The sequence below is a fragment of the Schistocerca cancellata genome, chromosome 4, assembly GCF_023864275.1.
Source record: "Schistocerca cancellata isolate TAMUIC-IGC-003103 chromosome 4, iqSchCanc2.1, whole genome shotgun sequence".
NCBI lineage: Eukaryota > Metazoa > Arthropoda > Insecta > Orthoptera > Acrididae > Schistocerca > Schistocerca cancellata.
The window spans coordinates 457,899,865-458,909,197 of NC_064629.1; the positions used below are offsets into that span (position 1 = coordinate 457,899,865).

General features: G+C 42.6%; 1 protein-coding gene and 1 pseudogene across 1 annotated transcript; one reads left to right on the forward strand and one right to left on the reverse strand.

Annotated features, from left to right (window-relative positions):
* Window positions 1-331,161: 331,161 nt before the first annotated feature.
* LOC126185444 (5S ribosomal RNA) lies at window positions 331,162-331,280 on the reverse strand (annotated as a pseudogene).
* A 105,581-nt stretch (window positions 331,281-436,861) lies between these two features.
* Window positions 436,862-973,196, forward strand: LOC126184252 (Down syndrome cell adhesion molecule-like protein Dscam2). The gene is made up of 6 exons (XM_049926621.1): window positions 436,862-437,103; window positions 564,713-564,844; window positions 802,423-802,598; window positions 838,849-839,012; window positions 908,129-908,234; window positions 973,021-973,196. Exons 1-6 carry the CDS (start codon window positions 436,862-436,864, stop codon window positions 973,194-973,196), a joined length of 996 nt encoding a protein of 331 aa, XP_049782578.1.
* Window positions 973,197-1,009,333: the final 36,137 nt, after the last annotated feature.

Sequence of the window (1,009,333 nt, forward strand, 5' to 3'; positions counted from 1 at the left end):
CAACGTGGTGGAGAGTGAGGGAAATGTGAGCGCATTGTCTGCTAGCGACAACACGAGAGAAGAGCCAAATGTAAATTAGGGGTCAGTTCTGATAGCAATGCCCCCTTATAATTTCAATAGGGAGTCGCATTGTGTAAAATGGACAGTATCTTCGCATTTCAGTCCACAGTCCGAGGAAACATTTTACATGAAAAGATGAGTTCGTAAAGTGTTTAGTGTGACGAAAGACGTTAAAAATTTTCAGCAAATTCATGTTATAAAGGCCCTACGTGTCTTACGGCATCAAAGAATACATAAACGCAAAATGTGAGGGACCTAAACCTGTACAAGACGTTTTAAAACTTACGAGTAACAGAAAAGTCTCCCTAAAGAGGAAGAAGAGTAAGTGTGCCACTTTGTAACCGCTTGTGATTTAATGGAAGAATGCTTGTTAGTTTCAGCTAAAAGTTTATCTGCACTTCAGATCGAACAATTTTACATGGTACCATTATCAAACATCAGTCATGCGTCCCACACAGTTTACGGCAGACGACGTTCAGAGTCAACTTCTAAAACCTTTGTGAAGAATGTGTTGCCTACTTCTTAGCGCTCTATGAATGTGTAGCTATCGCCGGCACAGATCTGAATTTGACAACATTAGCAACGATGAAGGAAGTGTAGAAAATGTAGCTTTGTCATGGAATGCTTTAGTTTATATGTACATAGATGGTGGTCCCGTCATTTTGAAGGAAGAAAAAAATTAGAATTCATAGTGCAACTGAATGGGATAATTACATAACTTTCAGTACCCAATTCGCGCTGACTTGCAGCGTGAAGTAACTGATCTATAATGCGACAGGGGTTATAACGACAGTGAAGTACGGTCTTCTCGGCTCGCAGGCCAACGCTCACCGTCTGCGCGCGGAGCGCGTTTGCTGCGAAAGCCTGAATTACGTAGATGGAGTGGCAGTGGGTCCCGCAAAGCCCCAGTCACTGCGGACATATTCATGGAATCTTTCGAGCAAAGGGCCCTATCTTCGGCGCTGTTACACCCGCGTTGCTGGGTACGGTATGTAGACGACACATTCGTTATCTGGGCACCGGAAAGGCGGAGTTAGGAAGCTTCCTTCAGCGTTTAAACAGCCTACATAAGAGTATAAAGTTCACCCTCGAAACGGAAAACGACAGTGTGTTATCACTTTTGGACGTCGAGGTATATAGAACTGCGGAAGGTACGCTGAAATACAAAGTGTACCGGAAGGCAACCCACACAAATCTGTACCTGAACGCGGAGAGCCACAATCACCCAGATCAGAAATACTCAGTTATGCACACCATGACCATTTTAGTGACACTGACACCATCAAAGAAGAATTGAGACCTCCACCTCACGTTACACGCCAACAATTATGCCAACAACGTTATACGACAGGTAACAAAGGCCATCCAGAATAGCCGGCCGGTGTGGCCGTGCGGTTAAAGGTGCTCCAGTCTGGAGCCGCGTGACCGCTACGGTCGCAGGTTCGAATCCTGCCTCGGGCATGAGCGATTTTCACAGCACACGAAATCGGACCACGTATCATGTTCCAGACGCATATCTGGTGGCGAAAGAGTAGTGTACGCACAACACACAATACAAGAGGTGATCCAAATTATTACGCTGCCTGATAACATTAATAGAGAGGATGGCTACAAACTTATGGCGTCCTGGATGTCGTCTAGCCTAGCGTAGTCCGACGGCAGTGAACAGTAGCGACGCAGAAGCCTCTCCGAACACCGTCGCGACATCCTAAACAAACATCTAAAAAGGAGCTGTCAGTATTTCCGCCAAAAACCAAGAAGAAAGGCGACTGATGACCTCAGAAGTTAAGTCGCATAGTGCTCAGAGCCATTTTTTGAACCATCCAGAATAAAACAAGAGAAGGAGGCAAGGAAGGGAAGCTTCCGCTAGTGCATTTACCGTACATGAAGGGCGTCAGTGAACGGCTATGCAATATCCTCCACCGACAAGTTTTCAAATTAGTTTCTACAGCAGTCACAGGATCCGCGTCAAGAACTTTGCGAAACCGGTCGCGTTCTCCAATCAAGAATTCTGACAGTCACAGCGGTCTTGTTTATTGAAATCAGGATAGGGTGTACCAAGGATGCAACGAACAAAGTTAATACTGAAGAAATATATGAATTAAGCCGTCTGTACGGAGCTGCCTACATAGGTGAAACAGGAAGACCAATCGGTATACGGATAGCAGAACGTGAACGCAATGAGCGATTTTCACAGCACACGAAATCGGACCACGTATCATGTTCCAGACGCATATCTGGTGGCGAAAGAGTAGTGTACGCACCAACACACAATACAAGAGGTGATCCAAATTATTACGCTGCCTGATAACATTAATAGAGAGGATGGCTACAAACTTATGGCGTCCTGGATGTCGTCTAGCCTAGCGTAGTCCGACGGCAGTGAACAGTAGCGACGCAGAAGCCTCTCCGAACACCGTCGCGACATCCTAAACAAACATCTAAAAAGGAGCTGTCAGTATTTCCGCCAAAAACCAAGAAGAAAAAATGCCCACCGGATGCCAAGCGTTATCTGCAGTCTATTGACAATCACTGACAAGCCGAACAGTCCACGAATAGCTCCCTTCCTACCCTCTCCATTTCATCATCACTAGCTTATTATATTCTAGGGTCAATAAAGTTCCACAAATATGACGTGCTGAAACGGATCGCCTGCAATAAATAGGGCACCTTTCCTCCTGGAAAACCTGTCTTGTCCTTAGGAAGGCCGTTGTAATACGGCCGAAACGTCGGTTTTACACTTTATATGTAAAGTATTTTATACAATGATTCGTTACAAAGACCAGAAGAATTTTAATTGTCATGCTAAAGTGGCCGCGCGGGATTAGCCGAGCGGTCTAGGGCGCTGCCGTCATGGACTGTGCGGCTGGTCCCGGCGAAGGTTCTAGTCCTCCCTCGGGCATGGGTGTGTGTATTTGTCCGTAGGATAATTTAGATTAAGTAGTGTGTGATCTTAGGGACTGATGACCTTAGCAGTTAAGTCCCATAAGATTTCACACACATTTGAACAACATTTTTTTGCTAAAGTGGTTTGTAGAGCGAGACACTCATAATAGTGAACTCAGGTTGATATCTTGGCCATCAAATATGCCTGATATGGACCCGATAGAACAGACGTCAGACGCTATTGGACGTCAGGGCGCCAGACCCGCTCTCATAAACCACCAGCCAGCTATTTACGGGTATAGCGCGATCTGTACCTAGACATCTGCGGTATCCCAATAAACCTCCTAAGGAACTGTCGAATCCTTACCACGCAGATTCTCTGCTGTATTTCGTTCTAAGCCTGTGGTCATAACTTGTCATAAGCTGTTGGTCGTAATGTTCTGACTTATCGCTGTATGTACTCACATCTGTTGTGAGTCCACAGTCTGAGGCATATGACAGCGGCGCGAACGATGTAGGGTGAAACATAAAAATATTGCGAAGGCAAAAAAGTGAGGGATATGCTAGAATTTGCGGCATATCATCTTCATCAATAAACTGAATCTCTACACCCTAGCCGGCCAGTGTGGCCGAGCGGTTCTAGGCGCTTCAGTTTGGAACCGCGTGACCGCTACGTTCGCAGGTTCGAATCCCACCTCGGGCATGGATGTGTGTGACGCCCTTAGGTTAGTTAGGTTTAAGTAGTTCGAAGTCTAGGGGATTGAAGACCTCAGATGTCGAGTCCCATAGTGCTCAGGGCCATTTCAACCAATCTACACCCTAAATCTTTCCTTTAGCAGATATGCAGAGAGAGAAAGAGAGAGAGAGAGAACAATAAAATAGGGAACACTCTCCACCTCATTTTATATCGTCAAAACCAAGTACCATTTTAAACTGTTTGTGAATCCCTTGCTACCCAAAATTAATCCTAATCTTCATGAGTCATTTCTTTACTTTTTGCATCTTCATCATTTTACTTAATCGAGATAATATTTGTTAATTATCCAAATGCTTCTGCTTATGAAGATCATTCTTTTGTCTTTCAGACTCCAACACTATGTGCTAGGATTAACATTGATGTTGATGTTTCCGCTGACTCTTGTGGCAGGAAAATGTGTTCAGAAAGAGTAACCACTGATTATAGTATGTATACTGCTTCATCTGTTTTCAGAACAATACACTTCATTATATGAATGCGTGGTGTAATGCATACACGTAATTGATTCGCCTTGATGGGCAATGAATCCGTAACCTTCATTGCAGATACACGTTTACTTTCGATATCCAGCGGGAATCTAAAATTAGCGAGCATGGAGGTCATGGACGGGGACTGCGAAGACGTGGCTCTAGGTTAGAATGTGAGTCGTCCGAGAAGCGTGTCGTGTTCCGCGCATTTACGATGAACACTGTGTGCAGGTGGCGCAATGGTGACGCCTAGTGGGCAGGAGATCTCGGATCCTGGTCCGGCATACATTTCCATTCGACGACGCTAATTGCACATAAAATCCCGATGCAGCTGACATCATTAGTTCCTTCCCTTGCCTTTCCTTTCTCCGCCCTCCGCTTCCAATTTACATCGCATACTTAATTATTTTATAACTGTAGTTTCTCATGTGTGACCTTGTGGATTCTCAGGACATGAGAAATGATTTCAACATTCGAACATTCGAACTCTTAGGCATTTTTATAGACGCAGTAAAATCGCTCTCCCCAACAGGGAAATAAATACGAAACCGTGGGAACTCTTACTGGTTCTCAATAGGGACGTCCTGAGAAGTGGTTACTAAAACAGCTTTGTTGTGTTAGTATAGGCATTCTGAGGATTCAAATCCTCAGAAGTTAGTGGAGGGAAATATTTCTCTGTTAACTTAATGTACTGTTTCCTGTGATTTCCATCACGATGAGCAGAATCCACGAGTAAAATAATGAAGCTTTGTGCCAACTTCATGTCTAGCTGCCACCATCTCAGATTCTCCAGTTATACTACAGGAACTCTTCTCGCTTACGACGATAAGAAAATGTAGAACGTCCAGCGAAAATGAATGTAGATGAATATGATAAACATATAAGTCGATGGACAAAACTGTGTGCTTATACTAATCGAGAGAACAAATTTCTTCAAAAGAGGCGAACTCTTACGAAAAACCATAAACACATGGAAATTCATTCGAGTAAAATGGATGCAAAAATGGTATGCCAAATGTGAAGCACTAATTGTTTGTTGGAAAGCATTATTTATTTTGGTATATACAATGGAAAATTACGAACTGTTCGTTATAATAGTGAAAAAGTAAAACAAAGTGACCCAAAGAGTTTCGTTCTGTCAAGCTTACAGAATAATCCTCACTTTTATTTTATACACCTGGCTGCAGCAGTATCCGCTGCGGTCGCAGGTTCGAATCCTGCCTTGGGCATGGATGTGTGTGATGTCGTTAGGTTAGTTAGATTTAAGTAGTTCTAAGTTCTAGGGGACTTATGACCTGAGAACTTAAGTCTCATAGTGCTCAGATCCATTTGAACCATTTGATTACTGTTTTCGTATAAATTATTTATCACGTCCCATAACTCTGGTCGTTATTGTATCATTTTCATGAAATTCACAGATTTCTCATCATACAGGTGACCCACATAAGAATGTAAAAACAAACCATTTTATTGTTATCTCAAATTAACTTAATGAATTCCTTTAGTTCTTTCTCCAAAGTATTGCCAAGTCTGGTACCAAGCGGAATATCGGTCAGATGTCCACTCTGAACAGTTCACTAGTGACCAAAATCCGAATAGTGATCGCCAGTCTGCTTGTTTCATATTGGTATTGGTACTACCAATTCTCGGACCAGTTGCTTCTACGACAAATTCAAAGTCGCATTTCAGCATTCTGGAATAGGGTAATATCCAGAAATAGTAGAAGAGCTAAAGTTCCAGAAGCTGCTGATTTAAAAAAGAAAGCATCCAGATAGCCCGTCTTATATTTAGACTGACGGAACAAATTTTTTTAGCACCAAGAAGGAAGTGTGTATATATACGAAAGTTGGTAGACGTGTTTCTACACCTGAAAGATGATGGCCGGCCGCGGTGGGACTTATGACCTCAGATTTTAAGTCCCATAGTGCTCAGAAACATTTGAACCATGTTTTGAAAGATGATGTATATTCAGATTTTGTGCCAGTCGCGAAAAAGTGGCGCTAGTAGCGCCATTATGAGAAAGCAAATCAGGTTTTCTTTAAACACAAGCTGCAACGGCCATGAGCGTTAGCTACCCGTTGAGGTTTGACGTGGTGAGCTGATGTTACTCAAGAGCGCCATTAAAGCGACAAAGACGTCATTATGGAATGCAGTTACAGCACGATAACTGGCAGTGGTGGACACGACAATGTGCTGTCGCTAGGATACCGGGCTCTGGACGGCCACGTTGCACTACCGCGAGACAAAAATGTTGTGATCGGATTGTGGCTCTGGCACTACATCTTCGGCAGATATTTGAGCCGCAATAGTCACTACAGTGACAACATATCGGTTACTTCAAAGATAACACCTAAGCAAACCACTGACATTTGCGACCTCACTGGAGGACATGGTGAAGGTCTGTTGTATTTTCTGATGAAAGCTGGTGTTGCCTCGATGCCAGTCATGGCCCAGTGTTGGTTAGAAGGAGGCCAGTTGAGAGCCTGCAACCAACCTGTCTGCTTGCTAGACACACTGGACCTACACCTAGAGTTATATCTGGGGAGTGATTTGGTGTTTAGTGATTTTCCCACTCACTCCGACTGCGAATTTGTACGCCAACCTAGTTCTTGGACCTGTTATGCTGCCATTCATGAGTAGCATTCAAAGGGGATGTTTTTAAGCGGGATAACGGTCGGCCACAAATTCCTGTTGTAAGCTGATATTTTCTACAGCGTGTCGATATGTTACCTCGGCCTGCTCGATAGCCAGATCAGTCACCAATAGAGCACATATCAGACATAATCGGACGACAACTCCAGCGTCATCCATAAACAGCATTAACTGTCCCTGTGTTGACCGACCAAGTGCGACAGGCATGGAACTCTAGCTCACAAACTGACGTCCAGCGTCTGTAAAACGCAATGCATGCACGTTTGCATACTTCCATTCAACATTATGGCGGTTACACCAGTTATTATTTATTTTATTTATTTAGTTATTTATTGTTCCGTGGGACCAAATTACGGAGAAGTCTCCATGGTCATGGAACGAGTCAATACATGACATTATAACACGATATTAGAAACAGATAAAATGAAGTATAAAAAAAACATATTCAGGTGACAAGTCGTAAGTTTAAATGAAGACAATCAACAATGTAACACCGGAATTTGTTTAATTTTCTAGCTCTTCCAGGAGCTCCTCGACAGAATAGAAGGAGTGAGCCATGAGGAAACTCTTCAGTTTAGACTTAAAAGAGTTTGGGCTACTGCTAAGATTTTTGAGTTCTTGTGGTAGCTTATTGAAAATGGATGCAGCAGAATACTGCACTCCTTTCTGCACAAGAGTCAAGGAAGTGCATCCCACATGCAGATTTGATTTCTGCCTAGTATTAACTGAGTGAAAGCTGCTAACTCTTGGGAATAGGCTAATATTGCTAACAACAAACGACATTAAAGAAAATATATACTGTGAGGGCAATCTCAGAATTCCCAGATTTTTTAATAGGTGTCGACAAGAGGTTCTCGAACTTACACCACATATAGCTCGAACAGCCCGTCTTTGAGCCAAAAATACCCTTTTTGAATCAGAAGAATTACCCCAAAAAATAATACCATACGACATAAGCGTATGAAAATATGCGAAGTAGACTACTTTTCGTGTTGAAGTGTCACTTATTTCAGATACTGTTCTAATGGTAAATAAAGCAGCATTTAGCTTCTGAACAAGATCCTGGACATCGGCTTTCCACAACAGCTTACTATCTATCCGAACCTCTAGGAATTTGAACTGTTCCGTCTCGCTTATAATATGCCCATTCTGTCTGATCAAAATATCGGTTCTTGTTGAATTGTGAGTTAGAAACTGTAAAAACTGAGTCTTACTCTGATTTAGCATGAAACTATTTTCCAAAAGCCACGAACTTATTTCATGAACTACATTATTTGTTACTGTTTCAATATTACACACAAGATCCTTCACTATCAAGCTGGTGTCATCAGCAAACAGAAATATTTTTGAATCCCCTGTAATACTAGAAGGCATATCATTTATATAAATAAGAAACAGCAGTGCCCCAGCACCGACCCTTGGGGAACGCCCCACTTAACAGTGCCCCATTGGGACTGAACATCACTACCACTCTCAATATTGCGGGGAATTACCCTCTGCTTTCTGTTCTTAAAGTAAGAGGCGAAGCAATTGTAAGCTACTCCCCTTACTCCATAATGGTCCAATTTCTGCAGTAATATTTTGAGGTCAACACAGTCAAAAGCCTTCGTTAAATCAAGGAAAACACCTAGCGTTCGCAACCTTTTATTTAATCCGTCCAAAACCTCACAGAGAAAAGAGAATATAGCATTTTCAGTTGTTAAACCTTTTCTAAAACCAAACTGAACATTTGACAGCAAATTACGTGAATTTAAATGCTCCAGTAACCTTGTATATACAACCTTCTCGATAACTTTAGCAAACACCGATGGCATAGAAGTAGGTCTAAAATTGTCAACATTATCAATGTCTCCCTTTTTATAAAGTGGCTTCACTACCGAGTACTTTAATCGGTCAGGAAACCGACCACTCCTAAAGGAAAAGTTACAGATATGGCTGAGAACTGGGCTAACATACATAGAACAATACTTCAGTATTCTGCTAGATACCCCGTCATATCCATGAGAGTTCTTGGTCTTTAGTGATTTAATTATTAACTCAATCTCCCTCTTGTCAGTATCATGGACGAGCATTTCAGGTAACAGTCTCGGAACACTTTTTTCTAAGAGCGCTATATGATTCCCTGTTGGGACTAGGTTTCTATTTAGTTCACCTGCTATATTCAGAAAGTGATTATTAAATACTGTACATATATGCGACTTATCAGTAACACGGACATTCCCACTACGCACTGATTCTATATCCTCGACCTGTCTCTGCAGGCCAGCCACTTCCTTTACGACTGACCATATGGTTTTAATTTTATCCTGAGACTTAGCTATTCTATCTGCATACCACATACTTTTTGCCTTCATAATAACATTTTTAAGCACCTTACAATACTGTTTGTAATGGGCTGCTGCATTTAGATTTTGACTGTTTCTAACGTTTTGATATAATTGCCACTTTGTTCTAGAAGATATTCTTATCCCTCTAGTCAGCCACCCAGGCTGCCTGTTTGTGCTAGTACCCTGTTTTAAACGTTCTAACGGAAAGCAACTTTCAAAGAGCATGAGAAAAGTCTTGAGAAAAGCATTATACTTATCGTCTACTGTATCAGCGCTATAAACATCTTGCCACTCTTGTTCCTTTGTAAGGTTTACAAAGCTCTCTAGAGCTACTGGATCAGCTTTCCTGAACAGCTGATGACTATATTTAACACGTGTTGCAGCATAAAAATCTTTTAAAGTTAAAATTTGCGCATCATGATCTGAAAGGCCACTCACCTTTTTGCTAACAGAATGCCCTTCTAGTAATGAGGAATGAACAAAAATGTTGTCTATGGTTGTTCTACTGTTCCCTTGCACTCTCGTTGGAAAGAATACGGTTGGCATAAGATTATATGAATTAAAGAGGTCTACCAGCATCCTCTTCCTTGCACAATCACTTATACAATTAATATTGAAGTCACCACATATAACTAACTTTTTGTATTTCCTATAAAGTGAACCAAGAATCTCCTCTATCTTTAGCAAAAATGTTGTGAAATCGGAGTCTGGGGATCTATAAATAACAACAGTTAGAAGTTTAGCTCCGTTAAATTTAACCACACCTGCACAACATTCAAACACCTTTTCAGTGCAGTACTTTGAAACATCAATTGACTCAAATGCGATGCCGTTTTTCACATACATGGCTACTCCCCAACACCGCAAAGAGCTCCTCGAAAAGCAGCCAGCCAACCTGTATCCTCGTAAAGGAAGCCTCTGAATTATCTCCTTATTTAAGAAGTGTTCAGATATACCAATAATTTCAGAGTCAACATCTATAAGCAGTTCACTAACTTTATCTTTAATACCTTGTATATTTTGATGAAATATACTAATTCCCTCATTCCTCGGATACGTAAGCTTTGTCAAAAGTGATTCCCTTGTTAGAGAGACTTCCCTTAAGCAGGAATACCTATCAGCTGACTTCAATCTAAAAAAGGTGCAGCTCTAACACCCACTACTGCAGGAATTTTCCCATGAGTGGTCCCACCAACCCCACCTATGCTGTCACCGATAAGCTTTGCCAACCTCCCCTTCCCATACCTGTTGAGGTGCAGGCCGTGTCTAGTGAAACCCGTCCTGCTGATAGCCTCCACCGACACCACTGAAATGTGACCCATGCTTTCTGTCATCAGCGCATCCCCAAGTCTCATGTTCTTACGCCTGACGGCTGTATTAAGATGAGGCCGATCGTGACGCTGAAACAGTTCCACGAAATGCACATTCGTGTTGCCAGTCTGAGTGGCTATCTTTTCCAGGTCACCATCTATGTTATACTCCCCATCCCTGTCAATACTATTACCAGCCCCACCCACAATCACTACCTGATCCTCTTTAGTAAAATCCCTACATAACCCCCCTATGTTAACAGTCACCTGAGCCAACCCTGCATTAGGCTTCACAATGCTGGTGACCTGGTACTCACTCCCCAGCACTTCCTGCAACTGCTGGCCTACATCTCTGCCATGAGAACTTCCTAACAGCAGAACCTCCTTCTTCCTCTTCGACTTTGCAACTGTTCTAGGCACAGTAACTACTGAGGTCTGCTGCATACTTCCTACATCTACAGCTACTAGAGATTCCTCTCCACTAGACTCTGACAGTTGGTCATATCTATTGTAAACACCAATAGTAAAACTATCTGAAAATCATCTTCTCCTAGCAGATCTCTTGCCAACAGCCAGCTCCCATTCCCCAACCCGCTTCTCCCTCCTCATCCTATCTAGCTCCTCCTCTGCGTTTTCCAACTGCACCTGAAGGGCACAGATCTTACGCTCCTGCTCCTCTATCAATTTACTCTTGCTACATAACCTGCAGTTCCAGGAGAGGATCTCACCAGAATGCCCACTGGCTTCCCCACTGCATTCTCCCCAGTGAAAATACTTCGAACAAGTCTCACACCGCAATCCACTACTCACGAACCTACGGCAAAGCCCACACTTCTCACTCATGGTAAAATTTTACTTTTTCCAAGTTCCGCTACTACAATAAGAAGATGTTAAAAACCTGACTACAATAATCACAAACTTACTCTACAAGGGAAGTAACTACTATTATTAACAGTATTAATAAACAACAAATGTGAATATAACAAAAGACTAATACAGAAAGAGAATCAAACGTCTAATGACACAGTAACGAAGCTGTAAACAGTTCCCAAAAGGTTCTTCTGAAATTATTTCACCAGAAAACACCAAGAACACCGGTTGAAGACTACTAAAGTTTCTAAATAAACCACTATACACAAACAATTAATTAGTACTTAGCTTTCGATGCGCCGCTACAGCTGCAACTGGTCAGCGCGGAATGTAAACACAGGCAAGAGGTTAAGTTGCTCGATACGAAATACTCACAAATATCGGGTCACAACACAAGAAAGGCAGAGGTGAATGAAGAAACCACTAATACGTCACTTATATAGTAAATATTATCACAAAAACCGTTAAAATATGTATCTGAAACTATGGAAACTTAGAGAGCGATCTCACACGCAGTCACTCGCTTTTGACGTCACACCAAAGACCACATTAATGTAGCAGCATTCCCTATTTGCAATAGCTTATCTCGGGCTTGTATTAACCTGTGTTCTTGCAATGTTAATTACTTGATACCTAGGTAAATGTATTCCCAAAAGTTCTTTTCTCTACATTAATTATTTTTCGGTGTTACATTTTTTACGTCAGTGTATTTTGATAACTTATTCTCTTGTAGAATGCAAGACAGGAAAGCTCAATTATTTCCCATAGCTCGCTTTCGTAGATTTCTCGTCAATACTGTGGACCGTGTAAGCCGGAAATATATTGCACGATACATTGCCGAGAAACAGTCGCCGGAAATGTTGCCATCCATTAGCTGAAACTCGTATGGGAGGCAGTGTTTCTAGGTAACATTTCCGGGCTGTATTTTCGGTTGTATGCAATTTCTGTTGTATGTGTAAAGGTATCTTCAGTGACAGACTGCTGGATTTGAAACCAAATTTGATGATTTTCTGCTTTCAAATTCCTTCTTCTCCTAAACAAATAATTTAGGTCCACATAATCAACAAAACGAAAGAAAAGTTGAAAATACTGTACATACCTGACCGATCGAAGCAGTGCATTGTTTAAGGTACTGTAAATCAGTTAGGCTAATGTAGGAATAATAATTCCTTAGAAAAGGACGTTGCCGAGTTTTCCTCATCCTCCCTCCACCCCCTTCCCCACCCCCCCAAAAAAATATTTTTTTCCTGTCCCAGGGAGTACTCCTCTGCCGAACTTTCATCGTTTTCACTGACGGGAGGGTAAACTCTAACCTGCCTTCCCTTTTTATTCATATTTAAGTTGTAAGGTGGCTATAATTTCACACCTTACAAGCACTCATCCACCTACTTTGCCGTGATCTACAAACACTATTAAGTATCGTTTGATAGGTTGTACATCATATATATGAATACATAAAGGAGACTGACATTGTAACGTACGCCTTGTAAATAATTGTTAACGCTTATTGCATGAAAGGTGACGGAGTGCCTTTATTATCAAAACGGCGTAATGAATGATTGCCTATACTAGTAGAAGTTGGAACGCCAGTGGAGATGAAACGGCAGTCGGAACTCAAGCTCTGGATGGAAGGCTCACACAGGTGTGTTGGTCGTGCTTTAACAGAGGAAGTAGCAAGGCGGACGTTGAGACACCTGAGCGCTGGGGCACAATAGAGTCGCGACCGGCAGCTATTGTAGTAGGGCCGGAAGGATAACCGGACAATACTTCCGAACTTTGCAAATGTCGGACGCAGGTGAGAGGAACGATGAAGCGGCACCTCGGAGACCACGCAGGATGGGTTATTTCCAAGGATTTTTACTCATAAGCGTTCCACTGTACGAGTATTGGTTTTTCCTCGCAAACTTTCCACGCTGGACGACAAAAGACTAAAAAATTGTTGGTCGGCGTTCGGAAGAATCTGTAGAGATGGAGAATATTCCGTAGTTTCGGAAATATGATTCGTTTTCGGAATTACGATGGTGGGAAGCCGAGCCTTGCTGGTAAGACAGCAGTGGAGAGACGTGGTCTTCCATGGTGAGCGCCCGTGTGGGACGGTCGCTCGGTATCATCTTTGTTGGTACAGACGGACTTGCTGTCTTTGCTCTCAGGAGAGTTTATAGTTAGAGCAGTTAGGCACTGTACTGTTGCGAACCTATACGATTCTGGACTTCACCTCCGGGTTGGAAGTCGTCGTTGAGTACGCAACGTTCAGTAATTGAGGGCACTCCTTCTGCCTATACTTACGTTGAGACGTTATCTGAACTCCGTCCTTTTGAGTAGAATACAGAGAGGAGAAGACATTTTCAGAGTATATTAGTCAGAGGACCACCTTCTGGCGTCCTAGTGTTTGGAAGATTTTATTTTGTGGCTGAAGTTCTTCCATCGACGCAGACGTGTACGAGAACCACGACGCTGACGTACCAGACGCAGTGCATACGGTGATAACACAAATTGCTTCAGCTTATTAGGGCTATAAAGCTAAACAGCTGTGATGACGTTAGTTTATTTCCACTGAGGTTTCACACTACTGTAGATAATTTTGCAAGTAGTGTCTTCTAGTGTTTTCTACGTAGATGATGTCAGTCATTTGGCGTTATTTATGTTAGATCGCGTGGCCTTAAAAAGGGGCAGAGTGAGCAGTTGATCTGCAATTTTAGTTAGGAAATATAGAGAACTGTACTTAAAAGGTTGATTTAATCCATACTAAATATATTGAGCAACATCGTTTATCATTTAGTAGTATTAGTTCCCTTCCTCATTCATTTATATTTAGATTGCAATTGATATCTTAAAAAGAATTAAGAGATCCTAAGATCTGCTTCAGGGGGTAGTCAGACAGGGCCAAATCATAATTTCAGCGTTTATTATTTTCCGTTGAACACATTCATTTTACACGCGCCTGGAGTAGCATCTTGGAAAGTGACATAAGTGCACATCGTTGTGTTATGGTATTTGTAACTGACTAATATGATTCGAGAAGTGACCCAAAACTTTTCATTCACGCAGGGTTTAGGCTTTTATTCCTCATTTAACCTTGATGATATAGTCGTCGGTTTTTCATGAATTTCCAGAACCATTGTAGGAAGACGTCGGATTCGTTCCAAACAACAAACAACCACGATCACCATCTTTTCCCTGCCACATATCTAATCCTTACGGCGTACTGTTATTATCATCATTTCTTTTCATGTTCGTTTTTCGCAGTCACCGCATTAAACATATCTCATCTGTTTCATTTAATTAATTCTGATCATGTACTAACGTGTTCTACAGTCATACGTCACGGATTGGAATAAATATAAGTGGGCAAGGCGAACGCTCCATTCGCCTATAAAAACGTACGGAAGTAGGACACATCGTTTGGATTCCAAGGGCCTGTATTAAAACCATTAAACAATTTACGTCTTCTACATTTGAAGAAAGATATGTTCTTCTCCAGTTACGTAGAACAGTTTATAACCTTTGAGAGATATACATCGGAATTTGTTACCAGACCACTAGTGATGCTGTGGAAACTAGAGGAAATAAATGACAACGTGTGCTCTCAGTAAGCAAAAATCATATGCTGTGGAATAAAATTTATTCATATCCTTCTCAAGAGGATGACTAATGTTTTCTTTTTCAGAGCTATCGAGCAGTACGTGAAAGGAGAAGTCACATTCATGCTTATCGATTATCGCAGATATGTCAAAGATTGGGCAAAGATGTTCTACGATTGGCCAAGTCTTTTCTTGTTACTAGACGCTGAATTCGTTTGTGAATGATGCAGATGAGCGTAGGTTCATTTCCATATGAAGATACGAATTATTCAACTGTTTTATATCAGCTCATTATGTATGCTAGTGCCAGATAACTTTAAATTTTGGAAGTTTGTGTAAAAGAATTCTTGTCGCCTTAGGCATAGAACTTAAGCAGCTGAAGTATGAGCGACTTTTCCATGTAACGTAAAACAGTTATACAGCTGATTCTCTGGGTGCCACGAAGCATATTGAATCAGTGTGATGGCCATTCACACTGTCAGACGAGATGATTTACCTGTACGTCAACAGCGTCTATTCTTCGAAGCAATTACATACACGTACGATAATCAAGGTGGAAAAGTGCTAGCTTTGTGACAGGCATGTGTGATTACAAACACAAACCCATTACTTAGGAGAAATGGGTTGATAGGTACGTCATGTCTGCCTCACACTGAGTACCTCTATCAGATCTTGGGTCGACTACCCAAGTATGCTGAGCGAAGTGGCACTGTGGTAACCCACTGTAGTCATATTGGAAAGGACGGCAACTCATATCCCCACGCTGTCATTAAGATTTATGTTTTCTGTAATTTCCCTAAATCATTAAAGGCGAATGCTGGAATCATTCCTTTCAAAGTGGACGGCCGATTTAATTCCCCATTTTTCCCCAATCTGAGGTTCTTCTCTAAGTCTAATTACCTCATCATCGACAGGACGTTTTAACCCAATTTTCCTTTTTAATTTACTTTCTTGCCTTCCATTGAGAATAGGAACCCGTGAACCCTGCTTCTCAACAGGGTATAGGACTTGCCGATAATAATTTCGTACAAGAGAGCTCACTTTTCTGTTGACATAAATAGATTCCTTTGACCTTCCATGAAGGTCAATTGAGCCTGGTCAGGTGAAGGCTGATAACACTTCTCACTCAATTTACGTGGGACATTTTCGCACGCAGGATAAAGAAAATCTACTTCTGGGTAGCGCGTTCACCAGATATGACCCCAATTAAATATTTTGAGGAAAACTTAAGAGATCTGTCCACGTGCACATGCTTCCATCTACAAATATCAAGACTTATCAGTCTGTCCACAAGAATATGAATGAATTCTGAGGTGGTGTGGGCAGCAGAGGGAGCAAACTCCACCCACTACGTCCGAAAAACCCGGCTGCCAAGTAGTGACAAGCAGTAAGAGGGGAACAAGCCGCACTTACGGCACGCAGAATTCGCACTACCCTTGCGCTCACGTGTCAGTTCATGCTGTAAATAGCGTTGACAGAGTCATCTAGTGGCCGCCATACCAGGTGCCAACTGCTAAGTATTGGACATTTACGTAAGTAAAAACTGAGACATGGGCGAACAAAAATGTACAGGATTCGTGAAACTAAAACTAATGGTTTGATGTTGATAGTTTCTTGTTACTACTAACTCCGTATCAGTTCTCATTGACAATCTAAAATTAAAAGGAGCCAGTAATGAAACCTACAGTGCGACAACAATCGGTGCATATGCAAGGTTCAGTATTATATCGCTGTGCTTGGCAGCAGCCAGAGCGGATCGAAGTCGTCCGGCTTCTCTCTGTGAACAGAACTACACCGCAATTCCCCGAATAATTATTTCATTGGGGTATGGCATCCATTTGTGAGTCAGCCTCACGTGCAGTTCCTGGATTTAGTCCAACTATACAGCATGCTGCACTAAATTAAAGCAACATCGAGAGGTTTTAAAGTCTCAATATACAATTGCATCATTTGCGGAATAGGTACCATCTCCCGTTCCTGCATTTCAACCAAAGTACCCTCGACGGCATAAATTTCCAACCCCTGCACTTAAGCTTCTCGGCGTACGCGTGGGTAATAACGGAACCGTTCTAATTGTTTCTTGTTTCTCTGAATTTGCAAGTGCTTCTCCATCTGTTGGTGTGGCGCTTGTGCACGTAAAATATATTTTCCCTATTTTAATGACCTTCACGTAATATTAAACAAAAACTGGTGACGCGAAAGACCTATCCGGCAGCATTATTAGCCTTTATTCACTAGCTCTTAATACGAAAACTCGTATTGCTTCCAGAAGTGGCGCGTTCTGTTTTTCAGCGTTCAGTGCTTGTCATAAAAGCCAGTCACTTCGTTGTCAGAAAAAAGAAATAAAGGGAAAGAATGATATATTTTAACATCTCACCGACCGCGAAATAGTCAGAGATGAAACACTAGCTTATCTGCAGAACGACAGAGAAATAAAACGCGTGATGAATGTACTGTCCCTGCATTCACTTACAGTCATTCATAGAAAACACGGGAAGCATTGATCAGGGTGGCCAGGTGGTGGGTTGAAACACGTTACTCCCAAATACTAGTTCTGATTCTTACCGATTGCGTTTTGCGGTTTTATAAGAAATATGATATTGAACACACTTCCGGAATTCAGGTCCCCCATAACTTTTACTAGACTTTCTTTAATACACTTAAATACGAGGGTACGTCAATTATTATCCGCAATTTAGTTATATTTTTGTTTATTTTGGCAGTACGCTCGTTTTTCGTTGATGACGCATGCTTTGTTTATTTGTTGTTATATCGTTGCTATTTTCAAGCTACTAAGCTAGTTTAGTTATCGCTGCCATGCTGTTAATCATGGCTGCTACGCTGTCTATTTGCACCAAAGAAGAGCAAAGTTCGGTGATCCGTTTTTGTGGTCGCAAGGCGTATCAGGGGCCAAAATACATCGAACACTTTCGGTACAGTACGGGAACAGCGTTTTGTCACAACGGAGTGTGGTCGCACAAGTTTTATGCACGATGAAGGAGCCGGACGACCGTTTACCGCCACAAATGAAGAAACCATTGAGCGTTCACTTGAAATGATTCTCTTAGACAGACGATTAACTATTGACGAAGCTGCACTCCGTCTGCAGATTAGTGACGGCTCTGCCTACGAGGTCATCCACAACAGACTTGAGTTTTATAAAGTTTCTACAAGATGCGTCCCTAAACAACTCACACAGTTGCATAAACAAACGCGCTTTGACATCTGTAAAAAACATTTGGATCGCTATGGTAACGAAAGGGACAACTTCTTAGACAGGATCATTACTGGTGACGAAACATGGACCCATCATTAGGGGCCGGAGAGTAAACGGCAGAGTATGGAATGGAAGCACCCAAATTCGCCGTGCAAAAAAAGTTCAAGACCCAACCGTCCGCAGGAAAACTGATGCTTGCCGTTTTTTGGGACGCACAAGGTGCAGTACTGGAACATTATAGGGAAAGGGGCACAACAATAAACATTGTACTTTACAGTGAGATGCTTACCGCCAGGCTAAAGCCTGCAATTCGAAGCAAACGCCGAGGATTGCTGTCAAAATATGTTGTGTTGTGGCACGACAATGCCCGTCCGCATACTGCTGCCCACACTGCTGAAACGCTCCAGAAACTCAAATCTGAAGTACTGGATCATCCTCCGTATGGTCCTGATCTTGCCGCTTCTGACTATCACTTGTTTGGTCCACTCAAACAGGCATTAAGGGGCCGTCGATTTGCCTCGGACGAAGCAGTGAAAGCAGCGGTGTATTTCTGGCTCGCAGCTCAACCGAGAACCATCTTTTATGAGGGCATCAGGAAGCTTGTACAACGATGGACCACGTGCGTTGAAAAGCAAGGAGACGATGTCGAAAAATGATGTTCTTTTAAGTTTCCTATTTGATTACAATTAAATTTTATAACTACTTTGCGGATAATAATTGACATACCCTATCATAGTATTTAACCCATATAATAGTTACATTAGCTGTATGATGGTCCTGCAGCTGCTACAGGTTTTCTGTTTTATTAATGTTCCAGCGGTGGTGAAACAGTACTACGAGGTGCAGGTGTACGACGAGTTCGTGATGGCTGGCAACACTGCTGTGTTGCGCTGTCACGTCCCCTCTTTTGTCAGGGATTACGTCGCCGTCACGTCATGGTTACGTGGTACGCGCGACCGCATTGTCACCGATATAGACACAGGTAAAAGCTTCCCTTCTTCTTCTTCTGCCATTCCTGAATCATGTTCAGTAATTTATTCAAGTTCGACTAGCAAATGATTTCAGAAACTTCTCGAATTGAAACAACACCGTCGGACTTCTTTGTAATCTCTGAATGTGTCGAGGATAGAACGTAATTATTTAACCTTCATTTGTATGTACATTATATATAATAACACTCGTTCTGTTGTTACGGCTCTACCTCTTATTTTATTCCTATCTTCTATATAGTTTCGTGGAAATGAATGATATCGTATCAGAGCTCTATTTCTCAGAGTAAAACCTTCTGAGTCAAACAATAATACGCGCACCACTTTTAATTAATAATTTTCTTATTTTATTCAAGATTAATTGATACTGTTCCACAGATGATCCATTATTTGTTGGATTTGTCTATTATATCTTTGTCGTTGTATGCTAAATGAAAGTGGAGATGCAGATCTACCGGTTTGACGAATTACCATAAGAAATTTGCGTCTTACTGGAAGGCAGTAAACGGGTGGATGTCATCGACACAGTCGTCCGTGGGGCATTTTGACACTGAGAACAAGAAGAAGCAAAAATACTATAGTTTGTAGGGGAAGGAGACTAATAATGGGGCTAAGGAGTATTTTTAATATTTTCGAAGACGGATACCGACTTGTAAGTAACGGTAGAAAATTTGTAATTTAGACTTGTTAAAAACCTGCATAATACCGACTTTTAAATCATTTCCAGGAAAAAAGCTGATTACACCATTTTTCCTCTTTCACTGAGTGAGCGGTGGTGGGAGGGGCGTGGGGGGCGGCCTATGTGCGCTCTTAAAGCACAAGAATGTCGGAGGAGGCCAAAATACTGATTTCTGTCTACCGAAAGCATTTCACTGAGGAAGATCGTAAAACGCTTCTCCTTTTTGATTGTCGCACGATCGTTAAAATTATATTATTGAGATAAGCGATCGTTTGTAAGGCTCTTGGATCTGATGGGATAGCGCTACGAGTCTGTTTACTCTGATCAGCCGGGACATTATGACCACCGACCTACTATCGATATAAACCCATCCAGGCGAGAGCAGTGTCACCTGGCGAGGAATGACTTCTATCATCCGTTCATCATAAGAATAAACCTGATGTAAACATTGCACTATGTATTCTTCCGCGTTTGCTTGAAACTCATTGGATTTCCATTTCACGCGGAACTGCAGCCAAGCTGTCGCGAGTACTGTCAAGTACGATAATAAGAGTAAGTTTTGTGCTGCGCGTAACGCGCACATTGACTTAGCGATAATACGGGACAACTATTTTGCCAGCTGGTACAGCTGGTACAGGTAGCCTGCAGTGACGTGGTCAGCTGCAGTTCACACATAAGAAGAGACGCGCGCGGTAGCAATACAGCTCCGAATGTCATTTAATTTTTAAGCAGAATGAAATAATACACTGCAAATCTCCCACAATACGCTCCTTAGACGACTAGACGAGAACCGCAACACGTTATCGTTTTTAACTAACGTACGAGGGACCCACCAAAAAGAAATTCACACTATCTTTTTAAATCCATCTTTTATTCTACATGTTTGAAAGTTTTACAGTGTGTAGATACATCCCTTAGGAACAATATTTTCATTTTCTCCACATAATTTGCATCCCTCTCAACTGCCTTACGCCATCTTGGAATCAGCCGCAAGGTAAAATTCTGAACCAACATGTTGGAGCCACCTTGTTCCATGAAGAGAGTCTTTCAGTTTCCCAAAGAGATGATAGTCACATGGAGCCAGGTCAGGACAATAAGGAAGGTGCTTCAGTGTGGTCCATCCGAGTTTTGTGATTGCTTCCATGGTTTTTTGACTGACATGTGGCCATGCATTGTCATGCAACAGCAAAACATCCTGCTTTAGCCGATGTGGTCGAAAACGACTCAGTCGAGCTTGAAGTTTCTGCCGTGTCGTCACATATGCATCCGAATTTATGGTGGTTCCACTTAGCATGATGTCCACAAGCAAGAGTCCTTCGGAATCGTAAAACAGCGTAGCCATAACTTTTCCATCAAATGGTGTGGTTTTGAATCTTTTTTTTTTTTTTCTTGGGTGAATTTGCGTGATGCCACTCCATTGACCGCCTCTTCGTCTCTGGTGAAAAGTGATGGAGCGATGTTTCATGACCTGTCACAATTCTTCCTAGAAATTCATCTCACCATTCTCGTACTGTTCCAAAAGTTCGCTGCATACCGTTTTTCTTGTTTCTTTGTGAACCACTGTCAACATACTGGCAACCCACCTGGCACAAAACTTTTTTTAACGCCAACACTTTCAGTATTCTGGAAACACTTCCTTCCCCTATCCCAACGCAGCGTGACAATTCTTTCACTGTGATGCGTCTGTCAGCAGTCACCAATTCGTTAAATCTCTGCACATTGTCTGGAGTATGTGCAGTACGAGGCCTGCCGCTGCGAGGACAATCCTCAATATTGCCGTGCCCGCTTTCTTCACGTAACCTGCTTGCCGACCGACTAACTGGACTGCCATCGACAGCAGCACCTCCATACACTTTTTTCAACCTGTTTTGCATGTTTCCTACCGTCTCGTTTTCACAGCACAGGAATTCTATGACAGCACGTTGCTTCTGACGAACGTGAAGTGTAGTAGCCATCTTGAAGACATGCTGTGGCGGCGCCACTCACAGGAACAGGTTGAATTAAGTTTGAAAACAAACGGGAAGGATGTATCTACACACTGTAAAACTTTCACACATGCAGAATGAAAACTGTAGTTTTGCAAAAGTAGTGCACATTTATTTTGGAGTGACCCTCGTACTATTGTAATTAAAAACAAGAGTGATGAAACTTCCTGACTTGACCACAGTGTAATTTTTCTGCATAAACTGTGTGTAATGTAAGGGAGAATTGAAGGATTTAACTGTATAGTTAAATATTGAACGCACTGAAGGTATTACTTACAGTCAATTGTCCGGTAAACTCTTAACACTTTCGTTATTCGATTCCGAGAAACACATTTCACTTCTGGAAGTCTTCTTTTATGACGAGCCGTTCTATATCCCGCCAGCGCTCGGCAGTAAAGTGTGAAAAATTTGCGTGCGTTAGTTCCAGTACGTCTGGCAGCTTAACGGTCCCGTTACTTCTTGGGCCAAATCCCACAGCTTGGCTCCGTATCATTTCTGTTGGGTTCATATTGTAATGGTACAGTAGCAAATGTAAAAACAAAGTATTTGTATGATGTGCTCGATGCTGTGAAAATGATTGTTTTTCATGTTTCTACGATACTTACCTACCTCTGGGGTATAAAACGATGGACATAGTCCAAATAATGAGGATTTAGTTTTCTATTTTTGCCTTAAAAATTAAATTATGTAATTAGAAACCAGAAGACGTGCAATATTCATAAAAATGGTGATGTATTTTATAATTGCGAACTATAGGTATTTGAAACTGAACGAGAAAAAATATTGCATTGGGGTGATTCGCACCTATGCGCGAATAACCGCATGTGGTTCAGAGTCCAGTACGCTAACGACTGCGTTTTTTTTTAAGATCTCATTTTGCTCTATAATGTTCGTTGGATTTGTTTGGGACGGACGTCCGATGACACCCGTTCAGGTTCTTCGTTGATCCGTTCACCCAGTTTTTTTTTTTTTTTTTTTTTATTACACAGGATAGCTAACCCTCTGACCGAACACCACCTGAGTTACAGTGCCGGCATGTTGGAATCGATACCAACTACATTTACTGTATACAACGCTGGGAAAACTTCAAAGCCGATTGTCTCCATAAATTTATGAGAAACGTTAAGAACAGCCTACTTCTTGGCACTTTTCAACCGTATTCCAAGTCTGTGTTTCACTGCGGAACATAAAGCAGCCTCCGTCATTTTCATACTGCCATATTAACAGCGCAGCAGTCAGACCACAACGCTGCAGAGGATGTGATTGTACACGATTTTTGAAATTAAGACTACGTAACTCAAGCGTTATTAAGATAAACGTAGATGGCTGTTAATACATTTTAAAATTTTAAAGTTTCACTTAACGTAACTTAATAATAAGATATCCAATACATAAGTAGGACCTACTTCGAAGAGCGGAACAACACCATTGTACGTGTGCTACGGCTTCTGACCAATCATCGCGTTTGTGTTTGCTTCCATCAGGTTTATTCTTATGTTGAACGGATTATAGTCAGACACACGTACGGTGCACGTAGCTCCAGTGAGCTTGCTGTCCGATTAGAATGGGGAAGGCGCGCGATCTATCTGCGTTTGACTGAGGGCAGACTGTGATGCCCTGGAGGCTTGCCACGAGCATTTCGTAAACTGCACGACTTATCGGGTGTTCGAGGAGTGCTGTAGTGAGCACCTTCAACACGTGGCAAAACAAAGGTAAAACCACGTCCAGACGTAATGAGGCTGGGCGTCCATCCCTCATTACGAAAGTCGAACGTCGTAGGCAGGTCCGACTAGTAAAAAAGGACAGGCAGCGAGCTGTGGCGGAACTAACATCAGACTTTAATGCTGGCCAGGGTACAATTGCGTCGAACACACATTGCAGAGAAAGCTTCTAACGAAGGACCTCCGCAGACGATGACCCATGCATATCCCATTTGCAATACAACGCTGGCAACTACGACTTAATGGGCACGTGACCATCAGTACTGGACGTTAGTAATAGAGTTAAGAGAGCATCTGTGGACTTGAGAGTCGACTCCATCAAGGGAAATTATACATTCAGGGGAACCTATCGTTCTCTTTTCATTGACAGGTCCTTAAATTATTGTTCTGCTGAGAGGATTATGAGCATGGGGATAATCTGTCCTTATCTATTGCTTGGTTAAGTGGTTTTCCATGTCGCTCCAAACCCTACCCCCTAACCCCTACGAGAAATTTCATTAAGTAATCCACAGCTGTTATTATTTGATGTCACAACTGGGAGCAGCGATGTATGAAATGATAGGTGTAGTTTCAAAAGTCGACGTGAATTTGTACCATCACGGTTATGGGTTTCCCAACCACTAAAGATCTGCTAAGTGTATTTCTTTTTTAAAAGTACTATAGAATTTCAAAGTTGTCTGGTTCTCTCAGCTTCACCAGGACATAGATGGAGATAGGAAAGGTTCTACAGTGTTATAGGATAGTAACAACAACAAATACCACTCTGATGTGGTGAGAAACACGATCCACCCAAGGTTAGGTGCCTGAGATCGCTGAAAATACTCTTACATACAAATTACCGGTACTCACTTTCCGGTCGTCCACACGCAGCACACTGTGCCGCACTGCAGCGCCAATGCTCAGGAATGGGAGAAAACTGCCCCATTAATGTCGCCCACGGCCATCGCTCCCACAGCCACTGAAGCACGTGTAAGCCAGATTTTTGAGGCAGCATAATTCACCCCTTTCTGTGTCAAAGTGAGATTTAATCCAAAACAGTGAATATCATAATTTCTTCTAGTGTTTTAGCCATACACTTCACTGTTATTTTTGAATTGCGATGGGTTATTAATGGCAAATTTCGTAAGTGAATATATGTATTGCAAAGCTACTGTGAATATCCCGAGTTCCTTAAATAAATGTGTGCAAGATGATCTTGGGTGGGCTCCAGCTATTATTCTGATTACACGCTTTTGTGCAGTGAATACTTTCTCTCTTAATGACGAATTTCCCCCAAATATGATGCCATATGAAACCAGGCACAGTAGACTAGTTTACTGATATGTTTATCACCAAAATTTGCAATAACCTAACCGTTTCGGCACATAATCGATGTGTTTCTTCCAATACAATTTCTTATAAATGCACACACCCAGAAATTTTGAGTATTCTGCCTTTGCAACAGACTTCCGTTCATAGTTTATGTTTACACAATTCTGTACAGAAATCAAATGCAGTGTATGGAATATTGTTAAACAGTTTAGACAATGTGTGGAATATTGTTTATTTAAACCATTTATGGGGTTCAGGGTGGTGTATAGAATATAGTTTATGTAAAGAATACCGAAAGTGTCACAACTGAGCTATTTGCCTCCAATTTTTAAGCAATTTAATTAAGTGGACAATTAATTTGATATCAGAAGCTATGCCGGGCTTATGAAGGGTAGGTGGAGGGGTAGGGTAGCGGTGAATTGGTGATCCTCTTAAGCCGGCCGCGGTGGTCTAGCGGTTCTAGGCACTCAGTCCGGAGCCGCGCGACTGCTACGGTCGCAGGTTCGAATCCTGCCTCGGGCATGGATGTGTGTGATGTCCTTAGGTTAGTTAGGTTTAAGTACTTCTAAGTTCTAGGGGACTGATGACCTAAGATGTTAAGTCCCATAGTGCTCAGAGCCATTTGATCCTCTTAACCGTACGACAGGTTATGGATCGATTATCCCCAGGGGGTTATAATCCTCTGAGCAGAATAATAGGTTTAGGACCTCCCATTGAAAAGAGAACAATAGGTTTGCTGCTGAATGTGTACTTGCCCCTGATGAACGCAAGTTGCAATGGGTGCTGATGCTCTCTTTACCCTAGTACTGATGTTGTCGGCGTGGTAGAGCATTGCATGGTCTGATGAATCCTGATACCTTCTTTATCATGCCGATGGGAGTGCGCCAATCTGTCATCTTCCAGTTGAGCAGTTCTATGACACCTGTACTGTGAGATGGAGACAAACTGGTGGGGGCTCCATTATACTCTGGGGAACATTCACATGAGCACCCAGGGGTCCAGTGGAGCTTGTGCAACGCACCATAACAGTCAAGGAGTATTCTACACTGGTTACAGACTGCGTACATCTCTTCATGACGATCATGTTGCTGATAGCAGTGACATTTTCCAACAAGATAATGTGCCATGTTGCAAGGCTAGGTGTGTGAAGCAGGAACGTGGTGAATTCCAGTTGATGATCTGGAACCCAAACTCGCCAGGTCTGAACCTGAGCGAACACATCTGGAATGTAACCGAAAGTGGCGTCAGGACACATCGCCACCTCCCCGGAATGTACGGGAATTAGCTGAGTAGTGTGTGCAGATATGGTGAAAACACCCTCCAGCAACCAACCAAAGCTTAATTGCTTCCTTGCCACGACGCGTCGGCGCTGTTATCCATGCCAAAGGTGGACGTGCCAGCTATTAGATAGGTGGACACGATGTTCTGGCTGATCATTGTAGATTACGCCCAAGACTGAGTGGAACAGCTTGCAGTAGTTCATTGTAGGTCGTTGACGTAACGAAGTGTTTCAAACGCTTAGAGAAATATTCTGGTAATTATCGCTTGGAGAAGGATCTATTGAGAGATGCGCATAACGGTCTGTTGTAAAACAATGCAATATGTTTAACACTTATGCGTTATTACTCTTTTAGAGAACTAATTTCTCGTGTGTAAGAACCAATATGGACTGTGCGAATACAGATCTGGTGAAATTCAGCTTGTTTATTCTCCAGTGACATCAAGAAAGCTGTAAACAGCAGCGCTCTGGTTCATACCACCGCCTTTGACTTGTGAAAAGCGTTCAGTACATTACCACAGTGTTCCATAGAGCACATAATACGAGCTAACAGAATGCTTGTCAGATTTTGAATGGAGTGAAGACTTCGCAGCAGCCGGCCGCGGTGGTCTAGTGGTTCTAGGCGCGCAGTCCGGAACCGCGGGACTGCTACGGTCGCAGGTTCGAATCCTGCCTCGGGCATGGATGTGTGTGATGTCCTTAGGTTAGTTAGGTTTTAAGTAGTTCTAAGTTCTAGGGGACTGATGACCACAGCAGTTAAGTCCCATAGCGCTCAGAGCCATTTGAGCCAACTTCGCAGCAAACAGAACACTTTCTTCATTGTGGCGAAAAAATGTCTGATGCAAAGCTACTGTGGGCATACTACAAAACGTGTATTCTATCCACATTATCAACTGACAGATATGAAAAATGTAACATCATAGGCCGGCCGAAGTGGCCGTGCGGTTAAAGGCGCTGCAGCCTGGAACCGCAAGACCGCTACGGTCGCAGGTTCGAATCCTGCCTCGGGCATGGATGTTTGTGATGTCCTTAGGTTAGTTAGGTTTAATTAGTTCTAAGTTCTAGGGGACTAATGACCTCAGCAGTTGAGTCCCATAGTGCTCAGAGCCATTTTTTTGTAACATCATACTCAACTTGACCGAAAGACTTAAGTTATATTCCAAAATTTCCGCGCCTGTGTGACATTCTGATTAAACTTTCATCGTTACCGAGCTAAATTTCAGCATTTTCAATGCCGTAAAAAGACCATCCTAAACATAGCTGATGCTGTGAGTATACACCAAGATGACAAAGCTCATGGATAGCGATATACCTATGGCAGTAGTATCAGGTACACAAGGTATAAAAGAACAGTACATTGGCGGGGCTGTCATTTGTACTCATCTGACTCACCTTCAAAGGTATCCGACGTGAATACGGCCGCACGGCGGGAATTAACAGACTTTGAACGTGCAATGGTTGTTGGAGCTAGGGGCATGGGACATTAAATTTCAGAAATCGTTAGGGAATTTAGTATCCGCGATCCTTAGTGTCAAGAGTGTGCCGTATATACCAAATTTTAGGCCTTACCTCTCACTACCGACAACGGGGTGGTCGACGGCCTTCACTTAACGACTGAGAGCAGCGACGTTTGCGTAGAGTGTTCAGTGCTAAGAGACAAGAAACAGTCAATGAAATAACCACAGAAAACAATGTGGGACGGGAGACGAACGTATCCGTTGGAACAGAGCTGCGAAATTGGCCGTTAGTGGGCTAAGGCAGGAGACAATCGAAGCGACTTACTTTGCTAACAGCACGACATCGCGTGCAGCGCCTCTCCTGGACCCGTGCACCCCAGACGAATGCAAAACAGTGGCTTTGTTGGATGCGTACGTATTTCAGTTGGTAAGAGCAGATGGTAGTGTTAGACCATGGCGCAGACACGACGAAGGCATGGAAGCAAGTTGTCAACAAGGCACTGTGTACGCTCGTGGTGTCTTCACAACGGTGAGTGCTGCGTTTCAATGGAATGGACTGGGTCCTCAGGTCCAACTAAACCCGTCATTGACTGGAACTTGTTGTGTTCGGCTACTGGGAGACCTTTTGCAGTAAAATTACGATGGAACATATGTGGATCACAAAGCACCATGTCACAGCGTCACTGTTGGTCGTGATTGGTTTGAAGAATACTCTGGACGATTCGAGCAAATAATTTGGCCACCCACATCGCCCAACATGAACACGATCGAACAGTTATGAGATATGATCGAGAAGTCAGTTTGTGCACAAAATTCTGCACCGGTAACACTTTCGAAAATATGGACTGCTATAGAGGCAGTATGGCTCAATATTTCTGCAGAAGCTTCCAGCGACTTGTTGAGTCCATGCCACGTCGAGTCTCTGCACTACGCTGGGCAAAAGGGAGTCCGACACGATATTAGGAGGTATCCCACGGCTTTTGTCACCTCAGAGCATCATTCAATCAGTACTGGCAAACAGTGGAGTTCAAATGCTAGAGTACTCAAGTATTTCAGAATTATGTGTAGGAGTAGTAATAAACATTACCCTTTTTGTTCATGCTTGAGAGAACTAAAAGTACGCCATGTCTTATCAGTCTTAGTTATTTGATTATTGCTGGTACCGGTGTACTGTTCTACACATCCTGCAAGTTTGGATTCATTACAGACGGATGTTGAAATTATTTCAAAATATTACATATAAATTCTTTCCACTTACATACGGCTGACTAGGTTTATTCATTCAAACAAACAGTGCAAGCGTAAATGCTACTTTTGCGGGGCGAGATTAGCCGAGCGGTCTACGGCGCTGCAGTCATGGACTGTGCGGCTGGTTCAAAAATGGTTCAAATGGAACTGAGCACTATGGGACTCAACTGCCGTGGTCATAAGTCCCCTAGAACTTAGAACTACTTAAACCTAACTAACCTAATGACATCACACACATCCATGCCCGAGGCAGGATTCGAACCTGCGGCCGTGGCAGTCGTGCGGTTCCAGACTATAGCGCCTTTAACCACTCGGCCACTCCTACCGGCGTGTGCGGCTGGTCCCGGCAGAGGTTCGAGTCCTCCCTCGGGCATGGGTGTGTGTGTTTGTCCTTAGGATAATTTAGGTTAAGCAGTGTGTAAGCTTAGGGACTGATGACCTTAGCTGTTAAGTCCCATAAGATTTCACACACATTTGAACATTTGAATTCTACTTCTTCTACTAAATGCCATGGCAGTTACTTGGACCGACAGCGTACCAATAAAAATTTTTAATTAAATTTAATAATAGGACTGTTGAAATAATTAAACTCTGGCTTCTTTAATTAAAATTACAGAAAGTATGAAGGCCTACTCACAATTTTGCGAGCATGTAGTTCACTTCATGTCTACAGAAGATTCTAGGAAAACGTTACCAGTGGACTTAAGTTTCGCCTCCACTTCATTGTTGTTAAAATTCGTTCTTCACAGTTTCTTTACTTTTCCGTCTTTTTCTTTCACATTGTATGCTCCATTCGTTCATGTTATAAGGTGAACAATTCGTCAACTGTGTCCCATTCTTCCTGCTGTCTTTTGCCGAACGTATTGCTCTTTAGTCACATAGCATGGTAACGTTGTTGTTTTACATCAGTTTGGTGCGTATTAGGGTTTACTTTCATAATCATACTACAGCTTTCTCACAATGTTGTTACTCATGTTCGGAACCTAATAGGCTACGCAATCGAAAAAACGCTCATTTTCAAGTTTTACATCAGTCTTTTTTGTGTCCATATTGTTTTCATTCGCTATGTCTATTGTCAGACGATGCTGTTCCGGTTTTGTGGATTTTTATACCTGTTCAATAGTCCATTTGTGAATTATCTGGCTAAAGCTCTATCAATCTTATATTTCATGTCTATCTATTCCTGTTTTTACCAAGCCTCCTTTTGCTACTGCGATCCATTCTATTTTCTCAATTGTAGCTTTACTGCGACTTTCATCGAGCTGGCATGATAATATTAACAGCAGCGTGTCAGTTTGGAGGGTTGTGTGTTATGCAGGCGTACACTGGTTCTATCTTGAAGCAACCATTGTAGCTCCTTTGCAGTCAGTGGTGACTTGACCTGGTGTGGACACCTTATCTTAGGGTTTTTTTGGAACCAAGGAAACTTCGTTTACTGCGGTCACATCTGACGCCAAACATGCATTAGGCTGTCTGTTGACACACACAGTATGAGGTAGCATTAACGTGGCGATCACGGCACAGCGGTTCCTCCTGCTGCATCAACATCTGCTTCACTTGTCGCCAGAAGTGTGAACGCACCATGTACAGAAATCTGCTGACAGACCATGACATACCTAATTTGTTGGACAACTGCTTGCTCATTCCTATAAGTGCGCCTCAGTTTGTTCACTTACGTTTTTCTCAATTCACTAAATTCCTTTCTGTATTTTTGTGTCTAGTTTCTATTGAACGCTACTGTTCCGCATGTGTTAACTTAGCCACTTTGACTTTTCCCACCCGTTCGGTCAACGAATCTAGCGTAGAGGTATGAGCATGTATCCTTCCTGCTATGCACGGTCCTGTCACATTAAAGTGAGCACTGCCTACGTACGATGTCAACGTGCAACAACTATTCATAAGCAGAATGTGGTAGCACTGCATTGGAGGATATATAAAGCATGGGGGAGGGGTTGGGTAGGAGGGGGAGGGCAGCTGCAATGGTTGTCGTAGTGCGCATCGGAGCGATTAATCTGACGTGCAAAAGGGAATGATAGTTGACTTTCGGGCTAGGCTAAGAGTGGAAGCATTTATGAAAAGGCTACTGTTGTAAACAGTTCACGTGCCATCGTGATTGAAGTGTATCGTGCATGGCAAAATGGCACTATCCGAAGCCAGTGCTGAGGCAACTGTAAAGCATCATTCGGCATAGATGATAGTGGTGAAAGATGGCTGTGGGCTTCACTCACTGACCGTTGCTTAGCGCAGGCCTCTGCAGCAGGCGCTTGGTTCACGCACCCATGCTGACTGCTCTTCATCAGGCTGAAATTGGCGTGCCAAGACAGCAATTGGACGTCCTCTGAGTTTCGACAGGTGGCCGTTTCAGGTGAATCACGTTTTTTGATCCATATGACAAATGGCTGTTGATGTACTCAGTGTGAAAAGTCTGAAAGAAACCACCCTGCTACAACAGGGACCGTCATGGTCTGGAGAACGTTTCAGCAGCATTTCCTGGGTGATCTCCTTATTCTGGAAGAAATGACCTCTACCTGTAGGACGGCCCAACGTGTTACACAGCTGACAATGCACGTACGTGGTAGGAAGAGCTTCAGGATGATTTTATCGTACTCCCCAGGCCAGAAAAATCCTCACATTTAAAGCCAATCGAGAATCTGTTCGATCGAGCTGTTCACACGATGTATCCTGTACTGAGAAATTTAGTTCAGCTAGCTACTGCACCGGAGACGTCATGCTTCCAAATCCGTTTCGATACCTTCCAGAATCTCAAAAAAAAAAATGGTTCAAATGGCTCTGAGCACTATGGGACTTAACATCTGAGGTCATCAGTCCCCTAGAACTTAGAACTACTTAAACCTAACTAACCTAAGGACATCACACACATCCATGCCCGAGGCAGGATTCGAACCTGCGACCGTAGCAATCGCGCGGTTCAAGACCGAAGCGCCTAGAACCGCTCGGCCACCACGGCCGGCCCAAAATCTCACTGACTCATCCTACACCTCTCACAGCAGTTCGCACAGCAGAAGGTGGTTATTCAGACTTTTGGCAGGTGGTCACATTAATAAGACTGTCCAGTGTAGTAACAACTTGCACAGAAACGCTGGTCAGTACGTAATCTTACGCTAGTATTAATTAGAGCTTCTAGTGCTGTGAATGCAAGAAAGACGTACGGAAATGTTTCCATATGTAATGGATTAGGAACGGGACTTAGGCAGAAAACGCCAAACAAGTGAGAAATGCATGATGTTGAGTTTATTATTGATTGCCGCTTACACGGCTTGTTCAATATGAGCACCAAAGACATGGTCGAGTTGCTGTACAACGCCAGATATGCACCTGGTGGACTAAATTGTAACAAATTTTTTCCAGCATAAATCGGTTCCGCATTAATGCATTAGCATTTCTGCCAAGTTTCGCTGCCATACGGTAATAACATCCCACATTGGATCACCATGAGTAGCAGCACTTTAATTATAACAACACGGTGATTTCTTGTTCTGCGCATCTAATCTTTTCGCTTCTGAATCTAGTTTTTCAGGTAACACCTTGCCTTGAGCGCCTAATGTGTCAGATAAGACTGTACCTAAACCAACAGCTTGAGCTTCTGTAGTTCCTAACAGCTAAGCGAACACTGCTGACACTATGTCGGCTGCAACATCTGATTGCAGAGTGGTATGTTGTTTTCTTTGCCCAGTGGTGTCGCCAGCTGTGCCTGTCCTTTCTTGGGTTCTTAGGTGATGGACACCGGCGGCGGTTGCGACGGCGGACGTTACATCCTTCGGCGGCATTGTTGTGTCTCCCGGCGGTGTAGACTTGTCTCCTGGATGTGTCGTTGCATTGCCCGGCTGTTTTGTTGCGTTACCTCCGTCAGCCAGGCATCCGGAGGAATTTGCTTTTGGCATCCTGTAGGTCACTGAACCACCTGTGGAGGAGCTCGGGACGGCGTCTGTGGCGCTGGCCTTGCAGGTGTAGGTGGCGTCAGCAGTAGTGTGGGGAGTCCAGCCGCTCTGGAGTGGACTGCAGTACATACACAGCCTGGCCTCGTAGTCACTTCCTCATGTTCAGCGTGAGATGTAGCGAAATAATGTATTTATCTTTCGTTATCGAACTAACTGAGAAGAAAAGAGTCCCCATTTTGCATAAAGCAATGTTTGCGCGAAACGGCTTCTGCTGGCACCATAGCGTGGGGCTCTTGCCATTTCGGCGAAGGCATGCAGGGGAACTGCTTTTAAATGTAACCTATTCTGAATTCTTTCGCGGTAAAGCCACGTTTGTAACACTTTGAGCTGGAATAAAAAAATTTTGCATATTAAGCACTAGAGAGATTTATATAGTTGATTCATTACCACTCGTGATGAGATTAATTAAATGAAAAGATATGGAATGATCGATCATAATGTGCCAGAAACTCTCGTATCCTTTCCTGCAATTTTGCAGATAAATTAGGGCTCATCTTCATAACTTTCTGTCTTCCGACATTAAAACTCGCAACCTACAAAATATGTTAAAATGTGACGTGTTTCCATTATTTAGAGACAGGGTGAAGGAACACAGATGAATAACAGCCCAGCTGCAGTCGAATTAAAATCAGTAGATTGATTCTAAGAAACGTTGTAGAATCAAAGTAGCCTTCAAAATGTGGGAAAAGCCACGAATCAACAGGTCTGGAATACTATTGGCACACCCAAAAAATCTCATCGGAAAAATATTACAGAAATTGCCGAAGAAATTAACGGAGACTGTTCGTTCTAGCCTTGACGAAAAATTATTCAGTGAATTCAGAAGATAAGTTCAAAGCAATAGTGTTCGCAGATGACTTAATGATTAGGGGAAGTAGGAAGGAGTGCTTTAGCAGCAGCTGGATGCTTGGGAACAAACTGTGAAACAGTATGGAATGAAATTTAATGTAAACACATGTGAGGTCCTGGTTGCAACTAGAAATGAAGATATACTGTACAAGCTAGCGTAGTAAGGATAGGAGGTGGACAATTGAAGATAGTGGAAAGTATCAGGTACTTGGGAAGTGTGATGGATGAAAATGGAAGAAATAAGAGGGAGATCAGTGAACTTGGCAGAAGAAGCATTCCTGCGAAGTGCTTGGAGCCTGGTTTGGGGAAATAACATAGCACAAAGAAAGCAAAGAAGTAAGTTACTACATCCCAGTACTGACTTATGTATCCGAAAGATAAGTAGTGAAGAAAAGAGAGGTAAGCAGACTTCAGGCATGTGAAATGAAGTCCCTCAAAGATAGGACAGGAGTAACAAGGAGAGGATAGGACGAGGAATGAAAGGGCAGTTGAAATAATGAGAGAGGAGCTCTTGCAGAGCACGATAGAAACATCAGGCTAAAGATGGTATGGGCACTTAAAGAGGATGGAAACAAGAGGCTTTCCAAAGAAAACATGAAATTGATATGAAAAGGATAGGACGAAGGGGAAGATCAAGGGACACATGCCTGAAACTTACGGTAGATGGTGCTGAAAAAAGAGCCGAGGACTGGACACAGAAATATGGTGGGAAAGAGGAACCAGCCTGGGACTGGAAAGTGTTCAAGAGATGATCATGATGATTCAGAGAGAACCACTCAGAAGGATAGCAACAGTTATTTAGTGAACCACGAGATCAATAAAGACGAGAAATTAGGTCATGGGCATATGAAATCATTTCTTAGCATATACGACTCCTAGTAGAACCGTTTGCGTGTGTCTGTTGTTACCATGATCACGACCTTAATCTGGAGAAGCTGAGAGCCAACTCCTACCTCGAGTTTACTGTACACTTCCGACCTCATACTAGTAAGGACCAGAACAAATTGCGACTACGATGGTGTCAGACTGGCGCGCCACTCTTCCTGATGTACGAAAGACAAACAGTTGTGACGAAATACTGCTTCAGAGTGGAGATCACAGTGGGCTCCGGAAAGTGAATCTCTCGGTTTTATTACCTCGGTGGTCACAGAACAAAGTTGCTACTGCGGTAATAAAAGTTCCATATTGCCAAGTTGGACAGGAAAGGGGCGCTGATCCCACTTGCAATGTTTCTGGCGGGCAGGTGGGGAAGACTTGTGGCGTTTTGACTGCACATTCTGCGGTAGTGCCAGACTAGAGCCCCCATGAGAAACATTGTCTCCGTCTGCGGCAGCGTGTCTGCAAAGCGAGTTTGATCTCAACGGCTCGTGTCTTCTTTTTCAACGGACACGCCATCTTGGGACCATTGCACTAAATTGATTTCCAAAAATCTAAAAGATATGTGGACCTGCTTATCCGATGATCCTTTTCCTTGGCAACACCATTGTCAGTTTTTAATTTCGGGGAAAATTACGTTTAAGCGGAAATTTGCAAATCAAATTTGCATGAACAATAATTATGCATGCAGTCAGACTGTGATGGCAGTCGTTTGCCACGTAATCTCTCTCCCAGTTCAATCTTTTGCTGGGATTTTAAATTCATTGGATATATCACATCCTCTTCTTTGTCACGATAAACATAATAGTCGTTGGGACTTCTGGGTCTGTTCAAAAAATTCCGGAACATATGTAACTTCACGCCAATGGTGTGTTGGGGCGAAATGCAGCTGCCATTCCTACACACCCCTGTGTTTAATGTGCAAGTGCCGGAAGTTTCATTCTTGTATGTCTGTTAGTTGTTATTCAGTTCTGTATTGAGTAGAACACAGTTTGCGAATTTCGAAATAGCAGAGTTAGAGGAGACACGCGTCTGCAATAAATTTTGTGTGAAGCTGAAGAAAATCCATAGAGAGACCCACCAAATAATGCAGGAATCCTACGGTGATGAGTGCTTAAGCCGTACTCAGTGTTGTGAATGGTTCACACTGCTTTAAAAATGATTGGTCGGAAGTTAAGGAGGACCCTCGTTCAGGACGCTCTTCGAGGTCTATCGTCGACGCTCATTTTACGAACGTCAAGGAAATTTTGCACCCCAATCGAAGACTGACTATCCGAGAGATCGCAGAAGAACGTAACATTTTAGTTGGATCATGTCATTGTGGTAAGATCTTATGGGACCAAACTGCTTAGGTCATAGGTCCCTAAACTTACACACTACTTAATTTAACTTAAACTAACTTACGCTATGGACAACACACACACACACGTCCGAGCGAGGACTCGAACCTCCGACGTGGGAGCCACGCGGACCGTGACAAGACACCCTAGACTGTGCGGACCGTGACAAGACACCATAGACCGCGCGGCTACCCCGCGCGGCGATCATGTCATGAAATACTGACACAGCATCTTCGAATGACTCGTGTTACTGCTAAGTTGGTGCCACGGCTCATGAGTCAAAACCAGAAAGACCTTCGCCTCGCAACCTGTGAAGAGCTTTTGGATCGCACAGATGAGAACGAGATGTTCCTTATGGGAATCACAACTGGTGATGAGACGTGGCCCTACGGTTGTGATGTTGAGACGTTGAAAGGACGAATATCTGCAACAACAGACCAGATAAAAGAAAATTCTCAGACAGCGCTTCGCGTGATCCCGCGAAAGGCGTACCATAACTGCTTCCGGAAGTGAAAACGGCGTTGGGAGCTGTGTATCAATATTGTAGAGGAGAGTATTACAAAGGAGACCATGCACAATAAGTAAAAGATAAGCGTAGAAAAATTTTGTGGACGAAGCAGCAGAATTTTTTGAACAGTAGGTGCATGCGTGTGCTACAAACGTCTCCTATTTCAGCGTGCACGCCACACGTAAGAACAGCATGTATGGTCCAACGTTTCCTATATTTATATTCACTGGAGCTACCTGAACTAGTGAAGCTACCTAAACCAGTCTACTTACATTTAAATGAACACAAAACGTACTATATACACGTAAGAAATTCTTGAATACATGAAACACGTATTTTTTTCCTTATTGTTGTGCTAGTCATGATGATAATAAGACTTAGTTGTATCCATACCATACACGCAATGTTCTTTGCCATTTCGAATATACTATACTCTCACTAAATTGGGAAGCACTGTTTCTCTAATCCAAAGTGGCCGAGTGTAAAACGAGGAAATTTTCGAGTTCTTTCTTCTTTTCCTTTGTCGGCTTAATATATAACGTACATGATTAAATAGCCGACCCTGTACGTAATAGGCAGCACTAATTTATTGTGGACACGTTTGTGTTAAACCGCTTTCTGTTTCATAGTCTCCAACGCTATGATCTGAAGTTCTTACTGTGTTAGATCTATTACAGACGGAAAATGAAGGTGCGGTGTAAAAATACTACGTATTTGGATTTCTGCCAAATAACGCAAGGTATGACAGCAGGCCAGTTCTAGAAAGCTTAGGTTCTTAATTACATTTTCAAAATCAGGTAAATTTTTAGCTTAGATTTTATGGTTTTATCCACAACGTGCCCTATAAAGTTGTACAAATTCACAAACTGCAAGCTGCTTGGATTCGATCAAGGACAATAAGCAGAGGTTATATTTTGCTTGATTTAACCGTTTTCCGAAGATATAATCGGAGTTATGAGACATTTTCAGACAAAATACTTGTTTAATAGTAGGTACTAATTTATCTTTCTCTGTTTTCTTGATCATTATCCACTAATTGGTGCAACTGGTAAAAGTTGACGTATTTTGAGAAAACCTCTAAGACTAATAATACCTGTGAAAAGATTCATTTAGGTTTCGGCTCAAAAGATTCCATACTGTTAATTAACCTGGTTTATCTGGTTCAAAATGGCTCTGAGCACTATGGGACTCAACTGCTGTGGTCATCAGTCCCCTAGAACTTAGAACTACTTAAACCTAACTAACCTAAGGACATCACATACACCCATGCCCGAGGCAGGATTCGAACCTGCGACCGTAGCAACAGCGCGGCTCCGGACTGGAGCGCCTAGAACCGGTTTATCTGGTATCACATGATAAATCAAGCCCTTATGTTGTGTAACTGGGAATATTATTTTCCCACTAATATCGCACGGTTTTTCACTGAATGAGGTCACGACGCTGTTAGCGTCTTGGACGTATATTCGAGAGGACAGCGGTTCAAATCCACCTCTGGCAATACAGATCAAGGTTTTCCACGATTTGATTAAGTTGCTCAAAGCTAATGCTGGAGTGATTCCTTTAAAAGGGCACCGCCGATTTTCTTCCCCATCCTTAGCAAAAAAATCCGATGGTAAGAAGCTGTTGTGTTTCCAGCGGGTGGCAGTGTTATAAAACCGCAACATTTCGACGAGCGACATACTTATCATTTCCTAGCGAAATGTTGAGGTTTTGCAGATGGCGTCCAACTTATATATGCTGTGTGCGGCCGACCACCTGGCTCCGCAAGGCTGCGTACAGAGGGGGCGGCGAGCAGGCTGGGGTTGAAGTCGCGGTGTTGGAGTTAGCGGGTGAGCTGTTTACATCTGTGCCAGAGTATTCCGGCCCTGTCTCTCGAGGACTACGGTGCTGGGCGTGCTCTCTACGAACAGCCACTATCGCTGGTTTCCATGCCACACTCAGTTGGTATCCTTCGTTCCTGTTCACAAGATTCACGTGATCCTTGGTGATCTCGAAGTCCAATATATAGCTCCCGATGGTGCTGTGTTCTACTGTCTCCGATTTCTCTGTCTTTCCCAGCCGCAAATGCCTGATATGTTCTTCACAGCGTTCAGAAGTACATCGCAGCGTTTGCCCAATGTACTGTAGAGCGCATCCACAGGAGATGCTGTAAATAGCTGGTACATTGAGCTTAAGTAGGTTTTTCTCTGAGCCAAGCAATTCTTTTGTCTTCATCAGCAGTCGGAAGACGTTTTTTATGTCCAATTTTTCTGGAAGTATCCCTATTTTGCCTGTCAGTGGTCCCAACCACGGAAGTAAAGAGGGTTTCTTGTCTTATTCTCCCTCTTCTTAATTTTTCGCGACCTGTCTTGTCTTGAAAGCCCTCCTAATCTTCTTCACTGTACCCAGTTTTGTGAAATACCTCCTTCAGCTGCTGCAGTTCATTTGAGAGGCTTTCTTCGTCACGGATGACATGCTCCCTGTGAACCAAGGTTGACAGTATTGTTTTTTGCTGCGCTGGGTGGTAACAGCTTGATGCATGCGGATACAGATTTGTGTGACTCTTATTCCTATGTACTGGATAGCATAGTGTGCCATCTTCATTTTCTTATTAGTATATCCAGAAATAGGAGACACCCATTCTCCTCCCTTTCCACAGTGAAGGCAAAGTTTCAATGGATGCTGTTAAGGAGGTTCAGAAACTCATCCAGTGCCTGCCTGCCATGATCCCAAACTACAGAAGTACCGTCAACACAATGGTAGAAGTGTTTGGGTTTTTGGCGGGCCGTTGTGAGGCCCACCTCCTCAAGGTGTTCCATATATCGTTTTGCGTTCCCTGGAGCTAGAGGGGATCCCATGACCACTCCATGCTCTGTTCATAAAATTCTCCAGTGCATCTGAAGTAGGTGGTTGTTAGCGCATTTTCAAAGAGTTTCACTATTTGAGGCTCAAAATGTTGATTCAGCAGGGCCGAGGAGTCTCGCAGAGGTACTTTCTTGAAGAACGAAGTAACGTCGAAGTTCATAATGTTTGAACAAGTATCCTCCGGGAAGTATTTCATCACTGTAATAGATGAACGGTGTCACTGCAAGAAAGGGATCACATCTAGAACAGGCCAGATGATAGTTTATTAACATGGAAAAACTTTTCATAAGATCAGATCTTGGTCTGCAGCTGAGAATGCCAGTAATTCGCTGCTAGGTGTTGTCTTTTTCTCTCTATGGATGTGAAATCTGGACACTTGATCAATATCTAAAGAAAAGAAGTAGTGTTTCTGGAATGTATCTATATCGCCGTCTCTTATGCACACCTTGGATGATGCAAATTTGAAACGCAGAAGTTCCTCTTGGGATGAAAAAGCAAACAGGAGTATTGCTCAGTATAAAACAAAAGAAAAATTAAATTCCGGGTGCTTATAATTAAAGTACAGCTACTCAAGGAGTTTCAGAGTGGGCTGTAGTTATCATATGTCAGCGAAACTTGTTACATATGCTAGTGCGTTATTGATGAAACGATAACTACTGGAAAAAATTAATTCAAATTTTGGACACCAGGTGCATATCTGGAGCTGTACAGCATCTCGTAAACGTTTCCTGTGCGTATATTGACCAAACTGTGTAAGTAGCGATTAATTATAAAATCGATATTATGCCTTTGTCACTAGTTCGACATTTTCTGCCCCCGTTCCGTTCCCAATCCATTACGTATGCGAACATTTCTATACGTCTTTCTTGCATTCACAGAGCGATATTTGCACCTCGTGGTCAAAATTGGAATTAACTTTTTCCGGTGTAACACGGTTCCACATTAACTCATTAATATATCTGCCAAGTTTCGCTACCACACGATAATTAGAGGCTACACTAGAACTCTATCGGTAGCTACACTTTAATTATAACCACCCGGTAACTCGGACGCATTGTAAGAGAGGAATCGCACCAGTTATCATAACTCACCATTGAAAGGAAAATACAAGGAAGAAGGTCTGCTGGAAGACGAAGGAACTCGTGGCTGAAGAACATTTGGGGATAATAGAACTGCACGTTAAAAGACGCCTTCCATGCTGCAGCGTCACGTACTGGCTACGTGGACTGCCAACCTCTGTCAGGAGAAGGCGCCTTAAGAAGGAAAAGATCATTGTATAAAACCCTTCGTTTTCTAGTGAGGTAAACAAAGCGAAGTAATATTGCTGAAGGTACAGTTCAATAGCGTGCCTAAAAAAGCATCGGCTAATTTTATCGTCAATCCACATGAAGTGACGTAGTGATGGAAAGCTTCAGATAACTCTTGAAAAATATCGCAAGTGGATGCGTCGAGCGTTCTACAGACATAAAATGAAATTTCATTCTGCGATCTACACAGGGTGTTTAATTAGGAATGGTCAATATTTAGATATATGACAGGAACGATCCTTCGAACCAACAAAGTCTAGTTAGCAATCATGGGCTCTGAATTGCGTACATTAAGAACTATTAACGCTTGTTGATCTTCGCTACTGTGAACACATCTTTTCTATTGGACAAATGCTCATACATCTAATGGCATGCATTATAAAGCCCATTTTTACTGGACTCTTTTGCTTCGGATGACCGTTCCCATCATATCCCTGAATATTTAACATTCCTAGTGGGATACCCGGTTCATAGATTGAGAGAGAGTCACTTACGTCACAACAGGTTTGCTTGTCATTATCGGAACCTTTTAATATTTCTTTCATTATATTTTTTTTTATTATTATTAAGATTCTTAACTTACGGCACTGCCTCAGGCAGTAGCTCAAAGAGCCGCAGGATGGTAGCGAGAGCCTCTTCCTAGGGCTGAATTTAGCTAGATCAACAACCACGTCTCAACGTATAATGCCTGAGGCAGGTAGGCTGTGTGAGGAGCAACTGGGTACGTGAGAAAATAACTAAAAAACTGACTTGTAGATTTAATACCACTCAGAGGGTGTGCACCAATCAGTAATAACTTTAAATTCGAATATAAAAAACAATAAACGATGTTAGAAGGTACAATATTTTTGGTTTACTTGTTCTAGGATTGAAGACAACTGTGTAAGTATTCGTCTCTACAAACGTCATAGCAATGTCAGTGCACTCGAGTTACGTTAACGACATCAGATTTCACATCATCTGTAGGGTTGGTTGGTTGGTTGGTGTTGGGGAAGGAGACCAGACAGCGAGGTCATCGGTCTCATCGGATTAGGGAAGGACGGGGAAGGAAGTCGGCCGTGCCCTTTGAAAGGAACCATCCCGGAATTTGCCTGGAGCGATTTAGGGAAATCACGGAAAACCTAAATCAGGATGGCCGGACGCGGGATTGAACCGTCGTCCTCCCGAATGCGAGTCCAGTGTCTAACCACTGCGCCACCTCGCTCGGTCATCTGTAGGGAAGGAACATCACGCGTGACTCGAGAAGGAATAAAGGTGTACTTAAATGAAACACACCATTGCTCTTCTACCGTAACTCTCTGTTTTAAACGTCAGACGACCAGCAGGAGAAGAAGGAGATTATCATTAGACACGGAGTACAAGCGGAACTTCGCGAGTGCTATGATCGCAGGTTCGAATCCTGCCTCGGGCATGGATGTGTGTGATGTCCTTAGGTTAGTGATGTTTAAGTAGTTCTACGTTCTATGGGACTGATGACCTCAGATGTTAAGTCCCATAGTGCTCAGAGCCATTTGAACCATTTTTGGAAGGTATGCCTGCGAGAGTGGAAGCTGTCATCAAGGCTAAGGGTGGGCCACCACCATATTAAATTCCAGCATTACTGATGGAGGGCGCCACGAACTTGTAAGTTATTTTCAGCCATATTTACGGATACTTTTAATCACATAGTGCATGATTTGTAAATTTTTTTTCTGGTGTTCAATTTTAATTTGTAGCAGCATATTTGGCCACTATGGTGTTTCACATATAGATCTGTACCTCGAATGTCATGCTCAGATATGTTGCGTAGGATACTTTCTGTACCACTGTTTTTTCGCCGTGTCCTATTCGAGTCACGAACAATTCGTGGGAAGAATGATTGTTGGTAAGCCTCCAGGTGAAGTCTAACCTCTCTTATTTCACATTCATGGTCTTTCCTCAAGATATACACTGGAGGAAGCAGTGTATTGGTTGAATCTTTCAGGAAAGCGCGCTCTGGGAATTTTAACAGTATGCCACACCATGATGCACAATGCCCCTCTTACACCGTCTTCCGCTGGAGTAGGCTCCGTGCGGCTTTCGCCCTTACTAAGTGCACCTGTAACGAAGCGATCTTCTCTTCTGTGTATACGTCTATTTCCTCGGCCAATACTATCTGACGAAAAAGGAAGGAACGATGATTAGCGTTCAATATCCCGTCGTGATATAGGTCATTAGAGACGGAGCGCCAGCTCTGAGTTTCTCAAGGATGGAGAAGAAAACGGCCGTGCCCTTTGAAAGGATCCGTCCTGGAATTTGCCTGGAGCAATTTTGGGGAATCACGGCAAACCTAAATGGGGGTGGCTGGACGCGAATTCGAATCGTCGTCCTGGCCAATGCGATTCCAGTCTGGTACAGACTGATAAAGCAGTATTAAAGTATTGGTCGAATGAGTGTTTTGTAAGCTGCCTCCTTTGTGGGTGGACTACAGTTTATGAGGATTTGTCCAATGAGTCCGTCCGGCAACTGCCTTACCTGCAGTTAGTTTTATGTGGTCGTTACGCTTTAAATCGCTCCATACGCATACTCCTAGATATTTTATGGATGTTACTGCATGCAGTGATTATCTGCAATCGTGTAATCATACACCAATGGAACTTTCAGAGTATTTATGCGAAATACGATACAGTTTTTAAGTTGAAGGTAACAAAAATAAGTAGTAAGTACTAAGTTGAGAGTCGATAGCGACAGTTTCCACATTATACAAATGTTCCGAGGTCGCCAGATACAGTCCGAATATGGACCATATCCCAGGCCTGTCAGTTGCTTGAGGTGCACAGGTGAAGCTTGTGGTATTGGACAGACACAGAAAGTACACTATGGACGCGGCGAAGTATTCTGTGTCTCTGTCTTCGAATAACTCAGCAGGTAGACCCCTAGCGTAACTCTTAACCTGTGTTCACGTCGGCAGGAAGGTATGGTGTTAAGTGCACCACCTGGTACAGACGGCTCAATTAAATATGAACAAATGGGAGTGCTAAGATATAACTCGTTATTTCGGGATTGTGTTTTAAAGAGGGCTCTTGAGATACAGGCCGACGACCTGATCAGTAGTGACATTGGCTTCACTCTCACTAAAGCGTGGGACGCAGCACTCAGCCAACTGAAGTCACAGCGCCAGACGAAACGACTTCCGCGCCTGAAGGGGACGCAGCACTGAGAGAATGAAACTTTCACCCAGCATTGGGAGACCTTCACCACAGCGCTAATAGCATTTTTATCCATTTTGCTCTATAAAAATCCTGATCTCTTTATTCTGACACTCTCGCCATAATACTAAAAGTAATTTATTCACGGTGCTTTAAACAAACCAACGTCTTTTCCCCGGTGCCGAGAACAAGAATACCTCAATACGGAATCAATGCTGGCTCCTCAGCTACACGCAGAACTTCAGCTAATCTGGACCCACCTTCTAACATTACGCCACTTCTGAATTCATAAAATTTTCTTAATACACAAAAATGTTATGTAACTCTAAAACATCCACAAATCACAAATACCCGTTTAATAGATACAAAAAATTTTAGATGAATATCGCTGACATCAGCCTATTCTGGAATTTGGTAACACATTTTATGCTCGCGTGTTATGACATATCTGCAGCCCAAAAATATGTTCTGTAGGAATCAACATGTATTCCGCAAATAGTGATCTCGTAAAACCCAGCTCGCTCTGATCGTCCATGAGGCGCAGAAGACAGCAGATACCGGCACCCAGGTTGATGCCGTGTTCCGTGACTTCCAGGGAGCATTCGATATCGGTTCGCATTGTCGTAGAATGAACAAAATACGAGCGTACGGAATATCAGATCATCTTTCTGACTGGACAGAGTAGTTCCTAGAAAACGAACACTGCACGTCAGAGTGATAACACCATCGTATTTACATCCACGGTACATGGATGTTAATAGCAGAGAACACCTGAGAAATCTTAAGAACTATTTTAAGTGGAGCACTGTCACATAAAACATATCGGAAACCCAATAAGCCACTTTCCACAATCGTAGTGCTGATGGGATCTTTTATTAGCATACTATGACAGTTACGACATTTACGGAATGTGTAGAGAGTCTGTGAAAGCCGCTGGCCGATTTAATTCTGATACATCACACATCTGTAAGAACGTCTCTTTCTGCAACTGTATTGTCACGTTCGCATACTGTAGGTTCTTCCTTCCGGCACCTTCCGAAATCATATCCTACCGAAATAAGGTTTCTCTCAGATTTTCTGAGCTATTCTTGAGGTCAATTTCTATGCTATAGAAGTTTTGAACTTTTCTCAGTGTTGGGATTCCATTGTAGTGTTCGTAGTATCGAGGAATTCCTGCCTTGTAACAGGTTTACACATAACGTGAATGGTATACTATGTGATGAAAAGTATCCAGACATGTGGCTGAAAATAACTTACAAGTTCGTGGCCCCCTCCATCGGTAACGCTGTAATTCAATATAGTGTTGGCCCACCTTTAGCCTTGATGACAGCTTCCATTCTCGCAGACATACCTTCAATCAGGTGCTGGAAGATTTCATGGGGAATGGTAGCCCATTTCTCACTGACTGCTACACTGAGAAGAGGTATCGACGTCGGTCGGCGAGGCTTGGCACGAAGTCGGCATTGCAAAACATCCCAAATGTGTTCTATAGGATTCAAGTCAGGACTCTGTGCCGGTCAATAAATTACAGGGATGTTATTGCCGTGTAAGAACTCCCACACAGGTTGTGAATTAAGAACAGGTGCTCGATCGTGTTGAAAAATGCAGTCGCCATCCCCAAATTGCTCTTCAACAGTGAGAAGCAAGGAGGTGCTTAAAACATCAATGTAAGCATGTGATTTAATGGTGCCACACTAAACAACAAGGCGTGCAAGCCTCCTCCATGAGAAACACGACCACACCATAACCTCACCTCCTCCGAATTTTACTTTTGGCACTACACACGCTGGCAGATGACGTTCACCGGATATCCGCCATACCCACAGCCTGCCATCGGATCGCCACATAGTGTACCGTGATTCGTCACTCCACACAACGTTTTTCCACTGTTCAATCGTCCAATGTTTGCGCTCCTTTCACCAAACAAGGTTCAAAATGGTGCAAATGGCTGTAATTACTATGGGACCTTAACATCTGAGGTCATCAGTCCCCTACACTTAGAACTACTTAAATCTAAATAACCTAAGGACATCCATGCCCGAGGCAGGATTCAAACCTGCGACCGTAGCAGAAGCACTATTCCGGACTGAAGCGCGTAGAATCGTTCGGCCACAGTGGCCGCCACCAAACAAGGCTTCGTTTGGCATTTACTGGCGTGATGTGTGGCTTACGAGCAGCCACTCCACCATGAAATCCAAGTTTTCTCACCTCCCGTCTAATTGTCATAGTAATTTCAGTGGATCCTGATGCAGTTTGGAATTCCTGTGTGGATAGATGTCTACCTATTACACATTACGACTCTCTACAACTGTCGGCGGTCTCTGTCAGTCAACAGACGAGGTCGGCCTGTACGCTTTTGTGCTGTACGTGTCCCTTCACGTTTCCACTTCACTATCACATCGGAAACAGTGAACTTAGGGATGTTTAGGAGTGTGGAAATCTCTCGTACAGACGTATGACCGAAGTGTCATCCAATCACCTGACCAAGTTCGAAGCCCGTGTTTCCGCGGAGCGCCCCTTTCTGCTCTCTCACGATGTTTAATGTCTACTAAGGTCGCTGATATGCAGTACCTGGCAGTAGGTGGCAGCACAATGCACCTAATATGATGAACGTGTATTTTTGTCGGTTACGGATACTTTTGATATCACATCGTGTATGTCTATTTCGTCTATTTATGCAATGAGATTGTCACTCTGCAGCAGAGTGTGCGCTGATATGAAACTTCCTGGCAGTTTTAATGTCGCAATATTAGCACAAAAATACACGCTTTTACACAGTTTTCAATACGTCAACAAAAAACAGTTGTCAGGATAACGCATCTCGTCAACATCAAAAGTGAAATAATCCAGGAGGTTAAGTTATCCTAGACACAGCAAAATTAAAGTTTAACTAGAAATTTCTTTACAAACTTTTTCCTAGACTTACGTTATGATTTTGGTCAGTACTACGAACATCGTCCGATTCCGGTTCAAAGTTTGGTACTATTTTTAGGATGACAATCAAGTCTACAGTGGATGGTTAATTATGCGACCAATTGAGCAAAAGATTACCCAAGGTCGCTCGAGTTTACAGTGGACGCAAGCTGGTGAGCCAACAAGTTCACGCCTCTGCACACGGTATTTACCAGTATAGGGCGCCCTCGTACTTGGCGGGAGACGCATGTTTACTTGCTCACTGTTCACTCAAAACTGAAAAAAGCGACGCGACACGATCGACAGGCATACGTTCCGGAGCCCCTTAAGCTGCGATGAGCTGTCGTCTGCTTGGCCGCGTTGAAATTCCTATAAAACTAATTAATTACACCTTTGCTGAATTTTCCTGAAGAAACTATCCGGTAAAGCTTTGTGCAGATGTGTTGGGCAGTGTCTCTAGTATGCCCGTCGATCGTGTCGCGTCGCTTTTTTCAGTTTTGAGTGAACAGTGAGCAAGTAAACATGCGTCTCCCGCCAAGTACGAGGGCGTGGTTACAGATTTCGCCTGTATCATGCAGCCCATGTAACATAACTGTCGAGCAGTTCCTACTTCATGCCAATTCGCGGCCGCACACTGCAGGGGCAATGAAGACGCTCCTGCAGCGTTTCCGCTGAGAAGTGTTTGATCACACACAATACAGCCCGTAATTGGCTCCCCCTGAGTCTCATCTCTGCTCACAAGAACCGCTGGCTATGAAGACAAAATTTTTCCACAGACATCGAGCTGCAGACAAGTGCAGATAACTGGCCAAAAGCACAGGCAGTTGCTTTCTGCGACGAGGATGTTGGAAAGTTGATACAACACTGCAACAGCACTCGAAGTAGGATCGTCAACTATGTAGAGAAGTAGGTGGAAGGTGTAACTAACTGTTTCAAATAAAACGTTTCTGGTTTTCGTTGTGGTTTGCTTTTCGCGACCGATTAGAACTTAATTTTCTGGACAACCCTCGTATTAGGAACCCACTAGAAAAGTTTGTGTGATCCAAGATACTGAGCGATGGGGAGGACATACTGTTGTTCAGTAACAGTATTATGTAGATACTACGAAGAAAAAAGCACTGAAATACTTAATTATACCTTTGGAAACTGTTTCACCGAACATCACAACAGTTTCTAAGTTCCGCCGTCGTACAGAAACGCGTATGACAGATGTAGAAATAGATAAGTGCGTAACTGGAATTCTGTTCAAGTAGTTTGGTAGCAGAAAGACCATTGAAAATGACTGGATACCGTAGATTCAATTTTGTATTCGAGGAAAGACTAAGCCCTTCTCAAGCAACAATTTATCATTGTCGTTCGAACAACGAAACCTGCCATCTGACTAGAAAAATTCGTATCTAGCAAGTGTAAGGCAATAGCAATGACTGTGGCGTTTGAGACAATAGTGTTTGTTTTATTGATTTATTTATTTATTTATTTATTTTACCAGTGACCGAATGAAGTGTCTAGCCGTCTTGTGGTCAAGATATGTGAGGTATGCAGTGGTGTCTATGATCAGTGCAAGGAAAAAATTTATCGAGCCTGAACTTACGTGACGTTGGCATCAACGACATTTTGTTTTTCTTATTTTAGTATTACTTACAAAGTGAACATTTGCCATAGTGGAAACCAACTTGCTCACATGATTATGCTGTGCGAGATTCGAGTTCAAAGTAGCGCTCCTTGGCATTGCGCAGTTGAAGCACAGAAACTGACCTCAGTAAATGCTATGCCTGCTGTTGTCATTCCTCAATTTCCTGATGAGGACCAAGGGAGTGGAGTGAGAGCGATAACGGAAAATCTGATGCAACGAGCAAGCAAAATACTGAAGTTGAGAATGTCGAAAGTATGCAAATTACTGCATGAGTGACCTGTTGCTGAGCAAAGTGTAATTTAAGTATCTACATCAAAGAAGAAGATGCAACAATAGACATACAAGGAGAAGAGGTACTGGCAGAAATGAGGCTGTGAAGGCGGGTCGTGAGTCGTGCTTTGGTAGCTCAGTTGGTAGAGCACTTGCCCGCGAAAGACAAAGTTCCCCAGTTCGAGTCACGGTCCGGCACACAGTTTTAATCTGCCAGGAAGTTTCATATCAGCGCACACTCTGCTGCAGAGTGACAATCTCATTGCATAAATAGACGAAATAGACATACACGATGTGATATCAAAAGTATCCGTAACCGACAAAAATACACGTTCATCATATTAGGTGCATTGTGCTGCCACCTACTGCCAGGTACTGCATATCAGCGACCTTAGTAGACATTAAACATCGTGAGAGAGCAGAAAGGGGCGCTCCGCGGAAACACGGGCTTCGAACTTGGTCAGGTGATTGGATGACACTTCGGTCATACGTCTGTACGAGAGATTTCCACACTCCTAAACATCCCTAAGTTCACTGTTTCCGATGTGATAGTGAAGTGGAAACGTGAAGGGACACGTACAGCACAAAAGCGTACAGGCCGACCTCGTCTGTTGACTGACAGAGACCGCCGACAGTTGTAGAGAGTCGTAATGTGTAATAGGTAGACATCTATCCACACAGGAATTCCAAACTGCATCAGGATCCACTGAAATTACTATGACAATTAGACGGGAGGTGAGAAAACTTGGATTTCATGGTGGAGTGGCTGCTCGTAAGCCACACATCACGCCAGTAAATGCCAAACGAAGCCTTGTTTGGTGGCGGCCACTGTGGCCGAACGATTCTACGCGCTTCAGTCCGGAATAGTGCTTCTGCTACGGTCGCAGGTTTGAATCCTGCCTCGGGCATGGATGTCCTTAGGTTATTTAGATTTAAGTAGTTCTAAGTGTAGGGGACTGATGACCTCAGATGTTTAAGTCCCATAGTAATTACAGCCATTTGCACCATTTTGAACCTTGTTTGGTGAAAGGAGCGCAAACATTGGACGATTGAACAGTGGAAAAACGTTGTGTGGAGTGACGAATCACGGTACACTATGTGGCGATCCGATGGCAGGCTGTGGGTATGGCGGATATCCGGTGAACGTCATCTGCCAGCGTGTGTAGTGCCAAAAGTAAAATTCGGAGGAGGTGAGGTTATGGTGTGGTCGTGTTTCTCATGGAGGAGGCTTGCACGCCTTGTTGTTTAGTGTGGCACCATTAAATCACATGCTTACATTGATGTTTTAAGCACCTCCTTGCTTCTCACTGTTGAAGAGCAATTTGGGGATGGCGACTGCATTTTTCAACACGATCGAGCACCTGTTCTTAATTCACAACCTGTGTGGGAGTTCTTACACGGCAATAACATCCCTGTAATTTATTGACCGGCACAGAGTCCTGACTTGAATCCTATAGAACACATTTGGGATGTTTTGCAATGCCGACTTCGTGCCAAGCCTCGCCGACCGACGTCGATACCTCTTCTCAGTGTAGCAGTCAGTGAGAAATGGGCTACCATTCCCCATGAAATCTTCCAGCACCTGATTGAAGGTATGTCTGCGAGAATGGAAGCTGTCATCAAGGCTAAAGGTGGGCCAACACTATATTGAATTACAGCGTTACCGATGGAGGGGGCCACGAACTTGTAAGTTATTTTCAGCCACATGTCTGGATACTTTTCATCACATAGTATACCATTCACGTTATGTGTAAACCTGTTACAAGGCAGGAATTCCTCGATACTACGAACACTACAATGGAATCCCAACACTGAGAAAAGTTCAAAACTTCTATAGCATAGAAATTGACCTCAAGAATAGCTCAGAAAATCTGAGAGAAACCTTATTTCGGTAGGATATGATTTCGGAAGGTGCCGGAAGGAAGAACCTACAGTATGCGAACGTGACAATACAGTTGCAGAAAGAGACGTTCTTACAGATGTGTGATGTATCAGAATTAAATCGGCCAGCGGCTTTCACAGACTCTCTACACATTCCGTAAATGTCGTAACTGTCATAGTATGCTAATAAAAGATCCCATCAGCACTACGATTATGGAAAGTGGCTTATTGGGTTTCCGATATGTTTTATGTGACAGTGCTCCACTTAAAATAGTTCTTAAGATTTCTCAGGTGTTCTCTGCTATTAACATCCATGTACCGTGGATGTAAATACGATGGTGTTATCACTCTGACGTGCAGTGTTCGTTTTCTAGGAACTACTCTGTCCAGTCAGAAAGATGATCTGATATTCCGTACGCTCGTATTTTGTTCATTCTACGACAATGCGAACCGATATCGAATGCTCCCTGGAAGTCACGGAACACGGCATCAACCTGGGTGCCGGTATCTGCTGTCTTCTGCGCCTCATGGACGATCAGAGCGAGCTGGGTTTTACGAGATCACTATTTGCGGAATACATGTTGATTCCTACAGAACATATTTTTGGGCTGCAGATATGTCATAACACGCGAGCATAAAATGTGTTACCAAATTCCAGAATAGGCTGATGTCAGCGATATTCATCTAAAATTTTTTGTATCTATTAAACGGGTATTTGTGATTTGTGGATGTTTTAGAGTTACATAACATTTTTGTGTATTAAGAAAATTTTATGAATTCAGAAGTGGCGTAATGTTAGAAGGTGGGTCCAGATTAGCTGAAGTTCTGCGTGTAGCTGAGGAGCCAGCATTGATTCCGTATTGAGGTATTCTTGTTCTCGGCACCGGGGAAAAGACGTTGGTTTGTTTAAAGCACCGTGAATAAATTACTTTTAGTATTATGGCGAGAGTGTCAGAATAAAGAGATCAGGATTTTTATAGAGCAAAATGGATAAAAATGCTATTAGCGCTGTGGTGAAGGTCTCCCAATGCTGGGTGAAAGTTTCATTCTCTCAGTGCTGCGTCCCCTTCAGGCGCGGAAGTCGTTTCGTCTGGCGCTGTGACTTCAGTTGGCTGAGTGCTGCGTCCCACGCTTTAGTGAGAGTGAAGCCAATGTCACTACTGATCAGGTCGTCGGCCTGTATCTCAAGAGCCCTCTTTAAAACACAATCCCGAAATAACGAGTTATATCTTAGCACTCCCATTTGTTCATATTTAATTGAGCCGTCTGTACCAGGTGGTGCACTTAACACCATACCTTCCTGCCGACGTGAACACAGGTTAAGAGTTACGCTAGGGGTCTACCTGCTGAGTTATTCGAAGACAGAGACACAGAATACTTCGCCGCGTCCATAGTGTACTTTCTGTGTCTGTCCAATACCACAAGCTTCACCTGTGCACCTCAAGCAACTGACAGGCCTGGGATATGGTCCATATTCGGACTGTATCTGGCGACCTCGGAACATTTGTATAATGTGGAAACTGTCGCTATCGACTCTCAACTTAGTACTTACTACTTATTTTTGTTACCTTCAACTTAAAAACTGTATCGTATTTCGCATAAATACTCTGAAAGTTCCATTGGTGTATGATTACACGATTGCAGATAATCACTGCATGCAGTAACATCCATAAAATATCTAGGAGTATGCGTATGGAGCGATTTAAAGCGTAACGACCACATAAAACTAACTGCAGGTAAGGCAGTTGCCGGACGGACTCATTGGACAAATCCTCATAAACTGTAGTCCACCCACAAAGGAGGCAGCTTACAAAACACTCATTCGACCAATACTTTAATACTGCTTTATCAGTCTGTACCAGACTGGAATCGCATTGGCCAGGACGACGATTCGAATTCGCGTCCAGCCACCCCCATTTAGGTTTGCCGTGATTCCCCAAAATTGCTCCAGGCAAATTCCAGGACGGATCCTTTCAAAGGGCACGGCCGTTTTCTTCTCCATCCTTGAGAAACTCAGAGCTGGCGCTCCGTCTCTAATGACCTATATCACGACGGGATATTGAACGCTAATCATCGTTCCTTCCTTTTTCGTCAGATAGTATTGGCCGAGGAAATAGACGTATACACAGAAGAGAAGATCGCTTCGTTACAGGTGCACTTAGTAAGGGCGAAAGCCGCACGGAGCCTACTCCAGCGGAAGACGGTGTAAGAGGGGCATTGTGCATCATGGTGTGGCATACTGTTAAAATTCCCAGAGCGCGCTTTCCTGAAAGATTCAACCAATACACTGCTTCCTCCAGTGTATATCTTGAGGAAAGACCATGAATGTGAAATAAGAGAGGTTAGACTTCACCTGGAGGCTTACCAACAATCATTCTTCCCACGAATTGTTCGTGACTCGAATAGGACACGGCGAAAAAACAGTGGTACAGAAAGTATCCTACGCAACATATCTGAGCATGACATTCGAGGTACAGATCTATATGTGAAACACCATAGTGGCCAAATATGCTGCTACAAATTAAAATTGAACACCAGAAAAAAAATTTACAAATCATGCACTATGTGATTAAAAGTATCCGTAAATATGGCTGAAAATAACTTACAAGTTCGTGGCGCCCTCCATCAGTAATGCTGGAATTTAATATGGTGGTGGCCCACCCTTAGCCTTGATGACAGCTTCCACTCTCGCAGGCATACCTTCCAAAAATGGTTCAAATGGCTCTGAGCACTATGGGACTTAACATCTGAGGTCATCAGTCCCATAGAACGTAGAACTACTTAAACATCACTAACCTAAGGACATCACACACATCCATGCCCGAGGCAGGATTCGAACCTGCGATCATAGCACTCGCGAAGTTCCGCTTGTACTCCGTGTCTAATGATAATCTCCTTCTTCTCCTGCTGGTCGTCTGACGTTTAAAACAGAGAGTTACGGTAGAAGAGCAATGGTGTGTTTCATTTAAGTACACCTTTATTCCTTCTCGAGTCACGCGTGATGTTCCTTCCCTACAGATGATGTGAAATCTGATGTCGTTAACGTAACTCGAGTGCACTGACATTGCTATGACGTTAGTAGAGACGAATACTCGTGTTATCACGGAGACTTTCAACCAATGCCACATGTTAAAGACAACCTCACAAATATAACTGTTAAAGCATCTCACGGTAGACGAGCCGTAATTTCGGTTTCAGTTCGCAGAAATGATGACACGTGAGCTGGAAGAATATTGTCGTTTTCACTATGACGCACTGTTTACAGACAAATGTAATTTCTGTGTGAACGGAAAGGTAAATAAACAGAATCACACATACGGGTCAGATGTCTAACCTGGATCAGTTGAAGGTAATTGGAACAATGTAAGTGATAATTTGGGGCAAAATATAGGGTTCTAGTTCTGTTGGCCCCTTCATCAAAAAAAAAAAAAAAAATGATTCAAATGGCTCTGAGCACTATGGGACTCAACTGCTGAGGTCATTAGTCCCCTAGAACTTAGAACTAGTTAAACCTAACTAACCTAAGGACATCACAAACATCCATGCCCGAGGCAGGATTCGAACCTGCGACCGTAGCGGTCTTGCGGTTCCAGACTGCAGCGCCTTTAACCGCACGGCCACTTCGGCCGGCGTCCCCTTCATCATCCAGGTTACATGAAGAGCGGTCTGTTATCTGCAGTCGTTCAATGAAGATGTGCTACTGTCGCAGCTGTCTGAAGATTACACATTTCCAACCTTCTTTCAACACGATGGTACTCCATCTCATTATGGGCTTGTTGTCCAGGCATACATGGACGTCCAATTTCCATGAAGATGGATAGGTCAAGGGGCGCAGTGAAGTGGCCTGCCACGTTTTATGGATTTACTTTCATGAGATTTCTATCTGTGGTGAAATGTGAAGACGGAGATCAGAAACCTTGCACTTCTAGGGGAGCGGGTTCTTGATGCATGTGCTCTCATCCTAGTTCATGTGAAAGTTATAGTCCGTGAGAAATTGGTGAAATGAATAACCGACGCTTAAAACGTGCTGGATGACAAGTTGAACACTTACTGTAGCTTGTATGATGTATCACTAGCAATCGTCTTTTTCGGTACAAAATACGACGTACAGCTGAGAATGAAAACATTTTACGTGTAAATCAATTACACCATTGTTTTTCTCGTGTAATTCTCTGTTTCTTCGATATGTCATATGTCCCCCCCCCTCTCCATTTGAAAATTACGAGTTGCATGCAAGACTGCAGCTTCCAAAATGGCTGCCATGTTGATAACATAACCTTGAGGTTTTCCACTATCACATCTCATACTACTTGCCTTTAACATTCTGTTTATCCACCTGTTTTTGTTTTACAAGTTTGGTTCTACAGATATGGACCACCTGGTACCTTTAACAAAATACAAAAACAACTGACTTTCACGGACCAACACGTCGTTATTAAAAAGATTAATCCCTCCCAGAACCAATTACAGGAGAGAAAGAAAAACAAAATTACGTATGTGTAGCGATGAGTATTTGAGATCTTAATAGCCCCTTCAGGTACCGGGAAATCTCATTATTGGTGTCAGTCTATCGTGCGGTGTTATCTCGTCACTCATCATTATATTATGGTTTTTAATGGAAAGTGTTACCAGTGATACGAGGTTCAAATATGTTTCCCTACTGATCCTAAAATATTTTTACTAATTGTGTGGGTATATCTTAAACTCGTAGAGTAACTTCAGGTGAGAATATGTTTTCATTTTATTAATAATCACATATCACTTTCCCTCTGTCGTGTTTCTCGCATTAAACAATTGCTTATACGAGCGTGATTGTAGTGTATGGAGGGGAAGGGTATCTGTCAATGTTCACATAAAATTATCATCATGCTTTCACTTAGGTATGTGGCCATCTTTAAGCAGTGGACACTCCAACTCATCTGGCGTGACATGTGGGGCATGGGGCAGCTTCTGGTTGGCTCTGCGTTCCCGGCAACGCCTCTTGGACAGCTGGTTGAAATAGCGCGAAATACTATCAACTTTTCTTATGCCCAACACTATGACCGTCTGTGCTGTAGTGCATTGTAGTTACAGAAGGCTGCAGAAGCCACTGAAGCTGCTTTCCAGGACAATCTGGACGTATGTTTTAGCTCCTTTGACCACATACTGTTTGCAGCCTATTTGATATGCGATTAAATCTTCATTCTTTATTTTCAATTTTCATACAGTTCATATTCATGTTACGCGATTTCTTGTGCTGTACTACTGACCCGACGATGACTGTATATCACTGTAGGCGCTCGCTGTATAAAAACAATCCACTGACTGTCGTCCGGTCGAAGAAACAAAAGTACTACAATTCTTTTTATCAGTCACGGGTCATTAAATTGCGCCAAAATTTTCAAAGTAAATATTCAACGATCCCAAAATAAGAATTTCACAATTCACACATCTCGATGTGTGCCAAATTAATATGAGGAGCATGAATATATCCTTTTTCTACTGAAATCATTAAATTATGTTATTATGAAGCCATTGTGGTCTATTATGGGGAGAAAAATGAATAGCTCGTTACTCATCGACAAAGTGAATAAAATCCAGGTTGTTTCGGAAGCAGAAAATAACCATACGCTATATTGGATTAGCGTTCACGTTATTTTCCTCCAACTGATGATCACAACTGTGTATTTAGGACTCACAAGTAAGCTTTTCATAGTTATCACCTATTGTCTGCAGTATTGAAATTCCACCGGAATGTCAAATGGAGATTGATGGCTGAGAGTTAGTGACGACATGTGACTTCTGCAGTGTAGGAAGTGTCCAAATTAATGACACTTTTTGTGAAATATGACATAATCAACGTGTAGACCTTCTTACCTGTAACTTTTCGTTACGCGTGACAAAATAACCTTTCAGAAAAATAATTTCGGATTATGCAAAGAACAGCTTTGCAATTGCTGAGGAAGTAAAACGATATCAAATGCGCTTTACTCTTGTTTCAAAACAAAAACAAATAATCATTTCCATTTCACAGTACGTTGTTTCTCAGCTTCTCTATGGGCTTTTACATGTGTTCTCCAGTGTCAAATGGAAGTGACATTACTGAAAGGCTGCGTGTGACGGTCGACCCACAAATTCCGAATTCTGATTTATTGTTTGAGAAAAGCCTTTTAACTTGTGTTTGGCACATGAAACAGTGTTAACATGTTGTATACTGGAAGATAACATAAATAAACAGGTCAAAAAATTGGAAAATGTAATGCAGGAAATACACTGTTAGAAGAGCAATTAACTTCAAAACCATTAAGAGCAAAGTTCATTCATGCTTCTAGTCCCCATTATCTTATCCAGCTCGTTTGTGATTTTCTGAACAATAATGCTTAATACGTGTTCAAGTTCAAAGTCCGCATCAGAAATCATGTATATCACTTCCTAAACACAGTGCACTGTCTGAGAGTAACAGCGCTAGGACAATAATTGTGTTATGCATTTATCGTAGGCCACAAGAGTAAACAGTTGAAATCGTACCTAGTACTTATTCATCCGCTAGATTTCAGCACCTCCTGGCTAACAAACTTACCTTCATTGTTGTCTCAACAGAGGACACTCATATCCCACAGCTCCATATGCCCGGCAGAGTGAGAACAAAATAAATCGGACCATATCCGTTCGCACTGCGTAGTAGAGAAGGGGACATCAGCAGTGGTGAGGCTTCCCTTGTGAGTGACCACAGCGCGGACGAGAACGTGCTGGTCGACGCAGCTGAAGCTTAACCCTTAGAGTGACGAAATGTTTTATACACATAACAATGTAATACATGTAAGCATGTACACCTTGGAAATAATAATTAAAAAATAACAAAATTTATTTTGTATTTGTCAATGGACAATGGCTTTTATATCAGTCAATCAGGTGCACAAAATTTGTGGTTAAAAAGTTTGAAACAATCTACAGGAAATTAGCAATACCAACTATTGTTGGTAAATGTATGCCCTAAGGAGGAAGCCATTTCACAGGGGACTGGGGCTCAGACCTATCTTTTGACCAAGCATATAAATCAATATTTGAACCCATTTCGATACCTTAGTCTCTTTCACAACTTTCATGAAATGATTTTCAAGCGAAGCCAAACAGTCTATACTACCTGCTGCATCTTTGGTAGATATGGTCCCACTGTTTCACTTGGCACTGTGTTACCAAGACAACCATCAGTTACTGTAGTAGTGTTTGAAAGTCTAGAAATAGTAGCCACGTCGTCTGAATTAGAGTCTCCTCCAAATTCTGGATAGTCTGCGAGCTTTCCTATAACCTCTTACCTGCAGGTTTATTACACTAACAGCCAGAATTTCATCTGCCATGGGACTATGCTACCTCCATGAAGACATCCTTATGTAGCTAAAACAAATATTCATGAATGTCAGTATGGTCCTCTAACAATGAAAACCACCAAAAAAATTGTAAATAATATGCCTATTTCATTCAAGTATTTGCATAAAATGTTTTCGTAATGTTGGATATTTTCCATAATCATTTTACATGTGTACTATCAACGGAAATAACTCATATTACCTGAACGGCTAAGATTTCCATAATAATGGCTAAATGGTTCGAATGGCTCTGAGCACTATGGGACTTAACATCTATGGTAATAAGTCCCCTAGAACGTAGAACTACTTAAACCTAACTAACCTAAGGACGTCACACAACACCAAATCATCATGAGGCAGAGAAAATTCCTGACCCCGCCGGGAATCGAACCCGGGAACCCGGGCGCGGGAAGCGAGAACGCTACCGCACGCCATGAGCTGCGGACTTTCCATAATAATTATTGACTCAATATTCTTTACAGTGCTGATTCCTTATTATAAGAAGCATTTCACGTAATGTAATGAGGAAAAGTAGATTTAACTAGGAACTGAACTGACGAATTTTAATGTTTACAGTGCTTACACACTGACGGAAAGAAATCGGAACACCAATGAGTGGTGCGATATAAACGAAAATCGGTAGACGTGCTTCTACATCTGAAAGTTGATTTACACAAAGCAAAAAAAGTTTTTCATCACCTCGGTTCCTAGAGATCCAGAACCTGTACAAAAAATTGGAATAGAGATCAACGTAAACATCATTTCCACTCTTTTTATTGTTCATTAAAACCAGACATTGCATGTTGTACCACCATACAGAGAGATCTTCAGAGGGAGTGGTTCAGATTGCTGTACACACCGGTACGTCTAATACCCAGTAGCATATCCTCTTGCATTGAAGCATGCCTGTATTCGTCGAGGCATATTATCCACAAGTTCATCAAGGCACTGTTGGTTCAGATTGTTCCACTCCTCAACGGCGATTCGGCATGTATCCCTCAGAGTGGTTGGTGGGTCACGTCGTCTATAAACAACCACTTTAAATCCATCCCAGGCGTGTTCGATAGGGTTCATGTCTGGAGAACATGCTGAGCACTCTAGTCGAGCGATGTCGTTATTCTGAAGGGAGACATTCACAAGATGTGCACGATGGGGGCGCGAATTTTCGTCCATGGAGACGAATGCCTCGCCAACACTCTGCCTATATAGTTACACTATCGGTCGGAGGATGTCATTCACGTATCGTACAGCCGTTACAGCACCTTCTATGACCACCAGCAGCGTACGTCGTCCCCACATAGTGCCACCCCAAAACAGCAGGGAACCACCACCTTGCTGCATCCGCTGGACTGTATGTCCAAGGCGTTCAGCCTGACCGGGTTGCCTCCAAACACGTCTCCGACGATTGTCTGGTTGTAGTGTGCGACACTCATCGGCGAGGAAAACGTGACGCCAATCCTGAGCGGTACATTCGGCATGTTGTTGGGCCCATCTGTACCGCGCTGCATGGTGTCGTGTTTGCAAAGATGGACCTCACCATGGATGTCGGGAGTGAAGTTGCGCATCATGCCGCCTATTCCGCACAGTTTCAGTCGTAACACAACGTCCTGTGGCTTAACGAAAAGTATTATTCAACATTGTGGCCTTGCTGTCAGGGTTCCTCCGAGCCATAATCCGTAGATAGCGGTCATTCACTGGATTAGTATCCCTTGCGCGGCCGGAGCGGGGCATGTCATCGACAGTTTCTGTCTCTCTGTATCTTCTCCATGTCCGAACGACATCGTTTTGGGTCACTCTGAGACGCCTGGACACTTCCCTTGTTGAGAGCCCTTCCTAGCAAGAAGTAGCAATGCAGAAGCGATCAAACCGCGGTGTTGATCGTCTAGGCATGGTTGAACTACAGACAACATGAGCCGTTTACCTCCTTCCTGATGGAATGACTGGAACTGATCGCCTGTCGGACTCTGTACGTCTAATAGGCGCTGCTCATACATTGTTATTTACAACTTTGGGGGAGGGGGGGTGGTTAATGACATCTCTGAACAGCCAGAGGGTCAGTGTCTGTGATACAGTGTCCACAGTCAACATCTAACTTCAGGAGTTCTGGAAACTGGGGTGATGCAAAACTTTTCTTGATGTGTGTATATTCAATTTCGTGCCAGTCGCACAAGTGTGGCGCTAGTAAAACCGCTATGATAACGCATGTCAGGTTTTCTTTAAATACACGATGTAACGGTCATGAGTATCAGTTACCTTTGAGACTGGGCGTGGTGAGTTGATGTTAGTCAAGAATGCCTTTATGGCGACAAAGGCGCCGCTGTCAACACCTCACAGAGTCTGAAAGGGGTCGCGTAATAGGGCTACAAGCAGCTGAATGTTCCTTTTGTGATACTCCAGAAAGACTTGGCAGGAACGTAGCCACTGTATATTATTGCTGGCAACGGTAGTCACCAGAATGTACCGTCGCCAGAAGGCCTGATTGCGGACGGCCAGAAGCACTCTCGAGTTTATGCCATGTACCCTGACTGGAAATATGTACCTCTGTCTAGTGATTCAACTTGTTGTGCTATCATTAGTTAACAGCATTCCAGGGAATGGTTTCTAACAGGATAACGCTCTTCCTCATACCACTGTTGAAACAAAAAATGCAGCCGGCCAGAGTGGCCGAGCGGTTCTAGGCGCTACAGTCTGGAACCGCGCGACCGCTACGGTCGCAGATTCGAATCCTGCCTCGGGCATGGATGTGTGCGGTGTCCTTAGGTTATTTAGGTTTAAGTAGTTCTAAGTTCTAGGGGACTGATAACCTCAGAAGTTCAGTTCCATAGTGCTCAGAGCCGTTTTTGATCCAAAAATGCACTAAAGAGTGTCGACAATTCTTTCTTGGCCTGCTTGATCACCAGATCTGTCTCCATTCGATTATATATAGGACGTTATCGGTCGACAACTCCTGTGTCATCCTCAAGCAGCATTAACCGTCCCTGTATTGACCGACCAAGTGCAACATGCGTGGAACTCCATGCCACAAGCTGACATCCGCAACCTGTAAAACACAATGCATTTAGGTTTGTCTGCTTGCTTTCTGCATTCTGGTGCTTATACCGGTTATTAGTGCTTCAGCATTTCACACTAATTGGGCAATGGCTTATCTCGCGCTTAAATTAATCTGTGCTCTTGCTATGTAGATCACTTAATTATATTACCAAGACAAATGTATTCCACAAATTTCATTACTCTACAGTAATTATGTTTCGGTGTTTAATGTTTCTTCTGTCAGTGTACGTTTGGTGCGGAAGAAAACTAGCTGAAATGGTTCTTACAAACGACTACCATACTATGTTTATCCATCGCAGATATTTATGAAAGTGCGACTATGTATTCAATATATACACAGAGAACTTTTATCAGTGACTTTTATGAAATACTTGATTATTCCATTAACCGATTTTCGAACATTTTAAGGCTTATTTTCAGATGGCTTACAGTAGGTTAGATGACTTTCTCATAGCGTACTGCTGGGTGCTAACTTGCGACAGAATGGGCGGCTTTGCAATTATCATCCATCTAGCCGCTTACATTGCGATTGCCGGTTGGTTACTCATCACTTACTTTTCACTCCACATGAAAATATATACCGTTCTTTACGAAACGTTGTCAGTTGTGGTGTACAACTGGCGCTTTGTTATCGGTGAGTTACGTTAGTTACTAGCGCAGTGGGGAGTGCAACATTTTCAGGTGATTCGATTCTTTTGTTTTTTAAATTTAAAAATTAGTAACAGTTGCAAGTTAGACCAGTTACTAGTAAAGTACGATAACAATAGTTTCAGATAATTCAACACTAAAAAATTATCTTGGTAACGACAACGCCATATTGAAGTGAAGCAATGTGTTTGTTGGTGCTGAATAATAATAGACATCAACCAAAGTGTTTATTGTTGTCTGGACTTTAAAATCACTTCAAAACATTTTATGAAGCTATCCACCAGAAACCTTGGAGAATTCAACTATCACAAGGTAAGCATAAGCATTGAGAAGCTGCTGACAGAGATTCACCTTTTATGCCAATGTAATAAACATAGATACATCTTAAGGTAAGGAATACTTACAAGTCACATCGGAGTGTAGAATATCTAATTGGAGGACCTGCATTGGTTTGTTCACTGATTCGTTGCAAGCCATTGTATTTGCGTTTCCCGTCGTAGATGGCAATCATTCATGCAATACTACAGGAATATACGTGTTATCGTGACCATGAGAGATATGTCCTATCGATCTGATTTCCTCCTTCCAACACATTTTATTTCATTAAGTTAAATTGTCATCGCTGCATGTCCGTGCACTCAATTTAGTATGTTCAGGGTGTTTTCGTGATGATGAAGGAAACATTCGAAGTTAATGGGCGAGGAATAATACATCATTTAGAGATGTGCAACCCAGGTCCCAATAGGAATTAGTCGTAAATTAAGAAGTCATATAGTCTGTGGGGGAATTCTACAAATGGAATAAGAGAACCTATATATCATTGTGAAATTAAATTTATGTAAAAGATTTCTGCCTGCCTTTCCTGGCGTTTTTTTGGACAAAAGATTGATTGTTCCCTGGGGAACCTTATTTTTTTGTGATCCCACTCATATCGACTTTTATCTACCATCGTCGAGTTGTTGTCAACCTTCACACTACCATGATTATGTTTAAAACACTTGCACACAAGCCTATACAGTTTCTGATCCAGTAAGTTGCTTCAAGAGCTCGCACATCTGAAGACAGTGTTTAGAGAAAATGCTTATTTCCCCTAGCAGAATAACAGGCTACTATCAGTAAACGCAAAATCGAGGAAGTGTTTTCTACTGTTTTCTTCTGTTTGTTGGCTATATTTCACTCAGGATCGCCAGAATCCTCCAGAAAGCTCACGTAAAAGCGGTTTTCTGTCGACCGTCTAGGCTCGCATACTTAATGGGATCACTGATGGATCATTTTTCACTGCGGGAGGCCAGAATTCACAAAAATTACCTTTAGGTATGATTTAAATAAGCCAGACCCAGCGTGCTGTGAAAGAACGCTGTTCCGAACATAAACATGACTTGCTGTTTGCAGTCTTTTCTGCTATTTTGGAGCATTGTGTTTCCATTGGACATTCAGAGGACTATGATAAAATAATAATTGTGGGTACAAAAACATCATTTTGGGACACTGTTAGTAAATCAGGTGGAAATACGTTAGGCGGAAAATCTGACGAACCGTAATAGCTCATACCAGTTGGACAGTACATTGAGCACAATAATTTCCACGAATTCCCCCAAACTAAGACACCAGATTAACACAGACAGCAAAGACGAGATGCAATGCTGAGGAAAACTGAGTTCCCCAACTCCGCGAGCAACAGCACTTCTCGCCATGTAGTCAGCCTGTCACGAGGATCTTAACACATGCGCAGAATATACACAGAGCGCTAATAAATTCGGGGACAGGAGAAATATTCGTCAGTATATGTCAGGGCATCTGAGGATGACTGCAGGCTCCCGGTGAAAGTATCTGTGGTAACAGACTCTGACAGCGACTTGGAGCTGTCACATCTATCGCGCATCGATCCCTATCCCCAGCACGCACCCTAAAAGCTGTCTCCGGAGAAGTGCTGTAAGAAGAGGGCATACACCCGGAGATAGAAAACGTTAAAGCCTGTGCGGTTCCCCGCTCTCTACCCCCTAACAACAGACGCTGTGGTGAGACCCACAAGAAAGATAGGCCGTGGCGAGTACGCACAGCATGGGACACTGCATGTCTTAAGATGCCAACAACCGTCTCCGTCCGAGAGCAAGTAGCTATTTTAGACGACTTTATAAATTCTTGACTTCGTATTTAAATGCAAGCAAGTTCTCGGTAGCACACAACAAAATTAAGACCTTTAGTGGGTACCTTTTCTATACAACATTGATTTCGTGTGGGCGTCCGCCGCTCGTGGTCTCGCGGTAGCGTTCTTGCTTCCCGAGCACGGGGTCCCGGGTTCGATTCCCGGCGGGGTCAGGGATTTTCACCTGCCTCGAGATGACTGGGTGTTTGTGTTGTCCTCATCATTTCATCATCATCCAGGAAAGTGGCGAAATTGGACTGAGCAAAGGTTGGGAAATTGTACGGGCGCTGATAACCACGCAGTTGAGAGCCCCACAAAACCAAACATCATCATCATCATCGTGTGGGCCCTGCACGGAGCGGAGCGTTCGTGAAATGTGGCGGACAAGCTGGTTAGTGCCACTTCACAAGTTCATTACAGGTCCCGTACATCTCGTTGGCCCCGCGTTGAGGGGAGTGATGTAAACATACACTACTGGGCATTAAAATTGCTACACCACGAAGATGACGTGCTAAAGACGCAAAATTTAACCGAAAGGAAGAAGATGCTGTGATATGCAAATGATTAGCTTTTCAGAGCATTCACACAAAGCTGGCGCCGGTGGCGACACCTACAACGTGCTGACTTGAGGAAAGTTTCCAACCGATTTCTCATACACAAACAGCAGTTGACGGCGTTGCCTGGTGTAACGTTGTTGTGATGCCTCATGTGAGGAGGAGAAATGCGAACCATCACGTTTCCGACTTTGATAAAGGTCGGATTGTAGCCTATCGCGATTGCGGTTTATCTTATCACGACACTGCTACTCGCATTGGTCGAGATCCAATGACTGTTAGCAGAATATGGAATCGGTGGGTTCAGGAGGGTAATGCGGAACGCCGTGCTGGATCACAACGGCCTCGTATCACTAGCAGTCGAGATGACAGGAATCTTATCCGCAGGCACGTCTCGATCCCTGAGTCAACAGATGGGGACGTTTGCAAGACAACAACCATCTGCACCAACAGTTTGACGACGTTTGCAGCAGCATGGCTATCAGCTCGGAGACCATGGCTGCGGTTACCCTTGACGCTGCATCACATACAGGAGCGCCGGCGATGGTGTACTCAGCGACGAACCTGGGTGCACGAATGGCAAAACGTCGTTGTGTCGGATGAATCCAAACTCTGATTACAGCATCATGATGGTCGCATCCGTGTTTGGCGACATCGCGGTGAACGCACATTGGAAGCGTGTATTCGTCATCGCCATACTGGCGATTATATGGGGTGCCATTGATTACACGTCTCGGTCACCTCTTGTTCCCATTGACGGCACTTTGAACAGTGGACGTTATATTTCAGATGTGTTACGACCCGTGGCACTACGCTTCATTCGATCCCTGCGAAACGTTACATTTTAGCAGGATAATGCACGACCGCATGTTGCAGGTCCTGTACGGGCCTTTCTGGATACAGATAAAGTTCGACTGCTGCCCTGGTCAGAACATTCTCCAGATCTCTCACCAACTGAAAACGCCTGGTCAATGGTGGTCGAGCAACTGGCTCGTCACAATACGTCAGTTACTACTCTTGATGAACTATGGTATCGTGTTGAAGCTGCATGAGCAGCTGTACCTGTACACGCCATCCAAGCTCTGTTTCACTCAATGCCGTTATTATGGCCAGAGATGGTTGTTCTGGGTACTGATTTCTCAGGATCTGTGCACCCAAATTGCGTGAAAATGTAATCACATATCAGTTATAGTATAATATATTTGTCCAATGAATACCCGTTTATCATCTGCATTTCTTTTTGGTGTAGCAACAATTGCCAGTAGTGTATATGTCAATTGATGCGACATTCGCCATATTGGTTTTGTTGCGTTTTGCTTTTTTGTATTATGACTTGCAGCATGCTTTTTCAGAGGAATGACGCATTGACCATTTACCACAAACATGCTACCACTGGCGCGAGTTCTTATAACTAAATATCAATTAATGATGCATTGATGGTAAAAGCATTCAGGTGATCCTGAGATCAATAATATTGAAATTAAATAATTTCAGAGTCTTTACTGACGTCATTCAGATATTTTTTTATGTTCATAGAGCGAAGCGGCTAGTGAAAATTCGTACCAAGTCCGGGAATCGAATCCAGGTCTCCTGATTACTAGGCAGGTGCCTTTGCCACTAAGTCACCTGCCTAAATGACTCACACAACTGCACGGATTACCATGACACGCCTTCCTTGTCCATCCAAATTCTCACTGCCACCAAAGGCTAATTTAAATTACCCCCTTACACACGAAATTTTGTATAAGAACCTACACCTGGATTCCCAGAACATGGGGAGCCTCGCCAACTATATTCGTGTGTAAGGAAGAATTTAAAGTAGACTGGAACAGCATTGAGAATTTGGAATGAGGAGGAAGGAATGCGGGGGAAGTGCGTGTAGTTGTGTGAACCACTCTGCCGATGTGGTTTAGTGACCAACGCACTTGCCTAGCGGACGGCAGACCCAGCTTCGATTCCCGGCTTTGGTACAAATTTTCACACGCGTTGTCAGTCTGTATCATATATTTAAGAAACTAGTAAAGTCCCTGAAATTGTGTAGTTGCTTTTGTATAAGTACCTGCACCTGGGTTTCAGGTTGGATCCCCCATTTATGTTCGATGCTGAGGTGCCATTCCGTACCATGGAGAGCCTTGGCGATTCTGTTCGCTGTTCGTGTGTAAGGGGGAACTTCGATAGAGGAGGAAGGCGTGCAAGGGTATTCCGTGCAATTGTCTGAGCCACTGTGCCATGTGTTCGACTCCAGGTCTTCTCGCAAATTTTCACTCGCCTCATCAGCTGTAATATATATTGGCCTACAGCAGATGAGGCGAGTGAAAATTTTAGCGGTTCCCATATATACTGTTGTGTATTATGAAAATGTGCAGTTTTAGTGATACACAGCTTTACAAAAAAGATCTCTCTAAGACACGTCATTTTTAGTACGATCTGATCCGCTAAAGTGTCGGGAAATGTACGTAAACGTGAAATGTGTGGTGATAGTGCACTTAGCATTGAAATTCAGTTTCAGCTTAGCACTGAATATACAGGGTTATTACAAATGATTGAAGCGATTTCACAGCTCTACAATATTTTCAAAATGCTTTGCACACACATACAAAAACTCAAAAAGTTTTTTTAGGCATTCACAAATGTTCGATATGTGCCCCTTTAGTGATTCGGCAGACATCAAGCCGATAATCAAGTTCCTCCCACACTCGGCGCAGCATGTCCCCATCAATGAGTTCGAAAGCATCGTTGATACGAGCTCGCAGTTCTGGCACGTTTCTTGATAGAGGAGGTTTAAACACTGAATCTTTCACATAACCCCACAGAAAGAAATCGCATGGGGTTAAGTCGGGAGAGCGTGGAGGCCATGACATGAATTGCTGATCATGATCTCCACCACGACCGATCCATCGGTTTTCCAGTCTCCTGTTTAAGAAATGCCGAACATCATGATGGAAGTGCGGTGGAGCACCATCCTGTTGAAAGATGAAGTCGGCGCTGTCGGTCTCCAGTTGTGGCATGAGCCAATTCCGCGAGCTACGCGTGAAACTTGCCCGCACGCGTTCAACCGTTTCTACGCTCACTGTAGGCCGACCCGTTGATTTCCCCTTACAGAGGCATCCAGAAACTTTAAACTGCTCATACCATCGCCGAATGGAGTTAGCAGTTGGTGGATCTTTGTTGAACTTCGTCCTGAAGTGTCGTTGCACTGTTATGACTGACTGATGTGAGTGCATTTCAAGCACGACATACGCTTTCTCGGCTCCTGTCGCCATTTTGTCTCACTGCGCTCTCGAGCGCTCTGACGGCAGAAACGTGAAGTGCGGCTTCAGCCGAACAAAACTTTATGCGTTTTTCTACGTATCTGTAGTGTGTCGTGACCATATGTCAATGAATGGAGCTACAGTGAATTTATGAAATCGCTTCAATCATTTGTAATAGCCCTGTATATGCGTTGACAGTTTTTACTGCTTCCTCATTACAACAAAAGTAGGAAATTTAAAAGCACAGCACGTATTACAGAAAACCAGAAACGTAACCTTAGGAGAAACAAACATAAAAGCTCTGGTCATTAGCAACCAGATATATACGTTAATGACGGTTTTGCATTTCTGTAGCTGCTAAGTATAAGATTGTTTCTAATTTCCGCAGTGACTTACGCGAAGCGATTTTATTAAAGTGCAAATAAGATAAACATGATTCCAAATTAACAAAGCAATTTCAGACCATACATGGCTTAAATTCAAAGAAATAGTATCGACAGTGCGTTGGGGCGGAATTTTGTTCTCTGTGAAGGCTTCATATTAAAATTCACCTATCTCAGAATGGCGTCTGCTCGATGTCCCTTCACTCGGCAACACATAGATACTTACGAGATGATGTAAAAGATACGTTGATAAGAAACACCATCTATTATATACAATTACTGAGACCACCCAACATTAGTAATGACAGAAAGATCTGTAGAAAATCTGTCATTCAGTTTTATCGGGCAGTAAGAAAATGGATTAGCTTCTGGAAATAATGTCCGATATTTCCACACAAAAAAATTTATTTTGTCCTTATAGCCAAAGAAACGGTACTATTCAGCCCACATTTAAACTATTGGCTATTTCCTTCCCGTTCACAATTGATACACACATTTCATACTGACAGCAGCTAGATCTCTGTACAGGCACAACCCGAACTAAAGAACGTTCTCACAGTCATTAATTTCGCCACTAATTTCAGTTATTACTTTTGGTCCTTCTTGTGGATTTCTGAAATAGAAATTGCTCACCAAAAATGCTCAGTGGTTGAATACTGAAACATGCCACGCGGATATTATGAAGGCCAAATTTTCACACGCGAATATCTTTCCAACAAAACAGTTCCAAAGCTTCCAAGCTTCACAGATCTGTCCATAAATGCAACTGCTATTACGGCCACGCAATCTGGACACGAGAAGCCAAATATTTCTTCATTTTACACATTATTTTTACTCGCATTTGTAACATGACCGTCCGCGTTCAAAGCTAGTGAGCGACTCCCTTCTTACAGCCTCACTCCCAGTATAACTATCAAGTAACGAGCAGGAACTGTCTCTATTCTGATTGGCTGACCATACTCGCTGCCAATCAGAATGCTTGCTCATGATCATACTCGAGCCAAAACTGGCCTGCACCAGTCCTTATACACAGATACATTTGCGTCAATCTGACATGCTAATATTAAAGTAATGTTTAGTGAACGAAAACGAATAGACAATAATTCTGAAAAAATTCTTTAGATACAGATTTTACTCTAGCTGACCTTCTGGCTGTTCTGTTACAATAGCAGTCACCCCTAGACTACGTCATAAGCAAAGTGGGTAAATTTCCCAGGATCATTTTCCCACGACAGGCTTTGTAGCTCTTGCAGGTAACTTAAGATGGTATATCATGCAACATTTAAATCTGATGAATGTCCCACGTACACATTCTCATTTACTCACATTTATTCCCACAACAATATTAGACACAGATATTAATTTTGTCTGACCTTTGTATTACGAAAACGAAAAATAATTTAAGTTATAACATGAAAATTTCAATTAATTAATTCTGCACACTCAGAGTTCTGTTTATGTTTTACAATTATACCAAAAGGCAAACTGTTTTATTTCCTAACTGAATTTACTTCCCTAAGTGTCGGTTTTTGACTTTTTTAGCAATTTTTTCATCTCCGAAACTATGATAATTACAATGTTGAAATTTTTATACAATCTTCTCGTGAATAACAAAAGGTAGTGTACCGATTTTGAAAATGATTGAATAGTATTTAATACCATTTATTTAGGTTCGTAGGTGGCACGAATATACAGTCGCTGAAAGTGACACAGGAACCGTTCTCACACTGCAGTAGCAGCAGGTGTATATGACTCATAGGTAGGACTCAACTTGTGGTCTCCTTCACACCCTCCAGCTCCAATACTGCGGGCTGTACCGCAATGTAGCTTACTGCAATAATTGTTATCGCGCATTAAATCGCAATGTCACACACCCCTAAGAACCTAGAATTTCTCCTTTGCATATTTTATGGTTCTTATTACAAACAAAAGCTGAATGTTTAACTACCACGACACTTTTAATGAAACTTTTTTCTCAGTTAACCAAATATCTAAACTTCATGACAGTGTTATATATATAAAATAATATTAATTTACATAAAATTTCCTTCTTTCTCCAAAATCACATTTTTCTCACAATTAAATTAGCACTTTTCTTGAAATTACAATCTTCTTTGAACAAAAGTTCAGGATCTTTCACTTTGACTTAAAGCAAAAATAGTAATTTTATTACATCGCTTATCAACGTTCAAAAATTTACTAAAATACATTTTAGGCACTGGTGGGGTGTCCTTACCTGAACCTTAACTTAATACGAGGGCTATCCACAAAGTACATTACGTTTTGGAATTAAAAATAAATAAAGTATTGGAAATTTTTTTATTATATACAGATGAAAGCCACACTTAAATAATACTTTTCTACATAGTTGCCATTTAAATTAAGGCACTTATCGTAGCGATGGACGAGCTTGGAAATTCCATCGTCGTAAAATTCGGCCGCCTGCGCCTTCAATCACGTGGCGACTGTGTTTTGGGACAGAAAAGGTGTGAATTTTGTGGATTTCCGGGAAAGAGGCACTACAATAAACTTTCAAAGGTATTGCCAAACTCTGCACAATCTCAGAAGAGCTATACAATACAAGCGCAGGGGAAAGTTGGGCTCAAAGATCTTGCTGATTCACGACAACGACCGGGCCCACACGGCAAATGCCACTCGTGAAGTTCTCGAATCTTTTAAGTGGGAGTTGTTTCCTCATCCGCCGTATTGTCCCGACCTGGCACCGAGCGACTTCCACTGCGCAAAGCAGCAATGAAGAAGTGGTTGGCTATGCAGCGTTTTGATGACGACGCACAGCTTCAAGAAGAGATAACCACGTGGTTGAAGGCGCAGGCGGCCGAATTTTACGACGAAGGAATTTCCAAGCTCGTCCATCGCTACGATAAGTGCCTTAATTTATATGGCAACTATGTAGAAAAGTAGTATTTAAGTGTGGCTTTCATCTGTATATAATAAAAAAATTTCCATTACCTTATTAATTTTTAATTCCAAAACGTAATGTACTTTGTGGATAGCCCTCGTATATTCACTGCGATATGGGATCGTCTTTCTACTTAACATTTCTCTGACCCGACTTTGGGGTTCTGATAACTATCTCTGATGAATAAAATGGGTTCGGATCACTCCTAAACAACACTTACATGTGGGTCACATCTTGGCTCGTCACTGGGCTACATAATTCCAGCTCTTACTTACAGATTGGATTGCTCTTTCAGTCTTGTATGGGGTCCTGTACAGTTTTTCCGTACCTGCAAAATACAGAATGTCTAAGTATCCATGCTTAATATCTACATCCTAACCTAAGACACATATATACTTTAGTCAGAAATTGCTGCACTCCAATACCAAAGTAAAGAACTCCATAAAAAATTTTCGAAAACTTTACTGTTCTTTTTAAATTTACTTCTCTCGTTTACACAAAGCTTTTTTCTCAGACAAATTCATAGTTCATCAAACCTCAACATCTTATATACAGTAGTTAACTTCAGTATTAATCAGCTTATTAGAAAATGAATTAACTGTCCCTCAAAATAATCAACAGTACCCAATATTGGCACTATTACTGAAATCTTTTTCCAAAATCTGTTTTAATCACCGAGCAAGTTACTGTTACAAATTCTGCTGACTCCCAAGCAACACTCTTTCTTAACTCTCTCTCAGAAAACCAAATTTACTGCTTGCCTTCACACAAATAAGCTATTGTACACAAAGAACAAAGTACAACATTATAAAATATCTTGCAGAGTTATCTCCGCCACCATCTGTGCCTCTAAAAAACATCATTACACATTATGTAAAGAAATACAAAATTATTGAGCACTGAAAATCATTCAGTCCACCTTCTGCAGTCCTGCAGCTCCTTCTATATACATCTTACAAAAAGAGAAAGTCACTTTTATACAATCACTTAAATATTACTCAAATCTTACATAATAATATTTACAAGAAACATTTATCCTATATACAAAATTTACCATATTGTGGTAACAGACTGAAAATCCTTTATGCCAGCCTCTGTGGCTTCCAGCATTTCACCTTAGACATACCTTTTATAAAGTATATAAATTATTGATAAATACTGCCAAGAGTACTTGTATAAGAAATTTGAACATAACTCATGCCACCTCTGTGTCTCTGTAATTTTCATATACAATATTTAAAAAAATACAAAAAGTCCTTATAGTAAAGTACTGAAACCACTAGCCAATTACTGTGGCTCTTCATCGCACATAACTGAAGCTAACTCCAGAGAACGTCTGTGGTTCTCAAAACACCTCTAACACCAGTCAGTTACTGTGGTTCTTTATTTTCTCATGATCAAATTACATTATATATATATATATATATATATATATATATATATATATATATATATATATATATATATTGTACATACAAAACAGGTCCTTATAGAAAAACCTTAAGCCCAATTCATGCCATCTTATGTGGCTCTCCAACACATCTCATTCACTATATTCAAGAAAACATACGTTACTGACAATATTAAATAAACTTTATTCCACCTCTCTGTGGCTTTCAAATCATCTCAATTATCTTTAAGTAAGGTTTGGTCAGTATCTTAGTCCACTATTAGAATTAATGTGTCAGTGTAAGTTTGTGCTGTTTGGTTGAAAAACGGCTCTGCTGAACACCGATGCCAAGCATAGGATGGCGGAGCATTTTTGCCACAATGTTCACAACACTCAGCAGGTCCGTCACCCGTTTGTAGTGCTGCGTGGCAATACAAAGGGTCACCTACGTCAAGGATAAGACGGAGGAGCATTGTTGCCTAAGAGTTCACTTCGCTTGATAGGTCCGTAACCTGTTGGTAGTGCTGAGTTGCAATACAAAGAGTCACCTACACCAAGGATAAGAGGGAGGAGCACTGTTGCATCTGTCATCTCTTTTACTTTCAACAAGTCAGTAACTAGATGGTATTGTCATGGTTCCATAACAAGGGCCTGCGAAAGAATGGGAAGACTACCTAAGGACGCTGTTAATGGTTTAGCCAAGAAACAGTGCTAGAAAGCGGTTCTGATTCTTCTCACGCCAGGGGAAAGAAGAGGGAAGCATTGTTGCTGCAATGTTCACATCACTCAACAGGTCTGTAACCTGTTGTTAGTGCTGAGTGGCAATATAAGGAATTGCAATGTATAGATAGATAAATGTGCCTTTGACACTCGCAAAGGTAGGAACCAAGGACGCATAGATTAAAGAGACACATAGGCGACCGGTTCACGAAAACGAAAACTGAAGGACTAAAGCGATCAGCTGGGCAATCTGCAGCTGCTAACCACAATGTGAAGGACACATGACCCTGGAGGAAAAAGACAGGTCGGAGAATACGGTACAAATCCAGTGTCGTTATTACAGTTTTAGAGATTACTTCCTTGAACAGGCGCTCTCTTATCTTAATCACATATCTTACACTGCAATGTCTTTACAGGTTACAAAAGCTTTTCTATTACTCTTCATGTTACTGTATAGTAACTTAAAGTAATCTTTTCTGTCATTAATAGGCAATTCTCTTTCATCTGATTACTCACTCCTTAGTTTCTACTGGGACACCAGCTCTCTGTATGCTTTGTATTACTCTATTACACTATTTACTGGTAGGGAAGAAGGAAGGACGATAGACAAAGTTCTGAATGAAGAAGAGGAAGATTGACAATACTAAAAGAAAGGGAAATAGTATTGTCAATAACTGGAGCACCCAGTGTTCATCAAACACTTAGCATTGCATAGAGTGCAAAGCCCTCTGAGGCTTCTTAGTAACTGTTATTTAATTGATACTTCAGTATATACCTTTCTAAATGAATAATGTTTCTTAAACCCAGTAATTTGTGTGACTTTACATACTCTAGCCTGTAAGCATTGGCATGAGGTTTGGCTGCAATCCTAAAAGGTCCCATATATTTATCGGTAAACTTTCTTGTCTCAGCCGTAAGCTTTTTTGATATCTCTTTGGTTTTCACAAGCACTAGGTCACCGATTTGAAAATTAGTTGGATTTGCCCTCGCATTATGTCTCCTTTTCTTCTCCACAGCCTTTTTTCTGTTATTTTCTTGCACTAATTTTTTCTTACGTTCCATTCCTATTAAATAAGATTAGGGATCTGTATCAGGCCAAATAAGAGGTTATTAGGTCTAATACCACACATTAATTCTACTGGAGGAAAACCAGTGTCTTCATGCTTTGATGGTTAATCACTTCTTTGAAATATTCTAAGTAATTGGCCCAAGCGGAACGCTTCTTCTGACAGTATGTTCTACAGAGACGGTTCAATTCTTTCATGATCCTTTCACACATATTCCGCTGTGAAAAATAGGCAGATATTTTTATATGTTCTATGTTTCTTTAGCTTAAGAATTCTGCAAATGGCGTAGAAATAAACTGTGGCCCATTATCAGATAATACTGCTTTTGGCACCCCAATGTTTACAAAATAGTCTTTCTCTAGCTTATTCGAAATTGATTTTTAATGGGATAAAATCTCACATACTTAGTAATACCATCTACTAGCACAAACACATACTCGCAACCTCCCCTTGAAACTGGCAAAGGGCCAAACAGGTCCACAGCTACTAAATTCAACCTTTTCTGAGGTTCCACTGAGTAAATTTGCCCCTGATTAATTCTATTATTTGCTCTCACCTTTTCACATTTGTCACAAGATTCGAATCTCTTCTGTACTCTTCGCCACATATTATCGAAAATTACTACCTCACTTAACATTGCAATACATTTCCGGGCTCCATAATGTCCATATTTCCCATGTACATAATCAATCAGTACGTCCACGTGTTGTTCTGGGAAACAAATACGCCAATTTTCATTTGTGTTCCTTCTTTGCCTAAAAAGTGTGTCCTTGTGTATCTGGTAATACTCTGTTAATTTAGGAAAGTCAGGATGAACCAACCTGCTTTTTACCAACTTAACATTGTCGTCTTGGTTTTGTTCCTGCCTGACATTTTTACAAATACATTTTATTGGTCGCTCTTCCTGTAACTGAATGACCGCCAGCAAAACTTCATCACGATCCCGTGTTCCTAAGCAATCTCCATCCTGCTCGTTCTCCTTTACATATCGAGATAATGCATCCGCCAAAATGTTTTTGGAGCCTTTTATATGTTCTATGCAAAGATCAAATTACTGGATACACACGGCCCACCTCGGAAGTCTGCTGTGTTTAAGTTGGCACGTCTGTAGGTAAGTCAATGCACTATGGTCAATGAAAACTGAAACTTTATGGCCCAACAAGTATTGCTCATATTTCTGCAAACCTAAAATGATTGATAATGCTTCTAAATGTGAAATGCTGTAATTCTTTTTAGCTTGTTGCAATGACCGACTAGCAAAAGCTATTGTTTTACGTACCTGATTTTCTACTACTGCTTCAATTAGAAATACTTCTTGGAAAAATCAGGATGGTTTAAAATCTGACTATTCACCAGTGCCCCTTTTAGTTCTTCAAATGCCCTTCGATGCTCATTAGTCCACTTATAGGGTACATATTTCCTTAAGAGTTCCGTCAGACAAGGTGCATTAAATAACTGACCAGGTACTAATTTTCGATAAAATCCAAAAAGGCAGAACATACCTTTTAACTCTTTTCTTGTGGTCGGTGCTGCGTAATCTCTAATGGCTTTTATCTTTTCTGCATCGGGCATGATCCCATTGCCACTAACAGTATGTCCCAGAAATTTTATTTATTTCTTCACAAATTCTGTTTAGTCCTGTTTCAGTATCATTACTCCTTTTTTAATTGCGTCTAATACTTTGTCTAACAACATACAGTGCTCTTTCCAAGTAGGAGTTGAGATTAATACATCGTCCACATAAACAGTACTTCCCCTAAGCAGTTGGTCTAGAACCTGGGACATTGCCCTAACAAATGCACAAACGCTAATGTTTAATCCAAAGGGCACAACCTTATATTGATAACATCTCCCCTCAAACAGGAAAGCTCTGTACTTTACAGATTCTTTTGCCAAAGGTAGTTTCCAGTAACCACAGGTTACATCCATGGACGTAAAAAATTTGGCACTTTTAAATTTTTGTAATAATTCTTCTATGTTATCAGGCTTATCACTTTCTGGCAATATAGTTTTATTAAACGCTTGGGCGTCGAAAACAAGCCTAATGGAACCATCCTTCTTAGGTACTACAACCAATGGATTATTGTATACACTAACTGCCCTCTCTATGATTCCCCATTCGAGCATTTTCTGAATCATATCTCGAACTGCCTCTTTACGTACTTGCGGAACAGTAAATGGCGTTCGGAAAAAATGTGCCTCCTCTTTTACAGTCAAATAGCACTCATAATTCGGAACTAGTCCTGGTTGGTCTGAAAACACTTCACAATGATTGTTCAAAATTTGTCTCAAATCATCCTTTTGTACGTCAGTCAAATACGTCATTTCTTATCATTTTCCGTCGATCCTAATCGTGACATTTTCTATCTCAAAAGGATCCACTACCTTTCTTTCACCATACTCATTATAGCCTTCGATCAATGTAACCGCTCTGCAGTACCGTATTGGAAAGCTACTTCGTTCTTCGTTTACACTTTGTCTTCTTCCAGCGACTGGAATAACTACAGGTTTTTCACGTACTCTAATAATCGCATCATTTGTCCCAAAATTAACCCACCCTTTATATTTGTGTAACAAATCAACACCTGCCAACATTTCAACACTGAGTCCATTAATAATCAAAAAATTTAATTCTATTTATACTCCATTTACTATGATTGATAGCAATAATTCCTGTTAAACCTTATTCTTACTTTTCCTAGTGGTCACCAGAATTTTCAGCCCACTCACAGGCATTATAAGCATTTGCTTACTTTTAGGGAGAGGATTCGCTAAATTCTGGGACACTGCACAAACTTCAGAACCAGTATCAATTAGACAAGGAAACTTTTCTTCAAATACGGTCACCTCAGTTATAGGTTGTCCTATATATTGTTTTCTGACTACAGACTCAGGTTCATCTAGCAAATCCTGCACTACTTCACACCTATCAAAACCTATCCCTCCTGTGGAAATTAACTGTATATTTAGTGACACTTCTTTCACCTTATTTCTACTACTACTAGCCTCTTTCACTAAATTACTCATAATGGAAAAAGAATCTCCATCTTTTCCCTACTTTCCATCTGAAACATATTCTGTTTCTGCAACCCTATCCAAGGTGTTGCCAGAATTATCTATATTACCCCCTTCTTCTTCCTCTCCCAATTCCTCGTCTTCATTTTCTGAAATAACTCCACTTACTTTATTCAAAAACTCCTCAATACTGTCATCCTCTTCCTGCTGCGTTTCTATAATATTAATTCCACATTCTCCTGGTAGCCTCTCATCTGTTCTGCGGTGCTGATCCACCCCCACCTCCTGATCTGAATCTTCGCTTTCTGTACCTGGTTCCTTACTAACATGGTCACTACGATCTCTATTTTGACTTTTCCTTTCACAAGATGCTTCTTCATTTCCTAAATAAACAAACTTTGTTACAATGCCACTCTGCCCTGCCCTACTGTTTTCTATAATACCACCCGCCCCCCTGCTGTTTATTTGGTGCCTTCATTACAAAGAGTGTCGCTAGCGGGTCTAACTTTCGTGACTTCAGTCTGTAAACGCAAGCGCCATAACGGACTGCTTTCAGTTTCCCTCTTGTATGACATCACTGCCTCTGACGTTTCTGTCACCTGCCGCGCCGCGCCTACCCGTTATGTCATCAGACTGCAGCTGACGGCAATCAAAGTTCAAAGTATTGTACTCGGTCATTGAACCTATTTCCAACAGAGCCCATCTCCCCCTGTATCTGCCTCTATAATTGTTCGTACGCTATATGCCGATTCTGTTTACATTAACTTCGGCTCTGTTTTCATTTGGTCTAGCAGGAGGCCTAAACTCTCTCCCAGTACTTCCTTCCTCTTTTAAAATATTTTCCACCCTTTCCAAATAATGGATAACCCGAACAATGGCATCCCTGGGTACCGAAATTATCTAGTTTCTCCAATACAATGGCAACGTGTTTTCAATTCCCAGAACAATTTGCCTGTTTTAACCGTGGTACTTAAAAATGGCAAAGTAGTTACCCATTTCTGTACAAATCTTTTAATGCCCTCTCTCTTTGGATCATACTTTTCCCCTGACCAAAATTTATTTAAAACCTCCATTTGTTTCCATTTTCCCCAATACTTTTGATAAAAGGCTTGCTTAAATACCGCTAATTTATCGTATTTATCTGAGACCAAGTTTCCCCACATTCTGGCCTCTCCCATAAAATTAGAAGTAATGAGTCCAATCTCCTGCTTATCGCTCCATACTTTAACAAAACCCCATCAAAATCACTCCAAAATTGTTTATGGTGAAGATTTTTAGTGGGGTCAAATCGTACAACAATGTTAGATACTATACAGCTACCATGGTTGTTAGGCTATTTCCTTCCCGTTCACAATTCATACACACATTTCATACGCACAGCAGCCAGAAATCTGTACAGGCACAACCCGCACTTAAGAACGTTCTCACAGGCATTAATTTCACCACTAAGATGCTCAGTGGTTGAATACTGAAACATGCCACGCGGGTACTATGAAGGCCAAATTTTCACACGCGAATATCTTTCCAACAAAACAGTTCCAAAGCTTCCAAGCTTCACAGATCTGTCCATAAATGCAACTGCTATTACGGCCACGCAATCGGGACACGAGAAGCCAAATATTTCTTCATTTTACACATTATTTTGACTCGTAATTGTAACATGACCGTCCGCGTTCAAAGCTAGTGAGCGACTCCCTTCTTACAGCCTCACTCCCAGTATAACTATCAAGTAACGAGCAGGAACTGTCTCTATTCTGATTGGCTGACCATACTCGCTGCCAATCAGAATGCTTACTCATGATCATACTCGAACCAAAACTGGCCTGCACTGGTCCTTTTACACAGATACATTTGCGTCAATCTGACATGCAAATATTAAAGTAATGTTTAATAAACGAAAACGAATAGACAATAATTCTGAAAAAATTCTTTAGATACAGATTTTACTCTAGCTGACCTTCTGGCTGTTCTGTTACAATAGCAGTCACCCGTAGACTACGTCATAAGCAAAGTGGGTAAGTTTCCAAGGATCATTTTCCCACATCAGGCTTGTGTAACTCTTGCAGGTAACTTAAGATGGTATATCATGCAACATTTAAATCTGATGAATGTCCCACGTACACATTCTCATTTACTCACATTTATTCCCACAACAATATTAGACACAGATATTACTTTTGTGTGATCTTTGTATTGTTGTTGTTGTGGTGGTCTTCAGTCCTGAGACTGGATTGATGCAGCTCTCCATGCTACTCTATAATGTCCACGCTTATTCATCTCCCAGTACTTACTGCAGCCTACATCCTTCTGAATCTGCTTACTGTATTCATCTCTTGGTCTCCCTCTACGATTTTTACCCCCCACTCTGCCCTCCAGTACTAAATTGGTGATCCCTTGATGCCTCAGAACAAGTCCTACCAACCGATCTCTTCTTCTGCTCAAGTTGTGCCACAAACTCCTCTTCTCCCCAATTCTATTCAATACCTTCTCATTAGTTATGTGATCTACCCATCTAATCTTCAGCATTCTTCTGTAGCACCACATTTCGAAAGCTTCTATTCTCTTCTTGTCTAAACTATTTATCGTCCATGTTTCACTTCCATACATGGCTACACTCCATACAAACACTTTCAAAAACGATTTCCTGACGCTTACATCTATACTCGAAGTTAACAAATTTCTCTTCTTCAGAAACGCTTTCCTTGTCATTGCCAGTTATATCCTCTCTACTTCGACCATCATCAGCTATTTTGCTCCCCAAATAGTAAAACTCCTTTACTACTTTAAGTGTCTCATTTTCTAATCTAATTCCCTCAGCATCACCCGACTTAATTCGACTACATTCCATTATCCTTTCATGTCCCTCGACTCTTATAACTGTCATCTGCTTTCTGTACAAATTGTAAATAGCCTTTCGCTCCCTGTATATTACTCCTGCCACCTTCAGAATTTGAAAGAGAGTATTCCAGTCAACATTGTCAAAAGCTTTCTCTAAGTCAACAAATGCTAGGAACGTAGGTTTGCTTTTCGTTAATCATTCTTCTCAGATAAGTCGTAGGGTCAGTATTGCCTCACGTGTTCCAACATTTCTACGGAATCCAAACTGATCTTCCCCGAGGTCCACTTCTACCAGTTTTTCCATTCGTCTGTAAAGAATTCGCGTTAGTATTTTGCAGCTGTGACTTATTAGACTGATAGTTCGGTATTTTTCCCATCTGTCAACACCTGCTTTCTTTTGGATTGGAATTACTATATTCTTCTTGAAGTCTGAGGGAATTTGGCCTGTCTCATACATCTTTCTCACCAGATGTCAGTAGTTCTAATGGAATGTTGTCTACACCCGGGGCCTTGTTTCAACTTAGGTCTTTCAGTGCTCTGTCAAACTTTTCACACAGTATGATATCTCCCATTTCATCTTCACCTACCTCCTCTTCCATTTCCATAAAATTGTCCTCATGAACATCGCCCCTGTATAGACCCTCTATATACTCCTTCCACCTTTCTGCTTTCCCTTCTTTGCTTAGAACTGGGTTTCCATCTGAGGTCTGGATATTCATGCAAGTGGTTCTCTTTTCTCCAAAGGTCTCTTTAATTTTCCTGTAGGCTGTATCTACCTTACTCCTCGTGAGATAAGCCTCTGCATCCTTACATTTGTCCTCTAGCCATCCCTGCTTAGCCATTTTGCACTTCCTTTCGATCTCATTTTTGAGACGTTTGTATTCCGTTTTGCCTGCTTCACTTACTGCATTTTTGTATTTTCTCCTTTTATCAATTACATTCATTATCTCTTATGTTACCTAAGGATTTCTGCTAGCCCTCGTCTTTTTACCTACTTGATCCTCTGCTGCCTTCACTATTTCATTCCTCAAAGCTACCCATTCTTCTTCTACTGTATTTATTTCCCCCATTCCTGTCAATTCATCCCTTATGCTCTCCGTGAAACTCTGTACACCCTCTGGTTCTTTCAGTTTATCCAGATCCCTTCTCCTTAAATTCCCACCTTTTTGCAGTTTCTTCAGTTTTAATCTACAGTTCATAACTAATAGATTGTGGTCAGAGCCCACATCTGCCCCTGAAAATGTCTTACAATTTAAAACCTGGTTCCTAACTCTCCGTCTTACCATTATGTAATCTATCTGAAACCTTCTAGTATCTCCAGGGTTCTTCCATGTAAACAACCTTCTTTCATTATTCTTGAACCAAGTGTTAGCTATGATTAAGTTATGCTTTGTGCAAAATTCTACCAGGCGGCTTCCTCTTTCATTTCTTAGCCCCAATTTTTCTCCTTTTATCAATTACATTCATTATCTCTTATGTTACCTAAGGATTTCTGCTAGCCCTCGTCTTTTTACCTACTTGATCCTCTGCTGCCTTCACTATTTCATTCCTCAAAGCCTCATGCCCTCGGGAAAAATTAGGGCTGTAGTTTCCCCTTGCTTTCAGCCGTTCGCAGTATCAGCACAGCAAGGCCGTTTCGGTTAATGTTGCAAGGCCAGGTCAGTCAATCATCCAGACTGTTGGCCCTGCAACTACTGAAAAGGCTGCTGCCCCTCTTCAGGAACCACACGTTTGTCTGGCCTCTCAACAGATACCCCTCCGTTGTGGTTGCACCTACGGTACGGCCATCTGTATCGCTGAGGCACGCAAGCCTCCCCACCAACGGCAAGGTCCATGGTTCATCGGAAGGGTGGGGGGGGGGGGGATCTTTGTATTTCGAAAATGAAAAATAATTAAATTTAGAATATGAAAATCTCAGTTAATTAACTCTGCACACTGAGAGTTCCGTTTATGTTTTCCAATTATATCAAAAGGGGAACTACTTCATTTCCTAACTGAATTTGGTTTCGTAAGTGTCGGTTTTTGACTTTTCTGGCAATTTTTTCATCTCCAAAACTATGGTAGTTGCAGTGTTGAAATTTTTACACAATCTTCTCGTGAATAACAAAAGGTAGTGTACCGATTTTGAAAATGATTGAATAATATTTAATATCATTTATTTATGATCATAGGTGGCATGAATATACAGTCGCTGAAAGAGACACAGGAGCCTTTCTCTCGCTGCAGTAGCAGCAGGTAGGACCCAACTAGTGGTCTCCTTTACAGCCTCCGACTCCAATACTGCGGGCTGTATTGCAGTGTAGCCTACTGCAATAATCGTTATCGCGCATTAACTCACGACGTCTCGACAGTGGTTGAGAGATTTATATCAAATAAATAAAAAAATGACGGAGTTCCTCCCCTCCTTAACAATCATATACAACCACTCGCTCGACGAAAGATGCGTACCCAAGGACTGGAAAGTTGCACAGGTCACAACAATATTCAGAAAAGGTAGTAGGAGTAATCCATTAAATTACAGGCCCATATCAGTAACGTCGATATGCAGCAGGATTTTGGAACATTACGAATTACCTCGAAGAGAACGACCTACTGACACACAGCCAACACGGATTTAGAAAACATCGTTCTTGTGAAACACAACTAGCTCTTTACACATACGAAGTGATGAATGCTATTGGCAAAAGACTGCGATTTGATTCCGTATTTCCAGATTTACAAAAGGCTTTTGGCACTATACCACACAAGCGGCTTTTACTGAAATTGCATGCTTGTGGAATATCGTCTCTGTTGTGTGACCGGATTCGTGATTACCTGTCAGAGAGGTCACATTTCGTAGTAATTGACGGAGAGTTATTGAGTGAAACAGAAATGATTTCTGGCGTTCCCCAAGGTAGTGCTGTAGGCCTTCTGCTGTTCCTTATCTATATAAACGATGTAGGAGACAATCTGAGGAGCCATCTTAGGTTTTTTCAGATGCTGCTGTCGTATATTGTCTATTAAACTCGTCAGAAGATCAAAACAAATTGCAAAATAAATTAGAAACGAAATCTGAATGATGCGAAAATTGGCTGAAAAGTGTGAGGTCATCCACATGAGTGCTAAAAGGAATCCGTTAATCGGTTACACAATATATCAGTGTAATCTAAAAGCCGTAAATTCAAATAAATACTTAGGAATTACAAATACTATCAACTAAAACTGGAAAGAACACACAGAAAATGTTGCGGGGGAGGCAAACCAAAGACTTCGTTTTATTCGCAGAACTCTAAGAAAATGAAACATGTCTATTAAAGAGACAGTGTACACTACGCATTCTGTCCTCTTTTGGAGTACTGCAGCGTGATTTGGGATCCTTACCTGGTATGATTAAAGGAGTACATCGAAAAGTTCAATGAAGAGCAGCCCGTTTGTATTATCGCTAAATCTGGGAGAGAGTGTCACGGGCGTGATACAGGATTAACACAAAAGCTTTCCTCTTTGCGGCGGAATACTCTTACGGGAGTTCCATCATTAACTTTCGCCTCCGAATGCGAAAATACACACATCAAAATAATTTTTGCATCACCTCAGTTCCGAGAGTTCCGCAACCTGTACAGAATACTGGAGTAGAGATCAACGTAAACAGCATTACCGCCCTTTTTACTGATCATGAAAACCACAGATTGCATGTAATACCACCATACAGCGAGACGTTCAGAAGTGCTGGTCCAGACTGCTGTACAGACTGGTACCTCCAATACCCAGTAGCACGTCCTCTTACATTGATGCATGTCTGTATTCGTCGTGTCATAATATCCACAAGTTCATCAAGGCATTCTTGGTCGACATTGTCCCACTCCTCAATGTCAATTCGGCGTAGATCCCTCAGAGGGGTTGGTAGGTTACGTCATCCATAAAAAGCCCTTTTCAGTCTATCCCAGGCATTTTCGAGAGGGTTTATGTATGGAGAACACGCTGGCCACTCTAGTCGAGCGATGTCGTTATCCTGAAGGAAGTCATTCTCAAGATGTGCACGATGGGGGCGCGAATTGTCGTCCATGAAGACGAATGCCTCGCCAATATTCTGCCGATATGGTCGCACTATCGGTCGGAGGATGGCATTCACGTATCATACAGTCAATATCGTGTACGTCGGCCCCACATAATCACACCCCAAAACAGCAGCGAACCTTCACCTTGTTGCACTCGCTGGACAGACTATCTACGGCGTTCAGCCTGACCGGGTTGCCTCGAAACACATTTCCGACGACTGTCTGGTCGAAGGCATATGCGACACTTACCGGTGAAGAGAACGTGATGCCAATTGAGTGGTCCATTCGGCAAGTTTTTGGGCCCATCTGTACCGCGCTGCATGGTGTCGTTTTTGCAAAGATGGGCCTCGCCATGGACGTCGGGAGTGAAGTTGCATATCATGCAGCCTATTGTGCACAGTTTTGGTCGTAACACGACGTCCTGTGACTGCATGGAAAGCATTATTGAACATGGTGGCGTTGCTGTCAGGGTTCCTCCGAGCCATAATCCGTAGGTAGCGGTCATCCATTGGAGTAGTAGCCCTTGTACCGCCTGAGCGAGGCATTCATCGACAGTTTCTGCCCCTCTGTATCTATTCAATGTTCGAACAGCATGGCTTTGCTTTACTCCAAGACGCCTGGATACTTCCGTTGTCGAGATCCCTTCCTGGCACAAAATAACAATGCGGACGCCATCGAACAGCGGTATTGACGGTCTAGGCATGGTTGAGCTACAGACAACACGAGCCGCTTGCCTCCTTCCTGACTGGAATTTATCGGCTGTCGGACCCCCTCCGTCTAATAGGAGCGACTAATGCATGTTTGTTTACATATTTGAGCGGGTTTAGTGACATCTCTGAACAGTCAAAAGGACTGTGTCTGTGATACAATATCCACAGTCAACGTCAATCTTCAGGAGTTCTTGGAACCTGGGTGATGCAAAACGTTTTTTGGTGTGTGTATTTTGTTTACGCCGACGTACATAGGGAGACGCGACCATCATAATAAAATTAAGGGAAATCATAGCTCTCACGGAAAGACATAGGTGTTCCTTTTTCATGCGCCCTCTTCGGTAGTAGAATAATAGGGAGTTATTGTGAAGGTTGTTCGATGAACCTTCTGCCAGGCACTTAAGTGTAATTTGCAGAGTATCTATGTAGATGTACATGAATCAAATGTGAAATATAAATGCAGCGTGTTACGTACGTTACTTGATAAAATCTGCTGTACGGTTTGTTAGAGGATAGAGAGTGTGGTCCTGTGTAAACCATTTTCATTTATCATCAAAGATGTCTAACATAACAGTGATACATTAGCCATGTAATTACAGGTAACATGAACGTATGCAACAAGAATGCTCAGGTCTTTCTCATGTTTTTAATATTAATCAGCGTAATTGATATACATTCGCACTTGTTTACTTTCACGAAAATATAGTGTGCTTTTCCTTTTTAATAAAATCTTACGTTTATTTACTCTGTTTCGGCCGATGCAAGCATCTATAATGACATTTATCGTATTTTCTTATGTCCTCAATTGGATCAAATTTCTGTGAGTGAAATATTTAGCTGTTGTTCCTGCGCCGGCCGGTGTGACCGTGCGGTTCTAGGCGTTACAGTCTGGTCGCCGGTTCGAATCCTGCCTCGGGCATGGATGTGTGTGATGTCCTTAGGTTAGTTTGGTTTAAGTAGTTCTAAGTTCTAGGGGACTGATGACCTCAGAAGTTAAGTCCCATAGTGCACAGAGCCATTTTTGTGTTGTTTCTGCAGTTCCGGTTCGACCGCTCACCCACGGGACAAGGAAGTGTGCATGCCGTACAGAGGACTCCATTGCCTTGTGCGCTCACTTGATGAAATGTTCTCTGTATCGGCCATTATCTGTAGACGATGTAGACGATTTTAGTTTTAATCTCGCTCTGTGTATGGACTTCAAATACCGGCCGAATGTCTTTACAGCATATTTATACTGTGTCGGTGTGATAAGACAAATAAATTGTGCTCGTGTATGCAGACATCTTTTATATCGTGTAGCGAAGTGAACGATGACCATTTGTAAGCCTAAAAACTCTTTGACCTACCAGTCGTCGTTTGTACGAACCAATGAATTGATTTGTTTATTCAGTTAGGTGGCAGGTTTCAACTCTGCAGCAGCGCATCAGAGCCCACGGTCTCGTTTGTGAGTCGTCACAGCATCTATTTTGCTGCGTGCTTTTTACTATTAATTTTTGAACTTCGTGCATGTGTGTGTATCAGGTACAGTTCCAGTTTTCACAACTGTGTAGTTCGTAATACCGCCGTTTTCATCGTGACAGGCATTTTTACTTATGGATAGGGGCTGTTGTTGCTTTGTTCAGATGTGAGCTGAGTTGTTGACCATTCACTCACAGCTCCAGGTGGTACAGGCTTTGGCCACACAGTTTGAGGCTCTTGCCAAAGGCATCAATATGGGGGGCCGGTCGTGGGGGCCAAGGGACTTCCAGCATGCCACACATATTGCCCGATTGGTCAACTACTGTAGCCACCCCGGGTACTTCCCGCGCTGAGGTTGACCCCTCACCTGTGGTCGATTGGGATGTGGTTAAACGTGCTGAGGACAGCGAAAGACTTTCTGAGGGGCAAACGAAAGGGCTCCCCGGCTTGCCTGGCGAACAGATATCACGCGCTATCTGTGTCATAACAATATTGAGCCAGATGTTGGTGTTGCTCTGTTTCAGAGGAAGCCTCCTAGTTTGCAAGATCTGAGCCGTCACAGAGGGTTGGATTACTGCTAGCTGAGAGTTCCAGTCTTAGGCGTGCGATGACGCCCGATAGGGATATGGTTGAGAGGGAGGAGAGGAAGTCCTGTGTGCAATCCAACGAGAGTTATCTAGAGATGAGGAACAGGTCCTTCTGGATGCCATGAAGAGTCCATGGCACAGTCAGCTGCAGGTAGTCTCTGATGTCGCTACAAACAATATGTGTTGCTTTGGATCAAAAGTGATACTCTCTAGCTTTTGGTGGCTATCTGAAGTGGGAAAGACTGCCAGTCTTGCTTGAGGGACGAAGACAGCATTGTCGAGAGGACCAACTTTGCAACATTGCTGCATATCCGAGTGGAGGGTCTGAATCAGAGGGTCATATGGTCTACGCTCATATATGCTTCAGGGTACTCGATTGCGCCATAGGATGATGGGTTACTAGATTCCGTTCAATTGGTCAGAGGTCCATTACACACAGGAAGCGGCTAGACGGATATCGGGGCCTGTGTGGGAGCAACTGAGCAGTTTTTTAGCTTAGAGTGTTTTGGGAAGTTACACAAAGTGTGTAAGTCTAAAAGGGTGTAAGGCAAATGCAGTTTGAGTGTAGACATCGCTACGATCGGTATTTTAGTTTAAAATTGTCGTTGCAGTTTTGGGAAAAAACCAGAGCTGCAAACGCAAATAGAAAGCACTGAAGCTCAAATCGTCATAGATACGGAGATCTAATAAGCATTATAATAAGTATTATTGCTCTGTTCGCGAGCTTGCAATGGAATCACTAAATATCTCAGTATTATAGAAATATTTTCATTTAGCGCACTATTGTAAACTCAATCTATTTACTTGTAACCTGCAGGTGTTTGATTACAGCCATTATTCAATCTGCTAAGATACGCAGTTCGGTTGCCACTACTTGCCGATCGGCTGCCACTGTTGTATTCTTTTTGTTCCACATCCCTCTCCTCTTCCTATGCATTTCAATTTATTTGAATAAAGAAAATAATTCCACTGACAAACACTTTAAAAGGAGAGCAATGAATCATTACAGTTACTGAAGCCACTCAATAAACGCCATCCCCCGTCTTTTCTACATAGGTGACCTTTTAAAAATCAAGCCTGAAAGTTACTTCTTCATGAACCCCGTAACTCCGTGTAATCGACTCTGTCTGTACTTCTATAGAGCAGACGTTGACTCTGCAACATTGCGGTCTGGAATTAGTTGTTTCACTTCCTGGCAACATCGATGCACAGGAAGCTCTCGATTATCGCTGTGCAGATTAGTCGGCTTGCAGATCCTATTGGTGTAACATGCAATCAGTCGCGTTTTGAATGTGATACGATTTGTTCTCATCATTATATGAAAGTATTACAGGATCATTATCTGGATCATGTGCAACTAGATGCCATGTTCGTTGTGCTTCCATTGCCTCCTGGTATCCATGACAAGCATTTACTCTAGGTAAACTTGGGTTAACAATGCTGTTGAGTTATGGTGATAATAGGCAAAGGGCAATACGTTATTAGTATGCGGGTAAGTTGAGAATTTGGGTCTGACGGCAGACGTGCTGGGGCAGTCCGTCCAGCTTCAATGACCACTGTGGTCAGGCTTAGTGGTCGGAGTAGTTGCCAAGTAAGTAGGAGACCTGGCTTTGAATCCCGATCTGGCACAATTTTTCAACTTTCCCAGTTGATTTAAATCAGTGCCAACTCACAGCCAATATCTGAAATTTCGTTGTGCTTTAAAATTGCGATTAAATACAGTGTCCGTGTATGCATAAGCTGGCTAATATGTACACTGAGAACGAAGTCTTTCGCGATGGCACGTTCTCGGTTTTCTTGCCACACCAGTTGGGGATGTCCGCCGCTCGTGGTCTCGCGGTAGCGTTCTCGCTTCCCGAGCACGGGGTCCCGGGTTCGATTCCCGGCGGGGTCAGGGATTTTCACCTGCCTCGAGATGACTGGGTGTTTGTGTTGTCATCATCATTTCATCATCATCCAGGAAAGTGGCGAAATTGGACTGAGCAAAGATTGGGTAATTGTACGGGCGCTGATAACCACGCAGTTGAGCGCCCCACAAACCAAACATCATCATCCCAGTTGGGGATAAAGTCTCAGCCTTCCGACGATAGCCTCTATCGTCATCGTCAGGAGCAACTGACTGTCTTCACTGTTGTTTTTTTCTGTATTGTGCTTTCAGCAGCACGATCCGCCGCTCTTCAGCCAAGTGACATGACAGATAATACAAGACGAAAATGATACATAGAAAGGCGATAAAAATGGGGGGCATAAAACACAGTAAGGGGAGATAATGGAGGAAAAATACACTGACATGGAGACGTTAATGGGGGACAATTAAAAAAGTCGACATAAAATGAAAAAACACAGTTGGTGATTCGCAGAGCACAAAAAAGACACTGAAGTCACACACACAGGTTAGAAGTTGGGTTAAAAGTTGGCCACACTATTAAAAACACTGCAGGACAAGACACTGTAAACCCGCTTGGAGCGATGAAGCACACATGACAAAGAATAAAATTGCCAGGAGGGACCTGCCGAGGGAGAGGCCTGAGAGGATGGAAAAGGAGGGGAGGGCAAGGTGCAGCAGGGTAGAGGGCGGGATGAAAAGAGTAGGGGTGTCAGGTTGTGCACCAAGAGGCAGGAGATAGGTGGGGTGGGAGACGAAGAGGGAAGACAAGGCAGGAGAGAGTGCAGAGACACTGAAGGGGAGCATAGGAGAGGGAGGGGGCGTAGGACGGGAAAGCCGCTCAGGAGAAGGGAGGGGGAGGAGAGGGGTCTTCACTGCTGCTGTGGGGGCGTTATATAGCTCGTGGACGGCTTATGATTTCTGATTGGTCGGCTTGAGATTGGTCGGCGACTATGTACTGCTGTCGCAGACGGTGTCAATGTGTGCGCTGGTGGCGCCACCGCTTCCGTTGGAACGTAAACCTTGGAAGGAATGGCTATGCTGCTTTTCTGCATCGAGCGTTCTTTTCCATGCCCCGCTCAGATAGTATCCGCTATCACGGTTAAAGTTCTTCTCCTCATTCTCATTTTAACAGCCTCCTTAATAACAGAATCCCAGTGGAGGTATGTGACAGAATTTTTGTTCCATTGAACAGTATTTTATGTTTGTTCGTGAGGGTGTGCTCCGCATTAGGCGATTTTCCCAGTTCTTTATTTTTAATATGGCGTTGGTGTTCTGCACAGCGGTCGGGAACGGTACGAATTGTCTGACCTATATAATTGCTTCCACACTCGAATTATCCAGAATTGACATGGTAAGAAAACGGAGAATGTTTTAAGTAAGATATGTACACTGTCGGCAGTGCAATACCATGACCCTAGCGTCTAGCTGTACGTGGTTCAGATAATGTTCATGTAACATCTCCATCTGATGTTGAGCTTGCAGTGGGTCGAGAATTATTTAATAGATACAGTAAACTGTAACATATTAAATAAGCGATCCGCTGCGTATTACACCTACTTAAACCGTTAACGTGAACCATTGATGCCATTCCTCTCCCACAATAGATGTTGTGAAACCTGATGCATGCTATTATAATGAAGATGATAGTTTTCACTTATGACATAAATTTCTGGTAGTGAGGACGTGGATTGGAAAAATATCCTTGATATCTTGATATCCGTGATTCAAATAGCTAAGTCGCGGACGTAGTGAACAAAATGTGTTTAACAGAGGGAGAGTGCTATGAGGAAGCTTTCACAGAATCCATTGTAACGAACACTGAGGCACTGAAATGCGTCTGTAACTAGACTACGCAGGACAAGGTCTTATTATAGCAATTTTTGGCTACCCGGAAATTGAGAACAGCGTCAGGAGAAAAGCGAATGGAAAACAGGACCGAAGAAAAAGATGGACGATTATTTTCCGTAAGTTAACTGTGATAACAAGTGATATGAAATACAGTCTTTTAAGTATAAATTCGTACATAAGTTGTCACTTTCCAGCGAGTAACACGTAACTAATGCAGAGTGTTTTCAAATGTGACAAATATCGTTTGTAAATACAATAAGCCGCAGTTTCCGGTAAAAACATGTGTATGTCCGGGTATCCGTATTTTTCGATTATCCGGGCAGTTCCGGGGCCAGCATTAAACCGGATCGTTAGGAACTTGCTGCAACTGGAAACGGAGTGATAGCTGTGCTGGAGGATGTTGCGAAAAAGAATCGGTTCTAGCGTAGGAAATCTAATCTCTTCCGGAAACAATTTACGGCAACGAAGGAAAACCTAAATTTTGTTAGCTGCACGGGTTCTGTAAACTTCTCATCACGACTATACGTCCACTTTATTAGCGAATAAACGTAGCAGTACTAATATCACTCTACAGCGTTTGATCTGCTACAGACTATAGGCGTTTAACGCTTTACGAGCAGTTCTCAAGACGTTACTGATGTTCAGCTGCAGTGGAATCTGCTGGCTTACGGAACAGTCTGACGCTTTTCCTCGTCTGCAGTCAGCGAGGCGCCCTGCCGTGTGCCCCTCGCAGCACCACTGCCGGGTCTTTGGGCGCGTCGTACCTCCGCCGTTTGTCACAGGGACAGTGGTTGCAGTGTTTGTTCCGGCAAGCATGGTTCGCTGACGTTTGCGACCATTTTTCTCCGAAAGCGAACCCAACGCCCTTTGTCCCCCGTACAAAATATTGCGCGGGAAGTGCTGCTATGAGTTCTTTTTCGCTTTTCTCTTCCACTCCATATCACGTCTTCGCCTTGGTGCCACAGCTGAATCACGTATACGCTCCTGCAATATGAGCGCCGATCTTCTTTCCATACTTTGGTGCCCATCTGTGCTTCACCTATTTTACAAATAATGATTACCAGCTGCCTATTGCTAAATTGCTAACATTTTATATCAGAGCTGCAGAATTTCAAGCCAAATCTAGGAAGTAGGTCATAAACCATTTAGAATGAAAAAGTGCTACATTTGGTTTTAATCTTTTCTCTTGCAGAATTCTTTCGTCTTATTTCTCAGTCAGTTACTGAAGGCTGAAGTGTACCTGTGGCCTGTCATTTCGCTGTCAGTCAATTCAAATTCTCCATCTATGACTAATTAGTCTTTTTAAAATCATTCTGTTCACAGTAATATTCCAAGTATAATGTGTGACATTCAGACCGATATTCAGGACACACAAGAGAGAGATCCAAATGTGACTTTTGTAGCATAACCAGACAAAAATTTATCCAACTTTCTTTAATGACGAAAGGCGATGTATAGAATGCAAGACATAAATTTTAAATTTTATTGAAGTTTGATGTTGGACTGTGAGCGCTGTATTAGGACAAGAACCATAATCTCAGTTCGTCCTCAATAACGAAAGGAATCGTACTGATTTCTCGTGTAGAACCACGCAGAAATTTGACTGAACTTACGGAATCCACGAACAGTGTTCATTAAGATGACTAAACAAAAATTTTAAAGCGGCTCCACAGCCGGAACACGAAGCGGTGTTTACACCCATGCCCAGAAATACTGAATTACATTTTCTGTGGTTGAAATAATCTAGTTGAGGCAATGTTGTGGATTTATGTTTGTGCTTCGTCGCTAATTGTCTCTGTTTTATTGACTTTTGGATTCATTACCATGTAGACATCCGTAATTTGTACATACCAACGTTCGTCAGCTTTGAGAATTATCTAGGCATGATGACAGGCTGACATTGAGAACAATATTATTACCGTTACGGGAAGAAAATTAAATTCGCATACTAAACAGCTCCATATTTAGCAATTATATACAACCACTCGCTCACAAAAAGATCCGTACCTAAGGACTGGAAAATTCCTCAAGTCACACCAATACCCAAAAAGGGAAGTAGGAGTAATCCGCTGAATTACAGGCCTACATCACTAACGTCGATTGTCAGTAGGGTTTTGGAACATTTACTGTATTCGAACATTACGAAGTACCTCGAAGAAAACGATTTATTGACACCTAGTCAGCAATGATTTAGTAAATATCGTTCTTGTGAAACACAGCTAGGTCTTTATACTTATGAAGGAATGAGTGCTGTCGACAGGGGATGTCAAATTGATTCCACATTTTTAGATTTCCAGAAGGCTTTCGACACCGTTCCTCACAAGCGTCTTCTAAACAAATTGCGTGCCTACGGAGTATCGCCTCAGTTGTGCTACTGGATTCGTGATTTCCTGTCAGGAAGGTCACAGTTCGTAGTAATAGACGGGAAGTCATCGAGTAAAACAGAAGTAATATCCGGCGTTCCCCAAGGAAGTGTTATAGGCCCTCTACTGTTCCTGATCTATATTAACGACATAGGAGACAATCTGAGTAGCCGTCTTAGATTATTTGCAGATGATCCTGTCATCTACCGTCTTGTAAGGTCATCAGATGATCAAAACGACTTGAAAAATGACTTAGATAAGATATCTTTGTGGTGCGGAAAGTGGAAATTGACCCTGAATTAAGAAAAGTGAGAAGTTATTCACATGAGTACTAAAAGAAATAAGCTAAATTTTGATTACGCGATAAGTTACACAAATTTGAAGGCTGTAAATTCAGCTAAATACTTAGTGATTACAATTACAAATAACCTAAATTAGATCAATCACATAGATAATACTGTAGGTAGACTAAACCAAAGACTGCGATTCATTGGCAGAACACTTAGAAGGGTGTTCTAAAGAGACTGCTTACATCACGCATGTCCGCCCTATTCTGGAGTATTGCTGTGCGGTGTGTGATCCGCATCAGGTGGGACTGACGGATGACATCAAAAAAATACAAAGAAGGGCAGCTCGTTTTGTATTATCACGAAATAGGGAAGATAGTGTCACAGACATAATACGTGAATTGGAGTCTCAATCATTAAAACAAAGACGTTTTTCGTTGCGACGGGATCTTCTCATTAAATTTCAATCACCAGTTTTCTCCTCTGATTGCGAAAATATTCTGTTGCCACCCACCTACATAGGGAGGAATGATCATCACGATAAAATAAGAGAAATCAGGGCTCACACAGAAAAATGTAAGTGCTCATTTTTCCCGCGTGCCGTTCAAGAGTGGAACGGTAGAGAGACAGCTCGAAGGTGGTTCATTGAACCCTCTGCCAGGCACTTTATTGTGAATAGCAGAGTAATCACGTGGATGTAGATGTAGACAATAACTTTTATGAGTTAGTAGTAAAATTACGCTATGTATGTATATATATATTTCAGGAATTTATATACGCTCCTGCTCGTAAATTAAGGATAATTGCAGTATTTGGTGCCACACAATGTGGTACTACACAAAAGTGGCGCTAATAGCCTAGGCACATAGAGAACTCACACGACACAGATCTGTAAGTCGACAGTATTGGTGATAAGTTGAGAAAACCGACCCGAAAAACATGTGCTACAAAACGAAACTGTTTCTTGCGCATGTACCCCTACATCAATATGGGATATAATCACCATGCACACGTACACAGACCACACAACGGGTTGGCATACTCTGGCATAGGTGGACGAGCAGCTGCTGGGGTATGGCCTCCCATTCTTTCACCAGTGCCTGTCGGAGCTCCTGAAGTGTTGTAGGGGTTTGAAGACGTGCAGCGATACGTCAAACGAGAGCATCCCAGACGTGCTCGATGGGGTTTAGGTCTGGAGAACAGGCAGGCCACTCCATTCGCCTGCTATCTTCTGTTTCAAGGTACTCCTTCACGATGGCAGCTCGGTGGGGCCGTGGGTTATCATCCATCAGGAGGAAGGTGGGACCCAATGCACCCCTGAAAAGACGGACATACTGGTGCAAAATGACGTCCCGATACACCTGACCTGTTAGAGTTCTTCTGTCAAAGACATGCAGGGGTGTACGTGCATCAGTCATAATCCCGCCTCATACCATCAAACCACGACCTCCATACAGGTCCCTCTCAAGGACATTAAGGGGTTGGTATCTGGTTCCTGGTTCACCCCAAATGAAAACTCGGCGAGAATCGCTATTCCGACTGGACCTTGACTCGTCCGTGAACTTAACCTGGGACCACTGTTCCAATGACAATGTACTGTATTCTTGACACCAGGCTTTACGGGCTCTCCTGTGTCCAGGGGTCAGTGGAATGCACCTTGCAGGGCTCCGGGCGAATAAACCACATCTGTTCAGTCGTCTGTAGATTGTGTATCTGGAGACAACTGTTCCAGCGGCTGCGGTAAGGTCCCGATCAAGACTACCTGCAGTACTCGGTGGCCGTCTGCGGGCACTGATGGTGAGATATCGGTCTTCTTGTAGTGTTGTACACTGAGAATGCCCCGTACTATAGCACCTCGGCACGTTTCCTGTCTGCTGGTATCGTTGCTATAATCTTGAGATCACACTTTGTGGCACACGGAGTGCCCGTGCTACGACCTACTGCGTTTCACCAGCCTCCAGTCGCCCTAGTATTCTACCCCTCATAACGTCATCAATATGTTTTCTTTGAGCCTTTTTCAACATACAGTCACCAGTAGCACGTCTGAAAACGTCTGCACACTTACTTGCACCGTACTCTGACATGCACCAACACATCTATGAGTATGTGGACTGCTGCCAGCGCCACCATGCGACGACTGCAAGTGAAATGCAACGCACGGTCATACCACGAGGTGCTTTAAACCCGCAAACCGCCCACCAGAGCGTTGTTTCACCATGTATCAGCATTATCCTTAATTTATGAGCATGAGTGTGGGTAATGGCTACAGCTGTGAGATATTTATAGAAAAATATTTTTATCGACGATGAAAAATACTTTTTATATTTCATGTTCAATCGTGCTGGGAATTTCGAGCCACTCCTTCAAGCGAGGTATTATCCGGTTCTTTATCCGGTCCAAAATGATTTCGAACCATGTTTTTTGAGGAAAACACATGTTCGCTTCCTCGCAGTATGCGTATTTCTCCGTGACCGTTATGTGAGCGCTCCTAGCTCCTCTATATAAACGTTTATAACTTGTGACTCCAGATACTTCCAACAGAGCAGTAAAAACATAGGCACTTTCCCCATGGCTCACAATCGTTTCTGTGTTCTATCTACCACTACCTTCATTTTCGTACATCGAAAGATTATGTGGCTCCTATCTCCTGCGTCTTTACAGGTACTAACATGCTCAAAAGTATTCAAACGACGTGAATTGCGTTCCTCCTGATTTCCATTCAGACAACAAAAAAGTAAATTTCTTGTAGGTCCTATAAACTCTTTCCGGTACTGTCGTTTGACTGTAAAAATGGTTATCACGAATGACCACTAAGGAAGAGTGCGCTATATGGCAATATGTCCAGATGCAAATTAATACGACTACACTGAAAATTACAGCTAACACATTATTACAGGTAAGATGGTCCTTAACGCCTGGAAAATCATATCTATTAGAATAAGTGACGTTCTTATACTATATTACCACTCTCGTTAGTACATGAAACAATTAATGCCGTAAGTCGACCACATAAATCATACTGTAGTCCTTATTCGGTTCTAAATTTTCTTGCGAATGGAATATTTTGCAAGAATATCTGGCCAACCAAAGATCTACATTTTTCTAAATATTCTTGCTCTCTAAAATATTTACCAACTTTCTACTAACCGTCGTTCGCGTGGCGAGTGGTTGTAGATAAACTGATCAGTGAAGTAAACAGTTAGAAAAACCATGATTAACACCGTCGAACGGTTTGTGGAAACCTCGCAGCCAACAGCGCATTACTCTTAATGGCAGATGGAACTAAGTGCAGTTCGAAAGTCACCTATCACCATTGTTATCTAATAAAAATTGGCATTAAAAATCAAAGCTACTCTTGAGCTGCTAGTTGTGCATATCTGAGAAATTTAAATGTCATGAAGAATTGTTTTGTTCTGGATACTGGTTCAAACCCGTCACATATAGCCAATCTTTAGAAAGGAAAGCTTCCGTGTCTGACTGGGACTCGACACAGCACTGATAGTCATTGCTGACTAGGTGTAAAGAGATGTGAAGTATCTAATTTTTAGCCAGTATCAGCTAGTAAATCTGAATTTGAAATGATATACGAAAATTTCTGTACTAGACAGATACTGCTTTCCAGCAACTGTTGTACCTGTTAACTAACAAGGAAAGATGTTAAACATTGTTTCATTCACAAGTAAGAAATCTGGAATGACGGGAAGTAGAGTTTTAGGTTGGACGGGAATTCGAACCCTGCATCTAATAGGGTTGAAAACTAAACACAGCCAAAGCTCAGAATCGATTTATTCAACACTGCTGTGATGTTTAAACATAAAATAACAAGACAAGTGAATAATTTTAGTCTTCTTGAACTCGACCCGGCACCTATTACTGCTGTTTCCTTGCAACGGACGGACGTTAGATATAGGTTTCTTTCGACAGTTTCGAGATGTGCGAATATTTGAATCAGAAATGAAGTGAAGAAGCGTTTAGTGCCGACTCGGAATCGAACCCCGCTCGTATCGTCGTCGACTACGCACGATGAAACGTTCGCCATCGACTTCTTCTTCATCAGTAGCTATTTGTATCATATTTGAACTTGAAACTATATGACGAAAACTTCTGTGTCTGATTGGGAGTCAAAAACGTAACGAATTGTTATGTGTGGCACGCATGAAGAGATGTTAAACATCAAATTTACTTTCCACCAGCAGTTAGCTGTGCAGATGCTAGAGCTTGAACACACAATGATATTTTTCAAACGAGCAGAATTGGTTGCCTGAAGTGGGAATAGAAGCCAGATCTCATACACACCGACCTACCATTAAGCCACGAGACCACCGACTTCTGCATATGGCCGTTCATAATTTGGTCATAACTGTATGTGTCACATTAGATGAGTCTTCTGAAACATTACAAGTTTTCTGTATGTCTACTGGTCGCTGAAAGTAGCGAGAAGTCTTATGATGGAAAAATGTTCTTAAGATTTCCGTACTGATTCTCATTGTGGCTGACTGCAGCTTTGTCACAGACGATGTAAACCGCTAGTCTCCTGTGAAATTCTTACCTAGACTAATTCAGCCTCAGCTTTACAGTGGGAAATCTTCTACAGAGACCTAGCGACGAATTGCGGCATTCAGTGCGTCCTCATTATCCTAGTGAAGGCTAAGACAAATAATCAACAACGTGAAAGACGCAATCTTTCTAATCTTTCTTGTCATTGTCTTGGAAGTATTGCTTTAATACGAATGGCTGTTTAGGTGGTTTACTATGAAAGATGAAATTGTTTGTGATTTCTGCGTGAAAAAACCATCCAGGACAAATAATATACATGTTATAACTGAATGATGCACCATAAGTGAAAATAATTTAGAATTTGTTACCGAAATACCACTAAATATCAACTGAATTTAACACGATAATTCCGTGTAACTCCAGGAAGTAGCTCGATAGTCACAAAGTTGCCAGACGTGTTCTATGATATTTTCAAGATCCACTAACACACGGCAGAAAATATACGTCTCCAAAGCAAATGTGTTTCTTGAGTAGGGTAACAAAGCAGGAGTAAAGCTTGCAATTCAAAAATGCGTACAAGTCAACCGAAACACCATAAATGAAGCACAGCGGAAATTAATTAAACTGCACTCTTCATCATAGCTGTCATAACTGAATTTTTTTCTCTTCTATAAGTTATCAGAAAATTCACATTAGAATAAACGAGAAGTATCTAAGTAGAGGTCTACATCAAGTGTAAATGAGAAAATATTTTGCATTCATTCTGATGAAGGGCTCCATGACAAGTTTAAAATTAGAAGAAAGTTTAAAAAAATGTAGCATTATGTGGTGTTTACACACAGCGATCCAGGCAACATCTTGGGATACTAATGTGATGCTACAGTTTGGCATACGGTACTGGAATGGGTGAAGACTTTCCAGATGCATTGTGTCAAACAAGCACAATTCATTGGCACTTATTGTTGTCAGCCATATTATAAGTCAGACTTGATTTCTGAAAAAATTGTTCACCTGTGTGTGTGACAACCATCAACATCTATGCATCCTGCACACAACACAACTCCATCACATGTTCGTTAATCATTACAGTATGCCCAATGCAGATGGCTGTCTGCTGAGCAGATATATTAAATCGTCTACGGGCAAGTGTAATCAAAGGGTCTTTTGCTGTGATTAACTAGCATGGAGGCAATAAGCGAGAGCGACATCACCATACACCTTACAGTCTAAAACCCCTCCCTCCCTCCCCTACTACTCCGCCTGCCCCTTGTTATCTTCCTTTGCACACTTCGTAGTTCTTTAGTGGAAACAGGGCCGACGAAATCATACGCTTTGTGGACAGGGAATTCAGATATTAATTTATTCCACATTTAACATCAAATACTAAAAGTAATACTTAACTTTGTTTTCTGTATTTGCAGCATCAGTTTCTAACATTAGATTTGAATGTGCAAATAAATACAAATAGAAAAGTTTACCGTTTAGTCAGTCTGCAATCCAATGACTATTCTATAGATGACAAGTCTTGGCCGATATGACAGTCTGTATATGTTAAGAAATATCGAACATACAAAAAGTTGGCTCTGTTTATCGCTGTTTGAACTTAAGTAGACCACTGCTGGAGCTACGTAGAGGAGGTGCTTGCGTATCATTGGCAGCAGCATAAGCATTTGTAACAGCGCCTTCAAGCAGCAGTGACGACTGTAGGAAATGCGCTGGCGTGACTGGCGGCGAGAGTATTTTAAAGTACGGCTGATACTGCACCCCACGTCTATTTTTGTACTTTTCATTATATAGTCCTTCTGTACTCTAAATCCGCTTGGCCATTACCAGTGGATCTTAAATGTCTGTTTTATAAAACTGGTATATTACAGAAAGCAATTGTCATTTCCTGCATCCCCTGGCTGATGGGACCTCTCTTCTATGATTGAAAAGGTACAGTCACAGACTCTTTGATTATGCTTGTTGAAAACAGCCTCTGATTTCAATTATAATCTATGCATTTCCGCCAATAGACACTGTAGGAATAGTTCTATTGATATCTTCTATCCTCCCTCAGCTTTGCCTCTAAAAGCATTACTCTAAACAAGTAGACCGAGCGAGGTGGCGCAGTGGTTAGCACACTGGACTCGCATTCGGGAGGACGACGGTTCAATCCCGTCTCCGGCCATCCTGATTTAGGTTTTCCGTGATTTCCCTAAATCGCTTCAGGCAACTGCCGGGATGGTTCCTCTGAAAGGGCACGGCCGATTTCCTTCCCCATCCTTCCCTCACTCGAGCTTGCGCTCCGTCTCTAATGACCTCGTTGTCGACGGGACGTTAAACACTAATCTCCTCCTCCCTCTAAACAAGTAGACTGATTCTCTCACCGTAAATATTAGTATACTACTCCTACCATCACATCAGAAACTCACATCAACTCGAATACAGGCAACAAAAGTAATATCAATGGTATATTTTTGAGAGTTCTGTCACAAAGAGCGTCGTTTTTAAAAAATTCGCAGATATAAACCAAGATTTCAGTTTCGCTGTTCCCCCATTTAAAAATTTATCTATATATGGACACAATATTTTCATTTAATTAAAAAGTAAAGGTCCAATAAATTGTTTCTTTATAAATAAATTCTAGAGTTGAACGAAATTTTCATTCATTTAAAAAATATAATTTTAATAATTTTTTCCTTATAATTAAGCTCTCCAAGATCGTTTTTATCAATATTCACAAACCAAATTTTCATTTATTTAAAAGATATAAATCTAATATATTTTTCTCTTTATACACAAGCTATTTCAAACCTCACCTATCTGTATCATCAACTGAAATTTTTATTAAAACACATTTGAACCATAAAAGCCTTAAATTTAAAAAATATATATTTCTTCCTATATAAGTAAAAGCAAAACAAAATGTACTCCAAAGAGGAGCTCTTTCAAAACTTAGAAAATTATTGTAAAGTTACTCGGATTTAGAAAATTATTGTAATGGGAAAGGTTATTCAAATGTATCTAGTCAAGATCAAGAGAAATTTATTGATTGCTTTAATATGAAAGAAATGAAGGAGATAGATCTAAGGCATAAATATATATACGAAACTTCGATCAACTTGTCCAACAAGAAATTTAGAAAAACTATAGTGAAATAAATAAAGAATTTTAATCAATTCTATTCTAAATCCTGTTGACAATTGCGACAATGAAGTGTATAAAATTTTTTTAAAAGGACTTTATGAAATCTACAGTATAATAAATTGTTCTAAACTTAGTAAATAATCTGTCTTATGAAACAATTTGAGAATGAGATTAGTAGTAATTTTAACAAATTGAATAAAAGATCTTTAAGAAAATGTTGTCAAATCTGTAAAACGAAAAATTTACAAAGTTATTGTAAATTTAATAAACAATGATTAATCGATCTCATCAGTATAGCTTAGAATAATTTTAATAATATCGATAATGAGAATTATTTTCAAAAGCTTTCAGTAGATATATATCAAGAAATTAAACAAGATACTACCTGCAAAGGTTTTCACATTATAATTATCTAGATGATATCGATATTTTACTTATACGTAGGAAAGCTTTTGCCTTTACATCAAGAATAATAACTTATGGAAATAAGGTTGATAATGTTGTTGAAGCAGAAGTTTTTAATCGAATTAAGTAATCACTAAATTTAAGAATATTTTATTATGAAGAAGAGCAAATAAAAGTAAAATGAAATTTTATTCTAATTTTAAAAAAGATGAAATACAAGAATTTATTTGTGAATCAAGTGATGAAATTTATTAATAACAACTAATTTAGAATCACGGTGTGGGTTCCTGTAGTCATGTCCTAGTTCATGAACCACGGGCAATGTATGAGTGGCCAAGTAAGTGGTCCCGACAGTCGGGATAACAGTTACTTTGGAATAAGGTTGGGCATCTCGGACATATTCTGAGTCGTGGTCACCTTTGTGCTCATACGGCAAAGACTACCAAATCCACCGGTTAGTCCCTCAACCGTTAGGGGTAAAACCCAATGGGACTCGGGGCAAGTAAGGCTAGCAACCTGCTTCCCTGGTACTTTAAATATGATGCTGGCAATAATCAGAGCAAAATGCCTCGGACCTTTGGAGGTGATGGACTCAGACCTCTAACTGACAAACCAGGGACTCCTAAGATGCGACTTGGCAAACAAATGGTAATGAGATGGGGAGCTATTCATATCAATGGGGGCTACTCTGGGAAGAAGGTAGAGCTGGCAGAGGCTGCAAGTAAGATGGGGCTGGACGTTTTAGCTGTTAGTGACATTCGGGTAAGGGGTAACAAAGAAGAGGATGTGGGAGAATACAAGGTCTACCTGTCAGGAGTCAAAGCAGGAATAGCACAATGGGGTGTAGGGCTTTACATCAGGAAAGAAATGGAACCCATCGTAGTTGCAATAAGGTATGTAAACGAACGACTAATGTGGATAGACTTCACAGTGTCTAGCAAGAAAATTAGGATTGTGTCAGTATATTCGCATTGTGAAGGGACAGATCAAGATAAGATGGATAGTTTTTATGAGGCACTCAGTGATGTAGTTGTTAGAGTAAAGGACAAGGATAGTGTTCTGCTCATGGGTGATTTTAATGCCAGGATTGGAAATCGAACAGAAGGGTATGAAAAGGTTATGGGTAAATTTGGAGAGGATATGGAGGCCAACAGGAATGGGAAACAACTCTTGGATTTCGGCGCCAGTGTGGGCTTACTAATCACAAACTCCTTTTTTAAACATAAGAACATTCACCGGTATACTTGGGAAGGCAGGGGAACCAGATCTGTCATTGACTATATAAAGACAGATCAGGAATTCAGGAAAGCTGTGAGGGACACATGTGTATTCAGGGGATTCTTTGATGACACTGATCATTATTTAATCTGCAGTGAAATTGGGATTGTGAGGCCGAAAGTGCAGGAGGTCAGGTCCATATGTAGGAGGATAAGAGTGGAGAAACTTCAGGATAAGGAAATCTGGCACAAGTACATAACAGCGATCTCAGAAAGGTACCAGTTAGTTGAATGTAGTCAATTACAGTCAATGGAAAAGGAATGGACAAGGTACAGGGACACAGTACTAGAAGTGGCTAAAGAATGTCTTGGAACAGTAGTGTGTAAAAGTAGGATGAAGCAAACAGCTTGGTGGAATGATACAGTCAAGGCAGCCTGTAAAAGGAAAAAGAAGGCGTATCAAAAATGGTTACATACCAGAACCCAGGTACACAGAGAAAGTTATGTTGAAGAAAGAAACAAAGCCAAACAGATAATTGCAGCATCGAAGAAGAAATCGTGGGAAGACTTTGGAAAAAGGTTGGAGACTATGGGTCAAGCTGCTGGAAAACCATTCTGGAGTGTAATTAGCAGTCTTCGAAATGGAGGTAAGAAGGAAATGACAAGTATTCTGGACAGGTCAGGAAAACTGCTGGTGAATCCTGTGGATGCCTTGGGCAGATGGAGGGAATATTTTGAAGAGTTGCTCAATGTAGGGGAAAATGCGATCAGTAATGTTTCAGATTTCGAGGTAGAATGGGATAGGAATGATGATGGAAATAGGATCACATTTGAGGAAGTGGAAAAAATGGTCAATAGATTGCAGTGCAATAAAGCGGCTGGGGTGGATGAAATGAAGTCGGAACTCATCAAATACAGTGGAATGTCAGGTCTTAAATGGCTACACAGGATAATTGAAATGGCCTGGGAGTCGGGACAGGTTCCATCAGACTGGACAAAAGCAGTAATCACACCAATCTTTAAACATGGAAACAGAAAAGTTTGTAACACCTACAGAGGTATCTCTTTAATCAGCTTTGTGGGTAAAATCTTCTCAGGTATTGTTGAAAGGAAAGTGCGAGTATTAGTTGAGGACCAATTGGATGAAAATCAGTGTGGGTTTAGGCCTCTTAGAGGTTATCAGGACCAGATCTTTAGCTTACGGCAAATAATGGAGAAGTGTTATGAGTGGAACAGGGAATTGTATCTAGGCTTTATAGACCTAGAAAAGGCATATGACCAGGTTCCTAGGAGGAAGTTATTGTCTGTTCTACGAGATTATGGAATAGGAGGCAAAGTTTTGCATGCAATTAAAGGTCTTTACTTGGATAGTCACGCAGCAGTTAGAATTGATGGTAAATTGAGTTCATGGTTCAGAGTAGTTTCAGGGGTAAGACGAGGCTGCAACCTGTCTACATTGTTGTTCATATTATTTATGGATCATATGTTGAAAACAATAGACTGGCTGGGTGAGATTAAGATATGTGAACACAAAATAAGCAGTCTTGCATATGCGGATGACTTAGTTGTGATGGCAGATTCGATTGAAAGTTTGCAAAGTAATATTTGAGAGCTAGATCAGAACTGTAAGGACTATGGTATGAAGATTAGCATCTCCAAAACGAAAGTAATGTCAGTGGGAAAGAAATATAAACGGATTGAGTGCCAAATAGGAGGAACAAAGTTAGAACAGGTGGACGGTTTCAAGTACTTAGGATGCATATTCTCACAGGATGGCAACATAGTGAAAGAACTGGAAGCGAGTTGTAGCAAAGCTAATGCAGTGAGCGCTCAGCTACGATCTACTCTCATCTGCAAGACGGAAGTCAGCACCAAGACTAAGTTATCTGTGCACCGTTCAATCTTTCGACCAACTTTGTTGTATGGGCGCGAAAGCTGGGTGGATTCAGGTTACCTTGTCAACAAGGTTGAGGTTACGGATATGAAAGTATCTAGGATGATTGCAGGTACTAGTAGATGGGAACAATGGCAGGAGGGTGTCCACAATGAGGAAATCAAAGAAAAACTGGGAATGAAGTCTATAGATGTAGCAGTCAGGGCGAACAGGCTTAGATGGTGGGGTCATGTTACACGCATGGGAGAAGCAAGGTTACCCAAGAGACTCGCAGTAGAGGGTAGGAGGAGTCGGGGCAGACCGAGGAGAAGGTACCTGGATTCGGTTAAGAATGATTTTGAAGTAATAGGTATAACATCAGAAAAGGCACCAATGTTAGCACTGAATAGGGGAACATGGAGGAATTGTATAAGGGGGGCTAAGCTCCAGACTGAACGCTGAATGCATAATCAGTCTTAAATGATGATGATGATGATCAAAAATCAACAAATAAACAACTACTTGAAATGGAAGAAGTGCAAAGGAAATCCCTAGTTGGACTTCATTTTAAATAAACAATTTATAATTGAAGTTCTATAGATACAATCCAATTTTTGGTTTTTTCCTATACCGATTTACCAAAAGGAAGTAGAGATAAAAAAGATGTATTTAATGTAAGGAAACACTGATCAAAAATGATTTCTTTATTCAATAAAATAAGCTTTATATCTAGTAGATCATGAACGAGAAAGAGATAGCCAATATGAAAATATTGAAAAATAATTAGATGACTTTTGAAAAAGAGGGTATCAATTTTTTGGTTCAGTTAAAACATATTATAAAATCTTAAAATAAGTCAAATATTTCAATTAATGTTTACAATTAAGATGAAAAAGTTATTGTATAATCTTTTTATCATACAAAAAATTAACAAGAGGAACATGTCTGTCTTCTTTTAATTTGTAATAAAATTAATTCACGTAATTGTTGGGTAAAAACTTTATCTAAAGTAATTAGTTCACAAACAAGCAAACACAATGCAAAAACTATTCATTACAATACATGTTTAAGATATTTTCATGCACAAGATAAATTAAACAAATATGAAAACGATTGCAAAGAAGATAAAGCAGTGAAAACAGATATGGCTGTATAAGTGTAACAATTAAATATAAAAGTTATAATAATTTATCATGAGCAGCTTTCGTAATTTATGCCGATTATGGGTCTAGAAGTTTAAAATTAAATTTAAGAGTTATAACAATTTATCATGAGCAGCTTTTGTAAATTATGCCGATTTTGGCTGTCCTTTTAAAAAATGTTAACATTTGTCGACCAAATACTGACTAAGCTTATATAAATAAATATCAAAAACATTTACCAATTTTATGTAGTTATTATGTTACATATTCTAAAAGTGATTATAAAAATACTATTACATATACTGGTAAAGACCCAGCAATAAAATAGATTGAAATTTTAAATTAAGAAAATAGGGAAATTGCTAAAATATGTGATCGAAATGTATCAATAATAATGAAAAATGCAGATAAAACAAATTTTAAACATTCAATAAATTCTTTTATTTGTGGGAAAGAATTTAGAGTTGGAAAAAAGTAAGACATCACTGTCATTTAACAGAAAGTATCATGGAAGACTTCACAAAGATTGTTATCTTAACTGTAATAACCCTGAATCTGTTCCGGTTTATATTCATAATTTAACAAATTGTGATGTTAATTTGTTTATTAATGAATTACCACAAAATCAATTAGATTTTAATGCTATTCCAGATAACGACCACAAATACATATCTTTAAGTAAAGACGTTAATCTGGATTTACATATAAGTTTTTGGACATTAAAATTAATGGCTTCAAGTACTGATAAATTATCTTCTAATCCTACAAAAGAAATGTTTAGAGAAACAGCAAAATATTTTAAGCTGAACTGTTAGATTCAATAATTAAAAAATAAGTTTATCCTTACAAATATTTGGGTTCTGAACGAAAATAACAAGAAACAAAATTACATAAAGAAGAATGTTTTCATTTGAGACTTCATAAATATTGCAATCGAGCAAACACAGTTCTGTAAGAATTTGATATAACTAATATAGTGAACATATATAATTATATTACAAATCTGTCATTTTAATTGCAGCAGATATGTTGGAAAATTGTAGAGATACATTTATTAAATCTTGTGAACTGGACCCATCTTGCTATTCTACAGCACCTGATTTGTCTTGGAATTCTGTGTTCTAAATGAGAAAAATTGAATTAGATTTGCTAAGCGATTATAACATGATTTTATTTCTTGGAAAAAGAATTCAAGGGAGAATTTCACAAAGTGAAGATTTGTAAAGATATGAAATCGATGACAAACGAATTTGGCAAAGCGATGTTTCAGATAATAATATGTATGCAATTACACAAGTAAACAAGAAAGTTTTAAGAAAAATAAAGGAGAAGATTATGGAAAAATTATGTTAGAGCAGTTTTGTTTAAGATCGAAAATATATGCTTATTAAGTTTTTGAAAAAGAGGAGAAAAATATAAAGTATTTACAAAACCTGTTATAAAAAATGAAATTACCTTTAATGATTACAAAAATCGTTTAGACCTTCTTCTTTTCACTCATAATTTATCCTGCATGCCTGCATGGTCCATTGTCTCCATTTTACTCTATCGCAGCTGAATCTGGGTGGATGATCACGTATTTGAGGTCTTTATGAATCGTACGATCCCAACATTGCACAGGTCGTCCTTTGGGACATCTGCATACGACTTCAAGTGTATAACAGTCTTGGCAGTAGGGTTATCACCAATGCATAAGACATGCACAAACCAAAGAAGATGACTCTCTTGCATCTTGTCTTGGATCGGTGCAACACCATATAGTTTCCTAATGCTGCCATTGGAAACGTAGTCTAACTTAAATGGTTCATATGGTTCTGAGCACTATGGGACTTAACATCTGTGGTCATCAATTCCCTAGAACTTAGAACTACTTAAACCTAACTAACCTAAGGACATCACACACATCCATGCCCGAGGCATGATTCGAACCTGCGACCGTAGCAGTCTAACTTAGCGAGACCCACTGTCCACCTAAGGATCTTCGTTCGCATCACACTTAGGCATTGTTCTGTCTCAACTGTAATCAGCAAGCACTCACAATCGTTCAAGGCGACTGGTTAGGTGACACTGCGATAGAGTTTTGAATTTAAAGTACCTTTCATCCTGCGGTTGCAAGTGACTCCTGTTTTTGCTTGTCACTTCATCTAGGCTGCCTGAGTTCTGGTGTTGACCTCTTTGGTTAGTCGACTGTCAACAGTGATTGTACAGCCAAGGTACTTAAACTTACTCACAAGAGTAAGATCTTCACCATTAATCATGATGATTCCCATTTCCTGTCTGCCTAATGTCATGTACTCGGTTTTGTTCAAATTAAGGTGCAAAACTTGTTGCGCCAACCTGTCACTCCATTTTTGAGTTTGGCTCTGCACATCAAGCTTGTTTTCTGCTGCCAGCATCACACTGTCAGCATAAAGTAGGGTCCATGTTGGTGGCTGGTGCAGGTCAGCTGTCATGGTGTCCATTACGCGAATGAACAAAAGTGGTGATAATGCAGAACCTTGATGGACGCTGACTGATGGGGAAGCCCTTGGATAGTCCTGAGGATGTGCGGACGTAACGTCTTGGCTGTGCATAAAGTAACTGCACCCAGTAAATAAACTGCTATGGCTCATCATGCTGTTGAAGTGCTAGCCAGATGAGACTGTGTGGCACCCGATCCAAGGCCTTTACGAGATCCAGGAATGCTATGCGCAGCGGCTTGTGTCTTCCATGTTTCTCGGCTAAGAGTCTTGCACCATGAATCGCATCAGTTGTGCCGCAGTTCTTCACAAATCTAGCTTGGTTTCTGGAAATTGGTGTGATCTCACACATCCTTTGGTCCAGACATGCTCAAAGATTTTCATAGATGTAGTGGCAGAGAAGTCGAATTGTACTGTAGTTGGTGCACTCAGTGGGATTGTCCTTCTTCTTAAAGATAGGCACAATGCTGCTCTGTAGCCAATCAGTTGGTGTTTGTACCTCGTTAGTGATCTTGTTGAAGAGTTCCTATAAGATTCGGCTGCATTCCAATGACAGGAACGCCATAACTGTGCTAGAAGTTCATCTGCGCCAGTGGCTTCCCAAGGCTTCATTGTCCTCAAAGCAGTCTTGAGCTCTTCGACTGCAACTTCCCTTGCATGCCCTTCAACAGCATGGCCGATAGGTGTTGGTGGTTCGGGGAACTCTTCTGTTGAGATCTTCTTGCAGTAGCTGAGCCATCGTTCTGTGGCCTTCTTCCAGTTAACCAGCAGATTACCAGTCTCATCATTGACTATGTAGAACTGATGAACATCCCTGCAATGTCTTGCTTTAGCGAGTCATTGTAAGTCCTGCTCACATTCACGTGTGTTAAGTTTTTCGTATAAGTCAGCACAACAAGAGGATCTGGTTCCTGCTATAACCTGTTTTGCATCTCTTTGGGCTGTTCTGTACACAGTCCATCACTCCGGTGTTTTATCAGCTACAAACTCATGAAACAATCATTTCTTTGAGTGTACCGCATCTTTGACAGTGTCATTCCAAAGCCATGTATCTTTATCAATCCTCCGTCATCCTGGTTTTGTTGTCCCAAGAAATGTATGCGCAGCTTCGTGAGCTGACTCTTTCAGTTTCTCTCAGCTTTCTCCAACTGTGATAACTGGTTCCAAAGTAATTTGGGCTATGGTGTTAGCATCCTTACCCTTGAATTACCACCATTTGTGTCTCTCAGGTCCTGGGCAATCTACTTGTATATTTTTTGGCAACTAGACTATTAGCTTGCAGATCAATGGATGGTGTTGTGTCACAACTGTTACATGGGGTATGATCTTTGCATCAAGCACACATCTATGAGATCACGGCATGTCACAAGGATGTAGTCGATCTGTGTGGCATTATTGCTGCTGTAATATGTGATTACATGCAAGTCACACTTTTTGAATCATGTGTTCATAATTGCCAGGTTATGACCTCCTGAGAAATCGAGGATAAACTGACCATCCTCATTCATTTCTCCAAATCCATGCCCACCATGAGCAGTGTGTTCTTCCTTTCTGAACCATACGTGCCAATTAACATCACCAGCGACGGTCATGTAATCTTCTGGGGGCACTTCAGGTTCTTTGCGTCAACCGTCCTCCAAAAGGCATGCTCAATGGAAGTTGCTTGGCCAGTTTGTCTAGCGTGGACACTGAAAAAGTGGATTTTTCTGCCATTTGTGATGTATACAATTTTCATCAGGCAGTCATGATATCTTCGCACTTCAGAGATACTACCATCAAACTTGTATGATACTACAATGCCAACGCCACTAGCTGTTCCACATGTGCCGTTAAACATCAACTTGTAACTGCATCCCATGTTTTATGATTAGCTTCTACTCCACCATGTTTCTTGAACTGCACAGATGTCTATGCATTGGGTTTCAAGGGGTTTAGATAGCTCATTGTACTGTCGAGTCATGGTGCCAGCATTGTTTATTGCAAGACAGGATGTGACAGCTAGCTTGTTTAGCGATTGCAACCCATGCGACGATAACCCAAGGATATTTGTCACGCTGATTGGGCCATGCCACTGCGCGTCACCTATAGGGGATGCCCTAGCCTTTGTACCAGATGCACAAGACAACATTTCTATACACATGTGACAGAGTTTTTACAGTCAGCTCATTACATAACCTGTCACCAAATATTTTCGATCTGCTTCCAGCAGAAGGAATGGCCACTCTTGACATGGTGAACAGAAACCTGTTGCAGCCGCTCCTAACGTGGAGTACAGACACGGCTGAAGTTGTTTCTACCACCTTCTACACCACTGGGTCACCAGACCTTGTCTGCCATTGAAGCTGTTAACTAACTTCAAGAGAAATGGAGAGAGAAAGAGCTCTGACAGTCGAAGAATGACCTATTGGAAGCAAAGGGCAAGGGCAATGAAAGGCAGAGAAAATAAAATGAATAACTCCCTAGGCCTGAGATGCAATCATACCATCAGGGTCAGATATGAGAAAGTGTTGACTGAGGGTGGTCGATATGAAAGATAACATGACAGACCTGGCACAAGAAAGTGGAAGCAGTGCCACACTCAGCTTGATGACCCATGCTCACTACGCACATCATATAAGATGCGTGCCCACAGGAAATATAAAAATTGTTTCGATAATAAAATAAAAAACTGAATTTATTGCATCATTAAAACATGAATTTATACAGTTGAATGTAAATGTTATAAGTTCTGTTGATGATGTTAAAAGGTGGAATTGATACTGTTCCAAATAAAATAATACATAAAGACGATGATTTTCTATATGAACTAAACAGTTGTATAGAAGATTGACCAAAAAACAAAAAATAATGTAAAAAATAATGAGTTTATAATATTTTTCCATGACATGGTAATATTTTGTGTGTTCAGATACACTTTACAAACAAGTTTTCCACAAAAACATTCCACTTTCTGATAAGACCCTTGTTTATGTGTATCATTATAATTACAGCTAGGAATATATTTAGAAGAATTTTTAATTTACTTTTTAAAATCTTCAAATGTAAATATTTTATTTTAGTCCAGTTATTAATAACTTCTTAAGTATTTTTACATATTTATTTTCTGTATATTCTTTTTGTGCCTTTTTTATACAATCAACACAACCCATTTTTGAAGGAGTATTCTGATTTGTATCTTAATTCTTTATGAAATTTTTTTTCTTCTTTGCACAGTGGAGAAATCATTTTATTTTCACTTTCCATTTTTAAAGGAAAAATGTATTAGAATTTAAACAATTAAAATATCATAAATTTTTTGTATCTAAATGGGGTCTTTTTAGATCTAAAAATAACAATCATATATATAATGAGAAATATGTTTTAACAATTACAGATCAATAATAGTAATCCATGGATTAAGGCCAGAGAAGTGGCTAATCTTTCAAAATATAAAAAATAGACAAATCATTAAAACATTTTGATGATGAAGATACTATTACATTAGAACACCTAGACCCCTCTGATTTGGAGGTATGGAGGTATTGGAAGTAGATGAAAACTCAACTGTTTTCATCTGTGAAGGAGATCTTTATTCTTTAATTTTACAATGTCAAAAATGAATAGAAAATGGGTTACTCAAGATGGTTTACCTTCAATAAGAAAATGAGGATAATATAAAATAAAGAATAATATAAAACAACTCAATGAAAGTCATATAAATCATTTAAAAGACCAAAATAAATCACAGTAATAAAAAGGTGAAATATATATGAAACTGTAGAAATTTTATGTGAAAGAATTGAGCAAATAACTATTTTATTCCCACATTTTGTTCCTCATTTAACTGATGATAACTTAATACCCACTTATGTAAGTTTACGATTACACTATAATATTTTTAATTAAGAATATTATGGTATTCTAAAACAAATTTAAAAATTTGAAAAATGTATAAATATTATCAAAAACAGACGTTTAAATTGCGAATAATTTTTAACAATTAATTATGTATAAAATTCCTTAAATTTGTGTAAAACAAAAGAAAAATATTTTAAGGATTGCTTGCTGATAAAATTATTTCAAAACTTTAAACAATTATTCTGAGAACACTTGTATGATGATATAACTAATCAAGTAAACTTGGAATATTTAACTAAATTTCGAATCACTTGTTTCATATTTAAATTGTAAATAACATTCATAATGATTTTTATGTACATCTAATAAACGAAATTCGTAGAAAACCAGTTGATCCATTAATCCATATTAAAATATTCAAATAATTCCAATATTAATACAGTTTTCTACCCTTTCATTGAATATCTTGTCTTGTTTAATTAAACAGTAAGCATAATGAATGTTGCATTCGGTCCCAGTCATGTTTGAATTTCAATTACTAATTCCATTTATATATAAAATTTTATTAACAGTTCCAAAATTTACATTATTTATATTTACCCAACTACTGTGTGAATCATCAAAATCTAACCACATAACTCATACTCTGTCATCATTGTTATTTAAAACTTTTCAAATAACTGAAATATCTGGAAAATTCGTTTTTAATAGTTCTTGTTAATAAAAATTTCCTTTTATTTCTTCACCACTTAAATCTTCCAATTTGAATGTAATTAGTATAGAAAGAAAAACATGCACAATTTCAAAAATTTTTGACAAATTGGCTGTATATCCTTTCTCAAAAAACCTTTTAATAACTTATTCTTTCTTTATCACCAATTTTATATTTAGCATCACTAACTAAAAAATTTGCTACATAAATGGTTTTCAATTTTTTTTATCATTTTCTTTGTTCATATTTTTTCGTTTCATCTTATTGTTGAATGTCTTGTGTTGTTGTATCCATAAACTAATGTCGAAACTAGTTCAACCCATTTATAATTACTAGCATGGCAAAGTTTTTACATTTCTTCTTTTAATGTTCTATTCAATCATTCAAATGCACATGCTTTTAATTTACTAATTGTTGAATAATAATTAATGATAAATTTTGTCATTAATTCTTGAAATTCGTTATCATATAATTCATTACCATCATATGCCTGCATATTTTTGGTTTCCTGAACTTGAATATATTTTCGAAAGTACCATCTATATTTTTATCCTGACTTATCTTTAACCAGAGTAGCCATATCAAATTTTTAAAACCATCTATAACAGTTAATACAAATGGCCAATCTTTATTCATTTTTGAAATTCAGTTAAATTTTCCAGAATCCATTTTAACTATGTTAGCTTGTTATAAATCACCCATTTAAAGTAAATTACATTCTTTCTTTTAAAAATTGTTCCCATTAGTTTATGTAATTCATTAATAATTTGTTCTTAAACACTTAATCCACTACCTACAATTTTTGCTGATTTTTTAATAGTAGAAAAATTCCTTCAGTTTTATGATTTCCAATTTTAGTTGTTAATCTATGAGAATTATGTGTGTGTGTCAGTAAACATTTGACATTTGATCTAGTAGGTTTGCTTATGAATCTCCATTTCTATACAATAAAAAATTATTAAATTATTTCACCACATAAAATTAACTTTACATTAACTGGAGCAGATTTACCAGAAACTACTGATCTTACACTTAGAAAATTTATTTGTGTACTGTTTATGTTGATTGGGTCTCAGGAGTTATTTTGTAGAGTTTGTCAAAAAGACTCATTGAAAGACAAAATCATTAATTGTAAAATCTTTGTTTATATTTTTACCGATACCCCAACCATTTTAAGAGTGTAATCATATACTTTACCTTTAAGATAACTTAACTCCCTTAAATATGGAGTAACATCAGTTTTCAAAAATAATCTGAAAAAGCATTTTCTGTTTCTTATTTTGTAAAGTGATTAGGAAGATTATTAAGCTGATTAAAATCCACTATCCTGACACAATTACAGGACTGTGTTAAAATGCTTGTATATTCAGCTTTACTAACAAGAGTTTTAATTCATTAACTACATCTTTTACATCTATTGGATCAATACTTTCCAATTTCTTCTATATTTAAAAGTAATATAACCACTAGTCACTTTAAAAATGGCATTTAATTTTCTGAATTTGCTTAAATGTATTATCTATTATTGAGTCTACTGATGAATGAATATATTTTATTTTTGTTTCTAACAACTGTAATGGTAGTGTTATTTTTTGTTCTGAGGTTAATATTTGCTGAAATTTTGGATCTACTGTTGATTCATTGTTTTTAATTTTGATTCAAAATCTTTAATTTTCGATTGAGACTGTTCAAATGATGAAATCCTTTTATTATTATCTTTTGGTTCCAATGATTGGAAATCTTTTACTCTTTCTTAATCATTACTTCCAAAATGACCATTTCTTAAATTTAAAACATCATAAAACTTATAAATCATACATAATAGTTTTAAAACAAATTAATACGAATATACACAAATATATTCATCAAATTTCTTGATCCTTTTGATCTTACAATATGTATTATTTGTTCCAAAGCAATTTAATAGTTCTACTGGTTTATTTCCTCTAAATGAATCAAAAACAAATTTTAATGTTGATTATAAGGAACTATTGGTTTTCCAGCTTTTCTACTTCGTTCAATATCTTTCAAAACATTATCACCTAAACCTTTGATTCCTGTTTAACTTGTTCAGTTGTATCAACTACTGGTTGGTGTCCTTTTCTAAATTTTTATAACCTATCCTTGGTTGTTTTTTCCATTTTTAGCACTATTCTTTTAATTGTTCTTATGATTTTCTGCTTCGTTTAGGTTTTCAACACCTTCTGAAACCATTTATAAAGGATAAAAGTACAATAACCATTGTTTTTATTTCACATTCATGATTTATATTCAACATTTATGTCCAACGTTTTTATGTTCATTGTTTTTGTATCCAACAGTTACATTCTATACAATGTAAGCTTTCACAGCCGGTATTGTCTTGACTTAAAACTTCCAGGCTGTTAGGCCCTGGTCGAAGTATAAAACTGTCTCCTGACGTTTCGTCTCCGACTGCGGGAGACTTCCTCGGAGGTAAAACGGCGAACTGCGAAGAGAACTCGAGGAAGCGCTGATTATATAAGCAGTACAGATGGCGCCACAGTCGATCACGTGGCGTCGGCTATGAGATTGTCTCTGGTGATGCCAACATTCTCGATTGAAAGTAATCGATGGTCACGCTTGCGGTGCAATGCTGACATCCAAATTGTATCCAGTTTAACACCTTCGTCTTTCCTGTTAAAATTATTACAATGTTTATCAATCTCGATAGCCTCTCTATACAAGCATGCATAATAATGCGAGGTTTTTGATATGACACTTGTCTCGCTGTATTTTATTTCATGATCACCTTCCTGGTAAACATGTTCTGCTACGGCTGATTTATCCGTGTGACCCAGGCGGCAATTCCTCTTATGTTCAACAAGACGGGTGTTCACATTTCTCTTTGTGGTACCGATGTAAACCTGTCCACAACTACAAGGAATTTTATATACCAGGGGTGTAGCCAAAGGGTGTCGTGCATCTTTTGCCGACCTTAAAAATTCTTTTAGTTTTCTAGTGGGTCTGAAAGTAGTTTCCACCCCATACTTGCCTAAAAACTTTCCCAATGCGATCTGTGACCTTACTAATGAACGGAAGAAAAACTTTGCTCTTGGGCGACTGTTGTTCGTCTTTGCTCCTGATTCTCTGCTGCTGGAATAGCCATTCTTCACGAAAGTTGACCATAGATGTTCAATCTCATCTTATAAATAGACAGGTTCACAAAGTTTGTACGCCATGTCTATCAAAGTTTTCACTACACCTCTTTTTTGTCTAGGGTGGTGGTTTGAATCTTTATGTAGGTAACGATCAGTATGTGTGGGCTTTCTATATACCTTATGGCCCAACGTTCCGTCCCGTCGTTTAATCACAGACAGATCCAGGAAATTCCATTTCCCATTCCTTTCCTTCTCCATAGTGAATTGGATTTTCGTATTAATGCTATTTAAATGTGTCAGGAAGGCATCCAACGCCTCAGCTCCGTGTGTCCATATTACAAACGTGTCATCGACATAGCGATACCATCTGGCTGGTTTCTTACTGGCAGTCTGCAACGCCCGTTGTTCAAATGTCTCCATAAATAAATTAGCCACAGCAGGACTGAGAGGACTGCTCATAGTACTCCATCAATCTGTTCATAAAAGTCATTATTGTATTGAAAGTAGGTTGTGGTGATGCAGTGTCGGAATAATGCCACAATATTGGTAGGAAAAATATCTGCTATGCATAGGAAAGTATGGGGTGGAAACTACTTTCAGACCCACTAGGAAAATAAAAGAATTTTTAAGGTCGGCAAAAGATGCACGACAACCTTTGGCTACACTGGGGGTATATAAAATTCCTTGTAGTTGTGGACAGGTTTTCATCGGTACCACAAAGAGAAGTGTGAACTCCCGTCTTGTTGAACATAAGAGGAATTGCCGCCTGGGTCACACGGATAAATCGGCTGTAGCGGAACATGTACCAGGAAGGTGATCATGAAATAAAATACAGCGAGACAAGTGTCATATCAAAAACCTCGCATTATTATGCACGCTTGTATAGAGAGGCTATCAAGATTGATAAACATTGTAATAATTTTAACAGGATAGACGAAGGTGTTAAACTGGATACAATTTGGATGTCAGCATTGCACCGCAAGCGTGACCATCGATTACTTTCAATCGAGAATGTTGGAATCACCAGAGATAATCTCATAGCCGACGCCACGTGATCTACTGTGGCGCCATCCGTACTGCTTATATAATCAGCGTTTCCTCGAGTTCTCTTTGCAGTTCGCCGTTTTACCTCCGAGGATGTGTCCCGCAGTTGGAGACGAAACGTCAGGAGACAGTTTTATACTTCGACCACGGCCTATCAGCCCGGAAGTTTTAAGTGAAGAGTTACATTCTATGTTTGCACATGCATAGTTTTATGTATAACGTTTAATAATAAAAACATTCTTAATATTTTCTCTGAATTTACCATTATTAATTTTCCCTGTCATATCTATTGTTATGAAACCGAATTTAGCTCTTGGAATATTTGTTAATCATAATGATCTTTTTCATAGAGTAACTGATATTATTTCTTCACTGAAATGTTTCATAAATGTTTTAATTTTCGAAAACAAAATTGTAATATATAAATAAAAGTAAAACAAAATCAACACAAATGATAGTACTAATAATCTAGTAAGTGACATTTACATTTATAGTAATGGTTGTGCTGGAGTGTTCACTAAATTATAGGAGATGAAAGTAAATAAAATTTACAGTACTCCGAAAACTCAAATTTTGATAACTAAATATGGGGAAAAAGTTTTATTGCTTTTAGATGATAAAAATAAAATTACTCTTTCAGAACGTTATACCAAAATCTTTTCAGAAAATGTTGATAAATTAGATTAAATTGTTGGGTTAAATTTCATTTATCTTGGTGAAAAAACAAAACAATGATCATTCTGTTAATGTTACTGAATGATTGTAAATTTTACAATTTTCGTATTTTCTAAATTTAATTTTTTGAATATTAAATTTTAATTGAAAAAATTTAATTATTTAATGAAATGAAAATTTCCTTTTTGGATATATATAAATATTTATATCTGGGATTCAGCAAAACTGAAATTGTCGTTTTAAATCTGAGAATTTTTAAAGAATATGCTCTTTGTGCCAGAACTCTCATAAATATAGTAATCCCATCTCATCATTAATGCATGTATATGTATAGTATTATCCTGTCCTTGTATCTCATTAAATTCTCTGATGTTCTTGCAGCTTGTCCTGTAGTCAACAAAACTCATTTTTCAACTATGAATAATAACCTGATGAGGAAGAATTCTTCTTTCACCAACTCATTTCTGTAGGAGAATAGACATCAATTCACAAAGTAGGTTGGTATTCCTAAACAAGTCAGCTACAACTACTCACACAAAATTTGAATTATTTTTCAAGTGGACATATGACATTCAATAGCTTACTTCAAAGATGTAGCTATCACCTAATAATTCCTGGATTTTGTCCCAAAAAGTAATCAGTATTTCAACCTTTTCACACTTTAGTACTGATGCTTCAGAATCCTACTGTCATGAAACGTTTTTGGCTGCATTCAGCTAAGCCAGGGCAACCAAAAGTTGAAACACAGAAAAACCATTCTAGGGTATTCAAGACCAAACATTCGTGGCATTCTGGTAGTGGTAGTTCATATTACTTACTTACGAATTACTTTCTCATCACAGTGATAAATCATTATAAATGAGTTTAGATTTACTCTTACATTACTGGTTCCCTGTTATAGCTTTCCTGACTGGTTGTTCTCCTTTTACTCTAAAGGTTAAATGGACAACAGACGTGAAGGAGGAGACTGCATGCGGCAAATAGTCAACGCTTCCATCTTTCCAAATCCACGATTAAAAAATAAGGAATGTAAGGAAAAGAAAAGCTTCTAAGACCAAATAAATATCAATAGCGATAATAATATTATAACAGCAATTAATAAAATTGGGCACCTTTAATGAGTCAACTGATTATTCATTGAAAGTTGCGTATTCAGGCTTTTAAAACCTGTGGTATGAACTCTGAGATTTTCTTAAGGTTTCGTAATTGATTTTCATTCTGGTCCTTGTTAGTTGCATCTGAGAAGGTGGAAAAACTAATCTTACATATATCATTTTCCCAGCGGAATGGTCCCATAGCTACAGTTGAACTCCCATCAGAAAATGAGCATGATCTCACAGAGCTAGTGAGGCGTACATGCCGGAAAAACTCTTTCACTCCTATAGTAGCAACTATGGCAGAAAGAATGGGAGATTTCTCACAAAACGGAAGATGTGAAAACTATCGTAATTTACGAATAAAGTAGCGTATTTGCAATCGAAAAATTATATTTTCTAACTCGTTGTCACTTTTTATATAAGAACTGCGTGACATGACTGCCACACATCGCTATGAAATGTCGATTCATTTCTACATTTCGCATATTTTAACATGCTTATTTAGGGGCCTGTGTTTTAGAAGAGAAAAACAACACATCCAAATGGTGATCACTTTGTGGGCTAAGGAGGTTATTGTACCGTCAGAAGAGGCCAAAGCTAAATCTTACCGCTTCAACCACACTCCACTTGTGGGTGGCGTAACTTAGATGTCAGTCAGAAGGCAATACATTACATCCATTTGTGTGTGTGCGTAGGCTGCGCCAAAGGTGCTGCAATCGGAGACTACTCCGGCACCCCTTGGAGTTAAAGCATATGATAGTCAGGGCTATCTGTGCTTGTGTATCGAGGACTGACGCACTGGTCCCATTAAAAGTGCTGGGAAGGCGACGCTAGTTTCTCGCTCCAAAATAAGGATCCATTCAATGAGATAGCCTTGACTCGCCCAGCATAAGGCACGGAGGAATCGACCAACCGTAAATAACACGATTTTAGTTGGGTACAAACTTCGTAAACGGTATTGTGCATGGTGTACGTAGGAGGTGTGACGTTTGCAGGCCTCCCCCGATTTATCGAATATTTTGTGACATTTGTTGGCCATTACGTTAACAAAGGTATAGATAGATTCAGCCGCTACGTCTATGATTTTTTGAAACCTTCGCAGGATCAAAGAATTCTTTGGAGAGCCGCGGACGGAAGTTTTAGCGGCATCAATGAAGCTCGAGAAGGATGGAAACTGCTTGCCATCTGTGGCTGTTTGCAGCATTCTGCTCTCTATGAGCAGAGGTGAGTTTTCACAATCTGAGATCGCATGATCTGTCGTCTGAGCAGTTCACCTTCCACCGTGTGCAATCTATGTTGCTGACTTAACTCAAATTTGAATATAGTTCCTTTAATCTTGCTTCATCAAGAGTCACAGATAAGGATATATTCGTGCTATTGCTTCGATAAAGTCTTTCTTTCATAGGGTTCCTCACACGGTGTTATACTCATCCATCTGGATAAACAAATCAGCAGCTCGAGTATTCCATGATACAGGATTACTTCTGCCAATCCACTTTTCTGGAGTGTCGGTTGAAGTATGGACGCACAGGACGAGTGAAATGTGCCAGCGTCCCCTCATTCTGGAACTACATGCGCTGTGTTCTAATGAGTGGCACGTCGTGCAGCAATTCTGGTGATGATCTGCCAAGGAAACTGTATTAACGACCGCCATGTAATGACCTAGGGCATAGATATAGGCCAGTAAAACAGTCACCAACAACACCTGCCCGCATATTCATGTACATCCGCTCTTGAGCAAATGTGGCAGGTGGATTAAACTCACTTAGAACACTTGAATTGTGGATTTTGGAGTCCCATCGCTACGCAGTAAGCAGCAACCAAATCAGTGGACTCACTCCATGTGTGTAGTTTCATTAGTAAACAAGTACTGTGTTCAAAATATTCAAATATGTGTGAAATCTTATGGGACTTAACTGCTAAGATCATCAGTCCCTAAGCTTACACACTACTTAACTTAAATTATCCTAAGGACAAACACACACACCCATGCCCGAGGGAGGACTCGAACCTCCACCGGGACAAGCCACACAGTCCGTGGCTTCAGCGCCCTAGACCACTCGGCTAATCCTGAGCGGCAAACAAGTACTGTGCTGGGTCACGATGCTAAATATGAATGTGAAACAGCTGCTACAACTGAAGAGTTATATACGCCCTCTACCGGTACAACACGAACCATTACAACGACAAATGAATCTTTATAACTGAAGAGTCAATACGGCCTCTACCGGATTAAATAATGCTGCCAGGAAATTATGACATTAGAGAAATATATTATTTTATTGCCCTATTCAAGCTCCCAGGGCTTGCCGGTGTATAATTTTGACCCTGTATGAACCAGTGCCTCGCAGCACAGCATACAATTTCCGCCCGAGTTTGCAAATGCTACACACAGTCCAATTCGGCACTGCGAATCCGTGCAACGCTCTCGGACTGCAGTATATTCGATTCATGTGCTGTTGACTACTGTTTTATAGTTCAGCCTCTTGTGTGTGTTATACAGTAAAGTTAAATTGTGGATTTTAAAACATGAGATGGTGTGGGCTTCAAGGTGTTTCAATAAAATCTGGAATCGAAAGGACAAAGGTGGTTCGGCGGGAAGATGTGGCATCAACCTAAAAGATTTGTGATCAAGACAATGAAATTCAAGAATGTGGTGTACCAACTTGAAGCTCCATTGTTTCAAGCAGTAAGGCATCTAACAACTCATTAAAGGTGAAAAGAAGAAAATACGACTAATCTCACATCAATCTCGGATTTGTTGATTCCAACAGCTCACTTCTCTGAATTTTATGTAGCAATCTACTTCTGACTAGTGCTGTGGTGACTGCTATGATACACCGAAGTTTAGAAACTATACACCCTAGTTGCAAAGACAGAAATGAAGAATTCTCCATATGTAAGAAAGAACAATAGTTAAGAAATCAAAGAAATGTGAAGTATGTACTCAAACTGTGAATGGGAATGCAATGGAGACATTGTGTATAGTCAGCAAGGCGAAGCATGCACTGAGAATTTAGTAAAATCATGTGAGGCAGACGTAATACGAGTACAATGTATTCTCAAGGAAAAATCTGCCAAGCATCTTTCTATAATATTGCTTCACATGACATTGTTTCGAACTATAGTGTATCACGTTGAGTTAACGATCTCGCAAACAGTATAAAGCAAGAACTACCAGGTCGCCTTCAGCTCAACTAATTCGTCTTGCAACTTGCTGGACTGGGCGTCTGGCTGAGAATTGTACGACATCCGTAATAACATTCAACATTAGACTTACCTATGTGCACATTGCAGCCACCTTACACTATAAAAAAAATTTAACACGATTGTCAATATTTTGAAATAAACTTTGTAGTAGGAAAGACTGTATAGATATTTGTACAGATAGCGCCAAAACAATGACTGGTACAACAGAAAAATCGATATCACTAATAGAAATTAAAGTATCAAATTGTGGTTCCAGACCGAGCGAGGTGGCGCAGTGGTTATCACAGTGCACTCGCATTCGGGAGGACGACGGTTCAATCCAGCGTCCGGCCATCCTGATTTAGATTTTCCGTGATTTCCCTAAATCGCTCCAGGAAAATGCTGGGATGGTTCCTTTGAAAGGGCACGGCCGACTTCCTTCCCTAATGCGATGAGACCGATGACCTCGCTGTTTGGTCTTTTCCCCCAACCAACTTGCAACTGGTAGTTCCAGCCAGTGTATCTTGCATGGACAAGGACTGGCCATAAAGAAGATGCCACTAAATCTAAAATTGGTTCTTGATGAGGCACTAAGGCAAGATAGAACTAGAATGCTTTTTAACCTCGAATATGTTCGTTGATGAGACAGAAGACAGCTGAAGTATTTGAAGACTAGGTCTCCAGCATATGCGCTCATCTTCTGAGACGTATTTTTCTGAAGAGCAAAATATAAAACTGAAAATGAGTTCATGGATCCAGAATCATTTTGATTTGCAGAAGTCAGAAAATGTCAAACGAAATCTATGAATACTTTATAGAAGTGACATCAGTTTCAAGCATGGAATCATTGTTGAAAACACTGTAACTTGATTATTTTTAGTTACAGAATTCAGCATTGGCTCTGACTTCTCTCCTCCCTCCTATCAACTTACATGTGTAAAGCCAGATTCTCAGCATATGCAGCTACAAATACAAAATACTGCCAGACACAGGATGCTGAACATGTGTCTCCATCTCTTCTCTATCAAGGCTGGCACTGAACAGGCGATGAAAAATAAAAAAAATAAAAAAATTCGTGTTTTCCATTAAATGGAAAGCATTTTAATCAATTTATAGTGGTATCCACAGTGTTATTTTGTCTATTGAACGGTTGTGTGTTGCTGTGCATATTGTTGTAGAAGTCAGTAGGGTAAAATGTACCTACTTTTTATGATTTTCGTTGATATTTAGTATTTCAAAAGGGTTCCTTTGTCAAAAGTGTTTGAAAACTGTTGGACCAGAGGTTAGGCTGGGCGTTGACAGAGATGGATGTCGCAACATGTAGAAAACCTGTCATCAGTAGCCTTTTTTACACTAGTAGTTTTCCTTTGTTTAATGAATCAATCGTCATATAAGGACAATGCGCAATAATTTCAACTTTTATTCGAACTTGAGATGTTGAAGGTATGGGTGCTGGACTGGAATTAGAAATTGGATTTCCAAATTCGCGGGATGATTCAGTTCGATTAATTCGTAGTTTGCCCAAGATTCCAAACTGTTCAAGATCACCATGTAAGGCATGTATCTGGGTTCGTATCCAGGTCACCCGAAAAATTGACAGCACGGCTTTTCAAGCTCTAGCATGTGAACTCCTAGCTGCTGATGGATAAAAATTTTTATTTCTACCGCCTCTTAGTGCATTGTCATACTAACAACTGACCAATGTTTCTATTCCCAATGAGACACAGAACACCTTTTTAAATCATTTCAAGTTCAAATATTCCACTCCCAGGTACTAGTGAAAAAGAATTCGATAGTGAACGTCTTATCATGTGTAGTCAATGACGATATGTGCGGGTTTCGATTCCCACGCTTCGTCACTTTTTTTCTACTCAAAAAATCTTCGTATTTCGGTACTGATGAAAAAAAATGTATTTAATGTCGATTCGAGTCTAGGAAGCAACAGTGGTAAGTGCTGTATTTGAATCGGAGAATCCACGAATTATGCTTCGTCTTGTCATTTCATGACGAGACAGCTCACCACTCCTGAAAAACTTATGTCTGAGATTAGATTGTCTTAGTTATCAAACGAATCAGATGCTGAGTTCGAATACCCATGAAATGTAAATCTTTACGTTCCGTCATTTGAAGTTTGTTACTTGCGAATAAAATGATATTCAACAACAGTCGTGGTTTGTTTACAGAGTCAGTAGATGCTGGACAGGACTCCCAGTCTAGAACAAAATATCTCGTACTTAATTTCAAGTTCAGTTTTGATAACTGATACTATCTAAATAATAATATATCCCACGGCTTTTTATGCCTAGTCAACAATGACAATAATTGCTGTGTCGAGTATTGGTCAGGCACAGAAGCTATGCTTACTTAGCATTGTCTTTAGGTGGTGGGTTTGAAGCCATACCCAGAACAAAACAGTTAGTCATGACATTTAAAGTTCTGACATATGCACGACTAGGTGCTCAGGACTACTTACGATATTCAGTGTTACTTATTGTTCGATAACAAGGGCGACATGTGGCTTTAATACTGCACATAGATCCAAGCGACATCATGAGTATAGAAAATACTAGTATTAAGCTGTTGATGATGAGATTTCTATAGACCACTTGAGGAAGTTAACTTTAGTTTTCTAAGTTGTTAGTTCGATCGTCAGGCTCTGCAAAAGAACTTGCCAAACGAATGAAGGTTATCAAAAAATGGAAAACCTACTAGAGAGCGAGAATACTGCGAATTAGATCTTTGGGAGTCCAAATATTCTTGAAAAATATCTTACTCACAAAAAAATTAATTTTCAGTAATAATTACTGCATTATTTACGTGGTAGAGTCCAGAACATTAACTGTCTCGAATATTGATGAAATTGGTAACACTTCAGGAAGTCACTTGTTGGAATAAATTGACTTTCGTATGTGCTGTGGTTTTATGAAGATCTCTCGACACCGTTTCGTGTATCCGTGTGATATCACGATCACAGAGTGCTTTCTTGACAGTGTTTCTCTGTATTGATTGTCCGTCTTTACCATTCTTCATTCCACATCCTTCGTGTGTCATTTTTAGTTGTAGGGAAATAGTGGGCGGTACCCGTGGGTTACATGGTGTGCCTGAATCTGTACGTTGTCTACCTGGTCGATGAACTCAATACCGTTGTGGTGTTTGACTATAATGCTATGATGAAATGGTTCATGGATGAACGGCCCGTTATCAGTGTTCGATGGGTATAATATTTCGTTGAGTGACCGCGGTGCCATTATCAGGTATACTGATGAAATGACTACCGGGGTCGTCTCAGAGCCGTTCTTTCTTCCACCAACCCCCATTCCTCCCTCTGATCTGCCTTTCTATCCGCCGTCCTCGTCGAGGATCTTCTCCCCCACGCTTCCTGCCGACACATTGCTCCATCCTATGCCCACACCGAGGTACACGTCTTGTCGACACATCTACTGTTACTGCACCCGCCCATGAAGTCAGTTCGGGGCCACTTCCTCCCTCTTCTTAATTAAACTAATCGCGGGCTCCCAAGTCAAACTGAGGATATAGCCACTATCACGATTGTTCAGCAGTTTAATTATTGCATCTCGATAGATTCTTTAGTCGTAGAAGTCCAGAAGTTGCACATCTGTGTCAGGACATTAGTATGTCGTAATCCACCGCCTGCTGGAACATTACCGGTCGGAATTACAGGGTATGGATTACGGACATACTAAAGTTGTGACACAGACGTGTAACTTCTGGGACTGTGCCATTAAAGGATTTATCAAGAGTCGAGTAAGGGAACCACTGATAAATCGTGATTGTGGATACATCCTTAGATAGGCTTGGGAACCCGTAATTAGTCTGACTAAGAAGAGGAAAGAGATGTCTCACACCGAAATGACTTCGTGGACAGTTGGAGGAACAACAGACGTGCCGTCAACACGTGTAATTGGGTGCGGACATACGACGGAGCAATGCGTCGACGGAAGGAGATGCTGGGCGAGGATGGTAGGCAGAACGACAGATCGGAGGGAGGGGGATTGGCGAAGAGATAAAAGCTCTCAACGGCCCCCAGGCGATCAAGGTTGTCTTGAACAGCCGAAGCGTGCTCATCGCTACTACTCAGCACTGCCCTGTGGACGATACATCCACAAGGCACCAAGACATGAAAGAAGGTGGAGAAGACATTGAGCTGTTCAAGGAAGTCAGCAAACGATCTTAATCCCTCTGTCCAGAAGACTAGAGATTGGAAGTAGTAGTCATCCTGCACCATTCGAATTCCCATGTCTGGTGACAGGATAAGAAGTTTCCAACTGCAGAAAGCGTGGCGGTAGAAACACGACCCGAAAGAGGAAGATGTAGTTTCTCCTTCCATGCTGAGGAGACAGTTGAAAAAGACAATGAGGGAGGCAGCCCTAAAACTGCGACAGTAGTCTCTGTCACTATAGACTTATCCTCTCAGCAGTAACCGCTTAAATAAGTGCCGAAGCAGAAGTGAGGGGCGACCAGCCCCCCACCCCCACCCCCCTCGTCTTCGTCGGTAGACGAAGATCTGCCGCCCGTGTTCATCCGTTACACTGGTGATATCCCAAGGAAAGAAATGTGTGCCAATTTAGCACAGTTAGCCAAGGCAGGCTACAGCGTCTGGGTCAGAAACAGCACAGACCGAAAGCATGTGGCTAGGGGCAGTGAAGAAGCCAACCACAAACATCAGGAGCACAAACGGCTACAGACGCTGCCTGAAGGCGCTCATCTGATGTCTGCCCTGGTATGTCACGTCTAAAGAAGTGGACAAACACTTCTTGAAACTGGGCTTCTGGTGGTAGTTGTCGGGCTGCACCAGCGCAGAAACAGACAGAGGCTCCCACTCTTCATCTTCAAGCTGTGTAAGAACCCCCATACCTCCTGGACGGCGACTAGAGGCCCACCCAGGCGTCGAGAGGAATTTTGAAGCTACGTAACACCTGTGGATCACCGTAACTGTCGAGAAACTGCTGAAGGATCTCATACAACCGCAGTGCTACCGCTGCCAAGAATTCGGCCACGTCGCAAGATAGTGACGGAACGTAGCGGTCTGCGTAAAATGCGTGGACGAACACTACAGAAGACATCGCACGAGGGATCTAGACACAGCCCCCTCGTGCGTCAACTGCAACGGCCCACACTGGCAAGCTGGCGCAGCTGCAGGAAATCCAAGCCGTTCGCAGGAACAGAGCTTGTGGCCACGGAGGTGGCCACTCAGACGATACATCCACAAGGCGCCAAGACATGAAAGAAGGTGGAGAAGACATTGAGCTGTTCAAGGAAGTCAGCTAACGATCTTAATCCCTCTGTCCAGAAGACTAGAGATTCGAAGTAGTAGTCATCCTGCACCATCTGGGGTGCTTTCTCTCCTTCCCGAGCGAAATCGAAATACGGACGAGCCCTGAGAAGATGTAGGCTCCCTACTGCAACATGTCACTGGTCGTCACCTACACAAGTCATTATTTACTCATGTGTCAATCAATTCTTGTAATTTGCTAGCACTGACTAGCACATCAGGAAATTATTGTCAGATAACCAGAGTGGAATCCATCAAATCGCACGTACAGATCCCAAAAACCGCCATATAAAACATTATTATATTCATACTAGAAGTGAGACGGGCAAAAACCTGTGTTGCTTCCAAGATATATAATGCAGACATCCAGACGCTAGGCGGCCAATTTATCAGCGCACCTGACGATGGCAAAATCGTTCCTTGGCGGAATGTTGTGCTCATTTGACATTGACACCCACCCGTTCATCCGTGAACTATTTCGTCACGAAGTGTTTCGGGAGAAAATTGTTCACCTTTTCCCGACATGTGCGAACTTTAAATGACATGACGAACTGTTTTGTTCTGGCTATAGAATCAAACCCACCACCTAAAGACAATGCTAAGTAAGCATAGCTTCCGTGCGTGATCGATACTCGACACAGCAGTTACTATCATTATTCACTAGGCACAAAAAGCTGCGGAATAAATTATTATTTAGATAGTAACAGTTATCAAATCTGAACCTGAAATTACATACGAGAAATCACATTTAACTACGACTTCTTTTTGTTAAAGGCTGCTGACATGTTGCACAATTTCTACATTAATTACGCGTTGTGTAAAATTTCCCACTATTCCAAAGAAATTTGACTTTTGTGTCTCCATTTTCTATGGTGAGTGGGATGACGGTCGGTCTGTTTATGAGGATTTATGGTAACATCAGAGGATCAAGTAGGTAAAAAGACGAGGGCTAGTAGAAATCCTTGGGTAAGAGAAGATATATTTAATTTAATTGATGAAAGGAGAAAATATAAAAATACAGTAAATGAAACAGGCAAAGAGGAATACAAACTTCTCAAAAACGAGATCGGCAGGAAGTGCAAAATAGCTCCACAACCGCAATACCAGATCGGATACGTTTGGCATCTTGGCTGTACCTTTACATAACACAAGATCTTTCTCAGCCATACGACTATGGGACGCGCTCCCCTGTGATCTGCGTCTTACCCAGAACCACTCAACATTCAAGAGGGAACTCAAAACTTACATATTAGGGACGGTATAGTCACCATTGTTGTGCCCCTCTCATCTCTTTCTTTCTCCTCTCCATCATAGCTTCGAATTTTACCATTCTATTTCTCTTCCTCTAACCTATCTACCTCTTCTATATCTCTTTCACCCCATTCTATCGTCTTATGTCTCTGCTCGATGAGAATAACTCACAAGCTGCAAGAACATAACGAGAAAATTCCCAACTAGCAATAGGAGTGACATTCATAAAAGAAAAATATGTTTACTTTAATATACATAGTCATTATTATTATTATTATTATTGATTGTTATAATTATTTCTTTGATTGTTATAATTATCATTGTACTACCGTTATAATCTCTATTTCTTTTTTCTTTAACATTAATACTGTATAACACGTTATATGTCCTTAATGTTCTGTAGAAACTGTAACTCGTTCAATCTGAGTATGCCTGGTTAGGTGTAAGAGAGGGCCTGAAGGCCCTAATCTTGTAAGGTAAAATAAATCCATAAATAAATAAATAAACAGGGATGGCTAGAGGACAAATGTAAGGCTGTAGAGGCATATATCAATAGGGGTATGATAGATACTGCGTACAGAAAACTGAAAGAGACCTTTGGAGAAAATATAATCACTTGCATGAATATCATGAGCTCAGATTGAAGCCCAGTTCTAAGCAAAGAAGAGAAAGCAGAAAAATGGAAGGAGTATATAGACGGTCTGTACAAGGGCGATGTACTTGAGGACTATATTATGGAAATGGAAGAGGATGTAGATGAAGAACCTAAGTCGCAACAAGGCCCCGGGAGTAGAACTACTGATAGCCTTGGGAGAGCCAGCCCTGACAAAACTCTACCATCTGCTGAGCAAGATGTATGAGACTGGCGAAATACCCTCAGACCTGAAAAAGAATATAATTCTTCCGATCCCAAAGAAAGCAGGTGTTGACAGATGTGAAAATTACCGAACTATCAGTTTAATCATTTACGGCTGCAAAATACTAACACGAATTCCTTACAGACGAATGCAAAAACTGGAAGAAGCTGACCTCGGGGAAGATCAGTTTGGATTCCGTAGAAATGTTGGAACACGTGAGGCAATAGTGACCCTACGACTTATCTTGGAAGATAGATTAAGGAAAGGCAAACCTACGTTTCTAGCATTTGTAGACTTAGAGAAAGCTTTTGACAGTGTTGACTGGAATACTTTCTTTAAAATTCTGAAGGTGTCAGGGGTAAAATACAGGGAGCGAAAGGCTATTTACAATTTGTACAGAAACCAGATGGCAGTTATAGCAGTCGAGGGATGTGAGTGAGACAGGGTTATGGCCTATCCCCGATGTTATTTAATCTGTATATTGAGCAAGAAGTAAAGGAAACCAAAGAGAAATTCGGAGTAGGAATTAAAATCCATGGAGAAGAAATACAAAAATTCAGGTTCGCCGATGACATTGTAATGCTGTCAGAAACAGCAAAGGACCTGGAAGAGCAGTTGAACGGAATGGACAGTGTCTTGAAAGGAGGGTATGAGATGAACATCAAGAAAAGCAAAACGGGGATAATAGAATGTAGTCGAATTAAGTCGGGTGATGCTGCGGGAATTAGATTAGGAAATGAGACACTTAAAGTAGTAAAGGAGTTTAGCTATTTGGGGAGCAAAATAACTGATGATGGTCGAAGTAGAGAGGATATAAAATGTAGAGGGGCAATGGCAAGGAAAGTGTTTCTGAAGAAGAGAAATTCGTTAACATCGAGTATAGAGTTATGTGTCAGGCAGTCGTTTCTGAAAGTATTTGTGTGGAGTGTAGCCATGTAGGGAAGTGAAACGTGCAGAATAAATAGTTTAGACGAGAAGAGGATTGAAGCTTTCGAAATGAGGTGCTACAGAAGAATGCTGAAAATTATATGGGTAGGTCACATAACTAATGTGGAGGTATTGAACGGAATTGGGGAGAACAGACATTTGCGGCACAACTTGAGTAGAAGAAGGGATCAGTTGGTAGTACATCTTCTGAGGCATTAAGGGATCACCAATTTAGTACTGGAGGGCAGCGTGGACGGTAAAAATCGTAGAGGGAGCCAAGAGATGAATATACTAAGATTCTGAACGATGGAGGTTGCAGTAGATACTGGGAAATGAAGAGGCTTACACAGGACAGAGCAGCATAGAGAGCTGCGTCAAACCCGTCTCTGGACTGAAGACCGCAACAACAACATGGTAACATCTTCAGCCGTGTGTTTAAATTCTTTTATTGAACGAGATCGGTTTCGGTGATTCACAGTGCCATCATCAGGCCTATGAACATCAATAATAATAATAATAATAATAATAATAATAATAATAATAATAATAATGGCGTGTGACGAGGGCCTCCCGTCGGGTAGACCGCTGGCCTGGTTCAAGTTTTTAGATTTGACGCCACTTCGGCGACTTGCGCGTCGATGGGGATGAAATGATGATGATTAGGACAACACAACACCCAGTCCCTGAGTGGAGAAAAGCTCCGACCCAGCCGGGAATCGAACCCGGGCCCTTAGGATTGACAGTCCGCCGCGCTGACCATTTTTTTTTAATCTCATTTTGTTTGTTTTGGTTCGTTGTATCTGCTCTGGGCGGACGTCGGAAGACACCCATTTTAATTCGTTGTTGACCCATTAACTCAGTTTTTCTATTAGTGAGGGCAGCTAGCCCTCTGACCGAACACGCTGAGCTACCGGGAGTGGAAATGAACGTCATTGTGTGAACTACATTAGTCATGCAAGGAAAAAAATTATAAGTGTTAAAATAATTGCTGCCTAATACTCTTTTCTTAGTAAACAGTACAACACCTCAATCACTTAAGCACATTATCAGTTCGGCGACGAAAATTATAGCAATTTCGAGTTAGCAATTAGTGTTATGCATACCCTCCGAGGTTAATTTACTTAATGACTGGCTAATCGTATTAAGCAAGATACCTGTTCTGTAAATGTTTGAGATTTGCAGTTAACATTATTACTGGGTAGAATAAATTACTTTGTGTATAATTTTCTTCCTCTGATTAAGTGGTTTGAGGTATCATATTAACCCTTAACTACTCTAGTGGGGTCCTGGAGAACCCCAGGCGATATGAATACAATACGCAGTATGTGACCAGAACAAGAGATGGCGCCTATGTTCTTGGTAGTCCTCAGTGAAGTGGTGCCGCTTAACGCGGAGTGTTGGTTGCGGTGTTTCCGGTAATATTTTGTGACATAAAGAGAAAGAGGTCTGAGAATACTCCACCAGAGTATTAACGTAAGTTGTTTTTCATTGTCTCAATCAGTGTTTTACGCGACTGAAGTCTGAGAGAGCAAAATTTCAACGATAGCGAAAAGTTTTAAGATTGTGTGAGTATGTATGCACTATTTTTCAGAATGGCATCTTCGAAGTCATTAACAGATGACGAGTTGGAAAGAATAGTGAATGATCCTGCGTTTTTGCAACCTGATGAGCAGAGCACTGCATATGATGATGAATTTATACAAAGTGACCGTGATTCCACCTCTGAAATTATATCAGAAAGTAGCTGAGAAGAATCAGATGAAGAGGCGTGTATTATACCTTCCGCTGACAAATATTATTTTGGAAAAAAGCAGTGCTACAGGTGGTCAGAAGAAGCTCCGCCTACAACTTGTACCCATGCTGACAATATGGTTATTCGCCTTCCAGGCGCTATATGTGAAGAAAAACGCTTGATTGAACTGACACAAGTAGGGGTACTACGTCGGTATTTGTTTGACATGTCATGTATCCTGACATTTGTATGGGTGAGTATTAGTTGTAATAAATCTTCAGTAATGAACAATTCCCAAGCAGATATATATTAGTAGGGGGACTAGGTCGGTGTCACCCCAATTACCGTTATCCAAGATGGCGTTCATAACGTCATCCAAGATAGCGAATTTTGGCCAGAAGTTTGAATTTTGGCGGGAAGATAGGTTTATTGGGCTACCTCCATTAACCTAACCCCCCTCCCCCAGAAAATGGCGGGAAGTTCAAATTCCATCAGGACAATGCAACACAGCATGGATACCTCTACTAGCCTAAGAAAATGGCCGCAAAATAGGTCAATTAGGCTACCTCCACTAACTTAGGTCATCTGACCGCCACTCTTTCTAGGGATTGGAGGGAAATTTGACTTTTGGCGGTAAAGAAAGACCACTTGGGCTATCTCTACTACACTAAGAAAATGGCAGGAAGGAAAGGGCACTTGACTACCTCCACTAACCTAATCACCCGACTGCCACTTCTTCCTTGCAAGTGATGGGAAGAGGAATCGACCTGTGTGGAACATAAGTCTTTATTCTGCATGCACTATTTATTTAAACAGTTGAAGGCACTACCACCATCAAGGGTAGTCGCCATGGGGTCCGGAGTCCTATTGACCTAGTACGCAGTACTGCCACCAGAGAACACTGTCATCAGTTCTATGACATAATCCTAAATGGTGGTCTGGGGTGGAGGAAAAGGGTGGGAAACAGTGTGGGTCCAGAGTTAACTGACCTAGTACACATTGCTACCACTAGATGGCACTGTCATCCATTCAGTGATGTAATGCCTGATGGTGGGGAAAAATTGCGGGAAACAGTGTGTTCACCACAAAGTCCAGGCCTAGTATACAGTACCGCAACCTGAGGGCACTATCGTCTGTTCTGTTACGTAACCCAAGATGGCACTGTGGAGGGGGTTTGTAGGGAAATAATTTCCAATCTATATTTATTAGACTGATACAAAACGCTCGCCCTTTCGTGCTTGGGGTCTCAATACACCGTCTGCAGGCCTGCAAACTACTCATAAATAATTCACTAGACTGACGTGCAGACACTCTAACAACTCGTAAACTACTCAAATAATGCATGTAAAACGCTCAGCAACCACGCTCACAACTCGTAAACTTTCCAAATAATGCGTAGCACAGCCTACAGATCTGCTCACCAAATAATGCAACAAACACACAACAAACTCGTGCAATCCCCCACTGCCCTCTGTCCATTGGGCTGCACCAGTCGGTACCGCACGTGCTCCCAGAAGTTGGGATGCACTGGCAGTCCCCGCAAAGTGATCCACAGGTGCCCGTTTGGGTCCCTGAAGCACGAGGTGGTGACATCCCTTTCATACTTGGTACCTGAGAAATTCCTCTCGAAATATGTGTTTACCTAGGCATTGTTGCTGATGCGACCAGACGGGTGCGAGACCCATTTGCTGACTGTGTTGATGCCGCCGTCTGCTGCCAACTGCATATGAAAGTTCTTCTACTGGTATACTTACGTCTAAATAAGCGCCAAGTCATCCTCTGGGCAGTGTGGGCTTGTGTTTGCCACTGCTGGTGCGATGACGCGTAGCTGCAGTGTGAGTCCAGTGCTGAGAGAGATGTTCCAATGCTTCCCACAATAGCACAGGTTGCATTGTTCCTAGCGATTCTAACAGGACAGCCCATTCGTCACTGAATTTACCTGTCAAACTGCTGCTGCTGCTGCCAGTGTGGGAGCAACAATTCACCATTGTTTTCTGCAGACGAGATTTTCAGTGGTAAAATAATTTTGCACAGATTGCTAAATTGTACTAACAGTTAAACCCCACAAAAGTTGTCAACAGCTCATCAAATACATACAAGACTGACAAGAATATTGGAAGCCAGGAACATATTTAACAGTGTAACTACAATTAAATATTACGATTGCTGCTACCGTGTGACAACGATTGATGTACAACTGATGTCTCCTCTTGATGGCCTTGGTTCTGGAACGAAGCTCAGTATCTGTAGTACATATAATATTCCACATAAAAAATCTCTCTCATACTGTTGCAGTTACCTATGTGCTGAGTCTATACACCCCTCACAATAGGACACACATACACCTTCTCTGGTCATACCACAACCTAAACCACAGTAACTTTACACTGCAATATGTACATATCTTACACAAACAGTGCAGTTATCTTTTATCCCATCTGTGCCTAGGTGAACACGTATTTCGAGCGGATTTCTCAGGTACCACATATGTAAGGGATGTCGCTGTCTCGTGATCGCGGGACCCAAACGGGCACCTGTGCGTCACTTTGCGGTGGCTGCCACAGCATCCCGACTTCTGGGAGCGTGTGTGGTAGCGTCCTGTGTGGTAGCGTCCTGTGTGGTCCAGTGAACAGGAGGTGGCGGGCACTGCATGTGTGCGTTTTTTGAGTGTCTGTTGCATTATTTTGCGAACAGGTCTGTAGGCTGTACTATGCATTATTTGGACAGTTTACAAGTTGTGAGCGGTCTACTGAGCGTTTTACATGCGTTATTCGGGTTAATTATGAGTTGTTTGCATGTCTGCACATCAGTCTAGTGAATTATTTACGAGTAGTTTGCAGGACTGCAGACTGTGTATTGTGATACCAAGCACAAAAGGGCGAGCGTTTTGTATCAGTCTAATAAATATGGACTGGAAATTATTTCTGTACAACCCCCCTCCTCACCACCATCTTGGGTTATGTCACAGAACAGACGACAGTGCCCTCTGGTGGCAGTACTGTGTACTAGGTCAGTTGGATTCCAGAACCCATGGCAATCACACTGTTTCCTGCCATTATGCACCCCCTCAGACCGCCATCTAGGATTATGTCACGGAACAGACAACAGTGCCCTCTGATGGCGGTACTGTGTACTACGTCAGTAGGACTCCGGACGCCATAGTGACTACCCTAGATGGTGGTAGTGCCTTTAACTGTTTAAATAAATAGTGCATGCAGAATAAAGACTTATGTCCAGCACAGGTCAAGTCCTCTTCCCACCACTTCCAAGGAAGAGGTGGTGGTCGGGTGATTAGGTTAGTGGAGGTAGCCCATGTGCCCTTCTTTCTTTCCTGCCATTTCCTTAGTTTAGTAGAGATAGCTCAAGTGGCCTTTCTTTACCACCAAAATTCAAATTTCCCTCCAATCCCTAGAAAGAGGTAGTGGCCAGATAGATTAGTGGACGTAGCCCAATTGACCCATTTTCCCGTCATTTTCTTAGGTTAGTAGAGGTAGCCATTGTGTGTTGCATTGTCCTCATGGAATTTGAACTTCCTGCCATCTTGTGCGACGTCACAGCCGACATCTAGGATGACGTCATCGCCGCCATCTTCGATAACGGTACTTGGGGTAACCCTGGCCTAGACCCACTACTGATATATATATCTGCTTGGGAATTGTTCAGTACTGAAGATTTATTACAACTAATGCTCACCAATACAAACGTCAGGATACATGACATGTCAAACAAATACAGTGCTCCTCAACCAGCGAGCATTTCATGGTCTGCTTTATTTATCTGGAGTAATGAAATCTAAGAAATGAAATCTAAGAAAATGTTGTTGGACTTTTTGTAAATGAGGGAACTGGTCGTCATGTGTTTCGAGCCACTATGAGCGTTCATAGATTTTTATTCGTTTCGTCTTGTTTGCATTTCGATTGTACTATTACGAAAGATGCTAGGAAAGCTGATGGCAGACTTGCAGCTATTACAGATTTATAGACAAATGTAAAAAGTATTATACTCCAGGAGTGAACGTGACAATCGATTAAATGTTAGTACCCTTTCACGGTAGGGGCAAATTTCGCATGTATATGCCTAAGAAGCCAGCCAAATACGGTCTCAAAGTTATGTGCCTTTGTGAATTCTGAACATTCTATTTATGCAATGCATTTGTGTATACAGGAAAAGTGACAAATAAAAGTATATTATCAACACAGGATATTTTGAAATTAAGTAACACCAATTGAGGGGAGCAATAGAAATGTGACAGTAGACAATTTGGTTCATGTCACTTGAAATCTATGATGCGCCTGAAACCTAAACTTTTACTGTCTTAGGCACTCCAAAGCTAAATAAACATCAGACCCCAGAAGGATTCAAACCAAACAGAAAGCGCCCAGTAGAATCCGCATTATTTTGGCATAACAAAGGAAACACCATTTGTTCTTATGTTCCTCGGATAGGTCGAGCTGTTGTGTTGCTTTCATCTATGCACCACGATCACAAAATTAGTATTCAAAAGAGAAAACCTGAAATGGTCATTGATTACAGCGCCATAAAAGGAGGAGTAGACGCACTGGACCTAATGTGCGCAAACTATTCGGTATCACGGCGAACACCCACATGGCCGATTGCTGCATTTTATGCCATTTTAAAGGTAGTAGAAGTCAATGGTGCTGTTTTATTTCAGTGCACCAAACAACTTCATCAAAATGATGATTTAAAAAGAATTACTGCAGACGCTGCTAATGGATTTAGTAAAACATCATATACACTCCTGGAAATGGAAAAAAGAACACATTGACACCGGTGTGTCAGACCCACCATACTTGCTCCGGACACTGCGAGAGGGCTGTACAAGCAATGATCACACGCACGGCACAGCGGACACACCAGGAACCGCGGTGTTGGCCGTCGAATGGCGCTAGCTGCGCAGCATTTGTGCACTGCCGCCGTCAGTGTCAGCCAGTTTGCCGTGGCATACGGAGCTCCATCGCAGTCTTTAACACTGGTAGCATGCCGCGACAGCGTGGACGTGAACCATATGTGCAGTTGACGGACTTCGAGCGAGGGCGTATAGTGGGCATGCGGGAGGCCAGGTGGACGTACCGCCGAATTGCTCAACACGTGGGGCGTGAGGTCTCCACAGTACATCGATGTTGTCGCCAGTGGTCGGCGGAAGGTGCACGTGCCCGTCGACCTGGGACCGGACCGCAGCGACGCACGAATGCGATCTCCTACACTGGCCGTACACCACTGGTGATCGTCGAGGGGACACTGAATAGTGCACGGTACATCCAAACCGTCATCGAACCCATCGCTCTACCATTCCTAGACCGGCAAGGGAACTTGCTGTTCCAACAGGACAATGCACGTCCGCATGTATCCCGTGCCACCCAACGTGCTCTAGAAGGTGTAAGTCAACTACCCTGGCCAGCAAGATCTCCGGATCTGTCCCCCATTGAGCATGTTTGGGACTGGATGAAGCGTCGTCTCACGCGGTCTGCACGTCCAGCACGAACGCTGGTCCAACTGAGGCGCCAGGTGGAAATGGCATGGCAAGCCGTTCCACAGGACTACATCCAGCATCTCTACGATCGTCTCCATGGGAGAATAGCAGCCTGCATTGCTGCGAAAGGTGGATATACACTGTACTAGTGCCGACATTGTGCATGCTCTGTTGCCTGTGTCTATGTGCCTGTGGTTCTGTCAGTGTGATCATGTGATGTATCTGACCCCAGGAATGTGTCAATAAAGTTTCCCCTTCCTGGGACAATGAATTCACGGTGTTCTTATTTCAATTTCCAGGAGTGTACAACGTCGAGATGTCCTACCCCTTTCTCGTGAACGGAGAGACGACGTTGCTATATTTGGTGGTACTCCTCTGGCCTCAACATCTTCAGATACAGAACCCATGACGAAAGCAAGATGCTACATGTGTGCAAGAAATGCGGATAAGAAAACCAAAATAGTGTGTGAAAAATGCTCTAAACATGTTTGTCCCGATCAGAGATTTTCAGTGTGCCAAAACTGTTTGTAATCATATCTCAAATGCGTAAAAATGTTTATAATATTTAGTGATAAAAGTGCTGTTCTAAATAAAATTTCTTTAAATTACAGTTTCGTTTACCTTATTGGGGTACTCCGAGACCCCACTAGAGTATTAGGGTATGAGCATTTTACTAGAGTAGTTGATGGTTAAGGAAAGAGCATTTGGTAGCATTTATTTTAGGGTTTTTTGTGTTTGGTGGATTACTAATGTTGTTTGCACGTTGACGTACATAGCTCCTGATGACGGTATTGTGTATCAGTGAAATCTGTCGCACTCATTAAAATTATTTCAACACACGGCTGAAGGTGAAGGTGTTACCATCACCCTCCGTACAAAGGCATTTAGGTTATCCATGATCCCCATGAACCATTTAAGGCTAATACTGGGATGTCTGCACACGAAAGCACACGACAGATTTCCTTCTGTAGCCTTGTCTAATCCGAGACCGTCTTTAAACACCTCGTCATCGACGGGATGCTATACCGTAATATTTCATCCTCCCCGTAAGCTGGAAAAGATATCTCAACAGTTTTGTGCTGACACCCTCCAGTTTCAGTTTATGAATATTTATATACAATGTGAGGTTGTTGCATCTCTATCGATACGAGAAAAAGCACGATCTCTATGTGATGCGACAACACACGGCTAAGTGTCTCTGGGTTCAACAACGAGTTTCAAGGCTGTTTATGTGGAGTTTTCAAATGTGATCGATAGCGAACTCCAGTTTGGAGAAGGTATTCTAAAGAAATCCAAGGAACGTACTGAATCTTATGGCCGAAACAATACTGAGTAGTAATTCGCAAGTAGGGATATCGTCTAAGATTGACGCATTGATGCAAATTGAAGTTTCATTCCAACCCCTTGGCCCTTTCGTTAATATAAATCAATAATGATTTTCGAAAAAAGATATAATAAACTAATAATGGCATCTCAACCCATTGTAGTAAATGAATGGTACATAACCTATCATCAAATAAAACTAATTATGAACCAATCAATCATCGACAACAGGAGGGGTAAATATCAACGGAGTGAACAACGAAAAGGAACCTCATAGCTAGCGATGTGTGTGTCGAACGGCGACTTCGTCACAGTCTTCAGAGATAGCTGACGCAGGAGATTTGCTGTAAATGGTGCTTCCATACCAGTAACAACGAACGCCAACCCACAAGATACGCTGGCACGGTAGCTCAGCGTGTTCGCTCAGAGAGCCGGTTGGCCTTTGTAATAAAAAAACAGAGTGGAACGATCAACAAACGAACTTGAACGGATGTCATAGTGACGTCCGCAACGACCAAACACGACGATCTACAACAAACAAAATGAAAAGAAAAAAAAGGTACTGTTATGAGTGTAAGAGATATCAATATGTAGAATAATTCAACCGAAAATTGGGGTTTTTGTAAATAACAGTATTTGAAATTTTGATAGTACCGAAATTGGCGAACCAGTATTCAGTTCGTCAATGGACGATATCGCGTCAACTGGTGTGGGAACACAAAGAAACCTACTAACCTGTGTGCTGACAAGCCACACTTTACAGCACAGTTATATGCACCAGTGGGTACACACTGAGTGTTGGGTCGCTACACTCACCCGAGTCACTGGATAGTGCTGCCTTCTCTCGTGTTATTTGCGCCTGAGGGGCAATGGCCAGGACGCCACCCCTCCTAGGGCAGCTAACAGGATACGCCATGGCGAGAGTGGGTGCAGTTTTGAGTGGACACCCTGTCGGGCGGCGGGCCTCGTATGCTAAGCGGTGTGTGCGATTGTTTTCAGTAACAAATGCTCCTCTATAGATACGTTGACATTCATTTCAGTCCGAATGGATCCGAACCATTATACAGTCGTTTTACTTCATGGTCCTCTGGTAAAATTGACGATTCAAATTTCCGTCTGTGGACGCTAACACTGATAATGCTAGTTAGCTCGCTAATCGAGATGCAGCACTCCCACATGAGCAGAGCTTCATACGCACTCAGCCTTATCTAGAATCTTTCTCATATCATTAAAAAAAGCTGTTCAGAAAAAAATAATTTCTTTCGCATCTTGTAGACTTTTATGTTAGCTTCCAGTTGATGTACCTCTCCTCCCATTGACTGTTATTTTGCATATCAGTAAAACAATGAACAAAATTCGAATATGTTGTAATGAAAAATAGTGGTCTACATGATTTTGCTGCATATTTGAGCATAAATTGCTGCGCATGAAATTTTGTTAACGTACTGAATTTTTCAAACACTGAGAGGTCCAGTTAGGAATATCTGTTCAGCATGTCATATTTATAGTCAGCAGCAATTTGTCTTTTCACATTACCAAATTTTTCTTTAGATTTGGGATGAGGTCTTCATGTACCTCTAGTCTCGAGATAATAGATTCTATGTAATGCGATCAGTGCTGCCAACACAAACCATAATAGAGCAAAAAAGAAATACTCATAAATATATATCATATTTGAGAAACAGCTCAAGATATAACTATAAGGTTTTTGCAGATTATGGCGTGCAAAGAGGTGAGTAATTTTCCATATAGTTAATGCACGAACCTTATAGTACAGTGATATAGCAGTAGCTACAGTTGTTATTATTGTTTTATTTTTCAAAGCTGTACTGTAATTTTTTAATAGTCATTGACAGACAGTGAAAATAGACTTTGCTAGTACGAATATAAGTATGAAGTTCCTTCATTTATGAACAGTATCAGCTTTTGAATGATCTCTGTGAAGGATCCGGAGATGTTGCATACCTCCGTGAGGCAGCATTTTCAGCATCTGACAGAGCACGAAAGGTGTTTCATTGGGAGTCTCTACTTGACTGGTTGGTTCAGTGGTGCAGTAGCCAGATTTGTGGGTCATTCGTATGTGACAGTAGCTCGATACTGGACTGCACAGGAATCTGAGGATAGTCATACTCGTCGTCAAAGTCGACCACGTCTGACCACCACATGAGAAGAAGATACTGTATATTGTATCAAGAACATCGTAATCTCTTCGTATCTGTGTCTGCCATCCAAGGAAATGTAATGGAAATGGAAATGAGCGTTTGGCGTCATTGGGCGGGAGGCCCCTAACGGGGCAGGTCCAGCCGCCTTGGTGCAGGTCTTATTACATTCGACGCCACATTGGGCGACCTGCAAACCGTATGGGGATGAATTGATGATGAAGACAACACAACACCCAGTCCCTGAGCGGAGAAAATCCCCGACTCAGCAGGGAATCGAGCCCGGGCCCCTTTGGACGGCAGTCCGTCACGCTGACCATTTAGCTATCGGGGCGGACAGGAAATGTAATGAACTCTCTGAAATACACTACTGGCCATTAAAATTGCTACACCGAGAAGAAATGCAGATGATAAACGGGTATTCATTGGACAAATTTATTATACTAGAACTGACATGTGATTACATTTTCACGCAATTTAGGTGCATAGATCCCGACAAATCATTACCCAGAACAACCACATGTGGCCGTAATAACGGCCTTGATACGCCTGGGCATTGAGTCAAACAGAGCTTGGACGGCATGTACAGGTAAAGCTGCCCATGGAGCTTCAACACGATACCACACTTCATCAAGAGTAGTGACTGGCGTATTGTGACGAGACAGTTGCTCGGTCACCATTGACCAGACGTTTTCAATTGGTGAGAGATCTGGAGAATGTGCTGGCCAGGGCAGCAGCCGAACATTTTCTGTATCCAGAAAGGCCAGTACAGGACCTGCAACATGCGGTCGTGCATTATCCTGCTGATATGTAGGGTTTTGCAGGGATCGAATGAAGGGTAGAGCCAAGGGGCGTAACACATCTGAAATGTAACGTCCACTGTTCAAATTGCCGTGAATGCGAACAAGAGGTGATCGAGACGAGTAACCAGTGGCACCCAGTACCATCACGCTGGGTGATGCCGAATACACGCTTCCAACGTGCGTTCACCGCGATGTCGCCAAACACGGATGCGACCATCATGATGGTGTAAACAGAACCTGGATTCATCCGATTAAATGACTTTTGCCATTCGCGCACCCAGGTTCGTCGGTGAGTACACCATCGCAGGCGCTCCTGTCTGTGATGCAGCGTCAAGGGTAACCGCAGCCATGGTTTCCGAGCTGATAGTCCTTGCTGCTGCAAACGTCGTCGAACTGTTCGTGCAGATGATTGTTGTGTTGCAAACGTCCCCATCTGTTAACTAAGGGATCGAGACGTGGCTACACGATCCTTTACAGCCATGCGGATAAGATGCCTGTCATGTCGACTGCTAGTGATACAAGGCCGTTGGGATCCAGCACGGCGTTCCGTATTACCCTCATGAACCCACCGAACCTTATTCTGCTAACAGTCATTGGATCTCGACCAACGCGAGCAGCAATGTCGCGATACGATAAACCGCAATCGTGATAGGCTACAATCCGACCTTTATCAACGTCGGAAATGTGATGGTACGCATTTCTCCTCCTTAAACGAGTCATCACAACAACGTTTCACCAGGAAACGCCGGTCGACTGCTGTTTGTGTATGAGAAATCGGTTGGAAACTTCCCTCATGTCAGCACGTTGTAGGTGTCGCCTCCGGCGCTAACCTTGTGTGAATGCTCTGAAAAGCTAATCATTTGCATATCACAGCATCTTCGTCCTGTTGGTTAAATTTCGCGTCTGTAGCACGTCATCTTCGTGGTGTAGTAATTTTAATGGCCGGTAGTGTAATACTGATTCATTGCGCACTATTCGTCGGAGACTAGCTGCAGCCGAACTAGTGAATTGGTGTCCCCAGCTTCTGCTGTAGTTAACGCCACAACACAAACGACTGCTTCCATAGAGGTGCTGTGACCAGGGAGCATTGACTGCTGATGAAAGGTGTCACATTGTCTTCAGCAATAAACCAGGCTTCTGCGTTACTCTGCATGACCTTCGTCCACTAGTTTGGCGCGGACCTGGAGAGAGATATTATTCTTCCAACGTTTTTGCAAACCACAGTGGTGTTACTCCTGGTGTCATGGTGTGGAGAACCATTAGGTATGACTTCACGTCACGCTGGTAGTGATTGAGGAAAATATGACGGTACAGCGGGATGTCATGGACATCTTGCATCTTCATGTGTTACCTCTCATGTGCCAGTATCTTGGTTCCGTTTCTCTACAGTGCAGTATTGGTTCACGCATTACACCTACTTGTATGAACTGCCTGCATAATGCCGAGGTACTCACATTGCTAGCAAGATTCCCAGATGTGTCCCTGATAGAACATAGATGGGACCATGTCAACTCCGTTCCAGTGCACGTATCTGGGATATCCAAGACTAGTTACAATAGTTGTGGGACAACTTGCATCTGCGGAGAATACAGTGGCTTCACGACACTATTCCCAACTGAATCAGCATATGTATCGAGGCCGGAGAAGTACAACGCTATACTGATAAGTGGGCTCATACTGCTTAGATCTTCATCAATCTGACTCGATTTTTTAATCACTCAGTAACATCAGATACCCTCCCAACCCATGAGGTTCCACTTCGATTCCTCCCCTTCTGTGTGCTCCACATTTTGTCTGTCAGTCTAAGTAAGTCAGTTACTGTTTATGTCTACGGTATTTTAATTGATTCTGCGTCGTGGAAGGAACACCTCGATATCTTATATTGTGTCATAAGTGAGTTTAAGGGAGGTGGAGTCACTGCAAACTTGGCGAAGGTGGAGTCTGGAAAGGAGCAAATAAGAGTCCTCGGACATATTATTACGTACAAAGAGATTGAGTCTGACCACAGAAGATGAAAATCGAGAACTTCCCTGTATCAAAGCTTCGAAAACACAGTGGGTTTCACAGTTGCTCCTCCATCGGACACAGCGTTTCATACTCTCACGTGTTGACATCAGTAAAGAAAATCTCATGTGGAACTGGTGAGAGGAACATCAGAAAGCCTTCTAAGATATTCTTTCCGACTATGATATCAGCATTAATTTTAAACGACCTGGACTTGACATAATAATTTTACCTAGGCTCTGATGACAGTGATTATGGGATCAGATCGCATCTATTTCAAGTATACGAAGTCTATGGCAGATGTGAGCACCACGCGATTGTCTTTGCCAGCAAAGCATTTACTGTGTGAGTAAGAAAGTATACCGTTACTAAGAGAGTAGCGTTGAGAACCATTTTAGGTTTTACTAAGTCTGCATACTATCCGCTTAGAACACACACCATTGTGTGCACAGACCACAAAGCATTATCATTTTTAATGAAGTGTAAACTGCTCCACAATTTCCTGACATGATGGGCACTCAGAACTCAACAATATGACTTTGAACTTGAATACATAACAGGAAAAGGCAATGCTATTGCCGTTATGCTGTCACGGTTATCTAGAAATCTAGTAGAAGTAAATACAGTTTAAAGAAATCTGTATGAACTATGTGAAGCGTGTAGCAAGTGAAAAGGACATTAAGATTTTACTGATGTTCATTAAGGTCGAACTAGACGCAGATGACATCTTAAATATGATCAGTGACAAGTGTGATGACCCGTTGAAAGTGATTATCTACAACTCTTTTTGTAAGCATCTGTATGTATCAAATGGCGCATGTGAATTCCGATCACAGGAGAATGTGTACATCCAACAGAATAAATTTAAATACGTGAGCTATGCTCATTTTGAACGCAAAACATGTACGCAGAAGTTGCAAGAACGCACAACTTTTAATAATATGGTTTACATAGTGCGGAAGTACTGAAAATATGCGAAAAGAGAAGGAACATTAGTGTTTAGCGTCCCATCGACAACCAGATCATTAGAAACGGAGGAAAAGCTCTGATTGTTTTATTAGTGAATATAGACCTTCCCAGCGTATATAGTTGATGAAAAGCTTTCGGGTTTCCAGCCGCGTGGCAGTATTATGAACCCGAGACGTTTCAACGAGCGACATTCTCATCACCTTCTGGCAAAGTGCCGAGATTTTGCGGATATCATCCTACTTATATCTGCTGTGTGTCCCTCTCCACATGGTTCTGGGATGGTGGCAATAGAAAGGCCGGAGGGCGGGTGGGGATTAAGTCGCGGTGGTGGATCAGAGCATTCTGGGGAGGGGGACGGTGGTGGGAGAGCTCTCAACGAAATGCCGCTATCACTGGATTCGATGCCGCACTCAGTTGGTACTCTTCGTCTCTGTTTACAAGATTCTCTTGAATCCGAATTTCGATGGACTCTTATGACGTTGTCCCAATAGCCGGCGGCTCGGCAGAGCTCTTGGTGTTCCCGAAGCCAGATGTGTGTGATCTTCCTTGATACTGTGTCCTGATATCGTCGATTTCTCCGTCTGTCCGAGCCGCACATGCATGATATGTTCCTCGCAGCGTTTAGAAATACATCGCTGCGTTTGTCCAATGTCCTGCTGACCAAATGCGCAGGCGATCCTGTAGATTTCTGGTACGTTGAGTTTAAGTGGGTGTTTCGCAGAACCAAGCACACATTCCATCTTTGGTGCTGGTCGGGAGACGGTTTTTATGTTCGATTTTTCTTGAAGCTTCCCTATTTTGGCTGATAGCGGTCCCAAATACGGAAGAAAATCGAGTATCTTATCTTCTTCTCCCTCTTCCCGATATTCTGCGACCTGTCTCGTCTTTAGTGTCCGCCTAATCTGCTCTTGGCTCTACCCCTTTTGTGCGAAATATCTCCTTCAGGTGCTGCAGATCGGCTGAGAGACTTTCTTCGTGACAGATGACTTGCGCCCTTTGTACCAAGGTGGACAGTACTGTTTGCGGCTGCACTAGATGGTGGTAGTTTATTACATGCAGTACAGGTGTGTGTGATTGTTCTACCTATGTATTGAATGGCCTAGTGTGGCATCTGCCTTCTTCCTTATTTGTATATCCAGAAATGTGAAACAGCCATTCTCCTCTATATCCATAATGAAGCAGATGTTTTCAAGGATACTGTTAAGTGTTCAGAAACGCATCCAGTGTCTGCCTGCCATGATCCCAAACCACAAAAGTATCGTCAATATAGCGTTCACAGCGCTTAGGTTTTTGTCGAGTCGTCTGGAGGGCCACCTCATCAAAGTGTTCAAAATGGTTTAAATGGCTCTGAGCACTATGGGACTTAACTTCTGAGGTCATCAGTCCCCTAGAACTTAGAACTACTTAAACCTAACTAACCTAAGGACATCACACACATCCATGCCCAAGGCAGGATTTCAACGTGCGACCGTAGCGGACGGGCGGTTCCAGACTGTAGCGCCTAGAACCGCTCGGCCACTCCGGCCGGCTCAAACTGTCCCATGGATAGATTTGCTATCCCTGGTGCAAGAAGGGATCCCATTTCCACTCCATTCGTCTTCTCATAAAACTCTCCAATGCTCTTAAAGTAGGTGGTCGTTAGTGCGTGTTCAAAGAGTTTCACTATTTGAGGATCGAAATGTTGATTCAGTAGAGCCAAGGAGTCTTGCAGAGGCACTTTCGTGAAGAGCGATGTAACGTCGAAGCTCTCTTGAAGGTCATCTCATTGTAACAGAATGTTTTAAGTGTTCTCACGTAATCTGTCGAGTTCTTCACGTGATGACAACAGTTTCAAATAGGAGGTTTTAGGAGTGTCGCCAGATATTTGGCCAGTCCGTATTTATGCGAATTGATGGTGTCGAGTATTGGCCATAGAGGCACCACTTCTTTGTGTATGTTGGGCAGTCCATATAGGCACGCAGCAGTACCCTCTCTGCCTCTGGTAGATCTGAGTTCTTCAGCAGTGCCATGGTTTTTCTGGCCATTGTCGAGGTTGGGTCCTTCTTGAGTTCCTGTAGGCCGGGTCTTGTAGCAGTCATCGGTGCGTAACAGCACTGTTGCATTCCCATGTGTGCTGGAAGAACCATCGTGTCAGCGTCATCCCTCAGTGCGCGGATAGCCTCCGCTTGTGCTGTAGTCATGTTCGGAAGTTGGGAATTGTCGATGACCCTCCAGGTTTCCATTGTTTAAATGTATTTTCTTTTATTGACAAGGTTACTTGGATTCTTCTCTCAGGGAAGACTACAACTTTGGGCTAGAAAGTGCTGACAAACAGGCCAAACACTTCATTGCGCTGGACTAAATTGTTCAAATGGCTCTGAGCACTATGCGGCTTCTGAGCTCATCAGTCGCCTAGAACTTAGAGCTAATTAAACCTAACTAACCTAAGGACATCACACACATCCATGCCCGAGGCAGGATTCAAACCTGCGACCGTAGCGGTCGCTCGGCTCCAGACTGCAGCGCCTAGAACCGCACGGCCACTCCGGCTGGCGACTAAATTGTGTATCGTGTGTTGGAGCAAAGGGAGATCATTTGCTATGACAACAGTGGCAACTACGTACCTAATATTGTTAATTATCTCTCCGTTTATAATGGTCCCGTTGCTTTCTTCCGGCCACACTTCCCTGAAAATAGCTTCAGAGTAAATGTTAAACAAGAGAAGTGATAGTGTACAGCCCTGCAGCCCTGACGAACGCCTCTACTACTTATACTAGCTACTCATGTTCCTTCAACAGTTTTTACATCTTTGGTCAAATTTCAATGTCACAAGGATCATGTCGTTGTCCCCCATATCCTCCCAGTGTGTGTTCCATTCAGAACTTAATATTTCAAAGCTATGTATTTGTGGTTGTGCAAGATACCTGCTTTTATATGACACATATTAATATGTAGTATAGTAGGTGGAAGAAGATCCGAGAGTTGTACTGGACTCAGCACGGTTGCTTCGCGCGTCTACTTCAGTATAGCAGTTTTGTATACGTCTCTATGGTACCGCTTCAGTGGTGTCGCAGCTCTATAAACGACTATTGTTTTTACAAGTACTTGCCTGAAGCTGGCAGCAGCAAACTCATCTATAATTGTGCAAACCGCTGCCCAGTGTGAAGTACCTGTTCTCACTTGTCGACGATGTGATGTAATACCGCCGAATACTGGTGCTACCTGTGTACTTCGAGCTGAGTTGACCATGAGCGTATGTTACAATCAGTGAATTAGGCAAGACTTTCTTTCTGGTTAATGCCATCACAGAACACTAGAATCGAATAACACGTATCTAAGCGAGATAACGATAGCACTATTTTATTGTATGACTTAAATTAATTGAATTGGTTGCAGTCATCAGTTCACGAGGACATACAGTATGCAAAACATCGCTTTCAGCTGCAGACTACTGTTTTCTTCCACAGAAATTGAAGTTAGGAATAACTTGGGCAGGTACAACGTTGAACGGAAAGAAGTACATTAGCTTTGGACATGCTAACACTTACAGTAAAACATGACCGTAGAAAGCCATGTTTGCATATTGAGACTAAATCAATTTTAGAACTTAAATGACTATAATTTATATTTTGAAGGTGCACTAATGCAGTCCGTTGCGATTTTAAACTTTTTTAAGTTTAACTTGGAAACTCCGTATTCACTGTGATTTTCATTTCTGCTCGCAATATTTTTGCTTTCTAAAATAGCGAGTTTATCTTCGCAACGTTTCGCAAGTGCGTTCTAATTCTTCGAATAATCGAGGCAAACTATTTGGGTTGTCTCTTTTTGTCTCCTATGAAACGAGTATCTAACTTTGGTCTGCTGCTAGCACTCCCAGGCAATGCGAAATGTTCACGCGTGTCTAACCAAAAGGCTGTCTAGTTTGACTGGGGACTCGACAGTTTCTTATGGTTATACTTGTAACGCGGCCATTTTTTTCTGAATCTGTCAACTAACATATCTTTGGAGGATAACATGAAAATTCCCTTGATCAAGCAGATGTTCAGTTACACTGCTCTGTTACTGCAGATCTGGATTAGCATCACCAGTGGCTGTATTCATTTTACTATCTCTTTCTTTAAATTTACTAAGCTGTACGGTGGAAGGCTCCGAGAGTTAAAAGCTTAAAAGTTGGCACGAGATAGATATCCTTTTAGGGGGATTCTGCCGTCATAAAAATGCTGAGTCCTAGGCCTTCGCAGCCATCCTCGTTCCCCGCCCACACTCCCCTGACGGGACACGCTTATTTCTGTTGAAATAAATATGGAATATTTCGCAGGAGGCCTTTAGCAAGATAACATATCTCTAGGTAGTTGTGGTTTGTCACACGTCATGTGGATTTTCATTAAGCGTCTCGGATTAACTTTAGGTTTAAACTTTCGGAATTCGGCTTTCTGATTGGGTCATACTGTTTTTTTCTGGGGACCCCGCGCTTTTCCGCTGTGTCTAAGTGCAGAATATAAGGTAGGCCCTCTTCAGAACTAGGCCAGGACTGAGAGAGATTTTCTGCCTTCCTCCACATGTATGAGACCTACTGGTTCGACACAGAAAAGATCTTCGAGTATACGAGACTGTCTAACATCTTCACTTGTGTTTTATTGGCCAGCGACCTCCTGCTCTGACGAGGAATTGCAAAGTTGCACGACGACCAGAAGGAGAACGCTTCGGTAATGGGCCTGTGCAGAGTAACAACTTCACTTTAGGCATTTGTAAAGTTAAGACTTCATGTTAAGGCAGGAGAGGTTACTGATGAGACGAGCCTTGTTGCCACTAGAAGGATATCTGTACTTAAACATTAGATACGAATAGACAGGTGAAACTGAAACTCAAGTAGCTACTACCGCCGTCCGATTTATTCGGACCCTGCGAGAGTGGTAAGATGTGTCTCCATTGCACACGCAGTCGTCGTTCAGACGCGAATCTAATTAGCTCTCTCTACGAGGCGAGTACGCAATTTTAAGGTGGCAGGTCATGATTATTGCTCTCATTGCGCATTTACGCAGTCTTATGGTATTCGCTCCTAGCTTTCCGTGTGCTTTCAGTATTTAAGTAACAGCTGATTCAGTCACTAGCCATGCTTGTGAATTATTAACATAACTGTATCTCATCCTCCCCACCCACCAGCGACAAGGTAATGCTTTAGTGTTATAATACTCAGTCCGTTTGTGAATGCTTCTTTTGATGTATCAATGGGCATTTTTCACGTTTAAATGTTAGCATTCATAACTAGAAGATCCCTCTTCCCCTTAATATATTGGGTTGGTGCATAAGTTCGTTGCGTTTATCCATAAGTTTAATAAACACAACAGATACACGTAACAGAGATTTTAGTTATCAATAATATATTGTCCCTCACTATTTACAACAGTCTGATAACGCTGGTGTAGCTTTTCGATTCCGCGTCTGTAGAAATCACATGGTTTTCAGGCGAAGAACTCTTTTAGCCACATTCGGATCGCATTCTCATCCGGGAAGGAAGTTCCTTGAAGTTTGATCGATAGAGAGCGGAAAAGATGAAAATCTGAGGGCGCAATATCGAGCGAATAGGGTGTGTGTGAAATGATTCCCAACACAACTCCTGTATAATGTTTTTTGTCAGTCTGCAGAATGCGGGCGGGCTTTATCGCGCAATAGTATCACTTCACGCAGTCTTTCTGGTCACTGTTCTCGGATTGCGCCTGCAAAAAAAAAAAAAAAAAAAAAAAAAAAAAAAAAAAAAAAAAAAAAAAAAAAAAAAAGTTCAAATGTGTGTGAAATCTTACGGGACTTAACTGCTAAGGTCATCAGTTTCTAGTCTGCAAAAGGTCTCAGTTGTTGACAATAAATGTCAGCAGTGATGGTTACAACTCGGGGAAGCAATTAGTAGTACAGCACACCAGATGCATAAAATTATCTTTTAAGGATGCGCGCAGATCTTCGTACGGTGAGCTGCTGCTTTGTTTGGGATCAACCGTTCCATTATTTTCCTTATGTTAGCATAAAGACACAATTCCCAGTCAACATAATTTATACAGGATAGAAGTTGTCGGTGTTGTCATTTAATGACGAGCAAGCAAAAATGCTCATATGGCCAGCCGCTGATTTTTATGATTTTGGCTTAGAGCATGCGGTACCCATACACCCTATTTCTGAACCTCCCCCATGGCATGCAAACGTCGAACCACGGTGGAATGATCACACTTCATCACACATGTCAGTTCTCGAATACACTGACGTTGATCATTGTGGATTAATGCACTTAAACGACCTTCATCAACTCTCAACGGTCTTCCTGGACATAGAGAGTCAATAACGGCAAAAAGATGATCCTCTAAACGAGAAAACCATTTTCTTGCCGTTCTCGGACCAATTGCATTACCCCCATACAAAGCGAAATGTTTCCGCCTACCTCCATTGCTTTCACTCCTATATTGAACCCAAATAGAGGCATATGTCGGTAATGATACGATTTCGCCACTTGGAACTCATTTTCTAACATCCACAGCTCCACTCACCAGCTCCAAATGGCAAAATGATAGTATGTAAACGTAAATAGCAACAGTGTACTACGAATGACAAATGAACATCTGTAAATAAACCCATAGCAACCGTCACACCAACATGAAAAACAGAAACGGTTGGTTGGTTGGTTTTGGGGAAGGAGACCAGACAGCGAGGTCATCGGTCTCATCGGATTAGGGAAGGACGGGGAAGGAAGTCGGCCGTGCCCTTTGAAAAGAACCATCTCGGCATTTGCCTGGAGCGATTTAGGGAAATCACGGAAAACCTAAAGCAGGATGGCGGGACGCGGGATTGAACCGTCGTCCTCCCGAATGCGAGTCCAGTGTCTGACCACTGCGCCAGCTCGCTCGAAAAAAAAAAAAAACAAAAAAAAAACAGAAACGCTATGAAGTTATGCACCAATGTAATATTATATATGAGTGGTGTAGCAACCATTGATTTTATGTATAACTGGGCCACCACCACTAATATTCAATTAAATAAGATGTTCCCATTGCATGACAGTGTCCTCCTTTAAAATTGATTGACATGCTCATTTGGCGTGGTTCCTCACTCTGTTTGTCGCCGCAGTCTGGTATTGTGCATCCTAGAGGAATACATTCAACCACAACCAACATCCCACACACTCTAGACCGGTTTGCATTCTCGTTCTGACTTTGGAGTGCTGCAGTTTGAGTGCTACAGTGATGAAGATTGTGGGTGAGGTCTTTATAACTACGGGTGCCTGCTGAAATGTAACGCCTCCGAATTTTCTGTGTAAACTGTTAAAACTTTTTTAATAATACAAATGTTGTTCTCATTTTACGCCATTATTCTCTCTCTCTCTCTCTCTCTCTCTCTCTCTCTCTCTCTCTCTCTCTCTCTCTCTCTTCTCTCTGTCTCTTCCCTCAACTTAGTTCCCCGGCAAGGAACATATTAATGCCAGTGAGAGACCAGTTTGTTGGTACCGTCACTCTAGAATGTTTTTTTTAATTTATTAGCTTTCAGGACGTGCTCATTAAGCCATCTCAATAGTGGAATGTCAATTATCACGAAAGAACGTGAATAAAACACAACACGCAGTTCCCGAGAGGAGAAAATAGCAGACCCGACCACGAATCGAACCCGGGCTTTTTCCCTCAGCAATCTGCGGCGCTGGCAGCGCAGCCACAGAATGTTTGACAGTGTTGACGCAACGAATACATCACTTCTGCTTGCAACGCTTCATTACTGGCAAAGTGAAGTCTTCGGTGGTGTTCCTTAAGTTTTGGAAACAGATGAAAATCGGATGCGGCCAAGTCGGGACTGTTTGGAGGATCATCGACGACAGAAAACAGAAGGCGTCGGATTGTTGCAGTCGTAGTGCTTGTGTATGATCTGGCTTGTCATCCTAAACGAGAGGGTGATCCATGTGTGGAAAATCTCTTCAAATCCGAAATTCGTACCGAGCGAGGTGGCGCAGTGGCGCAGTCGGGAAGACGACCGTTCAAACCCGCGTCCGGCCATCCTGATTTATGTTTTCCTTAATTTCCGTAAATCGCTCCAGACAAATGCCGGGATGGTTCCTTGGAAAGGGCACGGCCGACTTCCTTCCCCATCCTTCCCTAATTCGATGGGACCGATGACCTCGCTGTTTGGTCCCTTCCCCCAAATCAACCAACTAGTCAATCCGAAACTAGATTATAGCATGCTGTTTCTCACGCACTGAAGTAGTTATGTTACACATCGCCATGCTGTACGCTATAATTTGGAGCCTTCTAGCGATATAATGCTATAAATATGTAGACATGAAGGTAAATATGTAGAATCTTATTAACGTTTGTTTTATTTCAAAAGCTTTAAGAGTTCTCACACAAAAAAAAAATTCGGTGGCATTACTTTTCAGCACACCCTCGTACTTGCCGTGATGATTAACAGGCTGTGTGTGAGTTCTTTCAGTCGTGTGTTCGACATTTGCACGGTTTTCTCGCAGTCAGTCCACACACAGTTATTAAGGTGAAATGGTATCCTTGGGTGCGACGACACAAAGGCCCTTAGATAACTCGCTTTTATAAAAGGGAAGCTGATTTAGAGGATCGAGTAGTATCTTTTCAGTGCGTTGCACAGTAGGTTCAAACATAACGTCTCCTGTATTATAAATGATTTATTGTCTTGCTGGAAAACGTAACTCGAATACATGTGGAGTAGTTGCGTTTTCTAGAATTTCATTTAATGTTAAATACAGTGAGAACTCATGGTCTGTGTGATTTGTCTGCATTGTTTTGAGAACAACAGATAAGTTGTTTAAATATCTACAAATCATTTCACTCATACTAAGACACTGATTTATTGTGGTACGTAAAATAAATCTATGCTTCTGTACTGCTTTCTTGTTCAAATATGTTCCTATAGGCTTTGTCATCCTCATGATCAATTACGGTACGAATAGTTAACTGATTGAACCTTGCGAAATTATTGCACTCCAGTAATGATGAATACCTCGTTCTTTGCACTAACCAAATGACAGGTGCAGAAATATAGGTACTGGACGCTGTCTGGTGATGCTGATGTTCTTGTGTTTTTGCATAATAGTGAGATTTGGAGAACATACGATAGTGAGACGCACCCTATTTCCGATAGTATGTGGAAACTTTGTCCTTAAGTTACTGTATAATCTCGTTGGTTTAATGAAGCAACTGACTAGTTTGTTCTTTACGGGTCTAAATTCAGTAATTAAAGATATAGGGAAAGAACGTCATTTGCACCTCTTTTGGCCATAAACTGAGAGTGAACACAGTATAGCTTTTGTACAGGATTTCGATGAGTGCTTATCTACTATGTGGTGTTAGAATACAAAGCTTCGCAAATTCATTTCATTTTCCACTATATTAACCCTTACAGTACCTTTTGTAAGTATTATAATTTAGACCGGTATTTCTTAATTTAAAATTCTGATAAAAGTAATTAGTGTCTTTTATTGTTTTCTCTACCAGATTTTATAAATATATAAATTTTTTCACCTATACTTAATACATTAATTTAAGTACAACGGTGGTCGTCATAAAGTCTACCTCTTTAGTAGTTGATGTGACTTGACAACGAATGTCTTATTCCATAAATTCTAACATTTCAGCAGTGTAGACTCTCTGGGAATTGAATTTTTCTGAGTGGGTCGCAACAGTGATCTCAACAATTATTCATTTCTCTTTGAGTTTTGATTGTTTCTTGTTCCTTTCTATTCAGTGCCGTTTTGTCCAGTGTTAGAGGCAACTGTGACTGAAAATCTACCCTCTCTCTCTGACTGAGAGAGGAGTATTAGACATTTGAGAAGGAACTACAGATTCTGAAATTAAATTTGGTGATAGTGATGAAGTGGTGAGTGAAAAAGAAGAGGAATGTGTTATGCGTGAGGATGAGGACAGTGATGGTCTACAAACAGACACTGAAGACGAACTCTGGGCACCTGCAGTGGATGATGCCGCAGCCGGTGAAGTCAGTGAGAAATATTTTACAACCACTGGAAGAGTTCTTACGTCCATACTTCCTCATATCACAAGGCGAGCAGCACAAAACATAGTGAAAGCGGGAGAAGGCATAATAAAGAAGGTAAAGTAGGAACAATAAGAGAATTAATTGAAATCGTTTTTTCTCCAGAAATTGTTAACATCATAATAAATCATACCGATGAAGAAGCATTGAGACAGAATCTACCCGAACTTGAAAAACTTGAATTCATGGTATATATATTGTTACTTATTATTATGGGGAGGAGGGCGACTGAAAGTCACCTCTTCCCGATTTATGGTCCAACACTTCCGGAAGGTTTCTTTATACTCATACTAAGAGTAGAACTAGATTCCATCAGCTTACTAAAATAATAAGATCTGAGGACAGAGAGACGTGAAATCAACGTAGGGAACATGACAAGTTTCATGCAATACGAGAAGTATTTGATAAAATGAATGAATTACTGCTAAGATATTATTCTGCTGGGATGTACACTGTTACTGATGAAATATTGTCACTCTTTAGTGGCAGGCGGCCCTTCAAAGTGTTCATGAAGGAAAAATCTGGAATGTATGGTATACTTATACTAATGCTCATAGAGTCTAAAACCAGGTATGGAGCAGTATGCAAGGAAGAAGAATGATGGTCTACAACATTCAAATTCAACTGAAGCTGTCAGACAGGGCGCAATCTCAGCGTAGATAGATATTACACGTCAATTGATTTGGCCAAAGATTTGAGAAGGAATCAAAACCTAACTCTCATGGGAATATTACAGGCTAATAGGAAGCTTACACCACAAGAACTCTAAGATACCTCAAGGTTTTTTTTTTTTTAGTCGTCTGCCTTTCGACTCTGTCTTCCACTACATTTTATGCCCTCTATAGGTCTCTCTAGTACTATGGGAGTCAGTCCTTCACGTCTTAACAGTTGCCCTATCAACCTGTCCGTTCTCCTTGTCAGTGTTTCCCACAAATTCCTTTCCTCACCGATTCTCCACAGAACTTCCTCGTTTCTTACCTTATCAGTCCACCTAATTTTCAACACTCGTCTGAAGCACCATATCTCAAATGCTTCGATTCTCTTCTGTTCCGGTTTTCCCACAGTCCATGTTTCGCTATCCTACAATGCTGTGCTCCAAACATATACTCTCAGAAATGCCTTCCTCAAATTAAGGCCTATGTCTGATGCTAGTAGACTTCTCTTGGCCAGGAATGCCCTTTTTGCCAGTGCTAGTCTGCTTTTGATGTCCTTCTTGCTCCGTCCGTCATGGGTTATTTTGCTACCTAGGTAGCAGAATTCCTTAACCTCATCTACTTCGTGGTCACGAAGTAAATGAGGTTAAGTTTCTCGCTGTTCTCATTTCTGCTACTTCTCATTACTTTCGTCTTTCTTCAATTTACTCTCAACCAATATTTTGTACTCATTAGACGGTTCACTCCATTCAGCAGATCATGTTGTTCTTCTTCACTTTCACTCAGGATAGCAATGTCAGCAGCGAATCGTATCATTGATACCCTTTCACCTTGAATTTGAATTCCACTGCTGAACCTTTCTTTTATTTCCATCATTGCTTCTTCGATGTTCAGATTGAAGAGTAGGGGTGAAAGACTACATCCCGGTCTTATGCCCTTTGTAATGCGAGCATTTCGTTGTTCGTGAGCCACTCTTATTATTCCCTCTTGGTTCTTGTACATTCTGTATATTACCCGTCTCTCCCTATAGCTTACACCTATTTTTCTCAGAATTTCGAATATATTGCACCATTTGACATTGTAGAACGGTTTTTCCAAGTCGACAAATCCTATGAACGTGTCTTGATTTTTCTTTAGTCTTGCTTTCATTATCAACCGCAACGTCAGAATTGCTTCTCTGGCGCTTTTGCCTTTCCGTAAGTCAAACTGATCGTCATCTAACATATCCTCAATTTTCTTTCCCATTCTTCTGTAGATTATTCTTGTCAGCAACTTGGATTCATGAGCTGTTAAGCTGACGAAATAAATCTCGGGTGAACAGCCAGGTATGAGTGAGCATAGGACACAATATTTCGGCAATCGACCACGCTGCCATCATCAGGTGCGCTGATGTACTGACCGGCGGTGGGCCGGCGCCATGTATATATAAGACAATCCCCCCCTCGCTCCTCCCCCAGGCACTTCTTATGACTCGGTGCGGTCCGCGCCCCGCGCGCGGTCCAGGTACAGCGTCCGTTCTCCCGCCGTCTGGGCGCTGCGTCCTAGGTCTTCTCGTTCAGGGGGGATTTGCCGGCACCGCTCTCGTTATTCTTCCCTCCTCCCCCGAAGTCGGTACACTCTGGGAAATACCCTTTTTCGCGGATTCCCACGCCTTGCTAAGGATGTAACCGCTGTCACGATTTAGTTGTGGCTCCCTTACTCATATCTCTATGGCTTCTTTGATGATACAGTCCCAGTATTTGGAAGTCTGTGTCAGTACTTTGGTTTGGTTATAATCCATGCTGTCGAGTTCCGACAGGCAATGCTCAGCGATTGCCGACTTACTGGGTTGTTGCGGTCTAGTGTGCCGTTGATGTTCTCGACAATGGTCCTCAATGGTACGAATGGTCTGCCCTAAGCTGTTAAGCTGATTGGACGACAGTTCTCGCACTTGTCAGCTCTTGCACTCTTTGGAATTGTGTGGATGATATTCTTCCGAAAGTCAGACGGTATGGCCGGCCGGAATGGCCGAGCAGTTCTAGGCGCTACAGTGTGGAACCGCGTAACCGCTACGGTCGCAGGTTCGAGTCATGCCTCGGGCATGGCTGTGTGTGATGTCCTTAGGTTGGTTACGTTTAAGTAGTTCTAATTTCTAGGGAACTGATGACCTCAGAAGTTAAGTCCCATAGTGCTCAGAGCCATTTGAACCATTTTCAGACGGTATGCTGCCAGGCTCGTACATTCTACACACCAACGTGAATAGCCGTTTTGTTGCCACTTCCCCTAATGATTTTAGAATTTATGATGGAATGTTATCGATCCCTTCTGCCTTATTTGTTCTTAAGTCCTCCAAAGCTCTTTTAAATTCCGATTCTAACACTGGATCCCCTATCTCTTCTAAATCGACTCCTGTTTCTTCTTCCATCACATCAGACGAATCTTCCTCCTCACAGAGGCCTTCGTTTTACTATTTCCACCTATCCACTCTCTCCTTTGCATGTAACAATGGAATTTCGGTAGCACCCGTAATGTTACCACCATTGCTTTTACTTTCAGCGAAGATTTTTTTTTACTTTCCTATATGCTAATATTCAAATATGTGTGAATTCCTAAGGGACCAAACTGCTTAGGTCATCGGTTCCTATACTTGCATACTACTGAAACTAACTTAAACTAACTTATGCTAAGAACAATACACACACCCATGTCCGAGGGAGGACTCGAACCTCCGGCGGGAGTGGCCGCGCAGTCCGTGTCATAACGCCTCAAACCGCGCGGCCTCTCCGCGCTAAGTCTGTCCTTCCGACAAACATTTCTTTTTCGATTTCTTCATATTTTACATGCATCCATTTTATCTTAGTTTCCCTGCTTTTTCTATTTATTTCATTCCTCAGCGACTTGTATATTTGTATTCCTGAATTTTACTCAATATTTCTGTACTTCCTTCTTTGTACCTATTTTTTTCTTCCCAGCTTCTGTATCTGCCCTTTTTAGAGATGTACATTCCTCTTCAACGGTACTGCCTATTAGACTGTTCTTTATTTCTGTATCTACAGCCTAAGAGAACTTCTAGCGTATCTCGTCATTCGTTAGTATTTTCGTATCCCACTTCTTTGCACATGGATTCTTCCTGACTAATATCTTAAACTTCAACCTACTCTTCATCACTGCTACATAGTGATCGGGTTCTATGTCTGCTCCTGGATACTTCTTACAATCCAGAATCTGATTTCGGAACCTCTGTCTGACCAAGATGTAATCTAACTGAAATCTTCCCGTATCATCCGCCCTTTTCCAAGTATACCTCCTTCTCTTGTGATTCTTGAACAGAGTATTCGCTGTTACTAGTTGAAATTTATTACAGAAGTCTATTTTTCAATTACAGGCCACATCTCCTGTGGATACACGTTATGTGTCTCTAATTCAGTGGTTTCCATTAGCTTCTGCATCCTCATGCCGTTGATCATTGCTGATTCTTCCGCTTTTAGCGGCAGTTTCCCACCCCAAGGGCGAGAGAGTGCCCTGTACCTCTGTCCGCTCCTCCCTCCGTCCTCTTCCTTAAGGCCGTTGGCGGAATGATGGGTGACTCCTTTTGCCGGATGTCGTCGGCCGCCAATGCTGATTATTAATCAAAATTAAAGCGGTAACGAGGGTTTTTTTTTTTTTTTGCAGTTGTCCCAGCCGTCTTCTTTTTTTTTTTAAAGGAGGAACTGGATTTTTTTGTTTTCGTTTAATTTTTTTTTCAGACGAGTGCTCCACCGCCTTTTTTTACATTTAAACACGAAAAATAGAAAAGACAAAAACTACCTTTTTGTTGGTATTGCAAAATGAGATTAACAATTTCTTTATATATATATATATATATATATATATATATATATATATATATATATATATATATATATATACATAAGCTGAAAGGATAACTATAAGCCAGACTGACGTAAAATTAACATTGTGAGAAGTAGTAAGCTTTGGAAAGGTAATCGTACGCCAGAAATTAAAAACACAATAAAATTATGTTAAAAAGAAATAGTTCTCCAACCATGCTTCTAATTTCAATGAACATCTTTCACAAGTTGAAGCAAATCCTGGTTCAAATATGATACAAATATCGATAACAACCACTTCAATGTGTTACCGCAAATAATATTTCGTATTGCTTGAAAGCTAGTAAACTGAACATTAGTCTCGCATTACATAAAGAAAGAAACTAACATCACAATGGAGAGTCGTATTTCCAATCCCCCCCCGCTGTTCTGTCATCCGGGTATGTCTTCTCGTAAGTATAATGTATCCACCGATTCTTATCCTCCGTTCATTTTTTCTTCGCATCGATAATTTAACTTCACCTACCCTGCATGTTCCAGCTGTGCGGGGCCTCTTGAAACGCACTCCATAGGAAGTTTGAGAAGCACTGTCGGAATTTCGGATTGTTCACAATCTTTAGATGTCGTTCCTGTAAAAAGGTCCAAAAGTCCATTACATTCTTTGGGCCATTTCTGAACAAATACAGCACCGTCTGGCCTCGAAGCCACGTTACGGCATTCGTTTTGGTACGTGAGTAGTATGTCCCGTCTGGGAAGAATATAATCCTTGGTTCAATGTTTTCTTGTCTCATTTGAGGAGCCGGCCGCTGTAGCCGAGTGGTTCTAGGCGCTTCAGTCCGGAACCTCACTGCTGCTACGGTCGCAGGTTAGAATTCTGCCTCGGGCATGGATGTGTGTATGTCCTTAGGTTAGTCAGGTTTAAGTAATTCTAAGTCTAGGGGTCTGATGACCTCAGATGTTAAGCCGCATAGTGCTTAGAGCCATTTGAACCAATATTTTCATTCGAAGATAGAAAATGATCATTTGGGTCACCAAATGCCACACTTCTGCTGAGGAGCCGTATATGAAGCGGTGTTCATCGTTGTCCAGAGTTTGGCACTGAGGGCACAATAGTGAATCTGTCGTATGAACTGCTTGGAGTCTGGATCGGGTAACATTTTTACCATTAACTGTTAAGTACCACGCTGCACGTGTCTCTGTGTCTAAGGAAACATGGAGTATCGATCGTCTTAATACTTGCCAATTGATAAGTGGATACTTCCTCTCAACCGGATTGCTGTGTCGTCCAGTCATTAGTACCCGATATATGCCACGCGCTGTTGCATGTCTGGTTTCTAGCAGAGCCGTCTCAACGTAGCTGCACTCTATAAAAAAAAGTGCGTATATGCTGAAGTCACTGGGAAAAGTGCTGAACCACCACTGGAGCCATTCGAGAAGCTGGTGCTAGTTCTTCAATTCAGATCCCTGTCAGACAAGTCTGCTGTCGTCTCCGCAGTTTTAACATTGTTCTGATATATAGTGCCACCGCTCTATAGCGAACATGTGCAAGACCAAGTCTTCCCCTACTGAGAGGGAGGGTAAGGGCGTCGTATCTTACTTTAAACAATAGACCTGCATTCACAAAAGAACCGAACGCCGCCAGTATTCGTCGTGCTATCGTCACCGGCACTGGAAGTACGTGATCAAAATGTGGAATTCGTTACACCACGTAGGTGTTAACATACGTGACCCACTGGATCATGTCTAATGCCCGTTTTATGTTCCCTCTAATGCCCGTCCGGACTGACTGCAGTAGTCTCCTATAGTTGTACGTTGCTGTGCGACATATGTCGTTGGTAAAGACAACACCTAGGCGTTTCAAGGTATCCGTGAGTCTTAAGGGTGCTACACATTCTTCTGTTAGTCTAACACCAAAATTCATCGCTACAGACTTGCCCATGTTTATACGGCTGCCTGTGGACGTTCCATATTTGCGTATCCAATCTAAAGCCACACTCATATCGTGTACATTCCGCACTATCAGTACCAGGTAATCCACATATGACTTGCACGTGGATGTGTATCCTCGAAAAGTCAGTTCTGTCAAGCAGTGTCGTAGGTCGCAAAGTAACGGGTCGAGAGCCAGTGCATATGATGTCGTCGATAAGGGATATCCTTGTCTGACCTATCTCGCTACGACTAGAGATTTTGTCTTACGTCCATTGACGAGCACTTTGGATTAGGCATTGCTGAGTAGCCGCACTGCGACAGCGATAAATGGTCGTGGAAATCACATATGGGGAAGGACTTCTGCAAGATACACTCCTGGAAATGGAAAAAAGAACACATTGACACCGGTGTGTCAGACCCACCATACTTGCTCCGGACACTGCGAGAGGGCTGTACAAGCAATGATCACACGCACGGCACAGCGGACACACCAGGAACCGCGGTGTTGGCCGTCGAATGGCGCTAGCTGCGCAGCATTTGTGCACCGCCGCCGTCAGTGTCAGCCAGTTTGCCGTGGCATACGGAGCTCCATCGCAGTCTTTAACACTGGTAGCATGCCGCGACAGCGTGGACGTGAACCGTATGTGCAGTTGACGGACTTTGAGCGAGGGCGTATAGTGGGCATGCGGGAGGCCGGGTGGACGTACCGCCGAATTGCTCAACACGTGGGGCGTGAGGTCTCTACAGTACATCGATGTTGTCGCCAGTGGTCGGCGGAAGGTGCACGTGCCCGTCGACCTGGGACCGGACCGCAGCGACGCACGGATGCACGCCAAGACCGTAGGATCCTACGCAGTGCCGTAGGGGACCGCACCGCCACTTCTCAGCAAATTAGGGACACTGTTGCTCCTGGGTATCGGCGAGGACCATTCGCAACCGTCTCCATGAAGCTGGGCTACGGTCCCGCACACCGTTAGGCCGTCTTCCGCTCACGCCCCAACATCGTGCAGCCCGCCTCCAGTGGTGTCGCGACAGGCGTGAATGGAGGGACGAATGGAGACGTGTCGTTTTCAGCGATGAGAGTCGCTTCTGCCTTGGTGCCAATGATGGTCGTATGCGTGTTTGGCGCCGTGCAGGTGAGCGCCACAATCAGGACTGCATACGACCGAGGCACACAGGGCCAACACCCGGCATCATGGTGTGGGGAGTGATCACCCATCGTTCTACCATTCCTAGACCGGCAAGGGAACTTGCTGTTCCAACAGGACAATGCACGTCCGCATGTATCCCGTTCCACCCAACGTGCTCTAGAAGGTGTAAGTCAACTACCCTGGCCAGCAAGATCTCCGGATCTGTCCCCCATTGAGCATGTTTGGGACTGGATGAAGCGTCGTCTCACGCGGTCTGCACGTCCAGCACGAACGCTGGTCCAACTGAGGCGCCAGGTGGAAATGGCATGGCAAGCCGTTCCACAGGACTACATCCAGCATCTCTACGATCGTCTCCATGGGAGAATAGCAGCCTGCATTGCTGCGAAAGGTGGATATACACTGTACTAGTGCCGACATTGTGCATGCTCTGTTGCCTGTGTCTATGTGCCTGTGGTTCTGTCAGTGTGATCATGTGATGTATCTGACCCCAGGAATGTGTCAATAAAGTTTCCCCTTCCTGGGACAATGACTTCACGGTGTTCTTATTTCAATTTCCAGGAGTGTAGTTGTGGCTAACTCTATCAATGGCTTGATCAAAATCTATTGACGCTATTGCTGCACGGAGGCGGCAGGTCTTTGCTAGGGCGAACAAATCGCGAAATTCAACAAGCGCCGTCTGGATGTTGATATCTCCTCCGCGCGAAATTTGATCAAGTGAGAGTACTGTGCGCAATACTCTTCGGACGCGTGCTGCTAATAACCTGGTGAATATTTTAAAGTCATATTTAAGGAGCGTCAGCGGTCGGTAGTCCCGTATCCGTGTACCACCCGAGGTTTTGTGTACCGGGATAATCAGCCCCTCCACAGCCCACGTCAGGAAACATTAATTCGCGGCAGATAGTAGTCCATTGTGGTGCAATCATATAGCTAAAGGTCCTGTAGAATTGCAGAGGCAGGCCATCAGGCCCCCGCGATTTGTTCACCGCTCCCCTACCTATGGCCTCCATCACTTCCTCCTCTGTAACCTCCTCTATCAGTTGTGCTTCCACCTCTGGATCAATGGTGCCGAAAATCATATGCGTAATTTCGTTAACGGCCGCTATATCGGTAACTACAGCGGTGTAAAGTTGAGTGTAATGTTCTACAATGGCATTGCCTATTTCTTGTTGTGATGTTAGGTGTCTTCCATCATCCATGTCCACAGCATGTACTAGGGTTCTTCGTCGTCTTTTGTTTTCGCTGATGATGCGGTACATCGATGGGCGTTCTGCTGCCACCAGGTATAGTGTCCGCTCCCTGACCACCGTATCTTCGAGGTGGTGTCGCATGATGGATATAATTTTGGCCTTTGCTCGCTGTACCGCCTCTTGCCGCTCCGGAGAAGACATTTGTTCGCGCATTCCCGTAGCACAGTGAAATAGAAGTCCATCGTCTGACGTCGCCACACTGCCTGCTCACGACCATATGTCATCATTGCACGGCGCAACGCCGGTTTGGCACAACTTATCCACGAACTTAAGGTCGTGGGGTACGACCGAAGACGTCGTTCGCAAGATCTCCAAACATCTTCAATAACGTCTCGACAAGCTGGGTCCCGTAGGTGGGCGACGTTCATTTTCCAAGGACCGCGGTTACGCTATACTTGCTGTCGCCGGAGGGAGATTGTACGTATTAATGCTGTATGGTCGGTATAGGCTGTAGGCCACAGCTCTGCATCCAGGACGTCAGCGTTAAGATAGCGTGTAACATATATTCGGTCGAGACGGCTAGCGGAATGACTCGTTTTATGGGTTTACCCAGGACGAAGGCCACGGACAGGCTCTCAGATGTCAACTAGATACATCCTATGCAGCAACATTCGTAATTCTGGGCGCGGGGTGTATCGAGGAAACTAGCCTTTCGGTGCAAGTACACAATTAAAATCGTCGCCTAGGATTAATCAGTCGTGTCGACCTAGGACGGGCTGGGCAGTTTCGTCTGCGAGGAAGCGGGAACGCTCTCACTTCCTGTCTGTGTGGGACGCTGCGTAGATGTTGATGAGTCGTGCATCAAGTACTGTCATTGTTAATCCCCGTGCTCGACGGTAGGTACAGTACGTCCTCTGCCGTGATGCCTTCTTTAAGAAGTACTGCTATGCCGCTGCCAGTTTCGGAGGCGTGTGTTATGTATGATACGTACCCGTACATGACAGGAAATTCGTCGACGTATACTTCTTATAGGAGGGCGATGTCGATGATCGCTGCTTGGAGCATGACTTTGAGTAAGGACATCTTAATCTGCGACCGTATATTATTGATATTGATAGAAGAGAGCAGATATGATTGCCTTCGTTCTGTTGCATGTATATGGCCTACAGCAGCTTACGCTGTCTGCTGTTGTCCTGGCGCGTTACATGACCGTCCTGCCCGCCGTCGTTGTTTGTAAGTTGAACTTTAGCGGGGCGCAGCCCCCACTGTGTCGCCTGTTGCGACTGTCGGTGGGTCCCCTCCACTATCATCAGCCCAGTCTCCTTGGGACAAGTTTTCCGTCGGCCGGGGCTCACCAGCCCCGTCTCTCTGTGGCTCCTCTTCTCATACTTGGGAAAGGCAGTGGACTGCTGGTTGCCATGCGTTGTCAAGTTTTTCAGGTCGCTTTTGACGTATGCTGCTGTCGTGACGGTGGTGTTCTGGATGAGGAGTCTCGAAATCCTCTGTAAAGTGGCCGTCTCCCTCGGTCGTTTCTTGGTCGTCGCCGTGCATACGTATTAAGGAATCAGCCGACTGGGTTAGACGTCGTTTCTTGCACCGTGTCGGAGACCGTTGCTTACGCGTGTGGCCGGCCGCTGTGGCCGAGTGGTTCTGGGCGCTTCAGTCCGGGACCACACGGCTGATACGGTCGCAGGTTCGAACCATTCCTCGGACATGGATGTGTGTGCTGTCCTTAGGTTGGTTAGGCTTAAGTAGCTCTAATTCTACGGGACTGATGACCTCAGATGTTAAGTCCCATAGTGCTCAGAGCCATTTGAACCATTTTTGAACTTACGCGTATGCGTTTCCGTATCCGAATGTGGGCGAGTGTCTCTGTCACCACTGCAGTCGGACACGAAGGCAGCCGTTGTCACTATTCGACTGTCGATCACTATTTGCTCATCCGATCTCTGTACTGGTGGTATCGGTCGGTGGGGGGCGTCGCCGCCGTCACCATGCTCGTGTCGTCATGCGCCGGCGTCGGCTTTTCAACTGGCCTGTCCAGCTGCTGGGCGCTGTCACTGTTCGTTGGGGCGTCCTTCCGGAACACATTTGCATATGTGAGAGGGAGAGACATGGCCACGGGTGTTGCTACAGATTCACCTGTCGGTATTTTTTGCAATTCTTCGTTAGAGACACGCTGAGCGAACGTGGCCTTCCTGACCATAACCTGAGTAAGTTTTCGGCTGACCGTCGTAAATGACTATCGCTCTGCAGTCTCCAATTGTGAGATAATACGGCACATATTTTGACAGCTCGACCCGTATTTGTCGCACACTATTAGGTACCGGGTACGTGGTAAAGGTTGTCCATTTTCTGCTATGTGACTAAATATCCTACCATAGGATTGTAGCGCGTTAACCACGATCTCAGCCGGAATCTCAATAGGTAGCTCAAATACTCTTACAGTCCTCATTCCTAGTAACGCATAATCAGTAGCTACTGTTCCGACATGGCCGTCTGAATTTTTAAATTTTAAGTCCATCTTTATGGTCGCGTGCGATCTCGTCACACACCATGTCGTTGATCAGTTTGACATAGACCACACTTCTTGTGATAGAGCAGTGGATGCCAATCATATCTTGTGGTTCAATTTTAATTTCTTCACGTATAAATCGTTCTACTTCAAATGCCTTCTGTTGTGTAAATTAGCCGGCCGGTGTGGCCGTGCGGTTAAAGGCGCTTAAGTCTGGAACCTCGTGACCGCTACGGTCGCAGGTTCGAATCCCGCCTCGGGCATGGATGTGTATAATGTCCTTAGGTTAGTTAGGTTTAATTAGTTCTAAGTTCTAGGCGACTGATGACCTCAGAAGTTAAGTCGCATAGTGCTCAGAGCCATTTTGAACAATTTTTTTTTGTTGTGAAAATTAATTATTAAAGCTGATATTGACAGTAGATTGTCGGTGCGAATGAGCCATTCTAGTTGGAAAGTGGAAGCACTAGCGAAGGCTAACACGAAGTAAACAACCGCGTACGCGTGAGGCTCCGCGGCAGGGACGTAAACAGACGTCCGAGCCGCACGACTTCGGAAAAGAGACTGTGTTTCGGACCCGGGACCGAGGACGTTTTGATTATGAATCAAAGACGCTACCCCTAGACCACGGGTCCACTTCTAGTAGAAAATTATATTACATTAAATTTGCTTTCAGTGATTCTAGTCCTGGAAATATTCCAGTCACGATTGTTTCTCATACTGACCACTCAGAATATTATGACTACAGACTTACTATCGATATAACCTCGTCCAAGAGATGGCAGTGTCACTTGGTGGTGAATGACTGCTAGGGAGACACACTCACGGTAGCTGTAGTATCAGTGAGTGTGCTGTCATAGTGTAGAAAGGAGAAGGCGCGCGATCTATCTGAGTTTCACCGAGGGCAGATTGTGATGATGGCCCGGAGGCTCGGAACGAGCATTGCGGAAACTGCACGACTTGTCGGGTGTTCCAGGAGTGATTTGGTGAGTGTCTTCACCACGTGGCGAAACCAAAGTGAAATCACGTCCAGACCACTTGGGGTCGGGCGGCTAATACTCATTACAGACGTCGGACGTCGTAGGCTGGGCAGACTGGTAAAACAGGACAGGTGAATAATTGTGTGGGAACTAACATCAGCCCTTCACACTAGGCAGAGTACAAGTGTCTGTGAACACACAGTACACCGAATACTCCTAACAATAGGCCTCCGCAGCGGACGACCATGACATCGGCAAGTACAACTGAAATGGGCACGTGACTATAGGGACTGGACGTTGGCGCAGTGGCAGAACTTTCCATGGTCTGATGACTCCCGATACCTTCTTCATCATGCTGATGAGAGGGTGCGAATCTGTTGTCTTTCAGGGGAAAAGTTTCTTGACTCCTGTACTGCGGGACGGAGACAAGCAGACGGCGGATTAATTATGCTCTGAGGAACCCTCACGTGGACATTCATGGGTCCAGCGGAGCTCGCTCAAGGCACAGTTTCGGCCCAGGAGTATTGTACATTGGTTGCAGACCATGTAGGCTCCTTCATGACGATAATATTTCCCGAAGTCAGTGGCGTTTTTCACAAAGATTATACGTCATGTCACAAGCCAAGGAGTATGATCGAGAAGATCGAGGAACACAGAGGCAAATTCCACTTGATGTGCTGTCCCCTAACTCGCCAGATATGAACGCGATCGAACCCATCTGGGTTGTGATTGAACGTGGCGTCAGATCTCATGGCTCCCCTCCCCAAAATGTATGGGAATTACGTCAATCGTATGTGCAGGTGTGGTGCCAACACCCTCTAGCGACCCACCAAGGCCTCATTGCTTCCATGCCAAGACGCGTCATCGCTGTTACCCGCGCCAAAGGTGAATATATCGGCTATTATCTAAGTGGTCATAATATTCTGCCTGATGAGTTATAAGTAGCGTGTTCGTATGTTGGCAGCACTATAGACTGTGTTAATTTCGCTGACAAGGCTCTGCGCCCTCGGCAAGAGATTCTGTGATTGGAGGGACTAGCAGTTAGCGAGTGGATTGGGAAGTGTATGGACATGATATTCTTAGCGAAGACTCTGTGTTGGTAGGACGTGTACTGTAAAGTGAGATGAGATGATGTGTTTATCAGAAAATGCGCAAGGAAATGTATGAGGATGAATGTGTTCATGATGTTTGCGCAGTGGAATTGTTGAAAACTATATAATTTTTGGAACTGGATTTCACATCAATAAAGTAAAATTTTCTAATTACATTGCTGCTCTTCAACAAAATATTTCTTTTTCCTAACCATATGTCTCCTGGTAGTTACAGTCTACAGTAGTTAGAATCTTTTTATTTAACTGGCCGTTGTTGCTACTTGCTGTAGTTCGTCTTATAAACATTTTCTGTGAGGTAAGTGGCTTATGAAAAAGAATGGCGTTTGCATTATCGGAAACCGTGATTTAAATGAGTTTAGGCAACTAACAGTGTTGGAGATAGTATCATATTTCTTGAATTTCATATTATTTGGATTTGTATTATTGTTAGGATTTCTTGCAATTCAGGCCATTCTTTAGTGTTAATTATTGGCAGTCATGTTGTTCAAAAATATTTCGGGCTAGCAGCCGGTCGTCGTAAACTTCATTGAACGATATTTCGGCTGGACAACTGCAAACCATCTTCAGGTGAGTCGAACAAGGACTGACGAAGACGTTCTTCGCTCTGTCTTATATAGTGCGCTGATAGTACTGCCGTGCATGCGTTGCAGTCGCGGAGACAGAAGGGCCACACCGCCCAGCGACAGCGCCCTCGCTGGTGGAAATGCAGTACTCAGCTGCCGTCGGTATTGTCGCTGGCCGCAGTTACGGAAGTCTTCTGACGTCTTCGTCTAAAGCAGTTTTCGGAGATGACGGGATTCCATGCGTTATTCAATTGGTAACCACTGAAATGATTCATTAGATTTCCCGCAATGAGTATTTCAACAGGGCCATCTCAACTAGAGCCAGGAACCGGGAAGTAGATAAAGAGGCGAACACGCCAGCCAAGTCCCTAGCTTTTCTTCCCTTCGTTGGAAATATCTTCTTCTAGATAGCGAGGATTCTTAATAATTTTCATGTGAAAGTGGATTTTCGTTCGCCTTCTAAGATTTCGGATTTGCTGGGATCGGTGAAGGATGATTTGCTATTGTGTAAGGCGGGAATTTACAAATTACCGTGGCAATGTGGTATGGCCTATATGGGACAGACAACGCGTACGGTGGAAGAGCGTTGTACAGAACATCAACGTTGCGCTCGCCTACTGCAACCCAACTGCTGCAATTTCGGAACATTGTATTTCTAACGGACATTCAATGGAGTACGACAAAACTTCGATTATGGTCAAAGCAACAACTTTTTGGGACTTCATTATCAAAGAAGCCGTTGAAATACGCATTGCGGAAAGTCTAATGAACCGTGACATAGGTTACCAATTGAATAACACATGGAATCCCGTCATCTCCCAAAATTGCTCGAGACGAAGACGCCAGAAGACTTCGATAGCTGCGGCCAGCGACAATACCGACGGCAGCTGAGTATTGCATTTCCACCAGCGAGGACGCTGTCGCTGGGCGGTGTGGCCCTTCTGTCTCCGCGACTGCAACGCATGCCCAGCAGTACTATCAGCTCACTATATAAGACGGATTGGAGAACGTCTTCGTCGTCGATCGACCGTCTCCTCAAGGAGGGTGCCCTCCTATTCCATCAACGGTACAAAGTCGACCCCTCCCGTTCGCCTCCTCAATCCCTCCGCTGCCAGAGGTGCCTGCGCTACAATGCACACCCAACATCTGAGTGCCGCGAGGCCCCCGTCTGCCTGCATTGTAAATAGGCGCACTTGCTCTGGCAGTGCCCCAACCTACAGTCCCCTCCTTCCTGCAGCACCTGCAACCTCCCGCATCCCACTTACTCCCACAAATGCAAGGCCCAATCCCCCCCAACCACTCCTGAACTCACCGTCCCCGTCCGCCCTCTGGACGCCCCCACCCCTCCTGGCTATTCCCTTCGTCCCCCCTCCCCCCACTGCTGAGGGCATCATCAGGTTTGTCACCGTCGTCCTCCAGAACGTCCACCCATTCCAGCGCCCACACACCCTCCAGCAGATATCCCTCGCCGCCCGATCCGTCTTCCACCTCAACACCTATGCCACCTACTCCCATAATCAAGCCCACTTCACCTTCTCCCGTCTCGACACCCTTGTCTAAATCCCTGTCATGGCACGACAGCACCGTACCCTGTTTAATAACATCCGTTCCCTTCCTGCCAATAAGAACCTCCTCCTGCACACCCTCACAACCCACCGCGTGGATGCCTTCCTCCTCAACGAAACCTTTCTTCAGCCCCAACACACCGTACACACCTCGCCCTACCTCCTTCACCGCACTGATAATCCACTCCCGATAGCGTGCGGCGGAGTAGCCATTGGCCACCACCGCCAGATCCCTGTTCTGCTCCAACCCCTCCTTCCTGACCCCACAGAACACCTGATCCTTAGTCTCTTCTTCCCTGGCCTTACCATTACCTGCACCACCATCTATGTCCGCCCTAACGCCCCTATTCCTTTTGACTTCCTTTCCCACATTGACTGTACCTTCTCCTCCTACGTGATCGCCGCCGACCTCAACATCCACAGTCGTTCCACCGCCCAGTTACGGCGGTGGCATCAGTTCCTCTCCTCCCCCCAAGTGGACCTCGTTCCCATTCCCCAGCACGCCCGTCCTGAATCCAATACCGCGCCAGGTGTTATCCTCTCCTCCCCTAACATCCTTGGCCGCATAGCGGTGGATGTCTTGGACCCCATTGGTAGTGACCATCTCCCTGTCCTCCTCACTGTTTCAGACGGTCGTTGCCCCCATCGTGATCCTCGTAACGACCCTCCCCTAAAATATGTCCATGATTATTCCCATGTCTACTGGAATGCCTACTGGGATACCCTCTCTACCCAGGTCAATAGCCACCCCTTCACCTACCACCACCTGGATGATCTTACCCATGCCGCCTCCTTTCTCCAGCAGACCTTGTCTGTGGAGACCCACATCCCTTCCATCACAATCCACCCTCGCTGTCCCACTTTACCCCCACAGGCTGTCCTCCTTCTCCATTAATCCCGCCGACTCTACCGTGCCTTCCTTCACACGCGTGACCTGGACACACTACGGCGCCACCAGCAACTACAACGACACGTCAGAAACTTGCTCATGGCTAAGAAGCGCCAGGACTGGCGACAGACATACACCTGTCTTAATGCTACACTTACTATCATCTTGTCCAAGTACTGGTGAGCCTTCCACCACCTTACCGGATCTAACCCCCCCCCCCCACTACCCTCTCCTTCATGATGAACAACCCTTCCCCGACAACCTTAGTAAGGCCAATCACTTTGCCTCCTACCTCTCCGATATCTTTACCCTCCCTGACGACCCCCAGATCGATTACTCCCTCTTCCTGGATGTTTGCGATTGAACTGACACCGCTGTCCCTTCCCTCGCCCCTGGCTTCCAGTACTTGGACAATATTGCACACAACGAACTCAGTGCCCCCATCACGACTCAGGATATCATCACTACACTCCACACAAAAGGCAACACTGCTCCCGGTCATGATCATGTTACCTATCGCCACCTTCTTGAAGCTCCTGCCTCCTTCCTCTCCACCCTGGCGAGGCTATATAATGTGGTCCTGTCCACCGGCTACTACCTCGAACTGTGGAAAACCTCCCATATCCTAATGTTCCTTAAATCCGACAAACCGCCATCCGCCGTCTCCTCCTACCGTACCATCAGCCTTACCTCGGTCTTCAGCAAGTTCCTGGAATCCATCCTCACCCAACGCATCCACCTGCATCTCCGCCAGCACCACCTCCTTCCCACTACCCAGTGTGGCTTTCGACCATCGTTCTCTGTTAATGACCTTCTCCTTCACCTCAATCATCTCCTATCTGAACAGTTCAACTCCCATCGATCCGCCATCTTCCTCTCCCTCGACCTTGAGCGTGCTTACGACCGAGTATGGCATTCTGGTCACCTCTTGATGCTCCAGACCTTCGCCCTTCCTATCAACTACATCCATCTCATCGGGTCCTTTCTTTACCAACGTCCTACCTACGTCACCATCCATAACACGGATTCCTACACCGCCTATGCCTCTGCTGGTGTGCTCCAAGGTTCTGTCCTCTCCTCTCTACTCTACCTTCTTATATGGCGGACATGCCGCCGCCTTCACCCCCTGTCCACCTTCTCCAGTACCCTGATGACACCGCCTTCCTTGCCCGCGCCCCCACCCTGCAACGCTCCCAACACCTTCTCCAATCCCATCTTGACCGGTTCACCGCTTGTTGCAACCAGTGGTTGCTCAAGGTCAATGCTTTTAAGACCCAGACGATCATTGTAGGCAAAACCACCCCTTCCTTCCGTCTTCTAGATTTCCATATTACCATTTATGGCCGTCCTATCGCCCTCACCCCAACCCTGAAGTACCTTGGCGTCACCCTTGACCATCGCCTCTCCTGGACCCCCCATCTCCAGACAATTCAAGCCAAGGCATGCTCCCGACTCTGTCTCCTCTAGCTCCTTTCTGGCTGCACATGGGGTCTGGACCCCTCTACCATCCACCACACCTAAAAATCCATCATCCGCCCTATCCTCTGCTACATCCATCCTGCCTGGATGTCTGCCCCTCCTACCTTTTACAAATCCCTTCAAATCCTAGAACGTCATGGTCTCCGCGTCACTTATCGCATCTGTCTCCCCTCCCCCATGCGGATCCTGTATGACCTTATTCCATTCCCGCACCTCCTCCTTTTCCTCGAACGGATACAGATCCTCTACACCTCCCATAAACTTGATCCCCCTCACCCACTTGTCTCTCTCATCCTCTCCCACCCATGTCCACTGCTACGCCTGTATTCCCACGTCCCACCTGCTCTCCATCTCTCCACTCTCCATTCCCTCTCCCAAGGTGGCTTCCACCAACTCCCCCTCCCTGGTGATGCCCTCATCCACTCCATCTACTCCTCCTATCAACTTTGATCGTCCTCTTCCACATCCTGTGTTTTTTCCTTAGGGCACCCTCTCTCCTTCTTTCCCTCCTCCCTTCCTCCCCCCTTCTCCCCAAGGGCTTCCCTTACCCCCCCATAGCTTTTTTTCCTCCCCCCTATCTCCTTTGCCACTGGCATCTACACTCCCCTAGCCCTCCTCCCCCACCTTTCCCCTTTTGGCAGGTCCCCGGACTCACACATGTCACGTGAACATTCGCGCGCCGGAGATCATCGCCATCGGTTCTGTGTGTGTGTCGTCGTGTTAGTGCTTCAGTGTTTTCGCCGCCCACGCCCCATCGTTCACGTGTGTCATCTGAACCATCAGTGTTCGTGTACAGTGCTGACAGTTTTTTATTTTTCTCCGCCTGTGAACGGCTTCGTGTTTTTTGCTCTTGTGTCTACTGTTTTTGTCCACCGCTATGTTTTGTGTTTCTATGTCTTCCTTGTTTCTATTTGTACTGTCTGTGGCCGAAGAGCCGTGTACTTTTGCCACTGCCGGCCCACCTAATTATGTAAGGTGTTGAAATATCAATAAAGAAAAAAAAAGTCTTCGTCAATCCTTGTACGGCTCACGTGAAGATAGCTGGCCATTATCTAGCCGAAATAGCGTGCAATGAAGCTTACGACGACCGGCTGCAAGCCCGAAATCTTTTTGAACAGTTGATTCGCCGGGAAAATTACAAATTTTGCGGCAGTCATGTTATCAACGTATAGCAGTCAGATTGCGTTGGGCTTTTATATTGTAGGTAATAAATGAATAGGTTAAGCTTGAGTTGTCTTTGTACGGGAAAATGCTGTAGGTCAGTGTTTGATTAAAAAAAATATCAAATAGGTAGTTTCAGAGTGTATATCCCCTGTGAAAAACCCCAAAAAATCGTTCTGTTGCTGTCGACTCGACATTACGACGCTGTAATTTGTTCACCTATTGACACTAAGAAGAAAACATATTATACTGAGACGAAAGACGGCGCTGACCCAGTCGGTCAAATGATAAAATTTTCGACTAAGAGGGCTACAAGGAACTGGCCGCTATTACTTTCTACATTCTTGTGGACATGGTTATGCAGTGTTTCTGCTCCACTTCCCATGGTGGAATAAGATAAAACCTAATAAGCGACATCTTTTTTGTCAAGAATTGGGACTACAGCTTATGAATCCGTACACTGAAGAAAGGACTGCTAATGTTAGACGACTGCACAAGTGAGTGGTTTCAGCCGTGGGAGGTAATCTCGGATGCAATATCAATCAGAAGTTCTCTGAAAAGACAGCTGAAAGATGAAGAGGAAAATGTCATTTGTGTTGTCGTGAAAGCCAGTCGCAAGCAGTTAAGTGAATAAGACAACACTGATCTGTAATAACTGTATGAGATATACACGCAGTAAACACAGCAAGAAAACTGTTATACGGTCCAAGTGTGAACGCGTTTAACTGATGAATAAGTGATCCCAGAAACTATGTTACTGCATTAAACATAAAATATCTGCAACATATTTGAATCATATTGAAGTGCTCTTCAACAACTCTGTAATGACTTTTACACCAATGTAAAGAGATACTGCTCAAGAAAGTAAGACTAAATAAATTTAAATAATGAAAAAGTGAAAAATACTAAATGCGCTTTTGGAGAGAGTGCTAAAGGAAATTTATACTTTATGGACCTTTATTTCACGTCAGTAGCACTGTATACCACACTTTGTTAATAAAGATCAACAAAAATTAAGGAAATTTGAATTATAAACATTTTTTTGTGGTGGATACAAAGTAAACCCCCCCCACAACACTTGGTATTTCACGTTATGCAAAATACGTTGGTACTCTAAGGGTTAAGTAAGTGGGTGTGTTCTGTGGCTATATCGTTAGTCATTTGTGTTCAGTTTGTGTTTTCAGTTTTATGTCGGGGCATAAACATTGATGTAACACAGCATACTTTAATAGATAAGCGTTTTATTTAACTACCGATGACAATAGAACATTCCTATGACACAGTACATCGGTTACAAACTGTGTTAGGATGAAACTTGGTTCACTTACGGACCAGAGACAGGATGCCAATATAATTTTAATCCTTCAAAGTAAAGAATGTTTCTTACACATTTTACAACTATATTGACACAACTAATGATTTGACTGGTCCACGTACTGTCACAGAAGTAATAGGTGAAAGGTTAACACTGCCCTCTTCATAACTGTGGCGTGTTGCAGATGAAGTTGTGATCTTCAACGAGCAGCTTGCTTCAGAGCTACCGTTAAGGCATTCGTCCTCGGAAACGGTGGGTGTGTTTGTAAAATCCCCTCGCTGTACTAAACCGATATAATTTTTTTTCATTTTAGCCGTTATTTTGTAGAAGGTGGTATAGGTGACGTGCAGTATAACTGGTCACTCCCTCCCACCAGGGACTGGGCTAGTTAAGCTAACCCTTTCGTGGATTACCTTAATGAATCAGCGTATAGGATTTCCTACTACCCGTTTTCTGTGAATCTCTCGTGAATGTCGTCTCTCGAAGCAGCTCTTATATTGTTTCGGATGCTTCAAAAAATATAAGCAGGCTACCTGCGATTATAAGTGGACGGTCGGATAGCTAATTTACTTGAAATAAGTCCTGGGATGCCATTCGATGCGTTTATTAACAGTCATTGTAAAACAGTAACAATTTCATATTTTCAAACGATTCCTCTCAAAAAGTTAGTAAAACCGGAGAGCATGGTAACGCCGACTATCATATAAGAACAGGTTATGAGTACATCCCATCGCCGGCTCGCGAGATTGATGCGTGGTCAAGTATCGTTTGCTTCCATCGTAAAATTTCTGCGTTCATCTTCGGTAATTTAGCAACATTCATTTGTCTACATTCATTTGTCTACCAAATTAATTAGTTTACAGCAAAGCGATATTATGGGATTTAAGACATGATGACTCGTAGGCTTCTCGTAGTATTTGTAATGTCGGAAATGGACTTTAACAATTAATATTTAAGAAAGAAAATTTTGACTTGCGTACCAGAACGACTATTCCCATTACGTATTGACTGCAATGCCAGATCAGCTCCCAAGGCTCATGAGCGTCTCCCCACTCCCATGATACATTACAGTGACTACTGAACATTAGTCTCTAAAAAAATTATTTTTGAGTTTTCTTCCATTTTGGTGACAGCAAAAAACACTTTCCTTTGCTGCTGTTTGATCAACGCTTAAGGGAAGAAAAAGAAACTTTATAAGATAATTGTTGTGATTTTTAATGTTGCCGTGATGCAAAAACTTTTTACTACTCTTTTAACTTTGAATGAACTGTATTTTTAGTTGTAACAACTACAAAAATTTAATGAAAAACATCACATGTTTATGATTTTATTCGTAGAAGTAGGTATTCAAGACGCTTTCCACCTAGTTCTAAGCGCAGTCGTACCCCGAAGTATTTCTGCTTCCGGGAGCAACAAGCATTGTTTGTATATTCAGTCTTTCATATCATCTCGTGTTTTAGGACATCATTGATAAAGTCTCCTTGACAGGTCCCCAAAAGCAACAATCGAAGGGAGCTGGTAGTCGAATCACTGGCGTTACTCTGCCAGTCTATCACTAATGAAACATTTAATTTGAACTCACTTGGCCACCAAGAAAAATATAACCGTGTTATCCGGCGAACATGTCCTATCTCTGTCACTGCATGTTGGAAAAATACAGTGTACAGCTCACCATCTAATTATTCATATAGAGGAAACGTCTGATACCTTCATAGTGGATGAGCCCACCCAAGTACACTGACGGGAAAAAAAATCGCGATAGCAAAAAGGGAGAGTTACGACATAAATGAAAGCTGGTAGGCGTGTTTCTGCATTTGAAAGTTGATGTTTATTCAGTTTCCGTGCCAATCGCATAAGGGTGGTGTTAGTAGACTACTAGAACTACCATGAGGGTGCAACTCGTGTTTGCTTTAAATACATGCTGCAACGGTCGTGAGCGTTAGTTACCTTTGAGGTAGCACGTGGTGAGTTGATGTTATTCTAGAATGCCTTTAAGTCGAGAAAGACGCCATTATCAATATCTCACAGAGTTTGAACGATAATAGGGCTACGACAAGTTGGATGTTCCTTCTGCAATACTACAGAAAGACCTGGGAGAAATGTAGCCACTGAACATGATTGCTAGCAGCGGTTGTCACGAGAACGTACGGTTGCAAGAAGCGCTGGCTCCGGACGACCAGATAGCACTATCGAGGGAAACACCATCGTGTTCGGCGTATGGCTCTGGCCCATCGTACTGCACTACAGCAGCAATCTGGGCAGCAGTCGGCACCACAGTGACACAGTGAAGTGATGAAAATTGGTTACTTCAAGGACAGCTCTGAGCCAGACGCCCTGTAGCATGCATTCCTCTGACCCTAAACCACCTCCATTTGAGACTTCGGTAGTGTCAACCAGAGTTCGCTGGAGGGTGGAGTGGAGGCCTGTTGTGTTTTCTGATGAAAGATGGTTCTGCCTCGGTGCCAGTGACGGTCATTTGTTGGTTAGAGGGAGGACACTTAAAGGCCTGCAACCAGCCTGTCTGCAAACTTCACACATTCGACCTATATCAGAAGTTATGGTCTGCGGTGCCACTTCGTACGACAATAGGAGCGCTCTCGTGGTTATCTCGCGCACCCTTACTGCAATTTTTTTACGTCGGTCTGCCATTCATTAACAGAATTCCACGGGTAACGCTTTTCCACACAACGCTGTTGCACCCAACATGCTATACAGAGTGTCGACATATGCCCTTGGCCTGCTCGATCACCAGATCTGTATCAAATTGAGCACATATGAGACATAATCGGACGACAACTCCAGCGTCATCCGCAAACAGCATTAATCGTCCCTGTATTGACCGACGAAGTGCAACAGGCATGGTAAGAACTCCATCTCACAAACTGACATCCGGTACCTGTATAGCATAATACATGCACGTTTGCATACTTGCATTCAACTTTGTGGAGGTTACACCGGTAATTAATGTACCAGAATTTAATTATTTATATTGATTCTTCTTTGGTGTTGCAGTTTTTCCCGTCAGTGTATTATGCTCCAGACGTGCTGGTTGTTTTGCTGATGACACTACGTCTGCATCTATATGGATACTCTGTAAATCACATTTAAGTGCGTGGCAGAGGGTTCATCGAACCACCTTCACAATTTTCTATTATTCCAATCTCGTATACCGAGCAGAAAGAACGAACATCTGTATCTTCCCGTAAGTGCTCTGATGCCCCTTATTTTATCATGGTGGTCGTTTCTCCTTATTTAGGTCGGTGTCAGCAACATATTTTCGCATTCGGAGGAGGAAGATGGTGATTGAACTTTCGTGAGAAGATTCTACCTCAAAGAAAAACGCCTTTGTTTTAATGATATCCACCCCAAATCCTGTATCATTTCAGTGACAGTCTCTCTCCTATTTCACTATAATACAAAACGTCCTGCCCTTTTTTGAACTTTTTCGATGTACTCCGTCAATCCAATATGGTAAGGATCCCACACCGCGCAGCAGCAGTCTAAACGAGGACGGGCAAGCGTAGTGTAGGCAGTGGCCTTAGTAGATGTGTTACATTTTCTAATTGTAGTTACATTCTGTAAGTGAGGGTTTTCTTTTGAGGAATAGTAATAATAGTGGACACGCTACGTCAGTTCCCAGTTTGACAGTGGTGAAGTCTAGATTTTAATTTTGAAAGCAGGTTCATAAGACGATTCTTACCTAGAAATCATCTATCGGACAGACATGGATGAAATATGGACGTCAAAAGCTTTCGTGTAGTATTATTCAGACTGTACTTCTGGTCATCCCGGAACCCCGAACTGTTCTTAGTATATGAAGGCGTAGGAAGAGATTTAGAACATCAACAATACCAGCACTTGTACAGTCTGTAGCACGTCATGTGACTTATTTATTAAGATTATATGTCGGTAGCATCTTGCCACTCTTGGGAAACTGTGCTAAGGCTACTGAAAAGCAGGTCGTGTCCAGTGTGGACGTATTTCGTTCTTTATTTTTCTTTATTATTGGATCACCCCCCGCTCCGTCAGAGAGGGGGTGGGCTGTCCGCGATTTAATTAACCATTTTTTCAGCCAAAGGACATGTAGGAAGCACAAAAACGTAGAGAACAATAAATTAAAAGCTACGATATTTACACTTGATTTTAAAATTTGTAAAGATGAATTTAATGAAGATTTAATAAAAGAGGAACTTCATTCTCGTCATCGTTAATTTTAAATCATCAATACTAAAATATAAAACGAAAAAAATAACAAAATATTAAAAAAATTATGGTACCATTCAGAAAATGGTAAGCCTTAAGATTAATCACTACCCTGTCATTTAAAACTGAATGACCTGCCCTGGGATAAATTATCTCATGTCAGACACGAGAAGTTTAGGCGTTTAGTTGAGCACGAGTCTGTTGGTATAGGTGCATGATTGATGCGTAACTACTACATGGAGGGTTGAAATGGTTCTGAGCACTATGGGACATCTGAGGTCATCAGTCCCCTAGAACTTACAACTAATTAAACCTAACTAACCTAAGTTCATCACACACATCCATGCCCGAGGCAGGATTCGAACCTGCGACTGTAGCGGTCGCGCGGTTCCACACTGAAGCGCCTAGAACCGCTCGACTACTCCGGCCGCCTATATGGAGGGTAACACGGAGTTGAAGAGGATGGGAGCGAACTGGAAAAGGAGCACTGATGAGGTGGGATGGGTGGGGCGAAGTTATAGATAGTAGGACGTTGCCTGTATAAACGCATCAGCGTACTAGGAATGAAAGTTAAAGAGGAGACAACAGAGCTATTGGATTTGAGTTTGCGGATAGTGTAGGTTGTTCGATGGTGTTCAGTGTGAGTGAGACGAGGTGATAATTTGATAAGATGGTAAAGAATCCCTTTACAGGATGGTAAACAGATGATGAAGCTAAAGTGGCGTGCCTAACGATCAGGGATTTGGAGGGATTGACAGACGTTAGTTGGAACGGATTTCCATTAAACATTTGTATAAGGGCGGGTGGGTCAGACCAAGGTTTTATAGGCGAAGAGGATAGTCTAGGGATGCGATCACCATGTTCGGGCAGTTAGTAGTTTTAGTAGGCTTTCTGTTATATGAGCTTTCGGTGTTGCCAGTCGAGTGTTCATCATACATATTTTAGTGTATTACTTAACTGGATAGGACGGTTGTAAATGTTGGGGGAGAAGTCATGAAGGCGAAGGCTGGAGGTGGGTTGTCGTAAAATTATTGCCTAGGTTTTGGAGGGGTTGATATTGAGGAGCCATTGGTTTCACAGGGGCGTAAACTGTGTGGGGTGGATTTGGAAACAGCCTTCGAATTTCTTAAGTATAGGAAGGAGGACAGAATTTTATCTCTGTCTACCGAAGTCCACTATGATTGTAGATAATTTTGGCGACAATTTCCACATACTATAAGCGTATCAAATATCTTTTCGTTCAAATATGTCATTATTAAACGGATAACAGAAACATACGGAAAATCACCACAAAGACCTCTGACAATGTATCACCAAAACTCCTCCGGGCACATGCGAGTAATGGCACTAGTAGCTAGAAAATGCAAGTCACGCTCTCTAGCGACAACAGGTCCCATTCATTTCGGTTGAGTGGGGTGCAGTGCCGCGTTGCGAGTAAGTTTTTGTCCATGATATCGTCGAAACTGCGCAAAATACAGAAAAGCTATTAAGGCAAAAGAATGTTCGCTTGAGTGTTCGTACTAATTTTTAGAATTAGTAAATGTACACAATGCGAAGAAGCAGTTAAAATACGTAAATTTTGTAAATATGTGTCTGCTAGACGATTGTGGGTGAGCTTGACATTTGATAATTTATACAATAAATATTCTTTTATTAAATGATAAGTTACACCAGGAAATTATGCTGTAAGACACTGAGTGGAAGTATGCAAATTAGTTTTAGATGTCGATATTACTCTTTCAAACCTCTATCAGTTTTGGGAGTGTGACCAAAATAAATGGTTCAAATGGCTCTGAGCACTATGGTACTCAACATCTGAGGTCATTAGTCTCCTAGAACGTAGAACTAGTTAAACCTAACTAACCTAAGGACATCACACATATCCATGCCCGAGGCAGGATTCGAGCCTGCGACCGTAGCGGTCTCGCGGTTCCAGACTGCAGCGCCTAGAACCGCACGACCACTTCAGCCGGCTGGACTGTGACCAATCCCCCTTGTATCTGCGCCCTACAAGCACTGCCACGAAAATGTTCAGTGTTGGATGTAACTAATTGACGAATAAAATAGTCCTAAAGCTGCCTGATCTGACTGTCTAAGGTTCAAATGGCTCTGAGCACTATGGGACTCAACTGCTGTGGTCATAAGTCCCCTAGAACTTAGAACTACTTAAACCTAACTAGCCTAAGGACAGCACACAACACCCAGCCATCACGAGGCAGAGAAAATCCCTGACCCCGCCGGGAATCGAACCCGGGAACCCGGGCGTGGGAAGCGAGAACGCTACCGCACGACCACGAGATGCGGGCTGACTGTCTAAGGAAGTGAGGTACGACAACTATTGCTAAAGCATACATTTATACTATTTCTGAACACAGCCATAAAGGGTACTGTTTACCTCTGTTCACCTCATGACCTCCACACTACCATTGGGATTATTTTGTATTTCTGAGTTATTCAAGTTCCTGGCCTTGAATTTCTCCCTAAGACGCATCGTACTACTTTTCGAGTAGAGAGAATTACCGTAGCTTATGTGCAGCACCTATCCTATTGAGCATGTCTCCAACGTTGTATAGATTAAATATAACAACCTCTACATACATATTCCGCAATACAATGTACAGTGCATAAGAGACGGTACACCATATCAGTATCATCGATATTGTATCCTACTCCGTTTGCATATGGAGCGATGCAATAATGACTGACTGTATTCGTATGTATATACCGAGCGAGGTGGCGCAGTGGTTAGCACACTGGACTCGCATTCGGGAGGACGACGGTTCAATCCCGTCTCCGGCCATCCTGATTTAAGTTTTCCGTGATTTCCCTAAATCGCTTCAGGCAAATGCCGGGATGGTTCCTTTGAAAGGGCACGGCCGATTTCCTTCCCCATCCTTCCCTCACCCGAGCTTGCGCTCCGTCTCTAATGACCTCGTTGTCGACGGGGCGTTAAACACTAATCCCCTCCCTCCTCCTCGTATGTATATCCCTACTTTCTGTTCTATTCTTCTCGTCATCCCTATGCGAATGTAATATAGTGGCAGCATAATGGTCGCTAAATCTTCTTTGAATACAAGTTCTCTAAATTTACACAACACGGTTTTGCGAGAACTTAAAGATGGTCCTTGTTTCCTGTAAAATTGCTATCCCTACCCCTTATTCATATTCGTATTTTAGATGTTTTAATTGTTATACCTCCGAGACACCATTTCACCACTTACCATGAACTTCTGAAGAGCTGTATAGCTCTTGTAAAATGGGGAAACAGCGTTGCATACCTCATTTCCACTGTGTAAAAATGTCCTGCGAAGTCGCTGTATAAATCTATTTGATTGACGGTATAAAGCAACAGAATGCACTACGGAAATTAATTCGGGGACTTCGATACGATGATACAAGGAGCAGATTTCATTATATGATTGTTACACTTTTCCTAAGCATAATTCTCTTCCCGTCAGTGATTTCATAAGAGAGACAGCAATTCGGCCGAATATGTATGGAGGGACAGGGAAAGTGAATTTTATTCTATAAGACGGACGTTTATTAATAGCGAAGTTCTTCCTTCGCACAGCACGCATCTTGTTGTATAGGGGGATAAATCTTACCAGAATGATCCCATAAGATGAAACTTGGGTTTTCACTGAACAGTCTTTACAGTTTACATCAGCACGGGTCTTTGAGTGACATGGATGGTTTAGGAAGTATAATGAGCACTGAGTCCCACAACACACAATCATTCACGCGACCGTAAAGTGCAAGAGGAAATAACACGTTTACATACTAGTAGGGAAGCCACAGCATGAGTTTTTTAAGGGAAGAAAATATAAGTCCATCAGATTTACTAACGTCTTAATAACTTCTATATATCCGAAACGGCATGGGATATTCATTCCGTTTAGAAAACTGGGTATGATATTGTTGTATGGAAATATCGTAGTTGGACAACAGTTTCTTAACCACCCCTCAAAAAATGTAATACAGTAGGACAATTCTGAAGCAGGTAAATTTAGATATACGTATAGATATTCTGTCCGCTCTGTGAGAAGAGAATTTATTGATTGGTCAGTCCACCAGTGAGAAACAGAATCTATTCAAGGCCCATGTGAAAGTTGGTACTATACGTATGTGCAAGGTCAGCCTGAATTATACTCACGAAATAGAAATCTGAATGAAATCGCCAAAATGGAAAATTAAATTTACCGACAGAAATCAATAGATCTAATAACCTCAAGACTTCACATAATAACTGATAAAGGTATTGTACTAACTTCCAAAAAAGCATGAAGTCTACTCAGTTTGCTTCACATTGTACAAGATAACGTTAATCAATCAGTAAATCCAGGAAGAAGTCCTCAACTCAGTTCAGTACCAGATCTAGCTCAAAGTATGGAAACACAAAAATCAACATTAAACAGAAGAAACAAAAATACTGCCTTTTCGGAATAAATCTCTCTTGACTGTTAACTTATGTAATCGCGATGATTGCGTAACTTCAACACGAAAAGATTAACGAAGCCTGACGAAAACTGAAACATATACCGAGCGTACTCCGAGGAGCATGATATACTCACCAAGACGTCCTCAGGAAGAATGTCCTCAAGAGACTTTGTTGTTGCGCCTGTTAGCCGGAGTTTTCCGGTGAATGCAGAAGTAGTGGACGAATAGGGATAATGCTAAAATCAACTGCTCGATGCTTCCCCAATCGGAGGTATGCTAGAAACGACGGGTGACGGTTGTTCTAGACCATGCCAGTTTACTGGAAAAATTTCCGAACAGCAATTAACAGGACAATTTCCACGACTGTACACGAGGGTCCTGGTCACTCGCAACAGGTCATTACAAAGTGAATCTCCTTTGCTCTAGACAACACCATGCCACAGGGCATATCTGAACAGGACTCACGGGAAAATTCCGGAGACTCTACACAGAAATGAATTAAGATTACTCCCACGAATTAACGAGCTTATGTGTGATGCTGACTACGGGAAAGGAGAAAAGCCGATGATCTTAAATACAAAATGAAAGAATAGGACCCTATGAATTCTTTCCCTAATCAAAATAAAAACATAATAAAAATAGCACAAAATTAGGATGCTGGTCTATTCCAGAGTAAATGACAATTACATGAAACGCAGCTAAAACGACTCCCTCTTATACTGCCTCGTCTTCCTTCCAAGGATACGCATTTAATTCCCCCCAGCATTTCTACTACCGAGCGAGGTGGCGCAGTGGTTAGCACACTGGACTCGCACTCGGGAGGACGACGGTTCAATCCCGTCTCCGGCCATCCTGATTTAGGTTTTCCGTGATTTCCCTCAATCGCTTCAGGCAAATGCCGGGATGGTTCCTTTGAAAGGGCACGGCCGATTTCCTTCCCCATCCTTCCCTCACCCGAGCTTGCGCTCCGTCTCTAATGACCTCGTTGTCGACGGGACGTTAAACACTAATCTCCTCCTCCTCCTACATTTCTACTACACTTTGGTAAGTGCTATGCTGGCGTTTTACCCCTAGCAGCGCGTCTCTGAATTCATTCAGTGTTTGTTTTTATGCTTACTTGATAAAGCCTCGAAACTCTGGAATGATACTCCAGAACCGATCGCATTACCACATTGTATGCTATTTCCCTTAATGGTCCCGTCCATGTTCTTAGAACCCTTTCAAAATCTCTAAGTATTCCCGTCGCCTTCCCTGACAGTTATTTCCATGATAATACACGAACATCCCATTACAGAACGCTTCTTAGTATTTCCCTAAAATAGTTAAACAATGCGTCGTGCTGTATATTTTCACCATAACTTTGTAATCAGATACAACTGGAGTCTTTGTCTTTCTTATAGGCAATATCTTGCATTCCTCCACATTTAAAGAAACCTGCCGAACATTGTGTGAAACGGAAACTTTATCTAAGTCTCCCTGCACTTCCTTATATTGCTTTCTTGTAGACAACAGCAAACTGTTATGAGAAAGCTACTTCAACAAAAGTTATAGCATGCCTTCTAATATCGTGTCGGATTTCCTTTTTCCCGGCGCAGTGCCGCAACTCGACTGCACATGGACTCAGCAAGTCGTTGGAAGCCCCTGCAGAAATATTGCGCCAAGTTGCCTCTGTAGCCGTCCACGGTTGCGGCAAGACTGCCGGTGCAGGATTTTATGCACGAACTTACCTCTCGATGGTGTTCCATAAATGCTCGATAGGATACTTGTAGGGCAATCTGAGTGACCAAATCACCTCTCGAATTTCCAGAATGTTCCTCAAACCGACAGCGAACAATTTGGGCCGGTGACATGGAGCACTGTCATCCATAAAAATCCCATCGTTGTTTGGGAACAGATGCCGACCACCACCGATTCCCGATGATGATCGGTTTATTAGGACCATATGACCCAGCCCATTACATGTAAACAGAGCCCACACCAATATGGATCCACCACCAGGTTGCTTAGTGCCTTGTTGACAACTTCGATCTTTGGCTTCGTGGGGTATGCGCCACTAAAGCCCCGCCATCAGCTCTTACCTACTGAAATCGCGAGTCACCTGACCAGACCACAGTTTTCAGTCGTCTAAGGTCCAACAGCTATGGTCACGAGCCCGGAGAGGCGCTGCAGGCGATGTCCAGGTGTTAGCCAAGGCAATCAGGTTGGTCGTCTGCCGCCATAGCCCATTAACGCCAAATTTCGTCGCACTATCCTAACGGATACAACCGTCGTACGATCCACGGTCAGTTCAATTGTGTGTGAAATCTTATGGGACTTAACTGCTAAGGTCATCAGTTCCTAAGCTTATACACTACTGAACAGAAATTATCCTAAGGACAAACATACACACCCATGCCCGAGGGAAGACTCGAACCTCCGCCGGGATCAGCCGCATAGTCCATGACTGCAGCGCCCTAGACCACTCGGATAATCGCGGGCGGCTTCTACGGTCATTTCACGCAGTGTTGCTTATATGTTAGCACTGACAACCCTCAGTAAACGCCGCTGATCTCGGGCGTTGCGTGGAGGCCGTCGGCCACTGCCTTGAGTCTGGTAAGATATTATGCTTGAAACTTGGTATTCTCGGCACACTCTTGACACGGTGGATCTCGGAACATTGAATTCCCTAACGATACCAGAAATGGAATGTCCCACGCGTCTAGCTCCAACGCCCATTCCGCGTTCGAAGTCTTAATTCCCATCGTGCGGCCAAGTAGTAAACCTTTTACAAATGACAGCTCCACCATTGGACTGCCTTTTATACCTTGCGCGCGAGATAATACCGCCATATGTATATGTGCACATCGCTATCCCCTGACTTTTATCACCTTAGTGTATATAAGTGCTTTTACTGAAAGCAGTCACATGTGGCAGTCAGTAATTATCTACTATCACCCGTGTACGACCATTGCGTTGCTATAAATTGTCATCCGCAGAATGTTAAAAATAGATTTTTTTGATTAAATTAAACTTAATTTCGCTATAAGGATAATTGGACCCTTTACTGGAGTTTTGTAACAATTAAGTCTGCCTGCCGCTTAATTGTTGCCAGGAAAAGTAATTTTAATTTAATTTCATTTATTTTACTGTTACGACTTAACATATGTTGTAATTACGCCTCAGTATAATTGTCTTTCAATCAGACTGTTTAAGGTAAACAGCCTTAGCAAACCCTCCCTGCTTCTAATAGCGCCGACATACCCGTTACCTCGTCCTACGAGGTTGGCCTAAGTGTGTGTTTTAGTGAGCTGCTCACACTGCGTCCACGCTATCATCGTTGTGTAACGCACTGACAGGGCTTCCCCTTTCCGCGAACTTCTAATCTGAGTTAACAATATTACCTGGAGCATAGAAAATATACGCCAGTATGTAAAAGTTATTAATGGGAAAGACACGATACTCCTGCAACATCAGAGCAGATGAGCGTAATGAAACGATTAAACTACACTGTTTGTAAGTACTGGTTATTGCAGCAGCGGATTATTACTCGCTGCTGGAAAACCGGTGCACTAATTGAGTGTCTTGCCTTGGCGGAGCGCTTCGGTTATATCGGTAGAATACAGGCAGCCGAGTGAGACGACCCTGTCGTACGGCCAACGTGGGTTTTCCACGCGTTCCGCTTTATTTCAGGCAGGGGCAGTGGTCCAACAGCGGCCAGACCGATGCTCCGCATCCCCATTTATTAGGCAACGAGTTCTGTGGGCAGCCCTTTCGCTTTAAAATTCAAATATCGGACGGGCGGCGAATCGAGAGGCTCGTATTTTACTGCGGCTCCTGGCGCGGCCAGCAGCAGGATGAACGGCGGATCCCGTGTCTGCTGGCACGCCCTGCGACCCGCCCAGATAAATGCCGTGCCCGACAGTTTTGGAAGGCCGTAAACAACCAGCCACGTAACTGACGGTCTGCCGATCGCGCCCATCCTTCGATGTCATCCGAAGTACCTTTACACAGTCTCATATATGGAATGGTGGATCCAAAAAAAAAGGGATTGATAATTGTCGAAAGAGAAACAGAGATTTGAGTTTAGCGACCTACTAACTGCGGGGCATTAGAAAGGCAGCAGCCATACTCCACTATCTCAGGGTAGTGTTGTTGCCTCGTAAAGCGGATGTTTTTGACTATCATCTCGGTCAAGGATGTGAGTTTCAAATTGGTCGTTATTGCCTGTCTCCTGTAGAAATAGAGAATCAAGCAGCAGAAATATGCGTCTATATCAAACGGCCAGTACTACTGAAATACGAGCATAGAGGATGAAAACCAACTCCACCAACAAGATTTCAGAGGTCCTTCAGTAATATTTTCTCTGTAGTTCGGTATTTGGGACGTGTCGTCTCTGGTAGCTCGTTAGAGGTATTACTATTAATTTTATCTTAAATAAATTATGTGATCGGTTTGTAAACCCTAATTACCGACTTTTTGTTGAAATATTTATACAGGTGTTATCAGCAGTCACTAAAATGTTCAACACAGAAAACTGATTAATGCAACAACCCTTAGACGAAACACGAACACTTTTATCGCAGTGTGTTCAATCTTTTCCATTCCATTCTGTGAAACGAGACACGAGGTACACATCGCCAAACTCTTGTCAGGAAAGCTGTTGATAGTACCGGGTGATCAAAAAGTCAGTATAAATTTCAAAACTGAATAAATCACGGAATAATATAGATAGAGAGGTACAAATTGACGCACATGCTTGGAATGACATGGGGTTTTATTAGAACCAAATAAATACAAAAGTTCAAAAAATGTCCAACAGGTGGCGCTTCATCTGATCAGAAAAGCAATAATTAGCATAACAAAATAAGACAAAGCATAGACGACGTTCTTTACACGAAATGCTCAATATGTCCACCATCATTCCTCAACAATAGCTGTAGTCGAGGAATAATGTTGTGAGCAGCACTGTAAAGCATGTCCGGAGGCATTGGCATCACATGTTGTCTTTCAACATCCCTAGAGATGTCGGTCGATCACGACACACTTGCGACTTCAGGTAACCCCAAAGCCAATAATCGCACGGACTGAGGTCTGGGAACCTGGGAGGCCATTCGTGACGAAAGTGGCGTCTGAGCACACGATCATCACCAAACGACGCGCGCAAGAGATCTTTCACGCGTCTAGCAATATGGGGTGGAGCGCCATCCTGCATTAACATCGTACTTTCCAGCAGGTGTTTATCAGCCAGGCTGGGGATGATGCGATTCTGTAACATATCGGCGTACCTCTCACCCGTCACGCTAGCAATTACAAAACCAGAATCACGCATTTCCATCTGTCGGACATTTTGTGAACTCTGTTTTTTTTTCCTAATAAAATCCCATGTCATTCCAAGCATGTGTGTCAATTTGTACCTCTCTATCTACATTATTCTGTGATTTATTCAGTTTTCAAATTTATACTGACTTTTTGATCACCCGGTACTGTGTAACATTGTTAACATGCAACCAACACTGCCGGAGAAACCAACCCGCGACAGAACCGAGCACTACTGAATACAAGCTCGAGGTCGACGGATACAGCTGGCATTGCTGCTGTCAATGTGAATGAGTGAATGGAACAAGTTTGCTTGCTAACTAAACGTTCACCGAATACAGTCGACATTTGCTCATTTGTGCAGATATTTCCAGTGCAGTACACGCACAAAGACAAAGAGAGAGATCTCAGACGAAGTACAATGAATCTATATTGAGCCAATAGACACCACAGGTCTCCTGTACGAAAATACACATGAAGTAACCCTCAAGAAGCTTCGTTCTAGTACGCTGTGTAGAATAAGTAAATTCAATATGTGGTGACTATAGTGAAAAGAAGCACCACTAGGGGAAACTCTAACGGTTAACGTTAACTATGAATGCTCGTGTGCCCAGTGTCAGCAACATCCGCCCTCTAGATCAGCCGTTCTCAAAGTGGGATGGCGCAGAGAGTAATACAGGGGGGCACCGGCTTTCACTGAAATATTTACGTTTCATGTTATGTGGGAAGAGGACTTCCGGTGAACATATATTGCGAGCGTCAGATTGTCATTTCCATGAACCAAATTAGGAAGCTGCCCCACCGTTAACTTGCTGTGTTATTTCACAAGAACTGACCAGTAGACACTGTCAACAGGAAAGCTAAGCAACTGTAACCGATCACCCTCAGAGTTAGCTACTTATCGATTTAAGAACCACTACTGACAATGAGCCGCTTGATAATGTGATGACCACTTCCGTGCAATACTCACTACAATATCACACTGTTAATCACCGCAATTGTGATTGTGCACTAGATTTCAGCCAGGCTTCTAAAGTCAATTCAGAGGTAATAACTTAGCTAGAAGTTGAATTTTAGAGTATGTTCAGTGGAAGTAATTAACTGGATTTAAAATTAAGTGACACAAGTTCCGCTATTTTCATGGATAACTGGTAGATTCACAGTGGTAAGAAAAAAGGTTCGAATTTAATCATAGTCCTTTCTCCTTAAGCGTCTTCCTCTGTTGTAATCATCAACGTTAGTTCTAAACGCAAAAACCGAAGTGCGTAAATATCAAGTTGATTATCGCCCTTAGGCTTTACCAACATTCTTTTGAATAACGAGGAGGACCACAATGTGTTTTTGTTTTTAGCTAACGATAGCCTGGAGAGCACAAAACTAAAAAGATACTTGCAGAAGAAACATCCAGACCAAACCGCTAAACTCATCGAATCTTTTTAGCTACATGAGCAACAACTAAAAGAAAACGCCAGATTCCTCAAAAATCAGGTATCAGTTGCTAAGAGTACGCCACCAGAATTCAAGCTGTATCACATTTAATTGCAAAATTCTAATCACCACACGTTACTGGCGAGAAATTACATCTTACCACAGCCGTCAAAATGCGTGGAGAAAGGATTGGAGACAGTCTGAAGTCGACACCACTCTCTAATGATACGGTGGTCGTCGTATTGATGCAACAACCTATAACATCAAAAATGAAATACACGTGGAATTTCTATTTTGTATAGCTCTGGAAGGGAGGACCACAGGCGAAGATATTTTCTTTCTTGCGAATTCCTTTTATGTTGACAGCAATCTGTCATGGACTATTTGTATTGGTACGTGTACCGATGTGGCGACAGCATTTATTAGAATTAAACAGGGGTTTAAGGGAGTGTTTCTTGTCAAATTCACACATTGCATGATATACAGGGAAGCATTGGCTTATAAATTAATACAATGGGAATTCAATAAAGTGCTGAACAGTGCTGTCGGTGTTTTAATTTTGTGAAAGGACGAGCTTGAAACTGTAGACTATTTTCCGTTCTTTGCAAAGAGGTGGTTTACATTCATGATTCACTTGTACTGCACACGGAGATACGTTGGTTGTCCCATGGTAAAGTTCTTCGTTCCATTGCGGATCTGAATGATGAACTTAGTCTTTTCCTCTTGAACAGCAGTCCTACACTCCCAGGTCTGCTTCTGGATGAATAATAGCTTCTAATATTGTGCTGCTTGGCCAACGTTTTAGAGAAATTGAATGAACTTAATGTATCACTTCAAGGCCGAAAGAGGAATATCACCTTTCTACTCGAGGGAACTCCTGTGTTTAAGAGAACACTGGGACTATGAAAAATACATATGGAGAAGGGTAATGGCGAAGTGTTTATTGTGTGAATGATTTCGTGAAGGAAACTTAGTAGATTGTACGTAGTACATCTCGAAAACCCCTGTCAACAATCCGAGAATAAATTTCCAGAACTTTCACCTCATTGTTAATGGATCCACAGCCCGTTCGATACTACCATAATAGGCCACTAATGAGACACCTGTCAATAGTAGAGCGTGAGGAGCTAATAAAACGGCATTTAAATCGATGTCTGTTGAAAATGTTTGGGTGCAGACTCAGCATGATTATCCCTATCTGGCAAGAAGGGCAGTGGACGTATTTTTACCCTTCCCATCAACTTACTTGTGTGGTCAACATTTTCCGCAATGGGAGTTCTAAAAGCTAAACATCAGTCTCGACTGCAGGGTTTCCGCCAGTTACTGTTTCAGAGGTACAACAAAGACTAGATCTACTTTCTTCTCAAATTCAAGCACACACGTCACATTAGATGTGAAAATATAAGAAACTTTACGAATTCAGACCCATCTGCATTTTTATTCTTGCCTTTTTTTTTTTGGATGATAATTTTAAATCTAACAGTTTTTAAATTGGCATATAATTGCTCAATACTTCTCTATCGTCATTTTAGTAGTGACGTTTCAAATATTAAAACATTAGGCATGAATTAAAATTAATATAGATGGAAACAGATAATTTTAACAAAATAAGTAATTTGTAAAAAAAAAGAAGGGTAGTGAAGTACCTGGATTTAGTCAGTTACAACAACTGCACACATAGTCGTTTTTATGTATAAACTAGTTGTAATTGTTAAATTTCAGTGCCTTTCTCTAACACAAAAATATGAAAATTTAAAGAAAGTTTAACTCTGATGTACTTGAAGGGAACTGACTATATTGTTGTTGTAGTTGTAACTGACAGTTGCAAAAATTAGAGAGAAATGAATAGATATCGCGGGCTATTTTTGTTCTAAGTGGGAGAAGTGCTGAAGAACGAAAGAAAAGTAGAGGGACCTGCAAAATTATTTATGTTTCATAAGGGAGCCGCCACGGAAAAAGTTTGAGAATCCCTGTTCTAGATCAAGTCTGTACACTGATTTGCTCGTCCGAGCTGGCTCGCCCTCATGCCTCAGCAATTAACAGCCGGTCGGCTTAGGGCGAGTAATAGAAAGGGAAGAAGAGGGGAAGTGCGGAGGAATCGGATCAAGGCACGATAAACTGTTGACAGTGGTCTCTTTCGCGGTTGCTAATACACTGTCCACTCGTATTAACGTGCCCACTTACCATAAACCCGAATCACCACCATTTGCAGCGTGGACCGCTGGGAGGCGTGCAGTAATAGAGCCAATGCGTACCGACGAGGATATGGAACCATGCCGACTTCAATGCCGTGGCCAGCTGCGCTAGGTTTCTCGGTTGAGGATCCATGGCGCGAACAGCCCAATCCAGGTGCCCCAGATTCTCGATTTAGTTTAAACCCCTAGTTTGGTAGACAGGGGAGTACGGTAAACCCATCCTGTTGCCCTTCGAACCAGCCTCGTACTCTGTGAGCTGTATGACATGCTGCGATGTCTTGCTGGCACATGCGATTGTACTGAGGAAAACCAAACTGCATGTAGGGGTGGACATGATCCCCAAGGATAGAAGTATACTTGTGTTGATTTATTGCGGCTTCCAGAACGAGGAGATCACCCACGGAATGCCTTCGGGCCTGGACCCTTCCGCCAATTGTTGTAGAATATTTGCTTTCAGATGTTTCACACCATACATGCCAATGGCCATCTGTACAATGGAGCATAAAACGTGTTTCATCTGGTAAGGTCACCCGTAGCCACTCAGTGGAGGTCCAGTTGCAGTACTGGAGTCCAAATTCCAACCTTCCTCGCCGATGAACAGTAGTCAGCATGGGTGCATGAACCATGCGCCTGCTGCGGAGGCCCATACACAGCAAACGTTCGCTGAACGGTCGTTGAGGAGACTCTGTTAGTATCTACTTGACTCATCTCGGCACTCAGTTGCTGAACAGCTGCACGTCTGTTCCCTCGTATACATCTCCGCAGCTGTCGTTCACCCCTTCATCTACGGCATGTGGTGAACACCATTTGCCTTAGCACCGCTTTGTATAGCGCCATTCTGCCATGCACGGTGTACTTTAACCACAGTAGCATGTAAAAAATTTAAAAACTTTGCCGTTTCGGAAATACTTCCAACCATGGCTTGAAAGCCAATGATCATGCCTTTCTGGACGTCATATAAATCGACCCATTTTCACTTAATAACAACGACTGGTACGTTCTTCCGTGTCTCTCCGAAATGCTTTATATACCTTCCACCAGTAGTGCCACTACCTCATTCCTGTGAGTGGTTATTGCACATTGACGTCGAACACAGGCGGTGGTCACATTACTGTTTGTTGACCGAGTACTTCTACTGAGATTCATTGCTTCACGGTGGCTAATTGATGCATATCGTTAGAACTTTGTTTCCTAACACTGTTGCATTAAGGAGAAATGACAATGACATGAAACTTACATTTGTTTTAATCGATGAGGTGAAGAACATGAGGTAGCTAAGTATGAAACATGTTTCTTACGACTGACGCAGCCTTACGATGAATGTCTTCTTCTGACCAAGCTCAAACTGACATCACCTTGTATTTCGTAACTATGTTATTCTCACGTTAAACATCGAAACACTAGACGCTAATGAATACTAATTATTTTGCTTTTCACTAGAGCATCAGTATCTGATAACACTAACTACTAATAATTCGAAGGAAAGCTTTTAAGTTGAAGTCTGTCACTGAACTTCTGTGGGTAGATATCTTCCTGTTCACTGCGGAAAAAAGTTGCTCGCACAGATATGTGGACCCAAAGACTGACATAACGCTAGCTGCAGAACTGTGAAGTCGTGAAAATGTATATTGGAGAAAAATTTTATATGAGTCTAGAAGAGATATATTATTATGACACTTATCACGCAACCGTTAGTCACACAGCAAATCTGTAAGTTATAACTGTAGCTAGGCATCTTGTACTGACGTGTTATAAATGGATACTGGAGTGTCTCACCAACGTTTTGAAGTTCCTCAACCGACCACAAAGCTGCTTTCAGTGGATTTTAAAACATCTACTCTGACGCGCAGTTGGGATAACGCCTTACACATTGTCGATATGACCGCGTGACCCGTCGGTCCGCGCGACTGGTCGCGACGATTCATCCACGTTAGACCCTTTCACACGCCCGCATCTCGTGGTCGTGCGGTAGCGTTCTCGCTTCCCACGCCCGGGTTCCCGGGTTCGATTCCCGGCGGGGTCAGGGATTTTCTCTGCCTCGTGATGGCTGGGTGTTGTGTGCTGTCCTTAGGTTAGTTAGGTTTAAGTAGTTCTAAGTTCTAGGGGACTGATGACCATAGATGTTAAGTCACATAGTGCTCAGAGCCATTTGAACCATTTGAACCAGACCCTTTCACACATGCCTATATAGTAGCGCAGCTACAAAGGGGAAGGTGAACAAGTGCCGCCTCGCGTGGTAGTGATGAATTTGTCGTTTTTTAGCGATTTTTGATTGTTGAATCACACACATTATCTGTGTCGTTCTTAACAATTTTCTGCTCTTCTCTGATGCAAAAATTACTTTGAAAGTGGAACTTTTACTGAAGTAGCAAGTCATCCTGTAATTTGAGATTATGAAAATATGATCGTAAAACTTAATACTTTGGAGGAGATGTAATAAAAAATTGTTACTGAGATAGAAAATAAACTTGCTATTCTAAAATTTCATCTCTTTTGAGAACGAAGGTGTGCAGGAAGCAACACGCTTCAGTTATTACTACACGGAAGTCCGTCACATTTAAAAAAAGAACCCCGTCCGAACAGGCCTTGAAGGCCTAACGCTACCGACCGGCCGCCGTGTCATCCCCAGCCCAGCCCCCTCAATAGAGGGGCGCGCGGCCAGCACACTGCTCTCCTGGCTCTTGCCAGTTTTCGCGACCGGAGCCGCTACTTCCCAATCATGTAGCTCCACAACTGGCCTCACAAAGGCTCAGTGCATCCCGCTTGCCAACAGCGCTCGGCAGGCCGGACGGTCGTCCATCAATGTGGTGTTTGTGTCAGGTTTAACAGTTCTTACATGCTACCCGTCAGTGGCACTAAGGCAGAAAAAACAACGTGCATTACAAACATTTCTGCTACGTTAATCTACAAGTCTTCCGATGCAGATGGCATGCATTTGCTTTGTGGGATGTCCCATATTCCGTGAGAAGTGTCTGGCATGATTTTGGATACATTGCAAATACCACATTTGAAGGAATACTGCAGCTCTGTAAATCTACAGTCTGTAGTAAGACACATGAAAAAGAGACTTTAGTTTTATTGCAGCCACACAGTCACAGAAGAAGTGAAAATTCGTGACTGTTACACAAGAGAACTGAACTAGAGGAGAGCGTCAAAAAGTGATTACTCTGCAGAATCAAACAAAATTTATGTGTATTTTGATATGCTGAATTTCCTAGCACCTTGAATTGCCATAAAACAAGTAGTTGTTGATTCTGATGAGGAAAATATTTCCGACGTTCAGATTGGAGTTACATCAATTCTCGAAGATTCAGAGAATGACAGAGGAGGAGAAATTGTTTTAGCAAACATGAAGAAAAAGAATTCATCAAAACCTGAAAGAGAGGACCCTGAAAAGCATTTTATACTGTCATTGTTGGATGATTAAAATCTGTGCTGCGGCATTTGAAGATGGACGTCAAATTTGAAATAATATCAGTTTTGGGGAAGTATGGCAGCTTTTAAATTTCACTAGAAAACTATTTTCAGTTCGCTTCACACATACTAGTATCTGTACATTCAAATCCACTCATAACTATTATCGAAGTCATTCAAAGCACTGGTACATCAAATCGTGATGCCACACTTTCACCAGTATCATCTGATTCGTCAGTAGTCACTGATTTATTCTGAGGGTAGCGTAAATTTTAAAGAGTTAGTTCATTGTATTTTAATATTGTACGTCACAACAAATTACTGTTAAACCTACATTAAAAATAAGTGTATATGTAAAATGAGAATCTTATTTACCTTAAGGTAACCATTAGTCTTTCCTCATTTGCGTTTTTCCCTCGTTAGATTAGCTTTCAGCACAGCATATAACTCATCAAAGGACGTCGCAGTCATTTTTTGCAGAGCTTTCTCTCAATTATTTGTAAATTGTAAATAAAGGTACGCGTTTCTCTCGAGTAGTTAACATAGGATGAATCCAGCACTTTCGTTGACGCCGGTGGTAGTTGTATTTTCTCTTAATAACTTAGCGAAAAGCAACACATCGTCGTCAAAATCCATCCCGCAAGTGGGTCCCACAAGCACACACACAGCTCTGGCCGCAGAGCTTCCGCCACGCGGTTTAGTCGCGAGCTCGGCGGTTCGACCGCGCGGCTCAGACGCGCTACAGTCGCGCATTGAATCGATTGAACCGTGCCGTTGAATCGTCTCGACGAAATCGTCCGTGTGAAAGCACCCTAATAAACCTGTCATAAAGTTCATACGAATGGTTTCAAGGCTACGGCCAAGTTAACACATGGTCATTCCTCTGAAGACTGTGCTCAGTTTGTTCTTCCCTTGGGCTACATAATGACACCTCAGGGCCCCATTTTACCGCGAGAGCACTACCATTTAGACGATAGAGTGTGAGCACTTTTGTTGCCATAGCTGCCTGCTGACATACTTGCTCTAGAGTAAGCCAGTGCATCATACTCCCAGTGATGATTGTTCCCGACAGATACCACTGCTCGAACTTCATAGTATATCTTGGCCCACTGACGGTGGTGGAGTTCGCTACGCGAACCTTTTTACCTACCATGCAAGTGATGAACGTGACCTTCTGATCTGGATTGTCTTCTGTTTCTTGCCTCTGATTGATTTCTTTTAAAGACGCTGCTTGCGAAGCAAGGAGATGTGGCATTCATGTTCTTTGACTTCCATGTCATTGTAGAGAAGGTATGCGCAATAGTTCGGAAACAGTCTTGCAGGCTTCTGCGATATCATGGAGTGGTCCAAATGGAAAATCTCTTGGAAGTTCCAGAGCCAAGCGGAGAGCGCGATTCTGCAGAGATTGGAACCTCTTCATGCGTTTTTCGGCTGCCTGACAATGGCATTCTGCAGGTGGCAGAGTTTGCGTTAACGATTTCAGAGCTTGGGTTTTACTTTCTGGATGTGCTGGCGCCAGTTAAGTTGACAATTTAGAGTGACGCGAAGATAGCGCAGTGTCGGCCTCTAGGGGACAGTGCTGCTGCCGACATTGACAGGCGGCACACCTTCTGCAATAACACGATATGTGACTCTCAGGAACTGTGCCTTCGCGCCGTTAAACTTGACTCAGCACTTGACAGCCCACTCAGCGAAAGTGTTAGTGGTCAGCTGGAGTCTACAGTGGAGGATGGCGACGTTCATCTTCCTGCTGTAATGGTTCAAATGGCTCTGAGCACCATGGGACTTAACATCTATGGTCATCAGTCCCCTAGAACTCAGAACTACTTAAACCTATCCAACCTAAGGACATCACACAACACCCAGTCATCACGAGGCAGAGAAAATCCCTGACCCCGCCGGGAATCGAACCCGGGAACCCGGGCGCTGGAAGCGCGAACACTACCGCACGACCAGGAGCTACGGACATTCATGCTGTATAACGCAACGCTGTATCGCTATCATAAATAGCATGCTGGGCGCAAATAAATCTTAGGAGTGTCTACAGGAGTGGTCCTAAAACCGAGCCTTGTGGCTCGCCTGATGCGATGAGCTTTAGACAGTCCAGATTCTATCCTCACATAGGTGGTCCTGTCATCTACATAGGAGCGAATGAGGCGAAAGTGGGATGCCCACATCCCCTGTTAGAGTAGTCTGGACTGGAGGCGTGTGTCAGACGCTGTCAACTACTCGCGAGCCATCTATGAACACTGCACTGAGATATTTGTGGCGTTCCATCGCGTCAAAGGCCTATTCAATCAGCCGCATAAGCAGGTGTACTGTCGAGTAGCCTTGGCGGAACACGATTGACGGTACCCTAATATGACAGTAAATTTGTGCAAGACGAAGATCCTTCCCCATGTTTGTGATGGCCTTTATCTCGGTGTGTTTCCACGTCAGTAGGAGGTGATCAATGTGGAATATCTCATTGAAATTCACTTCCAGGTGGGCGAAGGCTGCCAGAGGCATCTGCTTCAAGATAGTTTTGTATATGTCGTCAGAGCCTGCCGCTTTCCCGGGTTTGAGTCCACACAGGATTAGCGAAATTTCCATCACATAATGTGGCATCAATAGAGTCGTCTTCATCCTCACTCTGCGACCAGTTCATCGTGGACAGCATCCACGGGATCTTCTGTTGGCGTAAGAATTTCTTCAAAAGCGTCAATGAGGACATCCGTTTTTGCATTAGCTTCGCATAAAATTCTGTTTCCATCCTGGAGTGGAGGAACACGCTGCATGTGGTGGAGGAAGTATTCGGTTGTCCACCAGGCCGAACCAACGTCGAGGTGGGCTGTGGAGATCGTGTTCACCCATTGCCGATTCAGTTGGCAAGTTTATGTCCTATTGGAAAAGATTCTATATTCTCTTGATGGCGGAAATTCGCGTACACTGCTATTTCTGATACACCCGGTTTTTGTCAATGATTTGCGCCAGGCTGTCCAGTGACAACATGCGTCAGTTGTCACGATTTATGTGCAGTGGAGGTGGTGCAGCGTCTCACAGCATCTTGAGCTTGGCGTTGGTGAAGTGCAAAAGCGCTTCCTTTATGCCCGTTTCCGCTTGAAGTGGAAGGTCAGCAAGTCATTCCATCGTGGCGTCTCGAAAACAGTCCCAGTGGGCTCCCAAGGGCAAAATACCGCGCCATGGCAGCTGCAGTGGAACTACATCGACGTCAAAGGCAACAGAAAGAGACTGGAGGTCAGAGAATTCCGTGAGGAAGCGGTGATCTGTTGTGGGATACCCTTAACGACTGCGATGTCAATGACGTATGGCTGTCCACGACTTGTGCGAAAGTTGAGGGTGTCGTAAGGGCGCACTATAGTGGCTTCATGACGTTCGCTGCTCACAGGAGGCGACAGCTATCGGCATACCTGATTCTGGAGTGCCAGGCGACGTGTTCTGAAATGAAGTCGCCGGCAACTAATATTTTTCGACTCAGACTAAGCAGGGAGTCGAGTTCTACCGGATTCTGGGTGCCACACGGTGGCTTGTAGGTCGCGATGAATGCCATGGAGCCCATCGATGTAAGCGCAATGATGCCCGTTGCGTCCAGTGAGGCCAACTGCAATGGCTGTAGTTGGTAATGGCGAATAATACTGCGGACATAAAAAACAGTACCACCACATGATGTCAGCCACCCGTCCGGAAACAGGAGAAGTTTCATACTCTGGCATAGATTCCTGGATTTATGTGCGTTTCTTTTATCAAGCAGACGTCAACTGCTTCGTCATGGAGTAATTGGCTTAGTTCGCCAGCTTCTGTGCGGACACCATTTGCGTTACATGCAGTGCCTGTCAATGCTTTAGAACTGTCCATAGTCAGACTTCTAAGGTTTGCAAGTCCCAGTGCAGCATTCTTTGGTGCAGCGACGAGTTGCTGTGAGAGGATTCAATCAGCTTTGTTGTGGGATGAGGACTTTGAGATAAGCCTGAAAGGCGGATGGTGCAATGCGGGCGCTGGTATCACCTCAATGAAAGAGCTCTGGACAACAGACTCTACTGCTGCGGTCTTCTTTTGCTCTACAGTCTTGGGTCAACTAGCGATGTACGTCGAGCTGAAGGGCCCGGTGACAGTTGAGGAACATCAGAGACGGACCATAGTGAATCTTCTGGTGCCTTTTTCTCCAGTGGAGCAGCGACAGCAGACTGCGACGAATGCATTGCCAATGCAACAGGAGTAGTGGCAGGAGACGGGAATGAGCTGAGTGACATATTTCCGGAGGCTGCACGAACGAACGGGACGCCAGTTCGAGCCTTCGCCGATTTCTTTATCTGTCATGGTTCAGTTGGTTATCCCCGTTGGCGGGCAGTGGTGCGTTTCCACACCTCACACCCGCAGGAGCTTGCAATATTGCTGTTGCCACAGAGAACTCATATTGGTTTATCCTTCTTCGAGAGAGGGTGATTTGTCCAGCGTGATTTCCGGCACACGGATACATTTGTTCGACATGATGCAGTGCCGAGTAAGTGGTTGATGCCTTGACAACAGAGGCATTGGACTGGTCCTCGCTTGGCCGTAAATTTCAGTAAGATGCGTGAGCTAGTACATCTTCCTGTTCTCCACTACGTCTGTCGGGATGATTAGGAAAAGCGGCACATTTTCGCGTGATCGAAGCAGCGTCGTCTTGACGACAGTGCACACATGATAGCCCAGATCAACGAAATCTTCTTGGATTTGTTCGGGCTCCATGCTGAAAAGTATGTCACACAGCATGATTTTCAGTTGCTCCCACCAAAGTTCGACTTGTGAGCTCCCATGTGCATCTCCACGTATAAAGACAAGGAATAAAAGAAAGAAGAAGCACTCTCCTCATTTCCTTCTAGTGAGTGGCTGGATTTCAAGCTGTTGCCTGTGTCACTGTTCAAGGGCCCACCAACGCATACGTCATAATAACCCTAAAGAAAATCGGTCAAAAGTTTAATATACGCAGGCAGTTATACGTGGTGAAATAATGTTCACTTCGCACACTGTTTCAAATGTTTAAAAAACTGAGATTATTGTAGAAAACTAAACTATCCATTCACACTATTCACAATACTTAACATTAAAATACTATCTGTCAGAGTGAGGGCCTAAGTAAGCGACTAGCATCATCTGTTTGTTTAAACTTTCAGAAACGAAAGAAAAATATTTAAAGTTGCTTCGGCATAATTCTAAGATGAAGTTCTATAATCGTGAACTAATGACATTCCAAATGTTGATCAGTTTCAAAGTTAACTACAGAAGGATTTCTTTCAAATTCAGGCAAAGTCGCCTAACACAAAATTATTTAGAGTTCTCATGCTGAAAATGTTTCATTGTCTTTGTGACTGTCTCACACGAAATACTAGATTTCCCAACCAACCAGTTCGCCTGCTGAGGATTTTTTTCTAAATCAAGACAAGTTGAAAATATTTCATCTTAACATGAGAGACATTCGAAACACCACCTATTAAAAATCTAAGAGAGGATTTTTGGTAGTGTAAAGAACCAGAATATCAGTATATTAGGACCAAAAGTACATAGACATCAATGTTCAGCTTTGACTTCCTGCCAGTATCTTCTATGCACACCAAGAAGTACCTGTTTATGCTCTTCGGATAATGGTCATCTCCATCTTTTGGACATAGATGCCATTCTAAAACCTTGGTAGTTGTTCACCAATCTTCTAAATTTGTTCCTGTTACGAATGTCTCTGAGATACCAATCTGCCTAAGATCTTTTTCACTTTCTTCGAACCATCTTGGCCTTAGATTGGATGAAACTCCATATTCTTTTTGTTACTGCTATATTTCCCCCTGCTTAAAGTAATGTGGTACTTGAATATAAAACTTTATCTTCTGAACTGATAGTGTTGCGCAGCGGTATGTACAAAGCCCCAGAATTTACATTATAAATGACGGTATGACATCCCCCTAGCTGTTGTATGATGAAGGTTTTTCCACCTCGTGAACAGATCCTCAGGCTAGCTCAGATTTACTTTCAAGTTTTATAATGTTATATGGTTTCGAAATAACTTAATCTTTAAAAATTAGTATCGCGCTAATTGTCTTAAGCGATTGATATAAACGTAGTGGCAATGGATATAGCTTAGTGAGTAATATAGAACTAGTATAATAAATTTTTGGTGAATATTGTGTATTTTCAATTGCAGGTCAGAAAGTACCGGGTGATCAAAAAGTCAGTATAAATTTGAAAACTCAATAAATCACGGAATAATGTAGAGAGAGAGGTACATATTGACACACATGCTTGGAATGACATGGGGTTTTATTAGAACCAAAAAAATACAAACGTTCAAATAATGTCCGACAGATGGCGCTTCATCTGATCAGAATAGCAATAATTAGCATAACAAAGTAAGACAAAGCAAAAATGATGTTCTTTATAGGAAATGCTCAATATGTCCACCATCATTCTTCAACAATAGCTGTAGTCGAGGAATAATGTTGTGAACAGCACTGTAAAGCATGTCCGGAGTTATGGTGAGGCATTGGCGTCGGATGTTGTCTTTCAGCATCCCTAGAGATGTCGGTCGATCACGATACACTTGCAACTTCAGGAAACCCCAAAGCCAATAATCGCACGGACTGAGGTCTGGGGACCTGGGAGGCCAAGCATGACGAAAGTGGCGGCTGAGCACACGATCATCACCAAACGACGCGCTCAAGAGATCTTTCACGCGTCTAGCAATTCTTTGTTTTTTTTTTGTTCTAATAAAACCCCATGCAATACCAAGCATGTGTGTCAATTTATACCTCTCTATCTACATTTTTCCGTGGTTTATTAAGTTTTCAAATTTATACTGACTTTTTGATCACCCGGTATATTCTGTACATGAAAAAGTGAATTTCCTGGTAATAACAAATGAAATAGTGAAAGTAGCGGCAGTGTTAGTAAGTAGATGTAATTAAAGAAGTACGATCGTAATTACTTTCATTGTTTTATATTTATTAATGATATAACGACTAAAACAGCGTCTATATGAATTTAAACAATATTTATACTAAAACCATTACAGCTACATGAAAACTATGATCATGAATGGAATTCTGATGAAATTTGCATCCAAACTCATGTTTAATATGTATTCATATAATATTAAATCTATAGTTTATGTATGTTTTTGAAAGCTAGACGTGTGTGAGCTTGACTCACGCCAGTGTGAGTCTATAAATAACAGTGGAATTTTCGCAAAGGGCATTATGTATTCGGCGGTACATTCCAGCTGCGAAAAACTTTAAAGGACACGGCCACTCGCGTGCATCCAGATGTAGCACTAGCAGCAGAATCAGAGTATCTTATGACACAGGAGATCGTGTTTTGACAGGTGCACTCAGGATTTCTGATGCTCTGAGGCCTGCCAATCATCATCCCTCCAAGGTGCTGCCACCTGCTGATGTTGACGCGAAGCTCGTCTGTATTAGCAAGGCCGCCACAGCTGACCGTTATAGTGGACTTCGGAAGGTAGCCACCACGACTGAATTGACTGAATAAATAAAATATGGAGAACTCTAAATAAAAACTATACCAAACCAGTAACATGGTTTTAAAACAAACATTACAGGAGTGCACGAGTGAAGACGTGCCCTCAAGAAGCCAAGGTAGTACACTAAGACTTTATTACACCACTTCTTGCCACATGCTGTGTGAAATACAGGTGTGGTTCGTGGATTCTCTGTAATTGCTCTGTGAAAAAATTACCAGCTATTTCACTACCACTGCCGTCCTTTAAATGTTAATTCTAGAGCTTTTTCTTCAAATTTTTGGAATTGTATATATCTCCAACACCTACTTCAGCACCTTTAAAAATGTTCCCTAAAATTTTGGCATGCAAACATATTTGCACTCTTATACGCCGAGAGAGAAAGATACATGGCAATGGGAAAGAGACAGAAGAGTGATAAATAATGGTAGAGATTAGACGGTTATAGTATAGAAAGAGCGAAGGAGGCAATGGCAATGTGAGAGAAAGAGAGAGACACAGTGGCAGTGGATAATTGTTGACTGTGACAGAACAGTGTTAGGAAAAGAGTGATGGAGACATTGCCAATATGTAGGAATATGGAGAAGAAGAAAGTGGAAGTGGATGGCAGCCATGATGATGAGAGGCCAAGTCTATGCCAATGACAACGGGGAAGATAGGGATAGTGACAGTGAGAAGAGGCTGCAGCAGAGGAAGGAATGAAAGAGACAGTAGCAGTAAGAGAGAGCAAGACGGAAACGGTGAACGTGAGAGGAGATTTCGATAGCAGATCAGAAAGAAAGAGACTGCATCTGTGGGACACAAGACAGCGACAGAGAGACACAAAGAAATAATGGCAATTAGTTGGACTGAATGAGTGAGTGTGAATGGGCAAGTGGGAGTGGATGGGTATGAGAGACTTATAGCAATGAACTAGTGCATGTGAGCGAGTTAAGTTATGAGTGCTCGTGGGGATGAGAGGTGAGCTGCAAGCTAAAAAGAGCGCGGATATGTTCGCTCACCAAAGCTTTTGGGAAAATTTTTAAAGATGCTGAGGAAGGTAGAATGAGGTAGCTGGTACCCCACTTATCAGTCAGAGTCATTGAAACAGTGGCATATTCGCCTTTTTGTTCATCGATATGAGCATTTTTTCGCTAGTTCAAAAAAGATAGCACGATACTGTCACACAAGCGGTTACACATGGGGACGCAGGATGTCCGTGAAATACTGTAGTCGCGTCAGAGCTCTCTCAGTCTCTACCGGCTGTGACCTGAAGTCTTATCTTATAGTTCCCTGTGCTATGATGCCAGGAGTAACACTATACTGCCTCTACAAAACATTAGAAGAACTAGAGGTCTACTCTGGTCGCTACCATACTCACCGACGATGGTCGTCGGCGCCAGTGAAGAACAGCGATTCATTGCTGAACACAATGCGACGCCAATCATCAGCAGTCCATACTTCCTGGTCAGAGCACCACTCCAAATACGGTCGTTTGTGTCGTGCAAATAAATGGTTCAAATGGCTCTGAGCACTATGGGACTCAAATTCTGAGGTCATTCGTCTCCTAGAACTACTTAAATCTAACTAACCTAAGGACATCACACACATCCATGTCCGAGGCACTATTCGAACCTGTGACCGTAGCGGTCGCGCGGCTCCAGACTGTAGCGCCTAGAACCGCTCTGCCACCCCGGCCGGCTGTGTCATGCAAACGGCAGAATGTGCATGGGACGGCAGCTCCCTAGCATGGTTGCTGTTGGTCTCCGACCAATGGAGTGGGACGACACAGAATGTTGCAGGGAGTCCGTAACTCATTATCGTATGGCAAGCGGAGACATGAGGTGTTAAGACGAACTTGGCGCACAATCTGGTGATTCTCTCTTTAACAACACTGTCAGTGAGATTAACGTTCATATTCTAGATCATGATATCAGTGTCCCCCAGTATTACATTTGGTACGTGTGGTTTATGACGTTTTTTACGTGGACAAATTGTGGGCATAATGTTCTTATAACTCCATGTGTATCCTATTGCAATCTTGCATGCGAGGCTTTGTAGAGGGGGCGAGGAGGCGACAGAGACCAGGAAGAGAGATGACCTGGGGGCCACAAATACTGAGTGCAGAGACTTGGCTGTGATTCTGCGAAGCAGCGCTCAGTGGGTCATACCTGCAGAGGGACTTCTGGCCGGAGCCCTCTCCTCCGTCTGCTTAGGATCGGACAGATGGGCGCCGGTTCGCAAAACTTTTACCTCTGCCAGGCAGCAGTCTGTCTCGAAGGCGGCCAGCAGGCAGAAAGTGGGTGGAGGAAGACTGTAATGCCCCTGACGCCAGGAAGTCACAAAGCTATTTTAGTAAGCGGCAAAAACATGTATTTCATGGGCACGACTGTCTGGGAAGCTTAACGGTCTTCTTTGAGAAACTGGAAATGGTCAGCCCGGAAAAATTAGATCTCTCCGTGAATGAGGGACAGTTGCCCCATCTAGGTAGATGTTTTTTGCCAAAACATGGCCATGATTACCGTGCGAACGATGACTCCCTGGTCTAAAATCTTCTTTTTTTAGAGAAGAGATATTTGGAGTCGCTGATTTGCTCCTCTTAGAACATGCAAAGTGGAGGCTTGCTCCCCTCAGCATGGGAACCCCTGTGCTGTGTCTGAATTGGCTAACAAGCCAACAAAACAGTCAAGAGGGGAGATTCAATGAGTAGAGGACAGTTCGATTGCCTTGTGCAATGTGAGGTCTGTTTCGTATTTGTTAATTCAGCTCCCGGTCCTGAGGCTTGGTGGAAAGTGATTGCAATTCTTTGCTTCTTTGTTTCTGGTCCTCTACTGATGGAGAACCTCAGGTCTTTCCCTAGTAGATGAGACTTGTGCCTTTATCTTGTGGTGGGCTAAGAGCCAGTGGCAGTCTACAACTGTACGGACCTTGGAGCTGCATATCATCTCGGATACATCCTGTGTCACGAGGGTGAACTCAATCGTCCCGAGTCGGCTGTCTGACGTCTGACAATTCCAGCACGCACCGTCGTGGCTGTGTGTCAAATTGGTTTGGCCAGATCTGTGAACGGGTGCACCTCACGCTCAAATCTGCCAGGATTCCAGGACCATCACAGGGAAGTTCCCCGCGTTCTGATAATCAGAACATTAGACCGCGAAGTTTGCAAATTTTCGTGGACGCTTCAGAACATTACAGCTACCGCAGCGCACCAGTCCTCGCCCACGGCGCGCCGTTTTCTACTGCAGGCTGTATCAAGGTAAAAGGGTAAAATACCGCTGCACCGACGATATCATAGTTTCTTGCTCTTAGGAAACCGATAGTTTGTGGTATACTTGGTCGAAGACGATTCCATTTGAAGAGGAATGGGACTCACAGTAGATTCATAAAAACAAAGTCAGATTTCATTGTAAAAGGGATAAATTCAGAAGAAAATTTGTGGTGACACCGCCAGACACCACACTTGCTAGGTGGTAGCTTTTAAATCGGCCGCGGTCCGCTAGTATACGACGGACCCGCGTGTCGCCACTGTCAGTAATTGCAGACCGAGCGCCACCACACGGCAAGTCTAGAGAGATGTACTAGCACTCGCCCAGTTGTACAGCCGACGTGGCTAGCCATGGTTCACTGACAACTACGCTCTCATTTGCCGAGAGGATAGTTAGCATAGCCTTCAGCTACATTTGCTACGACCTAGCAAGGCGCCGTATTCAATTGATATTGAGATTCTATTAATGTATCATCAAGAGCGATGTTCTACAAATGTGGATTAAAGTTAAGTATTCCAGAAGCTACGTACTTTTCTTTATAGCATTCATTACGTATCCTGTTTCAGACCTCACGCCAGCCTGCGTGAGTTTAAGCGCGTGCCTTTCGGTTTCCTCTCATTGTGTCTAGGCTGTCTTGTCTAGACACAACAAAATTTGTATACCAATATAAGCTTTGCCAGTCAAACACCATTCCTTCTCTTATTTGTGCTTGTGATATTCGTTTAAGATTTGGTTGGGTGGTTGGTTTGGGGAAGGAGACCAGACAGCGTGGTCATCGGTCTCATCGGATTAGGGAAGAATGGGGAAGGAAGTCGGCCGTGCCCTTTCAGAGGAACCATCCCGGCATTTGCCTGGAGTGATTTAGGGAAATCACGGAAAACCTAAATCAGGATGGCCGGACGCGGGATTGAACTGTCGTCCTTACGAATGCGAGTCCAGTGTCTAACCACCTCGCTCGGTGTTTAAGATTTGTCAGGTAGTTGTAATTACATAAGGATTAATAAAACTTTTCATTAGTTTGTAAACTTGAAATACGCCACTGTTCTCAATTATACTGTCTCAGGCATTCACTGTTTTCAGTTTATTTTGGTGGTACTTGAGTACAACAGCATTTTAAGATTCAGTCTTAATAAATTAATTAATTTGATTATCAATTTTAGAGCTGAAAGTGACCACAGGCAAAGGCAACAAAAGTGCCATGAGTAGATTCACTAATTCATATATAAAAATTAAGGTGTAACTCACAGTTTGAAGGTTATTGAGAAGATTATACTTTTCTTTATGTGAAAATAATAACATTTACCATCGCTCAGTCGTGTATTTATGATTAAAGCAAGCGATAACTTACAGTGTCACAAGTCAAAGAGGAAATTAAAATGCTTACCTCTTGTCAGATACAAGTAGGAGAACTGTAGCTGAAGTTTAAAAGAAAAAGTAGGCATTCACAGAATACATATGTATCTACTAGAACATTCCGTGATTGAGCGACCCTCCATGGTACACCGTCACTCTAAACAAACCTGTTGAGGACCAGAGGTTATTGTAAAATATCTGTAAAAACAGCATGTAGCTGTAGACAGAAAAATGCGATTAAGTGCGTTTGATGTTGAGAGGGCAGAGATCTGCCGTAAACCAATGATCTCTCACAAAACCGGAAGAAATTGTTCAAACCCTGCCAGTGGCGTCTAAGGTAATGTAGTGACACTCACTGATCACACAGAAACTGAATTTGAAGGTAACAAACCGAAAGTAGAAATGATGAAGTTCGCTTTCAAATGTTACTTCACAATGGAAGCTATAGAATTATTGCCATAGGTTGCTTCTCGCACCATTGCAAACATGAGTGATACTGAGATCATAGTTGATGACCTTGGGACACATCTAAATCGTTGAAATTAGACGATGCTCCAAGCCCCGACTAAATCACTGTCGAATTCTATACTGAATTTGTGGCTGAGTTAACTCACATTTTAACCATAAGATGCCATAGATCCCTTGAACAAATTTATTGGAAGAAAGCTCACTTCGAACGAGTCTACAAAAACGTTCTCACAAGTGACATACAAAATAGCCAGCCAGTAACGTTCACGTTATCTATAGGAGAATCTTTCCACTTATTCTGAGCTCAAACATAATTAATTGTTACGAACAGAATGATCTCCTCCATGTCAACCAGCATTGATTCCGAAAATATCGGGGTACGAAATGCAACTTGTGCTTTTCTCACATGACATCCTGAAAGCCATGCCTCAAGGCAATCAGGTGGATGCTGTATTCCTCCGCTTTCGAAAAGCGCTACATGTAGTACACATAACGAAAGTAAAATTATTTGGGGTATAAAGCAAAGTTTGTCATTAGGTCGAGGATTTCTTGGTAAGAAGGGCACAGTGTGTCACTTTGGATGGAGAGTCATCGACATAAGTGGATGTGGCCCAAGATTGCTGGTTGGAACCTATACAGTTCGCATTGCATATCATGACTTTGCAGACAATTTTAATGGTAATCTCATACTTTTTGCTGATGATGCATTTATTTGTAGTGAAGTAATATATTATAAAGTTCACAATCATATCTTGATAATATGTAAAAGCTGTGAAAACTGTCAACTTGTCCCAAATATATAGAAATGTAAAACTGTACATGTCACAAAATTCAGAAAAGTAGTATCCCATGACTACAACATCAATAAATCATCGTTGGACTGAGTCAATTCATACAAGTTGCCGGATTTCACTATTTGTATGGATATGAGATGAAGCGATCTCATAGTCTCGGCGAAGGTAAAGCAGATAACAGAATCCAATTCAGTCATACGATATCTATGGGACAGAGGCAAACAGCAAAGCTGACTGTTCACAAAACCCTTACGAGATCAGTTCTACAATTATGCTCTAGTGTTTGGCCCTCATATTAAATAGGACAAACGGGCGACATTGAGTTGTATGCAGAAGAGTGTTGCAAATGGTCACATCAGTATTGGGACAAAGTATTATCTACCCCAAAGTACCGTTATCCAAGATGGCGGCCGTGACGTCACATGATGACGTAAGCACTGTTACCCAAGATGGCGGCTTTTGGTGGGAAAGTGTCATGCCCTCCCCCCATCCCCTCTGCCAGAAAAATGGGGGGAAGTTCAAATTCCAACAGGATAATGCATCACACCTAAGAAAATGGAGGAAAAGAAAGGGCAATTTGGCACCCTCCACTAACCTAAGTCATCTGACTGTCACTTCCTCCTAGCAACTGGTGCCCAGTTTGAATTTTGGCAGGGAGATAAGTCACTTGGGGTTTCTCTACTAAGGCGCGAAAGAAAGGAGACTCGGACTAACCTCAATCACCCGACCGCCACCTCCTCCTAAGGATTCGTGGGAAATGGACTCAACTAGTGCTGGACGTAAGCCTTTAATTAAACAATATTATGCAGCACAGCTATCAAGTATCTTCACCACGAGGTCTGGACTCCAACTGACCTAGCACACAGTACCACAACTGGAGGGTGCTCTCATCTATGACATAATCCAAGATAGTGGGGGGAAATGGTGGGAAACAGTGTGTTCACCACGAGGTCCTTACTCAAACTGACCTAGTACACAGCACCACCACAACAGGGCGCTACTGTGACGTCAGCTGAAGATACAAGTACCATAACCCAAGATGGCAGTCTGGACTGGGGGAAAATGATGGGAAAAGGACTCTGCCTGTGCTGGACATGAGTATTTACTTATTTTGCAGGCAGTGTCTCCACCACAAAATCTAGAGTCAAACTGACCTAGTACACAGTACTGCCACCATAGGTTGCTGTCATCCCTCCTGTGATGTAATCCAAGATGGTAGTCTGGAGGGGGGAAATGGCACGAAAAAGACTCAGCCTGTGCTGGGCAGCTGGTGAGAGTAAGGAAGGAGTTTACTTTATTTATTTTGGAACAATTTATTTAGGGATAGATTATATTTATCACACTGATGCAAAACATATGCTTTGGGGTCACAATACACAGTCTGCAGACCTGTAAACTACTCCCAAATAATGCTCTGCAGACCCACAAACAACACCTAACTTACCAAAATAATTTCAGTACAGACCTGCAAACTCCACCTCAATAATGCAGCACAGTGATGTGTAGATACGCTCAGCACTTGTAAATTGTCCGAATAGCGCATAGCACAGCCTACAGACACACTCGCAAAATAATGCAACAGACACTCGCAGACATCATCCGCTGCCCCCTGTCCTCTGGACTGCATACGCTCCTAGAAGTCGAGATGCACCAACAGCCCCACGAAGTTGTCAGCTGTCAAACGACACACAGGCGCCCGTTTGGGTCCCACACGAATGAGGTGGCGGCATCCCTTTCATACTCAACACCTGAGAAATTCCTACTGAAATAAGCGTTCAGTTTAACACAGGTGCTGATGTGACCGGGTGTGAGTGCAGATGCTCGAGGGGCGTGCCATCACAACCTTGAGCCGCCGCCAGACACAGGTGGAAATTGCCTCTAGTTTCGAGTACACAGTCACTGTTATACTGATGTCACAGAACTCCTAGGTGCACTCATGCAGACCCCATATGCGAGACGCCTCCAGGTAGCATGTGTCTTTACCGTTGATGACAGAGTAGCACAGGTGCATTGTTCCTAGTGCGAGATTAGACACAGGTCTGAACCCTGCTTAACTACCCACCATGACTGACGTAACGCCATGAAGTGCATGCGTGTAGCTACAAACCTTTGCAAGCGCATCTGACGAGGTTCTCAATCTTATACTGATGTCACCTGAATATGTAAAAATTTAGAACTGAGTCGACCTTATGGCAATAGTATAGTGGCCCAGAAATAGTTCTTGATGTCCCAGGTTGTATGCACGAAAATTCTTGCCCTAACTGAACCTGATTACGAAAATAACGCAGAATTATGTCGAATGCAGTCTTCCTCACGGACCTATACTGTATGTCTGTTGAGGTACCAGTAATACCCTGGAGTTGCTACTGTATTTGATGCTTTTCAGGCAGACAGAGAACCAGTCACCTCTAAACTTACTACCATGTGCGTTAAAGGATAACAGAGAGTGGACGGGTTGATCGATTGAGATGGAGCTGTAACGAGGTACGATTTAATGGTTGACTGATGCGTCACCAATAGCCTCTCCCACACAAATGTCAACCTCTCCGGCACGTGGTATCCCCTGCTACGCTAACGAGGCTCTGGCGACCGAGTTTCTCCCGGGATAAGGAGAACCCTCTACTAAGTCAACGACCTTCTAGAAGGGCGGATGAGCTGGTAGAGCAAGGGCACCCTCTTGTCCTTGGAGTGAGAAATCACTCCTAAAGACGGAAGAATCACCAAGGGTGGTCAACGGCATAGGATGCTGAAGGCAACGGGAAACCACAGCATTAAAGATCCAATGGATATCCCCTGGAAAACTCATCATGGCAGGGTCCAATGTCAAATTATCCGGAGTTTCAACTCCCCCACTCGGATCTCCGGGGGGGAGAGCCTTGAACAATGCCACAAGTAAATACAAAAATAATGCAACAATAGCAACTTGGAATGTAAGATCATTATACCAACCAGGCAAAGTAAATAATGTTATACAAGAAATGAAACGCCTAAAAATTAACATTTTGGGTGTAAGTGAAACAAGATGGCCTGACTCAGGAGAAATGACCATTGACAACATGAAAGTATATTACTCGGGAAATTCTGATAGCCAGCACAGGAATGGGGTAGGAATAATTTTAGATGAGTATGCTAGTAAATCTGCCAAAAGCATTTTACCAATCTCAGATAGAGTAATCAGTCTACATTTACAAACGAAACAAACAAATATTAATTTAATCCAAATCTATGCTCCAACAGCCGACAAAGACCAAGAAGAAATAGGAAAATTTTATGAAGAATTAACACAAGCAATAGGAACCTCAAAAAGCAGAGACATTATTATCATCATGGGAGATTTTAATGCCAAAATAGGTGAAGGAAGTGAAGGTGATCTTATTGGACCCTTTGGTTTAGGAACAAGAAATGAAAGAGGAGATTTGCTGTCACAATTTTGCCAGGAAATCAATCTGTCTATTACAAACACATTTTTTAAACTCCCTAAACGAAGACTTTATACTTGGAAATCACCAAGAGACTGTAATGAAGAAGTTTGCAGAAATCAAATCGATTTCATACTTATAAACAAGAGGTACAAAAATTCTATTCATGGTGTGAAAACATATCCAGGAGCTGATATATTTTCTGATCATAACCCTTTAGTAGCAAAGTTCCATGTGAAACTGAAAGCCATACAAAAGAAACAAAAGAAGGACTATATAAATACAACTATTCTAAGAGACCCCTTGACTAAACAAAAGACTTCTGAAGAGATTAATAAGGAATTAGTTAGGAAAAAGAATAATCAAACAGAAGACATTGATGGCAAATGGGAACTTATAAAAGACACATTAAATAATGCATGTAAAAACACAATGGCGACCAAACACGACAACATGAAAAATAAGTGGATGACAGAGAAGATATTACAATTGATGGAACAAAGAAGAATACTTAAAAATAGAGATGAAAGTGAGTATAAAAGATTACATGCAGAAATACGAAAAGAAACACGGCGAGCAAAAGAAGAATGGTACAAGGAACAATGCTCTGAAATTGAGAGTTATGAAACAAGACATGATAGTTTCAACTTACACAAAAAAGTTAAAGATTTAGCTGGACTTAATAAAAAGAAAAGTACAAGTTTATTGTTAGATAAAAATGACAAAATAATTCCTGATGTTAAAGGTAAACTGGACAGGTGGACAGAATATGTCAAAGAACTATTTGAAGATACAAGAAAAGATCAAAAATTTTATGATAACATGATCGGAGAACGAGGACCAAGCATATCGAAAGAAGAAATATTACATGTTATCAACAAATCAAAGACAGGAAAAGCCCCTGGACCGGATAAGATACCAAATGACATCCTGATACTCATAGGAATAGACCATATAGATATATTTGTACAGTTGTTTAATGATATTTATAATTCGGGAATTATTCCTAGGGATTGGTTGACATCTACCTTTGTTACATTACCCAAAAAGGCTAATGCCAAAACTTGTAATGATCACCGTACAATAAGCTTAATGAGTCACACCTTAAAGATATTTCTAAAAGTTATACACCAACGAATATACAAAAAAGTAGAAGAAGGTATAAGTGAAACACAATTCGGTTTTAGAAGTTCCCTCGGTACAAGAGAAGCATTGTTTGCTTTTAACATATTAGCGCAACGATGTATGGAGGTTAATCAGCCACTATATGTGTGCTTCCTGGATTATAATAAAGCATTTGACAAAGTTCGTCATGATCATCTCATAGAATTGTTAGAAAAGAAAACACTTGATAAGAAAGACATCCGCATTATATATAACCTCTACTACAATCAAACCGCAACCGTGAAGGTAGAAAATGAGTTATCGAATGATATAGAAATAAAGAGGGGTGTGAGACAAGGTTGCGTTCTCTCACCCTTATTGTTTAATATGTATTCAGAAGACATATTCCAGGCAGCTCTATCAGATGAAATAGCTGGCATTAAAGTAAATGGGCTAAACATTAACAATGTTAGGTTTGCTGATGACACTGCACTACTAGCTGGAAACCTCAAAGATCTACAATTACTTCTTGACAAAGTCGCAGAAAAAAGTGAAGAATTTGGCTTGACTCTTAACGTAAGCAAGACTAAGTTCATGGTGATATCTAAAACACACCAACAAGAAAATCTTACAATCAATAGGGAAAGAGTCGATCAAGTACGTAAATTTAAATATCTCGGAACAATTGTAAATGAGGAGATTGAAAGCTCAGAAGAAATTAAATCGAGAATAGGACAGGCCAGAAGTATCTTTAATAAGATGAAAAATGCATTCTGTTCGAGAGACATTTGTTTAAACACAAAAATGAGGTTGCTAAGATGCTATGTATTCTCAAAATTACTATACGGAATGGAAGCGTGGACATTGAAAAAGAAGGACATGAACAGTTTAGAAGCTTTTGAAATGTGGGCATATAGAAGAATACTTAGAATTAGTTGGGTGTCGAGGATTACTAATCAAGATGTCCTAAGAAGAATGGGAAAGGAAAAAGAATTAATTAAAACTATTAAAGTAAGGAAGCTAAAATATTTAGGCCATGTTGTTAGGGGAGTAAATTACAAAATATTGCAAATAATACTAGAAGGGAAAATTTGTGGGAAGAGAACGAGGGGTAGAAGACGGACATCCTGGATTGACAATTTAAAAAATTGGTACAACTGCTCAACGTCAGAACTCCTTAGATCAGCCAAATCAAGATCAGAAATTGCCATGATGACAGCCAACCTTCTTAGAGGAGACGGCACATGAAGAAGAAGATGCATTCTAGAGAAGGAGAAGTTGCTGCAGGTCAATTTTTCCAGTGTTCTGTCTGGATGAATCAGTCGTGTGACATAGCCTGTGTTCTACTCATATACAGTCCCGTGTTCTGTATGTGGTTTAAAGCCTTGTCTACTTGCGATCGTTAACGGTAAACCTATCAGTCATCAGAGGGCTTCCATCTCATGTGTGATGATACTTGACACATTCCTCTAAACGAACTTTGGTTTATGCGAGGTAATCTACCTCCCCCCCCCCCTTTCGCATCTTGGTTGTAAAATCGAGACTTAAGCGTCATTAATAAGTTAGTGATAGGTGCTTGTGAAGCTCTGCAATCCCCGTGTACACACTAGTAAAGGAATAAGAAGCGCAATAAACGAACTGAGGAACCCATTTACAAATTCGCTTTGACAAGTATGAGAGAGTACAAACCCGTGTCTCGAGATTTTTACGCACTGTGCTGCACCCTATTTAGTGAACCTCGGAATAGAAACGCATCCCTCGTAACAGCTAGATAGATTTTAACGATCTTGCGTGTTTCTCAACGTCATTGACACTAGTATCTATATCACTCCTATTTGCAGTGGCACGAGAATTCAACTCTGGCAGTACTCGTAGTTTTTCCTTTGTGAAGAGAGACTTGAAAATGTAATAAGAATTTCTACTTAATAAGCTTAGTAAGGAAATGAATGCATCTCTTACAAATGACGTGAATTCTTCCTTTCGAACTGATTACTTTTTGGGGACCGGGAATTACTCAAGTAAAATTTGTCTTCTTATTTAGCATATGGCAGAATACATGATATTATTACTGAGTGAGTTACTCAGTTACTCATAGTGTGTAATACCTCACATATATGATACAATTGCAAAATGGAGAAACACTTATAATATGAAATTTAATTCGTCAATACAATCTATATTTGATGTTAGTGTCAGGAAGACCTGTCTTTTGCCTGGATATGATGACAAAGTACACTCGGGCATGATGTCATGGATTGCTTGCGGTATCTCGCCACAACTGCAAGATTGGTCAGGCATTTTCTTCAGATTGTTCCATTTTGTGGTGTATATCAAGTACCTCATCAAGAAGTTTAGCGGCAGTTTTTACTGCTAGTTGTCAGGATTCTACATGTCTGATGTCGTACATGAGATATTGTCATGAAGGGAACGATATGGGTTGTGTATTAATCGTCTTATACTCACGCACCAAAATTTCCTGCCTTCTTGTTTCCGCTGAGCGAGGTGCCACAGAGGCTAGCACACTATACTCACAGTTGGCAGTACGAAGGTTCAAATTCACATTCGTCTATCAAGATATAGGTTTAACATGATTTCCCTAAATCGCTTAAGGCAAATAACGTGATGGCCACATTTGGGTTTTACGTAATTTGCCTCCAAGGCAAATGCCGGAATGGTTCCTTTGAAAAGGCACAGCTAATTTCCTTCCCCTTCCTTCCCGAATATGGGCTTGTGCTCCAACTCTAATGAATTCGCTGGCGTCTGGAAGCTAAACTCTAATATTTCCTCCTTTTTTTCTTTTTATTATTTCATCAATAGAGATTAGTCTTGGAGTCAGAAACCAATAAGCTGATCTAGTTGTTTAGCAGACTGTAATCATGGGCACTGTTTTATTGACTTACGTGTAGAGCTTGTAGATATGTTTGATGTTTAGCCATACAGGAGCACAATATTCTGAGACAGTCAGAATTGCAGAGCAGCGGAATATTGCATTGATTTTGGTTTGTGAGGCGCTCAACATCGAGGTCATCAGTGCCTGTACAAGTTCCCTATCTTTCGAGTTACAATCTCGCCTCTTCCCGAATGATGATGACATGGTAAGGACAACACAAACACCCAGTCCCCAGGCGGAAAAACTCCCTGATCTGCCCAGGAATCGAATCCGGGACTCCGTGATCCAGAGATGGCAGAAATTTTGGGGGATATCATTTCTGATTCGAACATTGACCATAGCATTAGATACGTGTGATAGGTAATTCAACGATCTGTCAAGCGTGACAACAAAATACTTTGCAGTATTGTTGTATTTTACTGTAGACACATTAATATAAATTTGCAGTTCCCAGTAGACCTTCCTGTAATTATGGTGGAAGCATGAGCATTCTGTTTTACTCGAACTTCCTTTGAGTCATCACTTATTATCGTACTGCAACATGACTGAGAGATGGTCTGTCGCCATCTTTTCAGTTTCCTCTATGGACTTTCCGTGAGTACCAATGACTAGGTCATCCACGTAAGCGAATTTCCAACTGTCAGTATGGAGAAAAGCTGTATTGCAGAGACTGAGAAAAACGGGAGCAAGAACCAAGCCCTATGGGAGTCCTCTCTTCAGTGCTCTTCGGTTGCTGACTTTCTTACCTGAGATAACTTCCAAATATCTTTTGCATTACAAATCTCTACAGGATGAGCTATTGATCTGCAGGGGATTACTCTTAGGAACCTTGGGAGCTATTCTCTCCACATGATCTCGTTGTTGTTGTGGTCATCAGTCCGAAAACTGGTATCACGCAGCTTTGCATGCTACTCTATATTGTGCAAACCTCATCATATCCGAATAACTACTGCACAGTACATCCTTCTGAATCTGCTACCGTACTCATTTCTTGGTCTCCCTCTATAGCCGCGCGGTCTGGGGCATCTTGTCGCGGTCCGCGCGGCTACCCCCGTCGGAGTTTCGAGTCCTCCCTCGGGATTGGTTGTGTGTTTTGTCCATAGCGTAAGTTACTTCAAGTTAGATTAAGTAGTGTGTCAACTTAGAGGCCGATGACCTAAGCAGTTTGTTCCCATAAGATCTTACCATAAATTTACAGATTTTCTCCCTCTATGATTTTTAACCACGTGCTTCCCTGCAGTACTAAACTGGTGGTCCCTTGATGTCTCAGAATGTATCTTATCAACTGATCCCTTTTTTTAGTCAAGTTGCGCCACAAATTCCTTGTCTGCCCAATTCTATTCAGTACCTCCTTATTAGTTACACGATCGACCCATCTGATCCTCATATTCTTCTGTGGCATCACATTCCGAAAACTTCTATTCTATTCTCTTTTTATCTAAACTGTTCATCATCCAGGTATCACTTCCATACATAGCTACACTCCAGACAAATTACCACCAGAAAAGACTTCCTTACACTTAAATCTGTATTCGATGTTAACAGATTTCTCTCTTTCAGACATGTTTTCCTGCCATTGCCAGTCTGCAGTTTATATCCTCTCTACTTCGGCCATTATCAGTTATTTTACAGCCCAAATAGCAAAACTCGTGTACTACTTTAAGTGTCTCGTTTTATGATTCCCTTAGAATCACCTTATTTAATTCGACTACAATCCATTTTCCTTGTTTTGCTATTTAGATGTTCATCTTATATCCTCCTTTCAAGACAGTGACCATTGCGTTCAACTGCTGTTCCCAGTCCATTAGTGTCTGTGACAGAACTACAATGACATCGGCAGACTTCGAAGTTCTTATTTCTTCTCCCTGACCTTTAATTCCTACTCCAAATTTGTCTTTGGTTTCCTTTACTGTTTGTTCAATGTACATATTGAATAACATCGGAGATAGGCTACAACCTTGTCTCACTCCCTTTTCTACCAGTCCCTCCCTTTCATGCCCCTCGACTCTTGTAACTGCAGTCTGGTTTCTGTACAAGTTACAAATAGCACTTCGCACCCTCTATTTTACCCCTGGTACTCTCAGAATTTCAAAGAGATTGTTCTCGTCAACATAGTCGAAAACTTCCGCTGAGTCCTTAAATGCTATAAATGTAAGCAGGCCTTTCTTTAACCTGTCTTCTAGCATAAGTCGTAGAAACAGTATTGCCTCGTGTGTTCCTACATTTTTGTGGAATCCTAACTGGTATTCCTCGTGGTCTGCTCCTACCAGTTTCCCATTATTCTGTACAGAATTCTCTTTAGTATTTTACAGTCATGACTCATTAAACTGATACTTGGGTAATTTTCACAGCTGCCAGCACCTGATTTCTTTGGAATTGGAATTACTACATTCTTCTTGAAGTCTGGGCGTATTTCGTCTGTCTCATACATCTTGCACACCAGATGGGAGAGTTTTGTCATGGCTGGCTCTCCCAAGGTTATCAGTAGTTTTGACGGAATATCGTCTACTCCTGCAGCCTTGTTTCAACTTAGATCTTTCAGATCTTTGTCAAATTTTTCTTGCAGTATCATATCTTCAATCTCATCTTCATCCACGTCCTATTACCTTTCATCTCCCTTGTAAATATCCTCTATATACTCCTTCCACCTTTCAGCTTTCCCTTCTTTGCTTAGGACTGGTTTATCATCCGAGCTCATGATAGTCATACAGCTGCCTCTCTTATCCCTCAAGACCTCCTTAATTTTATTGTAGGTAGTATCTACCTTTCCCCTAGCGAAATATGGTTCTAAATCCTTACATTTGTCCACTTGTTATTCGTTCTTTGCAATTTTGCATATCGTGTCAATCTCATTTCTTAAACATTTCGATTACCTTTCGCCTGCTGCATTTCCTGCATTTAAAAATTTTCTCCTTTCATGAATTAAATTCAATATCTCTTGTGTTATCCAAGGATTTCTAGTAGGTCTTGATTTTTTACCTATTTGATCCTCTACTGCCGTCACTATTTCATCTGTTAAAGATAGCCATTCGTCTTCTACTGTACTCCTTTCCTTTTTTCTAGTCAACCGTTGTAGAACGCTCCCTCCGAATATCTCAAGAACCTCTTGTTCTTTCAACTTATCCAGGTACCATCTCCTTAATTTAGTACTGTTTCCGATTTCTTCAATTTCAATATACAGTTCATAACGAATAAATTGTGGTCAGAGTCCACATCTGCCCCTGAAATGTCTTGCAATTTAAAATCTGGTTCCTAAATCTCTGTCTAACCTTACAGTGTCTCCAGGTGTCTTCCACGTAGACGATCTTCTTAAACCAAGTGTTTGCGGTGATTAAATTATACTTATAACTCTTCTGCCCGCTACTGCTATACTATAACCTTAAAGTTGGAGGCAGGTCGTTAAATAAAACTATCTTGTTAAAGCAATTATGGTATAACGCAACAGAGCAGTGTTACCCTCTGAGAGGAATTTTGTTATGTTGACCGTGTTGTACCTAACGGAGGTGACTTACCGGAAGTGAAAGTCAGAATTACGTAAATATTCAAACAGTAACAAAGAATAATTTACTTATCCACACTCTTCAATGATTAAAAAAACGGTCGCCAGCCTAATTAGGCATGAGAATGATTAACATTCTTGTTTAAGAAAGTAGGTATGAGTGACTTTAACGGATAAACACAACCTATGTTTTACCACAAGCGAGTGCAATGAACTCTGCCACCTGCAAATGCTAACGTTAAGTTTGGAGTTGACAGCTCGAACAGAACAAACTATTTCCATATTAACAGATAACGATACACACTACAATCTTCAGGGTTTGGTCAATCTGAGTGGTTTCAATAATATTACTATTACAGTGCCCTTTAGAATCAAATATTACTTTGCAAACATATCCCTAACAGACATGAAATATAGATATGGTGTACAGCAAAATTAGTTATTGTGCATAGGCTAAGTCTCTCACTACTAAACACCTTTTTTATTTAGAATGAAAATTAAATGGAATTCACTAACAGATTACTTCTCATTGTCTTTTGAATAAAGAATTTACTGTTTTCTTATATAGTTGTCTTTCTGTTGATCGTTATGTAGCATGAGCACAATAGACAAACTATGGATCCTGTTACAACATTAATATGCACTTTTAATACACAAGAGGAACCCAGTATTGTACAGCATTTCACTTGACTAGCAAGAGTAATAGAAATTTGCTAATAATTAAGTAAGCATTTGAACTACTTTCAGTGGAGGGGGACTCTTAATCTTGACCACTGTACTAGAGCATACTAAACACACTTTCAATACACTAAAGAAACAAGCCCTTAACAAGTATGAACATGTAACCTTCAACAGTATTAGTTCTCAACTCTTACTACAGTAGAACACAACTTGACATATCTGTAAGAAACTGACGCACCTTTTATGATTGACAACATGCAGCAATGTGATCATTTACTAAGCAAAACTTTACAAGCCTCAGTTTTAAGAACTTTTAATTTTGAAGTTGGCAACAACATATTAATAAGCAGCTTTAATAGAAAAATTATTTTCAGCGTGCATCATGTACTTTAACTCACACTCTTACCACATTAACTTTAACTTTCTTTTTACTATGTTCAAGAGGCATTAATTAGTTAAAACACTAGGCTTAAATGTTCTTTCAATAAGGACACTCGGTAATCACTTTAGCATGGGAAGGACCCTAAGTGGAAATGTGACAGAGGGATTAAAACATCAAGGTAGGTATAAGAGTTCTAATATAAGTTACCTTATATTTGCGCACACTAAAACATGCAGTGAGCTGATCCTTCACTTTACATATTTACAATTCTTGGATCCTTTCTAGTGATCGCGCAACATGGTGGCGAATGCATGTTGCTAGGTGGATTCGCAAGTAGAATTGCTGGACTCTGCCATTTCTTGGTGGCGATCATAGATACCAATTTCAGAATAGTTCCAGCTCTTTTTCCATCCATCTGAGGCATTGGAAAGCGTCAGGAAAAACCTGTCTCGGAACCAGCACAAAATACAACTTTTACATGGGCAGTTCACAGTTTGGTAGCTCGTCCCCAACTGACGCTTTGTTCCACCTTTTCTACCTAAGCCAACCACAACTCGCGCGCTACACACTTCCGTTCCCGAGGGGAACCACAACACCTTTTACATACAAAATAACTAAATACCCTAAGTGAAGGTCAGCAGTTTACATAACAGCAAACAGACATTTAAAATAATACAGAAGCTTTGCACAAATTGTCATTTCTATGAAAAATTATTTAAGCGAATTCCAAATATATGCAGTAAGTTTTGTCTCCCCTCAATTGGGACAAAGAATTTAAATGACAGATACACTACATTGCATAGAATCAAATCATGACATCAAAGTTTTTACAAAAAAAGGAGTATACAATTTTGTGTTATCTATTCAGTCAAACACATTTATAGAAGCTCAACGATGTAACATTAAATAAAACAAAAGGCAAAATAAATCAGTAGAGTATTAGAGCTATGGTGTTACATGCTCTGTGCAAAATTCTACCAGGTGGCTTCCTCTTTCATTCTTTTCCCCCAGTCCATATTCACCTACGATTTTTTCTTCTCTTCCTTTTCCTAACATCGAATTCCAGTCCCCCATAATGATTAAAATTTCGCCTGCCTTAACTACCCGAATAATTTCTTTTGTCTCATCATACGTTTCTCTTGAACATCTACGGAGCTAGTAGGCATGTAAACTTGTATTACTGTGGTAGGCGTGGGCGTGGGCTACGATAAGGCCTTCACAATGCTGTTCATAGTAGGTTACCGGCATTCCTATATTCTTATTCATCATTAAACCTACTTCTGCAATACCCCTATGTGATTTTGTATTTATAGTCCTGTATTCACCTGACCAGAAGTCCTGTTCCTCCTGCCACCAAACTTCACTAATTCTCACTATAGCTAATTTCAACATACCCATTTTCCCTTTTCAAATTTTCGAAGCTAACTGCCCGATTAAGGGATCTAACATCCCACGCTACGATCCGTAGAATGCCAGTTTTGTTTCTCCTGATGACGACATCCTCCTGACTAGTCCCCACCGAGAGATTCCACTGGAAGTCAATTTTATCTCCGGAATGTTTTACCCAAGAGGACACCAGCATCATTCAGCTATACAGTAGAGCTGCATGTCCTCGGGAAAAATTATGGTTATAGTTTCCCCTTGCTTTCAGCCGTTCGCAGGACCAGCACAGCAAGGCCGTTTTGGTTGATCTTACCATACGAGATCAGTCAATCATACAGACTGTTGTCCCTCTAACTACCTCTAACTACTGAAAAGACTGCTGCTTCTCTTCAGGAACCACAGCCCTCCGTTGTTGTTGTACCTACAGTACGGCTATCTGTGTCACTGAGTCACCCAGGCCACCCCATCGAAGGCAAGGTCCATGGGTCATTAATTGTAGTTAAATCGACATATACTACAGACGTTTCCAAGCCATCTAGAAAGCCTGTTTCAAATAAAGTTGAGACAATGAGAACATGATCTGTAAAGCTCTCACCTGTTCAAAGACTCGCTGGTGAAAGTGGGATGTGTTGCATATGTTTACTAACAATTCGATTTAGGAACATTTTTGCTAGGTGGAACTATTAAGAGGTGTACGACTATTGTTTTATGACTTGTGTGTTATTACGTTTGTCGCATTTGTAGATGTACAAAAGGTTGTTCACAGTGCTAACTGCTAAATTCTGAAGATAGCAGAGATAAAACATGTGGAGTGAAACGGTATTGTTGTCTTTCCTCTATGTTATTTAATCTGTACAGTGAGGAAACCAAGAAAAATTTTGGTTAGGGAATTAAAATTCGCAAGTGAAGTTATATTATCTGCTTTCGGATGCAGACATAACCTTCCCAAGCCAGTGGTCAGAAAAATGGGCATGGCACCTGTTCTAGCTTATTCGGCAAAATGTGTGACAGTTACTTGGTGTTAATTGTCGACAGTGTCATAGATCATTGAAATGGTCAGTTCAGACGTAAACAAAGACTGTTAACGTTGGAAACAACGCAAGAAACCCATACGTAGGTCTTCGTGAAGGTGGTTTACTCCCTGTAGCGTCCATCCCTTTATTGTGAATCTGCTGTCCATAGCCCACTCTTTGTCACAGGACGAATACAACGTGACCTCCAGACAGACCAATCACAATTAAAAGCGTCATAGGCTGCCATTCCATAAGATACTATGCTTAGGTTTGGACTTCAGAAGAGAAAAATTCACAGAAAATCTCCTGTTCTTGCCGGCCAAATACTGACGACGAAGGTTTCATTTATTGCCAGGATTCGAAACCGCTACTGAGCCCACAGCACTACCATGCTTTAGGACGTCATGGAGGAAGCCGTTTCTCAGTGAAAGTGAGAAATTCTAACGTTAGAAATTCTGAAATCTAAAGCAATTCACCCATTAACGCAGAACAGCAATTTATAATTAATGATTCCTGTTTTTGTTGCTCTATGTAGACATACCATAGCTAGAGGCACCATTAGTTCAGTACAAAAAAGAAAATTATTTAATGTAACTATGAAATAAGTATTTACCTGAATTTGATGGTCACTGATGCGTTTAAACTAATGGAATTTCATTTGAAAGACTAACGACTAAAATTTACAGTCTCTCAGATAGAAAACGCCACAGAACTCTTTTCAAAGATATATAAAGATATACGTAAACCGATGGGTTAACATGCACGCAATGTTGGCTTATCGCGGCACTTTTTGTTTTTTTGTTTTTTGTTTTTTTTTTTTTCGAGCACTAATTCGGTTGTAACGATCATGAATGGCTGGGCTCACTTGTAATTCAACGAGACATTCCACGTTAAAAGAAGTGTCCACTCCCTACAGCCGTCACACACTGTCGTCCTATCCTAACTCTGCTTCAGTCTGGTAATTGCAGGCCGTTGTATTTCATCGAACGAGTTTTGCTCTAGCGTTGTTGCCTTTTATCGTTCACCAGTGCTCTAAGGTAGAGTTTAATAGCACTGAGTGTGGCGTCTACGATGTGTAAATGAGAAAGCTACGACGAATGGGCTACCTAAGGAAAATATATGAGGGTTGGCACTTTAATAGTGGCAACTATTTATTTACAGCTCGTCCAAAATAGCTACGTGTTTCAAAGTTTTACTGACCTTCAGAGTAGTCACCAGAATTGTGTGTAACCAGTTGGCAGCGATATGGAAGTCGTAGGGAATTGAACTCACGAGGGCATAAGTCAGGGGAGTGCAGTAGTGGTATAGCACTTAGCAGCCCCATCAGTAAAACAAATCAGTAACAGCTTGCACTGTACTTGCTTGAGAATTGTCCTGCAAAATGATGGTCAGGTCTTGCAGAAAGTGTCATCACTTCTGTCTCTTAGCTGGTCATAGGTTGTGTTCCAAAAATTAATAGCACAGAGACAGAAGTGATGACACTTTCTGCAGGACCTGACCATCATTTTACAGGACAATTCTCAAGCAAGTACAGTGCAAGCTGTTACTGATTTGTTTTGCTGATGGGGCTGCTAAGTGCTACACCACTACTGCACTCCCTTGACTTAAGCCCTCGTGAGTTCAATTTAATTTCTAAACTGGAGGAAACACTTCACGGCATTCGCTTCAGAACTGCTACAAATTCTTCGAGCAATAGACCGCGCTGCTCGAACTGTCAACGCAACTGGCACTGCCAAGCGTATCCTACGACTTCCACATCGCTGGCAACTGGTTATACACAATGCTGGTACTACTTTCAAGGTCAGTAAAAGTTTGAAACACGTATCTATCTTGTACGAGCTGTAAAAAAATAGTTTCCACTATTAAAGTTCCAACCCTCGTATAATAAAATGATCGGAAATTGTAATAAATATTTTATTTTTAGTGAAACTTGAACTTTATATTTTAAATTTCACTATAGTAGACGCAGAAGTCATCATTATTCGGCTTTAACGATGTATTTGTAAAATAAAAACATGTGCTCTCGGTCAAATCAAAGCACCTGGATTCCTTCATTGGGTCAGGCAGTTTCTGTGAATGGGCAATACTGTAACAGCTATCAAATACTGCTCACATATAAATTAGTGTCAATACATTTCTTCTTTTATTTTAGGAGTTTATTTTTCTTCTGCACCAAATAACATGTACGGTAATCAAAATCAAGGTGGCTAAAAGCGAAAATGTCTCCTTAAAAATCACATATGTCTAATTATCGGAACACTTACGTACTATTAGATAAAATACAGTGAAAACCATTACATAAATTTTGTTCGTAGTGGCCTACTTACAACTGATATAAGACAAAATTCGAGGTGGCTCATTGAAGGCAACTAACACTGCATCACGTAACAGTACCTAGTCTCTGTCGACAGCAGGTAACTTTATATTGTATGTAAGGCAAAATGTTGTGAACTGGTCGTAATTTGACAATGAGAGCTGCAGAAATTTAATCACTGTTATCATATCAGTACGACTTTTCGATCACCAATACTAAAGAATTACAAGAACTTTGCGCTAATTCTATCATTTTTTAGTGGGGCTTAGTATCTTCGTGGAACAACGCACAAATAAGATGGTTAATCTTTGTACATGGTACACTTAACGACAGGTAGTACGCGCCTATTGTCAATATTCAAAGAGAAATTTTGTCGACCCATCGAAAGAGCCGGCCCATCGATAGCAACCTTCCCTTGTAAAAAAATTGAACTGAGTGAAACATTATCGTAAATGTCATGGTATACGAATTTACTCATTATTCCCTGCTTAATATTGGAATCTGCGTTAGTTCAGATCTTACCGAAACCTTCAGTTACGGGAAAATTCGTATCCAAGAGCCCCTTCGAGGAAGACTTCGTAGCCATATAATTTTTTCCTTTTTTACTTACATGCCCTGAGTAATTATGATATATCTGCAGATATGTTCTCCACCGGTAAACAATTTCTACACCTATCTTTATTTTAATTAAGATGTTAAAGTCGTAGGGGCATGGGCACGCACCTGTTCTACTTTATTGCAACTGTAACTGCTTGTAACTGCTAATTCTAATCACTCATTTCTACGAGCAAATAATGATATTTATTATCAAATTTTGGCTAGAAAGTACAGCTAGGAATGAACACTTTTACCTCATCATCATCTCACGCGTTCTTCCATATACTGCCATCAGCGTGTTATGTGTGATTTATTGTAACCGTCACTATAGAATTTTTTAGAAATTTCTAAGAAAATATACCTTCATTTTCTTCACATGGGGTACGATATCCGTATACTTGCTAAAAGACTTTTTGAAGTTTTCCGTCTCTGCTGGTTATGACAAATATTCATTTTATTACACCTTGCGTTACATCGATGTGTTGCACAGTTACCATGTTGTTAAACGGCAGATATAACCAATCATAAAACGAGCACATAACGTGGAACGTCAAAATTTAAATCAGATAGCTTACAACGAAGAGTAATAGCCCTCTTCATAACTAATGCCACATTATATGACGCTATATGCGTTCGCTTTAGTTGCTCGTCACCAGCTGTCACTTCCGTGTACGCGGGAAACAATTACAGTAAATATACTGCAACTAGCTGAGAAACCTGGCGTTGCCTGGCTGTTTATTTATTCCACTCTTGTGTCAGTCTGCCTCCTGCTCTCTTCTGCTCTCTGTCCATCCCCTTCTTCTCCCTCTCTGTATCCATCTCCCCTTACCCCTCCCTCTGATCCTCTCCTCCATCACCCCTCTGCCAATACACCTTCTCCACTCCCCTCTCTCTACCCACCCCCTCTCTCCTTATCCAACTCTCGTCTATCATCTCTGTATCCACTCCATCTGCCCATGTCCCCTCCTTCTCTCTGCCCATCTCCACCACCTCCTCTCTCTGTCCACCTCCTCCATTCCCCACTCCCTGTACATCTCCTCCTCCTCCCTCTCTCTGTCCATCTCCTCCACCACATTCTCTCTGCCTATCTCCTTCTCCTCCCGCTCTCTGTTCATCTCCTCCTGCCACTCTCCCTATTCATCTCCTCCCACTTCGTTTCTCTGTCTGTCTACTCTTCTTCCCTCTCTGTGTCCATTTCGCACCCTCCTACAGCGTGTTACAAAAAGGTACGGCCAAACATTCAGGAAACATTCCTCACACGCAAATAAAGAAAAGATGTTATGTGGACATGTGTCCGGAAACGCTTAATTACCATGTTAGAGCTCATTTTAGTTTCGTCAGCATGTACTGTACTTCCTCGATTCACCACCAGTAAATTTTCACAATCAACATGTGTGGGCTGACGAGAATCCGCACGCAATTGTGCAATCACGTCATCAACACAGATTTTCTGTGAACGTTTGGGCAGGCATTGATGGTGATGTCTTGATTAGGCCCCATATTCTTCCATTTACGCTCAATGGAGCACGTTATCATGATTTCATACGGGATACTCTACCTGTACTGCTAGAATATGTGCCTTTACAAGTACGACACAACATGTGGTTCATGCACGATGGAGCTCCTGCACATTTCAGTCGAAGTGTTCGTACGCTTCTCAACAACAGATTCGGTGACCGATGGATTGATAAAGGCTGACCAATTCCATGGCCTCCACGCTCTCCTGACCTCAACCCTCTTGACTTTCATTTATGGGGGCATTTGAAAGCTCTTGTCTACACAACCCCGGTACCAAATGAAGAGACTCTTCGTGCTCGTTTTGTAGACGGCTGTGATACAATACGCCATTCTCCAGGGCTGCATCAGCGCATCAGGGACTCCATGCGACGGAGGGTGGATGCATGTACCCTCGCTAACGGAGGACATTTTGAACATTTCCTGTAACAAAGTGTTCGAAGTCACGCTGGTACGTTCTGTTGGTGTGTGTTTCCATTCCATGATTAATGTGATTTGAAGAGAAGTAAAAAAATGAGCTCTATCATGGAAAGTAAGCGTTTCCGGACACATGTCCACATAACATATTTTCTTTCTTTGTGTGTGAGGAATGTTTCCTGAAAGTTTGGCCGTACCTTTTTGTAACACCCTGTATATCTACTCATATCCTCCTCTTTCTATCTATGCCTATCTCGTCCGTCCCCCCTCACTGTCTTCCCACCTCCTCTTCCTCCCTTCTCTCTCCACGTTATCACACTCAGTCCTAAAGGAGACTAGTGATTCCTAGACTACAGTATTTATTTAGAGATTGTAACTAATATGTGTACCAGTTTTACTGAAATCGTTCCAGGGGTTTAGGATGAGCTTTTTACCTGTGAGTTCGTTCGCATACGCACATGTAAAATCTATTTCACACACAGTTAACAATTTTACGCGTATTTGCACACATATTTACCTGTATTTCTAGCAAATTTCGCCCTGCAGTTTCAATTTCACGCAGCTTAATGTTTATGATGTCAGATCTGGACTATGCACTGTACAGTGATATAATTTTGCATTTACACCTAGTGGTATATGTGTCTACTGTATGTGAAATATATTACGAATACTGTTAGTAGTAAAGATTTAATTAATCAAAACGTCATGCATGATACGGAAGTTTTTCACACATCTCAATGTTTATGACGTAATATCCCCTGAACTAAGAGTCATACAACGACGTAGTTGCTCTGTTACATTCAGTAGTATATGTGAATACTGTCTACAAAATGTCACGAATACAGTTAGGAGTAATGAAGCAATAAATTAAAATATCATGCTTCATGTGGCAGTTTTACTGCATTAACAGCCAAAGTATTGTAAGCAAGAAACTTTTTTCTTTTCATTATTTTTTGGGGACCGCCAGCGAGATGGTTTGAAATTATGCAGTTCGCTAGGCGCTTTCATTCTCGAATAGTAGATGACTGAAGTATGGATATTCTCACGTCGTGTGCAACACCGCTTTGTCACCTCCATTCCAGCCCCTTGATAGGTGTTTGGTTCTTACCTCAACAGTGATTCTTTCCAAACAGTAAATGGTACGTGTACCAAGTTTGGTTGAAATCGGTCCAGTAGGTTAGGAGAAGATGTGGAACATTCGTACACACATACCATGCGTACATACGTTCATCCATTCTTATAACTTGTTTGGATTTGAAACAGTGTGTCCATAGACCGATACATTAGTCAGAGACGTAACGTACTGTATACTATTACAAGCATATTTTAAAAGGTAGAACTACCATCATCATGTGGCGCTGATGGACTGAAGTGTCTGCTGCGTGCCGGTGGTATTTATACCTGCCGTTCAGAGTTCGGGCCTCGTCTGCAACACGCCGTACTCAGTGGTGGAAGGCGTGCGGCTGCGATTGGGTAGGGCGGGGAGGGGGAGGGGGAGAGAGGGGGAGTCTCAGTTGCTTTCCGCCTGCCTTCTCTGTCGCATCTCGCCTCCAAATTCATGTTGTGCTTTGATGGAGCTTAGTATTGGCTGCCATACCTTTTTGCTCAGCTGCGAGGCTGTGTGCCTGTTAATTAAATTATCAGAACAATTGAAGATCATTGTACAGAACATGAGCGCCACACCCGCCCAGCAGCCCAACAGCCCTGTAATAGAGGAACACTGCACTGAAAATGGACATAAAATGAATTTCAAGCAAAGGAAATTCCTGACTACTACCGATTAAATTTGGTACTATATTATCAAAGGAGCAATTGAAATCCGCGTGTCTGTAATTTAATCAACAAGGACACAGGATTCCAAGTGAGTACGGCTTGGAGCCAGTATTCAGCTCCATCAAAGCAGATCGTGAAAGCCAGCTGTGACTCTTCTCCCTGCCCCCGCTGTCCCTCTCTCCGACCGCCGTCATGAACGGCGTGGGCCAATGAGGCTAAAGAGACAGGCAGATATGAACACCACCATCTCGCAGCAGCCACTTCATTCCATCAGCACTAGCTGATGCGAATCGGTTGTCAGCCGAAGTATCGTGAACTTTCGGCTATTGGATCACGCAGTACACACGAGAACGGTAGAGTGGCAAATCATTTTTACTTTAGCTAGAAAACTACATTTATTACTGAAGAGAGCTTCCATTCAGAGCCTTAAGAGTTGTTCTAATACATGGCTCGGAATATGACACAAGCAGTTTTTTACGTTATAAAATACAATAGTAGAGTTATATTAAGAAAAACTTAAAAGAGTTGTTTGATACAGCAAAATAATTATATGTTGAAAAGAAAAAAATAATAAGTTTATAATATGGTTCTAAGATAGTCTTACTTGAAAGGGGGCTACTAACAGATAATGTGGCAAATGATGCATCAGGTAAAGAACTATAGCAACTTAAAATATGCAGTTGCCAGTATTTAAAAGGGGAACAGGGGTAGTTTGTTACAGCAAAATTTATTGACTGAGTGAAACACACGAGAGCAAAAAGTGCAATATATCGAAACCATAGTTAATTTATTTTCGTACCAGGGTCTGGGAACGTCTTATGTAAAGAGCTACTAGCCTCAAAAAGGGTAGGGGGCTAAAAGGAGCAGTGGTATATAAATTAAAAAATATAGCAAGCTAAAAGCATAAGGTTATCATTAAAATTAAAATATTTCAAAGAGTAAACAAAATTGTTTTCTGGAACAAACATACGTGACAGGGTGTAACTCTAGCTTGTGGATAGAATACATAATGAAATGTTGGACAGTTAATCTAGAGTAACGGTCTGAGGTAGTCTGAGATAAAATGTTCCGCCACAGGCAAGCCACTTAACAGTGTCAAGACAAGACGTGACATGCAAGTAGTATTATTAAATATAAAATCCTTTAAGGATATGTTATTTAGCATGCTGACATCGGACTATCATAGTTTACAGAGCTGCAAACACAAAAGGGCACACAGCGTAAAGGGCCGGTGAAAATGGACCTATGAAAACCGACATATATGTGACAAAAAATTTTTACACTCAGTTTCTGAAACCATGCCCTAGGAATTAAAGCTTAAAATGCAACACCCTAGTTATTACACCGATTAGTGTCTAGGAAAAGAACGTTCAAGAGTTCTTTAACAATAACAAGATAACAAAATGAAATCAGAAGCCAACTAACAAATATAATGCCCAAATCAAGTAAGCAGTCACGAAGTGCAGTTTCATTTTCGCTCAGAAAGATACTAGAGAGTGTATAATTATGAACCCTAGAACTTCTACACTAAGAGTGTAAAAGAAAATTCACAAGAAAGATATTCTGGTTCATCCCATAGCTAACGTTGTACATAGTATGGCGCATCAATTAATTAAAATGTTGAACCGTTTGATAAATCAGCTTTACACTAATGAAGAAAAATTCACAGTTCGTAACTCCCAACAATTAATTGATAAAATCAGAATCATCTGCATCATAGAAGAAGGTAAATTTGTAAATTTGCCTTCTTTGATACTAACAATCTTTTTGTCACGAGGAATAGCACAACAAATATATCAGCGTTCACGATTTATTGACACAATACTGAGACAAATAATTATGTTACCAAGCGAAAAGTTGTAGATGATCACTTTATGGAAAATTATATAGATTGATGGCGGTTTTACCTGTGTCCAGGAAGTGCAAGTGAAATGCAGAATTCCGGCAGAAATCACAAGTCCGTTGACATACTAAGCTTAGTGAACGTCAAAGCCCGAGTTCCAATATAGCATTCGGGTTCAAAGTCCAGAGCGCGGCCGAATCAACATCAAACAGCAGGTCCATCGCAGCTCAGCACTTGCGAGTTGTGCAGTTGAGTATAGAACTGTGAGAACTGCCTTGTAGACGTCAGTAGCATCGTTAAATAAGGCCCCTTAGTTAATGGAGCCGGAGGATGTGATCGCTGTTTATTCTGGGCGGCCAGTCGTTGAATGTTATTGGTGGCCATCGCTGTGTTTTGAACCGCGCGTCCGCGAAGGCGGCCTGCGATGCTACCAGTGGGCAGCGCACGGAGTAGTGCGGCCAACGACGCATTCCGCGCGGCCGCTCGTAATGGGGCGCGCCGTTGCTCGGTGCGGAGACTTAATAGTGGTGAACACCACACACACCTTCCCCCTTGCGGAAGTGGGGAAGCATCTGCTGCGATTTAACGCCACATCCACGGGGTCCTCTTCCGAGACCTCAGTGGCGTTGGTGACTTGGAGCGCAGGAGCATATGGACTTTCGCCCCGGCCGGAGGCGAAGGTTGTATGGTCTGGATCTCGGCAGTGGAGCCAGTGGAGCAGGAGGAGCCAGAGGCATGTCTTCTGCTTCATCCGGAATTACTCGTTGTTGGTGACCAGGCTACATCTCGTAGTCGGTGAAGGGCAGCCTGTGGGGCTGGGCGACTTCTGGGGTAAGTCACTCTTGTTAGGGTGTGGTGTTGTTCAGAGGACTATGGCCAAAGGGCATGCATAAGTCTGGTGTTACACTGGCAGTGTGGCTTGAGGTAGGATGGGAACTAGGTGACTGGTAATGCTGGTGCAGAGAGGGGGACGGAAAAAATTGTTGGGAAGCTAGTCAGGGACAAAGTTGATTGGCATGTCACAGAACATCCCGATCCGGAAGCTGCACCACATATACCTTCCGGCCCTGGTGCTAGACAATTGTTCCCAGAATCCAGGCTGGTTCCAGCCAAATCGTTTCACCAACACCAAGATCCCAAGGTGGAACATGGATGCAGGCTGTGGTGGTGCTCGCCATAGCGTCCGCATGAGTAGGCTCATGACGTTCCATAGGACTTTTGTCTCCGATGCTTGTAGACCTGTAACAGCCAAAAAATTACTTAGTGATGCATCAGCGGAGTGATACTGGAGTTAATTCTTCATCTGAGTTTTGAAAGTGCGGTCCATCCTCTGTTTCTCCATTCGATTGTGAACGGAACGGAGGCGTTGGAGTGTGGGGAATGCCATGCTGGGCACAGAAACCACGAATCTACTAGCTGTTGGATTACGGACCGTTCTCAGTTACGAGCACTTCCGGCGGACCATCAATCGCAAATGTTTTATCTAAGTCTGTGATTCGGTTGGTGGTTGACGTGGCACTGCATTGGACAATGTATGGTAATCTGGAGTAAGCATCAACCACTATCGAGAACATGGCGTTAAACACTGCTCCGGCGAAATCAATGTGTACCCGCTCTCAAGGGCGAGTATATAGTGGCCAAGAAGAAAATGAATGTTATGGGGCTGGCTGCTGGTGGCTTTGGCATGGTGGACATGTTTGGGCTAGACGTTCAATCTGTTGGTTCATATCCTGCCAGTAAGTGAACCTGCGAGCCAGGAGTTTAGTTTGCGATTCCCCCCCCCCCCCCCCCCCGCCGCCCCGGTGACCTTGGTACAATAGCTGCAGGACGTGCCGACGTAAAGAATAAGGAATGACTACTCGTTGGTGTCCCTCGTCGGTACGAGTAGAATTACTCAATCGATCAACGTGCGCTGATGGCGGACATTAAAGAACTGACGGAATGCCGCGGAAGCCTTGGAAGGTTGTCGTTCGGGCCATCCATTAAGTATGTAACTCCAGACTTATTTCCTGTTGGAGTACCTCGTTGCTACCTGTTGCGTCTGAAATCCTGTAGCTGGTAATGGGGAAAGATTCTACAGCGGCTTCTGCATCTTCATCGACGCGAAAATACAGAATTTCTTCTTTGTCGAACTCTGGAGCTGGAGGCGGGAGAGGGCATCAGCGTTTACATACTCATTCCTGTTGCGGAAGTGAATCTCAAACTGGCAATAAGCCAAAAATAAAGCTCAGCGCTGGGGGCGGTGAGCAATCCAATCAGGAATATTCGCTGATGGTTTGAATTAGAAGATCAGCGGTTTATAGTCTGTGACGAAGTGAAACTTTGTGGCACAAACTGAATCTTGGAATTTCTTTAATGCGATCAGAGCTATCCGCCTCACTGTGTGCCAGGAACGATCCGACGCCTCTATCAGATGTATCCGTTGCAATAACTATGTGCTTTACTTGATCAAAACACGCGAGGCACGGGACCATCAACAACTGGGATTGGCTAAAAATAAAATATTTTCTGCCAGCCCCCGTTAAGACGCTGAATAAAAATATCAGATTGTGAAGGTGTTTTTCCGTGGTTCTCCCTCTTTCAATGACTTCGTATAAATAGTTAATACATCCAACCACTTTGAGTGCTAATTGTTCCAAAAACCGTTGAAAGATGGCGGGGTCACTTGCTGTACCAAACATTTGCCATTTAAAGCGATAATGCTCGTGCGGCGTGTTAAGTGTAAGAAATTGTTGAGATTCTGCATCAATGGAAAGTTCGAGGTGTGTGTCCGCTAGGTCAACTTTAGAAAAGAAGTTTCCACATTTTAATTTTAACAGTAGTTCTCCCGGCTTCGGGATAGGATATGTCTCAATCAGTGATTGGGAATTGCCGGTTGCTATAAAATCTACATCTACATCTATATCTACATCCACATCCATACTCCGCAAGTCACCTGACGGTGTGTGGCGGAGGGTACCCTGAGTACCTCTATCGGTTCTCCCTTCTATTCCAGTCTCGTATTGTTCGAGGAAAGAAAGATTGACGGTATGCCTCTGTGTGGGCTCTAATCTCTCTGATTTTATCCTCATGGTCTCTCCGCGAGATATACGTAGGGGGGAACAACATACTGCTTGACTCCTCGGTGAAGGTATGTTCTAGAAACTTCAACAAAAGCCCGTACCGAGCTACTGAGCGTCTCTCTTGCAGAGTCTTCCGCTGGAGTTTTCCTACCATCTCCGTAACGCTTTCGCGATTAGTAAATGATCCTGTAACGATGCGCACTGCTCTCTGTTGGATCTTCTCTATCTCTTCTATCAACCCTATCTGGTACGGATCCCACACCGGTGAGCAGTATTCAAGCAGTGGTTGAACAATTGTACTGTAACCTACTTCCTTTGTTTACTGACTGCATTTCCTTAGGAGTCTTCCTATGAAGCTCAGTCTGGTATCTGCTTTACCGACGATTAATTTTATATGGTCATTCCATTTTAAATCACTCCTAATGCCTGTTGTTGTTGTTGTTGTTGTCGTCTTCAGTCCTGAGAGTGGTTTGATGCAGCTCTCCATGCTACTCTATCCTGTGCACGCTTCTTCATCTCCCAGTACCTACTGCAACCTACATCCTTTTGAATCTGCTTAGTGTATTCATCTCTTGGTCTCCCTCTACGATTTTTACTCTCCACGCTGCCCTCCAATACTAAATTGGTGATCCCTTGATGCCTCAGAACATGTCCTACCAACCGATCCCTTCTTCTAGTCAAGTTGTGCCACAAACTCCTCTTCTCCCTAATCCTATTCAATACTTCCTCATTAGTTATGTCATCTACCCATCTAATCTTCAGCGTTCTTCTGTAGCACCACATTTCGAAAGCTTCTATTCTCTTCTTGTCCAAACTATTTATCGTCCATGTTTCACTTCCATACATGGTTACACTCCATACAAATACTTTCAGAAATGACTTCCTGACACTTACTACTCCCAGACAATTTATGGAATTACCTTCTCCCAGTTGCTGACCTGCTATATTGTAGCTAAATGATGAAGGATCTTTCTTTCTATGTATTCGCAGCACATTACACTTGTCTACATTGAGATTAAATTGCCATTCCCTGCACCATACGTCAATTCGTTGCAGATCCTCCTGCATTTCAGTACAATTTTCCATTGTTACAACCTCTCGAAATACCACAGCATCATCCCCAAAAAGCCTCAGTGAACTTCCGATGTTATCCATAAGGTCATCTCTATATATTGTGAATAGCAACGGTCCTACGACACTCCCCTGCGTCACACCTCAAATCACTCTTACTTCGGAAGACTTCTCTCCATTGAGAATGACATGCTGCGTTCTGTTATCTAGGAACTCTTCAATCCAGTCACACAGTTGGTCTGATAGTCCAGATGCTCTTACTTTGTTCATTAAACGACTGTGGGGAACTATATCAAACGTCTTACGGAAGTCAAGAAACACGGCATCTACCTGGGAACCCGTGTCTATGGCCTCTGAGTCTCGTGGACGAATAGCGCGAGCTGGGTTTCACACGATCGTCTTTTTCGAAACCCGAATCCGCCCAGACGGATCTTCCCCGATGGCTTTATCACTACGACTAATGACCGAGCGAGGTGGCGCAGTGGTTAGATACTGGACTCGCATTCGGGAGGACGACGGTTCAATCCCGCATCCGGCCATCCTGATTTAGGTTTTCCGTGATTTCCCTAAATCGCTCCAGGCAAATGCCCTTTCAAAGGGCACGGCCGACTTCCTTCCCCGTCCTTCCCTAATCCGATGCGACCGATGACCTCGCTGTCTGGTCCCCTTCCCCGAAATAACAAACCAACTACGACTAATGGCGTACCCCACTGATAGAAGGTATATGTTCTAGAACTCCAATTGCAGATAGGCGACCCAATTCTTCCTTTACTTGGTCTCTGACAGCTAACGGAACGGCGTGGGCTCGAAAGTACCGAGGCCTTGCATTATGATTCAGTGCGATGTGCGCCTCAAAATCATTTGCGGTGCCGAGTTCCGGAGTAAACAGGTCCTCGTACTCCTGGAAAAAGTGTCTCTTGGTCCGAGTACGGAACATGTATCTTCGGACACCAAATTCACAGAATCGTCTAATGAAAACGCCAATTTCTGAAAAGAGTAAAGTTCAAACAAGTTCTCAGCGAAATCACTGTTAACGACTGAGAAGGTAATGTGGCGGGTGACATGATATGTCGTTGGCAGCTCCTCTTAACCACTTACTGGAATGATACTCAAGACCGGTTTGATGGGCTCGAGCGGGATGGAAGAGGTTCTTGGTTAACGATACGGCGTCCCGCCTGCACAGTTGCTACGTTCAAATCGCAACTAGTGTGGGCATTGGCTGCTGGCTCGGATGTGTTTACATTAACGGCTGCTATGTCTATACACGACTACTGTTTCTTTCTTGCTGCTGGGGTTACTTCGAAGCTTTTTGCCAAGTCCAAAACATTGTCGAATGACGGGCCTTCGAGTTGAAGTGCCTCGTGCGTGAAATCCCTATCTGGAGTACCACGGATGGTCATTTCCCTGATCGTTTCTTCTGCATGTAACTGCTTACTTTTAGGGGTAACAAAATGACATTTTCACCCCTAAAACTTGCAACTCTGCGGCCTATTCTCTATATATCTGGTTTGGCTGTTTCTTGCATTGGTAACATGCTACCCGGGAGGACCTAACATGGGTATGCCGCAGGTAATATTTAGCCAGCAACGAAAGAATATTTTAAAAGGTGAGCTCTAAGCTTAGAAAAGGGGGCCAATTTGAATAGTAGCCGTTAAATCTGAAGTTTAGACCATGACAGAGACAAATATTTCATGAGAATGGCTTCAGTTATCTTGAATGCGTTGAAATTCTCAAATTAATCTTGATTTTTAGACCTCCCAATCCTCCACAGCCTCGTCAAAGGAAGGAAAAGCCAGTACTTGCTGTGTTGCTTGCGTCTGCAGTAAGTTTTGAAGAAGTGGTTGGAGGGTGTTCAATAGCAGCTTCTGGTTCTCGTCCTGTTGACGAATAAGTTGTGTTAGTAGAGCTTGCAATGTAGATGGTTGCTGACTCGTCGCCGTTTTATTGTGTTATAACTGGGAATAACACAATAAATATATCACCGTTCTACTGTTTATTGACACATCACTGAGACAAACAATTCTGTTACCAAGCGCCAAGTTGTAGATGAAAAATTTATGGAACATTATATAAATTGATAGTGGTTATACCAATGTCCACGAAGTGCAAGTGAAATGCAGAATTCCGATACTAATACTCGATACTAATCTCGATACTAATATGCCAGTAACTGAAAATATTGAAATTACTAAAGAGAATGTAATAAAACATAAAAGGGCTAGCTTAGGCCAAATATGTGAATCTGTTGAGCTTCTTTAGCTAACTTTATTTCTTTAGCTGCTATTACAGTTTCGAAGACGAGATATACAAAAAGGCATTAGGGTTTAGTGACAGGCAACTGTCTTCTCGAACACTAGCAGACATATTCATAAATCATCAGGAAAGGAAGCTTTTCAATCAGTATAAACAACCTTAGCACAAGGTATATTGACGACACATTGGTTCTGAGTAATGCCTTCCTTATAGAAACCAGTCATAAGCAGTTACTGTTACATTCTCAGCATCCAAAAATAATCTCCATTAGTGAATTGAAGATGAAAAATAGTATCAATTTTGTAGGCATAAAAATAATGAACAGTAATTATAAAACAAATTTGGCTTTCACGGGAATCCGATTATTAAAGACTGATTCATTCTCAGTGGCTCTTTGCAGCCTAATGCCAACAAGAAATCGTATTTCCATTGAGCGATTTCGTGGCTTATGTAACTCCAGCTTGACAAAGACGAAATCGATAAATAGCACGCAGCTTCACAGCATGTAGCCACAGCTAATGGTTATAAGCCTGACATCGTAAGCCAAATATATAATCAGATTTGGAAAGACCAACGAGAAGCTACCAAAAATGGAATCACGTTAGAAAAATAAACGTTAGTAAAAGAAAAGTCTATATATGCTGCACTTCCAAACGCTGGGAATCTCTAACAAAATAGGGCGTGTGTTAGAAAACACCGAAGTCAGGACAGGATTTTGTACAGGCAAATGCGTTGAGTATACCATGAGACACACAAACAATAGGACAAACCCCCTTAAAGGATCTGGGTAATACAACATGATATGCTGCAGTTGTGAGGATGTATATGTAGGACAGACAAGGAGAAGCTGTCGGACCCATTTCAATGAATACACACCACCTAGTGAATGCACGCCATATGCTTTCGCATATCATCTCAGAATTGAGAAACGTACCATTGCATACATTCAAAATTATTTTTTTAAAATTCAACATCATGAAAATAAAGAGTAGGAAATGAATATATTAGGAGAAATTGAGATACAAACATAATCATTTCAAAAACAACCTCACTTAATTAATGAACAGACTGAACTACATGACAGTACAGTTTTGAACAACTTCAGCCATATCCTACTAATATTCAAGTGAAACAGAAACATAATTTAACAATGTTATTCTCATAAGGTTAGCACAACTCATTATATTTTGACCAGTCAGTGAGTCTCTTTTCAGACACAGAGCTGTCTCACGGTATGCACCTCCTCCACTTAGTTACCACCTTTGGTTATTTGATACGTTGACATCTTACATTTAACGTATTTACAGTCATATGTTGGTCCTTCTATCTCAATCTCCCCATTTTATAAAGACGTTGATACTTAGCCCCACTTTCAGAGGTCCATTATGATATGTGTGCTTTGTAGTGCTTGCAGCTTTGTATGTTATTAACAGTTCCATGTTAATTAGCTAAATAACATTCCTTCCTGTTTTAATATTTAATTACATCACTTATACTACACTTTGCCTTTTCACTGTGAGATGACTGAATGTTCCTTCTTTTTTCTGCCACCAGTAGATCATTTTATGTTAGAATATCTCAGATCATTATTCGAGATTAATTGTCCATCGTTTTATTGTGTATTCTATTGCTATGCAAGAATTACCATGTGTCACTTACGTTCGGCATAGATAACACTTTTCCTTACTTTTTAAAAATTTTTTAATGTTGTAATTTTATTGACAAACTTATGTCTTTAGCCTCCTATGATTTTTAATCGATGTATAGCTCCCTCCTTCCCCCCGCTCCCAACCTCCTCGTTTAGCAGCTAGTAGCACTTTATGTAATATGTTCCCAGACGATATTAGGAGAATAAACTAATTATATTTATGATATATTATACTTTTTCCTCTCATGTGTTATACTCAGTCAATAATTTTTACTGTAACACACTACCTCAGATCGTATTTTATATAATGACAACAATTTATTTTAGATTGCTATATATTCTTTATTTGAAGCATCATTTGCCATATTAACTGCTAGTAGCCCTCTCCCTTTTTACGTAAGATGACCTTACATCCGTTATCCTAAATTACAAACTTATTATTTTTTCTTTTCAACATTTGATTCTTTTTCCATAGCAAACAATTCTAGTCATCTTTTTTCTTAATGTCTCTTTACGTTTGTATTTTGTAACGTAAAAAACATTCTTATGTCATCTGCTGAGCCATGTATTAGAATGACTATTCAGGCTTCGAATGTAAGCTATCTTCAGTCGACAACGTCGATTTCTATCTAAAGTAATAATTATTTGTCACATATAGGTAGTTACGTAGTCACAGGAATATTTCTAATGATGTACTGTCTGGCACAATTAGACGAGTATATCCAATTATTTTAAATCCAAAACGCAATAAAGACCTCCTTCCGCATTTTCCTGGATTTCACGGCACTCTGTGGAGAATGTCCGCCCCACGTGGTCTCGCGGTAGCGTTCTCGCTTCCCGAGCACGGGGTCCCGGGTTCGATTCCCGGCGGGGTCAGGGATTTTCACCTGCCTCGAGATGACTGGGTGTTTGTGTTGTCCTCATCATTTCATCATCATCCAGGAAAAGTGGAGAAATTGGACTGAGCAAACGTTGGGAAATTGTACGGGCGCTGATAACCACGCAGTTGAGCGCCCCACAAACCAAACATCATCATCACTCTGTGGAGACATTTCATGCCTTAGCACACTGTTCGTTCTGGACTTGATTGTTCACAATCTCTACTGTTTAATTTAAGATTATAACAGCATACAGTACTTTACATCTCTGACTCATATATAAATCTACGGACACGACGACTCGAATTACCATATCTTTACTGTCACTGTTTCCCGCGTGGGCAGTAGTCAGAGCTGGTGTCCAACACACACACACACACACACACACACACACACACACACACACAAAAGAGCACATATGGTGACATATGACGTAACATCAATTATGAAGATTACTGTTATTTCACATGGTAAGGTTTGTGGTTTTAATTCTGACGCTCACACACTTTAAAATCTGCTTTCTAGTCGGCTGTATCTGCCGTTTAATAACAGGATTGTATAACACATCGACACCTATAAGTACAATTTTAGGCTGTTCGTCACATAACACTGTTTTTATATGTCAATCAATAAACCAGACTTATTCTTGCTCTATCTGTGATCCCTGTCTCTGAAGATTGCGCCGGGAAATAGCCATTCACGCGAGGTGTAATAAAATGAGTACTTGTCAAAAACAGCTTAGATGGAAAACTTGAAAATGTCTTTTATAAAATTTCTTATTTAAAGCGATTCGCATTGCAGTATCTGAGCGCCTTTTCTCTAGTAACCAAAATCGTTAGACCCCGCTACAACTGGGTTACATTCTACACACATGAAATATGTCTAACAGAGTGAATGCCTAAGACACTTTTCACCACTTCGCCAGAGATCCGTCCTGGGCCTTGTGTCGTTTAGCATTGACGGCGGCTGTCCTTTATTCTAGAGGAGTACGCTATGATTTGTTACATTCAGTACTGGATAGTTGATTCCACTAGGAAACAAAATTACTGATGTTGTGTAAGTCGACAACTCACCTTTTTTTAAACTACGGAAACTTGGCTCCACGCGCTCCGATTGGCCGTGGGATTGCCCTGTTGCCGTTTGTCGGTTGACGGGCAGCGCTATGGTTGTCGGTTCACACATACAAACGTCCCTCGCAACCTCACTGCCCCAACGTGATACGCACACGTGTCGAATGTGTCTTGCTGTTTGTCTCCATCTCACTTCAGGGGTATTCAGACGTAAGCTTGTCTTCGGAGTACACACACGACACCTGCGAATTAGTCATACAGCAAGTGTGGCGGCACAGTATTCGTTTGAAGAACAACGATATGTGGTTTTTGTTTATGGACTAGCCGATGGTAAAGCACATGAAGCTCTATGGTTGTATGAGGAACGGTACCTAGCAAGACGCCACCCACACCCGCAAACATTTACAGCATTTCCCTGGTGACTTGGCGAAACAGGCTCGTTATGGGGATATCATGGTGATGCTGGAAGACCTCGAACACGACTGGATGCTGCATTTGAAGAGACTGTTCTCGAGCACTACAAGTAATCGAGTGGTTGGATTAGACATGGGAGTCACTCATCGGTTAATCTTGGAGGTTTTGAAGGATGACGTCGAGCATCCATTTAGTTTCCACCCTGTCCATGACCTAAATCCTGTGGCGGACTATGAACACACGCTAGGGTTTTGCCGGTGGTTTCTACGATGTGTTGCACGAGATCCCGACATCCCCGCCATTGTGTTGTTTACCGACGAGTGCACCTTCCATCTGGATGGCCTTTACAACACTCGAAACGTTCATTACTGAGCAAGAGGAAATCCTCACGTCACGTACGTCCACGGAGACCAGGTACGATTTTCGCTCAACATTTCGGCAGGCATTGTCGGTGACCATCTGATTGGGCTGGTCCGTCTACCTCCTCTACTTAACGGGACAAATTACCTTCCCTTTTTGCAAGAAACTCTACCCAGCCTTCTGGAAGATGTTTCGCTGGACAAACGGGTACGCGTGTGGTTGCAGCATGATGGGGTGCCCGCACATAACAGTCGTGCTGTGCGCGGATATTTAACTGAACTCCTCGACGGCCCGTTAATTGGCGGAGGTGCTCGTAGGACATGGCCCCCGCGATCACCAGACCTCACGTCATCGGACTTTTTCCCGTGGGGATCCTCAAGGTTCTATTTCACCCACCTGGACGCGAGCCACCTAGAAACGAAGAAGAATTGATGGATAGCATTCGACATGCCACCAATCACATCAGGGCAACGTCAGGAACGTTTGAATGAGTTCGGCAAAACGCCGTTCGACGTTACTAAGCTTGTGCCGCGTCAGAGGGTCGCCAGTTGTAGCACAAATTTTAAGTAAACAATGTCCTACCTACAAAAAAGGCCCTTTGCAGGGCCAACACAATTTGTAAAAGACTTTCTGTACGTGAATTAACAGCGGTTGATTGGTTTGTTCCCGGTACGTCTTATCAAGAAACCACAATGGATATGTCGGGACCCCAGCGGATTCGCCCCCAGGCCCCCAGAGCGGAAGGCTGGCGCGCTACCACCGAGTGTGCGGGCCGCGATATCCGGCAGGCAAAGCATTCGTGGCCATGCGTTGTCCAAAGCATCCGGCAACACGGCAGTCCCGCGGCAAATCAGAGCGCGTTGCGCCAAGTCAACGTAGTTTAGAAATTGTGCGTTGTCACACTCACTCACTGGTCATACCGGAGTCGAGAATCCATTACAGCAGCAACGTATTTTCGCCATCTGTCCCTGTCTGGGGCTATTTCCTTCCATTCACCTTCAATACGTAGGCTCCTCAAATTAGCCTTCACATTGTCCTCCCATCTGGGCCTCGGTCTCCCCACAGGACGTTTTCCCTCTAAGTGCCCGACCAGTTGTCGACCTACATAATATTAGTAATTTGGGTTTTTACTGGCATTTGCTCTCCAGGGTTAAAATTTCGTGACAGAATTTTTCTCCACCCTGTAAAACAGAGATACTTCAATAGAGAAAAGAAATGCCAGTGAAATATGCTCGGTAAACAGACTCGAGAGGAGAACACGTCGGGGTGTAAAAAAGAAATGCATTAACGAAACAATACTAACACCCAGAAAGGTTTACAGTAATTAATGTTGAGCGTGGAAGTCATCAATCTTGCAACATACACTAATAGTGCCACTATGACCATACAAATCAGGTTTGCTTTAAATACGCGATGAAGCGGTCGTGAGTGTTAGTTACCTTTGAGATTCGCCATGGTGTGTTGATGTTAGTCAAGTATGCCTTTAAGGCGATTAGGATGCCATTTTCAGCGCTCCACTGAATATGAACGACATCGTGTAACAGGGTTACGAGAAGCTGAATGCTCCTCCTGTGATATTGCAGAAAGACTTTCCAGGAATGTAGCCGCTGGCAGCGGTGGTCACGAGAATGCTAGGTCGCTCCGGACGGCCACGTGGCACCCCCAAGGGGAAGACCATCGTCCTCGGCGTATCGCTCTGGCGTATCGTACTGTATCCGGAGCAGAAATGTGAGCAGCAGTTGGCACCAAAGTGACACAGCCGACTGTTAAAAATCGGTAACTTTAAGTACAGCTCCAAGTCAGAAGCCTTGTAGTGTGCATTCCACTGATCCCAAACCAAAACCACCTGTGACTTCAGTGTTCATTGAAGGGCCAGGTGGAGGTATGTTGTTTTTTCTGATGAAAGCTGGCTCAGCCACGGTGCCAGTGATTGGCGAGTGTTGGGTAGGAGAAGGCCTGTTGCGGATCTGGAGCCAACCTGTCTGCATGATAGACACACTGAACATACACCTGGAGTTATTGGCTACGGTTCGATTTGTATGACAGCAGGAGCACTCTCTTGGTTATCCCACGCACCTTGACTGTTAATTTGTACATCACTCAAGTGATCCGACCTTTTGTAGTGCCATTTATGAACAGCTTTCCAGGAGTGTTTTCCAGCAAGGTAACGCTGTTCCACATACCGTTGTTGTAGCCCAACATGCTCTACAAAGTGTCATCATGTTGCCTTGGTCTGGTCGATCTCTGTCGAGCGCAAATGTAACATCATCGTAAGATAACTCCAGCACCATCCTCAGACAGCACTACCCGTCCCTGTATTGACAGATCAAGTGCAACAGGCATGGTATACATCCCAAAAACTGAAATCCGGCACCTGTACAACACAATGAATGCACATCTGCATGCTTCCATGCAACACACTGGCGTTTCCATAAGTTATTAATGTACCAGCATTTCAGATTTGCAGTGTCTTATCTCACGAGTACATTAACTTGTGACATTGCAGTGTTCATCGCTTCAATGCATTCTCGAAATTTCATTCCACTACATTAATTATTTTTTGATGCTGCAATTTTTTCGTCATTGTATCTTTAATCCAAGAAACTTAACAGTACATGTGTTAATTTCATGCCAGCTGCTGTGGCCGAGCGGTTCTAGGCGCTTCAGTCCGGAAACGCGCTGCTGCTACGGTCGCAGATTCGAATCCTGCCTCGGGCATGGACTGTGTGATGTCCTTAGGTTAGTTAGGTTCAAGTAGTTTCAAGTCTAGGGGATTTATGATCTCAGATGTTATGTCCTATAGTGCTTAGAGGCATTTGAACCATTTGTTAGCGCGACTGCTACGGTCGCAGGTTCGAATCCTGCCTCGGGCATGGATGTGTGTGATGTCCTTAGGTTAGTTATGTTTAAGTAGTTCTAAGTTCTAGGGGACTGATGACCACAGATGTTAAGTTCCATAGTGCTCAGAGCCATTTGAACCATATTTTGAACCATTTGTTAATTTCGTGTAAGGCACTGTACAAAATTTAAGCACCTACCCTTTAGTTTCCTGCAGGATCCACCGTATCGTTCAATGCAGAGGTGCTATTCCAATCCAATGGAGAGCCTTTGAAATACTGTTTGTGGGCTGAGGTGTGAATTCGTATCGAGGAGGGAGGCGTGTTAAGATAGTCCCTGCGGTTGTGCGAAGCTACTCTGCCAGGGTGGCGTGGAGGTTAGCATATTTGCCTTGTGAGCATAATTGCGCCTTGTGCGTCGATCCAGCATGTTGTGATCACTTCCACGTGTATCGCAGCCCCGACGGAGTTTGTTGTTGGTTTGTTCTCTGGCGGCGGGATTATTTGCCCGCGCCATAATGTCTGTCGAGTCTCCCAAGAATAATCGTCGTCGTTGTACCGTTGAGTTTCGTTTAGTTTCGACTAGAGTACGCGTGGTTGATACGATTCGCGTTACATCTAAGCAGGTAGGTACTGCTTAACATGATTCGTAACCATTTTTTCGGAAGTTTCAAGATCCCCTACCAACACATCGACTTCTGTCTCGAGTTGGTTCTCAAATGATGTTTGCACATCGAGATAGTTCCGTCAGTCCTGCCCTTCTTGCAATTGCTGCAATAGAGTATATTCCCGAAGTGGACGATTCATTTCTTAAGGGAGCGTTGCTTCCCTTCCTAGTCGTGTTATGGTTTTAAAGTCGTCCTACAAAAAACATCTACCGTTGATATTAGCTTCATTAGTGAGTCCGCAATCTGCTGTCAGTACTTCCCCAGCTTTAGAGGACGTTGGGGAGACATTATGCCCACTTCGTTCAACTTTCCGCCGTTACCGGCACGTTCAGGTTCTGCCCCTGCCTTAGGGCACCGACATCGGTTGCACAATTCGAACGCCGGGGAACTCAGGATGGTGAAGATTCTGAAATCACCCCTCGCCAACCTCACCTCTCCGAGAAGGTGATAGTAGAGTGTGCTTCTTCCCGTGGTGATGCTTTGAATATTGACGTTAACTGTGATTCTTATTTCGCCAGCGATGCTGTGGCACTTTCTGCTGATGTTAAAATACGTGTTGCATTTGTGTCTTCTCCTCCACCTGAAGAAACGTCTGTTCCAGTGGGTTCCAATGATTTAACGGAGACGTCGCCTGATATTCTGCCTCCATATGTTCTCGTTCAATACTATTGCTTCCTCATTTTGATACGGTGCTGAAACAGGATACTGCCGAATCCCTTTCGAGTAGTCAGATGATGTAGACAGCTCCTGGTTTTTTCTCCGCATGTCGTTGATTGGAGTCGGGATAGCTTCTGGGTTTCCGGTGCCAGACCTCGGCTTCGCACTGTACTCATGCGTTTTATCGCTGGTAAAGCGACTGAAATGATAACTCTGGAATTTCATTATGGTGTCCTTCGTGATCTTTATGATCGTGCTCGAGACGTCCCTTTGAGAGTTACTAATGTTCACCGCGTGAATGCAATTGGATGGCCGTCGTTTGCGTTCTCAGCCGAGTTCGATCCTCCAGGATGAGTTGGCATGTCTGTATCATCCAATTCGGCTTCGAATGTGATCTCAAAGGAAGTGTCCCACTACCATTAGTTCTATAGATGGACGTGAGTGTATATCCCAACCAGGTATAATGCGTGAACTTTCCCGGTATGTTCCGGATCTTTACTCTGGAGTGGAATCGGACAGTATACCGTCTGCTGATTTACTTCCCTCCGACATTACAGTTCGCTCTCCTACCCGCAAATCACCGGATTTGGATGTTCTTTCCAAGGAATTTTATGTTTGGTTTTGGCCTCTGATAGAGGATACGATAACATCCATGGTGAATGATGTAGTGCAAGGGGTACACACCACACCGTCTTTTGAGGGAGGATAAAACGTTTTATTTCCAAAAGCGGGAGGTCTGTCCGTAGATCAGGTCCGAACGATAATGCTACTCAATTATAAAATTATAAAATAGTAACCCGGGCGATAAATAGCCGTTTTTCGATTTTGCTTGCTGACACTGTCGCGCGTTTTCAGAGTTGTCACCCGGGCCGTACTCTCATGAATCCTGTTGCTAAATTTCGTGATCTCGATTGCTCCCACTGTTCCTGTGCTTTACTTGTTATTGGTTTTAATCACTCATTTTACCGAGTTAGTCATGATTTTCTGTTGCAAATGTTGACAGCTGTTGCAAGTTCATGTGGCGAAACATTGTTTTTCGGGTGTGCTTTGAGGTTATGGAGAAACCACGGCTGAAGGGAGGTTTGGGCCTCCCTGATGTTCAGGCCAAGGCCTCCACTTTATTTCTTCGACGCACTGTTTTAACGTATCTTCGTATCCCGCAGTCACCTACAGTTCGTCTCTTTTCCTGCCTATGACCATCGAGCTTTCACCCCCCCCCCCCCCTCTCCACAAAGTAGATCTTGGTAGGATAAATAATAAATTAAGCCATATTCGGGAAATTTTTACTGACGTCTGTTATTTGGTTGATATTCCTTGCCAGTTGCATCTCTCTGTAAAAATACTGTTATGCCGCTGGACGTTTTCTCTTCCACCAGAAACAGATTGGAAGATTGTTTGGTTCAATATCTGCGTAACTATTTTTCCGATGGAAGTGGCGTGCTCATGGTACCAAATCGTTCATAACCTCGTTCCCACAAATGTTCGACTATTTCGCGTTGGCCTTAGTGTGACAGACCGATGCAGTCGTTGCCATGAAACGGACACATTATGTCATCGGTTGGTTTCCTGCGAACACAGGTATTGTAATTGACATCGCTGTCAATTGGTCTTCCTTGGCAGGAAAACGGAAGCGGTAATCTCCGGTGATATTATGCAGCGTCCCGATTCAACCATCTTTTCCAGAAGGAAGAAAAATACAATTATATGGCTTGGTAAAATCGACAAAATGTAGATAGTATAGGGCCATTGCATGCAGATGTCGTATGTTCCTCTTTTGTGAATTGATTTAAATTTTCTTTTTGTTTTTAAAACATTTGTCGCAATAGTTTGGACATTGTTTTTGTTGAGTCAAAAAAATTAAAAAGCCGAAACGTGGTCGCCTGTGAAGCGAAAGCTGCTTAAAAAAGGTGAGCACGAGACTCGGGTTCGGATCCTGGCCTTGATACAAAGTTCTATCCGTCGCTTGAGTCTGCATATACAGGGTGTTACAAAAAGGTACGGCCATACTTTCAGGAAACATTCCTCACACACAAAGAAAGAAAATGTGTTATGTGGACATGTGTCAGGAAACGCTTACTTCCCATGTTAGAGCTCATCTTATTACTTCTCTTAAAATCGCATTAATCGTGGAATGGAAACACACAGCAACAGAACGTACCAGCGCGACTTCGAACACTTTGTTACAGGAAAGGTTCAAAATGTCCTCCTTTAGCGAGGATACATGCATCCACCCTCCGTCGCATGGAATCCCTGATGGGCTGATGCAGCCCTGGAGAATGGCGTATTATACCACAGCCGTCCACAATACGAGCACGAAGAGTCTCTACATTTGGTACCGGGGTTGCGTAGACAAGAGCTTTCAAATGCCCCCATAAATGCAAGTCAAGAGGGTTGAGGTCAGGAGAGCGTGGAGGCCATGGAATTGGTCCGCCTCTACCAATCCATCGGTCACCGAATCTGTTGTTGAGAAGCGTACGAACACTTCGACTGAAATGTGCAGGAGCTCCATCGTGCATGAACCACATGTTGTGTCGTACTTGTAAAGGCACATGTTCTAGCAGCACAGGTAGAGTACCCCGAATGAAATCATGATAACGTGCTCCATTGAGCGTAAGTGGAAGAACATGGGGCCCAATCAAGACGTCACCAACAATGCCTGCCCAAACGTTCACAGAACGTTCACACAAGCACCGAAGTCAACATTACCTTCCTTCAATTGGCCCAACTGGCGGTGAATCGAGGAAGTACAGTACATACCAACGAAACTAAAATGAGCTCTAACATGGAAATTAAACGTTTCCGGACACATGTCCACATAACATCTTTCCTTTATTTGTGTGTGAGGAATGTTTCCTGAAAGTTTGGCCGTACCTTTTTGTAACACCCTGTATGTGTTACGGCGTTTTGTGACATCCAGCATTCTACAGAATGCCTAGGTAATGTATAGAAAGTCTAAAATCGAACATCAAACTATCGAAAGACTGATGTTTTATATACAGGGCTATTACAAATGATTGAAGCGATTTCATAAATTCACTGTAGCTCCATTCATTGACAGCGCTCGAGAGCGCAGTGAGACAAAATGGCGACAGGAGCCGAGAAAGCGTATGTCGTGCTTGAAATGCACTCACATCAGTCAGTCATAACAGTGCAACGACACTTCAGGACGAAGTTCAACAAAGATCCACCAACTGCTAACTCCATTTGGCGATGGTATGCGCAGTTTAAAACTTCTGGATGCCTCTGTAAGGGAAAATGTGATTGCCGTAAGCTTATTGACAACAGTGCATCCTAATTTAAGTTATACAATATAGCACTGAAGATGGTCACTCAGTGACAGAAAATCGATTTTGCGATAGTAAAAAATATACGACCAATGCTGTCTCTTTTTTCAAATAATAAAGTTATTGTAGAGCTGTGAAATCGCTTCCTTCATTTGTAATAACCCTGTATTGCCTAGGCAGTATACTTTTTCGGATTGTCTGCTGGCAAAGTATATAATACGCGTAATCCGGCCGCTTTTTCTCGCCACCACTGTTTACGGTGGCTGTTTGGGTCTTTGTTAAATGACTGAGAAGACAGCGTGTTGTTGTGTGACATTCAACTGTCACGCCACAGGCATCATCATAATAGTTCTCCACTGTACAGTATTCACCAGTTCTACAGAAGGTCTAGCGTCGCTCATCTTGTATCATCATGGCGGTTGGGAGTGTAGTGCCAAGACATTAATCACGCCACGCTGACATGAACCGGTGGTTCTGCAATGAATTATCTCAAATAATATACAATGCTACTAAATACTGTGTTTTCCTAATCGAAACCAGCTACTAAAAGTTAGTCATCGATGTGAAGAAGGCTAAGACGATCATGAAGAAGGAACCACAACACTATTGGCTGCTGAAACGCTATGACGTAATGATGGTCGAGAATAAGACTAAGTTAATCTACCCTGTTACATGAGGTACGAGTGCTATTCAGTTTTACGTCTCGGACTCCGAGCTATTTGATATACTCCGTATGGTGCATTTGGTTATTGGTCATGGAGGGAGGTTGAAATAACTTTCACCTATAGGAACAATACCCGTCATGATATTAAGCTATACATTCACCTTTGTGAGCCTTGCCACAAGAAGCAGGAAGGTGTTAAAGAAGGTGTTATGGTCAACCCAATGCTTTTTTCAGAATTCAGTAACTGTTCTTACATCGATCTCATAGATTTTCGGTCCCATCTTGATAGAGAGTAAAAGTTTATAATGGTCTACCAATATCCTCTAGTCCTCAGTGCTCTGAAATCAAAGAGAGCCGAGGAAATAGCCTACAACGTCATCGACATATACGTTGCTTGGTGCACCATAGATTCTATAGTCTGATAAAGGCAGGAAATTGGCAAACAATGTGGTAACAAGCCTAAAGGAGTATTGGTTCACCTTGAAGATCGTCTATGGTAAGCCACGCCATTATCAAAATTAGGGGAGTTTCTAAAGGGAAAATCAGGACATGTAATATGAAAGAAACTAGCTGATGGAGAGACGGACTGCGACTGGTCAAAGGTATGAAAAACAGGGCTGTTCATTCTGGGTTTAACAGGTCACTATGCAAAGCTCTGTTCACCTGCAAAGCTGGAGTAGGTCTCTCGAAGATGTCCCTGCCTGACGACGTTTTTGCAAGACGTAGAGACTGAGAATGAGATGGAAAGAAATAATAGAGAGCTTAAGAGCAACACGGCAGCAGAAAAAAAGACGAGATAAACCACTGCAAGATGCACAGCTCCCTGCAGAAGACGTAGATGAGAATGTAATCCACGATAGGGGAAACAAAAACAGTGACGAAGCCATGGTTATCGAAGAGCCTTCCTTTCTGTGGCTACCGAAAATCCTTCTTTTTCTGGTATCTGTTTCGTCTGGTTAAATAAAACCACCGGTGCTCATACGTATCTGAAGTGTCGCCGAAACGTTCATGCCATCTCTGCGAATTCGCTTGAAGACGATGACGGCGATGATGTAGGAGGTTATGGGGTTAGCAGTTTGTGCAGTATTTGCTTCAATATTGAGAAATCCATCTAAAGTAAAACAGAATCGAAATTTAACCTGAGAATCGTACCAAAAAAAATGAAAAGGGTTTCCGACAAAAAAAATTAACCTTGTTTCCTTGCGTTCCACTGTGCGTCTTTCGATTCCTGACGTCGACAAAGGGCGGGGTGACTGACGAAATTTGTTGGCAGTTGATATAAACGTGACGGCAAATTGCTTTTACCGATTTAGAACTGCAGAAGGAATCTTGAGGCAGCTCTACGCAAGATCAAAATTCACCATATTTTCAAAAAACTTAATGAGAACTGAAGAAGTTGCTAACCGTGAAATACCTCTCCGAATTGCAACTACTTGTCAGTCCACAGGAAGGGGCGATTATTCGTCAAGTGTATGTGCAACACAAGAAGCCAAAATATGAAGTACCTTTGTGTGAAGAAGAAAGTTAAGGGCAATTCAAAATGTAACTCGCGCTTTCCCGGGTGCTTTGTGTTTTACCGGCTGATATACATATATAGAGCGGGAAGTTAAGTGTTTATCTTTTTCTGTGTTTTCCTCGTAGTGTTTTTATTAGATTTCGTGTTTTTCAGTTTAAGAGGTTCAATCTCGCGTTTTTGTAAGGGTGAATTCGTTCAATCTGTAACGCAGTAGTTGCTCACTGAACAGCCAGTTACATAGCTCATTAACACATCAGCGTCCATTGGTAACACTTCAGGAGGGTAACAAGTTGCTCATCTAGGATTCTGTCTGTTTATATGGTTTACTTCTTCTCCTAGTCTTGCTAGGGTGGTTAGGACGTGTGAATGCTGTGTGCGGTTGCAGAAGAAGCTGAATGCGCTTTTGGCTAGATTAAATCACCTTCAGGCTGGTGCCTAGGGGTGTAGCGGTGGCGAAGATTCTGGCGCGTCACATGGGACACCTCAGGTGTTGCTTGTACTGCCCACGGGCTCTGCTTCCGAGTCACCTCCTGCTATACCCGACGCTGTGAATTCGGCTCACAGGTCGGTGAGTGGCGGGTGGTAACGCGTTCGAGTCGTTCGGGGTCGAGGGACTAGTTATCGAGTGTTCCAACGTTAGACGCATTATGGAGCCCTGGAGCCCCTTAGGCAGGTAGCGTTCGGCGCTGAAAGAAAGCCAATGTGCTCTCGGTATGTCTGCCGGGTGGGGGGCGGGGGGGAGGGGGGGGGAGACATCCAAGGTGGCCTTGACCATAGGTATCGAGTATACAATACGCATTCATCTGCAAGTTGTGGCTCACGTCGGCACCAACGACGCCTGTTACATGGGTTCTGAGGCCATCCTCAGTGCATACAAGGGGCGGGAAGAGGTGGTGAAGACTGCTGGCTTCGCTCGCGGCGTGCAACCAGAGCTCACAATTTGTATCATTTTTCCCAGAGTTCGGCGTCCCTTGGTTTGGAGCCGAGTAGTGGGGCTTAACCAAAGGCTTCATAGACTCTGTGACGGTCTTGGCTGCAGATTTCTAGATCTTCGTTATCGTGTGGGGATTTGGAGGACTCCTCTCAGTAGGTCAGGGGTGCACTAAACAAAGGAAGCTGTTATTCAGATAGCAGAGTGCTTACGGCGTGCACATAAGGGTTCTTTAGGCTAGGCGGTAGTTTGAGGTGCTCCGATCAACCCTTGCCAGTCGAAATGCAGCAAGGGAAGTCAGACAGCGTTCAGAGTAAAATCACTTCGAACGTCAAAATTTTATCAGTACTTTACATCTCTGACTCATATATCAATCTACGGGTGGCTGGCTCTGAGCACTATGGCACGCAACTTCTGAGGTCATTAGTCCCCTAGAACTTAGAACTAGTTAAACCTAACTAACCTAAGGACATCACAAATATCCATGCCCGAGGCAGGATTCGAACCTGCGACCGTAGCGGTCTTGCGGTTCCAGACTGCAGCGCCTTTAACCGCACGGCCACTTCGGCCGGCTATCAATCTACGGACACAACGACTCCAATTACCATATCTTTACTGTCACTGTTTCCCGCGTATTCGAAGTATTCGTAATTATGTTCCCGATTTTACTGTCTTCCTGGAAAATTCTCGCACTCGAATTGTTCTCGGGACAGAGAGTTGGCTTAAACCCGAAGTGGAAGGCCGTGAGATAGAGGACGAAGTTGAGTGAGGTAGTGAAGTTATCTGATCGCACATAACAGGTGTAGGTAAAATCAAGTTTATTGTTGGATATTTTTACCGGCCACACGACTCCGCTGTGACACTTATATAGTCATTCAAGGAAAGTCTATGGTCAGTAGCGCGGAAATACTCCGATCACGCAGTATTAGCAGGAGGCGACTTAAACCTACCGAGTATACACTGCGATGTCTATGGATTCATTGCGGGGGGCACAAACAGACAGACATGCAAAATACTTTTGAACACGTTTTCTGAAAAGTGTCTTGAGAAGCTTGCTCGGCAGCCCACACGCAGTGGAAATATAGTTAATAAATCAGTCAAGAAGGCTAGGAGTTCGTTTCTGCTAAATAGATCAGATAAGAGGTTGTTAGCATCTCAAGTAGACAGTGAATAGACATCACTTAAATCCAGTAAGATGGACGTAGAGGAATTATGTTCTAAGTTTAAGCAGATTGTAAATCGTGATCTGGAGAGTTGTGTGCCTAGTAAGTGGATAAAAGATGGAAAAGACCCACCATGATTTGATAACGAACTTCGGAAGATGCTGAGGAAGCAGAGGCTCTTGCGCTCTCAGTTCAAAAGAGAGCGCACAAATAGCGACAAGCAAAGGTTAGTAGAGATTCGAGCGTCTGCGAAAAGATCTATGACTAAAACATACAACTCCCACCGTCACCGTCAAAAAGTCTCGCAGAGAACACGAGAAAATTCTAGTCCTAAGTAAATTCGCTAAGCGGGGGTCTAATGCTTCCATTCAGTCCCTCGTTGATCAGTCTGGCGTGGCAGTTGAAGATAGCAAACTGAGAAAGCCGAAGTTTTAAATTGCACGTTCAAGAAATCGTTCACACAGGAGAATCGTACAAACATACCGACATTTGACCACCCGCAAAGACGACATAATAATCAACATTCCTGGCGTAGAGCAACAACTGAAAGATCTGAAAACAAATAAGTCACCAGGTACGGACTGAACCCCAATTCGATTTTACAAAGAGTACTCTACGGCATTGGTCCTTTACCTAGCTTGCATTTGCTGCGAATCTCACGCCAACGACAAAGTCCCAAGCGATTGGAAAAAGAACGCAGGTGACCTCAGTATATAAGAAGGGCAAAAGAACCGACCCGCAAAATTAGACCAATAATAAAATTTCTTGAGACTTAGAAGCTTATGTCCACGAATCAGCATGATTTTAGAAAGCATCGGTCTTGCGAAACTCAGCTTGCCCTTTTCTCACATGATATACTGCGAACTATGAAGAGCAACAGAGAGAGCCGCACGGGGTAGCCGTGCGGTCTGGGGGGATTTGTCACGGTTCGCGGGGCTACCCTCGTCGGAGGTTCGAACGAATCCTCCCTCGGGCATGGGTGTATGTGTAGTCCTTAGCGTAAGTTAGTTTAAGTAAGATGAAGTAGCGTGTAAGCCTAGAGACCGATGACATCAGCAGTTTGGTCCCATAGCAAAAAAAAAAAAAAAAAAAAAAAAAAGAAAATCATAAGTTGATTTCTGAATGCTTGCATAGTGTACGTGATGTCTCTGCCAGGGGAATCCTCGTCGCATCTAGAAATAAAGTTTCCTGCAGGCAACAGGAATAACAGGTAAGAAAGATAACGTATTATTTTCTCGGTGTATTCCGGAAAACGAAATATTGTCAGAAAATTTTTGGCCAGATTACTACATTAGTAAGGGTCAGTTGTACAGTCCCCGTCTAGCAGCCGCTTAAGTTCTATTCTGGAAGTAGCGTGGAAAATGGTTCGTACGAACATAACAACGCCTAACCGAAGAATAATCAGGGATAACTAAACAGTTGATTCTGGCAGTGTTAGTGAAGTTAACCAGCGAATTAATTCTGACAAAGGCAGGAATAATTCCAGAATTAGTCATGACAAGATTGTTTGTTAGAACGAGGAAGGAGAAGAAACGGCGACATCACACAAATTAGGGAAGAATATGACGATTCTAAATTTTTAGAAAAATCTCGTACTACTACTTTTCGATCTCGTGCTCCAGAAACTGGAGCGTATGAATGAAACGTGAAACTATTTTCTAACATAAAGCTTTTTGCTTGTAGTAGGCATAATTGGCATTTTATATTGGTCTTCGTGAATTATATTCTGTCGTGTTATAAAAATAACAATTTTTACCAAAACAGTCTCGTTTATTTGGTGTGTGTTACAATTTCTGCTGTGACAGAGAGGCCTATTTTATTTTATCTATCAGACAGTGACAATATTCACGTAATCAAATCGAGAAACCACACTAGTCTTGGGTATTATTTGTATTAACAGCTAACGCAGTATTATACAACGATATTTCGATTTTTCATGTAGCAAAACATTTGACGAACTTTGATGAGATAATAAATTGTTTCGCAAAAAGGAAAGCACGCCATCTAAAGCTGTAGCAAGATTAGAGAGAAAATAATGCTAGGAGCTAAGACTTGAAGAAACGTGTACTTGTGGGGTGGCGGGTGGAAATAAATTGTTATTAAATGTTCCTTTTATTTATTTATTGCTGTTGTTTGCCGTTCTCAACACTGGCTCTCTAACTACAATATTGGCAACCAGAAAGTGATTAGCAAAACGTGAAGCCTGTAATTAGAATTCCTAGTGCCCACTTCATCTGAGAAATACATTTATAGCTACAGCTTATAGCTCTGAGGAATTAGGAGATTGTCTGGGATTCATAATTAAAAACCATTGTCTCTTAAATGTTCACTATATTCTGAAAGTCACAGACCAGTTTAGAGTCTAATGCGCTGATGCAACTATAACTGTTCAAATTAAATGTTTAAGTGACTGTTCGCCATAATTTGATGATAATGTTCATCAAACGCCACGCTAAATAATGGTAGAATGTCTGTCCCGCGGCGGTACGTGAAAATACGACATACGCAAACTGAAGATAGATCATTAAAGTCATCCCAGAATTAACACTTCACTCGAAAACTATTTCATGGTTAAGCATATCCCAAGTAACTTATTACAGCATCCGAGGCTGTTCATAGCAATGATACCGACGCGACGCGACGCGACTCCCGGCACAGGTGGTGCCCTAATCAGCGTTTGGAGAGAACTGGGGCCTTCCTCTCTCGCGCAGCGTTCTTATATATAAAGCCGCGGTGCGGACGGCTAAGGGAACGCCTGATCAAATCCGCTCTCCCGACTAGCCGCTGGGCTAGTAATGCACCACTTTAAGTTATAGAATAAATCATTGCTTCCTTTGCTGATGGCAGATGAAGCTCTCAATTTAAATGTGCATTCAGCTCACAGGTAAGTAATCATAATAAAAGTCTGACGTGGCTAAGTCAAATATTTTGGGCGAGAGAATTAATTTAATTACACTACACGCAGTAGACGAGCTGTGAACTTGCCCTTTGGAGATACGCTATCGCTATAGTTTTATAGTTATTCAATTGAAACTTCTCACATCTTTATGATTACAGCGTGTCTCCCTTCTACTTAAATTTAAACATCCTAACCTTATTTATTCGCTTACTTAATCTATCTTGCTTCCTTAATTTATAAGACAAAAACCAGAAATTCATGAATTTAAACTAAAATTTTAATTTGTGAGATCCAGAATACTGTTTCTACTAAATTATTATGAAAAAGGAATATAAATATAAATTTTTAAGTTTCTAGCTCTTTTCTGTTGCGCCAATGATTTTTACAGAAAAACGTCCAAATTTCGAAAATGGTCAAAGTTATTGAACTGATATTCAACACATATTGATTTAGTATTACTCCTGACATGCTAGAAAAGTTTCAGGTTATTTACTTGATTTTTAAAGTATTGCGCAACATTTATGACGTCAGAGCTAGTTACAGCGGACCTGCTGGCACGCAATGGAAAGACTGATGTGAATTTTATACGGCGTGAGTAGGCTGCTTCCCTACATACTGTATTGCTTGTATCTTGTCTTTACTGGTTTTATGTATCCTATATTTAATTTTATGTCACCCAAAACCGGAAGTTAGTAGCTAATAGGCAATAAAGAGTGCAAATTTTTTGAAGATCCTTGTTCTCCCGATTACAAATAATCCGATCCAGTATTAATTGCGAGGTTGTTCAGGATGTCAGACCGGGTGACTGGGATCAGGAGAGGCACCGTAGGACATTTTACTTTCCATTGTCCAGTACAAAATATACACATTTCAATTCCACGGAGTGAAGTACAGTGACGTGCGATTGAAGAATGCTGTGTGAAGAGGGGTGGCACTGCACGCTGGCACACTTAAGACCAAATAACATGGCTTACATTTCCTTGAACGTATACGTTTTATGTATCAGACTCTTCAGAAAGATGTGCGCTAGAAAATGAACATATTTTTGAAAATTCGATTCTTTAAAATTTTTGACGTCGTATCTCAAACGCTCGAGGGAGGCGGTCTGGGAGGGGGGAGGGGCGGGGGATGCCACTATCTCAATATTGCCCCGTTTCGGAAATATTGTAGATCCGGAGTTGATTCACAGAGCAGTATGAGTTATAGTGGGGAAATGTGTGGTCTCCACGCGACCCGTGTTTACATTTAGTGATTTTGCTGTTTCCTCTTCGTTTACTGCTCTCACGTCAAATGAAAATAAAATGGATTTCTGTGGCCGGGAGCTATCAAGTGAATTAAAATACATTCACATAATTGCGGAAGGGAAATATACGTTATTAGTTTCAGATTTTATTTTATTTCCATTTTTCTGACAGCCATGCCTTAATCACCTTGTAGATCAATGAAGTTATTTTTATCGGCTTGCTAAATAAATTTTTTTTTATTGATCTTTTACGCTGAGTCAGTCAATGTGTTTGAAACAAAGTGTTTAGTTCCACACTATTGGCTAATTTCGACTGCTCGCTGCATTTCAAGTGCACGTTTTCATATTCTAGCACATATGGCATTGTGCCATAATAAAGAATCAAAAATGAGTTAATACAGTGCTGGTACTCCAAGAAAATTTACATTCCGTAACCCACACTGAAAAGATTAATATCAGGTCGAGTCCTACTTCATTGGGAATCTGGACATACGAATGTTCCATTTTAGTATGGTTCACGAAATTCCGATGCTCTTGGAGTATCCTCTGATGTCTTTTTTCTTTTATGACGTAATGTAAGATCTTTTAATGTTTTACACGTAGAACATACGGGCTTCCTGCGTCATAGCAGCTGCCAAAGAGCGGTGGCGCCTGTTATCTTTCGCTCTCTGACTACTACTGAAACGAACCTATTTCTAACAGGTCGCGGGAAAATATTGCGAATGGTGGTTTGAAAAGCGTTACTTTCAAAGTAAATTTCCTTTTCGCAAGTTGAACTATGTGCGAGAAAGTACGATGAATTTCTTAAATCACAGAGCGTTTGATGACGAGCTATTTAGAAGTATTTCGAGCCCAGAAGATCAGACATTCATGTCGTTATTATGAGAAAATTGATGTAGTGCTATGGGAAGCTCTCTCTCTGCTCTGTGGTAGCTAATTTATTTGTGGAAAACTTTAAGGAAAAGTCACTGGACTTGGCTTAAAATTTTACTTACACATTTGTATGATATATCTTAAAGTGTAACACGCGCAAAAAATATGAACATTATATGTGAAAGCTTAGCTTCTCTTGCATCTTATTAACCTTAGAAACCAGTATTATATGTGAAAGCTGTGTTTTTCTTGTATCAACACTATGTATATTAATTTAAAACCTTAACTTTTATTGTTTGTGTATCCACACTATTTAACAGTGATGTTGCTATTAGCTGACTACATCACGTGTCCTGTTGTCTGAGTATCCGATGGCATCAGCTGACGGGATCACGTGCCATGAGCTATGACTGGCTTACAAAAGCGCATCGCAATCTCGATTACAATGGTTTGGAAAGTAACATGCGGTGTTTGGTGGAATTAGAATTTATACTTCCGTAATACGAAAATATGCAGCGTACATGTTGCTGCATGTCACAAATCTTTCCAAAAGGAGATTTCTTTCCTGAGTTTTGTTTTCTAAAGTGCTGGGAAATTGTAAGCCCGTGTATAAAAACATAACCATTCAAAGGATTGATAAGTTTTACAGTTCCGAGGGAAAATATACTGTCACTTAATACCACGGAAAAGTGTGTTTTCATCCGGCAGAAAGAGTATTTTTAACCGGCAAATCCGGGAATTTTTTTTCCTTTTCCTCGTATGCACCCTGAAAATTCTCCCAACTAACCGAATTAAACCATTCGCCTTCTCTACTACAGTCTTTATGTGTTCATTCCATTTCATACTGCTTTGCAACGTTACGCCTTGATATTTAATCGATGTGCCTATGTCAAGCAGCACTCTATTAATACTATACTCATACATTTGGGTTTGTTTTTCCTACTCATCTGCATTAACTTACACATTTCTATATTCAGAGCTAGCTGCCATTCATCACCTGAACTAAAAATTTTGACCACTCATTTTGTGTCCTCCTACAATCACTCAACGACGACGTCCTCCCATACACCACAGCATCATCAGCAAACAGCCATGAACTGCTGATTACCCTGTCTGCCAGATCGATTATGTATAAAGAAAATAGCAGCGGTCCTATCACACTTCCATGGGCACTCCTGGCGATAAACACCATTGAGAAAGGACTCCTGGTAGCCATTTTCAGTGATCTCAGTGCGATTTATTTCGACAGTAACTCGTCTGCTACTAGGACGTAGTGGTGTGTTCCTTTTGTGCTCACAATCAGATACCAGAGTTCGATGGCCACGCAGCCAAGTAATTTCCTATTGATAAAAGGAAAATGGAAACAGCTTGGTATGAGGAAAAATGTTATGTATTTTCACACTTCGTGCAAGCTGCCAGCACCTCCCTCGCTGGCTAGTCACTGCTGTTAAAGTACATAGATTTTTAAAGTTTTCTAGCACACTTCCAAAGACCAAAATATTCATAGATCAGTTGGGTGTACCAGATCAGTTCATTTATCAGCTCCTTTGACACTGATACCACCCATGACATACGTTTCGATTCACACAGTGGAATAATTCACTATTTCTCAGTAGTACAGTACCCCTGCCTTACTTTTTTCGTATATTTTGCAAGGCATTAACAATGAAGTACTCGTATTGCAGACTTTCATGAACAGGATGTTGAATATGTCCGCATTTATTTTCTCCTCTGTATCCCAAGTTAACTCATCTGGCGAATACGAGAGTATGTCGGCAGTGACGTTGTCTTTACTATGAATGTGCTTCGTTTGAAATGCGAATACCTGAAGGTAAGTAAACCAACTACACAACCTTCCATGTGTGAGTTTTGTTGCCATCAGAAATTACTGGGCTTTGTGGCCCATGTAGAATACGATAGTTCTTCAATATAAAGAGTTCCAAAATATCTGGAATGTGTATACAATAGTTAAGGTCTTAGATTCTGATACAAAATAGTTATATTTGTTTCTTGTTTAGCACACAACTGCTAATCACAGTTTTGCTGCAGTATGAACCAACACAAAATGGAAGGCTCCGAGCAGGGTTGGTTAGAATTGGAATGTATGCTAAAGCTTGCTTCAGTTCTGTGAATTCTGTGTTTCTTTCCTCATCTCAGTTCCAGGGTATGTTCTTTTCCTGTGAGAGCACAGAGTCAGAGTGATGCAAATATCTTGATCCCCATAAATCTCTGATAGAAATGTATTAACGAAGGAAGCTCTTCACTTCCTTCTTAGTCACTGCTGTTGGGAATTCCTGCAGTGTCTTTTGTTTATCCCTGTCAGGACAGATTCTGTCTCAAGAAATTAGATGTCCCAGAACAGCAAGTTCCTTCTTTTCGAAACTGGACTTGGTGTTGGAACGTTCAACTTCCTCCTTTAGTGCCATGTCAAATACCCGAATGAACAAACATACGGATGTTAACAAACGAAAAGGTAACTTCTTTAACTGATAACATCTACCGTAGCATAAAAATGCAGTGCGCTGCTGGCAACTGGAGTCTAATTAGATCTGCCAAAAACTCAACCACAAATCGACTGCCGAGAAAATGATTTTCGTGTGGTATTTTTGTAACAACACTTCTAGAGTTTTAGGCACAGTGACAGTGTTTATATGGCTGGAATCCAGCAATTGTCTGCCTTTTCCGCCTTTCTTTGGTGCTACAAGCAGGGGACTACTGTAGTTACTGCTTGTCCTTTCAATAACACCTTGGCCAGTCGATGTGGCCGAGTGGTTCTAGGTGCTTCAGTCCGGAACTGTGCTGCTGCTATGGTCGCGGGTTCGAATCCTGCCTCAGGCATGGATGTGTGTGATGAACTTAGATTAGTTAGGTTTAAGTAGTTCTAAGTCTAGGTGACTGATAACCTCAGATGTTAAGTCCTATAATGCTTAGGGCCATTTGAACCATTTGAATAACCCCTTGTACCAACATCTCCTTAATTTGTTGTTCCACCTGCTCTTTAAAGATCAGCTGAAAACTGTATGGTCTTGTGAAAAACTCATTATGCTTCTCAAGCCTAAACTTGTATCTAAAATTCTTAAAAGTACATTTTTAACAATAAAGGCTTCTGAATGCTCTGTTAATATGATTTTGGGATCTTCTTGGTTCTCATTTGGCATGTCACATATCTTGGAAACCTTGCATCCAGTGATCTGGAGAATTTCATTAAGCTCCACTCATACACTGTGACAAATTGCGCTAAACAAATCTGGCGAAACCAAAAAAAGTTCATAACGCGTTGCTGACTGCAGGATCAATCACACATTACCAAGCACACCATCAGTCAGGGGGTTAGGTACAGCTGCAGCTGCTGGACCGTGCTAATCATCCGCAAACAAACCATCAGGTAGGGCAACTAGTGGCATCCCTTTAATATTTGATACCAGACTTACTTCCTCCTCCCTCTCCCCCTTTCTATCTGACTGTCTCTCTGTCTGAAGTGGTTGCTTCCCGCTTGTGTGAACCAATGTATCAAAACTCACACGGTCCGAGATGACCCCACACCCCTCCTCCCTTCCATCCCCTTCTCACCCACGCCACTCATGAAGACCTAGCGCTGGTAATCGATATATCCCTTTGTTCTCACACTTCCACTGCAATGGAAACTTGTAGCAGATGGAACAAAGGCATCTAAGAAGAAATAACTGGCGTCTGTTGTGTGCCACACTAACCCCTCCTTTGTCCTGAACAAAGTAGCAGATACCTGGGAAATCCCTAGCCCTTCCATAAATTTAAGGCTGTAGACGTCTTGCAAATATTCGGTCACCCTCTCCGATTGATTTACTAATTCATTAAATAGATACCTATATGTGCAGGCAGTTTTTCTTTGAATCCTATCTGTGGATAGTAGGACTGGTATATTAGCCGTGTTTCAGTCCTGTAACCACCCAGATTCCTAACCATTCTGGATCTTTCCCCTTGCTTCCTATTTGTAGATATTGGCACAGTTAGGTCATTTGGTTGGATGTCCATTATATTGGAGTTAGTGGAGGATTTCTAATTTCTGCTCAGTACCGTGCTATGTCCTTAAACAATATGCGAAGGCGATGTAGTGATGTGTGTGCCCGCAGTAACACTATTGCAAACAATAAATTGACCAATCGGAAATTTGACACCACGTTTGGAAACAGAGATGTATAAAATCATAGTTGAAAATTGAACTTTCGGCATGAATTTATACTGTCACTGTTGTGTATTTCCTGACCACTATATGTCGGCTAAGAATGGTTTATAAAGCCCTATAGAATTAGAAAGTTTGTTCACTCAGCTACATTAGATCGAAGAAGGAGGACGAAAGGGTCTACCACATTTCGGGATAGTAACAACAACAAATACTACTGCAGGTCGGAGTGCAATGCAATGTACTGAGAAGCACTAAACCTCGATCCTAGTAGTTAACAAGACTAGGTGCCTGAGACTGCTGAAAACACTCGTACATACAGCCCACTCACCTCCCAGATGTTCATACGCAGCACACCCATCCTCTTATACAACACCATCGCCAACGTTCACAGGTCAGAGAAGACTCTCACTGTGACTGCAGCCACATATGTGTCTATCAGAGTGCACCATCCCGTCCATGGAGGGCTTCCGAGGATGAATGGAGTGATAGGGATTCGAACGCTATCAATACCTCCACCGCCAGCACTTGTCAGTAATCGACAATGAATCGCTCAGTTTTGCATGGAGAATACATGCAGAACACACGATCGCAGAGACATTCCAACGCATATGGAGAATTAGTTAACCATACACCCAAAGAGACGGCAACACGTCGAGGTTAAAATGGTTCAAATGGCTCTGAGCACTATGGGACTTAACTTCTGAGGTCATCAGTCCCCTAGAACTTAGAACTACTTAAACCTAACTAACCTAAGGACAGCACACACATCCATGCCCGAGGCAGGATTCGAACCTGCGACCGTAGCGGTCGCTCGGTTCCAGACTGCAGCGCCTAGAACCGCTCGGCCACCCCGGCCGGCCGTCGAGGTTAGCAGCATCCACATTCCCAACGTGACTGGTTTAGGAGGCTCGCACCTTAAGACAGAGATACCCTTTCGTTCCAGCTACCTCCGTCACACACCCGGACTCCAGGCACAGCTACACTAGGAAACCAGCTAAATATTTATCAGCTTAATTATAATTAAATATTATGATCTTAGCGCCGATCTGGTGACATTCGACAATGAACTATGTATCGGAAATACCTCCCTCTGACGACTGTAGCTCTAGAAATATCAATATCTGTATCCCTCTTATTTCTGATCATAAATTTCCACATAAAATCTCTCATAACCTTATGGCTATCGTTGCAATGAAAATCGGGATGTCCTACGCAAATCCATAACTCCCTTCCAAATGAGATAGTCATCATCTTTGCACATGTGAGAACAGTGACCACATTAAATTTACATCTAAGGAATAGAGCCGTAATCGTCTTATAAGCGGCCAGCCATTAAAAACAGGAGCGCAACGACTATGGTACGGTCACCCTGCATAAAAAGCGGTCTTGCTTCAACAGGCACACACATGTATCGCTGGCGACATCCATGCTAAAATCTATATATGCTGCCTAAATCTCCACACAAATACTGTGGCACTGAATACAGATGGTGATCGCTGTGGTGTGTATTAACAGACCTAAGGTAAGCTCGTAATAAAATCATTCTTCTCACCGAATTTAGAAAGTGATTTGGCTAGCCGGCCGGGGTAGCAGAGCGGTTCTAGGCGCTACAGTCTGGAACCGCGCGACAGCTACGGTCGCAGGTTCTAATCCTGCCTGGGGCATGGATGTGTGTGATATGGTCGCGCGGTTCCGGACTGCAGCGCCTAGAACCGCTCGGCCACTCCGGCCTGCTAGAAACGCTGCCTTAGATTTGGAATCAAGTCTCTCCATCAACCACACACTTGAATTAGATCCTATGTGGAAGTCTTTTAATGATTATAGCCATTGGTGAAACATATTCGCGGCACTCTCATATCTCGCAACGAGTCAGCTTTTTCGAACCAATCTGCTACGGACCCCATACAACAAAACGCCAGCATAGCTTTAGATAGTGTCTCTACATCTTGTAACTGTTCATCTGCCTGTGCTCCGCCCTCCATGTAGCTTTGTCCATGTGATCGTTCCAATTTATGTCGGAAATGAGCGGAAGATGGAGAGCGCTATAACGACCACCTTCTCCATCCAGTGGAGAAACAGGGTGAGCTGATATGACGCCACAGGTCCGTGTTTTGATCACTCGGCGGAAATGGGAACATGCTGCAGCTCTGCCAACCGTGTACAATGTGTAACTCTAGCGCCTAACGAAGCTTTGTCCTGCAGCACGATTTAGTAGAAAAGACAATATGAGCAGTTACGTTAGTGTTTCTTATTGGGAAAATTAGGATGACTTCACGTCATACAGGAACTGAAAGAAGGACGAGGATTGTGCTCCTGCATTGCGATGCGTTTCCAAACTACGTACTGCAGGTACTCTGCAATCCGAAGTAGGTCTGCGTTTCTCATGCTGGATTCATGTCTGTCACCCAAGAATCTTTCTCTCTCTCTCTCTCTCTCTCTCTCTCTCTCTCTCTCTCTCTCTCTCTCTCTCTCTCTTGAAGTTATTTTCTACCACCCAACAGAGAGATACTGCGAACTATAAGCAACCAAACTTTCAATATCCATATCTTTCATTGCAATAGCATTTCCCTATCGTGTCCTGCCAGAGAGCTCGATGTGATTTTACCGTGTCTCTCTCTTCCAATATATGAAAAAAAAATATATTATGCGTTTCTCCATCCATCTGGAATATGTGGTTTTCACATTAAATATACACATATTGGTTCAGTGCAGCAGGTGGGGAGCTATCAAAGTCGCTCCCACAGACCTGTGTAAAGTTTCTTTGCTTGTACTGGAAGAAGACCATTCCCACAGACTATCATTTGCAATATCACAGAAAGCAGCGCATCACATGGTGTAATTTAAGCTTCTCCCATAGCACACAGGATGGTTGAAATAAAAGACAGAGGTGATGTTTCTCATTGACAAAAATATGGAAGACATCGCAGCATAGGGAAACTGGAAGATTCTACAGCATTGTGGAGCGCCTCCAAACATCTCTCCAGAGGTGATGATCTCTACATTTAAACTCATGTCTCACAGTGACGGGGAAGCAGATGTCTCGGTGTTCCGTTCTCAAAGAGACCAAGAGTATTGATTCCTAATATTGGCGGGGCATATCGCACCCAGGTATACGGTTACTGTTTTGGTGTCCTAGTTGGCGGTCGTCATGACCCCCAAATCTTTAGACACGGCGTCTTTCATTTTTATGGATTACAATGCATAACCGCATGTGGAACAGGGGGTTATTCTGCAAGACTTACACCCTTAGAGCACAGGTAGTACGGATCATCAGTTGTCATTTGCACTGGTGGAGAAGTGGAATGATTTTTATACACTAAGGCGAGCATCTAAGTGCCCTCATCGGTTCCCATTTTTGTCGTGTTTACCTCAGTTTTACGTCTTCCATCAATTTTCTTAAATTTACCACTTTTTTCGTAGTTTAAACCAATTTTACCCAATAGCACGAGTTCCAAAGCATCAACCTCGATGACTTGTCACGACAACAAAACGACTAATATCAGCGATCTCGTGATGCTATCAGCCAATGACATTGCAGCATGATTCTCAGCTTTTGTATCATTGCTAAACCATCACCCACCATGACCTTGCAAGGGTCATATTCAAGTGGACACATAACGAACCCTGTTACACTGCCTACACAACGCAAATAGTGTTTCTTAGTGTAGCAAATAGCCATCGGCAGAAAGGAAGTGCAAAAACTACGTTCCTTAGCCGAAACAGTTTGTAAATGCAGTAAGATTTTATTACGATTAGCCATCTCTCCCTATGTGCATGGGAGTCACAAAGTACTCTCACATTCGTGGATCCTGAGCAAAACTCTAGATGACCTCTCTATGCATGTCGCAATATTCCTCTGTCTTTAAACAACCCTCCCAGCAACACTGTTGCAGCTTTAATTTGGTACTGACCAGAAGTAGGAGTGCACTATACCAGCTACATTCGACGTCTCGTTAAGGAACAGAATGAGATTAGTTCTACGTAATCAATACACTTCAATATTTTCTTATTGGAAAGAGTATAACACGTGTTTTAAACTTGCACAACCGACTGACACATGTGATATAGTGCGGTATTCTCATTCCAGTACGAAAACCATCATCCTGCGAAGACTGTTGTGTACCAATCTCACTCACATAATCCGTCCAGTTACACACGTTCTCTCTAGACACATACATGCCTTGGAGTTAGCACTCCTTATTGGTGTATAGTAGAATGACCCTGATAAAGCTGGGAGTGTTGTGGTGATGTAACACACGATTAATATGAAGAAAAAACGTATGGTGTATGTATGATGCAGCTCCAGATGGAAGGAGTTTGAAACATTTTACGCAAATCACTTGTGCTACCAGTTGTGTAGTATTGTTGTAGTGTTTGGATGCGTCACCAAACAGGTAATGGAATGAGAGAAATGATTGTAGAACATAAACACACACTCCTAACGTTGTACGGTTCTGCACTTAAACATGCTATAACGTTAAAGCAGTGTGATTTCCAGTATATCAGTCACGTGGAATGAAACATTGTTAATACTCTAACGCACGAAAAAAGAAAAGCGTGAGAAAGAGAGACAGAGAGAGAGAGACAGACAGACAGACAGACAGACAGACAGATAGAGCCATTGAGAGAGAGAGAGAAAGAGAGAGAGTGATGTTTTGGTGACAGACATGAATGCACCCTGACACATGCAGATCTACTTCAGACTGCAGGGCCGGTATGACTTGTAGTTTGGAAACGCACCGCAAGTCAGCAGTAAATTTCTCGTCCTTCTTCCAGTCCCCATATGATGTGAAGTATCCTTAATATTTCCGGTAAGAAACGCTACCATAACTGCAGATACTGTCATTTGTATTGCCTCGTGTTGAAGGAGAAAGCTTCGTTCGACGCTGGCCTTAGACATTACAACAGTTGGCAGAGCTACGACAGCATGTTCCTATTTCCACTGGTTGCAGAAGGTGGCTGATATAGCGCTCTCCAACTTTCGCTAAGTTCCGGCTTAAACTGGAACGATCGCATTGACATAGCTGTATGGAGGACTGGGGCGGACACTGAGCAACAGTTACAAGACGCAAACAGGCTGTCTGAAACAAAGTTGGAAATTTGCTGTATGGAGTCCTGAACAGATTGGTTGAAAAAAGGTGACTCTTTTCAAGATATAAGAGTGCCACAAATATGTTTCACCAATGGCTGTAATCATTAAAAGACTTCTCCATATGACCCAGAGTAAAAATGGTTCAAATGGCTCTGAGCACTATGGGACTCAACTGCTGTGGTCATAAGTCCCCTAGAACTTAGAACTACTTAAACCTAACTAACCTAAGGACATCACGCACATCCATGCCCGAGGCAAGATTCGAACCTGCGACCGTAGCGGTCGTGCGGTTCCAGACTGTAGCGCCTTTAACCGCTCGGCCACTCCGGCCGGCTGACCCGGAGTAAGTATGTGGTTGATGGAGAGACTTGATTCCACAACGAAAACAGCGTTTCCACCAGAATGTGTGGCACTATAGATTTGAAAAGCCAGTGTACTGGTCACAGTATTTTGTACATTTCTTACGACTTCAGTCTAGCACTGCATTTCTTAAGTGATTCTTAGTGTATGTGATCATTCTCAATCAACCATCATCGTCCCTCACCTGTAACCCCGTGGACATATTACAGAATCGCTATTACAGTGTCTACATGGCATCAAAATAGAATGCATTACAAATACTGTTTTTTAGCATGAGAAATATCTAGCAGCGGCATGAAGAAGTTGCAAATTTTGGCTTAATATCACGTTCTTTAGCCGAATCATTTCCTAAATTTGGTGAGAAGTGTGATTTTATGACTAACTTACCACAGATTGCGACGTGTACCATACTTTCAGTCTGTTAATATACACAACAGCGATCACCATATGTATTCAGTGTCGCGTTATTTGCGTTAAGGACTACTTCACTCGAAAGTAGTAACATACCTCTATTTATAAAGCATATATAGTTTTTAACATGGATATCGCTAGCGTTAATTGTGTGTGCCTGCAGAAGTATGACCGCTTTTATGCAGGATGATAGTAACATAATCATCGCGATCATGTTTTTAATGGGTGGTTGCTTTTAGGACGATTACGTCTCTCTTCCTAAGACACAATGGTATCACTCACAAGAAAAACAAATTGAGCATATCCATCCATTCCGGAATTTTCGCTCTATATTGTTTGGTGCCACCAGCATTCAGTTGTTACCGAAGTCTTAAACTTAATAGGGGATGTGTGATAAAATCACTGTGATCAGCAGGCTTTTAAAGTATGTGTTGGGATGTAATCTTAACGCAATCAGTGTCCTGACATGTCTAAATAAAATGACTATACCCAGTCGTAAGGGAGGTTTGGATTTGACATTGGGCGTTGCAAGTTTCAATGCATTAATAACCGAATAGGTATGAGAGCTTTTACATTGAAAATTATGATCAGTCATAAGGAACATATTGATACTAATATTTCCAGAGTCACAATCGTCAGGAGGAGCTACTTCAGATACATTAGTCATTGATTATTGTCACCAAATTGTGCGCTAGGATCGTAATATTTGATTATAATTACATTGGTGAATATGCAGCTGTTTTCTTAGCATTCCTGTGCCTGGAATTCGGGTGTGTGGCGGAGGTATCCAGCAGGCGGAACAAATGGGGAAAAAAATGGTTCAAATGGCTCTGAGCACTATGGGACTTAACTTCTGAGGTCATCAGTCCCCCACAACTTAGAACTACTTAAACCTAACTAACCTAAGGACATCACACACATCCATGCCTGAGGCAGGACTCGAACCTGCGACCTGTAGCGCCTAGAACCGCTTGGCCACCCCGGCCGGCGAACAAATGGGCAGTTCAGGCATAAGGTGCGAGCCTCCTGAACCGGTCTGGGGGGGAATAGGGGTGCAGCTTACCTTATCATGTCGCCCTCTGTTCAGGTGAAAAGCGAACTAATACTCCATGTGCATTGGGCTGCCTCCTCAATCACGTGTGCTGCATGTATTCTCCGTGGAAAATTAAGGGAGTCAATATCGATCGTTGACAAGTGTTGGTACTGGAGGTATTGGTATCATTCGAATTCCTACCACTCCAATAATCCCCTGCACTCTCCATGGTCCAGGTGGTGCACTCTGACAGACACAGACATCTGCTACTCCGGCTGTGGTCATGGTAGCAATTTTCTCCACCTCTGGGTGTTGGCGCTGGTGGTGTACGAGGGAACAGGAGTGGCGAGTGTGGACATCTAGGAGTTGAGTGGGCTGTATGTACGAATGTTTCCAGCGATCTCAGACATCTTGCTATGGTAACTGCTTGGCTCCTGGTTTAGTGCTTTTCAAGACATTGCAATGCATTCTGTCTTGCAGTGGTATTTGTTGTTGTTACAGTCCTGTGAAACGGTAGACCCTGTCCACCTACTTCTTCGTTTAGGTATAGCTGAGGGCACAAACTTAGGATTTCTGTAGTGGTTTATAAAAGACACTTCGCAGACCTTTACTGGTCGGGAATTCCACAACTGTGACAGTACGAATTCGTGACGAAGTTGGGAAGTTCAATACGATTTTATCGCATCCAGTCAAGAGATTAAATCACTGATTGTTCAATTAAGCGTTTCCAATAATGTTACTGGGAGCACACACATCATTCGAACCCCTCCACAGATTGTTTAACGACATAGCGTGCAACTGAGCTGGACTTTGAAATTCTCAGATACCTCCAACGTAATGGACTTTCCACCAAATGACCTAACTGTACCAATATCCACAAATAGGAAGCAAGAGGAAAGAGATCCAGAATGGTTTGGAATAATGGTGGTTGCAGGACTGAATCATGCCAAATATACCAGTCCTACTACCCACCCACAGGATTAAAGGAAAACCTACACAGACACAAAGGGTGTCAATTAATTATTCCTCATTCTTCCTGATAAAGTGAGGGAATATCTGCAAGACATCCACAATCTTTCGTTTTGGAATGGCTGAGGATTTCTTGGGTGTCTGCTGCTTAGTTCAGAACAAAGGAGAGGTTAGTAGGCACACGTCAGACGCTACTTACTTCTTCTAAAATGTCTTTTTTTCATCCGCTACAGGTTTCCATAGCAGTAGAAGTGTGAGGACAAAGGTTTCCATAGCAGTAGAAGTGTGAGGACAAAGGGATATACCGACTACCAGCGCCAGGTTTCCATGAGCGCCATGGGTGGGGGGGGGGGGGGTGGAAGGACATGGGAAGGGGTTAGAATGGAAGAGGGGTGGGGAGGACATCTTGACATGTGTGTGTTTTTGCACACGTTGATTCACACAAATAGGAAGAAACCACTTCAGACAGGGAGAGGGAGAGGTAGAGAGGAAGAGAGAGACAGGCAGGACGTGAGTCTGGTAACAAATTTCAAAGGGATGCCTCTACCAGATGCTGTTTTTGCAGAGGATTGGTGTGGTCCAGTGGCTGCAGTGATCCGTGACCAGTGGCGCGATGCAGTGGGGTGCAATTAAGCTAATAATCAGAGACATGCATCCCGTCAGAGGCTCCAGGTCTCCCTCAGGCATGGGTGTGTGTGTGTTGTCCATAGCGTAAGTTAGTTTAAGTTAGATTAGGTAGTGTGTAGGCTTAGGCACCAATGAAGTCAGCAGTTTTGTCCCTTAAGACCTTACCACAAATTTTGAATTTCAGGGACATGATGTTGAGGTTTTTTTTCCCAGGTAATAGTTTAATTACGTGTGGTGAGTGTTTCTTGATGGTATTACTTGCGCAACTGGAATGAAAGTGCCATAGTGGTTTAAATATTCCATACTGCCTTGTCATCCACAAATCGCTTAAATAAACAGTATTACATACACTGCAGTCAATTTCCCAACAAATTCTTTAAATAAATAAAGAAACTACATTTCATACACTGTCTTGCATCTCAGAAATTGTTTGAAGTAACTTTATTTCTCAAAGTGCCCTGGCTACCAGCAATTTTTTAAACAATATTCGATTCACTGCATTCGATTTCCTGCCAAATATCCAATCAATCAATGTTTCCAGAAGAGTGCAGGATCCATCAAGGAAAGCTGTCCCACACAAAAGGTTATCAATGTAACTAAGTAGTCAATGATATTGATAGAGTAGAATGGACTTTTTGAGTAACTCAGGCCTGAAAGTGCTTGTGTCAGCCAGAGGGAGGGGCTAGGTTTGAAGGTTTCCTGCAGGGTTAGGAGAGGAGAAGTGTGAGGGAGGAATGATTGGGGCTTCTCAGAGGGATGGATTATTTCCAGGAGGTTATAAATCAACCCCCAGGGAGTCATAAATCAATTAACAGAACAAGAGGTTAAGGGGAGGGGGAGGAGTTAGAAGTAAAACCATGTAGCAAAACAATAGTTTATGGTCAGAAATCAAACAGCTGCCGCTATTTAATTAATTCTCATATCAATTTCATATAAAGTGGCGTAGAATAACAATAGGATAAGGGCTGACATGAAGCAGAACAATAGGTTAAGGCATGATGTCACCATTGCCCCTCAATGTATACTTGTCGCTGATGTAAGCAACCCACTATGTGGGATAAAACCGCCATCACAATACTACTCCCATAACTCATAGTTGGTCAGTCTCTTTCGTTAATTTCTTCACATCTCGTCTGAACCAGTCAAACTTCTCTGTTTCTGATCATTTGATCTATTTCATTTTTTATTTTAAACATGTAGCTCTGTAGGACCAAATTGAGCAGGAAATCTCTAAGGCCATGGCACGTGTCAGTACATGAAATTACAACATTAAAGTAACAACAGATAAAATTAAATGTTTATAAACCCAAAAAATTTAAACCCAGATATTTTCCACTCTTGGAATACTAAATGCACATTAATAAATAGGATTACACTCTACCAAAACTGTGGTTTCTTAGTTTTGGTACACTACATAAATGATGTAGTAAATGGTGGGATTACTGGTAGTGGTGGTAGAACTGTTAGGGAAAGTAATGTAAATGAGTGTGTAAAAGAGAAACTGGGGGCCGACGAAATCTCTTTGTTTTTTTGTTTGTTGGGCTGCTTGTCTTGCAAGTAAATAGAACTGCACACCATTCAGTGTTAGTCCATTTTGTATTTTTATATCCATACATAATATAAATTGCATTTTATAAGTAATAAAAATTTTGGCGATGTTTCGACTTCTGCACTTTTATATAACCAAAGCAATTACTTTAGATACAAGTACAGTTTACATGCACAAAAATAAAAAATACATACAGGGTGTTACAAAAAGGTACGGCCAAACTTTCAGGAAACATTCCTCACACACAAATAAAGAAAAGATGTTATGTGCACATGTGTCCGGAAACGTTTAATTTCCATGTTAGAGCTCATTTTAGTTTCGTCAGTATGTACTGTACTTCCTCGATTCACCGCCAGTTGGCCCAATTGAAGGAAGGTAATGTTGACTTCGGTGCTTGTGTTAACATGCGACTCATTGCTCTACAGTACTAACATCAAGCACATCAGTACGTAGCATCAACAGGTTAGTGTTCAGCACGAACGTGGTTTTGTAGTCAGTGCAATGTTTACAAATGCGGAGTTGGCAAATCCCCATTTGATGTATGGATTATCACGGGGCAATAGCCGTGGCGCGGTACGTTTGTATCGAGACAGATTTCCAGAACGAAGGTGTCCCGACAGGAAGACGTTCGAAGCAATTGATCGGCGTCTTAGGGAGCACGGAACATTCCAGCCTATGACTCACGACTGGGGAAGACCTAGAACGACGAGGACACCTGCAATGGACGAGGCAATTCTTCGTGCAGTTGACGATAACCCTAATATCAGCGTCAGAGAAGTTGCTGCTGTACAAGGTAACGTTGACCGCGACACTGTATGGAGAGTGCTACGGGAGAGCCAGTTTTTTCCGTACAATGTACAGCGTGTGCAGGCACTATCAGTAGCCGATTGGCCTCCACGGGTACACTTCGGCGAATGGTTCATCCAACAATGTGTCAATCCTCATTTCAGTGCAAATGTTCTCTTGACGGATGAGACTTCATTCCAACGTGATCAAATTGTAAATTTTCACAATGAACATGTGTGGGCTGACGAGAATCCGCACGCAATTGTGCAATCACGTCATCAACACAGATTTTCTGTGAACCTTTGGGCAGGCATTGTTGGTGATGTCTTGATTGGGCCCCATGTTCTCCCGCCTACGCTCAATGGAGAACGTTATCATAATTTCATTCGGGATACTCTACCTGTGCTGCTAGAACATGTGCCTTTACAAGTACGACACAACATGTGGTTCATGCGCGATGGAGCTCCTGCACATTTCAGTCGAAGTGTTCGTACGCTTCTCAACAACAGATTCAGTGACCGATGGATTGATAGAGGTGGACCAATTCCATGGCCTCCACGCTCACCAAATGTAGAGACACTTCGTGCTCGTATTGTGAACGGCTGTGATACAATACGCCATTCTCCAGGGCTGCATCAGCCCATCAGGGATTCCATGCGACGGAGGGTGGATGCATGTATCTTCGCTAACGGAGGACAATTTGAACATTTCCTGTAACAAAGTGTTTGAAGTCACGCTGTTACGTTCTGTTGCTGTGTGTTTCCATTCCATGATTAATGTGATTTGAAATGAGCTCTAACATGGAAAGTAAGCGTTTCCGGACACATGTCCACATAACATATTTTCTTTCTTTGTGTGTGAGGAATGTTTCCTGAAAGTTTGGCCGTACCTTTTTGTAACATCCTGTATAATTATGTTGTTATTTTGTGCTCAGTAGAACTACTCATAGTTATTCTCGTTTCACCAGCTGTAGTAGGCGGTTAAATACAGAGTGGAGCTGAGGAAACGCATGGTTTTTGAACCGTTAGTACACGGTGACGAGAGGGGGTGTTGACCTTCAATGAACGTTGGAAGACTGCCCATACAATGCAGTTTCAGTCGCTATGGAGCGCTGGAGCGTAGAGCATCGTGTGTTCTTTGTCGAGCAGTACTTTAGAAACTATGATTCCGTAGTCACAGTGCAACGTCTTTTCCGTCAAAATTTTAGAGTAGGACGTCGAGGTGCAGTGCCTGATCGAAATACTGCACTCCAATGGGCTGCAGTGTTTAGAGGTACTGGATCTGTGATGAAAAAGAAACCACCTGGTCTTCCCTGTTCACTTCGTACTCCGGAAAATGTAGACCGAGTGAGAAACGATCGGCTAGACAACAGGCTGTAGCGCTGGGTATGTTACGCCGTTCGCTTGACCGCATCTTACATGATGATCTTAAGTCTCACCCGTACGAGATAATAATCGTCTAGAAGCTTAGTGAAGGGTATTTTGTGCAGCTTAGAGAGTTTTGTCTCGTAATTGACGAAATTTTTACGGGAGATGCATATGCTACAGTCTTGATGAGTGATGAAGCACATTTTCATGTAGACGGTTACGTCAATGTCCAAAATTGTCGGTATTGGGCGCCGGAGAACCCACATGAATTACACGAAAGACCTCTCCACAGTTTAAAAATAACTGTGTGGTGCTGCATTTCAAAGATGGGGATTGCTGGACCCATTTTTTTTTTTTTTTTTTTTTTTTTTTTGAAGAGGAAGGAACTGCAGTTACTGTGACATCAGGGCGCTACCTTAAAACGTTAAACAACTTTCTTCGTCCTGAACTTGAAAGGCGTCAAATGAACATGAGATAAATGTGGTTTTAGCAGGAAGGCGCCACAGCTCACACGGCGAGAGCATCCACGGAAGTGATTCGACACGTGTTCCCAGGACATGGTATTTCGAAATATGGTGATGTTTACTGGCCCCCTAGCTCACCCAATTTGTCGATATGTGACTTCTTTTTGTGGAGGTATTTAAAACCAAAAGTCTACATAAAAAGCCTCGCACAATCGATGACCTGAAGAATTCCATTCGTCAGGAAATTTAAGTAATGCCGAATGAAATGTTGGAGAGAGCCATGCGTAACTTTCGGGAGAGGATCCAAATTTGTAACCAGCAAGAAGGACGTCATCTCCAAGACATGATTTTTCGAACCTAATTAAAGTATGTATATTTCAAAACTGCATTAAAAAATCTATCACTTAATGGTTGTTTTTATTTATTATTTTTATCAAACCGTGTCCCAGTCATTCAATAGAGAAAATATGCGTTTCCTCTGCTCCACCCTGTATTACATCATTTCATTCAAAAAGTCTGTAGTCGTTTGATCATCGCTGTAGATATGGAAGTTTAGTATCGCAATCTTACGGCGAAATACCCTCCTTTCTGCGTACTGACATTTGCCAAAATCTTGTTTCAGTATCTGAAATCGTTTACGAGATGTAATGAATTTGAGAATATTTCCTTCTGGCTTTATCACTGGCATGCGAGTTCGGGATGAAGCGCTTTACTTACGATTAATTTTCTCGATACTGATGACAGGTAGCAATATCTTTAAAAGCTTAAATAAAATATTTTGACTAAAGTTAAGTCTTGATCACACATGTATGTTTTAATCATATAGGTAACCGGTTTCGGTTCTTTCTACAGAACCATCATCAGACCCATGGCTCCCTTAGGATGGTAGGCGGAGCTCTCCTCGCTGCTACACTAAAGGATTCCATAAAAAAGAAAACAACTTTCATTCGCCTTCAAAATACTCTGCGTTGGTAACAGTACGCTTTCGGAAACACTTTTAAGCTCACGGAAATTGTCAGTGAAACTTCCTTTATCCGTCAATCGATGTATAACACACTTGTATATGTCCCTCTAAATGTGACTGCAGATCGTAAAAGTTGTCTACGCTATTCCTCGTCGACCAGCTTGCGACAAATCACATCGTCTGCGGTTGCTGAAGACATGAATCTCAGTTCTCCTAAAAGTTTCCTTCCGTGTTGCCTTCTACTCATCAGTCAGTTTTTATTCCACCAGCAAGAGACAAATTTACAATCACGAGTATCTGGGGAAAAGATAACTGCTATGGTGTAGAGATATCGCTTCTTTCGCCACGGTGAGAGTGTCATTTGAACATTTTAACGCCACTTTATTTGTCTTAGCATGGCAATTTAGTTAAGCTGGGCAAGAAACTGATATCAGTACACATGATACAGCTAGATCGTAGGTGGACAACGCATAGGACGTTGCACATGTCATGTGGTCACAAAACTATACGCCTGTCATCGTGCCAAGTGTGGAGTTGGAGGACTTGAGGTCGGGGAAAACCGCTGCCGCCAGACTCCTTTGCCATGGGCCACAGTATTCTGATGCAACGGCATCGTCGTCCATCACAGATTGTAACAGCAGCCAAGTAAGCAACAATGCATCACGGACTGTCCATCACACATGAAACGCCGAAACACTATGAATTTCTGTTGCATATACCATTTTTTTATCTAATCCCATAGATTGTAAATGAGTTATCTGAGGACATGGAAACACAGAAACCACGGAGGTTATTTGCTCTTACGTGATCATCATTCATGGTAAATACCATTTAGCGTATCTCGAAATAATGTGACTGAATTGTACTGGAGCCTTATGCATAAAACACATACTCTGTCATATCTGCAGGGGCGAAATCTTTAACAGGCCTGGAGGGGTGTTCTGAATCAAGCCCTCGTAGACACCACACATAACGTGTTGATGTCCAACAGTCCTCCATAATTCCAGCCCGTAGATTAATCTCATACGGCTAATCATGTCTAGCCTAAGACAGGATGAGCATTTTCCACTGCCAACAAATACTGAGGCCTTCAGTGCCTATTTAGGAGCAACTGGAAGACATCACGGGTTTATGGCTAGTAAACATCGTAATAAATACATCGGAAAAAGAAATAGTCGTCTTCCAGAGACACCACGATGACAGCCTGTAACACCGCATACTTAATGGTATCAGTTCGAAGAGGAAGTCTGTCCGTAAGTTTCTCCAAATATGCCATATACAGCTGAAACCATTCATTGCTAAATAGAGATAGCAGCCGCTGTATTTCACCATATGTTCCATATAGCCCTAGACATTTTATATGGGATTTAGAACGAGTGATTTATCGGGAAATTAGAGGCACGGTAGGGTGCCTAAGGATTTCTCAAACCAGGAACATATGCGTGCGGACCTGGGAACGCGGTTGTTGTCACCTTGGAAGACGAAGGTGTCGGGAGAATAAATCGTTCGTACTACTCAACGACGATATTATTCCACTCGGTCGTTATCGGAAACACGCGATGACGTTACAGTGTTGATTACGGAAAATGCACCGCACTGTCAGTGCTTTCAGGTCAGTTGTACACATACTATCAACACTAATTACGGTGGTCGACTAACAAAACAACGACTGCTACGGTCGCAGGTTCGAATCCTGCCTCGGGCATGGATGTGTGTGATGTCCTTAGGTTAGTTAGGTTTAAGTAGTTCTAAGTTCTAGGGGACTGATGACCACAGCTGTTAAGTCCCATAGTGCTCAGAGCCATTTGAGCCATTAACAAAACAACGGGATGCGTTCGGTCGCCGGGAATGTTGAAACAAACAGTCTGGTTCGCTTCACAGTAACGTGAATGAGTGATCCAAATGTATCATACGATAAATACCCTCAAAACATTACAGAACTACGACAGATCCGAACTACACTTTCTACTCATTGCGGATTAAATTCTCGTTAGGCCATCGATGCACTCGACGGAATGCATTTGAAAAGCGGCAAATCGCGACTCGCTGGACGACACTACACGCCTCCAGTCAGTTTCTGTGTTGTTTGGCCCATTGAAACCTTCTAGTTTTATATGCCTCAGAGAGAAAAGGACTTTTTTGGGGTACCCTACTCCAAATGTCCATTGCATGCAGTTCCCGTCGTGATGTTCGCTCGGAAGCTGGTTAATTCGCTGACGGTAGCAAATCCCAGCGGGTTTAGGAAGCAATTCCCACCATAAAGCGTGACACTCGCTTCTGGTCCCCAATCGCTTAGGATCTTTCACGACCACTGATCTTACGCTGTGTTATTTGCATCTGAATGATGCATCATTCGTTGTGGACACGCTGGACAGTCCTCGTTGGTACACCAATAAGGCCAGCAGCCTCATTCACGGGGTGGTCATGGGCACGTTCAAACAAGATAGCTTCCTTTTGCCATTCCGTCACGTCTCCACGTTGACCCACTCTACAATGCTGATTTTACAGAACCGACTGAGACGTAAACATTACATCAGTGCCATTACTTACGTCAGATTTGGTGTGTCAGATGACATCCTGACACCAGTCAGCAACCCAGTGCGACCCGTATTGTTTTTTAAGGGGCTGACGAATTGTTGGTCTTGTGAGCTATGTTCTTCCTTTAACAATCCGAAATTGAAACATTTCTCCACATTCTATTTCTAACCGTTTGTGGTCTTGCAATTCAAATCTATTTAAATTCCTACTGTATTTATACAATTCCTTAACAAGCCGAGTAACATTATTCTTCACGCCATTATTTTTCTTACCTTTTTCATGTGTAGCAGTCTGTGGTAATGGAGAGTAGTAAATGCGTGTTGTTTGCTTGCCAGGCGGGAGGTACTCGGTATTCTCGTCAGGGGAGCTGCACATCCGCCAGGTGCAGCCGTCCGACGGAGTGCTGGCCTACCGCTGCGAGACGCGACACCTGCTGACGGGCGAGCACCGCCTCAGCGCAGTCGCGGGCAGGTGAGTCGCCTCATTATCCTGCTACTGTGCGCCTCACTCAGTGACACTTAATTGCCATTCATGTGAAAATTAATTTTTTTCTGTCTATAGACCGTGGAAGTCACTTGCGTCATTCACAGTAAGATTTCGTTTTTATACAAAGGTTGTGGGATAATAATGCCGATATACTTATTTTGAGCCTGTTGTAATGGAAACTGTGCACAACACAGCCACCTGCTGTCACAATATTCATAATGTCATTCAACACAAAACTCAATACTTTTGCCTATTCACTAACTTAGCAAGTTCATATGTACACACCTGAAACCAAATTATGTAGTAAACTGAACCAAACAATCTTTAATGTGCTTTTAGACACCAATGCTGATAATATATAAACTAACAACTTTCTCTGGGTGCTCACATAGTGTTTCAGGTCACGTAACATCTATTGTACTTGAGATTCGTAAAGAGGCGGAAAGCCGCACGGGTAAAAAATAATTATCGCATTATTTTATTTTACTAATATAATACAAATATCGTTTTATGTTATTTAGTGCACAAGGTTGTTGTATGTTGTCTCATTACTGTAATTTATTTACTCAAAATAGCGAATATTTTAAAATATAAAAGTAACATATACTTACATTAAACATTTAACAAAATACAAATAATAACATTTTATGAAGCATCAACTATTTGAATTATTTACTTTCTTGGATAAAGCAATACATCACCTTAAACTCCAAACAGCACTCATTTGTCAAGCATTAACAACCTAATCCCATGTACCTTCATCTTCTCTTTCATTCATTTCAGTTCTTGGCATTTTATAGGGTCCATACGATGGAGTCTCTATGAACCTGACACAGTCGAAACTTCAAAGGGTGAAAGAAGGCGAAAATAAAGTGACACCTGTTTTAGATTATATGGAGAAGGTATATGTTCTTTCGGACATGTCCTAATGACCTTCTTCTGCTGTGCTGGATGCACACGCATTGCCCAGACTCTTACGGGACTCGGTAAAATTGTCTGCCGCGAGTAGTGAGTGTAATTGGCAGGGCCATTATGAATGTAGTGTGTGGATATTAAGTTGGGTATGTGGGTCTCACGGGGGCGTGCAACGGATAAATCCCTGTAGTCGCACTATCCTCTGTGCCCTCGGTGGCTCAGATGGATAATCTGCAATAAAAAAAAACTGAGTGAATGGATCAACGAAGAACTTAAAAGGAAGTCAACAAATAGAACAACCTATAACGAACAAAATGAGATCAATAAAAAAAATGCATAGAGCGTCTGCCATGTAAGCAGGAGATCCCGGGTTGGGGCGCACATTTCCAACTGTCCCCGTTTATGTATATGAACGCCTGTCGATAGCTTAAGGTCTTGATTTAATTATTTTATTTTCGCTTAGGTGCCAACACTCAATAATTTCTGAGAAATTGATTGGACGCGACTTCATTAGTCCGCTCCCTCGTCGTAAAACCAATCGAGTAGCTAACGCAGTGGCTAACAGCCAAGTTTCGTACATTGGCGCCCCGTGTTCAAATCCATTCGCACATTTTCATTTTGTTGTCACGAAAGTATATAACGTCAATACCTTTTGTGACGCCGTGAAATAAAATGGAATAAATAACCAAAGGAATATGTATTTCGTATCTCATAAAAAAGAGATTCTATCGTCACAAATCTTATATAATCTTTCATAATTAACATTAATTGTAAACCAAAACATATAAATTCTAGTACTTAAGTTTTTGCTTTGATTTTCTCTTTTATGCTTCAAGAGAACAGCCCAATTCGCCAGGGTGATAACTCATGAAAACATTAAGAACATTTAAAATTCGCAGCACCACAATCAACATTCGAAGGCACATATGACACAGCCAGATTTGTTAGTATTAAAGGAGGAAATAAACGCCAACAACATTGCTGAATACATCGTGACCTGGAGATGCGTGTATTTTAATGGAATTTCTTGTATTTGTGAGTACCCTTCGCTGTGCGATGAAAGTAGGGCACTTCGGTAGCCTAATCGGCGAATGTAACTCTTCACCCGGGGTAGAAGAATACGTCTTAGGGTTGACAGAACGGCATAAATCTGGCGGAATTACTTTTAATGAAGACGTCGGTTTTCTGATGTTATCGACAAACAGGCCATAGAATAAGAAGGTATCTTTTTGCCCAACTTACGAATCAATAACGTACATAAATCGTTAAATTTTTATGTAGAGTCACAAAACATTATCCAGAAACTGATGACAGGTTTCTTTTGTTAACTTTCCAGGACTGGTGGCTCTTGCGTACATATTCTGATATTTTACAGTCAATGGGTTTTCGTCCTGTTGGAATCAAGGACCAAATGTACCACTGACTTCTTGGAGACAAAAAAAACTTCCGGAAAGAGTCAATCCGTAAAAGTAAAAACGCTCGATATTTTGAGAAATGCTCCGATATTGTCTCCAGATCGCGGAGTACTTAACTACGTTAACGAGTGTTATTTCTCCCAATAATTTTCACAGTAAAAAGTAAGGCTTTGGCGTGTATGTTTCCATATGATGGTCGTGGTGCTCATAATTTTTATGCGTCAAATGTTTTCATCACACATCACACCGGGAAAGTCGCTGGTACTCTGTAAGTATAAAGGTAAAAAATCAGATGAAAAACTGAAATGCTAGAATTTGCATATTTTGATTTTCAGTTACTGTTAATTGTAAAAGATTATATAAGGCTTGCGACGGTAAAATCTGTTATTAATGGCCTAAAAATACTGAGGGCTCATAAGTCAGCGCAAAAAAAAAAAAAAAAAAAACCATAACGACCGAGCTGAACATGGGTTGCTATAGACTGAGGCGACAAAACTCACTGGATGGCGATATTCACAAATGCAGATGGAGGTAGTATTGCGTACACAGGGTATAAAAAGGCATTACATTGGCGTAGTTGTCATTTGTACTCAGGTAATTCGTGAGGAAAGGTGTCCAGTGTGATTATGACTGTACCACGGGAATAAACAGAGCTTGAACGCTGAATGTCAGTTGGTGTTAGACGCATGGGACATTCCATTTCGTAAATCGTCAGGAAATTCCATATATTAAGATGCACAGTGTCAAGAGTGTGTCGAGAATACCAGATTTCAGGCATTACCTCTCACCACGAACAACACAGTGGCCAACAGCCTTCACGTAACGTCCCAAATCAGCGGCGTTTACTTAGAGATGTCAGTGCTAACAAACAAGGAACAGTTTGTGAAATAAGTGCAGAAATCAATGTGGGACGTACAACAAACGTATCCGTTAGGACTTTGCGGCGAAATTTGGCGTTAATTTGCTATAGCAGCAGACAACCGACGTGATAGCCTCTGCTAACAACACGACATTGCCTGTAGTGCCTCTCCTGGGCTAGTGACCTTATCGATTGGACCCCATACGATTGGAAAACCGTGGCCTGGTCAGATGAGTCCCAGTTTCAGTTGGTAAAACCTAATGATCGTTTCGAGCGTGGCGCAGGCCCCTCAAAGCCATGGCCCCTTGTTGTCAACAATGGCATTGTGCAAGCTAGTGGTGGCTCCATAATGGTGTGGGCTGCGGTTACATGAATGGACTGGATCTTCTGATCCAACAGAACCGACCACTGATTGGAAATGGTTATGTTCGGTTATTTGGAGACTGTCTGCAGCCATTCATGGACTTCATGTACCTAAACATCGACGGAATTGCTATGGATGACAATGCGGCATATCAAAACAATCTGTACGATTCGAGCGAATTATTTAGCCACCGAGATCGTCCGACGTCAGTCCCGTCGGACACCTATGGGATATAATCGAGAGGTCGGTTCGTGTACAAGATCTTACACCGACGATACTTTCTCAACTATGGACGGCTATAAAGGCAGCGTGGTTCAGTATTTCTGTAGGGGACGTCCAACGACTTGTTGTGTCCATGACACGTCGATCTGCTGCACTGCGTCAGGCAAGAGGAAGTCCGAAACGATATTAGGTGGAATCACACGTCCTTTCCTAACGCGTGGTTTCCTCTCCTGACTGGAGTTAGCAGTGCACTGTCTGCATTTATCGAAAATTAATGCTATTTTTGAATTAGGTAGTCAACATAATTAGAAAAACGTTACAGAGGAATAGAAAATTTTGTTCCAAGTGTCTAAGGTGTTTCTCATGTTGGCTGTCAATCGCTTCAGTTCTAAAAGACTACTGGTAATACCTGGAGCTAATCAGACACAAAAATTAAAAGAAGGCCACACTGTGTATGCTGGGACAAGTTATGTGCAGTTCATAAGCAACTACAATCCCCCTTGACCATACTTTGTTCAACATAATAACAGACCCGATGCAAACAACCGTAAATGCGATGATTGGTCGGCAGCCATAGCACACGTAAACTGGTGTCGTTATGCTCCTGAAAGTTGGTCCTACATACGTATGAGGTATCTTATTTCTTTGTTACGGTAAATGAAACTATAAGATATTCTAAAGTATTAACAGCCATCAACTTTTTTCGTAAACGTATTTTTGCTATGCAGTTCTTAGCTAAAAAATTATTTACAGTCGCAGTCTCTGTTCTGTTGTGCTCTGATTATCGCGCTGTGAATACGTAGTGTGAAAATGGCTGAAGCTGCTTCCCCCTCGGTAGTGAAACACGCGAGTTGAACACCTTTAAAACGTGGCGGGAAGCAGGTTGTTCTTAATGTTTTTGGCAAGTTTACACAAATATATCAGTTCTCAATTTTCCCAAGGAATTATATTTAGCAGAGTTAAAAGCAAAGCTGAACCGGTAGAGTTGGGTAATTCACTGTAATTCATAGCTCGAGGGTTCAAAAAAAGTGGTTCAAGTGGCTCTGAGCACTATGGGACTTGACATCTGTGGTCATCAGTCCCCTAGAACTTAGAACTACTTAAACCCAACTAACCTAAGGACATCACACACATCCATGCCCGAGACAGGATTCGAACCTGCGACCGTAGCAGTCGCGCGGTTCCGTACTGAGCGCCTAGAACCGCGAGACCACGGCGGCCGGCTAGAGTGTTCAAATCCCGCCTTGGTCGCCTTTTTTCCGTTCAGTTTGGAATACCTACATCTTTAATTATATAATTCAACAAATATATTCTAATCAACAAAATCCTATTATCATTATTTTAATGTAAAGTGCACGTCTACTTATTGACATATTGGACGCAAAATTTAAATTTTCATTGCTAATATAATCTATATTTTATAAAAGATTGTTAATAAAGGTTGTTTTGTTTAAGAAAATATCACAAATTAAATTTTAGCACAAAAATGAAAGATCTAATACGTTATATTTTGACTAATTCCATTGTTTTATATCACAGATGTGATCTCACATGAGCGAGAGTGATAAGAGTCGTAGAAACATTGAAAACAATTTTCACAGCACTGAGCACACCATACAAATGCTGAATTGTTACTGTTACCACTGTATCAATGCAATATGAAACGAACTAATCTAGAGCCACGTTAAGGGATTTTTCGAGAGAAATAAGAAGACACTTAAACTGCCAGATGCATTGGAACTAATACACGAAGTTTTGTCACACGTCACTGTCCAACGCTAGCGGGATACAGAACGGCACATCATAAGAGAAGAGAAAAAAATTAGACACTTGGGTAGCTTCGGGGTTTCTATTGTGGATCGACTCGTTATCAGTGTAGAAGCAGACAGTACCAGCACTGATTTTCTTTTTATTTCGGATTCGAATATATAAGGAATTGAGAGGCTACTTGACGACAGTGTGTTCGCAATACGGTCAGTGGCTTCTGTATTTATACACACGATAAAATTCCTGCAATAGGCTTTTTCGCCAAAATATCTTGCGCAGAAAAATTACCCTGTGCTTAAGTTAGAAATTTTAATGCTCTTGCTACTAATTACAGTGCCATGCTAGGTAAGAACGAGAGCATGTTATGCTTTCCGTTTGGTCGCATGAGAAGCGTGCTCACCGCTGAAGTTTTACAGAACATTATTTCATTCTCTTTAAAAATTAAATAACATTCGAAGCTATATTGCTTCTCTGCCTATCTCTTTTTACGTCGTAACTGCAGCTGTTCACATTACTGCAGCTTACTTGAAACAGTTGGCTGGTCAATGCTGTACAAGTCAAATGCGCAATAAAGCTGTCTTCCCGTATCATCACTCAGTCGATGTCCGCGAAGGCACAGCGCGAAACGTAACCTTATTATCGAACTTCAGTGTGCCTGAGGCAGCTTGGCTTTCACTCTACGTCAAACTAAATCCAATGAGATTCCAGCAAGCGCAGTAGAATACATGGCTTAATTGCATCATGTTTATTCTTACGATAAACACAGTATAGGGTCAAGCAATTGGAAGCAGCTGTACGTGTGTGTCTTCAGAGGGATACATGGAGTCATGTACCAGAGATACCAAAAGCACTACAAAACTACTATAGTTTCCTCTGGATACTGTTTCTTCTGCAGAATATGCATGATCTATCACTACTCGTCCACTTGAGTGGGAGTGTTGTGTCAATGGTGGAGCTAGGCGTCCAGTACAGGGGAGACAGGAACTAGGGAGAACTCAGGATATTACCCCTACCCCCCTAAATAACAAGTTCGAGGTGCTGTTTCCCCCTCATTTTGGCATGATGTTGATGCAAGAAATCTACTCCTAGGATCATGTCGTAGCCCTCGCTTACCCATGGTACCATCTCCATGCATGCATTAAATCGGACTTTCCCTATGCGAAAGTCAACTGTCACTGACCCCAAAGGCGTGACCTCCTTGTCCACCACTCCACGCAACCTGTAACGTGGTGGGTCTAACTTCCTTCATCCCATTACATTCTTAGTAGCCACTGACACTTGCGCCCTGTGTCCAACAAAATCTTAAACTTTTTAGTTCCTATGGATCCTGCCACTAAACATTCCACCTCTGCATACGTATTTGTAGCATTGAAATTAAATGGGAGCTCCCTTAGGTGGGTCTTGGGCCTCCTCTGTCGTTTAACTACTGTCCACATCTCTTATCTCCACTTCTACATCCTCCACGCTTCTGATTTCCACCCCTTCCTCTATCCCTCGGTCACTGGGTACATTGCCTCTGCACATGTCCCGTACGACCACACTTATAACATTTTATACCCGCTGCAAGTACTGTTTGCCTCTCACGTACCCCTGTTGCTACTTCTATTTCCTCACATTGAATTGCTAGCTGAATGGCCGAATACAAATCTTTCGGAGTCCCTTCACGCACTTTCTGTGACATATGCGCCGGTAACCCTCTCAAAATACACCAAGTGCCCTTTGCTCGGCCTCCTGAAACAGAACACTATTCTCTTCAGCGCTCTGACCCAATTCGTTATCATTACTTTCCCTTATCCTGTCCTCAAATTTCTCCACCATCTCCCCCTGTCTCTTTGTCATTGTACTTAACCCCTCCCTAAAGTACCGAGCGCTATTCTGTTTCTTGTACCTTTGTAAATGCCCTTTCTTTAACTGCTTAAACTGTCCTGCCTTCCTTAAGACCGCAGAACACCTTACATATGTTTTCGCTTCTTCTGTTAATCTAATCTTGGCTACATGTAACAACTGTTCATCAGACCAACCATTCATCGTAGCTGAAATTTCCAAGTCCTCCACAAACTAACGCACATCCTCATCAAACTTACGGCGGCTGGCTCAATCTCCTGCTCCCTAGGCAACAACGACTGATTCGATGCGGTTTCCCACTAACTTCTAGATGCTAATTCACTTCTCAACTGCGTATTTTCTGTTGTCAATTGTGTTATCTTTTCCATCAAAATCCGTATCGCTTCTGGTTCCGACACATCTTGCGTCCGTGACTCTGCCATTGTTTCGCTTTCGTTCCCACTTAGTCCAAAAACAAACATTTAAGTACAAGAATAACCTGACTTCCTACAACTCCGTATCATCATACTCAGTAACATCATACTCAAATTAACACCAAAAGTAATTAAACGCCACAAAACAATGTTACTCCCTAAACATACTAACTCTTACTCTGGCAACAAAATATTACTATGCCCACGCTAAACATCTAAAATGTGGCTTGCCAGAAGCCATACTCAAATACACAGAAAAGAAAGTAAACGTCCAACACTCGAAAAAGAACAATTGTGTCAGCATTCACCACATCTTGTGACTGTATTGCAGGCGGTGGGCTCGAACGTCGTAATGGACAGACGACGTCCACTATTCTGACACCAAATGTAGTGGTATCAGACGCCAAATGTGACGTATTGACACCAAACCGGTGGGTGCCTGGAGGTGCCGTACTAAAACTCGGCAAGAATTTTCCAAATGATTTATTTGTTTCCACTACTGCGGTCCGTTCACCTCGATCTGCGTCACAAGGTTCCGCAATGCTGTGGAAGCACCCCAGCGGCCTGTGCAACGCAACGCAGTGTCGTGCCGGCCTTGTAAGCCAGCGGAGTGTGGCGTCGTCAGGATGCCGCAATTGACTCGGCGGTCTGCGTCCCTGCCGTCTCAGCGCAGCTCGGTGTGAGCTGCAGGCGGCCAGCTGCGTCGTCGTAGGCGTGGCTAAGAACGTGGCGACGAACAAGCGCCCGTGAGCCGGCGTCTGAATCTGCGGCCCTCGCCTCGGAAGTCTCTGGCGTGTGTCGGGAGCCGAGACGACTGCCCACGGTAGCGAGCTGAAGAGTGGCCCGCCCTGGCTGGCTGCGGACCCCACGTCGGCCTCAGAGGGTCGAACCAACGACCAGCCGTGGACTGGGACGCTGTCGCCCCATCTGTTGCTGCGTGTTGCCGTGTGACACGCCTTGCCGTCCAGGAGAGCTGTCACACTTCAATGAATCTCGTTAGAAAATGGCACCTATTTATACTTGGCTGTGCGCCTCTGTTTCGTCAAGAGTGCCGCTTCGAGTCACGTATGCATAAAACTTAGGTTGGCCGGTGGCCCTCTTCTGCCTGTTACTTGCGCCATGGAAACTGCTGTGTGCGCCCTCTCCGGCAGTTCTACGCCCCTGTGGCCTCTATTTGCCTTCGCAACTGCTGGTATGCGTAACTTCCTGCAATGCGGCCCGCATCTGGCTGTAACTCATGCTCCGAATATCGCACAAAACTAATTTTCTCTATCCTAAACGGTGGTGCCGCCACAGTACGATCGCATGGGTCAACAAGCAAAATATGTGACGGGATTCAGCAGTCTTAGTAGGGAAGACGTAGCAAGTTATCTTGGATGGAGAGTCATCAATAGATCTAGAAGTAACTTTCCCAGCGAAGTGTGTGTAACCCTTACTGTTCACGTTGTATATTAATGACCTTACGGACATTATTAACTGTGACCTCAGACTTTTCGTACCTTATGCAGTTAGCTATAATGAGGTAATGTCTCAAAGAAGTTGTACAAATATTCAGTCAGATATTGATATGATTTCAAAGCGGTTCAAAGATTGGAATCTTGGTTTAAATATTCAGAAATATAAAAATTTTGTACTTCGCCAAACGAAAAATCGTAGTTCCTATGAGTGTAATTCCAATGAAACACGATTGGAATTGGTCAACTCACACAAACACCTGCGCGTAAGAAATAATAGGTGTATGAAATGGAACGTTCATGTAGTCTGTGTGTCATGAAAGGCCTGTGGCAGGCTGAGGTTCTTTAGTAGAATATTAGGGAAATGCAATTAATCTACAGAGGAAACAGAATAGAAAACACTCGTGCAACCTATCCAGATATGTGGTACTCACACCAAATATTACTAACAAGGGACATTAAACAGGTGTAAACGAAGGCAGCATCACCGATTTCACTGACCCACGAGAGAGTGCGCCGAAGATGCTGAAGGAACTGGCAAACGCTTGAAGATAGATACAGCTTCCCTTGAAAACCTATTTAGAAACTTCCTAGAGCCAAATTTAAATGTTAAATATAGGAATATATTACAACCCCCTGCGTATCTCTCAATAGTGGTCGCGAAGACAAGATCATATTATTTTCCAGTTGTAAGTAAATAGCCTTTGACTGGGAAAACATTCTTTATTTTCCTCAATGCACGATTGATTTCGGTATTGTCAGTACCACCCTATGATAAGCCTGTTCACATAGCAAAATTCTGTAATAATTATCGTACGTCCATGCCTAACAACGTAACAGCAGTTTTCATATACTTTACGTTACAAGTTGTCAGACTTACTGGTAATGATATCACAATTAAAGTTCTTCTGCTTAAGATTTTACTTGAAATTACAACTATTCATAGTCATAGACCAAGCATCTAACGAGTAATATTTTCTGTTTTACGTGTGTTGGTGACGTTATATATTGTTGAAAACCAGTCTACATTTAAATTAACTGGTTTTTTATTTGGAATGTGTGTATCACACTCCACAATCATCAGTTATTTTTTGTGTTAAGACATAGTCCTTCGCTAGAAATGAGTGAATACTATTTTGAAAGGACGTGAGATATAATAAAATAAAATTTTTATGCCCCATGGGTACATATTCACTGTAGTATCCTGCCCACTCGTCTTATATAGGGTGCCTAGGAAGCTGTTTCCTCGATCGCTAGACAACAAGCAAATTGTATTAATGGAGCCTATTACTGAACATTAAATTGATAACACTCAACTTTGTGTATTCACAAAGGTGAGTCGCAAGCAAATGGTGACATGAAAATAATCAATGTTTACAGAAAAGTATCAGTTCTCAATATTCCCAAGGAATTCTATTTAGCAGAGTTAAGGTTTTTTTTTTAAAAAAAAATACCGGATGCAATGCTGAACCGGTAGAGTTGGGTAATTCACTATAATTCATAGCTCGAGGGTTCAAAAAGAAATGGTTCAAATGGCTCTGAGCACTATGGGACTTAACATCTGTGGTCATCAGTCCCCTAGACTTAGAACTACTTAAACCTAACTAACCTAAGGACATCACACACATCCATGCCCGAGGCAGGATTCGAACCTGTGACCGTAACGGTCGCGTGGTTCCAGACTGTAGCGCCTAAAACCGCTCGGCCACAAGCGACCGGCTTTAGTTTGTCCTTTTGAGATATCTATCATTGATGTTAGTAGCCACTAAGGCTTTCAACAACTACACCGTTTCACCAGAGTGTATTTCTGATTAGGCATTGTGGCTCTATTAAGATATTTTGTTCTTGGGAGATCCCAAGAAATTTTTTATTGTTTTAGCATATCTAGTCACGCAAAAATCTTGATGCACTGCTACAATTGTAACACCAAAAATGCAGGATGCATGGCACCTGCTACCGGTGTACAATTTTTTTCTGAATTGTATGTAAATATTTGTAATTTAAACGCTTTCTTTCTATAAGTTAGGATATTGCTTCACTGTATATGTATATTTAGGTAGAACTCTGTTGACGATTCATTGTATTTATCTGTATCTTACTGTGAAACTTTTAAGCTCTGGGAAAAAGCCAAAGGAATTGTTATTTGCATCGACTAGCAACGATAATAGCAGTGCTTTTGCGTTGTAAAATCTTTGGGTAAGGAGTCGTAGCGCGGAGCGCGCGGAGAGAGAGAGATGGGTCCCAGCGCTTATAGTGTGCAGAAATGTGGTGTTAACGCTCTCGCAGTAGAGAGTACCATTTTCGGCGGCATCGTCTACGCGCGCCGGCCAGATGTCTAGTAGCAGGAGTACGGACAGTGGACGGGCGGAAGTAGCTATATTAATTACGATTGCCATTTCCTGTAATTAGCCGTGGCTGCACAAGATGCTACCGCCTTCAACAACAGCAGCAATTCCAGCAACACAGTATCGTCGTCGGATCCGAGTTTCATCGCAGGCACAGCACTGAAGTAAAACTGTTCATTGGTAGAAAGTATTAATGGCTAACTCAGCAGCACAACTGAATGTGATTTTATTGATAAAATTGATTTAAATAATAATCAGTTAAACTCAGGGCGGTTGTGTCCTCATTGCCCCCAGACATTTTTACCAAGCAGGATCCTTGTTCCTTTTTTTTTTCTTATATGCTAACTGAGTGACATAAGAAACACATTGAATAGTTGCAGCCAGTTTATTTATGAGTGGTTCAAACGGTTCAAATGGCTCTGAGCACTATGGGACCCAACATCTATGGTCATCAGTCCCCTAGAACTTAAACCTAACTAACCTAACGACATCACACAACACCCAGCCATCACGAGGCAGAGAAAATCCCTGACCCCGCCGGGAATCGAACCCGGGAACCCAGGCGTGGGAAGCGAGAACGCTACCGCACGACCACGAGATGCGGGCAAATTATTTATGAGTAATTTCACTTTTAGGAATTTCAGCCTCAGTCTACTTTCAGTTAACTGTTGTACAACAGAGGTTTCAGTATATGACTAAAGTAAACCAATTTCATGAATTTTATCCATAGTAAATGCTGTCGAACTCCGTGACTGTTCCTTTATAGGGTGTAGAAAAATATCCGCTACCAGTCACAATAAAAGGTTATTTATTTGTCACACGACCGGTTTCGGGCTTACGCCCATCCTAACGTGTTTATACATTGATTTACATGTTTATACTGTTGAAGATCACTGCATAAATACAAAAAAATTATTTGCTGGTGACTACACAGGTACAAGTGGGACAACTGTAAGTGGTAAGGCAGCATTTGACGAATATTTACCTGTACTTACATAAAGATGAAGCACCATTATTAGTTATGCTGTGGTGACAGTTTCGCCACTTAGTTACACACTTATGGTCATTTTCACATCCATATTTCAGTTTTACTAAGTATAGCTTCATATTTCACTATTGTGATGTGCACTCGTGAAATACACTATGTTTACATACAAACATGTGGGCTGTGGTCAAAGAACTTAGATGTAGCAGATGTAAATATGTTGCTCATACAGAAACTTGTATGTTATGGTCAGAGAACTTAGCCTCAGGAAGCGCATGGGTGTTGCACATAAAGAAATTTAAAAAGCCACTATAGATTGCGACGTTTCTTGATGAACATTTTGAAATTTTTTGATTCAAATATTTCTCTGAGGACTTAGATCTAGGAAGTACAATGATGTTATATATATGAAATTACTCAAAGCTACTACAAATTTAAAAAATGACAGCTAGAACTGTTTTGAGCCTCACTGTTGTCAGAGGACTTAGATCTAGGAGGTACAATAATGTTAAACACATGAAATTTTGAAAGCTATTACACATTAAGTAATGACAGTTACAGCTTGCGTTTAGAATGTGACTATTACAAATTACGATAATGACACTTGGACTTTTGTATGACCGCTACATCGGATTTCCATAGAATATTACTTCGTTATTATATCAGAGGATAGTTAGTTTGTGTTATTGAATATTTCATGAAATATGTGAAGATAGGAGTTGTTTGCAAGCTCCACTTGTTCGTTGAGAACAAGGTCCGGTGAGTTAGAGCTGTGGATATAAATTTATAGCACTTCAAGCAGATTCATTTTCTTTCCTTTGTTCACAGTGTGTAGTATTTGTAGGTTTTCTGTAATGGCTGTGGCTGAGTGACCATGGTCTTTTAGGTGCATTGCAAAGGTGGACTTATCAAAATTATTTAGCCGGAAGGCATCCATTTGATCGCGGTATCTTATTGTGAAACTCCGTCCAGTTTGGCCTATGTAGAACTGTGGGCTATTGTCACAGAAAAGTTTGTAAATACCTGATTTGTGGTGGCACTGGTTGTTTGTCTTACTGTTGTGGATGATGTGCTGTTGTAGCTTGTTGTTGGTGCTGAAAGAAATGTGAATACGAGTTTTCCGAAAGAGGTTGGCAATTTGGTATGAAATTTTACCTATCAATGGTATGGGGAAGAATGTGTCTTTTCCATCTTGTGAGTCTGATTTAGCAGGTATGCAATCTTTCTTTTTGATTTTGTTGTTAAGTTTATCAATTATATTTGGGTTGTACCCATTTATACGTGCAATTTCTTTTAAATGTTAATTTCTTTTTGTTCATCATGGGGGCAGAGTGGAATTTCAAAGAATGCCATTTTGTGTTGTACTGGATGACATGAAGGGTGGTTAATGACAACTTCACTAGTGGTAAGTTTTTCTGTAACTCTGGAAGGCATGTTTGTACAATGGTACAACTGAGGAGATTGAGAAACTTGCTGAATGCCTCAGCAGCATGCACAACAACATCAACTTCACTGTAGAACATCAAGTAGATAATGGAATCAATTTTATTGACCTTACAATATCTAATGTAAACAACAAACATGCCTTCCAGATTTACAAAAAACCTACCACTAGTGACGTCATTAACAGCTCCTCATGCAATCCGGTACAACACAAAATTGCATTCTTCAGATCCACACTTAATCCTATACATAAAATTCCACTCAGCCCCCATGATGAACAAAAAGAAATTAACATTTAAAAGAAATTTCACGGAGAAATGGATAGAACCCATATGTAATTGATAAATTTAACAACAAAATCAAAAAGAAACATTGTACACCTACTACATCAGATTCACAAGAAGGAAAAGACACAATCTTCCTCATACCATTTATACGTAAAATTCCATACCAAATTGCCAACCTCTTTCGGAAAACTGGTATTCAAATTTCTTTCAGCACCAACAACAAGCTACAACAGCACATCATCCACAACAGTAAGACAAACAACCAGTGCCACCACAAATCAGGTATTTACAAACTTTTCTGTGACAATAGCCCACAGTTCTACATAGGCCAAACTGGACGGAGTTTCACAATAAGATACCGTGAGCATATGGATGCCTTCCGGCTAAATTATTTTGATAAGTCCACCTTTGCAATGCACCTAAAAGACCATGGTCACTCAGCCACAGCCATTACAGAAAACCTACAAATACTACACACTGTGAACAAAGGAAAGAAAATTAATCTGCTTGAAGAGCTATAAACTTATATCCACAGCTCTAACTCACCGGACCTTGTTCTCAACGAACAAGTGGAGCTTGCAAACAACTCCACCAGCCGCGGTGGTCTAGTGGTTCTGGTGCTGCAGTCCGGTACCGCGGGACAGCTACGGTCGCAGGTTCGAATCCTGCCTCGGGCATGGGTGTGTGTGATGTCCTTAGGTTAGTTAGGTTTAAGTAGTTCTAAGTTCTGGGGGACTTATGACCTAAGATGTTGAGTCCCATAGTGCTCAGAGCCATTTGCAAACAACTCCTATCTTCACATATTTCATGAAATATTCAAAAACACAAACTAACTATCCTCTGATATAATAACTAAGTAATATTCTATGGAAATCCGATGTAGCGGTCATACAAAAGTCCAAGTGTCATTATCGTAATTTGTAATAGTCACATTCTAAACGCAAGCTGTAACTGTCATTACTTAATGTGTAATAGCTTTCAAAATTTCATGTGTTTAACATTATTGTACCTCCTAGATCTAAGTCCTCTGACAACAGTGAGGCTCAAAACAGTTCTAGCTGTCATTTTTTAAATTTGTAGTAGCTTTGAGTAATTTCATATATATAACATCATTGTACTTCCTAGATCTAAGTCCTCAGAGAAATATTTGAATCAAAAAATTTCAAAATGTTCATCAAGAAACGTCGCAATCTATAGTGGCTTTTTAAATTTCTATATATGCAACACCGATGCGCTTCCTGTGGCTAAGTTCTTTGACCATAACATACAAGTTTCTGTATGAGCAACATATTTACATCTGCTACATCTAAGTTCTTTGACCACAGCCCACATGTTTGTATGTAAACATAGTGTATTTCACGAGTGCACATAATAATAGTGAAATATGAAGCTATACTTAGTAAAACTGAAATATGGATGTGAAAATGACCATAAGTGTGTAACTAAGTGGCGAAACTGTCACCACAGCATAACTGTAATAATGGTGCTTCATCTTTATGTAAGTAAAGGTAAATATTCGTCAAATGCTGCCTTACCACTTACAGTTGTCCCACTTGTACCTGTGTAGTCACCAGCAAATAATTTTTTTTTGTACTTATGCAGTGATCTTCAACAGTATAAACATGTAAATGAATGTATAAACACCTTAGGAAGGGCGTAAGCCCGAAACTGGTCGTGTGACAAATAAATAACCTTTTTTTGTGACTGGTAGCGGATATTTTTCTACACCCTATAAAATAATTTCATTTTTCAAGTTTGAAAATCAATCACTGGAAATAAATCCAAATCTAAAGAAATGCACAAATTACGAGTGTGGAAGTTTTATTTATTTTACATATAGCTTGGATCACATGGCTGTTTGGTTGCAACGTATTCTAGTGTTTAATTCTGTTCAAGTCAGTAAAAAATTGTTCAGACAACAATATGAAATGCCATTTACAAAATAAGTCATGGCAAAGTAAAAAGCGCTTGCTTTTTTTCTAAATTTCGTTGATGACGTTATGTTGAGGTCACTGAAATTCATTGTTCACGTAACGAAGTTCAATACTAGCATACAGTTTAATTACATATTTTCAATTCATTACTTGATTGCCTTTTGCAAAATTTCATGCCAAACATAACGTAAGAGTGACTTCTCAGCTTTCTTTATCATTACATACTCACTTAAAATTAGTGTCGATAAAACGTGACAACTTTCAGTTGCCACGTCAGTATCTAATAATACATGTTTTTCTTTCCCTTCATCTTGCGCAGGATCTTGGATGTAAATTGCCCTAGTGGGCTGGCGACCGTTAATTATTTCCTTTTCGTTCATTAGTGTAACTTTTGGATTCATGATCAGTGGTACCCCTTTTCTCTCCTGTGTTGTTCGTGAATGAATGCACGAAATAACTTTCATTTTCAAATTACAGCCCTGTTCGGTTTAATTACTTTTTATTTTTAGCAGACTTTCCATCAGAAGGGTCGGTTGCACACTTTCCTCCTGCTTATCGGTATCACTTCTTCGGGAAAGATAGCCTTATCCATTAGAAAAAATCCGTTAGGCATACACGCTATCCACGGTCATATTTTATATCGCAAGCAGGAAAGGCAGATTAGTAAGAGGGAGGTTACGCACTGATGAGCCAAAACATTATGACCACCTACTTAAAACCTCTTTTTTTCACCTCTGGAACGCAATTCAGTAATTATGCGGCGTACCGTGGATTCGACAAGTAATTGATAGGTTTCCAGAGGTTTGTGGCAAGAGATGACTATGCACAGGTCACACACTTCCCGTAATTTATGGGCGGTTGGCTTGTGAGTGCGGAGCTGGCGCCCGATACCGTCCCAGTGGGACTTCATCGGATTCAGACAAGCCCTATTTGATGACCAAGACGTCAGCGTGAGTTCACTATGATGCTACTCACATCATCGCAGCACGATTCCGGCCTTGTGTGACAGACAGTTATCCCGCTGGAAGATGCCATCGCTGTTGAGAAAGACATCAAGCATAAAAGTTTGCAGGTGCTCTCTCATAATGTTCAGGTAGTCCACAGCTGTCATGATATATTCGATTACTACTGGAGGTCCCATGGAAACCCCATAACATAATACTGCTCCCACTGGCCAGTGTCCCTGGCGCACTGCATGTTTCGAGCAGCCGTTCGCCTGGATGACGGCGTATATGGGTACGGACCATCGAACTGGTTTAACAATACTTGGGATTTATCCGACCAGGTGATATGACTCCATCGGTGTGCTGTCCGTTCAACGCTGTGCACTTAACAGCGTGCTGAAAAACACTTGTGTCTGCGCCAGCACTGTACTGCGTCGTCAGATCTGCCACAGATCGCCGCCTATCCTGCTTTAGAGAGCGAGCAAGCCTCCGATTCCCATGTTCTGTGATGAGGTATGGACGTCCCACTTTTTGTCGCCTACTGCTGGTTTTATCATTCTTCAACCACTTTCCATAAATGCTCGAGACAGTAGCACGCGAACAGACGACCAGTTTCGCCGTTTCCGAAATGCTCTCTCCCAAGCACTGGACCACAACAATCTGGCTTTTATCAAATTCGCTTAAGTCGGCGGATTTCCGCATTTGTGTCACTTATCGCCGCTATAATGATTCCCCACTCGTCTCTGGTCCGCTCACATACTTCTATTACCGCGTCAGGCGACCACAGCGCCACCAGAAAGACACAACCTCGCAATGGGCAGTGGTCATTATGTTTTGGCTCATCAGTGTATAAAAGTGATAGCATATTGCAGCAGGATAACTGTCTATATCCCGGGCTAGAGTGTAACTACAGAGGTCTGTGGAGCATGATAATTAGCTCACTCTGCTATCTTGACCATTAAATTCGCCTTTCTGTACCTGCTGGGACACATTTGGATCGGCATGGGGTTCTAGCATCGCAATCACAAACCTTCGGCTCGTAATTTACGTTAAACGCGTGACCTGTGCGCAGAAATTTTCTGCCACACACCTCCGGAAACCTATCATGGACATGTTGAATCTGTGACACACAGAATCGTCGCTGCACTGCATTCCAAACATGTGGTGCCACTGCCTGTTATGAAGCTCTGTTGGTAATGTTTATACTCATGCTGTGACCGTGAAATAATTGGCGGCGTTTAACTTTCTGCCGTTTCATCTCCCCCATGCTACACGGTCTTGCAAAGGCCAGTCGATCGGTGAAAACCACACCCATAAACCTTTTAGTTTCGCTTGCTGCCCCTCTTACAGCCGTGGTTTATAGTGTGTTCGGTACATCCCGCCAATAGCAGAGACAACATGACAGCCTCATCACCCTACTTCTTCCCGAACTATTCCCGCCTGTAAGCGGACTAGTGTCGCACTACACCGTCTGGATTAAAATGTGTTGATGGAATGGTTCAATTTATTATTCTGAAACATCTCGTCGCAACATGGACTATACACCACCGTGACACATGCAGAGTGACAATTATTGAACTATATGAAAAAAAGTAAATTAGTTACCCACCAGGGTAGCCGAGAGCGCTGCTTCCTGGACTCGGGTAGGCGCGCCAGCCCCGGATAGAATCCACCCGGCGGGTTACCGAAGAGAGCCAGTGTACCGGCCAGCCTGGATGTGGTTTTTAGGTGGTTTTCCATATCCCGCTAGGTGAATGCCGGGATGGTCCCCACGTTCCGCCTCAGTTACACAGCTCGCAGACATCTGAACACATTCACACTATTTCATGGATTCCACTAGACGCAGACAGTTGGGGTATAGTAATTTCGTCCAGGAGGTACAGGGTGGTGGCAGGAAGGGCATCCGGCCACCCCTCAAAATTAACATGCCAAATCCGATTAACCATGGCGACCCTGCATCACCGTGGGACAAGGCGCAAGCAGTAGAATGAAAAAAAGTAAATTAATTACAAACTACGGCGTGCACAGCTTTATTCAACATGTAAACGTCACTACAGATATTCCGATTTAGGTTATGGCATGTTCGATATAACCCGCCAACTTTGGCAATGGTATGGCGCAGACGAATAGCGAAATTCTGCATGGCCCGCTGAAGTGTCGGAACACCGATGCTGTCGATGACCTCCTGAATGGCTGTTTTCAGGTCATCAATGGTTTTGGGGTTATGGCTGTACACCTTATCTTTAATATAGCTCCACAAAGAGGAGTCGCATGAGTTCAGATCCGGTGAATATGGTGGCCAATCGAGGCCCACGCCAGCGGTCTCTGGGTACCCAAGAACCAGAATGCGGTCCCCAAATAGCTCCTCCAAGACATGAAATACTCTCCTGTTGTGATGGAGTCGAGCTCTGTCTTGCAAGAGCCACATCTTGTCTAAATCAGGGATACCTTGGATAATGGGGATGAAATCATCTTTGAAAATCTTCACGTACTGTTCGGTAGTCACCGTACCGTCAAGGAATATTGCACCGATTATTCCGTAACTGGACATTCTACACCACACAGTCACCCGTTGAAGGTGAAGAGACTTCACGATCGTCAAATACGGATTCTCAGTCCCCCAAATGCGTCAATTTTGCTTATTTGCACATTGTCACTGCAAATGGCCGACAACAAAAAGGCACGTGAGCATGCGCATACTGATTTTCATCATGCCACGTGACCAACCCTGCACTTAGAACGTCCCAACGCTAACCGTTCAGAAGTTATGACAAGTTTCTTTTATTTAGTTCAATAATTGTCATTTAGTTGTAATACCCATCACCTTGGTTTGTTTGTTATTGTCGTTCTCCTAAACTGACTTTTTCACATTTGGCAATCGGACATATACGACGCATAGTGTTAACAGAGAGAAAATCACATGTTAGCAGTAAATTTTTCTGAACATGTAGCTCATACAAGAAGTGTTCCTCCCAGTACAGTTCATAGTTCTGTTGCTTGGATTCAAAATCATAAATAGGTGAGTTGTATTAAAACAATGTATACCAATAACGAGGTTTATTGATCAGAAAAAAAGAAACAAATTAACTCTCCATAAAGCCAAAAGGCCGTTTACTCACAGTAATGCACATTTACTGCTTGGTGTACTCTGAAGTTGACATTTTCCTCGTTATCTACTCAGCAATGCTGAACAAAAGTTTTAACTGAGGTCGGAATTACAAAAAATTGATTTCTTCACCACATTAGGGTAGCATCAACCTGGTTACTAACAGAAGTAGTGTGCCACATGGCTATAAACTCTAGTGCTAATCTTGTCTCAGAGCTAAATCACGACCTATATAGTTTTATGTCATGAGGGATCTGCTGACATGGATTGATCATTAAGAGGTCAGCTATAGCATTTTAATACCAGCCTGTCCGCCCCGATAGCTGAGTGGTCAGCGTGACGGATTGCCATCCTACAGGCCCGGGTTCGAGTCCCGGCTGGGTCGGGGATTTTCTCCGCTCAGTGACTGGGTGTTGTGTTGTTTTCATCATCATTTCATCCCCATCCGGCGCGCAGGTCTCCCAATGTGGTGTCGAATGTAATAAGACCTGCACCAAGGCGGCCGCACCTGCCCCGTAAAGGGCCTCCAGGCCAATGACGCCAAACGCTCATTTCCATTTCCAATGCCAGCCTACGCAGGATGAATCTTGTTCGTTTCATAACCAGCACCAGACCCGCCACAGATTGTCTTCACAGTTCACTGGTAGTGGAATGATGCACTTTTGATATCAAATTGATATACAAATAAATTTAATTCCTCAATTAATAACCACCAGATAACATCTTGGGTACATCATGGGTCTTTACCAGCTAACACATGGGTCCCCACCCCCTCCCCTCCCTCCCATTCCCACCACTCTCTTACCCTACCCGAACCCCATCCAATTATGGCAGTATGTCAAATTTTGGCAGGAAATTCAAAAATGGTCTGAATTTCAAAAAAGGCGGGGATGTCTTTGTCCGAAGCCTTTGCTGACGGCCCGCGTCACCCCGCCCCCCACCCCACTCACTCACACAAACACACACACACACACACACACACACACAGTAATTTGCAAGAAATTCGAAATACCAAGTGCACTTTAAGGTACTCGAACCTCAGTCCTTCTGAGTGGAAAACCCAGGTGTGCCCACCTACACAGGGAAACTGTACAATTGCATAAATGGAAGATTAGGTTATTGTACTTTAGTTAATTTGGAAAAAATTTGTGGCAAGATCCTATGAGACCAAACTGCTGGGGTCATCGGTTCCTAGGCTCACACACTACGCAATCTAACTTAAACTAAGTTAAGCGAAGGACATCAAACACACACCTATGACCCAGGGAGGACTAGAACCTCCGATGAGGGGAGCCACGTGAACCATGAGAAGGTGCTTGAGACCGCGGAGCTACACCGAGCGGCCTATTTTAGTTACTTTGGGTGTGAAACTGAAGTAAAGTTCGAACCTAATTACATAATTAATCACGAAGATCTGGCCTAATTAGATATCTACTGTATATCCATAGCGTTACACGCGGAGCGCCTAAAATCACAATACGGCTCAAAAATTGAAGATGAAGATGTCGTACAACTGGTATTATCCTGCTGGGAAGAAAAAGTCCACAGTACCACTCGAAACTAATGGCAGTCATACTCAAAATAAACTCTACACAAAATGATCTCTTTACCTACAAGACGAAATAAATCTCTCTGCTCCAACTGTGAACTGGCGGAAGAAAGGCTGAAGTGGAAGGTACTAACTTTATTTTTGGTGAGACATGTGCTCGATCGACGAGATGTTGGTGTTGGACACAGAGGAGTTTAAGAACAGTATTTTCTGTAAGCATACAACTGAGGACACTGTCTCTACCATCCTATACAAGGAATGGGAAGAGGTGATAATGGACGAGCATAGAAGGAAGACTTTTCAGGAAATGCTGATGATGCAGCGGGATGGACTGAAGATGCATTTCACAACTGATAGGGTATGTTCCCTGTGCTGGGGCTGGTAATGTTTCTGGAATTGCCAGTTAGTCTACAGTGCAAGAGACGACTTCTCACACTCTCCAGCTCCCCCATATAGCAACCGCGTATGTGTCTTGCTGTTTGATGTCGGAGTTCGCAACAGACGCAACCCACTGCATTTCTTGACAATCACGCTCCATCCTTGGTGCTCGAAATTGAAATAAACGATGCTCTCTTTATTTCTCGATAACTTTGTCCTTTTCCATTGCCCCCCAGGAGTTCACCTTGGTATAGCTGCTATGTAACATGTACACCACTGGTACGTAGTAAGAAGGAATAGGACAGCAAAACATCAATGATGTGTTAGGAACGTCAATACATACCACAACTGATGGAAAATGCTTCACTGTTCTAATTACACATGGAAATGATCGTGCAAAAAACCAGCACTTGTAAACAACAGGTCATAATGTAACACATTTATCAGAAATTAGAAATTCTTTGTTACAACACAACTACCACAAAAACAGACCCCCAAAACTTTGCTCCAAGAGAGAGAAGCAGCAGCTGCACGTGTGTTAGCCTCAATGTGTGGTCACGAACTAACCTGCTTAGAGCCAGTCTTACATCCCCTCCATCCATCCTTCATTCCTCCCTCTCCTAACTAGAGCTGGAGATACCGGCTCGTTATATCCTGTCACTGATGGTCCACAAAGGCATCCTTCTGATTGCACTGATATACCGTCTCCGGTCTGCGGAAATCAGTCACAGATGGACAAAACACTCACGAAAAAGGATACTTCCTGCAGCTCGTTAAAAGTATTTCTCAGAGAGACTGGCATCCCATGGAACAAGGAAATTCTGGATTACTCGGAACGCTTTCTCTAAGTTCCACTGCTGTCCGCCACTGCCATACACATACCACCGGCAGCTGCCGTAGCTGAAAGCACAGTCTTCGGCCAGCCATAGCTAAACGGATCGTCTCCGGCAGGGCATGTGGCAGGGGCTGGTCAGTAGGTCACAGAACAAACCGAGATAAATGATGGCTACCCCGAACAAAGGCGACCACATGTTGTTTATCTATAAGTGCAACTGCAGCAACCATTCCTCTCCCATGACCGATTCCTTCCAAGGGTGCCCACCATTCGGCGAGAAACATTTCAGTGTAACAGTTGTACTGAACGCCAGCACAATTCATATAAGCGAGCATTTGTTAAAAAGACACAATTGTGACAACAATAAAAAATATTCTTGCTTCCACGAAAATAGGAGCAGTCCATCTGCTTTTAGTTTCATAAGCAAAATCGGTATAGTTTGAGAGCATTCCTCGTGTTGAAATTAATAGCTTCTCATGCAAAAGTGCGTTACATTATTTCAGACGATTGAAATATCAGCATCTGTACAATCATTCTTTTACGGTCGACTGCAGGATACAGTTCACATCACTATCTCTCCCCCACCTTATGTTATTTTGTGACATCCAAAAACATGAAAAAGAAAATTACAGCACTGCTGCCAATTACAGATGTTCAAACTGCAGAGATTGGAGCTCTATAGCGATGCATATGACAGATGTACTAACTTATCTCACATTCATTTTATTTACACGTCAAGTACCGTAGGACCAAATTGAGGAGCAAATCTCCAAGGTCGTAGGATGTGTCAGTACATAAAACTACAACGTAAAAGCAGTAACAGATAAAAATAAAATGTTTATGAGCCCAAAAAAGTTAAGCTATAAGTTTAAGTAAACACAATCAACAATACAATAAGAGTCAAGTTAATTTTTCAAGAAGCTCCTCGACAGAATATAAGGAGTGACCCATGAGAAAACTGCTAAGACTTTTGAATTCTTGTGGTTGGTTACTAAAATGGGAGCAGCAGTATATTGCACAAGAGTGAAGGATGTCTGATCCAAATGTAGGTTTGATTTCTGCCGAGTATTAACTGAGTGAAAGCTGCTTCTTCTTGGGAATGAGCTGATATTGTTAACAAAAACTGACAGTAAAGAATATATATACTGAGAGGCCAATGTCAAAATACACAGACTACCGAACACGATTCGACAAGAGGTTCGCGAACTTACACCACTTATTGTCCCAATCGCCCATTTCTGAGACAAAAATATCCTTTTAGAATGGGAAGCTTTACCCCAAGATATAATACCATACGACATAAGTGCATGAAAATAAGCAAAGTAAACTAATTTTCGTGTCGAACCATCACTCACTTCACATATCGTTTGAATAGTAAAAATGGCGTCATAAAGTCTTTGAACAAGATTCTGAACGTGGGCTTTGTACAACAGTTTACTATCTATCTGAACACCTAGAAATTTGAACTGTTGAGTTTCAGTAATCATATGCCCGTTCTGTGAAATTAAAACGTTGGGTTTCGTTGAATTGTGTGTTAGAAACTGTAAAAACTGATTATTATGTGATTTAGCCTTGGTTTATTTTCTAAGCCATCAAGCCATGAACTTCTGTCATGAAATACACTATTTGAAACCGAGCCAGTGTTGCACACAACATCCTTTACTACCAACCTAGTGTCATCAGCGAACAGAAATATTTTAGACTTACCCCAAAACTAGAGGGCATATCATTTATATAAATAAGGAACATGAGTGGTCCCAACACTGATCCCTGGGTCATCCCCCCCCCCCTTTTGACCGTAGTCCACTCAGACCCCACATCACGGCCATTCTCAACACTGTGAATAGTGACGTTTTTCTATCTGTTGTTAAAGTAAGAGGTGAACCAATTGTGAGCTACTCCCTGTATTCTGTAATGGTCCAGCTTCTGGAGCGATATTTTGTGACCAAGACAATCAAACGCCTTAGTTAAGTCATAAAATATGCCTAGCGTTCGAAATCTTTTATTTAACCCATCCAGTAACTCTCAGAGAAAAGAGAATACAGCATTTTCAGTTGTTAAACGATCTTTAAAGCCAAACTGCACATTTGATAGCAAATTGTGTGATATAAAATGATCAATATCCTTACATACACAGCCTCTTTAATAATTTTAGTATACACTGGTTGCATATAAATAGGTCTACAATAATCTACATTACTGCTTTCTTCCTTTGTATAAAGCGGCTTTACTACTGAGTACATTGAGCGTTGAGGAAACTGACCATTCCTAAAGAAAAAATTACAAATATGGCTAAATACAGGGCTAAAATGTGCAGCAAAGTACTTCAATATCCTACTAGGCACACCATCATATCAATTAGAGTCCTTAGTCTTTAATGATGTAATTATTCACTCAATCTCCCTCTTGTGTGTATCACAGATGAGTATTTCAGACATTAATCTCTGGAAGGCCTTTGTCAAGAGAGTTATATGATTCCCTGTAGAAACTAAGTTTTTATTTAATTTACCAGCAATTCTCAGAAAATGATTGTTAAATACTGTACAGACATCTGATTTATCAGCAACAGAAATATTTTTAATACGAACTTACTTTATATCGTCGACCTTGTGCTGCTGACCAAACACTTCCCTCACAACTGACCATATGGTTTTAATTTTATCCTGTGAATTACCTATTCTATTTGCATACCACATACTCTTTGCCTTCCTGTTAAAATTTTAAACACCTTACAATACTGTTTGTAAGGGACTAATATAGGTTGATTGTGACTACTTCTAACATTTTGATATAATTCCCGCTTTGTTCTACTGGTATCCTTATCCCACTAGTCAAACACCCAGGCTATCTTTTACTGCTAGTATCCCGTTTAGAAAGTTCTAATGGAAAGCAACTCTCAAAGAGCATGAGAAGTGTGTTAAAGAAAGCATTATATTCGTCATCTATGTTTTCGGCACTATATACTTCCTGAGACTCTTGTCCTTTGACGAGGTTTCAAAAACTCTCTATTGCCATTGGATTAACTTTCCTACATAGTTTGTAGTTATATGTGACATTTGTTTGAGTATAAAAGCCTTTTTGTGTTAAAATTTGTGCATCATGGCCTGAAAGGTCATTCACTCTTTTGTTAACAGAATGCCCAGCTAGTAATGAGGAATGAATAAAAATATTGTCTGTGGCTGTGCAACTGTTCCCCTGCACCCTGGTTGGAGAAAACAGTGTCTGCATCAGACCGTATGAATTTAGGACATCTACCAACATCCATTTTCTTGCACAATCATATACAAAATTAATATTGAAGTCAACACATATATTTAATTTCAGGTACGTCCTATAAAGTGAATCAAGAACCCTCTCTAGCTTCACCAGAAGTGCTCTGAAGTCAGATTTAAGGAACCTATTAACAACAGCAATTAGCTATTTAGTTTCACTAAATTCAACTGCCCCTGCACAGCATTCAAATATCTGTTCAGTGCAGTGCTGTGATACGTCTATGGACTCAAATGGAATACTGTTTTTTACGTACCTGGCCATTCCCCCACTCCACAAGAAACTACTTAAAATACAGCCAGCTAATCTGTATCCTGGTAAAGGAAGCACCTGAATTGTCAAACTATGTAAGTGGTGCTCCGATATACCAATAATCTCACAGTCAACATTTATAAGCAGTTCACTAACTTCATCTCTAATACCTCTTACATTTTGATGAAATATGCTAATTCCTTCTCGACTTAGAAAAATGACGTCCTCTGAAGGCGATTCCTTAGTTAGAGGGACTTCCTTTAAGCAGTTATACCTATCAGCTGACCTCAGTCTAAAGAAAGGTGCAGCTCGAACACCAACTACTACAGGAATTTATCACTGAGTGATCCCACCACCACCCACTACACTGTCACCTATAAGCTGTGCCAGCCTCCTCTTCCACTTGTCACCTATAAGCTGTGCCAACCTCCTCTTCCCACACATGTCCACCCTCAGTGTAATCGGGGAAACTTCCACTATTTTATTGCGGAAAACTACCGATCACTGCAGAATGTCCTCGTTCTTTCGAAACTTTCATAGGAATTTAGAAAAAGTGAGAATGTAAACTCTGAAGAAAGAACATAAAGACTAACGAAACATTTATGTTAACAGATTTCTTTCAGTTTGATGGACAAAATGACACGGTTTGAAGTGGCCCTGGTATTCAAATAACTGTCTGCAAGTGAAGTGTCATGAATGTATTAAAAACATTTCAGTCACGTGAAATAACATTACACAATACAATATCTCACGCTATCTGCTCACATGTCGGAAAATACATATTCACTTTATGTTTGGCAAAACAACAGGCTATAGTTTGCCTCTGATGACCTGTGTATAGGTTTTGTCATCTGTACTTGATGAAGAAGACTATACCCAGCAGAGAATCATTCAGAATAGCGGTAGATTCTTGTGCTGTCGTCTCATAAGCAATTTGGCCATCACAGGATAGCCTGTTTCACTCAATATTCTCACATTTCGGGAAAAACACTGTCACTCCTAGGTTCCACAATGAGCTATAATTCAAGTGGTGGATACTTCATAATTAGAGGTTAAGAAATATGAAATAACACAAGACTTGAGGTAGTACATATTTTTAAACACACAATCGTAACGATAATAAAAACAACAGTCATGATCCTACGAGAATAGACACAGTCGATTTTTGTTAGTTTCATGAGCAAAACCATTGTAGTTTCAGAGCATTCCGTGTATTCAAATTATGAATTGTCATGCATGAGGGCATTATATTCATTGCAGACATGTGAAATGTTGATACAGATAAGCACCTATATTGTTATTTATTATGTTCGAGAGCACTCTTCTTTGTTATTTTGTAACATCCAGAGTAGTTAAAAATATCTACGCGCTATCTGCATCCAAAAGTTAACCTGCCATACGTCTCCTTGTAATAGAATCTCCTAACCATTTTACGACATCTCTCTTCCGATATATCGAAAAACAAAAACCATCAGAGTTCTGCGTCAACCAAAATTGCTCCACAATTCACTTTCGCAGATCTGTGCGTGTGTGTAAGTTTAGTCGCCTGTGCAGGTAGAATAGACCGTATCCAGCAGTCTATCACTCGCAATAGACGACTCTTGTGTTACAGCGAAAGGTAACAGGTATACGCCGGCCGCGGTGGCCGTGCGGTCTAAGCGCTGCAGTCCGGAACCGCGGGACTGCTACGGTCGCAGGTTCGAATCCTGCCTCGGGCATGGATGTGTGTGATATCCTTAGGTTAGTTAAGTTTAAGTAGTTCTTAGTTCTAGGGGACTGATGACCTAAGATGTTAAGTCCCATAGTGCTCAGACCAATTTGAACCATTTGAACAGATATCCCGCTGCTCCGTCTCGAAGAGGCCAAAAGCACTACGTCCTCATACTAGGCATGTAGGTGATCATGGTTCCAATGTTAAGCATACCCGGAAGGTGCTGTTCAAAGCACACACGTGGCAGTATAAAAAAGTGGGTACTCTTAATCTATTGCTAAAAATAAAAAAAAACATGGGGCCGGCATCACAGCGTATGGAAATACGACGTGTCTGCAGCATAGAGGAACGTCTCCGAACAGCTGTCTGAAGGTGATGACGTCTACGTGAAATCCCATGCTCTACACTAACAGGTACCAGATGTCCAGTATTCCGCTAAACTCCTCTCAAACAAGTTGTGTCAGTCTACATCTACATCTACATTTATACTCCGCAAGCCACCCAACGGTGTGTGGCGGAGGGCACTTTACGTGCCACTGTCATTATCTCCCTTTCCTGTTCCAGTCGCGCATGGTTCGCGGGAAGAACGACTGTCTGAAAGCCTCTGTGCGCGCTCTAATCTCTCTAATTTTACATTCGTGATCTCCTCGGGAGGTATAAGTAGGGGGAAGCAATATATTCGATACCTCATCCAGAAACGCACCCTCTCGAAACCTGGCGAGCAAGCTACACCGCGATGCAGAGCGCCTCTCTTGCAGAGTCTGCCACTTGAGTTTGTTAAACATCTCCGTAACGCTATCACGGTTACCAAATAACCCTGTGACGAAACGCGCCGCTCTTCTTTGGATCTTCTCTATCTCCTCCGTCAACCCGATCTGGTACGGATCCCACACTGACGAGCAATACTCAAGTATAGGTCGAACGAGTGTTTTGTAAGCCACCTCCTTTGTTGATGGACTACATTTTCTAAGGACTCTCCCAATGAATCTCAACCTGGTACCCGCCTTACCAACAATTAATTTTATATGATCATTCCACTTCAAATCGTTCCGCACGCATACTCCCAGATATTTTACAGAAGTAACTGCTACCAGTGTTTGTTCCGCTATCATATAATCATACAATAAAGGATCCTTCTTTCTATGTATTCGCAATACATTACATTTGTCTACGTTAAGGGTCAGTTGCCACTCCCTGCACCAAGTGCCTATCCGCTGCAGATCTTCCTGCATTTCGCTACAATTTTCTAATGCTGCAACTTCTCTGTATACTACAGCATCATCCGCGAAAAGCCGCATGGAACTTCCGACACTATCTACTAGGTCATTTATATATATTGTGAAAATCAATGGTCCCATAACACTCCCCTGTGGCACGCCAGAGGTTACTTTAACGTCTGTAGATGTCTCTCCATTGAGAACAACATGCTGTGTTCTGTTTGCTAAAAACTCTTCAATCCAGCCACACAGCTGGTCTGATATTCCGTAGGCTCTTACTTTGTTTATCAGGCGACAGTGCGGAACTGTATCGAACGCCTTCCGGAAGTCAAGGAAAATGGCATCTACCTGGGAGCCTGTATCTAATATTTTCTGGGTCTCATGAACAAATAAAGCGAGTTGGGTTTCACACGATCGCTGTTTCCGGAATCCATGTTGATTCCTACATAGTAGATTCTGAGTTTCCAAAAACGACATGATACTCGAGCAAAAGACATGTTCTAAAATTCTACAACAGATCGACGTCAGAGAGATAGGTCTATAGTTCTGCGCATCTGCTCGACGACCCTTCTTGAAGACTGGGACTACCTGTGCTCTTTTCCAATCATTTGGAACCTTCTGTTCCTCTAGAGACTTGCGGTACACGGCTGTTAGAAGGGGGGCAAGTTCTTTCGCGTACTCTGTGTAGAATCGAATTGGTATCCCGTCAGGTCCAGTGGACTTTCCTCTGTTGAGTGATTCCAGTTGCTTTTCTATTCCTTGGACACTTATTTCAATGTCAGCCATTTTTTCGTTGGTGCGAGGATTTAGAGAAGGAACTGCAGTGCGGTCTTCCTCTGTGAAACAGCTTTGGAAAAAGGTGTTTAGTATTTCAGCTTTACGCTTGTCATCCTCTGTTTCAATGCCATCATCATCCCAGAGTGTCTGGACATGATGTTTCGAGCCACTTACTGATTTAACGTAAGACCAGAACTTCCTAGGATTTTCTGTCAAGTCGGTACCTAGTATTTTACTTTCGAATTCACTGAACGCTTCACGCATAGCCCTCCTTACGCTAACTTTGACATCGTTTAGCTTCTGTTTGTCTGAGAGGTTTTGGCTGCGTTTAAACTTGGAGTGAAGCTCTCTTTGCTTTCGCAGTAGTTTCCTAACTTTGTTGTTGTACCACGGTGGGTTTTTCCCGTCCCTCACAGTTTTGCTCGGCACGTACCTGTCTAAAACGCATTTTACGATTGCCTTGAACTTTTTCCATAAACACTCAACATTGTCAGTGTCGGAACAGAAATTTTCGTTTTGATCTGTTAGGTAGTCTGAAATCTGCCTTCTATTACTCTTGCTAAACAGATAAACCTTCCTCCCTTTTTTTATATTCCTATTAACTTCCATATTCAGGGATGCTGCAACGGCCTTATGATCACTGATTCCCTGTTCTGCACTTACAGAGTCGAAAAGTTCGGGTCTGTTTGTTATCAGTAGGTCCAAGATGTTATCTCCACGAGTCGGTTCTCTGTTTAATTGCTCGAGGTAATTTTCGGATAGTGCACTCAGTATAGTGTCACTCGATGCTCAATCATTGTGTGGTAATAAACAACGTACCAGTGATGGATGGGCTGGAAAAGACACCATCGATATGGAACGATGTGCTGTAAAAAAGTACCGCAGTTGATAGCGCAATCAATTTCAGCAACTTTACCAGTTTTTCCGTAATTTCAACGCCAGCCAATGACACAGCAGAGTGCTTCACAGAGTCTGTATCATCCACCACTTTGCAGGTACCATAGACTAGACTGCTGAAGCAGATACATGACTGTGCAGTACATCTATTCGGTCATATACACCAAAGCATACTAGGCACGCAGCCGCGTGGGATTAGCCATGCGGTCTAAGGCGCTGCAGTCATGGACTATGCGGCTGATCCCGGCGGAGGTTCGAGTCCACCCTCGGGCATGGCCGGCCTCTGGTGGCCGAGCGGTTCTGGGCGCTTCAGTCTGGAACCGCGCGACCACTACGGTCGCAGGTTCGAATCCTGCCTCGGACATGGATGTGTGTGATGTCCTTAGGTTAGTTAGGTTTAAGTAGTTCTAAGTTCTAGGGGACCGATGACCTGCGATGTTAGGTCCCATAGTGTTCAGAGCCATTTGACCCATTTTTTGAACCTCGGGCATGGGTGTGTGTGTGTGTTTGTCCTTAGGATAATTTAGGTCCAGTAGTGTGTAAGCTTAGGGACTGATGACCTTAGCAGTTAAGTCCCATAAGATTTCACACACACATACAAGGCACACAAATATTCTCATACAAAATCAAACACTACATCGGTATATCATCAATATGACCATACGCATATGGAAAACCATCAAAAAATATGGAAAATTACATAAAATAGGTAAAAATCGAGAAAAATCTCGTATAATTACGACAGATGTATGGAAAATTTGTAAAATTGAGGAAAATACGGCGAAAAATGTAAAATCGCGAGAACCTAACAAAATTATCTAAACTGGCTGAGAATACATAAAATGAGAGAAAAAATACCATGAAATGTGGTGAACTGAAGTGGGTTGGGGAGACAGTGTTGCAGGGAGGGCTAGTCACGGAAATGCGGGGAGATATTTCAGTCTCCGACTTTATCCTATGAATGCGAGAATAATCTGTGACTCCCATCCACACAGGGCAAGATGGTAAGTCGTAATCGTAAATTCCGAACTATAACTGATGTGCTAAAAATATGTAGATAACCTAACTACATCGTTATAGGATGATCGAATGGACGTACTGCACAGTCATTTATCTGCATATGCAGTCTAGTGTATGGTACTTGCAGTGTGGTGGAGGGGTGGTTTAGTGATGATACAGAAATTGGGAAGCATTCTGGTGTGTCATTGGCTGGCGTTGAAATTACGGGAAAACTGGTAAAATTGCTAAATTTAATTGCGCTATCAGGTGCGGTGCTTATTACTGTACATCGTCCCATATCGATGGTGTCTTTTCCATCCACTGTTACGCTGTTTATTACCACATAATGTTTGACTAACACTACTTGCTTGGGATGGAGGGAGGCTTGGAAGAACACTGGACGTCTGGTACTAGTCACTATGGAACATCAAATTACATTTAGAGGTCATCACCTTCAGGCAGATGTTGGGAGACGTGCCTCAGTGCTACAGACTTGTCCTATTTCCACATTCTGTGATGTACGCCACACATTTTTTTAAATTTTTACTAACAAGATAACAGTACCCATCCCGTGTGTGTTGTGAACAGCACCTTCCAGGGATGGTCAACACTGGAAACGTGATCATGTACATGTCTAATACGAGAAAATAGTGCTCCTAGATTCTTAGAGACAGAACACCTGGATATATATTACCAGTCTCTGTAACACAAGAATCATCTGTTGCGAGCGATAGCATGCTGGATATGTTACTTTTTTCTGCACACACACACACACACACACACACACACACACATACACACACACACACACACACACACACACACACACACACACACACACACACACACGGAGGTCTGTGAATGTGAGTTTCTGATCGGTGTCAGAACGCTGTCGGTATTTGTTATTCTATATGTCAAAAGAGAGATGTGGTAAAAAAATTGTAGTTTGACGGCGATTCTATTACAAGGAGAGGTATGAGAGTTTAAAGTTTGGATGCAGATAGTTCATAGATTTTTTGACCTGCTCTGGATGTTTCAAAATAAGAAAGTGAAGTGCTCTCGAACATAATAAATTACTGTATAGAAGCCGATCTGTATCGATATTTCATATATCTGAAATGAATATAATGTCCTCATGCATGACAATTCGTAATTTGAACAAGCGGTATGCTCTCAAACTGCATCGATGTTGCTCATTAAACTAATATAAATCGACCGTGTCCATTCTCATGGAATCATATCTGTTTTATTATTGTCGTAATGATAGCACGTTTACAAATACATATTACTGCAAGTCCTCTGTTATTTCATATTTCATAACCTCTAATTATAAAATATCCACCACTTGAATTGTAACTCACTGTGAAACCTGGAGGTAATAGTGTTTTTCCCGACATGTGAGAAGATTGTATGAAACAGGCTGTTCTGTGATTGCCAAATTGGTTACGAAACTAAAACACAGGATTCTGCTGCTATTGCGAATGATGTTCTGCTGGCTGTAGTCTTCTTCTTCAAGCATGTGTGACAGAAACTTTATACACAGGTCGGTAAAGGCGAGTTATGGTGCACATATGTCAAATGTCAGCACGCAGACTATTAATTTTCGATGTATCGGTAGAATCTTGTAGGGCTCTCTAGTAGGTGACGCTAGGAGGTTCTATTACAAGACATGCTCTCACACCTCGTTTATTACATTTCGTAAATGCCAGCGCAATATAGCATAGCACTGCTAAAAGGTGACCTGCCATAGTGAACAAGCCAACAATGTCCTCTTGAATTATAACTTACAGCTGTCGAACCTATAATGATTGTGTTTTTTTCCGATATGTGAACAGATAGAGTGAAAGACTCTATTCTGTGATGTTATTTCACATGTCTGAAGTGTTTGTAATATTCACGTGCATGACAGACACTGACTTTAACGCCAGGAACGTTCTCAAAAAATGATACGAAACTGAAAGAAATCGGTTCACATCGATGTTTCGTTAGACTGTATATTTTTTTCCGGATTTAGATCCACATTTTTTCTTTACTCGTATGAAAGTTTCAAAATAACGACGACATTCTGCTGTAATCGCTAGTTTTAGCAGCAAAATAGTGGAAGGAGGTGTGAGAGAAGGTACTACAGCTGTCAGATGTATCGCTATTGAGTTCAGACTTCTGCTGTTTGATCATCTGTAATTGGCATCAGTGCTGTAGTATTCTTTTTCATATTGTTGGATGTCACATAATAATGAGAGGTGGCGGAAGAGAGAAAGAGATGTGAACTGTATCATGCAGTTGAACATACACTCCTGGAAATTGAAATAAGAACACCGTGCATTCATTGTCTCAGGAAGGGGAAACTTTATTGACACATTCCTGGGGTCATATACATCACATGATCACACTGACATAACCACAGGCACATAGACACAGGCAACAGAGCTTGCACAATGTAGGCACTAGTACAGTGTATATCCACCTTTCGCAGCAATGCAGGCTGCTATTCTCCCATGGAGACGATCGTAGAGATGCTGGATGTAGTCCTGTGGAACGGCTTGCCATGCCATTTCCACCTGGCGCCTCAGTTGGACCAGCGTTCGTGCTGGACGTGCAGACCGCCTGAGACGACGCTTCATCCAGTCCCAAACATGCTCAATGGGGGACAGATCCGGAGATCTTGCTGGCAGGGTAGTTGACTTACACCTTCTAGAGCACGTTGGGTGGCACGGGATACATGGGGACGTGCATTGTCCTGTTGGAACAGCAAGTTCCCTTGCCGGTCTAGGAATGGTAGAACGATGGGTTCGATGACGGTTTGGATGTACCGTGCACTATTCAGTGTCCCCTCGACGATCACCAGTGGTGTACGGCTGAATCTCATCGCTGAAGACGAAATGTCTCCATTCGTCAATCCATTCACGCCTGTCGCGACACCACTGGAGGCGGGCTGCACGATGTTGGGGCGTGAGCGGAAGACGGCCTAACGGTGTGCGGGACCGTAGCCCAGCTTCATGGAGACGGTTGCGAATGGTCCTCGCCGATACCCCAGGAGCAACAGTGTCCCTAATTTGCTGGGAAGTGGCGGTGCGGTCCCCTACGGCACTGCGTAGGATCCTACAGTGTTGGCGTGCATCCGTGTGTCGCTGCGGTCCGGTCCCAGGTCGACGGGCACGTGCACCTTCCGCCGACCACTGGCGACAACATCGATGTACTGTGGAGACCTCACGCCCCACGTGTTGAGCAATTCGGCGGTACGTCCACCCGGCCTCCCGCATGCCCACTATACGCCCTCGCTCAAAGTCCGTCAACTGTACATACGGTTCACGTCCACGCTGTCGCAGCATGCTACCAGTGTTAAAGACTGCGATGGAGCTCCGTATGCCACGGCAAACTGGCTGACACTGACGGCGGCGGTGCACAAATGCTGCGCAGCTAGCGCCATTCGACGGCCAACACCGCGGTTCCTGGTGTGTCCGCTGTGCCGTGCGTGCGATCATTGCTTGTACAGCCCTCTCGCAGTGTCCGGAGCAAGTATGGAGGGTCTGACACACCGGTGTCAATGTGTTCTTTTTTCCATTTCCAGGAGTGTAAGACATTGATTGTACAGATGCTGTTCAATATTGGGTAATGGCCACGTGCATGACTAATTATAATTTGAACATGGGAATGTTATCAGACTGTACAGATTTTGCTCATAAATCTAAAAGAAAATGGAGAGCACCTCATTTCGTGGATACAAGACTGTTTTTTATCGTCGTCGCAACTGTGTTTTTTCAATAGATGGTCGCTTACATGAGGTACCTTAACGTTACAAACAACTGTTACATTGAAATGTTTCTCGCAGAAAGGTGGGCACCTGTCGAACCAATCAGTCATGGCAGTTGAAGAGCAGCTGCACCTGCACTTTTAGACCAACAACATGCTGCCTTGTTTGTTTGTTATAGCCGTCATTGGTCTCGCTTTCTTCCGTGGCCTGCTGGCCGTGCCCAGCCACATGCATGTGCTTCACTGGAGACGATTCCTCTGGCTACGGCTAGCTGAAGACAGTACTCTCAGCTGCAGCAGATGGTGACGGGCGGTGGATGACAGAGATGGGCGGCAGCGGATGTTAGAAAAAGCATTCTGGAGAATTAGCCAGATTTTCGGTGTTGTTCCAGGGGGTTCCAGTGTTTCCAACAAATACGTTCAACAACTTTCAGGAAGTGTCCTGTTACTGAGTATTTTATCCATCTGTGACTGTATTTCCACAGACTGCCATCAGATGGATCTCTTTGTGGACCATTAGTGACAGGATAGAACAAGCCTGTATCTCCAGCTCTAGTTAGGAGAGGGAGGAATGAAGGATGGATGGAGGGGATGTAAGACTGGCTCTCAGCAGGTTAGTTTGTGACCGCACATTGAGGATAAAAGATATGCAGCTGCTGCCTCTCCCTTCTGGAGCAATTTTTTTGGGGTCCATTTTGGCATTAATTGTCTCGTTACAAAGACTTTTCTCAATCCCCAGTATCTGTGTTACGTTGTGAATTGTTGCTTACTAGTGCTGCATTTTTTCACGACCATTTTTATGTGGAATTAGGACAGCGTTCATTTTCCATCAATTGGGATACCATGGATTGACGTTCCTAACATTTCAGATATGATTTGCTGCGCTATTCCTTCTTACTGCCGGCCGGGGTGGCCGAGCGGTTTACTAAGCGCTACAATCTGGAACCACACGACCGCTACGGTCGCAGGTTCGAATCCTACCACGGGCATGGATGTGTGTGGTGTCCTTAGGTTAGTTAGGTTTAAGTAGTTCTAATCTCTAGGGGACTGATGACCGCAGAAGTTAAGTCCCATAGTGCTCAAAGCCATTTGAACCATTTGAACCTTCTTGCTACGTACCACTCTACTAGTCACACAGCAGCTATACCAAGGTGATCTCTTTGGTGCAGTGAAATAGGACAAGGTCGTCGAGAAATAGAGAAATCACCGTTTACTTCAATTTATAGCACTTATGCTGGAGTGTGATTGTCGAACAATACAGTGGGTTGCGTGAACTCCGACATCAAAGATCAAGAGACATACGCGGTCAGTAAAACGGGGTGGCAGAGGATGTGTGAAGTCGTCTCCTGCACTGTGGACTGACTATCAATTTCAGTAACATGAACAGCTCCAGCTCAAGGAACATAACCTGTCAGTTGTGAAATGCATCGTCAGTCCATCGCGTTGTATCACCAGCATTTCCTGAAAAATCTTCCCCCTACTCTTCTCCATTATCACCTCATCCCATTCCTTGTGTAGTATGGTAGAGGCACAGTCTTCAGCTGTATGCTTACAGGTAATACACATACTAAACTGCTCTCTTTCCAACACCAAAATATCATCAATGTAGCATTTTCCCCACCAAAAACAAAGATAGTACCTTCCACTCCAGCCTTTCTCCCACCAGTTCACAAGTGGAGAAAAGGGATCTACACTCCTGGAAATTGAAATAAGAACACCGTGAATTCATTGTCCCAGGAAGGGGAAACTTTATTGACACATTCCTGGGGTCAGATACATCACATGATCACACTGACAGAACCACAGGCACATAGACACAGGCAACAGAGCATGCACAATGTCGGCACTAGTACAGTGTATATCCACCTTTCGCAGCAATGCAGGCTGCTATTCTCCCATGGAGACGATCGTAGAGATGCTGGATGTAGTCCTGTGGAACGGCTTGCCATGCCATTTCCACCTGGCGCCTCAGTTGGACCAGCGTTCGTGCTGGACGTGCAGACCGCGTGAGACGACGCTTCATCCAGTCCCAAACATGCTCAATGGGGGACAGATCCGGAGATCTTGCTGGCCAGGGTAGTTGACTTACACCTTCTAGAGCACGTTGGGTGGCACGGGATACATGCGGACGTGCATTGTTCTGTTGGAACAGCAAGTTCCCTTGCCGGTCTAGGAATGGTAGAACGATGGGTTCGATGACGGTTTGGATGTACCGTGCACTATTCAGTGTCCCCTCGACGATCACCAGTGGTGTACGGCCAGTGTAGGAGATCGCTCCCCACACCATGATGCCGGGTGTTGGCCCTGTGTGCCTCGGTCATATGCAGTCCTGATTGTGGCGCTCACCTGCACGGCGCCAAACACGCATACGACCATCATTGGCACCAAGGCAGAAGCGACTCTCATCGCTGAAGACGACAGGTCTCCATTCGTCCCTCCATTCACGCCTGTCGCGACACCACTAGAGGCGGGCTGCACGATGTTGGGGCGTGAGCGGAAGACGGCCTAACGGTGTGCGGGACCGTAGCCCAGCTTCATGGAGACGGTTGCGAATGGTCCTCGCCGATACCCCAGGAGCAACAGTGTCCCTAATTTGCTGGGAAGTGGCGGTGCGGTCCCCTACGGCACTGCGTAGGATCCTACGGTCTTGGCGTGCATCCGTGCGTCGCTGCGGTCCGGTCCCAGGTCGACGGGCACGTGCACCTTCCGCCGACCACTGGCGACAACATCGATGTACTGTGGAGACCTCACGCCCCACGTGTTGAGCAATTCGGCGGTACGTCCACTCGGCCTCCCGCATGCCCACTATACGCCCTCGCTCAAAGTCCGTTAACTGCACATACGGTTCACGTCCACGCTGTCGCGGCATGATACCAGTGTTAAAGACTGCGATGGAGCTCCGTATGCCACGGCAAACTGGCTGACACTGACGGCGGCGGTGCACAAATGCTGCGCAGCTAGCGCCATTCGACGGCCAACACCGCGGTTCCTGGTGTGTCCGCTGTGCCGTGCGTGTGATCATTGCTTGTACAGCCCTCTCGCAGTGTCCGGAGCAAGTATGGTGGGTCTGACACACCGGTGTCAATGTGTTCTTTTTTCCATTTCCAGGAGTGTATTTCGACTTTTAGGTAAAGGGATTATCCTATGCTGAGTTTATTCTGGGTACATCTGCCACTAATTTCGAGTGGTTCAAAAATGTCTCTGAGCACTATGGGACTTAACTTCTGAGGTCATCAGTCCCCTAGAACTTAGAACTACTTAAACCTAACTAACCTAAGGACATCACACACATCAATGCCCGAGGCAGGATCGAACCTGCGATCGTAGCGGTCGCGCGGTTCCAGACGGTAGCGCCTAGAACCGCTCGGCCACCCCGGCCGGCTTTCGAGTGGTATTGTGAATTTTTTCTTCCCGCCAGGGTAACAGCAATTGCACGATATCGTCAATTTTTGAGCCGTATTGTGATTTTAGGCGCTCCTAGTGTAGCGCTATGCATATAGATGGGTAATTAGGCTTCATCTTCATCATTAATTTCATAATTAGGGCTGATCTTTACCTTAGTTTCCCACCCAAAATAAATAAAGTACATTAACCTAACCTTCCCTCCTGCAGATACAGATTTTCTGGTCTAGGGGGGTGCACTTGGGTTCGAGTTCCAGAAAGTGCTGGGGCCATTTTGAATTTGCCACCAATTCCTGTGTAGGGGGTGCGGTGGGAGGTCTGCAAAACACTGGAACAAACACACCACTGTCATTTTTGAAATTCCCACCATTTTTAAATTTGCCTCTAAAATTCGAAATTTCTGCCAATAGGCCATTTTGTGAACGGGGATGCGGTGGGGAGGGGAGAGGGGGGAAGTAACGGGGACCTCTGTGCCAGCTGGGGATAGCCGATGACATTATCTGCATCGTCCCACTACTTTCACTGTGTTTCAGATTGTTACCAGTGACTCGCCCCAGCTCTGTCAAGCAGTCACTTCATACCTATTGGTGAACGATACTTTCGTGAACTGTAGTGAGGAGCGAAATAATACTTGTGCTCTCAATTGGAGTTAAGTCGCGCCTCCCTTTTGAAAGTGTAAACCAAACGAAGTCAACAAGTGATAAGTAGGTACCAAAATCACAAAAGAAACTCAGGAAATTTCTTTCTTTCCTAGCCTAGAAGCCAAATATAAATAGAACTAATCCAAAGAAGCAAAGCAACTTTCTTACGTTTTTAATACACAAAGCGAAATCAGGAAATTCTTATATCCTAGCAATGTTTTCGCAAGTCTGCGACACTTAGTTCTATCACTGGTGTAAACTTTGGACAATACTTCTGTACCAAAGGTAAAATAAGCGAATAGTGCCATTTACGGTTCTTTGGTGTATTACGAAACTAACAATGCCATCTATTGATTCTTTGCTGTGTTACGCAGTGATAATTATGTCACTAAGGTAAATACCCGAACTCCTAGGGTGAGCAGAGTCCTAAAACTTTAAATGAAGCTCTCTTTTTTCCTGTGATCCGATTTTGATGAAGTGAAGTCTGTATTCTACTTCAAGCTATGCTAAAGTTACCTGTGAAAATCTCATGAAAATTCCTCTAGTAGTTTTGGAGATTATCGTGTTCAAACACACAAATACTGAGACAAAAAGACAAAGATTTTAAAAATCGTCTTATTGTATTCTGTTACATTCCCCACATCAATTGTAATCAGTTTTTGGAAAGTATTTGTAATGTATAGGTCAGCGAGTGTACGGTTGTAGTATTGGTATAGATATAGATTTATGTTTGTCAGGTGGCGTTCAGCATAACCACATAAGCTTTTAGCCACTGTTCGGTTAGGCCTCTGAGAGCAGAGAACGGTCCGCCAACACGGGCAGAACGTATCTTTCCAATTGCGGCAGGCGACTTACTTCTGTAATCTGCACTGCTCGACACTTGGTTGTGGCAAACTGGCATTTCACTTGTGACGGTGAAGGCACTGAGTGGATGGACTAACATCCTAGACTTGAAGTGTCAAATCTCAAGCAATTGTAATCAGATAGCCTGCTCATCCTGTCAGTACTGGTATGCAGAGGCAAAAGAGTACGAGTCTACTACACCATGGCACCATCGATATCAGCACTCTCACAACATGTGTGGCTCCACGTTTCATAGAGCGTAGAAATTAGCATGGGATTCCGAACATTGCCATTGGACTGTCGCCTACAGAGAGCTTTCGTACGGATGATGGAGCTATTTTCACGTGTGGAACTTTTGAAGTGAGTGAAATGCTACGTTTCATATTTCTATAACTGTCTCTTTCCTGTTAAAAATAAGGGAACCTATTACTTGGCAAAGCGAACTGAAACTTTCCCAGGTGGCAGCACAGTCACGTTAACGCTCGAGAATTAGGGAGGGGATATAATAAGAGTGTAGACGCCAACATTGTTAGAAGTAGAACGCTGTCACACGCTACTCGTCTCCACGCCAATGCCCTGCATAACACAGGTATTAAACACAGACAGGCAGTTTTGTCTGAGAATACTCCTTGGACACAGCAACTTTTGTCAGTCAACACTTGTGCATAGAATGAAATGTATTAACACCCGATTCGTCTAATTAAACCACTGGCCACATTAACTGACACGCCGTCTTTCGGTAAAAATTAAATGTGGTTTAGCTCTTTTGAAACTGCCTTCTCTCTCAATAATTATAATTCATTTATTCAAGCACCTTTTAAAAACAAATTTCAGATAAAGGGCAATGTTTCCCACAAGAGGAGGATGGGGATGGGGAATATTGATTCGAGAACAAATGGTATGGTGACGGAGTTTACTGTACCAGAAATCTCACCCGAAAGCCGTTCACCCTAGTCGCCTCTCGTACAGGAAATATTATCTTTGGAAAGAGGACAAGAAGAATTTACGTACACTGGTTTATTGCTGCAAAATTAAGATACGGAAAACCAATATTACACAGTTTTAATGAAAAAAAGGTTCCCCTTAAAGTTATTGATATTCAAATACCGCTACAGGATTATGTTCTTGGCGGACCGTTCATTGTGCATGAACCATTTCTGTTAATAATGTTTCGATGACGACAACAACTCTAAAAATTACGAATCGTTAGATGGTATATAAATTTGTTTCCGCTTGCTGCGTATTAAATATAAAATCAGCTGTATTGTATCACTTCTTCATCTGTTTTGTAACCTATGTAACGAAAGCAATTATCAGACGTTATCAGAAGTGTAAGTAAAGCAACAATAGAGCAAAAGAGACTAGAAAAACTGAGTTCATGTTTGACCATGATCTAATTCACGCCCCCCAACGTACTAGCTAATGATCCCACACGTTGTTTTCCAACTTATTCTTTACTTACCCTCTACTCTATCGTGCTGTTCCGAAAACTGAGACAATTTTAATGGATGTTAATTGAATGTATCTCATCCGCTTTCCAAGGGGAATATCTTCTGAACGTAAGTACATCAGGATGAGACATCTTGCACCAATCATTATACTATTCAGTCCGTTCTTCGATCCACAACCCCAATCTTGTGTTCTACTCTTGTCAGGTTTCTCTTCTAGTCTTTATCTAAAGTTATATGCAATATATCCTGTGAAGCTCTCGCAAAGTTATCGTTCATAATATCGCAAAACTGCTGATTACTAATATATTTACCAATATCGTCAGTGGCGTAATGGGTGCGCTATTCTGCTTTTTCATGGGGGAAAAAGAAAGTAATTTAATTCCACTCAACTCATCATAGTGTGCTTCCTGCCGCAGTCTGCACACCATCGACGTACTCAGCTTTATTATTTTTCTTGCACGTCCTGTCGCCGTTTCCGTCAGGATTGTCGCCGCTTTTCCATCTCATTACCAAATATTTGAGTTATAGTGATGGCATGTCGCAGTGGCTACTCCATTGGGCACTTCTCTCGAACACTTTCCTCGCTTACATTGTGCAGCAAACTCGCGCTCTGTTTTAAACTGGAGCCTGGCGGTGACCTTGTTAGTTCCCGCTACAGCCGGTTCTCTACTTCGCTTTGCGGAGTAATGGTTTCCAGTCATGTACATCCGTTAGTTGGCTCAGAGTACCCTGAAGACGACATGTGTTTTCAGCAAGACGATTCGTTAGCCCATCAATCCCGATTCGTGGAAATTTGGAAATTTGTGGTAAGGTCTTATCGGACCAAACTGCTGAGGTCATCGGTTCCTAAGCTTACGGACTACTCGATCTAACTTAAACTATTTTACGCTGAGGACAATATACACACGCATGCCCGAGGGTGGACTCGAACCTCCGACGAGGGGACCCGATTCGTGTCAGAAATACTCCACAGACATAAGAGTGCTGTCAGATAGGCTGCCTTTAATTTATTTGAGAACATTTGAAACGCCATCGATGGAGATTTGCGCGTTCCGGCCGTACCTCCCACCAATCATTAACTGTGGGCGACGGTTGTGCGTCATGAGTCGCTTTACGCGTCTGATAGTAGTCCGTGCCGTCCTCAGGATGGCGCGAACTGCTACACGCTACTACGTCGGTGTTCCTAATTCAGCTGCTCATGGTTGTCATAACTAATGTGCTTACTCACCCTTTCATGAAAAAGTTTGTTGTAAATTACTTTCGTTGATAATTAAGTATTGCACTTTTCATTGGTCATTTGTATTAACAACAAAACGGCCTGATTAGTCTATCCGAATATACACAGTAGTCTCGTGTTGTGAAATCGTTCTATTTCATTAGCCTTTCTACTGTCCTGCCTGACGGAACTTTGCTCCTGCTTTTGACACAGTTAATCAATTTGACACACAAACCAGCACTACATCTGCATCTACACCCACAGCCAAAGTGCATTGTATGCCTTAAAGTACTTTTCAGAACTTCCTTTCCTTTTCCACTCTGAAATTGAGTGCGGGGTAAATGATTGACTGTATACCTCTTAACGAGCTTTACTCGCGCGTATTTTGTAGGTACGGTCATTGAGCAGAGTGAACCCCCCCCCCCCCCCCCAGGAGGCAGTAAAACCACTCCCCTGTCGTTTATACTCGTTCTCTAAATTTCCGCTTCCAGAAAAAATCGTCTCCTCCCCCCCCCCCCCCCCAAGTACTCTCAACGAAGCTCACGGATTGATTCTGTAACACTCTCGCATTGACCGAATCGACCGATAACACATCAGCAGCAAGCCTCTGAATTTCTCCGATTTCTTCCTTTACTCCGGTCTCTTTCGAGAACTCACAAACGACTTACATAACCCTTCTGTAGGCTGTCTCTTTATCGGTGCGCTTACTTTCCTACAAGTTTCCCAGTAAGCCGCAGTTGGCCTTTATTGTATTTTTCTTTCGTTTCCTTTTGTAGGGTTCCCCCTCACAACATGACAAAGTACTAATGGTTATATAAACGTAGATTCAAGTATTTCTTTTACAGTTTGCTTGGTTCCTCATTAAATTTTAAGCAATGATAAGTTTACAAGTATCCTTACACGTATTTATTGGACAACTCTATCACACTTGTGTGTGTACCTGCCAATTTTTACTATGTATGACAGTCCTATTTTCTATTATTCACTTGGTAAGAGTACCAGTTATGGACGTTCGCTTTAGTGCTGGTCTTGGATGTCATATGTGAATAACAGACTAATTATTGTGTTGGCTTAATTAGGAAAATTGCTCTAAAAGCTTTCAGTTGCGGAGTGGGTTTCTTCTGAAATAGTTTTAAGTCGTTATGGATTGTTGAATTTCTAACGAATCACGGAGCATCTAACATAGTCAGCAATGTCTTATTTTGGACAACGCAAAGCTTGTTAATACGTGTGGACGCAACACATACTGACAAAGGACAGACAAATAACATTGTTGGTTTCGTTACCTGTACGTAAAATATGCGATTGTTTTCCCCGTTTAGAGACGATCGTTTGTATTTTAGGAGATACATGGCTGTTAACACACTGCTTGTATTAATCTTTATGTCCGTTACGGAATACTTTTCTTGACGGTAATGCTATTATCCAAGTGAACCCCAAAATATTTAGAGATTCAATCCAATGTATGCTTTCATTGAATAACAGCAGCGGGGTTCGAAAGTCCTGACTTTTTCTTGTTTGAAAAGTTGCTTGAGTTTTTTTCCCACCTGTCATTCTCTAACTATCTTGCGAGCATTAAAAGAACCCGTTGGAGACAGTCGTAAATGTTCGTTACAGAGTTGTCAGTGCAATATATCGCTGTGTGATCATGGAAGGAAGCTATGTTAACTGGATGAAAATGTCGTATGTCAGACAAATATAATTTATTTTAAGCAGCGTGGGTCCCAAAACGGAACGTTGAGGAACTTACTTTATGTGATAGTTTCATTCCATGCCGTTTTGCATCGTTACGCCTTCACAGTTAATCTACGTGACTAGCATGCCATTAGTGCCGTACTCTAACAGTAATACCATATTTCCTCTACCTATATGCATCAACTTACATCTGTCCACACTGAGGGAAAGCTGGTATTCATCGTACCTAATGTAGATTTTGCTCAAGTCATTGCCAATACTACAATCACTCACCGACGACACATTCTCGTATACGCGAGTGAGTTGGAGCAGTAGTAAGACACTGGACTCTTAAAATGATTCAAATCGCCATACGAATATCCAGATTTCGGTTTCATGCGCTTTACCTAAATCGTTTAACACTAAAGCCAGAATAATTTATCTGAAATGCGATTTGCCGGCCGCTGTGGCCGAGCGGTTTTAGGCGCTTCAGTCCGGAACCGCACGACTGCTACGGTCGTAGGTTCAAATCCTGCCTCGGACATGGATGTGTGTGATGTCCTTAGGCTAGTTAGGTTTAATAGTTCTAGGTTATAGGGGACTGACGACCTCAGATGTTAAGTCCCATAGTGCTCAGAACCATTTGAACCATTTTAAAATGCGATTTCCTTCCCAATTCTTCCCCAAAGCGCGGATTATGTTCCCTTTCCACTGACCCCGTCGACGGGACTTTAATCCTAATAATTGCTTACTTCATACTTTCTCATACACAACAGTGTCATTAGCAAACAGTCTCAAATTGCTGCCCGCCATATCCGACAGATCTTTTATACACATGGAAGACAGGAACGGTATTGCGTGACTTCCCTGGGGCACTCAACACGCGTTCTTTCTTTCTTATAAGTACTCTCCAACCAGTACAATGTACTGGTTTCCATTACTCAAGGAGATCTCACGCCATTCAAATGGTCAACAATATATTCCATATTTCCATCCTTTTTCAACAATGTACAGTGTTGAGAGTTTTCCAGAAATCTATGAATATAGTATATGCCTATTGGTCTATATCCTTGGTCCGCAATATGTCGTGTGTGAGAAAAGACAGCTGTGTTTCTCAAGAGCGATGCTTGCCATATCCATGTTGATTTATGGGCAGAAGCTTTCCTTCTCTCTAGGAAACTCGTTATATTCGAGCATAGTATCTGATGAAATATCCTCCAACAAACCGACGTTAACAACAATGTTCTACAGTTTCGCGCATCCTTTCTTCTATCGTCCTTATAATTCACATAGAAATAACCAGCACTTTTTTACTACTCGCTTGGGTCTTATCCTTGTACAACATATTCACGATAAGACAAAGCTAACTAAAGGACCTATGGCCCCCGTTTACACACTGTAAAATCGAGATAGAATTCTGTCACGACATGTTGCGTTATTTGTTCTGAGCTGGTTCAGCTGATTTTCACCACCGCGGATGATTATTTCTATGCCATCAATTTGAAAGTTTGTTTTGCGTTCGGACTATAGAAGCACTGTAGGATATCCTGAAAAAATATTATTACACACATCAAAAAAAGTTTTGCATCACCTCGGTTCTGGAAGTTCCGGAGCCTGTACAGAAAATTGGAATAGAGATCAACGTAAACAACATTTCCGCCACTTTTATTGCTCATGAAACCACACATTGCATGTTGTACCACCATACAGCGAGACCATCAGTGGTGGTGGTGCAGATTGCTGTACACACCGGTAACTCCAATACCTAGTAGCACGTCCTCTTGCATTGGTGCATGCTTGTGTTCAAAAATGGTTCACATGGCTCTGAGCACTATGGGACTTAACATCTGTGCTCATCAGTCCCCTAGAACTTAGAACTACTTAAACCTAACTAACCTAAGGACATCACACACATCGATGCCCGAGGCAGGATTCGAACCTGCGACCGTAGCGGTCACGCGGTTCCAGACTGAAGCGCCTAGATCCGCACGGCTTGTATTCGTCGTGGCATACTATCCACAAGTTCATCAAGGCACTGTTGGCCCAGAGATTGCACCATTCCTTAAGTGCAATTCGGCGTAGATCCTTCAGAGTGATTGGTGGGTCACGTCATCCATAAACAATCCTTTTAAATCTATCCCAAGCATGTTCAATAGGGTTCATGTCTGGAGAACATACTAGCCACTCTATTCAAGCGATATCGTTATCCTGAAGGAAGACATTCACAAGACGTGCACGATGGGGGCGCGATCTGTCGTCCATGAAGACGAATGCCTCGCCAATATACAGCCGATATGGTTGCACTATCGGTCGGAGGATGGCATTCACGGATCGAACAGCCGTTAGGGCGCCTTCCATGACCACCAGTGGCGTACGTCGGCCCCACATAATGCCACCCCAAAACATCAGGTAACCTCCACTTCGCTGCAGTCGCTGGACAGTGTGTATAAGGCGTTCAGCTCGACCAAGTTGCATCCAAACAGGTCTCCGACGATTGTCTGATTGAAGGCATATGCGATATTCATCGGTGAAGAGAACGTGATGTCAGTCAAATGGCTCAAATGGTTCTGAGCACTATGGAACTTAACATCTGAGGTCATCAGTCCCCTAGAACTTAGAACTACCTAAACCTAACTAGCCTAAGGACATCACACCATCCATGTCCGAGGCAGGATTCGAACCTGCGACCGTAGCAGTCGCGCGGTTCCGGACTGAAGCGCCTAGAACCGATCGGCCACTAAAAGGCCGTTATGCCAATCCTGAGCGGTCCATTCGGCATGTTGTTGGGCTCATTTGTACCGCGCCGCATGGTGTCGTGGTTGCAAAGATGGACCTCGCCAGGGACGTCGGGAGTGAAGTTGCGCGTCATGCAGCCTACTGCGCACAGTCTGAGTCGTAACACGACGTCCTGTGGCTGCACGAAAAGTATTATTCAACATGGTGGCGTTGCTGTCAGGGTTCCTCCGAGACATAATCCGTAGGTAGCGGTCATCAACTGCAGTTTAGCCCTTGGGCGGCCTGAGTCAGGCATGCCATCAACAGTTCCTGTCTCTCTGTATCTCTTCCATGTCCGAACAACGTCGCTTTGGTTCACACCGAGACGCCTGAACACTTCCCTTGTTGAGAGCCCAGCCTGGCAAAATGTAACAAAGCGGACGCGATCGAACCGCGATATTGAACGTCTAAGCATGCTTGAACTATAGACAAGACTAGCAATGTACCTCCCTCCTGGTGGAATGACTGGAACTGATCGGCTGTCGGATTCCCTCCGTCTAATAGGCGCTGCTGGTGCATGATTGTTTACGTCTTTGGCCGGGTTTAGTGACACCTCTGAACAGTCAAAGGGACTATGTCGGTGATACAATATCCACAGTCAACGTCTATCTTCAGGACATCTGCGAACCTGGGTAATGGAAAATTTTTTTTTCATGTGTGTGTATTTTCCTTAAGTACGGTATTTAAGACTCCGAGATTCCTTTTCCTAGCTTCAGTGTCTGCATAGAACTAGTCGATGAGTGACTGAGTAAAAAAATTTCGACCCTCTTAGCGGTACAAAGGGATAAGAACCGCCATGTTACAATATTTCTACCAATTTTTTAGTGCAAATGTTAGTCCCTTCAGGTAATACTGAGAGCAAAACATGACACTGACGTTTACTGTGCAGCCGGCTGGAGAGGCCGTGCGGTTCTAGCCGCTACAGTCTGGAACCGAGCGACGGCTACGATCGCAGGTTCGAATCCTGCCTCGGGCATGGATGTGTGTGATGTCCTTAGGTTAGTTAGGTTGAATTAGTTCTACGTTCTATTCGACTAATGACCTCAGAAGTTAAGTCGCATAGTGCTCAGAACCATTTGAACCATTTTTGAACTTACTGTGCATTTTATTTACAATTTCATTGCCTTTTCTTCAGGTGATGTGTCTGATTAATATTTGTACGTGCCTGAGGCAATCCTATTGGGAACCTTAGCACTTGGATTTAGGCAGCTGGTCCCTTAACTGCCACGTATGTGGTCTAGGTGTTCTCCCTCCTTATAGGCTTTCTGCATTCCAGCCATTGTGTATCATCACTTTGTTAAGATCCGATTCATATTTAGATGTTTATATTGATAAGTTCCTGATCTTAAATTCATACGTTGTAGAGCTTGTTGAAAGGGTAAGCTCTGAAACTCTTACATCACGGAAACTCGAACATTTTGGAAGTAAGTACGTCAAGAAGTTTATTTGTTTTTCTATTTTCACTCACTAACGTTTTACGCCACCATATCCAGGGCAATTCGGCATTGAGCAAGAAAATGTTTGTTACATAGAGGTGTGTAATAAGGATAATATGTAGTGTACAATATAAAAGCCCTTGTAGACATATTTTCAAGTAGTTGTATGAACTACAGGTATACAGGCTAGAAAGGCAGGCCAGTACGCTCTGACTGGTTAGTAACGTTGGCCGCCAGCGCTGGCACAATCGCGTGCACGCTAATGAAAATCTCACACAGTGAAACATTTGTTCACGTCTTCTTGATTCGATTTTGAGCGTCTCATTGATGGGTTCAAGATGGTTCAAATGGATTAGTTTTTGAAATATCTGAAAGGAAATGTTAAGCGGTGAAAGCAATGATGAAAACACTTGTTAATATCCAAAGCAAGCTGTTGATCGGCACTAAAACTTACAGCATAAGAACATAACTACGCTGAATATTTTGCAGTTTTTCGTGTTACTTTAGTTAATATGTATTCAGATAATGTTATGGTAGCCAAGGCGAAACTTGCTTGCTGATGTTGAGGCGGAAAATGTAATTAGAAATTACTAAAAATGGTTCAAATGGCTCTGAACACTATGGGACTTAACTTCTGAGGTCATCAGTCCCCTAGAACTTAGAACTACTGAAATCTAACTAACCTAAGGACATCACACACATTCATGCTCAAGGCAGGATTCGAACCTGCGACCGTAGCAGTCGCGCGGTTCCGGACTGAAGGTCCTAGAACCGCTCGGCCACCGCTGCCGGCTAGAAGTTACTGAAGACGATGCAGTCCAGAGAAGTTGGACTCGTTGCATCCCATTTGGTTCCTTTATTCTAAAATCTAATACGAATGGCATTTACGTTCTTACATAAAAATTAATGATTTTCTCTTCGATTATTGGAAATCTTGACTGTTATATTGCTGCTGATGATTCCATCACCATTTGCAAGGTGAAACATTTGCTCCATGAAAAAATGCAAAAATAATTTCGAAATCTCATATTGTAGCAAGACACCCAGGTGATGAATAAGTAAGTGCACCTTTCGAAATTACACTTACCCAGTCTTGTTTAGCTGTTAATGTTGCATCGACATCGCAGTTTGCTGTTCTAATTCCTGACGACCTGTCAACGTTTTTGCACTTGAATGCGATGTGTCTTACACCTTCATTTACATGATTATTCTGCAATTCACAATCAAGTGCCTGGCAGCGGGTTCATAGAACCGCCTTGTAGCTATTTCTCTACCGTTCCACTCTCGAACGGCACACGGGAAAAACAATCACTTAAATCTTTCCGTGCGAGCTCTGATTTGTTTTATTTTATTATGACAATCATCTCTACCTATGCAGAAGGGCTCCAACTTAATATTTTCGCAATCGGAGTAGAAAGTTGGTGACTGAAATTTCATGAGAAGATGCTGCGGCAATGAGAAAGCCTTTGTTTTAATGACTGACACATTATTTCGCGTATCATACCAGTTAAACTCTCTACCCTGTTTCGCAATAATATAAACGAGCTGCCCTGCTTCGAATTTTCTCGATGTCCCCAGTCTGTCGCACCTGATGCTGATGCTACACAGCACAGCAATACTCCAGAAGAGGGTGGGCAAGCGTGGCGTAAGCAGACTCTTTAGTAAATCTGTTGTACTTTATATATTTTCTGCCAACTGATCGCAGTCTTTTGTTAACTTCCCCACAACATTATCTATGTAAGCACTCCGTCTTCAGGCCACAAGTGGCCTATCGGTACCAACCGACCGACGTGTCATCCTTAGCCGAGGATGCGGATAGGAGGGGCGTGTGGTCAGCACACCACTCTCCCGGTCGTTATGATGGTTTTCTGTGACCGGAGTCGCTACTGTTCGGTCGAGAAGCTCCTCAATTGCCATCACGAGGCTGAGTGCAACCCGAAAACTGGCAACAGCGCATGGCAAACCCGGATGGTCACCCATCCAAGTGCCGGCCAGGCCCGACAGCGCTTAACTTCGGTGATCTGACGGGAACCGGTGTATCCACTGCGGTAAGGCTGTTGCCAACATTATCTATGTAATCGTTCCAATTTAAGTTACTCGTTATTGTAATCCCTAAGTTTTTAATTGAATTCACAGCCTTTAAATTTGTGTTATCTATGATGTACGCGAAATTGAGCGGATTTCTTTTAGTACTCATGTGGATGACTACAAGCTTTTCATTATTTAGAGTCAATTGCCACATTTCACACAATACAGATATAGTGTCTAAATCATTTTACAATTGATTTTGTTCACCTGATAACTTTACAAGACGGTAGATGACAGCGTCGTCTCCAAATAATCTAAGAGGGCAGCTCATATTGTCTCCTATGTCCTTTATATAAATCAGGAACGGCAGATGGCGTGTAACACTTCCTTCGGGAACACCAGATATTACTTCTGCTTTAATCGATGACTTCCCTTCAGTTACTACGAACTGTGAGCCTTCTGACAAGAAACCACGAATACAGTACCACAGCTGAGGCGGCACTCCACAGGCACACAATTCTGGAAATCTAAAACCACGGAATAAAGTTCACGTCACCTGTCGATAGCAATTGTTACTACGTGAGAGTAAAGGGCCAGTTATATTCTGAATCTGTGTTGTCTATTTGTCAATAAATCGTTTTCTTCGAGGTAATTCGTAATGTCCAAACACAATGTATGTTCCGATATCTTTCTGAAAAACACTATTAGTGATATGGGTCTGTAATTTACAGGACATTTTTTTTTTGTTTTTCTTGAGTATTGGTGTGACTTGTGACACTTTCCAGTTTTTAGGTAAGTATGGAACTACTGCATCAGCGTTCTCTGAAAGGAAGATGACTCGTACACAGTCGTGACCGTAGGTCTTGCCTTTATTAAGTGATTTAAGCTGCTTCATTAAACCGGGGAAATATATTTCTAAGTTACCCATGTTGGCAGTTGTTCTAGATTCGAATTCTGGAAAGTTCCTTGGTGAAGGAATTTCGGAAAACCGTGTTTAGTAATGCTGCTATAGTGGCACTGCCATTAGTGACATCATCAGTGTTATCAGGCAGTGAAGGTATTCTCTGTGTTTTGTCGCTGGTGTGCTCTTCATACGACCAAAATCTCTTTGGGTATTCTGCCAGATTTAGAGACAGGGTTTTGTTGTGGAAACCATTAAAAGCGTCTCGCATTGAAGGCCGCTCTGAATTTTGATCTTTTGAAAAACTTCGCCAGTCTTGGGGGCTTTGTGTTCTCTTAAATTTGGCGTACTTCTATTTACTATTTCTGTAACATTGTTCTTAGCTGTTTTTTGTACCCTGGGGGATCAGTACCATCTCTTAATAATTTATTTCGTGTGTATCTCACAATTACCGTCGATAATATTTTTTTAAAGTTCAAATCACATCTGGTCTACGCTTACGTAGTCGCACTGGAAGAAGTGGAGACTGTCTCTTAGAAAGGCGTCAAGTCATTTTTTATCTGTTTTCTTAAATAGATATACTTTCCGTTTGTTTTTGGTACGTTTGGACGGTAAGCTATTAGTCTTGCTACAATAACCTTGCAGTCACTGATACTTGTATTTATCATGATGCTTGTGTTTGCTGAGGATTGTTTGTTGCTAAGAGGTTAAGTATGTTTTCGCAACCATTTACACTTCGAGTGGGCTCCAGAACTAATTGCTGAAAAGAAGTTTCTGAGAAAGTATTCAGTACAATTTCAGATGTTTTACGCCCACTACTGACTTTAAACACGTATTTTCGCCAATTTACCGACGGGTGATTGAAGTCACCACCAATCGTAATTGTATAAGTGGAGTACTTATTTGAAATAAGTCTCAAACTTTTTGAACTGTTCTGCAGCTGTGTCATCTGAGTCGGCGGTCGATAGATGGAACAAATTCATTATTTATTCCGGTGGTCATGTATAATCTGTACCCGTACTAACTCACTAGATGTACCTAATTCAATTTCACTACAATGTAAACTGTTTCTGACAGCAATTAACATTCTGCCACCAACTGTATTTAATCTATCCACTCTGAACACCGTTAAGTTACTTGAAAAATTTCTGTTGAATTTATTTCCCGCTTTAGCCAGCTTTCTGTACCTATAACGATTTAAGCTTCATTACTTACTATTAGCTCATGGAGCTCTGGTTCTTTCCAACACATCTATGACAATTTACAGTTACAATATGTATTGTTGCTAGGTCTATTTTCGTGTGTTTGTCCTGCAACCTTTTAGACTGATGACCTCTCGGTAGTTTCCCAAGACCTTCTAACCTAGAAAAACCGCCCAGTTCCATCTACACAATCCTCGCTACCCGAGTAGCTGCTTTCTGTGTGTAGTGGACCCCTGACCTATAAAGCGGAACCCAGAAACCTTTCACCCGATGGTGCAAGTCGAGTCTGCAGCCTACATAGTTGCAGAACCATCTTAGTCTCTGATTGAGGCCCTCCACTAGGCTCTGTACCGAAGGACCACACTTGGTTCTGTCGGCGCTGGTACAGATGGTGAGCTCTGCCTTCATATCACAAGCAAGACTAACAGTCTTTAGCACTTCATCTAGCAGCCAGAAACCAGAAAGAATTTCTTCAGACCCAAGTGGCACTAATTGTTACTACTGACATGAGCCACCAACAGTAGTTGGCTGCACCCTGTGGTCTTCCTGGCATGCGGAAGCACCTTTTCCACATCTGGAAGGACTCCTCCCAGTATGCACGCAGAGTGCATACTGCATTCCTCTTATTTCTGGCTGCCGTATTCCTCACTACACGCCTAACGTTGGAGTTTTCAGCTACCATCAATCCCACCCTCTGTGAATGCACAGACGTTACAGGCAAACAGGTTTCCTCTGGAACAGGTCGAGCGACTGCATCTGCCTCAGGGTTTTTGTCAGTCACAGATAGCGCCAAAATCTGTACGTCACACAAACTGGTAAATCTCTCTGATCATCCCCACTGTATGTCTTTCGCTGCCTGACACATCTTGGAACGTCATCCACTCAACCACGGGTGATGGGTCAACCTCAGTGTACGCAGTACCTGGAGCGGCTACAAAAGTGGACCGATCGGTGTAATTGTGAGATGTGCTGCACGTTCCTCGGATACCATGTCCGTCTACCTTCAGTGATGCACACTGGCAGCAGCCTCAAGATGTGGGACTGAAACCAACGCTACCTGCAGCTGTAAATGGAGGGTTACAACTCAGATCGCATCTGAACACAGCCATCACAGTTCCTATCCATACTAAAATTGGGCGAAATATTTTCTATACAGTCAATAAACGCGGAACTGTGCCTAATAAATAAACAAACAGGCAAGAATTTAACGAGTTTAAACGAAAGAGCACAGAGTAATTTCAAAATATGTCGCTTCTTATGAAACGTGTCGGACTCACAGACGCAAACGGTGTCCTCTGATGTGCTGCAGCAGAAACGAAAGTTAGCACTCCTGCTAAGTATTTCGAGGCATCTTGAGTAGCATCTTCACTGGAGCACTCTGAATCACTAAGATAGCAATCTCGAAGCAAATCTTCTTCGTATGAAGTATACTGACGTGACATGTTTGTTACTTTGTTGCCCACTCACTACAAATAAAATTCTCGAATCACCCACAGTTTCTTCTGTGGGGGTTTCAACTTTGTCCTCTGTAATGGAAACTCCAAGGGACAAAGGTATGCTTGTCTCATTGTCAGTTAGCATTCGTTTGTGAAATTTCATTTTAACTTCGGAGGGCGTCGTAATGTTACAAAATTCACGAAGACCACGAGTCCTAGAAAAGAAATTTTCGACACACTAGTGATTCGGTTTGGTAGGCAAGATATAGGTCGCCCGTGCATTTTTCACATCTATGAAAAGTCTAAAAATGAAATTTATTGATGTAATAACCATTTTGAAGATTAGATGGGTAGATCACATAACTAATGAGGAAGTATTGAATAGGATTGGGGAGAAGAGAAGTTTGTGGCACAACTTGACCAGAAGAAGGGATCGGTTGGTAGGACATGTTCTGAGGCATCAAGGGATCACCAATTTAGTATTGGAAGGCAGCGTGGAGGGTAAAAATCGTAGGGGGAGACCAAGAGATGAATACATTAAGCAGATTCAGAAGGATGTAGGTTGCAGTAGGTACTGGGAGATGAAGAAGCTTGCACAGGATAGAGTAGCATGGAGAGCTGCATCAAACCAGTCTCAGGACTGAAGACAACAACAACAACAACCATTTTGAAATGGTAGGAGATTGTTTCTTTTCTCTACTCACATATTCGAGCAAGTTTCCAAAAACTTCTTCATGGAATTATCTTAGCTTCTGAGGTTGAAACCATAATCACTTCTATGAGGTGCTATCTGATCTGGGGTGTACCTCGAGGTAAACATACTGAAAATGTCGTTTATCAGTCCGATGAAACTCCCTACGCGATCGTGATGGAGGGCTTACCTCACAGCTCTGGCAGCGCGACGTGCAAATACACTCCTGGAAATTGAAATAAGAACACCGTGAATTCATTGTCCCAGGAAGGGGAAACTTTATTGACACATTCCTGGGGTCAGATACATCACATGATCACACTGACAGAACCACAGGCACATAGACACAGGCAACAGAGCATGCACAATGTCGGCACTAGTACAGTGTATATCCACCTTTCGCAGCAATGCAGGCTGCTATTCTCCCATGGAGACGATCGTAGAGATGCTGGATGTAGTCCTGTGGAACGGCTTGCCATGCCATTTCCACCTGGCGCCTCAGTTGGACTAACGTTCGTGCTGGACGTGCAGACCGCGTGAGACGACGCTTCATCCAGTCCCAAACATGCTCAATGGGGGACAGATCCGGAGATCTTGCTGGCCAGGGTAGTTGACTTACACCTTCTAGAGCACGTTGGGTGGCACGGGATACATGGGGACGTGCATTGTCCTGTTGGAACAGCAAGTTCCATTGCCGGTCTAGGAATGGTAGAACGATGGGTTCGATGACGGTTTGGATGTACCGTGCACTATTCAGTGTCCCCTCGACGATCACCAGTGGTGTACGGCCAGTGTAGGAGATCGCTCCCCACACCATGATGCCGGGTGTTGGCCCTGTGTGCCTCGGTCGTATGCAGTCCTGATTGTGGCGCTCACCTGCACGGCGCCAAACACGCATACGACCATCATTGGCACCAAGGCAGAAGCGACTCTCATCGCTGAAGACGACACGTCTCCATTCGTCCCTCCATTCACGCCTGTCGCGACACCACTGGAGGCGGGCTGCACGATATTGGGGCGTGAGCGGAAGACGGCCTAACGGTGTGCGGGACCGTAGCCCAGCTTCATGGAGACGGTTGCGAATGGTCCTCGCCGATACCCCAGGAGCAACAGTGTCCCTAATTTGCTGGGAAGTGGCGGTGCGGTCCCCTACGGCACTGCGTAGGATCCTACGGTCTTGGCGTGCATCCGTGCGTCGCTGCGGTCCGGTCCCAGGTCGACGGGCACGTGCACCTTCCGCCGACCACTGGCGACAACATCGATGTACTGTGGAGACCTCACGCCCCACGTGTTGAGCAATTCGGCGGTACGTCCACCCGGCCTCCCGCATGCCCACTATACGCCCTCGCTCAAAGTCCGTCAACTGCACATACGGTTCACGTCCACGCTGTCGCGGCATGCTACCAGTGTTAAAGACTGCGATGGAGCTCCGTATGCCACGGCAAACTGGCTGACACTGACGGCGGCGCTGCACAAATGCTGCGCAGCTAGCGCCATTCGACGGCCAACACCGCGGTTCCTGGTGTGTCCGCTGTGCCGTGCGTGTGATCATTGCTTGTACAGCCCTCTCGCAGTGTCCGGAGCAAGTATGGTGGGTCTGACACACCGGTGTCAATGTGTTCTTTTTTCCATTTCCAGGAGTGTATTTGTGTAGCCATTCTAACGTTCTGACGTGCACGTCCACACACATGCGTGACAGCTTCCGATATTTGATAGGTGTGTGATGCTACAGGAGATCTTCTATTACAGTCTTCGTAAATACGGCATTGTCAGGCGTGGTGATTCCGTCATCAACAAAGTAATTTCTTAATAACTTTAGCAAATGTGGTAGGTCGTAAAACAAACCATAATTTCCATGCATTTTCCATAGTGTTCAAAAAATACGTCTCACTTGTGGGTGCACAAGTTGTTTCCACGATTCTGAATTATTTGCTCCGATATCACATGTAACAGCTACAACAAGAATCCTAGCTGCTTCAATTTCTGAAGTGAACGTGTGCAACAAATTGCTTGTCACTGTCACATCAAAATGATGTACCTCGCACGACTGTCAATGTTCATTTTATCACAGCTTAGGACTGCCATGGCTTTAGATGGTGTCAAAATTGGTGATCTAGCCTTCATGAAATCTAGTAGTTCCTTTAAAATTCCTGGTTGACAGATAAACTCCTTTTCCCGGTTTTGGAGCGTTGATAAACAGGGCAAAGTACGGTTCTTTGTTCCTATATAAGTATCTGATTTTGAAGACAAGACTCACAAAGTAAGAGCAATGACAACGTCCTCCAAACGCCACTTCACACTTTTTTTTCTTTATTCAACAGGCACCGAATTCGTCCGTTAGTGGCTCGGCTCTGAGCACTATGGGACTTAACATCGGAGGTCATCAGTCCCGTACAACTTAGAACTACTTAAACCTAACTAACCTAAGGACATCACACACATCCATGCCCGAGGCAGAATTCGAACCTGCGACCGTAGCGTTCGCGCGGTTCCAGACTGAAGCGCCTAGAACCGCTCGGCCACACCGGCCGGCCGTCCGTTAGTGAAACACTGAGACAGTATAGTTTTAACCTCCTTACTTACTCTCCCCTTATTCTTACTAGGTGGAACAATTGCTTTGAGCGGTAGTCTCTATTCCTTAGCTTCATTCATGCCAGCAATTTTGTTTTCTGCAATGAAGTATTTCTTCAGTCTTCAAGTCCTAAATATCTTGCTCTTTAGTAATAACTACCAGATCAGAAGGAACTTCTGTGTTAGCAGACTTGTCCAGTTCTGTTTTCTTGGGAGAGAGATCTTCCAATGTATCGAGAACCCTCTTCCGCATTGCTATGACAACACTACGACGTTCTCTTTCTCTTACGTTGTGTTCTCTTGCCGGGACCTGTATCAGTAAGTTTATTTCCATGCCAGTTAGGTATTTTCTGGGATAAAATTGCATCTGCCTTCAGAAACATTCTTGTAGGTGTACTGAATAACTCATTTTGTAAGGTCCGTTTGTAATGCTGTGGACGAAAATGTTCGGAACATATTCTTCCATTTTTAATACTGATCTTGTCCTCTCATTTACGAGACAACCATTCACGTTGGAGCTATAAGTTTTCGGAATCCGGTGATAAAGAAAGCCGTCGTTTCTACACCGAGAGTTACTGCACTTATCAACAGTACAGTCCGAAGTGTTTTTGACATTTCACTCGGAAAATAGTGTTGACAACGCGCAAGATTACAAAAGATGCCACTTCGTACCGGAATACACCACATGTCACGAACTACAATCATGGAGGCTCTACCAGCAACGGCCCTAACCCCGTGGACACTGTGCAGTAGCTGCCCAGTGATGTCACGCGTTGCCACGCGGAAGCCACGAGAATTACGAGCCAAGCAACGAGCTCGTGAGGTCACACTAGTCGGCTTGTCCACCGCACTTCGCAAACGGTTGGCTCCATGCAAGGTGCAAGGGAAATCAAATCACTAAAGGTCTTCACATTGCCGTGTGCTATCGGGAGCTTGCATGCATTCAAACGTGTAGTAAGGAATTGTCATACTCGTTTGAAATAACTATTTGCTCCCTGTAGACAGCTGCTGACACACATAAAAGCTTCAGTGTCCCATCCTGTGACTTACACGCAACGACCTTTGTTTCTTGTAGGCCTCATCACCAGGCAAGGCCTACAAGAGAGACTGGTCGTGGCGCGTACTTCACAGCATGTGATACTGCATGTATTCCGAATGCCACCAACCATCTGCGACAGGTAGCGTATGACCATTTCAGACGACTTTAATAATTCAAGACTGCGCATATAAGTGCATGTAACTCTCGATAGCAAATGACAAAATTACGAACTTCTGCGGGTACCTTTTGAATTACACACTTATTTTTCAAATACCCTGCGTGGAACACAGATTTCGGCAAGTGTGGCGGACAGACCGACTAGTGTGAGGTCCGTATTTCTAGTGGGCCCGATCGCCAAGCCGGGAGACCGGAAAACACGCGGGAACCCAAAATACACCCCTGTGGGACGAATTGACAACAGCCTAAAATACCATTTACCCCCTTATGATATTTTATATCAACAACCAATCGTAATTAGAAAGCAACAGTAACCATTGTGTCTGTCTGAGCACGTTAAACTTAAAAACTACTACATAAATTTAAAGGTATTTCATCAGGTAACTAGAGCGCAGCTTAGGGAAATATATAGGCTTCATTCTATCAGTGTCGAATTACGGAAAAAAGATACTGTCATATAAAGCTTTGACTAAATCTTTTTTTTATAAAATGCATTTTAACTATCAGCTGTTTGTTTGTCCAATTAGTTATCTACCGATTTCGGTTATTAACCATCATACAGGTTGCAGTAGGATACAAGAGATTAGTAGAAAGCATCCGATATTCATTTGAAGCTGAAAATGATCGAAATTATCCAGTGAAATTGCACGAAGACAATTGACTGGATAATTTTTATACCGTCCAGCTTCAAAGGAATATGAGATGCTTTTGACTAATCTGTTGTACCCTACGTCCTGGATGATGGTTAATAACCAAAGCCGGCAGGTGACTAATGGAACAAATAAACAGCTGATCGTTAAAACGCATTTCATAAAATACTTTACAGCTGTTGAATCTCACCTTATGGAAACATGATCTAAAACTGCTATGTCTTTCGATTTACCTGTTTGAACACCCTAATCTCCAAAACTACTAAACGAATTTTTATGGGGTTGTCACAGGTAACTTAAGAGTAATTAGGAGAAAATGTGAGGTTTCATTTCATCAGAATCGAATCACACAACAATATATAACATAATTCAAAATTTTATGTATAATGGTCTGCTCACCTTAGTAGTTGGATGTTTAATTTCCATGTCGTAGTACATCAAAGAACCAAAATAGTAGGTGGCGTTGTTAGTTACGTAGTACAGCAAAGAACTAATAGATGGTGATATTAGATTTTATTTTTCTTTAACTTAGTGTCAGATGTGTTTTTAGAGGTTTACGTCAGTGATAAAATTAAGCATCGCAAGCTTATCTTTACGAATACAAACTAAGAGTGATTTTACTTGGCTAGGATAAATGGATTTACGGATTTCACTTTTTATATTAAAAACTTGACATTGCTTTGGTTCTTTCAGTACGTCTTGTTTATATTTTTTATAGGAAAAACAAATATGTAACGTTTGCTTTTTGATTTGGGTGCCTATTCATTACATTTTGATTTCGTTTGATTTATGGATAGAAAGCCTAGAAAACGGTCGTGTCTTTTCGAACACACTAGAACGGCAGGAGCACTGATGGCTGTACGGTCTCAAAAGTCCAATGAAGATCATGAGGGGACACTTATTGCAGCTCGAGAACGTCAACTTTAATTTGATCCTTGGGAACTCCTTCCGAAAGAAATGCGTGATTTAATTCTGATTGAGAGTATCACTCATTTCCTAGCAAGTCAGAATATTTCATTAACAGAGCCTTATAGCTATGTCTCTCCAACATAACATCGTAGACGTAGAAATTTTGATGGGAAGTGGTTCAGGCGACCTTGTTTTTCTACCCTAAACACCACTTAGTCCTAAAATTTACAATTTCGCGTACGCAATGTCTGGTGAGATTATATTATGCCATGACCATAAACAAAGCACAAGTCCAGATGCTGTGTCTTGTGGGGCCGGCCGGTGTGGCCGAGCGGTTCTAGGCGCTTCAGTCTGGAACCGCGCGACAACTACGGTCGCAGGTTCGAATTCTGCCTCGAGCATGGGTGTGTATGAAGTCCTTAGGTTAGTTAGGTTTTAGTAGTTCTAAGTTCTAGGGGACTGATGACCTCAGATGTTAAGTCCCATAGTGCTAAGAGCCATTTTTGTGTTGTGGGCGTGGATCTTAATGTCAGTTGATTTTCGCACAGCCTGCTCTATATGACTGTCTCCCATCATACTGAAGCAAACAAGCTCTGCGCCCAAGTCACCAATAACGTTATATTCACACTTTGTGTGCAAAGAAGGTATATCAGTCAAAAATAAATTCCGCGCATATGAGGTCACGGACACAGATATAAATAAATATCCAGGCAACGCCAAGATTCTCAACTAATTTTGATAAATGTAATACTAGAAGTATAAATTCCTTACGCTAGCAATTACTCAGCTTTAGTGTGGCACATAAAAGAGCGAGGTACTGAAATGTAAAATTCCTCGAAAAGTAAAAGGTAACAAAAATCAACTTATAAAATCTGAAATGATTGCTTGACGAATTCTTCTACTCCGTAGCAGAATCTCTGAAAGTATAACAGTACAATATGGCAATATGGATATGCGTGTGCGTAAGAGACAGGAAGAAGGAGAGAGAGAGAGAGAGAGAGAGACAGAGAAATTTCAAACAAAGTACATTGGTGAGCAAAATTTAAAGACGAAAGTATCCTTCACGTGACGTGTCACTAACGAGTAATGTAGCTCGATTAAACTTGTACCATACATAGGAAGAACTGCAGCAGTACAGTACAGCAAGTAACTAAAACAACTACACGATGAAAAGAACAGAAATGAGTTTCTTTTCCAAGACAGTAATTACACTGAGGTCACCGCCATTTATGATGGTCCCATAGGCATTACAAAAGGCAGAAAACGGTACTTAACAGGCTGTGCGATCGCCACGGACGGCACTGCTTGCCCTGCACGGTGCACGGTGCTGTCCAAAATGTTCGTAAGGAGTTCCTGAGATAGGGCTTTCCATTCCTTAACCAGCACGCTTCACAACTGCTGTATGGTCGTTGGTGTATGTGGACGTGCTGCAATACGTCTTCCCGACTCATCCCACACGTGGTAGATGCGATTTACGTCAGGGGAACGGGCAAGCCAATCCATTCGCCGAATGTCCACCTACGCTGTTGGATACGATTGCGCATTGTCATCCGTACAAATAAAGTCAGTGCCGAATGAACCCAGGTAGAGACGCACATTAAGAAGGCGTACAATGTCACAATAATAATGACTGATGAGCCTGCCATATTAAAATATCTCCAGGACGATACGCCCATTCAACATTATGCCTCCCCACACCATAACACCTAGAACCCAATAACGAACATGTTCGACAATGCAGGACCTACCTTCATCTGGCAAGATGTGTTAACATGTAATACACTCAGGAGTGTTATCAAACATGATCATTTTAGCGGTCCAATGTTACGACTCAAGCATGTCCACATGCACCAATGATCATCCAGCAGTTGTCAACCGCTATGGTGGAGGAAAGGAGCGGCCTACCAGAAGAACTCCATACCGACCTAGTGGCCAGCATGGGAGTACACTCCAGAGCACACAATGCAGTGCTTCGTGATCACACATTCTATTAAGAACCATGTACTGGCGTTTGATATGCCCAGGAGACCATCGGGAATCGCAGTAACTTCAGTGTAACTATTGTCTTTGAATAAATGAGTTATTTCTGTTCGTCTTATTGCGTGCTACTTTTACTTACCTTCTGTATTATACGGTAGCAGTTCTTTCTATGTACCATACAGTTTTCAGTTAGCAGTGTTACTTGACAGTGACACATAACTGGAAAGTTATTTTCATCCTTAAATTTTGTGCACTAGTATATAAATGAAGATATGTAAGAAACAGAGGTGATTTGAAACATATCGTAAGAAATTATCAAGTAACTGGTCACCATTAACTTTCCACTGAATCGCTCCAATTAGTTGTGGGGTTCGTCATTTTTTTCCATGGAACTTATTAACAAACTCGCTGTTGTTCATTTCCTCTTCTTTTCTTTTTTATTTCTCTAATCTTCTGTTCTAACGTTTCCACAGATGTATGTATTGGCAAGTAATTCGTGCATATTTGCCACTTACAATATTAATAAGGTCCATTTATCTCTAAGATTGCACTGGGTCACCTGAGCCAATGGACAGATGTATGTAGTGGCAAGTAATTCGTGCATATTTGCCACTTACAATATTAATAAGGTCCATTTCTTTCTAAGATTGCACTGGGTCACCTGAGACAATGCAACTATGTCATTGTACAAGTCACTATTTAAATAACTTGGGAGGTGAAACCCCACTCTCTCACTTTAACAACATTGTCAGTGAGGTTAACGTTCATATTTTAGGTCATGATCTCCCCAGCACTACATTTGCTAAATGTGTTTAATGACTTTTTACGTAATGAAATTGCCAACAGAATGTTCATATAACTTATGTGTAACCTGTAGAGAACGTGTACCCGAGGGGCAATAATGGAGTCAATGGAGAACAACGAAGGAGATAAATTTGGGGCCATAAATGCTGAGTGCAGCGACCTGGCTGTGCGAGTGATTCTGGGAAGCAGCGCTCAGTGGATCGTACCTGTAGACGGCAGAAAGATTAGATCTATCCGTAAATGAAGGATTGTGGTCCCATTTAGCCAGATGTTTTTTGCCAAAACATTGTCACGCTTACCGTGAGAATGACGCCTCCCTAGTCTACAATCTTCTTTTTTCAGACAAGAGGTATCTGTAAGTGCTGACTGGCTCCTCTCTGGATACGCAAAGTGGAGGCTTGATCCCTCAGTGTGGGAACCCCTGTCCCGTGTCTGGAATGACTACGAGGAAAACAGAAAAGTGAAGAGGGGAGATTCAATGAATAGAAAATAGTTCGATTGGTTTTTGCGGTATGGGGGCTGTTTAGATTTGCTAATTTGGCTCCTGTACCTTGGCCTGGTGGAAAGTGGTTGTGATTCTATGCCGTCTTCGTCTTCTGGCTATTCCCTTGTTTCTTGTAAGCGGCTTCTGTGTCACTTCTTGTCTGATTTTACGTCATTGCTAACAGCGTTGAGCAAGCTTTCACGGACCAGATCGGTTTACGGGGATGTGTACGACATTTTAGAGTAGGTTTCTTTCACGGGCTTAGGCATGAATCTGTGCATTATTTAAAAGAAGATCAGAGTAGAGTTGAGTAGCGAGATGCATTAGAGCCGGAGGCTTGCGGAGATAGCAGTCGATTTGAATACTTACGAGAAGCAAAGCAAGTTTGTGTAGTGAGAAAGGGTACACACTAATATAGTTCAGTACGGAACACGAGCCAGCCATTGATACAGCTGGACTCGCATTCGGGAGGACGACGGTTCAAACCCGCGTCTGGCCATCCTGATTTAGGTTTGCCATGATTTCCCTAAATTACTTCAGGCAAGTGTCGGGATGGTTCCTCTGTAAGGACGCGGTAGACTTCGTTCCCCATTCTTTCCTAATCCGATGGGACCGAAGACATCACTGTTAGGTCCCTTCCCCACATCAACCAGTCAACCAACAAGATCGAACGGCGGAAGGAATTCATTTAAATCAGTCTGCAAACTGGTCACAAATGTCAAATGCAGAATACTCCGATGATGGGGGTCCAGTCACTCAGGAAATGAAAGTGAAAACGATGCCGAGACGTCAGGTCATGTAGGTTCTGTAAACACGGAAAGAGGTACAGTCAGGGAAAGTAACAGTCCGATTTCGCGGATAGGGCGTCATGGAGCAGTTGAATCGCGTGCGTCTGGTCCTCGGTACGTTACTGAAAGTGCGCAGTTATAATCAATCACTCAATTACTTCACGAGGCAGAAAACAGAAAACAGATTAGAAAAGAGGTGGTAGGAACAAGACCAAAGACAAGAAATCCTCTTTAACGAAATTAAGGAAGTTCAGAAGCGACTGTACAAGGAGGAAAAGAGATAGAACGAACTTATGTAAGATATAAAGAAATTCAAAGGAGGGCCGATGACTTTGTCGAAAACGTAAATCAGGTCAGGAATGAAGTTAAGGGTGTAATGGTGGAGGTTAAAGACGTTAGGAAAACTTCAGATGAGACGCGAGAAGTAGCGGTAGAGACCAAACGTGTGCCAAGGACAGCCAGATTAGTAGTACGAGATGCGCGTCGAAAATCCCTAGCTGCGCGAGGTCAGGCAGCGCTGGCAAAGTCCGAAGTGAGCGTAACCAAGAAGTCTATTTCCGCTGTAAAAAGAAAAGGTAAAGAGATTAGCTGAAAAGACTCGGGATAAAGTGTTAGAAATCAAAGATGAGGAAACATATCTCACTACCTAGCAGGATGAGCTGGCAGATGAGGCGAGACCAATGTGCGAACGGCTCGATCGTGTAGAAATTCAGCCAGAAGCAACAGCATGTCGGTGTGAGTTTGTTGGTCATCAAGAATGTCAAACGCAAAATTTTGCAACTCACTTCGTACCCACATCCCCGCCACAGGCCGATATTCAGAAGGAACGCTAGCTTAACGGGGAACGGCGCTCGGCCCAGCGCGCAGTCAGTGGCCGGTAGTGCACAAAGTACCGAGCCGGACAACAATTGCGGGTGACTCAGACGTACGCCAACATTACTACATGTCTCTGATGGCACGAGACGAGAGTACAAAAGCAATCAGGGATCAGTCGGCGATGAAATCTTGGGCGCATTCGCGCCAGAAGTTAGTGAACGTCCAGTGGCGCGAATTATGAATATTTCGACTTAAAACTTTTTCTCTCAACTCAAAATTTTCTGGTCTACAAAGCGAAATACAATTCATTACATCCCAAGTCATGAAATGCTCAGTTCGATAGGGCTGCTTCTCGATTCAAGACCACTAGAATACAAATTGAAATTTGTCTGTGGATGGAGGGTTCAATAGCAGAGCACATGGGTAGCGTTGCAACGAAGTGCCTCGGCTATGGTGAATTCAGAGAGGTTTTCTTAAATACCTACTAGTCACAGGACTCCGAAGTATTACACAGGAGATTATGCTAGGGAAGGATTATGAAGCATCGGAGTGCCGCTGTCAGGTAATATTTTTTGAGACGCTTGTCAACAAGAACCGTTACGTGGACCAACCGTATAGAGACAAGGAGATAATGCGACACTGCTACATGAAACTGCCATTGTGGAACCAGGAACTGCTCATTGGCAAATGCAAAGACACAGTAGTGTCATTCAAAAGCGCTCTACGAGAGCTACACTTTTTCAAGAATGCACAAATTGCGACGGACCGAATGAGACATAATGAACGAAATTCGCAAGGTTTAGTTGGTGGAAATAATGACGGGCAAAATACAAACAGAAACAGGGCAACAAGGTGTGGGGTCCTGCCCACTCGTCTTGTATTGCGTGCCTAAAAGATGCTTCATTCCGGAAATGCTATACAACAATTCAAGCAAATAACATTAGTAGTTTTATTTGAATAAAGCACATTGACAATACTTAACTTTGAAATAACAATGGTGTCGCAAGCGATGGGTGACAGCAGTATGAATCCGAGTCCTTTGCTATAAATAATGTTCATGCAAGTTTGCCACACCGTTTGTGGATCACTAATAACTGCTATCGTAGCACTCGCTGCAAGCCCATGCTGATACTCGGCGAATACTGTCCACTAATGTTCGGATGAGGCTGGCAGGAGCGGCGCTTACATTACCTCCTTGCAGAGGTCGCCCCTGTCATGGCGCGGTCCTTGTCAGCGAGCTATTGACTGGCATCGCCTCAACGCCTTCTCTTGTCTTGCATTCTTCCTCTTCGTTCCGACGCTTGTGGTTACGCCAGTACATTCCTCCCCCTGAAGCGAAGGAGCATCGTCGTGTAGGGCGTGCGACCACGGCGGGGGAGGCAGGAGCGTGAGCGCCACGTCGGGCCGGAAGCTGTGGCTGCGGGGGACGTCATGCTCTCGGCCGTACCCCGCCATCTGGCCTGCGCTCAGGAGGAAACGTCCCGCGGAAAACGACCAGAAGGGTACTTGTCCACTCTCTGCTGCCATGGACCAGATGACGGCGACTGCTGCGGTGTGGGCGGATCCAGCTCCATCGGTTGGACAAGAAGAGGTGGAGAAGGCTAAGACGCCGTCTCCATGGGGTCGTCATGCAGTGTCGTGAGGACACCCTCTTGCGGCTGCTGTGGCCGCGCTGTCCTCTGGATCCGTGAATCTGGGGGAGAGGGACTGAAAAATCATCGTGTACATGACAGAGGCGACGTTGGTTTTGATGGCAGTGTTGCAAGCCATCTGGACCAGAAAGAAGGTACAGGGAAGCGCCAAGTCGACGAACGATCTCGCCTCGCGCCCACCGCCTGTTGCTACCAAAAACCCTCTAAAGGGCAATATCATGTGGAGCGAACCGGTACTTGCTGCCTTCCTTCGGCGCCGGATGCTGAGGAGGGTGGAGCAGTGTCCGATGGTGGCGACCGTGAAGCAATTCCGCTGGCGATGGTCCATCTTATGGAGGAGAATGGTATGAGGCGAGAAACAGTTGCAATGCTTGATCTCTGGTGTGTGCGGACCGAAGTTCCGCCATCTGCTGCTTGAATGTTGTGAAAAGGAAGTCAAAAAAAAAAAATCAAATGGCTCTGAGCACTATGGGACTTAACATCTATGGTCATCAGTCCCCTAGAACTTAGAACTACTTAAACCTAACTAACCTAAGGACAGCACACAACACCCAGCCATCACGAGGCAGAGAAAATCCCTGACCCCGCCGGGAAAAAGGAAGTCCGCTTCGCCGTTTGACTGTGGATGGAACGGTGCACTAGTTAGGTGCTACATGCCATTGCGTTCACAGTATGTTTCAAATTCATTTGACGTGAACTGAGGGCCGTTGTCTGACACTATTACTTCAGGTAAACCTTCGAGGCAAAAAATCGATGACAACACCAGAATTTTGCTACGGGACGTTTTCGAGTTCATGGGCACAGCAAAAGCAAACTTGCTGCACGAGTCAACCACAATCAACCAACGAGTGTTCCAAAAAAGTCCCGCAAAAGACTATGTGCACAAGTTGCCACGGCGATTGCGACTTAGACCTAGCAGAAAATTTTTGTGGCGGAGCGGACTGATTTTCCGCACATGCGTGACACTGTGACCTCATTTGCTGTATTTGGACCTCCATACCCTGCCATGTACAGTGTCGACACGCTAACTGTTTCGTATGAACAATCCCCCAGTGTCCCTGGTGAAGTAACTGCAACACTTCATTTTGCAAAACTTTAGGGATCAACACACGTGACTGTCCACTGTCATTTTGAACAAGAATCACACTTTTCTGTACAGCGAGGCTATGCCTACCTGCAAAGTATCGGCGACTACAAAAAAATGGCTCTGAGCACTATGCGACTTAACTTCTGAGGTCATCAGTCGCCTAGAACTTACAACTAATTAAACCTAACTAACCTAAGGACATCACACACATCCATGCCCGAGGCAGGATTCGAACCTGCGACCGTAGCGGTCACGCGGTTCCAGACTGAAGCGCCTTTAACCGCACGGCCACACCGGCCGGCTGGCGACTACAGAGGTCTTTATGCTATGCAAGGAACGAGGCCAAGATGTGCGAATGTATGTTAGCAAAATGTTCAAATCTGAATCAGCTACCGTGGCCTGTGCAATTTTCCTATAGTTCAGCGGAAAAGATTGAATCAAGTCAGAATCCTGAGCATCGATGTGACAACAAATTTCTGGGCACCAGTGCCCAACTCAAATTTCACATATTTCCTACAAAGAAATAAATGAACAAAAGTTTATTCGACTGGCGTATCCCTGAAGAAACTGCACGCTTGCTAGTGTTGCGATTGGCAGTTTCAGACTTTGAATATACTGCGTTAATGACATGGGCCTCGTGATCAGATTTTTGTGAGTGGGCCGAATTCTTATGTTTGTTCCGTTGCAAACATACGGATTGCACATGTCCTTTCCTACCAATAGCGTAGCACTGAGCTGGTCGGAAGAGGCAGTCTTTGCGTTTGTGCCGTCAATAACAACTCGGTCTAGACTTAATTCTCTTCTCTTGTGCAGCCGCCTGTGTAGCGTACTGTTTACGCGGCTTCGACGGTTGTTTACCCGGCTTGACTAGCACAAATCGCCGGTGCGGAATGGGGCGATCACAAGCGAGGGACTCAACCTGAAAAATAGCTGGCTCCTCAGACGTATGACCCGACACGGCTCGGAGTCGTACTAATCTAGTATTTGCGCTATCTGTTAAATGATGGATCGCACTGTTTCAAAATTTGTTCTTTGAGTTTGATAGCAGGTACGTTGTACACGATCGCATCACACAACATGACATCTGAATATAAAGCACCACAAGCACATTTAAATTTGCATTTCCTTGTGATACCTTAAAAATCTGTTACCCACTCGAGATAACATTGTTCTGACCGTTTTTTGCAATTAAAGAATTGATACCTAAATCTGTTACCCACTCGAGATAACATTGTTCTGACGGTTTTTTGCAATTAAAGAATTGATACCTAGCTGCTACCACATTCACTTTTGGTCGTAATAGTTAGTCAGCGAAGGGATAACATTGTCATACGCAAGCTCACTGGGAGTGGCGTTAGGAAAGAGTTTTTGAATTAATCTGAACACCGCACTTCCTACCGTGTATAATAGACACGGCAGTTTCACAGCACCTGGGACGTTGTGAGCTAGCATATGGGCATCGAACTAATGCAGTCACTCGAGCCATTCCTTGTCTTGTTCACTAAACTGTCGAAAAGATCGTATATCAGCTGTAGTAGGCGGTGCTTGTTCTGTCGAGCGTGCAGTGTTGACTATTAGGTGCATCAGTGTGTTGAGTATGCTGAGATCTGCTGCGTCTGGAACTGAAACATCTGCATTAGCTGTGTGGCATCTGACGCTTGCAGCTGCGGCGCCTCAGCAGGGAGCGCGACAGGTGGGGTGGGCATATTGGAAGTGACAAATGCAACAAATGGACAAGGCAAACAAGTAAAATTTCTGCTCCGCCCACCTGAAACCAATTATGAGCAAAAACGACAAGAAACTGTTAAAGCAATAAGCGCCCCTGCAAAGGAAAGACATGAGAAAATTAAGGCACCAGCAAAAATCACAAATAAGTCTGAGGTCGTCAGGCACAGGGTTCGGAGGATACCCATCGCCAGTTGTGGGGTCCTGCCCATTCGTCTCGTATAGGGTGCCTAACGGATGCTGCCTTCCCAGAATGCTAAACAAAAATCAAGCAAATAACATTAGTAGTTTTATTTCAATAAAGCTCTCAAATGGTTCAAATGGCTCTGAGCACTATGGGACTCAACATCTGAGGTCATCAGTCCCCTAGAACTTAGAACTAATTAAACCGAACTAACCTAAGGACATCACACACAGCCATGCCCGAGGCAGGATTCGAACCTGCGACCGTAGCGGTCGCGCGGTTCCAGACTGAAGCGCCTAGAACCGCTCGGCCACACCGGCCGGCTAATCAATAAAGCAGATAGACAATACTTAACTTTGAAATAACAATGGTGTCGCAAGCGATGTTCGACATGCAACATAAATCCGAGTCCTTTGCTATATATAATGACTGATATCGTAGCACTCTCTGCAAGGCCGTGCTATTACTAATAAAATACTGTCCACTAATGTTCGGCCGAGGCTGGCAGGAGTGGCGCTTATATTAACTTATTGCAGAAATCGCTCCTGTCGTGGGGCGCTCCTACTCAGCGGGTATTGGCTGAATTCCCGTCACCAACTTCTCTGGACTTGCGTACTTTCTCTTCGATCCGGCGCTTGTGCTTACGCAAGAAAACAAGAAAGCAATATCAAGGCCAAAGGTTTAATAATGAGCCTCAGTGGGATGATAGAAGTAGGCGGCAGAAGTAGGCGGCTGACGTATGGCGCTAACTTTCACGAAAACAAAAATAGCAACAGGAGGAAAATGCAAAATTCAAACCACTTCATGCAGCCGGTCTGTAGCTCAGGGCAAACAAGGAATAATGGAGGAATAGGAAGGTGTAGTCCGTAACGTGATCTCCATAACGACGCAGTGGAAATCAGATCAGCTAACCCCTCAAACAGAAACTGCAGCAGAAGTCCACGTAGGAATTGACAGTCGGCCGCTGCGCCCTCATTATATCATTACGGTAGTGTTAAGAATCATTTGTTTCCAATTCATTCACGTAGTTATTTAGTGCATTGCTCTTTATTTGTTGGCTCTTACTTTTTCCGGATGATTTATTATTTTAGAGGATAAGATTTTTTCCAGTGACATCCGATCAGTGAGTTTGGCATTTGTCGTTTTCTGTACAGATTTTGCACTTTGATAACTTACTGAAAATTGGTATTAGTAGCATGTGACACCACTGCAAACAAATGTGTTGGAACAATGTGAAAATTCCAGTTTTGGTGCAGAAATAATTGCACAAATCTTGGAGACACAGTTCTTCTCAGAATTCATCTTGGATTGTAACAATGGTTTGGTTTCTTCTGCTGACATTGTGTTCATTACCAGTGGGGTGGGGGTATGCACCTTCTGTTCCACCATTCGGAGCCAGGAGGCAACAGAAGTGCAACAGAAGATGATTTGCGATCCGACAGTGGATCTTCATGTGATTTTCATCATGCCTCTGATACCGAGGGGTGTCTTGTGAGATGGGCTGTCCACGCTCAACGATGACACATTCACTGGCGATAACACTAATCCAACCACAGTGAAAAAAGTGAAAAGCCATACTCGCACGCCAACACACGTTCGAGCACGTTCTTTTTTTTTTTATCACGCTGTGGTTCTATTAGTGCTATCGCCAGTGGAGCGATGTGTTCTCTTTGGTAGTTTTCGAGTGTGGTTACACATAAGGAGAATCGCTTACGGTGCGGTACTTTTCGCTGGTAGTATTTTTTCATCTGTGGCTATCGCTTATGGATTATAGCCAATAATGTGATGATGTTTGCCTTGTTGTGTTTCGAGTGTAGATCGCCTGCGTTAGAGGCGGGTAATCGGAGGAGTTTGTATTACGAGGCGTGATCGTGTGGAGTGCGAGTCATGGTAGTACGTTTTTAGATGAATAAGATGGAAATAGCGAATGGGACCACATGAAAACGAAAGATACTCACAAATCCTTCTGCACTACAAATTATAAAAAACTTGTTGATGATATCTGTACGTCCTGTATATGGTGGGTACATGCCCTGTCTAGCACTAGTGGAGACACGTTAGCCCGCATCTCGTGGTCGTGCGGTAGCGTTCTCGCTTCCCACGCCCGGGTTCCCGGGTTCTATTCCCGGCGGGGTCAGGGATTTTCTCTGCCTCGTGATGGCTGGGTGTTGTGTGATGTCCTTAGGTTAGTTAGGTTTAAGTAGTTCTAAGTTCTAGGGGACTGATGACCTAAGATGTTTAGTCTCATAGTGCTCAGAGCCATTTGAACCATTTTTGGAGACACGTTATCTGAACAGTCTGCCAGGTGGAATAACACGGCAGTGGGTCGGGAGATCACCGTCTTCCAACACCAGACAACACTCGGTGCAAAACGCATGTCCATTACATGTCTGAGATTATACAATAATTTAGGTTTCCGTGGTCAACAGTGTCTGGGGTGTATCTTCATTATAATACATTGTTTCCATGCGCGTAAACCGACGAACAAGATGATCAGAAGTGTTGGACACACGGACGTCACGTTACACGTATTTATATGAGGTGATCGAAGGACTACTGTGAGACAGGTCGCCGCCGATTTGTCTTTGATTGTATCAGCAACCCATTTCGACCACGACTGTATTGAGACACTATATTTGCGTCTCAGTGCCGTCCTATGAATTTTTGCCACTCATTGTACTCCCACTTAGCAAAAGTCATCAGATATCTTCTAATATTGTGTCGAACCTCCTTTAGCCCAGCATAGTACAGCATCTCGAAATGGCTTGTACTCAACAAGTCGTTGGAAGTCCCCTGCAGAGATAAAAAGCCATTCAGCCTCTATAGCCGTACATCATTACGGAATTGTTGAGGTCCAGGATTTTGTTCACAAACTCAGCTCAATAATTCGCTTAAATTGTCCAGAATGCTCTTCAAACCAATCACGAACAATTGTGGCTCGGTGACACGTCAGCGTTGTTTGGGAACATCAAGTCCATGAATGGCTACAAATGGCCTCTGGGTAACCGAAAGTCACCATTTCCAGTCAATAATCGATTACGTGCGACAGAAGACCCAATCTATTTCATGTAAATACAGCCCACACCAATATGGAGCCACCACCAGCTTGCGCAATACCTTGTTGACAACTTGGGTCCATGATTTCGTGGGATCTGCGTCACACTCTAACCCTACCATCAGCTCTTACCAACTGAATTCGGGACTCCTCTGATCAGACCACGGTTTTCCAGTCAACTAGGGTCCAACCGATATGGTCACAAGAGCAGGAGAGGCGCCGCCAGCGATGTCGTGCTGTTAGCAAAGACATTCGCACCGGTCGTCTACCGCCATAGCCGATTGACACCACATTACGGCGGACTGTCCTAACTGAATCATTCGTCGTACGTCCCATATTGATTTCTGCGATTATTTCACGTCGTGTTGCTTGTCCGTCATCACTGACAACTACCAAACGCAGCTGCTCTCCGTCGTTAAGTCAAGTCCGTCGGCCACTGTGTTGTCCGTGGTGAGAGATAACGACTGAAATGTGGTATTCACAACACATTCTTCGCACTGTCGACTTCGGAGTATTGAATCCCGTAACGCTTTCCTGAACGGAATCTCTCATGCGTCTAGCTGCAGCTACCATTCCGCGTTCAAAGTCTGTTACTCCCCGTCGTGCGGTTATAATCACGTCGGAAACCTTTTCACATGAATCACCTGAGTACAAATGGCAGCTCCGCTAATACACTGCCTTTTTATATCTCGTGTACGCCTTGTTACAGCCATTTACCGGGTGATCAAAAAGTCAGTATAAATTTGAAAACTGAATAAATCACGGAATAATGTAGATAGAGAGGTACAAATTAACACACATGCTTGGAATGACATGGGATTTTACTAGAACAAAAAAAAGTTCAGAAAATGTCCGACAGATGGCGCTTCTTCTGATCGGAATAGCAATAATTAGCATAACAAAGTAAGACAAAGCAAACATGCTGTTCTTTACAGGAAATGCTCAATATGTCCACCATCATTCCTCAACAATAGTTGTAGTCGAGGAATAATTTTGTGAACAGCAGTGTAAAGCATGTCCGGAGTTATGGTGAGACATTGGCGTCGGATGTTGTCTTTCAGCATCCCTAGAGATGTCGGTCGATCACGATACACTTGCGACTTCAGGTAACCCCAAAGCCAATAATCGCACCGACTGAGGTCTGGGGACCTGGGAGGCCAAGCATGACGAAAGTGGCGGCTGAGCACACGATCATCACCAAACGACGCGCGCAAGAGTTCTTTCACACGTCTAGCAATATTTGTTTATTTTCTATTTTGTTATACTAAAACCTCATGTCATTCCAAGCACGTGTGTCAATTTTTACCTCTCTATCTACATTATTCCGTGGTTTATTAAGTTTTCAAATTTATACTGACTTTTTGATCATACGGTATATGTATGTATATCAGTATCCCTTGACATTTGTCACCTCAGTGTCTATCGACTAATTAAGATGACGAGAGAGTGAGATGGGGAAAAAGGTGACTGCTACATTACGCAATATTTACATTATGAAACACATGTTCAACGTACAGATGAGGATTTTCTCATTCATAATGGTGTAGATTCTGTCCGTTCACGTAAGCGGATATAGTGAAGTAGACTAACTGAAAGCGACGAAAACTTGAGGATCCAAATGTCCACACACCACTTCATTCACAAACCAGCAGCCGAACTGAACATTCGCAGATTAGTCTGGACAGCTAGGAGAGATGCCTAAGAAAACGTTGTAAAGGAAAAATGAAGGTCCATTCCGATAACGTTGTACGACGGTGAACTTTGAAATCCCACATGCACAGCTAACAGGCGTTATGATTTAGTCGCAAAACATTGCAGGCGAAGTTTGACTTACGCAACGTTACGTGATACTCGGACGCTTTTCCCGCAGTTTTCCGAAGCTCTCTTTAGTGTTTTCAATACGCTGACAAAAGGTGGAAATACTTCTTGCTAAAGTTTTATTTTGGTCAGCCTGTATCTAGCTGCAAGTAGTGTCTTTAAATAAAACAAACTTTATTAATACTCTTTATCTTTATTCTTCATGTCCATGTATTTGCACCTGTCTTCCTCTAGAGAGCTCCGAATTATAGTGTGTAGCGCGGCGGTGCGTAACGTAACTATGTCAGTGCGTGAGAAACATCATACTGTTTTCGAGTTTCGAATTCGAAGAGTTCGTCCACACATGGTGCAATACAATGCCAGACCTCATACGAGCGCTCCGAGTTCTATAACAATGCGACGCTTTGGGTTCACTCTCATCGAACTTCCTCTATACAGACTTGACTTGGCCCCATCCGATTTTCGTCTGTTTCTAAGAGTTAAAGAACACCTTTCAGGACTTCACTTTGATAGTAATGAAGTGGAGGTGAGGTTGTTGCTCGATCAACTAAGTCAAACATTCTAACGTGACAGTATCAACAAACTGGTCTCTCATTGAGAGAAATACGTTCGACGCCAGAGTATGTTGAGAAATAAATATGTAAACATGAAGAATGAAGATGTATAACGTTAACAGCAATTGTTTTATTTAAACAGCGTCAAGAGTTTTCACATAACAGATTCGGTGCCATTATTTTTCTGCGTGCCATCGCAGTAAAAGATCTAACGGAGATGACTAGAAACGAGACAGCTTGCGATGTCTTGTCTTGTATAATGGATTACCAGAGTCATGTCACATAATGCTATGTTGTGTTCATTGTTTTCGTATATGCAAAGGCAGTTACTTAATTTTACACATGTTCACTATGTATTAAAGGATTTGATATTTTCTTAATATTTTATGAAATACACTCATGTTTGGATTCGAATTTACTTTCCAGTACCACATAAAAGTGTATATTTCCAATGAAAAAAAAATCAAATTCAGTCTCATAATTCGGCTGTTACAAACATTAAAAATTATTAGCGTACGTCACAAATATTACTCCTCCTGTATATACAAACATAAAAAAAAGTTTTCTATCACCCCGGTTCACAGAACTCCTGAAGATAGGCGTTGACTGTGGATATTGTATCACAGACACAGTCCCTTTGGCCGTGCGGTTCTAGGCGCGTCAGTCTGGAACCGCGTGACCGCTACGGTCGCAGGTTCGAATCCTGCCTCGGGCATGGATGTGTGTGATGTCCTTAGGTTAGTTAGGTTTAAGTAGTTCTAAGTTCTAGGGGACTGATGACCACAGGTGTTGAGTCCCATAGTGCTCAGAGCAATTTGGACCAAACACAGTCCCTTTGACTGTTCAGAGATGTCACTAAACCCGCCCAAAGATGTAAACAACGAAGCATGAGCAGCGCCTATTGCACGGAGCGGGTCCAACAGCTGATCAGTTCCAGTCAGTCCACCAAGGAGGTGGTACACGGCTCGTGTTGTCTGTAGTTCAACCACGCCTAGATGGTCAATACCGTGGCTCGATCACGTCCGCATTGTTACTTTGAGCCAGGAACGTCTCTTAACAAGGAAAGTGTCAAAGCGTCTCGGAGTGAACCAAAGCGACGTTGTTCGGACATGGAGGAGATACGGAGATACAGGAACTGTCGATGACATGCCTCGCTCAGGCCGCTCAAGGGCTACTACAGCAGTAGATTACCGCTACGTACGGATTATGGATCGTACGAGGCCTGACAGCAACGCCACCTTGTTGAATAATGTTTTTCATGCAGCCACAGGACGTCGTGTTACGACTCAAACTGTGCGCAGTAGGCTCCATGATGCACAGCTTCACTCCCGACGTCCATGGCGAGGTCCATCTTTGCAACCACGACACCATGCAGCACGGTACAAATGGGCCCAACAACATGCCGAATGGACCGTTCAGCATTGGCATTACGTTCTCTTCACCGATGAATGTCGCATATGCCTTCAATCAGAGAATCGTCGGAGACGTGTTTGGAGGCAACCTGGTCAGGCTGAACGCCTTATACACACTGTCCAGCGACTGCAGCGAAGTGGAAGTTCCCTGATGTTTTGGAGTGGCGTACGTCACCTGTAGTCACGGAAGGCGCCCTAACGACTGTACTACACGTGAATGCAATCCTCCGACCGATAGTGCAACCATTCGGCAGCATATTGGAGATGCATTCGTCTTCATGAACGACAATTCGCGCCCCCATCGTGCACATGTTGAGTATGACTTCCTTCAGGATAGCGACATCGCTCGAGTACAGCGGTCAGCATATTCTCCAAACATGAACCCAATCAAACATTCCTGGCATAGATTTAAAAGGACTGTTTATGGATGACGTGACCCACCAACCCCTCTGAGGGATCAACGCCGCATCGGCGTTGAGGAGTGGACAATCTGGACCAACAGTGCCTTGATGAACTTTTGGATAGTATGCCACGACGAATACAGGCATTCATCGATGCAAGAGGACTTGCTACTGGGTATTAGAGGTACCAGTGTGTACAGCAATCTGGACAACAACCTCTGAAGGTCTCGCTGTATGGTGGTGCAACATTCAATGTGTGGTTTTCATGAGCAATAAAATGGGCGGAAATGATGTTTATGTTAATCTCTATTCCAATTTCCTGTACAGGTTCCGGAACTCTCGGAACCGAGGTGATGCAAAAATTTTTCTGATGTGTGTACTTACAGTGGCCTGTTTTAGCTTCCGCAAATTGTATTTGCCCTGAGGAAGAGACCACTACCGAAAATACGTTGCCGGGATTACAGATACCTCACAGTTCAATAAGAACAAGGATATGAGAGATTTTTCTGATGTATTCTTCCAAAATGATCAAGATATGCGATTACATTTCGTAAAATTGTGTGTCAAAGATACAGAGACCTGAAGAGAAATAAACACGTGGATCGGCGTACTGAAAGAGATTGTCAGAGTCAGTTGTTATGATCTTTCGTATATTCGCTTCCTTGTGCAAGAAAAACGTTTGAATAAATGTTTCTCTAAACAGCCGAATAAAAATTCAAATATTCGTGACAATAAAGGTCTTACTCTGAGGGGGCTAGAATCGGCGACCTTTGTTTCCGTAGAAATTGCATTTACCTACTACGTAATGACTGCTCTTAATACAAATGAAATTTTAAAATATTTTGAACTAAGTATTGCAAGCAAAATTAAATTGACTGTCCTGCTGAAGAATCACGATAGAAGGTATATTCTTTTTCCGTTTTCTCGTCGATCAGCACATGTACAGAGGCTATCGACTGTTCCATCGTTGATGTGAGAGCTGCCGTCCCGTGGGGAAGCAGTGACGTATCAAACAGACTCCGCCGCAATCAAAGGCGCAGACCATCCGGCAAATATTGCCTCTCAGGGGAAAAGAGCAGGTGTGCTTCGCCGAGCAGTGAGAGCCATCCAACGGCCGCAGCCTTTCATGTTATAGCCGATCAGCCTGTAGCGTCGTATATCTCCAAGTTCTGTGCTCAGACTGCCATTTACCCATTACCTCTCTGGTGCTCCTGCTCCTACTCATCAGCTGATATGACTGAACAAATCGCTCATTATTCACTCGGCTACTCACAGAGGACGCTACAGCCAAGTCCTTTGACCTGTGCCACTACCACTTACCACATTTAGCCGCTATTATGTTCCTTTTAGTCCAGTGTTAGCACTTTCGATCGCAATGCATATTCTGCGATTGTTTCAAATGGCCTCCGTGCCTATTCTGACCCTACGACAGTTCATTTTGTTACCTGATATTATTGGAGAACTTCATATTTCCTTTCTTAGGTAAAACTTTCTTTTCATTGTGAAATAATTATACACTGAGGTGACAGAAGTTATGGGATAGCGATATGCACGTAAATGGAAGGCGGTAGTATCACGCACACAAGGTATAAAAGGGCAGTTCATTGGCGGAGCTGTCATTTGTACCCGCTATAGCGGGTATTTTTAGGGCTTTCAGTACTGGCATACTGTTCCTAAACCAACGGCCGCACGACGGGAATATGAACGTCGACTGGCAGTTGGAGCTACACGCATGGGACATTCCATTTCGGAAATCGTTACGGGTTTCAGTATTCCGAGTTCCACAGTGTCGTGAGTGTGTTGAGAATACCACATGTCAGGCATTATCTCTCACCACGAACAGCGCAGTGGCAGACGGCCTTCACTTAACGACTGAGAGCAGCTGTGAATGCGAACAGTTGTCAGTGCCAAAAGACAAACAACACTACGTAAAACAACCTCAGAAGTCAATGAGAAATGTACGAAGAATATATCTGTTAGGACAATGAGGCGAAATCTGGCGTTAATGGGCTATGGCAGGAGACGACACACGCGAGTTCCTTTGCTAACAGCACGAAATCGTTTGCAGATCTTGTCCTGGGGTCGTGACCACGTCGATTGCATCATAGACGCCTGGCCAGACGATACCCGATTTCAATGGGTATGAGGTGATGGTATGGTTAGAGTGTGACACAGGCCCCACGAAAACATTGACCCAAGTTCTCAACAAGGCACTGTGCAAGCTGGTGGTGGATACATAATGGTATGGGCTCTGTTTACGTGGAATGGACTGGGTGCTCTGCTCCAAGTGAAACAATCGTTGACTGGAAATGATTATGTTCGGCTACCTGGAGGCCATTTGCCGACATTCATGGACATCATGTTCCCAAACGACGATAGTATTTCTATGGATGGAAATGCGCCATGTCACTGCGCCACAACTACTGGTGATTGGTTTGAATAACATGAGGACAACTTGAGCGAACGATTTTCTCCCCCACATCGCTCGACATGTATGCCATCCAACATTTATGGGAGATTGTCGAGAGGTCATTTCGTGTACAAAATCCTACAACAGCAACATTTTCACAATTCTATAAGGCTATAGAGGCAGTGTGGGTCAATATTTCTGCAGGGGACTTCCAACGACTTGTTGAGTCCATGCCACGTCGAGTTACTGTGTTATGCCAGGCAAAGAGAGGTCCGACACGGTATTAGGAGCTGTCCCATAACTTTTGTCACCTCATTGTAGATAATACAACCAGAGCGTTCGATAAATAATTATACGGATGTCAAGAGAGTGATCTCTGGATCAAAATACGAAGATAAACCTTTACAAAAATGTGCTCCAATATCCCTGGGCTTCGAGTGAATCTCATCAAAACATGATTCGCAACCCCATGATGACTTGCATAGTTTGATTTTTTTGTCAGAAACCCATTTCTCAATGTACACTACACCTAATTAAATCGCTATGTACAATCAAATGTGGAAGGGAGGTAAAATTAAACATTCTGAGTGCAGTTCTGTAGATCTCGCTGTGTTTAAATGTGTGAACGGGATATGCGGCTACTGAATACTCATCAGTCTGTCAAAGTGTCTAAGGTGTCACTTCAAGCTTAGACCATTAGCGCATTGCCACTTCACGGCAGGAAGGTTTGTCATTACGGAAAGTAGCCCGTCGAATTTCCATACACCACAGCGAATTCATCTGAACATTCACGCGCAACCATGAGACAGAAAATGATTGCGGATCTAACTCTTAGTGGTTGCCTACGATCGGTAACAGCAGCTAATGTCACCTTCCTATAACTTATGACTCATAGGTACCCCGAGAATGACGTAACAATGGTGCGCCCCACGTTTGTAGAGGAAACTGGTAAGATCGTGTAGATCCAGACACTAGGCTACAATGTCCTCATTATCAATTTGACTTCGAGTCATCCATTACGAAGGGCGTCATAAATCTTCCAGCACCGTGATGCAAGAAGAAGGTGGGAAAGTCATCACTTTGGAATTGGACTTAGAAAGTGGTGTCTGGTTCTCTTGATCGACGATTGAAGCATACGTCTGACGCTTGATGATCGTCGCTGAAGACTGTGGAGGAACCCAGTTACCAATGTACGACCGAGGCATGGCTCTGGTGTTCATCTGGGAGAAGAGTTAGCCTTGTTTTGGACAGGTACCTCTAAGGCGCTGCAGTCGTGGACTGTGCAGCTGGTCCCGGCGGAGGTTCGAGCCCTCCCTCGAGCATGGGTGTGTGTGTTTGTTCTTAGGATAATTTAGGTTAAGTAGTGTGTAATCTTAGGGACTGATGGCCTTAGCAGTCAAGTCCCATAAGATTTCACACACATTTGAACATTTGGACAAGTACCATGCAGGGATGTTGGACGTCTCTCATCGCTATTGCGGGTATTTTTAGGGCTTTCAGTACTGGCATACTGTTCCTAAACCTACTACCTGTTCCTGAAAACAACATGTCAACGATGGATTCTTCTACCAAGACGATAAAGCACGAGCGCACTTCACCCAGATCTACTTGACATGTTGGAATCAGGACTCAACCGAATGGGATTGATGTGTCAGTAAGATAGGTGGTCAATAAAGACAATCAGACATACACGAAAAGATAACTCGCTAAGTTCAATTACAGTAGGTACACGTAATAACTGAAATATACTAAACTTTGTAGTGCGGAAAGGTCCTTCAAAAATGGTTCAAATGGCTCTGAGCACTATGGGACTCAACTGCTGAGGTCATTAGTCCCCTAGAACTTAGAACTAGTTAAACCTAACTAACCTAAGGACATCACACACATCCACGCCCGAGGCAGGATTCTAACCTGCGACCGTAGCGGTCCCGCGGTTCCGGACTGCGCGCCTAGAACCGCTAGACCACCGCGACCGGCGAAAGGTCCTTCTGTGGTGTTAAGTATGTATAGGAGAGTAATGATCTTGATAGAAACAAATAGTCTTGAATGTAGATACAATACGATAAGTGTCCGCCCGTGGTAGCTGAGTAGTCAGCGCGACAGACTGTCAATCCTAAGGGTCCGGGTTCGATTCCCGGCTGGGTGTTGTGTTGCCCTAATCATCATCATTTCATCCCCATCGACGCGCAAGTCGCCGAAGTGGCGTCAAATCGAAAGACTTGCACCAGGCGAGCAGTCTACCCGAGGGGAGGCCCTCGTCACACGCCAGCATTATTATATTATTATACGATAAGTTACTGGTAACTAATAATGCTTCGTAGTGTTGTGCTGTGTTGATGTAATTACTCACTGCAGTCGTCCGTACTAAGGCTGGTATGAGTTTGTAGATTCACTAAGTCCGAGGTAAATTTTGAGGGTAGCTACGTCGAAAGGTGCGCCGGCCAGAGTCGCAGACAGTAAGGACATTCGGATTTAGGTGGTGTGTATGGATAGTGCTTCTCATTGTAGACATCGAACGATGGAAGACCGAACTCGCTCGGTGGCTCACTGGTGGGAGATTTAAATGTGCCGCCTCCCATGTACTATGAGCAGCGCACAGTGCGCCGGGTGCAGTTCAAATGGTTCAAATGGCTCTGTGCACTATGCGACTTAACTTCTGAGGTCATCAGTCGCCTAGAACTTAGAACTAATTATACCTAAATAATCTAAGGACGTCACACACATCCATGCCCGAGGCAGGATTCGAACCTGCGACCGTAGCGGTCACGCGGTTCCAGACTGAAGCGCCTAGAACCACACGGCCACACCGGCCGGCCCGGGTGCAGTTAATGAAGATGACATCGACACCGCAATCCCCCCCCTCCCCCACTCACACACACACCGAAAAATAAATTTCACACCATAATCGCATAGTGTAGGTGCGGGCGACGACGAAGGGGAGGTCTGTAGTGAGGCGTTGCTGATGGGTTTGGCTCAGGCATGACGGCAGATGACGCAAACCAAACTGTGCCCTGACATCTGCCGAAAAACCAGAGGTAGGACGTCCATCCAACGGCACAGGTGGTTGCAGCATTTGCACTGCAGAGAACACAGGAGGCTGTACGGTTAATACAGACTCCCTGTAAGCGACTTTTATCACTGCAAATGGTGACAGGTGCCGCGGCTGCGGAGGCGGCAGTGGATGAGTAGGTAGGAGGGGTCGATCTCCATGTCACAGTCAATGGAAGACCCATGTGCCCAGACGCCAGGCACCGGCAAGGGCTGTCTGGAGGCAGCGGGTTGGGCTGCAGGCGGCGTGTCTGAAAAATGAAAATTGTGGCAAGATCACTCTAACCACGAAAACGAAGTTTGTTTTGGTGCCGTCGATGGGTGCCCGATACGCCGTGAGTGGTATACTGAGCATGGCTAGAAGTACGAGTGAAAATACCGGATTCCTACTTGTGAGTATTTCTTAGACATATCAGAAAACTTTATCCTTCAGACGGAACTTTGTTGCGAAGTTAGCATTGTAAATGGAGCGGCGAGAGAAAGAAAGATGCAACAGACTACTGTGGCGACGACTGTGTAATAGTTCTGCTGACGAAACGTTATCAGGCATAGTGCCATACGTGCTCAGAAACAGCTGTTGCCTCGAGGGTGAAACATGAAGATGGGACATCTAAGCACCGAACGTGCAAACAAAACTTTCGGCTGCACCGTTAGATTGAGAACAGAAGCTTTGCCGTTCGACTGCGAGGAGAAAAATGCCGTTCGCATATGCTGAAATCCATGTTGTTGGAAAAACTTTTGAACTTCTGGCGAAGAAACTTGTGGACCATTGTCGAAGCCCATTGTTTTTCGGCACACCTTCTAACCAGCAGACTGAAGCGAGTGCTTTGATAGTGCTAGCCCTAGTAGTCATTAGCGCTGGAATGACAAAAGGATATTTGCTGTAGGCATCGACGATAACGAGCAATCTTCTGTTCCAGAAAGCACCAGCAAATGTGATATGAATACAATGCCACGGACCACCAGGTCAAGGCCAACTTAAAAATTATTAACTCGACGCAGGCTAGTTATCCGCTCATGTGCGGCAGCGGACCATCAGATCTTTCATTTGTTTATCAAGCCGAGCCACAACCAAAACTGGGGCACCAGCTACGTAGCTCTAACAATTCTTCAATGTCCTCAATTTAATAGTTTCAACACTTGTTGTAGTAAATATGAGGCAAACATGACTCGCGTTTGTTCAGCGTGGCGCATGGTATTTTCGAACTACTGCGTATGAGATTGATTACGGATTAGGAAGCCAACGCATTTCAATGTAGTATTTGAGCGAGTATAGTGATTTAATGTGTTCAGTAGCCTGTGCGAACCGTTGAGAAACAGTGGGAAAGCTTGCAGTGCTTGTGAATCAAAATGATCAATTTGAAGAGAAGAAACTCTTGATGCGTCGAAATGTGGATCATTCTTATAGGTAGGCGAGACAGAGTGTCCTGGTTTATATGCTGTACTGTAGGTCGGTGTATAATTTCATATTAATTAATGGAAAGAAGTATTGACCACCGTTGTAGCTTCTTTACATAACGATCAGGTACATCTTGCGCCAGATGAAAAGAGCAGTCAGGGACATATGATTGGTCACGAGAAAAAATTTTCTACCCTGCAGATATGGATGAAATTTTGTGACACCTTAAACTATAGCTAAAGCTTCCTTTCCCAGGTGACTGTAGCTGACATGGGTCTTGTTCACCGTCTTAGACGTGAATGCCATGGGGTGTTCCGTGTAGACAACCTTGTGAGAAAAAATTATCCTATTCCATGTGATGTTGCGCCCACTGCTAACACTATTGGTTCTTGCCGATCGAAATGCATAAGACATGGGGTATGAACAATGCGCGTCTCCATGAAATTTTGGGCATGCAGGTGCTCAAATAAAGTTTCTTCCACTGATATTTCGGCCGCGTGTCTTCCGGCCATCTTCAGAGTAAGTCACAAGTCAGGCAATACAAAGGAGCAGTTCTTTGCTCTGCGTTCGGAATGAATTTGATGTAGTATGTTAGTTTGCCAAGAACTGCTTGGAGTTCTCGTACATTTGTAGGAGAAGGTAATGTCTGTCTAGCGACAATAGCCATGGGCATCAATGACATGTCTCAAATATTAGACTTCAGTACCGAAAAATGAACATTTCTGAAGATTACACTTGAGCCCCCTTCGTCAGTTAGAATTCGAAAAAGAGACTCCAAACTTTTTGATACTGGTCCTTTGTTATGTGGGATATAATGATGTATTCTAAATGACTTGAACAGGAAGGTCCTTTTGAAAAAACACGGAGCACAGGCGCTTCATAGGGGGAGGCGCTGGTATTGATACAAGCCGACACATGTTAACCACCATACATTTTTTTCCTCATCTAAGAGGAGCTGAAGATAAGCATCGGCTAAATCAGTTTTTGAAAAGACACATGCGCCTCCTAGGCGACTCATAACAACATGTGGAGGCGGCAAGGAATTGACTACTGTTTGAGCGTTAACTATAGCTTTAAAGTTGGCAAAAAATCTAGTCTTTCTGTTCACTTTACGTTTGATGAGAAGTGGAGATGTTCACTAACTAGCTGTGATGGGTTTCAAATTTTAGGTTTGTTATAACTTTTTGCGTTCAGAAGCAACGTCATTGTCAGTGGCGTGGAGTAGTGGACTAGCGCTGCAAAATTTATGTTTTGCAGTTTCCTTGAGCGTAATATGCGGGTGAAAATTTTTCGTATTTCCCAGAGTGCCGTCGCATAAAATGTCCATATTTTTCACCAAAATGATGAATACTAGCATGGGAAAATTGTGTATCAGTAGCACGTCAAAAGCATCCACGTTAAAAATATTTTAACTGGAACGTGACGCCCGCATCTCGTGGTCGTGCGGTAGCGTTCTCGCTTCCCACGCCCGGGTTCCCGGGTTCGATTCCCGGCGGGGTCAGGGATTTTCTCTGCCTCGTGATGGCTGGATGTTGTGTGCTGTCCTTAGGTTAGTTAGGTTTAAGTAGTTCTAAGTTCTAGGGGACTTATGACTACAGCAGTTGAGTCCCATAGTGCTCGGAGCCATTTGGAACGTGACTGAACTACTGTGAATGGCACTGATATGGTAGTATTTCTCTATATTGTACGCAAAGCGCATGTACTGACAACAGAAATACATCGATGAGTCAAAGCATTATGACCAGTGGTCAAGGCGACGTTGGAATCCACCTGGTGAAGCTGCGGGCACGTGGCGTAATAACAAAAGGATGTAAGCGGAGCACACACGGACGGGGGATCACCCTGGCAAAGATATGGGGTCCAAATGGGAAAATCTATTACGATAAACGACTTTGACAAAAATCAGATTATTATTACGCAGAGCATGAACGAGTAACGGCGAAGCTGATCGAATATTCACGTACTACTGTCTTGGGCATCTATGAAAGAGGTAAAAGGGCAGTGGAATTACTACTAAGCACTAAATTTTTGGACGGCTACGACTCTTTACAGATCGTGGGGTCTGGAGGCTTGTATGCTCTCTCTGTGAAATAGGATAGATGGTGATCTGTGGCATCTCTGCCGAAAGAGCACAATGCTGGCGCATGCACAAGTGTTTCTTAGCACACCGTTCATCATATGAATACATTGTTAAACATGGAGCTCCGCAGCAGACCACCACTATGTGTTCACATGTTGAACCAAGGATATCGTCAGTTATGACTGCAGTGGGAACAGGATCAGTGTGATCCGACCGTCGGCTCTTTGGGTGATTCACATTTTTGCTACTCTAGGCAGATGGTCGTCTCCACAAACTCCGTGATTGAAGTGAATGGCGATTAGAGACGTGTAGCGTGTCATTGACGCAGACTGGTGGGAGCAGTATTATGCTATGGAAGACATTCTACTGCGCTTGCATGGGACCTGTGGTAGCAATCGAAGACACGCTGACAGTTGCGAACCACATACATCTCTTCGTCCTTGCTGTCGTCCCCGACGGCGATGTCATTTTTCAGTAGTGTAATTGTCCGTGTCTCGGAGTCGGAACTACACTGGGTTGAAGAACATTATAGTGAACTTACTTTGATGTCTCGGCTACCAAATTCACCTGATGGAAGTCCTATGCAATCCATCTGGGTCGCGTGGTGCCATCACAGCGGACGCAAATTAGCGGCCTGTACTTGCACTAATTACATGAGCTGTGTAGGTAGACATCTAATGCCACATTCCTCCACAAACCTACCAACGAACTATCGGGTCCGTGATACGCATAATCAGTGATGGATTCCGTTCCAAAGACGGAGAAACAAGCTATTAAGCAGGTGGTCATAACATTTTCGCTCGTCAGCATACTTTCGTCGTTATAGGTCGTGAGGTGCAAGTATGATTTTCGAAAATGATTGTGTCCCAATTGCTCATAAGTTTGTTGATTAATCATTGTGACTGAAGCTCCAGTGTCTAACTGATGTGGTACAGATTGATTGCAAATCCACAAAGAGATGAACAGTTCGCAGTTCAATGTGTGAACGTGAACTATTTGTTCTGACTTGCGGAAGACTGTCTTTTTTTGAACTGTGATTGAAGAAGCGCTTCAGCTGCTCGTCTCGTAGAGGAGAGCTGGTTAGAATGAGTAAGTTTTGCGCTGTGCGTTTTTCTATGCACTTCTGTCGGTTTTGTCCACTCTTCCTGTGTGGTTTTCCATGAGGAGTGGATTGGATGCCAAATGAGACATAACATTTATTTACATTTTCTCCAATTGAGAATTCTGTGGAACAGAATTTACTTCGCGTTTCATTTACATGCACACTTGCTATATGTGTCTTCGTTTGTGGCAGTGTCGGCATTCCATGTGGTCGAGAAATCAGTTTTTGCGGTCATACGTCATATGACATGTCACACAAGACTTCGATAGGTGAAATCATCTGAGGAAGCGGCTGAGCATCTCGAACTGTGTTTATGCAATTGCGTGAGTCGGCGGTTGTTGCGTGTCATGCGAAAATGGGGTTGCTGTGAGCTGTGCAGTCAGCGTTGCAAATACAGGCACATTACAATCAAGTTCATCTCAGTCTTGCCCTTTCTGAACTTCGATTACTTTAAACACGTCACAGACAGTGAGTCAGTGTTCACAATCCTGAATTCTGTTATGAACAGGATTGTGAACAATGGCTTCACGAATCATCTCGTTTTGAAATGAGTCTTCACAAGATCGGATAAAGTTACAGTTCATAGTCATGCCGTTCAGTTCAGCGATCCATTTCCTGCAAGATTGATTATTATGACGATGCATATGAAAAAACGTGAACCAAGCAGCAGCTACATGAATCCGAGCATGAAAGAAGTTATCCACTTTCTGAACAATGCGTTCATAGGGTAGAATGTGGCAGTCTTAACTCAGGGAGCAACTTCCTGCAGAATGAAAAAATATAACCTCCTACTTCAGAAAAAGAGAAAGAGCGCCGTGATTCACCTAATTTGTGGTATGCAGGGGAAAGTTGCTCGAGCTGCACGCGAAACTCAGTCCATTCCTCTTGTTTTGCATCGAAAGAGTGGAAGGGAGGAGGCGGCACCTTGCCGCTAGCATTCTGTGCTTCAGTAATTGTTTTTTTCTGAGTGTGTTGTGCATCCATCAGTCTGCCAATAGCAGTGAGCAAAGAGTTAATTTGTTGGCTCTGAAACTGAGTAAGTGCTTTGAGTGATTGCTCTCCAGAAGTCGCCATTGCACACACAAATTATGAAATTATGAAAAGTTTGACGAATTTCTAGCAGCTGCACTCTTAAGAATAGCCATTGTTCCGAGTACCAGTGAGCTTAAGCAGCATATTCCTTGGCAAAAGACAAAAGGTGACACATTAAGTTTATTTGTCATATGTACAACTAGTAATTGAGATACGCTTAACTTTGTAGTGCGGTAAGGTTCTTCTGTGATACTGACTTACACTAGGTGTTCAAAAATGCACCGCCCGAAATAAAAGGGATATGACGGAGGCAAAAACAAATAGCAACCACGCGTCGGAAGCGCATTTTGTTGGAGTACTGAGTATGCAGTACTTTTTTTTTGGTTGAGAATTAAATGGTGTTAGATGTTTTTCGATGCTTTATTGACCTAATCACTATTGAATTACAATAAATGTTCAAAATGAGCAACATTAACCTCAGCGCAGAACGGTATCGACGTGTCAGGGAGTCCTGTATTCACTGGAAAATGCTTGGTGTGTTCTGCATTTGTGTGTCAGCTGCAGGAATTATCACAACCAATTCCGCTTCCGAGACAACTGGGTAAGAATACACTTCGGCTTACATGTTGCTCCAGAGAAAGATATTTAATGGGGTAACATACGGGAATCCTGCAGGCCAATGTAAAGGTCTTCCCCGGCCGATCCACCGATTGCTAAAACTATTGGTTATTACTGCTGGGGGTGGTTTTGCAAAGTGCGCTGGGGCTGAAACAACACATTCCTTCCGATATGTAGTGGTTCCTTCTCCATTAACCTCGGCCGGTGAATTTCCACGAACACACTGTACACGCTACGGTCGCAGGTTCGAATCCTGCCTCGGGAATGGATGTGTGTGATGTCCTTAGGTTAGTTAGGTTTTATTAGTTCTAAGTTCTAGGCAACTGATGACCTCAGAAGTTAAGTCGCATAGTGCTCAGAGCCATTTGAACCATTTTTTGAACACTGTACACTGGCCACCTGAATCGAGCAGGCAACATGTAAGGCCCCAAGTAAGTGGTTGCCCACGATACTGGCTCAGAAGTTTCCTCCTAAACGTCTCTGATGACCTAACACAATTGTAATGCGTGGGTTTTCATCCGACCATCCATTCTAATTGCAACTACTGCAACTGAATTCCCGAGTAAACTTAGCCTTATCTGTAAACATAATAAATTCAGGAAAACAAGGGTGTTCATTAGCTTGTTGCAGGAACTAGCTTACATGCTCAAGATGAGGTGGATAGTTATCTGGTACCATGGCATGTACTCTCATAAGACGATAAGAATGAAGCAGCTATTCACGCAACACACCCCAAACTTAACCACGGTGATTACTGAGGACAGCAGTAATGTTTCGTGTACTTGTCTCGGATTGTTCTCAAAGTATAACAGCAATTCTTCTTCAACGTTAGGTGTACTCACCATCTGTGGTCTGCCCGCATTAGCCCTGCTTATCATCAACGTGTCGTTATTTCCCAGTCGTGCGTGGATTGCAGTAAATGTGCGATAAAGTGGACATCTGCGTAAAGTGAAACATTCGTGGTACATTCGCTGGGCTCTTCGGCTATTGCCTTCAACCACACCATAAATAAAGTGCATGTCTCGTAGTTCTCCTGACGTGTAGCACTCAATGTTGTCACTACCTTTGTCGCCCGCACCTCGTGGTGGTGCGGTAGCGTTCTCGCTTCCCACGCCCGGGTTCCCGGGTTCGATTCCCGGCGGGGTCAGGGATTTTCTCTGCCTCGTGATGGCTGGGTGTTGTGTGATGTCCTTAGGTTAGTTAGGTTTAAGTAGTTCTAAGTTCTAGGGGACTGATGACCTAAGATGTTAAGTCCCATAGTGCTCAGAGCCATTTGAACCACCTTTGTCACGCAGGCACTAGTGCTACCCGCTGTTTACTCACTCTGTGTCGAAGAGCACAACATCACAACATACTACGTATCTCAAACTCATATTTGGTGCAACAATGTTACACACAATTGCTTTTATCTACTCCACTCGTGTATTACCTATGCATGTTCAGTACTCATGCTAGATTGGTTTCCGACACATAGTTGCTCTACGAATTAAAAATATTTGTATTGTCTTCTATGTCATCCCTGTTGTTTGGGTACTGAATTTTTGAACAACCTGTATACAGTGGGAGTGACGTTCTTGATAGAAACAAATTGTCTTGAATTCTGATACAAACTGATAAGTCACTGGCATAATAATGCTACGTAGTGTCGTGCTAGATCTGTATAATATCTGAGAGTCGGTATAGCCACTGAGTCTGAGCCTAAGCTATTATTGCGGTTGTTTAAAAAGACGCGCCGGCCGATGAGAGCCACGCGCAGTGAGGTCATGCCAATTATTTAGAATCCCGCTGGAGGCGTGTACTCGTGGGACTTCCCCCCCCCCCCCCCAAAAAAAAAAAAATCAGAGACAGTCGGCGATGGAAGATCGAGTTTACACAACGGCGGGCTGGCGGGAGATTGAAATGTGCCGTAACCCGCGTAGCTAAGAGCAGCACGTGGCGAGTCGAGTGTGGTCAACAAAGACGTTGTTGATGCCGCAGGAGTTATCTGCGGTATTTTCTGGCATTCCGTTTGGCTATTACAGATGGAGTGTTTCGTCACAGGAACCCTCCTCATACACCGGATTACCTCAAAAACGCCATCATGGAGGAGTGGAACTGGCTTGGGCAGCAATGTCTGGTTCTCCCTGTAAACAGCAGTATGAAGGCATGTTACAGTGAATGTGGAGGAGAAATAAGGTACTGAATGTTACCACCAAGAGATTTTGATTTTTTGGTTGTGCACATTTGTAAGGTCTGCCTATATTGTGGTTATTGTTTACTTTTTCACAGTGTATGTTGGTTTCATGAAGCTTACTCTTTCATTCCCTGTTCCCCTTGAAGCTATGTCCATAGGGGTTTGCACATACGCAGGCGGCGCTAAACTTTTGTTTAAGCAATTTATGTTTGAAACATGATGTTTCCATGTATCTTCCACCTTCACTGTTTTAAAATTATCTCTTAGAAATGCATGTCGGCTGTTTCAATAAGAGCTTCACAGCAGCACTGCATCAACTACGATATTCTTATCTGCATGAACCTTATCAACCTTATGGGGAGGTTGGTAGTACAAATTATCACCCTCGTTCACTGGAACGGCATTAACCGTTCACTCAGTGTCGCACTTAATGATAACGACCATTGGGACAAAGTCTGTCGGATTAACTAGCTAGTGGGCATGCTACAAGCCAAAGACAGTCTAACCACAAGTCAGGTCACAGTAAACACCAATTAGAGTGATGATTTTCATATAAAAATAACAGATGACATATTGTCATGGTAATTATCGCGACTGTGCATTTTTATTTATTTTTAATCTTTATTTTAATAGTCTAAGTTGCAAATTGCCACAAATGATAAGTACAGGGTGAAGCAGTGAAGCATGAAGATTTGAGGAAAGCCTGTCTGTGTGACGTATAAAAATTTTCGGTGCCTACAGTGTCACACAAATTTTTATTTTTAAAGGGGATCACTTAAGACTATTTCCATGGGTTCGCCCCTCAAATTCCTCCCTCATATCACAAAATTGTCGTCTGATGTAGTACAAACTGAAAAAATAAATTCCTTTTGAAGCACAGTTTCGTATATAATTTATATTCAAAACCTGACACCTTTGTCACAGAACAAATTCTACATCGAGAATACTTTACACAAGTTTAAGGGAAGAAATGCTTCCGATAATTATTACAGTATTTAAAGAACATCAAAATATTAACAGGCTGAGATGTACTAACTGTACATGAGACTATGCTAATCAATTCAACTGTAAAAAGCTAAGGAGCATATTATTAGCAAAATGAGAAATATGCAAAAGTGAAATGCCAAAATGAGCACTTCTCAGTTGGGAGTAAGTCAGAACAATCAGAATGGCTGAAAGAGAGCACAATAACATTAGCCATACACGAATAAAAGCTAAGCATCTAAGCAAATCAGAAAATAGGCAAGAATGAGATGCCAACAAAATGAGAACTGGCCGAACTCGGTCGGCACTTATATACGGTTGCGCTCGCGGCGGCGTCTAGCGGCCCGTACGCAAGTTGTGCGATTGCTGTCGCAGGTCATCTATGATGTTACGCGTTGTGAGGGGATTATGGTAGTTGGTGACTTAAGCTTGCGCATGTAGGCGGGTGGAATGTTTAGTTGTCATGGATCATTTGTCAAATTTGTCACATGTGTTTCCTGTAACGGCGTGTTACAATACCTCAGATGGTTTTGTTGGAGCTAAACGTACTTTCCGTCGAGTTTTTAATTTACCACCACGACCTTAGATGCCATCTTCCAATCCAAATGAATAAACGCAGTTCCTGCAAAATGGTTCAACAAGCCATATTTATTCAGTGTCAACGCATTTCATTGGACTCGCATTCCTGGCTGTCACATCAGCAGAAATGGCGATATTCCGTCCTCTCCCTTTACGCAAAATTTATCGTCTACAGACATATTTCTTCGGGGTTCCTCCAGTCCATAGCTTTCGAGGACCAGAGATAATTTGAACGAGCAGATTCGCCATTAAGTAAACAATTTTCCACTGGAGATGCTACGCAGCTTCATGGGCGCTTTCATCTTTGACTCCGACAATATGTGTGAAAGAAAGGAAGCCCATTTTGTGATGTCATATTTAAAAACACGATAACATTCAATGTGAACTATCAGTTCCACTGAGTTATACTATATTCATCTAAAAAAGTTACTTAAATCCGTAGTTTGCTCGATTTTTTTAATTTTCCCCTTTGACTGTCTCGCCCTGTAGTTCCGATCAGATAATGAATATCTTTAGAGCTACAAGTAAAGCTAGTGAATTAATTAGCATTTATTCGAGTGGATGGCGCATAGCGTTAAATATTTAAAATTTAATTCATTTTTACACATATACCTCATTAATCACAGTTAATTTTTGATTACAAACACTCAGTCATAAGCTGTAAAATATCAGACTTGTAACATTCAGTAATATACAACATATTAATAAACCTACTTTTCGTCTTACAGATCCATGCGTCAGGAGTGATGAGTAGGTGGGATATTATAAACGTAACAAATCAACCAAATTACACCATATCCACCACATCGGAATTTGTGCATTGTGTCGCTTTTAATAAGCAGAGATCACGAATTGCTAATTTCAATGACACGAGTTGCGTTCCAACTCTTGGCTTTCTTATCAGCTCCTTCTGCCTCCTACTGATGCGTCATTAGTGGCCCAGCAGTACGTAAACTGAGGTGACAAAAGCTAAGGGTTACCTCATTATATCGTGTCGGACCTTCTTTTGCCCTGAGTAGTGCACCAGTTCGACGTGGCATGGGCTCAACAAGTCGTTGGAAATCCCCTGCAAAAATATTGAACCACGCTACCTCTACAGCCGTCCAGAATTGCCCAAATGTTGCTGGTGCAGGACGTTGTGCACTAACCGTCTTATCTATTACGTTCCATAAATGTTCCATGGGATTCATGTCGGGAGATAAGGCTCGCCAAATCATTCCCTCGAAATGTCCAGAATGTTCTTCAAACCAACTGCAAAAAAAAACTGTGGCCCGATGACATGGTGCACTGCATACAAATTTCATGGTTGTGTGGGACAGAGAATCCAGTCCATTCCAAGTAAACGCAGCTCACACCATTATGGAGCCGCCACCAGCTTGCACAGTACCTTCTTCATTACTTGGGTCCGTGGTTTCGTACGGTCTGCGACACACTTGAACCCTACCATCAGCTCTTACCAACTGATTTCTAGAATTGTGGTGTCACCGCCAGACACCACACTTGCTAGGTGGTAGCTTTAAATCGGCCGCGGTCCATTAGTACATGTCGGACCCGCGTGTCGCCACTGTCAGTAATTGCAGACCGAGCGCCACCACACGGCAGGTCTAGAGAGACGTACTGGCACTCGCCCCAGTTGTACGACGACGTTGCTAGCGACTACACCGACGAAGCCTTTCTCTCATTTGCCGAGAGATAGCTAGAATAGCCTTCAGCTAAGTCCATGGCTACGACCTAGCAAGGCGCCATTAACCATATCTAGAGAGAGTCTCGCTTGTATCATCAAGAATGCTGTATACAAATGATGGATTAAAGATAAGTATTACCGCAGCTACGTACTTTTCTTTATAGCATTCATTAAGTATCCTGTTTCAGACCTCACGCCAGCCGGCGTGTGTGTACGCGTGCATTTCGGCTACTACCGAGTGGAGTGGCTGTCTTGCTACGCCACAACATGAATCATCTGACCAGGCCACGGTTTTCAGTCGTCTATGCTCTAACATAAATGGTCACGAGTCCACGAGAGGCGCTGCATTCTCTTAAACGAATGCGTGGTCTCCGTTCTTAAGGACATGGCCGAAAGAACAGACTCCAAACGTAATCTGCAGCTGTGATATATGTAAACTAAACTGAAGGTGGAGGGTGGAGAAAGGAAATAAAAGGCATCATTGATGTCAGCTGCATCGGGACTTCACACAGAATCAGCGGCGACGAGTGAAAATGTGTGTCGGACCGGAATTTGAACCTGCGATCTGCTGCTTACTAGGCAGTTGTGTTAACCCCTGCGCCACTATCGCAGCACGCCTATCTGCCGACCCACACTTCCACCTAGAGCCCACCTATGCACAGTTCTTGGCCATGTCAGACGTATTCTTGCATCGGTACTGAAGAAAGTGGATCCGTTGCCCATCAAAGCGACACAGTCATATGAATGCATGGTGTCTGTTCTTTTGGACATGTTTCGCCTCGTTGGTCAAACGGATCCATCTTCTTCAGTGCGGATGCTCTATTACATGTGGCCTCCAGGGGGAATCTCACAGTAGATAGCATGGGGAATATGGACAGGGACTGCGGACAAGTGAAGCTACGTTGGAATGTGGCTCAGCCGAGAGGCGAGCCACTATTCCTATAAGCACTTGTCCGTGTGGCGCAGTGGCTGAAGCAACTAACTCGTAAGCACGAGATCCCGAATTCGAGTTTCTTCTCCACCACACATTTTCACACATCGCTGCTGATCTCACGTAAAGTCTCGATGCAGCCGACATCAGTAGTCCCTTCCCTTTCCTTTCCTTTTTCCCGCCTCTACTTTCAATGTATATACTGCAGATTATGTCGTGCAGTTAGCAAAGGAATTCGCGTAAGTCGTCTGCTTTCATAGGACATTACGACCACATTTCGCCGTACAATCTTAACGGATACGTTCGTCGTACGTCCCACACTGATTTCTGCGGTTTATTCATGCAATGTTGCTTGTGTGTTAGCACTGACAAGTCTTCGCAAACGCCACTGTCCTCCGTCGATCAGTGAAGGCCGTCGGCTACTGTGTTCCCGCGGTGAGAGGTAATGCTTCAAATTTGGTGTTCTCGGCACACTCTTGTCACTGTCGATCTCAGAATATTGAATCCAGTGACGATTTCCGAAATGGAATGTCCCATGCGTTTAGCTCGTACAACCATTCCGCGTTCACAGTCTGTTAATTCCTGTCGTGCGGCCATAACCACGCCGGAAACATTCTAACATGAATCACAGCGCCGCCAATGCACTGTCGTCTTATAACTTGTGTACGCAATACTGCCGCCACCTGTATATGTGCATTTCGCTATTCCATGACTTTTGTCACCTCAATGTGTTAATATTATGTTCTCTAACAAAATTTACGCTCTTGTCTGACATCCTTACATACGTTTCCGCAAGGGTATTTGCTATTAAGTCAACACTGTTTCATAAGTATAGAATGGCATATGGTACCAATGCAGAGAGTTTTTATTTGTTACGCTTAAGTAGAGTTTTCTTCTCTTCCTGCAGGCCTCTCCATAGGTTTTGCCATTAAATGAGACCCTATATAAAGTCTCACACTACCCAGAAACAAAAAAATGTCGCGGATACAGACACGGTGTATGAAGCAAACGTCATGCAAGTGAAGTATTTTGGGGTTGGACTACAAATTGTATTTAAGCTCTCCGGTGGTAACTCGAATGAACGTATTCTGATACGTACAGTCTTAGTGGCCTCAATACAAATCCGGTACAAGAATGTTCCAGGAATGTTGAAGTGCGTAGCATGTGTTCAGATACCAGACTAACACAAACCAATTAAAGAAAGGCCTGACAGACATAAAGTCCGTAGCGCAAATATCAATATGGACCAACATGAAGGTGAACTTCGTATGCGATAACACTGACTGCAACAGGTGGAGCCGGCACTTTTACTGTACTTGCGATTCGGCGAGAGAGATGGTGTCCACTAGACGCTCCGTCAGCGGTGCGGTCTGGACTGTGAGCCGGTGATGTTCTGTATTGAGTTGATCACGGCTAGTCGCTAGAGGGAAACGCTTGAAAAGTCATACGCAAACTGGGCTACCGTTATTAGGTAGGTGATTGGTGTTATAAGTGAAGCAATTTCCTGGGGAAGTTTTTGCTCTCTCCTTGTTCTTTTTCAAAATATCCTGGAACCGTTATGGGTTGCAAAAGCACTGTCTCAGTACATCCATAAATCCATTACGTACAGTAAGGAAATCATTAGTAATTTTGTACTAAAAGTTATGTTTATTATCAGGAAACAACAGCCAGACGTAACATACACGTACTGACAAAAAGTAAACGAAGAACTCAAAACAGTATTTTGTAGAATGTAATTAAACTGTACACATTGTACAACAAATTGTCCAAGGAAATGAAAGAGGTGAGTACAACCAACTCGTTTAAATGACAGGTAAAACTATCCTATAAATAACACACAACATACACTAAGGAATCACTCAGTTAAAACACTGTAGCGGTTGGCAAAAAATGGAAGGAGTGTTAAAATATAAAGCTTTTGTTATTGCACAATATACTTTCAGAGTATAATGCATGTTACTAGAAGATCCCCCCCCCCCCCCAATATCTATGACATAAAATGCTAACTTTCGTTTTCCTGGAATAAACAGATTCATTGTGGATGGAAGCTGACTGTTAAGAAAATAACCAGATGTGTCACTTTAGGTGCATTTATTATGCGACAACGAAGATATGTGGTGATTTGCTTAATATTAATATTATTCAGTCGTGTAAGCACAGTATAATCAAGATTATGGTGCTGCCTATGCTTCCCAGACACACAGACGTTAATGCACGATGAGGAAACAGGACTATCGTCATTGTCCTGATTCAGCTGAAAGGATGTGTGTGTGGTATAGAATGTGAGCGACGTGTGTATGTGAGTAGTGCACCTTGATGATATGTGAATAAATAGTGTAAATTCAGTTTTGAAAACAACTAGACCTGCAAATAATGAGATGTCTTCACGTTTATTAACTTTCACGTATGTGGCAGCATTGAGCTGGCTGGCATCTCTAAGTTATTGCAAAAGAGTTTATTTATGAATAAATTTCCGTCTCTGTAGAGAAGAAAAAATCTAATTAAGCCTTCAGAGACAAAATAAAGAAACTGACCACACATTGTAAGCACTACAGGCCTTCAGGCGTTGAAGAAAATCGTTGTTCATACCTTATCAGAAACTATTCCTCCCACAGTGGATGTCGAATGAATGTTTATAACACAACAGCTCTTCAAGCCACCACTCTTAGCGGTAAAAGCGAGTGGTCGTTTTGCGCGTAGCGTACAGTTACGCCAAAAGGCGGTGCAAAAGCAAAAATATTAATCGTGCACTGAGTAACCACTTGATCCTCTTTGGCATCCATTGAACGCGTGCTAAATCGAAGCATTTCTGTTGATCGAAATTTGAAGATCAGGCAGTTACAATGTACTGTCTATTCTTCCTTCCTTTTTCTACTATTGTGGTTATTCATGGAAACGTCACACCAGATGGTTAAAACATTATATCGCACGGTATCTTTCATTTTATCAACAAAAAACAAGACGAGAGGGAATATTCTTCGCATCAGTATATAATAATACTTATCCGTGCCACGAAGTTCGTAGTCGAGTTCATTTTCTACAAGTAGGATTTGTGAGGAAAATGGGGAAAGGTTTGATTACACCCCCCCGCTTACAGCAGAACAGTTTCAAAACTACTGCAGTTAAAATTGATACGTTCCGTACACGTCATGTAACGTCGAAACTATAACAAATAAATAAATAAACAAGTAAGGAGGTATACAAAACGATGTAGAAGCGCGGTAGAATATATGTATACGTATAACTACATACGTATACGTAACGTCCCAGCGGTCTGCCATAACATCCACTCTATAAAACAGAAGATAGAGAACACCATGCTGAACGGTGTGATCCACAGAAGGACCGGCCACTATTCCATATACCAACAGCAGGTCACATTTCTCACCCTTAGTGCTACCCATAACCCATAGCGGGTTTTCCTGGATAAGGCCATTTCAGATGTCACAATGGTAACAGGGCACCTTTGGCTGCGTCCATTGGCCAAACAAAAAAAAGAATAATGGAAGAGAAATTCTAGTTTGTAAATTACCTGTACTTTCTACAAGCGTCGTTCCCATACACATCGAAAAGACATCCTGAATATGGTGAGCAGCCCTATTGTACTCTCTTGTGCTACATTTGTAGTGCTTCTACATGTGATAACTGTAATCCGTTAACAACTAAACATATAGCTCTGTCTCGGAGGAAGTCCTGAATCGAGTCAGAAAACTCGTCGGATTTTGTGCACTACGAGTACGCGACTGTCCGGAACTGTACCAGAGTTCCTACAGTGATACGACGCGATGTTTCAATTTCGAGTTACCGACAGTACACTGGAGCATACAATTAGACTGTCTTGTGTCATGGCCATCAGCAGAAGGTGGTGTGACGACGTTGTAACACATGTCAAAAGTGTTCAACCAGTGACCAGCCCGGGACATATCAGCAATGCCCCTCCTAGTGGCGAGTTGGCAAGTGCTAGAAGTATGGAAGTTGCTCTGCAAGTGTTCACAAGTTATGATCCTCAACTATCGCACAGTGGGCAGTACGCTACACTTTTGCGTATATTACCTGTAAGAATGAGACTTTCTCGTGCATATCCTGACCGAACGACTACCGCCTCTGAAGATTTGCGTCATTAGTACCTGAGTCTCCGTTCTTATCTGTAGGTGCGGGTTATTCATTATGGTGATTTGGATGCAAAATTTGCTCTCAGAAATAAGGCGGTGATATATGCGATAGAAACCAAAACTACAGGAACTCCGTCGTGGGAAAGACAGAAACATGCATATGTACTGTGGAAAAACACAAGTAATGGAGTGATTTAAAAAATAGGTAAATCTATGGACTTGATTTTTTATGCTTTACGATAATGTTAACGAGTGTAAAGAAGGTGAATCCGACAGTTACTAGTCTCCTTGCTTGAAACACGTGAAGAGAAAGACTAATACTTTCTTTGCTATTTACTCTCGTAATTACTTTCTTTAAGACAATACTGCTCCTGAATTTAATTGATAACAGGTTCGATTAAACTACGACTCCTCCATTCAGTTCCTCAGTCCAGTTTTCTCTAACTAACGATTACCTGTTTAATTCTAAATGACTTTTTACTTCGGGAAACCTAGCCCTTCTGGAGATTATCAGTGCCGTAACTCGTGTTGTTGTCGAAAGATTCTCTTGCACCAGAAATGTTTCGTCCTTACCCCCATGACACTCTAAACGATCTCCATCAACTATCCATACTACTATTATAAATATGAAAGTAGCTCTCTTTATTACGCTTTCACAACTAAACCACTGAACAGATTTTAATAAGATTTGGTATGGAACGAGCTTGAACGCTGAGAGAGAACGTTGGCTACTATATAAAGTGTGTAGTACAACATATTTATTGATATGACGGATATAACTCGACTTATGTCACAATAATTACTCTTTGATAAAGCTGTTTACTATTTCACTTTTGAACTATTGATATTTGTTAGTGGTTTTAGTGTTTATATGTTCATGGTGTGGGTTCCTGTTGTCATGTCCTAGTTAATGAACCACGATCAACGTATGAGTGGCCAAGTAAGTGGTTCTGACAGTCGGGATACCAGTTACTTTGGAAAAAGGCTGGGCATCTCGCACATATTCTGAGTCGTGGTCACCTTTGTACTCAGACGGCAAAGACTACTAAATTCACCGGTTAGTCCCTCAGCCGTTAGGGGTGAAACTCAATGGGACCCGGGGCAAGTAAGGCTAGCAACTTGCTTTCCTGGTACTTTAAATATGATGCTGGCAACAATCAGAGCAAAATGACACGGACTTTTGGAGGTGACGGAGTCCCACCTCTAATTAACAAACCAGGGACTCCTAAGATACGACTCGGCAAACGAATGGTAACGAGATTGGGAGCTATTAATATCAATGGGGGCTACTCTGGGAAGAAGGTAGAGCTGGCAGAGGCTGCAAGTAAGATGAGGTTGGACTTTTTAGCTGTTAGTGACATTCGGGTAAGGGGTGAGAAACAAGAGGAAGTGGGAGAATACAAGGTCTACCTGACAGGAGTGAAAGCAGGATTAGCACAATGCGGTGTAGGGCTTTACATCAGGAAAGAAATGGAACCCAGCGTAGTTGCAATAAGGTATGTAAACGAACGACTGATGTGGATAGATTTGACAGTGTCTAGCAAGAAAATTAGGATTGTGTCAGTATATTCGCATTGTGAAGGGACAGATCAAGATAAGATGGATAGCTTTTATGACGCACTCAGTGATGTAGTTGTTAAAGTAAAGGACAAGGACAGTGTTCTGCTCATGGGTGATTTTAATGCCAGGATTGGGAATCGAACAGAAGGGTATGAAAAGGTTATGGGTAAATTTGGAGAGGATATGGAGGCCAACAGGAACGGGAAACAACTCTTGGATTTCTGTGCCAGTATGCGCCTAGTAATCACAAACTCCTTTTTTAAACATAAGAACTTTCACCGGTATACTTAGGAAGGCAGGGGAACCAGATCTGTCATTGACTATATAACAAGAGATCAGGAATTCAGGAAGGCTGTGAGGGACACAAGTGTATTCAGGGGAATCTTTGATGACACTGATCACTATTTAATCTACAGTGAAATTGGTATTGTGAGGCCGAAAGTGCAGGAGATCAGGTCCATATGTAGGAGGATAAGAGTGGAGAAACTTCAGGATAAGGAAATCAGGCACAAGTGCAGAACAGTGATCTCAGAAAGGAACCAGTTAGTTGAATGTAGTCAATTACAGTCATTGGAAAAGGAATGGACAAGTTACAGGGACACAGTACTAGAAGTGGCTTAAGAATGTCTCGGAACAGTAGTGTGTAAAGATAGGATGAAGCAAACAGCTTGGTGGAATGGCACAGTCAAGTCAGCCTATAAAAGGAAAAAGAAGGGGTATCAAAAATGGCTACATACTAGAACTCGGGTAGACAGAGAAAGTTATGTTGAAGAAAGAAACAAAGCCAAACAGATAATTGCAGCATCCAAGAAGAAATCTTGGGAAGACTTTGGAAACAGGTTGGAGACTTAGGATCAAGCTGCTGGAAAACGATTCTGGGGTGTAATTAGCAGTCTTCGAAAGGAAGGCAAGAAGTAAATGACAAGTATTTTGGACAGGTCAGGAAAACTGCAGGTGACTCCTGTTGATGCCTTGGGCAGATGGAGGGAATATTTTGAAGAGTTGCTCAATGTAGGTGAAAATACGATCAGTAATCTTTCAGATTTCGATGTACAATGGGATAGGAATGACGATGGAAATAGGATGACATTTGAGGAAGTGGAGAAAATGGTCAATAGATTGCAGTACAATAAAGCGGCTGGGGTGGATGAAATTAAGTCGGAACTCATCAAATACAGTGAAATTTCAGGTCTTAAATGGCTACACAGGATAATTGAAATGGCGTGGGGGTCGGGACAGGTTCCATTAGACTGGATGAAGGCAGTAATCACACCAATCTTTACACATGGCAACAGAAAAGATTGTAACAACTACAGATGTATCTATTTAATCAGCCTTCTCAGGTATTGTTGAAAGGAAAGTGCGAGTATTAGTTGAGGACAAATTGGATGAAAATCAGTGTGGGTTTAGGCCTCTTAGAGGTTGTCAGGACCAGATCTTTAGCTTACGGCAAATAATGGAGAAGTGTTAGGAGTGGAACAGGGAATTGTATCTATGCTTTATAGGTCTAGAAAAGGCATATGACCGGGTTCCTAGGAGGAAGTTATTGTCTGTTCTACGAGATTATGGAATAGGAGGCAAACTTTTGCAACCAATTAAAGGTCTTTACATAGAAAGTGAGGCAGCAGTTAGAGTTGACGGTAAACTGAGTTCATGGTTCAGAGTAGTTTCAGGAGTAAGACAAGGCTGCCACCTGTCTCCACTGTTGTTTATATTATTTATGGATCTTATGTTGAAAGCAATAGACTGGCTGGGTGAGATTAAGATATGTGAACACAAAATAAGCAGTCTCGCGTACACGGATGACTTAGTTGTGATGGCAGATTCGATTGAAAGTTTGCAAAGTAATACTTCAGAGCTAGATCAGAAATGTAACGACTATGGTATGAAGATTAGCATCTCCAAAACGAAAGTAATGTCAGTGGGAAAGAGATACAAACGGACTGAGTGCCAAATAGGAGGAACAAAGTTAGAACAGGTGGACGGTTTCAAGTACTTAGGATGCATATTCTCACAGGATGGCAACATAGTGAAAGAACTGGAAGCGAGGTGTAGCAAAGCTAATGCAGTGAGCGCTTAGCTACGATCTACTCTCTTCTGCAAGAAGGAAGTCAGTACCAAGTCTAAGTTATCTGAGCACCGTTCAATATTTCGACCAACTTTGTTGTATGGGAGCGAAAGCTGGGTGGATTTAGGTTACCTTATCAATAAGGTTGAGGTTACGGATATGAAAGTAGCTAGGATGATTGCAGGTACTAGTAGATGGGAACAATGGCAGGAGGGTGTCCACAATAGGGAATCAAAGAAATACTGGGAATGAACTCTATAGATGTAGCAGTCAGGGCGAACTGGCTTAGATGGTGGGGTCATGTTACACGCATGGGAGAAGCAAGGTTACCCAAGAGACTCATGGGTTCAGCAGTAGAGGGTATGAGGAGTTGGGGTAGACCAAGGAGAAGGTACCTGGATTCGGTTAAGAATGATTTAGAAGTAATAGGCTTAACATCAGAAGAGGCACTAATGTTAGCACTGAATAGGGGATCATGGAGGAATTTAAAAGGGGGACTATGCTCCAGACTGAACGCTGAACGGCATAATCAGTCTTAAATGATGATGATGATGATGATATGTTCTACAGAATAGAATTCAACCTAATGAAAAGAATGCTTACACAAACCTCTACGTGCTTAATCCATACTTCTATACTAATAGCAGTCACAAACTTGTCACATTTTAGGCGCTGTGCGTTATGTACCTATTATAACTTCTTTGTTGTGTCCAAATTTGCATGAATACCTCGTAGTCACGCAGTTAGAGATGATTTTTCGCCATCATCGGTTCCCGTGTTCAGTTCCAAATGTTCAAATGTGTCTTAATTCCTAAAGGAACCAAAGTGCTGAGGTCATCGGTCCCTAGACTTACACACTACTTAAACTAACTTATGCTAAGAACAACACACACACACCCATGCCCGAGGGAGGACTCGCACCTCCGGCGGGAGGGACCCCGCAATCCCTGACATAGTGCCTCGAACCGCAAGGCCACTTCGCGAGGCTGATCAGTTCCCGCCCTGGTCAGTAATTTCCTGCTTGCGTTTGGATATGTGCGTTGTCACCATTTTATCATGATCGACGTGCAAGTCACCTAAATGGCATCAAATATGTAGACTTGCACCAAGATCCCGAATATCCCAACCTGGGTCTCCTGACCAATAAAGCCACAAGCACATTTCACTTAATTTTACTTATACGCGAGTGCAGCCGTGGGTTAACAGTTAGAATACAGTGCTTCCATACTAATAGTATAAATGCGAAAGTCACTCTGTCTGTTACGTTTTCACGACTAAACCGCTCGACTGTTATCCATGAAATTTGGCATCGGATAGTTTGAACCTTGATGAAGAAGATACGCACTTTTGAAAAGTGTGTAGAACAGGATATTTATTGATTGGAAGATTATTACGCAAACTAAGGAAACCTTCTTACTCTTTGGAAAAGCTATTTACTCTTTCACTTTTGAATTTTATCACATTCGTCAAAATGCTTGTCTGGGTTGATATGTTGTACGTATTATGATACAACGCAGTCAGTACAATGCTTATTCAGTTTTCAACGTGTTTAATTCATACATCCATACTAATACCAGTATTATTAACTGCGAAAGAATCTCACTCTGTTACGTTTTCACGACTCTACCGTTGAAAAGATTCCGATGATATTTGTTACGGAGATAGCTTGAAACCTGACGAAGACCATAGGCTACTTTACAAAGCTTTTTTCCTTTTTAATATTGTTAACATATTTAAATATGGTATACGTGAGTGGCATACAGACGACCCTGGAGTGATGGTCGGTAACTCTTTGTGTCTATAGATTATTCTGTGACAGTGCATATCCAATATTATTGTGCGCGTGGTTTATGATATTGAGTTCCTACACCACACGGCATAGCTTGAGAGTTTTGGTGGACATACAACTGTAAAATCGGACAGCAGGCCGGAGAACCATATTTAAAACTATTACTTCAAGTCTCGAAAACGTAATTCTGATTTAGCGCACAATTCTAACAAGGGAACCTCCCCATCGCACCCCCCCTCAGATTTAGTTATAAGTTGGCACAGTGGATAGGCCTTGAAAAACTGAACACAGATCAATCGAGAAAACAGGAAGAAGTTGTGTGGAACTATGAAAAAAATAAGCAAAATGTACAAACTGAGTAGTCCACGCGGATGATATGTCACATCAAGGATAATGTGAGGTCAGGAGCGCCTTGGTCCCGTGGTTAGCGTGAGGAGCTGGGGAACGAGAGGTCCTTGGTTCAAGTCTTCCCTCGAGCGAAAAGTTTACTTTCTTTATTTTCGCAAAGATGTGATCTGTCCGTTCGTTCATTGACGTCTCTGTTCACTGTAATAAGTTTAGTGTCTGTGTTTTGCGACCGCACCACAAAACGGTGCGATTAGTAGACGAAAGGACGTGCCTCTCCAATTTGAACCGAAAACATTTGATCGCAAGGTCATAGGTCAACCGAATCCTCCACAGGAAAACACGTCTGTTATATTCTATACGACACTGGTGACGGCATGTGCGTCACATTTCAGGAATATGTTGTCGACCCGCTTAACTTGTACACTTGGCGAATGGGTAAAAGGATTCTTCTACCTTGCCTGACTTAGATTTTCTTGTGGATGTGGTAATCACTCACAAAAAAGTGATGAAAACATAGGAGTTTGTCACATAAACTACAGCAAATGAATGCAAGTTTCACAGTAGCATAGTTTTCCCTGTGCTCTGTCAAAACATATGTTTTTAACGTTTTCAAATTTTTCCGTGTGTAGACCGTCAAATCCTGCATATGTCCAAGCAAATCTGAACATGCGCTAAAAATAAAAATTTAAATTTTTCGCTCAAGGGCAGACTTGAACCACGGACCGCTTGTTCAGCAGCTGCTCACGCTAACCACGGGACCACGGCGCTCCCGGGTTCTCACTCTCATTGATGTTGCCTATCTTCAACATGGACTACTCAGTTTGTATATTTTGCTTATTTTTTCATAGTTCCACACAACTTCTTCCTGTTTTCTTGATTGATCTGTGGTCAGTTTTTCAAGGCCTATCCACTGTGCCAACTTATAACTAAATATGAGGGGGGTGCGATGGGGAGGTTCCCTTGTAAGAGAGCTCAAGTTTCGAGTGTTACTCGAATCCAACAAACCTCAGGACAATCTCATGTCCGCCGGAACTTGTCTGCAGGACGTCAAGCGGCCTTCAGAGCTACATGCACATTAGAACAGTAACAATCCTGTTGCATTTTAGACGCTGAGCGCACACGCCTGTTACAGCTACGAAGCGCTTGAAGATTAACAACGACGGCGTCATTTGAAGGCTGTACGACAAACATAGAGCCGTACCTTTACATGTGGAACATGGGAGGCTTTTGGTAAGGCTGTATTTGATTCTGATGTATTAAGTCACTATGTTAATCGCAAATTAGTCGTCATTCGACATACAGCAAAGTAATATAAGCACATTCATTACGTACTTAGATACCGACACTCCGTACATTTTTATACATACATCTCCACACCTCTAAATACACAGAGCTCTCGTAAAATCATTAGCTTACTTACCATCACTCATCATAATAAAACTAATGACATGCGAGTGAGCGCAGCGCATAACAACTAGTCTTTTATAAATGACGTTTTAGACTATCTGCGGTTCTTTTATAACATTTTTGTCACAAGTTAGAGCGTGATCTTTGCTTTATGAAAGATTTTTCAGATAACTTTGACAGTGTAATACGGTGTTAGTCACTTTAAAGAGACTGTGGTCGTCGGCTCACCTGGCGGTTGAACGGGTGCGTCGCTACGTCACCCCCTCCCTACGGCGAGAAGTGCTCAGTCGTGTCTCGTGTTCGATTTGACACCGCGTTGCTGGTACCAGGAGACGAGCAGCGACCGAGGGGAAACACTGCATGAGCCGCAGACAACGCTGCGCTATACAACACTATACAGAAGAAATATCTTTGGAGTGACTATTCTAATACACAGCATAGGTGAATAAGGCGTAGCCTAAAACGTGCCCATGAGCATTCTGGAGATTCTGAAGGTCATTACATCGCAAGTACAAACAGATATCGTTCAAAAGTACAACGGATTCTGTACATGCATTTCGTTTGTATCGTTGACATTTACACTCGTTATCTGGAATGGAATTGGCTTAAAGCATGGAAGAGATAATTGCAAGGGGATTTCTCTTGTTTGAAACACGTGTCACAGCCCAAATGTAGCTACCTTTTTTTCTTTTTGTTATGAGAAAATAATGAATAATCACCCCTATTATTATGCTTTGTACTACGGTTGATTGGATTTCTGAGAATCACTTTTGAATAAATTATTCTGCGGCAGCATTGCGATATGGTTTCCTAGCGTGTCCAGGTGTATGTGTAGCAAAAAAACTACCGAATTTGGAGCAGTGTCATGTAGCATTTTTCTGATTTATCATAGACAGAATTCTTTCCTTTACGTATAACCTTCATCCGTTTTTCGGGAACTGCACTATTAATTATAAAATGGTTCAAATGGCTCTGAGCACTATGGGACTTAACATCTGTAGTCATCAGTCCCCTAGAACTACTTAAACCTAACTAACCTAAGGACATCACACAACACCCAGTCATCACGAGGCAGAGAAAATCCCTGACCCCGCCGGGAATCGAGCCCTGGAACCCGGGCGCGGGAAGCGAGAACGCTACCGCACGACCACGAGCTGCGGACTATTAATTGTACTTACTGATTCTCCATGACGTAGGCATTCTTACTGCTATAGTTTCAAATTTTGACTATACTAAAGTAAGCACAATATGTGTACCTTAAGTCAAAACGCTGCTTTGTGTAGCAGTTGTTATTACTGTGACTTTATTTTCATGGGCTATAGGCCTATTTCGGCTCAAAGGCCGTTTTCAAGCACTCAGCAACATATAGTACAGTATTTAGATCATGTATCTGTGAGTTTTCGTAATAAATCATTATTTTGTACATTTGGCCCAAGACTGACTTCATTATTACGACGTTGACGCTCTTGCTGTCATATATCTTACTTGGTGCGTTTTTAAGCAAAGCACAGGCTTTCAATTGAAATTATTGACCACGGATAATTTCATAAAACGAAGACCAATATACAGCTGCAAAGTTTTTCTATCACACAACTCCATAGATTTATAAAAACAAATCTGTAACAATGTAACATCGCTGACATAACTCGAAGCCTTCAAACTTACAAAATGTTAACAAGATCTTAACGATACTGGCCAACAAAGAAAAATTCCACTGCTGAGACATTACTTAGCGAGTAATTTATAATTTCGTCTGTGCCTTGCTTAAAAACGCACCAAGTAGGATATCTGACAGCAACAGCGTCAACGACGGAATATGGAAGTAAGTCTTACGCCAAATGTACAAAATAATTTTTTATCACGAAAACTCACAGATATATGATCCAAATACTGTACTATGTGTTGCAGAGTGCTTGAAAATGGCCTTTGAGCCGAAATAGGCCTACAGCTAATGAAAATAAAGTCACAACAGTAGCAACTGCTACACAAAGCAGCGTTTTGGCGTAATGTACACTTAATGTCCTTGACATATATAACGCTGCAGGCCCAGAAGAATTTAAAAGTAAGCACAATAGTTTGCAGAACTGTATAATGTGGAAGCAGTGACTCAGATTGTCTAATATGTCTTATCTGTAATTGAAAATTGCTCAAAATATGTGTACATTTGTAACGCCGGAAATGCATATCTTCCCATTTCCATCTATTGTACTATAATATTTTTCCTTATTTTTGTTACCTGAATATATGACATTTCTGTGTCTTCGTATATTGTAATTGTTTTACTATTTGTATATATATATATATATATATATATATATATATATATATATATATATATATATATATATATGCATTTATGTCGATGTATAATTGGTTTGTTTTGTAAATATTATTTGTATTTTTAAGCTGGGTCTTGCCTAGGGAAAACTGCGATCGAACGATTACATCGATAGGTCGTGTGAAGAATCAAAGTGTGTAGGATCTTTGGTAGTGTTAACTCGGTCGCGTGGAGCGCGGGCAGAGGGAGGGAGTCTGGCGGGAGTAGCGAGTGGAGCAGGTGTGTTGTGTGAAGCTCCCGCGAGTTGCCGCGCTTTCGGGGTTTGGCAGCATGTAATTGCGCTCGACTTGCGATGATAGTTTCTGACATGGTGTCGCGGACGGGAAGCATTATCTGGCGCACATAAAGAGCCCGTTTCGCCTGGTGACCGTGTCGAGAAGGAGGCGCGCCGACATCCAGCTTCTGCAACAGCGACGGCCGACAATGAGTGACTGTCGCCACCTCCTCGATCGACGGCTTCAAATCTTCAATCAACCAACAAGGAAGACTGGAAGCACGTAAAGTTTTAGAACTGTATGGCAGACCTCAGCTTTTCAAACTTTTAAAATTGTTGCATCACAAAATTACAGCAACTTAACATGAACCTTTGTTGCTCATTGTCCCAATTGCATTGCCAAGCATGGTCTCTTCCTTTTCCGGAATGAACCCGAGTGTCGTTGAAATTCAAACAGCAGCATTATAGTAACATAATCCGATTTCACTGCTTTAATTTCAAAGTTCAGTTTAAGTATTCATAGCTGCCTACAATATTTAGATTACACAAGCACTAATTAAGAGTGCGAGTTTTGTTACCGTATTTTAGCTTACCTGTGACTGCAGCTCAGCTTGGTACGTACTAAAATTTACTATTGTTAATTGTCCAGAATCATTCATTTAATTCAAGTTCAAAGTTAAATCCCTTATTTCTAAATTGCGTAGACTCAAGTAGCTTTTGAAATAATTGTTGAGGTGCCCGCATCTCGTGGTCGTGCGGTAGCGTTCTCGCTTCCCACGCCCGGGTTCCCGGGTTCGATTCCCGGCGGGGTCAGGGATTTTCTCTGCCTCGTGATGGCTGGGTGTTGTGTGCTGTCCTTAGGTTAGTTAGGTTTAAGTAGTTCTAAGTTCTAGGGGACTTATGACCACAGCAGTTGAGTCCCATAGTGCTCAGAGCCATTTTTTTTGTTGTTGAGGTAGTCCAAGACTAACCGTATTTTACTGAATTTCGATGTGCTTCAGAAAGAAAGCTCACTATTAACTTCAGTCACTAAATTAACTTTCGATTTTCCGGTTTTATTAATTCTTTTGCTAAATTAAGTCAGAGTGTAGCGAAATTTATTACTTCTGACAAACTTTCAGTTTTAACACTACACTTGTCAACCTTCAGTTGCCACGCTTCTAGTGCTAATTATATGTGTAATAATCTTTCTTTTTCAGTTACTATAGTAATTGTCCTTAGGACTGGCGACCGTAATTTCCCCCAAGTCTCAAATATCTAATTACCACTAGTTGATTGTTAACGTAACGGCCGCACATTTACTTTCTTTATTAACTTTACCCCTATTTCAAAATTAATTTCCACCAGTTTCATTAGCATTTTCCCTTTCATTTAGATGTAACCCTTCCCTCCCTCTTTACCGACAGTTTAACTTCGGTGACGATTGCTTTTCCAAAATTTCCATTAGGTACATGCGGTTTAATTTTTCGCTGTCATTAAGGTCGATAAGTGAGGGGGAGGTTACACATTTCACAGATTGACTGGTAGCACACTCCCATCTAACTGAAATCCAGCATTTTGTCTCATAAATCTATGGCCATATACTAACATAAATTATTTCTACGATATTAACAACTTAGTACAACATGTCCCGATATTTTTCAACACATAAGCGCCTCTTATTAGTATGACAACTATGACGAAACATTTGTGGTATTTACCTATGAAAGGTAATTTTCATCCTTTAATGTACAGGGTGGTTATAATAAGACTTTCGCTACCTCAGCCAGTGTAGACGAAAAACTATTTATTGTCTGGGTACGCAACTTTATACATCGATGTCCAGAATGTGCGCTGCAGGTTTGCGTTGTCAGTAGTGTTAGTGTCATCATTGCCGTTAGCGTTGGTACTGATACAGCAACGCAGGTCTGAAACACAAGAATAAGTATGCATTACATTTTACCAAAACACCGCCAATAATACTGGTGCTCTTCGCGAGTATAGTTACATTAAAGAAACACGGAGAGGTCTTCTTTCCGCACCGTGGTTAAAGAACATGCTTCGGAAGTTCAAATTAACTGGCCATTTGGGAATTTCTTGTGGGAGAGACAGACGGCCAGTTGCGCCACAAATTGTTGAAGAAGCTACTCTCGCCATGACTGAGAATTATGGAAACAATGTGCGATTTTCAAGCAGTGCAGGATCTTTCTCACGATGGCTGAACATTCCATGGTGCTCCGTTCGAAAACTACAGCAAACAGTTGTGGTGTATTGGTATCACTAGTGCGGTTCCAGACTTTCCCGGATACAGATCGTCCTCACGTTGAGCAACGTTTGTAACCTGGAACGTAAACATGGCACTTAATTAACAAATCGGCTCTTTGGAATGGTAAGATGTCAAACAACAGTACATTCGTTTCATGTAAACTGATGACAAAGTTTCATTAACTCATTATTCAGCTGTCTCTGCACCTACAACAGTGATTTTTTGATGTGGTACTGGTCAATACTTGTCAAAGTGAACTGCAAAGAACATTTAAAAAATGGTTCTAATGGCTCTGAGCACTATGGGACTTAACTTCTACGGTCATCAGTCCCCTAGAACTTAGAACTACTTAAACCTAACTAACCTAAGGACATCACACACATCCATGCCCGAGGCAGGATTCGAACCTGCGACCGCAGCGGTCGCGCGGTTCCAGACTGTAGCGCCTTTAACTGCTTGGCCACCCCGGCCGGCGAACATTTAAAAAATGTTGTAATAAAACTGCAACATAACTGTGTTAACCTTCCCCCCTACATCATTCTTTGTAAAACTGCTGCTACAAACAACCTCTGGAAACTACAAAAACATGGTCTCTGATCGTGCTATTCAAGCGTCTCATGAATTTACACGTTTCACTTACCACTATGTTTATTTCTTCAATAAATTCCCTCCCAAAAATTAACAGATTACATGGCAGGTATTTTCCCCATTTAAATCCTAATATTTTTAGGATGGTAAGATTGTATAATGAAATCTAATAAACATACAAAAATTTAACTTTATTTATCATTAGTGACAAAAATTTATTCAACAATAAAAAAATTAAGTTTCACCTATCAAATAGAACTTTGTTGCACAACGAGCAAACAAATGATATCACTTGGAACTTTGGCGTTCTTGTAACTGGGCAATTTGTCCATACATTGCAGCACAAGCTGGTTATAATCAAAGTGCAGCTGCTCACAGACGTCCAGTGTGGACTGTAATTATCGTATGGCAACGAAACTTGGTAGATATGCTAATGCCTTAAAGCAGGACCGACTTATATCAGGAAAAAATTAATTCCACTTTTAGCCAACATGTGCAGATCTGGCGCTCTACACTCTTAGTATTACAGTATGGCATCCACGCTGTCATATGACAAGCCATGACGCAAGTGCACAGTTTGGCTATCGAGAAGAGAGACCGTGCACTGTTAGCGAAACTTTTATGTGAACGACAGCAATTACAGTGCTGCATAGAGAGGATATTGCCAATTGTAATGTTTGAGGGGAGGCCCGATGTCATTAAATACTTTAAAGAAGATGGTAATGAAATCCTAAAACATGGGTGACGTTGGTTTGGCGCCTGGAAGAAGCACATTTTACACTACAGAGTGCAGTGAAAACACGGAAATACCGAATATGGTGTACTTTTAAACAGCATGTTGTGCGTGAAGGGACATTGTACTCATCGTAAGCGAGTGTGTGTGTGTGTGTGTGTGTGTGTGTGTGTGTGTGTGTGTGTGTACAGGCACTATTATTGTCGTTTCATTCTTTAAGAAAAATACACCCAAAGGGCCTGTGAGGTGTTGGGGCCCGAGAGAAATACGCGCCCCACAACAATCTTGTGACGTCAAACTAGTAGCCTTGTCCGCCACTCTACGCAAACACTTGGCTCCATGTTGGGCCCACGGAAAATCAATATATCAGCGACAAGACATCCACTAAGTTCTTAAATCTGTCGTTTGCTATCGAGACCTCATATACGTTTAAGTGTGCAGTTAAGAATTATTAAACTCGTCTCAAATAGTTACTTACTCCATACTGGAGACGGCTGTCAGCAATCATAAGACCTGTAGCTTCACGTTCTGTGACGTACACTTTGCGGCTTATCTTTCTCGCTGGCCTCAGTCAGATGTACTTTGACGTCTGCATGTTATCAAGATCTCCTTGTACAGCATGTGATTCCTGCTTGGAAGAGCGCCACAGTGTGGGAACGACTGTTTTCATGCATGATGGGGCAACACCTCATGTCTCTCTAACAGTGAAAGACCTGCTTAATGCAACGTCTCACGAACGTATTATCTCTAGAGGTTTTCCAGATGCATGGCCTGCAGTATCACCTGATCTAAATCGATGCCGCCTTTGACTATGGGGATATATAAAAGAACGCATTTACTAGGGACATGTTTAGTTTCTACCTGATTTGAAGGCCAGTGTACAAGAACACATTGTTAAGATTCCACCGGAAATGCTGCAAGCAACTGTTGATCATCTCATTTTACAGATACAGATCTCGCGACGTCACCAGCGCTCATATTCAAGAAACTGTGTAAGTGGAGTTAATAATAAAATGAACTTTATGCCTGCTTCCTCGGTGTTTGACGCTTTCTGCCAACGTACCGTTCCTAGTTCATTAAATATGAAAACATTTCTATACTTTTTTTATTTTTTTTCACAGTGCTAGTTTTCATCCGCTGGTCAAAATTGGAACTAACGTTTTTCCCATCGTAATTCACTGCCCTATAAACGCAACAGCATATCTACCACGTTTAGCTCCCATACCAACATTGGTCATCTGCAAGTAGCTGTACTTCAATTATAATCACTCGGTACGTTCTACTTGTAGCAGAAATCTGACAGAGCCCCGCCACACTAACAGCTAGTTTTCTTTTGGTTTTGTCAATTGGAAAAATTTGTCATTTCAAACGGTCGACGTGTTACCCTATCATGTGAAAATTAAAATGTGTTTCGTTCAACAGTTCATTCATTATTTCTATTTCTCATGTCGTTACAAATATTTCCACCACGTTCTTTTTCCTACGTTCTCTCGTTTTTCATGAGGGCCCTCTCAAGTAGCGAAAGTTTGATTTGAACCACCCTGTATCTGTATCGGTAGCGGCAACAGTTATTCACCATTGCTGTTACTAATAAATGTGTAAAAACATGGCACGTAAGTGTAGTTGTGTTGTATCAGTCTTTGCTGAAAATGTAAACGAACAGAGCTATACGTCAGTCACGTAAAAAATGCTGGCTGCCTGTGCAATATGTTCCACTCACCCCGTAGATATTCGTGCTCTGTGATATGAAGAGCTCTTCTTTACAGACTAAGGACTATGCTGTGCCGCAGCAATAATCCATATATGCAATAAAAATTGATCTGTGTATGTGTAAGTGTGTGTGTGTGTGTGTGTGTGTGTGTGTGTGTGTGTGTGTGTGTTACACGTCTCCTCCTAAACCACTGGACTGATTTCAGCCGAACTTGGTGCGCATATTCCTTAGTGTCAGGCAGCAGTCGCTGTGAGAGTAAGAACTATCCACCTATTGTAGTTCAGGAGATGTGACGTCATAAACCACATGCTTGAAATTTAAATGTGTTGCTTCTATCTACTATCTGCGTTCACAACAATTTGCGCAGGCAGTATCCATACATGCCACTAGATGCACATACAAAGGTGCATCATGGTACCACACATACTTCAGGAGATGACATCATAAACACTGAAGTATGTGAAAAACCGTGGAATTGTGAGTGACTTTTAAATTTATTACTTCTTTTCTACTAACTGTATTCGTAACATGTTTTGCTGACAGTATACATACGCTGCTGACTATATCTACTCAAATATATCGTCGTGCGGCACGTAGTTCAAGAGATATGATGTCACAAACACTGAGATTCGTGAAAACATGCCGTTTCATGCACGAAGTTTTAATACCTTTATCCTTCACTGCTAATAAACTCCTACTGTCGAGTTAACTTAAGGAAATCCTTCACACCTTGTAACGTCCCCTTAGAACAATTTACACACGACTGTGATTAAACTGACACACAATAATTTTAGCGCAACGCAATCTGACTATCAAAAATCCCTATAAAAGAATGGCCCAGACAAACATTAAACTATACCTTTCACAAATCACTTACCTCACAACAATCTTCGTTACTCGAACTACTGCAATACGGCGAGCGCCACTACTGCCAGCTAAATAAAAGATTCAAACTACTGAAGGCACTAACTACTGATAGGGATAGTTAGCAAATGAAAGATTTTAATAGAGAACAAACAATGTATTTACCTTAATAGTGTTGAAAAAGTATAATATACATAGCAGTTCATAATATCCATTCTGTACTCAAAAATCCGCTATCTCATTTCCCACATCCACCAATGCTGGCGGCTCACCTCCAACTGCGCAACGCTACGCGCTGTACACATCCAGCTGCCGCTGCCCAACACTACAATGGCAGACAACAATGCAAACTAGCCACAGACTGCACACAGCACAGCCAGTGATTTTCATATAGAGCACTACGTAACGTTGCCAATAAGAAAACATAAACAGCCTACTTACATAAAGAAAACATAAACAGCCTACTTACATAGCCCCCATGCTCCCCACAAACAATTTTACAAATTGTTTTGGCCAGTGGCCAATAATGATTTGAAAAAATTTTTGATAATTACAATAACAAAGATATCAAATGCACACACTTATTTATACAATGTTGGTCAAAAGCTAAAATTTTCTCACAGTCCATAAAGACAGTCCAGATTGTTCATCACAGTAAAACTGCCGTTTCTTTTATCAAAGTCTGAGCAGTAAAAGACAATGCACACGGAAGTAATGGATGTCCATGCAGTCTTGAAGAAGTAGTGTTGTCCTTCCAACGGAAAGACAGTGCTGACTCTTGACACGCTGACAGGGAATGGGCCACAACAGAGCAAACCCACAGCAGAGTCAGTCGAAGTTGATGAATATTAGTAGGTAGGTCATCACAGAGTAGACCCACTGTAGTCCTGGTAGAGATTGTGGTATTGGTGGGCCACCAGAGGTGCAGACCCACTGCAGTCCTTGTAGAAATAATGGTATTGGTGAGTCAGCAAAGGTGTAGACCCACTGTAGTCCTTGTAGAAATAATGGTATTGGTGAGTCATCAAAGATGCAGACCCACTGCAGTCCTTGTAGAGATGGCCAGCAGCCATCTGTTATGACTGTGCAGGTGCACAATCACCATTGAAGGTCCTGCAGTTAATATAGCAAGTCCATAATCACCACTTGTGCACTCACAAAGTTTTTGGAATTGTCCTTAGAACCAGTAATGCTGTTATCCAGTCCCTTGCTGAATTATTAACACACATACAAACACAACAGTCCCAACTTCTCACATATTGTGCATTACTGTGACCAACAGAAACGTGTGCAGTGAAATGTAACGTACAAGTTACTTAAATTGATGAACTGGTGTCAATTACAATATTATAACATTAGAATACAATTACAAAGGTACAAAATACATCATTAAAGAACATAACAATACAGATAACATTTGTAGTACAGGCTTTACAACAGAATAGAAATAAACATATACATTAATGTTACAGGAATTATTAGATAAGTAGATACATAAGAGATCAGAACAAATTTTGAAACATCAACTTTACACATGAGCATTAAAACAAAACAGAATAATTAATGTCTAAGCATATTTACAAGGTAAATAACATATTATTAATGCCAATTATATTTGAGGAGAACAGTATTCCTCATCATAGTGAATGTAGCTGAATATTAAAAGAAGAAAAAAATCTATGAAACTATACAGAGACAGAAAGAAAACAAATACACAAGGGTACACAAACACATAGTGGAATAACACAAAAAGAAAGGACAGGGTTCGTTTTCAGTGTAACATTTGGTACTTCAGTCCAACCCAAAACTTCATTCCATATATCGTCCCTCTTATTTCAACATCTGCTCCAGCCAAAAAAACATCCTATCCAAGCATGCTTTCTGTATTCTGTTCACATCCTCTTTCAAAAATAGTTTTTCTCCACTGTGCACTACTTTTTTGGCCAAACTATTTTCTTATAGCTTCTTAATGCATTTCTTCCAATTCATCATAGTTAGTTTCTTACATAGTCTACCCCCTCTTAAGCTAACTTAAATCTACTGAGCTCAGATGCTAAACTAAGGGACGAGGCAATGCAGCAGCATAAAACAATTAACACAAACATCAATGACAAAAAATTTAAATAGGCAAAGCAATTGCAGTACTACAACTAATATAAGGCACTGTGCAGCAAACAAGAAAAATAAAACAGTAGTAAAACTAGCTTAGAAGAGTAATACAAAGTAAATTTCAGTAACACTATGCCTGGCAAACAGCAGTAACTTATACCTAAACATGACATAGCTCAAGCAGAAAAAATATTACAGTAAAAACAACAATGCAGAAAAGGGAAATGTCTATTCACATCTTAATGTCTATGTAATTAAAGTGGTGCACCACAAAAACTAATTCTACAAAAAAATTACCAAGTACTTGAAAAGAAAATGATATATGCAGTTACTGTTATTAGTCCCTTCTTATTGTTCTTTCCATTCCAAGAGCTCCTTTTTCGAAGAATGTGGGTCATAAAATAATTATTTAATAGATCTGTTGACAGAAAGTGTTCACATTAGCAAATGCATTTAATTTTATTTTATGAAACCAATGCTGCAAGACAGCTGGAAACCAGATATCAAATGAAATAAGCATCTATGTACAAAGTAAAGCATAAGAACATCATTCAGTAGTCATGAGGCATTTCATAAGTTAGTAGAAAAATCTCTCAACTAGAGAGACAGTAGTCATAATCAGGTGTATAGACATAAAAATATTTCTCGTCATTTCATTAGGCATTTCAGTAAATATCATAAATGAAGAGGTCCACAGTGTAATCATACGTTTTCAAGTTCGACCATGTCGTTTTTGCGATGCTTTCTACAAAGGAACATCAATAGCGAGGATAATGGCCTCCCTTTTTTTTCCTCCACCTAATGGCTTTCTTTTGTCAGACGACTACTTCTCAGCTGGGTGCCCAAAACGCATTATGCCAAGGTCACTTACCTTTCTTACTGAAATACACTCCTGGAAATTGAAATAAGAACACCGTGAATTCATTGTCCCAGGAAGGGGAAACTTTATTGACACAATCCTGGGGACATATACATCACATGATCACACTGACAGAACCACAGGCACATAGACACAGGCAACAGAGCATGCACAATGTTGGCACTAGTACAGTGTATATCCACCTTTCGCAGCAATGCAGGCTGCTATTCTCCCATGGAGACGATCGTAGAGATGCTGGATGTAGTCCTGTGGAACGGCTTGCCATGCCATTTCCACCTGGCGCCTCAGTTGGACCAGCGTTCGTGCTGGACGTGCAGACCGCGTGAGACGACGCTTCATCCAGTCCCAAACACGCTCAATGGGGGACAGATCCGGAGATCTTGCTGGCAAGGGTAGTTGACTTACACCTTCTAGAGCACGTTGGGTGGCACGGGATACATGCGGACGTGCATTGTCCTGTTGGAACAGCAAGTTCCCTTGCCGGTCTAGGAATGGTAGAACGATGGGTTCGATGACGGTTTGGATGTACCGTGCACTATTCAGTGTCCCCTCGACGATCACCAGTGGTGTACGGCCAGTGTAGGAGATCGCTCCCCACACCATGATGCCGGGTGTTGGCCCTGTGTGCCTCGGTCGTATGCAGTCCTGATTGTGGCGCTCACCTGCACGGCGCCAAACACGCATACGACCATCATTGGCACCAAGGCAGAAGCGACTCTCATCGCTGAAGACGACACGTCTCCATTCGTCCCTCCATTCACGCCTGTCGCGACACCACTGCAGGCGGGCTGCACGATGTTGGGGCGTGAGCGGAAGACGGCCTAACGGTGTGCGGGACCGTAGCCCAGCTTCATGGAGACGGTTGCGAATGGTCCTCGCCGATACCCCAGGAGCAACAGTGTCCCTAATTTGCTGGGAAGTGGCGGTGCGGTCCCCTACGGCACTGCGTAGGATCCTACGGTCTTGGCGTGCATCCGTGCGTCGCTGCGGTCCGGTCCCAGGTCGACGGGCACGTGCACCTTCCGCCGACCACTGGCGACAACATCGATGTACTGTGGAGACCTCACGCCCCACGTGTTGAGCAATTCGGCGGTACGTCCACCCGGCCTCCCGCATGCCCACTATACGCCCTCGCTCAAAGTCCGTCAGCTGCACATACGGTTCACGTCCACGCTGTCGCGGCATGCTACCAGTGTTAAAGACTGCGATGGAGCTCCGTATGCCACGGCAAACTGGCTGACACTGACGGCGGCGGTGCACAAATGCTGCGCAGCTAGCGCCATTCGACGGCCAACACCGCGGTTCCTGGTGTGTCCGCTGTGCCGTGCGTGTGATCATTGCTTGTACAGCCCTCTCGCAGTGTCCGGAGCAAGTATGGTGGGTCTGACACACCGGTGTCAATGTGTTCTTTTTTCCATTTCCAGGAGTGTATTTACGACAGCAGTTTCTGCTACAGTGACAGTCTCATATTAAAATATTTAACAGGTCGAGAATTTGCGTTTCAATTCTGTAGAAACAAAATCCTGTAAATATATCAGTGTCCAAAAAATGTTCGCCAGCATTGTGATACACTCACGCATTTACACACATTTCATAACTCTTAAAGTACGATTCTTGGTTTCCAACATCCTTTTCATAAATCAGAGTCCCTAACCACTATTCATTACTCCTTACCTTACTACACATATACATATTGGTCGACACTTTTTCAGTATTTCATCTTAATAAGTATGTAGCATAATCAAATTCCTCATATATCATCGGCTTATTGATCATAAACATACCTCAACAGCATAATACACATCGTCGTCGTAAAAATAACATCATAACACCTCAGTCAAATCTCAAAAACGTCGTAGCTTTCTGCAATAATTTCAAAACCTAAAGAAAATTCTCTGCTCATTTCAGTAGTGTCATCTACCTCAAACGTACTTTAAAATCATTCTCCCTTACCAAATACATCATTCAAAGCTCTCATAGTATCACAATGGTACCAAGAAATATGAACAGTTCACACAGTACAGACAAAATACAATTTCGTAAGTGTGAAGTAATCCAACTCTGTAATTGTGTAAACATGTGTCACTGACATAGTAAAAAGTTTGTCTCACTCAGTTAAATGATCAGATAGCTATGTAATTTATGTGTTAGAGGAATATGGTACCGATGTGTAAAGTTTTATAAGCAAATACCATATTAGCTAGGGCTCCTTGTGCTTGCCAAACACATGGTACACAAAGTAGGCGTGTACCCCCCTGAGGATTAATGTAATTATACCCTCAGGTGTTACAGATTACAGCAATGGAATGAAATGTATCACAGAAAACTTTCTTTGTATTTCAAAAATCTTGAAAAATAAATGGTTTAAGTACAAAATTAAGCACTCAAATGCGTGTCCTGTAGCGCTAAATGTTCATCTTGTTGTAAGATAATCTCTGTGGAAGTGTCGTAGTTATTGTCCTCCAAAAGCTATGTTCTGCAGAAGTCAATGTACTTACCTCATGATAAACAAAAGTGAAATGCTTTGCGTATATATATCTTAGTTATTACGCTTATTGTTGTGATGATGAAAGTACTGTGCTGTAACGTATTGTTGTGCTACAGAAAAGGCTGTCTCCTTATAGCTATACCACAAAAGTTACTACTAAAACATGTTTTACTTTCCAGAATAATTCAGAAAAACAGTGCAGATATAAAACAGAAACACCGCAAAAGCAACATTGTAAATTGTCACTCGTTAGTAGTGTCGTGATAAAATCTGTCACATAAACTAACTACTGTCTCATCTGGTATCTCACAGAAAGTACTTCAAATCCAGAATCCACTCTCAAGCAAACCAAAATGTTGCATGAAAATCTCATTAGCAGTGCCGGTATATGTTCCAAGTATGTGAGCCTCATAGTCGTTACGCGAGCGTGCAACTAACAAGCAAGAATGTACACACACAATAACACTGTGTCGTCTGTTCACAATAACAATGCATTCGTAATTTCTGTTTAAATAAGTTCTCTTGATTCTTGACTGGATATTTAACTTCAAAACATTGTTGCATGGTAACAGTTTCTAAAGCATACTAGTAACGTGAAGTGAAACGTTTTATGGCAAAGCCAAAGTTAAAAAGCAGATTATCTTTCAATAAACGGTTTTACATGTGAGATGTGGTGTAACCCTTTGCTCTTCTCAGTACGCAGAGTTTCAACTTGAATGCAATTATCATGCGGTATTCGTCCTTAAAGAATACTGGAATTTTGCTCAAGGTTAGCGTCAATGTTATTTTTCCCTGAGCCAGCGGGCACAAGTGGCTGCCTGCGGTGCGAGTCATTGTCTGTTTCTTTGTTTTGCGCGTCGTTATTGGGATTAGGAGACCTAACTTCTACAAATTCGCCTTGCCAAGAGGGCTCTGCTCTGTTTAAATCCCGCCATTTCTGATGCAGTTCAGGTCTGTCGTTACGATCATATCGTCTGTCGTCATGTTGGTAGATTCCATAGTTTCTTTCTTGTCGGTCTCGTAGTGGAGAATTTCTCCCTGAATCGTAACTGCACGCTGGACCGTTGCGTCTGAAGTTATTCTGTCTCCCGTGATAATAATAGTTCTGGTTGCCAAATTGTCTGTTTCTATGATTGTCTCCGTCATATTCATTACTACGGAAATGCGATCTTTCTCTGTAACTATTACTCTACCAGTGGTTGTCATACGGGTGGTGTCTGTTTTGGTCACGATTTACGTTGTAAGAATAGGCTTGTCGTGACCATTTATTGTTTCCGTCGTCATGGAATTGTGACGGATGTGACCTGTAGTGATTGTTTTCCTGTTTTCGCATCCCACGACTGTCTGTGTCAATTTCTAATTCTTGTAAGAGTCCCTGAAAAGCTTCAATGTCGTCTTTGCAACGTCCTGCTAAAATAATATGTCGTAAATGTTCAGGCAGTTTGATTAAGCAAATGCGGATGAGTTCTGAGGGGCTGTATGGGTCTGAAAGATACTGATTCTTATGCAACATGTCTTCAAAATATTTCATAAGACTGGAAAATTCAAATTGTTCGAAACGTTTCATCATTATGATGCTATGTTTTACTCGGTCTTGTGTAGTTTGAGACCAATATGCAGAGAGGAAGGCATGATAAAAATCTCCTTCACTGTGACAATCGTGAATGACCGATCGCATTCTTACAGCTGGTTCATTCTCCAAGTAGCCACACATAAATTCTAACCTGTGCTCCAATGACCAGTTGGGAGGAAAACAATGAGAGAATTGATGGAGCCACGCTTCTGGATGAATGTCGTTGGCAGAATTCTTAAACGTTTTGAATTTACGTGTAGTAATGAACAGCTTATAGTCAAAATCATCGTGTCGGCGAGTAGTATGTCGGTCATTGTTACGTCGTGTCGGCGGTTCCATCTCAAAATTCGGTGCACATTGCCAATTTCTTTCATAACTTCCGAAATGCCCTGTGTTATTATTTTGTGGCTGTTCCGTATTTCTATGTCCCTCTTCCCGTATTGGAGCGCGAGTGTCCTCTGAAATACGTAATTCTTGTATTACCTGTGTCAGCTGATCTTGTACTTCCCGGATTTCTCTTTGGTGTTGCGTATCAATTTGATTCAGATTTTGTTTCAGTTTCCTAATTTGTTCGCACTCTTCTGTGTCATTAAAGACTACCGGTTTTGTGTCATTCAGATTATCATCTACCTTCGTAGATAAGTTAGTGACCTGATCCGAAAGTTCGGCTACTTTCTCTGATAATGAACTAATTTCCTCCATGTGTCTTTCTGAACCAATTTTCAGAGTATCTACTGTGTCCTTTAAGTTTTCCTGAGTTTTTGCAAGTTGCGTAACCGAATCGGTAGATGCAATTGAGTCCATTTTAGCTTGCAAGGTCTCATGATTTTCATGAACAATAGTTTGCAGTTCTTTTATGGCTGCTTCGTGATTCTGTAATGCATTTTCATGACGCGAAAAAATAGGTTGGAAATGCTCACAAATTTGTGTTTTTACGTCATTTCAGACTTTTTGACATTTCGATTCAATGTTATGTAATTCAGTAGTTAAATCTTCACGAGTTTGTTCAAGTGTGGTGTCTAACTTTTGAAGATTTTGTTCCATTGTGTCTAACTTTTTAAGATTTTGTTCCATTGTGTCTAACTTTTGAAGCTTTTGCTGTGTTTGTCTCTGATTTTGTTCCATTGTGTCTAACTTTTGAAGATTTTGTCCCATTTGTCTCTGATTTTGTTCCATTTGTAGCATTAATCGCAATAGTAATGTATTAGTGTCTGGAATCTGTTTCTCTATGCTTTTTGGCAGTGCCTTTTCACCGGCAACATTCACATTTTGACAAGCAGAAAATGTGTCTTGACTCATTTGAGAAAACGGTGAGCACCCAAAACCGAAGTCTACAGTATTTGCAGTATTGTGTTCTGTCATTTCGGATTCCTGAGGCGAGCTGTTGCCGACCGATCGATCGATAATGCTTCTCTGTTCACTACCTGTTTCACTGTCTACACCATTATTTGCCACCCGCTCCATTTCCCTATGCACAGTTACCAAATTACTACTTTGAATATTAGTTAATTCATTACATGGTGGCGTTAACACACTGCTTTCGTCTTCACTGTCATTTCTCAGTTTACTTTGGAGCCTAGTGTTACGTTTTTCACACGCCATTATTGTCACAATATTTCACACGACAACACAGAAAAACACAATTTGAAGAACAAAAATAGGGGAACACATTAACATAGCACTGAAAATAATATGTAGTTAATTGCAAGCGCAGCAGCGAAATACTTGGTGCAAATCTACATTCATGCCACAACTGTTTTACTGTACAACAATGAAAAACTACAACTACAAAGGAAATTCTCTCTATAATTACGCGCTAGCAATAAACAAAAGCTACACTAATTACACAAACTACAAGAAAAAATCAGAAGATTCCAGTGAGGTATCCTAGGCTAAGGGTCGACATATGTAACGTCCCCTTAGAACATTTATACAAGACTGTGCTTAAACTGACACACAATAATTTTAGCGCAACGCAATCTGACTATCAAAAATCCCTACAAAAGAATGGCCCAGACAGACATTAAACTATACCTTTCACAAATCACTTACCTCACAACAATCTTCGTTACTCGAACTACTGCAATACGGCGAGCGCCACTACTGCCAGCTAAATAAAAGATTCAAACTACTGAAGGCACTAACTACTGATAGGGATAGTTAGCAAATGAAAGATTTTAATAGAGAACAAACAATGTATTTACCTTAATAGTGTTGAAAAAGCATAATATACATAGCAGTTCATAATATCCATTCTGTACTAAAAAATCCGCCATCTCATTTCCCACATCCACCACTGCTGGCGGCTCACCTCCAACTGCGCAACGCTACGCGCTGTTCACATCCAGCTGCCGCTGCCCAACAGTACAATGGCAGACAACAATGCAAACTAGCCACAGACTGCACACAGCACAGCCAGTGATTTTCATATAGAGCGCTACGTAACGTTGCCAGTAAGAAAACATAAACAGCCTACTTACATAAAGAAAACAGAAACAGCCTACTTACAACCTGACAGCGCTTTTGACAGCTTTTAACTGTGAAGCACCAATGGCTGTAGGTGAAAACGATAGCAGGCTATATAGCCAGGAAGAGGCGACGCCGTTGGGACATTTACAAAACAGCCGCAACACGCATGATGTTTAAATGTGTTGCTTCTTTCTACAACTCCATTCGCAATAAATTTCGCAGGCAGTATCCATACATGATACTAAATGAACATAAAAAAGTATATCAGGGTACCACACATACTTATTGCACATGAATCCACTGGGCCTGAAGTACAGAAGCTGTCCAGGATCATTTTTCTTAATTTGCATCCTGTAAGTATACATATACACATTATGCATATTTCTTTGTTCAACTGTTTCATAATTTGAATGGTGTTTTTATGAATACACTGATTAAAATGTCTTTGGTACTTCACTACAAAAACAGTTCATCTTTTGGTTTCCCTCTCTAGCAGAAAATTTTCAAAATGAATATCTGGGCCATTTAGTAAAGCTTATAAAATCAATTTCCTTTTATTCATGAAAATGTTTTACATTTCTCGATGGGCAACTAAGGAAGTTTACTTCGTTTGTTAATTTTTTTAAATGTGACAACTGAATAAGCTGTCTCTGACTTCCAAGGAGAGGCCGTAATTTGTGGTGCATTACTGACTGTAGAAACGCCTCGAACATAAAGGCCGGTTCCCACTAGGGCTGCCGCGCGTCAAAACCACGCGGCAGCGGTGTGGTTGCCTTGGAAACGATGTCAGCAGCGCAGCGCAGCGGGGTCTGCGTCGCGGTTTGCCTATGTCGAAGCGCTGCCGCTGCCGTGTGCCGCGCACCAGGTCCGCGCCGCCAATCACAGAACACGCAGAAGGTGACGTCAGTACGGAGCCTCGGACCAAACGGACTTTCGTTGAACCGCTGGCGCGGACGCGGCAGAAACTATCAAATACTTCTCATCCGATTTCAAGGAAACTATTCGGTAGAAAAATATGATTCATATGCATGTTACAGCCTGATATCTTTTCTCGATAAAGGACCGAATTTATTTTCGTTATTCATCGTGGTTACTTGCTGTATCGCATTTACGTAAACCTTTACACGAAATTTTATTGAGTGTGCAGAGGTAAAAACGCATTGCGTGGACTTTGCGTACAGTTCATTTTAGGTAATACATTATTGCATATGAAATTTAGTCAACATATCGAAATTGTTTTTAAAGCTGAGAGCAGAACGATAGCTATCACCGTTCTCGAGATGTTGAACGACATGTCAGCGGACGGGCAGTTCGGTGGCCGCGAGCGGGTCGCTCGCAATGCGACCGATACTTCTTCTTGCTCGTCGAAACCATGTGGTTATATCAGTCGCAAATTTCGTAAGCGGCTCAAAAAATCGAAACGTGTTTCTTTGCAAACGATAGCTTGTAAAAAGCCATGTATTTCATAGCATCATAAATATCCAAAATCTATTTATCTACCGAAATATGAAAGTAACTACAGTTTTTCAGAATGTGTAGATGAATTTTTTAAACGGCATTTAATAGCATGTGGAATGAGAATTACAGTGACATGGAACACATTAATGTTTACAATATTTTATATAGACTTACAGTAGTTAAACCGAAACTAATTTGCTGGTATGTCGAAAGATGATTACTTCCTTTGGTAAGTAAAAAACGTTTTATTTTCTTGCTCCGGTGTACTTTATTTGTTCAAGACACATTTCGCCTTTTACTTTAAGGCATCTTCGCTGGAGTCTAGAATGATTCAGTTTTATTTTGATATGTGATACTTGCAGATTATAAAACACTTCACATCTTTTTTTACGTGAATAACTGAATACTTAAACAGTTAATCGAGTTCTTGGCGGACATCTCCGTTTCCGCTCACCTGGTAACCATGCTGGAGGTTGAACTAAAACTTAGCTTATGGAACATAAGCAAATTTTCATGTTCGCTCTTTTTTCTTCTGTCACTAGCTATAGACATTTTACCGAAAACTCTGATTGAAAATCGTTACTACAGTGTGTTCACCTCATATCCCGTCCTGTTGGATTTGTTTAGGTACATGTTGCCAACCAAAAGAATTGTATGCTGAAAACTAATGTCTGTTTATTTCTGCTCTCCTTATAACTGTATGTGTGTATGGCTAGCCATTGGTTGTTATAGAATGTTGAAAGTTAATGCAGTAGTTCTCAGACAGTGGTTGAAAGGTTTGGTGTTCAGCTGATTTCAGTCTTGGTTTAAATGTTTTGTGGAGGAGTTCATGTAAGAGTAAATTCACTGCTTACATTGATAGATAAAATAGTAGAATAACATTTCAACAGATGTTTATTATCGGAATACTAGCACCCAACCCCTTTGTCCTCATTCTTACATGAACTCCTCCACAATATATTTAAATAAAACTTTCAACTACGCTCTGGCATATATTACATTCACATTCAATTTCTTCAGCTCAACCTGACTAACTACACGCACACACAAACAGCTTTAAAGAAAACAGAATGAACAGACTTCAGTTTTCAAAAATGGCTCAAATGGCTCTGAGCACTATGGGACTTAACACCTATGGTCGTCAGCCCCCTAGAACTTAGAACTACTGAAACCCAACTAACCTAAGGACATCACACAAGTGCGGTAGCGTTTTCGCTTCCCGCGCCCGGGTTCCCGGGTTCGATTCCCGGCGGAGTCAGGGATTTTCGCTGCCTCGTGATGAGTGGGTGTTGTGTGATGTCCTTAGGTTAGTTAGGTTTAAGTAGTTCTAAGTTCTAGGGGACTGATGACCATACATGTTAAGTCCCATAGTGCTCAGAGCCACATCACACAACACCCAGTCATCTTTAGTATTCAGCATATGCTTTGTTAGGTTGGCAACGTGTACATTAACAAACCAAATAAGAAGAGACATCAATTGAAAAAACAGTTGTTACGACTCTAAATCAGTTTTTGGTAAAGTATTTGCAGCCAGTGACAGAAGAATGATTGTGCTCCACACCAATTATCGCAAAGAACATAAAAATTGTGAAGGAAAAAGTTTGTAACATGAAATTAATGTGCTTAGTCTCGTAAGTGATTTTATAGTGCGACCAGTAGCCTGCGACCAAATGAGTGGAAACGCAGACGCCAGCCAAAAATTCAAGTAACTGTCAGTAATGACCTATTTACGTAAAAAAAAGACCTGAACTGTTTCATAATCTACAAATAACACAAAGATTCCACTGGAAGTGCCTTAAAGTAAAAGGCGAAAAGCGTGTAGAACCAAAAAAAAAGTCACATGAAGAAAATAGCGTTCGTTATTTACACAACGAATATTTCTGTGCTTGCTGCAGGTGATGGTGACGTAAACAAATTTCTTATTTATTATTTCGTTTCGCCTTAAGATATTTTGCTTATTTGCAACGTTTAGAATAATTTATAATTACATGTAATAACACTTGATTGCCAATTATCCTTTCCATCATCGCTAAAACAATGTTTACAGTCAGGTGTATAGTCTTTGATAAGTCGATATCTTTTACCGAAAGACTTGCCATTCCTGATCGAATCTTTGTGTCAAACATCTTAGTATAAAGCACCAAATATAATATTATGTGTATCACTTGCAATATCCATAACGTTTCGCTCATCACGGTCTTGCAAGTAGTTATGAAGAACAAGTCATAATAATTGCTTTCACAGTTACCACTTTAGGCGTTATAATCCAACTGCCGATTCCATATTAGGTTGCCAACATACCGTATTTATTTTTTGTTTAACTTGCTTTTAATATGCCTGAGAGCGGTAACATGATATCTGAAGTCAGCGGAAGAGCCTCTACTGCACAAAAATACGTATGCCAGCATATGTAAAAGTGCATTACGATACATTTGTCACTGATGACTTCTACGAAGTTTGAGAACTTCCAGTGCATTCGAAAGTCATGGATAAAACGTAACCAGTCACTGGTTGTTGTTTCATGAAGGAATGCGTGTCTTATGGAAAATGGTACAAATGGGAGAGTGGCCATAACAGTAATTAAACTTCATTTTCTGACAGTCGCCATAAGAGGTTGGTTGGTTGGGTTGTTTGGGGAAGGAGACCTGACAGCGAGGTCATCGGTCTCTTTGGATTAGACAAAGAAGGAGAACGAAGTCGGCCGTGCCCTTTCAAAGGAACCATCCCGGCATTTGCCTGGAGTGATTTAGGGAATTCACAGAAAACCTAAATCAGGATGGCCGGACGCGGGATTGAACCGTCGTCCTCCCAAATGCGAGTCCAGTGTCTAACTTCGCCATAAGAAAACTGTATTCAAGTTGTAACTTTTCCCTAACATAAGGCTGTTTGCAGAAAATAATAGAGATGTATACACAAATACATAACAAATATATATGCTAGAGGCTACCACAAACAAATATTCTGGCAATATGTACGCAGCTGACCTACCTAATGAAAAGTGATGTTATTTGCTGTTGGGCTGCATTAACATGAAATTCAATTCGTCTTGTGTGTTGATACAGTGTTCCACAGTAGTCTATCCTCTGCAGGTCTCTTCGTCTCTACATAACTACTGCATCCTACATCCATTCTGATCTGCTTACCGCTGTTAAGCCTAGGTCTCACTCTACCATTTAGCCTCTCTTACCAAACTGACGAGTCTTTGAGGCCTCATAATATGTCCTGTCAACTAAGTAGTCAAGTTGTGCCATAATTTCCTCTTCCTCTATTTAATTCCGTGCCTCTTCTTTAGTTACACGATCCTCGTATCTAATCTTCAGCATTCTTATTTATCACCACGTTTGGAAAGGATCCATTGTCTTCTTGACAGAACTGTTCATCGTCCACGTTTCACTTACATACAAGGCTACGCTCTACACAAATACTTTTGTAAAATAGTACCCAACCATTAGAATTTATATTCAATCTGAAGAAATTATCTTTTTCAGAACGCTTTTCTTGCTATTGACAGTCTTTATTCTATATCCTCTCAACTTCTGCCTCCGCAATTACTGCTTCCCTTTCAAGTCATTGAAGTCTTAGAGATGCACTTTGGTTTCTGTGCAAGTTGTAGATAATCTTCTGTCCCTGTGTTTAATCGATGACATCTCCAGAGCTTCATAGAGTGTTTTTCAATTAAGATTGTCAAAACCTTTCTCTAAACATGCAAATGCTACAAACTCAGTTTTGCAGTTATTGAGTCTGTCTACTTAGCTAAGTGGTACATCTGCATCTACATGGGTACTCTGCAAATCACATTCAAGTGCCTGGCAGAGGGTTCATCGATCCACCAGTATTCCCTTGCATGTTCAGACATTTCACAGGAATCTAACATGGTGCTTATGTTAGTTTGTATAGCCCCTTCCCCTCTCCTCCCTACATATTCCTTCCACTTTCTAGCCTTCTCTTATTTGCTTAGTTCTGGATTGCCAAATGAGTTCTTGACAGTTGCTTCTCCTTTGAGCAAGATTTTCTTTCATTCTCATTTTCATTCTCCTATGTTTTCCAAGTGCTAAACCGCATTCCGATTTGGGACTCTCTGTCAACGTCATGTTTGGACATTTCTACACTCCTGGAAATGGAAAAAAGAACACATTGACACCGGTGTGTCTGACCCACCATACTTGCTCCGGACACTGCGAGAGGGCTGTACAAGCAATGATCACACGCACAGCACAGCGGACACACCAGGAACCGCGGTGTTGGCCGTCGAATGGCGCTAGCTGCGCAGCATTTGTGCACCGCCGCCGTCAGTGTCAGCCAGTTTGCCGTGGCATACGGAGCTCCATCGCAGTCTTTAACACTGATAGCATGAAGTGACAGCGTGGACGTGAACCGTATGTGCAGTTGACGGACTTTGAGCGAGGGCGTATAGTGGGCATGCGGGAGGCCGGGTGGACGTACCGCCGAATTGCTCAACACGTGGGGCGTGAGGTCTCCACAGTACATCGATGTTGTCGCCAGTGGTCGGCGGAAGGTGCACGTGCCCGTCGACCTGGGACCGGACCGCAGCGACGCACAGATGCACGCCAAGACCGTAGGATCCTACGCAGTGCCGTAGGGGACCGCACCGCCACTTCCCAGCAAATTAGGGACACTGTTGCTCCTGGGGTATCGGCGAGGACCATTCGCAACCGTCTCCATGAAGCTGGGCTACGGTCCCGCACACCGTTAGGCCGTCTTCCGCTCACGCCCCAACATCGTGCAGCCCGCCTCCAGTGGTGTCGCGACAGGCGTGAATGGAGGGACGAATGGAGACATGTCGTCTTCAGCGATGAGAGTCGCTTCTGCCTTGGTGCCAATGATGGTCGTGTGCGTGTTTGGCGCCGTGCAGGTGAGCGCCACAATCAGGACTGCATACGACCGAGGCACACAGGGCCAACACCCGGCATCATGGTGTGGGGAGCGATCTCCTACACTGGCCGTACACCACTGGTGATCGTCGAGGGGACACTGAATAGTGCACGGTACATCCAAACCGTCATCGAGCCCATCGTTCTACCATTCCTAGACCGGCAAGGGAACTTGCTGTTCCAACAGGACAATGCACGTCCGCATGTATCCCGTGCCACCCAACGTGCTCTAGAAGGTGTAAGTCAACTACCCTGGCCAGCGAGATCTCCGGATCTGTCCCCCATTGAGCATGTTTGGGACTGGATGAAGCGTCGTCTCACGCGGTCTGCACGTCCAGCACGAACGCTGGTCCAACTGAGGCGCCAGGTGGAAATGGCATGGCAAGCCGTTCCACAGGACTACATCCAGCATCTCTACGATCGTCTCCATGGGAGAATAGCAGCCTGCATTGCTGCGAAAGGTGGATATACACTGTACTAGTGCCGACATTGTGCATGCTCTGTTGCCTGTGTCTATGTGCCTGTGGTTCTGTCAGTGTGATCATGTGATGTATCTGACCCCAGGAATGTGTCAATAAAGTTTCCCCTTCATGGGACAATGAATTCACGGTGTTCTTATTTCAATTTCCAGGAGTGTATTTCCCATGGCCTACTTTATTTGCTGCAGTTTAATATTTTTTTCCTCTTGTCAATTAAATTTAATATATCATGTTTTATCCAACGATTTCTACTGTACCTTTTTCACGTTCACGTACTATGCTGCATTCACCACTTCTTCTCTCAAAGATATCCATTCATATTCTAGCGGATTCCTTCCTCTGTTTCAGTCAGTCGTTGCATTACGGTAACTTTAAGATTATCGAAAAACTGTGGGTCCTGACTCATTCAAGTTCCATCACTTTAACTTACTACCGTTTACTGTCTCTTTAGCTGTAAACTGCAGCTCATAACCAATAAATTATTGTCGGTTTGCGTCTGCACCCGGATATGTCTTACAATTTAAAATCTGGTTTCGAAAACTCTGTTCGAAATATGTATGGTATTATTCTTTCATGATTCTTAAGCAAGGTGCTGGCAATGATTAAATTATGCTCTGTGCGAAATTCTATCAGGTAGCTTCCACTTTCATCCCTTCTCCCAAACCTTTGTGTTCTTACTGTTTTCCTGTACCTGCTACCGTATCACATTTTAAATTTTTGCCTCGCTTACCTATCTGAATAATCTCTTTTTCGTACATTGTCTCAATGTGTTAGGAGATAGTGAACAATCATGAACCGTAGTCATGAAATCTGTTTACGATGAAATGAGAAAACATGAATAGTGAAATATTTAAAAGAGCACATTGTACAGAAAATGAAAAATTGGTATGTCTTCACCCAACTTCGTCTTTCCTTCATGTAGGTGTAAGGTGTAGTTAATCAAACGCACCGGGCATTTCAGTGGGTCCCGCCCCGTACCTCTGTGGCTACCGCTAGCGTCTGCCGCTTCTAGATGGGAACGCCAATTCCGCGTGCCGCCGCGTCAAAGCGGAAAACGCTTGCCGCTGCCGTTGTCGCACGCGGCGCTGCCGCGCTCTTGTGGGAACCGGCCTAAAGGCCTTTAAGACCGACGGCGAGGCGGAATCGGGCGTTTACGGCGGCTGCCTGACAGAGTCCGTTGGAATCGGCCCCGGAAGTTAGTCGGCAGACTTGTTTATTCCTGCCGGTGTAAGCATCGTGCCTGCACCTCCACAGTCTGTCATCTGGTGGCGTAATTTGCGGATCGCTTTTCCTGGCACGTGGTGTCCTTTTGTAAATATTAATTAGTTCGCCTTGTGGCCGAGTGGTTTAGCTGTCGGTCCCCTGATGCTGCATTTGCTGCCGTCTGTCGTGAAGTGGTAAGACTCCTTCTATTGATGGTCTCCACTACCATAGATTTTACGTTTACGGAAGACTGCCTTCCACATTTTGTGCATGCTCTTACTTGCATTATATATTTTGGCCTTGGGTAAAGAAAAACACAAGTGTTAAAATGTGGAGAACGGGGTGTGACAGGAACTGTTTCAAAGCCCACGAAATGGACGTTTGGAGAAATGACTGTTGATGTGTCACTAGGTCCGTGGCCCCACCTCTGGCTAATTTTTGCCGCTTTGGCTTCTATTAACTAGATAGATGAGTGACGTAGCATAGTATGTGACAGTTATTACTTCATCACTTTCCAAATACAGGGTGTTTCAAAAATGACCGGTATATTTGAAACGGCAATAAAAACTAAACAAGCAGCGATAGAAATACACCGTTTGTTGCAATATGCTTGGGACAACAGTACATTTTCAGGCAGACAAACTTTCTAAATTACAGTAGTTACAATTTTCAACAACAGATGGCACTGCGGTCTGGGAAACTCTATAGTACGATATTTTCCACATATCCACCATGCGTAGCATTAATATGGCGTAGTCTCTGAATGAAATTACCCGAATCCTTTGACAACGTGTCTGGCGGAATAGCTTCACATGCAGATGAGATGTACTGCTTCAGCTGTTCAATTGTTTCTGGATTCTGGCGGTACATCTAGTCTTTCAAGTGTCCCCACAGAAAGAAGTCACAGGGGTTCATGTCTGGCGAATAGGGAGGCCAATCCACGCCGCCTCCTGTATGTTTCGGATAGCCCAAAGCAATCACACGATCATCGAAATATTCATTCAGGAAATTAAAGACGTCGGCCGTGCGATGTGGCCGGGCACCATCTTGCATAAACCATGAGGTGTTCGCAGTGTCGTCTAAGGCAGTTTGTACCGCCACAAATTCACGAAGAATGTCCAGATAGCGTGATGCAGTAATCGTTTCGGATCTGAAAAATGGGCCAATGATTCCTTTGGAAGAAATGGCGGCCCAGACCAGTACTTTTTGAGGATGCAGGGACGATGGGACTGCAACATGGGGCTTTTCAGTTCCCCATATGCGCCAGTTCTGTTTATTGACGAAGCCGTCCAGATAAAAATAAGCTTCGTCAGTAAACCAAATGCTGCCCACATGCATATCGCCGTCATCAATCCTGTGCACTATATCGTTAGCGAATGTCTCTCGTGCAGCAATGGTAGCGGCGCTGAGGGGTTACCGCGTTTGAATTTTGTAGGGATAGAGGTGTAAACTCTGGCGCATGAGACGATACGTGGACGTTGGCGTCATTTGGACCGCAGCTGCAACACGGCGAACGGAAACCCGAGGCCGCTGTTGGATCACCTGCTGCACTAGCTGCACGTTGCCCTCTGTGGTTGCCGTACGCGGTCGCCCTACCTTTCCAGCACGTTCATCCGTCACGTTCCCAGTCCGTTGAAATTTTTCAAACAGATCCTTTATTGTATCGCTTTTCGGTCCTTTGGTTACATTAAACCTCCGTTGAAAACTTCGTCTTGTTGCAACAACACTGTGTTCTAGGCGGTGGAATTCCAACACCAGAAAAATCCTCTGTTCTAAGGAATAAACCATGTTGTCTACAGCACACTTGCACGTTGTGAACAGCACACGCTTACAGCAGAAAGACGACGTACAGAATGGCGCACCCACAGACTGCGTTGTCTTCTATATCTTTCACATCACTTGCAGCGCCATCTGTTGTTGAAAATTGTAACTACTGTAATTTCGAAAGTTTGCCCGCCTGAAAATGTACTGTTGTCCCAAGCATATTGCAACAAACGGTGTAATTCTATCGCTGCTCGTTTAGTTTTTATTGCCGTTTCAAATATACCGGTCATTTTTGAAACACCCTGTATTTAATCATAATTAGACACTGATTCACCGTTCCCCCACCACCCATCATCCGCCCCCCAGCCCCTTGCTCCACCCCCCCACCTACCCCCTGCCACCACCCCGTCATAAAAAGAAAACGAACACTTTTTTCCGTCGAATTTTACTCCTGATAATTCACTATTTTTATGCAGTTGCTTGTTTTACATCTTACTGGATACAGATCAAATTTGTTGCACACGCATACGATAGTCGAGTCCCGCATCCTGTACAACTGTTGTACAGCATATGCTAACTTGTGGCAAGGTTTCGTTTACGGTATATATGGATATACATATTCTATAAAAGTGGGTGACGTGTTACTAGCTGTTCATCACCATGGAAGCAGATAGATGGATATTAACAACAAAGCCACCCATACTGTCGCAAGCCAGCACTCAGCATTCCGCTTCGTTCAAAATGGTTCAAATGGCTCTGAGCACTATGGAACTTAACATCTGAAGTAATCAGTCCCCTAGAACTTAGAACTACTTAAACCTAACTAACCTAAGGACATCTGTAAGTAGGCTGTTTAGGTTTTTATATTGGTGACGCCACGTAGCGCTCTGTATGAAAATCACTGGCTGTGCTGTGTGCAGTCTGTGGCTGGTTGGCATTGTTGGAATATTCGTTATTCTAGTTTTGGGCAGTTGGATGCGAACAGCACGTAGCATTGCGCAGTTGGATGTGAGCCGCCGGCAGTGGTGGATGTGGGGAGTGAGATGGTGGAGTTTTGAGAGCGGATGATTTGGACGTGGTCCATCAGACAGAGTAAATTTTTAGGACTGGATGTCATGAACTGATTACTTTTGAACACTGTTAAGGTTAATACATTGTTTGTTCTCTATCAAAATCTTTCATTTGCTAACTATGCATATCAGTAGTTAGTGCCTTCAGTAGTAAGAATCTTTTATTTAGCTGGCAGTATTGACGCTCGCTGTATTGCAATGGTTCGACTAACGAAGATTTTTGTGAGGTAAGAGATTCATGAAAGGAATAGGTTATTGTTAGTCAGGGCCATTCTTTTGTAGGGATTATTGAAAGTCAGATTGCGTTGCGCTAAAAATATTGTGTGTCAGTTCATTGATGACCAAAATAAGTAAAGAGAGAAATGTCTGAGCACGTTCAGTTTTGCTCAGCTGTTTGAAAATCAAATAACGTAAGGGGTTTACCAGCACAGTAATTCATTAATTTTTCTAAGGGGATGTTTCACATCACACATCCATGCCCGAGGCAGGATTCGAATCTGCGACCGTAGCGGTCGTACGGTTGCAGACCGAAGCCCCTAGAATCGCTCGGCCACACCTTGCGGCACACACGTAATTATTATGTCATCTAAATACTTAAAGCATTGCGGCGTTCCATGCAAAAGCTGTTCTAAATACCGTTGGAAAATAGCGGACAAACTTGCGATGCGGAATTGTTATGGATTGAAACGGTATACCCCGAAACGCATGCTTATATCACGAGGATAGCTTCCGTGTCGGTATCTGTCGGTAACAGCAGGTAGCAGATATGCGACAGAAAGATCCACGTTAGAAAATTAGTGACTGCCTACTAAATTTGCTAGCAGTTCGCCCTGGGTAGTAATAAATCTCAGGTTGGGCTTGACAGTGGCCATAAAAATACCACGTAGTCTAATGGCTGCCTGTTGTTTAAGACCCGTGACTATTGATGTGGCCCATTGACTTGACTTCATTTCTCATAACTCCTGTAAATTATCAGGTTCAAATTTTTCCGAATCCCACTGCTCATGAGTCGCTACGATAGTATTCGAAACGAGGGGCAGTGGAGCTGGGTGATTGCAACAGTCTGTCCTACTGTCGCAAAAGCAGGAGCTCGTAGTGATGGTGCTGTTGTTGCTGTAACTGGTCCTGAGCTGCTCCCAGTGCTGCTGATGCTGTTGCTTCAATAGTTCGTAAACTCTTCCATAGAGGATGGATACACGTAGTAACGACCTCGCTGCCACCTGTCTGTTGCACTGGATACGAACAAAAATTGTTCTTCACACGCACGACAGAGGAGGCGCACTATGCGGTGCTCCGAGAAAAGTTCAGCTTTCTGCGAAACACGTTCATAAACAGCACAGCCGCAAAAAGCCTAAGGGCAACTTCTTCCAGGAAACTGCACGCCGGATTATTCCAGAACGGATACTAGCTCCGACGTAAGCAATAACGAACAGCTCCTGATGTATCCAAATCGAAATCCACTCCATAGCGAGGTACTCATAGAATATTATAATGCCACATAATGGAGTGCTTCATGTAACTAAGCAAACTATATTCCCTGCCCTAGTGCACGCTCGTTTAAAGAGGCCGAGAACTACAGAGTTTGCCAATTTGAGCCACGCCTGTTGGCGTCCTGTGCAGGTGTTTGTCTCAATGACTATGCTGTGCACACTATCAAGACACTAATCGATTCCGTATCCATGTCGGTGCCTGCTGGAGGAATACCATCGTTGCTACATGATGGAAATACGATAACCTGTACGGAGTGTAGTGGTTGATACAAATTTCTTTGACAGTCACATAATGACGTCAATGTCCTTTGGATTATTTTTCAACTATTCCAGACATAAGTTACAAATAGCAGTTATCTAGCCTTATCGGTCTGTAGACAATGGTCATGGCACCCACTGCACGCTTATCCTTTGCAGAACTTCATTCTGGATATTGTGTGTGCATTCATATACACTGGCACTCGTGTCAACAATCTCGCGAGCCGTCGTGACACGTCTTAAATCATAATCTGGCTGCCATTTCCTTGTTAAAACCCTCAATAAAGCTTCCAACATATCGGGATTTATTTAACCACGTGTAAACTATTTTATCTAGTAATATGCGTCATTGAGTGTTGCTACATAGTAACCATACACCTCCTTCCTCACTATTTCCAAGACGGGGTTTGAATAGGAATAGTGTGAACATTTGACCTAGTGGATGCGCACTGAAACTCAGTTTGTTTTTCTGTTATTCGTGCAGTTTTATCCGAGTTGTACTAGGCGGCACGATTAAATAGGGGTTGTGCATGATGATAATGCGCGACGCTATGGAGAAGTGGAAATTCATGCTTTAGTGTGGTCATCCAATCCTGGAAGCGATTCAGGGAGACTGATGTCATGATTACAAAAGAGACTGCCGCTGGCGCCCTCATTTCAGCTTGTGTGCTTGTTGTGAAGAGGGACACCTGAAAGTGATCTGATTTTCATTAGTTTTCTACAAGCAAACGTATATTTCCGGACAGGGTTCCTTATCAAAAGCTTACTAAGTCCCTCTAAAATGCCTTGTAGCCAGTAATAAGAGCTGTATACCTGCCGCGCCGTCCTGGGTAAATGCTCCGTCTTTGGCGCCTTGCCACCGTTTCCAGCGGCTCCCCCAGTTGGAGGTTCGAGTCACCCCTTGGGCATGGGCGTGTGTGTTGTCCGTAGCGTAAGTTAGTTGCAGTGGTGTGTAAACCTAGAGTCCGATGACTTCAGCAGTTTGGTCCCACAGAAAAAAATACCACAAATTAAAAAAAAAAAAGAAGGATGCATACCTGCCGCGGAAAATGGCCACAGCAACAAGCCTGATAAAACAAATTATTAGTGTACTATCACTGCACGAGATCCTTCATAGAGTAATGAACAACACAAAAGTGTCGGCCTAATGAGTCCATCGCTTATTAACACCCATTCAAGAAGAGAAGTGCATGACACCTGTGCCGACAATATTTAAAATGTGCAGCTTCAAAAATGGTTCAGATGGCTCTGAGCACTATGGGACTTAACTTCTGAGGTCATCAGTCCCCTAGAACATAGAACTACTTAAACCTAGCTAACCTAAGGACATAACACACATCCATGCCCTAGGCAGGATTCGAAACTGCGACCGTAGCGGTCGCGCGGTTCCAGACTGTAGCGCCTAGAACCGCTCAGCCATACAGGCCGGCAAAATGTGGAGGTACCCGAAGAACAAATCTAATTACAATTTATTAATGTTGGTGTCACATTGATACCCAGAAACAAAAGAAAAGAGCTACTAACGAAATACTCGGACTCCCTTTCAGCAAATAAGGCAAAGGCACAGTCTTTTTCCACGAAGTTTTTGCTACAATTGTTTTGAGATTGTCCTGGAGTCTTCCATAACGACTACCCGAAAAAGAACATACTATTACGGTGCCGTATTAACAAACTCTTCGAACGAATATGTGCACTTCGATGAAGCAGAAGACGAGAAGGACGACTGAGAAACATGTATGACTAGAACATGGCAATGCACCCACTTAAAGTTTTTTGTTTATTCACGTCAGGACTGCAGAAGACGAGATGGACAACTGAGAAACATGTATGACTAGAACATGGCAATGCACCCACTCAAAGTTTTTTGTTTATTCACGTCGGGACTGTGAAAACTTATCATCTCCGCCTTATTCGCCGTATCTGGCACCTAACGACTTCTTACTCTTTTTAAATATGAAGAAATCTCTAAGTTGATTCATTTTCGCCAGTCAATAGGAGGTGTTTGCTGTGGTGAATAACTTTTCCAAGGCCAAAATAAAGTCTTCGTCAGTGATGACATACGACATATCTGGAAATGATGCGACAACTGTAAGGGACCATGAAGGACTGATTAACTTGTTACAGTTGGAAGACCTATCTGTTTCTATTATATCCAAACACACGAGTTCAGTGAGCACCCTTCCTATATGGAACGTTTTCCACAGTTTAAAAAATTACTAAGTTAGATTCCACAATGGTCAACACACTAGACTAGCGTTCGAAAATCTTGAATTTGATCATTTAAATTTCCTGTCTGCTTTCGTAGCTCAGTGGTCAGCGTGGCTGACTGCCATGCTGGGGGCCCGGGTCCGATTCCCAGCCGCGTTGGAGACTGTATCTGCTAGACGACTGGATGTTGTGTTGTCTTCATCATGATTTCATAATCATCGACAAGGAAGTTGTCAAACTGCCGTCAGATAAAAATACTTGCATTTGGCGGCTAAACAACCCCAGATGTGGTCTCCCAGCCAATAGCACCCTACGACCATTTCATTTCACTTAAATTTCCTCAGCACTGTAAAATGTTCTCTTAAGATGGCGGTCAACGGCTCCTGGTGGGTCTAGTGATTACGACACAGTTAGCGTATCACCAAAGCTTACGAATGATTTTTTTTTCTCCATGGCACACAAATTACAAAAACAAATTCAAAACTACATTGTACTTCTTAATATTTCTGGCAGATGTCCAGCTAGTTTGTCATCTGACAAATCCTGACGGAGGTAGCTACTAAGTATTATCCTCTAGTACGTGTACGAGTCCGAGCTAGGTGGTATAGTGCAAGACACTGGACTCACATTCTGGAGGACGGCGTTTCTAATCCCCGGCCAGCCATCTTGGTCTAAGTATTTCGTGGTTTCTCTGACTCGTTTGAGTTAAATGACTGAATGGCTTCTTTGAAATTCCGAGCCCCATCTTTACCCTTCTACAAAACGTGCTTTGTGCACCATCTCTACTGATCTCGTCGGCGGCGGGGAGCAAAACCCTACTAATCCTCCTCCTTTCCATGACAACTGGAAGCCTCGATGGTGGTTTGAAATAGCAGTGTAACGCCAACCACTCCGCATAATTGGCCTCATCATTCGTTTAGTAGTCAGGCAGCGTCAAATCGTACAGGCAAAAAGGGTGAACACTTATTAACGTAGGGCTGGGGTGGGTATGTCTACATGTAGCCAGCCATCTTGTAGCCAAAAGGCTGCCATCTCCAGCCATCTTGTAGCCAAAAGGCTGCCATCTCTTAAGGGTGACTGTTTCCTTACAAGGAACTCTGCCGGCACATGCACAAGGTATGGCGCTAATAACCATGAGCAATAGCTTGAATTTCTGAGGTAAAAAAGTGTCAGTAAATGATCCATAGGAGGAAAACGTACTAAAAGATTGAACATAACATTTTCAGTTTAGTTCTGCAGTTTAATTTAATCTACGATCAGTTAAATCGATGTAAAGTACGTTTTTAAGGAAACTAATTATAAGACTAAACTTCTAATGAAATATTAGCCTTTGTAATGTGCTTTAAGTTTGTAAGATTGGCTCGGTTAGGTATTTACATCTGGCATTGTGCAACAGTATCGTAAACCATGAAAAATCAAGTGCATAGATTACCAACTGTCGTGATTCACTTGCTTGATAGTATTTTTCGTCATCACTTGTTTCTATTTTTTCCCTGATAGATTTCTTACTTCAACGGTTTCTATCTCTATCGTCATCACTGAATATTTGATTGATAACAACTAGAGTTGTATGGGTCAGACAAAACAGTCGAGGAGATTTGCAAGGACCATCAGCCATACATCCACCTAAAATAACCAATCAAATCAGCTCTTGCAGAGTGCTGTGTGGAATTTAATCATAAAATAACGTACAATGAGGTCAGTATCGTAGTGCAAACGCCAAGTTTGTTGGGTAGTGGAATTAAGATATAATAGAAATAAAGATGCCAGGAAACCTAATAAACGGGAACAGAGATTTCCCTTTAAACACGGCTTGGCGTCTGTCAATCTGTGTAATATCTCCGGTTGTCACATCTACCACTGATGGTATGTGCTGAGCAAATGTGCATTTCGCGGAATGTGAAAAGAGCATGAAATGGCCTTAGTGGACGTTACTAGTGGATCAATACCAGTATGGTCCCGCAAATTTATGGGTGTTTTACTTATGACCTAGAATGTGACAGTTCAAAATTACCCGTATGATATGTGCCATGGCCACTGCTTCGAGGGCGATTACATTAGTTAAAATTTCGTAAAATTTAAAATAATGGCGAGAAATTAAAAAAGAACTAGCTTGATGTTGGATGGGTATATGCGTGCAACCTGCATAGTTTCCAGTGTTATTTTAATATGTGGTAAAGCCAGCTGTGTGGCTTAAAAAAGTATGGGAAAAACAAAACAGATAGATGAGCATTTTGATCTTGGTTGGGGAGGATGAGGTCAGCCAGATTTATTCTGCTCGCATCTCTGGATCAACTGAGCGGCTTAAAAGAATGGCAAGGAAAAGAAAACAGGTTGGTGGGGCATTGTTCTATGTCAGATCTGGCTGAATTAATTAATATAATTTATAAACCAATAATGACGTCAGACAATCTTGAAAACAAATAATTTTGGTTTTGCAGCTTGAATCAGCATATGTTGGCTAGTGGAATTTTCCGCTGTCACTCCAGCGTACGACCAGCTACCATTGCTATTTACGGCTTCAGGACCGTTTGTTACAATTTTTTGATTTTCCACCAGTAATCCAAGTACCCAATTTCAACAATACCATCTAAAAGCACACATACATCTGTGGCTTTTAATGTTTAACAGTTTAACACCACAGTGCAGTTTTTAAATGGATCCAATGATATCTCAATAGTTTAATGTTTAACAATTGGCACATTACGTTATATTAAGAAGTAATACATACCAGTTCTATGTTTCACAGTAAGGATCTTTCCCCTTGCTTTATTAGTGTGTCAAAAATAATGAAATCACTAGCAGGGCACCTAAGAGGAGTCTTAATTCCATGAAAATGTTGTGGACATTTAAATGTAGCGTGGAATCAAAGCCAGATTCTACAGAGATGTATGTAAACACTTGTAGAATAACATTATAAATAGTTTTGTACACTTGGGGTGTTATCACCACCACAGTGATAGCACAGAAACAATAAAGAAGTATTTATTATAAAAAAAATCACAGCGATAAGTGAATGCCACAGCCATTGCTACTGAGTGACTGAGGAACAACTTATGCACAGCTTACCTAAGATGCTGGGTATAACGAACATCTGCAGAGGACAATGGCTGGGGACCACACATGTGTAGACAAAGGCACCAGCCCAACGTCAGTATTGAACATATATTCTGACATTCCTGGCGAAGGCCAGGAGACAGCGTCTGACACTCACGGTGTGTATGCACATAGAGGCCACCATTCTTACATTTTAATATAAAACTGAGCTAATAACGGTTACATGCAATCACCCTAACATGCTGTCCATAGCGAGGTTCTCCTGTTTGGACGTGTTCACAACTTGTGCAAAGGAATCTGATTCATCTCTTCACTTGGTATTATACCTATTCTAGAAGGTTTCATTAGTCCTTTATGACAATATAGATATGTCCACTCGTTTCCCTCTTATATTGTAGTGTAATCTTATTTGACAGAAAGTGCTTACATCATCTGCCGATCTATGCACTATTTAATGTAATGTATAAAGCAGTTACCGGTACAGCGCTGGTTCCACGCTGCATATGGCGATGGGTTTGTAAGTTGAAAAGTTTATTATATGGTGCATAGAACCCTACCGTAAGTGAACTAGGATCTTACCGCCAAAACTGTCAAATGAGCTACCTAAATAAATAGAGCTACTGCTTGACACTGTTTAACAGATGAAGACAATCGTGCAGATGGTTAAGAAACATCATTTTATAACAAGCGGACTGTTCATATTTCGCCTGTACTACTCGAGAGTGTAATGTTCGATATGACTAAACTTGTGATATGTTTTCACTTAGAATTGTGTATATGTTCTCCAACATGGGCACCTAACATATGCATTGCGATAGAAATATTGTAGAAACAAACCTACTACTTCCACTTCTATCCGAAAACGGAACCGAATTGTAGGTTAGAGTCTCTGAGTGACATTTGCATGGGATTTGCTGCCATTTGCCTGGTATACATACATCGATTTCAGAGTTGTTAGGACATGCCCATATGAAATTCCTGGGCTGGTGGTCAGCATCCTGTGTACACCATCTGATTAATAGTATCTGGATATCTAGTAGCAGACGTTAAAATGGGAAATGTCTACCAGTCAAAAAAACACATTGTATCCGGCTCCATTCACGTAGAATGATTGGTTTTCCATAAACCTCTGTGTTAACTCTGTGTTCCCATCGTAGTCATCTCAGAAATTGTACAGCAAACCTCTCCATCATGCACAGCATCTCTCTTGTAGCATCTACCACAGATGGTTGTTGATGACCGTCCCCACAATATTCTCACTTCGACTAAACGATCCTACAAAAAAAGAAATAAAAACCGCTCAGATCTTCGTTATATGTTGTACTAATCCAGCTAGGCTATCGTTTCAGGTTGAAGAGCAAATACTCAAAGATAGAGATCGGTCGAACAGATGTTTTGTAAGCAACTTCTGGAGGATGATGAATTGCGCTCCCTTAAGATTCCTGATAATTAATCTGAGCCCGGCATAAAGCTCCTACTTTAGGTCGCTCCAGTTGATTATCCCAAGGAATTTTACAGTAGTACGATAGTGTAATCGTATAGTAGACAATTTCTGGGCCTATTAATGTGGAACACTTAAATTTATGTAGTTTCAGGTCAACTGCCAGTATTTGCACAAGCGACCAGTCCTCTACAGGTCTTCCGGAAATTCGCTACCAATTCTCACAGACAACAGGATCATCAGTGGACATGTTATATGTACATATAAACAAATAACCAACAAGCAGCTGTACATTGCATATTGGAGGGTACACTGTAGCAGTATTATCGATTTTCTTTCCTATTCCACTTCAGCACACTGATCGAAGAAAATGCCTCTGTACATCCCTTAAACCCTCTTATGGTCCCTACACCGAATATGCTGTGGTGGCGACATAATACAATCGCAGTCTTCACTGAATGCAATTCCTCTCATTACTATTTCACATGAAACACATCAACTTTTTCCATTGCATATTCTTGTGTTAATATGACATTTACACTACATATCTGTACAGTAAAACTATAATTACACGTAAGTTCCATGTATCTGCTTCGGTTTTTTATGACTGTAATTTATATTTTCGCGTATTATCTCAGCAAGCGTGTAGGGCTCACATTCATTGCGTGCATATATAGTGTGTTCATAAATTCCCGTTACAAACTTCTAGGACTTAGAGGAGAGTGCGTACATAATATTTTGAATACGAACCCACATCCGGATACATACGGTTTCCTTGCTGTCTACTAATCCTAATAGCCCACGTCGGTCTGGTTTGGTGGGAATGGCTATCGAGTTCAAACTAGTCTCAGTGCTGTACTGTTTTCACATCGCAGGGTCACAGGGAGCATCTCTTGCGACTTACAGTATAGTTTGTGGGATACAGTCATCCTCCTACAGTACAGGTCATGAAAATTTTGTCCAGTGGATTAATACCTGTATATTTAATAGGATCATCACATGTGCTTGATGCCGACACACAAGAGGTATTTGTTTTCGATGTATGGGAGGAGAGAGATGTGGTAAAAATCTTATTGACTTCTCTATCAGATGAAGTTAGTGGAGCTTTTATAGGTCGTAATTTTCCTATGGTGGATGGTACAGAACAATGATGATAGAATGTTGGGGAGTAGACGTGAATGGGCCCTGAGGGATGTGGATCTGTACTACTTGCTTGTAGTTTGGATAAGCACCGCAAAGCAGTGTCCAAAATCCACATCCTTCCCCCAGTTCCTGTAGTGTCTTTTATACTACCTCATGTTGCAGGAGCAGGCTTCATTTCCATTGAATGGTCAAAACATAGTTATGTCACAGTAACTCAGCTTCGACTGTTTCTACACAGGTTGCAGAAGGTGGTAGATACAGCTTTCTCTGACTTCTACTCAGTTCAGACTTATACTGGAACGATCACATGCTCAAAGCTGCAGGGACAGTAGTGGAGAGTCTGAGGGTTGGCTGCAAGATGCATAGGGGACACCTAAAACCATGTTGGAATTTTGCTATAGCAGATAGTTCCGAGAAAGGTGGCTCGTTTCGAGATATGAGAGTGCCAGATATATGATTCACTAGAGGCTGTAATCATTAAAGGACTTCTCCATAGGATCCAACGCACATATGTGGTTGGATGGAAAAACTTGATTCCAAATCATAGACATCATTTCTACCACCAGCGTAGCCCAAGAGTTCTGAAAAGGTAGTGTACATTTCTTACGACCTCAATCATCACACCATCTACTGCTGTTTGTGATCCTTCTCCATCAGACATCGCCTATAACTCAGTCGATATATCGCGGAACCTCTGACATGGCATCGAGACAGTATACTGGAGAAATATGTAGTAGCGGCGGCTTGAGTGAGCTGCAAATACAGGTTTCATACCATGCTCCTTAACCGAATCACTTTCAGAATTCGATAATTTTATTACAAGGGTGCACTGCTGGTCTGATAATAAGCACTCCGGCGATCACTGTCCATATTCAGTGTCACAGTATTTGTCTGGGAAAACCATGCCATTCGTAGGTAATGCCATATGTGAGTTTATAAGGCCGGTATAGCTTTTAACATGGATACTTGTGTGCACCTGTAGAACCAAGACTACTTGTGATGGTAATAAGGTTGTGCTATTTTTTTCATATAGTGGTTTGTAAGACGATTACACCTCTTTCTGTGACACAGTGGTAGCACTCACATGAAAAAATTATGTTCACCCATCGTTGATTTTCGGTCAGTATTATTTCATATCACGAGCAATCAGTCATTGACGAAGTGTTATACTTAGTAGTAGGGGGTGCGTGACAGGTTCGCCTTGAGCATCAGGCTTATAAAGTATGTGTTTGTGTTCCAACATGTGCATAGGAAATGACTATGTCCAGTCGTAAAGAAGGAATGGACTCATGTGGAGTACTGTGATAGCAAAGGGCAGAGTATGTCAAGTCATAGGAATGGTACCGATATTTCTATTTCCAGAGCCACAGCCGTCAGCAGGGTGTACTTCCGATACTTTGCTCGTTGCCGACTGTCGATCAACTGAGACCGCAATCGTAACATTTAGTTGTAAATACAGGGATAAAATATATATGAGACCGGTTTTTTTCCTAGGGCGCTGGTGACCTGTGGCGAGAATGATTCAGGTTTCTCATTAATGGTAGGAGCCGTCCGAATGGAGAGGCTTGTTGGAGTGTAGGAATGTAGCTGACTTAAATGTGTTGTCCTCTAGACGACCGAATAGCGAAATAATACTTACTACGTGTTGGATAGCTTTCGTGATCGCTTCGAAATTTGAGAAGATTCAATATGGACGTGTGTTTGCGCTGGACCGTTATTTCCTCATATGTAAATTGTTTGCTTGACTGGTTCTGCATATTTCGCACCTTCATTTAGTTGAGGGAACATCGATTGTGGTGTGTGCATCTCGCAGGTGAAAGATTGGTGGAAGACACGTTTGTTGGTTCTCTAGACATGAGAAACACCTTAGTTAATTTTGTAAATTATAGGGATGATTTGGAATCTGTTACATCACTGACATCAGTATTCGCGAGTCGAAATATCAGTTTGCTCTATTTTATTTTAGAGTTTTCAGATAAAGGTCTTCAGAGACGTAATATGTTTCTAGTCAGTCAATGGTTTGCGGCACGCTCCACCTGGCTAAAAGTTTCAGGTTCGTAGAGAAATAATTTCCAGTCTATATCTTCGGGATTATGTTGCGTGAGCGATCGGTAGGATACTACTATGTTCTTGATATCGAGAATTATTGAGAAAATGATATGATATTCTGGAAAACCATGCGAAATTACATACGTTCTTGTAATCCCAGAGTCTGGAGATGGGTGTAGAAAAGCAAGCATGCAAGCAGATCGAGGTCGGAAGCAGTAACGCTTTTGTGCCGAGGGGAGCCGACCCCGAATTTGTAGAAGAGTTCTGAGAGTAACTTCGGTCCGCTGAGGGCGCTCTGGCCACGCGTCAGGAAAGGATGACTGTCCGACTTCGCGGGAAATATCTAGGGAAACGAGGAGTATACCTACAGTGCATGTGCTTATGCTGTCTGTCTTCGCAGTATATGTACGAGTGTCTGGCGGCCGATAGCTATACGAATGATGTAAAAACAGCTGCTCAATATAGCAATGCAAGTGTTCAACTGGATCTGCTATAGTGTACAAACAGGATGGGCAATACGGCTGTAACAATACGTCCCCTCATCGACACCCCTAAGCGTATCCCCGCATTTTCCTTGTTCTTCTATCGATAGTGATGTTGATTACAGTACACCAACCCGTGTCGATGATGTCTTTCTAAGCATTACATCCGCAGGTATGGTATTCATCATCACATAGTGATGGACGCCTGTCCTTCATAACACTTGTTTGAGAGAATCTTGGCAGGATGCAGCACCTTCCAGAAACGCTGATTCGAAGACATTGTCAGGTAATTTCCTAGGAATGAGGAGAATCGAGACATATAGCCTACGTGAGTATAGGTATACTGTAACTTTTTCACTCGCTATACAGATATAAAGAGTAACTGCACTATTTGTGTAAAATGCGTATATGTTGCAGGGTAATGTTACTGTGGCTTATGTTGTGGCATGACCAGAGAAACTGAATGTGTGTCCTATCGTGAGGGATGTATAGATTCAGCGCATAGATAACAGCGAGGGGATGAGAGAGATTTCTGCGTGGAAAATTATGAACTCTATAGATACTGAGATTCGTTCGAGAACCACAGCCGTCAAGAGGAGACATTAGCTGTACATCGATCGGTGTCAGACTGCAGCAGCAATTGTAATATTTAATTGTAGTTACACTGGTAAATATATTCCTTGCTCACAATATTCTTGTGAGTCTTGTATTTATTTGATGATCTATTGGCAACTTTTGCGGCGTTTAACTGTTAGTGCAATGTAGCGATCTGTAAAAAATAAATTTGCCACTGCAAGTCTCGTCTGCAGCAAACAATGGCAGACGGTGCTCCCACACTGGCAGCAGCAGCATATTGTCGGTTAGTGACGAACGGGCTGTCGCGTTAGGATCGTTAGGAACAATGCACCCTGTGCTGTTCTGGGAAGCATTGGAACATCTCTCTCGGTGCTGGACCCGCACCACAGCTAAGTATCATCGCGTCAGCAACGGTGCCTACGTGAACACATATTTCGACAGGAATTTCTCAGGTGTAAAGTATGAAAGAGATGCCGCGACCTCATCCTTGTGGGACCCGAACTCACCCATACGCGTCGCTTGGCAGCTGACGACCGCGCTACCACTTGTCGCCACTTCGAGGGGACCGCCGGCGCATCCCGACTCCTGGCAACGTGTGCGGATTCGGCAGCGTCGGCGTCGGGCGTCGAGTGGCGGGATGTGTTTTTTATTAGCGATCTTTTGCTTAATTATAATCCATCGATTTCACTGAACAATAGGATGCAGCGAATTGAAAAAGAAACTACGCCATACATGTGAGGAATATCGATTTATGTTGATTAATCGGGTTTCTGCCGGTTATTCGCGTCTTTTCTGCACGATATTTCAACTACGTAACTCGCAGTCTTCTTCAGGTGCTGTCTGATACTGATTCCAGTATGGTTTTTATGCCTACGTTGTGCTAGGCGTTCCCTCTGCAGTCTGCGCCGCGTCTGGTGCTCTGTCCCTGGTGTGTGCCGACCAATAGCAACGGCTGTAGCATTTTACTCCAGCCGCGGCTGTTCCGAACGCTGAGCACGTACTTTGTGGTTATTATCCGTTGTCAATATAGCTGAATTAAAGTCTGAATAGCGTCCAAGCTGTGCTAGACGTTTTATCTTCCGACTGTCGTCATTTGAGTCCTTCTGTGAATTAGGACGTTCTGTTACCGTGCTGTGTCGTGTTAGGCATTCCGTCCGAAGTTCTTGCCCCCCATGAGCAGCTGCAGCGCCATTCTCTGGCCGATTGTGTTCAAATCGTAGCTCGAGACTCGGAAGAGTGTCCTCAGATACTTTGTTGTCTGAGATGCCAATTTACGTACGTCCTTAGTTACATGTACTGGGCTGTCATCTCTAATTCAAACCTTATACTTATGTCCCTTGGGGTCTGGATGGTGTCTACGTTGCGTCTTCAGAAGGTCGAGTGATGGGTTCCAGGCCGAGCTCAGCTGGAAACCGGTGTCCTGGTTAATGAGATTCTCCGCAACCTTATTCTCAATAGATTCTTAGATGACGCTGTTCCAGTATCTCAACTGACAACGCCTCATAAAGGAAAGCTTAAAGAATTATAATATTGATTTAGTTAATTTGCATAAATTTTTCATATCAACGTGCTGTTAGCTTTACAATACTTAATGGGAGGGTGCGCGTGAGTGTGTAACATGGAACAGAACAGCAGGTTAAGTGCTGAAGAATAAGTTAATTTGCATAATTTTTATGTAAAACGCAGTTCAATAGTTTAAGGGGGTGGCTGACAAAGAAGAATGCGCCAGAAATGGAGTTCAAGAGCATGTGAAATGCGAAAAGTGTACCAGTAAATGGTGGGAGGACATAACTAATTACTTAATTTGGTATCAAAGACGGTACAATAATTTAAGGATATGGGGGTGACAACGAAAACCACTTAACATAACAAAAAGTTAAATGCCAACAAAGGGTCGAACATTAGGTTAAGACACCCAGAGTACAGTGCTGAACATTGGGTTATGCAACATGTTTGCCTCATGTAATTACCTCTTACAACACCTTCATGTTTCCAAACAGCAGAGCATGGTGAGCAAGAGATTTCCAACCTCCACAAACTGAATTTTTATTGTTATGAGATCTTTCCTCTCCACCAAAGAGCCACCGATTTCCATGTATTCATACACTGCCTTGAATCCCCTAAAACAATATTCTATACACAGCAATCGATCTCCCTTCAAATGACCGATCACCTGAGTCTTTTTCCCACCAATTTCTGGAAGGGAGGATGGGAAGGGAGGGGGTTTACCTGAGAGGTAGAGGTTAATTAATTGATCAGTTTAATTAAGTGGTCAGTCAAATTGATAAATAGTGAGAGGGGCTATCCAATAACACTGACTTAAATGTGTACCTGTAGCAGTAAGAAGGGAGGGGGTTTGGAGGAGGGGGAGAGGTGGGGGAACAATAGGTTACAATAGGTTAAGTGCCTGTCAATCAAAAGAAAGGATCCTTTTAGCAGAACAATAGGTTAAGGACCTATCAATCAAAGGAGAACAATAGGTTTGCCCCTGAGTGCATACCTGCGCCTGATGTAGGCAACTCACACCGACAAAATGTGCCACAACAAACTTTTCCCTGCTACTGTAGGGCCCCTACTCATAATTTCAAATGTTTGAGTTACAGTTGGTGAGTCTGGATATTATTTATAACTGTCTTTTAGATCAAAATCATAGTTGCAGAAATGGAATAAAAAATAAGAAAAATTAAGTCTCTGGGCTATGCTTCAGATATTTCACATGCCAGTGAAAGCGGTAGCAACAGCTTCGCCACGTCTTCGAAAGGAGAGATTGCCAAGTGTTAACCAGGTCAGTATATCAGCTGATACAACGTCTTCTTCCTGTCAGTAGTCTAATAGAGATTTAACAGTGTTATAGAATACGCTCGGCAACTATGTGATGGTCGATTTACTTCCTGATGTGATTCAGGATTGTCCTGCTAAATTTGCCTGACATTTCGTTGCCAATTCCGATAAATAATCTGACTGATCTTCACTTCAGGTGTAACATTAGGGCCGGCCGGTGTGGCCGAACGGTTCTAGGCGCTTCAGTCTGGAACCGCGAGACCGCTACGGTCGCAGGTTCGAATCCTGCCTCGGGCGTGGATGTTTGTGATGTCCTTAGGTTAGTTAGGTTTAAGTATTTCTAAGTTCTAGGGGACTAATGACCTCAGATGTTAAGTCCCATAGTGCTCAGAGCCATTTGAACCATTTTGTAACATTAGGGTGTCAGATTTATTATTTGATTTCATAAAGGTCATTTCACACAGAACCATATTGAATACTGCCAATAATCTCTATTAATGAAGAGTACCACACTGAGAACGAACTCCTAGCAGCAATGGCTCGCCAGCTAAGCCGTAACGTGACTGATCTGTGCAGCAAATGCTGCCACTGATATAGGTTCTGATCACGCCAGAGGTCCAAACCTTTTGTCGGTTACTTTCCTCTTCTTTTATCAAGCTATAAGCTTCCATATCGAAAACCATTAAGGAAATCTAACATCACCATCTTAAGTCTCACATCAGCTTGAATTTAGTACCCCATAGATCTAAAGGCGCAAAAAAAAAAAGAAACTGGAACCTTGCACCCTTTATCGACACACATCTTAATTATTTTATTACACAATTCAGTTGATTATGTGTGTCACTGAATAATTTGATAACTGGGTTCATTGTGGGTCTATTATCACTGCAAGATTTATACATTTCTGTGGTAAGCCCGATATGCTTCTTGGGTAGGACACTGAACATCACTTAGGCACAGACCATATCGGAATCAGAGGTGCGTCATATGATGCTAAATCGTGATGTTTTGGGCAGTTTAGAGTTGCAGATCGTATTCCTTTTATTATATTAGACTTTGGTCGTAAGGGTACATGGTAAGTTGTAATTCATTTTTATTAGAACAGAGCATATACTCATGGCACTTGTCGTTGGCTTATGAAACATAACAGAAAAATATAAGTGAGAAATTAAACATCAACAAAGTATCCCCCCCCCCCCATTAACGAAAATAGTCTGACGATGGTCAGGCAGTTTTTGGATTCCACGCCCGTAGAGAATTATTGTTAGGAGATAAGGATGTGTTAATCCAAGTTTAATGAGAATTTCCGTCCACAAAGAAATGTTCTTTCTGGTTGTTAGATAAGGAGCGAGGAAGGTAACCGTAATGCAGTTCATAACATGTAACTTCTTCTTTGTGCCACTAGATGCATACTGTTACATTCTGAGGACTCACACACGCCTATGATTCTGTTTTATGTTATGGTCAACCATTATCTTCTGTTTATGAGGTTAATACACAGTGGTTTCCAGTTATTTTATTTTATTTTTTATTTCATCTGTCTGTCCGTCTGTTACGACTTCTTTTTCTCAGGAATGAATAGAAATGTCAAGTTGAAATATATGTAAAATACTAACGTCTACAGTCTTTCGTGATGTAAAATATTTAAGATTCTAAGTCAACTTAATCAAAAGACACCGTCATATATTTAATATTTCACATACATTGATACACGCAGACTGTCATGAAATCCTATAGATGAAGGTTAAAATACACGCCGGTCCTGATAGTCTTGCGGTGAAATGCGTGCCTGCACCCCGACTGGTTTCGGGCGGATCACGTTTCTTCGGTCTTCCTCCTAACGTTCTACTGACCTCTCAATATTGTGAGGAGTCGCCAGTAACAAAAGTGGCTCGAATTCCACGTTAAACTATAGGACCCCTCTCCCCTGTTGGATATCTGGGGTCGGCTAGAGACACGAAAGTCGCTGAAGTGGCTTCCAATAGAAAGACTTGCACCAGGGCATTGAGCGACACGAAATTATTATTATTATCATCACAAATTAAGTTTAGCCGGAATCCTCAGACACCGAGTCCTACTTGAACCTGTCCGGTTTTTTTAGGTAAGCTTTACCCTGGTAGATTAAATACAGCAATACTTTTCACATAATACTTTGCATGAGAAAATGTTAGGATTTTACCTGAGATGAAATGCAGTTCAAAACGTAAAGACGAGTGTGCTCGATATCTAGCGTTTGTGTTTACACAGCGTCATATTTATTAGCAGACCATAACTATATACATCAGCACAATATCGCAAGTGGAAAGCAACACTTCCTGCAGAAATTTCCGAATCATACCTTGTTGCCAATTCGTACAGCTGGCCATTACGTTATTTTATTTCAGTGATTACTAAATCAAGTCAAAAGCACACAGTCTGCTAATGTATATCGATGTGAACGAACAAGGAAATAAAAATTTTGAACAGAGTATAATCAAATTCTCTTTCTGTGTGAGTATACGAAATGAATTAATCCTCTGTGTAGGTTGGTGGTCTATTGGATCAAGTCGGGCTTGAGTAACCGTGAGGCGAGAACGTATTGTTTTCGTTCTAGCTACGGCAAACAGCGTAGAGGAAGCGGCGAGTGTTGTGATAGCAGCGAAGCGTTCAGAGTACACAGGCGACGTTCATATGGCTACCTCTTTACGAAAATCGACAGTGAAGTTCACATTCGAGGACCGACTTGCCCGACCAAAAGTGCTTGAAGTTGAACTTTTTTGAGAGAAGTGGTGAAACTCGATCTTCAGGAACTGATTGGCATTCATCTTTCGATAGTGGCAAGCGTCGTATGTGTACAACTTATCAATGTCAATAGCTGTGACCGACTCCTTCGGACATCAGGCGGGTCTTATAAGTTCCTTCACTCCGATGGAAATGTAGGAAATGTCCTTGTGGAGCCAGCGGGCATTGGAATAAGAACGGTGCGTGTTTTTGAATTACGACTTAAGGTAACAGCGCAACAAGTAACGTCGGACTTGCTGTAATACGGGACGGTCCTCGCAAATACAGAGGAAAAGTGGTTGAGCTTTGTGGCGTATCCTGTTCTCAATGGTGTACGTTAAGTCAGAATCGATCTTCGGAAATACACTCCTGGAAATGGAAAAAAGAACACATTGACACCGGTGTGTCAGACCCACCATACTTGCTCCGGACACTGCGGGAGGGCTGTACAAGCAATGATCACACGCACGGCACAGCGGACACACCAGGAACCGCGGTGTTGGCCGTCGAATGGCGATAGCTGCGCAGCATTTGTGCACCGCCGCCGTCAGTGTCAGCCAGTTTGCCGTGGCATACGGAGCTCCATCGCAGTATTTAACACTGGTAGCATGCCGCGACAGCGTGGACGTGAACCGTATGTGCAGTTGACGGACTTTGAGCGAGGGCGCATAGTGGGCATGCGGGAGGCCGGGTGGACGTACCGCCGAATTGCTCAACACGTGGGGCGTGAGGTCTCCACAGTACATCGATGTTGTCGCCAGTGGTCGGCGGAAGGTGCACGTGCCCGTCGACCTGGGACCGGACCGCAGCGACGCACGGATGCACGCCAAGACCGTAGGATCCTACGCAGTGCCGTAGGGGACCGCACCGCCACTTCCCAGCAAATTAGGGACACTGTTGCTCCTGGGGTATCGGCGAGGACCATTCGCAACCGTCTCCATGAAGCTGGCCTACGGTCCCGCACACCGTTAGGCCGTCTTCCGCTCACGCCCCGACATCGTGCAGCCCGCCTCCAGTGGTGTCGCGACAGGCGTGAATGGAGGGACGAATGGAGACGTGTCGTCTTCAGCGATGAGAGTCGCTTCTGCCTTGGTGCCAATGATGGTCGTATGCGTGTTTGGCGCCGTGCAGGTGAGCGCCACAATCAGGACTGCATACGACCGAGGCACACAGGGCCAACACCCGGCGTCATGGTGTGGGGAGCGATCTCCTACACTGGCCGTACACCACTGGTGATCGTCGAGGGGACACTGAATAGTGCACGGTACATCCAAACCGTCATCGAACCCATCGTTCTACCATTCCTAGACCGGCAAGGGAACTTGCTGTTCCAACAGGACAATGCACGTCCGCATGTATCCCGTGCCACCCAACGTGCTCTAGAAGGTGTAAGTCAACTACCCTGGCCAGCAAGATCTCCGGATCTGTCCCCCATTGAGCATGTTTGGGACTGGATGAAGCGTCGTCTCACGCGGTCTGCACGTCCAGCACGAACGCTGGTCCAACTGAGGCGCCAGGTGGAAATGGCATGGCAAGCCGTTCCACAGGACTACATCCAGCATCTCTACGATCGTCTCCATGGGAGAATAGCAGCCTGCATTGCTGCGAAAGGTGGATATACACTGTACTAGTGCCGACATTGTGCATGCTCTGTTGCCTGTGTCTATGTGCCTGTGGTTCTGTCAGTGTGATCATGTGATGTATCTGACCCCAGGAATGTGTCAATAAAGTTTCCCCTTCCTGGGACAATGAATTCACGGTGTTCTTATTTCAATTTCCAGGAGTGTACGTTCCCTCTTATGTATACATTTGTGGCTGCAGTACGGTCATTATGTATGAGGGGCAACTTCGCACATGCTCCGGTTGGCCGAGCGTTTCTAGGCGCTACAGTCTGGAACCGCGTGACCGCTACGGTCGCAGGTTCGGATCCTGCCTCGGGCATGGATGTGTGTGATGTCCGTAGGTTAGTTAGGTTTAAGTAGTTCTAAATGTAGGGTACTAATGACTTCATATGTTAAGTCCCATAGTGCATAGAGCCATTTGAAGCTCCAGCTGTTACAAAGAAGATCACGTGCGATCAGAGTGCCTGCAACGACGAATTGCGCGATTACCGGTGGGAGAGAACCTTGAATCGCAACGACCCCAAGCATGCCCCCTCACACACGTCTAGGCTGCACGAGGAACTACGACACCACTCCCCGTGGCACAAGTACCTCCCGATGAACCACAGGAGACAGCAGCCGTGCAGGATGGGCCCGTAGTGAATGAACCAGTGAGACGGGTGGAAAACGCCGCAGGTGACGCTGTTTCAGCGCCCTTTGATCCTATACGAACGGAAGAGATGGGTGTGGTCACTGACGTGGTGCACGAGATGGGAGGGGATTCTGGAACTCCGAGTATGGGGCTGTCTCAAACATCAGACACGGAAGGAGCACACACGTATCGGCACCAACAAAAGAAGCGCAAGGAACAACAGCGTCTCACCACCTGATGCCGGCGAGGCAGCTCGCACATATCGAGAACAGATTAAACATATAGCACAAACGCAATGGGCCATGCAAAAGAACAGGAACCCATACAACAAGTGATAACCCGACGTTACTATGGTGGCGAAGACAGTAGCGTGACACCCATGGCAGTGGATACGGTGCAACAACCCGAACCATGCGGTGGTCCAGATCTACATTTTCCGACACTGAACCGAGCCGTCCCTGAGCACAATCCCGTGAAACGGGCGGATGATGTTGAGCGTGACAACCAGGATGCAGGAACGACGGACATACCGACAGCATCACAGGACGCGGCCGACAACCAAAGTACCATGGACAGTTCATTACGAGGAGGTGCAAGTGAGACAGCTGACGTCTCGGAACGGCGAGTTGCAGAATATGTAGCAGAGTTGTGCAGAATGAACCGTCAACAGACATATCGAACGGTGAAGATAAACATAAACAAAATCAGTAGTTCACGTAAAAGTGACATGTTACGGGCTGCAGAGGTCGATATCTCCTTGTTATAGGAGGTAAGAGAGTCGGATCTCCACTCCGTACGTGCTTATAGCGCTCTTATATGATCCTGATACCGCACACGAACTGGGCACTGCAATCTACACCTACTTCTACGTCCATACTCCGCAAGCCACCTGACGGTGGGTACCGAAGTTACGAATATCAAGTTTCCACTTTCGGCGAGAGAAACAGCGCTTACGCTCGTCGACGTACGGATTATCAATCGGATGTCGGTGAACGTAAACGCTGTTCCATCTGGCTCCAGAAACAGACGCGCTCGCTTCGAATTCTATCGGACTGAGATGATGTCCCTGTTAGCGGGCAGGTACCATTATGTCGTTCTCGGAGGTGACTTTAGCTTCGTGTTGTCACCATGCGATCAGACACTCAATTGCAACACGTGCCCAGGCTCTCCACTATCGTACGTAACACGATCTTGCTGGATTATTGGACATGCCTACATGGGGACGCGCCGGGGTTCACGTTCTTTAAGGCTACGTCAGTGAGCCACCTGCACCGGATGTATACGTCGCGCGAGCCTCGTACCAATCTTCAGTGGTAGGAACTTTGGCCGACGATCTTTTCAGACCACTTGGCACATATATGCACCATTACCCTGGCGCGCCAAGTAACCTGTCGCAGCTGAGGTCTGAGTAAACTGAATGCAGCCGTTCTGAAGGATCGAGATTGCCTTGCAGTAGTCGCCGAAACCTGGACAAAATGTTTACGATGCAAACATCTACATCAGTTGGTGCTCCTGTGGTGGATACAGTGCGCCAAACTGGCTTTGAGGCGGACACTGATGAGCTACTCCCGAGATAGAATGCGATGGTTCAACAACATAGTGGAATTTTATTTCAATGTCCTTCGTGATCTGTACAACAATCCACAACAGCAACCGGTTCGTCTTATAGAAATCAACCACATCAAAGCTAAACTGTCGCAACTCATGTCCCAAAACATGAATGATACAGTCATTAGAGCACGGCGAGGATATGAGTTTGCGCATGAACCAACCTCCATGCACCACATAGTAGGACAAAAAGGGTAGTCCGAAAGAAAACGTGTAACGACACTTCGGACAGAGGACGACCAGCCGTTGAAAACTCAGGCAGAAATAAAAAGGGGGTTTGCGGATTACTACGCCCGTTTGTACTCGTAGAATACTCCGGATGGAGCGGCACTCGATGAAATGCTCACGGCACTGCCGCACCGACTGGACCGCGGTACTGCCGATGAGATGCAGTCGGATGTGACGGAGGAAGACGTGACGACGTCTTTGGCAAAGGGTCGCATGAATAAATCCGCTGGACCCGATTTACTACCCATATAGTTCTACAGGGAATTTTAAGATATACTAACGCTGACGTTGCAACAGTTGTTCCAGGAGTTACTCACCCCTAATGTGACTGTACCTCGCGATTTTACGCAAGATCTGATCATCCCCATTCCGAAGACATCGTCAGGATACTCTGTACATCAATTCCGGCCAATAACACTTCTTAACAGCGATTATAAACTCTTTGCAAGATTTTTGGCACTTCGTTTAAAACTAGCCCTTACACTGTTGACGGGAAAAGATCAGACAGGAGTTGGTGACAACCGCGCTATTTAAATGGCATGACAGTAATACGGCTTCTTCACGGATCACAGCCAATGGTCTTAGTGAACGGACTCTTAGCAGGACCAATACAGATACAACGCTCCGTCAGAGATGGGTCCCCTCCCCATGGGCCTGTTTGCACTCGCGATCGAGCCGCTGTTGTTTCTACTCCCCAAAACGCTATAGGAAGTCAATGTACGAGGAGATAAATTTGTGTATCGGGCTTACGCGGATGATGTAGTCCTTTTCATACGTTCTAACGAAGAGATTGACATGGCTTGGTTGAGAGATATGGAAAAGCGGCTGGTGCACAAATGAACAGGTGAAAATCGGGAATTATGAACATTAGTGGCGGGTTACCTGCGTAACCGGAAGGACGCATTAAAGTAGTTACTCAGATGAAATTTTTGGGGGTGGTGTACTCTAAGACAATGCGCCGCACGATGGCTCTCAACTACAAACGCCTCTTGAGCGATATCAGGGCCTTTATCCGCCTACGCTCCTTACGGTCCCTCGATATGCTGGAAAAGGTCGAATTAGTTAACGTCTGCTTGGTGTCAATATTATACGAGGGTTGGAACTTAAATAGTGGCAACTATTTATTCACAACCGATACAAAAGAGTTACATGTTTGCACCTGTTACTGTCCTTCAAAGTAGTCACCAGCATTGTGTAGAACCCGTTGGCAGCGATGTGGACGGCGTAGTATACCGTTAGCAGAGCCTGTGCTGTTGATAATGCAAATGGAGCGGTCTACTGCCTGTCGAATCTTTGGAATAGTTCTGAAGCGAATGCCACGAAGTGGTTCCTTCATGTTCGGAATCAAATTAAAGTCACAAGGACTTAACTCCGGGGAGTATGGTGGATGGTACAGTACTTCCCAGTCCCATCGACCGAACAGAGCAGCTTCAGCTTGCGCTGTATGCGCCCACGCATTGTCGTGCAAAATGATGTGTGGCGTGCGCAGAAAGTGTCGCCGCTTGCCGGCCGGTGTGGGCGTGCGGTTCTAGGCGCTTCAGTTTGGAACCGCGTGACCGCTACGGTCTCAGGTTCGAATCCTGCTTCGGGCATGGATATGTGTGATGTCCTTAGGTTAGTTAGATTTAAGTAGTTCTAAGTTCTAGGGGACTGATGACCTCAGACGTTAAGTCCCATAGTGCTCAGAACCATTTGAACCATTTTTTGTCGCCGCTTCTTTCGCAAAGCTGGTCGCAGGTGATGCTCCAAAAACGAACAGTAATACTGCGCAATGACGGTCTGCCATGGAGGAAAGTAATGCGTTAGGAAAACACCATCACAGTCGTACACGAGAATCACCATAACCTTCACCGTAAGGGAGCTCTGACGCACTTTCGACTTTCGCGGCGACCCATAAGAAAGAAGCGGCGACACTTTATCCGCAACCCACCTATCATTTTGTACGACAATGCACGGGTGCATGCACAGGAAGCTGTGGCTTCTCTGTTCGGTCGATGGGACTGGAAAGTACTGTACCATCCACCATACTCCCCGGACTCAAGTCCTTGTGACTTTGATTTGATTCCGAAGATGAAGGAACCACTTCGTGGCATTCGCTTCAGAACCGTTCCAGAGAATCGACAGGCAGCAGACCGCTCCATTCGCACCATCAACAGAACAGGCTCTGATAATGGTATACTACGCCTTCCACGCTGGCAACGGGTTCCACAACGCTGCTGGCTACTTTGAAGGACAGTAACAGGTGCAAACATGTAACTCTTTTGTATCGGTTGTGAATAGATAGTTGCCACTATTTAAGTTCCAACCCTCGTATATTTGGCAAGAATAATTCCCATGCCGCGAGAGGACAGGCAGCCTTCGACCATTACGCTAACCAAGGATATCTCTTCAAAGTAAGTTACACAACGCTCACTCTCCCGATGACTCGTAGCGGCCTCGGACTGACAAGTGTGTACTTCAAGGCTTTGGCGTTATTCTTCCGACTGAGGCTGTGACCATAGCCGTCTGATCTCACTCCTTCGTACGGAAATTGTGCCACCAAATCTGGGCCCGCCGATAGTTATTTACCACATCCTTACAGCATTGTCCCACTGCCGTATTTTTCTGCTAGACTACGGTTACCTGAGCAGTAAGCTGGGCATTGACGATCTACCAGCAGTCCGCAGAGTGTATAGCACCCTCATTTTGCAACAGCGACGGAATGCGGCCGAAAGCAAGTATCCTACTGTTGACTGGAATACGGTCTGGTGCAATAATACTCCACCCCCACCCCGAACTTATCGACGGCGGCGCGAACTATATGGTACTATTATGTGAATGGTAAATACACGACGCGGCAACGCCGTTGTGCAAGATGCAGACATCCACCAACTAGTTTGTGGGGCGGCAAAGGGAGTGTGAGAACTGCTCTGCCCCTATTCACCTTCATCCAACGCACAGTGCCTCATGCGATTTTATTGTTGTCCTTACTTTACCCTGACGACATCCCATACCCGAGTACGAAGAGAAAAGCAGTACACTGGCCAATGAGAGGAGCATTTTCTTTTGTTGATTTTATTTTGTAAGGGTTCTTTTACGTGAAGTGAAAGAATGTTAAGATTGTGTAAATGTAACTATTGTAAAAAAAATAAAATTAAAAAGTGGTCACTGAATCGGACTGCTTAGTGGCCGAAAAAAAAAGGATATAGAAGTGGTCAGAACATAAAAATAAAACAAAAAGCTTGCAATGATTTTATCTACGTATGCTTAACGTCTGCGTTCTATTCTCACACCAGGCAATCAATTTAACAAGTACAAAAACTCTCCCTTCACCTCTGGTATCGCCTCTTGAATAGTCCAGTGTTGCACCGGGGTTCCCAATCCACATTAAACACGACGTCCCTTCGCTACCGATTGGAGGTGAGTCGGTGAAGGCTGGGCCACGACAGAGGCGGAAGCGCCGCTAGTTTGAAACCCTGTCATCAGTAAACTTCATTACACGAGTTTTTTTGTATTACTGGGCCAGTCGTCAGGTTAAGTCACAGACCTTTTATATTTTATTGTATGAGCCGGAGATGTGGAAAATATTGGAGATGGACTGGGATTGAAACTCAGATATCCCTTTCGCTACGTTTGACTCCTCTGACATCGTACATTTCCGCTGTTTCATCGTTTCCCTCTGATTCCAAACACCTCAAGGTCTCCACGAAAGGAGTGTGTCTTAGTTCGAAACGTTGTCTGGCACAAAAGTGTCCATCTTGTCATTTGAAGCTCTAGCGCACGCACACCAGACTACAGGTGACAAATGATTATGAATTTTAACGCCTCTCCGTCCTTTGTCAACAATTAAGGAGGATACCAGTTTCGACTCCCACTCTGACACAGAACTTTTAATCATGTTATTTCCAGGTCAGGCATGTGTACTGCTCGCTACAAGTGAAATAAAACTATTTTTTTACGTGTGTTCCTAACTAGAAGTCAACGACGATAGATCCAGATTTCGAATTTCTGTAGGGCAAAACGTTTTCGTCTCATAATTTCCGTTTCAGTCCTCTCTCTACTGGTGAAAAATTTTGATTTCTAACATTTGATTGTGCTTAGTTAACAGGCCGATTAGGTACAGGGTTCGAATCCCCGTCCAGCACAAAATTATGCGCCGTTCCATTTCAGGTTTAAACGTGTGCAGACTTTGTTACTTGTGATTATAATGATATTTAAGATCTATCGTGTCTAGTTTCGTCGCCGGCCGAAGTGGCCGTGCGGTTAAAGGCGCTGCAGTCTGGAACCGCAAGGCCGCTACGGTCGCAGGTTCGAATCCTGCCTCGGGCATGGATGTTTGTGATGTCCTTAGGTTAGTTAGGTTTAACTAGTTCTAGGTTCTAGGGGACTAATGACCTCAGCAGTTGAGTCCCATAGTGCTCAGAGCCATTTGAACCATTTGTCTAGTTTCGTCCTATAATTTCAAGGCCAAAGCTGCTTTTAGAAATATCATTTATTGTAATAAATTTGAGTTTACCAGCGTAATGGTTGTGTCATCTCTAACAACCTGTGTTCTGGTATTATCGTGGTACTAATCTGCATCTTGATTGATAGTCATAGCGACCAGTTCTCTCTTGAGGTCTCTTGCCTTAACCATATTTGTGTAGTCAAACAACAATCCTGAAAAGAGTAGAGGACATCTAAGACAGTTATGTTACCTTTGTTGCACATAAATCACAGGCAACGCAATTAAAGTTGTTTGTATACATTTAAGCCTGATAGTACACCTGACATATGGACGGACGCGTACTCTAAAACGCACTATACGACTCTTACTATGCATTCAATTTCGCGAGAGCTGGAATGAAAAAATGTGGTCCTCTTTGTTTCAGAGTTCCCACATTATATGGAGAAAAGTGCTACTCGTCTTCTATACAGTTTTTGTTGTTGTTGTTGTTGTTGTTGTGGTGGTGGTGGTGGTGGTGGTGTTTGGTCGTTGCGGACGTCACATGACATCCGGTCAAGTTCGGTTGTAGATCCTTCCACTCAGTTTTTTATTACAGAGGCCAACGAGCTCTCTGACCGAACACGCTGAACTACTGTGTCGGCGATACAGTAGGCCCTTCCTCATCACTGTTCTCAGCCACACCCTTGAGGATAAATGGTTGCAGAAATAATTCCCTAATATTTATGCATCTTTGGAATCAAAGACAAACGCCATAACTTATTTAAAAAGAGGTGGCCATGTGAGAGACTCACGGTCACAGTTAACCGTGAAGCAGTACATTGAGAGTACGCTGTTATGTGTCATACTAAAATCCGTGTCTTTGCAGCATGAAAAAATTGCTGATGTTGTACTTTAATTCGGGAAAATACACTTGTCTGGGAACTGGAATTACCAGGTGCCTGACAAATTAATTCAGATTTCATGAGTATTTCAAGAGGTTACGAAGGCTGTGCAAGCCGACAGTGGTCCGACGCTGCAGTTGCTTGTGCCTTTGGTGTTCCAGGTACGGGAACACTGTGCTAAGAATGCGGCGTACAGTCAGGTAAGCACTCCCATGTTAAAAGAGCTAATGAAGAGTTTTGCACAACGGGTTGGTCTAGTATGCGATATTTAAGTATTTTACACTTTCCTCTTAACTTACAATCTCTTATTCTGGAATTAACTGGCTCATATCTTCCTTGGAATTCGGTGAGCAGGATCCGCCCCCTTTGTATGTCGCATATCTTTGAAAGAAGGAACCAGATTAACGAACAAATTAGCAGTGAGAGTGCGTGGGATAACCAAGAGGGAGCTCCTGCTGTCATACGAAATAGCGCTGCAGACCATAATTCCAGGTGTAGGTCAAGTGAGTCCAACAAACAGACAGGTTGGTCGCTGGCCCTCAACTGGCCTCCTACTAACCACTGGCTATCACTGGTACCGAGGCGGAACCATCTTCATGAGAAAACAGAACTGACCTCCACCCTGCCCTCCTATGAGCTCACGCTTGACACCACTGAACTCGTTAATGTTTGGGATCAGCGGAATGCACGCTACAGGGCGTCTGGCCCGCAGCTGTCCTTGAAGTAACTGATTTGTAACAGTTCCTTGGGTTACCGTAGTGTCAACCCCTGCTCCTACTGCTGCTGCATATGCAGTACGATGCGTTAGAGTCATGCGCCGAACACGATGGTCTTCCCTCTCGGTAGAGCCACGTGACCGTCCGGAGTCCGGTCTTCTTGAGACCGTACATTCTCGTGAGCACCACTACCAGCAATCACGTACAGTGGCTTCAGTCGTGCCATGTCTTTCAGAAATTTCGCAGAAGGAACATCCAGCTTCTCGTAGCCCTATTACACTCCCTCGTTCAAACCCAGTGAGGTGTTGGTAACGGTGACTTCGTCCCCTTAAAGGCAATCTTGACCAACATCAGCTCACAACGTCCAATCTCAAAGATAATTAAAGCTCATGACCTTTACAACTTTTATTTAAATCAAACCTGATTTGCATTCTCATAGTGGCGCTACTAGCGCCACTCTTAAGGGACTGGGGCGAAATTTGAATAGACATCATCTTTCTGATGCAGAAACACGTCTACCATCTTTCGTTTATGTCGCACAACTCCTTCTTGGTGTTGCAATTTTTTCCCCATCGGTTAATTTTTTCCGTTTCTAGTAGTTTCAACGTCTTCCCACCAGCAATAAATGGGGATATGATCAAATAGAATACACGCGCTGGGTGCAAAAAGTGAAGTAAAACAGATATTTTTTAGGAAAATTAATCAGCAGATTATTTAGGTTTATTAATCTATCAGCAACACAAGGGGGTTGGGGGGGGGGGGGAGGGGAGGAGAGAATTGCAGTATCATGGCACCATTCGACAGAGTCCGTTTTGCATGAAGTCATATGAATTAGATGTGAAGTCAGCACAAACCATCAGTCATCCCTCGTTGATGGTGTCAGTGCAGGTTGAGAGCCGTCAGATTCATTTTCCGTTTTTTCTGGATGTACGGCAAAACCGTCGCTGGTTTTTAAGTTATTAATTATTCTGCAGTGGTTGACCTCTGGCCTTATCTTTCTGGCAGAGGGCACTTTGAATAATGCAGTTTTTTTTTTTTTTTTTTTTTTGCTCTGTCTCCAGGCAATTATTGTCAGTGGTTATTACCTTGCAGAGGCGGCGTTAGCGTAATTTTGGGAGGCTGAGGTCAGACAACGAAGTGCAGTCGGATGCATAACGATTTTAGCATCACACTGTGAGGAATATCCATTCAACATGGAGAGGAAATGAATACGTCTGAAAGTGAAGATAGACATCAGAATGATTACCGGCGTCTATCTCAAGGTACGAATACTATGTCGTCAATAGGCTATTCATGCTACCAGAAGGTAAACCTACGGTTATTCCCCTCCTGTACGTTTCCTCTCTCTCTCTCTCTCTCTCTCTCTCTCTCTCTCTCTCTCTCTTTGCTTTGTAAATTCACTTACAGGCTGATCTCCTTCCTTACTCTCTGATTACTGACCTTTTGATCGATCCACGTTACTGACTGCTGACTGTCTGATCCTGTTCCTGACTGTCTGAACTTCGTTCTTCTCCTGCTTCCCAGTTTTGCTACTAGTCTTCGTCACTCTGTCCTCCAGGGCACTGAATTTTCCACGCCATGATTTTTGTCATTTTTGGGCTCAAATTACAATCCTAACAAATGAATAATCGATGTTGCATAACCATTCCCTCTAGCCTTTTATCAAGTTAACAATTTCCGATCTTGCAGTGGGCGAAATGTAGTAAGATAAATCTCATCCAATTCTCAGGTACTCCATGTTGCTGTACTTTACACTTGTAGCTCCCTAGTGTACTGCTTCAAGTGTTTGCCTGCATTCCTGACTTCTCAAGAAAGAAACGACCCAGCACCTAACATGCTACTTTGTAACGGGAATGCCTGTGCTTTTACCAATAAAACACCTCAGTTAAGCGGCCGGCCGCGGTGGCCGAGCGGTTCTAGGCGCTTCAGTCTGGAACCGCGCGACTGCTACGGCCGCAGGTTCGAATCCTGCCTCGGGCATGGATGTGTGTGATGTCCTTAGGTTAGTTAGGTTTAAGTAGTAGGGGACTGGTGACCTCCGATGTTAAGTCCCATAGTGCTCAGAGCCATTTTGAACCTCAGTTAAGACATCCCTTTGTAGCTTTTGCTGATGTTTGACATATCGGTTAAATTTAAGTGTCTCCTCCTGTCCTAAGGGCCTGATGGAGAAGTTTTACACTATTCTCACTAAATCACATTACAGTTAAATCCTTAGGGGATCTCCTGAAACACATAACGTCAAGAGTGTCTACAGCAACAGTGTTGCAGTATACTACTTATGAGTATAAGAATATACCAAGTGGTACACTGCATGACTGCTGCTCTAGATACACTTGACGCCTTGTCTTTAATTTTCAAGTCTGGTCCAACTTTACGTTTTATGACTGTGAGATTTAATGAGTGGTTGGGCTCTAATCTGGAAACGTTTATTTTAGTCTCCGGTACTATGCAAATTTTTGAGATCAGCCTTATGGCCGAAAATGCGCAGTAATGGAAACAAATTAAGTGCCTTATTAATCCATCTAATGAAACCAGTATGGATAATTTGTTATTAGTGAGACCTCCTATTATCCTGGACGAAACCACTATGTAAGGTCTAGCGCGTCCTTTTGCGATGTAGAGTCTTGTTTACATGGAAACAGTTCTGTTGAGACGTGGGTCGCGTGCACCATGTATTTCTATGTCATTTCAATACAAAAAATTTCACCGGTGTTCAGTGGCTGCCAAACCGTGTAATTTTACATCCATATGGCTTTTAATTCACCAGCGTCGTTTTTTGTTACGTTTATGAGATGCTACAAAACATTAATGACAGGTACTCATTCCACTTAAACGACCTCTGAGTCTGAATTTAATTAATACTATACCTGTAACGCTTTGTTCTTCGGTAGAGTATGACTTACTGCTACAAACCTTTGAAACACATAATACTACAGTGTCAGAGAAACAAAGAATGGTTTACATCGTAGGATAATCTCCTTAGTCTTTTAGACTCATAAATCAACTTTTATGTTGCGCATTATTCATTTTATAAGGTAACTGGATCCCTTGGACCGAAAATAAAAAGAAGCCAAATATATGAAGAAAGTTATACGTGTGAATAAAATCGCAATGTACTGTATTGGACAGGACCGCGTATGCACCAGTTGCTAGTTACCAGTAAATGTATTCTTGGCGTAAGCTAAATTCTTGACGGGCAGGGCATCTGTGGACTTCTTCTGAAACTTGTCTCACTTCAAATTAGCATTTCCACATTGCCTGTCTAACTTGTAGAGCGCCGGCTTAACTGCCGCTCTTTAACTTTGTCTCTTTGATTTATGGCGTCCGTGTAACTTTAAAACTGCAGGTATCTCCATGATTCATAAGCGTACAGTATAGGAGAGTAATATGAAGTCACTGACTTATTCACGCATGATGTTACAGCCTTTTTATAATGCTACAGTGAAACTTGTTGCACCTCTCATCAGGTAACACTTTAAGTCTCCTGCTTAGTTGCTTAGATAGTACAAATGTGTGAGCCCACGTTATATAAATTTAAAGTTAAATACGGCTTAAAGAGAATCTAAGACTCTTGAGTGAAATGCTATACGAATGTGAGGACCAGCTACAAATTTTCAGATTAAGTTTACCGATGCAGCCAAATACTTCACTTGCAATGTTTCAATTTTCGTTACTTGAAGGTGACAACGTTCTGGCCGACAATCTGTAGCACGGAACCTGTTCAGAGAAGGTAGTAATGTACCCGATATGCAGTAATTTTTTTTCAACTTTTGTAGTCTTGTCGTCCTCAGTTGCGTGTAATATTACGGAACGTTGATAATTTTTACTTTTGGACCGTATAATTTCAACTGAAAGAAATACAATAATACTTGCCATACGCATTTTGCCTTTATTCTTTGTAAGGCACCTTCATTGGCAGATTCCGTAATTCTACATGTTGCGCTTCTGTTCCATTTTTGGCGCTTGTCTTCTACTTATAATTTCCATCTGAATGTTTTTTGTTTTTTTTTCAGAACTTGTTCGGTTCCTAGTTCTGTGAAGTCAGGAAAACAGATATTCAAATGGCAATTATAATAAGAAGAACAGCGCCAAAAATGGAACAAAATCGCAACATGTAGAATTACATCCACTTAACCTACCACTGAAGACGTCTCACAAAGAATAAAGGTGAAATGCGTGATGAACGTATTATTTTATTTCGTTCAGTTGTAATTAGACGGTCCAAAAGTAAAAATTATCACCATACCGAAATAATATACAACACAGTTATAGAGACTAAGTATATCCGACGAATCCTTAAAATGGTAAACCCTTTATAAATTAATAAGTAATTTACCCACTGAATCCAGTGCCCTGTTATATATTGTTTTCGATTAACTGAGTAATTTAAGACCGACCACTTTTGTTAAAATTAACAGACTACTGCGGCACTGACACTTCAATAATTACGGTAACCGATTACGGGGTATAAGCCACAGAACAACAGTGACAAATTGTGTGATGTCATAACTAGACCTCAATGAAGTATCTCATGTAGGCAACTTTGGTACACATAGCTCACAAACAAGGGACTGCTAAAATTGTCAAACTGAAGTGAATTAAAAGCTATTTGAGAAACGTACAACATCGTCGAGCATGGGAAAGAAAAGTCGCCCTAGAGGCAATTTCCATTTCGAGTGCCATAAAGATGAGCTCTCTGGCCACAATTTTTCTCCTTTTATGTCAGTGACATCCCGTCGGTATTAGCCTCACGTAACCGTTTTTTCTAGGTCGATGACCTACAATGTGTCTTCAATCTTCAGAATGTCGAAGAAGCTATACCTAAAATCTGATATGAAGAAGTCCCAAGTAATTTTAGTGCGTTATTAATAGTTCATCCGTACTGAAATCTGTAAACACTTGCCCTACACTCCTTGAAGATGCTGTAACGCCGCATCAGAAAATTATTTAGGATCAGGATTTGACTGTAGATGATCACGATATGTAGACATAAAATATCGACGCCACGTACAGTAAAAGTTCGCTTGTTTCTATTCCCTCCCAAAACGTTCGAAGAAAATATGGCGGAAATTTGTGCAGTCACAGGTTCTATCGAAAGGTCGCTATCACGTAGTAATTGAATGAGGCATGAACAGTGAACAGCTTAGTCTAGACGATTGGAGCCAACGATGAATGCTCGTCTCCAGTATGTTTGTATTATCCGCCAGTTTCACCGTATCAGTTGAAACAGGTTTGTAAATTATTTTAAAAGGCATGTACGGAAATATGCGTGTGATGTTCCGTCTCAGACATTGATAGCATTCTGATTGAAAACAAAAAGAAACAAAAATTAGGAACAGAAAATTAATTATTCTCCCACAAATTATAAAGAAAACAAATCTCAACCATCTGGCTAAGAGTTGTAATATATCCTCTATCGTCTCCTAACAACTGTTCTGCAATGCTCCTGTACTCAACAGACAACGTACCTCATCTTGCCTTTGCAACTGCGTGATCAGTAACATGCTAAAATTTTTCAAGAAGCGATACTGCCATCCATGATGGGTGCAATGCGTAGACTGATTGCAAAAATTACTGTCATACTTTTATACATAGAAACTGAATGATCAGGAGAGGTTTGGTCAACTAACCATAAACGATGTAAAGGAAAAAGAAAGAAACCAATAAAAACTTTTAATATACTTCATTAAGAAAATTGGTGATTTAAATGCTGACAAACTTCACACAGACATTTAGTTATTCCACAGTTTCAGTACTCAAGAAACACGTTTCTGCCTGCAACGAAGTTACGAATGTTACTCTGAGTGTATCCGTACAGAAATCTAACGAAATTCTTCCAGTTAGCAAGCAACCAACAACTACGCGCAGTGAAAAGGCAAATTACCAAAAAATCCTCAATTAACACCAAAAGTCTACTCCGACGCTACTAACACGATCACGGCAAGCTGCGACCTCTCGTGCCGCGCGGCTTCTCTCCAGTGCACCCTGCGTCCGAGCACTTCCGACTTCCGTCGACAACGGCTCTTTCGTTACTACTCGCGATAATAAGATCTCAGAGTCAGAGTTTGTGTATGCACACAGCAGAATCTTAGACGTCCAACTTTCGCAGTGTCCCATGCCGCCAGTTATAACGATTCAGTTAGAATCGTACAGACGAAGCTGCAAGAGAGGCCCTTTGCATCACGCTGTGCCTTACTATTAAGGTTCCCAGAACATTCGTTACTAGAAAAATCAACCATTACGTTGCTTCCCCCACGAATATCTCGCGAGAAAACGATGAAGTTAAAATCAGAGACATTCGAGCTCATATAGAGGTTTACCAGCAATCGCTCTTTCCTCGAACCGTTCGCGACTGGAACAGGAAAGGGAGAAATGACAGTCGTACTCAAACCAACCTCCACAACACGCCTTAAAGAGGCTTACGAAGCACCGGTGTAAATGTAGCTATGATCTCATCATTATCCTAATATATGATCTCGATTCCGTGAATCATTAACTGCGCATATGCATAAAGCAGAAACATTGCAAACTTAAAAAGTCAGGTTCCACAGTAAATCCGTGAGCTATTGCAATTCATGTGTCATTATGATTGTAATGATGGAATTTGAAGGACGATTTCTCATATCTAAGAGACAATCTCATCAGCCTAATCATTCCAAGATAAATAAATATATCAGGTTGAATCAACTACACTTCGGAAAAGGATAACTTGTTCACATACTTGTTACAAAAGCATGACTAATTAAACATTCATGGTATCACATTTTGCACTGCTTACAATTGTTCATTCCGCACGACTAGGTATTCCTTAGCGTCGTGTTTTTAACACTCAGACACTTTGCAGATTGTTTGCTTCAGAGACGCTGTTAGGAACGGAATCGCAATTCCTCATGTTAGTACAAGAAATTATGCTGAATGTGAACATTCGACAACAGAGATACTTCCTTCTTTCATCAAATAAATCCTACGCGAGGCTCAGGGAGCTACGTACAACACAGATATATTGAAGTGTAATCCCGTTTGTGTTTTGTTACACAGTTAACTACGGTTTATTTTTAATGTGGCAGACACAAACAGAATCTGACATTTCCAGAGTTCGGGAGTATTTCGCATAAAGTACACTGTTTGGACTACCTGTACGAATGTGGTGTTATTGCTATGTAATACTGAATGAAATTTCAGTAGAGAAGTATTATTGTGATGTGATTCTCATTCTTTTATACAAAAGCAATAATTTTTTCTGAACTATCATACTCGCGACAGTTTAGAGTGTGCGTAATTCATTCGCCTGCTAGTTGACACTACCTGCCTTGTAGTGCGATGAAATTTCATCTTCGTTTGGATCCCGTTGTGTTTCGTATACCGCTGTTTATCAGTTTCACAATGACGGAAGTGATTTTCAGTTGGGTTTAGAAATCGAAAGAAAGAATAGAAATCAACTGAAACTTTTCCTTATTGGTTCAGATCATTTCCACTGGAAATCTACATACGTATATACAGCCAACAAATGTTAAAATACAATGAAGTACCAAAAACTAGTATACGCATGTGTATTCTAATACAGCGATTTGTAAACAGGCAGAATACGGTGCTGCGGTCGGCAAAGCGTTTATAAGACAACAAGTGTCGGGGGCAGTTGTTAGGTCAGTTGCTGCTGCTACAATGACGGGTTATCAAGATTTAAGTGAGTTGGAACGTGGTGTTATAGTCGGTGCACGAGCGATGGGGCGCAGCATCTTAGAGGTAGCGATGAAGTGGTAATTTTTCGTATGAGTATTTCACGAGTGTACCGTGAATATCAGAAATCCGGTAAAACATCAAATCTCGGGCATCGCTGCGGCCGGAAAAAGATCCTGCAAGAACGGGACCAACGACGACTGAAGAGAATCGTTCAGCGTGACAGAAGTGCAAACCTTCCGCAAATTGCTTCAGATTTCAATGCTGAGCCATCAACAAGCGCCGGCCGCGGTGGCCGTGCGGTTCTGGCGCTGCAGTCCGGAACCGCGAGGCTGCTACGGTAGCAGGTTCGAATCCTGCCTCGGGCATGGGTGTGTGTGCTGTCCTTGGGTTAGTTAGGTTTAAGTAGTTGTAAGTTATAGGGGACTTATGACCTAAGATGTTGAGTCCCATAGTGCTCAGAGCCATTTGAACCATTTTTTTTGAACCATCAACAAGCTCCAGCATGGGAACCATGTAACGAAACATTATTGATATGAGCTTTCAGAGCCGAAGGCCCACTCGTGTTGCCTTTATGTCTGCGCTGCCTCTCCTGGGCCTGTCACACCGACATTGGTCTGTTGATGACTGGAAATATGTTGCCTGGTCGAACGAGTCTCGTTTCAAATTGTATCGAGCAGATGGATGTGTACAGGTATGGAGACAACCACATGAATCCATTGACCCTGCATGTCAGTAGGGGACTGTTCAAGCTGGTGGAGGTTCTGTAATGGTGTGGGGTGTATGCAGTTTGAGTGATATCACTCTGACAGGTGACACGTACATAAGCATCCTGTCTGATCACCTGCATCCATTCAAGTCCATTGTGCATTCCGACAGACTTCGGAAATTCCAGTACGACAATGCGACACCTCATAATTCCAGAACTGCTTCAGAGTGGTTCCAGGAACACTTTTCTGAGTTTAAACACTTACTCTGGTTACCAAACTCCCCAGACATGAACATCATTGAGCATATCTGGGATGCCTTGCAATGTGCCGTTCAGAAGAGATCTCCAAGCCCTCGTACTCTACGGATTTATGGACATTCCTGCAGGATTCATGATACCAATTCCTTCTAGCACTATTTAAGACATTAGTCGAGTCCATGCCACGTCGTGCTGCGGCACTTGTGCGTGCTCGCGGGATCCCTGCACGATATTAGGCAGGTGTACTAGCTTCTCTGGCTCCTCAGTGTATATGTTGATTATCGTCATACGTTTGAGTACATCCCAGAAAGTAGTACTCACGTCCCTTAATTAATTAAGATTAATTTTTTCTAAGCAAATGTTCTCTATTTATAATTTAGCTACACACGTATGAAGCCCCAATTTTATCAGTGCCAACTAAAGATCTACACTGATCAGCCAGAACATTATGATCACAAACCTACTATCTGTATGAACCCGTCCAGATGACAGCATCGTCACCTGGTGAGGAATGACTGCTAGTTAGACACATGCACGGTGCAAGTAGTGTCAGTGAGCGTGCTGTCCTTGTGTAGAATGGGGAAGGCGAGTCATCTATTTGAGTTTCACCAAGGGCAAATTGTAATGGCCCGGAGGCTCGGCACGAGCGTTTCGGAAAAGGCACGACTCATTGGGTGTTTGAGGAATGCTGTCATGAGTGCGGTCAACATGTGGCGAAACCAAGGTAAAACCACGTCCAGTCGTCATGGGGTTTGGTGGCCACCCCTGATTGCAGATATTGGACATCGTATGTTGGACAGACTGATAAGTCAGGATAGGCGGCGAACTGTGGTGGAACTAACATCAGACGGTAATTCTGGGCAGAGTACAAGTATGTCTGAACACACATTGCACCGAACACTTTTAACGATGGGCCTCCACAGCCGACGACATTTGCATGTTTCGATGTTAGCACCTCGACAAAGGCCACTACGATTGCAATGGGCACGTGTCCATCTGGACTGGACGTAGGCGCTGTGGCAGAACGTTGCATTATCTCGTGAATCCCGATACCTTCTTCACCATGCCAAGGGGAGAACGCGAATCCGTCGTCTTCTATGGGAACAGCTCCCTGACACCCGTACTGTGATACGGAGAAGCTGGTGGCCCTTCCATTATGCTCTGGAGAGCATTCACGTGGGCGTCCATAGGTCCAGTGGAGCTCTTGCATGGCACCATGGCGGCCAAGGAGTATCGTACACAGGCTGCAGACCATTTACTCCCTTCGTGGCGATCATGTTTCCAGACGGCAATGGCATTTTTCAGCGATATAATACGCCATAATACTAGGTCAGGACTGTGATATAGTGGTTCCGAAGAACACAGTGGAGAGTTCCAGTTGATATGCTGTACACCAGAACTCGCCAGATCCGAACCAGATCGTACAAATCTGGGATGCAATAGAACGTGGCGTAGGAGCTCATGGCCCCTCTCCCCAGAATTTACGAGAATTAGGTGACTTGTGTGTGCAGATGTGGTAGCAACGTCCTCCGGCAACCAGTCCAGGCCTCATGCCTTCCATGCTACGACGCGCTGCTGCTGTTATCCGTGCCAAACGTGGACGTACCGGTTATTAGGAACGTCATCGTAATGCTCTGGCTGATCAGTGTATTTTTAGCTTGCGGGCTTTCAAATAACTACGCACCCTCCCACTCAATGTTGCAATATTAAGAGTTTTGGCTGGTTTTGTTGTGTAGGGGCTGGGATACGTGGCTGCCGCATTACAGGCCAAGTACAGCTGAGTCTACAGTATACAATAAGAATACTCACATGAATCGAATGGTCGAAGCACCTATCACTAGGCAACTGCGAATTTTGAACATAACATAGACGTTTACAAATGAAAGATTGCAATTAAATAAAATCTGCAGGTACTATCTTAACGACTTTAAATGATGAGTACGATAGTAGAAGTACTTTCGAGAAAGCGGTTATTTCTGCAAAACACTTATTGGTGTCGATGGTCCAGCAATTCAATAAAATATAAGTTCAATTACAGGGAAACAATAGATTCCTACTGCACGTAATTAGTTATGAGCAACAACATAGCTCGCGAAATATTCACTTCTAAACGCACACTACGTCTTCACTGCAGAAGCTACGGAAATCACACAAGAGCACAAGTCGGCACTTCGAAATTTTTCTATCCGCCGCGACCACGCTCAAACTGCTCCCATGTCCAAGTCTTTCCTCTGACAGTCCCGTCTTGTCCAGGACTGTCGCACTTCCCGTACCGCCCCCAAACTGCCTCCTGTCATCTCCGGAAACGATGCTCCTCCCCACTTCCATACAGTCTCTCCACGTGTCTTTTTCGCAATGATCGCTGTGATTGGCTAAAGCGCTCCCACCCTGTCTTCAAACAAGCGCACACTCACAAACATAATGAAACATATTAGAAATATGGGATCTACATTTAAATACTTGAAATTAAATTAATATTCCTACGGCTGGACCATAAAAATGCTGTAACACACATTAGTAGATACATGAACAAAGTAAATAAACATATATTAAAGGAATAGAACAAAAGGTAGGCCAATATTCTAATGTCTTTGTGCTTTCTAAAACACAGTAAATATATAGTCATTTTCTTCATCAATAGTATATATCGGATATAAACAAAGACATAGATGAATAAATAAATTTATAAGTATACTGGCCGCGCGGGATTAACCGAGCGATCTAAGGCGCTGCAGTCATGGACTGTGCGCCTGGTCCCGGCGGAAATTCGCATCCTCCCTCGGGCATGGGTGTGTGTGTTTGTCCTTAGGATAATTTAGGTTAAGTAGTGTGTAAGCTTAGGGACTGATGACCTTGGCAGTTAAGTCCCATAAGATTTCACAAACATTTGAACATTTTTGTAAGCATACTGCTACAGTTTTTTCGTGTAACTGTGGAGTACTTATGGTCTGACGCGATCGATAGTAATCGGCCACTTTGATCTCCAATAACTCACATGCCTGTAATTCATACCAATTTAGGTTTAAATTAATAGCTTTCTAAAGACACGGGGATCGACAAAATCGGATGAACCGTTTATATTTTGGAAATTCGTTGCTGGGTGTTACTTGTATAATTTACCGTCAGATACCGAACTTTAATCTAATAAAGATATTGAAAATCTGGTTACACCATCAGAATCGTCGTGCTAATAATAGTAATTTACATGTTTCTTTTTGAGTTATCATGATTCATCTGGCTACTATTAATTTCTATACGAACTGTGAAATGTCCGCCATTAAGGTTCCACAAAGTCCGCCATCTTTGGCACTCCCGTCATAGACATCGCCTTCATTGACACAAAGCACCGTCCTCGTCACAGCGGAATTCCCAGCCACGCGGCTGGACCATGCACTGGGGCTACCCCTCTCGTCCGGCTAATGTTCGCCACCACGTGTTTGCCGCCGGGCCCCGGCTGGCCGAGCGGCCCATGCGACCACGCCAACTTAGAATATTTTCAAGGCGCCACAATTCGCCCGTAACGTCACACACCTCCAGTTTTTAACATTCTGGCTTGCCAGAATGTTCAGAAGTAGCACCCTTCAGATCATACTAGTACATATAAACAAACTAGAAAGAACAGAATTAAATAATTAAAACGCCAGGCCAATAGTGTTCATAAAATTTTCGTTGTGGTGTGGGAGCAGCATGAATTTCGAAATAACTTAAACTAACACAAATTAAGAACGAAACGGTATATTAAATAAATGCCTGCATTAAAATTCTGCATAAATAATTTTTAGGACAAGAATTATAATTTTTAAATGCACTTTTACTTATGTGCGATTTTGTAATCCCTTCTTGTGCTACTCACTCAGCGCTAGGGCGCCTTGTTGCACTAATTTTTTCCATCGCTCTATACACGCTCACACGGATTTTAGCACAAAGTATTTATCAACTGACATCAGTCCTTTGACCAAGTGCCTTGCAGAAATCGTGTCTGCCTCTGCATTTCGAGCTCAACCGTTGATCGTGACAAATCTTTTTACAACGTAAACCAAAGTAGAAACCCCTCAACAAACCACTTCTCAAAACCAACCAAGATCCTCGCTAAAAATTCCCTCCAGAGGAAAAGGATACTGTAGGAACAAAGTCACAAGACAAATGACTGAATCACAGTAAGCTCAAATTCCCATAAGTTCTATTTAATTCACTTTAATAAATCCTTTCTACCTCCACGCACCAAAAAATTATAATACCCTTCAAATTGACCACTAAATTCCTTGCTACACCCTTATACAAAGCATAAATCGATACATATATTATTTAACTTCACAAGGTCACTGACCTCCATGCTCCCTCAATGCCTAAATTTGCCCGTCTTGCAAACGTACAGTGACACAATAAACCGACAAGTTACTAATGAATCCCCAAAGAAACATAAATTATCCCTCCAAATTACTACCACTAATTACAGATTAGAACAGCTTCTAACTTCTGCCCTTTGTCTATATACCTTTAGCAAATTTAAACTTCTCTCAATTCCACATATGTGGCAGCAACGACTGTAACGGTCTACCGTACCAACCCCAATCAGTCTCTGTAGAATCACATTCCTCCTTCATATACCTATTTGTACGAACCTCAGTACACAAACTGTCGCCATCAACACTATTTACTTCAGCCTTCTCTGAATTTTCTGTTAGTTCTTCCACACATTTCACCGATTCACTTCCCACAGTTTCACTTTCCCCTCCAAAACATCGACAAAAAAAAAATGGCTCTGAGCACTATGGAACTCAACTGCTGAGGTTATTAGTCCCCCAGAACTTAGAACTAGTTAAACCTAACTAACCTAAGGACATCACAAACATCCATGCCCGAGGCAGGATTCGAACCTGCGACCGTAGCGGTCTTGCGGTTCCAGACTGCAGCGCCTTTAACCGCACGGCCACTTCGGCCGGCAAAACATCGACACTTGCAGCTTCAACAAAATTACATATCAATTCACTGTTAAACACTTAATCTTCTTGAAATAATACACTACTGGCCATTACATTTGCTACACCACGAAGATGAAGGGCTACAGATGCGAAATTTAACCGACAGGAGGAAGATGCTGTGGTATGCATATGATTAGCTTTTCAGAGCATTCACGCAAGGTTGGCTCCGGTGGCGACACCTACAACGTGCTGACATGAGGAAAGTTTCCAATCGGTTTCTCATACATAAACAGCAGTTGACCGGCGTTGCCTGGTGAAACGATGTTGTGATGCCTCATGTAAGGAGGAGAAATGCGTACCATCACGTTTCCGACTTTGATAAAGGTCGGATTGTAGCCTATCGCGATTGCGGTTTATCGTATCGCGACATTGCTGCTCGCGTTGGTCGAGATCCAATAATAATATGGAATCGGTGGGTTCAGGAGGGTAATACGAACACCGTGCTGGATCCCAACGGCCTCGCATCACTAGCAGTCGAGATGACAGGCATCTCATCCGCATGGCTGTAACGGATCGTGCAGCCACGTCTCGATCCGAGAGTCAACAGATGGGGACGTTTGCAAGACAACAACCATCTACACGAACAGTTCGACGACGTTTGCAGCAGCATGGACTATCAGCTTGGAGGCCATGGCTGCGGTTACCCTTAACGCTGCATCACAGACAGGAGCGTCTGCGATGATGTACTCAACGACGAACCTGCTTGCACGAATGGCAAAACGTCATTTTTTCGGATGAATCCAGGTTCTGTTTACAGCATCATGATGGTCGCATCCGTGTTTGGCGACATCGCGGTGAACGCACATTGGAAGCATGTATTCGTCATCGCCATACTGGCCTATCACCCAGCGTGATGGTATGGGGTGCCATTGGTTACAAATAAATGGTTCGAATGGCTCTGAGCACTATGGGACGTAACATCTGAGGTCATCAGTCCTCTAGAACTTCGAACTACTTAAACCTAACTAACCTAAGGACATCACACACATCCATGCCAGAGGGAGGATTTGAACCTGCGACCGTAGCGGTCGCGCGGTACCAGACTGAAGCGCATAGAACCGCTCGGCCACAACGGCCGGCCATTGGTTACACCTCGGTCACACCTTGTTCCCATTGACGGCACTTTGAACAGTGGACGTTACATTTCAGATGTGTTACAACCCGCGGCTCTACCCTTCATTCGATCCCTGCGAAACCCTACATTTCAGCAGGATAATGCACGACCGCATGTTGCAGGTCCTGTACGGGCCTTTCTCGATAGAGAAAATGTTGGAATGCTGCCCTGGCCGGTACATTCTCCAGATCTCTCACGAATTGAAAATGACTGGTCAATGGTGGCCGAACAACTGGCTCGTCACAGTACGCCAGTCACTACTCCTGATGAACTGTGGTATCGTGTTGAAGCTGCATGGGCAGCTGTACCTGTACACGCCATCCAAGCTCTGTTTGACTCAAGGCCCAGGCGTATCAAGGCCGTTATTACGGCCAGAGGTGGATGTTCTGGGTACTGATTTCTCAGGATCTATGCAAACAAATTTCATGAATATGTAATCACATGTGAGTTCTAGTATAATATATTTGTCCAATGAAAACCCGTTTGTCATCTGCATTTCTTCTTGGTGTAGCAATTTTAATGGCCAGTAGTGTACATCGATGCCTAAGCCATCGTCGTCGTCGTCGACGTCGGCTGATACCTGTATACGAGTTTTCATTTCTCTCCTGAGATTTCCTTTGTCACGGTTCAGGAGTGGAAGTGTCGTTGATAGCTTAGCGTGGAACAGGCGGCCACAGACATTACAGCTGATGGAAGGTGGAGGACGTGGCTGAGCCTGGAGGAGTTTATGTCTCCGGCGTTTGTCATTCTCCATTCTTCGACGTTCCAGCTCAAAGTTTTGAAGAGAATTTGAGGTAACTGAGCGCCAGCGATTTCGATCTTCTTCTTTTGTGGACCAGTTACTCGGATCGATGTTAAAGTTTTTCAGATTTTTCTTGTGCTGATCCTTATAACGTTTGAGAGGGGCACCTCGTGGCCTTTTACCTGTGCTCACTTCGCTGTACAGCATTTGGCGTGGAAGTCTGTCATTTTTCATCCGCTGGACATGTCCGACCCATCTGAGTTGATGCCCAATGATAAGAGCATCCATGCTATAGATTTTTGCTTTCTCAAGAACAGCCGTGTTGGATATGAAGTCATCCCATTTCAGGTTCATGATATATCTTAGCTTCTGTTGGTTGAAGCGTTCTAGTTTCTTCAGATCACAGCAATATAATGTCCAGGTTTCGCAACCATATAGCAGGGTGGAAGTGTCTACAGCTTTGTGCACCATCAGTTTGGTGTACAGTGTTAGGTCTTTATTCAGGAAGACACGCTTTGTAAGACGTCCAAATGCTACATCTGTAGCACGTAATCTATTCTCCACATCTTTTCCAGATGAGCAGTTAGATGACAGTATGCTTCCTAGGTAGAGGAAATGGTCCACTTCTTCCAAGGGTGTATCATAAATGGATATGCTAAAATCAGGAACGGAGGAGCCAGGAGTTGGCTGCGCCATCACCTTTGTCTTTGGAATATTGATGGAGAGACCAAATCGTTCGTACGCCCTGCTGAAGGAATCAACTGACCGCTTCAACTCTGCAGGTGAATGAGCTGGAGAAGCATTGTCATCCGCATACTGCAGCTCTGTCACACGAGTGGTACTGGTGAACCTTTTTGAATGGAGTCTGGACTGGTTGAATAATCCTCCATCGAACCTGTACTTTAGTTCTATTCCTGCATTGTTTACGGATGTCTCGTAAAGGATAGCTGCCAGACACAATGCAAATAATGTTGGTGCAAGAACGCATCCTTGTTTAAACCCACTTGTTATTGGGAATTCACCGGTTGTTTCATTCTGGCAGAGGACCTGTCCAGTCATATCATCGTGGAGAGCTTCAATCAAGTCAACAAAACGTTCAGGACAGCCGAAGCGTTTTAATGCCATCCGCATGGCTTCTCTGGGAACTGTATCAAAGGCCTTTTCTAGATCGTAGAAAACAAGTAGTAAAGGCTTTTGCTGTTCTCTGCACTTCTCCTGTAGTTGTCGTGCACAGAAAATCATGTCAATTGTCCCTCTTGAAGGTCGAAACCCGCATTGAGACTCAGGTAGTATTGTCTCTGAAAGTGTCTGGAGGCGATTTAAAAGGATTCTTGCAACAATTTAGCCAGTGACAGAGAGTAGAGATATTCCCCGGTAGTTACCACAGACGCTTCTGTCGCCCTTCTTGAATATGGTGACAATTTTGGAGTTTTTCAAGTCAGCTGGTACCTCGCGGGTTTCCCACATATAGCATGAGTGAGAGGAGTCTAGTTTTTAGAGGCAAGCCGCCACCCTCAATAAGCTCCATCGGGATGCTGTCAGGTCCAGGAGCCTTCCCAGGTTTCACACTCTTGAGTGCCTTGCAAAATTCTTGAAAAGTTGGAGGATCAGCCATCCAGGGTTGTGGAGGGTGCTGTGGGACATTTTTGAGAAAATCTCCAGCGGCAGTAGAAGGGTTGTTTAACAGTGAGCTGAAGTGCTCTTTCCAACGATTTAAGATGTCCTGACTTTCAGTAAGAATGGTGGAGTTGTCAGCATCTTTCAGTGTTACTGATGAGGAGCGGATAGGTCCATACAGCTCTTTAATACCAGCGTAGAAGCCACGCAGGTTCCTTGCATCGGAAAGATTTTGGAGTTCTGTGGCTTTCTGTTGCCACCATTTGTTCTTGATTGCTCGTATTTCACTTTGACATTTCTGCTTGAGTTCTTGAAAGTGTGTTTTCTTTTCTGCGCAGGACGGATCTTCAGCAAGGGATAGGTAAGCATCCCGCTTTGCATTGATGATGGCTTGGATTTCTCCATGGTTGTCATCAAACCAGTAACTTCTTTTCCGTGCATTAAAACAACATTCTCAGCAGTTTCTTTGATGATGTTCTTCAATGTGGTCCATTCTTGTTCGACATCATCTATGATTGCTGGAGCTTTGTTAAGTTGTTCAGACAGTATGTCTTGGAAGTGTGAGCGAACTTTTTTGTTGTTCAGGTTGCTTATGTTGAATTTTCTGCGTGGTGGGTTTGAAAAGTGGGATCGTGACTTGCGACACTTTGGTACTCTCAAACGGCTGACTAAAAATCTATGGTCAGTCCAGCACTCTTCGATGTTTAGTGCTGCTTTTGTGATGAGAATGTCTTTCTTGTCACGCTGTCGAGTAATAACGTAGTGTATAAGATGCCAATGTTTGGAGCATGGGGGGATCCGTATAGTCTTATAGCGGTTAGGCAAGCGGAATTGGGTATTGGAGATGAAAAGCTCGTGCTCAGCACATAGACCAAGAAGTAACAACCCATTTGCATTGCAGTTTCCGACCCTTTGTTTACCCATGACGTCTCTCCAAAAACGGTTGTCCCTACCCACTATGGCATTGAAATCACCAAATAAAATAATTTATCTTTAATGGGTATCTTAGAGAGAGTACTGTTCAGTTGGTGGTAGAACTGATTCTTTGTGTCTTCATTACTGTCTAAAGTAGGAGCATATGCGGAGACGAAGGTGATGAAACTGTCTGAACTAATGGGTACTCTAAGAGTCATCAGTCTTTCATTAATTGAGACAGGTGTAAGCCGAAGATCTTTCACTAGTTTCGTTTTTACGGCAAATCCTGCACCATGGATGCGTGGTTCTCCTGCATCCTTTCCCTTCCAGAAGATGGTGTACCCTGAACGTACCTCACAAATGTGTCTCTCACCTGAGAGTCTTGTCTCACTCAAGGCAGCTATATCTATATCTAGCCGGGCTAGTTCTTGGGTGATAATAGCGGTTCTTCTCTCTGGCCTGTAATTGTTCACGTCCAGAAGAGTCCTGACATTCCATGTCCCTACTGTCATAATCATTTCATTCTTCTTTTGTTTACGTCCGCAGTATAAGCAGTGACGTACTGGGTGCGGATCCCCATCCCGGTTCAAGAGTGACTTCCGATGTTTAGCCCACATTTTTTAGGGTCTTCCCCATTCAGGGTGGGCAGCGTTCATCCTAAATAGGCCTGCCCAGTCGCAGATGCAGGACCAGAATCCCGAGTAGTCACACGGGTTCTCAGGAAGGCGACCATCACACGCCTGCCGCCAATGTGCAGGTCCAGACTAGTAGCTTCCAGCCTCACTCGGAGCCTGCTACCATCGTCCTTATCCCATCGCCATTGGTCATTAGGTAAAATGGCAGGAAAAATTGCCATTTGCGTGAATTTGTTGAAGGTGGATTACAGCTTGCGGGAAAGTGACCCACACAGTATGATTCTGGAACAATTCACCACGGCACATACGTGTGTGACATGTGCCTTCAGGTACCAGAACTGCAACGAACTGCCGCGAGCTCGATGATGGCTGAGCGGCGCCTTTACAGCCAGTTCGTCTGGCATGACCTCTTCCGCCTCCACGATCGTTGAGACCCTGGGATATAAGATTATTCTTCCGCTCGCTTCGCTGTTGGGTTGAAGGGTAGATAATACACTCCTGGAAACTGAAATAAGAACACCGTGAATTCATTGTCCCAGGAAGGGGAAACTTTATTGACACATTCCTGGGGTCAGATACATCACATGATCACACTGACAGAACCACAGGCACATAGACACAGGCAACAGAGCATGCACAATGTCGGCACTAGTACAGTGTATATCCACCTTTCGCAGCAATGCAGGCTGCTATTCTCCCATGGAGACGATCGTAGAGATGATGGATGTAGTCCTGTGGAACGGCTTGCCATGCCATTTCCACCTGGCGCCTCAGTTGGACCAGCGTTCGTGCTGGACGTGCAGACCGCGTGAGACGACGCTTCATCCAGTCCCAAACATGCTCAATGGGGGACAGATCCGGAGATCTTGCTGGCCAGGGTAGTTGACTTACACCTTCTAGAGCACGTTGGGTGGCACGGGATACATGCGGACGTGCATTGTCCTGTTGGAACAGCAAGTTCCCTTGCCGGTCTAGGAATGGTAGAAGGTGGGTTCGATTACGGTTTGGATGTACCGTGCACTATTCAGTGTCCCCTCGACGATCACCAGTGGTGTACGGCCAGTGTAGGAGGTCGCTCCCCACACCATGATGCCGGGTGTTGGCCCTGTGTGCCTCGGTCGTATGCAGTCCTGATTGTGGCGCTCACCTGCACGGCGCCAAACACGCATACGACCATCATTGGCACCAAGGCAAAAGCGACTCTCATCGCTGAAGACGACACGTCTCCATTCGTCCCTCCATTCACGCCTGTCGCGACGCCACTGGAGGCGGGCTGCACGATGTTGGGGCGTGAGCGGAAGACGGCCTAACGGTGTGCGGGACCGTAGCCCAGCTTCATGGAGACGGTTGCGAATGGTCCTCGCCGATACCCCAGGAGCAACAGTGTCCCTAATTTGCTGGGAAGTGGCGGTGCGGTCCTCTACGGCACTGCGTAGGATCCTACGGTCTTGGCGTGCATCCGTGCGTCGCTGCGGTCCGGTCCCAGGTCGACGCGCACGTGCACCTTCCGCCAACCACTGGCGACAACATCGATGTACTGTGGAGACCTCACGCCCCACGTGTTGAGCAATTCGGCGGTACGTCCACCCGGCCTCCCGCATGCCCACTATACGCCCTCGCTCAAAGTCCGTCAACTGCACATACGGTTCACGTCCACGCTGTCGCGGCATGCTACCAGTGTTAAAGACTGCGATGGAGCTCCGTATGCCACGGCAAACTGGCTGACACTGACGGCGGCGGTGCACAAATGCTGCGCAGCTAGCGCCATTCGACGGCCAACACCGTGGTTCCTGGTGTGTCCGCTGTGCCGTGCGTGTGATCATTGCTTGTACAGCCCTCTCGCAGTGTCCGGAGCAAGTATGGTGGGTCTGACACACCGGTGTCAATGTGTTCTTTTTTCCATTTCCAGGAGTGTAGATACTAGAGAGGAAAGTGAAAGACACCCTCGGGCCTCAGAAACCTAATACCGTTGGGGTCGAAGAAACCAAGAGTTGGCCAAGGGAGGCCGGATAGGAAAGGAAACAGGAGAAGCCTGACACAAGTAATTGGAAGTAATGCCAGGCTTAGCTAAGAGCCCGTGTGGTTGCCACCCACATACTCCCAAGACGTCTCAGCAACCTCGTCTGCTGATACACTATTTAAATCACTACAAAAATTCACATCAGAAACCTTTATTTTCCTCCGTCAACTAATTAAATTTATGCGAGTCGCACACAACTTTATCCTCCGCCGCTACATTACACAGATTGCTGCTACCCTGTCATATAATTTTAGGACTTCTAGACTTGCTACATTCCGCTGTGATCGCACAAAAATCAGCACACACTGTCATTTCTACAGACCTTTCATCTAAATTAACCCCCGAGCCTATTTTACATACATTCTCACTTCACACTCTGACACACGTTTTATATTCACACATTCATCAATAAGTTTCGTTTTACCTTCATTCGTGACTAGAAACACGTAAATTCCTTCCTCCGAAGTATCAATATCAGTAGCTTTTACATCATTACGTAAATTACCATTACTCTGTTCCTTTAAACAGAAATCATCTACCTACGCAGATATATTTTTAACTTCAACTGCTATCGAGACCAATGCTAAGCCTCCCTTAGTAACACTGATGCTTTCCGCCGAAACACATTCACCGTCACTTGCAGTTGGTGAGACCAAAGTTACGCCGCCTTCACTAACATCGACGCTTTACGCCGACTCACAAATACTTGTTACTACAACACCTTCCTTACTGCAATTGCTAGCATTTGCTAATACCTCTTCAGAACTCTCCATACGATTTGCTTTCACAAAATTCATCTCCTATTTAACTTCTTTTTGAACCACTGAATCTTTCCATTTATCACCATTTACACACTCATTCATTACACATGCACAACTTACATCATTCCCCGCAAATTTATTCCCATTACTTTTACTTAAATCAGTCACTAATCTATGCTTCCGCCGTTCGCGCGTTCTTTTATTGAAAGAGCCACATATATAGACTTCCTCTTTAGCATTCTTCATATTACATAATTGTTGCCTTTCTCCAAACCTATCAACATTTCTACCATTATCTCCAGTTCTTTTCATAGACTGTTTAGATCGCTATCCCCGGACCTGAGATGTGGCAAACATCAGTTTCCCGACCGGCTCTCCTGTCAAATCTGCGTTCTTTACTCGGATCCCTTTCATGGAAGTTATCACTCATGTTCGTTCTCCGACCATTCTGCTCATTCCCGCTACTATCTCCCTGAGAATTCCTTTGATATCTCTCATGATAGTTATTTTGGTGGTGAGCCGGCCGGAGTGGCCGAGCGGTTCAAATGGTTCCAATGGCTCTGAGCACTATGGGACTTAACATCTGAGGTCATCAGTCCCCTAGAACTTAGAACTACTTAAACCTAACTAACCTAAGGACATCACACACATCCATGCCCGAGGCAGGATTTGAACCTGCGACCGTAACAGTCGCCTAGAAGCGCTTAGAACCGCTCGGCCACACTGGCCGGCGGCCGAGCGGTTGTAGGCGCTTCAGTCTGGAACCGCGCGGCCGCTACGGTCGCAGGTTCGAATCCTGACGCGGGTATGGATGTGTGTGATGTCCTTAGGTTAGTTAGGTTTAAGTAGTTCTAAGATCTAGGGGACTGATGACCTCAGAAGTTAAGTCCCATAGTGCTCAGAGCCATTTGAACCATTTTTTTTTAGTTGTGATTATTTGGATTTCCATTTTGATAACTACCATCTGTTTGCTCTGAGGTTTGAACTTCAAAGCCGTCTCTAATTTTTCCAGAAATTCTAGAAATTCGTCCATGGAATCACATGGACTATGGACAAGATCCCACTGCAAATCTTCGGGTAATCGCCTATTTAACGTGGTGATTTCCGTTAAAACAGCCAACGGATTTTTCACATGCATAAGTTTGCCAAGTTAGCGCTTGCAAAGAGCTCTCATTATCCCATTACCATACCTGTAACTCGGCCCGTTTAAGAATTCATTTTGGATCAGCGTTTGCTTTGCCTCGCTCCAAAATGTATTCAAAAAACACTTTTCGAACTCTTCATACGATTCGAACTAACTACATCTAACATTTGCCCAAGACTGTGGGTCTCCCTCCAAATGCCGTTTAAAATATTTTATTTTCGCTTCGTCCGACATGCCGTGAAAAAAAGGGTCCTTACGCGCAGCCAAGAAATCTACTGCGTGATACCTTCCGTCATCCGTGTAACATTTCACAGATCCGGTATTTTCCCAAGGGATATTTATAGTCGCCGTGGCTTGTTGGGAGGCTAACGAATTTAAATCACTTTTTATCTGTTGCATTTTTTTTTAATTCATTTTCACTAGAGACTCTGGACTTTATTTTATCTTTAATTTTGCCCACTTCTTTCTGACCCTCACCTACACGATTGGCAATGTCACTAATTCCTAAATTTACATCGCTTTTATGAGCATCTTGCGCTTTTATACAGTCTCTTACATTGTCCCCAAGATCCGTCTGTGTCTTATCCATTTTTTCCCCAAGATCTTTTTCCACTGATTCGACTTTAGATTTTACTATTACAACTTCGTCTGTAATTTTTCCCATATCCACTGGAAAACATTTTAATTTATCATCAATTCCTTTTTCAAGGTTACCCATAATTTATTTCAACTTCCTCTTTCACAGCGGAACCTATTTCAGTTCGTATCGTAGCCATATCAGTCCGAATTGTATCCGTAACTGTTTTCAATGTGCCCATACCTGTTCGCAATGAAGCCATATCTGTTCGAACTGCAGTGATATTATTGGCCATTCCCTGGATCATTTGCATTAGCTGAGACATATCCACCCCACGTTCATTCCCCTTGCACGAATTCCCTCTAGTTACACTTTCGCGCTTTAATTTCGGACTAGTCGTCTCACTTCCGTTTTCATAATTACACATACTAGGTGACTGTTTTGTATTCGCGAGATCTATAAGTGGAGCTTGAATTTCAAACACTCTCTCAGTATTTGCGGAGGCACTTATCTGATCTGAAATGGTTCCCTCTGCCATGGCGATGCCGTCGGTAGTAGTGGAAGTCGACATTGAAGACTGCTCTGGAGTACTCGGAGATGCTGCCGTCGTACTGCCGCTGGACTGCGTCCGCCACCGGAGTAAACCGCCTGATGTAACTGTAGCTGCTGCCGATGACCGCGTGTTCCAACCGTCTCCGACACCTCTGTCCTTTAAACGCACTAACCCCTACTGTTCCCCTGCACTCAACTTATTTAGACTCTGGGCTCCCATGCAGACTGCCTTAAACGTGTTAGATTAGGACTTCTATCGACAGCACGGGTTAAAAGTGGAAATTACTGCGTAATTTCACTACTTCCAGAAACCTACTTGCGGAAGAAAACCGATCTCACACTATGTTTAGCGAGAGGTTCACTCTACAGATATCTCTACCGATTTTGCAAAGGTTTTTACACTTCGCACAGTATACTGGATCACAGAGAGCAAATTAATTACCACTTTGCAAGGCACAAATTCCGGACGAGCCCTAAATGCGCGCTTTCCAATAATGGTTCAAATGGCTCTGAGCACTATGGGACTCAACTGCTGTGGTCATAAGTCCCCTAGAACTTAGAACTACTTAAACCTAACTAACCTAAGGACAGCACACAACACCCAGCCATCACGAGGCAGAGAAAATCCCTGACCCCGCCGGGAATCGAACCCGGGAACCCGGGCGTGGGAAGCAAGAACGCTACCACACGACCACGAGATGCGGGCGCTTTCCAATAATAACTATGCGCCCTCCGACTCAACGTTGCAATATTATAAGGTTTGGTTGGTTTCGTTGTGTAGGGGCTGGGATACGTAGCTGCCGCTTTACAGTCCAAATACTGCTGAGTCTACAGTATACAACAAGAATACACACATGAATCGAATGGTCGAAGTTCCTATCACTTGGCAATTGCGAATCTTGAACGTAACATAGACGTTTACAAATGAAATACTGCAATTAAATAAAATTTGCAGGTGCTGTCTTAACGACTTTAAATAAGGTAACGACGACAGTAGAAGTACTTTCGAGAACGCGGTATATTTCTGCAAAAGATTTATTGGTGTCGATGTTCCAGCAGTTAAATAAAACATAAGTTCAATAACAGGGAAACAATAGATTCCTACTGCACCTAATTAGTTTTGAGCAACAACATAGCTCGCGAGATATTCACTTCTAAACGCACACTACGTCTTCACTGCAGAAGCTACGGAAATCACACAAGAGCACAGGTCGGCACTCCGAAATTTTTCCATCAGTCACGACCACGCTCAAACTGCTCCCATGTGCAAGTCTTTCCGCCGATTGTTCCGTACTGTCCAGAACTGCCGCACCTATGCTACCGATCCCCGAACTACCTCCTGTCCTCTCCGGAAACGATGCTCCTTCCTACTTCCATACAGTCTCACCACGTGTCTTTTGCAATGATCGCTGTGATTGGCTAGAGCACTCCCACCCTGTCTTCAAACAAGCGCACACTCGCAAACATAATGAAACATATTCGAAATATGGGATCTACATTTAAATACTTGAAATTAAATTAATATTCCTACGGCTGGACCATAAAAATGCTCTAACTGACATTATTAGATATATAAGCAAATTAAATGGTTCAAATGGTTCAAATGGCTCTTAGAACTATGGGACTTAACATCTATGGTCATCAGTCCCCTAGAACTTAGAACTACTTTAACCTAACTAACCTAAGGACATCACACAACACCCAGTCATCACGAGGCAGAGAAAATCCCTGACCCCGCCGGGAATCGAACCCGGGAACCCGGGCGCGGGAAGCGAGAACGCTACCGCACGACCACGAGCTGCGGACAAAACAAATTAAATAAATATGTATTAAAGAAATAGAACAATAGGCAGGCGAGTAGCCTAATGTCTCTCTGCTTTCTAAAACACAGTAAATATTTAGCCAATTTCTTCATGAATAGTAGATATCAGATATAAACAAAGACATAGATGAATAAATAAATTTATAAGCATGCTGCTACCGTTTTTTCGTGCAACTGTGGAGAACATATGGCCTGACGCGATCGATAGTAATCGGCCACTTTGACCTGCAATAATTCATGTATTATTCATGTTACATGCCTGTAATTCATACCAATTTAGGTTTACACCAACAGCTTTCTAAAGACACCGCGATCGACAGAATCGGATGAAGCGTTTATATTTTGGAAATTCGTTGCTGGGTGTTACTTGTATAACTTACCGTCAGATAGTAAACTTTAATAAAGATATTGAAAATCTGATTACACCATCAGAATCGTCGTGCAAATTATAGTAATGTACATGTTTCTTTTTGAGTTATCATGATTCATCTGGCTACTATTAATTTTTATAGGAAATGTGAAATGTCTGCCATTAAGGTTTTACAAAGTCGCCACCACGTGTTTGCTGTCGGGCTCCGGCTGGCCGAGCGGCCCGTGCGACCACGCCAACTTAGAATATTTTCAAGGCGCCACAATTCGCCCGTTACCTCACAAACTCGGCATAGTCTGGAACTCGCCTGCCATAGTTGCTATTCCGTTTACTCAGTTAAATTCAGTGTTTGAACCTTGTATCAAGTCCCACATCCTAAGTTTTCACTGTTTGCGTTTATCAATCCGGCAACTATTGCGACTATTCGATCACATTGTAAAACACATTTCAACACAGTCTTCAGCATTAAACACTTCCCTTTTGGATTGAATTAGCGGTTCGGCCATAGACGCTGAAAACAAATGCAGACTTCCCCCTGTCGTGTTGTGATTATCCATCTCTGTCGTTACATCAGTTCAACGATTACCTAAAACTAACGCGGAAATTTCATTAAATTAATCTATTTGCTATTTCTAAAAAACTATAACACGAAAATTTTACGGAAATTTGTGCACCTAGAAGGGTAAAAATGCATCGCAACTGAGGCAGGCCGGCCGCGGTGGCCGAGCAGTTCTAGGCGCTTCAGTCCGGAACCACGCGGCTGCTACAGTCGCGGGTTCGAATCCTGCCTCGAGCAAGGATGTGTGTGATATCCTTAGGTTAGTTAGGTTTAAGTAGTTCTAAGTGCAGGGGGCTGATGACCTCAGATGTTAAGTCACATGGTACTTTGAGCCATTTGAACCATGATCAGGCGCTAATAAATCAAATTTAACATAGAAAATTATATGCAGTGGCTACACTTTATAAGCTGTTGCAAATACAAGTAAATGTAGTTACAGGCTATTAAAGTTTCAATCTGGAGATTACTTTTAAACCTTTAAGTAACCATTCCGTAATGAGTTGTTCTACGCCGTTGCTGACGATTGCTGAGATTATTCATTCAATAACGGCACGGACTAAATCCTTCACCGTAGTCCAACTCATCTGCTATAGCCGTAGCGGTAGAGGTAAAGTTAGGTAGAGGAGAATTATTGCCATAAGCATTGCGACTTAGTGCAGAGAAAACACAGTAGTCTCGAGATAATAGTCGTATTAAAATCTTAAGGTAGTGGGTCACAATACGTAGATAAATATAAATAAAAGAATTATCAAAATATTTAGCTGAAATGAATCAGAGACATCAGACAATGTTACCGAAGTGTCACCCTACAGGCATATGAAGACCATTACTTCCGAACCAGTTATTTAACCGTTATATCATCTCATTTTGTAGTTGCACCGTTGTCTATGTCATTTAACAATAACACCTGAAAAGGAAATAATTGTGTGTGTGTAAATTAAGAAAAAGCTCTGGCGGACTACACGTTGCAGAATACAAAACTTCCCCTTTTGTTATTGGCCTTGAGACTGCAATATAGGATGCAATGCTGAAAGTTTCATAATGCCCGAACAGAGGGAGAGGAAACACGAATAAATGCTGTTATGATGTGAATATGCTGTTAAAAATGAAATTAAACTGCACTTCAAAATTAATTTCGTTTCTAATTAATAAATTTCGCTGAGGATAACTGCATTTAATTGGACATGTTTAGCGTAATTAAATTTTGCATAACGACGTTTCTGAAATACAAGTAAAACAAAATCCGCTCCTGAATGAATTAATTATAACATTTGACCTGCAACGTAGTAAGTAAAAGATCACACTAGATCCACTGACTTTGCAGTAAAAGTTGGTTCTTTTGATGGTAACTGATACTGAAAATATATCTCTTAAAACAAAAACGACTTCATTCTTCGAATATCACGGACATGAGGGGATACTAACTCATTGCACTCATGGTTACCGAACTTTCACGACAAGCTACATGTATTACAGCTCTACCATAACGCGTGAATTTCAGCAACAAAGAACTGCAAAACTGACTACGTAATCAGTCTCATACGTTCTGGTATAATTGATGTAATATCAGGTCAAAGAGTTTGTCAATGGAAGGATAGAAGTGTGAAGTGTGAGGTGAACGACGAATTCCTTGGAGACTGAACGCAATCTCGTTTTGACGCGGGGTCGAGGAAGATAAGCTGTTGTAGAACCATCAGACACTTACTTTAAGCGATTAAGAGAAACCATGGAAAACCCATACTAGCATGAATGGAAGGGGACTTGGACCCTGAACTTCCCAAATGGGAGTTCAGTGTCTCACCACTGCACAGTAATATCTAACAGCATAGTGCCCAAGTGCTTTCGGTAACCCAAGTGTATGAAAGTCTCTCACATCAAGAATATTTTCTTATGTTGGACGATGAAGATCACGATCATCAGTCACCAGAACTGTTCCATTGGTAATATATAGCTCTAATTCCAATTTCCGAAATGACATCCTAAGCCAGAAATCCATAGAATTTCAATTTCACGTTCGAGAAGAAAATTTAGTAAAGTTTGTGCTCTTTACACCACACGCAGAGGACACTTTCCGCTCCCTGTAGCTGCCTCTGAAAAATAAGCAGCCGCTTTAGGTTGCGGTACTCAAACAGCTCTTTAGCGAAATTTATCAGACTGCGCACGCCACCGGCTTTCTCGTCGTGCTGGCATACGGTGATAAACAGATAAAAGGAGTAGAGTTTTCTCCACGACAGAAAAATTGTAACATTGTATACGATTGAAATTGTCCTTGCAATTTACCATTTAACTGACCAACACTTTGTTATTTACAAATGTGTTATACTAGTAGCCGTATTTTCCTTAAACACAATAAAATAAAATATGATTTGTGCCATCTACAGACCTTTAATGGGAGGATACAACAGGCTGGTCGCTGTATTCTCAACATTGAGAAAATGTTACGTTATAATTATGAATAATATTGATCTCACACGATTTTGTAACCCTTTGAAATCGTCCAATCTAAATTTGTTACGTAAAATACCGATGTCTAGACGGTAATTTGAAAAGCTAAATAGATTGCGACCTCAAATGTACGCAGTAGTGCCATCTCTCCTGTTGGTATACAGACATACTGTTAAATCGGTGTATCGTAACTTCCCCTACCGGTCGTCACGTGACACGTAAGCCCAACTGTCAGAACTATGCCGAAATGATGTAGGGTGATGAATTGTTGCCTTATCAAAGCATTGTAAAGTCCTCGCAGGTGTCAAATAAAGTGTTGTTCAAACCAATCTTCAGATTGAGGACATCCGTATCTTACTTACAACAAGTGCTGTAGGTACGATAAAATGAGAGGAGTCAAGTGGACACTGCTCTACATAGGTAAGGTAATCAGAAAAGCGAACCCTAGGCTGCGAGCTCGACACAGCCTCTAGAGAGATGCCATGAAGACTAAGCCAGGTTTACGACGAGAACATTGCAGTCTCAATGCAGTACAGTACTTACAGACTTCTCTCTAGGTCTTACTCTTCCAAAAAAAAAAAAAAAAAAAAAAAAAAAAAATATTCAGAACAAAGCTTTTATTTAAAGTAGCTTTCCCCGATTGCGGCCATAAAAGGCCACCTTCAGTTTTTGGGTCAGTTGTGGCTATGTGGCTATTAAAGGCTATCTTCAGATCTTTTGTAGCAGTCTTCAGACCGAAGAAGTTTTTGATGCAGTTTTCCATGCTAGTCTATCCTTTGCTAGCCTCTTCAGTATTGGAACAACGTTCATTCTACACAAAAGTACCATTATCCAAGATGGCAGCGATGACATCATCCAAGATGGCGGCTATGACGTCAGATGATGACGCAAGTACCATTATATAAGATGGTGGCTTTTGGCGGGAAAGTGTCACTCCCCCTCCCCCTCCCCTGCCCCAGAAATATGGCAGGAAGTTCAAATTCCAACAGGATAATATATCACACCATGCTTATCTCTACGAACCTAAGAAAATCGTGGGAAGATAGGTCACTTTGGCAACCTCCACTAACCTAAGTCACCCAACCACCATCTCTTCCTATGAACTGGCACCATGTTTGAATTTTGGCAGTAAAGAAAGGTCACTTGGGGTTTCTCTACTAAGCTAAGAAAATGGCGTGAAAGAAAGGACACTTGGACAGGCCTCAGTCACCTGACCGCCACCTCCTCCTAAGGATTCGTGGTAAAAGGACTCGGCCAGTGCTGGACATCAGTCTTTATTCTGCATGCACCAGTCCTTCTTTAAATAATTTCATGCGGCACAGCCATCCAGTGTGTTCACCATGGCCGGCCGGTGTGGCCGTGCGGTTCTAAGCGCTTCAGTTTGGAACCGTGTGACCGCTACGGTCGCAGGTTCGAATCCTGCCTCGGGCATGGATGTGTGTGATGTCCTTAGGTTAGTTAGGTTTAAGTAGTTCTAAGTTCTAGGGGACTGATGACTACAGATGTTAAGTCCCATAGTGCTCAGAGCCATTTGAACCATTTTTTTTTCACCATGAGGTCCGGACTCCAGCTGACCTAGTACACAGTAACACCATCAGAGGGTGCTCTCATCTGTGATGTAATCCAAGATGGTGGTCCAAAAGGCTGGAAACAGTGTGTTCACCACGAGGCACAGACTCAAACTGACATAGTACACAGCACAACCGCCAGAGGGCGCAGTCGTCCAAGATAGCAACCATGACATCAGGTGATGACGCAAGTTCTGTTATCCAAGATAGCGGCAAACAGTGTGTTCACCATGAGGTCTGGACATTGTACACACTGCCACCAGCAGAGGGGTCTGACATCAATTTTGTGACATAATCCAAGATGGTGGTGTTGGGGGGGGGGGGGAATAGCAGAAAAACGATTCTGCCTGTGCTCGACGAAAGTTTTTATTTTGCAGGCAGTGTCTCACTATTCGGTCATCTAGACGATGGCAAAGTTAACTCAGATACATTCCTACACTCCAACACACATCTGCATTTGGACAGCTGCTGCCATTAACGGGGAATGTGAATCATACCCACCATAGGCCATGCATATACATAATAATTCTAGAAAACTGGTCACATATTGGTTTGTCATTATACTTACAATTAAATGTTATAATCGTGGTCTCAATTGAACGGCATTCGACAATGAGCGAAGTAACGGAAATTCACCCTGCTGATGTCCGTGGTTCTGGATATGGAAATATCTGTACCTTCCTTATGACTGGACATAGTCATATCCTTTACATGTATCGGAACACAAACACATACATTGTAAGCCTGATGTTCAAATGGGAACATATCACCCCCCTCCCCCCCACTACTGCTAGGTATAATACTCGACCAATAAATGATTCCACACGATGCAAACTAATACTGACCGAAAATCAAAGATGGGTGGGCATGTCTCTTAGGTTTTTCTTGTGAGTGCTACCACTGTGTCTCAGAAAGAGAGGTGTAATCAGTTAGATGTTAAAACAACTCAAGCGCAACAACTACTGTATGTTACCATCACAAGCGGTCTTGGTTCTACAGCTGCACACAAGTATCCATGTTAAAAGCTATACCCATTTTAAAAATCGAGGTACGACATTACCTCTGAATGAGGTGTTCTTTTCCAGAAAAATACCGTGACAGTGATCATAGGAATGTGTATTATCAGACCAACACGTAGCCTACAATGCAACCTCGAGATAAATTTAACGCATTTTGAAAGTGATTTGGCTAAGGAACATGGTATGTAAGCGGTATTTGCCACTCCCTCACACCGTCCCAGCTAGATAATTCTATAGTATTTGTAGCGCATTCTGTCTCAATACCATATCAGAGGTTCCGCTATATTTCCACTTAGTTATTGGAGACGACTGATTGAGAAGGAACACCATCACTAGTAGTAGATGATGTGCTGATTGAGGTCGTAAGAAAATGTACATTAGCTATCCGCTAGAGATGATATCCATGAATTGGAATCAGGTATTTCCATTCAAGCACGTACCTGCACCAGATCCTATTGACAATTCCTTTAATGATTACAAGCACTACTCAATCATGTTCCTGGTACTCTCATATCTCGCAACGAGTCACCTTAATCAAACTGGTCTGCTACAGTAAAATTACAACCTGGTTTCATCAGTACCTATGCATCTTGCAACTGATCCAATTTCCACAACTTTGCGCATGTGATCGTTCCATTTAAGTCGGAACTGTTTTCACCATTCGGGCAATGTGGTGCATACCAAAACTATATACAGATACTACAGTCCGAAGCAGATCCACGTCCATTCAAATCAATCAGGCCGACATACTATCATCATTATCCTCTACCCCCCCCCCCCCCCAACAGAGAAAAATTACGAACTATAAAAAACCCACTAACTTCATCCAACATAGAAGTCACCTAGGCACCGATGCTGGCGCAATGATGTATAGTTGCGGTGCGGTCCAGCGTTGAGTAAGAGATTTCGCAATACTCCCCAGAATAGCGCAGCGTTTAGCCCTCCAAGCATTCCTATAGTATATGCCGTCCTTCACTGAATTTACACCTCAAACTGCTGCTGCTACTGCCACCTGTGTGGCACGATCCTATTAAATATACAGGCACTGCAGAGGCCACTATAAAGATTAGGCGAATGATCGTATCCCACAGACTATACTAAACCGCATGAGACGCTTCCTGTGTTCCTGTTTTGTTGCTTGAAACACTGTTTTCCAACAAGCTTTTGTATAATGCCAAATATTTCGTTTTTCTGCCATGACTTCGAGGCCTGTGCCAGGTTCTAAACTGACATTAAGAAGTTCTGACCCACGGCATTTCGCAGGAAACTAGACGTTGCACGGTGTAAATCATGTTCTTATGGTGAATAGCATAACACGCCACACATCCGCTGATATTAAATGAAAGACAGTTACAACATAAGGAAACCGGAAGAGATTTACGGCGTTTGCAGAAGTTTACAAACTACAGTCTGAAGGTGATACACGAGCTCTACACTTAGACTCATCTCTCACACTGACGGAATAGCTGACGACTCTGCGTTCCCTTTCGACTGGTTCCTCATATTGCACCCATGTACGCGATCAATGTTTCAGTGCAATCCACCCCAGAAGGTGCTGTCCATCCAGCAAAAGTCTTCCCTCAAATCAAACAAGCGATGTCAGTCAATCATTATGTGGTAACCACCAGTGTGCTAGTGCACGGATGGGATGGAAAAGACACCATCAATGTACTCTAATAATAAGCATCACAGTTGATAATCGCGCAAACAATTTTAGCAGTTTTACGGTAACTTCAACACAGGCCTATGATGTGACAGCATGTTTCCCAAATTTCAGTATCATAGCTAAACCACCCCTTTCCACTCTGCGATTATCATTGTGAACATGGATAGATGACTGTGCAGTACGTCCATGCAGTGTGAATTCTCCAACACATAAATCATCAAAGTATGCCAGACATCGATAAACATCTTTCTATCACCTCCAGCCTAGTGTTTAATTTACGATCTATCTCTCTGCATATGGGAGTCACAGATCATTCTCGCTGTCTTAGGGCAAAATTAGAGAGTGAAAGACCCTCCTCACACTCTCATTGCCCAACCTGCCCCGCAGTACTGTTAGCGAATTAACCTGCAACCAGCCAGAAGAAGACCGCTACTCTCCACGTCTCGTGAATGAATGGAGCTTTACGAGTCCTCACCCATCTCGAGATGCACTCATGTCGAGGAGCTTAGCACTCCTTGTCAATGTATAGTAACAGATTTCAAAGTTCTGTGATGTAATAGCAGACAGTTAAGAAGAGCAAGAAACGAAATATGCGCAATAGAGCACCAGCTGGTTGGAGTTCGACGCATTCTTACGTAAATCAACCAAGCTTTCAACTCAAAAGTATAGTTCTATGATCGGTACCTGGAATGTATCGCCAAGAGAGAACGTAAACACACCCACTCCTAAGTCTACAACGTTCTGCCCTTAAAACGGACTATAATGTTAGATCGCCTGCGTTTCCGGTCTACCAGTTGCATGGAATGTAGTATTGTTAATATTTCATTGTGAGAAATATATTTCAAGCACATGACATACATCCTTCTTCCCGGTTTCTCTACGATAAACTATGTTATCGAACGGTGAAACGAAAACAACTACTTCCGTAAAACACTTACTCTGCATGATACGAGCACAATATAACTTTCCGGAGATGTATAGTGTCCACTGTTCATATACGATTACGGTTCATAAATTATATGACGCTTGCATCAGGTCTATACAAAATGATCGTTAGTAGTGGGGAATACCTCCTACAAGGAAACAGATAAATGTATATCAGCAGCGTCCGACATATGAAGATTAAAAGTCATTCCATCACTAACTCTGTAAACAGCACATCTGTTGTGTAAATGCGTACACAGGGATTACAGCACCTCACATGCACCTATCGCTAACTTAGTTATGAAGCTGAAAGCTCGATTTTACACCCAAGACGTTACAGGGTGGGGGATGGAGTACATCGCATAAATCGAAGTTCTTTTAAAGGAATGTGTCAAGTATCATCACACATGAGATGGAAGTCCTCTGATGACCGACAGGTTTACCATTAACTGCCGCAAGTAGACAGTGCTTTAAACCACATACAGAACACGTGGCTGTTTGCAACTAAAATGCAGGCTATGTCACATGACTGATGCAGAACACTGGAAAGCTTGACCTTCAGTAACTTCTCCTTCCTTAGAATGCATCAGTTAATCATTAAATCGTACCTCGTTACAGCTCCATCTCAATCGATCACCCCATCCACTTGCTGTTATCATTTAACGCAGATGCAAGTAAGTTTATAGGTGAATGGTTCTCTGTCCTCCTGAAAAGCATCAAACACAGTAGTCAACTTGCGTGCATCACTGGTACCTCAATAGACATACGGTATAATGCTGCCTCGACAGAAAAGAATTGACTGCTCCCTGATTCCCTTCCTTTTGATGTAGATGTTTTCTCGGATTCCTCTTGTTTCAGCATACTTGTTCCCATGTACAAATTGTTCGGTGTGAATCACGAGATACACAAGTACTTCCTCAATTTCCCCCATTTCGGCGTATAATGGGTCGATTTATACCTATTCCCTCGTCACTATTCACATTTCTATCGATTTTATGTCATATCTATCCATGCAATCATGACATAACCTCTCGTTCTGTGTTCTAAAATTACCTGTAAATGTAGCACACCTGCCAACAACTAGCCAAAATGCACTCATCTGGAGGCATAATACAGCACTGTACTCGAATTTATCCAGTCACCACCACATTCGGAGAGTGAACCACTTTCAAAATGCGTTAATTTTATCACGAGGTTGCTTCATGGATTACATATTGGACTGATAATACACGTTGCTACAGTCACCCTCACAGCATTTGTCTGGAAAAAACTACCTCATTCAGAGGTAACGTCATACCTCAATTAGTAAAGCGGGTATAGCTTTCAACATGGTTACTTGCGTGCACCTGTAGAACCAAGACCGCTTGTGATGGTAACGTACAGTAGTTGTGTTTCTTTAACACTATGTCTTACTAAGACACAGTGGTAGCACTCACAAGAAAAACCTAAGAGACATGACCACTCATAGTTGATTTTTGGTCAGTATTACTTTGCATCGTCTGGAATCATTTACTGATAAAGTATTATACTTAGTAGTAGTGGGGGGGGGGGGTGCGTGATATGTTCGCATTTGAGTATGTGATGGTAACTTTTAATTGTAAGTATAATGGTAAAATATATATGTCACTGGTTCTCTAGAATGATTCTGTGTATGCATGGCCTGTGGTAGGAATGATTCACGTTTGCCATTAACGGCAGCAGCTGTCTGAATCTAGAGGCCTGTTGGAGTATAGGAATGTACCTGAGTTAACTTTGCCGTCGTCGAGACGGTCGAATAACGAACTGATACCTATTATGTGTTAGGTGACTTCCGTGATCAAGTGGAAATTTGAGACGATAGTGCATGGAGGTGCGTTTGCACTGGACCGCTATTCCCTCCCATGTAAATTGTTCAGTTGACTGCCTCTGAACATCTCGCACCTTCATTTAGTTGAGAGAAGATCATTGTGGTGTGTGCATCTAGAATGTGGAAACACGTTTGCCTGTTCTCTAGAAATGGGAAAGACCTTAGTTGGCTTGTAAATAATAAGAATGATTTGAAATCTGTTACATCGCCGACGTCGGTATTCGAGAGTGGAAATATGAGTTTCCTCTATTTGTTTCTGGTTACTCAGTGGTTTACAGCATACTGCACCTCGCTAAAGTTTCGGGTTTGTAGAGAAATAATTTCAAGTTTATATCTTGAGAATTATGTTGCGCTAGCGCTCGGTAGGATGCTGCGTAGTGCTTGATATCCAGAAGTACCGCGAAAATGTATAATATTATGGCGAACCCTGCAAAAATACGTGTGTTCTTGTAATCCCCGAGTCTGGAGATGTGCGTAGAAAAGCGAGCAAGCAAGGAAGCAGATTCGGAGCAGATACAGTAACGCGTTTGTGCCGAGGGGAAACGATTCTGAATTTGTAGCTCTGAGCACTATAGGACTTAACATCTGAGGTCATCAGTCCCCAAGAACTTAGAACTACTTAAACCTAACTAAACTAAGGACATCACCCACATTCATGCCTGAGGCAGGATTCGAACCTGCGACCGTAGCGGTCGCGCGATTCCTGACTGAAGCGCCTAGAGCCGCTCGGCCACAAAGGCCGGCCACAATAATGCACCACGCCAGCATGTACGGGAGCTGTTGCCTCATGACCGTTGGCCATAGAGGAAGAGTGACGAGCCTTTAAGGGGATATATAGCACTGCGACTATATATAGTGCATATGCTTCTGTTTTCGGCATTTGCGAGTCTTTGCAGTATATGTATGAGTGTCCTGTGGTCGTTAGCTATACACAGGATCCAGAAGTGATTATTTTGTACATGTGAGGATATGAATTGTCTTTACTGCAGCGATATGGTATGGCAGTATAATCGTTTGTGGTGATTCAGTCTGGTTGTAGATCGGTTTCACTTAGTGTCTTTGGCAATAGTTTCCATATTATATGATCTGTAGACTACTTTTGTAGGCTGTAACTGTCGGTGCCATATGACTGTAGTCTCTTCTAACTTTTTTTCGATGACTACAAAAATAGTTTTCCGCTGAAATTCTCGTAATTTGGCCATCTGTAGAGAATGGGGCACAGTGCTCCCCAACTTACAGCATTATAGTGGGTTTATTTAGTAAGACTCAATCGGGATGTTCCATTCACTGGAAGTTGCATGACGTACGAGAGTCACAAGACATCCCTTCTGATGAGAATAGGGGTTTCTACAGACTGTTTCGAAAAAGACTGGGGAAGAACAAGGCACCTACAGAAAGTTCTGTAAAGTCAGAGTCACGTGATTTCTTCTTTTTTGAGTGTTTGGAGGCAAGTCCAGGCAGACCAGCCTCCTCTGGTTTGGACAGATGGGATGCTGCCACTCCCGTCCCGCCATTGTGGATTTAGACCATCTACAGACTAGGAGTTATAAGACATCGAAAATCCAATGAAAATTCCAGCCATATTTTCGCCTGTAAGAAAGTACTTCGAACTCTAGGAGAATGTTTTAAACATCTGATCTGCTGTGTGTCGGTGTTCTTTTTTTTTCGGGATCTGTTGTGGGTTTCGAAATGTGTCATGAACTTTAGATATGTAATTGTCCTGATTTTCCTGTCTGTACTTAGCCACCAATGTTAGTTTCCCGTTGTAGAACTATGCTTCTAAAAGTGAGAAATAAAAAAATAAGTGTCGTAACATCCATGAATCCAGCAACGAAAATGAACTAAATCAACTTAGAATCGCATGTAAGGGATGAACACAGCAGTAGCTGTAGGACTCTGAAATTTATTTATCTCTTACAGTGCCTCCAAACAAGCAACTGAAAAGCAAAATGTGTGTGGTCAGGACGCGGGAGAAAGTGGGGCGTGGCTGCAGGATAGTTTCGAGCACCCTCCGATGGCGATGTTGTGGACTTGGGCAGTCGGTCTTCAGACTTCAAGGCGAACACACACATGCGCTATCGGCAAAAGTGGGGGCGATGCACGTCGGAAAGTGGGAGCGGGTATGATGGAGGACAGTCCACCAGCAGAATAACACCACCAAGAACATATTTCCGCCAAAAAAAAAAAAAAAAAAAAATTAAATACCTTATGTCCGTTCTATCCCGGAGCTCAGCACTGCCTGAAGCTTCTGCACAATCGGATAAGTGGGGGAGGTGAGGGAGGAATAGGGGAGAATGGAGGAGGAGGGAAGGCCAACAGCTCCTTCTGGTGGATGTAGTGTGAACTAGCTCAGTCGGTCCTGTTACATCAGGGTGACCACTTACTTCATCGAGTTAAATTACTGGAGGTATCCCAGTTGAGCTATAAATAAATAAATTTATCCCAATTGAGCTATAAATAAATAAATAAATAAACATAGTACTCTGCCTTACATCCTTGCAGAATTACTGTTTCTAACCATTTCCATGAGTTAGGTAGGCGCAACTGACCTTTACCTTCCATTTTCAGGGGAAACATCATGGGAGAACTGGGTGGGAGGGGGAAGGGGGATTATGAACTAAGGTTCGTGGAGGTAGCGGAATTGAACTTTTTTCGACAAAATTTCCCGCCATTTGCTGAAGGTGGAAGGGGATGGGTGAAATAATGGGAGAACTGGAGGTACCAGCGTCATTAATTTATATTATTACTTGTTCTGTCTGTTCTTAGGACAAAATAATGGTTGTGGTTTCCCTTCCTGCCAACCGTACTGCAGTGCCAAGGTAGCATGGATGTACACTAATGTTGCAAACTCAGATTATCGATAGTCATTACTATTTCTCCTGCAACCACTGTAAAGGCGCCTGCCCCCTATTCAAAAATCATACGTAAGTCTGCCTTCTCCGCAGATAAGCCCCCCCTCCCTTCCTCTCGATATGTTCAAAGTCCATCAAAATACATCCAATTTGTAATACATTTTGATTCGTCTCTTGACCTGAGTGGCTACGTCGACTTTAAAATGTGGGACAGGAAAATTCCCACAGAGGTACTTTCACAGGTACGAAATTAAGCTTTACATGGAAACCTTATTTATATTTTATAAAGCAACCGAATGACAAAGATTATGCATTTTGGGGCCACTCAGTCTGCTTAGTGTGGCTGCTCACAGGTTATTGTCCAGAATTTGGATGGCGAGCGATCTGCTGTGCTACACTGTAGCGATATGTGATAGCCGACGGCGATATGTCTCATCGACACGGATCCTATGATCGTTGTTTCTGGCGGAAATGGTTTTCCCCAGATGGAAATACTCGTGGTACACCTTTACATGGCAGCCCACACAAAGCTCAACTCCAGCACGACTTCAAATACGGAGTATGTAGGACACCCACCACCAGGCTGCAATCAAATGCACTGAGATTACGTGTCCTACACATTCAGACAATAATTTATTAGTTACAAAATGCAAAATAAAACAGAGAAAACAGCAGAAGGGTACGAAATTAAGACCAGGGAACATGGATAAATTAAATAATCATAAGTTTTAGAGTGTTTCAAAGTGATCACTGAGTAAAAATTTATTAAAACAGGGGAAAGCAATACAGCAGAAAACAAATTATTAGCTTTCAGAGGTGAAATAGTGAAGAAATCATAACATCAAATAGGCAAAATGACTAAGCACGATAGAAATAGATGCATACCACAAGATATTTTGAATTTAATTCGAGAACGGGGGGAATATAAAATTTCAGCAGAAGACGCTGATGAAAGGGAACACAGAGACACAAAAATTACTTTGACTGGAAGGGCAAAGTCGTAAAGCGGAATAACTGAACGAGAAATGCACCGCTGTAGAAACATATACAATTAGGGGAAGGACCACTACCACGTATAGGAAACTTATGAGTTATCCATAGAGAAAAAATGAGTTCCTGTATGAACATTAAGAACTAAGATGGCAAAGCATAGAAGGGAAGGCTGGAATGTGGAAGGAACATACAGGGGGTCTATATAAGGGAAACAAACTTAAAGCCAATATCATAGAAGGAGAAGAGGAAACATATGAAGATAATACGGGACATATGATTCTGCGAGGAATTATGGCGAGAAGTGAACGATCTAAGCCGAAACAAAGCCCCTGGTTTGTGAGTTACCGAGATCCTTGGGAGAGCCAGTCATGGCAAAATTATTTCTCTTAGTGTTCGAGATATGAGGCTAGTGAAAAACTTCCATAACAATGTAATAATTCCTATTGCAAAGAGAGCATGTTCTGTGAGGTATGAGTTTAGCTCAACACTCAGTTTAATAGATCATGGTCGCAAAATACTGGCACGAATTATTTACAGAAGAGTGAAAATACTGGTACAGACCGACCTTGAGACCCGTAAAACGTCCACACGACGTTTTTTTATCGTAGAAGATAGACTTCGTACTTTTAGCTCATTTATTGCATCTGTAGATTTAGAGAAACCTTTTGACAGTGGTGAGCGGGGTACACTACTTTAATTTCTGAAGCTAGCAGGGATAAAATAAAGGGAGTGAAATGTTGTCTGCAACTTGTACTGGAACCAGACTACAGTAATTAGGAGTCAAAGGACACGAAAGGGACGCTGTGGTTGAGAAGGGGGTGTGACAGCACTGTTGGCTTTTCCAGATGTTATTCAAGCATAAATTCAAGAAACAATCAGTAAAGGAAACCAAGGAGAAATTTGGAGAGTAAATTCAAGTTCAGGGAGAAGAAATAAATATTTTCAGGGTTACCGATGTCACTGTAAATCGGTGAGGGACGGCAAAGGACGTGAAACGGTATTTGAACAGAATGGATTATGCCTTGAAAAAGAGATTATAAAGTCAAACATCAACTAAAATAGAACGAAGTTAACAGAACGTAGTCGAATAAAATCGTATTATTCTGAGGGAATTAGCTTAGTGAATGACACGATTTTCGCCATTTGCGCAGCAAAATAACTGACATTGTCCAACGTTCTGATGATATAAAACGCAGACTGACAGTTCCAAGAGAAACGTTTCTGAGAGAGAGAAATTTTTTAACATCGAATAATCATCACCACCATTTACTGAGTTAACGCGCCTTTAAATCCCACGGTGGAAAAACAAGGGAACTAATCATACAGTAAAATAAAAATAAATAAAAGTTGTAAAACAACACAATAAAAAACGAAGTCAGTCACAACAGTGAAGATATCTACTATGTATGGTAGTCCAGCGTTGCCGGTCTGTAGCCTCATCTCCCACCGTTCACAGACTCCACATGTTTAAGGGCTGTTAATACTCTATTCTCCCATCGCGTCCTAGGACATCGCCATGGGCGTTTTCCAGCAGGTTGAGCGGGGAGGACTAGGCATGGGAGAGATCTAACATCTCGAATATACACTCATGTTCAGAAAAAAAGAACAGTTTGAAAGACTAGAGATAGGACTTTCGTATTCACAGGACATGTACTTTGGTATGTTCTGCAGAAATGATTAGCATTTCAGTCACATCTGTTCAGCATGTATCCTGTTTCCAAGTAGGCACAGGGTCGGCCGTGATGGCACCGACGCAAATAAGACACGAATGGCGTCCCGTTGTATAGTCATCCATGCAGCATTCACCTGGTTCCACAGTTCATCTGTGGTGGTTGGCACGGGGTCACAATGCTGCACCTATCATTTCACCATATCCCACACATTTTCGATTGACGATGAGTCTGGTGATCTTACGGTTCAGGACAAAAGTCTGACATCCTGTCACACCAAGAAGGCACGTGTTCGTGCAGCAACATGGGGTCCCGCATTGTCTTGCTGAAAAATGGCGTCTGGGGTATTGTGCAGAAAGAGTATGGCTACGGGTAGCAGGGTGTATTCACGTACGTCACATTGATCACAGTGGCCTGGACACACACCAACTGTGTTTTGTGGTTGTACCCAATAGCACCCCACACTATAAGGCCTTGTGTTGGCCCTGTATGTCTTGTGCGAATGCAGTCCTATGATGTCGCTTCCTTCACTGGGGCGAATCAAAATGGGACCATCATTTTCAAATAAGCGGAATCTGTATGAGTTCGAAAACGCTATCTGATGCCATTCCTGTCCCCAGTGACGTCGTTCCTTACACCACTGCCGTCTAACATGTGTTTGCATGTTCGTCAAAGGCAGGTGGAGAAGTGGAAGACACGAACGTAACCCATGCTGTAATAAACGGCGACGGACTGTCACCCCTAATGTGTACGATGTGTTACACTGTTCTACTCTTGCACCAGAGCTGAGGAGGATGCAGATCTGTCCTGCAATGCGGTTCGGATGAAATGTAAGTCTTCTCAGGGGGTGGTCTGATTGTTGCGACCTCACCCGTATCGTCTTGTTCTACGGCTTTCCGTAAACCATTCAGCACACATCCGTTACACTTCCGAAACACTTCGCTCCAGACGAGCAGCAATTTCCCGGATGGATTCAAATGGCTCTGAGCACTATGGGACTTAATATCTGTGGTCATCAGTCCCCTAGAACTTAACTAACCTAAGGACATCACACACATCCATGCCCAAGGCAGGATTTGAACCTGCGACCGTAGTGGTCACGCGGTTCCAGACTGAAGCGTCTAGAACCGCATGGCCACACCGTCAATAATGTATAGTAGTATTTGAATACTGTATAGTACTCCTTGAATAGGCAATATTGTTTCATTTAGCTGCGTCGTCTCATGAATTTTGAACTGGAATGAGTAATGAAGAACTTTTTAATACCTGTAGCTGCGAGCGGTAACTGCGACGACATTCTCGGAAAAAGTATGCTTACTGTACAGCTGTTTGTTTTTCTTTCTTCCAAGTACAAGACGTAGGTATTGTGGCTGCAGTGCACGGGAAAATTGTTACTGTGCTGCGTGGAAATATGGGAGTCTCCTTCGTACACACTTCCTCTTTGCCTACGACAGTACGTTTATCACGTGGATCTTGCTTTTTACGTCATCATATCCTCTTCCAGTAGATACAAAGAATAATGGTTCAAAGAACGCTTGATAGATGCTTTTGTAGGCGACATCTGCGAAGTCTGGTTGGGCATTCTGCTGAATTTTGTCAGTATGAATTATTAGGTTGTATATCTGGTCTACCGTCATGTTATTTTCAGGGTTCCGTTAGCTGTACCATATCACCAGCCCAATCTGCCAAGCTCCCTCCTCCTCCACGCACAGACGGAGATGTAAAAGGGGCGCCGCATTGCCCTAGCTCGCCCTCCTACTCTTCAATACCGTGTTTAGTTCCCGCTTGGCGCGCCAGCTTCGCCTGAATTAGCAGTCCTTCCCCTTTCTCCGAATTTCCACAAAACCAGCGGAGACTTGGCGCCGTCTCTCTCGCGTTTGCTCCTTTGCTCCTTTTCCTATGAAAAACATGTCCTTGCCTCTCGCTGGAAAGCGACTCCTCGTTAGCTTCACGTCTCAGTGCTCTTCTTTGGCGAATTTCCTCTTCCCCGCAGGTACAAAACTGATTGGCGAATATATTTCAAAAGCTTCAGCGACCCGCAAGGAGAAGGGAGACTGAATTTCCACACGCACACCCACGCGCGCCCCTATCTCTCGGCCGGAATAAAAGCTGGTAATAATGACTTTTTGTTTCCGAGAAGGCTCGGAAGGAAATGCTAGTAGGAAGTAAACAGTTAGCGTCCCTTCCACGAAATGATAGGAAACAAAATAAGTCGCCAGTTGCTCTGAGAGACAGAAGTATGGTTGTTATAAGAAAGGAAACGTAACTCTCGTGAGCAGTTTAGAGTTACAGAAACTCCGAAAACTGCATGTTCTCTTAGAACTGAATTTGTTAATTTCTAAAACGGCAATAGTTCTCCCATTTATAGCGGGATAAACACATCGTGATCACGTTATGCGCACATGGGCAACCATATCTCCATCCACGACTTTCTGACTCAAATTGGGGCGAAAGGAAGCTATTTCCAGCCTTCTAATACTGAAAGCAAATGAATCAGTCTGGAAAGTACTGAAGCAGGATAAAACACGACACAGCAAAACATACGAGTTAACAGATGGAGCTAAAACAAATAATGATATCTAGAAGTATTATAGCATTATATTGCAGTTAAAGATATATGAACGACTCCGATTGTGCCATACATGAATTGACATATAATTTCAAGCAACGCCTGCCATGAATGAATTATAAGAAAACACTAAAATATTATTGAGAAATTCTTTTAGAATTGTCAGATCAGAAATTAATTCGTACTGTAAGCATACAGTTCCTGATTTTATGGAATGAAGAAGACAGATGACGAAATCTATTCGTGCATCGTGATGTCGCCACAGTTTATTGAAAGAATCAAACGAAATTATGGACCACATGATATAGATTTTATGCGATGCGTGTCAAAATGGCTAAATATATTGAACGTAGTATTAATAATATGGCGGTGAAAATTCACGATTACGTAGTTGTAAGCAGATGTTCCATATTTGTTATTACGTAGTTGTAAACAGATGTTCCATATTTGTTTCACCGGTAGCCCAATGGCTATCAGGAACATCTGACATTGATGAAGAAAAATGTACCCTAAGCTCAATCAGTCACGTACAAAAATATTACAACTGAGTTAATTAGTCGTTTGTGTGATGCAGTCTCATTCTGAACATGTACAACTGCACAGTTTCATTTATTTTAAGACGTTTGACATACACAGTCGGAAGTTAGTGTTCTCACATATCGCGTGTATTCTGTTCTCTATAAACTACTTGAAAATAAGACGTTTGGAAATATTATTATGTAAGATGTAATGGAAGTTTTCCTTTCACTTCGTGAGTGTAGAGACTCCCATAGTTCAGTGATTCAACAAGCTACTAGATTCCACATCGATTAAGATCTCTGTCTATTTTAAATATAAGAAATCAAATAAAATTTTCTAAGTCATGAACCTCATGGTAGGTAGATTAGTAATCAATTCTGATACACCACCACCACTACGGCACTGAACTAATTTTCGTATTGTAACTAGAGTATCATCATTCGTTCCATTGTCTTTTATGCTTTACTATTGGTGACATATTTTAGGTGGCCACTAAAAAGCTTCACAGATGATTACCGCCCGCTTAACGGAATTTCTGAAAGACGAGTTACAAATAGGAAGAATCCCGTAAGTCTGACAAGTATTGAAAGCTGTAAACATCAATAAATTCTTAGTTGCTAACAATTGCATTGACTGTACCCCAATAGCTATTCCTGTGTGTTGGTTTCCATTCAGGACAAATTTGGTTTTAGGAATGAGTGATCTATTGATTACGGAATTAACCAGAAACTCGGATTAGCAGATAACTTGCTACAGAAATAATGTTCATGATGGCACTAATGAAAGAAACTGTAACTACCATCTGCAACTTACGACGCTTTCAATATTTTAGTGGATGCCTCGTGTCCATGCCCCTTACGCTTTCGACCACAGCCTTCATATTACAGTAGATGGTAAGTGATTGGCTTGACTAAGGTACAACGGCTTACCATATACAAAACTAACGGCATGCCACAAGGTTCACTCAGTTCAATCGTGTTTTGGATTTATTCTGTAGCCCTCCTCATAGAAGAAGTGACAGAAAAAAATGGTGCAGTGCTTATCGCACTGGAAGACAGTGTTTCAAGTCACCGTCCGGCCATCACGGTCTAGTTTTTCCATGGTTTCCTTAAATCGCTCAAGGCAAATTCTAGGATATTCCTTTGAAAAGGACATTGCTGATTTCACTCCCCATCCATTTCTAGTCTGAGCTAGTGTTCTGTTTAGAACTATCTCGTCGTTAATAGATCGTTGAATACTAATTTCTCCCTTCCTTGCTTCTTTCTTTCTACTTTTCTAGCTTAGGCCTAGAAACATCCCCAGAAACAGGAACAGTGGTTGCTCCTCAGATGAACTCGAGGTGATATCGTACGATTCCTATTATACCAGTTACTCCAGATCTACCTTTGCAATAGATATCGACAAGCAAAAGTCGTATGGGAAAGTTTCGTAAGCCCTTTTAATAAGCAACCATGAACTAAAGTTACGTTCTGGATAGCTCTCCCCATTTACTTTCAAAATAACCTAATATCTTAACAGGTGAAGGACAGCACTACGGTTACGAATCCAAAAATCCTGAAAATAGATACGCCTGAAGTGCCGCCTTTTCTCTACGATATGCAGATAATCATTTGTACACAATTGGCCGCCGATATCATACAGTAATAGCTAGACTGAGAAGGTCATTGGAGCTGACTGTTAATTTATACATTTTTAAGGTAATGAAATTAAATGTTTACAAGTATTTAAGTTTTACTACGTAAATACCCATTCTGCTTTATAAATATGCAAAACGAAAATATATAGGAAACGTTAATAAAATATGCATACTAAATGTAAGATTACACAAATGATATGCTGATAGTGAACATCTCCAAGATAAGAGCACAAAAAGTTTGCGATTTCCAAAAACTCCAACTTTCTTTTTCTATAAATCCATCTCTATAGAGCAGTTAAGCTAGTAACATATATTACTGTGACTATGGAGCTAGGTGCACGGAAAACGTCTTTAGAAACAATAAGTAATAAAGTATAAGGTTTTATGCCGGACTGGCAAGAGGCCTGATGTCAGAACCGTAGTGCATACCTAGAGCTACAACTTTAAATGTATGATCTGGAAATAACCAGACCGACTGGTGGGTAATCTTTACCAGAAGGATATGCACTGTACTAGCATGAAATTCAAATATGATGTGTATCAGAATCATAAGCGCCGTGGGTCACTGACAAAACCGAGCAAGGTGGCGCAGTGGTTAGCACACTGGACTCGCATTCGGGAGGACGACGGTTCAATCCTGTCTCCGGCCATCCTGATTTAGGTTTTCCGTGATTTCCCTAAATCGCTTCAGGCAAATGCCGGGATGGTTCCCTTGAAAGGGCACGGCCGATTTCCTTCCCCATCCTTCCCTCACCTGAGCTTGCGCTCCGTCTCTAATGACCTCGTTGTCGACGGGACGTTAAACACTAATCTCCTCCTCCTCCTCACTGACAAAGTTATGGACAAAAATAGGTAGAGGTACTGGCAAAATCCAATAGGGGACCTATCTGAACAAACTGCTGTGAAGCATCTGTATACGACAGGGGCTGCAACGAGATGCAAATTAATTGTAATCGCAGCTAACGTGTCAGTGACTGAACTCTTTTCCACCCTATTTTTAATCAAAGGAGAGTGATGCTAAGTGCATCCGTTGTGAAGACAAGGCTACTGAGCTGGGGCGTGAAATCGACGGACAGATTCCCTGTTAGCCGGAGCAGCGTGTATTACCACAAAAAGCAAATTTTGGCGTGTAGACGACTTCCGCGATTCGTGGGCGGTTGCGCTTTGGTGAGGTTTATGGCATTCTTAATAGAGGGCTCCAAATTCGACCATGAAACTATTTCTCCTGGTGACTAGGCAGGTAAGACTAACAAACCACTCTTCGTTGAAGTACAGAAGAGTAAGTACCGTTAGACCCCTGGAACGGTAAGGACTGTTCCCCATATGTTTCTTCCACGGCTCCGCCAGAGCTTCAGCTCCGTTTCGCTGGTTTTCAACCAGTCGGAGCCCAACAACATTTTTTCCGTCAATCATGGCTATTAAACAAAAACAGCAAATCTCCCACTACAAAACTGCGTCACCTTAGCCACCAATGAGAGCACTTCCTTCGAATCTCCACCGCGGCTGTTCTCATGAGCTGACGTAAGTGTAAACTTTCCAATCACAGCCTCCACGAGATGTCGGCCCTGGAATCTCTCGTGCGTGGGACACCAACGGACTATGCAGATTACATAGTCTACGTGTGACGCCGCCGTGGCGCACTCCCCGTCGAGACGGATGCCCGCTTCCGCGAAGCCCCAGCAGACAATACTATAGGTCGTGCCGTCTATCCTCTGTCCCCTCTCTCGCAACAAGCCGCTTTACAAAACAACTTTCGCCCTCGTAAAGCACGGTCCGGGGCGTCCGATTGCCGCCAACTGCTAACATCAGAAGGCGAGCCACGGGCGACGTCTTAGGCGCCTTTCTTACGGCCGGTGACCTCACCCGATCCCGTCTATTCAACCGCTGGGCCGGCGCGGCTGTTGTATAGGCCGGTCTCGTTTGCGGAAATCCATCAGCTTTCTTCCCTCGCCGGGAACGCTTAAAGCTGGCTGCTGAAACCTCTACAGCGGCCAAAAAGTGGAAGGAGACATGATTAAAAAAACTGTCACCCATGCAAATGATCGCCCTTACGTGTCGCTACAGAGTATCCGATCACTAATTTGCATAACGATGTATGTCCATCGTATGTTAAAGGCAATTTGCATGTATGCAGAATTAAACATAATAATGGCGCGATAGGTCTACTACCATATGTGAGAGGGCCAGAACATCTCCATATTGCAAGCTTACAACAAATAAAAAAGAAACGAGTTAATGCTTCGGCGATGTTCTTCCGTGTACGTATATGATCCTTTAGTATTCGTATATTTCCTTTCGAAACCTTTATTAATTTCCAGTTCAGCATGCACTTGATAATGGCAACCAAGAAGAAATCATGATTGTGTACAAGAACTGAACAATTAACAGTCAAATGGCAGCAGTTTCTTTCAAAAAATATAAAAACTAATATCATCAGACATTTCCCAACAGTCCAGTCCACAAAATTATAATCGCATGTGCACAGCGTCAGTAATTAAAGAGTAACTTCAGTCATATTTATCTCCACATCTACACTTTTACTCCACAAGCCACCTTATAATATGTGTACCACTGTTACTTCCCCTCTTTCCTGTCATAATTTACTTGCATAGCGAGAACACCTTGCTGCAATCACGTGGTTGCTTGAGATGGTGTCTGACAGAAATACTAGTATTATTTGAACTATTCAATGCGATAGGAATAATTCCACTTACGCTATAGTTCTATCTGACGTTTTATTCGCTGGGTGTTTCTTTAACGTTGTTTCACGACTTAGCTAAGTGAGCCAGCTGCGATTAAAGAAATTCAGTTGTATGACAACCTACGTTATTCACTGAAATGTAGACAAAGTTCCCCTAGTTTGTGCCAGGAAACATCTTATGACTTCTATTGAAGCCGTGCACAAAATACTCAAATCTCTGCGCACTAAACAACGCGTTGTTTTACACTAGGCGTTCCTCTTTATAAATCCGGTCAACAAGTAAAGAAAATGTTTACGAGCTCCCAGAAGAACAAAATGATTCGTTATCCCTGAAGTTAAAAGACACATTTCGTACATACTATCCTCATATGTGGATCTTAATGATAGTTGAAACGAGAAAATGACTACAGGACACGATGAAATATTATTTCTGCATCTCTCTGCATGTTCCTTGTAGTACACCCTCCTGTCTCCCTGTCGTATCAACAACTGCACGTTAGATCACTGTTGATAAGACATCAACAACAGTATCGGATTTAAAAATTTTGTGCCCTCGGCTCACCATATTATATGCGCTCCCACCCCCTCCCCTCCCCCAAAAAAAGAGTTTTAAACTATACCTATTACCCGATCACTTCACAATTGACGTTGTGGGTGGGAGCACTGTGAGCTGTTTCCGTACTCTGCTATTCGTTGTATTCGTTGTTCTGAAGGACGCGTCAGCGGTCTAGTCGCGCTCAATCAAAGTGTAGTATGGTTCCTGAACTGAACGTGGTGTACGGCAATGGATAAAACAAATTTAAAACTACATTGTGTTAACGCATTCTTCTCTCGAAAGATAACAGAAACGAACACAAGGAAAATAACTTTTCTTTTACGGGCTAAATATTCAGCAGAGCGTGTAGGAGACAACGGATTTTTGTTATACATTCACTTTTAATAAGTTCTTTTCCACGAAACCGTTGAAAATAAAAAAGTTGTGTTACGAACTAAAAATTGAAGCGAGCGTGTCATATATTAGAAATTAATACTTACTTTTACAGACATCCGTCCAAAATTTAAATTAAACTGTCGTTTGAATTCAATAAAGCTGAAGGCTCAATTCGCACAAGTGGTTTTTCAAACGTATTATTGGCAATATGTGTGAGGGCATTGATAACGCCCTCCCAGTTTTCATATAGACTTACACACGCTACCTCTCTTACTGACCAACGTGTTTTTGATAAACTTTTTACCGCTTTGCTTCCTGGTTTCATGAAAGAAATAAGCTTATTCCAGCGCTGTGTAAGAGCAGAGAAAAAATTGTAAAGGTTTTGCACTACACTGAAAAATGAGCACGCTTCCCGACAATAGCTTGCAGCACTAGTGCCGACTAAATTCGAAGAATGTGCTGCACAAGGCACGTAATCGTAGGGGGAGACCAAGAGATGAATACACTAAGCAGATTCAGAAGGATGTAGGTTGCAGCAGGTACTGGGAGATGAAGAAGGTTGCACAGGAGAGAGTAGCATGGAGAGCTGCATCAAACCAGTCTCAGGACTGAAGACCACAACAACAAACAACAAGGCACATAATGCGCTTTCAGATTTCGTTATTTAATGCGTGCCTCAAAACCAGTGTAGGTTCCTGACATATTTCTTGCTTTGTCATATGCCTGGCCTCTACAGTCAGTAATATCAATGGAATTTGTAGACAGGACTTTTAGTACGGCCTGAGCTAAGTTTACGAATTGTGTCCCTGGTTTGGTAAAAGCAGAAGGAAACGTTCAACAGGTTCTCCATTCTCGTTCACATATCTTAATATGAAATATAATTGATCAATATGTGAGATGTCCGCAGTAAAATCTACCATTATAGAGAAATATTTGGCCTGTTTTACTTCACTTATGATAATTCTTTTTATTCGTTCAGGAAGAAGTTCTATTATTTTATCACAGATTGTTGAAGAAACATAACTTGCGTGTCCCTGCCCTGTATTTCCATATCGTTCAATGTGCTCTGCGAGAAAAGGATTAAACTCGGCTATAAGCTCAAGAGACATCATAAATTGACCATTATTTAACGAATTGAATCTTTCAACGTGTCCACGTAGGGGAAGTCCACGACTTCTTAGCTTCTTCACTACTGCAAACACGTTTTTCAACACACTGCTCCAGTACATTTTTTCTGTCTCAGCTTATGACTCGAAATGGTTATCTATTGTTCCAAGTGACCTTTTTTTGTTAAGAATGGTAACTCAGCATTTTCGTTTTCAAGAGAATTCTCATGATGAGATAAAATATTAGAAATATTTTTCAAATCTGCAATACCGTTAATAGCAATCGCAGCATTACCTACGAACAAATTACATGGTGCACAAAAAACAGCACCGGTGCTACAGGAGTATACCAGAAAATCACGCAAAGTTGATTCACCACTTAAAAGTTTTCTATAAAATACATTTTTCTTCAAATATCTGGTTTCAGCGCCTATTGATCCTCTTAAATTAGAAAAATCACCGTTACAATTTTGATTAATGCCACGTTGTAAGAGAATGTCGATTGTTGTTTCATTGACACATCATTCTGCAGGATCATCACTAACGAGGATATTTCTTTTTTGTAAAGTCTGACTCGATGCCTAGTTTTTCGTAAAACTCGAAATCAAGAACAATTTGCTCCTCTTTATTTTTAACTTTTGTTTCGTCTGTGTTTACTTCTTTTACAACAGCTGCAGTGCCAGAATTATCATACGTACTACTTGAATTCGAAGTTTAAGCAGCAACATTTTTTGCGAAAAATTTATATACTATGCCAAGCATTTTTAGAACATTGATTCTCGCTCTCTCTCCTTTCCTTCGAAAATTTCCGAAATGCCACCCCACTTAATTTTGCACGTTTGCTTTTTTCACTGTTATTCATGTTAAGGCACTTACAAAATTGTCAACCAACAGTCAAAACAAAAGAAAAAAGTTGTAAAAGGGAACAGAGAAAGACTGCATCCAGTTCCAATCCTACTACACCGCACATGAGCGCAAAACTTTTTAAACACGGCACACAAGCACATAGATTTTTCTTTTACACACAGAGCAATGAACTGAACAACTCGGATAACTCGACATAACTGTGCTATGAAAGAACGAAAATGCAGAATAATTTAATTTGATTGTCGCCTGTTTCTCCGTTGTCAGTGAACAGTAGAAGCACACCTGCCGGCTGGAATTCGTAGCGTAAAGAAAACGGGACAGTCCATTTTTTGGCTTTCGTTTCCCGCGTCGCCGGAATTTAAACTGGGACGCAAATATGTTCTGAATATTCTTGACAATGTCTTTCTAATTTAAAAAGCAAATGATTTTAGTAATTTCTTGCAGTTAGGTGTCCTGGATCGACTCTTGTCCCACTTATTCTTATAACACTTTTGCGGTTTCTGTGGGCAGAGAAGACAGACTACAAAGTTTAAGTAGTGTTGTTGGCAGTTGATGTGGTGTGTTGTCATTTGTGTGAACACTGTTGTTATGTCTACACGCCAATATACCTTTTGTTCCCACATAAAATAAAAATAACCTTTCCTCGAAGAAAAAAGCTTAGTTCAGAAGTTTAATATAATATTTGGAATGTCATGTACTAGTCGATTACACAGAGTGGGAATTTTGATATCGTGCAGGCTGCAGCACAGTAAATGGGACAAACGAAAGTTGGTTTATTCTTCTTTTTTCGAAAAAAAGTAACTAAGTAAATAAATAAATAAAAATTTTGAACTTCTATGAAGTGTATTTCACACATTATTAGATATTCTGCTTATGTTCGTTTCGTATAAACATGTGTTTAAAAATGTAAAACATTCCCAGAATCTACATGTTTTGCTAAACGGGTGTCATGAAATCAAAGCTTAGATACTGAAGACTACAGAGCTTTCACATTAATTACAGTAACCGAGGGTTGACTTGATACTTCCCCGTAATTTGTACAAGAAACTTAAGTAGATTCAGGTTTTAATACTGAGGCCCGCACATGTTAAAGTATTGAAGAAACTGCTGATTAGTTTATCACAGATTTTCAGGGGTTCTGGTATTTTCCCGGGGAAAATATGATAGGGTTAAGTAGAATCTGAGAACATTCTCGTAATAATAACATTTCAAACATTGTATTATAGAAGTCAATCGTGACAACTTACTTCAAAATATTTTGAACAATCATGAAGATGATACCAGACAGAACCCAATGTTAAATTTCGATTCAGTCACCAAGTAATCACAGTGTATTTCCAAGCTTTTATTGTCGAATATCATTCTTAACGCTTATTTAAACTAGCAAGTTGTTTAACAATATTAAAAATTTATGTCGTTTGTAAGCGCAGTTATTTTAAAATATAAATGGTTAAAATGAGTAAATAGTAAAAAATGCCACCCCCACTTATGGTGGCCACGTACTTCTTGTCAATTTGGAAATACCAGCAGCCTTCCTCCTTCCCATCCTCAGTGAACAGATACCCTATGACGTTGAACACGAACTCCTCCTGGAGTTATTAAATCTGGTGTTTAAGAAATGTGCGGAATACTATCACATATACAATTGGAAGATGTCATGGGAATTAAATGTGCCACTACAGAAAGTGAGAGAGAGAGAGAGAGAGAGAGAGAGAGAGAGAGAGAGAGAGAGAGCTTTGCTGACAACGCAAGAATGTTTAAACAATTTGCGATGTAAATACACGTTTTATTCCGAAAAATACCACCACCACATTTGAACACGGTCTCTAAAAGCAGATCGCGACACATTTGCGAAACAACCCATGAGACACATCGCACGCTTTTGTGGGAAATACACTTCTCTTTCAGCACCAGCAGCTCCAGGAGCTACTAAATCCAGTTCAATAGTTCTCTAAATACACTTCAAAAAGACCATGGCACAGTAGTTTGCCTCAGTTTTGTGGTGTATACAGCCAAAATTGAACACTGACTATAAAAGCGTGGCACACTTGTGAAACCTAGAGACACTTCTCACGCTTTTGTGGAAGTACCACATCCTTTCCCTGGTCTCTGAGCACGAGCTGCTTCAGAATGTAATAAATTCAACTGAATATGTCTCTAAATTCACTTTCAAAAAGATTACTGCATAGTAATTGGCTTCAATTTGCGATGTATACCTCCACTTTCAAACACGGACTTTGAAAAGATTGCGGTACACTTGTGACATCTGCCTGAGACACTTTACACGATTTTGTCGGAAATAGATCCCGAAACCGATATCAGCTGCAATCTGCTTTTACACGCCGAAACGACGATATTTGGAAGTCGAAATAAATATGTCTGTAACTCTAAACAGGACGCTCACTACTTTTCGAGCATTAGTTACTTGTTTGAAGGCACTTCCAGAGAGAGAGAGAGAGAGAGAGAGAGCAAAATTTCTGAGCCCTACAGCTGCTGAGATGTTCATCACTTTTCCGAAATGGTGAATGGGCTTAGTTTATATTTTCTGCTGGAGTCAGGGACGTTATTTTCCTCACTTTTCGAAGCACACACTAATGTCTAAGCACAGATGGGAAAGCCAGAACAATTACACGAACACAATTCGAAGCACTGTCCTACAGATGAAGAATACAGCTGGAATTTTCTTGTAACTCTTTACTGCCATGGAACTTCTTGTGAACGGAGCAGTCTGATTGGTTCTTACTGAATTTACACGCCGAACTGCTGCTGCTGCCGGTGTGGGAGCACTGCCCGCCGTTTTCTGCAGACAGATAAATTACAGACTCTCAGCGACAAAAATATTTTTTACAGGTCGAAAAAAAAACATACAGGTGCCATAATGCGCTGACAGTTAAACGGGGCAAAAGTGGTCTACAGATGATGAAATACGAAAACTACTACCAAAGACACTTCCACAATTACTATGCTATGCTTCTGTCGAGAAAAATTTGAATTTTTCAGCCGGTGATGATGATGTTTGTTTTGTGGAGCGCTCAACTGCGCGGTCATCAGCGCCTGTACAGTGTCCCAAATTTAAACAGTCCAGTTTTTTACACAGTCCAATCGAGCCACTGTCACGAATGATGATGATGATGATGATGATTAAATGATGAGGACAACATAAACAACCAGTCCCCAGATAGAGAAAACTCCCAACCCGGCCGAGAATCGAACCTGGGTCTCCGTGATCCAGAGGCATCAACACTGGCCACTAGACCATGAGCTGCAGACTTTTCAGCTGGTGAGCGATCTCAAACCGGGCTATATTACCACAAACCATATCGATGTAGTAAATACAATTCGTATCCTGCAGCATACAAAATCACCACTTCTGCATCCTGCATATAGTTAACAACAACTAGGCACTCGTACATATACCATGAAGACAGACAGATCCCAAAAACTCGTAAGCACGTGCATCCACCCTGGCCAACGGTCACGAGTCAATTGCCCCCAAACACGCATGCCTGATACGCGATCAGACCGCCCTCAGCAAACCGCGGTCACTCTCCAAACTGGTCTACAAATGCTGGGCTGGTTTCTCCTGGCACAAAGGCGTTACGGTTTCTGGCCCCAACTTCTTACTTGCTTGGAGCCATACTTTCTGCAGCCACCTCGAGACCCTGGGATTAAGAAGAACATACGTATTTTCACATGGTTTGCCAGAATACCATACCATTTACGAGATAGTTCTCGATATCATGCACATAGCAGTGTGCTACTGATCACTTGCACAGTGTAATTCCGAAGAAAAAGAGCGGAAATTATATCTCTAAAACCCGAGACTTTAGGGAGGAGGGATGTGCTGCAATCCGCCGAGTAACTAGAAACTTATCTTGTCTGTAAAGATATTGAACTACGAAGCTCGAAAAAATAGAGGAAACTAGTAGTTCTACTCGCATTTTGTAACGAGTGCCTATGCCAGTGACATTAAAAAGTCAACTAAGGTGTTTCTAAAGTCTAGAGAACCAGTAAACGTCTCTTCCACCTGTTTTTTACCCTCTATACACAGACAACACAAATCACCATCGATGTTTGCTTAACCAATTAAAGATGGGAAATGTCTAGAAGAACTCAGATGGACAATTTACATGGGAGTGAATAATTATCCAGCGTAAATACACGTCCATATTGAATCTTCTCAGATTTCCACAGACAACACACACGATCACAAAGGCTGCCAAACACATACTGAGTATTAGTTCACTATTCAGCCTCCTAGAGGGCGACGTGGTTAGGTCAACTGCATTCTTGTACTCCACCCTGTGCTTTTCGGGCGGCTCCCACCGTAAACCGGATATGTCAATCGTTCCGGCCACAGGCTACTGCCGATATGTGCCTCCAACATGCCAGGCAGAGTCATGCTAGGAAACACAACCACATATATTGTATCACTGTTCCTACAATTAAATATTATGATTGCAGCCTCAATCTAACGACATTTGACAACGAGCAATACATTGGAAATACCCCTTCCTTACGATGATGGCTCTGTAAATATGAAAATCTATGTCCTCCTTATAAGTGGACATAATTTTCCACGTAGAAGAATCTTACATTCCTCGGAGACTGTTGTACTTTCCATGTGAAACCCATACCTTCCTTGCGACGGAAAAAAGGCATTTTCTTTTCACATGTCAGAATGCTGGCCACAGTACACATACTTTATAAGCCTGCCGATCACAATCTATCACAAATCCCCCACTAAGTATGATACTTCGCAAGTAACTGAATGCTGGTTACACCAAACAATATTGTGGCGGCAGAGGCTGAGCAGCACCATGGTATAGTGGTTATGATACTAAACCGTTGCATGGAGGGTAGTGAGTTCAAAACTTCCCTAGACTGTACAATTTGAATTTCTATATTCGGTTCGAGTACATTCTAGAAATATCCACAAATGTCAAGAATCATTGTACGGGAATGTTCTGTAGCTGTATGTATACTATAGGGGTTCTGGCCGGAGGCAGTTCACTCCGGGCTCTTGTATGTGCAAGTGATGAATAAACCTGCGTTAAGTTCATCTAATTACTCCTTCTTCTACGTGACATTATTCTGGTGGAGATGATGGGTATTGGAACTTGTGATAGCGCACGTTATCGGCGACACAGTGCCTCGCATCAGGCCACGACAGAGCCTCCTTTTATATGGCGAGAAACCCGAGTGCGAGCCATATTCAACAGATTGCAATCTATCGGAGACAGAAGAAGAAGAGGACGTTACGATGTCTGAAGGTATATGAGTGTATAGCCAAATTTAACACTGTCAGTTTGGCTAACGTATTTTTCTACCTGGAGAGCACTGCCAAGCAATAATGGTATGAGAACAACGAGGAGAAGATAACAAGCTGGGAAGTATTCCAGGCGGAACTGCGCAAGTATTTCGGTGACACGCAACGACAGAAGTGCAAGGCTGAATATAAAGTGCAGGGCACAGCGTCCAGGAGAAACTACAGCATCCAAGACGTCTTGGAGCTGTGTAAAATAGTAGATCCTAGAATCAAGGAGGGAGATAAGGTTGCACATCTCATGAAGGGTGTTGCTGAGGACATGTATCAAGCCCTACTACTGAAGGAGGTTTCAACCGCAGACGACTTCATAATATGGTGCCAGTATATCGAGACAATGCATCAACAGATAATTACACGCAAGAAGTATGAACGGCTCCAAAACATCGTATCGATGTCTGTGATGGAGGAAGCAACTGATTTTTTCAAGTGTTCTTCGTCAGATAGTGAGAGTGGAAGTTCAGCAGGAACTTGGGTTTAGCACGGCGAGCAAAAAACCGAGACGCTTCAACAGGTCATACGGAGGAAGTGGAACAGACATTGAACCCAATCTCTTGTCCACCATTTCCCTTTAAAATGGTGAAAAAGTCGAGACCCATGCGGAGTTACGTTCCTACAATGCCGTATGAGGAACCTGTTTGGGCACCAAGGAAGACTGACGTCTGGAGGACCCAGGATAACCAACCAGTATGTTTCCACTGTGGACGACTGTGACATGTGGTGCGCTATTGGGGCGGATATTTGATGACGCTCGCGCCAGAAGACAGCAGACCGATCTTAGCCGACGCCAACTCCGGAACGACGATGATGAACAAGAAGATGTGGGTGCAGGACGACGTAGGTCACCATCGCCGTAAGCTAGCCGCTGGAGAGGACAGTCTCCATCACGCCGATGAAGGTCTCCATCGCCATTTAGAAGCTCCAACCGATCACCTAGCCGCCGCAAGCTGGAAAACTGAAGGGTGCGACCTTCCTTGGAAGTGAGGCCGCCGAAGAGAAAAATCCTCCACCGTCGATCACTACAAAAATGATAGGAAACTAAGTCGATATCCTCGATTTTCGCCATTCATCTAACCACACCTTCTTCTACGGAACAATATTGAGCAAAAATCCGTTATGGATCAACATGTCTTACTTATTTTTCTTACGAGTGGTATCAGTGTACATTAGGAAGAGATATACAGGGTTATTACAAATGATTGAAGCGATTTCACAGCTCTACAATAACTTTATTATTTGAGATATTTTCACAATGCTTTGCACACACATACAAAAACTCAAAAAGTTTTTTTAGGCATTCACAAATGTTCGATATGTGCCACTTTAGTGATTCGGCAGACATCAAGCCGATAATCAAGTTCCTCTCACACTCGGCGCAGCATGTCCCCATCAATGAGTTCGAAAGCATCGTTGATGCGAGCTCGCAGTTCTGGCACGTTTCTTGGTAGACGAGGTTTAAACACTGAATCTTTCACATAACCCCACAGAAAGAAATCGCATGGGGTTAAGTCGGGAGAGCGTGGAGGCCATGACATGAATTGCTGTTCATGATCTCCACCACGACCAATCCATCGGTTTTCCAATCTCCTGTTTAAGAAATGCCGAACATCATGATGGAAGTGCAGTGGAGCACCATCCTGTTGAAAGATGAAGTCGGCGCTGTCGGTCTCCAGTTGTGGCATGAGCCAATTTTCCAGCATGTCCAGATAACACGCGTGAAACTTGCCCGCACGCGTTCAACCGTTTCCTCGCTCACTGCAGGCCGACCCGTTGGTTTCCCCTTACAGAGGCATCCAGAAGCTTTAAACTGCGCATACCATCGCCGAATGGAGTTAGCAGTTGGTGGATCTTTGTTGAACTTCGTCCTGAAGTGTCGTTGCACTGTTATGACTGGCTGATGTGAGTGCATTTCAAGCACGACATACGCTTTCTCGGCTCCTGTCGCCATTTTGTCTCACTGCGCTCTCGAGCGCTCTGGCGGCAGAAACCTGAAGTGCGGCTTCAGCCGAACAAAACTTTATGAGTTTTTCTACGTATCTGTAGTGTGTCGCGACCATATGTCAATGAATGGAGCTACAGTGAATTTATGGAATCGCTTCAATCATTTGTAATAGCCCTGTATAATCATCTTATAAGCGACCAGCTATTAAAAAAAGACACGACCGCAATGGCTATGTTACTGTCACAAACGATCTCAGTTCTACCGGCACATGCAAGTATCAGTAGCAGTATCCATGTTAAAAACTATTCAAGCTCTATAAATCGAGATTCAGCATTGGTTCCGAATGAAGTGGTTTTGCAAACAAATACCGAGACATTGAATATAGACGACGATTGACGGTTGTATATTAACAGACAGAAAGTGTGGGTGCACGTCGCTGGCGACGTAAGCTCAAAATAAAATCTGGGTGAAGAATTTGACAGAGAGCTGAAAGACCTAAGTAGATACAAGACCCCAAGAGTAGACAATATTCCATTAGAACTACAGATTGCTTTGGGAGAGAAAGCAATGGCAAAACTCATCCATCTGGTAGGCAAGATGTATGAGACAGGCGGAAAATCCTCAGACTTCTAGAAGAATATAATGATTCCAATTCCAATGAAAGCAGGTGCTGACAGGACTGAAAATTACCGAACTATCAGTTTAATAAGTCACGGTCACAAAATACTAACTCTAATTCTTTACCAACGAATGGAAAAACTGGTAGGAGCCGCCCTCGAGGAAGATCAGTTTTGGTTCTGTAGAAATATTGGAACACATGAGACAATACTGACACTGTGACTTATCTTAGAAGCTAGGTTATGGTAAGACAAGCCTACGTTTATAGCATTTGCAGACTTGGAGAAAGCTATTGACATTGTTGACTGGAACTCTCTCTTTCAAAATCTGAAGGTGGCGTGGGTAAAGTACAGGGAGCGATGGGCTGTTTACAATTTGTATAGAAACCAGAAGGCAGTTATAAGAGTCGAGAGGCATGAAAGGGAAGCAATGGTTGAGAATGGAGTGAGACAGGCTTGTAGCCTATTCCCGATGTTATTCAATTTGTACAGTGAACATGCAGTAAAGGGAACCAAAGAAAAATTTTGAGTAGGAATTAAAATCCAGGGAGGAAAAATAAAAACTTTGCAATTAGCGGATAACATTGTAATTCTGTCAGAGACAACAAAGTATTGAGAAGAACAGTTGAACAGAGTGGACAGTGTCTTGAAAGGAGGATATAAAATGAACATCAAAATAATGAAAACGAGAATAATGGAATGCAGGTGACGCTGAGGTAATTAGATTAGGAAACGAGACACTTAAAGTAGTTGATGAATGTTGCTATTTGGACAGCAAAATACTTAAAGATTGTCGATGTAGACAGGCGATGGCAAGGAAAGCATTTGTGAACAACAGAAATTTGTTAACATCAAGTGTAGATTTAAGTGTCAGGAAGACTTTCCTGAAAGTATTTGTATGGAGTGTAGCCATGTACGGATGTGAAATATGGACGATGAACAGTTTAGACCAGAAGAGAATAGGAACTTTTGAAATGTGTTGCTACAGAAGAATGCTGAAGATTAGATGAGTAGATCATACAACTAACGAGGAGGTACTGAATAGAACTGGGGAGAAAAGAATTTGTGGCACAACTTGACTAGAAGAAGGGATCGGTTGGTAGGTCACATTCTGAGGCATCAAGGGATCACCAGTTTAGTACTGGAGGGAAGTGTGGAGGGTAAAAACCGTAGAGGGAGACCAAGAGATGAACTCACTAAGCACATTCAGAAGGATGTGGGTTGCAGTAGTTACTCAGAGATGAAGAGGCTTGCACAGGATAGAGTAGCATGGAGAGTAGCATCAAACCAGTCTTTCGACTGAAGACCACAACAACACAACATTTAGTTCCCGTGACATCTTCACATTATGTATGTGACAGTATTCCACACATTGCTTAAGCACAAATTTAATAAGTCCCATAGTAGTTAGTGTTCAATGACAAGGGGTATCCGTGCACTGGGCATGGGAAACACGATGGGTGCTGGTATTTCCAACATGACAGAAGTACGTGGGCAGCCCCCATGGTTACCGCGTGGTTGTGCCTAAACCTGGTGCGTGGTCTCCAGGGGAGGGACACACGCGCACCAGAGTGAATGTCTTGCCTGTTGTGCTTTGGGAGACTGACAGGACTTCTATCGATTGATCTACAATTACACCACACACTTTCATCAGCATGAGCTGTGAAGTGTAAGTTAGCTCCACCTTGCAGCATCTTCTTTATTGGATGAACCATATTTGTCTTCTTTGTACATTCACCAAATAACATTGCTTTCCAAACAGCCTGCAGGTGATCATGGATACAGTCCTCAGCAGCATGATTACAGCTAATACACTCCTGGAAATTGAAATAATAACACCGTGAATTCATTGTCCCAGGAAGGGGAAACTTTATTGACACATTCCTGGGGTCAGATACATCACATGATCACACTGACAGAACCACAGGCACATAGACACAGGCAACAGAGCATGCACAATGTCGGCACTAGTACAGTGTATATCCACTTTTCGCAGCAATGCAGGCTGCTATTCTCCCATGGAGACGATCGTAGAGATGCTGGATGTAGTCCTGTGGAACGGCTTGCCATGCCATTTCCACCTGGCGCCTCAGTTGGACCAGCGTTCGTGCTGGACGTGCAGACCGCGTGAGACGACGCTTCATCCAGTCCCAAACATGCTCAATGGGGGACAGATCCGGAGATCTTGCTGGCCAGGGTAGTTGACTTACACCTTCTAGAGCACGTTGGGTGGCACGGGATACATGCGGACGTGCATTGTCCTGTTGGAACAGCAAGTTCCCTTGCCGGTCTAGGAATGGTAGAACGATGGGTTCGATGACGGTTTGGATGTACCGTGCACTATTCAGTGTCCCCTCGACGATCACCAGTGGTGTACGGCCAGTGTAGGAGATCGCTCCCCACACCATGATGCCGGGTGTTGGCCCTGTGTGCCTCGGTCGTATGCAGTCCTGATTGTGGCGCTCACCTGCACGGCGCCAAACACGCATAAGACCATCATTGGCACCAAGGCAGAAGCGACTCTCATCGCTGAAGACGACACGTCTCCATTCGTCCTTCCATTCACGCCTGTCGCGACACCACTGGAGGCGGGCTGCACGATGTTGGGGCGTGAGCGGAAGACGGCCTCACGGTGTGCGGGACCGTAGCCCAGCTTCATGGAGACGGTTGCGAATTGTCCTCGCCGATACCCCAGGAGTAACAGTGTCCCTAATTTGCTGGGAAGTGGCGGTGCGGTCCCCTACGGCACTGCGTAGGACCCTACGGCCTTGGCGTGCATCCGTGCGCCGCTGCGGTCCGGTCCCAGGTCGACGGGCACGTGCACCTTCCGCCGACCACTGGCGACAACATCGATGTACTGTGGAGACCTCACGCCCCACGTGTTGAGCAATTCGGCGGTACGTCCACCCGGCCTCCCGCATGCCCACTATACGCCCTCGCTCAAAGTCCGTCAACTGCACATACGGTTCACGTCCACGCTGTCGCGGCATGCTACCAGTGTTAAAGACTGCGATGGAGCTCCGTATGCCACGGCAAACTGGCTGACACTGACGGCGGCGGTGCACAAATGCTGCGCAGCTAGCGCCATTCGACGGCCAACACCGCGGTTCCTGGTGTGTCCGCTGTGCCGTGCGTGTGATCATTGCTTGTACAGTCCTCTCGCAGTGTCCGGTGGGTCTGACACACCGGTGTCAATGTGTTCTTTTTTTCCATTTCCAGGAGTGTATATCAATTAAACTCCTCCTCCAGCACAGACATCTCATCCATTGAACACATAGTACACACAGTAAACAATTATGTCCATCCTCCTAGTCGAGCAGCTAGACAGAGACTGAATCCTTTTCCACCATTTTTCCCCAGACCGTCGTCTTGGATTACGTCACAGGAGGGGAGTGGCGAGGGCCAACAGTGCCCTTAAGTTGAACACACTGAATGCAGCTATGGTCTATGACAGCTCAAATTGTTTAAATAAGCAATTCGTACAAAATAAATACTTACATCTAGCCTACCCAGCAGCCCAGCACTGACTGAGTCCTTTTCCCGCCAATCTCTCAATGGGTGGGGAGGGGGGCGGGGGGCGGGAAAGAGTACGTGTGGGGGAGGGGGGCTGGAGTTAGGTTAGTGGAGGTAGCCCAAATGACCTGTTTTCCCACCAAAATTTGAACATCCTGCCATGACGTCAGTGCATCGTTGCCATATCCATGGCCAACAAATTGGATCCACCATCTTGAATAAATGTGGCCACTATACAGAGTGAGGTGACACAAACTTTTCGCTACTAGTGTCAACGATCAAATTTATTGAGTTAAAATCACGTTGTGTGAAAAACAAACGACGGAAGTGCATAATGTACAGTAACTAACTCATTCATAATTTATATCTTCTTTAAAAAAGGGGTGTAACTTTTGCTTGGTACTTCCAGAGTTTCTGACCTAGCTCAGAGATTAGTTTCACATTAGTTGATCCATGTTGATCCTACTTTCTACTAACATCGGATATTCAGAAGGTTGAAGGAAGTATCTGTATCTTTTTCTGCTTATTTGGTTGATGAAGTAATGCGTGTTTGGCCGGCCGGAGTGGCCGTGCGGTTCTGGGCGCTACAGTCTGGAACCGAGCGACCGCTACGGTCGCAGGTTCGAATCCTGCCTCAGGCATGGATGTGTGTGATGTCCTTAGGTTAGTTAGGTTTAATTAGTTCTAAGTTCTAGGCGACTGATGACCTCAGCAGTTAAGTCACATAGTGCTCAGAGCCATTTGAACCATTTTTGAATGCGTGTTTATGAGTCAACACATTACACTGATAAGCCAAAACATTACAATCTCCTGCTTAATAGCTTGTTTGTCCGTCTATGGAACAAAATGCATCACTGACTCTGCGTATCACGGGTCTGACAGTTTGTTGGTAAGTTTGTTGAGGTATGTAACATTAGATCTCTAGGCAAAGGTCGTGTAATTCGAAAAAATAACGTGCCGCTGATTTGCTTCGCGGTAATGGCGACCTAGACGGCTTCTATAGGATTTACATCAGACGAATCTGGTCGCCGAGACATCAACATGAGTTCATTATAATAATATATGTCGCATGGTTCTGGCTCCGAGACACGGACAGTTATGCTGCTGAAAGACAAAATTGCAGTCGGGGAAAACATGAAGCATCCAGGGTTGCAGATTGTCGCATCTGTCAGTGTGTCTTTGATTACTGCCACAGGTCCCATGCAAGCGCATGAGAATGTCACTTATAGCATCATACTGCTCCCACCAGCCTGCATCCGTGGCGCGCTGCGCGTTTCGAGTGATCTCTTGGAGTGGAGTGCCAATTTATCTGTCACATCGAGTGTTGCCCTATTTTCTACCCTCTACACAGATAAAGACACCAGGATCCCACTCAGCCTATTATCGCATATAGCTACCCAGAGACTAGATGAAATGGACTGTTATTCGTGAGGAGCGGCCTTCAAACCACTGTCCGGCCATCCTGATTCAGCTTCCCTGTAGATTCCCTAAATCAATTAAGACAAATGCTCGGATGTATCCTGAGGAAACACCCAAATGTTCTTGTCCAATCGCAGTTCGTGCTCAGTATCTAATGGTCTCGTTTAATTTCGTACCTTTCCTTTTGCAATAGTGGTCATTTTAAGTGTAATACCATAAAATCAGAACGGAACAAACATCTATCAGTAACCAGTGCACTATACGCTTGAATATTCAAATAATTATCGTTTCAGCACAACTGCACAAAATAGAGTAACGCCATCTACATTCTGTATACAGGGTGAGTCATGAAGAAGGTACGTGCTTTGACGAGCGATAGTATTAGTGATACTGAAAAATGAACTTCATATGGGCATGTGCCCGATTCCGAATAGTTTCCTAGATAAAGCACATGAAATATCAGTTTTGTACGGTTTTCCTGAATTATCCGAAAACCACACCCTCCAGACAAAACATGCCACAGTAAAAAACTAAACTACATTAAATTTCCTACAAAAAAAGGTCCCATTTATTTTTTCTCTGGAACTAATAGTTCACGGGAAAGGACGAGAATATTTAAAATCTAGCGCTACGTGAATTCCCTATAGCTTAGGTTGTTTCTGTAGGCCCATTTGAGGTATTTTCCCGACTTGATAGACCACATGTGCCCCCTATCCAATTTCTTGTTTCAACGTCCTCCACACAACTGTGATACGTTGTAAACAATGACAATATTTAAATAATACAGAAAATAAAGAACAATGTACATAAATGTTCTATCTCGGAAACCATTCGCAGTAGGGCATATGTCTATATGAGGTCTTTTGTCTTTCGTTCAGAAAATTGATACTGTCACCCCTCAGAGCATGTATCTTTCCTCCTGACTCAACCTGTATAATTCTCATTCCGAAATTTTAATCTCGGTTGTTTGTGACTAGAATGTGTTATGTCTCGTGTAAGAAGGAGAACATGGGAGAAGCGTCTAGCTGCACGCGTCGGAATTCGACAGCGGCATGATCATGGTACAGTATGTCTCGACTGCAGTTTATCGTTCCGGTATATTCCTTCTCGTGTTGGTCGGGTTCCCATGACTGTCATGCTAAAATGTAATCGGTCGATTCACGAGGGTCGTATTCAAAGAAATACACAGCTGTGGACCCTCACGACTAGTACCAGAGAGGACAGATATATTGTTCACGCGGCCGTGCAGAAGTGCACAGCTACGTGTCGTATCTTGACTTTAGAACGAGGCCTTTTTTCAGTAAGACAAGTATCCACACGGACAGTCCGAAAACTTGTGCAACACCACTTATGTCAGTACGGAGATTATTATTACAATTTCCGTTCTCACTATAACACAGAGAAGGCAGTGCTACTCCCAACATCAACACTGGACACCGGAATAATATCACGACATCTTTTCAGATGAGTTCTGTTTCTGTGTACATCATCACTGTCGACGTATCTGTGTGTGGAAGCATCGATGAGAAGGTACATTCACATCCCCCGGGCTGTGGCTAAGCCATGTCTCCGAAATATCCTTTCATTCAGGAGTGCTAGTTCTGCAGGTTGGCAGGAGAGCTTCTGTAAAGTTTGGAAGGTAGGAGGCGAGGCACTGGCAGAAGTAAAGCTGTGAGGACGGGGCGTGAGTCGTGATTGGGTAGCTTAGATGGTAGAGCACTTGCCCGCGAAAGGCAAAGGTCCCGAGTTCGAGTCTCAGTCCGGTACACAGTTTTAATCTACCAGGAAGTTTCAAAACGTACGTTGCTAGACTGTATTCGTCCTCGTCAAATTTGCCCAGCACATGGTGTGATGGTATAGGGCGCCATTGGGTACACATAATGATCATCTCTGGTTCACATAGCCAGTCCACCAGGCATACTCTTTCTGACGTGTTACGGTCGATTGTTGTGCCGTATCTTTGAAGAATCCGTGAAATTGTTTTTCAACAACATAATGCAATACCGCATTGTGCCCACGCTATCCTGACCGACCTCGGTACAGAGGACGTTGTATTACTATGCTGACAAGCACATTCTCCAGGTCTCTCATGGACTGAAAGCATTTGGTCGTGCGTTGCCGAGAAACTGGCACAACACCACCCTCCAACAGCTGATGAAGTTGAAGCTGCATGGAATTGCATACCCGCATCTGTCATCCAAGCTCAGTTACATTTGATACGCAGCCGTTGTTGCTGTCAGAGGCGCCAGCCCTTTGTCCTAAATTTTACTTTCGATATACCGCCAAATCAACTACATATTTAGTTCTGCAGGGTGGTCAGAAACAGTCTGAAAAGCTTGAAAGGCCGTTGCAGGGTATACTGTGCCGAGAAATAAATTTTAAGAAACAAATTCATACTTGTGACGTCACGGGGTTAATTACCATTGCAGATAACAAATCAGGTCGCTGCGTGCTCAAATTCAAGCGAACCGCCATACATAAATAGTGTGTTGTTCTGATAGCGTAGATTATGCCGCACGAGACTGCTATGCTTTTGCTCGGGTTGGATCCTTACTACCGTCCCATATCCAATTTTTGTATCTCTCTCTTGTTCAGTTTTAGGAAACCAAACGAAGCACACGTTTGGCGACGCCGTTTCTGGCGGGCCATTTGAATTTGCGAACGCAATTGCCTGATTTGGCTAACATCATCGCTAATTAACTCGGGAGAGGCGCAACATATCGAATTTTTTCCTGAAGAATTATTTCTCAGCATAACCTACCCAGCAATAGCCATGCAACATCTCACACTGTTTATGAAAACGCTGTACATACTTCCCACTATAATGTATACACACAATAAGCAAAATTTCATTATTTGTTATTCGGTGTTATAATTTTAATGATCAGCGCTGTCGTTGATCATACCTCTCATTTACATAGCCCCCTACGCTCATTTATCAATCCTTCCTCCTTCTTCAATTATCCTAATGCTTCATCTAAATCTTCTTCAACCACTGAGTCACCTTACCGCAGTGGCAGACTAAGCCCATCGGAGGCCCGGGGCGGCGAAACTAAATGAGGCCTCTGGTCTGCTTGGCAATGGTACATCTGTACTGTATATGTAGTAAAAATAATATATATATATATATATATATATATATATATATATATATATATATATATATATATATGTCTGTACTGTACGCTCCAGTAATTACAATACACGTACTTAAAGATATCGGTGAGAAACTTAGAATAGGATCAGCATTTAGCACAGCAACCAACAGGTAGCGTGCAAAGAAGCAATACAAGCTACAGTAGGAAAATTCCCTTTTTATTTATGTGACTGGAAACGAAGCCTGTACAGTTTTAATATCAGTTAGTTTCGTAATCTTAGTACGAGGTAGCAGTTATTGTTGATGTTATTATAATACATTTTACCGCACCTTTATTTCATTGAAATTCTCAATAACGTTGAAAACTATTTCATTTGAAACTTTTCATTCTGTTCGTAATATAGACCGATGGGCTAGTCGTTCTTGATACATCGTAGAGCGAAGATAATTTTTAATATGTATGCTGTACCTTTTACGAAAGATTGTTCATGTTTCTCATCGAAGCCGCTATAGAGCGGCGAAATTATGTATGTTCAGCAGAAAAAAAGTTGCAAAACGTTTTCCTAAGGTTACTTACGGTGTATGAAATCTAGATGATTCTAGTGTTGGGTAAAAATTGTTGCTTAAATCTAGATGACTCAAGTAGTTCATGTATTTGGATATTTACAGACGTGAAATAAACTGTATGCTAAGTATCTCTAACCTTTGAAAAAGTAATTTTTGGAACGTAATACTTTACTCAAAAAACTAAACAATCACTGGAAAACTCTTTACTGCGCTTATGCGCTTATTTTTAAACCGTATTTATAGTACATCTGTATAAATGACATAGGTATCAAAAAACATTTCATGTAGAATAACTGCATTTAGGAGACAACTGGTTATCATTCTATAGTTTCTAAGTTTCATCAAAGTATTGCAAAAATTCCAAAAATTCTGAACATAACCATTGGCAGTCTTATTTACTAAACACATTTAGCCTTGTTTCAGATCTGATTAAAAATGATTTGGTTCTGGGGGGTGGGGGCTCCATATCTCGAGGACCTCGAAATTTACAAACCACCCAGGACCAGTGGCCCGGGTTGGGCCGCCAACTCCGCCCCCACATTGTTCTGCCACTGTCCTGCCATATGTATTGGGAGCTGATAACCGCGTTTACAGCAATCTAGAAGCAGTATTAAGCATGTATCTTACTTCACAGCACGACCTTTACCATCGTCACATGTATATACTGTTTTACTATGTAGACGACATCATACTATTCACTTTATTTGTAAGCAAGTGTTCTTTTCTATATTACGTAAGCTTAAGAGTATCATTAAAACATCTCATAGGGTCACCAGGGAAGGTGGAAGGAAATGAAATTTTCAGTCAAGCAGGCAAAATATGTGTATTATAGTTATTGACTTCAAATGGTTCAAATGGCTCTGAGCACTTTTGGACTTAACTTCTGAGGTCGTCAGTCCTCTAGAACTTAGAACTACTTAAACCTAACTAACCTAAGGACATCACACACACCCATTCCCGAGGCAGGATTCGAACCTGCGACCGTAGTGGTCGCGCGGTTCCAGACTAGCGCCTAGAACCACTCGGCCACCCTGGCCGGCTTTATTGACTTCATTGTTTCCAGCAAAACATGGATGAGATAATAATTAATGAGTCGTATATACATCATAAAGCGAAACTACTGTGAAGCTTCAAATTTTACCGGAACAGTGAATACTCGAGAGTATTTCAGGACTGCACCTAATCGACGTTTTCTTCCCACCACAATATTTCCACTGGTCATCTATCAGTCACCTCCTGGTCAACCGACGAAGAGTGATGTAGGATTTATAGGTTGCGCTGCTTATCGGCAAGCTGTACATATTTACACAAGAGTCCTAATATTTGTACAAAGACTGTCAACATACCTGCATTGCTGATGGCTGACGCACGGCATGGCCTCAGGTGTCTACAACAGTAGACTGTACAATTGACGGGATGCAGAGTATTACACAGGGTGTCCCAGAAGGAATGGTCAGTGTTCAGGGATATGACAGGAACCCTAATTTGAAGCAAAAAACGTCATATGTAGATATGCCTTATCGCTGTAGATGATGGCCGGAAAATTGCTTTATTTTTAAATTTCACGGAAATTCTGTCGATTTTGAAAGGATCATTGCAATGATGCGGAAAGGAAGTTGTGGATTTAACGCCTAGCTACCATCCTTATCCAATTGTCGGCCTTTGGTTCTAACTGATAGTGCCCTATGAAGCCTGTAGAGTGATGTAACCATTATTCCTTGAGCATGGTTTCCGTTTGGGGAGCTCCTTTGCCCAACTGGACAAAACTTTAACTGTCTGTCTCCTTCAACGACTCACCTGAACATAAGTGACAAATGTCCAGTAGAGATATCATGCACAGAAACAAACAACAACCGACAGTCATCCGCAGATATCATCACTTTACTGAACAATTGCCGTTCACTGCTTGGCGAGAAAAATAACCGGTGTCTACTGCTTCTCGATGGAATGGCTAGCCTGACGAGAGTACCGTTCAACAAATCCACTTTGATTCTACATACTTGTTAACATGCTAGAGGAGGTCTCTTGGCTTAGCTAGGAAAGCATGCCAAACACCGGCCCTTAACCCGTGTTCGCTGAACGATGAAACAGCGCTGTCTTTATTACAGAGAACGATTGTTCTGGCACGGTGGATCGCCGGTGGCTGGTATGCTTGCTCCTGCTTGTCTCGGTGCTAAGTGTGCTCTTAAGTGCTGCTACTAAACAAGAATTTATTAGCACTCTCCCGCGTTCTTAAGGGGAATTCCGTCGGAGTACACACAGCGCAGAAACTTTTAATGGCTGCCGTCTTACCAGATAGCTTGACAATGTCATTAATATTCTGGCATACAACTCACTGCTTAACTCGAAGAATTAACTGGAAAACTGTCTCTAACTCTACATTTTCTAGCTCCGTGCTAATAAGGGCTGTATGGATACAAACCTTTAAGCTGAACATGATACCAGTTGACAACAATAAACACACTGAAAGAAATCGGTACAATATCATACGAGCAAGATGTCCACCGAGTGAGATCACGGGTATTTTCTTCGTCCGCTGAAAGAACTTATGTAAGATGAAATAGAGGCAAATTTAAATTTTATTTGTTTCGTATATTTCTGTAGTGTCCGTTCTTGTCACACAACTGAATATTAGCGTCCCAGCAGAGCTTATTCTTGAAAAAACTTCGTCTTATCTGAAGTCCCGATAATAGCGACATAACCCGAAATTTTGCGTAACCTAAACAAAAAAAATTCTATTCAAGTTTCCTTGATAGCGCAAAATTCGTTTAAGAAAGACAGCTAAAAGCTTCATCAGTGCCTATTGTCGCAAGACAGGTGTAATTAAATGTTTCTAAATCGTATTTCACATTCCGTATTGTTTACTAGTTGTATAGATGTCACCTAGGCCTAAATTGTCCGAGCTATAAACGTTTAAAAGCCTGACCAACACGCTTGATAACTTAAATTCTCTAAAAGCAAAGTAATTACTGAGTCAGCGTTCGGACCCTGTATCTCTAAATCAGTACAAAAACAACCACAACCGCACATAAGAACTTAATGTCGTTTTTGTTTACATACAGCCAATCTCGCGTCCTTGACAAATTTATAACATTCTTTAAACTTAATTATTCTTTCAAAACTGACCATTAGTGAGAAATGTGGGAGCTGTTATAAGGTAGTGAGTAGAGGGATTTGTTGCCAATCTTGCAGGAAATATTTCCACTGGGGGAAATGCAGTGGGGAGAATATTGGGGAAACAGAAGAGGCTCTTTCCTGGAACTGCAGAGTATGCAGAAGGAACATTTTGATTGGGGGACAGAAAAGGAAAATCTGTGCCCATCAGGCACAGTTGGAGGAAGGAAGGAAGGAACCGATAGGGATCAAGGAAGATACGGGGGAGGAGGGTGGCTGGGAAATGGCAGCTGGTAGGAGGATAGGAAGAAAGAGAACGCGATCTGATAGTTTTATTATCAAAACCAAAAACAGGTATCTACCACTGCCAGAGTTAAGTGGAGAAGAGCCTCAGGTAGAACGAGGAGCAGAAAGTGTGCAGCACACTTCAACCTAGGCCAAGAAGCCTAGGAGTCTACAAAGTGTTCGGAAGAAGAAAGTGCTGCTGCTAGGTAGTAGCCATGGGCGAGGTGTTGGCCCTCAGTTACAAGAAAGTTTAGGGGCAGCGTACCAGGCCACCAGTATCTTCAAGACAAATGCAGGGCTATGTCATGTGATGGAGGACCTAGCGTCTTTATGTAAGGACTTTACAAAAGAGGATCATGTAGTGATAGTGGGTGGGGCTGGAACAGTTTGGAGCGGGATGGGGCGTATGACACAGGTGGTGATCTGGACAAAATAGCTTCCCTGAATCATGGCATCAACGTACACTTCGTTCAACTGTTCCGGAGTCATGATCAACCACAACTTCATGGAGCTGTGAGGCGAATCAATATGGGATTAGGGATGGCTCTGAGTGCAGCCAACTTTGCTCATGTTCCTCTGGTGCCCGTCGGAACTATCAACAGATGGGGTTTCACTAGGCATGGCCTACACCTAAACAGGACTGGGAACGGAAGATTGATACAGCTGATTCATGAAAGCATAGGGGGTGGATCTCGGGCCACACATTGTCAAATACCTGTTGTCGTGGATAGGAGAAGTAGGTCTTTTTTAGGATAAATGGAGACAACAGGTTCCCCGGCCTAAAGAGTATCTCCATCTGTTTAAAAATTACTGAAACAGCCACTCACAAGACAGATTTTAACACTTCAAATATCACACATACCAGATGTCACAAAGAAAAACCAACCATTGGAAAAGTAACATGGGGCATTTCACAGACTTAACAATCCTCCAGCAAAACATGCAATCAATAAAAAATAAAATACAACAGTTAGAAGTTGAGCTCCAATCTTTAAACTGCACAGTAGTTTGTGTTACTGAGCAGTGGTGTAGAGACACAGAAATCCAAAACGTAGTATTATCATTGTATGAAATGGCAAACTTCTACTGCAGAACTGCTTCAAACTAACACCTCTTCCTCTTTCTGAGGTCAACATCTCACTCATTGTAGACGAATGCTGTTTCAGTATTTCAGGATAGCAAATAGGAAGTTGTGGTACAGAAAATGGCCCAGAGATCACCGGTGTGTGTGTGTGTGTGTGTGTGTGTGTGTGTGTGTGTGTGTGTGTGGTGAGTGAAATGTTACGAAACAATATGTGTATTGTGTGTGCAGTGACTGTTAGTGAAATATGAGTGAACAGTGTGGCATTACATTGTTTAATAAGTTATTTGTAAAATAAGTATTGTATACCAAGAGTAAATCTAATGTTTGTCTCTAAGTAGAAGTCTGTAAATGTATGTGTATACGAATTAGCTTATTTTAAATTGGTCTAAACTTGTAAATACTTGGACATGTCCTATATCCTCGTAAAAAGAGATCTACTGATGAATAAAGCTGCTACTACTAGTACTACATCTACCACAGATTTGTCGTTTACTTTTTTTAAATGACACTGTAATACGTAGCTTAATTTTTCTAGCACTCGTGTAGAATACACGGGCTTATTTCCCAGTACTACTAGGTAGTATTTTTTTGTGGAATGAAAGGACTGGGGTGCTTTAAGACCTATGAGGCCAACTGAGCAGCCCCAAGCGTTTCGAAGGACTAGAAAGCCAATAAACGGTTCGCAGAGTAATACGCTGGTCACATACCTTTCTCTGTTTTGACAGTCATACAGCTCCTCACGCTAATCTATCCTGCGAATCTCTGAACATCTGTGCATTATTGCTGCAGTCTACATCGTGCGGCACACACACACACACACACACACACACACACACATACAATTCCCTCATTAAAAAATTGACTATTCCTTGATTCCATTAGATACACTCTAGACAAACCATCACAGAGAAGAATTCCTAACAAATTTATTTATTTTTTTGGATTTAAAAATGTGTTTTTCTTTTTTTGTAACGTTTCCTCAGCACTTGCTTTTGAATATGTTCCTTCAATCTCCATCGTCAGTAATTTTTTTGTCGAAATAAAACACTCCACGTACCACTCTTAGTACTTCATTTCCTACTCTTCGTTCCTTCAGCTTTACCTTATTTAATTCAGTTTCATTGCATTACCACAGTCTTATGTATGCTGATGTTCATCTAAAAGCATCTTTTCAAGACTACACAGACCTCTCAACAGATCTTCCAAGTCTTTACCAACTCTCACACAATTACAGTGTTATCAGCAAATCATGGCTTATTTATTTCTTCTCCGCTAACTTTAAAACATTTTTTCAAATTTCTCCTGGGTTTCCTATTCTGTTTGTTCAACGTACACATTGAACAATATGGTACCTCTTATAGCTACGGCCTGGTTTTTGGTGCAAGTTAAAGATAACCTATGGCTAGCTACCTTCAGAGGTTTAAAGAGTGTATTCAAGCCAATGTTTTCTAAATTTTTTTCTGAATATACGAATGGTACAAATGTATGATTGTCATTCCTTAACCAGCTTCCGTAAATCATAATTGCTTCGCGTGCACCTTTATCTCTCCAAAACCCAAACTGATCTTCCCCATTTTTTCCTCTGCCAGTCGACCTATTCTTCTGTAGGCAGTTTGCTTAGTATTTTTCAAACCTGACTTAATAAAATGTTGCTTCGGTAACACTGACACCTGTCAGAGCCTGTCTTCTTTGGTACAGAGATTGTTTGTTATATTCGTCTTAGGGTCTGGTAGTAGTTCGCCTATTTCATATAACTTAAACAACAGGTGTTATAATTTCATAATCCCTGTTTTTCTCGAAGATGTTGAGTAATTCTGAGGGAATTCCATCTATTCCAGATGTCTTGTTTCAACTTAGGTCGTTAAGTGCTCTTACAAATGCTTTTCTTAGTATCTTATCCCTTGTCTCATCTTCATCGGCTTCCTCGTCGCCATCTTTAATACTGCCATCAAGTTTCTTTCCTTTTTGTAACTTCTCTGTATATTCCTTCCACCTTCCAGTCTCCGCTTCTTTGCTTGTCACCTGAACTCTTGATATTAATACAGTCGCTTCTTTTGTCTGGTTTTCTATATGAGGCGTCAATCTTTCTTATGGTCTTTTCCTCTAGCCATTCCCGTTTTACCATTTTGCACTTTCTATCAATATCATTATTTAGACGTTTGTATTCCCCTTTCCCAACAGTTTTTGCTGAATTTCCACCTTTCATCAGTCTAATATCTCGTGTGTTATATAATGATTTCAATTGGACCCTGATTTCTTTGCTATTTCTTCCTACACTCTCTGCATTATTCCACCTCTGTTGTAATCCTTGAACCTATGAACGTTGATCTTAAGCTGCAATATTGTTTATTAAAAACACTTACCGTGTTACTATGTCTATCCCTGCAAGAAAGGAGCGTACAGATTAGGACAAAAGGTAAGGTAAAGTTTCGCGTTGTGTCTGGCCAATAGGGCCCGACCGTCCGCCATGTCATTCTCTGCAAATGGCATTATTGGATGCAGTATGCAGGGGTATATGAAGATTAGGACAAAGACCACAAGAGAATCTGTGACAGGCTCTAATATAATTTAAAGAAGTAAAGAAGATCCTACACAACCTAACATTCTAGGGAATAAGACCTGAACAAAGTAGTCACCTATGATGGCACAAATATGCTGAAACATGTTAGCGCAGTAAGGAGGTTAATTGTTTCATAACAGGTGGAACAATATTCCCATTATCCATTTCGAAAAATGTGTGGCTGTTGGAGCTTTAAAATTAAGCGATGGTCAAGGAGAGTACTGACTCATTAAAGTTTTACCACGAACTAGTTGTTTGGTACAGCTCGTTGCAAGGGTAGTCGGGAAATGCGACACTGCATAAAAATTTTCACTTCTATTTATAAAAACTGTATTTACATTTAAACCTGAGACTAGTTTCTGGTGTTCTGTGGCATGAAACCCGTGGCTGTATGCAGATAAAACAGGAAGACAAAATTAAACTAGCCTGTGAAATACTCGTACATCATACTCTCTAAGATAGGCAGCCCATCTTAATCGACTACACCCGGGGCAGATAATGTAGGCAGAGTAGTCTGTCTTAAGGTGTATAAGGCGCCCCCGCTCGTTTATAGAGTGTGATTGGTACAAGGGTGATTTTCGCTAGTATTTTTCTACCTCTCAGCTGTGGAGTTTCGAGGTAAGTGGGTAGGGAGACACTACCAGTGTTAATGTGCGCAACGAAAACTTTAAATTAACGCGATCTTGAAATATTGCCCTGTCATTCATAAATACCTCCTGTGGCTAATATTATAACACAAATTAAAACGATGATCATATCAGTAAAGAAGGATCAAGGATAAGCTATAGGACCTAATGTTACCCGAAGGGCTAATGCTAGTGTTCTCTGGAAATGGAAATGAAATCCCATACTTCTTGGTAGAGCGTAGGGGAACGGTGCGGGAGACCCGCATCGCCGTACTAGGCAAGGTCATAATGGAGATGATTTACCGTTACTTTCCTCCGAGCATAATGGGGTTGAATGATGATGATGAAGACGACACAGCAACACCCAGCCATCTCGGGGAATCGAACCCGGGACCCCGTGCTCGGGACGCGAGGACGCTACCGCGAGACCACAAGCTGCGGACTAGTGATCTGTATATAATTTATTTTAAATAAAAACCGAGAAATTTAATGGCACAACTAAGAAACAATACATGTCTTGCGGACTCAAACAATTATGGTATAAACGGACTTAACTAATATTGGGAAACTTCTGCCTGCTTCTCCCCGGAGTGGATAACGCGATCTGAGAAATACTACACAATATGACTGACTTCGTCTATCGTACCAGACTCTAGATTAAGCTATTGGAATAGATTGACTGGCGAGTAACATCAGTGGAGTAAAATATGTATGTGATCCCAACAGCCTAATGTCTATCTGACCTAAGAGGCCGGTACCATTGGCTATATTACTGTACCAAAAGCGTGCTAGTTGAATGCAATGATGATACTCGGTGTAACAGCCACTGGCGACAGACCCGAAAATGTGGTGAGAGCTGAAACCTAAGACCTTAGACAGCCAACTGCTGCGAACTCCCAACTCAAGGCGCAATTTAGCAACGTCTTAAGAGCAAGTGAACAACAGCAGTGGCTTCAAGAACTGTATGCCAGAAGCAAGATGAGGACTCCCAACACAAGGCGGAGTACAGTATCCTCTTTAAACGTACAGCAAAATACGGTACCCTAATTGATATCTAACACAGATGTACTGCGTCGCACTGAGGCTAAAAAGGAATTCTTCTGTGCGCTTGGGAGCAAAGATAAGAAAATGTTCCAGCTCTTTCGAGAGTTGACTGGGTCACCTGTTCCTTCCACAATTCAAAACAGAAATCCCGTAGCTAGAACTGCCGGCTCACCAACTCTCCTCTCTTTACTTTCCCCGTAAGTACGGGCGAGCGAATAATAGCTTAGAAACCACAGCGCATATTTCCTCTCTCCTTGTGCTAAACAGCTCTGGCCAATAACACACTCAAGTTTTCGTCGAATTTTCCAGAAGGCATACTTCGTACCAGCACTTTAAGCAGATACACCAATCCCGAACGTCCGACTCAAAATTTCGCGAGAACAGGTCTGATGTACAGTCGTGCTCAAAACTATCCGAACGACCTGAATTGCATTTCGCCTGATTCGCATGCAACCCACATAACGCAGCTGTCTAGCAGGTCCTCTAATCGCTCCTTGGTACAGTCGTTTGACTACTGAAAATGATTCCAACAAGTCACCACTAGAAAACACTGCTCTGTATTACAATAACTCAAAATGTAAAGTAATACCACGATACTAGAAATATCAGGGAACACCTTATCACAGTTAAGACTGTCCTTAAGGCTTGCACGCTCACATTTACTGCAATAAATGACATACCTGAAATGTTTCCACACTCATTATTACGTCAGATGGGTAATGCACGTAGTAAGTTCGCCGTATTCATGATTTCCTCTTCAAAGTAACATACCATACAAATGACATTAAAAAATTAAGTTATTCACGAGCATCTAGTAGAGAATATGTATGAACTTCAAATGACACGACGAACCGTCTCGTTCTGCATATGGATTCAAACACAGGTCATGTAGACTAAGATTTCGTGACTGACGGAAACTAATGGTCATTCCTGACTAGGCATACAGAGAGTGATATACCTCGATTTTAGACAGTATCAGTTAGCAAATATCAACTTTAAATTGCATAACGTAAACATTTTTAACGGACGCGAATTCCTACCCAGTATCTATTGTCCCTGTTAAGGAACTACGAGAGTTATTAAATATTGCTTCTTAACAAGTAACTTACTTGAAATGCTGTGAAGTAAAGCTTTGTGTTGGACAGGGATTCGAACCCAGAACCTAATCGGATTATTATCAAAGCACAATCAACTGTGACATATCGGATTTTCTCGGCAGTAGCTGGATGTTTTAACTGAAATGACGAGACGAAACATTAATTTTTTCCTTCCCAGGACTCCAACCCGGCACCTATCGCTGTTATATTCTAGAGAAAACGAACGTACAATATAGATTTGTTACACCAGCAGCGACATGGGAGCATATTTGAACTATAAATAATATGACGAAGAGTTCAGTGCTAGCTGGGAATCGAACCCCACACATATCGCTGTAGACTACACACAAACAGACGTCAGTTAGCGAATTTTTCTCCACCAGCAACTCGGAACAACATCCTTGAACTTACAGTGATCTCGCAAATAGTTATATGTCTCAATGGTCAGTTTTGTACAAACAACAAATTGTAGTCGAGCTGTATTGTCACGAAGGGATCAAATTCGGCGTTAAGGGCGGTCTGAGATGCTTTCCCAGTTCAGAACCAATTTTATCGGCATACAGGAGCTCAAATAAAAGATGGAATAAGTGTCCTGTGACCCTACATAGCTTTTGTTTCATCACTAGAAATAAATAACTAGTATAAGAAATGATACTAGTGATAGAGTTTCTACATGTCGCCACTACTGACTTTATTGTGGTTTAACCTAATGTCTACTTGGTAGAGACGGAATATCATGTTTAACGTGAATTTCAGAGCATAATGCCATTATACCTTCTTCACTTGGCGTAGCCAGAAACGAATGGAAATTGTCTCTCCCTATCAAGAACAGAAGTTGGAATCGAACCTAGACCGTCAGTATATGAACCTATAATCAATCCAACAGACCTTGTAACACTACCGCCCTGTCGGACGTGCGTTAGCTCTATAAAGCCTGTACTGTAATAAGTTCACGGGCTTCACCTTGTAAACAAGGATTTTAGTACATAAATTGACCGCGTGTACCTAATGGAAGCAAGATCGAACCTATACTCAGTTAGTAACTACAGTGATGCGTCAAGCAAATGTAAAATACAATTACGCGTTCGCATGGACAAGAAGTACACACAGTAGATATTACCAATGATTAATAATTCGGTCGCCAGCCTAATTAGGCATTGAATGAGTTTTTCCCTGTACAAGTGTGTGCATGTACAAGCATAACAACACGTAAGACTGTTGCGTTATAAGACAAAGTTAGGAACCAGAAAGAATCTACTGAACTAAAGTTTTCTTCTTTTGTACTAATTTGGACGAGCTAAAATTACACAACACCACACAGCAATGATTACTACGAACTGCATTTGTATATTGATCAGACTGAAATCGGGCATAGGTTACCCTAGAATTAGCAATTTTGAAAGCACACAAACATTGTCACTATTAAAATTGAAAAAAAAAACACTAATATACTTAGGTTTGATATAGAAATTAACTTTACTGTTCAAATCTGATCAGTACACTTCAAGATGTGCAAGAATGGGCAAGAAAAAGGGGGGGGGGGGCCTGAAACTGTTATGGTCGTTATATTGAAACTATTAAGTCCTGAAAGGAAATTAACACTCAAAATTATCAATCTGTGGATAACTACTCTTTTGTTTCGCTTCTGGATTAATTAATTGTCATTATTTCTGTCACACATTAATTAAATAATATCGCTAGCTCAATTCAAAATTTATCTTTCAATTTAATCACACTGTTGTTCTTTACTAACATTTGCATTAACACACCTAACTATGAACTTCTTTATAGCTTAGATTGGTCTACAGATAATTTAATACTAACTGTGAACTTTCAGTTCAGGATACTCGGGTTGCACAATATGTGGTAAGGATCCTGTCTAGGTCAGTGCTAAGGATGAGTAACGGCTAAGGCAATTCTGGTAAAAGTCACGTTATTATTGAACAGTTAGAAACAGTTTCGACACTGGTCCACACAGATACACTTCTAAAGATGAAATAAATGTTTGACCTGTGCACGTCGGTGCGGCGGATGGCGGGCAGCGAGATAGCGGGCAGCACAGCACACATACAAGCACGGCTAAGGCTCTCACAGTATCGGCACTTTCCTTCTTCTTAGCGTCGTAATCTTTCCAGTTTTATGCCTGAGGAAATAGCCATGCCAAGTAGTCGTCGGAATCGGCCCATCCGAGGCTCAATGGAATCCACTTTTCCTTGTTAGCCAGCTCGGTACAGTGCATGTTCCTCTGACCGATGCCCAACTCCGACTGACTTACTGAGCCCGTTGTGCCGAACCGCGCCAGTGTGCGTTTTCCCGCGCTCGCCTGCATCCACCTTTTCCCGCTCCCCTACAGGTAGGGTATTCACCACAGGTTTTCTACTACACATATTCTAATGCATTACCTACGTATGGACCAAGTGTATAAATTACAATTTTCACACCATACAATAGTTTTAACATTAAATACAATTTCCTTTGGTTATCAAATTGCTTGAAATCTAACATAAATAATAACATTCATTTCAAAGGTTGCTTACAGTTTCTTTAACATGACACGAAAAGAAAAAGAAATTCAAAACATTACTTATATTACCTTACATAAATTCAGAAAGACAAATTTATCTAAATTCATAAAGAAAAAAATTATTATAGGTACATTATTGTTACACATGCCCCTGTTTCCAGAAAATTTTCTTAAGTCTAAATTTTATGGGAACACTAAATTTAACAATTATACATTGGTTCTGAATCTTTACGTAAAGGTTCGAGAAGATTTACACTACATATTTCCTTTCACTCACTGTATATAGGTTTACACTATTTTAACATATCAAGACCAATTTCTCGCTATTTACTTAAGTGCCTTTTTGCACAGTCCAACTTCCCATCATAACATTACTAAAATAGCAATTTAATCATTTTTTCTAAATTTCTCAAAGAAATAATTTAAAATTCTGGAATACAAACATTTAACTACAAAAACAAATGCATATTTCGTATACACTATAAGGTAATTTGTCGCTGCTTGCTTTGAATAGCAGTCCATTTCCTAACTTACTAAACAAAACACACACACAAAATTTTCAGAAAATCATCTACACATATTTGCTGCCTATTATGCGAATTTGGGCAGTCCATTTCGCTTCATATTGTCACATCCTCTGGATTACATTTACAATTTTCCATCGACTATTTATCTGCCCTCATTGGTATTTGGCAGTCCTTCATATTATGGTTCATACACTGCCCACTTTCATTTTTTGACAGTTCCATCTTTTATCTGGCTGATAGCATTTATCCTTTCTTTTCAGTCCTTTTCTCCATACATTTTCACAGTTACAGTACAATTGGTAATCTGAAACTCACATAACTACATTAGCAAACTTTCAATGGTATACAGACATTTACAAAGATTAGTTACATTTCAAATAACTTGGGTTCAGCATAAGATACAGCACAATTACTCGTTCCTGGGAACATACAGTTTCAGGTCCACAATATTTCTTACACCTAAAGGTCTTTTGGATTTTGGGTAGATTAGGTAGTAAGCATTATCGTGTGGATTATTCTGTATTATATATGGTCCATTATAGATATATTTAAATTTTGAAATTTCATGGTTTAGTTCACTAGATTTTTCGTGGGTTTTTAAAAGAACATAATCTCCAATTTTAAATTTTGAAACTTTTAGATTTTTATCGTGTCTTCTAGATCTAGATTCGGCTTTTTGCTTTGCCCTTTTCATCACCAATTCTTTCTTTTGATTCAATCCCAAACTTGTACAGGGTGGAAACTCTAATTTTTCTTCAATTAAACTTTTACTACTTTTGTCTAACAAAATTTCTTCCGGTGGGAATCCTGTAGTTTCATGATGTAATGTGTTCATGACATTTTCAAAATCCGATATGAATCTGCCCCAGGTTCTAATTCAACAAACAATAATTCATTTTCAGATAAAACTGAGTTACAGTAATAATAAAGTCATGCATAATATTAATAATATATACAAATACAGCATCCTGCCCCTAGTCTCTTTATTAACAAGGCAGTCTTTTCTGGTTCATAAAACAGTCACATAAGTCTGGTGGCTTCTTAGGCCTCAGGAGTTCAAAGTCTTTGCTTACTTGAACTCTTCGCAAAATAAACACCGAGTCATCAGGTGGCTCTTTCTTTCTTTGTTCAGTCTCAACGTCTGGATTTTGTTTTGAAGTTTCTTCATCGTTAGGTACAGTTTCACAATTAACTGCATCCCTATTAATTTCATTAATTTTCTCATATCCTCTTTCAGTAAAAGTATATTCACTTTCTTTTACACCTGAAAATTCATCTTCACTAGAGTCATCACTACTCTCTTCCTCAACACCAGATTCATTTAAGTACGCTACTTTTGCACAACAGGGAAAGTTAGTATATTCAATTTTGTCTGTATTCGCGTATGTTTCATCATCTGAACTATCGTCGGAATCCGACCATTCTGGATCGCTTTCAGGTTCTAACATAAAGGCTTTTCTGAGACAGGCACTAAGTTCTTCCTCGGTATTGTCATCAGGCTTAGATTTTAATTCAATCTCCTCTTTTGGCAAAACGGCCTCATCCTCAGCTTTATTCACATCCACTGTGACTTCATATTTGGTGTAATCCTCGTGGACTTTAATTACTTTCATGTAATCATCTGCCCCTTCTCCACGGTCTCTCTCGGTAGCAGCTGGTACTATTGGTGAATTGTTAGCAGAAGTTATTTCTTCGTCAATGCTGAGGATTTCATCCTCCAACTCCTTCCTATTATTAATCTGCGTCCTATTGGCAGCACGCGTACTTTGCGCGGCGCTATTTATTCTTCCTTCTTCAAAGTTGGGCCACGTCACATTATGGACGTCCCTACTATTTCTCCTTCCACCATCTAATTTCCTCGCTTCATACTCCTTCTTAAAATCCTCCCACTCACATTGCTTTAGGCCCTTGTACAGATCGTCGATCTGCACACGCCAATCAGTTACTTCTGCTAATTCATTATCGTCCTTTACCTCATTGCAAACACTGCTAATCGCACCTCTCTGTGTACTCACAGTCTCATTTATTGTTTCCTTTGCCACGGAATTATCACTCGTAAAATTTTCATTATCTCTTACGGCTACGTTCGCACCTACTGCTGCCGTATTGCTAGCGGCTTCTCTCTGAACAGATGTTCCGCTAGGCTGGGCCGTTGCCCTCTGATGCTCCACTCGCCTGTTAACCTGGAGCGCTCTGTGCGGCCGATATGACTCATTCTGGCTCGCACCTGACGCTTCTCTCGCCACAACACGTTGCGTCGTTTCACGCCTGTCTCTAACCGGTCTCATTACATTGCAGTTGGTCCGGTATCTTTTCTTAACTCGGGGCCGGTATGTATTGTCCGCTTCCGTTTGGCCCGCAACGTTCGCGGAAATTAGTTTCCCGCGTCGTTATTATTTTGCGCGGCGTACCCCCTACTGCGACCTGGATAATTTCCTCTGCCTCTTCCTCTGCCTCTTCCTCTTTGTATCATATTGACGCGAAATCCATCGCCGTCATTTCTTTCGTCATTGTGTCGGTTATTACGGTTACCAAAATTTTGATAATTGGCACGACTTTCGCGCCAATGATCCTCGTCTTCGACTCTTTCGAGAAATGCTTGGAAGCTGCGATGATTGCTTCCTACATACCTCTTTGAATCCTCCGGAAGCTTTTTATATAGCTCCCAGATAATATCTGAATCTGATCTTCGGCCTCTTAAATGCGTTAATTTCCGGTACCAATATTCACAGAAATCTTTCAAAGAATTCCTGCCCCGGTTATCATGCTGTTTGGCCATGATGAACTCGCGCCATAAATGGTCCTGCTTTTGTTCAGACCAATATTCTTCTGTAAATCTTTGCCTAAATTCTTCGAACGTCATTCGTTCGGTATTTAAATTGATTCCCCAGCGCTTAGCGTCACCTGCTAAGGCGCTAATTACAACGTTTATCTTTTCCTGATCAGACAAGTGCTCAGGAAATACTCTCTCGCAATTTTTGATGAAATCTAACGGATGCCAACCGTTATGTTTCTTGGCGGGATCGAAGCGTTCCTCACCTTCTAATAGCTTCGTAATTGGTGTGCCATTACAGACCACACCAGGCCTATCTTTAATTTTGCTCTCCAGATCGAAAATTCTGCCTTGAATTTTCGTAGTATTTTGTTCACAATTTTGAACGCATCCGGTTACTTTTTTATCTAAATCCCTTTCAGTGTCTAAAACTACCTTTTTCAACTGCGATATTCCGTGTTGACATTCGTTTACGATCTCAGTTTTAAGACCGAAAACTTTTTCGTCTACCTTAGTTTCAACCAGAGGCTCTACTTTCTCTTGGATGTTGAGAATTTCAACATCAAATCTACTATTAATGTTACCAATTTCCTCCTGCATAGTATCCATATTTTTGTTAATAACATCAATTTCAAATTTCATATTGTTTACCACAGCACTTAAATTACCCATTTTTTGTTCTACTTGTTCTACTTGTTTACTAATTTTAATTCCCTGTTCTTCAACCTGTGCTTTAATCTGATCACTTTGGGTTTTGAGCTGCTCATCAACGTGTGTTTTAAGCTGATTAACCTGATTACCGACTTGTTTTTGAAGTTGCTCATTCTGTGTTTTGATCTGCTGATTAACGTGTGTTTTAAGCTGCTCATTTTGTGTTTTGAGCTGATGGCCCTGCGTTTTGAGCTGCTCGTCAACGTGTGTTTTAAGCTGCTCATTCTGTCCTACAATTTGTTTGGTTAATTGTTCAAATAAGTCGTTCATACTTAAAATTTTTACACTGTTTTGTTCTACGGAATCGGTGAGCTCCGATTCGACTTCAGAAATTTCTTTCGGTTCTTTCTTTATCTGTGGTGAATCAAATATGTCAGTGGATTCGTTCACGTACCCACTATCATCTACTAAGTCACCCTCTACTTCCTGTCTTGTCCCTTGCTGTGTTCGAGGCGATCTCGACATTTCAATCTGTTCGTTGACGTGTTCATGGTATTGTATGTACGCCAATTGTCTTCCGCTAACGCCATCTGTTATCTGGCCGCGCAAACTCCGGCTACTGCCAGCCGCATTCTCCATTTCGCTTGGCGCATCTACCCCGTCTACGTTTCTGTCCATATTGAATGCCAACTTTACCACACTACTACACTTGACGCACACTACAATTTATTTTGCTAAACTTTATTGCTATTCGTGCCACTGAACATCCACTGTTCGGTATTTACATTAATTTGTAACCGACAACAACTGGATGTCCTGTCACCGGGAAGCCACTTGTAACACTTCCGCCCTGTCGGACGTGCGTTAGCTCTATAAAGCCTGTACTGTAATAAGTTCACGGGCTTCACCTTGTAAACAAGGATTTTAGTACATAAATTGACCGCGTGTACCTAATTGAAGCAAGATCGAACCTATACTCAGTTAGTAACTACAGTGATGCGTCAAGCAAATGTAAAATACAATTACGCGTTCGCATGGACAAGAAGTACACACAGTAGATATTACCAATGATTAATAATTCGGTCGCCAGCCTAATTAGGCATTGAATGAGTTTTTCCCTGTACAAGTGTGTGCATGTACAAGCATAACAACACGTAAGACTGTTGCGTTATAAGACAAAGTTAGGAACCAGAAAGAATCTACTGAACTAAAGTTTTCTTCTTTTGTACTAATTTGGACGAGCTAAAATTACACAACACCACACAGCAATGATTACTACGAACTGCATTTGTATATTGATCAGACTGAAATCGGGCATAGGTTACCCTAGAATTAGCAATTTTGAAAGCACACAAACAATGTCACTATTAAAATTGAAAAAAAAACACTAATATACTTAGGTTTGATATAGAAATTAACTTTACTGTTCAAATCTGATCAGTACACTTCAAGATGTGCAAGAATGGGCAAGAAAAAGGGGGGGGCGGCCTGAAACTGTTATGGTCGTTATATTGAAACTATTAAGTCCTGAAAGGAAATTAACACTCAAAATTATCAATCTGTGGATAACTACTCTTTTGTTTCGCTTCTGGATTAATTAATTGTCATTATTTCTGTCACACATTAATTAAATAACATCGCTAGCTCAATTCAAAATTTATCTTTCAATTTAATCACACTGTTGTTCTTTACTAACATTTGCATTAACACACCTAACTTTGAACTTCTTTATAGCTTAGATTGGTCTACAGATAATTTAATACTAACTGTAGTAAACTTTCAGTTCAGGATACTCGGGTTGCACAATATGTGGTAAGGATCCTGTCTAGGTCAGTGCTAAGGATGAGTAACGGCTAAGGCAATTCTGGTAAAAGTCACGTTATTATTGAACAGTTAGAAACAGTTTCGACACTGGTCCACACAGATACACTTCTAAAGATGAAATAAATGTTTGACCTGTGCACGTCGGTGCGGCGGATGGCGGGCAGCGAGATAGCGGGCAGCACAGCACACATACAAGCACGGCTAAGGCTCTCACAGTATCGGCACTTTCCTTCTTCTTAGCGTCGTAATCTTTCCAGTTTTGTGCCTGAGGAAATAGCCATGCCAAGTAGTCGTCGGAATCGGCCCATCCGAGGCTCAATGGAATCCACTTTTCCTTGTTAGCCAGCTCGGTACAGTGCATGTTCCTCTGACCGATGCCCAACTCCGACTGACTTACTGAGCCCGTTGTGCCGAACCGCGCCAGTGTGCGTTTTCCCGCGCTCGCCTGCATCCACCTTTTCCCGCTCCCCTACAGGTAGGGTATTCACCACAGGTTTTCTACTACACATTTTCTAATGCATTACCTACGTATGGACCAAGTGTATAAATTACAATTTTCACACCATACAATAGTTTTAACATTAAATACAATTTCCTTTGGTTATCAAATTGCTTGAAATCTAACATAAATAATAACATTCATTTCAAAGGTTGCTTACAGTTTCTTTAACATGACACGAAAAGAAAAAGAAATTCAAAACATTACGTATATTACCTTACATAAATTCAGAAAGACAAATTTATCTAAATTCATAAAGAAAAAAATTATTATAGGTACAATATTGTTACAACCTCCATATATTCTTCCATATCATTCATTTTTCTATAATAACTCCGGTGCGGCACACTCGATGAGAATTCTGACACAGGCTCCCTGTAGTGGTTTGCAGCATGTTCAGTACATTCATTTACTTGGTTGACCGAATCGCCATGAACTAACTGCCTCGGCTATCCAGTGCATACATTCGACTCTATCTTCCAATCACTGACATAAAATAACGTAACTGCCACCTACACAGAACTGTCAACAGTGCAGGATGCAGAAATTTAAATAGGAAGTTTTTATTTCCATTTGAGCTACTCAATTGCGCTACCTGTTTGTTGAAACTGTCGTGCAGTGCAAAAGAAAAGCTGTAACTGTCTGTCTCTCAGAAGTCTAGATCCGGCCATATGCATTATCTCACAGCACTGTGGAATGCGGAGTTTCAGGAGGGACTGTTGTTGACTTCTGGAGCTGATGTAGCTACATGACAGGTAATAGCGTAACGGTAAGCGTCGCGAGTTCTACTACATTCGCTGCTACGTTTTTTTAAAACGCAAGTCTGCTGTCTGATGAAGTTATCAATTTAATGGAACTTTGAACATAATTACCTTAACTTCTCAACCCAAAATAGTCGCATGTGGAAAAAGGGCTAACTTCTGCGACATTTTGTTCTTTTCAGGTTTAATAGACGGCCAGGCAGCAGATGCACCTCGAAGCTTTTGTATTTTGTACGGGAAGAGCGCATCGTGCCAAAATAGTCAGAAAAGTATTTTCTACATTAGCTGTCGTCTGGTAGCGGCATTTGATTCTTCTTCAAACCTTGTTTGACATCTTTAACTCAGAACAAGTTTTCTACATGCATGTAATCAATAAACTGCATGTGCATTGTCAGACTGTTATAGCTAACATCAGAGAATTCGCATATGTCGTTGATGATTAATTTCTCTCTCATGTTTAGTACTGTTTTAATAACACTAAAAGAAACCTTATGAAAATTGTGCACTGTATAATAAAACTACCCACGATAACCTTACGACGAAAGTCTGTTTTAATAAAACTGAGTATCTGTACATAAGCGTACCTCTATCAGCACGAATTAGTGAAATACCACTCACTTGGATTTAGATTGGGTCTGTGTTTAATTGGTATGCTGTGTCCTATTCAACAAGTATGCAAATGTGGCATTTCATAAATTAAGTTATGTATTCCTAGAAACACAAAATTTGCTTGTCAGCAGCGGAAAGAGACGTTATCTGTTGTTCAGCATTGTAAGTTTTTGACCATTGCGCCGGCCACGCTGGCCGAGCGGTTCTAGGCGCTTCAGTCCGGAACCGCGCGACTGCTACGGTCGCAGGTTCGAATCCTGCCTCGGGCATGGATGTGAGTGAAGTGTTTAGGTTAATTAGGTTTAAGTAGTTCTACGTTCTCGGGGACTGATGACCTCAGATGATAAGTCCCATAGTGCTCAGAGCCATTTGAACCATTTTGACCATTGCACTATGAGCTGAAAGTATTATCTCGCGTTTTGCTGATCAATTCACTTCCTTCATACTTATCACCCTGGCATGTGAGTCTTAAGTGAAGAACAATATTGAATTTCCTATCGTTGACGGTCGATTCGAATTTCTTCAGAGATGCTTGTATTGTGAAGCAGCTTGGCACTCAGAAAGCCGAGATCTATGACCATTATCACAACTGAGTCGAGCTGCCAAGAGGATTTTATGTGTGAAGGTGTTCTTCTGATTTCGTTACAGAATTTTTTCTGGAAATTCGTACCTCCATAAAATAAACCACAAAAAGACCTTACAAACGCTGGCCCCTACCACGATTAGATCTTACGAATCCTTGAACCGTTTCAACACGAGACACGGGCGGTACCACGGGACTAGGGACACACTGCTACCGGCCTTCTACTCTCATCATTGTATTGGTCGCTCAGCCTCATAAGCCATCGTGAAAGTTGTCACTTATGTGAAGCATAGCATTTCTTTAGTCAAAAAATTGAATTTTCTGTCTCATTGTCTTAGTTTACATGAGGATTATATTGCACGAGTCATTCAAATGGAAAGGGAATATCAAGTGAATTTAGCGAGTCAATTCAGTACCATACGCGGAAGTGATTGAATTGTCAAAGTGTTGCCAAATGTTTGTGACGATGTTGCCAAATCTCAGCTGTGCTACGATCATTAGGTTAAACCACAATAAAGTCAGTAGTGGCGACATGTAGAAACCCTATCACTAGTATCATTTCTTATACTAGTTATTTATTTCTAGTGATGAAACAAACGCTATGTAGGGTCACAGGACACTTATTCCATCTTTTATTTGAGCTTCTGTATGCCGATAAAATTGGTTCTGAACTGGGAAAGCAGCTCAGACCGCCCTTAACGCCGAATTTGATCCCTTCGTGACAATACAGCTTGACTACAATTAGTTGTTTTTTCAAAACTGCCCATTGAGACATATAACTATTTGCGAGATCACTGTAGGTTCAATGATGTTGTTTCGAGTTGGTGGTGGAGAAAAATTCGCTAACTGACATCTGTTTGTGTGTAGTCTACAGCGATATGTGTGGGGTTCGATTCCCAGCCAGCACTGAACTCTTCGTCATATTATTTCTAGTTCCAATATGCTCCCATGTCGCTGCTGGTGTAACAAATCTATATTTGACGTTCGTTTTCTCTAGAATATAACAGCGATAGGTGCCGAGTTGGAGTCCTGGGAAGGAAAAAATTTATGTTTCGTCTCGTCATTTCAGTTAAAACATCCAGCTACTGCCGAGAAAATCCGATATGTCACAGTTGATTGTGCTTTGATAACTATCCGATTAGGTTCTGGGTTCGAATCCCTGTCCAGCACAAAGCTTTACCTCACAGCATTTCAAATAAGTTACTTGTGAAGAAGCAATATTTAATATGTCTCGTAGTTCGTTAACAGGGACAATAGATACTGGGTAGGAATTCGCGTCCGTTAAAAATGTTTACGTTATGTAATTTAAAGTTGATATTTGCAAACTGATACTGTCTAAAATCGAGGTATATCACTCTCTGTATGCCTAGTCAGGAATGACCATTAGTTTCCGTCAGTCACGAAATCTTAGTCTACATGACCTGTGTTTGAATCCATATGCAGAACGAGACGGTTCGTCGTGTCATTTGAAGTTCATACATATTCTCTACTAGATGCTCGTGAATAACTTAATTTTTTAATGTCATTTGTGTTAAATAACAAGTATGGTATGATACTCTGAAGAGGAAATCATGAATACGGCGAACTTACTACGTGCATTACCTATCTGACGTAATAATGAGAGTGGAAACATTTCAGGTATGTCATTTATTGCAATAAATGTGAGCTTGCAAGCCTTAAGGACAGTCTTATCTGTGATAAGGTGTTCCCTGATATTTCTAGTATCGTGGTATTACTTTACATCTTGACTTACTGTGATACAGAGCAGTGTTTTCTAGTGGTGACTTGTTCGAACCATTTTCAATAGTCAAACAACTGTATCAAGGAGCGATTAGAGGACCTGCTAGACAGCTGCGTTATGTGGGTTGCATGCGAATCAGGCGAAATGCAATTCAGGTCGTTCGGATGCTTCTGAGCATTACTGTACATGCCAAAACAGCTAACGACTCGAGGCGCCAGCCTGTCGCCTGACCGCTTCCAATTCGCCACAGCAGTGTTTGATAGAATTTGCATCCCCTTATATGGCGCCGGTCATTGTGGAACAGACCTCGCCATTCATACAACACCTGCGCCCCTCGTAAAACTCGGCGCTTTGGCCTTCATCTGGGTCGGTTACCGCATCCACACCGCGTTGCGCGTTTCGGCGACCGTCCAAGGCGAGAGTCCGTCCAAGAACCAGCTATTGCAGCCCAGAGACACCCCACTGGGCCCCCTGACTGCCCCCAGCCGTGGACGTCGTCCTCGGGTCCACGGCTCCACTACGCTTATGCAGCCATTCTACGAGGGTTGTTCGGAAAGTAAGGAACGATCAGTCGCGAAATGGAAATCACAGTGAAAGTCAAAACTGTTTTCTTTGCACATTTAGCTACACCTTCCAGGTACTTCTCTACAAAGTCTCCGCGTCCGACTTAGACATTTGTCGGAGCGTTGTACCAAATTTCCAACACCATCGTCATAGAAGGCAGTCGCCCGTGCTTGCCGATAATTCTCTACGGTGGTTTATAGCGCGGAGCCTGCGCCAAAGTGTTTTCTTCGTATCCAGCGTCTCATGTGATCAGAGATGATACTCAGGACGAGTCAATCAGGGCTGTGTTGTGTGTGATTGAACACTTCCCACCGAAAAGGCTGCAGGAGCGTCTTCCCTGCCCTGGCAGAGTGCGGTTGAGAATTGCCATGAAGAAGGAAGGGCGTGGCAGTTGTGTTAGGTGGGCTGCATTCATTAAGGCGAAGCCTCTCAGCGATCCCTCCTTCTTGGCGGGAGACATTGTTGTTCTAGGCATCTTTACTTGCTCACAGTGCGCTCACAACTTAAAAGAGCGATTGACGGGGATACTAGAGACACTACCCAAAACGACTGTGAAAAGTTTCGTCGGATTTTCACAGTGGTTTCCATTTCGCGACCGATCGTTCCTCACTTTCCGAATAGCCCTCGTATATAAGGCCATTACCTAACAAATAAGTGAACTGCAAATATTGGTATGTACGTGTACTTGACGATGTTAGTTATATTCTTTACCTTTAAAAAACGGTTCCAAACCTATCAATAGATGTCTAAGCACTATATAATCACATGTGTAGGAGTGGGACAGGACCTTTGTAAGGTGCCAAAATACCGCCCCGTTACTGATCCATAAAATATTTTATGGACGAATTTTATTTTGCCCATTCTATAGTAATACAATGCATGCAGGAAGCATTTAGGTAAAGAATACTGTTTTAGCATACCAGAACTGTGTTCAAAACATATGTATTTTTATTATTGTTATTTCTCTTTGGTATCTCTGAAACATTTGATTAACAATATACACAGTGTGATGTAGAAGCAAGTTACATTTTGATATGAGAAGTAGATGACGACAGAGACATGAAATGTTGAAAATTCACGAAGGTCAAAAGACCAGTTTGTTATTAATATTATACATTCCAAAACTCAACCTCCCTCTACGCTCTCGCTCTCTCTCTCTCTCTCTCTCTCTCTCTCTCTCTCTCTCACACCCCTCCCCACACCCACACCCACACACCCACACACACCACACACACACACACACACACACACACACACACACACACACACACACACACATATATATATATATATATATATATATATATATATATATATATATATATATACTCAGAGCACACAATGTAGTTCTTAGTTCTCTGCTGTTGACAGTAAGCGCCTGGGACATAAAACAGTAGTTGATTTTATTTCACTTTTTTCACTACTTGCAGAATACGATTTAAATTAAAACTCATGCTTGACAACTACGTATTACTAAATCATTAGGTGCCTTTTTCAAACAGACATTATTTTTTAATTGTTTATAGTGAATATGTTATACACTCATTCCAGTATTCCATAGCCAATGATATATATCTTCGAATTAAATGATTGGATGTGACAGCTGAGCTCTTCAATAAACGTTTTCTTGGAAATCTGTCAGAGTAACGCAAACATAGTTGACAACATTTTTAACATTTTATGCAATTCGGATACTCTGACGTATTTTTTTGAAAAATAATTTGGAAACTTTTGTGCGAATCGGATATGAAGTTACACACAATTACAGGATTCAAGTTAGCTTCTTCCTTCTGTAGAGTAAATACGGAGAAAGGAGGAGTTGCCACATGTGTCAGAAACTGTTTTGACTTCAAGGATATTGATATTAATAAATTTTGCTCAGAGCAGCAGCTAGAAGGTTGTGCAACAGAAGCAGTATTTCATAATAGGTCCTTTATAATAGTAAGCATATATAGAGCACCTTCAGAAAACGTTAATCTCTTCATAAAAAAATCTGAAGCTCTATTGTCCCACCTCAGAGTAAAAAACAAGGGAATAGTGGTTGCTGCCGATTTTACTGTGGATTTATTTGAAAGTTGTGTCAGTGGACAAGTATTGCTATCAGTAACACTGTCTTTCAATTTAGTTCATGCTGTGAACTTTGCAACTAGGGTATGCAAATGCTCTGAGACTGCTACTGATAACATCTTTGTAGCCAAATCTGGGAAAAAAAGGCATATCACAAAACCAATAGTAAATGGTCTATCTGATCACGACATGCAGCATCTTGTGTTAAATGTTGAAACCTGTCAGGATAAAAAATCTATTAAATCCAAGTACAGGAGGGTAACAAGTCAGACAAAAACTGTGAATTTTAGGATCCTGTCCAAAGACATGAACTGGACAGATGTTTACAATACTTCTGACTCAAATGAAAAATATGAAGCATTCATTAATAAAGTTACTTCTTCTTCTGAAAATTGTTTTCCCATAAAGGTAACTCAAATGAAAAGAAGTCTAAAAATAAACCATGGATTGCACAAGGAGTAAAGGTATCATGTGGGACAAAAAGGAGACTGTATCTACTACCTAGAAAAGGCTCTGATGTTAGCATTGTAATGCAATGGAAAGAATACTGAAAAATATTGAAGTAAGTAATGCAGAAGTCAAAGCAGCTTTATTATGAGAAAGAGATAGTTACATCAGGCAACAAAATACAAACTGTGTGGGATATAATGAAGACAGAGCCTTATGGGGCCGAAAAGGTGGAGGAACAGATACCTCTAAAAATAAGTGAGCACTGGTAACAAGTGCATGTTGTGTTGCAAACCTCTTAAACAAGTACTTTGTTTCTGCAATTGAATTATCAGGTTCAGTAAACAGTGCAATGGAGTGTCTGAGACCAGACTTTACAAATACCATCAGTAATACGGAAATGACACTCACATCTCCCAAAGAAGAAGCATCCATCATAAAATCTTTAAAATGTAAGTATTCAATTGGTTACGATAACATATCAACTAAGTTAATCAAAGAGTTCTTATGCGAGTTGAGTTCTATCTTAAGTTGTTTGTGTAATCAATCTCTTAGAAAGGAACATTTCCAGACTGGCTAAAATATGATGAAATTAAGCCTCTTTACAAGAAGGGGGATAAAGAAATACATTCAGACCAACATCCAATTACACTAGTGATGGCTTTTTCAAAAATATTTGAAAAGGTTGTGTTCAAGTATCTCCTTAAGCATCTGACTGCCAATAATATATTGTCCAAGTCACAGTTTGGCTTTCTTAAGGGTTCCGATGTAGAGAAAGCTATTGACATATACTGTGAGAATGTACTTGATTCAATAGATAACAAATTAGAGGCTCCTGGCATTTTCTGTAATCTATCAAAAGCCTTTGACTGTGTAATCACTGAATTCTCTTAAGTAAATTAGATTATTATGATGTCACTGGCAGTACTGCAAAATGGTTTGAAACTGATCTAACTAACAGGAAAGAAAGGGTGTTGTTGTGAAATACCTGTGCAGTAAGCAGACAGTCTTGATCTGATTGGGAATTAATTTCACGTGGTGTTCCTCAAGGTTCCATCTTGTGCTCGTTTCCTTTTCTTGTGTACATTAATGATCTCTCATACTTCACATTGCCAGGTACTAAGTTTCATTCAATAAGCAGAAAGTTAAGAACAGATTTAGAAATGGCTGCTAATCAAATTTTCACTCACATTAATAAATGGTTTAAAGCAAATTTACCTGCCATTGAACTCTGAAAAGACAAACTATATACAGTTCAGGACCTGCGAGAGATTTCCTTCCAGTATGTGTATAACACATGAAGACATGGAGATAGAAGAGATAGACAGTGTTAAATTTCTGGGATTAAAACTCAGTAATAAATTCAGTGGGGAAGGGCACACTACAAAATTGCTGAAGCGCCTAAACAAGTCTGTCTTTGCTGCAACAGCGATGTCAGAAGTAGGAGATATAAACATAGCAAAAACATGCATACTTTGTTTACTTTCATTCTGTTATGTCGTAGGGGATCATATTCTGGGGTAACTCATCAAAGTGAACAAAAGTTTTCAGCGTGCAGAAGTGTGTAATACGAATAATTTGTGGTGTAAAGTCAAGAACATCATGTAGAAACCTGTTCAAGGAACTTTTTATTCTAACCACTGCTTCTCAGTATACTTACTCTTAATGAAAATTGTTGCAAGTAATAAATCTCTGTTTCCCGTCAATAGTTCAATAGTTCAATATATAGTATCAATACTAGGAATAAGAACAATCTATATAAAGATATAAAATTACTTATCTTGATATAAAAAGGGGTCCAATATTGAGGAATACACGTTTTATATTAATTCCCATTATACCATTAAAAACTTGGCTTTACATAAAGCACAGTTTAAACAGAGTTTGAACGACTTTTTGATTGTATAAATTAATATCTTAACAGGAATTGTTATACCAGCTTAAGTAAAAATGTCTGTTAGATTTTAGTTTTGACAGTACTTGGTCACAATATTAGATAATTTGGCATTTTGTATATGATAAATTTATTAAAAGTGCATAACTGTATTTCATTCTGACAATGTATTAATTCTGTAAATATTAGCAGTTCCAGTTTAGTGTAATGTAACCACCAATTTTGATCATATTCTGACAAATGGTCAGGTTAATGAGTATTATATTCAAATGTTTTATGTTTTTATGTTATACTTTCTGACGTGTTCCACACCCACGAGAATCATCTTATTATTGGGTCTATGGAACAAAAACTGAATCTAATTTAATTTAATATAACTGCAACAGGAGACTTTTTATATGAAAATAAATCAGAGCGTTCAGATGCTTTTCAGTATACCCCAGATTGGGATATATTGTAATTAGGTCTTTCATATAAATACTAGGCTCTGATAGAAGGAAGAGAGGAGAGAGAGATGTATGATGTTTCTTGATTATTCTGGTTGTTTGGATACTTCTGAGCAATAGCCAGATGGTACTGCATTGTAACTTGCTCTTCCATTGTAATATTAGCTAAAATTTTAAGCTGTGATTGGAGAAGAGGCGAGGGGAGAGAGAGGGGACATTATTCAGTGTGTGTCTGCGCAATTGTATGTGAATGTCATGGACTTGATGTTATTTTACACATCATTTTGTTATTCCATCATGGTTAGTTGGAGAGGGGAGAGAGAGGGGATATAAAACACGTAATTAGTCTGTGCATAAAAGGTGTAACTTGTACAATTATTTTTCCATAAATAACGAATGTTTTTGTCTTTCAAGTAAATAATGAGTATCTATTACTTTCAAATTGCGGCTACATAATTTTTATTACGTATATAGCCTCATTTTTACCCATCTTCTAAATACTATGGTCTAATTACGCAAGAAGAAGAGAGGGGAAGGTATACAGCGCAAAATTGGCCTGTTTCCATCATCCTCGATTTTTAATATTGTGCTATGATTGTCTGGAGGCTGTGAAGGTTTTTAAAATTTCCATGAACACAGTTGGGGCTATTTCCGCCATCTTGACATTTCAGTAGTGCATTATGATTGGCTGCAGATAGCAGGAGGGAGAGAGGGAGGGAGGGGAGATGGAGAGGGGGAGGAGGAGGATAACCGCTGAAAGCACACTTCAGCTAGATGGAATTTTCAGTTTGTAATTTATTATGATTAGACACCTCATTCTAATTCTTCACTGTGATTGAGGAGGGTTTGTGCATAAAGCACAGTTGGCCAGTTGGAAATTTTTAAATTTACCACAAATTTTTAAATTTTCTAACAAGGTATCTTTGAATTTCTTGAATTTCCAGTTTCTTTTTTTTAACTTCCGACCATCGTAGACCTTTAATTTCCAAAATCACCTGCAGTTTTGTAAAAATTTTAGATGCAGGACGATTGAAATATTTTGAAATTCCTGATAAGTTTTTGAATTCCCGCCGTCCGTCATCTTGGATTTTTGTTAATGTCCTGCCAAAATAAACTGCAGCGCATGACTGTGGTACCACTTGGTAGCAGAAATTGGAACTGTGGGCTGAAATCACCACAGTATTATGACTACACAGTGTCGCATTTTGAAGTCAAAGAGGGTTACGACCTAACAAAGAACTCACAGTTCAGATTTCTATTGGAACAAAACTCAATTTATAAACTTCTGATAGCCCTCGCCCAGGTCTGCTTTGTTCGTTACACAACACTTCCCCATCTATGTCCTTCATGCTCGCTGCTTTGAGATTCCCACAATAGGTCGAACGTAACAGTGTATTTGCACTGAAAGTGGTGAAATCATTGTCCATCGAGGTGAATCAGTTATATTAATGATGGGCGTCTGTTCTTTCTAACATGTACGGGTGTCTCATACTCTCATTCACCGAACTTTTTAGGTTCACTTTGTATTGCAGCGATTTGGCTGCAATTAGAAATAGTCCTCTGAGATTGTTTGCAGATGATGATGTTATTTACCGTCTAGTAAATTCAAGATAAGATCATAATAAATTACAAAATGATTTAAACAAGATACCTGCAAGGTGCGAAATGTGGCAATTGACCCCGAACATTAAAAATTGCAATGTACATGAGTACTGAAAAGGATCAACTAGGCTTCGGTTGGGGGATAATTATTATAAAAATTAAAGGTTTTCAATTCCAGTAAATACCTTGGGGCAACAAAAACGAACAACATAAATTAGAGCCATCACATAGAAAATTTTGTGCGTAAGGTGAACCAAACTCTGCGTTTCATTGGAAAACACGTAGAAAATGCAATTAATGAACAAAAGATACTGCCTCCACTACACTTGTCTGTCGTCTCCTAAATTATTGCTGGGTAGTACTAGATACTTATCGCACTGATTAGCAGAAGACATTGAAAAAGGTCACAGAAGGGCTGTTTGTATTATCATGGAACAGATTAGAGGGTGTCAAAGATATGGTATGCAGGCTTAGCTGGTTATCACTAAGACATGCATTCTTCGTAGTGGAGAAAGCTTTTCACATTACTTCAGTCACCATCTTTCTCTCCAAAACCGAAAATATTTTGTTGACCCATCGCTCCTATTCAAATGCCGAACGATTGAACGTTTACTGCAACCGGCTTCTTTGACCCCAACTACACTCCTGCGTATATTTTTCACGCTCCCGTCTGCGAGTAATAATTACTGTCCAATTGAGTACACGGAATGAAATTCGAAAAGACTTTATGCCACAGTATCGGCATGTCCCTTGTGTAGTACCCTTGCCAGGTGCTCGGTGAAACTGCGCTGCAGCGACACACATTCATCCATAGGCCGCCAAAAATTACAGTTGAAAATTTCCCGTTGATGCGTGTATGAACATCAGTTTGTGACCAGTTTGCATAACTCATTTATGGTATGTCGTTTATTTGTCTTAAAGTGTATGATGGCCCCCTAAAATTTTTGTAGTAATGATTCATGAGGTTCTGACCTGTCATTCTGAGGTTCTGTTAACTGGCGTTTAAGGTTACTCGCACTGAACCATCCTTTTTAGTCACATATACCAGTGGATTCTATCTTTAAATCCAGCATTCTTTGATTTTTTCCTTCCTACGACATTTATTTTTGCTAATGGTATTAAACAAGGTTTTAATTTAAATGGCTTGTGAGGATTGACTCAGAACACATTCTTTGAATTTTTCCTTCCTACGGCATTTATTTTTGCTAATGGTATTAAACAAGGTTTTAATTTAAATGGCTTGTGAGTATTGACTCAAAACACGCGAAATTTCATAAATCTAGTTCCTATGAAAACTCTTTCTTATAGTTCAAAAGCAGTTACTCTGATTATCCTTTCCAGTTTGGTTAGTTACTTTAATCTCGTACTCTTTAGCCCTTATTTCGCCATCTAAAACTTTTGTTAGAATATTACTGTAATCCCGCTATCCTTTCTATGACATACTTCAGTTCTTATTGGCCTCCCACTGAAAATATTCACGCATTATATTTACGTAGCATCTATTCTGTGCTTCTTCATGAAGCCTAAAAGTATTAGCACACTTGACTTCATTATTAGTACCATTGGCTGTCACTATCGTATTGCCTCTCCCAGAGTCTATGACAGCTGTATGGTTTACTAAAAGATCTGTTTCTATGATAAGACCAATACAAAAATCTGGTACCACTATAGCATTGACTTTCAATAGTGTTGTTGCATTCTCACTTCTATTATTTCTTTATTATTTTACTGTTTCCTCCACTAGAACCTGTGACCTAACTCCTTGTACTGGTAACACTGGTACTTCTCCTTTGTTTATCATTTGATCGTAAAACCTTTTTGCAATGACGCACAATTAGCTACCTGTGGCAATACCATTAATTTCAACACTTGCTACAAGCTGATAATACTCTTTACTTTCGTTCTCTGTTTCTTTAAAAGGGCTTCTCTTACATTTTAGAAGTCTTTCCTTATCCTCTGTTTGATTGCAATCAATCTGACAAGTACCTGGGTTTGTGGTAGGGCCTCTCACAAACTCCCCTTTAGCCTTCCCTCTCACCACTACTTTTTCCCAAGTCCTCTCTTCCTTTCTATCATTGTTTTCTTCATCATGATCATTATACTGTGTATTCCAATGAAAATTTAAACCTCTTTGAATCGAACCGCCTTTTTTTCTATTGGGAGCGAGATCGCACCGTACTAAATTGAAGTTACGAGAAGCGAGAACACTATCATACACTGAAGAGCCAAAGAAACTGGTACACCTGCCTAATACCGTGTAGGGCACCTTCGAGCACGCAGATGTGCTGCAACACGAATTGGCAAGGACTTGAAAAATGTCTGAAGCAGTGCTGGAGGGAACTGACACCATGAATCCTGTAGGGCTGTCCATAAATCCGCAAGAGTACGAGGGGATGGAGATCTCTTTTGAACACCACGTTGCAAGGCATCCCAGATATGCTCAATATTGTTCATGTCTGGGAAGTTTGTTGGCTAGCAGAAGTTATTAAACTAAGGAGAGTGTTGCTGGAGCCACTCTCCAGCTATTCTGAACGTGTTGGATATCGCATTTTCCTGCTGGAATTAACCACATCCGACGGAATACACAAAGGATGTGAATGGATGCTGCTGACCAGGTACGTGTCACCTGTCAGAGTCGTATCTAGACGTAACAGTGGTCCCACATCATTCCAATTGAACACGTCCCACAACATTACAGAGCGTCCACTAGCTGTAACAGTCTCCTGCTGACATGCAGCGTCCATGGTCTCACGAGGTTATTTCCACACCCGTACACGTCCATCCGATCCATACAATTTGAAACGAGATTCTACCGATCAGGCAACACGTTTCCAGTCATCAACAGTCCGATATCGGTGTTGACGAGCCCAGGCGAGACGTAAAGCTTTGTGTCGTGCAGTCATGAAGGGTACACGAGTGGGCCATTAACTCCGAAAGCCCATATCGATGATGTTTCGTTGATTGTTTCGCACGCTGACACTTGTTGATGGCCTAGCGTTTAAACCTGCAGTAATTTACGGAAGGATTGCAACTCTATCACGTTGAACGATTCTCTTCAGGCGTCGCTGGTCCCATTCTTGCAAGATCTTTTCCCGGCCGCAGCGATGTCGGAGATTTGATGTTTTACCGGATTCCTGATATTCACGGTACACTCGTGAAATGGTCGTACGTGAAATTCCCCACTTCATCGCTACCTCGGATATTCTGTGTCCCACAACACCACGTTCAAACTCAAATCTTGATATCCTGCCATTGTAGCAGCAGTGACCGATCTAACAAAGGCATCAGACACATGCTGTCTTGTATAAGCGTTGCCGACTGCAGCGCCGTGTTCTGCTGTTTACTTATCTCTGTACTTAAATACGCGTGCCTATACCAGTTTCTTTCGCCCTTCAGTGATTTTCTCTGAAACTAGATCGTGCCAGGCTTGGAATTTCCTTCTGTGAAGATGGTAAATGTTACACTTCATGAAGAAGAGCTTAAGTCCGTGATCCAGAACGTGCATGATGTTTTTATTTGTTTCGTTTATATTGCTCGCAGGGGATGCGACTCTCATCTGAAGGAAATTCACGTCATAATTACAGGAAACGGAATCTGGTGCTGCCAGTAATATTCTGAAACCAAGCGACAGTCTCTGACATGATGTTCACTGTCTTCCCCACCTCCCGAAGAAATGTGGCCCATACTCTCAAGTTACATTTTTCTTTATCAAATTATTACGTCCATGGTTTGTACGTTTCATTTTCTATGATCATCGATACTACAGTTAAGCACTTAATTAATAAAAAGCACTCCGTCTTCAGGCTAGGAGTGGCCTACCGGGACCATCCGACCGCCGTATCATCCTCAGTGGAGGATGCGGATAGGAGGGGCGTGGGGTCAGCACACCGCTCTCCCAGTCGTTATGATGATTTTCTTTGACCGGAGCTGCTTATTCGGTCGAGTAGCTCTCAAGTGGCATCACGAGGCTGAGTGCACCCAGAAAAATGGCAACAGCGCATGGCGGCCTTGATGGTCACCAACCCAAGTGCCGACCAAGCCCGACAGCGCTTAACTTCGGTGATCTCACGGGAACCGGTGTATCCACTGCGGCAAGGCCGTTGCCACTTAATTAATGCACTCTCAAAAATTTCGAAAAACCTCCATTATCACTAATATGTAATTAAAACCACTCTCAGTTGTTGTGACAGGCCCAGATACACTTGCCAACTCAACTACCTCTTTATAAATAATACTTCATCTGTAGGTATTTTTGTTCTCTGAGACTTGTCATAAGTTTCAAGAACCTTCTATCTTTCAGATGTAAGAAAAAATGGTTCAAATGGCTCTGAGCACTATGGGACGTAACTTCTGAGGTAATCAGGCCCCTAGAACTTAGAACTACTTAAACCTAACTAACCTAAGGACATCACACACATCCATGCCCGAGGCAGGATTCGAACCTGCGACCGTAGCGGTCACGCGGATCCAAACTGAAGTGCTTAGAACCACACGGCCACACCGGCCGGCTCAGATGTAAGAAACGCCTACCAACTTTCATATATCTCGCACAACTCCTTCTTGGTGCTCCGACTGTTTTCCTTCAGTATATTTATATTTAGAAACAAATGATGATTAATTTTTTCTGTCAACATGCAAATCATAGCTGTGTTATACAAAGTGTGCTAGAGTTCTGTTGCATGCTAAGCACTTCTGTCATTGTTACGATTCACTCAAGTTCTGAGCTCTGGGTTGCACATCCCCCCATATTTTACCGTAAAATAATTCACAGTCACTGAGTGAGATACAGCTAACCACGTTTTTTGAAGTTAGATGTATCTGACTCAGTGACTGTGAATTATTTTGAGGTGTTTGTCGACAAATGCACCGTAATGGCATCACTCGAAATTTTTAAAGTAGATCAGCAACTCGCAAGTACTATAATAACCACACAAACTATTTGTAGCTCTGAACGATTCCAGTACGCTGTGAGATCTGCCATGAGGAAGTGTCAGCAAGAGTAAAGCACCGAACTGGGAGATAAATTTTCTAAGTACCAGTTCAGTAAGTTGGTCCACAGGAATAGATTAACTTTATTTATGCAGTCTACAGTGGGCAGGAAGAACAAGTGTAGTGCACATCGCCTATACAACATTTTACGAACTCGTGGCTCTGCTTAGAAATATTTATGGATGTTTAATACACGAGGGGATCTTGCAACCAGACACCCACTTTTAACTATTGTGAAGAGATAGCTGTCATAATAAGATAATATGGAACTAATCTATATATAGGATAAACTTCATCCAGGGCAACTTGCCCGTCGCTACTTGTCACTTGTAGCAGCCAGCTCGCTGGATAACATATGCATACACAGATTGAGTACTCCAACTGTATTCAGCACAGAACTTCGACATGTACCATTTTCCGACAATGCTGCCTACTACATCCCAATTCCATCGGCCACAGAAATTTTTCAGAGGGAGAAAGTAGTAACGACATATACGTCAAGGATCACACTTCAAGTTTCTGCCACTAGGTGAAACCACAGTCATAGTGCTGCAGTCTCTTTTGGCAGGAAGTCCAAAAAATCCTAGATGGAAGACGGCGGGAAATTCAAATAACTAGTAAGAAATTCGAAATATGTCAAATTTAAATTGGTATAAAATTTTAAAAAAGAACCGGAAATTTAAAAACCAAAGCTAGCAGATGTAAGTAAATTCAAGAAAATCCAATATGACATTGATGAAATCTTCTCGGGTTGACAGCCGAGTCAATGTGTTGTTTCTTACTTGCCGTCTTCAGGCGTAGTCTGAAAATGGCAAGTAAGAAACTTGCTGAAACGTTGCTGGAGAACAACACATTGACACGGCTGTCAACGTGAGAAGATTTAGCCGTCGAGATTCGCCGAGAAACCCTGCATTCTCATACAATATGACGTTGGTGGGAAATTTATACCGAATTGGTAGGAACTTTTCTAAAAATTACAACCAGCTCTATTACGCTTTTTGCCCCAAGTGCCCCCCCCCCCCCCCCCACTCTATTCCCCAGCCAACTACAGCGAAGTATTAAAAGAAGGCGTACCATCAGAATAAAATTAACATAAAAAACTTTCTTGCCCACTAGTGTTTTTTATCTACATACATACTCTACAAGCCACGATACAGTTCCTTGCAGAGGGTGCCACATACCACTACTAATCTTCACTCCTCCCGATCTGATCGTCTAACTGTAGAAAAGTTGTGGAATGTTTTCAAAGAGATAGTATCGACAGGAATTGAGAGATATATACCACATACATTAATAAGTGATGGTACTGATCCCCCATGGTACACAAAACGGATCAGACCGTTGTTGCAGAAGCAACTAAAAATGCATGCCAAATTTAAAAGAACGCAAAATCCCCAAGATTGGCAAAGTTGTACAGAAGTTCGAAATATGGCACGTACTGCAATGAGAGATGCTTTTAATAATATCCAGAACGAAATTCTGTCTCAAAATCTGGCAGAAAACCCAAAGAGATTCTGGTCATACATAAAGCACACCAGTGGCAAGACGCAATCAATACTCGCACTGAGCGATAACATTGGAGAAGTCACTGATGTCAGTTCCACTAAAGCAGAGTTATTAAACACGGTTCTCCGAAACTCCTTAACCAAAGAAGACGAAGTAAATATTCCTGTATTCGAATCAAGAACAACTAACAAGATGAGAAACATAGAAGTAGATATCTTAGGTGTAACGAAGCAACTTAAATCACTCAATAAAGGCATGGCCTCCGGTCCAGATTGTATACCAGTCAGGTTCCTCTCTGAGTATTCTGATAAAATAGCTCCATATTTAGCAATTATATACAACCGCTTGCTCACAGAAGATCCGTACCTCAAGACTGGAAAATTGCTCAAGTCACACCAATACCCGAAAAGGGGAGTAGGAGTAATCCGCTAAATTACAGGCCCATATCACTAATGTAGATCTGCAGTAGTGTTTTGGAACATATACTGTATTCGAACATTATGAAATACCTCGAAGAAAACGATTTAATGACACATAGTCAGGACGGTTTCAGAAAATATCGTTCTTGTGAAACACAACTTGCTCTTTATACTCATGAAGTAATAAGTGTTATCGACGGGGGATGTCAAATTGATTCCATACTTTTAGATTTCCAGAAGGATTTCGACACCGTTCCTCACAAGCGTCTTCTAACCAAACTGCGTGCCTACGGAGTATCGCCTCAGTTGTGCGACTGGATTCGTGATTTCCTGTCAGAAAGGTCACAGTTCGTGGTAATAGACTTAAAGTCATCGAGTAAAACAGAAGTAATATCCAGTGTTCCCCAAGGAAGTGTTATAGGCCCTCTATTGTTACTGATCTATATTAACGACATAGGAGACAATCTCAGTAACCGTCTTAGATTGTTTGCAGATGATGCTGTCAATTACCGTCTTGTAAAGTCATCAGATGATCAAAACGACTTCCAAAATTATTTAGGTAAGGTATCTGTATGGTGCGAAAAGTGTCAATTGACTCTGAATAAGGAAAAGTGTGAAATTATTCACATGAGTACTGAAATAAATCAGTTAAATTTCGATTACGCGATAAGTCACACAAATCTGAAGGCTGTAAATTCAACTAAATACTTATTGTGGGTAGAGTAAACCAAAGACTGCGATTCATTGGCAGAACACTTAGAAGGTGCAACAGGTCTACTACAGAGACTGCTTACACCACGCGTGTCCGCTCTATTCTGGAGTATTGCTGTGCGGTCTGGGATCCCCACCAGGTGGGACTGACGGATGAGGCAATCATTAAAACAAAGGCGTTTTCCGATGCGACTGGATCTTCTCATGAAATTTCAATCGCCAGTTATATCCTTCGATTGTGAAAAACATTCTGTTGGTACCCACCTACATAGGGAGAAAAGATCATCACGATAAAATAAGAGTAATCAGGGCCCGCACAGAAAAATTTAAGTGCTCGATTTCCCGCGTGCCGTTCGAGAGTGGAACGGTAGAGAGACAGCTTGGAGGTGGTTCATTGAACCCTCTGCCAGGTACTTTATTGTGAATAGCAGAGTAATCACCTAGATGTACATGTAAATGTAGTCATGTCCTTTCCTGTTCCACTCACAAATAGAGCAGAGGAGAAACGACTGTCTGTAGGCCCCAGAGCGAACCCTATTATCTTATCTTCGCGGCCCTTACGCAAATTGTATGTTGGTGGCAGCACAATCGATGTGCATTCAGCCTCGAATGCAGGTTCTCTGAATTTCCGCAATTGTGCCTCTCGGAAAGAAAGTCTTCTATCCTCCAATAATCGATATTTGAGTTCACAAAGCATCTACTTAATACTAGCGTGCTACTCGAGCCTACCAGTATCAAATTCAGCAGCACGCCTCTGAACGGCTTCATTGTCTTCTGTGAATCTGACCTTGTGGGGATTTCAAACACTCCAACATTACTCGAAAGTGCGCCTCACTAGCGTTACATGTGTCCTCTACTTTACAGATGAGCTACACATTCCCAAAGTTCTCTCAATAAAACGAAGTCGAGCATTTGCCTTTCCTATTACAAATCTGACGTGCTCATTCCATTTCATATCACCTTCCGACGTTACGCATAGATATTTAACTGATGTGACTGTGTCAAGCAGCACACTAGTAATTCTGTATTCGAAAGCTACAAGTTTGTTTTTCCTACAAATTGACACTAATTATATTTATATACGTTTAGAGAAAGCTGCCATTCGTCATACCAACTATAAAACCTAAGTCACCTTGCATCCTCCTAGAGTCACTCAACGACAACACCTTCCTGTACACCACAGCTTCATCAGCAAATAACGGTAAACTGCTGCTCCCTGATCGACACGCCATCGAGGACAACGTACTGGATTTTATTATTTAAAAAGTCTTCTAACCACTCTCATAACTGAGAACTAAACCACCTGCTCGGACCTTCGTCACCATTCTGTAATGGGGCACCATGTCAACTGCTTTCCGGAAATCTACAAATGTGGAATCTCTCTGCAGCCCTCCGCCGGCCGGTGTGGCCAAGACGCTCTAGGCGCTTCAGTCTGGAACCGCTACGGTCGCAGGTTCGAATCCTGCCTCGGGCATGGATGTGTGTGATTTCCTTAGGTTCGTTAGGTTTAAGTAGTTCTAAGTTCTAGGGGACTGATTACCTCAGATGTTAAGTCCCATAGTGCTCAGAGCCATTTGAACAATTTTTTGTAGCCCTCCATCTATAGTTTATAGGATATCATGTGAGAATAGGGAAAGCTGAGTTTCGCTAAAGTGATGCTTTCTTAATTCGTGCTGATATTTAGATAGAAGCTTTTCTGTATACAAAAAAATTATTATATTTGAACTCAGAAAGTGCCCAATATATCTGCAGTAAACTAGTGTCAAGAATATTCCTGGATATTCCTCTGTAATTACGTGGGTACGTTCCTTTACCTTTCTCATACTCTAGAGTCTTATACTCTAGAGTCTTCTAGTTATTTGGGACTTTCCGCTGGGTGAAATATTCGCGATAAATGGGAACCGAATTGGGATTCCATCTGGACCTGTCAGACTTAGTTGTTTTAGCTGGCCGGCCGCTGTGGAAGAGCGGTTCTAGGCGCTTCAGTCTAGCACCGCGCGACCGCTACGGTCGCACGTTAGAATGCTGCCTCGGGCATGGATGTGTGTGATGGCCTTAGGTTAGTCAGGTTTAAGTAGTTCTAAGTTCTAGGTGACTGATGACCACTGATGTTAAGTCCCATAGTGCTCAGAGCCATTTGAACCATTTTTTTAGCTCTTTCAATTACTTCTCTGCGCCAGGAATACCTATTTCTACGTCCTCTATTTGGAAGCTCGAGCGACACTTGTACAATCTCCTGTGTAAATGATTTCTTAGACGGGAAGCTTCAAACTTCAGCTTTCCTTTTGCTGTCTTTGTTGCCACAACAGACTGGTCTAAGAGTGACTGGATAGAATCCTTCAACCCACTTAGTGATTTTGATGATTTTGCGTATAACCTGAATTTTTTCCGGTCATCGTCAAGATCTGTCTCTAAGGTATGACGCTGGAAGTTGTTGTACACGCTCCGCACATTTATCTTCTTATAGACGCACGAATTTCTATTAAATTTTTCCTGTCAACATTTGTGCGTTCATTTTTGGACCGAGATTGCAATAATCTCTGCTTCCCCAGTATCTTCCGGACTTGACTATTAAACCACGGAGAGTCCTTCGCATCCTTAATCCACTTACTTGACACATAAGCCTCCACAGCACGCTTTACAATCAGTTTAAATTCTGTCCATAATGCCTCTATGTCCCTCATATTGGAGCTAAATGATGTTCACTCATTGTCTAAGTGGGATGCTAACGACTTCGTATTTGCTTTTTCTAGTACAAATACTCTCTTAGCTTTCTTGGCGGGTTTAATATCACTAGTAAGCATCGTTGCTATGATGGCGCGCCGCGCGTGGTAACCGCACGGCGTGGGCGCCTTGACACGTTCCGCGCGGCTCTCCCATCGGCGGTTCGAGTCCTCTCTCGGGGATGGGTGTCTGTGTTGTCCTTAGCGTAAGTTAGTTTAAGTTAGATTAAGTAGTGCGTAAGTCTAAGGACCGATGACCTCAGCAGTTTGGTCCCATAGGAACTTACCACAAATTTCCAAAAAAAAAAAAAAAAAAAAAGTGGTGGCGTAATGATCACTAATCACTGTCTCTATACTGACACTGTAGATAAGGTCAGGCTCGTTTGTAGCTACAAGGTCTAAAGTATTTCCATTGCATGTAGGTTGTCTAACCAGTAATTCAAGGCAGTTTTCAGAAAACATGTGCAAAAGTACTTCACAAAACTATCCGTCCGTACCACCTGCACTGAATCCATAGACGTCTCGGTCTATACACGGTGGATCAAAGTCGACCCCATGTAATACTGTATGATCTAGGTATTCCCCCTCTACTGAGAGTAGAATTTCCTTGAATCATTCTACAACTGTTTTGGTAGAAGCAGGTGGTCGGTAAAACATCCGATAATTAACCTGAGTTAACTTCGACCTGCTGCTAGAGTCCAGATAACTTCACAATCACTCTCCATTGCAACCTCGGTAGACGCAATATTTATGTAGACAGAAATGAACACTCCCCTTCCTATTGCGTCTAATCGCTCTTTTCGATAATCGTTCCATGCCTCGCTAAATATTTCGTAGCTTTCTGCTTTAGGTTTCAACCAGCTCGGGGTTTCGAGAACTATTGGAGCATGTGAACTTTCCTGAAGAGCATTAAAATCAGGAGCATTGTTAAGAATACTTAAACAATTTACTATTAAAATTTTGACAGTCTAAGTGTCTCAACTTTGTACGTGATCTGATTTCGCTCTCTGCATATCGATTGGTGATGGTTCATCAGAGGTCCTCAAATTATCGCCTAGCCTACAAAACCCCATGTAACCCCACAAGCACACTGCTACCCGAGTAGCTGCTTCCTTTTTGTAATGCACCACTGACCTTTCAAGAAGAGCCGTGCAACTTTCCACCCCAGAGCGCATGTCAAACAGTCTGCAGCCATGACCGTCACAGAATCGACGGAGCCTATGGCTGCAAACCAAAGGACCTCGATGTACTCTGAGTACGATGTTGAGCGCTCCCTGCACCCCGCGAGCGAGGCCAGCAGGTTACTCCACTTGCGCCAGCCGCCTATAGGAACTGAAGATGGCCTCATAACCCAAGCAACAGGTGTCACTGGTGCTGGCAAGACCAACAACTTGCAGACTACTGGACACTGCACTTTCAACAGACGCAGGCAGGGTCTCCTCCACATCTCCGATGAGGCCCTCGCCAGACTCGTGGGTTGCACATCGGAATTCTTTCCAGCCATGGACGCTATTTCCTTAAAGGGTTCCATAACGTGCCTAAAGTTGAAGCTCGGATAACTAGTAAAGCAGTATCCCGTGTGCCTGCGCAGACCCCTGAAGAAGCGATTACCGGTCCACTCACAAAGTCACTGGGCCAGCGTCGCCATTGACACTCCGCCTCGAGCGACGCTACCGCCTAAGAAGCCTCCACACTCCCTGCAGTAAGCGCAGATACTCTGCGTCGGGTACGCTGGAACTATGCATGCACACAAAAACATGTGAAGTATTTAAGAACTAAACTATGAAAACAAACAAAAACTCTAAATGTGAGTTGCTAGTCTTCGGGTGCTTCAATAAAAAGGCTCACGGCTGACAGGTCGTCATACCGCCATTGCACTCCTTCCCTTCCCTCCTCTTATCTCCGGCCAATCAAAGTGCAGTATTATAAAGAGCACATGATGATGGAAACAAACCAGTTTTGCATTGTACCCAAAGCCACTCCTCTCTGCCCCCGACCAATCAGAACATAGTATAAAAATTGTGTCAAATGACAATATTTAGAATGGGACACATGAAGTCGTGCCCACTTCTCTCCTTACCTGAAGCCAGTAAGGATGATGGAAACAGACAAATAGTGTGTTTTATACCTTCACCCTTCCCTCTTTTTCCAGCCGATCAGAACATAGTATTAGAAAATGATGGCAGATATGTAGTAAAAATTTCTTTAACCTCCACTTGAAGGTCAAAGATATTCATTGTTTCCGTGAAAGCCAAAACTAGGCTTTATTTTCGGCATAAAAGTGGCGTTATATTGCATAATTTAGATACAGAGGGTTTGTGTGCGTTATAATCCCCTTCCTATTTCTTTCAAACCAATCATAACACAACATTAAAAAACCAAGACGATGGAAATAGACCAACAGTGTGCCTTACACCCCACAGTCCCTCCAGTAATTGCACATTTAACACTGAACGCATAGTGGTAAATCCTAAATGGCTAACGGTACATGCTGAATGTTAAATGGCAAATGCTAAACGGTGAATGCTAAAGAGTAAATGCTAAACGTTAAATTACACATGGTAAACGGTAAATGCTAAACACCTGATGGTAAATGCTAAACCTCTGCTAAATCCCAAAGGCTAAACGACAAACATTAAACACCAAAAGGTAAACGCTAAGCCATAAACAGGTAAAACTAAACGCAAAACAGTAAACGCTAAACACACAACGCTAGATGCATTACGGGAAATACCTAAATGGTAAACAGCAAACCCTTGATGGTAAATGCTAAACGCTATTCCAATATACAACTATAATTACAATTCTCTAAGAAAATTTATGATGCATAAAAATGGTGTCAAATTAAATAATATCTGTGAAAAGTCGAAGCTGATTCAGAACAAGACCATATCTATAGCTTAATAATAAAAAGTGATTGTGAAGTCATAGTTATACATCATTTACATACACACGTATACAGGGTGGTTTAAATTAAAGAAGAGATTTACATTCAGTGCTGTCTACATAAACTACAATTGCAATGGATCATTAAAGATCCATCATGTAATGAAAAAATTTGTTTAATCAATTGTTTATAACAGATGAACTATAAAAGACAGAAACACATTGCGAATATGAGAACATTGAACATTTTTGACACAGCTGCACCGTTGTTTGTAGCAACATGGTGACTACAACACAAGAGAAATTGAGAGAGGACAATTTACTCTCTCACCTATTTTTCGTATACGGATAATTATTAAAGATTTGGTTACAACATTACGAACCTTGAACGATACCCTAGAACGTTAATGGCCTAAGCAGACATAGGGCGCTAAAAGCATGGGGTATTTTTGTGGTTCTTAGCTCGCAGAAACGACATGTTGGGAGTTGAAAGCAATTGGCGGCGAGCCGATCCCTCAGTAAATCTTGCCGGACAGTCCCACAGCCGTACAGGACAGACCAGCCCCTAGTCGAGACAGGTCTGCAGCAGAACAGTGCCGAGCTATCTGCCATGGCGCCAGCGGAAGGCTGGGCTGGGGGCGACGGACTGAAGGGATGCGTCTACACAGTGGAGTCGTAAATAGGGCATTGCGTGCAGAGCCACACATAATAAAAATTCACAAGTTTTTGTGTTCACCGATACTGCAAATAGGCCTGTGATCCACTTCCATTTGCCGCCTCGGCTGTATAAGAAACTCCGACGTCTGAGAAACATTTAGAGATAGAATTTTTATTACACCTCATAGCTAGGACTAACATGCTCCAAGGCCAGGCGATTTAGACAAAGATCTTTAAGATTGTATCTGTTCACTTGTTGCTGCGGGAAGCGACACGACTTCGGAGAAAAACATTTTCCACCTCCGCGATAACTTACAAAAACCCAGTAATCGCCAGTTTTTTTTTTTCCAGAGATGCAGGTTTCTTAACTCTTGCTCTGGTTCGACAGGAGTTTGTGCTGTCGTGTGGGGGAGGGGGGAGATTTAGCACCTCTAAAGCCCTTTGATTTGCTCAAGACAGCGTGAAGGCGGTGTCGTTCGTGCACTTTGTTTTCTTATTGCGAGAGGTGCAAAGCACTCGTGTTCTGGACTTCAGTCTGGAAGCATCTTCTGGTCAAAGCTTTGGCATGTGTGGTTGGTACTTGGGACCTGTCCTGAGACTGAATTCACATGCAAGTAGTTAGAATGGAGAGCCTGTGGTGAAGTTCTTACTGTACCGACTTCAAACATCTCAGACTACTCATTTGCCAGGGGCACAATTATTCGATTTTAGTTTACCAGTTTTGATGTTTGGTATGCTTGGGCGCTATGTCGTATAAGTGGGCCAAATTGGTCCTTCGTTTGACCAGTGAACGGGTGGGTCACACACTGAAATCTACCATGATTTCAGGGCTCTGGTATAGAGTGACTTGCGATCCGTCTGCCTGATCGCTAGACAGTGAGATTTTTGCATTTCTTTCGTGGCCACGTTCGATTTACAGGAGGCACCTCCACATCTAACCACCGCCGCGCACTTCTCACCAGCTGCAATTTACATCGCCGCACAAATCAAACAGGGTAATGTACTGCTGCTCTGGCCTTGTCAGAGCGTACAGATCTCAATCGCCACTTGCTCTCAGCTGCACCTGTGTTGAGAAGCTTCTGTAGATTATCAATCAAAGTCTGCTCAGTGTCAGATTGCATTATACGCAATTTTAGAGCCAGAGTACTTGACACACTTCTGCCACCCAGGATCCTTGTCCATTGCTCTCATAACCCAACTGTTAGTTGTTTACAGTATTCAATCAATAACTATAATTTATGTCTGTTTCTCCTTTCGAAAAATAAATGTTGTTAGTATACTAAATTTTGCATACATTCTCAATCAATTTCTATAGTCACCCCACGGGTTAACTTTCATTGTGGCGTCTCATGCCAGGATAACTTTCAAAATCATTTTCTATGTTGGAATTTGAGTGAACACAATCCACTGTTCAAGTGCAACGTGCATTCCGTCGTCGAATGAGCAAGAAGTCGCCGTTGGACATGTAAATTTACGACTGGCATACAAAACTCTTGGAAGTTGGCTGCAGATACAAAAGAGAAGAGCACTGGTCGGCCACACAAATCTGATGAAAATGTCGAGCATATCCGAGATGCGTTCACACGGAGCCCTCAGATGTCCACAAGACGTGCAGGCCAGAAACTTCAACTCAAACAATAGTGTTGTGTATTTTGAAACGGCGTTTGCATACGAAGAATTACAAGTTGCACTTACTGCAGCAACTGTACCCCAGCGACCACACTAGAAGGTATGAATTTTGCATAACAGCTCTTCAGGATATGGAGAGAACACTTCACCCGAATGATTCTTCCTTTCGGTCGAATCGACGTTTCATCTATCGAGTAAAGTAAACTGTCAGAATGTAAGAATTTGGGTATTACAAAATACTGGCGTCGTCGACGAACGTGAAAAGAGACTACCGAAACTGAATATGTTTTGTGTCGTTTCTGTTCACATAGTTTATGGACATGTCTTTTTTGCGTAGGAAACTGTCACAAGCATCTCATTCCTGGACATGCTGCAAAACTGGTTGCTTCCTCAACTTCATGAAAATTTCTATTATTTCATTTTTATGCGTGACGATAAACTCCTCACAGGCACCTTGAGGTGTGGCAAAGAGTAGTTGCAGTTAATAATCGACATCCAACAACTCCAATTTGTTGAGCGACGCATCGGAGGGGCAATTGTTCATCGCTCTCTTGCAGACATGCAGTTGCCAATAAGATTAAGATGAGAAATACGACGAATATTCCATGTGATATGAATAGCTTTTATAGCTGGATAATGAAGCATCATCTTACCGTACCAATTTTGAAATGGCTTCCTTCAGAGACAGTCCAAAATTTTGATGTGGAAGAAGTTACGACACGATTCGAATACGTGGTTCATACTGGAAGTAAATCTTGAATACCCCGGAAATATGCACGATTTACATTCGGCGTTACTCTAATGTCCAGAAAAAATAGCAACTCCATCAAGCAGTAATAAATCAAAGAAACTGTTTTCGACCTTAAAAATTATGTCATCCATTAAAGAAATTTGACACAGTATTTGAAAACCCAATTGGTTTTAAATAAGACTCATCGAAGCTTATCATTCAGGCAAACTCCTTCGATGAAGATATACGTAGAGATTAATCCAAAAAACTGCACGATGCACGAAATGAGTTTTAGAAAAACTTCTTCAAGCTCGTGAACAATACCTTATTCGGAAAACCATACAAAACATGCGGAAGAGGTGGGGCATCAGACTTTCAAAGTCATGGGAAAGCAGTTTCGGACTGGCTGCATTAATTGCAAAACCTGATTTCCTAAGAAGCATTATTTTTTTATAGAAATATTGTCGTCATTAGGCTTAGCAGACTAAATATGGTCTTCGACAAAAAATTCGAATGGCGATTTTAGATGTTTCGAACCACTTCTTTTCGAGACAGGGTGGATGGCTCACCCATAATTTATTATTATATGTAAAGTATTACTTTACTCTGTCTCAGACTGATGAAAAAGACGACGCTTATGAAGATGATGATAATGATGTCCTCAAAGTTCACGTGGTGTTCTCCTACTGTGGCTGATCAAGAGGAAGAGGGTGATAGGCCACAGTTTCTCCACAGGTTCTGTAACAACGAAAAAGAAAAAAATATATAGATAATCAGTAATATTATTAATAGCAAAATATATAGCCTACCAAAGAAAAAAAATGAAATATGCATGAGTTATCATTATATGAAGAGTACTTCAATCGTTCAGGAAACTGACCATTCCTAAAGGAAAAATTACAAATATGGCTAAATACAGGGCTAACATGTGCAGCACAGTACATTGATATTCTGCTAGGCACTCCATCATAACCATGAGACTCTTTAGTCTTCAGTGATTTAATTATTGACTCAATCTCACCCCTGTCTGTATCACAGAGGAGTATTTCAGACATCAATCTCGGAAAGGCATTTGCCAAGAAAGTTATATGATTCCCTGTAGAAACTAAATTTTTGTTTATTTCACCAGAAATTCTCATAAAATGACTGTTAAGTACTGTACATATATCTGATTTATCAGTAACAAAATTATTTTTACTACGAACTGACTTTATATCGTCGACCTTGTGCTGCTGACCAGAGACTTCCTTCACAACTCACCATATGGTTTTAATTTTATCCTGTGAATTAGCTATTCTATTTGCATTCCACATTCTCTTTGCCTTCCTAATAACCTTTTAAGCACCTTACAGTACTGTTTGTAATTGGCTACTGTAGCTTGATTGTGACTACTTCTAATATTTTGATATAATTCCCTCTTTGTTCTGCATGATATCCTTATCCCACTAGTCAGCCAACCAGGCTGCCTTTTACTGCTAGTACCCCATTTAGAACTTTCTAATGGAAAGCAACTCTCAAAGAGTATGAGAAATGTGTTAAGGAAAGCATTATATTTATCATTTGTGTTACTGATACTATAAACATCCTGCTAATCTTCTTCCTTAGCAAGGTTTAAAAAACTCTCTATTGCCGTTGGATTAACTTTCCTACATAGTTTGTAATTATATGTGACATTTGTTTGACTAAAAAAGCATTTTAGCGTTAAAATTTGTACTTCATGGTCTGAAAGGCTACTCTTTTACTAACAGAATGCCCATCTGGTAATGAAGAATGAATAAAAATTGTCTATGGCTGTGCTACTCTTCCCCTGCAACCTGGTTGGAAAAAACACAGTCTGCATCAGACCATATGAATTTAGGATATCTACCCACATTTTTTTTTTGCTCCATCATATACTAAATTTATATTGAAGTCACCACATATAACTAATTTTTGGTACTTCCTACAAAGTGAATCAACTACCCTCTCTAGCTTGACCAGAAATGCTCTGAATTCAGAGTTAGGGGACCTAAAAACAACAACAATTCTAAGTTTAGTTTCACGAAATTCAACTTCTCCTGCACAACATTCAAATATCTGTTCAGTGCAGGGCCTTGATACGTCTATGGACTTAAGTGGAATAATGTTTTGTATGTACATAGCCACTCCCCCACCCAGCAAGGAACTCCTTGAAAAACAGCCAGCCAATATGTATCCTGGTAAAGGAAGCCTCTGAATTGCCAAATTACTTAAGTGGTGCTCCGACATACCAATAATCTTAGAGCCAACATCTACAAGCAGTTCACTAACTTTATCTCAAATACCTGCTAATTCGTTCTCTACTTGGAAACTTGACGTCTTCTGAAAGTGAGCCCTTAGTTATAGGGACTTCCTTTAAACAGGTATATCTGTCAGCTGACTTCAATTTTAAAAAGGTACAGCTCTGACAACAACTACTACAGGAATTTTTCTATGAGTGATCTAACCACGCCGCGCAGAGTGGCCGCGTTGTTATAGGCGCCAAGTCACTGACTGCGCGGCCCCTCCCGCCGGAGGACTGAGTTCTCTCTCGGGGACGGGTGTGTGTGTGTATGTTCTTAGCATAAGTAAGTTTAAGTAGTGTGTAAGTCCAGGGACCGATGACCTCAGTAGTTCGGTCCCTTAGAAATTCACACACATTTGAACATTTAATCCCACTATCACCCACTACATTGTCACCTATAAGCTTTGCCAGCCTCCCCTACCCATACCTGTTGAGGTGCAGGCCATGCCTAATGAAACCCGATCTACTGATAGACCCCACGGCACCACTGAAATGTGACCCATGCCTTGTGCCATTAGCACCCTCCCCATCCCCATGTTAACGAACCTAACAGCCGCATTAAGATGAGGCCGATCGTGACGCTGACACAGTTGCACGAAATGCACATTAGTGCCACTAGATAGAGTAGCTATCTTTACCAGGTCATACTCCCCATCTCTATCAAGACTGTTCCCTGCTCCACCCACTATCACTACCTGATCCTCCATAAAATTCCTACTAACTCCCCTATGCTGTCAATCATCGGAGCCAACCCTGCACTAGGCTTCACAATGATCACTCCCCAACTCTTCCTGAAACTGCTGGCCCACACCTCTACCGTGCGAACAACGTAGCAGCAGAATCTTCTTCTTTCTATTAGATTTTGCAATTGACCTACGCCACCTAACTGCTGAGGACTGTTGCATGTTCCTTATATCTACAGCTACAAGAGGCTCCTCTCCACCCAACTCTGACAGTTGGTCAAATCTACTGCATATACCAAATTATAACTGTCTGAATACCTCCTCCTCCTATCTGTCTTCTTCCCAACTGCCAGGTCCCATTCCTCACCACCCTTCACCCTCCTCAACCTACCTAGTTCTTCCTTTGCGCAGTGTAACTGCACCTGAAGGGCACAGATCTTACGCTCCTGCACCTCCATCAACTTATTTCTACTACAGATTCTTCATTTCCAGGAGAGGATCTCGTTAGAATGCCCACTGGCTTCCCCATTGCATTCCCCCAATGAAAATACTTTGAACAAATCCCACACCGTAACCCACTACTCACAAACGATAGAGACCACACTTCTCACTCATGGTAAAATTTTACGGTTAGTGGAACAAACTATGTCTACGTTACCTATGTTCAGTTACACCAGTAGAACTACACTCCTAGAAATGTAAAAAAGAACACATTGACACCGGTGTGTCAGACCCACCATACTTGCTCCGGACACTGCGAGAGGGCTGTACAAGCAATGATCACACGCACGGCACAGCGGACACACCAGGAACCGCGGTGTTGGCCGTCGAATGGCGCTAGCTGCGCAGCATTTGTGCACCGCCGCCGTCAGTGTCAGCCAGTTTGCCGTGGCATACGGAGCTCCATCGTAGTCTTTAACACTGGTAGCATGCCGCGACAGCGTGGACGTGAACCGTATGTGCAGTTGACGGACTTTGAGCGAGGGCGTATAGTGGGCATGCGGGAGGCCGGGTGGACGTACCGCCGAATTGCTCAACACGTGGGGCGTGAGGTCTCCACAGTACATCGATGTTGTCGCCAGTGGTCGGCGGAAGGTGCACGTGCCCGTCGACCTGGGACCGGACCGCAGCGACGCACGGATGCACGCCAAGACCGTAGGATCCTACGCAGTGCCGTAGGGGACCGCACCGCCACTTCCCAGCAAATTTGGGACACTGTTGCTCCTGGGGTATCGGCGAGGACCATTCGCAACCGTCTCCATGAAGCTGGGCTACGGTCCCGCACACCGTTAGGCCGTCTTCCGCTCACGCCCCAACATCGTGCAGCCCGCCTCCAGTGGTGTCGCGACAGGCGTGAATGGAGGGACGAATGGAGACGTGTCGTCTTCAGCGATGAGAGTCGCTTCTGCCTTGGTGCCAATGATGGTCGTATGCGTGTTTGGCGCCGTGAAGGTGAGCGCCACAATCAGGACTGCATACGACCGAGGCACACAGGACCAACACCCGGCATCATGGTGTGGGGAGCGATCTCCTACACTGGCCGTACACCACTGGTGATCGTCGAGGGGACACTGAATAGTGCACGGTACATCCAAACCGTCATCGAACCCATCGTTCTACCATTCCTAGACCGGCAAGGGAACTTGCTGTTCCAACAGGACAATGCACGTCCGCATGTATCCCGTGCCACCCAACGTGCTCTAGAAGGTGTAAGTCAACTACCCTGGCCAGCAAGATCTCCGGATCTGTCCCCCATTGAGCATGTTTGGGACTGGATGAAGCGTCGTCTCACGCTGTCTGCACGTCCAGCACGAACGCTGGTCCAACTGAGGCGCCAGGTGGAAATGGCATGGCAAGCCGTTCCACAGGACTACATCCAGCATCTCTACGATCGTCTCCATGGGAGAATAGCAGCCTGCATTGCTGCGAAAGGTGGATATACACTGTACTAGTGCCGACATTGTGCATGCTCTGTTCCCTGTGTCTATGTGCCTGTGGTTCTGTCAGTGTGATCATGTGATGTATCTGACCCCAGGAATGTGTCAATAAAGTTTCCCCTTCCTGGGACAGTGAATTCACGGTGTTCTTATTTCAATTTCCAGGAGTGTATTTAGAGAACTAACAATAGCGGTCTCGAAATTCTCTGTCTACGAAGAAAAGAACTACTTGTATTAATTCTGTTACGCCGCAGCCAATAACAATACCAACAAATCTTAACAAAATTCTAATAACAATACCAACAAGACTTCACAAAATTATGAGCTAAAACCAGAAAGTCAAGCGGCCACGGTAATACTCAACGAAGTTAAAACACTGAATGAAAATTTTACTGAAATATTTCACTAGAAACAATAAGATACGTCAGCTGAAAACTAAAGCACCAAGTTTACTAAACGACTTCAACGCACAGCGAGCGAACGTTACCAAAAGTTAATTAAATCGTTATTTCGTGATGAACAGCACGAAATCCCGCTGAAAACTATTAAATTTAATAACTGTACAACAGAACACAAATAACATTGTCAGTATTTAGCTTTATAACCGCTACAGGCCTCCACGCTGCCCTCCACTTTAGTATTGGGGAGCAGCGTGGAGCGTAAAAATCGTAGAGGGAGACCAAGAGATAAATACACTAAGCAAATTCAGAAGGATATAGGTTGCAGTAGGTACTGGGAGATGAAGAAACTTGCATAGGGAGCTTCATCAAACCAGTCTCTGGTCTGAAGACCACAAAAACAACAACCGCTACAGTTGCAACTACACTCCGCAAAATTTAAACACATTACTGAGGCGCGAGGCTTGGACAAATGACGGAAGCACACTCTTGGATAACAACCCACTCGAGTTGAATGACTGAGAGTAATGAAAATCCACTATTAAGTTACTTTTACATAAAATATAAACGCAAATAAACTTTAAAATAAGTAACTGAAGACTAAAGCTTTATAAAATATTGACGGGAAACTTCAACAGCAGTCCAGCTCACTTGACGCCACACGTTGGCGTAGTTGTTCTGTTTGTTGATCCGTAGTATTTTGAGGGTGCAGGCGCAGGAACTCCAGTTCATCAACCGGTATTTCGACCATCTTAAGAAATATTGGCTGAAGAAATGGAAACTCTGTGGCTGCACACCCGAAATTTGAAACATTACTCAATGCAAAATGCACAGAGAAATCGTGAATCAGGTTATGTTTATTGTATACAAATGAACATATAGTGCTTTTTTCGAAATCAAGGTAGAATACGTTTACAGAAAACCGCTTGTTAATTCTTTGAAAAGGAAATTTACGATTTCTTGGCTTGGTGTCTAACCGAAACAGATTAATTATAATATTTATGTCATCTTCAAAAAGTACCAGTTCTGCTTGACACATGTTATGAGGAGCTCTAGCGGGGGTTTGCGTATGTAAGAAACAGTACTAGACCCCAAACTGAACGCTGAATGATTCACCACCACATTTCCAATGTTGCTATTGATTCAAACAGTTGTTTGTAACGCCATTATTGTGATAAAAAGAAGCTTTTATAGAAGTGTGTGACAATCCACATAATTGTCTTTTCTCGTAGGCTGCTCGTGACGTCACCGCAGAATTCGGTGCCGCCACGTATCACGGATTCGCGGAGCCATGTTCAGGCCCACTACCGCCAGCCGGTCGAGCTGCCGTGCGCTGCACAGGGCTTCCCGCTGCCGTCCTACATGTGAGTACAGAGCCACCTGCATAGCACCTCTCTAGGTGTGGCATATCAAATCTCTTCCTATGATGTACGTTATTAAGTTATGTACTCAAATATACACAGTATTGAGCTACATTTGGTTTTACAGTGGTTCACATAAAGTAAACACTGGATGTTTTTACAATGAATATGGATACGATAGATATTACATTTTATTACATCATGGTCTTTGGCATGAGATACATTGTATTACAGTACAAAGGCTGCTAGTACAGGTATTACATTTCAGTAAATTTTGCTCTTCGCGGGAGTGTTTTTAGATTGACAACATACTTTCTATTATGGGTTAACATTTATACAAAGATTAACAAATATAGTGTATATTTACTATGTAATTAAATTTTTTATATATTGCAGAATGCCATAGTTGTTACATGACAAGGAGAACAACATTTATGAAGGAAGGTGAATAAAGAGTTATTACTGTCGCTTCTTTTGTTTTGGTGGCAGGATGTCCTGGTAATTCTGGAAGAAAAATTTTTTTGTTGATTCATCTTGTTCATTTGGGAATTTCTGAGGTGATTTTATTTTGTGGATGTAAATTTCTAATTGTTCAAGAAGGTCCATGTGTATTCCTTTTTCGGCAATGTATAGCACTGAAAGACTATCATTGATGTCACCACCAGAGTCTTCATGATGAGCAGTGTGTGATGCAAAATTAGACCTTTTAATTTTTAGTCGAATGGCGGCTGTATGTTCTTTGTGGTGAATTGTAAAATTTCTCCCAGTTCCTGAAGCTAGAAAAATGTACTGAAATGTTAATATCTGTAGCAATAATATTTTTACTGCGATACAATGTATTTCATACCAAAGACAATGATGTAATAAAATTTAATATCTGTCACATCCATATTGTTTGTAAAACCATCCAGTGCTTACTTTCTGTGAATCACTGCTAGACCAAGTTCATGTATATAATGTGTTTATTTGAGTAGATAGTTCAATAATACACTTTATAGGAAGAGATCTGATACGGATACATTAAACATAAGAAACTTATGGTTTTGTAAACAATCAGCACTGCATCTAGATACATTAGGTACGGAGCGTAATTTTCTTGTAACAACTCCATCTGATGATGAGCCTGCTGTGGCTCAAAAACACATTTATGATTGACTAAATTGTATCAAAAACGCTTTTTTTTAGTTTTTTAAAATTTTTTGTGGTTTCATATTTATTAGCAGATAAATTACCAATTTAAATCACAGTTGCAGTTAATCATCCATAATGGATACACTGAACTTACCATTACCTCGCCAGGTAAACGAACAATGAACACGTACAGGAACAAACAGTTTAAACTGATGCAATCTATCCGAACTGTCAAGTTTAATAATAAGTGTCCCACAGAAAAACTCATTCCAAAGTACATTAACGTAATGATCAATACTAAAAGCAAGCCAGCACAGAAAGCCAAAAGAAATTGTGAAATCATCTTGCTAAAATCGGATATCAGAAAGCACTACAAAAAGACCGCCCTGTTAACTAAACTGCTTTATGAGCTGCTTTGTGAACTATGTGGTGTCGTCGACCCAACTCACCTTACGCCATTTCTTGACGGGGTTGATGCACAGGTTAATAAATTACAATTGGAAACTAAACCTAAGACCAAGAAAATAGTTTCAGATCTGATATCAAACAAATCAAAAGAATCTGTAGACCATGCACCACATAAATTTTATCATAGTGTCGTGAACAACTCTGATACAGCTTTCAACAGTAATGAGCTGAGCTTACTAAATAAAGGGCTGAAACACAACATTGCTCCCATACTAAATAAGGAGAATATCAAAAATTTAATCATTAGCACCAAAATAGCCTGTTCCGCAGCCAAACTATCCTTGGAAAACTAAGCCATAATACACAGATCGCCATAGTACATAAAGCAAATCAAATTATAAAGAAAAATCTTATAGAAAATAAAATTTCAATATCAGCCCACGGTGAACAGATAACACAAATATCAATACAAAGCTTACTAGTCATGATGCCCTAGTAATAAAGGCAGATAAAAGTAACATAGTAGTTACCACAAACTAAAGAGATATAATAAAAAACACATTCATTTTTTGAGTATAACAATATAATTGAACTGCAAATAGACACCGCCCAAAGTGTCAAGAGAAGCTGAAAATACGACTTAAAAACTGCAATTTTCTAGTGACCAGTAAAGAAGCTCAGTACCGTGTTCTAATGAATCCATAGGCCTCTATGTTAAGGCCTCAGCCTAAGATTCATAAAAGTGTTTGTCCCAGAAATCCAAATGTAAACCCAAATAAACAGCCCAGGATACAAATTACCAGAAACCTTGTTGATATACTGAAGAAAAATTACACCTTTGTAAATACACTCCTGGAAATTGAAATAAGAACACCGTGAATTCATTGTCCCAGGAAGGGGAAACTTTATTGACACATTCCTGGGGTCAGATACATCACATGATCACACTGACAGAACCACAGGCACGTAGACACAGGCAACAGAGCATGCACAATGTCGGCACTAGTACAGTGTATATCCACCCTTTGCAGCAATGCAGGCTGCTATTCTCCCATGGAGACGATCGTAGAGATGCTGGATGTAGTCCTGTGGAACGGCTTGCCATGCCATTTCCACCTGGCGCCTCAGTTGGACCAGCGTTCGTGCTGGACGTGCAGACCGCGTGAGACGACGCTTCATCCAGTCCCAAACTTGCTCAATGGGGGACAGATCCGGAGATCTTGCTGGCCAGGGTAGTCGACTTACACCTTCTAGAGCACGTTGGGTGGCACGGGATACATGAGGACGTGCATTGTCCTGTTGGAACAGCAAGTTCCCTTGCCGGTCTAGGAATGGTAGAACGATGGGTTCGATGACGGTTTGGATGTACCGTGCACTATTCAGTGTCCCCTCGACGATCACCAGTGGCGTACGGCCAGTGTAGGAGATCGCTCCCCACACCATGATGCCGGGTGTTGGCCCTCTGTGCCTCGGTCGTATGCAGTCCTGATTGTGGCGCTCACCTGCACGGCGCCAAACACGCATACGACCATCATTGGCACCAAGGCAGAAGCGACTCTCATCGCTGAAGACGATACGTCTCCATTCGTCCCTACATTCACGCCTGTCGCGACACCACTGGAGGCGGGCTGCACGATGTTGGGGCGTGAGCGGAAGACGGCCTAACGGTCTGCGGGACCGTAGCCCAGCTTCATGGAGACGGTTGCGAATGGTCCTCGCCGATACCCCAGGAGCAACAGTGTCCCTAATTTGCTGGGAAGTGGCGGTGCGGTCCCCTACGGCACTGCGTAGGATCCTACGGTCTTAGCGTGCATCCGTGCGTCGCTGCGGTCCGGTCCCAGGTCGACGGGCACGTGCACCTTCCGCCGACCACTGGCGACAACATCGATGTACTGTGGAGACCTCACGCCCCACGTGTTGAGCAATTCGGCTGTACGTCCACCCGGCCTCCCGCATGCCCACTATACGCCCTCGCTCAAAGTCCGTCAACTGCACATACGGTTCACGTCCACGCTGTCGCGGCATGCTACCAGTGTTAAAGACTGCGATGGAGCTTCGTATGCCACGGCAAACTGGCTGACACTGACGGCGGCGGTGCACAAATGCTGCGCAGCTAGCGCCATTCGACGGCCAACACCGCTGTTCCTGGTGTGTCCGCTGTGCCGTGCGTGTGATCATTGCTTGTACAGCCCTCTCGCAGTGTCCGGAGCAAGTATGGTGGGCCTGACACACCGGTGTCAATGTGTTCTTTTTTCCATTTCCAGGAGTGTAGTTTCTCCATTAACAACAGTTTTGAGTTAATCAACAGCATTAAAGATCTAATAGAGCCAGACACAGAAACATTTGCCTCTTTTGTCACTGTAAACCTCTACACCAATATCCCATGGAAAGACAATCTCATCCATAATACAAAAGAATCTAATGAAATACGAAAAGCTAAGCAATGCAGAAGTTTGTGCACACATGATGTTGCTTGATTTAGTCCTCTCACATAACTTTTTTTTCCATTCAATGGCAAATTTTACATGCAAAGCAATGGTCTGGCAATGGGTAGCACCCTTGCAGTCTAGCTTACTGACATATTTGTAAATAACTGGGAAGAAGAATTTTTCTTAGCACACCCACAATTTACTGACAATATCGTCTATTATAAAAGATATGTGGATTCCACAATAATACTTCTCAATTGCCCAAAAGAAGAACTAAATAACCTAGCAGAAGCAATGAATAAGATGCACCCAAATATCAGATTCACAGTTGAACACCAGACCACTGAAGGAATTAATTTCCTTGACATGATTATCTCCACTCACAATAACAAACATATCTTCCAGATATAAGGAAAACCCATAACCAGTGATGTTGCCATTATAAACACCTCATGTCACCTGAATAAACATATAACTGCTTTCTTCAGGTCATCTGTAAACCATATGCTCTGCACCCCTATCAGTGAATAAGATGCATCTAAAGAAATCAACATACTTCTATCCATTGCCCAAAATAATGGTTATAATGCCTCTTCGATAAACACCCTAGTTGAAAAACTCCAAAGTAAACTTAAGCAATCACTATCACCACTAGAAGCTAAGAAACAAATACGAAAATTTGTCTGTCATCCACTCCTTAGCAATGTGTCATGTGAACTTGCACAGCTTTTCAGATCACACAACATAAAAATATCCTTCCGGTCAATGAACTAAAAAACAAAATTGTTCACAATGATAAATCTACTGGAGATTGACATAAAGATCCTGGCATATACAAACTCACACGCACCTTTCTTGCTTCTGCATAGGTCAAACAGGCAGAAACTTTGCAACCAATTACAAGGAACATCTGGACACCCTTAGACTCAAAGACTTAATCAAGTGTAGTTTTGCATCACATATTGCTCATCATGAACACACTGTTGGTGATATCAGTGACAATCTTTCAGTACTACACATTGCTGGAAAAGGAATATGGATGGACCTCCTTGAACAATTAGAGATTTACTGCCACAGACTAAAATCTCCTCAGAAAATCCTAAATGAACAAAATGAATCAACACAAAACTTTTTCTGCCAGAATTTCCAGGACATCCTGGCACCAAAAAAACATAAATGGCAATAATAACACTTACTCATCTTCCTGCATAAATGTTGTTCTCCCTGCCATGTATCAACTATGGCATTCTGCAATTTATAAAAAAATTTGATTACAAAGTAAATATCCACTATATTTGTTTACCTTTGTATTACTGTTAACCCATAATAATAAACATGTTGCCAATCTAAAAACACTCCTGCAGCTAGCAAAATCTAGTGAAATGTAATAACTGTACTAGCAACATTTGTACTGTATTACAATTTTCTAATTCCAAAGACCACGATGTAGTAAAATGTAATATATGTGGTATCCATATTCACTGTAAAAACATCCTGAGTTTACTTTATATGAGTCAGTGTAAAACCAAACGCAGCTAAATACTGTGTATATTTGATTACATAGGTTAACAATGTACATCGTAGGAAGAGATTTGATATGGATACCACAAGGCTTTGCACTGCAATTACCTTAAACATAAGAAACTTATGGTTTCGTAAACGTTTCGTCTCCAATTACTGAATTTCTGTCGTTTCCTCGAGCAGCATCAGCACTGCATCTACAGTATTACACTTGGCCCACAGCATAAGGTTCTTGTAACAGTTCCATTTGATAATGAGCCTGCAGTAGCTTGAAAACATGTTTATAGTTGAATAAATCGTATCAGAAAAGTAAAAAAAAGCCACTGGTTGCATGTTTATTAGCAGATAAATAGCCTATTTAACTCACAGTCGCAGTCTGTCATTCACAATGGATATACTGAAGATACAAAGAATTAGTACGTTATGATATTTACGAGTTTTTGAGATTATAGTATTTATACATGGAGAGGAACATTAACAAGAAAAATAAATATATACCTTATTCTTACATATTGGTGTTCACAAGTCTGTTTAGTATTTATAGCACAGCTATAATTATTGCCTTTCAACATGTAATCTGCAGTTCATAACAGTTTAACAATGTTTTGTTACATAATTTCTCAAATATTAGCCCTAATGTGATACCAATTTTTATTAGCACTACTGTCATTTGTTATGCTTCTTGGTCTTCTGATAATTCCTTTTAGAGGTGAGAATAGGGTTCCATTGCATAATGTTGTGTATTCATCTTTCATTTTTTTCCTTCCACTAGTTTTTTTCTGTTATAAATTGATGTGGAGAGCTATTGCTGCGTTTAAGAATTTGTAGGTCTGTGTCTGTGTCTGCTGGTCTGTGTTTCTTGTCAATGAAATGATCTTCAAATTTGGAATGACTGCTGTTACTCCTGAGTGTCCTTCTGCTTTAGTGAACCTGATGTTGAAATTTCTACTTTTTTGTCCAACGTAAGTTGAGTTGCTGTCTTAATACATGAGGTGGTAGATCCCAGGTATGTTGTGTTAGTCTGTGTTAGTGTTAGTTGCCCTGAGCTTTTTTTGTACAGATGTCTCTGTTCGGCAGGCAATTTTCAGTCTGTGTTTTCTGTGTGTATTGCTTATTCTGTGAGCAGCTTTGTTGTAGTGAATGAGTGTGTGCCATTTGTTTGTTTTTGTGGATGCTTCTTTTTCAGATGCGTTGCGCGTGTTTGTGTTGTGTGTGTTTATGTTCTGCGAGCCTGCGTGTTGATCTGTTGGCTACTGTGTGACGGGTGCATTTTTTTATTTTTTGGTTTAGTTTAACTATGATGTTTGTTCTGTATCTATTTTCAGCTGCTACTTGTTCGATTATTTGTATCTCGTTTCTGTAGTTCTCGTCATTGAAGGAAGTTTTATTCAACCTGTGCATCTTGTGGGTAGTGGAATGGCTTGATTGTTGATGTATGTTGGTGCTGGAGTTTGTGGGCTTTCCGAACATGGAAAATTTGTGTTGGTTAGTGTGTCTGTATGCTGTGATGTCTAAGAAACTTAGCTTTTTGTCCTTTTCTGATTCTAAGATGAATTTTATCCGTGGATAAGCTGTGTTTATATCGTTGTGGAATTTTTTCAAAGTCACGTATTTCGTCTAAGGGCATGTGGTGTCATCTACATAATGATATCAGTATGAGGTTTATTCAAATGAAACCTGGTCAGTGCATCTACCTTTGCCTTACACGAAAGGTGGCACCATGTAACTGAAGAGATGGTGGCGCCATATATTGGTGGAGAGACTGAGCTGGTCAGTGCATCTACCTTTGCCTTACATGTAAGGTGGCACTACGTAACTGCGGATATGGTAGTGCCATCTGTTGGTAGAGAGACTGATGCGTGCGCACAGTTTGATATTGCATAGGGGCAGTGAGGTTTCACGCCGAAGAGAAGGTGGTCACACAAGTTATCGTCCACTACCCAACATGCAGCTGAGTAAGCAGGAACAACGAGGAGTGATTCGATTTTTGGCGGAGGAGGGAGGTGGAGGCCGTGAAATGTATCGATGGATGAAGGATGTGTACGGTGAGGACAGTCCGACTCGTTCAAATGTTGTCGAATGGTGCAAACCATTCCTTGAGGGGCGCGAGTCACTGGAAGACGATGCTCGCCCTGGACAATCTCATCGTGTCATCACACCGGAAATGGTTGCGGAAGTGAATGATTTAGTCTTGCTAAAGGTAAAGCTTGCTTTAGCTAAAAAAAAAGCTATTCGCGGTCATCGATTCACAACGGACGACGAAGGGTGTGACTGGGTCCAGGCCTGGATCCGACAGCAGCCTACTAGCTTCTTCAAGGATGGAATCTACTGGCTACTGTCGCAATGGGATAAATGTACCAACAGTTTTGGCGACTATTTTTGAGTATGTGTACTGTATACAACTACATTTCTGAGTTAGTAAATTCGTTACCGTTACTTTACACTAGTGACCAGGTTTCATTTGAATGCCCCTTATATATTATTCTGTATTGTTTGGGTTTCACTATTTTTTCAGATATTTCGTTTTCATTGTGATTTAAGATGATGTTGCCTATGATTCCACTGAGTGCTAATCGAATGACCCATGTTAGAATCCGTCCTTTAGTGAGTAGAAGTGGTTGTCAAATGTGAAGTAGCTTTCTTCTGTGGTTTGTTTTAGAATGTTTGTTATTTTTTTATGTAGGGTTCGGGATTGTTTGTTTGTTGTTCTAATATCTTTTGATGGCGTTGATGGTTTCTGTGGTGGAGATGTTGGTGTACATCCATGTGATATCAAATTATGTGAGTTTGGCTGCTGTTACTATGTTGATGTCCTTAATTTTTTCTGTAAGGCCTTCAGTGTTTCGTGTTCTTCTGTTATATTGTTCAACAGATAATAAATGAAACCTATTAAAGATGGAGGAACTTTTCCAAACAATGTATGGACAGTAAAACAAGATAAGTTGTTTTTGCAGAAGGCAGAAACACATTTCCTTATTACGTGTGTTGAGCATTTCTTACAAAGAACATCATCTTCGTTAAAAATAGATTGTTATGCTAATTATTGCTGTTTTATCACATAAAACGCCATCTCTTGATGATTTTGAGCAATTCCTTACTTTCGGTAAAACCTCATGTCATTTCAGGCATGCGCGCCAATTTTTATCTCGCTTCCTACATTATACCGTGAAGTATTGAATTTTCAAATGTTAACTGTGTGTCGGGACACTAGATTCAGGGGAACGTTCTTTTAGTTGCTTTAAATAGCCAAGTTGGAGCATTTAAATATCTTCGAAATACGATTACTTAAGACTTGTGCCATCTACAGGTGGGAACTAGTATTGCTGCAGCGAAGGAGACATTCATCAGAAAGAGGAAGTTATTACGTAACAAACTAGATAAAAGTCTGAGGAAAAGACTTGGCAACGATTTAGCTGAAGTGTGGCACTCTGTGGGGCAGAAACACAGACGTTGACACGAGAGGACGAAGAAAAAAAGAAATACTAGAAGCATTTGAGATGTGGAATGGAGAGGATATGCTGGGTGTTGGAAAGTGTTCGTGAGAGAAGAAGACTGCTGCAGGTTATAAAAAAGGAAGAGGAACTAGGTGGAACATTCGTTGAGATGGGAGTGCTTGCTAACAGGATATTTAGAAGGTCTAGTTTGAGGGAGAGGATATAAGACGATAGGCGACATAAAGGGAAGCGGAAATTACGAGAACTTTAAGAGGACGACAGGAGACAAGAGAGCGTGGAAAGTTACCATGTGAAAACCTGTCTCTGGCAGAACACTGGCAATAATGTTGATGACATGTCCGAAGTTTCGAACAGTTCCGATCGATAGGACAGCCGTAGTGAACCATCACAGTGGCATCTACGTTACACACTCGTTTCAAGAAACGTCGTATAACTGAGTTGGTGGTTGCTGAAAACGAAACCGTGATGAACATCCATAAATGATTGTGAGCTACATATGTTAATCAAGCATTTGAAAGAAGTAGTTTTGAGTCATAGATAACGAGAGTTAAACCACAAGGAATTGCAAAATTTGAACTTTATGATCAGCCGCATTCTGAAAGTCCTGTCACAGCCACTGCTTCCGATGATGTGAATTGCGCAAATGCTATTTTTCGTCCAGACCGGTGCATCATAACTCAACTACTGGCACTAGAGTTACCGATGATCATAGGAAGTATATCTGCAACAACTAAGATTGATGAATATTCGAAGGTGTGGTAAAGATGTGTTCCGAGTATGTAACCTATAATCGATACCTGGTGCACTCGGTCTTCCATCAGTTGGGGCCACTTAAGGACTCTCTGCGTGGAACAAATTTTGTAGACAGTGAGAATCTAATTCATGCAGCAAAATGAAATGGCAGGATCTCGTATTTTTTAGTTCCAGGAAGACAGCAACACGTTGCGAATAGCTCCTGAAAATTTCGTTTCATGGCATTACCGCATATAATTTTTGAGAAAAGGCTTCTAATAACATAAACAATGTAAAACAGAGAAAATGAGGGTCAAAGATTTTTTCTCATACTTCTGCTCATAATATGCCTACCTCAGTTTTAAAATCCTACGTACTGATACTCCTAATTCTCCAGATTTCTGTTCTCTCCTTTTCGAATCTGCCTGGCCTGTATTTGCAGGTAGGACACTGATCTGTTAGATTTCTTGACCCTGCTCTCGTCGATGATGTAAAATTGTTTTGTTTTAAACATACCAGGATCTATACCAACTGGCTTCAGCACTTCAATTCTGCCATTATTTCCGTTATTGTAACATAAAACTGCATCAAAGATACCAATTTTGAGTACTTCAAGTCCACAAAATGGCCTTTTTGAACATCTAATCCAAATTGAATTACTGAGGCTTCCATTTGCATTTTGTGCCTTTCCATGAAGACACTTCCTCAATATATCAGGGTTTGCAAGAAACCTGAATGTGGGATTAATTACATTCCTAACAGGTTCTGATAATGAGTGCTTACGTGAATACGTCTCATTTCTGTGGTTGAACTCACACCAATCGTCTTTCGGACACAGATTGTGCATTGATATTTTTTCAGTGGATAGTTTGTTGAATAAAATTGTCCACACAGCACACCTTATTCCCTCTAAATTTTGTGTGCTTTTCGTGATAGCTCTCCCATAAAATAACTGAAGAGAAACAATTTCTTTCAGAGTAAGCCTGCCTTTTCTTCCTAGTGATTTTCCATCCTCAGGTACTTCACCTTTCTTCTTTTTCAGCAAGCGACGAAGCCTACCACCAAGACACTTTTGGATGTGGCCAACACATTCCAACTTTTCTGTTGTTGTGTTGTACGGATTTTTATCTGTTACAGCTTTGAACGAAGAGGAGTCTCCTTCACGAAGGTATTTAGCATTACAACTGCAGCAGCCTCCATGCCCCCACTTGAGCCTCTAAAATTTTTAGAACATGCTACTGCATGCTTTTCTTGGCACAGTTTCTCACTGTCTTCGTTTTTGGATATTTTCTTTGTTGCACACTGGTGGCAGTATTTAGACATAATTTCTACTTTTAAAGCTTTACCTGAGTGAATACCAATAACAGATGCAACTCCATACAGAGATGTGTGACCCCTTTCCATCCAGGTCTCACCTGCAGACACACACAGGTCAGTAACATTTGTAGGAGTTTCACTGTAATAAATACACTATGTGATCAAAAGTATACGTACAACCGCCCCCCCCAAAATATACGTTTTTCATATTAGGTGCATTTTCCTGCCAGCTACTCCACATCAGCGAACTCAGTAGTCATTAGACATCGTGAGAGAGCAGAATGGGGCGCTACGCGGAACTCACGGACTACGAACGTGGTCAGCTTTGGGTGTCACTTGTGTCATACGTCTGTACGCGAGATTTCTATACTCCTAAACATACTTAAGTCCACTGTTTCCGATGTGACAGTGAAGTGGAAAGGTGAAGAGACACGTACAGCACAAAAACGTACAGGCCGACAACGTCTGTTGACCAACAGAGACTGCCGACAGTTGAAGTGAGTCGTAATGTGTAATAGGCAGATATCTATCCACACCATCACACAGATGATTGCAAACTGCTTCAGGATCCACTGCAAGTACTATGACTGTTAGGCGGGAGGTGAGAAAACTTGGATTTCATGGTCGAGCGGCTGCTCACAAACCACACATCACGTCGGTAAGTGCCAAACGACGCCTCGCTTGGCATAAGGAGCGTACACATTGGACGACTGAACAGTGTAAAAACGTTGTGTGGAGTGACGAATCACGGTACACAATGTGGCGATTCGATGGCAGGGTTTGGGTATGGCGAATGCCCGGCAAAAGTCATCTGCCTGTGTGTGTAGTGCCAACAGTAAAATTTGGAGGCGATAGTACTGTGGCGTGATGATGTGTTTCATGGATGGGGCTTGCACCCTTGTTGTTTTGGGTGACACTATCACAGCACAGGCCTACACTGATGTTTTAAACATCATCTTCCTTCCCATTGTGGAAGAGCAATTCGGGAATGGCGATTGCATCTTTCAACACCTGCTCATAATGTACGGCCTGTGGCAGAGAGGTTACACGACAATTACATCCCTGTGATGGACTGGCCTGCACATAGCCTTGACCTGAATCCTATAGAAAACCTTTGGAATGTTTTGGAACGCCGACTTCCTGCCAGGCCTCACTGACCGTCATCTATACCTCTCCTCAGTGCAGCACGCTGTGAAGAATGGGCTACCATTCCCCAAGACAACTTCCAGAACCTGATTGAACGTATGCCTGCGATAGTGGAAGCTGTCATCAAGGCTAAGGGTAGGCCAACACCACATTGAATTCCAACATTACCGATGGAGGGCGCCACAAACTTGTAAGTCATTTTCAGCTAGGTGTCCAGATACTTTTGATTACATAGTGTATCTTACCCAGGATCCATTTTTGGATTATTTCCACCTGTTCCTTCACTGCTTTCTTCATAGAAACTTTGGCAGTATCACATACAGCATCAGTCATTTCTTTATTTGTTTTTTCAAACATTGCACAAGGTGGAGTCATGTCCAGAAAACCACACAATAAATTACCTCCTTCCCTGCCCTGTTCAAGGCATTTCAGTGCATATGCTAACCTAAAGTTGCTTTCATAGGTATCAGTGTCAGTTTTGTTGGAGGAAAATGAAAATTCATACCCACACAAATTACAATTTAATTTAAAATCACGAGCTATTCCCACTCTTATATCTTCAACAAAAATCACGGTTTCCGTATTTTTACTACTAACACATGAACATGAAAACCTTATAGCCTGGCAGAGAAGCTCTAAATCAATAAGTCTGAATCCAATGGAAACCATATCAGCATCATTTACGAACCTGTACAATACTCCTGTCCCAAGTTTCAATGCTGAAGCTGAGAGCTTATGTCCTTCATTTCGAGCTGCATCCTCTTTTTTGTTGGTAAACCGATTTCCATGAAACCTCCGTTTCTTAAACACAATTTTTGCACCACCCATTATGCATAAATCTTGACTTCCACGTAAAGGTTTGCGAATTCAACCTTCCTCCTACTAATACGTGTTAGTATTTTCAACGTAAATAAACCACATGCAAGAAAGTTTTTAGGCAAAGATATAGATGTCAGCAAGAGTTATAGATGTCAGCCAAAGATATCGAAATAAAATAGCCTTCACACTTAGAAATATTCCACTGAAGCAAGTAGTTCCCCAAATTTCAGAAGAGGTGGGAGTGGCTGCCAGTGCAGAGTTAATGAGTTTAACAATTTAAAGGCATTTCTAAAGCTGCTATCACGATAAAATTCACACACAACTTAGACTAAACTGTGTAGATCAAGAAAATAATATTTTTGAAAAATCTATTTTTTGGACCAAAATCCATTACATCCCCCTTAAAGACATATACTAAATATGTGTATTACATCTAAGTGCATTAGAGCGGTATTGAGATTTAACTTGTGTTCTGAGGGTGTAACAGGTTCGAGGGGGTAGAAGTACTAGGGAATGTAGGTTGTCAGATTATGTGGTCATGCATTTACCTCCTTCAGAGATCTGCAAACTGAAGGTCAAGCAGGTGATTCCCCACTGTATATACCCACTACGTCACAAGAAACAACTACAGAGTGTTCCACGAAGTTATGCAAGCACTACATGGCGCGCCTTATGAATCATTGGCGACGCAATATGCAGACATGCGCTGGGGTGTTTATTTACCACAAAATGCGTTAACACTACATGGAATGCAGATATGAGTTACTAATAACAGTAACGCAGGTAATGCATACGGACAGAATCTACGTTTATCTCTGGACTTTAGACGAGAAATTACTTCTTAGTCATCGTTTACAGTACCTGCACTGTTCGTCTGGGAAGGCAAATTCCCCAATGTGGGGGTTACAGACAGACCATACCTACCCAGCATTTCCAGTCCATTTCTCTTATGTGAGTAGACAAAATGACTTCAGTGACCTTGTGTTTGTATAGTGAAGTTATTTTCAGTTTATTAAGTGGTTGCTTATTTGCATTTGTTAAACGAGCTATTATACCTTAACAACTGGAGACACCACCTGTCTACCACACTGACGACTCTTTTCCAAATGTAACACGTCGCCAACATAAATTCAACAATGTCGAGTTCATTGATTCCACTATCACTGTTCGGAATAGTTTTCACATAATGGGGGGTATCAATTGCATCACCGCCGGCCGGAGTGGCCTAGCGGTTCTAGGGGCTTCAGTGTGGATCCGCGCGACCGCTACGGTCGCAGCTTTGAATCCTGCTTCGGGCATGGATGTGTGTGGTGTCCTTAGGTTAGTTAGGTTTAATTAGTTCTAAGTTCCAGGGGACTGATGGCCACAGCTGTTAAGTAACATAGTGCTCAGAGCCATTTGAACCAATTGCATCACCCTAGCATCAACTCTCCCAGAATCTGAAAAAGCCGAGTGGCTTACGTTTATTTGCAACAGAAGTAGGACATTTACGTGTCGTAGAACTTCGGATATTTCAACACAAGTCAAGCAATTCATTACAGCAGATTACTGTTCTAGACTTGAACATGATCATTCACATGCAATCAGGCATATTCACGCCTATGTAGGAAGATACACTGTGGATGTGCGGTAAGTTGCTGCACTCAGTCCAGCCCACTCTATAAGTGCCATCTATTTCTGAATGGAAGAGATTTATGCAGTCTACCAGTAACAGCAATTAAATGGTGAGAACTTTTAGGTCATTCAGTAATTGACTGCCAGTTACTACAACATGATGTCGACAACAGACAACAGCATGGTGCCACATTTACCAAACAGGGAAAGGGTTCCCAGAAGTACTACCTATGTTACTGACAACATCACACGTACAAATTAAATACACGGAACGTATTTTACATAATACCTCACCTGACAACTGCATATAAGTACTCATTTAATACACTGAAATTAACTTTATAAACGTTGTTTCAGTGAAGTTATTTCCAGGACACTCCCTCGTAGCACTGTGCAAAAATCTGCGGCTACACAGTGTCTCCCCTATTCGACCTTCTGTGGTCTTCACTGACTGCGCTAAATACTGAAATGGAAAAGATCCACACGGCTGCAGTGGCATTGACAGCTGACCGCAGACTAGCAGTACAGCATGCGCGATGCCCCATTGAACTACACACAACTTTTCCAGCAGCGGTTCACTGAGCAGAGATCCGTTGCATAACAAAGTGTTGGCAGTGAGGGTGGCTAGCAGCGGTCGACACGCTTTGTACTGTCCCTTTTTGTGTAAATTTGGCCTCATCCGACCAGCCGCAAGTCTGACCGTGGCCGTGACCGCGCTAGTGCGTTTTAGTCCTTAGGGCAATAGCGCACTAGTGCGGCCACGACCAACGGCTGGCCGTGGCCGCAGCTACTGCGACCAGGACTGCGGCTGGCCGGCACGGCTGGCAGTCGGCTGGCCGCGGCTCAGTCGCACGATGGAGATTACGGAAAAGGCAACGGATGTTTACCTCTGGCATCGTCAGGCGAAACGAAAGAAGAAAAGATACTGGGTACATCCTACGTTGCAATCCCGCTCTACAAACGGAATGTTTGTCACTTTTTCTGTGAACTTTGTGAACATGAAGACAAATTCTTCAATTTCACTATAATGTCTATAAAAACTGTTGATAAAATATTAAAGAAAATTGGAGACAGCATAAGGGGTACAGACACAGCAATGCGACAATCCATAGGGAATGAAGATAAATTGCTAATCATATTAAGGTAAGTTTTACTCAAGAAAATTTTTACCAATAATGAAATTGTTAATTTTACATTATGTAGGAATTAAAATTAACTTGATGATTCACCAAAACGTGTAAGTAGTGGTGACTTAACACGATTATCAATACTGCCGTCATTGGTAGTTTCTGGTGGTTACTGTGGTGAATTCTTATTTTGTGAAGAATAAGAAGAAGAAGAACTAGACTGCGTGGGATAGGTTTTCTGATAATATCCTGTTCCATCACAAGATGATAATGTAGATAGAGGCTGATTTTGTGAGGAATATGCGGCTGATTGTGGACGGTGAAAAGTGTACGCTGGATAATGTTCGTAGGAAGATGTGTTTAGACAGTTAGGATGTGGTTGAGCTTCTTCAGTAATTTCGTTTTAAAGACAACTTCAGATGGTGAGGTATTTTTTTGAAGTCGCTGACCAAAGACACGAAAAAAGGCCTCTCCTCATCTGTCATTATTCGTGTGTCCAGTTGCTGCCTGGCTTCTGCAAATTTTTGCAGAACATCGATTATTAGTCTTCCAATTTCGTCTTCTGCTTTCCTTTTCTTACCGTGCACCCTAGCCTGGTATGGTCCACTTGGAACTTCACTTTCTGCTGTCGCCTGATTCTCAGCATTTTCAGGTGACACGCTGCTATGTGTATGCGACGGTGGATTGGTAATATACAGAAATGATAGGAGATTAAAATGCAGATATGGCGCCTTTCTCACAGCTGCAGAACCACTTTTACCTGTTAATCTCCGTTTTTCTCGACATTATCAATCGTTAATGTTACGCCATTTCTTCTGTAACGATATACCTGTAAAAGTGAAATATTATCTTACCTACCAATAATGTCTATTCTTTGTAAAGGGAAGCTACAAGTAGTGATATGTTAGATGAGTTTCCGCACACCATATGTGGTAGGAACTGGTTGAACATACGTTAATTTAAAGAAAATGATTAGAACTATTCTGTTTATTAGATTATCTTAGAAAAATGTTTCAATACATTTTGTTCAGAAAGAGGTTGCCTTAAAACTAATCTATCTCGCAAAAGTGTGAAATGATTTTGTAATTTCTCCCGTTCAGATATCTGGCAACTGGAAATTCGTTCGTTGATTTACATCATGCTTTCCGACTTGGAATAACAACAATCCGAGATATTGTAAGAAAATTATGTTCGTCAATTAGGATTATCTTAAAAGATGGGTGTTTGTCAGAACCGACCAAAAACGACTGGCTGCAAATAGCAAAAGATTTAGAAACTAAGGCCAATTTCCCAAAATGTCTCGGCGTCGTTGATGGAAAGCATGTGCGACTGGTGAAACCAGCAAACAGTGCATCAGTGTTCTTCAACTACAAGAAATATTTCTCTATTGTATTAATGGCTGTTTGTGAAGCAAACCATAAATTTGTCGCTGTAGATGTGGGATCGTACTGTAAATGAGGTACTCAACGGTATTTCAAAATAATGTGTGAAATCTTATGGGACTTAACTGCTAAGGTCATCAGTCCCTAAGCTTACATACTATTTAACCTAAATATCCTAAAGACAAACACAAACACCCATGCCCGAGGGAGGACTCGAACCTCCGCCGGGACCAGCCGCACAGTCCATGACTGCAGCGCCCAAGATCGCTCGGCTAATCCCGAGCGGCAACGGTATTTCAATAATCAGTGTTCTATAAGCGAATACTGTCTAATAACTTGAACATTCCGGAAGACAAACACATTTCGGACATAAACAAAACGCCAGTGCTTATGTATTTGTTGTTGACGACGCATTTTCGCTGTCACACAGAATTAGGTGTCCATACGTAGGTCTACGACTTGATACAAAAAAAAAAGGTATTCAACTATCGTCATTCTCGAGCAAGACGTTTCGTAGATTGCACGTTCGGGATAATGGTAAATAAGTGGAGGATCTTCCACAGACCCCTGAATGTGGACGTCGATTTCGCCATAGGCATTGTTAAGACATTTTGTGTTTTGCACAACTATGTATGAAAGAGTGATGGTGTTCAATTTTTAGATATACTGTATGGATATCCTTCAGTTCATGAGGTTTATCCACAACGAATACGTAGACGTGAATCCAGTTCACACTACAGAAACGTTTTTGCCGATTACTTTGTACATTAAGGCGCTCTGCCGTGGCAGTGCATTACATTCCCTGAAGTATGAATTATATGTACTAGTTGTGTTAATAAAGATAAATAAAAGTAATAGAATCTACACAGCGTTTCGAGCGGCTAGCGGAAATGATAAAGACCGCCAGTCTTGCTTGCGAGATTGAGACGGGGCTCACCATTTGCAGCATCGTCGACAGAACCGACTGTGGTCCTTTGGTAGAGAGCCAAGTGGCGGGTCGGAATCAAAGGCTCAGGCGGTTCTGTGACCGTGTAGGATGGAGATTCCTTGACTTACACTATCTGGTTGTGTACTTCCGGGTTCCGCTTAAAAGGTCTGGAGTCCTTTACACACAGGAAGTTGCTAGCGGGGTCTGTGAGGAAGGGACTGGGCGGTTTTTTAGGTTAGAAAGTCTCAGGGAACCTAAGAAAGGGCGTAAGTCTAAAAGAGGACTGGTAAAACACAGTAAGGTAGTTGTAGAAGCGACCGGTATTGTAGTTGTAAGCCGGCCGGAGTGGCCGAGCGGTTAAAGGCGCTACAGTCTGGAGCCGCACGACCGCTACGGTCGCAGGTTCGAATCCTGCCTCGGGCATGGATGTGTGTGATGTCCTTAGGTTAGTTAGGTTTAAGTAGTTCTAATTTCTAGGGGACTTATGACCACAGCAGTTGAGTCCCATAGTGCTCAGAACCATTTGAACCATTTTTTGTAGTTGTAAATTGTCGTAGCTGTGTTGGGAAAGAACCATAACTCCAGGCCCTAGTAGAAAGCACTGAAGTTCAAACACTTATAGGTATGGAATGCTGGCTAAAGTCGGAAATAAGTACAGCCGAAATTTTTTCAAACGACCTAACAGTGTTCGAGAAGTATAGATTAAATACAATTGGTGGTGTAGTATTTATTACTCTCAGAGGTAGTTTACCTTGTAGTGAAATTGAATTAGATAGTTCCTGCGAAGTAGTATGGGTAGAGATTATACTTGACAATCGGACTAAATTATTAATTGGATCGTTTTACCGACCCCCCGACTCAGAAGATATAGTTGCTGAACAGTTCAAAGAAAACTGTAGTCTCATTTCAAATAGGTACCCCACTCATATAGTTGGTGGTGACTTCAGTCTACCGTCGATATGCTGGAAAGATAATACGTTCAAAGCCGGCAGCACCATAAAACGTCATCCGAGATTGTTCTGAATGCTTTCTCAAAATTATCTTGAACAATTAGTTCAGGAGCCCATTCGAATCGTAAATGGTTGCGAAAGCATACTTGACCTTTTAGCAAACAAATAATCCTGGACAAATACGGAGCATAGTGACAAATACAGGAATTAGCGAACACAAGGCAGTTGCTGCTAGGCTGAATACCGTAACACCCAAAACCATAAAAAAAGAATCGCAAAGTACATCAATTTAAAAAAAAAGCTGATAAAAATGCTCTTAACGCCTTTTTGAGGACATTCTCCACTCATTCCGATCTGATCACGAAAGAGTAGAAAAGTTGTGGAATTTTTTCAAAGAGATAGAATCAACAGCAGTTGAGAGATATATAGCACAGAAATTAATAAGTGATGGTACTGATCCCCCATGGTACACAAAACGGGTCAGATTGCTGATACAGAAGCAACGAAAAAAGCATACCAAATTTAAAAGAACGCAAAATGACCAAGATTGGCAAAGTTTTGCAGAAGTTCAAAATATAGTGCGTACTCAGTGCGAGATGCTTCTAATAATTTCCACAACGAATCTCTGTCTCGAAATCTGGCAGAAAACACAAAGAATTTCTGGTCGTAAGTAAAGCACACCAGTGGCAAGACGCAATCAATACCTTCACTGCACGATAACAGTGGTGAAGTCACTGATGACAGTGCCACTAAAACAGAGTTAATAAACACGGTTTTCCGAAACCCCTTAATCAAAGAAGACGAAGTAAATATTCCTGAATTCCAGTCAAGAACAACTGCGAAGATGAGAAACATAGAAGTAGATATTCTCGGTGTAGCAAAGCAGCTTAAATCACTTACTAAAGGCGAGGCCTCCGGTACAGATTGTATACCAGTCAGGTTCCTTTCAGAATATGCTGATGTGATAGCTCCATAACTAGGGGGGCTAGGGGGCTACTGGCGAATTTTGTTAGTGCGGGTTGCCTACATCAGGGGCAGGTATATACTCAGGGGCAGACCTATTGTCCTCCTTTGATTGACAGGTACTTAACCCAGAACGAGATTTTCACTCTGCAGCGGAGTGTGTGCTGATATGAAACTTACTAGCAGATTAAAACTGTGTGCCAGACCGAGACTAGAACTCGGGAGCTTTGCCTTTCCCTGGCAAGTGCTCTACCATCTGAGCCACCCAAGCACGACTCACGCCCCGTCGTCACAGCTTTACTTCTGCCACTACCTCGTCTCCTACCTTCCAAACTTTACAGAAGCTCTCCTGCGAACCTTGCAGAACTAGCACTCCTGAAAGAAAGGATATTGCGGAGACATGGCTTAGCCACAGCCTTGGGGATGTTTTCAGAATGAGATTTTCACTCTGCAGCGGAGTGTGCGCTGATACGAAACTTCCTGGCAGATTAAAACTGTGTGCCAGACTAAGACTCGAACTCGGGACCTTTGCCTTTCGCGGGCAAGTGCTCTACTATCTGAGCTACCCAAGCACGACTTACACCCATCCTCACAGCTTTACATATGCCAGTACCTCATCTCCTATCTTCCAAACTTTACAGAAGCTGTCCTGCTGGTAGAACACTTGCCCACGAAAAGCAAAGGTCCTGAGTTCAAGTCTCGGTCTGGCAAACAGTTTTAATCTGCCAGGGAGTTTCAGGTACTTAACCCAATGTTCTCCTTTGTTTGACATGTCCTTAGCCTGTTGTTCTGTTAAGGGGTTTTCCAAGTCATTGCACTTAACCTATTGTCCTCCCCCCCCCCCCATCCTTCGCTGCTACAGGTACACTTTCAGGTCTGAGTTATCGGAATAGGCCTCCTTTCACTCTTATCCGTTTGATTGACTACTTAATTAAATTGATGAATTTATTAACCTATCTGGTGTGAAAGTTCCATACACCCCTGCCACGAAGTTTAAATTCCATTAGGACAATGCAACTTCTACTTACCTGAGAAAACGGTGGCAAGATAGTTGGCATTGACTACTTAATTAAATTGATCAATTAATTAACCTCTCTGGTGGGAAAGTGCCATGCCCCCATACCAGGCGGAAATTCAAATTTTCTCAGATTTTTGCGATTGCCATGCCCACCTGGACTTGGAATGAAATAGTTACAGTCTCTACCACAATCCTCACCTGACCGCCACGTCGCCTTACCAACACATGTTGGCAGGCTAACGTGTACTAACGTGCACTAACATGTACTAATGTGCACAGTGCACGACGTCATCCAAGATGGCGGCGTGTAGACTTGGCAACACCACATGACTTTATTCAAGGTGGCGGCCCTGACGTCATTAAAGATGGTGGATTTTGGCGGGAAGTTTTAATTTTGCCAGGAAGATAGGTCACTTGGCCTACCTCCACTAACCTAAGTCATCCAATCGCCACCTCTTCCTATGAACTGGCATCAGGTTTGAATTTTGGCAGTAAACAAAAGTAACTTGGGGTTTCGCTACCAACCTAAGAAAATGGCGCGAAAGAAAGGACACTTGTACTAACCTCAGTCACTGGAGCGCCACCTGCCCCACAAAAATGGCGGTAAGTTCAAATTTCACAGGACAATGCAACCTCTGCTAACCTAAAAATATGGCGGGAAGAAAGGGCACCTCCACTAACCTGAGTCATCCGACCGCCACCTTTCGTAGGAATTGGCGGGAAGAAGACTCAGTTGATCGATCATTTGGAGAGAATTCGATTGCTCTGTGTGGAATATTGTTTAATCAATTTAGACAATTTATGGAACATATGTAAATGGTATATTATTTATTTATTAAAAATCTGTTTGTGTGTGTGTCGGAGGGGGGGGGGGGCTGGATTTCTCTTGCTCTTTGTTCTCAGCTGTTTGGAAGCGTGCAGATCTAGCAAGAAGCAGTTATATGGGGCAAACATGTTGCATAACGAAATGTTAGGCACTGTACTCTGGGTGTCTTAACCTAAGGTTTGGGCCCTTGTCGGCACTTAACCTATTGTTCCATTAACTGGTTTTTCATGACACCCCCATTTCCTTAAACGATTGCACCGGCTTTGATACCAAATTAAGTAATCAGTTATGTCCTCTCAACATTTTCTGGTACAGGTTTCGAATTTCACATGCTTTTCAACGCCATTTCTGATGCATTCTCCTTTGTCATCCACCCCCTTAAATTATTGTACTGCGATTTACATAAAAATTATGCAAATTAACATAACCTGCGGTTCTGCTTCATGTCACCAACTCACGCACTCCCTCCAATTACCTACTGCACCGCTAGCATCATATTGATATAAAAAATTTGTGCAAATTAATTAAGTCTGTACTCTTCACATGTATGGGGTAGTCTTTTTTAATTCACAGCATCCAATTGGTTGGTGAAATCGATGGAGTATAGTTTAAACAAGGGATTGCTAGTAAAAAAAACACATCGCGCCACTCGACGGCCAACGCCGACGCCGCCTCCGCTGCAGCCGCAGCCGCAGCCGCAGCCGCAGCCGTGAGCCACTGCCGGAGGCAAGTCAGCGCAAGCCATCGCTCTCACACAGCTGCAGGTGAAAGTTGGGTCTTTTTTCGTGTATACAGTTAGAATTTTTCGAGTGTTATACTGACGTCACAGAACTCCAAGCCGCGCGCTCATACTTGTCCCATACGCGATGATGCATAGCTGTGGTATGGTCCAGCACCGAGAGATATGTTTCAATGCTTCCCAGAATAGCACAGGGTGCATTTCGCCATTGTTTTCTACAGATGGGACTTTCAGCGGTAAAATTATTTTGCACAGATCGCTAAATTACACTGGCAGTTAAGCACTGCAAAAGTTATCTACAGATCATCAAATACAGGACTCACAAGAATATTAAAAGCCAGGAACATATTTACCAGTGTAATTACAATAAAATATTATGATTGCTGCTATAGTCTGACACCGATCGATGTACAGGTAATGTCTCCTCTTGTCAGCCGTGGTTCTGAAATGAATCTCAGTATCCCTAGCGAAGTGTCGCAAATTGCATAGTGTCCCATAAATTCTTATCGTGCGCTTTTGTAGAAATTTTCTTGATGTCTCAGCTTGTATGCACGGAAATTCTTGCCCTAGCAGAACCTGTTTACGAAAATAGCGCAGAATAGCGTGGCAGCCCGTCCATCACGTGTTACCCTTCCTGTTGTCAACAAACGCAAACGTTCTCACCGCTAAAAGCCTGTGCACACTCGCGAAAACACCGTTGATCATAAAAGCATTCTTTTTGTTTGGGAAGAGAGCACCCTCTAAGCACAGATAGGGAAATTAGAATAATTACGCTAACAGAATTCTAAGCACTGTCATACACAAGAGAAAGAAATGGGAGCAATTTTTGGTGCCCTAGAGCTACAGGTCTGGAGATGTCCAAATGCCGCAGTGGCGGATGAGTAACGGCATCCCTGCCAGAGATGGATGGTCTGCTTCAACTTGTCTTTGAACTCTTGTTTCCTCAGAACTTTCCGTACATACCTTATCTCCATCTTGTTCGAATCAGTTTGTAGACCCTCCTACGTCCCGGCACAAAGCCTGTCTTGTGAATGAATCTAGCATTATGATCGGCTCTTATCGAATTTACCCTACTAGAGCAGGAGAAGTAGTAGCAGGTCAATTTTTCCACTGTTCTGTCAGGATGCATCAGTCGCGTGATATAGCCTGCGTGATACTCGTATACAGCCACGTGTTCTGTATGTGGTTTCTACATCTACATCCATACTCTGCAAGCCACCTGACGGTGTATGGCGGAGGGTACTTTGAGTACCTCTATCGGTTCTCCCTTCTATTCCAGTCTCGTATTGTTCGTGGAAAGAAAGATTGTCGGTATGCCTCTGTGTTGGCTCTAATCTCTGATTTTATCCTCATAGTCTCTTCGAGAGATATACGTAGGAGGGAGCAATATACTGCTTGACTCCTTGGTGAAGGTATGTTCTCGAAACTTCAACGAAAGCCCGTACCGAGCTACTGAGCGCCTCCCCTGCAGAGTCTTCCACTGGAGTTTATCTATCATCCCCGTAACGCTTTCGCGATTACTATATGATCCTGTAACGAAGCGCGCTGCTCTCCGTTGGATCTTCTCTATCTCTTCTATCAGCCCTATCTGGTACAGATTCCACACTGCTGAGCAGTATTCAAGCAGTGGGCGAACAAGCGTACTGTATCCTACTTCCTTTGTTTTCGGATTGCATTTCCTTAGGATTCTTCCAATGAATCTCAGTCTGGCATCTGCTTTACCGACGATTAACTTTATATGATCATTCCATTTTAAATCACTTCTAATGCTTACTCCCAGATAATTTATGGAATTAACTGCTTCCAATTGCTGATCTGCTATATTGTGGCTAAATGATAAATGATCTTTCTTTCTATGTATTCTCAGCACTTTACACTTGTCTACATTGATACTCAATTGCATTCCCTGCACCATGCGTCAATTCGTTGCAGATCCTCCTGCATTTCAATAAATTTTCCATTGTTACAACCGTAAAACTCGATATACTACAGCATCATCCGCAAAAAGCCTCAGTGAACTTCCGATGTTATCCACAAGGTCATTTATGTATATTGTGAATAGCAACGGTTCTACGACACTTCCCTGCGGCACACCTGAAATCACTCTACCTTCGGAAGACTTCTCTCCATTGAGAATGACATGCTGCGTTCTTTTATCTAGGAACTCTTCAATCCAATCACACAATTAGTCTGATAGTCCATATGCTCTTACATTGTTCATTAAACGACTGTGGTGAACTGTATCGAACGCCTTGTGGTAGTCAAGAAACACGGCATCTACCTGGGAACCCGTGTCTGTGGCCCTCTGAGTCTCGTGGACGAATAGCGCGAGCCGGGTTTCACACGATCGTCTTTTTCGAAACCCTTCCTGATTCCTACAGAGTAGATTTCTAGTCTCCAGAAAAGTCATTATACTCGAACATAATAAGTGTTCCAAAATTCTACAACCGACCGACGTTAGAGATATAGGTCTATAGTTCTGCACATCTGTTCGACGTCCCTTCTTGAAAACGGGGATGACTTGTGCCCTTTTCCAATCATTTGGAACGCTGCGTTCTTCTAGAGACGTACGGTACACCGCTGCAAGAAGGGGGGCAGCTGATGCGGGGGCGGCGTCGGCGTCGGGCGTCGATCGGCGGGGTATGTTTTTTTTATTAGCAGTCTTTTGGTTTAAAGCTCACTCTCTTTGAGATCATTAACGGTAAACCTGTCGGTCATCAGAGGACTTCCATTTCATGTGTCATGAAACTTGACACATTCCTCTAAATGATCTTTGATATATGCGATGTACGGATTGCAGGAGGTGGCAGATAAAGTTTCCTCTGACCCCTACTTAGTTCTGACTTACACTGGAATGATCACGTGCGCAAAGGTGCAGGGATGGTTTCTTAAAGTCTGAGGAGGCATTTGCAGAATGCATAGGGGCTACCTATAACGACGCGGTAATTTTACTGTAACAGATAGATCCGACAAAGGTGGATCGTTTGGAGATATGGGAGTGCCAGAAATATGATTGAGTAGTGGTTGTAATCATTAAAAGACCCATTTCAGGTATGTGCTTGAATGGAAAGACTTGATTCCAAATACCAGATAGCATTTCTAGCGAATAGCGTGGCATTAGAGATCTGAAAGGCTTGTGTACATTTCTTGCGATCTCAATCACCACACTTACTACTATTGTTTGTGATCCATCTCAATCAACCATTGCCTATAGCCTAGTGGATATATCACCGACCCTCTAACGTTGCATCGAGAGACAATGCTTTACAATAGTGTAGAATTATCTAGCTGGGGTGGTGTGAGGGAGTCGTAAATACCGCTTACATACCACGTTCCTTAGCCGAATCACTTTCAAAATGCGGTAATTTGCATCGTGAGATACGTGTTGGTCTGATAATACACATTAATACAATCACTGTCGCGGTATTTGTTCGGAAAAAACCACCTCACTCAGAGGCAATGTCGCACCTCGATTTATAAAGCCAGTGTAGCTTTTAACATCGATAATTGTTTGCACCTGCAGAGCCAAGACCGCTTGTTACAGTAGTTGCTGCGATCGGTACTTTTTTTTTTTAACGTCTGGCTGATTACGTCTCTCTTTCTAAGGCACAATGGTTGCACTCGCAAGAAAACCTAATGACACATGACTACCCATCGTTGATTTTGGGTCAATATTATTTTGCATCGTTTGGAATCATTTATTGGTCAAGTAATATACTTAGTAGCGGTAGGGGATTTGTGACAGGTCCACCTTGAGCATCAGGCTTATAATATATGTGCTTCTGTTCCGGCATGTGCAAAAGGGAATGAATGTCTATGTCCAGTCATAAGAAAACAATGGCGAAAGGACCGCTAGGAACAATGCACCCTGTGCTAGTCTGGGAAGCATTGAAACATCTCTCTTGGTGCTGGACCATACCACAGATATGAATCATCGCATATTGGACCAACGTGAGCATGCAGCTTGGAGTCCTGTGACGTCAGTATAACACTCGAAGAATTCTAACTGCATACATGAAAACAGACCCAACTTTTCCCTGCAGCTGTGTGAGAGCGATGGCTCATGGTGGCTTACCTCTAGCAGAGACTCGCGGCGGCAGCTGATGCGGGGGCGGCGTCAGCGTCGGGTGTCGATTGGCGGGATACGTTTTATATTAGCAATCTTTTGTTTAAACTATATTCGATAGATTTCAACAACCAACAGGATGCTGCAAATTAAGATAAACTACCCCATACTGTGAAGAATACAGATTTAATTAATTTGCATAAATTTTTTATATCAATGTGTTGCTAGCGGTACAGTAGGTAATGGGATGGAGTGTGTGAGTGGGTGATATGGAGCAGTACAGCAGGTTATGTGCAGAACACTACGTTAATTTGCGTAATTTTTATGTAAAACACAGTACAATAGTTTAAGAGGGTGGGTGACAAAGGAGAACGCATCAGAAATGGTGTTGAAAAGCATGTGAAATTCGAAACCTGTACCAGAAAATGGTGAGAGGACACAACTGATTACTTAATTTGGTATCAAAGCCGGTACAATCGTTTAAGGAAATGGGGGTGACATGAAATGGTTCAAATGGCTCTGAGCAATATGGGACTTAACATCTATGGTCATCAGTCCCCTAGAACTTAAAACTACTTAAACCTAACTAACCTAAGGACATCATACAAAACCCCGTCATGACATGAAATAACAGTTAATGGAACAATAGGTTAAGTGCCGACAAGGGCCCAAAACATTAGGTTAAGACACCCAGAGTACAGTGCCTAAGCCGGCCAGAGTGGCCGTGAAGTTCTAGGCGCTACAGTCTAGAGCCGAGCGACCGTTACGGTCGCATGTTCGAATCCTGCCTCGGGCATGTATGTGTGTGATGTCCTTAGGTTATTTAGGTTTAATTAGTTTTAAGTTCTAGGCGACTGATGACCTCTGAAGTTAAGTCGCATAGTGCTCAGAACAATTTGAACCATTTTGAGTACAGTGCCTAACATTAGGTTATGCAACATATTTGCCCCATGTAACTGCTTCTTGCTAGATCTACATGCTTCCAAACAGCCGAGAACAAAGAACAAGAGAAATCCAACCCCCCTCAAACTGTTTTTTAAATAAATAAATAATATACCATTTCCATATGTTCCATAAATTGTCTAAATTGATTAAACAATATTCCACACAGAGCAATCGAATTCCATCCAAATGATCGGTCAACTGAGTCTTTTTCCCGCCAATTCCTACGAAAGGTGGCGGTCGGATGACTTAGGTTAGTGGATGTGCCTTTTCTTTCCACCATTTTCTTATGTTAGTAGAGGTTGCATTGTCCTGTTGGAATTTGAACTTCCCACCATTTTTCTGCGGGAGGTGCTGCTCCAGTGACTGAGGTTAGTACAAGCGTCCTTTCTTTACCTCAAATTTCTTAGGTTGGTAGCGAATCCAGAAGTGACCTTTGTTTGCTGCCAAAATTCAAACTTGATGCCAGTTCGTAGGAAGAGGTGGCGATTGGGTGACTGAGGCTAGTGGAGATAGACTAAGTGACCTATCTTCCTGCTAAAATTCAAACTTCTCGCCAAAATCCACCATCTCGAATGACGTCATGGCCGCCATCTTGGATGATATCATGCGCTGTTGCCAAGTCTACACACCGCCATCTTGGATGACGTCGAGCACTGTGCGCATTAGTACACGTTAGTACATGTTAGCCTGGCAACATGGGTTGGTGAGGGGATTTGGCATTCAGTTGAGGATTGTGGCGGAGACTAACCATTTCATTCCAAGTTCTGGTGGGCATGTCACTCGCAAGAATCTGACAAAATTTGAATTTCCCACCTGCTAGTGGGGCATGGCAGGGGGGATGCCACTTTCCCACCAGAGAGGTTAATTAATTGATCAATATAGTCAATCAAGTAGTCAATCAAATTGATAAGAGTGAGAGGGGGCCTATTCCAATAACTCAGATCTGTTAGTGTACGTGTAGCAGCATGGGAGGAGGGAATTGGTGGAGGGGGAGTGGGCAGGGGAGACAATAGGTTAAGGCCCATCAATCAAAAGGAAATGGTGGTGACATGGAAAAGCACTTAATAGAACAATAGGTTAAGTACCAGTCAATCAAAGGAGAACAATAGGTCTGCCCCTGAGTATACACCTTCCCCTGATGTAGGTAAACCGCACTAACAATGTTCACCAGCGCCCCCCTTTCCCACCTACTTCCATATTTAGCAATTATATACAACCACTCATTCATAGGAAGTTACGTACCTAAAGATTCGAATATTGCTCATTTCACACCAATACCCAAAAAGGGAAATAGGAGTAATCCGCTGAATTACAAGGCCATACCGCTAATGTCGATTTGCAGTAGTGTTTGGAACATATACTGTATTTGATCATTATGAATTACCTCGAAGAAAAAATGATTTATTGACACATAGCCAGCACGGATTCAGAAACCAACGTTCTTGTGAAACACAACTAGCTGTTTATACTCATGAAGTAATGAGTGCTATCGACAGGGGATGTCAGACTGATTCCATATTGTTAGATTTCCATAAGGCTTTCGACACCGTTCCTCACAAGCGTCTTCTAACCAAAGCGAGTGTCTATGGCATATCGCCTCAGTTGTGCGACTGGTTTGCGATTTCCTGTCAGAAAGGTCACGGTTCATAGTAATAGACGGAAAGTCATCGAGTAAGACAGAAGTAATAACCAGCGTTCCCCAAGGAAGTGTTATAGGCCCTCTATTGCTCCTGCTCTATATTAACGACATAGAAGACAATCTGAGTAGCCCTCTTAGATTATTTGCAGATGATGCTGTCATTTACCGTCTTGTAAAGTCATCAGATGACCAAAAAGAATTCCAAAATGATTTAGATAAGATATATGTGCGGTGCGAAAAGTGGCAATTGAAACTGAATAATGAAAAGTGTGAAGTTATTCACATGTGTACTAAAAGAAATCTGCTAAAATCGTTTAAGCGATAAGTCACACAAATCTGAAGGCTGTAAATTCAACTGAATACTTAGGCATTACAATTACAAGTAAACTAAATTGGAACGGTCGCATAGATAATGTTGTGGATAGAGCAAATCAGAGACTGCGATTCATTGTCAGGGCTCTTAGAATGTGCAACAGATCTACTAAAGAGACTGCTTACACCACACTTGTCCGCCCTATTCTGGAGTATTGATGTGCGCTGTGGGATCCACATCAGGGGGGACCGACGGATGACATCGAAAAAGCTCAAAGAAGGACGTCTCGTTTTGTGTTATCTAAAATAGGGGAGGTAGTGCCACAGACGTGATACGTGAAGAGAGGTGTTAATCATTAAAACAAAGGCGTTTTTCGTTGCAACGGAATCTTCTCATGAAATTTCAATCACTAGTTTTCTCCTCCGATTGCGAAAACATTCTTTTGGCACCTACCTACATAGGGAAAAATGATTACGATAAAATTAGATAAATCAGGCCTCGCACAGAAAAAATTAAGTGCTCGTTTTTCCCGCACGCCGTTCGAAAGTGGAACGATAGAGTCAGCTTGAAGGTGGTTCATTGAACCCTCTGCCTGACAATTGTGAATAGCACAGTAATCACGTAGACGTATACGTAATAATTTTATTTGTCAGCGACGCCAGCGATATTATTGCGTCCAGTATATTCCATTTCGCTGCGCTCATGTTATTAAAAAACGTACCAACGACCCTCATCTTACTTTAGTTTTGTGTATGTACGTAAATCCATTTAGCCTTAAGATACGCATACAATTCTATGTATAAAAATGTCGTTAGAAGCGAGCAAAGTTTTCAGACGTATGGTGAGGACATAAGCCTGTTTCACAAGTTTCAGTGGTAGGTCAATAGTGTCCTGGTGATACAGTGGGCATCGCAAGAGAGGTGATAGTATCTTCAATCATGCCACAGTCGCAGGTAGAGATAGGACTTCAATGAAAGGGGTAAGGCGCTGGCAGGAGTTACCACGGTGAAATCTTAGTCTGAAAGTTGTTACTGTGGAATTTTTACTACACTTCTTGCCCTCTTACCACGGGCGTCTGCGGATGGTATGTATAATGCCATCGCATGTACTGTGCCACGGAAGTTTTGAGAGATGATAACACTTTGTCCTGGAACCTCTCCTTAGCTAGGGCATCCATCTCTGCATTTGTTAGTATTTCCTCATTGGGCTTTAATTCAAAGCTTTAAAGTATTATTTGAGAAAGAGTTCAATAAGGCAAGAATTTTACTTTTCTTTCTTCTGGATTTGGCATGATAGACGGTGGGGCACGGACAATACGATCTTGGTCGTCAGTGACCCAAAAGACAGCATCCTGGGTAGAAGGTAATGACCAAAAGCATGCACGCATTCCACTCCTGACGCTTTTTGGTTGACAGAACTGAATGTTAAAGCAAAATTGCAACCTCTCTGATTTCGCGAAACAGAGAAGTCAGCCTGCTGCCTTTGTGAGTTTAAGAGGCAAGTCGTAGGCCCACTGAAGTGGAAGTGTAGTTTAAAAAGTGTATAAAATATCAAAATCTGGGATTTAATTATCCTTAGCAATCAGTAAAGCTATTTTTCCAATACGGAATTTCCACAAAAATATCCCCGGTGCATCACCGCGGGAGAAGAAGTCTTATTAATCGTTTTTCGATGGTTTCAGGCGATTAGTTCTGCTTAGAGTCTGCATAATTTGTTTGGTGGATTAGGTATCACATCCAGTAATGGAGACATTAATTTAATCCCATGGGGTGCTCAGTGAAAGAGACGGTCTTAGGTAAGTCTAATTGAAACCCATAATCTGCATATTTTTCCGCGGAAACTTGAAGCACTTCGCGTTTGAGTGACTTTTGACCTACTGGCTTTGAACGGTTATCTCGTATTTCTTTGTGGAAATTGTCGGTGGATGTTGCAAAGAACCAACAGGAGGCTGTGTATTGGCTGTGTACGGTGTATGTCATCCACTACAATGGTCGGATGTCGTAATATTTCTGAAAGCAGTCAGATTACTGCAGGACGTTTATTTCTTATTTGGACTGTTAACATTTTAATTGACATTTTAACCCTATCTCACCTGTCAGTGCTAGGCTGGCGACCATTATTGAGACTGTTTCGTAGGTTTAACAGCAACAGTAACTGATCCGGTCTGTCTATAAGCGTTTTTTGAATCAGTGGAGCCGTACGTTGCATAATTTATCTCGCACACCGCCCGTCGCTACGAATCTATAGATTCCGACCGAGAATCAGAGTTTGCTCAACATCACAGGTGATACGTTGTACAATTTGTATCCGACTTACAGTTCCACCAAATGTACCAGACCTTCCCGAATAAAACAACTTTAAAAACACTATTAATAAAGGCTCAGTTCTCCTTCTCTAGGTTCATTCATGTAAGTTCCAAGCTAGTAGTAGCTCTGAGCAGGTTTCTACTTTTATCGCATATTTGATATTAAATTACAATTCATTAGGATTTTTTTCTTTCATTAAACACAGTTTTTCATATTATACAATGAGAAGTTTGCCGCTGGCACCTATAAAATTAAAACATTTGGTAATAATTTATAAGTAAATCGAACATTATATTTATCTGTTACTCCAGTTTAATTTGTATGTCAGTTAAACAAAGTTACGAGTAAGTTGCGTTATTGTAACATGGCTTGTTAACAGCTTCAGAGTTTTCCATGGGCATGATTATAACACACAAATTTCTACTTGCTTGCATTACACTCTGACACGTCATTTGTTAGAAACATTACAGAAACATCCGATGCATAGATTAATTTAAAGCATTTTTCGGCGAGAGGTAGAACCGATCTCACTACTTTGAACACAAGAAACACAATAAAAGCATGGAATAAATAGAATTCAGTTATTCGTACTAAAGATGAAACATTAGCAGAGCCGTTATCGCAGTGGAAAGAATTATAGCTATAGACAGAAACAAAGCACATCTTAGTAACTATCAACGACTCGCAAAGATGTGCCTCTGTTTTTCGACGAGTGGGACAGAAGTTTGGATTTCACGTTAGAATATTAGATGTAGTAGATTTGTCAGTGCGGAATATGATCCGGCGAACAGGCACAGCGGAGAAACAATTAGTTGTACCTGCCGTATCGGTCGCCACCCGGCCAGCCGCACTTAAAAACAAGCGCGCCGCCAGTCACGCCGCCGTGTTTCCCACAATCGCTACCTCGTCATGAGAGCGCTGGCACGATCACTTACGCCGCTGCCAATGATATGCAAGCATCTCCTCTCCGGAGGCCCAGAGTCGGATGTACTTAAGGTCAAACATCGATACACAGAGCCCATTTTGTGTGTTTGCCGTTTCATAACACTTACATACTTTCCTAGCAGTCAGGGCTCGTCAACTACGGAATAGTTATTGTATTGAAGACTGACTGAATTTTAACCCTTTGTAACTGTATATATTTCTATATTCAAATCTACTGTTAGCAAATGACGCTGCAACTACAGTAAACTAAGTTATGTTTTACTTTTACTTTTTGATATTAGATGCAGAATAAACTAATATCTGAATTCTCTGTGCACGAACCGCATCTTTTCCTCGCTCCTGTAACCACTAAAGAACCACAAAATGTGCAAAGGAAGTTACAATAGTACCCAGGAGACATGTGGTTTAATACCGCCTCTAGCCTTATAATAGCCTCAGTTCTACGAGGAAGAGACATTACAGGTTTCTTCAGGCATACCAGTTCAGCTGAAGCCACTCATTGATGAATAAACCCTAACGAGCTTACAAATTTCTAGAATGTTAAATGATGCATTTCGCCCCCTGTTCCAAATAATACCACTATAAGACTGCATTCGGGTGATTAAGTGGGGCACTCGAGGTGCGGTACGGTGCCTGAGTGTTTATCAGACCAGGAAAGTATGCACGCACCCCTGGGAACACGGCTGTTATCATCTAGTGAAATAGGAGTGTTTACGGCATACTCGTCATGAACATGCAAAATAAACGTCCACCGAGATAATTGATGTAAATATCCTGATCCATGTTCACGGCAACCCGAATGAGTGGTGCTAACCATATGTCGAAAAACGCTCCCAAAATGTCACAGGACCACCTCCGGCCTTAACTACGCCATCCACACACTACGGATTAAATGCCTCATTGGGGCGTCGGGGCATTCAACGTCCTACATTATTAGGGAAAAAAGAGACAAAAACGTGACTCGTCAGACCACACTACACGCCTCCAGTCACCTCCTGTCCAGTGTTGTTTTGCTAATTGAAGACGTGCAGCGTCATGTTCCGTTACTAGCGATGGCTTGGTTTATCCAGCTATAAATCTCCATAGCATTCAGTTGACTCGGGATAGATCTACATTCAAAGACGTCAGCATTTCCAGTCGGGCTGGAAGCCAATGTCATTGACAAGGCGTGAAGTCGTCTCCTGAATGTTAGGATCTTACTACGACCACTGTTCTCACGCCCTGTCATTTGGCTGCGAATGTTACACCATTTCTTGCAAACATGCTAAGCTGATCGCGGATCAATACCGACAAATCAGGAACGTTCGATCACGATGTAGTCATGAGCAGGTCCCAACAAGGTAGCTCCTTTCTGCCATTCTGTCACGTTTCCACGTCGACCCATATTACCGCACAAACTCCATATAACTCCATATAACCTTCTGGCACGTACACGCCGCTTCACTTTCATAGCTTACGTCAACATTGGAGGGTTACATGACCACCTGGTACCACTTATGTACCATCTACAGCGGTCCGACCTTACCAGGGAGCTCTCTTAAGGGGTGAATAATATTTTGTACGGTGACCTTAATAACGTGCTGAAATTGCCCGATGGCGATTGCAAGTGCTAGAATGTCTTCCCATCTACTTCTCCCACTAAGTCAAAGAGGTTCGTGCCATGGTTGTGTAAGAAAGTTGCATCCCCAGTCTTTGGTCGGCAGAGGGAGAAGAGACAGAAAATATCCTGGATTAAATTGCAGACTTATTCACAGTGTGTTTTGGTGTGAGGGCTTACCCCTCCGCTTAATCGAGCTGTTACATTCGGCTCCGCCCTTGGTGTGTCTTGAGAGGAATAACTTAAATGGCTACTCAGAGTTTCACTTTCTCCATTCACTCTAACCGTTATCAACAACACAATCAAAACACTACTCTTTACAAACATGCATCGCAGTCACCAAAACTAAACAACTGCACTTTAGACATCTCGTATGCAGTCCACCGAAGTTGTCTCAAGTTGAAAGAAGTGGACCATCCTCTGAAGCATTCAGTACTCATTTATTCACCATTCGTGTTGTATTCACTTCTGTGCATGGCTTAAATGGACTTTTTTATTCGTAATGCAGAAGAAGCCATTTGTATGTAATTATTATCTATGATGACGTTTCCTCAGTAATTGACAGATACAAAAGTGATGATACAATCTATCCACTTACTCCAAGAATTAGTCTGAAGATTCGTGCATCTTGTTGTCGTGTACCATCCTGTTGTGGTGTACCATTATTCGTACGCTTTTGTGATATGATGATTACTTGCCCACACTCACATCATTAACTGCTTCCGTACTGCTCTGTACTGTCTACACAAATCCCATATCTTGGTTGTACTATGTTTGACGTCTTCTACATTTTATGGGGTATATCGCTAGCACAGGTTATTCACGAAAAGTCAGAATTGCATACTGGTAGTCTCACTTTAATATTTGGTAGCTCTTATGCCACCGATGTCTTTATAATACTCTTAACATTCTTATGAAAAACAAATTGTGCGGGTCCGATACTTGTAAATTTCTACAGCTTATCTCAGTCAAACAATAAATATACAAAACAGTAAATAAATGAGTGAAGAAAAATGATAACCTTTAGCAATACAAAAACTGTTCTGTTTCCTTTTTTAGTGTCATGTTCGTTTGGCATCCATTCTTTTACATCTCTTTATCTTTCTTTCGCGTTTATTACAATTTTTATCGGTTATTTGATCTCAGTTTTCGGCATGTCTTTTCAGATGTACGCTTGCGCTCTTATCTTCATGAAATTATTTATTTATTTTTATTTATTTATTGATTTATTTAACCTGGCAAGATTAGTGCCATCAGGCCTTCTCTTACATCTAACCAGGCATTCTACTTATTTTGCTTTCATATGTTTTAGTAGGCATGTTAAACTACATCTAGTACAAAAAGTGAAATAAACACTTACAAAGGTACACTTGGAAAAATACATACACATACAGTTTATATTCGTAGATGATGAGTACTGCTATAATTAGACATTATGATAGAGAATTTAGATAGGAGTGCTAGCAGCAGGGGGTATGAGGGAGACTGATGGTGAAGGGCGGAGAAGAATAGGGATATGATGAAACACGTTTAAAGGAACATGAGGGAAAAGAAGATTGCGTGGCTAATGGAGGTAGAAGAAGAGAAAGGTGCAAGATAAGAGACACTAGCTTTGCTATTTGACAGAGGGAAGGGTTGGCGTTGTACATTAATTTTGTCGAAAATGTTATGAGGATGATAGTATGAAATGCTTCAACTTCTTCTTAAAAGCAGCAGGGGATGAAATTTCCTCAAGGTAAGAGGTAGTTTGTTCCAGAGGCGGACAGCGGCAACAGAGAAGGAGTTTGCAAATGTTTTTGTTTTGTGAGTGATCACAGTTAGGATGCCAAATAACAGTGATCTCGTGTTTCGATTATGATGGCATGAAAGGTGTTTAATCTCTGAAGCAAGGTACTGGGGTGCTTGCGCTACGAGGAGCCGGGAAGTAGACAGAGTGTGGTAGTCACGTTACTTGTCCGGCCGCAGCCACCCTATGAAGCACTAACTTGATCATATCGGCGAATGTCGCAGGTGTAACGCACACAGGCATTCATGGTTAGCTATAACCGTCTTTTGTTTTCACTACTCATGCCCTGTTGAATTACGTCACAATAGTGGAGGTTCGGTAGAACGGGTGCTTGCACGAGCTGGCGTTTCACGTCGTGTGGAAATACGTTCCGAAACTTTTTGAGAGCAAAGAGACAAGCGGACATCTTCCGGCACACTGCGACTGAATTATCTACCTAGTTGAGATGCTCATCCAAAGTCACGCCCAAGTTCTTAACTGTTTTCTGATATGGTATTGGAATAACGTCGAGCAGATTAGGAGGCAGCCGTTCGCGGAAATCTGAACTTATTAATTTCTGATGAGCTCTAAGATTGCTTGTGTCTTCATTGCATTTAATTTAAGCTCCAGGTTTTTGGCCCATGTCACCACTGAAGACGGATCATCATTCATCTGAGCGATTGCAGTGTTTATATCTTCAGGTCTGACGCTTAGGTAAAGATGCAGGTCGTCGGCATAGAAATGATATTTACAGGGGGACAGATCCGGCGAAATAGCATTGACATATAAAGAAAACAAAAGTGGCCCTAAAACTGAGCCTCGTGGCACTCCTGAGGAGACATGTTTCCAGGAAGCTTTTTCATTTACACAGACAACACATTGATCTCTGTCTTTTAAGTAACTTTCAAATAACCTCATACCACTATCTGAGAAATTAGGCTGTTAACAGTGTCAAAAGATTTGCTGAAGTCTAGTAGCGTCAATATTGTTGTTTTCCGGCTGTCGATGCCATATTCCAGGTCATCAGTTACTTTAATTAGAGCAGTGTTTGTTCTGTCGTGTTTACGGAAACCGGATTGAAATTTGTCATATACATTGAATTCTTGCAGATGTTCAGTGATTTGATCATGAACAATATATTCAGGTATTTCAGAAACAGCAGGCAGTATGCTAATTGGTCGGTAATCACAAGGCAGCTGCGGGTTTCCGATCTTAGGGATGGGTCGTATTATGCTTCTTTTCCATACATTGGGGTATACTCCGTCTCGTGGGAAATATTAAATACGTCAGTTATGACCGGTACTAAGATATCGGCAACATTCTTAATCATGGTTATGCTGATACATACTGTCATTGCCTGTCACATCAGGAGAGATTCTCATTACTGTTTTTCTTGCCGTATTTATTGTTAAGTGTTTTAGATGGGAGGTATCGTGGTTAGTTATCCAGTTAGGGGATTCTTGTGGACGGTAATTATCAGCCATATGGGTATTCAGAGGTGCAGAGAATAATTCATTTAATTCGTTAGCTGAGACATGAAAAGCAGTAACCAATTTTGCCTTTCCGACGCCAAAGCTACGGAGATTCCTCCACAGAGTCGTGGGCGTCAGATTGGTTCAAATGGCTCTGAGCACTATGGGACTTAACTTCTATGGGCATCAGTCCCCTAGAACTTAGAACTACTTAAACCTAACTAACCTAAGGACAGTACACAACGCCCAGCCATCACGAGGCAGAGAAAATCCCTGACCCCGCCGGGAATCGAACCCGGGAACCCGGGCGTGGGAAGCGAGAACGCTACCGCACGACCACGAGATGCGGGCGTGGGCGTCAGGTCGCTCCATACAAGGGAGCGAGCGTGCCTGATTTTAGCGTTGCGAATGTATTGTTGCACTCTCTTTTGTAGCTTTCTATATTCTTCGAAACGCTCGGGTTTCGGATCTGCCTTGAAACGCCTGTGGGCAGCATCCCTAATTATTCATCATTTGACGTAATTCAGTTGTCAGCCATGGAGCAGGAGAGTTCTTACACGGATTGTGCGTACAGGTGCATGTTTGTCATAGAGGTCAGTGAGTTTATCACCAAGTTCATTAATTTTTCCATTGATTGTAGGTTCTCTGATTATTTGATGCCATGAGATTTCTGAGCAATCGGCTGTTAGAGCGTCAGGATCAATACGTTTCATTTTCCTGCAAGTGATATAATGCTATCTGATCATTGATGGCTGCACAGGAATATTACATCATGTGCTGAGAGGCCTGGGGCCGAGGTTTGACCAACAACACTTACTTTGTCAGTCTGTTTCGTTGCGATTATGTCTATAAGAGTATGACTGTGCACCGTATGGTGTGTAGAATGTAATGGAAGTATCTTCGTGTTATTGCAGGTAAAGAATCTTCTTAGGTTTATTGCGGAGGGAGTGCCTCTTAGCAGGTCTATGTTCATGTTTCCCATTACGATGACATGTTCGTATTGACACTGATGTGAATGTAATTCTGACTGAAAGGAGCTCATTGAGCTTATTTTTGGTGGCTTGTAGACGATACCAATGAAGCACTTCCGACTTTGTATATTTATTTCAGTGAACGTGAATTCAGCCTCTTTATCTTCAGCAGCGTTTGACATACATAAGACTTTCGCTTTGAGATCTGTCCTTAAATACGTGCCGACACCGCCACCTCGCTTTTTTTATCTGTCTGCCCTAAGAAACTTGTACCCTGGGAGTTGAATAGATGCAGAGGATATGTGAGGTTTTAACCACGGTTCGGATAGGATGATTACGTGGTAGTTTAGTTTGTTGAAGAGGAGGGTAAGTTCTTCGTAACTTGCAGTAACTGGATGTTGCAGTGCGCTACTAAAAGCTCTGACGCGTTCCGCTGAGCAGCCTGGAGTAGGGTGGTAGACAGGTTTGTCCCTTTGTTAGGCACTGCCTGCCACGAGGGGCGCTGGCCGCTGCTTCTGCGAAGTGACATTCCACAGGGGTGTCCGAGATTTTGGACGCCCTGTTTGCGACTCCGCGAGTGCAGAAAGAAAGGTGATCGCAAGAAATTTCCTGAGGTTGCAGGGGTATAGAAAATGGAGTAGAAGTATTCAGTGCGAGGGGAGTATGACTGAAACAGTGACGGCTGTGTGTGACCGTGTATCCTCTGACGTAAAAGATGAAATGTAACTAGTGTATTTGAAACTGCTTAAGGTGGAAAGAAAGAAAAGGGGAGTGATTTAAAAGGCCGATGATTCTACCAGAGAGGAGTAAGCTTAATAACTAATAGATTATTGTAGGAAGCTACAGTTTAATTGAAATTTTCTAAAATGACACTGATACTGATTTTTGTTATGAACTATTTAAACGGAAGAGATGGGTGACTAATGAACTAAAGGAGAGACTAATGATTGCAATGCTACTATTACAGAATGGAAGAGAATAAACTGAGCAAATAAAAATAGTATTAGCAGTAACTAAAATTAAGTAAACGTTACAGCTACAGGTATAAAAAATAATACAAGGTCAATAAAAAGGTCAATAAAATTACAAAAACAATTAGCAGAAGGCACAAATATGGGGATAATTAAAAAGTTAATACAATTACAAGACAGGATATCTGAGTTTAGGGGATGTTACAATTTGTTAGGCAAATGGTGTTGAGTGTGCACTTTAGGCTCGAGTAGCTTCACTTAATATTATTCAGTTCTGTCATGTTTGCGACTGTCTTATTTCCAGCTGCTGTCTTGATGATTACTCTGCCATCCTGTGCCCACACATACTGAAGACCGAAATGGGATATGGCACTGTTTAAAATCTTAATCGGTTCGCGTGTCAGATCTTCTCTTATTGCAAGCCCTGTCCTTGCTAATCTCTTCTTCTGGGTAAAGATCTCTGCTCCTTTTCGGTATGAGACGTATTTAACTATTGTTGAACGAGGTTCGGTAGCACCTGTTAGTTTTCGTCCCACCCGATGACTCCTGTCAATGTCTGCCATAGTCACTTCAACGACTAATTTTTCACGTGCAGTCTGTATAAGCAGGTTGTCTGTGTCTCCTTCCTTATTTTCTGCTACGCCAAACAGTCGTAGACTATTTTGCCTTTGGTACTGTTCTAGCTCGTCTGTCGCGGCGGATAGTTTTATTTCCAACTCCTGTGTCTTTTTCTCGTACTCAGACACAGACTTTTTTAATGTTGTAATATCGGCGGTATTAGCCTCAAAAGTTTCACTTATTTTGGCCAGTACTGCTGCCGTTACTGTATCTTATATAGTGCCTGCTATCAGATCGAGACTGCGTTTATCGCTAAGCGCAGCATTTACCTCAGAGCGGACCAGCTCCACTATACCGGGAGCCGCGGTCACACCTTCCGGCAAGAGCAGGCCCGCCGCACCTGCTGCTTCTCCGCTGATGGACGCGCTGCTGTTGACTCTCCTGTTTACCATTTTTCCAACGTAGATACTGGTGAAGCACAGAAAAAAATAGCACTACTGCACAGAATACTGTTGTTCAGTCAATTTCCACTGGTACTAGACAAAAACACCGGCGAGAGCACCTTCGAATTTAACTAAATTTCGGGAGCCGAACTTAACACACATTATACTGCAGTCGCCACCTTGCTGAAATTAGTCTATGTCTTAGCCCTTAGTTCCCAGTTATCCATGAAACATCAACAAGATACTAAGATTTTCACGTAACTGTATAATGCCTTGTGCTGTCAATAAATGTAAGGTCACTCATTCTAGTCGAAGATACACTTTCTTATAACACTCTGACATCGCCTTGTTTGACTGTGTTCATAAGGTATTTCCTTGCAGATGTTTCGTTGGCGTTACATCATACACGCACCTTTCCATCTAATTAGTTCATATTACATTTGTCTGCATCCTCATGAAACAATATTTTCCCATTACTACTTACACTGCTTGAAAACTGCTAAGGAACAACTGATACTTGCTAAGGAACAACTGTGTCGGCCGGTGTGGCCGAGCGGTTCTAGGCGCTTCAGTCTGGAACCGCGCGACCGCTACGGTCGCAGGTTCGAATCCTGCCTCGGGAATGGATGTGTGTGATGTCCTTAGGTTAGTGAGGTTTAAGTAGTTTTAAGTTCTAGGGGACTGATGACCTCAGATGTTAAGTCCCATAGTGCTCAGAGCCATTTGAACCATTTGAAGGCACAACTGTCAGATGCTACGGAACAACCGATAATTGCTAGGGAGCAATCGACCATTGATAGGAAGAGGAAATGTAGAGGGCGGGACGTGTTAACTGCAGCAAAGCCTTTGCACGAACACTCTGTTTGTATTCGAAAGGCACATGTAGTACAATGTTTGATGAAGGTTCTTGTGGAAGCAGTTACTGCGATATTCCGTTTGGTACGTTTGTGAGACACCATTTGAGTACTTACGATCGTGGACGAGCAGCTGGACGGTTCGGAGCCGGTTAAAGTATAACTGTGCGTCCATAGTAATGAGTGTGTCAAAACGTGCCATTTCACGATTAAAATAGGACACTGACGGTGTAAAAGCTATGTGAAATCATACAGGTTGTCGTAGACAAACGCCGCAAGAGGATAGATAAGTAGTTCCATATAGCGAAAAGGAACAAATATCTCACTCCTTGGCATATCGCTGCAGACCTTGAAACAGCTACCGGTACACGTGTCTGCCAGAACCATTTCGTGGCGATTAAATTGGGCTGGTTTGTGCGCTCGGAAGCCCGTTAAAAGCATCCCGCTTCAGACCACACCACAATCGAGAAAAAGTACGCTGGTGAAAGATGCATGTTGGTTGATCCAGAGTAGTGTTCTCCGACGAATCCAGCTTTGCTGTGGTAAATGATTCTGGCCAGCAGTTAGTATGGAGTGTTGTGTGTGTGTGTGTGTGTGTGTGTGTGTGTGTGTGTGAGAGAGAGAGAGAGAGAGAGAGAGAGAGAGAGAGAGAGATGGGGGGAGGGGGGCGGTGAGGGATGGAAACACGTTACAAGCCACAGAATGTTCATGAACTTCATCGGTATGGCCTGAGCATTATGGTGTGGACAGGCATTATGCACAATGGCTGAACACCGCTGCATATCTTTCCACGATGTACCATTACAGCAAAGCAATGTTAAGGGAGATTTTTCTGGATCATGTCGGCCTGCTCAGCTGGGTGGTAACGCGCTCGCCTCCCATGCCAGCGGGTCTGGGTTCGATTCCCGGCAGGGCTGGAGATTTTCTCCGCTAGGGGACTCGGTGTTGTGTTGTCCTCATCATCATTTCATCCTCATCACCGGCGCACAAGTCGCCCAATGTGGCGTCGAATGTAATTAGACTTGCACTTGGCGGCCGAACTTTCCCGAATTGTGGCCTCCCGCCCATTGATGCCATACGCTCATTTACATCTCTGGATCATGTCCATCTGTTTAGGTGTGTGGTAGATTCCGACTCTCTGTTTATGGACGACAATGCCCGCCCACACAGGACCGTTGAGGTTCGGACACACTGGAAGGTGAAGAGGTTGAACGAATGGAATGACCTGCGGACTCTCCGGACCTAAACTCTATTGAGCATGATGCCTGGGATGCTCATGGCAGACGTTTCTCAACGAACAACTCCTCTCCAAACCATACAAGAGCTGGAAACCGCCTTGAGAGAGGAGTGGAACAATACCCCACAAGGACTCCTCAACAGTTTAGCAGCCAGCAAGAGTAACAGGTGCAAAATGTGCATTAGTACCCGAGGAGGGCATGTACCTTACTGACGGTCCGATATCGACCATAAAGTAAGGAATCTGGTCTGTGTCAAACACGGACGCTATTTGTGTCTGTTATCCTGCTTTCCAATGCTGTGAAATGTGTACCAATTTGCGTCATAAATATACCACTCCACTTCTGTTACGTATGTATTGTGTTTCATGCCGTCTATCATTTCCTATGATTATTGCTGTCCAACAGTGTCTCTGTTTCTTAGTAATTGTCAAGCAGTGTTGAGATGTTCCATCCTTTCCTTACATTTTTGTTGCTGCTCGTTCGTTGCAGCGTTGATTCTGTGCTTGCTTTCTTCTCACTCTCTTCAAAAAGCACAAGTACTGTTTAAGCTTGCTAAGGCCACAATTTTCACTTATCATATATACCATGAGATGTCTTTCAGCATGAGTAGATGCGTTTGACTGACTCCATAGTAGCGTTTCTGTATCTGAATGTATTGTCACCGACGGTAGAGACAACTAAAAAAATGGTTCAAATGGCTCCGAGCACTATGGAACTTAACAGATGTGGTCATCAGTCCCCTAGAACTTAGAACTACTTAAACCTAACTAACCTAAGGACATCACACACATCCATGCCCGAGGCAGGATTAGAACCTGCGACCGTAGCATAGAGACAACTGTATTAAATGAATGCTCCATTATTCTATTGGAGTTAAACGTTTCATAACAATAGATCACCAACTGTCGCCAGTCATTGGTGCTATTACAACAGTTCTGTTGCGTTTCAGCTCTACAAATAATGTAGCAATGAAATTATATACAGAGCCCCTCAAACCTTTAAGATCAAAATTATACAGACATCAAACGATGCTAAAAAAAAAGTAATTCGAGGTATGGTTGTAACAGTCGGAAATTAATATTTAGTTTTTAATGTATACAGGGTGTCCGAAAAGTATTTCCCTGATTACATAACCGAGCGAGGTGGCGCAGTGGTTAGCACACTGGACTCGCATTCGGGAGGACGACGGTTCAATCCCGTCTCCGGCCATCCTGATTTAGGTTTTCCGTGATTTCCTTAAATCGTTTCAGGCAAATGCCGGGATGGTTCCTTTGAAAGGGCACGGCCGATTTCCTTCCCAATCCTTCCCTAACCCGAGCTTGCGCTCCGTCTCTAATGACCTCGTTGTCGACGGGACGTTAAACGCTAACCACCACCACCACCTGATTACATAAATTGATAATTCAGGCTAGAAGTAAGATACAAATATGAAACTGGTGTCTAATTGTTTACAAACTATAAAAGTTTTTTTCACACATCAGTAAACTTTCACATGAGCACCCTTGGTGGCACGTAGCACATCAAGGCGCTATTCAATTTCCGTTCACACATTAGCCAACATCACTGGAGGGATCGATTCAACGACTGTGGTTATCCGTTGCGGCAGGGTTTCAAGATCTGGTACACGTATTCGGTAGACCTCGTCCTTGACAAAACACCATAAAAAGAAGTCTAATGGGGTTATATCAGGAGAGCGTGGAGGTCAAACCGTTGGCCCATCACGACCAATACATCGCCCAGGAAAGGTCATACCGAGATAGGCACGGACGTCCAAACCCCAATGAGGCGGTGCACCGTCTTGCTGAAGCAAGACATCGGGGTGATACTGAAGCAGCTGAGGAACAGCATACAGTTGCAACATGTCCAGATACACTGCAGATGTGATGGCAGCCTCAGCGAAGAAGAATGGCCCGATAATTCGATCGTGCAATAGCGCGCACCAAACATTCACCTTTGGACTGCCTCTGGTGCACTCCATGACCTCGCCAGGGCGTTGTGAACCCCAAATGCGCACATTATGGCGATTCACTACTCCACTGACAAAAAAGGTCGCTTCCTCGGAAAAGGCAATTCGTCTGAGATAACCATCTTCGTCCTCAATACGTGATAGCATTTCGACCGCAAACTCATATCGACGGCTACTGTCATTGGGTAACAATGGAAGTGGAAGTTTACTGATGTGTGAAAAAAACTTTGATAGTTCGTAAATAATTAGACACCAGTTTCATATTTATATTTTACTTCTAGTCTGAGTTGTCAATTTATGTAATCAGGGAAAAACTTTTCGGACACCCTGTATAATTAACACATACCTCATAGCAACAAATTATGCTAATAGCGGCTGTTCAGAGTGACGAGCGAATTTTAGCAATACAGTACTGCGAGGGATAAGCTATTGAGAGAACTGAAAGCTAGGAATATACTCATTTGACCCAATTCCTTTCAAACGTTGTTGGATAGGTATGTGATGGTATGTAATTTCTGCTCCAGCAAAAGCTCTCCACGCTGCAGTCTTCGAAGCATGCTTTTCACTAACACTTTAATGGATGGTTATTCATGTATCTAGTACTATCCATCATCATCCTTCAAAATCTGCTTAGTGAACAATTCTTTGTCAAGAAACACGGCCAGCTCTGTGGCTTAAACGACTCGGCTTCTCCTATGTTTACCCGGGTTCGATTCCGGGCGGGTACAGAGATTTTCGCTGCCTCGTGATGACTGGGTGTTGTGTAATGTCCTTAGGTTAGTTAGGTTTAAGTGGTTCTAAGTTCTAGGGGACTGATGACCTCAGAAGTTAAGTCCCGTAGTGCTCAGAGCCATTTGAACCATTTTCTCCTATGTTCCTGCTCACAACCATAAATTTCTTTCAGTGAGGACGACTTCCGTTCGCAAACTCTTACTCTGTACATTCGTTCCGCTATCCGGGCGCTATATTCCGCAGCACCATACATCATATGCATGCTGGAAATTTAATATGTTGAACTATGCACGATCGTCGACATCAATAAAACACTACAAAACGTAGTAGGTACAGTCATGCTCAAAAGTATCCGAACGACCTGAATTGCATTTCGCCTGATTCGCGTGCAACCCACATAATGCAGCTGTCTAGCAGGTCCTCTAATTGCTCCTTGGTACAGTCGATTGATTCTTGAAAATGGTTCGAACAAGTCACCACTAGAAAACACTGCTCTGTATCGCAATAACTCAAGATGTAAAGTAATACTACGATATTACAAATATCAGGGAATACCTTTTCACAGGTAAGACTGTGCTTAAGGCTTGTAAGCTCACATTTATTACAATACATGACATACCTGAAATGTTACCACTCTCATTATTACGTCAGATAGGTAATGCACGTAGTTAAGTTCGTCGTATTCATGATTTCCTCTTCAAAGTAACATACCGTACTTATTATTTAACACAAAATGACATTAAAAATTTAAGTCATTCACGAGCAGCTAGTTGAGAATATGTATGAACTTCAAATGACACGACGAACCGTCTCGTTCTGCATATGGATTCAAACCCAGGTCATGCAAACTAAGATTTCGTGACTGACGGAAACTAACAGTCATTCCTGATTAGGCATACACAGAGTGATATACCTCGATTTTAGACAGTATCAATTAGCAAATGCCAACTTTAAATTACATAACGCAAACATTTTTAACGGACGCGATTTCCTTCCCTGCAGCAATTGTCCCTGTTAACGAACTACGAAAGATGTTAAATATCGCTTCTTAACAAGTAACTCATTTGAAATGCCGTGAGGTAAAGCTTTGTGTTGGACAGGGATTCGAACCCAGAACCTAATCGGATAGATATCGAAGCACAATCAACTGTGACATAATGCATTTTCTCGGCAGTAGCTAGATGTTTTAACTGAAATGACGAGACGAAACATTAATTTTTTCCTTCCCAGGACTCCAACCCAGCACCTAATGCTGTTTTAATCTAGAGAAAACGAACATTAAATATGGGTTTGTTGCACCAGCAGCGACAAGTGAGCATGTTTGAACTAGAAGTAATATGACGAAGAGTTCAGTGCTGACTGGGAACAGAGCCCCACACTTTTCGTTGTTGACTACACACAAAGAGACGTCAGCTACTGAATTTTTCTCCACCAGCAGCTCGGAATAACATCTAGAACTTACAGTGATCTCTCAAATATTTGTGTGTCTCACTGGGAGTCAAAAATGTCAAATATTGTTAGTGGTGACAACGAATGAAAATACATTACAAATCGAAATTATTATCCACCAGCAGATAGGTGTTCTCATGGTAGAGCTTGATAATACATAATGAAATCTTTAGTGCCGGGCCAGGATTCGAACCCATTCACGCGCAATATGTGGAGATGTTGAGGAATCTGCAGTTTTGAACAAACAACAAATTGTAGCCGAGCTTTATTGTCACTAAGGGATCAAATTCCGCGTTAAGGGCGGTCTGAATTGCATTTCCAGTTCAGAACCAATTTTATCGACATACAGAAGCTCAGATAAAAGATGGAATAAGTGTCCTGTGATCCTACATAGCGTTTGTTTCGTCACTAGAAATAAATAACTAGTATAAGAAAGGTTACTGGTGATAGAGTTTCTACATGTCGCCACTCCAGACTTTATTGTGGCTCAACCTAACGTCTACTTGGTAGAGTAGGAATATCATTTTTAAAGTGAATTTCAGACCACAATGCCATTATATCTTCTTCACTTGGTGTAGCCAGAAGAGAATGGAATCTGTCTCTCCCTATCTAAAATCACTGACCGAAGTTGAAATCGAACCCAGATCATAGACATATGAACCTATCATCAGCCCACCAGACCACCAGGTCCTCTCCTCAGTGGCTCATTTTTCTATCATAACGCCGTTGTGCCACACTGGCTGAGAATTCTGACACACAGGCTCCCTGTATCAATTTGCAGCATGTTCAGTAAATTCATTTACTTGGTTGACCAAATCACCATGAACTAGATGCCTCTGCTACCCTGTGCATACATTCAACTTTATTTTGTAATCACCGAAATAAAATCACGTAACTGCCACCTACAGAGAACTGCCAACAGTGTAGGATGCAGAAATTTAAATAGGAAGTATTCCTTTCCACTTGAGCTACTCTATTGCACTATCTGTTTGTTGAAAACGACGTGCACTGCAAAAGAGAAGGTATAACTGTTTGTCTCTCATAAGTATTGACCTGGCCATATGCATCATCCCACAGTGCTGTGGAATGCAGAGGTTCTGGAAGAATTGTTGATGACTTCTGGAGCTGTTGTAGCTAAGTGTCAGCTAGTAGCATAATGCTAAATATCACGCGCGATAAATAAGATGTCTCAAATGGTTCAAATGGTTCTGAGCACTATGCGACTTAACTTCTGAGGTCATCAGTCGCCTAGAACTTAGAACTAATTAAACCTAAGGACATCACACACATCCATGCCCGAGGCAGGATTCGAACCTGCGACCGTAGCGGTCACGCGGCTCCAGACTGAAGCGTCTAAACCGCACGGCCACACCGGCCGGCTTAAGATGTCTCGAGTTCGAATACATACACTGGTATATTTTTTAAAACGCAATTCTGCTGTCTGCTAAAGTTATCAATCTAATGGAACTTGTAACATTATTCCCTTCAATTCTCAACCCAAAATAGTCGCATGTGGAAAAAGAGCTAACTTCTGTGTCATTTTGTTCATTTCAGGTTTAACAGACAGCCAGACAGTAGATGCATCTCGAAACTTTTGTATTAAGTATGTTGAGAGCGCATCGTTCCAAAATACGTCGGAAAAGTATTATCTACATTAGCTGTTGTCTGGTAGTGGCATTTTATTCTTCTTCAAAACTTGTTTGACAGTTTTAACTCAGAACAATTTTTCTACATGCATGTAATCAATAAACCGCATGTGCATATTCAGACTGTTATAGATAATATCAGAGAATTCGCATATATCGTTGATGATTAATTTCTCTCTAATGTTTACTATTGCTTTAACAACATTAAAGGAATCCTTACGATAACTGTAAGCTGTATTATAAGAAATGTAATAAAACTACCTACAATATCCTTACGACGAAAGTGGATTTTAATAAAAACTGAGTATCTGTACACGAGCATGCCAGTATCGACACGAATTGGTAAACTACTACTAACTTAGATTTTGATTGGGTCTGTGTTTAATTGGTATGCTGTGTCATACTCAAGATGTATGCAAATGTGGCATTTCATAAATAAAGTTATGTTTTCCAAGAAACTAAGGAATTTGCTTGTCAGCAGCGGAAAGAGGCGTTACCTGTTGTGCAGCATTGTAAGTTTTTCACCACTGCACTATGAGCAGAAAGTATTTTCTTGCGATTTCCGTATCGATGTTTGATCGGACTACTTGTAGCTCTTTCACAGGAGGGATAAAACCGCTACACTCAATGCGACTGGAACTGCAAACCATAACAGACGCTTTTTCACAGGTCAGCACGTTACCACAGAGCTGGCGGAGAAATATGTGCCCTAACTTCTTCTTACGAGACCAATAGTGGCTAGAACTCGTAAACCGCTATTTGAAGGACGAGATTAATTGCGACTTCCACGTGCAACGACTTTCCTAGGCTGAAAACCGTAAATTTACAATCTTTTGTTACGCCTCAAGCGATAACAACTCACATTATTCAATGGAAATGACAGCCTAAAATCAAGTGAACTTCTAGGCTTAATTCCGTGCACACCAGGAAGTAACTCGTCGATCACAGAGTTGCCAAACATACATTGCCTTGTTGCCAAATCTCAGTTACAATACCAGCAGGAAGAGGACGTACCGATGTGATCTTAGAGCGGGCTGGGAAGTGACCATAGCTGGTGTCTCCAAGTCGCAGCTGCTACGGCCTGGAATACGTAATGAGTCCGATCCTCATTTCTGTAACTAGGTTTAGGGACTGGAGCGTAGTTACTAATAATACTCAGAACTAACTGCAAACTAAGCATCATAAATCAGTTACTCTCATAGTTGTTTTTATATTTCTTTCGTAAGTGAACTCAAAACTAAGAAACTCATTCACAGACGTTATCGGGCCTCGCCGATAGTCGAGCACAACAAACAAATAAAAATGAAAAAAGAATGTGTGTGTGTGTGTGTGTGTGTGTGTGTGTGTGTGCGTGTGTGTGTGTGTGTGTGTGACAGAGAGAGAGAGAGAGTAAAAAATTGTAAAGAAATTGAATCATGGTATGTAAAGAAATCATTCATTAAAATGACACGTTCCACATAATTACGAAATACCGTATTCATGATCTATGAAACAAGAATTAATCTAATGTAATCTAATCTAATCATATCATATTGATAATTACCGAAGTTTTTGCCAATACCAGTAACCAAATCTAAACTTTAAAATAAAAGGCGACAGTTTTTGTAATAAACCGGGACTTCTGTCAAGACCCTTTCGTCCCTGTTAATTAACCACGAAAGATGTCTGATATACCTCTATTCTGAAGTAATAAAGTGTGCATGCATTTAAAGATGAAGTGCATGATGTGAACTTCTGTGACAGAGATACGAACCGAACACGGTTCTTTCCCTGTCTACGGAATCCTTTTCATGTTAATATCAAACATCAGCAATTACTCGTAGATTAGATTAAAACTATAGTAATTGATGAAGACGTTACTTGATAACAAAAACGCGCTGCCTTTCTTCATTTAATTGCGCCTAGAAATGGCTATCGAGTACTGCCAAACCAAAAGGCAACAGATCTTACTGCCTTCCGATATACGTCGCTGTCAGTTCTTCCATATGATTTGGTCGACATGATCTGTTTCAAGTTGTGTATGACAGACAACGTTTTAGATAATCAATTGTTTTCCTTTGCAATAAACAGAAAGATTTTCATTCTAAGCTATGCAAGTACAAAATTTTCGCAATATTAGTTCAAATTTAATATTCGCTTCTTTATTGTAGGAAAGTATTTCACAGTTGCAAAACTCGCACCCGACTCATTGACCTTACACTTACTCGCTGACCATGAATTCTAGCTCAGAGTGACACCAGATTAAGTAACCTAATGTAGCGAAGACTGTTTGCCAGTGCTCTTTCTCACCGGAAAATACGTAATTCACTCATTGGGCTCCATAAGTACATTGTAACAGTAATTTCTGTGTGTATGCAATACATACGGATTAGAATTTAGTGGTACTCTCTCTTCCACTTCTGTATACAATATGCCTGACCTAAACGGGCCCTTTATCATTACAGGCCCTGGGCAGTGCATCATCATACTGACAACAGTAATGTGCTTATACTGACAACCTGACTTACCTGATTTTGTAATCATTTAAATAAAACAACATGATCTTCCAGTGGAAGACATTTTGTCCAACTTTTCCTTCTGTGAAATTTGTCAGTAAGCTTTTTGCCTTCCAACCAGTGAAACGCGGCAGAGTACGGCGGTAAACGATTCACAAACCATGATTTAGTGCCGTTAAGACGATTTATTTAAACTTCACAAGACTGCACATAGGTGCAATCGATTTCGAGGTGCAAAGTGTTTGTTATCTTACTTTTGTGATAGGTGGGCATAAGTCCAGTTCTGAGTGGCAAAAGGTGCGAATTCATTATGCCCATTTTGAATGACGGACGATAACTCTGGTTTTTGGGCCGCTGCAGGCTTATCAGGTGGTGTGGTAACAGGAACATTATATCCCGAACTATCTACAGCTGGACGCTAGGGTCGCGGTGACTGCACTGCCTGCATTAGCCACGACCATTGCACCTAGCTGCACTTGGTCTGGAATATAACGTTACTGTAACTACGCCTTCTAATAGTGGGACTACATAAACGGCCATAAGCTGTGAGGTTTTCACCAACACCTCGTCCCACGCGTGCGATTGATGCGAACGCGGCGCATTGCGGGACCATGCTAATATTGAAGCGATACAAAGCGAAGCGACACGATGCGGTAACTCCGTCCTATGTTCGCGGGACCGCAGCCGCTTTATTGTCGGTGTAACGCTTGAGCGGAAGTGCCTGCTACTGTGAAATACTTATCATCCGATTTTAAGATGTTTGGTAAAAAAAACTGATTCCTTACATCTTACAGTCAGATATCTTTGCTTGATAAAGGCCTGAATTTCTTTTTGTTATTCTTCATAGTTACTGTGCTGCATCAAATTCTGTAAATCACTGCACAATATTTTAAGAATTAACAGAGTTAAAACGCAATGCGTAGATTTTGAGTATGGTTCACTTTAGATTTTACATGACTGCTTATGAAATGCAGCTACCGTTTCGAAAGTGTATTTACAATTGAGAGCAGCATGATATCTACCTCACACGCAGTACGCCCAGTCTTGCTCATGTCAATGTTTATCATATGGTCGTAACAGCCGTCGTATTTTATAAACGGTAGTAGATCTCGAAACAAGATGTTTTTCAAATGATAGCATGCAATTATTTGCGTATTTTGCGGTATGATTAGTACTCGAAACATTTGTTTGTCTCTCAAGATATGGAAGTAACTTTAGTTCTTCTCGAGGTAGCACTTTTTTAACAGCATTTAATACCTCCTCAAACAAGCATGCCGTGTCATTGTAAACGTTAACATTTACGATGATGTATGTGGGCTAGTGAACTTTAATTGAAACCTTGTTTCTTGTTAAGTCACAAGCTGTGCTCGCTAAGTAACTAGAGATTTTGATCATTTCAGTTTCAGTTTCCTTAAAGATCTTTTGTTTATTTACAACATTTAGAATGATTTATAGCTACATGTAGTAATACCAGCTATCAAACTAGTCTCTCCAGCAACGTTATTGAAATGGTCTCTATTTTTATGGTCTTTATTTTTATTTCTGTGGTTATTGAAATGGTTTTTATTCCTAGGCATCTAATTACTTCAGGTTCTTTTATTCTGTGATTCCAAGTACCAAATACAATTACCTGTCACCATTTCCAGAATTCGTAAGTCCTTTAGAACAACACAGCATGCTATCTGGGCGTTTCGTCTGATCAAAGACTGATTAGTAGTTGTGTAGGGCCATAATTAGCTTTAACATGTCAACTTGAATTGTAATGGAACGATGTTAGATTCGCTATTTGATTGCCTAAATACCGAATATGCTTTTGATTAATCAGTGTCCCCAAGACAGGTTATTAATCCGGTTATTGCCCTTTCGATGATATTTGGATTCAACAGAAAAAGCCATCGCTCCATAAAACACTTGAGTGGAACGGGAATAAGGCAAAATAATTCGTACAATGGGACATATCCTCTATCATGCACTTCTCAGTGGTTTGCAGGGTATAAATATAGATGCAGATATATACAATGTGGTGTCACCGCCAGACACCACACTTGCTAGGTGGTAGCTTAAATCGGCCGCGGTCCATTAGTACATGTCGGACCCGCGTGTCGCCGCCATCAGTACTTGCAGACCTAGCGCCACCACATGGCAGGTCTAGAAAGACGGACTAGCACTCGCCCCAGTTGTACGGACGACATTGCTAGCGAATAGACGTACGAAGCCTTCCTCTCATTTGCCGAGAGACAGTTAGAATAGCCTTCAGCTAAGCACATGACTACGACCTAGCAAGGCGCCATTAGCCTTACCTACTTTGAGACTTATAGTATAAATGTCTCAAGAAGAACGCTGTATTCATCAGAGAATAAAAGTTAAGTATAAAGCAACTACGTACTTTTCTTGCTACCATTCAATAGTTATCCTGTTTCAGACTTCACGCCCGTCTGCATTAGTTAGCGTGCCTTTCGGCTACCTCCGAGTGGTGTGGCTGTCTTGCTACGCCACAACATACAACGTTCCACCGGCCGGAGTCTTCGAGCAGTTCTAGGCGCTACAGTCTGGAACCGCGCGACCGCTACGGTCGCAGGCTCGAATCCTGCCTCGGGCATGGATGTGTGTGATGTCCTTAGGTTTGTTAGGTTTAAGTAGTTCTAAGTTCTAGGGGACTGATGACCACATCTGTTAAGTCCCATAGTACTCAGAGCCATTTGAACCATTTTGCATACAACGTTCCCGAAAAGCACTGATCAAACTTTTAGACACTGTAACATGAATCACAAACTACAAATAGCATCCACCTGGCTCGAGAATAGCAAACCAACTGGTCGCATCCGATTCGTCGCATCGCGCGTCGCGCAATGCCCTGCTGGTATGTGCTCACATAGTACAATTCAACCGCTGGCAACTTTTTTGATGTCGCGCATTCACAACGGTTCACTCACTTTGGAAGACGCCTAAATTGCTATTTACTTGTGTAGTTTCTAATATCGCAGACTTTGCTACCTAATAACACATTTATCCATGTCGTCAATGGGAAGTTTATTGCATGCAATTTACGTTTTTCTTCTTTGGAGGAGGTATTTCAAACCCACTCATCTCAGTATCGTGTTCCTGCTGTCGTAATCTGCACACCATCGACTTACTCGACTATCAGTTTGCGTCACCTTTTCCTTCAACAATATCACCCCTTTCTCCTACCCATGGACAACTAATTTAATAAAGTTAACAAGAAAGCTATAGTGCCTGTTTCCGAAGGCATTTTCTGTGATCCCTTTCCGTTCTTGCACTGTGAGTTAACAACACGCTCAACTGTGAAGTAGAACGTGGCTTTACTAGTCTCATAGCACAGTTAGCTACCGTCATAGCGGAGTGTACTGTTCGCTTTGTCGAGTAATAAATCTAAACCTATCCTAATGTTGTAATGGCATCAAGCATTGTAACTTCTAAAGAAAAGCCAACCTGATTGAGCCGACTGCTCATCGTAAACGTACAGAATCAACCGACCAAGTGCACCTCGTATTAAAGTTCGGTGTCAACACGTAGTGGGAAACGCAGATAGCGTCACAGTCCAGCTCCGCAGGAAAAGTAAATAGGTGTTAGTTGACGCATACCTTAATACTAGTGCAATGCATCCATTTACATGGGCACGTAACCTTTGATAGTGACGGTGCTCAATATATCATAGCAGCTTCTAATCTGCCTAATACGGCTGAAATAACGTGCAAAAGAGCTGTAAGTTATATTAAACGACATCGTGAACAGCAGCAGTAAAAGCATCGAGAGGTTACGTGACATAGATGTTATCTGCATGTATTACGATAATCATGTTACTGGTGAGCATGAATGATAACCGCTATCAACGCATTAAACATCGTATAATGAACCCTATAAGCAAACAAGGAAAAGTTCACAAAAACACTATGTACTAAAATCCCAGTCGTGAGTGTGAAACAACAATAGAGTTATCTGTGAAGCATGTGTTCAAGAACAAACTAGATCGATGTAAAGAATAAATTGTATTATAGTACTCGCGCAAGTAGAGTATCATAATCGTAAATACAGGGTGACTCGGCTCAACTGCCCCTACCCATCGGTTTTGTGCAACCCGCAATGCATTCAGAAATCACATCCGATGTTTTCGTGTTCTCTCACTAGCTGGGCGCCATCTACCAATCCTACAGCAAATTAATGGGAACTTTTTGTAGGAAGTTAAATGCAGTTAAATTTTGTACTAAGATACGTTTTTGCTGGAGGTCACGGTTTTCGAGTGATTCAACAAGAAACGCGTTTGAAGATTACATTTGTACGTTTCTCTTGAATAATTCAACGACATGAAGTCCAACAAAAATTTCCTTTTCATTTTTTTCTGTAGAAGTCAATAGTTAGGACGTACAGAGAGAGAAGGAGGGGGGAGGAGAGAGAATATGAAAAAGTGAAGTATCTGAAGGTGTTGCGGATTGCCTAAAAACCAGATGCAGCTGAAGCCCCCTGTATAAAAAATACTTAATACAAAAGTTATATCGCCGTTTAACGTGCAGTAAAATGAGGACAAAAATTATACAGTAAATAAGTTAGTCTCTTATCGCAGAGTACAACAGACAACCACGTTCTACAACAAAGTTACATGAACATGACAGGATGACCAAATATTAAAATGAGACGCTGCACTTCCTTACTGTGTGTGTCCCATTCTTCAGATTCTTTGAAGCCATTTCTGTGATAAATTTCCACCACTTTGATAACGGACCACTTAGATTTGGTTCAAATTCTTTGTGCTTCCCATAGATCCGTGTTCAGTCCTGGTGGTATTTTCGAAGAAGGGTTTTCTGTGAAAGGAGAGTGGTGTGTTGGATGTCATGGTAGATTTAGTGCGACTAGTTGCAAATCACACATATCTATTGGGGTTGTCTTCGGACATTATTTCTACTTTTTTTTATTTGTAAGAACGGCTTTCCTTCCACTGAATTTAACAGGCAGGTTTGAGTAGGGTTATACTTAAGTGTCCGCAGCTCGTGGCCGTGCGGTAGGGTTCTCGCTTCCCACGCCCGGGTTCCCGGGTTAGATTCCCGGCGGGGTTAGGGATTTTCTCTGCCTCGTGATGACTGGGTGTTGTGTGATGTCCTTAGGTTAGTTAGGTTTAAGTAGTTCTAAGTTCTAGGGGACTGATGACCATAGATGTTAAGTCCCATAGTGCTCAGAGCCATTTGAACAATTTTTTTATACAAGTATGGTAAGACACTGAACCCACTTCCTTGACGACTGTGGCGCAAATCTCCGTCCGTCCGTCCACATTTAGGTTTACTCTGGTTTCCCTAAACTGCTTAAGGCAAATGCCTGGGTGTTTCTCTAACCTTTTCAAATCCAGTTTCTACTCCGTCTATAACAACATAATCGTTAACGGTACTTTAAATCCTAATCTTCCTTCCCCATTTTCCACTCATGTCTGAATCTATTCCAGTTTATTTGCAGCTTGTATGCAGCATGTTAATTATTCAGCTATAAATATAAATATTTTCGTCAGCATTTGCTCTTCTATCGAATATCTGTGGGATACCATTCGCAGCCAGTCTATTGTTTATTTCTGCTTGCTTTTCTTGGTCACTCCCCATTTCATTTTCTCCCACATTACGGATACGTATTTGTGGACTAGAGCTATGTTTTAATAGATCTCGGTGGTTTGAGTAAGCAAGTCTAGTTTAATATTGCTTTCATTCGCTGTCGCGCTTGATTACATGGTTGCTGTAAAAACGTTTACACACTTGGAGTAATGCAATCTTCTCGGGTGACGCCCCGTGCGCAGACGTTTGTTCACGTAAACTTTGCTGACACGAGGAAGTCGCAGAAGGCGTTTTGCTCCTGGCGACCTCCGACCTTCCGAGAGCTTACAGAGCCAGTAACTCCGGCTACCCCGCTGATACGCGGCTAACGGCCTGCCGCAAAATTAAACCGACTGCGGCTGCGGCTACGCCACTGACCCGTCTTATCGCTCTGCGGAGCTGTCTCCCTGCTGCGGGCTCTCTCACCGACACTCATGCCCCTTTCTTCTTTTTTTCTACACAATAAACTGCATAGAGGCGAAACTCTTTACGTTCTCCTCAGTGGTCACACAAACACACACACACACACACACACACACACACACACACACACACAAGCATTCTCCAGCATGTTCTGTCACAAACGTTGCTCCTGAAGCAGAAGAAAAAAATAAATTTTTTCCTTCTTGCTGCCAAACACAATAAATGGAAGTTTATCTCAACTTGTACAGAAAACAGTCTGTAGTTGTAACAGTCGAAGGAAATGAAAGGGATGCACTAATTGGAATGGAAATGATAAATGTTAATCGAGTACGATCTGTACGCTGAGGCAGCAGTAATAGAAACTAAGGATGAAGTTTTGAAAAGGAATTCTAATTCAAAGGGAACTATCAAAAACGTCATAGTTTGTAAATGGCACTGCCATTCGGTCAGAGACGGCGAAAGTAGGGGGAACTTATGGCAGAATGAGGTACTTCGTGTTCAACAGTCCCTTGACGTGTGAGAAACTGATAATAAGCCGTTAAAATAGTTCAGACCTCTTTGTTATAATATTAACTTTCAAAATATATCACCATATCAATATTTAACTGCCTAACTTCGCACTCTTATTGAAAAATTTGAGAATTGATAATTTTCCCCGTTTTGCACCACGAATGGGGAAAAATGGAGAATAATATTTCACATTCAAAAATTAGTCATAAATGATAAATGGTATACAAACAACGTTTATGCTTGACATGTAGCGCACACATGGATGACTGCGTCCTCTGTCGACCCCGCACACGAACTGTGTTCCCGCTTAAGGCACACGCTACATCTGATCCAACACTCTTCAGAGAAGTTGTAAGTAGGCTGTTTATATTTTCTTATTGGCAACGTTACGTAACGCTCTATATGAAAATCACTGGCTGTGCTGTGTGCAGTCTGTGGCTAGTTTGCATTGTTGTCTGCCATTGTAGTGTTGGGCAGCTGGATGTGAACAGCGCGTAGCGTTGCGCAGTTGGAGGTGAGCCGCCAGCAGTGGTGGATGTGGGAAATGAGATGGCGGATTTTTGAGTACAGAATGGATGTCATGAACTGATATATATATTATGATTATTAAGGTAAATACATTGTTTGTTCTCTATTAAAATCTTTCATTTTCTAACTATGCCTATCAGTAGTTAGTGCCTTCAGTAGTTTGAATCTTTTATTTAGCTGGCAGTAGTGGCGCTCGCTGTATTGCAGTAGTTCGAGTAACGAAGATTTTTGTGAGGTAAGTGATTTGTGAAAGGTACAGGTTAATGTTAGTCAGAGCCATTCCTTTGTAGGGATTTCTGAAAGTCAGATTGCGTTGCGCTAAAAATGTTGAGTGTCAGTTTAAGCACAGTCTTGTATAATTTGTTCTAAGGGGACGTTTCAAAGTAAAGCCAGTAAAGGCATTCATCGGCTTCTTACAATTTACCACACTCGTTGGACAAATTCGGCTCCTTTAGTTTTGAGGGTGATTTGGAGCTTGAACCACTCTTTTTAGTTATTTTCGATCGCGTGGTAGCTTTATGTTTTTTGCTATCTTCAGATTTTCCTTGACGTCCTGTACTAATTCAAGGCACTTTTTTGCTGACTTTGACCTATATGTCTTGGTTTCCTTGTTTGATATTTCTTCCTCTGCGTTAATTAGATCCATTTTATGAAGAGCAGCTGTTTTCTCTTTATTTTCTGATACACGTTTGTTTTCAATGCTACTTCTGGAAATGATAATATGCTCTCTGATCAGGAAATTTGGAAGCTACAGTCTAGAGATATCGCCAGTTCACAATGAGGCATGCTCGATGAGATTAGTGTAGGAATTGTCCCCTGTGAGGGGACCTGATACAGTTTTCTTTGAAGTTTGCAACGTAATATCAGTGATTGCTGATGGTAAGAAATCTTCAGTTCTAAATACATTCCTGTCAACAGGACAAATTCCGGGTTTTAGAAAGCCATTAACCGCATGTAACAATGATGAGGACTGCAAATACTCTCTGCCAAACTAAGTCGTAATCTGTAGCAGTGTGATCACTTTTCCAGGATATGATCTAACACATTTATGACTTTCATCCCCGTAATAATTACTTAGGGATTTCTTGTAGGATACAGCCAATGGCTGTAGCCTTCGAGATTTATGTAGTGGTAAATACAAATTTATAGCCCGTTATCCCTTTCTAGATTGATTAGACCAAGCTTTTTGTGTGAGTCGAATGTCTGTCTGGAATGAGAAGAACTGGATTTTGTTTGTTCACCCCTGTAAACGAGTGTTTGAACCGTACTGCAAAGAGCTCTTTAGTTGTCCAGCCTGTTTCGTGAACCTCTGATATTGCACCAGGTGGGAGATCAGTCTGATATTCCTGACACATCCGTTTTTTTGGGAAAATTAACAAGGGAGCGACATACACAAAATATGCGGAGAAGCAGGTCTCCACTGTCAAAATGTCACCTATTTCAGTAGAGGTGAGAGTTCGCACTTGCCTACGCCCTTTCAGACCAAGTATTCTTGAGTGGCCTTTAGGGCTTACTGATATTCCTGTCTCATCACAATCAAATATTCCACCCATTAAGTCTGTATTAATCGACTACTGTACTGAAAAAGTTAAAGAATTTGTCAACTGCTGATTTATTAAAGTCCATAGTTCGAGTCGCTGAAGTAGACTCTGGCCTCTGTAAACTCAGTGTTTCATTGTGCCTCAAAAATCATCTTAACCACTTTACTCCTTCTGTTCCATCGTTGTCAGACGGATGAGGCAAGTTGTTACGATTAACCAGGTCATAGGCTAGTTCAATTGTTATTAAACCAAATAGTTGAGCTCCGATTTTAGTCAAATATCCGACTAGTTTGGCCTCTTGTTATACGGTAAAGACACAATTAAATCGATTCATTGTCTTTTTTTCAAATAATAGTCTTTGTTTTCGCGTTTTTTCTTCATATGATTACTGTGGTTCAGTAGATGCTGAACTGAGCTCCTGCTGTCTTATGGCCCACTACTCCAGTTATTATAGATTCTACAGATTCCTTTATATATATATAATAGAGCAAATTTGCGAATTATTTTTTCTTTTGTAGCCTCGAATCGTTGTGTACGGACAGCAAAACATCTTTAGTGTATAAAATCTAAAAAAAATGCAGAAGTAATCAGCACGGGGCAGAATGGGGTACTGCTCAATTCTGCCGCAAGACCATACTTCCAGATTACGTATCATTCAGTGACCACAATAACTTACAATTAATATTTAAACTGCTTGAAAATAAAGCAGAGGATACAGCCTAGACAGTGGTGACAGTTTATTTTGACTGTAACAAACGTGTGATTACTTACATCTACATCTACATCTGCATGCATACTCCGCTAGCCACCTGACGGTGTGTGGCGGAAGGTACTTCGAGTACCTCTATTGGTTCTCCCTTCGTGAGATATAAGGCCTGAATATTGCAGAAACTTGTAGGAAAAACGCATCAACACAGAACAAACAAGAATGCAGTACGAACTGGTGTCGATGTGTTGTTTCATACTTCGCCACGACCTCTCGACATCTACGACACTCTACTCGCAAGTCAGGAATTTCGCTCTCCGTACTCGCTCAAGCGCGCCGCTCTCGACCATGGCGTGCGCGAGTATGAAAGCTCGCAGCGTGCAGGCTGCGGTCGAGCGAGGCGCAGCGCAGAGGGCAGAGGCAGCCGAGTTTGATGCGCTCGCTGCTTTTCCGCTATTAACGTTGCTGTATCCCTGTGTGTCTGTAGGCTGGTGTTCCTCCTCTCAGCTTATAGAAGTACCCCAAGATCGATTCAGTTGTGCTGTAGACGCATATTCCTGCACAGTAGCGTCTAATCGTGACATCAGTATGAGCCATAAAAGAGAAGAAAGTTTACTTTAGATAAAAAATTTGGGAACAGTTAAAAATCTCAGTGGAGTCTAAGAAGCTACCAACTTCTGTAAGGACGGTCGATCTCGGAGTGAAAACAAAATTCATTGCTGTTTTTATAACATCATCTGCTCTATTCGTTCAAATTTACGTATGTGTATGTTATCAGAAATCTAAAAACAATTGTCTCCTAAATATTCTTCTATAGCATCGTAACTGCAATGAATTGTTAGAATGCAATCGACTCGTTTCGGATCAAGTATGCTTCGTCTGTCCGAGATGAGGGGCGTCGTCATCATCACCATCCCTTCGCGTTAAATACAGACCAACCTCATCAGTGGATTGAAAATCGTGTGGCTCACATTCCAGTCATTCCGAAAATATGGACTTTTATTTGGTTGGTAAGCGCCGCTGACACTCTCTAGACAGACATAAATAAATATATCGCAAATATTACAGGAACGGAAGAAGCAGGATAACATCATACATTTGCGTAAATGAAAGAAGTATATGCCCCAGAAGGAGGATGAAAGAGACTATATAATAAATTTTACAAGAGTTTGCGAAGTGCTCTTCATTCCATAAATAAGAAAGACTGTATTGTCACAGGTGGAGATCTGAATGCTAGAATGCAGAAACAGCCAGTAAGGAATCAATCGGAATAAATGACGAATCAGCAGTTAATCAAAATGAACAACTGTTACGAGACTTCGTGAATTTAGATTCGTTGCGAATGGAAACTAGAGAGATTTAAAAATTTACCCGGGCGTCCGCGATTGTAGGTCGATGCTGGATCAATAATCAGTTGTCGGAAGAAGAGGAAAATGAGAAAGCAAAAAAAAAAAAAAAAAAAAAAAAATCATCTGATGTCTTACGACAATTGGATAAAACAGACTTTTACGAACTTCAAGAGACTTTACAGAACTCTAAAATACGAAGAGCTCCCAGAATGGCCACTCTAAATATACAACTTTTTAAATACTGACTATGACAAGTTAATTATATACCTTAGATTTTATAAATCAATGTTAACAGCAAGCAAAATTACCAATGCAATGGAAGATAGCTATAGCAGTACCCATTTTCAAAAGAAGATAAATAACAGACTGCGGAAATTAGAGGTAGGGCTACAATTCTCTTAAACACAGCATACACAGTACATGTGACGATAGCAGTAAAGAGAATGAGAAACATCGTAGACAGCATATTCCTTGAAGAACAAACTGCTTTTCAGGAAGGAAGATCTTGCTACCACAATATTTTCTCATTAAAACAAATAACAGGAAAAGAAGAGAATACGATATAATGACCTGTATGGTCTTTACCGATTATAAGAAAGCTTTCTGCAGGGTACATACAAGAAAACTATGGATATTACGAAAAAAATCGTATACCACTACATCTCATCGAAGTTATTCGAAGTACTTATATATATATATATATATATATATATATATATATATATATATATATGAACACAGATAAATTTTAGGCTTGAATCTGGAAATATCTTCCAAAGAAATGTTAATAGAGAGCTCAGACTAGTGTGCATTTCACTGATTCATTTTAATTTATGTTTAGACGACATTTTGAGGGAATGGAAACAACGGATTCTGAAATCTGATATAGGGAACATCTTCAAAGAAAGATATTTTATTATAACTCTTTATGATTACTGACGACCAGATTCTAGTTACCTATAACGAAGATAACTTACAGAGGGCGTTACATAAGCTATGTAAAATAGCAAAGCAACATAATTTAAGTATATCGACAAATAAAACGAAGTCCATGACATTTGAAGACTCATAACTTTTCAGATGTATATTCATATTGGAAACCAGAACTATTGAACAACTTAACACCTTCAGATTTTTGGGTTGTAACATATCATATCTTGGCGAATCTCATTACTCTAACAATCGTCTTCGAAACCGTGTTTTAGGACTATATTCAAAAGATATGCAGCGCATGTATAACATGGAAAGGATTGCAGTGCCTTGCTCATATTAGCGTCACGGTCGGTGACAAAAGAAGGTGTTGGGGATTTAATCCTAAATTAAACAATGTTTCCTCTGTAAGGTTCTCAATTAATTCCCCAGATCTTCTCTTTTCTGGAAAGTGAGTTGTTGCTAATACCATGTTTTCCAGAGTCCAGTCTTGATCAACAAAGTGTGCAGTAATCGACATACACTCCTGGAAATTGAAATAAGAACACCGTGAATTCATTGTCCCAGGAAGGGGAAACTTTATTGACACATTCCTGGGGTCAGATACATCACATGATTACACTGACAGAACCACAGGCACATAGACACAGGCAACAGAGCATGCACAATGTCGGCACTAGTACAGTGTATATCCACCTTTTGCAGCAATGCAGGCTGCTATTCTCCCATGGAGACGATCGTAGAGATGCTGGATGTAGTCCTGTGGAACGGCTTGCCATGCCATTTCCACCTGGCGCCTCAGTTGGACCAGCGTTCGTGCTGGACGTGCAGACAGCGTGAGACGACGCTTCATCCAGTCCCAAACATGCTCAATTGGGGACAGATCCGGAGATCTTGCTGGCCAGGGTAGTTGACTTACATCTTCTAGAGCACGTTGGGTGGCACGGGATACATGCGGACGTGCATTGTCCTGTTGGAACAGCAAGTTCCCTTGCCGGTCTAGGAATGGTAGAACGATGGGTTCGATGACTGTTTGGATGTACCGTGCACTATTCAGTGTCCCCTCGACGATCACCAGTGGTGTACGGCCAGTGTAGGAGATCGCTCCCCACACCATGATGCCGGGTGTTGGCCCTGTGTGCCTCGGTCGTATGCAGTCCTGATTGTGGCGCTCACCTGCACGGCGCCAAACACGCATACGACCATCATTGGCACCAAGGCAGAAGCGACTCTCATCGCTGAAGACGACACGTCTCCATTCGTCCCTCCATTCACGCCTGTCGCGACACCACTGGAGGCGGGCTGCACGATGTTGGGCCGTGAGCGGAAGACGGCCTAACGGTGTGCGGGATCGTAGCCCAGCTTCATGGAGACGGTTGCGAATGGTCCTCGCCGATACCCCAGGAGCAACAGTGTCCCTAATTTGCCGGGAAGTGGCGGTGCGGTCCCCTACGGCACTGCGTAGGATCCTACGGTCTTAGCGTGCATCCGTGCGTCGCTGCGGTCCGGTCCCAGGTCGACGGGCACGTGCACCTTCCGCCGACCACTGGCGACAACATCGATGTACTGTGGAGACCTCACGCCCCACGTGTTGAGCAATTCGGCGGTACGTCCACCCGGCCTCCCGCATGCCCACTATACGCCCTCGCTCAAAGTCCGTCGACTGCACATACGGTTCACGTCCACGCTGTCGCGGCATGCTACCAGTGTTAAAGACTGCGATGGAGCTCCGTATGCCACGGCAAACTGGCTGACACTGACGGCGGCGGTGCACAAATACTGCGCAGCTAGCGCCATTCGACGGCCAACACCGCGGTTCCTGGTGTGTCCGCTGTGCCGTGCGTGTGATCATTGCTTGTACAGCCCTCTCGCAGTGTCCGGAGCAAGTATGGTGGGTCTGACACACCGGTGTCAATGTGTTCTTTTTTCCATTTCCAGGAGTGTATATGTGTGAAAGAACTTTTTTCGATTATGAAACTAAGTAAGTGACGATAACGTGGCAGCCTGAGTGCGAAAATCTGTGGAAGTGTCTGCGTCTGTCCGTATGCCGATACAGTGTACCACATAAAAGTTGTATTGTGTTTTCAGTGCGCAAAAAGAGGAACAGTATTGAAAATTTGTTTTGTTTGTGATGTATGTTGCTAAAATATGGAACATGAAACCAAGTCGTATGCAGTGCGACTGCATTGCCATTTAAACGAGAGGGGTGTTTGCTGTGTTGCCCTCCTCTCCCTCCGCACACCGAGCAGTGTGGCAAGGCGGTGGAGGAAATTTGCATCCAAGCTGAGCGCTATGGCAGTCATGCCAGAGAACGCTTCGCGAGCCAGTCTTGGCCGTTCCTGTAAAAGGGTATTTAACTGTTTTCTTCCCACATTTAATGAATATTAGTGACATTGGCACAGATCTGCCTCTTGAAGTAATTCACCTGCATTGCGATATGGACTATAAAGACAAATCTAATAAAATGAGAAACATTGTAGAGTTCACTCAACATTTCCACAAGGATCGATTTTCTTTTTTGTGGAAGATGGCTACGGGAATAATATCAATATTTGCTTACACACGTTCGTGAACCAATGTTTTCAGCAATGAACAAAAATAAAAGACACTTGAGAAACTCACTGTCAGACCATTATCTGAATTGCATGCTACAAATGCACATCAATGATTGCACTTAATATAGACAGTCTCGCATGAGAGAAAAAGAGGTGAAAGGTCAGGAGTGTGAGAACTGATAAATAAACATTGAATGCATAATACTGATTAAGAGAAAATAGAAAGACATAACTACTTATTATTAAGATTGTGTTCCATCTGTACACTTGTAGCTTATTTGTTTGAATGGTAGCAATGAAACTACATTTACAATTACTTACATATTTCTGGCTGAAACTTAATTGTTGTCGTAGGCAGTGACGTAGTCTTCAATCCAACGCTAATATGATGCAGTTCTCCACACTATTTTTGTGTGTGCAATCCTCTTCCACTCTCCCTAACTACTGAAACCTACATCGATTTGAGCCTACTTACTGTAGTCAGGCCTATGTCTGCATCAACAGTCCCCCCCCCCCTCCTTTCCGTTCATTACCAAACTAACGTTTAATTCATACTTCAGAAAGTGTTCTCTTATCTGATCATTTCTTTTATTTTAGTTGTGTCTAATATTTCTTTTCTCCCCAGTTCGACACAGTGGCTCTTCATTAGTTATCTCACATATCCATTTCAATTTCTGCATTCTCCATTATCACCAGATTTCAATAGCTTCTATTATTTACATTTCTGAACAGTTTATTGTCTGTCTTTTTCATCCATAGAAGGCTTCACTCCAGATAAATAACTTCAGAAAAGGCTTCCTACAAACTTACGTTTATATTCGATGTTAATAAATTTCTTTTTTTGCAAAAATGATTTTCTTCTTATTGTCAGCATGCATTTTGTATTCTTTGTTAAGTTGGCCATAGCAGTTATTTCATTGCCTAAATACTAAAACTCGTCTACCACTTTTAGTGTCTCACTTCTTTATCTAAATCTTTCAGCATCATCTGAATTAATTAAACTACATGCCACCACCATCATTTTTGTTGTGTTGATGTTCATCTTATAATAGTTAATGAAGATATTATTCATTCTATTCAAATATTTTTCCATGTTCTTTGTTATCTCTGAGAGATTTACAATGGCACTGACAAATCTCAAAGTTTTTATTTCTTCTCCCTGCACTTCGATTTCGACTCCAAAGATCTGCTTCGGTTTCTTCACAACTCGTTCATTGTACTGTTTGAATAACTTTGGCGAAAGACTTGTTCCTCAGTTTTGTCCTACGGGAATTGACGTGCAAATAAATAAAATAAAATAAAATCAGTTCCACAGAGTAATAAATCAAATTGTGGATTCACAGGGAAAAATTTAAAGTATGGCTACTGAAACAGAAAGAAATGAGGCAAATGTGCAGTCGTGCCCTTTCATACGTTTTCCACCTACAGATCTACAATAACTAATCCGTACTAATAAGCTTGTTCATTATTTCCGTGATTTATCCCGTCTTGTTTGATACCGAGAGGATGGCCAAAATACAGATGCGTGTCACTGACAGTTGCTTCGAGTCAGTTCAGACACTTTCTTTTGTATTGTTGTTGATGTAACTGCGTATTTGCGATGTCGGCCGCTATGGCTACTCCTGCGTGGGTGACAGAAGATATATGACACGGAGTGTTAAGATTCTTCACTTAACTTGTGGCAGTTCGCAGCTCAACAGAAGAAGTAGTGAAAGGAAGCGATAAAGTACAGCTTTTGCAGAAAAACTGAAAAGGATTTCGAAAAGCACTAGCGTTTTAGATATTATTTATTTTCAAATTGTCGTGCAGAGCAACTAACAACTTAAAAGATTTGATGTATACAACACTGAAAGACTTTCTGCATTAAGTTCTGACTGCCAGATGAAATAATACTTTTTGAATTCAACGAGGCAAGCAACGGTGAGAGAAATTCGGAATCCATTCAGTACATCGCAAAGAGACAAGGTGAAAGTAAGGTTAGTTAGACACTGGATGAGACCTAAAGTAGCAAGGAATTTTATCGATTACACCTCGATAGTTATTCCCATATGAATATGCCCACATTTTTGTACCAACATCACCCTTAGGAGTAATCAGGCAGTTAACTGTGAGGAAACGGCACCAACTTCTGGCATTACGTCAACCCTGCACACGCTCAATGTGGTAAGCATGCTGCTCTTTCTAATATTTTATTTCCTTCTATCTGAAGTGTTCTGCAAATTGAAAAGTTCGTTCACCAGACGATGTTCGCAATTATTATCAAAGTTTTCTGAGCGACCATGTGTTAAACATTACGTGTAGATTTCGCTATCGTTCTTTTGAAGGATAGACGTAATAGATGAGCAATATATTGTAACATAATTAAGTCAGATTATGCAGAGGGAGTTTTGCTATGTAGACAGCAAAACACATGATGGTGGCAACAGCAAAAAGGACAGACTGGCAAAAGCAAGAACAGCTCTTCTCAAAAAATAAACGTGCTAGTAACATATCGTACGGGGGACAAGTTGTCTGTGGATTTATTAACTCATTGTCAATCTGCCATCTAGTGGCTTCTTCACAGAGGACATAAAAATAATGTTTTCAGTGAGATTAGAACCGAAAACTACCGCTCTCTTATCATAGAAGTGCGAACACATTACCGCTAAGCTGGCATACAACTGCATCACACAGCGGCAGCCTTGTTGTCCCACTGATGGGCAAGAGAGAGAATGCGCAACGTAAATAGAGAAGTAAGTTTCAGTTTCTGTTAGAATGAGCTTCATGGAGTCAAAACCGTACGTTTGCTACCTTAAGTGAAAATAATTCAGAATATAGCATCACCAAACGCTATTAACATTTGAGGGAATAACGCTCCCTTTAATGCTATATACTTGAAAACAATGTCCTGTAAGAAAACTGTCATTCATAAAAAGAAGGACAAAGAGATGTAAGGTATCACCTAATTAAAACGATATCAGTGTAACTGCTGGACCTGATTGGTCAATAACAGCGAAAAGCGCTGATGAATGTGCCTTTGAATTGTCAGAGTGCGTAAGACAAAGAGTTACCAAAATATGATAAAGATAGGTGAGCGTGAGAGTGGATTTCTATGCAGTATTACGCTTTTATGAATTTTGCACATAGTTTATTTCATTGCTGTTTCACACGAACCACACCTCTAGGCTATCACAACATTCATATGTGATTTATCGAGGTGTAATAGTTAAAACAAACTGCTATTGTAAATTTTCGACACTTGTGGCCTGATCCGACTCAGTGGACAGCGCCAATTGTAATTTCACTTCATTTAGGATCCTACTGGAAAGGCTTAATTATGCTTTGGAGATACACACTGCACACATCAACTTGTATTCTAAGACAATTGCTCAGCGGCTCTGGCTTAACTACAAAGTTGAGGATTACATAAATAGTGTAAAACAAGAAGGAGAAATGAGCATGGAGAGTAGACACCTCAATCCTTATGTAGTAGTAGGGCAAACTGCGTTTTAGCCCGCATCTCGTGGTCGTGCGGTATCGTTCTCGCTTCCCACGCCCGGGTTCCCGGGTTCGATTCCCAGCGGGGTCAGGGATTTTCTCTGCCTCGTGATGGCTGGGTGTTGTGTGCTGTCCTTAGGTTAGTTAGGTTAAAGCAGTTCTAAGTTCTAGGGGACTGATGACCATAGATGTTAAGTCCCATAGTGCTCAGAGCCATTTTTGAAACTGCGTTTTGTGGCGCTTTGTTAGTGTGGGTTGCATACATCAGGGGAATTTATACTTTCAGGGGCAAACCTATTGTTCTCTTTTGATTGACAGGTCCTTAGCCTACTGTTCTCTTAAGAGGATTATGACCTCCTCCACCCCCTCTCTGATACAGGTACACTTTCAGGCCTAAGTTTTTCGAACAGCCCCCTCCCTCTCTATCAGTTTTATTGACTACTTCATTAACTAGATCAAGTAATTAACGCCTCCTCCTCTGGTAAACACCCAACCCTCCCCTCCATTCCCACCCTCCCCACCTGGAAATTGGCGATTCTGTGCTGGACAGGAAGGATCTCACAACAGGAAATTCAGTTACATAGCAGAAGCTGTATTGATTATTTTTAAAAACATCAGTTTGCAGTGGTTGTAGCTCCCCTACTCATCATTTTCTGCTGTTTGGGAAGATGCACTTCTTGTAAAATAAATCAAAAGGAAGTAATTAAATCGATCGCTTTTTTATCCTGATAACTCAAGGAATACCATCATGAAACAGCCATCACACGTAATTACACTGTTAAAAAAACTATCGATCGCAAAGAACAGACTATCCACAGTCCTTCAGCCAGTACGACCTCCCACATCCATTCGTGCAGGTTGTCCAGAGTCAGAGTGAGGCTGCACTGGGGCCCCTGCAAAGTGACATGTCCGTCAGTGGCCATGCCACACTCTGGTGTTCTAGATGTGTTCACTCGGGCACCATGACTGACAAACTGGATAACAAGATAATCCCCAAACCAAAGCATCAGGTGGTGGCAACCCTTTGATACTTGTACACGAGAAATTCCTCTCGAAAATCATGCTCTCTCTCTCTCTCTCTCTGTCTGTCTCTGTCTCTATCTCTCTCTCTCTTTCTTTCTCAAGCTCCCTCCCTCTCTCTCTCTCCATCTCTCTCTCTCTCTCATAATGTAGAGTGCCAATGCTGGGCCTGCATGGTCAGAAACCAACCACAAACAAAGCAGCGTTTACCTGGTAAACCCCTGCGGAATACCGACGCATGTGAGAACTCCTTCCAAGGCAAATGCCTGACAGGCGATCTATTCCGCCAGGAAATTCGGTTATACAGCATAGAATATGCTGTTTAGTTATAAAATTCTATTTTCAGGGCTTGAACCTCATTTTTATTTGGTGGCAAAAGTTCATATCTGACCACTACATGTTCTAATTACGAAATTACATTGCTGTAGATTGGAGGTCTCGTCTTACTGCAAAATTTTCATGTGTGTGCTCACCTTCACATGCAGAGATCGACTGAGCTAGTGTACAGTGCAACCACCAGAGAACATCTTACTCCCCAACCCCTTGCCCCCAGCCTCTCGACCAATCCCAGAAGAAGCTGGTAGGCAAAACTCTCACTCTTTGCTGGAGTGGAAGAATGTCACGACAGGAAATTCAAATCAAACTCAATAATATATTGATACATATTCTTTATATAATTAGTTAGTGGGAGACAAGGTTCTTCCACTTGAGTAGACATCAAGACTGCCCCCCCCCCCCCCCCCATCATTGCTCCCCATGACATAACAACTGTAATCACCAGGGAATGGAATGAAGTCCGGTATAGTAGACACTGTTTGAGGTCTCCCTCGTGTGTGCCTGTCATGATGGCGCTACCACGAAGGTCAAAACAGCCCAATAGCCTAATTACAGATCACGTTACTGAGTACTACCGACCACGCACCGGGTATCGGCCTCATTTGATCTCGTGGCCCCTAAACAAAGCATCAAGTGGTGGCATTGTGTTGATCGGCAAATTCCAGACTCGCTTCGTATCACTGTCGCTCTCAAGAGGCCACTCCCTGCCGGAGGTTTTCATCTCTCCTCAGTATACTGTATTCGTATTGCTAATGCTGGAGACAAAGGGATAGCTGATGCAATTTGGATATCAAAAATAGAGTGAAGCAACCCATTTGCACTATCCTGTCAAATTAATTGCTTAGCAATTTACAGGAGTCAAACAAATCGCTTAAAACACTCACTTACACCTTACAATGACTATTCTTCATAATAAGACATATTTTCGGCGTTTGAGTATCACACGCAAACATTATGCAATACAAGTAATGAAATTTTTGTCACAAGTAGAGAGTAGCACTAAATATATTCGAGATCTTGTACGCAGTGACGTTTCAGACTCCACCACAACGTTTCCACAAACACATTAGGCGAAGAAAAAATCATGACGATCACACAAACTCGCGATCTTGAAGCGCACCATCCGCCAACTGCTGGTTATCACTACCCACGCCTGCTTGGAGAGAGAGAGAGACACACACCCACGTCATTCATGCCCGTCCGTACCGAACGCATGTGTGCATGAAGTACAATTAATGGAAACAGCAAAGTAATCAATCGGGAATTTGACTTCGCGCTTGGGTTTTTAAAAGTACAACAGACTTCCTTACCTGGCTCCCTCTGTTACATTCGGAAGGAGGGATGAAAGTTCTATTGTGTGATTGGATAGAGACAAAAGCAAATACCACTGCAAGACAGAGTCCACTGCGATGTATTGAGAATCACTAAACACGACACACTTAAACCATGACCCGTAACAGTAGCTGCCGTGGGTGGATGTCAGAGATCGCTGAAACACTTGCAAATCGCCCACGCTCACCTCCTAGTCGTCCACACACAGCGCAGCTGTCCACTGCTACACTGGCAGCTCCGACGTTCAGGTCTGGAAGAATCTACAGCTGCGGCCGCAACCACAGTTATGGACGCGCATGTATGCCAGAGTGCACCACCCGCGGCTATGGAGGGCATCTGGGGATGATTGGAGTGGTAGGAATTTGGATGTCATCAATACGTCCAGTGCAAACATCCGTAACTGTGAATCTTCTCTCACGCAACACACCCACGTTCCACTCTGCTGCACTCACCCACCACACAGACCTTATTGCCATGGGCAAGATCAGACAGGTCGCCGCATTCTTTGTACCCAGCCCAGACTGAAGTAATCCGTTGCTTCCGGTTCCCGACTCCTCGTGACTGCCGCTGCAGCCAGCCGTGGTGCACTGCGAAACAAGTAGCTGCAGCTTGGATTTATACAGTAGTTGTATACAACTCCACCATGACATAGGCCCACCGGTTTAAAAAATCTGCTTTACCCTATCCAATGCAGCGATGTTGTTGACTACACACCTCGAATTTCTACCGCAAAATGTAGATTTTTCCCTTTTATACGAGTGGTTTTCGAAGACACAAGAAATCAGACCATACACGCATTTTCACATCGCTACAGTCGTTACTTCTTGTGAAAATCCTGTACAGGACTATGCCATAGGTTACATTCCCTCGAAGTATTCTCTCATTAGGTAGAAAAATATCTTTTGTTATCTGTCATGTCCTGCATCACAGGACTAGAATATTAAACTAATTTTGGACTCATGATGGAGTGCTAAGATCTTGCAATGTCAGAGGATGCCTCCTCACTTTCAGACTCTCTTTTAAGGAGACAGCACAGAGAACTTGTAAATATAAGGTTTATACTATGAATCACTTTATAAATTCGGTAATACATCTGATTTCATTACGATCGTCATCTCTCTCTGTGTAGGCGAGACATTCAAATATCGTTAAAAGATGTCGTCCCAACGAAAAATGGGAATCCTTGGAGGGAAGACGGTTTTCTTTTCAAGTAACACTATTGAGAACTGACATTTGAAACTGACCACAGAAGGATTCTACAGCTGGAAACACATTTCGCGTGAGGACCGCGCTATTAAAAACACCATCACAACGACTATGTTACTGTCACCCTGCATAAAAAGCGGTCTTGTTTCGATAGGCACACACAAGAGTTGCTGATGGCGTTACACTTTCTGGTAGAAATGCTGTCTGCGATTTGGAATAAGTCTCTCCATTCAACCACACACTTGCGTTGGATCCTATGGAGTTGTCTTTTAATGATTACAGCCACTAGTGAATCATACTTGTGCCACTCTCATATCTCGAAACGAGTCACCTTTCTCGAACCTATCTGCTACAGTAAAACTTCAACGTGGTTTCTTAGGCAGCCCCTATGCATCTTGCAACTGGTCCTCAGTCTCTTTCCCACCCGCCCTGTAGCTTGGTGCATGTGATCGTTCCACTTTAAGTAGGAAATGAGCAGAAGTCGGAGAGCACTATATCTAACACCTCCTGCATCCCGTGTAGAAACAGGTTAAGCTAAGTTAATGCGACAGGACCGTGTTTTGAACATTCAGAGGAAATGGGAACATGTCGTAGCTCCGCCAACAGTGTACGACGTGTAAGGCCAACACCAAACGAAGCTTCCTCCTGCATCATGAGGTAGTAGCAGAAAAAGACAGTACGGGATTTGGAAGAAGGACGAGGACTTTGGTATCGCATTGCGGTGCGTCTCCATACTACATACAGGTACTGCAGTCCAAAGAAGATCTGTGTCTCTCAGGGTGCATTCACGTCTGTCACCCAAACACTCGCTCTACCATCATTATTGTGTACCATCCAACAGAGAATAAAAACCTACAAACTGTAAAAACTCCACTAACGTCATCCAGTAGAGAACTCGATAAGATTTTACCGTGTCCCTGTCTTCCGATATGTATATCAAAAACAAACACGTTCCGCATGCAGGCATTGAGCATATGTGCTGATCCCCATTAAAAATATAGATATTAATCCACTCAGTTATCGAAGTCGCCTGCACAGACTGGTGTAAGGTGTCATAGCCTGTGCTGCGGAAAGACCATAGGCCGGCCGCGGTGGTCTAGCGGTTCTGGCGCTGCAGTCCCAGTGTTTTCTCATGATCACTAGGAGACGGGCGGACGTCGAAATTTCAGCACCGTAATCTATTCAAAGATCAGGCATTTCGATTTGTGGAAAAACTCAGATTTCTATCTACCACTGGTTCCGTCTGGTACTCCGACTCCCTACTGTGGGAAAACATAATCTACTTGTGTAACACTGATCTTAATGAAAAGATTAGAGTTTAATATGCGGTCGACCAGGAGGTCATTAGACACAGGACGGAATGGCTAAGGATGAGGAAGTAAAATAACTGTATTCCTTTCAGAAGGACTATCCGGTAGTTACCTTAATCGATTTAGAGAACCTAAATGGGGATGCTAGACGGAAATTTGTGACTCTTCTCACCCTACACAGCTGCACTGACATTGAGGAACGTGCATCACTCATCCGTTCTACATCAAATTTCCACTTGTGGCTATATTTCTTGATGTAGGTTGTAGATGATGAGTGACTGAATTATACATGGTGTCCCAAATTTTCCTTACAGACAATTACTCATTATACAGTACAATACACCTCCACTGGTACCGCTTCCTTAGCTTGGTCATAAGTCCTGTTCCATTTCTCGACCTTGCGATTGACGTGGCCTTTCATTAAAAGATAAAACTGAACAACCGAGGGAGGTACACACTCCAATTATTTTGGATAGGTAATAGATATGCGGTATCAGTGGACCAGCAATGGGCAACAATTACATCAGACTAGGTTTTACTCTGAAAATTTTCAAAATAATCTGGCACTTTCCTAAATTCGAACTCGACTCATTGAAAGGCATGTACAGAGACTGAAACAACACTGCTCTTCAAAACACAAGAACGAAACAAATAACGTAACATAACTTATTAACAATTCGGGGGAACTGAACGAAAGTGAGGGAGTATATTGCCAGAAGTCTCCCAGTCGCACACAGAAAGTCCGATGTCACATGCCATGAAGTCAGCATGACTACAGCGCCAAATGGGGTTGGCCCAGCAACACGAGGCAGTTGAAGGAATGGAAAAAGACTGTGTCGAACAGCAAGGAGGGGTGGCGTTATTCATTACAGCGTGGCCCGGTGACAACATTTTGATGACTTCATACTTCATCGGGAAACTGGAAGAAGGATGAAGTGTGTCGAATGAGTTGTTTGACTTGCGTGGGGAGCGTTCTTAACCACAGGCACTGCTAGGAAAGGAGAGGAGGCGTCGACCACGGTTAAACGCAGCATCAGACCACCGCTACATTGCGCAACAGGCAAGAAGAGGTCAAACAGCGGCTGCAATTAAAACCACATTAACAGGATTGTAAGGCACTCAGTTCTACGCTCTACAATGGCATGGCGACTGCATGGGGGTGAGCTCTTTACCTGTCTTTACCTAACTACCAGTACGCTGTGTTTCGACGACACTTTCACAACGGTGGCACCGTTTGCGATGGTGCCAAGAGCTTAGGAACCGGAACATCACGTTCTCTTCTTGGACCAGAGCACATTTAGCCTGAGTAGTGATTCTGGACGCATCCTAATATGATGAGAGGTAGGAAGACATAATGCACCCAGGAACATTGTCAAAAATGTTTCTTTGGTGGTCCAGGTGTTATGGTATGGGGAGGCATAATGTTGCATGAACGTACTGACCTCTAGATCTTTGAACGTGGTGTACTCACCAGTAAGCGTTACTGTGAAACTGTACTACTTCACCATTTTCGTCTTTTCAGAGTTGCATTCGGCCCTGACTTCATTTTTATGGCTGACAATGCGGGATCGCATCGAACAGCGCAGGTGCAAGAGGTCATGGAAGGAGAGGATATCGGCGAATGAACTGGTCTGCCCGTTCCCATGACTTAAATCCCATAGAGCATAGATCCGTTGGGGATACGTATTGCAACACGTCTACATGCACCGACGACCATCAAGCATTGTCAACCGTGCTGGTGAAGGAATGGAACGCTCTATCAGAAGGAGCCCATTCTTTGATAGAATAGTTATTGTGTAAAAGAAGATAAATAATATTAGAGTTAGTAGATGGAGCACAAATTAGGGTTGGGGAATGGTAGAAGACTAAATCGACTGTGTCCTTTTGAAAGGATCTATTCCAGGACAAGCCTTAATTGGTTTAGGGAAACCACAGGAAACCTGAATCGGAATTGCCAAACGTAGATTTGAACCACCATCCTCCTAAATACTCCACCTCGCTCAGTAAATGAATTATAATTCGCGACATAAAGGTAGAGGGGGACCAAGAATGGAATGCAGGAGAGAGTGGATGTCGGGTTCAGAAGATGAAACTTGCACAATATAGATCTTGTTGTTAATTCCATTCTGGGTACGACGTGTCTTAGATCGTGTGATCCATGGCTTCTTAGTAGCACTATGGCTATGGAAAACAAGTCCTATCGCGTCTCGGCAGATCCTTCTGCCACTGATTTCACCGCAACTGAGGTCCTCTGCAACATGTGACCAAAAATTTATGACGATTGGTGCGAAAAGTACGCTTTTGGCGTTCACAGTAGTTTACTTTCTTAGATCTCCCAAAACTATGGTTGGATTTAGTCAATCACTGATGTGTACACTTCACCATGACATCACTAATAATGACCTTTGCATTCACCTCCTGTGAACGCTCTCTAACAAAATGGGAGAAGATTTGATGCATTAGTTGGGCACAGAAATTTCCACTGACTCATCCTAAAAATGAACGACTGTAAGATTTTGTTGTCTTGTCTGTATGTTTAAATAACCTGTGATTGCACAAACAGTACATTCAGTGGGTCATCCAGTTATGTTAAGCCGCTTTTGTCTTTGTAAACGGATAGCAATATTGTTGTTGTAAACAAATTTTCAGAATCTACAGCGTCAACCATTTAATGTTGCCGGAAACCTAACAAAATTTTCCTAAGTATAAATGAAAAGAACTACAGGCTCTTTCCCCTGTGTAAAAATATTTCACATCCGATAAAATCTTAGCAGCTGGGAATAAAAGTGTCGCTAGTTATACCTAGTTCATTGACGTACGTTTTCGACGAAGTTGTAAAAACTTCGTGCAGTGAATTAAAAATTCACCCGGAAAAGAGAGCACTGGCGGAATGCGAACACAATGTTTATCACAGTTCTATTGATATTGAGTGAGATGCTGGACTCTCACTCGGGAGGAGCGGGCTATCCCAGTGTGGCCATACGGATTTAGGTTATCCGTGCTTTCCTTAAGCCGCTTAAGGAGAGGGCAGGAATGGTTCCTTCGATAAGGACGCAGCCGATCCATTCCTAATTCTTGTCCTGTCACTTTTTTTTCGGTCCGAACCTAATAACATATTCGTCGTGTGTACTTAAACTCTTGCTCGCTTCGTAAAATTTAACGTCACCACTAAAATAATAACGACATTTACTTTCGAGAGTTAATGGGTGTGCCAGACGAATATGATGAGAGGGAGGACGGCCAGTGGGATTGCTCCGGGTACTTTCCTAACATTTGTAATTTCTAAGCTAGTAGTGATTGTGGGCTTGTTATGTGTGAAGGTTATTTGTCACACACCACTGCCGAGGTTGACGACCTCGTACTCAGCAGCTACAACATCCAACGAACAACACGACTTTCCTCATGTTCCAATTTCGCGCTTAGTTACACTGCTTACGCCCGTCCGTTCATTCAAAAAATTCGAATTCGTGATAACTGCAACGTCCCTGACAGAAATATTTAGCTTTCCAGAAACGCGCCACGAACAACATCTTAGAATGAACGAGTGCTTGGTAATTAAAATCAAAAAAAAAAAAAAAGAAAACGGAAGGCTATAGAATATGTCGTAACACGTTCAGGAATCATATTAAAAATGAAAACAATAAAATTTTGAAGTACGTATTTATAAAATGAACACAAAAACGACATTATTATCATTATTCTTATAATAGTAGTAGTACTTTTAGCCATCCGTGGATCACTTTTACAAGGGTATTGGATATGTCATTGTGTTAAAAATTAGGAACAAAAGAACACCAAATTCATGGATGTTTATAGATCTGGATTGACAAGGATTGAACATGTAGTCGATGATGACGTCATACTAGGAACCACCCCAGCATCCTCCTGGAGAAATTTAGGGAAACGACGGAAAACCTAAATCAATATTGCCGGATAGAGACTGGAGTCGCCAACCACAACAATACGTGGCCAGTCTATTTAAAACAGTGCAACTTCATTTTTATCCCATATGTAAAATTCTGTTCTGCGAAGAATTTAGTTAACATTGTAGAGCGCTAGAAATACAAACAGTATTCGCAAAAACAAAAGTTTAAATAATGAATGCTGCATCAAGTAAATAAGCATGTATTCACGCTGCAAAAACAAATTTCCTAAATTTTAGTTAATTATGCTTAGTTATCATCATCATAGTATTATCATGTGAACCTGAAGTACTCATATATGAGATACATAATTTTTCTGTTCCATTCATTTCAGTGAATTACATTCACATAACACTATTAAGAAGTACTGAAATATATTGGCTGGACAGGAATATGTTTGATAGTTCAAGGTATTAAATCTACGGTAGCTCTTAAAAGACACTGAAAACTGTCACTTCCTTTTCATGTAATTAAGGCGTTCGGGGACTGATGACCTTAGAACTTAAGTCCCATAAAAAAATTAAGACGTTCAACTTTATGGTTTATAATTTACAGCGTTCAACTCTTATAGAAACCTATTTCAGTGTTCGTTGAAGGTGTTGCTCACTTTTTAGAGATAACATTCGTCTATTCACTCTACGCTCAACACTGAATTCAAATCTGACATCGCTTTTGTTCCTGCCGTATATAAATGAGCTTCCATAGTACACTGCAGTAGAAATTGTGCACTGTTCTGAGGATATTAGCATTATAACCAATCCCAATAAAGTTGCAACAAAACGAGCAATAAATAACGTGTTATGAAGTGGTATTAACAATTTCTTGATAAGTGGACTATCCCATAACTTAGAAAACATCACAGTTAGTTTAGTTCATTGCAAGGCAAGATACATCACCACCAATCACAATACCGGAGAAAGAAACTATGGGAAACTTGTGAAACAAAATTTTTGGGTAGGCATCTTGACAAAAACGTGAACTTGAAATCACATGTTCCTGATCTTCCCCTACGCTTGAGTTCAGCAACATTTACTCACAATACAGGGTGAAGCGAAATTCGCGCACTAGGGCTTCGCGGCGTGACTCCTCACATGCTAGCGATAAAAAAATGTCTACCCCAAAATTTCGTCTGGAGAGTATACAGGGCAGAAAAAGGAAGTTGAAGAGTGGCAATCTGGCAACATTGTAACCACATGTATGGTGACTACTTGTCAGGAGACCTTGGTTATACTTTGTAGTTCGTACAGTGTATTAAGTTTTGGGTTAGCATGCAGGAGGTCGAGGGTTCTTAGTGCGCATTTTTTTATTTGCTAATTTCATTCTGACATTTTATCCTGTAATATACAGCATTCCTTAGGTCACGTGTATCCTAAATTTACAACTTTTGTAACGCTGAACGTAACAAATACGTGGTTAGACAAATAAGAAATAGACAGTTGAAACAAATTACCTGTCATAGGACAGAATAACTACAAAAACCATATCAGTTTCGAAATGTTAAAGACGACAGCACAGTACAATAACACAACATCTACCTGTCATTTATATTACGTGTAATATGAGCGCTCTGACGTCGCACATTAGCTGCCAGTGACAAGAATAATGTCCGTATTAACGACCGCATGACCTTCATAACAGAATACGTTGTCCTCAGAACAACAGATGCTCAAAGCGATCTCCCGCCATGTCCAAACGTTGCGCAACTCGCTGTATCATACAGTTCTGGTCCCTTCGCACCAAAGGTGTATACCGAGCGAGGTGGTACAGTGGTTAGCACACTGGACTCGCATTTGGGAGGACGACGGTTCAATCCCGCGTCCGGCCATCCTGATTTAGGTTTCCGTGATTTATCTAAATCGCTCCAGGTAAATGTCGGGATGGTTCCTTTGAAAGGGCACGGCCGAATTCCTTCCCCGTCCTTCCCTAAGACCGATGACTTCGCAGTTTGGTCTCTTCCGCCAAATCAACCCAACCCCAACCAAAGGTGTATCCACAGTAACAAGAGCAGAATGAACACGCGCTACGAATTCTTCCACATTCGTCGGCGGTGTAGAGTACATTTGCTCCTCCAGTTGTCCAAACAGGAATAAACACAAGGGATTTAGGTCAGGTGAAAGCGGTGGCCATACAACTGGACCTCCACGTCCGAGCCATTTCTCTGGAAATGTTCCTTCCAAATACTGTCGCGCACTAATTCTAAAGTGTGTAGGTGTACCATCACGTTGGAACCATATCCTCTGCCACACATGTAGTGGAAAATCTTCCAGCGCATCAGGCAGATAGTTCGAGAGGAATGTATGATACCTTCGTGCAGTCAACCGGCCAGGCAACATGTAGGGCCCAACCACCTGTCGCCCAATATTCCAGCCCACACGTTGATACCAAAGCGAACTCGGTATCCACGGTCGTGGGTGATGTGTGGAATAACCTCACCCCAATGGTGGGCATTGTGCATATTGAAGACACCCTCACGAGTGAATGTTGGTTCATCTGTCCAAATTACAGTGTTCGCAAAGTCATTGTTGGCTTCCTGTTATTGTTGGAACCATTCACAAAATTTCATTCTGTGATGGCGATGTGCAGGATGCAGCTGTTGCGTGGAAGCATAATGATAGGGGTGCAGCCCATGCTCGTGCAGAATGTTAACGACCGTGCATCGCAAGACACGCTGCTACGCTACGTGTACTTCGCTGACGTTGTTGTTGTATGACCTCCAGAATAGCTTCCTCAGTAGCTGGAGTACAGCGAGTCCGTGAACGACCACTGTCACGCGATGTTGAAAGGAGACAACCTGACTCCCGAAGGCGCAGCTCCAGATGACAAAACACATTTTTTCTGGATGGCGTCGATGAGGATATCCAGCAGCATATTCACGAGCGGCAACACCAGCCCGGTTATAAGATGCACCAAGGACCAGAGGCATATCCAAATATACATCGTTTTTCTATTCCATATGTCTGCCGCACTGATTTAGAGATTTACAATGAGAAAATTCGATACGTATGCGTATCTACATTGGCGTCTGTTACGGGGGCGTTACTCCGCTCGCAACTAGCCCATGTCTGGTGGACAGCACATACAGTATAAACACGCCGTCAGTCCTGTGCACTGTTGCACTTAATGCACATACCCTTCTGACAGATATTGTTCTGCATGATTTATCCCGACACCTCTAATGGTCAGATGTTCTGTTTCGAATTACACTGTTTCCCTAACGGTAATAGACGTGATGTTTCCACAATCCTGTAGATAGAATAACAATAATAATAATAACAATAATAATGCATTGAGATACGTACTAAGCAGCATGCGGTTACCAGACTCAATGCTGAAAGGCATAATTAGTGGGACCATGGTGATAACACATACGAATAGTTACCGAGTTTGGACATTATTCGCAAAGCACGTTGCTAGTCTTACTGGTAACGTAAGGCCCTAACGAAATGTAATGGGCCTGAACGAGGCAAGAATAGTACTTGGCACTAATCTATGGGACCATTGGAGGAAGGTACAAAGAAAATAGTTTTCGCATCTAGTTGATGAAGTGGTGCGAATAAATCCATGCCTATAATTTGGAAAGGGCTTCTTCCGAATTGACCATTTCTACGATTTTAGTATGTAAGTGCAATTATTTTCTAGAGGACCCGTTGCAAACGCTGTTGACGATTAAGATGCCAGATACCGTATCACCTGGACTACATTTACCAAATAAAAAAAGGTAAGCTCCAAACCCAGGATTGAATCCTCGACGTCCTGCATGCTAACCCAAAACCTTATACATTGCACAGAGGTAGTCACCATGCATGTGGTTACAGTGTTGCCAGATTGTCACTCTTTAACGTCCTTTTTCTGCCGGATATACTAGCCAGACGAAATTTTGGGAGAGACATCTTTTTATCGCTGGCATGCGATGTGTCGCGCTGCGAAGCCCGAGTGCGCGAATTTCGCTTCACCCTGTATAATTGCTAATTCTGGTGATAAAATCATCAGAACATTAGCTTAATTTGGGTACTTCTGTTCTTTGATGTCATATGGATTAATTTTCTGGGGCAATTCCACACATGAACACCAGGTGTTCATTGCACAGAAACGTGCTGTAAAAATAATATCTGCTGTGCATACTCGAACTTCATGTAGGCAACTGTTCAGAAAACCTGAGCATAATAACAGAAACCTAAAATTTTGGAAAAAATTTCACGTAATCCTACGTGTGTCACGCCCACCGACAAAGATAAAATGCAAGGAGCAGCTGCTGCTGTATCTTTCCCCGAATAAATCTGCTCTCACCGATCACTGCCTGGCTTATAACCATGGAATGAGAAGTGAGAAGGCCAGTGTTGTACTGCAAGTTTAGACTTTCTTAGAATTCTTTACGAGATTTCTGCAGAAATCAGGTCGGCCGCGGTGGCCGTGCGGTTCTAGGCGCTCCAGTCCGGAGCCACGCTGCTGCTACGGTCGCAGGTTCGAATCCTGCCTCGGGCATGGGTGTGTGTGATGTCCTTAGGTTAGTTAGGTTTAAGTAGTTCTAAGTTCTAGGGGACTGATGACCACAGCAGTTGAGTCCCATAGTGCTCAGAGCCATTTGAACCATTTTTTTGCAGAAATCAGGGTACTGGAAAATCTGCTTAAGGAAGAAGGCTCAGTATATTAATATTTCACTGTACTTCAGATTCACTGAGCTCAACAGGCGTTGCTGGAGCCGGCTTTGTACAAACAGCTGCTGCCGAAATTTAGAACCTTATGCGCATTAGCGACCTACGAAATCAAATGAACATCAGACTGCTGTATGGTTGGATGGTCGGTGTAAGGAATCAGACGAACGTATCACAAGCTGAGCTCGAATGGCACAGGAAACCACGTGTCTCTGTATTTCTAGCTTGCAGCTCACTACAAACGCCTTTAATATTCAGATGCACTGTCCTTACATAATGGTAAGCTTGCAAGAAAAAAGTAATATTGTTAAATGAAATAGTCATCATCCATATTTAACGGAATTCATTGTCAATGACTAAGTATGTGAGTGTTCACAAATGTAAACATTTAAACTGTGTGTTATGGAATGAATGAGGCGAGACTATCCCGGAACCTTTCAAAATGATGGAAAATGCCAACGGGACTTTGACACTAATCCTGCTTTGCGACTCCAGGAAGAGTAATCTGAAGATTCAACATAAATGGAAGAATAACTACCACTTTTTGCGCCGCGGATTCTTTCACTTGGTGATTGGAAGCCTGGAGTCAGGTTAGCAGAAAATGTCTCTACGGGATAATGTAAGAAGCCTTATTGAAGGCAAGCAGGCGGAAGCTACGACAGCACACCGCTGTTGTAACACCGCTGACATCAACAAAGTACGTAAGGAGACCATATCAACAGCTACCTGGATTACGACACATTCAAGCCCCGCACTGCACAACTTCTAAGTTCTTCGTGTCAAGGAATGATGGTTTGGCAAAACAGTGGCGGTCCGATCCACCATAAATGCTGTTCGTTTCAGCTATTCAGTGTCGGTCAAAGTCTGCAGCAAACTTCGATAGGTCGTTAACCTGAAATGGGTCTGATAGCTACTACTACTAGACGCCGACTTCGCTAGCTATATAACTAATGGCTGCGTCTAGGCATAATTCCTCCAGGAGTCGAACTGGTGTTTAACAATCAGGGGACAATTTGCTGCCGGCCGGTGTGGCCGTGCGGTTCTAGGCGCGTCAGTCTGGAACCGCGTGACCGCCGGGGTCGCAGGTTCGAATCCTGCCTCGGGCATGGATGTGTGTGTGTCCTTAGGTTAGTTAGGTTTAAGTAGATCTAAGTTCTAGAGGACTGATGACCACAGATGTTAAGTCCCATAGTGCTCAGAGCCATTTGAACCATTTTTGACCATTTGCTGGCTGACTTCTGCTGGTTTCAGAGTGCCTACCTGGGAGTTCATGGTTCGTTCCTGGGCCTGTCTAGCTGCAGAGTTATCCCCTGCGTTGCGTAGGCACAAACTACTATTGCAGGCTTGCTCCTGCAGGTCACAGTCGTTGAACCCTGCGCTGGGGTCCTTGGTTCAACTCTGTAGGCCCGAGTGCATCCTGCACTGAGTCGCGCCGACTCTTACAGAGTCTGTACCACCAGCCTACCTGGGGGTCTGATGTTGCGCAACTTCGCTGCAGTGCTGACAATGTGTGTGTGTGTGTGTGTGTGTGTGTGTGTGTGTGTGTGTGTGTGTGTGTGTGTGTGTGCGCGCGCGCGCGCGTGTGTGGTTTGTGTTTGCGTGTGTTTGTGTATGGGCGCTCAACGGCGAGGCTGTCAGTGCCCTTACACCCATTAAAACAAACGAATGAAGCTAAAACCCCGAAAATTGTTCCACACTCATGTACTCGCAGCGATCACAAAATCAATCAATCTCACACGCGCTAAAACTACGGAGTAAAAGTAAAAGTAGCTATACATGAGATTAAATGAGAAGTAAAGCGAGAAAGGAGCTAAAAGAAAGGCACAGGCAAATGTCACTGACTGACCACGAAAAAAAAAAAAAAAAAAAGGAATTGGATGAAACACTCACCCACTCACCCTGTAAACACATTGAAACCATCTCCCTAAAATCTTGGGAAAGATATTTGTTAATTCACAAAACTTTAAAACTTGAACCACATTCTTTTAAACCTTACTTAAAATCGAGGGCAGATCCGTTGCCAAATCCGCCGCGGATCACTGGTCGGAAAATGAAACACACTTCAATAAGGTGTACCGCACGGTGATCTATATGCCACAAGCACCACACACTGGAAGGTCCAATCGCCGCAGCAAGAAGCCATGCGTCATAGGGCTGTGGCCTATGCGAAGACGAGTAGGGATGACCTCGTCCCGTCGACTTGGCTGGAAGGAGGTACGCCAGCGCCGCGTTGTCAGCTTTTCTAGACGGACTTGATTTTCTGTCACTTCCAGACACTCGTCTTCTCATCGAAGCATGATGCTGTACCTCAGAAACGACGCTATGGCATGAAGGGGGATGGCACACTGAAATACCTGAGGATTGCGACACACTTCCTTGGCTGCTAGATTCACAGTTTCGTTCCCCGCAATACCCATGTGCCCTGGTACCCAGCAAAAAGATACTTCCTTCCCCAGCCGTTGTAGGTAGACGACGGCATCCTAGATATTCTGGATTACTTTAACTGCTGGATAAAAACGTTGAAGAGAGAATCGGATCAGATAAGAAATTTAGCACTGGAAGAACGTCTCATCTGCTCCAGTGCCCGCAACATCACATGTAATTCTCCGTCGAAGAAAGTAAATTTTTGAGGCAGTCGGACATTGAGGACACGATCCGAAAAACGACAGAACAAGGAACGGAGTCCCCCTGTTTGGACCTTCAAGTAAAGGTAGCTACGTAGTTGTGGTGCTCATACAAAATGTCGGAAAATATCGCATTAAAAACAGGAGGAGTTCCACCTCTCCTGTACTTGACTAAATATAAAATCACCCTGGGCCTCTGCAGAAACAAGGGTGGCAAATATTAAAACCCTGGATTTGGGGTTGTACTTGCTCTACACTGACTGACTCCAGAACACGCAGCACGCGGATCCCAAACGGCATTGCCGCGCGGGGTAGCCTCGCGGTCTAGGGGGTGTTGCTACGGTTCGAGCAGTTCCCCCCGTCGGAGGTTCGAGTCCTCCCTCGGGCATGTGTGTTGTCCTTAGCGTAACTTATTTTACGTTAGATTAAGTAGTGTGTAAGCCTTGGACCAATGACCTCAGCAGTTTGGTCCCATAGGAACTTACGAAAAATTTCCAAATTTTCCACGCGGCCTTGTGATTCGTGGACGGTTGGAGAAAAGGCATTCCAGAGGAAGACGAGTAACAATACGGTATGCAGGTAACGTCGGAGCAGCAAGGAACTTATATGCCTGGCGCACCATGACGAGCTGCCGCTGGATGGTGAGTGGCGGTTCCCGGTCTCAGTACAGAGACTTGGTATGTCCTATAAGCACCCGTTGCCACCCGGATCTCCTTATGAGGGGAAGCGTCAATGATCTCTAGATAAGAAGACCTCACCAATCCATACGCCAGGCACCCATAGTCCATAGTCCAGCCACGAACGCACGAAAGCCCTATAAAACTGGTGCAGACGCGCCCTGTCCACTCCCCAAGACCTGTGGCTAAGGCATTTCATGGTTTCAGTGCCTTGAGGGTTCTCGCTTTCAGGTCTCACAGGTGTTGAAAACACGAAAATTTGGAGACGAAATTGTCCTAGAAACCTCAATAAGTCTCTAAAATGTAGGATTGGTCCTTCATATGCATGTCAGGTAAATTAAAAATACGACGACAACGTTTAGAATGAACGCACACACATTTACAGGGTGTTTCAAAAATGACCAGTATATTTGAAACGGCAATAAAAACTAAACGAGCAGCGATAGAAATATACCGTTTGTTGCAATATGCTTGGGACAACAGTACATTTTCAGGCGGACAAACTTTCGAAATTACAGTAGTTACACTTTTCAACAACAGATGGCGCTGCAAGTGATGTGAAAGATATAGAAGACAACGCAGTCTGTGGGTGCGCCATTCTGTACGTCGTCTTTCTGCTGTAAGCGTGTGCTGTTCACAACGTGCAAGCGTGCTGTAGACAACATGGTTTATTCCTTAGAACAGAGGATTTTTCTGGTGTTGGAATTCCACCGCCTAGAACACAGTGTTGTTGCAACAAGACGAAGTTTTCAACGGAGGTTTAATGTAACCAAAGGACCGAAAAGCGATACAATAAAGGATCTGTTTGAAAAATTTCAACGGACTGGGAACGTGACGGATGAACGTGCTGGAAAGGTAGGGCGACCGCGTACGGCAACCACAGAGGGCAACGCGCAGCTAGTGCAGCAGGTGATCCAACAGCGGCCTCGGGTTTCCGTTCGCCGTGTTGCAGCTGCGGTCCAAATGACGCCAACGTCCACGTATCGTCTCATGCGCCAGAGTTTACACCTCTATCCATACAAAATTCAAACGCGGCAACCCCTCAGCGCCGCTACCATTGCTGCATGAGAGACATTCGCTAACGATATAGTGCACAGGATTGATGACGGCGATATGCATGTGGGCAGCATTTGGTTTACTGACGAAGCTTATTTTTACCTGGATGGCTTTGTCAATAAACAGAACTGGCGCATATGGGGAACCGAAAAGCCCCATGTTGCAGTCCCATCGTCCCTGCATCCTCAAAAAATACTGGTCTGGGCCGCCATTTCTTCCAAAGGAATCATTGGCCCATTTTTCAGATCCGAAACGATTACTGCATCACGCTATCTGGACATTCTTCGTGAATTTGTGGCGGTACAAACTGCCTTAGACAACACTGCGAACACCTCATGGTTTATGCAAGATGGTGCCCGGCCACATCGCATGGCCGACGTTTTTAATTTCCTGAGTGAATATTTCGATGATCGTGTGATTGCTTTGGGCTATCCGAAACATACAGGAGGCGCCGTGGATTGGCCTCCCTATTCGCCAGACATGAACCACTGTGACTTCTTTCTGTGGGGACACTTGAAAGACCAGGTGTACCGCCAGAATCCAGAAACAATTGAACAGCTGAAGCAGTACATCTCATCTGCATGTGAAGCCATTCCGCCAGACACGTTGTCAAAGGTTTCGGGTAATTTCATTCAGAGACTACGCCATATTATTGCTACGCATGGTGGATATGTGGAAAATATATATATATATATATATACATATATATATATATATATATATATATATATATAGTTTCCCAGACCGCAGCGCCATCTGTTGTTGAAAATTGTAACTACTGTAATTTCGAAACTTTGTCTGCCTGAAAATTTACTGTTGTCCCAAGCATATTGCAACAAACGGTGTATTTCTATCGCTGCTCGTTTAGTTTTTATTGCCGTTTCAAATATACCGGTCATTTTTGAAACACCCTTTATCTGCAGGCCACTCCTCTAACCTCTGCATTATAAGTTGCAACTGACGGTTTACTGTTGCAACACTAGAGGAAGAGCAGGAACCACCATAATCGTCCACAGATAAGGAGCACTGTACAGGACTCCTTACCGCTGACGTGATGGTGTTGATGACTATGGCAAAGAGGGCAACAATTAAAACTCTGCCCTTAGGAACACAATTCTCCTGCCCAGTATAGTCTGATATTGTGTCAAGAACTTGGGTTCTAAGATACCACTGAGAAAGGAAAGACCGTATGAAGATGGGGAGGTGGCCACGAAAGCCCCATCGACGCAGTTGTGCAAGAATGCCGTGTCCCAAAATAGTGTGGTACGCCTTACTGATACCGAAGAAAATGCCAGTACATTGATGTTTACGTGGGAAAGCCCTGAACAGCTGTCTCTGGCAGGGTCAGGTTGTCGACAGTGGACCAAACTCCCCGATCTCTAAAAACCGGACCAGGCGACGGTTAACCATTCGCTCCAGGATCTTTCCTACACAGCTCGTTAAGGCAATACTTCGATAACAACCGGGACATGTGCGATCCTTTCCTGGTTTGAGGAGGGGTACCAAAGTAGCCACTCTCCACGAGATGGGGAATTGACATTACACCCATTTTAAATTAAAACATTCGAGGAGAATTTCCTTTGACACTACTGGCAAATGTCGAAACATGCAGTACCTGATTTGATAGTGACCGAGTGCAGTATGATAAGTCTCAGATAGTGCCGATTCCAGCACCCAAATGGAAAAAGGGCAGCTGTAAGACTCAGAATCGTGAAATATGAAATCCAACTTGCCCCTCTCTACAGTTGCACGTTAGCGGCGAAACACTCGATCTTGTCTGGCATTCGCAGTTGTTCTCGCCAAATGCTCTGCCAGCGTCTGAATGATGTCTCTGGGCGTTCTTTGGGGACCACCCTGTTTCAGCACTGCTCCTGTCAGTAAACGACTGTATTTACTGGAAATCTTCTGGACGGCTTCCCATACTTTAGTAGAACAAGTCAAACGATTGATAGAGTCCAGAAACGCTTACCACGATATTTTCTTGCTCTCCTTAATTACACGTCGAGTCTTGGCTCTTGACTCTAAAGGCAACGAGGTTTCCTGCTGTCCGGTGCCATTTAAACTCTCTAAGAGCTGTCCCGGATTACTTAACGGCATTCATCTCTCCACCAAGGTACAGGCCGCCTCGTAAGATGATTTGAGGACTTTGGGGTCGATAGGTCAGTGGAATGATGGATCACACATGTGATGTTGTCCGCCCATTCCTGGACTCTGTTATAGTGTTCAAACACAGCCAATTGGCTGAAGAGCGTCCAGTTATCCTTGCTGACCATCCATTTTGGTGGCTTCTCCTCAGGGAATGCTCTATCCAGTAGGTGAATGCAGAGTGGAAAATGGTCACTAGAATGAAGATCATCAATGACTTCCCATTGCACAATGTGTGCGAGAGCTGGAGATGAGAAAGGGAGGTCGATGGCTGAGAACGACCCAGCAGCAGTACAAAAATAAGTGTGAGTACCCGCGTTGAGGATGTACCGCTCGTGAGATATCATGAGGCTTTCCAAAATCCGACCCCGAGGGCATGAGGATGTCGATCCCCACAAGTCATGATGGGCATTGAATTCTCCCAGGAGGCGAGATGGTTTTGGGAGTTGTTCCACAAGATCTGTAAGAGCCTCAGAGTCGATTTCATCTTGTGGAGGGAGATACAGTGAGTACACAGTGATCCTCCAACACACATGAGTTGCAACAGTAATTGCTTGCAGGTCAGTGGCAAGGACGAGAGCAGAGGAGCGATGCACGTTATTGACAAACACAGCAACCCCTCCGTTGGCTCTGTCCCCAGCGAGGTCATTTTTTCAGTAAAGCCTATAACCCTGAAGCACATAAGTGGCATTATCTTTAAAATATGTTTTCTGTAGACACATGAACAGGGGTTAGCCCTGTGCTAACAGTTTCAGTTCCTCTGTGTGTGTGTCCTGAACCCATTAATGTTCCACTGGAGAATGGGAGCCATCTACCTAGTACTCTCGTCCCGACTTTCGGCTGGTGAGGGGAGCCCACAATGGGTAAAGCCTCATTCTTGTGGCGGGATGATTGCCCCAATCCGACACCAAGCTCCACCACCTCCAAAGAAAAGTCGAGACAGACATCAGATAGGATGACGTCGACATCGTCAGACTGTGTACTTCCTGTCTCCCCCAAAGGGCGATTCTTCGCTTTCGACTTCGGTGTTTTCAGCCTGAGACGGCTTCGGAGCCACAACCTCAGAAGTGATAGTGGTAGCGGTTGTAGCAGCGCTGGGTGTTGGACAAGGTTTAACCTTTGTAGCTGCATGAAGTTCTATGTTGTCAGCAACTATGGCCTTTTCTGAAGTTGTGGGGGGAGGGACAGGCTTCAAAGGAACTACAGCAGCACAACTGCATTGACAAACCCTCCATTTATGTAGCGGCTTCGGTTTTCTGGACTGGCTGTTTGAGAACGAATGACAAGAAGGCAGCGAACATGGGTAGCATGTACTTGTATAACTTCTTGGCTTCACCATACGTGATGCGCTTTGTTGTTTTGATCTCCTGGATCTTCCGTTCTTCAAGGAAAACCGTGCAGTCCCTACTCCAAACAGGATGATCCACAGAGCAGTTGATGCACTTTAGAGGAGAGGAACAACCAACTCCGTCGTGGGCGGCTTGACCACGTTTCGCACAAGTGACTTCTCCATTACAACCAACAGTAGTGTGTCAAAAGTGCTGGCATTTAAAACACCACATTGGGTTTGGGAAATAAGCCATACTCTTAGGCGTAGGGAACCTGCCTGGACATGTTCTGGTATTTTGGGGCTGTCAAAAGTAAGGTTGAAAGAATCTGTTTTGATAAGACAACCATCCACCGATTTCATAAAGTTTTGCACATCGACAATGCCTTCCCAAGACGACTCAGGATTCAGTTCTTCTCAAGGAATGTCAACTAGATCCCTGCAAGTCACAACACCTTTGCTGTAGTTCAAGGTGTTGTGAAATTCAGTTTCTATCGGATATTCCCCTAGGTATTGAGCTTTCTGAAGGTTCTTCACTTGTTGGGAGTTAGATGTTTCGACCAACAGTGCCCCATAGTGCAAGCGCTTAACAGATTTTAAGGTTCCAACAGTGCCTTCTAAACCATTCCGTACATAAAATGGAGAAACTTTCCCGAAACTACCCTCTTTTAACTATAATAGACACATTTTCACAAACAGTGTGCGTTCTGTTACCACTGACTGAATCAGGATAACCGACTACACGAGCCCCTCTTGTTAGATTGGGTGATGGTACCCTCCAGCGGCCCACTCTTTCCGCTGGGAGGACAAAAAGAAAATTTCGGAGGATCCATTTCGGTCCCACGAACAGCTAGGGAAATAGGGGTCCCCTCAGTCAGAGCCCCGCTTGCCTGAGTAAGCCTTATGCAACTGAGTTGCGGCAGGTTCCCCAGAGTTTGCCCGCTAACGACTGTTCCACCTCAACAGCCATGCATCTCATCAGCACGCAGCACACCTTGAGATTGGCGGTTTTTTTTGTGGAGCTTTATTCCAACCTCACGATCCGGGTGGTCAAGCCAGATCCCCGTTCCGTGATACACACCATGTTCCGCCGCCGCGCTGCAAGGTGGTCGCTGAAGCATTCCCGTAGCTTACGGTGACAGACGACTGCAGCTCAGGAACTCCAGGGTCGCCAAGCCGGTACCCAGAAAACGAATGCTGATCCCTTGAGGGTGTTAACAATGTAACTTCATCTCAGCTGCTGCCTGCTCGACAAGGCGACGGCGCATGCTGCGCGTTACTTGAGGCTGCTTGCAGAACAGGAAACTGGGTCTTTCGTAGAGCCGCTTTTTCCTAGAAACATTAATTTTGTGCCACGTAGTACGTAATGCGCCCAGGGTAGCATGTCGTCCCCTCAACAGTGACAGAACAGTGGAACTGTTTCCCAACAGGGCGAAATGTAGTGTGCCAACGCATTATGTCAGATGTCAAAAATCAGCTGGTTCTGGACGAGTTTGTGCGTTGTACGCCGCACTCTAATGAAAAAATTGCTGTTCGTCAGGTAAAATACAAGTGCAAAACGACTATAAAGTTTGCTGAGAAGCTAGAAGTGGGTTTCAGTGCTGAGGAAGATGAATTGTTACTTTTACGCGTACATACGTGTGTATATGGGACATGTTGAATTCATACTTTAAAAAATAGTGAAGAAAGACGTGATTTGGAGAGAAAAATGGGGAATTTGTCAACAGGTCTAGTAAGTAAACTCAGATGAAATAATGTTAAAGTAACAACAATCTGTTACAACAATCTTCTGTAACAGCATATGTATACTGAATACTTAATGCGCTTCTGGTTTTATTGTCTGGGAAACGCAAATGTGCAACATATTTCAGTTTTGCATCCCTGCCGACGTAAACGCCCTGCCCTGCACACTCGCAGCAAAATGTTTGCTCGTTAGAATACCCGGCTTAGGAGCAGGAATTTTGAGCCGCGCAAACCGGATAGGGCGTTTTGCACCAGCAGAAATGCAAAACTTAAATACGTTGCGCATTTGTGTTTTGCCAGAAAATGACACCCATTAACTATTCCGTCCACACGTGTTGCTAGGAAGAGTGTTCAAAGTGCTGTTAATTTAACCAAAGTGTTAATACAGTATTGATAGACTACCTGAGAGAAGAGAGAAGGAAACTCCTTGGTGTACTCACAGCTAGACATATAATGGACGGCAAAGAAAAGGATTATTTGGTCACACTTCGGCGAAGCGTAGAAAAGTAGTCAGCAACATGTTTTTGACACTGCGTCGATTAACAGTTTACACTGAAACGCACTTGCCGATTTTAGGACAGTTTTGTGGCCATTTTGTACACGAACTTCACCTAACTTGCAGAAATTGCTCTACTGGAACACAGCGTACAAAGGGATAGACTTGTCCACAACCAGTTGGCCTGTCACGCCTTATGTAAAGCGCTGACGCACTAAGCGTTGCGCTGCCTCGGAAAAACCTTCGGTACATTGTCACTGTCGAGATGAAGACACTTCAGGTATTACGCGGCGCAAAATTCCTGCTCCTAGGAGAACCCGAATGAACAGCTTTCCTCGACACCTATCTGCAGCTTGGGGTAGTGACCGCCGCCAGGTAACATTACATCTGTTGTGTCTTTCACTCGGAATAAACGTATCTACGTAATTTTCGGTTTTGGGCCTTCCGTCAGACATTCACCTGTCTCTTTGATCCCGCCGCGCTGCTCATCGAAGTCAACACCATTGTAACCTATAGCCGGGTACCTCACCTGGTCAGCCGTCTTGACACGACGTTACTCGTATTAATACATTTTATTACACTGAAACTACATCCTGTCTCCGGGTGGATTCTTGAGAATGATTTTGTAAGCTCCATGCACACCATATCTCAAATTGGGTCTGAACAATTTATAAAATAATTAGGAAAATAAAGTAATATTTCATTAAGTGGGTGGTTGCAGCTGTTTGCATCTGCAAGTTATTTAACACATGGTGACGATGATCAAAAATATCCTCGATGGAGATACTAAATTCTTTTAAGATCACGCTGCATTTATCTCTGTGTGATACCTATTTTACGAATAAAGATTCATTAGCTGTTATTGTTTGGGATGTTGTATTGACGTATACATAATTCTGTCTAGGGACTCTATATTGTTAAATCAATGGCAAAAACATATGATTCTTAATCAAATGTCATGCAACAATATGCATTTTATCCAATGTTAATTTGCTTTACATTGTTTCATCATTATCACACATATCATCGCAAGAAACGTATTCACCATATTGGAGACACAGATTTGCTATTTCCATAAACATTCAGTTGATGTTTGAGTAGTTCTACTCTGCAGACGTACTACGTTGTAGAAATAAGCTTTCTGTCACAGACCTTAAAAATTTCTTTTGCTTATAACTAAATTAATTAAACCAACTAAACTTTCCCACCTAAGTGATTTTATGAAACTAGCGAGAAGTTGGCTTTAGAAGGAACGGAAAAAAACCGTGAAACGTAGATCTACGGCAGGTGAGATTTCTTGCGCTACAATTACTTCTAAGTATTGAGATATATGGTAAATTCACATCTATCCTTACATTTAACATGCGTTTTAATTGTGTAATTTAGTATCTCAAAACTTCTAGATTTTGTGGAATGTCCACTCGCTTATGTGTTACACATAAAGTATATTTGAGTCAATTGCAATATTTGCACTTTCAGACAAATGAGGGGTCACTGTTGCCACCTCCATTGCTTCATGTCATTTACAATTTACATTATTACTGTAAATGTCGTGTGACTAGGGCCTCCCGTCGGATAGACCGTTCGCTGGGTGTAAGTCTTTCGATCTGACGCCACTTCGGTGACTTGCGAGTCGACACATTATTACTGGGATATATGAGGAAATTTTGTAAAGTCTCTGACAAAGATCCTATTTGCAAAATGTAGCATACATGTAGACTAGACATATTTTAATCAAATGACCTTGGAACTAGACAGTTCACGTAACCAAAACTTTTGTACATCATTCTGCTGTTACGACACGCGTGTAATAATATCCATTGTAGAAAATTGCAATTTGGACAAAAAGTGAAGCAGATTTTAGCAAAATTCTGGTACTTAGTAACGCTATAGTTTATTTTTTGTTCAAAATGTTTCGAATCGCTCTGAGCACTATGGGACTTAACTTCTGAGGTCATCAGTCCCCTAGAACTTAGAACTACTTAAACCTAACTAACCTAAGGACATCACACACCTCCATGCCCGAGGCAGGATTCGAACCTGCGACCGTAGCGGTCGCGCAGTTCCAGACTGTAGCGCCTAGAACCGCTCGGCCACTTCGGTCGGCCTATTTTTTGTTAAAGCTCATGCGTCTTTCCTATTTATTGTCAATACAACTCCCTTCAGGTGCGAGTACCACATCGGGCCATAATGAAAAGCTTGTGCTACCTGAAAATGGAGTTTTGCTCTGAAATACGCATAGTTAAATAAAAAAAATCGATAAACCTTCAATTTACGGACATTATCAACAAAGTTTATATGCTCAACTTCGTATGTGTCCCAAGTGAATCAATAATAGTACTATTAAAATGTGTGTAATACTGCTCGGTAATAAAACATAGATACGGCCAATATTACCTCAAAATACCGTCATGTATAAAATATGGTGTAAGAGATTTGACATGGATACCAAATAGTTAAAAACAACACATTGTACAGTACAAATATGGAACCTGGATGTGATGACGACCTCAAGAGCGGGTAGCTTATTTGAGCAACAAATGTATTCTCATTTGAACCTGTGTTTATCATTTATATTGCAGAGCACTCACAGTTTATCTAGCTGATGAATAAAGCTGGTGGTTAATAATTCAATAGTGTAAGCGAATTTTGTCGCCCGTTATTATCAGGATTAATAATTAATACGACTGTCGACGGATTTTGGGATATCGGAAAAATCTGGTCGCCAATGCCGTGCCAGTCAATGATCATTTGTACGAGTATCTGACGTGATGTAAGTTACTCGACATCTGTAGTTTTACTGTTGGATGTTTACGCTTTCAATTCAACCGCCTCTCTGATAATGGCGCTGTTAACTAATTAAGTTTTCCGTGCGTATGTTCCAAAAAGAAAATATTTATGCATGTGAAAGTATTCTTTGCTCTACAGAATTAGCCGGTGTGGTAAAACATCGAACACCTAATGTGGAAGGAAAATGGCGCATTTCACATAAATTATTTTTTATATAAGTGTCTGATTGTCTCACTCAGTTTCTCTGGGTGACTTCCATTATGAGTTTTAAGTCAAATTGTGCTCCTCATTTTTCATGGATGCCCTTAAAATACTTTTAAATTAAAAATATCTGAATAAGAAATGCTTTAAGAAATAGTTTCGGCTGCTACAGAAACTGTTATTCAAATCTATCCTTACTTTTGGTATTTTTTTAAAAAAACTTTACGCCTCACATCAACTGTACCAAAATTTTAATTTCTTGTTTTAATAATATACACTACCGTAGTGAATCACCCAGAAAGTGTAAAGGGAATGAAGTGAAATTTCACGGATTGTGAGGGTATGTGACGTTATTTCAGTGATTACAAAATTCAGTCAGATTTACAAAGTATTTGACAGTATGAGCCCACTTATAAGTATGACGTTGCACTACCTGTGGTCTGTACGCATGTAGATATTCGGTTGAAAAGGGGGTCATAAAGCCATTGTATCCTCTCCTGAGGCAAATTAGTCCACAACTGTTATGACAAGTCTGTGATGTCGTGGAAACTGACGCTGGGACGGACGTGGCGCCTGAGCTGGTCCCACACATATATCGGGGACATGTCTGGGGATCTGCTGGTCACAGGAGTTCCTCGAAATCGCCCTCACAGCTCATACATGTACGTGCGATGTATGGATGAGCATTGTCCGGTTGGAAAATGACATCAGAATAATGTCACATGAGAAGTAACACATGAGCACGCAAGATGCTCGTAACGTGCCATTGCGCAGTAGAGTTCCATCAGTCACTACCTTCCGTGACCTGAAACATTCAATGGCTTCCCAGTACATGAGGCAAGGAGTAACATTGCTGTGCTTCTGTAAAACATTGGAAGAGTGGAATCTCTCCCCAGGTCGCCAACCACACTCGCTGACGGTTGTCATCTGGGTTAGTGTAAAACTGCGCTACACACTTTCTGGTCACGGCACCACCCCAGACGCAGCCATCTGTTTTCTCATATTAACGGCGGGCTACACATGGGATGGTAACTCCCTAGTCTAGATGCTGGTGGTCTCCAGCAAATGGTACGTGATGACATAGAATGTTGCAAGGAGTCCATCACATGCTCTCGGATGGCAGGCGCAAGTATGAATGGTTTATGATGTTTTTGGGGCACAAGACGCCGATCCTGTCTTGTGATGGGCAGACGTGGTCGACCTTAACCTCGAAGACGAATATACTTGCCCTCATGTTCCCACGTTGTCTAACATCCAGCTACGGTCACATCTGAATGCCCACATTTCTGGACATTGCATCATTTGAGCAGTTGGCCAAATGGAGACACACAATGAAGCCCCTTTCAAAGCGTCAGGTAATGATAACGCTGTCTCACACGAGAACGTAGCGTCTCCGTGTCCCTCACAGTCATCACTCAGCATCTGACGGTGGTCACCCCTTTTTATACCCTACTCGCCAATGGTGTATACGTTTCCGAAGTTACATTGATGACCGAATATTTCTTCTGCGTGATACAATTTTTTGTCAAGCAGTGCACTTACTTGGTTTCTACCTTGTTTTTTGTCAATACAGAATCAATGCTGTGTTATAGCTTTGTTCCTCCAAGTATAACTAGTTTCTGGCATTACTTTTTCCCCGTCATCCAGGTATTTCAACAGTGTGAACACTGTCAATAACATGAGTCCTTAATTCGCTGTTTCACTCTCACTTCCCTGGTTTCGCGCGCTCCCTCTCTCAATGATGATGATGGTTGGTTTTTGGGGCGCTCAACTGCGCGATCATCAGCGCCCGTACAATGTCCCAATATTTACACAGTCCAATCTAGCCGCTTCCACGAATCATGATGAAATGATGAGGACTACACAAACACCCAGTCCTTGAGCACAGAATGTCACCAACCCGGTCGGGAATCGAACCCGAGACCCCGTGATCCAGAGGCAGCAACGCTAGCCACTAGACCACGAGCTGCGGACCCCCTCTCTCAATGAGTGTGTTTCTCACTCTGTCTGTGTTCCTTCTCTCTCTCTCTCTCTCTCTCTCTCTCTCTCTCTCTCTTTCTCTCTCTGCCCCTCCCGAGCAATTGAATTGGTGCTAATGCTTCAGGTAACTGTGCAATTCCGTACATACTCGTCCACGTCCGGCTTCTTATTCAGCGAACATTATCCATCCTCTATTATTTCGGTAATCTTCCGTATGAGTTGCAATTTCGAATTTGCTAGTCGTGGTTATATCGTGACATGTACAGTAAGGTGACATAAGTCATGTGATACCTCCTAATATCGTCTCGGATCTCCTTCTGACCTCCCCATAGTGCAGCAAATCGACGTGGAATGGACTCAACAAGAAGTTAGAAGTACCACACAGAAATAATGAGCCATGCTGCCTCTATAGTCTTCCATAATTGCGGAAGTGTTGGCGATGCAGTATTTTGTGCATGAACTGACCTCTGGATTACGTGCCATAAATGTTCGATGGGATTCATGTCGGGCGATCTGGGTGGCCAAATCATTTGCTAGAATTGTCCAAAATGTTCTTCAAACCAATCGCGAACAACTGTGCCCGAGTGACATGGCAAATTGATATCTATAAGAACTCCATCGTTGTTTGGGAACATGAAGTCCATAAATGGCTACAAATTGTCTCCAAGTAGCCGAACATAGCCATTTCCAGTCAGTTATCTGTTCAGTCGGATAAGAGGACCCAATCCATTCCACGCAAACGCAGCCCACACCATTATGGGGCCACCATCAGTTTGCGTAGTGCTTGGTTGAAAACTTGGGTCCATGGATTTGTAGGGTCTGCGCCCCACTCGAACACTACTGTCGACTGCTACCAACTGAAATCGGGTCTCATCTGACCAGGCCACCGTTTTCCAGTCATCATGGGTCCAACCGATAGGTACGAGTCCAGGGGACGTGCTGCATGCGATGTCGTGCTGTTAGCAGAGGCTCACGCGTCTTTCGTCTGCTGCCATAGCCCATTAACGCGAAATTTGGCCCACATCCGTCGTACGCCCCACAGTGATTTCGGAGGTCATTTCACTCAGTGTTGCTTGCCTGTTAGCGCTGACAGCTCTACACAAATGCCCCTGCTCCCGGTTATTAAGTCAAGGCCGTAGGCCACTGCATTATCGGTAGTGAGAGGTAATGCCTGAAATCTGGTATTCTCAGCACACTCTTGACACTGTGGATCGGGGAATATTGAATTCCTCAACGATTTCCGAAATAGAATGCGTCATACATCTGGTTCCAACAACCATTCCGCGTTCAAAGACTGTTAATTCCCGTCGTGCGGCCATAACCACGTCGGACACCTTTTCACATGAACCAACTGAGTGCAAATGACAGCTCCAATGCACTGCCCTGTAATACCTTACGTACACGGTACTATCGCCATCTGTATATGTGCATATCGCTATCCGATAACGTTTGTCACCTCAGTGTATATGTGAGGAAATAATAGGTAGTAGGTCTTTCTTAGAACGTACGTTGTCGGAATTTTGACAGTAAATCTCTCCATAATGCACGACATTCCTCTTGTAGCATCTGACACACATGTTTTATGAACATCTCTGGTAACGCTCTCACCTTTGCTAAACGAACCCTTGATAAAACATGTGCTCCTTTTTTTAATCTTGTCTTTTTTTTTTCTATTAATACTACGTGTCAAGGATTCCAGATCGAGAAGTAATCCTCAAGAATCGGTCAAACGAGTGTCTAGTAAGCCACAAATTCCGTAGATCAATTACATTTCTTTAAGATCCTTCCAACGAATTCCAGTCTGATACTTGCTTTTCCTAAAACTATTTCTTAAGTGATAATTCCTCTCGAGGTCTTTCTGGATGGTTATTCCTACGTATTTTCAGTTACTTTATTGCCAATATTGTAATTGAATCTAATACTGGATCGTTCCACCTACTTATGATCAATAATTTTTATTTATTGGCATTAAGGGTCAACTGCTTTTCGAAAGTGCATTCATGATATACAGAGCACTTTCCCAAGTTAGCACTCCTTAGAAGCCCAGGGAGAGCATTCCATGCACTGTGCCTATTTCTCTACGTTAGTCTTCGACGAAACGGCCACTTCGGAATATGCATTCAGTTTCTTGTTCTGTTTGCACAACTGAAGCACTGTCTTACATTAAATTTGTACCAGACGACGGGTAAGGAAGGGCCTCCTCGCACACCGTATTTCAGATTGTTTGAAAACCTTCAGGCGTCCCAGGTAAATAATCCTTTCGAAACCGGAGCACCAGTTACATAAAAAGCTGAGCCTCATCCACTAACAGGGCATTTGTCAAAGCGAGCTTTAATGACAACTTCGATAAATATCGAATACCTTTCTGTAGATATTACTATTTAATCTGTGCAAGGAAAAAGTGTGACCTCCTCCGACTCCAGGACTTTGTTACTGGCGACTTTAACTGACATAGCACGGACTGGGGTTACTATTAAACATACATTAACGGTGATAGAAATCCTTCAACAGTGGAAGATGGCACAGAGTGTACAACCCGGACAGTATCTTTCTTGGTGACATAATCAGTGGCCATACATACAAATTGTGGTAAACCCGATACCATGGACGCAACACAGACGAATAATTTGTATAGTCAGTGCGGCTGTTAGACCAGAAGTAGTACCCTTTAAAATACGCTTTACTTTTAAAAAAGCGAAGTGGCAGGATCTTACAGAAGAACTGGGCAGAGAAATCATGCAATTGGTACCGCATACCAGTTCACGTCACACCTTTGTTCTGCTGCTGAGATAAAATATCCAGAAAGTACATGCCTAGAGGTTTCAGGACTAAATAAATCGAGGGGAACATTAAGCAAAACGGCCGGTGAGTGTAGCAGTTATTAAAGTCTCTACAACCATCCTACAGCTCTAGCACCTGATGTACTGTAGTAACTCCGGACAGAATAAGTCCCTGCCTTCTTTCAAATGGAAAAATAACGTCTAAAGGGAAAAGGGGTGAAAATCCAACGTGATATGAGTAATGCTGTGGACACCCTCTCCATGTCACTCGTTACTGAACAATTAAGCAGAACGATCACCTAATGAAGGAAACAAAGCTGCTGGCCTGGGTCATATCCACACTGAAGAAACATAGTATATGGGGCCTGCAGCTGTAAAATGGATTGTACAGTTAATGAATAGCTATATACCACTATGCACATTTCGAAAGTCTGGAGGAAAGCCAAGATGGTAGGCCTGCTACAATCAGAGAAACAGCCTACAGACCCACAAAATTTTGGGCCTGTCACCCTGTGTCGTCTCTACAAGGCACATGAAAAAATGGTTATTGAGAGAATTTTGTCATAACAGAAACCAAAATCCCAGAACAAGCAGGGTTTATGCGTGGTAAATCAGGGTATGGTCAAATACACAATCTCTCAACACACATAGATGACGGCTTCGAACGGTAGCAGATAACTGCAGCCGCTTTTGTAGATTTCTCGGCTACCTATGACAGTGTAAACCAATGGTGGCTGCTCGTCCAATTTTTTAATACAACTAAGAGCTCCCGAATGACAAAAGTAGTAGAATATCTCCAAAAAATATACGTTTTTATATGTGATACTACGGTGGTGGCGGGGGGGGGGGGGGGGTAATAGCAGCTGAAGAAGATAAATGAATGGCCGACGCCAGGGCAGTGTCTTGTCACCATTTTTTATATAATATCTATAAAAATGACCAGCCTATAACACTGACAAGGAACACCTTTGACCTCTAACGCTCGGAGACGCACGGTTCCATACTTAGAATAACACTCGATCGTTAAAAAATAAAAATTTAAAAATACAACTTTGGTCTTTGCCATTTACATGCGAAATATTGCGTTGTACCATAAGTTACATTTAATTACTGGGAAACAAAGTAACAAGATACTAAAACCGTATTAAGGAATTTTTACGTAATTCTGCGATGTCAGTGCACCCTCACTTTTTCAATCAACAGTGCCAAAAACCCTCTGCTTAAACTAAATATAGTAGGGCAAAACACACATATGCTACACAGCTGATAGGGCTAATATTAGTACTCATAGAGCAGATGGGGGATTTCGATGAAGTGGTTTAAACAAGGTGGAAAAAAAACAATGTGCACACCTAACTGAAGCCGCGTTTTTACTATCAAAATCACTTGCTCATTCAAGCAGTCCAATATCAACAGCCACACAAATTACATTTCGAATGATGATATGGGTATGTCAATGTCATAACCTGCCTTTTAGTAAGTATATTGCAACATAGACATATACTTTGGTGCAGAAAATTAATTGTTAATCTCAGTGCGAAGTTTGATGATGAAATAATGATCATGTATCATCACTTGTGGTTTGGCACACTTTGTCTTCCAAAATCAGTAGTCCTTCTGATATAGAGCTTATATTGTCCAAAGAACTAAGTATTAAGAAATTGGCAATATTTTTTTGTTTTCGGTGGCAATATATTCAGCCTAACATCTTTGTTTGGAAAACTTCATCTGTATGACCTGACCAGGAATCGCACAGTAATAGGCTCTTTTCACAACTTACGTCTTCGCCAAGGACTGCAGTTATAAAACGTTTCATTTGTTTTTTTACTCATTTTCCCACTTTTGCTTGCCTCCATATGAATGTTTCGTGGGTAGATTATTTCAATTTTCTTTGAGATGTTTGGGCGGAAAGTGCCTTACACCTCTTGAAAACATATGTACGACATTTTGCTTGTCTTCCTCGTGATCACTTGTATAGCTGTGGATAGAGCTATGGACAGACTGCAACATCCTAGCTGTAGTTTTCTCTTCTCTGTGAGACAGGGTTGATGATAAAGACATTTCATACTTTGATTGACTCTGTTCACTGTTCCAAACATTTCCTTTCTCATACCCTGCTCGGTCATAAACATGTTCATTTCTTCCACAGACAACTGCACTTTCTCATGCATACTATTGTTGTCTTCTACGTCTTTACGTGTAACAAATGTGGTAAAACGCATGAATGAAATGCCATATTCAGCTTTAAGATTGTCGCTGAAAGAAATTAAGCTTTGAGATTTTCCAAATCAACCATTTTAGACGCTTCTAGTGCTCACATCTGCGGATGCCAACAGTGAACTATAGATCCAGACAACCTTGCTCTATCAAATTGCCGTATTATGTTCTCTTTAAGAGTTTGTAATTGCGACAGTATGTTTCCTTTTAAACGAGCTTGTGCTCGCCTCTTGCTATACACGTAATTTAGAATTAATCTAGAGTTTGATTTGCTTTTAATGCATTTACAGCACCTCAGTAGTTTGCCATAGGAATTGAAGCCACGATTTTAATAATCTTCATAAATGTTCTCTAGTACTCCGTCATGAGTACATTCTGATACATCGGCCCTCGATGGTTTGGTGGAGATAGTTCGTACTCACTTTGACAGGACTGTTCCTGTTGCTCTGGAAATGAACTTCGTGTACTGCCTGAACAGCCACTTTCAGGTTCAGGTTCTTCCTGTCCATAATAGCCACATCCTTCCAGCGTAACGTCATGTATTTCTCTGCTGTCTCCATTATACTTCTGGATTATTATTTATGTAATATATCCGCGAACTCAATCTCCTCGACCCCGATTTCATTTCCATATTCAGCAAGTCGCAACTTTGTATATTCGTAGGATTAATTCTCTTCATGATATCACTGTACTCAGTTTACACAATAACCCGCATGTGAACACTCCAAGAGACACAGTCGTATTGCACCTATACCATTCACGCAACTAGAGCACTAGTTAGTGTAGCTGTAACATGGCACCGTCCGATGTCGTTAGGAGACATGTTCGGAGTTTGGCTCGGAAATGACACTTATTACTTTTATGTTGTAATTTGATGTACTGACACGTTCCATGATCTTGGAGATTTGCTCCTCAGTTTGGTCCTACGGAACTAGACGTCTAAATAAATAAAAATAAAAATCACTGTTTTTGTTTTTACGACCGAGTGTTAGTCTCAGTAGGTTTTCATACGATTTCGAGCGTTCGAGGTCAGAGGTGAACCTTGTGAGACGAGATAACTTATATGTGCCGTGACCAAACAAGGGAAATCATTTGAGGAAGTTGAAGGGGAACTAATTCTCCAAGGCTTAGCTGTCTACTGCGGAGAAAATCCCTATAATACTTGAAACATGATGACTTGAAATATTTGGATATGAGAATTGAGAGGACCTTGACATTTTTCAGAAGCACTGTCAAAACGTTAAGGGAAAAGTATTGCGAGGGATAACATCATTCGAAAACTCGCCAGCACAAAATGGGAAACTCAGTCTCAGATTCTGAGAACATCGGCTCTCGTACTAAGATTCTCTGCAGAAGGGTATGCAGCACCCGTCTGGTACAACCCTATACACTAAATATCTCAACGTGACAATTAATGAGACAGTGCGCATAGTGTCTGGCTGCCTAAAACCAAAGCCAGTTCTACAAATTTACTCCATTGTCAGCATAACTCCACCCACATTCAGAAGGCATGCTGCAGCTGAGACCGAAAGAAGGAAACAGTCTGATGATTACAGGCACCCGTTATACAGCTACCAATTACGCCGCAACCGACTGAACTCTCGGCAAAGTTTTATGCAAATTAACAACACTTTGGACGAGCCGCCTGAAACACGGCGAGAACATTTATGCAAAACTTTATTAATCAGACGCTAATAAAGCCTCAAGAATAACTGGCTGCTGGGAATCATCTACCGTTCCCGGCATTGGGGCGCTTAACCATTTAGAAATGGCATTACACGGTGCCAGTCTGAGAAAATGGGGCTATAAAGAAAGCGACTCTTGTGAGTACGGTACTGTACAAGATAATCAACATCTAATGATATGACGAAAAATAGCCAATACTTGCGTAGTGACAGACCTTACCACAGCAAATGACAAAGCCATGTGTGTGGGTAATTGCTGGAAATATGCAGCGTAGTTGGTGACCCTGCCACATGAAGTTGATTGTTTCCTGAATTTTCTCTTTTCCTTTTCCAAGAATAAAACTTTCGCTTTTGTATCCTTTGATTCCGCTACAGCTTTTACCTCTTTGAATGTTTAAAATGTTCCCTGTATGGAAACGATGTTAGATACGTAAAAGATTAAGAACGTACTGATTTTACTACATCTGGTGGTTCTTGATGTAGATTGTTAATTTTGGAGGAAGTCCGGAGCTTTTAAGTCAAACTCCTGCTCTATTGCGAAGTCATTTCCTAGTACACTGTCCAGTCACATTAATGTGACCACCTATCAAAATCCTGAATAACCACCTTTTGCATTGCCAGACGTGCAGGAAGAGAGTCAGTGAGGTTCCAGGCGGTACCGACAGGGATGTGGAGCCATGCTTAGTCCAGTGCCGTGACGAGTTGCGCTAGGTTTCTCGGTTAGGATCCATGGCGCTAGCAGCACGATCGAGGTGGTCCCACAGATTCTCGAATACGGTACACTCACCCTGGTGCTGTTGAAACCACTCACGAACACTGCGAGTTGTGTGACATGTTGCATTCTCCTGCTGGCAGATGCCATCCTGCCGAGGAGAAATAAACTGCACATGGGTGTGGACATGGTTTCGAAGAATAGACGGATACTTGTATTGATCCATTGTACCTTCCAGAATGGCGAGATCGTGCCGCAAGAACATTCCCCAGACCATAAAGCTTCCTCCTAGCTGCCGGGTGTATGCTTTTAAAGGTTTCACGCCATACATGTCAACAGCCATCTGTCCGATGGAGCATTTATGTGAAAAAGCCGCCTGTCGCCACTCTGTGGTCGTCCACTCAAGGCATTGATTTGCAAATTCCAACCTTTGTCGACGACGAACAGTAGTGATCATGGGCACATGAACCAGGTGCCTGCAGTGGAGGCCCATACGCAACAACGTTCGCTGAACGGTTACTGAGAAAACGTCGTTGGCAGCCCGCTGGTTCATCTGGGCGGTCAGTTGCTGAACAGTTGCAGGTCTGTTCGCCCGTACACGTCTCCGCAGTCGTCATTCACCGCTGTTACCTATGGCCTCGATTCCGATTTTGGATTTCGTAACTTTGCAATGGACTGTATACTATAACCCTGACCGCACGCGAACTGTTTAAAAGCTTATCCGTTTCGGAAATGCTTCCACCCTTAGCCCGAAAGCCAATGATCATGCTCTTTTGCATGTCAGACAAATTGCTCCGTTTCCACATTGCAACGACTACACTGTTTCTCACGTCCTCCCGGCACGTTTTATATACCCTTCACTGCTACTGCTGCCACCTGCTATCTGTGAATTGTTTTGCATGTTTGAGTCGAACATAGGCGGTCGTCACATTAGTCTGTCCCAGTGTATATGCCTGTTACATGGAAATAGTTCCAGTTCCAGAGTCCGTTTGTAACATTTTCAGTAGTCATTTTTCTCAAGTAGACCGCTCCAAATAACCTCGTAATCAAAAATAATGTTGCTGCTTGACCTGTGGTATTTGCATGATGATGTGGACACGATTTTCTCTTGTTTTGTCTGTCACAAAAATGTGGTACTATGACCATCAAGTATTAGCACATCAGGATCATCGCCAGATGGCTTCACAAAGTTCACAAAGCCGGCCGCGGTGGTCTAGCGGTTCCGGCGCTGCAGTCCGGAACCGCGGGACTGCTACGGTTGCAGGTTCGAATCCTGCCTCGGGCATGGGTGTGTGTGATGTCCTTAGGTTAGTTAGGTTTAAGTAGTTCTGAGTTCTAGGGGACTTATGACCTAAGATGTTAAGTCCCATAGTGCTCAGAGCCATTTTCAAAAGTTCACAAAATTCTCAAACCACTTAGTAAAAATATTAGTCTAAAACCAGCTACCAGGATGGTAAGATGAATCTTCCCTATTACGAGATAACGTGTCCTAACATGCACTGTTGTCGCGTTTAGGATACTCATGGTGTTGCATATTATGATAAGCCATCTTACACTAGAAACCTAGCCTCATAGTTACGCTACTCGATTTGAAGGACAGTTCATGACAGCGAATGGAAGAGTACTATAATCATATGAATATTGTTCCAACAGCTATTCAGCTTCAGATATTACAGCCCTACATGCACATAAGCCCAACGTAGCTTCTCGACAATAACCGGCTTCGTAATTGTCTTACTGTAACTGGTCAACGCCTCAGGCGCTATGAGAATTAAATTCTGATACATCCCAACAGAGCTGAGCACTTGCTTTAGCCAGAATCTACCTATCTCACATTAGCAAACTCTTCCGTAACAGGCACATTTCTTCCATTATTTAAATCATTTTCAATAATGATAGTATCTTTTGGGTAAATTGAAAATAATGTCAGATCACAACATAAATACTCATTTTCTCAAATTAAATTGTAATTTCAGTACGGCAAAGAATAGTACATTCCGGCGTCTGGCATCTGTAGTTTCATTCCTACAGACTACCGCCGTAACTGAGGTCTATTTTACCTTGAAAATAAGGGGGAAATAAACCATACGCTTCCGTAGGAAACCCATATTCTGTGCTTGTCCTGTCAACTGAAAGATCGTGCAATGTCGTACCTGCCGGGCGGGGTGGCCGAGCGGTTCTAGGCGCTACAGTCTGGAACCGCGCGACCGCTACGGTCGTGGGTTCGAATACTGCCTCGGGCATGGATGTGTGTGATGTCCTTAGGCTAGTTAGGTTTAAGCAGTTCTAAGTTCTAGGGGACTGATGACCTTAGAAGTTAAGTCCCATAGTGCTCAGAGCCATTTGAACCAATGTCGTACCTGCATATCTATTTCGAGTCCGCCTCCGTAGCTGAGTGTAGCCGGCACAGTAGCTCAGCGCGTTCGGTCGGAGGGGTAGTTGCCCTCTGTAATAACAAAGAAACTGAGTACATGGATCATCCATGGACCTGAAATGGTATCATGATACGTTCGCCTAAAACAAATATAACAAACAATAACGAACAAGATGAGATCAACAGAAAAAGTGGTCAGTGAAGATGGCTCCCATGCGGAGGACCAGGGTTCGATTCGCGGTACTTCCAATTATTTTTGTTTGTCGGAGGACTTTTTTAGGAAGTAGTCAGCCTGGTAATGTTAACTCAGGAGCTACCTGACCGAGTAGCAGCGGCTCCACGGTATGGGAAGTCTACGCAACGGCCGGGAGAGCGGTATGCTGACCACATACCCCTCCATACTGCATCCGTTAACTGGGCGAACCAGTTTTGTTTTGTTGACTGCACCTATGACCTCAGCTACTACAAACTAGTCTATTGCCGTTCATACAATAATATATTGTGTAACTGCTCGACATTATCACCTGCGGTGGTGAGGTGCTCTTCATGCGCTTCATCTTCAAGACAAGTACGACGCATTTGAGTTCAGTTACCCATTTATTAAATGGAAGAGACAGTCCCTTATAGTCCCTCAAATACAACTGATGCACTTCTTTCGTCGATGAAACTCCTCTTTTTTTACGACGACTCAGTATTGTAGTCTATCCATTTTAACGAGACATTTACAAGAGTTCTGCTGGCAAAGTTGACATATGACGTTACAGTACTGAGCAACATGTACCAATATTACGGAAACAAAAATCATTGGGATCAACTACATCTCTGTCCATGCTGATATTTTTTCATTTGGCTTCAGTGTCGTCCGTCGTAGATTGTTCTAACTCCATGTTGTTTCTTATCACAAGAACAAGAACTGAATCCTGCCAATTCATTGGCTGTGCACTCCAGCCATGTTCCTTTTCTGGTCGCGAGAAGATGTGGTACAGTATTAACATACTTAACATTCGTGAGGACAGCGGTTCCACTCCCCGTCCAGCAACAGATTTAAGTTTTTCTAAATTACATCAGGCAAATGTTGGAATTATTCCTTTGCTGAAGACATTAACTATTACATTCCCTACTTTTGGCTTGTGATTTGCATCTGTTGACCTAATTCGCGACACGGCTTTAAACCCCAATATTCTTTTTCGATATCATTCTTTTTCTGTTACATCTCTTTATTTTCCCATTGAGCAGCTCTCAATTTTTAAGGGATTACTCGGTTAAACTCCATGTCTCTCTCATGGCCGATAACTGGCAGTGACTATACAGTTTCGTTGCAGGCACCCTGGCAGTCAACATTTGGCACTCCTTATGCTCATATATTGAGGTGACAAAAGTCATGGGATAGAGATACGCACATATGCAAATGACGCTAGTATCGCGTACACAAGGTATAAAAGATCTGTGCATTCGCGGAACTATTATGTGTATTCAGGTGACTCACATGTAAAGGTTTACGACGTGATTTAAGGCAGCACGACAGGAATTAACGGGCTTCGAACGCGGAATGATAGTTGTAGCTAGACGCATGGAACCTTCAATTTCGGAAATCGTTAGGGAATTTGTAACGGTGTGCGTGTAGGGCACACGATACCCCTTAAAGCCTGTACTATGGTAAGTTGACGGGCTTCACCTTATGAGAAAGGATTTTGGTATAGATATTGACCGCGTGTACCTGAATAGAGGCAAATCAGACTTACACCCACTCTGTAATAACAATGATACGTCAAATAATTCCGAAATGCAACTACACGTTAGGACGGACAAAAAGCAACACAGCAGATGCTACCAATTTGTTAATAATACGGTCGCCAGCCTAATTAGGCATTAACTGAGTTTCTTCCCTGTACAAGTTGATGTACGTTCATACAAAACAACACGTAGTAACACTGCTTAATATGGTAAATTTTATAACCAGAAAATCTCCTGAACTGATAATTTCACTTTCTGTACTGATATGGATAAACCATAAATACATAACACTACACTATAATGTTTACTACAAAACTTCGTACTGTCTATTGATCTGATTAAAATCGGGCATAGGTTACCCTAGAAATAGCACTTTCGAATCACACACACAATGTCAATTTTGATAAAGATAAAACACTGATAAATTTTGGTTTTTATATTGACTTTAACTTTGCTGGTCAAATCAGTTTAGAACACTTCAGAATTCAAGTGAATAAAAAAAGGGGGGACCCTGAAACTGTTATGATCACTGTATTAAAAAATTTGATTACTGAAATCATTATGTGCTCAAGATTTCCAATATATAAGTTACTACTCTTTTCATCTTATTTCCTGATCATTTAAATACCATTATATCTGTCTCGAAATAATTGAACTTCATTACTAAATCAATCTCAAAATTATCTTCCAACTTTGTCAGACCTCCGTTATTCCTTAATTAGTTCATTAACAAGACAGTTCCCTAAACATCATTCTAACATAGCTAGGTCTGCAGGTAATTATTATTAACACAAACTTTAATTTTTCATTTCGGGACACTCGGATTGCACAACATGTGGAAAGGACCCATCTAGGTTAGTTGTGAGGATAATTAAATGATAGGACAGTTCTGGTAAAATTTAAGTTGTTATTGAACAGTATGGAACAACAGTAACACTGGTCCACACGAATACAGTACTAAAAGTTTCAACCTGTTCGTATCGATGCGGCGGTTGGCGGGCGGCGAGATGGCGAGGCACAAAGCACACATACAACCACAGCAATGGCTCTTGACGTATCGGCACTTTACTTCTTCTTAGCGTCGCAATCCTTTTTCCATTTAGTACCTATGGAATTTTGCCATGCTGTATAGGCGTTGGAACGGCATATCCGAGGCTCAATAAAACCACGTCTTCCAGGAGAGCCTCCTCGATCCAGAACGTGTTGCTCAGACCAATGCCCAACTCCGACTACTACTGCTGAGCCCGTTATGCCTTGCAGGGCCCGTGCGCATTTTCCCGCGCTCGCCTGCCATCCACCTTTTACCGCTCCCTTACAGACAGGGTATTCACCCGAGGTTTTGCATTCCACATATCCTAACACATTGCCTACGTATGGACCAGACGCACAGTTACAATTTTAAACATCTTACAATAGTTTCAACGTTTCTTACACTTCAATTCTATTACAATATTGCTTGAAATTTGACATAAACATTAATATTCACATTGAAAATTGTTTACAGTTTCCTTAGCATAATGGCATGAAAAAAAAGAAATGAAATCAGAACATCGATTACACTAATTTATCGAAACTAAGAAGAAAAAAATATTATATGTACAATAGTACAGCGTTGTTGTTGTAACAAATTCAGTATTAAAATTTCAGGCATTACCTCTCGCAACAGAAACGCAGTGGCCGATGGCCTTCACTTAGCGACTAAGAGCAGTGGTGTTCCCGTAGAATTTTCAGTGCTAAGATACAAGCAACACTGCCTGAAACAATCGCGAAAATCGGTATGGGACGTACGGCGAACGTATCCGTTTGGACAGTGTGGCGAAATTTCGCGTTAATGGACTATGGCAGCAGATGCCCGACGCGAGGGCCTTTGCCAACAGCACGACATCGCCCTCAGCGCCTCACCTGGGCTCGTGGCCGTATCGGTTGGACCCTAGACGAACGGAGAACCGTGGCTTGGTCAGATGATTCCCGGTATCGGTTGGTAAGAGCTGATGGTAGGGTTCGAGTGTGGCGAAGACCCCAAAAAGCCATGGACTTAAATTGTCAACAAAGGACTGTGCAAGCTGGTGGTGGCTCCATAGTTGAACATTTATGGGACATAATCCAGAAATCGGTTCGTGAACAAGATCCACCACCGTTAACACTTTAACAACTAAGGATACTTATAGAGGCTGGATGGTGTAACATTTCTACAGGGGACATCCAACGACTTCTTGTGTCTATCCCACGTCGAGTTGCCACACTACGTGGGGTAAAAGGAGGTCCAGCACGATATTAGGTGGTATCCCGTGACCTTTGTTACCTCAGTGTCTACCACGTATTTTAGATTGGTTGACGTTGTGTTCCACGTCCATATCCCTACTGGATAGTCCATCCTTCTGTTGTAGCAGCGTTTCAACGTGCCTGTATCCACGCGGGAACAAAAGCGGCGAGAACTTGAACTGTTTTCCCCAGAACCACCAGCTGCAACCGTAGTATTTGGCCACATTAAGTGCAACAATTGCGGGCAACGACGACAACAAACCAAAGAGTGGGGCCCGTTATCGCCTGCAGCATAAACAATAGCGCAGATTCTATGCAGTAATCCACGCCTCTTTATGACTCATGTCTCAACGAGTCAGAGCACAGTTCATTGGGATTCAGCAGAGTTCATCATCAGCTGAGCCAAGTCTTCAGGATTTCTACACCCAGCAGTTCACCATCAACTCCAGTTATCGGTCTGATGGCATCATCTCTGGAGGCTGGAACTCACGTTAGCAACAGTCGGAAGAGGGCTGCCACCGGCCTGGAATCAGCCACCCACAAGTAAACTACACACAAGGATAGGGACCACCATAGACTGGGCAGTGACGTCGTCACTGACTTCGTCTCAGGATGTTCGTTGACTGAACAAGATGTACGTTGGTGTGAGTGTTCCAATAAACAAATATTCATGTGCTTGTGTCAGTTAATTGTGTATAGCTGTGTAACAAAACACATAGAGCACTTGGTTTATGTATTATTAAACAATACGGAATTTTTTCTGCAGTTATGGAGTTCATCTATTTAACTATTATTTATAATATCAAATGTATTTTTCAATAGCCTTTATGTAGCGTATATCCACAGTATTGACTTTACAATATACTGTTGGCATTGTTTTGGAATTGCCTTAAGACACCCACGAACATACACTAGATAACCGTAGGATGTAGGGAAAAATGTCGAAGTATTACTCAAAAACTGAGAAAAAGTTTTATAGAGGATGAAAAATGTAGCAATGTAATACACGAGAACTTTTTTCAGCAAGCGTATGTCACCAATATCTACTCGGTGAAGCCCATAAAACTGCAACCAGCAAATTCTGGATGACATCTCTCCATTTTAAAATATCGCCTTTTTTTTATTTTCCGCTGGTTTACTACAGCGACTATATGTAAATTTACTAAAAGTTCCGCGTTTAGACGAAAGATTTAAAATCGGAACTCTCTGTGTCGATGTCAGTTGCTGAAGCCAGCACTTAGGGACGTGATGTATGTAACTTCATATTACGTACTGTACTGATTCCAAGACTTCTGAGCTTCTCGGAATGATTAATCTTGTTCCTTAAAATCATAAGCTTCTCTACGTTTGAAACGAGCTGTGCAAATCAGATTATATGTTCTCGATCCACGGCAAAATACAGGCAGGGAATCTGTTGTGTTTCATAATCGCTTTATGAAATTTAAGCCAGATATCCGAGGTATAGCAGTACGGATAGGGGATAATATTTTGCTCTGTGGATAAAGGAAAACCCGTAACTGTTTTTCCTAGTAAGATACCGAAACGAATGCAGCCTTTTTCAGTTTTTAAATGGAATATCCCCTGGAGTTATTCTGATGTCCTTAAAAAAAAAGTACGGTGTTTTACCACCCGTTAATGTTTGTAGAGAAAATATTTCAGAAAATAGGAGGCATGTTTGCTCGATTTACAGAACAAAGCCCGAGGCACAGCGTAGTTTCATCCCGTCGTGTGGTGCTGATGCGCTTTTTAGTTCGAAGATTGGCTTACTGCATCTCTCAACGCTAGTCTATCTTTTGCATGTCTCTTTTTGAGTTCATAACTATTGCAACATAAATCCATTTGTCCCTGCCTATTATTGTTACGCCTTGGTCTCACTTTACAATTTTAATTCCACACACTTTCTTCTATTATCAAACTGACTATTCCTTGATACTTCAGGATGTGTGCCACCAACCGACCCTTTCTTTTTGTCAACTTGTGCCTTACATTTCCATCATCCCCGATTCGATTCAGTATCTGTTCATTACTTATCTGAGCTAAGTGTCAGCACTATACCGTCTGATTACATTTATAAAGATTTTATATCCTTCTTGTCTGTGCTGTTAATCAATCGTTCACGTTTCCCTGCTGAGTAGGGCTACAAACCAGGCAAATATTTTCAGGAAAAACTTCCTAACATTGAGGTTGTTTTATATGTTGATTTATTTCTCTTTTTCAAAAAATTGCTTCTTGCTATTGTAAGACTGCATTTTATATCCTCTTTATTTCCATCATCATCAGTTATTTTGATCCTCAAATAGCAAAACTCGTCTAAAAATTTCAGTGTCTCGATTTCAAATCTAATTCTTTCAGCATCACCTAATTAATCCAACTACATTCCACTGACTGACAGTTTCGTCGGCTCTTGGTAGAATATTTTATATATTATGAATGAAGCACACATGGATTGGCGTAATATTCTACAATATTTATAATTTTACAAACCGATTTTGTTTGTAAAATAATAAATATTGTGGAATATTACACTAGAGTAGTGTGTATGTGTCATTCAAAACAACTACGTTACATTATCCGTGTTTCACATTTGTTTATTTTCATCTTTTAAAGCCTTATCAAGATACTATTCAAGTCAGTTCAACTCTTTTTATAAATTTTTTGTTACAAAATATAAAGTTCTTTTTTCTTCTCCCTAAAGAGTAATTCCCTTTCCAAATTTCTCCTTGGTTCACTTTTTTCTTTGCTCGGTGCACAAACCGAACAACGTGAGGGATAGGCTACAACATTGTCTCATTCCCTTCTCAACTACTTCCTATCTTTCCCTGGCCTTTGGTTCTCTTAACTAGGGTCTGGCTTCTGTACAAGTTGCAGATAATCTTTAACTTCGTATATTTTACCTCAGATGCCTACAGAATCTCAAACAAATGTGTTCCAGTCAACAGTGTCAGACTTTTCTCTATAGATACATACACTATAAACGTATGTCAGCCATTCTTCAGTCTATTTTCTGAGAATAGTCGTAGCGTTAGTACCGCCTCACGTGTATCTACATTTCTTTGGTAGCCATAAGACTACCGGAGGTAGGCTTCTTCATATCTTCCGTTTTTCTGTAAATAATTTTTGTTAGTATTTGGCATTTATAACTTATTAATCTGGTGATTCGCTAATATATGTCAGCTATCTGCCTTCTTTGGAATTGCTTTTGGTATATTGTGCTTCATGTTGTACGCTATTTCGCCTGTCTCGTGTATCTGGAATACATTTCTTATTTATTTATTTAGACATGTTGAATAGCTATGTATACAAGTGAAATACTTTGTCATTGCTGGGTAACCCAAAGAGCCTAATAATTCTCAGGGAATATCATCCACTTCAGGTGCCTAGTTTCGACTTATGTCTTTCAGTGCTCAAACAAATTCATGTCACAATATCACATGTACCACGTTCTTTTCATCGGCTTCCTCTACGTTTTCCATAATACTGTTTTCAAGTCCGTTTCCTATGTATAGCTCTTTTATACATCCTTCCATCATCCAGCTTTCATATCTTCGTTTAGTACTCGCTCGCCATTTAAGTTCTTAATACACTACTGGCCATTAAAATTGCTACACAACGAAGATGACGTGCTACAGACGCGAAATTTAACCGACAGGAAGAAGATGCTGTGATATGCAAATGATTAGCTTTTCAGAGCATTCACACAAGGTTAGCGCCGGAGGCGACACCTACAACGTGCTGACATGAGGGAAGTTTCCAACCGATTTCTCATACACAAACAGCAGTTGACCGGCGTTGCCTGGTGAAACGTTGTTGTGATGCCTCGTGTAAGGAGGAGAAATGCGTACCATCACGTTTCCGACTTTGATAAAGGTCGGATTGTAGCCTATCGCGATTGCGGTTTATCGTATCGCGACATTGCTGCTCGAGTTGGTCGAGATCCAATGACTGTTAGCAGAATATGGAATCGGTGGGTTCAGGAGGGTAATACGGAACGCCTTGCTGGATACCAACGGCCTCGTCTCACTAGCAGTTGAGATGACAGGCATCTTATCCGCATGGCTGTAACGGATCGTGCAGCCACGTCTCGATCCCTGAGTCAACAGATGGGGACGTTTGCAAGACAACAACCACCGGCAAGAACAGTTCGACGACGTTTGCAGCAGTATGGACTATCAGCTCGGAGACCATAACTGCGGTTACCCTTGACGCTGCATCACACACAGGAGTGCCTGCGATGGTGTACTCAACCACGAACCTGGGTGCACGAATGGCAAAACGTCATTTTTTCGGATGAATCCAGGTTCTGTTTACAGCATCATGATGGTCGCATCCGTGTTTGGCGACATCGCGGTGAACGCACATTAGAAGCGAGTATTCGTCGTCGCCATACTGGCGTATCACCCGGCGTGATGGTATGGGGTGCCATTGGTTACGTCTCGGTCTCCTCTTGTTCGCATTTACGGCACTTTGAACAGTGGACATTACATTTCAATTGTGTTACGACCCGTGGCTCTACCCTTCATTCGATCCCTGTGAAACCCTACATTTCAGCAGGATAATGCACGACCGCATGTTGCTGGTCCTGAACGGGCCTTTCTGAATACAGAAAACGTTCGACTGCTGCCCTGGCCAGCATATTCTCCAGATCTCTCACCAATTGAAAACGTCTGGTCAATGGTGGCCGAGCAACGGGCTCGTCACAATGCGCCAGTCACTACTCTTGATGAACTATAGCTGAACACGCCATCCAAGCTCTGTTTGACTCAATGCCCAGTTGTATCAAGGCCGTTATTACGGCCAGAGGTGATTGTTCTGGGTACTGATTTCTCAGGATCTATGCACCCAAATTGCGTGAAAATGTATTCACATGTCAGTTCTAGTATAATATATTTGTCCAATGAATACCGGTTTATCATCAGCATTTCTTCTTGGTGTAGCAATTTTAATGGCCAGGTAATGTTTTAGATGTAGAAATTATATCTAAATACTGTCACCAGTGTACAACAAGGAAAATGTCCAACAATGCAGACAGTGAGAAACTATGGAAAACAGCATGCAGTAGCATGCTCTAAAAGTTATAGTGGCTCGAGTGGTGGCATGGAGGCTGCTGCAGTTGTGAGGATGTTCTCCAGATCTGAGGACCAGTAAGGTGTTAGATATACTAAATACCTTGGTGATGGGGCTCCTCTTCGTTAAAAGCTGTAACAGATAAAAATCCGTACAATACAACAATAGAAATGATGGAATGTGTTGGCCACATCCAAAAGAGGCTTGTGCCAGGTTTCGTCGCTTGCTGAAAGAGAAGAAAGGTGAAGTACTTGAGGCTGGAAAACCACTAGGAGTAAAAGGCAGGCTTACTCTGAAATAAATTGATTCTATTCGGTTATTTTATGGGAGAGCTATCAGGAAAAACACACATAATTTAGAGGCAATGAGGCGTGCTGTGTGGGCAATCCGAAAGTGGATTAGACGATTGCTGCAAGTTCAACAACAGAAATGAGACGTATTCACATAAACACTCATTACCAGAACTTGTTGTGAATGCAATTAAGCCCACATTCAGGTTTCTTGCAAACCCTAATTTATTGAGGAAGACTCTTCATGGAAAGACACAAAATGCAAATGAAAGCCTCAATAATTTAATTTGGATTAGGTGCTCAAACAGGCCATTCTGTGGACTTGAAGTACTCAAAATAGGTGTCTATGATGCAGTTTTATGTTACAATAACGGAAATAATGGCAAAATTGAAGTGCTGAAGAGAGTTAGTGTAGATCCTGGTGTGTTTACAACGAAACCATTTTACACCATCGACGAGAACAGGGTTAAAAAGGCTAACAGATCACTGTCTTACCAGCAAATACAGGCCAGGCAGAATCGGAGAGGAGAGAAGAGAAACCTAGAGGATGAGGAGTATCAGTATGGAGGATTTTAAAATTCAGGTAAGCACATTACATGTAGAAGTACGAGAAAAAATCTTTGAACCTCATTTTCTCTGTTTTACATCTTTTACGTTATTAGAAGGCTTTTCTTGAAAAGTAAATGCACTCATGCTATGAAATTTTCAGAAACAGTTCGCAACTGGGTTCCTGGTACTAAAACGAACGAGATCGCGCAATTCCATTCTGATTTTTAGATGATTGTATGTAGAAAAAAAAGTTAATTTAGGATGTGAAAAATTAAAATCTCTGGTACTGACACAGTTTGTACCATAAATTAATAACTGTAGTTCGTTGATTTTATAACCCTCTCAGGACACTACAATAAAATTTTCAGATTAATTGCATGCTTAGAATTTGAGTTACGGCATTTTATAAAAAAGACAAAAAATTAAAAATTCAAATTTCTTTCAAAATATTGATCATGCATATTTTATTATATTTTCCCCTCAAAACACAGCTTATTTGCTTTACAAATGCAAAATTTTAGATTTGTCCAGTAATAAATATAGCTGTAATGGTTTTTTAAATAAATGTTTACATTTTCCGTTACATCCTCCCTTAATTATGCCCTATGCCGAAGAGACGAGGCACTAATCTACAACTACAGGAAGGAAATTTAAACTTAAACGCAGGAATTAAGCCTCATTAATATTTGACAACACATACGCTCTAGTGTGGAGGCTTTTACCTACAAGGATTGTACAAAAATATGGAAATTTCACAAGAAATGTATTCTTGAACATTAATGCAGATGCTAGCCAAGCCTGCAGGTTCCTTTGCTGTATTTGACTACCAAATGCTCCTGTGCAATTTCTTCAATACGTTACCAGTGTCAGGCATGGTCAGAACAGTGTTCTGTGTAACTGTGAGTGCAGCATGTCGGAACTAAGTGAATTCGAAACAAGGAAAATGGTTAATGCTCGTATGGTGGGTGCTCCCCTAGCCAAGGTACATCGAAGATTTATACCGCATGGAGGGGAAGCGGAAAACCACCATCCAGTAGGTCACAACGTGGAAGAAAGTGTGTGTTGAGTGACTGCGACCCAATTTAAGAGTACTGCAACTACAGAGGTCAATACAGAACAGAATATCGCACTCGGGAACCATGTCAGCTCCAAAACAACAAGAAGGGAGTTCCGTAAGCAGAGAATTACAGGACGAGCTGAAATTCCAAATCCTCTCGTCAATGATGCAAATTCCCGTAAAAGGAAGACGTGGTGGCGAAACCATATAACCTGGACTATGGGGCAATGGAATATTGTAATTTGATCGGATGAATCGTGTTCCACACTGTTCCCGAATATTGACGAATTTACGTCCCAAGAGTGAAACATGGCGGACATTCGGTAACGATATGGGCAGCCATATAGTGGTATTCCATGGGTTCAAAATGGTTCAAATGGCTCTGAGCACTCTGGGACTTAACATCTATGGTCATCAGTCCCCTAGAACTTAGAACTACTTAAACCTAACTATTCTAAGGACATCACACACATCCATGCCCGAGGCAGGATTCGAACCTGCGACCGTAGCAGTCGCGATTCCATGGGTATCATGAGTACTCAGAAAGGAGTCATTACTGCCAAGGATCATTTTGGCTGATCAGGTTCATCCCATGGTAAAATATTTGCTGCCTAGTGGTAATGCTATGTTCTAACACGACAGGGCGCCCGCTCACACAGCTCGCATCGTTCAAGACTGTTCTTGTGAGCACGTGGCTGATTTTTCGCATCTCCCTGGTCACGACAGTCACCAGATATCAATGTTATTGACGCTTTGTGGTCTCCTTCGGCAAGAAAGGTGTGGGATTGCCATCCAACTTCACTATCGTTACCTGAACTTGCAAGTATTTTGCAGGAGGAATGGTGAAAGGTCCCTTCAAAACCTTGCATTACCTACATTTATCCACTCCGAGGCGACTGGACAGTTTTGAAAGCCAATGGTTTTCCTAATCGGTATTAGGCATGGCACTGTGTTGTATTTTCGGTGTTTTATTATTCTTGTGCGCCCCTCGTATTTCTACAACCTGCACTGAAATATTAACACAAAATTCAAAGCCTAATAAACGACAGCAAGATCGTCCAAAAGTTCATAAGCGGTACTTTATCTACTACATAAAGCCCTGTAACAAATATCAAATATACTGCTTCGGCGATGCTCAAATGTCAGGCGAAATGAACAACACACAGCACGAAATCTTCAAAGACTAAGCTACGAGTACAGTCTTGACCAGAAGTATGGTATTTTAAATACATTTATCAGGATATCACCTCCTCACGGAAATTTAAGTTTTTTTTCTCACGTACGTTAACCTCAAGACCAAATTCTTTGTATTTTTTTGCATTTATATCTGACCAATTCAAGAAGAAACATGTTCAACGAAGAACGGCCTTGGAAAGAAGAATTAATTTAGCCAAGTGGCTACGCTGACGAGGAGGAATTCGGTGATTATAAGGTGGCTTGTAACGCGAGGAAGAGTTCGGTGTACCGGTCACGACAATCAGCAAATCAGGACTTGGGGTCGAGGCCTGGCGTAAATTTTTAGTTTTCACACAGTATTCAAGTTATCTCTTATCTCTGCACCACAAAGTTGCTTGAAGACGAAGTTCCTTAAATAATTGCATAAATTTCCACCTGCTACAAGAAAAACTTAACATTTCAGTTACAATGAAATCGCTTTGGACATTTGACTGCATGATTATGAAAGACTAAGAACACCTCAGATACGAAATTTTGACCGTCTTTGCAGCGATCCTCCTGAGGACAATTAACTGCTGTGTTCTGGCGATGATCCACCGTGATATATTGTCTATTTAGATTGACAGGTGGCTACCGACGGTCACGTTATGGGATGCCATTGGAAAATTCGACGTAAACATTGCTGTGGAGGATTGGCTGTGTAGTAGGCTATTGCCTGAACTATTCTGGCAGATGACTGGAAGGCAACAGCGAATCGGCGGCTTGTATCTACGCTATGGGTAGTATTTTCCAGAATCGAGACGTTGATGCGGCTCGGCAGTTCTCTTGTGGCTGCACGTGTTTACTATTGAACCAGGGTCAAGCGGGGCTACTGGATCGCGAAAACGAGTTGTCGGTAGGATTGGGCTCAAAGCTGCCAGGCATGTAACCATTCCCTGTGCATGCTGTTAGGGTGTTCTATTATTTGCATAGCTTCTCTATCCGTTTGACCTATGGCAGTGCCATCTAGCGGGACAACCACAGCGCCATCTGGTTACCCCCTTCAAGCTAGACAAGTTTCGTTCTTTGTAGTTTTTACGTTTGACGCTTATTTCGTGAGATATTTGGCCCGGTCACGATCAATGGACCACCCTGTATCAGCTGAAGATGTCACAGGAATTAAATGTACTAGTGCACAAAAAGAGAGATTTGCAGATGACACAAGAATATTGAAACTATTCTGAGGCATTCCGCCACACCGGAAAACGGACTCTAAGAGAAAAGATGAGAACACACTTGTGAAACTGCACCTGAGACACCTTGAAAACTTTTGTGGCACACATCCTAGTCTTGGAGCATGAGCTGCTTCAGGAGTTACTAAAGCCAGTTGAATGTGTCTCTAAATTCACTTTCAAAAAGAACTCTGCACAGCGGTTTGCTTAAATTTTTCGATGTACACCGCCACTGGCTTTAAAAAAAATCGCGGCACATTTGTGAAACATCTCAGTCACAATATTTGTGGGCATAAACAAATTAGGAAAAGTGTTTTAACACCTCAGCACTTTTTCAAATGTTGCTTTAGACAATTTGTTTCAAATACACTCACACACGAAATTCAAATCAAAGTCAATAATATATTCATAAATATTCTTTCTGTAACCAGTTTGTGGGAGACAGGGGCTCCGACACTTGGGTAGGCATCATGAATGCACCCCCACCCATGCTTCTCATGACATAATAACGGTAAACACAAGGGAATGGAATGAACTGCGGTATAGTAGCCACCGTCCGGGGTCTGGTGTGTCAGGGTGTATTGTCAGGGCGCGACCACGAAGGTCAAAACATCCCAATGTTCTAATTACAAAAAATGTTCAAATGTGTGTGAAACCTTAGCGGACTTAACTGCTAAGGTCATCAGTCCTTAAGCTTACACACTACTTAACCTAAATTATCCTGAGGACAAACACACATCTAGTCCCTTTAAACCCACAAACCAACCGACAAACACACACACACACCCATGCCCGAGGGAGGACTCGAACCTCCGCCGGGACCAGCTGCACAGTCCATGACTGCAGCGCCTCAGACCGCTTGGTTAATCCCACGCGGCTTCCTAATTACAAAAAAAAAAGGTTCAAATTGCTCTGTAGAACTACTTAAACCTAACTAACCTAAGGACGCCCCACACATCCATGCTCGAGGCAGGATTCGAACCTGCGACCGTAGCGGTCACGCGGTTCCAGACTGTAGCGCCTAGAACCGCTCGGCCACTCCGGCTGGCCCTAATTACAGGTCACATTACTAAATACCGCCGACCACAGACCGGATATCGGTCTCCTTTCATCTCACAGCTCCAAAACAAAGCATAAAGTGGCGAAATTCTGTTGATCGGCAAATTCCATATTTGCTTCCTGTCTCTGTCGCTCTCAAGACGCCACACCTTGCTTGTCTGTGTGAACCAACATCTCCAAACAGCAAGCAGCAAGATGGGTTATGCATCTCTCCTCAGAATACTGTACTTCTATTTGTTTAATTCTAGAGACAAACGGAAAGCTGACGCAATTTCGATATCGAAAAATATATTTCTTACATTAGAATAGTACCAGCGTTGCATTCCGCACGACTAATAGGTCGGAAACCACAACGATCTAACATTATAGTGTGTTTTAAGTACAGAACTGTGTAGCCTTAGGAGTGCAATTGTTTATGTTCTCTCTTACCAACTCCTTCTTGGTACTGACCGCAGACACTTGAACAATACTTTGAAATTGATAGCGCAGTGGATTTATGTAAAATGCTTCAAACTCTGTCCGTTTGGTGCACCATCATGTATAAAAACCCATGTTGTGACTGTGTGGTCTTCCTATGGTACAGGCGATGAAGCTTTACACTGGTCTGTGCAAGCGACTTCTGTCATTGGCCACCTCCTCCAATGGATCAATACCTGTATACTTAACAGGATCGTCACATATGCTCGATGCCAGTACGCAGACGGTATTTATTTTCGATATATCGGAAGAGAGAGATGCTTTAAATTGAGTTCTCTGTCGGATGAAGTTAGCGGAACTTTTATAGTTCGTAGTTTTTCTCTTTTGGACAGTCCAAACTAACGATGATAGAATGTTTGGGTGACAGACGTGAATGCACCCTAAGGTACGCAGATCTCCTTCAGACTGCATTACCTGTATGTAGTTTTGAAACACATTGCAAATAGAGTAGCAAAATCCTCGTCCTTCGTCCAGTTCCTGTATGATGTGGAGTCTTTCTAATTTTCCCAATGAGAAACACCACTACAACTGTTTGTACTGCCTTTTATACTACCTCGTGTTGGAGGAGAAAGCTTCATTCTAGCTCTTACTTTACACATCGTACACTGTTGGCGGAGCTATGACAACGTATTCCCATTTCCACCAAGTAGTCAAAAGACAGTCCTGGTGCATTAACTTAGCACAACCTGTTTCTACACGGGTTGCAGAAGGTGGTGGATACAGCGGTCTCTGACTTCCATTCAGTTCTGACTTAAATTCTGACGATCACATGGACGAAGTTGCAGAGACTAAGGAACAGTTACAAGATGCAGAGGAACTGCCTAAAATCACGTTGGAGTTTTGCTGTAGCAGATAAGTTCAAAAAGGTGACTCGTTTCGAGATATGAGAGTGGCACGAATACTATTCACCAGTGGCTGTAATTATTAAAAGACGTCTCCGTAGGATGCAACGCAAATACAGTATGTCGTTGAATGCAGATATTTGTTTCCAAATTGCAGACAGCATTTCTGCCAGAAAGCGTCACAGTATCAGCGACTTTTGTGTGCACCTGTAGAACCCAGACCACTTTTTATGCAGGTTGACGGTAACGTAGTCGTTGTGATCGTGTTTTAATAGCGCGGTCCTCAGACGTAATGTACACTATGTGATCAAAAGTATCCGGACATATTCTAAAACATACGTTTTTCATATTAAGTGCATTGTGCCACCTGCTGCTAGCTACTCCATATCAGCGACCTCAGTAGTCATTAGACATCGTCAGAGAGCACAATGGGGCGCTCCGCGGAACTCACGGACTTCGAACGTGGTCAGGTTGGGGTGTCACTTGAGTCATGCGTCTGTATGCGAGATTTAAACACTCATAAACATCCCTAGGTCCACTGTTTCCGATATGACAGTGCAGTGGAAACGTGAAGGGACACTAGGGCGCAAAAGCGTACAGGCCAACCTCGTCTGTTGACTAACAGAGACCGCCGACAGTTGAAGAGGGTCGTAATGTGTAATAGGCAGACATCTTTCCACACCATCACACAGGAATTCCAAAGTGCATCAAGATCCACTGCAGGTACTATGACAGTTAGGCGGGAGGTGAGAAAACTTGGATTTCATGGTCGAGCGGCTGCTTATAAACCACACATCATGTCCGTAAATGCCAAACGACACCTCGCTTAGTGCAAGGAGCGTAAACATTGGACGACTGAATAGTGGAAAAACGTTGTGTGGAGTGACGAATCACGGTACACAATGTGGCGATCCGATGACAGGGTGTGGGAATGGCGAATGCCCGGTGAACGTCATCTGCCAGCGATTGTAGTGCCAACAGTAAAATTCAGAGGCGGTGTTGTTGTGATGTGGTCGTGTTTTTCACGGAAGGGGCTTGCACTCCTTGATGATCTGTGTGGCACTACCGTAGCACAGGCCTACATTGATGTTTTAAGCACCTTCTTGCATCCCACTGTTGAAGAGTTATTCGGGGATGGCAACTGCATCTTTTGCCACGATCGAACACCTGCTCATAATGCACGACCTGTGGCGGAGTGGTTACGCGACAATAACATCCCTGTAATGGACTGGTCTGCACAGAATCGTGACCTGAATCGTATAGAACATCTTTGGGATATTTTGGAACACCGACTTAATGCCAGGCCTCACCGACCGACATCGATACCTCTCCTCTGTACAGCAGTCCGTGAAGAATGGGCTCCCAGTCCTCAAGAAACCTTCCACCACGTGAGTGAACGTATGCGTGCAACAGTGGAAGCTGTCATCAAGGTTAAGGGTGGGCAAACGCCGTGTTGAATTCCAGTATTACTGATGGAGGGCTCCACGAACTTGTAAGTCATTTTCAGCCAGGTATCCTGATATTTTTGATCATATAGTGTATGTTGTCGGCGTTAGAATCCTTCTGTGGTAAGCTTCAAATGTCGGTTCTCAATAGTGTTCTTCGAAAAGAACATCGTCTGCCCTCCAAGGATTCCCATTTGAATCCGACTACGGAAAAAAAAGTTACTCGCCATGCAAAGTGACTCTCATGATCAATTTAATTAATTTGCCTATCCATTTGAGATCAGTGATATGCCTTCTGGTGGGTGTAGGAGATGGCTAAGGGACCATCGATATGATTCTTCACTTGGCGTTTTTTTCGTTGCTGTGATATCTTTTGGCGATATCCCAATCGTCCACCTATACAGGGAGAGACAACCATCGTAATAAATTCGTGTTACCAAATTATTAAAGTGATACGTAGTATAAAACTTACATTTACACCTTCTCTGTGCTGTTACCTTACGAGACTTCATATGTGGTGAGACATTCGGTTATCTTTAGAGGGAGTTCGATACTGAGGGGGAGTCCTCTGACAGTCCTAGATCTTAGCTCTCCGTCATGATTCAAAAATGAGTTTAATATTCTAGTCTTGTGATGCATGACGTCACAGATAAGGAAAGATATTTTTCTACCTCATGAAAGATTACTTAGAGGAAACATAACCTATGCTACAGTCCTGTACAGGATTTTTATAACAAGTAATGATATTTTCCCTACGTGAAAACGCGTGTATTGTCTGATTTCTTTTATCTTAGAAAATAACTCGTATAGACGGCCGGATTCTACATTTACCTTGAGAAATTCGAGGTATATGGTCAGCAACATAGCTGCCTCGGATTGGGTAAGGCAGATTTTTTAAACTGGTGGGTCTACATCGGGGTGGAATCGTTTAGAACTACTGTATACGTCCAAGATGCGGGTGCTTGTTTTACAGTGCACCGCGGCATCCCGTAAGGGCGGTCACGAGAAGGCGGAAACTGGAAGTAATGGATTAGCTCAGCCTGTTGCGTGTACAAACATTGCGCTTACCTATCTGAACGAGCCCGCAGCAGCGATGGCTAGCGAAATTACCAGTGTGCTGGGTGAGCGCAACAGAGGCGTATGTTTGTGTGTTGCGTGAGAGAAGATTCACAATGATGGATGTTTGCGCTGGATGTATCGATAACATCCGAATTCCTACCACTCCAATCATTCCCGGATGCCCTCCAGGGCCAGGGGTGTTGCATCCTTGTAACATACGCGCGTCCACTGACTTTCTTACGTCTGCGCTGGCGGTGTACGAGGGTGACAGGCGCGCAGCAAGTGGACCTCGGCACATGAGCGAGCGGGACGTGTGAGCGTTATCAGCTGTCTCCAACATCTAGCCACGACGGCTTATTGCTAATGACTGGATCGTGGTTTAAGTGTGTAGAGTTTAGTGCTTCTCAATACATCACAGTGACCTCTGTCTTGTAGTGGCAATTGCTGTTGTCTCTCTTCCATCACGTAGTAGAACCTTCCAGATGTAGCGGAGAGAAGTAATTTAGAAAGTCCATAGCACTTTAAAAATCCAGTCGTGACTTCAAATTTTCTATAGATCAATTTATAGTTTCCTATAGTTGTAGTGCGTGCTCGCATGCGTTCGGTATGGGTTGGAATGGCCGGCACGGTTGTGAGTCGCTCTCTCCCAGCCAGCGCAGACAGGACTACCCTGGGACAGCACACTTCGTGATCGCGAGTTTGTGTGATCGTCAGGATCTTTTTTTCACCAGATATGTTTAATGGAACCGTTTTCGTGGAGGAGGGCGTGTACAAGACCTCGAATATATTTAGCGCTACGATCTAGTTGTGACGGAAATGTCATTACTAAAAATGCGCAATGTTTGCATTTGATACTCAAATGTTGAAAATATGTTTTATTATGAATAAGTATCATAGTAAGGTGGAAGTGAGCGTTTTCGGAGATCTATTTGACTCCTGTGAATTATTAAACAATTATTTTGCCAGGGTAGTACAAAGGAAATATTTCACTCAATTTTTTATATCGAAATTGGGTCAGCTTTCCGTTTGTTTCTAGCATTAGTCAATAGGAATACAGTATTCTGAGGAGAGATAAAAACCTTCATCTTTCTGTTTGGAGATGTTGGTTCACACAGACAAGCAGGGAGTGGCCTCTTGAGAGCGACAGAGACAGGAAGCGAGTCTGGAATTTGCCGATCAATAAAATGCCACCACTTGCTTTGTGTGAGGTCCGCGAGATCGAAGGAGGCCAATATCGAACCTTTGGTCGGCGGTATTTAGTAATGTGATCCGTAATTAGGACATTGGGCCGATTTGACCATCGTGACAGCGCCCTGACGATAGACACACACGTGGGAGACCCCAAACGGTGGCTGCTATAACGCAGTTCATTCCATTCCCTTGTGATTACAGTTGTTAAGACATGGGGAGCAAGGGTAGGGGGTGCAATCATGATATCTGCCCAAGTGGGGAAACCCCGTCTCCCTCAAACTGGTTGAATAAAGAATATTTATGAATATATTATTGACTTTGACTTGAATTTCGTGCCGTGAGATGGTGTGAGCTCGCATGACAAGTTGGTGCTGGTCTGGCCGGCTACCGTTTTCGTGCGCTCGCTGATGAAGCCGAAAAACTCTGCTTCCGATCTGGACTTCACTCTGTGATGAGCTGCGGCCGCCAACAGACGGTCGGCACTTTGCGGGTCCCCTAGCTATGACTGTGCCTCATGTAGCAAAGTACTGTGGTAGTGTATTTAACAATATTTTTTATGTGATGCTGAATCGTCTTCAGAGTATCGACGCAGTGTACTTCCAGTCATTTATTTTAGCGATTTATTTCTTTTTTTTTTTTTTCGAGTGTATTTTGCCATGATGTATTTTCGTTCCACGTGCATCTCAGAATACAGTGCAGCGTTTTGTGTGTGAATGTATTTGAAACAAATTGGTTAAAGCAACATTTGCAAAAGTATTGAGATTTTAAACACTTTACCGAATTTGTTTATGCACGTAAATGTTCCAGAGTAGTGGAGTAAGATTGAGAGGTCTCACAAGTGTGCCGCAATCTTTTTTTTTTTTTTTAGTGTCACTGGCGGTATTCATTGCTAAATTGAAGCAAGCTACTGTACAGCGATCTTTTTGAAAGTGCTCTTAGAGACATATTCAGTTGGATTTAGTAGTTCCTGAAGCAGCTCTTGGTCAAAGACAAGGCCATTTCCTGCAAAAGCGTGCGAAGTGTCTCAGGGGTGGTTTCAGAAGTGTCTCGTGATATGTTCTTTTAGATTCCGTGTTCAAGTGTCGCAGTGTTGGTATTCCTCGGAATTTTTAAATATTGTCGCATCATCTGCAAAGCTCTCTCTCTCTCTCTCTCTCTCTCTCTCTCTCTCTCTCTCTCTCTGTGCAGTGGTACATTTAATACCTGTGATAAGGTTATGTATATGACAATATTCCGCAACACCAGATGTAATAACTCCCAAAGTAGTTCGTAAAATGCAACACAAGGAATTGCACCAGAGAGGCTGGTGCAATTTAGAGCCCGTGGCGGAAACCATTCTCAGACAGGAATTTGCCTTGGAAGGTGTTCTCACGTGCGTCGGTATTCCACAGAGGTTCACCCGGTTAAACGCTGCTTTGCTTACAGTTTGGTCTGACCACGACGAACGACGCATGCGGGTCCCAGTAGAACAGGAGGAGAAAGAAAGAGAGAGAGAGAGCACAAGTGTTTCGACAGGAATTTTTTGTGTGCATCCGATCTGTCAGTCGATGGGCCTGAGTGCACACCTGTTGGACTCCTGTTTGTGGCACGGCTGCTGATGGCCTCGCCGCTTTGCGTGGGCCCCCGATGCACCCCGACTCTGGGCAGCTTATGCGAATGGCATTCTATTTGGGCCAGTGGACGGCGTACGCTTCGCCATCGAAACATTTTTAACAGTGTAATTTTATGCGGTGGGTGTTTCGCGGTGGTATTCCTTGCGAGATCAGAATAAAAGAAACGACTGATTTAATTACTTCTTTTTGATGTGTTTTACATGACCTCTATCTTCCCAAACAGCAGAAAATGATGAGCAAGAGAGGCCCAACCCCTGCAAAATCAATTTTTTACAAATAAACTATATTCCCTCTGCCATGTAATTGAATTTTTTTTGTCATAAGATCAGCTAGCCGTTGTGACCGAGCGGTTCTAGGCGCTTAAGTCCGGAACCGCGCTGCTGCTACGGTCGCAGGTTCGAATCCTGCCTCGAGCATGGATGTGTGTGATTTCTTTAGGTTAGTTAGGTTTAAGTAGTCCTAAGTCTAGGGGACTGATGACCTCATATGTTAAGTCCCATAGCGGTCAGAGCCATTTGAACCGTTTGCCATAAGATCCTTCCTCTCCGGCACAGAGCCGCCAATTCCCGGGTAGGGGAATGGGACAGGGGAGGGTATAATTGGAGGTCTACCAGAGAGAGAGAGGGGTTAATTGGCTCTGAGCACTATGGGACTTAACATCTGTGGTCATCAGTCCCCTAGAACTTAGAACTACTTAAACCTAACTAACCTAAGGACATCACACACATCCATGCCCGGAACAGGATTCGAACGTGCGACCGTAGCGGTCACGCGGTTACAGACTGAAGCGCCTAGAACCGCACGGCCATACCGGCCGGCAGAGAGGGGTTAATTGATTGATCCCTTTTAATTAAGTAGTCAATCAAAATGTAAGAGTAAAAGAAAGCTATTTGAATAACTCAGACATGAAAGTGTACCCGTATCAGCGAGGGCGAGGGCGAGAGCAAGAGGGTTGGCGTTTCCTGAGGAGTTTGGGGGAAGGAGAAGCAGAGAGAGGGGTGGGGGAATAATGGGTTAAGGACTTGTCAATCAAAAGGAAAGATTATTCCCAGGGGGTCATAATCCTCTCTGTGGGGTCCTGGCCACTCGGCCCATATAGGGTGCCTAAAGGATACTGCGTTCTCAGTATGCTACATAAAAATTCAATCAAAACCACATTAATAGTTTTTATTACAAATAAGAAGAATGACAATACTTAACTTGTATTTATAACAAGTGTCACAAGCGATGGGCGACATGCAAACAGTAATGTTCCTCGCTATAGCCAATGTCCAAACAAACAATGGATATGGATCACTAATAACTGCTATCGTAGCATTTTCTGCTAGGCCGTGATAACACTCTGTTTGTAATAACCGTAGCCATAGTTCATATCAGTCTTATGACCACTGATACAGGGTGACAATTATTGAACTATATGAAAAAAACGTAAAATAGCTACAAACTGCGGCGTACACACACTTTGCTCAACATGTGAACGTCACTACGGATATCTGGTTTTAGGTTACAATATATTCGATATGTTTGCCATCATTGGCGATGATGTGGCGCAGATGTATAGCGAAATTCTGCATGACCCGCTAAAGTGTTGGAACATCGATACTATCGATGACCTAAATGGCTCAGCAATGGCTTTGGGGTTATTGATGTACACCTTGTTCTTAATATAGCCCCACAAAAAGGAATCACATGTGTTCAGATCCGGAGAATATGGCGGCCAATCGAGGCCCGTGCCAGTGACCTCTGGGAACACCGGAGCCAGAATGCGGTCGCCAAGATGTTCCTCCAGGAGTTCCGTCTTGCGTAAACCAAATCTTGTCGAAATCAGGGTCACTTTGGATAATGGAGATGTGGTGTCACCGCCAGACACCACACTTGCTAGGTGGTAGCCTTTAAATCGGCCGCGGTCCGTTAGTTTACGTCGGACCCGCGTGTCGTCACTGTCAGTGATTGCAGACCGAGCGCCGCCACCCGGCAGGTCTAGAGAGACTTCCTAGCACTCGCCCCAGTTGTACAGCCGATTTTGCTAGCGATGGTTCACTGACAAATTACGCTCTCATTTGCCGAGACGATAGTTAGCATAGCCTTCAGCTACGTCATTTGCTACGACCTAGCTAGGCGCCATTATCATTTGCTATTTATCTTGTGATGCCTGTACCGTCAGACCGATGTTCACCAATTATGGATTAAAGTTAAGTATTCCAGAAGCTACGTACCTTTTTTTGCTAGTATAATTACTTTACCTGTTCCAGACCTCACGCCAGCCTGCGTGAGCTTAAACGCGTGCCTTTCTGCTTCCTCATAGTGGCTTGGCTGTCTCGCCAAGTCACAACAGGAGATAAATCATCTTCCAAAACTTTCACATACCTTTCGGTAGCCACCGTGCCATCAAGGAATATCGCGCCGATTATCCCGTGACACCACACAGTCACCCATTGAGGGTGAAGAGACTTCTCGATCGCGAAATGCGGATTCTCAATCCCCTAAATGAGGTAATTTGTCTTATTGAAGAACCGATCAAACGAAAGTGGGCTTCGTCGCTAAACCAAACCATACTAAATCCCATCATTCCCCCCTGCCAATCGTGCAGTTAGAACGTCCGATCGCAAACCGTTCAGGAGTTATGACGATGTTGCTTCATATAGTTCAACAATTGTCACCCTGTACCTTCCTCTACGATAACTGATTAGAGAAGTTCAGGATTCTTTGTTGTTAGGAATTGTATCTCTTTTTATCTGCTCGAAGAACAAGACATACATAATAATAACACACGAATTCCTATCTCTGGCACCAGTTTTCATAGCATGACTGTCCCAAACTATACCTGGCAAGTTGAAGTCACCCTCGATTACAATGACATGATCAGGAATATTACTATTGATATTCTACAAGTTCTTTCTGAAGCACTCTATGACTGCAGCTCCTGACCCAGGTGGTCTATACAATCATCCGATTACCACTATTGACCGACATTTGGTGCTTAACCTCACCCACATCAATTCATGCTCGGAATCCTTGTTAACCTTGCTATTATAGAGTCCTTTACTGCTATAAATACGATGCCACCATTGGCGACTAAGCTATCCTTACGATAAATTTTGCAATTTTAACATATGTTTGCGATGCTGTTTACTTCCGGTTTCAGCCTACTTTCTGTTCCTAATACTAGTTGGGCATAGCTTCAGTAAATCATACTTATTCTGGGACGTTTCCTTGGATGCTCATGCAGTTTAATAATGTCATATTAACCTATTCTGTAATCGATCTGCGAAGACGAGCTTTCTCTGAGAATATTGTAGTTGATGTAACTTCGAATTCGGCAAGCAGTTCGTCTCTAATCCCAAAGAAGGTTTCTCTAACCTAAAAAAACAATGTGCATGTTACCCGTTCTCCGCTACCCTAACAGCCGTTTCCTTCATTTAATGCGCGCCTGATCTATTAGGGGCAGCCTTACAGTTTTCCACCCGATAGCGTAGGTCGAGTAATTAGCATTAAATACCGTCATAGAATCGCCTGAGCCTCTGGTTTAAACCTTCTACTTCGTTCCAAACCAGAGAACCGCGGTCGACTACGGGTGCGATACTACAAACAGTCAACTTAATCTGCGCCCTGCGTGCAATGCCAGTTGCCTTCACCACATTAGCCATCCGCCGAAAGTAGCAGAGAATGGCCTTAGAACGCGAGCGGCAGGCATCATTTATTATGACATGTGCCACTATTTGCAGCCGGTTGTACCTAGTGCGCTCGATAGCTTCAAGCAGAGCCTCCTTCACGTCACGGACGAGTTTTCACCGTCATTCTTTCTCGCCCTGCATGCTAATTCCCTGACGAGCTCCATTACCAGCAGGACGTTGGAGCTCCCTCTTCACTTGTCTGGATTCGGCAGGAAAATGGGCCCCTGGCCCAACAGGCGAGGCATCCAATTCTGGCTCAAAAGTATTAACACTAAGCCGCGTGACCCGTTCCCTCTTTCGCTTTCCACCCAATGACTAGGTAATGTACCACTGTCCGCCACTCGCTCTCAAGTGACAACGGACCGGTGAGATGTCGCAGTCACAACCAGGCCGTCAGGGGATTCCAGATGCACCAAAGACGTCGTATGTCTCGTCACTGGTGCCCTGATGTCGCCGCAGCTTTCAACAGTAGCCAGAAGCTCGTTGACCATGGCCTACACAACTGCCAGCTGTATACGGAGCAGTGAGACTATCTTGTGTCCTCTCACAACAAGTATAGTTCCTAGCCATATCGTACTGTGTAAAAAATTTAATAAGATCTCAAAAATTACAAACGAAGCAGTGCGGAGTAACTTAGAAAGTACTAAATAACCCCGCAAAAGAAAATAATCACCCGACTGTGGCACTGCTGACGTTGGAATGTATACTAAATATAACGGTGAGACTAAACAAATACCAAAATCTGCTCTTCAGAGACGTCATTATAGCCTGAGACAAGAAGGTCCGCAACCTCTCAAAACAGAAATAAATATCTCTGCTGAAAATGGGTGTATCTGCTAGAAATTCTGCTTACTCGATAGTTACTGCAGAAAATAAATATGGAAACTCTAAAGCGCTGATCTAATCAATACGCTGTGTGCTAACACGAGGTTTAAATATAGACACGCGATTTTAGCCTTATGGCGGCGGAAAAATTACATAAGGGAGCTGCCTCATACAAAGATATGAACTAAGATTTATGCAAAAACTTAAAGTTGGCGGATACTGTCCTACGCAGTAGACAGTTCACATCTTAAAAAAAAAAAAAAAAAAAAAAACCAACGATGGCCCTTTCGTCTTGGCTTCTGCCGCTTTTTATTAACCCTTTCACTGCTGCTGACGTATATATACCCTGTTTCAATGCTGCAGGCATATATGTACGACCTGCTATGAAACATAGTTACAGGGTTCCCTGCTACAATCGTAGAGATAAGTATAACATTTACTACACGGTCACTGAGCCGGAGATGATCGTTGCACAAGTACGCGGTGTAATTGTTGGAATACTGGGAACTACCCGAACGACTCACAGCATCGTGAATTCTCTTTGGAGGTCATTGGTACCGCAACATTACCTAGTTTGCGTGCTGCGCTTTCTGTATTATACACTCCTGGAAATTGAAATAAGAACACCGTGAATTCATTGTCCCAGGAAGGGGAAACTTTATTGACACATTCCTGGGGTCAGATACATCACATGATCACACTGACAGAACCACAGGCACATAGACACAGGCAACAGAGCATGCACAATGTCGGCACTAGTACAGTGTATATCCACCTTTCGCAGCAATGCAGGCTGCTATGCTCCCATGGAGACGATCGTAGAGATGCTGGATGTAGTCCTGTGGAACGGCTTGCCATGCCATTTCCACCTGGCGCCTCAGTTGGACCAGCGTTCGTGCTGGACGTGCAGACCGCGTGAGACGACGCTTCATCCAGTCCCAAACATGCTCAATGGGGGACAGATCCGGAGATCTTGCTGGCCAGGGTAGTTGACTTACACCTTCTAGAGCACGTTGGGTGGCACGGGATACATGCGGACGTGCATTGTCCTGTTGGAACAGCAAGTTCCCTTGCCGGTCTAGGAATGGTAGAACGATGGGTTCGATGACGGTTTGGATGTACCGTGCACTATTCAGTGTCCCCTCGACGATCACCAGTGGTGTACGGCCAGTGTAGGAGATCGCTCCCCACACCATGATGCCGGGTGTTGGCCCTGTGTGCCTCGGTCGTATGCAGTCCTGATTGTGGCGCTCACCTGCACGGCGCCAAACACGCATACGACCATCATTGGCACCAAGACAGAAGCGACTCTCATCGCTGAAGACGACACGTCTCCATTCGTCCCTCCATTCACGCCTGTCGCGACACCACTGGAGGCGGGCTGCACGATGTTGGGGCGTGAGCGGAAGACGGCCTAACGGTGTGCGGGACCGTACCCCAGCTTCATGGAGACGGTTGCGAATGGTCCTCGCCGATACCCCAGGAGCAACAGTGTCCCTAATTTGCTGGGAAGTGGCGGTGCGGTCCCCTACGGCACTGCGTAGGATCCTACGGTCTTGGCGTGCATCCGTGCGTCGCTGCGGTCCGGTCCCAGGTCGACGGGCACGTGCACCTTCCGCCGACCACTGGCGACAACATCGATGTACTGTGGAGACCTCACGCCCCACGTGTTGAGCAATTCGGCGGTACGTCCACCCGGCCTCCCGCATGCCCACTATACGCCCCCGCTCAAAGTCCGTCAACTGCACATACGGTTCACGTCCACGCTGTCGCGGCATGCTACCAGTGTTAAAGACTGCGATGGAGCTCCGTATGCCACGGAAAACTGGCTGACACTGACGGCGGCGGTGCACAAATGCTGCGCAGCTAGCGCCATTCGACGGCCAACACCGCGGTTCCTGGTGTGTCCGCTGTGCCGTGCGTGTGATCATTGCTTGTACAGCCCTCTCGCAGTGTCCGGAGCAAGTATGGTGTGTCTGACACACCGGTGTCAATGTGTTCTTTTTTCCATTTCCAGGAGTGTAGAATAAAGTGATGCGATGCAACCGTCCGTTTACAGACGATGAGCTGCTCAGTCTTCTGAATCGAAGTGACGACGAGGACATCATCATGTCCAATCCAGCTATTGATGGTTCGACAGATAGAGATGCTGATGAGCCTGCAGGTGAATCTGTCACAACAAGTATTCAAAATATCAGTGGACCAGCAAACGCCGAACCAGTAAACGCCTGATCCAGATTTTGATATTAGCATCACTTCTTCCTCCGATTCCGAACAAGGGGCTGAGCATGTGCCTAACAGATCTCTAAAATATACAAAGCAGATGACTTTAAATAGAAAGACTCTGATTTGTACCCAAAACGTATAATTTCCATAGCACATCCCGGTTGCAAAATCATCAGCTTAGATGATTCATCTACTCTATACTACTGCTTTCAAGTTTTTGTAGCCAAGAAATTGTAAACACTACACAGCTGAGCAACGTGATGTGTATTACGGACACCTTTGGGAAAATGACAGTGAAAAATCAAGACTACGGCGTTGGAGAAGCACAAACAGTGATGATATTTACTGCTTCCTTACTGTAAATTTTCCGATAGCTCAGTGTTTGCGCAAATCATGCCAAGAGATAGGTACCATCTGTTATTAAGAATGTTACACTTTGAAACTTCCTGGCAGTTTAAAACTGTGTGCCCGACCGAGACTCGAACTCGGGACCTTTGCCTTTCGCGGGCAAGTGCTCTACCATCTGAGCTACCGAAGCACGACTCACGCCCGGTCCTCACAGCTTTACTTCTGCCAGTATCTCGTCTCCTACCTTCCAAACTTTACAGAAGCTCTCCTGCGAACCTAGCAGAACTAGCACTCCTGAAGGAAAGGATACTGCGGAGACATGGCTTAGCCACAGCCTGGGGGATGTTTCCAGAATGAGATTTTCACTCTGCAGCGGAGTGTGCGCTGATATGAAACTTCCTGGCAGATTAAAACTGTGTGCCCGACCGAGACTCGAACTCGGGACCTTTGCCTTTCGCGCGCAAGTGCTCTACCATCTGAGCTACCGCAGGAGAGCTTCTGTAAAGTTTGGAAGGTAGGAGACGAGATACTGGCAGAAGTAAAGCTTTGAGGACCGGGCGTGAGTCGTGCTTCGGTAGCTCAGATGGTAGAGCACTTGCCCGCGAAAGGCAAAGGTCCCGAGTTCGAGTCTCGGTCGGGCATACAGTTTTAATCTGCCAGGAAGTTTCATATCAGCGCACACTCCGCTGCAGAGTGAAAATCTCATTATGTTACACTTTGTTCATATCAATGAAGATCCTGGAGATGACAAAATCTGAAGATCAGGGGATTTGTGGATCACCTAAGGAAAGCATTTCTGGATGCTTACCTCTTCTTTCATGGTTCTACAGCTCATGATGAGTCTTGGCCTCTTCTACAATTTCCTTCCATCTCTCTCGGTCCTTTGCCAATACTCTATGGATTCTATAGCCCATCTTCCTAAGATCTTCGATTACTCCATCTTCCAATCTGGCTCTTGGTCGACCACGTCCGCTCTGCCCTCCTGGCTTTCCTTGTAATATTCTTTTTGGTACTTCTGTATCATTCATGCGAGCCACATGTTCCGCCCACCTCAGTCTGGATTATTTCACTATCCTTCTGATGGGTTGGTCTTGTATATTGTATACAACTCATGGTTGTATCTCCTCCTCCATCTTCCTATTTCACAGATTGGGCCGATAATTCGTCTAAGTACCTTTCTTTCAAATGCATCCAGTGTTTCAATATCTTTAATTGTTAATGTCCAGGCTTCAGAGGCATATGTAAGCACTGGTCATATAAGTGATTTGTACGTAGTTAATTTCGTGGTACGAGTCAGCAGCCTTGAGGATAGAAGTCTTGTTAGGGCAAAATAGGCTCTGTTGGCCAGTATTAATCTCTGCTTAATTTCAAAGGAGGTATCATTTAGATGTGTAACTGTCGAGCCCAGATACTTGAAATGTTCAACTCTCTCAAATGTATAATTGCCCATTGTTGTTGCATTTGCCATATTTTCTCTATATGCTTTTCCATCTGCCATATATTTTATTTTTTGTTCATTAATAACTAACCCCATGTTCCTACTGGCCTGTTCAAGAGCTGTAAATGTCTCTTCCATTGCTTTTTGGGTTCTTGCTATTATATCTATGTCATCTGCGTAGGCCAGTATCTGCACCGATTTATAGAAGATCGTTCCTCTGTTCAGAAGGTTTGCGTTTCTCATCACCTTTTCCAGGGCGGCATTAACGAGAAGGCATGCCAATGCATCCCCTTGTCGCACTCCATTTTTAATACTCAATGTGTTGGACATCATTCCTCCTATTCATACACTACCTTGTGTTTCGCTCATTGTCATTCTCACCAGCCTTACCAACTTTCTAGAGATTCCCAGTTCATCTAGAGCTTGATATAACTGCTCTCTATTTATGCTATCATAAGCTGCTTTGAAATCTATAAAGAGGTGATGCGTGCCAACTCCAAATTCGTTTGTTTTTTCCAGGATTTGTCTTAAGGTGAATATTTTATCTATGGTTGACTTCCCAGGAAGGAATCCGCATTGGTACAGCCCCGTCTCCCTCTGTATGGTTGGGAGTATTCTGTCGAATAGTATATTAGAGAGTATTTTATATCCCAAATTATGTAGTGTGATCCCTCTGTAATTGCCACACTCCATCTTATCTCCTTTCTTATATATCGGACATATGATACCCTCTTTCCATTGTTGGGGCATTTTCTCCTCTTCCCATATTCTGGTGACCATTTTCAGAAGGCTTTGTTCCAGCTCTCGGCCTCCTTGCTTAAACAGTTCTGCTGGAATACCATCTGTCCCTGCCGCCTTGTTGTTTTTCGATTTCTTCATGGCAGTTTTCACTTCTTCTACATTTGGTGGGGTAGTGTTGTTGTCTGGGTCCTCTTCCCCATTGGTGTCTGTTGGGTTCTCTGGTATAGTTATTCTAGGGTTGAGGAGACTATCAAAATACCTGCGTCATCTTTCCCATATTCCCTTCCCTTCACTAATTATATTCCCTGTCTCATCTTTTATTAAGCTTGTTTTGCTACCAAAAGGCTTCCGTGCCGCATTCACCTCTCTATAGAATTTTCTTATTTCATTTTTGCTTCTCATGAGCTCCATTTGTTTGACACTTGCTTTCATCCATTCTCTCTTTTTTCTTTGGTGAGTCCTCTTCTCAGTCCTCCGTTTTTCTTTCTATTCTTCTACTATCCTCCTCGTACAGTGTGATCGCAGTGTCCTATATGCTTTGTTCTTTTCTTCAGTTACTATTTCCCATTCAGTATCAAACCATGATGGTCTTACTTGTCTTGTCCCAATTGCAAGTATCTCTCTCGCCGATGTCTCCACCGTCGTTTTTATCGCTTCCCACTGATCTTCAATATTGTTATATTCTCCAGCGTTTTCCAGAATCCGAGTTATCTTTTCCTGATACTGTTCTCTTACTTCCACTGATTCTAAAGTTGTTATATTATATTTCTGTGCCCTGGGTCGGTCTCCTTTCGCTGCGTTAGATATCCTTGCCCTCACCCGTTTCCATACCAGAAAATAATCTGTATCCATGTTTGGGCCTCTGAGACTCCTCACGTCCAATAGGTCCAATTTGTGTCTCAGATTTATCAACGCATGGTCGATCCGGTTTACTGAGTTTCCAACCGGTGAGTTCCGTGTTCCCTTATGAATTTCTTTAAGGGGGAACAGTGTTGATCCTATTACCACATTTCTAGATGCTGCGAACAGTATAAGCCTTGTTCCGTTATCATTACTTGTTGCGTGTGTGCTGTGGGGGCCAATTATTGGTCTATAAATCTGTTCTTTCCTCACCTGAGCGTTTAGGTCTCCAGCTATTATTTTAATATCATGCCCTGGGCACTCATCATATACTGTTTCCAATGATTCATAGAATACTTCTTTCTCTTCTTCTTCTGATTCTTCTGTTGGTGCATGGGCATTAATTATGGAGTAGGTAAAGAATTTCCCCTTTATCCTGAGTGTTGATAATCTTGGACTAATGGGTGTAAACCCTATTACCAAATGCTTTAATTGATGATGTACAACAAATCCTGTCCCCAGCTGGTGATTTATTTCACTGCAGCTATAGAATATATTCGCCTCTTTCTTTTCTAAAACTCCACTCCCTGTCCATCTAATTTCTTGTAGTGCTATTATACTTTGCTTCAGACTCATTATTTGATCCAGCATTACTTTCAGTGCTCCTGGTCGATATAGGGATCTCACATTCCAAGTACCAATATATAGATCTGACCTACGCCTTATATTTCTATTCTTCCTAAATTTCCCTCCTTTAGTTACTTGTATTCCATCCTTTTTGTCCTTTTCCATGCCAGGTCCGTCTTCCTACATCCGTCCGACTTTATTTTGTAGAAGTTTCGCAACAGTTGTTTTTTACAGAGCGGGCTGTCAACCCTGCGTCCAACTCCTACCAGGGGACGGGTGATTTTTAATCAGGGTTTTCTTCCCTTAACCTTTGGAGACCCAACTCCCAACTGCAAGGCAGCAGTTATTGTTTTGCTCGTTTTGGTCCGCCCCGGGTATTTTATTTCCCCAGTGTCCACCATATCTGGTGAACATTCCCCAATCCGCCACCTGGGGAGGCGCCCGATGGGAGACTAGCAACTCCACACGGGCTGGATGCTTACCATCCTTTTGAAAATTCGTGCAGTGACGAAAGTTTGGTGCTCTACAATAGTCGTGTCTTCCTCAAACAGTCCATTCCATCCAAACCGCATAGCTTTGATGTAAAATTTTCTTTGTTGTGTAAATGTGAAACTGAATAATGCTTGGCTTTATTATTTCTGTGTGTGCAGCAACGGATGTAAAGAAATAAACTGATTCTGGTGTAAATGTTGGAAAACATGGAAGCATTGTTCCTAAGTTACTGGAACGCTACCTTATTAAATATCATACACTGCATATTAGCAATTGGTATACTAGCCCGGCGTTATTTTCTTATCTACATGGCCAAGTGACTAATGCTTGAGGACTATAAGGAAAAAGCTTAAAGGCATGCCTGCTTTATCAAGACATCGTAAAACAGGTGAGATCGAGTTTCTGTCAACAGAGAAACACCTTGCTCACAAGTAGCAGGATAAGCGGAAAGTGGGACTGCTTTCAACTCTTCATAACAGCGAAATTATAGCGACTAACAGAATTGACAGAAGCACAAATGGAGCAAAAAGTAAACCAGCTTGCAGCGCAAGCTACGCTCAAAATATCTGTCCCGTCAACAGGAGAGAGATGAAGTTAAGTTCAGTAGAATGTGTACGAAAAACTGTAAAACGGTATGAAAAGATTTTTCATTTAGTGGATCTGTGTCTGCCAAACGCGGATGTGTTATATATAACCCAAATGGAAAGAAATTTTTTAAGATCTGATTTTCAGCTAAAACTCATCAAGGAGATCCTAGAGATTTACCACCGACCGCAAACAGAGGAAAGGAGATCGACTGATGCTGATAATCCATCACGCCTAATCGAGCGCCACTGTATCTCGCTAATCCGAAGAACATCAAGAAGAAGACCGTCCAGAGAATGTGTATTGTAGGTGCAAAACTTGAAAAACGAAGTGACACTAGATACATTTGTATAAAATGTTACCCACCTTTATGTCTGAATTTCTATTTAGAAAGATACCACTCTCTGAAATTTTAGTATTGTATTAACTCAGATTTGTCTACTAATAAAGTATTTTTTAAAGTGTTTCTCTATAAAGATTAAAAAAGGAAAGAGTTTAACACGATAATACTGCATTTTGGGCCTTATCTTTTTTCTCCATAATAGTGATAAACTGCTACAGTCGTATATATACGCACCACTTGAAAACTACTTACACATGTCAGGCAGCGTTTCAGACTAACTGCGCAGTGAAAGGGTGAAGTATTGTGGATCTTCAAATTACGTGAACAGGGTTAAATTTCACGTGTTTTTCATATGTAAAAGTATAACCTGTGCTGAAATTGTATTTCATCACATCCTCAGAAATAAAATATTTCACAGTTAAGTAACTGTTGCACTATCGCTGAAACTGCCCGGGAATCCTTTATTTTTCATCCAGATGAAGAAATGTAATGGTACAAGTAGATCTTCACAGTTGCGTGGGCACACGCTGAAGGGGTGCGTCACCGAAAATTAACGGTGCATTAGATATGAGCCAAGAAGCTTTCTTTTCGGCCGTTTTGCATTCTTTGTTGAGAGACTGGATAAGAGAGGAAAAGTTCGTGTGCGCATAGTAGACACCGTCGTCAACGCTGTGCTCAAATTTTCGCATAGCTACGTCTGTATAATGTCGTTACGCCGTAGTTGTTTACTGCTCAGGCATGAAATTGTAAGCTGCTACATACTGACGCAGTATTTGCTATCATCAAAAGCACCTGGTAGTGTTGCCATAGACACAGTAGTGGTGTGCACTATTGTATTGTCCTCCATGAATGACTGTGAGCCTTTTCTGTATTTCTTAGTTCTCTGGAAAATAGCTGCAGTATAGTATTCACGCACCTATCGGAAATTATGGGTTGGTAGCAAAAGCTCAGAATCATAATGTGTGTATGAGTAATTGCACATTTGATCCTTGTTTCCATATCATTATGGGAGTCTCGATATTACTGTCGCGATTTTTCGAAACTGCAGTGTCGACTTTTCTACGAATTCATGCTGCAAGTGATACCGTTCTATTTCTTTTCCGCTCTGACTATATGACACAAGCCTTTTAAAGATCAGCTGATATCTAATGAGTATTTCTACTGTCGTAATAACAAAATGAATTTTCTAGTCAATATCTTTATGTTTCACACAGATATTGCTTCATTTTTGCTATTTAATTTTTTTTGATGATTTATTGAAACCATGGCACTCGTCAAACAGTAGCAGATAATGATATACATCACTTGTCCTGTGTCAAGACTGGTCACGAGGTCAAGACTGATGTTGCGGACTGTCAATCGTAGACTGGTGCCGATAATGAGTAGGCAGTTGACGATTTAAATTTAGTTAACATAATTTGATAAATAACTCAGAAGTAAACGATACGATAAGTGACAACTCTGAAAGTATTTCGTCACAATAAGAATGTAAATATCCTTAAAGAGCAATTGTTAGAGACAAAACACGAATAATAGGACTGGAAAAGAGATTTTGAGAACTATTCATGAAACATTGAAATTAAAAAAAAATCTATTAAATCAGTTCATTAACACATTACTACTATAACGGAAAATTAAGTTGATCGAACTTCACGCAGCCAAGACATGAAATCGGTACGAGGCAGCTGTTAGCAAAAACATAATTCCTAGGAGAGAAAAAAAGTGAAAAAATCATCAAACAACCTCGTGTAGTTTAAAAGAAAATTAAAGAGCCCCAGAGAAAGTGATTCAGCTACGAAAGAAGTTCTGTAATAAGAAATTATGGACATATTTAAAGCGAAAATGAAATTATTCCACTGCTTAAAAAACCAGAAATATGTAATCCAGAGCAACTTTATGTTTCGGTAAAGATGCAGATTAACAACAGCAAAATCACATAAAATCAGAAATGGAAATTCAGAAGGGTGAACATTTTTGGTGAAGTGTCGAGCAAAATTAAACAGAACCAAAGAATGCAGAACGACGAATAACATAACACGTGGATGCAGAAGGTCTGAAACCAGGCTTATCGGAAATTCTCGAAGCACTCGGCATGCGGGAAGAAATTTTTGGGAATCCAGTAGCTGTTCCTTGAGAGGCTGGTTCGTATCGCGAAATGAGTACTCCTAATTGCTACATGACCGCCGGATACCGGTTCCAGGTGCAATGACCTCGTTGTAAATGTCGTTAAACCCCAGTCTTACTCCTTTTTCAATATTTTTAAGTCCACTAGCAATAAAGAGCCTGTAAAGATAAATTAGTGATATTTTGTAGCATTTCCACGGAGGAATAACGTGTGGTTGGTGCCTGATTTTGGACAAATCGTCTGAAGTGGCGCTGCGGTTTCAGGCTGCCATTGTTCTGAGCATCATTTTTCAGTAACTGGTTCTAGAAGGTGGAGCACCACATTTTCCCACGATCCTCTTACGCTATAGAAACAGTGTTATTCCAAACGAGAATTTAGGCCCTCTACACAAGTTTCACTGATGAATATCCTCGATTTATCAGCTGAATGGAAGCGTCGTAACTGCTGGTGCTGGCTCTCTAATCTTTCTGATACCTGCACTGCATCGAGATGGGAGCGTTTCTGTTCAGTAGCCTTCATGACCTTTTTCTGTCTTAAGCATACTGCAAGCTGATATGCTAATTCACCAGGGACGATTAACTTTTCTTCCATTACCAGATACTATCAAAATTATCAGTAAATAACATTATCTTTAATATTTTGCGCTTAAAAACAGTTTTCCCTAGAGATCTTCTCATTGGCACCATCTACAACACAATGAAATGGAAAACTAGCAGTTATCACAAAACGTGAACATCCACAAAAAAATCGTATTTTGTGGATAACACACTGTTTCAAATCAAGGAAGCAAACTGCGCAAGGAAATCTTGCAGAATGACAAAAAATCGGACACATAAAGCAGTGAAGCAAATAAAACAAATGAATGAGAGCATTGGAAGTTCGATTTCAGCTTCTGGTAACAATGAAACAGTGTCAGTTCTGATGAGAATGTAGGAGAAGGAACTAACCTTTTTGACAGTAATGTCTCTAATATGCCTTTCTTAAGAAAAACTTTCATTCAGTATATAAACAATAAAAGGGACGAAAAGTGTCATCTGCTCAAACGATTACAATATAACTGCTGGTGATTCTCTTTCAATAAAAGCTAAAAACGCCTGGTGAGTGAGCTTCTCCATTTTCAGACAGGTTAAGGCAGAAAAAAAGTTAACGTAATAGTTATGGTAGAACGTAATTTCTATGCAGCTTCTCACAACGGCGCGTTTTTCTTGTGGTTTAGTTCTTGATTGTTTCATCGTAGTGTAATTGTTAGAACAGATTGCTACATTAAATGCTACAGTAGTTGCAGCTGAATCTGACTCTGTGGACAACTCTAATTGTAATAAGGTTTCATCTTGGATACTACTGGAAAAGCTTAATAATACGCTGATAGGCTTTCGCTTAAAAAAAATGGTGGATCACGTAAATAGAGCAGAACCAGGACGACAAATAGACATGGAGGTAAGACACCTCACTCTTGGTATCTCTCTGGTGTAACTTGGAAAACTGGTAAGACAACAGTTTTAGATTATATAAGACGATGAAATAAATTAAAAATTTCGGTATGAATCTTAAGTGTTTCCATAAGCATTGCCGTGTTGGATTCGCTCTTTTCAACTAATGGCAAATACATGTCGTTGAAGATCTCTTCGAGTCGTTTCAGACACTTACTTTGGTGACTTGAGATCGCGGTGGGGAGTGTCCACCGTCTGTTACTTGTTACTATCATCATCACAATCCTTGTGCGATGTAGCATACGATCCCACTACGTCATGAAATTATGCCAGTTGTGGGGTAAGGGCAGCATGAGTGCACTTTTGATAACAAATTGATATGCAAATTAATCAAATTGCTGAATTAATTACCCCCACCCCTGCCCCTGGATGATGTCATGAATTTTCCCCAGCCAGCACATTGGTCCAAGAAACTAGCGGGAATTCCGAGTTTCGGTGGGAAATTCAAAAAATTGTGGGAAATTCCAAAATAGAAGGAATTTCTTTGTCTCACAACTTTGCCGACGTCCCATCCTGCTCCCTCCCGGGAATTGGCGGGAAACTCCAAATGGTGGTGCCTGAATCAGGCCTCGAACCCTGTTCTTGTGGGCAGAAAGCCTAATTGCACCTCTCAATGCAGAGAAGCTGTCCAGATGCCGGAGAGGATAATTAGATTAATGTACTTTGTTTATTTTAGTTGGTAAACTAAGGTAAGGATCGGTCCTAATTATGTAATTAATCATAAAGATCGGTCCTAATTACACATCTATATGCATAGCACTGCACAAGCAGAACCTAAAAGTGCCATACAGCTCAAAAATTGACGATGTCATAAACTGGTGTTATCCTACTGGTATAAAATTTTACAATACCACTCCAAACTAGTTTCAGACGTACTCAACCCTTCACCTATAAGATGGCGGGAAAAAGCTGGTGTGGAAGGTACTACATTTATTATTGGTGGGAATTATGTTCGACTGATGAGATGCAGGTGTTGGGCAGAGAAGAGGTTAATAAGTGTATTACCTGTAACTACACAGCTGAGGACCGTGTCTATCGCTGTATGATGTCAGAGTTCACTACAGACGCCTCCCATGCATTTCTAAACGACCACCCTATAGCCCAGGTGATCGAAATTCATTAATGCCAATTCAAGCTACCACAATTGATGGAAAATGCACCATATAGGTAAGAAACGATGATGATGATTATTAGTGTTTTAGGGCGCACAACAGCGAGGTTATCAGCGCCCGTATAAGAAACGAGGATTGCTTTACCATTAACTACCTAGTTTCAACTACTTTTCAAGTCATCTAACTACGCACATCCTATATTAGCAGATCACTATAAATAACAATCTTTTTCTTAGTATATTTTCGTAGTATAGAGAGAATTTGAAAATAAATATTCTCGTACAAAACCTTTATTAATTTCTGTAGGTACATTTATACACAGAAAACTACTCTTTCTTTATTTTTGCTTGGTGTAGTATTAATAACATTCACCAAATTTTTATCTTATAATTTAAATCTTCATTGAACTCTCCTAATCCTTTCTCCAACCAGTAATTTGACAGATACAAAGAAGGAATGTTCTCGAATTCGAAATCGTATCTCTTTTTTTCCTCTATGGATTTTTATGGCTTTTACAATTAGCTCTGTTCCTTCCAGCAGTTCTTCTAGACGACAGCATTCGGCGATCTTAATCTAGCCTCCTATTTTGTGCATAATACTGTTGTTATAACACCCCACATCTTCCTGGATATGAACTACCAGCTCTTTTGCGGCACTTTGTTATGGAATTTCCCTACAGAACTTTACGTTTACAACTTTTGCAAATAAGTGGACATTAAATGTCGTTATGCTCTGCAAACGATTGTCCTGTTGCTAAATGCTGATATTCAGTGTCCCGCCAAGGCTGTCTCCCTCTCAAACAAGTGGCGTTAGCCAGTCGTTATGCAGTAATCAACAGCGTACCAGTGGACGGTTGGGATGGAAAAGACACTGTCGACATGGGATGATGTACTGTAATTAACACCGCAGTTGGTAGCACGATCAGTTTTAGCAATTTTAGCACTTGTTCCGTAATTTCAACTCCAGCCAATGACACAGCCAAATGCTTCCCAATTTCTGTATCATCGCTAAACCATCCGTCCACTACTTTGAGTCTAGTGACCATGAATGCACACAGATAACTGTGCACTATGTCCATTCGGACATATACACCAAAGTATACCAGACAGCGTCCTATATCGATGCAGTTAGGTTATCTACATATTTCTAGCACACCAATCATAATGTGGAATATATGATTACGATTGGCCATATTTCTCTGTGTGGATGGAACTTACAGAGTATTCTAGCATTCATAGGATGAATTCGGATATTGACAGATCCCGCGCAATGTCCTTGACCAGCCCTCTCTGCAACACGGTCGCCGATTTAATCTGCAACTGACCAGAAATAAGGAGGGGGGGGGGGTACAATACCCGAAAAGTTTACGTCTCGTGAGGAAATGAGTGCAGTGTGTCCATAACTGCTGTTGAGCGAAGATTGCTCTGCACCAATCATACTCACGGCACCCATCCAAGTGCACAAGATCTCTCCAGATGCGCGAATGTCGAGCAGGTTAGCATCCCTATCGGTGCATAGTAGACAAGAGAGTATGGTGGTGATATAACAGACGCTTAAGAAGAAATGTGTGGTTTATACAAAATGGAACTCCAGATGAATGGAGTTTGAAACATTTTACGTAAATCAACTGTGCTTATCAGGTCTAGTGTATTATTCCAGTATCTGGAGTCAGGTTCAAATGGATCTGAGCGCTGTGGGACTTAACATCTGAGGTCATCAGTCCCCTAGAACTTAGAACTATTTAAACCTAACTAACCTAAGGACATCACACACATCCATTCCCGAGGCAGGATTCGAACCTGCGACCGTAGCGGTCGCGCGGTTCCAGACTGTAGCGCCTAGAACCGCTCGGCCATACTGGCCGGCTCTGCAGTCAGGTATCGGGATGAGAGAAATGACTGTTGAGCATAAAAACACATTCTTATGGCTACACAGTACTGCACCTAAAAACGCTGTATTGTTAAAGCTGTATGGTTTCTGAACTATTAGTCATGCGGAATGGAATACTCTTAATACAGGATACTGGATAATGCAGGATACATACGTCCAAAATCTGACAAACAACCACTCTTCAAGTTTTCTACCTTAGTCACTACGGTGGTAAACATTAAAATGAGAAAACTACGTCCTTCTACATTACTCTGGTTACCTAGAGAGTGACTGAGCTGTCCCTCACTACGGAGGTATCGTCTCTGTGTATACACCTCTCGAGCTGCTTATAAACCAACTAGAACAAAATCGGAAGGCTATTGTTCTGTCTCTTACGAAATTTATGGATTTTATAGGTCTTTCTAATACGTCTTTTCAATTTCCCACATCATTCGTGCTTATTATTAGTAGTAGTGGTTTTGATGAATGCGACTATGCCTCACTAGGAAATAGAACAAGAAAAAAACGACATGAATATTGTCGATAGTTGATACATTTAGTTACCACCCATGCCCTGCTGCACGAAAATGCACACGAAGAAATAGAGACTTCTTACAAAGGAGTAAGCACCATGATCAGTAGCTAAAGGAAATGTTAGGGTGTTATTACTGTTTATAGTAGCGACCACGGCCAAGGTGGCATTCCTCTTGCACACAGAAGTCCTGGTTTGATATTAGTTTCGCTCATGTGTAGGATAATACAGCGATTTCGTCGTAACACCACATATCTGAGTACACCCTTCTCACACTTTTAAGCTTGATATGTGCGGCACCAGTCCACTCTCCTACAGAACCCGATAGGGAAATTGCTTAAATCTGATAAACACATTGATTCTTCTACTCAGTACCTACGGAATAACATTGCTTATGAGAACCAACCGTAATTCGGTAACATCTATATGTATGTGTGAAAACACAGTCCCGAATTGGGATACTTATGTTTCGCCTGCATAAATATAGCGCTTCTGTGTAGTAGTTGTATCGCCTTTGTTGAAGTATGTGCTACAAAAACGTATGCAGTTTACAGGGGGAGAGGGAGGGTTAAAACTGAATGCAGATACAGCATAATGTTTAAGCTTTTCTCGGTCTTCACTGTTTGGATACTTCCAAACCCCACAATTCCCCGCTTTTCATGGTACTTTTTCTCTAATTTCATATATGACTGCGAGAATACTCTGTGACACCCATCCATTGGGAAAGGTTGCCAGTAGTAATCGTAGATTCTGCACTATGACAAATATACTAGAAATATGTAGATAACTTAACTCCATTGGTATAGGACGCTGTCTGTTAACTTTGGTGTGTGTGACCGAATGGACGTACTGCACAGTCCTCTATCTCCATTTGCAGTCTAGTATATGGTACCCTCGAGGTACTGGAGGGGTGGTTTAGTGATGATACAAAATCTGCGAAGCATTCGGCAGTGTCATTGGCTGGCGTCGGAACTACGGTACAACTACACTCCTGGAAATGGAAAAAAGAACACATTGACACCGGTGTGTTAGACCCACCATACTTGCTCCGGACACTGCGAGAGGGCTGTACAAGCAATGATCACACGCACGGCACAACGGACACACCAGGAACCGCGGTGTTGGCCGTCGAATGGCGCTAGCTGCGCAGCATTTGTGCACCGCCGCCGTCAGTGTCAGCCAGTTTGCCGTGGCATACGGAGCTCCATCGCAGTCTTTAACACTGGTAGCATGCCGCGACAGCGTGGACATGAACCGTATGTGCAGTTGACGGACTTTGAGCGAGGGCGTATAGTGGGCATGCGGGAGGCCGGGTGGACGTATCGCCGAATTGCTCAACACGTGGGGCGTGAGGTCTCCACAGTACATCGATGTTGTCGCCAGTGGTCGGCGGAAGGTGCACGTGCCCGTCGACCTGGGACCGGACCGCAGCGACGCACGGATGCACGCCAAGACCGTAGGATCCTACGCAGTGCCGTAGGGGACCGCACCGCCACTTCCCAGCAAATTAGGGACACTGTTGCTCCTGGGGTATCGGCGAGGACCATTCGCAACCGTCTCCATGAAGCTGGGCTACGGTCCCGCACACCGTTAGGCCGTCTTCCGCTCACGCCCCAACATCGTGCAGCCCGCCTCCAGTGGTGTCGCGACAGGCGTGAATGGAGGGACGAATGGAGACGTGTCGTCTTCAGCGATGAGAGTCGCTTCTGTCTTGGTGCCAATGATGGTCGTATGCGTGTTTGGCGCCGTGCAGGTGAGCGCCACAATCAGGACTGCATACGACCGAGGCACACAGGGCCAACACCCGGCATCATGGTGTGGGGAGCGATCTCCTACACTGGCCGTACACCACTGGTGATCGTCGAGGGGACACTGAATAGTGCACGGTACATCCAAACCGTCATCGAACCCATCGTTCTACCATTCCTAGACCGGCAAGGGAACTTGCTGTTCCAACAGGACAATGCACGTCCGCATGTATCCCGCGCCACCCAACGTGCTCTAGAAGGTGTAAGTCAACTACCCTGGCCTGCAAGATCTCCGGATCTGTTCCCCATTGAGCATGTTTGGGACTGGATGAAGCGTCGTCTCACGCGGTCTGCACGTCCAGCACGAAGGCTGGTCCAACTGAGGCGCCAGGTGGAAATGGCATGGCAAGCCGTTCCACAGGACTACATCCAGCATCTCTACGATCGTCTCCATGGGAGAATAGCAGCCTGCATTGCTGCGAAAGGTGGATATACACTGTACTAGTGCCGACATTGTGCATGCTCTGTTGCCTGTGTCTATGTGCCTGTGGTTCTGTCAGTGTGATCATGTGATGTATCTGACCCCAGGAATGTGTCAATAAAGTTTCCCCTTCCTGGGACAATGAATTCACGGTGTTCTTATTTCAATTTCCAGGAGTGTAGTTCAAATGGTGAAAATGGTTCTGAGCACTATGGGACTTAACAGCTAAAGTCATCAGTCCCCTGGAACGTAGAACTACGTAAACCTAACTAACCTAAGGACACCACACACATTCATGCTCGAGGCAGGATTCAAACCTGTGACCGTAGCGGTCGTGCGGTTCCAGACTGTAGCGCCTAGAAACGCTCGGCCACCCCGGCCGGAGAACAACTAGTAAAATAGCTAAAATTGATCGCGCTATCAACTGCGGTGCTTATTACAGTACATCGCTCCATATCACCCGTGTCTTTTACATCCCATCCATCCACGGACATACTATTGATTACAACATAATGATTGACTGACGTCAGTTGTTTGAGATGGGGAAAGCCTTGGTGGGACACTGGATATCTGCTACTTGTCACTGTGGAACATGGGATTAAATGTAGAGCTCATCACCTTCAGACGATTGTTTGTAGGAGTTCCTCGATGCTGCAGACTCGTCATATTTACACACTGAACCTATCTCCATTAATAGCTCGTTTCTTTCTTGAAAACTTTTGTAAACAAGCAATGACAGCAGTTAAAATATTTGTTCGACCCTGCCAGGATTCGAACCTGGAATCTTCTGACCCGTAGTCAGACGCTTTATCCGATATGCTGCGATGTTCTCCACATTTTTTTTCACCAATAAGATAACAATACCTCTTTGTACTCGTATTTCTTCTACCCTGTGCGTGCTGTGAACATCACCTTCCGGCGATAGTCAACACCCGAACAGTTATAATGTACACGAATGAAAAATGAAGAAACAATGCTCTTATAAATGGAACACCGAGACGTGTGCCACCCCATCACTGCGGAAGATGAGGTTACCTGTATCGGTCATCACCTTCGGACAGCTGTTTGGAAACTCTTCACAATCCCGTGAACTCTTCCAGTTTCCATATGTTACGATGTCGTCCACATTTTTGTCAATACGAAACATCGCCTCTGTGTGTGTGTTGTTGGAGCAGCATCGATTACACCATGGAATGTCCAGCTTTCTGTGAGAACCTGGTATCTCCCCCCTCCTTTCTTAATTCATTATGCACGATGTAGTATATTGTGTATGAAATTATATGAAATTTTTCAGAAATGCAGCTGAGAAAGTGCTGAACTTCCAAAATTCGAAAAACATTTGCTGGTCTCGACAACTACTGTTGAGTTAAAGTAATGCTAGAAGACGATGTCCCGTCAGAATTACCCCCTCACATAATATGGAAACATTATGTTCACGACATTTTGTGACCTGCTATAAGGTTTGCCAAACGGTTTATAAAATGATGCCAAAAGGTAGAATACAGATGTATTGAAGTATCTAATACATAAGATATTACAGATAACATAAGAAAAATAACTACTGTGCAAGTCATAATCTACACATATATGAAGACATGGCATTTAGATTTTCAGATCTGTGGAAGATTTTTATCTCAAGACAAATGATACAAAGCCAAAACTACAGTACAACAACACTAAACTATAGAGATAAGGGCAGAGGCGATGTGAATTATTAGAATAACAAATTGCAAATTTACATATATAATGTCACCTCTTCAAAATCACCAAAAGAGAAGAAAAAAATATTCAGAGCCTAAGTGTATGACGAGTGAGCTGACTCGAAAAACTCACAACGACGGGTACATACCAGAAGAATATACTCAATTACAAGTAGGAGTATAGCACAAAATCAATCACCTACATAAACCAGAGTATATGAGGATTTGTTGACACATTGAAGGAGAAAATAATGAAAAAATATTAGGGCCTATGGATACGATGTGGGCACCGACCCATGAATCCAAACCACGCCACATACACACCAGCAGAAATGTTTTGACACAACAAAATGAACGAAGTTCATGATCATATATCAGTAAGTTCAGTCATATCTAAAGAATAATTAGAGGAAGCATCTAGCCCCAGTCAATATTTGCACGGACTCCTTGAGTACACACACACAGTTGCGATGACCAGGGGTACCCAAAACAGACTTAAGCATGAGGTTGCGCATAACTAAAGTTCCAATGCGATACAATAATGCAGTAAATACAGGTAATCAGAGTCATAAATTCACATCAAAAAGATTTTGGAATCACCCCAGCCGCAGAACTCCTGAAGATAGACGTTGACTGTGAATATTTTATCACAGACACAGCCCCTTTATCTGTTCAGAGATGTCACTAAACCCGCCCAAAGATGTAAACAACCATGCATGAGCAGCGCTTATTAGACGGGGGGGGGGGGGGGGGGGGGGATCCAACAGCCGATCAGTTCCAGTCATTCCACCAGGAAGGGGGTACGTGGCTCGTGTTGTCTTTAGTTCAAACATGCCTACCTAGACGGTCAATACCGCCGTTTGATCGCGTCCGCATTGTTACTTTGTGCCAGGAAGGGCTCTCAACAAGGGAAATATCCAGGCATCTCGGAGTGAACCAAAGCGATGTTGTTCGGACATGGAGGAGATACAGAGAGATAGGAACTGTGGATGACATGCCTCGCTCAGGTCTCCCAAGGGATACTATTGCAATGGATGACAACTACCTACGGATCATGGCTCGGAGGAACTCTGACAGCAATGCCACCATGTTGAATAATGCTTTTCGTGCAACCACAGGACGTCGTGTTACGACTCAAACTGTGCGAAATAGGCTCCACGACGAACAAAATCACTCCCGATGTCCATGGCGAGGTCCATCTTTGCAACGATGACACCACGCAGCGCGGAACACATGGGACCAACAACAGGCCGAATGGACCGATCAGGATTGGCATCACGTTCTCTTCACCGATGAACGTAACATATGCCTTCAACCAGACAATCGTCGGCGACGTGTTTGGAGGTAATCCGGTCAGGCTGAACGCCTTGTACACACTGTCCAACGACTGCAGCAAGGTGGAGATTCCCTACTGTTTTGGGGTGGCATTATGTGGGGCCGACTACGTCGCTGGTGGTCATGGTAGGCGCCGTAACAGCTTTACGACACGTGAGTGCCATCCTCAGACCGATAGTGCAACCACATCGGCAGCATGTTATGGAGGCATTCGTCTTCGTGGATGACAATTCGCGCGCCCATCGTGCACATCTTGTGAATGACTTCCTTCAGGATAACGACATCGCTTTACTAGAGTGGCCAGCATGTTCTCCAGACATGTACCCTGTCGAACATGCCTGAGATAGATTGGAAAGTGCTGTTAATGGACGACGTGACCCACGAAACACTCTGAGGGCTCTACGCCGAATTGCCGTTGAGAGGTGGGGCATTCTGGATCAACAGTGCCCTGATGAACTTGTGGATAGTATACTACGACGAATACTGGCATGCATCGGTGCTAAAGGACGTGCTACTGGGTGTTAGAGGTAGTGGTGGCTACAGCAATCTGGACCACCACCTCTGAAGGTCTCACTGTATGGTGGTACAACATGCAATGTGTCGTTTTCATGAGTAATGAAAAGGACGGAAATGATGTTTATGTTGATATCTATTCCAATTTTCTGTACAGGTGCCGTAAGTCTCGGAACTGAGGTGAGCCAAAACTTTTTTTGATGTGTGTACCTTTGAATGATGACACAATCGAGTAGCCTGAGGACCAAAATCATTGTAGGAAATCAGAAATGTATATATCTTGTTATACAATCTATACTCGATTTATGATCACAATCGTACACGTCTTCCACACTATTTGCTAATTGCTCATACAAATTAATATATGTACATAGAAACCTGGAATATTCATTTACAATTGATAAAAAAATATATACTCAGTATGGATTTAAAAAAATATATAGAAATTTATGACTACTCACCTAACAGTGTCTAATTTTATCAGATTCTGATAATTATTTACAATATGGTTCATAGAATGTACTCTCGAACTTTCTAAGTTTTCACATTTCTGTGTTGAACATAACAAGTCATGAGTCACAGAACATCAACCTTCCACAGCATTATTTAAAGTTACGTCATGTACTAGGAAGTTAGTCCCCCTACTTGAAAAAAAAATACATTTATGTGGAATAACACCGTCGATAGCAGTGACTGCTGCTCTAAACAAATACTTCCATGAATTTTTCATATTGTTAATTTCTTCGCTAACAATTTACAAATTTCAGTCACAAGACTGATGTAGTTGACACATGCTTGGGTACATTACCCAGCACCTATGATCTCTTGTAAGTCGACTGGACCAACAAGGATGCAGCCATTGAGGTGTGTGGCAGTGGATATACCCACATCTTTCAGTTTCCTCCTAGATTTCTCATCACATGCTCCAACATGGCTACGAAATCTTTCGCGACGTATTTCTTGAATAAAAATCTCTCGGTGTACATGGCGCGTCAATTCAGGATAAAATGACAAGCTTTCGACCACTACCTCCATGGTCGTCGTCAGGGCTAAAACTGACTGTCGTGAACTAGCGAGGTGGGAACTGACAGAGGTGGGAACGTCGCTAGTTTACGACAGTCAGTTTTAGCCCTGACGACGACCATGGAGGTAGTGGCCGAAAGTTTGGAGTTTTTCCTGAATTGACGCGCCATGTACACCGAGAGATTTTTGTACATGCTCCAACAGATAGGTAACTTACTGTGTAGCTTTCACATCGAATTCTGAAACACTGTTTTATGTACTAAGTACGCTGTTCAATACCTCCTTCACATCACACAGCATATGTTTTGCCCACCAAAATGTTCAAATGTCTCTGAGCACTATGGGACTTAACATCTATGGTCATCAGTCCCCTAGAACTTAGAACTACTTAAACCTAACTAACCTAAGGACATCACACAACACCCAGCCATCACGAGGCAGAGAAAATCCCTGACCCTGCCGGGAATCGAACCCGGGAACCCGGGCGCGGGAAGCGAGAACGCTACCGCACGACCACGAGCTGCGTTTTGCCCATCTATTCAGGGTTTATGTCAGAATGGATTAAAAAGTGTTCACACATATGGTACATAAATAAACAGAGATAAATGCAATGAATAAGTGAACTAGTAAGGTAATATACACATATACACTAAAGATATCTCAAAGTAACATTCACTTGGCAATTAGCAGATTAAAATAAATTATGTACAGAAGCAAGACAAGTTGGACTGCACTGACAGAACATCCAACAAATGCATACAAACGAGGTATGGAGCATATTCCATGATGTACCGAAATAAGAATTATGTGTTAAGCATATATAAGTGTTTGGTTTGCACATACGAAACCTTAAGATACTACTCCTGATATTTACAGTACACATGAATAAAACGAGTCTTCACTCAGTTTACCACAACACTCATGACTTTGCCCAAAAGAGTTCATGAGAATTAAATTTAATTATACTCTGCGGAGTACACTACAATAATAATAATAATAATAATAATAATAATAATAATAATAAACACTAATAGCATTCTAAAATCAGAAATCTATCACTAGTTATTTAATGGCACTGTCCCATTTCAAAATTGTAAAAGGATCTACCAATTTACTCACATGGCATATATGTACCAAATTCTAACGCATATATTTATAAGAAAACAGAATCAAATAGTTGTATGAACCTATAAATATAGTGTATATTTTCTTCCAGACTAGGGGTCAGGCCGTGCGGTTCTAGGCGCTTCAGTCTGGAACCGCGTGACCGCTACAGTCGCAGGTTCGAATCCTGCCTCGGGCATGGATGTGTGTCATGTCCTTAGGTTAGTTAGGTTTAAGTAGATCTAAGTTCTAGGGGACTGATGACCACAGATGATAAGTCCCATAGTGCTCAGAGCCATTTGAACTAGGGGTCAATAAGCATCCATGTTCAGAGGTCTTGTCTTCTATACTTAAAGTTAAAAGTACCTGAGATTTTACCAATTTGCTTTGGTTACCCTCAGCTCCTCTTATCTTTGCACCTACAATGGGCATTTCCATAAAATTCTTATTGCATTTGATCTTGTCTCTAAATTGTTCAGCTATACCATAAATCGGGCTACCTGTGTCAATCAAACAGTTACCTTCCCACTGATCAATCGTAATTTTAATGTAAAGATACCCCAAAATCTGAATCATCCTCTCTGTGGTCAGACACTTCATGCAAAACATCACTTTCAATTTTATCAAATGCTACATCAACACTGTCTTCTCAAGGTTTTATCAGTTTTACAGGTATCGTAACTTTACTCTGATTACTCATGTTGTCAGGTAAAGATTGAACACAATGAATAGATTCCATGGCACAACTAACATAACTTGTAACAGGAGGAACACAAAATATATTACTGTCAAAATTACACATCCTGCTTAGATCTTCTTTCACTTCATTCCACCAATTTGGATACAAATTCTGACTAACCACAGCAAACTTATTCCAGAATAGACCTTCATCTATTTGACCATCAATCTGGTCCCAAACACTTGAAAAAAATTTCACTATAGAACATCACATATATCACTTACCTTACCTGTAGGTGTCAACATTGCTTACAAATAACTGAAATTTCATTATTCTTAAACTCCACAAATACCGGATATTCATCATCATCATATTCCTCCAAAATTACTTCATCGACAACATCACTGACAATAAACGTCTCATTTCCATCAAAGTCACTTACATCATTATTTTCATTTGGAATAAGCCACCAGTCTCAGACTTACCAACCTCAGTTACTTCACAGCCCTCTGCAATCATTACCTGAGTCACATACATCAGTAACACTGTTTTCCGCCCAAGAGAAAAAATCATTAGTACAAACTACATCAAAATTCTCACTACTCCCACATTCTGGTTTGTGATTAGCATTTACATCACTGTAATTAAACATAGTATTCCCAAACTTTTGATCAAAACATAAATGAGAAATCTGATATTCCTTTTATTCAATTTCATCTACATGTGCCATATCATTAACACTGCTATTATTGTCTATTTGCAAGTGCCTTGGGGGTCTTGTGCTTCTTATGTTTCTTCGCCCCAATACTGGTTGTCCATTCATGCGAACTGCTGTTTCCTCAGTAGTTACTTCTAAGACTGTTTCTTCTATTGAAATGTCCATGGTTGTCCCCATTATTCCTATCCTGCTAATGTTCAGGATTTCTCTCTCTATTGACACTTTTATCCTGATAGAAGTTACCATTATCTCTGTTTCTGTGATTACTCCCATTGCTATTTCTATCATTCCGATTATTATGTATATTCTTCTTTCTACGGTCCTATCCAGCCTTTTAGCATATCATAAAAATTGTTCAAGACAATTGTCAGGTCTGCGTACTAAATCCCATTATAATATTTCTGGTAATATACTGTAAAGTTCATCAGCTAAGGTCATTTCGTCAAATGGTTTGTCAACATGTGCTCCTTTTTCTTAAGTTGGTTCTTACAAAACTCTTAAGTTCCGCCCAAATTCCTATAATTTGGAGCATTCGAAAATTCACTTTTGATTCTCCCCTGTTCAGCTTCTGACCAAAATTTATTTAAAAAAATTTCTTCAAACTCTGATATGTTTTCCACTAATTTAAATTTAAATTTACTCATGACAGAGCATCGCCTTCAAGGAATCTTGTTTTTTTTTATTTTTTTTATAGTCATCCATGCCTGACGCAAAGCTATTTCGGCAATGTTGCAGAAAATCCACTGGATGTAAATTATCTGAAGGAAAATTTTTGATGCAAGTATTGGACTACGCAATACTATAGTTTGCACACAGATTTTTGTGAATGCAAATTTCCTCAACTGTAGAAATTTTTTTATCTAAAACAGTTACATTAGTTTGCATATTGTGTTCTACATTTAAATTTTTTACTTTAAACTAGCGATTTTTTTTTTTTTTTTTGCTACAGCCTTCTGTTCAACACTGTTGTCATCAACATTCTTTGATTGTTTTGCTGACTCTGCTACAAACTCATTTCGACTCAGCTACAAATTCGTTTTTCAAAACAATAACTCTGTTTTCTAAAACACCACATTTTTCATTCACACTTTGTAACCTCCCTGAAAACCCATTTTTATAGCAGTGAAACTTGATTATTAAGTTGATCTATCTGATCTTGTACTCAGCCCATTTTGCTGTTGTTTTGAGTTCTTATTTCAGTTAACTGACCATTAACTTCTCTAAATTTGCTATCTCTGTCTGTCTTCATTTCCTCTAGTTTTGCGAAAATTAACTGCAACGTATGAGTTTTTGATGTTTCTTTACTGACTATGATTTCACTCGGGTCAAACATGTCCAAATTGGATCCTGCAGCTTTCATTTCTATCTCACTTTTGCTTTCGTCCCTACTCATTTTGGTAACAAGCACACAAGTCCACAGACAAATTAACTTCACAAATAGTTTGTACTTAGCTTTCCTTCTTTATGTCTCTGGTTGTAGTTGTAAAGTCCTCTTCACTTTCATTCGATCTGGTCCATCATTGTTGGTAGTACGTCGTCACTGTTGGTATGATTTACTTTGTTGGGCAGCCTTCAGTTTTTGCTCCATGGTACCGAAAACTTACTGGTACATAAATTTCAAAAATCAATGAAACAGAGCATTTTCTGCAACAGACAAAACTTCATTATTAGTCAATCAATCACGGATGATGCCCACACTTGTGATCTCCCCCATTCCTTCCTTAATTCCCGATATGGTCCACAATAAGCAAAGTCTTTTCTGAAGATCTGAAAGGAGTAAGATTACAATAAACTTTTTACTTCACTTACCCTTTCTTGTACAGTTGGCTCCAGTTCGTCTTGTCTAGGGGGTCTGTATCTTGAAGATGAAATTCTCACATTTTAGGTCTTCATGGTTGAACTGATCTAAATAATTTTGAAGATTGTTGTTGCAGAATTTTTGTTTTTACGATAGTACACTTTGTCACATTTTAGTATACCATACATTCTTTTGAATTATACATAAACAAATCCGAAATTACATTGTTCGCCAAAAATACAAAAATATGTCCAATCACATCAGAGACATGCTTACTACTCTTCACTCTGCGGTAATAACCATATTACAAAGGGTTTACAGTTTTTCTTGACACGTGAACGTCTATTAGTTTCGATTATTATTCCGTAAATGAATCCAGAAATAAGCATAATAAACATTACTAGATGACATAATACAAATGTTAAGTGTCCCAAATAATTCGTAATTTCAAATGTTTCAAAAAAGATAATTTTAACTGCACATTCAGAGCTAGTACTTATCGATTATAACATTGAAAATAAAGTAATTCCTGTTTCAAAAAGTTTAGCCTGAAATATAATATATTGTGTATAAAATAACATGAGTTTTTTCAGAAAAGCAGCTGAGATAATGTTGACCTGTCCTAAATTCGAAAAATGTTACTGGTATCGACAACTGCTGCTGAGGAAAAGTAGTGCTAGAGGAGAATGTCCCATTACAAGCCAATCAGTACAGGTAGCAAAACTTTACACAGGTTTGTGAAAGCGGCTTTGGTATATGTAATATGCTCGATGTAAACACACAGACCATATTTGTTTCTCGATGTATCGGAAGAGAGAGATGCGATGAAACCCAATAGGACCTTCTATTACAAGGAGTGGTATGACTGGTTAAAGTCTGGACGCAGGTGTAGTTCATAGTTATTTACCCGCTTTGGATGTTACAAAATAACGATGAGGAGTGGTCTCAAACGTAATAAATGACTATTTATGACTAATATTTCATATGACTGAAACGAATGTAATGCTCTTTTGCAATACAATTTGTAATTTGAACACAGCGAAAACTCTTAAACTGCACCGATTTTGCGCAGAAAAGTAATAGAAATCGACTGTATATATTCCCATGGAATCATGACTGGTTTTATTATTATCGTAGTTATTGTATGTTTAAAAATATGTATTACCACAAGCCCTGTGTTATTTCATACTTCATAGCCTCTAATTCCTCCCCCCATGAACCATGGACCTTGGCGTTGGTGGGGAGGCTTGCGTGCCTCAGCGATACAGATAGCCGTATCGTAGGTGCAACCACGACGGAGGGGTATCTGTTGAGAGGCCAGACAAACGTGTGGTTCCTGAAGAGGGGCAGCAGCCTTTTCAGTAGTTGCAAGGGCAACAGTCTGGATGATTGACTGCTCTGGCCTTGTAACAATAACAAAAACGGCCTTGCTGTGCTGGTACTGCGAACGGCTGAAAGCAACGGGAAACTACGGCCGTGATTTTTCCCGAGGGCATGCAGCTTTACTGTAAGATTAAATGATGATGGCGTCCTCTTGGGTAAAATATTCCGGAGGTAAAATAGTCCCCCATTCGGATCTCCGGGCGGGGACTACTCAAGAGGATGTCGTTATCAGGAGAAAGAAAACTGGCGTTCTACGGATCGGAGCGTGGAATGTCAGATCACTTAATCGGGCAGGTAGGTTAGAAAATGTAAAAAGGGAAATGGATAGGTTAAAGTTAGATATAGTGGGAATTAGTGAAGTTCGGTGGCAGGAGGAATAAGACTTCTGGTCAGGTGACTACAGGGTTATAAACACAAAATCAAATAGGGGTAATGCAGGAGTAGGTTTAATAATGAATAGGAAAATAGGAATGCGGGTAAGCTACTACAAACAGCATAGTGAACGCATTATTGTGGCCAAGATAGATACGAAGCCCACACCTACTACAGTAGTACAAGTTTCTATGCCAACTAGCTCTGCAGATGACGAAGAAATGGAAGAAATGTATGATGAGATAAAAGAAATTATTCAGATAGTGAAGGGTGATGAAATTTTAATAGACATTGGTGACTGGAATTCGAGAGTAGGAAAAGGGAGAGAAGGAAACGTAGTGGGTGAATATGGATTGGTGGAGAGAAATGAAAGAGGAAGCCGTCTGGTAACTTAATCATAGCTAACACTTGGTTTAGGAATCATGAAAGAAGGTTGTATACATGGAAGAACCCTGGAGGTACTAAAAGGTATCAGATAGATTATATAATGGTAAGACAGAGATTTAGCAACCAGGTTTTAAACTGTAAGACATTTCCAGGAGCAGACGTGGACTCTGACCACAATCTATTGGTTATGACCTGTAGATTAAAACTGAAGAAACTGCAAAAAGGTGGGAACTTAAGGAGATGGCGCCTGGATAAACTGAAAGAACCAGAGGTTGTACAGAGTTTCAGGGAGAGCATAAGGGAGCAATTGACAGGAATGGGGGAAAGAAATACAGTAGAAGAAGAATGGGTAGCTTTGAGGGATGAAGTAGTGAAGGCAGCAGAGGATCAAGTAGGTAAAAAGACGAGGGCTAGTAGAAATCCTTGGGTAAGAGAAGAAATATTGAATTTGATTGATGAAAGGAGAAAATATAAAAATGCAGTAAATGAAGCAGGCAAAAGGGAATACAAACGTCTCAAAAATGTGATCGACAGAAAGTGCAAAATGGCTAAACCGGGATGGATAGAGGACAAATATAAGGATGTAGAGGCTTATCTCACTAGGGGTAAGACAGATATTGCCTACAGGAAAATTAAATAGACCTATGGAGATAAGAGAACCACTTGTATGAACATCAAGAGCTCAGATGGAAACCCAGTTCTAAGCAAAGAAGGGAAAGCAGAAAGGTGGAAGGAGTATATAGAGGGTCTATCCAAGGCCGATGTACTTGAGGACAATATTATGGAAATGGAAGAGGATGTAGATGAAGCTGAAACGGGAGATACGATACTGCGTGAAGAGTTTGACAGAGCACTGAAAGACCTGAGTCGAAACAAGGCCCCCGGAGTAGACAACATTCCATTGGAACTACTGACGGCCGTGGGAGAGCCAGTCCTGACAAAACTCTACCATCTGGTGAGCAAGATGTATGAAACAGGCGAAATACCCTCAGACTTCAAGAAGAATATAATAACTCCGATCCCAAAGAAAGCAGGTGTTGACAGATGTGAAAATTAACGAACTATCAGTTTAATAAGTCACAGCTGCAAAATACTAACGCGAATTCTTTACAGACGACTGGAAAAGCTAATAGAAGCCGACCTCGGGGAAGATCAGTTTGGATTCCGTAGAAATACTGGAACACGTGAGGCAATACTGACCTTACGACTTATCTTAGAAGAAAGATTAAGAAAAGGCAAACCTACGTTTCTAGCATTTGTAGACTTAGAGAAAGCTTTTGACAATGTTGACTGGAAAACTCTCTTTCAAATTCTGAAGGTGGCAGGGGTAAAATACAGGGAGCGAAAGGCTATTTACAATTTGTACAGAAACCAGATGGCAGTTATAAGAGTCGAGGGACATGAAAGGGAAGCAGTTGTTGGGAAGGGAGTAAGATAGGGTTGTAGCCTCTCCCCGATGTTATTCAATCTGTATATTGAGCAAGCAGAAAGGAAACAAAAGAAAAATTCGGGGTAGGTATTAAAATCCATGGAGAAGAAATAAAAACTTTGAGGTTCGCCGATGACATTGTAATTCTGTCAGAGACGGCAAAGGACTATGAAGTGCAGTTGAATGGAATGGACAGTGTCTTGAAAGGAGGATATAAGATGAACATCAACAAAAGCAAAACGAGAATCATGGAATGTAGTCGAATAAAGTCGGGTGATGCTGAGGGAATTAGATTAGGAAATGAGACACTTAAAGTAGAAAAGGAGTTTTGCTATTTGGGGAGCAAAATAACTGATGATGGTAGAAGTAGAGAGGATATAAAATGTAGACTGGCAATGGCAACGAAAGCATTTCTGAAGAAGAGAAATTTGTTAACATCGAGTATAGATTTAAGTGTCAGGAAGTATTTCCTTAAAGTATTTGTATGGAGTGTAGCCATGTATGGAAGTGAAACATGGACGATAAATAGTTTGGACAAGAAGAGAATAGAAGCTTTCGAAATGTGGTGCTACAGAAGAATGCTGAAGATTAGATGGGTAGATCACATAACTAATGAGGAAGTATTGAATAGGATTGGGGAGAAGAGAAGTTTGTGGCACAACTTGACCAAAAGAAGGGATCGGTTGGTAGGACATGTTCTGAGGCATCAAGGGATCACCAATTTAGTATTGGAGGGCAGCGTGGAGGGTAAAAATCGTAGAGGGAGACCAAGGGATGAATACACTAAGCAGATTCAGAAGGATGTAGGTTGCAGTAGGTACTGGGAGATGAAGAGGCTTGCATAGGATAGAGTAGCGTGGAGAGCTGCATCAAACCAGTCTCAGGACTGAAGACCACAACAACAACAACAACCTCTAATTATGAAGTAGACACCACCTGAATTATAGCTCATTATGGAACCTAGAAATTATAGTGCTTTTTCAGACACGGGAGCAGACTGCGTGAAACAGGCTGTTCTGTGATGATCAAATTGCTCTCGAAACTACAACACAAGAATCTGCTGCTATTGCAAATGATAGTCTGCTGGATGTGGACTTCTACTTCAAATGCCATGGCGGAAACTTGACACACAGGTCTGTAGAGGGGAGTTATGGAGCACGGTATTTGTTGTTAGTATATCTGAGGCTGTATTCTGTAATGCTGTTTCATTTGTCTGAAATGGTTGTAATACCCACGTGCATGACAATTTATTTACAGACGCTGACTTGAACGCCAGGGACACTCTCAAAGATGTACTTTGGGTTTAAATTCTCGCTTTTTCTTTGCTCCGATGAATGTTTAGAAATAACGAGAACATTCTGCAGTGGTCGGTATTTTCCACAGCAATATAGTGGAAGTTTCTTCGATTTTGTACAGGGTAAGCTTGTATAGGAACTGTGAAATAAGTTAATTTATCTGTCATATTTACCACTATAAAGCACTGATCTCTGCAGTTTGGTCATTTTTAATTGGCAGCAGAGCTGTACTTTATTTCATATCGTTGGAAGTTGCAAAATGACGGGTGGTGAGGGGAGAAGAGAGAGATGCAAACTGTATCCTTTAGTCAAACGTAAAGAACTATACCGATTTTGCTCGTGAAACTAAGAGAAAATGGACTGCGCCTATTTTCGTGGAAAACAGACTGTTTCTTATTGTCATCATTATTGTGTACTTTTTGGTTGATATTCGACTATAAAAGGTGTTTTGACGTTATATACATCCTGTTACAGTGACGTGTTTTCCCTCAGGGAATGGCAGGCACTTGTGGGTGGAGCTACTGGAGGCATGGGGCCGTGCTCCATAGGAGGACGCAGCTGCTCCTTAAGACAAACAGCCAGCTGTCAGGATAGCCACCATTTGTCTCACTTTGTTCTGTGGCCCACTGGCGTCGCGGCCTACTGTGTGTCTGTACCTTTTTTCGGCATCAATAATGTTCCACTAGGGGTGCATTGGACTGAAGACTCTGTTCCCAGATTTGGCAGGGGGCTACAGTCTGCATAGGTGGTAGCAGGTGCGTGTTCCACAAGAAGCAGATGTTTGAAAAAGTGATCTAGAGAGTCCTCCAAAATTTAGCGATCTGAGGCGCTTTGTCACGGTCTGGACGGAAGTTAGAATTCTCTCTCTGGCATGGGTCCTTAGCGTAAGTTAGTTTAAGTCAGACTAAATAATGTGTAAGCTTAGGGACCGATGAACCTCAGCAGTTGGGTCCGACAATATCTTACCACAAATTTCCAAATTTTCCAATTTCGTTGTTGTTCCATGCGCGGGAGGGAGGGGGGGTTCCAATCTTTCTGACAAATACATTTAACAGATTGCATGAAATGTCCATTTGTGACTGAGTTCCTCAGACCAGAGACTAACACTTCCACGGGATATACCTCATTGTAGACCATCAGCGACAAGATAGAACAGGCTTATATCCCCACCTACAGTGAGGAGAGGGAGGAATGAGGGGTGGTAGGGAGGAGGTAAGAGTGGCTCTAAGGTGGTTAGTTCGTGACCGCACATTGAGGAGGACACACATGCAACTTCTGACTCTCTCTCCTGGTGGAATCTTTTGGGACGATGATTTTTCCCAATCCCCAGTACATGTGTTGCATTATGACCCATTGTTTACAAGTATTGGTTTTTCTCACCACACTTTCGATGTTTAAGTAGAACAGTGAAGCATTTTCAATCAGTTGTGGTACCGTGTATTGCCATTCCTAAATTTAGATCACCTGCACGGCAGGGTGATTCTCGAGCAACGACTGTAGCAAATTCTGACGTCAAACAGCGATGTACCCAGCCCTCAGTTCTATATTTAGAGGTAATACACTCATTAAACTCCTCTCTGTCCAACACTAACATCTCATTAGCTGAACACAATTCCTGCCAAAAATGAAGATAGTACCTTCCACTCCAGCTTTCTTCCCACCAGGTTGTAGGTGAAGGGATCATTCTGTGTAGAGGTGGAGTACGTCTGCTACTTGTTTCGAGTGGTATTGTGAATTTTTTTCCCAGCATGATAACACTAGTTGTATGACATCGTCAAAATTTGAACTGTATTGTGACTTTAGGCGCTCCTTGTGAAGCGCTATGCACATAGATGCGTAATTAGGACAAATCTTTGTGATTAATTATGTAATTAGGTCTGACTGCAGTTTCCCAACCAAATTAAGTAAAGTACACTAACCTATCCTTCGTCTCCAGTTTCTGGACAGTTTGTCTGTGTTGGGGATTGCACTTTGGCCTTCCACCCAGAAGGAGCAGGATTAGAGTCCAGAAGAATCGTGTTCCGTTATCCATTGTAGAAGAGGAAGCTACTGCCAGTAGGAACTGGTCTGATAGAAGAACAACGACGGCTAAAAATAATCGTTCTGCGCCAATTTTCGGATGCTTCCAAATCCGGAGTGAACAAAAGACGGACCAAACGGACAGTGATAAGACATTGTATCAACACTGGGGATTATCCACCACTTAGGTGTCCTCTATCAAACGGCGGATAATCCAGACTGATTCAGAGGAGATCCCTCAAGATGACATCAGTGAACGTTCAAACAGTCCTTAGTCTTCTCCTGTGGTCCCTCTGAAGAATAAGGTTAGCACATGGCGCTTCTGTGTCGACTACGGACGACTAAACAGAATATCGGAAAAATATGTGTACCCCTTGCCGTGTACTGATGACACCTCAGATTGCTTGAAAGGATCAAAGCATTTGTCAGTTATGAACATGCAGAAAGGCTGTTGCCAAATAGAGGATGTAGAGGCAGGCTTCATTACACCTGATGGCTTCTATGAGTTGAAACTTAAGCTTTATGGACTGCGTAATGCTTCAGCCACCTTCGGGCTTATGATGGTCAATCTGCTTAGAAACTTAAATGAAGGACTAGCTTGTGCTATTGGAATGACACTGTCACTTTTTGTAACACATTTGAAGGACATCTGAGTGACCCTAAAACCGTCTGGAACTGTACTGAGACTTCTGACTGAATCCTAAAAAGTACATCTTCAATGCACAAAAAATAAAAACCTTGGGACACCAAATTGATTGCTGTGGACGTCGATCCGATCCAAAGAAAATACGAGAAGTCACAGATTTTCAGACTCATCATAACGTTTATGATACGAGTTTTCTCGGGATGTTCCCATACTACCAGCGATTCAGAAAGGATTTCTATTCCAGATCACGTCCCTCTCAAGAACAACAACAGATAGATATCGAATATTCCTGGAACTAGGTACAAGAAAGAGCTTTCCCTTTGCTAAAGGAGAACATCTTCTCGAGTTCTAGCATTGTGTGAAGAGAATGCCAAGACAGAACTTCCCACCGACGTTGGCAGTTATGGAATAAGGGCCGTTCTAGTTACATTCAGGCAAGTGCTGAAAAAGTGATTTGTTATGTTTCCAGAGTACTCTCCAAATCCGAGATGAACTACTCTACTACACAGAATGAGTTTTGCATTTTTATTTCGGAAACCTTTCACCACTGTGATCGACAACCATTTTCTACGGTATACATGTAATATATTCGCAATTGAGAATGGGATGGCAACAATGAAAATTTTCGTCAGACAGGGATTCGAACCCGGATTTTCCGCTTATCGCGACTGGTTTCCTTACCATTAGGCTACCCGACTACGACTCACGGCTAGATCCAAACTTCCATATGTAGTCAACTACGTGTCTACATCTTGTAGTCGTACATCCATTAAGTATGTTCACGCACAGGTGAGATATTTTCCTTGAAAATCGCTTGCCCAGTGTCGGCGGATAAATACGATATTGGAGATCCTGTGTTATTCCGAATTACGATACAAGGTTTGTGCAATATCGTATTCTATATGGTGGCTGACTGCCTTTAAGTACTCCTCAGATCGATTGGGAAAATAGGTACTGAGGGTTCAGTAGTACGATGTTAGAAAGGTACATAAAAGCGAAAGAAAACACAAGGACACCGACTGTCTTTCAAGGAATCCTATGAAAGAACACAGCAGTGTGAGAGAAATTTCAGTCATCGCTGTATTAAATGAAATTGCTACTGAACAGGGGAAATATCTTCATCTCCTAAAAACCATAAAAGCATTGAAGAACGAGACACAATCAGAGGAGAATTCCAGTTAATAAGCGGAGCACTGAAGTGTAAAAGAGGAAATATGATCCAATATGGAGGAAATAATTGCTCCTCGTCCCAGCTCATCTACGGCCCATCTCTAACGATCAAACAGTTGATACTCTGATCATCCTTCCTTCCTTTCTTTCTTCCATCTGTGGCCAGATATTGTGAAGTATTTCCATGACGCTCCAACATCTGTTCACTTCAGATTTCTGAAGACTCCAGACCGAATCAGATGCAGATATCACTGGCCAGGGCTCTACCGATCCTTTACATACTATGTAAGCAACTGTAAGTAATGTCGACGGAAGCAGATTCCTCAGTCAGTTCTGGAGCATCCCATACCAATTCTGCCTGCAGTAGCACCATTCCGTCAGGCTGTAATTGACTTCTTGGGGAGGTTCCCGAAGTCGACAAACGAGCACTGACGACTTCAAACACTACACCCACTACGCTGACACCAAAGTTTTTGCGACTGCCAAAGCTGTGGAAATCGGAAGGTTCCTTTTGGAAGGACAGAACACCCCGTGTGATGATCTCCGATCGTGGAAAAGATTTCCAGTCGGGACTAGGATCAGACGTAACTTCACGTTGTCACATCACAAACAGAATGATATCTCAAATTATTTTATGTTCCGGGCCACTGCAGCTGTTGAAAGTCATGATGGAAGGCACAATATCGTCTGCCTACCTACCACACAAAAATGGTCACAAAGAATATCTTAATAAGACATTTGTAGATATGTTTTCGATGTACGTTGATGTCGATCAGAGAGACTTATACACAATTCTACCTATCGTGACATTCACATATACATCACAGCGAAGCAAGACTCTACAGGTTTCACAGCGTTCTTTCTGCTCCACACTCGCGAAGCTGAAACTACTATGGACTCACCGTACCAGTTTAAACCAGACGATACTAAGGATTACTGCGTGAAACATTGCAAGACTACACTGCTCTTGCGGTTTGATTTGAAAGACTACAGGCAACTGTAAGATTACACTGTGCAGCAATTGCTTTAACTTGTAAACCGGCCACTTGTTTGCCTGGCCATGCGTCTGATAAATTGATTCTGCCGTCTGACAGTGAATGTTATTGCTGGCCTGCATTGGAAGTTATCACTTTTATCAGTATCTTAAACTAAATTTCAGTGCTGAGAAAATTTAATGAATTGGTGGCCCTGTCATTATGGTAGTCAATTAATGATGGGTGATTAATATGTCTACAAGGGATTAATCTGTTATAAAAATGGGAACAGTTTGTTAATCATAAAATAGGACAAACAACACAAATTAAATGAGTCGACGAATAAATCGTGAACTGTTGGCCACACAAATAGGCGTAACAATTAATTAGCACTCCACTGAGTGACGTTGGGTTGGCAAACACTAAGGTTAATCTGTTTAATATATTTACAATGGCTCAAAACATGGATAACGCAATCTGAAAGTATCTAACGCCAAATAAACATTAATGGATTTATTCTACACAGAAGTCACAATACTTTCGTGCAGATAAGAACAAGTGGCGAGACTATGATTCCGTTTGCCCAAACAATACGGAGCAACAATACTATAGCCCTTTGTCATTGCACAGAGCTGTCTCAGATGACAGTAGTGGCGTAAGCGTCTGCAGAGTTAGATATAGGTAAGCAGTTTTTCGCCTCTTCTGCCGAAAGCATTGTCAGTGCGAGAGATCTTTGGACCAGCATTCTGTCCTTGGTAAGGTATTTCAGATGTTCCTCTCCTTAACAGCTGCACATAGCTACCAATTACCGATTGTCCATTGCAAGATTTACTGTTAAATAACCAAGCCGCCTGCTTGTTCTCAACTCCAGAAAATACTGTTCGAATTCGAGCCATCATAATGATAACGCACGCATAAACAGTGTACATGCTGCCATCAACCCCTGCTCCTGTTCGTAACTTCCTGTCGTCTAGCAGAAAATGATATCTGGGGTGTAACAACAACATAGCCTTGAGTGTGCCTTGAGTATGAAAATTAGGGGGAGTGTGACTTGTCCTCCCTCACTGACACCAGTTGATTTTCGCATGGTTAGTGACTCAATTCAAAACGGTACAGTGTGGCATGGCACAGAGGAAATCATCATATAGTATTCAGATCTCACAATGATAACGTAAGTGATAGGGGCGACTTTACCAACCAATACAGCACATAAAAAAGCTTTCCTAACTTGACCTCATACAGAAAAGGCATCACTCTCTCACACAAAGCTGCTAGCCTGTAAGAACACATATGAACATTCCTGTGTGTAGTATGATTCATGTGGACCCTACGGTCGTTGCTGTACCACAGCCTTTAGATTAACAATTACTAACAAGGGAACCTCCCCATCGCACCCCCTTCAGATTTAGTTATAAGTTGGCACAGTGGATAGGCCTTGAAAAACTGAACACAGATCAATCGAGAAAACAGGAAGAAGTTGTGTGGAACTATGAAAAAATGAGCAAAATATACAAACTGAGTAGTTCCTGCGCAAGATAGGCAACATCAAGGATAATGTTAGCTCAGGAGTGCAATGGTCCCGTGGTTAGCGTGAGCAGCTACGGAACGAGAGATCCTTGGGTCAAGTCTTCCCTCGCGTGAAAGGTTTACTTTATTTACTTTCGCAAAGTTATGATCTGTCGGTTCGTTCATTGATGTCTCTGTTCACTGTAATAAGTTTAGTGTCTGTGTTTTGCGACCGCACCGCAAAACCGTGCGATTAGTAGACGAAATGACGTGCCTCTCCAATCGGAAACGAATACATTTGATCGCAAGGTCATAGGGTAACCGATTTCTCCACAGGAAAACACGTCTGATATACTCTATACGACAGTGGTGACGGCATGTGCGTCACATGACAGGAATATGTTGTCGACCCACCTAACTTGTACACTTGGCGAATGGGTAAAAAGATTCTTCTACCTTGCCCGATTTAGGTTTTCTTGTGGATGTGATAATCACTCCCAAAAAAGTGATGAAAACATAAGAGTTTGTCACATAAACTGAAAATAAAGAAATTAAACTTTCCACTCGAGGGAAGAATTGAACCAAGGACCTCTCGTTCCACAGCCGCTCACGCTAAGCACGGGACCACAGCGCTCCGGAGCTCAGACTATTCTTGATGTTGCATATCTTCCACATGGACTCCTCAGTTTGCATATTTTGCTTATTTTTTCATAGTTCCACACAATTTATTCCTGTTTTCTTGATTGATCTGTGTTCAGTTTTTCAAGGCCTATCCACTGTGGCAACTTATAACTCTATCTGAGGGGGATGCGATGGGGAGGTTCCCTTGTAAGCGGTTAAAAAGACCTTGCTGCAGTATTTTTTACTATATCATACAACTTCTGTGGTCAGAGACGACTGATGTCCCTAACCAGATTACAGTTCTGTGGAGTTCAACCCATTCTCTGCCTCAGTGGTTTACCTCTGCTAAGTCATCCACTTGGACAATAATTATAATTTAAGAAACACATTCATTCTGAAAATCAAAACAAGCAGGAAACATTATTTCCTAGGCAGTGTAATATTGTTTCTACTACCTACAAGATATTTGCATATCACATTTTTCAAATAGAATATTACATAAATGCATGAATTCCTCCGTAACTTGTTGAGGTACCAGATTATCTGCAGGTCCCTGAAGGGATTGGCGTGACATCTGTTAAGAGGCTCCTGTCTGGCACTTTCCATTCACAAGCGCTCAGCAGGTGATTGATGTCAGCTGTCAGTTACTTGGCGCTAGACTGTCTGCAAGGCTCTTGAGGGAGTGGAATGATGTCAGTGGTACACCAGTTTTGTCTGACAGGCCACATCTAAACGTAGCCACCCGGAATAGGTTGGTTTATGCTAGCATGGCGGAGTTCCCCCTCTGCTTTCACTCTTGTTTGGCTGTTGAGGCAGTTGGATAGCCCCCAGCTGTCGCAGCATCCCTTCAGAGCCGCCGACTGGCCCTCCACTCAGTAATATTCTGGGTCACTGACGTCGCAGGCATTCTACTTCAAGCTGTTATTGTCGTCACAGGATACGTCTATACCGAGTTTGACAGCTCCAAAGGTCTGTGCAGTCCTCATGGTGTGCTTCGGTGCCATGTCTTTACACCGATTTTTTTATCTACAAATAGTTTCATATGGTTAGAGCAACAAAACAAAAATGAGTGAATCAAAGCCGTATGAACACATACACTATGTGTCAAAAGCATCCGGACACCCGCTAGAACATACGTTCTTCATATTAGCTGCATTATGCTGACAACTACTACCAGGTACTCGATATCAGCGACTTCTTTAGTCATTATACATCGTGAAAGAGCGGAATGGGGAGCTCTGCGGAACTCACGGACTTCGAACGTGGTCAGGTCATTGGTTGTCAGTTGTGACATACGTCTGCACGCGAGATTTCCACACTCCTAAACATCCCTAGGTCCACTGTTTCCGCTGTGAGAGTGAAGTGGAAACATGAAGGGACACGTACAGCACAAAAGCGTACAGATCGACCTCTTCTGTTAACTGACAGAGACCGCCGACAGTTGAAGAGGGTCGTAATGTGTCATAGGCGGAAATCTTTCCACACCATCACACAGGAATTCCTGACTGCATCAGGATCCACTGCAGGTACTATGACAGTTAGGCGGGAGGTGAGAAAACTTGGATTTCATGGTCGAGCGGCTGCTCATAAACCACACATCACGTCCGTAAATGCCAAACGACACCTCGCTTAGTGCAAGGAGCGTAAACATTGGACGACTGAACAGTGGAAAAACGTTGTGTGGAGTGACGAATCTCGGTACACAATGTGGCGATCCGATGACAGGGTGTGGGTATGGCGAATGCCCGGTGAACGTCATCTGCCAGCGTGTGTAGTTCAGTGCCAACAGTAAAATTCGGAGACTGTGGTGTTATGGTGTGTTCGTGTTTTTCATGGAGAGGGCTTGCACCCCTTGTTGTTTTAAGTGAACAGGCCTACATTGATTTTTTAAGCACCTTCTTGGTTCCCGCTGTTGAAGAGCAATTCGGGGATGGCGATTGCATCTTTCAACACAATGGAGCACCTGTTCATAATGCACAGCCTGTGGCGGAGTGGTTATGCGATAATAACGTCCCTGTAATGGACTGGCCTGCACAGAGTCCTGACCTGAATCCTATAGAACACCTTTCGAATGTTTTGAAATGCCGACTTCGTGCCAGGCCTCACCGACCGACATCGATACCTTTCCTCAGAGCAGTTCACCGTGCAGAATAGGCTGCCATTCCCCAAGAAACCTTGCAGCACCTAACTGAATGTATGCTTGCGAGAGTGGAAGCTGTCATCAGTGCTAAGGGTGGGCCAACACCATATTGAATTCCAAAATTACTGATGGAGGGCGCCACGAACTTGTAAGTCATTTTCAGCCAGGTGTCCGGATCACTTTGATCACATAGTGTATATGAAATAAGTGTTATAGTATTGGCTAAACATTACATCCTTAGCAGTTATAATCGTCATAAAAATATGGTGTGAATTGTCTCTGGTCTGTTGGTGAGATTTGTATTAGTATCATTCCCCATCACACATACTCCTATGTTAGGCCGGCACTGCATCCACACATCAATCAAACATGCTCACTCTACACAACACTTAGTATTAATTTCTCTTGTTTACTCAACACCTGTCAACTTTATCTCTAAACCCTCTCTGCTCTTAGATTATGCCTATACTACATATTCTCATTACCACTACTCCTGGATTCACACTCTTCCCTGGTGCACCGAATAGCTTTTAAACGGCTCCGTGCTCGCATTCGCCAGCTTATAAAAAGATGGAAACAGGAGTGTTGGGAGAGGTACATCTCGACCATTGGGTGCCATACGTCACCTTCTCAATTATGGGCGAAGATGAGACGTGTTTTTGGGTACCAGACCCCGACAGTTGTCCCTGGATTTAACATCAATGGCGTGTTATCTACCGACGCAAACGCAATTGCCAAGCACTTTGCTGAGCACTATGCTCGAGACTCTGCGTCGGAGAATGACCCCGCAGCCTTTCGTACCCTCAAACGGCGGATGGAAGGGTAAGTCCTCTCATTCACTCAACGTCACAGTGAACCCTATAACGCTCCATTCACTGAGTGGGAGCTCCTCAGCGCCCTTGCACATTGCCCCGACACAGCTCCTGGGGCAGATCGGATCCACAGTCAGATGATTAAACATGTCTCGTCCGACGACAAGTCACATCTCCTCATCATCTTCAGCTAGATCTGGTGCGATGGTATTTTTACGTCGCAATGGCGGGAGCGTACCATAATACCAGTGCTCAAACCCAATAAACACCCACTTGATGTGGATAGCTATCGGCCCATCAGCCTTACCAACGTTCTTTGTAAGCTGCTAGAACGTACGGTGAGTCTGCAGTTGTGTCGGCTCCTGGAGTCACGTGGCCTACTGGCTCCATGGCAGAGCGATTTCCGCCTGGGTCGCTCTACCACTGATAATCTCGTGTCCCTCAAGTCTGCCGTCCGAACAGCTTCTTCCAGACGCCAACACCTGGTTGCCGTCTTTTTTTTATTTAAGGAAAGCTTATGTCACAATCTGGCGCCATCACATCATTACCACTTTATATGAGTGGGGTCTTCGAGGCCCACATCCTATTTTTATCCAAAAATTCCTTTCGCTCCGTACTTCCCGTGTCCAAGTTGGTACCTCCCATAGTTCCCCCCATATCCTGGAAAATGGGCTGCCGCAAGGCTCTGTATTGCGTGTGTCTCTACTTTTAGTGGCGATTAACGATCTAGCACCAGCTGTAGGGCCGTCTGTCTCACCTTCTCTGTATGCAGACGATTTTGAATTTCTTACTGCTCCTCCAGTACTGGTGTTCCTGGGTGGCGCCTTAAGGGACACATTCACAAGGCGCAGTCATGGGATCTAGCCCACGGCTTCCAGTTTTCAGCCGCGAAGTCGTGTGTCATGCACTTCCGTCGGCATAGCCAGGGCTTTTGACAACTTGTGTTGGCCGTCCCTCTTCGCCAGGTTAAGGGAAATGAGGCTATCAGCTTCCCTCTATAATATCCTCCTCGACTACTGCAGATGCAGAGTGGCGGAGTGGAGGGCTGGTACACAGAAGGTTGTCAAGAGAATAACAAAGAGATGTCCACAGGGCTCGATCTGCAGACCAATATTCTGGGATATCGCAATCGAGCCCTTGATGAACACCCTGGACAGTGACGACAGGGTAAGAGGTGTGGCTTACGCAAATGACCTGCTCGTAGTGGTGTCAGCCAACTCGAGAGCAGCACTAGAGATAAAAGGCACGCAACTGTTTCGGAAAATTAACAGTTGGCGCAAAGAAAATAAATTAAAAATAGCTACCAACAAAATAGTACATTTAGTGCTTAGAGGGACACTACAGAGGAATCCAATTCTAAAATTAGACAATACAAGCATACAGAGGAAACAAGCGACACGTTATCTCGGACTGCATCTAGATGAAAAACAGACTTTCAACCATCATATAAAATTGACAAAGCCTCCAAAATTATGCTCAAACTAGCAAGACTAAACACAAATAAGTACAAATTACCTATTAAGGCGATAAGGACCTACCACATTGCGATATTTGAATCCATCGCATGCTTCGCCGCAAGTGCTTGGGCTCACAGACTGAACATACAGACTAACAGAACAATTGCAAGACGAGGTCAGCGTAGTGTAATCCTGAGAATGAGCGGAGCCTTCAGCACCACGTCACTAGAGGTACTTTGCGTTGTGATGGGGACCTTCCCTATAGACATAACAATACGTTACAGAGCTGCACTTTACTGGCTTAAGACGGACAGGCTCGATAAAGTCACCGAAATCGTGGGAACCAACATCATGAACAAGACACAAATGAAGCAATGGCAGATTCAAACATGACAGAAAGATCGGGATATATCCGACAAGGGTCGCAGAGTACACTCTTTCTTTCCTGATGTACACGAAAGACTACAACTGAAACATGTTGACCCAAGCTGGGGGATGGTCCATTTCCTGTCAGACCACGGGCCTATCCGGTACATTTAAACCGTATGGGAGAAACTGGGATACCAGTACATGTCACACTGCTTTGCAACACGCTAGCACAAGCGAGACCTGTACAGAACGACAACGACATCGCCAGAATAACACGTAATCCCGATGACTGGAACACATTAATAGCGTACCCAATATTGTATCGAACACTCTGCACGAAGAATACAAGCGCCAAATCCCATATGGAAGGAGGCGTAGACAAGTACAATCAACACAACAAACACATGGAAGGATACAAACACGAACACAGATTCCGAAACCGAGGAAGGAAAACTAAGTGAACATGACTCAGAAGGGATCAACATGTAAGGGACCAAAACCAACAATGCATGACACTGCATGCCACAACACAGTCACAAACAACACAACAATCATAAAACAAATAAACACCGGCACCACATGCTAAGACTGTAGTAATAAGGTAATGTCGCTTGGGAGGAGAAGGCTCGAAGAACTTCTATTCAGAGGCTCCTCCTCCCAAGTGACATCCTGCATAGTGTTTAAACAATACTGCACACAAGCAGTAATGTATGCTCGTCTTATTGTGTGCAGACAGAAGTATATTCTCTTCTCTGTTCAAAGCTACAATCAATGAATTTTATATATCAGAAATGTATTAAGTTATTTAAGGTATAATGCATTCAAGTAGCAATGAACTAGATTCTACACTCCTGGAAATGGAAAAAAGAACACATTGACACCGGTGTGTCAGACCCACCATACTTGCTCCGGACACTGCGAGAGGGCTGTACAAGCAATGATCACACGCACGGCACAGCGGACACACCAGGAACCGCGGTGTTGGCCGTCGAATGGCGCTAGCTGCGCAGCATTTGTGCACCGCCGCCGTCAGTGTCAGCCAGTTTGCCGTGGCATACGGAGCTCCATCGCAGTCTTTAACACTGGTAGCAGGCCGCGACAGCGTGGACGTGAACCGTATGTGCAGTTGACGGACTTTGAGCGAAGGCGTATAGTGGGCATGCGGGAGGCCGGGTGGACGTACCGCCGAATTGCTCAACACGTGGGGCGTGAGGTCTCCACAGTACATCGATGTTGTCGCCAGTGGTCGGCGGAAGGTGCACGTGCCCGTCGACCTGGGACCGGACCGCAGCGACGCACGGATGCACGCCAGGACCGTAGGATCCTACGCAGTGCCGTAGGTGACCGCACCGCCACTTCCCAGCAAATTAGGGACACTGTTGCTCCTGGGGTATCGGCGAGGACCATTCGCAACCGTCTCCATGATGCTGGGCTACGGTCCCGCACACCGTTAGGCCGTCTTCCGCTCACGCCCCAACATCGTGCAGCCCGCCTCCAGTGGTGTCGCGACAGGCGTGAATGGAGGGACGAATGGAGACGTGTCGTCTTCAGCGATGAGAGTCGCTTCCGCCTTGGTGCCAATGATGGTCGTATGCGTGTTTGGCGCCGTGCAGGTGAGCGCCACAATCAGGACTGCATACGACCGAGGCACACAGGGCCAACACCCGGCATCATGGTGTGGGGAGCGATCTCCTACACTGGCCGTACACCACTGGTGATCGTCGAGGGGACACTGAATAGTGCACGGTACATCCAAACCGTCATCGAACCCATCGTTCTACCATTCCTAGACCGGCAAGGGAACTTGCTGTTCCAACAGGACAATGCACGTCCGCATGTATCCCGTGCCACCCAACGTGCTCTAGAAGGTGTAAGTCAACTACCCTGGCCAGCAAGATCTCCTGATCTGTTCCCCATTGAGCATGTTTGGGACTGGATGAAGCGTCGTCTCACGCGCTATGCACGTCCAGCACGAACGCTGGTCCAACTGAGGCGCCAGGTGGAAATGGCATGGCAAGCCGTTCCACAGGACTACATCCAGCATCTCTACGATCGTCTCCATGGGAGAATAGCAGCCTGCATTGCTGCGAAAGGTGGATATACACTGTACTAGTGCCGACATTGTGCATGCTCTGTTGCCTGTGTCTATGTGCCTGTGGTTCTGTCAGTGTGATCATGTGATGTATCTGACCCCAGGAATGTGTCAATAAAGTTTCCCCTTCCTGGGACAATGAATTCACGGTGTTCTTATTTCAATTTCCTGGAGTGTATTTATACTAACAAGTTACAAACATAAGTGTATTTCTCATGTAAAGCTAAAATTCATGTATTCCATGTATGAAGAGCTCAATCAGCATTTAATCTGTATAATCTTTGTAAACATACATTAGCACAAACCATTTCAGATGAGAATACCTCGAGGTTGTACCGAGACCTTCTCATCCGAAATAGATAGAAATAGACCATTATTAACCAACATGCTACTTAGACTATATTACACATCCAAATACCGCATATCACTTCCCTCTGCATACTACAAATTATTTTCACCACGTTCATTGTGTAACTTTTTTTTTATTTTTCTTTCACATTTGCATTATAGAAATTAATTCTCATCAACTAGGTAGTAACTAATTATATGGAACCATTTTAACAATTGTGAATCATTCAATTCGCTGTAACCTCAGAGAAATCTTTATATATTATGTTCTTTATACTATTAAAAAAGAAGCATTAACAACTGTGTACCAATGAGATTGTAACAATGAGAAGTCTTTGCTATTAGATTCAGAAGCATCCGACCCACCTTACACTTCAAGGCGGTGGGTTACTCTGTACTGTTAATGAAATAAATAAATAAATGAAGTAGTTCTGTCGGCGTCATACCATTCATCCAGAACCAGAACTTTACCTTAATGACGATTCACTCACTGTAGTGAGACATATCGAATCTTAGGACTGGTTTTCGATGCTCGATTGACTTGGCTTCCTCATCTTCGTCAGCTTAAGCTTAGTGCTGGCATCACCTTAATGCCCTCCTCTGCCTGAGCAACACCAACTGAGGTGCAGTTCTCTCTACACTGCTACAACTCTACAGTGCCCTTGTTCAATCCCGCCTTGACTATGGGTTTCAGGTTTATGGTTCAGCGGCGCCCTCGGCGTTGTGGTTGCTGAACCCAGTGCACCACTGTGGTGTTCGACTCGTAACGGGAGCTTATAGGACGAGTCTGGTTGAATAGTGTACTGGTGGAGGCTGGTGTCCCTCCGTTGTCGATCAGACATGCACAACTGCTCGCCAGTTACGTTGCACATATTCGTAGTTACCCTGAGCATCCAAATTACCGTCTCCCTTTTCCAACCACAGCGTTTCATCTCCCACATCGGTGGCCCAGGTCAGGGCTTACGATTGCTGTTCGCGTCCGATCCCTTCTGTCTGATTCAGTGTGGAACCACGCGACCGCTACGGTCGCAGGTTCGGATCCTGCATGGCATGGCTGTGTGTGATATCCTTAGGTTAGTTAGGTTTAAGTAGTCCTAAGTTCTAGGGGACTGATGACCTCAGATGTTAAATCCCGTAGTGCTGAGAGCCATTTGAACCATTTTGAACCTTCTGTCTGAACTGGAGTCCTTCCCTTTACCACCTCTACTCAAGGTCAATTCACGTATATCTCCATGGTGTAAACCACTTCAGAGTCCCGGGACAGGTCAGGAATGGAGAGGACGTGACAGTGGAGGGCTGCGGGGTGAACTGAGCAGCACCTCCGAAGACGTCCAACGTAGCCTTGGACGAAAGGTCAAGGATAGAAGAGTTGCATGGACCACGGCCATACAATCTGGAAGAATTCTCAGCAGCTGAAACATATGGTCATGAAAGCCTTCATTGTATGAGGCGGTCATTGTACTGGAGACAGCACTGGCAGCGGTAGGATAAGAAGGAAAAGCCGTGCACCTGGCGTGTTTATACCAGCTTTAATGGGTCGTGCGCATGACATGTGTTTTCATTTACATATTCTGACACATAGAGCGTCATCTATTGGTTAATTTCACACTGTTTATTTCCTTCTTCCATACGTTTTCCCCCTTTTCCTATTGTATTCAGTTGCAATTTGACGTCATTCTGACCGATGGTGTTATTTCCACAGCGTTTTGAAAGTGTAACTTTAATTATAATCACCCTGTATATCAGGGTTTTCAAACAAGATTTCTTCCAGATACCCCTTGGCATACGTTGGAACGTTGTCTAAGTTTCGTAACATGTTATCACTAGTATAGTAAGGTTCCTGTCGAATTTGTTCATCTTCTTCCGGGATACGTCTAATCTCGTGATACCTCAATTGATTCCTGCCGTTTTGTTATGTATTTTATGTTGAGGCATTCGGTAGGATTTTGTGCACGTATTGCGTAATCAGCAAATGTAATTTTTATGACGCCATCTTTTTGAAGTGTGAGCTCTCCTCGTTCCATGTCCAATACGGCCTAATGTTGGTTCGGGAAATCCATGCCGAATATTGTTTCAATAGCCAGCAAATGGACGACCAGAAAGTTTGTTTCCAAGGTATGTACTTGGCAGCTGTATATTAACCAGGTTTGTTGCCGCACCGGCCGGCCGCTGTGGCCGAGGGGCTCTAGGCGCTTCGGTTCGGAACCGCGCTGCTGCTACGGTCGCAGGTTCGAATCCTGCCTCGGGCATGGATGTGTGTGACGTCCTTAGGTTGGTTAGGTTTAAGTAATTCTAAGTCTAGGGGACTGATGACCTCAGATGTTAAGTCCCATAGTGCTTAGAGCAATTTGAACCATTTTTTTTTTTGTCGCACCTCCTTGTGCTTTCTTCTCAGTGCGCCAGTGATTTTAGTTTTCTTGAGCGTGATTGCTGGCCACGGAAGATTAGCAATGAATCTCTTGTACGCAGATTCCGATATCTGAAGTCCACTGTCCACAATCCCGGTCAGATTGAAGTTGGCTGTGGTGAGCTGAATAATGGGATGTAGATCCGGTCGTGTCATGACTTCTTTTTCCTCACGCAAAAGCTCTCTTGTGTCTTCATATTCTAAGGTGTTGATGTTGCTCGTTCCGATGGTTCCTGCGACCTTGTTTAGAGCTGTGTCCGCAGAAGCCGAGCGTCAGTTTCTATTTATACTTCTGCTACGTTTCCCCTGCGACGGGTTAGGCGACCTAAACTGCATATTTAGAACTTAATGGTTATTTTTCTCCCAGTTGTTTCTTTGCTTCTGTGGTTCTCAAGTATCCAGCAGGAACTGATTCTGTTTATTTGGTTCTCCCAGTTTCCGTTTTTCCATTCGTTGCAATTATTGTTGTAACTGTCTCGTCTACCTCTTTTCTCTCCCGGTGGCTGATTATTCAATCTATAGTTCGAGTTGTTGTTTCCCTGTGATCAATCATTTCGCCTGTCGTCGTTCCTTTCTGATGAGCTTTGCCAATTACGGTCATTGTGTATGTTCTTCTCTCTTGCGTTTCGTATTTCATTGGTATGGTCTAATTTGCGTAGGGTGCTCTTGAGTGAATCAGTGGAATTAAGGAGTTGTCGTTAGTGCGAAGGTAGTTTGATGCAACAGTGCCTCATAATTTCCTTGTGACTGTGTGGCTGGTCCTAGAAACGGTTCTTCTTAACGAGCGACTCAAAGAACTTAACCGGACTATGGAACCCTGACGTTTCTAGGTCATCGCCCAGCATAGTCTCCTTCTCGATTTTTTCTTGAGTGTCTTGCGACCAATACGTGTAAGGAACGTGTCATTGATCTCTTTGTATGAGCGACAACACTCCGCAGATAAATTCCAGCTTGTATTTCAGTGGGCACGATTATGGTAGCACTTTGTCTCACTGAGCTATCCAGCTGTTTGGATATAATGCATTGTTGTTTTATTTGTACACTTGGAAGTTTTGAATGGATAAGAAAAGCTTGTGGTCCAGCTGAACGACATTTCCTGCGAACGAATTTTCCATCGGTTCTGCTGCGAGCATCTCCACAAATGTGTTTCGTAACAATCGTTGGACACTGTTAAGGCCTCCTCTTATGCCGTCAGATTCACAGTGTTATATATCAGTCTGCTGAAGACGTATCCAATTATGCTTTGGTTCTGTTTCCGCCATATTTTGCGTCACCGACGGCGCGCGCCCTGTCGTGCGCCCTATAGCAGCTGGTGTGTTCTCCTTCGGCATTCCACTTTGTGCTGGTGATGTAGCGTCATAATGCATATCGTTTTGCTGTGAGGTGATCCAAATCTACTCTTCTTTGTCCTCTGATATTTCTGCCTGTTTGTTCTCGATCTTTTCAATACACTTCACGTTCTCGCCAGCGTTTCTTTTGTTTCCTGGACGATCCTTCTTCTATGTTTTTGGAGCGTGGCAAGAACCGTTTGGTTTTGCACATTTCTGGTTTTTGCTGCTTTACGTGTTCTTTAGCTAACAAAGATCGGCGTCAACAAAATATTTTCGCATTCAGAGGAGAAACTTGGTGATTGAAATTTCGTGAGAAGATTCCGCCGCAACAAAAATCCTTTGTTTTAACGATGTCTACACCAAATCCTCCATCATACGAGGCACATTCACTCTCCTATTTGTTGATAATACAAATCGTGCCCTGTTATTTGGCGATGGTGTGGGGTGGGCGGGTAACGGGGGAGGGGGGGGGGGCTTTAATTCTTTATCACAGAGAGGGCGACCTGTCAGACTGATCGAAATTACTCTCTAATGGAACCCTAGTATCTCGGCAGATTCCAGTGTGTGACACTCCTGTTCGCCGCTCATACCATGGACGAATTTGACTCACTTATACAGCAGTGTACACAAGGAGATCAAACGTCAGACCTCACACGAATAAGATATGTCTTTGGCAGAGCGAGTTGTCTGAGACAAATGAGATACAAACTGTCTGTACAGCTAAGACTTTGTCACAGGCTCCCCAGACAAGACTGTGTTAGAGAGAAGTCATGCTCAGGACGAGTGTCAAATGTAATGCACTCAAAACAAGGGTCAAAACCAAAATCTTCTCTCCAGACTGGAGTCTGAATCGGCAGCGATTTCTCCACTCATATCCTTCCATCAAAACTAGGGAAACGCGAAAAGTGCACCAACGCAACTACCCCACATCGATTTCGCGCCAATCACAAGACTCCACCAGCACCATGTGTCTCCTCTAGCTTGACTGCTCTATCTCCCCGGCCAATCCTAACCAATGTTAATAATATTCTTTTCCCTGCTGGATCAGCAGCCAACCCCTGACTTGTAAATTTCTGCACAGGGAGGAGAAGACGTTATGCTTCCGAATTGTGTATCCTACGGGCACTTTAGGCAGCGTATTTTAAGAGTTTTCTTTTAGACTTAACGTGAACAACACATTCATCAGAGAGGTCAGTATCTTGATAGCCGAATATTACTGCATGTCCAACTTGGGGACTCAGCTAACCTAAGAGAAGTGCTTTTGTCTCCAACCATAGACAATTTGAAAGCAGCCATAAATGTTGCATTCCATCATAAAATTCTTCCAAAGGCCCAAGGCTTCCTAAAAAAAAATTCAGCAGGCAGAGGGACAACGCCACCTAATGGCTCTGTCTGTAGCGTCTGGTCCAAGGTGAGCATGGAAACTCGTGGATTTTTATGGACGCCAGCTCATTACACTGTTGAAAGGCCTTGGCCAGGCGCCCTAATTTCTCTCCTGCACCCTTGTCCCTGCCGTGGCCAGAAACGCCTAAAAGGTAGAGCCAAGCAGTCAGTTTTTCACCTCTTCAGCTGAAAGCACTGTCTGCATGCTGGTGCAAGAGTTCATTGCGACCAACATTCTGTCCCCAGTGAGGGCTTGGAGACGCTCCTCTCCTTAAACTTGCACCTAGCTTCTAATTACCGAATGCCCATTGCAAGATTTACTGTTAAATAACCAAGCCGCCTGCTTGCTCTCCACTCCAGAAAATACTATTCAAAGGAGAGCTACCATAAGGATTTTGCATGCATTAACAATGTACATGCTCTCATCAATGCCTGCTCATGTTGATAACTTCTTATCATCTCACATAAAATGATGTGTGGGGTTTAATAACAACATTATAGAACAGCCTTGCATATGAAACTAAGTGAGAGGATGACTTGTCCTCTCTCAACATCTCAACTTGGAACAAGAAGTGAAAGCAGAGCCAGCTTCCTGTATTTGTAACACATCTCCACAACTTTCTTCAAGACCTTCAGTGAGTGATTCCACTTTGCTACTTTAATTTGAAAAAAACTGATTTAATTGCTGCCTGTGAAGGTCTTTTTCAGCTGCTGCCTCCATGACAGTTCCTTAGAAGACGAAATAAATATGTGAAATTCACTTTGTTGAAAGTCTGTGACATTGTAGAGTTAAATGGTTGCGAAAGCATACTTGACCTTTTAACAACAAATAATCCTGGACAGATAGTGAGTATTGTGACGAATACAGGGATTAGCGACCACAAGGCAGTTGCTACTATGCTGAATACCGTAACACCAACAACCATCAAAAAGAAACGCAAAGTATATCTATTTAAAGAAGCTGATAAAAATGCTCTTGAATGCCCTTTTAAGAGACAGTCTTTACTTCATCCGATGTGATCATGTTAGTGTAGAAAAGTTATGGAATGTTTTCAAAGAGATAGTATCAACACCAATTGAGAGATATACACCACATAAATTAATAGGTGATGGTACTGATCCCCAATGGTACACAAAACGGGTCAGATCGTTGTTGCAGAAGCAACGAAAAAAGCAAGCCGAATTTAAAAGAACGCAAAATCCCCAACATTGGCAAAGTTTTACAGAAGTTCGAAATAGGGCGCGTACTTCAATGCGAGATGCTTTTAATAATTTCCACAATGAAATTCTGTCTCGAAATCTGGCAGAAAACCCAAAGAGATTCTGGTCGTACATAAAGCACACCAGTGGCAAAACGCAATCAATACCTTCACTGCGCGATAACAACGGTTAAGTCACTGATGACAGTGCCACTAAAGCAGTTATTAAACGCTGTTTTCCGAAACTCCTTCACCAAAGAAGACGAAGTAAATATTCCTGAATTCCAATCAAGAACAAATGCCAAGATGAGAAACATAGATGTAGATACCCTCGGTGCAACGAAGCAGCTTAAATCACTTAATAAAGGCAAGGCATCAGCTTAATATGCCGTTCTACAGCCTACAGAAGAGTTAAAAAATATAATGAGAAGATAACAGACAATAAAGAACAGGCGATAAAAAGATGACTTTTGAAACTGTAAAATGGCGGAAAGTTGTGGAAGTTAAATTACAAAAACAAGGGGTTGACAATGCTGCTGAAAACACACAGTAAATAGACAGGCAAAATTTAAAAAACACGGCGACAGTCTGGTTTCTGTTCGCAAAAGATAAAAAAACGCACCTAGCGATAGTAGGGGACACACAACATTGAACACTCACTTGAACGCTGCACTGTAGAGTAGACACGAAGATAACACACCACAGCCTAAGGCAGATGGGGGATTGGGGGGCGGGGGGGGGGGGGGGACCAGGACAGATAAGGGGAAAAAAAGGGGGGAGAGAAAATGCCAAAAGGGGGGTTCCGTCTATTGAGAACTCACTTGTAGCAGACTGCAGACTGCATCTGTGAAGTGAACCGAGCGAGATGGCGCAGTGGCTAACACACTGAACTCGCATTCTGGAGGATGACTGTTCAATCCCACGTCCGACCATCCTGATTTAGGTTTTCCGCTATTTCCCTAAATCACTCCAGGCAAATGCCGGGAGTTCCTTTGAAAGGGCACGGCCGACTTCCTTCCCCGACCTTCCCTCATCCGATGAGACCGATGACCCCGCTGTCTGGTCTCCTTCCCCAAACAACCCAACCCAGCTCCAACAGAGCTACCCAAGTACGACCTGTCTTCACCTGAAGTGAGAACGCAAAAATAATGGTTCCAAACTGTAGCGCCTAGAACCGCTGGCCACGCCGGCCGGTGCGGTGCACTAGGTAGATGCAAAATTCCATTGCGTTCACAGAATGTTTCAAATTCATTTGACGTGAATTGAGGTCCGTTGTCTGACACTATTACTTCAGATAAACCTTCTAGACAAAAAATCGATGACCACACCTGAATTCATCTACGTGACGTTGTCGAGTTCATTCGCACAGCAAAAGGAAACTTACTATATGAGTCAACCAACGAGTATTTCAAAAAGGTCCCACAAAGTCTATGTGCGCACACTGTCATGCCGATTGCGACTTAGTCCAAGCAGAGAACTTTTGTGGCGGAACGGACTGATTTACAGAACATGCGTGACAGTGTGACACAGGAACCACAAGAGCGTGGCTGATAAGTGTGTCGAATGGGGCAGCAGGAAGGGCGGCAGTGACATTGGAACTGAAAGAGGCGCCTGAGTCAGCGGAGGGGGCGCCGAGGACACCAGTGGCACCAGACTGAGCATCGCAGAAGCCGGAGGCGCGGGAGTGGGCGCCACCAGAGCCAAAGCACTGTAGCTGGCTGCGCTAGAGCAGGTATCCCCGTAGCAGACTGGTGATGTGGGTGGCGCTGATGGTGCAGGAGCCAGTGGGGTCTGTGGCACAGAAACCAGGGGGTCGTGTGGCGTAGGAACTGGCGGGGCCTGTTGCACAGGAAACGACGGATTTGTGCTGCAGGAACTGGCATGGAGGAGCTGGCATTAGTGGCAGAGCCTAAGGAGGCGACAGTTGGGCTGAAGAGAACAGTGGAGCTAGATGGTATGTCAGAACTGGTGAGCATATCAGTGACGAAGAATGCGTTCGAGTAAGAGAGGACAACAGAGCCCAAGGAATCCTTGCCACAGACAAACAGGAGAAAATCTTCAGGAAGTACATAAATTTGGAGGAGGCAGTCCAGTGCAGCAAGGAAGGTGGGCCATGAATCCAAGGTAGTGTCGATATCCGAAGGAAGCTGATGCAGTAGTGTGTATTCTTGAGGGGGGTGTGCAGGGGGCATCAGGGGATGAGTAAGGTGCGATCAAAGAAGCTCAGAGGTGGGCAGAAAGCACCGTGCATGATACAGAAGATAGAGTGTCCTGTTCACACCAGGTGGGGGCATTGTCATTCAACATTGCTGAATCAAGCAAGCATTGTCCTGGGTTACACAGTGAGGCTGCTGTCCCATTAACTGGCAAAACTGTAGGAGTGAGAGTTGGAGTAGAGTAAAGTGTTCATTATGGAGCCAAACCATCCTAGTCGCCATTCTCGTGTCTTCGTCCTTATGAGATGGCAAGGACATTATGTAATAATATTGGTCAACCACATCTTTATTACTAAACACAGAAGCAGACAGTTCACAGTTCTCACGTGCAACAAAGAACAGTATCCACTTATAGGTATAATGATAATGTCACTTAATGCAGAAGATAAAGTCTCTCACTTTTGTCCCGCTCAGTGTGCTTGGTTGAAGCTTAGTCAGTGCCCAGTTCATGACCGGTTGATGTCGTAGTTGGTGGTCCAGATGGTGTTTTAGCTGATGTCCAGCTTGGTTGGGTGAAGGCTGACTGGTGTCTGCCAAGTCTAGTCGATGATCTGGGTGGTACGGAAGACTTCTACAGTAGTAGCCCAGAGTGTGAGTGCTGCTGTTTAGTGGACATGGTGCGTCCTAAGTAATCCAGCGGATGGATTTCTGTGCCCATATGACATGTGGCTTGCGATTGAAATGTAGTGCTGTGCTTGCTCATTTGACGTTTGTTGCATGCCTCCTTCATTGTGTCGTAATTTTAATGTCAGCAATGTATATTAAGAACATGTGTGTGTCTGTTACACTTATTTGGTTACACCTGATGTCAGTACACACTGACAAGTCACGACATTATGACCATTGCCCACTGCGATGTTGGGTGCCGCCTGATGACGTTGCGGGCACGTGATGTGCTATGAAAAGTATGTAAGCGCAGCAGAGACTGATGGACCACCCTAGCGAACACGGTATGTGCTGCAAATGGGGAAGTCCATTGACATAAGGGACTATGTCAAAGGACAGATTGTTATTACGTAAAGCCTTTGAATGAGTATTTCGAAAACGGTGAATCTTGTCGAATGTTCACGTGATACTGTCGTGAACATCTACAGAAAGAGGTAAAAAGACAATGATGCTACCACTAGCAGCTAAATGACGTTGACGTCTCTTCACAGAACGTGAGGTTCGGAGGCTTGTCTGCTCTGTGAAAGTAGAATAGATGGTGATCTGTGGCATCCCTGCCGACGAAAGAGCACAATGCTGGTGCACGCACAAATGTTTCGGAGCACACCGTTCATCGTACACTGTTGAACATGGAGCTCCGCATCAGACCACCCCAACATGTTCACATGTTGACCCAACGACATCGTCAATTACGATTGCAGTGGGCACGGGTGAATCACGTTTTTGCTGCCTTAGGTCGATGTTCCCCTCCACAAATGCCGTCATCAAGCTGAACGACTGCTCGAAACGTGCAGTGCGCCAGGAACGCAGGCTGGTGGGAGCAGTGTTATGCTACGGGAGGACGTTCTCCTGCGCTTGCATGGGACCTGTGGTAGTAATCGAAGAAACATCAAAAGCTGCAAAAATGCTGCATACCTTCAAGTTTGATTTTTTCCCTGTCATGTTTCAGCAGTCGTGACTCGGATCCCGAACCGTGCTGCAGTGGTTTGAGGAGCATTATAGGGAACTCACGTTGCTGCCTCGGAGCCCAAATTCGTCTGACGTAAATCCTATGGAACCCATCGCTATCGGGCGCCATTACCGCGTACGCAAATCAGCGACACGTTATTTACCCGAATTACATGACCTGTGCGTAGATGTCACATGCTGCCTACCTTTACAAACCTACCAACAAACTGTCGGATCCCTGATACGCAGAATCAGTGATGTATTTCGTTCCAAAGTCAGTGGTTTATTTCGTTCCGAAGACGGACAAACAAGCTGTTAAGCAGGTAGTCATAGTTTTAGCTCATCAGTGCAGTTTCTGTAAAACATTATCTGTCTAGTTTAATATACTGTTTTTTTGTTTTTTTTTTTTTTTAGGCAAAAATTCGTGGAGGCATCTGTATATCATCGAGAAAACACAGACGATCGGATCTTGTTTATTAGTAGCCCACGTCGTATAGTGTCGAATACCTTTCCGAAATCGACAAAGACGAAATATACGTGTTGATCTACATCTACTATTTGTAAGACAACGCGTGGGGAAAAATTAAGGTTTGTTTCACACAAGGGTTTTTCCTGAATTTGTGTTAAACATTTGGAAGAAACTTCGCGTTATCAGTGAACATCATAGTACTTAAAATATGCAGTCTGAGGAATTCTTATGATGTTGCATCTAGGCATTAGTAAATTATTGGCACGCGTGAACTGACTGCAATGAACACCTTCCAATATGTGAGAACACGTTCTCAACCCTTTTGTAAATGCTACCTCGGCGAAAAACGAATAAAATTGTTCGGGCTATGAGGGAGGATTGGTCGTTGTGTTTTAGCTCTTCACTGTTTCCAGATTTTGAAATGTATCGTTCCACTATGGGAGATTTCATCAGACTCAGTCACTCAGTGGCAGTGAACGGACAGTTAACTACAGACCAGATCTTTCCCTACGCCTGAAGGCCAAATTCCATTTGGACCTGACTGAGAGAAATGTATCCTTTGTTAACAAAGAAGTGTGTGCGTTATAAGGTTTGTGTCGTGGAGACTGCGGAATTTATCCATTCGGTTGAGTTAAGAGCACAAATGCAAGCATCTTTGTCTACGACGAATAACAAGACGCTAGGGCTCAGTATCACGCAACTTTATGGAAAGCGACGTGCAGTAACGTTTTGAAACAGTGGAACGAACGCATTCAGGCTTGTGTGAAAATAAATTAGGTGAGTACAAAAGTTCACAGCAGCAGTCTGCGGGTTATATAATCACTCCTCTACAGAAAGTATTCAGATGGATCGCAAGATCACAACATAAGAATACAGTTCGATGTCAAAAACAGATGCCCACTAATTAGTTGACACAATCTGTTCTTTCGTAAAGCAATCAGATTCGTTTCCTTTCTAACGAAGTAAAAGGGTTTCTAATGTATTGTATAGAAAACATGAAATTTTTTTCATAGCAAAAAACTTTAATGTTTTAAGACACCTCAGTTTCTCGTACTTACATGTACGACACGGTCTGTGAAAACTTTTTGCGAAGGCAGAGACAGAGAAGAAATGGCCGACAAAATCTGTTCAGTGGCCTCCTCAAGAGGACGAGCACACTGCCGTCCGGCTGGCTGGTGCGATGGGTAGCGGATTATCAGATAACACACGCGGCCGCCCCGCTTCGCAGCAGCTTTGCGATGAAATCTGTCTCGCACCCGTGACTACATTCTGCCTGTGTGTGTTTCTCGCCCTCACTGTAACTTAAAAGGAATTAAAAGATACATATAGCTGAAATATAATTTCCTTTGGGAGATAAATGAAACTGTATAGAGTCGTTTTTCCGACTGCCAACATGCTCTTTATTTTGATTCGTACGTGGAACGCTTGCATTCATGACAATATTTTTAGTGACACCGACTTTTCCAACAATTTCATCGTACTACGGAACCTATTAATCTGATACCAGTAAACGATGGATAAGTGATCTTTCTCTGAATTATTCAATAGATATCATTAAAACTTTCACGCCTTGTCCATTTACTTCTCTTTTCACTGATCAGCTCTAACGATAATTGACTTTAACTAACCAATTGTATCCATTGAATCCTGTGTTCTTAAAATACTTTTTATGGGTTTCCATTCCAGTTCGTGCTGTCCACTTACGTTCTTGTTTACGTTTCACTGATGAGCTGTAATATTTTTTTACTTTAGCCATTCACTCTAATTACTTCCGCGTCTGTTGTCTGTAGATGTGTTTAATATTTTCCCATTCTATTAATTAATACACGATTAAAGTTATTTGTTTAGAAATAACTTTCTTTTCCGTCATTTTAGATATTTCCCTAAACATACCTTACTTCTGGTTCGGTATTCAGCAATGAGAAGTATGTTCCAACTTAATTCCTCGTCTTTCTTTGTTGCTTCCTACATTTAGAACATTCTGCCACTGCTCCAGATTTCTTCTTTACTAACCGATTAACTTTATTAGCTTTACTATTGCATTGTTAAAAGAATTTATCTCTATTTTTTATTTCTTCAATCGTTGCTATTGTCTACTTAATTCACCACAATTATTGGAATATTTGTTAGGTTTACCTGCTGTAACTCCTTGTAGAAAAACGCTCAAAATACACCCTGTGATCAAAAATATGCGTCCACCCTTCGCCTTTATGACAGATTCCACTGTGCACAGGACACTTTCAATCAGGTGTCTAAATGTCTGTCGACGGATGGCAGCCCATTCTTCCTCAAGAACCGAAACCAGAGTAGGTGGTGATATTGGATGCTAGGATCTGGAGCGAAATAGAAGTACTAAATCATCCCAAAGGTGTTCTGTTGCATTCAGGTCGTGACTCTGGGCAGGTCAGTCCATTTCTGGAACGTTATTGCCCACGAACAACTTCCTTACAGATGTAGATGTAACAGGGAGAATTGTCATGCTGATGCGAAGTCATCGTCTCCGAACTGTCTTTTTATTGTATGCAGTACACATTGCTGTAATCGTTTTCATATCCTTCTGCCTTTAGCGTTTTGTCAAGTACAATAAGGAGAACACACCATAACCACGAAAAACACCCCTCTTGAAGTAACACCACTTCCTCTCTTCTTCACTGTTGGCATTACATATGATGGTAGGTAATGTTCTCCAGGCATTCACCAAACCCAAACCCATCCATCTGGCATCCAGAAGGTATAAGTAGGGGGACAAGGCCGTCATCAGGGCAGATTTTTAGTGCGGGTTGCCTACACTCAGAGGCATGTAGCATTCAGGGGCAAACCTAGAGACCCCCTGGGGATTATCCACCCTTTTGATTGACAGGTTATGATCCCCTGGTGATAATCCACCCATCTGATTAACAGGTTCTTAATCTATTGTTCGCCTATCCGTCCCTCTTCTCCACCTCCTCACAACCTCTCAGGAAACCCCCAACCCTCCCACCCTGCCCCTCACTGATACAACCACACTTTTGGTATCAGTTTGATTGAATAATTAATTAAACCAGTCAGTTAAGTAAATACACCCTCTGGGAAAACCCCAGCCCTCCCCCTGCGCTCCGCTTCCCAGAAATTGTCGGGAAAAAGACACAGTTGATCGGTCATTTGGAGGGAACTCGACTGCAGTCTATGGAACATTTTGAATCAATTTAGACAATGTGTGGAATATTGTTTATTTATTTCTGGCAGTATATGGAATATAGTTTATTAATTTAGACTATGTGTGGAATATTGTTTGTTTAAACAAATTACGTGATACAAAGTAGTGTTTGAAATACTGTTTATTTATTTAAATAATGATTTTGTCGGAATATTGGTTGCAGTGTATGGAATACTGTTTACATAAATAACTTACAGGATACAAGATGATGTATGGAATATAGTTTGTTTAAAGAAATTGCTAGGAAATCGATCATAGCGCGGAATATTTGAACAATTGCAACGCTTTCTCGTTTGGAACGCACGTGGAAACGCTGAGTTCATATCTGTTGCCAGAGTCAGGGATGCTACGGCTCTTATTATTTATTTTCCTCTCTTCTCGAAGCACACTGGTGTCTAAGCACAGATGGGGAAATCGGAACGATTACATATCTAAAAGTTCATGACATATATCGAAACCCACCGTCACTTTCTGCAGACGGACAAATTACTGTAGCTCAATGGCAAACTATTTTGTACAGATCGAGGAACATATAGCAGTCATATTGCACTGACAGTTAAACCCTGCAGAAGTGATCTACAGATCATGAATGGAATGAAGTGCGGTATAGTAGCCACCGTTGGGGGTCTCCCGTGTGTCTCTATCGTCAAGGCACCACAACGAAGGTCAAAAGCACCAGATGTCCTAATTACAGATCAAGTTACTAAATACCACAGACCACACACCACATATCGGCCTCCTCTGATCTCATGGCCCCCAAACAAAGCATAAAGTGGGGGCATTCCGTTGGTCGGGAAATTCCAGACTTGCTTCCTGTCTCTGTCTTCCTCCAGAGATCGTTCCCTGATTGTTTGTGTGAACCAACGTCCCGAAACAAGTGGATGGAGGTTTGCTTCTCTCCTCAGAATACAGTATTCCTATCAGATAATGCTGGAGGCAAAGGGAGAGCTGATACAATTTCGATATAAAAAATAGAGTGAAATAATACCTTTACACTACCCTTTCAGATTCATTCATTAACAATTTACAGCTGTCTATTTTCAACATTTGAGTATCACACACAAACAATACGCAAATCAAGTAATGAAATTTCCATAACAAATAGATCGTAGCACGAAATACAATATATCTGAGGTCACAGCAGCGTTTGAGAGCACGAACACCTTCCTCCACCACAACTTTTCACTAAATATATCTGGTGAGGAAAAAAAAATCCTACCGATTACACAAACTAGCGATCGCGAGGCACTAGCCATTCGATGTCTACAGCATAGCCCTGGTGTACACCGGCCGGGAGAGAGACCCTTGCCGACCGGGGTGGCCGAGCGGTTCTAGGCGCTACAGTCTGGAACCACGCGACCGCTCCGGTCGCAGGTTCGACCTTGCCTCGGGCATGGATGTGTATGATGTCCTCAGATTAGTTAGGTTTAAGTAGTTCTAAGTTGTAGGTGACTGAAGACCTCAGCAGTTAAGTCCCATAGTGCTCAGAGCCATTTGAACCATTTTAGAGAGACCCTTACCCGAACGCATGCAGTACAACTATTGGAAACGCGATGGGTTTTAGAAAAGTCCTGCGTTGGTTCTCTCCACTACACTCGGAAGGAGAGTTCATGGCTAAATGTCTGAGATCGCTATCAATCGGGAATATTACGTCGAGATTGGGTTTTTAAAGCACTATATAATCCGGAAGCTGCTTCTCTCAGCCGCGCGGGGTAGCCGTGCTGTCTGATGCGCCTTGCAATGGTTCGCGCGGCTCCCTCCCCCCTCCCCATAGTGGGTTTGAGTCCTCCCTCAGGCATTGGTGAGCGTGTTGCCCTTAGCGTAAGTTAGTTTAAGTTAGATTAAGTAGTGTGTAAGTCTAGGGACCGATGACCTCAGCAGTTTGGTCCCATAGGAGTTTACCACAAATTTCCAAAATTGCTTCTCTCAGCTATATTAGTACACGTAAAAGGCTGCGTGATAAGGTAGAGACAACAGAAAAAATCACTGGAAGACAGAGTCTACTGCAATGTATTGAGAAGCACTAAACACGACACGCTGAAACGACGATCCAGTCCATGGTAGCAATTTGTCATGGCTATATGTCAGAGATCACTACCAATCCGGTATCTGACGTCGCTATGGGGTTTTTAAAGCACTATAGAATTCCTAAACTGGTTCTCTTCGCAACATTCGGAAAAAGAAAGGAAGGTTCTACTGCGTGGTAGAATAGAGACATCATCAAATACCACTGTAAGGCAGAGTCCAGAAAAAATTGTTCAAATGGCTCTGAGCACAATGGGACTTAACATCTATGGTCATCAGTCCCCTAGAACTTAGAACTACTTAAACCTAACTAACCTAAGGACAGCATACAACACCCAGTCATCACGAGGCAGAGAAAATCCCTGACCCCGCCGGGAATCGAACCCGGGAACCCGGGCGCGGGAAGCGAGAACGCTACCGCACGACCTAAGGCAGAGTCCACTGCGATGTATTGAGAAGTACTACACACGACACACTTAACTCACGATCCAGTCCGTAGCAAGAAGCTATCAGGGATAGATGTCGGAGACACCTGGAAACAGTCGCACATCCCATGTACCCACCTTCTGGACGTCCACACGGGGCGCCCCTCTTCCCCAAGTACACCGCCAGCGACGAGTAAAGGGGTCAGTGAAAATTACTGGCGCGGCAGCAGTCGCAGTCGCTTGATTTCCAGAGTGCACCACCTCCGGCCATGGAGGGCATCTGGGAATGAGTGAAGTGATAAGAAATACTGATGTTATCAGTACATCCAGCATAAATGTCCATCATTCTGAATCTTCTTTCACGTAACACACACTCGTCCGCTTCTGTTTCCCTCATCCAGCACACTGGTCACTTTGCCAGCCCTCGCGGCCGTGGCCATAATCAGACAGGTAGGTGCATCCCTTGTACACGTAAAAGGCTGAGCTAATCCGTTTTTTTCCGGTTCCCGACTCCTCGTGACCGCCCTTGCAGGTAGCCGCGGTGCAATGCGAAACAAGCAGCTGCAGCTCGGACGTACATAGTTGTTCTAAACAATTACAACCAGACATAGACCACCCAGTTTGAAATAATTAGTTTACCAAACCCTAGGCAGCGTTGTTGTTGACCATACATCTCAAATTTATAACTCGAAATGTACATTCCTCCCGTTTGTACGATTTATTTTCGAAGATAGCAGAAATCGGACAATACATGCACTTACATGTCGCTGAGGTATCGTTACTTGTGAAAATCATGTACAGTACTATGGCATAGGCTATGTACCCTCTGTGTATTCATTCATCAAGTAATTAAATATCTTTTCTTGCCTGCCACGTCCTGCATCACAGGACTAGGATATTAAACTCAATTTTGGCTCATGACGGAGTGCTAAACTCTACCACTGTCACAGGACGTTCCCTCAATTTGGAGCTCTCACTTAAGGCAACCAGTTGTCTCACCAACTACGAAGTCTCTTAAGGTAATAGCGCAGAGAAATTGTAAAAGTAAGTTTTAAACTATGTATCACTTTATAAATTCGGTAACACAGCTGATTTTATTACGATGGTTCTCTCTCCCTGTATAGGTGGACGCTTGAAATATCATTAAAAGATGTCGCCCAACGAAGAAAACATGAAGTGAAGAACCATATCCATGGTGCCCTAGCCATCGCTTACGCCTGCCAGGTGACATGTCACTGATATCAAATTGATAGTCTAATTAATATAATTGACCATGAGAGGCACTTTGACTGGCGAGTAATTTTTCTTTCCCAGTAGTCAGATTCAGATTACACTCACCAGGTAGTTCAAATGGGAATCCCTGGAGGGAAGACGATGATCTTTTCGTGGAACGCTGTTGAGAACTGACATCTGAAACTGACCACAGAAGTATTTTACCGCCAGCAACATACATTACATGTCAGAACCGCACCGTAAAAAGTCCGCCCCCGGTAGAGGACTGGTCTGTGCGACAGAATGTCAATCCTAAGGGCCCGTATTCGATTCCCAGCTGGGCCGGATATATCCTCCGGTCAGGGACTGGGTTTTTTGTTGTCCTAATCATCATCATTCCATCCTTATATATATATCTCGAAAACCAATACCTTCCACATGCCAGCATCGAATATATGAGGTTATCCTATTAAATATACAGTTATTGATCCATTGGTGCAAATGGCCAATGATTGAAGTCGATAGCAAGGACAAATGTAAAGTTTCATCGCCTGTACAGTAGTAGGACCATATCCCAAAGACTATCAGTCGCAAGAAAGGGTCCCTGTTTTGTTGTTTGATACATTGTTATTTCTTATATTTCTTCTATAACACGCTCTGTATACTGCCATACATTTTGTTTTTTCCACCACGACTTCGAGTTCTGTGTCAGATTCTAAACAGACATTAACACGTTTTGATCCATTACCTCCCACAAAAAATTAGACATTTCACGATGTGAATCATGTTGTTGCTCCTCCCACAAAAAGACACTGGATTATTGTAAATAAAAGACAGTCACAAAATATAGAAAGAGTTTTGCAGTGCTGTGAGCCATTTCCAAACAGCTGACCGAAGATGACTGACGGTCTCTACATTTAAAATCATCATTCACAGTGACGGAATAGCTGATACCCTGAGGTTCCATTTCAACTGATTCCTTTTACTCCAGTCATGTACGCAATCACTGTTTTGGTGCTAGCCATACATGGAAGATGTTGCCCCTCGACCAAGACTATTTCTCCAGCTCAAACAAGCGATTTCAATGAATCGTAATGTGGTAATCAACAGCGTACCAGTGAATGGTTCAAATGGTTCAAATGGCTCTGAGCACTATGGGACTTAACTTCTGAGGTCATCAGTCCCCTAGAACTTAGAACTACTTAAACCTAACTAACCTAAGGACATCACACACATCCATGCCCGAGGTAGGATTCGAACCTGCGACTGTAGCGGTCTCGCGGTTCCAGACTGAAGCGCCTATAACCGCTCGGCCACCTCGGCCGGCTACCAGTGAATATTGGGATGGAAAAGACAGGGTCGATTTACTGTAATAATAAGCATCACAGTTGATAGTGCAATCAATTTTAGCAATTTTACCGTAATTTCAACACCAACTAATGACACGGCAGCATGCTTCCCAATACCTCTACCATCGCCAAACCGCGCCTCCGAAGCTTTGCCAGTACCATTGCGAATGTAGATAGATGATTATGCAGTATGTCCATTCATTGCTAATTCTCAAACATAGGCATCAAAGTATACCAGATAGCGATCTTGGAGCATAGGGAGTAATTTACGATCTTTCTACATGCGGATGGGAGCCACAGGGCCTTCTCGCATTGTAAGGATAAAGTTAGAAACTGAAATATACCTTCGCATTGTCTTTGACCAACCCTCCCTGCAGCATTGTCACCGATTTAATCTCCAGCTGGCCAGAAATAGACAACATCTCATGAAGGAATATACCGAGCCGAGGCCGCAACTGCTATTCCTGACCATATTACTCACAGTATCCATCCAAGAGCACAGATGCGTGCATGTGGAGGAGGTTACCACCCCTTATCGGTGTATGGGAGTATATATGAAATTGTTGTGATGTAATAGCAGACAGTTAAGAAGAATAAGAATCTGGTGGTTTTCACGCATGACGGAGCTGCTTGCAGTGCGTTTGCTCTATTTTCTGTATGTCTGTCTCTTGACATGTGTAATGGATGGCTCCTATGACCAAGTCTTCCTGCTGGCAGATCCAACTTCGAACACAGAACACAGCTCTGTATGTAACGTGTGGCTGGTGCACCTTCGAGCCCTATCCCAGATATCACGTGTTGTGGATCCGCCTCTGAACATCGCTCTTGAAATAATATGCAGCAGATCCACCTTCAAACCCTATCCCAGAAGTGGAATATTATGGATCTCCATTAAGATATAATATCGCTACGGATATAACGCGTGGCGGATCCACACTCGAATGCTACCTTGTGACTACTGTGAGTCATGAAAGCCATCCGCGACACATCCACAAATAAAGACATGCAGAAAACAGAGCAAACACACTGCAACTGTAGAATATATGGCTGGGAGTGACTGGATGCATCTTTGTACAGTGCTATACTATACCGCCTGGCCTGAAAAATTGTGCATTTCCGCTAGCTGTTGGCAGCTGTACTACACTTATAAGCTATTTTAGAATACGGAAGGAGAAATGATGTCGTGATCAGTTGGGTAGAAGTGACATAAAATCGATAAATTACGGAAAAGATGGAAAATACTTATAAATTGAGGGAAAATACGCCGAAATGAGGGGAAATTTAGGGAGTACTTGGATATCTTCTGGTTGGTGCGGAAGAATTTTTGTACATGGGAACGAGTATGCGACAGCAAGAGGAATACGATAAAACGTTGTTGACACGGAAGCGCCAGGCACCAGGAAAACAAGTCATGTTTTCGTGGACGGCGTTAAGATGGCTGGGACAGTCTGTTTAACGTGGTATGTGTCTTTAGCTAAAGAGCGTTGTGTGACTCCAATATACAACTACAGAATGGACAGCGTGTTTGACATTCTGTAGGACTGATTACGTGTTTCAAACACTAACACACAGCATTACAATGTGCTTCTCTGTACTCTCCGCCAATCACAACCTTGCGGCGGCAGCTAACAAACAGCTGCTGTAATGCAACATTCTACTGTATGCCTATTGAGGTAATAGTGATACCCGCTAGTGGACTGCTATCTTTGATGCTTTCCTGGAATAAAGAGAACCATCTGCCTGTAAAATTACTTGCATCTGCCTTCAAGGATGACAGAAAGTGGATGGAGTGATCGGTTGAGTTGCAACAAGGTATGACTTAATAGTAAGAGACTGATGATGCATTGTAGAGAGATAGGGAGATGTTGCTGTAGATCATTTAAACATTTTTTCACGTCGTTCTGTTGGGGTGCATCAGTTTCGTGACGTAACCTGAATTCGACACGTATACAACTGCGTGTTCTGTGTGTGACTTACAGCAGTATCTACTTGCGATCGTTAACAGCAAACCTCTCTGTCATCAGAGGATTTCGATCTGCTGTGTGATGATGATAAACCATGTCCATCGCCCCCTCCCACCAGAGGTTCGAGTCCTCCCTCAGGCATGGGTGTGTGTGTTTGTCTTAGAATAAGTTAGTTTAAGTTACTTTAAGTAGTGTGTGAGTCTACGGACCGATTTGGTCCCTTAATAATTCACACACATTTGATTTGATAGACATGCCCATCCTGTTTCGGCGCTTTTGTCTAGATGAATTAAGATTTATGGGATTTAGTACATTCTCCTGCCGCATCTTGGGCTTAAAATCGAGCCTTCAGTTTCATAACAACGGTCATTCTAAGTTAGCGACAGGCGCTTGTGAGGTACTGCAAATCTCCTGTACACATCTGGTTGACCGATGTTCTGTTTACAGAGTTAGTGGTGACATGATGTGCTATTTCACATGTCAAACACCGCCGCTATCTACTTGTCTCTTTCCTTGTAAGAGGCATTCTCCGTTCCTAACGATCATTTTATATAGGACTGATTCGAGCATAATATAACTTCTAAACTGTGATCGGATGTGAACAGTGGGCGCTATACACCTTTCAAAAGCTATATTGTGCATGTATAACACAGAATCGATGTTTTAATGAAGTAGTTTTTTCATTTTACAATTTGTCACCATAGTTTATGGCAGAGAAACCTGCCAGGACAATGTGTGTTATGCGCTGGGAATATATTTGTTACATTATAATATTGGCAGCTTTGCATTCCACATGACTAAAAGGTCGGAAACTGCACCGCTCTAACATTATAGCCTGTTTGAAGTGCAGAACATTGTAGCCTTAGGAGTGCATGTATTGACGTCGTCTCTTACCAGTACCTTTTTGGATGGCAGACACTACAACAATACCTTAGAATTAAGAGCGCAGTTGATTTACGCAAAATGCTACAGATTCCATCCGCCAGGAGCTCCGTCATGCATAAAAATCACTAGTTTCTTTTTCTACTTAATCGTCTCCTATTACGTCACATGACATATGTACCTACTACTAATGACCGATAAGGGGTGCTAACTCCCTCGACATTCGCGCATCTAAAGAAATCTTGTGCTCTTGGATGGGTACCGTGAGTAAGATTGTATGGAACCGCAGTTGTGGACTTGGCTCGGTCTATTCCTTCACAAGATGTGGTCTACATCTGACCAGCTGCAGGTTAAATCGGTAACAGTGCTGCAGGGAGGCCTGGTCAAAGACAATGCGAAGATATATTTCAGTCTATAACTTCATCCTAAGAATGCGAGAATGCCCTATGACTCCTATCCGCATACAGAAAGATCGTAAATTACGCACTATGCTCGAACTGGTAGAAATATATAAATCGCTATCTGATTTACTTTGATGTATATGTTCGGTAATTAACTGCACAGTCAATTATCTACATTTGGAATGGTACTGGCAAGATATCGAAGGGGTGGTCTGGCGATGATAGAGTTACTGGGAATCATGCTGCCGTGTCATTAGTTGGTGTTGATATTATGGTAAAATGGCGAAAATTGATCGCACTATCAACTGTGATGCTTATTATTACAGTGTATCGAACGTGTCTTTTCCATCCCATCAGTTCACTGGCACGCAGTTGATTACCACATAATGATTAACTGAAATCGCTTGTTTGAGATTGAGAAAGAGTCTTGGTCGAGGGGCAAAACCTTCCAGGGACGGCTAGCACTGAAACAGTGATCGAAATACATGACTGGATTATGAGGAACCAATTGAAATGGAACACCGAGGCATCAGCTCTTCCATCACGGCAAATGATGATTTGTAGAGGCCAATAACCACCTTTGGACAGCTCTTTGGAAATGCTCCAAACCGCCACATAACTCTTCCAGTTTCCATATGTTGTGGTCTGTCTGTTATTTAAAATCATCTTGTGTCTGTGTTGTTGGAGCACCAGCAACATGGTTCACACTGTGTGATGTCTAATTTTCTATGAGAGACAATGGATCAAAACATGTTAATGTCAGTTTCGAGCTTGACACAGAACTGAAAGTCGTGGCGGAAAAAGCAAAAAGTAAAATGTATCTAACAACAAAACTGGGACCCTCACATGGGACTGATAATCTGTGAGATATGGTCTTCCGATAGTACAGGCTATGGAACTTTACATTGGTCTGTGCAAGCGACTTCGATCACTGGCCACCTGCTTCAATGGATCAATACCTGTATATTTAATAGGATCACTATCACTATATATGCTCGATGCCAGCAAATAAACGGTATTTGTTTTCGAGATATATGTAAAAAAATGGTTCAAATGGCTCTGAGCACTATGGGACATCTGTGGTCATCAGTCCCCTAGAAATTAGAACTACTTAAACCTAACTAACCTAAGGACATCACACACATCCATGCCCGAGGCAGGATTCTAATCTGGGACTGTAGCAGTCGCGCGGTTCCGGACTGAAGCACCTAGAACAGCTCGGCCACCGCGGCCGGCGATATATATATGGACCTTGCCGTTGGTGTGGAGTCTTGCGTGCCTCAGCGATACAGATAGCCGTACCGCAGGTGCAACCACAACGGAGGGGTATCTGTTGAGAGGCCAGACAAACGTGTGGTTCCTGAAGAGGGGCAGCAGCCTTTTCAGTAGTTGCAGGGGCAACAGTCTGGATGATTAACTAATCTGGCTTTGTAATACTAACCAAAACGGCCTTGCTGTGCTGGTACTGCGAACGGTTGAAAGCAAGGGGAAACTACTGCCGTAACTTTTCCGGAGGGCATGCAGCTCTACTGTATGGTTAATGATAATGGCGTCCTCTTGGGTAAAATATTCCGGAGGTAAAATAGTCCCCCATTCGGATCTCCGGGAGGGGACTACTCAAGAGGACGTTATCAGGAGAAAGAAAACTGGCGTTCTACGGATCGGAGTGTGGAATGTCAGATCCATTAATCGGGCAGGTAGGTTACAAAATTTAAAAAGGGAAATGGGTAGGTTAAAATTAGATATAGTGGGAATTAGTGAAGTTCGGTGGCAGGAGGAACAAAACTTTTGGTCAGGCGAATACAGGGTTATAAATACAAAGTCAAATATTGGTAATGCAGGAGTAGGTTTAATAATGAATAAAAAAAATAGGAATGCGGGTAAGCTACTACAAACAGCATAGTGAACGCATTATTTTGGCCAAGATAGACACGAAGCCCACGCCTACTACAGTAGTACAAGTTTATATGCCAACTAGCTCTGCAGATGACGAAGAAATTGAAGAAATGTATGATGAAATAAAATAAATTATTCAGATAGTGAAGGGAGACGAAAATTTAATAGTCATGGGTGACTGGAATTCAGTAGTAGGAAAAGGGAGAGAAGGAAACGAAGAAGGTGAATATGGATTCGGGGTAATAAATGAAAGAGGAAGCCACCTGGTAGAATTTTGCACAGAGCACAACTTAATCATAGCTAACACTTGGTTCAAGAATCATGAAAGAAGGCTGTATACATGGAAGAAGCCTCGAGATACTGACAGGTTTCAGATAGATTATATAATGGTAAGACAGAGATATAGGAACCAGGTTTTAAATTGTAGACATTTCCAGGGGCAGATGTGGACTCTGACCACAATCTATTGGTTATGAACTGTAGATTAAAACTGAAGAAACTGCAAAAAGGTGGGAATTTAAGGAGATGGGACCTGGATAAACTGACTAAACCAGAGGTTGTACAGAGTTTCAGGGAGAGCATAAGGGAACAATTGACAGCAATGGGGGAAAGAAATACAGTAGAAGAAGAATGGGTAGCTTTGAGGGACGAAGTAGTGAAGGCAGCAGAGGATCAAGTAGGTAAAAAGACGAGGGCTAGTAGAAATCCTTGGGTAACAGAAGAAATATTGAATTTAATTGATGGAAGGAGAAAATATAAAAATGCAGTAAATGAAGCAGGCAAAAAGGAATACAAACGTCTCAAAAATGATATCGACAGAAAGTGCAAAATGACTAAGCAGGGATGGCTAGAGGACAAATGTAAGGATATAGAGGCTTATCTCACTAGGGGTAAGATAGGTACTGCCTACAGGAAAATTAAAGAGACCTTTGGAGAAAAGAGAACCACTTGTATGAATATCAAGAGCTCAGATGGAAACCCAGTTCTAAGCAAAGAATGGAAAGCAGAAAGGTGGAAGGAATATATAGAGGGTCTATACTAGGCCGATGTATTTGAGGACAATATTATGGAAATGGAAGAGGATGTAGATGAAGATGAAATGGGAGATATGATACTGCGTGAAGAGTTTGACAGAGCACTGAAAGACCTGAGTCGAAACAAGGCCCCGGGAGTAGACAACATTCCATTAGAACTACTGACGGCCTTGGGAGAGCCAGTCCTGACAAAACTCTACCATCTGGTGAGCAAGATGTATGAGACAGGCGAAATACCCTCAGACTTCAAGAGGAATATAATAATTCAAATCTCAAAGAAAGCAGGTGTTGACAGATGTGAAAATTACCGAACTATCAGTTTAATAAGTCACAGCTGCAAAATACTAACGCGAATTCTTTACAGACGAATGGAAAAACTAGTAGAAGCCGACCTCGGGGAAGATCAGTTTGGATTCCGTAGAAATACTGGAACACGTGAGGCAATACTGACCCTAAGACTTATCTTGGAAGCTAGATTAAGGAAAACAAACCTACGTTTCTAGCATTTGTAAAGATAGTGAAAGTTTTTGACAATGTTGACTGGAATACTCTCTTTCAAATTCTGAAGGTTGCAGGGGTAAAATACAGGGAGCGAAAGGCTATTTACAATTTGTACAGAAAGCAAATGGCAGTTATAAGAGTCAAGGGACATGAAAGGGAAGCAGTGGTTGGGAAGGGAGTGAGACAGGGTCGTAGCCTCTCCCCGATGTTATTCAATCTCTATATTTGTAACCTCCCCCTCACTTATCGACCATAATGACAGTGAAAAATTAAACCCCGTGTACCTAATGGAAATTTGGGAAAAGCAATCGTCACCGAAGTTAATCTGTCGGTAAAGAGGGAGGAAAGGGTTACATCTAAATGAAAGGAAAAATGCGAATGAAACTGGTGGAAATTAATTTTGAAAAGGGGTAAAGTTAATAAAGAAAGTAAATGTGCGGCCGTTACGTTAACAATTAACTAGCGGTAATTAGATATTTGAGATTTGGGGGAAATTACGGTCGCAAGTCCTATGGACAATTACTATAGTAACTGAAAAAGAAAGGTTATTACACACATAATTAGCACTAGAGGCGTGGCAACTGAAAGTTCACACGTGTAGTGTGAAAACTGAAGGTTTGTCAGAAGTAATAAATTTCGCTACACTCTGACTTAATTTAGCAAAAGAATTAATAAAACTTGAAAATTGAAAGTTAATTTAGTGACTGAAATTAATAGTGAGATTTGTTTCTGGAGCACTACGAAATTCAGTAAAATACAGTTAGTCTTGGGCTACCTCAACGATCATTTCAAAAGCTACTTGAATCTACGCAATTTAGAAATAAGAGATTTAACTTTGAACTTGAATTAAATGATTCTGGACAATTAACAATAGTAAGATTTAGTACGTACCAAGCTGAGCTGCAGTCACAGGTAAGCTAAAATATGCTAACAAAACTCGCACTCTTAATTTGTGCTTGTCTAATCTAAATATTGTAGCCAGCTATGAATACCTTAACTGAACTTTGAAATTAAAGCAGTAAAATGGAATGACATTACTTTAATGCTGGCGTCTGAATTTCGACACTCGGATTCATTTCGCAAAAGGAAGGAATCCTGCTTGGTAATGCAATTGGGCAACAAAGGTTCAAGCTAAGTTGCTGTAATTTTGTGATGCAACAATTTTATAAGCTAAGGTCTGCCATACAGTTCTAAAACTTTACGTGCTTCCAGTCTTCCTTGTTGGTTGATTGATGGTTTGAAGTCATCGATCGAGGAGGTGGCGACAGTCACTCATTGTCGGCCATCGCTCTTGCAGAAGCTGGATGTTGACGCGCCTTCTTCTCGACAGGGTCTCCAGCCGAAACGGGCTCTTGATGTGTGCCAGCTAACGCTTCCCGTCTGCGACACCATGTCAGAAACTAACATAGCAAGTCGAGCGCAATTACATGCTGCCAAACCCCGAAATCGCGGCAACTCGCGGGAGCGTCACACAACACACCTGCTCCACTGCACTACTCCAGCCAGATTCTGTTCTGCCCGCACTCCACGCGGCAGAGTTAACACTACCAAAGATCCTAAACACTTTGGTTCTCCACACGACCTATCGATGTATTCGTTCGGTAGCATAGTTTTCCCTAGGCCAGACCCAGCGTATAAATACAAATAATATTCACAAAACAAACCAATTATACATCGAAATAAATGCATATATATACAAATAGTACAACAATGACAATATACAAATACACGAAATGTTATATCTTCAGGTAACAAAATAAGGAAAAGATATTTACAGTGCAATAGATGGAAATAGGAGGATATGCATTTCCGGCGTTACACGTGCCCCATATTGTTTGAGGATATTCGTTAACCTAAACAGACTCAGAAAATGTCCCAAAAAGGAAAAAAAAAACAGCGGAAATGCATATGCTCAAAACATCAGGAAAATTTAGCATTAGGCTAATTAACCATAAACCAATTTTAGACCATAATAATTGAGTGGAGACACTCCTAATCGTATTCCACTCTGTCATCTTACACAAAAGAAAACAGGTTGACAACATATTGAAATTCATAGAAAACATAGAAAATGGTTTAGCTATCCAAAAATTCAAAATTCCTAACAGCATCAAGAAATGGAATACTATTTACAAAATTAATCAGAGTACATGGTCATAAAAAAACGGGTATATCAAAATACGCAAATTAATAATTAATTACATAGAATACACATTTTATATAACCTTTTCATAATTAATATTCTCATCATGAGAGTCCACTTAACGCTAAAGAAGAAAATAATATACAGCAGATCGACAAAAACATAAATATTGACAGCAGAATTCTTTCACATCAGCTTTCCGGGAAGAAAAACAACTCCACCTTCCGTACCCGCAAGTACAAAGAATGCCGACAGCGGCACAAGAGCCGACAGCGGCTCCGCCACGCCAGTATTGGTGCGCCCACCTGTGCGGCACGCTCGATCTCACTTGCCTGTGAAACGGCATTTCCAGAACGTCCGTTTCACTGAATTCTTTCGGAATAACCCACTCCCGAGTAATCCCAAGAAGTCCATTAACACTATCACAGTGGATAACTCAACACTGTCCATCATCACACGTATGTACTAGCCTGAAACTTAAAACAGCGCCAAGTACATCAGCAATGACTAGTAAAACACATATTCATGAAATCTTACAGCTAGTTACAAAATCATATTTACATTGCTTAATCTACTGTGACTCAGCTGAAAACTTAAACTAGCAGCTTGGATTTTTCAATTGATTAAGAATCAGTTACTCTTAACTCATTTAATCAAAATTAATTACATATTAATTACAACTTCTTTAATGTCCTCTTGGTCAGGCAAAAGCATGACAATCTAGCAAATCGTTTAAATCTTACACTCTATATTTACATACTGTACAAATTACCCATTCTGTGGTATTAATCATTCCTAGTATGGTACAATTTCAAGTATACAATGTTCCGCATACCTAATAGTTTTCCAGAGCTTGGATACTCTAAGCAATAAGCATTTGTGTGAGGTATACCAATGACTTCATATGGTCCGTTATAAAAAAACTTAAATTTAGAGATTTCATTGTCTATCTCGCTCGATTTCTCATGAGCTTTTACAAGTACTAAGTCTCCAATTGCAAACTTAGAAAAACGCGCTTTAGCGCCATGACGACGTATGCGAGCATCGGCTTTTAGCTTCATTACTTCTCGCAAACGATCTTTTTTCACACCAATACTAATGTCAATCTGTGGAGGGAATTTGATTATCTCTTCCGCTAAATTTTTACTTCTGTCATCCAACAGGATTTCCTCCGGAGAAAATCCCGTAGATTCATGTCTCAAGGTGTTCATAATTCTCTCAAATACTGCTACATAAATGCCACATGCCCTATGGTTGTGATGGCAATAGGTACGGCAGAGTCGGCCTAGCTCGCGCATATACCTCTCAGCGGGATTCCCAGCCGGACAATAAGCTGAAATATGGATCACCTCGACCCCATTACTTTCCATGCCTTCATTCCACAACTTAGAAGTAAATTGTGCCCCGTTGTCTGGTAGAATCGCCTTGGGATTACCAATATGAACAAAATAATCGTTCACAAGCTTGCTATAGACCGCTTTGGCTGTAGCTTTCCTACTCGGGTATAGTTTGATGAACTTGGAAAAAGCTTCTAGCACTACTAAAATGTAGGCAAAGTTTCCTAATGACTTGGACAAAGGTCCGTACAAGTCCACGCACAGTAATTCAAAGGTGTCATTAGGCCTTATACTTTGCATAGGACCACGACTCGTACAGTTGGTAACCTTCACCTTCTGTCAGTAACGCGTTTCAACATGTTGTTAAAATGCACTACTTCACTCAGCTTTTCCGTACATTTCTTTGGTCCACAGTGACCATACGCCAAATGGTAGTAGTCTATTATTTCCGTGACGTATTTGGTGGGCCAGCATACCCGCCAAATATTACTATCTTCACCCTTACGTATGTACAAGATATGATCGTATATCTTGTAATACTTCCTTAATTTCTCTCCTTCTGGACTCCTTTCGTCATATCGGGTTTTCACCATATTTAAACAACCATCCTCGTTCTGATGACGACGTAGATTCTTACAGATGTTCACTATTAATTTACGTCTCTCAACTTCTTTAAAATAGTATAATTTGACCACTGCATCTGACTCATCTTTCAATATATCTTGATTAGACTCGGGCAACCGCAACAGCGCATCCGCTACGCAATTGTCGGTCCCTTTTACGTAACAGATGTCATAGTTAAATTGCTGTAAATACAGCGACCACCTAGTCAGTCTTTCGTGATGTAGTTTACAATCCTTCAGATAAGTGAGCGCCTTATGGTCCGTATGAATAATCACCTTACGGTCCCATAGGTAACCCTTGAACTTCTTGAATCCCCAAACGATAGCGAGACACTCTTTCTCAGAAATCGTGTAGTTTCGCTCACTTTTTGATAAAGTTCGACTCACGAACGCTATCGTCCGGTGTTCCTTATCCTCTCCTTTCAAAAATGGTTCAAATGGCTCTGAGCACTATGGGACTTAACTTCTACGGTCATCAGTCCCCTAGAACTTAGAACTACTTAAACCTAACTAACCTAAGGACATCACACACATCTATGCCCGAGGCAGGATTCGAACCTGCGACCGTAGCGGCCGCGTGGTTCCAGACTGTAGCGCCTTTAACCGCTTGGCCACCACGGCCGGCTATCCTCTCCTTTACCAACTGCTTGGAACAGTTCTACCCACACCCTGTAATTCGACGAATCCGTTCCCAGATGGAAGGGTAGCGATAAATCAGGATGAAATAGTATGTTAGATCTTAACAACTCGTCTTTCAATCTCTCGAAAGCGGCCTGACACCCGTCAGTCCACACAAACGGAACATTTTTGCGTAAGAGGTTATTCAAATTTTCATCATTAAACACTTGTCCTTTTACAAATTTACGGTAAAATCCTGTGAGCCCTAGAAAACTTTTTAACTATTTCCTAGACTTGGGTGGAGGACAATTCCTTATTGCCTCTAGTTTCTCTGGGTCCTTCGTAATACCAGCAGTGGTAATTACATGCCCTAAAAATTTCAGTTCCTGCTTCACAAATTCGCATTTCTTTAGCTTTAGAGTCATTTCGCCACGGCGCAATGCTCTAAAAATTTCATCTAACAGGTCACAATGGTCATGCCAAGTGGCATTGGCCAACAATAGGTCGTCAACATATACAGTTAATCTTGAACTCAAAGCCGGTCCTACCACTTTATCTAGGGCCCTGATGAATACGGACACAGGTATATTAAGTCCAAACGGCAGTACTCTATACTGATAACACCTGCCCGCAAACAAGAAGGCGGTGTATGGCCCAGACTCTTCTTCGAGTTCTATTTGCCAGTAACTAGCCGTCAGATCGAGGCTAGTCATGAACTTAGTCATGAAAACGTTGCAAAATCTCCTCCATACTCTCTGGTCTATCTGTTTCACGTTGAACGACCCTTTTCAACGTGCGTGCGTCAATCACAATACGCACACTACCATCCCGTTTTGCTACAATGACCAAACCGTTATTGTATGGACTCGTACTTCTTTCAATCACTCCCCATTCGATCATCTTAACTATCTACCGTTGCACTGCTTCCTTTTTGGACAGCGGTATAGCGTACGGTCTCACGAAGAATGGTTCATGCGGAATTACATGCAACTTGCATTTATATCCTTCCACAAGTCCCGGTTTGTCTGAAAACACACTCTTATTCCTCATTATTACTTCATACAGGCCTCGTCTTTGTTCGTGTGTTACGTTTGACACACCGTCTACAATACTTTCCAATTCACTTTCTACACTATTGTCAATGCCAAGATTCCTCACGTTACAGTAGTTCAAATTCATACCTACGTCAATGGCATCCGGCCAGTTAACAGTGTGTATAGGCTGGTATTGCCAATGCACACCGTCTCCTGCCTCGTCAAAACTAACTACTATTGTTTTATCTTGTGACGTACGTGTCCAAGTTCTGATTTCGCAATTAATCACTGCACGGTACTTTAATAGCCAATCTAACCCGATAATTACTTCCGTAGTTAAGTCTGGCACGACGACAAACTCTTGTTCAAATCGTGTCCCACATATCTCGAAGTTGACAAAAATCTGTTTTGTGACCGGTTTACTGGCCTTCCCAGTAGCACCGATAATTTTCACTCCTGTTACTGGCATAACTACGATGCCAGGTCTGTCTTTCAGTAACTCAAATATTTTCCCAGACACAGCACTCAATTCTGCACCGGTGTCAATCAACACGTTTAGTTGTAGGTCGTGCATATTAACAGACACTACTATCTGTCTACACTTGTCCTCGACTGTTTCTTTATTTTCCCACAGTAAATCCTCGTCTATATCCAGGTCATTCCAGAAAAAACCATCCGGCTTTGATCGTAAATCCGGCTTATCTGGCGGCTTTTTCAGCCTCTGTTCACATACAATAAATGGTTCAAATGGCTCTGAGCACTATGGGACTTAACATCTATGGTCATCAGTCCCCTAGAACTTAGAACTACTTAAACCTAACTAACCTAAGGACAGCACACAACACCCAGCCATCACGAGGCAGAGAAAATCCCTGACCCCGCCGGGAATCGAACCCGGGAACCCGGGCGTGGGAAGCGAGAACGCTACCGCACGGCCACGAGATGCGGGCCTGTTCACATACAGTTTTAATTTCAACACGTTTGTCCTGAGGCTTAGTCTGTAGCTCCGCCTCCAATACCGAAACCTATTCCTGTAACTCGTCAACTAGTGAGTGTTGCTTTGCTATCAATTCACTAATTGCCACCTTCGTTGATTCCTCTTTGGTCAGATTGATCTCATCTGCCAATCTACCTGGAGGAATGTGCCCAGTAGTATCTGCAATTACTTCCTCTGGATCTGCGCAACCCACACTGCTACAGTCTGACCGTATAACGTCAGCTCTAACCTCATACACGCTGTAATCTACGTGCTTTTCTACCAATCGTGTCCGGCTATCACTAAAATTTTCGTAATCTTTCTCCTTAATACTCTCGCAATGTTTAAACTGGAGGTTTGCGTCAGATGGGTCGGCTACTCCTACCACTACAACTTTCGGTAAGGTCTGCCGGTTATGGCCAGAACTTTCCGTTACTACTTCAACATCTAATTCCTGCGGGACGAAACACGACGAATCTTGCTCGTGCTCCCCATTAACATCAACTATTTCTGGTAAAGTCTGCCGGTTAGGGCCAGAACTTTCTATCACTTGACAAACACTATCTTCCCGGAGGACGAGACATGGCAAATCCTGCCCGCGCTCCCCATAAACACTTCTCCCGTACACGCCCCTATAATCTCTTAGTTCGTCGTATAAGCCACCGAACTGCCTTAACCAGACCTCATCCCTCTCTGCATCCCCTCGCTCGATGACAGACGTGTTATCCGACATCTGGTCTTCTCTCATCAATTGCGAATCATTCTTAAACTCAATCTCCAGTTCCGCTGTGGGTGTTACAGCTGCCACTTTATATTCGATTTCCGGAACACTACTTACATTGTTCTCACTGACAGTGAATGTATTTTCTACTGCCGTGTCTACAGATGATCTACTACTTGTGGGCGCACTCCTTTCTCTTAACACTGGCACACTCTCCCGCCGTGAATATTCCATACGGAATTTTCATAACGACGTCACCTGGGTTTTCCCCTGTTATTGGGCCCCCAAAATGTCTCCACGCCCGGTCGGCCCCTCACCGGCGCGGCTAATGGTTTCCCTGTCTCGTCCCAGCAGATCTGCTCCCCGGATGCTGCTGAGGCGGCTTATCGCACCCTCTGGCGTTATTACTATTCTGTGAAGCCCGTATCGCGTTAGTATGATACTGGTTTCCGTCATTCCTGTTATTATTTGAATTGTACCGATTGTCATTACGGCCCGAAACACTATTGTTATTGCTGCCAAGATTGCCGGCCGCGGTGGTCTAGCGGTTCTGGCGCTGCAGTCCGGAACCGCGGGACTGCTACGGTCGCAGGTTCGAATCCTGCCTCGGGCATGGGTGTGTGTGATGTCCTTAGGTTAGTTAGGTTTAAGTAGTTCTAAGTTCTAGGGGACTTATGACCTAAGATGTTGAGTCCCATAGTGCTCAGAGCCGTTTGAACCATTTTTTTGCTGCCAAGATTGCGGTATGCATTATTCCCATAGATATCGTTGTTGTGGTTGCTGTGGTACCCGTTGTTGTTACCACGGCCTCTACCACTGTCGCGATTATTGCGCCAATTGTCCTAGTCCTCAACTCTTTCCAGGAAATCATTGATGGTCCTGTAATTGCTTCCTACGTAGCGTTTTGTATCATCTGGAAGCTTCTTGTAGAGTTCCCAAACTATTTCGGATTCCGTGGGGCGATCACGCAAATATTGCAACTTGCGGATCCAGCCCTCACAAAACGCCTTCATCGAGCCGCGCGAATACGCATCGAAAGGCCTCGATACGTCAAACACTTTGTTGTTTTTGCTCTGACCAGTATTCAGTCAGAAACAAATTTTTAAACTCGTCAAAAGCCAGATTCATAATTTTGAGGTTTAGGCCCCAACGCTTGGCATCACCAGCCAACACGTCAATAACCGCATTAATTTTTCTCTCATTAGTCCATGATCTGGGTAAAACTCTTTCACAATTTTTAATGAAATCCGTCGCGTGTATACCGCCTTTTTTCAAGGGGTCGAACCGCTCCTCTTTCGTCAACAATTCCGAACTGTGTGCACAGATTGGCACATAGCTCTGCTTTTCGTCAAGTTTCTTTTCTAATTCCGAAACACTCGTAATTACTTGGCAAGTGGTTGTCGCAGGTATTAGCCTGTTTCCTCACTTTTGTATCTACTTCGGATACTAAAGCCTTTAAAGTTTCCACCTTCTTTTGATCCTCTTTTTTCACTAATTGAATTTGTTGCGTCACCTTATTCTCGATGATCGGAGCAACTGCTTCTCCTACACTTTTCTCGATTCTGCTAATTTCGGAATTAAAACGCAATTTCCGCCTGAACACCTATCATTTCCTGTTTAAGATTACCGATTTCGGTATTAATTACAACAATATTTTCTTTGATTTTATCAACTTTTGTGTTAACAACTCCAACATTGTTGTTAACAACATGAATAGCTTTGTTCTGATTGTCTAGCTTCCGTTCAATTTTTTCAGACTGAGCTTCTTGCTTGGCAGACTGAGCTTCTTGCTTGGCAGCCTGAGCTTTAATTTCTACCGATTGACTCATGATTTCGTTAATCAAAACATTCACTAAATCAGTTAAATTCCCGGAAACTACCGGTTTTACTTCCGTAACGGCTTCCTCTTTAATTGTCCCTCCGCATTCGTCATCAAGGGGTTCAGATTTGATTATCACTTCCGATTCCGAAACATTTTCTAAAGTGCGGAATTCCATTTCTGCTCTTTGTTGCGTTTCGGCGGTCGCGTCTTTCATGCTAGCCGCCTGCCCCTGAACAATGGGTACCGCGGTGCGCGTTTCCCACTGTTCGACCGATTGTTCCGTATCCAAGTCTACCAAATTTTGGTAATTTTTGCCTTCACTCATTTTAATAATTTTCAATATAAATGCCAAATATCAAATAAATTTAGGATTACTCCCACTACTTATTCTCGCTGACGTAACGGCCTGTTCGTAGACAGTACTTTGTTACGAGATTCGCACAATACAAAATTAGTGTCCAGAACAACCTCGAATCTGAAGACGGTCCTGTCACCAGGTCGCCAAGTGTAACCTCCCCCTCACTTATCGACCTTAATGACAGTGAAAAATTAAACCCCGTGTACCTAATGGAAATTTGGGAAAAGCAATCGTCACCGAAGTTAATCTGTCGGTAAAGAGGGAGGAAAGGGTTACATCTAAATGAAAGGAAAAATGCGAATGAAACTGGTGGAAATTAATTTGAAAAGGGGTAAAGTTAATAAAGAATGTAAATGTGCGGCCGTTATGTTAACAATTAACTAGCGGTAATTAGATATTTGAGATTTGGGGGAAATTACGGTCGCAAGTCCTATGGACAATTACTATAGTAACTGAAAAAGAAAGGTTATTACACACATAATTAGCACTAGAGGCGTGGCAACTGAAAGTTCACACGTGTAGTGTGAAAACTGAAGGTTTGTCAGAAGTAATAAATTTCGCTACACTCTGACTTAATTTAGCAAAAGAATTAATAAAACTGGAAAATTGAAAGTTAGTTTAGTGACTGAAATTAATAGTGAGATTTGTTTCTGGAGCACTACGAAATTCAGTAAAATACGGTTAGTCTTGGGCTACCTCAACGATCATTTCAAAAGCTACTTGAATCTACGCAATTTAGAAATAAGAGATTTAACTTTGAACTTGAATTAAATGATTCTGGACAATTAACAATAATAACATTTAGTACATACCAAGCTGAGCTGCAGTCACAGGTAAGCTAAAATATGCTAACAAAACTCGCACTCTTAATTTGTGCTTGTCTAATCTAAATATTGTAGCCAGCTATGAATACCTTAACTGAACTTTGAAATTAAAGCAGTAAAATGGAATGACATTACTTTAATGCTGGCGTCTGAATTTCGACACTCGGGTTCATTTCGGAAAAGGAAGGAACCCTGCTTGGTAATGCAATTGGGACAATGAGCAACAAAGGTTCAAGCTAAGTTGCTGTTATTTTGTGATGCAACAATTTTATAAGCTGAGGTCTGCCATACAGTTCTAAAACTTTACGTGCTTCCAGTCTTCCTTGTTGGTTGATTGATGGTTTGAAGTCATCGATCGAGGAGGTGGCGACAGTCACTCATTGTCGGCCGTCGCTCTTGCAGAAGCTGGATGTTGACGCGCCTGCTTCTCGACAGGGTCTCCAGCCGAAACGGGCTCTTGATGTGTGCCAGCTAACGCTTCCCGTCCGCGACACCATGTCAGAAACGAACATAGCAAGTCGAGTGCAATTACGTGCTGCCAAACCCCGAAAGCACGGCAACTCGCAGGAGCGTCACACAACACACCTGCTCCACTACACTACTCCAGACTCTGCTCTGCCCGCACTCCACGCGGCAGACTTAACACTACCAAAGATCCTAAGCACTTTGGTTCTCCACACGACCTATCGATGTATTCGTTCGATAGCATAGTTTTCCATAGGCCAGACCCAGAGTATAAATACAAATAATATTCACAAAACAAACCAATTATACATCGAAATAAATGCATATATACACAAATAGTAAAACAATTACAATATACAAAGACACTGAAATGTTATATCTTCAGGTAACAAAATAAGGAAAAAAATTGCAGTGCAATAGATGAAAATAGGAGGATATGCATTTGGCGTTACATATTGAGCAAGCAGTAAAGGAAACAAAAGAGAAATTTGGAGTAGGAATTAAAATCCATGGAGAAGAAATAAAAACTTTGAGGTTCGCCGATGACATCGTCATTCTGTCAGAGACAGCAAAGGACTTGGAAGAGCACTTGAACGGAATGGATAGTGTCTTGAAAGAGGATATAAGATGAACATCAACAAAAGCAAAACGAGGATAATGGAATGTAGTCGAATTAAGTCGAGTGATGCTGAGAGAATTGGATTAGGAAATGAGACAGTTAAAGTAGTAAACGAGTTTTGCTATTTGGGGAGTAAAATAACTGATGATGGTAGAAGTAGAGAGGATATAAAATGTAGACTGGCAATGGCAAAGAAAGCGTTTCTGAAGAAGAGAAATTTGTTAACATCGAGTATAGATTTAAGTGTCAGGAAGTCATTTCTTAAAGTATTTGTATGGAGTGTAGCCATGTATGGAAGTGAAACATGGACGATAAATAGTTTGGACAAGAAGAGAATAGAAGCTTTCGAAATGTGGTGCTACAGAAGAATGCTGAAGATTAGATGGGTAGATCACATAACTAATGAGGAAGTATTGAATAGGATTGGGGAGAAAAGAAGTTTGTGGCACATCTTGACTAGAAGGAGGGATCGGTTGGTAGGACATGCTCTGAGGCATCAATGGATCACCAATTTAGTATTGGGGGGCAGCGAAGAGGGTAAAAGTCGTAGAGGGAGACCAAGAGATGAATACGCTAAGCAGATTCAGAAGGATGTAGGTTGCAGTAGGTACTGGGAGATGAAGAAGCTTGCACAGGATAGAATAGCATGGAGAGCTGCATCAAACCAGTCTCAGGACTGAAGACCACAACTACATATATATATATATATATATATATATATATATATATATATATATATAATGTTTTCGTGACACACTTTTCCTCCACCATATATATATATATATACACTCCTGGAAATGGAAAAAAGGACACATTGACACCGGTGTGTCAGACCCACCATACTTGCTTCGGACACTGCGAGAGGGCTGTACAAGCAATGATCACACGCACGGCACAGCGGACACACCAGGAACCGCGGTGTTGGCCGTCGAATGGCGCTAGCTGCGCAGCATTTGTGCACCGCCGCCGTCAGTGTCAGCCAGTTTGCCGTGGCATACGGAGCTCCATCGCAGTCTTTAACACTGGTAGCATGCCGCGACAGCGTGGACGTGAACCGTATGTGCAGTTGACGGACTTTGAGCGAGGGCGTATAGTGGGCATGCGGGAGGCCGGGTGGACGTACCGCCGAATTGCTCAACACGTGGGGCGTGAGGTCTCCACAGTACATCGATGTTGTCGCCAGTGGTCGGCGGAAGGTGCACGTGCCCGTCGACCTGGGACCGGACCGCAGTGACGCACGGATGCACGCCAAGACCGTAGGATCCTACGCAGTGCCGTAGGGGACCGCACCGCCACTTCCCAGCAAATTAGGGACACTGTTGCTCCTGGGGTATCGGCGAGGACCATTCGCAACCGTCTCCATGAAGCTGGGCTACGGTCCCGCACACCGTTAGGCCGTCTTCCGCTCACGCCTCAACATCGTGCAGCCCGCCTCCAGTGGTGTCGCGACAGGCGTGAATGGAGGGACGAATGGAGACGTGTCGTCTTCAGCGATGAGAGTCGCTTCTGCCTTGGTGCCAATGATGGTCGTATGCGTGTTTGGCGCCGTGCAGGTGAGCGCCACAATCAGGACTGCATACGACCGAGGCACACAGGGCCAACACCCGGCATCATGGTGTGGGGAGCGATCTCCTACACTGGCTGTACACCACTGGTGATCGTCGAGGGGACACTGAATAGTGCACGGTACATCCAAACCGTCATCGAATCCATCGTTCTACCATTCCTAGACCGGCAAGGGAACTTGCTGTTCCAACAGGACAATGCACGTCAGCATGTATCCTGTGCCACCCAACGTGCTCTAGAAGGTGTAAGTCAACTACCCTGGCCAGCAAGATCTCCGGATCTGTCCCCCATTGAGCATGTTTGGGACTGGATGAAGCGTCGTCTCACGCGGTCTGCACGTCCAGCACGAACGCTGGTCCAACTGAGGCGCCAGGTGGAAATGGCATGGCAAGCCGTTCCAAAGGACTACATCCAGAATCTCTACGATCGTCTCCATGGGAGAACAGCAGCGTGCATTGCTGCGAAAGCTGGATATACACTGTACTAGTGCCGACATTGTGCATGCTCTGTTGCCTGTGTCTATGTGCCTGTGGTTCTGTCAGTGTGATCATGTGATGTATCTGACCCCAGGAATGTGTCAATAAAGTTTCCCCTTCCTGGGACAATGAATTCACGGTGTTCTTACTTCAATTTCCAGGAGTGTATATATAGGGTGGAGGAAAAGTGTGTCACGAAATTTTAACCGTGAATAGCTGATGCCAGTAGGAACTAAAATATCTAATGTTATGTAGGTCCACAATGCACAGGTTTTAAAATATGGAAACTTGGTGCCATGCACTTTAATTGGCTGTGGGATTGCCCTGTTGCCGGATGCTCAGGACAATTCACGACCATGAATGCTTTGCCTGCCAGAGATTGCGATGTATAAAAGGAAGCCCGCATGTTCGGTAGCAGGGCGCCAGCCACGCACTCTGCGGGCCTGGGGGCGAATCTGCTTAGGTCCCGACACATCCATTATACACTCCTGGAAACTGGAATAAGAACACCGTGAATTCATTGTCCCGGGAAGGGGAAACTTTATTGACACATTCCTGGGGTCAGATACATCACATGATCACACTGACAGAACCACAGGCACATAGACACAGGCAACAGAGCATGCACAATGTCGGCACTAGTACAGTGTATATCCACCTTTCGCAGCAATGCAGGCTGCTATTTTCCCATGGAGACGATCGTAGAGATGCTGGATGTAGTCCTGTGGAACGGCTTGCCATGCCATTTGCACCTGGCGCCTCAGTTGGACCAGCGTTCGTGCTGGACGTGCAGACCGCGTGAGACGACGCTTCATCCAGTCCCAAACATGCTCAATGGGGGACAGATCCGGAGATCTTGCTGGCCAGGGTAGTTGACTTACACCTTCTAGAGCACGTTGGGTGGCACGGGATACATGCGGACGTGCATTGTCCTGTTGGAACAGCAAGTTCCTTTGCCGGTCTAGGAATGGTAGAACGATGGGTTCGATGACGGTTTGGATGTACCGTGCACTATTCAGTGTCCCCTCGACGATCACCAGTGGTGTACGGCCAGTGTAGGAGTTCGCTCCCCACACCATGATGCCGGGTGTTGGCCCTGTGTGCCTCGGTCGTATGCAGTCCTGATTGTGGCGCTCACCTGCACGGCGCCAAACACGCATACGACCATCATTGGCACCAAGGCAGAAGCGACTCTCATCGCTGAAGACGACACGTCTCCATTCGTCCCTCCATTCACGCCTGTCGCAACACCTCTGGAGGCGGGCTGCACGATGTTGGGGCGTGAGCGGAAGACGGCCTAACGGTGTGCGGGACCGTAGCCCAGCTTCATGGAGACGGTTGCGAATGGTCCTCGCCGATACCCCAGGAGCAACAGTGTCCCTAATTTGCTGGGAAGTGGCGGTGCGGTCCCCTACGGCACTGCCTGGGATCCTACGGTCTTGGCGTGCATCCGTGTGTCGCTGTGGTCCGGTCCCAGGTCGACGGGCACGTGCACCTTCCGCCGACCACTGGCGACAACATCGATGTACTGTGGAGACCTCACGCCCCACGTGTTGAGCAATTCGGCGGTACGTCCACCCGGCCTCCCGCATGCCCACTATACGCCCTCGCTCAATGTCCGTCAACTGCACATACGGTTCACGTCCACGCTGTCGCGGCATGCTACCAGTGTTGAAGACTGCGATGGAGCTCCGTATGCCACGGCAAACTGGCTGACACTGACGGCGGCGGTGCACAAATGCTGCGCAGCTAGCGCCATTCGACGGCCAACACCGCGGTTCCTGGTGTGACCGCTGTGCCGTGCGTGTGATCATTGCTTGTACAGCCCTCTCGCAGTGTCCGAAGCAAGTATGGTGGGTCTGACACACCGGTGGTGTCAATGTGTTCTTTTTTCCATTTCCAGGAGTGTATTTTCATGATAAGATATACTGGGAAAAAACCCTCGACACCTGTTAGTTTGCGTACAGAAAGTCTGTTAAAAATTGTGTCGGCCCTGAATAGGTCTTTTTTGTAGCTAGGACATAGTTTACAAAAAGCCATTGCTCGAACTGGCGACCCATTGACGCTACGCAAGCTTGGTATCGTCGAACAGTGTTTTGCCGAACTCTTTCAGAGGTTCCTGGCACTGCCCTTTTATGATTGGCGGCATGCTGAATGCGATACACTAATTACTCTTCGTTTCTAGGTGGTTTGCGCCTGGTTGAGTGAACTAGAACGGTGAAGACTCTCCACAGGAAAAACTTCGGTGGCGTGAGGTGTGGTATTGCGGGGGCCATGTCCTATGAGCACCTCTGCCAATTACCTGGCCATCAAAGAGTTCATTTAAATACCCGCAAACAGCATGACTGTTATCTGTGGGCGCCCCATTATGCTGCAACCACATGTGTAGGCATATGTCCAGGGGAATATGTTCCAGCTGGCCAGATAAAGTTTCTTGGGAAAAGTGGAGGTAATTTGCAGCAGTGAGTCGAGGAGGTAGACGGACTGGTCCAATCAATTGGTTACCCACAATGCCCAAACGGTGCGAGAAAATCGTTCCTGGTATCCGTGGACACACGTGACGTGAGAATTTCCCCTTGCCCAGTAAGGAACATTGCGAGTGTTGTAAAGGCCATCCTGATGGAAGGTGCATTCGTCAGTAAACAACACAATGATAAGGAAGTCAGGATCTTGTGCAACACGTCACAGAAACCACTGGCAAAACCCCAGCCTCTGTTCATAGTCCGACACACGATATAGGTCTTGGACAGGGTGGAATCTAAATGGATGCTGGCTGTCATCCCTCAAAATCTCCCAGACTAACTGATGAGTGACCCCATGTCATGTCCAACTGCTCGAGTACTTGTCATAGGTGCTTCCTGAAAGCACTCAAATGCAGCATCCTGTCGTGTTTGAGGTCTTCCAGCATCACTGCTATATACCACTAACGAGCCTGTTTCACCAAGTCGCCAGTTAATTGCTGTAAACGTTTGCAGGTGTGGGTGGCGTCTTGCTGGGTATCGTTCCTCATACATCCGCCTAGCTTCTTGCGCATTACTGTCAGATAGGCCATAAACAAAAACCATATCTCGTTATTCTTCAAACGAATACTGTACCCCCATGCTTACTGTATGACTCAATCGTAGGTGACGTGTGTGTGCTCCAAAGTGAAGTTTACGTGTGAATGCCTCTGACGTGAGGTGGGGCCATACAGCAAGACCTATTCGACATGTGTGCGTATGACATTGGGGCAGTGATAGGGCGAGGGACGTTTGTATGTGTGAACCAACAACCATAGCGCTGCCGGTCAACCGATGAATGGCAACAGTACATTCCCACGGTCAATCGAAGCGCGGGACGCCAACTTTCTGTAGTTTAATAATGGTGCATTGTCGACCTGAACAACTTCAGTAATTTTGGTAATTTCAGTAGTTTCGGTTTCTCCATCCTGTATATATACAATTCCCTTTTGCATGACGTTAGTGGAGTTTCTTATAGTTTGTAGTTTTTTGTTCTCCGTTGGGTGGTACATGATAGAGAGAATGTTTGGGTGACAGACGTGAATGCACACCGAGAGACCCAGATCTCGTTCAGACTGCAGTACCTGTATGTAGTTTGGGGACGCATTGCAATGCAGTAGCAATACCCTCATCCTTCTCTCAGTTCCCGTACTGTCTTTTATACTACCTAGTGTTGCGGGAGCAGGCTTTGTATGGCGCTGACCTTACACATCGCACATGGTTGGCGGAACTATGGCAACATGTTCCCATATCCACCGAGTGTTCAAAACACAGTCCTGTCGCATTAAGTCAGCTCACTCAGTTTCTACAAGGGTTGCAGAATGTGGTGGATATAGCACTCCCAGAGTTCTGCTCTGTTCCGACTTAAATGGGAACGATAACAATCACAAAGCTGGAGGGATAGCGCGGCAGAGATTGAGGGGCAGTTACAAGATCGAAAGGGACTATCTAAACCCACATTGGAATTTCACTGTAGCTCAAAGGTTCGGATAAGGTGACTCGGTTCGAGATATGAGAGTGCCACGAATATGATCCACTAGTTGCTGTCATTATTAAAAGACATCTAAATAGAATCCAACTCAGGTATGTGTTGAATGGAAAGCCTTGTTTCCAAATCGCATACAGCATTCCTACCTGGAAGCACAACACTATCAGCGACTCTTGTGTGTACCTGTAGAACCAAGACTGGTTTTTATGTGTGGTGACGATAAAATAGTCATCGTGATCGTGTTCTTAATAGCGCGGTCCTGCCGTGAATGTATGTTGCTGGCCGTAGAATCCTTCTGTGTGCAGCTTCAAATGTCTGTTGTCAATAGAGTTACTCGAAAAGAACATCGACTTCCCCCCAGGCATTCCCGTTTGAACTACCTGGTGAATGTAATCCGACTACTGGAAATGAAAAATTACTCCCCATGCTAAGTGACTCTCATGATCCATTATATTAATTAGCCTATCAATTTGATATCAGTGACATGCTTCCTTGTGTGTGTAGGCGATGGCTAAGACACCACGGATATGGTTCATCACTTTATGTTTTCTTCATTGTGGCGATATCTTTTAACGATATTTCAATCGTCCACCTTAACAGACTACGAATGTGCCGAGACATCAGGTTGGCGTAAGAGAGAGGTCGAAATTGAGGCGGCGTCCTGTGAAAGTGGTACATCTTAGCACTTCGCCATGAGCCAAAAATGAATTTAACATTCTAGTCTTGTGATTCAGAACGAGGCAGATAAGGAAAGGTACTTTTCCCTTGATGAAGAAATAATTAGAGGGAATATAACATATGTCATAGTCCTGTACATGATTTTCTCAACAATTAATCAAACTTAGGTGATGTGATAGTGCAAGTATTCCCTGATTTCTTCTAGCTTCGAAAATAAATAGTATAAAGAAGAGAAATCTACATTTCCGGCGATTAATTCGAGGTTTATGGTCAACAACATCGCTGCCTCGGATTAGGTAAAGTACAGTTTTCAAACTGGATGGTCTAAGTAGGGGTGGAATTGCTTAGAACTGCTACGTACGTCCAAGCTGCAGCTGTTTGTTCCGCAGTGCGCCGTGGCTGCCTACAAAGGGAGTCACAGGGAGTTGTCTACCGGAAGTAACAGACTAGCTCAGCCTTTTATATGTACAAAGGATGCGCCTACCAATCTGACCTTTCCCGAGGCAGCGAGGGCTGGCGAAGTGACAAATGTGCCGACTTGCAGTGGTATTTACTGATGTCTCGATTCTATCACGAAGTACGTAGAAACTTCTGGTCTCTTTCCGAATGTAGCACAGAAAAACAATTTAGGAATGCTATAGTGCCTTAAAACCCAACTGCATAGTCAGATTCTAGATTGGTAGAGGTCTCTGACGGCTAGCCATGACAACTTGTTACTATGGACTGTATCATGGTTTCTTTGTGTCGTGTTTAGTGCTTCTCACACGATACATTGCAGTGTATTCTGTCTTCCACTATTATTTACTGTTGCCTCTACCTTATCATGCAGTAGGCCCCCCTCCTTCTCTCTCTTCCTAATCTAGCGGAGAGAAGCAACTTACGGATTATATAGTGCTCTAAAATCCCACTCTCGACGTCAGATTTCCGAATGATAGCGACCTCTGACGTTGACCCATGAACAGATTGTTACTAGCGATGGCATCACGTTTTAAGAATGCCATGTTTAGTGCTTCTCAATACAACGCACTGGACTCTGTCTTGCAGTGGTATTTACTATTGTTTCTATTCTATCATGCAGCAGAACCTTCCTCCCTCCTTTTGAATGTAGCGAAGAGTACCAGTTTAGGAATCCTATAATCAACTCGCGTTTTCGATAGTTGTATTGCGCGCATGCATTCGTTCGTGTATGGGTCTCTCTCCTAGTCAGTGTGGACGCGGACTACACTGTAGGTAACGAACAGCGCGTGCCTCGCGATAGCTAGTTTGTGTGGTCGGTAGGATTTTGTTTTTCTTCACAGATATGTTTGGTGGAGCATTGCGGTGGAGGAGGGTGCTTGTGCTGTCAAACGCTGGCGTCTAAAAGATCTCGCATATATATTTTACACTGTGATGTATTTGTGGTAGAAATTAGATTCCTGATTTGCATAATGCTTGTGTGTGGTACTCAAACGTTGAAAATATGTTTTATTATAAATAAGGATCATCGTAAGGTAGTTGTATATTGATGAGAGTTCTGAGATGAAGAGCATTCTCGAGTAAAAATTCCAGGTCGCAAACCAAGAATCTAATTTCGCAATTTTCCCCAACCAAAAACTCTCATTCGCCTAAATCGAAAAAAGGAAATTCTCATTTCTCATTTACAAATTTTCAAATCTAATAAATTTTATTCTTTATAAATGACAACCATCAAACCCTGCCTATCTATATAATCGACTGAAACTTAAATTAAAACTCTCAAAAGGTACATTTACACTAAAAACATATTTAAAAAAGTAGAAAAACAGAATTTCATTCTGTATAAATAGAACGATAACAAATTGTCCAACAAATTTGACATATTTAAAACCTCAGAAAATTTATAGTAAAGGAAATTATGGATTGAGTTACAAAGATTTAAAAAATTATTGCAAGGAAAATGGTTATTCAAATGAAACTAGGGATGATCTTTTGCAGTTGATTGATTATTTTAATGAAGAGAAATGAAAAAAGAAATGAAGAAGAGGGAACTGAAATATACAACTATAAAAGAACTTCAAGCTATTGCTTTAAAACAGAAAATTTAAGTAATTATTGAAAAACTTAATAAACAAAAATTAATCAACTTATTGTTAATCCTGTTGACTATATTAATAACAGTGTTAGTGATAATGAATGTAATAAAAATCTTTAAAGAACTTCATCAAATCATAAAACCAAAAATATTCTAATTTTAGAAAAAGTTAATTAATTGAGCTTATCAGAAAAGCTGGAGGTAAAATTAATAAAGATATCGAGATGATTAAAATGTATTGAAGTGAGAACAAAGTTAATATTAACTTTAATATGAAAAACTTTAATAATGTAATGAAAATTATTTTCATGTCTTCTAGTAGACAAATATCAAGAAATTAAACAAAAAAATAATCAGAAAAATTTACCAGGTTCAAATTTCTAATGGTGAAGAGTTCTTCTAATCTACTAATTGTATTTACATGAAAGATTCTGCTTTCAAATCAAGAGCAATAACTTATGGAATTAGTAATAATGATAATGTTGTTGAAGTACAAGAATTTTTTAATCAAATTAAAGAAGGAATAATCACAAAATTAAAGAATATCTTAATACAAAGAAGAGCAATTAAAGTTAATATAAGATTTTATTGTAATTTTAAAAGAAAAGAAGAAATACAAGAATTTAACTTTAAAATAAACAGCCCACTTCATTAAGAGCAACTGATTTAAAAGATTATAATCAAAAATCAATGAATAAATTATTAACTGAAATGGAAGCAATGCAAAGGAAAAAAATCTGGGTGGTCTTTATTTCATATAGATAGTTTAGAATTAAATATTAATAAACACCCTGTAAGTTTTAGTTCTTCTTATAATGATTTACCAACAGTAATTAAAGATGAAAAAAGGTGTAATTAATGTTAAAAATGATAAAAAAATTTCTTTATTCTATAAAATTAGATTTATATCAAATAAATGCCCATTCAAAATGAACAAACTATTATGAAAATATTGGATTAGAATTCGAAGAAATTTTTGAAAAAGAGAAAACTAATTGTCAAGTTCCATTAACAGATATTCCAAAATTTGAACAGAACTCCAATACTTCTATTAATGTTTATGCATATGAAAGCAATGAAGAAGATGCCCACAGGGACTATCTTGGAAGAAGCCTCAAGATGAAATGAAATTAAAGATATCATTGATCACTGAGTCAAATTTGGCACAAAATACCGCAATATTTAACACAGCAGTCCGTTTAAACAATTACATTTCGATAATTCTCATATAAATGTTGTGATAGCCTAGAGGTATCGTGACACAACCAGGAACTAAACTACGAGCAAAATGCGCCAACTGTGAGGTACTGCATAGAAATTCTGTCACTCTCTCGCCTAGGAAACCTTTTCTTGTTTCATTCATTCACCTCTTTCTTTAAGTTGTCTGAAAATTGATAAACTTATTCTTCAGGTTCTTTTCACTTTTACTGACAAAGCGTCACTGATAGTTACATTGAAATTATTACGAGTTTGATGCTTGTTGTCCCTTGGGTTTTTATAGAATGAATGGCAGTTTGGCTTAAAAATGACGTATTCGACAATTTAATGTAGCCATTTTTTGTTGCTTGTTTTCCATTCTCATCACAAGTGCTTCTCCTTTGACGTTATCAGAAGGAGGAATCGAAATTTCACTGGAGTCATTCACTGGTTTAATCTTTTTCACGGCATTTGAGTCCAACTTTCGGGTCACAGCGAAAGATATCGTCACAAAGTTTGCTTTTCTGGTTTTAAACTATATATTTAGGCCGCTTATGAAATTACTTTGTTGATATTCGCATTGTGCATTTAGTTTTATGTTGTCTTTTTATTTGTTTTATTACCGAGCGAGATGGTGGAGTGGTTAGTACACTGGACTCGCATTCGGGAGCCATCCTGATTTAGGTAAGTGAAAGCTGCTGACTCTTGGGGATAAGCTAATATTTTTAACAAGAAATAACAGTAAGGAATACATATATTGTGAGGCCAATGTCAAAAAACCCAGACTCGTGATAGGGGTCGACAAGAGACTAATGAACTTACACCACTTATTGCCGAACCGCCCGTTTCTGAGCCAAAAATATCCTTCTAGAATGGGAACAGTTACCCCAAAATATAATACCATACGACATAAGCAAATGAAAATAAGCAAAGTAGACTAATTTTCGTGTCGAGCGATCACTCACTTCAGATACCGTTCGTATAGTAAAAATGGCAGCATTAAGTCATTAAACAAGATCCTGAATGTGGGTTTTCCACGACAGTTTACTATCTATCTGAAGACCAAGAAATTTTAACTGTTCAGTTTCACTAATCATATGCCCATTCTGTGAAATTAAAACTTCAGGTTTTTATAATTGTGTGTTAGAAACTGTAAAAACTGAGTCTTACTGTGATTTAGCGTTAGTTTATTTTCTACAAGCCATGAACTTAGATCATGAACTGCTCTATTTGAAACAGAGCCAGCGTTGCACACAGTATCCTTTATTACCAAGCTTGTGTCATCAGCAAACAGAAATATTTTAGAGTTACCTGTAATAGTAGAGAGCACGTCATTTATATAAAGAAGGAACAGGAGTGGCCCCAACACTGATCCCTGGAGCACCCCCCACTTGACTGTACCCCACTCAAACCCCACATCACAGCCGTTCTCAACATTGTAAACAATAACCTTTTGCTGTCTGTTGTTGAAGTAAGAGGTGAATCAATTGTGAGCTACTCCCCTTGTTCTGTAATGGTCTAACTTCTGGAGTAATATTTTGTCATCAACACAATCAAACGCCTTAGTTAAATCAAAAAAATATGCCTAGCGTTCAAAACCTTTTGTTTAATCTACCAAGTGCCTCACAGGGAAAAGAGAATATAACATGTTCAGTTGTTAAACGACTTCTAAAGCCGAACTGTACATTTGATAGCAAATCGTGTGACATAAAATGATCAATTATCCTTATATAAACAGCCTTTTCAATAACTTTAGCAAACACTGATGGCATAGAAATATTTCTAAAATTGTCTGCATTATCCTTTTCTCCCCTTTTATAAAGCGTCTTTACTACTGAGTACTTTAATCGTTCTAATAACTGACCATTCCTAAAGGAAAAATTACAAATATGGCTAAATGCAGGGCTAACATGTGCAGCACAATATTTCAATATTCTGCTAGGCACACCATCATATCCATGAGAGGCCTTAGCTTTCAGTGATGTAATTATTGACTCAATCTCTCCCTTGTCTCTATCACAGAGGAGCATTTCAAACATCAATATCGGAAAGTCATTTGCCAAGAAAGTTTTATGATTCCATGTAGAAACTAAATTTTTCTTTAATTCACCAGCAATACCCAGAAATTAATTGTTAAATGCTGTACATATATCTGATTTATCAGTAAGAATACATTTTGACTACGAACTGACCAGACACTTCCTTCACAAGTGGCCATATGGTTTTAATTTTATCCTGTGAATTATCTATTCTATTTGCATACCATACTCTTTGCCTTCCTAATAACGTTTTTAAGCATCCTACAATACTGTTTGTAACGGGCTACTGTAGTTTGATTGTGACTACTTCTAACATTTTGATATAATTCCCACTTCGTTCTACATGATATCCTTATCCATCTAGTCAGCCACATGGGTTGCTTATTCTTTTCCGTGATCACCCTAAGTCGCTTCAGACAAATACCGGGATGGTTCCTTTGAAAGGGTACTGCCGACCTCCTTCCCCATCCTTCCCTAATTTACTAATTTTATGGCATCGGTGACCTCGCTGTTTAATCTCCCCCCCCCCCCCCCCACCACACCAATCGAGCAACCATTTGTGTTATTCTGTGTGAGAGGGAGTGCCAATTTGGAAATTTGTAGTAAGTTCCTGTGGGACCAAACTGCTGAGGTCATCCGTGCCTAGGCTTACACACAACATAACCTAATTTAAACTATCTGACGCTAAGAGCAACACACACACATGCCCGAGGGAGAACTCGAATCTCCGACGGGGGGAGCCGCGCGAATCGTGACAAGGTGCCTAAGACTGCTCAGCTACCCCGCGCAGTCGAGGGAGTGAAATGCTTTATAATTAAATCTTTGTTAAAGTATATAATATTAAAGTTAATGTTATTTACTCATTATTTTAATACATTCTAGTGTTGCTAAGAATGCGATTCGCTTCTGATGAATGAGTTTTATAGTTTTCAGTTCACTTAGGGCAGAAAAACCAAGGTACCTACAATAGCTACTGAAGAGAAGATCCACCCAAATAGTTCGCTCTGCTCTTTATTTTTGATGTTCGAGTTGCAGTCAGTGCATCTTGATATCATTGGTATCTATGCTCTATACCCAAGTCATTGTTACAGAAATTTAAATAAAACGCAGTGGTCCGTACTAGGTATTTCTGCTCGTAGACAACGTGGTGCAGCCGGTGCCACCGCATCCTTGAATCACAAGCTTCCCCAGCTCCGGAAACACATCGGCTGAACAGATATAGTCCACCTGTCACAAGTTAACGGAGATTTGTTAACATTGTAGAATACGTTTGACGACTACGCGACCGTCAATTTACTTCCTAGAGTGGTTCGGAATTACCCCCGTAAAGTCAATTGGTATCTTCTTCTTATTTAGATTAATTAATCTGAATGATTCTCCCTTAAGGGATAAGATAGAGATAGTAAAACTTATGTTTTTGAGTCCAGGGACATCATTCTAATAGGAACTTCAGCTTACTTCACGATTTACGTTGCGAATTCTTCGTCGTAGCCTTCATTGGGATACCGAGAGAGCACTGTTTGCTATAGCTGCATGCTAGGTTAATCGTCAAGTGTTCGCCTTACAGGGAGAAGACTGCATTAGTTTTCGGTTCTGACGTAGCTGGAACCAAGAGTTTTACCTTTGCTGTGAAACAGCCACTAGCAACCAGAATGACAATCAGCAAACAAATCCTAAAACAACTTCTTCACCATAAGTTTTGTTGCCACCCCAGTAGTGTAACCTCTAGATATAAAGGTGACAAAAGTGCAGAAATTCACAATTATTATACCTTCTTCTACCAAGGTTATTTTACACCTTCTGTTTACCAAGATTAATAATATAATCACCCCAGATCAATGCTGCAAAATATTTTGTTATTATAGGTCTTCAGTCACATAGTGAAGACTAATGGTTTATTAAAGAACTGAAGCAATCATTGATGGTCTCTTGTCTAAACATACAGAATCTGGGATCCTATGTGTATAGTCACTTTGATGAAGGGACAAAAATCTAAGTTTTATATAACAAACAAATTTATTCTTTTTAGATTGACGTATCGAAACGCTGAGAACATCTTGTGACAATTGTCTCTCTTCTATTGCTTTTACTCACTGGTTTTTGCACTTTCTGCACATGAATCTAGCCCAGTCTTCATTTCTCTGACACAACGCACATCTTTTCCTTGTTGGTTATTTCGATGTCTCTTCTTTGGTACCTCTTCACTTCAACTACAAGTGCTTCAACGGCTCTTACAACTTCTGTATGTAGTCCAATTGGATTTCTTGTTCGTTCTTCCACGTGCTGTTATGCTAAATATTTTTGTGGCCATAGAATACATGCATTGAGAGCTGCGAATTCCACCCTTTCCGAGATTATTCTGTACACCCAATGATTTGTTGTACTTGTATTCTATTTTATGGAACTGGGGACCTAGAAACGACGGAGAGGCTTCGTCCCCGCCGTAGCCCTCAGTGGTACACAACTCCACAACAGCCTACAGCAGTCCACTCACTCCACCGCCGCCCCACACTGAACCGAGGGCTACTGTGCGGTTCGGACCCCAGTGGACCCAACCCTCCCCCGGGAACGTCTCACATCACATGAGTGTAACCCTAATGTTTGCGTGGTAGAGTAATTGTTGTGTACGCGTACGTGGAGAAACTGTTTGCACAGCAATCACCGACATAGTGTAACTGAGACGGAATAAGGGGAACCAGCCCGCATTCGGCGAGGCAGATGGAAAATTGCCTTAAAAACCACCCACAGACTGGCCAGCACACCGAACCTCGACACTAATCCGCCGGGCGGACTCGTGCCGGGGACTGCACGCCTTCCCGCCCGGAAAGCAGTGCGTTAGACCGTAGGGCTAACCGGGAGGACTTTGTTGTACTTACAAAGCTGTATTTTTTTATCAGCATATCTCCCATATCGACTTTCCCTTTAGTCTCATTATAGGGAACAATTATAGTAGGTGTCTTGTTACCTTTTTCTCGTTCGACTGATCCGTCATGGTATTTGTTTGAAAGCGGCATAGGACATTTCTTTTTCTCTGGAACGTATGAGACAATGATTACCCTCTTGTGAATCCAAATAATGAAGGTTTTTCCTCTTTTGTTGCTTCAGGCAAAAACTCTTCTGGCATTTCTCTTTTGTTTGTACTGAGAGTTCAAACTAGTATTGTGATCCAACAGTTTTTCAGCTGACGGCATGAAAGTGAAAAAGTTATCTGTAGTGATTCCCCTTCCAGACTGAAAATATGGTCCACCCATGTCCAACACAATACGTTGTCCTTAGTTTTCTTCTTTCTGGTTGTCCTTCATGCCTGTATATACTTATAGATTGCATACATATCCATCTTTGGCATTGCGTATACCCATATATTTATTCCATGCCTTTCTGGTTTCGATGTTACAAATACTAGAAATCGGCAGTTGCTACGAAAAGTTAGCTGTCTTTCATCAACAGTGAAGTACTCATTAGGGATGTAATTATTTATAAATTCATTCACAAAGATGTCAAAAACCTCTCTTATTGCCTGAAGCTTGTCATTTATATCTACAATTCTGATGGTGCGAGTGCTTATGCCATCAAACCTCAAAATAGCTAATAACTGTCGAAATCTGACAGGTGGCATAACAGCCGTATAAAATTGATTTCGTAAATCTGGGAGGATAGTCTATAACTTAGAAACATTACTCCGATTTCCCTCAGTCTTTCCTGCAGCCAGTTGTATGGAAATGAATTCCAACAGCTCCTGATTCGTCATGTGCCTTTCTTTACGTTGTTGTGCCAGTCTTTAGGTTGTCCTCGGTGAATTTCATTGTATACGTGAAACATGAGCTTCCTTACTCTTCCCACTGGTATGCCCACATATAATATCAAGCATGTTTTCAGGAAGAAAGAGACCAAATATATTTGCAGCTGAATTTACAGTTTTACAGTCATTTATAAGACCAGCCTCTTGTCGAAGAATATTGGGAACTGGCCTTCTAAATTTAAACATACCAGAAATGGTTGGATAATCATCCTCAGTGTCATCTTCTGATAAGTTTTCTTATCCTGGTGTCTTCTGTCATTTGATGCATTTCACTCGTTTCAGTGACATCATTAACTTCTTCAATAACTTCAACGTTATCGATTTCATCTTCATCACACCGCAAATTGTACACGTCATAATCTTCGACACACAGTTCACTTGGCTTATGATTATTTATAATCCTATAAAACTCTTGCACACTGTAACCTTTGCTCAAAAGTACAAGCTAGGCATGCCACAAACGAAAATAATATCAAAGACCCATTATTAATTCATTTTTTCATTGTTTTTATATCTCAACAATGAAAATCGAAGTACACCTTGACAACAATATTGATGACAGTATTATATTTTTTACATCTGCATGAAATAACAAGGTTATAAATGAAATTTTGTTAGCTATAAATTTCGTAGCATACGCTACCGACTGAGGTAACACGAACACCACACGAGTCATGGAAAATAATTCTAAAAATGCGATAAGTGTATTGGGATATATTAAGTGAATAACGCTAATGCATATATACTGAACAAATACAAAGACTTCCCTATTGTAAGCACGCGTGAAATTATACACGAAAAATGCTGTGGTAATTCCGTTAACTCCGTTGGTAGCAGAAGCGTTAATACCCACTTTTTCTGTTTCTATCAACTGTACTGACGTGATACTAAACGATTCGTTAAACGAATTTAATTGTGTATCTAACTATAATCTAAATATGCATACTTCCATGGTAATACTTCCTGTTACGTCACTTCAGCAGTACCGTTGAAAGACCGTTTCACAGCTGTAAATGCGTATTTTCTTGATAATTCCTGACAGTTTGGGTCACTTTGTTTTATTTTATTTATTCGAATGGCACTTTTACATAGCACATTAAATCAGTAAAAAAGTTCATGCTTTCTTCCTTCTTCTTGCTTTCTGTCCACATTTATTCCATGCGTTCTGATATCTGTCCTCGGAACTCCTCGAAGTTATGAAGCTGCTTTCATTTTATTTCTTATTTTTCCCTGAATATCATCTTCTGAATAAGTTCCTGTTGCTTGTGTCCATTATCTCAATGTCTGCTTCTTTAAGGTGATTTGAAATCGGCGTAAACCACACTGGTTGTCCTTTAAGGTTCATTACTTTATTAAAGATTTCTTTTGTGAACCTGTCGTTTTCCATTCTCCCCAGATGTCCAAAGAATGTCATCCTTCTTTTGCGTGTAATATGTATTATGTTCTCTACATGTTCGTAGAGTTCTTTGTTGGGTCGTGGTCTATTGTATTCTGTTCCTATTGTTCTTGAGCCAAGTATGCTTCTAACCAGCCTCCTTTCTATTTTCATTACTTTATTTATCCCACCTTTGTGTACTAGGCTTAGTTATTCAGCATCATACAGGGCTTCTGTTCTCAACACTGTACTGTAGTGTTTCATTTTGGGGTCCCATGATAATTCCTTCTTCCTGTATATGTTTCTGGTGGTCTGGAATGCGATGTCCATCTTTTTTCTCTCATTTCTATACTTTCTTTCTCACTATTGTTCGTTGTTAGCGACTCACCTAAATATTTGAGTGAACTGACTTTCTTGATTCTGTTTTGATTTATGTGTAGTTTCTCTAGAGAATCTTTATATTCATTCTAAGCTCTGTCTTTGTGAAAGAAATATTTAAACAAATTTTCTTTGTTTACTGAATTAGGTTCCCTATTTGTACTTTCGCATTCTCCGGCGGTCTGTGATCAGGGTAATGTCATCCGCGAATGCCAAGCAAGCAATATGGATGTTTCCTTTCCGTTTCCCAATTTGATGCTTTTCGTATTTGATTTTCTCCGCTCTCTTATCACTTTTACAGAGCACAATTAAAAAGTATAGGCGACAACCCGTCTCCCTGCCTGATTTCTGTTTTCACTTAAAAGCTTTTGGAGATGTCTCCACAAAACCTAACTTTAGATGAGGTGTTTGCCAGTACGTCTTTGATAATGTTTGTAGTTTTTGGATCTAAGCTGAGTCCTTTTATTATGCTGATAAGGGATTCTCCGTCAATGGAAGTACTTGCTTTCACGAAATCTACGAAGGTAATAGTTTCTGTTTCTCAGTTTTCTCATTTCGAGGATGATTTTTAGATTTCAGATCTGTTCAATGCATGATCTATTTTCCCGAAATCCACACTGGTATTCCCCTATTTGTGGATCTGGTTGATGTTCCGCCCGACTGAGCAGTGCTTTAGATACGATTTTATATGTTACTGCCAGAAGCGATATCCCTCTATAATAATTGGGATCTGTTTTAGGGCCTTCCTTGTGTAGAGGGTGTATGATGGGAGTTTTCCAGTCTTCCGGACTTTCAGCTTTCTACCAGATTTTATCTATTATATTATTAAGTTTAAGAATGATATAATTATCCAGAGCCTTCCATAGCTCCGTCTTAATCCCATGCTCACAGACTGCCTCATGATTTATTTAAGTTCTTTCAAATTCAGGGATTGTGATTTGTTATTCTGAGTATAATTTTCACTAGAAGTGAATTTGGTTTCATGTTTATGACAATTGTGTAATTATTCAAATTATTTTGATATTACGTCACAGGTATCCTGCATGGGTCATTTGGTTTGTCTTTGGGCTTACTAGTTTTAATATTGGCGGTATAAATTTGTTTAGTTGTTTCTTAAAGAATTAGTAATAATTTCTCGTTTTATGCCTTATGAAATATTCATTAATCTGATGTAGCTCATTCGTGATGATCAGCTTCTTCTCTCTCTGTTGAAAATTCTAGTAGCTTCTCTTCTCTTTTGTAGGAGGCTTTCTCTGTTTTTCTGACTTTTGTTTGCATTCCACTTTTTCCATGATTTCTGTCTTCTTATAGAGCCTTGACACATTGGTCGTTCCACCATGTCTGTTTTTTAAGTTTGGTAGGTGGTGCCATTATGATTGCTGCTTCGATGATGCCATTTCGAAGATCGCCCCTGGTTTTGAAGTTCTGCCTTTAATTTTCTCGGATGCAGTTTATCATGGTTGACTTTGGGATCTTCTTTGTCTCTTGTATGTCCTGCGTACTTCATGCCTAACCCTAAACTTAGCTACAGAGATGTAGTGATCCGATTCGACATTTGCGGGTTTTATATCTTTGACATTCATTATTTCCTTAGATGACTTACTGTTTATTACTATGTGGTCTACCTGTTTTTCCCCACAGATTGGGTTAGGTGACACATACGTCGTTAGTTTCTTAGGTTTTCTCTCAAAGGACGTAGACTTTACGACTATGCTATGGTTATCACATAGTTCTATTAGACTTTTCCCGTTTCTGTTGATACGCTTTTGAATATAATGTTTACCAACAGATTTCCTACATTTTCGTCTTTTCCAGTTTGTGAGTTGAAGTCACCCAGCACAATTTCTCCAATATTCATCTACAATATGTCTGGTTTCCTTCTGGTTTCTATCACTTGATTGGGCATGGACGTTTAGAATTGTGTATACTTTGTTCGTGAATTTAAATGATAGAGAGGATGTTCTTTCGTCAGTTGGGTGAAAACTTACTACTGAGTCAATTATTTTATTAGAGATAATGAAACGACTGCCGACAATGGATGCACCTTTCATTACTTGCAGCTGGACTTGCTCTTATAGATTCTGTGTTCATTTCATTCAAAAGGTTCATAATGGGTTTCTTGTACAGCTGTAATCATTATGTTCTTTTTATCTAAGTAATCTGTTACTGTTTTTAGTTTTCCAAGTTTAATGAGCGATTCGACGTTCAATGTTGCTATATAGTTTATTTGCTTCGATCAAATTTTGCTTGTGCGATCTTCATGTTGCTCCAATTCACCCAAAACTGTATGTTGTGGTCCCCCAGAATCTGGATGGCCATTTGACACCTCGCCAATGGATATGGTGGAGGACTGAACTCCTCATGTATTCTGATCACATAAAGCTTCCTTATCCATATTGATTATTGTTTTGGTGATTAGTTTGTGCTAATCGGGTTCACCTCTTACTTTTGAAGGTAAGATGTGTAGGAAACGGCCGCACCTCACATGGTGACCAGACGCCTAGCAGGGAGCCGCTCAATATGAAACAGGCGCTTCTGGATTTAACTTCCTTCCCAGACTGAGTAAGCGTGCCTCTTCCGTCAGATTCAGCGTACCCCCGTCCATCTCTTCCGCTGTTGCTACCGTTGAGGATTTCGTCGTACCCTGACAAGGGACCCTCACAAGGTACTATCACCAGGGCCAGGTGAACCAAGAGTTTTGAACGAGGTGTTACTCCTCCCCCTCCTCCTTTCTCAACTGGACTTACGACCGGCTATGGCGGTGTTTTATTGAAACAAACCTTTCCTTCGTAGCGTTATCGTGATAAGTTTTAATTGATTTGTATTAGTAAAGTGCATATTAAATAGCGTTTTTTCGTTAGTATATTGATAAAAAAGAAAAACCGATCAACATAAGAGATATATAAATCAGGAGTAATTGTCACTCACATTGTCTGAAAACAGTCTGACAATGCCCGGCTAGTTTTTCGACTTCACACCTGTACACAATATGTTCGTATCACTTCGTCTCCTTGCATGTTATGCTGTATAACAGACAGTAAATGTGTGCAGTTCAGCATAACGATAAGGTTAGGGGTCACAGGAAATGTGTCTACATCTACATCTACTTCCATACTCCGCAAGCCACCTGACGGTGTGTGGCGGAGGGTACCATGAGTACCTCTAGCGGTACTCCCTTCTATTCCAGTCTCGTATTGCTCGTGGAAAGAAGGATTGTCGGTATGCTTCTGTGTGGGCTCTAATCTCTCTGATTTTATCCTCAGGGTCTCTTCGCGAGATATACGTAGGAGGGAGCAATATACTGCTTGACTCCTCGGTGAAGGTATGTTCTCGAAACTTTAACAAAAGCCCGTACCGAGCTACTGAGCGTCTCTCCTGCAGAGTCTTCCACTGGAGTTTATCTATCATCTCCGTAACGCTTTCGCGATTACTAAATGATCGTGTAACGAAGCGCGCTGCTCTCCGTTGGATCTTTTCTATCTCTTCTATCAACCCTATCTGGTACGGATCCCACACTGCTGAGCAGTATTCAAGCAGTGGGCGAACGAGCGTACTGTAACCTACTTCCTTTGTTTCCGGATTGCGTTTCCTTAGGATTCTTCCAATGAATCTCAGTCTGGCATCTGCTTTACCGACGATCAACTTTATATGATCATTCCATTTTAAATCACTCCTAATGCGTACTCCCAGATAATTTATGGAATTAACTGCTTCCAGTTGCTAACCTGCTATTTTGTAGCTAAATGATAAGGGATCTATCTTTCTGTGTATTCGCAGCACATTACACTTGTCTACATTGAGATTGAATTGCCATTCCCTGCACCATGCGTCAATTCGCTGCAGATCCTCCTCCATTTCAGTGCAATTTTCCATTGTTTCAACCTCTCGATACACCACAGCATCATCTCCAAAAAGCCTCAGTGAACTTCCGATGTCATCCACAAGGTCATTTATGTATATTGTGAATAGCAATGGTCCTATGACACTCCCCTGCGGCACACCTGAAATCACTGTTACTTCGGAAGACTTCTCTCCATTGAGAATGACATGCTGCGTTCTGTTATCTAGAAACTCTTCAATCCAATCACACAATTGGTCTGATAGTCCATATGCTCTTACTTTGTTCATTAAACGACTGTGGGGAACTGTATCGAACGCCTTGCGGAAGTCAAGAAACACGGCATCTACCTGTGAACCCGTGTTTATGGCCCTCTGAGTCTCGTGGACGAATAGCGCGAGCTGGGTTTCACATGACCGTCTTTTTCGAAACCCATGCTGATTCCTACAGAGTAGATTTCTAGTCTCCAGAAAAGTCATTATACTCGAACATAACCCGTGTTCCACAATTCTACAACTGATCGACGTTAGAGGTATAGGTCTATAGTTCTGCACATCTGTTCGACGTCCCTTCTTGAAAACGGGGATGACCTGTGCCCTTTTCCAATCCTTTGGAACGCTATGGTCTTCTAGGGACCTACGGTACACCGCTGCAAGAAGGGGGGCAAGTTCCTTCGCGTACTCTGTGTAAAATCGAACTGGTATTCTATCAGGTCCAGCAGCCTTTCCTCTTTTGAGCGATTTTAATTGTTTCTCTATCCGTCTGTCGTCTATTTCGATATCTACCATTTTGTCATATGTGCGATAATCTAGAGAAGGAACTACAGTGCAGTCTTCCTCTGTGAAACAGCTTTGGAAAAAGACATTTAGTATTTCGGCCTTTAGTCTGTCATCCTGTGTTTCAGTACCATTTTGGTCACAGAGTTTCTGGACATTTTGTTTTGAGCCACCTACCGCTTTGACATAAGATCGTGTGTACATCCAATTAATTATGAACATGAAGTGATGAGGTCTTCTCATGGCTGTAGGTGGTATTAGGATGTGGAACGTATTTGGGAGACATTGTGCGGAAAAGAATTTGAGATGTCTGTGTGAGAAGGAACTGATAGTTGGGTACTGGGTTTTAAGAGATGACTACTATGCCAAATGGGCAAGGAAAGGCTGAGTTGAAGTGTTCATATGGGATGGAGTGGAATGGATAAAATCGGTTATAACTGCAAGAAATAGTTTACTTCAGGTATGGGAGGGTAAACTAATTGAAATTCCATGGGAAAATGTCAGTTTGGAGATGAAACGAAGATATAATACGTTAATAGAGGTGCAACAGCACGCCACATTCTGTGTGCTGAGGGAGACTATAAGGTGTTGGGACTCACGTTTACGGGAGATATAGATGAGGTGAAGGAGTTCTAGGTGTTTGAGGAGGCATGAGAACTTACGGGGCTGGGACAGGTTACGAAATGGGAAAGAAAGTAGGATACGGAAAGCTAGAGGTAGTGGATGTCGTTCCCGAGTTGGGAGGGAGCGATGAAACGCGGAAACTCTCCCTGAAAGACGCGAAGAACCAGTATGTTTCTTTCATTGTCTCACTTCCAGTTGTGTCTATGTCATCTGTGTTTGGAGGATGCAAGGAAATTTAGAGAACTGATAGTTTGGGTCACGTGTTTGCAGATGGTTCCGCAGCCACGGAGGGTCGAGCTCGCCAGTGGCGCTGGGAGAGCGCATCCGACAAGTGGGCGGCAGCCTCTTCCTACGCAGCGCACACATCGAGGACTCCGGCCGCTACATGTGCGTAGTCAACAACACTGTGGGCGCTGAGCGCGCCTCCACCTCGCTGCTCGTCACCAGTACGTACCTGCTTTCCCTACGTGCTTGCTAAGTGTTCATGTCACCATGTTGCTTCGCTGCTGCGAAATAACGCAACACTTTGTTTTTCCGATATTTTAGTTGCAATAATGTCCAGGTCACGATGAATTTGTCGAATGATATACATTTTCTGCACTGGCTGTTACTGTTTGTAATGATCCATCCTTTTCTTTCATGTTGTTGACTACTATGTAGCTTCGGCTGTGTAGCCATTCTCAAGCGTAGAGTATAACCAAGTAGTAAACACACGTACTTGGGTTACGGTCAGCGCTCTTGTTCATGACACACTAGACGCAGAGCGTGGTTGGCTGGACTTGAGAAACACAGGTATAGCACCATGTGTTACAGAAACAATAATTACGTAGCACATTCATAAATGTGAGGGAACACTGAACTATGAAGCTGTATTAAGCTATGTAGTTCAGCACTCTCTCACTCTTGCGACTATTCTGAGCAAGTCCTATTTTCGTAACACCCGGGGTTATGCTTATAATTCTATACACCTGAAACCGCGCTCTGCTTCTAAAATTATGCGACATACAGTATTAGTAGTAGTGAACAATATGAAATATAGGATGATTTAATCCTAACAATAACATAAAGTGCAGCGAACTAATATCCAGGAAGCTTTTTATTCCTTAATTGAGGCTTTCATATTGTAAGGCTTTACAGAACATGCAAATACAGGGTGGTCCATTGATAATGACCGGGCCAAATACCTCAAGAAATAAGCGTCAAATGAAAAAACTACAAAGAACGAAACTTGTCTAGCTTGTAGGGGGAAACCAGATGGCGCTATGGTTGGCCCGCTAGATGGCGCTGCCATAGGTCAAACGGATATCAACTGCGTTTTTTTAAAATAGGAACCCAATTTTTAATACATATTCGTGTAGTACGTAAAGAAATATGAATGTTTTAGTTGGACCACTTTTTTCGCTTTGTGATTGATGGTGCTGCAATAGTCACAAACATATGGCTCACAATTTTCGACGAAAAGTTGGTAACAGATACATTTTTTAAATTAAAATACAGAACGTAGGTACGTTTGAACATTTTATTTCGGTTGTTCCAATGTGATACATGTACCTTTGCGAACTTATCATTTCTGAGAACGCATGCTGTAACAGCGTGATTACCCGTAAATACCACATTAATGCAATAAATGCTCAAAATGATGTCCGTCAACCTCAATGCATTTGGCAATACGTGTAACGACATTCCTCTCAACAGCGAGTAGTTCGCCTTCCGTTATGTTCGCACATGCATTGACAATGCGCTGACGCATGTTTTCAGGCGTTGTCGGTGGATAACGATAGCAAATATCCTTCAACGTTCCCCACAGAAAGAAATCCGGGTACGTCACATCCGGTGAACGTGCGAGCCATGGTATGGTGCTTCGACGACCAATCCACCTCTCATGAAATATGCTATTCAATACCGCTTCAGCCGCACGCGAGCTATGTACCGGACATCCATCATGTCAGAAGTACATCGCCATTCTGTAACGCAGTGAAACATCTTGTAGTAACATCTGTAGAACATTACGTAAGAAATCAGCATACATTGCACCATTTAGATTGCCATCGATAAAATGGAGGCCAATTATCCTTCCTCCCATAATGCCGCACCATACATTAACCCGCCAAGGTCGCTGATGTTCCACTTGTCGCAGCCATCGTGGATTTTCCGTTGCGCAATAGTGCATATTATGCCAGTTTACGTTACCACTGTTGGTGAATGACGCTTCGTCGCTAAATAGAAGGCGTGCAAAAAATCTGTCATCGTCCCGTAATTTCTCTTGTGCCTAGTGGCAGAACTGTACACGACGTTCAAAGTCGTCGTCATGCAATTCCTGGTACATAGAAATATGGTACGGGTGCAATCGATGTTCATGTAGCATTCTCAACACCGACGTTTTTGGGATTCCTGATTCTCGCGCAGTTTGTCTGTTACTGATGTGCGGATTAGCCGCGACAGCAGCTAAAACACCTACTTGAGCATCATCATTTGTTGCAGGTCATGCTTGACGTTTCACATGTGGCTGAACACTTCCTGTTTCCTTAAATAACGTTCTATCCGGCGAACGGTCCAGACACTTGGATGATGTCGTCCAGGATACCGAGCAGCATACATAGCACACGCCTGTTGGGCATTTTGATCACAATAGCCATACATCAACACGATATCGACCTTTTCCGCAATTGGTAAACGGTCCATTTTAACACGGGGAATGTGTCGCGAAGCAAATACCGTCCGCACTGGCGGAATGTTTGGTGAGACCACGTACTTATTCGTTTTTGCCTATTAGAGCGCCATCACAAAGCGAAAAAAGTGGTGCAACTAAAACATTCATATTTCTTTACGTACTACACGAATATGTAATAACAATGGGGGTTCCTATTAAAAAAAACGCAGTTGATATCCGTTTGACCTATGGCAACGCCATCTAGCGGGCCAACCATAGCGCCATGTGGTTTCCCGCTTCAAGCTAGACGAGTTTCGTTCTTTGTAGTTTTTTCGTTTGACGCTTATTTCGTGAGATATTTGGCCTGGTCACTGTCAATGGACCACACTGTATACGTGTACATAACCAAGGACTTTATAGGTTAATGTTTCAATTTGACAGCGATGTCACAGCACTTGCTATCACATCAAAGAAGTCTTCCAGACCTCCATTAAAACCATGGAGTGGGCAGTTCTCCACAATATGTCGTACTGTCTGTTCCTCCGCAGTGGTAAACTTCGTCCTTGGGTTTTGAATTAGAATGGCATTCTAGGGCGAATGTTAACTCCTGTGTTCTTTCCACTTCTCAGTGATATCGGAAACGTCTTTGGGCTGGCAGCTCTTCAGCTGCGAACATTCATAAAATTTACGACCACGCTGTAAAAACAAGCTTAAAAATATAAAATTTGTAAATCTTTTCGTTATTAAGAAAGGAGGTTATACACTGAAAACGTTAAATAACTGAAAATATAAAGTCAAGGACAAACACGGGAAGGGAATCAAAGCACACGGAGAGAAAAAATCCTTACGGTTTTCCGATGCCACTGTAATTCTGGCAGAGGCATCAAAGAACATGGACGATCACTTGAAAATAATGAATCGTGTCTCGATATGAACTTATAAGATAGGTGCATAAAATCAACTATTTTTATGTTAATCAGGTTAAGAGACAATGAATGTAAAGACGAGTTTCACTAGCTGGAGAATTAAATAGCTAACTGAGGAGGAAGTTAAGAGGATATAAAACGCCGAATTACAGTTGCAAGAAGAGCATTACTTACAACGAGAAATAAGTTAACATATAGTATAAATTTATGTGTACGAAGTCTTTTCTGAAAGTACGTGGAAGTCAGTCGCGAACGTCCAACAGCGCAGACATGAACGGACCAAAAGCATTTGAAATGCGGTGGTAAAGAAAATTGTTCTGGATTACAATGGTAGAGCGGATCACTAATACAGAGATACTGAATGGAATTGGGGAGAATAGAAAATTATGGCACTACTTGACTAAAAGAAGGGGTCAGTTGTTTGAACACATCCTGAGACATCAAGGAATACTTACAGAGGGTGGACAAACACATGGAAACACGGCGAGAAATGCATACTTCAACCTAAATACAGATGCTAGCCAGGCCTGCAAGTTTCAGTGCTGTATTCGACCACAAACGGCACCTGTGTAATATCGTCAATATGTTGCATGTGACATCGTGGTCAGAGCAGTGTTCATTGTACTTGTGGGAGCATCATAGTAGACGGACTACCTTCGTACGAGCGCATTTTGTTAGTGTGGGGTGCCAACATCAGGGTTAGATATGTACCCAGGCGCAAACCTACCTTTGACTGCCTGGTACTTAACTTATTGTTCTCCTTTGATTGACAGGTCCTTAGCCTATTGTTCTGCTAAAAGGATCCTTCCTTTTGACTGGCAGGCACTAAACCTATTCTTACCCCTCCCACTCCCCTCTATCCTTAGGAAACCTCCCCCTCGCTGCTACAGGTGCACATTCAGGTCTGAGTTATTGGAATATCACCTGTCACTACTATCAATTTGATTGACTACTTAATTAACTTGATAAATTAATTAACCTCTGCCACTCTGGTAAACCCCCTACCCTCTCACCATCTCATCCCCAGAAAATGGCGGGAAAAAGACTCGATTAATCGGTCATTTGGAGGGAAATCGATTACTGTGTGTGGAATATTGTTTTAGAGGTTTCAAGGCAGTGTATAGAATATACAGAAAGCGTATATTGTTTATTTATAAAAAATTCAGTTCGTGGGGGTTGGATTTCTCTTGCTAATCATTCTCTGCTGTTTAGAAACATCTAGGTCTTGCAAGAAGCAATTAAATGGGGTAAACATGTTGCATAACCTAATGGTCAGCACTGTACTCTTGGTGTCTTAACCAAATGTTTGGGCCTTTGTCGGCACTTAACCTATTGTTCTGTAAAGTGGTTTTCCATGCCACCACCATTTCCTTCAGCTATTGTACTGCCCTTGATACCAAGTTAAGTAATCAGTTATTTCCTCCCACCGTTTTCTGGTACACTTTCCGAATTTCACATGCATTTGAACGCCATTTCTGGCGCATTCTTCTCTGTCAACCACTCCCTTAAACGATTGTATTGCGTTTTACATGAAAATTATTCAGATTAACTTAATGTTCTGCACTTAACCTGTTGTCCTGCTCAATGTCCAACACTCACACATACCCTCCACTCAACTATTGATATAAAAAGGTAATGCAAACTAACTAAATCGATATTCTTCACAGCATCCCTTTGGTCGGTAAAATCGATGCAATATAGTTTAACAAAAGATCACTAATAAGAAAACACATGCTGCAAAATGCCGCCATGGCCTAGCCATGCACAGGTGCCTGTTCGGGTCCCTCAATCATGAGGCGGCAGCATTACTTTCATAATTGACACCTGAGTAATTCCTCACGAAATACATGATCCCTAGGCACCATTGCTGACGCGACCAGATGGGAGCGAAGACATTTTTGCGGAGCGGAGACGCTCCAAGGGCGTGCATGTGTCCATGCCACAGCAAGCCACCGCCGGGCGCAAGTCAGCGTGAGCCACCGCCCTCCGGCCGCTGCTGCCTACAGGGAACAGGTGGAAATTGAGTCTATTTTCGTGTATACTGTTAGAGTCCTTCAAGTGTTATACTGACGTCACAGAACTCCAAGCCGCACTCATGCCAGTCCCATATGAGACACACCTCCGGGCAGCACGTGTGTTGACAATTACTGAGGCGATACCTATGCATACTGATGTCACAGAATATCACAGTGTGCATTGTTCCTAGCTATCCTAATGGGACAGCCCGTACGTCAATGAATTTACCCATCACACTGCTGCTCCTGCCAGTGTGGGAGCACCGTCCGACATTGAGCGGCAAAGTTATTTTGCACAGATCGCTAAAGTACACCGGCAGTTAAACCCTGCAAAAATTGTCTACAGATCATCAAATACACACAAGACTGACAAGAATATGGAGAGCCAGGAACATATTTACCGATGTAGCTACAATTAAATATTACGATTGCTTAAGCTTCACCTCCTTAATAGCACTCTTCTTCAGCAAAAATAATGTAATTTGAGACATGCACAACCTTCATATACATATACATACATAATGCAATAGAGGACAGGGTTTTTTGTAAATAAAAACAACAAAGACCAATGGTGAATAATTTTTTTTCTTCGTTTATTCAGTTCACACAAATACAATATAATTCTTGAGGTACTATGCAGTGTTTGGGTTCAATGCAGTATTCTTGAGGTACAAATTGAGCCTGCTATTCCAACGCAAAAATAATTTTACCTCACACACAACAACAGGAACACTGGTAGGAAATTTATATTTATAAAACTAATGCAGAGATACTTTCTTTACTACTACAACTAAATTCGACACCCCCAGTAGCATAGCTTTTACAACAATTATGATGGACTGCACATGCTTAGAATCTAATATCAACAGTCCACAATAGCAAAGGTTTTTAAAATAACAATTCTGATGGACTGTGAGCTATACGCACTTAAAAACTATTCTGACTTGGATCGTTAGTGGCCGGTGAAAAACTTAAAAGCTATTCTATTTAAAACATGCAAATTATGCATTTATATATACAGCCTACACGTACATTGCTTGCTGTTGTTGTGGTCTTCGGTCCTGAGACTGGTTTGATGCAGCTCTCCATGCTATTCTATCCTGTGCAAGCTTCTTCATCTCCCAGTACCTACTGCAACCTACATCCTTCTGAATCTGCTTAGTGTAGTTATCTCTTGGTCTCCCTCTACGATTTTTACCCTCCACGCTGCCCTCCAATACTAAATTGGTGATCTCTTGATGCCTCAGAACATGTCCTACCAACCGATCCCTTCTTCTGGTCAAGTTGTGACACAAACTTCTCTTCTTCCCAATCCTATTCAATACTTCCTCATTAGTTATGTGATCTACCCATCTAATCTTCAGCATTCTTCTGTAGCACCACATTTCGAAAGCTTCTATTCTCTTCTTGTCCAAATTATTTACGTCCATGTTTCACTTCCATACATGGCTACACTCCATACAAATACTTTCAGAAATGACTTCCTGACACTTAAATCTATACTCGATGTTAACAAATTTCTCTTCTTCAGAAACGCTTTCCTTACCATTGCCAGTCTACATTTTATATCCTCTCTACTTCTACCATCATCAGTTATTTTAATCCCCAAATAGCAAAACTCCTTTACTACTTTAAGTGTGTCATTTCCTAATCCAATTCTCTCAGCATCACTCGACTTAATTCGACTACATTCCATTATCCTCGTTTTGCTTTTGTTGATGTTCATCTTATATCCTCTTTCAAGACACTATCCATTCTGTTCAATTGCTCTTCCAAGTCCTTTGCTGTCTCTGACAGAATTACGATGTCATCGGCGAACCTCAAAGTTTTTATTTCTTCTCCATGGATTTTAATACCTACTCCGAATTTTTGTTTTGTTTCCTTCACTGCTTGCTCAATATACGGATTGAATAACATCGGGTAGAGACTACAACCCTGTCTCACTCCCTTCCCTACCACTGCTTCCCTTTCATGTCCCTCGATTCTTATAACTGCCATCCGGTTTCTGTACAAATTGTAAATAGCCTTTTGCTCTTTATATTTTACCCCTGCTACCTTCAGAATTTGAAAGAGAGTATTCCAGTCAACATTGTCAAAAGCTTTCGCTAAGTCTACAAATGCTAGAAACGTAGGTTTGCCTTGCCTTAATCTTTTTTCTAAAATAAGTCGTAGGACCAGTATTGCCTCACGTGTTCCAGTGTTTCTACGGAATCCAAACAGATCTTCCCCGAGGTCGGCTTCTACTAGTTTTTCCAGTCGTCTGTAAAGAATTCACGTTAGTATTTTGCAGCTGTGACTTATTAAACTGATAGTTCGTTAATTTTCACATCTGTCAACACCTGCTTTCTTTGGGATCGGAGTTATTATATTCTTCTTGAAGTCTGAGGGTATTTCGCCTGTTTCATACATCTTGCTCACCAGATGGTAGAATTTTGTCAGGACTGGCTCTCCCAAGGTCGTCAGTAGTTCCAATGGAATGTTGTCTACTCCGGGGGCCTTGTTTCGACTCAGGTCTTTCAGTGCTCTGTCAAACTCTTCACGCAGTATCGTATCCCCCATTTCATCTTCATCTACATCCTCTTCCATTTCCATAATATTGTCCTCAAGTACATCGCCCTTGTATACAAGTACATTGCTTATGAAGGAACAAATCAATATATAATTTATTTTGTATTTTTTGATTTTTTTAATTTTTTGTTTACGTTTTTATGTCTTTTACACAGATAGTGTGTATATATAATCTAATTTTTGTTCCTTTTTTTCTTTTTATCCTTTCTTGTACACACATTCTCTCTCTCAGTGTATGTATATACACATGTACATAGTACACAAAAATATATTCTCAACACACACACACCAACACACACAAAGCTACCTACACTATGAAAAGGGTCATACTACTACTCTGCAGACTCTCTCTCTCTCTCTCTCTCTCTCTCTCTCTCTCTCTCTCTCTCTCTCTCTCTCCGTCATTCAATCAGAGTCTCCCACCCCTTCTCTCGCTAGAAGTGAGTAGTGTAAGTATGGGTGAGTTTCAATCCCATCATCTCAAATAATCCTTTTACCTTCATGAGGCGGCAGACTGAATTTAGACTGCAGCACAGTGTACACCTCATGTCCTCTCAATCGAATGCTGGTCTGCCGTATCATATGCGGTAGTTGTGGTGCAGCACCACCATCACCACTGCACAGGCACTGCAAATAGTCTTTGATAGAGAGGGCTCTCGATGCCATACAACACACACCCTTAGCCCACCTATGGGTGGCACCTTCCAATGTGAGATACACATACATTATTGAGAGTAGACCTACAAACTCTACATTCGGCAGTCCATTCGCCTCATCCTTCATCAGACCGATAACCTTTTTGTTCTGTGGAATAACAGCATAAGGACTATCAGCCGTGTATGAGGACATGTCGAATTCATTACCATGGCACTTAATTACTTCATATGGATCCGAGTTATTCACCCAATTGATGAAGCTATCTGTATCCGTCTAAAGTAATTTAGGATCTGCGAAATGAGTTTTTGCAAACTCATAGTGAAAGTGGTATATGTGGCATTTGGATAGGTCTAGTATGCACATCACCATATAAATAGATTTTGTAAACTCTAATGTAGTCTTCGCCATCTCCACAGCAATAAAGTTCTGATTGAATATGGTGACCGGCATAAAATTTGGTCTTCCAATGCATTTTCTTATGCCATAACGCCCACCCTATTCGGTTCTAAATTTCACGTTGTTCCCTCAAACTCTCCATTGTTTTACTGAAAATTGAATTTATTCATTAATTTAATAAATATTTCTCAAAGTCACACAATGCAGAAGCTCTCTGTCTCGTATCCAAATCAATATACTCTTTCAACCAGAGGGACTGCTTGAAGGAAAGAGAACGGGTGATTCTAACCAACTCCATAACCAAGTTCAGACACTGCAGGAGGTTACGATAATTAAAAATGTGTCTCCACTTATCCCCTAGAGTTGTGGTCAGTTATGGTGTGGAGCCTCAATGTGGAACTAGTTACTCTGGACATAGCATCAAATTGGCGTGCACATCATACAAGGTAATAGGGTATGTGAGTTGTGCCTCTACCACATACCCTACATTAAAATCAGATGCCATACCTCTTATGATTTTTCCACCTAATATTTGGCAATTATCTGTGGACACCCTTCAAAACTCACCAACTGGCAGTGATTGCTTCATGGCATGCCCGTATACGTTATTCACATCGAGGTACATTATATAACTCGAATCAAGGGATGCGTTGAACCTGTCACCCATCAGCAGGTTATTTGCCTTCACGTGCCTATATACACATTGGCAAAGTCCCCAACGGATCCCTCGCTCAAAGAAAAGAAGCATGTCAGCATCGGTCAAAAATTCATTGTTGCAGGTGAGTTTCTTGAGCATTGCGTCTCAAGACAACCCAGGTGCCATGTATTAAAAGGCGGGATCCCAAGAATATGTGGTCATGCATAGACTCCGGAATTTCTTGAAAACGTCCGCAAACAAGCGCACGTCCTTCTCCAAGTAAAGCTGCATACACGAAAATAGACTCAACTGCCACCTGTTCCCTATAGGCAGCAGCGGCGTGAGGGCAGTGGCTCACGCTGGCTTGCGTCCGGCAGTGGCTTGCTCTGGCATCGACCCATGCGCGTCATTGGAGCATTTGCTCTCTGCAAAAAGGTCTTCACTTCCGTCTGGTCGCATCAGCAACAGTGCCTAGGTGATCACGTATTTTGAGAGGAATTACTCAGGTGTCAAGTATGAAAGGGATGCCGCTGCCTCATGATTGAGGGACCCGATCGGGCACCTGTGCATGGCTTCGCCGTGGCATCACTTTACGGGGCCGCTGGTGCACCCCGACTCTAGCGTCAGCGTCGGGCTTTGAGTGGCAGAATGTGTTTTTTTACTAGAGACCTTTTGTTTAAAATGTATTCCGTCGATTTCACCAACCAATAGGATGCTGAGAATTAAAAATAAAAACTAACCCCATACATGTGAGGAATATCGATTTAATTAGTTTGCATAAATTTTTCTTATCAACATGGTGAGGAGTACAGTAGTTAGAGGGAGCGTATGTGTGAGTGGGTGGCATGGAGCAGAAGAGCTGGCTAAGTTCAGAACACTAAGTTATTTTGAATATTTTTTATGTAAAACTTAGTACAATAGTTTAAGGGGGTGGGTGACGGAAAAGAAAGCGCCAGAAATGGTGTACAAAAGCATTTTAAATTCGAAAAGTGCACCAGAAAGTAGTGGGAGGACATAACTGATTAATTAATTTGGTATCAAAGGCAAAACACTTAATAAAACAATACGTTAAGTGCTAACAAAGGCGCAAACATTAGGTTTTAAACACCCAGAGTACAGTACTGAACATTGGTTTGTGCAACAGGTTTGCCCATGTAATTGCTTCTTCCGAGACCTAAATGTTTCCAAACATTAGAGAATGATGAATAAGATAAATCCAACCCCCACAAGCTGAATTTTTTATAAATAAACGATATACCCTTCCCATACATTTCATACACTACCTTGAATCCTCTACAACAATATTGCACACACAGTTATCGATTTCCCTCCAAATGGCCGATCAGCCGAGTCTTTTTCCCTCCATTTTCTGGTGATGAGAGGGTGGGAGGGGAGGGGGTTTACCAGAGGGGAAGAAGTTAATTAATTCATCAAGTTAATTAAGTAGTCAATCAAACTGATAGTAGTGACGGGGGATATTCCAATAACTCAGACCTGAAAGAGGACCTGTAGCAGTCAGGGGGTGGTTTCCTGATGGGGGAGGGGGGTGGGAGGGGTAACAATAGGTTAAGTGCCTGTCAGTCAAAAGGAATGAACCTTTTAGCAGAATATTAGGCTAAGGACCTGTCAATCAAAGGAGAACAATAGGTTTGCCCTAACAAAATGTGCTTGTATGAAGGTAGTCCCTCTACTCATCATATCGGAGCTGAGTCCATTCGGAAATGAGTAAGCTGTTGGTGTTCATATGGTGGGTGCTTCCGTAACCAAAGTGGCCGAAGTGTTTGGTGTTTCAAGAGTCACCATGTAGAAGATTTAGATTGCATGCAGCGAAAGCGAAAAAAGATCATCGGCTAAGACACAACGCAGACAGAAAAGTGTGATGAGTAATCGTGACGGATGGACATTGAAGAGGATTGTGAAGAAAAGTAAGAGAACGACGTTACAATGTCAGTGCAATACTGAACTTCGCCCTCGCGAATCCTGTCAGCACCAAAACAGCACGAAGGGAGCACCATAAGCAGGGTACTCTAGGCGAGCTGGAACTCCAAAACCACTCATCACTGATGCAAATGCCAGTAACAGGTAAGCCTTCTGCCGAAGCTATAAAAACCTTGATTGTGGAGCAATGGAAGAATGTCATTCGGGCGTATGAGTCTTGTTTCACACTGTTTCAAACTTCTGGTCGAGTTTACGTCACAGGAGCAAAATATTACAGGGATTGGGTGATGATTTGGACAGCCATGTCGTGATTTTTGGTGGGTCCAGTGGTCACTCTGAAAAGTCGCAATACTGCCAAGGATTATCTCACCACTTTATCTGATTAAATCCGCCCCATGGTACAATACTTGTTCTGCAATCATGATGTTGTGCTCCAAGACGAGAGGACTCTCATTAACGCTCCTCAAATCATCCAGGACTTGTTTTGTGAGAACGAGGATGATTTGTCGCATCTCCCCTCGCCACTAGTCACCAGCTCTCAGTTTCATTGGGCTTTTGAGGTCTACTTTGGAGAGAAGAGTGGTGTGACCACTATCCACTTCCATCATCATTATCTGAACTGGACACGACACTGTTTTTCAGGGAGAACGGTTAGCATTCTCTTAAAGCCATACGGGACCTGTATTTACCCATTCCGAGATGAATGACAGCTGTTTTGAAAGCCAACAGTTTTCCTATGCCATGTTAGGTATGATAATATGGTGTGTTTTTGGTGTTTCCATTTTAATGTCCAGGCCTTGTAAGTTGGTAATGGAGGGGAATATGGAGGTGAGGGTAACAATTTTGTAGAGGATGACCAGCGCTCGCCTGCTAACTAGTGGAAGTACATGGCAGCAGTTATACAAGGATGAGGAGGCCATTCCTAGGACTGACGACAACAACAACAACATATAAAATACAGTAATTATTGACAGTCTTTGTAAAATATACGAAACGATTCACTTCAATGCCCTAAGCCATAGAAACGGAGCTAAAGGTCATCAGATTTTTGTGGCACAGGTGACGCTGGCACAGTAATAGGTTGGTTGATGCTTTTGTAGGTGTGGAGTGTGGTGGTTTGCAGTCCCAGATTCGGTATTTTAGTAGTTTAAACAGTCACTGTATTAAAAACCTTATGCATTTAAGGGTTTACATGTAGTCAGTGTTGCCATTTTGTACGATGCATATCTCCGTTGCTTGTTGAGAAACGTCCACTGTTGAAATGTTTCCCGCAGTAAATGTCCATGTCCCACTACGATATATCGAAACTGGTAATGGAACTTTCCTTTCACGCATATCGGGAACATTGCTTCATATTCCTGCTTTGAGTTACAAAAGCACTCCATGCCACTTTTACTACTCAGTTCATTTCTTTTACTATCTATCCAGAAAGTACAAAACTCGTCAACTTATTCATTTACATCAAAGTCAATTTGTACTATTTTCTTTTTGAGATTTCAGCTATACATTATTTGTGTGTTGCTACAAATTATTTTCAATCCTACTTTATCACTTTCTGTGTTAAGTACGTACATTCATGTCTAAACGAAACGCCAGCAGCAAAATAAACGTAGCTAAGGTATTATCCACTAACACGCAATCCTCCTTCGTTTCCATAGTTTAACAATCTGACACCTTTATCTAGGTCTGCTGCAAATAGTTACGATAAAATTAAATCTCTTGCCAGTTCTAACATTGACGCATATATTATACAATACGTTAAATTGGTCGAATCATTGCTCTGTTTCTCAATGGTTGTTGTATAGAATTTCTTGAAATTATGTCAAAGGCTTTCTCAGACTCTCTAAAACTCAAGAACAGTTGTATTTCATACTCATTGCTTCTTTATATAATATTGTCTACCAGTAAAAAATGATGCGATATGCTACATCCATCCCATCAGAACTACTGATAACCTTGTGAGAGCCAGCCACGGCAAAACTATTCCATCTGGTGTCCAAGATCTATGAGACAAGAGAAATATCCTCAGACTTCAAGAACAATGTAATAATTCCAATTCCAATGAAAACAGGTACTGACAGGTGTGAATATCACCGAAATATTAGTTTAATAAGTCATGGTCGCAAAATAACAATATGAACTCTTTACAGAAGAATGGAAAAACTAGCAGAAGACGACCTCGTGGAAGATCTGTTTTGATTCTGAAGAAATGTAGCAATGGGTGATATAATTCTGATTATACGACTTATCTTAGAAGATAAGCAAAGTCAAACCTACGTTTATAGTATATGTAGACTAAGGGGAAGCTTTTGAAAATGCTGACTACAATACACTCTTTGAAATTGTGAAGGTAGCAGGGGTAAAATATAAGTAGCGAAAGGCCATTTATGCCTTGTTCAGAAACCAGACGGGCAGTTACAAGAGCCGAGGGACATGAAAGAGTGAGAGACAGGGCTGTGGCCTGCCTCCAATGTTATTCAATCTGTACATTGGGCAAGCAGTAAAGGAAACCAAAGAAAAATTGGGAGTTGGAATTAAAGTTCAGGGAGAATTAATAAAATCTTTGAGATTTGGCGATAACATTACGATTCTGTCAGATACAGCAAAGGACTTGGAAGAGCAGAAGAATGAAATGGACAGCGTCTTGAAACGAGCATATAAGATGAACATCAACAAAAGCAAAATAATAATAATGTAATTTAGTAGAATTAAATCAGATGATGCTGAGGAAATTAGATTAAGAAACTAGACACTAAGAGTAATGGATGATTTTTGCTATTTGTGCGGCAAAACAACTGATGATGGTCGAAGTAGAGAGGATAGAAAATGTAGATTGGCAATGGGAAGAAAAGCGTTTCTCTGGAAGAGAAATTTGTCAATATCCAATGTAGATTTAGTGTTAGGAAATACTTTCTGGAGTTATTTGTCTGTAGTGTAGCCATGTGCGGAAGTGAAATATGGACGATAAACAGGTCAGACAAAAACAGAATAAAGACTTTGGAATGCTGAAGATTATATGGGTAGATAGCGTAACTAATGAGGAAGTGCTGAACAGAATCGGGGAAACAAGAAATTTGTGACACAACTTGACTAAAAAAAAAGTTCGGGTGATAGGACACATTCTGAGACATCCAGGGATCACCAGTTTATGATTGGAGGGAAGTTTAGTGAGGTAAGATCAAAATACATAATCTGTCACTCTGAATTATTTCGAACCTCATTAATAAAACGTAGAGAAAGATTAGCAAAGTGGATTTAAAGCTTTAAGCGTTCTACATAGTCTACTTCACCCTTCCCCTCACCCACTTGAGCACAACGGTTAGAACCTTCATAGAACAATTTCAAACTGTCACAGTATTTCTTCTTTGGGATATTGGTCAGCTCACTCGTCACATTGGCTGGAATATCGATTACATCGTCAAATCGTTGACTCTTTATACGAATTTCTGCGCTTTGTCGTTTTGTTGTGGATTCATACTGATAAGTCCTCCCCGATAGCTGAGTGGTGGGCTAGTCCACGTAAGCGACCGAGTAGTGGCTCTTTACGTAAGCACGATGATAAAGATGTGGACACGGCACGGGACAAGTCTGACGTGCGCCTTGATGGACGAACTGGCCCCACCTTTCCGTTTGGCAGCGGTAGCGGTGTCTCATATCTCACCATCGCTTGCCCATATGCGAACCTTTTTTGTGGAACACAGTTACGTACATATGGAGCTACAGACTACCAGGACGACAACGGCACGTGATATATATCGCATCTTGACTCGACGACGGCCGAATAATGCCGCAGAGCGCCGACAACCAACAGTTACGCGGTCAGTGGTATCGCGTACAGTGCACCACCCACACCTTGATACGGGAACGCACGCACTGTGGTATCAGGTGGTAAATGGGAAATACGTGACTCGTTCCAGGTTAAATACAATTCATATGGCGGGCGAGCCACTGTGTCCACAGTGCAATGTTATAGACACTGAGGAACATCGCCTGATATGTGGGCCTTCGGCAGACGTATGGTGTTTGGTCCAAAAAATGATCGCCTTCCTCCTTCGGGTGGTGCCGCAAGCAATAGAACCACGGATACTACTTCTGCCAGATATGACCAATTATCCCCGAACAAAGACAAACGCAGTGACTTGGATTCGAGGTTTGACTGTGCTTCATCTTTTCCGAGACGGCAGTAAGAATGTACTCGAATTTTGGGCCTTACTATAAGAACATCACTCACAGCTGATGAGACATCCGAGATATCTAACATAGTACACAAATTTTTTAGGGAGGGCCTTGCTTGATCCCCCACCCATTTGGGGTGTCCCGGATAGGAGAATGTAATTATTGCCTGTAAGTATCAGAACAAGAAAGGACCAGGACAGTGGACAGGATTCACACCACACGTGAAGACGTACCCGGCACCAACCCTAGGTACAACGGGATTAGTGAGGAACGCGCCCAAGAAGAGGAACGTGGCCCGTTATTGTTTTGTACGGACAGAAGCTTTTTTTTTTGTTTTTTTGTTTAACCATTATGTCAAAAAATGTCCACTTATTTACGTTTCCCAGAAATAATTTATTTTATAAAGGTCAAAAAAAGATGGATAAAGCTTTTTTAACACTCAGGGACTGGCTGTTGTGTTGTCCTCATTACCATTTTATCATCATCAGTGGAAGGCAACGGGAAACCACCACTGGAATCACTTCCCTAGACGCTCATGCGGTCGACCTCTCTGACGAGGCTTCCTCATGACAAGACCTGCCGTAAGGCAGAACGCAAAGTTTTCATACTGATAACACCATGTGTCGTCACCCAGGAGGATTTTTTCCATAAAATACGAGGGGTGTTCAGTAAGTTATGCAACACTTTTTTTCTTGGCCGGTTTCAGTTAAAAAGTGCTGAATTTATTGTGGAAAATCATGGAATATTCCCGTTTCAGCCCCTATAGTTTCGTGACGTTTCGACAGGTTACGACGCTATACGAGCCTTCAAAAAGGGCGTCTTTAACGGGTGCGTTACATGCCGAGATCTGTCTTTGAGTGTCTTTCGGCGGAAAGCCAGAGTATTGCACATACTAATAGATGCTTGCAGAATGTCTACGGATACCTGACAGTGAACAAAAGCACGGATAGTCGTTGGGCGAGGCATCTGTCATCACACCAAGGTCGCGCAACCTTGTCCGATCTCCTGCGTGCCAGCCGGTAGCACACAGATGTGACTCCTGCAGTGCTGAAACGTACGACCACTCTCATTCGAGGTGATCGATAGATCAGAGTCAAACACCGCGTTGCTCAATTCTATGCCTCTCTTGGTTGTGCTGACACACTCATGTACCAGTTGGGGTAATCAAACGTTTATGCCCTCTGGGTTCCTCTTCACCTAACAGAAGACAACAACGAGCGGAAGAACCGTTGTGCTGAATTACTTGAGCGTTACGAAGCTGATCATGACTGACTTTTGTCGAACATCGTCACAGGTGACGAAACATGGGTTCCTCATATCGAACCGTAAACAAAACGGCAATGCATAGAGTGATGCCACACCACCTCTCCTCCGAAGTAAAAGATCAAAACCGTACCCCAGCCGATAAAGTCATGGCGCCCCCAGTAAAGTGGTGTAAGGCCGTCGCATTCAATGGAGATTATGTTGAAAAATAGGGTTTTGTAGTCAGAACAGTGGAAAATAATAATATGTATTGGTATGCTGAATAAAACCAACCTGCTTTCAGAAACAAGTGTTGCATTACTTATTAAACGTTCGTCGAAATTTTTCCCGTTTCGCATCAGAGTGTGCTTTACAAAATTCGCACACACTTTTCTCTTCTTGAAAACTTTCTGGAGAATGTCTTCAACATTTGATATAGAGATGTTGCTCCATTGCGATTTGAGGCACATCAACGGTGACATACTGTGTCTGCGCTCCGACTATTTAACACTGCATGCTCACAACTCACCGGTCGAATGCACGTCTATAGTTTACACGTGTTAGTTCAAAGTACCACCGTGGTTACTCTCCTGACGTCGCTTATATGCCAGCAACGAAACTTTCTGGACAGGGGGCATATATAAACTGGTGGCGTGTATGATGATGTCTGACAAGAGCCAAGCAAGCTCACGTTCATGTTCTCTCATTTTAATCAAGTTGACAGTTGCTGTGATGTTGTCTTTTCAAAAAATTAATAATTCTCATTACCAGTTTTTCTACTTTATTAATAGGAGTATTGCGGAAGGAAATCAGTCGTCTCGTTTCTAATGAAACATTCACCCTGATCGACTTTGGGAAACCACCGAATATCAGACTCTAGGTACACAGACAGAGACTAAAAACCCGCCCTTTCCGAATGCGACACGAGTGACTTACTCAATGCAGCATATTTCACAAATTGGTGTTTATAGTTGTTTAAACAAGGAAGAAAGTTAAATGTGAGTGAATCAGTGAGAGCAGTAATTTTTGCATAAGTAAAGACTTGGAAATTGCTCGACCAAAGAACGCTACCGGAAATAAGTAAATGCATTTCGCAGAAACCCTGCTTCATTTTAACTGAACGAACGGCTTTATAGCTCCGCTCTGTTTTGAGTTACTAATAACTCCTTTTACGCACAAATGAGGAAAGCATATAAATGACAGAAATTATTTAATTTTTAAATATAGTGACTTATTTCTACATAAAATCTACAAATGTGATCAACTTAAAATTTGTAAATGTAGTAGTCAGTGGGCTATGTAATGACCTTGTCTGTCCCATTCTTGTTTTACATACGCTGTGACAGCCAGTTGTCGCTTTATAACAGCCAGTTAAGCTGTCAGCCATATCGCGAACAAATAGAAGTGATCCCAGAACATAAAACTGGGAATATTTTACTCGACACATCACGTCCTCTAAAAGTATCCAGACCACATTTTTATCCCTGTAGAGTGAATGTTTTTTGTGATACACAGCTACAATGGTCTTTCATTCCTACGACGAAAAAGTAGATACAACATTCTTAGTCTGAGAAGGGATTTGAAACGATCTGAAGGCTCTTGCGTGTATCGAGAGATGTGTTGTAACAGATGGTAACCGAATCACGTTTTCAGACATATGCTGGCGATCGTATGATGCGAGATCATCCTCATACTACATCCCGAAGGAAACGTTTCTTTAGAACTAGTGAACCGTCTCGCGTGTCCTTCCCTGAAAAGATCGCGTCTCACACAAACGCTGCTTGAGCTTATCCGTCTGGAGATATGTCAATGAAAGAAAGGTCACACGTGGGATTTTCTTCTCTTTCGTGTGCCCAGGTTGTTCGATGCATCGAGTGCAGTACAAAGAAGAAAAGAGCAGGTCACAGAAGAGTGAACATAAAAGTATACTGCGCAGTCTGACAATACTAACGCAATCTAATGGTTGCCCGTAATCACCGTAAATAGCTGCGATTTGGTTCCCATTTTTCAACTGGAAAATGAAGACATCCGTTCGTTAACACGGCGCCTGAGACATTGAATTTCACGAAGCTCATGATGTCGTGTGAATAATTCCTATATACAGTGATTCGACCACAGGCGAGCACAGAATAAGGTTAGTTTAAAAATGATAGTTTGAACTACATGCTTGCTGAAGGTATCTGCCAACATTGAGAACATTGGTATGTATTCCAGAGACTTTAATGGCATCTTCTACACCAGGGCCAGCCACGGCGTGCCAAATATTACGCGTGCAGGGTTTGCAGCGCTGCTTTTCGTTTAGTATTGCGGCGTGTCACTTTTCAGTCGGCACAACTCTCTTTTGTTCGGCCGAATCATAGTGCAGGGTTTGCAGCGCTGCTTTTCGTTTAGTATTGCGGTGTGTCACTTTTCAGTCGGCACAACTCTCTTTTGTTCGGCCGAATCATGGTGCCAGCGCTGTTTACCCTTCGCTATTTGTTCATGACATGAAGGACGTTGACAGGTCCTGTGGCTGTTTGCACCAAAAGAGGTAATCTAGTAATCTATATTCCTAAACTTTTCAAAATAAACGGGAATAACGGAAGAGAGGGATGAAAATTCTCGATATATATTGTGCATTCACATAAGTGACAGGTACACCAAATTTGCTATGAAACGACATTACAATACCACGCTGAAACGATTTGAAGATTTAATTGGCAAATAAATGAGATTCATTGTTCTACAAATCAAATGCACTTTATGCTACATTTGTAGGCATGGAGCACGTGAAGAAATTGGTGGTACGAAAAGTATCTGAAGTCGCATGCGGGGTGTCAGTTGCATCAGTTTTCAATGGAGCTGAGACCGAGCGAGGTGGCGCAGTGGTTAGACACTGGACTCGCATTCGGGAGGACGATGGTTCAATCCCGCGTCCGGCCATCCTGATTTAGGTTTTCCGTGATTTCCCTAAATCATTCTAGGTAAATGCCGGGATGGTTCCTTTGAAAGGGCACGGCCGACTTCCTTCCCTAATCCGATGAGACCGATGACCACGCTGTCTGGTCTCCTTCCCCAACCAACCAACCAACCAATGGAGCTGAACGAAGAGTATGGAGACTCAATATACTGCTGCATAGTACGTTGGTTAAGTCAAGGGGCATGGCTGGAACCATTTTTCGATTTTAAAGTCGCTGTCGTTGAATTTATGAAGGAGAAGGAGTGCAGGAGAGAAAATTAGAAAATCTGGAAAGGACTGTTGACCTCGCACTTTATGTGGACTTAATTGCGTACTACCCACAGTAAGACATTGCAAGATATTCTACATTGCTTTCCTCAGATAGTTTTCACAACTCCATAATGAGATTGCAAGGGTGCTACAATATTTCGGCCAACATTTGTGTGCGAAAGACTTTTTTTCGATTATTAAGCTAAATAAGTCAGAATTACGTTGCAATCTGGCTGCGAAAACCGGTGAAACTGTCAGCATCTGTCCATATGCGGCCGTTTGCACCAGATAAAAATTATGTATTTTCAGTGTGGCAAAAGTAATTCAGTAATACTGAAAATTTGTTTTGTTTTTTATCACTACTGTTGAGAAATGTGAAACGTAAAAACAAGTCATACGCATTGTGGCTGCGTTACTATTTAAATGCGACGCGTTCAGAGTTTCCCCCTCCTGATGTTGAGACAGCGTGGCGTGGCAGCCAGGCTGAGTGCTATGGCACTTGTGCCAGAGCGTGGCCCACGAGCCGAATTCTTGGCCGATCCTGACCTACACGGGTGATTCAGAACATTGTGACTAGTGCCCGCCGTGAGACTGGAAGCCGCCTGGGAAAGTAGGAGAGCTTAAAAAAAAATCCGATTGCGGTCGCGAAATGGAAACCGCAGTGAATATAAAGAAATTATTGACAACTCTTAGCTAAACCGCCCAACTACTTCTCTACACATTCGGTGCTCCGACTTTGAGAATTGTCGTAGCGTTGTACCAACTTTCCAATTCCCTCGTCATAGAAGGCAGACCCATGTGTTTTCCACCAGTTCTCAGCTCGATGTTAGTACTAAAATTCTGTCCTCATAGCTAGCTGTTCTATGAGTAAAGATATGCACATTAGAGTCAGATAAGTCCAGGATGTATCGTAGGTGATCAAACACTTCCCATCGAAAATGCCTTTGCTGCAGATGCAGTGTGCGGTCGAGCATTGTCATGACGAAGTACAGTTCCTTATGACAAAATTCCTCTTCGCTTGTTATTAATTTCCCTTCGTAGACAATTTTCTTAAATCACCTGATCCAGTTCGCTGAACAAGATCATCGATTGATACCGGCTTCCTTTCCTAACCGCCTGCATGATGAATGTCTGGACGTCCTGCTTAAAATTCCTGTGCCTTTGCTGCACTTTGCTGTCACACATCACATTTACGTCATGTGGGCTGCATGAAATCAGGTGGAGTCTTTCAACTAGAAGAAATCGAAAGATAGTATTGAAAAGTGTGGCGTGAAGCAATCGACGGCCATACTAGACACACTGCGCAACACATCTGTGCAAAGCTTCAGCGTATTTGCACCGTGGTTTTAATTTCTCGATCAGTCGATGCTTAAAAAAAGCACGTTTTTACGTGTAATGGGAGCAGAGATGAATGAGAAGTAATTCTAGCGACGATACGGGTCGTAAATGGGGAAATCCACTGACGTAAGAGACTTTGACAAAGGGCAGAATATGGTCCGGCGCGTGGGACTATCTGGGAAACAACGAAGCTGGTCATCTTCTCGCGTTATACTGTCGTGAGCACCTGGTGGCTGACAGACCGTGAACTACGAGTAAGCGACAAGGTGTGCGACTTCCAGGCCTCATCACAGAATGTGGAAGAAGAAGGTTATCCCGCTCTGTAAAGTAGGATAGGCAAAGATATGTGACACTTCTGATGACGCGCTAAAATGCTGACGCAGGAACAAGTGTTTCACAGCACGTTATTCAAGGCAAACTGTTGAACATCGTGCTTCGCAGCAGATGACGATTACGAGTTCCCATGTTGACCCAACCACATCATCAGCTACGATTGCAGTGGACATGCCATCATCGGCACTGAAAGATGGATCAGTGGAAACGTGTCGCCTGGTCAGGTGAACCACGTTTCTTGTTACACCAGGTTCATGGCCTTGTCCAGATACACCATCAACTAGGTGAAAGATTGCACGAAACATTCTCCACGCCAAAGACACAAGCCAAGGGGGGGCACTATTATGCTGCGGGGGCACTATTATGCTATGGGGGACATTCATCAGGGCTTTCATGAGTTCTGTGGTAGCAATCGAAGCAAATCAAATGGCTCTGAGCACTATGGGACTCAACATCTTAGGTCATAAGTCCCCTAGAACTTAGAACTACTTAAACCTAACTAACCTAAGGACATCACACACACCCATGCCCGAGGCAGGATTCGAACCTGCGACCGTAGCAGTCCCGCGGCTCCGGACTGCAGCGCCAGAACCGCTAGACCTCGAAGCAAATATGACAGTTGTTGTCTACGTGAACGTTATCGTCGACCACCTGCATCCCTTCATATACAGCGTGTTACAGAAAGGTACGGCCAAACTTTCAGGAAACATTCCTCACACACAAAGAAAAAAATATGTTATGTGGACATGTGTCCGGACACACTTACTTTCAATGTTAGAGCTCATTTTATTACTTCTCTTCAAATCGCATTAATCGTGGAATGGAAAAACACAGCAACAGAACGTACCAGCGTGACTTCAAATACTTTGTTACAGGAAATGTTCAAAATGTCCTCCGTTAGCGAGGACATATGCATCCACCCTCCGTCGCATGGAATACCTGATGCGCTGATGCAGCCCTGGAGAATGGCGTATTGTATCACAGCCGTCCACAATACGAGCACGAAGAGTCTCCACATTTGGTACCGGGGTTGCGTAGACAAGAGCTTTCAAATGCCCCCATTAATGAAAGTCAAGAGGGTTGAGGTCAGGAGAGCGTGGAGGCTATGGAATTGGTCCGCCTCTACCAATACATCGGTCACCGAATCTGTTGTTGAGAAGCGTACGAACACTTCGACTGAAATGTGCACGAGCTCCATCGTGCATGAATCACATGTTGTGTCGTACTTGTAAAGGCACATGTTCTAGCAGCACAGGTAGAGTATCCCGTATGAAATCATGATAACGTGCTCCATTGAGCGTAGGTGAAAGAACATGGGGCCCAATCAAGACATCGCCAACAGTGCCTGCCCAAACGTTCACAGAAAATCTGGGTTGATGACGTGATTGCACAATTGCGTGCGGATTCTCGTCAGCCCACACATGTTGATTGTGAAAATTTATAATTTGATCACGTTGGAATGAAGCCTCATCCGTAAAGAGAACATTTTCACTGAAATGAGGATTGACACATTGTTGGATGAACCATTCGCAGAAGTGTACCCGTGGAGGCCAATCAGCTGCTGATAGTGCCTGCACACGCTGTACATGGTACGGAAACAACTGGTTCTCCCGTAGCACTCTCCATACAGTGACGTGGTCAACATTACCTTGTACAGCAGCAACTTCTCTGACGCTGACATTAGGGTTATCGCCAACTGCACGAAGAATTGCCTCGTTCATTGCAGGTGTCCTCGTCGTTCTAGGTCTTCCCCAGTCGCGAGTCATAGGCTGGAATGTTCCGTGCTCCCTAAGACGCCGATCAATTGCTTTGAACGTCTTCCTGTCGGGACACCTTCGTTCTGGAAATCTGTCTCGATACAAACGTTTCGCGCTACGGCTATTGCCCCGTGCTAATCCAAACATCAAATGGGCATCTGCCAACTCCGCATTTATAAACATTGCACTGACTACAAAACCACGTTCGTGATGAACACTAACCTGTTGATGCTACGTACTGATGTGCTTGATGCTAGTACTGTAGAGCAATGAGTCGCATGTCAACACAAGCACCGAAGTCAACATTACCTTCCTTCAATTGGGCCAACTGGCGGTGAATCGAGGAAGTACAGTACATACTGACGAAACTAAAATGAGCTCTAACATGGAAATTAAGCGTTTCCGGACACATGTCCACATAATATCTTTTCTTTATTTGTGTGTGAGGAATGTTTCCTGAAAGTTTGGCCGTAACTTTTTGTAACACCCTGTATGATGTGTTACCTCATGACGATGGCACCCTCCAGCAGATTAACTGTCCGTGTAGCAAGCACACAATCCTGTTACCGTGTGTTGAGGAGAAAGGTAGCTAACACAACGTTAATGTCTTGTCCATCAAATCTGTCTGATCTGAACCCGATGGAATAGGTTCAAATGGTTCAAAAGGATCTGAGCACTATGGGACTTAACTTCTAAGGTCATCAGCCCCCTAGAACCTAGAACTAATTAAACCTAACTAACCTACGAACGCCTCACACATCCATGCCCGAGGCAGGATTCGAACCTGCGACCGTAGCGGTCTCGCGGTTCCAGACTGTAGCGCCTAGAACCGCTCGGCCACAACGGCCGGCGATGGAATAGGTATTGGACACTATTTGGCGCCAGTTCTATGCCCACAAAACAGTGTGACGTAATTTGCGGGAATTACATGACCTGTGTACAGACATCTCGTGCCACATTCTTCCAAAAAGGACGCAGAATACCTGTTGTATTGCGTTCCAAATGTGGACCACAACGCTATTAATCAGGTGGTTATTATGTTTTGGCTAGTCTATGTATGCAGTTCTACATCTACATCTACATGGATATTATGCAAATCACATTTGAGTGCCTGGCAGAGGGTTCATCGAACCACCTTCACAATTTTCTATTATTCCAAACTCGTATAGCGCGCGTAAAGAATAAACACCTATATCTTTCCATACGAGCTCTTATTTCCCTTATTTTATCGTGGTGATCGTTCCTCCCTATCTAGGTCGGTGTCAATAAAATATTTTCGCATTCGGAGGAGAAAGTTGGTGATTGGAATTTCGTGAGAAGATTCCGTCGCAACGAAAAACGCCTTTCTTTTAATGATTTCCAGCCCAATTCCTGTATCATTTCTGTGACACTCTCTCACATATTTCGCGATAATACAAAACTTGCTGCCCTTCTTTGAACTTTTTCAATGTACTTCGTCAGTCCTATCTGGTAAGGATCCCACACGGTGCAGCAGTATTCTAAAAGAGGACGGACAAGCGTAGTGTAGGCAGTCTCCTTAGTAGGTCTGTTACATTTTCTAAGTGTCCTGCCAATAAAACGCAGCCTTTGGTTAGCCTTCCCCACAACATTTTCTATGTGTACTTTCCAATTTAAGTTGTTCGTAATTGTAATACTTAGGTATTTAATCGAATTTACGGCTTTTAGATTAGACTGATTTATTGTGTAACCGAAGTTTAACGAGTTCCTTTTAGCACTCATGTGGATGACCTCACACTTATCGTTATTTAGGGTCAACTGCCACTTTTCGCACCATTCAATTATATTTTTCTAAATCATTTTGCAGTTTGTTTTGATCTTCTGATGACTTTATTTGTCGATGAACGACAGCGTCATCTGCAAACAACCGAAGACGGCTGCTCAGATTGTCTCCAAAATCTTTATACAGATAAGGAACAGCAAAGGGCCTATAACACTACCTTGGGGAACGCCAGAAATCACTTCTGTTTTACTCGATGACTTTCCGTCAATTACTACGAACTGTAACCTCTCTGACAGGAAATCACAAATCCAGTCACATAACTGAGACGATAATCCATAAGCACGCAATTTCACTACGAGCTGCTTGTGTTGTACAGTGTCAAAAACCTTCCAGAAATCCAGAAATACGGAATAGATCTGAAATCCCTTGTCAGTAGCACTCAGCACTTCATGTGAATAAAGAGCTAGTTGTGTTTCACAGGAACGATTTTTTCTAAACCCATGTTGACTGTGTGTCAATAGACCGTTTCCTTCGAGGTAATTCATAATGTTCGAACACAATATATGTTCTAAAATCCTGCTGCATATCGACGTCAACGATATGGGCCTGTAATTTAGTGGATTACTCTTACTACCTTTCCTGAATATTGGTGTGACCTGTGCCATTTTCCAGTCTTTGGGTACGGATCTTTCGTCGAGCGAACGGTTCTATATGATGGTTATGTATGGAGCTAATGCATCAGCATACTCGCAAAGGAACCTAATTGGTATACAGTCTGGACCAGAAGACTTGCTTTTATTAAGTGATTTGAGTTGCTTCACTACTCCGAGGATATTTACTTATACGTTACTCATGTTGGCAGCTGTTATCGATTCGAATTCTGGAATATTTATTTTGTCTTCTTTTGTGAAGGCATTTCGGAAGGCTGTGTTCAGTAACTCTGCTGTGGCAGCACTGTCTTCGATAGTATCTCCATTGTTATCGCGCAGAGACAGCATTGATTGTTTCTTGTCGCTAACATACTCCACATACGACCAGAATCGCTTTGGATTTTCTGGCAGGTTCCGAGACATAATTTCGTTGTGGAAACTGTTATAGGCGACTCGCATTGAACTCCGTGCTAAATTTCGAGCTTCCGTACAGAATCGTCAATCTTGGGGATTTTGCGTCTGTTTGAATTTGGCAGGTTTGTTTCTTATTTCTGAAACAAGGTTCTAACCCGTTTTGTGTACCATGGCGGATCAGCTCCGTCGTTTGTTAGATTATTTGGTTTAAATCTTTGAGTTGCTACCGATACTATTTCTTTGATTTTAAGCCATATCTGGTCTACACTTATATTATTAATTTGGAATGAGTGGAGATTGTCTCTCAGGAAGGCGTCAAGTGAATTTTTATCTGCTTTTTTTGAATAGGTATATTTTTCGAGGATTTGGGGATTACAATATTCAACTTCGCTACGCCAACCCTGTGTTCACTAATCCCTATATCGGTTTTGATGCTCGTTCTTAAGTCAAGATTATTTGTTGCTAAGAGGTCAAGTGTGTTTTCACAACCGTTTACTATTCGCGTGGGCTCATGAACTAACTGCTCGAAATAATTTTCAAAGAATGCGTTTAGCACAATTTCGGATGATATTTTATGCGTACCTCCGGAATTAAACATGTATTTTTGCGAACATAGCGAGGGTAAATTTAAGTCACCACCAACTATTATCGTATGGGTCGGGTACGTGTTTGAAACCAAACTCAAGTTTTCTTTGAACCTTTCAGCAACTGTATCATCTGAACTGGGAGGTCGATAAAAGGATCCAGTTATTATTTTATTCCGGCTGCCAACAATGACCTCAGCCCATACTAACTCAGAGGAAGTATCTACTTCAATTTCGTGACAAGTTAAACTACTTCTGACAGCAACAAACATGCCACTGCCAACCGTGTTTAGCCTATCTTTTCGGAACACCGTTAGGTTCTTCGCAAAAATTTCGGCTTAGCTTATATCCAGGTTCAGCCAGCTTTCAGTGCCTATAACGATTTGAGCATCCGTGCTTTCTATTAGCGCTTGGAGCTCTGGTACTTTCCCAACACAGCTACGACAGTTTACAACTGTTATACCAATGGTTCCTGTATCTACGTTCTTCCTGTGTTCAGCCCGCACCCTTTGTGACTGTGGCCCATCTTGTGTTTTCCCGATACCCTCTAACCTAAAAAACCACCCAGTCCACGCCACACAGCCCCTGCTACCCGTATAGCCGCCTCCTGTGTAAAGTGAACACCTGACCTATTCAGCGGACCCGAAACCCAACCACCCTCTGGCGCAAGTCGAGGAATCTGCAACCTACACGGTCGCAGAACTGTCTGAGCCTCTCATTCAGACCCTCCACTCGGCTTTGTATCAGAGGCCCGCAATCGGTCGTGTCGACTATGCTGCAAATGGTCGGCTCTGATTTCATCTTGCAAGCACGACTGGCAGCCTTTACCACTTCTGTTAGACGCTTGAAACCAGAGAGAATCTCTTCTGATCCAAAGTGACACACATCATTGGTAGCGACATGAGCAACCACCTGCAGTTGGCTGCACCTTCTGCTCTTCATGGGATCCGGGAGGACCCGTTTCACATCTGGAATGACTCCACCCACTATGCACACGGAGTGCACACTGGCTTTCTTCCCCTTCTTGGCAGCCATGTCACTAAGGGGCCCCATAAAGCGCCTAACATCGGAGCTCCCAACTACCAATGATCCCACCCTCTGCGACTGCCTGGATCTTGCAGGCTGAGTGGTTTCCTCTGAAACAGGACAGGCGACAGCATCCGGCTCAGCGACAGTGTCAGCCACAGACAGCACCTGTAACCTGTTGGTCAGACAAACAAGGGAGGCTTTACGTGCGGCCGCCTGGGAAGTCTTTCGCCGCCTGCTTCGCTCTGGGGCGACCTCCCACTCGACCACAGGGGAGGGGTCGGCCTCAGTGCGCGCAGTAACTGGGTTTACCACCGGTGAGGACCGATTGGAGGACTCAGACGTGCTGGACATCCGTTGGATCCCCACAGCCGGCCCACAACAGTGGCGCCCATCCACTGCATCCTCAAGCTGTGTAACCGAAGCCATCACAGCCTGAAGCTGAGAGCGAAGTGTCACGGCTCGCATCCGCACACAACAATCGCAGTCCCTGTCCATACTAAAGACCGTCAAAACTGTTGACTAAGTTGAGGGTGGTAATCTCTTCTTCTTCGAATGACCGAGGTGGTACAGAATTTAAAGTCCTGGACGTGCATTACGGAGTAACGGGCTCAAATCCTCCGTCTGACAATCCAGACTTACGTTTTTCATGGTTTCCCGAAGACAGTTACACAGACGGTTCATCCAAAAGGCCCACAGCCGAATCCTTGCTCGATCCTTGCCCTCTATGAGCTTCTGGATGTAAAGACTTCTCACTTATTTTTTGTTATTTTATTTTAACTGGAACATCCAGAGTTTCAATCTGCGTTTGTATACTTCCATGTTCTTGTTAAAACTTCAAGTTGCCACATACGTGTAAGCTATGCTCACGAATAATCTGGCAACATGACACCACAACACTGTTGGTTATCACTCTTAAATACATTTACTTGGCGTTCTTTTTTTTCTTGGCGTGCCATGATACTGGAGTATTTTGAGTCACTCGTGGTCAGACATTAATTGCAGTAGCATAGCGTCGTTTTAATTATCTGTGTCCGATACAAAATTTCTCATTTTACAAAAGTTAACATTACTCACTCCACAAGTTCAGCAAACATGATGGCGACGGAAGAACACTGTGCCAACTCTGCGCCGACAGTACGATACAATTTGCAAAACTTATTACCTACTTAGGTGGTATAACACCACGATGAGACACAGTACTGACGAAACAGATGTTATATTCATCTGACATACACAACATCAGTTAAACAGCTATTTTACAGAAAGCTTTTACTTAGGACGTAATGAATATAATAATGAAATTATAAAGTTTTGAAGTAACAAACAAATTATTGCGTTGTAACGTTTTACACTAATTCGTAAAGTTTTGAAGTAACGAAGAAATTATTGTGTTGTTACGTTATGCACTAATTCTCTAATACCCCGTCTTGCCCCCTTCTTTACAATTTAACTCAAACGAATTACGTAACTGATCCGGTCTGAAAAAATAAACACTGCAGTTTTCTTTAGCTATTCCGCTCGAGAATTTTTGAAACACCTATTCAATTTGTGTACGTCCCACGTATCCACTTACTAATTAGAACTATTGCCACCAGGTGACTTGATCGTCAATGGCTGCTTCGTCATCCACTTGTTTTACGATGAATCCGAAATGTATTAATCTTTGTACTTATTCAAACCCGAACCGGTCCAGTTAATACACAATAATTAATTCGTCTATAAAAACCGTCATGATCGTCACATCAGATTTTCGTTTTAGGCATTGACAATAAATAAACCTCTCGACTATCTGCGCTTCCGTCCTTAGATGTCCATAAACTGAATGCGCTATAACCATGCGAACAATAATGGTGAATACTTTAGTGTTCTATTGACACTAACGATTTACACCTTATAGCAAGAACTTAAGCTCATAGCAGTTGGTCAAAGTAATGACTATTAATCTCAATACATACTTTAGAGCCTATCCACTGGCTGAAGTGATCTCTGGGTTCTACGCGTTGTTTTTGCCGAGCGGTCTAAGGCGCTGCAGCCATGGGCTGTGCGGCTGATCCCGACGGAGGTTCGAGTCTTCCCTCGGGCATGTGTGTGTGTTTGTCCTTAGGATAATGTAAGTTAAGTAGTGTGTAAGCTTAGGGACTGAAGACCTTAGCAGTTAAGTCCAATAAGATTTCACACACATTTGAACATTTTTTTTTTGAACTCTGGGTTCAAAATCACTTAGTGTCACTGCTTCTAAACGTTATTTATAAATGAAGTCTAATTGGTACTTCATCTATTTTTCTCGTGCTTTCCCAACGGTATTCAATGGAGTGAATATTTCATGTGAAACTTGATGAGTATTTATTGGTGAATATTCCTCTATGCCATCCAACACTATCTTCTCAAATTCTAGTGTACGAACAATTCTTTGTCGACCAACGTAAGCGGCTTTCTGTGGCTTGATTGATCGAGTTCCTCTTAGCTTCTACCCATAGCGATGATTACTTTCAATAAGGATGACACCTGTTGAGAATTTTTTCTCTGTACATTCGTTCGTATTTCTGTGCAGTACGCCCTGTAACACCGCATTTAAACACAATTCTGCCATTTTCTGTTGCTAGTAAAGTAACATAACACAGACTATGTTCATGTTTTTAAAGGTAGCGTCATGAAATTCGCTTCTGCAAGAAATTGTTTGTGACGTAACGCAAACATTCTAATGTATTTTTGTGTCAATACGCTACACAGTATAATATATTTATAAACGTATTAGATAAAATCCAAAAAGCTTCAATAAATGTTGTATTCACGGTGCTTGTGTGTATGTACATAAGTTCACAGAATTATGTTCTACTCCGCATTGTATGAGACGTGGTGATCGTCTTAAACTAACATATGCTTTCACAATAATTTGGAATTAGGAAACAAAGAAATTTATTGTAGTTTAACCATGTAATAGCAGAGACAGAGCCTCTCATGTATGCAGAGGTTTCCATCGACTTGGTATTTGAAAGATCAAAGTTACCTGCTATCGTTTGTTACTTTATCATCTTAGCAGCTAAATGATAATTTATTCAAGCCTGTTAAAAATATGTGTACATGTTAACATAATTAGGAAGACTGGTCATGCAATCTTGCCAAAATCTACAATCGCTTGTTGATTGCATTAAACCATTTCATGTTGTGAGATACATGTTGTCTAATGAGGGAGTTACTGAAGTACAATAGTATTATTGTTTGTAATACTAGCACATAAAGGATATGAATGATCGTATACGTAAACTCCTCTGAAGATTAATATATCATTGAACGTCATAATAAATGTTTAAACTTCACCAAAATTTTCGAACACTGTAACAGAAATACTTATGTGTGAAGCATATCTGTTTCTAACATTCCATTTTATCATAAATTGTATGAAACACATTCATACTTTTGAACCAACAATTGGTTTTACAGTAAACTGAAATTAAAATGGGAAGACATATATTGTAGCTTAACTTTGTAATGGCAGAGTCAGAACCTGCCATGAATATAACAGCAAGATGTTCATTTCATCTAAAAGAATATTTCATAAAAACTAACTATAAACATAAAGTGATTGCCACAGCAGCCCAAAGTGTAAATTATCAGAACTGTTAACATGTGCACGTGGTGATACAAGGAAGAAGACTAAATATACAAATTAGCAAATGATACACCAAACTCCTGCATATAATGAATGTGTTATACCACATCCTATTGTAAAATACACATCGTCAAATGGAAGGGTTACTGAAACACAACACCTATTAATGTGTGTAAATCAGTGAAAGTACCAACTTCTCTGAAGAACACAATCGAAAATCACTGTATTGATGTAGCCTCATCACTAGTTTTCATGCAGTGTATTCACGATATTTCTGGCAGTATTTGTAGTCATAGTCTATGATATGTTATTTGAGGGACATTGTTCTCGTCATCAAACTACATTTGGTTGGCTTTAAAGTAGACTGAACCCAAAACATAAAGAAATGTATGGTAACTTAACCACACATCGACAGTCAGAACTTCTCATACCTATTCCATCATCTTGTTAGTTAAATGAATACAGTCTCCAAACCAACTACTAACATGTGGTAACGAATCCATTATCTTAACCATTGAAATATTAATGTTTCATCATCAGTCACTTGACATGTATACATTTTACCACAAACGGGAAGGCTGAATATACATGCTTGTAACAATTTACCGGTCTCCTACCCACAATATGTGGATGTGTGTGTATTATACAGGGTGGGGCAAATAAAAGTGGCCTGGAGAACAGAGTTCCAGGGTACAAAGGAACACAGCAGAGGAAAGATAATACAGTACTAATTTGGCTATGGAAGATGTTGAAAGTGACCACCACTTATATCTTGGCACTTTTGGGCACTGGTCAGTAATCTGCTGAAGACGGATTGAAGTCGGAGTGCTGGAATTGCAGCAGTCTCATTCGAAACGTTCTGCAGCAGTTCTTGAAGACTATGCGGGTTGTTGCGATGCAGCTTAGACTTGAGGGTTCGCCACACAAAGGAATCACAACTGACAGATCATGTGATCTGGATGGCTAGCTAGGGTTGCAATCAGACTGATTTCTGCTAACAACCCTTTCAGGAGTGAAGATTGTGTATATGTGCTCTACTGTTCGGCTGGCAGTATGGGCAGTTGTTCCATCGTGTTGGAAGTAATTCTAGGTCTGAGACCTTAACTTTTCCCGGTGAATTGAATGTTCAAATAACTTACGGGTTTGCTGCCGGGTGACGTCGTCGAACACCGCCGATATTTCGACAGGAGCACACCCTGCCATTTTCAAGGCACAAATGCATTTGTGCCTTGTGAATGGCAGGGTGTGCTACTGTCGAAATATCGGCGGTGTTCGAAGACGTCACCCGGCAGCAAACCCGTAAGTTATTTGAAATTCTAGGTCTTTTCCTCCTCCGTTAATGCGGTCATAGATTCACGTACAATCATATCCACTTGTCCAGGCCACTTTCATTTGCCCCCTCCGTCCCCCGAACCATTTCGTATTGTAAAATAGATACTCGCTAATGAAGGGGAATTGAAACACAACACTTATTCGTGTGTTTAATACAAACACACGGGGAAACTGAATTATCGTAACAGCTTATCTGACGCATGTCAAAAAACTGAACAATCTTCATAAATAAATATACACATTACGTATGATATCACTACAGATGCAGTTTGTTGTAAACATTATATGAACATCGACAAAAGTAAACACATATGCAGAGTCAATGACGTACTATCTACATTAATAATCCTTGTCAGCAGCAGAGATGAGGTTACTTAAAACACAGGATGAATGGTATACTGAGGTGAAATTAACATACAATGTTCTTTTTATGTAAGCAGTGACTTAAACTATGTTTCAAGGTTATCATACTGGTATACAGGATATATCAGTGTCAGTATACAAGGGAAACATAAATGAAGGGAAGTACATAGTCCAGTAATATTAATGTGACCATCACCTATGTTTGACGCCAGTATGCAGTAAACCCTAGCAGACGGCAGGTGACAGGACAAGTACTGGAGGGTATTTAAAGCGTGTCTGAGGCATGCGGAAAACAGTGCAGTCATTGTCATAGTACGGAAACGGAGCGATTTATCCGACGTCGAAAAGGGCATAGCCATCGGCTCTCAAGCCAAGGGTGGATGCATTTCCAAAAAGGCTAAGTTTGTAAACTATTCGCTTGCCACTGTGTCTAAAGTAAGCCGTGCGTGGCAAAATGGCGCTATCCAAAACCTGCCCCGAGACAACTATGATGCACCACGGGCCATAGATGACAGGGCAGAGCGACAGCTGTGAAGGTGTGTAAGGGCCAATAGACGTGCCACTGGTCTCCCAGATGAAACAAGTGGCTATCAACAGCGTCTCCTCAACGATCGTTCAATGAACATTTCTGCGTGTGGGCCTCCGCAACAGGCGCCTGGTTTATGTACCCATGCTGAATGCTATTCATAGGCGACGAAAGCTGGAATTCGCACGCCAGTACCGCAACTGGACGTCCACTGAGTGGCGACAAGTGGCCTTTTTCAGATGACTTAAATCTTACGCTCCATCGACTTGAAATGTCTTAAAACAAATACCCTGCAACAATTTTCGGAAGAGACCAGGCCAGAGGAGTGAGTGTTATGGTCTGGTGAATGTTTTCATGATATTCCGTGGATGATCTTGTCATTCTGAAAAGTACAGTGGGTCAACACAATTTTCAGCTATCCTGGGCACCATGTCCACCCCTACAAGCAGTTTGTTTTTCCTCAGCACGATGGCATCTAACAGCAAGACAATACAACATGTAACACAGCTTGAGGTGTACGTGAGTGGTTCGAGGAGCATCTGGATGAATTTACCGTACATCCTTGATTACCACACTCCTAGGATTTAAACACAATCGAGAATTTGTGGTACCACAGCGATCGGGCTGTTTGCGCCATGGAACCTCAACGGAGAAACATAGCGCAGCCAGCCACGTCACTGGAGTCAGCATGGTTCCACATCCCTGTCGGTACCTTCCAGCACCTAATTAACACTCTTTCTGCACGTCTTGCACCGATCTGAGCTGCAGATGGTGGTTATTCAGGATTTTGATACGTGGTCACATTAATATTACTAGACAGTGTATAACAATAGTTTATACAAGGTGCGCAGCCGGCCGGAGTGGCCGAGGGGTTTTAGGCGCTACAGTCTGGAACCGCGCGACCGCTACGGTAGCAGGTTCGAATCCTGCCTCGGGCATGGATGTGTGTGATGTCCTTTGGTTAGTTAGGTTTAAGTAGTTCTAAGTTCTAGGGGACTGATGACCTCAGATGTTAAGTCCCATAGTGCTCAGAGCCATTTGAACCATTTTAAACCAGGGTGCGCAAAAACAATCCGAAATGCTCGTGAGGTCGTTGTAGGTTAGGTTTTCCTGTAAAATAATTGTCAAGGAAAAAATACGATACGTTGCACCGTTTCCGAGTTAATTAGCACTGATGTTAGTCAATCAGGCCGTTGCGCTTGCAGATTCAAGCCCCCTGCCAGAGACGGTGTCGCCAAACGTGATCTTCGTTTGTTTTCCTAAAACCGAAAAAGAGAGCGCTATCATGTATACTTGGAAAGCAGCTGACACTAATCGTATCTAGCACGCCGCTTGAATTTGCGAGGGCAACGGCCTGATCGGCTAAATTCAGTGCTAGTTAACTCGGAAACGACGCAGCGTATTGAAATTTTTTCTTAACGATTATCCCTCAGCATAACCTAAACACCCTCACAAGCTTTCCAGACTGTTTCTAACCACCCTGTATATGTGTGTTTCTGGGTTAAATAAAGGTCAGAAGGACTTAAATCAATTTGATGCAATGAATGCCTAACTTTGGCTGTACACAGGTTACCATGATTTTACGTATTCTCTAGATTTAATTTCTTTTTTCTGTGTGTACTTTATGTGATGAATGTTTGCTGGACGTATAATGAATTTTTTGGATTCGTTATCATTGTGTCTTATTCTGGTATTTTCCAATTTCTCTGTATAAATGGGGATGATCTGATATTTCACAGAAACTGTTAGTTTTAATGAAGTAACATACAGATACTGTATCAAGTCATGATTTTCCAAAAATGTTTAAAAGGTGTAAATCATCACCTCCTTAATATCAGTAACGTTTATTATATCTTCTAGTATGTGGAATTATATTTTGGAAGTCAATATAGAAAATTTGTCGGTAGCTCGAATTTTAATGATTTCGACGCTGCGTCCCGTCATGTAGTTAACAGTCACTTGTTTCAGAGTCATGAAATCTATAGATGCTATCTTCTGCAGGCACCTCATAGGAAAATTGGGCAGCTGACTTTAATACAGTGGAAACTGATTGAACGAGTGGTGAGCTAGAGAGTGAGCAACCATAGGGAAGCCCCTTGGTCATGATTTAGCTACCAAACGCTTTAGCGGCTTGAGTGCAACCTACGGGTAACTTGGTGATGTGGGCAGTTGCAGAATCAATGAAGGGGTGCAGAGGAATCGTACCAATATCCGACATTGCTTCCATGCAGTATTTTTTCAATTCTACCCCTAACTGAAACCATGACTTAGAGTTACCAGGAGCTGTTACCACAATCAACGCTGTCACTTAAAGAACCGTGCAAGAGAATGAGCAACTATAGCGGCATGATAATCGTTTCATCGTCACTATTTCACCAGATAAATGTGTGACAACAGATTTACAGTATTTTTTTGCGGTGGCTGAAACGTATTAGCTAGACTGTATACTGCCTGACACTAATAGGGAAAGTGTAAATAACTGATTTAAAAAACTCAGAGAATCGGCAAGCGTTTTGGTAGCACAATGCAGTTACTGTTTCGTATTCGTAGGAATGATTTAACTTGAGATAAGTATGTAATGTTGACAGTACATGGAAATGTTACAGCGCCGCTGTCTGCGTACATCAGCCCTCAGCAACAGACGGTGGACGTGGGCCGTGCCGCGCAGCTCAACTGCACCACAGAGGGGCATCCGCAGCTGGCCGTTTCCTGGCTCAAGGATGGCCACCCGCTCACCACTTCCTCAAGAGTACGACTCGTCGCACCACAGGTAATTACCAACTGTTATGATTCCTTCTTTTTATCCTTTTCGTGATATGTACAGGCCGTATAAAAATTCTACGGACTACTTTTAGGCACCAAATCCTCATGTCAGAAGTACTGATCAGCATATAAAAGTGTTACATAGGGTACATAATATTCACCTTTTCAATACACTTGACAGACTTGGACGTAGAGGTATTACAGCCGACCAGTTGATAATCAGTATTAGCGAAACAGAAACGAGGTTCCAGGTAGTGCGATTAAGATATCCCGCGCCACGGTCGACGGATGAACAACTACAGCTCGTAGAGTGAAACAGGCGGAGGCTAGCGAGCAAGGTACCGTAAATGGTTAGTGCCGTCCTCATAAGGGAAGTGTTTCTCAACGAGATGCACGCAAAATACGGTTTCCATTCTGGTTGGCGCACCCTCGGAAATGTGCTAGTGTATTGCACGGAACGTGATCCTCATCGATTTCTGCGACCGCAACCCTCCACAGCCGTAGATGTCAGTCATATTAGTCTGACAAATCACAAAGTTTCTTTATAAACGTGGAAACTCGTAAAACTGCTAGTTAATTCAATTAAAACGCACATTTGCTCTCTCGTCCATATACTAGCCATGTTTTACTGACAGTAGTGTAAACTTTGTTGAACTAAAACCGATCGTGTAATGGCGTAACAGCGCTTTCCAATTCATTTATCGACATACCATGGCACGTTTTCAGAAATGTTGAAATGTATGTGAATTCTTAAGGGATCAAACTGCTAAGGTCATCGGTCCCTAGACTTGCACACTACTTAAACTAACTTAAACTAGCTTATGCTAAGAACAACACACACACCCATGCCCGAGGGAGGACTCGAACCTCCTGCGGGAGGGGCCGCGCAGTCCGTGATATGGCACCTCAAACCACGCAGCCACTCTGCCCGGTGGCACGTCGAACGAACTCACCCCTGAACGGCGAGCGCTGTTATTTGCATATAATATGTCATGTAAGATCGTGCTCAGGGTAATTAGTAGAAAAATTTATTTGACAACAAATTAGAACATATACAAACATCATATATAAACAAAAGAAAAATGCAGTTGCAATTAATAATAAGTCCAGTCTCCAGCAGTTTCGATAATTGCTTGATATCTCCGAGTCATGCTTGAAACCAAGTTTTCCTTGTATTCACGTGGAAGAGACCTCCAAATGCGTCGAATCTGCGTTGGTAGCTGTTTCAAAGTAAAGATCTTTCTTCTTTGCAAGTTATTTTTGATATACGACCATACATTTTGAGTAGGATTAGTATCGGGCGACTTTGAGGGCCTATGCAGTACCTGCATACTTTTGTCCTTTTCCCAGTCGCTGCAATGCCTGCTACGGTGTTTCGGATCATTGTCCTCATACAGTCTCCACCCTTAATTTTTGTCAATTAACCAACATTTGGCAGCGGGCATCAAACATCTTTCATAATTTGTAAAATCCTTTTTACATTTAAATTGTCGGTAAACATGTGCAAATCTCGATCGAGAATTCACAGAAAAGTAATGCTTTATGGAAACTGCATGAAGGACAAAAGTTGTGTCTAGTAGGCTGTGGAAAACCTAAGGCGATTCTTTTATCATTGGTGCGGAATGCCAGCCACGCTCTTACTCAACAAACTGCTGAACTAGCAACTCGGCCCGGGTTAGCAGGGGAGCATTAGGTATATTTACGACCAGACGACTTGACTGGCGTATTGTATTTTGTTTGAGGCCACGAATAAAATTCAGTGACCAATGTCAAGTAAGTGAACGTCATTACCTTCGTATAATTTACGTGATGTAAGCTGCACAAACCAGATAAATTGTCTGGAGTCATGAATATTGTGTGTTACATATTGAATTGGCGTTTGGAGTGACATCTCATGGCAATGATGGTAGCACATTGTGATGTAAGTAATATTTCGATAAGCAAGTAAATATTGCATGCTAATCATGGGTGTATGTATCTGTGATTCAGCATGCATAGAAAGCTGACTGGCATGACACATATAAAAGAAAGAACAAGAAACAACCAACATGATCCACACGTTTAGCTCGTGTTACAACACTCCTCTTGTGAAGCATAATACTCACTGTGCTGCATTGCTGAGACTCATTGTCACAATACTTTTTCGTGGATTCTTCATGGCAGACTTCTTCGCTGTGCCACGCAAAGAATCGTGTCCACACGTAGGATTGATTCAAGGAAAGCAGAAAGCGAAAGTTGAGACGTTTACTGCGCTGCCGAAAGAACATATTGTATGTAAACAAAACAAAGTGGCTGAAGTTGTTGAATTACTTTTTGGGAAACGTTTTACTTGAAGCGTAAAAAAACATATATTTGGAATTCCCATGTTTCTTCGCTATGCTGTTGTTCTCAAACGATTGCAGGTGACTCTTTTCGTTGTTGGTAGTATTTATTACGATACTTCAAAGTTGAGTAACTCATTGTCCCTTGTTCGAAAAATTTGCCATGGATTAAGAGAGTGAATTGCGACTGGTAATCTGAAGGAAGCACAAACTGGCTGTCTTAAATTGTGGTCGTATTTCAAAATGCGTCCCGGAACCATCTATAGAAGCATTTCGTAACTGACTGTACTCATCCGTAAAAACAATTCTGTATTCCAATCAGGAAGATCGTGCCCCCTTTCTATGTTATGTATGACGCCTAAAACTCTTTCTCGCCAGTGGCGATTCGTTTACCAGTCTTCTGAATAATATTTAAGTTCCCAAACAAGGAATATCTTTCGCCCCACCAAGCAGAGAGTCGTGTTCGCATGTATGTTTGACTCAAGGAAAGCTGGAAACCTAAAGTTGTCATTTTCTGCTTTGTTGAAAACCTTTCCCTATATAAATGAGGTGAAGGTGCATCCCATGCTACGCTTTACTCTATACATAAATAACTGAAAAGCGCATGTTCTGGTCTCGCATGTTTTACACTAGGCAGTTGTTCTGAAATGATTGCAATTAGTTGGATATCACTTAGCCGCCTTGCATATCCCTATCCAGTTATCGGCCGAAAAAAGAGGAACTACAGTGTAACATGGAATCCAAACCACATTTTCTTTATGGCTAATCTATACAGCATTGAGAGGTGAATGATAGGTTAAAAGACATAGCGAAAGAAATTCACCCAGCCGGGATTCGATCCTGCAATCTTTCGATTGTTAACCAGGCCGTTTTCTTTTTACCTCTCGGTTTCTAACCACATGCTCTACTGTTTCTTTTTTTTACTGGATAATGTTATATATATTTATTTAATTATTAATTAACTCTGAGACCGCAAGCTATTAAACAGAAATAAGTAGTAGCAGTAGTAGTAGTAATAGTAGTAGTAATACCTTTATTCATCCGTAGATCTCTTTTTACAAGGGTATAGGACATGTCAAAGTATTTACAAGTTTAGATCAATTTAAAATAAGCTAATTCGTGTACACATATATTTACAGACTTCTAGTTAGAGGCAATCATTAGATTTACTCCTTGTATACAATACCTTTTTTACAAATAACTTATTAAATAATGTAATGCCACACTGTTCACTCATATCTGACTATCAGTCACTGCACACACTATTCACACATTGTTTCATAACACTTCACTCACTACACACACACACACACACACACACACATACACACACACACACACACATACACACAACGCGCGCGCGCGCGCGCGCGCGCACGCTCAGACACACTGGTGATCTCTGGGTCATTTTCTGTACCGCAACTTCCCATTTACTATCCTGAGAAACTGAGTCAGCATGCCCCCATAATGAGTGAGATGCTGAGCTCAGAAAGAGGAAGAGGTGTTAGTACTGTGTTATGGATAGCTTGGGGGTAAGTATTTCCAGAAAGGAAAAAAAGAAGGAAAAAACATAAAGTGAAGGTGTTATGTGGAATGTTGGATGTTTTATAATCATTATTATTATTATTTGTTTGTATAACATTTTTTTATCAAACCCCTACTCTGTTTTACCTAAGTAATCCGTGAATGTTTAAAATGTATTGCATAACAGGTGGTAATTTATTGTACAGTTTTATTCCTTGATAGAAAATGCTGTTTTGAGTTTTATGTTTATTTTTTCTTGGTAAATGTAAGTTGAGTCTATTTCTCTGCACGGAAAATTTACACTAGGAAGTCGGCCTACACAAGGATATTCTCACGACTTGCGCAAAAACAAAAAATACGATTAGTTTTCTAACCACTAGTCTACACAGTAAAATAAACACGTACAGTTCACTTCTTTACTGAAGCACGTTAACAAAAGACAAAGACTAAATTAATTTACACTTAATCACACAAGTGCTGCTGCTGCTCTGCTGCGCGTCCTCTCGGCTCGGCCGCTGTTGGAATGAGAGAAACTGCTGGAAAATTATACCAGAAACAAGTTCCCAACAGGTGCAATCCCTCAAAACTGGAGGAGTGCGTTGCATTTGAGGCTCCTCTGTGTTGTAATAGACGGGAATAATCGTTGACGTACAGTTTGGATGACGAGGATAATTTTTTGCTATGTTTCATAGAGAACGGAATGGTGCGTGTACTCTGAGCTCTGCATTAGGAATATCACAAAACTCCATAGTGGGAGTACTGCACAGAAACAATTTCCATCGTTTTCTCGTATATAAGGTGCAGTTAAGAAACCTGAAACAGAAGGTGGATTTCTGAAATATCATCACAAGTCATAAAACGCAATACCAACATTCTTCGAGATCAGTCCTTCTCAACAATTAATTCTATTTCAAAGGGGAATGGGTAGTGGCCTTTCATAGTACCTATGAGAGTGCAAATGCAAACCTTCACAGCATGGGCGTATGAGGACATCAACGAACATGCAGCGACTGTACCTGAAGTGTTACTATAGATCATAGGATAAAAAATGGCAAGATGCACCATGGTTCAGAGTCTACGTTAAACTGCATCCAGTACTACACATCACCCTTACCTCCTCATCTCGCCCACTCTAACTGGCTGGGTAAGCCAGATCAGAGGTCAGAGGAAGGCAACCACATACCACTTCCAGTAGCACCAAGGCTAGCAAAGCACTGCAGTGTTCAAATCAACTTTCATGATACGGACAGCATTACTGATAGTATAACTGTTGGTGTGCTCCTCAACGCTTCTCTGCCGGACTTATCAGAAGACGTTACTATAGGATCTGTAAACGCAGAGGCAGTACACACAGACAAACGGCGGACCACAATAATTCGGTAAAAAGAGACAGATGGTACTCACGAACATACAATAACAAAATATCACATGGAATTGGAAACATCTTGAAAAAACAAGGTATCCCAGGAACATTCAGAACAAACAACACAGTTCAGAAAAGGCTAAGACCAGACAAAAGAACCTCAGACGAATTCAGCAACGGTAGAATATATCATCTCACATGAAACTCCTGTCTGGCCCAATACATAGGACAAACAAGCAGAAATTTCCGAACGAGGTACAAGGAGCATATGAGAGCTCTAAAGAGTGACAGCACACATTCAACTTTCTCAGAACACCTAATGAACAAAAGTCATAACTCACTAATATACTAAGTGATCTACACATTCTGAAACACAGCAACAGTCTAGACCGACAACTAACAATAGAAGGAAATTACTACATACAAAAGACTATAGTGGAAGGGAAAATTGTAATAAACCAAAAAATAACACTTTGCAACAATACACTCTTTACCGATCTGAGAGAACTGACGAAGACACAGAACAGCTAAAGAACCCCTTCCCCATCACACTCAGAGATATATATGAGGAACAGCAGTCGTCGTAACTCCCACTACAGTTTTCACAGCATTCTCGCAACATGCGATACGCCTCTCGCGACTAACACGAACAGCAAGATGGCGTAATGTTCTTCATCATAAACAAAGTACGAAAATTTTGTTTTTCTGTGCATAGAATCAGCCACATGCTGTCCAACGAACGTGACTACACGAATAACTAAGTTATAGCCCAGTATACACCAAAACTGTATTCCACAGCACTACCGCAACCCCAAGTGTATATTGCTGACATACTAAGTTCACCTTTTACTATTTGTTTACTGCCAGCCGCTCACACAGTTGCAGATGACATGATGTACGCTGAGAAAAAACGGCAACTGAAAAAAGCACAGAATATATGCCGCAAACAGCGAGAATAATTCGTAAAAGCGTGCCATTATATGCAATACATAAGGTAGTATGAAACTATCCACAGAAAACTATATTTCAAAAAACGAACACTAAAAATGTAATAATGTGTTACTGTGTTTCTATATCTATGCTATTTTCTGCATGTTTTAGAGATTAGAAAAAACCCACTGATGATGGTGATATTTGTCACCCAAACTACGTAGTTTGCTAAAATAAATAAATAAACAAATAACAAGGTGTTTGGCATCAAGACGGACTCGATTTCTGATAGTGTTGTTTTTCTAGCCAGCCGGTGTGGCCGTGCGGTTAAAGGCGCTTCAGTCTGGAACCGCGTGACCGCTACGGTCGCAGGTTCGAATCCTGCCTCGGGCATGGATGTGTGTGATGTCCTTAGGTTAGTTAGGTTTCAGTAGTTCTAAGTTCTAGGGGACTGATGACCACAGAAGTTAAGTCCCATAGTGCTCAGAGCCATTTGAACCATTTTTTTTGTTGTTTTTCTATACAAACGCGGACCGAATGGAACAGTTCCAAGATAAAGTTATTATTAGTTTTGGAGCAGTTATTGTGGTGCGTTATCGTGTGATACACTTTTTATATTTCGATTATGCACTTACGGTTTAGGCTTCCCAAATTTCATTTGATTTGGGGCACCCTGGAGGAGCTGTGTTGTAACAGTATACTGTTGCCTTACTTAAACTGTCACTGATTTGGACGTAATTATTCCACAGAATCCTGGTGCCTAAACTTTGTAGTGTACCAACTACTAATGAAGAAGGAAACAGGTTTTCTACAAAGCAACTGACGAGAGACATTGTAATTTTTCCTCTTTTCGCTATCCAAAACATAAAATTTCCTATGCATGTTACGTATTACGCACAAGTCATTCAAAAAATTTCATCAAAGTTACAAGTAAATATCGAGCGAATGGAGTAGGATAACTTAGTTCCAGTCCTGAAGTCCGTCGGCTGTCATTGAGTGGCTAAACATTTTTCGGATGGCATTTTATATGTAACTGTTTTCTGCAAAAATACCAGTGATTTGTGATCATTTGTTTTACTATCCCTGTAAGAGAACTTTTATGGCATCATTTCCTTAGCCGTTGTTTTGTGGTGGTGCTATAACATGTCAAATACATGTGACCTAGATTGTGGCGCTTATTTATTCAAAATTTTTAGTACGTTTCAGAACAGTAGAAGCAACATTGCAGCAAACTGATTAGTTAACAAATGTAACATACAGAACCTGTGCAGTGGCTGCCACTTAAGTTGCACTAGGAGACAGTTATTTGTTAAGCAAATACCTGATTAACTGATGTATGTACCACAAGAATGAACTCTGTGCTAGGTTACTGGTAGTGAGATAGCTTTTACATTTATTACATAGGGCAGATTGATGGTGTTTCCCTTCTAATGGTAGGAATTTAAGGTTCCATTAATTGCTTGTTCTAGACGGAAACATTAGGCGGTATATCATGACAGATGATCACGGTCACACATCAGTAGATAGTGTATGCTAGCGTGAGGAGCAAGATGACATTGATAGGGGTAAATCAGAGTTGTTGGCCAGAAGAAGCAGCAACGCCATCACGCCTTCTTTACTTAGGTAGGCAGCGTTAGTAGTGGGACAAAGAGGGCACAACCCCACTCTCCATTGTTGCCAAATTTATTCAAGATGGTGGCGATGACGACATCCAAGATGGCGGTATGTAGACTTGGCAACATCGCATGACGGCATCCAAGATGGCAGATTTTGGTGGGAGAATAGTCCAATTCTGCTACGTCCACTAACCTAACCTCAAGAAAAAATGGTGGGAAGTTTGAATTTTGGCGGGAAAATAGTCCAACTGTTCTACGTCCACTAACCTAAGCCTTCAGAAGAAAAAATGGCGGCAAGTTTGAATTCCAACATGATAATGCATGCAAAGACCATACTTGTCTTTATTATCATTATTCATTGTCATTTATTAACATTCATTATCATGCACTATCATTCATTATCATTCATTATCATTTATTATTATTTATTATCATTTATTATTATTTATTATTATTGACCTGCCTCCACTAAAAAAATCCCTCCAAAATCAAATTCCAACACGATAATCGCTGCAAAACCTTTTGTTCATTATTATTCATCATTATTCATTATCATTCATTATCATTTATTATCATTCATTATCATTTATTATTATTATTATTATCATTTATTATTATAGGCCTACCTCCACTAGAAAATTGCGCCAAATTCAAATTCCAACACGATATTCTCTCGAAAACTGTACTTCTATTTATTATTATCATTTATTATTTATTCAAGATGTCCGATTTTCTCGGTGAGAAATCCATTTTCCTTACATCCATAACAAAAATCTATCACAAGTTCAAATCCCCAACACCATAATTGATCACATGTACGAGCTTTCTCCGTCACTTATCTTTTTTTTCACTGGTAACCTATCATAATTGCGTCAAATAATAAACAACACTTATAATAACGTAATTCACGACCTTTGATTTTGCAGGGGGAAGGGACTGAAGACTTTATTTCAAGCAGTACGGTCATCACTTGTTCTCCAACACAGTCAGCACACACATCTTTGATATCACAGGGCAGTCACCACGACGTCCATGCTCCAACTGAATTAGTTCAAATCCTCCCCACCCCCTGGCCAGCACGCGGAGACACTGCCTACACCTGTCACGTGAGGCGGCCGGCCACTAGCGCAGGGGGCGAGCCTAGCGATTGCTCCCACGTCGTAAGCATGTTTTCGCTGGACACGCTGGAACTTCTTGAGTTTGATGTCACAGCAGCCCCTTGTCCGCTCACCACGTGCATTCGTCACCTCCACACGTTTCCCACCAAAATTGTCTCCCTCGGAGCTGAATCGCACAATGGTCGGCCGTTTCAATGCAACACTTTCGGCACCACGTTCAAACCTGTCGATGCCGACCTCACACAGCCATTCGCCACGTGTCCCTGTGCGAGCGAAAATGCAGTGCTACACATTTGGCGGCAAAGTTTGCTCGACAGTGGAATCCACCATGACTATATAACAGCACCTTTGGACCGCACTAGAATGCCCTCGCTCTCGCGTGCGCATAATAACTGTACAATCGCTGCGCCGCCGCCCCACTTACTTCACACACCCTCCATACACGCGACAGACATTGCCTTCTGTAAATACCTGGAAAATGACTCTTTATTTCAGACATTACGGTCATGCATGTGTGTCCCAACTGACTTCTCCATGCTCACACAGCAAAACCCCAGAGGGCAGCTGACGTACGCTCGGTCGGCTGAGCCCGCTCCCTGGCCCGCTGATGTCAAGCACACCCCCACGGCCAGCGCGCCAGGTAGGCGGCGGCGTCACAAACGGTCGGCCACGCCCGCGAGTACTTAACGCCGGACACGATGGAACCTGTCGACCGCATGCCGTACAAAGGATACGTTTGGTGCCAGAGTTTGACCGACAGTGGAATCCACCATGACTGTATAACAGCACGTTTCCTCGTCACGAGAACGCTCGCTAATTCACTCTCACCACCCCGCTATATTAAATAATTCCATTTACAATTTCATATACATATTCAAACGTGTTCAACTCCCTAATTTTAACTACTTTTCGAGGACCAGACCGCCACCTCCGCCTCCTCCTAGGAATCAGCGCCAGGTTTGAAATCTGCCAGTAAACAAGGCTCACTTGCTCTTCCGCCACCAACCTAAGAAAATTGTTTCAAACTAAGCCACCAGCATTCAACCTCTTCCTACACGTTTCTGGTAAACGGGCTCACCCCGCACTATGTCCATGGATGGAGGAACGAATTTACATAATTTAGGAATGGAGTATATGTATCACGCCGACATGTCCCACATCATACAGACCTGCAAAACACTCCTACATAACTCATTTATAATGTTCTACACACACGCTTGGTAATTGTAAACAGTTAAAAATAACTCATAGCACAGCCTACAAACATGTGAACCGCTCATAAATAATGCAAAACATTTACCTCCAAATAGCCAAACAACTGCTAATTTTCGGAAATAATTTTAGTGCACTACACTTGGCAACACAACCACACCCATCAAGATATTCATTCCAATCCAGACCTGTAACTCCTCTACAGATAAATTTGTCCATTTATTTGTCTACTCACTCACATTCTGACCAGATTGCCATTATTGCGCAATAACAGCTCAGACTGCACTGTGCTGCTCGGGGATGTAAGGAAGGGCTGCACTCTATTTATTTGAAGCCCTTTTATGTAGTCGTGGAGTATATTTGTCACAAAACACCTGCACTGATCCGACTGTGGTCATCTGACACAGGCCACAAACACGTAAACAACTCCTAATTTCACCACACAATAGCAAACAGCTCTTAAGTAATGCAGTACACAATATCAGCAGACGAGCCCTGTACTCTTAAACCCTCCAAATAAAGCACCGCACAGTGCACAGACATGCTCGCAAAATAGTGCAACAGGCGCGCCCAAATACCACCAGCTGCCAAACCGACCAAAAGTCTCTGCTCGGCCTCCCCCAAACATGACCTCAACACAGTCGCATTCTCACCTATCACCGGAGAAATTGATATCGCCTATGAACCTTAGAATACGCTCCAAGGCAGGCCACGTGCGCGTGTGGTCGGCGGGGAAGGGAATTCCAGAGTCTCCAGCCAAGTTCAGCTTCCGAGCGCTCGTGACAGCCGACACATGTGAAAGCTGCACTGTTCTTCTCATGAATACCGCCGGCGTCTCAGGTCTGGACCTGCCTTCACGTGTGTTCTTAGAATAGCTCATAGCTAGTTGACACACTCAATTAACGCGGCCAGGAAAACATTTACTACTCGCATGGAACCGAGATGGTGACGGAAAACCAATCACTCTGATCTGCACTGCAGGCGCGTGTAATCATTGGGAACACACTATTTTTTTCGAACAACTTATTTAACCATACAGTATATCTATCGCGCTATCACAAAACACCAATCCCAGATGTGCCCTGGGCCCTGTTGCACAGCCCAATCATAATTTCAGTACACACTATAGTAAACTGCAACTAAATAATACATCACACAGATGTGTAGATACACTCAGTACTCGTAAACTATCCTAATAACGCATAGCAGAGCCTGCAGATCCTCTCGCAAAGTAACTCAGCAGACGTGCACAGGTACCCCCACTCTGCACCCTGCCCACAGGATCGTGAAGTCACCCATCCGTCTGATTTCAGCCCTCGCACAGCCCCTGCTCGGCTTCCTTAAGCGCGAGTGGGCGCGGTCAACACGCTCGTCAGCGGTCAAAGCACACACATATGTCCATCCAGGACCACAATCATGAGCTGTGACCACCGAACGCGAGTGAAAGTCAACTTTATATTAACGTAGCATAATTCCAAAGCGCAGCCTCCATACGCTAGACACATCATAGCAGCACCTGTCTTTACCTCCTATGAAACTGTAGCACACTGCACGTTGCTCCTCACACGACATTACTCGGCCCTTTAACTAAACATAACTACACATTCCTGCTCTCGCCTCGTCGATTGACCAGCCATCTAAAAACCTTGTCAATATTATTCTTACTTTACAACATTTTTTTTAAATAAGATCTAAATTACACCTCCCACCACACCTAACCTCACAACCATCCCACCATCAACATACGCAAACGTCCTCAACCCTATCTTGACACTCATACATCACCCTACAAACAATGCACATCAATCAATTTACCATTCTCATCCCCCCTTTTCGAATTACAAACTTAGCCTCTATCTAAACATCAATCAACTCATCTTTCTTGCACTTTCAACAGTAAAATTAAGATTATACACACCCAGAAATACCAAACGCAATTAAAGAGTGCAACTTTTATACAGAGCATCAAGCACATACGACAATATTCAAAGCCTGGTCCATATTTACCACCTCCACCTTTAATTAAATATTATTACCATTGCCACAACATTCTGCCAGCGCTCGATTTGTACCTATTTTTCCGCTCTTAACTGTTGTCACTAGCGGTCGAATATCACTATCTACAGATTGCATAAATTTCCACATAAAAAAAATCTCGCCCTGCCGTTTAGAGACTCCTATATCCGAACACATTCAACTATCACTTGCTCTTATCTAATAACTCACCCATCAGGTCTGGGGACAAGGTCATCCCTTTCTTTCTTTCTTTCAGTAGCAGACAGCTATCTTCTTTCTACAGTGGTACCTAAACTGCGCCATCCTCTTAACATCACCATTCGTGAAACATATCTTCAAATACGTAAACACACTTACTCAATTACACAGTGGTCCCGCTGAGGACATGACCTTCAATATTACAGTTCTTAATCCAATAACCACCGAAACAAGTACTAAATGTTCAAACTAATCCCATAGCGCCTTACAAAGCAAGTGTCCGAGCGCCGGCGGCGGCATGTCAAAGCCACATAGCTGTCCATCTAAACAGCCATCCACTCAGCCCCCAGGACCAGAATGCTGAAGTGGGCTCTCCCTATACCTGCTCTCCAGCTATTGTCTAACGACATACAGTGCACAAATGGATTCCTGAATAGCGCAGATCTCTATCCCCCACCCCCCTTACATCTCCAACAGGACATGTAAGCAGTGTCTCCCCCAGCCAGCGAACCCGACGTCATTCACCCTTCTCTCACAATTTCCACTCGCATATATAAAACCATATTCACTCATGCCAAAACTCACTTAATAATAATAAAAAAGCATTCTCCCTTTCTAACGATAGATGAGTACGCATTTATCTTCATCCATCTTATCTCTGCAATTTATGTTGGAGAAAGACATATCTATTACCTTCTGCAAAGTCTATAAACAGAACGATCCCACTTACTACAACAGGACCTTGTTTTGACCATTCGCCGGAAATGCGCGCAATATTGTACGCCTCAAACTTGGTACAAGTACAACAGATCCTCAACACCGTATCATCTTTATCCTCTACCATCAAACAGTGAAAAAGTCATGAACCCACCAGTGCGATCCACCTCCAGCATGGACAAACGGAATTCACAATACTCCCCCCGAATAACTCACAGTGCAACCATCCAAGAATTCCTAACAGCTCACCAAATCCAACACCTCAGACTACAAATGCCTATATGAACGAAATAATGGTTCAAATGGCTCTGAGCACTATGGTACTCAACATCTTAGGTCATAAGTCCCCTAGAACTTAGAACTACTTAAACCTAACTAACCTAAGGACATCACACACACCCATGCCCGAGGCAGGATTCGAACCTGCGACCGTAGCAGTCCCGCGGTTCCGGACTGCAGCGCCAGAACCGCTAGACCACCGCGGCCGGCCCTATATGAACAAGATCATATTAAATATACACACACGCTGCAGAGACCCCTTTAAAGTTTGATCACCCATACTCTAAGCGAATGAAAGCTGCCTCTGGCCCTTGTTCAAACAGTGTTTTCTAACACGCTTTTGCACACTGCCGAGCATTTCGTCTCTCTGCCGCGACTTCGAAGTCATTATCTGATACTAAACAGACATTAACATAGACTGATGCACGGTCTCTCATAGGAAACTATACCTTCCACCTTATAAATCATATTCTTACAGTCGATAGCATAACATTGAATGATTTTAAATAAATGACACCCACAACAGGAAACTAGAAGAGCCTGCTGGCGTTGTAGCCACTTCCGTCGAAAGTGATGGAATTAAGTACTTAGGTATTTACAGAATACTATGTCCGTCGCCTGTATGGAGGTTGTGTGACGTAAGCGGCGCGGCGGCACAGCGATTGTACAGTTATTACGCACGTGCGAGAGCGAGTCAATTACCGGGCGTTCTAGTGCGGTCCAAAGGTGCTGTTATATAGTCGTGTCGGATTCCACTGTCGAGCAAACTTTGCCGCCAAAAGTGTAGCACTGCGTTCTCGCTCACACAGGGACACGTGGCGAACGGCTGTATGAGGTCGACATTGACAGATTTGAACGTGGTGCCGAAAGTGTTGCAGGGAAACGGCCGACGGTTGTGCGATTCAGCTCCAAGGGAGACAATTTTGGCGGGAAACGTGTGGAGGCGACGTATGCACGTGGTGAGCGGACAAGGGGCCACTGTGACATCAAACTTGACAAGTTCTACCGTGTCCAGCAAAAACATGTTTACGACATAGGAGCGATCGCTGGGCTCGTCCCCCGTGCTAGTGGCAGGCCGCCTCAAGTGATAGGTGTAGGCAGTGTCTCTGCGCGCTGGCCAGGGGGTGGCGAGGATTTGAACTAATTCAGTTGGAGCATGGACGTCGTGGTGACTGCACTGCGATATCAAAGATGTGTGTGCTGACTGTGTTGGAGAACAAGTGATGACCGTACTGCTCGAAATAAAGTCTTCAGTCCCTTTCACCCTGAAAAATCAAAGGACGTGAATTACGTTATTATAAGTGCAGTTTATTATTTGACGCGATTATGATAGGCTACCAGTGAAAAAAAAAAAACGATAAGTGACGGAGAAAGCTCGTACATGTGATCAATTATGGTGTTGGGGATTTGAACTTGTGATAGATTTTTGTTATGGATGTAAGGAAATTTGATTTCTCACCGAGAAAATCGGACAACTTGAATAAATAATAAATGCTAATAATAAATAGAAGTACAGTTTTCGAGAGAATAATGTGTTGTTATTTGAATTTGGCGCAATTTTCTAGTGGAGGTAGGCCTATAATAATAAATGATAATAATAATAATAAATGATAATGAATGATAATAAAGGATAATGAGTGATAATGACTAATAATGAATAATAATAAACAAAAGTAAGGTTTTGCAGTGATTATCGTGTTGGAATTTGATTTTGGAGGGATTTTTTTAGTGGAGGCAGGTCAATAATAATAAATAATAATAAATGATAATGAATGATGATGAATGTTAATAAATGATAATCAATAATAATAATAATAATAATATAGACAAGTACGGTCTTTGCATGCATTATCATGTTGGAATTCAAACTTGCCGCCATTTTTTTCTGGAGGCTTAGGTTAGTAGACATAGCACAATTGGACTATTTTCCCGTCAAAATTCAAACTTCCTGCCATTTTTTCTTGAGGTTAGATTAGTGGATGTAGCACATTTGGACTATTCTCCCGCCAAAATCCGCCATCTTGGATGACGTCATGCGATGTTACCAAGTCTACAAGCCGTCATCTTCTATGTCGTCATCGCCGCCATCTTGAATAAATTTGGCAACAATGGAGAGTGGGGTGGTGCCCTCTTTATCCCACTACTAGCGTTAGATTAGGCGCACTACTGCTTATGTCATTCGGATCAGGTTATCGCATACCAGCACCACTTCTCTGAAAGCCCATATCATTCCAATCATACGATTGTTACTTTCATCTACCCGCGATGATTATAATGTAATTGCTGCTGATGCATTCCAATAAAGCGGAAAGCGCCTTTTGAATTAGAATTTCCAATAGCAGTACGCCTCGAGTTCTTGCACAGGTCTGTCAATAAGAACCTGTGAGAGGTAGTAATGCATGAAAGGATAGAGACCATTTTTGTGACCCTAAGTAAGACTATAGATTCGACTTGGTGGAAGAGTGTTAAAATCCTCACCTGGACAACCGTGTGTTGATTCAGTATTTTTCCTAAAATACTTTATATGATTACAGGCAATATTTTCGCAATAAGAAGCAGGCCAATTGCCTCCTTTTCTCTACATGGCTATCCAGTGGAGCTGGAGCTTGACATTTACGGTGTTCATGGAACAACAAGCTCTGAACAGAGGAGTCGAGTCCAATTTGGTCTGGTACAGCATGTTATGTAGTAAACTAACTTGTTACATGTGGTTGTCTGGTTCCTTATTTCTCCCAGTCTTAAATTAGAGAGGAAAAGGAATAAAATATGCCAACAGCATAAAAAGAAAATTAGTTTATGTCATGATATTCAGTCTGGAAACTGGTTTGATGTAGTTCTTTACGATAACGTATCATGTGCAATTCTGTTCATAGGTATTGTAACCTATATTCAAGCCTTGATCCCACCCTATAATCCTCCCCCCCCCCCCCCCAAATTACATACACACTTCCCCCCACTGCCAATCTCACTATTACTTGATGCCCTAGAATATGTGTTGTCTTTAACTTCATTTAGTGAAGATGTGCTGTAATGTCCTGTTTTCCCCTGATTTGATTCAGGACCTCGTAATTAGTTATCCGATCTACCCCTCTATCTTCAGCATTCTTCTATAACACCATATTTCAAGAGAAACTATTCTCCTCTCTTCTGTACCGCTTATCGTCCACGTTTCACTTCTGTGTAGGCCACACTGCAGACAAATACTTTCAAGTAAAGACATTCTAACTCTTAAAACTATATTGCATGTTAACGTATTTCTCTGTTTCAGAAAAGTTTTTCTTTCTGTGGCAAATCCTCACCTTACATCCTCTTTACTTCTGTCATCGTAATTTTCATTGTTTTGTTCCCCAAATACCAACCCTCCTCCACTACTCTCAGTAATTCATTCATTTTCTTAACTTATTCTCCCACTATCACCTAAATGTAATTCAACTACTTTCCTTTGGTAGTTATTTCAGTTTTGTTGATGTTTGACTTGTAACTTTTTTCCAGGATTACATACATTCCTTTCAGCTGATCTTCCAAGTCCTTTGTCGTCTCTGACTTTCGGAGTGCAGATTGAATAACATGAGGGATTAAGCTACTACCTTTCTTGAGTCCCTTCTCAACTACTGCCTCTCTCTCATGTCCTCCTAATTGTATGAGTGAGTGCAGTCTCGTTTCTGTACGAGTTGAAGATAACATTTTACCCCCTGTGTTTTATCTTTGAAGACTTCAGAAGTGCAAAGTGTGTATTGTCACCAACCATATCAAAACCCTTCTCTAATTGTACAAATGCTGTGAATGTAGGTTTGCCTATTATTACTCTGTTTGTCAAGATACATCATGCGGTCAGTATTGTTTCAAGTGTTCTCACATTTCTCTGGAGCCTATGTGAGCTTCTACCAGTCTTTCCATTCATCTGCAAATAGCTCTTATTGACATTCTACAACTATGACTTATTAAAATGATTTTTTTATTTACTCATTCAGAATTTACAAAGGCAATCATCACATAATGTATTAACTACAGTATTCTTATAGCTTTGTACTGTCTCTTTGGAATTTGTTACCTTTCAAAGTGTCCGCCCCGGTAGCTGAGTGGTCAGCGCGACAGAATGTCAATCCTAAGGGCCCGGGTTCGATTTCCAGCAGGGGCGGATATTTTCTCTGCTCAGGGACTGGGTGTTGTGTTGTCCTAATCATAATTATTTCATCCTCATCGACGCGCAAGTCGCCGAAGTGGCGTCAAATCGAAAGACTAGCACCCGACTAGCGGTCTACCCGACGGGAGGCCCTAGTCACACGAAAAAGTAAAAGTAACTTTCAAAGTTAAAATGGAGATCCGTTTGTATAAAATGTATTCTGATATAAAGAGCGTTTCGTTGTTTCTCTAGGATTACTCGCCTTTTTTGAGGTGGTAAATCGTATGCATATCAGTTTTGGTTGAAACTGCTCCATTACTTACAAAGTCACGCTTTAAAAATGATGTTACTCCCACTACTGAGGGATAAGTGCCATCAACTGTGAAAAGTCAGCCCAGCGACCTCGGAAATTATTGATTCTCCACCAATACCCTTCGTTTTCATTTATTTGTACTTGATGTCATCCTCTTCACTTTCACACCACACTGTGAAGGTTGCTAGTGTTATCTTAACCCAACGGTACATTTTTTCTGATACTGATTTATTTACTTATCAAGGTTGGCTAAATGTGCACCATGCACTCCAGTCTAATTCTTACATGTCGACACATTCATAACTCCCCACCTCCAAACCAATGCTATGGTCTGCTGGCACTAAGTGGCATATGTACCATTTCTGATAGAAATTGCTCCAGGCATTTCAGAGCAACGCACACAAGTACTCTGGAACACATACAGTGAGTACTGAAAACCATTTCCAATGCATTTCGGTTTTGTTTATAGAGCTGGACAGTAAGCCCCTCAACCACCACCATCGTGGATCCGTGCTGAAAAGGGGAAATCACGCAGCAACATATGTTCGCTGGTCACAATAACCACACATAACGATCCCCCTAAGCCGTCCACAGCGGGAACATAAATATCAAACAATGCAGGAGAAAGTAAGTCTGGTAACAACATAGAGTTTGCTGAATGAAACCACAAAAGATGTTACTGAAACATGTACACAGGAAAGTAAAATGAAAGATCCTATGGAAACAGCTTCCACTATCACCACAGAATCAGCGAGCAACTTACAAGAGAATATTCCCAAGTGTCACTAAACGATCTCAATGAAACTTGGCATGTGTGTAGAGGAGGCAAAGTAATGCAGTACGCAGTTTTTTGCTTGTGTCCTATCTACTTTTACGAGATAAAACACAGCCCAAAAGGTAATTTGGTGTATTAGGTTTGGAGGGAATATCTTCGGAAGGTTTGGCATGTAAAAAATGTTTCTCATATAAAAGTTTATATGTTATTAACCTTTTTGAAAACTATAAAATAGAATTTTGTAGTAATCTGAAATTTTACAAAAATACCCCACCACAATTAATTAATTTTGAAAAATGAAAACTTTTATTACAACATGAATTAAAGAAGCTCTCAAGCTACATACATATATGTGAATAAAGCTGGTTTCTGAAATACCATTTTTGGAAAATAAACTGTACACATGATATTTTCAAAGTATTTTCAACATATCTAATTAAAATATATAACATATAAAATATATAACATTTATTACTACTCTAGTTATCCATTTACATATATTTGTTTTGTGTTTTAAATTGTTATTTTACATTTTACATTCATTTTAGTAGTTTTTGTTTTTTAGTTTACTGTTTCACATCAGTGTATTTTGTTAACTGAAAGTAATAGGTAACTCATCATTATGATACAAAATCAGTCCAATAATAATGATCTGTAACTAAATACTTAAAATATAATGTTTTCTTACACATATATATAAAATGAATGAAATTTCTTCACGTAATGTGCACGACAGGGAACACAGTATAAAATAAAATTCAGCAGGGTTTCAGTTTTTTGCGGGTGATCCTCTCATACCTTGCTGTGTCAAGCATATTTCAGCACATTGGTTAACCATGGCGAAAATAATTAATTATGTACTTGTGACTGCAGCTTAATTATATTATTTCTCAAGTGGAGACTGACATCAAAATCATTCAACTGAACTAGATCTGAAATATTATTACATCTCACGACTGTACCTGTGCCGTCGAATCGTTTGGGGTCACTAGATGAACAAGTTTCTTGGCTTCAGGTACGATGCTCTGTACGAATCTTTCACGATGACAGCCCTTAGGATCTAACAATAATACAGATTTTTCTCCATAACTGGGATAGAAAACATTTTCAAATATCTTTTGACAACCGCAGACGTATGTTTACCAGTTTTCCATGCTGTCACAAGAACATTTGAGGCTTTTGAAGATTCTCGGTTTTTCGGTCCAAACGCAACATCAGTTTCTTTTAAAACTATGAAAAGGTGGGTGGTCATTGTCAAAGAAAAGAAAAACGTTTTGATCATCAGACCTGAGGACAATAAACTTATTCACCTGGTGATCCCAAAGGACTAGGCGGTACTGGTACAGACGTGGTACGTGTACGGCTATTGATTCTGAAAGAACTTTGTGAGAAGACTTCCTGATTTACACGCATAAAAAAACGTTTTGCGTCACCTCGGTTCCGAGAGTTGTGGAACCTGTACAGAAAACTGGAATAGAGATCAACATAAACATCATTACCGCTCTTTTTATTGCTCGTGAAAGCCGTACATTGCATGTTGTACCACCCCTTCAGAGGTGGTGGTCCAGATTGCTATAAACACCACCAATAACCAGTAGCACGTCCCCTTGCGTTGATGCATGCCTGTATTCGTCATGGCATACTATCCACAAGTTCATCAAGGTACTGTTGGTCCAGATTGCCCACTCCTCAACGGCGATTCGGCGTAGATCCCTCAGAGGGATTGGTAAGTCACGTCGTCCACGAACAGCCCTTTTCAGTCTATCACAGGCATGTTCGATAGGATTCATGTAAGGAGAACATTCTGGCCACTGCATTAGAGCGATGTCGTTATCCTGAAGGAAGTCATTCACAAGATGAGCATGATGGAGGCGCGAATTGTTGTCCATGAAGACGAATGCCTCACCAATATGCTGCTGATATGGTTGCAGTATCGATCAGATGACGGCGTTCACGTATCGTACAGCCGTTACGGCGCCTTCCGTGACCACCAGCGGCGTACGGCGGCCCCACATAATGCCACCCCAACATAGCAGGGAACCTCCACGTTGCAGCACTCGCTGAACAGTGTGTCTAAGGCGTTCAGCCTGACCGGGTTGCCTCCAAACACGTATTCGACGATTGTCTGGTTGAAGACACTCATGGGTGAAGAGAACGTGATGCCAGTCCTCAGCGGTTCACTCGGCATGTTGTTGGGGCCCATCTGTACCACGCTGCATGGTCTCGTGGTTGCAAAAGTGGACCTTGCCATGGACGTCGGGAGTGAAGTCGCGCATCATGCAGTGTATTGGGCACGGTGTGAGTTGTAACACGACATCCTGTGGCTGCACTAAAAGCATTATTCAACATGGTAGCATTGCTGTCAGGGTTCCTCCGAACCATAATCCGTAGGTAGCGGTCATCCACTGCAGTAGTAGCCCTTGGGTGGCCTGAGCGAGGCATGTCATCGACAGTGCCTGACTCTCTGTATCTCCTCCATGTCCGAACAACATCGCTTTGGTTCACTCCTAGGCGCTTCCCTTGTTGAGAGCCCTTCCTGGCGCAAAGTAACAATGCGGACGCGATTGTAACACGGTATTGACCGTCTATGCATCGTTGAACTACAGACAACAAGGGCTGTGTACCTTCTTCCTAATGGAATGACTGGAACTGATCGGCTGTCGGACCCTCTCCGTCTAATAGGCGCTACTCATGTGTGGTTGTTCACATCTTTGGGCGGATTTAGTGACATCTCTGAACAGTCAAAGGGAGTGTGTCTGTGATACAATATCCACAGTCAACGTCTATCATCAGGAGTTCTCGGAACCGGAGTAATGAAAAACTTTTGTTGATGTGTTTATTTCTGTTGTATGATTTTGATGTCAGTCTCTACTTCAGAAACAATACAATTAGGCTACTGTCACTAGAACATTATCAATTCTTTTCGCCACAACTGACCAATATACAGATATATGTCTGATACAAATCAGGCAATCTGAAAACCTGATGAATTCTGTTTTATATTGTGATCTGTACCGCGTACATTACATGAAGAAATTTCGTTCATTTTATATGGATAGCATGAAAAACGTTATATTTTAAGCATTTATTTACAGATCATCATTATTGTAAAGATTTTGTATCACAATGATGAGTTACTTATTACTTTCAGTTAACAAAACACGCTGATATGAAACGGTGAACTAAAAAACAAAAACTAAAAATAATGAGTGAAAAACTTAAAATAACAATTTAAAACATAAAACAAATACATCTAAAGTACGGTGTGCCGGACCGAGACTCGAACTCGGGACCTTTGCCTTTCGCGGGCAAGTGCTAGTTCTGCAAGGTTCGCAGAAGAGCTTCTGTAAAGTTTGGAAGGTAGGAGACGAGGTACTGGCAGAAGTAAAGCTGTGAGTACGGGGTGTGAGTCATGCTTGGGTAGCTCAGTTGGTAGAGCACTTGCCCGCGAAAGGCAAAGGTTCCGAGTTCGAGTCTCGGTCCGGCACACCGTTTTAATCTGCCAGGAAGTTTCATATCAGAGCACACTCCGCTGCAGAGTGAAAATCTCATTCTGCAAACATCTAAAGTAAATAATCAGACTAATAATGAACGCTTAGATATTTCAATTAGGTGTGTTGGAAATACTCTGACAGCACACTGTTTACGGTTTACGTTGCAAAAATGGTATTTCAGAAAACAGCTTCAATTTATGCAAATACGCTTCTCGGGTTTGCCGCCGGATCGTATTGTGTAAATCGTACAATATTTCTTCGATGCAGCTGCTCGACATCATCAGGTGGTGGTAGCTGCTGCTGTCACTGCTGCAAGGCGCGACTGATGATAATCGCGCGGCGGCGTCGGAATTTATCATGACGGGAGCAGGCAATACGCGTGCGCGAGAAGACGCTCATAGTTGGAGAAAGCGGCGCTCCTGGTGCCCACTACTGGGAGCTGCAGAAAGGCCATCCACGCGTGCGCTTTGGGCAATAACTGTGCTGCCGGACGCTCCTGCGGATAAAGTTTGAACTAAATCTCAGCTACGCGTTGCGTCACTTAAGGAAACGGAAGTTCTTATTTTCCCTGTTTTTGATTTAATGGCAGCCAGTGCTGGATTCCAGGCGGCGCTCAGTTGAAAACCTGCATCCCTGTTGATTAGATTGTCCGCCGTGCGAATATATATGGCCTCCTTAATAACACAGTCCCAGAAAGATGACGCTGGGGATAAAATTTCCGTCTGTTCGTAAAGCATACGATGTCCCGTGTCCAGGCAATGTTCCGCTACCGCTGATTTATCAGGTTGCCCCAGGCGTGTATGACGATATTGTTCGACGCAGCGTTCTTGCGCGGTTCGGCATGTCTGTCCAATATAAGATTTTCCACATTGGCATGGGATTTTGTACACGCCACGTTTTCTGAGGCCAAGGTCGTCTTTGACAGAGCACAATAAATTCCTCAATTTTGCTGGTGGCCGAAAAACACACTTGACGTCGTGCTTTTTGAGGATTCTTTCTATTCTCGAAGACATGCCGCCAAAATAGGGCAAGAACGCTGTTGCAGTGGGTGCCTCCGCATCTTCATATACATCCCTGCGTCGAGTTTGCTGAGAACGGAATGCATGGCAGCAGTGACAGCAACAGCTACCACCACCTGATGATGTCGAGCAGTTGCATCGAAGAAATATTGTACGATTTACACAATACGATCCGGCGGCAAACCCGAGAAGCGTATTTGCAACAGATCCGTCGGGAAAGCATGAAAAGTCACAGCTTCAATTTATATTGTAACAAAAGTCTTCATTATTCAGAATTATTTAATGGTAGTGGAGTATTTTGCAAAATTTCGAATTATTGCAAAATGCGATTATACAGTTTCAAGGACGTTCATTATATATCAACTTTAATACGATGAACGTTTTTCATATACATCATCGTTTCGATGATATTCCCTCCATATCTAATACACCAAATTACCTATCGAGGTGTGTCTTGCCTCTTAAAAGTGAAACTAGATACTGCATTACTTTGCCCCTCTACACACCCGCCAAGTTTCATCAGAATTGCTTATTACACTTGGGAATGTTCCCTTGTTAGTAAGGGCAGCTGAGGGAATCAACAGCAACCAGAAAGCTACAAAACCTCAAGGGGTTTCCAATGCACCAAGAGAGAAATGGAAACAAACCGAAATGTGGCACGTAGAAAAAATAAGTAAGAAGCGAAAAGGGATACAAAGATGACGGTAAGGGAGAATGTAAAGTGCACCGTCTGAAAACGACTCGGGTCAAGAAATTTATTTTGGAGAATAGGAAGGAAAAGAAAAACAAAGAAATAGATTACAAAGGACAGAGCGATATTACTGGCTCTCTTCACGTCAGGATGTTACTACAAACACAGATGAATGACAGAAACAACCGATGCCCACTATACGTCCACAAAACATAGAAAACAAGTTAGTCTGGTCACAGGAGTTTGAATAATGGACGTGAACAAGCAGTCGTATAAAATACCGATTGTCAACATAAATCTCATTCAGTCAGACGTAAAATTGAAGTGCCTATTGGATTATTATTATTTCGCAGATGCAGACGTAGCTCTAATTCAAAAAGTGACTAAACAAGATGCCGCAGTGATAAGCACTCTGGAATCGCTGATCTCCTTTCCATTGCTTGAAACAATCCGTACTTCTGTTCCGTCTCTAATGACCTCGTTGTCGTCAGAACGTTACAGCCTAACCTTCCTTCCTTGCCTTTCGGAAGAAGTGTCTAGAACCAGGAAGAGTCATTGCTACCCTGATAGAGGGTATGCTTTTCATTAACATATACGCCCAACGGGTGAAAACGGTTGGAGAGCGAGGAGTGAGTTATTTCGAGACGGAGTCGTAGTCCATCTTACAAATGCAAGTCGAAATTTAATACCAGGAGACTACAACTGCGAAATAACGAAAGACGATTGGAATCCGAACTATAACTTCCGCCCAGGCTTCCAAATTCTAATACATGGCCTATTGCAAAGACACCTGGATTAAGGTGCCTCCTAATGTTATACATATCACCAATATCAACAGCCGTTCAGCCAGTACACTAGATAGAGTCTATATCTCCAACGACATTTTAAATAAACTAAAAGACTGCCCATCTTACAAATGCAAGTCGAAATTTAATACCAGGAGACTACAACTGCGAAATAACGAAAGACGATTGGAATCCGAACTATAACTTCCGCCCAGGCTTCCAAATTCTAATACATGGCCTATTGCAAAGACACCTGGATTAAGGTGCCTCCTAATGTTATACATATCACCAATATCAACAGCCGTTCAGCCAGTACACTAGATAGAGTCTATATCTCCAACGACATTTTAAATAAACTAAAAGACTGTGAGATATGGTAGCTAAACTTGAATGACCATTACGCTTGCTGTATAACCGTTACGCACGTCATACAAAAAATTTTCCTAGGGCGTGGCTTGTGGCAATTGAACGTGTCGTTATTGGACGACATTATGTTAAAGAGGTTTGGAGGAAAAATTTAAACAGGCGGGACATGTAAGGAGAGCATATGCCGTGTTGGACGCCCTTGGCAGTGATGCAAATAAATATATGTTTTATCCAGTTTGCACGGAAAAACAGCATACTGGAGGAGAAATACCCTGGAATATTCCTTTTCAATTTTACGTGAATTATACAATCAGCCAGCAGCTCTAATAGACAACTTAATTAAAATTAAAAGAATTAATGCACACATAACAGCATGAGTTCGCGAAACTTTACCTGGCATTAAAGCACGGGCACGATATATCAGTGGCATCAGACATGGAATTGTATCTGTCTACTATATAATAAGAGAAACAAAAAGGGCAGACAAAAAAGAGGGCAGACAAAAAAGGGCGTCAAACATATCGTCATCAACGCTCCCAAGAGGATATCTTATGGATTAAATGGTTCAAATGGCTCTGAACACTATGGGACTAAACATCTGTGGTCATCAGTCCCGTAGATCTTAGAACTACTTAAACCTAACTAACCTAATGACATCACACACATCCATGCCCGAGGCAGGATTCGAGCCTGCGACCGCAGCGGTCGCGCGGTTCCAGACTGTAGCGACTAGAACCGCTCGGCCACCAAGGCCGGCTCTGATGGATTAGATAGACTGTTACGAACAGTTTTGCATAGTACAGGAAAGGAATCACTGAAATGTACAATTAACTCTTGGTAAATAACGCCTTCCCCTCACAATTTATGAAGGAAATAATAGTATTGTGCCAAACTCTGTTCAAAGAAACAGCCTGGAAAGTTTCCATTGTCTAACTTTACTAACGCTGGCATTAAAATTCTAGCCCTCGTCACAAGCAATAGAATAAAACAAATACTCTATGCAGTAATTGGACCATAGCAAGCCAGTGCACCGGCAGCGCAGTCAATGACAAATCTTTTAGTTGAGTAAAGGCATACTGTACATTTAACATTAATATGCAATAGCATTCCTAGATTTTTAATAGAGCCTTTTACGGGATTAATCACGAGTTTTCAGTTAAAACTGTCGAGTAAATGGGCTGTAGTAATCCAGTCATAAAGCTGATAAGACAATGCATAAACGGCATAGGATCGAGGTTGAAGATTAATGACACCTGACAGTACCAATGCCGATTAAAGAATGAGTACGACAGGTATGCCCCTCCCCGATGCCGTTGTTCGCTGTAGCAGTAGAACTGTTACTTACACTACTGGCCATTAAAATTGCTACACCAAGAAGAAATGCAGATGATAAACGGGTATTCATTGGACAAATATATTATACTAGAACTAACATGTGATGACATTTTCACGCAATTTGGGTGCATAGATCTTGAGGAATCAGTACCCAGAACAACCACCTCTGGCCGTAATAACGGCCTTGATACGCCTGGGCATTGAGTCAAACAGAGCTTGGATGGCGTGTACAGGTACAGCTGCCCATGCAGCTTCAACACGATACCACAGTTCATCAAGAGTAGTGACTGGTGTAATAGTGACGAGCCAGTTGCTCGGCCACCATTGACCAGACGTCTTCAATGATCTGGAGAATGTTCTGGCCAGGGCAGCAGTCGAACATTTTCTGTATCCAGAAAGGCCCGTACAGGACCTGCAACATGTGGTCGTGCATTATCCTGCTGAAATGTAGGGTTTCGCAAGGATCGAATGAAGGGTACAGCCATGGGTCATAACACATCTGAAATGTAACGTCCACTGTTCAAAGCGCCGTCAATGCGAACAAGAGGCGACCGAGACGTATAACCAATGACACTCCATACCATCACGCCGGGTGATACGCCAGTATGGCGATGACAAATACATGCTTCCAATGTGCGTCCACCGCGATGTCGCCAAACACGGATGCGACCATTCAAATGGTTCAAATGGCTCTGAGCACTATGGGACATAACTTCTAAGGTCATCAGTCCCCTAGAACTTAGAACTACTTAAACCTAACTAACCTAAGGAAATCACACACATCCATGCCCGAGGCAGGATTCGAACCTGCGACCGTAGCGGTCACGCGGTTCCAGACTATAGCGCCTTTAACCGCTTGGCCACACCGTCGGCGATGCGACCATTATGATGCTGTAAACAGAACCTGGATTCATCCGAAAAAATGACGGTTTGCCATTCGCGCACCCAAGTTCGTCGTTGAGTACACCATCGCAAGCGCTCCTATCTGTGATGCAGCGTCAAGGGTAACCGCAGCCATGGTCTCCCAGCTGATAGTCCATGCTGATACAAACGTGTCGAACTGTTTGCGCAAATAGTAGTTGTCTTGCAAATGTCCCCATCTGTTGACTCAGAGATCGAGGCGTGGCTGCACGATCCGTTACAGCCATGAAGATAAGATGCCTGTCATCTCGACTGCTAGTGATACGAGGCCGTTTGGATCCAGCACAGCGTTCCGTATTACCCTTCTGAACCCACCGATTCCATATTCTGGTAACAGTCATTGGATCTCGACCAACGCGAGCAGCAATGTCGCGATACGAAAAACCGCAATCGCGATAGGCTACAATCAGACCTTTATCAAAGTCGGAAACGTGATGGTTCGCATTTCTCCTCCTTACACGAGGCATCACAACAACGTTTCACCAGGCAACGCCGGTGAACTGCTGTTTGTGTATGAGAAATCGGTTGGAAACTTTCCTCATGTCAGCACGTTGTAGGTGTCGCCACCGGCGCCATCCATGTGTGAATGCTCTGAAAGGCTGATTATTTGCATATCACAGCATCTTCTTCCTCTCTGTTACATTTTGCGTCTGTAGCACGTCATGTTCGTGGTGTAGCAACATTAATGGCTAGTAGTGTAATAATTTCAGTAGTTCCCTAGAAAGCTTTCAGACACTTTAAAGAAAAGCAATGCGCTAAGCTTACGCGGATGACGTGAATGTGATCGTCAGTTCCGGAGAAGAGAGAGGCACTGTTAGATGAGTAATAAAATAATATGCAGATGTGACCGGACGAAAACTCAGTTCCGACCGATCAATATTAATGCTTCTAGGCTCCCAAATTTTAATAGGTAGACAAAATCTGCCTACAGCACACCAAAGAGATGAAACTTCTAGGAATAACGTTGCCCAGAAACCCAGAGGGTATCTTCAAACTGAATGGGGAAGTGAAACTTGGCTCACTACGTAATACGATCAAAGAGAACAGTATAAGGAATTGTGAACGAATACAGAGGATAACCTTTCTCCATACTCACATGATTAGTAGAATGTACCACTTGCCTGCTATACTTCTCATTACAACGAATACAGAAAATAAAATATTAGCCTTCGCCTCTTAGTATACCTGGAAGAGGAGTCTCATTAAAGTTAGCTAAAAGACAGCAGCTTTAAGGTGACTCAAGGGCAGACGGGGATCATCCAGTCTCATCCAATCACGGACAAGCATTACAAAGAAAATTACTTGCTATTTTAGATCCTGACAACAGGACTTCACCAACGAACATCGACCACGACGACATGGGATTTTAAATCATTCGTCGATAGTTCACGGAAATCAGTTACCTGCAAGAAAGCCCACAAAAGCACAAATTCTTAATACCAGTCAGGTTACAGTCTCATCACAAATTCATGCACTGTTAACCAGGTCGCAGAGAAATACTCTCACAGAAACTCAAAACTTTTAAGGGAAAGTATAATCCCACGCTATGTTTCAACCTGGCTGCACTATGATACCACGTAGTAGACGAGATTACACAGGTGACAAACAGCATACCCGAGCGAGGTGGCGCAGTGGTTACCACGCTGGACGCGTGTTCGGGACGACGATTATTGAAACCCACGTCCGGCCATCAGAATTTTGGTTTTCCGTGATTTCCCTAGAGCACTCCAGGTGATTGCCGGGATGGTTCCTTTGAAAGGGCACTGCCGATTTCCTTCCCCATCCTTGGCACATTCCGAGCTTGTGTTCCGTCTCTATTGACTTCGATGCCGACGGGACGTTAAACCCAGTCTTCCATCTTCCTTTTACAAACAGTATAAGATGAATCTCAGGCCGAACCCGCACTGTGGAAAGCATAACACTGTCACTGCGTTAGCACATATTTTTCAAAACCCTGCGCTGATGATTTTCCCTGAACCCTCCAAAATTAATTGTGGGCAGGTCACCTCTTTAACAACTGAACTCTACACGCTTTTGCGTAAAGTTAAAATCGATAACTCGAAAATTAGGGCCCTAGTCCAAGCTTTTAAAGTGGGGAATTTGCAAAACAAATATATGATTCCGACTATCGCTATCTGACTGGAATAGTATGTTGGTGACGATTTTGAACTGATTGCTAATATCTTCCAGGATGTAAATTAGAAGCCTACAACTTAATGCATGCGAAAATGTCGATCAGAAACAATGATTAAACTCAATATTTACATTTATTCATAAACATATTTACGAGATCAACATATTAATAAATAATCAAAACCTGTGATATTTAGCTCTATCCAAATTCATATAAATATTAAATGAAAGCAGTGTCACTCCCCTATCAGTTGTTACTTCTTGTCCTCTTGAGAATTTACTAACTCCTGATGTTCAGTGACAACTGAAAACTATTAAATCCCATAAAGTTTGATCGGAGCAATGTGTGGAAGATGGTGATTAAAAATCCAGAAGACTACACATTTATTACAAGTGCAAAGGAGATGAGACACGTGATCGTTCTGGATTCCTTAAGTGTCAAATCAATCTAACTACTCTGCCGGTGCTGCCAATTATGCTCAGTGTAAGAAAGACCGTGAAATCACGCTGCTACGCGGAGTTGATCAAGAGACTTTTGCGTCCTACTCGCAAGCGCCTCTCCTGTGCAGACATCTCCTCGTCCTACCGACCACTACGTCTCGGATGGGGACGCCTTCGCATCCTACCAGCCAGTAATTATCATACGGCGCTCACTTACGCCCCACGTATTCCTTGGAGCTAAAACGGGTCCTGTCGCCAATCGCAAAATCACGAATCACTGCGGTCCAACCACGAGTATTCCCTCGATCAGAGAATCCCGCCAAACATAATGCGTCTTTTTGGACCTCCAATGACAATGGGAAACTCGCCCCTACTACCAAAAAGTATTCATTTCAGTTCTGCCATGTGATTCTTTACGCCAATCGCACGTTCTCCCCCCAGTCTCTATAGACGCGCAGCCGGTTTCCAGAAATTCAGAGAGCAGTGCTAGGAGGCTGGAGTTTCTTTCCGGTGGCCCGCGCTTTCTACAAGCGGCAGATACTTATCTCCAAAAGAAACTAGAAAAATATGGAAAAGACGTCCCGAACTCCTGTACGCGGTGCAGTACAGCCCGATGCCGTCAGCGCACGTTGTGGGAGGATGATGCATGCCAACCCCTATAGGTTCGGGCCCGACCTCACTTCCCAGAATCTCACGCCACGCAGGCTGCGGTCTCCGACCTGTTCGGTCGAAACATTTCCTTTCGTTCTGTATCGAATCCTCTGAACACTCGCACGCGCCCCAGACATTCATAATCCGTTAAAAACCTCCAACGAACTAATAAAATGCGACATGCAAATTACAAAGGGCACCGTGTTCCATGATATCAATATGAATTTCCATATCGAATTTCTCTGTTGTCAGCCTCAGAACGATAAACATATTCTAATTATTAATGAAACCGGCATGCAAAATGCTTGCCACGTTTCAATTTTCATATGCAGTGTTCGCAAACGCATACCGAAGTGGACTAAGAAATAGCGTTGTCATTAATGGACAACTGAGACATCTATACTGATCGAAGATGTTATAAAATCTGACTGGAAATCATACATTTCTACAAAGAATAAGAATTACACCTGGTTCATTATTTCGTGATGACAGAAGAAGAGCCAAAACTATTGGAATATGTAACTTATATATTGTAAGATTGACACCAAACATACGAAACAACATATATGTCTTCGGAATTTTTTGTTATTGTGGTATCACAAGAAGGGGAATAAAGTTTCTATACCACTGAACTCAAGAAGAATCGGTTCATTCACTTCCATAAGAACCGAGCGATGGACTTTACTTCATACAGTAATAAAAACTGCATCAGTTTTAGTACCTTACCTATTTGTTTACTGAAACAGAAAGAAGTTTATATCATGCATAGTTATGTAAATGAAGCTATATGACCTCAATTACGTATTTTAAGTAATTGGTGATAGGTAACTAGTCATTAATTCATTTATTAATTATTTAGCATTAAAGGACTTTTTAATTTGCGAATTTCAATTACATTAATTTACTTGATGTGAAGAAAAAAGTCAACTTTTAAGAAGAAGCTTTGGGAAAAATGAAAAAGATATCTTACACACACTTAAAAGAATAAAGTTTTGGTTTTAAGAAATAGAAGTGTTTAGTTAGTTGTAAAGAAAAAGTATTTAGTTAATTAAGGAAAAAGCCAGTGTAGTTTGAAAAAAGTAGAAAAACAAAAAGAAAGAAAGGGAGGGCAGTGGGTACAATTAAACTTTGGAGAGTTAGAGTTCGAGACTTCGATTCTATGTCTGGAGGTAACGTTTTTTTTAATTTTTCTAATTCTTGTTTTATCAAAAATCTGTAGCACATGTTTCTTTAACGACGTTTTCCTGCAACTACAGTTTTTCACGTTGAACGTAGCAATTACATGACAGGAAAGAATAATAATAAATAGAAAGAAATTGGTAAAGTGCTAGATCAAGAATCCACAGGTCTCGAGTTCGATCGCCGGAAAATCCTAGGATTTTTATGTGTCGGTTATCACTTCTTTCCCCTCTGACAGTGTTTGTCAGAGGTCATGTTTGGCAGGCTACTTTGTGGTGTGGGCTCCACGTTAACTTGTACATCTTCCGACAACTGCCTCTGTATGTCTCTTCAGAGATGCGAGCTTAGTATAAGACTGTTGTGTTCATACCAGGCTTTGGGTTGATGACAGCTTTACAGTTTATGTTCAATACATTGAATGTCACTTCTTTGTATATTTGAATAAACCAAAGGTCACAGTTGTTTGGAAAGGTCGTTAGGCGTAAATCACTCTCGTACCTTCCGAGACATGAAGTCTGACATTCGAATAGTCGCGGCTCAAAGGGATTCTCTACATCTTTCTTTGGATTCTCAGAGTGTATGATGTTCCAACCTAAGCAAAAATGGATTACACAGCGCTGTTATATCGAAAAGATGTCGTAATACAATAATCTTTTCCATAGATCGTATGTACAAGATATTTCGAAACTCCTATCACAGGCTTTCAGGGGTTGTAGAGGGGACTTAGTAGATAATGTTTTGATAATTTTTATACAGAAATGTACGGTTTGAATTTTAAATATGTTTGAAGATCGGATCACCTACAAATCTCCCGATTCACGCTATTCACGTAGTGGAGACAATGAGTTTCTGATATGTGTGCTGTAGGAGCACATTACGTGGCCATGATTGGAGTACTTGTCACTGGGTTCTCTTCTACGAGAGGAAGGCCACAGGCCTCAAATTTGACAATGTGACACGTATGTCTAGCACCACAGTAGTAGCAGGACAAGGGCGGTGCGGCCCCACATTCCATTTTTGCCAGATATATCCAAGATGACGGCGATGACGTCATCCAAGATGGCTATATATAGACTTAGCAACAGCACATGACGTCATCCAAGATGGCGGATTTTGGCGGAAAGATAGATCAATTGGACTACCTCCTCTAACCCAACCCACCCCTCCCCTCCCCCAGAAAAAAGGCGGGAAGTTCAAATTCCAACAGGACTATGCACCACACCCCGTTTATCTCTACTAAGCAAAGAAAGTCGTGGAAAGATCGCTCACTTGGCCTACCTCCACTAACCTAAGTCACCCGACCGCCACCTCCTCCTAAGGATTCGTGGGAAAAGGACTTGGACATAAGTCTTTATTTAAACAATTTCATGCATATGTGTTCACCTTGAGGTCCGGACTCCAACTGACTTAGTACACAGAGCCACCAGCAGAGGGTGCCCTCATGACGTCAGATGATGACACAAGTACCGTTATCAAATATGGCGATGGTAAACAGTGTATTCTTATCGGGTAAGTACAGAGGTTCACTATACTTTCAACTACTTTTCAAGGACCACACTGCCACCTCTTCCTAGGAACCAGTGACGAGTTTGAATTCTGGCAGTAAAGAATGGTCACTTGGGCTTTTGCTACCAACCTAAGACAGTTGGTGCAAACAAGGCTTACCACCAGTAACCAAAGCCTCCAGGAGGCAACCTCTTCCTAGGGGTTGCTGGTAAAATGACTCAGCCCGCACCAGGCTGATAGAGAGAGGAAGGAGTGTACTTTACTCATTTGGGGGCATTTTATTTAGACGTGGAGTATATGTATCACAGAACACACGCTCTGACATGCCCTACAGCATACAGAGCTGCAAACTATTCCCACGTAACTCATGCATGAGGCTCTACACACACTCTTGCTAATTATAATCCGTCAAAAATAACGCATTGAAAAACCTACAGACATGCGAACCACTCATAAATAATGCAGTACATTTACGTCCAGATAGCCAAACAACTTCTATAGTGTCAAAATAATAATCCATCTAAAATACTCTGTTTCCTAATCATCAACTGTCGAAATCATACACCAGACTTTATTTAAACAATTAGACTAAGCACCATCACCAAGTGTATTTACCACTGAGTCCATAGCACAACTGACTTAGTTCAGATTGATGCCACTAGAGGACACTGTAGTGACATCAGGTGATGACACAAGTACCGTAATCTAAGATGGCGCCATCTAGTAGGTTCACCACGAGATCCAGACCCCAACTGGCTTAGTACATTTCATCGCCGCCAGAAGACGCAACTGTGACACCAACTGATGACGGAAGTACAGTTATCCATGACTGTGGCAAACAGTGCGTTCACCACGAGGTCTGGTACTCAGTACCACCAGCAGAGGATGCTGTCGTCCGTTTCCTGACGTAAACCAAGATGGTCAGGGAAAATAGTGGCAAAACGACTCATCCTGCTCTAGGCTGCTGGGGAGAATAAGGATTCATTGCACTCTATTTATTTTGAAACAACTATTTTAACGACAGAGTATATGTATCATACTGATACAAAAGATCCACCCTGATGTGCCTGGGGCCATGTTGCACATCCCACAGATACGCAACCAACTCGGAATTTTAGTACACAATAGCAAACTGCTCCTAAATAATTCTTCACACTGATGTGTAGACACGCTCAGTACTCGTAAACTGTCCAAATAACGCATAGCATGGCCTACAGAGCTGCTCGCAAAATAATGCAATCAACGCGCACAAGCTCAGTCCACTGCCCCTGTCCAGTATAGTACACAGGAGGTAGCGATAAGTGACGCATCAGTCAGATATCAAACCGTGCACAAGCCCCTGCTCGGCTTCCGCAAGCATGAGGTGGCTGCACCCTCATTGATATGTAACACCTGAAAAATTCCTATCCGCTAGACACCGATGATGACGTCATCGAGCGTACGGTCGACGCAGCCGCCAGCTATCAAAGCACTCACAGACCTCCATTTAGGGCCGCGCGTCACAACTCCCGCAAAGTGAGGAAGACGCAGCTCGGATCCGCATGCTCCGTCACAGTCCCCGAGCCGACGTCGTCGAACACCGGTGAAAGTTGCATGCCTCTATACAGTCACCGTTATAGTGTCACAGCATTCCAAAGCGTGTTCACGCCTGTCTCATATTCGAGGCATCTCCAGGCTCCACTTGTCTTTACCATTGAAGACATAATAGCACAGAAGGTGTTGACACACGTGTTCAACCGCACGTACCCGCCCCAGCGCGACTGACACATCGCCATCTAAAACATTCTCAATATTATTCTTACATCGCATTCCTTTGTGGAAAAAAATCTGCCAAGTCCAGCTCTCCCTAATTTTATAGTGCCCTAGAAATAGTTAACGCTCACTTTCTTGTTGTCTCAGCTTGTACGTGCCAAAATTCCTACCCTAACGGAACCTGTTTACCAAAATATCGCCGATCTAGTCTTCCTCCCAGACATAATGTGATAACCTTCCTGTTCTCAACATACGCAAATGTTCTCACCGCTCCCATATCCCATCACAGTCAATCGAGCATTTTCTTTCTGGGGCTTTCTATCGTTATTTTGCAGATTGCTAAATTGCACCGACAGTTCCCTCAATCTATACACCCCGAACCTGATCTTTCTTTCTACAGACGCTACACTCAGTGGTAATAACGTATTTCACACTGATCACCATTTAGCACCGACAACTAAACATCGCAAAGTTATTCCCTCAACGAAATAAAGGCGCCAAATATGCAGAAGCAGTCGACCGAACAATTTACATGGGAGGGAATAATGCTCCACCGCAAACGTACCATCTTCTCAAAGATCACGAAAGCCACCCAGCACATACTAAGTATTAGTTCGCTATTCGGTCGTCTAGAAGTTGCTAAAGTTAACTATGATACATTCCTACACTTCAACAGACCACTGAATTTGGAAGACTGCTACCATTAACATGGGAACACGAATCAATACCCCTAAAGACTTTGCATACACGAACACATTCTAGAAAAGCCCTCATATTTATCTTGTATCATTATACTTACAATTAAAACTTACGATCACGGTCTCTACTGAACTGTATTCGGCAATAAGCGAAGTATTGGAAATACACTGTTTACCGCTGTGGCTCTGGAAATACCTGTACTGTAGTAGACCCGAGTTAGCGTTTGAATGTGGATCCACTACAACTAATATCTGGAACGGTGTTCAATTGAGTATCCACAATATGCCACGCATTGGATAGGGTCTGGAGGTGGATCCATCACACACAATGTACGAAGCTGTGTTGGGATGCAGATCCACAATATACCACATCCGAGTTAGCGTTCGGGTGTGGATATGCCGTGAACTATATTCAGGTTGTTACAGAGAGGTACGGCCAAACTTTCAGGAAACATTCCTCATACACAAAGAAAGAAAATATGTTTTGTAGACATTTTTCCGGTAATGCTTACTTTCCATGTTGGAGCTCATTTTATTACTTCTCTTCAAATCACATTAATCATGGAATGGAAACACACAGCAACAGAACGTACCAGCGTGACTTCAAACACTTTGTTATAGGAAATGTTCAAAATGCCCTCCGTTAGCGACGATACATGCATCCACCCTCCGTCGCATAGAATACCTGATGCGCAGATGCAGCCCTGGAGAATGGCGTATTGTATCACAGCCGTCCACAATACGAGCACGAAGAGACTCTACATTTGATACCGGGGTTGCGAAGAGAAGAGCTTTCAAACGCCCCCATAAATGAAAGTCAAGAGGGTTGAGGTCAGAAGCGTGGAGGCCATGGAATTGGTCCGCCTCCACCAATCCATCGGTCACTGAATCTGTTGCTGAGAAGCGTACGAATACTTCGACTGAAATGTGCAGGAGCTCCATCGTGCATGAACCACATGTTGTGTGGTACTTGTAAAGGCACATGTTCTAGCAGCACAGGTAGAGTATCCCGTATGAAATCATGATAACGTGCTCCATTGAGTGTAGGTGGAAGAACATGGGGCCCAATCAAGACATCACCAACAATGCCTGTACTATAGAGCAATGAGTCGCATGTCAACACTAGCACCGAAGTCAACATTACCTTCCTTCAATTGGGCCAAATGGCGGTGAATCGAGGAAGTACAGTACATACTGACGAAACTAAAATGAGCTCTAACATGGAAATTAAGCGTTTCCGGACACATGTCCACAAAACATCTTCTCTTTATTTGTGTGTGAAGAAAGTTTGGCCGTACCTTTCTGTAACACCCTGTATACGAAGCTATGTTCAGAGACGGATCCACCACGCGCCTCATTTGCGATAGGGTTCACGGGTGGACCAACCACGTGTTACGTCCGGACTTGTATTCTATGTTCGAAGTTTGGTCCACCATCGGAGGGAACTGGGTCCTGAGAACCGTCTGCGAGGTGTGCACATACACAGACATGCAGAAAACAGAGCAAACGCTCCCCAAGTGAGGAGGTGACTGGATACATTCGAGTACATTGCTATATTACGCCTCCCAATTAGTGCATTTGGACTAGGTGTTGGCAGCTGTGTTAAATTTACAGGCAATTTTAGAACCCAGAACGAGCAGTTATGTTGTGATCGCATGGACAGATCTGACACCAACCCGATGGAATTGCGAAAAATGTCTAGGGAATAGGTATAAATTGATCGCATACACCGAAATGCAGGGAAATTGAGGAAGTACTTTTGTATGTTCTGGTTCACGCCTAACTGTTTGTACATGGGAAGAAGTATGCACCAACAAGAGGAATGCGAGAAAACGTTGAGATCGAGACGAAGAGGAATCAGAGAGGTAGTCAATTTTTTCCCATTGAGTCAGTATTATACTGTATGTCTATTGAGGTAGCAGTGATACACTCAAGTTGATTAGTGTATTTCATGCTTTTGAGCAGTACAGAGAACGTTACACCTCTAAACTTACTTGCATCTGCGTTATAGGATAACAGAGAGTGGAGGGTTTGATCGATTGAGAAAGAGCTGTAACGAGGTACGATTTAAAGGTTGACTAATTCATTCTACAGAAGGAGAAGTTGGTGCAGGTAACTTTTCTGGATGCATGAGTCACGTGACGTAGCCTGCGTTCTACTCGTATACAGCTACATGTTCCATATGTGGTTTAAAGCAGTGTCTCATTGCGATCGTTAACGGTAAACCTTTCGGTCATCAGAGGACTTCCAGCTCATGTGTGATGAAGCTTGATACACTCCTCTAAACGAATTTTGATTTTATGCAATCCCCCTGCCGCATCTTGGGTGGCCGGCCGGAGTGGCCGTGCGGTTCTAAGCGCTACAGTCTGGAGCAGCGTGACCGCTACGGTCGCAGGTTCGAATCCTGCCTCGGGCATGGATGTGTGTGATGTCCTTAGGTTAGTTAGGTTTAAGTAGTTCTAAGTTCTAGGGGACTGATGACCACAGCAGTTAAGTCCCATAGTGCTCAGAGCCATTTGAACCTTTTGAACCATCTTGGGTGTAAAATCGAGATTTCAGGGTCATAACTAACTTAGCGGTAAGAGCTTGTGACGCGCTGCAATCCCTGTGTACATATTTGCCCGACTGATGTGCTGTTTACGGAGTTAGTGACGGAATGACTTGTAATATTCACTTGTCGGACGCTGCGGCTATGCGTTTATCTGTTTCCTTGTAGGATGTATCCCCCGCTACTATCATTTTATATATGGGCCTGACGCAGGCACCATATAATTTCTGAACCGTGATCGGATGTGAACAGCGGACACTATACATCTCCGCAAAGCTATATTGTGCTGGTATCATGCAACACAAATGTTTTACGATTTGATGCGATAGTTCAAAGCAGAGAAATTGGGAAGAAGGGTGTGAGTCTGATAGGTCGGAAACGTATGCGATCTAACATTATAGCCAGTTTTTAAGTGCGGATCCTAGACTCTAGAACAATACTTTAGAGTTGATAGCTTGGCTGATTTACGTAAAAATACGTTGAGCTCCATCCGTCTGGGGCTCCATCGCCTATAAAAATCAATCCTTTGTTGTTCTTCTTAACTGTCCGCTATTATATAACCGCACTTTGGAATGTGTTACTATGCTTCGATAAGGCGTGCTAAGCTCCTAGACATGGTCGCATCTCAAGAAATCTCGTGCACTTGGACGGGTTAGGATTTTGAAAGCTCAATTCATTCACAAGGCGTGGAATGTAGAGGCCTTCTTATGGTCAGCTGCAGATTAATTACCTAACTGTGCAGCAGGGCTAGTTGGTCAATGACAATGTGAAGATGGTCTTTTACCCTAAGATGGCGAGAATGCTCTCTGACTCCCATACACTGAGAATTAGATCGTAAATTAAACACTATGCTCGAGGTGATAGAAAAATATGTAGAGCGACGTCTCGTATACTATGATGATTTATGTGTTTGAGAATTAAGAGTTAATGGACGTACTGCTCAGTCATCTATCGATGTTCGCAATGATACTCGCAATGTGGAGAGGGCTTGGTTTAGCTATGATACTGAAATTGGGGAAACATGTGTCACATCATTGGCCGGTGTTGTGCTTAGTGTAAAATTCTTCGCCCTATCAAGTCTGTTGCTTAATATTACAGTATATCGACGGTGTCTTTTCCATCACATCTGCGCACTGATTACCACATAATGATTGAGTGACATCGTTTGTTTGAGCTGGGGAAGAAGTTTTGTGGATGGGTAACAACTTTGGGGGTTGCTAGCAACTAAACAGCGATAGCGTACATGAGTGCAAAATTAGCAACAACACGAAATGGAATGCAGGTCCATCATCTTTTCCAATACCGTGACATACGAGATTAAATGTAGAGGTCATGAATAACTTTCGGGCGGTAGTTTGGAAACTCTCCACAATGCTGCCAAACTCTTCTACTTTCCTTATGTTGTTAGTGTGTTTTATTTAAAAATCATCCAGTATTATGCTATCTGCCGTAAGAATATGATTTACACCGTGTAAAGTGTAGTTTTCTGTGAGAGGTCGTGGGTCAGAGCGTCTTAATCTCAGTATAGAATCTGACACAGATCTATAAGTCGTGGCAGAAAATGAAATGTTGAAACGTCCCCTTAGAAAAATTTATACATGACTGTGCTTAAACTGACACACAATATTTTTTGCGCAACGCAATCTGACTTTCAGAAATCCCTACAAAAGAATGGCCCTGACTAACATTAACCTATGCGTTTCACAAATCGCTTACCTCACAAAAATCTTGGTTACTCGAACTACTGCAATACAGCGAGCGCCACTACTGCCAGCTAAATAAAAGATTCAAACTACTGAAGGCACTAACTACTGATAGGCATAGTTAGCAAATGAAAGATTTTAATAGGGAACAAACAATGTATTTACCTTAATGGTCATAATAATTATAGCAGTTCATAACATCCATTCTTACAAATATCAAAACTTCGCCATTTCTCTCCCCACATCTACCACTGCTGGCGGCTCACCTCCAACTGCGCAACGCTACGCGCTGTTCACATCCAGCTGCCGCTGCCAAACACTACAATGGCAGACAACAATGCAAACTAGCCACAGACTGCACACAGCACAGCCAGTGATTTTCATATAGAGCGCTACATAACGTTGCCAATAATAAAACCTAAACAGCCTACTTACATAGCCCCCATGCTCCCCACAAAAAATTTTACAAATTGTTTTGGGCACTGGGCAATACATATTTGTTAAAATTTTTCATAATCGTAATTACAATAACAAAGAAATCAAATGCACACACTTATTGATACAATGTTGGTCAAAAGCTAAAATTTTCTCACAGTCCATAAAGACAGTCCAGATTGTTCAACACAGTAAAATTTCAGTGTTTTTTTTTTTTTTCAAAGTCTGAGCAGTAAAAGACAATGCACACGGAAGTAGTGGATTTCCATGCAGTCTTGAAGAAGTAGTGTTGTCCTTCCAACTGAAAGACAGTGCTGACTCTTGACATGCTGACAGGTAATGGGCCACAACAGAGCAAACCCACAGCAGAGTCATTCGAAGTTTTGAAGAAGATTGGTAGGTAGGTCATCACAGAGCAGACCCACTGTAGTCCTGGTAGAGATTACGATATTGGTGGGCCATCAAACGTGCAGACCCACTATAGTCCTTGTAGAGATAATGGTATTGGTGGGCCATCAAACGTTCAGACCCACGGCAGTCCTTGTAGAGATGGCCAGCAGCCATCTGTTGTGACTGTGCGGGTGCACAATCACCATTGAAGAGTGTTGCAGTTAATATAGCAAGTCCATAACCACATCCTGTGCACTCACAAAGTTTTTGGAATTGTCCTTAGAACCAGCAATGCTGTTATCCAGTCCCTTGCTGAATTATTAACACACGTGCAAACACTATGAGTCCCTACTTCTCACATATTGTCCATATACTATGACCAACAGAAAAGTGTGCAGTGAAATGTAACTAACAAGTTAATAATATGATGAACTGGTATCAATTACAATTTTATAACATGAGAATACAAATACAAAGGTACAAAATACATCATTAAAATCATAACAATACAGATAACATATGTAGTACAGGCTTTACAACAGAATAGAAATAACATATACATCAATGTTACAGGAATTATGACATAAGTAAATACATAAAAGATCATAATAACTTTTGAAACATCAACTTTACACATGAGCATTAAAACAAAACAGAATAAATAATGTCTAAGCATATTTACAAGGTAAATAACATATTATTAATGCCAATTATATTTAAGGATAACAGTATTCCTCATCATAGTGAATGTAGCTTAGTATTAGAAGAAGAAAAAATTCTATGAAACTACACAGAGACAGGAAGAAAACAAATACACAAGGGTACACAAACACATAGTGGGATAACACAAAAGGAAAGGACAGGGTTTGTTTTCAGTGTAACATTTGGTACTGCAGTCCAACCCAAAACTTCATTCCATAGATCGTTCGTCTTATTTCGACATTTGCTCCAGCCAAAAAATTCTGTCCAAGCATGCTTTTTGTATTCTGTTCACACATTTCTTACCTCATTATTTATTTACCATTATCTTACCTCAACATTCATTTCCAAGAAAATCCTACCTAAACCTGTTGTCCCTAAACCCTACTTTTTTGTTCATATCCTCTTTCAAAATTCATTTTTTTTTTGGCCACATCATTTTCTTATAGGTTCTCAATGCATTTTTTCCAATTCATCATAGTTAGTTTCTTATATAGTCTACCCCCTCTTAAGCTAACTTAAATCTACTGAGCTCAGATGCTAAACTAAGGGATGAGGCAATGCAGCAACACAAAATAATTAACACAAACAGCGATGAGAAAAAAATTTAAATAGGCAAAGCAATTGCAATATTACAACTAATATAAGGCACTGTGCAGCAAACAAGGAAAATATATCCATAGTAAAACTGGCTTAACAGAGTAATACAAAGTCAAATTCAGTAACACTATGACTGGCAAACAGCAGCAGCAACTTATATCTAAACATGACATAGCTCAAGCAAAAAAAAAATATTACACTAAAGACAACAGTGCAGACAAGGGAAATGTATATTCACATCTTAATGTCTATGTAATTAAAGTGGTGCACCACAACTTATTCTACAAAAGAAATTACCAAGTACTTGAAAAGAAAATTATGTATGCAAGTCCTGTGAAGGGAAATGTCTTTTTGTGCTCCTTCGTTTTTTTTATGCTATTGTTTACTGGATCTGTAGGCATAAAATATGTATATTAGTACATTCATAAAATTTTATTTTAAACAATGTTGCAGTGCAGCTAGAAACTAGATATTAAAGAAAATGAGCAAATAAATACATAAAGCAAGCCATATGGCATTTCCTCAACTAGAAAGACAGTAGTCATAATCAGGTGTATAGACATAAAAATATTTCTCGTCATTTCATTAGACATTGCAGTTAATATCATAACTTAAGAGCTCCACAGTGTTCTCATGTTTTCAAGTTTGAGGGTGTCGTATTTACGATTCTTTCTACAAAGGAATGTCAACAGCGAGGATAATGGCCTCCCTTTTTTTTCTACCTGTGCCTCTGGAAAGGCACACCCTAATGGCTTTTTCTCCAGGCGTCTGACACAGCTGGTTGCCCACGGCGCATTACGTGCAGGTGGTCACTTAACTTTCTTACGAAAATATTTACGACAGCAGTTTCCGCTACAGTGAAAATTTCACAGGTCGAAAATTTACGTTACAAATGCGTAGAAACAAAATCCTATGAATATAACAGTGTGCAAAAAATTTTCGCCTGCATTGTGATACATTCACGCATTTACACACATTTCATAACTCTTAAAGTACGATTCTCGGTTTCCAACATCCTTTTTCACAAACCAGAGTCCCTAACCACTACTCATTATTCCTTACCTTATTCGTCAACACTTCTTCAGTATTTCATCATAACAGATAATTAGCATACTCAAATAACTCATATAGCATCAGCTTATTGATCATAAACATACCGCAACAGCATAATACACATATTCATCGTAATAATAACATCATAACACCTCAGTCAACTCTCAAAATCATCGTAGCTTCCTCCAATAATTTCAAAACCTAAAAATAATTCTCTGCTCATTTCAAGAGTGTCATCTACCTCAAACGTACTTTAAAAATCATGATCTCATACCAAATATATCATTCAAAGCTCTCATAATATCACAATGGGTCCGAAAAAATATGAACAGTTCACAAAGTACAGACAAAATACAATTTCTTAAGTGTGAAGTTATCCAACGGTGTAATTGCGTAAACATCTGTCACTGACGTAGTAAATAAAATTTGTCTTTCTCAGTTAAATGATCAGATAGCTGTGTAATTATGTGTTAGAGAAATATGGTACCGATGTGTAAAGTTGTGTAAGCAAATACCGTATTAGCTAGGGCTTCTTGTGCTTGCCAAACACATGGTACACAAAGTAAGCGTGTACCCCCCTGAGGATTATTGTAATTATACCCTCAGGTGTTACAGATTACAGCAATGGAATGAAATGTATCACGGAAAACTTTCTTTGTAATTCAAAAATCTTAAAAAATAAATGTTTTAAGTACAAAATTAATCACTCAAATACGTGTCCTGTAGCGGTAAATGTGCGTCTTGCTGTAAGATAATCTCTGTGGAAGTGTCGTAGTTATTGTCCTCCGAAAGCTAAGTTCTGCAGAAGTCAATGTACTTACCTCATGATAAACAAAAGTGAAATGCTTTGCGTATAGATATCTTAGTTATTACGCTTATTGTTGTGATGAAGAAATTACTGTGCTGTAACGTATTGTTGTGCTACAGAAAAGGCTGTCTCATTGTAGCTATACCACAAAAGTTACTATTAAACATGTTTTACTTTCCAGAAGAATTCAGAAAAACTGTGCAGATATAAAACAGATATACCGCAAAAGCAACATTGTAAATTGTCACTCATTAGTAGCGTCGTGATAAAATCGTGAAGCTGTCACATAAACTAACCACTGTCTCATCTGGTATCTCACAGAAAGTACTTTAAATCCAGAATGTATTTTCAGGTATACCAAAATGTTGCATTAGAATCTCATTAGCAGTACCAGTATATGTTCTAAGTATGTGAGCCTTATAGTCGTTACATAATAGTGCAACTAACAAGCAAGAACGTACACACACAGTAACACTGTGTCATCTGTTCGCAATAACAATGCATTCGTAATTTCTGTTTAAATAAGTTCTCTTGGTTCTTGAGTGGATATTTGACTTCAAACATTGTTGCATGGTAACAGTTTCTAAGTCTGACAATGCATACTAGAAATGTGAAGTGAAAAATTTTATAGCAAAGACTAAATAAGAAAACAGATTATCTCTCAATAAATGGTTTTACATGTGAAATGTGGTGTAACCCTTTGCTCTTCCTAGTATGCAGAATTTCAACTTTAACGCAATTATCATGTGGTATACGTCGGTAAGGAATCTTGGAATTTTTCTCAAGGTTAGCGTCTATGTTATTTTTCTCTGAGCCAGCCAGCGCACGCGGCAGCCTGCGGTGCGAGTCATTGTCTGTTCCTTTGTTGGCGCGCATCGTTATTGGGATTTGGAGACCTAACTTCTACAAATTCACCGTGACGAGAGGGCCCTGCCCTGTTTAAATCCCGCCAGTTCTGATGCAATTCAGGTCTGTCGCTACGATCATATCATCTGTCGTCATGTCGTTAGATTCCATAGTTTCTTTCTTGTCGGTCACGTGGTGGAGAATTTCTCCCTGAGTCGTAACTGCGCGCTGGACCGTTGCGTCTAAAGTTATTCTGTCTCCCTTGATAATAATTATTTTGGTTCCCATATTGTCTATTTCTCTGATTGTCTCTGTGATATTCATTACTACGGAAATGCGATCTCTCTCTGTAACTATTACTCTGCCAGTGGTTGTCATACAGGTGGTGTCTCTTTTGGTCACGATTTACGTTGTAGGAATAGAATTGTCGTGTCCAGTTATTGTTTCTATCATCACGGAATTGTGACGGATGTGTCCTGTAGTGATTGTTTTCCTGTTTTCGCATCCCGCAACTGTCTGTGTCAATTTCTAATTCTTGTAAGAGTCCCAGAAAAGCTTCAATGTCGTCTTTGCAACGTCCTGCCAAAATAATATTTCTTAAATGTTCAGGCAATTTCATTAAGCAAATGCGGAAGAGTTCTGAAGGGCTGTATGGGTTTGAAAGATATTGATTCTTATGCAACTTGTCTTCAAAATTCAGATTGTTCGAAATGTTTCATCATTATGATGCTATGTTTTACTCGGTCTTGTGTAGCTTGAGACCAATATGCTGAGAGGAACGCATTGTAAAATTCTCCTTCACTGTGACCATCGTGAATGACCGATCGCATTCTTACAGCTGGTTCATTCTCCAAGTAGCCACACATAAATTCTAACCTGTGCTCCAATGACCAGTTGGGAGGGAAACAATGAGAGAATTGATGGAGTCACGCTTGTGGATGAATGTCGTTGGCAGAATTCTTAAACGTTTTGAATTTACGTGTAGTAATGAACAGCTTATAGTCAAAATCTTCATGTCGGCGAGTAGCATATCGGTCATTGTTACGTCGTGTCGGCGGTTCCATCTCAAAATTTGGTGTACTTTGCCAATTTCTTTCATAATTTCCGAAGTGCCCTGAGTTATTATTTTGTGGCTGTTCCGTATTTCTATGTCCCTCTTCCCGTATTGGAGCGCGAGTGGCCTCTGAAATACGTAATTCTTGTATTACCTGTGTCAGCTGATCTTGTACTTCCCGGATTTCTCTTTGGTGTTGCGTATTAATTTGATTCTGATTTTGTTTGAATTTCCTAATTTGTTCGCACTCTTCTGTGTCAGTGATGGCTACAGGTCTTGTGTCATTCAGATCATCATCTACCTTTGTAGATAAGTTAGTGACCTGATCCGATAGTTCGGCTACTTTCTCCGATAGTGAACACATTTCCTCAGTGTGTTTTTCTGAACCAAGTTTCCGAGTGTCCATTTGTGTTGAAATCGAATCTACTGTGTCCTTTAAGTTTTCCTGAGTTTTTGCAAGTTGCGTAACCGAATCGGTAGATGCAACTGAGTCAATTTTAGCCCACAAGGTCTCATGATTTTCATGAACAATGGTTTGCAGTTCTTTTATAGCTGCTTCGTGATTCTGTAATGCATTTTCATGCCGCGAAAAATTAGGTTGAAAATGCTCACAAATTTGTGTTTTTACGTCATTACAGACTTTTTGACATTTCGATTCAATGTTACGTAACTCAGTAGTTAAATCTTCACGTGTTTGTTCAAGTGTGGTGTCTAACTTCCGAAGATTTTGTTCCATTGTGTCTAGCTTTTGAAGATTTTGTTCCATTGTGTCTAACTTTTGAAGCTTTTGCTGTGTTTGTCTCTGATTTTGTTCCATTGTGTCTAACTTTTGAAGCTTTTGCTGTTTTTGTCTCTGATTTTGTTCCGTTGTGTCTAACTTTTGAAGATTTTGTCCCATTTGTTGCATTAATTGTAATAACAATGCATTAGTGTCTGGAACCTGTTCCTCTACGCTTTTCGGCAGTGCATTTGCACCAGCAACATTCACATTTTGACAAGCAGAAAATGTGTCTTGACTTATTTGAGAAAACGGTGAGGACGCAAAACCTGAATCTACAGTATTTGTAAAATTGTGTCGTGTCATTTCGGATTCCTGAGGCGAGCTGTTGCCGAGCGATCGATCGATAATGCTTCCCTGTTCACTAATTGTTTCACTGCCTACGCCATTGTTTGCCGCCCGCTCCATTTCCCTATGCACAATTACCAAATTACTATGTTGAACATTAGTTAATTCATTACACGGTGGCGCTAACACACTGCTTTCGTCTTCACTGTCATTTCTCAGTTTACTTTGGAGCCTAGTATTACGTTTTTCACACGCCATTATTGTCACAATATTTCACAAGACAACACAGAAAAACACAATTTGAAGAGCCAAAATAGGGGAACACATTAACATAGCACTGAAAATAATATCTAGTTAATTGCAAGCGCAGCTGCGAAATACTTGGTGCAAATCTAAATGCATGCCACGACTGTGTACATCAATGAAAAACTACAACTACAAAGGAAATTCTCTCTATAGTTACGCGCTAGCAATAAACAAAAGCTACACTAATTAAACAAACTACAAGAAAAAATCAGAAGATTCCAGTGAGGTATCCTCGGCTAAGGGTCGACATATGAAACGTCCCCTTAGAAAAATTTATACATGACTGTGCTTAAACTGACACACAATATTTTTAGCGCAACGCAATGTGACTTTCAGAAATCCCTACAAAAGAATGGCCCTGACTAACATTAACCTATGCGTTTCACAAATCGCTTACCTCACAAAAATCTTGGTTACTCGAACTACTGCAATACAGCGAGCGCCACTACTGCCAGCTAAATAAAAGATTCAAACTACTGAAGGCACTAACTACTGATAGGCATAGTTAGCAAATGAAAGATTTTAATAGGGAACAAACAATGTATTTACCTTAATGGTCATAATATATATAGCAGTTCATAACATCCATTCTTACAAATATCAAAACTTCGCCATTTCTCTCCCCACATCTACCACTGCTGGCGGCTCACCTCCAACTGCGCAACGCTACGCGCTGTTCACATCCAGCTGCCGCTGCCAAACACTACAATGGCAGACAACAATGCAAACTAGCCACAGACTGCACACAGCACAGCCAGTGATTTTCATATAGAGCGCTACATAACGTTGCCAATAAGAAAACCTAAACAGCCTACTTACAATGTTTGGCAATGTTCGAAAGCGTGTTAGAAAACAGTGTTTGAATCAGGACCCGAGGGAGCGTCACATACGATAATGCGCTTAGAGTGTAGGTGATGAAAGTTTAAAGTGGTCTCTGCGGTATTTGTATATTTAATATGATTGTCTTCACATACGCAGCTGCGGTTTGAGGTGTCGGACTTGGTGAACCGTTAGGAATGCCCGGATGGCTGCATGCTACACTATTCTGGGGAAGTATTGTGAAATGTCATTGCGCCCACATCGACGCCTAGGTGTCTTGTAAATAGGATGAGCTTTTATAGTTTGTAATTTTTGTATGTTTGGGTGGGTACAGAATAACGAAGATAGCATGTTGGGGATCTGTAGTGCTTGTATCTAATTTGGGTATGTACCACATTGAGCGTATTTCCACCGAATGCTCAAAACACGGTCCTGTTGCAGTAACTCAGATCGATCTGTTTCTAAACGGGTTGCAGAAGGTGTTGGATATGTCTTTCTCCGACTTAAATTGGAACTAGCACTTGTGGAAAGCTGTTGAAATGGGTGCGACTGCAAGATGTGTAGGATGTGATTAGAAGGAGGTTGTAATTTTACTGTAGCAGACAGATTCGAGGAAGGTGACTCGTTTAGAGGTATGAGAGCGCGTGAAATATGAGTGACTTGTGGGTGTGAGCTTATGCAATTATGTGTTTGAAAAGGACGTAATTTCTAATATATAGCATAAGGCTAGAAATCTGAGAAGTTAGTCTTTATTTTTCTTCTTAGGACCTCAATCAGCACATCATCTACTACCACTATCTGTCATCGCCTACAACTCAGCAGATATATTGCGGAACGTCTGATATGGTCTCGAGACAGAATGCGTTGAAAAATCTAATGATTATGTAGTTGCGTGCGGTGTGATGGAGTCGCAAATAGCGTTTGCATACCACGTTCCTTAGCCGAATGACATACAAAATTCATTGAGTTTATCATGAGGTTGCATCGTTGGCTCTTAATACACACATTTCTACGATCACTGTCACGGTATTTGTCCGGAAAACACCACCACATTCAGAGGTAATGTCGTACCTCGATTCATGAAGTGGTTATAGGTTTTAACATGGATACTTGGGTGCACCTGTAGAACGAAGAGCGCTTGTGAGAGTAACATGCAATAGTTGTTGGGACCAGGATTTTTTCTTTAACATGTGCTCGATTACGTCTATGGCACGGGGGTATGACTCCCAGGAAGAATGCAAGAGACATGCACAGCCATCATTGATTTTTGGTCAGTATTATTTGGTGTCGTATGCATCGAGTTATTGAGGAGGTAATATTATACTTAGTATTAGTACTGGGTGTGTGATATGTTCGCTTTTGAACATCAGGTTTATAAAGTATATCTGTTTGTGTAAAGGAAATGTCTATGTGCTGTTGTACAGAGGGTATGAATTTGACTTGGAGTACTATGATGGCGAAGGGAAGAGTATGTCTAGTGGTAAGGAAGGTACAGGTATTTCCAGAGCCACAGCGGTAAACAGAGTGTATTTCCGATACTTCGCTCATTGCCGAATACAGTTCAGTTGAGATCGCGGTCCTGAGATTTAATTGTAATTATAATGATTGAAGATATATATGAGGGCTTTTCTAGAATATGTTCGAGTATGCAAAGTCTGTGGTGGTATTGATTCGTGTTCCCAAGTTAAGGATAGCAGTCTTCCGAATGCAGAGGCCTGTTGGAGTGTAGGAATGTATCATAGTTAACTTTACCATCTTCTAGATGTAATGGAACATATTATAGGCTTTACTGTACCGAAGTATGCGATACCCTCCAAATTCAACCAGTTTAACGAGTATTTATGATTATAGAAAAGTTATTGTGTATGTTAACAATGATTGCATAACATGTCTCCATAAACAGTCAACCCATTAAATTATACTGAATAACTTACCCACACAAAAGGTAATATCACTTGATCACTGATACAGCAAATGTCATCATGTAAAAACACTGAGTTCATCTTAAATAATTAATATGAAGTACGAAAAATAGTGTACAACTTAGGTATTTTGGATCTCCTTAAATAAAAATCACCCAGTGAAACCTATTTGTTCACTAGGAGCGGTTTCACTTAGTATTCACGAAATCAATCCCGTTTTAGACGAAAACCAATGTATTTCTTAATAATTCATGTTCATTACTTGTTTATGCAAATTAGAGAAGTCAATTGACAAACTTCTAAAAAACGGACTTTTTGTAACAAATAATTATTCTGTCAAGTCAACAAATTGTCTGTCATTTTAATAACATGTTAAATTATGTCACTCGATGCAAATTAATAACCTTTCTGCACAAATTATGATAACAGATGTACATGTGACTTGTAAACCATATCTCTTTTTAGTAGTTCTTTGACAATGTTATAAATACGAGCAGCAAGAAGGGTCGAAAGGCAGTCGGAATGTCACTTTGGTACAGTGTGTTTGTGTGTTATTGTTTGAGGTGGATAAACAATCCAAAGAACATGTAAAGGAAGTTGTGTTGTGTCATAGTCTTTGGTGGGCAGTGGAATTAAGATGGCCACCAGAGAAATAAATATTTGAAGTTTACATATTTGTTGGTTTCGTTCATTCTTTATCGTCAAAAGCACATAAAAAACACGGGACCTCATGTTTTTAACCCTAGACAACCATATTTAGAGCCAGCATCAACATCGAGATACAGCAGCGATCCAGCAAGCAGCAGTGAGTACTACAATGCATTGTAATGGCGCCAACCTAACATCAAGTGCTAACAAGCTCCGTAAAGGGGAGTGAAATAGTGCGATTATAGCAATTAGCAATATCTACGACCAGGCGACCATTACATAGACGACCGAATAACGAACTAATACTTAGTATGTTCTGGGTGGCTTTCGTGATCTTTGAGAAGATGGTGCGTTTGTGATGGAGCGTTATTCCCTCCCATGTAAACTGTTCGGTCGACAGCTTCTGCACATTTGGCGCCTTTATTTAGTTGAGGGAATATCGATTGTGGTGTGCTGGACACACGTTTACCTGTTCTCTAGACGAGGGAAAGGCCCTAGTTGGTTTGCACACAATATTGATCATCTGGAATCTGTTACATCACGACTTCGGTATTCGAGAGTGCAAATATCAGTTTACTCTATTTGTTTCTAGTTAGTCAATGGTTTAGAGTACGCTGCACCTCGCTAAAGTTTGGGGTTTGTGGAGAAATGATTTACAGTCTAAATCTTGTGCATTATGTTGCTTAGCGATCAGAAGGCTACAGCTGTGTGCTTCATATCCAGAAGTACTGCGAAAATTTTATAATATTATGGCGAAAATATGATTGTTCTTTTAATCGACGAATCTTGAGATGTCTGTAGAAATGTGAGCAAGAATGTGGAAACAGTAATGCGTTTGTACCAGGACGAAACGAGCCTGGCTTTGCACATCAGTTCCGAGAGAGTGATTTCGGTTCGCTGGTGTAAAGGGGGTGATTTGCTATAGTGGGGGATATAAACTGCATGTTTACCAGGTCTAGACAGTACTCGGTGATATATTCCCTGGTTGGACGTCAGTGTGACGCTCCAATATCCTTGCGAGTATCGTATGTATTTGATGACGTGTAGACAATATTGCGATGTTTAGTTGTCGGTGCTAAATGGTAATCAGTGTAAAATAGTTTATCACTACTGAGTGTATCGTCTGTAGAAAGAAATAACAGGTTGGGGGTGTATAGATTGAGGGAACTGTCGGTGCAATTTATCAATTTTTGCCAATTAACGACAGCAAGCACCAGAAAGAAAATGCACAATTGATTGTGGTGGGATATTAGAGCGGTGAGGACATATGCGTATGTTGAGAGCAGGAAGGCTATCACGTTTTGTCCAGGAAGAAGACTGGACTCGGTGATATTTTGGTAAACAGGTTCTGTTAGGGTAGGAATTTTGGCGCATACGAGCTGAGACAACAAGAAAGGGAGCATTAACTATTTCCGGGGCACTATAAAACGAGGGAGAGCTGGACATGGAGATGCCTCAAATATGAGACTAGCGTGAACGAGCTTTGGAATGCTATGAGACTATAACGGTAACTGTATAGAGGCATGCAACATTCACCGGTGTTCGACGACGCCGGCTCGGGGACTGTGACGGAGTGAGCGGACCCAAGCTGCGGCTGCCTCACTTCGTAGGGGTTGTGACGCGTGGCCATAAATGGAGGTCAGTGAGTGCTTTGACATCTGACGGCCACATCAGCCGTACATGCAATTGTGTCGTCATCGGCTTCTAGCAGATAGGAATTTCTGAGATGTTATGTATGAATGGGGGTGCCGCCACCTCATGCTTGCAGAAGCCGAACAGGGGCTTGTGCATGGTATGATATCTGACTGATGCGTCACTTACCACTACCTCCTGTGTACTCTACTAGACAGGTTGTGGTGGACTGTGCTTGTGCGCGTTGATTGCGTTATTTTGCGAGCGGCTCTGTAGGTCATGCTATGCGTTATTTGGACAGTTTACGAGTACTGAGCGTGTCTACACATCAGTGTGAAGAATTATTTAGGAGCAGTTTGCTATTGTGTACTAAAATTACGAGTTGGTTGCGTATCTGTGGGCTGTGCAACATGGCCCCAGGCACATCAGGGTGGATCTTTTGTATCAGTGTGATACATATACTCTATCGTTAAAATAGTTGTTTCAAAATAAATAGAGTGCAATGAATCCTTACTCTCCCCAGCAGCCCAGAGCAGGATGAGTCGTTTTGCCACTATTTTCCCTAACCATCTTGGTTTACGTCAGGAAACGGACGACAGCGTCTTCTGCTGGTGGTACTGAGTACTATTTTACACTGGTACTGAGTACTAGACCTCGTGGAGAACACACTGTTTGCCGCCATCATGGATAATTGTACTTGCATCATCAGGTGGTGTCGCGGTGGCGTCCTCTGGCGGCGACGAAATGTACTAAGCCAATTGGGGTCTAGAGCTCATAGTGAACCCATTAGGTGGGGCCATCTTAGATTACGGTACTTGCGTCATCACCTTATGTCACTACAGTGTCCTCTAGTGGCATCGATATGAACTAAGTCAGTTGGGCTATGGACTCAGTGGTGAATACACTTGGTGGTTGTGCTGAGTCTAATTGTTTAAATAAAGACTGGTGTATGATTTCGACAGTTGATGATTAGGAAACAGAGTATTTTAGATGGATTATTATTTTGACAATATAGAAGTTGTTTGGCTATCTGGACGTAAATGTACTGCATTATTTATGAGTGGTTCGCATGTCTGTAGGTTTTTCAATGCGTTATTTTTGACGGATTATAATTAGCAAGAGTGTGTGTAGAGCCTTATGCATGAGTTACGTGGGAATAGTTTGCAGCTCTGTATGCTGTAGGGCATGTCAGAGCGTGTGTTCTGTGATACATACACACCATGTCTAAATAAAATTCATCCAAATAAGTGAAGTACTCTCCTTCCTCTCTCCATCAGCCTGGTGTGGGCTGAGTCCTTTTACCAGCAACCCCTAGGAAGAGGTTGCGTCCTGGAGGCTTAGGCTAGTGGTGGTGAGCTTCTTTTGCACCAATTTTCATAGGTTCGTAGCGAAAGTCCAAGTGACCTTTCGTTACTGCCAAAATTCAAACTAGGCGCTGGTTCCAAGGAAGAGGTGGCGGTCTGGTCCTTGAAAAGTGGTTGAAACTAGGTAGTTGAAAGTATAGTGAACCCCTTCACTTACCCGATATTAATACACTGTTTACCACCGCTATATTTGATAACGGTACTTGCGTTATCACCTGACGTCACGGTAGTGCCATCTGCTGGTGGCTCTGTGTACTAAGTCAGTTGGTGTCCGGACCTCATGGTGAACACATCTGCATGAAATTGTTTAAATAAAGACTTATGTCTAAGTCCTTTTCCCACGAATCCTTAGGAGGAGGTGGCGGTTGGGTGACTTAGGTTAGTGGAGGTAGGCCAAGTGAGCGATCTTCCCGCGATTTTCTTGTCTTAGTAGAGATAACAGGGTGTGGTGCAGTATCCTGTTGGAATTTGAACTTCCCGCCTTTTCTCTGGGGAAGGGGAGGGGAGGGTGAGGTTAGTGGAGGTAGTCCGATTGACCTATCTTCCCGCCAAAATCCGCCGTCTTGGATGACGTCATGGGCTGCTGCCAAGTCTATATGATGCCATCTTGGATGCCGTCATCGCCGCATTCTTGGATACATCTGGCAACATTGGTATGTGGGGCTGCACAGCCGCACGGGATTAGCAGTGTGGTCTAAGGCGCTGCAGTCAGGGACTGTGCAGCTGGTCCCGGCGGAGGTTCGAGTCCTCCCTCGGGCATGGATGTGTGTGTTTGTCCTTAGGATAATTCAGGTTAAGTAGTGTGTAAGCTTAGAAACTTATGACCTTAGCAGTTATGTCCCATAAGAGTTCACACACATTTGAACATTTGGGGCTGCACAGCCCTTATCCCCCCATCAGAGTCCATTCTTCTAGTCGCGAAAGCCCTAGTTTCCCAGAGCCGTTGTTGTTCACGGACAAAAATGGTACGTGATGTCATGATTCCAACAGAGATTGATGACGGCGTCGTTATTTCAGTTTGTTCGCGTACCACGCAGCGTATGATCTAAAATGAACGGATCTTCAAACTCATTTCATATGTAGAAGTTACAGTTTCGAACATGACTCCTTATCAAAACTTTTGTTTTGTCGAACTTATGCTTTCCATGATGGTTACACTCTAATGAACCAAACCTTTATATCTGTCCATTGGGAGACTCAGCACCGCCTGGTGGCATTGTGGGCGAGTGGCAATGGAAACGGAGAAGTTGGTCGGCTGTTCGAGTACTACTGTCGCGAGTATCTATGGAAAGTGACTGAAGGATGGCGAAACCATGAGTAAGCAACAAGGTGTTGGACATCTATGCCTCATGACAGATAGTGCAGTTAGGAGGCTATCCCGCAGTATAAAGCACGAGAGACGCCGATCTGTGCCAGATCTGAAAACAGAATACAGAGCTGGTACAGGCCCAAGTGTTTCAGAGCACACCTTTCAGAGCACATTGTTGAACATAAATCTCCACACCAGACGACCCCTTTGTCTTCTCATGCTGATCCAACGACACTGTAAATAATGATTGCAGTCGACACGGGATTATCAAAATTGGGTCATGGAATAATGAAACGTGTCTCCTGGTTGGATGATTTTTTTTGCTCCAGGTCGATGGTTATGTCCAGATTCGCATTCATACAGGCGAACGGTTGGTCGAAATATGCACCGTGTATGCTAGTGGAATCATTGTTACGCTATGTGGTACATTCACTTAGGCTTCCATGGGACCTGTGATAGTACTCGAAGGCAACACAAGAGCTGTGGATGTCATGAACATTAACGTAGAGCACGTACATCGCTTTATTTAATCCTCAGTAGAGATGACGTCTTCCAGCAGAATAACTGTCCATGTCTCGATGCTAGAATCGTGGTACAATGATTTGAGAAGCATGATAGTTAACTCAGACTTATGTCTTGACTACCGAAATCGCTTGATCTCAACCCTGTGGCCGCGTGGAGTGGCCGCGAAGTTTGAGGCGCCATGTCACGGACTGCGCTACCCCTCCCGCCTGAGGTTCGAGTCCTCCCTCGGGCATGTGTGTATGTGTTGTCCTTAGCATTAGTCAGTTTAAGTAGTGTGTAAGTCTAGGGACCCATGTCCCCAGCTGATCCCTCAATAATTCACACACATTTGAAATTTTTTTTAACCCTATGGTGCTCATCTGGCGCGCTTTGGGCACCAGTTTGGTGCCCACAGACCACTGGCCCGTAATTTACGGAAATTTTGTAATCCGTTCGTAGATATCTTGTACTGTTTACCGCCGAAAACCTGATAAGGAATTGGCGAATCCGTGCAACGTAGAATCGCTGCTTTATTGCTTTCCGACTGTGGATCTTCACGCTGTCCGACACATATCATAATGTTTTTATTTAACGGTGTGTGTATGTGTGTGTGTGTGTGTGTGTGTGTGTGTGTGTGTGTGTGTGTGTGTGTGAGGGAGCGATCAAAAAGTTTCCGTCGAAGGCCGCACACTCCAAAAACGGTATTCCAATCAGGCAAAATCGCCGTGAGTACTGAGACAATCGTGTCACCAACGAATCAGTTTGACGATACTGGTTTGGTAATACATCGTGTCCTGCAGCGTGAAGAAATCCATAACTGCCTGCTGCACATCCTCGTCCGACAGGAATCATCGACCCTTCAAGACCCTTTTTTAAGGAACCGATGGTGTGATAGTCGCATGAGGAGATATCAGGACTATAGGGCGGGTACTCGAGCGTCTCCCACTTGAGATGACGTAACTTCTGGCTATGACATTCGCGATTTGTAGACGTCCGTTATCATGAAGCAGCAGTACCCCTCGGTGCACCATTACACAACGATGGTTTTCGACAGACGTCTAGTCCCATACACATTCTTCATTCGTCGACTGGGTCTAGCGGTGTTTGTCCTTCGGCAGCCAAGAGAATAATAACTGCACGTTGGTCCTGTTTGGACGCGTTTGGTAATAACATCGCCATAGTTCACGAGTTCCGAATTTACACATGCGTCGGAAAGTTACGAATGCCATACTAGTCCCTTGCCTACACGTTGGAGCTTATTTTTAGACTATATGTTTATATATAATGTGAATCCTTTCTAGTTTTCTTTAAATACTTTTTTTGTAACCTAATTTTTTGCTTATGTAAGATACCTCAAGGTCTGTTCATCATAACTGAGTAAAACGTTGAGATTAGGTTCTTGTTGCTACCATCTACCATCCAAAGAACCAATTTTATAATATTTCACATGAGTAAAGAAATAGAATAATTTTAATTTTAAGAAAGTTGAAAATTATAAATCAAAAATGCATATGCCTTTGTAAAATTAAAAGTACTTTAAATACAAAAAAATTTGTCTCATTAAATTGAGTCATAGATATCTTTCTGATTGAGTCTTAAGTTTCATCCTTCTCCCGTTAATTTTTTTTTCAGGTAAGTTACACATGGTAACTATGGCAGTAGAACCATAGCAATAAGAAGCAATAAGTTTGTAACATTGCAATATCCTAGACTGTGATATCGTTATTAATCAGACAATTAATAGTGCAGTATTTGAAAAAATTCTTGAGAAAATGGTTAGAAAGTACATACATTAAAAACTAGGTGAACGCTCCCTTAGTGCACAAAAATTAAAATTTTACATTACGCATACGATACCATTGTGTAAAAGATTTTACTATTTATACAGAAAAGGTTATACATTATATTTACATTCATATCTACACTCTGCATATTTCTATGAAGTACAAGGTATAGACTAATTCTCTTGTTGTGTCATATCTTGCTTTAGCATAAACAATAGTATATACATTTGTAGGGAGTTCCTTTCAACCAAAAGCGGAAGAAAAGTCTCCTAAAATATTTTTGTCTAAACCTTCTATACTCCTCAGACAGTCTGTTCGTCCGTGACATCCTGAAGGCAATAAATAACGATACCCACTTTGATGCTGTTTTCCTATATTTGTGGAAGGCATTCGATAGAGTCCACTACAATCGCCTAGTGAGCAGATTGCGAACTTATGGAATATCGGTCCTCTCAGAAAAATAAACTTAACAGGTCGTTCCTAATGAGGCAACGTCACCGAACGTAAAATTATTTGCTTTTGTACTCTAACGAAGTGATATATTTCCTTTAGTGTGCATGATATGTATAAATGATCTGATGGATAGCATATACGAGGTTGAATGCACATAAAAAGAAATTTTAAAAGATAGGTCACATTTAACTAAAATATTGTTCAAAGCTAAAGTTACATATCGAACGTAACAGTGCATTAAATTATACCAAGTAACTTTTCTTTCATCCTATCGTGTGCTCTGTGGCACAAATTACGGCAAGTTGAAAAAGAGAAGGGGGGAGAGAGAGAAAGAGAGAGAGAGATAGAGAGAGAGAGAGAGAGAGAGAGAATGGGATATATATATATATATGTTCTCCCTGAAACTCTGTACAACCTCTGGTTTAGTCAGTTTATCCAGGTCCCATCTCCTTAAATTCCTACCTTTTTGCTGTTTCTTCAGTTTTAGTCTACAGTTCATAACCAATAGAATGTGTTCAGAGTCCACATCTGCCTCTGGAAATGTCTTACAATTTAAAACCTGGTTCCTAAATCTGTCTTACCATTATATAATCTATCTGAAACCTGTCAGTATGTACAGGCTTCTTCCATGTATACAGCCTTCTTTTACGATTCTTGAACCAAGTGTTCGCTAGGATTAAGTTGTGCTCTGTGCAAAATTCTGCCAGGCGGCTTCCTCTTTCATTTCTTAGCCCCGGTCCATATTCACTTACTATGTTTCCTTCTCTCCCTTTTCCTACTACCGAATTCCAGTCACCCATGACTATTAAATTTTCGTCTCCCTTCACTACCTGAATAATTTCTTTGATTTCATCATACATTTCTTCAATTTCTTCGTCATCTGCAGAGCTAGTTGGCATATAAACTTGTACTACTGTAGTAGGCGTGGGCTTCGTGTCTGTCTTGGCCACAATAATGCGTTCACTATGCTGTTCGTAGTAGCTTACCAAAACTCCTATTTTTTATTCATTATTAAACCTACTCGTGCATTACCCCTATTTGATACATTTCAGCAGGATAATGCACGACCGCATGTTGCAGGTCCTGTACGGGCCTTTCTGGATACAGAAAATTTTCGACTGCTGCGCTGGCCAGCACATTCTCCAGATCTCTCACCAACTGAAAACGTCTGGTCAATGGTGGCCGAGCAACTGGCTCGTCACAAGACGCCAGTCACTACTCTGGATGAACTGCGGTATCGTGTTGAAGCTGCGTGGGCAACTGTACCTGTACATTCCATCAAAGCTCTGTTAGATTCAATGCCAAGGCGCATGAAGGCCGTTATATCGGCCAGCGGTGGTTGTTCTGGGTACTGATTTCTCAGGATCTATGCACCCAAATTGCGTGAATATGTAATCACATGTCAGTTCTAGTATAATATATTCTTCCAATGAATACCCGTTTATCATCTGCATTTCTTCTTGGTGTAGCAATTTTAATGGCCAGTAATGTAATTAAGTCGTAACTGACACCGGCCGCGGCAGACAGTATGTCTGTTCTCCGAGACTGCCGAACCAGCTCTTATCTTATAGCCGAATCACTTCGCCCGCCATACACGCTAGGATCGATACGAAAATCTCCGAAGTGCTTCGTGTGCCTTTTCGTATAGCAGTTGTTTATAATTCTGCTGATCTCCCCCCCCCCCCCCCCCCATGAACCATGGACCTTGCCGTTGGTGGGGAGGCTTGCGTGCCTCAGCGATACAGATAGCCGTACCGTAGGTACAACCACAACGGAGGGGTATCTGTTGAGAGGCCAGACAAACGTGTGGTTCCTGAAGAGGGGCAGCAGCCTTTTCAGTAGTTGCAAGGGCAACAGTCTGGATGATTGACTGATCTGGCCTTGTAACAATAACCAAAACGGCCTTGCTGTGCTGGTACTGCGAACGGCTGAAAGCAAGGGGAAACTACGGCCGTAATTTTTCCCGAGGGCATGCAGCTTTACTGTATGATTAAATGATAATGGCGTCCTCTTGGGTAAAATATTCCGGAGGTAAAATAGTCCCCCATTCGGATCTCCGGGCGGGGACTACCCAAGAGGATGTCGTTATCAGGAGAAAGAAAACTGGCGTTCTACGGATCGGAGCGTGGAATGTCAGATCCCTTAATCAGGCAGGTAGGTTAGAAAATTTGAAAAGGGAAATGGATAGGTTAAAGTTAGATATAGTGGGAATTAGTGAAGTTCGGTGGCAGGAGGAACAAGACTTCTGGTCAGGTGAATACAGGTTTATAAACACAAAATCAAATAGGGGTAATGCAGGAGTAGGTTTAGTAATGAATAGGAACATAAGAATGCGGGTAAGCTACTACAAACAGCATAGTGAACGCATTATTGTGGCCAAGATAGATACGAAGCCCACGCCTACTACAGTAGTACAAGTTTATATGCCAACTAGCTCTGCAGATGACGAGGAAATTGAAGAAATGTATGATGAAATAAAAGAAATTATTCAGATAGCGAAGGGAGATGGAAATTTAATAGTCATGGGTGACTGGAATTCGAGTGTAGGAAAAGGGAGAGAAGGAAACGTAGTAGGTGGATATGTATTGAGGCTAAGAAATGAAAGAGGAAGCCACCTGGTAGAATTTTGCACAGAGCACAACTTATTCATAGCTAACACTTGGTTTAAGAATCATGTAAGAAGGTTGTATACATGGAAGAACCCTGGAGGTACTAAAAGGTATCAGATAGATTATATAATGGTAAGACAGAGATTTAGGAACCAGGTTTTAAATTGTAAGACATTTCCAGGGGCAGATGTGGACTCTGACCACAATCTATTGGTTATGACCTGTAGATTAAAACTGAAGAAACTGCAAAAAGGTGGGAATTTAAGGAGATGGGACCTGGATAAACTGAAAGAACCAGAGGTTGTACAGAGTTTCAGGGACAGCATAAGGGAACAATTGACAAGAAAGAGGGAAATAAATACAGTAGAAGAAGAATGGGTAGCTTTGAGGGATGAAGTAGTGAAGGCAGCAGAGGATCAAGTAGGTAAAAAGACGAGGGCTAGTAGAAATCCTTGGGTAACAGAAGACATATTGAATTTAATTGATGAAAGGAGAAAATATAAAAATGCAATAATGGAAGCAGGAAAAAAGGAATACAATCGTCTCAAAAATGAGATCGACAGGAAGTGCAAAATGGCTAAGCAGGGATGGCTAGAGGACAAATGCAAGGATGTAGACGCTTATCTCACTAGGGGTAAGATAGATACTGCCTACAGGAAAATTAAAGAGACCTTTGGAGATAAGAGAACCACTTGTATGAACATCAAGAGCTCAGATGGAAACCCAGTTCTAAGCAAAGAAGGGAAAGCAGAAAGGTGGAAGGAGTATATAGAGGGCCTATACCAGGGCGATGTACTTGAAGACAATATTATGGAAATGGAAGAGGATGTAGATGAAGATGAAAAGGGAGATACGATACTGCGTGAAGAGTTTGACAGAGCACTGAAAGACCTGAGTCGAAACAAGGCCCCCGGAGTAGACAACATTCCATTGTAACTACTGACGGCCTTGGGAGAGCCAGTCCTGACAAAACTCTACCATCTGCTGAACAAGATGTATGAAACAGGCGAAATACCCTCAGACTTCAAGAAGAATATAATAATTCCAATACCAAAGAAAGCAGGTGTTGACAGATGTGAAAATTACCGAACAATCAGTTTGATAAGCCACAGCTGCAAAATACTAACACGAATTCTTTACAGACGAATGGAAAAACTAGTAGAAGCCGACCTCGGGGAAGATCAGTTTGGATTCCGTAGAAATACTGGAACACGTGAGGCAATACTGACCTTACGACTTATCTTAGAAGAAAGATTAAGGAAAGGCAAACCTACGTTTCTAGCATTTGTAGACTTAGAGAAAGCTTTTGACAATGTTGACTGGAATACTCTCTTTCAAATTCTAAAGGTGGCAGGGGTAAAATACTGGGAGCGGAAGGCTATTTACAATTTGTACAGAAACCAGATGGCAGTTATAAGAGTCGAGGGACATGAAAGGGAAGCAGTGGTTGGGAAGGGAGTCAGACAGGGTTGTAGCCTCTCCCCGATGTTATTCAATCTGTATATTGAGCAAGCAGTAAAGGAAACAAAAGAAAAATTCGGAGTAGGTATTAAAATCCATGGAGAAGAAATAAAAACTTTGAGGTTCGCCGATGACATTGTAATTCTGTCAGAGACAGCAAAGGACTTGGTAGAGCAGTTGAATGGAATGGACAGTGTCTTGAGAGGTGTATATAAGATGAACATCAACAAAAGCAAAACGAGGATAATGGAATGTAGTCGAATTAAGTCGGGTGATGCTGAGGGAATTAGATTAGGAGATGAGACACTTAAAGTAGTAAAGGAGTTTTGCTATTTGGGGAGCAAAATAACTGATGATGGTCGAAGTAGAGAGGATATAAAATGTAGACTGGCAATGGCAAGGAAAGCCTTTCTGAAGAAGAGAAATTTGTTAACATCGAGTATAGACTAAAGTGTCAGGAAGTCTTTTCTGAAAGTATTTGTATGGAATGTAGCCATGTATGGAAGTGAAACATGGACGATAAATAGTTTGGACAAGAAGAGAATAGAAGCTTTTGAAATGTGGTGCTACAGAAGAATGCTGAAGATTAGATGGGTAGATCACATAACTAATGAGGAAGTATTGAATAGGATTGGGTAGAAGAGAAGTTTGTGTCACAACTTGACCAGAAGAAGGGATCGGTTGGTAGGACATGTTCTGAGGCATCAAGGGATCACCAATTTGGTATTGGAGGGCAGCGTGGAGGGTAAAAATCGTAGAGGGAGACCAAGAGATGAATACACTAAGCAGATTCAGAAGGATGTAGGGTGTAGTAGATACTGGGAGATGAAGAAGATTGCACAGGATAGAGTAGCATGGAGAACTGCATCAAACCAGTCTCAGGACTGAAGACCACAACAACAACAACATTAATACATGTAAAATAATGGAATGATAGCACGCTACTGAGAGATGCTTTAATGTGATACGCAAATTATGCTGTTTACTTTGTCTAATGTTAATAACAGAAAAAAATGTTCAAATGTGTGAGAATTTCTAAGGAACCCAACTGCTGAGGTCATCGGTCCCTAGACTTACATACTACTTAAACTAACTTATGCTAAGAACAACACACATACCCATGCCCGAGGGAGGACTCAAACCTCCGGCAAGAGGGACCGCGTAATCCGTGACATGACACCTCAAACCGCACGGCCTTTCCATGCGGCAAATAACAGAAGATTATCATTTTGGCGCGCATCAGCCAGTCGCGGAGAAGGACCACAATTTAGGCAGTCTTTCTCACGATACCCATACCAAACAAACCATCTGTCATCGGTACCGCACATCATATTACGTAATCTACCACTGCTGCCTTCCCAACTGCTCTAATAAGAGCTTCTTTTACCTGAACATGATGGCTGTAAATCCAGAAATATTATACATCCCTCTTCTAAGATTTCCAAGAATTGTGATGCTCTCGCAGGCAACAATTAGTTTTGGAAATAAACAAATTTTTACTCTAATCTTTATAAATTTGTAGCTATCATCTATCAAGAGCCATACCATTCAGTATACTTGTAATTTCTTATTGTTTTTCAGAGGTTCAATCTACTTTATACTTTTTCATTCTCAGATTATTAATTTACTTATATAATGACAGACTTAATTATTTTGTGATTAGAAAAACCGATTTTCATTCTCTGTCACTCCGTGTATAACCTTATATCCCAAAATAATTAATCTTTAGTAACACATTCTATACTAATTACATTATTCTTTTAGTAGTAAAGATTTTCAAAGTAGTATTATTCTGCACCTTTATGTTGTTGATAGTCTTATTAATTTACAGTCTTCGATTTCTGCTATAATACTCCATAGGAGTCCACTGTCTCCTAGGCAAGTTTCAATCAATCAGAAATTTTATACTGCTGTTAAGCTAAGCTACCATCGGGGCATTGCCGGCCGTTAAATTAAAAAAAAAATCTTGTGAAGAATTTACATTGTTATTCACTTTTGGCACATACCCGTTCTTTAAACTGACCAAGTTCTATACCACTACTACCGGGGCATTGCCGTCCTTTCGAATCGATGAACCATTCTTTACACTTTACACTTTTCCACACCATGCTGTTCTGCACTTACTTATATTTAAAGGCGTCATAAAGACGTCCACTTCACATGGTTCCAAATAATACAAACACAACACCTACATATTTCACAAATTCATGGAGACGGAGGAACTTTACACTCAGACCTTCTACCACAACATACGCAAGCAGCTCAGAACAGCAACCCATATTGATGATGCTGTTGTCTATGATGTGGTCTTGCATTGCGAAACTCCAGACTGTTCCAACTGGTGTTTTGTTCAACAACTTTCAGTCCATTCTCCCATCCGCAACCTCAGCGTACAGCTCCAGTACAATTTCATGGATCAATACAAAATGCCACAAATTAGTTTCCTAGGAATTTTAATCAAATTGTAAATAAGCGTGTTTTCATACACTATTACGATAAAAATACATGATACGTAATCTTTTGGTTTGATTTTGACTTTTTATAAATAACACCACTGTTTACATCGCATTACGACAGTGGTTCATCAGTGTTTTTGTTTTGGTCACATCTTTAGCTACATACAGCTGGGTCATTGTCCTTCGCACTATGTAAGAGCTCTTTGCTTGCTCGCACCATTTTTTAATACTGACCTGCTTCGCTAATGACAGGCCCCTAGCCGGCGTCACTTACTATGCTCTTTAAATCACCTATGGAGGCTTACAATTGCGATTCACAGATACGCCGAGAGAACCTTTTAGAATCGTGCTTCACACTAATTCGCAGTCACTCAATTGTCAAATCGTTCCTTCATTCCAAAAGTATGAGGTATCATTCCTTCCACATTTGACTGTCATTGTTGCTACGGAAAGTATTAGTGAAACGCTATTGATGTAATGACTGACTTTCATACACGAGCATGACTTTGTAATATGTAGGCGCTAATTATCTTACTCTTAGCTAGACCTTTATTCCAAAAATGGTTCAAGTGGCTCTGAGCACTATGGAACTTAACTTCTAAGGTCATCAGTCCCCTAGAACTTAGAACTACGTAAACCTAACTAACTTAAGGACATCACACACATCCATGCCCGAGGCAGGATTCGAAACTGCGACCGTAGCGGTCGCGCGGTTCCAAACTGTAGCGCCTAGAACCGCTCGGCCACCCCGGGCGGCAGACCTTTATTCCAGATTCCTTTCAAATTACTCTCTATCTTTCATATTACGTGGTGTTCTACTTAAACCTTATTTAATCCCTTTATGTCTTTTATGAGATTTCCATATCAGTTTTGTGTACTATATCGACGATATACCTACTCCCTTGTACTTCATAAGATAGTTGGCGGAAACAACTTCGACCATAAATACAGCTTAACGCCCGACTTACATGTGGCCTTTTGCCTTTCCTCTCCCACGCGTCATAAATGATTGGCCGACTTTCCTGTTACCTGACAACAATACTTCTCCTTTCTTTTTCTTTGTAAGTGATTGGCTGAGTTTTCTGTCTCCTAATAACCATAAATTTCCATTTACCAAAAATGTTTATTTCAGGACTCTTCCTAGCCTATCACTGTATCAAAATTCATTCCAGCGGAGATCAATTCGCCGTTTCAATTCATACTGAATAGTAACTATATGTTCACTGTGACACAATAAGTACATCATCTTAAGACAACATTAGTGGATTGCTATTAATTTTGCCACCAGAATTTCTGCTATTGTACATTTACATATTCACTAACCTGGTCTAGCGTCATCCTCTTCTTCTGCAGCCTTCAGCTGATTTATTTTGCGTTATTTCTGTATTATATATAATAGCTCTTCTCTTGCTTTCTTATTCTCATAATATTTTCAGACATAATAGTTTGTGTATCACTGTTAAAGCTATTCAAAAACTGTTCCACTACATACTGCATGACATGTTTTTCTCATGTGCATTAATCTGGTACTAGTGTATTGTTGTAACTTTATCCTGTGTCCTCTTGTTGTTGCATCTGTAATCCTATCTCTCGTATATTCTGGCCTTTTACATTCCGTCAAATGTCTGTTTTTCACCCGTGATGGTTCAAAATGGTTCAAATGGCTCTGAGCACTATGGGACTAAACATCTGTGGTCATCAGTCCCCTAGAACTTAGAACTACTTAAACCTAACTAACCTAAGGACATCACACACATCCATGCCCGAGGCAGGATTCGAACCTGCGACCGTAGCAGTCGCGCGGTTCCGGACTGAGCGCCTACAACCGCTAGACCACCGCGGCCGGCTCACCCGTGATATGCAGATGTTTATTCTGCTGGGTTACGTTGTTTATGTCATAGCTTGTTCCTTTGTTGTCACATTCAGTATAAGAATTTTTTTTCATATTATCCTTGAGAGAGAAGAATGTTAAAGAAGACAGATAATAGTTCTCAGTGAAAGAAGGGGAACAACTAGCAGCAGGAAAAGAAAGTGAAGTATGCTATCAGTTAACTCGGGCTCGTGGTAATCGTCAGTTATTTAGCAATACAAAGAACCTTATTGCCCCCTGATGCTAATATTCGTAATATGTTTTCATGTCACTGATTGACATTTCACCTAACTGTTGCTGTGGTGTTATTTCCGTGGTAGAATGAGGCACTTCATTCACAGTTTTCTCAAATTCAACCACGTAATCTACTCCGATATGATGCTTCTTAGAAATAAACTGATAACTTTGTCTTCCATAGGAGAATGCAGTTTACATTTTACCTTTTCTTGCCAGCGGCCTCTGACAGAAACTGGCTGTCAAGTCTATTTTTATTGGTATCTTGACGCCATTAAACTTTGGTACGGGACCTTCTAGTACTTTACTCATATCTATTTGTGGTATAATGACTTTTCCACCACCAAACCTTCTGTCCGCAAATACTTCACTTCTCGCTCTGTTTTGTGTGCTACAAGACCAGTCTTTATCGAAGAATGCTTGAACAAATGCTTTACAAATGTTTTACAAGCGTTACTGACCCCTGTTCCCCATGATTTCGCTACTCCTTCTAAGCTACTGACCACGAATTCGATTTTTTGTTGTTGAGTCATGTTTGCAGGAGTGATGCCCTCAAAGTGTCCAATGAAGGCTACTGGGTATGTAATTCCCTTACTAGATAAATGATCGTATGAATAAGCATTATCGTAATTTCCTACGTCACTAACATGAACAACATCTTTCTTTCTTTCTTTCTTGTTCACACCAAATTTCTACATTTTGTTTAACTTCATTAACTGTTCTCACTTTTCGTTTCAGGAGGCACTTTCTGATCTATTTCGCCCTGTTTATCCTGAATCGCACTTGGGTTGCCTTTACAAGAGGATTCTACATGTTAAATGTTACAACTAAATATTTCATGGTCAACCTTTTGATTTATTTCTGACTTACAAACTTCTTGTTTTTTACCCCATTCATTGGTTTCATATTGTATTTCCTTGCTACATCTCACAGTTTTAGCTTCAAAATGTGTGAGCTTTTGTTTCAAAGCATTGAATTTAGCGTTAAGTTGAGCTGTTTCTACATTAATTTCCTTTAACACCTCCTTATATTTTCTGTGTACTTTTCTTAATTCCTCATTATTTTCTTCTTCTTGTTATAAAATTAATTATAGCATAGACCTTACATCTTGATCGTCCTGAGTTTGCAAAGTGTCGGTTGATGATGTACCATGACTTACTTCCTATTTCCCACACATTTTTCTGATACTAATGTTCCAATTACAAATCTTAGATTGCTATATGCAAGCGCAACACTTACACTGCTTTTCCTCCACGACGTACTGCCGCTGATTCTCGTAGCCGTGGGCTGCACCGCTGGCTGCAGCTCCACTGTCGCGATGTGCTGAAGCTGACACTTCAAACCCGCCCGGTACTGCAAACAGCGCCGGCCGCTGCTTGCCCCCTCCGCACCTGTTGTCTGTGGCTGCCTCAGCTGCTCGGCACGCTGCGCCGTCTAGTAGCAAGAATCTTGAAGTGATGATTAATAACATAATCCCATGGAACACGCAAAGAACGTTAACTTTTCTTCTCATATCACTTCAGCACTTCCTGTTCCTCAGTCACCGATACTACTTTCGTTGTAACGTATAATTTGATTTTGCGGCATCATATATCATAGTTCAACTAAAGTTAAAAAAACAGTTAAAACACAGTTCAAAGCCTACTTACCACAGTTCTCATGCAGTTCTCTGGTCATTCACAGTTCACCCGTATCGCAGTCCTTACGTAGTTCGCTGGTCGTTTACAGTTCCAGTTCTCGCTAATAAAATCTAGTCTCATAATTCCAAAGCACTTCGATGCCATGTACGTAAAGTTGAAGAAGAGAATATATATATATATATATATATATATATATATATATATATATATATATATATATATATATTAAACCCCTTCCCTCAAAAATATCTCTCTTTCATACGTCCTCTGTGTTACGACAGATGACGTGTCACTGATCTCATTTGTACTAATATTGCAGTACAAGCGATCTGCCTATTTGCTTCCACCGCCCTGAGTGGATTGCGTAAGTTCTAATTAATGTTCACCAACCTGCAGCCGTCTATAGTTGTTGTCTCCTGCGCAGAAAACAGTACGTAGGTCGTGAATCCGTTATGTTGAGTGTCTTATCGAGGAATACATATTTTAGAGGTAATTAAATTTTCAATTAGTTTGTTTACACGGGATGCCACTAGCTTTTTATTTTTATTTTTTTATGAGTGAAATTTTATGGGACTTAACTGCTAAGGTCATCAGTCCCTAAGCTTACACACTACTTAACCTAAATTATCCTAAGGACAAACACACACACCCATGCCCGAGGGAGGACTCGAACCTCCGCCGTGACCAGCCGCACAGTCCATGGCTGCAGCGCCTTAGACCGCACGGCTAATCCCGAGCGGCAGCTTTTTATTAGCAGAACTGGAAAACTGAACAATTACATTCCACTTCAACAGAATATTATCATTTTGGCTTGCAACTTCAGAACGCAGCAGCCGGTCGCGGAGGACCACAGTTTAGGCGGTCTTTCTCACTATACCCCTACTGCACAAACAATGTCATCGGTGCCTCACACCGCATTACATAATCTTGCCACTGCTGCCTTCTCAACTGCTCTAAGAAGAACTTCTTGTATCTGAATATGATGGCCGCAATGTCAGAGATATTACAGCATATTCTGCAAATCTGTGATTCTCGGAAAATATAGTATATTCATACTTTTCCTTGACACATCATTAACGTTGTTGGTCCTCAGTTACCAAGTACATTATACAAATGATTTTTAAGTTACAAAGAAATAAACTCTAAATCACAGATTTTCTTGAGAATTCTAGACTACAGCACGCTGTTTCTGGCGGTTTGCTTTGCTTGTATGTTCATTGATTCAAGTTTGACGAAACTAGTTCGATAATCTATGTGTATTAATCATTTCTAGAACAGCATGAAATGCGTCCTCTCACAATCATTATTTATTGTGAAGATATTGAACAAACAAATGTATCAGATGTCGGTGACAGAAAGTACATATCGAAAATGTACGTTAAAATCTGTCGGTTAAGTGTTTGTTGTTCTACTAATTTCACTTCTTTTTTTCAGATTTTGAGAATTGAGCATGTGGAGAGGTCGGATAAAGGCATGTACCAGTGCGTCGTGTCCAACAACGACGAGACAGCTCAGGGAACAGCTGAACTGAGACTGGGCGGTATGTCAACAATTTATTTTGTTTCTGATGCCATGCTTAAAAGAGAAAAATGCCACCCATATTTTAATGGACATGGGAAGGATTGTTTCTTATTTACATATAACAACATGAAAACTGCATTTTATATCATACAAGATTGTATTTGATTAATGAGATGATTAACACACGATAAAAAGGCCATTACCTTCTTTAGTGTAATCATGATAATGACTGGTTTGTTGCGCTCCCCTCCTGTGCCAATATCTTCATATCAGAGTAGCACTTGCAACCTACGACCTCAGTTATTTAGCGGATGTATTACAATTTGTGTCTTCCTCTACAGTCTTTACCCTCTCCAGTCCCTCCAGTACCGTGGAACGTGGAAGCTGTTCCCTGATGTCTTAATAAATGTTCTATCATCCTGCCCCTTTTCTTGTCAGTAGTTTCCATATATTCCTTTCCTCTACGGTTCTTCACAGGACCTCCACATTCCTCACCTTAATCAGTCCATCTAATTTTCAACATTCTTCTGTAACACCCCACCTCAAATGCTCGGATTCTCTTCTTTTCCGGTTTCCCCACTGTCCATGTTTCATTGCCAAACAACGCTGTGCTCCAAACCTGTTAACAGATAATTAATAGATAATTAATGACCTAGCGCTCTAGCAAGTAGGAAATCCAGGACACTGCGTGCTGAGATGAAGCTCAGCACACCGTAACATCGATGAGGGACGGAATACTGCCTGTTAGTGAGTACAATCATGTATGTCGTTCACAGACTCCTATTACTTCGAAATATGTAATACGTTTTGTTCAGCGAATAAAAAATCTTAATGGAACTACGATCATACCTCAGTTTTTCAAGAAGCTCACAACGAAATTCTTCAAAACGACTGGAGTACTAGTTTTTGGACACCTGGTATAACAACTCCTAGGGTCCCGTATGAAGCATATACAGTGTTTGACAGACAACCTGGCCTTCAGCAGGTCGACACAAAGACTAAATCCGGATCTTTCACTTAATGTGGCAATAAAAGTGGCCACCTGTCAGAATCATTTACAGACTGGTAACACCATAAGACGCGGAAGTTTCTTGAGGAAGTGTTGTCTTTCGCTCGACCTGTTCATGTGCTTTGTCTGCTCTTTGGTAGTCCACTTGCGGCAGTAATCGGATCCGGACCAGCGTAACAGCAGCTGCCCACCTAGATAGATGTTTACATACAAAACAAGTTCTGCTCCCGCCTGTTGCACCCTGCTCATGCACCTAAGGTATTAATTTTTTTTATTTTCAGTTTGCACCCAGCGTGAAAACCTGTAACCAACTATATTTTTATAGCATGGTCCGCCCAACAGAACACATTTCATTTCGGATCTCCTTACGGTTGGGAAAGATCCACGATTGCTACTATGGGTGATTGGTTGGTAGAGACAAACGATTTACGCCATCGTGAGTCACTTGGTCTGTAGTACGATACTTTCGGAAACGCTGTCTTCCTGAAAGGTATTAGTGATTAAATTTGTACAAAAGTTGCCAACAAATACAATACAATATTGACTTTGTATTGCCCGTAGGGAAAACAAGTAATGTAACGATAACTTTCACAGTTTTGTAATATGCTTTTGGAGACATTAAATGAAGAGAGAAAACTAGCAATAGCTGCTTGTAGCACAGTTCTACAACTACCAAGTGAAAATTTGGCTACTAAACGCCACTGTCATACGAATAACGAAGCTCAGATTTTGTTGTTGACCTAAAAAAGCATATATCACTATGTCTGAACATCCATGGTTACAGGACACTGATGATTTACACCCATAGTTGCAGGATACGCACGTACAACAAGTAAACTTACCGGAGGGATACGCTTCGATTTTGATCGGCTTTGGATATATTGTAGCGTAAAGCAAAATAAGAGACACACATTTTTATAAGTACCCATACGGCCTTTAAGGGGTTAAATACCCACTTGAAAAAATTGACTCTAATATTTCTGACCGAATAGTGTTGAAACGGTAACAGATTTAAAAAAAAGCTTCAAATAATAGATCTGTGGTTCCTAATGTACGTTACAGTGGTGCACCAAGAGTTGTCGAAAAAGTCATTGTTTCGAAATAGCCTCCCCCAGTACTTTGTTTTTCATTTCGACATTTGACTAATAACAAATCGTACAGCATCGTTAGCATCAAATTCAGTCTTACATGATGAAGTGTTATTCCAAAGACGAATTTGTCAGATATAAGCTAGAACTGTATCTATATTGCTGTACCCGTGACCGGTATGTGCCCGCTTTAATGTCAGTTGTCATGTTGGGTTGTTTAACAAGTCTTTTCCAGAGAAATATATTCTGAAGGGCATAGTCTACATTTATTGTTCTATATACATATTTTCTTTCATTTTAGGAAATATAAAATGTGGTGTCACAGCCAGACACCACAATTGCTAGGTGGTAGCCTTTAAATCGGCCGCGGTCCGTTAGTATACGTCGGACCCGCGTGTCGCCACTATCAGTGATTGCAGACCGAGCGCCGCCACACGGCAGGTCTAGAGAGACTTCCTAGCACTCGCCCCAGTTGTTCAGCCGACTTTGCTAGCGCTGGTTCACTGACAAAATACGCTCTCATTTGCCGAGACGATAGTTAGCATAGCCTTCAGCCACGTCATTTGCTACGACCTAGCAAGGTTCCATTGCCAGTTACTATTGATACTGTAAAACATGTACCGTCAAGAGCGACGTTCACCATTTATGGATTAAAGTTAAGTACTCCACCAGCTACGTCAGTTTTTTCTAAGTCTAATTTCCTTGTCCTGTTCCAGACCTCACACCAGCCTGCGTGAGCTAAAACGCGTGCCTTTCGGCTTCCTCTAGTTGTACCGGGTTGGCTCTCTTGCCAACCCACAGCATAAAATATCTTGTGTTTTACTTGTGATCTCTTTGTACATTTTTTGGAAACATTTTAAGATTTAATCATGCGCTCTTTGGAGTTGTTTACGTATTATTGTTATAAATCTGTACAGTAATGAGGAAGCACAGAATTGTTCAGCTGGAAAGAATGCTGAATGCATTTAGATTTTGTGCACCAAGTATATCAGACAATTGCAATTTTATGACAGTAGTCACGAAGAGTATCATAGTTTTTAAAGCAAAAGTGAACAGGTTTATCACACTTAGGAGTTTCTGTGAAATTTAACCATCTCGTACAATGCATATTTAAACAACTTGACGAATCTGGCAGAAGAAATCTGATTGTGGACGTGAGATTGAATTTTTAGGATATTATTTCTTAAATGAAAGTAAATGTCGTAGTTATGTAATATTATTACGTCTGAAAAACGTTTCAAGAATTTGTTCGCGGCTGAAATGTACACTCCTGGAAATGGAAAAAAGAACACATTGACACCGGTGTGTCAGACCCACCATACTTGCTCTGGACACTGGGAGAGGGCTGTACAAGCAATGATCACACGCACGGCACAGCGGACACACCAGGAACCGCGGTGTTGGCCGTCGACTGGCGCTAGCTGCGCAGCATTTGTGCACCGCCGCCGTCAGTGTCAGCCAGTTTGCCGTGGCATACGGAGCTCCATCGCAGTCTTTAACACTGGTAGCATGCCGCGACAGCGAGGACGTGAACCGTATGTGCAGTTGACGGACTTTGAGCGAGGGCGTATAGTGGGCATGCGGGAGGCCGGGTGGACGTACCGCCGAATTGCTCAACACGTGGGGCGTGAGGTCTCCACAGTACATCGATGTTGTCGCCAGTGGTCGGCGGAAGGTGCACGTGCCCGTCGACCTGGGACCGGACCGCAGCGACGCACGGATGCACGCCAAGACCGTAGGATCCTACGCAGTGCCGTAGGGGACCGCACCGCCACTTCCCAGCAAATTAGGGACACTGTTGCTCCTGGGGTATCAGCGAGGACCATTCGCAACCGTCTCCATGAAGCTGGGCTACGGTCCCGCACACCGTTAGGCCGTCTTCCGCTCACGCCACAACATCGTGCAGCCCGCCTCCAGTGGTGTCGCGGCAGGCGTGAATGGAGGGACGAATGGAGACGTGTCGTCTTCAGCGATGAGAGTCGCTTCTGCCTTGGTGCCAATGATGGTCGTATGCGTGTTTGGCGCCGTGCAGGTGAGCGCCACAATCAGGACTGCATACGACCGAGGCACACAGGGCCAACACCCGGCATCATGGTGTGGGGAGCGATCTCCTACACTGGCCGTACACCACTGGTGATCGTCGAGGGGACACTGAATAGTGCACGGTACATCCAAACCGTCATCGAACCCATCGTTCTACCATTCCTAGACCGGCAAGTGAACTTGCTGTTCCAACAGGACAATGCACGTCCGCATGTATCCCGTGCCACCCAACGTGCTCTAGAAGGTGTAAGTCAACTACCCTGGCCAGCAAGATCTCCGGATCTGTCCCCCATTGAGCATGTTTGGGACTGGATGAAGCGTCGTCTCACGCGGTCTGCACGTCCAGCACGAACGCTGGTCCAACTGAGGCGCCAGGTGGAAATGGCATGGCAAGCCGTTCCACAGGACTACATCCAGCATCTCTACGATCGTCTCCATGGGAGAATAGCAGCCTGCATTGCTGCGAAAGGTGGATATACACTGTACTAGTGCCGACATTGTGCATGCTCTGTTGCTTGTGTCTATGTGCCTGTGGTTCTGTCAGTGTGATCATGTGATGTATCTGACCCCAGGAATGTGTCAATAAAGTTTCCCCTTCCTGGGACAATGAATGCACGGTGTTCTTATTTCAATTTCCAGGAGTGTATTTACGTCTAGTGGCTGAATCATATCAATCGTTCAGGCAGGAACTGTTAGATATTCACCTCTCTTCCGCTTTCATCAGTGGTGCTAAATATTTTTTTCGTTTTGCCCAGTCCATGAATCTAAAAACAAGACATATTTTTCATTCGTATTAGGTGTACAAACCTGTTACAACCACTACCTTACGAGCTCCGATGTCACTCTACCGGACGTGGAATCGGACACAAGGATATTATCTGCTTTATATAAACCTTTTCGTTTTTTGGTCCGAACTTGTCTCTTTTTCTTGAAAACCTATGAGCGAGAAGGACATTAAATTTACGATTGCAGATATAATGGGCTGTATCCTATAACTATGTGTTGATTTATTCGGGGATTTTAAAATTTCAGCCTTTGACGTTCCTCTGGAAGACAGTTTTCGTTCTGCTTTCATTTTCTACTTGAAACCTGACAGGTCAGAATTATACACATTGAACTCTCCAATCAACACAATTTTCGATTTCACAGTCTCCACAAATTCAAAAACTTTTCCCCTCCTTCCTTCTTCATTCGCTAGTCGCAGTTGGATGATGAATTTGTTGATTTTACTTGAAACACTCGAGTGTTTTATTTTGAAATTATTAAACCATTTTGAGGAAGCCTTGAATAAATGTTGTGATGAATTACTATAATAAATAGGTTGTAAAGCCCACCTCTTTATTGCCAGATCATGTATCGGTAATGATTTGTCCACAGCAATTTTAAATTTATCTAATGCGTACTTCGAAATACTTACTAACTTTTCATTTCTCATTTCACCTGCAACAATTTGTGCTTCCTATTCTTATAGACTTTCTCTCTCTGTGACCTTTCTGTATCTCTGTTTTACAGTTTCAAGTTCGTTTTTACTAGAGGGCCAAATAGTAATGGCTTTTTATTTATACTTTAAGTCTATGTCACATATTGCTCTTTTATCATCTTTTACCACTGTTTCTTAATCTTCTTCATAATATTATTGAATAAGAATAGGCTCTGAAAATGCACTTTCGTCTTCAACCGTTCAAGAGATGTGACTTTCCATAAATACGTCATTATCAACAGCGTCTTTAATCAAATCTGCTACCTGTACTGCAAAAGTAATTTCATCGCTTGTGATCATAGGTCAGAGTCCACATTATATTGTGCGTGATAGTATTTCGTACATAGTAAATGAATAACATTTTTCGGTTTCATCGACATCTTCTCTGCACACATAATTATAGTGGCAGAAACTGAGACGTGAGCCAAGGGAAATAGTAGACAGCGCCTCCAACACACGGCGTGTTGGCATTACAATCAGTGATGCGAAATAGGGGTCCCGGCATGCTGCGTTTCCCCCACACTACTTGTCCGCACTCTGCTGCCCATGAACTTGGGTAAGGTTTGTAGGTTGAGGGAAAGTGATGGGGAATTGTTTCTTCCTTTCCACTCATTTCATGAAAGTGCAACTGTCCCATGTTCTTCGTGGGCAAAATCAAAATGCATTCAGCATTCTTTTGAGCCGAGCAATTCCGCATTTCCTCATTATTGTACAGATTTATAACAGTGTTACAACAAAACTGTACAAACAGTTTCAAAGAGTACATAATTAAATCTTAAAAGATATAAGCTTGAAAAAAAAAAAGAAATGTACCAAATGTAAAAAGAGAACACAAAACACAAGATATTTTATATTTTATAAAATTAAAGAAAATATGTATATAGAGCAATAAATGTAGAATATACATTTAGAATATATTTGTTTTGAAAAGACTTATTAAACATCCCAACATGACAACTGGCACTGAAGCGGACACACATCGGGCGTGCGCACAGCGATGTAGAGATATTTCTTACCAGGTAAAATAAATGCATAAATAAATAAATAAATAAATATATCTGGCAAATGCGTCTGGAATACTACTTCATCATATATGATTGAATTTGTTGTTGCCGGTCGCGGTGGTCTAGCGGTTCTAACGCGCTCAGTCCGGAACCGCGCGACTGCTACGGTCGCAGGTTCGAATCCTGCCTCGGGCATGGATGTGTGTGATGTCCTTAGGTTAGTTAGGTTTAAGTAGTTCTAAGTTCTAGGGAACTTATGACCACAGATGTTGAGTCCCATAGTGCTCAGAGCCATTTGAACCATTTTGAATTTGTTGTTAACGATGCTGTACGATTTGGTGCTAGTCAAATGTCGGACTGAAAAACAAAATAGTGCGGTAGGGCATTTTGAAACAATGACCTTTTCGACACATCTGGATGCACCACTGTAACGTACATTAAAAACCATAGACATTTTATTTCAAGTTCTTTTTAATCTGTTACTGTTTGAACTGTATTCATTGAGAAATATTAAACTCAGTTTTTTCAATCGGATGTTTCATTCCTCAACGGCCTTATGAAAAAGTATAAAAATATGTGTCTCTTATTTTCCTCTGCACTACAAAATATTCAGAGCCGATCAAATGTGGAGCAGTAGCCCATATACCTTCCTTAAATTGAACCGCAGAGAAACACAACCCAGATTTTGGTGAACGGTTATATCTTACCCACACTGTTGGCGTACCAAATGACGTTCCGAGTTCACAATTTGTTTATCATCTACCTAGTTCATGTAAGTTGACCGCATCAGAAGCCGTTGCTCATTGCCCACATACCGATTGATGCAGCACTGATGTTGTGAACGCCCTTAGAACAATGCCACTGGATTAATGTATTTATTTATTCACACGTATTCTGTAGGACTAAATTGAAGAAGCATATCCATGGTGACGAGACGAGCCAGTCCATGAAATTAGACCATCAAAGTTAATAACAAATAAAATAAATAGGAGTGAGCCACTTAGACTTCAAACTACGGTGAAAACTGCTAAGATTTTTTTTTTAATTCTTGTGGTAGCTAACTGAAAGTGGATGTAGTAGAATACTGTGCACCTTTCAGCACAAGAGTCAAGGAGGGGCAACCCAAATGCAGGTGTGATTCTGGTTAGTACTAAGTGAGTGAAAGCTACTATCATTTGTGAATAACCTCGTACTGTTAAAAGCAAACGGCATTAAAGGAGATATATAATGTGAATCGAATGTTAGAATTCCCAGACTCCTGAACAGAGGTCAACACGAATTTAGTGAACTAACAGTGCTTATTGCTCGAACCGTCCGTTTCTGAGGCAAAACTACTATTTTTGAATACAAAGAAGCACCCCACAATATAATTCCGTATTTCATACGCGAATGAAAATATGCAAAGCAGAATAGCTTTCGTTTTGGTCTATCTCTTATTTCAGAGACTGTTCTACAGGTAGAAATAGCAGCATTCGGTTTTTGAACAAGATCCTGAACATTGGCTTTCAGTGACAGCTTACCATCTAACTGAACACCTAGAAATTTGGGTTGTTGATACTCACTTATCATGTATCCTTTGGTGTAATCAGAATGTCAGTTTCAGCTGAAACTTAGAAACTGAGTCTTACTGTAATATTTGGGTTTCCTCTTAGCAGGACGTGGAATCCTGTACTATCCCGCATCAAAACAGAACATTCTTCGGTGCGGCCAGCCCTAGTGTTCGAAAAACGTCCTTGAGTGCGATATATCGTTGCCGCCGGTGTTCTACTAAGAGCGGTGCCACATGCCCAGTCTTTTAGGATCAGGCAGCCAACCCGAAGAGGTTTTCAAGACTTCTTACGCCGGGAAAGCCTACGAAGCCACAGCTTATTCAGTAGCTTCTACAAACATCGCTAGCACAGACAGAGGTCTAAAATTGTCTTCGTTAACTCTTTTTCCTTTTCAGGGTTCCTTACCGCTATCGGTAAAAACGGAATCCTTATATGATCACTCTGTTATCCGCCCCTCTTTCTGTCCTCTGTTAGGAACCCAGTTTTTTCTCAGGACAGGTAGAGGTATCAGGTTCAAATTTATGTCAGATAAGCTCCGTTAGCTGTATAAAACATTTAAACTTCTAAGTCAATGTACTCAAAAGATAAGGCTATTTATGTCACCCATTTCGATACTCTGAAATTCACTCATCAAAACATAAAGGATACTTCCCATTGACCTATAATCATGAAATCTGATGAGAAGCAAAGTTTCACAGTACAAGTAAAGCAATCCATCCGAAAATTGTTAGTTTATAATTATATCACTTTCTTCTTTTTTTCTGTTTGTTGTCCTTCTGTCTGTCATTCTTCCGTCTGTCTGTTAAGACCCCAAAGTTGCACATTTTGATACTCATAAAGTCACTCATAAAAACCTTTAGATGAACCATGTACACAGTTGTTGGGCCTGGTGAGCTAGTGGTAAAACACGTGTCTTGAACCTGAGAGGACGCGGGATCGAATATCGGTAGTACAACGAACTTTCAGTCTTCGGTTTAACTTAACGTTTACCTCTCAGCGATGTGAGAAGTCTCCAGTGATTCGGGTTCCACGCTAAATTGTAGGTCTCCTTTCGCCGATTGGATAACTAGGTTAGGTCAGGGACACGCAACTCGCCGAAAGGAAGTCATGCACCAGGCCACAGAGCCACACGAAATTATTATTATTAAGTGCATAAATAATTAAGTTTGTACGGGAGCCTCAGAGCGCTAATCGTGCTCGCATTGTCCTGTTCGTTTCTTTTTTTTTTTAGATGAAGAACTAAAGATACTGACATATCTTACGGAAGCACTGAAGCTTACGTACTACTAACTACGAACTTTTTACAGGTTATCCACTGCATTTACAGAATGGATCACAGATTTTCGCCGAGTGCATCAGAGATTTTGAAGTTCTAACAAACACTGTAAATACCAAATTGAAGGCAATTTCATAGGACGCTGAGTTTTAGGTATCCTCGCTCTCGACAAAGATATCGTAAATATGACGAGAGCAGCTAAAACCTCAATAACCTTGGGATTTTTAGCCTTCAAGAATGCGTACAACAGGATCAAACATAAATATCTTCTGCACACTTCATCATTCTCTGTTCTTAACCCCCTTTCTGCATCGAGGCGTCAGAGCTAAAGCATAATTACGAATAATATTCATATTTACCAACTGCAACGTTACGACCGTAAATTAAGGGAAGGTTGAATCACGCTTTCGTTAGCGCTATCTCAGAAGCTATAAATAACATAAAGACTCAGATCAATAAATTAAACTGCATAGAGAACTATGTGTAATGGCTGAAGAAGTGAACTCTAAAACACGTGAAGAAGTGGAACGAGTGACTTGTCTAGCGCAAATTTGTTTCCAACCTGTGCTAAAATGAAGAGAGATCCAGTTCTCATCTAATCATGCAAAAAGGATCACAGAACGCTGACACTTTTGTATAGAATATGTCATCCTTCAACCCAACACATATTCAGTCTTCAATAATAAAAAGAATAAACGGTATCATCTGCTTGTAATGATAATAATATAACTGCTGCTGCTGCTTTGTCAACAAAAGCAACAATCCTGTAATGAATGGGCTTGTCACGCTCCAACATCCTTAACTCAGAGAAACACCAAAATGACAAGTTACCCATGAAGCTGAGCGTGGTTTGAAGTCGGGAGGGGGGGGGGCTTCAGACTTGTTTAGGTTGCCTCTTAATTTAATGCCTGATGGTTTCATACCAGCCACGACCTTGCAACAGTGGCAACACTGCTTCCCGTCAGATCACCAAAGTTAAGCGCTGTCTGGCTTGGCAAGCACTTGTATCGATCACCGCCCAGATCTGCCGAGTGCTGTTGGCAAATGGGGTGCACTCGGCCCTTGTGAGGCTAATTGCGGAGCTACGTGATTTAGAAGTAGCGACAGCGGTCACAAAAAACTGACAACTGCTGGGAGACCGGTGTGCTGACCACATCCCCCTTCAATCCGTTGACGCCTTAGGACTGAGAATGACATGGCTGCCGGTCGGTACCGTTGGGCCTTCAAGGCCTGTTTGGACGGTGTTCGTTTGTTTGGTTTCATACCAACTAAGCTTCTATGCTACCAGGAGATTCATATGAGAATACTCAGTGGCTAAATATGACGCAGTGGGTAATGCTACTTTTTATTTCTTTCTGTCTGCTGACGACGTACGGAGTGAGTTTTGAGCTCGGATTGTTATTTCATTCACCGTGCAAGACGCGACGACATGTCAGCTGACAATCAGAACTGATTTCACATATCCACATCTACATCTAGACTCTGCGAATTAGTGTGAACCGCATGGCAGAGGGTACGTCGCATAGTACCAGGGCTTTTTCCCATCCCGTTCACACTTGGAGCGTGTGAAGAATGATTGTCTAAATGCCTCTGTGCTTGCTGTAATTAATTTAATCTTGTTCTCACGAGCTCTATGGGAGCGATACATAGAGGGTTGGTGGTATATTCATAGTCATCATATAGAGTTGGTTCTTGAAGCTTTGTCAGCAGACTACTTCAGGATAGTTTCCGTCTATCTTCCAAAGTCTGTCAGTATCAACACCTCTGTGATAGTCTCCCACGGGCCAAAGAAACCTTTGACCATTCGTGCTCACTTTTTCTGTATACGTTCAGCATTCCCTGCCAGTTCTATTTCATGCGAGCCTACTACACTTGACCAAACTTCCACGCTGGTCACACGAGTGGTTTGTCAGAATTCTACTAATTTCATATCCCTAGTATTCTGCAGATAAAACGAAGTCTACTGCCTGCTTTAGCCACGACTGAGCCTATGTGATCGTTCCATTTCATGTCCTTACTAACTGTTACACCCAAGTGGTTCAAATGGTTCAAATGGCTCTGAGCACTATGCGACTTAACTTCTGCCTGAAGAAACAGTGGCAATAGGTTAACGTAATCAATCAGACCGCTACGGTCGTCAAGCGTGGCTAGTGGCTAGTATGGGGTAACCGTTAGGCGGCTGTACCACACATATTTTGTGCGTGCACGAACTACTTGGCCAGCCCCGCCCGCGTTGTTTCGGTTTGTGAAGAACTGTCGAGTAGGCTATGACCCGGCAGCATTGTTCCTCTAAATCAATCTACACATGTTACTGAAGCAAAAGTCTATTTGCTTAGGCTATTCAACACATGAAATGTTATAGAAATAAAATTAGCTAAATTACTGTCCACAAGGCTAATCTTCACACAATGATTATAGGCAGAGAATGTACTTGATCAAGTAATGAAATCATGCAGTGTGAAATATGACATTCTCAAGCAAGGTTGATGACTGCAATTCCAAAACTAGAGCTATTTAGGATTGTTTGCCTACCCCTGTCCACCTATGTTCGTGGGTATCCGGTCGCCCGTCGGTGGGCAGTCGAGTTGGAGCAGCCTGTTTAGAACAGAAAACTGGTTGAAACCAGACGTTAGTAGCAACGAAATTTTGAATTCGATTGAACTGCACCTCACAGGGATAGGCTGGATATCGGTGGCGTGTTTGTAATCATAAAAAAACATGATCATCCCCTACAGCAGTGAAGAGTTCTGCATAGTGAAGTACAGACTGAACAGAGCTGCACAAATATTCAGTCAGATCTTGATAAGAGCTAATGTGCTAATTTTAACGCAGGTTTAGAATTCAGTGGCCAGCGATCGCTCGGTTCCAGACTGTAGCGCCTAGAACCGCACGGCCACTCCGGACGGCACTCGGTCTGCAATCACTGACAGTGGTGACACGCGGGTCAGTCGTATACTAGCGGACCGCGGCCGATTTAAAGGCTACCACCTAGCAAGTGTGGTGTCTGGCGGTACTTGTATTTTGGCAGTAAGATAGGTAACCAGGACGAAATATAGGCATGACACGTATGTTCTATTGTTTGTCTAACCTAAATGTGTTTGTGGGTGGAAAAGCATGTTGGGTGCCATGTGGACTAATTTTGAGTTTGAGGGACTCCCTACTCATACCAGTGTCTGTTATTTCCAATTGTTTCCTCATATATGTAAAAATTCTCCATGTAGATTTAAGCCCCTCAATTATAATTACCACTAATGAAAAAACAACGTCAATCCCTTAATGTTTCAGGCGGTTCTCAAAAAATTTCGAAGCATTTATGGATGACCTCACATGTTCTCGTATGAACAGATGCAATGTTACATGTCACTAAAAATACGCCTTTTCGAAACACATTTGGACTACTTCTCGACAGTTTGAGGTGATATGAGCGATGAACATAGTTAGCAATTTCACCAAGATATTTCACTTATTTATTTACATATCATCTCATGACAGAGAAATATAGACAAATATGTACAACAAATGCATACATTTACACTGAAGCGCCAAAGAAGCTGATATAGGCATGCGTACTCAAATACATAGATATCTAAACAGGCAGAATACGGCGCTGCGGTCGGCAACAAGAGTCCGGCGCGGTTGTTAGCTCGGTTATTGCGCTACAATGGTAGATTACCGAGATTTAAGAGAGTTGGGACGTGGTGCTATAGTCGGCGCACGAGCGATGGGACACAGCAGCTCCGAGGTTGCGATGAAGTGGGGATTTTCCCGTACGCCATTTCACGAGTGTACCGTGAATATCAGGAATCCGGTAAAACATCAAATCTCCGGCATCGCTGCAGCCGGAAAAAGACCCTGCAAGAACAGGACTAAAGATGACTGACGAGAATCGTTCAACGTGACAGAAGTGCCACACTTTCGCAAACTGCTGAAAATTTCAAGGCTGTGCCATCGACAAGTGTCAGCATGCGAATCATTCAACGAAACATCATCAACATGGGCTTTCGGAGCCGAAGGCCCTCTGGTGTACCCTTCATGACTGCACGACACAAAGATTTACGCCTCGCCTGGGCCCGTCAACACCGACGTTGGACTGTTTATGACTGGAAACATGTTACCTGGTCGACCGAGTCTCGTTTCAAATTGTATCGAGCGGATGGACGTGTACGGGTATGGATACAATCTCATGAATCCTTGGACTCTTCATGTCATCAGGGAACTGCTCAAGCTTATGGAGGCTCTGTAATGGTAGAGTGATATGGGACTCCTGATACGCCTAGATAGGACTCTAACCGGTGACACGTATATAAGCATCCTGTCTGATCACCTACATCCATTCATGTCCATTGTGCATTCCGACGGACTTGGGCAATTCCAGAGGGGCAACGCGGCACCCCACACGTACAGAATTGCAACAAAGTGGTTCTAGAAACACTCTTCTAAGTGTAAACAGTTCTTCTGGCCACCAAACTCCCCAGGCATGAACATTATTGAGCATATCTGGGATGCCTTGCAGTACTCTGTTCTCACTCCCTCGTACTCTTACTGATTTATGGACACCCCTGCAGCATTCATGGTGTCGGTTCCCTCCAGCACTACTTCAGACATTACTCGAGACCAGGCCACATCGTGTTGCGGCCCTTCTACGTGCTCGCGGAGGCCCTACTCGGTATTAGTCAGGTGTACCAGTTTGGCTCTTCAGTGTATATGCAGATAGTCACAAACTCAAGCTCGTAATGGGTTCACAGCTCGAAGTCCAGGTTGTAAATCCGGGCAGAAGCTTCTGCAGATAAATTTTGAAGGTCTTGCATTATCCTTTTGAATGCTCTGGGGGAATATTCACGTCTTATGTGATATATGGTTGCTGCTCTTCATTGCATTCACATTCAGTGGAAAAGTTCGATCCACATTGGTGTAGCAGTGGTGTACATCTGTACCGGTTAGCTCTAATCCGAGGAAGATGAAAACCTACTGGTCGCTCACAGGGAGTTTTGATTAATAGGTGATGGTTCAAATGGCTCTGAGCACTATGGGACTTAATATCTGAGGTCATCAGACCTCTAGAACTTAGAACTATTTAAACCTAACTTACCTAAGAACATCACACACATCCATACCCGAGGCAGGATTCGAACCTGCGACCAGAGCGGTCTCGCGGTTCCAGACTGAAGCGCCTAGAACCACTCGGCCACACTGGCCTGCTAATAGGTGATGCTTATAAAAGACTACTCCTAGCATTTATTGTCCCAGGCCTCCTGCGTGTTGAAGTTCGTGCTCTGCAGGCTGATTGCTGTACGCCACGATGATTTTCTAGCCCTCAGTCGCCAGGGCCCTGATGATGAAATTGAAATTTCTGAATGATTTGGTAAGTCTGTGTTGCTATTGAGTCTTGTGCACACGTTCAGCAATGACCGTGATCTTCTTATGAATGGTGGTTGAATATCACTAAGTACCAGCAGCCAGTGACCGTTTGTTGGACGAATACATCCTGTGATGAGACGTATTGCTTGATTGAGCTTCCTGTCGATTATTTTAGTATGAGCACTGTTTAGCCACGTGGAACGGCAGTATTCTGAGATTAAGCATGAAAGAGCTAAAGCAGATGATCACAGGACTGTTGCAGTGGCATCCCAGACGGTTCCCGTTAACTTGTGGAGTATATTGTTCGGAGTTTTGATGCCCATCCAGCATATTTTATTGGCTGAGCCAATATACAAAGGGAAATGGAGAGCTGTGATGTTAAGTGATTACTGCTGGGTGGTGAAAAGGGACAATCCTGCATCAAAGAACACTAGGCAAGCCAAAAAACGGACGCTCTTAAGGTACTTGATATTTTTTTCAGTTTTTCGTGTAAGGTACACACCATAACTGTAGCATGCTGATAATGCCGCGATTCCTGCTGTAACAACTGCAGAGCTACAACAGTCACTCAACTGCTTTAAAACCATAAGTGATCGCTTTGTTCTTACCGTCAACACGAATAAAGCAAAAGTACTCTCCGAATCTGACCCCCTATTAACTCTTTCTCGTTCTTTATCTCCATCTCAGACACAACAGTGGAGCAGGTTGATCACTTTTCATACCTTGAAAGGATCTTGTCTAAACGATGTACCTGTGAACAGTATGTTGATAAAAGAATTAGTGCTGCCCGTCAAGCATTCGGACGGTTAATGCACAGTTTCTTTATGAGCTGCTGTCATTTCCACGCTTCTGCAACACTGTGAAACTTGGCCACTATAGCGCTGTGGTGTCAAAACCCTTGAGCATTTCCATCAACAAAAAATGACACATATTGAACATTAAGTGGCAGGACTACATCCCCAACAATGCGGTACTATGGAAAGCGCATCTAAACAACATCGTGGCAACTGTCATCGCTCATCAACTGACATGGGTAGGCGATGTTATTAGCAGGGCAAAGTAGGATTGAGGACACTTGATATAACATTGATATCAAATTAATCATGCAAATTAATTAAATTGATCAATGAATTACCACTATCCCTATTATCACGTCATGTGTTTTTCCCAGCCACCACATGGATCCCTTCCCCCACCACCCCTCTGCGAAATCCCAAACCCTCGCCCGTCCTTTCCTCCTCCCCTCCCCCACCCCCTCCTCATCCCTGGAAATGTTGGGAAACTCTGTTTCTGTTGAACTGCTGGAGCATCATTATGGTATTTACTGAAACAATTTCTCCCTGTTTATTTATTTACTGAAACAATTACGAATGCTACCAACAGAGGAAGTCCCATCTATTGCCCCCTACATCCCCAACTCTCCCAGAAAAAAATGGCGGGAAAATTCGTTCAGTCTGTGTTGAACTGTTGCACTGGGAGGACATAAAGACGGTAGACTACTATATCGACAATAACATTGCATTAAACAATATAAGGCATTTAAATATTGTTTAAACACTCTGCAGGAGACAAGACAGTGCAGAATATTGTTCAATTGACCTCTTTGCAGGGATGTATTTCACACAATTTATTTATTTATATCTAAAGATCACAATCCTGCTCGAAATTACTGATGTCACACAACTGGTATTAAAAAAATTCACAGCGCTGCTCGAAATTAGCAGTATGCAGACGGAAACTCTACATAGATCGACTCTCTTTACCCGCAACTTGAAATAAATATCTCTCCTTCAGCTACAAGTTAAAATGAATGAATGAGTATTTATGTAATTTCAAATTTTCGAATTTTAGCTGCTTGTCTGAAGGCACTGTCAGGGAGAAAAAGTTGTCTCCTGCAGCTGCTGTGGTGTTGATCACTTTTCGGAAACACTGAGTGGGCTTAGTTTATATTTGCTGCTGGAGTCGGGGATGTTAAGGCTCTTATATTTCATTTTCCTCACTTTTAGAAGCACGCTGGTGTCTAAGCACACATGGGCAAATCAGAACAATTACATATCTGAAAGCTCATGACGAATTTCTAAGCCAACAACAGATTGTGAAAAAATACAGACACGCAGCAGATCAGATGTCTAAAGGATTCTCCTAAAACTTCGAAGCACTATCCTGCATACGACAAAAATGGCTAGAATTTATAGTGAACTTTCGGTGTCCTACAGCTGCTGGTCTGGACATGCTCTAAAGCCAAAATGGTGGGTGGGGGACAGCATCCCTCCTCCCCAAACCAGAGGAGGCTGGTCTGCCTGGACTTGCCTCCAAACACTCAAAAAAGAAGAAATCATGTGACTCTGACATTACGGAACTTTCTGTAGATACCTTGTTCTGCTCCTGTCTTGTTCAAACCAGTCAGTAGAGACACCTGCGCCACCCCTCCCCAGCAGATGTCTTGTGACTCTCTGACATCATGGAAATACTTGTGAATGGAGCGTTCTGATGGGACCTTACTGAATTTACCTGGCAACCTGTTGATGCTGGTGTGTGCTGCCACTTTCTTCAGATGGACAAATTGTAATAATTTCAGTGGCGAGCTATTCTGTACAGATCGAAAAACATACAGCAGTCATATTGCACTGACAGTTAAACTCTGCAAAAGTGGTCTACACAGCATGAAATACAGAAAGTATCACCAAAGACATTTTGTCAGTTACACTGCTCTGCTACTGCCGAGGATAGCTTGAGTTTTTTCGCCCGAAACCAATCTCCAACCAGGCTATATCACTACGAACGATTGTACCACCATACCATATCGTTATAATAAACACAATTCATATCCTGCACATACAAAATCATCACGTCTGCATCCTGCATAGGCCTATCGACCACCAGATACACCTACATCTACTGCGGAGACACACAGATCCCAAAAACATGAGCACATGTATCATATAAAGTCGCAGAACTAGATGCCCCCATGAAGTTGGTTGGTCATCCACCACGGCCAGTGGTCATGAGGCAACTGACTCCATACATGTTTGCCTATCAGAGCGCCCTCTGCTGACAGCAACCACACTCCAAACTGTTATACAAAGTCTGGGCTGGTTCCCCTGGCACAACGGCGTCTGCTAATGGTACTGTTGCCGGTCTGGCCTCCTTGCTTCTGCGGTTTCTGCAATCAGCTACGACCATCTCCAGACTCGCCATCTGCTAATTAATTTACCGATCCCAAAATCGGTATCAGCTGCAATATCGGATTTTACACGTCAAAAAACGACGTATTTGTGACACTTTGATGCTGAAATTATTTCTTTATCTATTTCATTTTACGCGCCTAGCTCCGTAGCACCAAATTGAGGAGCAAATTTCCAAGGCCATCGAACGTGTCATTACATGAAATTACAGAATAAAACTAATAACAGATAAAAATAAAATGTTTATGAACCAAAAAAAAAGAACATGGCTTAAGTTTATCTAAACGCAATCAACAATATAATACAGGAATCAACTCTATTTTTCGAAGAACTCGTCGACAGACTCTACTGAGTCTCCCATGAAAAATCTCTTCAGTTTAGAATGCAAGCTCGTGGATTACTGCTAAGATTTTTATATTCTTGTAGTAGATTATTGAAAATAAATACGGCAGTATACGGCACACGTTTCTGCACAAGAGTCAAGAAGTGCGATCCAAATGCAGATTGGATTTCTGCCCAGTATAACCTGTGTGAAAGCTGCTAATTCTTGGGGATAAGCTGATATTGTTAACAAGAAACGACAGTAAAGAATATATATATATATATATATATATATATATTGAGAGGCTGATGTCAGAATACCCAGACTAATGAAGAGGGGAACGACAAGAGTTTTGCTAACTTACACCACTTATTGCCTAAACTGCCCATTTCTGAGCCAAAAATATTTTTTTAGAATGAGAAGAGTTACCCCAAAATATAATACCATACGTCATAAGCGAATGAAAATAAGCAAAGAAGACTACTTTTCGCGTCGAACTATCATTTACTTCACACACCGTTCGAATACTAAAAATGGCAGTATTAAGTCTTTAAATAAGATCCTGAATGTGGGCTTTCCTTGACAGTTTACTATCTATCTGGGCAGCTAGAAATTTGAGCTATCCGTTTCACTACTCGCATGCCCATTCTGCGATTAAAACTTGGGTTTTGTTGAACGATGTGTCAGAAACTGTAAAAATTTAGTCTTACTATGATTTTGCGTTAGTTTATTTTCTACAAGCCATGAACTGTTGTCATGAACTGCACAGTTGCAAACAGTGCCTACATAGTGCGTAGCATCCTTTACTGCCAAGCTAGTGTCATCAGCAAACAGAAATATTTTAGAATCACCTGTAGTACTGTGCAGCGTATCTTTATATAAATAAGGAGCAGGAGTGGCCCCAGCACTGATCCTTGGGGTACCCCTCATTTGATCATGCCCCACGCAGACCCCACATCACAGCCACCTTCAGCACTGCAGATAATCACCTTTTGCTGTCTGTCGTTAAAGTAAGAGGTGAACCAATTGTTAGCTACTCCTCGTATTCCATAATGGTCCAACTTCTGGAACAATATTACGTGATCAACGCAATGAAACACCTTAGTAAAATTAAAGAGATGCGTAGTGTTCGAAACCTTTTGTTTAATCCATCGAGTAGCTCACAGAGAAAAGAGAATAAAGCATTTTCAGTTGTTAAACCACTTCTAAAACCGAATTGTACATTTGATAACAAATTATGTGAACTAAAATGATCAATTATCTTTCACACAAAACCTTTACAGTAACTTCAGTAAACACTGATGGTATAGAAATAGGTCTAATATTGTCTACATTATCCATTTCTCCCTTTTTATAAAACGGCTTTACTACTTTAATCGTTCTGGAAACTGACCATTCCGAAAGAAAAATTACAAATATGGCTAAATAAAGGGCTAACATGTGCAGCACAGTAATTTAATATTGTGCTAAGCACTCCATCATACCCACGACAGTCCTTAGTCTCCAGTGATTTAATTATTGACGCAATTTCCCCCAGTCAGTATCACAGAGGAATATTTCCGACATTTTCCAAGAGAGTTATATGATTCCCTCTATAAACTAAGTTTTTATTTAATTCACCAGCAATGCTCGGAAAGAGTGATGGTTAAATACTGTACATGTATCTGACTTACCACTATCAGAAATATTTTTACTACGGACTGACTTTATATTGTCGTCCTTGTGCAGCTGACCAGACATTTCCTTCACGACTGGCCATATGGTTTCGAGTAGCATATGATAATTTCATGTATTTTCACATGTTTTGCCAGAATATCATACCATTTACGTCACTATTCTTGACATAAACCACATAACAGTATGCTACTGATCGCTTTCACAGTATGATTCTGAAGATGAACAATGGAAATTACATCTCCAGATAGCCAAATCTTTAATGAGGTCATTATGTTGGACACCTGCACACCACTGAGTAATTGGAAACTTTTCTCGTCTGCGAAGATTTTTATGCAAGAACTCGAAAACAGTAGAAACTGGTAGATCCATACATATTTTTAGCGAGTATTGATATCGATGCTACAACAGAGTCTAGATCATCCCTGTACTTTGAAAAGTCAACTAAGCTTTTAATGCACATAATTGTTTCTCAACTCTAGAGAACTAGCAAATGTCTCTTCCACCTGTGTTTCACGATACAGATGCAAAACACATGTTACAATCTATGTTCTCTCAACCAAATAAAGACGGGAAATGTGTAGAATGGCAATAAAAGCAGTCAACCGGTCAGTTTACATGGGTGCGGAGTAATTGTACAGCGTAAACACTAGTCATATTGAATCCTCTCAGATTTCCACTTGAAAATCGGAGAATACTCGCAATACACGCGATCACAAAAACTACCCAACACATAATGAGTATTAGTTCGCTATTCACCCTCCCAGGGGGCGACACAGTTACGTTAACTGCATCCCCATTCCCCGAGCGACCGATATGGGAAGCTTAGTGGCGCCCCAACCTTAAGCTGGAAATGTCCACTTGTTCCGGTCACCGGTTACCTCCGCCATACGCCCCACTTGCCAAGCAGAGACATCCTAGGAAACCTGCCACATATTTATCAGTTTAATTACAATTAGGTATTACGATTGCAGCCCCAGTCTGGTGACGTTTGACAATGAGGAAAGTTTCGGAAATTCCTTCTCATAACGACTGTGGCTCGACATATCCCACGTAGATTTATATCCTACTTATGACTGGATATAATTTTCCATGTAAAATCATTCATAACCCTTGTGGCTGTCAACGCATTGGAATCAAGATTTCCCACATCAAATCCATACATTACTTACAATTGGATATAGTCATTTTCTCTGCACATGCCAAGTCATTTTCTCTGCACATGCCAGAACAGTGACCACAGTAACATTACAGTCCAACGGCATAAAATTCCTGACAAGCAGCGTGATTAACGTGTGTAGATGTATAGTGTCAGAAAAATTATATGTCCACACTCACACCAGCTCTGTGTGAAGCCCTATCATAGCTTCCCAGTAGCAAAACCCTCCCATCATACTGTGATTGTGACATATTCATCAAGGAAGAAAAGGCATGATTATAATTAAAAAGCCCTCGTGTCTTTTATTTATGTTATTTATGTTCTTGCATGACAGCTGGCGTGTGTGTGAGAGCAGGTAGAACTGATACCCCAAGCCAAGTCACAGACCCCTGATAATTCTCTTGGAAACCCACCACATTTCAACAACACTGTTCCATAGTTAGAATGCTGTCTAGTCCTCCATCTGTCACTGACTAGGTAGAGAGCTACACAATGACAAAAATAGCACACTAACTTAAAGCAGGAAATTCACAACCACGCAGATTATATATGGGCTACACAAAGAAATTCAGAAGCATAACACCTATCATTCATCGATACTGAATGACCGTCTACAAATATACCCATGTACATGTCCTAATCTCCTTTATCGTATATCTATGGTTCAAATGGCTCTGAGCACTACGGGACTTAACACCTGAGGTCATCAGCCCCTAGAACTTAGAACTACTTAAGCTTAACTAACCTAAGGACATCACACACATCCATGCCCGAGGTAGGATTCGAACTTGCGACCGTAGCAGTCGCGCGGTTCCGGACTGAAGAGTGCGTAGAACCGCTTGTCCACCTCGGCCGGCTGTCGTACATCTATGATTACCACACTAGAAATAAGACAGTGTAATGGTGTCAGAGTCTTCATTGACGACATGGTCTCTCTCTCTCTCTCTCTCTCTCTCTCTCTCTCTCTCTCTCCCTTTGTTATTTTTGTAATATCCAATGGAGTAAAACTACAAACTGTAAGACTTTGCTAATATCACCTGGTAAAAACTCAATAACATTTTATTGCATCTCTCTCTTCCGATAGACTTGGAAAAATATTGTCTGCACATTGACATCGACCATATTAAATACACATATTGGTCGATTGTAGCAGGTTGCCAGTGACAAACGTCTGGATCTGTGTAAAGTTTTGTCACCTGTACTGGAAGTAGATCATTTCCCTGTGTTGTTCTTTCATAAGCAATTTGATTCATTGTTTTTCTGCTGTAACACATCCAAGCAATGTATCACTGCAGCTTTGTACACCATCATACATTTCATTTTTCTACTATGATTTTGAGGTCTGCGTCAAGTGCTAAGCCGGCATTAACACATTTCTATCCACTGACTCTCACAGAAAGCTGAACATTGCACAGTGTAAACTAAGCTGCTCCCATAACACACAGAATGCTTGAAATAAAAGATGGAAGCGGTGTTTCTTATTGACAGAAGTGTTGAAGACATCTGAATATATTGAAACTGGTAGAGTTTGCGACATTGTGGAGCATTTCCCAACAGCTACAAGCCGGCCGGGGTGGCCGAGCGGTTCTAGGCGCTAGTCTGGAACCGCGTGACCCCTACGGTCGCAGGTTCGAATCCTGCCTCGGGCATGGATGTGCGTGATGTCCTTAGGTTAGTTAGGTTTAAGTAGTTCTAAGTTCTAGGGGACTGATGACCATAGAAGTTAAGTCCCATAGTGCTCAGAGCCATTTGAACCATTTGAAAAAAAAAATGGTTCAAATGGCTCTGAGCACTATGCGACTTAACTTCTGAGGTCATCAGTCGCCTAGAACTTAGAACTAATTAAACCTAACTAACCTAAGGACATCACACACATCCATGCCCGAGGCAGAATTCGAGCCTGCGACCGTGGCGGTCACGCGGTTCCAGACTGAAGCGCCTTTAACTGCACGGCCACACTGGCCGGCCTGAACCATTTGAACCCAACAGCTACATTTAATTTAATCTTCTACAGTGTCAGGGATGCAGATGTCTCAGTGTCCTACTTTTTAAGAGACCCAGAGTATTGATTCCTCATATTGGTGTACAAATTGCACACAGGTATGTGATCGCTGTTTCGTTGTCCTAGGTGGCAGGCAACATAACTCCCAAATCTTTGGATTCTGCATCCTTCATTTTTATGACTCACAATGCATAACTGCACATGGAACAAGGCGGTGTTGTGCAGGACTTAAGCCCAAAGAGCAAGGATGGTATGCACTATTATTTGTTAGTCCCACCAGTGGACAAATGGAATGATTTTCATACACTCAGTCGAGCTTGTAAAAACCGTCATCCTTACACATTTTCTCTTGCGTTTTCATCAATTTCACGTATTTTCTATCAATTTTCGCAATTTCACCACGTTTTCCGTAATTTGAATGCATTTTACTCACATAATAGAGGTTCAAACCACTAATCTCGATGAGTTGTCCCTTAAACATGAAATAAAGTATGCGAGTGTGTTTTAATTGTAATTATACGCTTTCTTCCTCTACAAGTATGTGATATTGACAATGTGACGGAAGGATTTTGCTCTTAGGTGGCAGGCCATGCGAAAAGACACACAGCTGGTTTCAGTGTGGACGTACCATATTTTTCGGACACTATAGACCTATAAACGATAAACACGCCACTTGTCGGGATTTTTATGTTGTTGGAACTTAACGTTACTGCTGTCACTGTTCCGGTATGTGCAGAGAAAATGACTATGTCCATTCATAAGGGAGATATAGATTTGACTTGGGAAATCGCGATTTCAGTGCGTCGATAACTATAAGGATTATGAATGATTTTATGTGGAAAATTATGTCCAACGATAACGAGGATATAGATCTACGTGGGAAATTGACATTTCCAGAGCCATTTGAAGGAGGTATTTCCGGTACTTTGATTATTGTTAAATGTCACCAGATTGGTGCTGAAATGGTAATACTTAATTGCAATTAAACTGATATGAATGTGGCAGGTTTTCTAGGACGACCTGCTTGGCGAGCGTGGTGTATGGCGGACGTAGCTGGCATCCGGGACAAATGGACATTTCAAGCTTAAGGGGAGGTTTACTATCTTCGGGTTCAAAAAATCATTTACCGACCGTCGGCAAAAAATGCGATATACACTCCTGGAAATTGAAATAAGAACACCGTGAATTCATTGTCCCAGGAAGGGGAAACTTTGACACATTCCTGGGGTCAGATACATCACATGATCACACTGACAGAACCACAGGCACATAGACACAGGCAACAGAGCATGCACAATGTCGGCACTAGTACAGTGTATATCTACCTTTCGCAGCAATGCAGGATGCTATTCTCCCATGGAGACGATCGTAGAGATGCTGGATGTAGTCCTGTGGAACGGCTTGCCATGCCATTTCCACCTGGCGCCTCAGTTGGACCAGCGTTCGTGCTGGACGAGCAGACCGCGTGAGACGACGCTTCATCCAGTCCCAAACATGCTCAATGGGGGACAGATCCGGAGATCTTGCTGGCCAGGGTAGTTGACTTACACCTTCTAGAGCACATTGGGTGGCACGGGATACATGCGGACGTGCATTGTCCTGTTGGAACAGCAAGTTCCCTTGCCGGTCTAGGAATGGTAGAATGATGGGTTCGATGACGGTTTGGATGTACCGTGCACTATTCAGTGTCCCCTCGACGATCACCAGTGGTGTACGGCCAGTGTAGGAGATCGCTCCCCACACCATGATACCGGGTGTTGGCCCTGTGTGCCTCGGTCGTATGCAGTCCTGATTGTGGCGCTCACCTGCACGGCGCCAAACACGCATACGACCATCATTGGCACCAAGGCAGAAGCGACTCTCATCGCTGAAGACGACACGTCTCCATTCGTCCCTCCATTCACACCTGTCACGACACCACTGGAGGCGGGCTGCACGATGTTGGGGCGTGAGCGGAAGACGGCCTAACGGTGTGCGGGACCGTAGCCCAGCTTCATGGAGACGGTTGCGAATGGTCCTCGCCGATACCCCAGGAGCAACAGTGTCCCTAATTTGCTGGGAAGTGGCGGTGCGGTCCCCTACGGCACTGCGTAGGATCCTACGGTCTTGGCGTGCATCCGTGCGTCGCTGCGGTCCGGTCCCAGGTCGACGGGCACGTGCACCTTCCGCCGACCACTGGCGACAACATCGATGTACTGTGGAGACCTCACGCCCCACGTGTTGAGCAATTCGGCGGTACGTCCACCCGGCCTCCCGCATGCCCACTATACGCCCTCGCTCAAAGTCCGTCAACTGCACATACGGTTCACGTCCTCGCTGTCGCGGCATGCTACCAGTGTTAAAGACTGCGATGGAGCTCCGTATGCCACGGCAAACTGGCTGACACTGACGGCGGCGGTGCACAAATGCTGCGCAGCTAGCGCCATTCGACGGCCAACACCGCGGTTCCTGGTGTGTCCGCTGTGCCGTGCGTGTGATCATTGCTTGTACAGCCCTCTCGCAGTGTCCGGAGCAAGTATGGTGGGTCTGACACACCGGTGTCAATGTGTTCTTTTTTCCATTTCCAGGAGTGTAGATTCCTACGTAAGATTCGCTTCTTTGATCAGTTTAGTCTGTGTTCCCGGCGTGTAAACAAACACACGTGTGACAAGTGCGACGAAAATGCCGCGAAAACCCGGGAGAGACCGTCGCTCGATTGAGAGGCCGAGGAAATTCAAAGGGAACCAGTACATGGCTAAGCAAGAGACTACGTTCGCGACTACATCCGCGAAAAAGCTGAAATTCACTGACTACGGTGACATTGAGATTGATCCTGGATTTTCCTGCGTGATGCTGGACTTTTTGGCAGTCTTCAACTTCTTATCAACAATATGAAAGTGCATGACCTGCAACGGTGACGTTAAATTCACGCGGACCAGTAAACGAGGCCTTGGTTTCAAGCTGCCTATACGATGCAAGTGTCCCGTTCGTCATGTCAAATCATCTCCAACGTTGAACCAGTCGTATGAAATTAATCGTCGCCTTATGTTCGTTTTGCATCTGTTAGAACAAGGTATGCGCGACGTGAACTTATTTTGTGGGCTCATGGATGTGTCAGTTGGCTTCTCTACTACTCTGTACTACAATTGCCTGGAAAATGTGTACGTTGCTGTGAAGGCTGTATTTTAGGTCATTCGGACGAGAGCAGTATCTGAGGAAGTTGAACTAAACGGACAGACGGGTCAAGAACGAACGCATTTATCAGTCTCAGGCGATGGATCTCGGAAGAAGCGCGGCTTTTCCTCATTGTTCGGAATAACTTCGCTAATCGTCAAATATTCCAAGAAAGTATAAGATTGTCAAGTAAAGTCATCGTTCTGTCAGAGTTATTATGATAAGAGAACGACACTAGACCCCGCGGAATATGAAAAATGTTACGAGTCCCTTGAAGAACAGTCGTTCCGGAAGCGCGGGCAAAATGGAGGTCGACGCCGTGAAGGAGATGTTTAGTCGTTCTGAAGAGGTATTTGGCGTGAAGTATAAGTACTGTACTGGGGACGGCGATACAAAAACTTTCAAACGCCTCGTTGATTTGAACCCATACCCAGATGTGTTCATCGAGAAGAAAGAATGCGTAGGACACGTAGTGAAAAGAATGGGCACACGGCTTAGAAATCCAAAGAAACAAAACAAAGTCGTCGGAGGAAAAGGACAAGGGAAGCTTACTGATAAAGTGATCAAGGAGCTTACGACGTACTACGGCTTGGCAATCCGACGGCATTCCAATTCGGTGGAACAGATGAAGAAGGCAATTTGGGCGACGTATATCCACAAGTGTTAGACGGATGACCACCCACAACACCAAAATTATCCGGCTGTGGAAACTAATTGGTGCAACTGGAGCATTGCAGAGACTACCGGACATCTGGACGAATATCAACATGACCAGCCGCTCTCCAAAGAAGTTCAAAAAGTGATTCATCCGATCTACGAGGCCCTTTCGGAGGACGAGTTATAGTACCGGTGCTTGCGACGAGACACACAAAATTCAAATGAAAGTTTCAACGCGTGTGTTTGGAAGTTAGCCCCCAAGCATTTGCATTCTGGTGCGAAGACTGTGGAGATTGCGACTTTCCTGGCAGTGAGCAGCTTCAACGAAGTGTATTCAGCAATTCTGAAGACCATAAAAACGATGGACGTTACCCTGGGACTCTATTCGACACAGTTCGCCAAGCATTCGGACTACCACCGGATTTAAGCGGCCGAAAACGGCTTGTCACCAACCGTACGAGCGGCTCTGGAGCAGCGCAGGATGGCCCAGATCGAGCAGAACGCCCCCTATGAGGAAGAGGAAGGACTAGTTTATGGACCCGGAATGGAAGATTGAGCGTAAGTTGCATAATATTGCATTTATATGTAGTCAAAACTTCAAACGCGTTTTTCTCGAAATGACTTTTTTTTATCACGTGGTCTACTGAACCGATTGGCATGATTCTTTGTTTCCGACGAAGCTAACTAAATTGTCTAGGAGTTGTACCACTTTTACTCCGATCCATCAACTATAAATATTTTTCTTGTCCGACGAAGTCGAAAAATCGATGAAAAAACCCTATTTTTTTCAAATGACCGCCATTTTATTTCCTATGGTCCAAATAACTTACGCGAGGTACAACTCCTGAAGAATCTTATATACTTCGCTAACGTCAACTCAATTTTGGTTTCAGACGAGTCGGCTGACCTGTGACGTACCGCTCATGGAGTCATCAAAATTTTGTTTCGTTCCGATGGCACTTCCGCCTTTGCTCTTCGACATTTCCGGTCGAAAAAATTCCAGCTTGTAGAGAAAATATCAATAAACATTTTAACCAAATTTGACATTGATATCTATAACATATCCCGAGAAAAAATTCTCAAAGAACATACTTTTTCCGGGTCAAAGATAGTAAATGTTCCCTTAAGGCATGGGCCACCGCTAAGCTTCCCAAACCGGCCAGTCGGTAAATCGGGATGCAGTTACCGTAACTGTGTTGCCCTCTGGGCGGATAAATTGCGAAGTAATACTCAGTACGTGTCGGGCAGCCTTCGTCATTGCGTGTGTTGCGAGTATTCTCTGATTTTCATATGGAAATGTGAGGAGATTCAATATGGCGAGTGTTTGCGCTGCACAGTTATTCCCCACCCATGTAAACTGATCAGCTGACTGCTTTTAATGCCATTTTATACATTTCCCTTCTTTATGTGGTTGAGAGAACGTACACTGTAATGTGTTATTTCCATCGCTATGGTGAAGTACAGGTGGAAGAGACATTTGCTAGTTCTCTTGGGGTGAGGAACACACATGACTGAGTATTAAGAGCTTAGTTGACATTGTAAAGTACAAAGATAATCACGAACCTGTTATATCATTGACATCTTTATTCGTTAAAAAATACGAATAGCTCAGCCAGTGTTTTCGAGTTTTCGTGTAAAAATCTTCACAGACAAGATAAGTTTGTAGTTACTCAGTGGTTTGCAACACGTCCCACATAAGGACCTCGCTGAAGTTTCGGCTTTCTGGAGATCTAATTTCAACTCTTTATCTTCGGAATCATGTTGTGCACTTACTACTATGTGGTTGACATCAAGAACAGTCGCGCAAATGGTTTTATATTGTGCAAACCACGTGAAGATACACGAAATTCTGGAAATTTTCATATGCTACTCAGTGATTTCAGCACATAAGTGTCACAAATACGTTGTCGTTTGGCGTGTAAAATGAGATATTTTAGCCATTATCGGTTTCTAGATCTGTAAATTAATTCACGGTTGACGAAGGATTTGTGATCGACAGAGCTCATAAAGTAAATGTTCTTGTAATCCCAGAGTGTGGAGATGGTCGCAACTCATTGCAGAAACCACGGCAGCAAGCAGACCAGACAGGCGACAGTACCGTTAGTGGACACCTTTGTGCCAGGGGAACCAGCCCAGCCTTTGCCCAACAGTTTGGAGAGTGGTCTCTGTCCGTGGAGGGCGCTCTGATCGTGCATCAGGTCAGTGTGTGCGGGGGCCATTCCTTCATGACTGTCGGCCTTGGTGGATGACCGACCAACCTTGTGGGGGATATCTAGTTCTGTGACTATACACAGTGCTTGTACTTACGTTTTTGAGAACTGAGTGTCTTCGCGGTATATGTACGAGCGTGTGGTGGTCGATATGCAGGATATGCAAGAGATGATTTTGTGTGGTGTTTACTATAACGTATGGTTATGGTGGTACAATCGTTTCTGGTGATATAGCCTGGTAGGAGATCGGTTTCACGCCGAAAAATTCAAGCCATCCTGAACAGTGGCAGAGCAGTGTAATTTACAAAGTGTCTTTGGCGATACTCCCCGTATTTCATGATGTGTAGACCACTTTTGCAGCGTTTAACTGTCAGTGCAATACAGCTGCTGTATGTTTTTCGTTCTGTACAAAGTAGTTTGCTACTGAAATTCTCATAATTTATCCAACTGAAGAAAGTGGCAGACACCGCTCCTACACCTGCAGCAGCAATTTGACAGATAAATTCAGTAAGATCTAGTCAGAATGGTCCATTCACAGGAACTTTCATGATGTCAGAGAGTCACAAGGGGAGGGGTGGCGCAGGAGTTTACTGACTGGTTCGAATAAGATAGGGTCAGAACAAGGTATGTACGGAAAGATCCGTGACATCAGAACGTCAAATGATGAAGTCTTTGTTCGAGTGTTTGGAGTCAAGTCAAGGCAGACCAGTCTCCTCTAATTTGCATGGGTGGGAGGCTGTCCCCCAGCAGAAAGTCCAAAGCGACTCGATAAAAGCACTGGTGACTCCAGTATATATGAAGGGTAAAAGAACGGACCCGCAAAATTACAGACCAATATCCCTAACTTCTGTTTGCTTCAGAATCCTTGAACATATTCTCACGGTGGGCAGCAATCTGCGGTTGTTTGCTGATGATGCTGTGGTGTATGATAAGGTGTCGAAGTTGAGTGACTGCAAGAAGATACGAGACGACATACACAAAATTTCCAGTTGGTGTGATGAATGGCTTCTAGCCCTAAATGTGGAAAAATGTAAGTTAATGGGTATGAGTAGGAAGAACGAACCTGTAACGTTGGAATACAGTATTACTAGTGTCCTGCTTGACACAATGTCGTTTAAATACCTGGGCGTAACGTTGCAAAACGATATGAGGTGGAACGAGCGTGTGAGAACTGTGGTAGGCAAGGCGAATGGTCGACTTAGGTTTAATGGGTGAATTTTGAGAAAGAGTGGTTCATCTGTAAAGGAGACTACATATAGGATGCTGGGGCGACCTGTTCTTGAGTACTGCTCGAGTGTCTGGGATCCCCACCACGTTAGATTGAAGGAAGACGTGGAAGCAACTCAGAGGCAGGTTGCTAGATTTGTTATCGGTAGAGCCAAACAACATACAAGTGTTATGGAGATGCTACGGGGACTCAAATGGGAATCTATGGAGAGAAGGCGATGTTCTTTCAGAGAAACATTATCGAGAAAATTTAGAGAACTGGCATTCAAAGCTGACTACCGAACGATTCTACTGCCGCCACCTTACATTGCGCGTAAGGATCACGAATAAAAGATACGAGAAATTAGGGCTCATACGGAGGCATATGGACAACAGTTTTCCCCTCGCTCTATTTGCGAGTGGGCCGGCCGGTGTGGCTGAGCGGCTCTAGGCGCTTCAGTCTGGAATCGAGCGACCACTACGGTCGCAGGTTCGAATCCTGCCTCGGACATGGATGTGTGTGATGTCCTTAGGTTAGTTAGGCTTAAGTAGTTCTAAGTTCTAGGGGACTGATGACCTCAGATGTTAAGCCGCATAGTGCTCAGAGCCATTTGAACCATTTGCGAGTGGAACAGGAAAGGAAATGACAAGTAGTGGTACAGGGTACCGTCCGCCACGCACCGTACGTAGGCTTGCGGAGTATCTACGTAGATATCATGAACTTTTAGATATGTAACTGTTCTGATTTTCCTGTCTCTGCAGGACACCAGTGTGCTTCGAAAAGTAAGGAAAATAAAAACAAGAGCCTTAACATCCCTGACTCCAGCAGCATAAAAACTCAGCGTTCCAGAAAAGTGATGAACCCCGCAACAGCTGCAGGACTCATAATTTTTTTCCTCTCTGACAATCCCTTCAAATGAGCAGCTAAAACTCAGTTGTGCGACATCGTTAATTTCAAGCTGTATTGTGTTATTTAGAAATAAATAAATAAACTATGTGAAATCCATCCCTACAAACTGGTTAAATGAACAATATTCTGCACTGCCTTGTCTCCTGCAAATTGCTTAGACAATATTCCAATGACTTAAATTGTTTATTACAATGTTCTTGACGATACGTTAGTGTACTGTCGTGATATCCTCCCAGTTCAACAGTTCAACACAGACTGAGCGATTTTTCCCGCCATTTTTTTCTGCGAGAGGTGGGGAGGTAGGGGGAAATGGGTGGGATGTCCTCTGTTGGTGGCATTCATAACTGTTTAAATAAATAAATGAACAGGGAGAAATGTTTTAAATAAATACTATATTGATCCTCCCAGTTTTACAGCTCAACAGAGACTGAGCGAGAGTCCGCAATTTCCCGGGGTGAGGAGGTGGATGGGGAGGGGGGAGGAGGAAGGGATAGGCGAGGGTTTGGGATTTCGCAGAGGGGTGGTGGGGGAAGCTATCTATGTGGTGGCTGGGAAAAACCCATGATGTCATCAGAGGGATGGGATATTTCATTGGTCAATTTAATTAATTTGCATGATTAATTTGATATCATTTTTATATAAAAAGTTTCCTCATTCCCACTTTGCTCTACTGCACACGTTCGCTATGTGAGTGATACAAAGCTTCGCCACCAAATCCTTTACAGCGAACTCTGATCTGGTAGTAGACTTCATTGAGCCTCTATTAAGCGTGTTAAGGACCAGCTGAAATACACCTTGCAGAGACTGGTATAATTATACAAATTTGGAAAGCGTGTTCTGTGAACCGTTTACCGTGGAGGAACACTACATCGATTGCTGTCAACTTGCTTGAAGGAGAACGTCAAACATATGAAGAGGTCAAGCGATAAGCAAGAAACACGCGCCAATCACAACCCCGTCCTGCTCCAACCATACATTTCGATATGTGTGGCCGCATTTCGATTTGTGTGGCCGCATATCTCATGCCAGGATGTATTCGTTTAGTCATCGGAAACACATTCATACGCTGAGCTGAAATGCCCACTCTGTTCAGGAATAAATCTGCACAATCTGAATCGAGTAGCTGTCGTCGTCGCCGACGACGACGTACTATAAGTATCATCTCGAAAATGACAGCTTGGTTCAAATGGCTCTGAGCACTATGGGACTTAATTGCTGTGGTCATCAGGCCCCTAGAACTTAGAATTACTTAAACCTAACTAACCTAAGGACATCACACATATCCATGCCCGAGGCAGGATTCGAACCTGCGACCGTAGCTGAGAGCTTGGGTTATCGAAGTTTGTAGGATACAGTTACCACTAGAATTATCGTTGGTTGCTCCCTGTATGAATTCATAATCGGCCATACGTTTGTGATTTAAGCTTTAGGTAAAATAGCTAGATTACAATGCGGGCTTTCAGAGTCGTTGATGAGTATAGCAAACAAACTAAAAATGCTCTCAGACTGTCGAATAGGACCGAATATGAACGATGAAGTCTCTAACCGAAACGGATACCTCTCCAATGTGAGATGTGTATTCCTTTCTACTTTAAACATGCTCTGTAGTGTAGGCAATGCCATATATATACCATCAGTCAACAAATGTCATGATGAACAGCGCGAAAAGCGTCCTTGGAGTGTTCTTAGGTATTTAACAAGGAATGCCGGGACAGGAGTTTTAGTTAGAGAAAACACGGATGATGCTTTCGTCTCTTAACACCCCTGTGGACTATCCCTTTGTGTACATTACGTGATTATCCAGATATTTCTGATTTAACAAGTGAGTCCAATATTACACTTAGCTAAAGTATCCCCGATTGCAGGAGACGAGCTCCGTGCCAAAATGCTGAAGAAATCTTGCTGCCTTAAGGTATTTTAGTACTATAATGAAAGCTAAAAAATAGTTCGCTGTGTGAATAATAAGAGGAATTGCAACCTAGTTTTCGCAATATTATTTTGCAGGCGAAACGTAATTTATTAACTCATTGTCACCTGTATGATAACGTTTCTTGTTTCTTGGTATATAAATCCGAAGGTAAATCTAACTCATCTACAAATATTTTGACATCTGATATCCACTGAAGTGACAAAAGTCATGGGATACCTCCAAATACCGTGCCGGACCTCCTTTTGCCCGGCTTAGTGGATTATCTCGACACGGTATGGACTCATCAAGTCGTTGGAAGTCCCCTGCTGAAATGTAGAGCCTTGCTGCTTCTACAGCCTTCCATAATTGCGAAAGTGTAACCGGTGCACTATTTTGTGAACCAACTGGCCTCATTTATGTCCCATTAATGTTCGATGGAATTCATATCGGGTGATCTTGGTGACAAAATCATTGGCTCGAATCACCCAGAATATTCTGGTGCATTTTCACCAATTTGGGTCCATAGATTCCTGTGGTCTGTGCCCCACTCGAAGCCTACCATCAGCTCTTATCAGTTTGAATCGGGACTCATACGGCCAAGCCACGGTTTTCCAGTCGTCTAAGGTCGAACCAATATGGTCATGACCCGCAGGATAGGAGTTGCAGGCGCTGTCGGGCTGTTAAGTCACTCGCGTCGTTTATCTGCTGCCATTGCCCATGAACGCCATATTTCGCCGCATTGTCCTAACTGATACGTTCGTCTTACGTCCCACATTGATTTCTGCAGGTATTTAACGCAGTGTTGCTTGTCTGTCAGCACTAACAACTCTACGCAAACGCCGCTGTTCATGGTCGTTAAGTGAAGGCCGTCGGCTACTGAGTTGTCGGGAGTGAGAGGTAATGTCTGAAATTTGTTATTCCCAGCACACTCTTGACAATGTGGATCGCAGAATACTGAATTCCCAAACGATTGCCTAAATGGAATGTCCCATGCGTCTAGGTCCAACTACCATTCTGCGTTCAAAGTCTGTTAATTCCCGTCTTGCGATGGAAACCTTTTCACACGAATCACATGACAGCTTCGCCAATACACTGCCCTTTCATACATGGTGTATGCGATACTACCGCCATCTATATATGTGCATATCGCTATCCCATTACTTTTTTCACCTCCGTGTAGTTACCGCACTGATGGGCCACCATCAAGCCGACATATCGTTCGAAGCATTCCAAACCTACGGAAAGTGTTCCAACCCCACACTGTCACTGTGAAACGAATTCGTGGATGTCACTGGTGCCGAAGCGGACGCTTATCGGGTTGCATTTGTGTGTTAGACCATCGCTGTCTCAGGAAAATACCTATATATGGGAAAATATAGTGATTAAATGAATTGCGACTAATAATATCTCTGCCAGCTCTAGCTGGAAGAATAGATGTTTAATTTGCAACTTCATTGTGGCGGCTTCACGCTTTGCTTGATAGTGCGGATTTCCGCAGCCAGTACCGTTCTCCATCCTGCGATGCGAGAAACGCAGTAGTGTATTTCAATTGCACTGAGTTGCTAAGAGGTTCACCTCATTATTCTCCTAGTCCGATGTTGTAAGACGTTAAACTTCATTTCCCGCACATCTGTTGTGTCCTCCAGGTTCCCGAAACCTTTCTTCCCCCCTTCACACAGTGTAATGTGCCTTGAACTCCGACGCCTATTAATTCTACCGCAAGCCACCTTAGTGCGTGTGATAGTAAGTAGTTCGGTAACACTATCGTTTGCCCCTTCCCATGGTCCATTAACGAGTGGTTCGTGACAGTGTAGCACCTATTTTCGACCTATTTTGTGTCTGTATCGATATTTCTATGTCAATTTGTTGTGTTGCTTATATAGATTGTTGTATCTGTCATGGAAATACTTTAACTATGTATGCATGTTTCAGTTATGTGAATTTTTTGAACGATGTTATTTAAAATGTGCTTGTGAATTTAAATAATTACTGGAATGATTGTTATATAACGTACTGTAAATGACTTGGTCCATAGTTAGGAAACTTACGGTTCAATGTAAAAGATGTGGGGAAGCCTCGCAGCTACGGAAGTAGCCTGGCGCAGTGGAAAAGGTGTAGTTGGCGCGCAAGTGGCAACTTGTCCTTTGTGGCGGATAAGGTCGACCTTTGTGGCGGATAAGGAGTCTGGACTGAGCAGTGCTGTGTTTAACACCTCGCTAGTAGTATCGGATCATTGTGGCTCATATTAATTCCGAGGCCAAGAAGATCTGTAACAGGGCGAGGCCAACAGTACTGCCATGACTGCATCACCGCTATGTTAACAGCCACTGCAAATTACGCCACCAGTACCACCAGCCTTCCACTAAATTGTTTATATTTGGCACTCTGTAAATGGACCAGTATTTGTGAAATTTAGTTGATTTTAATAATAATCGTGGTGTTGCTAAAAACTCTTACATACGTGATTATCCCAAATCACAAACCTGGACAGGAATTCTATCCTAGTGAATTTAATTCGGAGTGCCCTAATTTATTATGGAAAGACTTATTTGGCAGGTGTAAAAATAGTTGTGATTGCATTTTAATGTGTGAAGTTACAGTGTTTAAAGTTCAGTTTTATAGTTTGTGAAACACGCCACTTCCAGTGCATTTTTAAATCAATTTGCAGTCATTTCCTTAAATAATTCGCCTTACTTGAAAAGCTGCCTGAAAATACTAAAGTTGGTCTAAAGTGAAAAGGATTATTAATTATTGCATTTATGCATTTTGATCTGAATTACAAAATTTTGTCAGCGTTCATTTCATGAGAAAGTGTTTCAATCTAAATTTAATGTTGTGTTGGCATTTGCACAACCAACTATGTATATTTCGAGTAGGTTAGAAGACTGTTCATCAAACGACATTTGTTATTTAAAGAGTTATAGTTTATTGTGCTATACTTAATTAATAATTATTGATGGGAATTCTTACTATTCTTCATACACACTAGTGTAGTTTTGTTGATGAGCATGGTTCTTGAAACTATGAAAGTTTGAGAGCCATCATGTACTAGACTAGTTAGTTAATGAAGCAAAACACAAGTTCCTTCAGAGCCAGCATAGCTAAATTTGCATTCTATGTAATTGCTTCAAACCGAGCTTAACAAAGAAATATATACTGTGTTAGCTATTGTAAAGCAAGTTGGTTAGTGCACAAGCATAGAGATCCTGTACTAAGCAATGATATTACAGAGTATGATGATTAACAGACCTCCTGTTTTAAATCAGAATCATTTCATGCTCATCCCTGTTTAGTATTGCTACTAGTTTCATGTGTGATGGTGATTGGTTCCATAAACTGCTGCATCTAATTCATTTAAGGTACGTGTTGTTGAGAGGCATATGTTACTGTTTGCTATCTCATTGGCCATTTGTCTATATGATTTTCAAGTTAGTAGTACATTTATCTGCAAGGTTAGTTTACTGTGTTGTAGTGTGAACAGATATAAAGAAAAAGTTTAGTGTGGTGGTGTCAAGGAAGTTTATGTTAGCCTTAATACTGCCTTCTGTTTTATTATTTGCTTGACACAAGAATGCCTAATTAGGCTGACGACCGATTAGTAGGTAATATTACAACTTGCTTTAGTGCTGGGAGAACGGCTGTTCCTGACCCACCTATTTACTGTTGGTTATACTCTACTGGAGTGCTTTGGAAACCAATCCTAGTCTGATTGTTCTGTTCCCATTAGGTTATCCCACGGTCACAAATAACTCAAATTTCCTCGCAGAGGTTTAACGTTTAAGGTGGTCTGTGTTACCGTTACAACAGGAACAACTGTCGTTATTCTTCTCCCATTTTCTCCCCTGTGTCACAACGCGAGACGTATGTGGGAGGAAATAATGTTACCAAACCCTCTTGGAACGTGTTCTCTCGGAATTTTAGCATTAAACTTCTCCTTCATGCAAAATATCTCTCTTCTAGCAGATGCGATTGGAGGTTTTTGACCACCTTCTTAACGCTATCGTGATTACTAAATGATCCCGAGACAAATCGCAGCGCTCCTCACTCTCAATGTTCCTCTACCTGTCCTGTTAATCAGACCTGATAATGGTCGCAGAACTATGAGCAATACTGAAGAATCGGTAGAACAACAGTTTTGTAAGCCACTTTCTTTATGGATGAATTACGTTTCCCCAAGATTCTCCCCTTAAATCTCAGCATGGCATCCGCTTTCCCTAAAATTTGTTTTACGTGGTAATCCCTTTTTCTGATTTCAGTTGACTACTCGTAGGAATCCTACGATAGTTAATCTTTGTGGGTATCTGTTGCCAATAGTGTAACCGAACATTACCTATTTAGGCGCTATGCATTACCTTTATTTACGTTCAGAGTCAACTGCCAGTCCCTACTCCAGTCGTCGATCCTGTGCGGGTCTCCCTGCAATTCGCTTCACTCTTCTGATACGACAACCTTCCTATAGATGAGTTTCGTCCTTGAACAGCCTCATGGAACTTATGAAGTTATCCACTAGATCATTTATATATATTCTAATCAGCGAGGGCACTACAGTGTTTCCTTGAAGTGTTCTCGAAGATAACTTTAGGGCAGACAGTTGTAGCTTGAGGATCATGTACATAGGAGCACATGATACTTCCTGGTCGGTGTGTCAGTCTAGTAACCTATTTTAGAATCACAAGAAGGAATAAGCATTAGAGGCCGCTATAAGCAACATCCGGCATTTTCTACCGTTTCTGTTGTTATGTGACATGATAATTTTAATTGCTATGTCAGTAATTTGTTTACATTATTCTGTTTACAATGTTTTCCTGCACTCCGTTCACTCATTGTGACTTTAAAGCAATTTTTTGTTATCCTTATTATTCCATATCTGAAGATGGTTGTATCATTTAATGTGCTTTTTATTTATGAGTCCACCCTTATGTTACCAAGATTGTTTTGAGTATGCAGCAGGAGTTTCACTGGGATGCTCTTACAAATCCTCCATACAGTTCCAATCTCTCCACATGCGATTTCGATAGTTTTGGAGTCCTGGAGAAAGGCATACATCAATTTGCTTCTGACGAAGTGGTGCATGCCATAGTTCCATAGGCGACCGCAATGGCCGTCTTGTCTCACATTGGGATAAATGCATTAACAAACATCTCGATTGCGTTTGAAATAATAAACAGTTACTTACGTATTTTCCATTTGTCCCGTTTGCATCTGACTGCCATTTGTATATATCCAATAGAGTACCGTATTCTAAGCGCAGGATGTATCTAGACAGCCGTCTCTAAAATCTTGCGACAGTATGACTGATATCTTCTCTCATTTCCTTGTGCCTTTGTCCCGCATCGGCGCAGGGTCGGCATGGTTGTTATCGGATGTGATTTGGTTAATTAAAAGGGAGTTTAATGCCTTCCTGTTGACACACCGTTCCCACCCGCAACGGAACATATGTACCCCAACTGTCTTCGTGTAGTGTTATTCATATGGTAAACGTGAAACTTTTCTAAATGATTGTAAATGGTATATCCGAGGTGGGACTTGGGTAGTAGCCCGGTATTCACGTAGCGGGATGTGGGAAACCGCCTAAAAACCACAGCCAGGCCTGCCAACACACCGACTCTCGTCGTTAATCCGAGTAGCGTTACAGGGTAGGTTGCTCTGAGAAGTAATTGTTTAGGAAAAATATGGATACGTTACATCGTTTCCGAGTAAATTAACATTGAAGTTAGCCAATCAGACTATTGCTCCGGCACATTCAAGCGGTCCTCCAGACACGGTGTCTCTGAGAGTGACCAAGTTTGGTTTCCTAAAGCCGAACAAGAGAGCGATACAAACATTGGACATGGGACAGTACTAAGGATCTTACCCGAGCCAAAGGCTGAACAGTCTCATGCGCATCATCTACGCTATGAGAACAACTGACACTAATTGTATACGACGGGCCGCTTGAATTTGCGCGCTAAATTATCTGATTGGCTAACGTCAGTGTTAATTAAATCGGAAACGGCACAACGTATCGATATTTTTTATTAACAATTATTTTTCAGCCCAACCTAGCGCGAAACAGCCTTACAAGCGTTGCAGACTGTTTGTGACTACCCTTTATACTGCAACAATTATAGTGTTTAAGATTATAACACACACGCAGTAACTACCAGATAGCTTCATACCATACATATACCAGTTTTAGCTATTCTACAAGATTATTAGTATCATCGTGATATACATATTGTGGATGTGCTGAGTCAACTTTATGGACAACTAGCTCAGAATTCGTCATTGCCCAGGTATGTATGTACTCTAATCTTCTATTAGTCTACCTCCTCGTTCCCCTTCTCTGTCCATCTCCTACTTCAGCCCTCTCTCGCAATCTCAAACACCCTGTCTCTCTGTCCACCTCCTCCAGTCTCCTCTCTTTCCATCCCCTCCTTCCTCTGTCTCGGTCCATTTTGCTCTCTCCCCCTTTGCTCTTTCCCCCTTTGTTCATGTCCTCCTCCCCTTTATTACTCCATCACCTTCTCCTCCTCTCTTTGTCCATCTCCTCTTGTCCGACTATGTCCACCATCTCCTCACCCCTCTCTCTGTCCACCTCCTATTAACCAGCCTATCTCCTCCCCTTATTCCATCTCCTCCTTCGCCTCTCTTTGTCCATCTCCTCTTGCCCCCTCTATGTCCACCACCTCCTCACCCCTCTCTCTGTCCATCTCCTATTAACCAACCTATCTCCTCCCCTTTCCTTCCTCTGTCCATCTACTCCTATCCCATCTCTCTCTCTCCATTTCATCCTCTTTCGCCGGCTTGAGTGGCCGTGCGGTTCTAGGCGCTACAGTCTGGAACCGCGAGGCCGCTACGGTCGCAGGTTCGAATCCTGCCTCGGGCATGGATGTGTGTGATGTCCATAGGTTAATTAGGTTTAAGTAGTTCTAAGTTCTAGGGGACTGATGACCTCAGAAGTTGAGTCCCATAGTGCTCAGAGCCATTTGAACCATTTGAACCTCCTCTTTCCTTTCTCTGTCCATTTTCCCCTCCCTTCTCCCTGTTCATCTCCTCCTCCCCTCTGGCTCTGCCTGTATCTTCCTTCCCACGTTTCTGTGCATATTCTCCTCTTTCCTTTCTCTGTCCATCTCCTCTCCTCTCTGTTTGTAAATTTCCCTCTGCCTCTCCATCTGCTCCTCCGTCCTTCTCTCTCTACGTTATCACCTTTACCCCAATAAAAGGCTGGTGATTCTTGCCCCCTCAATATTTCTTTCTAGTTCGCAAGGTATATATGTACCAAATTTGGTTGAAATCTTTCCATGGGTTTAGCATGAGATTTTTACCTGTGGTTTCACCTGCGTACCAACATATAAAATATATTTAACACATATTTAACATATTTCGCACGTATTTTTACACATATTTCACTTTTAACTCTATCGAATTTCACCCTCACCCTGCAGTTTCATTTTCACGCAGCTCTCTGTTTATGATGCCTTACCTCCCGAACTATGGTTCGTCCAATCATATAATTTTGTGGGTACATCCAGTGGTATATATGCGGGTACTGCCACTGAAATATGCTACAAATATAATTAGTAGTATAGAAGTAATAAATTAAAATGCCATACTTGATGCTACAGTTTATCACGCATGATATTATTTAACGTCATATCTCTTGAACTATGTGTTGTACAATAATATATTTTTGCAGATATATTCAGCGACATGTGTCGATACTGTCTATGAAATGTGTTGTGCATAGAGTTAGTAGCAAAGAAGTAATAAATTTAAACGTCCTGTATGATGTGGCAGTTTTTCACACATTTCAGTGGTTATTGCTTCATGTATCTTGAACTACATTTCGCACAATATAATGTTACTGGTACACTTAGTAGTATACATGAATGTCTGTAAAGAGTTTAGCGAATAAAGTCAGTAACAAAGAAGCAATAAATTAAAACGTCATGCTTAATGTAGCAGTCTTATTGTATGAACAGCGAAAATGTAGCAAGCGACAAACACTTTTGTTTTCAACATTTTGTAGGACTGTCTGTAAGAAAAAGTTTCGGAATTCTCAAATACTGGATGACTAATGTATTGGTATTAGCGCGTCTTGGGCTGTTCTGCTTTTTCACCCCCAACCCACACCCACCATTCCTCTGATAGGTTGGTTGTTCTTACCGCAACACTGATTCTTTCTAGACAGTAAGTGATAAATGTACCAAGTTTGGCTGTAACTGGTCCAGTGGTTTAGGTGGTGGTGTGGGATATGCTTACATACATATATGTCAGAGTAATCAGAAACACTGTGACCAGCTTGTAAGGCTGTTGCAGGGTAGGTTGCGCCGAGAAATAATAATTAAGAAAAAATTCGATACATTGCGCTGTTTCCGATTTAATTTGCGTTGACCCTAGCCGATCAGGTCGTTGCGCGCACAAATTCATACGCGCTATAATGGTGCAGTGCACAAAGATGAGTGGGTCCGTGAGCTACCTGTCGTTCAAATGCCCATTACCATTTAAAAAGCTCTTTTGCCGGAAGTGATAAATTTAAGGTAGGTGAGCAAAAGCTACTTTTGTTCGGTTTCAGGAAACCAAATGAAAACACGTTTGGCGACTCTGTCTCTGAAAGTCTGATTGAAGTTGCGCGCACACGACTTTACTGGCTAACTGCAAAGCTAATTAAATTGGAAACGGTGCAAAGTATCGATTTTTTCTTAGCAATTATTTCACAGCACAACAGTGGGCTACGCATATATTATTCATTACTGTTATGTTTGTGGACACCAATGTTCTAACTACATGTTCCTACACCATGCAAGGAAATGTTCTTGCCATATTTTCTTTGTCGTCTTCTATTGATGCAGTTAATACATGAACACCCCGTACTGGCAGTTCAGGTTTTGAGTGCCAATCAATGGTTTCAGCAATAGGCTTAGGCATTTACGGAAGAGATAGATCCCTCTCTAATTTTCTTAGTCTTATAAAGCGTAATTTTCGACAGACTTACTTACGTTCTTCAATGATTATGTGTGTTGTCCCTTTGTTCGTCGTATTGGGACATATAAAACAGGACTAGATACTGCGTACAGCTTTTATAGGCCCAGACTAGCTGATATTTTTCTTTCCGAGTGTCCTAAGTTGAGCTGTTAATATCTTCAGTGTACCCTAAAACTTCTCAGTGCTAGTTTCCCGTTTTGTGTTAACGTGTTGAACATGACTATTGAGTTCATTAGTATACAATTTAGCCAGTTCTGTGCAACACTTCATAAATCGTGTCTGAATCTCAAGAGTTTCATTAATTTCAGGTCCACATATAGGTGAATGTTTTCAATGGGTAGTGATACTCTTCTACCATCTAGTAACTGAAACATCACAAGACCATATTTGTTCGTAGCTTACAGAGTTTTAACTGCACTCTACACCCCAATCTATGATTTTATCTCCCAGCCTTTAACATATCCAATTGTTTGACAGGATTCAATACTTTCTCGATGTACGTTTCACGTTTTGTGACAACACATTGGGTATCTTTGTATGGATCAATAACAACATACATTAATGTAATTCTTGTCGTTTCATTTCTTATGTCGACATACATGTGAGAATTTTCTTTGTAGTAGAGGCTCTGAGACACTACATTCACGATCAACATCCATCATTCAATTAAGAATGAACTGGGAAACTCCAATTATAGGTCCACATCAGTTGTAGAAAATTTCAAAGCAAATGAAAATTTTGGCCAGACTGAGACTCGAGCCCAGATTTCCCGCTGGTCGCGAACAGTCGCCTTAACCACCTCGGCTATCCAAGCACTCTTCCAGTAGCAGCCCAAATCTTCATTTGTCCTCTCTCTCTCCTCCCAAACAGGCTATGAAGGCCCAACTGTACCGACCGGCCGCAGTGTCATCCTCAGACCACAAGCGTCACTGGATACGGGTATGGAGTGACATGTGGTCAGCACACCGCTCTCCCGGCCGTTGTCAGTTTGAGACCGGAACCGCTACTTCTCAATCAAGTAGCTCCTCAGTTTGCCTCACAAGGGCTGAGTGCACCCCGCTTACCAACAGCGCTCGGAAGACCGGATGGTCACCCATCCAAGTGCTAGCCCAGCCAACAGCGCGTAATTTCGGTGATCTGACGGGATCCGGTGTTACCATTGCGGCAAGGCCGTTGGCTCCATTTGTCCTGCTGTCTGCTTACCCTTTACCATATTACCGCGATTACTGCATAGGTTGAGACACGGCTTTCTCTCCACATTTCTCTGTTACCATGTGAAACACAGCAGTCCAGTGTTTGAGACACTGCGTTGACGATCAACAGCCGTATTCAGGTAAGAATGAACTCGCAAGCTGCGGTTATGATTCTGCATCAGCTGTAGAATATTTCAGAGGAAATAAAAATTTGTGCCGGACCAGTACTCGCACCTAGATTTTCCGTTAACCATGAGCGTTCGCCTTAACTTCGACTATCCGAGTAGGCTTTCAGGAGCGGCCCACTGCCGTGCCATAGCAAGCTAATGATGAGAGAAAACAGCGCTTCACACTGTGCGCGAATCACTGTAATACAGTGCAAGCACAAAGGAGAGTACACAGCAGAACAAACCGCTCACTTTGGTCATCGGCACGCAATTCACACCAGCAGTGATAGAGCCTTTCGACGAGTCTGTGGCCAGGAAACTCCTTGCCACCTTATGAGGACCGGCTTAATTCAGCGAATAGAAAGCGAACACGCTATCCCAGGTCGAATGCGACGCTGTAATTCACCACCAAGACGCCCCACCTCGTTATAGCCTTCACAAGAGTAGGGATTCTTAAATATTGAACAATATTCAGAGAGGGACATGGATGATAGTAGGGAAGATGAAGAAGGGCAGGCAGGGAGTAAGGGTGGGAAGCTGTCTTCAGCTCGAGGTCGAGGCTAAAGCTTTCGATAACATCGTTTGTTCCAGTAGCCTCGTATCGGTATTACTAGTGTGAGTTTGCAATAGCTAGAGGGCTCAATTTGGAGATGTCATAAAATCCCAGAAATGGGTTATCATGTTTGCATTTGCCGATAACTACACCATAAACGAAGTAGTCTGTTTTACTTTGTTATCAACGTGAACTATCCACAGTGTCTAAGAGGAATGATTGACCACTCACAGCCATGTAACGAGGAGTAAGAACAGTTGTAGTAAAAAGATGCTAACTGACAGGTACTGGAGACTAGTGTAACAATCGGTTTCGAAGTAGACAAGAATAGCTGTTGCCAGTGCATTAAGTCCCATATCAGCCCTTTCCGAACGAACGTGGAGAAGGGAACTGCAGGCAATGGGCAATTGGAGTCGGGTATCTCACAGAAGTCTCACAGTGGCACATAAAGATTCTAAATTTCAGTGGACCAAATACCACGGGAATTGGGATAAGGTGACTGGAGATGTATAGTGTGATCCCAAATGCTGCAATTTTATCCTCTTTCGATCCGATACAAGGTATCGAGTAAACCGACGACACAGTAAGGTGCTTAACTCTCAGCGTTTGGTTTTGTTAAGTTCTGGGGTCCTTTTCTACCATTACTTGGGATCACTCATTCAATCTACCGTGAGCATGAACCAGGATATTTATGTATTCCAGTGAAAGACTGTATAGATATTGTACCACAATCATTCTATTCTCACAGCATACAAACAACCAGCTATCACAAAAATTGGGGTCTATAATATGCCGGGAGTGTCAGTCTTGCTACATTGGACAGACTGGGAGGTCACTCTGTACCAGGCTTAAAGAACACCACTGAAGCTGGAGACTGAAGGAGTCTGATTCAGCCTTTGCAGAACATTGCCTGAACAATAACCACAAATACACAATAGATGTAAAAGTCCTACACACAAAGGAAAAGGGTGCTAAATTGAACCAATTGGAAATTTTAGAAATTAAAAAACAGCTGTGTATATTCCAACACCTATTATTAAACGAGCAAACCCAATTCAGTTATTCACCTCTTTTAGATGAGATCACAACGCCAGAATAGAAGCAAAACTTTGGGCCCCAGTCTATCATAGTTAAACATATCTTGGCTGAAAAATGGTCATTGACAGAAGATGATTATCTTTGCTTTGTCATTATGTTTATCTGTGCATTGTCATCTTTGGGAATAAGTACTTGAAAATGAGCTTATAACCCGAAACCTAGGTTGTGCAAGAACTTCAATAGTAAATTGTGAAACAAGCCTAAAAACGGTGTTTGGTTAGGTAATTTACAAGTTTTACCGAGAATCCACAGTTGATTCAGTTAAAATGATTCGGAATGCAAGCCAAGCAACGTTAACTGCGCTTTATTCCTAATCAAGAAGGCGAAAGCATGTCAACATTTTTGGTTTTATAAACAGAGCCTAAATTACAAAATAACACCAAAGTACACTAACATCAAGATCAAAGAAACCTCAGCTTCAACAGGACATGTGAAGGAGGCAGCAGAAAAACTATGGATCAAACAAGAAATGTCGAACTGGTACACAGTCCGTGATAATGTGAGTATGCACCTGAAATTAGTACATATGCAGCATACTCACTTGCTTCATCCATGTGAATTTATGTGATTAGACACAGTTTCAGACATCATTTATAATGTGTTTCAACGTCAAAAGAAGAAGTTAGAAAAGTTATTATCAGTGAAGCAGAGAACCTTAATCAAAAATGCCGATCCACTTTGCAGATAGAATTGTTAATTTATCAACATTAACCCTTTCTGAACCAGAAGAAAAGTCAGTACACAAGACTGTCAGGAGTATCAACACCATCTTGAAGAAGAAACTGAACTTCAAAGGGAAATATAGCATTAAGAGCAAGATAGATTCAGTTAACAAGTCAACAGATGTTAAGATTCCAATAAACGCAATATTAGTCTCTTTTGATGTGCATAGCTAGTTCATATGTATTCCAGTGGAAGACTGTAGATATTGTGTCACAGTCATTGTATTCACACAACAAACAACCAGCTATCACAAAAAGTGGGGTTACACTGCGTCGAAACTCTGAAGACGGTATTGAAAACTAGTGTTAAATACATTATCACAGTATGAAACTTCCTGGCAAATAAAAAGAAGCCCTCCTGCGAAACTTGCAGAACTAGTACTCATGGAAGAAAGGATATTGCGGAGACATGGCTTTGCCGCAGCCTAGGGGAAGTTTCCAGAATGAAATTTTCACTCTGCAACGGAGAGAAGGTGATATGAATCTTCCGGCCAGATTAAAACTATTTGCCCGACTGATACTCGAAATCGGGGCCTTCGAATTTCTCAGGCAAGTGCTCAACCATCTGAGCTACCCAAGCACAACACACAACCCGTCGTCACAGCTTTACTTCAACCAGTACCTCGTCTCCTACCTTCCAACATTCACAGAAGATCTCATGCGAAACTTGCACAACTAGTACTCCTGGGAATTTGTGGTAACGTCTTATGGGACCAAACTGCTGAGGCCATCGGTCCCTAAGCTTACGCACTACTTAATCTAGCTTAAGCTATACGCTAAGGATGACACACACACACTCATGCCCGAGGGAGGACTTGAACCTCCGACGGGGGACGCCTAGGACCGTGCGGCTACCCCGCGCGGCAGCACTCCTGGAAAAAAGGCTATTGCGGAGACATGGCTTTGCCATAGCCTGGGGGATATTTCCAGAATGAAATTTTCACTCTGCAGCAAAGTGTGCGCTGATATGAAACTTCCTGTCACATTAAAACTGCGTGCCACACCGAGACTCGAACTGCGAAACTGTGCCTTTCGAAGGCAAATGCTCAACCATCTGAGCAACCCAAGCGCGATTGACGATCCGTCCTCACAGCTTTACTTCCGCCAGTACCTCGTCTCCTACTTTCCAGACTTCACAGAAGCACTCCAGGGAAACTTGCGGAACTAGCACTCCTGGACGAAAGGATATTGAAGACATGGCTGGTGCCGAGTTCGAGTTTCGGTTTGGTACACAGTTTTAATCTGGGAGGAAGTTTCATATCAGTACACGCTCTGCTACAGCGTGAAAATTTCATTCTGGTAACATTACCACAGTAGTTTGCTGCAAGAGGCATGGCTGTAACTGGGGGACCCGCAAAGCGGCGGCATGTCCGTCAGCGACCACAGCTCATGACAGAGTTAAGTTCAGACCGGAAGTAAAGATTTTCCAGCTAAATCCGCGAGCGCGCGAAAACTATAGCCTATCAGACCAGCACGGACTTGTCATTTGAGCTCACACCATCCCACGATACGACATTCAAATCTAAGTCAATTATACGCTCCTGGAAATGGAAAAAAGAACACATTGACACCGGTGTGTCAGACCCACCATACTTGCTCCGGACACTGCGACAGGGCTGTACAAGCAATGATCACACGCACGGCACAGCGGACACACCAGGAACCGCGGTGTTGGCCGTCGAATGGCGCTAGCTGCGCAGCATTTGTGCACCGCCGCCGTCAGTGTCAGCCAGTTTGCCGTGGCATACGGAGCTCCATCGCAGTCTTTAACACTGGTAGCATGCCGCGACAGCGTGGACGTGAGCCGTATGTGCAGTTGACGGACTTTGAGCGAGGGCGTATAGTGGGCATGGGGAGGCCGGGTGGACGTACCGCCGAATTGCTCAACACGTGGGGCGTGAGGTCTCCACAGTACATCGATGTTGTCGCCAGTGGTCGGCGGAAGGTGCACGTGCCCGTCGATCTGGGACCGGACCGCAGCGACGCACGGATGCACGCCAAGACCGTAGGATCCTACGCAGTGCCGTAGGGGACCGCACCGCCACTTCCCAGCAAATTAGGGACACTGTTGCTCCTGGGGTATCGGCGAGGACCATTCGCAACCGTCTCCATGAAGCTGGGCTACGGTCCCGCACACCGTTAGGTCGTCTTCCGCTCACGCCCCAACATCGTGCAGCCCGCCTCCAGTGGTGTCGCGACAGGCGTGAATGGAGGGACGAATGGAGACGTGTCGTCTTCAGCGATGAGAGTCGCTTCTGCCTTGGTGCCAATGATGGCCGTATGCGTGTTTGGCGCCGTGCAGGTGAGCGCCACAATCAGGACTGCATACGACCGAGGCACACAGGGCCAACACCCGGCATCATGGTGTGGGGAGCGATCTCCTACACTGGCCGTACACCACTGGTGATCGTCGAGGGGACACTGAATAGTGCACGGTACATCCAAACCGTCATCGAACCCATCGTTCTACCATTCCTAGACCGGCAAGGGAACTTGCTGTTCCAACAGGACAATGCACGTCCGCATGTATCCCGTGCCACCCAACGTGCTCTAGAAGGTGCAAGTCAACTACCCTGGCCAGCAAGATTTCCGGATCTGTCCCCCATTGAGCATGTTTGGGACTGGATGAAGCGTCGTCTCACGCGGTCTGCACGTCCAGCACGAACGCTGCTCCAACTGAGGCGCTAGGTGGAAATGGCATGGCAAGCCGTTCCACAGGACTACATCCAGCATCTCTACGATCGTCTCCATGGGAGAATAGCAGCCTGCATTGCTGCGAAAGGTGGATATACACTGTACTAGTGCCGACATTGTGCATGCTCTGTTGCCTGTGTCTATGTGCCTGTGGTTCTGTCAGTGTGATCATGTGATGTATCTGACCCCAGGAATGTGTCAATAAAGTTTCCCCTTCCTGGGACAATGAATTCACGGTGTTCTTATTTCAATTTCCAGGAGTGTATATTCGTACACATTCTCTGCTTAATCAGTTTGCGGGGCGCAGCTCCACCACTTCGGTAGACATCATGACAGCACCCCTCACACTTGTTCCCCATTATAGAATAAATGTAATCACAAGAGAATGGAATCGAGTGCGGCACTGTAGCCACCTTTAGGGTCACCCGCGAGTAAGTCTATCGTGAGGGCACCACCACGAAGGTGAAAACAGCCCAGTATCCTAATTACAGATCACATCGCTAAACACCACCGACCACGGAGCTAATACCGGTCTCCCTTGATCTCTTGTACCCAAAAAAAGCACCAATTAGCGGCATTCTGTTGATCAGCAAATTCCAGACTCGCTTACTGTCTCTGTCGCTCTGAAGAGGCCCCTCGCTGCTTGTCTGTGTGAACCAACGTCTCCAAACACGAAGATGAAGCTTTTCACCTCTCCTCAAAATACTGTATTCCTATTGGCTAATGTTGGAGACAAAGGGAAAGCTGATGCAATTGAGATATCAAAAATAGAATTAAATTATCCATTTGCACTGTCATGTTAAATTAATTGTGTAACAGTTTAGAGGAGTCAAATAGATCACTTAAAACACTAACTTCCACCTTACGGTGATCCTATTTCATAACAAAACATATTTTCAAATGCGTTTCAGTATCAAATGCAAACATTATCCAAATCAAGTAATGAAATTTTCGTTACAAATAGATCGTAGCGCCAAATATATCCGAGGTCTTGTACGCGCCCTCCTTCACCTCAACGCTTCGACTAAATATATGTGGTGGTAAAAAAATCCTACGAACATACAAACTCGCGACCACGAAACGCGGCATCCGCCGACTGCAAGGTAGCCCCGACCGCTCCGGTTGGGAGTGAGAGACCCACACCCACGACGACCATGGCCGCTCATAACGAATGTGCGCGCAGTACAACTATCGGAAACAATAAATTAATCAGTCGGGAGATTGACGTCGCGATTGGATTTTTAAAAGTACAATAGACTTCCTAAACCGGTTCTGTTTATTACATTCGGAAGGAAGGAGGAAGGTTCTACTGCGTGATAGAATAGAGACAACAGCAAATACCGTTGCAATACAGAGTCCAGCTCACTTGGTAGACGCGAGCCCTCGCTGAGGGAGGAAGATCAGACAGGTAGGCACTTTTTTTGTACATGTCACAGGCTGAGCTAATCCATTACTTAGCGTTGCCGACTGCTCGTGACCACCCTTGCAGGCAGCCCCTGTACGCTGCGAAACTAGCAGCTGTAGCTTGGTCGTATACATGAGTTCTAAAAAAAATTCGACACCGACATAGAACCACCAGTTTAAAAAATCAGCTTTACCCAATCCGAGGCAGCAATGTTGTTGACCACACACCCGAATTTCTTACACGAAATGTAGATTCATCCCGTTCATACGAGTTGTTTTTGAAGATAGAAGGAATCGGACAATACACAATGGATCACGTCGCTAAAGTATCGTCACTTGTGAAAATCCTGTACAGGACTGTAGTATAGGCTATATTCCCTCTAAGTATTCTTTCAACAAGTAGAGAATATCCTTGCTTATCTGGGACGTTTTTCATCACAGGGTTAGAATATTAAACTCACTTTTGGCTCATGATGGAGTGCTAAGATCTACCACTGTCACAGGATGCCTCCTCACTTTCGGATTCTCACATAAGATAACAGCACACAGAATTTGTAAACAGGATTATACTACGTATCACTTTATAAATTCGGTAATGCATGTGATTGTATCACTATGGTTATCTCTCCCTGTGTAGGTGGGAGATTCAAATGTTAAAAAATATCGTCGCAACGAAAGAAAACGCAAAGTCAAGAATCCGCGGTGCCCTTGCCATCGCCTCCACCCGCCAGGCGGCATGTTACTCAAATCAAATTGATACGTTAATTTATTAAATTGATCATGAGAGTCACTTTGCATGGCGAGTAATTTTTCTTTTTTAAGTATTCGGCTCACAAAAAATGGGTCTGAGCACTATGGGACTTAACATCTGAGGTCATCAGTCCCCTAGAACTTAGAACGACTTAAACCTAACTAACCTAAGGACATCACACACATCCATGCCCGAAGCAGAATTCGAACCTGCGACCGTAGCGGTATCGCGGTTCCAGACTGAAGCACCTAGAATCGTTTGGCCAGTCGGATTACACTCACCTGGTAGTTTAAATGGAAATTCCTGGAGCGAAGACATTGTTCTTTTCGAGAAATACTATTCAGAACCGAGATTTGAAGCTGACGACAGAAGGATTCTACCGCCGGCATTATACATTTCACATAAGGACTTCGCTAATAAAAATATGATCACAACTGCTATGTTACCGTCACCCTGCATAAAAAGCGGTTTTGGTTCTACAGGCACACACAAGAGTAGCTGATAGCGTTACGATTTCTGGTAGAAATGCTGTCTTCGATTTGGAATCAAGTCTTTCCAGTAAACCACATACTTGCGTTAGATATTATGGAGACGCTTTTTAATTATTACAGTCACTGGTGAATCATTTTCATGGCACTCTCATATCTCTAACGACTCACCTTTTCCGAACCTATCTGCTACAGCGAAAATCCAGCGTCGCTTTAGATAGTCCCTCTGCATGTTGTAGCTCTTCATCAGTCTCTGCCCCGCCGTCCCTACAGCTTCGTCCATGTGATCGTCCCAATTTAAGTCGAAACAGAACACAAGTCGGAGAGTGCTATAAATACCATCCTCTGCACCCCCGTGGAGAAGCAGGCTGAGCTGCGTTAATGCGATAGGACCATCTTTTTTGACCACTTGGTGGAAATGGCAACATGTTGCCATAGCTCTGTCTAACGGTGTACGATGTATAAGGTCAGCCCCAAAATGAAGCTTTCTCGTACAACACGAGGTAGTATAAAAGACAGTACGAACAGTTACGGTGGTGTTTCTTATTGGGAAAGTTAGGAAGACTCCACATCATACAGGAACTGGAAGAAGGATGAGGATTTCGCTACTGCGTTGCAATGCATTTCCAAACTACATACAGGTACTACAGTCCAAAGGAAATCTGCATTGCTCAGGGTGCTTTAACGTCTGTCATGCAAACATTCTATCATCGTTATTTTGTAGCATCCAACGAAGAATAAAAAACTGCAAACTATAAAACCTCTGCTAACTTCATCTGACAGAGAACTCTATAATATTTTTACAATATTTCTCCCTTCCTATAAATCGAAAACAAATACCATCTCAATGCCGACATCGATTATATGTGGCAATCCTATTAAATACACGGGTACTGATTCACTCAGTGATCGAGGTCACCTACACAGACCAGTGTAAAGTTTCAGCGCCTGTACTGTAGGAGGAACATATCCCACAGACAATCAGTCGCAAGAGAGGGTTCCTGTTTTGTTGTCTGATACTTTTTGTTCTGCTGTAACACGCTTTGTACACCGCCATGTATTTTTATTTTTTTCCGCCATGAATTCTGTGTCAGGTCCTAAACTGATATTAACATGTTTCGATTTATAAAGGGGGTAGTTTGCGTTGTTGCCCCGCATGATGATTAGGTGAAATATTTTGTCAGGATTTGTAAGCGGTGGGTCGCGAGGTACAGCAGTACGCGAACACCGAGAAGTTTAAACAGTTTTATTAACAAAGGCGGATTATAAAACACGCACGCTACGCGTACCCATCATCACTGTGTCTGACATCCTAACACCGGCTAATTACGCTCGTATCGAAAGGCTCCATGGTGAGCTAAGAAAAGAGACATATTCATGCCCGAGGCCACGCTAGTTAATGCTGCACGCTGCGGACAGGAGCCAGTGCCATACTCTCTGCGTCGCATTCCAGCCGGACACACGTGTACTGACCAAGCAGATTGTCAGCATTCCAGAGAGGCTGGGTGGCGAGCGCATGTTACATACTGTACGGCTGCGTGCAACCCGTAGACCCTTACATCACTCTCCCCAGAGAAAAAGAGAACCATAGGTGGCTCAAATAGACCTCCTGGGCGTTATCAATCTATCTCGCCATTTGTGGCATCAGAAGTCATTGCAACATGTATTTCATTTGCAGACACAGCAACGTTTGGTACGGAGAAGCGTGCCTTCAGGATGACAATTTCATACATGACAAATTCTGTTGACAAAAGACAAATTCTAGCATTTGATAAACTATCAGTAATCCTTAACAAAAGAGTGTTTAAATATAAGTGTGCACTCATAGCATGTAATCCTTGGAATAGTTCTTTGATATCTGCGTTCATTACATTACGAATTATGTGGAAATGTGAGATAAATTGCTTTACAATCTGTCCAATGAAAACTGTGTAGTTAGTAATGGTTCTTCGCATATTCTTTAATACGATAACTTCATTAGAGAGGTTAGTTGAACCTGTACTGGACTGTTGTTCAAGACCTAATATTCTGCCTTTAACTTCCAGTAGATCTCGACTAGTTAAAGTACCAAAATCAAACCAGGCACATTTACGCCTAATTAAAGTTTTGTTTGGCAAAAGCTTTAAAAATAGTAAATCTCTTGTTCATAATTAGCAAATGTAGACTCTACCTGCATTTTGTCTGTGATCCAGTTATTATACCAAGATGTACCCATTTCCAAAATTGTATCATTACCCTTAACAGAACGAATTACATCAATTTGCTTCTTTACAGAATGGAACTGTTGCTGGATTTCACTCAGATTTTACTTGAGGACAAGTTTTGTATTACTCGTACTTGTTGAAACTACCATGTCTGATCGTGGTTCAAACAAAACACCTGTACTCTGTGGTACTATTACTACAGCATTAGTAGAATACGCTATCATAGCAAACAGTAGAATAAAAATGAACATGGTTAATTAGTTCTAAATACTAGAGTTAACAATAAAAATAAAATAAATGAGTTTCTTGTGGTAACCTGTGGAATAAAAGGTTTAATTTCACTGTACAATCGTGCAATAGCTTCAGTACTAAATTTTCACAACACATTCACATAAGCACATGGCTGAAGTAAACACATGCATTGCACTCTCACACACTACACACGTTTACGCAGGTTGTAGGGGTGTCTGGAACAGGATCGCTCGGAACGTGGCGATGCCTCGGCCTCGAAGTCTACACTGCGAGCTCGTGATTCTCGCTTCCTGGGTTGAGAACTTCAGGTCTCCCTCTTGGTCGGTCATCGTCGTCTTCCAATACTACAGGAAATCTACCGAGAAATGCCGTTACATGATTGACATGAACTACAGTCGAACAAAAGGACAGTTGGAGCTTAAGAGTGACTGGCGACAACACCTCCAAGATCAGATATGGTCCTTTCCAGAACTTCTTAAACTTTTTGACTTCACTCTTCTTTAGCACCACGTTGCTCAGATACACAAAATCTCCAACTTGATCTGTGGCATTGCTGCTTGGCGGTCGTGTTTTCTTGCTTGTTGAAGAAAGGATTGATGATTTCGCTGCTTCACTCCCCTCCATGCCTCCTTTAGCTTGTGTGCTAGATCCCTTACGTGTTCATTGCTGATTCCGGTAGTCGATCGTGCAAAGTCCAAGAGTGAATGCATCCTTCTTCCGTAGACGATCTCATATGGACTTAGGCCAATTGAGCTGTGCATTTTGGCATTGTAACAATTTACCAAGTACGCTAATCAGACATCCAAATTGTCGTGTTTGCCGCTCACATAATGGTTAATCATTTTAATAATTGTTCTGTGGACTCGCTCGGCTCTTCCATTTCCTTCAGAGTGTGCTGGTGTAGTCCTTAACTGAGTTATTTGCATGAGCTTACAAGTCTGTTTAAGAAATTCACTCACAAAATTCGTTCCTTGATCACTAAATATACTTAATGGTGATCCACACTTAAAAATCCATTCTTTTACAAAAACTTTAGCTATAGTCTCAGCACTCTGATCAGGTATTGGTATCATGAGAAGGTATCTAGAGAAATGATCTAACATTGTCAATATGTATTTGTTTCCATCTTTACTCTTAGGCAGTGGTCCTACGACATCTAGTCCTACTCATTAAAATGGTTCACCTGTCTCTGGCACTTCTTGCAATGGTGCTCTACTTTTTCCTGCATTATTCCGTCTGTTTCAGGAATCACATTGTGAAAAAAACTCGAAAACGTCAGCTTTGCGGCTCGACCACCAAAACATTTGAGCTATTGTAATGTTTATTGCTTTTTTACCGCAATGTCCTAATAGTAAAGAATCATGTCGTTCTCTCATGATATGCTCGTTCATGCTTTCTGGAATAACTAGGCGGTTTCCTTTACTAGTGATTTTGTACAATAATCCATCTACTTCGACAAAACGTTTATCATTTTTCCATAATTTGCATTGTGGATCTTCTTCTTGAGCTGCCTTTAACTCTTCTTCTCGACTAGTTGTAACACAAACATTGACTTTTCGACTCACTGCCTCAGCATTCACATGTTGCTTACCAGATCGGTGAATAACCTTAAATTGGTACCCACTCAGTCTTAACGCCCATCGTGTTAATCTGGAATTGAATACTTTAAGATCAATAACCATTTAAGTGCGGCATGATCTGTAATAACTGTAAATTCTCTTCCAGTTAAGAAACATCTGTTATGTGTTATACCAAAAACCAAATCACAAAGCTCTTTCTCAGTAGTAGTACACTCCTGGAAATGGAAAAAAGAACACATTGACACCGGTGTGTCAGACCCACCATACTTGCTCCGGACACTGCGACAGGGCTGTACAAGCAATGATCACACGCACGGCACAGCGGACACACCAGGAACCGCGCTGTTGGCCGTCGAATGGCGCTAGCTGCGCAGCATTTGTGCACCGCCGCCGTCAGTGTCAGCCAGTTTGCCGTGGCATACGGAGCTCCATCGCAGTCTTTAACACTAGTAGCATGCCGCGACAGCGTGGACGTGAACCGTATGTGCAGTTGACGGACTTTGAGCGAGGGCGTATAGTGGGCATGGGGAGGCCGGGTGGACGTACCGCCGAATTGCTCAACACGTGGGGCGTGAGGTCTCCACAGTACATCGATGTTGTCGCCAGTGGTCGGCGGAAGGTGCACGTGCCCGTCGACCTGGGACCGGACCGCAGCGACGCACAGATGCACGCCAAGACCGTAGGATCCTACGCAGTGCCGTAGGGGACCGCACCGCCACTTCCCAGCAAATTAGGGACACTGTTGCTCCTGGGGTATCGGCGAGGACCATTCGCAACCGTCTCCATGAAGCTGGGCTACGGTCCCGCACACCGTTAGGTCGTCTTCCGCTCACGCCCCAACATCGTGCAGCCCGCCTCCAGTGGTGTCGCGACAGGCGTGAATGGAGGGACGAATGGAGACGTGTCGTCTTCAGCGATGAGAGTCGCTTCTGCCTTGGTGCCAATGATGGTCGTATGCGTGTTTGGCGCCGTGCAGGTGAGCGCCACAATCAGGACTGCATACGACCGAGACACACAGGGCCAACACCCGGCATCATGGTGTGGGGAGCGATCTTCTACACTGGCCGTACACCACTGGTGATCGTCGAGGGGACACTGAATAGTGCACGGTACATCCAAACCGTCATCGAACCCATCGTTCTACCATTCCTAGACCGGCAAGGGAACTTGCTGTTCCAACAGGACAATGCACGTCCGCATGTATCCCGTGCCACCCAACGTGCTCTAGAAGGTGTAAGTCAACTACCCTGGCCAGCAAGATCTCCGGATCTGTCCCCCATTGAGCATGTTTGGGACTGGATGAAGCGTCGTCTCACGCGGTCTGCACGTCCAGCACGAACGCTGGTCCAACTGAGGCGCCAGGTGGAAATGGCATGGCAAGCCGTTCCACAGGACTACATCCAGCATCTCTACGATCGTCTCCATGGGAGAATAGCAGCCTGCATTGCTGCGAAAGGTGGATATACACTGTACTAGTGCCGACATTGTGCATGCTCTGTTGCCTGTGTCTATGTGCCTGTGGTTCTGTCAGTGTGATCATGTGATGTATCTGACCCCAGGAATGTGTCAATAAAGTTTCCCCTTCCTGGGACAATGAATTCACGGTGTTCTTATTTCAATTTCCAGGAGTGTATAATTCTGCTTTCTTTAATTGTCTGAAGCAAATGAGACTGGATGTTCATAACCATCAACTTCTTGAGACAAGATTGCACCTATGGCAAAATTGGATGCATCTGTTGGAAGAATAAAAGGTTTACTGAAATCCGGATAGACTAACACTGGGGCTGTTGTTAGAGCAGTTTTAAGTTCTACCATTGCCTTTTTACACTCTGTTGACCAATTAAATGTGGCTCCTTTCTTCAGTAGCTGTGTCACTGGACGTGCTATATTTGCATAACCGGCTTTAAATCGTGTGTAGAACTTTGACAATCCCAAGAATGATGGTAGTTCTTTCAAATTCTGTGGTTCAGGAAAATTCTTTACATCTTCAATTAATTTTGGATCTGGTCGAACACCTTCACTGATTATAACATGACCAATATAGTTAACTTTACGTTGTGCAAAATGACATTTATCTATTGATAAAGTCAGGTTTGCGCTTCTTGTACACTCAAAAACAGCTTGTAGTCTCTCAGTATGCTGCTTCATGTTTTCGCCAAAAATTATTATATCATCAAGGTAAACAAGTACTTGTGTTGGGGTGTGCCCTCGTAAAACTGAATCCATCTGGCGTTGAAATGTACCTGGAGCATTATGAAGTCCATACGGCATACGAAGATACTTGTATTCTCCTGTTGCTGTTACAAATGAAGTTTTGGCTTGATCATCTGGATGCACTGTTAACTGGTGATAACCACTTGTTAAATCACATACTGAAAAAATTCGACATCTGCCCAAGTAATCCAAGGTTTCCACTAAATTTGGTAAGGGGTAAATGTCGGGTGTGGTCACAGCTTTCAAAGATCGGTAATCAACACAAAAACGGAACTGTGGTTCTTCAGAAATTGATTTCTTCTTTACAATTACAACAGACGAACACCACGGTGCCCTTCCCCATTCATACTGTTCGTCATCCTTTAATAATTTATGTATAGGTGCTGCAATTTCACTGATATCCTTTAGAAATTTGCGATAGTACCCTATGATACCTAAATATCCTTTTAATTCCTTCTTTGTCTTTAGTACTGGGAATATCATTACCTTTTCTACATTCCGCTCATCTGGCTGTACTCCTTTATTTGTTATCTTATGCCCCAAAAATATGACTTCGGTTCGTAAAAATTCATACTTGTTTGGCTGTAACTTCAGCCTGTGTTCTCGTAATCTATCAAAAACCTCTCTTAATTTTTCATTATGTTCTTTTAGCGAACTTCTATAGCATATTACGTCGTCTAAATACACTAAATACCTGGTTCCTTGTAATTCTGATAACACTACGTTCATTAATATCTGAAACATGCTAGGCGCTCCTTTTAAGCCCATAGGCATCCTCTTATACTCATAATGTGGATAATTAGCTCTAAACGCCGTTTTCTCCATTTCCTTGGGTTCCATTAATGTCTGGTGATGTCCACTGGCTAAATCCAATGTTGAAAAGTACTTTGCTTTTCCTAGCTGGTCTAATATTTCATATATATTCGGGATCGGGAATGCTTTCCCTATTGAAATCTAGTTTACTTTACGACAATCCGTCGCCAATCTATATTTTAACTGTCCACTGGCACCTATTCTCTTAGGGATTAATAACATCGGCCCATTCCATGGACTTTGGCTTACTACAATAATATCGTCTGCTTATATTTTTTCTACTTGCTCTCGTAATGCTTCTTTCTGGGATTCTCGTATCCTATATGGTCTGACATTGATTACTTTTCCTGCATGCTCGGGCCGTATCGGAAGTCTATGCTTTACCATCTTTGTAAATGATAATTTATCTCCTTTTAAATGGAAAACATCACAGTACTCACTACACAGTTTTTTCACTTCAAATTTCTCTTCCTCGTTTAAATGATCCACTCATAATTCGTCTGTAACGTGCGCTGTACGATTCTTGTAACCCATTGCCTGTTCTGGCGTTGCTTTTATCCTCTTTACTGTTGCTTCCACACATAATGGTTCTGTGCTTAAGCATACTGAACTCACATCTCATTTTACTTCATAGGTATTTAATATATTAATAATACATTTCCCACGAATATTTTTCGCTATTGCTTCTGGAATGTACACACGCTTAATTACTTCTTGTTTCGGTACTATTACATCGCCTCCCTCGGGAATTTTTTTGTGTTCAGCTAATCTAATTATCATTACTCTTTCTTCCCTAGGTCTAATTATTTTCGTAAGTTTGTATTGCGGGCGCCCCAGATCTGGTGTCCTACGCTATGACCTTAACGTGCCGTAATGTTTACCTCTTGTTCCGGCCGGTGTGGTCGTGCGGTTCTAGGCGCTTCAGCCTGGAACCGCGTGACCGCTACGGTCGCAGGTTCGAATCCTGCCTCGGGCATGGATGTGTGTAATGTTCTTAGGTTATTTAGGTTTAAGTAGTTCTAAGTTCTAGGGGACTGATGACCTCCGATGTTAAGTCCCATAGTGCTCAGAGCCATTTTTTTGTTTACCTCTCGTCTGTCCGTCCACAGCTAATGCTCCCTTGAACTTACGTAATTCTGTTGTCAGCTCCATATTGTCCTGGTAACGTGGCCGTGGCCCTCCCTGTGATTGCTGTCCTTCTGGTTCTGTCACTAACGGAATGCCATGGCCATTCACTCTGAGTTGTCTCTGTGGTAATCGATAATAACTCTCTGCCGTTGCAGAAAATTTCTTCCTAACAATCCGTCATATGGAACATCTGTTCCCTTGCGTAATACACTCCTGGAAATTGAAATAAGAACACCGTGAATTCATTGTCCCAGGAAGGGGAAACTTTATTGACACATTCCTGGGGTCAGATACATCACATGATCACACTGACAGAACCACAGGCACATAGACACAGGCAACAGAGCATGCACAATGTCGGCACTAGTACAGTGTATATCCACCTTTCGCAGCAATGCAGGCTGCTATTCTCCCATGGAGACGATCGTAGAGATGCTGGATGTAGTCCTGTGGAACGGCTTGCCATGCCATTTCCACCTGGCGCCTCAGTTGGACCAGCGTTCGTGCAGGACGTGCAGACCGCGTGAGACGACGCTTCATCCAGTCCCAAACATGCTCAATGGGGGACAGATCCGGAGATCTTGCTCGCCAGAGCACGTTGGGTGGCACGGGATACATGCGGACGTGCATTGTCCTGTTGGAACAGCAAGTTCCCTTGCCGGTCTAGGAATGGTAGAACGATGGGTTCGATGACGGTTTGGATGTACCGTGCACTATTCAGTGTCCCCTCGACGATCACCAGTGGTGTACGGCCAGTGTAGGAGATCGCTCCCCACACCATGATGCCGGGTGTTGGCCCTGTGTGCCTCGGTCGTATGCAGTCCTGATTGTGGCGCTCACCTGCACGGCGCCAAACACGCATACGGCCATCATTGGCACCAAGGCAGAAGCGACTCTCATCGCTGAAGACGACACGTCTCCATTCGTCCCTCCATTCACGCCTGTCGCGACACCACTGGAGGCGGGCTGCACGATGTTGGGGCGTGAGCGGAAGACGGCCTAACGGTGTGCGGGACCGTAGCCCAGCTTCATGGAGACGGTTGCGAATGGTCCTCGCCAATACCCCAGGAGCAACAGTGTCCCTAATTTGCTGGAAAGTGGCGGTGCGGTCCCCTACGGCACTGCGTAGGATCCTACGGTCTTGGCGTGCATCCGTGCGTCGCTGCGGTCCGGTCCCAGGTCGACGGGCACGTGCACCTTCCGCCGACCACTGGCGACAACATCGATGTACTGTGGAGACCGCACGCCCCACGTGTTGAGCAATTCGGCGGTACGTCCACCCGGCCTCCCGCATGCCCACTATACGCCCTAGCTCAAAGTCCGTCAACTGCACATACGGTTCACGTCCACGCTGTCGCGGCATGCTACCAGTGTTAAAGACTGCGATGGAGCTCCGTATGCCACGGCAAACTGGCTGACACTGACGGCGACGGTGCACAAATGCTGCGCAGCTAGCGCCATTCGACGGCCAACACCGCGGTTCCTGGTGTGTCCGCTGTGCCGTGCGTGTGATCATTGCTTGTACAGCCCTCTCGCAGTGTCCGGAGCAAGTATGGTGGGTCTGACACACCGGTGTCAATGTGTTCTTTTTTCCATTTCCAGGAGTGTACATGGAATGTCTGCTTACCCAGCACTCTTCCGTTTAGTCTTAAATTCAATTCCGCTATGCCCATTCTGTTCATTGTACCTTCCGTAACCCCTTTTAATCTTCCTATTTCTCTATAATTCACAGGTATTTTCGCGGTTAATGCTTCTTCCTTGAGCAGAATTATATGAGCACCTGTGTCGATTAAAAACTTTAACATCCTTTGCAGAATATCGTAATTATTTCATTTTCTGCCTCGCAGTCTACTACCTGCACTTGAGGCCATTTAACAGTGGTTGCGTGCGACTGCTTTGCGTGCCACCTGCTTCATTTCCCGATCAGTCTCCTTGTTGTCTTCCGCGGTTTCCTTCATCTTTAAACATTGTATGCCAGTATTTATTACTTGGAGTTCGACAGTCATTAGCCCTGTGTCCTCTCCTTCTATATTTTCGACAAATAATTATCTTCTCACATGTTGCATCCATATGCCCTCGTTTATCACAGTGATAACAATGTTTTTGAAATTTACGCGCTTCTTCCGCTTTATTGGGCGGTGGTACCCATCTGAGGTTGGTTGGTTGGTTTGAGGATTGAAGGGAGGTACCCATCTGAATTGCGTAATACTACGACAATGTTTGGATACATGTCCTATTTTTCCACATTGGTAACATTTCATTAGTCTCATCGGTTTCTTTCTGCTATTGTGCCAACTCATTCCCTTCGACACCTGATTCCATCCCTTCATTGACATAATAGCACTTGCTTCTTGTTGGGCTTTTTCTACTGCCTATCCTAACTTCACGTTTTCTCCTCTACTGCACACAATAGTTTGAATTCTCTCGTTTGCTAACCCTTGTATAAAACATGCATGCCCTAGTGCAAATACTAATTCTACAGCCCCTTTTTGCTGTTCTCTATCCATTACCCTAGTTACAGCAACCTTGAAAGATTTTGACAATTCGTCTATCCTACTACCCCATGACGCAATTGATTCCCCTGCATACTGAGTTTATAAAAACATATCTAACGCATAAAAATCAATAGTTCTTTTATCTGAAAAATTTTCTTATAACACACTCCTTACTTCCACCCAATTTTTTGTGTTCTCCCGTACTATTAACTTTGATCTCGCATCCCCAGTGATTTTAGATTTTACATATTGAAATAGTAATTCTGTATCCTCGATTTTAACTACTTCGAAAGCAGCACTCGCATTTTCTATGAACTCTTGCTATTCCCTCTTATTCCCATCGAACGTTTTCGGAATCAATACTACCGCATCCTTAGCACTTACACCTACATTATCGCTACTGGAGGACGTCGTACTGTTACAAGTTCAAAGGACCTTAATATTAACTCGTCGCTTTGGCTTGCCTGTTTTGTTGGCTGGATCTTGTTGTTCTTCTGTTGATCTGCTGTGTTTGGGCGTCGCTGCTCGTGTCGTCTGCTAGGCTCTCCGGAATCTTGAGCTCTGCTGTTCGTAAATGGCTTCTTCTTCTTGCGGCGAGATTCTGGGACACTACTGCAATTGCCTATTTTCCTGCTTCTTATGTTCAACTATCCACTTAATTCTTCATTCATCAATTCTGACCCACCAACTAATTAATCAACTATCAAATATCTCACAAACCACCCCGCATCTGACACCATATATTTTATGTCGCGTACCAGCACAGTTTTGTAGTGCAGTAGCAACGTTGACTACAATCTGAGGGTTCATGGGGTGTCAACCTTTGTTGTCGGAGATGAGAGGGAGAAAGCTCTCCTAGGTAGAACTGTGGTTATTGGTTGCAGCGGTAGTCTGTTAGGATTAATTGCAGGATGGGTATGCTGAAGAGTTCAGTGTTAATTTAAGTGGCTCTGAGCACTATGGGACTTAACATCTATGGTCATCAGTCCCCTAGAACTTAGAACTACTTAAACCTAACTAACCTAAGGACATCACACAACAACCAGTCATCACGAGGCAGAGAAAATCCCTGTCCCTGCCGGGAATCGAACCCGGGAACCCGGGCGCGGGAAGCGAGAACGCTACCGCACGACGTTTATTTAAGTTCAAAATGGTTCAAATGGCTCTGAGCACTATGGCACTCAACTGCTGTGGTCATCAGTCCCCTAGAACTTAGAACTAATTAAACCTAACTAACCTAAGGACATCACACACATCCATGCCCGAGGCAGGATTCGAACCTGCGACCGTAGCAGCAGCGCGGCTCCGGACTGGAGCGCCTATAACCGCACGACCACCGCGGCCGGCCGTTTATTTAAGTAATTTATTTATTATCTCTTTGATAACTTATAAAAGAGGTACCAGTTCCTAACCCCTTGTTTAATAAATGTCAGACTCAATTTATTCTTATCAACAGGCCACTCTCCTAAGCTTACAAGAGACAATTACTATTCCGTAAATTATTCTTGTTAATTACGAAACTACAAATGCTATCTATTCCTCGAGACAAAGAGAGGTCGTCTATGTTCACAGCTATTCCCCAGAATAGATAATGATTACTTATCTTGCAGCTGATGTGCGTGTCACCACATCTGATAACCGACTTCTCGCTGAGAATATTACTTCTGCATCCTTCTGCTGCTGCCTGCGTAGCTACACGGTGGCTCCTCAAAGCGACCACTACTGCTCTCCCTGAATCCTCTCTCAGAATCTCTTGCTTATATGCCGTTGTAAGTAGGCCGCTGTGGCCGAGAGGTTTTAGGCGCTTCAGTCCGGAACCGCGTTGCTGCTACGGTCGCAGGTTCAAATCCTGCCTCGGGCATGGATGCGTGCAATGTCCTTAGATTAGTTAGGTTTAAGTAGTTCTAAGTCCCACAGTGCTTAGAGCCATTTGAACCATGCCGTTCTAAGTCGAGGCTGACCTTCTATAATAGTCGTTCGGGATATTTCCATCTGCTGGCTGCTTCGACACGAAATCTCTTTAATGTTCGATTTCTTTTATAGGTTTCCACTCGATGTTACCACTTACGTATATTGGAGAGCTTCCTTTATGGTCAGAGCTTGTGCCTCTCGGCGCAGTCTCCTTTGATTTGATCTGACAAGTATAGCTTATTAAATTTTTTCTTGGGACTGGACACACCTGGAGTTATGGTCTGGGGTTGAATTTCTCATGACAGCAGGAGCACTCTCGTGGTTATTCCAAGCACCCTGGCCACAAAAATTGTTCGTCAATCTGGTGATTCGACTTGATGAACAGCATTCCAGGGAGTATTTCCCTACCGGATAAAGCTCGCCCTCAATCCGTTGTTGTAATCCAACATACTCTTCAGAGTGTCAACATTTTGCCCTCGCCTTCTTGATCAGCAGATCTGTCTTCGGTGGAGCACATGTGGGACATCATCGGACGACAACTCCAGCGTCATCCACAGACAACATTAATCGTCCCTGTATTGACCGATGAATGGAGCAAGCATGGAACTCAATCCCATAATCAGACACTTGGCACCTGTAATACACAATGCATTCATGTTTGCATGCTTGCATTTAGTGGCAGTGAGGGTATTTTACTTTTGCATTGGCTTATTTCGCCCTTACATTAGCCTGTGATCTTGTAGTGTGAATCACATAAATATGTTACCTAGATAAATTTATTTGCCAAATTTCATTACTCTACATTAATTTAGTTTTGGTGTGACTTTTTTTGCGTCATTGTGTGTATGGCTAAAGAAATGTTAGTAAAATTGTACATCCGTATAAATGGCTGAAAACGATGGACAAGTCAACAAACAAACAAGCTCCTTGCATCAGGTGAGAAATGAGACGGGCTCCGACCTGTGGTGTGTTGCAGACGTGGCGCCGGTGCTGGTGGCGACATTCGCAGGCGGCACGCTGCGGCCGGGCGCCGCATGGTCGGCGCAGTGCGAGGCCGCCGGCTCGCCGCTGCCCACGCTCTCCTGGCAGCGTGACGGCGCGCCGCTCAGCTCCGACGAGCAGCGCCTGCAGGTTGGTTTCTGCGCTGCGTAACTCCAGCTATACCTCCATAAATGTTTCAGTGATTCGACTGGTAGGGGTCGGCCGCCAGCCAAGGGTCGTTCCTTCTCTAGCTCCGCGTGATCGCCGAGTGGGCTGTTTTGAAGGTACGTGGAGAACCTTGTGAAGCGTCATTGGTTGCCATTTGGAAACACTGGTTGGTCACTGTTATCTGTCAGGCATAATTTTTTTTCTACATCTGCATCTATGCTCTGCACGCCATCTTACAATGTATGGTGATGGGTATTTCTATTTTACCCTTTCCCGGTTCCATCCGTGAATGATACGTGGGAATAATGGCTGTAGGTTAACCTCCGTATTAGCTCTGATTTCTGATGATTTTTCTCTTTGTGGTCATTTCGCAAGAAATATATGAGAGAAAGTAATACGTTGTTCGACTTTTCTCGAAACATATTCTCTCGGCATTTCAATAATAAGTCTCCACAACGTCTCCCTTAAAGCGCAGCCACTGGTGTTTAAACTGCCCCGTGACGAAACGCGCCGCTCTTCTTTGAATCCCCTCTACCTCTGCTACTTATCCAACGAGGTAATGGTAATACTTTAGACTCAGCCGAGAATATGTTTTTCAAACCCCTTCTTTCGTGGAGCAACTAAATTTTCTTAAGATTCTCTGTCGGACACCTGATCTTCCTAAATTTCTTTTTTTTCCTTATTTGGTCATTACACGTTAGTTCGCTCCGGGTGGTTCATCCTGCGTAATTTACTGTTTCCATTGATTTGTCGTCAACAGTGTAATCAAACAGTAGTGGATTTCTTTGCCTATCTGTTCGCAGTACGTTCGGGTCAACAGCCAGTCCTTGTAGCTATCATCGATCCTCTTCTGGTCTTCCTGCAATTCTTTACTGTCTTCTGATATCGCTACCTTCTTAATGGCACCTACATCCTCAGCGGACAGTAACGTCCCCATCGCACTTCCTTGGGGTGCAACAGAAATTACCTTTCAATGTGTCGATTAGGTTCAAACATGAGAAAAGTGTTTAGTTCTGTATGCAAGTAAGTCCTGAATCTAATCATAAATGTGACCCGCTATTCGGTGAGATCGTATTTTGTTCAATGGCCAACAATGCTATAGTAGCTGTCACCCTAAGGACTTTGGCGACGGATAATGGCATGAATTTCACGTTGTAACACTCAGGAAACACTTCTCGTAAATATCAAGAAGATTTTAAGAAATGTTTCGTCCTAGTTTTCCGGAAAAAGCAGTTACATTGTAAAGGATCTTAGCAGTTACAGGTTCCTTGCGTCAAACCACTCAACATACATTCCTGGACCACTTCTGAAAGTTTGTCGATAGCGTTTTCAGCCACCTTGTAGATTGGTCCGACTTATCACTCGTAAAGTACTTTAACTTTGTGCAGGACTCTCTCTAGCCCCCGAACGTCCGCTGATTTAACGAGTCATAGAAACAACTCAGTAGAGGCGCAGACCGAAAGTACTGATAGCTGCACGAGGACATCAGGCACAAAAAGACGCCTCCATAGAAATACGAAAGAAGTAGGTTTTTTTTATCCTACTGAATCTGGGGTCATTAGAGACGAAGGTTAAGAACGAATTGGAGAACTATGAGGCAAGAAATAATCTTCTAGGTCTGTGTATGAATTATCTTGTCACTCACCTTTAGATTTCAGGAAAATGACGAAAACCTAAATCAAAATGCGTAGACATGGTCTCACTGCTACTCTTTCCGAATACGACTCAAATACCTTAAACGCTGTGCCATCTCGCTCTTGCAAACGCTGTTTGGTTTGTAAAAATTATCCCGGAGTTAAGAAGTTATAGGAAATTCAGAGGGAAAAATCACTAAACCGATTTGACCTGTGCGACCTAGCATTATTCTATCAGAATATTCCATCGTTCGGAGAGTGAACCTATAAAAGTGTGAAAATAATTTTCAGATTGCCCTTCGAAGCAGTCAACTGGTAATATTTGTTTTAAAGTCAAAAAATGGTTCAAATGGATCTGATCGTATGGGACTTAACTTCTGATGTCATCAGTCCCCTAGGACTTAGAACTACTTAAACCTAACTAACCTACGGACATCACACACACATCTATGCCCGAGGCAGGATTCGAACCTGAGACAGTAGCGGTCGCGCGGTTCCAGACTGTAGCGCCTAGAACCGCACGGCCACTCCGGCCGGCGTTTTAAAGTCCATCAGATAGAAACAACTGACACTGCAGCACATCATCGTCACATGACAGCAGTAACGTCAATGGAATCTGTGAGTAGGATATCCAGTTTCGAATACCAGTCTGCCACAAATTATTATATGTTAACAAATATTCCACGCGCTGCAGGTTCAGCATTTCAGAAAGAATTTCACTGTTACCGTTTCATGTAATTACTTAACTTCGTACGGTAGCTGTTTCACAGTCTGACAGAACTTTATAAATGAGGAAATGTTTGCTTGAATTGATACTATGATTACATTTATATATTACGGCACTTTTGTGCTCAGGTCATTATAAAGTGCTGCACTGTAAAATAAAGATACAAATCACACAATCTCCGTAAACTGAAAAATAGATTTTGACACAGCTACCCAACAGCTCAGTCGGCTCTCAGCCGTCGCAGCGTGAGGACGACCCCGCGCGCCGGCCAGTGCTCCGCTGCCGGCGTTGTTTACCTCCGCGTCGTAGATTTAAGGCTTGTGTCCGTCCACCGTGAACAACGTGTTGAGCGCTTACCGCCGTGCGACCCTTAAAGTTTGCTTCCCAGCTGAACATGCGCGACCACGTGCACATGAAGTTGAAACGTTCCTACGTGAAGAAGGTCGTTTAGATCCTAACCACGTTCTCGGAATCCATTTTTCGATCACGAGTAGTGTCGTTTATATTAAAATAACAAACACCGAGGTGTGTGAAGATGTTATTCGCCGACATGTCAATGGACTTAAGTTCAAATACTCTGGTGGTCACGTCGGAGCACCGTCCACCCCAGTCCCTTCAATCTCCACGTCGTCTGCCCAGGAGACTGAACACTTGAACTCGCAGAGTACGGTCAACGCACGATTAGGGTGTTTGAACTACCTTTTGAAGTGCCGAAGGACGAAGTTGTCTCAGCGTTACAACCATACGGTAACGTCATCGGTTACGTAGAGGAAAAATGGCAAACCTTCACGACCTACCATGTTCTTAATAGTGTGCGTCAGGTCAAAATTGAACTGAAAAAACATATACCATCATACCTGACAATTGGCGGGGTGCGAGCCATTGTCATGTACGACGGCCAACCCCGAACATGTGCGGGTTGTGGTCAAGAAGGCCACGTCAGATCCGCCTGCATGCGACGCCGCCTGATCCAGACGCTGGTCGGCGAGAAAGCGTCCCCAGCGGTGATCACTCAGATCCCTGTCACATATGCCAAGGTTTCCCAGGAAGGTAGCACCTCTACACAGGGTCTTCCTACTTCGTTGACGTCGTCTGATCAGGTAGATGCAACCGCTACTGAGATTCCTTCTGAGGTGTCACAGAAGTCAGATCCTGACCTGCCGAATCTTCGCAGCACGGTGACTGAAAATGCTACTGAGTTGGACGTTGATCCGGGAGTGGTACCTACTTCTGCTTTCCTTCAGACTGGTCCGGAGTCAGACGAAAGCCACCCGCAATCGAACTCTGAACGACATGTTCGAAAACAAGGATCGCCACGAAAGAGAAAGAAACGTAGCCGTACACCCCCTGATGAATCCATTCTACGGATTGGGATGCAGACCAGAAGATGGACGACGAACCGCTCTTTGATGACCAAAAGTCTGATGCGAACGACCCACCACAGGCGACCACTGGCAACGAACACCCCTCCTTACTGGCGCCGTCACCCCCACAGGTCGACGTTGAAGAGAGCCTATCCGCTGAGCCGAAAACTACGTCTCCTCTCCACGTGGATGATGTGCACAGCCGATGCCCTACCACAGTATGAGTCTCCTGGGCAGACGACGTGGAGATCGAAGGGACTGGGGTGAACGGTGCTGATGAGCGCCGCCCCCATCTGTTGCGCCCGCGCCCGCAAACTCTCCACAATAGCAGCCTCTTCAGCGGACCGGCAAGATCGACGACCTCTCACTCCTGAAGGAGCCCTACCTGTGCCTGTGGGACTCCAACACCAGAATTATCGTGTCGCAACGATTAACCTCGCGACCATTCGTGCGCCCCACAAACTAACGCTGCTCCGCGATATGATTTATGATGTGGACATAGATATTGCGCTTTTTCAGGAAGTGCATGTCGCCGATTTTTCACCACCACATGGCTTCACGGCGCATCTTTCTCCCGCTTCGGACACCGGTAGTGGTCTTCCTGCCGAAGATGTCCTATACCTCCCCAGCGGCAGAGGTATGGCCCTTACTCTCTTTGGTGTACACATCGTCAACGTTTATGCGCCGTCGGGCTCCAGCTACCGTCGTGAACGCAATGCCTTCTTCGCGAATGAAATTACACCCCTTTTTATGGGACCATACGATGACTGGTCATGGGTGGAGACTTCAACGGCACCCAGTGACCTCAGGATCAATTGCCGCGTCACTCACCATGCGCAGCTCTGGAAACAGTCGTCACGCGACTACAATTTGTCGACACATGGAGACATGTTCACGGTGATCTTTTGGGCTTTACGCACTACACTGCACGCTTCTCTAGCCGACTGGATCGCATCTACATCTCGCGATCCCTAATTCAACACACTCGACAGGCTGAAATCTGGCCTGTTGCTTTCTCAGACCATGAGGCTTACTTCTGTGATATTGTTCTCACAAGACAGGCAGTATGGCACGGACGTGGAAATTGAACACGGCACTTCTTAATTCACCTGACTGTCGACTTCTAATAGAAGACACTTGGATCACATGTAATAGACGCCGTCCCACGTATCCGTCTACCATATCCCGGTGGATCCAGTGTGCAAAACCTGCTCTTCGAAAAACTTTGAACCGGTATGGCAAAGATGTTGTCGCCTGGAGGAAGAGCACTATGGACTTTTACTACAGGATCCTACGAGAATGCTCTACGATACCAGCCTCCCCTGAGCGCCATACAAGGATGAACCATGCTAAGGCCCAAATCTCCAATCTCATGCGAAGGCATTTGGAAGGGGCGATAGTACGATCTCGTACTGCTGATCGCATGCCCCATGAACATCCGTTGATGTACCATATCATCCAAGAACGCCACAATCGACGCCGAAAATTGATTCACGTCCTAACGTCCAATCTGCAATAGGGAATGTGCTTCACGCCCACTACCAGCAGCTCTACGCCGCAATTCCACATTCCCCAGAGTTGATCGAGGAAGTCTCACAGCTCAACTTCGGTGATATCCCAGGAGATGCGGCGAGTGATTTGATGTCAAAGGTGATTGATGATGAATTCCGCGATGCGATCTGGGCAGGAACCATCAATCGCTCCCCAGGACCTGACGGTCTTCCCCTCGAATTTTATCGCACCTTCCGTGATTTGTTAGAGTCCACCTTCAACTCCATCTTTCGGGAACTATCGGGAACTAATGTCTCCGGAAGTACCTGTGCCGGACGCTTTCATGGAAGGAATTATTATTCCTGTACATAAACCGCAAGGTGGCAAAAATATCAGTGATTATCGGCCCATCACCCTCCTTAACAGTGATATGAAAATCTTCACTCGCCTTTTGGCGGCACGACTTAAAAATGTTGCCCGATATGTTCTGCCGCTAGACCAAGCATCTTTGGGAGGGGATAATAATATCCGCACGGCTTTATGCCACTACAGGGATATGATCGCCGTTACCCAGGCACAACGCCTCTCTGGGGAACTTGCGTCTTTGGACTTTAGTCAAGCTTTTGATAGGGTTGACCATTCCTTCCTTACGGCCGTTCTCCACCATATGGGTTTCTCAGTCGCCGATATCACGGTAATGATGCGCCTTCTGCGGGGTGCCTCATCCAGGATTATGTACAATGGCAGACTCACTCCTCCGATAACAATAGGTCGATCCGTACGTCAAGGTTGCCCTCTATCAGCGATTTTGTACGCCTTTTCCTTGGAATCTTTGCTATGTGGACTAAGACAACGTTTGGTAGGGTTGTCCATAGATCGCTACCGATTCTGTAGCACGGCCTATGCTAACGATGTAGTCATCTGTTTACGTAATGCTGACGATGTTCGAGCTGTTTTGACGTGGGTAGCCACTTATAGTGAGGCGTCGGGTAGCTCTTTAAACGTACGTCAGTCACAAGTTATGTTCATTAGCACGGGACTTCCCGTGGAGTGCGTTACACCTCTCACCACCGTTGATACCATTCGCTGTTTGGGAATAGATTTTTCATCTGATCTCCGGCGTTCAGCCACCATCAACTGCCGACGCCTTCTTTTAATGAACAGAGCAGGTCTTATGGACCATAGACTTCGATCCCTAGATATTCCCCAACGAGCTCGATATATCAATATATATATCACATCCCGAGTTCCCCATGTAGCACAAGTTCTACCGTTCCCGCTTACTGTGGCACGTCGCATGTTGGCAGCGATGGCATCTTTCGTCAGCTCTAGACTGTTGTTCAAAGTTAACTATGCAACCCTTACTCTTCCCCGTGAACGAGGTGGGATAGGTCTGTTTCACGTGCCGGATAGAGCTCGCGCCCTATTTGTCAGCTCCCAGAAGACGGTATGAACACGTTGCCCAACGAGACTCACTGGTCTCCTCCTGTCGGCATATACGCCGGTCTCACTGTCAGCCCCAGTGATGACCTCGGATGTTCCCAACCAGTTCCATTATATAAGATACTTCTTTCTTGAACTCAGTTCTCTACGCCTCACCTTAACAAGATAGCTTTTACTCAAGACAAAGGCAGTATACAATGTCCTCCAATTAGGTCTTCCGCCTAACCCGATTGAACAAAAGTTGCCCCAGGTTGACTGGCGTCATATATGGCGCGCGGTGTTCGCCTGTTACCTTGACACGAATGTTCAATCTGTTTGGTACCTAACTGTCAATGGTAAGCAAATCAATCAATCTCGCCTTCATCGTATCCACTTCGCCCAATCACCTCTATGTTCCACGTGTGGATTGCCAGACAGTGACGAACATCGGTTTGTTTGTGGACCGGCGGCGGAGGTGTGGCAATTGATTCGTCGTATTGTGGCTTTTCTAACGTGGGACATTCCGGATCGGATTACTTTCCTTTTCAGTATTATTTCCGGAACGTGACTATTTTCCTCGGACAAAGACCAGTGCTGTGAATTGGATTCGCGGACATGCCATTCACTACCTATTTGGACAAACTGTAGACTCTGTACTCGATTTTTGGACATACCTCAATGACCGTCATTATGTAGTTTTCCGTCATCCAAAATACATTTTTTCTCGAACTTCCTTGGGAGTGCTTTCCACGACCCGCCTCGCAGTCTGAATACTGTCAGAATCAGACTATTTGCCTCCTAGCGCTGCCAAAATCAGACTGTCCGCGCCGAGATAGCTGCCTGCTTCTTTTCTTCTCGAACATATAAAAACTACAAATATATCACTTTATATACATGAATTTGTATGAAAATTTATTCAGCTTTTCATTGCTGCCTTCAGTTTTTCATTACATTCACTAGTTTTTTCGTAAATTATCTTTATATCATGGGAAACGTTAGTTGTTGTTATATTGTCGGTAATAGATACAACCAATTAACAGTAAGCGTACTCATACTTCTCTAACTACATTTAGTTTACAATATTGCCGCTACTTTCAACATATTAATTAATCTTAGGGCTACAATTCACTATTTTCCAGCGCGGAATACACATTCCAGTCGTTATATCTGGACTGGTAATGTTTATAACAATTCTGTTTTGATTCTTTAATAGATCTCTGCAAGACCTATTCATAGACACTTCGTTTATTAAAATCGATGCAGTGGTCGTAAAATCATTAACTTTTGAAGTTTATAGTGCTCACAAAGTATTTAACATAAAATAACTTAGAAACTAGGCATCGTACCGAGTGCGTGTAATAATCATCGCACTCGTGGTAATGTTCTTCTTTCATTTGGGGTACTGGCTTTCTAGTTTCTTATGGGTTCACATTTTTTTATTGGGATATCTTATATTCAGCATTATAGCTGGTCCCTCTGGACAGTTATGGCTACCTTTTCTTCATTCTTTGCCCCCAACGGCCAGCGAGCACGGGAAATTCCGAGCACGTGTTTTCAGAGCATCCTGAACAGCTGCTAGTCACCTTCAGACCGAACGACCCAGTAGCAAAGGGTCAAAGAACGTGTAACGTTTGTGTGATTAGTTTAATAGCAAAATTAGTCTCATAGGCTTCCGTTTCCTTAATGTAAATTTTCACAACTTTACAAGCTTCCATCTACGATTATGTCGATGGTTAAACTGTACTTACATGTAAATGCTGCTTTTTTTCCTCAGTGAAGAGAACTAAACCCATCCACAGAATCTTACTGGCAGACTTCAATTTACGTGGTTACCTTTGAATTAGCATTACTCAAAAAGTGGTACCACACGTGATCCTTTACTGAAAACAAAATAAGTAATATTCAGTGACATTCTGTGTTTGTGGTTGACGTGTAAACAAAATCGTAAAGGAATATAAATCTGTCAGTTTCCTCCTAAAACGGCAATCATCATAAGACTGCAACACTCTTAAGAAATACCACGTTCCTTACTTAGGTGCCCCCCCCCCCCCGTTCTTTGTATCAACAAAATATTAAAAGTGATGTCGAATTTCATTGTCAGCTGTCAATATGTACAGTTTAATAGGCAGTTCACATTAATACAACAGTCTTAAAAATAAATTTGCCATGAAACGCGTTAATTAGCGACGCTGAAGCACCACGTAGTTACTCACTGCTGTGGTGTGAGCGCGAACCAGCTCGCACTAGCAGCTACGCTGAACTGCTAGACTTCTTAGTGTGCCTGTTGTGGAAAGCCGTTTATCCCGGCAAGAGCCCCAGGCTCAGTGCAAGTGTCACTCCGTGCAAATTTCCCAACGCCGCTGAAAGCGGCACCCACCTGGCCCGTTTCCACCCATCTTTATACTGTCAAACTCGCGCTCGTGCTGCTACCGTTTGTCTTTCAACTCACAACAAACCGTGCGGGCACAGCTGCGTCCGCTCTCAAAGTTTATAGACACCGTTTTGAGGGCTGTACGTCTTAAATGCGATGTTAAAACATTTTTAAAAAATTTACTTTGGAATTATTCTTTAGCTGCAAGATGACAGAACATGACAAAGAGACTTTTTTTGCAAATAATTCTGACCTCTTCATAGTTCTTTGCTATCAAGTTCTGATGAAGACTCTCACAGAATGGGAAGGAAAGGTTTTAGTGTCATATTGTCGCGTAATTCGATTTATAACTTAGATTGTATCATGATTCTTCTGTTAAAGTACATATGTGTGATGTCATTTCCCTCTTGTACCTAGTGTTTACATTAAAGGCTCACAACTTCTATCACAAATTCCGATTACTTCCACTGTGTACTGCATTTTCTAAATATATCCATAAATCAGTGTAACGTTACTAAAGCGGGAATTCTAATGGTTTTTGACATATGGGATTAGGCAACGAATTATATGATTCTTGTGTCACTAAGTGCTTGTGTAGTAATGGAATCAGGTATTTTCCAGGGTATAGTTCTCACTGCAGCACTGAGTTGTTACTGGGTTTGTGCAGCCTGCAAGTTGCCACTGGCGAGCTGTTCACACTACGCAAAGCATTTGGTAACGAATGATACTGAACTGTGTAGTACAGGTTTAAATGTCTCAACAACAGCTGTCTGCAAGAAGTAAAAAGATGTTTTTAACTCTATGGAAGACTGCCTGCATCCACATATGTCGGTATTGTGCAGACTTGTGTCTGAATATTCTACGTTTTTACTCTAAAATTATTAGTCTTTAATACTGGTCCGTTTTTATGAAGAAAATAACAAAATTATGGTGTAATCATAGCCATCATATTAACAGATGACCTATCTGAGTACTATCTGTATCAATATAAAACGTTCACATGCAGTATATCACATTACCAAAAATAACATTTACATCCTTTGGAAGTATATGAATATACAGCATTTTGCTAACTATACTGTAAGGTTTCTGACTGCGTATCTCTAATGCAATGTAGAGTATGCATATCTTCCATATCTCTCATGCCCGAAGTAGCACGTAAACTAATGTGTTTTGTCGTATGTCACGCTAGTACTGAGTTTTATTACAGTAACACTAATAATATGTAACAAATCTTCTTCTAAAGAGACTGCATAAACAACGGCTGTTGTAACCAAGAGCACTTACGAATTTTGATTTGGCTTTCTTTCCTGTGCTTTTTAAGGAGATCCAATTGGGAATGGAGGTCAATAAACAAATATTTTATGCATGTCTTCTAATGTAGTGAATACCTCCGAATCCATCACTTCCTGTTATATTTACAATTAATGCAGATATCTTGTATTGGCTTTCGTATTTAGATTTTCCGATACTCTATTTTTAAAGTAATTATTAAGCTTCGCACACACAGCTTGTTAAAGTACTAGTTTATATTTTTCCTTTGTGACAAAGGCTTTGCACAATAACTGTACTTAAAGGACTAATTTCTATAATACGGACTTGACTTAGTGTATTCGATATATATTTCTTCTTTTTCTTAAGACCTATTAAACAACATTATTTATGCGAACAGTAACAGTTTACAATTCTCTTTTGTTAAGACCTGTGGAATAAAAAGGTGCACAATGTTCATTCCACCCCACACAGATATATCATAACCATACTTGTTGTTAAACCCATCCGAAAAGGAATGAAGGTTTATAAATAGATTGTTTCGCGTATTCGGTAATGTAATAAATACCCTCGAATCCGTCATTTTTGTGCAGTTAACCTGACATGTGTCCACTTTATAGTGTTTATATTAAATGGGGATATCTCTTATCCACCATTCGTGACCAAATGTTTTACATGTTCTGTGTGTAAATGTATATGCGTCACCCTACCGGGTGTAACTTCCTTCCTTTAGCACCCGACAATCACTTGGATTCCCCTAGCCAGCAACAATCACTACAAACTGCCTGCCAGATCACTTCTTATTTTTCCACAACATGTCTACTCCGAAAATAATCTGTAAACACACAATACTCATCGCCATTGCCTACATTAAAACACACGGATTATGGTGGAAGTATAGTGCATTATAATATTAGTTATGGTATAGTATATGAGTGTGCTGACTTAAACTACCTTAAACATAGCTTTATGCTTATTGATTTCATACAAAATCTCGCTCTATGACCATGTAACAAAGACGATGCCCATTTTTTACTTTCTCACACGTACATAACAGAATACGAGTCAACTCCTGCTGCCAAAGTTTCGCATATAGTCCAAACATCCAAGAAATACGCAACAGACGGAAATAAAAATAGATAACATATAAAAAACAAAAAATGTATGTGTTGAAAAACATCGCTGTAAGAGAGGGGGGAAACAAACGCGTTGTTAGGTATCTCAGGGTGTTAAGAACGTGCATACATTCTTTCAATTATAGAAAGGTTTCATGCAGTGCTATAAGAAGCAGTAACTCTCAAGTTTTTTTAGGAACAGCTACACAGGGTATCATAGTGGCATCGTCTGGGCAAAGAAATTATTATCACTACTCAAATGGTAGAAGTGTGACAGATGCATATCCCTTACCTAACTTTAGAGAAACTCTGTATAATTTAGGACAGTGTAAGAACTCTTCCACAATAGAACTAAGCGGTGTCAGAGGATCTAGATACACTATGTGATCAAAAGTATCCCATCACAGCATAAAACATACGTTTTTCATATTAGGTGCATTGTGGTGCCACCTACTACCACGTACTCCATATCAGCGACCTCAGTAGTCATTAGACATCATGAGAGAGCAGAATGGGGCGCTCCGCGGAACTCACAGACTTCGAACGTGGTCAACTGACTGGGTGTCGCTTGTGTCATACGTCTTTATGCGAGATTTCCAGACTCCTAAACATCCATAGGTCCCCTGTTTCTGATGTGATAGTGAAGTTGAAACGTGAAGGGAGACGTACAGCACAAAAGCGTAAAGGCCACCCTCGTCTGCTGACTGACAGAGACCGCCGACAATTGAAGAGAGTCATAACCTCTCCAGACCACCAAACAGGAATTCCAAACTGCATCTCGAGCCACTGCAAGTACTATAACAGTTAGGCGGGGTGTGAAAAAACTTGGATTTCAAGGTCGAGCGGCTGCTCATAAGCTACACACCACGCTGGTAAATGCTCGCTTGATGTAAGGAGCGATTGACAAGGGAAAAATGTTGTGCGGAGTGACGAATCATGGTACACAATGTGGCGATCTGACCGTAGGACGTGGGTATGGCGAATGCCCGGTGAACGTCATCTTCCAACGTGTGTAGTGCTAACAGTAAATTTCGGAGGCGGTGGTGTTATGATGTGGTCGTGTTTTTCATGGAGGGTGCTTGCACCCCTCATTGTTTTGAGTGGCAGTATCACAGCACAGGCCTAAACTGATGTTTCAAGCACCTTCTTGCTTCCCACTGTTGAAGAGCGATTTGGGGATGGCGATTGCATCTTTCAATACGATTGTATACCTGTTCATAATGCACGGCCTGTGGCGGAGTGGTTACACGAAAATAACATCCCTGTAATGGACTGGCCAGCACAGAGTCCTGACCTGAATCCTATAGAACACCTTTGCGATTGTTTTGGAACGCCGACTTCGTGCCAGGCCTCACCGACCGAAATCGATACCTCTCCTTAGTGCAGCATTCCGTGAAGAATGGGCTGCCATTCCCCAAGAAACCTTCCAGCACCTGATCGAACGTATGCTTGCGAGAGTTTAAGGAGTCACGAAGGCAAAGGGTGGGCCAACACCATACTGAATTCCAGCTTCAGCGATGGAGGGCGTGACGAACTTGTAAGTCATTTTCAGTCAGGTGTCCGGATACTTTTGACCACATAGTGTACCATGTGCATTTCGACTGCTGGCACAACACAAAATTATGTCCACTATCAGGTGTCCTAATTCCTTTACATTACGCAGTGAACTATAAGTAAATAAAAACGGAGCAAGTTCATCAGTACTTTGTTTTTAATGTTCGTGCTACTACATATCGTTTAAACTAATATCGCACTAGACTATTTAGCGACTGTTCTATTGAATGGGTATGTGAAATGCAGCTTTAAAATCCATATTATTCATAACAGAAAACAAACCAAGGCTTTCCGTCGACTCTCAATGTTGCATAAAAGAGGTGTTGTAAGGGTTGATTATAACTACATTCTGGAAAAACGAAATTGCGAATATCTGCCCAAACACAAAAGACAATGGACCTGACGACTCTTAGAAGGGATACCGCATATCTCTTATAGCTACGATAGGGGTAACATTATGCAACTTAAACAAGGGAAAGTGCATATATCGTCATCGAACATGTAGTTAGTTTCTTAACAAAAACGTAAAGTGTGCTGCCGACCAGCTTTGAGGGCTGTCTGGGTGGACTAACATCCTGTTCTATGGACCACAGTTGCTGGTAATATGTCAACATGTCTCGTAGTTCAGCCCATGGCTGTCGCTCTCCCGCTCCTTCATGTGAGGTGACCATAGAATGACGGGTCAGAGTGTATTGGTGAGGCGGTGTGTGCCTTCAAGCATGCGGCATCAGGCGATCATTTACCCACTCGGCCCTAGGTCTCAAACAGTGCCTAAAGGTGCAGTGTTACTGGCACTGATCACCTGATCACACTGCCGCCAGGTGATGGTTTGGCACATGTTCAGCTAATGGACCAGAGAGAGTAGCGATGTTTAAACATACTACATAACGCGATCTGTACCTTCCACATTTCTTACCTTATCCTACGTCCAAATGGCAGCGGCATTTATTTCAGACCCGGCCGTTGTGGCCGAGCGGTTCTAGGCGCTTCAGTCGCAGGTTCGAATCCTGCCTCGGGCATGGATGTGTGTGATGTCCTTAGGTTAGTTGGGTTTAAGTAGTTCTAAGTTCTAGGGGACTGATGACCTCAGATGTTAAGTCCCATAGTGCTCATGGCCATTTGAATCATTTTTTATTTCAGAACCTTACAAGCCGCAAATAGCATAAACTTAACTCATATGAACTACTTAGGTTGCATCAGAGGGCTTCCCGTCACTTTAAACTTATGGTAAATCGATTTTTTTAGTTCTCGCCATTTTTACTCGTGAGCCATAGTGTTGGACTTACCATGGGCAGCGGGCCTTGGAAACATATGGCGACCAATTCTGTATCATAAATGATACAAATTAAGAATGATTAACAGCGCTCAAAGTTGTTTAAAATAGTGAATTAAAAAGTAATTGTTTCAAATACAAACATTCAGAACTTTTATACTTAGGTGCTACTTATTTTTGCAGAATGATTTTAATATAATACTGGTATATATGTGTCCTAAACAAACAGCCCCAAATTTCTTAAAATTTATGAATATGATGTCATACAAAGCTTTATTGGCCAACATATTGGAAACCATTTTTGTAACATAAATTACACCGATTACGTAATGTATTAAAAATGTAGAAATCATAAATTATACTTATAAATTAGATCTTGGATAAACCTGGCAACTCTGTGGGCTGTAATTTACACAGAAAATACGGCATGGCTCAAATCGAGTTTTTAATGTGCCACTGTCATGTCACCCTTTTGGCGTATAGAAGATGGGAATGGGAGAATGGTGATGAGGGATGGAGTGAACTTGACCTTGACCTTCATCTTGACCTTGGAGGAGGTCTGGCTACATTGTAGGCTGTCTTCAGAGCTGCTCTACCCTCCCCTCCCCCCTTACTAAAGACTGGCATTTGAGTGAAAAGCAGACTTTGTCTTCGATTATCCCCATCTCCTCCTAATAGCACATCTCTGGAAAATGTTGCCCCCTGCCAATTGTTTCTAATTTAATACGTCTGGCGTAATGAATTATATCACACATAAGTGGGCCTTGGCGGCTCACACCACGGCAATCAGCAAGCATTATGAGTCTTCCCTAGAGCTCCTGTTGTGTAGCCTAGGGAAAACAGACTCATATCCTAGTGTTGTAGATAAATGGGAAACCTCATGGTGCTTGGGGAACTCCAGAAGTTGCATACTCCTGCGTTGGTAATAGACAAGTTCGTGTTTCTACTGTGCTGCCATTTAATGGGTGATACTGAAGAGATTTTAAACCCTAATTAAATACCTAATCAGTTAATTACATCTACATAGATACTTTACAATTATCTGTTATTCCAATCTCGTATATCACGCAGAACAAACGAACACCTATATCTTTCCGTGCGAGCTCTCATTTGCCTTATTTTATTATGATTATCATTTCTCCCTATGTAGCTCGGCGTCAACAAAATGATTTCGCATTAGAAGGAGAAACTCACTGATTGAAATTTCGTAAGAAGATTCCACCGCAAGGGAAAACGTCTTTCTTTTAATTATGTCTACCCCAAATCCTGTATTATTTTGGTGACACTCTCTCCCCTGTTTGGTGATAATACAAAACGTGCTGTCCTTCTTTGAACTTTTTCGATGTACTCCGTCAGTCCTATCCGGTAAGGGTCCCACATAGTGCAACAGTATTCTGAAAGAGGACGGACAGATTCGGCTGCTGATATTGTCTCCCAAATCGTTTGTATAGACAAGGAACAGCAAACGACCTATAATACTACCTTGGGGAACGCCAGAACTAACTTCTGTTTTACTCAATGACTTTCCGTCAATTACTGTGAACTGTGACCTGTCTGACAGGAAATCACGAATCCAGTCACATAACTGAGACGATGTTCCACAACCACGCAATTCCACTACAAGCCGCTAGTGTGGTAAGTTCTCAAAAGCCTTCTGGAAATCTAGAAATACGCAATCATTTTGAAACCCCTTGTCAACAGCACTCAACAGTTCGTGCGAGTAAAGAGCTAGTTGTGTTCCACAAGAACGATGCTTTCTAAATCCGTGTTGACTGTGTGTCCATAGACAATTTTCTTGAAGGTAATTCTTAATATTCGAACACAATATATGTTCCAAAATCCTGCTGCATATCGAAGTTAATGATATTTGTCTGTAATTTAGTGGATTACACCTACTACCTTTCTTGAATATTGGTGTGACCTTTGCAACTTTCCAGTCTTTGGGTACAGATATTTCGTCGAACGAACGGGCGTATGTGATTGTTAAATATGGAGCTATTGCATCAATATACTCTGAAAGGAACCTAAGTGGTATACAATCTGGATAGGGAGACTTGCATTTGCCAAGTGGTTTAAGTTGCTTCAGTACTCAGAGGATATCTACTTGTACGTTACTCATGTTGGTAGCTGTTCTTGATTCTAATTCTGGAATATTTATTTCGTCTTCTTTGGCGAAGGAATTTTGGAAGGCTCTGTTTAGTAATTCTGCTTTGGCCGCATTTCCTCCTATAGTGTATCTATTGCTATCGTGCAGAGAAAGCATTGATTGTGTCTTGTTGCTAGCACACTTCACATATCACCAGAATCTATTTGGATTTTCTGCCAGGATGCGAAACAACGTTTTGTTGTGGAAACTATTATAAGCATCTCGCATTGAAGTCCGCGCTAAATTTACAGCATCTGTAAAAGGGCGCCAATCTTGGATATTTTACGTCCGTTTAAGTTTGGCCCAATGGTACCGACCGGCCGCCGTCAACAAAAGGATTTCATTACAGAATTTGCAGAAAATTTGCAAACGTGACTGCACACAAATATATCATCGTAGTTGTTGTTTCTATATTTATTGTTTCAAACGGTCCATTGAAGATCGTTTATGTTCAGCAGACGACAGTATACACTGTGGGTCCAACTACACTCCTGGAAATGGAAAAAAGAACACATTGACACCGGTGTGTCAGACCCACCATACTTGCTCCGGACACTGCAAGAGGACTGTACAAGCAATGATCACACGCACGGCACAGCGGACACACCAGGAACCGCGGTGTTGGCCGTCGAATGGCGCTAGCTGCGCAGCATTTGTGCACCGCCGCCGTCAGTGTCAGCCAGTTTGCCGTGGCATACGGAGCTCCATCGCAGTCTTTAACACTGGTAGCATGCCGTGACAGCGTGGACGTGAACCGTATGTGCCGTTGACGGACTTTGAGCGAGGGTGTATAGTGGGCATGCGGGAGGCTGGGTGGACGTACCGCCGAATTGCTCAACACGTGGGGCGTGAGGTCTCCACAGTACATCGATGTTGTCGCCAGTGGTCGGCGGAAGGTGCACGTGCCCGTCGACCTGGGACCGGACCGCAGCGACGCACGGATGCACGCCAAGACAGTAGGATCCTACGCAGTGCCGTAGGGGACCGCACCGCCACTTCCCAGCAAATTAGGGACACTGTTGCTCCTGGGGTATCGGCGAGGACCATTCGCAACCGTCTCCATGAAGCTGGGCTACGGTCCCGCACACCGTTAGGCCGTCTTCCGCTCACGCCCCAACATCGTGCAGCCCGCCTCCAGTGGTGTCACGACAGGCGTGAATGGAGGGACGAATGGAGACGTGTCGTCTTCAGCGATGATAGTCGCTTCTGCCTTGGTGTCAATGATGGTCGTATGCGTGTTTGGCGCCGTGCAGGTGAGCGCCACAATCAGGACTGCATACGACCGAGGCACACAGGGCCAACACCCGGCATCATGGTGTGGGGAGCGATCTCCTACACTGGCCGTACACCACTGGTGATCGTCGAGGGGACACTGAATAGTGCACGGTACATCCAAACCGTCATCGATCCCATCGTTCTACCATTCCTAGACCGGCAAGGGAACTTGCTGTTCCAACAGGACAATGCACGTCCGCATGTATCCCGTGCCACCCAACGTGCTCTAGAAGGTGTAAGTCAACTACCCTGGCCAGCAAGATCTCCGGATCTGTCCCCCATTGAGGATGTTTGTGACTGTATGAAGCGTCGTCTCACGCGGTCTGCACGTCCAGCACGAACGCTGGTCCAACTGAGGCGCCAGGTGGAAATGGCATGGCAAGCCGTTCCACAGGACTACATCCAGCATCTCTACGATCGTCTCCATGGGAGAATAGCAGCCTGCATTGCTGCGAAAGGTGGATATACACTGTACTAGTGCCGACATTGTGCATGCTCTGTTGCCTGTGTCTATGTGCCTGTGGTTCTGTCAGTGTGATCATGTGATGTATCTGACCCCAGGAATGTGTCAATAAAGTTTCCCCTTCTTGGGACAATGAATTAACGGTGTTCTTATTTCAATTTCCAGGAGTGTATCTTCTTTATGTCAATGCTTTAACTTTAGATAACATTCCTTTTCCTGCTAGATTGAAACATGTACACATATTTCACAAAACAACCAAATATCTGTGTTAGTGTGTACAGCAATATTGCATGGCTGTAGTAAGCAAATAAAGAGTTTGAAACTTACCATTAGACATTACAAAACGTCATAACTACTGGAAACATGTAAAACATTTAATTTTGCAAGTCGAAACCTCAGAAACGTACCTGTTCTGTTACATAAAAGCATTTCAAGGTTAGAACTTAATAGCGTTACTATTACTCAACACCCAGTTGAAATATGTGAGAGATGCTTGTGTTACTGTCATTATAAAAAGGAGTTAGCTGCATATGTAGTTGATTACTCACAGTTCAAACGAGTCAGCAGTGTCACGCCCTGTGTAGGAAAGCACAACATAAAATTTCGTAAATTTAGTAACAAAGTAAGGCTTTCATGAGTCTCATACAGGGTGTATCAAAAAGAATCATCCGATTTGGCACGTCTATATTTCTGAAACTTATAAACATATACAATGATTTTTGTTTTTTGATAAACGAGAAACTCAAAAAGATTTTTTTCATACCTTTCCATAGGTGTTCAAAATGCCCCCCTTGAGATGCATGGCACATGTCAATGCGGTATTCAAATTATTCCCACACTGCAGCGAGCATGTCTTGAGTTGCAGCTTCCACAGCTGCTATTATGCGATATCTCAGTTCATTAATTGTTGGTGGTAACGGAGGCCCATAAACAGAGTCTTTTATAAACCCCCAAAGAAATAATCACATACAGTCAGGTCCAGTGAACTTGGAGGCCAGTAATGTAAGGCTGAATCATTTGGTCCAGTGCTACCGAACCATCGTTCATTAATCCTTTGATTTAAAAATTCCTGCACTTCCAGATGTCAGTGTGATGGAGCCCCATCCTTTTGGTAAATAAAGTCGTTCGAATCAGTCTCCAACTGTGGGAAAAGAGAGTTCTCAAGCACATCGAGATATGTGCTTCCTGTAACAGTGTTCTCGGCTAAGAAACATGCACCTATTCCCGTGAAACTTCACAAAACACATTAAATTTTGGAGAGTCCCTCTCATGTACAACTTCATGAGGTTGTTCCGTACCCCATATTCTCACATTATGACGGTTCACCTTTCCATTTAAATGGAAGTGGAAGAAAACTGTCATCCTCAATCTTGCGAAGAACGAAATTACAGAACTCCACCCGTTGTTGTTATTCACCTTCACGAAGAGGTTACAGTAGCTGAATTTTGTATGGTTCCATGTGTAAACGTCGACGCAACACACACCAGACCGACATCGGGGGCATATTGAGCTGTCGAGCTGCACAGTGAACGTATTTCTGCGGACTGCTTCTGAGATTTGACGGATACGTTCGCCGTCTATGTCAGACACTCGGTGACGGCCCGGCGCTTTGCTTTTGCACAAACAACCTGTTTCTCGGAACTGCTCTTGCCATCGTCTAACGCTCTGTGCTGCAGGAGGATACGCACCTTACCTAGTAGGAAAGTCACTCTGAACAGTTATTACTGACACGCACTGCGCAAAACGTAAAACACAAAACGCTCTCTGTTGTCCCGACGCCATTTTTACTAGAACTGAAGTGGGCGCACAGTGATGCCAACTAGCGGGAACCATGTAAAACTCGAGAGTTTCCTTTTTTCAATATTGCATTATTCACACACACATACACACATGTCTCAAATAACATAATATTTATGATTTTTCTTAAATCGAATGATTCTTTTTGATACACCCTGTATTCTAATATTGATTTCTTCCTACAACAGATGGTTACTGACAAAATTCTCACACATTAACTGTATAGTATTGCACTCTAGCTTCAACCCAGATGAGTTTGAGTTTTAGCTATACTTATATATCGACTAATGGTTTAGGAAACAGCTGAATCAGAATGCTGGGGGCGCAAAAGAATACGCATTCACCGCAAAACGAGCAGTTGAATATTATTTATATAGAGGATGTAGCATTTCGAGCAGCATAAATTTGCCACATCAGCTAGGAACACTTCAAGGCAATTACTCTGAAACACAGAGGTCATTGTATTTAGCTGACAGACATGTTGCAGCTGCACGTGAAGAATGTAATTAAAATCACAGATATAATTATACATTTCTAGTAGTTTCTTTCCCTTCATGAACCATGGACCTTGCCGTTGGTGGCAAGGCTTACGAGCCTGAGCGATACAGACAGCCGTACCGTAGGTAAAACCACAACGGAGGGCTATCTGTTGAGCGGCCAGACGCATGGTTCCTGAAGAGGGGCAGCAACCTTTTCAGTAATTAAAGGGGCAACACTCTGGATGGTTGACTGATCTGGCCTTGTAACATCAACCAAAACAGCCTTGCTGTGTTGTTACTGCGAACGGCTGAAAGCATCTACATCTACATCCATACTCCGCTAGCCACCTGACGGTATGTGGCGGAGGGTACCCTGAATACCTCTATCGGTTCTCCCTTCTATTCCAGTCTCGTATTGTTCGTGGAAAGAAGCATTGTCGGTATGCTTCTGTGTGGGCTCTAATCTCTCTGATTTTATCCTCATGGTCTCTTCGCGAGACATACATAGGAGGGAGCAATATACTGCTTGACTCTTAGGTGAAGGTATGTTCTCGAAACTTTAACAAAAGCCCGTACCGAGCTACTGAGCGTCTCTCCTGCAGAGTCTTCCACTGGAGTTTATCTATCATCTCCGTAACGCTTTCGCGATTACTAAATGATCATGTAACGAAGCGCGCTGCTCTCCGTTGGATCTTCTCTGTCTCTTCTATCAACCGTATCTGGTACGGATCCCACACTGCTGAGCAGTATTCAAGCAGTGGGCAAACAAGCGTACTGTAACCTAATTCCTTTGTTTTCGGATTGCATTTCCTTAGGATTCTTCCAATGAATCTCAGTCTGGCATCTGCTTTACCGACGATCAACTTTATATGATCATTCCATTTTAAATCACTCCTAATGCCTACTCCCAGATAATTTATGGAATTAACTGCTTCCAGTTGCTGACCTGCTATTTTGTAGCTAAATGGTAAGGGATCTATCTTTCTATGTATTCGCAGCACATTACACTTGTCTATATTGAGACTGAATTGCCATTCCCTGCACCATGCGCCAATTCGCTGCAGATCCTCCTCCATTTCAGTACAATTTTCCATTGTTACAACCTCGCGATACACCACAGCATCATCTGCAAAAAGCCTCAGTGAACTTCCGATGTCATCCACAAGGTCATTTATGTATATTGTGAATAGCAACAGTCCTATGACACTCCCCTGCGGCACACCTGAAATCACTCTTACTTCGGAAGACTTCTCTCCATTGAGAATGACATGCTGCGTTCTGTTATCTAGGAACTCTTCAATCCAATCACACAATTGGTGTGATAGTCCATATGCTCTTACTTTGTTCATTAAACGACTGTGGGGAACTGTATCAATCGCCTTGCGGAAGTCAAGAAACACGGCATCTACCTGTGAACCCGTGACTATGGCCCTCTGCGTCTCGTGGACGAATAGCGCGAGCTGGGTTTCACACGACCGTCTTTTTCGAAACCCATGATGATTCCTACAGAATAGATTTCTAGTCTCCAAAAAAGTCATTATACTCGAACATTATACATGTTCCAAAATTCTACAACTGATCGACGTTAGAGATATAGGTCTATAGTTCTGCACATCTGTTCGACGTCCCCTCTTGAAAACGGGGATGACCTGTACCCTTTTCCAATCCTTTGGAACGCTACGCTCTTCTAGAGATCTACGGTACACCGCTGCAAGAAGGGGGGCAAGTTTCTTCGCGTACTCTGTGTAAAATCGAACTGGTATCCCATCAGGTCCAGCGGCCTTTCCTCTTTTGAGAGATTTCAATTGTTTCTCTATCCCTCTGTCGTCTATTTCGATATCTACCATTTTGTCATCTGTGCGACAATCTAGAGAAGGAACTACAGTGCAGTCTTCCTCTGTGAAACAGCTTTGGAAAAAGACATTTAGTATTTCGGCCTTTAGTCTGTCATCCTGTGTTTCAGTACCATTTTGGTCACAGAGTTTCTGGACATTTTGTTTTGATCCACCTACCGCTTTGACATAAGACCAAAATTTCTTAGGATTTTCTGCCAAGTCAGTACATAAAACTTTACTTTCGAATTCATTGAACGCTTCTCGCATAGCCCTCCTCACACTACATTTCGCTTCGCGTAATTTTTCTTTTCTGCAAGGCTTTGGCTATGTTTATGTTTGCTGTGAGGCTCCATTTGCTTCCGCAGCAGTTTTCCAACTCGGTTGTTGTACCACGGTGGTTCATTTGCATCTCTTACGATCTTGCTTGGCACATACTCATCTAACGCACATTATACGATGGTTTTGAACTTTGTCCACTGATCCTCAAGACTATCTGTACTTGAGACAAAACTTTTGTGTTAAGCCGTCAGGTACTCTGTAATCTGCTTTTTGTCACTTTTGCTAAACAGAAAAATCTTCCTACCTTTTTTAATATTTCTATTTACGGCTGAAATCATCGATGCAGTAACCGCTTTATGATCGCTGATTCCCTGTCCTGCGTCAACTGTTTCAAATAGTTCGGGTCTGTTTGTCACCAAAAGGTCTAATATGTTACCGCCACAAGTCGGTCCTCTGTTTAACTGCTCAAGGTAGTTTTCAGATAAAGCACTTACAAAAATTTCACTGGATTCTTTGTCCCTGCCACCCGTTATGAACGTTTGAGTCTCCCAGTCTATATCCGGCAAATTAAAATCTCCACCCAGAACTATAACATGGTGGGGAAAATCTACTCGAAATATTTTCCAAATTATCCTTCAGGTGCTCAACCACAACAGCTGCTGAGCCAGGGGGCCTATAGAGACATCCAATTACCATGTCTGAGTCTGCTTTAACCGCGACCTTCACCCAAATCGTTTCACATTTCGGATCTCCGTCAATTTCCTTCGATGCTACTGCACTTCTTATCGCTATAAACACGCCTCCCCCTTCACTGTCCTGCCTGTCTCTGCGGTATACATTCCAATCTGAGTTTAGGATTTCATTACTGTTTACGTCTGGTTTCAGCCAACTTTCTGTCCCCAGTACTAAATGGACGTTGTGACCGTTTGTTAATGAGAGCAGTTCTGGGACTTTTCTATAGACGCTCCTGCAGTTTACTATTAGCACATTAATTTTGTTATTCCCTGTTGCATTTTGCCTACTCCTACCTTGCCGCGTTTCAGGAGGCGTCTTGTCGGGCCTAGGGAGGGAATTCTCTAACCTAAAAATCCCCCATGTGCATTCCACACGTACTCCGCTAACCTTGTAGCCGCTTCCGGCGTGTATTGCACGCCTGACTTATTTAGGGGGACCCTACATTTCTCTACCCGATAGCGGAGGTCGAGAAATTTGCACCCCAGATCTCCGCAGAATCGTCTGAGCCTCTCGTTTAAGCCTTCTACTCGGCTCCAAACCAGAGGACCGCGATCGGTTCTGGGAACGATACTGCAAATAGTTAGCTCTGATTCCACTCCGTGAGCGAGGCTTTCCGCCTTCACCAATTCCGCCAACCGCCTGTACAAACTGAGGATGACCTCTGAACCCAGACGGCAGGAGTCATTGGTGCCGACATGAGCAACAATTTGCAGTCGGGTGCACCCAGTGCTCTCTATCGCCGCCCATAGGGCCTCCTCCACATGTCGGATGAGACCCCCGGCAAGCAGACAGAATGAAAACTGGCCATCTTCCCCGACCTTTCCGCTATTTCCCTAATGGGCTCCATCACCCGCCTAACGCTGGAGCTCCCAATAACTAATAAACCCCTCCCCCCGTGTGCCTGCTCGGACCTTGCTGAAGGAGCAGCCACATGTCCACTCACAGGCAGAACAGGCGATGCCACACGGCCAGCCTCCACATTTACCCTCCGCCTCGTGCGCCGCGAACGCCGCTGAACCCGGCACTCCCCTTGGGGAGAGGGTGGCCCAACCGAACCTGGTACCCTCGAAGATGTCTCGCAGCAGGGGCAGTGGGTGAAGCATGTAACACCTGGGGCGTACCTTGCGACACACCAGACTCCCCACTGCCGCTACACTCCGAGGCAGCAGCCTGAAGACGGCTGACCGCGGCCATCAACACGCTCAGCTGTTCGCGAACAGTGGCCAGCTCCTCCTGCGTCCATACACAGTAGTCACACATCCTATCCATCCTAAGGAATCAATTTACTGAACAGAGTTAATCAACTTTTAACTAGACTGCTAATTCACTAAAGGCGGCTGATTATTGACTAAACTGTGATTGCTAGCCACTTCTTGTAGAAAACAATGAAAATAGCACTACCTGTCTCTGGACTGTATTGAAAACAAACACTAGCACTACTGGCACTATGGTTGACTAAAGGGACTCTCTCTGACTATTCAAAACAAACACGAAATCTGTGGAACACTATTAATAGCACTCGACAATTAAAGCTTCATAAAAGCAAAAACACACGGAAGAAGAAGTGACAAGTAGGAAAAATAAAGTTAATACTTAAATTAAGGTAGCTCGCTGCACAGCAGATGTGAACCATACGGCGGTTAAGACGACACTGACTACAACCGTAATTTTCCCCCAGGGCATGCAGCTCTACTGTATGGTTATATGACCATGCCATTCTCTTGGGTAAAATATTCCGAAGGTAATCTAGTCCCCATTCGGATCTCCGGGTGGGGACCACTCAGGAGGACGTCGATGTCAAGAGAAACAAAACTGGCGTTCTACAGATCGGATTGTGGAATGTCAGATCCCTTAATCGGGCAGGTAGTTTAGAAAAATTAAAAAGGGAAATGGACAGGTTAAAGCTACATATAGTGGACATTAATGATGTTCGGTGGTGGGAGGAACAGGACTTCTGGTCAGGCGAATACAGGGCTATAAATACAAAATCAAATAGGAGTAATGCAGGAATCATTATAACAATGAGTAAAAAAATAGGAACGCGGAAAAGCTACTATCAACAGCATAGTGAGTGCATTATTGTAGCCAAGATAGACACGAAACCCACACCCACCCCAGTAGTACAAGATTATATGCCAACTATCTCTGCAGATGAGGAGGAGATTGAGGAAATGTATGATGAGATAAAAGAAATTATTCAGATAATTGAGGGACCTGAAAGTGCAAGTCATGGAGGACGGGAATTCGATAGTAGGAATAGTAAGAGTAGGAAAAGTAGTAGGTGAATAAGGACTGGGGAAAAGGAAAGAAGAGTAAGCCGCATGGTAGAATTTTGCATAGAGCATAATTTAATCATAGCTAACACTCGGTTTAAGAATGATGAGAGAAGGTTGTATACGTGGAAGAGACCTAGAGACACCAAAAGGTTTCAGGTTGATTATATAATAGTTAGATAGAAATTTAGGAACCATATTTTAAATTGTAAGGCATTTCAAGCGTGAAATGTGGACTCTGACCACAATTTATTGGTTATCAACTACAGATTGAATCTGAAAAAACTGTAAAAAGCAGGAATTTAAGGAGATGGGACCTGGATAAACTGAATGAACCAGAGGCTGCAGAGAGTTTCAGAAGGAGAATTAGTGAACCATTGACAAGAACAGGGAAAGGAATACAGTAGAAAAAAAAGAATAAGTAGCTTTGAGAGATGAAATAGTGAAGACAACAGAGGATCAAGTAGGTAAAAAGACGACGACTAGTAGAAATCCTTGAGTAACACAAGAAGTATTGGATTTAATCGATGAAAGGAGAAAATATAAAAATGGAATGAATGATGTGGGCGAAAGGGAATACAAATGTCTAAAATAAGAAACTAACAGGAAGTGCAAAATGTCTAAGAAGGAATGGCTAGAGGACAAATGTTAAGACGTAGAAGCATATGTCACTAGGAGTAAGATACATACTACCTGCAGGAAAATTAAAGAGACCTTCAGAGAAAAAAGAACCACATGTACGAATATCAAGATCTCAGATGGGAGCCAGTCCTATGCAAAGAAGAGAAAGCAGAAAGATGAAAGGGGTATATAGCGGGTCTATAAAAGGGAGATGTACCCGAGGGCAATGTTATGGAAATGGAAGGGGACGTAGAGGAAGATGAGAAGGGAGATATGATACTGCGTGAATAATTTGACAAAGCAGTGAAAGACAGACTTCAGTGGAAACAAGGCCCCGTGAGTAGACAACATTCTGTTAGAGTTACTGATAGCCTTAGGAGAGCCAGTCATGACAAAACTCTTGTCTCTGATGAGCAAGATATATGAGACAGGCGAAATACCCTCAGACTTCAAGAAGAATATAATAATCCCAATCCTAAAGACAGCATCTGCTGACAGGTGTGAAAATTACCGAACCATCAGTTTAATAAGTTATGGTTGCAAAATACTAACACGAATCCTTTACCGAAGAATGGAAAAAACTGGTGATCTCGGAGAGGATGAGTTTGGATTCCGGAGAAATGTAGAAACAAGCGAGGCAATACTGACCCTACGATTTCTCATAAAAAATAGGTTAAGGAAAGACAAGCCTACCTATATTGCATTTGTGGACTTAGAAAAGGCTTTTCAGAATGTTGGCTGGATCACTCTCTTTCAAATTCTAAATGTGGCAGCAGTAAAATACACGGAGCGAAAGGCTATTTACAGTTTTTACAGAAACCAGATGACACTTACAAGAGTCGAGGGGCACGAAAGGGAAGCAGTGGTTGAGATGGGAGTGAGATAGGTTTGTAGCCTATCCACGATGTTATTCAATCTGTATACTGAGCTATAAAAACTTTGAGGTTTGCCGATAACGTTGTAATTCTGTCACTGGTAGTAAAGGACTTGGAAGAGCAGATGAATGGAATGCACAGTGTCTTGAAAGGAGGTTATAACATGAAGACAAACAAAAGCGAAACGAGGATAATGGAATTTAGTCGAATTAAATCAGGCGATGCTGAGGGAATTAGAATAGAAAATGAGACAGTTAAAGTAATAAATAAGTTTTGCTATTTGGGAAGCAAAATAGCGGATGGTGGTCGAAGTAGGGTGGATATAAAATGTAGGCTGGCAGTGTCAAGAAAAGAGTTTCTGAAAATGGGAAATTTGTTAACATCGAGTATAGATTTAAGTCTCAGGAAGTCCTTTCTGAAAGTATTTGTGTAGTGTGTGGCCATGTATGAAAGTGAAATATGGACGATAAATAGTCTAGACAAGAAGAGAATAGAAGCTATTCAAACGTGGTGCTATAGAGGAATGCTGAAGATTAGATGGGTAGATCACGTAACTAATGAGGAGGTACTGAATAGAATTGGGCAGAAGAGATATTTGTGGTACAACCTGAATAAAAGAAGGGTTCGGTTGGTAGGACACATCCTGAGACATCAAGGGATCACCAGTTTAGTACTGGAGGGAAGCGTGAGGGGTAAAAATCGGAGAGGGAGACCAAGGGATGAATAAAGTAAGCAGATTCAGAGGGATGTAGGTTGCATTAGTTACTCGGAGGTGAAGGGGCTTGCCTAGGATAGAGTAGCATGGAAAGCTGCATCAAACCAGTCTTTGGGCTAAAGACCACAACAACAAACAACAACAGTAGTTTTTCACAATCTGACAAATTGGATGCTTATTTTGTAATCATGAACATATGGGAACATGTTTTACAACCTTCTTTTATGATTCTTGAACCAAGTGTTAGCTATGATTAAGTTATGCTCTGTGCAAAATTCTACCAGATGGCTTCCTCTTTCATTTCTTACCCCCAATCCATATTCACCTACTATGTTTCCTTCTCTCCCTTTTCCTACTCTTGAATTCCAGTCATCCGTGACTATTAAATTTTCGTCTCCCTTCACTACATGCATAATTTCTTTTATGTCATCATACATTTCATCAATTTATTCATCATCTGCAGAACTAGTTGGCATATAAACTTGTACTACTGTAGTAGGCATGGGCTTCGTGTCTATCTTGGCCACAATAATGCGTTCACTATGCTGTTAGTAGTAGCTTACCCGCACTCCTATTTTTTTTATTCATTATTAAACTGGTAGAAGCCAACCTCGGGGAAGATCATTTTGGATTCCGTAGAAATGTTGGAACACGTGAGGCAATACTGACCTTACGACTTATCTTAGAAGAAAGATTAAGGAAAGGCAAACCTATATTTCTAGCATTTGTAGACTTAGAGAAAGCTTTTGAAAATGTTGAATTTGTCAAATTCTAAAGGTGGCAGGGGTAAAATACAGGGAGCGAAAGGCTATTTACAATTTGTACAGAAACCAGATGGCAGTTATAAGAGTCGAGGGGCATGAAATGGAAGCAGTGGTTGGTAAGGGAGTGACACAGGGTTGTAGCCTCTCCCCGATGTTATTCAGTCTGTATATTGAGCAAGCAGTAAAGGAAACAAAAGAAAAATTCGGAGTAGGTATTAAAATTCATGGAAAAGAAATAAAAACTTTGAGGTTCGCCGACGACATTGTAATTCTGTCAGAGACAGCAAAGGACTTGGAAGAGCAGTTGAACGGAATGGACAGTGTCTTGAAAGGAGGATGTAAGATGAACACCAACAAAAGCAAAACGAAGATAATGGAATGTAGTCGAATTAAGTCGGGTGATGCTGAGGGAATTAGATTAGGAAATGAGACACTTAAAGAAGTAAAGGAGTTTTGCTATTTGGGGGGGGGGGGGGGGGAAATAACTGATGATGGTCGATATGCACACTAGAACAACGAGTATGATTTTTAAAATCCGATGAACTGAAAAAAACAAGAAAGCTCACTGCTCACACTCGCAGTTGTTACACTAGCTTGGTATCAACAAGTATCTCTGGCGTATCAATGCTGCTGTTCGCTCTGTAGATGATTGCATCCGGTTCATTTTAACATGCACTGGGTGCGCTAATACACGCAACTGCGCATAGCTGTCCACCTCTTACGTATTCAGGGGCATACGAGATGCGTCGGTGCGTCCTCGTAACGGCCTACGGGACTGGCCACCTTAAATATGTTCTCCAATGACGGAGATACAATTATGTGTAACTTTTCTGTAATTTACAGTGTTTCTAATCTATCTTTTTCTAGGGGTACGCCCAGAAATACTTGTTTTCCATTCTTTAATCATATGTTTTCTACAAAATAATATAGTGAACTTCATTTTCACAACATCGAGAGGCGAGATATCATTATTAATAATAAAAAAAAAACAAAAATATCGGCACATATAAACGAGACATTCTACCACTAAGATCAGTATATACACAAACAAACAAGACTTTAAAAAATATCCTTATTCTAAGCCTATATTTACTACGTCCGCGCTCTGGTCTAGTCATTCGTAATCCTGCCCGTTAAGGTGGGATGTACCAGGCTTCGGAGGGCGGACTTCGACCTCTTCCTGGTTGTTATTTTGGTAGCCATAATTCCTGTTCCTTCCCGATTGCTGATTACCGCCCCAGGTCCTTTGTGATTTACTATGTTGCACCGGAGAGTGTCGCTCTTCTTCCGTGTACCTTCTTTTCGAGTTGCCATTACTCTTATTTTGATTGTGGCCGTTGTAGTTCGTGCTGGCCTACTATCCCAATGGGGTCCATTATTGCCACGGTTGTTATTTTGTTCACGCTGTCGGCGTTTCTCCCGCGCCTGTTCCTCTTGAAATGCGAATTTCAGTTCGCGCAAAATACACTTAAATACCTCAGTATCGCTACCACAACGACCGGCAAGTGATTGTTGATACGAGATGGGAAGATTCATGTAGCATAATCTGATGATTTCCGCACCGCTACACGGGTTGTCTAGGTACTGGTTCCTTCTTGTTATATTTTCAAAACATTTGACCAGACTCCGGTACCCTTCCCCTTCCATACCTCTGGATATCATAATTTCTTGTTTGATCCTTTCTTGGGTTTCTTTAGACCACTACTTGCCCAAGAAGGCATTCTTGAATTCTTCGAACGAGACGCTCGTCTTCGCTACATTTCTCATGTATTCAGCGGTCGCGCCCTCCATATGGGAGCACACAAAATCCAGCTGGTACATCAATGGCCAGTGTGGGGGCAAAGATAACTCGAATTGTCCCATAAAAGTTTTTGGATGCAAGCTATTACCTTCGTCCTTGTAGAGATGGAACTTTCGAACTGATACAAAATGCTTGTAGTCAAACCAGCCATCATTCCAGTTATCATTTCGCCCGTTCTTACGATTCGTATGAACTTCGGGACGTGGACTAATTCGTTCCGACACGCTATCGTCATCTCTCCCCCTCTCTATGTTCGACAGTTGTTCGGTACATCTAATCAGCCGACAACAATTGTGCTCACTGGACTGCTGCGCGCTGTCCGTGTTTACCTCGGTCGTTGCCTCAGAGCTGTGAATCAAGGCGTGGCTCCCGTTGCTTATAGTGTCAAATTTGTCACACCGTGAAGCGGTTATCTGTGTTCCGGCAAGTGACGGTTCAGTCGACGCAGTAATTACACCCTTCTCCTTTCCTGATGTCTCTGTAATGAGACGTTTTACCTCGTCCTCTAAATTTCTTTTTAATATCGCCACCTCCTCTTTCAACATTTCGTTAGGTCCTATGTCCGGTTGCTCTTGTTGCTTTTCTTCGACACGTTTTAACCGGCTTTGTAGCCTTGATGACATGACCTTTCCTACTTTTGCCGTGCTTTGCGTGGAGTCCCGGGTTTCTCTCGCTATTTTCCTTGCACCTTTCGAAATTAATTTGGCTTCAATTGCCGTTCGTTTGATGATGGCAATCTCTTTCTCTATTTTGACGCCGAGATTCTTTACCTCAACTTTTACTTCCCTATGAACTTCTTTGAGCCAATAGTTCAGCTCCGAATTCGCCTTTTTAATTTCGGCGTTAAAGTTCTCTTTCAGCTCCGAATTCGCCTTTTTAATTTCGGCATTAAGGTTGGCGCTCTGCTCTAAGTTCACCGTTTGCATCTGTTGCAACAGGTCCGTAATGTTTTTGAGAGTAGCCGCATTTTGATCCTCGTCCTTTTGTGGTTGAAAATGCGACTGTTCTCCTCTGTTCTGAGGAACCCTTCGATATCTAGACAAGTACCGTCTCCGCGCCCCCGTCGGATCACTTGTGAATGAATCGTTTGATAATGGTCGGACACCGTTTTGATCCAACACACTCTGGCTTCTTAGGCTGGACCTCCATACTTATGGATTAATCCTGTACTCCCTGCGTCCCCCGAGCCCTCAGTATCACTGCCTGAATCAACGTCCTTGCTATTCAGCAGACTAAACCAGACGTGAGACGCAGTTTCAGGAAGTTGCAACTCGCTTTCGTCACGCTCATCGGTAGAGCTTTCCCTACTACCACCCATGTTGTCCCGAGTAACAGTCTGATTATATTCTGCCGTTGTTTGGCTTTTCCCCTTGTTATCATTTGCACTTTTATGTCACACGAAAACTCAAATCCCAGGTACCCCTTACACTCAATAATAAGATAACGCAAAACATATACCAGGACACAAATTGATACACTGGGTGTGAGCAGTGACCCGACAAACAGTTCATGAAGCATTCCCCCTAAAAGGCAAAAAGGCTAGTACCAATGGTTGTGTTCTGTGTGCTCAGCATCGGCTGATTACGGCACTGCACATCATAAGTACTCCAACAAATCACTAATACAATGAACAGGCACCTATAAATGTCGTTTTGAAAGGACAGCACATGAAGAAGACAATGTAACTTATTGTAACTAATGCTACCCATTTTTCAATTAAAAATGACTAAGCAATGGATCACATGGAAAAATTCCCTTTTTCAAGACTACTTCCTAGCAAATCCCGAAGTATTGTATCCTGGCATGGGTCAGCCATATGTAACACCCCACCCGTCACTTATCTGGTTTTGACGTGTTTTCGCCCCAGCTAATTGACTAGCAGATCAACAGAAAGTGCAAAACTGCTGCAATATCGGATAACGCAAAAAAAAGTAATAAAGCCCTGTGACTCCTGATTGAACTGCGATGGCAGTATTGACATTAATTGATTCAGAATTGATCACTTTTAATTAAAAATGGGTGCACATTGATGTGATATTCAGCTATTGAACACCAGGTGCAAATGTTGAACATAAAATTAATTAAGAAAATGACTTGGGATTTCAACTACTTGATAGAAAACAGATTCAGTCGATTCGCACAAATTTATTTTAACTCCCGACCTTCAATCATCACATTACAAGACTCTCCTATCAGGCAGTGGTAATAAATTTCGTTTGCGTGGAGTAAAGCGCGATAACTCAAAAGTAATTCCTATCGACTGACCCAGGCATAATGTGAAGTGCGAGAAGAATTCTACAATACACGGCCTGTGAAACCCTCATGGAAACTTTGCCGATGTGATCCAACAAATTAATCAGTGGCCGGAGCGGGTGCAATATCACCGAATACAGTGTGGCGGAGCATCATCGTCGTGTGGACGTCGGCCAACCTCATGGTGCTGCAAGGCTGCGCTCGTCTATTCACTGCTAGCTATCTTGTTCAGTACATAGCTGAACCTAAACTTCCTATCTACAAGCTCAATCGTTCCATTTGCTAAGTCCGAAACTGCAGAGATGCTCACTCTTTCTCAGGCAAGCTGAGTAAAGAACGCCACATCCGCACTCTAGGCAAGCTGGGAACGAAAGACCCCTACGGAGACTTCTCAAGGTCCGCTCTTCACCTCAGTTTCCCATCCAGCAAAATCACTTACGCCAATTGCAGCGCAAGTCGCGCTAATTATGCGTTGCTTCCCAACGCCGATCAATGCTGCTCTGGGAAGTGAACAAATTCCCACACAATTTCCCTTCATCTCAACTTCTGCTATTTAGCTCCTCCCAGGCCACCCATCAAGGTTAGCGTCTGCACAAACACCAATTTTTCCAGAATTCTGACTCCCAGGAGAGTACTTCAAATTCCTTGGTCCTACATTCCCATCGGGGACCAGTGTATTTCATTCTGTCGCTCTCCACCTGACTTACTTCAGGCTCTGCGGACCGTGAATTCAGCGTGAAGTTGCTATAGTCACAAACATGCATATTTTGACCTCTGTTGACCGCTCCACTGTAGCTTTGCGCGGCTTTCTCGCATGTTTCGCTGAAAACGGGACGAAGGACATTTATCAACAGGCGTACAAGTTCTCCGTCTGCTTCCCAGTACAGCAGCATGGTGTCAACCACCGACTCACTGTCACTCATCTTAAGGCAACTGGAGGCCGCGCCCCATTACCACTTTCTCAGAGCTTGAGCCGCCCTAAGCTGCCTATTGTCGCTTCCCTTTGCCGCTCCCCCGCCGGCCAGCCATGGTCACTCTGTATACTTCCCTGGGATAAACTAGCCTCCAGTAAATCCATGCGTTTCCACAAAGTTTTTCATGTTGTGTGAATTACTTCAAAACCATCACCCGACATTAATTATTCCAATATGTCCATACTATACCCTTTACAAGATGCATTGTGCCTTGTCAGTCATTTTTGTTCAGCCCTACTGTTCGCTCAACGTGAGTTAGGTGATCTTTAATGACTTCATGTAAGGGGCATAGTTCTTGCCATCTTACAGACCGTAGTGCCTAAAACTGCTCGGCCACTCTGGCCAGCAGTTCCCCCTCAGTCGTTTAATGAACAAAGTAAGGGCATATGGATGATCAGACCAATTTTGTGATTGGATGAAGAGTTCCTAAATAACAGAACGCAGCATGTCATTCTCAATACAGAGAAGTCTTCCGAAGTAAGGGGAGTGTCGTAGGACCGTTGCTATTCACAATATACATAAATGACCTTGTGGATAACATCGGAAGTTCACTGAGATTTTCTGTGGATGATGCTGGGGTATATCGAGAGGTTGTAACAATGGAAAATTGTACTGAAATGCAGGAGGATCTGCGACGAATTTACGCATGGTGCAGGGAATGGCAATTGAATCTCAATGTAGACAAGTGTAATGTGCTGCGAATACATAGAAAGAAAGACCCTTTATCATTTAGCTACAATATAGCAGGTCAGCAACTGGAAACAGTTAATTCCATAAATTATCTGGGAGTAGGCATTAGGAGTGATTTAAAATGGAATGATCATATAAAGTTGATCGTCGGTAAAGCAGATGCCATACTGAAATTCATTGGAAGGAAATGCAAACCGAAAACAAAGGAAGTAGGTGACAGTACACTTGTTCGCCCACTGCTTGAATATTGCTCACCAGTGTGGGATCCATACCAGATAGGGTTGATAGAAGGGATAGAGAAGGTCTAACGGAGAGCAGCACGCTCCGTTACAGGATCATTTAGTAATCAAAAAAGCGTTACGGAGATGATAGATAAACTCCAGTGGAAGACACTGCAGGAGAGACGCTCAGTATCTCGGTATGGGCTTTTGTTGAGGTTTCGAGAACATACTTTCACCGAGGAGTCAAGTAGTATATTGCTCCCTCCTATGTATATCTCGCGAAGAGACTATGAGGATGGAATCAGAGAGATTAGAGCCCACACAGAGGCATACCGACAATCTTTCTTTCCATGAACATTACGAGACTGGAATAGAAGGGAGAACCAATAGAGGTACTCAAAGTACCCTTCACCACACACCGTCAGGTGGCTTGTGGAGTATGGATGTAGATGTACATGTAGACGTAGAACAATTAAAAATAGTCTAGTGTGGTGTCAGAGGCAGTGCTGTTACAAATGACCAATTTGTGTTCAGTTATGAAAATATATTGTTCAATCTTATTTGACAGATCTTGATGCAAATAGTTGCTACAACTGGACAATAACGCAATACTTATAACACCTGATTTTTGCATAGCTATCAGCAGAAATGATACAGAGTTTTAATGAAGTGAGTGTACCAGTTGAGTCTGACACAGAATTTATTTTAGGGGTAGAACTTGAGTAGCCTTAAAATATTCATGAATTTCACTGCAGCCTGCTATTAAGTCTGGAGAAAATTACCACCATCTAGTCCCAACAAGCTAGGACTTTGAAAGAAACGAATTTTCATTTTATATAATAAAAATTTTTTATTCACTACAAGACTTTGAGATAGTGTCTCAACAATAATCTTATTCCAAAAGAAATTCACAGAATATTAATATTCCATCAAGCTCCCTGCATGATGTTACATATCGATATTACTATTGCTTAAAGTAAAGAAATTATGTTAAGAACTCGACTGTATGTTATTAGATTCAAGCAGCATGAATCTTAGACAACAAAGCATTGTAAACTAGCGTTCCTGGCCAAAAAAATTAAGTGATTCATTTTTTAGGGTGAAATGGGCATGTTAGTTTGGGTAAACTTTTGGTTGCCGAGATAAGAAGACAGCGAAAGTCAGCAGATAGATAATGCACTAAGTGTGCGACTGGAGGTGATGTAAAGTTGTTTTATGTGTAACAATATATTGTAGATTGTAGGTACAATTATCAGTACTTGTATTATGATAATTTAAATGTAGCAATAACAGAAATTCTGTGATGGAAATGTAAGGTACTGCATGTAGAGGCAGCAAAGATGCCATGCCTGTAATACTTTATTGCAAAAATTTACATTGCGTACTGATTTTAAATTGTGGCGGCACTACCGTTTGGGATAGGAAAAGTCAGTTTTGGTGCAATATTTCTAAGCACGCAAGTTACAACCAGGTGTGGGCCTGTTTGCAGTGAGTTCGCTCACCAGCGGTTCCGAAGTAGAATGGAGGCCACAGGGCTGTAGACCCGCTGGAAAGAGTAAACGCAGCGGTTTGCATGGCGCAATTTACAGGCAGAAGGGGCCCACTGGCCTACCTTGGTCTTATGAGTACGTGACTTGGAGCAGCGCATTAGCAAACCAGGGGTGCACAGCCACGTATAAATAGGTGCCGGTTTTCTATAAAGGCATTCAAGTGTGGCAGCT

What these genes read in the sequence shown, in the direction of transcription:
- LOC126184252 (XM_049926621.1), top strand. Translation starts at nt 436,862, where the DNA reads ATGGCAGTGGATACGGTGCAACAACCCGAACCATGCGGTGGTCCAGAT. An exon ending in ACAGCTGACGTCTCGGAACG is followed by an intron (nt 437,104 to 564,712) that starts GCGAGTTGCAGA and finishes CTTTTCTCGTAG; the next exon opens with GCTGCTCGTGACGTCACCGC. An exon ending in TTCCCGCTGCCGTCCTACAT is followed by an intron (nt 564,845 to 802,422) that starts GTGAGTACAGAG and finishes ACGTGTTTGCAG; the next exon opens with ATGGTTCCGCAGCCACGGAG.